The sequence below is a fragment of the Geotrypetes seraphini genome, chromosome 2, assembly GCF_902459505.1.
Source record: "Geotrypetes seraphini chromosome 2, aGeoSer1.1, whole genome shotgun sequence".
Classification (NCBI taxonomy): Eukaryota; Metazoa; Chordata; class Amphibia; order Gymnophiona; family Dermophiidae; genus Geotrypetes; species Geotrypetes seraphini.
In genome coordinates, this window is record NC_047085.1 from 296,443,188 (window position 1) to 297,564,801 (window position 1,121,614).

General features: G+C 43.6%; 4 protein-coding genes across 10 annotated transcripts; 3 read left to right on the plus strand and 1 right to left on the minus strand.

Annotated features, from left to right (window-relative positions):
- Window positions 1-4,920: 4,920 nt before the first annotated feature.
- On the plus strand, window positions 4,921-835,788 carry TRIO (trio Rho guanine nucleotide exchange factor). 7 transcript variants are annotated; one of them, XM_033929848.1, is made up of 58 exons: window positions 4,928-5,352; window positions 238,211-238,384; window positions 249,716-249,790; window positions 303,177-303,291; window positions 326,041-326,233; window positions 329,815-330,327; window positions 340,091-340,213; window positions 354,856-355,047; window positions 369,369-369,500; window positions 392,401-392,631; window positions 411,411-411,533; window positions 415,781-415,972; window positions 433,625-433,794; window positions 444,633-444,807; window positions 454,028-454,223; window positions 468,779-468,945; window positions 491,169-491,288; window positions 501,067-501,258; window positions 504,524-504,673; window positions 522,980-523,094; window positions 526,097-526,212; window positions 535,528-535,650; window positions 536,894-537,088; window positions 537,261-537,376; window positions 537,805-537,871; window positions 538,426-538,535; window positions 546,469-546,538; window positions 547,258-547,347; window positions 553,248-553,340; window positions 554,696-554,807; window positions 567,246-567,436; window positions 584,832-584,933; window positions 585,811-585,956; window positions 599,433-599,532; window positions 636,016-636,259; window positions 680,888-681,180; window positions 681,745-681,915; window positions 694,193-694,288; window positions 697,486-697,634; window positions 698,801-698,867; window positions 708,198-708,301; window positions 716,748-716,817; window positions 726,612-726,701; window positions 731,209-731,301; window positions 744,715-744,765; window positions 747,850-747,927; window positions 749,408-749,599; window positions 750,376-750,553; window positions 753,902-754,677; window positions 764,847-765,094; window positions 780,220-780,358; window positions 781,074-781,101; window positions 787,469-787,631; window positions 790,727-790,848; window positions 806,932-807,010; window positions 809,688-809,888; window positions 819,819-819,957; window positions 833,000-835,788. In XM_033929848.1, the coding sequence occupies exons 2-58, from the start codon at window positions 238,366-238,368 to the stop codon at window positions 833,540-833,542; spliced, it is 9,138 nt and encodes a 3,045-aa protein (XP_033785739.1). In that variant the 5' UTR covers window positions 4,928-5,352; window positions 238,211-238,365; the 3' UTR covers window positions 833,543-835,788. The 7 variants fall into 7 exon arrangements, with proteins under 7 accessions (XP_033785743.1, XP_033785739.1, XP_033785736.1 ...); XM_033929845.1 differs by lacking the exon at window positions 238,211-238,384 and having other exon boundaries at window positions 4,928-6,773; XM_033929849.1 differs by lacking the exon at window positions 238,211-238,384 and having other exon boundaries at window positions 4,929-5,352.
- On the minus strand, window positions 588,087-588,449 carry LOC117353660 (small integral membrane protein 18-like). Its single transcript, XM_033929853.1, has one exon. It carries the CDS (start codon window positions 588,447-588,449, stop codon window positions 588,159-588,161), a length of 291 nt encoding a protein of 96 aa, XP_033785744.1. The 3' UTR covers window positions 588,087-588,158.
- Window positions 835,789-859,438: 23,650 nt separating the features above from the next.
- On the plus strand, window positions 859,439-941,157 carry OTULINL (OTU deubiquitinase with linear linkage specificity like). The gene is made up of 9 exons (XM_033929854.1): window positions 859,439-859,563; window positions 881,604-881,609; window positions 881,728-881,745; window positions 888,378-888,403; window positions 888,494-888,585; window positions 898,756-898,905; window positions 914,207-914,335; window positions 926,529-926,798; window positions 939,448-941,157. Exons 5-9 carry the CDS (start codon window positions 888,502-888,504, stop codon window positions 939,625-939,627), a joined length of 813 nt encoding a protein of 270 aa, XP_033785745.1. The 5' UTR covers window positions 859,439-859,563; window positions 881,604-881,609; window positions 881,728-881,745; window positions 888,378-888,403; window positions 888,494-888,501; the 3' UTR covers window positions 939,628-941,157.
- A 55,019-nt stretch (window positions 941,158-996,176) lies between these two features.
- Window positions 996,177-1,100,486, plus strand: LOC117353662 (ubiquitin thioesterase otulin-like). Its single transcript, XM_033929855.1, has 11 exons — window positions 996,177-996,285; window positions 1,007,718-1,008,085; window positions 1,029,587-1,029,811; window positions 1,039,884-1,040,087; window positions 1,047,575-1,047,871; window positions 1,049,530-1,049,612; window positions 1,062,252-1,062,349; window positions 1,065,151-1,065,294; window positions 1,070,192-1,070,320; window positions 1,078,940-1,079,206; window positions 1,098,186-1,100,486. The coding sequence occupies exons 2-11, from the start codon at window positions 1,007,895-1,007,897 to the stop codon at window positions 1,098,375-1,098,377; spliced, it is 1,830 nt and encodes a 609-aa protein (XP_033785746.1). The 5' UTR covers window positions 996,177-996,285; window positions 1,007,718-1,007,894; the 3' UTR covers window positions 1,098,378-1,100,486.
- The last annotated feature ends 21,128 nt before the right edge of the window (window positions 1,100,487-1,121,614 follow it).

Here is a 1,121,614-nt window from a genome sequence, read left to right on the forward strand (position 1 = left end):
TTCTTCAAACCTGACCACTATACTTTATCTTTGGGGTTTTTTTAATTGGATAGACGAGTGCAGTCGTTTAGATTTTAGCAAAACCTTTCATTCCATTCAGGTGTCTAACAAATAAACTGGGTGCCCTCGGGATGGGCCCCAAAGTGACAGACTGGGTCAGGAACTGGTTGAGTGGAAGGTGACAGAATATAGTAGTCAGTGAAGATCTCTCTGAGGAAAAGGATGTTACCAGTAGTGTACCTCAAGGTTCAGTTCTTAGACCTGTTCTTTTTAACATTTTTGTAAGCAATATTGCTGATGGGCTGTCAGGTAAGAATTGCTTCTTTGCAGATGATACCAAAATCTGCAACAGAGTAGACACTCCTGATGGTGTGAATAACATGAGGAAGGGCCCAGTGAAGCTTGAAGAATGGTCTGAAATTTGGTGGCTAAGATTTAGTGCTAAGAAATGTAAGGTCATGCATTTGGGCTGCAAAAACCCGAGGGAATGGTACAGTTTAGGGGATGAAGAACTTTTGTGCACAAAAGAGGAGCGGGACTTGGTATGATAGTATGTGATGATCTTAAGGAGGCAGCAAAAGCTAGAAGGATACTTGGGTGCACAGGGAGACCTATGGCCAGTAGAAAAAAAAGAAGATATTGATGCCCCTATATAAGACTATGAGATCTCATTTAGAATATTGTGTACAATTCTGGAGACCGCACCTTCAAAAAGATATAAAAAGGATGAAGTCAGTCCAGAGGAAGGCTACTAAAATGGTCAGTGGTCTTCGTCATAAGGCGCATGGAGACAGATTTAAAGACCTCAATATGTATACTTTGGGGGAGAGGGGAGATATGATAGAGATGTTTAAATACCTACATGGTGTAAATGTGCATTAGTCAAGTAATAATAATAATAACTATTTTTTTATACCGCCATAATCTTGCGACTTCTAGGCGGTTTACAATGAAAGAGAGCTGTACAATCAGCGAATTACAAGGTGAAATCAGGTAGGGAGTCACTGAGTAATCAGTGTTTACAGGTTACAAATAGGTTTACAGGTTACAAATAGTCTCTTTCATTTGAAAGGAAGCTCTGTAATGAGAGGGCATAGGATGAAGTTAAGAGGTGATAGGCTCAGGAATAATCTAAGAAAATACTTTTTTTACAGAAAGGGTGGTAGATGCATGGAATAATCTCCCAGTAGAGGTGGTGGAGACAAAGACTGTCTGACTTCAAGAAAGTGTGGGATAGGCATGTGGGATCTCTTAGAGAGAGAAGGAGATAGTGGATGCTATGGATGGGCAGAATGAATGGGCCATTTGGCCTTTATCTGCCATCATATTTCTATGTTTCTAATTATGCAAACTCTGGTGACAAACAATAACTACCAATAGTTAAATCAATAGTTTAAAGTTGTGGTATTTTACACAGTCCTGGAAGCACCAGAGCATGCAAATCAGTCAAGCAAGCAGACCAATAACCATTTGAAACATGTAACCAGTGACCTGTGACCCATTATCCACATCCTGTCCACAATATGTTGAATATAATCAACAACAAATGTTTAACAAGGAGAATGTCATTACCAAGCATTCTCAGTGATGTGGCAGAGGGAATGCCATGGCGGGAGAAGGCCACGAAGCAACCTGTATAGAGTACTGCTGACGCTGCTCTTTGGAGGGAGGTATATAGGCCTCGTGGTCGGTAGGGTTCGGATGGGAGGGTTAGCAGGGGTTTGGCTGAGCGGTGGGTGCAGGGAGGGTTGGGGAAGTGCTGCTGTCAGCGAATCCAAGGACATTCGGGTTAGGCTTCCGCGGACTAGGGCTTACTTTTTAGGTAGGGCTTATATTAAGACTTACCACAAAAATCATGCTAGGGCTTATTTTCAGGGAAACACAGTAGGCAGGGCTTGGTGATCGACGTGTTGGGCACCCCTGTCCTATAGAGTCACCATTCAAACAAAACATCAACTGCTATAAACAAATTCTGGCAGTGGAACGAGCATGTGTTTTCATGAGGATATACAGTAATTGCAATTTGAATAGAGTGCAAGTGAAAGGAAGACAAAATGACTGTCAGCATAGATTAATAATAAAATAAAAGAGGGCTTCTTTGCCATATGCATAGGAAAGCCAATCTCGAGAATGCGGGATCTGTGAATTCTGCCCTTTAAATAGTCAACCTATTTCCCAGAAGGGCAAGGGTTGGACGCGCACACATTATTGATTTCCCGCCTTCCATCTTCTTTGCACCACATATTTTTTTTCATCTTTTGGTTGTGGGTGAATTAGAGAGTTGCATGGGAACAGAAATCCCACCCGTCTCCATCCATCCCCGCTCGTTCCTGCCAGAATCTCTCCTGCCATAATCTCCCCCATAAAAGTTACCTGTCCCCATAAAAAAACAGTAATTACTTTTGACAGTTTTGATTTTAGTTTTGAGTTTTACAGAAAATTAAAAATAAAGTCAGACATCTGTCAGAACAGGCATAAAACCAATACCCCTTCTCTCTCCCTCTCCTCAGTCAGGTGGGGTTGACATCAACAAAATGCTATCCCAAAGAAGCAGATTTAAGGCAGAATTTGGTGAACAGAAAAAAGATGCTCGGTGCAGCAATTCTCTCCCCTTCCACTCATTTTTTTTAAGTTACGGTACATATTTAATGTTGGTACCTGCTGGGCAGAAGCAGTTTAATGTTTATGTTCATTAAGATCTTTATACAGTATACCACATAACAGCCTAAAATAATTTAAGCGGTTTACAATACATAGTTCATATTCATCAAGAAAAGAACTCCATTAAAAATAGAAAAGGAAAGATTAAGAACAAAAGTTAAAAATATAAATATATTTAAAGTTAAAAATATAAATATATATATTTTTTCCCCATAAAATATCATAGCAAACATCTCAACAATAACAGTTCTAATAATAAAACAATAAAACCATCAAATCTCAATGAACCATAGTTAATACATACAGCAAAAAAATATTCCATTACAAATTTAATCATTAGTTAAATATAGAATTAATCATTACATAAACACAGATCACTGTCCCAAACTCTGTTCTAAGTTGAGAAAGCCAATTGGAAAAAATGTGCAGGGTAGTCTGGCTCCGGAGCTGCACAGTTATGCTGTCCAGTCTCTCCCACACTTCTCTGTATAACTGCAATGAGTGGTGGCAGGCTTGAGCCAATGAGATTCTTGAGGGGAGGTCTCACGCCAAGACTCACTACTGGGAGAGCTCTGTACATCCACCAATCCTGGTTGGTGGATGTTCAGAGCTCTCCCATGTGAGTGGCAATCAGCAACTGGTGCGCTGAGGGATCGAAGAAGCTTAGAGGGAACATTGGAACAAAGGTAGGCTGGCATTTCCGTGGAAACCACAGAGAACCAGTGTCCATCCCCGCAGGAGTCCCGTGGACCTGGGGGGAATCCCCGCAGGAGTCCTATGTACCTGGGGGAATCCTGCAATCACTCTTCCCATGCAGACCTCTAGGGTGAATCCGTGGCACTGCCCCTCCCCTGTAACTTTTTTACTTCAGCGCAAGCAGCCACCAATTTACTGCCCACATAGGCTTCGGCGCTCTCTTTGACCTTTCCTAGGTGTGGGCCCCAGAACTGACGTCGGAGAGAGAGTGCTGAAATGGGCAAGTTGCTGGCTGCTCACGCCAAAGTTAAAAAGGTATGGGGAAGGGCGCCTGTGAGGCGTGGGAAGGGAGGGGGTGGCAACACCCCGAGCAAGATGGCATCCGGGGTGGATGCCCCTCCCCCTTTTACTGGGGTAAATGTTGGAAATCAGAGCCACTTTTCCCTATCAATTAACAACCCTGCCCTGCCCAATGCTATAAAGCAAGAAACAGCTATATATTCCCAGGGTAAGCTACTTTGTCAGAAAGGAGAAAACAATAGCTGAGGTTACGTTATGAACTACTTTATTCTATTTATTTATTCCATTTTATATACCGTTCTCCCAGGGGAGCTCAGAACGATTTACATAAATTTATTCAGGTACTCAAGCATTTTTCCCTGTCTGTCCCGGTGGGCTCACAATCTATCTAGTGTACCTGGAGCAATGGGGGGATTAAGTGACTTACCCAGGGTCACAAGGTGCAGCGTGTGTTTGAACCCACAACCCCAGGGTGCTGAGGCTGTAGCTTTAACCACTGCGCCACACTCTCCCCAAAGTTTCCGAGGACAAATTCAGTTTAATCCAGGTGAGGATCATCAGTACTAATGATTAAGAACAGAGCCGGTTTTAGTCAAAAAGGGGCCCAGGGCAGAAATTAAGGAGGGGGCCCCTCTTCTACCTATCCGTCTCCCAATTTCCCCACCCATCTTTAAATGATATCTTCACACACAAAACACAGACAGACCTTCACCAAATACAGAACAATGGATCACAAATTAGAAATATGAATACCAAAACTGAAGTGGAAACCCCAAAAATTAACTCTGCAAGTACTTCATTTTGTACTGAACACAATCAGTGGCATAACCATGAGAAGGTGCTGAGCCTCCCACTTTGAGCTTAGGCCTCCTCAAAATGAACATCTCCCTTGATGTAGCTGGTGGATAACCCAAGCCTGATGACCACATCCTTCCCTTCCTCGGGTCCAGTGATCAGAACTTTCAAAAGTTCTGTAGCTGCCAGTAGTATTACAGCACAAACAAAAAAACAGTGCCACAAAAATGAAATATCAAAAGTAAAAATACATAATCCTATACAAAAAAAACATATATCAAAAATATATAAATATTAATAATGAATGTGCTTAGTGCCACCTTGTAAACACCGGTCATAAGAGATAGAGACCAATGAGGCAGAGAGCCATCATTGCACATCCTGTTCTCTATCACACCTACCAGATATACATACGGATTAGCAAATCGTATATGTCAGATACATCATACTGAAAACAGCTCAGAGGTAACTGAAGGAGCCAATTTCCTAAAAATATCTGATAACAATAATAACAGTAGATGGAAAAGTTACTTATCTGAACGTTGGTGTGAGCGTTCTATGATGATAAAGATAATGTGCACACTACTGATTGCCCGGTCCATCCCCAATGACGCAACTTCCGGTTTCCGCCTGGGAGGACCAGGGCAAAGGAAAGCAAGCAAGGAAGGAAGCTGTTCAGATTGGCTGCCACGGCTGGAGACTTTCTGCAGCAAAAATAACCAGTGCGGATTGAAGGGGGGAAGACCTGCCGGTTCACAGCTGCCCTGTTTGCTCCCCTCTAATGCCGGCTCTGATTCCGAACGACTCCCTAACCTTATCTGTGAAGAGGTCATTATAAGCCACAGCAGTCTGTGACTTAAGTTTTTGAAGGCATACAGATCCTGTTTGGGTTTCTTTGAGGTGATTTTTTTTAATATTTTAATTACGCTCTATTGTAGTTGCCGGTTAGTTCCACGTGTACTTAATAGAGAAGCCCACACTGTGGCACCATTCAGAAAGTGCATCTTAACAAGCTTTTTCTCCGGATCCTCCTCCAGGGCAACTGGTCTAGGCGTCCGCACTTAAAACGTATTTGGGGAAGTTCAGTTAGGATTAGTTTTATGGTCTAAGAAGGAAAGAAAAGCCTTAATCTTTCAAACGTTTGACGGCAAGTGGTCCATTATCTAGTAGCAAAACAGTGCAAATTGTTGCTTTTTCTCCTTAACCCGAGGGTCTGGAAGGCCAGTTTCAAATACCAGCCAGCCGAAGATTCCCGGGCAAAATTCCACAGCGCCTGTTTGCCAAACATCCCGAGAGAGCATTAGCGTGGAACTTATTCTTGCACATAGAACCGCGCCTGATATTAGGAAACAAAGCAGAAACACTGGAGGGCAGGCGAGGGAATCCGCTCCAGGCAGACCAGCGTAAAGTACTAGCGCATTCTCTGCTGCCTGCCCTTCGTCCCCTGTAGACTCCGCCCCCTTCAGCCCCGGACTTTGCCGGAAATTCCCGAGCAGTTTTTTTTTTCTCCTCGACTCCTCTTCCTCCTGCCCTTGTTCCCTCTGTTAGGCGGTGATTTTTTTTTTTCCACTCAATTTGAATTCAAGATGGAGGATTGTACCGGGAGCCATCGCGGAGATCACCGCTGAAGCTACGGAAGAGCCTCCGTTCGCCTCTGTATAAAGTCCTTTTTTTTTTTTTTTTTCGTTGTAGGCTTCCTCCCCCTCCCTTTCCCCTTCCCGTCCCACCTTTCGCTTTTTCAACCCCCTTGCATTTCCCTTTGCACGGTCTCCCTCGTGCTGTGATCGTGCTTCATCCGCTCCTTCTCCTGGCCTCACCGCTACTCCCGCACAGGGGAGGGGGGGGGGGAGACCTGCGGCGGCGGCGGCGCTGAGTTCACTTCTCCCTTCCTTTCCTGCTTCCCTCCCCCTTCATGCCTGCGCTATTCAAGCAGATCGGGCAGCCTTTCCCCGCTTCCCCCCCTTCCCACCCCCCTTTCCTTTTTCCTGCTCGGAGGGGAGGCTCTTTCCCGGGATCTCGCTGTCACGGGGGAAGCGGCGGTACACGGATGATTAATGCATACTAATTGCAATCCATAATACCATCTAGTTAGGCGCGGAGTGCAACTGTTGAGGGGGGCACCGGGATCTCCCTCCAAGCCCGTTTGGAGAGAGACAGAGTCCACGATCGGCTCCGGGAGGAGCTCCTTCGGCGGGCACCGGCCATGAGCAGCAGCGCTTCTTCCTCTCCGTCCGCCGCCGCCGCCGCAGCAGCAGCCACCGGGGAAGGGGCCGAGGACACGGCCAAGGACTCGGCAGACATAGCGGCGTTCTACAGAGCCGGTAAGTGGGGGAGCGGGCCGCAGTGATCTGGGGCTCGGCTCGCCGCGATTGGTCTACCACCGTTTCCATGGAGGGCAGATGTTTCCCGTGCAGGTTTAGCTTTGTTCACTGTAACCTGCACGGTGTGAGAATGAATATTTCCAGTGCATTGCAACGATGGATTTATGTGTCGATATATAAATGCATGGGGTCAGACATGCTAGGGTGGGTTTCCCTAGATTTTTTGGGGGGTCTGGGGAAAGTACCCTGTATGTCTTTCGCATAAAGATACCTGTTTATTTCTCTATATACATATATACACACAAGTGAAGTTATTATTGAGCTGCTTTCCCCCCCCCCCCAGATTGGGAAGGAGGGGTAGAGTGACAGTGCTTGCTGTGCTTAGACTAGAGAAAGATCTTTCTGATAAATCAGTCTCTGATCGAATGTTATTTCTGCAGTTGGGTTTGTAAGGTTGTCCTTGCTAATGGTTACGGTGGTGTTTGCTTTCGTATTAGTGCTGCTTATTGAAGCCTTTTTCTCGTGATAGGCGATCGCCGACTACAGAATCTGAGTGCATGACAGATAAGGAATGTAACAGTTATTGGCGTAAAACCTATGAGGATGTGTTTTGTTTAGCTCCTTGTTAATGGATTGATAGAACATTCAAGAGGAGGGGGGTGACTTTTTTTTGTTAATTCCTGGAAAAGTGTGTGTGTGTGTGTGGGGGGGGGGGGTTACTTGTAAATATTGAATATAATAAGCACTGTTTTTTTCCCCCTGAGGTTTATAAGATGGGGTGGATTGTGTCTGTGTGTGGGGAGGTTGTTTAGAACTGGAGCTTGCAAATGGCCTGCGTATGAAGCTCGGATTGAATTTGACTTAAACTAGCGTGGAAATATCGTTTATAGTGTTTTTCAAGAGGGTTACTTGCATTAGGCTTCTGACACTGTTCCCCTGATCACGTGGAAGAGTTGAAAGGTCATCACAGAGCTTTTCACACAAAATCGTGTCTTCGCCCCCCCCCCCCCCATTGTAGGACAGTCCTTTCGGTACATGGGAAAGCCTAAGAGTGTCTCATTCCGAGAACCCCCCCCCCCGAACAGGAGTGAGGCTCTTTCCGCAGATGGGTAACAAAGTTGCAAGTTGGGATGAAGGTCGGGGAAGGCGCTGTGTTTTAGGCGTGTTCTACTTTACCCGCGTTTGATAGTTTACTTTTGCTGTCGCTAATAAGACCTGAAGGCGGAAGGAATGCGCCGATTTGTTGGCCGGGGAGTCGCGGAAACGTGCTTGGCTCTGAACTTAAGGGGTTGAGAACGGGGCTCCCCGGTTCCCCTCAGCAGTGTCCAGTCTTGGCAGCGAGGTATCAGGCGCTGGGCAGTTTCTTCCCCCTTAACACCCCAGCTCTAAATAATAATAATATATATAATAAAAAAAAAAAAAAACCAAGGAAAATGAACCTAACGGCTTTCCTGCAGTTGTTCCAGGGGCGTGGTAAGCATGCATATAGGGAGGGGAGGAGGGGATGCGCTATCTGTGTGTCTGTGTGGAGGGAGCAGGAAAATGCAGACTCACCGCTGGAGAGCAGAAGCTGGCTTAGGTCTGTGTGCTTCTTTTGGGGGGTTCTCCCGCCTTGTTTTCGTGTATTGTCGGTGTGTATGTTTTGGGGAAGGGGTGGGGTGGTTTGCGATTCTGGGGGTATGCGTTTATATCGGCTCGATCTTTCCCCTAGGGGTGGGGGATGGCGGCTTTTGGAGGAAATCCGTTCAAGAGGCCAAGACTCAAAGGTATCTTGTCATCACTGAGCCCTAATTTCGTTTAACCCCCCAGACTCGAGCCAGTTTGAAGGAGCAATTGGAGCTATTTTTTTCCCCGGGAATTGTCATTGCTCTCTTTGCACCCTTGTCGGTGCAGTCAGCTGGTAAAAGGATGTTGTGGAGCTCTTGCAGTTTAGGATGTGGTTTGGTACTCCAGTTCCTGCTTATAAGTAAGGAGGGGTTATGTTAGGAAGGATCCCAGTTCATTCATTAAACTGGATGCACTGGGAAAGCCAAGCCTGATGGAAAAACATGAAAGCAGCCTTTACTCTTAAAAAAATATATATTTTAACATTTGGTTGTCTCAAAGATATATCTGGAATTTTTAAAAACTGATCTAAACATTATTTAATTAAGAACTCCTGGTGGTTATTTACTGCATTGTACTTCCCATATAAGATATATTGGCAGATTCAAATCATTGCACCTTAAGGAGGTTTCATAATGATGACAACGTACATACATGCTTTGTTATTCTGTGGATTCTGCAAGACTTCCAAAGTAAAATTACTCAGTGAAAATTATTCTGGGAAAAGTACTCTATATACTCCAATGTAAACCCATCTGACTATAAACCAAGATAAGCCTCCCCTTCCTTTTTAAGAGAAAAAGTATTAACTCAAATATAAACCGATTGTATACTGTCTGCCAGCTCTTTAGCTAGTATATCCCTTCCCGCCCCAGTCGCACCGCAGCTCTACCTTACTACCCTGGTGGTCCAGTGGCGCGGGGGGCTGGAGCAATCAATCTCTCCCTCCTTCTCTTCCCTGCGGTGACCTTTGTATTGGCTAGGACCCCAGCCTGGCCCTACCGCAAGCCTACCTTCCCTGATGGTTCAGTGGTGAACCGGGGTAGGAGCCGGACTGTCGTGGAAACTTGTGGCAACCATTTTCTGTTACAGAGACTGCACGGGCAGGAACATAGTAGGATTGTTTCTACCCCAGCTTACCACTGGACCACTAGGACAGTAAGGTAGGCCCGGGAAGTGATTGGATGGGACTCAAATATAAACAGACACACCCATTTTTTTGGCCCCCAAATTTGTTTATATTTGTGCTTATACACTACCTGCCTCCTAACTTCTGTGACTACTTTTTCTGAGTGACCTGTAGGCACACATTTTAGAAAATTAAGTGAGAATGTGATTGCAAACACTATTCTAAGCTTGGCCCTGAAAATGCTTCTGTGACTGACTGTGTATATAAAATGGCAATGGTACTCGTACTTGTTGTACCTCATATTAGATGGGTAGCAGAGTTAGTGCTAAGAAGGTGCCAGTAGGGCCCTAAGCTTGTCTGAGATTGAAGGAGGTAACAGTCTACTGGCGGGTTTTGGGGGCCTCATCCCCAAATTCTGCCCTGACGCTAGCATGTTTAATACTGGCCTCTGTGGGCAGTACCCATTTTTTTGTGGGTAAGGACATTGTTCACTCATGGTAGTGAAAATTTACCCTCTAATCGGTGGTGTTCAGGTTGCTCTTTTTCTTAGTTAATGCTAGTAAACGATTTAATTCTTAATTGGTTGTAGGTGGAGGGTGTTTGAGGGTCTCTAAACTGTACTATGTTTGTTTTTCATTGTTTGTATACTTCTTTTGGTGATTCTGGTTTTTTAGAAGGTGGGATATACAAATTTTAGGTTCTCTTTTAATAAACTGTGGTAGAGGTTTCTACCGTGGCCCAGGGCGCTAAATGCTCAGACGCTGCTCCTAGGAATTGTATGAGTGTCGGAACAGCATCGGAGTATTTAGCACTCCGGGCCGCGCTGGAAACCTCTACCATGGCTTAGTAAAGGGGGAAGGGGTTAAATTGTCAAAAGTATGCTATAACCCCCCCCCCCCTCAGCTATATGGCTTAACAGTAACTATTTTCTTAAGTTAAAAACATAAACAAAGCCACCAGATAGTGCTGTTCATTTGTTTTTCCTTTAGAAATGCCAGTAATTCTTTCATTTGGGGCCCTAGAGATTCAAGTTTGCACTCTGTATATGACCTTTCCTGCTGATTGCAGAGCAGTTCAAATGAGCAGTGGTAGTAGTAGTATGTTCAGTACTGCTACTGTTTTAATACTGAGCAGATTTTTGAACCAGTTGCTTATTTTAAAGAAGGGGTGTCCAACCTACGGCCCCGTGAAGTATTTTGTGCGGCACCGGTCGAGAGCGATGTAGTGTTTTCCTCTGCTGCCCCTGGGTGTTTACCATCTTGCTGGCTCCCTCCTCTGTATTGCTGCAGCGTTTGCACGGCCCCAGAAAACATTTTTTTTGGCCAGTGCGGCCCAGGGAAGCCAAAAGGTTGGACACCCCTGTTTTAAAGTGTTTGGCACATCTGAATATAAACTGAAATAACTCTTTTAACATTACTTAGAAATAAGGTGAACATGATCTGGAAGGGATATATGGACATTATGCCGCATGAGTAATCTGGTTTTCAAGGCCTAACCTTTTATTAATTTTTTTTAAATAAATGTGTATGTACACAAACAGTAGTACTGTATTTAGGAACACATTAACAGGAATTTGGAAAATTCTACAAGCTTTGTGTATTGTCAAATTTGTTTGATTATTTGAATTTGCATAAATTAAAAAAAGATTGATAACACAATGAAAATGTGACAAATTCAGAGCTGGGACAACAGTTTATTTACTTAATTGGGTAATTGCAGAGGTGTATGTGTAGGTTGAAGTGACAGACTGACAAGATTAGCATGTTGGCTCGATTTCTATGTTCTAGACCTGGTACATTTTGCCAGCCCTGGCAGTGTCCCTTTGAATCTGGTAGTAATGTATAGGATGACAACAATTTCCTTAGTGGTTCAAAGATAACAAACATAAATTTGAGTGTAGGAGTCATGTTGTGTAATGTATCATGGACATGGTTTAATATCCATTCTTTTGCTCTGTGAAATGGCTTCATTTCGATAGGTTAAAAGCATTTTCAATTAACTTGAGTATTGATTGTAAAGATCTAATTTTGCTAAACTTATGTGCAATGTACACTTCTCCTTCCGGATTCGCGGGGAATAGGGGCAGAGCCGGGCTGCGAATGGTGAAATACCACGAATATCTTCTGGTCCAGCTCTGACCCACCCCCGCCTCCCTCCTGCCTTCCCCCCACGGCATCCCGGCCTTACCTGGTAGTCTAGCGGGCTTTCGGGGCAGGAGCGATCTTCCTAAGCTCCTGCCCCGTGCAGATCGCCAATAGGAGATAGCTGCCGTGAGTTCCCGTAGTCTCTCGAGACTACGACGGGAACTCCCCACAGTCATTTCCTATTGGTGATATACACGGGGCAGGAGTGTAGGAAGATCGCTCCTGCCCCGAAAGCCCGCTAGACCACCAGGTAAGGCCGGGATGCCGGGGGGAAGGCTAAACTGGGTTTTTTTTTCTTTTTTTCCCCCTCCCCCAAAAATTGCGAATATGTGAAATCGCGATTGCTGAAACCGCGAATGGGGAAGGGGGAAGTATAGGTCTTTCCTTGTTTGATTGGCAAGTGGTGCTTGTGTTGACTCAAAAAGTAGTGGGTGAACTTTACCAGCAGTAAAGTACATCAAATCGTTCCTTAAATCACATTTACTTAAACTTTGAGTAGGATGAGGATACATTGAGTTCAGTATCTAGTCTGACAGTGACTAGTTAGTCAGGAGTAGTGCTACCCGATTCACGATTCACTCATTTAAAACAAACAAAAAATCGGCCTCTCGATTCGGTAACTGACTCTCACCCCCTAAAGCAGGAGTGGCAGCGCTGCCTCTTGCTGGCCAGCTGCTGCCGTACCTGCTTTAGAGGGCAAGGGGGGAGGGTCAGTCGGGAAGTGCTGGTGTCTGGCCTCCCGCTGGTGTCCTGCTACCCCTCTGGCCTCCCGCTGGTGTCCGGCTTCCCCCCTGGCCTCCCGCGCACCATTTACCTGATATCAGCAGCCTGCAGCTGTTTCCTCTGCCGCGGTCCCGCCCCTCCTCTGATGTCAGAGGCAGGATCATGGCAGAGGAAACAGCTCCGAAGACCTATAGCAGCTTGCAGAGATCGCTAGCACTAGCGATTTTCTCTGTAGGCTGCTGCTAGTAGGTAAATGGTGTGTGGGAGGCCAGGGGGATCACGCAAGCCTTCCGGGATATAGGCAGGCCTTCAGGTGGGGATGCAGGCCTTCAGGGGTGGGACAGGCAGGGCTTCAGGGGTGGGGTGCAGGGCTTCAGGGCTGGGATGCAGGCCTTTGGGGGTGGGACAGACCTTCAGGGGGAGGGGGGCCCTGGTGTAGAAGTACATGGAGGGAGAGAGGGAAGGGGGAGTTCAAAGAGACGTGCATATGTCGGACTTTGGGGGGGGGAGAAATAATGGGTCTAAAAACAGAGGAGAGGGAGAGAGATGGTGGATAATGGGATTTGGGGAGGGAAGGAACAGAAAGGGATACAAGGGATGGTGTGGAGGGGGGATAGAGATACTAGATAGGAGGGAAGTTGGGAAAGGAAAGGGAGATATGGTGGACCCTGGGGTGGTGGAGAAGGAGGGAGAGGTGCTGGATGAAAGGGTAGTTGAGAAAAGGTGGATCTGTGGATGGAGATGAAAAAAAGGAAAGATGCCAGACCTCCAGGGGAGGGAAGGGGAGGACAGAGATAGAAGATAGATGGTTAGTACGGAGAAAGAAGAAAGAAGGAGACCCTGGCAAGCAAGTTATCAGAAGACAACCAGAGCTGGGGACCAACAAGATTTGAATAATGACCAGACAACAAAAGGTAGAAAAAATAATATATTTTCTGTTTTGTGATTACAATGTCAGATTTGAAATGTGTATCCTGCCAGAGCTGGTGTTAGACCGCAAACGTGAGCTAGGATTTAACAGAGAGAGGAAAAGTCTTTTTTTGTTTGTTTATTTTATTTATACCACAGCTCCAGTGTGGTCAGGAGAAGGCAAAGGGGGTGAAGAGGCTATAAAAGAGGTGACAAGGCTATAAAATAAACCCACCAGGATGTTTGAAAAAAACACCCAATTGGGAAGGAAAATCGAATCAAAAAATCGATTCAGTAGGCTGACTCGAATCAAACATTTTTTTCCTGAATCGGGCAGCACTAGTGAATACCATCTGTTCTAGGTGATTTCCTGCTTTTTAGGTTGCCAGTTTTCCACAGTTTAGAAGCAAATTTTTTGAAAATGATTCGGGATGCTATAGGTTCAGGAACAAATGCAATTTTCCCCTTGCCAGCAAAAAACAAAACAAAACCCCAAAATAAACCTACTGGTTGTGAGTGATGGCCCCATAGAGAATGACAGAGGGGAAAAAATTTGTCCCTGTTGTTGCGAACTCTTTCTGATCCCATCCACACAAGCCTCAAATAGTAATGATTTTATATTGAAATTATTTTATTAAAGTATAAAAAAACCCAGTATCCTGTACAACTGTCATTTTATAAATAACAAATAATACAGAACAAGGGTCAACACCCTTGTCTCCTCTCCCCCCCTCACAAATATCCCCTCCACTATCGAGAAAACTGAACAAGCTAAGGGGGTGTTTTGCTAAGATGCGCTAGCCGATTTAGCGTGCACTAAATGCTAATGCGCCCATTATATTCTATGGACACGTTAGCATTTAGCGTGCATTAAATCGGCTAGCGCTTCTTAGTAAAAGACCTCCTAAATTACTATACAATGCTACATTGAAAATCATGCTAACAGAATACCTTGGTCATAATAACTGACCAAAAATCCATAATAACTGACCAAAAATAAGCATACAGTAAATCCCATGAAGCCACACCATGAATGTAGTACAACGCCAAAGAAATAGAAAGATCCGTTTCCTCCTATATTGTGCAAAACATAAAGATTACACATGGGAGGAATAGTGTTAGGGGAGTGCAATTAGAGCAACTTCTCCATGGCCAGAGAGCCCTAAGTTTGCTGGAAGCTGAAGAAGGCACGTCTTGATAGTGGGCTTTGTGGTCCCCAGCTCTGTCTAACACCAGCTCTGGCAGGATACATATTTCAAATCTGATATAGTCTAATCACCAAATAGAAAAAATATTTTTTCTACCTTTTTGTTGTCTCTCAGGCTCTGGTTTCTGATTCCTTCTGTCTTCTCTTAACTAACTCACCAGAGTCTCCTGACCATTTAACATTTCTTCTCCCCTATCAGCTGCCTCCTTACTCCTTATACAGTCCTATTTTTTTTTAGCCAACCCTCTTATCTACTTCTTTGTATCACTGTCCATGTCACTGTCCTCTTATCTACTTCTTTGTATCAGAGCCCATGTCTCTTCTTTCAGCCTCTCTTCCCCTTAAAACCCATGTCTTTTAGCTCTGTGCTTGTCTACTCTTCTCCCTCAGCCCCACTAATCAGCTTCTCTTCACAGCCAGGGTTCCTTATTTACCGTATTTTTTTGTTCCATAAGACGCACTTTTTCCCCCCCAAAAAAAAGTGGGTGGGTCTTATGAAGCGAATGTAAGAAACCCCTGGTCCCGCGCTGCTCCGTTAATGGGTGCCATCAGTCTCATCCCTTCTGCCAAAGCTCCGCTCCTTTTTGCAATCTAATCTGTGCAGCTCTCAGCCATGCAGCTTCACGCATGCCCTTCCGTTTTGCAGCAGTAACGAACCCACGCGGGGATCGCTCGTCTGCATGCTGCAGAGAGAGGTAAAGATAGGGTCACTTATTTGGCAGCTTGGACTGGGGGAGAGTTGTGGAGGAAGGATCAGAGGTCACCCCAAGTTCATTTTGGAGCTTTGTATTTCGCTGCTGCTAGGCTGGAGTTGAAAGAATCGGATTTGATATGTGGGGCAGGAGAGTTTTGCACTTTTCCTTCTCTTTGGGGCAAAATAGTCCTTTCCGCAGGCATCAATCTGCGGTTTCTCAGCTCAAGCACATCTTAGACGGGGAACTGCAAAGCATCAGAGGGGCTGAGACATGGAAGAGTGAGAGGATCATGACTTCCAAGCAAGGGCCACCCATCAGGTGGAAGGCAGAAAGGGAGGTAGGCATAGATGCTTGAATTTAGGGTCCCATGTGAGTTTGTTTTGCCCCTTTTGCTTATATGGCCTTGTAGTTCCTGTTGCTTGGAACAGGTCTGCAGTTGGATCCACCTGTAATAAACTCTCTTATCTGATTTGAAGCAGTTACCTCACCTTTATCCATATAACACGTTTTTCGCTATGCAGTTGGTAAGAGAAATATTTAAATTATTGCTGGGGTAGTGGAACTGGTTTTGGGCCGAGTCCTTCCCCCCCCCCCCCCCCCCGGATTTTGTTTTCATACATAAATTTTGCCTTCCTGTCTTCCCCTCCTGTCCCCTTATTCCCCCTGCCCCGGGCTGTCTGTCTTCCTGCTGTAGCATTTCCTTGCTCTGTGTGTGTGTGTCATGCTTAACTCCCTAAACTGGTTTTTTTCAGTGGGAAGGACAGGCAGGTGGTGATGGTGGGGGTCGTTTCATGGACAGCTCTGTAGGGTCTCTGGTATAGGGGTACTTCCATGGGTTGGGGGGGGGGCTTGCCAAACAGAAAGGAATTGTCCATTGCAGATCCATGCACTGGGGTTTTTGCAGTCTGTCCACCCATCGAGTTGGCATTTGGTGAACTCGCTTGCTGGCAGAGGGCATGGCTTTGTGTTCTTTCCCAGAGAAGGGGGACCTTATTTCTTTTTCTCCAGACTCACTGCTCTGTCCTCCCACCTTTCCCATGTCACTCTCACCTTGATCTCCCCTTCTGGTTCAGAATTTTTTTTTTGGTTTTTCCTCCTCTACAGGTAGCAGGTGCGTCTTATAGAGGGAAAAATACAGTATTAAATTTTTTATACCGTTCTCCCAGGAGAGCTCAGAACAGTTTACATTTAATTTATTCAAGTACTGAAGCATTTTTCCCTGTCTGTTCTTTTAATTACTTCCCCAGACCCCTCCTGAGCAGTGTTCTATGTCCTAGTTGGTACCGTCTTTTACATCTTGCATTCTCTCCCAGCTCTTCTTTGCTCCTTTGTCAGTGGTTCTCTTACACTCCCCATAGGTCCTCCGGTCCTCTCTCAGCCCTGCCCTTCCTTTCCTTCCTCTGCCTCCATAAAAAATATCTCCTCATTGTATTTCCTACACGTCTCTCTCTTATGGTAGCCCAAAATAAGGAAGCCTGTGTGGCTTACATTATTCAGTTGTCTGCTCCTTCCCTTAGCCCATTGGTCAGACCTTTCCTTAGCTAGCAAATAGGCTTTGGTCTCTAACTCAAACCCTTTGCATAGCCACATTTTGGATATATAGGTACTTGGAAGGCCTCAGAAAAAAGTTAATGTCTTTTTAAAGAAATGACAATTTTGCATGAGGTAAAACTCTGCAGTTTGTAAATCTTTCTTTTCAGCTAAGTCTTAATAATAATATTGCAATTTATAGTTAAAGAGACATATGATCAAGAAACTTTTATTTTACTTTTGTGATTATGATAAACATACCGAGGGCCTCAAAATAGTACCTGGCGGGCTGCATGTGGCTGCCGGGCTCTTTGTTTGAGACCACTGCTATGGGGGGGGGGGGGGGGGGGGGAGGGGAAGCAGTAGCTCAGGAGAGAGACTTTTTCCCCTTGCTTTCCTCTATAGATCTGATTTTTGGGCAATGCTGGAAAAATATTAGGGGCACCCATTACTCAGAGAGCTGCTGCTTGTGTACTGTAGCACATTGTCTAGATTTACAATGACTACTTTTTTGCTCTGATTAATTAGTGTTCCAATGTGGATATGAAGCTAAATATCTCTCTCGGTGAAGACAGTCATTTAGGTTTTTTGCTACATGTAGTTCCTTAACCTCCGCACTCCTATATTCATAGGCCATCTACTGGCCCAACTGACTTCCCTTAAGGTTTTTGCTTCATAAAGCTCATTGGTTGCCAGTAGAACACAGAATCACTTACAAAATTATTTTACTAACTTTTAAAACTAGACAAAATAGCCAACCCAAATTTATTAATAATCTTCTTATCCCCTATAGTCCTTCTAAGACTCTTAAGATTGTTTTCCAAAAATCTTCTATCTATCCCGTCTCTGAAGTATATCAACACAATGAGGTCTACCATTTTCTCTGTCAGCTTTCCATCTCTTTGGAATAATATTCCGGCCCATTTACGGGAAGAATCAATTCTTCACCATTTTAAGACGGAGTTAAAAACATTTCTTTTTCTTTATGCTTTTGAGACCTAAATGTCCTTTTCAGGGCTACATAGTTTTATTTTATATTTTGCCTAGAAGGCTGATTGGACGGTATATGAAATCTTAAATAAACTTGAAACATGATAAACTTGAAAAATTATTTTTAGTTTCTCAACATAAAACTTTTCATATCTTGTTCTTAACATGCCTTAATATTTTACACTTTTATTCCTTGTCTCTATTTTTTGCCATTTGGGTTTGTCTTCTGTTTTGAGAAGAGGGCCTTTTTGACTATATAACTGCCTTTTTTTAACCTCATCATTAATTCATACTAGCAATCATTTTGCCTTCTTTTGACTATTTATGGCATGGAATATACATATTATATTTTATCTGACTTCAAGAGTGATACTTTTAAATGTCTAGTTTCATGCCAGCTTTTGACCTTGGCAATAGCTCCTTTACATTTTTCTCTAAATTCCTCATTTTAACATATTTACTGTTTTCAAGTTAAATGCTGCTCCAGTAATTTTACTTTGTATCCACCCTTGAGTGATGGTCAAATGTTTTGGATTTATAACAGTTGCAAGTGGATCCATCATCTTTGCTGATGTACCCAGGTCCTCTTTATGTCTAGATCTAAAGTAGTGCCACCTGTTGGTCTCTGATCAGTGCTACCTGAAGCAGTAGTTATTACATTTTTTTTTAAAATAGACGATTTCCAGTTTTATAAAACAAACATTAACATTTGTCCAGAAATACTTCCAGCAGCACAGTATCACAAAGAAAATAATTAGAGAGAAAAATAAGAACCAGTTGAATTAAAGAGCTAAAATTTTCCATTACCATGCTGCCAATTTTATTAGTCTTCTTAATTTCTTAGCATTCTACAGAACATATTTACCTCCTTTACTCTTCTGTCTTCCCTAGGGAAGCTAGATACAAAGCTCACCTACTGCTGGGGGGGTCTTATCTTTAGCCTTCTGTCTTATGAAAGAACAGCAATGTTTGCCGAAAACCATATAACCAGGGCCAGCTTACTCTGTGAATCAGGTGAGGCTCTGTCCCAGAGTGTCGGCGCTAAAGGATGCCAAACACCTGGGATCGTGACATTACTGGCCCATAAGCTAAGCTGAGATACAACTTGAAAACACTCCTCCTCCTTTGCTGTTGTCCACTTTTGACAGGATATAGCTTCATAGGCCAGCTGCTGCGAGGGAAGAGAGACAGCACCAGCATCAGCGTCAGAGAAGGGAAGTCCTTCCTCTCCACTGATGCTTCTGCTTGATACCAACGCTGGCCCTTCCTCCTCGTTGCAGCTGGCCTATGAAGTTGTATCTTGTCACAACTGAGCAGTAGTGTTTATAGGAGGGAGGAGGGAACTAACCTGGAGGCCAGAGCATGGAGGGGTTCCAAAACAGAGTGGGTTTGGAATTCCATAACATTTTGAGCTGGCCCTGCATTTACAATATGTATAAACATTGTTAGTCATGTGTAACTGATGCAAACCTAATTGAAAAGAAACATTCCTTGCCTCTCTATACCACAGGTGAAGAAAACACAGGGACATTTTTGTTCCTATCATCTGCATTTATTTATTTCTCTTTTTCCTCTTGCTCCCTTGGGCTTTCTAGCTCAATCAGAATTACTTCCTTTGAGTACAGTATCTTCACTCACAACCCCCTGGGGTTTTTATTCCTTTATATTTCTTTCCTGCTTGGTACATTGCAGTGACAGTTCTGACCAGTGGATCCCAACACTGGTCAGTAGGTGGTGGTGGTGGTGAACAATTGCTGGTTCTTTCTTTCCTCTAAGGCAGTGGTCCCTAACCCTGTCCTGGAGGACCACCAGGCCAATCGGGTTTTCAGGCTAGCCCTAATGAATATGCATGGAGTAGATTTGCATGCCTGTCGCATCTATTATATGCAAATCTCTCATGCATATTCATTAGGGCTAGCCTGCAACCCTGATTGGCCTGGTGGTCCTCCAGGACAGGGTTGGGGACCACTGCTCTAATGCAGTGGTTCTCAACTTTTCTTCTATTGTGACATATCTGACAATGTTCATATACTGTATGTGACACACTGAACTTCACAGCTGAACAAATCGTACTTAAATATTTCAAAGTGTAATTATAAGTTTAGAATGAATTTGTCTATCCCATATCAAAAGGCTGTATGCAATACATCAAGCCCAGATTTCTCACTTGTTATACAAAACAAATGTACTCAAATTCTGTTATCACCTCAGTAATAGCAAAACAAAATCCTTCTGCTGTCAGTTTCTGTGAAGCAACAGAAAACCCAGCAAATAGGCTACTTAGAAACTATAAAGCAAACAGCAGAGCAGTAACTCCTAAGTTGGGGGAGCAGTACAAGAAGTGTACTGGACACTTTTTTTTTTTTTTTAAACCTCTATAAACAGCTGATAATAATAATTTATTTTCTTGTATTCTGCCCCACCAACAGTTCTGGGCGGTTCACAACAGTAAAAAAAAAAAAAAAAAATTATTTCTATCTATCTATCTATCTATCTATCTATCTATCTATCTATCTATCTATCTATCTATCTATCTATCTATCTATCTATCTATCTATCTATCTATCTATCTATCTATCTATCTATCTATCTATCTATCTATCTATCTATCTATCTATCTATCTATCTATCTATCTATCTATCTATCTATCTATCTATCTATCTATCTATCTATCTATCTATCTATCTATCTATCTATCTATCTATCTATCTATCTATCTATCTATCTATCTATCTATCTATCTATCTATCTATCTATCTATCTATCTATCTATCTATCTATCTATCTATCTATCTATCTATCTATCTATCTATCTATCTATCTATCTATCTATCTATCTATCTATCTATCTATCTATCTATCTATCTATCTATCTATCTATCTATCTATCTATCTATCTATCTATCTATCTATCTATCTATCTATCTATCTATCTATCTATCTATCTATCTATCTATCTATCTATCTATCTATCTATCTATCTATCTATCTATCTATCTATCTATCTATCTATCTATCTATCTATCTATCTATCTATCTATCTATCTATCTATCTATCTATCTATCTATCTTGCTTGTTTTGGGACAGTGGAGTGGAAGAGTAGCCTGAGAACCAGGGGAACTGGGTTCAATTTTTACAGCAACTCCTTGTGACTCTGGGTAAGAAAATTAACCCTTTATTGTTCCAGGTATGAAATAAGTACCTCTATATAACTATGTAAACTGCTTTCTTTATAACCATATCAAATTCCATCCCCTTTTCTTTCAGTAATGGTAGTTTGGTGTATTGTGTTGTGTGGCTTTTTTTTTTTTTTTAAATTTGTCAAGTAAGTTCATAAGCTCATATGAATGGTGATGAATAAGGAAGAGCAAGTTGGCAATTAGCAGGCTTCAGTCCCTAATTCAGCTAATGCTGTCCAGATTTGCTCAGTAGCCTGTGCTTGATTGCTTTACACAGATTGGTTTTTTCATATTTTATAGTTGATCTAAGACTGGGTATATTACTTGTCCTCACTAGCGTGCACACTTTATATGGCATATTCTTCCACTGAGTTCATATTAAAGCAAATGAGTACCTCTTGATCTGTCTGCACATTTTGAGACGACTTGACCATTCTATATTTTAGTGTGAATTATATTAGCACAATGTTTCACAAGCTCCTGTGTCTGCTGATAAATATTTAGTGCTCAAGCTTTTCTAGATCGTTTTAATGCATTATAATATGAGACTTCAAGGATGCTTTCCTTTCCCACAGCCTCCCTCTGCTTATTTATTTAAAAATTATTTTAACCTGCTTACACCTAAGCGGTTTACAAAGATACATACATAACTGTCAAATAACATAAAACATAAGTACCGTATACTCTATATATGTTACAGTCATAAAATTCATCGGCATATCATTTAGCAAAAGGCCTCTACAAATAAAGTTGTTTTTAAAACCTTCTTAAATTTCTGTAGGTCAGGTAACAAAGGGATCCTTTTAGGTTATTCCATAACAGCACTCCTGCCACTGAGATAATAGAAGACCTTATTTTCTCATAATGCACAGTTGTAAGTTCTTCACTAACTATCTGTAACATCCCTTCTGACCTCAAAGATCTTAATGGATGATATACTTTTAACACCTGTGTCAAATACCATGGAATCTTTAAATGAACAGTCTTAAATAGCAATACAAGCATTTTCTAAATAACTAAATCTTTTACTGATAGCCAATGAAGCCGTTTCAGTGACAGAGTTATATGTTCAAATCTACGTCCCCCCCCACATATCAACCTAGTGGCAACATTTTGGATAACTTGTAAGGCCCTATATCTGGAAGATACTATCTACAAAAACAATGCATTGCAGTAGTCTAATTTATGTAAAACTATTGTTTAGATGGATTGTGTAGTCAGCCTGACCTAGTTTCTGCATATAGGAATTGGTAACACATTGCTGCTGTTGAATCGTATTTAAATATTTCTGATAACCATCTATCTCCCCTCCCTCACCGCTGGCAGTGTACTAGGTGGGCAGGGTTCTTGGGTTGGATGAGGTTGGAAGGGTTTCCTCTTCCTAGCACAAGGTCAGTTGACCCTATTGGCTCAGGCTTGGGAGGTGGGAACATTTTCAGAGAGTGTGAGCCCTGCTTGTATAGCTGTCTGCTTTGCCACAGACTATGTTTCCAGAACAGAGGGAGAAGTTCTCAGTCTGCAGTAAGCAGGGAACCATTGCATCTCATACTGAATATTTTTCTCCTTTAAAAAGAAAATCTTTGGGTTTATGTCTTTAAGTTTCATGCTTGAAACTGGAAATGGGAGATTCATACTAATGTGATATGCATATATTTTCTTTTTTTTTAGGTGTACAGTATATAATCTTAAACAAGGAATCGGAATGTACCATTTTGTTTATAGTGTCTATAGGAAACATGTAGTATATCTATCCTTGTTTGTCTAATATGCTCGTAATAGAAGAAAAAAAAGCTCTTAGGAATGCTATGCTGAGCCATATTTAGGGTACTTGAAATCTTTGTGTTTCAATATATTTTTGCTCCAATATGTTTGCCTTGTGTGAAAAAACAAACAAAAAAAAAGTATGGAAAAACTGTATCATGATCTCTGTAGGTAGAATTCCCCACAAGTGTTCACAGTAACGTCTAGGGAAATGCTAAAAAGATATTTCTTGGAAGTTTTGTTGTTACCAGAAGATTAAATTCCTCTTTTTCCAAGATCAGCAAACTCCTAATCAAAATCAAGATTAACAGTTAGATATTTCAACCATTTTGGAGACCTCTGATAAAGAGGCAGCCAAACCCTCAACATTATTTTCGTCAGTGGCACTTTTGCCAGACAAAATGTGAAAATGTTCTTTAAGAACAGACATTAGGAATTTTTAGAGCTTAAGATTCAAATATTTCTGGATGTATCCTGTGATACACAAAAGCGGAGGTGTCAGTTTCTACTTTTGAAATCTGGAGTTTCTTTAATGGGAGGGATTTTTTATTTGAGATACCCATTGTGACATTAGAATTACAGGGTTCTAAGTGACAATTTTCAGAATTTTTAACTGATAATTTCCGGGTTCTATCTGACATGTAGATGTTACAACACTCATGAGGATTTATTGCAACTTAGCTGTTCCTTCATTTCATAAGAAATTACATGGTTCTATGTACAGAAATTAGTCTATGTATGGGATTACAAGGTTCTAACTGCGAGCCAACTTTCGGTACAGTTGGAACCATGTAATTCTAAGTTCACGCCATATAAATAGAGTATCGACCAGTGAAGTAGGTGTTTTTTAAAAACTTCTAATCTGACTGGATCCAAGATGGCCGCTGCATATCTGCTGCAATGAGGACGCCATCAAAAGTTTCCTGTAACTATGCCGAAAAGACGGGGAAGGAACGTCAGAGGAGCCTCCCGGCGACCCTTAACCCCAGCGGTCACTATTGATGATTTTCTCCGACGCCTACAACGGGAGCAAGAAGAGTCGGGTGCCAGCTCGCTAGGGACGCCGCCGGAGAGTAGCGCGGTGGTGAGATCCCCTGGGCTCGATATCACTCTTAGCCCCGACGTCAGGACGCCACCCCTTCAACCGACGCCGCAAGCAGCTAGCTCTCCACGGGACCAGAATGCACCCGAGGAGGTAGCTTCTTTGCTCCCAGAGGCTAGCATGGAGGGCTCGCCGAATATAACAACGCAGAGTGACATGCTCTCTCTGCAAAGACTGCGACCGGGACAACAGAGGTTGGGGGAATACAAGACTTCACTGAGGTAAAGCTAACTTCAGAACATTTAGATACTACACCATTATAACTTTTTTCACCTACAAAACCCCCTAAAGTTACACTTGAAGCATTATGGGACTTGGTAGTGAATTTGGGGAATTCTTTAAATCCTCAAATAAAAAGTTTGGACAAGGAATTAAAAGAACAAAAAGAAGAAATAAATGTGTTAAAGCAGGATATATCTCAATTAAAAACAGAGTCATAAAATACAAGTAAGGAGCTAATATCTTTAAAACAAAATCAAGATTTGCTGGTTAAAGATAATATAATACTCAGGAGGAAGCTGGAAGCTCAGGAGAATAATGGTCGAATTAACAATTTGAGATTTATAAATTTTCCAAAGATCTTGTCAACTTCTGCTAGAGAAATGGTGAAAAGGTATTTTATCCCAGGACAAGCAGGCATGATATTCTCACATGTGGGTGACGTCATCTACGGAGCCCCAGCGCGGACAGCTTTTCAAGCAAACTTGCTAGAAGTTTCAAGTTTGCACACTGCACCACGCATGTGCATGCCTTCTCGCCCACTAGAGGGCGCATCCCACCTCGTGGTCCTCAGTTCAATTTTTTCCGCGGAGCCAGAAAGCCCTGTGGATTTGAGCTCCAGTTGTATTGCCTTTCTAGCTGCCGCGTTTCGTTGTTTTTTTGTATTCTGATCGATTCGCGGTGCTCCTTTCTTTTGTTTCTTTCGTTTAAAAAAAAAAAAAAATTTTACTTTTCGTTAGGCTCCGGGGGCTCCCGGCAGCCGTGGCCGCGGGACGTCGGTCGTTCCCGGCCTTCTTTTTCGTTGATGTCCCGTCCTGTTACGGGATTCAAAAAGTGCAGCCGGTGTGAGAGGTTGCTTTCCATCACTGACCCTCACCGGTGGTGCATTGTTTGTCTTGGGCCCGATCATCCGACAGCTTCGTGTGATCGCTGCGCTACCTTTCAAAACAGAGCCCTCCGTCGCCGTAAGGCCAGAATGGCGGAATTGTTTGCAGTGGACGCGCCGCCTAAGGCCTCGACGTCGGCCTCGGCCCCGGCCTTGACCTCGGCCTCGGCGTCCTCGGGGGCCTCGGCTTCGCCTCGGCCCTCGGCTTCGAAAGCGTCCTCAGGAAAGCCGGCTTCGGGTAAGTCCTCTGTTCCATCCCCTTCAGCAAAGAAGCCATCCTCTACTCCGGCTAAGGCGGGTGGGTCGACCCCGGCTCCGCCTCGGACCTCGACTTCGCACACCCCGAGGGAATACTCGAGACCGAGGTCGCCCTCCAGGGAGTGTGCTCCGGACCCGGAACTCCCAACCTTCGTGGGGATCTCGGCCTTTCAGGACCTCCTTCGAGACCTGATTTCATCGGAGCTGTCGGGGGCCTTGGAAGTGTTGCAGCGAGCTGCGGTTCCGGCAGCCTCGACCTCGCAGGCCTCGGCCGGGGCGCCCTCGCCCTCGGAGGCCCCGGCCTCGGCTCCCTCGACCTCGGGAGCCCCGGCCTCGGTGGCCTCGGTCTCGGGTATTGTGGCCCCCTTAACCTCGGCCCCGGCCCTGCCCTCGTCCTCGACCTCGGGGGGGCCGCCTGAGCGGAGTGTGCGGCCCAAGGAAAAGTTGCGCAGAGTGCGCCGTATTTCCTCCTCTTCCTCGGGGTCTTCCCGGGACGCCTCGCCCTCGACGCGACCTCGGACGGGGCGCCGATCGAGGAAGCCGAAGCGCCCGCGCGGCTCGCCTCGGAGGCACGGTCGTTCCTCGCCGCTCGGGGGCGAGGCGCTTCAGGTGTCGGAGTTGCGCCTCGACAATCCGAGGCTCCTCCGATCACCTCATGGGAAGTCTTCCCATGCCGCCTCGCCGAGGAAGTGGGAAAGTGTCCCCCGGACCCCGGGGTCCTCACCCAAGGGTTCTGCGAGGCGGAAAACTTCTCCTTCCCCCTCGAGAGCCTTGGAGAGAGGATCCTGGGACTCGGGGTCGGTCAGGGATCCTCATTATTCCCATGAGGCCTCTCCCCTCTCCTCGGTGGGGAGGTCGAGAACCCCGTCTCCCCCGGCCAGACCGTCCTCATTTACAACTTTTGTTCAGGACATGGCCCGAGCCCTGGGGTTAGACCTTATGGTCGGTTCGCAATATTCCAAAGAATTTTTGGAGGAGCAGGACCTTCCCACTCCTCCTAGAGAGGTGCCTAGGCTCCCCCTCAACAGAGTCCTTCTGCAGACCTGGTTGAAGAATTTGTCGAACCCTCTTATAGTCACGTCGGTGCCTTCTAAAATGGAAGCCAAGTATAGGACGGTGCCCCCTAAAGGGTTCGAAAAGGCGCAGCTCTCCCACCAGTCTCTTCTGGTGGAGTCTGCCCTAAAGAAATCACAGCCCTCACGGGTTTCCGCGGCGGTTCCACCCGGCAGGGAGGGGCGGACCCTGGATAAGTTTGGCCGTCGCCTCTATTCAAATTCCCTGATGGCCACCAGGGTTCTAAATTATGCCTTCACCTTTTCCTCCTATTTGCGTGGCATGGTGAAGGACCTTCCTCAATACCGAGACTCCTTACCGGACCCCCTAAGAGCAGGATTTGATAAATTTATGTCCAACCTGTCTCAATTGCGGTTGTACCTATTTCATGCGGTGTACGACGCATTTGAGCTGGTTTCGAGGGTGTCGGCCTTCGCAGTGGCCATGCGCAGCCTGGCCTGGCTTCGCACCCTCGATATGGACCCAAACCTGCAGGAACGTCTTGCAGACTTGCCTTGTGTGGGGTCCGAGTTATTTGACGAGTCCTTAGATGCGGCGACCAAGCGCTTGTCGGAGCAGGAGTGCTCGTTAGCATCCCTGGTCCGCCCCAAACCTAGACCCCCGCCGCAGAAACCTTTCCGTCCTCCGCCGCGTCGATATCCTCAGAAATCGACTCCGGCTTTTTCGAGGCCACCTCCGAGGCGTCCATCTCAGCGAGGCAGAGGGGGACAAACCCAAGCCCCGGCGCAGGGTCCTTCTAAACCCGCGCCTTCCTTTTGACGGGCTGAGCGGACGGGGCGGGTTCCCCTCCGCGAAATCTCAGGAACCCCTTCCCATCGGGGGGCGTCTTCGGTTCTTCCGGATGGCATGGACCGAGATAACCTCAGACGCTTGGGTGCTCCGGACCGTCTCCGAGGGCTACTCGCTCAACTTTGTGTCCTCGCCACCGGACAATCCCCCGAATCTAGCCTCTTGCAACCGATCGCAGCTGCCGACCCTTCTGGCCGAGGCCAGGGCCCTTTTGGTGCTTCGGGCGGTCGAACCGGTCCCCAAGGACCAGCGGGGTACGGGGTTTTACTCCCGTTACTTTTTGGTCCCAAAAAAGACCGGGGACCTGCGCCCCATACTGGACCTCAGGAAGCTCAACAAATTCCTGGTCCGGGAGAAGTTTCGAATGCTATCTCTCCCGGTTTTATATCCTCTCTTGGAGGAAGGGGACTGGATGTGCTCCCTCGACTTGAAGGAAGCATACACCCATGTTCCGGTGCATACCGCCTTCCGAAGATTTTTACGATTCCAGGTGGGGGACCTGCACCTCCAGTACAGGGTCCTGCCCTTCGGCCTGGCCGCGTCCCCACGAGTCTTCACGAAGTGCATGGTGGTGGTTGCGGCGGCCCTGAGGTCTCGTGGGCTTCATGTGTTCCCTTACCTGGACGATTGGCTCATCAAAGCCCCGACCAGGGAGGGGGTTATCTCAGCGACCCAACAGTCTATTGCCTTCCTGCAGAGCCTCGGGTTCGAGATAAACTTTCCAAAATCACAGTTGTGCCCGGCTCAGTCTCTTCAATTTATAGGCGCGGTGCTGGACACGGTGCGCCTGCGCTCCTATCTCCCGCCCCAGCGGTTGGAAGCCTTGGTGCGGATGGGCCGTCAGGTCTCTCAACTGTCGGTGGTGTCGGCCCAGCGCATGATGATGCTGCTCGGTCATATGGCATCGACGGTCCACGTCACTCCGTTTGCAAGGCTGCACTTGAGGATTCCTCAGTGGACCCTCGCTTCCCAGTGGCGTCAAGAGTACGATCCAGCGTCTCGCCTCGTTGCGGTGACTCCGCTTTTGCGGAAATCGCTGTGTTGGTGGACAGACTCTTCAAATCTGTCCAAGGGTTTGCTGTTTCTCACCCCTCCTTTTCGCAAGGTTCTGACCACAGACTCCTCTGAGTACACGTGGGGAGCCCACCTCGACGGTCTTCGCACGCAGGGCCTGTGGTCTGCCGAGGACCGTCGGTGTCACATCAACGTGCTAGAACTTCGGGCCATCTTTCTAGCACTTCGAGCATTCGTTCACATATTGCAGAATCAGGTTGTCCTTGTCTGCACGGACAATCAAGTGGCGATGTACTATGTGAACAAGCAGGGTGGCACGGGTTCTTGGCCCCTCTGCTCGGAGGCTCTTCGCCTTTGGGAGTGGGCGGTCTCCCGGAACATCTTCCTTCGGGCGGTCTACATCCAGGGAGAACTGAACTGTCTGGCGGACAAACTCAGTCGACTTCTGCAACCGCACGAGTGGACTCTACACTCCGGAGTTCTGCGCGAGGTTTTCGCTCGCTGGGGAACGCCGCAGGTGGATCTGTTTGCCTCTCCGGAGACCCGCAAACTGCCCCTGTATTGTTCTCGGATGTACTCCCGGGACCGTCTGGAGGCCGATGCCTTTCTTCTCGATTGGGAAGGGAGGTTCCTGTATGCGTTCCCTCCCTTTCCCCTGATCATGCGAACGTTAGTACATCTCAAATCGTCCGCTGCCACGATGATTCTCATTGCTCCTCGGTGGCCGCGTCAGCACTGGTTCTCCCTGCTGCTTCAGCTCAGTGCCAGGGAGCCTCTTCTTCTGCCTGTGTTTCCTTCTCTGCTGTCTCAGAGTCAAGGATCCATGTTACATCCCAATCTTCAGTCATTACACCTGACAGCTTGGTTTCTTGCTCCCTAATTTCGCCTGGTCTGTCTCAATCGGTGAGGGAGGTGTTGGAAGCCTCACGCAAGCTCTCGACGAGGCTTTGTTATTCGCAGAAATGGACCAGGTTTTCCACCTGGTGTTCGTCTTTTCACCTGGATCCGGTGTCGGTTCCGGTGTCCTCGGTCTTGGACTATTTATTTCATCTGTCGCACTCTGGCCTGAAAACCACTTCAGTGCGGGTTCATCTTAGTGCTATTTCTGCTTTCCATCAACATCTGGATGGGCGTCCCCTGTCGCTCCATCCTTTGGTGACACGCTTCATGAAAGGGTTACTCAGGGTTTGTCCCCCTCTTAAGCCTCCTTCAGTCGTGTGGGATTTGAATGTGGTTTTAGCTCAACTGATGAAACCCCCTTTTGAGCCACTCAACAAGTCTCTCTTGAAATTTCTGACTTGGAAGGTGATGTTTTTGATTGCCCTCACCTCCGCTAGGCGGATTGGGGAGTTGCAAGCCTTGGTTGCGGACCCTCCTTTCACTGTCTTTCATCATGACAAGGTGGTTCTCCGCACCCATCCTAAGTTTTTACCTAAAGTTGTTTCTGATTTCCACCTCAATCAGTCCATTGTCCTTCCTGTGTTCTTTCCGAAGCCCCACTCCCATCCTGGCGAGACGGCGCTTCACACGCTTGACTGTAAGAGGGCGTTGGCATATTATCTTCAACGCACCAGGTCTCATCGGAAGGTTCCTCAATTGTTTTTGTCCTTTGATCCTAATCGATTAGGACATCCTGTTTCCAAGCGCACTCTGTCTAACTGGTTAGCTGCTTGCATTTCTTTTTGCTATTCTCAGGCTGGACTTCCGCCCCCGGGTCGAGTCACGGGGCATAAGGTCCGAGCGATGGCAGCTTCGGTGGCTTTCCTCCGATCCACTCCTATGGAGGAAATATGTAAAGCTGCCACTTGGTCTTCGGTTCATACGTTCACCTCTCATTACTGTCTGGACACTTTATCCAGGAGTGACGGCCGGTTTGGCCAGTCGGTGTTGCGTAATCTGTTTTCCTGAATTGCCATCCTCCCACCTGCCCTTTTTTGGTTTGCTTGGAGGTCACCCACATGTGAGAATATCATGCCTGCTTGTCCTGGGATAAAGCACAGTTACTTACCGTAACAGGTGTTATCCAGGGACAGCAGGCATATATTCTCACAACCCGCCCGCCTCCCCGGGGATGGCTTCTCTGCTAGTTATGGAACTGAGGACCACGAGGTGGGATGCGCCCTCTAGTGGGCGAGAAGGCATGCACATGCGTGGTGCAGTGTGCAAACTTGAAACTTCTAGCAAGTTTGCTTGAAAAGCTGTCCGCGCTGGGGCTCCGTAGATGACGTCACCCACATGCGAGAATATATGCCTGCTGTCCCTGGATAACACCTGTTACGGTAAGTAACTGTGCTTTATGGAAATATTGGAAATTCCTGAAAGCTCCTTACCTCCCCTTACAAGAGTGTATTATCTTCCTGCCAAGCCCCAATTCAAAGAAGAAGGAAAAATTGAGGAATCCCAGGAGAGATCATTGGACATTTCCGCAATACTGGAACAATCGGATAGAGAATTGGCTGTCCCAGCCACTTTCTTGTTGTCTGTCGCTTTGGCTCCAGACAAGGATTGGATATTAAAACTTTTCTTTAAAAATAGGTCCAAAGACTTCCTGGGACATCATATTCAGATTTTCCCCGATGTCTCTAGAGAGACTCAAAAGAGAAGGAAAGAATTTCTACTTCTAAAACCTGGAGTGACTCAAATAGGGGGTATTTTCTTTCTGAGATATCCATGTAAATGTGTGGTTAGATATTTATCATTGAAGTATATTTTTACAGAGCCGTCTCAACTGATTAGTTTTCTCTCAGCGAAATGTCTTGAGAAAGGAATAACAGCGCCCATGGAAGGTTAGCTCCCCGCACTGTAGTAAGACATGAATTTTCTTTTAATTAATTTGATTTATATTTGTCCTACTCTTTAAATCTTGGATCCAATATATGGAGGACTAGTGTGTGATCAACTAGATCATTATTACTTTATCTATTTTTATTTTCAAACTGAATTATGATTGTGGTATATCTTAATTTTGGAAATTCAATTCAGTATGTTGTTTGATCTCACTTTACTGTACAAGATGTATATGCTTGGTAATATTATAAAATTCTATAAATAAATAATAAAAAAAACAAAAAAAAAAACCTTTTAATCTAACAGCTTTTTTATCCCTGAAACACCTTGAGGGAGAAATAAGTTTGAGCTCTTGAAAAAGATTAGTAAGTTGTTGTAATTAGGGCTATTTGCAGTTGACTGGGAGGAGAGTACCTGGGGAGGTGGAGGGATAGCTCTGGCGGATGGTGGTCCATTAGAATTTGGCTATGAGACTGAGCTATTTGGGTGGGGGGTGTTTATTTGTCATTGGGGGGTTTTCTTTTTGTACACTATGTTTCTGCTATAACAGATTCCATATCTGAGTGGGGAGGAGGGTTGATGGATGGACTTCTCCAGGGCTCATAAGAGCCCAGGGCCCTGGTGTGCTTTGCTTTTGCTTCTAGACTTAGGTATGTCAGTGGGGAATGGTTGGGTAGGTGATTTTTGTATATTATTTATAAAAACTGATGATGACAGTTTCCTTCTACTGTTGATGTTGTTCTATTGTTTCTTACTCAACTTTGATATGTTTAATCTGTTTATGATTGTTTTGCTATTCTCATCAATAAAATCGTTTGAACATAGAAAGATTAGTGATCTCTCGAACCAGGCATCAGATGAAATTTTTTATTTTTTTTTTCTAGATTGAACTAGTAATTTCTTTAAGTTTCCGCTTTAATGTAATCTTGGATCTCAAAATGTGAACTTGAGAATGATTAGTCAATAATGTTTCTTTAAATATTTTTTCTTTTTTCCTTTGAGAAATTATGTGACTATCAATCTTTTCTGTACAAGAAGCAAATACTTGATACATTAAAAAAAAACTTTTTATTTATGTAAACTTGTAACCCATTCTGAGCTCTCCTGGGAGGACAGGATGTAAAACCAAATAAATAAATAAAAATCTGCTCATTAGATGAAGCAGGGTGGCCAATCTGTCCCTGATTTTGGTGGGGCAGGTGGACGGGACAGTTCACGGCTTCCTTGAGCTGGGTTCCTGCTGGCATCTGGTGATGTCTGGAGCTGATCAGCGTTTCCTGATGGTGGCTGGCACTAGGGAGGGCAGTAGTTAGTGCGAGAGTCGAAGCCTTGAGCTGTTGAGCTCAGAGCTGGTGGAGGGGTAAGTTTTGGTAGTCTCAGATCGGTCCCGATTGGTGCTGCTCCGATGGAGTTCTGAAACCAGATTGCACTTTGTTTTGGGTTGGAGAGCTCCTGCTGTTGCAGGTCCCCCTGCCAGCTCTGCTGATCACAGCAGGGGAATCCCCATTTGGCAGCTTCGGGGCGTCCCCTGCCTTTCAGCTATTTTGGACTTCTCCTGACAGCTCAGCTGATTGCGGATTCCTATGCCATGATCAGCTGAACTGGCAGAGAGACCTGTAGCAGCTGGAGAAAAATCACCACTTTTGAGGCCTTGGATAGGATGGATGGGGGAAGGAGCTACACCTTTGCTTTGTTCTTCTGAGTATGCACGAGGCACAGTTCCTCCCCCTTTTACTGGAGCTGCTTTGCACAAATAGCATGCAAATCATTTGCATGCTATTGTGCTGAGCATCATCCAGTCAAGAAAAATCATTGCCACCATGGTATTTTTTACTGTGTTATGGGAGCTTTGTGCATCCTGCCCTCCGTACTCGTAGAACTGCATTTTTGGTCTTCCTCTACCATCCTGGGTCAGAATATACCAGTTTCTTTATCGATCCAGCACTCGGGTTCTCTCACCCCAGTGTCTATAACCAAGCTTTATAAAGTAAACAATTACTGAAACCAGGGAGGCTGTTGCCCTAATGACCTGGCCTCTTCTAGTCCTGTGGCCTTGCATGAAGTCTTGTTGCCACCAAGCTGCTGGTACTAATCTGGTTTCTGTTTTAGAGTTGCCTGCTGGTTCCAGCCTGGCTACCTCTTGCTCAGTAGTGTCATTAGCTCTTGTTTCCTATATCTATTCTTTGTTTTCTATTTTTACCAGGGAATGGAAGGTAGATTGCTATACTGCATCTCCTGCCCATTGAGCATCAGGGCATCAGTTATCTTTTTAAATTTCTTTCTTGTATTATAGATGATGGAAAGAATTTTCTATAAGGGGATAAATGTCTATATCGAGGCATCAAATAAATATCCAAAAATTTAACAGAAAGAGACCAAATTTAGAATGGGAGGAAAACGGGTGAAAAAACACATTGAGAAAAAGTTCCAAACTAGTTAGAGATTCTGGAGAAATAAGCTGCCCCTCAAAAGGTCTACTATGCAACAAATAAAGGGATATCGGTGAGTAAAGCCAAATAGTGTACAATGGTCTGAAGAACCGGGACTAAAGTATTTTTTATTCAAAAGACCCGACATGGCCTGTGTTTTCGATGAAAAGCGTATGTCAGGGGTCTGAAATAATAAATAATTGAATCAGCATAAAACACTGAACATAAAATCAAAATTAATAAACATACATTTTTTAATCATACAAGAAATTTCCTTGTCATCAGAAGCAGATGAATCCAGAGGCAAGTGGGTTGCATCCATCCACCAGCAGGCAGAGATAGAGAGTAGAGAATGACACGGTGGCAGTTATCCGCGGGTAACCTGCCGAAATGGTGGTGGGGGGAGTGCTCACTGCAGGCACGAGGACAAGTCCATGCACCGTCCCATGGAGCGGTGAATGGCCTTGTCCTCGCAGTTAAGGGAGGGAAGGCATGCGGTCACCGATCACACGCGGCTCCCTCCCTCCCTCCGACTAAATCTATCTTCCCTCCCCTCCCCCTTACCTTCACGGCTCTTTAGTAAAGAAACTTACTAAAGCCGGCAAAGCCTGCCTGCCTGCAGTCGCGTGTGTGTGGGCGGAAGCTTCTCCTCTGACGCAACTTCCGTGATACACTTGGAATCTCAGGAGGCACACAGTTTGAGATGCACTGGTCTACGTTACTAAACCCCTCTCCCCCGTTTATGAAGCCACATTAGGGTTTTGTATCGCAGGCTGCAGTGGTAAAAGCTCTGACGCTCATTGGAATTCTATGAGCGTCAGAGCTTTTACTGCCGTGGCTGGCGATAAAAATCCTATTGCTGCTTCATAAAAGGGGGGATGGGGGCAGTAAGACAGCAGTTCCAGCTTTTGTAGCGTAGAAACTTTGATTTAGCCATTCCCTTCTGTGCTCTTATTTTTCTGGTCAAGTTCCAATACATAATAAACACGGATACAGTTCAGGTGTTGAAAAGGATTCCATTAATCAAGTTCCGCATGCTTTCCCCACTTATTTTAAGGCAAAAATAGTCTGTCTTGAAGCATGCATGTTCTTGCTTGCAGGTAGACTTTATGGTAAATGTTTTAATTACTGTTAAGTTGGAAATAATGTAGTCAATAGCACCGGGCATGCACTTCCCTTGATAAATGAAGTGAAGTCATAAACAGCTGTAAGAGGAACTGGTTGGGGCTGTTGAATTGTCTGCCGAGGCTTTTTGTTTGAATGCCATTTTATTGCCAAACAACTGTGCAGTGTTTCAGGAAGGGTAATTCACTTCAGAATGGGCTGTGATGTACTGAGCTTGAAACAATGAGAAACCATTCTCTTCTGCAGCTTGTTATTGCATGGCGTCGCATTTGTGCCTCTAAAAAACCAGCATTTTGTACAGAGCTAAGCAGCCTGTCACAAGAGCCCAAAGAGAAACTGCCTGATTCTATCAAGCTATGACTCTGCTTGGGTCTGTACTTATGTATTGCAAAAAAGGCAGTATATAAAGCTAAATAAACCATACAGTAAAACCTTGGATTGCAAGTGTTTTGCAAGACAAGCAAAACATTTTATTAAATTTTAACTTGATATACAATGTCTTGGAATACAAGTACAGTAGTACCTTGGATTACGAGTATAATCCGTTCCAGGAGCATGATCGTAATCCAAAATGCTCGTTTATAAAAGCGAGTTTCCCCATAGGAAATAATGGAAACTCGCTTTGATGCATTCCCCCCCCCCCCCCCCCGAGAACCGGCATTGCTCCCCTCGAAGGCCCCCCCTGCGATCAGGCACCCCCCCTGCGATCAGGCACCCCCCCTGTGATCCGGCACCCCCCTGCCTCGAACTGGCACCCCCCCGCCACAATCCGACCCCCCCCCGACACGATCCGACCCCCCCCGACACAATTGGGCACCCCCCCGCTGCTTCTTACCCTCATCTGGGCACTCTAGAAGATCGGACTCCTCGTCTGCTGGGCCTTGAGCATCTGAGCATGCTTAAGGCCTGCGAGTTCATGTTCACGTTCAGAACGTGAACTCGCAGGCCTTGAGCATGCTCAGATGCTCAAGGCCCAGCAGAAGAGGGCCGATCTTCAAGAGTGCCCAGATGAGAGTAAGAAGCGGCGGGGGGGGTGCCCAGTTGTGTCGGGGGGGGGGGGGTCGGTCGGATCATATCGGGGGGGGGGGGGTGCCCAATCGTGTCGGGGGGTCGGATCGTGTCGGGGGGGTACCCAATCGTGTCGGGGGGGATCGGATCGTGGCGGGGGGGTGCCGGTTCGAGGCAGGGGGGGTGCCGGATTGCGGGGGGGTGCTCGTAAATCAAGCCATGCTCGGTTTCCGAGGCACCAATTTTGCAAATGTTTTGCTTGTCTTGCAAAACACTCGCAAACTGGTGCACTCGTAAACCGAGGTACCACTGTACATACAATATACACACATCACAACTGAGTCGATGGTTCTTCTCTCTCTGACACTGCAAGACTGTAGTGGCTGTTTCAAACAAGCAAAGTCTTGCAATACAAGTACGGTGTTCCCCCGCTCGTTCACGGTCAGCGGTCCCTGTCATTCGTGGTATTTTCAGACCGCAAACCGCCGAGAAGGAGAGGGCAGCGGGAGAGGCAGAAGAAAGCAGCCGGAGCGCCGAGGAGTGCAGGAGTGATTTCCTGCACTTGCTGGCACTCCGGCTGCTCTCTCTTGTCTCTCCCGCTGCCCTCTCCAGTCTCCCCCATGAAAAACCGTATTCGCGGTTTTTCAAGATTCGCGGGGGTTCCTGGAATGGAACCCCCATGAATATCGGGGGAGTACTGTACATACAGTATATACGCGTCACATCATCACAACTGAACTGATGGTTCTCTCTCTGATGCTGCAGGAGTATAGTGACTGTTCTAAATGAGCGAGGTCTTGCAATACAAGTACGTATATTATTTTGTATTAAAGTTTTTGGGTTGTGAAATGAATCGTCTGAGTTTCCATTATTTCCTTTGGGGAAATTTGCTTTGATATAAGAGTGCTTTGGATTACAAGCATGTTTTTGGAACAAATTATACTTGCAAACCAAAGTTTTACCTGACTTATTGTCACTAGAGTTATGTGTTGGTTTCGTTTTCTGTTATGGTCTCTTTTTTTTTTTTCTCAGTAATGACCATTACAAATCTCCTTTCCCCCTTCCCAAGACAACGTTTGGAGAGATTTTCTGTGGTTCTTTATTGCTTTTCCAGCTTATTTTAGACTTTGTTTTGGCAGTATCCTCCCAGAGATGTTTTGAAAAACCCTATTGTTCAGCAGGTTTGTTCCAACTTTGGCGTATTTTTTTATATGAACAGGTGGCTGTACTTTGCAGATTAAAAATAAATACATAGCGTAGGGTGACTCAGATTTTTGTGGTAGTTTCCCCTTTTGCATCTCGTTTTGAGTATTGGGATACTTAACCATACATACATTACCCTTTACCCTTCCAGGGGAGCCACTTCAGCTTTTTGGGCGAGAAATATAGCTACACATTTTTAATGCTGTGATGATTTAATATTGAAGCATTTGTTTTGGAAGCACAGTTAATATTAATCATCTTTGATGATAGAATTAGATGTATCATGTTAAACATATATCACTATCATCGTAATGGGACTTCAACTTCTGTTGACACAGCAGGAATTTAGTGTATGCAAGACTTGGGCAAACTTTCCAGTATTGACATGAAAATGCTAAGCTATTTTAAGGTTTAATTTGATATACTGCTTGTATAATATACTTGCATATATATTGTATGTGTGTATGTATGTATGTTCTTCAAATGTGACCAGTCAGGCAACCCGGCTCACCTTGCAGGCAGTGATGTAATTTGCTTTTGAGATATTTAATAGATAGTGTTTTATAAAAGTGCAGAAACATTTTGAAGATTCCTTGTATGTATATATGTACTTATAAATTAGGGTTGTACATTGATTAAAATTTTTGATTGCACAATTAATCGCATAAATTACCCCTTACGTTTTTCCTGTATAGTGCAATATATACATAGCAAACGTAAATTCTTAAAACTGACACATTTCAATTCAGTTATACCATAGAAAGGCATTATATCAAATTCCATTATCCTCTTAATTAAAATTAAAATCGTTTCCTAACTTTGTTGTCTGGTGATTTTATCTTTCTAATCATCTCATTCTGCATCTCTGAGTCTGCTTTCCTGTTCTCACTCTTCGCTTGGGTGGTCGGTAGTGTGGGGGTCCAGGTGGCCATGATCTTCAAGGGGGGTGTCTGAGTGGTGCAATTTTCATGCAGGGACAGTTAGAAGTATGGGGGAGGTCTGGATGACCAAGGCAAGAGGGAATGGACATCCCTCCTGCTGCTGATCTTTGGGGGTGTGGGGGGTAAGTTGTTCTGAGGCAGGAGGAGAGTTGGCAGGGAGGGTTGGGAGTTCCAGGGTTCTGTGGCTGAGGAAAGAGGGGCGCACATAAAACATGCCTTTAACACACATGTGTATGGCGGACCTGTTGGTAATTTGGGGTCATTGAAGTTGGTGCTAGATTTTGTGCATTCCTAATTAATGTTAGGCCATCAGTTGGAGTGCTCATTTTAATATTAATGACCTAATTTTAATACTAATGAGCTCAAGTCAGGTACTGCAATAAACGCATGGAAAAGCCTGCATTGAGCCATTGTGTGTATCAGTCAGTAAATTACTTTAATGCTAAACTGTTTAGCGACAGTTGTTAAAAGGCATGATGAGTTTAATGTATCCGGGCCTAACTTACCTGGGCAAATTCCTTTGAAAACTGTCCTAACTGCATTCACCTTGCCTAGAAAACTTAAATAAATTGTCTCGGATTTCAAAATTCTTCTCTGCACCCCTTTTGACTTCTTCCTGGTGCAGGCTCCACTGGTTAAGAACCCTTGCCTTAAGATCTCAAACGAGCTTAGAGAAGTTCTTGTTGCGCTAACAGTTGTTTTCAACACTCTTTGGAGATGGTGGTTTCAGAGGACAGGAGATAAAGATATTATTTTTCAGAGAACCTAGGAAGAGGCTGGTCAAACACCAGCTTGTTTGACTAATTTGGCAGGTAAATTAGATTAGGAGAATCTTGAATCTAATAGATTGCAGAATTCAAGTCAGAATGGCTTTATGTATTTTAATTATACTTTAATGTCTTTCTGTTGCAAAATGGAAACCATTAAATTAAAATTACACCATATTCAAAATGAAATAACATTAACAATAAAAAGGAAACAATGGGGTCATTTTACTAAATGACACCACTGTACATGGTACTCATTTTTCTGAATTTCTCTCTGAGGGAGAATGGGCATGATATTCGTAGCATTATCCAGCTACCATGTGTACACTTAAGAGGTGGTGGGTATAGGTACTTTGCCCAAATTGTTATATGAATGCACAACTCCAGTAAAAACGACACAGTGAAAAATAAAGGGAACATCCCTGAAAGGTGCTATGTTAACCCTGGGTTTAGTGCACTAAAAATTCATCATTGTTAAGTTCAGATTAGGGTAAAAGGGCACCAAAATAATCAAATATAATCTTCCATTTGTGAGTTGTACATACCTATACAGGCTCAAGGCGACAGATCAAAGAAGAAGTGGAGAGTAGTAGGGGAGGGGCCATAGGGAAGCAAGAGGAGGGACCAAGAAGTAGGGGGTGCTATTTAGATATGAAGACAGTTAATTGTCAAAGAGGTGAGTCTTCAGGTTTTTTCTGAATGTAGAGTAGTTTGTTTCTTTCCTGATGGTTTCTGGTAGGTCATTCCAGGTTGTTACACCCAGATAAGTTAGCATAGAGTGGAAAATTTGTTTGTAGTGGAGTTATTTTGTGAATGGCAGGTTTAGTTGGATTCTGTTAAGGATTCTTTTTGATGTCGACCAAGCAGTAGAGACTAGTTGAATGAGAGGGGCTGCTGAGTTTCCGTATAGAATCTAGTGTAGGATACATGATGATTTGAAAATTATCCGGGATGAAATTGGGAGCCAATGTAGTTGCATCATGAAAGTTGTGATTGAATCAAATTTCTTTAATTTGTAGATTACCGTATTTTCACGCATATAACGCGCGCGTTATACGCGTTTTTACCTACCGCGCATACCCCTCGCGCGTTATATGCGTGAGCGCGGTATACGAAAGTTTTCAAACATAGTTCCCACCCCGCCCGACGCCCGATTCACCCCCCCAGCAGGACCACTCGCACCCCCACCCCGAACGACCACTCGCACGCGCTCCCACCCGCACCCGCATCCACGATCGGAGCAAGAGGGAGCCCAAGCCCTCTTGCCCGGCCGACTCCCCGACGTCCGATACATCCCCCCCCCCCGGCAGGACCACTCGCACCCCCACCCCGAAGGACCGCCGACTTCCCGACAATATCGGGCCAGAAGGGAGCCCAAACCCTCCTGGCCACGGCGACCCCCTAACCCCACCCCGCACTACATTACGGGCAGGAGGGATCCCAGGCCCTCCTGCCCTCGACGCAAACCCCCCTCCCCCCCAACGACCGTCCCCCCCCCAAGAACCTCCGACCGCCCCCCCAGCCGACCCGCGACCCCCCTGGCCGACCCCCACGACCCCCCCACCCCCCTTCCCCGTACCTTTGGAAGTTGGCCGGACAGACGGGAGCCAAACCCGCCTGTCCGGCAGGCAGCCAACGAAGGAATGAGGCCGGATTGGCCCATCCGTCCTAAAGCTCCGCCTACTGGTGGGGCCTAAGGCGCGTGGGCCAATCAGAATAGGCCCTGGAGCCTTAGGTCCCACCTGGGGGCGCGGCCTGAGGCACATGGGCCCAACCCGACCATGTGCCTCAGGCCGCGCCCCCAGGTGGGACCTAAGGCTCCAGGGCCTATTCTGATTGGCCCACGCGCCTTAGGCCCCACCAGTAGGCGGAGCTTTAGGACGGATGGGCCAATCCGGCCTCATTCCTTCGTTGGCTGCCTGCCGGACAGGCGGGTTTGGCTCCCGTCTGTCCGGCCAACTACCAAAGGTACGGGGAAGGGGGTGGGGGGGTCGTGGGGGTCGCCAGGGGGGTCGCGGGTCGGCTGGGGGAGCGGTCGGAGGTTCTTGGGGGGGGGCGGTCGTTGGGGGGGAGGGGGGTTTGCGTCGAGGGCAGGAGGGCCTGGGATCCCTCCTGCCCGTAATGTAGTGCGGGGTGGGGTTAGGGGGTCGCCGTGGCCAGGAGGGTTTGGGCTCCCTTCTGGCCCAACTACCAAAGGTACGGGGAAGGGGGGTGGGGGGGGGTCGTGGGGGTCGCCAGGGGGGGTCGCGGGTCGGCTGGGGGGGCGGTCGGAGGTTCTTGGGGGGGGGCGGTCGTTGGGGGGAGGGGGGTTTGCGTCGAGGGCAGGAGGGCCTGGGATCCCTCCTGCCCGTAATGTAGTGCGGGGTGGGGTTAGGGGGTCGCCGTGGCCAGGAGGATTTGGGCTCCCTTCTGGCCCAACTACCAAAGGTACGGGGAAGGGGGGTGGGGGGGTCGTGGGGGTCGCCAGGGGGGGGGTCGCGGGTCGGCTGGGGGGGCGGTCGGAGGTTCTTGGGGGGGGGGCGGGCGTTGGGGGGAGGGGGGTTTGCGTCGAGGGCAGGAGGGCCTGGGATCCCTCCTGCCCGGAATGTAGTGCGGGGTGGGGTTAGGGGGTCGCCGTGGCCAGGAGGATTTGGGCTCCCTTCTGGCCCAACTACCAAAGGTACGGGGAAGAGGGGGTGGGGGGGGTCGTGGGGGTCGCCAGGGGGGGTCGCGGGTCGGCTGGGGGGGCGGTCGGAGGTTCTTGGGGGGGGGGCGGTCGTTGGGGGGAGGGGGGTTTGCGTCGAGGGCAGGAGGGCCTGGGATCCCTCCTGCCCGTAATGTAGTGCGGGGTGGGGTTAGGGGGTCGCCGTGGCCAGGAGGATTTGGGCTCCCTCCTGGCCCGATATTGTTGGGGAGTCGGCGGTCCTTCGGGGGGAGGGATGTATCGGACGTCGGGGGGGGGGGCATCAGGCTTTCAGGATGGGGACAGACCTTCAAGGGGGGACAGTGCACGGAAGTCAGGGGGGGTGAACGGAGAGTCGGGACAGCGCACGGAGAGGCGGGGCAGTGCACGGAAGTCAGGGGGGGTGAACGGAGAGTCGGGACAGCGCACGGAAATTCAGGGCAGTGCACGGAAGTCAGGGGGGGGGTGAACGGAGAGTCGGGACAGCGCACGGAGAGGCGGGGCAGTGCACGGAAGTCAGGGGGGGTGAACGGAGAGTCGGGACAGCGCACGGAAATTCAGGGCAGTGCACGGAAGTCAGGGGGGGGTGAACGGAGAGTCGGGACAGCGCACGGAAAGTCGGGGCAGTGCACGGAAGTCAGGGGGGGTGAACGGAGAGTCGGGACAGCGCACGGAGAGGCGGGGCAGTGCACGGAAGTCAGGGGGGTGAACGGAGAGTCGGGCAGCATGCGCGGTATAATCGTGAGCGCGTTATACCAAAGTTTTTGTGCTTATCATCGTGATTTCTGCGCGCTATACACGTGTGCGCGTTTTATACGGGTGCGTGTTATTTGCGTGAAAATACGGTAGTCTAACAGCTGTGTTTTGGATGAGTTACAGTTTGTGGATGAGAGTAGTGTTGATGCCAAGGTAGGCGGAATTGCAATAGTCCAGTTGAGGTAGGACCATCATCTGAATGATCAGAGCAAAATGGTGTGGGTGGAAGTATGGTCTTGTGAGTCGCAGTTGACACATAGTGTAGATGGTTTTTTTCCGAAGGTTAGAAATTTGTGGTTTCAATGTAAGAGTGTCATCTAAGATGCAGCCTAGTACCTTTGTGGATTTTTCCATGATGAGAGTGATGTGATGCCTGATGGAAGAGTGAGGTTAGAAATGACATTCTTTTGTGCGGTGTGGAAACCAATGGCTTTGGTCTTAGTGGAGTTCAGTTTCAGCTTGTTCGTTACCCAGGTTTGAATTTTATCTATATTGTTTGAGATTTTTTTCAGAAATATTAGGATAGTTTTTGGTTATGGGGGTGAGGAGGAGAATGTCATCGGCATAAGATAGTACAGTTTCATCTTCCATTTTGATGTGTCCCAGCGAGCTCATGAATAAATTGAATAGGATTGGGGATAATGCGGAGCCTTGTGGGATGTCACAGAATGCCTTCCAAGGGTTGGAGTACGATTCTTGCCTTTTGACCAAGTGATTCGTGATTTTGTAGAAAGTCGGCGAACCATTTTAGTACAGTTCCTGTTATTCCGATTTCCGAGAATTTGGTTAGGAGTAATTGGTGGTCCACTGAGTAAGTAGCAACTGCTGTCAACTCTCGGTTATGGCTTCTTTTTGATATTTTTATAACAATTATTTTTCAGAAGGGATTTCTTTTCTTTTTTGCAAATGATTCAAAGATTTGAAACACTGGTTGCTTTGAATTGGGGCAGAAGGAAAATGAAAAGTAAGACGTGAGAAGGGAAACTGTAACATTACATATGGGGCACATAAAAGGGAGAGGTGAGGAAGGAGGTAATCATTAGGAATGTGTGATTATTTGAAACATAGGAAATAACATTTCCTTTCATTTTCAAACAGTAAAAAGGACAAAATCTTGTCATGTGTTCTGTTTGTGAAGAGTGCACAATATTAATCATGTTGCTGCTGGAATGGCAGTTGAAAAAAAATTGCTTTGCACACCTTTAGTAATATGTAAATAAACCAGGTAAAATATCTTGGGCTAATAATGTCTTTTTTTTCAAGGTAGCATAAGCTTGACAAGGCAGATGTGAGAACTGGAAGAGTCTTCACATGAGCAGAGGAATAGCTAGAGCAGGGGTTCCCAACACAGGTCTTGAGACACATCTAGCTAGTCAGGTTTTCAGGATATCCCTAATTATCCATGACAGATTTGCATGCACTGCTACTGTTGTGTGTAAATCTCTTATGCATATTTATTGTGGATACCTGAAAACCTGACTGGCTGGGTATGTCCCAAGGACTGGGTTCAAATCCCACTGCTGCTCTTCGGGTTCTTTGCCAAGTCCATTCAAGCCTCCATTCCTTAGCAACAGCAGAAGATGAATCCAGAGACAAGTGGGATAGCAGACATCTACAAACAGGTGGAGATAGAGAAACTGATTAACAGGTGGTCCTATTGGGTGGCACTCCTCCTGTATCTTCAGTATGCTCTATCTCCCAGCAGGTGATAGTTGCTATTCAACTAGATCCTGAATTCTGGCGGTGCTTGAATTCTGAAGCACAATAAATTTCTTCTGATGAGAATATTTCTCTTCAGATAGATCGGGATGACTGGCTGAGCGGTGCCAGCTTTGGGAGTTACACCTGGGCCACCCCAGGTTCCTGCTCCACCCTCCCCTCCAGTGGATTGAGGGATTTAATTTGGGCTCTAATTTTCTTCTTTCCTTTAAAAAAAAAAAAAAAAAAAAATAGAGTCCCACAGGGAGTGAGCTGTGCTGTACTTTCCTGTCAGCTTACAGCTTACAGCTGCCAGCTATCTGCTAGTAAGGGGACTGGTTTGGACGAAATCTTGCAAAGACAAAAAGAATCCAAGTTTGTACCTGAGGTAAGGAAAAATTATGTTCTTACCTGTTAATTTTCTTTCCTTTAGATGCAGCAGATGAATCCAGAGCCCCACCCTTTTTTTGCATATTATCTATTGCAAGTTTGGGTTTTGTTATTGTTGGTAGTTGTATCCTGTATTTTACCCTTTGCAATTTGTTGATGGAAAGAAGTTTTTTACATGCTCTATATTTCCTAGTTCCGGATGCTTGGGCAAGGAGCAATACTGAAGATACAGGAGGAGTGCCAACCAATAGGATACCTGTTAATCAGTTTCTCTATCTCCACCTGCTGGTAGATGTCTGCAATCCCACTTGTCTCTGGATTCATCTGCTGCGTCTAAAGGAAAGAAAATTAACAGGTAAGAACATAATTTATCCTTACCTCAGGTACAAACTTGGATTCTTTTTGTCTTTGTAAGATTTAGTCCAAACTAGTCCCCTTACTAGCAGATGGAGGATAGAGGTACTGACCTGTTCAGTGACATCACCAGTATAAGGGCTGGTGCAGCTTGAAATTCTAGAGTATTTTCTCTAACTCCAGCAGATGGTGTAGGCTTGTTTGGCGCTTGTTTGGCGCTGGCAGGAAAGGCCCTAGCTCTGCCTGAGCTCGCGTCTGCGTCTGAAGGGTGTCCATGCTTGTGTGCGACATCATCACACCCGCACATGCTCGGAGGCCCTCTAGATGTGGCTCAGAGCTCAGGCAGTGCCGGGGCCTTTCCTGCCTCTTCCAGCCAGTGCCAAATGAGCCTACAGCAGCTTGCAACTATCTCTGAGCTACTGGTACCTGTAGCAGGATCACAATTGATGGAGCTACCACCTGCAGGTGATCCCCCTCCACTGCCACAAGAGAGGTACCATCGCGTATGGGATGAGGGGAGGGAGAGAAGGAGAAGAGAAATCTTTGTAGGAGTGGGGCTTAGGACGGGGCCACATGCCATCTTTTTCTTTTCTTTTTTAAACTTAAATATGGTAACCCTACCCTTAGATCCCCATTGCGCCCTTTCCCCAAGTACTCCATTGCTGCCAATCCCCTTCCCCCATAAGGCAGAGAAATGCCTACTGTATCTGAATGTAATTTGCCTTGAGCTACAACTGAAAAAGGCATGATAGAAAAAGGGGATGAGCCTTTATGTTAGAGTTGTTTGCATATTTATATAGGTACTTATTTTTTACCTGGGGCAATGGAGGGTTAAGTGACTTGCCCAGAATCAAAAGGAGCTGTAGTGGGAGTCGAACTCGGTTCTCCTAGTTCTTAGGCCGCTTTACTAACCACTAGGCTACTAGCATAAGCAGAGATGACTGGTAATGCCTTTGTGCAGGTCCTCAAGATTTTGTTTTGAAGCTGTAGTCAGTTGATACTTTTTTTTTTTATTATTATTATTACTGACACTGACTCCACCCATGGCGTTGGAATTGGGAGCTAATAATTCTGCTAGAAAGGAAGCTGTAGTTTAGGAGATCTTATGCTGATCAGGCAAAACAAGGAAACGGTTATCCATGGCAGAAATGATGCGTAACCAGAACAGCCTCCTGGGATGGTAAAAACAATAAGTGCATTCAGAAAAGCATGGGATAGAGGATCGTCTGAATGAGAAGAGTCTGAGATGTTTTGGGCTTTGTGGTATTGCTTCTGGCTTGGTCAGAATAGAGGGAGGGGCTTTGTGAACTTGACCTGACTTTTGCTGAAGACACCTGTAACATCAAGATGGGGTGGAGCAGGTAAATAGGGAATGTTTGTTATCTTTTAACACTATGTGACAGGGTTACTCTATGAAACTAATAAGTAAACTGCATTGAAAAAGAATCTGAGAGAGTGTGTATTCTGTGCACTTTTGGCTTTTCATATTCTGCTACCTAAGCAATGCAAGGGTGTGGACTTTTCTAAATTGAAATAGAATGCTTTTGATTCCAGGCAGCCTTAATTTCATGAGGCACAGTGTGTAATCCTGCTTTACTGATGGTCCAATGTTTGATTTTGTCAACTGGTGTTAAAATGAGCAGATTCATTTTTGCAGTAAGTATAATTCAAGATGGGTAGGGCAGATGGCGAAATGCTATTCTGGGGAGCTGGACACATGCAACTGTTGCGGTGAACTTCTGCCAGTTCTAGGAACAGCAGGACACTGTGGCAGATCAGACCACAGATCTTAATCAGAAATGGTTTTCCTTTTATTCTGTACATGATGAAACCGACACTGGTGGGAGGCTTTGAGAAGTTGTCTAATAAGGACCAGAAATGTCATTGTGAGCACTATTATATCCTGCCTGGAGGATACATTAGATCATGTGCACTTGAGCCTAGTTTGTGAATGTAGGTATTGTTGGCAGGATTTTGCAATTTATGTCTTGTGGTTCATCTTCAGCTGTTTGTTCATATTCTATCGTAGATTAGGGGTAGGCAACCTTTTTACATAGAGGGCCTTGTGAATGTTAGCACTGTCTTACAGGCCCCAACATTAATGTCAGAATTGGAAATGCAGAGAGCTCCATAGACTATGGTAAATAAGTAAAAATTTAACTAAACATGATGTGAACTGCTAGAGTGGCTAAATTTGAAAATATCTGTATTTAAAATTGCAGACCTCAGGTTAATGTTAATTCTTTTTCTTTTTCCACTGCCAATGGTCTTGGCAGGTCACATAAAATCCAGTAGTAGGTCTCCTACTTTTGTTCTAGGTCAGTGGTTCTTAAATCTGTCTTGGGAGACCCCCAGCTAGTCAGGTTTTCAGGCTATCCCTAATGAATATGTATGAGAAAAATTAGCATGCCTACTACCTAATTTATAGGTAAATCTCACTCATTCGTATTCATTAGGGATATCTTGAAAACCCGACTGGCTGGAGGAGGGGCTCTGCCAGGGGAGGTTTAAGAACCTTCCTTGTTAGAGAGTTGCGCGGGGACAGAAATCCCACCCGTCTCCGCCAAAGTCTCACCCGTCCCCACCCATCCCTGTGAGGAATCCCACCCGTCCCTGCGAGGAATCCCCTCCGTCCCCGTCCGTCCCTATAAACTTCAGAAATAGTTATTTCATTTAATTATGCTACTGAATTAAAAGCTCTGGTAGAAACCCATTTACAAATAAGCAAAAAGACTTTATTAATTTGGAAATATTAATTGGGAAGAATACATACTTTGTAAACGGGTTTCTACCAGAGCCTCTTTTGTTTATAAATTTTTATCAACACAACTAATATAATACTTTATCCTGAAGCAAAAAAAAAAAAAAGAAATAGAATTATTTTCCTACCTTTGTTGCCTGGTTTCTGCTTTCTTCATGTTCTCATTCAGTTCCTTCCATCCACTGTCTCTCTTCATTCTGCTTCTTCCATTTGCTCTGTTACTGTGCCTCTCCCTTTCTCCCCCCCTTCCAAATTGGTCTGGCACCCATCTTCTTCCCTCCGCTCCCCCCATAGTCTGGCATCTCTGTCTTCTTCCCTGCCAGCGTCTTCTCCCCACTCTCTCTTCCCCATTTCCTTTCAGTGTCCTTCTCCCCCCCATCTTCCCCATGGCCTGTCAGCGTCCTTCTCCCCCCTCTGTCTTCCCCATGTCCTTTCAGCGTCCTTATCCCCCCTCTGTCTTCCCCATGTCCTTTCAGTGTCCTTCTCCCCCCTCTGTCTTCCCCATGTCCTTTCAGTGTCCTTCTCCACCCCCCCGTCTTCCCCATGGCCTTTCAGCGTCCTTCTCCACCCCCCCGTCTTCCCCATGGCCTTTCAGCGTCCTTCTCCACCCCCCGTCTTCCCCATGTCCTTTCAGCGTCCTTCTCCACCCCTTTGTCTTCCCATGTGCTTTCAGCGTCCTTCTCCCCCCCCCGTCTTCCCCATGTCCTGTCAGCGTCCTTCTCCCCCTTCTGTGTTCCACAAATGCTTTCAGTGTCCTTCCCCCCCCGTCTCCCCATGGCCTTTCAGCGTCCTTCTCCCCCCTCCTTCTCTCCCGCCCCGGGTGCAGCAAAGCCGGCCAGGTCCCCTTACTTTTGTGGCGCTTCCCCGACCGACCGACTGACAACAGCCCCGGTCTGACAAACCTCCCTGCCCTTAACCGCGAATCTAAATTTCCTTCTTACAGCTGCTGTAAGAAGGTAATTTAGATTCGCGGTTAAGGACAGGGAGGTTTGTCGACCAGGACTGTTGTCGGTCGGTCGGGGAAGCGCCACAAAAGTAAGGGGACCTGGCCGGCTGTGCTGCACCCGGGGCGGGGCGGACCACCCCCCTCCCTTGGTAGCCACTCGAGCCGCGAGGCTACTCCTCCTTACCTACCCTGCCTGCAGCACAGAGCCGAACGGAAGTCTTCCCGACGTCAGCGCTGACCTTACCTACCCTGCCTGCAGCACAGAGCCGAACGGAAGTGTTCCCGACGTCAGCGCTGACGTCGGAGGGAGGGAGGGCTTTGTTTAAGCCCTCCTTCCCCTCTGACGTCAGCGCTGACGTCGGGAAGACTTCCGGTCGGCTCTGTGCTGCAAGCAGAGCAGGTAGGGAGAAAAGCCGCGCGACTTAGTACATCCAGCCCCGCAGGAACCCCGCTACCCTAGGAGGCGTCCCCACGGGATTCCCGCGACCCTAGGGGGTGTCCCCATGGGATTCCCGCGACCCTAGGGGGCGTCCCCATGGGATCCCCTTGACCCTAAGGGGGAACCTGCGGGTCCCGCAGGTTTCCCGTCATCCCCGTTCCCGTGCAGCTCTCTATTCCTTGTGTGAGCCGGGAACACGCAGTCCCCGCAGCCCCCACCCGCACGTCGGCTCGATCGTTTAACCAGCTTCCTCTCTCTACCTCACCTTAGTGTGCCGGCTTTCTTTTTCGGCTACCGGCACGCTTTCAAAGAGCCGCGCATGCGCGGCTGCTCAAAGTTCAATCTTCTGCTCTGCTGCAACTTCCTGTTTCCGGTTGGGTCAGAGCAGAAGATTGAATACTGAGCAGCCGCGCATGCGCGGCTCTTTGAAAGCGTGCCGGTTGCCGAAAAAGAAAGCCGGCAAACTAAGGTGAGGTGGAGAGAGGAAGCTGGTTAAATGATCGAGCCGGTGGGCAGGTGGGGGCTGTGGGGACCGCGTGATCCTTGATGCCTCACTGCAGTGACAAGACCATTCACCGCTCCACGGGCGGTGAATGGCCTTGTCCCCGTCCCCGCAGAGGCTGCTATTTTTCATTCCCCGTTTTGGCGGGTTACCCGCGGCTAAACGCGGTAGCCGCGGGTAAACAGCCACCGTGTCATTCTCTAATCTCCATTGAAACTGTCTTCCCCTTTAATCCTCCCCTTCTTTTCCCCATCTGCAAAGAACGGAGCAGAGTCCCATGTTTCAAAGGTGCGTGCCCCTTTGGACATGCCCCTTCAGGCAGGTGTCCATGGCCGTATTCTGTGGAGTGGACACCCAGTTATCCCGGGCTGCTAGGACCCCTTTCCGACATGGTGAGTGGGGTATCCAAACGGGTGCCTGCTGAATTGTAGCTCTCCTTCCAAACTCCCCTCTGTGCTTTATCTCTTTAGCTGCCTTTTCTTCCATTCTTGCTTCTACATTTCAGATTTTTCATCCTCTTTCAAACTTACTCTGTATTTTTTCTTGACAAGATCCTATACCATAAAGTGAGCAATAATTGTATATTTGTAAGTAAAATTTTATCTTGAAAATGACCCTAAGGATTTTCTTGAAATGGGGTTCTTGGGCAAGAGGGAAACTTTTTTTTTTTTTTTTAAGAGGAGAGAGGTTATATATTCAGTATGTGAAACTGAGGCACATATGTTTTTGAGAAAGTTTTAGCATGTTTTGGTAACACCACTGGAGTTATCTCTGCTGGCTCCGTTCCATGTGAGCTATTTTCTACATGTGGCGGATCCGAGGATGCGTTCTTTGGTGTCTCACTACCCCATTTTTACGCCGGCCAGAAGGACATGGAGATGGGTCTGTAAAACAGCCAAATTGTCTTCTAGGGTGTCTTTATATTTGCCTATACTGGGCAATGAAGCTTTCCAGCCAGGCATGCAAAATGCCACCTTTCTTAGGTGGCAAGCACAAGGTCTACAATATCTTTTTCACCTGTTTTCAGAGGAGGGGAGCCTGGTCACATTTGCCGAGCTGCAACGAACTTTTGACCTACAGGCTAATGATCTCTTTGCCTATTACCAGATCCGTCACTATGTTCAGTCCCTCCCAGTGGCAGCTCTTACTGAAGTCTGCAGGGAGGCGCTTTCGGAACTCTTCAGCCTTTCAGCCCAACAGAGGATTTCTCTACGATTTCATATTGTGGGGATCCGGGATTGCCAACCAAGTACGAATCTGGATATATTAGCGACAGCGTGGGCTGAGGACTTGCATTGCCAGTTGACTGCTCAACAGTTACAACGGGTCCTGAATAACATTCAGAAGGTGTCACCCAATATTACTCACTGGGAAATGCAATTGAAAATTGTTCTTAGACTTTACATTCCACCGGAACGTGCAGCCCGGTTGGGGATTACTGCGTCGCATTCTTGCCCTAAATGCAATCAGGCTCACGCATCTTTGATTCACATGTTTTGGGCCTGCCCTGCAATCCAACAGTTTTGGAGACATCTTGGCCTATATACCACATCGCTTTGGGGAAGGCGATGGCTTCCGCAACCGAGGGCGTTATTTGGATTTTATAATATAGCCTCGCCCAAACCCAGGGGATTGTCAGCATTTATCTCCAGAGCCCTTTTGATGGGAAAAAAAGCCATCCTCACCAACTGGCTCTCCCGTGATTCCCCGTCATATGCACAATGGAGATCCCTAATGATAGTGCACGCAACACTGGAGAGACGCATGGTGGGAGACTTGACTCTTGGCCCGGGTCGCAAATTTTGTCAGGTGTGGGAACACTTCTGGCAGGACCTCACACCGCGTGCTCGCAGTAGACTTTTGAATCTTTAAGATTTTATTCCCACTCTCAGCTGTTGGACTGGCCATGGATTCTTGGGGAGGGGAGGGGGGATGGGAGGGGAACTGATTATTTTGTTGAAAATGTTATTTCCTGAATGGTACTACTGTTTGTATTTGCTTCTTACTGCTGGAATAATAAAAATCATTTAAACATAGTATGTTTTGGTAGCAACAGGTTTTGTTTTGATGTTTGTCAGAGACTGCTTCAGAAATAGTATGTCTTTTGATTTCCATCCATCTGCTTTTTCAACTTATGTCTCTAATTTTGCAATCTCCATAGTATGCTAGTGATGCAGGTCACCTTGTGATGGTCATTTATAGTCAGGTTGGAGCTCCATTGCTAAAGGATTAACATGCAAGTAAAAATCATAGGTAAACTACCCGGGCAGTTTTGTTTTCTGCTATTCAGTTGTAATTTGAGTTATATTCGGGTGTTAATCTGCCTCTGTTTTCTTTGAGGATTCAAGCATCTGCAGTTCATTTTCTTAACTGTTAAATCCATCAGTTGTATTGTTTTAGGCCTTATCTTTGAACATGAGGATTTAGTGACTTTGAATTCATGTTTAATCATAAATAGACTTGACTATTATAACTGAAACTATTCTGGCTTACTTAGGTCTAGGCATACAGAACTTACAACTAGTTTAGAACATAGCTGCAAGGCTTGAACACATTGCATCAATTTTGTCTTTGAGATGATATGAGAATAAGATTAAAAAAAATAAAAAAGTGAATGCTGCTGCCAAGTCCCATCAAACTTGACGGCAAGGATTTTCAATAAGGGAAACGGCACTTCAAACCTTAGTAACAGTGTGTGAGAAGTTTAAACTTGTTCGGTGCAGCCAGTCAGTTGTGAGCTACGGTTGAGAGATATATTTTAAAGTGTGCCGTAAATCATGGATCACGTACAATGCATTAACATGAAATTTTGTTTCAAACTGCAAAAAAGTGCTAAACATACAAAATGTTTTATGGTGATGCTGCAGTGACCATAAAGACGGTTTGCAAGTGGTTCGAGCAATTTCATAATGGTTGTAAATCGACTGAAGATGAGAAGAGTTTGGGATGTCTTTCATCAAAAACTCAAGAGAAAGTTGAAAGAGTAAGCGAAATGATTTGATAATAATAGCTTTATTTATATCCCATCATACCTTTTCAATTCAAGACGGTGTACAACAAGAGAGGGTGTAAGGTTACATCAATTAGTTTTCGGAGGGATATATCGACCGTTACGTAGTGGAATAACAAAGGGGTAGGAGGAAGGATCGTTTAAGAAGAGGTAAGTGTTGGATTCCCCAAACTGTAAAAAAAAACCCCTAATAAATTTGTGCTTAGCTTTTGGAAAATGAATTGTTTTGAATATATCAACTATGCAGTGGATACTTTGGTGTAATATGATTACATAATATAAGAGGAGTAAGAGGAGACATGTGCCGTTGAGGTCTGTGGTCACTTCTTTTTTAATATGAGCACACTATAGAATTAACAATGGTTTACACTTGATATAATCTACTATATTTTGTTTTGGCTTGTGGGATATTTATTGTATTATGTTGACATTTCCTTCCAAGCCATGTTAAGCTAATATTTCCTGGGTAGCTTTTTTTTGTTTTGCTTTAGAAAATTATAATTAAAGTAGTTAAAAAGGAAAATAATTTTCCAAAATTGCTACATAGAACGGTTTTATGTTTTCATATTCCAAGATAATAAATGTGGAAACATGTTTGCATAACCTTAAATGCAATGCAGAGGTCTAGGAAACACTTCCTCACAAACTCGAAGTTATTTACTGGACACACACAAGCCCTATGGCAAGCTACTGCACTGGACAGAACAAGTATTCCCTCCTTACAGAAACCCAAAGAGTAATCCTACATCCTTCCTTTGGGTAGCTCCCAGACAATCCAGAACAGGGATTCAAAGCGGTCGAAGCCAACCCGAGCTATCAATTTCTCCTAATGTGGTGAAAAGCAAACCAAAAGAACCACTGAACTCTCACATGTGACTACCTCCTCCTCTGTCCTTGTCTAGTATCTCTCCCTCTCAAAGACCCAAACCCTCAGCCCCAGGCCACCATTTCTCCCTTGCTGTTGAACTCCCCACCTTGAATTCTAACTTATCTTTGAAGTCACTCAAGACCAACCCCAAAACTTTTTTTTTTCAGCATCCCCCCAATGCAGTGTCTTTTCTTCTCCCGTGTCCCCATATTTCCCCATTTTTGGATGAGTATTGTAATTGCAGATGAACCTAGGGAGTTGATCTAAGGCAGGTGTTTTCAACCCAGTTCTTGGGGCATACCTAGCCAATCAAGTTTTCAGGATACCCACAATGAATATGCATGAGAGTTTGTATGCTTTGCCTTCATTGTATGCAAATCTATCTTATACCTATTTATTGTGGTTAACCTGAAAACCTGACTGGGTTGATTAACTTTGATCTAAGGCAGGAGCGTCAAACTCAATCACATTAAGGGGCCGAAATCCAAAACACAGGCTAAGTCGCGGGCCAGACCTCGCCCAATCTCTGCCCCAGACCCCGCCCCCTTAATAATACTAATTATAACACCATTTTTTCCATTCATTTTTCATATATACACACACACAATATAATCTTATTAACACATAATGGTAATGGTTAACCACAAAATTAAACTACACAAAACACACTGTATGCTTCTCAACATTCATTCCTACCAGAACACAGATAACCCCTATGCAAATACGGGACCAAAAACTAAAAGTGCTAATATATTAAAAAAAAAACCCCCAAACACCCTAAGATTTAAGACTCTGAATGCAGTACAACCCCCAGAGAAAAAGAAACAAATGTATTTCTTCCTGAGCAGTGCAAAAGATAGACAGCAGATTAAAATGCTCAAAATTGACACAATTCAAACACTAACTTGAAAATAAAATCATTCCCCCTACCTTTGTCTCCTTCTCTCCATGCTGTGTGCTTCCCTCCGATGGGTGTCTAACCTTCTGGCCGGCTCCAACTTGGCTGTTGTATGCGCCCCGAGGTCCGATGCCCCCCCCCCCCCCGGTGTTATCTTGTGGCATGCAGCGGCTCCTTGTGCGTCCTGCATCTGAACCGGAAGCCTTCTCTCTGACGTCACAATGTCAGAGTTAAATGATGTGGTGGCTGTGTTAGTCCACTTTTCAAGATAATATTTAGAAATAAAACAAAACCAAAGGAAATAAGGTAATACCTTTTTTTTTTTTTTATTGGACTAACAATGCATTTTATTAGTTTTTGAAGGTAACCCCCTTCTTCAGATCAGAAATAGATACAAACATTGGTTAGTCCAATAAAAAATGTATTACTTTATTTCCCTTGTTTTTGGTTTTTTAAAAAATATTATCTTAACTGGAGTTGAACTCTTCCTCTCTCCAGGTGAACTGGGATGTACAGGTACTGGGAAATAGGTGGGTTTGTTCTCTCCATGGCCTCAGTATTTTGGTCATTCCTCTTGAATTCTGCAGAAGGAATGAAGTTTGTTCAAACATCTCATGACTCTAGAAAAGCAGATTTAGAGTTAGAAGAGAAAGTATTTCTCTTTCCAGAGATCTGTATATACTCGAATATAAGCTGAGATTTTAAGTCACAAAAATGGGGGTCTTTTCTTATATTCAGGTCAGTGCCCATCTGCCCCCTTCTGAACTTTTTGAAGGACTCCGCTGGGCCTGTTGTATGACCTGGTGGGCCAGGACAGGAGGGAACCCTCCCGTCTCCTGTCCCGGCTGACTCTGACAATTTTTTTTACCTCCCTCCCACCTCCCCCTGCATCCTTTTCTGAATCCCTGGTGGTCCAGTGGTGTACGGGCAGGAGTGAGCTTTCTGTGCTCCTGCCCCACGCTGAGCCCTTCTGAATGGCTGCTGCAAATTCTTGCGGTTCAGCAGTGTACTGGGCAGGAGTGAGCTTTTTGCACTCCTGCCCGGTGCTGAGCCGCTTGCTGAATGGCTGCCACCAGTTATCGCGGAACTCGTGAGAACTGGGGGCAGCCATTCAGGGAGCAGCTCAGGGCCTGGCAGGCGAGCGGAAAGCCCACTCATGCCTGGTACACTGCTGGGCTGTGAGAACTCGAGGCAGCCATTCATGGAGGAGTTCAGCGCGGAGCAGGAGCATGGAAAACTTGCTCCTACCCAGTACATCGCTGGACCACCAGGGATTCAAAAAGGTACGCCGAGGGAGGCAGAAGGGAGGTAAAAAAAATTGTCAGAGGACAGGAAACGGGAGGGATACTTATTTTACTGGCCTACCACTGGACCACCAGGTCAAACAGCAGGCTCGGTGGAGGCCTGCGGGACATCAGGAGAGAGGGGGGGGGACAGGGTGTAGAGCCTGGTGGGGCAGGGAATGAGGGGGACTGGCAGGACACATGAATATTAAACACCACACACACACAAACACACACCCTGGCTTATATTCGCTTCAACCAGTTTTTTTTTTCCTCCTTTTTTTTGGGGAAAAAGGGTACCTTTTATATATTTGAATCATCTTATATTCGGGTATATATAGTAATTTTTTAAAACTTTATTAGCTGATTGAATTTATAAATATTTATTAAGCAGAGGGTGGTCCTAAAGCTGAAGGTTGTAATTTGATTGAGTTTATTGTGCACTACCCTGGGCATCTTACAGAGAAAATTTAGAGTATTAACTTGGAATAGTATAAAGTCAAAAGAGCAGCATGTGAAAACAACAGTAAAGTGAGTAAGTAGCCCTAAAATGAGTTGGTTGGCAAGATATATTTTGAGCTATGAGCAAAAGATAACTAGGCATATGGCCTCTTGGCTGTCAGGTGTTAGATTTTTCCAATGAAAGGTGCAAAAAGGAAGATTATAAAAATAAAACAGCACTTCATGTTCTCATTAACAGAATTTATTGTGTAATTGTATATGCCTTATGCGTTTAACAGAGAAACTGTAGTATTTTTGACTAGAAGTGCTAAACTTAGAAATTGACCGAAAGATACAAACTGGTATTTTTGCAGCTTTCATGGTGTGTTTAGGGGGAGGGGGTATATTTTATTTATTTTAGAAAGTTACAGAAAACTAAAGTATTGGATAAATCTTGAGACACTCAAATAGATTTGGCTAAGGTGACTTCAAATATGCATAATAAATCCAACCTTTATTTTTGTACCCACCAAGCACTTATATGTAACTAGTTTTTTAGCCCATTACATTAACGGGTGCTTGAATAGATGTGTAGACTTAGGCATTTCTTTCTTTCTTTCTGTATGTCTGTCTTTCTTTTTCTCTCCCTGGCCCACTGTCTGTCTCTGTCTTTCTGTCTCTCCCCCCGGTCCAGCAGTAGCCCTTCTCCCTTACTTTTACCTCCCCCCTGTCCAGCAGCACCCCTTCCCTGCTCCCCCTGTCCAGTAGTACCCCTTCTCCTTTCCCTGCTCCATGTCCAGCATCTGCTAGGCCGGGCAGCCTTGGGGCTTTCTGTCTCTTTCAGGCAAGATGTCTGATCGCAGTTCTCATCCTTTTTACCTCCGGCTCCTTCCTGTCTGTGTGCCTGGCAGCGGTGCCTTGACCCCTAGAGGCCTGGACATTTGCCATTCATCGAGGCGCAGGCTGGGGTGTGTGTGTGTGTGTGTGTGGGGAAGCCATTGCCGCGTATGCGCATGAGGATGGAGGCCGATGGAGAAACTGCGGCAGGCTCCTACTGCACATGCGTATGCATGGATCATGGATCATGAAGCACGGCTGCACGAAGTTTCAACTGCACATGCGTGCTAAGGGTTTAATTATAGCAGATATGTAAACTGCTTTGGTTGTACCATAGAGACAGTATATCGAAAGTCTTTAGCATAGTAGAAGAGGCAAGTACAAAAATAGAACTAGTCTGAATTTAATGCCATAACAAATGCAGAATGATCCCCTATATATTTAACATGTAAAGAAATGATATATATAAGAATGGGTAATGGATTCCAAAATGATCAGTCATCTGGCTTTTTACTCATGCTCAGAGGTCTCAACCATTTTCCCCATGGTACCAAATATTTTTTTTTTTTTTTTTCAAATTTCACATTGTTTATAAAATCAGTCTCAACTGAACTTTAAAGCCCTTAGAGAGGACTAGGAGGTGTTCTATTCATTTCCCATCAGTGGTTGCTAATATCTGGACATAATGCATGAAATTGCTGCTGTAATTGAGTTGAGCTGGAAGGGGCTAGCTATAAAGCTGGGGAAAAATTCCTTGGGTGGTTGCAATAGAGCCAGATCCTAGCCCAGGTTCTAATTGAGTAGGAAAACCTAAACCCAGCCTTCCTGTTTAAAAAATAAATATCTGTTACATAGAGCATTCTGGATCCCTATTCATTTAAAAAAATTAGATTGCTCTAAGTTGGATAGATGTTGGCATTGTCATCTTGAAGGAGGGACTTTAGATCATTTATTGTTCTATTGTCCATTTATTGTGGCTTTCTGGAAATCATTTTGGGGCCAAATTAATAGTTTGTTAGAAAATTATGTGGCATTATCGTATGATACAGTATTATTTGGCATATCTGTGAGGGCTAAGAGCCAAATATCTTCCAAAAATAATAAACTCTTACTTATTTTAACAGGAGTCGCAATACAACAAATAACATGCAACAGGAAAAATTGGAATAGATTAAACTATAGTTTTTGGTGGAATTCAGTGTGTCATATTTATAAAATGGAAAGAACATTAGCTCTTCAGAAAGGAAATTTTAATAAATTTCAAGATGTGTGTGGGCCATTAACAAATTATTACAATGAATAAATATAATTTCCCTGGTTAGTACAAATGAAATAATGGGGAGGGAGGTGGGGTAATTTTTTTTGAATTTTCACTAGGTGCTTTGAATGAAAAGAAAGTCTTTATTATATGATATATGAGTTATGATATATTGAAGAGTTGGGAGGGAATGGGATAAATATATTGAGTATGATTAATTATAGAATTTCAAGTGATATATTTAAGTTAAAATGATGTTACTTTTTGTTACACTTGATGTAAGTTATAAAAATGAATAAAGAATTTAAATAAAAATAAAATGCTACAACTATTATTTCTAGAGCGCTACCAGATGCGCGCAACGCTGTATATAGTCACGAAGGAGACAATCCCTGCTTGAAGGAGCTTACATTCTAAACTGACAAGACAAACAGAATGCCATAAGAGGAATGGTTAATCAGCTGGCTAGGGCAGTGGGAAGTAGGGTTTCAGATTGAAGGCTACATCAAAAAGGTGGGTTTTCAGTCTGCTTTTAAATAAGGTAAGGGAAAGGGCGTGGCAGACACTCAGGTAGTTTATTTTTATTTATTTATTTGCTCAGTTATTTAGCCCATCCTTCCAAAGGAGCCCAAAACGGGCTACAAAGTACATCCACAATATGATCGAGACAGGACAGAGATGACATAATTTACAATATAGACATGACAATAAAACATATTACACTAAGCAGCACCTGGTGAGAGTAGGTGGTGTAGGTGCGTTGACTCTGAATGGCATTTCTGGGTGCATATTCTTAAGGCGCTGGGTTTGTGAAGAGGAAGGTTTTCGTGGCCTTGAAGCTCCAAAGTCCATCTAGTGTTCTAACAGATGGGGGGATGGTTGCCATAGTCTGGGTATGAAATGTGAGTAGAAGCGTTTGCGGGCTGTTTCAGTTTTGAGGGTGCGGCCAGGATGTATGGTCAGTCGTTTTTCTCCTTGGGACCTTGGTGGTCGCTTTGGGAAGTAGATTTGTAGTTTAGTTGTCATGTAGTACGGAATCATTTCGTGGAAGGTTTTGAAAGCGAGGACCAGGGCCTTGAAGGCACAGTGCATGGTTGTCATGGATTCAGATGGTCTTTTGCCTAGACAGGAAGAGAGAGTAGTTGATGGTGTCGGAAGGCGGCACTGAGATCTAATAGTACCAGCAATGCATCATTTCCTTCATCTAGGATTTTCCAGCAGCCATCTAAGATGTCCAGTAGCACTGTCTCTGTGCTGTGGTGTTTGGAAGTTGGAGAGGGTGATGTTTGTCTCCATGAAGTCTTTTAGTTGCGTGAATACTATCTTTCTTTCCAATATTTTTGAGATGAATGGGAAGTTTGCGACAGATCTGAAGCTGCTTGGGTTGTCTGGGTCCATGGTTGGTTTTTTCAGGAGTGGTTTTACTACAGCAGATTTCAAGCTCTTGTGGAACTACACCTGTCGTGAGGGACTCATTATTAGGGGTAGGATGGATTCCAGCAATGCCTTGTTTGTATCCAGGAGTGTAGTGGAGGGACATGGGTCCAGGATCGAGGTCGTTGATTACGGTTTTAAGGTCATTGTGGGAGATCAGTTTGAAATTGTTCAAGGTTTCTGTCTTGTGTGGATTGTCATCTTGAGTGGTCTCTGGGATGTTTGGGAGTGCTTTGGCCTCATAGTCCAGATTTGCGTCTATCTTTGATATTTTGTCATGGAAGAAGGTGAAGAGGAATTCACTGTCTAGGTTCGTTTGCTTGGAATGCATTGGACCTTCAGATGAAGAGAATAAGTTTTTCATTATAGAGAAGATGGCCTTTGATCTGCTTCAGACCTTGGATAGTAAAGTGGTGAAATATGCTTTTTTTGCTTCATGTGTAGCTAATTTGTAGTTTTGCAGAAGGTTTATCCAGGTGGATTGGTTCTCAGCAGTGAAAGTTTTGTGCCAAGTTTTTTTCTGCTTTTCTGACTATCCCTTTTTGTACTCTTGGGTCTTCTGTAAACCAAGGTAAAGAGAATGGTCGTGAGTTAGGTTTGGTCACCTTGACTTTTGCTAGGTTCTTGTAAAGTGTTTTGATGCCTAAATGCCAAGTCAGTGCCTTCTCTTCTAGGGAGCATGATGTGGGATTTGTGCTTAGTTGTAGTTTGGAGATGCTGCGGGAAAATGTGGTTGGGTTTACTGACTTTGAGTCGAACACAATTGTTTCCTGCAAGTTCTTTCGGTCTGCTGCTTCTATTCCAGGAATAGAGGGCAGCTAGATGAAATAAATGAAGTCTGGAATTGTCAGTGGAGAAGGGTACAGCTAAGAACAGCTGATCTGGGGAACAGAGTTCTCTGGGAGATGTATAAGGAGAAAGAAGAGAGGGGGGAGATATTAAGGGGCAGCAGAATGAACACACCTGTAGGTTAGTAAAAGGAGTTTGAAATGTATGCAAAGGTGAATAGGGAGTTAATACAAACATGCCAAAAGCCATGGTAGCATGATTTATGAGGGAGGGTTGGGGGTTTGTTTTTAAATTTTATTTTGAAAATGTCTGTCCTGCAATTTGGCTATTATATTCACTTTGTGCATCATGAAATTGTGGTTTCTAAATATGAAATAGTGACTGAAAAGAACAGTCTACAGGAAGATTAAGGGTCTGGAAGTATTAGTTACTGTATTACTTGGTGTCTTAAAGTAATTGTCTCTGGATGTGCTGACTTTGCATGTAATGCAAGAAGCTTAACCTTGACTGTGCCTTTTAGCACTGCTAGAGGCTCCATCTTGGATACTGATACCATCCTGATCAGCAGCAGAGGGGGGATCGCTGCTGCCCAGGAACACTCACAAACCCAGTCTAAATCTGGGTAGAACCTGGAGATGAGGCGGAGTGGGGATAACTGCTGAATAGTTCTTGGGGGGGGGAGGGGAGGCCCTCATGGTAGCCCTGGGTTCCTGATAGTAGCCTGCTTTTAACCTGGTAACCTCACTAGCTACTACGGTAGCAAATGTCCTCTTCAGTCAGCTGTTTGAACTATATGGGGCTTCCTATTACAAAGCGCATTTGGGGGTTTAAAAAAAACTGATCATTGCATAATGCAATTAAAATAGGAGAGGTTAGCAAGGCTAGTCTGTTCCCTTCCCCCTTATGCCTCAGGACTAGGGAGAGCATGGGAGATGCGGGAAGACCAAGACTGTGTCTAAGTTCAAGAATGTGTGGGACAGGCACATAGGATCTCTTAGGGAGAGGAGGAGATAATGAATGCTGTGGATGGACAGACTGGATGGGCTGTTTGACCTTTATCTGCCTTCATATTTCTGTGTTTCAGACTTGGAGCCATATTGTTTGCCAATTCTGGGCACTGGCACTTGGGTCAGCTGCAGCCTCAGGCTCAGAGGCTTTTTCATAACTGACATGACTGGTTGGGTTAGGACTATGGAGAACTATGGGGCAGGATGGTGAGGAAAAGGAGTATGAATAGACTGGAGATGGGATTCCATAGTCTGCTGGGTGAGGCATATAGGTGGTTGGGGAGGTCAGGATTCCAATTCCCAGCTGTGACATGTACTGTATATATAATGAGGTCTAATTTAAAAAAAATGATTGGGATAAAAATGACCCATCCCTGGGTACTGTGTGTAGCAGGGTAGTCAAGCACTTACTGTACACGCAGAGCTGGCAACTCTGGAATAGAGAGCGACACGGTAACCATTATTGTGGTAACACTGCGGTAATGGAGACAATTTCGGAAAATTACCTGGAATTACCACAGTAACAGTAGACCATTCTGCAGTGGTGCGTGGAAATGGGGACCAGAACTGTGGTATTTCTGTGGTAATGAGGAAAAGCAGGTCAGCTACTCAATTGTCTCTCCCCAGGCCCACCTTAAGAACCCTGGTGGTCTAGTGGCCTCTTCTGGGGCAGGAAAGAACTCCATTCTTTCCTGCTCACTGTTGCTGCTAGAATAATTGTCAATATATGCTGAGATTTTTTGCATGAATTTGTTGAGAATCATTCTACCTATATTAAAGATACTACCCACTTTCTATTTTGCAAAAAGTACCTCCCTCAGAGGGTCCACTTCTAATGGTTACTTTAGATATAGAAGCCTTATACACTTCTATTCCACACGATGAGGTAGTTAAAAAAATTTTTTTTGAGAACAACAAATAAGACCTCATCAGATTAAATTGTTGGTCTGGCTCGTCTTGCTATGAAATAATTTTTTTTTCTTTTTTCAAAATGATTTGTATCTCAAACATCAGGTGTTGCTATGGGTGTAACTTTTGCACTCTCCATCACTTCTTTATGAATCAATTTGAACATGAATGTTTTTTTTGTTCTCCATTTTCCAATAAGATTTTCTCTTGGTATAAATTTATAGATGGTTCGTTTCTGGTATGGAAGGGTAATGTACAAGATCTTAATTTCTTTGTAATTTGATTGAATTCTTGTGACACCCACATTCAGTTTACTTTTCAATATTCTTATGAAGAAATTCTTCTGAAAAAATTTCTTTTTTGGATGTACAAATGACACAAAGTATAGATGATTCAAGGCAAACGTACATCAGAAGTTTACAGAAAGAACACCATATTACATTTTTTGAATTGTCAACCCTATCACTGTAAAAAACCAGAGTGACATATTCTCAGTTTTTAAGATTCCGCTGGATCAGCGGTGACATAACAGATTTTAAACATCTAAGAGTCTTTCCCAGGAATTATCTACATGGGGTTATGATTCTAAAATCCTCAAGCAAGCTTATATCAGAGCTAAATTTAATTATTGTGAACAACTATTATTACCAGAAACAACAAGACGAGAATGTTTCTATTTTTGTCATAAAATATACAAATGCTAGTCAGATTCTCAAAAGAATTGTTAAAAGACAGAGGGGGATAGTAAGAACAAATTAGATTTTTTTAAAGATCCTTTCTTACAGATGGCTTATTCTCACTGCAATAATTTGAAGGAGATTTTATGCCCTTCAGTTTTACCATCTGTTCAACCAGTAAGTTCACATGGACTGATTGGTCATTTTAGACGTGGCTACCATGCAATCTTCTTCCTTTACCAATTTTAGAGATGGTAAGGTTTTTCATTTGAAACATTTTAGTATCTGTAAATAGCAAGTCTGCTGTTTCTGTAATTATTTGTTCATGCAACAAAATTTACATCAGACTGAATGAACATCGTTCAAATTTAAAGAAACAAAGGATCAAAGCACCATTAATTCCCTATTACATAAATTTTCAACACACTTTTGAACTTATAACTGACCTAATGCCCAATAATAGATGTGGAGGAGATTGCGGCAGATGATTGCTTCAAAGAGAGCAAACATTGGATTTTGTGTCTAAATTGTCCGGAGCCCCACCGTCTTAACAGCTCTATAGAATAAGAACATAATAACAACCTTACTGGGACAGACCAATGGTCCATCAAGCCCAGTAGCCCGTTCTCACAGTGGCCAATCCAGGTAACTAGTACCTGGCCAAAACCCATTCCATGCTACCAATCCAGGGCAAGAAGTGGCTTCCCCCTGTCTTAATAACAGACTATGAACTTTTCCTCCAGGAACTTGTCCAAACCTTTCTTAAAACCAGCTACACTATCCGCTCTTACCACAACCTCTGGCAATGCGTTTCAGGGCTTAACTATTCTCTGAGTGAAAAAAATATTTCCTCCTGTTGGTTTTAAAAATATTTCCCTGTAACTTCATTGAGTGTCCCCTAGTCTTTGTAATTTATGACGGAGTGAAAAATCGAGCCACTTGTACCCATTCTATTCTGCTCAGAATTTTCTAAACCTCAATCATATCTCGTCTCTTTTCCAAGCTGAAGAGCCCTAACCGTTTTAGTCTTTCCTCATACGAGAGGAGTTTCATCCCCTTTATCATCTTGGTCGCTCTTTGAACCTTTTCTAGCGCCACTATATCTTTCTTGAGATAAGACCACAATTGAACGCAATACTCCAGATGAGGTCGCACCATGTAGTAATACAGGGGCATTATAACATTCTTAGTCTTGTTAACTATCCCCTTTTTAATAATTCCTAGCATCCTGTTTGCTTTTTTGGTTCACATGCACGATGGATTTACGAGTATATAGCAATCCCCTCATGAAGCCCAAGGAGTGAAATGGTTTTGGCCAACATTGGGAAAGTTATGTTCTTTTTTTTTTTTTTGTACTGCATGTTTTTTGTGCCTATATTTGCATATAAAAACTACACAAAATTAGGTTTTGATCTATGATGATAATTGTTGCACTATGTTGGTGTTGAAAATTTTGGCACAAGAGCATCTTACAAGGCCTTTTCTCCATCTCTATTTTTTAATTAGTTCCTTTTGTTTTCCGTGTGTGTCAATGACATTCACCCAAGCAGTAGTCCACATTAAAACTATTTATTGGGCATATCCTCAAGGTGAGCATTTTCTTCACCTATTGAGACTTGCCTTGTCAAGTAAATGGCTCTTCCTTCCCATCCACATCCCTTTGTCATAAACCTGGTTAGAGAGACAAGAGTAGCAAGAAAAAAAGCCAGAATAATGAGGGCTGCCACTGGCCTCCAGGCCTTTAACTAAAGAAAACTACTCTCTTTTACAGTTTTAAACACACTTTGTTCCATATACAAAGCATACGAAGCAAGCTGGAAAGTCAATGTCAAAAGCAGCTATAGGAAACTACCTGAAAATATACCTTTAAAGCAGTTTACCTCTTCTCATATTTCCCCCCTACCCAAACAAAAACACCTGGCAACAATTTAAAGAAACATGTACCGTACATAGCGATCTTGGTGCCATCCAGGCACATGTTTCAGTAAAACAACTGCACTGGCTACCGATGAAGAAGAGAATCCATTTCAAGATAGCCTACATGGTTCACAAAGCAATCTATGGTGAAAACTCAGAGGGTCTAACATCTGATATCAAAGTCCCACTTTCTTTTTGCAACTCACGCATAAAACCTCTCCCATGACCTCAAAAAATACAGCGGAAAAAAATGTTTAGACTACCTTTGAATACCAAGCTCCCCACATCTGGAACACACTACCAATACAACTAAGATAACCTACCACATACCTTGACTTCAGGAAAAATCTAAAGACATACCTCTTCTCCCTATAACCTCTTTCTCATCTTCCCCCTTCCTCCCAACAACCACCACCACTGTAATAATGTAACTTCCAAACTTGATCTAATTCTTATGGTAAACAGAATAGATTCCTTGCAGAGAATTGCAGTTTACTGTATTGTATCTGGGAAGTAAGAGACCATGACAGGTGACTTAACAACCTAGGATAGGGCAAGACAAAAACAGTCCAGTCTCCTTAAAGTTCTCAAAGCTTTCAGGCTGCTGGGTGGGAGGAATTTTGGCAGTTGGCGAACTGGACACCACTCATATGGCTGGGATAGTTACCAACATATTCTGGGCACCGAAACTCTGCACAGCATTTACTATACTGCTATTCTGATTCGTATGTTGCTTCACTTTAAGAGCAAGCAGGATGGATGGATCAAAGAACGGATGTTTTTCTTTCATTACACTTTAAACACCACATCAATCACTGTACTTGAGGAAATCAGTGATGATTTCTTTCTACACAGGACAAGTATGAGTGAAAAACAAAGAACACACGCACACAACGCTTAATACAGCAAACCAAAGATCTGGACCACAGTTGTCATCCTCTTTTCCTGATGCTTTCTACTTGTCACAAATGTAAATAGGATATTACTCCAGAGGAGATTTGCAAAGTCAGAGAAAAGTATTAATTGTGTTCAGAATAATTTTATTTTGAGGGGAAGGAGGGAGGATTTATCCCTTGGGGAGAAGCTTCAGCTTGTATTTTGTTGAATCACATCAGTAATTTTAAAAAGTTATTCAAAGCCTCTTACACAAGCACTTGATCTTTACATGCCAGATATGGCAGTTATACCTCCAAAATGGTTGTTCTTAACATAACCCCCCAAAACCAACCTGGAAATCATGAACTGAATGGTATCAGTTAACTTTCCATTAAACAGTGGTACAAACCAAGCTTGCAGTGAGATTTATAGGCAGAACAGATATGCAAGAGTAGAAAACTGCAGGTTTGGACCTGGCAGTAGAATTTTTTTAAAACAGGGTTATATGGAGAAAAATTTCACATTTGAGATTAGTAGTAGTAGTTACCAAGAACCTCTAGCTGGGCTGACCTACAAACTCAGTGGCACGCAAAAGGACCAGAACAAAGCTTTCACTCTAAGGCCTAGATTCACTAAAGGATAGATAGTGAGTCAATCGCTGTTGGTGATTGATTCACTATCAAATTTGCATGCAAACTCCGACTCAAAAGCGATTAAGTCAGGGCAGAGTCCTGACGGTAGTGACAGGAGAAGCAGCCTCCTGTCACTGCTGACAGAGCTTCTGCCGGCTTTCTAAATTTATTTTTCTTAATCGGGCAGATATTTTGCACATATTACACACACAAAATAACTGCTCGATTAAAAAACTATATAAAAAAGCCACCCCCATGGACAAAGTGCCTCCTCCCTCCCCAAACCCCCCAAAAATACCCCCCCACACCCACACACACAAACTAGGCACCGCCGAAAGGCAGGAGGGATGCCAACTCCTTCCTGCCATCACAAACCCCCCTCGATGCCCGTCGCTGCCCACCCCCTCCCCGCGCAATAGATATGAATAAATATGGCAGTAGGGATGCCAACTCCCTCCTGCCATCGCAAACCCACCATCGGGCTGGACCAGGCCCACCCCACCCCCCTCACCATACCTTTAAAAATTTGGGAGCAGGAGGGGTGCTGCCCTCCTGCTCCAGGCCTCCTCCGAATTGTAGCCTTAGGCCCCACACCGGTGCATGGGGCGGGGCCTAAGGCCCTGATTGAGGCACTTTGGGCTCCTCCCTTGGGAGGGGCCTGGTGCGCCTCAGCCAATCAGGGACTTCCTTAGGGCCACCTTGATCCACTTTGCAATCAAAGCCTTGGAGGCTGCCTGAGCCTTCCATGGGCCATGGAAAAAACAAAGATGATCTAAAAATAGAAAAGTCATTTGTCTTTCAGATACTACTACTAATCATTTATATAGCACTGCTAGATGTACTCAGCGCTGTACATTAAACATGCAAGAGACTATACCCACTCAACAATCTAATAGACAAACAGGACAAATAGTGGTTAGGGAATCTCTCACAGAAAGAATGATAAAACAGACATGGACCCATCACAGACCGCTCCCTGGGCCTACTTTAAGCCCTGCTGGTCCAGTGGTGAGCCAGGGAAAGAGAAATCCTCCTATGCTCCTGCCCTGTGAAGTCTCACTACTCAAAATGGCTGAAACGAGTTCCCATAGTAACCTTGGTATACATCTCAGGGTACTAAAATAACTCAAACATGAAATTGCTGACCTCCCTTTAGTGATCTGTAACCTGTCGCTAAAATCATCTGTGGTACCTAATGATTGGAGGGTGACCAATGTTACGCTGATTTTTAAAAAGGGCTCCAGAGGAGATCTGGGAAATTACAGACCAGTAAGCCTCACTTCAGGAATTTTTTTTCACTCAGAGAATAGTAAGCTCTGGAATGCATTGCCAGAGGTTGTGGTAAGAGCAGATAGTTCCTCCAGGAACTTGTCCAAATCTTTTTTAAACCCAACTACGCTAACCGTTGTTACCACATCTTCTAGCAACAAGTACCAGAGCTTAAAAAAGTACCAGAGTTTAAAAAAAAATTTATTCACCTGTACCCATTCTGCACCATCAAGATTTTGTAGACTTCAGTCATATCTAACCTCAGCTGTCTATTTTCCAAGCTGAAGAGCCCTTACCTCTTTAGCCTTTCCTCACATGAGAGAAATACCATCCCCTTTATCATTTTGGTCACTGGTTTTTGAACCTTTTCTAATTCTACTGTATCTTTCATGAGATATGGTTACAAGAATTGAATGCAATACTCAACGGCAAAAGGAATGCAGGAGACATGCAGTGCTGTGTAATCCCCAAAATGGTATGCGTACTGCATGTTAGGAACCTCTGATCTAGCCCACACATGGTCACTGCCAGTCAGTGTTTATTGGGTTTTACAGACTTCTGAATTGATTTAATTTAATAGAAGGGATAGTGCATCAGCAGTTACATCCTTCTTATATTTAAGATCATACAGTACATGTCCAACTATGCCCCTAAAACTACTGTTGCTTTGGCATAATAAACACAAACATACTATGACCACAAAGGCTCTCCATCAGCAATAAGTGCAGCTTTGAACCATTTGAACTTCTACATCCCTTTCATTAACTCTACTGGAAAAGGTCACCAAACAGCTAAATGGAGCTACTTTTAACCCCCCACCACAAAGAGCTTATCCCAGAGCAATGGGAGGAGAAGCATGAAAACAAAACAGTGGGCTCTCTACAATCCTCACAGCTAATGAGAGTTTAACCCACAGGTCAAGACTACCAGTCCTGTTACATAAGAACAGCTGCTACTGTACTGACAATTTAACAAAATAAAATGTGGACAAAACACAATGTTCTTGACCTTCCTTTATTTCTTCAGTCAATGTTAAGAAAAATATCCACATCGACCGTATTAAAAACTAACGGTCCAACTGTGCAGTGGGACGGAACCGCCGGAGGATCCTACGATGCCGACACACCTGACCAAATTCAGCCCTGGGGATAGTCGTGAACGCTGCGGCACTCCCCACAGCTGAAAAGAATATGCGCACGCTTCCTGCGTTTGGAAAGAAGCAACTCCCTGCCAGCAAAATAAAACCTCCCTCCTGAGCTTTACACCATTAGAACAACGCAATCTGAAGAGCTCCAGCCTGAACACTCCTGCGACGCTGAACCAGCAGTCCACATACTCGCCCAATATACTTACAATCCCACTACTTCCATTTCGGTGTTAGGGCTGGTAGCCACAGGAACTCAGCATTAGCTCCACGCCCCCCAGGGCAGAATCCAGACATCAAACACGGTCTCACTTGTTCCAATGGTGCAAGGTAGCAAATCTTTCTTCTTGTCCACCACTACACAGATCCACAGAGACCAGCTCGTCCCCTCAATCACCAGAGGGAGGGTGGAGAAGGGACCTGGGGGGGCCCAGGTGTAGCCCCCAAATTTGGAACGTTATGCCAACATCCCAAAGCTCTACTGAAGACGAAGCAACAGGAGCAGACCGCCCTTGTTTCTTTTCCCAGGAACTGAAGCCAGGAGCTAGAAGAATAGGAGCCATCCAACCTGCTGGAGATAAGAGTATACTGGTTGGCTACGAGGCTGTGTATCTAAGATATACCTGAGGACAATTCAGTGCTCTCTATCTCCCCCTGCTGGTTGATGGGCGTAATCCCACTAGCTTCTGGATTCATCTGCTGTTGATGACAAGGAATGTAGGTTTTGGTCAGTCTTTATTACTATGTCCCTTAATATCTTAAAAAGGATGTTTTCTTTTATGAAAAAAGTTGCCACAATTTTAAAAAGAAAGTTTACTGTAACTGTTGCACAACACAGAAGACAATCTATCCCAAACTTTCAGAAACATTTATTCTTATCTGTATGCGAACTTCCTCCCCTCCCCCCCAAAGCTATAAAGATACTCATAGAAATCATGGTCTCAAAAACAGCAACACACAAATCCCTTAAAAATAAGAATACTGTAAATATAAATCATGACAACTCATAGGGAAGAAACCTACCCTCACTGTTTGCCGATATTCCCTAATTTTTGTCTTTTTTTATTTTGTTGGGGGGGGGGGAAGAACCTCTCAAAGCAGCTAGGATTGGGAAACAAATGATATCTGCAACATGCAATGCAATGCACACCACTACAACCAATTCAGTCTAAAATCAAATCTCTCAAAGTCAGCTGAACAGCTTAGCATAGTCAAAACACCCTCCTCCACACACAATAAATGCCGACTTGATTTTAGCTATTTGTACCGTATAATAATTGAAAGTTGCATGTAGCATTCCAGAATAGAAAGCGATGCAGGGACAAAGATTTTTTTAATTAATTAATTTGTTCTCTATCCCATTTTCTCCAAAGAGCTCAGAACAAGTTACAGGTTAAACATACAAAATATACAGTTAACAGGTTACGATTTGCACTGGATTTATCCTAATTTGACACATTCTAGGGATCCAATACTAATATACAGAGTATACAGTTTTTTGTTGTTGTTAGGTGCCGTTGACTTGTGTTCAAGTCCTAGTGATTTGATGAATTGCGGATCTAAAAAGAAATCGGTTTTGTGCTAGTCTGAAAAGGTCCTCCAGCATCATCCCCATGGTTGTTTTCAACGTGCTCTCAACAGAAGATGAAATAAGAATCCAGCCACAATTCAGGAGCTAGTTGAAAAGCGATCATCACCTGCTAGAAGATAAAGAATACTGAAGATACAGGGAGCGTGCCAACCAATAGGACCACCTGTTAATCAGTTCTCTATCTCCACCTGCTGGTAGATGTGTGCTACCCACTAGTCTCTGGATTCATCTGCTGCTGTTGCTGAGGAAGTTAGTTTGCCATAGTTGCAGTGCAAGGTTCTTCAATACAAGGTTTGTCCTACTTGACACATACTAGGGGGTCTAACACCAACATATACAATATGCAGTTTACAGGATAAATTGACATAGTTACAGTGCAAGATTTATCAATATAAGCTTTTATCCTAATGTGACACAATCGATATACATTAATATTTCTTTGTAATCTATTGGCCTTAGGCAGGGCAGTTAGGTGACGAGGTGTGTTTTTATTGCTTTTCTAAAGTTGAAACCCTTTAAGGGATCTTGATCTGTGCATTGATTCCAGTATAACGTAGGAGTAGGAACGTTGTTTGCCGGTTTGCAGTTGAAGAACACGACCAGGGGGCATTTAGCAACGTATTTCATCCTGGGAGAGGAGGAACCTGTTCGGCACATATAGAGAAAGCTTAGTCATCATGTAGCCTGGTGCCATGTCATGCAAGGTTTTGAACGCTAGCAACAGTCCCCTCACCATCTGCGCATTTTTCATCCCTAGCCCCTGAGTGAATTATTAATAATTGGTACTATACATATTTAGAACTCTGGTCAAACTTATCTTAGAAATACAGAGAACAGAGAATCTCTGTTGTTCTGTGAAAGGAATGTGAGGGCCCCATGGCACATCAGATTTTTGGCGCCTGTAAGGAAGTTTTTATGAACCAGACACATGTTTTTTTACAGATAAACCAAAGATGGGAGAGGAAAGGAAGTTTTAGGTTCCCACAGTAAGGGGTCATAAAATTCCTTTAGATGTCAGCAGATATTTTCACATTGGGGCCAGAGGTAGAGAGAAAAAAATAATTGAATTTGGTTACCATGGAACCAAAGTAATAAATTGACTGACAAAATGCAGATGAGAAAGGACTATAAAATTTGTGATAAGGAGCCTAGCCTTTGGTCTAGGAAGGAAAGGATTAGCAGACTGGTTTTAAACTCCATGTTGTTTCCCTCCTAGATCTTCATTTTTAATATTTTTTAAGTGAATTTTTTTGTATTATTTTGTATTACATTTAATTTTGGCCCCCTTTTATCAATGGTTCCCATCAAACCGCTTTAGGATTTTGTTTTTTTAAATCACCGGCCATTGTGTTAAAAGCTCCGACACTCATAGAATTCCTATGAGCATAGGAGCTTTTATTGCATTGGCCAGCGATAAAAAAAACTTAAACGGCAGCCTTTGTGAAGTATAGCTACATAAAATTTGTATTTACTTTAAATTTTTTATATACCAAAGAAAAGGTAAAGATTAAAACAATTTTCTCTCTCCTTCTTCACTTTCTGCCCTGTGCACCTTCTCCTCCTCCTCTCTCCCTTGATCTGACATCCATGTCTTCCACTTCCCCCTATTATGGTCTGTCATCTTTCTCTTCTCCTTCCCATGGTATGGCATCTCTCTTCCTTCACCCTCTCCTAGGCTAGAGTCTCTCTCTCCTCATTTCCCTGGTCTAGCATCTCTCTCCTTCCCTTACCCCTCCCCTGGCCTTCCCAGGCTGCCACATGAAGTCTCAGCAGACATTTTGAAAACACATTAGCAGTAGGTCTAGCCCATGTGCCTCAGGCCCCGCCCCCAGGAGGGACCTAAGGCTCCCGGGCCTATTCTGATTGGCCCAGGCGCCTTAGGCCCCACCAGTATGCGGAGCTTTGGGACGGATGGGCCAATCCGGCCTCATTCCGTCGTTGGCTGCCTGCCGGACAGGCGGGTTTGGCTCCCGTCTGTCCGGCCAACTACAGAAAGGTACGGGGAAGGGGGTTGGGGGTGTCGTGGGGGTCGGCCAGGGGGGTCGCGGGTCGGCTGGGGGACGGTCGGAGGTTCTTGGGGGGGGGGCGGCCGGTGGGGGGAGGGGGGGTTTGCGTCGAGGGCAGGGGGGCCTGGGATCCCTCCTGCCCGTAATGTAGTGCAGGGTGGGGGTAGGGGGTCGCCGTGGCCAGGAGGACTTGGGCTCCCTCCTGGCCCGATCGTGTCGGGGAGTCGGGGGGGCAAGAGGGCTTGGGCTCCCTCTTGCCCCGATCGTGTCGGGGAGTCGGGGGGGCAAGAGGGCTTGAGCTCCCTCTTGCCCCGATCGTGTCGGGGAGTCGGGGGGGCAAGAGGGCTTGGGCTCCCTCTTGCCCCGATCGTGTCGGGGAGTCGGGGGGGCAAGAGGGCTTGGGCTCCCTCTTGCCCCGATCGTGTCGGGGAGTCGGGGGGGGCAAGAGGGAGCCAGGCGGAGAGAGGGCAGTTAAGCGCAGTGCCTGCGCGGAAGGATGCAGCTCGGGCGACTTCGTTGTGTGAAACGAAGTTCGTTGTACGAATCAAGACATAAAGTTCGTTGTGCGCAGCGTTCGCTGTGCGAGGCGTCCGTTATGCGAGGCACCACTGTATATATTTTTTTTAACACAGCAATTTTATTCAATGAAAGATAACCCCCTAGATCAGGGGTGCCCACACTTTTTGGCTTGCAAGCTATTTTTAAAATGACCAAGTCAAAATGATCTACCAACAATAAAATTTTAAAAAACACAAAGCAGAGAAAATGTTAATTACAATTTATATTTGGGGTTGACTAAAATATGCAATGTCTCCTAAGTAACAACTATACAAAAATAGACAAATATACCCCCTCCCCTTTACTAAACTTCGATAGCGTTTTTTTAGTGCAGAGAACTGCGCTGAATGCGCCCCACGCTGCTCTCGATGCTCATAGGCTCTCTGCGCTAAAAAACACTATTGCAGTTTAGTAAAAGGGGGCCATGGTGCAGATATAAATTTTGATCACTAAATTGAAAATAAAATCATTTATCCTACCTTTGTTGGCTGGTGATTTCATGAGTCTCTGGTTGCACTTCCTTCTGACTGTGCATCCAATATTTCTTTCTTTCCTTCTTACCTCCTTTCCTTCCTTTCTTCCTCCTGCATGCTTCCTATCCTCCAGACCTCATTCCATTCTCAAACCAACATCTCTCTGTCCCTTCATGAGTCCAACTTTTTCTTCCTCTCCCCTTACCCCTTCCCCTTTCTTTCTTCCCCTCTCCCTGCCCCCTCCCCTTTCTTTCTTCCTCTCTCCCTTCCCCCTCCCCTTTCTTTCTCTCCCTGTCCCCCTTCTTTCTTTCTATCTTTCTCCCTCCCTGTCCCCCAAGCCACCACCACTGATTTTTCCCTGCTTCCCCGATGCTGCAAAAGCTAGGCCCATGCCGGGCCCACAAGCCTTTTGCCCCCCCAACGTCAATTCTGATGTCGGAGAAGAACTTCCTCTCCGATATCAGAATTGACATGGGGGGGGAGGGACGGAAGGGACAACATGTGGGCCTGGCGCAGGCCTGGCTTTTGCGGCGTCAGGGAAGCAGGGAGAATGCAAAGGCAAAGCGACTCACATTGCCCTTGTAATCTGCTGGTTGATCGCGATCGACCTTTTGGGCATCCCTGTCCTAAATATATATGCAGGTTTTTTTTGAAGTGGCATCATTCTAAGTATTTTGGGTCTTTTTTTGACTTTGCCATACTATGCTAAGTTTAAGACTATGTTTTGTCATGCTAAACTGCCATCCTATGTTTTGTCATTCAATGCTCATCATGCTATAGCATATCATACCATGGGGTCCTTTTACTAAGTAGCACTATCCGGTGACGGAGTTCAAAAAAAGCGTGGGATGAACACAGGTTCTAGAATCAGAAAATAATAGTAAATATTGAAGAACTAAGGCCAGTACTGGGCAAACTTGCACGGTCTGTGTCTGTTATGGCCTTTTGGTGGAGGATGGACTGGAGTGAGCTTTGACGGAGACTTCAGCAGTTGGAACCTAAGAACAGTACCGGGCAGAGTTTTGGATTCTTGCCCAGAAATAGCTGCTAAGAAGAAGAAGAAAAAAATCCCCCAACACATTTTTATATTGAATCAGGTTGTAAAAGGACCCCCATGTTTGTCATGTTATGTTTTTTTTTACTGTGCTTTGTTGTTATGTATGTAAATTTATAACCCGTTCTAAGCCCTCCTGGGAGGACAAGATATAAAACTAAATAAATGAAAGAAAGAAAGCCCAAATCTTTAAGTCCTGTCTGGTAGGTATGGTAAATTTTATTCAGAAACGGATCCTTAATACTGTAGGTTTGAAGGAGGGAGATACCTCTGGAGTAGTCCTAGGGGACGCATGTCTAGATTTTATCAAGCCTTATTACAACTACTTTCTCCTATTAAGTAGCTATTAGTTTGGGAAGGTCTTTTGGGAGACACAAGGTTCTAAGGCATGATGGGTTAAGATACTTAAACATCTCCTCAAACTTTCTGTAGATAGCTACATGGTGGAGAACAGGTGCAAAATGCTCCATCAGAGGTACCTCACCCTGGTCTGTTTACACTGAATGTATGACACTGTTTTTGATTTATGCTGGTGGACATGTAGAGACTGGGGCATGTTTGTTTTTATTTGATGGATGTGTCCTCAGGTCAAGTCTTTCTGGGTCATGGTTTTTGTTTGATCACAGATATTATTGAACTGCCTCTACTGAAATCAGTGGGGTGTGGCTTGCCTGGAACTACCAGGCAAGTACTCTGAGGTAGGTTTCCACATTAAATAGCCAAAAACTCATCTTGCTTACAAGTTATTGCTAAAAAGAGGACTTTATCTGCCGGATGTCTCAACTGGTCACCGTACCTTAAGAAGGATATGGCGATACTCGAGAGGGTCCAGAGAAGAGCAACAAGAATGATAAAGGGCATGAAAAACCTCTCATATGCTGAGAGGCTGGATAAGCTGGGGCTCTTTTCCCTGGAAAAGCGGAGACTTAGAGGGGATATGATAGAAACTTATAAGATCATGAAGGGTATAGCGAAGGTAGAGAGGGACAGATTCTTCAGGCTGGCAGGGGCAACAAAAACTAGAGGGCACTCAAACAAATTGAAGGGGGATAGGTTCAGAACAAATGCTAGGAAGTTCTTCTTCACTCAGAGGGTGGTGGACACCTGGAATGCACTTCCAGAGGAGGTGGTAGAGCAGAGTACAACTTTGGGTTTCAAAAAGGGACTGGACGAGTTCCTGAAGGAAAAGGGGATCCAGGGGTACAATTAGAGGGTTACTATACAGTACAAAATGCTTTAGAGTAATAGATCACTACAGGTCATTGACCTGGGGGGGGGGGCGCCGCGGGATCGGACTGCTGGGCATGATGGACCTATGGTCTGACTCGGCAGAGGCAATGTTTATGTGCTCTCAACCCTCTGCAGGAAAAGACTAATGAACCTCAGTCTCCTGTTCTTTCATGTTATATAAGGGTCCCAAATTTTAATGAACACTCATTCAGTGGGGGTTTTCTATCTCAACCTAGCACTTCAGTGGCCATGTTATGTTTAGGGAGGGGGAGAAGGATGTATTTGTTTTCTTAGGTAATTGGAAATGCATTGTGCTGAAGGAAACTGGTATAACTATTAATGATGATAAAGGACTGGTTATTTTATTGCTCTTTGATGTTAAATGAAAAATCTTTAATAAATAGTATCCCTGTTTACCACTTCTTCAGCCTTCCTTAACAAGTGCATGAGTTCCCAAACTCCCATCTAAATTTACTGTCACAGCATCATGCCCAAGGGACCACAGACTGTGACCACTTTCACAATGTTTGTGCACCCTACTCCTGGCAGAAGGTGTTGATGTTCAGTGACCTCCTCCCTGTGGAGAAAGCAACCTAAGAGGAGCAGGAACTGGAGTGACAAGGGTGAACTTGGGCCTCTGTCTGGCCTGTGCATAGCATTACCAGCGGGCCTCCCAGCATGTGATATTTTGTTTTAAACAATTACAGTAGACTCTGTTAACCGGCACTTGCCCCATGGAGATTGATGCCTGGTTTCTGGTTGCTTGAGAGTTACTATAAAAATAGGCCTAACTAATACTATACCCCATACCATGCCATAAACTCTTCCAGGCAAACTACTGGACATGTGGAAGGCAAAGCGTGAGCATATTCAGGTGTGGCGTGCTACACTTAAATTTCTGCCAGAAATTGATTTTATTTTTATTTTTATTTAAAGTATTACAGTATTTCTTAGGATTTTTTTTTTCTGGTTGCTTGAGTTCCGGTTAACAGAGAGTCTACTTTAGTTCTCTTTTGCTATGCTGCTTCCAGCCATTATCATACAGAAACAAAATGTGAGGGTAGATAAGAGCTACAGGGCCCGTCTGGCCTGTCCAGATTATTTCCTGTTGTAATACTGTAGACCCTAATTGAAGTCTGGCTTTTCCGTCTGTGGTTAATAGTCCTTGTGGTAGTGTGGATTTAGGGCAGTAAAACTATTCCTACCATAATGTTTTACTGGATATATAAATAACTGTTTGGTGTACTAATGTTTATCCAACATTTTAAAGATTTTTGTGTATCTATCCTGCCGTTGTATCGGTCGATGGTGCACCTGCATCTGGAATACTGCGTCCAATATTGGTCGCCGTACCTTAAAATGGATATGGCGATACTCGAGAGGGTACAAAAAAGAGCGATGAGATTGAAAAAAGGTATAGAAAACCTTTCATATGCTGAAAGATTAGAGAAACTGGGGCTCTTTTCCCTAGGGAAAATGGAGGCTTAGAGGGGACATAGACTTACAAGATCATGAAGGGCATAGAGAAAGTGGAGAGGGACAGATTCTTCAAACTTTCGAATACTACAAGAATGAGAGAGCATTCAGAAAAATTAAGAGGGGACAGATTCAGAACCAATGCTAGGAAGTTCTTCTTCACCCAAAGGGTGCTGGACACTTAGAACGCGCTTCCAGAGGGTGTGATAGGTCAGAGTACAGTATTGGAGTTCAAGAAGGGATTAGATTATTTCCTGAAGGAAAAGGGGATATAGGGGTATAGATAGAGGATTACTATACAGGTCCTGGACCTGAGGCTCGTGAGAAAATTAGAGTCATGAGAGAGGTGGCAAATTTCAGTTGTGGATTAGGAATTGACTATCAGATAGAAAACAGAGGGTAGGGTTAAATTGTTATTTTTCTCAGTGGAGGAGAGTAAACAGTAGAGTGCCGCAGGGATCTGTTCTGGGACTGCTGCTATTTAACTTATGAATGATCTAGAAATTGAAATGACGAGTGAGGTGATTAAATTTGCAGATGACACTAAACTGTTCAAAGTTGTTAAGTATGTGAATTGTGAAAAATTGCAGGCAGACTTTAGGAAATTGGAAGACTGGGTGTCCAAGTGGCAGATAAAATTTAATGTGGACAAATGCAAAGTGATGCACATTGGGAAGAATAACCCAAATCACAGTTATCAGATGCTAGGGTCCACCTTTGAGGTTAGAATGCTCAATTGGCGCCATCTCTTGGCTCCCCCTGTCTTCTTATTTCTTTCTCCTCCTCCCCCTCTTTTTTTTTTTTTCTAATTCAGCTTGCCCTCTATTGGTAGCATGGAATATTTCTACACCTTGGGTTTTGGCCAGGTACTAGTGACCTGGATTGGCCACCGTGAGAACGGGCTACTGGGCTTGATGGACCATTGGTCTGACCCAGTAAGGCTATTCTTATGGTCTTATGACAGTAGTTCTTTTCGCACTTGGTCTCATTACCCCTATGGTTTTCTCCTTGGAACCCCTTCCTCTCATAGTTTATTGGCTGCGCAGGGAGAGATTAGACTTTTCTCTGAATTCCATCTTGCTATCCATGGCCTCCCTCTCTCCCTTTTGCTATATGTGGCTCTTATCTCTCCTTATTGGTTTCTATTTTTGCTTTGGCCTGCCTTGATCTGCTCAGGAACCCTAGTTAACAGTAGGAGGCAAGGAGAAGGGGCAGTGCACTACTAACTTGTTGTTGTTATGGTATGAGATTCAGCTCTTCCTCATTTGCTGCCAGTGCCGATATGACTACTGCATGACTTTTCCTGTTGTGGGTTCTGTTGTGGCTCCCTTAGACGCATGAGCTGTCAGATTCTTCCTGTAGCACTATATCTCTTGGCTCATAATCAGTTACTCTGACCACTAGGTTACTTACATCTGACTAATTATATGTAGAGGAACAGTTGAAAGCATATTTTGCTTTGTTTTTCTGTCCATTAGCTATATATCCAGATGCCATTGCAAACACACACAGTTTTTAACTTTGATGTAATCACTGGTTGGCTTTCCAGTCATATATTCAGAAGCTAAGCCCACAGCACTTTAATCATGCTCCAGGCCATAAACTGTGCAATGTTAACAGAGGCATAGGGCAGAATATTTTTCTTTGACCACTATCATGTGACTGACCTTTGGATTTTCTTTCCTGCCTATCCAGCACAGGGAGTTTTTCTGCAGCATTTTTCCTGCGGGCATTCTAGTGAATAAGCTGAAATAATGTGTACACTCTTGTATCATGGAAGTGAGGAACTAATTGATCTTGCAGGAGGATATGTGTGATCTGGGTGCAAGATGGTCCTTCCTATGCCAGAATAGGTGGAATAAGAGGAACAGAAGCTTCTATCTTAGCATCTTTCAAGCTGGTTCATTTTGCTAACAATTGGAATGTTGCAAGGTTGGCTTTTCTGTTTTAGAGGAAATTCTTGTGTTCTCTGGGTACATCTTTCTTTCTTTCCTTGAGGGCTTTTTGAAAGCAAAAGTTTTGCATTATAACTGGTAATGTACACTGTGGTGCAGCATCTGATCTAAAGTGGACTGAAACACTGGAAATTGGCGGAGTAGTGATTTTGCTAAATAGCTTGTGTTTAAGCTTTACATGGCTATTCAAGCAGTTGGACCCTTTAGGTCTTTATAGGAGGCTCTTGAAGCTTCACTTCCTATGTAAATTTGTATTTTCTAGAAATGCAAATGACTGCACATCTAGATTTTTGAAAGAGGAATGAAATTCCTATTTTCGAGAAAAATTGGTTCTTTGTTTTAATTATATTTATGAAAAGCAGCTTTGACATGTTCTTATTCCCTCTAGGAAAAATGCCCTAGCCTAGACGTTAGAGCAGCTGCCTCAGCACCCTGAGATTGTGAGTTCAATTCCCACTGCAATTCCTCCTTGAGACTCTGAGCAAGTCACTTAACATTTACTGCCTCAGGTACAAAATAAGTACCTGTCTAAAATATGTAAATTGCTTTGATTGTGTGTAACCACATAGAAAATGTGGTATATCAAGTACTATCTCCTTTATCTTAATACAAGGATTAATACAAGGTTTTGGTGTTCATGTCTTTACATATTCTGACAGAATCCAGTTACTTAGTTGCAAACTGTTACTTCTCTACTTCCTCCTATCTGAAACCATTTGGTGTGATAGTCCACAGGCTTACCTGTCACAAACTGAAGGTTAACCCTGAAAAATTTGAAGCAGTCTGGTTTTCTTGTTAGTCCTTGCAGTTGCTAGATACTCAATTCTAGTAAAGATCACCATGAAAATCCTAGGAGTGATGCTTAAAGTGACCTTCAAACCCTTCATCTCTAAACTACAATGCCCTAAGTAAAACGTATTCTTTAAAACCATTCTTTGATTAAAAAAACAACCCAAAAACCTTTCTTAACTGTTATCCATTCCTTTGTTAGTTCCAGACTTGATTACTGTAATGCTATTTTCTATGTACAACTTCCTTAGCAACAGAAGCAGATGAATCCAGAGACCAATGGGATAGCCCACATCTACCAGCAGGCAGAGATAGAGAAACTGAATAACAGGTGGTCCTATTGGCTGGCATTCCTCCTACATCTCCAGTATGCTCTATCTCCCAGCAGGTGATGGTCGCTATTCAACTAGCTCCTGGATTTTGGCTGTGACTAGAAACTTATTTTCTCCTGTTGAGATTTTCTTTTCAGTGAGACAGGGGTGCCTGGCTGAACGGTGCCGGCTTTAGGTGTTACACCTGGGCCCCCCCAGGTCTCTGCCTCACCCTCCCTCCATTGATAGAGGGTCTGCCTTAGTCCCTATTTTTTCTTCTTTCCCTTATTTTATTTTATTTTTTTTTTAAAAGGGACACTGCAGTTACATTTCTGCCCTGCACATGCTGTGCAACCAGCATTTGCCGGCTTCTACTGGCACTAATCACAAGGTTACATTACATTACATTGCATTACATTACATTACAGATTTCTATTCCACCCATACCTTGCAGTTCACGGCGGATTACAAAAGATTTGACTGGACATTTTCCAGTGAAGATACAATTTTATTTATTTTTTTTTTAAACAGAGGAGAGATAGCTGGATAGATTCCTAAGGGGACTTAGGGGTTGGATAGTAAAATGACAGTGCCGAACTGTGTGATATAGACAAATAGAATACAGTTAGAGTAGGTAAGATTACCATCTATTTTAGTGGTCTGTTTGCTTGGAAGGTGTTTAGGTGGGTTATTTGGGGAAGAATTATCTGGAGGTAGGTGAAGAAGGGTTAAGATATTTGGATGAATTTTTTGAAAAGCAGGGTTTTGATTTCTTTTCGGAATGTTTTGAAGTCGTCCGATGTTGTCAGCAGATTGGAGATGGAATGGTTGAGTTTTGCTGCTTGTGTTGCCAGAAGGTTGTCAAACATTTTCTTGCGTAGTGTGCCTTTGAGTGGGGGAAAGGCAAAAGGGTTCGGGGTTCTTCTGTGACTTGAGGTGGAGATCTGGTTTAAGCGGTTGTTTAGGTAGGAAGGGGAAGAGCCGTGTAACGCTTTGAATAATAGGAAGTGGAATTTGAATTGAATTCGTGCTTGTATGGGTAACCAGTGAGAGTCTAAGAAGGCAGTTGTTATGTGATCATATTTTTTGAGTGAGTAGATCAGTCTGAGGGAGGTGTTTTGTATGGTTTGGAGTCTTTTTATCATAGTGGCTGGACAAGGAAGATAGAGGGAGTTACAGTAGTCCAGCAGACCTAAGACTAGGGATTGGACAATTAGTCTGAATTGTGCTGGGTTGAAGAATTTTCTGATTTTACGTAGATTTCTCATGGTTAGAAAAATTTGGTGGTGCATGCCTTGGTCTTTGCTGGACTGACTCAAGTTCCCCGCACATCCAAGGCTGTCAGGTTGGGGGGGCTCTGTGCCTTCAATCATCGGCGCAAGGAGTCTGGTATTAAGAGGAGACTCAGTACTTCTGGTCTGCTGCATGGTCAGGCTAATGTTTCAGGGGTTTCAGCCTTTTCCTCCAGAATGGTGATAAAGGTCTTTTAGGACAGTGTTATGACAGTGGTATTTCTCTGCAGTCAGGAAAGTATGTGAGGTACTCAGTTGGCGTGTCGAGTACTTGTTCTACTTCCATGGGTGGAATCTCTTCTTCCTCTTCTGTCCGCGCATCATTTTACAGGACAGGAAAAGGGTTTAGATAGACTTTCTGAGCATGGACCGTCTATTGTATGTTAACATGTACAGCGCTGTGTACGCCTTTCAGTGCTTTAGAAGTAATGCGTAATACATCCTGAACATTGGGAACTATTTGCTCAGGCGTTCCAGCTCTTTGTATAGTGCTAGAGCTAGAACCTCATCGCCTCATCTCGATATTCAAACTTCCTAGCTTCTTCAGCAGATGCAGGGCATGGCAGTCAGAGGGGGTAGCAGTGTTGCTTCTTTCTTGCCTCTGGTTTCTCTTTTGCCGTGTTTTCCCCTGGCTGATGATTGGATGGCTTTACTGGCTCGCTTTCAGGGCACATTGATTAGAGAAACTCAGGATTGGCTGCGCCATCCTTGCTGTGCGGGTCTGATGAGTCTTTCAACGGCTGATCTGTTGCAATTCCTGGTATCTCTGGATTGGTCACCTAGGGTCCAATCGCAGTGGATATTCGTCCTACTCTGATATTTCGACCTAGCCTTTGAAAAGCTATGGCTGATGTATAAGGTTGTTTCTTCTCTTATCCAGGTGATACGGACGTCTTCACCTGTGGCTTATGCTTCCTTTTGCAGGTTTTTCCTTTCTTGGGTACTTCTCAACATTTGTACCCTTCCAGAGTTCTCTGTTTTATGTTCTTTCTTTTGTGGCACATGTATATTTCCAAGGGCTTAGCGTTCAATTCCCTTCAGCTTCAGGTGCCAATCTTAGCTTGTTACAAGGACTATGTATCTCACTCTTCTCTTCCTTCTCTGCTTCGTGTAGTTCAGTTCCTGACCGGAGTACAGTATATTGGTACACCTCTTCAAACACCCTATCCGGGGTACTGTCTTGAGGTACTTCTTCACAGTTTCCTGAAGGATTCCTTTCATCCTTGTCTTTTGATACTCTGAATAGCTTTGCCGTTACACTCGGGGTTTCTTCTGGCAGGGCTTCAGCTTGATGGTTTTCTGAGTTGCAGGTCTTGTTCGGCGGGGATTCCTATTTCTGGTTTACAAATTCTGGGGTGTCAATTTGGACAGTACCGTGATTCTTTCTAAGGCGGTGCCCTCCTTTCTTCCTGGGAGGTGAAATGGGGAGGCGTACTTTTTCTTCACTGCATTTTTTTTGTTAGTGCGTAGCGTTCTCCACGAGCTAGGTTTTTCACGTCTTTTAGTCGTTTCTATCATTTTTCTGTATTCTTCAGGGGCCGCCTCAACTGTATGGCAGCATCCACAGCCTACATCTCTCGAAGGGTCCAGGAGGACATTCGTTATGCTTGCTTCCTGGCAGGAACGTGGTTGGCGGAAGAACTTCATGACCATTCCGCCAGAGCGATAGCTACTTCTTGGACTCGGTCCAGAGGTTTTTTCCCTGGAGGGGTTTTGTCACGCGGCTACTTGGTCTTACGAAAGTGCTTTATCTCAGCATTGCCGGTTGGATGTGGAGGATGCGTTTTGTGCTTTAGTTGTTGCGGAGCGGCGTTTGCTTCCCACCCAGATTGAGGATTGCTTTGCTACATCCCATTGGTCTCTGGATTCATCGGCTGCTATTGCTAAAGAAGGAAAAATTATGTTCTTACCTGTTAATTTTCTTTCCTTTAGGTGCAGCCGATGAATCCAGAGCCCCACCCTTTCTGGATATTGACTGTCAGTTTTTTCTTTTGCAACTTTTGAAGTTTGTTTTTCTTGCTGGTTGTATTCTGTATTATTACCTTTTGAGATTTGTTAGGGGAAAGGAGTTTTTTTTTACATGCTGTGCCTTTTGATGGTTACGGATACTTGGGCAAGGTGCTATACTGAAGACTCAAAGTGAACAAAGCCATGGGACTGGACAATCTACACCCCAGGGTGCTTAGAGAGTTGTGTGATGTCCTGGCACAGCCGTTATCCGTGCTCTTCAATCTTTCCCTGAGTACGGGAAGAGTCCCCTTGGACTGGAAAACAGCTAATGTCATCCCACTCCACAAAAAGTACTGCAGGACAGAGGCTGTGAATTACAGACTGGTGAGTCTCACATCCATAGTGAGTAAACTCATGGAAACACTAATCAAGCATAAATTAGATACGATCCTAGACGAGGAGAATCTACGGGATCCCCGCCAGCATGGATTTACCAAAGGAAGGTCCTGCCAATCCAATCTAATTAGCTTATTTGACTGGGTAACAAGAAAGCTGGATGCGGGGGAGTCCCTAGATGTCGTGTACTTGAACTTCAGTAAGGCTTTTGATAGCGTCCCACACCGCCGGTTATTGAGCAAGATGAAATCGATGGGATTGGAAGAAACATTAACTGCATGGGTCAAGGATTGGCTAAATGGTAGACTTCAGAGAGTGAACATAAGAACATAAGAACTGCCATCTCCGGATCAGACCTTCGGTCCATCAAGTCCGGCGATCCGCACACGCGGAGGCCCTGCCAGGTGTACACCTGGCGTAATTTATAGTCCACCATATCTTTATATGCCTCTCTTAGGGAGATATGCATCTAGTTTGCTCTTGAAGCCCAGGACGGTCGATTCCGCAATAATCTCCTCTGGGAGGGCATTCCAGGCGTCAACCACTCTCTGAGTGAAGCAGAACTTCCTGACATTAGTCCTGAACCTGTCCCCCCTTAGCTTCATTACATGTCCTCTAGTCCGTGTCAAATTGGACAATGTAAATAATCTCCTCTGCTCTATTTTGTCGATTCCTTTCAGTATTTTGAAGGTCTCGATCATATCCCCCCGCAGTCTCCTTTTCTCAAGGGAGAACAATCCTAGTGTTATAAGTCTATCCTCGTATTCCAGTTTCTCCATACCCTTCACCAGTTTTGTTGCTCGTCTCTGCACCCTCTCCAGCAGTTTTATATCCTTCTTTAGGTAGGGAGACCAATGTTGGACGCAGTATTCCAAGTGTGGTCTGACCATTGCCCTATAAAGCGGCATTATAACTTTCTCCGATCTACTCGAGATTCCTTTCTTTATCATGCCCAACATTCTATTTGCCTTCTTTGCCGCTGCCGCGCATTGTGCCGACGGCTTCAGGGTCCTATCTATCAGTACACCCAGGTCCTTTTCTTGTTCACTCTTCCCCAGAGTTGCACCTGACATTGTATACTCGTATTCCTTATTCTTATTGCCTAAATGCATTACCTTGCATTTCTCCACATTGAACTTCATCTGCCATTTCTCCGCCCATGTTTCTAACCGACACAAGTCGCTCTGGAGTTTCTCTCTATCCTCCTGCGATCTGATTGCCCGGCATAGTTTTGTATCGTCTGCAAACTTGATGATCTCACTGGATGTTCCTTCTTCCAGGTCATTGATATAAATATTAAAAAGGATCGGCCCAAGTACCGAACCCTGGGGTACACCACTAGTCACTTTCTCCCAGTCGGAGAACTTCCCATTTATGCCCACTCTCTGCTTTCGGTTTTCCAGCCATTTGCCTATCCATCTTTGTATATCTCCCTCTATGCCATGGCTTTGTAGTTTCCTGAGAAGTCTTTCGTGTGGAACTTTGTCGAACGCTTTCTGGAAGTCCAAGTATATTATGTCCACCGGCTTCCCACTATCAATTTGCTCGTTCACGGTGGTGGTAAATGGTACCCTTTCCAAAACGTTGGAGGTGACCAGTGGAGTGCTGCAGGTCTCTGTCCTGTTCAACATATTCGTAGGAGACCTGACTCAGGGGCTTCAAAATAAAATCACATTATTCGCCGATGACGCCAAACTATGCAACATAGTAAGTAAGAGCACTTTGCCCGACAGTATGACGCAGGACCTACTTCTATTGGAACATTGGCAGCTAAGCTTCAATGCTAAAAAATGTAAGATAATGCACCTTGGCAGCAGAAATCCATGCAGAACTTACACACTAAATGGTGAGACCTTAGCTAGGACTAAGGCAGAACTACAAAGCTACGGAATTGAAGGGGATATACTATGATGGATCGGCAACTGGCTGGAAAACAGATTGCAGAGGGTAGGCATAAATGGGAAGTTCTCAGACTGGGAAAAGGTGACAAGTGGTGTGCCTCAGGGCTCGGTTCTTGAGCCAATCTTATTTAATATATTCATAAATGACCTGGAAGAGGAAACGATGAGTAATATAATCAAGTTCGAAGATGACACAAAACTATGTCGGTCAGTGGGGACACAAATGGACAGCGAAGAACTCCAAAGAGATTTGAACCAGCTAGAGAAGTGGGCAGAAAAGTGCAGATGAAGTTTAATATAGACAAATGTAAAGTGATGCACCTGGGCACAAAGAACAGGGATCATGAATATAAAATGTTAGGTGTGACGTTGGGCAAGAGCGAACAAGAAAGAGACCTGGGGGTACTGATAGACAGGACCCTGAAGCCATCGGCACAATGTGCAGCGGCGGCAAAGAAAGCCAACAGGATGTTGGGCATGATAAAGAAGGGTATCTCGAGTAGATCGGCGGATGTCATAATGCCGCTTTACAAAGCAATGGTCAGACCACACCTGGAGTACTGTGTCCAACACTGGTCTCCTCACCTAAAGAAGGATATAACCCTGCTGGAGAGGGTGCAGAGGTGAGCCACGAAGCTAGTAAAAGGTATGGGAAATTTGAGAATATAAGAATAGCCTCACTGGTTCAGACCAATGGTTCATTTAGCCCAGTAGTCCATCTTCACGGTGGCCAATCCAGGTCACTAGTACCTGGCAAAAACCCAAATAGTATCAACATTCCATGCTACCAATCCAGAGCAAGCATTGGCTTACCCATGTCTGCCCAGAATTTGTTTTGAAAACTTAATATACGTACTATTCTGGCCTTCCTCCCGAATTCCCTCTTCATTCCCTTCTTCCCTGATCATAAGAATATCCATACTTGGTCAGACCAATGGTCTATCTAGCTCACTGTCCTGTTTCCAACAGTGGCCAATATAGGTTACTGGTACCTAGAAGAATCCCAAATAGTAGCAACATTCCATTCTATCAGTCCTTGAGTGTCCCTCATGTCTGTCTCTTTAGACTGTGGGCTTTTCCTCGAGAGATTTATCCAAACCTTTTTTTAAACCCAGGTAAGCTAACTGCTGTTATCACATCCTTCAATGAGTTCCAGAGCTTAACTTTTCACTGGGTGGAAAAAAAATTCCTCCTATTTGTTTTAAAAGTATTTCTATATAACTTCATTGTGTCCCCTAGTCTTTGTGAAAGAGTAACAAATTGATTCACTTTTACCCATTCTGCACCACTCAAGATTTTGTAACCTCAATCATATTTTCCCTCAGCCATTTCTTTTTCATGCTGAAGAGCCTTAGCCTCTTCAGCTTTGCTCTTTATCATTTGTTGCATTTCTTGAACCTTTTTTTAATTCTACAATATTTTTTGGAGATATAGTGACCAGAATTGAATGCAGTAATCAAGGTGAGGTTGTATCATGGCATGATAGAAGCATAATAAATCTCAATAAATTTATAATATTCTCAGTCTTCTACAACACTGGTCTTACTCTTTGGAACTCACCACTCCTTGACTTCTGTCAAGTAACTAACTTTGGCAAATTTAAGAACTTCCTGAAGCCTTGGCTCTTTGTGCTGACCTTTAGTAATGCAAGGAATGTTCTCTTAACATTGAGCACCATGTGGTCATTCTCTTGCTGCAGATTCCCTTTTAGTTTTTCTGTATTAATTTTATTTAGTTGTGCTCCTGCAACCATTTTTTTTTCCTTGACCCTGTCTAATTTTTTTATTCCTAACGTTTTATTTCCTTGTCATCAGCAAATAGAGAATGACACGGGACAAATTTGTTCCTGTCCCTGCAGGATATCAATATCCCCATCCTGTTTCTGCGAGTTCTGTCCCTGTTCCATTCCTGCATGCTCTGCCTTAATCGCATAAGCATCGACCCCTTATGATTTTAAAGTATTCGTGACTTGTGCAGATGAGGACAGAACTCATGGAGATGGAACGGGGATAGAGAGATCCTGCGGGGATTGGAAAGATTTGTCCCCCAAGTCATTCTCAAATCAGCAGTAGATAAATCCAGAGACAAGTGGGTTGCATCCATCCATCCATCCATCCATCAGCAGGCGGTAATATATAGGATGGCTTGTTCTCTGGTAAGCTAGTATCCTCTATCTCCACAGGATGTTGTTGGATGTAGGGGTATTTTTCTGTGGTTGCATTTTACAACGATGGCCATTCCCCACAGAAACATCTTAAACATGGCAAAGGTCATAGAGGACATTGGGGCTGTACTAACTTGATGTTTTCCAGTGAAGGTAGGTCTCTTTCTCATGGCATTTTGCAGACTATACTGTGAATTTTTTTTTTTTCTCGATTCTGCTTTTGTTAGTGTTATTCACTTTGTCACCTGATTCACTATTTGACCTATGGCAGGCAGCTGCTGGGCCCTTGCTTGTGTACCCTTGTTGCAAAAGGACTGACAGGTGTGTTGTTGCCAGCTTAGCAGAGGCGTTTGGTTATTTTTTTTGTGTGTCTGATTGAATGTGAAATATTGTGTAGAATCATGCAATTGGTTTTGTCCAGCTTCAGGCTAGTTAGGAATAGCAATTAATATGGCGCACATCTGCATTTCCTGACATCTCTATTAAAGTAATAGAAAGGTTAATTTGTGGAGTCTCTAGAAGTGCTCTGATGTATCTACAGGAAAGAGCTGGGAGAGCGAAATTTCAAAGTAAAACCAAATCTATGTTAGCAGACATCTGGTGCAGTGCACCAGAGGATATTTACTGTAATGTTTATCCTATTCACCCTAGCTTTCATTCCCTTCCCCCTCCAGCTCCACTTGCTGACTACTTCTAGTTCTGCAGGGATGTAATTGTGTACACCAGCATCCCCCATGCTTTAGTTTGACGTAGTGTGACTCAAATATTGTTCGTGCTGATTTTGCTATAAAACCTAGGACCACGAAGGTTTGCTTTGCCATCCTATCCCATGGGCACATTGACCTCAAAGATGTTAAGGTGCCTTGTGTCGAGTTCAGTGAAAGGGCCAGATTGATCTTCTGAGAGTTTACTTTTAGTAGCTGTTTCCTCTAACGCTCCCCATGGTTAAAGCTTAATTTTGGATTTGGGTTTATTTTGATGACTTGTATTTTTTTAAATAAGAGCTCAGTGCACCTTACATATTGGTGGTACAATATCTATTTCCTCCAAGACTTAAAATCTGACAGTGCGGATACTATAGGACAGTGGTCTCAAACTCAAACCCTTTGCAGGGCCACATTTTGGGATTTGTAGGTACTTGGAGGGCCTCAGAAAAAATAGTTAATATCTTATTAAAGAAATGACAATTTTTCATGAGGTAAAACTCTTTATAGTTTATTAATCTTTCCTTTTGGCCAAGTCTTAATAATATTGTAATTTATAGCTAAAGAGACATATGATCAAGAAACTGTTTTATTTTACTTTTGTGATTATGATAAACATACCGAGGGCCTCAAAACTGTACCTGAAGGGCCGCATGTGGCCCCCGGGCCGCGTGTTTGAGATCACTGCTATAGGAGTTACTCTTTACTTAAAAAGAAATAATTGATATGCTAATTTTACTAAATAATGGTATTGAGCACAGGCCAGAAGGAGTAGTCATAAAGAATGACTTGCTGAGTCAGAAGGACATTGTGAATGGCGTTGCTATTAAATCCAGACACATGTTTTGTGCCCTCTTCCCCCCCCCCCACTTCTTTGAGATGGCTGAATAGGACATTTTATACATGACTAAGTGTGATTCGAGCAGTGAATCAGAGTTTGTCAGCACTGGGTGGCTGTTCCAACTTTTGCTGGCCGGGTTCAGAAGAGGGTCTTTGTATCCCATACTAGACGTGTGCAGCAAACAGCCTCGAGCATTCCATTGCTGCAGTGCTTGTGGTTATCCTGACAAATCTCCAGCCATCGGTTGTGTGGCTTTTTCCCCCCCCCTCTTGTGGAGGCACTAGTACTTGTATACTAAGATGCTAAGTCAGCACATTGACTTCAAAAATTGAATCAGGGGAGTGGAGAGGGACAAGAATAATGCCTTTGTTTCAATAAATATAGGCAAAAACTGTTTCTAAATAACACTCAGGAGTTGACTGAAGGAAAATATATACTAGAAAGTCTTGTCCTTGAGCAGTTATGTGTGTGGGCAGTCAAAATGCAAATGATCAACTTCTTTTCCATGCCTTCTAGATAAGGTTGTATATTTTCCTTAAAAGGGCAGAAAGATGTGCCAGATTTTCAGCAGCTGAATCTTTGGAAAGCAAGTATGACCGTGTTTAGGTTTTTGGTATCTCTATTAGGGTTTCACTGAGAGGTGATCTAAACCAGTGTTCTTCAACCGACAGTCCACAGAAATTTCCTGCCGGTCCACAAGGCTGACACCTGCATCAGGCCCGAGACAATGTTCTTCAACCACCGGTCCGCGGTGCGATTGATGCGGTGTTATCTTCGGGCTGGCTCCCTCTTCCTCGCTGCCGCAGTGCACAAAGCAGCGGGCAGTGGCTCCTACGTGCGTCTGCACCAGAAGTGTCAGAGGGAAGGCTTCCAGATGAGGCGTGGGATGCGTGAGGAGCCGTTACCTGTGGCTTTATGCACTGTGGCAGTGAGGAAGAGGGAGCCGGCCCGAAGATAACACCGGGGAGGCATAAAACGGCCAGGCAGAAGCAGGCCAGAGGTAAGGCACAACATGGAGGGAGGGAGACAACAAAGGTAGGGGGAATGATTTTATTTTTGAATTTAGTTATTGAATTGTGTCAATTTTGAGAATTTCCATCTGCTGTCTGTATTTTGCACTGTTCAAGAAGAAAGGCATTTGTTTCTTTTTCTCTGGGGTTGTACACTTCTCCCACCGTATTTGCTGTGATAGGGGATTAACAGACCCGCAAGTAACTTTTTCATATTTTATTCGCTGTTTTCTATTAAAAACCATCGTGAATATGGTGAAACTGCGAATAACATGGTGGGAGACTTGGCCTGTTCTGAAGGAGAGGCAAAACACAGTGAAGAAAGTGCTGGGAATCAGTGATTTCTCTATGCAAGCTGATGTAATTTGGGGGGAGGAGCCAGCAAGCTAAAAACTGCAATTGCTGAAACCGCGAATACAGAGGGAGAAGTGTACTGCTTTCAGAGTCTTGCATCTTAGGGTTTGTTTGTTTATATATTAGTACTTTTAGTTTTTGGTCCCGTATTTGCATAGGGGTTATCTGTGTTCTGTTAGGAATAAATGTTGAGAAGCATACAGTGTGCTTTGTGTAGTTTAATTTGTTAACTATTATGTGTTGTTAATTAGATATTGTGTGTATGTATGAAAAATGAATGGAAAAAAATTTTACAATTGGTACTATTATGGGGCAGAGTCTGGGATAGAGTTGGGTGAGGTCTGGTCCACGACGTAACCTAGTGTTCTTTAACCGTCGGTTCACAGACCAGTGCCGGTCCAAAAAATAATTCTTTTATTTCCGCCGGTCCATAGGTTTAAAAAGGTTGAAGAACACTGATTTCATTTAGATCAGACATGTCAAACTCTGGCCCAAGGGTTAGTAAAATTTGGTCCGCCAAACAATTCCTACCGTCGCCGAGATTTGGCCCGCCATTCCTTCCCTCCTTCCCTCCATCAGGTGCAGCACAGCTCCGCCAATGTTAAAAGGAGCTGCGTCGAAATCGGAGCCCTGCTGCCGCCATAGCATGTTCCCTCTGCCACGGTCCCGTACATCAGTGCAGGGGCGGGACCGCGGCAGAGGGAACATGCTATGGTGGTGGTGGCAGGACTCCAATTTTGACGCAGCTCCTTTTAACATTGGCGGGCAGAGGGGAGAGCTACCGCCTATCTCTTTATGCCAATTCGGTTGATCGGTATGTAGTTTTGATTTCCCTAAGAAATGCAAAATCCTATTTCAAAGTATATAGTGGGGTAAACCCTTAAATAATGGATACTAAAAATGGGGTAGTTTTTGAAAAGACAATTCTAGGGTAATAGTTGCTTTTAACATTCTCTTCTTTTTTGAGCTTCTCTGCTCGCAGACTGTTGAAAGGACATCATAGTGCCCAGATCAGTTGCTGTGTTTGTTTACATCTCATAACAGCATTAGTAAAATTTAAATTTAAAACAAAACCAAATATCCCTTGTGCCATCCCTACCTGCATGAGCCAGATATTCCAACTAAGAAAGGTTTACATACAGCAGACATGGCTCCATCCTGTGTCAGACCGCTGGGGGGAGGTGCCTGACTTCAGCTGCTATAATGGAGGGAAGGGGAAGGGAAGAAGAAAGAAGGAGACCCTAGCAAGTGAGTTATCAGAAGACAACCAGAGCCTGGGACCACAACATGATTTGAATAATGACCAGACAACAAAATGTAGATAAAAATAATTTTATTTTCTGTTTTGTTATTACAATATGTCAGACTTGAAATGTGTATCCTGCCAGAGCTGGTGTTAGACAGCAGGCGTGAACAAGGGAAAAGTCTTTTTAAAATGTATTTTGTTTACATCACAGAGCCAGCGTGGGGTTGGAGAGGTTGTAATACTATACTTCTACTAAGACTAAGGGGTCCTTTTATTAAGGTGCACATTTAGCGTGTGCTAAATCAGTTATCATACCTTAATAAAAGGATACCTAAGTATCTTAATAAAAAATTTGGCCCACGACTTAGCCTTTGTTTTAGATTTTGGCCCCTTATGTGATTGAGTTTGACACCCCTGATTTAGATGGTGGTCTCATATGCAGGAGAAGGAGAGAATACTTGAGCTTAGTTAAGACTAGTTTTAGCTTATACAGTATACCCCCCTTTTACAAAACTACAAAAGCAGTTTTTAGTGCAGGCTGGCGTGCTGAATGCGCTGCTTCTGTCACTCATAGAACTCTATGAGCATTGGGAGCATCGCAGAGCATTCAGTGCACTGGCCTGCGCTAAAAATAGCTTTTGTGGTTTTGTAAAAAGGGGGGATAATTCTGACTTAATATCTGTTGACTGTACCCTGTGAAGCCTAGCATATGCATGTATATTTTTTTCAGAATAAATTCTTCCATGTTGGAATTGCCAGCTTGTGGTTTCCTGTAATCCCCTATCCATCAGATCACATCTGAAGATCTTTATAAAGATTGGCATAACTTTGAGTACTGTAGCTGATTATTTTTAATTTTAATTACAATTTAGTAGTAGGTCTTTTATTTCCTTAATGTTTAGAACTGGGGTAGGTACTAGTGCTTGCCGATTCGCCAATTCACTTCAGTGAATCGATTGAATCGTTGGTTTTCTGTAAAAATCAGCCTCACTGATTCAGTGTGTTTTTTATTTCCTCTGAGTCATCAACATAGAAGCATTTCTGCAATTGGTACCCCCCAACAATCCTTTCAGTAAAGACAGAATCAAAGAACTGATGTAGCTTTTTCTGCTCTGGTGTTGTCTTACTGAGTCCCTCCTTTATCTCCTGGTCCTCTAAAGCAGTGCTTATCAACTTCAAGTCAAGTAGCCCCTAAGTCGAACAGATTTCAACTGAGTACTTCTGAGCTCCAATCAAAGATCTTGAAATAGAAAATAAAATTAGTTTTTCTACCTTTTTGTTTCTTTATTTTTCTGATTGTGTTGGTCCGAGCTCTGGTTTCTGGTTTTCTCCATTTTAAATCTTGACAGAGGCAGAACAAATTGCAGAAACCTAAAAGGAAGAGAAAAATGAAAAAATGTTAGTTCATTATTTTTTATCCATCTTTCAATTTCCTTTTTACTGTCTACCCACAGCTTTCCATCCCTTTGGCTCTCCTACTCCCCATTCCTCTTAATCTGCAGTCTTTTATTAATTGTATTCTGTTTTCCTCTATCCATCCATCGCCTCTCTCTCCCCATCCTTGTATCCAACGCATATCTCCTTGCATCTTTGTCCTCTGGCTGCTTCTCCAGACCAGTGGCAAAACAATCTGAAGCCGTCTTGGGATCACTTTCTCAGTGCATACGCTGCTGGCTCAGCTGATCCCCTGCCTTGGAACAGGAAGTTGACATAAAGGGTGGAGAATGGCAGAGCTTTTTCTGCTGTTGCTGGTCTGAAGAAGCAGTAGTAGAATTGAGGGTGGCAGCAGGAGGGAGGGTGAGGAAGGTCGCCTGCATACCCCCCTGAAAAAGTCTTACATACCATGTGTTGAGAATCTCTGCTCTAAAGAGCTAAATGGCTTCTCTCGTGTGCTTTTGAGTATACTTGAAAAATATCATGTTTTCTGTTTGTGATGAATCTTTTCAAAAAAATTTTAATTCACTTTTAAAATTTATTTCTATCCTGTTATTGTTTGCTATTTTGATTTGGATCCACTTGGGTTGTTTTTTTTTTTTGAAAGGTGTTGTACTTTTTAGCCATGCTGGCAGTATTTTGATCTGATTTTTTTTCTAATGTGTGGAATAGATTTGGTCTGGGCTTCTAAGATATTTTTGCATTGTTCATGCCACATACAAATTTTATCCTTTGCAACTCCTTTTTAGTTAGTGACTCCAGGATTAGGCTTGGAATGTACGGAGAAAGGCATCTGGAACACCACCAGACTGAGGCTTGGAGCATTCATTGGTTGAATAGTGAATACCATCTAAAAAACCCACATGAGGTTGTAGGGGTTGGGAGGAAGCAGAAGGCTGTGAGCAAGTATTTTATTTATTTATTTTAAACATTTCTATATCGTTTTAAACCAAAACGGTTTACAAAAATGTTACAGGTAGGGATGGAATGGATCTTGTCAGATACTTGTGGGGATGGGTTAGATTCTGTTGGTGATAGGCAAGGATGAGTTAAATTTTTGACCCTGTGCAACTCTAATGCATGCATGTCTCTTAAGATTTTTTTTTTTCTTTTTTTCTTCCATTGTCCACACCAAATTTAAGGATGATGTGGATGGACATGAGGCTGATACGATTAGTGTTCTAAAAGCTGTTCAAACTCTTTTAGTTCTGGGTGGAACTTGTTACCAGTATTGATAAGGAACTGCCAAGGAGATTCAGAAAATGTATTCTCTTAACACCAGATTGCACAACGCGAGTATGTGCTGAACAGATGTAGTACTGTGGAGGTCCAGATGCTGCCTGGGCCTCTTCAGGCTGTTTGGTTGTGAATGGTACATTTCTTAAGTTCAATGGGTGTTCAGTCTTCCAAGAACCCCATGGAGAAAATAATAGAGAGTGGGCAATGGGAAATACTTTTGAGTGCTTGCTCTGGCTTCTCTGTAGTAACCACAGCTTTTTTTCAGATGTTTATTTTTTTATAGCAGTTTAATCCTCCAGCTTTGGCAGTAGTCATATAAACCATCTTGCCTCAGTGAGGGTTGGGTGGCAGGGCATTAAAACCCTCACACATCCTTCCTGACAGGCCCAATTAGGGACTTACCTTAAGGCCATGTGCTAGACTGTGCATGGATCTTAGCTGAAATGATGCTGAGACAGTAGCTTGAAGAGAAGAAAAATATAGATGTAAGATGAGTTTAATTCCTAGGGCTAGGCTTTAGGGATGAAAGTTTGATTGTCATTGATTGATGGATTCTCACGTTAGTCAGATCATGGATGCCAGGCCAGTGAAAGGTATAATTGAGTTTTGAAAGACATTGCATGAACTTGGCAGTGCAAAACTTTAATGTGGGATTTTATACATCTCAAGAAACCGCACTGCTTGCCATGACACTTTTTCCGCCCTTGTGAAAGCATTAGTTAATGAATATAGAAAACAAATTAATTCAAAAAGTATATTGGGCCTGGCTTAGGCTATTTGTATGCTAAAATGCATGCTATGCATCTTTTTTTTAAAAAAGCCCTGTACTTAGGATATTTTTAAGGTTACGATTGTTGTGGATTAAAATATAAATTATAAATAGATTTTCTCCTCCTAAGTAGAAAGCTGGATTTCAGGAGCAGTGAGTTCTGAGGTAACTAAAGGACAGGATGAAGAGGTGAGGATGAATCTGCAGGTAGTGAAGAACAAAGGATCAGGATTATTTTTAGAGTGGTAAGTTGGGGCAGGTGGGCAATGTGCCCTTCCTTGTTCAAAAGACAACTGAGCATGGAGGCAATGCCAAAGTGAGACTTGGGTCCAAATTGTGGTTTAAAGCTAAAGGAAGTGGGTTGTGCTGAAACCATTGATAACTCATTAAGTTGCCATTCTTTTTCTAATGCCGAGTGTACCTAGAGATGGAGGAAGTTCATGAGTTTTATGAATGGAGGATAAAAACCAGCAGCAGTTGAGTAAATTTCGGAAGCTAGTGGAATGTTGCTCCATTGAGACAGTTCGTCTGTGTCTACCTCTCTTCCTTTCTTTAAAAGTTAGAAAAGCTGTTAGTGAGGCTTTTGCTGCTTCTCAGATTTTGTACTTTCATTCATCCATCCATGTGCAACATCTCCCTCTATCATCTCCCCTGATCTCTCTTCAACACTGCCCGTCTCTTCTTCTCCCTCCCTTCCCTGAAGACTAGCATTTCCCCTTAGACCAATTTTTTTCTTCTGCTGCCACTTCTGTACCTCTGAGCTGGGTCTGTGGTAGCAATGAAAAAGTACAAAGTCCAGCACTAGTGATAACTTGAAGGGCTGAGGAGCCTTGGAGCTCAAGTGCTTGTGAAGGTCCTGTTCCCTTTGATGCATATTTTCTCAAGCTACTTCCCAAAAGGTGCCACTAATGGCAGCTTCCTTCCTTTACATTACATTAGAGATTTCTATTCCGCCATTGCCTTGCAGTTCAAGGCGAATTACAAAAGAATTACAAAAAAGGTATTGCATGAAGAAGAGATATGGTAATTTCTACAGGAGATACAGAGTAGATGAGGTTGCTTTGGGAAATCGGGAAGGTATTAGGGAGTGGTATTGGGAAGTGGGAAGGAGCTAGCGGTATTAAGTTGTTTGCAGGAATTTCTTGAAGAGTAGAGTCTTTATTTTTTTTCTGAATTTGTTTTTTATGTCACCATTAATATTGTACTTGTTTCATCTATTATTACATGTTATTTTATTGTACATCGCCTAGCAATTTAAATAGGCGATTCATCAAGAACAAATAAACTTGAAACTTGAAACTTGAATGTTTATTTATTTTCTGAATGTTTACTACCATGACTTGAATATATCATCAGTGGTGTGGCCAAATCTGACTAGATAACCAAATTAGAGCCGCATGCTATAGCCATTAATGTTGTGAGTAGAGTCACATAGTCTTCTCTCCCCCATCCTGTCCCTATCAGTGAATATTTTTGTGGCTTCTAAACATGTTTTTAGTTTGTGGAAATAAATGCTCACCATCAAACCCACAATTCCTTTTCTCAAACATACTTCAAGATGGCACTTTTGCATTATTGTAGTATATTGAAGTTAGTGCAATTGTAACCTTTTCAATTTGCAGGGCATGCAGGTTGAAAAAATGCCTTGGAGAGCATCTGTCGCTATAGGTCTAGAGCAGTGGTTCCCAACCTTGTCCTGGAGGACCACCAGCCAATCGGGTTTTTGGGATAACCCTAATGAATATGCATGAGAAAGATTTGCGTATAACGGAGGTGACAGGCATGCGAATCTGCTCCATGCATATTCATTAGGGCTATCCTGAAAACCTGATGAATATGGTGGTCCTCCAGGACAGGGTTGGGAACCACTGGTCTAGAGTACGAGTCGGGTTTTGTTTAAAGGCCTTTAAAGCAGACCAAACAACCTCCTGACTTAAATGTTTCTAGGTAGGGTGATGCTATGCAGATTAGGTATAATCAGATTCTACCTGAGGCTGTAGGCCTGCCCTTTTATGTTGCTTAGATTAAGGGGACCTAGTCTCTTGAGGTCTCTGGTTGGCTCTGAAAAAACATTATCGAATATTTGTACTCCTTTATAGAGTTCAGGATAATCTGAAACATGCTAAGGGCTTGCAATATAAGAGTGGTTATTTAAGCACATAGCAAATAACTAGTTGTCACCTTTAAGTGTCTATAAAATGCATAAGTGATAAATGTCTGAGAGCCATTAGTTCACGTTTACATATGCTCTTTTGGAACTTCGGTGTTTATAGTATACTAGTCTTCTACGTGAGTATTTAGCATAAATCCAGGAATATTTGAACTGTATTTGTGAGATGTTGTTCCTTATTTGTTGAGACAGAACTTTAAGGGAGTTGACAGTCGGGGAAAAGATATGGGTAGAGTGTTCTCCAGCCCTGAATGTTCATGTTATTGTTTCCCTTGATACCTTCAAATTCTTTTCTGGCTATTTTGGATAAGAATATAAGAATTGCCGCTGCTGGGTCAGACCAGTGGTCCATTGTGCCCAGCAGTCTGCTCCTGTGGCAGCCCTTTGGTCAAAGACCAATGCCCTAGCTGAGTCTAGCCTTATCTGCATACGTTTTGGTTCAGCAGGAACTTGTCTAACTTTGTCTTGAATCCCTGGAGAGTGTTTTCCCCTATAACAGCCTCTGGAAGAGTGTTCCAGTTTTCTACCACTCTCTGGGTAAAGAAGAACTTCCTTACGTTTGTATGGAATCTATCCCCTTTCAACTTTAGAGAGTGCCCTCTCGTTCTCTCTACCTTGGAGAGGGTGAACAATCTGTCTTTATCTGCTAAGTCTGTTCCCTTCAGTATTTTAAATGTTTCGATCATGTCCCCTCTCAATCTCCTCTTTTCAAGGGAGAAGAGGCCCAGTTTCTCCAATTTCTCACTGTACGGCAACTCCTCCAGCCCCTTAACCATTTTAGTTGCTCTTCTCTGGACCCTTTCGAGTAGTACTATGTCATTCTTCATGTACGGTGACCAGTGCTGGATGCAGTATTCCAGGTGGGGGGTGTACCATGGCCCGGTACAGCGACATGATAACCTTCTCTGATCTGTTTGTGATCCCCTTAATCATTTCTAGCATTCTATTTGCCCTTTTTGCCGCTGCCGCGCGTTGCGCGGACAGATTCATTGACTTGTCTACCAGTACTTCCAAGTCTCTTTCTTGGGTGGGGGGTCTCTCCAAGTACCGCGCCGGACATCCTGTATTCATGTATAAGATTTTTGTTACCGACATGCATCACCTTACACTTATTCACTTTAAACCGCATTTGTCACGTTGCAGGTCTTCGCAAAACTTTGTATTGTCTGCAAATTTAATCACCTCGCTCATCATTCAAATTTCCAGGTCGTTTATAAATATATTGAAGAGCATGGGTCCAAGCACATTTAACCTCCCCCCAAATAAATAAAATTAAATGTTCATGGCACTTAGCTTCCTCTGACTTCATGGTGCACGTAGCCACTGGCAGCACCTGTTTTGCTCGGTTTCTAGCCCCCAGCCCCATAGAGATCACACACAAAAGGAGGAGGTAGTGAAGGACTGCACATGTTATGTTAATCAAACTTTCTTTGCTCTTTTTGCCTATTCAGTTCAAGGTTGGATTACATTGCAAGAGGTTGGGTCAGTTACCCAGGAAGTTACAATGGACAGTTTAGTTTGACACAGACATTCAATACAGTTGCTAGTACAGCTGGATCAGCACAATTACTAGTATAGGGCTCCTTTTACAAAGCCACATTAGGCTGTGGCGGTATTAACTCCGAAGCTCATAGAATTACTTGAGCGTCTAAGCTAATACTGCTTTGACCAGTGATAAAAAAAAACCTAACACGGCTTTGTAAAATTGTGTGTGTGGAGGGGTGGGGGATGGTTAGGTCATAGTTACAAGTTTAATACATGGGCTACTTCCTCACAGGCCGGTCTAGGCATGATTGTTTGTGAACCGCATAGGCCTCCATTTAGTCTTATGGTTCACATAAACAGTTCGGTATACACTGGCAGAGGAGAAGGAAATGGCTCCCTGATGTGCATCCTTTCACTTCCTCTTATGTGCAGTCTCTGTGGGAGTGGAAAAGATTGAACAGAGTATTCTATTTAGCAGAGTAGCTGTGTGGTGGCTGGGCAAAATTCTGTGTACATTGAGTTGCACTGTATTCCCTCAGAAGTAGACCCCCCCCCCCCCCAGAGATGTGAGAATAATGATGTATCTATGGAGAACCCATGAAGGTTGCAACCTCAAATGTGGATTTTGCCAACTCCATTTGGGGTCCCTACCCACAGTTTGAAATTCTCCAGTATAGTTAATTCTCCAGAAAGTTGCTGACCCTGCAACTCCTTTACTATTAATGGAGGAGTTCATCTAAGATTTATTAATATGCTTGCAGTTAGCAGATTGGAGTTGTTGATCAGGCTGCAAACCCACCTCACCAGATCGCCTGTCACCTTCTTTGAGAAGGTGCAGTCAATATCCAGCAGTCACTTTTGAGGGACTTTCTCTGTTCCCAAAGGTGAAGGTTGTTAATGCCAGTGTACCAAGCTTATTAATTATTTATATCCCGCCTAAATGGAGGTTGTCTAAGGGGTTTTAAATTCAGAGGCTCAAGCATTTTCCCCCCATCTATTCCTGTCAGGCTCATAATCTCCATCGGAGGGGCAAGATGTATATCAAAGCAAGGGCACATCTGTTCTTTAGGCTTTGCAGAGAAGCAGACATTGGAATTAGTTCAAGCTCCATCATTTTGTAGAGTGCAGAACTGCTTGTTGGAGCTGGTGGATGAATCTGAGTTCTTGGCTTTGTATCCCTATAGAGTTCTAAAATAAATAGAAGAGATTTTTTTTGTTTGGTTGGCTTTCTTATATGTAAATGGTAAATATCCTGTACAGTAAAAATTGAGACAACATAACTTTTTCCTCCATATTTGAGGCCTAATCAGAAGGGCCATAATTAATGCCTTTCAGAAGGGCACCTCAATTTCATCCATGTTCCTGTTCACATATTGAATATTACTTTCCTTTCTTTTCATCGTGGCTTTCCAAATCTGAGCTCCAGTGCTAAGCTGTGTCTCTCTCTCTCTCTCTCTCTTTTTTTTTTTTTTTTTAATTTCCATTTAATTGGCATGTAGTGCAAAGGAATTCCTCACTGGAGCAGGTGGATGGCACTCCCTGTAGTTCTGCAGCCCTTATGCCATGTTTTCCAAAACCATTTAGAACAGCTGGGTATTTTTGCTGCTGCCCTCTCCTCTCCACTATCACCAGCTGCTGCATTCACCTTTTGTGCCCTTTCCTAATAGAAGCCTGGCATGAAAAACCTTTTCAGTGTTCTCCCTAGAAATTTTTTCCAGCCGGGTGGCATGAAAAAGTAGCCGGATGGGGCGGGATGGGGAAATTTGGTGGTGGGGAAAATTAACCCCCCTCTTTTACTAAGGTGTGCTAGCGTTTTTAGCGCGCGCAATCCCCTGTGCTCAATGCTGGCGTTAATGTCTAGTGTGCACAGCAATTCTGCACGCGCTAAGTGCACGCTGAAACTGCTATCGCAGCTTACTAAAAGGAGCCCTAAATGTGTACTATTTTTATTAGTTAATTATTATTATTTTTCAAAACTCAATATGACTTCCTTTTTTAAGGTTTGACACTTGTGCCAGAATATTTTTACTAAATTTAAGAAGTATCCAATTCTAGAAGGGAATAATTAGATATTTGCCCTCTTTCAAATGGTATAGAGGTTTAAAAAAAGGGAAATGCGTTAATGAAGTCATTAGGTTCAATTAGGTCTCAGACCTGTGTGATTGATCTTTATCTGCTACTTTTTTTATTTTCTGTAGTGCAAAGTGAGAGCTAGGCAAAACAGTTTAGGTAAAGATGCAGGTAATAATCAGCAATGTATTAAAAATATTGTATTTTTATTTGCTTATAATGTCATTTGAAAGCTGCTTGATGATAATTCAACTTTAATTTAATTCTTTATAATGTGTGTGTCTGTGTGTTGGGGGGGACAACACCTACATCAACAGTAAAGTTAGAATAGGATCATTAAATCCAGTGGCATATCTAGTATATATGACAACAAGTGCTGATCAATTTTTAACAACCCCCTCCTCTATATAAAAAAATATATTTTTAGTAATAATCCATGAGTCACACAAGGGTGCACCTAAGAAAAGGCAGCATCTTAAACACTGCAGTGAGCACTAGAACACCAACACACTCAATGTAAAACTAAACAAGCCAGATCCTGCACAGTCAATTGATCCTGTACAGTCGATGCTAACAGAAAGCCATGTCCTTTTCATACACACAGACAGATACACCCTCGCCCAATATGGAATAATCACAAACTAAAAATAGAACTATGTAGACAAAAGTTAAACTGAACCAAGAAACCAGACTCTGCGTACAATGCAACACTACAGAAACAGTGACACGTCCTCTAATACTGTGCAAAATATAAGGACAGTAGATGTAAATTTGAAATAAAACTGCTACATAACAATCACCACTTTACAAATTAACAAACAGAAATAAAACAAATAATGAGAAATAAAAAAATACCATTTTTATCCCAGGACAAGCAGGCAGGATATTCTCAACATGTAGGTGACGTCATCCACGGAGCCCCTTTGCGGACAGCTTTTCAAGCAAACCTGATTGAAGATCTTGAAGTTTGCTAGAGCTGCACCGCTCAGCTAACAGCAGTATACTGTACTGCCCAAATGATCAATCAGTAGCTCGCAAAGGCAATGCAAGTCGATTGTGTTGCCTTTGCGATATTTTTATTCCTGCCTCCCCGAGCCAGGCCAGGTGCTGTCCGTTGGTTCCTCCTACCATGGTCCAGCATTTATCCCTTTCTCATCTTTCGCCCCTGCCCACCAGCCCCATGCCGAACATTTATCCTATCACCCCTCTCCAGCACCATGCCACATCTCCCTCCAATCCTTTCACCCCTATGTCCAGCATTCCTCCCTTGCAATCTGTCCCACTGTTCCCTCTCCACCACATTTCTCCCTCTCATCTTTTTCTTCCCTTTCATCTGTACCTCACTCACTCCCTATGACCAAAATTCTCCTCTTTCTTCCAATCTCCTTGTACACCATCTCTTCCTCTCACTCACGCCCAATTCTCCCTTTCCTACATGGACTGGGAATTTTGAGGTAGGTGAGCCTAAACACCCATTATAGTGTACAAGCTTCTCATTCATCCATATCATGTCTGTTCACAAGCTTAAGTTTGAGCTTCTGTCCCTGATTTTAATTTTTTATTGGGTCCATCTTTGACAAGCTTTGGAAGATGTTTCAAAAGTGAGAGGTCTGCTATGGGCAGTTTCCCAGAGCATAAAACCCAAGCCAAATGATGTGAACTGATTCCCCTTTCTCCCTCCAGGCTTAAAAGTGATGAATCGTGACAGCCTCCTGAATTCTTTTCAAAGTTAAAGTATTTTTTTTTTTTTTTAAATTTAACTGCCTATTTCAACAGTGCTCTTATTTTGGTGCTTTATGAGAAATAATATGCTCACCAGCTATTGAGTGCTATGAGTCGAGCAGCTTATGTAGGAAGACTGATATGAGAAGTTTTGTTCTTTTTATCAGAATGATTCATAAGGCAATGAGTCATCTTTTAGTCACTGATTGAAACAAGTAACCTTCCTTAGCATTAGCAGCATATGGATATAACCTACAAGTCTCTGGAGTCATCTACCAGCAGGCGGAGCTAAAGAGCAATTAACTAAGCTTTATCCTATTGGATGGAATGCTTCTTGGTCCCTCAGTATTCTCTTTCTCCAGCAGGCAAATGGATGTGTTTTCACAAGCTCCTCCTACAAATCATTGTTTCTATAGCATTGCTAGATGTACTCGGCGCTGTACATCAAACATGTAAGAAACGATCCCTGCTCAATAGAGCTGGGAAAACAATGGATGTTATGACACAGTTGGGGTTTCAGTGCCTAGACCATCTACTCTACTCACCAGATCTTGCTCTATCTGACTATTTTCTGTTTCCAAACCTTAAAAAAATTTGGAAGGGTGACAATTTTTGAGTGATTCGGAGGTGATTGCTGCAGCAGAGTAGTGTTTCAGTGACCAGACAGAGAATTTTTTGGAAGGGTTACAAAAACTTCAGACACAAGTGTGTGGATCATAGGGGTGAATATGTGGAATAACGTGTAAATTTCATGGCTCTAAGTCATTCTCTTCTTGGGTGGGCTGAGAACTTTTCAGCACTCCATCGTACAATCATTCCTCTCATGTGTGTGTCTCTCTTTAGCCCCTGTTGTTTACCTTCCTGGCTGTATAGGAGGCTGTAATGTTAGGATTTGTGCTGAAAAACCACAGATTTCTGGTTTGATGCCAGATGTCCTTTATCTGAGAAGAGTGACACATTCAGAAGAAATATCCCAAGGTGGTGGTGATCTGAGGGGTCCATTGTAGTCTTTCCCCAGGAAAGTGGGACTTAAATGTTTCATGGATCATCAGAAGCTCTTTGTTTTATCTCATAAGATACAGTATGCTCACTGCTGGTCAGTAGTGCTGCCCGATTCACGATTCAAATCAGTTCACCGATTCACTTCGGGTGAACCGATTCGAATCGATTTAAAACAATAAAAAATCGGCTTCCCGATTCGGACCCTCCCCCCTCACCCACTAAAGCAGGAGCGGCAGCGCTGCTCTTGCTGGCTGGCCGCTGCCGCTCCTGCTTTAGAGGGCGAGGGGGGAGGGTCAGTCGGGAAGTGCTGCAGTGTCCGGCTTCCCCCCTGGCCTCCTGGCATCAAATTTACCTGAATCCATCAGCCTGCATAAGATTGCTAGTGCTAGCGATCTTTGCAAGCTACCGTCGGGTCTTCCAAGCTGTCTCCTCTCTGCCGCGGTCCCGCCCCCCTTCTCTGATGTCAGAGGAGGGGCGGGACCACAGCAGAGAGGAGACAGCTTGGAAGACCTGATGGTAGCTTGTAAAGATCGCTAGCACTAGCAATCTTATGCAGGCTGATGGATTTAGGTAAATTGAGGCCAGAGGGAACACGCAGGTCTTCTGGTGGGGTACAGTCCTTCGTGGGGGGGGGGGGTTGTACAGGTCTTCCGGGGGGGTGCAGTCCTTTGCTGGGGGGGTTGTACAGGCCTTCAGTGGGGGACAGGCAGGCCTTGGGTGCAGGCCTTTAGGGGGGACAGGCAGGCCTTCGGTGCAGGCTTTCAGGGGGGACAGGCAGGCCTTCGGGAGGGGGGGGGCAGACAGGCCTTGGGTGCAGGCCTTTAGGGGGACAGGCAGGCCTTGGTGCAGGCCTTCAGGGGGGACAGGCAGGCCTTTAGGGAGGACAGGCAGGCCTTGGGTGCAGGCTTTCAGGGGTGGGATGTAGTCCTTCAAGGGGGGACAGACCTTCAGGGGAATGGGCCCTGGTGTAAAAGTACACGGAGGGAGGGAGGGAAGGGGGGTTCAAAGAGATGTGCATATGCCGGACTTTGGGGGGAAAGAAATAATGGGTCTAAAAATGGAGGAGAGGGAGAGAGATGATGGGCAATGGGATTTAGGGAGGGAAGGAACAGAAAGGGAGAGATGGTGTGGAGGGGGGGGATAGGGATACTGGATAGGAGGGTAGTTGGGAAGGAGGGAGAGATGCTGGATGAAAGGGTAGTTGAGAAAAGGTGGATCTGTGGATGGAGACGAAAAAAAAGAAAGATGCCAGACCTTTAGGGAAGGGAAATGGAAGGGGAGGACAGAGATGGAAGATGGATGATTAGTACGGAGAAAGAAGAGAGAAGGAGACCCAGGCAAGCAAGTTATCAGAAGACATCCAGAGCCTGGGACCAACAAGATTTGAATAATGACCAGACAACAAAAGGTAGAAAAAATAATTTTATTTTCTGTTTTGTGATTACAATATGTCGGATTTGAAACATGTATCCTGCCAAAGCTGGTGTTAGACCGCAAACGTGAGCTAAGATTTAACAGAGAGAGGAAAAGTCTTTTTTGTTTGTTTACACCACAGCGCCAGTGTGGTTAGGAGAAGGCAAAGGGGGTGAAGAGACTATAAAAGGGTGAAGAAGTTATAAAATAAACTCACCAGGATGTTTTTTAAAAAACACCCAATTGGGCAGGAAAATCGAATCGAAAAATCGATTCAATAGGCTGAATTGAATCAAAATTTTTTTCCTGAATTGGGCAGCACTACTGGTCAGTAACAGTTAGGGCAGGAATTGGGTAAGACATGGTGGAAGTGAAAAGTGGCATTTGTTCATAGGTGGCTGAGTGAAGAGCTCAGGAACAAAACCAGCTGGGGGTTGGGTTGGCTGTATCTGGAACCTGAACAGTCTTGAATTTTCTTGATGATAAATTCCTGAAACTTCTTTCCTCTCCTCTGGATCCAGGGCCTCAGAGCTAGAGTAGAAGAGAGTAAAAGAGGTAAGAATTTGTCACAATTAATTTGATCTTTCTGATTTTTATTGAGGGATATCTGTATAGTAATTCTTAAATAACATATTTATTTTTCTTCTGTATGTAAAACTACACGCGGGATCCATTTTTAAGGCAGTTCTTAGGGGTGGGGGTATGCAGGGATTTGAGTACATGTACACATAATAGTTTCATAGTTTATTAAAAATTTGATTAAATGCTTAACATAACATTCAAAGCGTTGTACAATTAAAAAGTTAAAATATAAAATAGGGGAATAAACAACATAAAGAGGACTAAATCTTCAGACAATTGGACAGACTTGGGAAAGGGCGATTGTAAACAAGGAAAAAAGGGGAGAACTACAATTTTTAAGTAAAGTAAACAAGAAAGGATAAACAATAGGTTTAAGAAGAGGTAGGGATTGGCTTCAAAAATAAAAAAAACCTGAAAGATTGCAAGACTTATTCGTAGGAATCTTTAAACAGAAAACTTTTTAAGAAAGCAAGTGAGGTTTTCTTAATTTTGTTTTGTGTGAGTAAGAGTGAAGCCTGGCAGTTGCAAGAATGTGTGTTGTTTTCTACCATTGAGGCGCAACCCTTGCTAGGCTGTAGTCATTGGCTGAAGAAAACTTGCTGTGACAGGCAATCTGTTGGCTCCTTTATTTATTTATTTATTTATTTATTTTGACAAGGTCCAGTTTTGCTCTGCTGTGTGCTCGATTCCGTAGTCCTGCTTCATTTTGAAACAGTACATGCATATACTGTGAGCTTGGCCTGTAAAGGAAAGCAGATGGACTGTCTAACTGCTGAGTGACTTCAGAGGTAACAGACACATTACATCCTGGGGGAAGGGAAAGGCCTGCCATTTTGGAGTGGCGAGCCTGTGAGGTAGTTCAGTGGGTGGAGGGGTATCCGGTAATGGGAGAGAGTGGGCATCCCTCCTGCAGATTTTTTTGTATAGTACTGGGAGTAAGGAAGGGGTGGGGGGTCGTGGCAGCAGGAGGAAATGGGCATCCTTCCTACATCTATTTTTAGGGGAGGGCTTTTAAAAAAAAAAAAAAAAAAGAAAATCATGACAGACCTGCTGTTTTTTTCGGGTCAATATTAGCAGTGCGCTTAGGCTTTGCAATGCTAGATCATTGATCAGATGGTTCTTTTTAATAGTAATGAGGTGATTTGCATGCCAGAGTCAAAGAATGTATGAACGCATGGAAAACCACACAGTGAGCCATTTTGAATATCGGGTTGGCAAATTTGATAAGTCGCTAAACCAGTCAAACCGATTAGTGCATTAGTGACTTCTATCCTGCCTTAACCTTATAGTTCTAGGCGGATTACAGAAGAGGTCAGTTGGACATTTCCAGGAGTGTTACAGGATTAGGTGCTTATTACAAGATTGGTCTGGAGCTGAAATGCGGGATGCTTTGGCATAGCATTAGTTAGTTAGCCTTAACAAAGTTGGTTAGTTAGTCCTTCAGGGGGTGACAAACCTTCAGGGGAATGGGCCCTGATGTAAAAGTACATGGAGGGAGGGAGGGAGGGAGGGAAGGGGTTTTTTGAATGGCAGAGTCTTTAATTCTCTTCGGAAGGTTTTGTAATAAGGCCTTGTTAATAGAATGTGGGCCATTTGGTGGTCTAGTTTAGCTGCTTGAGTTGCTAGCAATCCATTGTACATCTTCTTGCATTGTGTGCCTTTGATTGAGGGGTGAGTGAAAGGAGTTTGGGTTCTCCTTGGCCTGGTTCTGTTGTTCCGGATAAGGTAGGAACGGGGGCGCCGTTCAGGGCTTTGAATAGTAAATAGTAGAATTTAAATAAGATTCTTGCTTGAATTGGGAGCCAGTGAGTGTCTAGGTATGCTATACTTATGTGATCATATTTGCTTATTGAGTAGATCAGCTGAGGGCTGTGTTTTGTACGGGCTGTGTTTTGTACAGTCTGTAATTGTTTTATCATACCTTTGGGGCATGGTAGGTAAAGGACATTACTGTAGTCTAGTAGTCCCAGGACTAGGGACTGGACAAGAATTTTTTTATTTGTAGTAGATTTTGCATGTCTGCGAATAATTTTTGTACTGTCACAATTAAACATACGTGATTTGGATGTAGTTTGATTTTTTGTGGTTTTTTTTTTAGTAGTTGTTTAAGGCAAGTTTCTACACTTGAATGTGTTTTTCTGCCTCTAGAAGGCTGCTTAAGTTTTATATCTGAGGCAATGGGGGAATAAAGTGACTTGTCCAAGGTTATAAGGAGCAGCAGTGGATTCAAATCCTGGAATGTTTCCTGCTCAGCCTGCGGCTCTAACCCTTAGGCATGTACTCCACTGGGAAAAGTTAGGTGAGTTATCGGGGGTATTTATAAACCTTCCACAGCATTAATGAAGTGGAGATGCAGTAAATGTTCTTTCCAAATGTGTTGAAGGATAATAGACCACCCTCAATCGGTTAGTTTAGTGATGGAGCTATTTTTCATATCCTGTAGGAAGGAGTAAGAAGAGTACAAGAAGTGCTATTTTATTGTTCATGCATCAACACTGAACGAAGACACACTTGTGGTGTGCAGTGGGGCTGCTTACCATGAAGCCTGAGCTGGGCCTGGTTTAATGATTCTGGATTCTCTTCCAAACACTGCAGTCTTGCCAGATTTGTGTTACAAATTCACTCTAATCTCATGTACTCACTGCTGAAGGAGAAGCATTCAGAAGTGCCAGCTGTCTGCTGCCACTGTGTTGCCAAAGTGTCATTTCCTGCCCACTCTTAATAAGCAGTTCATGCATTGATAACAGCAGAAGTGGTTTCAACTTTATATCATTCTAGATGCTAAAAAGTTATATGAAAAGAGGTTTACTAAAAGTCAGGACTTAAGGTCCATCTAGCAGTGCAAATGGATGTAACACTCATCCAAAATGTGGCCCTGCAAAGGGTTTGAGTTTGAGACCACTGTGGTATACAATGAAGGTGTTGTATTAGATTTACAAGAAGAGCAGTTTGAAAAATGAGTTTGTCAATGATTCGTTTCCTGACCACTTGACAGGCTAATGGATAAAATTTAGCTATTATATTATTCTTATGAGTATTTCTTCTCTTGCATCTCAGCCAGAGGTGGATGTCCCAAGAAGCAGAGTAGGCAGATGCCCAGGACAGACACTGATAAGAAGTGCACCTCTGTCACTGTCACTGGTGTCCTTATATTTCCTGCCCTTATTTTAGGCCAGCTATGCAGTATAGAAGGGGATTCCATCCATAATCACCACAACTTGTAATTTTTTTATTGCAATTTTTCACAATATATATCTAAGAGATGCAAGATATGGAAAAAGTTAACTATAACGTTACATATTCAATGGAAATTAACCGTTCAGGTCATTCCATCTAGCCCACATCAAGAAGGGAAGGTTTTTTCAATAATAAAGAAAATAATATAAGAAAATCTAGGATAATAAATCCAACACCAATAGCACTAATTTCATTTAAACCACAACTTGTAATTTTTAAGGTTGACCCCTTCCCCCCATATCTTCCCTCAACAAGGGAGACAGCCAGAGGACTAAACACACTAATGACCTCAGCATTGCAACAGCTGTGTTTTTTATTTAATGGATAACTTTCTAACAGATTGACAGCAGGCAGACTGGGCTATTTTAATCTGTCCCGCATCTGTGTAGGGTTTTACTCAAGTATTAGCATTGTGCAAAGAAAACCCCTACAAGATTCTTTCATCTTGAACTACATAGATCACAGGTGCCAAACTCAAGGCCTGCGATGGCGGCTCCTCGTGCATCCTGTGCCTGAACCGGGAGCCTTCTCTCTGATAGCGCAGTGTCGGAGGGAATGCTTCTGGATTAGGCGCGGGACGCGCAAGGAGCCACCGCCGCCGCCCACAGCTTTGTGTACACTGCAGCAGTGAGGAGGAGGGAGCCGACCAGAAGATAACACCGGGGGTGGCAATGAAAACGCACATCGCACCATGGGCCGCATAATACAGCCAGGCCCAAAGGTAAGACACCCGCCAGAAGGAAGCACCTAGTTGAGGCACAGCATGGAGGGAGGGAGACAACAAAGGTAGGGGGGAAGATTTTAATTTCAATTTACATTTGCTTCCTATATTTTGCACTATTCAGGAAGATATGCATTTGTTTCCTTTTCTAAGGGGTTGTACTGCATGCAGAGTCTTGAATCTTAGGCTTTCGTTTGTATATATTAGTACTTTTAGTTTTCGGTCCTGTATTTGTATAGGGGTTATAATTTTGTGGTTAACCATTATGTGTTAATAAGATTATATTGTGTGTGTGTGTGTGTGTATATGAAAAATGAATGGAAAATATGGTGTTACAATTACAGTGGTACCTCGGTTTACGAGTGCACCGGTTTGCGAATGTTTTGCAAAACGAGCAACACATTTGCAAACTTGGTGCCTCGTAAACTGAGCTTGCCTCGCTGTACGAGCGCCCCCCTCCCGCGATCCGGCATCCCCCCCAGCGATCCGGCATCCCCCCCTGCTCGCGTTGCCCCCCTCCACCGCGATCCTACTTCCCCCCCACCCACCCCTGAGCAGTCAATGACACCCTTTACCCGACTTGGCACCAGTGCCGGTGCCCGAAGATCCTCCCTCTTCTAGCGCGGCCTGGGCTGGGCAGTGTGTCGGAGATCCTCCTTCTCCTGGTCTGGTCTGGGCTGGTCTGGCTTTGAGCATTTGCGCCTGCTCAAAGTCTTCTGGTCTCGCTCTCTCTGAGATTGAGAGCGAGACCAGAAGGCTTTGAGCATGCGCAAATGCTCAAAGCCAGTCCATCCCAGCCCAGACCAGAAGAAGGAGGATCTCCGACGCATCACCCAGCCGCACCAGAAGAGGCAGGATCTTCGGGCACCGGCACTGGTGCCAAGTCGGATAAAGGGTGTCATTGACTGCTCGGGAGGGGAGAAAGTAGGATCGCGGTGGAGGGGGGGCAATGCGAGCGGGGGGGGGGGGATGCCAATCAAAGCAGTTTCCCTTACTTCCTATGGGGAAACTTGCTTTGATATATGAGCAATTTGGTTTACAAGCATGCTTCTGGAACAAATTATGCTTGTAAACCAAGGTTCCACTGTAGTACTATTATAACGGCAGGGTCTGGGGCGGATATTGAGCGGGGTCTGGCCTGTGACTTAGCCTGTGTTTTGGATTTCGGCCCCTTTAATGTGATTGAGTTTGACACCCCTGACATAGAACAATGTTTTCAACCCTGTTCTCAGGGATGACCTGGTCACTCTGAGAGATCCCAGGGAGTAAATAAAGTAGGATCTAATTGAGCTAGTATTCAGTTTTTCCCCATGATCTGTAGATCTTTTATTTCACTAAGAAAGGTAGGGCTGGAATTCCATATAGGATGAGAGTTTTAGAACCAGGAATTGACTGACCTTGTGATTGACTTGGAAATAGAATATGAATAAAGAAACAAGGACACTGGAGAGGAGTAGCTGTCTAATGGTTAGAGCAGTATGCTGAGAACTAGGGAAGTTAGGATTCAAGTTACAGTTCTCCAATTGATGTGTGATTTTGGACAAGTCGATTCACCCTCCATTGTCTAAAGTACAACTTAGATCCATGGTTTTCACAACTAGGGCTCAAGGTCCACTAAGAGTGGGACAGGTTTCCAGGGCTTCCCTAATGTGCATGAGAGAATTTGCACCCAAAAGAAGTAGTAGGTTTGCAAATCTCTCATAAACATTCATTAGACATGTCCTGAAAACCTGACCCTTGGGTGGGAAGGAGGACCAAGGACTTGAAATAGAAATCTCCTCAGAAAAGGAAATATCAACTTACCTTGAGCTCAGATTTGGCAAAGCTAAATAACGAAAATGTGAACCCTTCTTACTATAACTTTATTCATGTGTTCATAATATTGTAAATGTGTGTTTTTCATCTGACAGGTTTGTGTGTACATGCTTGTGTATTCTGTCGTATAGACATTTATCAACATATGTAAACTCTAAAAATGACAGCTTGCTTGCTGTTCGTTATCGAGCTGATGATCTGGAGTCCTGATACTATGTGATTATATTTATATCACTGTCAGATATGTGTCTAAAGATCTTAAAATACCCATTGAATGTTGTGGAAAATTTCACTACATTCTATGCAAACTGATATTTCAGGGGTGTAAACCTTAAAATATCTTGTCCAAACAGGAAACCGATTATATATAAAGGGTGAGATCTTACTCCTCATGCAAGAAGCAGATTATTGAACTTGTGACTGTTTTTGTTTTTGCTTTATGTGCTCTTGAAATGCTTTCTCTACACGGGGTTTGGGGGGAAGGGTCTGTATTGTGCACATATTTGAGAATATTGCTGTATTTTCTTGTTTGCATTGCTTGCACATTTTTGAAATTTTAGTAAAACACATTTAAACATATATACAGAGTGAACCGGACTTAGAAAGTTTAGGCTTTGCTGCATTCTTCAGTCTGTTCGTGATTTTCATTGATACTAAACTCATATTTCAGAGGGGTTAGGGAAAGGTCTTTACAGTAATTTCTATTAGAGCAAATCAGTTTCCCTCGGTCCTTGTGGTTGACTTTTGGCCTTTGCCCATTGACCTTCGCCTCTGTCTGAAGGTCAAATAGTTGTTTCTTTCAATGCTGGTTGCTGGGATTCTTCAGCCCTGGAAGGTGCAGGTCAGGGAGATTTTCAGCTTCACATATTTGCTCTGACTAATGAATTACTGCTCCTTATCTTTATTTTTCCCTTAAGGGTTTTGCAGTAGACCATGTCTGTGGACATTTGCCACATATACTTTTCTTTTAAGACATGTGTTGGGAGCAGGGCAGTTGTGCAAATCCTTGGAACCAGGAGAGAAGAGGAGTCGTCTACTGGTCCATAAGCTGCATGATGACCCAGCCCCTACAAGTAGTACACTTATTTTGATGGACCTGTAAGGATTATTTAAGCCAGCAGTACCTGCAAAATGTTTTTTAGGTAATCAGTAACAATCAAGAAAATTGCCAATTTCTCCCCTTTCTTCCTTATTTATACTTTGTGTTCCTGAGAAAAGATTAGAAAAACAAATGTAACATAGTAATTAACTACTTACATAGTAACATAGTAGTAACATAGTAGATGACGGCAGATATAGACCCGAATGGTCCATCCAGTCTGCCCAACTTGATTCAATTTAAATTTTTTTAATTTTTTCTTCTTAGCTATTTCTGGGCAAGAATCCAAAGCTCTACCCGGTACTGTTCTTGGGTTCCAACTGCCAAAATATCCGTTAAAACCTTCTCCAGCCCATCTACACCCTCCTGGCCATTGAAGCCCTCCCCAGCCCATCCTCCACCAAATGGCCATATATAAACACAGACCCTGCAAGTCTTCATCATTCTAAAGAGAAATTAATTAGGGGAATGATTACCTACTCCTCATCAAACTCTGCTACTGTATCCTTCCCCTTTCCTAGTCATCCCTATGGTGAAGGAGGAGATTTGTTGTAGAGAATTTATATTTATCTTACTCCAGAGTTGTTCTGACAGTGGGGAAGGCTTTTTCCTTAAGGCCCTTGAGCATGTTGGGTACTATAAACTTTGTCGGTAGTTTGCATACTGTAGTGGTCATTCAACGAAACATAAAATTGAGAAATTTCTTCAATAAATATAACTTTATATCTGGTATTTATTTGGTGTAGAATCCATAATAAAACATTCCATGAATAAATCTGTTCTCCTAAATGATACTGGAGATTGTGCTCCTTCCTAGATTGTAAAGCCTCCCCTTGGGTAGATGTTAAGGCTCCTTTGCTACTTGAGATCTACAGCTTGATCTTGATGTAATTTCTTCCCTCTTCCTCATTGTACACTTCCACACCAGATGGGCAGCCCTAAGTGGCACAAGTTGGGTATTCAAACTTTGAGAAGCTTTTTGCCTGACAGGTGCTACATGACGAAATGGACTAGAAGGTTTGCAGAACCACTGATAAATACAAGGGTAAATCAAAAAGGAATGGCAAAATACATTTAACAGCTTTAATAGAAGTAACTGTGAGCAACTGAACATATCACTTTTCCATATAGTTCCCATGCAAGACGACACATTTCTTTTATCATTCAACTAGATTCTGCATTTCTGTACAGAAGAAGTTTTTCGGCTGCTCTTGAAGCCAGGTGAACAACGCTTCCTTTACTTCATTATACTTTGTCTTTTTCTCATCGGGTCACAGCAATGCACCCATGTCTCTCTTCGCTGGTGACAATTCTCTCAAGAAAGCTCAGATCTTCTTCATATTGTCTCAGGATCTGGGTCGCAACCTCCACATGCTGTTGCTTGTGCAGATCAGTAACCTGTTTGGGAACCCATAGTGCGTAGACCTTCCTGTATCCCAAGTCATCATGTATTATGGCAAATGCAGATCTATAGCTGACAGCCAGTTGAGACACCATTATCCATTGTTCTTCTCTAATCAAGGCATCCTCCCTGTCAGTGTGCTCTTCTGTGCGAGATGTTGATGGGCGACCAGAACAACCTTTGTCAGTTACATCTGTTCTTCCCACTTTAAACCTTTTTTTACCAACTCATAAACCTTTTATTGATTCATGGTGCTATGACCATAGTCAATATCCGATGGTGAATTTCCACAGGTTTCACTCCCTCTGCCCAAAGAAAGCGCTACTGCACATTCTTCGATGGTACAATCTTGCAAAAGTGTCCATGTTTCTGACCTTGTGGCTGCCACATGACTAAAAGCTGAGCACTGCACTGTGTGTGGACGTACTATCCAACAGGCAATGTACAAGTACATATGTTGCATTTTGCTAGCTCTGGTTGTTATTGCGTAATTTAACAATTGCCTTTAATATTTGATTTGCTCTTGTTTCTCCTTATTTCCAAAATGTCATCCTGCAGCATCCTTCAGGGAGAGAAAGCTCAAGGAACAGAGGCTTTCGTCCAGTACTTATCTTTCACTATAATGGGGAAGGTGAGAAGAAAATTCTTCCTTTTGGTGCCTGATTTTTGGAAGAATTGCCTCACCAGCCTCTAGAACAGTGTGTCTCAAACTTTCTCGAGCCGGGGCACACTAAAGGTAGTGGCCACGGCTTGAGGAAACCAGAAGTGCGTGGACATTGCCGTGATGACATCACGCATATGCGTGACATCATCACGTTGATATCCGCGCATGTGCAGAGGCCCTCCAGATGGGCCCTGAGATGCCAGTAGGGGGTGCCAGCAGGGAAGAGGACTGGAGAGGAGAGGCACTGGCGCCAGCTGATAGCTTGAAGTAGTTGAGAAATACTGCTGTAGGCAAAGTACCTCCTAAGTCTAACAAATATCAGCTGAGTACCCCAACCGCAGACCTTCCTAGGCCCACCCAAGGTCTGCCCCAGATCCCATCCCCTTTGCTAATTATAATGCAATTTTTTCCATTCATTTTTCATATACACAGCAGATATAAATTCTCAAAACTTACACATTTCAATCATTGTACTGAAAATAAAATCATTTTACCTTCCGGTGATCCTCTGTAGGCTGTTGTAATTAGCTTTAAAGGTGAGATCGGGAGGCCAGGGGGGAAGCCGGAGGACGCTAGAGAGAAGGGGAAAACATGCAGGCCTTCGGCGAATCGTGCAGCGCTGGCGCTGTACCGCATAGGGAAGTCAGTTGGCAGACGCCTCTCTTCCTCCTCAGTGTGCCGCGGCACACTTGGAATCTCAGGAGGCACACTAGTGTGCCTCGGCACACAGTTTAAGATACACTGCTCTAGGAGTTGGTTAGTAGCTGTTTTCTAAATGAATACTAGGGTCAAGCATCATTGATTCAATAAACAAGCTCTATATTCTGTTAGGTTTCCCCCAACAAGTCAGTACTGTAGAATACATGTGTGTAGAAGGAAATGGACCAGTAGGAGTTTTGAATCCTGCTAGTTATCATTCCTCACTATTTCTCCTCATTGATCTTAATAGAGACCTATATAAAATATATATGTAATAGACCAATACTTAATCTGTTTTGATCTTATTAACTGGTGGTAGATCTGTTGGAGCAGGACACAGAATGCCTTAAGTGCAGCATGCTGGCAGATCAGCATTACTTTTGCTAATATTTATTTTGTCTTCAGTTGCCATAAGGCTATATTTGCTCCATGGATTATTCAGCATTTATTCCACTGAAGAAGTAGCCTGAAGGTTGAAGAAATGGACCAAGAACTAGAGATGTCATGGTTAAAATCCTTCCTGGACAAGGAAGTGCCAACTTCTATGTAATGATCTGAGCTCAGATTTGGAAAGTGATTGATGAAATCTAAAATTCAGTCCCAGTGCTGTAGGAGAAAGTTTAAGCAGTGGATTAGGATTTGACACTAGGAGTCTTATTCCAAGATGCAGTGGAGATACACTATAGGAAGGCTTCTACTCTTAGAGAGCTGAACTGAGGTGCAGATGCAGGGGAGACATTGAGGCAGCTCTACCAGAAAAAAAATGGGCATGAAATTTTAGGCATCGTGCCAGGGTGCAATTTCTAGGCATCATGGCGACTTGGATCCTGGGATTTGTCAAACCCTGACATACATGACTATAAACATAACACGTGCACCCAAATGTTGTTTAAAATAACCCAGGGAAAAGTGGGAACATGTTTTACATGTGCTCTGAGCAAGGCCATCCAAACCAGTAGGCAGGATTGGTGATCATCTAGGATAGTGTTTGGCAAACTGCGGCTCCCGAGCCGCATGCAGCTCTTTAGCCACTTGAATGCTAGAGCAGTGGTGCCCAACCTGCTTCCCTTCCCCGTAAAGAGGATGCAGAAGCGCCGGGCCGACCAACCTTGGTCAATTCTGATGTCAGAGAAGAAGTTCTGGGCCAGCCAATCACTGCCTGGCTGGCCCGGAACTTCCTCTCCGACATTAGAATTGACGTCGGGTGGGGAAGGTTGGTCGGCCCGGCGCTTCTGCGTCCTCTTTACGGGGAAGGGAAGCAGGTAGAGCTCAGAACTCGGCGGCGGCCTGTTCCCCATTGGCGGTGGCTTGGGGGAGGGCAGGGAGAAAGAAAGAAAGGAGGGGGGCAGGGAGACTTAAGACTTGCTGCTGCTGAGTCAGACCAGTGGTCCATCGTGCCCAGCAGTCGCTCACGTGGTGCCCCACAGGTCAAAGACCAGTGCTCTAATTGAGTCCAGCCTCACCTGTATACGTTCCAGTTTAGCAGGAACTTGTCCAACTTTGTCTTGAATCCCTAGAGGGTGTTTTCCCCTATAACAGACTCCAGAAGAGCGTTCCAGTTTTCTACCACTCTCTGGGTAAAGAAGAACTTCCTTACGTTTGTATGGAATCTATCCCCTTTCAACTTTAGAGAGTGCCCTCTCGTTCTCCCTACCTTGGAGAGGGTGAACAGTCTGTCTTTATCTGCTAAGTCTATTCCCTTCAGTATTTTAAATGTTTCGATCATGTCCCCTCTCAATCTCCTCTTTTCAAGGGAGAAGAGGCCCAGTTTCTCCAATTTCTCACTGTACTGCAACTCCTCCAGCCCCTTAACCATTTTAGTCGCTCTTCTCTGGACCCTTTCGAGTCGTACCGTGTCCTTCTTCATGTATGGCGACCAGTGCTGGACGCAGTACTCCAGGTGAGGGCGCGCCATGGCTTCCGTGAGTTCCCGTAGTCTCTCGAGACTATGACGGGAACTCACAGCAGCCATTTTTTATGAGTGATCTGCATGGGGCAGGAGCGTAGGAAGATCGCTCCTACCCCAAAAGCTCGCTAGACCATCAGGTAAGGTCTGGAATGCTGAGAGGGAGGCAGGGAAGGTCCAGAATTAGCATCTTTTTTTTTTTTTTTTAATAAAAAATTGCAAATAACCGAATCCACAGATACTGAAACCACGGATACGGAGAGAGAAGTGTACTTTGTTTTTGCTGCTGTAGAATTTTAACTGATTCTACAGCCAGCAGTCAAGGAAATTCAGTTTACCTTAAATTTTTCTTCTTATAATCAACTTATCTGACTATTAAATTGCTAAGACTTTCAGTTTAAACTTACACTTCTCACTAGAAATACTTATCTCACTCTTTAAACAAAACTATTAAATTAATCCTGTTCAAACTCCTGCTGAACTTAATTCAGAGTTTTCCAACATAATTCTTTCCTAAACTCTTTATTTACCTTTTTAAAGTCTTTTAGAAAAAAACGTTTGAAGAGTAATTTTAAAAGTTCAGAAATTGCTTCACAATCTCTCCAAACTACTTTAAATGTCTTCTTACACCTTTTGTCTATCAAATTCACTAGAATTAGCTTCTTATACAACCAAATTTAACCAATAGAATCCTCTTTTAACCTTACTCGATTAATACAGGTCCTGACTCTCTCAATTCCTGTCTCTGCCTCTCAGTTCCTCTAACTGACTCTCACGCACACCATTACTCAGAACCTTCACATGCACACTCTCTCATGCACACCAACATTCCTACAACACTCACACATCTCTAAAACAGCTTATCTGCTCTGATGGGCAATCTTGTTTAAAATCTATAGCTTCCTTAAATTTAAACTATACATTTTAGCTGTAACCCCCCCCCCCCCCCAAAAAAAAAAAAATTGGCTGTGCAAACAGTATCAGCATGATGGGCAGCTCGAGCTCACTCTCTGCTCCTTCCCCCCACCATTGCTAAATCAAGCCACGAAATTCACACCTTTCCTAAGCATCTATTTAACTCTTTCTATACCCTTGTACTGCCTAATTCAGCCTCTGTGTACATGCACACTTGATGTACACATGCATCTGTATTGCCTGTGGCCATTTATGCCACTCAAACATTCTTCAGGACCCTGAGTTCTTCCTTGCCAGGGCCCCAGCATTTATTTGCTGCTTTATGCAGCTAATCCAGGGCTTCCTCACTGCTGCGGCAATCTATAACCTCCCTGCTACCTCAGGCAGGCTCTTAATGCATGGCACCAAAAACCCTTTTCCTGGCCCCTGCCCCCGTGGCTCACCTTCCCCTTCTTGGACCTGTCCATCTTCCTGTGAGGTCCTTGGCAGGTTGCAGCCACTCGGCTTTCTTTCTTTAGAACTTCCCTGTGCCCAATTCTGCTCTTCCCAGCCCTGTTTTGTGGCCAGGCGTGCTCCTGCGCTGTTCTCCATCTTCGGGCCTTCCAGCCCAGCACGAACATCTTCAGCGCATGCACCTGACGCATCAGGCTTCTCTCCCTCTTACTTCTAGCAGCCGGCATTTAAAAGCACATGCTGCGACCGCCGGGAACACACAGCCCTGACGTCGGGCCTGTCTCTTCTTCTCGCCAGCGGCTGGCGCAGAGGAAAAAAACACAAACACGACTGCTGTAGAAGCGTCTGTTCTGGTCCTTCCTCGAGGCCACAGCAGGCAGGACCCCGAAGATCTTGGGCCACCGCAAGGCCCAACTGGGGCCCCTAGACCCCCAAAATAACAATGAGCCTCAAGAAGCCCCATAGGTGAGTTTTTAAATAATTATTTTTACACTTTGTTACACCTGCCTTAATTGTTAACGTGCTGGAGGCTCTGAATATTGAATCACCTGAGACTCCCTTTTCCTCGGGAATGAACACCAAGATGATGGGCACCAGGATACTCTCCAAGGCCTTCCCAGTACATGAAGTGATGCAGGAGCTATTGAATGTGCAGAGGGATACGCTGGACTCTGGGCTCAAGGTGGATAGAGCTATTTACTCCTTTATCCCCTCTCCGTGGTAGAGGTGGACAAGCTGTGCTGGACTAAAGTGGACACACTGGTGGCGTCGGTAACTGAGAAGACAATACCCCCTTCCACTGGGAGCGTAGTTTTTTTTGTGAAAATACACCTCCTTAAGATCCAGGGCGGTAAGAAACTCCCCCAGACACATGGAAGCAATAACCAAGTGCAAAATTTCCATCTTGAACTGCAGCACCTTGAGAACCTTGTTGACATGTTTGAGGATGGAACAAAAGGAGCCACCCTTTTTGGGAACTATGAACTATGCCCTTTCTCTGCAGCTCCAAATAGTACTCTCAAATAGCCAATAATATATAGATACTGCTATTAATTCATACAATCTACAGTTTAAAACAGTATCACATCTACTTGTGTTATCTTTTCTGCAAGGTCTTCAGAAGTGCCAGTCGATAGCCAAGTGTTTTCATTGGTTATTTTCAACTTTGTTGGCACTGGCCTCATCATAAGACCTGCATTATTCTACTTTTTAAATTATGTTTTTATGTGCTTTTATGCTCTGTGCTCATTTCAGATATTAATCTGGTTGTCGGGTAGACTGCAGAGGGTCGGAGTAAAGGGCCAATATTCTGACTGGCGGGGAGTCACGAGCGGTGTGCCACAGGGATCGGTTCTGGGGCCGTTACTCTTCAACATATTTATCAATGACCTAGATAAGGAGGCAAAGTGCGAGGTTATAAAATTTGCAGACGATACCAAACTGTGCGGAAGAGTTAGCTCCAGGGAGGAGTGTGAGGACCTGCAAAGGGACCTGGACAAGCTGGAAGACTGGGCAAACAAATGGCAAATGCGCTTTAACGTGGAAAAATGCAAGGTCATGCATATAGGGAAAAAGAACCCGTTGTTCAACTACAAATTGGGGGGGCATTGTTGGGAGACAGCAGACTTGAGAGAGACTTGGGTGTGCTGGTGGATGCATCACTGAAGCCATCTGCACAGTGCGCAGCAGCCTCGAAAAAAGCCAACAGGATGCTGGGCATCATAAAGAGGGGCATAACAACCAGGACGCGGGAAGTCATCATGCCATTGTATCGAGCGATGGTGCGTCCACATCTGGAATACTGCGTTCAGTATTGGTCGCCACACCTCAAGAAGGACATGGCGATACTTGAGAGAGTCCAAAGGAGAGCAACGAAACTGGTAAAAGGGCTGGAACACTGCCCATACGCCGAGAGGTTGGATAGGCTGGGGCTCTTCTCTCTGGAAAAGAGGAGGCTCAGGGGTGATATGATAGAGACCTTCAAAATCATGAGGGGCATAGAGAGGGTGGATAGGGACAGATTCTTCAGGCTGAAGGGGACAACAGGTACGAGAGGGCATTCGGAGAAACTGAAGGGAGATAGGTTCAAAACGAATGCAAGAAAGTTTTTCTTCACCCAAAGGGTCGTGGACACTTGGAATGCGCTACTGGAGGAAGTGATCAGGCAGAGTACGGTACAAGGATTCAAACAGAGACTGGACGGATTCCTGAAGGATAAAGGGATCATGGGATATTGAGAAAGCTAACCAGAAAATAAGTATAGAAACCCAGGTCGTGCATGTGCAAGACCGGAGGGCTAGGAAGGGAAACCAAGGCGGCATGGGGGCCCCTTCTGGTGATTTAGACAGGTCGTGACCTGTTTGGGCCGTCGTGGGAGCGGACTGCTGGGCAGGATGGACCTGTGGTCTGACCCGGCGGAGGCACTGCTTATGTTCTTATGTTCTTATGCTTTGAGATAAGTTTTAATCTTAAAATTAAATTAAAGTTCATGTTACTTGTATCGGGAAGAGACTGCCACTCCGACATGCTTTGCCCTAAGGCTGTTGCAAGAAAAAGTCCCCCCTTGAAATGTTTTCCAGACCATTCCGATGTACAGGCTTCTCCTAACCTTTCTCTGCAGCTGGCACTGGCTGTACAGCTCCCAGACTTAGAGGTAGTGAATATGGATTTGACTGCCAGTAACTTGTCGGGATCCTTGCACAAGGATTCCAGATAAAAATCTGCCAGCAGATGAAGAAAGTCCAATTTGTACCCCTTTCTGATCACCTCCAGGATCCATTGGTCCAACATGATTGTGGCCCATTCTCTGACAAAGAGAGATAAGAACCCTCTTATGGAGAAGTCCAAGGAATGGACCCACCACCCATCATTGGAAAGCACAGGCGGTTAGGAGGCAGAGTCCTGGGGGCACCTGTCCTCCTCAAAGGGTTGGTGCTTTTGCTGAAAATGGGGCCTTGGAAAGACCAGGAGATTCGCCAAATAGGCTAAACCTTATTCCAAAGAGGGCAGGAGAAGATGCCTTCTGGACCCAGCTCAAAGAGGCTCTGACTGCATAAAAACCACACCCTGTGGCCTGCAGACATAAGGCCACTTCCTCAAAAGGATGTTCCAGGGAGTTTTCAATCCTGTACATCTTTGCGATTGGTACCACAATCCACAGACAGTGTAGTCATCTTGGTTACAGCTGTGACCAGAGAGTTCACTTTACGTAGCTATAAGTACTCTAACTCTGGCGCCCACACCAGGAGTATTCCACTGCATGGAAATAAGAACCCAGTATTAAAAGATTTAGGCAGCTGCTTTGTGCCCAACAAAGTGGGGTGTGAGATTAGCCTCAGAACAAATGGGCTCAGGGAGGAAATGTTTAATGCCTCCAAAGCCTTGGTGATCAGAATGGGCAATTCTTCCTTATGGAACAGCCATGCAGCCATGGAATCATCCCCCTCCTCCAAAGGGTCTGATAGAAAATGGGAGATCTTAGAGATGCCAAAAGAAAGCTTATCTGGATCTCTCTGAATCTCCAAACGGGCCCTCTTGGACTGCCACTCAGACTAGCCACCCAAGGGAGCAGGGGGAGTGGACTGAGAAGCCAATGACTTCTCCAACAAGGCAGCCTTCTGCATCAATAGCACAAATTCCAAGGAAAACAGAGTATGCGTCAAATCTGACCCCCCCTTCCCCGCCTCAACCAGAATGGGCAAAAATTCTGCTACTATAGGGGGGAGACATCTGGCAGCAGTCCTGCCGTAACTGAGCAAGTTGGTGGCTCAAAAATGGCAGCTGCTGAAGCATGAGAAGGAGAATATGCCGAGCCCGCAAATAATGTAGTCGGATAGCCTGCTGAAACAGCAGAAGAGGTCTGCCTGCCTAGTTCTGACCGAGAGGAACTGGTAGAAGGAGCACAGAGCACACACCAGATGTAGCCCCCATACCAAGAGCAGCGCTTTGCTAATTACGTCAAGGCTGCTATAAATCGGTCATGATTAGCAACTTTTACAGTCAGAAGTCTTCGAGTTGCTGGCAGAGGCAAATGATGCATACAACTCACTCCCGGAGAGTTAACAACCTTATTCTGCTTCTTCAAAAAAATAAAAGTGATGAAATTTGTGGATATTGATTGTGGATATCCTGAAAACCTGACTGGCAGGGGGCTACTCCAGGACTAACTTGAGACACACCTTTCTGCATTTTACTGAAGTTGGGATATCTATCTGGTCTCATCCTTTTTGTCTAAAGTGGTTCTGCTTTTCCCTCCTTTTCTGAAGAGGATTCTGGATCAGAATTTTTCTCCTTATGTTTCTTTGATGATTAAGAGTTTTACACTTTAGAGGTGCTCAGATCATCTTCATTCTTTTGGGATTCAAGAAGGGTTTGTGAGCTTCTAAACCAGACTTTACCTGGTTGGTTAAAGGACACTCTTTAGCCTGTTTGTTAGCAGGGAAATGCTCTCTCTTACATCTTAAAGGGCGCTATCTACTTTGTTTGTAGAAGCCCATACTACTTTTGTAGTTGAAATTTTTATGGTCATTTTGTGGTTCACATTTCATACATTTTCTAAGCATCTAGATATGGCAGCTAGCATGGAAGGATTATCAAATTCCCTCCCGACTTGAGATCTGCTTTTATACATCTCACAGGTATAGACTAATCCTTTGGATATAGTAAGGAAGAAAAAAATGTGTTCTTACACGATTATTTTCTTTCCTTTAGTTCCAGGGGATTAGTCCAGATCCCGCCCTTTTCTTTTGCTTTTGTTTTGTTAGGTTATTTGTTGTTTTTCTTGTTTCTTAGGCACAAGGTTAATGTTTATTCTTCCAAGTTTATAAATAATCCTTGTTCACCAATATTTGAGTTCTTCCATATTGTTACATTTTAAATACTATTTCTGGCATAGTTAGCTCTTATGTTGTCCTTATAATCTGTCTATTCTGCTTTGTTAATCTAGTATAAACCATTGATCCTGTTAAGTTCTGATTTTCTATTTTTCTTCACACGTAAGGATCTTCTTTGCTTATCCGACCTAGACTTCACTGGTAGGCTATTCCATGTATCCCATCATCTCATCAAATCCCCATCTTAGTCTAGAATTTTCTTTACTTTGAAAAGTTCCCATCATACTACTAAATTGTATGATGCACATGGATAGGTCTGTCTTGGTGTGGCACAGGGTGAGACAGGTACATACCTTAAGAGGCTTTTCCATGAGGGTCAAAGTATTGAGTAAGAACACGGCTGTAGAAGCTTGTCCTGCATAAACTGGGTGATGATAATAATAATAGCTTTATTTATATCCCGTCATACCTTTTCAGTTCAAGGACAGCGAGATTACATCAGTTAGATTTGGGAAGATGTGGAAGACAGTTGAGTGAACGGGGTGGTAGGGTTGTAAGAAGAAGCGTGTAAGAAGAGGTAAGAGATGAGCGGAATTGAAGGATCAGATAAATTTGTCGAATAAGTGGGTTTTTAATGATTTTCTGAAAGAATGGTGCGTTGGTGCGTTCAGGATTAGGTCGCTTAAGGTATTGTTCCATATCCCTGCTTGAAAGAGAGTGTCCTGTTGAGGAATCTTTTAAATTTGCATCCTTTGGGAGAAGGAAATGTGAACAGTAATGCTCTGTGAGAGAGACGGAGTTTGTCCTTTAGGGTGAGATGTTTCAGGAGGTAGATGGGTGCGGTGCCGAGGAGGGTCTTGAAGGGTAGGTGGGAGCAGAACACCTGATGAAGAAATGAACTAATTTTTGGATTTTCTGAGCTTAATTTGAAAGCTCATGGGGTACATGTTGATTTGGCATTTAATCGATGGAGTCTAGTGGAAGCAGCAACATGTGTGTGAGCAATACATAAGGAGCAAATGAGTAATCCAAAGCAGCAAAGACATATTTTAGCACTTCTGAATAGATAGTTTTAAGCATGACTACCCCTGGTTCTCTTGATTCAGTGGGAGGGTTTGAACACTGTTCTTTTATTTTTTCCTGGCAGTAAACATAGGAAAAAAAAAAAAAAGTGAGAGTATTAAAGGTTTTTGACTTGATTTTAATCTGTCTTTAAACTATGGGTTCCTTTTATCAAGCCACGCTATTGGGGGTTAACGCGCGTGACTTTTCATCACGCGCTAACCCCTGTGCTGGCCTAAAACTACCTCCTGTTCAAGAGGAGGCGGTAGTGGCTAGCGCGGTCGGCGGTTTAACGCGTGCTATTACGCACGTTAAACCGCTAGCGTGGCTTGATAAAAGGAGCCCATAGTTTAAAGACAGATTAAAATCAAGTCAAAAACCTTTAATACTCTCACTTTTTTTTTTTTTTAAAAAACAGCTTTTTCCTCCAAAAATAGTGTTTTAAAGTGCTATATAAAATCACAAACTTTAAAAAAAAAAACCCCCAACCTGAAAATACATCCTCTTTGGATCATAGAGGTAGGATTGCATTTTTCAGTCCTTATAAGTTATCTTTTTGTCCAGGCTCTTGCTTTTCTTTCTTGGATGCTTGATGTAAATCATGGCAGAAGCCCTGCTATTACTGCAGGGTTAGCTTGAGTGAGAAGTTAGGGCCTAGCAGGGTTACTGCTTAACCCAGAATGCACTACCATCTGTCTCCTGCTGCTTTCCGCTCTGCCTTGTAACTTTGTTTAGCACTCCAATAATCTTAAAAATCTCAGAGGCAGCAGCTGCCCTGCCTTAAATTCTAGAGAGGAATGGATAGAACTTGTGCAGCCTTTGGCACTGACTCTGGTCACCAGTTCAAGTTGTTCATGCTTCTTTATCTCCTGCTAATTCTTTTGGTTCCTCTATGGCTCAAGGCCCGCGGTCCGATGCCCCCAGTGTTATTTTGTGTCCGGCTCCCTCCTCCTCATAGCCGCAGTGTGCACAAAGCCGCTTGCAGTGGCTCCTTGTGCGTCCCTCGCCTCACCCAGAAGCATTCCCTCTGACGTGAATCAGAGAGAAGGCTTCCGGTTCTGCCGCAGGACGCACGAGGAGCTGCTTCATGCGGCTTCGTGTACACTGCGGCTGTGGGGAGGAGGGAGCTGGCCACAAGATAACACCGGGGGCATTGATTCTGAGCGGGGGCCTCATAAAACAGCCAGGTTGGAGCTGGCAAGAAGGTTAGAAACCCACCGGAGGGAGGCACAGCATGGAGGGAGGGAGACAACAAAGGTAGGCGTAATGATTTTATTTTCAATTTAGTGTTTGAATTGTGTCAATTTTGAGAATTTTAATCTGCTGTCTATCTTTTGCACTGCTCAGGAAGAAATACATTTGTTTCTTTTTCTCTGGGGGTTGTACTGCATGCAGAGTCTTGAATCTTAGGGTTTCTTTTTTATATATTAGTACTTTTAGTTTTTAGTCCGTATTTGCATATGGGGTTATCTGTGTTCTGGTAGGAATGAATGTTTAGAAGCATACAGTGTGCTTTGTATAGTTTAATTTTGTGGTTAACCATTATTTATTATGTGTTAATATTATATTATTGTGTGTATATGAAAAATGAATGTAAAAAATGGTGTTATAATTAGTACGATTATGGGGGCAGGCTCTGGAGTGGAGATTGGGCGGGGTCTGGCCCACAACTTAGCCTGTGTTTTGGATTTCGGCCTCTTAATGCAATTGAGTTTGACACCCCTGCTGTATGGTGAGGTGAGGAGTGGCCTAGTGGTAGAGCTGCTGCCTATGTACCCAGAGGTTGTGGGATCGAATCCCAGAGCTGTTCTTTGTGACCCTGGGCACAAGTTACTTAGGGCTATATTCATTAAACTTACCGATCCGGTCCCGATGATCGCAAAACCAATTTCCTAAACTGGTTCCCTAAACAGCTTCCCAATCAATCTCCAATCCGATCTACCCATGCAAATGAGGGGAAATGGCATGCAAAAGTAGGAAGCCATCGATCCACTAAGCAGAAGAAGAAATACTGATTGGGTTTGCCGGTCTGAAAAGAAGCGACTGCTGAGGACCAGTCGCTTACTATCCTTGCCGACTCTCTTGCCCTCTTCCACCTTGAAATATCAGTATCGAGGTTACAACCCCATATGAAACAACCATCGGAATTAAAAATAAAACTGTAAAATATCTTTACATATGTGTAAAAATTCCTTTTGTATCTATTCTATAAAAGCGCATGGCGAGCCCGTGGTTTTAACCCGCAGGTTTAACCCATGGGTTTAAAGTGTGTTCTGTTAGATAATCTGGTTACACAAAATAATTCACTGCGTCGGTCACAATCATTCCTTTTTAAAAATGTCCAACTCGTAGGGCCAGCAAAAGTAACTGCAGCCACCCCTCCTCCCTTTCTTTTGAGCTCGCTTGTGCTTTGCTGCCAATGACGTGCGGGAATAAACCCCGTCCACTAACTACGTAGTAAGGGCAAAGAAGCTAGTGCATCAATAAACAACAAGGATGCTCTGCGCATGCGTTTCGATCGCTCTTACAGCAATCAGTGGGATCGCTATAGGGCGTATGTCCGATCTGATCATTTGTATGTAGAATTTGTAGTGATCGGTCGCTCGGCAAAACTCGGTCAAGAATCACCCAACAACAATCCAGATCGATAAGTTTAGTGAATCTAGGCCTTAATCCTTCATTGCCCCAGGTACAAAATAAGTACCTGTATATATGTAAACGGCTTTGAGTGTGGTTGTGTAGCTACAAAAAGGCAGTATTAAGTCCCAGTCACCCCTCTGCATGGTAATTTTGACAGTGGACTATTGCCACTTTGAGCCACAGAGCCAGGCTGGCCATTCTATGGTTATAGGAAAAAACACTGCAAATTCTTTTTTACATTTTATTTTCAATTTCAATACAATAGAACAAGAATTAAACCAGTCCACTGCATGTGGGGAAACTGTCCATAAAAGCAGCTAAGACAATAAGAAACTAACATTGCAAATTCTGATTTCAAAATTGTTTCATTTTTTTTTGTTTCACTTTCTGCAGCAGCAAAAAGTGTTGAATATCCTTCTGTGTTTTGCTGGGGCTGTTGACAAGCTACTTTCTTTTCTTACTATACATGTCTAGAAATTATCATCAAAATAGTATTTGAAAAATGATCTGCTAAAAATAGAATAACCCTAGACCAATGCAGCTCGAAAGAACTGACTGCTGTAGAAAACAAAATTGATTCAACATAGCAGAAATGTGTCTGGAAAGGTGATGGATCTAGTAAACAATGCATCAACTTTTGATTTGTATTATTGATGCTCTATAAATACAATTTAATATCTGGCTGTTTAGTTTGTTTTCCCAAATAATGCTGAAAGCAGCTTATAGCATTAGTATTTAAGTACCAAAAGAATTAATAATCTAAAACGAATATCTAAGACAACAGGAGATTGTTACTTACCACCTGGAGTGTTGGTGAGGAAAGTGGGATTTGTACCCTCATTTGCCGGTCGTTGCTGTTAATGGGGGCATTTTTCTGTTTTTTTTCTGGTTTTATATACACACACCAAGACTAATGCTCAAAGATACACCCAGAAGGGAATCGGGAGATAACCAGATTGCAAAGCAAGGGTTGCAGGCAAGGGGAGAATGATGCTGCATTGTACAGGAAGCGCTTTATGCGATTAATTGTTCAATTAAAAATTTTATAATGCATCTGTTGAGTTATAATGGGGGGGGGGGGGGTTTGTAAATAACTCCAAAATTTTAACAGAGCAAGACTGAATTTGGAATGATAAAAAAAAATGTGCATCAGATTTGAAAGCAGATCAGATTGTACCAGGGTTTCTGGAAAATAAAGCCCTCACATAAATGGTATCTTGCATTTCTATGGATGAAGCAATTCAGTTTCTACAATATGGAAAACTTTGATACACAGACACATAGCAGTTACAGAATTGTTCCTTCCAAACTATGGGGCTTATAATTGAAACTCAAACATGTCTAAAAAGCTGCCCAAGTCGGCACTTGGACGACCTAAAAGACAGGTTGTCCAAGTGCCGATAATCAAACTGACTTTCTGGACGAATGTAGGGACTTTTTAGGCCTCTAAATGCTGCTGTACACCCAGATATAAAAGGGGCATATCTGGAGGAGTGGTTAGGGTGGGATGCGGGCCGACTTAGATTTAGTCTTCTTGCAGGGATAATCAAATGTTTCACGAAACTTCCTGGACGAAACTTATACGTTGTGACTTAGGGCAAGATTCTCAAAAGTTTAACGCCGTTGCTAAATTGTTTTCCAGAGGTTTAGCCTGTACGTAGTTTAGCGACGGATTATCAAAACGGATTATCTCAGTATTTAGCGAGGTTTCTAGCAGTGTTTGACACTGACATGCAAATGGGCTCTTCAACATTGAAATGAGCCCTCCGGTGGATTCTTAAAAAATGCCGAGCCATTTTCAAAAAGCAGCATCGGCTTTTGGTGACAAAAAAAGCAACTGGTCCAGGGGTGCCGATCAGTGTCAGAGACTGCTAGAAAACCCATCTGTGTTGTGATGCAGCGGGAGAGATGCATCACAACACCCCTTCCCTAACATCCTGGCCATGACCTTCCACCCCCCCCCCACCCCCCGGCAGCAGGAGAGATGCCCACTCTCTCCTGCTGCAGTAAACTACCTGCCATGACTAGTAGTGACCCCCTGTCTCCATTGCACCCCTCCCTGGTGCATCTTGGGATGTACCGGTGAGGGGCTTGAGGCTATTCAGAGCCACGGAGAATATCCAGGGGGCGCGTTTGGGTCAGGTCACAGCAGGATTTTAAAAATATTTTTTTTATTTAATGGAGCAGGAGAGAGTGGACTTCTCTCCTGCTGTGGGGGGGGGGGGGATAGGAGGAGGTTCACGGCCAGGATTTTAGGGAAGGGGATGTTGTGATGCAGTGGAGAGAATGGGCATCTCTCCCACTGCATCACAATACAGGGGCAGCGGGAGAGTGTTTTTTGGGGGATTTTTAACGGATTTTTTCTGCGCATGTGCCCATCAGCAATGGGCACATGCAAATGTAGGAAATCTTTTCTGCTGTCCGCTGATCTTATTTGCATGTGCGATTTTTAAAGAATGTCTTGGGTTTTTAGATTCGACATAGAAACAGCTGCATTAGCAAACCATCACTTTTTAACACGGGTTTTTGAAAATCCTGGCCTTAGACGATATAAAAGCAGGTATAAGTGGCAAAAAGATATTCAGAGTGACCAGCTAACTACTGCAGAGACAAAGTAAAGACCCCCACACACTCCCACAGTGATCACTGACCCTTTCACACTGCCACAAATATCAGAATTAAAAACATAGACACATACCTGTCTCCAGAACATCAGCAACTGTTATAGGAAAACCTAGTAGAGCTGCATACAGATATCTTAAGTAGCCTGGGGGGTGGGCTAGTGAACTATAGAGAGGAGGACCCGGGCCCATAAGCCACTCTAACTACTACATTCATGGTGGAAAAAGTGAGCCCCCCAAAACCCCACTGTACTTGCCATATAGGTGGCACCTGCAGCCATAAGGGCTATTGGGGTTGTAGACAGGTGGGTATAGTGTGTTTTGAGGGGCTCACCAAAACCTTAAGGGAGTTCTGCTGAGATGTTGTAAGTGGCACCCTTTTTGTGAAGTTCACAGCAGTGCCCTGTATGATGCCCCATTGCTCTATTGCCATGTCTGGGTGGCCATTCCATCACAGTGCTGGCCCCTCCCACATCCAAATGATATTGTTCTGGGCGTTTGGGACTTTATTCCTTTCTGATCGGCTGTGTGCTGCGGCAGGGCAGGTAGGGAGAAGACGAGCCTCGCATCCAACCCTGCAGGAACCCCGCAACCCTCGGAGGCATCCCCACTGGATCCCCACGACGGGTCCCGCTGGATTCCCGTCATCCCCGTTCCTGTGCAGCTCTCTAGTTTGATAGTGATGGCTGTTTGCATGACGTAGTGATAGAGAAGCTCAGAAATCTGTTGCTTTTGGAATGATGGCATTCTATGATTAAGCTGTAAAAACTATTGTCTAAATCTGATAGTGGTATTTAATGGTTACATAAAGGTATATTATCACACTTAGTTCTATTTTATTCTTTCTAAACAAACATAATGTTTGAATACTGTTCCATTCAGTCCTCTTCCCTGCCAGATCAGACACACAAACAGATTACATTATGAGAGGAGGGAGGGAGGTGTAAGGAATTCCAGGAAGCATGCTCACTATACTTTTCCTGCTTGGTTGGTTGGTTGTTTGTTTTTTCTATGTATGTCGAGAAAGTGAACAGTGAATCCAAGTCTCTGCATTTGTTTCACACTGAAGGGATAGATGCGGATCCTCTCGTGTCTTGCAAATAACTATTCCACCCCCAAACTGGAATATCTTTCCCTCTTTCTCCTGGGCAGCCTTGACTTATGTTTTGAACAAGCTTCTACATGATTAACTTACCCTTGGGCAGAAAAAACAATTTAATTTTTGTCCATCTAGCCAGTGACTGGGAATAACATTTGCTCAAGCTTGCCTAAGCCATGCTACTGCTCTCATTTTTCAGCCTGAAGGTACAGCAGTGATTGCCTATGTGGAAAATCCTTATTGCAAACATAAAATCTGACCTGTGGTAGAGCAGAAATGATAAGCTATGATAAGTGTGTACTGGGGAAATTGTTCCGAATGCTCTTACTGTTCCATTCAAAGATGCCATGTGCATCAAAATACCTGTAATTAGTACATATTCTATGTTTTTCTATACTACAGGAATTTGCATCAGGTTTCTGATGTCTTCAGAATATGCTGGAAACTGGTAATGTTATATGTGGCAGGTATGGGGTTCCTGGCTCATCCACCAGTCTGCTCAATCTTAAAATGTCTTTCCTTTGCCTGCACCACTTTATCAGTTGTGAGCATGCTTGAATTCTGTTAGAAGTCTGGTCACTGCTGCCTCTGCTTTGAAATTGCTTGCTTTTGTTCTTATATGGATAATTAAATGAGTATCATACTTTACCTATAATGATAAAGGGGTAGGGAGATGAAAATAATTAGAATCGGGCTGGGACAAGAGGAACTCACGGCATCCAATTAGCTAGCGGTTCTGCACGGGCAGGAGTGAAGAAAGGTTGCTCCTTTTGCGATTCACTGCTGGACCATCAGGGATACATAAGGTACGCGGGGGAGGTGGGAGGGAGATGAAAAATAATTAGAATTGGGCTGGGACAGGAGGCGGGAGGGATCCCTCTTGTCCCGGCCACTACTGGACCACCAGGTCTCATGGCAGGCCCGGCAGAGGCCTGTAAACAGGTTCGGGAGGGGGGCGGGTCAGCGCTGACCCAAATGTAAACAGAGATCCTCATTTTTGGGTCATTTTTGGGGGTCCAAATATCTTGGTTTATATTCGCGTATACTGTAACACCCAGTACTTTGGAGGTATTTTCTGTCTTTAGTCTCTCTCGCCTGTGGACAGTTCTAGGTCTGTGCTAGGTAGAGAGTTATAGTCTCTGCGGTAAGAGACGCCAAAAGAGTCTATGAAGAGAGGATAGCGCAAGAAACCAAAAACTTCAAAACGTTTTTTAGATATATAAAAGGAAAGAAACCAGCAAGAGAGGTAGTGGGTCCTCTCAACGACCAAGACAAGAAAGGGTCAATAAAAGAAGACAAACAGGTTGCCGATAGGTTAAATTCATTCTTTGCCTCGGTCTTTACAAATGAGGACACTACAACAATGCCAGAAACAAGGAGGATATTCGCCGGAAGCATAGAGGAGAGCCTCACAACAGTACATGTGGGGTTGGACATGATATACTTTCAGATTGATAGACTTAAAAGTGACAAAGCCCCTGGACCGACAGAATTCACCCAAGAGTATTAAAGGAACTTAAGATAGAAATTGGTGAACTATTACAATCCTTAGCTAACATGTCAATCAGAACTGGGCAAATACCGGATGACTGGAGGATAGCAAATGTCATCCCAATTTTCAAGAAAGGATCAAGAGGTGAACCGGGAAACTACAGACCTGTGAGTCTCACATCGGTTCCTGGGAAGATAATTGAAGCACTAATTAAAGATACCATTGTACAACACCTGGAAGAGCACAACCTAATAAGTGCTAATCAACACGGCTTCAGGAAAGGGAAGTCATGCTTTACAAATTTGCTTCAATTTTTTGACATGGTGAACAAACAAATCGATACAGGAGAACCAGTGGACATAATTTACTTGGACTTCCAGAAAGCGTTTGACAAGGTCCTGCATGCAAGGCTTATGAGTAAATTACTAAGTCATGGAATAGGAGGAGAAGTGCACAGATGGATCGGCAAATGGCTAGAGAACAGAAAACAGAGGGTGATCATAAATGGGAAATTCTCGGATTGGGAGAAGGTGACTAGCGGCGTGCCCCAGGGCTCGGTTTTGGGGCCCATCTTGTTCAATATTTTTATAAATGACCTTGAAGAGGAAACGACATGCAACATAATCAAGTTTGCAGATGATACAAAATTATGTTGGGGGGTTGGCTCCCCAAGGGACTGCGAGGATCTTCAGAAGGATCTGAACCAGCTGGAAAAATGGGCGATAAAGTGGCAAATGAATTTCAATATAGACAAATGCAAGGTGATGCATTTGGGAAAGAAAAACAAAGAACATGAATATAGAATATTGGGTGTGACAATAGCCAAATGCGAACAAGAAAGGGACTTGGGGGTCCTGATAGACAGAACCCTAAAACCATCGGCTCAATGCGTGGTGGCAGCAAAGAAAGCAAACAGGATGTTGGGCATGATTAAAAAGGGGATCACCAGTAGGTCAGAGGACGTCATAATGCCACTTTACAGAGCAATGGTTAGACCACACTTGGAATACTGTGTCCAACACTGGTCTCCATATCTCAAGAAGGATATAACTCTGCTGGAGAGGGTGCAGAGGCGAGCCACGAAACTAGTCAAAGGTAAGGAGAATTTGAGCTACCATGAACACCTTAGAAAACTGAGACTGTTCACCCTCGAAAAGAGAAGATTGAGAGGGGATTTGATAGAGACTTTTAAAATATTAAAAGGATTTGACATAATAGGCCAGGAAGAAGCATTACTGACATTTTCAGATGTGACACGGACAAGAGGTCACAGCTTGAAACTGTGTGGCAGCGGGTTCAGGACAAATGTCGGGAAGTTCTGTTTCACACAGCGAGTGGTGAGCGCTTGGAATGCTCTCCCAGAGGAGCTTGTCGCAGAGACCAGTGTTCAGGGTTTCAAGCGCAAGTTGGATGCACACCTTCTTGCAAATCATATCGGGGGATACGGGAAATCCGGGTCTCCAACAGGGAGCATCTAACTGGGCCTCCGTATGTGCGGATCGCTGGACTAGATGAACCTAGGTCTGATCCGGTGAGGGCGTTTCTTATGTTCTTATGTTCTCTGAACCATAATATTCTTGTCTTTGATTTGTTTAGTTTGAGGAAGTTTCTCATCATCCATGCACTTAGGTCGTTGATAGTATTTTTCAAATAATTCAGGATATTATCAAAGGATTATTTGGCTATAGAAATAATGAAGATATTATCTGTGTAAGAGACAATATGATTCTGGGTTGAGGGCAGTTTATTTCCTAGATCTCTCAGATAGATGTTAAACAGCACAGGCAATAGTGGAGAGCCTTGTGGAACACTGCAGTTGGCCTTCTATTGCTGGGGTTTCTTGTCTCCTTTCCAAACTTCATATGTTGTTTTAGGGTTTTTTTTAAGAATTGCGAAAACCATCTAGTACCACACCCTGTACTCCAAGTTAATTTAATTTGAGAAGTGTGTGGCGCAGTGGTTAAAGCAGCAGCCTCAGCACCCTGGGGTTGTGGGTTCAAACCCACGCTGCTCCTTGTGACCCTGGGCAAGTTGCTTAATCCCCCCATTTCCCCAGGTACATTAGGTAGATTGTGAGCCTGCCGGGACAGACAGGGAAAAATGCTTGAGTACCTGAATGAATTAATGTAAACCGTTCTGAACTCCCCTGGGAGAACGGTATGGAAAATTGAATAAATAAAAAAATAAAAGTAAGAGTGAATCGTTCACTGCATCAAAAGCTGCCGAGATGTCAAATTGTAGCAGTTTCTGAGTAGATATCTTTCTTTTTGATATCATTCTTATTAAGGAATTGCTGAGTAGGTATCTTAATTTAGATGTTGGTTCAAGTAATAGGGATTTGGTGCTTTGCTTTGATTAACTATTGAAGGCACAGTAATAGATTGGGACAAAGCTAAGTAGAAGAGAAATTTAGAGGGCACAACTACTTGCTCTTCGAAGAACGTAATCTGTCATAAAAGTCGCCTGACTATGGCGGTATAGAAAAATAAAGTTATTATTATTATTATTATTAAAATGCCTGTGTGAACTGATATTGGACAAACATCTAGAGCATTTGGTACTAGGATTATAGAACATCGATCATGCCTGAAGAACAATAGAGTGGAAGCCCCTTTAGTTAAGCACAGTGTGCAATTCCAGCATGATTTTGACATCTTGTTGTGCACTGTGCTTAAACAATTCCATCTTGGTTAGAGGTGAGGTGATATCAAGAAATTGTTGCTCCGTCAAGAACAGCAGCTGATGTTTGAATTAAAAACTTTGGAACCGAAGGGACTTAACACTGCTATAGAATGGAAAACGTTCTTTAAATAAGGTCGCTGATGCTAAGTAACAACTCTCTTGCACGACTGTGGAGCTACGCTGTTGATGATGTCATTGATTGTGACGTGTTTAAGAGGAGGCACCTTGAACACAGATCTGAGCAATTTGAAAAAGGCAAGAGGATTATTCTGACGCAGCATTAGTCGCAAAACAAGGACTGCAAGCTCTCTTGGCGGGATTTGTCAACTTGGGATAAGTGGATTTATATCTTGAAGTACTGGGAGCCCTATTGGAATCCCGATGCTGGAAGTAGTAACAATTGAAGACTTTGACGTCTCTGTGCACAGGGACCAGTCCGTTGCGGTACAAGAGCTTCACATAATTGCTTGGAAGCTAAGTACCATCTTTTCTATTAGTTCCTGTTGCTGTAAGTTGTTGTGCTTGGTAAGCAGTTTGAGTGTTGTGTATACACCTGGTTTTTAACCTAGAGAACTTTTCTCCTCTATAGTGGTTTTTTTCTTCTTTGGGGGTTTTCAGGTGGAGCCAATAATTAGCAATAAACTCCCTGTAAGACTTTGAGGCTTATTGTTTAATTTGACAGTTTCCTCAGCTGCTACCCTGCACAAATAAGAACAAGGTACATTTATTAGATATTTTACACAATTAAGTAGGTGCCTTGTCTCTATTTAATTTTTGATTTTATAAAGGTACACAGGGTCATAGATTGCCTGTAGAAAATGATTGAAATCAGTAAAATGCAACTCAATAGAAGACCAAAGTATCTAAATTGTAATTGCTTACTTCAATCTAAATCTAATATCTTTATATTTATAAAATGGACCTTCAAACCAGGAGACTCCATAGCAATAATTTACTATGTAACTTTCCTTTTTAAGTTTCATCATTATGTTTTGGACAGTCATTCATATTTACTCCTCATTGCTTAAAATACTCTCTTATCAAAATCATATTTTTTCCAAGGCTCACAGCCCTAGTTCCAACATATGCTTTGATAAGCATGCGCATCTGGCGGCTAACCTTCTCTACTTTCATCCTGAAAGAATATTTTGATTTCATTTATTAAAATGTATATACTGCTGTTATGGCTAACAGTCATTCATGACAGTTCACAGTGCTGAAATTTTTAAAATCAGTCATCACTAACAATCTCACTGTCTTTCTAAATACACTCAAATAGAAAGAACCATAATACAAACCAAGCCACATCAATTAAATACCCCCTCAAAATTCAACTGAACCACCTTTTGCTTTATTTCTTGAATAAACTCAAGAGGAAAAAAAAACATATTTGCTCTTTCTGCAAGTAGCCAAAAACTATCAGAGGTAACTTATTCCATATTTCTATCACTGCCACAGAAGAGACTTTTTCTCCACTTCATCAAATGCATGTGCTAACTGGTGGTACAGATAACAAATTTCCCTCAGCTGAATGAAAGTGCCTAGCTGGAATATACTGCTACCAGCTAACAATTTTGGGTTCTGAAACTGAACTGGTTTTAAATGTCAACATTCATTTAAACCAAATTCTTTTTAAGATTGGCAACTAATAATACAGAGAGCCCAAATAATTGATGCTTCATCTCAAAGCACCAAACGTTATTGAGCTGCCACATTTTAAACTAGCTGCAAAAGATGCCACCACCCAGCTGGCATGCCCATATATATCGATCATTGAAATAATCCAAAGTACTAAATATCTTTGACTGAATTTGGTGTTAGTGGTTTATATATTCTCACATGACTCTTTTCAGATAATCCCCATAATAGTATTTTATATTTCTTTTAAATTAGAGACACCATTTTAATTCAGAATTCAGTCAGTCTGGTTGTGATTGGCTCACCACTGGATTAGCAGGGTTTAAGGTAGGCCTGGGGAGAGGCCTATGATGGGTCCATGTCTGTTTTCCTTAGCAACAGCATCAGATGAATCCAGAGACCAATGGGATATCACACATCTACCAGCAGGCGGAGATAGAGAAACTGATTAACAGGTGGTCCTATTGACTGGCACGCTTCCTGTATCTTCAGTATGCTCTATCTCCCAGCAGGTGATGGTCGCTATTCGACTAGCTCCTGGATTCTGGCTGTGGCTGGATAGCTATTTTCTCCTGTTGAGATTTGCTCTTCAGTGAGACAACAATTCTATTTCTCCTGTTGAGGTTTTCCTCTTCATTGAGACGGGTGTCTGGCTGACCGGTGCCAGCTTTAGGGGTTACACCTGGGCCCCCCAGGTCCCTGCCTCACCCTCCCTCCAGTGATAGAGGGTTTGCCTTGGTCTCTCATTTCTTCTTTCCCTACAAAAAAAAAAAAAAAGGAGAGAGACCACAGTGGCTGAATTGCATTTCTACCCTGCTAGTGCTGAGAGACCGGCATTTACCGGCATCTACCAGCACTGAAGCGATGTTGTAAGTATTTGCTTGCTAACGTGGTTGGAGCTGTGCAATTTTGTCTTTTCGTAGTGTTGAACGGCGGCTTTGTAGTTTCTTGATGCAATGCTGACTTTGGTAGCAATGTTTTCTTTCATTTAATTTATTGCGGATTGTGTGAACAATCTTCAGGGAAGGGCTCTGGGTATATAATTCTGATAACATTTAAGGAGCTGATCCCTTCCTGTGCGCGGGAAGCGCACGCTTGATTTCCTACTCTGAAGAGCACGTTGCGGCTTTCCCACTGTGGCTCCGCGCTGTTGCTTTTCTTGCCCACATCGGCGGTGTCGAATTAATTGGCGGTTGGCTCTGGGGGGTGTTTTTACAACACGGTTATATGGAGCCGGCACATTTCTCCGTGAACACATGCACGCGCTGGTTATCATGCACTGCCGGGATCTCCACTGTGTTGCTGGAGTTCTCATTGGACCTGCCTTGCGTCATTGTTTGCTGTGGCTGGGTTTAAATTATTTAGCTGGTAAGTTATTTTAACAGCATGCTGGGGCTGGTGTCTTATAGCGAGCATGGGGCTTGCGCTCGTACTCCTACGCTGGTGGGAGCGCCACAGCATTCAGTGAGTTTCCTTGGCAGCTGACTTTTCTTAACATCTGCCGCGGCCTCTATGACTTCGGGGTCGGATGCCTGGGCAGTTTCTAGCAGTTCCTGCATTGCTGAGACTTGTGAGTTCGGATTGTGATGTTCTCCCGAGTTGATTTCTTGCCACACTAGTGTTATATCAGTTGGGAGCCTCTGCAGGCGCTTAGGAGAGAGAAAGCTGCTCTTTGCTTGACCGCCCAGTTTCTGCTTCTCTCCGTGCTGGTCAGTAGGGGGCAAATTGCTGTGCAACTTATGTCAGTCGCAGGATGGTACCCGGTGTTTCATTAGGGTATATCCTCGTCTCTCTCGGTCTCCAATGGGTGAGCCCATGTAGGTTTGGATGTTTTCTTATGTTTGGTGCCTTTGTACATCGCTGAGTGTGACTGCTAATGCTTTAGTAGTTATTACTGAACTATGGAGCAGTTTCTATGGGGCATAATGGCTATTCACATTTCCTGCAGGCTAAACTGTCTTTTTTCTGTTTCTAGTGTAGCAGTGATGTCCAACATTTGGCCTTCACTGGGCCTGTTTAAAAAAAAAAAAAAAAAAAAGGTATGTTCATATTCATCCAAGCCCACAGGATGCCATCTTCTAGGTGGTTGTTAGAATCGCCCCTGAAGTTCTCTTTCAGAATGGCGGTCTTTTCTTATAGCTAGTTAGGGTTTCTTATAGCATCTAGTGTGTTTTCTCTTTAAGGGCAGTTGGTTTTTGGAGAAGCTTGCATGCAATTTTCAGATGACACAGGCTGCCGCAGCTTCCTCTTATGTTTCAGATTTCCATCATATTCTTTATTACATTTATTGCAGACTTGGTATGTTTTCCGGAGGGTTCCTTTCTTCTATTCAGAACTTCCAACTCTCCTCCAGCTCGTTACCTGACCTCTGCTTCATCTTGAAGGGATCATTGCTCCCTCTGACGGCTCTTTCTGCTTTCTCGCGGTAAGGGACTTATGTTAAAGACAGGTCACGGGACTTTGAGTGTTATTCTGTTGATTGCATCTTTGAATTCTTTTCTCCCATTTCATATTCTTTCTTGGTGTCACTGTGTCTTGAGCACCCAGAGTTTCCACTGGTGCGAGATCCCCTTCAGGGGTTTCTGGACCTTGGGACAGTAGTTTCAGTTCTTCCGGACCTAAGGAGAGTTATTCCATTTACTTCATAGTGCACAAGAAGGGGGACTTGGTTATACTGGCGATGGATTCCCTGTGAGTCACTTTGTTTCTCAGCATTGGACATTTCCAGAGGGAGACTGTGAGATTCTTTACATGTTCACATGTGACCTCTACATCAGCAGTATCTTAGTTTAGTTGTTTTAGAGCAGTGCTGTCAGTTATGCAGACGTCATTTGGCCTTGCCACGGTTCCACGAACATTTTAGAAGTTGATGGTAGTGGTGCTGGCATTTTGTCGTAAAGAGGTACTTTCTTTCTTGGATGCCTGGTTGATTCGGACATCTTCCAGTTAGGTCACTTTACCAGTCACAAGTGGGGAATTTATTTTCTTCATTCTTTGGATGTGAGTACTCAAAATTCCAAAGAGTTCTCTTGTTCTATGCCGTATATTGGAATTTCTGGGAATGTTGTTTGTCCTATACATGAGAAATGTGTTCTTCCCAGAGACGGGGGCGACGGATTACGGTCTCAGGTTCCCCTTCTTCTTCTTCTTCAGTCGCCAAGAGCAAGAGTATGGGATTATGTACAGGTTCTAGGATATATGGTGCTGACTCCTTTGGGAACTTCTGCTCGCTTTCACGTGAGCACGCTGCAGCAGTCACTTTCGTTCCGGTGGTTCCTGGTTTCTCACAGCTTCACTTGTAATTTCTAATGGCCCCTCAAGCCTCGCTTAATATGCTTTGGTGGCTCAGAGAGAGTACTCTTTTCAGAGGCATGCCTCGGTCTTTGCTGGACAGGATCTTGGTCACCAAACATCCCAGCCTGTCGGGTTGGGGGAGCTCAGTGCCTTCCGTCCTCAGCGCAAGGAGTCTGGTATTAAAAGGAGACTCAGTGCTCGTTCATTCTTCTATACTGAAGCATGGTCTAGCTCCCTTTTCAGGAGTTGCTTACCTTTCTTCCGGAATGACGTTAAAGGTCTTTTAGGACAGTGTATTATGGTGGTATTTCTCTACAGCCAGGGAAGTACGTGATGTACTCGGTTGGCGAGTGAAGTTCTGGTTCTACTTCAAGGGATGGTATCTCATCTTCCTGTTCTGTCAGTGCATCATTTTCCTGGTCAAGGAATGGGTTTAGATAGCCTTTCTCTCCAACTGAATTTGAGCAGGGCCCGCCTCTCGTCTGTTGAAGTGTACAGTGCTGACTACGCTTTTCAGCGCTTTCTAGATAATATATGGTAGTGAGATCTTCTACATCCTGGAATTTGGGAGCTATTCGCTCAGGCATTCCATGTCTTTGTACGAAGTTGAGTTCTCCTAAATCTCGTCTCGGAATTTAGAGATTCCTAATTTCTTCAGCAGATGCAGGGAGTCGCATTCAGAGGGGGTATCTGCTTTGCTTCTTTCTCACCTCTGGTTTATCTTTTTTCAGTGTTTTCCTCTGGCAGAGGTTTGAATGGATTTGCCATATCAAGCTTGCTTTCAAGCTTGCTATGTGGATCTGATGAGTCATCGACGGCCATTCTGATGAGATTCCTGGTATCTCCTGATTTCCTCACCTAAGGTCTGATTGACATGGATATTCGTACTACTTTAGTATTGCGACCTAGCTTTTGAAATGTCATGGGTGTCTTGTAAGGGGTATACGAAGCAGATTATTTCTTCTCTTCTCCAGGTGGCTTGTGCTACTGTTTGGAAGCTTTACCTTTTTTGGGTACTTCGTAACATTGGTACTCTTCCAGGCTTCTATGTTTTATGTTCTTTCTTTTTTGGCTGAGGTGTACTGCCAAGGGCTTAGTGTTCGCTTCCCTTCAGCTTCAAGTGGTTTACTTCTCGGCTTCATGAGGTGCAATTCCTTAAAGGAGCAAAGTATATTAATTTGCCTCTTAATCAGCCCTGTCCGGAGTGTAGTCTTAAGGTGCTTCTTCGCAGTTTACAGAACGTTCCGCTTCACTCTGGTCTTTTGAGACTCTAAGGCTGGGACTTTGTGCACGGGGTTTCTTGTGCCCTTGGCTTCGGCTCGGCGGTTTTCAGAGTTGCCGGTCGTGTATGACCGGGATTCTTATTTCTGTGTTACAAATTATGGGGTATCAGTTTGGACAGTGCCACCCTTTCTTTCTAGGGTGGGGCAATCCTTTATTTTATGCCGCTCTCACTTTTCCTTTCTTCTTCCTGAGAAGAGGTATTAGGGAGGCGAGCTTTTCTTCACTGCGTTTCTTAAGGGGCGTTGCATTCTCCTCAATCTGTTGGTTTCTCATGACTTTTAGTCGTTTAGATCGCCTCTTTGTATTCTTCAAGGGTCGCAAATACAAAACAAAAATAAAAACAAACAAACAACTGGGCAGTGGCCAATGCCTTCTTCACTCATAAGGTCCAGGTGGACATTCTTTCCGCTTACTTGATGGCAAGGAAGCAATTAGCAGATGGGCATTTTGGTCATTCAGCCAGAACGATGGCTACTTCTTGGACTCGGTCCAGGGGTTTTGTCAAGTAGCTACTTGGTCTTCCACGAATACTTTCTCGGTTTTATCGGTTGGATGTGGGGGCGCTTGCGGAGGCTGCGTTTCATGCTTCAGTTGTTGTGGAGGCGGTGTTTGCTTCCCACCCAAATTGAGGATTACTTTGCTACATCCCATTGGTCTCTGGATTCATCTGCTGCTGTTGCTAAGGAAGGAAAAAATGTGTTCTTACCTGTTAATTTTCTTTCCTTTAGACGCAGCAGTTGAATCCAGAGCCCCACCTTTTCTGGTTGTTTCTGTCGGTTTATGTGTCGAGATTTCGGATGTTTTCTTATGGTTGGTGGTTGTGTTCTGTATTATTATCTTTGAAATTTGTTATGGGAAAGAAGTTTTTTACATGCTGTGACTATTACTGATTCCGGATTCTTGGGCAAGGAGTGATAACTGAAGACAGCCAATAGGACCACCTGTTAATCAATTTCTCTATCTCTGCCTGCTGGTAGATGTGTGCTATCCTATTGGTCTCTGGATTCATCTGCTGCGTCTAAAGGAAAGAACATTAACAGGTAAGAACATAATTTTTCCTTATCATTCCCTCTATGAGAAATTCCCTAACCCTTATTTGTCCTGTTTGTCTTAATTAGATTATAAGCTCTCTTGAGAAGGGATCATCTCTCACATGTTTAATGTATAGCGCTGTGTATGTTTAGCAGCACTATAGAAATAAGTAGTAGTAGTAGTAAGATTGTAATTTAAATATAAGGAACTACTCTTGATAAATAAGTTGGTGTCCTTTAGAAAATGGGAATATATTCATCTAGGTGCCCTGTGATTAAAAAAAAAACTGCCCAGCATTTTTGTGGTGATGTTGGAGTTTTAGTGTTTGAGATTAATGGGCCAGAGTATGTTGACTCTGTAGAATGGATATTAATCACTGGAGCAGAGAGCCTGTGATGTGCGTTCAACCTGGAAAAGCCTGTAATGTTAGCATGGTTTAGGAAACCTTAAGTGTATGCATGTGCATGCTCTGTGGGACTCGGAAGAGGGCTGTGAAGAAGATTAATTAGTGCTCTGAGATTTTATTTGGAAGATATTTTCTTGACTCATGCACAGAATGGAAAAGCTGAACTGATCTCTCTTGGTAAAAAAAAGTGTATTGTTTCATATTTTTGTATTCATAGATGCTTATATTTTATTTTCTTAACCCTATGAACAATTTTTTTAGAAGCCTTTGTAGTTGATTGCCATCTTTGGGACCAGAGATTGTCCATTGCTAGCATTCTAAGCATTGACTGACGGAGCACTGTATCTTGCAGAACACAGAGGGATTAATCAGCAGGCAGGCTGGTGTATTACCCGAAAGAAATTCAAGTGGTAGACCTTTGTTTGTTTATTCATTTTGGTTTTATTAACTGCCTTTTCATGAAGAGAGCCACCCAAAGCAGTTTAAAATTCATTGAATAGTAATCAGGTATTCTTAAGTATTTTCCCTATCTGTCCCGGCAGGCTCACAATCTAATCTTTCTCATTTCTGCAGACAGCCAGTTTCACAGTTGGGACCCGGCAATAAAGAATATAAATTCCCAATATTTTTCAAGATTAATCGCTTGATAGGACATTTGGTCTTTATTTGCTATCTATCATGTTTCTATCTAGCTGCCCATCCACAGTAACCATTATCTCTTTCTCTCTCTGAGAGATCTCATGTTCCTATCCCATGCCTTCTTGAATTCAGATGCAGTCTCTGTCTTCACCACTTCTTCTGGGAGACTGTTCCACGCATCTACCATCCTTTCTGTAAAAAAGTATTTACTCTGGAGCAAATCACCTCTTAACTTCATTCTATGCCCTCTCATTCCAGTGCTTCCTTTCAATCGAAAGAGACTTGACTCATGCGCATTTACACCATGTAAGTATTTAAACATCTCTATCATATCTCCCCTCTCCCGCTTTTCCTCCAAAGTATACATATTGAGTTCTTTAAGTCTGTCCCCATACGTCTTATTATGAAGACCACGCACCATTTTAGTAGCCTTCCTTTGGACCGACTACATCCTTCTTATATCTTTTTGAAGATGTGGTCTCCAGAATTGTACACAATATTCTAAATGAGGTCTCACCAGAGTCTTATACAGAGGCATCAATACCTCCTTTTTCCTACTAGCCATACCTCTTCCTATGCTAGCATTCTAGCTTTCACCGTCACCTTTTCAACCTGTTTTGGCTACCTTAAGATCATCACATACAATCACACCCAAGCCCCGCTCTTCTGTCGTGAACATAAGTTCTTCACCCCCTAAACTGTACCTTGCATTTCTTAGTATTAAATTTTAGCTGCCAAATTTCAGACCATTCTTCAAGCTTCACTAGGTCTTTCTTCATGTTATTCACACCATCCAGCGTGTCTACTCTATTGGAGATTTTGATATCATCCGCAAAGAGACAAATCTTAACTGACAACACTTCAGCAATATCACTTATAAAAACGTTAAAAAGAATAGGCCCAAGAACAGAACCTTGAGGCACATCACTGGTAACATCTCTTTCTTTGGAGTGATCTTCATTGACCACTACCTCTGTCATCTTCCACTTAAACCAGTTCCTGACCCAGCCCGTCACTTTGGTGCCCCTCCCAACAGCACTCATTTTATTTATTAATCGTCTATGGTACACTGTCAAAGGCTTTGACTAGGTGACCAGAGAATTGGTTAGAGGGATTGCACTAGATGTGGTATATTTAGGTTTTAGCAAAGAAATTGATCAGATTTGGACTGCCAAGATCTACCTCTAGTGAATCCATGTTGCCTCTATCCTGTAATCTACAGGATTCCAGAAACATCACCATTCTCTATTTTAGAAGCATTTCCATTAATTTGCTTACCACAGAAGTCGGACTTACTGGCTTGTAATTCCCTACTTCTTCCTTTCTTCCACTGATGTGTAGAGGCACCACATCCGCCCTCCTACTTCTTCCTTACTTCCACTGTTGTGTAGAGGCACCACATCCGCCCTCCTACTTCTTCCTTACTTCCACTGTTGTGTAGAGGCACCACATCCGCCCTCCTACTTCTTCCTTACTTCCACTGTTGTGTAGAGGCACCACATCCGCCTTCTACTTCTTCCTTACTTCCACTGTTGTGTAGAGGCACCACATCTGCCCTCCTACTTCTTCCTTACTTCCACTGTTGTGTAGAGGCACCACATCCGCCCTCCTACTTCTTCCTTACTTCCACTGTTGTGTAGAGGCACCACATCCGCCCTCCTACTTCTTCCTTACTTCCACTGTTGTGTAGAGGCACCACATCCGCCCTCCTACTTCTTCCTTACTTCCACTGTTGTGTAGAGGCACCACATCCGCCCTCCTACTTCTTCCTTACTTCCACTGTTGTGTAGAGGCACCACATCCGCCCTCCTACTTCTTTCTTACTTCCACTGTTGTGTAGAGGCACCACATCCGCCCTCCTACTTCTTCCTTACTTCCACTGTTGTGGAGAGGCACCACATCCGCCCTCCTACTTCTTCCTTACTTCCACTGTTGTGGAGTTGGACCACATCCTCCCTTCTCCAGTTCTCCGGTACCACTCCTGACTAGAGACTCATTGAAAAGGTCAGTCAGCGGAACCAACAGAACTTCCCTAAGTTCCTTCAGCACCCTCGTATGTACATCATCCTGCCCCATCGCTTTAGCTACCTTTAATTTAGATAGCTCCTCATGAACACAACCCTCTGAAAATCGATCAGGGTCTATCACCCCTCCATCACTATTCATGTTTGTCTTCTGTGGTCCCGCTCCTGGATCTTCAACTGTGAAGATATTTGTTAAGCAATTCAGCCTTTTCTTTTTCAGCTTCCAGTAAAAACTTGTTGGCCAATCTCAAGGACTGTGCTGGTTGGTAAATGTGAAGTTTAGGCAACTATCACTGAAGCTTGTCTGATTAATAGTTTAGGCACCATACAGAGAACTTTGAATTTTATTCTGTATTCAATGGGAAGCCATTGCAATTCCTTTAGTATAGGTGAAATATGTACAAAACAGATACCATTAATACCCTGGCAACTGAATTTTACATGACCCTCAGCTAATTTTTGTGAGTATCATGCTTTCAATTTTCATTTCTTATTTAGTTTTCTGGTGGAAGAAAGTAGTCTTCGTCTTAGACCTGCACTTCCCTCTGGTAGGAGTGGTTGTGCATTTATATTTTAAATTACACTCATGTACAGTCAAAACAGACCAAATATAAATGTGAATTAAAACACGTGTTAAAAGCAATAAAAATGTGCTAATGATATTAAAAACAAACATAAATATTAAAACACTTAATAAGAATAATAAATACTAATTTTGTTAAAATAAAATATTTGTATTATAAGCATTATACAAATAAAGATAATCAGCAATCGGAATATGTACCAAATGATCAAGAAATGATATCATAAACTTTTCATAGTCATAAACTGGATTACCTTTTACATATAGGTAAAATTCCTCACACAAACACAGATTTGACAGCCATTTTGGGAGAAAAAAACGTTTACCTAATGCATATCAAAAAGAAAAAGATGCAAACAATTTTTATGTGTATGAAACCTTAAAGAATATCAGTTAAAAAAACCCCAACAATTTACAAGACTTTTACAATTAAGATTTTTCATAATAAATATTTATGAAGGGTTACACTTTAAAAACCTATAATAGTCTGTCAAATCTATATTTGTCTGAGGTGTTCTACCTGAATGTAGAAGGTAATCCTGTTTGACTATATCATTTCTTAATGCATTTCTTGATCATTTGGCACATATTCTGCTTGTTGATTGTCTTTATTTGTGTAACACATATAGCACAAATATTTGATTTTATTTTAACAAATTTTGTATTATTATTAGGTGTTTTAATATTTGTGTTTGATTTTTAATATCAACACATTTTTTATTGCTTTTAGCATGTGTTGTTTTAATTGACATTTGTGTTTGGTCTGTTTTGATTGTTTATGAGTGTAATTTGAAATATAAATGTTTTGTTTGATTTATAGACTCCTGTAGAAGATACTGTTTGGTACTGAAACACTGACCACATTGAGTTGTGTTTACTATTACCAATAAAAGATCCCATGCGGAAACATCTCGCTTTTTCCCACTTTTTTTTTTCCCTCACCGGCGGGCTGTTTTTTTAAGTGGCAGCTGTGCAGGAAATGTTAAAATCTGGCAAAATCAATTTATTCTCTGTATCCTTCTATTTGCCATTCAAATATCTAACTGCAAGAAATCTTCAGGAGATACATATTTGAGAAGTATTTTAATTTCACTGACTTGTTTACTTTCTTTTAAAGCTTCTCTAGAAGCCCTCCATGCAGTAAAACCCCATTTGTTATTTCCAGAACATCTGTTTCTAGTGTATGATTTGTTAAAGCAGTTGGTGACATCCTTTGCATTGTCAGAAGTGCATCACAAAGAACTTGGGAATCTTGAAAATGTAGGATAGTGAAGTGGCGCTGAACCATATTTCTCAGGAAGTGCTTTTTTCCAAAAGAAGATGCCTTTTTCTGAAAAGAAGTGCTTGCAGCTGTCCCGTGAGAGATTTGAGGAGCTTTGCATTTCAGTGGTTCCCAGATCTGTCCTGGAGGCCCTCAAGAGTATCCACAATGAACATTGCCTTCATTGCATACAAATCTGTCATGAATATTCATTGGAAATATCCTGAAAAACAGACTGCCTGGGAGGTCTCAGGGCAGGTTTGGGAATCCCTTCACCTAGAGACTTTTCTTCTGAAGAGCCCTAAATCAAAGCCCCAGTAGTACAGATACTTTATCCAAGATTTCGAAAACTGAAATGCTCTGAAAACCAAAATTTGACACTTTCTTCATTTATATTTGAAGGTATTGTTCCAATCTCATAGTTTGGAACATGTTTGTGTTTGAAGCGCTTGAAGTGTTTAATGTTTTCCTTATTTTGGAATAAAAAATTATGGTCTTGTGGTCTATTTTTTATCCCAGGACAAGCAGGCATGATATTCTCACATGTGGGTGACGTCATCTACGGAGCCCCGGCGCGGACAGCTTTTCAAGCAAACTTGATTGAAGTTTCAAGTTTGCACACTGCACCACGCATGTGCATGCCTTCTCGCCCACTAGAGGGCGCATCCCACCTCGTGGTCCTCAGTTCAATTTTTTCCGCGGAGCAAGAAAGCCCTGTGGATCTGAGCTCCAGTGTTTTTGCCTTCTAGCTGCCGCGTTTAGTTTGGTTTCCCCATCGAATTAGTTCGCGGTGCTGTTTTTCTTTTCGGTTCTTTTCAAAAAAAAAAAAAAAAAAAAGTCTTTCGTTTTCGTCGGGCTCCGGGGGCTCCCGGAAGCCGTGGCCGCGGGACGTCGGTACGTTCCCGGCCTTCTTCTTTTTCTTCGTGGATGTCCCGTCCTGTTACGGGATTCAAAAAGTGCAGCCGGTGTGAGAGGTTGCTTTCCATCACTGACCCTCACCGGTGGTGCATTGTCTGTCTTGGGCCCGAACATCCGACAGACTCGTGTGATCGCTGTGCTACCTTCCAAAACAGGGCCCTCCGTCGCCGTAAGGCCAGAATGGCGGAATTGTTCGCCGTCGATGCGCCGCCTAAGGCCTCGACGTCGGCTTCGGCCCCGGCCTTGACCTCGGCCTCGCCTCGGCCCTCATCCTCGAAGGCGTCGTCAGTGAAGCAAGCTTCGGGTAAGTCCTCTGTTCCATCCCCTTCAGCAAAGAAGCCATCCTCGAGTCAGGCCAAGGCGGGTGGGTCGACCCCGGCCCCGCATCGGACCTCGACTCCGCACACCCCGAGGGAATACTCGAGACCGAGGTCGCCCTCCAGGGAGTGTGCCCCGGACTCGGAACTCCCCACCTTCGTGGGGATTCCGGCATTCCAGGATCTCCTCCGAGCTCTGATCTCATCGGAGCTGTCGGGAGCCCTGGAAGTGTTGCAACGTGCTGCGGTTCCGGCGGCCTCGACCTCGGCCGGGGCGCCTTCGGTCTCGGAGGCCCCGGCCTCGGCTCCCTCGACCACGGGAGCCCCGGCCTCGGCGACCTCGGTCTCGGGTACTGTGGCCCCGTTCACCTCGGTCTCGGCCCCGCCCCGGACCTCGACCTCGGGGGAACCCCCTGAGCGGAGTGTAAGGCCCAAAGAAAAGTTGCGCAGAGTACGCCGTCTTTCCTCCTCTTCCTCCGGGTCTTCCAGGCACGCCTCGCCCTCGACGCGACCTCGGACGGGGCGTCGATCGAGGAAGTCTAAGCGGCCCCGAGGCTCGCCTCGGCGCGACCGTTCCTCGTCGTTCGGGGGCGAGGCGCTGCAGGTGTCGGAGTTGCGCCTCGACAACCCGAGGCTCCTCCGCTCACCTCGTGGGAAGTCTTCCCGGGCCGCCTCGCCGAGGAAACGGGAGAGTGTCCCACGAACCCCGGGGTCCTCACCCAAGGGTTCTGCGAGGAGGATAACTTCCCCTTCCCCCTCGAGGGCCCTCGAGAGGGGATCCTGGGATTCGGGATCTGTTAGGGATCCTCATTATTCCCATGAGGCCTCCCCCCTCTCCTCGGTGGGGCGGTCGAGAACCCCGTCTCCCCAGGCTAGGCCGTCCTCATTTTCATCCTTCGTTCAGGACATGGCCCAAGCCCTGGGGATTGACCTGATGGTAGGTTCTCGGTATTCCAAAGAATTTTTGGAGGAACAGGACCTCCCCACTCCTCCTAGAGAGGTGCCTAGACTCCCTCTCAACAGTGTCCTTCTGCAAACCTGGCTGAAGAACTTGTCAAACCCTCTTACAGTCACGTCTGTGCCTTCAAAAATGGAATCGAAGTATAGGACGATTCCCCCTAAAGGGTTCGATAAGGCGCAGCTCTCACACCAGTCTCTTCTGGTGGAGTCTGCTCTTAAAAAATCACAGCCCTCACGGGTTTCTGCGGCGGTTCCACCAGGCAGGGAGGGGCGGACCCTGGACAAGTTTGGCCGTCGCCTCTATTCAAATTCCCTGATGGCCACCAGGGTTCTAAATTACGCCTTCACCTTTTCCTCCTATTTGCGTGGTATGGTGAAGGACCTTCCTCAATATCGAAACTCGTTACCGGACTCCCAAAGAGCAGGATTCGATAAGTTTATGTCCAACCTGTCTCAATTGCGGTTGTACCTATTCCATGCAGTGTACGACGCCTTTGAGCTGGTTTCGAGGGTGTCGGCCTTCGCAGTGGCCATGCGCCGCTTGGCCTGGCTTCGCACCCTCGACATGGACCCAAACCTGCAGGAACGCCTGGCAGACTTGCCTTGTGTGGGGTCCGAGTTATTTGACGAGTCATTGGATGCGGCGACCAAGCGCTTGTCGGAGCAGGAGCGCTCTCTAGCATCCCTGGTCCGCCCCAAACCTAGGCCCCCGCCGCAGAAACCCTTTCGGCCTCCGCCGCGCCGATACCCTCAGAAGTCGACCCCGGCTTTCTCGAGACCGCCTCCGAGACGTCCGTCTCAGCGAGGCAGAGGGGGACAAACCCAAGCCCCGGCGCAGGGCCCTTCTTAGCCCGCGCCTTCCTTTTGATGGGCTGAGCGGACGGGGCGGGTTCCCCTCCGCACTTTCACAGGAACCCCTTCCTATCGGGGGCCGTCTTCGGTCCTTCCGGGAGGCATGGACCGGGATTACCTCAGACGCTTGGGTGCTCCGGATCGTCTCCGAGGGCTACTCGCTCAACTTTGTGTCCTCGCCGCCGGACAGTCCCCCAAGTTTAGTCCCCTGCAATCGTTCGCAGCTACCGACCCTTATAACCGAAGCCAAAGCCCTCTTGAAGCTTCGGGCGGTCGAGCCGGTCCCCAAGGACCAGTGGGGTACGGGGTTTTACTCCCGCTACTTTTTGGTTCCAAAAAAGACCGGGGACCTGCGCCCCATACTGGACCTCAGGAAGCTCAACAAATTCCTGGCCCGGGAGAAGTTTCGAATGCTATCTCTCCCGGTTTTGTATCCTCTCTTGGAGGAAGGGGACTGGATGTGCTCCCTCGACCTGAAGGAAGCATACACCCATGTTCCGGTGCACCCCGCCTGCCGAAGATTCTTACGATTCCAGGTGGGGGACCTCCACCTCCAGTACAGGGTACTGCCCTTCGGCCTGGCCGCGTCCCCACGAGTATTCACGAAGTGCATGGTGGTGGTTGCGGCAGCCCTGAGGTCACGTGGACTCCATGTGTTCCCTTACCTGGACGATTGGCTCATCAAAGCCCCGACCAGGGAGGGGGTTATCTCAGCGACCCGACAGTCTATTGCCTTCCTGCAAACTCTCGGGTTCGAGATAAACTTTCCAAAGTCTCAGTTGAGGCCGTCTCAGTCTCTTCAATTCATAGGTGCGGTGCTGGACACGGTGCGCCTGCGCTCCTACCTGCCGACCCAGCGGTTGGAAGCCTTGGTACGGATGAGCCGCCAGGTCTCTCAACTATCGAGGGTGTCGGCCAAGCACATGATGATGCTGCTGGGCCATATGGCCTCGACGGTACATGTCACGCCGTTTGCGAGGCTACATCTGAGGATCCCTCAGTGGACCCTCGCGTCCCAGTGGCGTCAGGAGTGCGACCCGGTGTCTCGCCTCATTTCGGTGACTCCGCTTTTGCGGAAATCGCTGCGTTGGTGGACAGACTCTTCAAATCTGTCCATGGGGCTACTGTTCCGCACTCCGCCTTTTCGCAAGGTCCTGACCACGGACTTCTCGGAGTACGCGTGGGGAGCCCATCTCGACGGTCTTCGCACGCAGGGCCTGTGGTCGGCAGAAGACCGTCGGTGTCATATCAACGTTCTGGAGCTGCGGGCCATCTTCCTAGCACTTCGAGCCTTCGTTCACATATTGCAGGACCAGGTGGTCCTCGTCCGCACGGACAATCAGGTGGCAATGTACTATGTGAACAAGCAGGGGGGAACGGGGTCTTGGCCCCTCTGTTCCGAGGCTCTTCGCCTTTGGGAGTGGGCGGCCTCCCGGAACATCTTCCTCCGGGCGGTCTACATCCAAGGAGAACGGAATTGCCTGGCGGACAAACTCAGTCGACTTCTGCAACCGCATGAGTGGACCCTACACTCAGCAGTTCTGCGCGAGGTTTTCGCTCGCTGGGGAACGCCACAGGTGGATCTGTTTGCCTCTCCGGAGACACACAAACTACCACTATATTGTTCTCGGATGTACTCGCGGGACCGTCTGGAAGCGGATGCCTTCCTACTCGACTGGGAAGGGAGGTTCCTGTATGCATTCCCTCCGTTCCCTCTGATCATGCGAACGTTGGTACACCTAAAATCGTCCACGGCCACGATGATTCTCATAGCACCTCGGTGGCCGCGTCAGCACTGGTTCTCCCTGCTGCTCCAGCTCAGTGCCAGGGAGCCTCTTCCCCTGCCTGTCTCTCCTTCTCTGCTGTCTCAGAGTCAAGGATCCATGTTACATCCCAATCTGCAGTCATTGCACCTGACAGCTTGGTTTCTTGTTCCCTGACTCCTCCGGACCTGTCTCAATCGGTGAGGGAGGTGTTGGAAGCCTCCCGCAAGATCTCGACGAGGCTTTGCTATGCGCAGAAATGGACCAGGTTTTCCACCTGGTGTTCGTCTTTTCACCTGGATCCGGTATCAGTTCCGGTATCCTCGGTTTTGGACTATTTATTTCATTTGTCGCGCTCTGGCTTGAAAACCACTTCGGTGCGGGTTCATCTCAGTGCGATTTCTGCTTTCCACCAACCTCTGGATGGACGCCCTCTGTCACTCCATCCCTTGGTGACACGCTTCATGAAAGGGTTACTCAGGGTTTGTCCCCCTCTTAAGCCTCCGTCTGTCGTGTGGAATTTGAATGTGGTCCTGGCTCAACTGATGAAACCCCCTTTTGAGCCACTCAACAAGTCCCTCTTGAAATTTCTGACTTGGAAGGTGGTGTTTCTGATCGCCCTCACCTCCGCCAGGCGGATTGGGGAGTTGCAAGCCTTGGTTGCGGACCCTCCTTTCACTGTCTTTCATCACGACAAGGTGGTTCTCCGCACCCATCCTAAGTTTTTACCTAAAGTTGTTTCTGACTTCCACCTCAATCAGTCCATTGTCCTTCCTGTGTTCTTCCCGAAGCCCCACTCCCATCCTGGCGAGACGGCGCTTCACACGCTTGACTGTAAGAGGGCGTTGGCATATTATCTTCAACGCACCAGGTCTCATCGGAAGGTTCCTCAATTGTTTTTGTCCTTCGATCCCAATCGATTAGGGCATCCAGTTTCCAAGCGCACTCTGTCTAACTGGTTGGCCGCTTGCATTTCCTTTTGCTACGCTCAGGCTGGCCTTCCTCCCCCGGGTCGAGTCACGGGGCACAAGGTCCGAGCAATGGCAGCTTCGATAGCCTTTCTCCGATCCACTCCGATGGAGGACATATGTAAGGCTGCCACTTGGTCTTCGGTTCATACATTCACCTCTCATTACTGTCTGGACACTCTATCCAGGAGTGACGGCCGGTTTGGCCAGTCAGTTTTGCAAAATCTGTTTTCCTAAATTGCCATCCTCCCACCTGCCCTGTTTTGGTTAGCTTGGAGGTCACCCACATGTGAGAATATCATGCCTGCTTGTCCTGGGATAAAGCACAGTTACTTACCGTAACAGGTGTTATCCAGGGACAGCAGGCATATATTCTCACAACCCGCCCGCCTCCCCGGGGATGGCTTCCTTGCTAGTTATGGAACTGAGGACCACGAGGTGGGATGCGCCCTCTAGTGGGCGAGAAGGCATGCACATGCGTGGTGCAGTGTGCAAACTTGAAACTTCAATCAAGTTTGCTTGAAAAGCTGTCCGCGCCGGGGCTCCGTAGATGACGTCACCCACATGTGAGAATATATGCCTGCTGTCCCTGGATAACACCTGTTACGGTAAGTAACTGTGCTTTTCTGACTAAACATTTCCATTCCAAAATCTGAAAAGTTCCAAAAATTGAAATATACCTGGTGCCAAGGATTTGGGGTAAAAGATCATTGTACCTGTACTAGATGGAGCTGCGTGGAAGGGCCTCGGAGAGGTCATGCATACAGTTTTTATATTGCCACATCAATGAATTACTCGTAAAGCCTCTAACTTCCTGTAGCTTAAGAAGTTAGTTATTAAGTAGTAGATAAAATACTGCAGTTAATCCATTTTCTTTGTGCTCTTCAAGAAGCATGGTTTTGAGAAATGCAGGGCACTTTCATATCAATCGGTCAGCAAAGAGCCCGTCTCTTGGCTGACCTGAGAATGAGATTTTTGAGGTTAGTGGTCTCCTAGCCTGAAGTGATCTGGCAAAGGCTCTCAAGACTGCAGTGGCAGGAGGGACAAAATTGTGCAAGGAGGAGCTTGGTCTAAAATTTTCATAGCTGTTGCAGATGGCTTTTCTTGTGGCTAGCGTGAGTGCCTGACCCATTTTGGCCTAGGTCTGCATTTATCTTGGTATGTGAACAAGGGCTGCTTACTCTCTAGGGTTGCAGTTACTTGTTTTTCTGTGCTGTGCAATCTTTAGTCACAGAACAGAATCTATAAAGTGCTTTGCAATTTAATGTTGCACCTTATCTGGTTAATTAGCATCTGATTTACGAGAGATAGTGTAAAGCCTTTGGAGCCTAAATACACAATGATTTCATTCTCTTCTTTATAATTTAACTGTTGAAACTGGTAAGGTTTTGTTTTAGTAATGTTTGGTTTCTGTTCCAGCAGCAGCACTCAATTACATCGGTTGCTTACCACCTTGCCCTGCTCCTCGCTTGCTTCCTCCCACCCACATATCTGTCTTAGATTTATTTTAGTGGTAAATATTTTTTGTGCTTATTCTGTATTTATTGGGAAGAGAAATTGAAATAAAAAATTCTAGCCATATTCAAAATTTGATTAATTTTTCTTTGTCACCTAGCTCTTTGCTGCTAATCATACTGAAGTCCCTTCCCCAAATTTGGTATCCCTGCCTACAGCCATTGACAGTTTGAGGGGACATACACAGACATGTTTAGAATTATACAAACCTCTCTTAAGGCATAAGGGAAAGAAAGTGACTCATATACTGCCTTTTTATTTTTTTGTAATTACACAACCACATTCAAAGTGGCTTATATACAGGTACTCAAGCATTTTCTCTTGTCTGTCCCTGTGGGCTCACAATCTGCCATGTTTCCCTGAAAATAAGCCTTAACCTGAAAATAAGACTTAGCATGATTTTTAAAGATGCTCCTAATATAAGCCCTATGCCAAAAATAAGCCCTAGTTAAGATTGACCCCCCCCCCCGAATGTCCCCGACACTCCCCAAATCCGTTCCTGACACTAGTGCTGTCTGATTCGGCAAAAAAAAAATTGGACTCGTCAATTAAGTGACCCCCCACCCTGGTGATACCCGACATACCTCTGCTCCGAGGCCTCCTAAAGCGGCAGAGGGAAGGCCCCGGCGGGGAAGGCTGGAAAGCAGCCCATTCAGAGCGCTGCCACCACCACTGTTTTTGGAGGCCTCGGAGGTACAGTATGTCAGTCTCGCAGTCGGAAGGTTGGTGGGGTTCTGCCTCACAGGGGTTTGGGAGGGATAGAAAGATGCAGTACAAGGGGATGGGTGACTCCTGAAAGATGCTGCACGTGGGGGGGGGGGGGCAAGAAAGGAAAGAGGAAGTATTGGGGTGGAGGAGAGGAAGGGTGAGATGATTGTTGTACATGAAAAAAAAATAAGCCCTAATGTGTGGGGGTTTTTTTGAGCCAAAATTAATATAAGACCCGGTCTTATTTTCAGGGAAACACGGTATCTAATGTACCTGGGGGCAGTGTAGGATTAAGTGACTTGCCCAGGGTCACAATAAGCAGCGCTGGGTTGTAGCTGTAACCACTGCACCACTCCTCCCAGTTTATTAAAAAAAAAAAAAAAGTCTGTAGCTTTTTATCAGGGCCATGTTTTACCAGGTCCCCTGTTCCTACTGCTCAGTCTTATACTCCTATATTATATCCATCCTGTGCTGCTTGCCTTGCAGCAAGAACAGAATGAAGCCTCCAGGAGCTTTAAACAGGATATCTTTTCTGTAATGAAATATATATTAAAGAAAGGTTGGAATGTGGAAGAGGAGGAACTAGGCAGTATGCCTTATTTATGTATTACTGGGGGACTTGCCGGTTGAATTGAAGTAATTGGCTTTTGTGCTTGCTTCTGCTGTATTTCTGCATTAGTAGGCTGACCACATCATACTGGTGGCACTGTGCTTCGCTTGCAGCTTTCACATAATGAGGAGGTGGAGGAGGGGAATTGAGTATCTTCTTACGGTAAGATTTATGCATGTTTGTGCACTGCAGGACTCTAGCAAGGTGGACGAGCTTTATCATTCTTTATAACTGCAATTCATAGCACGTCAGAGTGGTTTATGATCTTAAACTAAAAAAGATAAAGAAGGGAGATATATCAAGAAAAGCTTAGTGTTCACACACATGTCTTCAACGGACCAATTCAACAGCAGCAGCCATTGGGGCCCCCCTCCCAGTGGCATTGAGAATCATTTTGAGAAACGTGTGGGAATAATGGGATGGGGGACTCATGGGCTGCTTATGTTGGTTTTTAGCTTTATTTGCTACTTAAGCACATGATTATATTTTATACTAGGGGATTTCTCCATTCCAGCTCCATTTTCAAAAGAGAAACTGATATTGTCTCCACTTCCCATTAGGAAAAGAGAGAAACACATACCCATGCTGTCTGACAGGTGGGCTTGCTCTTCAATCCCACCATGCATACTGCTGCTCGTGTGTTAACTCAGTGAGTTCCCTCTATCCCAGCCAAGTCTGCCCATCATGTAAAGTTCTTTCATTTACTACAAGCTTTCCCTTAGGATGCAAAGGTTCCCTCATACTTTCTTCCTGCCCTTCTCCCATTCCTACTCTTCAATAACCCCCTCCCCAGGACACTGTAGCTCTTAACGTCAGCTCTGTCACCACCTCATGCAGATGCTTCTAGTATGGTTCAGGAACTACCCTCCTCCCACCTCACCCCTTTCCCTTCTTGTATCTAGAGCTGCTTTCCAGTGCTATGCCCCCCACAACCTTGTCATGGACTGGATCCTACTCAGTCTTGTCTGCTGACGATACAGACATACTCAATTGGGTGGGGTGTGTAAAGAATTTGAGCTGCTTCAGACACTTAAGCCATTGTTCTGGTTTTTGGAGGTTAATACAAAATTCTGTAGAGTCCTGAAAAAAGCCAAGCAGCTGAGGCTGCCTAAGTCTTGAGCTCATCTGGGTGACAGGTCAAAAGCGCGCAACGACAAAGGCGCGCCAACAACCCCAGCACAGACAACTGAGCGCAAGGCGGAAGCGCACCGAAGAAAAACAGTATTTTAAAGGGCTCCGACGGGGTGTGTGTGTAGGGGGGAACCCCTCCCCACTTTACTTAACAGAGATCGCGCCGGCGTTGGGGGGGTTTGGGGTTTGTAACCTCCCACATTATACTGAAAACTTCACTTTTTCCCTAAAAAAGAGGGAAAAAGTTAAGTTTCCAGTAAATGAGGGGGGTTACAACCCCCCAAACCCCCACAACGCCGGCGCGATCTCTGTTAAGTAAAGTGTGGGGGTTCCCCACCAATACCCCCCGTCGGAGCCCCTTAAAATACTGTTTTTCTTCGGCGCGCTTCCGCCTTGCGCTCAGTTGTCTGCGCTGGGTTGTCAGTGCGCCTTTGTCGTCGCGCGCTTTTGTCTATGAACTGCTCATCTGATGGGGATCTCTTAAACCAGGACTGCCCAAGTCCAGTCCTCAAGATCTACTGGCAGGCCAGGTTTACTGGATATCCACAATGAACATGCATGAGAGAGATTTGCATACCTAGAAGGCAGTGCAGACAAATCTCTCTCATGCATATTCATTGTGGGTATCCTGAAAACCTGGCCTGAAGTAGATCTTGAGGACCGGAATTGGGCAGCCCTGTCTTAAACATTTGGACACTCGGTATGTGCAAATTTAATGTGCCTTAATGTGACTTTGTAGATTGTTTCTGCACTGTTGATCTTGTGCATGAGCTGCTGCTTATTTCGGACCCACTACTACTGCTGCTTTTTTGGCCTGCCCAGGCTACTTCTCTTAACCTGCTATTGATCTGCTTCAAGCAGAGTATCACAAATAAACTTTTCTTTCTTTCATTTACTGATAGTTTAATGGATGCTAGGGTGCACAGGGAGAGATATGGCCAGTAGGAAAAAGGAGATATTGATGCCCTTATATAAGACTCTGGAGAGACCTCTTTTAGAATATTGTGTACAATTCTGGAGGCCGCACCTTCAAAGATATATAAAAAGGATGGAGTTGGTCCATAGGAAGGCTACTAAAATGGTGTGTGATCTTCGTGATAAGGTGTATGAGGACAGACTTAAAGATCTCAATGATGATGATTGTTCTAATATGGTGATCGTAGATGAGATTTGGAGTGGTGGAGTGAATTCATAGCAGTGCCTCTATTAGTGGTTACCTATAACCGGGATATGCTCCAAAGGTGCTCTGTTTTATTCTGGTGATGTCACTTGCAGAATTCAGTTTCCTGTACCTCCACCTACTGATAGGAAGGGATGACGCCCATTTGTGTCACTGCCTAAAGAAAAGAAAATTGTTTGGCGAGATGATTTCTCCTTTGTCTAGGAAGAAGAGTGAAAATAAGGGGGCCTAGAAGAAGGTGCTACACATTGGTGGAAAAGAGAGCCGTGCAGGAGTGGGCCACGGTGTATTGTAGTCAGGACTGAAATGCATTTGGATGTTCATCCTTGGCCCTTGCCCAGTTGGGTTGCAAGATTTCCTCTGTATGCATGAGCTCTATATTGGGGAAATTCTGAGAACCTGACTATTGGCTTTCGAGGACTGAGTTTGGACACTCCTGCTCTACCACTCTCCCCTCAAATGAATAGATGAAGGTCTCACAGAATATTGTGTATGCATGCTGAGCAAGCCATGGAAGAATTTTCAAATCTCTGAAAAATTTTGTTTGTATGTATACTGTATGTGTGTGTGTGTGCTAATTATGGAATCACAGCCTTTTTTTTTTTTCTTCTTTTTTTTCAAGGAAGATAAAAACAGCCCTGAAAAGATAGAAAACAGTGTTTTGTGGCCATAGAGAATAGACAGTACATATTACTGGCACTTTTGAAATCTAGTAAGGTTATTTTTGAGGTTGGAATATCAAATTTGCTCTTTTGTGTGGTGGTGGTTTCCTGTGTTCCCTAAAGCAGTTCATTCAGTTACATTCTGCAGAGTATTGATTTGTCAGTTTAGTTATTTATGCTCCTCCCTTCCTTGATCTCTGTCCTTGTTTCCCTTTGCCCCTGGCTGCTGCTTTTCTTGGAAACTTTATAAAGTCAGACTCGGCAAAATACAAATTATGCCAGTTCACAGGAGCTCAATGGGGAAAAAAACTGTGTAAGAGCATAAAGAGAAAAACACAAGTTAAGAAAATGAACAAGATTGTTTATTCTTGGTCATGGCTCTGTTCCATTGGGCATCTGGCAATGTCCTATGTACAGTATGTATTTTTTTCAACTACAGCCTGTAGAGTTATCTAACAAGATGGTTTTCCTATAACTTCCCTTTCTACCGATACTATGGCTTGAATCTGTATGCAAGCAGGGAATAGTCTTCCAAATTTTAGCAGCTCTGAATCTAACAGCCAACAAAAAGCTTGTTTTAGTATCTCTTAAACTATTTTTTGGCATTAATGTGTGCTCTCCCTGGAGTTGTAAGGGAGGCAAATGATCTGCAATGGAAGAACAGCAGACCAAACAAACATATGAAACAAAATTTAATTTTAACAAAGCACATGCCTAATGTGGCCATATTTTGGCTGAAGGCTGCATCAGAGGCAAGAACTGGAGACAGAGGTCAAACACAATACATACTTCTCTCAAGAGTAGATCAGTAGCAGCTGGAGGCACTTGTGGAGAGATACTGCAGGACTATTTCTACTGATCTGCTGGAGAGAGACATGTTTGTTGTGTTTGACCTCTCTAGATTACTACTGGTTTGTTATTCTGGAACAGGTCTTCGCTAATTTTTAAATTGGGGCCGTTTTGGGTCCAAAAGAGCTAAAGGAGAGATGACTGATATCTTTTTACTTGGGGTCCATGACACTGACCAATGCTTCTTGATTTCCATCTCCACCAGAACACCTGGCCTCAGTCATAGGTGTAGAAAACAGAAAAAACCCTCTTCAAATACAGGTTCAAAATTAAAAGTACTAATGTACACAAATACCCCTAAGATGCCTCATGTAGTAATGGAAAATAAAATAATTTTTCCTACCTTTGTTTTCTAGTGATTTTATTTTTCTGACCATCTTTTTCCTAGTCTTTGGTTGCACTTCCCTCTGTCTGTGCGCTTAACTCTGTTTTTTTCCCCTTATCCATCTTTGGCATTGATTTTTATTTTTCCAAATTCAGCTTCTATTTTTCTGCCTCCTTTTCAAATCTATCTACTTTCCCATCTGTCCATGAACAGCTTCTCCTACCTCTTTCCCTTTCCCCCCTCTCCATCCATGAAAGCATCTCCTCCCTTCTCTTTCCTTCCTCCTCTCCTCCCTCTATGTGCACCATCTCCTCCCTCTCTTTTTTTCCTCTTCCCTTGCGTCCAACATCACTTCTCTGTATGCCTGTCTGTTCCCCATGACGCCTCTTTGTTTCTATTCATATGCTCTCTCTTTCAACTCTTTACTTTGTCTCTTTCTCTGGCCATATCAAGATTTTTCTCTTTCTTCCTTTTACATGCATCCCTCAGCAATCACACACACCCATTTCCAGGTGGTTCTTCTCTCTCTCTCTCTCTCTCTCTCTCTCATATCAGCATCTCGTGGTAACTAACCCCACTTACCCCCCCCCCCAACTCACTCTGGTATCACTTAGACCTCTTTCTGAGTGCAGCATCTTCCCTACTCCTCTCCTGCTCACTTCATGCTGATATTTTTCTCTTTCCCATCCTCCTTTCTGTCCCCACTTTGTGAGTCTGGCATCCCTTCCTCTCTCCCTGCCTGCCTGTCTACCTCCCACTCATCCACCCAGTGCTCTTATAAATAATTGTCTTCCCGACAGTGATTCAGCCAGGTGCTCTCTGACCAACCCCAGGGGCCTTTCCTCTGCAACAACTTCCTGTTGCTTCTTGGGAGGGACACTCAAAGGAAAGACCTCTGAGATTGGCCAGAGAGAGCCTGGCTGAATCGCTGCCAGGAAGATTATTCTTTGTAAGAGCATTGGGTGGGGAGGAAGGGATGGATGGTAAGCTTGTGGAATGGGGATGGGAAGGGAGGGCAGGGAAATAGAAAATTTAGGGTGACTATATGGACTGTCAAAAAGGTCCTTGAGGACCACACTTGGCTCGTGGGCTTTGTATTGAAGAACAGTGCTCTAGAGAGAAGTGTATTTTGACCTAATTAGTTCTTGCTTCTGATGTAGCATTCAGGCAAAAAGTGGTCACGTCAGGCATGTGCTTTGTTGAGATTAAGCTATTTTGCTTCATATGTTTCTTTGGTCTGCTGTTTGTTCTGCCCTTCCCCCTTTTCCTCCAGTAGTTCCTGAAATCATTCTGACTATTTGTACTGTATTTGAAGCTCACAGTTAGCAGAACAGCTGTACTGTAGGCCTGTGATGGTATGTGACACAGTTTTGGTTTACTGTCAGCTCTACCTGTCAGTCTTGCTATGAGCAGAAAACATTGAAATACTAATATTAGTTGTGAGCAGTGTCTTCTATGAATGTGCATTTGGTTTGTCTGGGAGAAATTGCTTGTATGTATATCGCATACCTACAAGTGAATACACATTCCATTGATTTTGCCTACAATGCACACCTAACAAGTGAATAGGTCAAACGAATATAAAAAAATTCCCACAAATTATGAATTTTTCTTTTTTGCACGTCACAGCAGATACAGGAGTGCTTTGAGTAGTGACGTTACATGTCCCTGAACATAGAAGCATAAAACATAGCTAATAGGGAAGCAGATCATGGTACCAAGAAGCATGAGATAGAATGAGATGGGGTTTGATATACAGTAACCCCTCCAAATCTGTGGTTTCAGTACCCACATATTTGGATATACGTGATTTTTTTTTTTTTTTAATTTAAACAAAACTCTGCATCGGACCTTCCCCAGTCTAGCAGCAATGTGGTGCAAGATTCATCGTCCTACGCTTCTGCCCCGTGCAGAGCTGTCATCAAAATGGCTGCCGTTAGTTCCCGCTCTAGTCTCGAGACTACAATGGGAACTCACGGCAGCCATTTTGATGATGGCTCTGCACGGGGCAGGAACATAGGGCGATCGATCCTGTCCTCCGTCGCCGCTAGACCACCAGGTAAGGTCTGGGGAAGGTCCGAGACACAAGAGGGAGGCGGGGGTGGGTTGGAGCTGGCCCTAAAAATTATCTGCGATTTTTCAATATTCACAGGCCGGATCTGCCCCTAACCCCCGCGAATATTGAGGGTCTGTTGTACTGCCTTTCAATGGTTACAATGAAAGTGGTTTATATATTATATACAGGTACTTATTTTGTACCTGAGGCAGTGTGGGCATGTGGTGAGGTGGAAAGGTGGAGGAAGATGACTTATTGGAGACTTCAGTCATGAATACTGTTTGAATGAAAGGCAACATAAGCTGTTGTCTTGCCTTATATGGTGTATGAGAGCCTTCCGGACCCCAGCATGAGTTTCATTTTCTGTAATTTAACTGCTGTTTTGTTACTTAAACATTTTACTTGTGCTCAGCCTTTCTGCAAAACAGGTCATAATTTCAAATCTATTCCAGAAGGGATTTTGTTTGGATTTAGGAGTGTTTATAAGGGAGTTATTCAGCTAAATGAAACCACAGGAGGCCCCCCTCTCGTTCCCCCATCTCTGATGCTCTTTGCTTAAGGCAGGGGTGTCAAAGTTCCTCCTCGAGGGCCGCAATCCAGTCGGGTTTTCAAGATTTCCCCAATGAATATGCATGAGATCTATTAGCATACAATGAAAGCAGCGCACGCAAATAGATCTCATGCATATTCATTGGGGAAATCCTGAAAACCTGACTGGATTGCGGCCCTTGAGGAGGGACTTTGACACCCCTGGCTTAAGGCATCCTTGACTCTGAGGTTTGGGAGCTGCATAGACAGCCAGTTCTTGATTGGCACTCGAGGTACTCCACGGTCACAGAATGTATGTGACGTCTTTTCCCTTTCCATGACAGCTGAAAAGAATAAATTAAAAAATGGAAAGTTGTTACATTGTGATATATATAACACCTTGTAAAGGTTTTCACACCCTTACATCTTTTCTATTTTTTTTTTTGTCAAAATGATATACCGTAGTTCATTTGTTTCATTGATCTACACCAGGGGTGCCCACACTTTTTGGGCTTGCGAGCTACTTTTAAAATGCGAGCTACTTTTAAAATGACCAAGTCAAAATGATCTACCAACAATAAAAATGCTAAACATATATATATATATATATATATATATATATATATATATATATATATACACACACACACACCGAGTGTACTTTGTATTTATGTTCAAATATTTTTTTATTATACAGCCCCCCTCCCCCGAAGGCCTGACCCCCCACTGAAGGTCTGCACATTCCCCCTCAAAGGTTGACTCCCCCCCTGAAGGCCTGCACTACCCCTTGAAGGACTGCACTCCCCCCCCCCCCCCCCGAAGGCCTACCCTCTCCACATCCATTTACCTAATTCTAGCAGGGAGCAGTCTGCAGAGAGGATCGCTGGTACTTTAGCGATCCTTGCAGGTTGCCATAGGCCTCAGGAGCTGTCTTCCCTCTGCCCCAAGCCTGTCTCTGACTTAGAGGAGAGGCAGGACCACGGCAGAGGGAAGACAGCTCCTGAGGCCTATGGCAACCTGTAAGAATTGCTAAAGTACCACCTGCCACTGGCCGTCTCCCATTCGTCCCCTTTGGAGATCCCCACAGGAATAAGGAAGTTAAATTAATAGAATACTTAGGCACAGAAAAACAAAGAAATACTTCCAAGAACTGCCTGTCACAATGCTCATTAGTGGAACTGAATAAAAGACAAGTACAATGGATTTAGAAGTCGGACGATCCGCCCGGATGCACGGCTTGGAGGGGTGCAAAGCCGGCCAGGTCCGGGTCATCCTGCCTTTCTTTTCCCCCGGTCCGCGCTCGGGGCTTGCGCCTGCCTGGTCCCGCGCCGACGCTCGAATGGTGCCGTCAACTCCCGCGAGTCTCGCGATAACCAACAGCACCATTTGGGCGGCGGGTGCGAGCCCCGTGCGCAGACCGGTGGAAAGGAAGGGCAGGAGGACCCGGACGGCTGTGCATCCCTCCAAGCCGTGCACCCGGGGCGGGGGCGGACCACCCCACCTCGGTACGCCACTGATTGGGAGGCCGATTTTGGGGTTTTTAAAATTGTATATCGGGCAGCATTAGGCCTCGTTCTTACCTCAATCATTACAGGCGCTTCTATTTCTTGTGATGCGCTGAGCTCCGTCCCCCACTGACCTTCACCCCGCCCTTCCAGCACTCTGATTGGCCAGCGTTCTTTAAGAGGCGGGCCAGTCAGGAGGGGAAAAAAAGAGAAGGGAAGAAGGGAACCTGCTGTGCGATCGACTGGGGTCGCCTGAGTGAACGACTTGTCGATTGCGATCGACGCGTTGGGCACCCCTGATCTACACAATGTTCTGTACTTTTCTAATGTTTAAAAAAAACCAACAACAATTTTAGAAAAACACAAAGTAATAAAAAACCATGAAGTCTATTAAGTCTTGAGTGATACCCTTTAGCATAAGAAACTTAAAGCAGTTTTCTGTAACAAGCTAATTTAAGTCCTAAAATTAAATAAAACCTACCCATGTCCAGTCACAGTTTGAGCTGCTTCAAATACACCTGAACAAAGATTACTTTACAAACGTGGTCATTGTGGAAGAGTAGCAAGGAGAAGATCACTGCAGAAGAAAAGCCCTATATAGGTCCAGATTCAGTAAATGATGCCCAAAGTTAGGCATTGTTGCGATTTGTGCTAAACTAGTATTCTGTAAAGGGTGCTCTGCATAGAACAACCTTAACAGAATACTAGCTTAACACATATTTTGCACCTAACTTTGTAAGAACACTTAATGCCCAGGGCTGTGAAATTAGACATTAAAAAATAGAGGAGTCTGAGTCGAAGGTTTGGTGTACCAACTCCTGCTGCTATTGGGCTTTAAATTTTTTGTTCTAGATCTAAAGTAATGCATATCAAGGAAGCCTACCTTTTTCCGGGCAAACTTTTCCAGCAGGTCTGGAGCTGATGTACTTGTGTTGTGTGCATGTGTGTCTTGCGCCTAACAGCCGTGTCTAAAACTGACTTAAAAAAAAGAAATACTTCCAGACTTCCCAAAAATGCTTCAGCTGTGGCGGAAGGTTTTGTTTTTTTTTTGCTCTGATTGCTCACTAGAACTCTGTGATCACAGCCTTGCACTGTACTAGGCCTGTACACAAGAGCTGTGCCTAATGTCCTGTTTTTCTGTGCAGGTGCCAGGCACAGTCGCTTCCCCCTTTCAACTCCCCCAATATTGACTATGTAAATGTATGATCAGGGCATTCTAGGGAGATAAAATTCCTTTATGGAGCAGCTGGTTCAGGAACTGACGAGGTGAAGCAATTCTAGACCTAGTTCTTAGTGGAGCACATAAATTGGTGCGGAAAGTAATGGTGCTGGGGCCACTTGATAACAGTGATCATAACATGATCAGATTTGAAATAATCCCTGGAATAAGTTCACACAAGAAATCCAATCCAATAGCATTTAACTTTTAAAAAAGGAGACTATGATAACATGAGGAAAATGCTAAAAAAGAAACTTACAGGAGCAGTGGCAAAGTCAAAAATTTACATCAGGTATGGATGAAATACCATCCTGGAAGCCCAGACTAGATATATTCCATGTATTAAAGAGGAAGGTACAGCACTGCGTATGTCTGGTAGTATTAAAGAAATAATTAATAGTTAGTAGTAAGACCAAATGGCAGCTAATGTGGTTAACGAATGATGGCAGAAAGACTTGAGTGGTCCATCCAGACAACCAAAACATACACTCTCTACAACTTAATGATTTACTTTGAATTTTTCTTTTTCTTAGATATTTCTGGGCCAGAAATGCAGAGCTCTGCTGGGTACTGTGCATAGGTTCCATCTACTGGAGTCTCCATCAAAGCTCACTCCAGTCCAACCCTTTTAAACCATCCCAGCCCATCCTCAACTGAATGGACATATATGAAACACAGACTGTGCAAGTCTGCCCAGTACTGGCCTTAAGTTCTTCAATATATACCATTATTTTTTGATTAGAGGTCCTCTGTATTCATCCCACACTTTTTTGAACTCTGTCACCGTTTTTCTTTCCACCACTTCCCTCAGGAGCACATTTCAGGCATCAGTCACCCTCTCCGTAAAGAAGAATTTCATAACATTATTCTTGAGTCTACCATCCCTCAACCTCAGATTATGCCTTCTGGTTTTACCATTTTCCTTTCTCTGGAAAATATTTTGTTCTATATTAATACCTTTCAAGTATTTAAATCTTTTCTCCCCTGTCCCTCCTTTCCTCTAGGGCAGTGGTCTCAAACTCGTGGCCCGGGGGCCACATGCGGCCCAACAGGTACTATTTTGAGGCCCTCAGTATGTTTCTCATAATCAAAAAAGTAAAATAAAACAGTTTCTTGACCATATGTCTCTTTAGCTATAAATTACAATATTATTATTAAGACTTAGGGTTTATTTTACGAAGCCGCATAAACGGTTTTAGCGCACGCAGCTTTGTAGCGTGCGCTAAACCTGCGCTATGCGGCTAGAACTAATGCCAGCTCAATGCTGGCGTTAGCATCTAGCGTGGCTGGCAGTTTAGCGCGCGCTATTACGTGCATTAAACTGTTAATGTGGCTTCGTAAAAGGAGCCCTTAGCCAAAAGGAAAGATTTAGAAACTATAACGTGCATTAAACTGTTAATGCAGCTTCGTAAAAGGAGCCCTTAGCCAAAAGGAAAGATTTAGAAACTATAAAGCGTTTTACCTCATGCAAAATTGTCATTTCTTTAATAAGACATTAACTATTTTTTTCTGAGGCCCTCCAAGTACCTCAAAATCCAAAATGTGGCCCTGCAAAGGGTTTGAGTTTGAGACCACTGCTCTAGGGTATACATATTCAGGGCTTCCAGTCTCTCTTCATAGATCTTTTGGCGCAAACTTCCTACCATTTTTGTCACCTTTCTCTAGACCGCTTCAAGTCTTCTTAAATCCTTTGCCAGATATGGCCTCCAAAATTGAAAACAATACTCCTACTCCAAGTGGGGCCTCACCAACAACCTGTACAGGGGCATCAACACCTTTTTTCTACTGATTACGCCTCTCTCTATACAGCCTAGCATCCTTCTGGCAACTGCCACCACCTTGGCACACTGTTTCTTTGCCTTTAGATCTTTGGACACTATCACCCCCAAGATCCCTCTCCCCATCTGTGCATATCAGCCTCTCACTTCCCAGCATACACGGCTCCTTCCGATTTCTACTCCCCAAATGCATTACTCTGCACTTCTTTGCATTGAATTTTTTGTTGCCAGATATTAAAAAATTCACTAGCTTGAAAACTTGAATTGCTTTTTTCTAGGGCTGCTGCTGTGGATACTCTGAACTTTCATTTTGATTCCCTGTCTTGGGTTGTCATTGTTTGATATGAAAGCTAAATATGATCAAGCAGCTGTTTTTTTTAAGAGTGCTTTTATTTTTAGTGTGTCCTTTGCACGTCAGAGCATACGTTGGAGTGGTTGAAAAGCTGTTGGTATTTCTTGACACATGGTGCTTTGACAATGGAAGCAAGGCATTCTTAAAGTAGGAGTTGCAGTGGATGACAGGGTTTGTGTAGAGCAAGTAGTTAAGATTGGTTGCTTGTAGCAGGGCAGGGGTGAGCTGAAATAGCTCTGGTACCATAGGTTTGTTTGTTTGGTCAGTCCTCTTATCTTCAGCATGTAGTAAACAGTATTGCTGTAGCAAGTGCCTGCCAGAATGCCAGAAGTAGAGATTTAAAAGTTCTCCAGCCTTTTAACTCCATCCAGGGGAAATGACAACTTGATAAACATGTTCTCTGCATGGTTGAAATCAGTCTCTTCTGCTCGTGATTTGTTTTCAATTCCTAGTCTTTTTTTAAAATTTATTTTGCAGGTTTGCCCACATAATGCGGATCAACTCTGTGTGAGTGATCCTTCGGCGGGAGATCGCAGACATTTTAAATTTTGTCTGCTTCTGGAGGGTGCTCTATAAGCTTAAACTGCAGTAAGCCTTCTGGATAGCCTGCAGATTGGATCGGGTCTCTGGGATCGGGAGCCATCTCTCCCCTGGTTTGTCCATGAAGGGGTAGAGCGCAGGCTGCTGCGGTTCTCTGGAGGTACACCGGGTTCGGAACCAGACCGCGTGTCATCCCTAATTTCCCTGAGGAGTCCTGGTGGTTGTGATCTGTGGTGACAGGGAAGGTGAGGCAGTCAGAAGACCTGAAAAATCCAGTTTAATCAGCTCCTGAGGTACTGATCTCCTTGCTTGTACTGTGTGTTACAGGCTGCCATAGACTTTCATTGCAGCACATGTCTCTGTGGTGTCTGTGAGTCAGATTTTGCCAATTTTGGGAGTACTCAAATCGGGGTTTTGGGTGATTTCCCTGCATGCCCTGGTCCCCCCACACCTGTAAAATTGTAAAATCGCTGTTTTTCGCGTTTTCCTGCATTTTTAAAGGACATTTTTCAGGCAAAATCGGCATCCACGGCGGCCTTCTTGGATTTTCTTTAAAGTTTCAAAAGCATATTTTATGGTCTTAGAAGCTTCGTTTTTGCTCCAAACTTCACAGATGTCCACCTCAAGATGATGCCTCAGGATTCATGCCGTAAATGGCTGACGGATATGCAGCCGTGTATCACATGTGCTGCAGCCCGGGAGGAGCGTGAACCATGTGTGGATCCCGCACTATCCTCTGGGGAGGCCCTGCTTTCCTCCGATTCTGCAGAGATGTGATTCCAGCCAAGCACAGTTCTGGGGAAAAGTCTCATAAGTCTTCAAAACATTCCAAATCTGAGTCCCGCAGATCGGCTCTGGCCACCAGGGACTATTTTCCACCAGAATTTGTAGATATGATGTATCAGGCTTTCATAAGAAAGTGGGCTATGCCTGTGTCTCCTTCTCAGACTCCGGTGCGGTAGTCTGTTCAGCCTTTGGATTCCAGCATGTCAATCTGCTCCCTTGTTGGTCTGCCTGAAAGCCAGCAGCAACTTCCCGCTATTGCTTTGGTGCCTTCGTCAGTTTCTATGCCGTTGCTGTCGCACGGCTCTTTGGCGGGCTCCGCTGACATGGCTAGCCTAGCGAATCTCGGGGATTCTCAGAACACTGATATCCGCGATTTGGGAGAGGATCAGAAGGTGCACAGGCTCTTTAAGTCCAGTCACCTTCCTGATCTTATCTCTGAATCCCTGCGGACATTGAAACTTAATTCAGATTCAGGTGGAGTGTTCCATCATGAGTTCTAAGCCCCCGCTTTCCGCTGAATTTCCAGATCACGTGAATCTAGCGGAAATTCTCTTGGAGGTTTGGGAGGTCCTGGAGGGTCCCCTGAAGTGCGCTAGGGCCATGACTAAATTGTATTCCATGGCATTGGAATTTTCCAAGCGCCTAGTCCCACCGAGGGTGGATTCGGCGGAGGCACAGGTCACTAAATGTACCTCTGTGGCCTCGGATGGAGGGGTTGTCCTGAAGGATGTCCAGGACTGAAGACTAGATTTTGTTATGAAGCGTCTTTTTGATTCCGCTGCGATGGGAGTGCAAGCTGCAATGGCCACTTCCTTTGTGGCCTGGGCATGTCATACTAAACTTTGTCAGGATCCTGAGGAGGTTGTCCTTTGGGATCTCGACTTCCTGGTTTATGGAGTGAAGTATTTGGCAAACGCACTCTATGATATTTTGAAAGTTTTTGCTAAGCTGGGAGCTTATTCAGTTTCTGCAATGAGAATGTTATGGATTTGCCAGTAGTCGGGTGATTCTTCATCCAAGTCTACGCTGAGCAAATTATCCTGCAAAGGTTTGCTCTTGTTTGTCTAGGGCTTGGATGACCTTATGACAAGTGTGCAGGACCGTAAGCCTAAGATGCTTCCTGGCTCTAGACCTCCTCTGACCAGGGGAACGGGATGGCTGAATTTTCATCCCTTCTGGAGAACCTCGCAGTATGCCGGACCACCTGCGTCGGGACAGTGTTTCGGAGCGTCCTACAGACCTTGCTTTGGGGGTGCAGTGCCACCAACAGGCTTCCAACTCTCTACCTGTCCCTTCCAAGAGAAAATTATGATGCCTGGTCTCTGGTGAGGCCCCCCGAATCGGGGGCAGCTTTCGGCCTTCCTTCCAGAATAGCTAAAGATAACCTCTGACCAGTGGGTCCTAGTGGTACTCGGGGATGGTCTTCCACTGCAGTTCTTCCAGCCGGCGGCGGACTTCTTCCTGTCCTCTCCCAAGGGAAATCCAGACAGGCCCTGCAAGGTGTACGCTACGGTGCACCAGTTACTGGATCTGGTGGCCATAGAGCCAGTCCCAAGGGCTCTGGGAGATACTCGATTTACTTCTTCATGCCAAAGAAGGACTCTGACGATTGCAGACCAATTCTGGACCTGAAAGCAGTGGACACATTCTTGTGAGTTCCGCGTTTCCAGATGGAAACGGTGTGTTCTGTCATAGCAGTGGTGGCACCCGGGGAGTTTTTAGCTTCCTTGGATCTCATAAAAGCGTATTTGCACAGCCTGATATTCCCAAATCATCGGAGGTTCCTGAGGTTTCATGTTCTTGGGAGGCATTTCCAGTTCGCGACTCTCCCTTTTGGTTTGGTATTGGTGCCCAGATCTTTTATCAAGATCACTGTGATGGTGGTGGCATCCCATCTGCGATCTCTGGATGTGCTCGTGCATTCATACCTCGATGACTAGCTGATCAGAGCTCCCTTGTGGGCGCAGGGCCGCTTAACAGTTCGCCAAGTGGTGTCTTTGCTGGAACATTTCAGATGGGTGATCAATCTGAAGAAGAGTCAGCTTGAGCCGACCCAGGACTTGGAATACCTGGGAATTCGGTTCCACATGGGTCTGAACCGGGTATTTCTTCCAGAATCCAGAAAACTCAAACTCCAAACTCAGGAGTGTAATTCGGGAAACGTCTTGGAACCGACAACCTGACAGTACCTACAGGTATTGGGTCTCATGGTGGCAACCATAGATGTTATTCCGTGGGTGAGAGCTCGCCTGCGTCCTCTTCAGTTTTCACTTCTGATGCAGTGGAATCTCCAGAGAGATGCGCTGGGGGTGAAGCTGCCTTGGTTGGTAGTATGCTGTGGTGGCTGAATCCGGTCACTCTGAACAAAGGGCTTCCTCTGCGGCTCTTGGACTGGGTGATCCTAACCACGGACACAAGTCTCTCCGGCTCGGGTGCAGTTTGCATGTCGGTCCCGGTCCAGGGCCGTTGGATGGCTTGGGAGAGCAGATGATCGATCAATCGACTGGAGCTTTGAGCGATCCGGTTAGCTCTAAGATTTCAAGTGAGTAAGATATGCACGGACGGGGAGAGGGACCTTGGGGTGATAGTGTCCGAAGATCTAAAGGCGAAAAAACAGTGTGACAAGGCAGTGGCTGCTGCCAGAAGGATTCTGGGCTGTATAAAGAGAGGTGTAGTCAGTAGAAGAAAGAAGGTGTTGATGCCCCTGTACAGGTCATTGGTGAGGCCCCACTTGGAGTATTGTGTTCAGTTTTGGAGACCGTATCTGGCGAAAGACGTAAGAAGACTTGAGGCGGTCCAGAGGAGGGCGACGAAAATGATAGGAGGCTTGCACCAGAAGACATATGAGGAGAGACTGGAAGCCCTGAATATGTATACCCTAGAGGAAAGGAGAGACAGGGGAGATATGATTCAGACGTTCAAATACTTAAAGGGTATTAACGTAGAACAAAATCTTTTCCAGAGAAAGGAAAATGGTAAAACCAGAGGACATAATTTGAGGTTGAGGGGTGGTAGATTCAGGGGCAATGTTAGGAAATTCTACTTTACGGAGAGGGTAGTGGATGCCTGGAATGCGCTCCCGAGAGAGGTGGTGGAGAGTAAAACTGTGACTGAGTTCAAAGAAGCGTGGGATGAACACAGAAGATTTAGAATCAGAAAATAATATTAAATATTGAACTAGGCCAGTTACTGGGCAGACTTGCACGGTCTGTGTCTGTGTATGGCCGTTTCGTGGAGGATGGGCAGGGGAGGGCTTCAATGGCTTGGAGGGTGTAGATGGGCTGGAGTAAGTCTTAACAGAGATTTCGGCAGTTGGAACCCAAGCACAGTACCGGGTAAAGCTTTGGATTCTCGCCCAGAAATAGCTAAGAAGAAAAAAAAAAAAAAAAAAAAAATTTTTAAATTGAATCAGGTTGGGCAGACTGGATGGACCATTCGGGTCTTTATCTGACGTCATCTACTATGTATGTTAACATAAGAATTGCCGCTGCTGGGTCAGACCAGTGGCCCATCATGCCCAGCAGTCCGCTCATGTGGCAGCCCTCTGGTCAAAGACTAGCAACCTAACTGAGACTAGCCCTACCAGCGCACATTCTTGTTCAGCAGGAACTTGTCTAACTTTGTTTTGAATCCCTGGAGGGTGTTTTTCCCTATAACAGCCTCCAGAAGAGTGTTCAAGCTTTCTACCACTCTCTGGGTGAAGAAGAACTTCCTTAAGTTTTTACGGAATCTATCCCCTTTCAACTTTACAGAGTGCCCTCTTATTCTCCCCACCTTGGAGAGGATGAACAACCTGTCCTTATCTACTAAGTCTATCCCTTTCAGTACCTTGAATGTTTCTATAATGGCCTCTCTCAATCTCCTCTGTTCGAGGGAGAAGAGGCCCAGTTTCTCCAACCTTTCACTGTATGGCAGCTTCCCCAACCCCTTAACCATCTTAGTCGCTCTCCTCTGGACCCTTTCAAGTAGTACCGTGTCCTTCTTCATGTATGGCGACCAGTGCTGGATGCAGTACTCCAGGTGAGGGTGCACCATGGCCCGGTACAGCGGCATGATAACCTTCTCTGATCTGTTCGTGATCCCCTTCTTTATCATTCCTAGCATTCTGTTTGCTCTTTTTGCCACTGCCACACATTGCGTGGAAGGCTTCATCGACTTGTTGATTAGAACTCCCAAGTCCCTTTCCTGGGAGGTCTCTCTAAGTACCGCCCCGGACATCATGTATTCGTGCATGAGATTTTTGTTACCGACATGCATCACTTTATACTTATCCACGTTGAACCTCATCTGCCATGTTGATGCCCATTCCTCGAGCCTGATTATGTCACGTTGCAGATCTTCGCAATCCCCCTGCGTCTTCACTACTCTGAATAACTTCATATCATCTGCAAATTTAATCACCTCGCTCATCGTATCTATGTCCAGATCATTTATAAAGATGTTAAAGAGCACGGGTCCAAGCACCGAGCCCTGTGGCACCCCACTGGTGACGCTCTTCCAGTCCGAGTATTGTCCATTTACCCCCACTCTCTGTTTCCTATGCTCCAGCCAGTTTTTAATCCACTTGAGTATTTCACCCTTGATTCCATGGCTTGCAATTTTCCAAAGTAATCATTCATGCAGAACCTTATCGAACGCCTTTTGAAAATCCAGATCTACAATGTTGACCGGATCGCCCTTGTCTATCTGTCTGTTTACTCCCTCAAAGAAGTGCAGCAAGTTCGTTAAACACGATCTGCCTTTGCTAAAACCGTGCTGACTGGTCCTCATCAGCCCGTGTCCATCAAGGTGATCAGTGATGCTGTCCTTTATCAGTGACTCTACCATCTTTCCCGGTACCGAGGTCAGACTCACAGGTCTGTAGTTTCCTGGATCACCCCTCGAACCTTTCTTGAAGATTGACATAACACCTTCCAGTCTTACAGAATCTTTCCTGATTTGATCGACAGATTGGCTATTAGTTCAGCTATGGTCCCTTTCAGTTCCTTGATGACCCTCAGATGGATGCCATCCGGTCCCGGGGATTATCGCTCTTAAGCCTATCAATCTGCCTACACAGCTCCTCTAGACTGACCGTCAATCCTGTCAGCTTTCCAGCATTTAGCCTGATGGGTTCCGGTATGCTGTATACATCTTCTTCGGTAAATACAGACGCAAAAAAATGTGTTCAGTTTGTCAGCAATTGCTTTGTCCTCTTTTAGCGCTCCCTTTATTCCATGGTCATCTAACGGTCCCACCGCTTCCTTCGCGGGTCGTTTCCCCTTAATATATCGAAAGAATGGCTTGAAGTTCTTCACCTCCTTAGCTATTTTTTCCTCATAGTCTCTTTTGGCCCCTTTTACCGCCTGCGTTGATGTTGTTTGTGCTTGTTCCAGTTTTTGTCCGTTTTTGACCTTTTCCATTCCATACAGGTAGGTATATACTGTTTCATTTACATATTTAGGAGATAGGAAGGGGTCCATGCCCACTGGGGGAAGTGTGAAGGGGTCATGCCTTCATTCCTCCAATGGTAGTCTGGTCTGTTTGGAACCCTTTTTACACTTATTTGTTGTTAAAACAAATTTAGCCCCAAACTTCCAAATTGTTGCCTGATTGATTATGTCAGGAAAAATGTCCGAAGTCATGAGCCCACCCTAGTTCCTTCAAAACTACACCTCTAACATACTCCCCTTGAGATTTAGACACACTACAGACAAGCACGATAGATATCCCTCTAGAAAATGGGGTTTGAAAATAGTGAAATGGAAGGGTTTGGCAAGGAAAAAAGTCCATCTGCCCCTTTATGTCATATTTTGGATTTTTTTTTTTTTTTAAATGAGCTCCATAATGTCCTTTTTACAGCAGAATACTTACTGAAGTTCAGTGGCCTGAGTTAACAATATTCTGCTCCAATAAACTTTATCAAAAGGTTTTTAATTCTTTCTGCAGGTAAACAGCCTTAATGATGTGAAATAATGTAAATCTTGAATGCAACCGTGGGGGGGGGGGGGGGGAGTGCAATCAAAACAGCCCTGCCAGCCAAGGAGCAGCAGTTGGTGTGAAGCTTGGAAGTGCTTGATTCCAAGACTTTTCACATGTCAAGCATTGTACAATGTCTAAAGATGGAAAAAGCAATGGGGCTCAGTGTAGTCGTAATACTAAAATTTCATACCAAGCTATTGTATGTGAAGAGAGAATATTTGGAGCTTTACCCTATAATCCCTTACGTGATATGGCTGTTCTCCAGTCATGACTAAAAACTCATGCAGTATCCAAAAATCGGCCCATAGGAAAAATAGCTTATGAAAAAACTGGAAACTTTCTGGACCATCATGGAGAGACTATAACTTTTTATTTATTTATTTTTTTTAACCAAACTTTTCAAACCACTCTTGTGCTGTATCCTGGCTATGTGGTGGTGGGGAGAGGCCCTTGTGTTGATTTAATGCTGTCACAGGCATGTGCAGCTGAGCTCATTCCTGGATTTTTATGATGGGTAGACGGAGTCCAGGGAAGTTCAGCTGCTGCTGTTCTTCTGCCTCATCTGTCCCTTCTCCATCCTCGGTCTCGGTTGCAGTTCTAGGCTTCAAAGCGGAATGGGAATGAGGTGCACAGACTTGAAAACTATGCAGAGAATTCCACAAAGAGGTGTAGAAGGCAACCGCAGGCTTAGCCATTGGGTTGCCATGGGTTGAGCATGCCAAGTAGTGCAGAGAGAGGACGTGTGTGGGCGTTAACTTGAGCAGAAGATACCACTGCTCGTTATATTAAAATGTATGTTGATGAGCTAATTTGTTGTGGAAGCAGCTTTGGAAAGTGTTTAGTTATAGCACTGGTTGTGGAGCCAATGCACACTCATGCCTGGATATCTGAGCATGCAACTTCTACCATGAATATAGTACTGTAGTATACAAAATTTTATGGCAAATGAGGGGGTAGAGGGGTGGTGGTGGTGTTTTCTGTTACACCTTCAAATCCCTGAAAGTTTGTTACACAGTCTGGCCAACTTTTTTTTTTCCCAACAGTTGTTCAAAGTAGCCGATGTGATGCCATCCCAGGCTATGCCAACATAGTGACAATACACAATCTAATAGATTGTCTTCCAGTAATCAAGCATGGTGGCTTCCTTGTCGGCATCCATAGCTTCACAGTCCTTGCTTTAAAGCTGTCACATGTAGTGACTCTTGAAAGCCTTTATTATTCCTTGATCAAGGAGCTGGATGATGGATATTGTGTTCGGAGGCATGAAGAAAACTTTTCTGTCAGGGTGTGTATTTTCAAGGTCTTGGCGGCAGTGTACTGGTGCATTATCCAAAAACAGCAATACCTTAAAGGCAAAGTTTTTTGTGGTGGAGATAGCATTCAACTTCTGGAATGAAATAGTTCTTGAACCAATTCCAGAATAATTTGGACGTCATCCAAGCTTTGTGGTTCCATCTCCAATGTACTGGCATGAAGTCCAGGTTCTTTTCTTTAAGTGCGTGAGGATTTTGATCTCTGTAGGCTATAAAGAGGCTTACAATTGAAATCACCCTTGGTATTGGCATACAATAACAGGGTGGCATGATCTTTAAATGCTTTTAATTCTGGATCTTTAGCTGTCATTTTCATTATATATGCCCATTTCCCAGTCTGCTTATAAAATAAGCCAGCCTCACCGATACTGAAGACCTGCTCTGGCATATACCCCTTTTCTTCTATTACACTTAGTAGATATTCTGTAAATTATTCATCAGCTTCATTGTCGGCTAAACCTACCTCTCCGAAAAGGTTTAAATTTTTTTAGTGCATATTTTAAAATGTGCTAGTCAGCCAGAAAGTGCAGAAAAGAGTTTCATGTTTTCCTGGCTGCAGGTGATATGTTTATAAATTTCTTTGACTGTCATCCTTTTAACAATGCTGTCCACTATGTTTTGTTTTTTGTTTGTTTGTTTTTTTGGGGGGAGGTTTCCATCCACCATTTACATTATTCACAGATTTAGCCGCTTTTCCATCTTTTTCAACTGACTCATCATGAGCCACAGATGTTTTTGTAAACTTTCCGGTGTGGTTTCATGAACAAACCAATGGATATCTTCCTCTTTTTGCTGGATGGATTGGATTGTTGATTCATTAACATTAAACTAGTGGTTAACAGCAGAAACATACTTGCCAGAATGAAACCTGTTTACACACATACATTTTGTCACTAAGATACATCACTTGTTTCTTTTAGGATTTGTCATCTGCAACTTGCTCCCTGAATACTTGGTGGCCATTTCTAGAAACAAATGCCAAAACCGTGAAAGTAAAGGCTGTTTTTAAATGCACAAGCCTGCGAATACACAAAAAGCTGTCACAATTCACACATGCATGAATATGCAAAATAGCAGATATTGTGAACTCACTGTACTTCATAATCAGGTCATTCATACGATATCTGCAGAATGTTTTTACATTACCCTCTTGCTCATTTATAACTAAACATGTCCAGCTTATTACACCATTTTAGCCATTGTTAGCTAAGATGACTGACACTTTTACCAAAAATAAGTCTGCATTTCTTTGAGAATGATTTTTGTGTATATCAGTGTGTGCAACAGTATTGATCTTAACAAGGTAGAGACTCAGATGATGGCAGTGCTGTATCCAGCTTGTGTGTCAACCATTTACTAACATATTTCAAATGTGAACTGTATAATAACAGGCCAGAAATATCTGAAAAAACTTTTAATGGCCCCAGCTGGGCCAGATGAGAGGAGATGGGACATTATAAAATGAGAAACCCTTTCTCTCTGGGTAGTTCTCAATAAAGATTCATAGCACCATTGCAAGTAGAGGCTGGTTCATAGTTTATCCTTAGACAATGAACAGAGTAATTCTAACCTCTGCCCTTAGATGCCCGTGAATAATGATAATTGTACAAATATTTCCAATCAAATATTTTTTATTAAAAATTAACTGAAATCTTATTTCAAAAGGCATTTGTACAATGGACCCACATACAGTCAGGCATGAAAAATGCACCTTTCCTGAAAAAATATGGTCTCAGAGAACCTATTCTGGTTTGTTCATTTATGTACTTTCGCAATGACCCATATCTTACATCACTCCAATCTACCAATCATCAGCCAGCAGAGGCTGTCTTTATGTTTGAATAAAGAAATTCCTTTTAGCTTTTATGGATACCAGGCTTAAAGAAAAGTTTTACAAATTATATATTTGTTCACAGCAATTTCTGAATATGCATAAAACATTATAATATACCTAAAGAAAACTCTCAGTAATCTTTAAAAGTTTAAATCAAAACAGTTCTCTGACCCTTCAGAACTCAAATGCTGTTGGTCTGGGCTTTTTCTGTGTTTAAGCCCCCCTTAATGAGAATTCCTAATGTGGGCTTAAAGGAAGCCCTCCTTTCACATCTACAGACTTAAGAGAGTTTCTATGGTAGGCTAGCTTAAAGGTCAGATAAGTCAAACTGCAGATGTTACCGCTCAGGATTTCTCATAGTAACATAGTAGATGACGGCAGATAAAGATCCGAATGGTCCATCCAGTCTGCCCAACCTGATTCAATTTAAATTTTTTAATTTTTTCTTCTTAGCTATTTCTGGGCAAGAATCCAAAGCTTTACCCTGTACTGTGCTTGGGTTCTCAAATTTCTCAAGATTTAAAATATATAAAATACCTCAAGTCATGAGGTTTCTCCTATCCCCCTAGGTATGGCAATCCAGACAAAGAACACCAGAAACCCAGGCTTTTAAGCGGGAAAACTGCAGTAGTTTAGACAAAGAAAGACACAAAGAATACTGAACAGAGAGAGAGATAGAGAGATTAATACCTTCATGTAGTAAGTATACATATACCTGATTTCCCTTATGGTCTTGCTTAATCCAGCAAAGTACATAAAGAGAATATTATTATGCTTTTTCTTCCTAGTAACCCCTTGTATTTTTCTGTTAATCTCTAGTTTTTCTGGTCTTGGTTGCAATCCATATTCAAATTTTTATATCTTTGTACCAAAACCTTTCATAGACTCCAAATTGAGCATTCCCCTAACTATCACATGTGCATTACTAACTAGATTTACCCAGAATCATATGAAAGTAGGTATCGTATATGTAGAAAAAATCTACAACGTACTTAACAATAATATCTTGCACACTATCCATTCCAATACATGTCATAGCGCCCCCTGTCTGTCAGTGGCACTACTCAATAAGCAGGCAGCATATTCTCACAAATTGAATGGGTGACATCATCCATGGAGCCTCGGTACGGACTGTGGAAAGTGTAGTATTACTTTAAGCTTTAGCAAGCTTTTTAGACTGCCTGCACTGTGCATACGCGAGTGCCTTCCTACCCAATGCCAGCTCACAAGGTCGTCAGTTTTTCATTTTCCATGAAGTGAAAACGTATCTCTTGTTTCTCCGTTGAGTTGCTTTCCTGCTTATATTTTTTTATAAACTATTTCAAGTTCTTCTCTCTATACTTTTCTTTTGAAAAATAAGTAAAGTAGTAAAAAGAAAAAGTAACTTTGGACTTTCTTCAAACTTCGTTCAACAGCCTTAACAATTCCATTCTTACTTTATGCGGTGATCATCGATGGATTTTCGGCCTTGTTTCTACTCTACTCCAGCTCACCCTCTTTGACTGTATCTGACTCCGGGGCTATGGATTGCCAGAAGGTAAACTGTTGATTAATGTCAAAGTTTGGAGTGGGACTTGCCGGTAACAATAGACATCGATACCTTCATCTACTTGCATCAGTGGCATATTAGCATTGACTCCAATTGATGCATGCCTTTCTATACCGATGTTTATTCCATACCTTCATTGGTGGCTTATTAGCATTGAGTCTATTTGATGCATGCCTTTCAGTACTGCTGTTTTAACCATGTCGATACAGATGCATCACAGTAGATACTGCCCTGTCAGTTAAGCATCAAGTCCATTTGATGCATGGCTTTCTGGGCAATACAGATTGTCATTTCTGAAGCACATCGCTTTTCAGGCACCCATGCTTCGACACCTGTGGCAACTTCATAACCACTTGATGTTACATGGTCATGGTGCCTCCTCTTCATTGATGAATTTTGGTTCAGGTTATTGGTTGAAATACAGAGCCTCTTCTTTACACATCGATCTGCCTCGGTACTGATCCATGCCAAGCATCGCATATTCAGCGATAGTACTTTCCCCAGCTTCTTCTTACATTGTAGCATCAATGATATCGATCCAAGTTGAAACTACCTTTCCATACTGCTTCAGGAATCCACCATGGGGGTAGAGCGTATAAGGTGTTTTTTTCCCCGGTTGTCTGGATACAAACATGCAAAGACAAATAGCATCGTCTAACATGGGTGTGGAGTCTGTAAGTTAGATTCCTTACCATGTAAAAAAACCAAACAGCAGACAAGCAGTGTTTACTTTTGAACTTCTACGTTATCAATGGACATTCTCTATATTAACCATTGAAGCGACATGATTCTCTGCTTTATCTTCTAAGCAGGATCAACCAGGTTTTTCTACTGAAACATATCTTTCACTATACCATCAATGTTCATACAGTACTTTTCAAGAGGCTCATAAATTTGTTGTGAAATATTTTTCCTTGCACATGTATTTCCTGTTGTTTAATGAACATTATCCACAACACCCTTTACTCCATCTCCTTTTTTTTTTTTCTAAAGGAACCTGGAGGTTTGGGAATGGCTGTAGGAGAGAGAGGTGGAGGCCACTACATCCTTTTTAGGTTGTTTTTCCTTCTACTCCAGCATCTCTTAGTATCATTGGATATGGTTGCAATACTGAAATCAAACAGTGCCTTTGTCACAGATTCTTGGTTTTTGTATTGATCTTCATTCAGTGCATTACTGTTTCTACCTGCTACACTTCTCTGCAGTATGCTGAGATCTCGTATACCATAGTGTACATGTTGTGACCTCTAGACTCATCTAGGTCACTTCCTATTTACCTCTCTTACCAATGGTATATTTGTTCCTGCTAATGTAATACAGTCACTTTGTAAGACTCATTCCTCTTGAAATTTCTCTATTTCTCATTCAAAGACTCGAAACTCCTCCATGGTGGTGCCAAAAGCCTGTACTTTTGATTCACTGTTGGAGTCTTAAGTTACCTGGAGGTCTTTATTTTTGGAAAAACAAAAACAAAATCCCAGATTTTTCTTGATTGCTGACCTTATGTAGTTTTCTACTGCAACCATTTCTTAATGGTCTTAGAGTTATTTTACTTCTTGCTTTTACTAAGATAAGAAGAGTTCAGGACTACCGCGGAGCGGCAGAGTGGTTGTTCTGTTGACTTTTTCTGCCATTATGCTTCTATATTTCTGTAGCAAAGGTTGTGATATGCTTTTCTTCCTATTCATATTTCCTTCAATGGATTTGAGTGTGGGAACTGTTCTTGCACTTTTTCTCTGGGTTGTACTTCTCAAAATCCACACACAGGTTTTTATGCTGAGTTTCAGTTGGTTCTTGCTGGTCCTCTAGTATTAGCTTCAGACCATCAATTTTATTTCTCCTCATTTGTTTTTCTCTATTGTGTACTTATCTGTGCAACATTGCGTTTTTTTCCTTAAAAAAAGAGAAAACATTGAGGTTTTTTCCTCATGAGAATACATTGAGGTTACCATTCTGGTGTTGGTGACACTGTTTTTTTCAAAGAAGATTCTATTCAGCACCTTAACTCTGCAGGCATATTGCCTCTTTGGTTAGTTATGTCACACTTAGATCTATGGTATCTCCTTACCTTCAGTTGATGCCACTGGCTCAGGAGTAAATTATTCGATTTTTGGGAGTACTGCATGGCTAAGTTCAGGCTACCCAATCCTCTTTGATATTAAAGTAAGAGGGTACAGGAGCTCAAAGATATGAGTTTATTACTATGATTTTCCTGTCACCTTCATAAATACTTGTGTTTCATGTGGCACTTATATTAGGGACCACATCTATCATAGCTCATTCTCCATTCCTTATTTTACTTGGGTAACATTTTATATGTTTTGATTCCCTACTTTCTAACGAGCCATTACCAGGGGTCAATGATTTTAAAAGTTCAGCTACTTTCCTTCTACACATATGCTTTCATGGGCTCAGGCCCCCTTTTTTCTTGGTGCTCTGTCCTTACTAAGCTCCTCTTGAGGAAATTTAAAAAAAACAGCACTCAAAACCATTTAACCAACTTTTTGTTTTTTTCAGGGATATTATACAAGTCCATTCTCACTTTCCTTGTTAAATCTTTGAAGGATTTCATCTTACTGGCATATTGTTTTGATGATATGCTTCCCCTTGCTGTTTTTACTGATTTTCTCATTTTAAGGCTTCTTATGTTCTTATGTTATTTTTTCAGTCTTCATGAGATCTTTTTTTTTCCTTTATTTATCACTTTTAAACATACAGTATCAAGAATTAATCTTGAACATAAAGGAAAGTATTAGCTAAGAACAAATAATACAATCTATATCTAGAAAGAAAATATATAGCCTAATCCATCTCAAGTCCACATAATAATTGAGATCATTGATTGCTAGAACGAAGAAAAACAAACTTGCAAAAATCTTAGGAAAACTAGGTTCCAACATCTGAGGCAGAATTTATTTTCTAACAGTTCAAAAACTTCAAACCCCTTCAAGACGCTTTAGGGATAGAAAATGCAGTTAAGTATGAAGGTTAGAAAAATTCAGGGATTATTATTTAAGTACACATTTACATGGGTATCTTAAATAAAAGGTACCTCTTATAAGCAAAACTCCAGGTTTTAACATCAAGAATTGTCTTCTTCGCTTTTGAGTCTCACACGAAACATCTGGGAAAATCTGAATTTTTAAACCCTAAAACTCTTTGTCTCTATTTTGTAAAAACAGTCTTAATGAGATCTTACAGAATAATATTACAAATATTTTTATCAGGAGGTTGTTTTTCTTCTCAGTTAGCCACTATGTTCAGATTTTATGTGCCATAGCATCGGCTTCCCTATGATAATTCTTTAAAAGAAAATCCTACTACCACTACCACTACTACTACATGTACTTGTACTATTAATTATTTTTATAGCACTACCAGATGCACCCAGCACTGCACAGTCACAAAGAAGAAAACAGTCCCTGCTTAAAAGAGCTTACAATCTAAACAGGCAAGACAGACAAACAGGATGTCATGGATACAGTTAAGGGGAACGGATAATCAGCAGGCTGGGTTGGAGGTCGGAGGAGTAGGGTTAAGGATTGAAGGCTATATCAAAAAGTTGAGTTTTCAGTCTGCTTTTAAACAAGGGAAGGGGCCTGACGGACAAACTCGGATAATTAATTCCAGGCATAGGGAGCAGATAGATGAAAGGAACGAAGTCTGTACTTGGCAATGGAGGAGACATAGAGGGATTGTGAAGACTTACAAGGAGACATAAACATGCTCGAGAAATGGGCCATGAAATGGCAAATGAAACATAGAAACATAGAAGATGACGGCAGAAAAGGGCTACAGCCCATCAAGTCTGCCCACTCTGCTTACCCACCCCCTGTCTATGCCCTAATGACCCAATTTCCTTATCTTGACCCTCGTAGGGATCCCACATGGGTATCCCATTTATTCTTAAAAGTTCAACGTGGATAAGTGCAAGGTGATGTATGTCGGTAACAAAAATCTTATATACGAATACAGGATGTCCGATGCAGTACTCAGAGAGACCCCCCCAGGAAAGAGACTTGGGAGTACTTGTAGACAAGTCAATGAAGCCGTCCACACAATGTGTGGCGGCGGCGAAAAAGGCGAACAGAATGCTAGGAATGATTAAGAAGGGGATCACAAACAGATCAGAGAAGGTTATCATGCCGCTGTACCAGGCTATGGTGCATCCCCACCTGGAATATTGTGTCCAACACTGGTTGCCGTACATGAAAAAGGACATAGTACTACTCGAAAGGGTCCAGAGAAGAGCGACAAAAGTGGTTAATAGACTGGAGGAGTTGCCGTACAGTGAAAGGCTAGAGAAACTGGGCCTCTTCTCCCTTGAAAAGAGGAGACTGAGAGGGGACATGATCAAAACATTCATAATGAAGGGAATAGACTTAGTAGAGAAAGAGAGATTGTTCACCCTCTCCAAGGTAGAGAGAACGAGAGGGTACTCTCCAAAGTTAAAAGAGGATAGATTCCATACAAACGTAAGGAAGTTCTTCTTCACCCAGAGAGTGGTAGAAATCTGGAACGCTTTTCCAGAGGCTGTTACAGGGGAAAGCACCCTCCAGGGATTCAAGACTAGGTTAGACAAGTTCCTGCTAAACCAGAACAAATTCAGGTTATGCTAGACTCAATTAGGGCATTGGTCTTTGACCTAAGGGCTGTCCTGTGAGCGGACTGTTGGGCATGATGGATCACTGGTCTCACCCAGCAGTGGTAATTCTTATATTCTTGTGTTCTTAAGGGTAAAGTTAAGAGCAGCTTATCTGAGGAATGGAATTCTCTGGGAGGTGTATAAGGAGAGAGAAGCGAGGAGAGATATTGAGGGGCAGCAGAATGAACACACTTGTAGATCAGCAATAAGATCTTGTACTGTATGTGATGGCAGATAGGGAGTCAGTGAAGTCACTTAAGGAGGAGGTGACATGAGCGTAGCGAGGTTGGTAGAAGATGAGTCGTGCAGCAGAGTTCTGCACAGATTGCAAGGGGGAAATGCGACACTGCGGAATACCAGTTAAAAGTAGATTGCAGTAATTTAAGCGTGAGGTTATGAGAGCATGTACAAGTGTCCGGGTAGTGTGCTCAGAGAGGAAGGAGTGAATTTTGGTGATATTGAAGAGAAGGAAGTGACAGGTCTTAACTTGTTGGATGTGTGTAGAAAATCAGAGGTCAGAATCGAAGACCGCTTCAAGATTGCGAGCAGAGGAGACTGGAATAATGACAGTATTATTTACTTAGATGGAGAAAGGAGGAAGAGAAGCAGAGGGTTTAGAAGGATTATAAAATTCCTTTCCCTTTTCATTCGTATCTACTCAAGGATAGGACTGATTTTAACTGTTCGTTGGATCAGCTGTTCCATATAGGTGCATTAGCCAGTAGCCTCTCTTAATAGGTTCGTGAATCTTTTTGTTGTATCCATCACATATATTTAGACTCAACTGACTCTAGGAGGTTGTTTATTATCTTTCAACCAGGTTTTATCAGATTTTTCTGTTTACCTCTAGTGGAACACTAGGGCTCCTTTCTTCATTTTGTTCCTTCCGTTGCCTCCATGATCTCACATCAGACATTAGGTCTATGTTTACAAGGCAACTCGAGTTTTTCTGAGTTCTTGGAACCCAACTCTCCCTCCATCCCTTTTTTTCGAGCTGCTTGTCTAAGGATATGAACTGTTTATTAGTGCATTGCATTGCAATCTATCCTTGGGGCATTCTCAACCAGTCAGATTTTCAGGATATCCACCATGAATATGCATGAGAGAGATTTGGCTACAAAGAAGGCAATGCATGCAAAATCTCTCATGCATATTCATGGTGGTTATCCTGAAATCCAGATGGTTGATGTGCCCTGAAGACTGGGTTTGAGACCAACTGTGTTAGTCTGTGGGACCTAATTGCTATGTGTGTTGACATACTTTTAAGTCCTTGGCTGGTCATTTTCTGTTATTTAGGAGAGTGGTTATAAAACATATTCTTATGTGGTGGTACTTAAAGCAAAAGATTATTTTTTCCCTCCTCTTGAAGTACCAGGATTTCTTTTATATGCATTCAGTTTTCATTCTAAGCATTGTGCAATAAATACATGCTTGTTTTAGAGTGACTATAATGAGCATTTCATGAATGTTAAAACCTGCTCCATCATCTAATCTCTGCATTAGATTGATGCCCCACCATTTGCTTTTGAGTTTTATATGTGTTAATTGTTTTAATTAGTTCTGCCTTAAAAAAATCCTATTTGTTTAATGATATTGCTGCTTCTACTAAACATGCCATGTATTAAGAGGGTTAATTATATAATTTGCTCAGATAAACATGGATGCTAGAGTGTATTCAAGTATATACAATTTTTTTCTCAAAGTATGTGTTTTAACAAAAAAAACACAAAAAACATATATTTTAATTTTGTTAGGGGGGTCATTCCATGTCAAGTGGACCAGGAGCCCATGCTCGACCCCCCCCCCCTTGAAATCCAACCAGATTTTACAGGGGTCTTGTCTAGGGTCTCAAATGAAACTGCAAAAAAAATTTGGATCTGTCAATTTGGTCAGGAGCTAGGGGTGGTTGAACAAAAGCAATATTTTTTGGATGGTCATATCTTCAGCTTCACTTGACTGTACACTTCCCCCTCCCCATTCGCGGTTTCGGCAATCGCGATTTCACATATTCGAAATTTTTTGGGGAGGGGGAAAAAAGAAAAAACCCACAGTTTAGCCTTCCCCGCCTTATCTGGTGGTCTAGCGGGCTTTCGGGGCAGGAGCGATCTTCCTACACTTCTGCCCCGTGTAGATCGCCAATAGGAAATGGCTGTGGGGAGTTCCCGTCGTAGTCTTGAGAGACTATGGAAACTCCCGGCAGCTATTTCCTATTGGCGATCTGCACGGGGCAGGAGCATAGGAAGATTGCTCCTGCCCTAAAAGCCCGCTAGACCACCAGGTAAGGCCGGGATGCCAGGGTGAAGGCAGGAGGGAGGCGGGAGTGGGTCAGAGCCGGACCAGAAGATATTCGCGGTCCGGCTCTGCCCCTATACCCCGCGAATCCGGAGGGAGAATTGTAAAAGCTCATATTGCAAATCTTGGAAGTACCTCATGGTACATGTCTGCTCGTAAAGTTTTACCTTCAGCTGACTTACCTACCAGCAGCAGTATGGAGCCAAACTGTGCCAAAAATTTTCATTTGTAAATTTTTTTGCCTACTTTGCTGACCTGTAGAAATGGAAGCACGTTTGCAAAAGATTTCAAACTTGGCACAGAAACTTGCCCTAAGGTGTTGTACCAAAATGCAAAATTTCAGAGTCCTAGGTAGTTTCTTTCTGCCACAGTGCTTAAGCCAAGTTGGTGTTTTAGGTCACATGAGGCATGGGAGTAGATTGCTTGCTTTTGTTCAACCAAATTGATAAAGATCCAAAAATTTTTTTCAGAATTTAATTTGAGACCCTAGACAACACCCCTGTAAAATTTGGTTGGATTTCAAGGGGGTCGAGCATGGGCAGTTGTCAGTATCGGTTCACTTGACATGGAATGACCCAAGGGCTTAATTTATAGGGATGGACCTGGAGTATAGTGTCTCCCCTTTTCAGATTCCAGAGCAGGCAAAGAGGAAGGGGTGAACCTAGAGCAGAGAACAGTCATGTTGCTATATAATCCAGTCCCTCTTTTCCTATTGCTTATACTCCTGGTACTTTCCCAGTTCTAGATTCCATTTCATTTTTTGTGTATTATATTTTTTGATGCCTTGTCATTAGCTCAAGGCCAGTTACATTTAGAAATTATTTCTTAGCATCCCTTAAACCAGTGTTTTTTAACTTCTTCAAGCCAAGTACCCCGTAAGTCTAAAAAATATCAACCGAACTCCACCTCAGACCTGCCCAAGCTCTGCCCCAGACCCCCGCACCCATAATAATAGTACTAATTGTAATGTAATTTCTTGCATTCATTTTTCACATACACACAATATAATCTTATTAAAAATACATAAATACTCCAGCTGATGAGGACCCTCAAGCTATGTCAGCTGAGAACTTCCTTTGAAAGTGGCCAAGGTTCCCTTTTGCCAAGCTTGGCAGGCAGCAGCAGCGTCCCTGAGTCACAGATGCTGGCACCTTAGTGGCTCAGGGATGCTGCCAGCGATTGCTATGCTTGGTGGAGGGAAGGTCTGGTCACCTTAGGAGGAGGTCCTCAGCTGGCAGTGCTTGGGGATCCCCACCAGCCACTGGTTAGCATGTATTTCAATACTGGAAAAAATAAAAACAGAAATACATTTCCTTATCTGTTGAACACAATAGAAAGGCATCCGCTATATACATTTCCCAATGCTAACATATTTCAGTCAATAAATTCCTTCTTTTTTTTTTTTTTTTTTACCTTTGTCTGGAGAAATATTTTTCCATTAAGTTGGTTTCAGTTTCTCTTTTTTCTGCTTTCCTGTCTTCTGCAAATTCTTCGACTTCAAGTGGTGGTTCCTACCATGATCCAGAATTTCTCTCTTCCCTCCCTCTCATTGTACAGCATCCTATCCTGGATCATTTTCCCTCTTTTTCCCCTCCCCACTCCTGCAAAGCATTTCTTTCTCTCTCCTCCACCCCCTTGTGCAACATATCTCCCTCTATCTTCCACTGTCTACCATCTCTCTTTCCCTTTCTTGCTACAAAGGGACTAGGGAAATAGAGAGAGGGAGGGATGCAGGATGCATCTCCCCACCCCCTCTATTGCCACATCCAACATGTCTATATCCACTGGACCTTGTGCAGCATCTTTTGTCCCTACCCACCAGCCCCATGCCCACCATTTCTCCTTCTATCACCTCTCTCCAGCATCATGCCATATTTCTCTCTCCATTTCCTCTACCACTATGTCCAAAATTCCTCCCTCTTGCATCCTTTTCAATCTGTCGCACTGTTCCCTTTCCACAACCATATCCAACATTTCTCCCTCTCATCCTTCTCTTCCGTATGCATCTCAACCTCACTCCTCTTTTTTCTTATGATCAACAATTCTCCTTTTTTTCCTTTCCTCATGTGCACCATCTCTTTCCTTCTCACACACTCATACCCAACAATTCTCTCTTTCTATTCCTTCCCCCACCTCAGCATCTATTTTCCTCCCTCCTATATCCCATGTTTGTGCCCCCTTCCTTCCTCTCTTCTGTGTCTCAAGTTCATGTCCCTCCCTTCATTCTATGTCCAAATGTACTCCCTCACTCCCTTCTGTGTCCCAAGTTCATGCCCCCTTCCTTTCTTCTGTGTTCCAAGTTTATGCCCCTCCCATGTCCCAACGCACTTCTTCCCCCTCTCTCCTTCCTTCCTTTGTCCAATGTTCATGTCCCCTTCCTCCCTTACTTATCCCAATGTGCTCGCTCGCTCCCTTCAGGGCTGTCCAGGTTGGTCTTCTTCATGCCTTCAGCTGCACTTGCTTCTTCACAGGGCTGCGGGCAGCGGCTTCTGCATGTGGCTGACAACGGAAGCCTTCCCTCTGACGTATTCCAATTCGGCTTTGGCGGCTTGCTGGGAGTCTACACACAGCTTTGTGAAGGGGTGCATGTGGCTAGAGGGATACTTCTCTCTTGAACTTGACGCTCAAGACGATCTTTCTGGTCGCTGTTAACGTCAGTGAGGCATGTCTGCAAACTCCAGCCTCTTTCTTGCAGTGAACCATTCCTTCCTTCCTGGCGAAGTTGTTTTTAGCTTTCTGTTAATCAGGAAGTCTGTTTGCCTGTTTTTCAGCCTATTGGAAATAAATACGAAACTCATGACCTCCAAATAGCAAAGAAGCACTCTGCGCACATCTAATTTCATTAAAACACAATCCTGTGTCTTTGAACCATTTGTGCTGACTCATTCTGTCAAGCTCCCGCTTCTAAGGCCACGATTTCCAAATGAATCTGTGAGGCTCTTTTGTCAGCCTACATTCTTTCTGGGAAACAGTCTTCTGCTTCCGTCCAGGCGCATTCTACTAAATGTGTGGCTTTTTCGTGGGCTGAAGCTACAGCAGTCTCCCCTAAAGAGATTTGCTGGGCAGTGACATGGTCCTCTGCACACATTTGCTATGTTTTACAGCAGGGGTGTCCAACCTGCGGCCCAAGGGCCACATGCAGCCCTGTGAAGTATTTTGTGCGGCCCCAGTCGAGGGCAATGCAGTGTTTTCCTCTGCTACCCCCGGGTATTTACCGTCTTGCCGGCTCCCTGCTCTGTCTTGCAGCAGCATTTGTGTGGCCCCAGAAACATTTTTTTCTGCCAATGCGGCCCAGGGAAGCCAAAAGGTTGGACACCCCTGTTTTACAGAATGGATGTGATGGAGAGACAGGACTCTGCCTTTGAGTCCTCAGTCTTGGAGGTCTGTGCAGTAAGCTCGCCCTAGCTTTTTGGGAACCACTTTGTATGTCCCACTTGTCTAGAATTTCTCACCTATTGCACTTGAAAAAGAGATGCATTTACCCTGGTAAGCTTTTTTTTCAATAGATAGGTGAGATATTCTAGACTCCCATCCTGTCCTTCCCGTGTCTGCCTACTGTCTTAGTTTGTTTATGCTTCTCCAAGTGTATCTTAGAACATAAGAATTGCTGCTGGGTCAGACCAGTGGTCCATCGCGCTCAACAGTTTGCTCACGCGGCAGCCCCCAGGTCAAAGACCAGTGCCCTAACCGAGACCAGCCTCACCTGCGTACATTCCGGTTCAGCAGAAACTTGTCTAGCCTTGTCGTGAATCCCTGGAGGGTGTTTTCCCCTATAACAAACTCCGGAAGAGCATTCCAGTTCTCCACTACTCTCTGTGTGAAGAAGAACTTCCTTACATTTGTATGGAATCTATCCCCTTTTAACTTTAGAGAGTGCTCTTTCGTTCTCCCCACTTTGGAGAGGGTGAACAACCTGTCCTTATCTACTGAGTCTATTCCCTTCATTATCTTGAATGTCTCGATCATGTCCCCTCTCAGTCTCCTCTTTTCAAGGGAGAAGAGGCCCAGTTTCTCTAATCTCTCATTGTACAGCAACTCCTCCAGCCCCTTAACCATTTTAGTCGCTGTTTTCTGGACCCTTTTGAGTAGTACTGTGTCTTTCTTCATGTATGGCGACCAGTCAACCCTATCTATTCCCTTGAGGTTTTTGCTGGCTGTTTGCAGCTGATATTCTCATGTTACTTTTTTTTGAGGAGGACAGTTATTTATGAACTTGATTGTTATGGGGGAGTCTACTTCACATTGGTTCGGTAGCTCTTGGTGCTTGGATACTAACTTTTGGTGGTCCTAAGGAGCTCAGTGACATATAGAAGCACAGAGAAAAATCCAAACTGGATTCTTCCTTCAGATGGCACACAGCCCACTATCTAGAATGTCTTACCTATCTACTGGAAAAGAGTTTACCAGGGTAAGTACATAATCTCTTTTTCTCATGCATTTTCTTTAAAACAAAAATGTAGAAAACTTGAAAGATAATATATATGAATTAATACCATTTGTTACTAAATCTTTTTGGTTTCTTTTTAATTTTAGGAATAGTCTTATTTAGTGCTTGTTTATTTACATTTCAGTTGTATATCTAGTTCTACAGTTGTTTACAGAATGGCCAACTCAGTCTCTCTCCAAAACTATCTCTTGTCTCTAGAACTATGATTAAGGAATTTGTTGAGATTTATTTTTAAACATGGCTTCTAGTGCAATAGGCACATCATTCAGCAGCAGACAAATCCAGATGAATGGATTGTATCCATCCACCAGCAGGGACAAAAAAAGTTTTTAGAAAATTGTCAAAGGTGCATTTGTTGAGGCCTTTTGTTTCCAGAACAATTTGACAGATTATTTTGTTTTACTGTTGGTATGTTATTTTTGTATTTTGCTTTTGATATACTGTATTTTTCGCTCCATAAGATGCCCTCTTTTCACCCCCCAAAAAGGAGGTGGAAATAAGGGTGTGCCTTAAGGAGCGAATATAACCCCCCTGGTACCTTTTTTTCCTATCCTGCGGGGCAGCGGAATAGCGGTGCATGAGGCAGGCGCGCGCTGTACTCCGAATGGCTGCCTGTCAGTTCTTGTCCCGTGAGAACTGACAGTCAGCCATTCGGAATGCAATGAGGGACCAAGCAGGCATGCAAAAAGCGTGCGCCTACCTCGTGCACTGCTGTGCTGCCAGAAGAGAGCAGGGGAACTGGGGCAGGAGTACGGAAAGCGCACTAGATTACTGGGATGGGGAAAAAAGGTACCGGGAATGGGGGGGGGGGGGGGTGGCTGGCTGGCTGGCTGGCTGGCTAGTTTGGGGGGGGGGGTGGCTGGCTGGCTTTGGACTAGCTGGTTGTTACTACATGTGCCTACCATTAGACGTGCCCACCACTAGACGTGCCCTGTACCCTGTCCCAGCCTACCACTAAACCACCATTTGGATCAGAATGTTTTACTTGGTTTTTCCTCCTTTACGGTTAGGTGCGTCTTATGGTCAGGTGCATCTTATAGAGTGAAAAATACAGTATGTTTTATGGGTGTTGTAATGTTTGCTACTTGCAAAGGAACCCCACATTGTAAAAATCAGAGAGTGGTTTAATCAGTTGTAGTAGTTAACAAACAAGTTTTAAATAAAAAATAAAACCAAACAAACCTTTAAAGACTCAGTCCTATGAGATTGCCCTATCAGTTTCTAGAGCTATCCAATCTTTGCTGAGCTGTAGAAAATCGCAGTACCAGATGTTGCTCAGGCAAGTTGTCTGTAATGTTTTAGGTTTACATTAAGTTTAAAGGTACTCTGGGGAGAGACCACTTATGTTTGTTACTTTATGCATTCCTGAAGCTATGATAGTCTCAATCTTTTACTCCCTTCAACTCCCCCTCCCCCCAAAAGAGCAGACTACATTAAGAACTCTTTGGGGGGAAATAAATATAAAAATTATTTTAGCATTTTAAAGTGACAAGGACACTTTAAATATTTGTTTAAAAAATTGGTATACACTTGCAAAAATGTGTGCACAAGTACTTTTCTTCTTTTGTTCCAACAGTAACTTGCATTTGCAATAAAGTGTAGGCAGCAGGTCCTTGTTTTCCATTGGATGATGATCCTTTTATCGTCTGCTTTCTATTGTTCATATAGCACCTCTCCCTTGTCCATCTCGATTGCTCAAGTGCTCAGCCTAGTTGCACCACAAACATTGCATCAGATCCAATTAATTGAGAAAGCTACATGACAGATATGCACATTGGGCCTAGGTGGGCTCAGGCCCACTCAACAGTGACACACTACTGTGGTAGCTGACTGGGATCCCCAAGCCTTGCCAGCTGAAGATCTCCCTGAAGGTATCTACCGTGTATCCAAGAAAATAAGACAGGGTATTATATTAATTTGTTCTCCTAAAAACCCTACCGACACTCCCACCATGAGCCTGACATACCTCTACTCCGAAGCCTCTAAAACGGTGGCAGCGACAGCGCTCTGAACGGACTGCTTCGTGGCCTTCCCTGCTGGGGCCTTCCATCTGCTGTATCACTGATGATGTCATCAGTGATGCGGCAGAGGGAAGGCCCCGGCAGGGAAGGCCACGAAGCAGCCCGTTCAGAGTGCTGACACAATTTTTGGAGGCCTCAGAGCTTCTGCACAAGGGGATGGATGAGAGGCAGGGAAACATGCTGCACATGGGGGGGGAGGGGAGAGGTACGAGTACAAATTAAATCAATTCTCAAAAGAAACAAATTAAACTTTCTTAGACCACAATCAATCCTTGGAAAATTCTTGGAAAATGTGAAGAGAAACAATAATTCTTACAATAACTTGATATAAAAGAATAGGCTTAGCAGTAAGGTTCCCTGTACGACTTAATTAACACTAGCAGTAGACAGCTTCTTCATATCAAGAAATGCGCGCAAGTGTTCAGGTTAAAAAAAAAGACATATTTAGCTGCAAGATACTTGACTAAACATTTGCATGGATAGGCTAAGAGAAAAGTTGCCCCCAGCGTCACTGTATCAGTTCTCATTGCCAAGAAAAGTTTACGTCTCTCTTGTGTTTGTCTTGCGATGTCTGGGTATATCCAGACCCTTTTCCCCAGAAAAGGTGATTGAGAATTTCGAAAGTATATTCTCAGAAGTGAATTAGCGTCTTGCTCAAACAAAAAAAAACCCAGTAAAGTGGCTCGCTCTGTGGATGGAGTCTGTAGGCGATGATTCAAGTATGTCTGTAAGATTTAGTTGCTCCACAGCTGGACCTTGAGGAGTGACTCTTAACTTTTTTGTAGGAATATAATAAATATGATTGACCGGGGGAATTAAGTCAACTGAGTATTTCAATACTTCAACAAGATATTTTCTTAGCATTTCCATAGGTGACACTCCAATTGAATGAGGAAAGTTGAGCATTCACGCATTTAATCTTCTATTATAATTTTCCAGTTGTTCTATTTTCTTATTCAAATTAATTTTATATTTGACCAATTCTGAAGATAGAGTTTGTAAATCAGTAACCTTAGTCTTAACCTGGGATACTTCCATATTAAATTGGTCTATAGTACCCTGCAGTTTCTCTCCCAAGGCATTAACAGTACTCGCGAGCGCTGCAATTTCTTTAGATTTTTAACAGTACTCACAAGCGCAAGCCTATCACCTCTTAACTTCATCCTATGCCCTCTCATTGCAGAGTTTCCTTTCAAATGCAAGGTCATGCATATAGGGGAAAAAAACCCAATGTTCACTTACAAAATGGGGATCAGCGCTAGGGGTGAGCAACCTTGAAAGAGACCTGGGAGTGATGGTAGACACGACATTGAAGGCGTCGGCGCAGTGTGCCACGGCCTCAAGGAAAGCAAACAGAATGTTGGGTATCATTAAGAAGGGTACTAAGCTAATAAAGGGCATGGAGGACCTCTCATATACTGACAGACTGAGAAAGCTGTATATGAGTGGTCCTCCATGCCCTTTATTAGCTTAGTTGCTCTTCTCTGGACCCTCTCAAGTACCTCCATGTCCTTCTTGAGGTACGGCGACCAGAACTGAACACAGTACTCCAGGTGCGGGCGCACCATAGCACGATACAGTGGCAGGATGACTTCCTTTGTCCTGGTCGTGATACCCTTCTTAATGATACCCAACATTCTGTTTGCTTTCCTTGAGGCCGTGGCACACTGCGCCGACGCCTTCAATGTCGTGTCTACCATCACTCCCAGGTCTCTTTCAAGGTTGCTCACCCCTAGCGCTGATCCCCCCATTTTGTAAGTGAACATCGGGTTTTTTTTCCCTATATGCATGACCTTGCATTTCCCTATGTTGAAACTCATTTGCCACTTTTTGGCCAATTCTTCCAGTGTTGTCAGATCTTTTTGGAGATCTTCGCAGTCCTCCATGTTATTGACCTTGCGATATAGTTTGGTGTGATCCGCAAATTTAATAACCTCACATTTTGTTCCTGCTTCCAGGTCGTTAATGAATATATTGAATAGGAGCGGTCCCAGCACCGACCCCTGTGGAACTCCGCTCGTGACCCATTGCCAGTCTGAGTAATGTCCCTTTACTCCAACCCTCTGTTTCCTGTCCGCCAGCCAGTTTTGATCCATCGGTGGACCTCCCCTTGCACCCCATGGTTCCATAGCTTCCTTAGTAGTCTTTCGTGTGGCACCTTGTCGAAGGCTTTTTGGAAGTCAAGGTAAATGATATCTATGGATTCCCCTTTATCCACCTGGCTGGTTACCCCCTCAAAGAAGTATAATAAGTTCGTGAGGCATGACCTGCCCTTGCAGAAGCCATGCTGGCTCGACTTTAGCTGCCCATAGTTGTCGATGTGTTCCCAGATGCTGTCTTTAATCAGTGCTTTCATCATCTTTCCCGGGACCGAGGTCAAGCTCACCGGCCTGTAGTTTCCTGGGTCTCCCCTTGAGCCTTTCTTGAAGATGGGCGTGACATTTGCTATTTTCCAGTCTTCCGGAATCTCTCCAGTTTTTAGGGATAGGTTGCATATTTGTCAAAGTGGCTCGGCTATTTCGTTCCTTAGTTCCTTGAGTACCCTTGGGTGAATGCCGTCCGGACCTGGCGATTTGTCGCTCTGTCTATCTGCCTGAGGACATCCACCTTGCTCACCTCTAGCTGGACCAGATTTTCATCCTGCTCTCCTTTTACGATCTCCTCGGGCTCCGGAATGTTGGTTGTGTCCTCCCTCGTGAAAACTGACGTGAAGAACTTATTTAGCCTATCAGCTATCTCCCTGGAAAAGCGGAGACTTAGAGGAGACATGATAGAAACCTTCAAGATCATGAAGGGCATAGAAAAAATAGACATGGACAGATTTTTCAAATTAAGGGGTTCAATAAGTACAAGGGGGCACTCAGAGAAATTGAAAGGGGAGAGGTTTAGAACAAACGCCAGGAAGTTCTTTTTCACACAGAGGGTGGTGGATACATGGAACGCGCTACCAGAGGATGTGATAAACAGGAGCACGCTACAGGGGTTCAAAGAAGCTTTGGATAGGTACTTGGAAGACAAAGGGATTGAGGGGTAAAGATAAGAGTAAAGGTAGATTATAGGGATGGGATTAGAGGTAAGTTACAAAATAAATCAGGGACCACTGTTCAGGCACTAGGCCTGATGGGCCGCTGCGGGAGTGGACCGCTGAGCAAGATGGACCTCTGGTCTGACTCAGCGGGGGCAACTTCTTATGTTCTTATGACTCTTGCACATTTATATTACGTAGGTATTTAAACGACTCTTATCATATCTCCCCTCTCCCGCCTTTTCTCCAAAGTATACAGATTGAGATCTTTAAGTCTGTCCCCATATGCCTTATCACGAAGACTACAGATCATTTTAGTAGCCTTCCTCTGGACTGACTCCATCCTTTTTATATATTTTTGAAGGTGTGGCCTCCAGAATTGTACACAATATTCTAAATGAGGTCTCACCAGAGTCTTATACAGAGGCATAAATATCTCCTTCTCCCTATGCAACCAAGCATCCTTCTAGCTTTTGCCGTCACCTTTTCAACCTGTTTGGCCACCTTAAGATCATCACATACAATCACGCCCAAGTCCGGCTCTTCTGTCGTGCACATAAGTTCTTCACCCCCTGAACTGTACCGTTCCTTCTGGTTTTTGCAGCCCAAATGCATGACCTTGCATTTCTTAGCATTAAATTTTAGCTGCCAAATTTCAGACCATTTTTAAAGCTTCATCATAAGAACATAAAAATTGCCGCTGCTGGGTCAGATCAGTGGTCCATCATGCCCAGCAGTCCACTCACGCGGTGGCCCTCTGGTCAGAGACCAGCGCCGTAACTGAGACTAACCCTACCTGCATACGTTCTGGTTCAGCAGGAACTTGTCTAAGTTTGTCTTGAATCCCTGGAGGGTGTTTTCCCCTATGACAGACTCTTGAAGAGAGTTCCAGTTTTCTATCACTCTCTGGGTGAAGAAGAACTTCCTTGTGTTCATATGGAATATATCCCCTTTCAATTTTAGAGAATGCCCTCTCGTTCTCCCTACCTTGGAGAGGGTGAACAACTTGTCCTTATCTACTAAGTCTATTCCCTTCAGTACCTTGAATGTTTCAATCATGTCCCCTCACTTATAAAAATGTTAAAAAGAACGGGTCTAAGAACAGAACATTGAGGCACACCACTGGTAACATCCCTTTCCTCAGAGCGATCTCCATTGATCACTACCCTCTGTTGCCTTCCACTCAACCAGTTCCTGACCCAGCCCGTCACTTAGGGATCCATCCCAAGGCACTCAGTTTATTTATCAGATGTCTGTGTGGAACACTGTCAAAGGCTTTGCTAAAATCTAAATACACCACATCTAGCGCACATCCTCTATCCAATTCTCTGGTCACCCAGTCAAATAAATTGATCAGATTGAGCTGGTGTTTCCTCTTTCAAGGCTGCTTTGGTGAGACTTCCCTTTCAGAGCAGTTGTTTGGCAAGAGCCTGATCGACCTCATGGATTCCGTAGTGGTCAGTTGCCCTAGGACCCTGCCTGATAGCAGACCCAAACCTTCTAGGGCAGAGGTGTCAAACTCAGGCTCAGGGTAATTAAATTTGGCCCGCCATTCCTTCCCTCTCTTTATCCCAGGTTCCCGGTCTCATCTTCAAAGCAGCCTGCAAGAGGATTGCCGGTCAGCTGTAACGAATCTAGTAGATTGCCGTCAACCTCTGCAGCACGTTTCCTCTGCTGTGATCCCTTATGTCAGAGGAGGGCTAGGACTGTGGCAGAGGGAATGTGCTTCAGAGGCCAAGGCAGCCTGCTAGGTTTGCTGCAGCCGACCGGCGATCCTCTTGCAGGCTGCTTTGAAGATGAGACCGGGAAGCTGGGGTGGAGGGAGGGAAGGAATGGTGGGCCGAATCTCGAAGGTGAGACCGAGAGGAAGGGGGAAAACATGCAGGGCGGGGGGCAGGCCCTGGTGTAGAAGTACACGGAGGGAAGGAAGGAGGGGTCCAAACAGAAGTGCATATGCCGTATTGAGGGTGGGGGGAGCGGAAGAAATAATGGGTCTATAGTGTTCTCCCTAGAAATTTTTTCCAGCCGGGTGGGGTGGGATGGGGAAATTTGGTGGTGGGGAAAATTAACTCCCTCTTTTACTAAGATGCACTAGCATTTTTAGTGCGCGCAAACCCCTTCGTTACGTGGGAAAAATAACGCCAGCTCAATGCTGGCGTTAGAATCTAGCGCAATTCTGCGTGCACTAAGCGTACACTAAAACCACTATTGCAACTTAGTAAAAGGAGCCCTAAATGTGTACTATTTTTATTAGTTAAATTATTATTATTATTTTCCAATGCTCAATATGACTTCCTTTTTTAAGATTTGACACTTGTGCCAGAATATTTTTACTAAGTTTAAGCAGTATTTGCCTTCTTTCAAATGGTATAGAGGTTTAAAAAAGGGAAAGGCGTTAATGAATTTAAACAACTTAAAAAAAAAAGATAAATATAGCTCTTCCAGTCATACAAGAAATGGCTCTAAAGCAGGGGTGCCCACACTTTTTGGGCTTGCAAGCTACTTTTAAAATGACCAAGTCAAAATGATCTACCAACAATAAAATTTTAAAAAAATACAAAGCACACTGTACGCAGAGAAAATGTTAATTATCATTTCTATTCCGCGGGTTTTCAAAGAGGTCAAGGCAGACGATTCTATGCAATGCCACCTCAGGAACAACTATACAAAAATAGACAAATATACCCCCTCCCTTTTTACTAAATCGCAATAGTGGTTTTTAGTGCAGGGAGCTGTGCTGAATGCCCTCTCTCTGCCCTGTGCTGCTCTCGATGCTCATAGGCTCCCTGCACTAAAAACCGCTATTGCAGTTTAGTAAAAGGGGGCCATAGTGCAAAATACAGATAAAAATTCTCAAAACGGACACATTTTGATCACTAAATTGAAAATAAAATCATTTTTCCTACCTTTTTGTCTGGTGATTTCATGATTCTCTGGTTGCACTTCCTTCTTCTGACTGTAAATCCAATATTTTTTTCTTTCTGCCTCTCCCCTTTTCTTTCTGTCTCTCTTCCTTTCTCTTTCCTCCCTGCCCCCCCAAGCCATCGTGCCAATTTCTCCACTTCCCTGATTCTTTCCCTTCCCTCTAAGCCATCATGCCGATTTCTCCCTACTGCTTCCACGAGCCAGGCCAGGCACGTACAAGCGCCGGACTCGCAAGACTTCACCTCTGACTTCAATTCTAAAGTCGGAGAGGAAGTTCCAGGCCAGCCAGGCAGTGATTTGTTGGCCCAGAACTTACTCTCCAATGTCAGAATTGACGTCGGAGGTGAAGTCTTGTGAGTCCAGCACTTGTATGTGCCTGGCCTGGCTCGGGGAGGCAGGAAGAAAAAGATTGCAAAAGCAACGCGATCAACTCACATTGCCTTTGCGATCTACTGGTCGATCGCGATTGACCATTTGGGCACCCCTGCTGTTATGGTATCCTGTCCTGACCTGAAGAAAGGGGTTTAGTCCCAAAAAAACTGCCTTATTTCCATTTCCTATTTTTAAACTTTAATCAATAGTTACAATACTACTTGATTCTACATAAAGCAACAAAAAAATTTTTTCTACCTTTTGTCGTTTCTGCTTTAATCATCTTCTCTTTGCTCTCTTCTTTCTATTTAGCATTTGTCCTTGCTCCCTTTCATGCAACATCTGTCTTCTCTTTGCCCCTTCCACCCAGCCTCTACCTTCTCTCTCTCTCTACCCCTTCCATCTACTGTCCACCCTCTCTCTGCCCCATACATCCACTGTCCACCCTCTCTGCCCTTTCCATCCAGTGTCCGCCCTCTCTGTTCCATATGGCATCTTCCCTCTTTCTATGTCCCTTCAATAAACTGTATAACCTGTGCCCTTTCTCTCCTTTGTACATGATTCATTTCAGCTTCACCCCCTCCCCTGTACTCTGGCATCTCTCTCTTCTCATTTCCTTCTTTCCTTCCCACTCCACCCCATGGTCTGGCATCTCTATCTCCTTCCCTTCTCTCCCCCCATGCCCTGGCATCTCCCTCCTATCTCTCTCTCCTTCCTTCTCTGGCACCTCCTCTCCTTTCTTTCCCAATGGTCTGGCATTTTGTCTCCTTTAGTTTCTCTTCCTTCCCCCATGCCCTGACATCTCTCCCCTCTCCTTCCATCTCCCCCTCCCACTCCATTATTTTGCATCTCTTCTCCTTCCTTTCTCTCCTTCCTTCATTTCACCTGGTCTGGCATCTGCCTCCTCCCCCTTCCCCCATATACCCTGATATCTCTCCCCCCCTCTGGTCTGGTAGCTCCTTTCCTTCACTCCCATGGTCTTGGCATCTCTTTCCTCTCCTCTCCCTTCCCTGGTCTTCCTTCTCCCCTCCCCAATTGGGTGCAGCAGCACTTCTCTTCCTCCCCAATTGGGTGCAGCAGCAGCATTTTTCTTCCCATCCCTCCCATCGGCAGAGTCGCAAGGAGGAGAAGAGAAGGGAAGCCAGCACGCACACCTTAGAGTCCCGAAGCATGAGTTTGCTACGGGATAAGGCAGAAGACAGGTCAACGACATTGGGAAGCGTACAACTTGCTGCTCTTCCTTGCTTAGGGCCATCCTCGTTGCTGGATCCTGCCTTCGCAGAAATGGAAAGTAGGCAGAACCCGGCAGTGAGGAATGCCTGAAGCAAGAAAAAGCAGCAAGTTGTAAGCTTCCCAATGTCGTTGACCTGTCTTCTGCCTTATCCCGTAGCAAACTCATGCTTCGGGACTCTAAGGTGTGCGTGCTGGCTTCCCTTCTCTTCTCCTCTCCGCCCTCCCAGGACATAACTTCCCGTTTCGAAGGGAAGAGAAGGGAAGCCAGCATGCACACCTGAGAGCCCCGAAGCATGAGTTCGCTACGAGCTAAGGCGGGAAATCTCCAAGTCGGTAAGAGGTGGGGTGGTTGTTTGTTTTTAATGTTGAGCAGCAGCAGTAGCGGTAGGATTCGCGATAGATGGCAGCCGGGCGCTAATCTAAATTAGCCGCAAGGAGTGCCCGGCTAAAAGGCTCTAGGAAGAACACTGCATATAGAATGTCCCCTTTATTTTTCTTTCTTTCTTTCCTGTGGATTTCCTTTTTTTTACCCATTGAGGAGCAAGCTTCTAAGAACATAAGAATAGCCTTACTGGGTCAGACCAATGGTCCATCTAGCCCAGTAGCCCATCTTCACTAGCCTTAATAGCTGGAATCAAAGCCTGCAAACAGCCGTAAACACCATTGCCCCTATTCAGACATTTATTCCTAATACAACACGCAAAAAGTCCTGGTATCACAGCAATCTTCACCTCCTGAAACATCAGTACAGAGTGAGTTTGGCATAAGCAACATAATTCCTCTGATCTACAAGCCTGTAGAAACCTTCAAAAGGAATATAATAAAAAAAAAAAATAGCAGGACACTTCTTACCTTCCATTGTGCAATCTGTATCCCTTAGCTGATGTTTTAGGGAATCACTTTCTCAATAAAGTTACTAAACTTAGACATTCATTTACCAACAAATTCTTCAACAGATACGAAACCATGTTCTACAAATTCTTTAGTAGTTCAGTCTCCATCATTTACTACTTCTACCTCATGAACCTTGACCCTATCAAACTGGTCATCTTTCTCACTTCAGTCTCTGGATAAATTATCCAAAATCCTCTCTTTAATGAGAAGTACAACAAGTTTTTTTTCACCCAAAGGGTCGTGGACACTTGGAATGCACTACCGGAGGAAGTGATCAGGCAGAGTACGGTACAGGGATTCAAACAGGGATTGGACGGATTCCTGAAGGATAAAGGGATCATGGGATACTGAGGGAGGAGCTGGGATGTAACACAAGTATAGAAAGCTAACCAGGTAATGAGTATAGAAACCAAACCAGGTCGTGCATGTGTAAGACCGGAGGGTTAGGACTTCGATAGGAAGACAGGACTTAAATGAGAAACCAAGGTGGCAAGGGAGCCCCTTCTGGTGATACAGACAGGTCGTGACCTGTTTGGGCCGCCGCGGGAGCGGACTGCATGGCAGGATGGACCTATGGTCTGACCCGGCGGAGGCACTGCTTATGTTCTTATGTTCTTTAGATCCGGTCCCTTTCTCGTGTTTAAAACTGTCTGTTCACAGCCTTTTGCCACTTGCTTTAAATTTGATTAATGTTAGTTTATCATTAGATATGGAAAAAAGCCCTTGTCCATCCAATCTTCAAATCCAACTCTGGAGATCATTCTGACCCTAATAACTATAGATCTATCTCCAATTTGTGCTCTTTTTCCAAGGTCAGCAATGGAGGGAAGCTTATAACTTGCTGCTCTTTCCTTGCTTCGGGCCTTCCTCGTTGCCAGGTCCTGCCTTCGCGGAAACAGAAAGTAGGCAGGACCTGGCAGCAAGGAAGGCCCGAAGTAAGTTGAAAGCTTCCATTTGTCATTGACTAGTCTCCTGCCTTAGCCTGTAGCGAACTCATGCTTATGGGCTCTTAAGGTGTGCGTGCCGGCTTCCCTTCTCTTTCCCCCCCCTCTGGGCCGTAACTTCCGGTTTCGGAGGGAAGAGAGGGGAAGCCGGCACACACACCTTAAAGCCCCGAAGCATGAGTTCGCTATGGGCTAAGGTGCCAAATCTCCAGCCGATGAGAGGTGGGGTTTTAAAAAAAAAAATGTTGAGCAGCGGCGACAGCTGCAGGATTCACGATGGATGGCAGCCGGGCGGTCATCTAAATTAGCCTGGTGGACCGCCCGGCTGAAAGGCCCTAGGGAGAACATGGGTCTAAAAACAGAGGAGAGGGAGAGAGATGGTGGATAATGGGATGGAGGGAGGGAAAGAACAAAAAAGGAGAGAAGTTAGACACAAGTGATGTGTGGAGGGGGGATAGAGATACTGGATAGGAGGGTAGTTGGCAAGAGAAAGGGAGAAATGGTGGACCCTGGGAAGGAAGGGAGAGATGCTGGATGAAAGGGTAGTTGAGAAAAGAAGAGATGGTGGATCTGGTGATGGTGGAATCCTTCGTTGCAGCTGCGGGGATGAAGACAAGAAAAGGAAAGATGGGAGGGAAGGGAAGCAGAAGGGGAAGACAAAGATGGAAGATGGATTGTTAGCACGGAGAAAGAAGAAAACGACAAATGTGCAGAGGACCCTAGCAAGCGAGTTATCAGAAGATAACCAGAGCCTGGGACCAACATGATTTGAATAATGACCAGACAATAAAAGGTATTTTCTGTTTTGCGATTACAATATGTCGGATTTGAAATATGTGTCCTGCCAGAGCTGTTAGCTGTTAGTTTATGTTAGCAAACATAAACTAGGACCTAAAAGAGAGAAGAAAAGTCTGTCTATTTTATTTATTTTGTTTACATCACAGAGCCGGCGTAGGGTTGGAGAGGTTGTAACCCTATACTTCTACTAAGACTAAGGGGTCCTTTTATTAAGGTGCGCATTTAGCGTGTGCTAAATCAGTTGGTGTACCTTAATAAAGGACCCCTAAGTATCTAAATTAAAAATTCGGCCCCCAACTTAGCCTGTTTAAGATTTTGGCCCCTTATGTGATCGAGGGGTTCTGGCCGCTCTTCTTTTTGTGGCTCCAGGCATTACCACTCATGTTCCAGCACCTCTTCTCAGACCAGAGCTCTCAGCTGCAGAACTCTGGTTAGGGACGTGCTCAGCCATCTGGCTCCCGTCCTGCTCCCCCTGCCAAGCAGGCGCAGTGATGCCAGGCTGGGAGACCCTCCTCTACAGATAGGGGGCAGGCTGCCAGCATTCCTGCTGGCTTGGGTTTGTGTTTCATCTGACCAGCATCCCATTCAGGGATATTGAACACCCTTTCAATTGAAAAGGATTGGGCATCCCTCCTGCCGGTGATGTTTTGGGGAGGAGGGGGAAGGTTCCGGCAGGAAAGACTGGGCATCCCTCCTGCCGACGATGTTGCGGGGAAGGGAGGTTACCTTGGTTCTGGCAGGAGGAACTGGGCATCACTCCTGCCAATGGTCTTCGCAAGGGTAGGGGAGTCAGGTTGCCGTTAAACTTATCGCGGCAGGGAGATCCCTTGCCGCGATAAGCTCAGCATCAACTCGACATGGATGCCGGTTAGAGAATTGTGGTGTTAGGCGGGCTTAGGCGTTCGTGAGGATAGAAGCAATTCTATATAGGACGCCCATGTGTGAATCTCAAGCTGCTTAGGTGGCTTCTGAGACTGAGCGTTCTATACAGAATCTGGCCCTAAATGCATTTTTCACAAGCTAATTCTGTTTGGGGTATGTCTTAAGTAGAAAATGAGTACATTCCGTTCCAGTAGTGTTTCTTTTACATTTTTCTTTAAAAGGAAGAATAAAAACTTGTAAATGTATGCTAAATGGAGATTGTAATTGTCATGGTTAAACCTGAAACATGGGACTTGTAAACTTTTACAAAGAAAAGCAGTGGTGCATCTGATGCTAACAGTAAAAAAAAATGAGCAAGCCTTTGCCGCTCATATTTCTCTCTAGGAACTGGTGCATGTGCAGAGTCAGTTACAAAAATGAAGCCATAAAGCTGCAGTCTAATCCAATCAGAGACACTGTAGTTCATGCCTACAAAATATTTTCTTAAAGGTGATGTTTGTGGTTTTGTTTTGTTATTATCTGCTAAAATTAGTTGCATTCCTGCTGTGAAATCGGACTTGAGTCAAAACTGAGGGTGTGATTAGAAGAAAGGACCTTTACAAAACCTTGTGAGTCATGTGGTTGTGTGTTTGTTAAAACCCCATACAGGCATCCTGTCAGAGGTGACATTTGAAAACAGCATGGGCAGCTCACAGGGACCCTGGGAAAGAGTGTTAATAGAAGCGAATTTCTGGCAGTTCACACACTGGTTCAGTTTCACTTTTCCATTTATCTGCAACATTCAACTAGCTTCTGCATTCCTGCAGAGAAGTTTTTCGGCTGCTCCCAAAGCCAGATGAACACTGCTTCCTTCTTTGTTTTTAGCTCTCCGGGTTGCAATGATACACCCATGTCTCATTGCCGGTGCCAATTCTCTCCAGAATACTTGGATACCAACCATTGACTTGTACCTGGCCGGTTTACAATGCTAAAAATGGAAAGGTTATAATAAATTATTATAGGGGAAGGGGAAATGTGAAGATTAAGTGGACAAATTACGGATACGAACATGAGCTTAAGGGTGAAGTGGGAGGGGAAAGTTAATAATTACATCATTAAAAATTTTTTTTTAAAAAACGGAAGGGTGGGGAGGATATAACATCAGGAAAGAGGATTGCTTCTTAAAAATGGTTCATATTTATTTTGTTAACTGTTGGAAGGAAATATTTAAATGCTATGGGATGCGTCTTGGAATAAGAACATTTTTAGTTTAATCTTGAATTTGTCGAGTGAATTTTCGAGGCAGAGTTGAGGTGGCATGGTGTTCCATAACACAGTGTCTCTCAAAGTTTCTCGAGCCAGGGGATACTAAAGGTAGTGGCCACAGTTCAAGGCATCCGCAAAAAAAGGTTAATCTATTAAAGACAACAAACCATAAGTTCTAATGGTAATCTAATAGTTTTGAAGTAAGTGAAGGTAACGATCTCAGAGTTGCCACTCCCAGGATAATATTGTTATTGTCCAAAAGGGAATTGTGGCATGTGGTTTCTTTCATTGATCAAACCTTCATCCTTAATTATTTTATAATATTTTATATTTATTTTAATCTACTTTTTATAAAACAATTGTTGTAAATATTACCACTCATATAGTATTACCTAATCTTATTTTTATAAAAATTTTTTGTATCTTTTTCTTCCACCTTTTACTATGCTAAAGAAGCCTAAAGTGCATACATATTTTTTTAAAGTGACTCGTGCTAATGCAGCTTATCGGTATAAATGGGCTGTGCAAAAATAGCAAAATAGCATAGATAGAGAAAAACTTTAAATAGGCTGTGCAAATTAGCAAAAAAGGAACATCATGAATAAGCTTTTAACTGGCACTTATCTTTTTGTCATGATGTGGTAAATAACGGCAAATTCATTGAGCCGTAGGAGACCCGTGTATCAAACCAACGGGAACCCGTTTCGCCGCTCTCATGCGGCTTCCTCAGGGTACTGTATGGCAAACGGGCTAAGGATACAAATATCAAGACAAAATATTTGATTAAAGCATGTCTAAAAGACTCAATTTATTTAAAATAGATACGTAAATTTTTTTAAGCACAGCTTACTTACTGTTATCTTATAGCGATCCGGGCTGTTATTACACACACCCGCTCAAAAAATGGCGCTTAAAAAGAAAAGACGCCAGCACATGCGCAATGCAGTAACCAATCAGATGTTAAAAAGTTCAAAACATGACGCATAGTGAAACTCAAATGTGAATAACTGGAACATCATGAAACTTCTCTCTGTATTTGAAAATAAAGATCTTCGAATTGCCTTTTCACGGAACTCCAATTTAAAGGAGATTCTATGTCCATCAATTATGAAATCTCAGCCAACAATCCAACAGATCAAAGGACATTACAAGTGCTTATCATGTAGTATATGCGAAATTACTCTACAAACGAAAGTTTTTATCAATCCAAACAACAATAAACAGTATTTTTTGAATTATTTTACAAATTGCAGATCCACCTTTATAATTTACGTTATTCTCTGTCCATGCAAGATGTTATATGTTGGAATGACTACAAGGGATTTAAAAACGAGAATTTGTGAACACAAGTCAAATCTAAAACGTAATCGATGCTCTGAGGTCATTGTTGAACATTGTACATTACATAAACACAAATTCTCTGACCTTAGAGTAGTAGCTATCGATCATGAACCAAAAAATCAGCATGGAGGAGATAGAGTAAAAAGATTACAAAGGAGAGAAGTAAGATGGATTTTTGCCCTTAACAGTATGCATCCTCATGGTTTGAATACATCAGTAGACTGGTCTGTTTTTCTTTAATTCTATTTTGTTGCTCATTCACATTTGAGTTTCACTATGCGTCATGTTTTGAACTTTTTAACATCTGATTGGTTACTGCATTGCGCATGTGCTGGCGTCTTTTCTTTTTAAGCGCCATTTTTTGAGCGGGTGTGTGTAATAACAGCCCGGATCGCTATAAGATAACAGTAAGTAAGCTGTGCTTAAAAAAATTTACGTATCTATTTTAAATAAATTGAGTCTTTTAGACATGCTTTAATCAAATATTTTGTCTTGATATTTGTATCCTTAGCCCGTTTGCCATACAGTACCCTGAGGAAGCCGCATGAGAGCGGCGAAACGGGTTCCCGTTGGTTTGATACACGGGTCTCCTACGGCTCAATGAATTTGCCGTTATTTACCACATCATGACAAAAAGATAAGTGCCAGTTAAAAGCTTATTCATGATGTTCCTTTTTTGCTAATTTGCACAGCCTATTTAAAGTTTTTCTCTATCTATGCTATTTTGCTATTTTTGCACAGCCCATTTATACCGATAAGCTGCATTAGCACGAGTCACTTTAAAAAAATATGTATGCACTTTAGGCTTCTTTAGCATAGTAAAAGGTGGAAGAAAAAGATACAAAAAATTTTTATAAAAATAAGATTAGGTAATACTATATGAGTGGTAATATTTACAACAATTGTTTTATAAAAAGTAGATTAAAATAAATATAAAATATTATAAAATAATTAAGGATGAAGGTTTGATCAATGAAAGAAACCACATGCCACAATTCCCTTTTGGACAATAACAATATTATCCTGGGAGTGGCAACTCTGAGATCGTTACCTTCACTTACTTCAAAACTATTAGATTACCATTAGAACTTATGGTTTGTTGTCTTTAATAGATTAACCTTTTTTTGCGGATCTTTTTGATAGTGGTTAATCTGTTCTCCAGTTTTGCACTATTCTGATTTATCACAGTTCAAGGCACCCAGAAGTGCGCGGACATCACCGTGAAGACATCATGTGCATGCGTTACTTCATCACGTCAACATCCACGCATGCGTAGAGACCCTCCAGACAGGCCCTGAAATGCCAATAGGGTGTGTCAGCAGGGAAGTCTAACAAATATCAACTGAGTACCCCAACCACAGACCTCCCAAGCTCCGCCTTACACCCATCCAAGCTCTTCTCTAGATCCCGCCCCCTTTACTATACACACAATATACACAGCAGATATAAATTCTCAAAACTGACGCATTTCTATCACTATATTGAAAATAAAATCATTTTTCCTACCTTTGTTGTGTGGTGACTTAATTTTTCTGTGCTTTTAACTGTTTCCAGTGCCTTCATATCCATTTACTATTTTTCTCTCCTTTACTTTCTGCCTTGTATCCATCTTTCAAAAGACATATAACTGACCATGTAAATAAGACAAACCTTTGAAGGGTGATCAAGAAATATTGTATAAAATTACTCAGATGTGAAACTCTGAAAGGAAGGCTACAAAACCTCCCTCGGGTAAAGAGTTTACCTTCCAGTCATTGTTATTATATAAAAATGTTTTTTGATCACGACCTGGAAAGCTAAAAAGTTCAAACTGTTTCAAAAGTTCAAAATAACTGGTTTGTCCTTGTTGTTAATATCATGCAAACGTCACTGCATACTTGATGAAAAAATCCACTTAGCTGTTAAACAGGAGTGAGGGGGTCCCAAAGTGGCCCCGTTTTGTTCCCTGCTTCAGGGGACCCGATGTAAGTTGGTTCAGATTGAATCCTAGTTGATACTAGTGCTGGAATAGCATAACAGCGTGACTTGCAAACAAACGCATCATAGCTGGAGAGTCAAAAAGATAACTTCTTACGATTCAGACCACCAGTAAGAATCGTAAGAAGTTAACTTTTTGACTCTCCAGCTATGATGCGTAAGGACAGTTGGCCCTTTTGTCAGCTGGGAGCAGAGGTGTCTTAAAATCTTCAAGTTCTGAGTTACATACAAATCCAATTTAAGAACAGCTTTAAAAACATAACTCGTTTTTAACCCAGGAACTTGCCTGTAAAATAATGAAGTATAATCTTACAAATGTGACAGCAAGAGATCTTTCCAGAAGAGAGAAAGGGATAAGGAAAGGGTGAAATGGCATTTGGGAAGGCTTGTACTCAAAGCACCAGCCTGCCTGTTAGCTTATGCTTTATACTGTTATCTTGGGGGTTTGATTTTTAGTCTGTCAAAATAGCAAATATGTGGGGGTGTCTTTTTTTTAACTTACTGAGTAAAACCAGGTAATACAGTTCCAACATGAAGACTCAACATAACAATCGCTCCTTTTATCCCCTTGCCCATTGTAAACCATAAAGACAGCTTGTAATAAGTCCCTGACCTAGCTCTTTGAACATGCATAATCTTTTCCTATTTTCTCATACTCCCCTCCCAAACTCCCTTCTATCCTACTCACTCATAGTCACATTATGTGGATGAGCACAGTGAATATGAAGCACAAGATGAATTTAAGGATTTGAATTGTTGGCTGGGCCTAATTCATCTTTTGATATCCAATCCCCCCCTCCCCCCCCCCAAAAAAAGCAAGTGTACCTCGGAGAGCTCTATACCACCACTGAACTCGATACCTAATCCTTTCAGATTAAGGCCATACTTCTCAACAAATTGGGACCAGATCTTGTCTGGCTGCCAGCATTTGTCTGTATTTTATTCGTAACGGAACAAGGAGGGGGTTGGGTGGATGATTGGCCACTGATGGAATATATTTGAGAACATACTGGTGCTCTGTAAATTCTAACATATATAATTATTAGTACAAAAGACTAGACTAGTGTATCGCAAATTGTGTGCCTCCTGAGATTTCAGATGTGCCACGACACACTGGGGAGGAGGAGAGGCCCCGGTTGACTGCCTACAGACCGTGCCTCTCGCAGTGAGAGGCATGTCCTTTGGGCAATTAGCCAGCACCAGCGCCTCTACTTCTCTCCAGCCCTCTTCCCTGCTGGAACTCCCCACTTGCGGCTCAGGGCCCAACTGGAGGGCCTTTGCGCATGCGCGGACGTTGACGTGATGACATCATGGGTGCCTCAAGCTGCAGCCACTACATATATTGTGCCACAGTTCAAGAAAGTTTGCAGGACACTGGACTAGAACATTCCAAACATGCTAAATAATGAAGAAAGTTAGATGTTCTGGGAGGAGGGGAGGAAAGGATTAATGTGACCTCAAAACTTTAAATATAATCTGAAGCATGTTCCATTTTCACTCTTCCTAATAACTAGAATTTCATGTACCTAAACTGTCTTAAGCAGTTTGCTTAGCATACAGGGTAGAACATTAACTAGAAGGTCTTGGATCTCTGGAGCAGAAATGTAGGGATGGAGATCTGATAGGTTCTGATCCAGGGCATCAGAACACAGGCGGTTCTGAATGCAGGCTAGGTCGGCACACTGACCTAGGACCTGTGTGCGGATCTAGGCCTGTGTTTGGATCTGAGGCCCTGTTTCTCATTCCCTTTCCCTTATTGCCATGCAGCCATTCTAAGTAAAGGAAAAATACTAGCATCTTGTCACAAGACTTTTGTCACATATTAACCTGACACACATTTACCTTTTTTCTCTTATCTTGTTTAAGCAATCAGACTTTGCCTACAGCTTAAGGCTAAGGAGCATGCATTATAACCTTTGGACTGTCACATGCTTATCTTATTTGAGCTGTCCTTATTTAGTAAGGATATCAGCTGACAGGCATTGCATATGTGCATAGACTCAGGCCCTGTCCACGTGTTAATCAGGCTCTGGTCTAAGTGCTGAGTTGGAGGATGATCACGAGGTAAAAGCACGAGGTAATCACAAGGTAAAAAGCATGTACCTATCTCCACCAATGTAAAACCATGTACCTTTGTACCCACCAATCATGAGATGTGTAAACGAGGGAGTTACTATGATGTCATTAGCTTAGAAGCATAATAAATAGGGACTCGGAGCTAGTACTTACTAGCGCCTCCTCCCGATTCTAAGATTGTGTGTGTGTTTCCTTTGTGGGGCATTCCTACACAGAAATACCACATTGATTGTGTGTTTGAATTTAGCTCGCTCCTTTTTATTAGAAGGTCAAGATAAATTATGTTCAGGTACAATAATCTAAGAGGGCTCTGTGCCGGAAACTGTATTAAAATGTTGTGCTAAGGTCCAGCACACTGTATTCTAATGCATGCATTAAAAAGTTTTTATTCCCAATGCAGTGAACTAATAGCATGTAAATTAGTGCTAAGTGTACACTGTCGCGAAGGAAAAAAAAAAGGATATCACAAGGCGAGGAGACCAAAACAGTGAAATGTCTTCCAGAATCCTCAGCTACCAGGAGATCCAGGCAAATACTTAGAAACATAGAAATTGACGGCAGAAAAGGGCCATAGCCCATCGAGTCTGCCCATACCAGTGACCCACTCCCTGATTCTTACACTCCTAGAGATCCCACATGAATATCCCATTTCCTCTTGAAATCTAACACGCTGCTGGCCTCAATCACCCGCTGAGGCAGCTCGTTCCAATGATCGACCACCCTTTCGGTGAAGAAGTACTTCCTAGCATCACCCTGAAATTTCCCTCCTCTGATTTTCAGCGAGTGTCCTCTGGTTACCGAGGGCCCCGTAAGACTGAAGATATCATCTTTCACCACTATACGCCCAGTAATATACTTGAAGGTTTCAATCATGTCTCCTCTCTGTCTTCGCTCCTCCAATGAGTACATCCGCAGTTTTTTTAACCTTTCTTCATACGTGAGATCCCTGAGCCCCAAAACCATCTTGGTAGCCATTCGCTGAACCGACTCAATTCTCAACACATCTTTTCGGTAGTGTGGTCTCCAGAATTGAACACAATACTCGAGATGAGGTCTCACCATGGATCTGTACAGTGGCATTATTACTTCAGGTTTTCTGCTAACAAAACCCCTACGGATACAGCCCATCATTTGTCTTGCCTTGGATGAAGCCTTCTCTACTTGATTGGCAGCCTTCATATCGTCGCTAATGATCACTCCTAAATCACGTTCCATCGTGGTCCTGGACAAGGTTTCACCATTTAGTGTGTAAGTTCTGTGTGGATTTTTTTTGCCTAGATGCATTATTTTACATTTTTTAGCATTGAAGCCTAGCTGCCAAGTTGATGACCACTGCTCAAGCTGTTTTAGGTCCTGCGTCATAAAGTCAGGCACACTGCTTTTGCCAACTATGTTGCATAGTTTGGCATCGTCGGCAAACAGTGATACTTTTCCTCTAAGTCCTTGGGTCAAATCTCCTATGAATAAATTGAATAGAATCGGCCCTAAGACGGAGCCCTGAGGTACTCCACTCATCACTGCTGACGTTTTGGAGGGGGTACCGTTTACCATCACCCTTTGAAGCCTACCATCTAGCCAATCCTTTACCCATGTAGTGAATGTATCCCCTAATCCCATTGATTTTAGTTTGTTCAACAGCCTGCGGTGTGGGACGCTATCAAAAGCTTTGCTGAAGTCCAAATATATCACGTCAAGGGACTCACCGGCATCCAGATGACTGGTCACCCAATCAAAGAAGTCAATCAGATTAGATTGGCAGGACCTTCCCCTGGTAAATCCTGACTATAATTAAGGAAGAAACTAAGGATTTTAACACTGATGTTGTTATCCATCTGGGAACAAATAACCTGGCCAACAACTCCACACTTGCAGCACAGAAAGGTTTTTGAGAGCTTGATGAGGGTTTGAAACCTTTTGTAAAGACTTTAGCTTTTTCTGAAATACTGCCTGCATATGGAAAGGGAGAGCAAAGAGTGAAAAACACAGAGGACTTTAATAGATGGCTCAAAGCCTGGTGTCATCAAGAAGGCTTCAGGTACATAGGAGGATGGGGAAATACATGGAAGGACAAGAAGCTATATTGCACTGATGGGCTACATATTACTACAGCAGGAAAAAGAAACCTTGCAGAGAAATTTAGACAATATGTTTCTAGGCATTTAAACTAGAAGATGGGGGTGGTGTATGTATGAAGGACAATTATAGAGACCACCCCCGGCAAAAGAAAAGATATGATAGTAGTAAAGACTGCAACATAAACAATATCAGCAACTCATTTCTTAGCATTACAACAGAAAGTGAAACGCAACAAAAATCTATATGAAAAAGGAAATTACCGCTGAAAAATAGCTGGAAAGCAATGATCACAAATGCTCGCAGTCTAAGCAACAAAGTTCATGATTTGCCAGCATCTGTTGCTTTCCTCCGCTCAACTCCCATCGAGGAAATCTGTAAGACTGCCACTTGGTCCTCAGTTCATACGTTCACCTTGCATTATTGTCTGGATGCTTTCTCCAGGCGTGATGGCCATTTCGGCCAATCTGTTTTGCAAAATCTTTTCTCCTAAATTTGCCAGCTCTCCCTCCATCCTTTTTTAGTTAGCTTGGAGGTCTCCCACATGTAGAGAATATGCTGCCTGCTTGTCCTGGGATAAAGCACAGTTACTTACCATAACAGGTGTTATCCAGGGACAGCAGGCAGATATTCTTGCAACCCACCCACCTCCCCGTGGTTGGCTTCTTTGCTTGCTATCTGAAATGAGGACATGCTGAGGAGACGCATGCCCTAGGCAGGGCGGGAGGGGCACACGCGCATGTGCGGGTCAATCACTAGCCTGAAGGTCTTTGAGCAAGTCTGCTTGCGAGAACGTCCGCTAGGGGGCTCCGTTGGTGACGTCACCCACATGTAGAGAATATCTGCCTGCTGTCCCTGAATAACACCTTTTACGGTAAGTAATTGTGCTTTTCAGCAAAGCCTTTGATATGGTTCCTCATAGGAGGCTGTTGAACAAACTTGAAGGGCTGAAATTAGGACCCAAAGTGGTGAACTGGGTTAGAAACTGGCTGTCAGACAGACACCAGAGGGTGGTGGTTAATGGAAGTCGTTTGGAGGAAGGAAAGGTGAGTAGTGGAATCCCTCAGGGTTCGGTGCTGGGGCCGATCCTGTTCAATATGTTTGTGAGTGACATTGCTGAAGGGTTAGAAAGAAAAGTGTGCCTTTTTGCAGATGATACCAAGATTTGCAACAGAGTAGACACTGAAGAGGGAGTGGAAAATATGAAAAAGGATCTACAAAAGTTAGAGGAATAGTCTAATGCCTGGCAACTAAAATTCAATGCAAAGAAATGCAGAGTAATGCGTTTGGAGATTAATAATCAGAAGGAACCATATATGCTGAGAGGTGAGAAGCTGATATGCACGGACGGGGAGAGGGACCTTGGGGTGATAGTGTCAAAGATCTAAAGGCAAAAAACAGTGTGACAAGGCAGTGGCTGCTGCCAGAAGGATGCTGGGCTGTATAAAGAGAGGCGTAGCCAGTAGAAGGAAGAAGGTGTTTATGCCCCTGTACAGGTCATTGGTAAGGCCCCACTTGGAGTATTGTGTTCAGTTTTGAAGACCGTATCTGGCGAAGGACGTAAGAAGACTTGAAACGGTCCAGAGGAGGGCTATGAAAATGATAGGAGGCTTGCGGCAGAAGACATATGAGGAGACACTGGAAGCCCTGAATATGTATACCCTAGAGGAAAGGAGGGACAGGGGAGATATGATTCAGACGTTCAAATACTTGAAGGGTATTAATGTAGAACAAAATCTTTTCCAGAGAAAGGAAAATGGTAAAACCAGAGGACATAATTTGAGGTTGAGGGGTGGTAGATACAAGAGCAATTTTAGGAAATTCTACTTTATGGAGAGGGTGGTGGATGCCTGGAATGTGCTTCCAAGAGAGGTAGTGGAGAGGAAAACGGTGACTGAGTTCAAAGAAGCGTGGGATGAACACAGAGGATCTAGAATCAGAAAATAATATTAAATATTGAACTAAGGCCAGTACTAGGCAGACTTGCACGGTCTGTGTCTGTATATGGCCATTTGGTGGAGGATGGGCTGGGGAGGGCTTCAATGGCTGGGAGGGTGTAGATGGGATGAAGTAGGTTTTAACGGAGATTTCGGCAGTAGGAACCCAAGCACAGTATTGGGTAGAGCTTTAGATTAAGAAGAAAAAATTAAAAAAATTTAAATTGAATCAGGTTGGGCAAACTGGATAGACCATTCGGGTCTTTATCTGCTGTCATCTACTATGTTATTATATCCACATTCCAAAGTGAAAGATGGTAGCGATTTGTTAAAATGGGAGTAAATATGTTCCATCCCTTTAGTGTGGGGATTGGCTCATTTACTGATGGGGAGATTTGGGGGTGGGGAATTGAATTCTCAGAATTCCTTCTTCAACCCATATTGTAAAATCTCCTTGTGGATCTCAGTGTTGTAACTCTACAAAAATTCTCCTGGTCCCAACCCCACTAAAAATGATGTTGGTCACATAGTATCACTATAAACTACATGAAGTCAGCTGCTGCCATTTTGAAAAATGGTGGCAGCTGACTCCATGTAGCATATTGGGACACTGCATGAGGTCACCCTCTCAAATAAAGGAATCTATGCCTTATTTGGCATTGCTTGTGCCTTACAATTTAGGGTGGGTGGGGAGCGTTAGAGATTTGTGAGGGTGAGGTCGAATGAAGGCACTTGGATGACTTTGGTGATTTGAGTTGAAGTATTGCACTTCACCTCGGATTACTCTCTGCCCTGCTGCTGCATATTTATTTAGCTTGAGTAAAGGATTCAGCACTACAATTTGATTAAAAAAAAAAAAAAATCCCAAAACTTGTGCTAGATTTCAGTGCAAGTTTTCATATAAGGAGTTTATGTGCATTTTGCATGCTCACCAAGTGCTACCGTTGAACAGTCTTTTCCACTAATTTTCCTGCTTAGAACTTTCCCGCAGCAAGAGTAATAGTGTGGGAAAATCAATAATTTTTTCTTTTCAGTAAAAAGGACTGATGGGAATAGAGTAAACCAGTGCACTAATGGATAGCTCAGCTTACTGCGTCAGCCCCTAAGTTTCTATCTAATGCACTGGGTGGTTAAGTGATTTGCTCAGGGTTAAAGGGAATGATCAGTAGGATATGAATCCGAGTTTTCATTGTTCTCAGTCTTCTGTTTTAACTATTGTGCTGATAATTCTTTCCAATTATTTTCTAGTAAAATTATTTTTTTTTGATTTTGTGGTAATTGGCAAAGCTTTCCATTATAATAAGTCCTCTGGTATTTGGAAGGTTGTAAAAATCCCTATACCAAAGGTTTGATCATACAGAATCTGTACTGAATGTGTGCCTTCTGGGGGAAGGGGGGGGGGAGGGGGAGTGTGGTAAACCATTTTCCTTCATAAATTAAAGGCTTACAAAACTGGAGTTTAAATGTCTTCCCCCAAATTTTCATTAGCAATGAATACTGTTCTTGAACTAGAGAATGACACGGTGGCGGTTTACCCGCGGCTACCGCTTTTAGCCGCAGGTAACCCGCCGGAACGGGAAAAGAAAAAAAGCAGTCGCTGCAGGGACGGGGACAAGGCCATTCACCGCCCCGTGGAGCAGTAAATGGTCTTGACTCCGCAGTGAGGTATCAAGGATCGCGCGGTCCCCGTAGCCACCGCCCGCCCGTAGCATTTAGCCAGCTCCCTCCCTCCACCTCACCTTAAATTTCGAGTTTTCCGGCTTCCTTTTTTCCGAGCCGCACGCGTTCAAAAAGCCGTGCATGCGCGGCTGCGTGAGTCAATCAAACTTCTCCTCTGACGCAACCGGAAACAGGAAGTTGCAGGAGAGGAGAAGTTTGATTGACTTGCGCAGCCGCAAGTGCATGGCTTTTTGAACGTGTGCAGCTCGGGAAAAAGGAATCCGGCAAACTCGGAAGGAATATAAGGTGAGGTGGAGGGAGGGTGGGGGCTGCTGGACCATTCTTCATTACCTTGCCATACTAATTCCATTCTGTGTTAGGTGCCACGGACTCAGATTCGAGTCCTAGCGACGATGAGTTAAAGATCCCAAAAGAAGCCAACTTCTAAATCCAGTGGTTAGAGCTACACTCCTTGTGACCCTGAGCAAGTCACTTAATCCCTATTGCTTCTGACACAATGGGCAGTTCCAAAGACCAAGACTGGCCAATGTCAAAGACAGGATGCTGGGCTTGATAGACCCTTAGTCTCCTCTGTTTTTAGTGATCAACAAAGTTCTATGTTTCTATAATCACCCTAATTCTGTTATCATTGGACTAGATATTCAAAATGGTTTAAATGGCCAGGACAAGCTCCTTGCTGTTCAAATCATCTGTCCAGGGCTAACCAGGCATTTTCAATCTTCATGTTCAGCCCAAATGGTGTCACACAATTCAGCAAAAATACCCAATGTTGTTCCTCATAATTTAAATATTGCTCATAGAAGGAACAACATTAGATATTTTTGCAAATGGAAGTTGGAGGGTTAATTCCCTTGAAACAGCCAATTGAGTGAAACATGAATTCATGCTGGGACACAAGATAGGTTGAATTTGTTTTGAATTTAAAAGGAAAAATGATCAATGAAGAATACTATAATGCTCTAAGGACAAAGTTTTGAAAGGCTAAAAGGCTCTGATGACCCAAACAAGGTTCTCTACTTTCTCCAATACATATATAAGCTAATTGTTATGCAGTGCCAGACTGCAAGCTGTTTTCTTATGCAGTTGATACAGTCTTTTCATGCTTGTTCTAGTCCAGGCTGATTGTGTTAAATTCTAAGGGGGAATGTTATCGATATGGGCTACTGTTAAGAAGTGATATTTAACTATTAACCCCAGTCATTGGAAACTAGGTCACATTGCATAAAATGAGATCTGTGCTAAAATAGTTAGTGGTAAAATAACATGAGTTGCCATACGGAATAGGTCCATCAAGCCCAGTATCCTGTTTCCAACAGTGGCTACCTCAGGTCCCAAAAACCCGGTAAGATCCCAAAAGAGTAAAACCGATTGTGTGCTGTTTATCCTAGTAATAATCAGTGCATTTCACAAAGTCCATCTAAATATTGGCTTATGGACTTTTTTAAGGAAATTATCCACACTATTTTAAACCCTGCTAAGCTAACTGCTTTCACCACATTCACTGGCAATGAATTCCAGAGTTTAATTACACAGTAACCCCTGGATTCTCTAACCAGCACTCATGTTGGCAGCTGCCTTAAAAGCAGCTGCAGATCGTGTGTCAATCACACAATAGTGCCAGTTAGAGAATAGCATCTCAAGTGCCTACATAGACACAATTCACACAAAGAAAAGCGCCAGAAATATACGGTAGGTTCAGAAACCCCTGGCCTACATTTCTGGCACCTATCTTTGCCTACAACAGTCCACAGTCTGCAATCAGCAGATCATGGCAGAGGAATCCCTGATCAGCTGAGCCAGCAGGATTCCCAAAAACCGTGGCTTTGGGAAATCCTACCAGCTCAGGTGATTGGGGATTCCCTTGCTGCAATTAGCTGAACCAACAGAGCAAACACCAATTCCTCTCTCTCTCTCTCTGACCCCTCTCTCCCACCCACCTACCGACTGATTCCTTCCAAGCAATGGCGTAGCGAGGGTGAGAGGTGCCCGGATTGGTGATGTCCCTCCTCCGCCCTCTTCTCCACCCCACCCCTGCTGCATGCATGAACACCCCATCCCTACCCTGTACCTCTTTTGACTTTACTGTTTCGTTGTGGGTATTCTCCCCTCTTTAGCAGAACTGGTTTATCATTTTAAAATCATGTGTGGCACCAATGGCAAGAAAATATAATGATAAAACAGCAACTAATTTTGCCTATTTTTATATATTAAAAAAGTACTACATTTGAAATGTATATCACCCAGTCCATAAGGTGAATGTCCATATTGCTGTCTGTTGTTCTTCTGAGCACTGGCATTGAAACAGCAAAATGCATTTATTGCATACTTGTCCTCTGTCGGAAACATTATGGTGGTATATTAGTTGTGTTGATAAAAATTTATAAACAAAGCCCTGCCAGTTGAACATCTATTTCTCTAGTTCAGCAGCAGGAACTTTGATTTATAAGAACGGAATAAGCTAAATATTAGAGTACTAAGGCTTATATGGATGCTGCGGGGACGGTGACGGTGACGGGGCGGTGAATGGGATGGCAGTGGCGGTGACGGGGCGGTGAAAGGGATGGCAGTGACGGTGACGGGGTGGTGAAGGGAACGGCGGTGACGGGGCAGTGCAGAGGATGGTGGGCCGGGGACGGGGCGGTTACGGGGACAGATTTTTTCCCCGTGTCATTCTCTATCTTGAACTGTAGACACAAAAATGAATCAGTCAAGTGTGTCTCAGTTCATTACCTTTAGAAACATTTAGTGATGGGCTCTGGCTTTGAAGAATAGGAAGAACAAAGGAAGACAACAGTTCTTAACTATGCATGTGATTCATAGTGGTAATCTGATTTTCTGTGTTGAATTGGTGATGTGCTGGTCATTTTTCATCAAAGGGTCTCACCAGTGCTGCTGTAAGTGGAAAAATTTATTTGGGTTCAAGAGGGGGTGCAAGGAGGGGAGAGTAAGAACAACCAAACTCAGGGAGGAGGTGGAGGGCATGCAAGGAGGGAACTGATGCTGGACTCAGGGAAAGGGTGGGGTGGGAAGAGATCCAGTGAAGGGATTGAGGATGAGAAGGGGAAAGCTGTATACAGAGAGAGAGAGATGTGGCGCATGAGGGATAAATGGAAAGAAAGGAGGTAGGAAATGGAGGACTTGATAGTAGGGCCCTGATGCTCAAAAGCTTACTGTGCAAGTAAGACTGATTTGTAGCCAGTCTTACTTGCAAATTAGCTCAACATCCAATGCACAGAAGAGTTCTCAGGGCCTTTAACTGATCACAGTAGCAGCCACCAAGAATCAAATGCAAATGCATTACAAGGAGCTCATTAGTATTAAAATGAGCACTCTGTGTAATGCACAGCAAAGAACACCCACTTTTTTTTTTACCGTGCAAACTTTTCTGGCAGGTCTGGAGCTGTCGGTAACTTCTCTGGTAGGAGCAGTATGCTTGAATTTAAAATTCTGATGTGCATGTGTTTGTGTGTCCCACATCTAAAATTGTCATGGAACTCAACAAAACAAAAAGAAAGACTTCCAAACTTACTGTAGCTAAAGAGGGTTCAGCTGCAGCTGGAAGTTATTGCTGTTTTTATTTTATTTATTTTTTTTTTACCCTTACTACTGCATACCTCCTTGGAACTCAGGCAATCGCAGCACTGCGCTCTACTGGGCCTGCAAATAAGAGCTGTGCCACTGCCTACTGCTCAGCTCTTGTGCATAAGCATCAGCTTAGTTCCTCCCCCCTTTCGCTGGGATGCTCAACACAAACAGCATGTATATAATTTGAATGCTGTTTCATTTGCCGTGTGATGCTCAATGCAAACCGGTGTTTCCACTAGGTTGCCAGAGTTCTTTCTGTGCATCCAGCCCTAGGAGAAAGCTAGAGAGAAAATGACAAATAAATAAGTGGTTTATGCTTGATTTCAGGAATTATTTGTTTGTGTTGTATTTTCTGTAGCATTTTTTAAAATTGTAATTGATATGTAAGATATTTTTAATCTTCCTGCAACCCCAGTATATTTTTAGTGCACCTTGGCCTGAAATACTGAACTGATGGTCTGATTTTTGAATTAGAGAAATTCACATGTTTTCTCTGCACTGACTTGTGAATTTCTTTTGAATCCCTTTTGATACATATTAACCCCATTTATATAATTCATTCTAAAAAAATGTGTATATTGAAACTACCAGTTTTTAGCTTGTCTTGCATTTCCCAGTGTGTGTTGAACTAGAAACCCTTATCAGATGCCACGGCTTGAAATTATGGACATTTTCTATGAGCTTGCAGTTTGAAGCCAAAGCCATGCGTGTGTATTTGTGTTTTTACTGTCTGTGGATTGTGTGACCCGAGCAAACTGTGTGAACAGGGATGTATGCGTTTTTTTCCCCTCATGTTTTAATCACTGCTTTATTTTTTAAATATTTTCAATGACCATGTGAAGTGTTTCTTCTAGGTGTGTGACAAGAGGCTACACGGCAGACTGCACATTGCCTGATTGAGTTCTATTCGCACATCTGGGATGAGCTCATCCTTTCTGCCTTGCACTGGTCACGTGGGAGGCAAGCGCTACCTGCTGCCTCTGAGCTCTTGGGCTACAGCATATGTAATTAAGCTGTGCTAGGGTTCCGGGAGACTTCCTATTCTCCATACTTCTCTTTATACACAAACATGCGTGCAAATGTATTACAATACATACACACGTATGTCACCAGAAAAGCAAGTTTAGGGAGGATTTCTGTTGATTTCTGTCGGTGGCAATGCATGCGTATGGAAAGATGGGGAGAAGGGGAACCAGGGAGACGGACTGTTTGGCTGCATTAAAAAAAACAACAAAAATCCAGCAACACAAACAGGGCCATATATTATCTGTTATGTTTTATAGCTTTGATGCTTGAGCGTTGGAGGAGGGGAGCACCCGTGTTGCCATTAGCAACTGCTTCCCTGATTCTTTAAAGCTGAATGAATGACACTTCCCTCCCCACCTTCCTTTTCTCATTTTTATGGTTCTATAAATCTTCCTCGCTGAGGTGGTGAAAGAATTAGAGTGCATTCACCCATTTTGTTTTGCTAGAGGCTGCAGGCTTGTCAGCTTATGGTGAAAGTGCAAGAATTGCTTTCTGCTTTTAATCCTCATGATGTCCTGGTAAATGTTAGTGCATTTGCTTTTACATAATTTAAAAAAAAAAAAAAAAAATCTCCCATTTCCTCTCCTCAGATATAAAGATTCTAGTTTGGGTTTGACCTTGTGTACTATTAAGTTAACTTTGTACTCATAACTTGTAATCTAGAGCAGAGGAGTGCTTAAGATGTGTAAGCACTTTGTTACTTTACCTGTTTGTTTGTTTTTTTTAAGCTTTGGTACTCTCGGCCATTTAATGTGCACTTGATCATTGATAAACTATTGCCTTTGACTTTATTTGATGAGCATTTATATGCTATGTTTGAACTGGATATACTTGTGTTTTTGTCATGTAAATGTAACAAATCAATTAATATATATATATTTTTTAAAAAAGACGTGTAAGCACCCTCTTCCACTACGAATGGTTGACTGACTATTTTCAGTTACTGATTCACTTTCTTGGATCCATTTCTAGATAGGGCTGTCTCATTCTGTCCCCAGCAACTTGGGAGTTTACCCATTTATCTGACAGTGCTCTTATCATATCTTTCCAGTCACCAGAGGCAGAAAGAGCAGGAAGTAGCAACTGAGAATCTGTGTGTGCAAGTATCAAGAATATATTTAAGAACATAAATTGCCATATTGGGACAGACTGAAGGTCCATCAAGCCTAGAATCCTGTCTTTAATAGTGACCATTCCAGGTCACAAGTATCTGGCAAGATCTCAAAAGAGCAAAATTTAAACAATGCATTGTGAATTAATCTTTCTCGGGTTTGAGTGAACAAGCAGTACTCCCAGATTCAGCTCTGAGATGATGATTATATGCATTTACTGGACTCTGTGGCTGCTGTCTTAGAGAGGTTTTCTTGGGCCAGGGCTCTCATGCTCCCCTCCAGTGTGTCCTGCCATCTCAGTGGCTTAATCAGTCTCAACAGCTTGATTTCCAAATCCCCCTGTCTCTCATTGCGGAGTCTTCTGGAGTGGTGATTGGTCTTCTGTTATCTCCTCAAGGGCATTCCTCTGGATCTTTTGTACTGGATTGTAGTAACCATAGATAACAGTTTTGGGTGTTAGGGAGCCCATTATCTGGACAAAGTGGCTTAGGCCTGCTGGTCACCTCTGAAAACCAAATAGTCCATCAGTCTCTTGACTGTTAAGATAAACTATCATGGCTTCAGTTCTTTCCAATGGATCATGGATCAGGTGGCTCATATTCTCTGACCAGTGCCATGGCTGTGGTCTATGTGAACAACCAGGAGGTACCAGAAGTGCTTCAGAACCTTTGGAGATAGTGTTCTATATGATTGGAGGAGAATCTTCTGGCACTTTGTGGCCCTGTGTTAGCAATGAACAATATGCAGATGGACTTTCTCGGACTCTAGAAGTTGGAAATGGGAGCACAGAGAAAAAGTATTTAACCTAGTGGTTCAGCCTTGGGGGCATCTTGGTCTTTGACTTGATGACTTGAGTTATTACCAAGTATATTTGGTTCTTAAGGAAGAGGAGGGAATCATTAGTGGTGCAGTCTGGATGCCCTGGTACAACCGTGGCCTAAGCTCTTAACTGCTTTACATCCGTCCTCCTTTGCAATTAGTGGACCGGGTGGTTTGCAAGATCCAGAGAGATCCATTTCTATTCCTCCTGATTAAGCCAGATTGGCCTTTCAGGCCCTGGTACATGGATTTTGTCTTCTCTTAGGCCCTCCACGTTATCTGCTGAGAGTTCTCAGGCTTTAAGTCATGATCTAAAAGATTTGGACCCCTTCGGTTTACAGCATGGCCCTTAAAAGGTTGTGCCTAAAAAGAAACGGTGTTCTCCATCAGTTATTGCTGCTTTTTATTAAGGCCCAGAAATCCTCTACTTTGTCTATGTTTGGAAGGTGTTTGAGTCTTGGTGCTGCTTCCCTTTGGCGAGTGGATAGCCCTGTCATTTTGAAATTTATGCAAGGAGGCCTTGAGCAGGATTTGGTGTTGAAATCTCTTTTGGTTCGCGTAGACAAGGTGGGTAGTTCCTTGATTGCAGCTCACTAGGATATGGCCCATTCTCTCATTAAATTGATCTGGCTATCATGCCATGCCTCTGTTTCCTGTTGGAATATCCTTGTGAGCCTCTGTCAGGCTTCGGTGAAGGACCTTACTCTCAAGACTGACTGTTTTTTTGGGTGCCACTGCCTCAGCTAGGAGGATATTTGACCTTTGGGCCCTTCCTTATATAAATTTTCTCTCTTGACTAGGTTACCTTGTGGAGCATTCCCTCCTTTCTTCACCAAAGCCTGAAAGAGGGATTTTCATTTGCTTCCTGACTGAAAAAAAAAAAAAAAATACAAGAAATAAGCTGTATGTATTACAGGTTAATTGTCTATTTATTATTACATTAATTTATTTAGTTACATTCTTTGGTCTGAAAGGTCTAACAGACCAAAAATGTTGGCAAGATTTAATAGGCTGTATGCACTGTGTATGTGTTGTTTGCCAAGGGAAATGTGTGTCTGAATAGAAATCAGCAAGGCTGGGAAACTATACAAGAAATAACTGTAAGATGCCTCTGCCAGTGTCTGGGGAGAGATATGGTTGCTGCTGGTATCAATGTCCTTGGCATTGAAGAGATGTGGCTATCACTGCCAGGTTCTAGACAGAAGTAGCTAGAAAGAGTGGACAACAACAAACTAGTCAAAGTACTTAAGGTTTCTAAATATTTTTCTCTCCTTGTAAAAACACTCCTGAGCAATCTGTCATTTGTGTGTGTGTTGAGGAAGAAATTTTGGAAATGGGCACTTAATTTTCCATTTTTTGAACCAAGAGTTGAAGTGTTACATGAGTTACATAAGAACATAAGCAGTGCCTTCGCCGGGTCAGACCATAGGTCCATCCTGCCCGGCAGTCTGCTCCCGCGGCGGCCCAAACAGGTCACGACCTGTCTGAATCACCAGAAGGGGCTCCCTTGCCACCTTGGTATCTCATTGAAGTCCTATCTTCCCATCGAAGTCCTAACCCTCCGGTCTTGCACATGCACGACCTGGTTGGGTTTCTATACTTATTACCTGGTTAGCTTTCTTTACTTGTGTTACATCCCAGCTCCTCCCTCAGTATCCCACGATCCCTTTATCCCTCAGGAATCCATCCAATCCCTGTTTGAATCCCTGTACCGTACTCTGCCTGATCACTTCCTCCGGTAGCGCATTCCAAGTGTCCACGACCCTTTGGGTGAAAAAAAGCTTCCTTGCATTTGTTTTGAACCTATCTCCCTTCAGTTTCTCCGAATGCCCCCTCGTACTTGTTGTCCCCTTCAGTCTGAAGAATCTGTCCCTATCCACCCTCTCTATGCCCCTCATGATCTTGAAGGTCTCTATCATATCTCCCCTGAGCCTCCTTTTTTTCAGAGAGAAGAGCCTCAGCCTATCCAACCTCTCGGCGTATGGGCAGTGTTCCAGCCCTTTTACCAGTTTTGTTGCTCTCCTTTGGACTCTCTCAAGTACCGCCATGTCCTTCTTGAGGTGCGGCGACCAATACTAAACGCAGTATTCCAGATGTGGACGCACCATCGCTCGATACAATGGCATGATGACTTCCCGCGTCCTGGTTGATGGCAAAAGATGGCCAGGTGGCCTATCCCTGCTTTCAAGTTATACCTGTCCAGGTGGTTAAGGATATATCCCAGCTGTCAGTCATGGAGGCCCGGCAACTTGTAAGATCTTTGTATCAAGAAACCATCTCCTCAATATGCACAAAATCAGGATCTCCGTTTCAATCCTCTGTTGCTGCAGGGCTATGCTTTATACAGACTTGCTTAGAAAAAGCCCTCCTTTTCTCCATCCATCCGATGCGGCCCACATTTCGTGGGGCAAACAGCACCCCCGATGTGTCAGGGAAAGCAAGACAGGCACAAATTACCAAATATTCTACTTACAAACGAAAATTGCCTTCTTTAAAAGTTTTTTTTTACCTACTTTAAAAGTATTTTACCTTCTGTAGGCAATGTAAACACTTCTGCCGGTTCTGAGCAACAAGAGAACATGGTGCTACGTATTTTAAAAGGACGGCATGACGTCTCTCTCATTAACATACTCAAATCTAATTGGCAGTTTTGAAGATAGAAATTAAAGCGAAGCAACCTACAGAATCTACAGTATTGAAAAGTGCCTGCATGGCTGTCACCCTAAATAGCACAGCGACTAGAGGAAAGAGTAGGACTATCCAGGAGAGCAGAATGTGGGCAGGGCTCCTCACATTTTGCCACACAGCATCTCGTAGTATCCCCTTTACTCCTTACCCCTCCTGAAAGTTCAGAAAAAAAAAGTTTTGAACGGAGATGATGATTCTTCCCTTTGTACATAATTTATGCTCCTAATCCTGCTTGCGGTTGAATTGTGCTTCATACAGTTCCCACGTTTTTCTTTAGATTCGAGGAATGATGCAAAATAAATTGGACAGAAAAGTATTACCTACATGCAGAGTGGAGTCTGAGAAAATATGCTGTAGATTGTGCTACATTGCTGAATTGAACTACCTAAGAGAAAGTAGATAATAGATTACTTTGAGTTGTCTGAACATTGTGCTAACATGTAGAAACAGCATTCACATAGAAAAGGCATCACGTTGCAATCCAATCCAATCCTTGATCTTATATACCAATTCTTCATTGCAAGTTTAAAAAAATTTCTGAAACAAGACCCAGTGATCATTTTAAGAGTTTATTTTCCTTTCTGGTGCTTGATACTGGAATAAAACTTAAAAGTTGTCTATTTTATGCATTTGTCTTGCACCATTAGTATGACTTATGATTAGTCAGACCAAGGTCCATTGACGTGAGTGTTACGTCTCTGACAGTAGCCAGTCTGTCACAAGTTCCTAACAGATTTCAAGAAGTAGATCTATTTTTTTCTCAGTCTCATACCTTATATCAGGACAAGCAATGGCCTTACCAAAGGTAGCTGAGTAACTGATTGTTCTTCCAGGAACTTGTTCAAACCTCTCTTAAACCATTATAAGTTAGTTAGTTTGTAACCACTGGTAAAAACAGAAATGACACTTAAGGTGTTTCATCTACAAGGGTTACAAGCCTCAGATTGAGGAGCTTCACCCATTTCGGGTTTTCTTGTGAAGAAATTCCTTTTCTCCTGCTCCTGTTTACATCACTGGCTTGAACCTAACCTATCTACCTTTCACTAAATTTATATATTTTTTAAATCTTTATTAAATCTCATATTAATGTAATAAAGTTGATCTAAAAAATCTCTCTAATTCATTATTTAAGAACTTATTATAGACTTTATAGACTCTTTACTAAAGTAATAGAACCGGCAGATTAATGCAAAAATTCAGTAAAAAAAACAAAACAGCAAAACACCATTTGTACTTATCTTGAAAAGTGCACTGATGCTTTAAAGTGCTTTGTTGAAAAGTGCAGTAATGCTTTAAAGTGTTTTGATTCGTGCTCATTATCTCTACCGCTTAAAGTGCTTTAGTTATACAGAGCATAAATTAAAGCAGTTGCTCATTTCACTTAATTTAATCCATCCCTTTACATTACATTACATTACATTACGGATTTCTATTCTGCCTATACCTTGCAGTTCCAGTGAAGATACACTTATTTTTTTAACAACAGAGGAGATATAGCAGGAAAGATTCAGAGGGGATTTACAAGTTGGATAGCAAATTGACAGTGCAGAACTGTGTGACATAAACAAATAGATTACATTTGGAGTAGGTAAGATTACAATACATTTCAGGGATCTGTTTACTTGGTAGGTGATTTGGGGAGGATTTTATAGGGGAGAATTATCTGGAGGTAGGTGAAGAGGGGTTAAGATATTTGGATGAATTTTTTGAAAAGCAGGGTTTTGATTTCTCTTCGGAATGTTTTGAGGTCGCCCGTTGTCATCAGCAGGTTAGAGATGGAATGGTTGAGTTTTGCTGCTTGTGTTGCCAGAAGGTTGTCAAACATTTTCTTGCGCTGTGTGCCTTTGAGTGGGGGGAAGGCAAAAAGGTTCGGGGTTCTTCTGTGTCTTGAGGTGAAGATCTGGTTTAAGCGGTTGTTTAGGTAGGAGGGGGAAGAGCCATTTAACGCTTTGAATAATAGGCAGTAGAATTTGAATTTAATTCGTGCTTGTATGGGTAGCCAGTGAGAGTCTAAGAAGGCAGTTGTAATGTGATCATATTTTCTCAGGGAGTAGATCAGTCTGAGGGTGGTGTTTTGTATGGTCTGAAGTTGTTTTATCATCATGGCAGGACAAGGTAGATAGAGGGAGTTGCAATAGTCCAGTAAACCTAAGACTAGGGATTGGGTAATTAGTCTGAATTGTGCTGGATTGAAAAATTTTCTGACTTTACGTAGATTTCTCATAGTTAGAAAAGCTTTCTGGGTTGTCTTGTTGATTTGGGATTGCATTGTGCAGCATCTGTTTATCGTTATTCCTAGGAGTTTGAGTTCGGGTTGTATTGGGTATTTGGTATTTTTGATTTTCAGTTCTGTGATGGTAGGAGTTTTGGCCTTTTCGAGCAAAAGGAATTTTGTTTTTTCTGAGTTTAGTTTCAGTTTGTGGTCCATCATCCATTTTTCCACTGTATCTAGGGTTGTTTCTAGCTTTGCTGTGGTGGTGGCCCTCCAACACGGCTTACATTTTGCGGGTCAAACAGCACCCCTGCTGCTTCAGGGAAAGGTTTTTGGCGATGCTAAAAAGCAAGACAGGCATAAATTACCAAACATTCTACTTATAAACAAAAATTGCCTGCTTTAAAAGTTGTTTGTTTCTTTTTTACCTTCTTTAAAAGTATTTTACCTTCTGTAGGCAATGCAAACACTCCTGCCATTTCTGAGCAACAAGGGAACATGGCGCTATGTATTTTAAAAGGATGGCATGATGTCCCTCTCATTAACATACTCAAATCTAATTGGCAGTTTTGAAGATAGAAATTAAAGCGAAGCAACCTACAGAATCTACTATATTCATGCCACTAAAGGCAATTTTAAATTAATAAAAATGTTGCTATTCCAGAGCCAATTAGATTTGAGTTTGTTAATGAGAGAAACGTCATGCCGTCCTTTTAAAATACGTAGCGCCGTGTTCCCTTGTTGCTCAAAACTGGCAGGAGTGTTTGCATTGCCTACAGAAGGTAAAATACTTTTAAAGAAGGTAAAAAATATTTTAAAGCAGGCAATTTTCATTTGTAAGTAGAATGCTTGGTAATTTATGCTTGTCTTGCTTTTTAGCGTTACCCAAAAACCTTTCTCTGATACAGCGGGAATGCTGTTTGCCCCACGAAATGTGGGCCGCATCAGATGGATTAAAGAAAGTGAAACAAGCAACTGCTTTAGTTATACAGAGCGTGAATTAAAGCACTTTAAGAGTTACAGATAATAAGCACGACCCAAAGCACTTTAAAGCACCAGAGCATTTTTCAACAAAGCACTTTAATGCAAAAATTCAGTAAAAACAAACAAACAAAAAAAAAACAACCAACATTTGTACTTATCTTGAAAAGTGCACTGATGCTTTAATCTGCTGGTTCTGTTATTTGAAATGAGCTGTTAGGTTAATAGTCTTTAGTAAGAGTCTATAATAAGTTCCTAAATAATGAATTAGAGAGAAATTTTAGATCAACTTCATTACATTAACATGAGATTTAATAAAGATTAAAAAAAAAAAAAAATAAATTTAGTGAAAGGTAGATAGGTTAGGTTCAAGCCAGTGATGTAAACAGGAGCAGGAGAAAAGGAAATACGACCATGTCACACCTTTACTGATTAAATCACACTGGCTTCCCATTTCCCACCGAATTACATTTAAAATTATATTTCTAGTATATAGAACATTAATTTTCAATGAACCACAATTCATATCAAAAATGATTATTCCATACAACACCTCACGTTCATTGCGTTCATCCTCTTCAAACCTTTTATCAATTCCATCATTGAAAATTATCGGCACAAGAAGAAATGATATATTTTCCGTTATGGCCCCTACACTATGGAACTCCATACCAAACTATATCAGAATTGAAAAAGACCTTCTATCTTTTAAGAAAATTTTAAAAACCTTTTTGTTTCAAGACGCCTTTGATACATAGCACGTCTCATATCAATCCCTTTACATTTAGTAAAGACTATCACATTTTCCAATCCCCTTCATTCCCTATTGTGTTTTTCCTTTTATGTTAATTTCAACAGATAAAGAGATTGTAACTTTTCCCTCCTTTCCTACGTATTCATATTTGTCTCTATCCCTACTGTTTAAAAGTCAATTGTTTGTTTTATGATTAATTAGTATAATATATATGTGAGACCACCACCTGGTGGTTTTTAACTTGTACATCGCTTAGAAATATTGTATAAGCGATTCATCAAATGCTAATAAACTTGAAACTTGAAACTTTCAAAAGAAAACCCGAAGTGGGTGAAGCTCCACAATCTGAGGCTTGTAACCCTTGTAGATGAAACACCTTCAGTGTCATTTCTGTTTTTACCAGTGGTTGTGAGTGTTTGATTTAACAATTGGGTAACCACAAGTTTTTTCAGTGTATAGTTAGTTAGACCATTTCCTGAGGCAGCAGATTTGACAGATTAATTCTATGCCTTCCAAAGCATATTTGTGTAAAATAGAAAACTAAACTGAGGAATGATGTAAAACCTTTGTGTAACTCTTTCTGTACACTAGAAGCGTGATTAGTAATGCAGTTTTTCTCTACTTAAGATCATGACAATAGCTGATAACGACATACACTTTAAATCATAAGCAAGCTTTTCCTTTGCAGGAACCAACCCTGCTTAATTGACAGTGGTAGTTTTGAAGTTATTTTCACCCCCCACCATTTCCTTCAAAATTCATATAGTCCTGTGGTAGCTGACAACTTGGAAGCAAACGGTTGCTGAAAACCATCATACTATTTGCTGCTTTGCAGTATCTGAAAGAATGCAGTGCTTTTTTAGCATAGGTTGCCTACAAAACTGAGGAACGCTGCACTCCTCTCTTCCCCAACCTCCTCTGAGTCGAGTGCTCGCCATTTCGTTAATAAGGATAGATCGAAGACGGTGGATCCGGGCATGTGCTGAGCCCCATTTCTCTGCCAGTAGAGCAGCTCTCCTCTCCGATCGTGCTTTGTGTGGCTGAGGTAGAGACGTGGTGCTGGTGATGGATTGCAGGAGCTGCAGTGCGTGCGCGAGGGAGCTGCAGGCTGGCCTGCTCTCAAAAGATGACATCACCCCTATTATCAGCATCTAGACTGCTGTCTCAGGGCTTGCAGGCATGTGCTTGGATGGGAGCGCTTTATTTATGGCCCTTGTAACAGCCAGCTGAGCAGTGTCGCTGCTTTGTATGCTAGTGCTTTTATCAGGCTTTTGTTTGCAAATGACCTCATACTACTATAAACTTACAAATCATTATTCAAGAAGTATTTAAAAAAAAATTAGTACTTTGTCACCCATGTAGGAGGTGTATGTTGTGAACATCCACTAATTGCTGTTTTGCCCTTGCCTCTTGTAGCCAGCCTTAATATAATTAGACTGCAGTCTAGATGACTAAGAAGAGCTGGGAATGGTGTGTAATTTCTGCTTCAGGGACCACCTGCAAGTGAGGTTGAGAAGAAATATGGCAGAATACAGTCATTTGCTCTTGCATGCGTCTGATAGTGCTATAGGTACATTAGATAGATTGTGAGCTCACTGGGATAAATAGGGAAAATGCTTGCTGAAGAAATTAATTAGTGGGTGTCTCTGTATTCACATCTTGAACTCTTTCCTTAGACCTGCATTTTATTTTTATTTACAGGAATGATCAAATTGCATTTTTTAAAGAGGAAAACCCCCTCTTTAACAGGAAACTGCCTTTATTTAAAAAGCAGTCCTCTCTTTAAAAGGTGTATGTATTTTCAGAGGGTTGTATTTGTGTGGAGCTAACTAAAATAAAGGTAGACAAAGCGATGGGGCCGGATGATGTACATACTAGGGTGCTGAAGGAACTTAGGGAAGTTCTGGTAGCTCTACTGACTGACCTTTTCAATGAGTCTCTAGAGTTGGGAGTGGAACCGGAGGACAGGAGAAGGGCGGATATGGTCCCTCTCCACAAAAGTGGAAGTAAGGAAGAAGTAGGAAATTACAGGCCGGTAAGTCTGACTTATGTTTCACCAGAGTCTTATACAGAGGCATCAATATCTCCTTTTTCCTACAGGCCATACCTTTCCTATGCAGCCTAGCATCCTTCTAGCTTTCACCGTCACCTTTTCAACCTGTTTGGCCACCTTAATATCATCATATACAATCACACCCAAGCACCGCTCTTCCGTCGGACACATAAGTTCTTCACCCCCTAAACCAGGGGTGTCCAATGTCAGTCCTCGAGGGCCGCAATCCAGTCGGGTTTTCAGGATTTCCCCAATGAATATGCATTGAAAGCAGTGCATGCAAATAGATCTCATGCATATTCATTGGGGAAATCCTGAAAACCCGACTGGATTGCGGCCCTCGAGGACCGACATTGGACACCCCTGCCCTAAACTGTACCGCTCCCTCTGGATTTTGCAACCCAAATGCATGACCTTGCATTTCTTAGCATTAAATTTTAGCTGCCAATTTTCAGACCCTTTTTCAAGCTTCGCCAGGTCTTTCTTCTTGTTATTCACACCATCTGGCGTATCTACTCTATTGTAGATTTTGGTATCATCTGCAAAGAGGCAAATCTTACCCAACAACCCTTTATATGTGGGGCACATTTTCTGCTCTATTGGGACAGCACACCTCCATCTCTAGTGGGGAGTGTGACATCTATGTCTGCTTGTGGAGCACATCATCTCCAGTCAGTCAGGCACAGCTTTGCTCCTGAGGGTAGGGAGCTCTAGCTCCGGCACAGCTCTATCTCTGCTTGTCTGTCTGGTGCCCTTCTGTTTCAGGAGGAGTCGGCATGGTACCGCTCTCTTTTAGAATGTAGAGCACTTTTCCTCTTGCCTGTACAACAAAGCTTCCTCTCTGGCTGTTGGGTGCAACTCCATCATTTGGTTCAGCATGGCACCATCGTAGGCTGTAAAACATAGATGTGCAGTTTGGCTCCATCTCTGGATGTGAAGAGTGACTCTGCTTGGCTCTACAACATGGCCCCATCGTGGGATGTAGGGCACAACTCTTCTTGTTTATACAGCAAGGCTCCATCACTGGCTGTAGAGCACAACGACTCTTGTCGGTGCAGCATAGTTCCATTGATAGATTATAATGACTTTTTTCTTGTCTGAACCGTACTGTTTCATCGCTTGGTGCTAACCACTTCTCATCTTGTCTGCACCACATGGTTCCATTGTAGGATGTAAAGCGCAACTTCTCTAGCCTGCGCAGCACGTCTTCAGCTCTGCATATATAGAGCACACCTCCACCTGTCTGTGCAGTGTCACTCCATCTCTGGATGTATAATGCTTGACTACCTGAGCATCACTTTGGCCTTGGAAGCACAGCCTCAAATCGGTCTATTGGACCTATTTTGGTGCTGCTGAAGTACACGGTTCTTTGTTTAGGTCACATGCCATGAAGTTACATGCCATTTTTAGGTGTAGCTTACTGCCTCCCTTGGAATTTCTGCTCCAGTTTGATTGATAGAGTCTTCCTCTGTCCATTGTATGGGCAGAATTTTACAGTTTATTTCTTCTGCCTTGGTGGAGGTGTTTATGTTGGTGTATTATCTCTGCTGGAGTTTTGGGGGCAGCAGTGTCCTGTCCTCCAGTCAGGCTGGCCTTTGGTTTCCAGGGTTTCCAGTTTCTGGGTGCTGGCTTGCTCACTATTATTGTTGGGTTTGGGTCATTGTTTTCTCTATACCAGGGGTAGGGAACTCCGGTCCTTGAGAGCCGTATTCCAGTCGGGTTTTCAGGATTTCCTCAATGAATATGCATTGAAAGCAGTGCATGCAAATAAATCTCATGCATATTCATTGGGGAAATCCTGAAAACCCGACTGGAATACAGCTCTCAAGGACCGGAGTTCCCTATCCCTACTCTATATACTGCTCCCTCCATATTCATGGGGGGTTAGCGGCAAAGCTGAGTACCAAAAAATTGTGAGTAACTGTAGTGCTGATTCTGACCCGCCTCCCTCCTGCATTCCTGTACAACTTACTTTTTAAAGCCTGGTGGTCTAGCGGTGAAGCAAGGCAAGAGCAATCTTCCTATGTTCTGCACGGGGCAGGAACTTAGGAAGATTGTTCCTGCCATGCTTCATCGTTAGACCACCAAGCTTTAAAAAGTAAGTTGTAGTGAGGTCCAGTAGGGGGATAAAAACTGCAAATAATCAAAGTTGTGAGTGCCAAACCTGTGAATATGGAGGGGGGGGGGGAGTGTATTTCATTTGCTTATCCCATCCCATACTTCTCTGGATTAATATGATATTGATGACAAGGAAGGAAAAATTATCTTAACATAAGAACATAAGTAGTGCCTCTGCTGGGTCAGACCACAGGTCCATCACGCCCAGCAGTCCGCTCCCGCGGCGGCCCAACAGGTCATGACCTGTCTGAATCACCCCTTGGTTTCTCATCGAAGTCCTATCTTCCCATCCAATTTTTGACCCTTTGTCCCCGCACCCCTTTCAGTACCCTACGATCCCTTTGTCCCTCAGGAATCCGTCCAATCCCTGTTTGAATCCCTGTACTGTATTCTGCCTGATCACTTCCTCCGGGAGCGCATTCCATGTGTCCACGACCCTTTGGGTGAAGAAAAACTTCCTTGCATTTGTCTTGAACCTATCCCCCTTCAGTTTCTCTGAGTGCTCCCTCGTACCCGTTGTCCCTCTCAGTCTGAAGAACCTGTCCCTATCCACCCTCTCTATGCCTCTCAGGATTTTGAAGGTCTCTATCATATCTCCCCTGAGCCTCCTCTTTTCCAGAGAGAAGAGACCCAGCTTATCCAGCCTCTCGGCGTATGGGCAGTTTTCCAGCCCTCTTACCAGCTTCGTTGCTCTCCTTTGGACTCTCTCAAGTACCGCCATGTCCTTCTTGAGGTGCGGCGACCAATACTGAACGCAGTATTCCAGATGCGGGCGCACCATCGCCCGATATAGTGGCATGATGACTTCCCGCGTCCTGGTTGTGATACCCTTCTTTATGATGCCCAGCATCCTGTTGGCTTTTTTCGCCGCTGCTGCACACTGTGCGGATGGCTTCATTGATGCATCCACTAGCACACCCAAGTCTCTCTCAAGTCCGCTGTCTCCCAGCAGTGCCCCCCCATTTTGTAGTTGAACAACGGGTTCTTATTTCCTATATGCATGACCTTGCATTTCTCAACGTTAAAGCGCATTTGCCATTTGTTTGCCCAGTCTTCCAGCTTGTACAGGTCCCTTTGCAGATCCTCACACTCCTCCCTGGTCCTAACTCTGCCGCAGAGTTTGGTATCGTCCGCAAATTTTATAACCTCGCATTTTGCCTCCGTTTCCAGGTCATTGATAAATATGTTGAAGAGTAGCGGCCCCAGCACCGATCCCTGCGGCACACCGCTCGTGACTCCCCGCCAGTCAGAAAATTGTCTCTTTACTCCGACCCTCTGCAGTCTACCCGACAGCCAGTGCTTGATCCATCTGTGTACATCCCCGCCCACCCCGTGGTTCCGTAGCTTCTTAAGCAGCCTTTCATGTGGCACCTTGTCAAAAGCCTTTTGAAAATCGAGGTAAATGATGTCCATGGGTTCCCCTTTGTCCACCTGACTGCTTATTCCCTCAAAGAAGTACAGTAGGTTCGTAAGGCATGACCTTCCCTTACAGAATCCGTGCTGGCTTGTTCGCAGTAAGTCATTTTTCTCGATGTGTTCGCAAATGTTGTCCTTGATCATCGCTTCCACCATCTTCCCTATAACTGAAGTCAGGCTCACCGGCCTGTAGTTCCCAGGGTCACCCCTCGATCCCTTCTTAAAGATAGGTGTGACATTCGCCAGTTTCCAGTCCTCTGGCACCTCTCCTGTTCTCAGGGATAGGTTGCAAACATGCTGGATTGTGCCCGCTATTTCCTGTCTTAGTTCCTTTAGAACCCTTGGGTGGATCCCGTCCGGGATCTTACCTAATAATTTTCTTTCCTTTAGTCAAAGCAGATGAATCCAGAGTCCTACTTTTTTCTGATTGGTTTGATTTCTCCTGTGTTTTTTGTAGGTAATGGACTGCTTCTCAGCCTTCTGTCTTTGGAGGAGGGAGTTTTATGCCTTTTTGGCTTCAGTGATGGTCCTTCTGCTTTGTTGTACGAAATAGTGGTTGACCAGGGAGCTTGCCATTCTATAAGACAGAGTAGCTCAGTTTGGTTCCCTTTATCCTCACCTGCTGCTAGAGGGTGATAACCCACACGTCTCTGGATTCATCTGCTATGATTAAAAGAGAGAAAATGATCAGGTGAGAGAATTTTTCATTTTATTGCAATAAAAAAAATACAAATTTGAACCTTCATTTAACCAAGGTCAGGATTGAGGCACCTGAGCTGGGCAAAAAACAAAAACACCTTAAAAAAAATCAAAGTGAAGAAAGCATGCAGAGTATGGCTTATATAATTCTTGGACTTAGCTTTGGGGAGTTGGGAGAGTAGTAAATATGTAGTTTGGAAGGAAGAATTCTCTGCTATTTTCCACTCTTTGTAAATTTTTATGCAGCAGAAGCTGGAACTGCTTCTATAAAAATGTTGGACATTTCCTGGAGGGGCTTGTTTCTCTCAAACCAGGAGTCCAATTTGGTCCATTATTTTGAATTATGTCTCTTTACCAGCTTTTCCCACATGCCACATTTCATCCCATTCCATTATATTTTCAGTGTTTTGCCCCCAAACAAACTTTCTTGACCCCTTATGTATGATAATTTCCAAATTCCATTGGGCTCAAAAGAATAAAAAGGCAAATCAAAGTTTTTTTCATTCAATTTTAAGTGTGTCTAGTGCTTTCTTGAGGAGCTACAGACTTCTTTTGAAAGAAACCTCGTCAGCCCTTCTCTTTAGTTTTGTGAGGTCTTATCTCGTATATTTGGCCAATTATTGGCACTCCTGTGTTGTGTAACCATGCCTATAAAAATATTTGCACATGTGATGTTTAGCCATATTTTCACCTCTTTTTGTCATGCAGTTTAGTGTTTTGCCTTCTGAAATATTTGATTGTGCCACATTTTATACTGGACTTTGAGAAAATATGCTTGTGAAACACCACCTCTGGCCACATTACACCAGGATAAATGATGCCCATCTTTAGCTTAAGCACTAGGGCTAATGACAAGCTATGTAATGAGCTTATTTATAGACCCACTGCAGCAGGAGATAATCCTCTTAATTTTTTCATTGTCTGTGTGCTCACTATAATTAAGTGGACCCATGTACATAAAGAAGAGGTGATGTGCTATAAAGTTTTTTGCCTGTTCATGTTTCATTTTATGAACTCGAGGAGAAGAAGCTCTTTGGAACAATGCCAGTGTTGCAGTGGACTTTAGTGATAAATCTGAAAGATTATATCCAGTATACTCGGGCATAGATTTGTTTCATTTCTGTTACTTTGTACAAAACTCACACATAACGAATGAGACTCCTCCATGCTAACTAGTTACACGACACCTGGTGGTTGGTTTCCAGCTTCTTAGAGGGACAAGTGGCGTTCAGCCACACGAGATATGGAATTTATCGCCAGGAATCATACGGTTGTGTGGTGATAAGATGAATTTTAAGAAGTTACTCACTTTTTTGTTCAGGTTTTTTATTAATTAAGTTGAACTTTTTATTGTAATCTGCTTTGATCTAAAGTGGAATAGACATTTTTAAAATAAATGCTAAAATAAATAAATGATTCCAGGATAAATGCTGATAAATTTTGAAAGTTCTCTAGCTCTTACCAGTTCTGAACCAGTGCCATGTTGACAGTCGAGAAGTCATTATTGAGATGGCTCGGAGAAATCTACCGCTTATTCATAGGATAAGCAGCATAAAATCTGTTTTTCTTCTGGGGATCGTTCCAGGTACTTGTGACCTGAGTTGGCCATTGTTTGAAAAAGGGTTCATGGGCTTTGTCTGTCCCAGTATGGCAATTATTATGTTCTTATCCTCAATGTAGAGCACTGGTCTCAAACCCAAACCCTTTGCAGGGCCACATTTTGGATTTGTAGGTACTTGGAGGGCCACAGAAAAAATAATTAATGTCTTATTAAAGAAATGACAACTTTGCATGAGGTTAAGTATCTATAAATCCAAAATGTGGATTACCTGAAATTATCAGAAGCAATTAAGGAAAGATTTATAAACTATTGTAGTTTATAAATCTTTCCTTAATTGCTTCTGATAATTTCAGCTATACACAGCTGAAAGCAGTGCAACATGCAGAAAGGAAAAACTATCAAAGTATCAACTGCAAGAAACAAGATTTTGGACCAACTATTTTGAGGCCCTCGGTAGTATAAAGAATGATTCTTCATGGAAAACTTGCGCCTTAAGTGTCCAGCAGTCGCGTCCGCAACCGCCTTTAGCTCTCACCTCCTCTGGCACCGGACACATGCACAAGCTGCACTGCCTCCAGTGGTTACCTTACGTTATGGAACGTTGCCTGCCTCAGTGCTGTAACCTCACGCAAGTGCTTTGCTGCATCTGTATGTGATTGTAAGGTGGAGTGGAGAGGCCAATCGCGTACAGACGCAGGAAAGCGCTTGTGTGAGGTTACAGCAGTAAGGTGGGCAACATTCCAGAACACGGACACTTAGGGCACAAGTTTTCCATAAAGAATCATTCTTTATGATACCGAGGGCATAAAAATAGTACCTGGTGGGCCGTGAATTTGAGACCACTGGTATGTGGAGACCATTGACAAACATGGTGGTGTGACTACCACAAAAGAAAACAAACAAAAACCCTCCACATAGACAAACACATATGCTCCATTCAAAGAGTCAGTGTAAGGTCATACCAGTCTGTGCATTTGAGGTTGGAATGGTGGTGTTTTACTTATCCTGTTAGATTAGTCAACCATGACAATTTTATTTTATTTTATTTTTTGCTTTTATTCTATCAACATTGTCTTCCTGCTTAAAGTTTTTAAAAGTATGTTAACTGTAAGCAGGCAGGCAGTGCTAATAGAATGAAAACATATATCCATCAATCTGGACTGGTCTAGCAGGATTCAAGAAAAGGAAATTATCAGATAAGGATAATTTTCATCATTTATAAAATGTACACTCCTAGCCTTCATGTGGGGCCTGTTACATGATGAATATTCTCTTAAATATTATGCTAGACATCTTCCTTTTCATACCTGAATACTCTTGTGTATGGTCTGACTACTATAAGGATTTTCTTTTAGTAGGTAGTGTATATATTTAATGGTGCATGTTGGGAGAAGTATGAGGTGGTAAAAGAGCTTATTAGACTAAAATTTCAAACATATGGCGATAGCATTAGCTTTAATAAAGAACATGTTTGAAAGAAAAAAAATAAAATCACATTTTATTACAGGAAACTAGTGGAACAGGATCAGTCAACTTGTAAACCAGACACCCTGAAGGAGCACTGTGTATGAGGAGTCAGGAAATTCCTTTCACTGGGACAAAACTTTACTCGTGTGTTGTGGCCACTTGGCTGCTAACAGATAATTCTAATCTGTCTCTTACATGTGGAGATTCAAAAGATGTAGGTACAGAGCTTTTTAACATTCTGTATATGTGCTTTTAATTCTAATTTAGGGGGTAATCTTATATCTGTGTGCACTTATACAAAGTACAGTATGTACAGTCCTTTTCTTAAGTGTGCTGTAGTCACTTTTCAAAATGAAAGCATGTGCATACTTCCATTTTGAAAACTCCCGAAAAATTAAGCAGAGGCCTGTTTTCTCAGAGACATCCTTCCAGTTGCAGCAATTCAAAGAGCCTCTGAGCTTCGGAGGCCCCTTAGGCTTGTTAGCATGTCATTAATGGGTTGAATTCTCTTGAGCCCTAGAAGGAAGTTTGGGCCCTGTGATTTTTCTCTCCCCCTGGATGTTCCAGAGCTCCAACAAGAGAATAGTCCCAAAATCTAAGATTGGGAGGCAGGTTCCCCAGGCAAAGAACCCTTCTTCTGAGGGTTGTGACAGTTACTAAAATGAATTCTGTTGCTTGTTTCAGTCTCTTTAGGCTTGGGGACCTCAGTGCCACCCCTTCCTTATGCTCCAGTTGCATTCCTAGGTCTTCCAGATGATTTGTTGGTTTGAGAGGCCTCTAAGGGACTTGTAAGAAAACTTAGGATATTCTCAAAAGGTATCTGCTACCTAGGGAAATCCTGAACAAGCATTTCAATGTTAAGACTGTGATGATGAGGGCAACCTTATTGGGGGGGGGATGCTCATCATTCTTTGGGAATTCAAAAATTCAAGCAGGACTTTTACTTTTTATCAAGGAGAGAGTAGCTCCTCCTGGAAGGTAGGTGGCTTTCAGTCTATATAAGTCATAGATTCAAGATTAGAATGTTTATGATAGTTATGGTATAAAAACAAAGCAAAAAAAAAAAGTGTGTGTGTGGGGGGGGGGGGGGGCTTTAGTGTTTGGGGCTGTTCCTTGATTTGTATTTTTTTCCCCCTTTTGTGCAGTAGTGTCTGCAGTTGGCAGTTTGTAGGTAGTTGTGACTCTGTGACACAGCCTCCAGGGCCTACCTGAACAAGCTTCTCCTTCAGGGTCACCTTTTTGGTTCAGAGAGAAGAGGGAAAAAACTTCAATGGTGACCCAAGATCAGCTATGGGGAAATAGAGTGCCCTTGCAATGTGGTTATGTATTTTAGCCCCCAAATGTAATGTTTTGTGTTTTTGAATTGTCGAGTCTATTTTGGTCTTGGGTTTAGGATTCGGGCAGTGGGAAGTAAATTAACAGTAACAAGACAACAACCAGGTGGTGCAGAAAAATATATTTGTAAAAGCTTATGCCTTTATAAATTAGAGTTAGAGCTGCTTCTGTGGGCGTATAAGAAAATGTGGCTGTCCTTCTGATAATGGCTGAGGAGGAGGGAGGTAAAGCTGTGTGTGGGAATATGAGAGAGCAGAACAGAAAGAGCCTGTGCCCTGCCTGAATAAATTGTGTGTGTGTGTGTGTGTGAGAATGGTGGGTGTATAGATGTGAGGAGGTAGAGAGGAAGGAGTAAGAAAGAAGAGAGGGGGCAGGGAGTTTGAAGCCTATCTTTATAGGTTTGAGTTTGTTCTAAAAAATAGTAACTTTCAGTATCTTCCTCTGTCACAACTTAGTATCTGTTTGAAACAATGGCTCTTAATTGACAAGACGAGTGACCCTTGAAGAACTGGTAGCTGGAGCCATTCTGTGTTTGAATTCCACACCTGTCCTTATTGCTCTCCCGAGTACTATGCAAAAGATTCTTTGTTAATCTCAAATACTGGTCTTTTAGGAGTCATTTAGTGGCATTCTAAGTAAAAGGTCTTTTGTTAGACTGAATGGCCCCTGCCCATGTGTTACTATCTGGAGACATTCCCCAGGGTCAGTTTTGTTTAATATATATCCCAGAATCCTTTACTTGCACTCTGAACATGCCATCACACTAATGCTGACAACCCTAATGACTGAGGATGCAGGTACTTTTACCTGTTCCCTTGTCTTCAGAGCCACAGAAGAGCAGACCCTTCAAGGAATAAGGAAGGCTAGAAATTTGGGGCTTTTTAAGAGCAAAGGTGGGTCATTGGTTTGGGGGAAGAGGTGCGTTTTGAGGAGCTTTCTGAAGTGCATGTAGGATGTGGATGTACTGACCATTTGGCTCCATTTAGATTCCTTGGAGGCGACTTGGTAGGTTGGTAATGTTGGTGGTTGCTCACTTGGAGGCGCTAGGAGGTTCGGGTTCATCTGTACCTGGATGAATGGCTGATTCAGGCCAAGTTGGAAGCAGTCTTTGAAAGCTATAGCTCAGGTGATTTCTCTGTTGGATTCCATGGACTGGATCATGAATCGGCCTGAGAGTCACTTGGTGCTCTCTCGGGTGTTTGAATACCTAGGGATCTGGTTTGACATGGGTCAGAGTATGGTGCTCCTCTCGGAGGAATGGACACATAAGCAGAGGTGCGAGCTTCACATGCCCGCCATTTGGGACTTTTGAGCTCCATGGCAGTGACCCTGGAGGTTATCCCTTGGGCAGGAGCCTACAAGTGTCCCCTACAGAGGGCCTTTTTGTCAAGGTGGTTCTTTCACCATTCTCTTCCTCTTACACCTAAGGCTCAGTTTGGTCTTGACTTGTGTTATAGTGTGACTTCTGTTGAAAGGAGTTTCTCTGTATCCCCCTCATTGGATCATGGTCTCATGGGATCTCACTGCCTGTGTCATATGGCTCAGGGCCTCTGAGCCAAGACATGATTTGGTCCATCAACAGCCTGGAGGCCCGGGCGGTACTCCTAGCCTTCCTGGAATTTTGGCTCCTACTGGAAGGCAAGGCAGTCAGAGTAATGTTACATTGCCACATCTCTGGAGTACATCAACAAGCAGGGTGGTACCTAATGTCAGGCAGTGGCTCTGGATGCGGTGAGTCTGACATTGGGTGTAGACTCATCTGCTGGCCCTTTTCAGCAGTTAACATTGTGGGCAACAATATGTAGGCAGACTTTTTCAGCCATTCTTCTGACTCCAGGGGAGTGGGAGCTGGGTCATCAGTCCTTTCAGTTCATTCTGGACTGCTGGGGACTTGATGGCAATGCAGGACAACATGAAGGTGGATCACTGCTTCAGTTGGCGGAGAGATCTGGCTTTGTGTTCTCACCTTGCCATCAAGTCTCCAGCAGTTTCTCTTTTCTATTTAAATCTGAAGATTTGCTTGCTCTGCTTTGTGGGGTTTCATGGCCCCAGTTCGAAACTTTCACTATTTATTCAATTTTCTATATCGTTCTCCCAGGGGAGCTCAGAACGATTTACATGCATTTATTCAGGTACTCAAGCATTTTTCCCTGTCTGTCCCGGTGGGCTCACAATCTATCTAATGTACCTGGGGCAATGAGGGGGGATTAACTGACTTACCCAGAGTCACAAGGAGCAGCGTGGGTTTGAACCCACAACCTCAGGGTGCTGAGGTTGTAGCTTTAACTACTGCGCCTTCGGAGGATGAATTAATTTCATCTCTCTGACCACTTTTTCATGCCCCTCAGAAGGGTCTAGTGGCCTCTAAGACCTCCATTTTGAGGTGGATTAAGGCAGCTATTGAATTTGCTTACTTCAGCAGGAATAGGCCAGTTCCTCAGGGGCTGAAGGCTCACTCTGCCAGGGCTGAAGCCTTGTCTTGGATTGAGGCCCAGGCGGTGTCCTCTGAAAAGATTTGTAGGATGACGACATGGTTGTTGCTTCATTCATTTGTTAGAGATTACAGGTTGGATATACTCGCCAGAGCCTGGTCAGACATTGGTAGGGCTATCATTCGTTGCGGTGGTGGTGGGGCCCTTATCTTTTCCTGCCCACTAGATTTGCTTCAGCACATTCCATTTTTGCAGAATGGTGAGTTGACGCTAAGAAAGGAGAAATTATGCCTTACCTGATGATTTTTCTTTTCTTTAGTCAGTGAAACTGTTCTGCAGTCCCACCCTTGAAAGACCTCGACCCACGGTCCTGGGTGTGCTCTGTGGTTTCAGTTGCTGTTGCTCATTGTGGTTGCAGTAGTTGATGGAGCATTGGTGTGTTATGAAGGGACCTTCTGCTTGGGCAGATGCATACTGAAATGTTCCTGGGGCAACCATAGCTTATCTAGTTTAGGCAGTTTAGATGTGGAACAGTCATCCTTTAGAAATAGGAAGCATAGGAAGCCTGAATCTATCATAATAAAACCCTTAGCGCGCATGCGCACTTTAATCTCCGTGGCTCCGTGCTTTGTGCTACCGTGCTGCGCATGTGCAGTACAATAATTTGCCTGCTGCCGATCACCAGTGCCTGCCACAGCTGATTTCCTGCCTTCTGCTCCGATCTCTGGCTGACTTCCTGCCTTCTGCCTACACTGCCAGGCCGCTTCTTCTTCTCACTCCCAGACCAGTAGCGTCAGCAGCCACGGTTTCAACAAGCAGCCGTGGGGCCTTTGCTAGGCTGGCTCACTTTGATAATTAAAGGTCGGCTGGCCTAGCAAAAGCCCCAAGGCTGCCTGGGCTAGCGGATGCTGGACAGGGGGAGCAGGAAAGGGAGAAGGGGTACTACTGGACAGGAGGGAGGTAAAAGGAAGGGAGAAGGACTATTGCTGGACAGGGGGAGCAGGGAAGAGGTACTGCTGGACAGGGGGGAGGTAAAAGGAAGGGAGAAGGGCTACTGCTGGACAGGGGGAGCAGGAAGCAAAGAAAGAAAGGCCTCACGCCCCATTGTTCTAAACGTTTACACATCTATTCTAGCACCCGTTAATGTAACAAGCTTAAACACTAGTTTGTATATAATTTTTTGTAAATTTTTGTATATAATTTTTGTAAATTTTTGTATATAATTTTTAGACTTACTTTTTTGATAAAAATTATTGCACAGAGAGATAAAATATAAAGAACAACATTTAAGTATATGTGCTCCCCTAAATGTAGAGTAGTTCTTGTAATCTCTGAATATGAATTGAAAAATATTAAAATATAAGAATTTTGATTAGATTAGATTTTTTTTTTTTTTGCTAATTCTACCTGCTGGTATGAAGGGATAACCCTTATGTGCAGAACGGTTTCACTGACTAAAAATAAGAAAATTATCAGGTAAGGCACAATTTCTCCTTGAAAGTGATCTAATAGTTATACTGTTTTAGGACATGTTGCAATTGCTAGCTACTAGCTGTTCAGTAATCTTATCTAAGCCTTCCTAGGTTTGTTAACATCCATAACTTAATTTTAGATTTAGTGCCACACTTAAATCTTTAGGTAGTAATGCATGTCTCTGCTATCTGTATTGTAACCATTTGCTTCACATAGTAACTTAATTGGCCTTTCTTTTATCCTGTTGAATTCATCTGTTAGCATCCTGAAGAAAAATGCAAGCCACTTTTATCCAAGTTTTCCAAAATATTTGAAGAATATAGCACTCAGCTTTGTTAAAGTGAAGTATTCTAGTAGTTGTATTGGTCTTAGAGAAAGATAAAATCTATATGGTTTCAGATGAGAATTAACAGAAGTAGTTCTGTGATGCATGAACATTTGAGATGATTTGTAATATGCTCTCAAAATAATCCAACATATAATAAGACAGACTGAAAGGTTAAGACAAGACTGATTTTAATTTTCAAATCTACAGGTTGGTAGTTTTAAGTTACCCCAGTTTTGATTCTTTCTTTTATAGGTATTAGGGACTTTTCTAACTTTTCCTTACTTCACTTTGCACATATACAAATTTTGCAATGTAGTGACCAAACATTTAAGAATAAATCTTCTTGAGCTAGCTTGAAGGCTTTTTTCCTTTGTTTTCTAAATTATGAGAAAATATTGCATAAGAATTATTAGGTCCAGATATTTGGCTGTTGAGTGAGCAGTTTTTCAGGGTGGAGGTCAATATTTATGCGAGTTAGCTTCAGTGAAATTATTAAATTTTGATTATGAGCCCCTTATAATATGTATCCTTGTATGCTGAAACATGTCTAAAAACCCACCCAAGTCAGTACTTGGATGACCTAAAAGGCAGGTCGTCCAAGGGCCAATAAACCAATTTTCTGGACATGCCATGGAACTTTTTATGCCTCTGAATTTTGCGGTGCGCCCAGAACTGAAAGGGGTGTATCTGGAGGAATGGTTAGGGCAGTATGTGGGTCGGATGGGGTCTGACCTAGACTTAGTGGTCCTGCAGGACATCCTGGATGAAACTTAAAATGTAAAAACGGGTATAAGTGCCAAAATGGTATCCAAAGTGACCAGATAACAAAGAAAATACCCCCCCACACACACACACTCTCCCACACACACACACACTCCCCCAGTGTTCACTGCCCCCTCTCACCCCCAAAAAAATCAGAATAAAAAGTACATACCTGTCTTTAGAACATTAGCACCTGGTATAGGAAAGCCTAGTAGAGCTGCACACAGGTGTCTTAAATAGCCTGGGGAGTGGGCTAGTGAACCATAGAGAGGAGGACCCGGAGCCCATAAGCCACTCTAACCACTACATTTTTGGTGGAACATGTGTGCCCCCCAAAACCCTACTCTATTGTCATATAGGTGCCACCTGCAGCCATAAGGGGTATTGGGGTTGTAGACAGGTGGGTATAGTGGTTTTTGAGGGTGTTTTGGGGGCTCACTATAACCTATAAGGGAGTTCTGGTAAGATGTTTATCTGGCACCCTTTTTGTGAAGTTCACAGCAGTACCCTGTAAGGTGCCCCACTGCTCTGTTGCCATATTTGGGTGGCCCTTCCCACATCCAAATGGTTTTGCTCTGGGTGTTTGGGACTTGAAATTTTGGTCAAAAATGTGGTATAAAGATAGATGTCCTGGCTGTCTGAACAAACAATAGCCTGTGTGTGTGTGTGTGTGTGTGTGGGGGGGGGGGGGGGGGTCAGGAGCTTGCTGCTTAGAGAATGGCAGTTTGAAGCTCAAGCTCCTGTGGACTTTGATATTTATCAATTATACCTCAACTTAAACTTCACTTCTGGGTTCTTTGGAGCCATTATTGTATTCAAAGGAATAAAATATGAACTTTGTGAAATTAAATTGTCAGCTTATGCTGCTGATGTACTATTATATACTACACTGGACTCACTACAATATATTATGGAGGTAGTTGGTAGTTTCTCTTCTATTTCTGGCTCTAAATTAAATACGTCAAAAACAATATCTCCCATGTCCGGAAAATTTATGGGCATCACTTCTATCAAAAATCTAGGCCTCCAATGGTCTCCATCCAAGATTAAATACTTGGATATTTATTTTGGTCCAACGGTTGAGAAAACAATTGCATACAACATTACTCATATGTATGACCATATAAATAAAGTGACTACATGTTGGTCTCCTCTGAAATTATCATGATGGGGGCGACTGGATTCAATCAAAATGATGATTATGACAGTAATTAACTATGTTCTTAGTATGTTGTCCATACTTTTTGCTAAATCAGTATATAAAAAGATGGAGAGATTACTTATTCTCAAAATGAGTAATGTCAGACTTGCCTTGGATCAAGTTTGAGAAGGCAACTTTGGGAACCCCATTGTGGATGTTACCATATGTGGATGTTAAAGGTGATATGAGTAATAATCCTTTGTTAACATCATCTAGAGAAGCATTTCATAAACTAGAAAGGACCGTTGATATTAAGTGGAATGATTCCTTTTTGGCTCCAATTTGGAATAACTCAAGATTTGGAATAATTCAATGATCAAATGTTGATTGGAAAATTTGGATAAAAGTGGGCATTTGCCAGGTTAGACAATTAAGAAATCATTAAGAGTGGTTGGACATTTCTATATAAGTTACCTAATTAACAGCATTATAGATGGATTCAGCTTCTACATTGTATAAAAACTGCTCATTTACAAAATCAGATTCAAGATGGTCAACCAAGCATAATTTCAATTGGCTCTTCTTTAGTAAACTGTAGAGGAGCTGCTGCTAAATGGTACAAATGGTTTAAGTTAAATATTGGTGGGATGCCAACGGGAATTCAAGGCATTTGGGAATCTGACCTAGGTATTAAATTGGATAATACCCAATGGAAACTTTTTTGGCAATCAGCTATGTCAACATTACATTCAGCAAATCGAATGCAATCTTCCTTCTTTGTGTTGCGTAAGGCATTTTGGACTCCAGTCAAATTGTATAAAATAGATAATTCTAAAGGAAAGTTTTGTTGGTCTTGTAAAACTGGAATTGGAACTTTAGAACATATGCTAAAATTGTCCATTTGTTGCATTGTATTGGAGTAAGATTTGGTCAACAGTGACAAATTTACTATGTAGAAGAGAACCATTGACTTAATCAAGAATTATTTTGGGAGAATTTGATCTTAAATCAACTTTAAACACATAAAAAACAGTTACTTAAGAATTTAAAACTGATTGCAATCAAAACAATTCTAGTTAATTGGAAAGACTTCTCTAAATTAGAATACAACATAAGAACATAAGAAATACCTCCGCTGGGTCAGACCTGAGGTCCATCGCGCCCAGCAGTCCGCTCACACGGCAGCCCAACAGGTCCAGGACCTGTGCAGTAATCCTCTATCTATACCCCTCTATCCCCTTTTCCAGCAGGAAATTGTCCAATTCTTTCTTGAACCCCCAGTACGGTACTCTGCCCTATTACACTTTCCGGAAGCGCATTCCAGGTGTCCACCACACGTTGGGTAAAGAAGAACTTCCTAGCATTCGTTTTGAATCTGTCCCCTTTCAACTTTTCTGAATGCCCTCTTGTTCTTTTATTATTCAAAAGTTTGAAGAATCTGTTCCTCTCTACTCGCTCTATGCCCTTCTTGATCTTGTAAGTCTCTCTCATATTCTCTCTAAGTCTCCTCTTCTCCAGGGAAAAGAGACCCAGTTTCTCCAATCTCTCAGTGTATGAAAGGTTTTCCATCCCCTTTATCAGACGCATCGCTCTCCTCTGAACCTTCTCAAGTGATGCCATGTCCTTCTTAAGGTACGGCGACCAATATTGGATGCAGTACTCCAGATGCGGACGCACCATCGCCCGATACAATGGCAGGATAACTTCTTTCGTTCTGGTTGTAATACCCTTCTTGATTATGCCTAGCATTCTGTTTGCCTTCTTAGCGGCTGCTGCGCACTGTGCCGTCGGCTATATTGTCATGTTCACCATTACCCCCAAGTCCCTTTCTTGGGTACTCTCATTCAATAACATCCCTCCCATCGTGTAGTTGTACCTCGGGTTTCTGTTTCCCACATGTAATACAAATATGAAAAAATGCAAGTATATGCAATTAAAATGTGGCAGTATAAAAAAATAAAATCTGGAACTGTTTATTGAATATGAAGAAGTAAGATCTGTAATTCTTTGTTTTATGTTACGACAACCTTGATACTGGAAGTTCAGATGGATGATTTTTGAAAAAAAAAAATATTCAACATATTTTTCGAGAATGGACATTTTTCCATTGCTGACTTTGGGCGTCTAGTTCCATACACCCAAATCGAACTTAGTCATATGTTTTGATTATTCCTCTCCAAACATTTTTCTCAGACACAAAATTGAAAAAAAAAGTTAGGCTCATAACGAAGAAGGAATTTAAGAACTACTTTTTTTTCTTTTTGTAAAAACAGAACATAAATCTCAAAAAGTATTATTTATAAAAATTAAGTCAAATGCATAATTGGGGATTTATTAAATTTATACATTACCTGGTTACTAAAGGTACCTGTGTATTCTCCCCCTCAACATATCTAGGGTGGGCATTGAAATGTTTCTCCATTTCTCATACTTTTGTTAAAGGAAAGCAGCACTATCTGTATACTGTACCAGCGATGGAGCCAAAGTTTCTGCTGCCCCCCATTGGGGTGGTGGCTGCTGCAGCCATACTCTCTCTTCTTTGCTTCTGTGGGGTATAGAAACAAATTCTGATACAAGTCTTGCAGTCTCCAATCTCTTCTTGTTCCATCCACTTTAAAGCTAAAGAGCTGAACTGCATGTACAGATAAGGTCAGCATAGCACAGGTACTAAAGTGATGCCCATGGGAGTTTTTGGCATTCTTCCTCCCCACCTCCCATTGGCACTTCTTGCTATGCTTATTTTGCTTACATGTTGTACCAGCCCTTTACTGTGTAGTTTTTCAGACCTAGACTTTATATACATAGTAATATTGTTTAAATTCTTTAAGGAAATAGCCATGAGATGCAGAGTTATCAACTACGCAATATCTCCTAATAGATCATTACTCTTTGATACTTGTGACATCAGAGGTAGAACAGACCAATTGGATCAAATATTTTTGATGTATTATTTTTCCCTAGGAGTATGTATGTGAGCAAGTCAGCTTTATAATTTGATAGTAAAGCTAATACAGGGTGAGCATTAAGGATAGTTAGGTAGGCTTTTAGGTTAATATGCAAGTCATGGTTACTACAAAATTTATTAAGGATAGGCTGTTAGTTCCTCTGCCCTAGTTCTTCTATGTACATTTGTTCTGTCCTGCTGGAAGATGTTGGTTTGGTCATCAAAAGAATAGATTAATAATATGAAGGAAACGGAGCACAAGAGCCAACAGCAGAATTTATTATTATTTTTTTTTTAACTACTACTGTAAAATGACATGTCTGAATTATCTTCCCTGTTGTGTCTTGTAGTTTTACTGTCTGAAAAATTCTGTATTTCCTTCATGCATGCATTTGTTTTGAGTGACGATGACTTTGAGTTAATCAAGAAGATTTTGTAAGGCTTACATATCTCAGGTTCAGAAAACTTTTAAAAGTATTTCTGTACCAAGGCTGGGAGCCAACCTGGAAGTAACTGAAATGGTAATTGTAAAGCCCATTTCTAAACTGTCCAATGCAATTCCTGGGACATAACGATGAGTCAAGGATGACCTACTTAAACTTACTGATCTACATCGTATCCGTTCTATAAGTCTCTCGCACTGTATTTTCACCGTATAAATATCTCCGCTGTATATGTACAGGCTCTTGCATTGTAAATCTGCATTGTATCTTCGCTATATAAACACCCATGCTGAATATATACAGTCCCCTGCATTGTAAGCTGCTCTCAACTGCATAGTACATTCCCTTGCATTGTATCTTCGCTGTGTATGTACAGTCTTTTGCATTGTAAACCGCTCTGAACTGTTTGTGGTATTGGGTATACAAAAATAAAGTTATTATTATTATTACTTGTACTAGCAACTCCACTGAATATCCATGTCAAACTAAACTGTCCATTGTAACTTCTGGGTAACTGACCCAACCTCTTGTAATGTAATCTGACCTTGAATTTAATAGATAAAGACAGAATAGAAAACCTGATTAATATACTTGTAACTTAACTTAATAACATAAGAAAAATTAAGGAATGTTTAAAAGTGTTATTCAAAGAACTTACCTATTTTTTTTTTGTTCATTCTGTTTTAGGGTTTCGAAAAAATGATGAGATGAAGGCTATGGAAGTTCTACCAATTTTAAAGGAAAAGGTTGCTTATTTGTCAGGTAAAGGATGAAATTGTTCCCTTTATAGCTGCATCCTTTTGATTTTTATGTGTCCCTTTTGGCATTACCTTTTAATTCACGTTAAGTTCTAGTTATTAAAGTTAAAATGATATACACACAATCATGTACAGATATTAAGTCAGCATTGAATGTACCAACTGCAGCTCACTGGGGGACCAGGCTTAGAAGAAGGTGGAATCATTTGTAGTTGAAGGTGGAATCACACTAGTTGTTCCATTTTCATCTACCCATGTAATCAACACATGAAGGGAAAAATAGAGGATACAGGCCCAAATGCTCAAAACACATTATGCCTTTAACGATCAACACTAAACCAGTTTTAACTGGTTTAGTGTCAAAGTATTTCAGCTACTGATGGCCAAAATGGCTAATCGCGGTTTTTTCCGTGGTTTGCAGCAGCCTCCAATAATCATGTGTAAATGGATTACAATTAGCTATCAGCATTAAAATGAGCACTCCAATGGCCAGATGATGCACAAAATGAAGCGCCAGTTTTTAATGTTCCAAAATCTCCGACAGGTCTAGAGGTGCCGGTAGTATTAAAAAAAGAAGTGGAGCCTTTTTTAAAAAAATGGACACAGATGTTACGCATGTATTACACACACACACACACAATCTGTCCTCATATAAAAAGAAAAAAAAAGTCATGCCAGGACCACTCCCCTCCCCCAAACTTAAAAAAATAAAAAATTTCAGAAGGGATGCTCACTCACTTCTGCCTTAGGCACCTGGTCTAATCAGAGCCTTAGGCCCCTTCTCGGTGCATCCCGGATCCACTGGGAAGGCCTGCCATTTTGAAGAGGTGAGTGGGCCTGCCAGAAGGAGGGAGTGGACATCCCTCCTGCTTGTTGTCTGAATAAGGTATGGGGCGGGGGGGTTGGTGTGTGTGTGTGTGAGGGGAGAGTTCCAGGTGACCGAGGCAGGAAGGAGTGGCCATGTCTCTTGCTGATATCTGTGGGTGGGAGCCCAGGTTGCTAAGGCTGGAGGGATTGGGCTTCTCTCCTGCCGATCACGGGGTGGGGGAGGGTTTGGGTGGCTGAGGCAGGAGTGAGTGGGCCTCCCTCTTGCATATATATACAGTGGAACCTTGGTTTACGAGCATAATTCGTTCCAGAAGCATGCTCGTAAACCAAATTACTCGTATCGCAAAGCGAGTTTCCCTATAGAAAGTAAGGGAAATTCGTTTGAATCTCGGAGAGAGCGGGAACTCGAAGGCCTTGAGCATGCGCAGATGCTCAAGGCCCAGCAAAAAGGACGACAGATCTTCGGGCACCGGCACCGTCATGTCCTGGCGTTGGTGCTGGTGCCAGGTGCCAGATGGGGGGGTAAGCAATGTGTTCGGGTGGGTGGATGGGTAAGGTGGTGGGCAACACGAGGGGGGGGTGCCGGATCACGGGGGGAGGCACTCATACATCGAGGCAAGCTCGGATTCAGAGGTGTCAATTTTGCAAATGTTTTGCTCATCTTGCAAAACACTCGCAAACCGGTGCATTCGTAAACCGAGGTACCACTGTCCTGGCATGACTTTTTTTTTTTTTTTTTTTAATGTTTTTAAAAACCTACTCTTTTTGCCCTGAACAACTGAGCAGTAGGAAGCTGCTTCAGGGCTGTTTAGCTGTTTGAGCTTCCCCTGCCAGCTCTGCACATGTGTGAGTTGCATTATCCAACTACTGATTGGATGGTGGACCTCCACGAAACTCATTTACATGTGAAATTGTTTCAACATTGATCACCGTTTTCAAATCAGACAATTTACCTGCACCACAGCAACCTACTGAATTTTAACGTGATTTTACAGCATCTGACCCACAGTATGTGCAACTGATTATTGTGACCCTGTGGTCTTTATATGCAGACTTTGAGTAATTGTCTATCAACTATTCATTGCTATGGTTCAGACTATCTGCTGAAAAGGATATTTTTCATACAAGATACCATTAAAAACTTATCTTAGAAATGGTAATTCTGAACTGGGATTTTATGTAAACACTTGTCTTCATTTTAGATTGGAATTATGTCTCAATTTGGAGCCCCTAAGAAGAATCAGTTCTAAGGAGGAGTCCCATCCTTGATATTGGGAAGGGCCTCCAGTTTGAGTAGACTGCTTCTGTTGAGTCTCTGAACTTCAAATAAAAGCACTGTAGGGTTTTATTTTCCCTGTAATGGTGAGAGGGATTGCTTTTACTAGGACCCTGATGCTCAAAAGATTTCTGTGTCAGTAAGACTTGTTAAAACAGTCTTACTAGCACAGAAACTCTCCTCCCAATGTTCAAAAGGGTTCTTTGTGGCTGTTACGCGAGCCTATTGTGTGAGGCACACAACACATGCACAACAGTTGTGCCCATTAAAAAAAAAAAAAAAAGTCCACAGCTGAGCCAGCAGACCCTACTCTCCGTGCTGACTCATTTGATTGCAGCTCCAAAGCCGTGATCAGCTGAGTGGCTGGAGAATCTCTGAACAGCTGAGCAGCATACTTGACTGGTTCTCTTCCTTCTTTTAAGATTAATCTTTGAAAATACTCATTGACAAAACTTCATCGAAATCCTTTGCACAGTACTAAGGAATTCCACAAGAATCAATCCTCTCCCCTCTTCTATTCAATATCTTCATAGCTCCTCTCACTTTGGATCAGTAAATAAGCTTTACTGTCTATGCGTATGTAGATGATATCCAATTACTCCACCCCATTGATCCGACTGACGCAAATGATATTCAAAACATCAACGGGTTTGATCATATGTTAGGAAAGGATGGGAAGGGGGTGATAAGAGTGTATGATTTGTATCATTGCTGATTATTAAGTGATGTATTTATTGTTAATTTGTTTGAACATTTGTCACACTTATTCTAAGTTTGAAAATTAATAAAGAATTTAAAAAAACAAAACATCAACGGAAAGCTAGAAAAAAATCAGTCAATGGCCAACCGATAATATGTTATTCTTAAATGTTTCAAAATCAAAAGGGATGATCTTCTCGTGGAATGATAATGAACATCTAATTTTCCCAATCTCCCTTAAATCAATACCGATCCAACTTACCAATTCCATTAAACTCCTTGGTGTAACAACTCTTGATAACAAACTAACCTATCATCATCAGATTAGCACCGTGGTAAAAAAATGCTTCTATAAGTTACGAATGATTTGATCAATCTCCAGTTTTTTAGAACCCTCATCTTTAAATATTCTACTACATTCCTTAGTAATCTCTCAACTTGATTACTGCAATGTACTATATCAAGGAATAAATCAAAAAGAACTATAATGTCTTCAAATTATTCAAAATACGGCCATTAAATTAATATATAAAGCAAAAAAATTTGACCATGTAACCCCCTTTTGATAAAATAACACTAGTTGCCAATTAACCATTTACCTACAAAATCTTACTCCTCACGTACAAAATAAAAACTTTAGGTTTATTATTTCTTATTGCTTCTCCAGAACACTTAGATCTAGTAACCAACATCTCTTAAATAATCCCTCCTTACGTCATCTATTCTATAACACCACATGCCAAAATATCTTCTCGGTGTCCATGCCAACCTTATGGAACTCGCTGCCATCGAACCTCCGGGAAGAAACCTCCATAAACAAATTCAAATCTAGTTTAAAAATGTTCCTATTTAAAGATGCTTACGATTTGTAATACTTAGAACTCTAAGCTACAACATCAAATGAAAAGCACTCCTCCTCCTATTGTACTTACAGTCCATGATAGGATAAATGTACAAGAAATGGCATTTCATCCCCCCTTTCCACATGTGTTTGAATGTTCTTTCTTTGTCTACGTTTCAATATGTGATTCCCTTGCATTTTAAAATTTTATATTTTTGTACACTGCTTAGATACTTATTAAGTGGTTTTTAAGGGGACACTCAGTTTTCATCATCCCACTGTGGTGGCTGTTTTCATCTTGGGACCTTAATGTTGCTCTGAAGGGACTTTCTCAGGCACCATATGAGCCCCTACCAGACATGTCCCTGTTAGATCTTATGGTTAAGATTGTGCTTTATTGGTACGTCAGCTATAGTACAAAAGCCTATGTCTTCACTACTGAATGAAATATTAGGTTCTTATCTTGCTTGCTAATCTTCTTTCTGATAGAAGAGATATGATTCTGTAGCCTGCTCTGTGTAGACTTATGATTCACCTGATTCCTGCCTCGGACATTTGTCATTGTCCGTCTCGAGACCTCTTCTCTTGTATCTAATGTAACCTGCTGCTTCCTCAAAGTGTACTTCTCAGTAATGTAGTCGTTCAGTTATATTTTCTTTAAGGAAGTAACAAATTAACATTTAAAATAAACTTCACTTAAATAGAAAAAAAACACAGGTGAAATAAAATAAATATTAAAAGAACAGTTTATTTGTTATCAATATTTGGCCCAAGATTTTCCTTACTGATTTCCACAGATAGGATTTCTTCCACAGCAAAACAGGTGAAATTCCAGTCCTTTAATTTCTTCGTTGGGTACCTTTCTTCCTCTCCTGGTCCGGAACAGCTTCCTCAATGGTACCTACTCCCTAGCTAAAAAAAAAATCCCAAAGGAATCGGAACCCTATATCCCTATTTGATGAAAAAAAATAAACACGATGATAACTAGCTACCCAAATAAATCAAAGGATAATTGAAATTTCCCTAAAAACTAATTCCACCCATTTTTTTTAAACCAAGGTTTAACTAAAAATCAATATAATTCCTTTACCAATATCCAGTAAATATCCAATTTCCAATAAATATCCAATATCTTTAAAATCCAATTTTCCAGAGATAACATATAACAAACAGCTGTCTCAGCCACAAACCAACTCAACTCTCCTCCACTGCTTTCTCTGGCAGTTTTAGAACTCCCCAGCACTGTTAACTTCTACATGAAGTCATCAGACCTGTTGCAGACATCAGCAGTCTGGAATTCCAACAATCACTCATTCAAAAACAGCATTAAAACAGCCAAATATCAAAATAAGATAAAAGCCAATAAACCATACCTGAAGATGTCTTCATAACTTTCAGAAACTTTAACTTTCTTTTTTCTTCAGCCATGGCAACCTCCCTAAGCTCCTGAGCACGAACCTGCTCAGGATCTGTTGCCATGGCTTCCCCAATGCTTTCCCTCAAGTCAGTGCTATAATTACAGGCACGCGCCAGATTTTAAAAATAAAAAAACGACCTAAGAAGAATCACGCTCCAAATTTTTCAGGAGAGGCCTCTCCTCGGTCCCACCAACTCTCTGCTGCCTCTTCAATGCTTTTAGCACCTTAAAAATCCTCTTCAGGCTGTTTAGGCCCAAACCGGGACTGGAGAGCAACTGCACATGCGCGGCCGCTCACTGATGATATCACCGTGCATATGTTATGACGTCACCAATGTGTGCCGCCACCGTGAGCCCTTTCCCGATGCCTCGATCAGTGCCAGCTAACTCCTGTGGCTCTCTGGCAGCTGCATCTTCAAGCAGGACTGCTCCCTGCTCACTCCAGCGCTACCAGGCCTGATACATCTTCAGACAGGCTGACTCCTGCGCCTGTCAGCACAGCCAGACAGCGTCTTCATCCCGCAGCAATGAGCACAATAAACGCGGCACAACAAACCTGCTCACCGGAACCGACACAATCCGGTTCCAGGTAAATAAAAAATATAAATATAAATTAAACCTTGGTTACACTAAGATTTAGCAGAGAGACACTGCAGGAATATGGGGCTCCTATTTCCTTTCTCCTATGTTTTTTTTTAAAAAATTCTTCGTACTAGTTGCATTTAGCAGGTTGTTTCCTAGCTACTTGTGTTTAATAAGTCCTACGTTAATTTATTTATTAATCATTCCTTTTTTATCATAAGTTACAGAGTAGAACAGAATATGTTTTGTCACTGGGGAAGTTTCCCACGCCCCTCCTTCTTTATTCTGTTTCAGTGGCGATTGTTTTGATACTAACTGAAGAGGGAGCTGTTCTCCAGTGTTAAAGGGGAGGAGTTGGAAGTTTTGAGTGACACCCTTCTGTAAAGTTCACAAATAAGAGGAAGGAACAACTATAGTACAGAATCCTTGGTCTTCTATCAGAAAGATTAGTGAGGTAAGACGCTTGTTTCCTTAATCTATCAGGTTCCTCTGCTCTCTGCATTTCTGTACCTGCGTGGGAGGAACCTGCAGATGGGAACACATTCTGGAGGCCTTCAGGGGCCTTCCTGTTTCATCATCTTCTGATAGCTGAGAGGGAGATGCCAGATACTGGTGCACTGGTGGAATGCCATCTGGTATCAATTTCAGTAGCACACATAGACAATGTACAAGTGGGTTTTCTCATCACGTGCTTTCTGAATTGAGGATAGCTTGGGGACTTCTAGTTTCTACCTCATGACATCTAGACAGAACATAGCACTCATACTTCAGCCTTTGGACTGACTGCCTGTGCTTCCTCCCAGCAATGCAAGCAGAGACTGAGGGAGGGAGACACTTCGATCAGGTTTGTATTAAAGTACACTAGTTTGGTATTTTTTACCCCTGATGCAGCCCAGGAAAAGTTGGGCAATTGCTTTAAACTCTCTTCGTGGTGCCACCATTTTAAATTCTACTTTGACTATCGGATTACTTTAGTCTGTTCTTTTGTTTGCCAGTCTGGTACTTGCAGACTAATTTTCTGTTTTCTGGGGCCTTCTCTAGTCCTGTCCAGCAGTGGAATCTCTGTTCTCCTATTCCGGGGAAAATGGCAGAAGCACTGATAAAAGACAACATCGATGAACATTTTGAAAGAAACAAACTTCTGATAACCAGCCAACATGGTTTCTGCAAGGGGAGATCATGCCTAACAAACTTATTGCACTTCTTCGAAGGAATTAACAAACGGATGGACATAGGAGACCCCATAGACATCATATATCTAGATTTCCAAAAAGCCTTTGCCAAAGTACCCCATGAACGCCTACTTCGGAAACTGAAGAACTATGGGGTGGCAGGAGACGTACATAGATGGATCAGAAACTGGTTGACGGGTAGGAAACAGAGGGTAGGAGTGAAGGGCCACTACTCAGACTGGAGGAGGGTCACGAGTGGTGTCCCGCAGGGCTCGGTGCTCGGGCCGCTGCTATTTAATATACAGTGGTACCTCGGTTTACGAGTGCATCAGTTTGTGAGTGTTTTGCAAGACGAGCAAAACATTCGCAAAATCGGCGCCTCTGAACCGAGCTTGTCTCGATTTGCGAGCTGTGCCCCCCGCGATCCGGCATCCCCCCGCTCGCGTCACACCCTCGCCGCGATCTGAAATCCCCCAGCACCCACCCGAACACGCTGCTTACCCCCATCTGGCCACCGACACCAACGCACAGGACATGCTGGTGCCCGAAGAGCCGCGTCGTCTTCTTTGGTGGGCCTTGAGCATCTGTGCATGCTCAAGGCCTTCGAATTTACGCTCTCTCCGAGATTCCGGAGAGAGCGTGAATTCAAAGGCCTTGAGCATGCGCATATGCTCAAGGCCCAGTAAAGAAGAAGACGCAGATCTTCGGGCACCAGCATGTCCTGTGCGTTGGTGCCGGTGGCCTGATGGGGATAAGCAGCGTATTCGGGTGGGTGCTGGGAGATTTCAGATCGCAGTGGCGAAGTGCCAGATTACGCAGGTGGCCTTCGGGGGGAGTCTGTCCCCGTTACGATGTAGACCACCAACCATTTTTGTAGCCTCCCTCTGTACTGACTCCATACTCTATACTGACTGTATGCAGTATTCTATTTATTTCTTTAATTCGATTTCTATCCTGTCCTACCGGGAGCTCAGAACGGTTTTCAAGCAAACATTCACAATAGGTCACATTGGATAAAACGTTTGACAATACAGTAAATTAAAGACAAGCCTGGAAGTAGGGATGTTCACAGAAAATTCCAGGGGAGGTTACAGTAAATTGGACCCGAGTAGTCGTCAACTAATGTTTTTTGGAAGGAGAGAATTCAGAGGAGATTGTCTGCGGATGGACCTTCAGTTGAAGAGAAAGGTCTTCACAGCTCTTCAGAAAGTCAACAATGAGTTGTATGACCTGATTTGTGGGGGGAGCTGGTTCTTACATAGGGGCAGCAATAACTCCATTTTCCTACTGGCCATTCCTCTCCCTATGCATCCTTCTAGCTTTTGTCGTCACCTTTTCAATCTCTTTAGCCACATTAAGATCATCACATACTATTGTGCTTGTTGCAGATTTCTGGGTCTCGCTGCAGTGAAACCCAGAAACCTGCAACAAGCACAATGCCAGCTGTGGAAACCCTGAGAGAACATCACATACTATCATTCCCAAGTCCTGCTCCTCTTTTGTGCACAAAAGTTCTTCACCCCTTATACTGTACAGTTTCCTCGGGTTTTTGCAGCCAAATTTCAAACCATTTCTCATGTTATCCACACCATCAAGGGATGTCAATTGCAGATTTTGGAATCATCCTCAGAGACATATCTTACCAGATAGCCCTTCAGCAATATCACTTACAAAAATGTTAAAAAGAATAGGCCAAAGAACCAATTCTTGAGGCACACCATTGGTAACATCCATTTCCTCAAAGTCATCTCCATTGACCACTGCCCTTTGTTGCTTTCCACTTAACCTGTTCCTGACCCAGTCTATCACTTTGGGGTCTTTCCCAAGTGTTCTCAATTTATGTATTGTGACCAGCCAGGCCTTCTGCCAGTACAGGTCCCAGTCAGAACAGAAGGCAACAAGGGGAAACAGAAAACTCGGGGAGGAGTTGGGAAGGAACAGGTTGGGTCTGAGCTGAATAACCTTATTGACCACCGGGGGAGCTCAAGAGGCCCTTGGAACACTGCCAGGGCTGACACAGCAGGGCGGGGTCCCAAGGGATATAAACCTGTCCCAGACAGCAGGAAAGGAAGCCAACTAGGGAGGAAGTTAAAGCCTTGCCTTCCTAGAAACCCTGATGAGCTGAACAGGGACAACAGACCTCAGGCCATGGAAGTAGAGGATTTTGAGCAGTCAAGAGAATGGGCTCAATTGGAAGAACCCATGGATTGTCAAGATGCCTGTGTTACTGGAGAGGATAGCTTCCCTGAGCCCATGCAGGTTAATTGGACTTTGAGACACAATCAGTGAGTGGTTTTTTTTTTTTCCTCTCTTTTTTGCTGTTTTTGGAAGCTGTGTTTTACTTTGAATGCTGATTGTGTTTGTATGAAAGCTGAGAGAGAGATAGAGGGAGAGGTTTTGCATTCAACTGGGTGGGAATGTGAAAGCCTGTTTTGAAGGCTAGCAATTTTTGGCAAAACCTAATTCTCTCTCTCCTGTTACCTGGCAGTCCTAATTAAGGTCTGTCAGAGGCTTTCTTTATTTTGCCAAGGACTAACAAAATTGAATGAACTCAAATAGTGAACTGTAGTCTTATGGACTGATTGCAGTAACTGCTTTTCTGCAGTTAGCTTAAGCTCTGTTTTGAAGCTAAGGTCTCCAAGAGGAGGTGAGACTGAAGAAGCAGTAAAGCACAAAGTATAAAGTTAATTGTATCCACTGCAGTTGACTTGGTTTTTTTTGGAAGTTTTCCTTTTTGTATTATGTTTTCTTTTGAATGCTGAATAAGGAATATGAGCTGATATTCGTGGACTGTTTAAGGCATTACTTACCTGCTATGGAAACAGTGAGTAAACTGAACCATTTATATTAACTGATTGAGTACTGTGACTTTTTGGTGTTTTTTCTTGATTTTGAATCCAGTCCTGCAGGGTGACTCCAGGCCGGGTCACACGCAAGCATATGTTTTGGTGTAGTCATCAGGATTTCTATGAACCCCTATCCAGGGTTGTACTGATGGCCACAGTATTAGACGTCTGTGTGTAAAACATGTCAAAGGCTTTGCTAAAATCTAATTACACCACAACTAGTGCACTCCCTCTATCCAAAGAAATTGATTAGATTTGTCTGACAAGACCTGCCTCTAGTGAATCCATGTTTCCTCAGGTCCTGTAATCCACTGGATTCCAGAAACTTCACTATTCTCTGTTTTAAAATTATTTACATTAATTTACTTACCCATAGAAGTCAGACTTACAGGACTGTAGTTCCCTGCTTCTTCCTTACTTCCACTTTTGTGGGTAAGGACCTTAGCATAGAATCAAAAATTCCTTGTAAAAACCTTTTAAAGTACCGTGTTTCCCCGAAAATAAGACCTACCCTAAAAATAATCCCTAGCATCATTTTCGGAGTAGGTCTTAATATAAGCTCTACCCCCTAAATAAGCCCTAGCACCTGGATTCACCGGCAACTCTTCAACCCGGCTGTCCCCCCGTGCAGCCGAACCCCTGCTGACTATCCTTCCCTCCCCGCCGACCGCGAGCAAGCCCTACCTTCATCTGAAGCAGCATTGGACTGGCAGCACTCTAAACAGGCTGCTTGGCCTTGTCTATCCGGGATTTCACTCTGCTGTGTTACTGACCCCCCGAGAAAGAGACTTGGGACTACTGGTCAACAAGTCAATGAAGCCGTCTGTGCAATGTGCTGCGGCGACGAAAAGGGCGAACAGAATGCTAGGAATGATTAAGAAGGGGATCACAAACAGATCAAAGAAGGTTATCATGCCATTGTACCGGGCCATGGTACGCCCTCACCTGGAATACTGCGTCCAGCACTCGTCGCCATACATAAAGAAGGACACAGCACTACTCGAAAGGGTCCAGAGAAGAGCGACTAAAATGATTAAGGGGCTGGATGAGTTGCCGTACAGCGAAAGATTAGAGAAACTGGATCTCTTCTCCCTTGAAAAAGGAGACTGAGAGGGGACATGATCAAAATATTCAAGATAATGAAGGGAATAGACTTAGTAGATAAAGACAGGTAGAGAGAATGAGAGGGCACTGTCTAAAGTTAAACATAAGAACATAAGCAGTGCCTCTGCTGGGTCAGACCAGAAGTCCATCATGCCCAGCAGTCCGCTCACGTGGCGGGCCATCAGGTCCAGGACCTTTATAGTAATCCTCTATCTATACCCTTCTATCCCTTTTTCCTTCAGGAAATCATCTAATCCCTTCTTTAACCCCGATACCGTCCATTGTCCTATCACACCCTCTGGAAGCGCATTCCAGGTGTCTCATCACCCTTTGGAGTGAAGAAGAACTTCCTAGCATTGGTTCTGAATCTGTCCCCTCTTAATTTTTCCGAATGCTCTTTCGTTCTTGTAGTTTTCGAAAGTTTGAAGAACCTGTCCCTCTCCACTTTCTCTATGCCCTTCATGATCTTGTAAGTCTCTATCATGTCCCCTCTAAGCCTCCGCTTTTCCAGGGAAAAGAGCCCCAGTTTCTCTAGTCTTTCAGCATATGAAAGGTTTTCCATACCTTTTATCAATCGTGTCGCTCTTTTCTGAACCCTCTCGAGTATTGCCATATCCTTCTTAAGGTACGGTGACCAATATTGGACACAGTACTCCAGATGCGGGCGCACCAACATCCGATACAAAAGCAGGATGACTTCTTTTGTTCTGGTTGTAATACCTTTCTTGATAATACCTAGCATTCTATTCGCCTTCTTAGAGACCGCCGCACACTGTGCCGACGGCTTCATTGTCTTGTCCTCTATTACCCCAAGTCCTTTTCTATGCTACTTTCACTCACTACCAGCCCTCTCATCATATAGCTGTACTACTGACTATCTCTATCTCTTAAACCTCAACACTAGCTAACCTATAACCTCAACACTATCTAACCTATAACAAAAACTATAACTATAACTATCTAAAAAAAAAAAAAGGGGATTTCTAAATAATTTACACCTTCTAAAATGGCAGGTAGAACCAGAAGTAGCAAGACTTCAATCAAGACAGGCAGTACAGTCACCGAGGGTATCCAGGGGGTGGCTACGGCAAAGGTGCAGATGGAGGGGAAACCAGGACGGAGTACAGAGGTCTCTGTACAGACCGAGGCCATCCCCTCGAAAATGTCTACAGTTGCTACACAGACGGATGTAACGGATCAGCTAGATAGAAACCTTTTACTGGAGCTGAGGAAACTGAGAGAAGAGGTCCAGCGCTTAAGAAGCATTCGAGACGACGAGACCTTCATCGACGGCGTCATCCAGGAACTATCCCAGATCACCAAACAGGAACCTAATGTGACCATACCCGCGACACCCAAACAAACTACGAATCCTGATACCTCCAGACCAACCATCGGAATACAGGAGGAGGCTGGGGACACTGACTCCTGGCAACTAGTAACTTCCTCCACAGGAAAACGCAGAAGACCTTTCTCATCTTCTGTCTCTTTCTCTCACACACAGGGCTGTTCTACATCAACCCCGCAGATCACCTTGAAGAACAGATTCCAACTGCTACAGGACGAACCTGACAATGAGGTACAGAGAGATGATCAACAGGAGATTCCAGTTCCAGAGACACCAGGTCGAACCACCCCTAAGAAGCGCAGAGTGGTTGTCATTGGAGAGTCGCTACTGAGGGGCACCGAGGGACCAATCTGCAGACCGGACTTGCAATCAAGAGAGGTTTTCTGTTTGCCAGGGGCCAGGATCCGGGATGTAACCGCTTGCCTGGATAGACTCATCAAACCTCAGGACCACTTCCCCATGATCCTTATCCACGTAGGAACAAACGACACCGCCAGGAGCACCCAGGATAGCATACCGGCAGACTTAAGAGCCCTGGGTGAGAAGCTGAGGAGGATGGATGCACAGGTGGTCTTCTCCTTGATCCTCCCTGTAAGGGGCAAGGGCAGAGCCAGGGAGGATCGCATCCAGAGGACTAACGACTGGCTGCGAGATTGGTGCAAGGAGATGAACTTCGGGTTCCTGCAACATGGAGAGCCACTACTAGGACTACAGGGACCAGATGGGCTACACCTGACCAGAAGAGGGAAGAACGTCCTTGGACACCGACTGGCCCGCCTACTTCACAAGGCTTTAAACTAGGTATGTTGGGGGAGGGTACAAGCACAAACAACCTATCTGACGAACTATGTCATCAATATTTTTCTGAGACTGGGGTAAGCAAACACCGCAATTCTGGGTCTGGGACTGTGATGAGTAAATACATTTCTAAGTATGGGGCGAGTACACACATTTCTAAGTCTAAGGTAGGTTCACACTGTAATCCCGGGTCTAGGGAGGGTACACACATTGCAAGCTGTACTAAAAGAATTAAAGTAGCTCAAACAGTTATTCCCCCACAGAGACAAACACTTTCGAACCTAGGGTAGGTACACTTTGCAATACTGGGTCTAGGGAAGGTACACAAACTACAGGTAGTACTGAAAAGGTCCACGCAGCTCAAGCAGGAACAGCTCCAGGGAAGCACAGCAATCATGCTACATGGAGGGCTATGTACATCAACGCCCATAGTTTGGGCAACAAGATCCTGGAACTTGAGACTGAAATGAGAAACGCTGATCTGGATGTGGTGGCGATATCTGAGACCTGGCTCACCGACTCCCACGGGTGGGACATGGTGATACCAGGATACAACCTTCTTCACCAAGACAGGGAGGGCAGAATGGGAGGTGGTGTAGCAATATACACTAAGGATGATATTAAAGTCACCAGAATCACAGATATCAGGTACACAGGGGAATCCCTTTGGGTAAATTTGGCCAGGGGGAATGACAAATGCCTGTATCTTGGCATAGTATACAGACCTCCAAGGCAACAGGATGACATAGATATAGAACTAATCAGTGACATAGAGAGTATCACCTTGCGTGGGGATACAGTGTTGTTAGGAGACTTCAACATGCCTGATGTGGATTGGAACACACTTTCCTCTGCATCCAGCAGCAGCAGGAGACAATTGAACTCTATGAAGGGAGCTAAACTGAGGCAACTGGTATTGGAGCCAACAAGGGAACAGGCAATACTGGACCTATTGCTTACCAATGGTGAAAGTGTCACTGAGGTCTCAGTGGGCGACAAGTTGGCCTCCAGCGACCACAATATGATATGGTTCAAGCTCAGGAAGGGTTTCGCCAAAACTAACACATTGACCAGGGTCCTTAGCTTCAAGAACGCCAACTTTGAGGGTATGGGGGATTTCATCCATCAAGCACTACAAAACCGAGCAGGAACAGATAACGTAGAGGAACTGTGGTCGACTCTGAAAGCTACCATTCAGGAGGCGACCAATCGCTATATAAAATCAGTGAGTAAACGGCGCAGGAACAATAAGCCACAATGGTTCTCTGCAGAGATCTCGGACCTCATAAAAGAGAAGAAAAAAGCGTTCATCTCCTACAAACATACAGGATCTCAGGACTCTAGAGAAGTCTATTTGACTAGGGCAAGAGCTGTCAAAACAGCAGTTAGAGAGGCCAAAATCCGAATGGAGGAAACTTTAGCAAAGAACATCAAGAAGGGCAATAAATCCTTCTTCAGGTACATTAGCGACAGAAACCGCAGCACAAGCCGGATAGTATGCCTTAAGAAACCAGACGGGACCTATGTAGAAGCAGACTCGGAAAAAGCTGAACTGTTAAACGAATACTTCTGTTCGATCTTCACCTGCGAGGCACCAGGTTCCGGCCCTCAACTACAAAAAAAGGATGGCTCAGTAGACCCGTTTAGTACCTTCAAGTTCATAACAAGCAGTGTCTACTGTGAGTTGTCAAAACTCAAGGTAAACAAAGAAATGGGGCCAGACAACCTACACCCAGGGTGCTCAGGGAGTTAAGGGACGTCCTGGCGGAACCACTATCCGCGCTCTTCAATCTCTCCCTTAGTACAGGTAGAGTCCCGTTGGACTGGAAAACGGCTAACGTCATTCCACTCCACAAAAAAGGTTGCAGGACAGAGGCTGAGAACTACAGACCAGTGAGTCTCACATCAATAGTGAGCAAACTAATGGAAACTCTAATCAAACACCAATTAGATAAGATCCTGGATGAGGAGAATCTGCGGGATCCACGCCAGCATGGATTTACCAAGGGGAAATCATGCCAATCCAACTTGATCAGCTTCTTTGACTGGGTGACGGGGAAGCTCGATGTTGGAGAGTCCTTGGACATTGTATACTTGGACTATAGCAAAGCATTTGATAGTGTCCCTCACCACAGGTTGTTGTGCAAAATGAGTTCTATGGGATTAGGTGACACTTTGACTAAATGGATTGGGGCCTGGCTTGGTGGTAGGCTTCAGAGGGTGGTGGTGAACGGCACCCCCTCCGTAACGACGGCAGTGATCAGCGGAGTGCCGCAGGGCTTGGTCTTGGGTCCGATCCTTTTCAATATCTTTATAAGGGACTTGGCTGAGGGGCTTCGCGGTAAAATAACGTTATTCGCCGATGACGCCAAACTGTGTAACATAACAAGCAAGAGCACAACGGACAATATGAAACACGACCTACTCCTATTGGAGCAATGGTCTAGGACTTGGCAACTGAGTTTCAATGAAAGAAATGCAAAGTCATGCACCTTGGCAGTCAAAATCCATGCGAGACTTACACCCTAAATGGCGAGATCCTAGCAAGGACTGTTGCGGAACGGGACTTGGGGGTAATCATCAGTGAAGACATGAAGACTGCCAATCAAGTGGAGCGGGCTTCATCAAAGGCTAGGCAGATCATAGGATGTATACGTAGGAGTTTCGTCAGCCGCAAGCCTGAAGTCATTATGCCGTTGTATAGATCCATGGTGAGGCCCCATCTGGAATACTGCGTACAATTCTGGAGGCCTCATTACCGCAAGGATGTACTGAGGCTTGAGTCAGTCCAGCGAATGGCCACCCGGATGGTCTCGGGACTCAAGGATCTCCCATACGAGGAACGGCTGGATAAATTACGGCTATACTCACTCGAGGAACGCAGAGAGAGGGGAGACATGATCAAGACATTCAAATATGTCACAGGCCGTATCGAGGTGGAAGAGGATCTCTTTTTCCTTAAAGGACCCACGGCAACAAGAGGGCATCCGTTGAAAATCAGGGGTGGGAAATTTCATGGCGACACCAGAAAATACTTTTTCACCGAAAGAGTGGTTGATCGCTGGAATAGACTTCCACTTCAGGTGATCGAGGCAAGCAGCGTGCCTGATTTTAAGAAGAAATGGGATCGTCACGTGGGATCTCTGCACAGAGATAAATAGGGGAGGGTCATTAGGGTGGGCAGACTAGATGGGCCGCGGCCCTTATCTGCCGTCTTTTTCTATGTTTCTATGTTACTTCGGGTTTCTGTTCCCTACATGCAAGACTTTACATTTCTCTACATTAAACTTCATCTGCCATCTCATCGCCTACTCTTCTAGCTTGTTCAGATCCCTTTGTAAATCCACACAGTCCTCTTTAGTTCCAACTCCACTAAATAATTTGGTGTCGTCCGCGAATTTTATTACTTCTTACTTTGTCCCTGTTTCTAGATCATTTATAAATACATTGAACAGTAGCGGCCTGAGTACCAACCCCTGTGGAACACCACTCGTGACCCTCCTCCAGTCAGAGTAGTGGCCCTTCACTCCTACCCTTTGCTTCCAACTACCAACCAATTTTTGATCCATCTATGTACGTCTCCTTCCACCCCATGGTTCTTCAGTTTCCGTAGTAAGCGTTCATGGGGTACCTTGTCAAAGGCTTATTGGAAATCTAAATATACGATGTCTATGGGGTCTCCTTTGTCCATTTGTTAATTCCTTCGAAGAAGTGCAATAAGTTTGTTAGGCATGATCTTCCCTTGCAGAAGCCATGTTGGCTTGTTTTCATCAGTTTATTTCTTTCTAGATGCTCATCGATGCTGTCTTTTATCAGCGCTTCTGCCATCTTCCCCTGAACCGAAGTCAGACTTACAAGTCTGTAGTTCCCCGGGTCACCTCTCGATCCTTTTTTAAAGATTGGCGTAACATTAGCTATCTTCCAATCCTCTGGGATCATGCCTGTTTTTAGGGATAGGTTACAAACCTGCAGTAGTATTTCCCTTATTTCCTCCTGTAGTTCCTTCAAAACCCTAGGGTGGATTCCGTCTGGGCCCGGAGATTTGTCACTTTTTAATCTATCTATCTGCTTATGTATGTCTTCGAGGTTTACCGCCATTGATGTTAATTTTTCTGCTTTATCTCCTGTGAAGATTTTTTCAGGTTCCGGCACGTTGGATGTGTCCTCTTTTGTAAATACTGACGAAAAGAATATGTTTAGTCAATCCGCCACTTCTTTTTCCTCCTTCACCACTCCTTTCCTATCTTCTTCATCCAGCAGTCCCACCTCCTCCCTTGCCGGCTGCTTCCCTTTAACATATACATAGTAACATAGTAACATAGTAGATGACGGCAGATAAAGACCCGAATGGTCCATCCAGTCTGCCCAACCTGATTCAATTTAAATTTTTTTTTTTTTTTTTCTTCTTAGCTATTTCTGGGCGAGAATCCAAAGCTTTACCCGGTACTGTGCTTGGGTTCCAACTGCCGAAATCTCTGTTAAGACTTACTCCAGCCCATCTACACCCTCCCAGCCATTGAAGCCCTCCCCTGCCCATCCTCCTCCAAACGGCCATACACAGACACAGACCGTACATGTCTGCCCAGTAACTGGCCTAGTTCAATCTTTAATATTATTTTCTGATTCTAAATCTTCTGTGTTCATCCCACGCTTCTTTGAACTCAGTCACAGTTTTACTCTCCACCACCTCTCTTGGGAGCGCATTCCAGGCATCCACCACCCTCTCCGTAAAGTAGAATTTCCTATCATTGCCCCTGAATCTACCACCCCTCAACCTCAAATTATGTCCTCTGGTTTTACCATTTTCCTTTCTCTGGAAAAGATTTTGTTCTACGTTAATACCCTTTAAGTATTTGAACATCTGAATCATATCTCCCCTGTCTCTCCTTTCCTCTAGGGTATACATATTCAGGGCTTCCAGTCTCTCCTCATACGTCTTCTGGCGCAAGCCTCCTATCATTTTCGTCGCCCTCCTCTGAACCGCCTCAAGTCTTCTTACATCTTTCGCCAGATACGGTCTCCAAAACTGAACACAATACTCCAAGTGGGGCCTCACCAATGACCTGTACAGGGGCATCAACACCTTCTTCCTTCTACTGACTATGCCTCTCTTTATACAGCCCAGAATTCTTCTGGCAGCAGCCACTGCCTTGTCACACTGTTTTTTCGCCTTTAGATCTTCGGACACTATCACCCCAAGGTCCCTCTCCCCGTCCGTGCATATCAGCTTCTCTCCTCCCAGCATATACGATTCCTTCCTATTATTAATCCCCAAATGCATTACTCTGCATTTCTTTGCATTGAATTTTAGTTGCCAGGCATTAGACCATTCCTCTAACTTTTGCAGATCCTTTTTCATATTTTCCACTCCCTCTTCGGTGTCTACTCTGTTACAAATCTTGGTATCATCTGCAAAAAGGCACACTTTTCCTTCTAACCCTTCAGCAATGTCACTTACATACATATTGAACAGGATTGGCCCCAGCACCGAACCCTGAGGGACTCCACTAGTCACCTTTCCTTCCTTCGAGCGACTTCCATTAACCACCACCCTCTGGCGTCTGTCCGACAGCCAGTTTCTGACCCAGTTCACCACTTTGGGTCCTAACTTCAGCCCTTCAAGTTTGTTCAACAGCCTCCTATGAGGAACTGTATCAAAGGCTTTGCTGAAATCCAAGTAAATTACATCTAGCATATGTCCTCGATCCAGCTCTCTGGTCACCCAATCAAAAAATTCAATCAGGTTCGTTTGGCACGATTTACCTTTTGTAAAGCCATGTTGCCTCGGATCCTGTAACCCATTAGATTCAAGGAAATACACTATCCTTTCTTTCAGCAACACTTCCATTATTTTTCCAACAACTGAAGTGAGGCGGTGCCTGTAGTTTCCTGCTTCATCCCTGTGACCACTTTTATGAATAGGGACCACATCCGCTCTCCTCCAATCCCCAGGAATCACTCCTGTCTCCAGAGATTTGTTGAACAAGTCTTTAATAGGACTCGCCAGAACCTCTCTGAGCTCCCTTAGTATCCTGGGATGGATCCCGTCTGGTCCCATCGCTTTGTCCACTTTCAGTTTTTCAAGTTGCTCATAAATACCCTCCTCCGTGAACGGCGCATAATCTACTCCATTTTCTCGTGTAACTTTGCCAGACAATCTCGGTCCTTCTCCAGGATTTTCTTCTGTGAACACAGAACAGAAGTATTTGTTTAGCACATTTGCTTTCTCCTCATCACTCTCCACATATTTGTTCCCAGCATCTTTTAGCCTAGCAATTCCATTTTTTATCTTCCTCCTTTCACTAATATATCTGAAAAAATTTTTATCTCCCTTTTTTACATTTTTAGCCATTTGTTCTTCCGCCTGTGCCTTCGCCAAACGTATCTCTCTCTTGGCTTCTTTCAGTTTCACCCTGTAGTCCTTTCTGCTCTCCTCTTCTTGGGTTTTTTTATATTTCATGAACGCCAACTCTTTCGCCTTTATTTTCTCAGCCACTAGGTTGGAGAATCATATTGGCTTCCTTTTTCTCTTGTTTTTATTGATTTTCTTCACATAAAGGTCCGTAGCCATTTTTATCGCTCCTTTCAGCTTAGACCACTGTCTTTCCACTTCTCTTATGTCCTCCCATCCTAACAGCTCTTTCTTCAGGTACTTTCCCATTGCATTAAAGTCCATACGTTTGAAATCTAGGACTTTAAGTATCGTGCGGCCGCTCTCAACTTTAGCTGTTATATCAAACCAAACCGTTTGATGATCGCTACTACCCAGGTGAGCACCCACTCGAACATTAGAGATACTCTCTCCATTTGTGAGGACCAGATCCAATATCGCTTTTTCCCTTGTGGGTTCCTTCACCATTTGTCTGAGCAGAGCCTCTTGAAAGGCATCCACAATCTCCCTACTTCTTTCCGATTCCGCAGACGGAACATTCCAGTCCGCATTCGGCAGGTTGAAATCTCCCAACAGCAGAACCTCCTCTTTCCTTCCAAACTTTTGGATATCCACAATCAGATCCTTATCAATTTGCTGCGATTGAGTCGGAGGTCTGTAGACTACACCCACATAGATAGAAGTTCCATCTTCTCTTTTCAGAGCAATCCATATCGCTTCTTCCTCTCCCCAGGTCCCTTGCATTTCGGTCGCTTGGATATTGATCTGAAGATATCTGAAGAACGGTTTGAAATTTCGTGCTTCCCTGGCTAGCCTCTCTTCATATTCTCTTTTTGCTCTTCTAACCACGCGGTGACATTCTTTTTGATGCTTTCTGTGCTCTTTCCAGTTCTCCCCGGTTTTGTCCTTTTTCCATTTCCGGAATGAATGTTTCTTGTCTCCTATCGTTTTCTTCACTTCTTTAGTTATCCATGCCGGGTCTTTAGTTCGGTTCTTTTTGCATCCTTTTCTAAATCTGGGGATATACAGATTTTGCGCTTCACTCACTGTGTCCTTGAATAATGACCAGGCTTGCTCTACAGTCTGCGATTTCTTTGAGCTGTTCAAAGTTTCTTTCTTACCATTACTCTCATCGCTTCGTAGTTTCCTTTCTTGAAGTTAAAAGTTGTCGCTGTGGTTCTCTTCCCTTTCGATATTCCTACTTCAACTCTGAACTTGATCATATTGTGATCGCTGTTTCCCAACGTCCCACTACTTCCACTTCCTTTGCAGGTCCTCTTAGCCCATTGGGTTTTAGGTCCAGAGTGGCATTCTCTCTCGTCGGGTCTCTGACAAGCTTCTCCATGATGCAGTCCTGTATAGCCTTCAGGAATCCGGTCTCCCTAGCACATTTTGAGTTTCCAAGACTCCAATCTATCCCAAGATAGTTGAAGTCTCCCATGACAATCGTGTTACCGCTTTTGCATTCTCGCCTCATCTCGGCTTTCATTTCTTCATCGTTTGCTTCGGTTTGCCCAGGTGGACGATAGTACAGGCCCATCTTTATCTCTGGCCCATTCCTTCCTGGTATTTTAACCCATAGTGATTCCAATTTGTCGGTCTCCGCCACTCTAGTCAAGTGTATGTTATCCTTTATGTATAGGGCTATTCCTCCTCCTTTCTGACCTAACCTGTCTTCGCGATAGAGTTTGTACTCCGGCAGTACGATGTCCCATTTGTTTTCTTCATTCAACCATGTTTCAGAGATCCCAATGATGTCTAGATTCCGTACAAACGTAAGGAAGCTCTTCTTCACCCAGGTAGAAAACTGGAACGCTCTTCCTGAGGCTGTTATGGTCGAAAACACCCTCTAAGGATTCAAGACAAAGTTAGAGAAGTTCCTGCTGAATCAGAACGTTCGCAGGTAAGGCTAGTCTCAGTTAGGGCACTGGTCTTTGACGTAAGGGCCGCTGCATGAGCGGACTGCTGGGCACAATAGACCACTGGTCTGACCCAACAGCGGCAGTTCTTATGATGATGCCATCAGTAACGCGGCAGAGTGAAATCCCCGATGGACAAGGCCAAGCAGCCTGTTTAGAGTGCTGCCGCCCCGACGCTGCTTCAATTGAATGTAGGGCTTGCTCGCTGTTGGCAGGGAGGGAATGATGGAGGGTCAGCAGGGGTTTGGCTTGGCGGGGGAGGGGGGTATGCGCTGTACGAGGGAGGGAAGGATAGAAGCTGGGTAAACTTCTCCTGCACAGGGGGATGGGAGGGAAGAAAGATGCATATGTGGGGGAGAGAAAGGAAAGAGGAAGAATTGGGGTGAAGGAGAGAGAGGGAGAGATGATCATGTGCATACCTTGAAAATAAGACCTAGTGCCTTTTTTGGGCCCCAAATGAATATAAGACCCTGTCTTATTTTTGGGGAAACACAGTATATTAAAAATAGCCTGTGAAGGAAGGAGTTGGACTGTTAGATCATCAAGAAGTAAAAAGAATATTCAAGGAGGACAAGGCCATAGTGAAAGGACCAAATGAGTTCTTTGCTTTGATATTTGAGGAAGATGTAAGGGAGCTACCTATGCCAGAAATCGTATTCTAGAGTGATAGAAACATAGAAACATAAAAACAGACAGCAGATAAGGGCCACGGCCCATCTAGTCTACCCACCCTAATGACCCTCCCCTACCTTTGCCTTGTGAATAGATCCCATGTGCCGATCCCATTTGGCCTTAAAATCAGGCACGCTGCTGGCCTCAATCACCTGCAGTGGAAGACTATTCCAGTGATCAACCACCCTTTCAGTGAAAAAGAATTTCCTGGTATCACCTCGTAGTTTCCCGCCCCTGATTTTCCACGGTTGCCCTCTTGTTGCCGTGGGTCCCTTGAAAAAGAAGATATCTTCCTCCGCTTCGATGCGGCCCATGAGATACTTGAACGTCTCGATCATGTCCCCCCTCTCTCTGCGCTCCTCGAGCGAGTATAGCTGTAGTTTGTCTAATCGTTCTTCGTACGGGAGATCCTTAAGTCCCGAGACCATCCAGGTGGCCATTCTCTGAACCGACTCCAGTCTCAGCACATCCTTGCGATAATGCGGCCTCCAGAATTGCACACAGTATTCCAGGTGGGGCCTCACCATGGATCTATACAAAGGCATAATGACTTCCGTCTTACAGCTGACGAAACCCCTGCGTATGCAACCTATGATCTGTCTTGCCTTGGATGAGGCCTGCTCCACCTGACTGGCAGCCTTCATGTCCTCACTGACGATCACCCCCAAGTCTCGTTCTGCTACCGTTCTTGCTAGAATCTCACCATTGAGGGTATAAGTCTTGCATGGATTATAGTTGCCTAGGTGCATAACCTTGCATTTTTTGGCATTGAAGCTAAGTTGCCAGGTCCTAGACCAGCGCTCTAGTAGGAGTAGGTCATGCATCATGTTGTCGGGCATTGAATCTTCGTCCGTTGTGCATTTGCCCACTACATTACTTAGTTTTGCGTCATCGGCGAATAATGTTATTTTACCTCGAAGGCCTTCTGCCAAGTCTCTTATAAAGATGTTGAATAGGATCGGGCCCAAGACCGAGCACTGTGGCACTCCACTGATCACCTCCTTCATTTCGGAGGGGGTACCGTTCACCACTACCCTTTGAAGCCTACCTCCAAGCCAGTTTCCAACCCATTCTGTCAATGTGTCACCTAATCCTATAGAACTCATCTTGCTCAGCAACCTACGGTGTGGCACGCTATCGGATGCTTTGCTAAAGTCCAGGTACACGATGTCCAGGGACTCTCCAACATCCAGCTTTCCCGTCACCCAGTCAAAGAAGCTGATCAGGTTGGATTGGCATGATCTCCCCTTAGTAAATCCATGTTGACGGGGGTCCCATAGATTCTCCTCATCCAGGATCTTATCCAATTGGTGTTTGATTAGAGTTTCCATTAGTTTGCTCACTATCGATGTTAGACTCACTGGTCTGTAGTTTGCAGTCTCCCTCTTTGAGCCTTTCTTGTGGAGTGGAATGACAGTGAACATTCAGAGCTAGCCTCATGCAATGGATACAAACCACATTAACGGAAGGACAATTCCCACAGGACCTAGATGAGATCATAATCACCCCAATTATGAAAGATCACAAAGGCCCAATAGACAACTCCTCCAACTACAGACCCATCGCTTCAATACCAATATACGTTAAAATAATAGAAAGTCTAGTTGCACAATTCCTCACTAACTACCTGGAAGACCATAACCTACTTCACCCCTCACAATCAGGATTTCGAACTAACCACAGAGACACTACTAGTAACCCTACTAGACATAGCTTGACAGCATATTAGCAAAAGCAAAAAGATGCTGATAATCCAACTTGATCTCTCTGCAGCATTTGACCTGGTCGACCACTCCATACTGCTACAGATACAGATACTTGACACCATTGGGATCTCAGGCAAGGTTTAGAATTGGTTCCAAGGATTCCTCAAATCAAGAACCTACAGAGTAAAGTCCAACGATATCAAATCAGAACCATGGTCCAACCCCTGCGGAGTTCCACAAGGATCACCACTATCACCTACGCTTTTCAACCTCTTTATCTCCTCCCTTGGAACCACTTTAGACAACTTAAATGTTACATCCTTCAGCTACGCAGATGACATCACCATACTCCTCCCCTTTGACCCACCAGAGCTCACCTCAACAGTAAAACTGGAAAAAACACTAGAAGCAGTGGAAAAATGGATGGCAGACCACAAACTGAAACTAAACTCAGATAAAACAAAAATCCTTTTGTTCGAAAAGGCCAAAACCCCTACCATCATAGAACTGGAAATTAAGAACACCAAATACCCAGTACAGCCCAAACTTAAACTCCTAGGAGTAACGATAGACAGATGCTGCACAATGCAGACCCAAATCAATAAGACAACCCAGAAAGCTTTTTTAATTATGAGAAATATACGTAAAATAAGAAAATTCTTCGACCCAGAGCAATTCAGGCTAATTGTCCAATCCCTAGTCTTAGGTCTACTGGACTATTGCAATTCCCTCTATCTACCTTGCCCTGCCAACATGCTAAAACAACTTCAGTCTATACAAAACACCGCTCTCAGACTGATCTACTCTCTGAGAAAATATGATCACATCACCACTGCCTTCCTAGACTCTCACTAGCTACCAATACAAGCACAAATTAAATTCAATCTCTACTGTCTATTATTCAAAGCATTAAACGGCTCTGCCCCCTCCTACCTAAACAACCGCCTAAATCAGATTCTCACCACAAGACAAAGAAGAACCCTGACCCCATTTGCCTACCCTCCGCTCAAAGGCACTCAGCGCAAGAAGATGACGCCAAACTATGCAACATAGTAGGCAACCGCACAACAGATGAAAGCACAGTGCCCGACAAAATGACGCAGGACCTACTCCTGCTGGAGCATTGGTCAAAGACTTGGCAACTAAGTTTCAATGTCAAAAAATGCAAGGTCATGCACCTTGGCGGCAAAAATCCATGCAGGACTTACACCCTAAATGGTGAGATTCTAGCAAGGACTGTAGCAGAACGTGACTTGGGGGTGATCATTAGTGAAGACATGAAGACTGCCAATCAAGTGGAGAAAGCTTCATTCAGGGCTAGACAAATCATGGGCTGTATCCGTAGAAGTTTCGTCAGCCATAAGCCCAAGGTCATAATGCCGTTGGGGAATACTGTGTACAATTCTGGAGGCCGCATTATCAAAAAGATGTGCGGAGAATTGAGTCGGTTCAGCGAATGGCCACCAGGATGGTCTCAGGTCTCAAGGATCTTCCATATGAGGAACGACTGGGTAAGTTGCAGCTATACTCACTCGAGGAACGCAGAGAGAGGGGAGACATGATCAAGACATTCAAATATGTCACAGGCCGTATCGAGGAGGAAGAGGATCTCTTTTTCCTTAAAGGACCCATGGCAACAAGAGGGCATCCGTTGAAAATTAGGGGTGGGAAATTTCATGGCGACACCAGAAAATATTTCTTCACAGAAAGGGTGGTTGATCGCTGGAATAATCTTCCACAACAGGTAATTGAGGCCAGCAGCGTGCCAGATTTTAAGAAAGGATGGGTTTGGCATGTGGGATCTCTTCATGGAGGTAGTTAGGGGGTGGGCCATTAGTGTGGGCAGACTAGATGGGCCATGGCCCTTTTCTGCCATCATGTTCTATGTTTCTTGCGACACAAGCAGCGAAACTTGACCACTCCATCTCCAATCTGCTGACGGCAACGGGCGACCTCAAAACATTTCGAAAAGAAATCAAAACCCTGCTATTCAAAAAATTTATCCAGATGCCTTAATCCTCCCCCTCTTCCCTTTCCTCCCTGGTAAATTCCCCTCCCAAAGCCTCCACTTTGGTAATCTCTTCCTCCTCAAAATACCAACCAAGAATACAGATCCCTAAAATGTAATGTAATCTTATTTGTAACCTATTTGTAATATTACCTAGAAATGTCCAGTCATCTTACTATCCTATCCAATTTGCAGGTTCTCCTGGAAATTATCCAGCCATCTTATCTCTTTTGTAACCAAAAAACAATTGTAACGTTACTGGAAATGTCCAGTTAGCTCTTTTGTAATCTGCCTTGAACTGCAAGGTATAGGCAGAATAGAAGTCACCATTTTAATGTAATGTAAATCTACTTTTGGTAATCTGTAACCTGTCAATAAATTCATCCATTGTACATGAAGGTGGCCAACATAATTCCCGTTTAATAAAAAGGGTTCCGGAGTTATCTGGGAAAGTACAGACTGGTAAGCCATATATCCGTGCTGGAGAAAAGAACAAAATTAATGAGCACAGATAAATGTGGTTGTAATGAAATAAGCTCAACATAGATTCTGTCTAGAGAAATCTTGCCTCATCAGTTTGCTATATTTTTTTGAAGGTATGAATAAACATGTTGATAAAGGTGAGCCAGTTGTAGTATATCAGGATTTTCAGAAAGCTTTTGATGGTCTTTCATTGCAGACTCCTGTGAATTAAAGCACCATGACAATTATCTATTGTGTATTAAGAACTGGTTAATGGATAGAAAACAGTAGGTTTTAATGTTCATCTCTCTAAATCAGGGATCTCAAAGTCCCTCCTTGAGGGCCCCAATCTAGTTGGGTTTTCAGGATTTCCATAATGAATATGCATTGAAAGCAGTGCATGCACACATATCTCATGCATATTCATTGGGGAAATCCTGAAAACCCGATCAGATTGCGGCCCTCAAGGAGGGACTTTGAGACCCCTCCTCTAAATGAAAGAAGCTGCAAGGTGAAGTGCCAAGAGGATTGGCACAGGGACTGGTATGTTTTAACATGATCTGGAAATTTACTCCCTCATCACTTGAGTTGAAAACTTATTGGAATCTTTAATGCAAGAGCCTTTTCAAGTTAAACCTTTGGAGTGAGGCAAGCAGTTAAGATGGGCTCATCAGCTTGAACAGTGGCCCTCATAATTGCATTTTGTGATACAAACCCAGTCTTATTGTCAAGCTGGAACTAATAACAAAATTAAACATATATTGAACACACACACAGTTTATACAACTATTAAAATAATGATATTTTGCACTCACATATTTTAAATCACAGTGATTGGTCCCAAACCAGAAGATCAATATATCAGTTGATTTAAGTTAATAAAGATTAAATTTGCAAATCACAAATTTGGGGATTCTAAGAAATTGCACATATGTATAGTAAATATCTGTCGTTTGAATGCTCAGTCTTGCATTGATCCAAGATCTTCCTGCAAAGTGATGCCCATTGGGAAGAACAACATAAATTATAGATACTTGATGCCAGGTACCACATTAGTAGTCACCGCTAAGGAAAAGGATTTAGGTGTCATCTTGGACAATACATTGAAATCTTCTGCTCATTAGTACTGTAGTGGTGGCACAGAATGTTTGGAAATATTAGGGAAGGAATAGTCTGTATTATCTTCGTGTTTCTCTGTTGTGTCATGGTAAGACCGCACCTTGAGTATTGTGTACAGTTCTGGTGTTGCATACCAAAAAAGATATAGTGGAACTGCGAAGGTACAGAGAAAGGTGACCAGAATGATTGAGAGGGAATTCTTCTTATGAGGGAAGGCTAAAAAGGTTAGAAGGGATAGATGAGGGGAGATACAGTAGAGTAAGTGGTACAGGTAAAAATGAATCTATTGGGATCCTGCCAGCTATTTATAACCTTGATTGGCCACTGTTGGAAACAGGATACTGGGCTAGATAGGCCTTTTGGTCTGACTGTTTTTTTAAGTCTTATGTTACATAAAGTATGGAACTAATATTCGAAGTGACATATATATGTTGGCAGGTGATAAATTCATGATTTTTAGCATTTATATAGATGAAAATGGGCTGTTGGGCCATTTAAACAAATTTTATCTGTTTAAAGAAATGGGGCCAGCAGTGGGGCAGTGTGAAGGTAAAGCTAGCATTTATACATGTAGTGGTGGTTTTCATCTGGCAAGCAGAGAGGTTTTATGCTTAGGCTTGCAGTTTAGCAGGCCTATCTTTAAAAGTATAAGTGTCATTCCAGTTACCTGTCATAGGTATATATTCAGTGACACCATTTAAACAGATAGTACATGAGTAAAGTCTTGGCCCTTTGACTGCTGAGCCCTATGTTGGTACCTAATTGTGTCCTAAAATGAGGGCATAAGGTGACATGAATTTGTTTTAAATTTACATGCCTATATTTTGTTTTCCTTCCTTTGTCACTAGAGCATATTTTAAGGTAGCTAAAGGCACATTTTGAATGACTGGAAATTCCTACATACAGATTCAGCTATATTACCTACATAAACTTGTTTTGCCCTGAAAAGACTCCACTAAGCCTTTGAAAACATCTGCTTTATATTCCAACATCACCTCAGGAATTACATATAAATCACAATGGAATGGGGAAATCTTAATAACTGTGTTTTAACTGATGCCTGAATTAATTTAAAATTATTCACTGATGCTGCTAGGAAATGATAAATAAAACAGTCTAGGTTGTTTAGTTACATAGGGCTCAATTTTTTCAATTTCATTTGGCCCCTGGAGGGTAGATAGCTGCTATACAACAAAACCTTGAATATTTCCTACTGTCATGAAAATATCACTAGATATTTTGTACAAATGGACTTATTTATCCTGCAAGTGTATATTCATTGTGTTCAGAAGGAGGTACCATGGAGCAGGGTTGTCCAACATTGGTCCTCGAGGGCCGTAATCCAGTTTGGGTTTCAGGATTTTCCCAATAAATTTGCATGAGATCTATTTGTATGCACTGTTTCCATTGTATGCAAATAGATCCCATGCATACTCATTTGGGAAATCCTGAAAACCCCTTGCTATGGAGAGACCCATAATTAGTTAGCTGATGCCTTTTATTCACCTATGTGAGCCCTCCAACTTAAAAAATTGCAATATTGGGTCATATTGAAGGCCCATCATTGTTCTAAATAGTGATCAATCCAGGTCACAAGTACCTGACAGAATCCCAAAGAGTAGCATGCTGCTTACTTCCAGTGATGAGGAGTGGTTTATTTCAAAACTACCTTGTAAAGAATATAATAATTGCCATACTAGGGCAGACCAAAGATCCATCTTAGTATCCTGCTTCCTACAGTGGTCAATCCAGGTGCTGAAATGTTATCAGAAATTAAGGAAACTAACAAACTGGGTAACACAATAATGGGCGATTTCAACTACTCTAATGTTGACTGGGTGAATGTAACATCAGGGCATGCTAGGAAGATAAAATTCCTTGATGAAATCAAGGACTGCTTTATAGAACAGCTAGTTCAGGAACCAACAAGATCTAGTTCTTAGTAGAGCAGGAGGTAATGGTGCTGGGGTTGCTTGATAACAATGATCACAACATGATCAGATTTGATATAATCCCTGGAATAAGTTTCCACAGGAAATCTAATACAACACTTAACTTTTAAAAAGATGACTATGATAACATGAGGAGAATGGTAAAAAAGAAACTTAGAGATGCAGATACAAAGGTCAAAAATACACATCAGTCATGGATGTTCAAAAATACCATCCTGGAAGCCCGGACTAGATATATTCCATGTTTTTAAAAAGAAGGAAGGAAGACCAAACAGCAGCCAGTGTGGTTAATGACTGAAGTAAAGGAAGCTATTAGAGCTATAAGAGAATCCTTCAGAAAGTGGAAGAAAGATCTGACTGAAAATAATTATAAATAGCACAAGGAATGTCAAGTCAAATGCAAGGCGCTAATAAGGAAGATGAAGAGAGAATTTGAAAAGAAGATTGTGCTAGAAGCAAAAACAGTAAAATCTTTTTTAGGTATATTAAAAGCAAGAAGCTAGGAAGAGAATCGGCTGGACCGCTAGATGACCAAAGCATAAAAGGGGCTCTCAGGGAAGACAAGGTCATAGCAGAGAGATTAAATGAGTTTTTTTTTGCCTCGGTGTTCACCGAGGAAGATGTGGGGGAGTTACCAGTGCCAAAAATGATATTCAGTTCTGATGAATCGGAAAAATTCAATTCTCTGTAATACTGGATGATGTAATTGGTCAATTTGACAAATTGAACAGGAGCATATCGTCTGGACCGGATGGTATACATCCCAAAGTGCTGATAGAATTGAAAAATAAACTTGCAGAGCTATTAGTAATTTATAGTTTATCTTTAAAATCCAGCATAGTACCGGAAGACTGGAGGCTGACCAACGAGACACCGATTTTTTTTTTAAAAAGGGTTCCAGAGGTGATATGGAAAATTATAGGCCGGTGCTGGGCAAAATAGTAGAGGCTATATTATGTTGGCTTTCTCTTGTTAATCTATGCTCATGTATATGCTCTGTCATTTTGTTCTTTTTGAGTTTACTCAAGGGAAATCTTGCCTCACCAATCTACTGCATTTCTTTGAAGGGGTGAAAGAACATGTAGATAAAGGTGAGCCAGTTGATATTGTGTATTTGGATTTTCAAAAAGCATTTGACAAGATACCATATTTTTCGCACTATAAGATGCACCTGCCCTTAAGATGCACCCTAGATTTAGAGGAAGAAAATAAGAAAAAAAACATTCTGAATCAAATTGTGCATTCAGCCCCCCTCACTCCCTGCCAGGTTCTGCACCCAACCCCATACTCCTTACCAGGCTTTGCACCCAACCCCACACTCTTTGCCAGACTCTGCACCCTGTGCCCCCTTCCATGTGCTGTAACCTGCCCCACCCCTTCACCTCTGGTGGTCTAGTGGTAGTCTGGGCTTGGAGGGATCCATCCCAGCTGACTAACAATTTTTTCCTCACCCCCCTGGTAATTTTTAAATCCCCCCGTACCTTTTTGAAACCCCCCCCCGACTGCCTGCCCTTTTAAAATGACCCCGCCCCCTAAGCCTGGTGGTCCAGCGGTGTATCGGCCGGCAGGAGCGTGCTTTCTTCATGCCTGCCTGGGCCCGCACCGCTTTCTGAATGGCTCCTCTCAGTTTTTGTGGGACTCTAGAGAACTGACAGCCGCCATTCAGAAAGCGGCCCAGGCAGGAACACAGAAATCACGCTCCTGCTGGCTGATACGCCAATGGAACACCAGGCTTAAGGGGCTTTTAAAAAGGTACTATGGGGCAGAGGGTGTTTTAAAAGGGCGGACAGGTGGGGGATGTGTTTTAAAAGGGCGGTTGGTCGACTGGGGGGGGGGGCAGGTCGTCTTCACTGCATAAGACGCACCGACATTTTCACCCACTTTTGGATGGAAAAAAAAGCACATATTATAGAGCGAAAAATACAGTACCTCATAAAAGACTTCTGTGGAAATTAGAAAGTCATGGGATATTTATTTATTTATTTATTTATTTTATTTATTTATTTAGATTTTTATCCCGTCCTCCCAGTAGCTCAGAACGGTCTACAAGTGAACATACACAATGGAGAGTAATTTGACATATAAGAAGTACAACAGGTTTAAATGTTTGGACTATAAGAATGTGATGTAATTTAAATAAAAGGAGAATAAGCAACTTAAGAGTAGACTTTACATATAAGTAGTTTAGTTTAAGAACAGTTCTACGAGTTTAGATACAGTTTGTCAGTGTAAGGACTAGGAGAGGACTATATTGAAATTTAGGGAGAAGATAGGCAGGGGAGAGAGGAGAGAGGGGGTTTAAGGGGGGGAGAAGACAGAGGGTGATCTTTAGTTGAAGAGGAGGGTCTTTATCAATTTGTGGAATGTTAATAATGAGTTCTGTTGTCTGAGTTGAGGGGGGAGTTGGTTCCAGAGGTGTGGAATGAAGTGGCTGTAGGACCGTTTGCGGGCAGTTTCTGTGAGGAGGGACCTTCCGGGGGGGGTGCATAGGCGTATCTCCGATTTTGAGCGGAGGGTGCGAGTGGGGGTGTAGATGGGAAGCTTGGATTTTATGTAGGAGGGGGTGGAGGAATAAATTGTCTTGTGGGCAATTGTCAGGGCCTTGAAGGCACAGCGCTGGCTAATTGGGAGCCAGTGTTCAGCACGGAGTGCTGGGGAGATGGGATCGTGGTAGTTGAGGTTGTGTAGGAGGCGGATAGCTGCATTTTGGACCCGTTGAAGGCGTTTGAGATTATTTTTGGTTAGTCCATTAAATAGGGAGTTACAATAATCCATTCTGGAGAGAACATATGCGTAGAGGAGTTGGGCGAGGTCCGGTGTGGAGATGTAGGGTTTGATCCTTTTCAGTTGGCGAAGGTAGTAGAAAGAGGTGGAGATTATTTGGGATATGTGGGCAGATAGGGATAGGTGTCCGTCTAGGGTTACTCCTAGGCTGCGAACCTGATCTGTTGCCGTTAGTAGAGTGGAGTCCCATGCTAGTGTAGGACGTGGGTATTTGGTGTTTTTTTTCCTGATCCATAAGAGTTCGGTTTTAGAGGCGTTAAGTTGAAGTTTGTTGTTTGACATCCAAGTTTTCATGTCAGAGAGGCAGTGTTGGAGGTTAGCAATTTGGGACGACCGGTTCTCGCCTAGAGGGAGGAGTAGCTGGATGTCATCTGCATAAGAGTGGATTTTAATGTTATATTTCTTCGCTATATCGATGACAGGCCTGACGTAGAGGTTGAATAGGAGGGGGGATAGAAGGGCGCCTTGAGGAACACCATATTTGATAGGCTTGGGGTTAGATTTATGTGTTCCTAGTAGGACAGTCTGGGTCCTTTGATGGAGGAAGGAGGTGATCCATTGGAGGGCTGTGTCCTTGATTCCGATGTCGTACAGTCTGGATGTGAGGAGATTGTGGTCGACTGTGTCAAAGGCAGCGCTGAGGTCTAGTAGGACTAGTAGGGCATCACTGCCTTTGTCGAGTATAGACCAGCTGTCATCCATGTCCTATTATGGATTAAGAGTTGGTTGAAAGACAGAAAACAGAGATTAGATTTTAAATGGTTAATATTCTCAATGGAGAATGATAAATAGTGGGGTTCCCCAGGGGTCTGTGCTGGGACCATTGCTTTTTAACATACTTATCAATATTTAGAGATGGGAATAACTAGTGAGATACCATATTTTTCATTCCATAAGATGCACATTTTTCTACCCAAAAGTGGGTGGAAATGTTGGTGGGTCTTATGTAGCGAAGATACAAATTTTTTTACCTCCCCCATCGTACCTTTTTAAAAACTCCCCCCAGTTGTACCTTTTTACATGCTACTTATAACCTGGTGGTTCAGCGGCGTATCGGCCGGCAGAGCGATCGTTCTGCGCTCCTACCCGGGCCGGCACCGCTTCCTGAATGGCTGCAAGATAGAGAATGACATGAGGAAAAATTTGTCCCCATCCCCGTGAATTCCATCCTTGTCCCCATGAGCTCAGTCCCTGTCCCATCCCCACAAACCATCTGTTCCCAACCGCACAAGCTTCAAACAGTTATGATTTTATATTGAACTTATTTTAGTAAAGTATAAAAAGAAACAATACTCTGTACAATTATTTTATAAATCACAAATAATACAGAGCAAGGATCAACAAACTCCTGTATCCCCTCCCCTCCCCTCCCCTCCGCAAATATCTCATCTACTGTAGAGAAAACTGAACAAGCAAAATGACTACAGAATGCTACATAGAAAAATCACGCTAACAGAATACTTCAGTCAAACATGACAGGAATAGTGTTAGGGGAGTGCAACTAAGTGTTAGGGAAGAGCCCTAAGACAGTTGGAAGCTAAAGAAGCATGGCCTGGTCTTTGCAGTCCCCAGTTATATCTGGGCGCTATCTAGTTAATTCTCCAACTTGACTGGTTACTTCAAACACCCAGATAAGTTCCACTACTTTTCAATTTTATTGAAAAAGGCAGCAATGCTGCATTGTACAATAGAAGTAACCAATGTAGTATGAATATTTGATGGGACTGAAAAGTGGCATGATGGTCCCAGAAATGATCTCTTAGCGGCATCACCCTGCAGGAGACAAAGTTGTTTATTTATCATAACAATATGGTGATGTATTGATTAGGATAACTCTAGCAGTATACATATTTCAAATTTGATATATTCTAATCGCAAACTAGAAAATAATTTTTTTCTACCTTTTGTTGTCTTGTCATTTTATTCTTCAAATCATGTTTTTCTTATGCTCTGGTTTCTGTTTTCTTTTGTCTTCTCTTAATTCACTTGCCAGGGTCTTCTGACCTTTTGACATTTTTTTCTTTCTTGATGTTCACCATTCATCTTCTATCTCTGTCTATGTATTATTCCCCATGTTCAGCATCTCCCTTATCTTTCTCCTATATGCCCCTTTCTAGTATTTCCCTTGTGTCCATCTCCCTTTCTTCATCTATCTATTTACAAGATTTTGCTCTTACAGGAGTTTCAGAAAATTATTAAAATCGACTCTATTAAAAAGATTATTAGAGAACTAAAAGGGTTAATGATTATTTTGTAGATCGCTAAGATTGTCCAATTTCTTATTTCTTGTAAACTGCATCAATCTGAGAAGTTTTGCTGTCTAGAAATGTAATGTAATCTATGATACCTTCCCCCTGTGTTCAGTTTCACTATTCTCGAGATTAAACACAACTGCAAGAGAGGCAATGCAGTTATCATGGGTGACTTCAATTATCCGGGGATAGACTGGAACCTAGGCACCTCCGGCTGCAGTCTGGATGCTATAGGCAAATGCTTCCTGGAACAACTTGCCAAGGAAAATATGAGAGGAAACGCAATTCTGGACTTAATTCTAAATAGACTACGAGGACCGGCACAAGGTGTAGAAGTAGAAGGGACACTGGGAACCAGTGATCATAATATGATCTGCTTCGACCTGGATACGGGCGAAACATCGATCCAGAATGATGGGCATGGCACTGAACTTCCGAAAAGGGAATTACGAAGGGATGAGACTCATGGTGGGGAAGAAGATTAAGAAAAGGATAAGCACTGTAAAGATGCTAGAACAAGCATGGTCCCTTTTTAAGGACACAGTCACCAAGGCACAAAATCTCTATATACTGCATATCGACAAGGGATCCAAAAGGAAAAAGAACAAGAAACCGGCGTGGCTCACTGTAGCGGTGAAGGAAGCGATCAGAGACAAGAAGACTTTGTTTAAGGAATGGAAAAGGTCGAAAATGGACGAAAACTGGAAAAAGCACAAACAGTATCAAAGAAGGTGCCATAAGGTGATAAGAGGGACCAAAAGAGATTACGAGGAAAAAATAGCCAAGGAGGCAAAAATCTTCAACTCGTTCTTTCAATATATTAAGGGGAAATGACCCGTGAAGGAAGCGGTGTGGTCGTTGGTTGACCATGGAATAAAGGGAGTGCTAAAAGAGGACAAAGCCATTACCGACAAACTGAACACATTTTTTGCATCTGTGTTTACCGACATACCGGCTATTCGCGGGAAACTGACAGGGTTGACGGTCAGTCTAGAAGAGGTATGCAGGCAGATTGATAGGCTTAAAAATGATAAATCCCTGGGACCAGATGGTATCCATCTGAGGGTAATCAAAGAACTGAAAGGGGTTATAGCTGAACTGATTCAATTAATAGCCAATCTGTCGATCAAATTGGGAAGAATTCCGGAAGACTGGAAGGTGGCAAATGTTACGCCGCTCTTTAAGAAAGGTTCGAGGGGTTATCCAGGAAACTACAGACCGGTGAGTCTGACCTTAGTACCGGGAAAGATGGTAGAGGTGCTGATAAAGGACCACATCATTGAACACCTTGACGAACACAATCTGATGAGGACCAGGCAGCACAGCTTCAGCAAAGGAAGGGACTGCTAAGGCCTTTCACTTTTATCTCTACAACATCACCAAACTTCGCCCCTTCCTCTCTGAGCACACTACCTAGACTAGGGGTGCCCAATATGTCGATCGCGATCGACCGGTAGACATCCTGGGCTCCGTGACGGCCTTCGCGATTTTCCGGGCCGATCAGCCTTCTTCTCCCCAACGTCCCCCACTGCCGCCCCAAGCTCTCCCTGCAGAAGCGTTCTCCCCGACGTCAATTCTGACGTCGGAGAGGAAGTTCCAGGCCAACCAAAGAAAGTTCCGGGCCAGCCAAACAAAGAACTCTGCAACGTCGGCATCTGCGGTGGCTTGGGGACCCAGAAGTTGGCGGTGGCTTGGGGGCCTGTTCCCAGATCACAGCCCCAGCAGTGGCTTGGGGAGACAGGGAGACAGGCAAGATAGGGAGGCAGAACAGGAAGACAGAAAAGACAGACAGGGAGACAGAAAGAAAGATGGGCAAGGAGACAAAGAAAGACATAGAGAGAAAGAAAGTAAGAATGAGGCAGGGAGGCAGACAGAAAGAAAGAAAGGGGAGGGGGTAGGGTGAGAGGAAGAAAAAGTTGGACAGAAATGTTGGTTGGGGAATGGAATGAGGTCTGGAAGTCTGGAGAAGACGAAGCATGCAGGAGGCAGAAAGAAGGGAAGAAATATTGGATGTACAGTCAGAAGAAGAAAGTGCAACCAGAGACTCATGAAATCACCATACAACAAATGTAGGAAAAATGATTTAATTTTCAATTTAGTGATCAAAATGTGTCCGTTTTGAGAATTTATATCTGCTCTCTATATTTTTCACTGTGGCCCCCTTTTACTAAACTGCAGTAGCAGATTTTAGCGCAAGGAGCCTATGAGAGTCGAGAACAGTACGAGGCATTCAGTGCAGCTCCCTGCGCTAAAAATCGCTATCGCGGTTTAGTAAAAAGGAAGGGGGTATATTTATCTATTTTTGTATAGTTGTTACTGAGGTGACATTGCATATTTTAAAGTCATCTGCCTTGACCTCTTTGAAAAAACTCCCGAATATAAATGATAATTAACATTTTCTCTGCGCACAGTGTGCTTTGTTTTTAAAAAATTTTTATTGTTGGTAGATCATTTTGACTTGGTCATTTTAAAAGTAGCTCGCAAGCCAAAAAAGTGGGGTATCCCTGACCTAGACCCTTGTCCACACTCTCATAATCTCACTCTTAGATTACTGTATTCTACTTCTAACCGGTCTCCTGCAGCGTCGCGCACTCTCCCCCCCCCCGGCAATCTGTGCAAAACTCTGCTGCACAACTCATCTTCTACCAACCTTGCTACACTCATGTCACCCCTCTCCTTAAATCACTTCACTGGTTCCCTATCCACCTTCGCATACAGTTCAAGCTCCTATTTCTGTCCTACAAATGTGTTCATTCTGCTGCCCCTCAATATCTCTCCTATCTTCTTATACACCTCCCAAAGAACTCCGTTCCTCATATAAACTGCTCTTAGCTATACCCTTCTCCTCCACTGCCAATTCTAGACTTTGTTCCTTTCATTTAGCTGCCCCTATGCCTGGAATAAATTACCTAAGTTTGTCCGCCAAGCCCCTTCCCTTGTTTAAAAGCAGACTGAAAACCCACATTTTGATATAGCCTTCAATCCTTTAATCCAATCCCCACTGCCCTCCAATCCAGCCAGCAGATTAACCGTTCCTTCTCGAAAGAGCTTACAGTCTAAACAGGCAAGACAGACAAACAGAATGTCATGGATACAGTTAAGGGGAACTGTCTTCTTTGTGACTTACAGCGTTGAGAATGTCTGGTAGCGCTATAGAAATAATTAATCGTGGTAGTAGTAGATAAGCCTGAAAGAGCATGTTAATAAATTCCAGGGGGAAACCTTGATCCTGAGGGACAGCCACCTCCTGTGAGTCCTTGGAGGATTTGTAGATTTTAGACGTGGAATTGAAGCTATGTTTCACGGGGATGCAGTTTTGCTGTCCCCGTGCTCATTTTTGCCTTTTTGGACTGGCCTTGGATGGACTGGTCTTGGATGGACTGGCCTTGGATGGACTAAAGCCGATGTTAATCTCCCCCCCCCCCCCGCACTGTACGGCACATGGAACACAGATGCTCGCCTGCCAGCCATCTGTTGCAAACAGGGCATGAATCCGAAGTATCTTGCCCTGAGGAGTCCATCTGATGTGTTTTCTTGCAAAAACGAAACTTGTAGAAGCAGAACAAAGCTTTTAATTCAGATTGGGAAAACACAAGATGGGAGTCACGCAGGAGCAACTAATAAAACTCCCAGGAAAACCAAAAAGCCTACCAAAATACAGTGATTTTAGGATTTTTGGGGGTGGGGGGTACCTAGGACTAACTGAAACCATTTGAAATCCAAATTTGGAGACACCCCTTCCCCCATATCGATCTCACAGACTGTCAGCCTGATATTGTTCCATACTGTGTGCTGGAAGCTGCAAGATGGAAGCTGAAGCTGCCTGAACAAGCCTTAGAACCTGGACTACTGGTCTTCTGACTGCCTCTTGGGTCCAACGCTCTGGCCAGAGACCTCCATCTCACCTGGAAATGCTTCCCACGTGAATGGGTGGAGGAACGCAGTCGGCCCCGATCCTGGATACACTGCCATGGAGCCACACAGCCTGCGCTCAAACCCACTAGTGGATGAACATGGGATAAGCGACACTCCCATGGGAACGATCCCTGAGCCCTGATCTGTGAATGCAGGCTGTTCAGGTGGGAGCACTGCAGAGCAGCCAACCCCTGAAAACAGACTTTGCCAGTAAAGTCTGCAATCTCCTGCAGCCAGAGCTATTTCCATGGGGAACCTTTGCAGCACGAAGCCACAAAAACACTGAAGTTAGAGAAAAAATAAAACACGAGCAGGAAAGACTAGCTCCTACTGTAGGAAAATACCTAGAAGTCAGAGGGCAGTCCTGAGGTAAGAGGGGAGGATCAAAAATATGTAAATAAAGCTTCCAACAAGAGATCTTGTGAGTTGGGATTGACTACCCACTTGTCCAGGAACAGTGTGTGGATTTACAAGAAAGATATTATCAAAGGTAAGAACCTAATCTTTTGTATCAACTCTGCCTTAAATAATACTTGCCATGGTCTTCTCAAATATTACATACAGGGAAGTGAATTTTGAAGGAAGACATTAACAAAGTGATGGAAATGTGGGTAAGCAGTCAAACCTGAGCCACGTGAAAGATGGAAAGGTAAGAAATGCTTTTGAAGACCTTGTACATATACAGTTATGTGGAGCAAAAAGTTACAAAAAAAAACTATTATTGCAGCACACAGGGTGTTAGGGGTCCTCGGAACACTGTGGGTCCTAAATGCATGAAACAATTCTGTACTGTATAGAGTAGCTATGGCTTCTCCAATTGTGCCTTGGCTTAGGACAACACTGTAAGGAAGAGCCAAAATGAAGGTTATGCTTTGATTGTACTAGCTTATGGTTTCTGTGGCAATACCAGTCCTACCCTGGTAGGTGTCTACTTTGAAAACAAAAGGGCAAGGGCTGTTTTCCTGCAGAGAGTACAAATGCAGGCTGTGTTTCAGCACCTGTACTTGGTGCAGTCTTCCTTCTGTCCTTGTTTTGCTGAGCACTGCCATACTTACCTCTGGTGCTGTTTTATTGTCATGGGTGCTTTAGAAATGGAAGGGAGAAGAGTGGTAGCAGCTTGTGATTCAAGTTGCCTTCTAATTCTTATGTGCACTACTGCTGCCACCCACCCAATATACATACCAAGGAGTCTAGTAATCACCACACCTACAGACGAGAAAGATGACATTCATCTGGAGTGCCAGAGGCATGAAACCCTATCTCTAGGGGAAAGCAAAACACAAAGATATATAAGATAACTCTCTGATTTGCTGGGTTACAGCATTGACACTGACAACAAGGAAAAGAATGATTATAGCACCGAATAGGTGATACTCCTAGAATAGCTCTTTACTCTGTATGTAAGCCATGACCACACCACTGGTTGAGGTAGAGGAGAGATGTTAGTGTTTCCTGTGTAATCCAGAATCTCAGTCTATGGACCTTTACTCCATGTGCTAAGCTGCACTGGTGCTTGCAGGGCCAATCACCAAGAGTAATTTCCCCCACCTCATTCCTCTCAAGTTTTGGAGAAAACAAAAGCATTGGGAGTGGCGCTGTTTCTTTCTTGACGGGGAATATATATTTATAAATAAACTTGTGGGGGGGGGAGGGAGGAGGCAAGATATTTTGAGGCAAAGCAACCTTATTAAGGCTGATAGCAGGCCTGTTGGACCTGGGGCAACCAATCCTGCTCTTTGGGGCTGATTGAGGGCTGCATATCTGCAGCCATACAGGTATGGTGCTGTCTAGATTTTGTCGTGCTGACAAGCCAGTGCTGTGGGGTCTACAGGCCATGGTGCACAGGCATGGCTACTGGTCTCTTTTGTACCATGAGTAAAAGGGATGGTGTGTTATACAGAGAAGCTGCAGGAACATCCAGGACTCTCCTGAGAGTAGAAGCATACACTTAGGAAAGTCTCCATTCCTGCTGCTGCTGCAATTAATTTTGATGGGAATGATGGCCATTTTGTTCCCAACTTCTGTTTTACACATATGCTGTCCCGGGTGAATAGGGAGTCCGTGGCTGGGGCAGGCATCCCTTTCTGCTAAACTTGGAGTCACAAGGTGGCTTGGGTGATCAGTTTGCCTTGTTGGGGAGTTGTCCTGGGGCCCCCTAAGCTGCAGACAGAGTAGCCAGAGTCCCCAGAGTTGGTTGGAGCTGCTGGCTGTTCAGGACTCCACCATCCTTTTTCATGGAGAATATTCAGGAGGGTGACGGTGGCCAAAAAAGCAAACAGGATGCTAGGAATTATTTAAAAAAGGGATAGTTAAGCCTAAGAATGTTATAATGCCCCTGTATGGCTCTATGATTCAACCTCATCTGGAGTATTGTGTTCAATTCTGGTCTCCTTATCGCAAAAAAGATATAGTGGCGCTAGAAAAGGTTCAAAGAAGAGCGACCAAGATGGTAAAGGGGATGGAATGCCTCTCGTATGAGGAAAGACTAAAACAGTTAGGACTCTTCAGCTTGGAAAAGAAATGGCTGAGGGGAAATATGATTGAAGTCTACAAAATCCTGAGTGGAGTGGAATGGGTACAAGTGGATCGATTTTTCACTCCGTCCAAAATTACAATGACTAGGGGGACACTCGATGAAGTTACAGAGAAATTCTTTTAAAACTAATAGGAGGAAATTTTTTTTCACTCGGAGAATAGTTATATCTGGAATGTGTTGCCAAAGGATGTGGTAAGAGCGGATAGCATAGCTGGTTTTAAGAAAGGTTTGGACAAGTTCCTGGAGGAAAAGTCTATAGTCTGTTATTGAGAAAAACATGGGGGAAGCCACTGCTTGCCCTGTGTTGGTAGCATGGAATGTTGCTACTCTTTGGGTTTTGGCCAGGTACTATTGACCTGGATTGGACACTGTGAGAATGGGCTACTAGGCTTGATGGACCATTGGTCTGACCCAGTAAGGCTATTCTTATGTTCTTAGATGAGATTTTTCCCAGAAAGGATTCCCCTCCAGAAAGTGGAGAGGTCTCTCCTGATGAAGACTGCATCACTGGTAATACACTTGTTTCATTTAGAGGAGGTGTCCTCCTGCACAGACCAGGTGGTAGTGGTCCTTATGACTATTTTGGAAGAGACTACCTCAGAGGGGGGACCTTATTTTGGAAGGTGTGAAGGTACATCCAGAAGCAGCTTCCCTCCCTGCCCTCTTTCTCTGAGTTCAATTTGTTTATTGAATAATGAAGAAAAGGAAAACAAAGTACATCATGTAACAATAAAAAATCTCATGTCTCTGTTGTGGTTGATGCTGGCAAAGTGGGAGTTCCCTGGACCTGATTTTTAAGGGTTTGAGATTGATGAACAATCCCCTTCATCTGGATGACCAGGATTCCAAAGGTTGATGCTCCAGTGATGGCAGTCACCAAGATCACTATGCTGGAGAAGGGTGGTACAGCTTTTAAGGAAGTCCACAGCTGCAAGATTGAACTGCTTCTTAAGCAGCACTTCACCACCTCAGTATTGTGGGTACAGGCAGTGGTTTGTGGTGGTTTCATGACCTGAGCAATTCTACGTTGTATCCAGCAGCTTCCATGTTGCTGGATATGGCTCTCAGTGGTAGCCTTTGTATCTCAATGGATATGGAGTCAGTGGTAGCCTTTGTAGTAAATGCATATTATGACTTTATTCACATCTGCTTGTGTTCACTAGCCTCGAGCATGGTAGTTTATAGACGTTTAAGCTGAGTGTGAGTCTTTCAACCACATTCCTACCACTGGGGGGGGGGGGGGGGTGTTTTCAGTATGATATTTTTGATTGCTAGGAACAGTCAGGTTCCTGGATTCTTGCAGAACTTGCCTCTCCTTTGCTGTTAAACAGCATCCTCCCACCCCGAGCAGGATTCTTTCTCAGAAGGGGCTTTGCTCATAGATGGGTATGACTTAAAAATTGGTCAGTTGATGCAGTCTCTTAGGCGTGCTTCAAGAAACTCCCATTTTGTGGGCATCTGATTTTTGGTGAAGATCTGGAGCAGATTAGGAAAGCCAAGCCTCTGTGAGTCTGAGAACAGGGTGCAGTCCTCCAAGATGTTTGCACTGGCTGTCCCTCGTTCCAGTAAGAGAAGAGTTCCTTTTGTGCCTCATTAGGTTTGCAGGTAAGCCAACCCTTTCAGATGGAGGGGGCAAGAATGCCGGGGGTGTTGGGGTTCCTTCTGTTCCATCAACATTGCCAGAGGGCCCTTAATGAGGTTTAGTGGGTCCCCTCTGCTGTGGGAACTGATAAGAGACAGGTTGCATTTGTAGTGGGCCCTTATTATCTTTAGAGTTGGCTTAGTATGAACTACTTTCTGCTTTCATTTTGCCTTGCATCCTTGCTATTTTGCTAGTATTGTTATGAAATGTTTATGCTCCCCTTCCTCTCCCAGTGGGCCATCCTTCACACATTCACTTGCCCCTAGATTCTGTTCTCAGATTCCAGTCTATTTAGCTCTTTCCTTTTCCTCTCTTTTGATCCCTAATCCATTGCCCTTTCTCCTTACAATATAGTGCTTTACCACTTGGAGTCTCCCAACAAATTTAGCATCCCCAGATTTTCAAATTTGTAGAGCTCCTTATATTTTGTGTTATAATTAACATTTGGCTAAGAAGTCCCATGCAGTAATCTTATACTAGCTGTAGAGCAGGAAAGCAATGTAAACATGAAATGGAGAGAAACAGGAGAGGAGAAGAATGGGTCAGGATGCAGTGCTTGCAACTGTATAGAGGTCTGAATCCTCCATCAACTGCCCCCCCCTTCCCTTTTGACTCGGGTGTAATGTGGAGGTGGTGTGGTCAGGTTTGGGGCCAGAGGGCTCATTGCTTTGATCACATGTGGATTTTCTAGGACAACTATACAATGTAAGCTTTCCTGATGCCCTAATAGGTTTGTGATCAGATTTTAAATGTTGACTGATCTATCTAGTAAAAATGCAAGTCTCCCCATCCCACCATTTTAGTTTTCCATGCTGAATCTCAAAAGAGATTTTTCAAGTAGCTGAACTGAAATATATGAGCAGAAATTAGACACATTTAGGATTTAAAGTACTTTCTTCATGTAAGGTATGTTTTAATTAGGTGCCATCGACTCGTGTTCGAGTCCTAACGATTTGATGAATTATAGATCTAAAAAGAAATCGGTTTTGTGGTAGTCTGATAAGGTCCTCCAGCGTCATCCCCATGGTTGTTTTTAATGTGTCTAGCCATCTGATTGCAGGTTGCCCTCTTCCCCTAGTTCTTTTGATCTTCACAGGCATGATGTTTTATGTAGGGAAAACGGTTTTCATAAATTGCACTGTTGAATACCCAAGTACATATGCCAAGGAGGCATATAAATGTTCAGGGAAATGTAGTTGGGTGGGGCAGGGAAAATATTATATAATGCACACACACATGAATATCACAACATGCACGCCTTGGAGCAAGTGTAAACGTATGCAGGAACTTTTGAGTACTGCGGGGTGGGGGGGGGGGTTATTGTAGAAGCCACACAAGTGCCTATGTTCATAAAACAAAGGGAACTGTCTACTCTTAGTCCCTATATATGAGAGAAGTATCAACCTTACAAATCAAATTATTCACATTAATGTAGTCCAGCTCGTCTTCATTCTAAGTAAGGATCATCAGAAAAGGGTTTCAAAATTTAAACTCATAGTTAAACTGTCAAAAAATCACTCATCGGTCTATAGTGAAGATATGCTGGATTTTATTTTATTTTTTATAAAACAGTCACTTTGTACTTTTCACATAAGGTAGAGTATTATGAAATTAGCCCTCGCATGTTGTTAAATATAACTTGAATCATATTCAAAGCTTTAAATTGTCAAGTAAGCCTGGTATCACACTAGTATGTCTCCAATGTTACCAAATAATTTTATTAAAACAATGCGTTTTAGAAATGGAGTATTTTCCATAGAAAAATAAAGCAAGGGAAAATCCATTATGAAGAATATTCTGTCACATGCCTCTGGTGGTCCCTTTCTGTCAACATGTAGGGTTAAAATTATATCTGGGAGGAGAAACCCCTTTTATTATGAGGGTCCCCTGAACATCCTAGATTGATGTATTGTTGAGTGAAGATGTTATGTCTGAATATATATATATATTTAAAATTTAATATATATATTTAATACTTGTGTGTGTGTGTGTGTGTGTATATATATATATATATATATATATATATATATATACACACACACACACACACAAATATTAAATTAACTAGAATGCATGTGGTATTAGAGATGACTAAGAAGTGACGATTGGGGGATCTGCAAGTTAAGAATTGATGTATGCAATTGCTGCTCTTCCACTGAAAACAAATCTTCCAAATCTCTATATTTTTCTTGTATATCCACTGCCATTCTCCTCCTAAAGATTAAATGGTGTATTGATGGTCTGTGAAGAAAATGGCATTACATTTGTTAATTGGTTTTCTACCCGTTACATAATTAGTTTTCATAAAACATTCTATAATTACAGAATAGTGAACATAAAATAATTGTTACTTTATTTATAGAGTAACTGACATATGTATAGCTGGGGCTTCGTTCTGACTTTGATTCCCTCCCACTCCATGCTAATAAATTTGAAATAGTGGATTCTGTTGCGGATACAAAGGAGTCCATACTTGAACTGTTGATTCCCATGAAAGTTCAGAAGGGTATCGCTTAAGGAACTTGAAATGCCTCCCTTTCTGCAGTGGAGAACAGTTCCATCCTCAGTTTTTCTTTTTGAAAGTGAACTCGGAAGGTGTGTTTTGAAATTCTTTATGGTTTCAGAGGTCCTATGTTCGGACATACTTTGTCATGAGTGGACTGCTGCTCCCAGCCCAATCTCATAGAGTACATCAGAGCCAGCCTGCTTTGGGACCTCCAAAATCCTAGAAAAGCGTGCCTAAGGGGAAGAGATCCTGCTCAGATGAACCGAGCAGTGATGGGGCAAACTGGAGGCATGTGGTGGCAGATTATTTATCTCCTCTTCTCCAGTCTGGGGTTATGCAAGGAGCCTCAGGTCCCCCGATGCAAGGCTTCTCTGATTTTATCAGACTTTTATGGAAGCCTAAGCAACGGGACCAGGAACAACTACGCTGCCTTCAGGTGTGCTTGCTCTGCCAAAGGGGGATCCTTCTTGGCAGGTGTCCCTGCCTCATACCATGCCGGTTCCCAGTGTTATTGACCCTTCAGAGCACGACTGGGATGATTGGAGGTCCCTTTCTATACCTTTATTATTGTAGGGCTCTCCTGTGGCTGGACTAAATTTGAACCAAGACAAAACCAAATTCCTACTTCTAGAAAAAAACAAAACGCCCTCCATAACAAACCTAGAATTAAACTCCATCCTATACCTCCTACAACCCAACCTAAAACTGCTGGGAATAATAATAGACAAAGGCTGCCCCATGCAACTTCAAATCAGTAAAACAATCCAGAAGGCATTCACAACCATATACATCCTAAGAAAAATCAGAAAATACTTCAACAAAGGACAATTCAGACTCATGGTCCAAGCGCTAATCCTGGGTCTCCTCGACTACTGTAATAGCCTATACCTGTCATGCCCCACCTATACCTTAAAACAATTACAAACGGTGCAAAACACAGCTTTCAGATTGATATACTCATTGAAAAAATACGATCACATTACCACTGCTTACCAAGACTCACATTGGCTCCCAATACAAGCACGCATACAATATAAATTCTTTGCACCCTCTTCAGAGCCCTAAATGGAACTGGTCCCAACTACCTAAACAAACACCTGATCAGAAATAACACATCAAGACTAAGGAGAACACAGGCTGTCTTCACCCATCCTCCAGCAGAAGGTATACAAAGCAAAAAACTATATGACAAATTACTAGCCACCAGAGCAGCGAAAATAGACTGCCATCTATCCAAGCTACTGACCAAGACAACCAACTACAAAACATTCAGGGAAGAACTGAAAACTATACTTTTCAAAAAATTTGTCAAATGAGCTAATCAAAAACCTTATAAATCCTCCCCCAAAACCTATCGCTCATGCTAGTGTTCAGTTCGTGTTAGTTCACTCTATCTATCAACTCTGTAAGTTCCCTGGGAATGCCCAGGCCAACTCTTTTTGTAAACCACCTAGAAATGAAAGTTATTGGCGGAATAGAAAACACTAATGTAATGTAATGATGTGAGATTCCTGATGGGAGTCCAGCAACCAGTGGGCTGGAGTAGTGATGGATCACAGTGATGATCCCTCAGTGCGTCATCTTTTCAGGTCAGTTTCAGTTTCCCATGTAATTTCTGATAGCTTGTCTATATTGAAGATTGAAGCCCAATAGCCCTCCACTTTGCAATCCTCTGTCATGTGCACTACTAATGCACAGATGAACTTTTTATCCTATTCATCCAGATATTACCTCCTTAGTCACTGTCCAGTGGGAGACTCCTGAAGGCTCTCTTAAGGTGGCCAAAGCTGTGTCTCTGCTCTATCCTGTGGCTCCGGACTTCCAGCAGTTGTTTTTTCAGCCAAAGTTGGACTCCACAGTGGCACAAGTGACCAAGTGTACCTCCCTTCCTAGTGAAGGTGGAGTGATACTGAAGGATGCTCAGGACAATAGAGTGAATGCGATCCTGAAAAGACAGTTTGAAGTGCTGGCTTTGGGTATCAAAGCTTCAGCTGCTGCCTCCTTTATAGCATGGCATGCCTTACCAGACTGTGGACTAGTCATTTGGAGCTTGGGGGACTCATGTCCCCACATGTTTAAGATTATGGATTATGTGATCATGTCCCCACATGTTTAAGATTATGGATTATGTGATCATGTCCCCACATGTTTAAGATTAAGATAAGATTATATATTTAGTGCTGAAGCATGGATTATGTGGCTGATGCTCTTTGACATCCAAAGTCCTGAGTAAGGCTTTGGCTCACTCCATTTCTGCCTGTCGGATGCTCTGGATCAGAGGGAGTGACTCAGTCCCAAGGCCATGCTCAGCAGGCAACCCTTCAAGAGGTAGATGCTGTTTGGCAAAGAGCTAGATGACCTCATGGCCAGTGTGGCAGATCACCACCCCAAATCTCTCCTGGATAGTAGGGACTGTCGACCTGCTGGGGGCAGTAGATTTTCGTGCCTCTATGAGATCTCCCCAGTTTTCCTCCAGTTACTCCTCTGAGGCCCTTTCAGGGGTCCAGACAGATATTTGGCATCTATAGACAACAGCAACCTGCTGGTTCCCACGGTGGCTTGACCCCCAAGAAGCAGCAGTGACTCCAGGAAAATGGGCGCCGCTCCTCATATTGTAGGGCAGCTGTCCGCATTCTTGGAAAAAAGGAACAGATCTCATCAGATCACTGGGTTCTGGATATTATCAAGGAGGGGCACAGGGGTAGAGTTTTCTCAGCCCACAGTCAGAGCGACGGTGCACTGTCTTTTGGCCATTTACACCATAGAACCTGTTCCTGAAGAAGAATGAGCTCACACAGATACTCATACTTCATAGTGCCAAAGAAAGGCACAGAATATTGGAGGCCTATTCTGGATTTGAAGTCAGTAAATGAGGCCCTAAAGGTCTGCCGCTTTAGTATGGAAAAATTCCACTCTGTCTTAGTGGGGGTGACTCCAGGAGAATTCCTCACCTCTCCAGATTTGATGGAAGTGTATCTTCAGATCCTCATTTTTCCAATTCACAGAAGATACCTGAGATTTCACTTACTCCAGCACAACTTCCAGTTTAGGGCGTTCCCCTTCTGTTTGGCCACAGCTTCCCACACCTTTACCAATGTGGCCTACCTTCGCAGGATGGGCTTCCAGGTGCATGGTTACCTGGATGATTGGCTGATCAGGGCCCCCTCTCTGGAGGTGAACCTCTTAAAGGACCTGGGCTGGATAGTCAACTTCTGAAAAAGTCACCTTCACCCAGCTCAGTGCTTGGAATATCTGGGAATCTGCTTCGACATGGTGCAGGGCTATGTCTTTCTTCCTGAGCCATACAAACAGAAGCTCAGGAAGCGAACCCTAGAAATACTGGCTCTTCTGAGACCCACGGCCTGGCAGTATCTGCAGGTGTTGAGCTCGATGGTGGCCTCCTTAGAAGTGGTGCTCTAGCCAAGGGCTCAAATGCATTGTCTCCAGTACTCCCTTCTGTCCAGATGGTCTTCACAACATCACTCCCTGCAGATGAAGCTCTCCTGGACAGCAGAGGCGAAGCACTTTCTGAGTTGGTGACTCCATGGGGAGAACTTGGTGAGGGGCATGCCTCTCGGAATCGAAACGTGGATGACCCTCATGACCAGAATCAGCGGTTGGGGGATTCTGCTGGGGTCATCTTTTCCAGGTCAATTCCCCATCAGAGAGGAAGTGGTTCATCAATAGTCTCGAACTGAGAGCCATTCAGTTGGCCTTGCTGCAGTTGCAGGCTTTCCAGATAGGAAAAGCATTTAGGGTGTTTTCAGACACCTTCGTCATAGTGTCCTACATGAACAGAGTGGCACCAGAAGTGCTTCCCTTCGCTTGGAAGCACAGATGTTTTCAAGTGGGCAGAACTTCACTTGCAAGCTCTCTCAGCAGCCTACGTGGCAGAACGCCAAGCTGACACTTTCAGCCAGCGGACTCTGGATCCTGGAGCGTGGTCACTGTTCCAAGGCATTTTCCCTCATAGGTCAAACTTGGGGCATACCGGATATGAATCTTGTGGCCACAGCCAAGAATGCAAAGGCAGTCCATGTCTTCAGTTGCAGAGTTAAGCTGGGAAATGCAAGTCTGGATGCCCTTGTTCAGACCTGGCCCACAGATCTACTTCTCTTTGTATTTCCACCATGGGCCATGGTGGGTCAGATCAAATGCAGGATAGCAACCCATCTAGATCTTGTGATCCTGGTGGCTCCGGACTGGCCCCAAAGACCTTGGTATGTGGATCTGGTGTGTTTGTGGAGGGGCAAATCCCTGAAACTCTGTTCATCCAAGGCTCCTCAGTCAAGGCCCAGTTCCGATGAAACTGGAATGTTTTGGTCTTATAGCATGGCTCTTGAGCGTGGCCTTGATTCGGAAGGGTTATTCAGAGGTTGTGGTTATGACTCTCTTTAGGGCTAAGAAGTCTGCAACAGTTGCAGCTTATGCTAAGACCTGGAAGTCCTTCCAGTTATGGTGTGCCAAGGAGCAGGTGGAACCAGAGAGGGCTCCTGTTCCCGTGATTCTTGCTTTCCTGCAAGTCGGTATAAAAAAGGGACTTGCAGTTTCATCCCTCGAAGTGCAGATAGCTGGTATCTTGTGCTTTTGAGCTCAGAGTTGCCTTCGGTCTCTGGCTTCTCACCTGAACATCACTCTGTTTTTAAGGGGGGCTTTCAGGCTGAGACGCCTGTTGTGCAGACCGTTCCTGTTTTGGGACCTCAGTGTGGTCTTGAAGGGCCTGTTCCATGCTCCATACGAGCCTCTTTCAGAGGCTTTCCTGCTAGACCTTATGGTCAAGACTGTGTTCTTGGTTGCCATAGTCTCAGCAAGATGGATCTCAGAATTACAGGCCCTCTCCTGCAGGGAGCCATTTCACTGTTTCATGGAGTCTAGTGTTTCTCTGCACATAGTTCCTTTCTTTCTTCCAAAGGTAGTTGCCCCTTTCAATGTCAATTAGGAATTCTATTTGCCTGCCTTGGCAGTGTACGGGTTCTGCCAAATAGGACAAACTTTTGCGCAGTCTGGATATGCACAGAGCCCTGCTCATCTACCTGGAGAGGACCAATGACTCCAGGCTTCCTGATCATGTTTGTGCTAACTGGTCATTCAACGGAGTAGGTTAGCTTCCAAAGCTTCCATTGCCTGATGGAAGCTCATGGCGATTTCATCCTCCTACATTTCCTATGGGAAGCAGCCACTTATTTGCTTTGCAACACATCCCATGAGAAGTGTATCGACCTCCTAGGCAGAGTCTCAGGCTGTTTTGCCTGATGAAATATGTAGAGCAACTACTTGGGCTTCTCTTCATACCTTTAAGATGTGGCAACTCAAGAGGATGCCTTTGGGTCCTCAGTTCTGTGGGAAGGCTCATATGTCGTGTTCCCCACCCCCAGATATATGGTATAGCTTTGAGCCTACTCTTTGGTAATTCTTATTACCCAACAGTTATTACCTTAAGACCTCGACAACTCTGGTAATTCTTATGTAACTCTTATGACATCTCTTATGCTATTTATGTAAACTTTGATGTAATTTCTGAAAACTTTTATGTAATCCGCCTTGAACCGCAAGGTATTGGCGGAATAGAAATCACTAATGTAATGTAATATGTCAGCTCAAGTACAGACTCCAATAGAACAACAGATTAGGTTCTTACCTTGATAATTTGGGTTCAGTTAGGGTACACAGAAGTCTGTACTAGAGAATGACATGGGAGAAAAATTTGTCCCCATGAGCTCAGTCCCCATCCCGTCTCTGTGGGCTTGGTCCACGTCTCCACAAATTTTTTATTAAGATACTTAGGGGTTCCATTAATTAAGGTACGCTAACCAATTTAGCACATGCTAAAGATTAGCACATGCTAAATGCGCACCTTAATAAAAGGATCCCTTAATCTTAGTAGAAGTATTGGGTTACAACCCCTCCAACCTCATGCCCAGCTCTATGATGTAAACAAAATAAATAAGACTTTTCCTCTCTCTTTTAGGTCCTAGTTCACACTTGCTGTCAAATACCAGCTCTGGCAGGATACACATTTCAAATCTGACATATTATAATAACAAAACAGAAAATTTATTTTTTTACCTTTTGTTGCCTGGTCATTATTCAAATCATGTTGGTCCCAGGCTCTAGTTGTCTTCTGATAACTCTCTCCTTTCCTTTTCCATCATGTGCCCTCTTTCTCTACCCCAGCATCTTCTGCTCTGTCAACTTCCATCCAGCATCTGCCTCCTCTTTCCATTTCCATTTTCTGCTCTCCTCTTTCGCTCTTCCCCAATGATATCTATTTGTGCTAATTGCTGAACATATTGCTGTAGAGGAGAATCTGTTTATCCATACACTCTCAGTACTATAGAAAATGGTATACCAGAAACAGATTGAAAAGGACCAAAGTGCATTAAAAAACAAACAAAAGAACTCTCAGCTGTGTGTGTCTAAAAAATGGATCTGCTTCCATACTGTTGGCACTACCCTCCACCACATAGCTAGTGATGCCCTCCATGGGTGGCGGCCCTCTGGTATCTTTTTTTTTTATTTTCCTTTTTTCTATATGTAATGACTGTCTCTAAGTGTGGAAGCTCCTTGGCAGTCAAAATAAAATGTAGTTGGTACTCTATTTTAGTGCTGAAGCATTGCAAGGGTGGGGGATGGAAGGTATGATGGCAGGCACTGACAGGAGCAAAGGGTATGTCGGTTGTATAACTTTTCTCTAAAAGACACAGGTGTTGAGCAGGAAAGGCAAGGGGAACCACATGATCGTCAGAGGGTGGAGTTCCAGCTAGACTTCTTTATAGATTCTTTTTTTTTCTCTTCTTTCTTTCTTTCTTTTTTCTCTTTCTCCTTTTTGTGTTACCTACCAAATGTGCTCCCCGCTAAATGTTTTTTTTCTCTCTTTAAAGATTGTAGTTCATCCCCTTCACCTTCCATACCAGTTATGCATTAGAATGGATAGAATTTGAATGTAATTGTGTAAAAGAGTTTTGTTCTCCCCCCCCATTTTTAAAATGTTATACGCTTTGAAGTTTTTGATATTGCTTACATAACAAAAATTTAATGAACTTGAAACTTGAAACTTGACAGAGCGTGGGAAATAAGGAGCAAAATTTCTCTAGCAGGATTTTTCTTAGCTTGATCTCCGTCATGCCTTTCATTCTAGCATTCTAGAGTGTGTCGGTAGGGGTACTGAAAGGTACAGGCTGCAGTGTAATGTGACTTGCATGGGCTTCTTAGGCCTTGGGTCTCCGTACCTACAGATTGACTTCCCCATTGTTGCTGCTGCTTCTCTGGCCTGGCCATAGACCATTGTTCGTGTCCCTTCTTAAGTCGCGTGCAGCTGCTGAAACTTCTACTCTGATGCAACTTCCTGTTTCCGGTTGCATCAGAGGAGAAGTTTCAACTTTCAAGTAGCCGCACGCGACTTGTTGAAACGCTTGTGCCGCTGGGAGACAAAAATGAAAATTGCCACGAAGGTGAGGGGAAGGAAGAGAGGGAGGGAGATGCCTGCACGCGGTGATCGGGAGGGAGAGGGATGCTGTACCGCGATCGGTGACCGCACACATTCCCTCACTTTACTGCGGAGATAAGGCCATTCACTGCTCCACGGGGCGATGAATGGCCTTGTCCCCATACCTGCGATGACCACTTTTTTTCTGTTCCTGTTTCGGCGGGTTACCCATGGCTAGACATGGATAACAGCCACCATGTCATTCTCTAGTTTGTACTAACTTCCCTATGTGAATTTTGTGATTTGCATGATTTCTGCCTTGGACATTGCCGGGTGTCCATCTCAGGACCTCTTCTACTGTATCTAAGATTAAGCAGAGACATGTTATAGGAACAGGGAGGGGTTTTCCCTTTTCTCTATCCTTTTGGGAGGTTCCTATAGCCCCTGCTCATTAAACTTAGCAGTTTGACTCTTAGTTACTTATGTGATTGATTTATTGTTCACTATTTGCTTGTTAATTGTTTTTTTGATAATTCTATTTTCTAAGTTTCAGAGCAGAATAAGTTTAGCTGGGGAAGTTCCCCGTGGCTGTCCTCCTTCTTGTTTTTCAGTGGCGTTCGATTGCTTTGGTACCAACTGAGGATGGAGCTGTTCTCCACTGCAGAAGGGGAAGAGTTTCAAGTTCATAACGTGATACGTTTTTGTAGTTTCGTGGGAATCAATAGTTCAAATATGGACTCCTGTGTATTTTAACAAAAAACAGATTATCGAGGTAAGAACCTAATCTGTCGTTCAAAACTTGTTTTTAGTTAAAATATTTTATATACTCATCATTTTAACTTCTCAAACTAAACATACTTCCTTAATTGATAGTATTACCTCCTTTCACTTGGTGGTGTAACATATGAGCTATTTATTTAATATGTATTCTATGTATATAGTATACTTTTCTACTCAGTGATGCCATGATGAAATTGTAAATGAGAATGAGCAGGCAGTCTATTTATATTTCCTTTTGGAGAAGAAAAAAAAATAATAAAATAGCTAAGTATGCTATGAGAAAGGAGAGTATATAGAGAATGTTTCTATATTTGAGGAGCCCACCTTATAATGAGGATACTGAGAAGGTCACATTGTGTGTCTTCTTTTTTTCCTTTTTTCTCTGTTTAAAGTTCTAGTTGTTTTTCAGGTGGCAGAGACAAACGAGGAGGTCCAATTCTTACATTCCCAGCCCGCAGCAACCACGATAGAATACGACAAGAAGACCTCAGGAGACTCATCTCATATCTAGCCTGTATTCCCAGGTGAGATCATGCATTTGACTTTACTCCTTGCCCTCTTTCATTGTTTCCAGCAGTAGACTGATATTCCCACTGCTGAGGAGATGGCAAATCAACCACAACAAGGGCAACCACAAAAATTGTTTAGGTTGCACAATAGTCATTGCTGAATGATCATTTTTTCTGCCTTTTGGAAGGCAGGGGCAATGAACTAAAGCTGCCTCCACTTTAATTCATTTACACTAGTTGCTGATCCAATATCAGATCCATTATAAGATTTATTGACTTATTACTTATCTGCTAAAATTTTCTCTCATGTGCCTGCAAAGACATGATCACAGAATGAGAACTGTCTAAGTGGGCCAGGAATGAGGAAGGCGCGTAAAAGTTGCCATCATAATAGGGTATTTTCAGTGCCAGCTCCATTGATGTGAAATGCGTTATCAAAGTATTTAAAGGGTATATATGATTTGATGGAATTCTGGAATGGTTACAACTTCTGTTCTGCTTTCCAAGAAGGTTGAGGGTGCCATCTGGTTCCTCCCCGACCCCCCCCCCCCTCACACACACACACACTTTTTTTGTGTTATGCAGGAAGATAACTGAAGATATCAACTTACTGAAGTATACCTATTCTGCTCTACAGTCTACTGACAAAATTGTGCTCTGTATGGGTGTGGCTTTTGCAGTGGTGCCTGTACTCTAAATGCTACTGAGCATCCTTGCACCACAAAAGCATTTCTCCCTCTCTCACCTCTGGCTTTTTCACCCTCTCTGTGATATGCTGGCATCTACCAGTAGTAATTTAATAAAATAGCTAGGTTTTCTGTATGAGTGGGATAATGCTCATCTTAAAATGGGGCAACTAAGGGTTAGAGTAATGGGCTGAAAACCAGGAGACCACGAAACAAAGCTTGCTCTTTATTCTGCTACTAGTCAAGCAGATGGAGACAGACACAACAGCTTTTCCAGAGACATCGCAATATGAGTAGTGCAGCCCTGGATCTTGCCAGTTTATGGCCCTGAGGTCGAGTCTGAGCAAGAGATAGTTGACCTCCTCTGAAGTTGTACAGGTGGGACGTTGTCTGTCTGTTTTACATGGAATGAGTCTGAATCATCTCGGATTAAGAGATGCACAGTATGTACTGGCAAAGACGTTCTCTGCAGCTGGCAGAACCTGTTTGTGATTCCTTTATGGAGTTTCACTTAATGGCAGTTCAGGCTCGGCCACTAAATGTGAGACCCTTCAGAAGCTTCATTTAGAAGTGATCAAGCCTGTTCTCTTGAGTGAGCAGGGCCAAGGATGTTCCATTTACTTTGTGAACTAAGCAGCTCCTTGTCATGAAGAAGTGTTGAACGAGGACCTGCTAAAGGGAAGAAAAACTTAATTGGAATATCTGATCTGATCTGATCTGCTGGCATTCAGACTTGGGAAAAGGTAAACTTGGGCTTCACTAGATTATTTCATTATCCTTTTCTTTTACTTTTTTAGAGCATAAGATAACATCAATTTAAAGCAGTGGTCTCAAACTCAAATCCTTTGCAGGGCCATATTTTGGATCTTGTAGGTACTTGGAGGGCCTCAGAAAAAATAGTTAATGTCTTATTAAAGAAATGACAATTTTGCAAGGTAAAACTCTTTATGGTTTATAAATCTTTCTTGTCGGCTAAGTCTTAATAATAATTGCCTCATTTATAGCTAAAGCGACATATGATCAATAAACTTACTTTTGTGATTATGATAAACATACCAAGGGCCTCAAACTAGTACCTGGCGGGCCGCATGAGACCCCCGGGCCATGAGTTTGAGACCACTGGTTTAGAGCATAGATAACAGTTGAGGAGAGCCTCTGTTTAGTGTTTAAATACGTGCTGTTTGTGGACCTCTGCTTCATGCTCAGCGTTTCGAGCACACAACTTCATATCTATGCACAGTCCATGAGCTTGTCTGTATCTGTGGTTGTCTGGGGAGCATGACTTTAAGGTTAGAGTGGGGATAAAGAGGGAGCAGATGCTGCAGAGGAGGTGATGGGACTAAATTGCGCGAGACAACAGCGCGCTGACAACTGAGCGCAAGGTTGACGGCGCGCCGAAGAAAAGCACTATTTTAAAGGGCTCCGACGGGGGTGTGTGGGGGTGGAACCCCCCACTTTACTTAACAGACATTGCGCTGGGGTTGTGGGGGGCTTGGGGGGTTGTAACCTCCCACATTATACTTAAAACTGAACTTTTTCCCTAAAAAACAGGCAAAAAGTTTGGTTTCAAGTATAATGAGGGGGGTTACAACCCCCCAAACCCCACACAACGCCAGCGCGATGTCTGTTAAGTAAAATAGGGGGGTTCCCCACCAACACCCCCTGTCGGAACCCTTTAAAATAGTGCTTTTCTTTGGCGCGCCGTCAACCTTGCGCTCAGTTGTCGGCGCGCCGTTGTCTCGCGCAATTTTGTCTATGAACCGCACAGGAAGGGTGAAGGGAAAGAAAAGCTGGGAATGATGTCACCATGTGGGAGAGAGGTGTGTGTGTGTGCGGGGGCGGGGGAAGCAGGCATTTTAAAAGCAGTATGTGAAGTCCAAATTAACTTGAAACTTGAAAACTTGATTGACAGGGAAATAAATGAGCAGAGGTAGTGATTACTTTTCAATTATCTACCAAATTTTCATCTTCTTTTGTCAACTACTCTTCTGTTCCCTTCCATCTTCAGTCTACTCTTCATTACCATATTTTTACCCACTGTAAAGATGAGAATGGAGAAAGAGGGCACATTTGAGTGGACTTGGGTAGAAAAGGAATCACACCCAAGTTCCTCACCCCCCAAATCTATTAGAACAAAGCCCTCTTCCCTTATTGGCCCTGGAGATTCCCTATTGGCCCAATGCCGGCATGACCATACATCTGATTGAATCTCAGCTAGCATGCTTTCACATAAATGGTATGGGTTTACAAAAGCTTCCCTTTCCCTGACCTCTCTGTTTCAGCTAGCAGACCCTTTCCAGGCCAGTACTAACTGGTCTAACTGGTTTCAGCCACATTCTTTCCGCTAGAAACTTAGGAAGGGGTGCTGAAAAGTTCTCAGCCTAACCAACCAACTTCCTAAATTCTGAGCTTTATTTTGCCACTGTAGCTGAAAAGAGTGTTATCTTGTTTCATTAAGTGCCAATTTGCAGAAATGAAAATATCTGTTTTGACATTGTTTCAGATCATTGATTGAACCATATTCACGTCATTCTCTTCTTGGTTGGGCTGAGAACTTTTTAGCACCCTCTCATAACAAAGAAACAACAGTGCAATGTTCTGTTTCCCTGAAAACCCCTTCCCTAAAAACCTACAGTATGCATTATCTACATAGTAACTAAAAACGTAAAAAGAAATATACATGAAAGTAAAATACTTCATAAACTCCATTCAGAGTGTAATATAACACATTATCTGTAACAAACAAATCTACAGTTTTATCCATGCTTCAACCCCATCAATGACCACCGCACACATACCCCATTCACTTTTCTTCAATTCCTCCACCCCCCATCCACTTTACTATAGCTCTCTCCCCTTACCATGGCACAGACCACCCCATTCACCTTGCTCTAGCCTCCCTTCCTTGTGTGTACACATCAACCTTTCTCAACCAATCCCCTCCTGTTCCATCTGTTTGTTTCAGACGCCCCACTGTCAACAGCACACTTACCACTCAGCATGGCAAGAGGAAGACCTGCCCAGCCATATATTGGACTGCCTCCTCTGCTGCCTGACTTTGTACTTTTGAGCCTTGTGGGTTTCTGTACAGCTGTGTGGCTTAAAGGAGCTGCTGGGAACTAAAAAGGAGGGTTGACGGTCAGTCTAGAAGCGTTATGCAAGCAGATTGATAGGCTTAAAAATGATAAATTCCCGGGACCGGATGGCATCCATCCAAGAGTAATCAAGGAACTGAAAGGGGTTATAGCTGAACTGCTCCAACTAATAGCCAATCTGTCAATCAAATTGGGAAGGATTCTGGAAGACTGGAAAGTGGCGAATGTTACGCCGATCTTCAAGAAAGGTTCAAGGGGAGATCCGGGAAACTACAGACTGGTGAGTCTGACCTCTGTACCGGGAAAGATGGTAGAGGCGCTGATAAAGGACCGCATCATTGATCACCTTGACGGACACAATCTGATGAGGACCATCCAGCATGGCTTCAGCAAAAGAAGATCGTGCTTGACGAACTTCCTGCACGTCTTCGAGGGAGTAAACAGGCAGATGGACAAGGGTGACCCGGTCAACATTTTATATCTGGATTTTCAGAAGGCGTTCGATAAGGTCCCGCATGAGCGAATACTTCGAAAAATTGTGAGCCATGGAATTGAGGGTGAAATACGTGGATTAAAAACTGGTTGGCAGATAGGAAACAGAGAGTGGGGATAAATGGACAATACTCGGACTGGAAAAGCGTCACGAGTGGAGTACCACAGGGTTCGGTGCTTGGACCCGTTCTCTTCAACATATTTATAAACAACCTGGAAATTGGTACAACGAGCGAGGTGATTAAATTTGCAGATGATATTCAGAGTAATGAAGACACAGAAGGATTGCGAAGACTTGCAGTGTGACATAAACATGCTTGAGAAATAGGCTGCGCATGAGGTTTAACGTGGATAAGTGTAAGGTGATGCATGTTGGTAACAAAAATCTTATACACGAATATAGGATGTCCGGTGCAATACTCGGAGAGACCCCCCAGGAAAGAGACTTGGGAGTACTGGTCGACAAGTCAATGAAGCCATCCGCACAATGTGTGGCGGTGGCAAAAAGGGCAAACAGAATGCTAGGAATGATTAAGAAGGGGATCACAAACAGATCGGAGAAGGTTGTTACGCCGCTGTACTGGGCCATGGTACAACCCCCACCTGGAATACTGCGTCCAGTACTGGTCGCTATACAAGAAGAAGGACATAGTACTACTCAAAAGGGTCCAGAGAAGAGCAATTAAAATGGTTAAGGGGCTGGAGGAGTTGCCGTACAGTGAGAGATTAGAGAAACTGGCCTCTTCTCCCTTGAAAAGAGGAGACTGAGAAGGGACATGATCGAAACATTCAAGATAATGAAGGGAATAGACTTAGTAGGTAAAGATAGGTTGTTTACCCTCTCCAAGGTAGAGAGAACGAGAGGGCACTGTCTAAAGTTAAAAGGGGATAGATTCCGTACAAACGCAAGGAAGTTCTTCTTCAGCCAGAGAGTAATAGAAATCTGGAATGCTCTGCTGGAGGCTGTTATAGGAGAAAACACCCTCTAGGGATTCAAGACAAAGTTAGACAAGTTCCTGCTGAATCAGAACGTACGCAGGTAAGGCTAGACTCAATTAGGGCACTGGTCTTTGACCTAAAGGCCACCGTGGGAGCGGACTGCTGGGCACGATGGACCACTGGCCTGACCCAGAAGTGGCAATTCTTATGTTCTTATGTGCAGCTGGCCAGCTCCTCTTGCCACGCTGGAGCAGTAGCCATGTTAGGAGGGGTCAGCCAGAAAATAAACTGTGCCATTATGCACTGCAAAAACAGACTACATATAATTTTGTGCAGTCTGCAGGGGTGGGGAATTCTGCATTGATCTGTGTTGGAGAATTCCCCCAGGAGTAAAGGAAGAACTGAGGGTGATACCTGGAGGCTGATTTTAAAGCAAAACTGTTGCTGTAATGAGCAGTTCTGGAGCAGTGGAAAAAATTCACTCTATTGAAATCCACTACCACTATGGAGTCATCTTGTGGAACTTTAATAGTAACTTTTTGTAATACTGTAGGTAGAGAACAGATATTGAGACAGTGTTTTAAGACAAAGGAGGTATTCTTGGAAACAAAAATGATTTTTTTCAGATGAGAAATGCAAACAAGGAGGAGACAATTTTATTTCTTCATCCTGGTGTACTTTCAGATAGTGCCTCTTTCTTTTAAAAATTTCCTCACCAGTTTATTATCCTGTATCATTCTAATAAGTATATTTTTGGGACCTATTTTATCTGACTGATTATTATTATTTTTATTTTTTTTTAACATCTAAGAGAAATTTAGTGTTGATTCATTATTTATTTTGATTTCTATCCCGTTGTCCCCCAAAGAGCCTAGAACGGTTACAGGTTTAATGTACATAGGGCTAGATTCGGCCACAAATCGGAGAGGTAAGGGGGCTTTAGTGAGTCTTTTCCGAGCGACCGATCCACCAAGCCTGCTTATGCAAATGACTGCAATCGGAGGCCCGCCCACAGCCACTGCACGGATTGCAGCAGAGCTCTTGCTGTCCGTCAACAAAACTTTGCTTTTTTATTTTTTGACTTTTTTTACGAGTCTGTGGTTTTAACTCGCAGGTTTAAAATGGGGCTGCATTGCGGCGTGTTCTGGAACAGAACACACCGTAGTGCAGCCCTGCTTTAAACATGCGGGTTAAAACTACTGGCTCACACTGTGGGGAAGGCCGGCAAAAACTGGAGAAGTCGGGACATCAAAAAGCAGGAGAGGCAGAGAGCAGGGTTTTTTCAGGGCTGTAGGGTTGGGATTTCAGGGTGGCAGAGAGCAGGAAACATAGAAACATAGAAAGAAAGATGACGGCAGAAAAGGGCTACAGCCCATCAAGTCTGCCCACTCTACTGACCCACCCCATTAAGTCTGAGTGCATATGACTTAGTTCCTTAGCTCGACCTTCGTAGGGATCCCACGTGGATGTCCCATTTATTCTTAAAGTCGAGCACGCTGGTGGCCTTGATCACCTGCACCGGAAGTTTGTTCCAATGATCCACCACCCTTTCTGTGAAGAAGTACTTCCTGGTGTCACTACTAAATTTCCCTCCTCTAAGTTTAAGCGGGTGCCCCCTTGTGACCGAGGGTCCCTTGGGAACGAATATGTCATCTTCCAGCTCTACACGACCTGTGACGTATTTAAATGTCTCAATCATGTCACCCCTTTCCCTGCGTTCCTCTAGAGTATAGAGCTGCAATTTGCCCAGTCTTTCTTCGTATGAGAGACCCTTGAGTCCGGAGACCATTCTAGTGGCCATCCGCTGGACCGACTCGGCTCGAAGCACATCTTTACGGTAATGTGGCCTCCAGAATTGCACACAGTATTCCAGATGAGGTCTCACCATGGCTCTGTACAGTGGCATTATGACTTCAGGTTTGCGACTGACGAAGCTTCTCTTGATACATCCCATCATTTGCTTTGCCTTGGACGAGGCCTTCTCTACTTGTTTGGCAGCCTTCATGTCTGCACTGATGATTACTCCCAAGTCCCGTTCTTCTGAAGTCCTAGCTAGTGCTTCTCAATTCAAGGTGTATGTTCTGCATGGATTTCTGCTGCCGAGATGCATGACCTTACACTTCTTAGCATTGAAGCCCAGCTGCCATGTCGAGGACCAGTTTTCCAACGTGATCAGATCCTGCGTCATATTATCCTTGAGATTGCTTTCACTTACTATGTTACACAGTTTGGCGTCGTCGGCGAACAGTGCTACTTTTCCCTGAAGCCCCCGGGTCAAGTCCCTTATGAATATGTTGAAAAGGGATGGTCCCAGTACTGATCCCTGCGGCAATCCGCTAGTCACCTCCGATGTCTCAGAGAGGGTGCCCTTTACCACCACCCTCTGAAGTCTTCCACTCAGCCAATCATTGACCCATGCAGTTAGTTTCTCACCCAACCCCATTGATTTCATCTTGTTTAATAGTCTACGGTGCGGGACACTGTCAAAAGCTTTACTGAAATCCAAGTACATTATGTCCAGAGACGTGAGCGACTGGTCCCCAGCAGTCGCTTCTTTTTTGATCGGCCAGCCCAGTTGGTGTTTGTGAACAAGTTTAGTGAATCGAGGCCCTTCCTATTTTGCATGCCGTTTCCCCTCATTTGCATGTGCGGATCAGGTGCGGGAGGAAGGTTAGTGAATCAGGTCGTATTCGGAAAGTGGTGGGGACATGATTGGTGGGCTTAGTGATTCTAGACCATAATATATAGTTAACACAATTTACACTAAATAGAACTTAGCTTTTGCAACTGGCATGCTGACTTTGCTTTTTCCTTGTTTTTTTCTTCTTTCTAGTATGTAACCTCCCTGTTACTATCTGAACATTGGATGTCTGATGTAATAATGTCTAAGTAACTCCAGCTGTTAATTGCATTTTGAAATTGGTCATTTTGTGGGTGGAAGAGGAGAGGCTTGCTTATAGAAATTCAGTTAATTGGTTAGGAATGCAGTAGATGTACTGATTTTCAAGACATTTCTATCTGGGATTTTCAAAGCCATAAGAGGCTAAATTCTCACTTTTATCTAATATGTCTTGGTTTGTTATTGGGAATTGCCCTCATTGCCCTTGCTTTATTCTCTTTATCACAATGTATCTCTTGCTTATCCTGGGTTATGCCACAACCAGTCTAGATTTCAGGATATCCAGAATGAGTACATTTGAAATGGATTGCCATATGCTTGACAGCAAGTTTGCAGTTGTGGTTATCTCAGTGACTAGTCTGGCCTTTTGAGGTGCTCCAGGACAGATTTAACATTGCCATATTACAATTGACAATTAAAAAAAAAAATTTTTTTGTATATTCACTTCAGAAGCTGTCATGCCATCTGTAATATGAACTCTTTGGCTATATCAGAATTAAATCTGACTGATTAGTACCAAAGTTGTTACTATGTTTTGTTGTTGTGATTTTTTTTGTAAATACAAGTGTATCTTAGGTTTATACAGTAGATTTAATGCTTTTTGCACCTCTAGGGCAAGATGTCTCATATTTTCCAGAAACCGACTTTAAATATTTATAAACCACCTCTATTAAATCTTTTGCAGCCTGAGGTGGCTTGAAATATTAACACATCTTACCTTGTGCTTCTGTAAGTTCACTAGATTTCCCTAGCTCTTCTTTTAAGATTTACATTTCCTTTAATCAAAGCTTGGCTATGAGCATTTATTATTCCAGTTTTGCAAAAACGTTATGTTGAAGGCTTATCCTGTGCCTCAGTTATCTTTACTGTACTCATCCTACTTTAGAAGAGACAGGACACCTGGAAATAATTCTGGATGAAGTAGAAAAATGGATGACAAACCACAAACTGAAACTAAACTCGGACAAAACCAAATTCCTAATGCTAGAAACGGACAAAAACCCATCCATAACAGACCTAGAAATTAAAGCAACCAAATACCCAATCCAGACCTCACTCAGAATCTTGGGAGTGCTGATAGACAGATGCTGCACTATGCAGACCCAGATCAACAAAACTACCCAAAAAGCATTCTTCACAATGCGCAACTTAAGAAAAATAAGGAAATTCTTTGACAAAGAACACTACAGGATAATTGTACAATCCCTGGTACTAGGTCTCGTGGACTACTGCAATATCCTTTATCTCCCATGCCCCACAAACATGATCAAAAAACTTCAAACCGTTCAGAACACAGCCCTTAGACTAATTTACTCACTCGGAAAATTTGACCACATCACCAATGCCTACCTAGACTCACACTGGCTACCGATTCGAGCCAGAATTCAATTCAAACTATACTGTCTACTCTTCAAAGTAATTAACGGTACTGCACCCACCTACCTAAATGACCGCCTAAACCGTAACCTTCCAACCAGAACAAGAAGAACACTGACATCATTCACATACCCACCACTCAAGGGTACTCACCGCAAAAAGCTTTATGATAGCCTCCTGGCAACACATGCTGCAAAACTCGAACCTTCCATCACCAAATTGTTAACCACAACATCAGACCTCAAGACATTCCGTAAAGAAATCAAAACACTGCTGTTCAAAAAATATATACAATCTACCTAACCTCCCTCACCCCTTCCCCCAAGAAACCAAAACACTGCCGTCCAAAACATCTTCCGATGTTATTAAGTCTTTACTATCATTCTGTCATTAAGTCTCAATCCTCAAACTGTATTCTCTATTGTCATGTACCATCCTGGAAATGTCCAGTTCTCTTCTTATGTAATCCGCTTTGAACCGCAAGGTACAAGCGGAATAAAAATCACTAATGTAATGTAATGTAATGTATATAAGATGGCATGCTCCTTGGTAACTCAGTATCTCCAACAGGTGAATGGATGGCTTCTTCCATGCTCCTATAAATGGCTGCTGCTAGGCTCCCATTGTGGGTTTCCTGTCTTGGTTGAGCCAGGGGACTAGGTGCCTGGGCCTGAATTGGGCCTCCTCCCTCCTCTTTCTTCTGAGTTGCAGACACCTGCCCCCTCTCACATAAAAAAGAGAGGTAAAGAGAGATTTAGAAGGGCCTTGCTCATGTAGCAAGAGGGAGTGGCTGTACTGGCTGTAGCCATGTCAACCTCCTCAGATCCCTCCTGTGTGGTGGTGAGGGGTGGGGTCCGGGGTACATCAAACCTCCTTAGATTCCATGGTTCTGGCCTTCTTTGATCTCATGTTGGCCTCTGGATCAGTGGGGCAACTGGCGGGGTGGGGGAGGCAGGGAGACAGGTGCCGGTAGCAACCCTTCTCAGAATTTATATTGCTGCTACATCAGACTTATATGTTGAAGCAGGCGAACTGATTTAAGTGTTCTCTGTTTCCCTGGGGGATGCTCTGGCTCCCCAACCTGCCTAGGTCAGGTTCTGTTCTGGAGGACCCGCTAGCTAAACACAGGAGGTTGGATGCCTCTCTTGTGGTGGCTTCAGCTTCTCCTGGTCCCTGTCAAGCTGCAGGGTTGCTGGCTTCCCATTTTTCTCCCATCTGGAGGATCCAGAGGAAGTAGAGATTGCTCCTAATTTGGCAAATGACCCATCTGCTGTGTGGGTGTTCCACAAGAAGGAGTTGCCTTCATTTATCGTTTGGGTGTTGGAGGTGCTCAATATTTCACTTCCTGAGTTGTCTTTCGTAATGATAAATCACAAGATAGTGTGCACCAGCCTTCTTACCCCCTGGGTGTTTCTGGTTCACAATGCCATTCAGGAGTTAATCACGATGCAGTGGGCCATCCCAGACTCAGATTTGAAGGTGGTGAAGGCTATGGCTCGCCTGTACCCCATCTGTGCCAAAAGAAATGGAGAAACTGAAGTGGCATGAGGTAGATTCATTAATGACTGCAGTCACCAAGAAGACAATGCCTCCAGTTGGGAGCAGCATTGTTTTTAAGGATGCCCAAGATCAGGTACTGGAATCATTCTTGAAGCGCGCCTTAGAGGTGTTCACGTTGTCTCTGCAAGCAGCAGTCTGCAGTTCTTATGCTGCCTGATCAAGTCTTAATAGGATTCAGCATGTGGCGGATTCATTAAAGGAGTCAGATTCTCCGAACATCCTTGAATTGCCCAATATCAAGACAGGTATCACCTATTTGGCAGACTTGCTCTATGACTTGATCTTGGCATCGGCTAAGCAAATGGGCCCGACGGTCACAGTATGTTGACTGCTTTGGCTCTATCATTGGGCTGAGGCCATGGCCTTTAAGCAACGCTTGACTAAGCTTGCCTTCAGAGGGAAGCTTCTCTTTGGAGAAGACTTGGAAAAGTTGGTGAAAGCCTTGGGGGATTCTAAGATATAGCGTCTCCTGGAGGATAGGCCCCAGGGAATGGTTCAGCTATTTGTTGTGGGCATTCTTCTGGGGCTTCAGGAAGTATTGACCAGGATAATGCCACGCCTTTCAACCACGGGACATCCAAGCAGCGATGTCAGACAGACAAACTGAGATTCGGGTCTAGATTCCTAGAGAGATTTCTGGTGTAGAAAGATAAATCTGTGCGTCGTCAGCATAGAGGTGATATTGAAAGCCATGGGAGGAGATCAGAGTACCAAGGGAATGAGTATAGATGGAGAAAAGAAGAGGTCTCGGTTTCGCCAGTTCTGGTTGTTGGATGTGCACAGGGTTCTGCTGAGGTACTTGTAGGCTACGAAATAGTTTCTTCTGTTGGATCACTTCTTTGTCCTCTACAGTAGCCTTCCCTTGGTGGGTGGCTTCTAAGGCAGAATTCCATGCCTTTTTATTAGAGGAGATTTGTCGATCAACCACTTGCATACCTTTTCTAGGCACTGCAGCATGGATGTGGCAGTGCGGTCAGAGGCTTCATTTGGATAATTGGTTCCCTCTGTGGCACTGTCTGGGCCCCACCCTGTCTCATTCATCTGGGTTGTCTGCTACTGATGCCCGGGAAGGTAAAATTATCTTACCTGATAATTTTCTTTCCCTTAGTCATAACAGATGAATCAAGGGTTCCCATCCCGTTGAGGTTCTGCTGGTCTTGTCTCTCTGTATCCTCCTTGCAGTTAGTTGTCACCCTCTTAGTAATTGAATACATTTTTGTTTGATTAATGTGGTTTATCTCTGAGGAGGAAGTTTGGTGAAGTTTTTTCACGTCGTGTGGTTGGTTGTTCCACTTGATTATACAGAATATTGTGTGACAAGGGAGCATGCCATCCTATATCTCTCCAATCACAAGTCACTACTCTCTATCCTCTGCCTGCTGGTGGATGGACTTAACCATTTGTCTGGCTTCGTCTGCTGTGACTAAGGGAAAAAAATGATCAGGTAAGACATAATTTTATCTTTTGATTCTTTCTTGCTTCTATGAATAACTGTTACCAATTTAAGATTGGTTCTATGAAATATTTGATATTAAAAAAAAAAGTTACTTTGGTTGTCCATATTCTGCATTGCATCATGTGGCTTTCCACAGGTTATCCAGTATTAGACTGTAAGATACATATCTGAGGAGCTTGCATCATTTGATGGATGACTTCATTTTCTCTTCAATTAAGCATCTTACTACCCTTCATTATCAACTAAGATACAACTCTTCCATATATGTGCTCAAAGAAAACCTTTGTTGTCTTCTATCAATAAGTGACTTTTGATACTTCCAGGCTATTCCAAGTTGTATAAAACTGTGGGCTCCTTTTACAAAGCCGCGCTAGGGCCTTAACGCGCAGAATAGTGTGTGCTAAATTGCCCCGTGCGCTAGCCGCTACCGCCTCCTTTTGAGCAGGCGGTAGATTTTCGGCTAGCGTGCTAATCCAGTGTGTGCGTTAAAAACGCTAACGCACCTTTGTAAAAGGAGCCCTATGTTTGGGTAAAATGAGTTCCCCCAATTATTTCATCATTCAGTTTGCTGTGAAGATGGTTCTTCTTAGGGGGTGGGGGGTAACAGGGTGAGGGAATGGTTATGTTGTGCAAAACTGCAGGTAACTCCTAAATGGATACTTGAATTTCTACCGTTCTAATTCAAAAGAAAAAAAACCCCGTTAGGGCACTGGCTATTTCTAAATACCTGCTCAAATTGAGACTGCCTTGATCAAGACTGTCTAGAATAATTACCAGCTTTACAGTGCTGGTGCGACAGGCTGTCATGTCATCATTTTTGAGACTTGGTTTGAATGTTCATTCAGTTAGAACATAGGAAAGAAACACTTAATCTCAGTCAGCAGGCTGATTTTATTTTATTTTTTAATATGAAGTCTTCAGAAAGATATTCTAAACCTTTTGTTGAGGAGCACATATGCTGTTGTGTTGCCATGATTCTGTGCTGGACTTGTAAATATTTTATTTAGCGTCTTGAGAATATCATTTAGGGTTTGAAGTGTACAGAAAAAAATGACTGGTTATGAACTCTGATAAACCAGAGCTCTCTGACTTACTAGATGTGTTCAGTATTTTAATTCTACCTCACTAGTGATTTATGGTTTATTGCAATTTAATATACCGCATTTCATGCAATGAACATCGATAGTTTACAATCAATCAAATCACAAAGCAAAAAAAAAGAGGCTAGAGGAAATAGAGAAGATCGGTTGAAGGCAGACTGAATAGAACTCAAGGCTGTAATATACTATTTGTGATTGGATAGCTTGGGTATAATGATGGTTCCTCAGTGCTCATGTTAATAGCTTAGTCTGAAAATCTTTTCTTACACTACAAAAACTAAGAAGGGTAAGACCATACTTCTTTGAACAGAACTACAGGATACTGTATAGTCAATGATACTGTCACTCCTAGACTACTGCAATGCTCTTCTCCCAGGTATCTCTGTGAAATTAATGAAAAAAACTTCAACTGATACAAAACACTGTAGCAAAACTCATATACTACAAATCAAGATTTGATCATGTCACACCATTGCTTATAGAACTACACTGGTTGCTGTTAGAAAATAGAATAGAATTCAGACTATGCTGCATAGCATTTAAAATGCTAAACACTGATATCCCTAACAGCTTCCCCAGATTTACTGAATTATTAGGTAGATCTGCTGACCATCGTAACTCTAACAACCTGACCCTATCTTTTCCAACTCGGTATAAAATACAAAACATCTCATAGCAAATCTTTAAACTACCAAATAGCAAAGATGTGGCGTTAACTTCCCATTGAAATGCATGCAACCACAGTATACACACTTAAAAAAAAAAAAAATTAAAAACATATTTTTAAAGAAATCCCTACCAGGGTTCCAAAGAGACTCAGGTTAATAATACAAGTTACTTGGATCAAAGACAATGTTAATGTTCAGCTGCTATTTTTAATTTAGGAGAAGTCTACCGTTCAGAAAAAGGAGCTGCTTCTCTTTTATAGGCAGGTTCAGCATCCTCAGCACCAGAATTATTTCAGGCACCATTAGAGAGAAATCAGTTTGCTGAGGCAATTTTATTTAGCTGTCTAAATAGACTTTGTCTTTCTGACTGAAACATCTTAACAGTATCAATTTCCTTTCCAATCCAAACTCTAACCTGCTCATGAGGGGGTTTGGAGTAAGGTTAGGTACATATTTTCTCAAGGAATGGGAAAAAACACACTTGGATTCTCAACTTAATCGAGTTGAGCGATTTGTCTGCATTTTCTGTGCTCCTCTGAGAAGGCTGTTTAGCTTGGCTTCTCCAGGACAAGGCCAATACAATGCATAAGTGCCAGTCCCATTTTAAGAGAAATCAATGGCTGTATTCCATATATGTCCTCATCCTGAAGGAGGGCTCTATTCAACCTTAAATCTCAAGGGCTTCAGAAGCCGCCCATTAACTAAAAGTTAGCAGAGTCCTTCAACTTTTCAAATGGTTGTTGGATCTCTGACAATGGGGAACTCTACAAACATTTGGTCACCAGCAGTAAGTGCCAAGTTTCTAATCTGCTGCTTAAAGAACACATCCAAATCTCCTTGCATAAGAGAGACTACTTCTCTGTGCCTCTATTTTTATACTCTGCAGAACTCTACAGAAATTTCAAAGACTGGGTACAGTGATTTGATTCCCATGACGCCACACTAGTGTGAAAAACTTATTTTTCCTGCTTCAGAGGGTATTTTTTTAAATCTCCATTCAGACTTTGAGTATTTCTAGTCTCAATAATACAGAATTGGTGTTCTGTCTTTCACCTCATTCTCAATTTACTGGTTCTAATGGCATGGAAATAGAGCAATACCTATTTGTGTCCTTTGGATTGCTACCTCCAGTGCAAGCTGTTCTGGTGGCAGCAAGAAAAACTTTCATGAGATCTTTCTCCATTCAAATAGAAGTTTTCTATCTGGTGGTGTTTACAAAGCCAAGACTCTTCTCTGTGTCTGTCCAATATCTAAGTGAAACACCTATATCGCTTCCATTACTGGCTTTGCTGACATATTCATCAACTGTGATACACAATCTCCGAAGGCATAGAAGCTGGCCCACCGGGCTATTATTCCTTAAGTGCTTCGGATGAAAACTGTTGTATTGCAAAAGGTTATTCCTATCGGTAGGTTTGTGATAAATGCTGGTGTAATACAACCCTTGATGTAAAGAGATGATAATATCCAAAAATGACACTTGACACTCATCCATAGTCATAGTGAACTGTAAATTCTTGTCAGCCATTAAGCCATTCAAAAAATTGATTAAGACTAGCTGTGGGGCCTGTCCATACAGCCAAAATATCATCTATATAGCGCTTCCAAAACTTAAGATGTTGCCAATGTTCTGAAGGATATAGAAAATTGCGTTCAAATTTGGATACATACAGACAGGCAATAGAAGGGGCCATCTTGGCTCCCATTGCAATATCCTTGATTTGTTTATAAAACATCGTATCGAATTGAAAATAATTCATATCCAACGCTATGGAGGCCAACTGTGTCAAAAAATGGATCCTGATTTTGGATAACTCTAAAGCTCGCAATTCTTCTGTAATGATGTCAATAGCTTCTTTTTGTGGTACGTTAGTGTATAACGCTGTGATGTTGAGAGTAATGAGTATAGCGTAAGATGGTACATTCTGAAAGTTAGCCAAAAAATTAATCATGGTAGCGGAATCCAGCACATACGAAGATGTCAATGGGACTCTGTCTTTAAGATATGTATCCAGTATTGCAGATAATGGTTCCAGCAAAGATCCTATCCCCGAGACAATAGGTCTCCCGGGGGGATCGGTCAATGATTTATGGATCTTCGGAACAAAATAAATCACAAGTATTCTTGGATGTTTGCAAAATAAGAACTTAAATTCTCTTTCAGTGATAACTCCCGTTTCCAATGCCTGTACTAAAAGATGAGAAATCACATCTGGAATATGCTCCATAGGATCACCCTGTAAGGGTTCATAATAAGTGGAGTCCAATAGTTGTCGTGTGGCTTCTGCTACATATTGATCAGCATGTTGGAGAACACCCCCCCCCCCCCCACACCTTTGTCGGCTGGACGGATGATAATATTCTCATCTGCTGCCAAAGACTGCAATGCTGTTTGTTGAGTCTGAGACAAATCGAAACGTGTGGAAAGAGGGTTGTTCTCCAAAATGCCTACATCTCTCAATACCAGGTTCTCAAAGGTTTGAATATGTGGATCCACCATTCCAGGAGGGCACCATGTAGATTTCACCTTCAAAGATTTGTCATATGTGGATGGGTGATCTATAATCAATACTCAAATATACTCCACTATTTAAATCAGAGAGCCCACTCTCAATGGAAGAAAATGCCTCAGGTTTTCTTAGGGTAGGGCATAAATGCTCAAACCTCCTCCACCAGCATCATCAGCAAAAAAACTTCCGGAGAGAATGTGCCTATTACCACATTCTACTCTTAGTGCCGATGATGTTGGTGGAGGAGGTTTGAGCATTTATGCCCTACCTTAAGAAAACCTGAGGCATTTTCTTTAATTGAGAGTGGGCTCTCTGATTTAAATAGTGGAGTATATTTGAGTATTGATTATTGATCACCTATTAGCACCAAATTTGGATGGGTGATCTATGGAATCACCTTCCTTCTGAAAGAAATGTTTCAATTTGCACATCTTGATGAATTTGAACAATGCTATTCTAGTGTCAAATGAATGGTAAGAACTAGTTGGCACAAATGAAAGTCCTTTATTTAAAACAGAAAGCTCCACAGTTGTCAATGTTCTATGAGAGAGATTAAACACATTAGATGTCAGGGCTGTGTCTTCGTTTGTTTGGACCTGATGATTGGTCTCCGAACGTTGACGTGGGTGTTCCCTGAAAATGGACATTCTGACCCTGGGTTGAACTTTTTAGTTGTTTCTTATTGTCATCAGATGTGTCTGAAGACGTTTGTGTAAATGTAGGGTGTTTTGTACGCCAATTAATACAAGATTTATCCATCTGTATATATACAAAGCCTTTAGTATAATCCGACTCGTCCCCAATGTAATTTTTTGATTTTAGTTTTTCTTAAATCTTCCTTAAAGGCTTCAATTTTGGTGTTGAATTCCTGTAATTTGATGCTATATTCATGTGCATTAACTCTATTCTCTAAAGAATCGCTTGCTTGCTGAAATTCACTCTGATATGTTTGTAATTCTGATTTGGTTGTTTCTATGACTAGAAGCATTAAGTCCAATGAGCACTTGTGAGTACTGCATTCCATTTGTCAAGAAAGGTCATATTGTCAAGAAAAAGCCTGGGTTCCGTCCTCATATGGAGACCCCATGAGATCCTTTTGAGACGGCAATACTCTGCCAACGTGGCAGCGTGTAATTCAGCTTGCACAATTCGTTTTTGTAATGTCTCTAGGTGGTCCCTATCCGTAGGTATGGTGGTGCTATCCTCAGAAGTAAATCAATGAAAAGATGATAACAAGTCACTTGGCTGCTGGTTGTTATAAGAATGTGCTTCCCAACCCATGGATGCCATGGTTCAATCCTGTGAATAGGTACAAATCCGTTTCCTTAGAAAAATTAGGGAACATGAATTCAATGAAGGAAGTCAGTAAAAAGTTCAAAATTAATACAAAAAAGACTGACTTCAATGAAGTATTAGTCTACAGGGAGTGATCAGACTTTATATAATGCGCTCAGAGATATGAAACTCCATAAGAGGGAGTGTATATCGCCACCCTCGCGGTAAGAGTTCACTGTCCAGTCATTGCAAACTTTATATATATGATCACTCTCTGAAACTTAGCTGGTGTAAGGAAGACATGATCAGTATTCTGGTCAAGTACAACAATTACCTATAAGTCTCATCAAACTGGGATATTCCTAATCATGCAGGTGCAGGGAGTGCTGTTGCATCCCAGCATCCTTTCCTTTTTCCTCAGTTTGAATGGTGCTCAACTTTTCCTACATTAAATATTCCTAAACATGCTGCAGGTCATATGGTTTCAAGTGGAAAAGGTTTGTCCGGTATAATGGAAAGATCTTAGATTCTTACCTGTCTCACACAAAATATTGCTTGAATACCTCCTACATGAGCCAGGTTTGATGACCAACTTCATCAGGGTTCATCTTAGTACAGTTGGAGCATATCAGAATCGCTTAGAAGGCTACAGTCCAATGTGGATAAAAATCAATGATTAAAAAAAAAAAATTAATTAAAATTGGATTTTTAAAAAAAATATAAAATGCTTTTTTTTGTTGTTGAGAAAATCTATCTAGTTTTCTATTTAAGATGCATTATGGGGTCCTGTTATTAAGACATGCTAACCGATTTAGTATGTGCTAAAAGTTAAGGCATCCATTATATTCTATGGGCGCACTAAATCGGTTAGCATACCTTAATAAAAGGATCCCTATATTCCAAAAGTTATTAGTTTTGTTAGTTAATAGAAATAAGAATTAGTTTTTAATTATGTAGCTTTAGGCTGTTTATTCATGCAATGTTTTATATTTTTGGGGGTAAATGTATTCCATTAATCCATTCATAATATTATGGGCATGATTTAAATAAATTCTTTCTAACTAGTGATTTTAATCATGATTTAAATCTTAGAAAGTCCACCCAGATTTTTGTTTTTGATAGCAGCGGCCCCAAACTTACTGGAATCAAACACTGTACACTGTGAACCGAAATAAACCCCACACCAAAATGTTTTTTGTCTTATCTTCCACAGACTCAGCCGATTCTTATGAAATTTAATGCATCATGTCCTGAATGAAGTTGATGTAAAATGCTGTAAATATTTCCCACCGCACCACAACACTACATTGTGAAACTGAATTGTTATGGGATGCACGTAGAAATGGATGGTAGTGTGAGACAATCTCTGTATCAAAATGGTTTTCACTGCAGAAGACCGAATTCTGATAAAGAACTTGGTATTGCTAAAAGGTTACAGCAGTCGATGATTGTTGACAGAGTTCCCACAAAAAGGTTGGAACAAAAGTGGCCTTGATGTGCTGCCATGCAAGATCCGAGCAATGGCAGCAGATGACTGTGTTCTATTTGCACACAAGAGCACATTGACATTGTACATGATCTTGTACTGAGCCAGGAGGATGCACCGCAAACACACCGAACAACTTGCCAAATTGCAAGAGAAGCAGGAATAAACCAGACAACTGTGGTTAGGATAATTCATGACAATCTGAAATTAAAGTGTCTTAAAAAGTGTTGTGCCCAAGAGTTAACTTTACACAACAGACACATGCCTGAAATGGTGCAAACAGCTTTTGACCAAGTACTTGAAGCACAGTGTCAGCTTCATCTGATTTACAGATAAAAAAATATTTACAGTAGCTCTACTGATTAACACACAGAATAATCGCCTACACATGCCTTCAACAACACTGAAGCATGAGGTTAATGCCAAACATCTACTACAGACTTGCCTGACCTTCAACCAATCAGTCATGGTCTCGGTCGCAATCTCAAAACTCAGATTCACAGATCTGTTGTTCATCGATCCTGAGGTTAAGATCAATGACACATACTACTGGGATGTCCTCTTAATGCAGAAGCTGCTGCCAGTAATCCATTGCATGTCAGGATACTATTTTATGTTCCAACAGGACAATGCCCCAGTACATCAGACAAAGGATACCGCAGAACTGTTATATCGATAGACCCCCCAGACTTCATTGGTTCAGACCTCTGGCCTGTGAATTCACCAGACCTAAACCCAGTTAACTACTGGATCTGGGGGCTGATACAGGAATTCGTCCACCGGACAGTGATATCTGACGTTGAAGATCTTAAACAGCGCCTCATCTCTGTTTGGGCTGAGCTGAAGCAAAGCGTCATTGACAAGTCCATAGATCAGTGGCAGCCAAGGCTAAGGGCAAAGGGAGTGCACTTCGAACACCTGCTTAATCGAAACATTACTTTTTGATTTTACATTTTTCTGCAAGATACGCCATAAAACTGTGCTTTTAGTCAGTTCACAATTCATTTTCATGAGTTAGTGGTGGGAAATATTTACAACATTTTACTTCCATTTCATTCAGGACACTGCACACTAAATTTCATAAGAATTGGCCAAGTTCTTTGGAAAGATATGACAAAAACATTTTGGTGTGGGTTTTTTTTTCCGGTTCACAGTATATGTAGTTAGATAGAAGAATACATCTCCTTCCCATGTCCAGGTAAGGTTTGCTCTTGAAAGTCACATCAAGACTCGTCGAAGGTTATTTTATAAGGGGGATTTTAACTGGAAAATTACATTGGGGTTTTATAGTCATTTATGTGAGAATGAGGCCAAATATACACACACAAAAGACCTCTTATATCAATTGGTGTAAACGTACATGCTTTAAAATGATGGTCCATACTTTCCTGGTTGGGTGTGTGCAAAAGTGCAATTTGGACAGAGCATGTGCAGAGAGTGCAAGTACATAAATAGGTTATAAAATACTATAATTTTTCATGTGAACTTGACAGATGTTAGCATGGTCATTTACACTCGCTTTAGTTTTCTGTCTGCCCTATGACAAGTGGTGTCTATTTGCCTTTATAAAACAAATATGTTCCCCTGAAATTATCATTAATAATTCTACACACATCCAGGATCTTAAACAACCCCCCCCCCCATTTCCTCCCCTAACCCACCCCTGTAAGTGTCTCAATAACTTGGGTTAATGCATCCAGATTAGCAATTACCATCCTCCCCAGGCCCCTTAATAACTTCCCAGAAATTAATCTCCCCATGTAATAATACTAAATCAATATGATTTCTAATTGTATTAAACTAAAACATAAGTTCAATTATATTATCAAGTATTGAGTATCGCAATAAATAATTTGCAATATAAATCATTTAGCTTCCTAACAGTATAAGATAAAATATACATACCCACTCCCATTTTTTCCTTTTAAAAACATTAAATAGTAGCACATTCAAACTACTCTTGGTATAAATTATTCTAATTGATTAATTAAATGACAAACCTAAGTAATATAAATTGATAAAGTAAAATAAAAACCTAAAATTATATCATAGTTGAATAAAATATACTAACAAGTGAGTTCATACATAAAAATTAAATTAATAAACCATCTTTTTAAATCATAGGAACCTAATAATAATAATAACTTTATTCTTTTATACCACCATAACCAAAAGTTCTAGGCGGTTTACTAAACAGAACTGGACAATCGGCGAAATACATTCAAGTAAAAAAAATACAAATATTTGTAAAATAGAATTTCAATAATAAAACTCACTAAGTAATAAACTAACAGCAACAATGAGAATAAATTAGCCATAGATCCTATGATAAGCAATAATAATTTAAAAAAAATTGTCTCAAGTGTAATATATTAAACATAACCTAATAGATTACCAGTTTTATAATGAATGTCAATTGTATCAAAAATCTTTCAATTACTACTGTACCTTTTTTCCCCTGTCATACCCTGAATTGCCACTACTATCTTTCATGCAATGGGTGCAAATTTCCACTGCCGTTTATCAAAATATAAAACCAGTTGAATAAAAAAATCTTTGGCTTCTTATTGCAGTGCCTTTTTCCCCTTTTCTGTTGAAGGCATCCTGTAGATAGGGAATCCCATCTTTGAGAATGTGCTATCCTGCATTTTCTTGGAGAAAACTAACGGCCTGTTTCACAAAGCCGTGCTAATGGCCCCGAAGCCCATAGAGATTTAAAGGGCTTCGGGGCTGTTGCCGCGCGGCTTTGTAAAAGAGGCCGCAAGTTACCTGTAGCAAATGTTCTCCCCTGGGAAACAGAGTACAAGTCCTCAGATGGCCACCACGTCCCCTAGGACAAATTGTGAACTCTTGTCTATTAGAGACTGAAAGCGATTTCATTCAATTCTAATGATCGAAAAGGCACATGCATATGCGGCATTGCTTCTCTAAAGTTTCCAGAGTGATTTCAACTGGAAAACTGCTCCGCACACTCTGTTGGATGTTGTCACTGATCTGTGAAGACTTATCCTGCTATCCATGGAGAATACATACTACAGATTTATCTTATAAGTAACTTATAAGTTGTAACTTATAAGTAACTTGCTTTTTTCCACCTAAATTAGTCTAGTGATGAAAGCCATGTACCCTGCTAATATAGGGAAGAAATTTTAAGCTATCAAGTCAGCGTACAAGTGTAATGAATCTTTTGTGAACTTTAACCTTATTCCTTCCCCCTGCAGTGAAGAAGTCTGTAAACGAGGATTCACAGTGATTGTAGACATGCGTGGATCTAAGTGGGACTCCATTAAACCCTTGTTGAAGATTTTACAAGAATCCTTTCCCTGCTGTATTCATGTTGCACTGATTATCAAGCCAGACAACTTTTGGCAGAAACAAAGAACTAACTTTGGCAGCTCTAAGTTTGAATTTGAGGTAATTTGCCTAACAGCAGACATCTGTTTTGCATTCATTTAAAATAAGCAACTGCATTTTTCTCATCAAAGGCTAAAATGTACCATAAGGAGCCTTTACTATTCTGTCTGTGTATGTAAAAACTGCTTGGCATAGCATTAATACTAAGCTTCTGGTAATAGTATTTCTACAGGTTATGCTGAATGAGTTCTATATAAGGTTGCCAACTGGATCCAGATTCACCCAACAGGGTTGATCCAGTCTTGTGTTTACTCTGTTGCATGCAAGGACTTGTAATCTTGCTTTTCTTAGGGAATGTGATGGGGAGATCAGAGTTTACAAGCTCATGGATGCAACAGGGTAAACCTAGGACTGGATCAAACCTGTCAGGGTTTGTGAACTGGATCCAAATTTACCTAAGTTCCATGGAATCATTGAATAACACTTTTGAATACTGCAGATTGTAGAAAGGGTAGAGTTGCTAGTGCTATTTCTGGTTCCAGGGATCTTGTCTTGTTAAGATTATGATTATGTTTGTTTATTAAAAAGTTTTAACCGCACTTCGATTTTTCAACAGCATGGTGTACATAATATATAAAAACAAAAAACGAAAAGAATGCCATTTAAAATAGGAAAGCAAAGAAAAGACAAAGCAAAAAAAAACACCAAACCATGGAGGAATTGTAATAAAAGAAATGCTAGTTTGAGGTAGAAGTCAGGAAGGTTGGAGGGTAATTTTACCTTGCTGAATAGTAGCTGTCTACTTAACTTGTGTAGATGGCTCATATACAGAAGCATGTATGCTGGCCTGGTTAATGAAGTGGGTGCAGTAGGCAGCACCTGCAGCTCTTTGACTACTCAGCCACAGCTGGTAAATCAATCAGATTAAAAGATAACAAGAACAGAAGAATTGGGGTAGTTAAAGATCTTTTATGTTACATCTCCTCTGAAGTCTGTACATATGGTGTTCAACTCCAAACCCGCAAACCGGGTCTTGCAGAAGTGTGCTACTTACAGCTTTCAGCGCCTCCCTCAGAGTATAGCACGCTCTTCAGTTTTTTCCTTCTGCAAGCGAACCATGCAGAGATGTTTCGTCTAAAGTTATTTTTTTTTCAGTGGCTTTGGTGCCCTGAGAACCCCTTATTTAGGGGGATCTCTGCATGGGAAAGGACATAGGTTCTGCAGGGCCAGACTGCAATTTCCTTTGGATGGACTTGTGGAGTCAGCCTGCTGTGTGCCACTTCAGGGATGAGGATCCGTTCCCCTGGGAGCCATGTTGCCTTTTGAATAAGAACCCTTGGGGTATCATGGTGCTGGCTGCATGTTGCACTTTGAGGTTCCGTGGGGGTGGAGGTCTCAGTCGGGGTCAGTTCGACTAGCAGCCTGAAGATTCAAGGATTGGAGTAATTTGAAGACATTTCTGAAGCAGAAAGTCCTTTTCATTCACTTCAGCTGCAGTGAAAAGCTGAAAGGCAGACACCGCACAGAATTGTGAGTACAACCCCATTATTTCCTATGGGGAAATCAAGGGGCATCTGACAAAAATCATTTTTGAATGTTTCCAAGGGTAGAGTTCAGGTCTCCCATCTCTAAAACCCCTATTTTTTAGGGTTTTTTTTTGGTTTTTAATTAAGTCTCCACAGGCCATTTTTGGTGCAATTTTTATGGCAGCGATCATCTTGGATTTTAAACAATCTTTTTTTTCTAAAGCTTTTATCTGTCTCAGAACAAAAATCGATAGGGATGGACTCTTTAGCATGTGCAAACATGAATTCATGTTTCAGTTGTGCCAGATTGCCTGCAGAGGAGCATCCATGTACCACGTGCCATGGTGCATGCGAGGTGGGGGTAGGAGCTTCGGATTTAACCCCATCCATGTCTTCCAGGGCTGGGAGATGGGAAAAATATCCAACTCAGCACATGAAACACAGGGGCATGAAGCTCTAGCACGTGGAATCTGTGGTTCCTGCAAAAGTCTCACCAGAGATCCATCAGCGGTCAGTTATTGCCTCTGTGCAAGAGTTCTCCCAGGAATTTGGCCATCTCATGTGGAGAGCCGTTTTTAACAGACCTGGATTGTGATCCGCAGACAGAGCACGTCACAGTGTTTTCATGGAGTTACTTCACTTCCAGGGATAAGTGATCCTGGTTCCCAGTGCCAGTGACCACCAGACCCAAATTGGCGGAGTTGGAAGTCAGATTACATGCCTCTTTTGTCTCAGGGCACTGGCTCAGTCCTGGTTGACGCCTATTCCATTTTGGTTCTGCCAAGCAGGATGCCTCTGTGACCCTTGATCAGGGTGATACACCAGCTGTTTGTTGGTTTCTGTCCACCATTTTCTTGCAGATGCGTTCAAGGAATTGAAACTTAAAGTATAGCCTTCCACTTCTCAGTGTACAGTCATGAACCGCTCCAGTACTCAGACCTTCTTTTTTCCAGCGCACCCAGACATACTGCTCTGGTCACAGTGGTGTTCATAGTTAAAAAGATCAAAAACTGATGCTATCTGTAATTCTTCAGGCCATCCCTCCTCCAGGATAGCCTCTCCTTCAATATGCTCACCTTCCCCAAATCATCTTTGAAACATCTACTTCAACTCCTCATCTTTCCCTCCCTCCACACACATCAACTTACCTCCCATAGTTCTTCATACCATACCACATACCTACTTTCTTCCAGGTCCATCAGCCCCTTTACCCCATCTCTCCCAGCTCAACTCCTCTTTCACACACGTTTCCTTATCCTCTATCTCTTAATCTCCTACCCCTGTCCTCTTGCATACATGTTCCATTATCCATGCCACCCCCTCTCCTGGTTCCTTAACTCCTTGTTTCCAAAAAAAAGTCCCTCCCCCAGCTTTTCTCCTCAAATTCACATACTCCTGGCACGATTGTCACATGGCACAGCTCTCCCTTGTTGAAATGCAGCTGGTGCCATGGCCTTCATGGCACTAGCAGAGTGTGATCAACAAGGTGTTTGAAATCCTGCATTGTTCTCAAATTCTCTTGAGAAGGACTTGGGCACCACACTGACAGGACTTTGGAACAGCCATGCTACAGGAAAGCCATGGCAGCAACTGCATTTAAACCATAATTCTACCCTTTGCCAGCTGAGGGTAAATTTTGTGCAGCAACAGTTAACTTCTTGCACCGAGGGAATTCTAAAGAACTACACATTGCAGAATTTGCACAGAATTCCCACAGGAATAATTATTCTGCCATCAATACTATTGTTAAATGCCTTTTGGGGATTGTAGGAATAAATGAGAACTAGGTAACATTTTCATTTAAGGAAGGCAAAGAACAAATGGTACACTATATACTTAATCTGTTTTGTCAGTTATCCAGTATGCTTTTGCAGTTTTGCTTATACTGTACCTGTTCTGTAGATTAATGGAAAGCTTTAATTCTCTAAAAAGTAAGGTGCATTTATTTTTTTTTTCTAATTTAAGTTCCATTGTGATCTGTAATTGCAAAACATCCTGCTCTCCAGAAATACTCAAGTTGGGGGGTGGGGGGCTTTAAAAATATATATGTGCATTATTTTTCAAAAAATCAACTTAACTCTAACTTAAATATTTACCACTTGTTTTCTTTTGTAGACCAGTATGGTGTCTTTAGAAGGCCTTACCAAAGTAGTTGACCCATCTCAGCTGACCCCCGAGTTTGAAGGCTGCTTGGAGTACGACCATGAGGAATGGATAGAAATCCGAGTGGCCTTTGAGGACTTCATTAGTAATGCCACTCACATGTTGAACCGGCTAGAGGAGCTTCAGGAGATACTTGCAAAGAAGGAACTGCCTCAGGACTTGGATGGTGCCCGCAATATGATTGAGGAGCACTCCCAACTCAAGAAGAAGGTCATCAAAGCTCCCATTGAGGACTTGGACTTGGAAGGCCAGAAGCTGTTGCAGCAGATACAGGGCAGTGAAAGCTTTCCCAAAAAGAACTCTGGGTCAGGGAATGCTGACTTGCAGAATCTTTTACCCAAAGTATCTACCATGCTTGACAGGCTACACTCAACCAGGCAGCATCTGCATCAGATGTGGCATGTGCGGAAATTAAAATTGGATCAGTGCTTTCAACTTAGGCTGTATGAGCAAGACGCTGAGAAGGTAAGAAAGAGGATTTGGAGGTTCAGAGTTCAGACTTTGCAGATTAGTACAGAAAGGCAATTGAATTGTTTAGGGAATGAAGTCAATCTTTGTATAAAGTAGTGCCATTTTAAGAGATTTCAGGGGGGAGGGCGGGGGTTGGGGGGTTTCATTGGCTTTAATTCATGCTCACAGATGAATGAACTGATTGTAATGGGCAAGGCTGAAATTTGAGTATTTTACCTTTAGGCCAGCAGAAAAGCTGCAAATTCAAATGTGGTTGATTGCTGGCATTAAGTAAATGTGTACTTTGTTGATGCAGAATGTCCTTGCTCAAGATTTAACCACCTAAAGTACTCGGGAGGGATTACTTTATGAGCAAGGTAAATATGAGTTCAAGGAGCCCTTTTCAACCATTTTGCTTGTGACCAAGTAAAGCAACTGATGTGTATTTCTGCCAGCACTGAATTTATTCTCTATCTTGGTCACAGCTACAGGATTCAGCAAATACTTTCTGAAAATCATTTTGTACTATAGTGGGTGTGATTGTAGCTGCAAACATTGCTTTCTTGTTGCTAGAAAATAGATACGGAATGAGGGAATGAAACCATATATAGAAATTTACTTCTTTTGAAAACTGGTTTCCCCGGATTCACTTTCCCATTTTAAGGGAAGATGACACCTAGGTGGGCATTGAAGTTTGCTGCATGTTGATATTACAACTTAAACAATCCTATTTGCAGCCAAATTCTGCATATCCTTTTATGTTTATGGGGAAAAAAGGCACTGGTGGATTTTGATGACAATTTGAGTCAGATATCTATGTGATATCATCCACCATAGGTGCTCATCTGAATGTTTTATCTTTGAGAATGCTGGGATACAGGGGAGTTCCCTGAATCTTAGTTGGAAAAGAAGTTGATAACACAAAAGAGGCTTTTGTTCAGGTAAAAAGCTTTCCTGAAAAGAATGTCTATGATTTGTAATTTTCCAACCAAAGAACAACAATGAAGGAAGAGCTTATCCCTCCCATTGTTTTGACCTTTTTATCTCACTATCCTATTGAAATTTGTATTTTCCCCCTCTCCTTCCTAATGTGTCATTGTTCATGTCTTAGTCATGTCACCCTGATGATTTTATATTCTTCTTTTGTACACCGCTTAGCCAATTCTTTAAACGGTATATCAAATTTTTAATAAACTTGAGAATGATCTGTGCAGTTGTTTCCAACACATGGCCCAGGGGCTGCATGCAGCCCCAGCAATCCTCCATTATGGCCCTCCCTCCCCAGCAGTTTGCCCCTGCTCACTCTCAGGTCTGTCTGCCTGCCTGCCTTTCTCAATCCTCTGAACTTGCTTGTAGCACTGCCGCACTGAAGGCATTCTGCTTCTTACCACCAGAAACTTCTTTATATATAGGGTCCCACGTCCTCTGATAAAACTTTTAAGAACATAAGAAGTTGCCTCCGCTGAGTCAGACCAGCGGTCCGCTCCCGCGGCGGCCCATCAGGCCCATTGCCTGAGCAGTGGTCCCTTGACTATTTCTTCAACCTACCTCTACTCCTATCCTTATAACCTACCTCTACTTCTATCTGTACCCCTCAATCCCCTTGTCCTCCAGGAACCTATCCAAACCTTCTTTGAAGCCCTGTAACGTGCTCCTGCCTATCACAGCCTCCGGAAGCGCGTTCCATGTATCCACCACCCTCTGGGTGAAAAACAACTTCCTAGCGTTTGTCCTAAACCTATAAGAACATAAGAAGTTTTGTTTCTGGGCTTATCTTGCACTCTCCACTTAGCCAATTTTCTGGTCACCCAGTGAAAGAAATTGATCAGATTTGTTTGACAAAACCTGCCTCTAGTGAAACTATGTTGCCTGGGTCCTGTAATCCATTGGATTCAAGAAACTTCACTATTCTCTGTTTTAAGTGCATTTCCATTAATTTACTTACCACAAAAGTCAGACTTGCTGGCCTATAGTTCCCCACCTTCTTTGATTTCAGCAATGGAGAGAAGATTGATAAGGTTTGAGGCAGGAGAAGAAAAATGAGATAGTGGGATAATAAAGGGCTTGTTGAGATTTATGCTGATTTTGTGGAGTTGATTGTGAGAAATCAGCTATGATCTTGACTGTGTATGTGAGCTGGTGGCCATTTTGAAGATGGAATTGAGGCTGGTAAAGAGAGTGTGGGGGTTAGAGGGAAATAATAGTTTTATTTGGAGAATGTGTTAGGTGATCGGAAGATGTCAGCATAGGGAAGGGAACTAGAGCCAGATGTGCTCTGCAGACTGAGTGGAGGGAGGGGGAAGCCAGGATTGGGAATGAAGATTGCCACAGTTTTTAGGTCACATTGCATGCCTCTCCCACACTCAACTCCCTTGGTACCGGCCCATCCTGCTCATACCACTGCGAGGCATCAAGGTACTGATAACACCGATCCTTTGGAGCACCGGAATACGGCTCAGGGATCTTCTTTGAGGCGTCCTGGTTCTTTCTATCGACACCAGTCTTTCTCCAGGCATGGTTCTTCACATCAAAGTTCTACTTCTTTTCAACAATGCGCTCCTTCGAGACTTAGAACTATTACTTCGACCCATAAGTCCTTTTCTTTTGTGAGCCGTTCCAGACAAAGATATTGGAGTTCCTCTTCTACTCGACCTCCTCTTTTGAAGAGACATCAGGAACTTCATCGACCCACTTCTGCCTCTTCATTGGACCGGTACTGAAAACATCACAGAATTTCTTCTAGACATTTTTCCCCAGAAGTTTTCTTGCATTTGAACTCTGACTCAGAGTGTGCGTTTTCCCTCTTTGAACCTGAGTCTGCTGGTGCAGCTATTCCCAAACGAAGGTCTTCTCCTGAAGAATTCTCCTTTGCCACTTATATTAACCAATTATGCAAGGCCTTGTCTTTTTCAGTGGAGGCTGATGCCTCATTTAATCCTGGATTCCACAATACAGTATATAGAACGTTAGTGGACCTTCCAAAGATCTCTTCAGATTGCCATTGCATGAACTGTTTAAACAAATCATTTTCAAAAATTGGGAGATGTCTTTATCTGTCATGGTTGCTCCAGGAAAAATGAATTCGCTTTACAGAATTTTCTCTTCTCCAGGATTTGATAGTCCACAACTTCCTCATCATTCCTTATTAGTGGAATCAACCATAAAAAAATATTTTCCTACCAGGGTTCATGCTCTATTGCCTCTGGGATGTTCCATCATTCCATATTAGTGAAATCAACCCTTAAAAATATTTTCCTAGCAGGGTTCATGCTTCATTGCCTCTGAAGGCTGTATCATGGACAAGTTTGCACGTCGCCTTTATCAAAACTCTATACTGCTGAGCAGAATCCTTAATTAGATTTTCTACATGTCTTTGTATTTTCATCCACATAACTAAACCAGCTGAAAAAAGTTTAAAGGTTTGTTGTGTCCAATATGTCAACTTGTGAATCCAAAACAATAATATTGTAAATCCCGTTTTCTAAAGAAAAAAATATTGCAATTCAAATCATCACAATCCCATTGAAGATATTTCAATTACTGTCGACTCCACCTAAGTGCATGTTGGTTAAGCGCACACTTAAGTTATCTGCAGCCTACCACCATGGTCCTTTTTTTTTTTTTTTTTACATTAAAAGTCAATGGATGTAAACTCTGGATAATTGCAATTCTGATAAGCACACAATCTGCTTATGCGCACTGATGTTATAGATCCCACCTCTATGCATTGACGTTACGTTCATTCCGGTTAAAAGCAATCACGTTCTCATGTTGTTGAACCATGTGTTTCGGATCAGCAGTCTAGGCCTGGCCAGGTGTTCGAACTTTCAAAACTGCACTATGGTGTCTTGTGGAGAAAAACCTTAGTCTTTGGTCAAAAGTCATTGTCTCTGGGAGCGTCATAAGAACATAAGAAACGCCTTCACCGGATCAGACCAAGGTCCATCTAGTCCGGCGATCCGCACACGCGGAGGCCCATTTAGGTGCTCCTTTTTGGAGACCCGGTTTTCCCGTATCCCTCAATATGATCTGCAAGAAGGTGTGCATCCAACATGCGTTTGAAACCCAGCACAGTATTTTCTGCCACGACCTCCTCCGGGAGAGCATTCCAAGCACCCACCACTCTTTGTGTGAAACAGAACTTCCTGACATTTGTCCTGAACCTGCTGCCATTCAGTTTTAAGCTATGACCTCTTGTCCGCGTCACATCTGAAAATGTCAGTAATGCTGCTTCCTGGTCAATTTGATCAAATCCCTTTAATATTTTAAAAGTCTCTATTAGATCCCCACGCAGTCTTCTCTTTTCGAGGGTGAACAGTCCCAGTTTTCCGAGGCGTCAGGTCTCTATTGCTAGATTTCTCGGATTTACAAAAAAAAGCAAGCCATATTGAAAGACTGGCAAAACAGCAATCCTACCAGAAAACGAAAAAGAATTGAGAAGGCTTGAGACGTTGAACAGGCGTTGCTGCGATGGTTTGCTGAAGCTAGAAGTCGTTAACTGCTAATTAGTGATCCTCTGCTGATGGAGAAAGTAGCACAGCTATCTGAAGAACTGGGTGTAGAAGACTTCAAAGCAACAAATGGATGGCTAGAGAGGTGGAAAGTTTGTAACGACATAAAATTTAAGAAGCAGCATGGCGAAAAACAAGACGCGGATGAGTTTGGTGCAGAAAGATGGATCATGGAAGTATTGCCATCGGTCATTGGTGGATATAAACCATGCAACGTTTTCAACACCGATGAGACAGGCCTGTTACTGGCGTGCCATTCCTGATGGAACATTGGCTTTCAAATGCAGCGAAACTGTTGGCTTTAAGGTGCCAAAGGAATGATTGACATTGGTACTCAGTTGCAATATGGACAGTAGTGAACAGCTTGAGCCACTGGTGATTGGATAGAATCGAAATCTTCGGTGCTTCAAAAACATTAAACGCCTGCCTGTTGAATATGAAAGCAACAAAAACACATGAATGATGGTTGCAGAAGCTTGACAATGGTTGCAGAAGCTTGACAATCTGATGAGAAGGCGTAGGAGGCACATTGTAATGTTGTGTAACAGCAGTAATGTACGACTAACCAACATCAAACTCGTGTTTCTGCCACCAAACACAACTTCTTTGATCCAACCGATGGACCAGGGGATAATAGCCAACTTCAAATGCCATTACAGGTTGCTCATCCTAAGATATGTGATGGCAGTGATTGATGCAAGCATAGAATCCAGCCCCCGAGCTACTGAGCTCGTGAGAAAAATGATGGTGTTCGACTCTCTTCACATGCTACAGGAGGCTTGGAGTCGAGTCTCATCATCAATGATTTCAAATTGCTATTGACGGGCGAGCTTCACGCATCTGATGAGACAACTGAAGCTGGCACTTCATCCATTTAACTCCCAGTTGGACTCTTGCCACAAGAGTTTGAGCTGTATGTCGCCGTTGACAACGATGTGCCCACATCATCTGACAGCATTAATTCTGATATCTGTGCAGTCATAAAGGACACTGCAGACAACCAAGAGTCTGATGATGACGGGGATACTGTTGCAGTCATCACGACTAATGAAACACCTGCAGAAATTGTTTCCTTCTCAGACGCGGTGAAGTCCCTACACACACTATGTTGTTATCTGGAGATAAATGGATGTCACCACTATGGCCAGTTTTACAGCATCAGCAGTCGGATACACAGCCTGAATCGTGCAATCTGCGTGCAGAAAATAATGACTGATTATTTCAGTAGAATGTTGGTTTAAAAAAAGGTTTACAATGTTTTACTTTAGACAGAACAATGCTTGATTCTTTTTTTTTTTTTTAATTCTTTATTCATTTTCAAACTTACAATAAGTGTGACATATGTTCAAACACATTAACAATAAATACATCACTTAATAATCATCATTGGTACAAAACATAAACTCTTATCACCCCCCCTTCCCACCCTTTCCTACCATATAATCAAATATGCTTGATTCTAAAACTGAACTGTGTAGAATTGTTTTACATGTGGTTTTTTTGCTGAATAAAAGTTTTATTGCATTTGACTACAGCGTACTGTAATTTTTCATTACTAAAAAGTGGTACTCTGCTTAAGCGCACACTCCATTCAAGCGCATGTGGTGGTCCAGTCCAGAGGCCTTTCACTTAAGCGGAGTCAACTGTATATAGAGCCATCAGAAGCGGCACTCCAGGTACACAAGATACCAAACTTATGAAGCTCTACACACTGCTCATAAATTAATGCAGGAAATCTTATTGTGAACTACAGTATATGTATTAAATATTTAAATAACTTATATTGGAGAGTTAAATCAGACTTATCTGTAAAGTCCTGGTAAAGCCTTTAGCTTATACCAACAGGTAGAAAACATCAACGCCGACATGCATGTTTTGTATGCAAAATACTGCTTCACGGCATGGTAATACTATAACAAATAGAAGTGTAGTATTAAAATCCTACTCTGTAACCCATTATGTCTAAATAATATCTAACATTTACTTACTTAAATCAATGAAGTTTTAAATATGGCGAGCATCAACGCTGTCCTCAGCGTGCATAATTAAAAAGAATACCCCGCCCATACCACGTCATAAAGGACGTGGAGTAAAATGATTGACTGAGAATAGACTTCAACCCAGAGGGGAATTCATTCATACATTCAGGTCAAAGACATCAAATCTAATTCAGCATTGAGTCCGTGAGGTTCCAGAGTTTGAAGATCAAAGATCCATCTCTGTTCTTTATAGTTAAGTAAGGACTCAATGTCACCACCCTCCCACCCGACTACAATCTCTTACAAGATTCTCCATTTGAAATCCATTAGCTGATGTTTAACTGATTCCCAATGTCAATCAATTGACTGGAGCTCAGAGTCATTCGGCTAGCACTCCGGATGCTGCAGAACACTCTAGAAAGCAAAAAAGGTCAAGGTTTTTTTGGACAATGCTGCAACAGACAGGAAGGCACCAATAATGCTCCCTTAAGGTTGAAAGCCCACACATTATTTCAGTGGGCAGTAGTTCACCTACAAGCTCTCTCTGCCACTTGTGTAGTGGAAGTAGATAATGTTCAGGCCGACTACCTGAGCCGGCAAACTCTGGACCCGAGAGTGGTCTCTGTCCCAGAGAGTGTTTGAAAGCATTGTGCGCCGATGGGAGCAACTGACGTTCGATCTGATGGCAATAGCAACTAACAGGAAGACTGTAGTTTTTTCAGCCAATGATATGAACCTGGAAGAGCAGAAGTGGACGACGTGGTGAAGCAGTGGCATGTGTCAGCTCTCCTTGGTCTCTGATAGGCAGGGTCATTTGGAAGATAGCAGCTCATCCAAGATTCATGATTTTCGTAGCCCCGAATTAGCCAAGGTGGCTCTGGTATGCTGATCTAGTGCGTCTAAAGAGAGACAGAAACCTCAAGCTTCCTTTTTCATCCAACTTTTTTTGCAGGGTTCGATTGCACTGGAGGATTTTGAACACTTTGGGCTTACAGTATGGCTGTTGAGTGTGCAACTTTTTTTTTTAAGGGCTACTTGGAGGTTAGTTATTGTAATTCTCATATCTAAGAAGCTGGTGACAGTCACTGCCTATACAAAAGCTTGGAAAATGTTTCAAACATGGTATATTAGTAGAAATGTGGAGCCTTTTCAGGTGCTGGTTGCTTTCATCTTAGTGTTTCTCCAGGGCTTCCTAGAGAAGGACCTAGCAGTCACGTCACTTAAGGTTGAGATAGTGGAACTCTCTTGCTTTTGAATGTGAGTTGATAAGGTCCCACTAGCCCAGTGTTTCTCAACTAGCCCCTTTGCTAGTCAGATTTTCAGGATATCCACAATGAATATGCTTGAAAGAAATTTGCAAATAATGGATTCAGTGTACGCAAATCAAGTTTATGCATATTCATTGTAGATATCCTGAAAAACCGACTGGCAAGGGACTGAGTTGAGAAACACTGCTCTAGCTGCTCACCCAGATGTTTCAAAATTTTTGAAGGGAGCATTGCAACTGTGGCTGCCGGTGAGACTCCCTCTTTCACCATGGAATCTTAACCTGGTCCTCAAGGCCCTCTGTCATGTTCTGTTCAAGCCCTTACATGGACCTTACAGTAAAGAAGGTGTTGTTAGTGGCTATCACCTCAGCAAGAAGAATATTGGAGCTGCAGGCTTTATTTTGTAGAGGGTGTTGATATGTACGGTCCCATAATTCTTGTTGAAGATCATTTCATCCTTTCATGTTAATCAGGAAGTTCATCTGCCAGCTTACAGTCTGACGGGGTCCAAGAAGGAAGACAAAATTTTGCAATTGCTGGATGTCAGGAGAATTCTTCTGAGATATCTCAAAGTGGCCAGTGAGTTTCATCTGACCAATCACCTGTTTGTCTTGACAACCATGAGCTGGTGGAGGGAGCCAGCTTCTCACTTGCCCATATCCACAGCATATATCAGGAGTGGAAAACAATCCCTGATCTCATTGAGGGTGCACTTCAGTAAGGGTGTGACGTCGTCTTGGGCGGAGTTGTAAGATTTACAGAGTTGATGTATCAGGTCGCCTGGACTCAGCTTTTGAGTCCTCAGTTCTGACAACAAGATCATCTGTCCTGCCCTGGTCTCTTGGGACTGCTTGGGTACTTCCCAGTTGTTCAGGACCTCTACACCCATTGCACAGGAAAGAAAGATTAGGTTCTTACATCGATAATCTTCTTTCATTTAGACAGGTGTAGAGGTCCTGAAGCCCGCCTGTCTGTTGGTGTGTTTTGCCTGCTTGGGATGTCGAGAAGAGTAATACAGGAGTGTTGACTCTCTGCCTCAGTAATGTCTGGGTTAACAGATGTTTTCATTTCCCTATCAGTCGCAGAGTGAGGAGGTTTCTTCAGTTCAAGTATGGGTAACAAATCCTTAATTGTTAGTGCAGGTTGCACTCAGGTAAGTAACTTGCTTGTTCCACCTTGTTTTAAGTTTGAATGTTTTTAAATTCATGTGATTTATGCATGTTGTTTACAGAGCAGAACAGAACAATAGTTGGGGTGTTTTCCCGTACTCCCTCCTTACTGTGCAGTTTGGTGATTTAGTACTATTTGATTGCTTTGTTACAAACTGAGGGATTACTGTGGAGCCCACTGAGCAAGGAGGTGGAGCCAAATAACATAATTGATGCCTTCTGCAAAAACACATGTTTTGAGGGTGACTACCCAACTATTCAGGACCTCTATCACCTGTCTAAAGGAAAGAGGATTGCTTGTTCCCAACCCAGTCCTTAGGGCACAGTTTTAAGCCAGTCATGTTTGCTAAGATATCCAAAATGAATATGCATGAGATAAATGTGCATACAATAGTGGTAATGCATGCAAATTTCTCAAGCTTATTCTTTGTGGATATCCTGAACACCTGACCGTGTGTACCAAGGACTGAGTTGAGAATCTCTGGTTTTATGACTTGTTCAAATACTATATTGATAGCCCTCCATTTATTTGCCTCTGAATTGTTAGTATTGGTTCTCAAATTGATTCTGGAGTACCCAATTGTTAGCTTGTTTTTCAGGATATCCACAATAAATATGTGTAGCATTTGCGTATGCTGGTCTCCACTGTATGCATATCTCTTTTATTTATATTTGAGATGGCCTGAAAACCAGATTGGCTAGGGGGTGTTCCAGTATCAGTTTGAAAAGCACTGCATTAGGTACCCCCTTCACCTTTGTTTTAGAAGTTACTGATTCTAAACGTTTTCACCCTAGTTAGGTTAGCCTTCCTACCATCAGGACTCAGCCTGTATTATCTATGTTTTCTGCAGATGTTCGACTGGATCACACACAACAAAGGCTTGTTTTTGACAAGCTACACAGAGATCGGCACCAGTCACCCTCACGCCATGGAACTTCAGACGCAGCACAATCACTTTGCCATGAACTGTATGGTAAGCTGGCGGATGAGGCGCCTTACACATTTAATTTAGTGTTCTGTGTGATGGTGCATTGGTGGAACAGGTGCTTAGCAGTGGTAGACTCATGAGAAATGTTAGAAGGTATATTCCACTCATAACAGATTTCTATCCTATTCACAAGGTTGGAGATGCAGACTGTTACCATGCGGGCAGGCTGAGCAAATGGTTACTCTCAAGCCTCGTAGAGAGCTGACATTTTCATCCCTACCTTTGCTTGAACCTTGATTTGAACACTTCTTAATATATAAGTCTGTACAGCTCCCCTGTGTCTAGGCGCGTTGGTGGACTGGGTTGCAATGCTTGAATAAATTGTTGTTTTTCTCAGTTGGTTTTATTTACTCAGTTTGGATGTATCATAAATTAAGGTGCAGTTATTTTTATTTAATAGTTGTGCCCTGCAGCCTTTTCTTTTTATTATAAAAATACATTCTTCTTTCCTCCCCTATCTACTGTTTATGGCAGTGAACCAAAAGGCGTGCGGAGAACTGATGCAGGGGCAGTTCATGAAATGCTGGCCACTCTGTTTTACACTGGCTTAAAATTAGGCTGGGTCCAGTAGTTCTAGCTGCATTTATTTGGAGATAAAAATGTGGTGTTTGCATTTTCCACCACTAAAATGTCCTTGGGGGATTATTACTACTTTAAACAGCAATGGGGTTTTTGAGCACAGGTACCATGAAACTTTCAGACATCGCATTTTATAAGATCAGTCACTGGCTCACTTAGTGGCTGATGAAATAAGTTACATTATCTTTGAGCGTGGTGATTTAGTTTTGATTTCCCCTGATAACCTTGCCCCAATGCAATAAGAGATTTAGCATAGAAAAATCCATAGGGGGTCATCAGTCTGCCATACATTGTCTAGTGGCGCATCAAAGTGCACAGCTAAGGGTCAGGCACCACCAGACCAACATGTCAATGAGATAAGGATGCTGCTGCTGGATGCCTTCCCAGACCTGGTAATTTATTGGTCCATGGTGTTGGGGGTAAATTGCATTGTAAGCTAGAGATGCCATAGATAAGGTGCTCAGGGGATGAGGGAGTTGAAGTCTGCTGAGTTTTTATGTTTTTACTTCCCTCACCTTCAATGTGTGAGTGCATTCCCCTCTGACACATTAACAGGAAGAGAAACGCTTCACTCCCAAAGCAGCAAACCACACAAACTACTGGGCGGATATTCACATTGAGGTTCCCCCCCCCATCATATTCCACGCTTTTATGCTGATGTAATTTGCTTGTCATTAGTTTACTGTGTCAGGAGTAAAAAAATTTTTAGCAAGTACCTATATTTGAACATTGTATGCTGAAGGTTACTGCACTGAGCCCTCACCCCCTCCCCCTTTCATTTCTTTTTGCTGTCTAGTCTTAGGCTTTCTATTTTCTCTCCCTCAACAGCCTTTCAGCTTGCGCTCTTTAGCAGGGCCTGCAGGCCTGATTGGTTAGTGCTTTCTTCACAGCAGTGGCATCTCTAGGCAAAAGGTATATTGGTATGGGGGATGGGGAGAAACTGATGAGGGTATATCTATACATCACGCCCACCTCTATAATGTACAGTACCTGCTTTTAAATTTTCTTTAGGTTGCACTAAGCTTTAGTAAAGGGACCCCCCCATATGTTTGGTAATTTTGTTCTTTATAATAATCTCCATCATTTTACCAGGCACTGATGTCAGACATTTCCCTGAGTGTTTGACAGAACTAGAGATGAGCAGGATTTATTAATTTTATCTGAGGACAAGCAGGCAGCGTATTCTCACATGTGGGTGATGTCATTCACAGAGCCCGGTACGGACAGTGCAGAAGTGTAATGTGTCATTCCATATTAAGTGGTCTAATTTTAGAAAAAGTGTCACCATCAAGGATTTTGATGAAACTTTTTGTATGCTGAATTTTACGTGACTCAAATTAATTTTGGTAAAGTTTAAGATTTGCCAGTGGAATGCTTGTGGAAATATAGCTTTTTGTTTGATGCCATACTGCGACCATGTACAGTACTACTACAGCAGATTTGTAATATATCCCTGAAAACAGGCGTGATCCCAGAGGATTGGAAGATAGCTAATGTTACGCCTATCTTTTAAAAAGGGTCGAGAGGTGACCCGGGGAACTACAGACCGGTGAGTTTGACTTCGGTTCTGGGGAAGATGGCGGAAGTGCTGATAAAAGACAGCATCGATGAGCATCTAGAAAGGATGATGAAACCAAGTCAACATGGCTTCTGCAAGGGAAGATCATGCCTAACAAACTTATTGCACTTCTTCGAAGGAATAAGCAAACGGAAGGACAAAGAGGACCCCATAGACATTGTATACTTAGATTTCCAAAAAGCCTTTGACAAGGTACCCCCATGAACACCTACTACGGAAACTGAAGAACCATGGGGTGGAAGGAGATGTACACAGATGGATCAAAAATTGGTTGGAGGGTAGAAAGCAAAGGGTAGGAGTGAAGGACCACTACTCTGATTGGAGGAGGGTCACGAGTGATGTTCTGCAGGGGTCAGAACTCAGACCGCTGCTGTTCAATGTATTTATAAATGATCTAGAAACAGGGACGAAGTGTGAAATAATAAAATTCGTAGATGACACCAAACTATTTAGTGGAGTTAGGACTAAAGAGGACTGCGAAGATTTACAAAGGGACCTGAACAAACTAGGAGAGTGGGCAACGAGATGGCAGATGAAACTTAATGTAGAGAAATGTAAAGTCTTGCATGTAGGAAGCAGAAACCCAAGGTACAGCTATACGATGGGAGGGCTGGTAATGGGTGAAAGTACCCAAGAAAAGGACTTTGGGGCAATAGTGGACAAGACAATGAAGCCATCGGCACAATGCGCAGCGGCCTCTAAGAAGACGAATAAAATGCTAGATACTATCAAGAAAGGTATTACAACCAGAATGAAAGAAGTTATCCTGCCGTTGTATCGGACGATGGTGCGCCCGCATCTGGAGTACTGCGTCCAATATTGGTCGCCGTACCTTAAGAATATGGTGATACTTGAGAGGGTTCAAAAAAGAGCGACACGATTGATAAAAAGGTATGGAAAACCTTTCATATGCTGAAAGATTAGAGAAACTGGGACTCTTCCCTAGAAAAGTGGAGATTTAGAGGGAACAGTAGAAGAATAAGAGCTTAAGGGAAAAGAAAAGATGAGTTGTATTGTCGGTATTATCAGTCAAGGTCAAGAGTAAGCATAGGACAGTCCTCCGGGCACACCCACATAGTTGGGTTTTCTGGATACAGACAATGAATATGCGTAAGAGTTCTGAATACCAAAGAGGCAATGTTTGCAGATCTCTCATTGAATAATTCCTTGTAGATATGCTGAAAACCTGACTGAGTTGAGATAGGCTGGCAAAGAGCCTCCTGAGAGTCTGGACCCCAGTGTACTGGGCTCAACTTGGATAGAGGAGTAAGCTCTAGAAGAGAAAGTCTGCAGAGCGGGATAGAAATGGTAGATAATTGTGTGTGTTTGTTTGTGTGAGATGTTTTTTAAAGAGGGGGTGTCTGAAGAAATTTTGGCCCTATCTTTTATGGAGAGATATCAGAGCATGTATGTATGGAGTACAGTAAAGTCTCCCTTATCTGACATAAATGGAACTGACTAGTTGTTGGATAAGTGAAAAGTCAGATAATATGGAAAACAATGGGACTACCTTAATGCATAAACAAAGGTATAGATTTCCCAAGTTTCAAAAATTAACACTGTAGGCCATTCTGCATGATTGGAACGCCAAAACATAATTACTGTACATATGCAAGTGAAAGTGTAGCCTAATGTTTAGAGAAGCAACCTTAGTAGTAGGGAAGCCCAGTGATCTTTGCGATCTTGAGCAAGTCGATTAATGGTCTATTGCCTCGGGTATAGATTTAGATTGTGAATCCACTAGGAGTAATAATAATAATAATAATAATTTATTTCTTATATACCGCTATACCGTGAAGTTCAAAGCGGTTTACAGTAAAGATACATTTTGTCAGTACATGGGATACAAGTGGTTTACAATAAAGATACATTTTGTCAGTAAGTGGGATACAAATCATACAAGTGGTTTATGATAAAGATACATTTTGTCAGGACATGGGATACAAGGGGAGAGAGGGTAAGAGTTAGTCTCAAATCTAGAGTTGGGGTAGTGGCGAGGTAGAGAGGTGTGCCGTAGCGAGGAAGAGGTGGGTTGGGAGTTTAGAATTTGTTAAACAATCGAGTTTTCAGGGATTTTCTAAAGTCTGCGTATGTAGTGGCCTCAAGTATGGGTTTTCCAAGCCATGTGTTCAGCCTGGCTGCCTGGAAGGATAACATTCTATTTAGAAACTTTTTGTATTGATAAGATTTCAGGGAGGGATAATTAAATAGGTTTGTTCTTGTTCGAACCGTTGAGAAAGAACTGGGAGATTAGGTAAGTTGGAAGCATCCCAAACTCTGCCAGATGTAACAGATACAAGCAAACTTGAAGATGATTCTGGATTCTACAGGTAACCAGTGGAGTTTCTGATAGTAAGGGGTAATGTGTTCCCATTTTTTAAACCGTGGATTAGTAGGGAAAATACCTCCCATACCTGAATCTAGATAACCTTGGAAAAAAGCTTAAGCTATGTGATTGCTTAAGTAAATGCATAAGTATAAAAAATAATCACTTAGAGCTCGTATTATCTACAAATCTGAGTGAGTTACAATTTACAAACGCAACAAACCAATAAATAGCCAAAACAATGGACAAATGAACGTAAGTATTTACTTTCCAATCATTTTCTTATTCTTTATTCCTGCTTCTGGCCTTTACCTTTGAAAGGAATAATGCTTATTTTGCCAGAAGAGCAGAAAATATCTTGAAGGACCTTGCCGTAATGTTTAAAGGTTAGTTGACTGGCATTTGACATTTTTAAAATGAACACTGACAGACATTTTAGGACAATGTGTGAGCAGGTGAAATGTGAGTATGATATGTCTGAAGTTGAACTTTCCGGCAGCGATCGCGACTTTGTTACTGATTCACTTAGATCAGTGGTCACTAATTTGGATCCAGATGAGTTGAAGGAAAGCTGCTAAATATCTTCCTGTGCAGGTCTGTGTCACTATTGACCAGGCCTCCTTCAAACTTTTCATTGGAGGTATTTTTAAGAAGGTGGGCATTTCTAAATAAATAAATTTCTTTCTAAATATCTTGTCCTTCAAGGATGTGGATTTTTCCTATCCTCCCTCCCCCATTCACTATCCACTTTTGTCACAGGCTTGGGAAGAAATGTAGAGAGTAATGAAAAAATAAATAAAATGACAGGGCTGTTACATTGAAGAGCATTGACTTAAATCATCTTTGTTTGGGGGATTTTCCCCACCTTTGTGAATATGTTCTGTTCAGCATTGGTTTAGCAATAAATTGGGCCCTAGGCAAACATATATTTTGTTGTCCCCCTTACCAGAATTTCCCCTTCTACCTCCCTCTCCCCCCAATTTACTTCATTTCTCACCCATGCCCCCTCCTTCCCCTCCCCAATCAACATTTCACTGCTTTAGAAGTAGCAGGGGAAGTGCAGAGCCTATCTGGGCATGGTAGAAATAATACTTTGTGGAGGAGGACCCTGCAAGCACATGTCTCAAATGGAGAGACTTAATGATTATATCTGAAGAGTTATCAAGTCACCCAGTTCCAGGAGGGAGATTCTGAACTAGTCCTAAATTTCTGTAACCCTAACCGGGTACGTTATGGTAAGTGAAGTGTTGATTTCATTTGGGCTACAAATACATAATACTAACAAATATGGACTATCGAATTGGAATGTAAGTTCAACCACTGGATTGTCCAAAAAGTCTCCCTCCTGCAGCTGGGTAACTTGGCAATTCTGCATCAGAAGTTGTACAAGTCCTTTTTACCCTCCATTGCATTTGGTACAAACTAGAAGTGCCAAAAGGGACGATGTAATTCAGGATAGATATTTATAAAGTTTTATGTATGAGAAAAGCTTCACAAGCAGTGTCCCCACCACCACACCATCATTGATTTCTTTTCTTTTTTTTTTTTTTTAAATAATAATTAACTGCCTAAAACCTAGACAGCTTATAATAAAGCATCCAAAATCATTAAAATAAACACATTCATCAAATAAACCAAATAAAATAATCCCAAATACCAAAAAATACTGATTTTCATTTAAATGTCTGAACAAATAACTAGGTTTTTAACAACTTTCTAAATCCCAACATATCACAAAAACGTAAAATCCCTGGCAAACCAGAGTTCTTGCATTTGCTTCCAGATCTTTCCCTCAGTTTTCAGAAGACCTTTCAAACACTCCCATTCCCTCAGAATACTCACTAGTTACACAGCACTCTACAAAACTCCATACAGGGCTGGGGCCCAGCTTCCACCTAATCTCCAGGCCTTGTTGCTTAGCCTTTCCTTACTGTGATTGGTTGAATCCTATTACATCCTCTGCACTAGAGGGGGGAAGCATTGGAGAGCTTTGTCAATCATTGGTTGGACCTGAATCACATTTCCTGTTTCACGCTCTTGTTATTACCAATGAATGGTTGTCAAAGCCAATGGACTTGTGGTCTGAAGATCCAAACTTCCATACTGCTGAACAGTTTGTCAATACAGTGAAGGTGGCTAACAACACAGCCAAACGAGGTGTTAAACTGATAACTGACTTTGCCATTGGCATCAACACAGACCCAGTGCAGTGTGAGACCTTGTTGCAAGGAGTCGAACAGCACCACAGGCCTTATCCTGACTATCTCAAGAAGACATTCAGGCCCTGATTCTATAAAGGGCACCTAAATCACGCCTAATACTGAGTGTGACTTAGGTGTCCAAACTAAGTAAATAAGCCATTTAAGAGCCTTAATGAGCGATAATTGGGCATCCAAAGAACATGGATGCCACTTTGTAGATGCGGCCATAATTTCATGGACACCCATGTTTAAAACTCGCACCTAACTCAATAGGTGTGGGCGTGGAATGGATGTGGTTTTGGGTGATGATTCAAAATGGGCATCCTTTGATTCATTTACATAACGCAGAGCGACCTAGGGCGTCCTTATCATGCCTGTATTGTAGGCAAATGAAAACCAGGTCTACTTTTGAGCTTAGTTTGGGCTTCAAATAGATCTGAGTTCTATGGACGGAACTTAGACACTCTTTAGACGTCCTTAATGCGATCTGCTAAATAGCTCTCTGGGATTTATTTTTGCTTTATTAAGCTCAAAATACATTTAATAAAGCACCACATAAACAAGGCTCATCAAAACAGATATATTGCATGCATAACCTTCTATTTTTGTGGACAAACAGCAATGCTATTTGCTAATTGGAGGAAAGCATCCATTAAGTGAAGCACATCACATAAAAACATAGTTTTAGGTTTCTTGCTAAAAAGCTACCCTTTTTTCTGATTAAGTGCTCCAATCAGCTCATTCTTGAAAGCACATGAAAAAAATATATAGATTGCATACATAACTTCATTTGCAAAAGCTTAAAAACAGAAAAAACTGATACAGACCTTAGCATGGCTTCTACTTCATTGCAAATAGAGTTATGCAGCTGCACAATACTGACCTCATTGTGAGATCATTAAGGTACACCTGAAAGGTAGAATGTCACAATTAAAATATGTGCTGGGATTTGAACCTATGACCTCTGAAAGGTGGGAACAGGGCTTTTACCCTTTGAGCCACAGCAGCTTCCACTAATATCTTTTTCACATCTGATATGATAGCTTAGGGATCTGCTAAGCTATGATCTTCTCAGGTATTTTCATCTTCACATGGCTAGGACACTAAGTTCTCATGGTAGGAACTCCCACAACTAAAAGGAAACAGCTGTGGCTCACCAGGTAAAAGCTGAGTTTGAAGACATAAAAGTTATAGCTATAATACCAAGAAATTTGCTCCAATAATAGCAAATTTTAAGAAAAACAGAGCTTAATGTAATCAGTGACTTTGAGGGACCCCAGGATGGGCTTTAAAAATTTTAAAACATTTTCTGATCAAGCACAATCAAATAACTTCAATTTGCACAGTTTTCCCAACTTTAGGTTTTTCTGCACAACCCTAATGATTAACCTATGCTAAAATTAAAATTAATCTCTGTAGTAGTTTCTGTTTCAAGTTTTGTTCTACTTCAGTTTCATGCTATGTTTGTTCCATAGCTAGTAGTTCCTTTTTAGTTGGTCTAAATCTCTTGTTTTGCAAATTCAGTTGAATCTTTCTCTCTGGTTGCCGGTGGACTCATTCACTTATTGTTCTTGTTGATGGAAATGCTTGTTCAAGTTTAAGGGTGGAGGAAAACTGTGGCATTTGCTTTAGAGCACTTTTTGAGAACTTGAATTGGTTGCTGCCATTAGGTATGGGTGAATAGACTATGAATGTAGCTGTATATGTGCAGTCTGCATCTATAATGCCTGTATGCTGTACAGTTTACACAAATGTTGATTCCTAACAGATTTTCTGGCTGACATGAGGAGTTTTCTTGACCTGTTATCCAATTTTCAAGATCTTTATGGAGTCTGCTTGAGGATTTCAGAGATTGCAAACTGATTGATTGATACATTATACAATATTCTGAGCTATTGGAGCATGGGACAGTAAGGGAATTTTTCAAGTACCTTTCTTATTTCTAATCTTAATGTATATTTTCTGTAAACCGCTTAGAACCTAACGGATGTAGCGGTATATAAGAAATAAATTACATTACATTACATTACATTTTCAGTATCAGTCTTTAATTCTGTTTGCTGATGTCCCATCTCTTCCTTCCCCAGTAATTTTTGCTGGCTTGTTGCATCTTTCTCCTAGATTTTTATATATGCTTCCTTTATATACAGTATTTTTCACTCCATAAGACACACTCCCTGCCCCCAAAAGTAGGTGGAAATGTAGGTGCATCTTATGAAGCGAATATACCCCCGGTACCTTTTTTAAAATTCTGGTCCAGCGCTGAATCGGCAGGAGCTTTCCGCGCTTCTGCCCCTTCCTCGCTGGATGGCTGATTCCTCATCTCTTGCAGCGCACAAGGCAGGTGAGAGCTTATTGCGCTCCTGACTGACCCTGCACCACTTCCTGAATGGCTGCTGTCAGTTCTCATGAGTCCCTCCTGCCTTGTTTGCCGCAAGAAATGAGAAGGCAGCTGTCCAGCGATGGTTCAGGGGCACAGAAAGCTCCTGCCGATACAGTGCTGGACCACCAGAATTATAAAAAGGAATTGGGGAGAGGGCTGTCTGCCTACCACTGGACCTGCTCACCACTAGACCTGCCCTGTACCCTGTCCCAGCCTACCACTAGACCACCAGAGGGGGGAACAGGGTACAGGGCAGGGCGGTGGGACAGGGTACATCATTTGGTTAAGAATTTTTTTTGCTTGGTTTTTCCTCTAGAGGTAGGTGCGTCTTATGGTCAGGTGCGTCTTATAGAGCAGAAAATATGATAGTTTTCTTTTATGGAGATGCTTTCCTTCATTTTCTGCTTGCTCCTTGTGGCAGGATGTACTAAAGCCTGATAAAAATGGCTTTTGTCAGTTTTGTTGAAGCCGAAACTTATTGCCTGGTTTCAGCCAAAGCCAAAACCTATAGATTGATGGAATGAATGTTAACCATTGAATCTCACTGGGGATTGTCAGAGTTTGCAGTTGGTAGCCCTCTACTTAAACCCATAGGAGATAATTATTACCTTACAGTCCAGGCAGCAGAGGGATACACGGAGTAGTTGCAGTCCGTATGTGTTGAGTAGTACCTTTGTATAGAGCAGGGGTAGGGAACTCCGGTCCTCGAGAGCCGTATTCCAGTCGGGTTTTCAGGATTTCCCCAATGAATATGCATGAGATCTATTTGCATGCACTGCTTTCAATGCATATTCATTGAGGAAATCCTGAATACGGCTCTCGAGGACCGGAGTTCCCTACCCCTGGTATAGAGGAAGAGTTACTTTTACCAACATGTGCAATTTGAACGACTGATGTCAGTTAATAAAAAAGTTATGCCCACTTTTGCATTGCTTTCGGTACAGAACTTGTAAGTACCTGTATATATGTAAACCGCTTTGAAAAAAGCGTATACGAGTCCCATCTCCCTTCCCCCCCCCCCCCCCCCGTGGGAAAGTAATGGGGGAAAAGAAGTAGATCAGCTGTATATCTTGATTTCTCCCCACAGTTTCACCAAATGTAGGGCACTGTCTACAAATGTGTGTTAATATGAAATTGGTTCTAGTAGTGGGTGCTGCTGTGAACAGAAAATCTCTTCTAAATTCCCTGCCAAATCATTAACTAGTAGAAACATTTATTTTGTGGCGGTGTTAGTTTTAAAATCTATTTGTTTAAATAAATTCATTGTGATTAGTAACATTTGCCATAGTGTGTAAGTAAACAATTACAGGGCTAATAGCCAGTGCTTTGGAGACTGGCTCAGAGCTAAGTCTCTAAAGCAGGGGTAGGGAACTCCGGTCCTCGAGAGCCGTATTCCAGTCGGGTTTTCAGGATTTCCCCAATGAATATGCATGAGATCTATTTACATGCACTGTTTTCAATGCATATTCATTGGAGAAATCCTGAAAACCCGACTGGAATATGGCTCTCGAGGACCGGAGTTCCCTACCCCTGCTCTAAAGGGAGGCCAATTAGCCATGCGGAGGAGTACATACTTTTCATGGTCATTGTGCACATAGCTTAGTAACACAATCCTTGGGTTCAGCATGTCACATACTCTTCATTCAATCCACGAAGCTCATTATAAATATTTTACATGCACAAAAGCTGTCTCATTGCACAGCAGACGCATTGCTTGCAGTTCAAAGATTTGTATCGTTCCATTTGCCGGAAGGGAGTGCTCTGAAACATCTCTGTACGTACAGCAGTGGTTAGAGATTGGTTCTGATGCTTTTCCTGTTCAATAAGTGTTAAGATGGCAAGATAGGTACAGTAGCAGAGGTATTGATACAGTTAGGTAGCAAAAAGTCCTGGATACTTTGAAATCTATTTTTGCTAACATGAGCGAAACATGGTGAGGTGGGATAGAAGAAAGTGGTTTTTAATCGGTAATGAGCTGTTAGAAGTTACATCAGGCAGGAGAAGCCAGTGATCTACAACTAAGAGGTACACGAAAGCTGTATTGGTTGGATCTGTCTGTAGTGATAGACGAGGATTCTTGTCTGGACCTCTGCATGTTTCAAGAGTGATACTGTGATGTTCCTATGCTTATATGCATTTATAATTGGTTGAGCACACCTGTGGAAAAGATGATAGATTTTTATTTTTATTTTTTAATTATTTTTTGCACTTCAATTGTTGCAAAGTTTAAAGTTGTGATTCACAAGTGCTTTTCAATGAAGACCTACTGAATCAACATGTTTTGGAATAAATTTGTGCTGACAAACTTAGGATTTCTTTGGAAATTTGTTTTTGGTAGCCATCATGCTTTTTGTCTTCAGCTGTTCCAGCACTGGGATTTCCTAGTCCCTTAACAATAGCTTTCATTGGTATCAAACTTCCCACCCCTGCCCTGCTTTTTAAAATTGAATTATTTCAGCCACTCTGATGAAATAATGTTAGAAGAATGAAAGGAATATAACAGATGTAAATTTACAAAGCGTTGCTGGCTCTTCTTCCTTTCCTTCTCTCTTTCTCCCTCCTTTGGTAACAGCGTGGTAGGTGTATGTGTGTGTGTGTGTGGGGGGGGGTTTTCCTCTCCGTTTTATTTTTCATAGCGTATAAAGAAGAGGCAGGCAGTCCTGGCTTTCTGCTACCCACTAGGGATGTAGACAACCCTTCTTAGTCTTGAATTCTTTTTCGTTTTGCAAGGAAGAGAAGGCAAGGGGCAGACTATTGTAGGCATTTGTGGCCGTCGTGCCCATCCCCAGGTTGAAAACAATTTCCAGTCTCTTGTGTGTCAAGAAAATTTGTGTGTAACAGGAGTGTGTATGGCAGTGGCGTACCTAGCATGTGTGACACCCGGGGCCCATCATTTTCTGGCACCCCCCCCATCTGTACAAAAAACATGATTTTTAGTAACAAGCCACACGTCACACATGGGTACCCAGGAAAAGGCAGCATCTTACATACTGCAGTGAGAAGTACAACAGCAATACACCCATTGTAAAACTAAACAAGCCAGACTAGTACAGATCAATCTTGCAGTCAATCCTAACAGAAAACCATGTCTTTCGAACACACAGAACACCTAGTATGGAATGTCATCACAAACTAATCCCTCCCCCTTTTACAAAACTGTAATATGGATTTTAGCCACGGTGATAACAGCTCTGACGTTCATAGAATTCTGAGCATCAGAGTTGCTTCCACCCCGGCTGGCGCTAAAAAACGCTCCACAGTTTTGTAAAAGGGGAGATAAAATAGAAATACATAGACAAAGGTTAAATTGAACCAGCAAGAAGCTGGACTCTGCATACAATGCAACACCAAAGAAACAGTGGCACATGTCTCCTAAAGCAATAAATAAATAGAAAATTTTTGTTCTACCTTTGTCTTCTCTGGTTCTGCTTTCGTCATCTTCTTGTTACACTTCTCCCTCGTTATTTGTGGGGGATAGGGGCAGAGCCAGACTGCGAATGGCGAAAAACCGTGAATATCCGATTCCGACCCACCCCTGCCTCCCTTCCACCTTCCCCTGGCATCCCAGCCTTACCTGGTGGTCTAGCTGGTTTTCGGGGCAGGAGCGATCTTCCTACGCTCCTGCCCTTTGCAGATAGCCATTAAGAAATGGCTGTGGGGAGTTCCCATAGTCTCTCGAGATTCCCGGCATCTCTCTCCTTTCCTTTTCTTCCATCTCTCCCTCCCCCTCCATGCTCTGACATCTTCTTCCTTTCCCCCGTCCTTTTCCCTTGGTCTGGCATACCTTCCTCCTTCCCTCCAAGCCCTGGCGTCACCTCTCCCCAATTCTCCCCCCCTCTGCTCCCTTTCCTCCTTCTGTCACCCAAGGCCTGGTGTCCTGAACTTCATTGGGCAGTAGCAGCATTTACAATTCACTGCTGTTGCCAGCTTCAGGCCTTCCTCTCTGTCGGGTCCTGTCTTCATGAAAACAGTAAGTAGGCAGGACCCGGCAGAGAGCAAACTACCTGTTAACTTTAGAGCGGGGTGGATGTTAGCGTTTACGCATGGATCCCTGACTAAGCGGATGCGAAACATGTCGGGTCCTAACGCTGTATTACTGGATAAGATAAGTACATACTTAAGTAATACTATAAAAGTATAGAAAAGATTAAAAAATTTCTACTAAAGACATTAAAATTCTGGACCAGTGAGGAGATATACACCCAACAGCTCCCCGTTTAGAATTTTACTAATAACGGTTGGAGGCGGGTGGTTCTGAGGTCCATTAACAACCATTATGCATATCTGAAGTGAAAGAAGAATTAATAGAACATATAGAGGTGTATTCTTTGGGACGGAGGTTGAAGAGAGACAGATTGCCCTGTAGAATGCATCCTAGGATGCGCTAGTCAGGGCCTCTACCATATAAGGTGATTTTTAGTACTAAGCAACATATTTGTCACAATGCTGATGTGCCACAAATTTGCATGCTCATTTATTATGAGCATGCTCAGCAATTAGTCTGCACAAGATTCACGATAAAGGGAAACTCTACTGCAAACCTTTGAGCATGGACCTTCATGACTGTTATAAATGGTAGAAGGGAGAAGAAGTGATTTTAGGATTACTCGCACCTTTTTCAATAATAATTCAGGTTGAATTAAATTTAGTTACAGTAGGTTATTTCCCTCTCCATATCAATATTAAAATAAGTACTCCGATCGATGCCCAAATAATGCACAAAATAAAGCACTGGTTTATAATGCTTTGCAATCTGACAGGTCTGGAGGTGCTGGTAGCATTAAACTCTGGATAGCAGCTTTTCTTTTTTTTAATGGTCATAGAACTTAAAAAAAAAAAAAAGAATATCGGCAGGAGGGAAGCCAACTCCCTCCTGCTCGGCCACCTGTTACCCCCAAACTCCCCACACCTTTAGATTAATGAACAGCAGGAGGGATGCCTAAACCCTTCTGCTGTCGGGGGCCCCTGCAAACTCCCGACACCCCCAACCCCGTACCTTTTTGATGAAAATCTAGCAGGAGGGATGCTCACCCCTTCAAAACAGCAGACCTTCCTCTTCTTGGTGCATCTGTACCCATTAAAAAGAAAAAAAAAAAAAACCCCACCTACTTTTCCTGCCCTGAACAGTTGAGCAGCAGGAGGCTGCTTCAGGGCCTCCCCTGCATTCCACTGTTCGGGCTTTCCCTGCCAGCTCTGCGCATGTGTCAGTCGCTTTCTTCAATGACTGATCAGATGGGATTATGGTGGACCTTTGGGAAACTCATTTGTATGTGAAATTGAACATCAATTGCCATTTTCAAATTGAACTATTTACCGGCCCACAGTAACCAACAGGATTTTAACTGTGATTTCAGAGCATCCGGGCCTTAGTCTGTCCATGAAGTAGTGAAGGGATAAATAACTTGCTCGAGATTGCAAGGAACAGTGGTGGGATTTGAATTCTGACTTCCCTGGATCTTAGCATGCTCTGCTAAAATTTTCCTCTGTTGCACTTGGAAGTTTGAGAGATACTTATACATATCCTTGTCTATGCTGAATAATTTTTTTTTCTCCCCTCAGAATGTGTATGTAAACATAAATCGCATCATGTCAGTGGCCAATCGCTTGGTGGAGTCGGGCCACTATGCCTCTCAGCAAATCAAGCAGATAGCCAGCCAACTGGAGCAGGAGTGGAAAGCCTTTGCTGCTGCCCTGGATGAACGTAGCACTTTACTCGATATGTCTGCCATCTTCCACCAGAAGGCGGAACAGGTTGGTATAAAAAGGACAGAGGGAAGGTTGGGATGACTACAATGCCACAAGGCTTCTCTCTTCTTTAGAATTCAGATTCCTGTCCACTTAGATCAGTGTCTCGCAAACTGTGTTCTGCGGCACAGTAGTGCACCATGAAGAGATTCCAGGTTTGCCACTAGGGATTCAAAAATATATGACGTGTACGTGAGTCTGTCACTGCCAGCACCAGTGCCCCTCCTCCTCTCTGCCTCTGGCATACCTCTTTAAATGTTGGTCAGCATGAGAGCTCGGGATTACATCTAGAGGGCCTCTGAGCATGCGCGGATGTCGACATTATGTGCATGTATGCTCGGAGACTGTCCAGATGTGGCCCCGAGCTCTGGAAAGGCGAGGTTTGTGTTAGAGTGGGGCTGGGGGTAGGGTTGTCAGGTGAACAGGGCGGGGGTTACATGTCCTCTTTTTTTCGTGTGTGATATCAACGAACCCTGGAATAAAACAGTTGTGTAGAATAATCTTTCAAAATGGGAGGCTATGGAAAACTGGATTCATTAAAAAATGTACTAGTAATGTGGTGGTAACCACTTAATAACAAATGAATATAAAATACTTTGGTTAACTTTTAAAATTCAACAAAATAACCAACCAGAATTCATTAATAATCTTCTTAACCCATAAAACCCTTCTAAGGTTCTTCGATCGCCAGCTCAAAATCTTTTCTCTGGTCCGTCACTAAGATACATAAACACTTTGAGAATTTCTATTTTTTCTGTGACTGCTCCTTCTCTCTGGAATAGTATTCCAGCTTACTTACGCAAAGAATCAACTCTTAATCAATTCAAGACAAAGCTAAAGACATTTCTGTTTGTCGATGCCTTTGAGACTTAACTGTCCTTTTAAGGGCGACTTCGAATGATTTTATTTTTATTTACCCTTTTTCCCTTAAATTGTTATCTTTTATCTTTGAAATTGTAGTTCTTGTTTCCATCTGTTCTTGTAGCTCTTGTTTCCATCTGTTATGGCTTTATGTCTCCAAAAGTCTTTCGCCCCCTGTCTTTTTAAATTTGTATTTTAACTACTGTTTTTCTTTTATGATTTTGTACACCGCTTAGAAGGCTGATTGGGTAGTACAAGAAATTTTAATTAAACTTGAAACTTGTTAAGACTGAGGACCCTTCACACACAAATATATATATTCATTTGTTATTAAGTGGTTATTACCACATTACTAGTATATTTTTTAATGAATCCAGTTGTCCTTAGCCTCCCATTTTGAAAGATTATTCTACACAACTCTTTTTTGTGTGCCATGAAAAACATTTGCTCCGATAGTGTGCTGGAGCTAAAAAAAAGTTTGCGAGACACTGACTTAGATGAAAACAGTTCTCACAAAGAATTGGCTTGTGTAGAAATCATGGGTACAGCTTTGACTAGATCAGTTTTAGCTGACTAAAAGTATTTGCAGATCTTGTATCAGGTTTTCAGTGGGAATTTACGCATGTAGTTTTCCTTTCAAATTTTCCTGCAAGGTAGGTGAATAGAGAAGTACCTGCCTGCTTTGTACTCAAAATCAAAATCCTTCAGGGTAATTTCTTTGTGTGAATGTGCAGGAAAATAAATATATTACTATGTAGTGATATTTTCATTTTCTGTACATATTATTTGGTTTGATAGATGCTTAATTCATTTCCCTTAATTCTGACCTCAAGTAACTTTAGTCCATTGACGAACAGGAAGAAATCAAACACATTGGTTTGCTGCAGGCACCTTTCTGAGCTCAGAAAAGGTTGAGGGTTTTGTAAGCTTACCTGTTATCTCGCCCTCATGAGCCAGACCAGTCTTTGTTTGGATGCCAATTAGACTGCCTTTCTTGTGAGGTGTGGGTTTGATTCCTTTCTAGGATCAAGATATACATATGTGATAGAGGGAATACGCAGTCCAGTTCCTCTGCATTTTATGCCTATGGATCTGGAGTTCATAGGTGGCCATCTTTCACCATGTCTACCCAGCATTGGATAAGTGGTTCCTTGGCTTTAATCCAGTAGCTCAAAATAACTTTGTTCATTAAAAAAAAAGAAAAAAACATGCTACGTGCACACATTGCCTTGTTGCCTTTCCTTGGTCTTCCTTTCAAGAGGTCTATCTTTAACATTCCAGCGCCCCCTTGTTAACTCACTCAATATTTACCAATGCTGTAGACCGCAGCTGCTGTTTTTTTTCCTTTTAAAAATGAATTGTATCAGTTATTGTAATCTAGTAAGGGCACTTGCTTTTGGCTTGGCAAAATACATAAAAAGGCAAAAAGCTAACAAGATTGCCTTTGAATTATCATAGTTAACTTGGTAATTATTTTATTCATTAAATAAACCTGTAACTAAATATATTGACTATCCCCACATGTGTTTTCAGTTGAACTGTATTTTTTAAAAATGTGGAAGTAAAAAAAAATTCTGATTTTTAATATAGAATTTTGTTTTAGGTTTGTAAAAGGCAAAATAAGATACTAAGCCCCAGATTCTTTAAAAAACGCGTTAAAAAACAACGGGCTGCTATTGCAGCCATTCTGGTAGCAAATTAAAAACAGTGAGTCATTCTCCCCAAAATGCTCATGTAAATGAGGTTGGTGTAGAGTAGCGAAGACTCGCTAAATTTGCACGTGCCCATTGCTGGTGATAGCGATGGGCACATGTGCAGAATAAACACTAAAAGATCCCCCCCCAAAAAAGCAAAACATAACAACAGCGGGAGAGATGCCCACTCTCTCCCACCACAAACAATACCCCCCTCTGCCCCTGCGACCCCCCTCCCAGCAGCGGGAGAGAAGCCCACTCTCAACTAGTGTGTGGCGCAGTGGTTGGATCTACAGCCTCAGCACCCTGGGGTTGTGGGTTCAAACCCCGCGCTGCTCCTTGTGACCCTGGGCAAGTCACTTAATCCTCCATAGCCCCAGGTACGTTAGATAGATTGTGAGCCCACCGGGACAGATAGGGAAAATGCTTGAGTACCTGATTGTAAAAACCGCTTAGATAACCTTGATAGGCGGTATATAAAATCCTAATAAACTTGAAAACTTGAACCGCCAACTAACTCCCCCCCACAGCAGTGGGAGAGATACCTACTTTCTCCCACCACAAACAATACCCCCCTCTGCAGCGGGAGAGATGCCCACTCTCTCCCACCACAAACAATACTCCCCTCTGCAGCGGGAGAGATGCCCACTCTCAACTACCGCCAACCAACTCCCCCCACAGCAGCGGGAGAGATACCTACTTTCTCCCGCCACAAACATCCCCCCACCCCCGCAGCAGCGACCCCCCTCCAGCAGCAGGAGAGATGCTAACTCTCTCCCACCACAAACAACCCCTGTGTCGGCGAACCCCCCCTCAGCAGAAACTAATACCATAGGATTTTATTAAGAGAGCTAGTGGATTTACAAAATCATTGAAAAGCAATGGAGACAGGACTGATCCCTGAGGGGACACCACAGTTGATGCAGTGTGTGGTTGACATTGATGATGGGTCCAGTCTTGCAGGAATTAGGTAAACCAATTTAAAAACAGTCCCTCTAATACCAAGAGAGGTTAGATGCTGAAATAGAAGGGAATGGTTAACCAAGTCAAATGCACAGAAGAGATCAAGTGACAACTAATGCATCTTCCAGTTTAGCACAGATTTAAGAACAGTTTCAGTGCTGAAACCGGGCCAAAAACCTGATTGACTTGGGTATAGTGCGTTAGTTGGTTCTAAATAAGTTTGAAGTTGGTTTGAAAATGACTGTGTCTAGAATCTTAGACAAAAATTAGAGATTAGAAACTGAGGGCCTCTTTTACGAAGCCGTTTAGCACAGGCTGCTGCGGTAACGGCCCAGAAGCCCATAGAGATTTAAAGAGCTTCAGGGCTGTTGCCATGCGGCTTTGTAAAAGAGGGGGTGAGTGATAGCTATTTGGAAATGAAGGGTCAAGAGTACCGTATTTTCGCGGATATAACGCGCACCCGTGTAAAACGCGCACACGGGTATAGCGCGCAGAAATCACGATGATATGTACAAAAACTTTTGTATACCGCGCTCAAGGGTATACCGCGCATGATGCCCGACGCTCCTTTCGCCCCCCCTGACTTCCGTGCACTGCCCTGACTTTCCGTGCGCTGTCCCGACTCTCCGTTCACCCCCCTGACTTTCCGTGCACTGTCCCCCCTTGAAGTCCTGTCCCCCCTTGAAGGTCTGTCCCCATCCTGAAAGCCTGATGCCCCCCCCGACGTCCGATACATTCCCCCCCCCCCGGCAGGACCACTCGCACCCCCACCCCGAAGGACCGCCGACTCCCCAACAATATCGGGCCAGGAGGGAGCCCAAACCCTCCTGGCCACGGCGACCCCCTAACCCCACCCCGCACTACATTACGGGCAGGAGGGATCCCAGGCCCTCCTGCCCTCGACGCAAACCCCCTCCCCCCAATGACCGCCCCCCCCAAGAACCTCCGCCCGTCCCCCAGCCGACCCGCGACCCCCCTGGCCGACCCCCACGACACCCCCACCCGCCTTCCCCGTACCTTTGTGTAGTTGGGCCAGAAGGGAGCCCAAACCCTCCTGGCCACGGCGACCCCCTAACCCCACCCCGCAGTACATTACGGGCAGGAGGGATCCCAGGCCCTCCTGCCCTCGACGCAAACCCCCCTCCCGCCCCAACGACCGCCCCCCCCAAGAACCTCTGACCGCCCCCCCAGCCGACCCGCGACCCCCCTGGCCGACCCCCACGACCCCCCCACCCCCCTGCCCCGTACCTTTGGTAGTTGGCCGGACAGACGGGAGCCAAACCCGCCTGTCCGGCAGGCAGCCAACGAAGGAATGAGGCCGGATTGGCCCATCCGTCCTAAAGCTCCGCCTACTGGTGGGGCCTAAGGCGCGTGGACCAATCAGAATAGGCCCTGGAGCCTTAGGTCCCACCTGGGGGCGCGGCCTGAGGCACATGGGCCCAACCCGACCATGTGCCTCAGGCCGCGCCCCCAGGTGGGACCTAAGGCTCCAGGGCCTATTCTGATTGGCCCACGCGCCTTAGGCCCCACCAGTAGGCGGAGCTTTAGGATGGATGGGCCAATCCGGCCTCATTCCTTCGTTGGCTGCCTGCCGGACAGGCGGGTTTGGCTCCTGTCTGTCCGGCCAACTACTAAAGGTACGGGGAAGGGGGGTGGGGGGGTCGTGGGGGTCGGCCAGGGGGGTCGCGGGTCGGCTGGGGGGGCGGTCGGAGGTTCTTGGGGGGGCGGTCGTTGGGGGGGGAGGGGGGTTTGCGTCGAGGGCAGGCGGGCCTGGGATCCCTCCTGCCCGTAATGTAGTGCGGGGTGGGGTTAGGGGGTCGCCGTGGCCAGGAGGGTTTGGGCTCCCTTCTGGCCCGATATTGTCGGGAAGTCGGCGGTCCTTCGGGGTGGGGGTGCGAGTGGTCCTGCCGGGGGGAGATGTATCGGACGTCGGGGAGTCGGCCGGGCAAGAGGGCTTGGGCTCCCTCTTGCTCCGATCGTGGATGCGGGTGCGGGTGGGAGCGCGTGCGAGCGGTCGTTCGGGGTGGGGGTGCGAGCGGTCCTGCTGGGGGGGTGAATCGGGCGTCGGGCGGGGTGGGAACTATGTTTAAAAACTTTTGTATACCGCGCTCAGGCATATAACGCGCGGGGGGTATGCGCGGTAGGTAAAAACGCGTATAACGCGCGCGTTATATCCGCGAAAATACGGTAGTTTTCTTCAGAACTGGTATTAGTGCTGTTTTTAAGTACAGATGGTATGGATCCTGTTAGAATGCTCTCTGAGATCATTTGGTAAATGAAGACAAAGCTGGAATTAAACGATTTAATTCATGTGGATGGGATAGGATCTAGGGAACAGGTGGAAGTGTTAAGATGAGTGAGTACTTTTATAAGTGAAGTTATAGAAGGAACGTTAAAAGTATACCAGGAAGCACAGTGAACCAATGATGCACCTACAGTTTCATCATTGTTTGCTAGCCCACAAAAAGCTAATCTTTGCGTGAAAGAAATTAGCAAACATCTCTTATTCAATGGATATAGATTGCAGAAATAAAAGGAACAAATGTCAGCTTAGCGAAAGTTACTTAGTGGAATTAGAAGCAGACTTGATTGTTCTAGAAAAATAGGCCTTTTTCACGTTGCATAATTGTTGAACATAATAACGTTGTGAAAAATAAGTATAATGATTTAATAAGTTAGATTTTGTTGGATGTTTATGGCAACAGTTTCAGTCCTGTGTGAAGCCAAGGCTGTCAGCTAGAAACTGATTTATGAACAAAACAAAGAAGAGCAAAGCTGTCTGATGTAGTCCAGTGATTCACCTTCTCTTCCAATGTTAGTGAAGAAAAATCAGATGGTAGGAAATCAAAGTGGAGAGAGATGTCGCTTCTAATTGCCCAGTCCGATAGCCCCTTAAAGGTTGAGAAGAATAATTAGAAGGAGAAAATGTTATCTGAATATAAAAATGACAGTAGTGGTCTGTCCATTGCAATAGTATAAACTGAAGGACTAGGGGCAAGAAAGGTGCAGCCTGATGCATAATGATCAGATCCAATGTGTGACCTGCTTGATTGGTATGTAGAGAGACATGCTGATGTAAATATAGACTGAGAGAAATGAAGTAAAATAAATTGAACATGAGTGAACAGTATCTACATAAAATTAAAGTCCCCTAGTAGAATACGATTAGGTAATTTATTCAAGACTTCCACAATTGTCTGAAAAACCATCACACTGTCCTTGAAGAGAAGGAGGGCAATAACACAGCAAGGATTAAAAATAATCACCACCAAAATCATTTCAGGATATGAGTAGTTGGCCACAGATAGTTCTTTAACAGAACCATTAATGGGAAAAATGAAAGCTAAGCTTCCTCTCATATATAGATGTATATGATGAATGCAAAACATCAAGATGGGGAGAAATTGATATAAATAAAATTCCTCCCCGAAACGCAAACCGGTTTCTAAAAGGCAGAAGGAGTCACAAATATGGCCTGCGATCAAGTCCCTAATTAGAGGGGATTTGTGCTTGATAGAATGGCAGTTCTAGTGCAATGTGTCTAGTAGACCTGATCTGCTAGGGTTATGTCCCTCAACCCACCAGTTATTGCAGAAGGATCTTGCCCATCTTTCAATTCTGCCTCAATTTCCCGTGGGCTGTCCCATGCCTCCTCAATTTTCTCTTCTCTGATGTATTTTATTATTTTCGGGTTTTGTTTTTGATCCAAATTTCAAGGCTCGGTGCCCTGAGGTTTCTACTAGTCTGGGACCACTGCTTGGGAGAAGAAGCAGACATGCTGCGCCAAGTCTGCAGCTAGCTGGATCAACTTTCGAAGATACCTTAACCAGCCTACTTTAATGGTTTTGGAGCTTAGAGGTCCAGTCCCTTAGTGGCATGCATGCATCCCTGATTTATCAGGAACTTGAGCGCAGGCTGTTGGAGCCTGTTTTCTGCAGTTTGTGCTTAATCGGGAGCATGATTTGAGGGAGTTGGGATTCAGTCTGACATCGGTCTGACTGATATATTTGAGGCAGAAATCTTTTCCAGCATCTCAACTACACCTCTGAGCTGAAGCAGGCAGACACCACATGGCACAGTGAGGGGGGGAGGGGTTGTGTCTGACTCCTATCTGCCTCAAAATCCCTCAATTTTTCTTAAATTCAATAGGATTGGACTCCTCAGGACTTTCTTACCCCTCTATCATGCCATGTTTGCACTGGATGGTCAGCCAAGTTGGGGGGGTTCAGCCATCTTTGAGCCCTCCCGGGCTGGGGATTTGCGGGGGACTCATTTGCCAGGGAAGACATCCCAGCCAGAGCCCACAAACAGAATTTTGATGAATCATAGACCTGCAATCACCATGGAGCCCAGAAGGAGACAGACTGAATCCCTGCAGTGGTCCTTTGGGCCATTAGGACAGAGCTTTATGCTTGATTTTGTAAATCTGAAGTGAAGTGCATATTTAAATTGCAGGGGCCCTCCTGCATCTTCTCAAGGCAAACAGGGGTTCTCAGAATGCCCCCCTGCTGGAGTCAGACTCAGCCCAGGGCCAGAGGTCCAGCCAAAGAAGGACTGGGATGATTGGGGGTCTGAATCCATGCCTTTATTGTCCCAGGGAGATGCTTCTCTCCTGGAAGTTTGTGGTTCTGAGTCTGAGACCGGTGGTCAATAGCTTGCCACACTTGGCTAACTCTGCTTCCATCATTGGATGGCATGGACTGCTCCCTCATGATTCTTTCGGGAGTGGATTAGGTAGTGGATGCACTTTGACATTATTAGTCATGAAATTATACGAGGATGCACAACATATATTATGTCCATATAATGATTCAAAATGTGTGATCGTGGCACTGAGGTACCCCCTCTTCAAACCCAGAATGCACCAAAAAGAGGGAAAAAAGCCTCAGAAGTACTGGGTTTGAAGAGGGGGGTACCTCAGTGCCACGATCACACAATATTTTGAATCATTATTAGTCATGAGCAAAGTATTAACTTATTTCATCTCTGCCCACAGAATCAGGCAACGGGCGGGAGATTCGACTTCTAAGGCCACTCTCAGTAGACTTTCTTTCAAAGGACAGCTGTTTTTTTGGCAAGGGCCTGGACAATCTTTTGACTAGCGTAGCAGATCATCCTAAAGCTCTGCTAGTTAGCAGATTTTAAGCCACTAGGGGCTCCAGGAATGCATATTTTCATACTTTTGAAGATTTTGGCCATACTTGGGCAATTATACCTCTCAGAGGCCTACCTAAGGACCCAGACAGAGATTCTGCAGTGTCAGACAACCGCAAGCCTCTGGTTCTCCATCATCTCTAGCTTCCAAGAAAGCCCAATTATGCCAGGTCAGCAACCCTCTCCCCAACACACACACACACACACAGGAAGCAGATCGTCGGCTTACTGGAAAGTCTGCGCACAGATTTGCTCGGAATGCTGGATTCTGGAGATTATTCAAGCGGGCTACAAGATTGAATTCTGTCATTATCTCCTGGAACTTTTTATAGCTTCTTTGGGTGGACATTCATTAAAAAATGATTCCAGTGCGAGCGATGGTAAAGAGACTCTTGGATATTCAAGCCATAGAATTGGACTTGGCCAGCTACTCCATATACTTCATAGAACATAAGAATTGCCACTGCTGGGACAGACCAGTGGTCCATCATGCTCAGCAGTCTGCTCCCACGGCGGCCCTCTGGTCAAAGACCAGTGCCCTGACTGAGACTATCCCTATCAGGGTATGTCCTTGTTCAGCAGGAACTTGTCTATCTTTGTCTTGAATCCCTGGAGGGTGTTTTCTTCTATGACAGCCTCCGGAAGAGCGTTCCAGTTTTCCAGCACTCTCTGGTTGAAGAAGAACTTCCTTTTGTTTGTACGGAATCTATCCCCTTTCAACTTTAGAGAGTGCCCTCTCGTTCTCCCCACCTTGGAGAGGGTGAACAACCTGTCTTTATCTACTAAGTCTATCCCCTTCAGTACCTTTAATGTCCCCTCTCAATCTCCTCTGTTCGAAGGAGAAAGAGGCACAGTTTCTCTAATCTTTCGCTGTACGGCAGCTCCTCCAAACCACTAACCATCTTTGTTGCTCTTCTCTGGATCCTTTCAATTAGTACCGTGCCCTTCTTCATGTACGGCGACCAGTGCTATACGAAGTACTCCAGGTGAGGGCGCACCATGGCCCGGTACAGCGGCATGATAACCTTCTCCGATCTGTTCGTGATTCCCTTCTTTATCATTCCTAGCATTCTGTTTGCCCTTTTCGCTGCTGCCGCACATTGTATGGATGGCTTCATCGACTTGTCGATCAGAACTCCCAAGTCCCTTTCCTGGGAGGCCTCTCCAAGTACCGCCCCGGACATCTTGTATTCATGCATGAGATTTTTGTTACCGACATGCATCACTTTACACTTGTCCACATTGATCCTTATCTGCCATGTCGATGCCCATTCCTCGAGCCTGATTATGTCACGTTGCAGATCTTCGCAATCCCCCTGTGTCTTCACTACTCTGAATAACCAAGAAAGGTTTAGATGAAAGGCTTAGTTGATTGGCGATCGATCCTTGATCTCAAATCCATCAATGCAGTACTGAAAGTGCCTCGTTTCTGTATAGAGATCATCTATTTGGTCATTGCAGTAGTAGTGCCAGGGGGATTCCTAGCTTCCCTGGATTTAACGGAAGCTTATCTTCATATTTTGATTTTTCTGGCTTACAGGAGGTTCTTAAGGCAACACACCTTTCCAAGGTGATGGTGGTAGTAGTAGCGAAAAGAAAGAAGAAACAACTTGCCTCAAGACCACAAACAGTTCAACAAAAGAGCAAGGGAGGAGTCCAGACAGCCAAGGATAACTATCTTTATTCAGAAAATGCAAGTCCTAACACGATCCTAGTTCAGCATCCAAACAATGCCTCCCTCAGGGGACACTGAACAAGAGTAAATGCATAAAAATTGAACAAGAGTAAATGCAAATACAAACAATTGTAAAATCCAATATGGAATGTAACATAAAATGCAAGGACATCAATAAAATGACATGCACATGTGAACAAAACATTTACATGCACAAGATACAAAAGCATCGTTAAAATGGCATGCACATGTAAAACATAGCATATACGTGTAAAAGAACATGTATTCTAAAAGTGTGAAATAAAACGTTTCTCAGTTAAATTGTAGACTAAAGATATCTCAAAGCTAAAACAAGAACCCATGTCATAAATTGAAACTCATGAGAGACAGAACAATAACAGATGAAAATAAGTTGAGAGTGAATGAATTGGCTATCTCTGATGCCTTATGACTGAGCAATGTGAGCTTAAGCAAACTGATTAATGAAAGGTAGTAGCAGCACACCTTTGCAAGGCGGGAATCAGAGCCCTGTCCCAAAAGTAAGGAGAGCAAGCGGTGATGCGGGTGATCTATCTTTAGCAGGAGCTGAGAGTCTGTTTGGATACAGCACTGGGCTGTGTCTTTCTTCCAGAGCCATGCAGACAGCAGCTCATGGAACAGATAGGGGACCTCTTGAAGAGACCAGCTCTTGACTGTGTAGCATTGCCTTCAGGTGCTGGGGTCAATGGCGGTGATCATAGAGGTAATTCTTTGGGGAAAGTTACAAGAGTGAGAGCTTTTTCTTGTGCTGGTCCAGCTTCGTGGGATGCCATTCCATTGTATATCAGAAAGCAAAAAGATGTGATTGTTTTTAAGAGGCTTTGAAGAGACATCTTTTTTGCGAAATGAAGCATGGATGCATGTGTCTTATGGCTGTTTGCACTGCTTACTGTGAATGTAGGATTGTAACCCACCTTGTTAAAGGGGGGATATCGCCAAATAAACTATATGCATCCTCTTCAAGACTTTCTTCTATCCTGTTGGTCTTCTCAAACGGACTCACTTCAGCAGCCACTTCCTTGGAGGGCGGCGGTACAAAACTGCTTGCAGCGGTGGCTTCAGCCAGCTTCCCTTTCAAAGGGAATGCCACTGCAGATAGACTCATGGATGATATTGACAATCAATGCCAGCCTTTATGATCCTTTTCAGGGCAATTGGTCTCTCAGAGAAATTGGTCCATATATCACCTGGAGCTTCAAGCAATTCATCTAGCGTTGCAATCATTGGTATCATCCCTAGAAGGCAAGGCAGGAAAAGGATCTAGGTGTCATTGTTGAGAATACATTAAAAACCTCAGCTCAATTTGCAATGGCAACTGAGAAAACAAATAAAATGTTAGAAATTATCAGGAAAAGAATGGAAAACAAAGATATAAATGTTATAATGTCCTTGTATCGCTCTATCGTACAGTCGCATCTCGAATACTGGGTGAAATTCTGGTTGCTGTACCTCAAAAAGATGTAGCAGAATTAGGAAAGGTAAAGAGAAGGGCAACAAAAATGATAAAGAGGATGGGATGACTTCCCTATGAGGAAAGGCTAAAGCAGCTAGGGCTCTTCAGCTTGGAGAAGAGACAGCTCCGAGGTGATATGAAAGAGGTCTATAAAATACTGAGTGGAGTGGAAAGGGTAGATGTGAATCACTTGTTTACTCTTTCCAAAAATACTAGGACTAGGAGGCATGCGATGAAGCTACTAAGTAATAGATTTAAAACAAACTGGAGAAAATGTTTCTTCACACAACGTGTAATTAAATTCTAGGAATTCGTTGCTGGAGAACATAACATAAGAATTGCTGCTGCTGCTGGATCAGACCAGTGGTCCATCATGCCCAGTAGTCCGCTCACATGGCGGCCCCAAGGTCAAAGACCAGTGCTCTAAATGAGTCCATCTTCACCTGCTTGCATTCCAGTTTAGCAGGAACTTGTCAACTTTGTCTTGAATCCCTGGATGGTGTTTTCCCCTATAACAGACTCTAGAAGAGAGTTCCAGTTTTCTACCACTCTCTGGGTGAAGAAGAATTTCCTTACGTTTGTACGGAATCTATCCCCTTTCAATTTTAGAGAGTGCCCTCTAGTTCTCCTTACCTTGGAGTGGGTGAACAACCTCTTTATCTACTAAGTCTATTCCCTCATTATCTTGAATGTTTCGATCATGTCCCCTCTCAGTCTCCTCTTTTCAAGGGAGAAGAGGCCCAGTTTCTCCAATCTCTCACTGTACGGCAACTCCTCCAGCCTTAACCATTTTAGTGGTAACATCAGTAGCTTAAAAAAGGTTTAAATAAAGATCACTTCCGATACATCAGAGCAAAGACCCTGCCAGGACTGGCCGTTAGCTGCCTGTTTTGAGGCTTCCTCCTGCTTACTGCTACGCTTTGTGTAAGGAAGAGAGAGAGAGGGAGCAAGAAGGGTCATGGCTTAGGACCGCCGCCTGCTTCTACTGCGTTGGGGTTTGAGGGAGGAGGGCTTTAGGGCTCAGGAACGCTGCTGCGCTGGTGCTTCGGGGTATGGAGGAGAAGGAATTGAGAGAGTGTTGGACAAGGTTTCTAACAAACTCTCAATTAACCAGAAAACAGTTATCCGGTATCCACCAATCCCCATGGGTGCTGGATAACTGAGATTCTACTGAATCCAGATTTTTGTGAATGAAGGTCCACACTATTTAGCACTACCCAAGCCCAGGCATGAGTAACACTGAGGTTGTCTTTTTAAAGACATAATTTAGATAAAAGTGCTGTACTTGATTTAAAAAAATTTCTACTGACCCCTGATAACTAGATTTTAAATGCATAAGTTTGAATTTTTTCATAACCACACTAGCAAATTCTCCTCTGAAGTTTCAATGTATAATACCAGAATAAAGTAAATGTTTTTGAAATCTTGTGCTGCCTGGTGTTTGGATTCATTTTGCATCTATGCTTTATAGAACAACCCAGCTTTAGTATGCAGGAAAAAAATGTGTAAAGGAGTAACACTGATAAAATAAAAGTCAGAGGAAAGGAAACAATTTGTAATGTCTGGTTTCCCTTAATTGAATTAGATTTGTAATTGCCTCTTATGCTGTGTTCATTTGACGCTTAAGTGTTAAGGTTTCTAATACTCTGTAGGAAAATTGGTGGTGATTTATCAGCTGTTTGATTAACAGTGGGTGGGAAACAGAATGGCAAGAGCTGGAATGACTTTAAACAGTCAAGCACTGCAAATTGATTTGTTTTAAGCTGTGTTCTTGCAGCTAGGACTATTTTCAGTTTGCATGCAAATTGGGTTGTTTTTATCTGAGGATTCCTGGCTCCTGTGCTTTTCTGGATAGTGATCTTTACACTAATGAGGGCTGAGTTTTGCAGATGACACTCAATAAAACCTTTGAGACCCTGAATCCATTGACTCTCTGAAACTAAGGGAGAGAGAGGGAAGGAATCTTTAATCCGGTGGTTCTCAAACCTGTCAAGTTTTCAGCATATCCATGAGATTTGGATTCATGGTCTTAACTGCATGCAGATTTTTCTCATGCATAATCATTGTGGATATCCTGGAAGCAAGACTGGCTGCCTCTTCCCTAGGGCTCATTTGAGATCAAGTATTTCCTCCTTTTCCTTGTGTATCCCTTCTGATAGTCATCCCTCATGAATTCTGCTTTGATTATTTATTAGAATGATTGTTTGATCTTTGAAGAAATGGGTTTTATCCAGTGTACCGTGAACCTTGGAAAGGTGAAAACAATTGCTAGTTAAACACCCCAAACTATTTAAATATGAAATTAGGAGCATTGATTCTATGAACAGCAGCAACAAAAAGAAACAAAAAACTATATATATATAGTGTTTACATCGAGGAAGCAGCCACAGATGTCTTCTACCACTCTGTACTTGTTTGAGTAAATAACCTGTGCTGTATTGTGCGTGTTATTAATTTTTCTCTGGATTTTTTTTTTTTTACTTTTTAGTATATGAGCAATGTGGATTCATGGTGCAAGGCTTGTGGGGAGGTGGAACTTCCCTCGGAGCTACAGGATTTAGAAGATGCCATTCATCACCACCAAGGAATATACGAACATATCACACTGGCTTATTCTGAAGTAAGCTGTGTGTTGCATTTTATTTTTTGCATGTTTATTTTCTGAAATGTAGTTCTGATATGCAGTTTTGATATGTTGACAAATTTTGTGTGATTGTTTTTATTTATTTTTGTTTTGTAGCCTGTGTGACCATCCTAATGAAGCTCATAAAATTCCTTTGTGGTTTGATCTTCATATTCCCTGTGCTTAACTCTGTGAACCTCATTGTGTTGACCCCAGAGGACATCTTAATTGTCCAGGATGTTCACAAGAGCTAGGGTTTGCAGGCTGACCATGAGAAGCTCACTGGGATAATCATCTGGCAATTTCTAGTCAATATAACAGTAACATAGTACAGTCAAACCTTGGTTTGCGAGCATAATTCGTTCCAGAAGCATGCTTATAATCCAAAGCGCTCGTCTATCAAAGCGAATTTCCCCATAGGAAATAATGGAAACTCAGATGATTCGTTCCACAACCCAAAAACTTTAATACAAAATACTATACGTACTTGTATTGCAAGACCTTGCTCATTTAGAACAGTCACTACACTGCAGTGTCAGAGAGAGAAGAACCATCGGCTCAGTTGTGATGATGTGGCGCTTGTATACTTTATGTACTCGTATTGCAAGACTTTACTTGTTTAGAACAGTCACTACACTCTTGTAATGTCAGAGAGAGAAGAACCATCCGAAAGAAACTGAAAACTTCACTCTTTGACAGTTAATTCTTCTAAGATCTTTTTAAGCACCTGACCTTATTTAATTTGCCTGAGTTTGTTTCCTGTCCCCTCCGCTCCTTCCACCCTAACCCTTTTCCCCTTCCTTTCCTCAAGTTGCCTAGACCCTGTTTAGGTATGCGCGACTCACAACTACTAGATTAGCTTAGTTGTGATGTGTGTATACTGTATTGCAAGACATTGCTTGTATATCAAGTTAAAATTTAATAAAATGTTTTTTGCTTGGCTTGCAAAACATTTGCAAACCAAGTTATTTGCAATCCAAAGTTTTACTGTATATGATAGTTCTAGTTCAGTTTATTTCATATACCGCCAATATAAAACCAATGTTAAAATCTAAGCTGTTTGCAAAAAAAAAGGTAGGGGTAAAAAAACAACAACTTGTAGACTGACATGACAGTAACATTACAGATGTCACTGGAACATATGGGAAGAAAAGATAAGGGTTAATTACAATTAAAAAAAAAATCAAAGGGCAACAGAAATGTGAGATAAAAACGTAAGTAATGTTGGGGTAAAAAGTTCTTATTCATTTGGCCTATCCATTCTTAACACATTAGTTATCTACTGCATTGATTAGATGTTCATATAACTCCTATATGTAAAGCAACATGTTTTTCCATCCCGGCCTTTCAACCCTGTTTCTACCTCTGTCCTACACGTTTAGATTCTGATATAGTGCTTATCTCCAGCACCTCGGATTATTCCAACCTCCGTTGTTGCTGTAGCAAGATGAGGCATCTAGCACCTATTGGTGATGGATGGTTTATCTGTACGCATAGGTTTGCACATGAGAAATCAACTTATGTTTAAAAGAGTGCAGGAGCTGGCATTATATATTATGGTGGGGAAGTTACTCTGCTGTCAGGTGAAGAGCACTGAAACATAGTAGTGGTATCCAAGAGAGGAACAAAAGCTCAAGAAGCTACCTTGATTATAACACTTATTGTTTCTAATGTTTGGGCAATCACATCGACTCAACACGGCTATAGAAGATTGTGATATTGTCATTTGAAGCCTTCTTGTTTCTTGGAAGAATGCTATAAAATAATCTCACAGATTTGCAGTCCTGGACTTCTGACAGGCATATAGTGCTGAAACGCTGCTGCCATGTTAGGTTGATGTGATTGTCCAGATATTAAAAGTTATGATCAAGGTGGATTCTTGAGATTTTTGTTTCCTCACCGCTGCTGCTTTGTGGTTCTTTGTTTCATTGTGGGGACTAGTCTTTGTTTTACTGAAACATGCCATAAGGACAAGGCACTGGAGAAGGCCTCATGGCACTGAGGTAGGCCATGAAAAAAATTATAAAGAACATGGGGGAGAGAACAGGGGAGAGGCAGTGGGAAGAAGAAAGAACATACCTAAGCAATGATTCAGGCGCCAACCAACCCAATGTTTCAAGACCTTAAATACATACCATTCCTCCATTAGACACACTTACACTGGCTTTTGATGACCAAAAATTACCGGCTGGTCTGAGAGTGCTGGTATTGTGCAAAGTGTGTCTCGGACGTGAGTTTCTGGCTTATAGTAGTTTTGGGGGGGGAGGAAAAAATAATCTCAAAAGCACGCTTCTCAAGTGCGTGTATTAAAGGCGTGTTTTATGCGCACTTGTTGAAAGCCAATGCTTGCACCTCCCTTCCCTTCCCCTCCCTTTCATCTAATAGCGCTGGCATGCTTATGATTGACACAGACGTAGCATATAACTATAGCATGTTCCCTAGTCAGCAATCTATTTTCATTAAGTGATCACTTTTTGTGTATTGCGAAGCCATATTAGAGCATCAATCGCTCTACTAGTTTACATGGCAATTCAATATTAATGACCTTATTTTTATAGCCAGATCGGAGAATGAGCGATTGGCAGAAAACCACGTGGTGAGCTGTTTTGTGTATCGGGTCGGCAAATCTGATCGGCACTAAACGCCGGATTTTGTAGGCCTCTATCATGTTCCTCTCTTCTCGATGATGAAGAACCTCAGCCTCTTAAACCTTTTCTCATATGAATTGTTCCATCCCTTTAATCATTTTGATCACCCTTCTCTAATCATGTCTAATTACCCTTGTGTTTATGGGGGGAGTTGAGATATGGTCATTCATAATTGCACACAGTACTCGGAGTGCAGTCACCCCATGAAGCAATAGTGCAAGCAGCCGTTGGAGTGTGCTATTGCTGCCTATTAGTGAGGTGCAGTAGGTGTTTTCTGTGTTAGTCTCTACCGACAGTGCTAAGGTTTTGGTGGTTGGAGTTGGACAAATGTGAGATAAAATGGTGTCTCATGCATTTTCTGGTATTTTTTAATAACATGTCAAACCACCTTTTAAAATTAAGCCAAACTAAAACAATCCCAAAATCCTTATTTTTTGTGTGTGTTTGTCTTGGTGCTTGTTTGCCTCGTACTTGTTTGCTTCATAGTGCTTGTTCCTAAATGCTTGAAAACATATTTGTCTTCTCACATTCAGTTAAACACCTTGGGTGAAAAAGCTGATCACCTTGAGTGAATGAGCAGTGTGTGAAAGAAACACCTTTGTGTAAAAGTGGTGCTGTTTCATATGGCTTTATAGACTTCAGGCGCTTTGTGGGTGGTAGAGAAAAAATTTCTGGGAAGTCTTTTTTTTGTGAAGGCTTTTCTTCTCCACTTGTGGGAGCAACATATGTATCAGCCTCAAATGCTTGTTTCTCAGGTCCAGTTCACAATAGCTAATCACCAGAGCACAAATCAGGTTCTTGTTTTTAATTTTCTTGAATTCTGCTACATGCTGTGGTTACACTGATCAGTACTTGTGCTTAACTTGGTAAATGAGCTAGCTAGTTAGCGCAGTAGTAGTGTTATCCCAGGACAAGCAGGCAGGTATTCTCACTAGTGGGTGATGTCATCAGACAGAGCCCCGGTACGGACGTCTCACAAGCACGTGTTGCTTGTAGAAACTTAAAGTTTCTAGATGCCCGCACCGCGCATGCGCCGGTGCCTTCCTGCCCGGAGATCCGGGCGTGTCTCCTCAGTTCTTTCTTTTCCGCGGAGCTGAGAAGTTCAACTTCATCATGCGCTAGCTGAATTCAGTTAAATTTGCCTTCCTCGTCCGCGTTTTTGCTTTCTTTTAATTACAGTTAACAGTACTTTTCTTTTTCAGTAAAAAAAAAAAAAGAAGATTATTTCCTCCGGCGGGTCGAACGGGCCGGCCACGTGGCTCAGGCCCACTGGCTTCGACCTCGCGGCGGAGATTTTCCGGCCTATGTCCCGACCAATCACCGGGTTTAAAAAGTGCAGCAAGTGCCAACGCGCGATTTCACTCACGGACCCTCACTGGCGCTGTTTGCAGTGTTTGGGCCCTGACCACATCCCGAAATCGTGCAGGCCTTGCTCTACCCTTACGGCACGCTCATTCAAGCGGCGTTGCCTATTGTGGGAATCGATGTTCAAGATGGACGCAGCTAAGGATCCCTCAGCCTCCACTTCATCTGATACCTCCCCGGTTCGGGCGAAACCGGTATCGACCCCTCCTGCATCGAGTGCGGTGAAACCGGCATCGCTCACCCCGACACCATCCACGAGCTCGACGTCGGTGCCTGCCCCGGTCTCCTCGGTTCAGGTACCTCTTCCTTCCACAGTGCCACCAGTGGTCATCAAAGTGCCGAAAGCTACTAAGCAGAAGCACTCGGCCTCGAAGGAGCGCGATGTCCGTGCAGGAGGACCCCCTTTCGGTGCGGATCCCTCCTTATCGGCTTCGCTACGGTCCGTGCTGGAAGCTCAATTCGTTGAGCTCATGCAGACCATCGGACCCGGGCTCATCGCTGCCATACAGGGTGACCTCCCGGTACCGGTCCAAAGGGGCGGTCCGCCCCCTCCCCCTCCCCCACACCGTTCGACCTCGACAACCGACGAGGACGAACGGGGGAGGGCGGCGATGCCCACGCGGCAAGCCTCGCTTACCGATATGCTGCCATTAGAACCCATTACGCCTCCGCGCCAACATGGGACCAGACCTCCGATCGATACTCGAAGCCCTGGGCATAGTCAGGAAGAGTTCTTCCGTACTCCTTACCAGACTTGGGTAGCATCGCAAGAACCCGCATCGCAAACCCAGTTGCGATCCACCGCTTCCAGCCCTATCCACTTGGGGGCCTCGGGAGACCATGCGATGCACAGACGATCCCGATCCCCGTCCCGCCACCGAGACGGGCACCGATCGAGACACTCATCCTGGCACTCCTCACGCCATTCGGAGGTGTCACCGCAGAAAAAACTGCAACGTAGGGGATACTCCTCATCAGAGGTGTCCCCTCCGGGGGGCCCGGAGTACGAGGAGACATCGGTGCCCGATTCTCCTTGCCACTCCCCGATGTCCATGGACCTGGAGGCCTCCTCCTCCTCCAGCCCGTCCCACAGACCGACGCTGGCGGAACAATTGTCCTTCTCATCATTCCTCCGACAAATGGCGGATGATCTGGATGTGACCCTTGACACGGGCTCCCGATACTCCAAAGAGTATCTGGACACCATGCATTTACCTAACCCTCCAACGGAGTCGCTTCGGCTCCCCTTGCACAAATTACTGGACCAGACCTTCATGCAGTGCTTCGAAACACCGTATTCCATACCGGCGATCCCCAGCAAACTCGATGCTCGATACCGCATCGTGCACCATAAAGGGTTTGAGGGCCCTCAACTCTCCCACCAATCCCTACTGGTCGAGTCCTCCCTTAAACGCTCTCATCCCTCCCAGGTCTACGCCTCTGTACCGCCGGGCCGAGAGGGGAGAACGATGGACAAATTTGGTAGAAAATTCTACCAAAACTCCATGATGGCGTCACGGGTGCTAAACTACAATTTCTTTTTCTCTTCCTATCTGGAGTTCTTCTTGCCGGTGCTCCGCAAGTTCACTCCGTTCATAGACAACCAAGCTCGATTCGAGTTCGAGGAAGTGGTAGCCTCCCTCTCCCAATTACGCCTCCAGCTGATGCAATCCTCCTTCGATGCATTCGAACTCTCGGCACGCGCCGCCGTAAGCGCGGTAGCTATGCGTCGCCTGGCATGGCTCCGTACAATCGATATGGATCCCAACCTCCAGGACAGACTCGCCAACGTACCATGTGCTGGAGCTGACCTGTTCGATGAGTCTATCGAAACTGTTACCAAGAAGCTGTCGGATCATGAAAAATCTTTTCAATCCATCCTGCGGCCCAAACCCAAACCTCAACAGTCTCGACCTTCCAGGCCACCCCTGATTTACCAGCGGCGTTACATGCCCAGACAAACGCCTGCTGCGAGACAGCCTGCGAAGAGACAACCTCCCCAGAAGTCTCAGCAAAAACCTCAGCCACCGGCTGCACCTAAGGCTCCCCAGCCCTTTTGACGCCCCTCCCGGGAGCATAACCTCGGCCTCTCCCATAGGGGGCCGCCTCCATCTTTTTTACCATCGATGGGAGGCCATAACCACGGACCTATGGGTCCTCACCATCATAAGAGAAGGATACTCTCTTCAATTCCACCGGGTCCCCCCGGACCATCCTCCAAGAGAGTATCCTTCAAGCTCGACGCAGACCGCCCTTCTTCTTCAGGAAGTCCAAACCTTACTTCAGCTTCGGGCTGTCGAGCCGGTCCCGTCAGACCAATTGAACCGAGGGTTTTACTCCCGGTACTTCCTCGTCCCGAAGAAAACGGGCGACCTGCGACCCATTTTAGACCTTCGGGCCCTCAACAAGTTTCTGGTCAAAGAGAAGTTTCGCATGCTGACCTTGGCTTCTCTATACCCCCTCCTCGAGCAGAACAACTGGTTATGCTCCCTGGATCTCAAGGAGGCCTACACTCACATCCCCATTCACCCGGCCTCCCGAAAGTTCCTCAGATTTCGGGTGGGAAATCTGCACCTACAGTATCGAGTGCTACCATTCGGCCTATCTTCGTCCCCTGGTGCCTGGTGCCTGGTGGTAGTGGCCGCAGCACTCCGGGACAGGAGTCTACAGGTGTTCCCATACCTCGACGACTGGCTCATCAAGGCCCCGTCAGCCCCAGAGGTCACTTCGGCGGCCTTGGCTACAACCTACTTCCTCCAAAATTTGGGCTTCGAGATCAACTTTTCCAAGTCTCATCTACAACCCACCCAGTCCCTCCCCTTCATCGGAGCGGTCCTGGACACCACCCGACTCCGAGCATTCCTGCCCCTGCAACGCATGGAGTCCCTTCTTCACCTCTGCCAGGCGGTGTCTACTCGCCAAACTCTACCGGCGAGACAACTGATGGTGCTCCTGGGCCATATGGCCTCCACAGTACACGTGACACCTTTTGCCAGACTCCACCTCAGGATCCCCCAGTGGACCCTGGCATCACAGTGGAATCAGACGTCCGATCCACTATCCAAACACATCTCAGTCACACCTGCTCTTCGGCAGTCTCTACTTTGGTGGATGACCTCTTCGAATCTATCCAGAGGTTTGCTGATGCACTCTCCCCCCCATCAGAAAGTTCTCACAACCGATTCGTCGAATTATGCATGGGGGGCCCACCTGGATGGTCTCCGCACCCAAGGATTCTGGACCAGTGCGGAAAGACTACACCAAATCAATCTACTGGAACTCAGAGCCATCTTCAATGCGCTCCAAGCTTTCCAACATCTACTCCACGACATGGTAATCCTCATTCGCACAGACAATCAGGCCGCCATGTATTATATCAACAAGCAAGGAGGCACGGGCTCGGCCCTCCTTTGCCAGGAAGCTCTACGAGCCTGGGACTGGGCGGTGCGCCACAACGCCCTACTCAGAGCAGTATACATCCAGGGGGAGAACAACGTCTTAGCAGACAAACTAAGCCGTCTGCTACAACCGCATGAATGGACTCTCCATTCCAGCCCCCTTCACCAAATCTTCACGCAATGGGGGACGCCTCAGATAGACCTCTTTGCGGCTCCCCACAACTCCAAACTGCCTCAGTTTTGCTCCAGGATCTACACTCCTCATCGCCTCGAGGCAGATGCTTTTCTACTGAACTGGGGGAAACGATTTCTATATGCGTTCCCACCATTCCCGCTGATCCAGAAGACTCTGGTCAAGCTGAAACTCGAACGGGCCACCATGATTCTAATAGCTCCTCGGTGGCCCAGACAACCTTGGTTCTCCCTCCTACTTCAACTCAGCAGCAGGGAACCAGTACCACTTCCAGTGTTTCCTTCACTGCTTACTCAACATCAAGGATCACTACTTCATCCCAACCTGCAGTCTCTCCACCTGACAGCTTGGTTCCTCTCAACGTAACCCCTCACCAATTCTCACAAGAAGTGAGGGAGGTCTTGGAAGCTTCCAGGAAGCCCGCCACTCGACAATGCTACTCCCAGAAATGGACTAGATTCTCCTCATGGTGTGTTTCTAAATCAAAGGAACCTCAGCGAGCTTCCTTATCCTCCGTGCTGGACTATCTCCTACACCTATCTCAATCTGGGCTCAAGTCCACTTCCATACGAGTCCACCTGAGCGCTATTGCGGCGTTCCACCAGCCCCTACAAGGGAAACCCCTCTCGGCCCATCCAGTGGTCGCCAGATTTATGAAAGGACTCTTCCATGTTAACCCTCCTCTCAAACCACCCCCAGTAGTTTGGGACCTCAATGTAGTCCTTTCCCGTCTCATGAAGCCCCCGTTTGAACCACTCAACAGGGCCCCTCTTAAGTACCTCACCTGGAAAGTGCTTTTTCTTGTAGCCCTTACGTCCGCTCGCAGAGTCAGCGAACTCCAGGCATTGATGGCGGATCCACCATTCACAGTATTCCATCATGACAAGGTGGTCCTACGCACTCACCCGAAATTCCTGCCTAAGGTGGTCTCCGAATTTCATCTCAACCAATCCATTGTACTTCCAGTATTCTTCCCTAAGCCCCATTCTCACCACGGAGAATCGGCCCTTCACACTCTAGACTGTAAACGTGCCTTGGCTTTCTACCTGGATCGCACCAAGCCACACAGAACCACTCCTCAACTTTTTGTCTCCTTCGATCCTAACAAGTTGGGAAGACCCGTATCAAAGCGCACCATCTCTAATTGGATGGCGGCTTGTATCTCTTTCTGCTATGCCCAGGCTGGATTATCACTTCCTTGTAAGGTCACAGCCCATAAGGTCAGAGCAATGGCAGCCTCAGTAGCATTCCTCAGATCAACACCAATCGAGGAAATTTGTAAGGCTGCCACCTGGTCCTCGGTTCACACATTCACCTCACATTATTGTCTGGATACTCTCTCCAGACGGGATGGACAGTTTGGCCAAACAGTATTGAAAAATTTATTCTCTTAAGTCGCCAACTCCCCCTCCATCCCACTGAGGTTAGCTTGGAGGTCACCCACTAGTGAGAATACCTGCCTGCTTGTCCTGGGATAAAGCAATGTTACTTACCGTAACAGTTGTTATCCAGGGACAGCAGGCAGCTATTCTCACGTCCCACCCACCTCCCCTGGGTTGGCTTCTCAGGCTAGCTACCTGAACTGAGGAGACACGCCCGGATCTCCGGGCAGGAAGGCACCGGCGCATGCGCGGTGCGGGCATCTAGAAACTTTAAGTTTCTACAAGCAACACGTGCTTGTGAGACGTCCGTACCGGGGCTCTGTCTGATGACATCACCCACTAGTGAGAATAGCTGCCTGCTGTCCCTGGATAACAACTGTTACGGTAAGTAACATTGCTTTTTGTGCCACAATGGAGGTGATCTGAATATGGTTTCTTATACCAGTGGTCTGCCCCTTAGTTTTGGTTTAGGCTGTGGAGGCAGAATTTAAAGTACTAGATTTGGAAGAGGAGGAGGTGAGAGGCAGTTTCACTTGTCGCATGTTGGGGACACTCACACAAAAATTCTATAACCAGCGTCTAAACTGCCGTGAGAACCATAAGTCCCTTGAGAACTTACGGCAGTGTTTCGGTCAGCGGCAGAGGGGGGGGGGGGGGGACGGGAGTTCTAAAAGCTCGCTTCTGCATGTGCTGGACTGGGTGCGCTGCTGGTTTCTGACATCGGCAGGAGGGGCTCAGACAGGATACACCGCTGGACCACCAGGGAAAATGTACGCGGGAAGGGTTACAAAATAGTTAGTACAGTACTGTATACAATACTGTATTAACATAGGCCGACTTACGACCGAATCAACTTACGACCTATCAGTTGGAACCGATTGCGGTCGTAAGTCGACGACTACCTGTACTGTTGAACCTTTTTAGTTTGGTTTTTTTTTTTAATTTTCCTTGTTTAGTAGTGGAAGATGCTGTTAATAAACTCTAGATCTGTGCTGCTAATTATATTGGTGAGTCGACATTTACTGTACTCTCATAAGAACATAAGAATTGCCGCTGCTGGGTCAGACCAGTGGTCCATCGTGCCCAGCAGTCCGCTCCCGTGGCGGCCCCTAGATCAAAGACCAGCGCCCTAACTGAGACAAGTCCTACTTGTGTACGTTCCGGTTCAGCAGGAACTTGTCTAACTTTGTCTTGAATCCCTGGAGGGTGTTTTCCCCTATAACAGCCTCCGGAAGAGTGTTACAGTTTTCCACCACTCTCTGGGTGAAGAAGAACTTCCTTACGTTTGTATGAAATCTATCCCCTTTCAATTTTAGAGAGTGCCCTCTCGTTCTCCCTACCTTGGAGAGGGTGAACAACCTGTCTTTATCTACTAAGTCTATTCCCTTCAGTATCTTGAATGTTTCTATCATGTCCCCTCTCAGTCTCCTCTTTTCAAGGGAGAAGAGGCCCAGTTTCTCTAATCTCTCACTGTATGGCAACTCCTCCAGCCCCTTTATCATTTTAGTCGCTCTTCTCTGGACCCTTTCGAATAGTACTGTGTCCTTCTTCATGTACGGCGACCAGTGCTGGATGCAGTATTCCAGGTGAGGGCGTACCATGGCCCGGTACAGCGGCATGATAACATTCTCTGATCTGTTCATGATCCCCTTCTTAATCATTCCTAGCATTCTGTTCGCCCTTTTCGCCGCCACCGCACATTGCACGGATGGCTTCATTGACTTGTCGACCAGTACTCCCAAGTCTCTTTCCTGGGGGGGGGGTCTCTCCAAGTACCGCCTTGGACATCCTGTATTCGTGTATAAGATTTTTGTTACTGACATGCATCGCCTTACACTTATCCACGTTGAACCTCATTTGCCATGTTGCAGCCCATCTCTCGAGCATGTTTATGTCACGTTGCAGATCTTCGCAATCCTCCTGCGTCTTCACTACTCTGAATAACTTCGTATCGTCCGCAAATTTAATCACCTCACTCATTGTACCAATTTCCAGATTGTTTATAAATATGTTGAAAAGTACGGGTTCAAGCACCGAACCCTGAGGAACTCCACTGTTGACGCCTTTCCAATACGAGTATTGTCCATTTACCCCCACTCTCTGCTTCCTATCCACCAGCCAGTTTTTAATCCATGTCAGTATTTCACATTCAATTCCATGGCTCGTGATTTTTCGAAGTAGTCGTTCGTGCGGAACCTTCTGAAAATCCAGATGTACAATGTCGACCGGGTCACCCTTGTCTATCTGCCTATTTACTCCACTTGAAGCAAGTTCATCAAGCGAGATCTTCCTTTGCTGAAGCCATGCTGGCTAGTCCTCATCAGATCGTGTCCGTCAAGGTGCTCAATGATGCGGTCCTTTATCAGCGACTCTATCATCTTTCCCGGTACTGAGGTCAGGCTCAACGGTCTGTAGTTTCCTGGATCACCCCTCAAACCTTTCTTGAAGGTCGGCGTAACATTTGCCACCTTCCAGTCTTCCGGAATCCTTCCCGATTTGATCGACAGATTGGTTATTAGTTGAAGCAGTTCAGCTATAGCCCCTTTCAGTTCCTTGATTACCTTCGGATGGATGCCATCCGGTCCCTGGGATTTATCAGTTTTAAGTCTTTCAATCTGCCTGCATACCTCTTCTAGACTGACCGTCAACCCTGTCAGTTTCCCATCTTCGTTTCCCTCGTATAGCCTGTCAGCTTCCGGTATGTTGTGTATATCCTTTTCGGTAAATACAGATGCAAAAAATGTGTTCAGTTTGTTGGCGATGACTTTGCTTTAGCACTCCCTTTATTCCATGGTCATCCAACAGCCCCACCACTTCCTTCGCGGGTCGTTTCCCCTTTAATATATCGAAAGAACAGCTTGTATTTTTTTTTTGCCTACTTGGCTATTTTTTCCTCCTAGTCTCTTTTGGCCCTTCTTACTGCCTTATGGCACCTGCTTTGATGCTGTTTGTGCTTTTTCCAGTTTTCGTCCGTTTTTGACCTTTTCCATTCTTTAAACAAAGTCTTCTTGTCTCTGATCGCTTCCTTTACCGCTACAGTGAGCCACGCCGGTTCCTTGTTCTTTTTCCTCTTGGATCCCTTGTTGATACGTAGTATAAATAGATTTTGCGCGCCTCTTTGTGTCCTTAAAAAGGGACCAGACTTAAATCTTTTATTGATAATGACAGGAGTCGCCATTCAGCATATCACAAGTAATTGGAAAAACTACAGTAGACTCAATTATAATTTCTGGTGGAACTCATTAGGTCACATATATAAAAGGGAACTATAAGAATTTTAATAAAATTTGAGAGCCATTAACTTCTTATTGTAATGAGTAAATACCATTTACTATTGAAATATACACCGTCTAATGTTAGGAAGGGGGAGGCTTTATATATTAATATTCATATTGGGAAAATAATAGAGGAAACGATGGGAGGGGAGAGTGGTAATTTATGTATTATAAGATAAAATAGAAAGATTGTCAAGTGATGTATTTAATTGTATTGTTTTAATGTTTGTACACTTGATGTAAGATTGAAAATGAATAAAGAATTAAAAAAAAAAAAAAAAAGGGACCAGACTTGCTCTAGCATCTTTACAGTGCTTATCCTCTTCTTAATCTTCTTCTCCATGGTTTCTTTTTCCTTACTCCGCTCTACAGTGATAAATCGGAAACACATTGGTTTTCCAGTTCTACTTTAAATGGACAGTATAGTTCAGTTATCTGTATTGAGCTATTGAATTTAGTTCAGACACTTAACTGATTCTTTCTGTGAAGGACACCTGCTTCTGAATTGGTAAGGGTCATTCCATGTCAAGTGGACCAATTTTGAAAATCGTCCACACTTAACCTCCTTCAAATTGAATAAAATTTTGTATGGACATTCACTAGGGTCTCAAACTAAAATCATGCAAAATTTTTCGACTGGATCTCTATTAGTTCGAGACTTACAGGCAGCTGAATGGAGGTCCACCTTCAGAGTTCCACACTCCACATAACACAAAACATCCACTTTGTACAAGCACTGCAGCCCAACAAAACCTGTCAGGGGACTGAAATTTTTTGGGGATTAGTACAACCTGTGGTACTAAGATCCTGTTCAAAGTCTGGAACCCAACATGAGTTTGCCTCCCTTTTTATGGGCCAGGAAACTATGTCAGTGCAATAGAATGGCTGGCTGATTGAAGAGCTCCTCATACTCAGCAGTTATTTTTGAATATATTATTAGTTTATTTTTAAAAAAAATTTAAAGAAAGTGCTGAAATGGCTTCATTAAAACAAACAAAACTAGAAAATTATTTTTCTACCGGAGTTAAAGCAAAGAGATTGAAGCCTGAGTCGGTAATAGCTGCTCAAGTTCCCTTACCGAAAGAGAGTGCAGATCCTGTATCGGTGGATATTCTGGAGGAACTTCGGGTGATTAAATCAATGTTAAAAGATAACGCAGAAAATATGGCAGCTATGAGAGAGGAGATTTCTACTGTTACTAAGCAGCTGGAGATATCTAATCCAAGGGTGGATCAGTTAGAGTCCCGCATTGAGAAAATGGAAGTGGACCAGAGGCAGTGCAAAAAAGATCACGCTAAGCTTAAGGACCTGCAAAAACGTATGGAAGCTTATGAGGATTACTCTCGTAGATGTAATGTTAGGATCCTTGGGATGGCTGAAGGATCGGAAGGAAAAGACTGTGTCACCTTTTTAGAAAATTTGCTGCCAAATTTATTTTCAATTTCAACGAAGTTTCCGTTTGAAATAGAATGTGCACACAGAATTCCTGTGAGGCAGTTAAATGGGCAGCCTAGACCAAGACCTATAATATTAAAACTTCTCAGATTTCAGCATGCAATTGAAATTTTGCAGCTTGCCAAAGAAAAAAAGAAAATAGAATATAAAAATTCAGCTCTTATGTTTCTTCCTGATTTTGCCCCCAAAACAGCTGAAAAAAGAAAACAGTTTTTATTATTGAGACCCCAATTACAGCAATTAGGGGCAAGATATGGTCTCTTTTATCCTGCTTACATGAGGGTAACTCATGATAATCATACTATAAAATATGATGATCCTATTAAACTTCAACAATATATTGAAGGCTGTGAAAATCGTATGGAATAGGATACTATCCAAGATTTAAACAAAAACTGCTATGATTTGTTACTAACTTCTTCAATTTGTTTGAATCCAAACTAGTTCAATCCAAACTAGTTTGTAGCAGAAATGTTTTAACTGCTATTACAACTTCATCATATAATACGAGACTTTTAATTTGCCTGAATTGTAATTTCATTGAAGCATTTTAACATTCAAAGGAAGAGTCCTGAAGAAAGACTTTTTACAAAGTTCTATTAATTTTTTGAGCATTTTTTCTGTTGTCTTTCCTGTGGTTTTAACAAGACTGACTTTCCTGGGGAATTAACAAGTCTTTGAGGTCGACTGGTTCTGTGGTTTTGCAACTTCTTATGAAACCTAATATTGATTTGACAAGCTTATCCTGGAAATTTTGTTCTGGTCATTAATTTTTTGAAATCTAATTCTATTTTTTCTGATGTTATGGATTAACAGATGATAGATGTTTATTTGATTTATTAATTATAATTTATATATCTTTTTTAATATTATGGCAGATACTTCCATAATAACATAAATAATATAGAGATATGAGTTTTATTTTTATTTTATTTTTTTTATCCTCTAGCTGTAACATTAGTGTTTAGTAAAGATGATTTGAATCTTTTCTAAGTTGAGAAATGGATTACTTTTATCTTTAGATATGATTTTCTTCTAGTGTGACAAGTATTTAGTATTTATATAATATTTATTCTTATATGTTCTTTGTTTGCTGATTTTAGGTTTTTATTTTATTATAAAATTTATAATGAGGGAATGAATGGATATGAATTTTAAAGGTTGGGAAGATTTGGAATTTTTATTATTTTAATGTTCATTTATATTCTGGATATCTAGTAATAATCATTTTATTTAATCATTTAGTCTTCATTTTTAATATTTATTAATTTTTCTAAATTTGTTACGTTTTGGTTGAATAGGATGATAATTTTATATAATAATTTCTACTGTCTCTAATTTTAGATAATATAAATTATATAATTTAATATATTAATTTTAACATTTCATATTTCAATATTTATTATTTTAATATTTTATTGGTATCTATTAATCATAAACATTAATTTATTTATTCATTTAGTTTTTTATATTTGGTATTTATTAATTTTTGTGATTTTTGTTTTGTTTGGATAAGTTGGAAATTTTATATAATAAGTTTTAATGTCTAATGAAAAATGATATTAGTTATATAATATAATTTATTATTTTTAAGATTTCATTTTATGGTAATTTTAAGTAATGATTTTAATTTAATTCATTATTTTAAGATTTTATTATAGTATGAATTGATAGTTTGCTGGTTGGGGATTTCTTTCGATTTCCTGGTCTTTATGTGTGCTATCATTCACTTATATTTGTTATGGGGGATGGGTGTGGGAGGGTATATAGGGGTTTTAAGGGAGGGTAATTGGATGTGTAATTGGGATAATTTATATATAAGAATTAAAATCTTTTCAGGTCATTTTCTTTGGTTCCTTAAAATAAATATAAATGTATTTTAAAATGTATTTGTTGAATGTTAATGGACTCAATCACCCTATAAAGAAAAAGAAAGCCTTATCTTTTCTTAAAAGACAGGGGGCAGATATTTATTTCCTGCAAGAAACTCATTTATCTGCATTAGAATCAAGTAAGCTGGAAGGGGGTTGGGTTAAACAGTGGTTTTTTTCCCCTGCTGTAGGCAAAAAAGCTGGTGTGGCTATCTTGATACATAAAAAATGTATGGCTATTTTTACTATGTTATCTATGGATCCTTTCGGAAGATGGGTCCAAGTAAAAATGAGCTCAGGGAAAGATACCTTGATACTGTTCAATATCTATGCACCTAATTTGAATCAATCTGAGTTTTTTAAAAACCTTCAACAAATAATTTTACCATCATCTTCCTCCAATTTAATTATGGCAGGGGACTTTAATGCAGTAATGGACCCTATTTTAGATAAAAAGCCTAGTAAAATTTTAAAATCTTTAGGATTAGATAATTTGATAAATTCTTGTGGTTTAAAAGATATTTGGAGGATTTTTCATTTCAATGATCAGGAATTTTCATTTTATTCCCATGTTCACAAATCATTTTCTAGAATTGATTATTTTTTCGTTTCAGATAATTTAGTACAGAAGGTTAAGAAGGCGAATATAGATTCAATTATACTTTCAGATCATGGGTGTATTTGGATTGATTTTGAGATAGATGAACAAGAAAATAATAGACCTGTTTGGAGGTTTAATAATACATTGCTAGCAGATTCCAATTTTATAGAAAAATTTAAGTTAAAAATAAGTGAATTTTTTCAGTTTAATGAATCAGAAGAAATGTCTCAGGAAATTTTATGGGATGCCTTTAAAGCTACCTTGAGAGGACACATAATTTCGTACTCAGCATATGTTAAAAACAACTAAATAAAGATTTTTTAATTTTAGAACAAAATATTAGAAAATTGGAAATTAAATTAAAGGAAAAATGGGAACAAAGTATTTATCAGAATTTGCTAAAAGTAAAATTTAGATACAATGAGATATCATCACAATTGACTAGAAAGGAGTTTGTGTCCTATAAGGCATTGTATTATGGAACCTCAAATAAGGCGGGAAGATTACTAGCTAACTATTTAAAAGCAAAAAAAAGGAAAGCTAATATAATGGCTATTTCAGATGATAATGGAATAATTCATTCTCAATTTAAAAATATTTTACAACAATTTTTGAAATTTTATGAAAGCTTGTATTCTTCTGAGCATTATTTTAATAAAGAGAAAGATGGTTTTGAATTTTTAAAGTTGATTAATGGCCCTAAAGTTCCTGTTCATATGAAAGAAAATCTCGAAGCACCTATAACACAAAAAGAAATTCAGAGGGCTTTAAAGTCCCTTGGAGTTGGATCCGCTCCAGGAAGTGATGGATATACGGTAGAATTTTTTAACTCTTTTCAAACTATTTTGTTACCCCATCTTTTCAAATTATATCAGTTTCAACTAAATAAAGGTTGTATTTCAGGTACTATGGCAGAAGCTTTAACAATAGTTTTGCCTAAGCCAAACAGAGTTCCCATGTTGGTTTCAAACTATAGGCCTATTTCTTTGATTAATGTTGATGGGAAATTGTTAGCTAAAATATTGGCTTTGCGTTTGAATAAGGCTCTCCCTTATATTATTGGTATGCATCAAACAGGTTTTGTTGCTCAAAGACATTCTTCAAATAACACCAGATTAGCTTTTCATATTTTACATTTAACAAAGGATATGAAAGATCCGGCTTTCTCTGTTTCTTTAGATGCAGAGAAAGCATTTGATCGGGTAGAATGGACTTTTATGTATCAAGCAATGGATTGGTTTGGTATTGGTTCTCGATTTATACAAATGATTCAATCCCTGTATAGCTCCCCATCTGCTAGATTATATATAAATAATATTTTTTCAGAAAGGTTCTTTTTAGAAAGGGGAGTTAGACAGGGTTGTCCATTATCTCCTTTGTTATTTGATATTGTTTTGGAACCTCTACTTTTAGCTATTCAACAATCAAAGGAGATAGAAGGTGTTCCTTATGCAGGTCGGGAATATAAAATTTCTGCTTATGCAGATGATATTTTGATTCATTTGAGAAATCCGGAGTCAACCATTCCACATTTATTGGATTTGATTGATAAATTTGGAAAATTTTCAGGTTATAAAATAAATTGGAATAAATCAGAAATTCTTCCACTAAATGTACATTGTATAAAAGGCTTATTTGATTCGTTTCAGTTTAGTTGGAAGAAAGATGGAATAAAATATTTAGGAATTTGGATAAAAAGTACATTGGAAGAAACAATGAAGGTAAATGAAAAATCCTTATTACTAAAAGTTACAGAATTGTGTGAGCAATGGAATCCTTTGCATATTTCTTGGTGGGGGAGAGTGCAAACAGTAAAGATGATGATTTTGCCTATAGTTTGTTACCAAATGAGTATGTTACCAGTTTATTTTCAAGAGTCCTTTTACAAAAAATGAAATAATATTTTGACAAAATTTGTTTGGCTTGGGAAAAAACCAAGAATTGCTTTAGTATCGTTGCAAAAATCAATTGTGGAGGGTGGGGTAAATTTTCCAAACTTTTATAGGTATAGCCTATATATTGCGTCAAGGTATGTATTGGATCCTCCCTGAGCTTATTGATCATCAACCAGATTGGTTATATTTGGAACGGAATTTGGTGTCCCCTATGAAACTTCCGCATGTATTAAGTATCAGATTTCATAAATATGCTAAGGACAATATAATTTTATTGGATACTTGGAAAACTATTAAATTTATTGATAAATTAACAGAGGTACCAATAATGAAATCTACTTTACAGTCCTTATGGTTAAACTCCAAGATTCAAATAGGCGGTGCTGGAATCGCTTGGAAGAATTGGATGCAGGCAAATATTAGGACATTAGATGATCTTATTTCTAATGGTAATCTGCTTGAGTTTTCACAACTGCAGCATTCATTTGGTATTTCAAACACTCAACAATATAGGTGCTTGCAGTTGAAGCAGGCTATTCAGATGGGGTTCCCTGAATGGAAAAATTTGAAAACTTATTTTAGCTTGCAAATCCTTTGCTACCAAACAGATTTAATAGGACATCAGGCTGCCCAGTGGTATAAATTGATTTCTGGATTTTTAAATAAAAAAACAAAAAATAGTCTTAGAGATATTTGGAGTATCGAGTTAAAACAGCATATTTCTGTTTCTCGTTGGCCACGAATCTGGACTTGGAGATTAAGATGCACAATGTCAGCATCTATGAGACAAACATGGTTGTTTTTATTACATAGAATTTTTTGGACTCCAGTTCGGTTGAATAAAGTAGATAGTTCTAAATCTAATAGATGTTGGCATTGTCATATTGATATTGGGACTTTGGATCATCTTTTATTTTTTTGTCCATTGATACTTGGCTTTTGGAAGTCGATTTGGGGGCAAATTAATAATATTCTTCAATCCTCTATTCCTTTGACATATGAAGCAATAATTTTTGGAACGATTCTGCATGATAAACCCACTTTGGATAGAAATAATAGTCGCCTTTTCATGATCTTATCAGGAATAGGGGGTTCAAATGATCACATCTAATTGGAAAAATCATGATAGGATTAATTTTAGTTTTTGGTGGGCAACTGTATGTGCAACATATAAATATGAAAAGATTATGGCAGAGCGTTTAGGGTTTGTTAAATCCTTTAAGGGGATTTGGGGTCCATTAACTAATTTTGTCACATTATAATTAAAGTGATTCCTTTTTCTTTATGTTAGATTCCTTTGCACATCCAGGGTGGGGGGGTGTATTATTTATTTAGAGGTATAAATTTCATAATATTCTATAATATTGATGAGTATAATATAATATCATTACTGTTATAGGTTAAGAAGGGATTTAAAATTTTTATTGTAATATTTCTGATGTTAATAGTGTATTTTCATATAGTTGTTTTTTTTTTTCGATTTTTCAAATATATACATTGTCAAGTTCAAAATATCAATAAAGAAATAAAAAAAAAAAAAAAGAAATTTAAGGCCTCATGACCCATGATGTACGTCTAGGATTTGCACTAGGATTCCTTGTAGCCAACTGGAGGCAAAGATATCATGACATAAAGATGTGATGTCACTTTTTTTATACAAACTTTATGCCATATTTCGGGTGCAAATCTCTATTGTGTAGGGTTTTTTTTCAATTTTTTTCTTTTTTTATGTCATTTGAGCATCTTTTTTGCTGTTTTATCTTGGACTTGGCCTTGCTTTGGTCAGATTAATGTCTACTTTGACTCCTCATTGCTCCTGACTTATACCCCTTGTCCTTTCTCTGTCAGGTTTGTTTGTTTTTCCTTCATTTATCTCTTCCCTACCCCGCAGTTCTAAATTTTCTGGTGCTCAACTCATCTCTCTACTCGGTTAGGTTTTTCTAGTCCATCTGTGCCTCTCTTGTTCTTCTTTCATCCTTTCTCACTTTGTCTCACTCTTCTTTATAACCACTTATCCTTTCATGTTTTTTCCCTTTTACCATCTATCCCTCTTCCATCTTAGACATTTCACTTTCTCCCCCTTAGTGGATTGCCTTCCAGGTTCCACACATCTCCATTCCCATGTGTTACCCTTCTTTCTATACACAGTATTTCCATCTCACGCTGTGTGCTTATTTCTTTCTCTCAGCCATTTTAAGTTTGATCTCCACTTCCCTTCCCTCAGCTTGATTTATGGTCCTCCCCTTCTCCAGGCCTACCTTACTCCTCTCACTACACTAAAATTGACCTAATCTCTCACTTCCTTCCAGTCCACTTGTTTTGTGGTCTCACACCATCCTCCCTCTCAGTACTACTACCTGATTTCATTGGATCTTCTGGACTACCTCTCTCCCCTTCCTGATCAGCTCTTTCATACTCTGCTTGTAAATGTGCTTTCTAGTGGTTAGCACTGGGTCATCAGGGTAAAGTGCATTTTGACAGTTTAAGTTTTTTGAACAGGGGGGGGGGGGGCAACAGCTGTATTTTTTTCCTCTTTGAATTATGTATTTGTTGTCTTACACACTTGTTTGGCAAACAATGGCATCAAAGAATTGTCAAAATTAATGTGACAAAAAACAAGAGGGCTGGGGTTTTGTCTTTAGGCCTTGCAGTGGATATTAACTTTCTATAGGTGTGTGATACTATCTGAATGTAAATGAGGGACCCTAAATGAGGAAAAAAATGATTTGATAATTTACGGTACATGCAATCCAATTGAGTACCTGAAACTCCCATGCTTCAGTAATACAGTAGAGGCAGTCTAATAAGTGGATCAGCAGACACTTTGGGCTCCTTTTACAAAGGTGCGTTAGGGCCTTAACACGCGGAATCGCGTGCGCTAAAATGCCACACCCGCCTCCTTTGCGCTAAGCTTGTGCGTGTACTAAAAACGCTAACACACCTTAGTAAAAGGAGCCCTTTGTTTGTTGCACAGAAATGCTGAAATTTTATAAATTACAGTATACTGCTTCCTGAAATAATCCTCTGTTGTCCCAGGTAGACAAACTTAGATTGTGAGTCCATTAGAGAGCCGAAAGTATGTGTATGTAACATGTGATTCGCTTTGGTTGTACCACAGAAAGGTAGTATAATCAATTTAGAAAATGGTGGCTCATGTAACCTACAATGGCAGAAGAGAAATTGGAACTAATTTTTTTCTAGAGATCAGGGGAAAAAAGTTGAGACTATGAGCCTTAAGCTTTATCTTTTTTCTATATTCAGCTTTTGATTTGAGAAATATATATGTTGTTAGCTTTGATACACACTTCTGATCTTCAACATATTAGCAATATTGATAGGTGCATTCATAAGCATGCATTTTGGTTCATTTGGGCACCTGCAGATTTAAAATGTCCACAGATTGCACACAAAATATCTTTAAGTGCACTGACTGATTGTATAAGTGTAAATTCTTAGGTACTAGTGTCTGCAAGCAAATGATAAATAGGAGAAGAAAACCAAAGAGAACATTTGTTTATAACAAGAACACACTGAATTTTTTTAGGCCAAGTGCAGCCCTAGTATTGGTTTTATTTTAATGAGAAATAATTGCACAGTTATAAGGAATGTGATGTCTGATAGCCACCTTGTTATTCCTCCCCCTCTCCCCTCCCTTGCTCCTAGTAATTTGCAAGGGCTCTTTGGGTTGACAGGAGGTTATTCAGCCACTTTATAGTATTCAGTCCAATGCAGCTGCAATATACAATTAGAGATTTTTAAAGTGTGGAAGTCTTGCCATAACACCAGAACAGAATAAGACAGAAACCAAACATGCAGCTTTGATCCTTAATACGTTAATTTTCAGTATAGTATAATACAATACCTTAGCTTGGGCAGGGCCCTGTGGCGTGGCATGGAGGTGATCTGCTTCCCATTTGTCAGGAATGGTTGAATCTGCCCACCACACAGGTGATGCATTCAGGCCTAGAGAGGGATGATGGTGGCAGCTTTCTTCCCCCCTCCCTGCCAGTCAAAGATTAGAAATGAGGGTATGCCCCAAATTTGGCAAGGACATGCTGTCCTTGTGAGAGGATCAAGGGCAGAGGAAACAAAAGGAAACAAAAACATTTTTTTCTTTCGTGGTGCAATCTTTTCTTTATGTGGAGGAGAGTCTGGCATAGTGGTTAGAGCTACAGCCTCAGTACTGTGAGGTTGTGGGTTCAAACCTCACATTGCTCCCTATGATCTTGAGCAAGTCACTTACTAAACTAAACTAAACCTTAAGTTTATATACCGCATATCTCCACAGAAGTGGAGCTCGACACGGTTTACAGGAATTAATAAAGAAAGGAACTCCAATGGAAAGAAGAAGGGCTTGATAAAAAGGAAGGAAAGAGGGGACTTAGTATAATGGAGAGGGAGGGAGTAGTTACCCCTCCCCCCTCTCTTTTACAAAACTGTGCAAGAGGTTTTTAGTGCCGGCCAGTGCACTCAATGCTCTGCACTGTTCCGACGTTCATAGGAATTCTATGACCGTTGGCAGCATAGAGCATTCAGCTTGCTAGCTGGCACTAAAATCTTCTTGCACAGGGGGGAGGTGTTAATATTCTGCTGCTCCAGGTACATTAGATAGATTGTGAGCCCACCAGGACAGAAAGGGAAAATGTTGAAAGTACCTATATGTAAACCGCTTTGAGTGTGGTTATATAACTACAAAAAAACAATATACAAGTCCCAATTCATTTCCCTTTATGCACTTGAGGGAAAATGTAGGCATTTGCCATCCCTTTTTTAAAGAATTCTAATTCTGATATGTCCTATGTTTTGTGAAACAGGTCAGTCAAGATGGAAAATCATTACTTGACAAACTTCAAAGACCTCTGACTCCTGGCAGTTCAGATTCGCTGACTGCCTCTGCTAACTACTCTAAAGCAGTGCGGCATGTCCTTGATTCCATCCATGAGGTTTTGCACCACCAGCGACAGCTGGAGAACATCTGGCAGCACCGCAAAGTCCGTCTACATCAGCGGCTCCAGCTCTGTGTATTCCAGCAAGACGTGCAGCAGGTTAGTTTTATTATTCCAAATAGAATTATGTCAGTGTAACTAATGTGCTAAAAATTTTATGCATGACATCTACCCAAAAAATAGTTATTTCCTTATAGAAATTGTATATTAACTGGCTATTAGATGTATAAGATGTGGTAAGGCTTTATTCAGTTACATTTAAAAAAAAACCTAAACGCAGCAGTACTAGATAGATGTAGATAGCTTTTGAAAATTATTAGTGCTGTGAAATTAATATGCAGGTTAGGCAAGCAGCAGGTATTATGCTGGATAACCATGTGATTAAAGGACAGCTTTATGATTTCTTTCCATGAATGCAGCAAGCTGATTTTGGAACTAAATAGTATAATTTATTTTTAAAAGAGGATTAGCAACGAAAACAAATGGCTTTTAAGTCCTAATTTTTTTAACCTCTTTGTTTTCACAATCTGTATTTCCAAACAGGCAGTGAATGCGTGGTTGATGATGATGGAAAGATATATAGTTTTATGTAATGCTAGGTGACTTTTAGTGGTCAGATAGTAAGGTTGTTGGCTAAACCAGCTCCATCCGCGTGGCACTACCTCCCAACTGCTAGGCTCCATGGCAGCTACGATAGACGTGGTCCCATGGGCAAAGGCTCACATGCGTCCTCTCCAAACTGTTAACTATTGTGGTGGTTACCTTAAGTCAGACTCCCTGCAGATGTCTCTGCCATGGACTCCAGAATCCCGGGACAGTATGAGCTGGTGGCTCTGCCCACAGGCATTATCAAGTGACATGTCTCTCGGAATAGCCTCATGGGTAACTGTGAAAATGGATGCCAGCCTTTTCGGCTGGGGACTCACTGCAATGGATGCCCGATCAAGGGGCTTTGGTTGGCCTCCCAAAGGAAGTGGTCGAGCCATTCGATCGGAACTTCGAGCCATTCGATCGGTGTTGCAGAAGCTGGAGAAGAGTCTGGAGGGACACGCAGTCCGAATCTTCTCAAACAATTCTATTAAGGTGACATTTGGCAATCACAAGGGAGGTACCAAGAGTGCGCAGCTGAATCTGGAGGCTCGCTTACTGCTCAGGTAATCTAAAGTTTCATCTTCAGGCTCTTTCAGCATGGATGTTGTGAGAGTGGACATTGTCCAGGCCAATTTCCTCAGCTGACAGACACTTGATCCGGGAGAATGGATGCTGTCTGCAGCAGCCTTCCAATCCGTTGTTTGTTGCTGGGATCACCCAACATTCAGTCTGATGGCAACAGCAAGAAACAAGAAGGTGGACTGATTCGTCAGTCGAAGATCCAAGCCTGGTAGCATAGGTCTGAATGCTCTGGTCCAACCATGGCCAAAGAACGAACTGTTGTACGTTTTCCTCCTTTGCCCATGATAGGCCAGATACTCTACAGGATTGCAAGCCATCAGGGAGAAGTCATTCTCGTGGCTCCAGATTGGCTACATAGACTATGCATGTAGACCTTGCATGTCTTCAAAAGGGCTCAAGTCTCAGACTGCGACCTTTTTTCTCAGGGACCAGTGGTTGTATATCTGGATCGCTTTGTTCTTATAGCATGGCTCTTGAGTGAGCGGCATTAGTGCGCAAGGGATATTCAAAGATAGTCATTGCTACTTTGCTCAGAGCCAAAACGCCTTTGACGCTATCTATTTACACTAAGGCATGGAAAATATTTCAGTTCTGGTGCATTAAGGAGAACAAGAAGCTGTTCTCTGCTCTGATCTCGGTGGTGGTTGCTTTCCTCCAGGCTGGCCTTGACAAGGATCTTATAGTGGTGAACCTCAGAGTCCAAGTGGTTGGACTCTCTCTTGTTTCATGGATTGAGAGCGTAAGGCTTTCTTGGCATGCAAGGCCTCAGTCAGATTCCATACAAACTGCTGAAGAAGCATCCTTGATGTATCTGACGCTCAAGACGGTTTTTCTTGTGGCTGTTACCTCAGCAAAAAGAGTCTTGGAGCTACAGGCTCTCGTTGAGTGCCTTTCCCCAAGTTCACAGAGGCTAGAGTTTCTTTGCGCACCATTCTGTTCTTTTTGCTGAAGGTTGTTTCGGCTTTCCATGTCAATCAAGAAGTCAGATTGCTGGCATTCCATTCCACAGGTTCTAAGAAGAAGGACTTAGATTCTGAAAAAGTTGGATGCGAGAAGAGTGCTTCTATGATATCTTGAGGTCACCAGTGATTTCAGGCTATCTGATCATCTTTTTATGCTCACTAGTCAGGCTAGACGTGACACACCAGCTTTCAAGGTCACAATTTCCAAATGGATCCGTAGGGCCATTTCGCGAGCTCTGTAATGGCGCATTCCACTAGAAGTGTGGCTTCTTTTTAGGCAGAAACTCTCCCGAGAGAAGGTCTCCTCGAGATAAGGTCTCCTCGAGGAGATTTAAAGGGCAGTGACTTGGTACACCTACATACAGAGTGAATGTAGTGGCAAAGGAGGACTCCACCTTATGAGCCAGTGCAGTGGTCCTGCCCTAGATTTCTGGGACTGCTTTTGTACATCCTGTCCATCCAGAATGACATATCTATTGCACTAGAAAAAGAGATTAACTTCAACCTTGCTAATATCTTTTTCTAGTAGATAGGTGTGTCATTCTGGAGACCAATCCTGTCAATTACCTCCTACGCCTGCCTACTGTCTCAATCAGAAAGTTCGAGTCCAAACTGAAATTTGGATGTAAATCACACCTTAAGGACATAAAGAATAATCTTCTGCCATAACACATTGGGGTAATACTAGAGCTGCATAAATGTTTCTGTTTGTATGATTGTTTCACTGTTTTGATTGTTCAATGGCAGTATTTAACATGTTTGTTATGAATTCAGAGCAGAACAGCGTTGTGGATTGGAGAGTTTCCCTGTACCCCTCATTCACGTGTGTTTCTACATGGGGCTATCACCTGAAGCAAACCCCCCAAAAACGCCTACCAATATAGACACAAGAGAAGCTCCTCAACCTTGGGCTCATCAGACAATCCAAAATATCAGACAACTAGAGGTTTATTCCTTGAAAGCACATGCCATTATAACACTAAGCACAAATATGTGTGAAGGAAAAGGATCTCAGAAATCAAAACCATGGATAAGATTGACATCCATTGTTTATAACTGGATTGAATTTTCTTTCATTGATCCAGAAAATCCTTCATAAACCCCTTTCTAAATGTGTTACTGCAAAAAGTTTGGATAATCGCTGAATCAAACTTCACCAGCATCCACCAGCCGCCATGGCCTTCGAAGCTTTCTCATTTTCACACTGTGGCCATTTACATGAAAAAGTTTGGAGACCACTGCCCTAGACTGTTATGAACCCATCAATCCCTATATGTGTCTATATAAATAACCACATTGATACTTTCTCTCTCCAATAGTTTCTTTACTTCTCCAAACTACACCCTTTCAATCACCACTTCCCACAATCTGCCATCCCTGCCTAGCATCTCCATGACCCCTCTTCACTGTGCTCCTGCTCTCCTCTATTTTCCCCTCTACCCCCTCCTAGCTCAGTACATTCTACTACTAATCTTTTTTGTAGCATTACTAGACTTACGCAATACCACCTTCCTCCCTCCTGCTGATTAGACCTTCTCCCTACAGCCCAGTAGACCCTTTGCCCATATCACCCTTTCTCTTTGCTGAGCAAATTGCTGCCCTCTTCCAGTCCGACAGCCCTTTATCACTCCCTACCTTGTGGTACCCTAACCTCATCTCTCCCCCCTGCCTTGCCACATCCACTTTTCACAGGCAGCAGAAAAGCTTCTAGGTCAGGGCCTTGTTTTCCCATTAGCAGAAACAATAGACCGGTGATCCCGACTATTTTCAGGCTGGCATAGACAATAATAGCATGAAACAGCAGAGAAAGGAAATTGCTTCCACTTTCAGCCAGGTGGCCAGTGCCATGATAATCCTTTCTCCAGTTATGCTCCTTTCTCCCATTATATTCCTATTGCCTTTATCAACTCCAAGCCCTACAGATGAAGAGAACATTTGCAGTATTACCTGTGACCTGTAGGGGTTAAAGTATTAATAGCTCATTGGACCCAGAAGAGGAGGAAGAATAAAGAACAACCTTCAAATAGGTCAAGCAGGAGATATTCTTTTAAGTGGTTCTACCTCCAGTCTTTCTGGGATGATTAAAGCAGTCAGGATGTGGCAAGGCAGTAGTAGTGCTGTATATACTGCAAGTTCAGTGTCTACTACTACTGTACTATTTAACATTTCTGTAGTCCGTGCTCACTTATCTTTGTCCTATGAGGTACTGCCAGGAGAGAGCAAGTGTTTTGGGACACCTTGGTTAAGAATACCTGGTCTACCAGGATTCAAGACAAGTAAAACAACAGATGAGCAAATTTCTCCTTAGATGAAAAAAGGAATTTTCTAAGTAAACAGTGCTTTAACCTATTCACATGTTGACACAGCTCCCGCGGTGCTCTGGAATGCCAACAGTGTATTTCTTCCACATAATTCATACTTGCGTCATAGCTTGTATTGGGCTCTAGGACCAGGGCAGTCGTGGTTGTATTGTAGTAATGCAGGGCTGCGAGATGCAGGCTCAGCGGGGATCACATCAGCCTGAGCAGGCAATGTCACACTAGTAACTTAAATAAGTACTTTGAATGTGCTATAAACGCATGGATATTTTCTAGTTTCAGTGCTGTGTGTCAGACCAGTGTTAGAATTATCTAGTTATTAGGTACACAAGCTGTTGAGAACACACTGCTCTTTTAGCATAACTTGCAAAGGATCTCTGGGACTGGTGTGTGACTACTAAACCTGAATTTTTATCTTTGGGGGGAAAAAAAGACCAAAACACTTAATATCTGGATTGTAATCTACTACAAACTGCAATGTATTTTTCAAAGCTCAAACATCACAAAATACCTATTAATGTCAGAAATGCCACAGCTAGTTTTGAAAATTCAAATAAAAATGTAATGCCTTTTTGCACAGAGCAAATATGAATTTTCTTGTATATAGGAGACATAGCTGATTTAAAACATAGGGGTTGATTATACATTGGGAATTGTCTAGGTAGGAACAGAAGTCCCGCTTACTAGCTCCGTATCCGGATTTTCAGTAGCAATATCCTAATATTGCTGGTGAAAATCCAGGCAGAGGGCTTTGGATAAAGGTGAGCCAGTTGATGTGGAGGGGCATTTTCGATAGGACGTCTAAGTCCGAGTTTGGATGTTCTGGGAAACACATCCAAAATCATGTAAAGAAAATGACCATTTTCAAAACAGCAAAGCATTTTAATTTTGAAAATAAACATTTCTAGTTGTGTTCGCCCCTCAGTGCATCTATCTTTTTTTCACCATTTAAAAAAAAAAAAGTCTGAAAGAAAACCGCACAAAAACAAGCCATTGGGATGTTCAAGCAGCCAACTTTCTTAGCAAGCACACTGGTTACACAGACACAGCTCAGCAGAGCAGAGGGTCACTCTAGAGCAGTGTTTTTCAACCTTTTTACACCCGTGGACCGGCAGAAATAAAAGAATTATTTTGTGGACCGGCAAACTACTAGGACTAAAATTTAAAAACCCTGTTTCCTCCCCATCTCCACGAGCTTGGTCACCTCAGTAACTATAGAAAAATAGACAAATATAGTGCAAAATATAGACAGCAGATACAAATTCTCAAAACTGACATGTTTTGATCACTAAATTGAAAATAAAATCATTTTTCCTACCTTTGCTGTCTGGTGATTTCATGAGTCTCTGGTTGTGTTTCCTTCTGTCTGTGTATCCTTTATTTCATTTCTTTCTTTCTGCACTCAGGCCCAAGAATTGTCCCTTTCTATTCCCTCACTCTTTCCTTCCTATGTCCTTAGTGCCCCCAGTGCCTCCTTCCCATGTCTTTAGTGCCCCCAGTGCCTCCTTCCCATGTCTTTAGTGCCCCCAGTGCCTCCTTCCCATGTCCTTAGTGCCCCTTCCTGTCTTTAGTGCCCCCAGTGCCTCCTTCCCATGTCTTTATTGCCCCCAGAGCCTCCTTCCCATGTCTTCATTGCCCTCAGTGCCTCCTTCCCATGTCCTTAGTGCCCTTTCCTGTCTTTAGTGCCCCCAGTGCATTCTTCCCATGTCTTATAGTGCCCCCAGTGCCTCCTTCCTATGTCCCTCTCACTGCCTTCCACACTTTGTCCCACCCCCGAAGCCAGCCAGCCTGCCTGCCTGCCTACCTCTCTCCCTCCGTCCCTGGCCAAAGCCAGCCTGCTTGCCTGCCTACCTACTTCCCTTCCTGCCGCACACAAAAAAAAAAGCCTCCCTCCTTCCTTTCTCCGGGTCGGCTGCTATCTTACCACCCTGCTGCTGCTACTGCTAAAGCCGACACAAAGTCTTCTTTCCGACGTCAATTCTGACGTCGGAGAGGATATTCTGGGCCAGCCAGGCAGCGATTGGCTGGCCCAGAATGTCTTCTCTGACGTCAAAATTGACGTCGGAAAGAAGACTTCCTGTTGGCTTTAGCAGCAGCAGCTGCCCCGAAGCTGTGTGTGGGGACAATGGGACAGGAGGTCTGAAAATGGGACCTATGGTCACCTTAATCTTGCCGGCCCTGCGCAAACCGGCAGAAATTTCCTGTGGACCGGCGGTTGAAGAACAGTGCTCTAGAGCACAGTTCTTCAACCGCCGGTCCGTGGACCGGTGCCGGTCCGCAGAAAATTCCTGCCGGTCCGCGCAGGACCGGCGAGATGGACGCAGTTAAATTTCCTGCCCCGGTGGTGTTTGGAAATTTGTTCCTCCTAGCCTCGGGCGATCAAGACAGGCTGCCGACGTCGGGCATTCCCTCTGTGAGTCTCGCCTATGCGGAAACAGGAAGTTGAAACAAAATAGGCGGGACTCAGAGAGGAAAGATCCCGATATCAGCAGCCTGTCTTGATCGCTGCCCCTGCCGAGTCGCTGAAGAGGGCCGCGGGGAAAGTGCAGACAGAGAGGAGATGGTCAGCGTGCACAGGGAAGTCAGCGTGTCGATTGGGGCCATCAGCAGCGTTTGTGCTGAGAGTCTGCCCACGTGCAGGATGCGGTGGGTAGGGGCCTCCGGCTCGTCTTGGGCGGCAGGGCCTGCGGTGCAAAGCTGTTTTTGCCAGCTTGGGGGGGGGGGGGGGGGGTCGTGAATGTGCAGGGCACAGCAGGAGTAAGATCATGGGGAGCCTTCAACAGTGGCTGTCTCCTCTCCTAGCAGCTCTGTACTTACCAGGGCAGTGATTCACTTTGGCAACTTCCCCTTTCCTCAGAAGCGGCAACGGACCCAGGGCTGCCTAAGGAAATCACTGCTGCAGGCAAGTACTGAGAGCTGTTGGAAGGAGAGGAAGCCACTGTTGGAGGCTGGGAAGCTGATGGATAAAGAGAGAGCTGCTACTGGACCTGGAGGGAGGTAGAAGGAGAGATGCTACTGGGATGGGAGGAGGGAAAGGGATAGGAAGAGAGTTAATGTTGGATAGGGGGAAGGAGGGAAGGGAGAAGGGAAAAAGGAAAGAAACAGCTGGCAGGGAGATTACAGGAGGGGAAGGGGGTCAGGGTGGAATGGAGAGATCAGATGAGGGAAAGGAGAGAGACAGAGGAATGAGAAAGTAGAGAGAGATTGATGCTGGAAAGGGGGTCAGCAGAGAAATGAGAGAGGGATAAAGATGCTAGATCTGGTGTAGGAGAGATAAAAATGAAGAAAGCAGTGAAGCTGGAATGAATGATGTAAAAAGGAGAAAGGAGGCACAGGCTGGATGGAAAGGGGAGAGGGGCATAGAAAGAAGTCAGATACATATGGAAGGGAGAGAGGCCAGACAGTGGATGGAACGGGCAGACGCTGGAAGGAAGAATGGAAAGAAGATGAAAGCAGAGACCACAAAAGGTAGAAAAAAATCATTTTATTTCTATTTTGTCATTACAATATATCAGATTTGAAATATATATCCTGCTAGAGACATAACTGGGGACTGCAAAGCCTAACACTATTCCTATCATGTGTGACTGCAGTATTCTGTTAGCATGATATTTCTGTGTAGCATTCTGTAATAATTTGGCTTGTTCAGTTTTCTTGACAAAGGTGATATATGTGAAGGGGAGGGGAAGACAGGGGTTTTGTTGGTCCTTGCTCTGAATATTTATATTTATAAAATGACAATTGTACAGAATATTGTTTCTTTTTATACTTTAATAAAATACGTTCAATATAAAATCATAATTGAGGCTTGTGCAGATGGGATCAGATGGTTTGTGGGGACCGAGCTTGCGGAGACGGGGCGAAAATGTGTTTTTTATTTCGGTCTTAGTAGTTTGCCGGTCCACAAAATAGTTCTTTTATTTCTGCCGGTCCACGGGTGTAAAAAGGTTGAAGAACACTGCTCTAGAGCAGTGTTCTTCAACCTTTTTACACCCGTGGACCGGCAGAAAAAAAATAATTATTTTGTGGACCGGCAAACTACTAGGACTAAAATTTAAAAACCCCGTTTCCGCCCCATCTCCGCGAGTCGGTCCCCACAAATCATCTGATCCCATCCACACAAGCCTCAGTTATGATTTTATATTGAATGTATTTTATTAAAGTATAAAAAGAAACAATATTCTGTACAATTGTCATTTTATAAATACAAATAATTCAGAGCAGGATCAACAAAACCCCTGTCTCCCCTCCCCTTCACATATATCCCCTCTTCTATCAAGAAAACTGAACAAGCCAAATTATTACAGAATGCTACACAGAAATATCATGCTAACAGAATACTGCAGTCACACATGGCAGGAATAGTTTTAGGGGAGTGCAACTAGGGCAACTGTCCCCTGGTCAGAGAGCGCCCTAAGCCAGCTGGAAGCTAAAGAAGCACTGCCTGGGCTTTGCAGTCCCCAGTTATGTCTAACACCAGCTCTAGCAGGATATATATTTCAAATCTGATATATTCTAATCACAAAATATAAATAAAATTTATTTTTTTCTACCTTTTGTTGTCTCTGGTTTCTGCTTTCAATCTTCTTTTCACTCTCTTCCTTCCAGCGTCTGCCCTCTCTGTCTCTTCAATCCAGCATCTGCCCCTTCCATCCACTGTCTGTCCTCTCCCCCTTCCATATGGTATCTGTCTTCTTTCTATGCCTCTCTCCCCTTTCCATCCAGCTTGTGCCCCCTCTCTCCTTTTTACATGATTCATTCCAGCTTCACTACTCTCTTCATTTTTATCTCTCATACACCAGATCTATCATCGTTGTCCCTCTCTGCTTATTTTTCTGCTGACCCCTTCCTATCATCAATCTCTCTACTTTCTCATGCCTGTGTCTCCCCTTCCCCTCCTCTAATCTCTCTGCCAGCTGTTTCCTTCCTTTTTTCATTCTCCCTTCCCTCCTCCTCCTGTCCAGCAGTAATTCACTTCCCTCCCCTCCCAGCAGCATCTCTCCTTCTCCCTCTCCAGTAGCAGCTGTCCCTTTTTTCCTTACCCAGCAGCATCCCAGATTCCTTTCCCTCCTCCCCTCCCAGAAGCATTTCTCCTTCTCCCTCTCCAGTAGCAGCTGTCCCTTTTTTTCCTTGCCCAGCAGCATCCCAGATTCCTTTTCCTCCTCCCCTCCCAGAAGCATCTCTCCTTCTCTCTCTCCAGTAGCAGCTGTCCCTTTTTTCCCCTGCCCAGCAGCTTCCCAGATTCTGATAATGGTTTTCTCCCCTCCCAGCAGCTCTTCTTACTTCCCAGCACAGCGATTAATGAAGGCAGCCTTGGGTCCTTTGTTGGGTCGTGCCGCCTCTGAGGAAAGAGGAAGTTGCATCATCAGAGGCAGCCGCTACTCAGCAAAAGCCCCGAGACTGCCTTCGTTAATCGCTGCGCTGGGAAGTAAAGGAGAGCTGCAGAGAGGGGAGAAAGCCACTGTCGGAGGCTCCCCAAGATCTCTCCGGCCCAGCGCACGCTTCACATGTTGATCTTGCCGGCCCTGCGCAGACCGGAAGGAAGTTGAAGTGAGTCAATCTTGCCGGCCCTGTGCGGACCGGCAAAAATTTCCTGTGGACCGGCGGTTGAAGAACTGTGCTCTAGAGTACTGCATTGAACAGCATATAAAAAATTTCCAGGTACACATCACTATAACCTGCTTATATTGTACAGTGAGCCCTCCAAAACCCACCCAAAACTTATTGTATCCACCTGTATACCAGAACAATAGCCCTTATGTCTGCAGGTATCATCTTTATGAAAGTAAAGTAGATTTTGGAGGGCTCACCATACAATATAAGGTTATGGTGAGATGTGTACCTGGGACTTTTTAATCTGACTTTCTCTGCAGTACCCCCTAGAGTGCCCCTCTGCTGAACTGTGTCTGTGTGACTATCTGAAGCTGTAATACAGGCTGGTATGTAGTGTTTCTTTTACATCTTTGGGTGGTGGGAGGGGTCGGTGACCATTGGAGAAGTAAAAGGGGGGGGGGTTCATGCCTTAATTCCTCTAATGGTCATCTGGTCAGTTTGGGCACCTTTTTGTCCTTATTCATTTTTAAAACAGGTCTAGCCCCCAAATGTCTAAATGGTGCCCTGGACGTTCTGTTAAATGTTCGATTATCACTGCAAAATGTCCAAGTCCTAAGCTTGCCCAAAATACACCTTCAATATGCCCACTTGGAATTTAGTTGAATAGCCTAGAAAAACATCTAACATATGAGTTTTGAAAACAGTGATTTGGACGTTGTAGCAAGAAAAACATCCAAATGCCACTTTATGCCATTTTTTGAACATTTTTCTCTTTTGAAAATGAGCCCCATTGTGTATCTGAATTTTCAAAAGACATTTGACGAAGTACAGGTACAAGATCTTTTATCCAAAATTCTGAAAAATGAGAAGCTCCAAAATCCAAAATTTGATGCAAACCAGAAGTTGTCAATTTCCCTATTATGAGCAGCTCTGTTACTCAGTCAGTGTGCTTTCCCTTGCATCCTGACATTACTAAGTTGGTCATAGACCATTGGGAATCTTCAGAGGGGTCCCTGAGGGTAGCTAAGGCTATGGCCAAGCTTTACCCAATGTCTTTGGGTTTCCAGCAGCTATTTGTTCAGTTGAAGGTGGATTTGAAGGTGGCGCAGGTTACCAAATGCACCTCCCTGCCTAATGAGGATGGTATGATGTTAAAAGAATTTACAAGACTGAAAGTGGACTTGCTCCTCAAGGGGCAATTTGAAGCTTTAGCCTTACGGATTAAGAAGGCAGCTGTGACTTCTTTTGTGGCACATGCTTGCCACACTCGACTGTTTCAAGCATCAGTCCCAGAGATCAACAAGGATCCCCAAATGCTCCTAGCTGGAGTAAATTGTATAATGGATGCTCTGTGTGATCTCATCAGAGTTATGAGCAAGGCCATCTGCCTGTTTGATCTCCGGCTCGGCGGATGTTCTAAATCAGACAGTGGGCAGGAGATTCTGCTTTAAGCCACACTGAGCAGGTCCCCCTTTCAGGGGCAGATGCTATTTGGCAAGGGTCTAGATAACCTGATGGCAAGTGTTACGGACCATCACTCCAAAGCTTTATCTGACAGCAGACCCTTGATGACTCGGGGTCCAGGAAATGGTAATTTTCATGGTTCTTGATTTTGTTGTTCTGCAGTATGCCAAGTGACGCAGTGGTTCTTTCAGTGATCATGTCAGTGGAGGCAGGAGACAGCAGGCCTCGGGCTCTTGCTTCTTCCCAGTCTCTAAGAAATTGCAATGATACCAGGCCAAGGGCTGAGCTTCCTCATATAGGAAGCAGGTTGTCTCCTGGTCAGTCTGGACTCAGATTGACGCAGATTGTTGGGTTTTGGAAGTTGTTGGGGTGGTTACAAAATCGAATTTGATGCCTCCCTCCCAGTCCACTTTGTAAATTCTCTGGCTGACTGACTGAAGAGGGCCCTCAGAGTCAGGGTAGCGGTGCAAAGGCTACTGGATCTTAGTGCCATAGAGCCAGTACTGGTCACTGAATTGGGCTCGGGCAGATACTCCATATATTTTATCATGTCAAAGAAATGCTCAGAAGAATGGAGACCAATTCTAGACCTCAAGTCTGTCAATGCGGCTCTGAAGGTGCCACACTTCCACATGGAGACTGTTCAGTCGGTCATAGCAGCAGTGATACTGGGGGAATTCCTCCTTCCCTCAACTTGAAGGAAACCTATCTTCACATTCCATTTTTCTGGCTCACAGGAGGTACTTGTGGTTCCATGTTCTGAACCAGCATTTCCAGTTCTCGGTCTAGCAACGGCACTCACAAGCAATTTGCAAGTTCAGATGTAAAACTCTACAGTTCAGGACTACTAGACACATCTACAAAAAAAAAAAAAAAGGTGTGGTTTAAAAAAAAAAAAAATTAATTAATTTTTTGTAATTATATACCACTTATAACCTAAGTGGTTTACATTAAGGTATTTAAGTATTTTTCCCTATCTGTCCCGGTGGGCTCACAATCTACCTACTAATACACCTGGGGCAATGGGGGATTAAGTAATTTTGTCCAGGGTCACAAAGAGCAGTATCAGATTTGAACCCAAAACCTCTGGTTGCTGAGGCTGTAGCTCTAACCACTGTGCCACACACTCCCTAATCATCAAGGTAAGAACCTAATCTTTCCTTCCGTTCAGGACTACTAGACAGATCTACAAGAAAGAAGATTATTGAGATAAGAACCTAATTTTTCTTTCTATCGGTAACCAGTGGCTTGACAAGGTCAAATCTTGATTTATAGTATTTATTTTGCTGCAGTTTTTTTATATGTTGGAGTTTTTTTTCATTAATTTCACAGAGATACTTGAGAGTAGAGCATTTCAGTAGTCTAGTAATGACAATATCATTGACTGCACTAGTATCCTGTAGTGCTGTAGTGCTGTTAGTTTTTGTAGTATGAGAGAGGATTTTTGGATTATGTTGTAAACATGATCTTCAACACTTAACAAGCTATCTAAAGCAACTCCCAGCCCTTTGGAGGTTTTCTCAATATTGAAGCTAGTTCTAGTTGTCAGAGTAATAGTAGATGGGATTAGGGGTGTGTGTCACCCAAACCATAATAGTTTGGTTTTTCAGCATTTAATTTAAGATGGTATCTCACCACCCATTCTCACACTTTAGTTATTGCTCTGGACAATATTGTAGTCATGCTTGCTTGGTTCAGACTTGCAGGAATTAGTAGAAAGACATCATCTGTGTATGAGAAGATCCATTCCCCTGGTCTGAGGCTTATCGAGTTCAGTGTGGTCATGAAGATGATATTCAATAGTGGTGAGATGGGAGATCATTCTAGTACTTGCATGGTGGAGACCAATAGAGAAGGCTCCAACTTTTAACACTCTGTAGCGTCTTTTCATCAGGAAGCCTTGGAACCATTGTAAAACCGTTCCTGAAATTCCTATTTCAGCTAGTCTATTTACGAGGCAGAATATGGTTGACAGTGTCAAATGCTGCTGAGACATCAAACTGTAGTAACATTTGTTTACCTGTGCTTCATACTGATCTAGCTCTCGATGTCAGATTGGTCAAGTATGTTTCTTTATTGTGTTCATTTCTGAACCCTTGTTGGGAGGGTAATAGTAAATTCCATTTTGAAATATAATCTTTTAGCTGGGTGGCGACTACAAACTCTGTCAACATCATCATGAGTGGTATTATATTAGTGCAGCTGAGAGCAGGGCAGCCAGGAGAAAGTCGGGAGGCAGGAGAAGGAGGCAAATCAGCTGAGGAGGAAGAACAGAGTAAGAAGGGAAAGGGCGAGAGAGGCAGTGGTGAGAGGTAGCTCTGTCCACCCCTCTGACATCAGCGAAGCTCAGATCTGGAGCTCCCCCTTAAAAGGGAAGGGGCCAATGGCGCTTAGGCATTTGGCGCGCATCAAAGGCGCTCGCCTTAGTGAGAGCATATTTGCGAAGGGCCTTAAGAAGGGATGAGTCACTGCAAAGAAGAGCAGAAGGGCAAACACAGCAGACACAGAGGACACACAAGCAACAAGCAAGTAAGAAGAGCAGAGGGCAACCACAGCAGACACAGAGGACACACAAGCAACAAGCAAGCAAGGGTAGCAGGTTTAAAATCAGGCAAGGGACCTCACAGTAACACCAAGGGCGCTACATAAGGAAACAGGGAAAGGCCACTTCAGACAGCAGACCGGCAAGTGGACAGCAATGGAAGCAGGAGGCAGAAGCAGGATGATGAGCTACCCAGTTTTCTGTACCGTTTGCCATATGTATGACTACCTCCCCTCTGGGAAGCGGTCTTATGTATGCACTAGATGCAAGGAACTGGAGGACCTGAAGAAACAAGTTAGACTTCTGGAAGGCAGAATACTGAAACTAGAAGCACTTTGAACAGTGGAGGAGGAGGTCAGAGAGGCAGAAAACTTCAAGACAGAGGAAACCATTGAGGAAGAAGTCCAGAAGTTAGAGAGTTTCATCGAGGAGGCATACAGGGAGGCTGTGGAAAATCACCAACAACAGTGGAACTGCCAAGATTCACGTACAGTGAGTGAGGACCACCTGGAGGACAGCCACAAGGAAGAAATTGGTGACACAGCAGCGAGACCTGGAAACAGCATAGGGAATCCACAGGAAGACGAGTCTGATAAGGGAAGATGGAAGTGCACAGAGGACATGAACCTACGGCTGGAGAGATGGACATACACCGGGGACACGGACCTGTGGCTTAAGAGACAAGAGAAGATAGAGAGGACAGCAATCATCATGAGGGACTCTAATCCTCGGACAAGTCGACAGCCACATAGTAGGAGAAAGACAGGATCGGCTGGTGACCTGCCTACCGGGAGCCAAGATAGAAGATATAGTGAGCCGCATTGACAGGATCATCAACAGCGTGGAAGAGGAAGATACGGCAGTGGTGATCCATGTGGGAACAAACAACTTGAGCAACAGGAATTACAGCAGCAAAGTATTGAAGGACCAGTTCCGGATGCTAGTATGGAAGCAGAAGACCACAACACAAGGTAGTGTTCTCAGAAATCCTGTCGGTACCCAGGGCTGATGAGAAGAGGCAGATGGAGCTGCAGGCAGTCAACACATGGATGAAGCGCTGGTGTGAGGAAGAAGGATTCCACTTTGTGCACAACTGGACGATATTCTGGGGGAAGAGCAAGCTTTACAGGAAGGATGGACTTCACTTCAGCAGATACAGAACGAGGCTACTTGCAAGCAACATCAAGTGAGAATTTGAGAAGCTTTTAAACTAGGAAGAAGGGGAAAGCCGACATTCGACCAAGAGTCGATGGTTCGGGAAATGGTATATCCAGAGGATACCGTACAAGAAGATTGCGGGGAAGACTCACCGGATCATAGGCGAGACAGAAATCCTGATGAATCGAAAGGGACACAAGAGGGAAGGAAATGCAAGAAAGTAACAAGCTGCAATTCAAGTGTATGTACACAAACGCAAGGAGCCTAAAGAATAAGATGGGGGAATTGGAAGCCATTGCACAAAAAGATAACCTTGACATCATTGTCATCACGGAAACATGGTGGACTGAGGAAAACGTCTGGGACACTGTGCTACTAGGATACAAGCTATACAACAGAGACAGAGTGGGCCAAAAAAGTGGGGGTATTGTAGTATACATTAAAGAGGGAATTGAGTCTACCGGAGAGAACACGCCAGAAACAAAAAATAAGGTAGAGTCTCTATGGCCCAAATTCCGGGAACAAATTGAACGGAAATGAAGATTGGCATCTACTACCAACCCCCAGGGCAGTCCAAAGAAGCTGATGGAGAAATGATGGACGAGATTAAACGCAACTGCAGGACAGGCAACGCAGTTATCATGGGTGACTTCAATTATCTGGGGATAGACTGGAACCTAGGCACCTCCGGCTGCGGTAAGGAGACCAAGTTCCTAAATGCTGTAGGCGATTACTTCCTGGAACAATTCGTCAAAGAAAATACGAGAGGAAATGCAATTCTGGACTACGAGGACTGGCACAAGGTGTAGAAGTAGAAGGGACGCTGGGAAGCAGTGATCACAATATGATCCACTTTAACCTGGACACAGGGGCAAAACATCGATCCAGAATGATGGCCACGGCACTGAAATTCCGAAAAGGGAATTACGAAGGGATGAGACTCATGGTGGGGAAGAAGATTAAGAAGAGGATAAGCACTATAAAAATGCTAGAGCAAGCATGATCCCTTTTTAAGGCCACAGTCACCGAGGCACAAAATCTGTATATACCGCATATCAACAAGGGATCCAAGAGGGAAAAGAACAAGGAACCGGCATGGCTCACTGTAGCGGTGAAAGAATTGATCAGAGATAAGAAGACTTTGTTTAAAGAATGGAAAAGGACAAAAATGGACAAAAACTGGAAAAAGCACAAACAACATCAAAGCAGGTGCCATAAGGCGGTAAAAGGGGCCAAAAGAGACGACAAGGAAAAAATAGCCAAGGAGGCAAAAAACTTCAAGCCGTTCTTTCAATATATTAAGGGGACATGACCCGCGAAGGAAGCGTTGGGGCCATTGGATGATCATGGAATAAAGGGAGTGCTAAAGGAGGACAAACCAATCACCGACAAACTGAACACATTTTTTGCGTCTGTATTTACTGAAGAGGATATAAACAACATACCGGAAGCCGACAGGCTATACACAGGAAACGAAGAAGGGAAACTGACTGGGTTGACGGTCCATCTAGAAGAGGTATGAAGGCAAATTGATAGGCTTAAAAATAACCGGATGGCATCCATCTGAGGTTAATCAAGGAACTGAAAGGGGTTACAGCTGAACTACTTCAACTAATAACCAATCTGTCGATCAAATTGGGAAGGATTCCAGAAGACTGGAAAGGATCGAGGAAAGATCTATGAAACTTACAGACTGGTGAGTCTGACCTCAGTACTGGGAAAGATGGTAGAGGTGCTGATAAAGGACCGCATCACTGACCACCTTGACGGACACAATCTGATGAGGACCAGCCAGCACGGCTTCAGCAAAGGAAGATCTTGCTTGCTTGACGTGTCTTCTTCAAGGGAGTTAACAGGCAGATAGACAAGGGTGACCTGGTCGACATTATATATCTGGATTTTCAGAAGGTGTTCGACAAGGTCCCGCATTTACGACTACTTCGAAAAATTGGGATCCATGGAATCGAGGGTGAAATACTTATGTGGATTAAAAACTGGTTGGTGGATAGGAAACAAAGGGTGGGGGTAAATGGACAATAATCGGAGTCACGAGTGGAGTGCCGCAGGGTTCGGTGCTTGGACACGTGCTCTTCAACATATTTATAAACAAACTGGAAATTGGTATGACAATCGATGTGATTAAATTTGCAGATGATACGAAGTTATGAGTAGTGAAGACACAGAAGGATTGCGAAGACCTGCAATGTGACATAAACATGCTCGAGAAATGGGTTGCGACATGGCAAATGAGGTTTAACATGGATAAGTGTAAGGTGAATCATGTCGGTAACAAAAATCTTATACACGAATACAGGATGTCCGGTGCAGTACTCGGAGAGACCCCCCAGGAAAGAAACTTGAGAGTACTGGTCGACAAGTCGATGAAGCCGTTTGCACAATGCGCGGCAAAAAGGGCAAACAGAATGATTAAGAAGGGGATCACGAACAGATCGGAGAAGGTTATCATGCCGCTGTACCGAGCCATGGTACGTCCCCAACTGGAATGCTGCATCCAGCACTGGTCACCGTACTTGAAGAAGGACACAGTACTACTCTAAAGGGTCCAGAGAAGAGCAACTAAATGGTTAAGGGGCTGGAGGAGTTGCCTTAAAGTGATAGATAAGAGAAACTGGGCTTCCTCTCCCTTGAAAAGAGGAGACTGAGAGGAAACATGATTGAAACATTCAAGATACTGAAGGGAATAGACTTAGTAGATAAAGACAGGTTGTTCACCCTCTCCAAGGTAGGAAGAATGAGAGGGCACTCTCTAAAGTTAAAAGGGGATAGATTCCGTACAAACGTAAGAAAGTTCTTCATCACCCAGAATGGTGGAAAACTGGAATGCTCTTCCGGAAGCTGTTGTAGGGGAAAACACCCTCCAGGGTTTCAAGACAAAGTTAGACAAGTTGCTGCTGAACCGGAACGTACGCAGGTAAGGCTAGACTTGGTTATGGCACTGGTCTTTGACCTAAGGGCCACCGCGGGAGTGGACTGCTGGCATGATGGACCACTGGTCTGACCCAGCAGTGGCAATTCTTATGTTCTTGTTAACTGCTTAACTTTTAGCTGGGCATCAGGTTGTCTGATTAAAAGCCAGTTTGTAGACTCAAATTTTAAATTGTAAAAAGGTATTCAGGTACATGTGGATAAATCTTTGGACACTTCAACAAAAATATGTGCGATAATTGTAAAAGATGTGCTTAAAGTCTTAAAGTTGGCAACTTTACGTCTTTGCTGTGTGTAGTATGACTTTCTGCAGCTACTATTCATAGAGATTTCTGGGCAGAAACATGTATAACATATTCATGTGACCACCTGAAGAAATGGCAGTCTTCACGTCTGATATTAAACGGCTCTTACCATAAAGATCTAGAATTATCTACAGAGGAAGGTGTGAGAGTCTATTTGGAGTATTACTGAGTTCACTGATTAGACACCATTTTTCTATAAAAGGATAGGAGCTGAATTTCAGAGTAAATAGAGCCAATCTTTTAATGGGAAAACTGCCTATAGATGCAGCTGTAACAAAATGTGAGGATGAAAATCCTTTTCCCCCCTTCTACTGATCTGTTTGTGTGAAAATGGTTTTTAAGTTTTATAGCTTCTGTCTTGCAGAGCAGGAAGTCCTCCAGGGAAGTAAAACTTTGCAGCAGTGTCCATAGCACAAACAGGCGAAGCTTTTATAACTTTATTGCATTTACTTTGCAGGTGCTAGACTGGATTGAGAACCATGGTGAGGCTTTCCTGAGCAAGCATACAGGAGTGGGGAAATCACTGCACAGGGCAAGAGCTTTGCAGAAACGCCATGAAGATTTTGAAGAAGTTGCACAGGTGAGGATGGCCTGTTCTTTTCACACCACTTGTATTTTCTACCAGAAGCACTACAGGAACCAGCCCTGTGACTTGCTGCATGTCATGTGGCCTCAGACAAGAGGGAATTGCCATACTCTGTAGATAATGACTTTTCTTTAACGTGCCATACTTAATGACTTTTCTTTAAAGTGGCAGTATAGCAGGTTTTGCTGAAGAGCCTTGCATGTACCTTTTTCTGCTACAGAAGTTCTTCATCAGCGTGTTGTATATTTCACCCCAAAGTGCAGTCTTTGGGAAGGGAGAAAAAAATCCTAATTCCAGTTTTGCACAGAAATAAATGCAATTTATGCTTTTAATTTAGTCTGTGATGCTATCTCTGAAACAAAACTTCCTCTATCAAATGTTGACTGAAAAGAACCCAGAATATCTTTCTGAAAGATTATGGTTATAGATGAGGTCTGACAATTAAAGTTTGCAAACTCATCATACAAAAAGTGCTACTTACCTCATCGCTGAATATCACCATGGTCACCTTCGAAGTACTCTCCTTGGGAAGCTATGCACCGATGCCAACGCCTAGTCCACCCTTCAAAGCAATTTTGAAACACTCTCTGGAATGCCCATCAGAGCCGTCATCGTCTTACTTTTGATGTCCTGAATGTCATCAAAATATCTTCCTTACAATATTTCCTTATATCTTCAGGTAAAGAAAAAAAGTAATTGGAGGCCAGGTCAAGTGAGTAGGGAGGGTGTTCCAATTCAGTTATTTGTTTTCTGGCTAAAAACTCCCTCACAGACAGTACCGTGTGAGCTGGTGCATAGTTGTGATACGAGAGCCATGAGTTGTTACCGAAAAATTCAGGTCATTTTCGTCTAACTTTTTCACGCAGCCTTTTCAGAACTTCCAATAGTAAACTTGGTTAACTGTTTGTCCAGTTGGTATAAATTCAAATCCCTCTGATATCAAAAAAGGTTAGCAACATCATTTTGACTCTTGATTTGGAGTGGCAAAATGTTTTTGGTCATGGAGAATTGGCTGACTTCCATTGTGCACTTTGATGCTTTGTTTCAGGGTGGTATTAATGCACCCATGTTTTCATCACCAGTGATAACACAGCCTAAAACTTGCCCTTCCTCTCAAAAAAGTATTTGCAAACTTCTACTCTCCTTTGCTTTTGTTCATCGGTGAGCTCCTTTGGGACCATTTTTGCACACACCTTTCTCATTCCAAGATTAAGATTTTCCTGTTTTTCTATCGATGTTTACTTGATCTGATATGCTTCTCATAGTCCGCCGACAATTTTGACACACAACTTGATGAATTTTTGTAATATTTTTGTCAGTTCTGCTCGTTACTGTCCACCCTGACCTTTCATCATCAGTGATGCTTTCTCTACCCTCAGAAAAATGTTTAATCCATTTGTACACTGCTGTTTTCTTCATGGCATTATCCCCATAAACTTGGACTAACATGTCCCTGATTTCACTTCCACTCTTGCCAAGTTTAACAAGAAATTTAATGTTTGGTCATTGCTCTAATTCAAGCTCCGACATTCTTGTGACAGCACACAAAAACATTTAACAACAGTAATGAACACCACTCAGCAAGACACTGCCACACGTTGACATGAACATAGCTGTGAGACACTGATATACCAAGGTTATAAAACCTTACCTAGCTGTTTGTACAGTGCTGCCAATGTAAGCACATGGAGGCAAGTTCATAGACTTAATTGTCAGACCTTGTAAACTGTTATTTGTATGTAGCCGGTACTGATAGATTGGAGATTATACTGTGGCCTTATCTAAAAAAAATCTAAGCGGGTTACCTAAACAATTATTAAACAAAATAAACCATAAACATACTAGTATTTTTTTTGTAATTGGGAATTCTGCCTTCTGAGTAATAGGGCCATCATTATTTGTCTGACCATTGTAGGCTGAGAAAGGACTAACTTGTATTTAGGAAGCAATTGAAGACTTAAGTAGTCAAGATATTGCTCAGATTGGTGGAGGACTTCTATGTGGAATTAATGATTGATAAGCTCGTGATTTTGTGTGTTTAAACATTGTACTCCATCTAGGACACACAGATGGATTGAATGGAATGAGTTTAATGAATTATATACCTGAGTCTAACTCAGCTGATGCTCACATTTTGAAAGGCAAGTAACTAGTCTTAAATCAAAATCCTTAATATCCCCCCTCAAATGCTTTTGGCATATATCAAAGCAAGGGTTCTTGACTTTCTTATCCACAATGTGGCTCCCAGTTCTGCCAGTATGTTCCCAGCAGTGCTAACAAAGTATTTGACCTGAAATAAAAAATAGGCCCCTGCCACCATGAAGCTTACCCGTCAGGGGAAATTAGAGCTCTCTACAAGGATTGATCTTTCATGGCATGATAGCTAGAGGACTATTGTGTTCCATGCAGTTAGTTCACAAGCACCACTCTTATTACATATGAATGGTAATTTTATAAATCTAATCTTTGTGTAAAATGCCAATTTATGTACAGAAAAAGCCTTTTATAAAATTAATTCAAAAGACACCAAAAAGAAGCAGTAGTAGTCAATAGGTTCTCATAGCCGGGACTCTGCAAGCACTCAAAGCCCAATTATCACCACTTAGCATAAAGAAAGATATGGCGGTACTTGAGAAGAGCAAAAAAATGATAAAGGGCATGGAGAACCTTTCGTATGCTGAGAGATTAGAGAAGCTGGGGCTCTTCTCCCTAGAAAAGCAGAGACTTAGAGGGGATATGATAGAAACTTACAAGATCATGAAGGGTATAGAGAAAGTAGAGAGGGACAGATTCTTCAGACTGGCCGGGGAAACGAAAACTAGAGGGCACTCGGAAAAGTTGAAGAGAGCCAGATTAAGAACAAATGCCAGGAAGTTCTTCTTCACTCAGAGGGTGGTGGACACCTGGAATGCGCTTCCAGAGGAAGTGGTAGAACAAAGTGTGATTGTGGGTTTCAAAATGGGACTGGACAAGTTCCTGAAGGAAAAGGAGATTGAAGGGTACAAATAGAGGGGTACTATGCAATACAAAATGCTATAGAGTAATAGATAACTTACAGGTCATTGACCTGGGGTGCCGCCGCGGGAGCGGACTGCTGGGCATGATGGACCTGTGGTCGGACTCAGTAGAGGCGATGCTTATGTTCTTATGTTATAATGTGGGAGGTATGCCCTCAGTGTGAAGAGTTAACGATATGGAGAAAAATCCCTTCTTTTTGGTGTCTTTTGAAGTATTTGCAGCAGTATCTTTGGAGATTTTTGTAGTATTTTGAAAGATTAGGTCATGCCTAAAACACGCAGGTTGGTGCATAATTGAGTTTGAACAGAGTGAAGACCTACATAAATCCAGTATGCACTATCATTTAAGCCTGCTCAAGAGCCAGTGTAGTGTCCACACTTGAAATCTAAGGGCTCCTTTTACGAAGGTGTACTAAGCGTTTTAGCGCATGCTCGCGCTAGCCGAAAATCTACCGCCTGCTCAAAAGGAGGCGGTAGTGGCTAGCGCGCCAGGCAATTTAGTGCGCGCTATTCTGCGCGTTAAGGCCCTAGCACGGCTTTGTAAAAGGAGCCCTTAGTGTAATTTCTGCTGAATTTGTACTTATATTTTATAATTACAAACAGGTACTTATATGCCTTTATAAACTATATGAGAAAGAGGCACCTTGCATCCCAATTAACCTAGGTATTCTTTTAAAAAACAAACAACCAAACTTTCACCTTGTCTAAATTTTTAATTGCATTGTGGAAGGAATTAACCTACTGGAACTCTTCATAATCTGAAAAAGAAATCCTCCAGAACATCATGTATTAGAGGAAGTGTCAATCTAGGCTGTCCTTAGAGTGTTGTCGGCTTAAATTTGACCTCTGTAAGATGAGTATAGTACACTTGGGGATTTCCATTCAAGTAAACGAAAGAAGAGGAAACCTTCTCTTTTTCTTATTTTCCTGGCGAAAAGGGAACTGTTCTTTTTATATACAGTATATATATATGGGGTAAGTGTTGCTTCTTACCTTAATTAGCTGGTGGCCAGCTGAGATGCTTTCTGCATTGGGGTGATGACATGTTTTGCTTAAGTTGCAGTAATGCAAAATTTTCTATTTGCACAGAATTTTGCTCTGTAGCTGTTACTGTTTTTTTCCTGCTGGGTGTGATGTGATTGGATATTCCTGGAAGCAAAGGGAAAGTGCTTTGCATTGTGGGCATCCATGTCATTCCATGATGACTGCTTCTGTCTCTCTCAGAACACTTACACCAATGCTGACAAATTACTAGAAGCAGCTGAACAGCTGGCTCAGACGGGGGAGTGTGACCCGGAAGAAATCTATCAGGCTGCTCACCAGCTAGAAGACCGGATACAGGACTTTGTGAGGCGAGTGGAACAGCGCAAGATCCTGCTGGACATGTCTGTGTCTTTTCACAGTCACGTCAAAGAGGTAGGATGCCAGCAGCAAAGTATCCAGAATAGGTATGGTGCAAACTGGAGGGACCTCCATTATGTGGGGTAAATGGCAGCGATTATGCTGAGAGAACTGTGTGTTTGTGCTCAAATCATGGAACTGTTTAGCGGCAATTCTTTTGTTCTTATGTAATTTGAGCAGATAGGTTCTATTTTTTTATCCCAGGACAAGCAAGCAGTATATTCTCACACATGGGTGATGTCATCCATGGAGCCCAGTACATTGTCACTTTAAATTTCTTAGAGATCTCAAGACTGCCCGTACTGCACATGCACTGGTACCTTCCTACCCTACATCGGCTCATGGGACCATCAGTTCTTAGTCTTCCGCAGAGCTAAGAAGTTGTGTATTTTTGGAGTCTCTCCAAAAGCACTTAATCTTGTTTTCTTCATTTTTTTTCTTTTCGCCTACCCTTATTTTTTATTTTTTTCCTTTTTCTGTTTTTTAGGGCCTGCAGCCCTTCCTCAGCCTGTTTTCAGGCTGGTTACATTGAGCCTTTTTTGGCCGCATTCTAACTCCACCCTTGAGACAATTGAGTCTTTCAGCCTTTCAGCAGCGGTTTTCCCCTCGATGTCAAAGAAATGTACTCGGTGTAACAGGACCATCTTTGTCACTGATCAAACAATTTGTGTCTTTAGTGAACACTGGGTGAACTCTTGTTCATTCTGCTCAAGTCCTGCCTTGACTCCAACAATACCGGCCCAGCCCGAGCATTGCTCTATGAGGCTTTCAAGTACTAGATCACGCTCTCCTCATCGCCTTGTATCAAGGTCCAAATTATCCCGGCATCAAAGCACCTCCTCTTGATTGATGTCCGACTGGCATCGAAGGAGAACCGGAAGTACCTCTCGATGCTCACATCGACACCATAGTCAATGGTCATATCGACGTTGCCATTCTTCTAGGAGTCATCACTCTAGATGATTCACATCTCTCGTGTCATACTTATTCTGATCCAGAACTATCAGCTTCAGAGTCTTATGGCATCTCTTCAGACCCATCTCCTCCACCACCTAGACAGAGGTCACTGCCAGAGAGTTTATCCTTTACAGAATTCATAAGGCAAATAGGACAAGCCGTCAGGATGGAATCTGAGTCAGATCCAAGAGCGGAGCTCTTCAGTGCTCTGGACTATGAACAGATTCCCAAAGTCTGTTTTTAAAGCTCCCATTTCATAATCTAATAAAAGATGCCATGTTCAAAAATTGGGAGATGCCCTTGCTTATTCCTGTTGCACCAAGGAAGTTGGATTCCCTTTATAGAGTCCAGTCAAGTCCAGGGTTTGACAAACCCCACCTTCACCATCAGTCTCACCTGGTAGAATCTGCTCTGAAAATAATCTTCCAGTTCCAAGACATATGCTAGCACTCTTTCAGGTAGAGAGGGCCTTACCTTGGATAAGTTTTCAAAACTCTATGCTCAATAGCCATATCCTGAGTTAACAACTTTTATATGATCTTTTATTTCAGATCATTAGTGCAATAACTGTCCCACTATGAACAATACATTCCAAGCGATCAGCTGGCAGACTTTCAAAAAACCACACATGATTTCCTAGAAACTAGGAAATTTATGACGAGATCTGTGTTTGATGCCTTCAGTGTCACCTCCAGAGCATCAGCACTATCCATTGCTATAAGAGTGGCTAAGGGTGTTAGATTTAGATCCAAATGTCCAGGAATGCTTGGCCAATATCCCTTGTTTAGGAGACAAGTTGTTTAGGGATAAGATTGAGGAAGCCACTCAAAAAATCACCAGGCATGAGCAGAGCACATTCACACTTTCTGCCACTAAAACAACAAAACCTCAATTTCCTAAATATTATTTCAATCCTAGATACCCATCTATTTACTACAAGAGATTTTATGCTCAGCCAGCTTCATCTTCTAGGGCTCCAGTACAGAAGCGCAGAGGTCTCAAAATCCCCAACCTCGGTCCCAGCAGAAGTCAACTCAATCTTTGTGACTTGCTCATAGAAAGCCTAGCCAATGTTCCAAGTTTCCAAGTTTATTATATAGTTTGATTAATCGCCTAATCTACATTCTAGGCGATGTACAAAATAGTAAAAGTATTTAAAAACATAGGTAAATTATTACATAGACAAACAATGAATTAAAAACAAACAACAACCGACAACGAAAAAAAACAACAACCTTAAATACAATATAGAAACAATAGGGAAATTCTTTAAAGGTTACAATCTGTATCAAATTCAAAATATAAAGGTAAAAACATTAGGAGGGAAGACCAACATAAAAAAAAAAAAAAAAAAGAAGGAAATAAAAGATAAAAAGGGATTGAAGAATCATTTAATCACTAAAAGCATCGTTAAAAAGGAAACTTTTAAGCTTAGTCTTGAATTTATCTAAGTTCTTTTCTTCTCTTATATAAAGTGGGAGATCATTCCAAGACTGGGGGGCAGTCACTGAAAAAATAGTAAGACGTCTTGTATTAATGACTCTCAATGAGGGAATGGCCAACAAATGTTGATCCTGAGATCTCAGTGTTCTGGAAGTAGTGTAAGGAATTAAAACTCTAAAAATAAAAGCGGGGGCTTGAAATATTAATGATTTAAAAGTGAGCAAACATATTTTAAATAAAATGCGGTGTGCAACGGGGAGCCAATGTGACTCCTTGAGTAAAGGTGTGACGTGGTCAAATTTTTTTGCTTTATGAATTATTTTAATGGATGCGTTCTGAATAATTTGAAGCCATCTGATTTCTTTTTGCGGTAAGCCTTTAAATAAGGCATTACAATAATCAAGTTTGGAGATGACTAGAGAGTGTATTAGAATATTTAGGGATTTTGCACATAAGAATTTGGCGACGGAACGTATTTGGCGTAGTCTGAAAAAAGTGGATTTAACCACATTGCTTATGTGATCGTGGTATGATAATTTATTGTCAAATATTATTCCTAAAATCTTAATGTTTTGGTGTATCTGCAATGGAGTGCCATTAATAGAAATTGGAATAAGTGGTGTACTACAGTCTTTCTATGGAAAGAGCATCATGTTGGTTTTATGAATATTTAAGGATAATTTATTAGCATCCAGCCAATGATGAATTTGATCCAGTTTGTCGTTTATTGCTGTTATTTCCTGTGTATTATTGGGATCAATTGGATGTAATAATTGTATATCATCGGCGTAGGCGAATACCGAAAAACCAATGGATTGACATAAAGTCATAAGTGGAGCGAGGAAGATATTAAATAAAATAGGAGAAAGTATTGATCCTTGAGGGATACCATAAGGTAATGAGAAGCTGTTTGAGGTCGTATTATTAAAGAAAACATTAGAGGAACGGTTTTCAAAGTAAGATTTGAACCAGCACAGGACTTGATCAGTCACACCAACGGACTGAAGCCTATGTATTAAAAGAGTATGGTCGATGGTATCGAAGGCGGAGGATAGATCAAGAGAAATTAGTACGACCGAAGAGTGATGATCTAAATGGTAAAGTATCGTTGTGGTCATCCCAATCAAAGAGTGCTCTGTAGAGTGATTTTGTCTGAATCCAGTTTGATTTGGATGTAATACGTTAGTTTTTTCTATGTATTCCGATAATTGATTATACACAATTTTTTCCGTTATTTTTGCTAAATATGGAATATTGGCAATTGGCCTGTAGTTAGATTTTATATCTGGACCGATTTTTTGATCCTTTAGAACTGGGCATATGGTCGATTTTTTCCAAGCTATTGGCACATTACTTTGTTGTAAACAAATATTGATTAAAGTGTGTATATAGGGACCAAAAATAGAAAAATATTTTTAATGGTAATAGGAGGAATGGATTCCGTAAAGGATCCTTTAAGGTTGACTGATTTAAAGATAAGTTCTAAGTCTTTAAGACTAGGAAGATTGAAGTGGGAACATTTTGAAGTTAATAACGAAGACTTATCAAGATCCAGTGTAGAAATGGATTGTTGATTTAGTATAAAATTTTTCCTGATATTGTTAACTTTCTCAACGAAGCAGTCTGCTTATTCTTGAGCTGTTGGAAGGGGCTTAGGATCATAAGGCAAGTTTTTGGATTGATGAGTAATGGTTTTTAAAATACTATAAAGCATGGATGTATTTTTAGCCTGTAAGATTTGTCTAGAATAGTATGCTGATTTTTCTTGAATTATTTTTTCTTTGTAGTATGTTGCCTGTTCTTTAAATTTTGATAAATTGAATTGATTTTTATCTTTCCTCCATGTTCGTTCCAACGAGCGAAGTTGTTTTTTAATTAAATCTAACTCGGCGTTAAACCATGGATTGGTTTTCTTTCTTGGTGAAATATTTTTTGTTTGAGTTGGAGCTAATTTGTCCATTAAAACCTGGGTAGAGTCGTGCCATTTACTTATAAGGTCGTCTAACGAAAATGAATCGGAGTTTCCAAAGTCAAGGCTAAAATTTGATAAAATTAACTCTGATGATAATTTACTTAAATCTTTGAATTTCCTAACTTGAGAAATTTCTTTTAATTTAGGCAATGTGACTTCAAAGGTTGCTGTTATTAAAAAATGATCTGACCATGGTACTGGTAGAGAGGAATGGAATTGAATTTGAAATTTGTTGAATGAAGAAGTAGAAGCTAAAATCATGTCAATCGTATGACCAGCTATATGTGTAGGTACTGAAAGTAGAGGAGATAGATCGAGCGATCTAAGATGTGAAAGAATGTCTTTGGTATAGTTATTATTAAAATCTTCGAAATGAATATTAAAATCACCTAAAATCAAGGGGTTGATAGTTGAGGAACCGAAGTCAAATAACAGTGATTGTAAATGATAAAGGTTATTGCTATTGACTGGTGGAGGGAGGTAAATCAAAAGAACATCTAACTTAGGTTTGGTCCTTAATGAAAATTGTAGATATTCTATTGGGGAATTTAAAGAGGAAGAGTCTAAGCTTTTAGCTAAGGAATTTCTAAAAATGACTGCTAATCCGCCACCCCGTTTTTGGAGGCGGTGGTTAAAGATAAAGGAAAATCCTGGGGGGCAGGCATAAGTAAGGTAGGCTTCCTCCCCCTCAGTAAGCCAAGTTTCTACCAAACAAAGTATATCATAGGATGATTGTATAATTAGATCTTTCACCAAATGATGTTTATTTTTCAGGGAGCGAACATTTAGTAATCCTATTTTTGTTTGATCAGTTTTTTCACTATCAATAGTTTTAATTTTTATTAGGTTAGGGTTTTGAAAGGGCAATGATGTATTGCAAGAAAAAATTGTATTGGTAAGTTTCGGAGGCCTATGCCCGCACAAAACTGGGATTTCATAGGTGGGGATAACCATTTCCGGGAAGTCTTTAGGTGAAAACATACAGAAGGTACTTAAGGTTATAAAGAGACTTGTATAGAGGTTAAGTGTTAAAAAAAGAAACCAGAACACTTTTAAGATGTGCGTACCTAGGGTTGATTTGCGGTTTGCCGTATATCTGTATGGTCTCGCACAAAGGAGCGCAATAAGGAGCAGGACTCCTTTGGCGTGCGCCGCAAGAGGCTTGAATTTAAAGGCCATATACCGGGGTAACTAGGGGGCGGAGTCCTCAGCGTGCCGCCGCTGCGTGGCGGCAAAAGGTCAGATGGAAGACTGCAGGAGAAAAGTAAAATCAAAGTAAAACAATTGAAACTTTAAAACTAAACAATAAAACTTTAAAACAACTGGTAAGAACAAAGTGCCACGTGCAAAAAACATAAAGTGCTCGACCTCTATTTTACCCCATCAGAGGTCATCTTGCCCATTTTCACCAGTGCTGGACTCTCATCACAAATGATACTTGGGTCGTATGTGTGGTGAGACAGAGCTATGCTCTTCACCTATGCAACAGGCTTCCAAACAAAACTCTGAAAGAGTATTCTTTCAATTCTCAGCAGACTTCCTTCCTTCATCTAGAACTCTTGGCCCTCCTGCAGTTCAGGGCCATCGAACCAGTACTTTTTGACCAGAAGGGCCAGAGGTTCTACTTCAAATACTTCCTCATACTGAAAGAAAAGGGAGATAATTAGTTTTAGACTATCTTTTACATATCTCCAACTCCAGTCTAAAGACCAGTAACGGCACATCTTGGTGCTATCAGTGTTTTTCATATACCTTTCAACAATAAACTTCTGGATACACACCCATTGGTTTCCAGATTCATAAAAGGCCTACTATTCAGAACCTCCAAACATATTTGCGCCAGTTGTTTGGGACCTCAGTGTTGTACTCTCCACCTTGATGAAGCCTCCATTTGAACCAATAGCAATTTCATCACTCAAGCACCTCATGTGGAAAGTAGTTTTCTTAATCTGCATCACTTCTGCATGCCGAGTCAGTGAACTTCAAGCACTTATGTCAGATCTCCCCCCCCCCCCAAATACAACACTCTATCATGATAGAGTTGTCCTTCGCATTCATCTGAAATTTCTACCAAAAGTAGTCTTGGAATTTCATCTCAACCAGTCTATAGTCCTGTCTGTCTTCTTCTCAAGACCACATTCCCATCCTGGTGAAGCTGCGCTCCAAACATTGGAATGTAAACGTGTGTTGGCTTACTACCTGGATAGACCAAGCATCATAGAACTTCCACTCAACTATTCATGTCGTTTGATCCTAACAAGCTGGGAACTCCTGTAACCAAGAGAACAATCTCTACAAATTTAGCATACTGTATCTACACAACTGTTTTTCGATGTGCTGTAACCTCGATGTAACTTCGCTATAACTAAGCTGTAACTTCGCTGTAAATGTACAGTCTCTTATCCTGTAAACCGCTCTGAACTGTTTTGTGGTATTGCGGTATAAAAAAATAAAGTTATTATTATTATTAAAGTTATTATTATTATCTCATTTCTGTGCGTGGGCTGGGCTACTATTGGAAGGTCGTAATTAGAGCACATAAAGTTAGAGCAATGGCAATTTCAGTAGCTTATCTCCATTCCACTTCTAGTGAAGACATTTGTAAAGCAGCAACCTGTGCCTCAATTCTTACTTTCACATCCCACTATTGTCTGGAAACTCATTCTGGATGGATAGTCAGTTCAGCCAAGCAGTTCTACAAAATGTATTCTCTATTTAGATGCCAACTTCCCTCCAACCCTTCACTATTAGCTTGAAAGACCCATCTGTGAGAATATACTGCCTGTTTGTCCTGAGATAAAGCACAGTTACGGACCTGTAATGGTTGTTATCCAGGGACAGCAGGCAGATATTCTCACTACCTCCTCTCCTCTCCGGCTTCATAGCTTTTTTACTGAACTGATGGTCCCGCGAGCCAATGCCGGGTGGTAAGGCATTAGTCTCAAGATCTCTTAAGAAATTTATATTGACAGCACACTTTTGCACTATCCGTTCCGGGCTCCGTGGATGATGCGCCCATCTGTAAGAATATCTGCCTGCTGTCCCTGGATAAAATCTGTTACAGGTAAGTAACTATGCTTTTTTTCCTGAGGGGCCTTGTGTGGTTGTGCACTGTAGTTATACAGGGTGTTTGTACCATCATGAGCTGTTCCTATCATAAAACTACCTTTTACTGCTCCTATCACCAGAAACTCAAGCTCCACTTTGCTTCCTTGTTCTCACACCTCTCTTTTCCCAGTTCTCATCTCATTTTACATTACATTACATTACATTACGGATTTCTATTCCGCCTATACCTTGCAGTTCAAGGCGGATTACAAAAGATTTGACTGGACATTTTCCAGTGAAGATACAATTTTTTTTTTTTTTTTTTTTGACAGAGGAGAGATAGCTGGATAGATTCCTAAGGGGATTTAGGGGTTGGATAGTAGAATGACAGTGCCGAACTGTGTGATATGGACAAAGAGAATATAGTTAGAGTAGGTAAGATTACCATCTAATTTTTGGGGTCTGTTTGCTTGGAAGGTGTTTAGGTGGGTTATTTGGGGAAGTAATATCTTGAGGTAGGTGAAGAATGGTTAAGATATTTGGATGAATTTTTTGAAAAGCAGGGTTTTGATTTCTTTTCGGAATGTTTTGAAGTGCTCTCACATTTTCTGCTCCTTTACAGGTACAAAGAATGAATTTGACTCTTTGGGATACTGTAATATATTTGGCCATTGTTGGAAATGGGATGTTTGGCTGATGGACTGTTTGGTCTGATTCAGTATGGCATTTCTTTCTCTACTTAACATTCAAATGTTTTTGTTTCAATCCCCTGCCATCCTTTTTATTTCCTTTCTCATCCCTCCACATGTTTCCCTTGCCTTCTATCTGAAATTTGTGCAGAGGTTGGCAAAGGAAATGTTTTCCATTCCAACAGGAGGCCAAGCCAAACTATAATGCCATTACCTTACTAAAACTTACAGAAGCCCCAAAAGCTACAGTGAGAGCTCCAGTGCATAGTTTGCTTCAAGAACAAAATTCTCATGTGGCAGAATATACAGCTGTTTTTTATTGTTTAATAATAATAAAAAAAGGATCGTAAGTAGCTAATATTGCAATGGACTTTTCTTGCATATATACCAGTATACACACACAAAATGTATTATATATTACCCCCACAGAAAAGTATGTGCTGTGACAAGTACATAAGAGTTGCCATACTAGGACAGACCAAAAGTCCATCAAGCTTGGTATCCTCTTTCCAACAGTGACCAACCCAGGTGCACCTCCTTCCAGGCTCAGGGCTCATGGCACACAGGCACGCAGGAGCGAGCTTCTCGAGCTCCTGCCTGGCCCTGTGCCAGTCGCTGAATGGCTGCCGCCAGTTCTCACGGGACCTGGTGCCAGGCATTCAGCGACTGGTGCAGAGCCGGGCAGGAGCTTGAGAAGCTCACTCCTTCGTGCCTGTGCACTGCGAACCCCGAGCCTGGAAGGAGTTGCACTGCTGGAACACCAGGGATAATAGAAAAGGTATGTGGGGGGAAGGGGTGTAAAAAAAATTAGTAGCAGTATCGGACGGGAGACACGAGGGATCCCTCATTTGTCAGCTTATCAGAGGCCTGCATCAAGTCTGGGAAGGGGGGTTGGGTGATGACCCGAATATAGGACAAGAACTCCATTTTTGGGCCCAAAAATCTTGTCCTATATTCGAGTATATACAATACCTATACGCAAGTGCAGTCTATACCTGAATTCAGCACAGTACAGCTGTCATATACTGTACATGAATGGAAGTTGTCTGCAATCAAAAAATCTAAAACTCTGCCATGGAAAATCCCCAGGCTCCTAGACCACATTGGAAAGAAAATCTAAGGAGTTATGCTTATAAGAACTGCTTTTCATCAATTGTACTTGTTGCAATACATGAGAACTTTGCTTTAGAAATTTCTAACCCACCCCCACCCCTGAAAAAAACCCCTCTTTTCTGCACAATCTGACTAAACAGGTTTGTCTTACATGAAGCCGGTAAATATAGCACTCATCTTATTTGTTCAGCTTTTGATATTTTTGACAATGCTGCTCAGTAGCGAGGGTGGGAGGTGCCTGGGGTTGTGGTGCCCCTTCCCCCATACCTCTTACTTCACTGTCATGAGCAGTATCTCCAACTGCTGCCTGTGGCGGCCTCGGCTCTCCCTTTGATGTCACTTCCTGGTCCCGCAACCAGGAGGTGACATCAGAGGGAGAGCCGAGGTTGGCATGAGCAGCAGATTGGAGATGCTGCTTGCGCCGGTAAGAGTTAGAGGCAAGGGGTGGGGAGGAAAGGCATACATGCATTGGGGGAGGAGTGGGGAAGGTCCAGGGGACAGAGAGGAGGAAAGGTGCCTCTGACCCCATCAAGGCGGCACCCACTGATGCGTACTAGAATTTCCTACTCAGCCAATATAGCCTGAAGTCTTCACTAGTTAAAGACGTCAGGATTTAGGAAAGTTATCCATGCTAAGGTACAGGAAATAACCTCTTTAGAGAGAGACAAATGGTTGATGCATTCACATTCCTATCTCTCTTCTTTTCTACCTTTCAAAGTCCTTAGATCAATGTAGTCTTGTTAGAATGTTTATTTTCTTATTTTTTTCTTCTATTTCTATTTCTTACTTTTATTACTCAACTAATTGTTATTTTTCCAGGTACTTCAGTTAGATTGTGAGCCTTCGGGACAGTAAGGGAATTTCTAAGTACCTATTCTTTATTTATTTATCTTATTTTTATTGTATCCTTTAATGTATATTTCTCTGTAAACCTATATTACTTATAATTTTAATGCACACTATTGTCTATTTTCTGTAAACCACTTAGAATCCTAACGGAGTTTAGCGGTATATAAGAAATAAATTACAAATTACAAATTCATTGTATGACCCGTTTAGCATCTCTCTTTCTCACAACCTTTATCTTACTTTAGGTGTATGGGAACAGTTAAGTAAGGAAAATTTTCCTTTTGAAAGAGAAGCATTCTTCCATTTGTCAGAGAAGCTTACAAGCTCAATGACGCTCTTATTGTAAATGCTGCTAGAAAGAAATAAAACAGCCAAATATGAGTAGCTTTGACATAGTCCAAACAATTTCTTGTCTGTTGGCGTGGAGGAGTAGCCTACTGGTTAGTGCAGTGGTCTGAGAATCTGGAAGCTGGGTTTGATTTCCACTGCAGCTCCTTGTGTCTCTGGGCAAGTCACTTTAACCAACCATTGCCCAAAGTACAAAATAACTACCAAGGAGCTGCAGTGGAAAGCAAACCCAGATTCCCTACAGCACTGGACTGCCATTCACGCAGCGGCAAGGCAGGAAGTGAAAAACTCGCGCCTTCCTTCTTGCTGCTCCAACTTTGCCGCTGGGGAGAAAGCCGGATGGAAGGGCAGGACTGCTGGACTGCTGGAGAAATTAAGGTAGGGGAGGGGGGTTAGTTAGTATTCGTTTCATAAGACACACTCTTATTTCCACCTCTGGCAGCACCATCCATGGATCAGTCAGTATCATTGAAAATCTAGACCTTATAGTGTTTTCAGTCTCTGAGTTGCCTAATATCTTTAAAGATTTATTTTATAAGGGCACTTCCAGACAGACATTGCTGGACATACGCTGTTCTAATGGTTCGGTATTCCTCTTAGGTCACAGTCAGAGCTTATTTAAAAATTCAGGATCATTTTATTTTTAATTTAAATTTTTCACATCCATCACACAATTGAATCAAAAAGTTCAGAAAAAATATCAGGGTCATGTGTCTTCCACAGTTCATGCCATTCTTCATAACTGCCTCAAAATAATGTTGCAACTGAACCTCAAATTTTAATGAAACCAAACTTCACTTCCCAACCTTTGCAAAATCTACCTGTCATTTTGTCCACAAAACATGCTGCGGTAGTGGACCACATAAACAACCCCCCCCCTCTTACACTTTAGGAGCATTATTTATGTACCTACCATGGACCCTTGGTGAGGGGGAAGCACACCAAGCAGCCTTTGACATATGCTGTGGTTAAAAAAAAAAAAGTCACCCCCATGTCAATCATCAAGAGCTAAGAGTAATATTTTATACCGAATAGTGCACACTTGCAGACAGTCGGTGTTGATCAAAATGGGCAATCAAGTGGTAATGCTTTGGATCAACAGACTAAGAGGAGCAGGATCACTTTGACTGTGCTGATGCGCAACAATTATGAGATTTTTTTTCCTCAAGAGACCCATCCAGTCCACTACCATCCCTGGGGAGCAAAACCACGTAGCAGGTAGACCCAGTAGTCTATCAGAACATAAGCCTAGAGGTGTTGTGGTAGACCCTGATCGATTTTCAGAGGATTGTGTTTGTGTGGATCTCACTAAACTAAAGGTGAATAAAGCGACAGGACCGAATGGTGTACATCTGAGGTAACTTAGGGAAGTTGTGGCGGCTCCACTGGCTGACTTTCAATGCTTCTCTAGAAGTCTAGATAACGACCCCAGACTACAAGATGTTCAGAAAAGAAATAAAAAGTATAATCTTCAAGAAATTTCTGAAACAGTCCTAACATCATACTTACCGTCCTTCCTCCCTCTTCCCGCCACACAGAAACTACATGACCTACTCTTTACCTCTTTAGAAATGACAAATGATCTTCCATTGTAACCACCTTTTTTAATTCTTTTGTAATCTGCCTTGAACCGCAAGGTCAGGAGGATTGAAGAAGGGTGGATATGGTCCCTCTCCATGAAAATGGAAGCAAGGAGAGAAGTAGGGGAGTACAGGCTGGTAGGTCTGACTTCTGTGGTAAGTAAATTAATGGAAACACTTTTAAAACAAAGAATAGTGCAGTTTCTGGAATCCAGTGGATTACAGGATCCAAGGCAACTTGGATTCACTAGACAGATCTTGTTAGACAAATCTGATCAATTTTTTTGACTGGGTGACCAGAGGATTAGATAGAGACTAGTGCGCTAGATGTAGTGTATTTTAGATTTTAGCAAAGCCTTTGACAGTGTTCCACAGAGGCATGTAATAAATAAACTGAGTGCCTTCGGTTTGGACTCCAAAGTGACAGACTGGGTGAGGAACTGGTTGAGTGGAAGGTGACAGAATAGTGGTCATTGGTTTGGTTCTTGGACCTGTTCTTTTTAACATTTTTGCAAGCAATATTGCTGAAGGTCTGACTGCTAAGATTTGCCTCTTTGTGTATGATACCAAAATCTGCAATAGAGTAGACACCCCTGATAGTGTGGAAAACATGAGGAAGGACCTAGCAAAGCTTGAGGAATGGTCTGAAATTTGGCAGCTAAGATTTAAAGGTAAGATGCAAGGTCATGCATTTGGGCTGCAGAAACCCGAGAGAACCAATACATATGAATATTAGAAGTGATGTATTGCCAGCTATTTTCACAAGAATGATCTGTGTTATATGATATGCAGACATTCTAGCAGATGTCTCTAGACCCCTAAGTATAATGAGGGTATGGGAGAGGGGGAAGAAAAAAATTTGCCTTAAATGTGAAGACAAGAGTTTGGCTTTATATTGTGAATCTGAAGAGAGCAAGAAACCATTCATTTTATTCAGTACACTAAGGACTGAGCTAATGTCACAGGATACTCTCCTTGGCTATAGTGCAGGCACACCTGCAGGCAAGGAATGATTTTCAGACTCTTGCAGAAATAGTGAAATTTCAACTGGAAAAATAAAGGATCCAGCTAGTAAGAGATCTGGTTCGGGTTCTGCTTTTCTCAAATATTAAAAGCTGTTAAGTGGCTAGTGCTTCAGGCTTGTTGCAAACTTAGGCCTAGATTCTCAAAAATTCATGTTAAAAACCGATGGGCTGCTATTGTAGCAGTTATAGTAGCGATTTATAAAAAAGCGAGTCTTCTCCAAAAAATGCTCATGCAAATGAGGTTGGCAGAGAGTAGTGAAAGTTCGCTAAATTTGCATATGCCCATCGCTGGTGATAGAGATGGGCACATATGCAGAATAAATGCACTCCCCAACCCCCCAAACAACAAATTGAGTTGCTGAAGTCAAGCAACTCTCCATCCGCCATGCAGCACACTCACCAACACCCCCTCGACAGTGAGAGAGATGCTCACTCCTTCCCACCGCCAAGTGACGCACCCCTGACACCCCCCAGCAGCGGGAGAGATGCCCACTCCCTCCCACCGCCAAGTGACGCACTCCTGCCACTCTCCTGCAGTGGGAGAGATGGCCACTATCTCCTGCTACCATGCAACTCCCCTCCGTGCCACCGACGACCCCCGCCCACTCCCCCTTACCTTACTTAGATGGCTGGCCAGAGGGATGTCTGCTCCCTATGGCCAACAGGCCTGCCACTTCAAAATGGCGGACCTTCCCGGTGTATGATGCACCAAGGAGGGGCCTGAAGCTCTAATTGACCCAGGTTGTTTAAGGATTCTCCTATTGAAATGGCCTTAGGCATCAGGGCCAATCAGAGCCTTAGGCTCCTCCCTGGGGAGGGGAAGGCCTGCTGCCAGGGGAGGGAGGTTATTAGTGTTGGTGACATGGCAGGAGAAAGTGGGTATCTCTCCTGCCAATCTTCAGTTTGTTTTTTTATTATTATTTTAATTTGCGTTGGGGGGGGGGTCTGAGCTGTCAAACTTTACTTTTCTTGTCAATGCCTGAACCAACTGGCATTCAAGCACTGATCAGAAAGTAAGGCAACAACAGCTTAGATCTGCCGGTAAATTTTGGCTGCAAATGTGGCACAACGAGGTTAGAGAATCACTCGATGATTATAGAGAATTGCTCGAAGTGGTTATTTTGACCTTGTTGTGCTACATTTGCTTGGCAGTATCGGAGACTGCTAGAAAACTCAGAAAAGACCTCCCTAAGCCGTTTTGATAATCTTCCGCTAAAATACATGCATGCTAAATCGGCTAGAATCATTTAGTGAGCATGTTAAAAGCAGATTTTAGTTTTGAGAATTTGCCCCTTAGTGTCACAATGTACATGTGTAACTTCCACAATGCTGAGTCATGAATTATGAGTTTCATAACCTTCCCCTGTCATCTATTCACCCATCTACTATTCTCATCATGCCTACCATCTATTCTCTTCCCTTTCTGGTTTTCGTTTGATTTTCCTATTGTCTTCTCCTGCCTTCTCATCTGTACTATCTCACAATCTTCTTTTTATTTTTGTTAGGGAAATGCTGTGTTTTTTAAACTGCTGCCTTCAGGAGATGTCTGAGCAGATGGGAGAGAGATGTTTGGATGGTATGGTCCTCCTCTAATTGTGGTAGGGAGGGCACAGTAAGTGTTAAGAACATAAGAACATAAGCAGTGCCTCTGCCGGGTCAGACCACAGGTTCATCCTGCCCAGCAGTCCGCTCCCGCGGTGGCCAAAAACAGGTCAAGGCCTGTCTGAATCATCAGAAGGGGCTCCCCTGCCACCTTGGTTTCCCATTTAAGTTCTGCCCTCCTATCGAAGTCCTAGCCCTCCGGTCTTGCACATGCATGACCAGGTTGGTTTACTCAGTACCCCACGATCCCTCTATCCCTCAGGAATCCATCCAATCCCTGCTTGAATCCCTGTACCGTACTCTGCCTGATCACTTCCTCCGGTAGCGCATTCCAAGTGTCCACGACCCTTTGGGTGAAAAAAAACTTCCTTGCATTTGTTTTGAACCTGTCTCCCTTCAGTTTCTCAGAATGCCCCCTCGTATTTGCTGTCCCCTTCAGTCTGAAGAATCTGTCCCTATCCACCCTCTCTATGCCCCTCATGATCTTGAAGGTCTCTATCATATCTCCCCTGAGTCTCCTTTTCTCCAGAGAGAAGAGCACCAGCCTATCCAGCCTCTCGGCGTATGAGCAGTGTTCCAGCCCTTTTACCATTTTTGTTGCTCTCCTTTGGACTCTCTCAAGTACCGCCATGTCCTTCTTGAGGTGCGGCGACCAATACTGAACGCAGTATTCCAGATGTGGACGCACCATCGCTCGATACAATGGCATGATGACTTCCCGTGTTCTGGTTGTTATGCCCTTCTTTATGATGCCCAGCATCCTGTTGGCTTTTTTCGAGGCTGCTGCGCACTGTGCAGATGGCTTCAGTGATGCATCCACCAGCACACCCAAGTCTCTCTCGAGTCTGCTGTCTCCCAACAATACCCCCCCTAATTTGTAGCTGAACAACGGGTTCTTTTTCCCTATATGCATGACCTTGCATTTGTCCATGTTGAAGCGCATTTGCCATTTGTTTGCCCAGTCTTCCAGCTTGTCCAGGTCCCTTTGTAGGTCCTCACACTCCTCCCTGGTCCTAACTCTGCCGCACATTTTGGTATCGTCTGCGAATTTTATAACCTCACACTTTGCCTCCTTTTCCAGGTCATTGATGAATATGTTAAAGAGTAAAGGCCCCAGCACCGATCCCTGTGGCACACCGCTCGTGACTCCCCGCCAGTCAGAATATTGACCCTTTACTCCAACCATCTGCAGTCTACCCGACAGCCAGTGCTTGATCCATCTGTGCACATCCCCTCCCACCCCGTGGCTCCACAGTTTCTTAAGTAGCCTTTCATGTGGCACCTTGTCGAAAGCCTTTTGAAAGTCGAGGTAAATGATGTCTATGGGCTCCCCATTGTCCATCCGACTGCTTATTCCCTCAAAGAAGTACAGAAGGTTCGTTAGGCACGACCTTCCCTTACAGAATCCATGCTGGCTTGTTCTCAGTAGGCCATTCCTCTCGATGTGCTCGCAAATGCCGTCCTTGATCATAGCTTCCACCATCTTCCCTATTATTGAAGTCAGGCTTACCGGCCTGTAGTTCCCGGGGTCACCCCTCGATCCCTTCTTGAAGATCGGTGTGACATTTGCCAATTTCCAGTCCTCTGGCACCTCACCAGTTTTCAAGGATAGGTTGCAAACATGTTGGATTGTGCCCGCTATTTCCTGTCTTAGTTCTTTCAGAACCCTTGGGTGGATCCTGTCCGGGCCCGGTTGGGAAGAAGGGTTGGGAAGACAAGTGTCAGAAGATCAGAGGAAGATGGGTTTTTGTTATACACTGAACTGCTAGAGGAAATGAGAAGTAAAAAATGTTAAATAATGTGTTCGGAATAGCACAGATAGGCTTCTGGCTGCTCCAGTTGTGAGGAGAGGGAGTCTTGTTTGCAAGGTGAGCATGTGAAGGGAAGTATGCGAGAGTCCTTTTTGAAGAGATTAGACAAGCAACTTAGAAGCTTACGTTCTGCATTTTGTAAACACAGTTATGATTATCTTCCTGACTAGGAGAAGAGCTTGGTGACTTTATTTAACACATTATTTCCTTATAATGATCACAATGACTTAGCTAACTTTTAGGACACACGTAAGTGACGATACATCAAGAACCAGAGCTTAGAGGGATTTTAGCTGTTCTACCAACTCCCTGCTGGCCAGGAAAGGTATCACACTTTATGAGGTGGTAGGAGGCAGAAAGTCATCCCCCAGTTCCAAAGCCATGGCTGGTGATGAAGCATGTCTTGTGATACATACTGTGCAAAACAATACTGTACTGAGGTCTCTGATAAAGAATCCCCTGCAAGGTCTTCCCAGAACCCAGTAATATAAGTGGAAGGTGGAGAGTATATACAGCTTAAACAAAAATCATCATGTAGGTAGGATATAAAATATCAGCCTTAAGCTTAATTCTCTTTTTATGACTAAGTTAGTGTGTTTTTGTATTTTGCAGGAGTGGTGTAAATAGTTTTAGGCTATTGGTTTTGATATTAGCTGAACACAATTGATATGAATAGTAATACACATTGCCTCATATCAATGTAATAGAAGCAATAAGGCTGCAAGGTGCCCTGTGTTGAGTAGGAAAATCTTCATTCCCAGTGACATGTAATTCTCATGATCAATGTAGAATGCTTTGCTGTGATATTGGTCATGCATGCTGTCACAAATCTGGATATACATTAATGACACGCTTTTCCCTCCCTTCCTTCCTCCCTTCGTTTCTCTTGGAATCTGTTACCACAATCTCCCTCCCTCCCAGTGATTTTTCCAAGAACTTTTGCAATACAAAATCATGCTTTCTCAGTACAAAGCAGACATGTTTTGCCTTGTGCACACAGCACCACAGCATAGATGTGAAAACTTGATTTTGGAGAGCACCTTTCTTGGATGTTGCTTACCAGGAACCACAGGGATCGTTAAAGCAAATGCCACCTTGGAAGTTTAGAAATGTTATCTAGGTTAGACATGTTGCCCTCTAAGGGCCAATGTTCTCCTTACGTAAAGCTGCCCTGAGCAATGTCTGCATGTTTGTAAGGTGCTGTTTCTGCTGTTTCTTCCTTTTCTGTAGCTGTGGACATGGTTGGAGGAGCTGCAGAAGGAGCTGCTGGATGATGTGTATGCAGAGTCTGTGGAGGCGGTACAAGATCTGATCAAGCGTTTTGGACAGCAGCAGCAGACCACCCTGCAGGTGACGGTCAATGTCATCAAGGAGGGAGAGGACCTGATTCAGCAGCTGAGGTCAGTTACTTGTGCTATACTGGTTGATGTTTACTCTTAGATTGCCAATTTTAGTTTCTAAACACAGAGGCACATTGGACATGCTTCTGGACAGCATGCCAGTTGTCTTCTTGGGGAAAAAACCAACAAAAAACTATCAAGAGTATAACAAAACCCAAGTTTGTATAGAACAGATGTAAGAGCAAAAAAGAAATGAGTTTTATAACATAAATGTAGAATATACTACGCAGTGCAGCACTGACAGGAACTGATGAATAATATTTAAATGGTGGGAAGACTTCAGTACAGGATTGTGTAGTCAAATGAATGGGTGAACGTTCAATACTGCAATCCGTGTGTTACCACAACCTCACCATCATCACGTCTTCTGTGTGAGATATAAATTAGTGCACAATTTAATAAAGTGACAAAATTAAAGCAGTGTAAATCATAGCCTGTAAATGCTATGCTAGCATAGTATATAAAACACAAAAGTGACTGCACGGTCCCGAAAAGTATAGGGAGACCAAAACTTATCTCAAGAAGGGGTCAAAAGACTCACGCCGCTTCCAGACAGGTTTCAGGACAAAATCCAGGACACGTGGAAATAACAGCTGCTTGAAAGAGGACTCGGCAAAGGTTCAACTGGACTCAGTTTCGGATAAAATCCTTCTTCAGGAACCTACAGAAATTCAGCAATCTTTCAAAAACAGCAAAACCGCTGAAATATCAACTACGTGTAACAGCATGTGGAAAAAGGCAGTGGAGAAACAAAGCTCAACCGGCCTACTTGTTGAACAGGAAACCGGAAGTAGAAAGATGTCACAAGATAGATCAAATGATAGTGTTCCATTCAATATTCTCGTTTAGACCCATTTGAATTAATTTCAAAGATCCAATATTGTTTTCGATATTGAATGAAACATTTTTTATTGCCTAAGAAGTTTTGAGGCAATCTTTCAATTATAAACCACCGGAGCTGGTTAAATGATTGGTTGTATTGAAGGCAGTGAGGGAACATGGGAGCTGTAGTTGTAGCCGTAGAGAGTCTGCTCTTATGCTCAATGAGATGAGTTTTAACTCGTCTGAAAGTACGGCCCACATACACCAACTGGCAAGGGCAGATGATGATATAAACTGCCCAAGCTGTCATGCAAGTGGTTTGTTGTCTAAGAATGTATGTTTTATTCGTTTGAGGATTAGTCCAAGTGGTTCATGTTAGAGAAGTATCACACATGATACAAGCCCCACATGGTTGGTGCCCAGACAAGGAACCTTCATCTGACTGAATCGAAAGACGTTTATGGTTTAACAAATTGCCCAAATGTTTTGTTCTTTTGTAGGCAATGCATGGGCCTCGATTAAATGATTCATGAGTAGAAAGTATGTTCCAATGGTGGTGAATACTGGCGGCCACAGAAGCCGATTTATCAGAATGAGTTAAAACACAAACTTGCTTGCCAAAGGCGCTTTGGATTGTGGTTGAAGGAGAACCGCTGGATTGGCATATAATGCCCGATGGTAAGCCTGGCGTATTGTCCAGGCAGGATAATTGCGTGCTTTAAATCTGGATTTAAGTATCTTGGCCTTTTTCTTATATTCCTGGTCCATAGAACAGATTCTACCAATACATAAGAATTGACTTAACAGGCAACACTTGTTTTAGACAAGTTGGGTGACTGCTGTCATATCTCAAGTAAGGTATTTCTCTCAATGGACTTGCGATAGACAGAAGATGTTAAACTTGTATCCAAAAAGGTTACAGAACAGACGTCGTGCTCCATGGTAAATTTCAAATTCACATCCAAACTGTTGATCCAAGATTGAAATTGCTTGAGAGAGTCTAGAGAACTTGTCCAGATAAAAAAGATGTTGTGAATGTATCTGGCCCGTGGCTTCAAATAACAGTCAATTAGAAGTGTCAAATAATAAGATATTAGGGTTTTTTTATGATTAAACCTCCCCTTCAATGTACAAAGTAGTTCATACAGTTCTTTCCGGCCCTCAGAAGTGCCACCAAATGTTCAAAAACTTTCATAACATTTGGCTTTATGCACCCAATCGTCACCGGGTTGTTTTTTATAAAGATTTGTGCATATTATATAAATAATTTAGTTAAATAGTTTAGTTATAAGAGTAGTACTTAGCTTGGGTAGTAAGTCTGGAGGGATAGAAATGCCAACATGTTTCACCCATAGGGGGTTTCCTCAGGGCAGTAATCCCTCATTTAACCTATTTCCATAACGCAGATCTTATTTTTGGGTGGCTGCGTCGTGGAAATAGGTTAAATGAGGGATTACTGCCCTGAGGAAACCCCCTATGGGTGAAACATGTTGGCGTTTCTATCCCTCCAGACTTACTACCCAAGCTAAGTACTACTCTTATAACTAAACTATTTAACTAAATTATTTATATAATATGCACAAATCTTTATAAAAAATGATCCGGTGACGATTGGGTGCATAAAGCCAAATGTTATGAAAGTTTTTGAACATTTGGTGGCACTTCTGAGGGCCGGAAAGAACTGTATGAACTACTTTGTACATTGAAGGTGGTGAAGGGGAGATTTAATCATAAAACCCCCCTAATATCTTATTAGTGAATGTATCTGGACCATAATCAAATATATTAAAACCACCGAGATCCATACAGGTGAGTTTCTTTGAAATGGGTTACATAAAGATTAGCCACACTAGGGGCCATAGCAGTACCCATGGTGACTCCATGCAGCTGTAAATAGAATGTCTGTTCATATAGGAAAAAATTCTTAGTCAAAACTAATTGTGCCAGGGACATAAGAAATTTCACAGATATCCTATGAGATTCACATGCCTGATTCAAAGCAGCATGAGTGACTTCCAGGGCCGCCTGTTGGAGAATATTGCTATATAAAGCTTTTAGGTCCATGGTCATCAAAATGTCAGATTCCTCAAGATCTTGATTGGTCTTAATAAGGGTCGAAAAGTGGGTGGGAGGTTCAACGTGGATAAGTGTAAAGTGATTCATGTCAGTAACAAAAATCTCATGCACGAATACAGAATGTCTGGGGCGGTACTTGGAGAGACCTTCCAGGAAAGGGACTTGGGAGTTCTGATCGACAAGTCGATGAAGCCGTCCACACAATGTGCAGCGGCAGCAAAAAGGGCAAACAGAATGCTAGGAATGATAAAGAAGAGGATCACGAACATATCAGAGAAGGTTATCATGCCGCTGTACCGGGCCATGGTACGCCCTCACCTGGAGTACTGCGTCCAGCACTGGTCTCCGTACATGAAGAAGGACATGGTACTACTCGAAAGGGTCCAGAGAAGAGCAACTAAAATGGTTAAGGGGTTGGAGGAGTTGTCGTACAGCGAGAGATTAGAGAAACTGAGCCTCTTCTCCCTTGAAAACTGAGAGGGGATATGATTGAAACATTCAAGATAATGAAGGGAATAGACTTAGTAGATAAGGACAGGTTGTTCACCCTCTCCAAGGTAGGGAGAACAAGAAGGCACTCTCTAAAGTTGAAAGGGGATAGAGTCCGTACAAACGTAAGGAAGTTCTTCTTCACCCAGAGAGTGGTAGAAAGCTGGAACGCTCTTCCAGAGGCTGTTATAGGGGAAAACACCCTTCAAGGATTCAAGACAAAGTTAGACAAGTTTCTGCTGAACAGGAACGTGCGCTGGTGGGGCTAGTCTTAGATAGGGTGCTGGTCTTGGAACAGAGGGCCTCCGTGTGAGCGGACTGCTGGGCATGATGGACCACTGGTCTGACTCAGCAGTGGCAATTCTTATGTTCTTACATAAGACCGTGCAGTTGACAGTACGGTTTTGGGAAAAAAATCAATAAATTTTGAAAGAAGCTCAAGCACTTGCCCCTGATGTCTTTTTGGAGCAGCTGGTGTACTTTTGTGCCATGTGGATGCTGATCTTTTGTGCATAAAAAAAAATGCACCATAGGCCCCGCTCCGGCCCCCCCCCCCCCCCCCCCCACTGCTAGTTGGGAGAGGAGACATTTTCCGTCGAGATTCGGTGGCAGGAACCAGACCACGCCGCCAAAGAGAGCCTGACGCCGCAAAGACCATCCCTGCTACGGCTCCTCTTCCGAGCCAAATCGTCTCCCCAGCTCCTTCGAGGGCCACCAAAAACCTCCTGCCCTCAAGACATTTCGGCCTCGCTTTTACCCACCTCACCGTTTGCAGAAATCTTCGCCCACTTGAGGGCCACCGAAAGTTTTGCCACTCAGATCAAACTCTTACCTGCTCCTGCCTTTAATACCATTTAAACTTAACATCCATATTGTTCAACTGCTGATACTGTTCATTGTCTCTTACAACTCACTGCTTGTATCCCTATCTAGCTCATAATCGTAACTTGTTCATCTGCCCACAGTCCCTCTCTCCCTACTGCTCACAAACACCTTACCCATCGAATTATTTCATACCAACCCAACCACTACTCAAGCATCTGTCTGTCCTCCTACTCTACATCTCCAGTCTGCCCTCCCCCCTCTCCCAGTTCATCCCCCCTAGCTACCTCACCTATCAACAAACATGTCTAGCCCTACCCACAAGCTCACCGCCCTTCTCCTTCTCTACCTCCTTACTACAAGAAGCTGGATCCCCAAAGCTTCAGCCTTCGAACCTATACCTACCTACATCGTATGGACTAGAATCCCGGGACACGACAAACCCCTCCGACCTCACCGACTCATTCAGGACGTCACAGAAACAGGTCCTTTCCCCATCCCCGTCATCCACACTACCCGCCACTCACCCAGACCAACACAAAACAAAAAACGATCCCTAAAAAATTTACAACGCACGGAACTCTTGCCCCCCCTAGAACAATCCATTCTCCCCGGCGCCTACCTGAACATTCGCTCGGTTAGAAACAAAGCCCAACTCTTCAAAGATTGGCTTGAAGAAACCCATCTGGACTTTGTACTTCTAACAGAAACATGGCTCATCTCCGTCCAGGATGCCATCATAGCAGACATTCTCCCACCACACTACAAAATAATCCCCCTCTCAAGAAACTCCAAAAGGGGAGGTGGCCTGGCCATCATATTACGCGACCACTTCCACTTCCAAATCCTAGATTCCAAATTAACCAATGATCTAGAAATCCTCACCTGCAAAATCTCTAAAACCGACCTCATCGTTAATCTCAACATCACGCTATTCTACATCCCCCCTAATAAATGGAACCTAGCAAAAGAAGACTACTTCGAATTTCTTATCACAAACTCGGCAGCTGGCACCCACAACCTCCTAGCAGGAGACATCAACCTCCATCTTGAACAAGAAGAAAACCCCAGCGTTGCAGACCTATACTCCTTCCTCACATCACTAGGCTTCGCCAAACCCCCTCCTACCACAACACACAATAAAGGTCACCAGCTTGACATGGTCACTTTTCTTTCCAACCCCTCTACTACTCCACACATAAGTCTCACAAAACTAAACTGGTCTAACACTCTCTGGTCTGACCACCACCTATGCCATTTTGAACTATCTTGGCTCAAAAAACAACCAGACAGGAAATACACCACCAAACAAAGACAATGACCCGGACAAGAGAAAAAATTAATCCTGTAGATTTCTGGTCCCACTACACCCTCATTTCCAAATCCGACCCCAACCCCAACTTCCACCTTGACTGGAAACACTTCAGCGACCAAGTCCTTAACACCATCGCCCCCCCAAGACTCCGCAAAAAAATCCTCTCGGCCCACAAACAAATGGTTTGACGCGGATCTCTTAGCCATAAAACGCGAAGTAAGGAAACTAGAATGAAAATGGCGCAAATCAGGGACCGACAATGACAGACTTAACTGGCGAAAAAAAGTCAGCGAATACAAAAAATCCATAGTTGAAAAACGCAGTAAATATTACTCTCAACTCATCAACACCCCTACTCTAAACAGCAAAGCACTTTTCCGACTAGCCAACTCCCTCCTAGACACCGATTCACATAAACGCTCTAGCTCAGAACTCCCGCCCCCCGCAACGCTCCTAGCTGACCACTTCGCCAATAAAATCAAAACCCTAAAATTGTCACTTACAACTCCCAACACTGAGACAATTCCTAACCTTCCAGCAATAGACACAACAGGCTCAAGGGCTGACATGACCTGGAGCTCATTCGAAAGCCCAGACTGGAACCTTTTTCTCAAACTCCTCTCAAAATATGCCAACTCCAACTGCCTATTAGACAACTGCCCACACACCATTATTAAATCTGCCCCCCCCCCAATTCAAAGCCGAACTCTTCAATTGGGTCTCATTATGCCTGTCCACCGGCCTCTTCCCGACTGAACTCGGCCACATTCTCGTATCCCCCCCGCCTCAAAAACAACAAAGAACCCATCTCTTCCACTACCAACTATAGACCCATCGCCATCATACCACTCTTCCAAAAACTTATGGAAGGCCTCATTAACCATGACCTCATGAACTACCTAGAAAAGTTCAACATCCTTCCTGATTCCCAATCCGGCTTCCGCGCAAACCACAGCACGGAAACAGTCCTAGCTGCTCTAACCAACTACCTCCTCCAATTATTCTCCCTGGGCAAAAGCGTCCTAGTACTCCAATTCGACCTAAGCAGCGCTTTCGATCTGGTCGACCATGATATCATGCTCCGTTGCCTTGACTCCATCGGCATTTCCGGCCAAGTACTCCACTGGTTCTCAAGCTTCCTAACTAGCCGTACCTATCAAGTCCACAGCAATGGAATCTTCTCCCACAAGGCTCCCCACTCTCCCCCTCCCTCTTTAACATCTACTTGGCACCTCTAGCATGGACACTAGCTGACTTAAACCTTAAATCATTCATCTACGCTGATGACATCACCATCATCATCCCCTTAACTTCACTCACCCTACAGACGGAACAACTCACATCCTCCATCCTCACCAAATTAGAACAATGGACCTCACAATTTAAATTAAAATTGAACACCGAAAAAACCAAAATCTTCCTAGCAAGCCCTACCCACAAAATAACAAACACCTCCATAAAACTGAACGGCCTAGATTATCCTATCAACCCCTCCATAAAAATACTCGGAGTCATCCTAGATAGATGACCATACCAATGCCCAGGTCAAAAAATGCTTCTGTACCCTCTGGAAACTCCGCACTATTAAACACCACTTCGACCACCTCTCCTTCCGCTTACTGGTCTAATCATTAATCTTAAGCATATTGGACTACTGTAATATCATATACCTAGGAGCCTACAAAAACACCATCAAACGCCTAAGAATAGTACAAAATGCCGCCGTCCGCCTCATCTTCGGCCTCAAAAAATACGACCACGTCAGCCCCTATTATGCTAAACTCCACTGGCTGCTGGTGGAGGCAAGAATCACCTTTAAATTCGCTTGCCTCTGCTTCAAAACCTTAGCAGGCTCCTCACCAATCTACCTATCTGAACACCTTGAAATTGCACGCCCCTCTCGCACTCGAAACACCTACCTGTTCTCCTTCCCCTCCATGAAGGGCTGCCTCTACAAAAAATTCCTTGACCGATCTCTAGCATTCCAAGCGGGCAAATGGAACAATTCCCCCCACTATCAAACATTCCGAAAGTTAACCAAAACCTACCTCTTTGACAAATTCCTCTGATCAACCCTCTCTCCTCCCCCCTCCCCTCCTGACCTCTCCCCCTAGACCCTTACCACCTCATGCAACACTGCTATCTGTAACGCTGCTGTATCTAACTATAGCAATTGTAACCGCTCTGAACATATAACCTAGCTGCCAATATAACTTCACAGTATATTTATTGTCAAAAAATGTAAAGGTAACCTGACCGAATTTGTATTGTCCAAAATGTAAATCTAACATTAACGAAATTGTAACATCACTGTAAATGTACAGTCTCTTCTTCTGTTAACCGCATAGAACTTCCATGGTAATGCGGTATACAAGAATAAAGTTATTATTATTATTATTTCTTTTCCATGTATGTTTGTGCATAGAAAAATATTTGATTTCTCTCGTGCTATGCAAGAGAGATTTGTTTTATTGGTCTAGGCAGCACATAGCTTGTGATTCTTTAGAGGCTAAGGTGGTTGGGTGGGTGGGGGAACATTTAATTTAAAAGTCCTGAGCAGGTCTACACAGCCAAAGGCTAGTGGCTTTTATACAGGAATTATTAACAAGAGAGGATATATGTTGGTGATATATGATCTCAGTGGTCCACCTTATATGCTACGTGTTCATGAAAAGTGAGCATGCCTGTTGTTGAGGTTGTCTTTGTCCAGTTGAACTTCGTGCTTCCGTTGAGCAGCTATAGTGAACGCCCTTACTAGGGGTGCTGCTTATAATGTAGGGGAGAGTGGGAGGAGCAGGTGATTCTTGCAACCACTGGTGGTCCCCATGTCTGCAAGCCCTGCTGCAGGTCAAGAAGCAGCAGCAGCATCACAGACCCTGCCCCATCGCCACTGTTGCAGCCTAGCCAGTGCCAGGAAATTTGAAGGCACCAAGGACGTGGGAAAGTAGGGGAGTGAACACAAAAAGGGAAGGAGGAATGTGAGAAAAGAAATAGGAAAGGATAAGGGGAAAGGGACAGCAGTTAAAACATTTAGATCTTTCTGCACTGTGCTTTATGCCTAGAAGAGGGTGTTGAGAAAAGCAGCCTCCAGACACTGAGAAGGGACCTTGTATTAAAGCATTGCTGGGATTTGAGAGAGGGCGGAATGGCGTGAAGTTCCATGTATAACCCTCGGATATTTGAGTGTAAAATACAATAAAAGGTGGTGATAAAGGCAGTGTTAGAGGCACAATATAACTGGGTGCTGACATCTCTCAGAGTGGAATGAGGGATGGGAGACCAGGCTCATTTGTCTTGATGTGATTCCTGGAGACCCACAGATGGGTGTTTTTCAGGATGTCAGTGGTGAATCGATTTTTTATTCCATTAAAAATTACAAATACTGAACTAGGGAAGACTCGTTGAAGATACAGGGAAATGCTTTTAAAACCAATAGGAGGAAATATTTTTCACTCAGAATAGTTAAGCTTTGAAATGCGTTGCCGGAGGATGTGGTAACAGCAGTTAACGTAGCTGGGTTTAAAAAAGGTTTGGACAAGTTCCTACAGGAAAAGTCCATAGTCTGCTGTTGAGACTGACGTGGGGAAGCCACTGCTTCCCTGGATTGGTAGCATGGAATGTTGCTACTATATGGGTTTTTGCCAGGTTCTCATGACCTGGATTGAAACAGGATACTGGGCTAGATGGACCATTAGTCTGACCCAATATGGCTATTCTTATACATGAGTGATAGAAATCAACATATATCTTCCAAAGAAGCATCTTTTGTTTGCTGCTGTCTATTTAAAATTCCAGCCCACCTAAGCACCAGTATCTGTCTTGTCATTCCCTCTGTGGTTTCCCCATTCAAAACACAGAAGGAGACAGCCCTTGCTCAAAAGAGCTTATAATCTAGTCAAGACAGACAAACTGGCAATAAGGTGCATGTATAGTAGCTCTATAGAAATGATAAGTAGTACTAATATATTTTGGCTACCTTGAAAGCCATATTCCCTTTGGCTCTCTGCCAGTTTCTAGTGCCTCCCATAGGCTTAGCATATGGAGGTGCAGTTTGAATTCCCCATGAGGTACATACAAGGCAATCTTCCATGTCTCTGTACCAAAGACTGGTGTGCACAGTCACGCTATTACCATCATAGGCTGCTAATTTTATTATTCTGTTTGAGTAGCAGCTCTGTTGTAGTTTTTTTTTTTTTCTCCATCATGTAATGCAATACATGGAGCCTTCTGTGGACCTTTCAAGGTTGGTTTTCAATGTATTGAGGCTAATGTTTAGCTAGTTAACATCATGTAGCTGTTTTTGTTGTAAATTTGCAGGGATTTATGACTACACTGGGTGCTAGTGAGTCATTTCTGAAACACAATCAAAGTTCAGCAACTAAGGCTTCATAGCCCACCCCCCCAAAAAAAAAAAAATAAAAATAATGATATGTTGGATGCCTGAACAGACCAAGTCCCCTCACTCCTTGCTGGCTTAGAGGAAAATTTCTCACAATTCGAAAGCTGTTTGTACCACTCTAGTGCATGGATAAGCTGCCAGCTGTCCTGGTGGGCTGAAGTTTTCATATAATGTAAACTGAAAAGCAGGCTGCTGTGGATGACTGTGTAGAGTGGGGCTCTGGCTTTGTGATCGTTTAGGAAAGAAATGGAGGATGTAAATTCATTCCTCTTGACACTTTCTGATGTACTTTGGAGCAGCAGTTATATCTCTTAAGTTTATTGGGTGGACTGGATGGGCTGTTCTTTGGTATTTATCTGCCGACATCTTCTGTGTTAGTGCTGAGGTGCATGTGTGCAAACATGGGGGTGGAGGAGTCTTCAGAAGCTCTGCCAGCAGAACCAAGCAATGAAAATTTAAGCCAGCACAGAATAAACAAGGATGTTTGGGATTTATTTGGCTACTCACCAGGTTTTCTAATAAACTGAAACCTGTTGCACAGCCAAATCTTGAAACATATAACATAACGGAGCTTTTTGGTAGGTACTGTGAATATTGAGGCCAGAGTTGGGATATATGGCAATGCCAAGCAAGGGACTCTGAAATGAGTCTTTTGTATTATAGTGCACAGTCTGAAACCAAGCCATGAAAACACTCAGATAATGCACAGTTCATGCACTCAGATGGTGGTGAATATTGTTTGCTAAAATAATTGCATTTCCTGATTCGTTCTGTGTACAGCAGTGTGTGTCTGCTTTGATTTGTCAGTTTTTACTGCAAAACTTCATCATAATCATTTGTTTTTTGAATGACCTTTACGAAATGCATGACGATTCCTTTTTTTTTTCTTCTTCTTTTGTCGTATTTCTCCCTTAGAGATTCTGCGATTTCCAGCAACAAGACGCCTCATAACAGTTCCATCAATCACATAGAGAGTGTCCTGCAGCAGTTGGATGAGGCCCAGTCTCAGATGGAGGAGCTTTTTCAGGAGCGCAAGATAAAACTGGAACTGTTCTTACAGCTGCGCATCTTTGAGAGAGATGCCATAGATGTGAGTTGGAAGTTTCTTGGGGAGCGGGAGAGGCAATGGTTAGAAGACCAATCTTGAAGCCCATCTACCAAATTAGTGTTGGAAATTGTATGGTATTCCAAGTGACATCAGGGGCCCTCCTGGGGTTGCTAGCAAAGAAAGCTTAAAAAGGAGGTGATTTAGGAGTTATCTTCCACCCACCTCCTTGTGCTGAATTAGAGGATTGAATGTTCCATTTGAAAGTATATTTTTAATGCCAGAGTGAAGTGGTACTTACTTTAAAACTAAATTATGCTTGATTGACCGCTTCCTTTTCTACGTAGATTAATTTTTTTCTGCTGCCTTGGTAATTGCAGAGCATCCCCTGTGAGCACCTGTTTTACCTTTGTCCAGTGTCAGCTTCAGGAGATGTAGAAGAAGGATGGTGGTGAAGGCAGCAACTCATTTGGGTGCCTGTTGGTTTTGTGTGCACAAACCCATGATTCTAATGACCCCCAGCCAGTCATGTTTTCAAGATATCCCTAATGAATATGCATGAGAAAGATTTGCATACCTGTCACTTCCATTATATGCAAATCTCTCTCATGCATATTCAGGTTTGGGAACCACTGGTGTATACCATAATATATGGTACTGAGTAGATTAGGTTAGAGGAGTCATCTCCCCCTCTACCCCAGCTCTTCAGGAATTAAAGGAGTATCTCTGGGAGGAAAAAATATTCTTAATAATTCAGTGTGCTCTAACTGAATTGTATAAAGAATGCTTTTCATCGGTCTGAGATGGATTTTGCCAGCTTCTGCAGTGTAAGGAAATTCACACGCGGGGATTGGTGAAATGATAATTTTAAAAAAAATAATAATCACTGGCCAACACTTATTTTGATGCCTCAAATGTTCTGTTTCTGGATATATTTGACCTTCTGATTCCAAAAATGCCACCAGCTTTCTCCTGTCAGCTCTAGTTTTTGACTTACAGAACATTCTAGCGGCAGTTGTGTGACCAAGTTAAAAAGCACACAAAGCTGCTGCTGGGGAGGGAGGCAGAGAGAAGCGCAACAGCAGCAGGAAGATGCAGCGCTGGCACATGAACCTCTGGCCCTACAGGAGGTGCCTCGCAGCGAGAGTCAAGTCCGATGGCCGGCACTTCTCTTCCTCCTCAGTATGCCGTGGCACACTTGAAATCTCAGGAGGCACACAGTTTGCGATACACTGCACTGGGGGATTCTGCTATAGCCACCAGCCTGGTACAGTTAGGATGATGAGAGAGCAGGATCATAATCACAGACCGAACATGGAGCCATATAGTTGAAAAGGGATTGGGATTTGATATACCACTTGGACAATGAAGTGCATAAGTGTGAAGAGCTATATTTCTTTGCAAAATGTCAGCCTAGTAGATAGTACTTAAAGGGTGTAGTTCTATGAGTCTTGCATTTTTAGTACCGTGTGTGAATGTCGACTTGGATAGTTTTGCTGTATAATGTTTATGTATTCAAATGTAGATTAGTAATGAACTTTTTTGTATCTAGTAAGAGAAATGAATCTGTGGCCAGTAGATGATGTGCTAGAGATAATTTGTAAGTAGAGCAGCATAATATGAATAATCAGTGTAGGTAAGCCATTCATATTAATATATCTGATAAAACCATCTATATTATGATATATAATATATTATATATATATATATCATTATGATATATAATATATCTGATAAAACCATAATATATTATGATAAAACCATGTGTTTTGGTAGTGACATAATCGTGGGAATATACGAGTATACTCTCTCCAGTTTATATATAACCAGCCAATAATAATGTGTATGGTATGCATATGTCTAAATAAATTTGAAAAGAGTGTGAATGTGGGAAGTATAATAATGTTTAAGAAGGACAAGGTATGAATATACAGAAAACTCAGTTTAATATAAAGGGCTCCTTTTATGAAGCCGCGTTGGCGGCTTTATCGCACGCACATTTTTAGTGCGTGCTAACTCCGCGTTAGCTGAAGAACTACCGCCTGCTCAAGAGGAGGCAGTAGCGGCTAGTGTGGCTGGCAAATTAGCGCGCGTTATTATGCGCGTTAAAACGCTAACACAGCTTTGTAAAAGGAGCCCAAAGTAAGGTAAAATGGCGCGTTGTACATGAGTTCTAGCTGACATGGTAATCCAAAGTGGTATTTAAGAGATTTTTGTCTTTTACAGAAATGATGGTGATTTCTGTCATGGCCCCTTCAAAATTAATGGTTACAAAGGAAGAAGAATAATTAAAAATATGTCAAAAACTGTTTTGGTGTTAGGTATTTAATAAAATGTTGGAGCTAGTCTTTGTATTTATTTTCAACGTAAGGTTGTTTGCCAAAATTGTTCCGAAAGGAACAGTTGGAACAGCTTGGCTGTGTCGGTGCTGTGGCCTAGACCAGAACTAGCCTAAAGTTGAAGTAAAAATAAATATAAATAGGTCTATGAGCATCCAGGCATGATTTAAAGGTGTATCTGTTGTTTAGGTGAGCAAGTGTTTGAAGGCAGGTCTGTGAGTAGAATGGTGTTAATGGATTGTCTGTGGTGACAGCTGTTCAAATGTTCCCTGGATATTTTTTCATATTCAGTATCTTGTGCATGTAGCTTTTTACAACAGTTGCTGTCTGGCAAAAACCCAAACTTTTCCCAACATTTGGTCTCTACGGGCCAGAATGAACGCTTGGACGAATGGAGCATTCTTTGTTTCTGCACTAAGTGGGGGCTGTATTTACTGAGCATGTAAAATGCTTTTCTTTAGCATAACTTTTCACTTTTGAAGTCTTTTATACCAATATACCTGATGAAGATAAACTGCAAGCTACATGCTGCTACAGCTGACCTGGCTATCAAGTTCTGCCTCCTTGTCCTCATACACAGCTATTTTAAATTTGAAAAAGACTTGTATTTGCAAATCAACGGCACAGCCATGGGGTGCCTGTACAGCTCCACAATCTGTCAACATTTTCATGGCTGACTTAAAACACCCAGGAGCCTCTACTTTATTGAGATACGTTGATGACCCATAGACTCGAAGAGCTGCGGAAATTCCATCAAGAATTTAACAAACTCCACCCCATCATTAATCTGAGCCTAGAACAGTCCAAATAGTAAGTTCACTTTTTAGAAACCATTGTGCAATTACATGAGGGACCCATAACCACATTTTACTGGAAACTAACACACATCTGCATGCTTTCAGCTTCCACCTGTCATTAGATGCATTTTCTAAAGTCATATTTTAGGAATAACATAGTAACATAACATAGTAGATGACGACAGATAAAGACCCAAATGGTCCATCCAGTCTGCCCAACCTGATTCAATTTAAATTTTTTCTTCTTAGCTATTTCTGGGCAAGAATCCAAAGCTCTACCCGGTACTGTGCTTGGGTTCCTACTGCCGAAATCTCCGTTAAAACCTACTCCAGCCCATCTACACCCTCCCAGCCATTGTTGAACAACATTTGTTCAACTGAAGGGACTCTGATATTAAGAAACGGAAGCAAATGCTCATTGATGTTAAATGCAAAACCATTCCTCCTCTTCCCCCTCCTCCCCCCCCAAAAAAAACAAAACAGAGCACCCATAGTTCTCACTTACTGAAAGGTATCATTAAGGATCTCCTAATCCAAACTGGACCAACTATGCCTTCCTCTCCAAGAACTGTAGTGGCACTCTTATCCTGGGGTACCAACAGCTCCCTAACCTAAACATGCACTCACCAATAACAACAAACTGTGCAATAATGTCATCTGCTTAGAGCTTAAACCCTGCTGAAAACCAGATGCCAACTCTTTACCCATGTAACACTATTATAGAACCCTGCAAGATCAACTGCAATATCTGGGACTTATTTACCTGCTTTTCCTCCAATATGATTAAAAATTCTATGATCTGCCAGTGTTATTCCTCTGCTGTCTACATAGGACAAATATGTCATAGAAACATAGAAGATGACGGCAGAAAAGGGCTACAGCCCATCAAGTCTGCCCACTCTGCTTACCCACCCTCTGTCTATGCCCTAATGACCCAATTTCCTTATCTTGACCCTCGTAGGGATCCCACATGGGTATCCCATTTATTCTTAAAGTCTGGCACGCTGTCTGCCTCGATCACCTGCACTGGAAGCTTGTTCCAAAGATCAACCACTCTCTCTGTGAAGAAATACTTTCTGGTGTCGCCATGAAATTTTCCGCCCCTGAGTTTGAGCGGGTGCCCTCTTGTGGCCGAGGGTCCCTTGAGAAAGAAAATATCATTTTCCACTTCGACACGTCCCGTGAGGTACTTAAATGTTTCGATCATGTCTCCCCTCTCCCTACGTTCCTCGAGAGTGTAGAGCTGCAATTTGTTCAGTCTCTCTTCGTACGAGAGACCCTTGAGCCCCGAGATCATCCTGGTGGCCGTCCGCTGAACCGATTCAATTCTGCGCACATCTTTACTGTAATGTGGCCTCCAGAATTGCACACAGTACTCCAGATGAGGTCTCACCATGGCCCTGTACAACGGCATTATGACTTCAGGCTTTCGGCTGACGAAACTTCTATTGATACAACCCAATATCTGCCATGCCTTAGATGAAGCCTTCTCCACTTGATTGGCAGTTTTCATGTCTGCACTAATGATTACTCCTAAATCTCGTTCTGCTGAAGTCCTAGTTAAAGTTTCTCCGTTCAAGAAGTACGTCCTACATGGATTTCCGCTTCCGAGGTGCATGACCTTACATTTCTTAGCATTGAAGCCTAGCTGCCAGGTTGAGGACCAACTTTCCAATGTAAGCAGGTCCTGCGCCATATAATTCTGTAAACTGCATTCACTTACTATATTACATAGTTTGGCGTCATCGGCGAATAGTGTTATTTTACCTTGAAGCCCTTGAGTCAGATCCCCTATGAATATGTTGAAAAGGAGTGGACCCAGGACCGAGCCCCTAAGAAATAGAATAAATGGACACAAATTAGATAATAGCAATGTCAACATTAAAAAACCCAGTAAGAGAACATAGCAATTTTTCAGGACTCTCAAGGTTAAATTTGATTCAGTATACCACATATTGAAGGGCAAATAATTCCATACAATAGCTGAATACCCCCTTTTCATGAACTATTGCAGAAGAATGTCAATCACATCTTTCAGGTCTGTCTCCTTTCCAGTGGACTGTACTGCCACCTTCAGTTTTTTCCTTCTGCAAGTGAACTGAGAAGGTGTTTTTCTGATCTACTCTGACTACTTTTGTTGTTTTGGGAGATTTTACTCCTTTTTTTCCCTGGAGACTTTACTGCCCAGAGGATCCCAGGTTTCTGTGACATTTCTGCCTGAGATAGAATGCAGATTCTCACAGCAGTTGTCTGTAGCTCACAAGGCAACCATTTAGTCCCGGTGTAGCCAGCCTGCTTTTTACTTTTGGAGCTTGGGTTCCATTCCATTCCCTTAGGAGCTAACTCACATCCCTGATTTATCAGGAATTGAATGCAGGCTGTTTGGCCCTCTTTTAGGCCGAGGGCTTTACAGGTGCTGGCTGCATTCTTTCGTTACCTCCATCGCAATGCACATTTTTTTAGGGGGTTGAGGTTGGGGTCCAGCTTTGACCAGACTAGCAGCCCAAAGATTGCAACGTTAGAGATACAGAATCCAGTCCAGAGGCAGAAGTCTTCTCTCTTTCACACAGCTATTGGGTTCAGCTGAAATAGGTAGGAGCACAGACTGTGAGTGTAGGCTATTGAAGCCTTGTGGAAAAATGGGGGTGGGGGTATCTAAAATCCCCAAAATCAGATTGTTGTAAAAAATTTATGCATGTTCACTTGTATCTAAAGCACTTTTACTAGTACAACCGCTGTTATCTGGCAGATGAAACAAAATCATCATATCTGCTTTTTTTTCTTGGATTTGGTGGTCGGGCAAGAGGGATAATTTGTATACCCGAGGAGACACCTGCAGGATTTGGAGAGCTTTTCTCAATTATCTGTTGTCTTATTGTAAATACATGGTCCTGCTGTGTTGGATTTCTTTCAAAATCCTGTATTGACAATGTGCTAATAACTTAAGCATGAATTAGGTTCGACTATCACAAAAAAGGACACACATTAACAAATGAAAGCATCCAAAATATAATGTTGAAGAAAAAGGAGAGATTTAGGATTAAGACCTGAAAAAGATAAAATGTAAGCGAGGCAGTTAATTTGTTGAAACATTCAGTATTTGAGGCAGTTAGAGCAAAATGCATGATTGAAGAAAACTGCCTTTTTTTTTTTTTAACTGATTCCCTAGCAAAGGTAAATAGAAATTGGGAGTCCCCAGTTCTTGCTTCAGTAATTCAGTAGTGGGCAAGACTTATTTGTGTCACAGTTTATTCAATGAGACTATAAGGAAAAACTTACTTTCCTCCCTTTTTACAAAAGCATGGAAAAGGTTTTTAGCGCTGGCCAGCAAGCTGAATGCTCTGCAGTGCTCCAATATGAGCGTCGGAGCAGCTACAGAGCTTTTGTTAAAAGGAGGGTTGGTTAGTTAGGGGAAGGGAGGTAGATACATTAGCCTGCTCCCATAGTACCAGAACACTGGAATTCCTTTTTTTGACTAAGAACATAAGAATTGCCACTGCTGAGTCAGACCAATGGTCCATCATGCCCAGCGGTCTGCTCATGCGGCGGCCCTCTGGTCTAAGATCACCACCCTAACTGAGACTAGCCCTACCAGCGCACGTTCTTGTTCAGCAGAAACTTGTCTAACTTTTTAGGGTGTTTTCCCCTATAACAGCCTCTGGAAGGGCATTCCAGCTCACTACCACTCTCTGGGTGAAGAAGAACTTCCTTACGTTTGTACGGAATCTATCCCTTTTCAACTTTAGAGAGTGCCCTCTTGTTCTCCCTACCTTGGAGAGGGTGAACAACCTGTCCTTATCTACTAAGTCTATCCCCTTCAGTAACTTGAATGTTTCGATCATGTCCCCTCTCAATCTCCTCTGTTCGAGAGAGAAGAGGCCCAGTTTCTCTAATCTTTCGCTGTACGGAAGCTCCTCCAGCCCCTTAAGCATCTTAGTTGCTCTTCTCTGGACCCTTTCGAGTAGTGTCCTTCTTCATGTACGGCGACCAGTGCTGGACGCAGTACTCCAGGTGAGGGCGTACCATGGCCCGGTACAGCGGCATGATAACCTTCTCTGATCTGTTCATGATCCCCTTCTTTATCATTCCTAGCATTCTGTTTGCCTTATGTCTACCCTAACTCATATTTTATAGAGCCTTTGTTGACAAAAGGTGGCCTTGTTGGAGTTCCTGGTGTTAGGTGCCAGGCAGTTGCAGATGGCAAACATTCTAAGGTATACATCCCCCAGGCAATCAATCCCATACTGCACTTTCTGCCATTTAACATCACTATGATTGGAAGTCTGTGATTGTTTGCAACACTCTGGTTAGTCCAGCTGTACTATTTGCCATTGTCTTTCTCTGCTGTCACCTGCACCACAGTTCTTCTGAACAGTATATAGAGCGAGGGTTATGAAACATGCCATTAAGGCAGCCATTCTTGACTTGATCCAGTGGTAGTTATGATCACCCTAAACTAAGTTATGAGAACAGATAAAACATGAGGACAGAAAATAAGACCAAATGTACTCAAGGGTAATTGTAGTGCAAAAACTGGCACAAAATGAGGAGTAAATCAATATGCTGAGTTTTGAAATTACACTCCTCCCACATTATGAGCACGCTACTTGTTATTACACACTTGTGCAAACCATTGTGCACATGTGTACTCGAGAGAGAGTACCCACTATGTTCAAATAACAAACACTTAATGATGAAAGACATTATCACCATCAAAACGACTGCCAAGTTTGTGTGCTGTCCTTCTACAGATGTGTAGATTTGATAGATTGGGGTGAAAACATCTCTTCATTTCAACATAAATGTATTTCTCAATCCAAAGAAGTTAAGGGGAAGGGACAGTAATAATGATTATGGTAGAAAGTTTATCCCCCAAACTTCTGGAAATTTGGAAATATAGGAAATGCTTTTTAAAATAAAAAGATAGTTCTTCAAGGAACCATATTGTTCAGGCTAATAAGTTATTCTCTAAGGATGTCAAAGAAAGGGGAACCATTAGAAGAAGATGTAGAGAGGAAAAGTCTTTTATATTTTGAATAAATTCTTAACATCCACTGGGCTTTCCCATAAGGTGTGGACTTGGACCTGGAGAATAATGGAAGTTTAGAATTTTTAGGATGTTTGGAAAGTGTCAGAGGATTTGTGTGTAAATAATTAGCATAAGGGCACTATTTTGACCCTTTATGGCTGTTATGATTCATTATGGGTAAACTTTTATGAGATTTGGGGGTTCATTTTACTAAGGTGGGCTAATTTGCATAAATACTGCACAGCCCATTGTGAAATGAGTTGCATGGCACTTCACACACTAATTCATTAGCGTGCACTAAATTTGTTAGCGCACTTTGGGGTCCTTATACTAAGACATGCTAGCTGTTTAAGCGCGCGCTAAATGTTAACGCGTGCCAGCACGTCCATTATATCTTATGGACGCGTTGGCATGCGTGCGCTAAAACGGCTTACGTGCCTTAGTAAAAGGGCCCCATTGTTCTTTATTCTTAAATGTGCGAACTTTGACCACTCATGCATCCTTCTTAGGATTCTAATAAGTTGAATAGTTAATTACAGATGAATTTCAAACTTTCAATTTTTATCAAAATTTACTGAAAGTTGGGCTTCTAATCAATTGCTGGCATGAATATTTAAAGAAGGAAAGAAGCCTAGAGAAGAGGTTGCTTAGAGGTAAAAACAGAAGTTAAAAATTTGGGAGTCATTAAGGGGCTATTTTGTTTTAATTTACTAAAAAGTTGAGAATTCAGTGCATATGTTCTGGTAGTTTAGTTTATTGGAAATAGTTTAGGCTGGGGAAGAGTGGGGATTGGTATCTCTTTTAGTAGTTATCTGTTGTTCAGAGCCCTAAGAGAGAAACAAACATATATATTTATAATATAATACGTGTACTTCCATTGCAGGATCTGTCACTGGTAATTCTTTGAGCATGATAAACCAATAAGTTAAAAAAGGCATTACGCTCTGGAAATAAATCCAAGTGTTTCCACACCTTTGCAACAAGGAAAAAAGAAAATGCCAGAAGCTTCCATGAAAAGGATTACTAAATACCCTCTGTTTATCTTGTTTCTTAAACCCCATTGATAAGTGATGTTTTTCTTTCCCTGTTTACTTTTCCAGATCATCTCAGACCTGGAGTCTTGGAATGATGAACTCTCCCAGCAGATGAATGACTTCGACACAGAAGACCTGACGATAGCAGAGCAAAGGCTGCAACATCATGCGGACAAGGCCTTGACCATGAATAATTTGACCTTTGATGTGATCCATCAAGGACAGGACCTGCTGCAATATGTCAACGAGGTGCAGGCCTCTGGTAAGATAGATCTCCCCATGTCACAGCAGTGTGCATAGGATCCAGTCAGGATGGCTTTCAGGCAGGCCTCGTCTAATTCTTTTCAGGCTCTGTGGACTACATCAGTTGGTCATGACCCATTAATGAGTATGTGCTGCTTTTTCTTTGTAACATGACTGCAAGTTTTCAGTCAGGTTTCATATCTCACTAAGAGACATAATTTTAGGCCTCTGTTAACCTTATCACTCTGCTACCTTCTCACCAGTATTGTTTTCTAATCTGTGATTAGACATGTTTAGGCTAGGAATGTCATCTTTTAATTTGTTCTCATTTTAGTTTGCTAGTTCCCTGACAACTAGTCAAAAAATATATTAACCTTATTCTAGTGCAATGGTCTCAACCTAGTCCTCTGGACATACTCAGCCAACAGGTTTTCAGGATATCTACAGTAAACATGTATGAGATACGTATATTTTCACACACTGCATCCATCTTATGCAAATCATGCATACTCTGCAGGCATCCTGAAAAGCTAACTGGCTGGGTTTGATCCAAGGACTGGGTTAAGAACCCCTTTTCTAATGAAAAGGATTTTGTGGTGTTTTTGGGGTTTTTTTTAATTGACTTTTATTTCTGGGCATTCCAAAGGACTAACATGATATTTTAGCAAAACTACTTCCTCCCCTCCCAAAGCTGTAGGTTTCAGTTATTTTTCAAACTGTTAAGAGTTTCAGTTATTAAATTTCAGGTTAATTTTTAAACAGTAGAGTGGTACCTTGGTTTACGAGCATAATTCGTTCCAGAAGCATGCTCATAAGCCAAAGCACTTGTATATCAAAGCAAAGTTCCCCATAGGCCATAATGTAAACCCAGGTGATTCATTCTACAATCGATGTTTGCTATGGTGGCCCGGGGGTGGGAACCTGCCTGTGGGTGCTGAAGCCCCTTCAGCGGGGTGGCTTCCTTCCCTCAGGGTGCCCGTGCGACTGCCCTCCCGATTCGGGCGATGCCTCTGCCATCCGCCAACGCCTCCTGGCTTCCGATCCAAGCTGTCCGCCGTCCCGACAATGCACATGCCAAGTTCAAGCACGCATAACTTCCTGGGCTCATTGACATTTGTGCTTGCATGTGATGCGCGCATTGTAGGGGTGGCGGCCGGCCTGGCTCAGGAGCTGAAAGCTTGTGCACATGCTTGTATAGGATGGCAGCTGGCTTGGATCAGGCGCCGAGAGGCACTGGCGGACGGCAGAGGCATCGCCTGAAGCAGGAGGGTAGCAGCACGGGGACTCTGAGAGAAGGAAGCCACTCTGTTGAAGGAGCTGCAGCACACACAGGCACATACCCACCCTTGGGCCTCCTTAGCTGAGAGCTCGTTTAGTGAGTCAACGCTCGATTTGCGAGTCACAAATTTAGCAAATGTTTTGCTTATCTTGTAAAAGACTCGCAAACCGAGGTTTGACTGTATTTCCATTCTTATTTAGGCTCCATGTTTGTAGAGCTCTATTGCATGTTGCATTAGTCTGGTCTCTGCAACATGTTGGAAGGAGTTATTGCAGGTGTTCCCAAGCCTGTTCTGGGGGAACCCAGCCAGTCAGGATTTCAAGATATCCACAATGAATATGCATGAGATGGATTTGCATAATAAGGAGGCAGTATCTATAAATGCATCTCATGTATATTCATTGTGGATATGTTGAAAACCTGACTGGTTAGGTTCCTCTAGACAAGTTTGGATCATAGTTTGAGTATAAAATAGGGTAAAAAAAAAAAAAAAGTCCAGATACTTAAAAATTAAGATTCATGACAACTGAGCTGGAAGCTTAAAGGAGCAAGAAGAGTAGCTGCTGAGTTAAAAAAAAAAAAAAAAGGAACTGCTAAAGAGGACAAATACATATTAAACAGCAGAACACTCAAAGTAAAGGGTCATTCATTTTGATATACCACCTTTCTGTGGTACAACCAAAGCAATTTGTTTTAAGTATGAGATCTTTGAGGTGTAAACAAAGAAAACACAACCAGCTACCGGGAGACTTGATTTAGATCACTTGCAGCCTTTTGATGTTGTGGCATTTAAGAAAAAGAGCTAAAATCAAATGCTTCTCAGAGCTGATGAATTTCCATTAAAGGTGACCAAAGTATCATATAATAGAAATAAATTATTATAAAACCAAAATTTTACAAATTAGAACAGTTTACAATTAATATTACATATTGAGATGATAATGAAAAATATACAAACAAAAAGCCCTAAGCATGAGATCATATTATAAATTTAAAAATTAAAGGTTTCAAATAACATTGTTTTTATGGAATGATGATATACGTAGTAATTATCCTGCCTTCAGTGTAAAGATTATTCCATTCTAAAGCAACCTGATAAGAAAACTGTTTATTGAACGTGTCCTATGAATGATTATCCCAGGACAAGCAGGCAGCATATTCTCTACATGTGGGTGACGTCACCGACAGAGCCGCCTAGCGGACATTTTCGCAAGCAGACTTGCTTGAAGACCTTCAAGCTTGCGATTGGCCCGCGCATGCACGCATGCCCCTCCCGCCCAGTCTAGGGCATGGGTCTTCTCAGCGTGTTCTCAGTTCTCTGTTTTCCGCAGAGCCAGAAGAACTGCTCCCTTGCTTCACGCAATATCGCTGTCCCTCTTGCCCCGCGGCTTGTTTGGTTAGTTTATTTTGAGTCGCTGTGCTCGCATCTGTGGTTTTTTTTTCTTTTTATTTGTTTTTCAGTTCGTATCTTTTTGACCAGGCTTACTCTGGCCGCCTAGCCTCACGGGGCCGCAGCCGTATTTTTTTCTTATGTCCCGGCCTCGTTCCGGGTTTAAAAACTGTACTAAGTGCAACCGGATTATCTCCATCACCGACCCTCATCGTTGGTGTGTGGAGTGCCTGGGTGCAGAGCACCGCGCTGAGTCCTGCCCCCGTTGTGCGACTTTGCAACTGCGGGCTCTTCGTAGGAGGGTGGCCAAGATTCTCCAACTCTTTGGCCCCATGGATCCTGCGGGCCAGGCCTCGAGCTCGGCCTCGGTGCCCTTGTTGGGCGCTTCGGCCTCGAAGTCCCCATTGGCCTCGGCCCCTCCTGTTACTCCGGCCTCGGGTAAGTCTCCTCTTTCCTCCTCAGGTGTGCTGGCAAAGAAGCCTACCTCTGAGTCTCATGTTAGTGCCGCCTCGTCGGCATCTTCAAGCGTGCCTCCTCACATAGGGAATACTCTTCCTCGAGGTCGCCCCGAAGGAGTGCACTGCTGCACCTAAGACCCAACCACCTTTGGTCTCGGTGCCTATGTTCAAGGACATGCTTAAGGCTATTCTTACCACGCAGCTTTCCTCGGTGGGCCAACTGGTCCCGACTTCGACGCCTCTGACCTCGGTCTTGACCCTGTCTCAGTCTGACCAGCCTGAGCGTCCCCTCATTTCTTGAGGCCCTGCCCGCAAGACTCACTGGGTTCCCTCAAGCGATTCATCATCCCCCGAGTCACCTGTAACTTTTCGGGGATCCAGGCCAGGGGGCCGTTTTTCCCCTGCTACTTTGTCGAGTTTTGCCCCTCCTAAAAAGCCCTGGTCTTCACCGCCCCTTCGGGGCAGGTCTCCGACCGCAAAACCTTCTAGACACACGCTTTTCCTTGAGTTGGACTCTGGGTTGTGTTCCCCATCGAGGCAGCTACCAGCCTCTAAGGAGTCTTCTTCGACACCGGTGAAGGAATTTTACTTTACCCAGTCTTCCCTGAGGCGTCGCCAGCTAATTCCTCGGACCCCGGGGTCTTCCCCGGCCCACCGAGCACGGGTCGTTCCTCGACGCCCCCAGATACTTTAGTAGAGCCTCTTCAGTCTCCCATTCGCAGGACTCCGAGGCCCCAGCTTACTATTCGAGGGAAGTTTCTCCCTCTTTCTCGGCTGCCCCAGATCTCGCTCAGGGTCTCCTCAGGAGGATGAGTCTTCTTCTCGAAACTCTTCCTTTACTCATTTCATCTCTGACATGGGTAGGGCCTTGAAACTGGACTTCCAGTCTGAGTCCCATTATACCCAGGAATATCTTGGTATAATGGGACTCAGACTGGGTGTTGATCATCCGCCCTGTGAGGCGTTGCGCTTGCCATTGCACCAGGTTCTCCGGCAAACCATTCTCCGGAACCTGGAGACCCCCTATGCGGTCACGGCCATTCCCTCCAAGTTGGAGTCCCGTTACCGGATGATTCCGGTTAAGGGGTTTGAAAGTTCTCAGCTTTCTCATCAGTCCTTGGTGGTTGAGTCTTCCTTGACGAAGTCCAACCCGTCTAAGATTTACGATGCCGTCCCTCCGGGCCGAGAGGGCCGTATGATGGACAAGTTTGATCGCCATCTTTACCAAAACTCAATGATGGCGAATCGTGTCCTCAACTATAACTTTATCTTCATGTCCTACCTCCGGTTCTGTGTGGATGCCCTCCGCTCGTTCCGGGAGGACATACCGGATTCTTAGCGTTGGGAGTTTCACCTCCTCGAGGAGACCCTTTCCCAACTCTGCCTCTATATGTTCTAGGCGGCCTACAATGCCTTTGAGTTATCCTCGAGGGTCACAGCCTTTGCGGTCGCCATGCATCGCCTCACTTGGCTCCGCCTTGTGGATATGGATCCGAATCTACAGGATCGTCTTGCCAATCTCCCTTGTGTGGGTCATGAGCTCTTCGATGATTCTATCGAATCGACCACCAAGCGCCTATCAGACCACGAACGGTCCTTTACCTCTCTGGTGAAACTTAAACCGAAGGCAATACAAACTTCCTCTCTGGAGATATCCACAGAAATATACTCCTGCGTTCTCTTGGCCTCTCCCGAAGCAGCCTCAACAACAGCAGCAACGTCAATCTAAGGCCCAGCTGCCGGCTCCGGCGAAGCCTGGATCGTCTTTTTGAAAATTCTGGTCCGAGCCTTTGGGCTCCCTTCCTCCTGGATCCTTCCCCCCTCCCCATCGGGGGCCATCTCCACCATTTCTATGCCCAGTGGGAAAGTCTTACCACCAACAGTTGGGTGCTTTCTATCATCCGGGAGGGGTACGCCCTTCACTTCAGTCACGTACCCCTGGACCTACCTCCAAGAGAATTTTCTTCTGCTCGATCTCAGCTGCCTCTCCTTTTACAGGAAGCTCAGGCCCTTCTTCGCCTTCGGGCGGTCGAGGAGGTTCCCTCGGACCAGTGGAACACCGGATTTTATTCCCGGTACTTTCTGGTACCCAAGAAGACGGGGGATCTGCGTCCAATCCTGGACCTCTGTGCTCTGAACAAGTTTCTGGTCAGGGAACGGTTCAGAATGCTCACTCTTCCTACTTTGTACCCCCTCTTGGACGAGCTGGACTGGCTGTGCTCTCTGGACTTCAAGGAGGCGTATACGTACATTCTGATATACCCAGCCTCTCGCCGGTATCTGAGATTCCGGGTGGGAGATCTCCATCTCATCAAACCATCTCGCTCCTTCAGAGCCTCGGCTTCGAGGTGAATTTCCCCAAGTCTCAGCTCTGTCCGTCCCAGTCTCTGGAATTTATCAGAGCAGTCCTGGACACGGCTCGTCTCCGCTCCTTTCTGCCTTAGCCTCGACGGGAGGCCCTTGTTCGATTATGCCGGAAGGTGGCTCATCTGTCCTCAGCCCCGGCTCGCTCATGATGGTCCTCTACGGTTCACGTGACTCCTTTTACTAGACTTCACTTCCATATTCCTCAATGGACTCTGGCATCCCAATGGAACCAGGATCGAGACCCTGTCTTTCGACTCATTATCATAACTCCTTTGTTGAGGCAGTCTCTCCATTGGTGGATGCTCTCTTCCAATCTTTCCAGAGGTTTTCTGTTTCATGCTCCTCCTCCGCGAAAGGTCCTCACGACGGACTTGTCGGCCTACGCTTGGGGAGCTCATCTGGATGGTCTTTTGTCCAGTGCCGACCGCCTTTTTCACATCAATCTGCTGGAGCTTGGGGATTGATAGCAAAGTAACACATTCTGTAACTAATCTTCCTCGCCCTGAAAGCTTTTTGTCACCTGCTTTGCGATCAAGTGGTGCTGGTCCACACAGACAACCAGGTCGCCATGTATTATATCAACAAACAGGGGGGAAGGGGGGCCGATCACTGTGCCAGGAGGCGCTGTGGCTCTGGGATTGGGCCATCCGCCGCAACATATTCCTTCAAGTGGTCTACATTCAGGGCCAGCACAATTGTCTGGCAGACAAGTTGAGTCGTCTTGTACAGCCTCACGAGTGGTCCATCCATTCCTTGACTCTGCGTCACGTATTTGCTCACTGGGGGACTCCGGACGTCGACCTGTTCGCGTCTCCCCACAATCACAAGTTGCCCCGCTTCTGCTACAGGGTATACACCCCGCTCAGACTTGAGGCAGATGCTTTTCTGCTGGATTGGACGAACCTGTTTCAGTATGCGTTCCCTCCATTCCCTCTGATTCTGAAGACTCTCTTCAGGCTCAAGTCCACGAGTGCCACCATGATTCTGATAGCTCCTCGGTGGCCCCGACAACCGTGGTTCACCCTCCTGTTGCAACTCAGTTTTAGGGAGCCGCCTCTTCTGCCTGTTTTTCCTTACACGGAATCGGGATTCTCTTCTTCATCCCAACCTGCAGTCTTTGCACTTAATGGCTTGGTTCCTCACGGCTTGATGCTCTCAATGTCCTGGAAGCTTCTCGGAAGGAGTCCACTCACCAGTGTTAACATCAAAAGTGGACCCGCAACAACAGGAGCTGCTGTCTGCCTCCTTATCTGCTGTCCTGGAATATTTGTTACACTTATCTGGCGCTGGACTCAAGTCCTCATCGGTTCGAGTCCACCTTACTGCCATTGCTGCTTTTCATCAGCTGATTGACGGGAAGCCTATCTCTGTTCATCCTGTGGTCTCCCGCTTCATGAAAGGCCTTTTCCACATTCATCCGCCCCTTAAACCTCCTCCCCCTGTGGTTTGGGATCTTAACGTGGTCCTTGCTCGTTTGATGAAACCTCCATTCGAGCTGCTAGCGCGGGCTCACTTGAAGTATCTTACTTGGAAGGTTGTGTTTCTTATTGCTCTCACTTTTTCCCATAGGGTCAGTGAGCTTCAAGCCTTGGTAGCGGACCCTCCTTTCACTGTCTTCAATCATGATAAGGTGGTTCTCCGTACCCATCCTAAGTTTTTGTCTAAGATTGTTTCTGAGTTTCACATTAACCAATCCATTGTTCTTCCTGTGTTTTTTCCGAAGCCCCATTCTCACCCTGGAGAAGTGGCTCTGCATTCCCTTGATTGTAGGCATGCGCTGGCCTTCTTCCTGAAGCGCACCGCTCCGCATTTTTTTGCTTCCCAGCAGTTTCTCTCTTTCGACCTTAATCGTTTGGGTCGCTCTGTTTGTAAGTGGACCATTTCTAACGGGTTGGTCGCTTGTATCTCCTTTTGTTATGCTCAGGCTGGTCTCTCCCTGCCGGGTCGCGTCACTGGCCACAAGGTCAGAGCAATGGCGGCGTCAGTTGCTTTCCTCCGCTCGACTCCACTTGAGGAAATCTGTAAGGCTGCCACTTGGTCCTCGGTTCATACCTTTACCTCGCACTACTGTCTGGATACTTTCTTCAGGCGTGATGGCCATTTTGGCCAGTCCGTTTTGCAAAATCTGTTCTTCTAAATTGCCAACTCTCCCTCCATCCCATTCTGGTTAGCTTGAAGGTCTCCCACATGTAGAGAATATGCTGCCTGCTTGTCCTGGGATAAAGCACAGTTACTTACCGTAACAGGTGTTATCCAGGGACAGCAGGCAGATATTCTCACAACCCACCCACCTCCCCGTGGTTGGCTTCTTTGCTAGCTATCTGAACTGAGGACACGCTGAGGAGACGCTTGCCCTAGACCGGGCGGGAGGGGCACGCGCGCATACGCAGGCCAATCGCAAGCTTGAAGGTCTTCAAGCAAGTCTGCTTGCGAAAACGTCCACTAGGGGGCTCCGTTGGTGACGTCACCCACGTAGAGAATATCTGCTTGCTGTCCCTGGATAACACCTGTTACGGTAAGTAACTGTGCTATTTTTTTTTTTAATAGTCAGGAGTGATAATATTGTTCTCCTGATTGTAATGATCTTTTATAATTGGGGATTGATAGCAAAGTAACACATTCTGTAACTAATCTGTTCAATAATTTAAAAACTAAATATGCGTAATGTGAAAGTTCCCCCTTTATTTCCACTCTTATTGCATACCTGTCACACTGAATGGTTTCTAAACTTTAACAAAATTTAATATTAAACAAAAGGAATCTGAATAAACATACACTTGTGTGAAAAAGTAATTGCCCTCTTAGTTATGCAATGAATCAATTGACCAAACTTAATTGATGATTAGATTCAACTGATTGAACATAGCTAGGTTTGATTACAGCCAGCACTGTTGAATCTAAACCTTGTTATACAGTATATTGAACGATACCATTAGAGCAGTGGTTTCAAATTCGTGGCCCGGGGGCCACATGTGACCCACCAGGTACTATTTTGAGGGCCTCGGTATGTTTATCATAATTACAAAAGTAAAATAACACAGTTTCTTAATCATATGTCTCTTTAGCTATAAATTACAATATTATTGTTAAGACTTAGCCAAAAGGAAAGATTTATAAATATAAAGAGTTTTACCGTCATGCAAAATTGTTATTTTTTTAATAAGATATTAACTATTTTTTCTGAAGCCCTCCAATTACCTACAAATCCAAAATGTGGCCCTGCAAAGGGTTTGAGTTTGAGACCACTGCATTAGAGTGAAGTAGTTAGCACAGTTTCTATAAGAACGCTGTGCCACAATCAAAGAAAATTCCAGAAGAAATGTTAAAAAAAAGTTGTTACAATATATCTGGTTAGCGTTACAAAGTAATTTCTAAAGCCGTGGTACTCCACTGAGTGACACAGAACCATTACCTCCAAATGGAAAAGACTTGGAGCAGTGGTGAATCTTTTCAGGAATGCTGGCTTGCCAAAATTGCTCAAAGGGTGCAGTGATAACTCATCTAGGAAGTAACTAAATAATCCAGAGCATCCAAAAACAGGCCTCTCTAGCCTCAGTTAAGATCATGACTCCACAGTAAGAAAGAGACTAGACAAAAATGAGATTTATGGGAGAATAGCAAGGCAGAAACTGCTGCTATCCAAGAATAACATCTGTGGTTACCTCACATTTGCAGAAGCACACACCTGGATGATCCCCAAACCTTTTGGGATAATATTTTAACAGGCAGACGACTCAAAAGTGGAACAGTTTGGACAACACAGGTCCCAATATGTCTAGTGTAAAGCAAGTGCAATATTTCATAGTCAGGACACCGTACTAATGTTAAATGCTTTTGGTCTGTCACACAAAAACAGCCCAAAAATTTGTTGGGGGTCCCATGGGAGCCCATTCAGTAGGGTTAAGGGTAAATGAATTAATTTTAAAATTGTGTTTATTCAGATTCTTTTTATCTAATACAGTATTACATTTTGTTTAAAGATCAGAAATCATTTATTGTGACAGATGTGTGGGAAATCAGGTGGTGGAGTGGACTTTTTCACACCACTATAATTTAAAAGTAATCCTTGCCTGTACTGTCAATTGGTTTAACAAAGGAAAAACTTATATTTATGACCTTTAGCAATTTTTCCAGATTATTTTTTGATGGTAAATCACTCTCATATAAATTTGTTAGAACAGACAATGGTATGCATTAGAGAATGACACGGGAAAAAATTTTTCCCCATCCCTGCAGGAACTCATTTTCCCGTCCTGTCCCCGTGAGCTCTTTTCCTGTCCCTGCCCCATTCCTGCAAGCTCTGTCCTCATCTGCACAAGCCTCAAACACTTTAAAACCATAAGCGTTCCAGGCTTGTGTGGTTAAAGCAGAGCTTATAGGAATGGAGCAGGGACAGAGACGGCAACAAAACCCACGAGTTCATGACGGGAAAATTGAGTTCCTGCAGGGACGGGGACAAATTTGTCCCCATGTCCTTCTCTAGTATGCATTTTAATTTGTAAAAATGCATAAAGTTCTTGGTAGGACTGTGCAACTCATGTGGCCTCACAGTGTGCTGCCATGGTGGATTGAGGGTGTGGACCTAAAGCTAGGGATTACCCTTTAACTTAGAAGGCTGACAGTATTCGGATGTTCATAGCCTATCAGAATGTGTATCACACACTGCTCTGTGTTGCTGTAAATAGTTATTTAAGACTGGATACAGGTAGCATTTAATGTTGCAGCATTTTGAAGAACTAATGAAAGCTAAAGCATGTTCTCCAGAGTTCAGTTATCAGAGCATCTTCAGATAAGACAGTGCAGCAAACATTGTGATCATGCCATGCCATGCCATGGTCAAGATACTTTGAGGGGGAAAATAGGGCTGTACATGATAATTGTAAGATCATAATTCGAGGTTGGTAGGGATGTGAATAGTCCCATCCTCATCCATACACTTTGGGGGGGGGGGGGGTGACTTCACTGTGTTCATATTATCATCAACATCAGATATGATCCTAAAAGAACTGCATTAACAAGCAAATTCAATGTTTTTGAGGTCTTGTTTTTCCAGATATTTCCATTATATCTACAGAAGTCCTCTCATACCCCCACCCACCCATTATAGGAATACACAATATGAGAATGGAGTAGACAGCAACTCCTTAGACTTACAATACAAATCAAAATATAGAATAGATTTTTTAAGTTGAAGGAAATACAGGGGCAAGGTGCTTTAGATGATTTGTTTTTTCTAACCTTTGTACTGTCACAATGGTGTAAAATGAAAGTATTGAAAGGATACTAGCACCATGGGGCTCATTTTCAAAAAACGAAAAACATCCAAAATGTGGCATAAAGGTCAAATTGATGGTTTTCTCACCAAACTCTTCCAATTTGCTATTTTTGAAACAGATTTTGTAGACAGATTTCTATGGTGCTTGTCCGCAGCGTGTCTGACTCCCCTTATATGTTAGAAGCTGGTTTGGGCGGAACTAGGGCAGGCTTATGTTTTGGATGTTTTTCTGCAACAATCAAACACTTTAGAAAATGTCCAGGACACAGTTTGGATGTTTGGGGCTAGACCTGTTTTAACAGTGAATAAGTGATGAAGAGGTGCCTAAACTGACCTAATGACCTCTCCCCCTCCCCCCATTGATCACTGACCCCCCCTCCCATCCCCAGATGTGAATGAAACGGTACGTATTTGCCTGTATGATAACTTCAGATGTTATCCAAGTAGAGCAGCAAATAGATTCCTGGAGTAACATAGTGGACACAAAATAGTCGACCATAGAGATGGGGATGCAGGCCCATATTTCACTCTAATTACACTTATGGTGTAATATGTGAGCCTTCCAAAACCCACCCAAATCTCACTGTTCCTACATACAGGTAACACCTGCAGGCATAAGGTCCTTTATTCAGTAGGTTTTATCTTTTTTCCTTTGAGGGCTTTTTGTGCATGAATTGTGATAAAATACAGACCACCCTGGGGAGTTCACAAAATTTCTCAGTGTTGTATGCATCCATATGCACAAGAATTGTGTAGATTCATCAGTAATGCATTTGTGGATCATATTTGTTTGTTTATTTGGTTTTCTATCCCATCCTCCCAGGGGAACTCAGAACGAGTTACAAGTTTACAAACATATTAAATTGTTTTTATGCAAGTTGTTGGCAAACATAGCATGGCAAGTCATTGTCTGACGGATGGCAAAACAGTCAACAAAGCATGGCAAAACACAACACAACATAACATAACATGGTATGATGAGCATTGTATGTCAAAACAGAGCATTGCAAACATTGCATTACAAGCGTGGTTAACATAGCATGGCATACCTAGTATTATATATACAAAACATGGCATGGGAAACACAGCATGGTAGATACAGTATACAAGTGTGGCTAACCTAGTATGATATGACAGTATGGTATGTTACAAGATAGAATCTAGCATGGTACACATGGGATGGCAAACATTGTTTAATGGGCATAGCATGAGAATGTAGCATATTAGACAAAGTGTGGTAATCATAGCATGAAAGATAACAATGTAGAGTGATAGAGAAAATGGACAGTAGGACAAAATGTGGCAAAGCGTGGTATGCTTGGACATAGTATGTAGTGGATAGAATAGTGAGATCTTGCACAGTGGAGGCTGCATATTATACCACAAGAGGTGATTTGGTAGGTTAGCGCATTATATGATGGGTAATATAAAGTGCAACAGTTCACGGTATGGTGGGCGAAGCGCATCATCATTTGAGACTCATGACAGCAAAGGGCTGGTGCTCTTCTTTGTAAGGTTTGGGAATTTGGGTAGGTGCATTCTCAAGGGAAGAGGTGGGGTTTTTTTGCCTTCCTGAAGTTCAGTAGACTTTCTAATGATCTAATGTGGATAGGTAGCTTGTTCCAGAGGCACAGTAGGTAGTGCTTGCAAGATCTTTTTCGGGCAGTCTCAAGGTGGAGGGCGCGTCCCAAGGTCGTGCATAATCATTTTTCTTATACAATAAACTCTGGAATCTTCACCAACGGGTTTGTGTATTCTCTCTAGCTCTGAGCTACAGGCACTCCAAATCAAACCTTTAGCCCCTCCCTAGGTATATACATCCTGTCACGTGCGTTGTGTGAATTCCAGTCTGTTCCTGCAGCTCTGACTGCTGGTCTATCTTTTCTGCTCGTGCTTCATTTTACATTTCTAGTTCTTTTATTTCATCATTTGGCGTGGGTTGCCTTGTGCTGTGGATTCACCCTTCGGGGACATCCTTTGGCGAGTGATCGCAAACTTTAGTATTTACTTTGTCTGCTTCTGAGGGAGCACTTTTAGCAGACCTGCAGTAAACCCCTCAGACAGCCTGCAGGTCAGAATGGGTCTCCGGGATCGGGAGCCCACCTCACTCTTAGTTCGTCCGCAACAGGGTAGAGCGTATGCTGCTGCAGTTCTGTGGAGGTACGTTAGGATCAGAACTGGACTGCGTGTCTTTCCTAATTTTGCTGTGAGGTCCGGAGAGTCTCTGGGGTGATTGGGAAGGTGAGGCAGTCAGAAGATCTGAAATTCAGTTTTTATCAACTTCTGAGGTATCTCTCTGCTTGCTCTGGGTTAACTGGCAGCAGTTTCTATTGTAGCACATGTGTGCTCAGAAGTTTGGCAATTTTTTTGGGGGGTGGGTCCTAAAAAAGTTTTTTTGGGTGGTTTACAACCTGTAAAATCAAGATTTTTTTGTCCTTATAAGAGGACCTCTCCAGTACTCCAGACCCCCCCCCCCCCCCCCATCTAGAGGGTACCGGTTCGGAGCACCTTCCAGACCTCGTTTTGGAGGTCAGGTGCGACATTAGTTTTCCAACAACAGTCCTCCTGCCCATTCCACGAGGGAGTTCTCTGGCTCCACTTCCTCAGATTGGGAGATGCCTTTCGGGCTACCTGACAGAATGGCAGAGGATGTTTTCGGACATGTGGGTCTTCGAAGTGCTCAGACTGGGTCTCCGTTTTAAATTTTTTTCAGACCTCCATCAGATTTCTCCTTGTTCTTGTCACGGGAAATCTGGATCATGCCCAGCACATGCGGGCCGTGGTTCAAAGATTGCTGGATCTGCCAACAATGGACCCGGTTCCACAAGAAGATTTGAGCTCTTAGATATACTCGATGTTTCTTACCATTCCAATGAAAGGTTCCGAAGATTGGAGGCCTTTTCTGGAACTCAAGTCTGTTCTTACCTATCTGCATGTATAACATTGTCGGATGGGAACAGTGCGTTCAGTTTTGGTGGCACTAGTGCCTGGGGAATTCTTGACTTGCCTGGATCTTGCGAAGCTTACCTCCTCATCCTGATTTTGCAGGAGCACAGGAGGGTTCTGCGGGTTCCTGTGCGCAGCTGGCAGTTTTGATTCGCAGCTCTGCCTTCAGGCTGACAATGGAGCCATGTTCTTCCGATGTCATCGGCAAATGAGTGGATCTTTATTTGGTATTTTAAGTCGATGTCTATCACTGGTCTGATATAGAAGTTGAAAAGCAAAGGGGGCACCTTGTGGTACGCTATATTTTATTGGTTTAGGTCGCAATAGGGTATATTTAAGTAGGACAATTTGGGTCATATGGCTCAGGAATGACAAGAACCATTGGAGCATTCGATTATTTATTGCAATAGTTGAGAGTCTGGCAAGTATGCAGTGGTGATCAATAGTATCAAAGGCAGCACTGAGGTCTAGAAGGACCAGTAGGCCATCATTTCCTTTGTTGTCTAGTAAGTTCCAGCAGTCATCAATAATTTCAGTGTTATGGAAGTTCCTGAATCCAGATTGGTATGGGGAGAGGGCATTCTGTCTAGCGACAGTAGAGAATTCACATTTGATATATCAGGATTATTATTGTGTAGGACAGATTGACACTTGTGTAGATGACATGGTTATCTTTTTTATAGGGCAGTGTGTAATTTTTTTTATTATTTTTAAATCCTAGCATCACATTCTTTCTAGAAGTAATTCACCATCCTGATTTGGGTGGGGGGTGGAGGGCTTAGTAGTAGCAGTTTTTGATGTTTTATAGGTGAGCCCCAGCACTGAAGGGTAATTGTTGCTGCTTTTTGTTTGTGTGCAGGTGTAGAGCTGCTCTGTGACAGGGATGTGGACATGGCAACGCGAGTCCAGGATTTGCTGGAGTTTCTTCATGAGAAACAGCAGGAGCTGGATGTGGCAGCAGAACAGCACCGCAAGCACTTGGAGCAGTGTGTGCAATTGCGCCATCTGCAGGCTGAAGTGAAACAGGTGAGATGAGGAGAAACTCAACTTGCCCTACATCTTAACAGCTGTATGTTTTCTGGTCCCTTTTTTGTTTTGGCTGGAGCTATACAGTTGTTTTCAATAGTTAGAAATTGTATTTCTAAATGTGTTTCAGTACCAGTCATTTAATATTAGAGCTGAGCCAACCCCCTCAAAAAAAGCATTTTGATTTTGGAGGCAAGATGGCAGATATCATTTGGGGAACTGAGTCTTGCTAAGCAGCAGTTTTTAAAGTAATTTTTTAAAAGATTCTGAGCCATTTATTAACCCAGCCCTGGAAAAATCTGTACTATACTATAGAAAGCAAGGTGAAATAGGCATTCCTGAGGACGTGTAACTCTCACACTGACCCAACTGACCCAGCTTAACAGATTTATAGTAATATCATAAATGGCTTAATCAAGTTTCAAGGACTCAGTACCCTAGTGTTAGTTTAAATCCTTGAGTTACAGATAATTAAATTGTATATCTTTGTTTTTCAGCTGCTTTCATGTGCTCAAACAGAAAGCATGTAAATTTTGTTTTTCAAAATGTACTTACTGTGGACAGTTCTATTCAGGCATCTGCTAAAGGTAAGGTAAATTAACTGGTCAGATACCTGCGCTGGGACAACAGCTTGCACTCAATGAGAAGGGAATCGATTTTCAAAAGAATAGAGGCTGACCGAATTTCGTTTTTGGCCAAATACGCTTGTGCATTTTCGGCTGTAACAGAAACCTTGCGTAGTCTTCACTCCCTCCCGACTCCACCTCCACTGATCAAAAAGAGACGACTCTGCCTCCCTCCCCCTGGCAGCAGCTCTCTCCTGTGCCTGCCGTTTTAGTAGATAGTGGGAGCAGGGGTGCCCTCACTTGCTCCTGCACATGGCTGGCTCCAGGTCAAAATGGCTTTGAGGACTTTCAGTAGCAGTCCTATTTATGCAGTATGAACGGTTTACTAACAACTGGGGTTAACAATTCTGTAATGTCATACTGTAGCCCAGTGGCGTACCTAGGGTATGTGGCACCCGGGGCCCATCATTTTTTGACACCCCCCCCCCATGTAAAAAAATATTTTTTGTAATAACCATGAAAAATAAATGGTCATAATAGAAACAGGCACTGAAAATTTTCTTTTATTGAACCTCATATATGTAACCATTAATCCAAACATAACATAAATTATGTCTGAATTGTCATGACATCAGAAGTACATATGGAGTAGTTGCAGGTGATGCTTGGGACAGTTCTGATTGCGTTAGTTCGGTTTTATATGTTTTTGAATAGAAGGGTTTTTATTTATTTTTTGAAGGTTTAGTAATCTGTGGTCGAGGTCAATAGGTTGTAGAGTTGGGGGTCGAGTGTTAGGAGGTTGTCGAACAGTTTTTTTTCTTTTGACGATTTTGGTTGGAGGGTGTGTGAATGGTGCGTGAATTCTCCTATGTCTGGTTGAGGTGGATTGAATTATTTAGCTGAAGAAATTAGTACCCCCCCCCCCATTCCACACGCATTAATTCTCTTCCATTTTTTTTCCCATCCTAAAAAACACTGATAAGTTCCCAGAAAAAAAATACATTAAAATAAGAAGTGGAAACAAAGGCCCCTACAGATGAGAACATAACATAAGAATAGCCTAACTGGGTCAGACCAATGGTCCATCATGCCCAGTAGCCCATTCTCATGGTAACCAATCCAGGTCACTAGTACCTGGTCAAAACCCAAAGAGTAGCAACATTCCATGCCACCGATCCAGGGCAAGCAGACACTTCCCCATGTCTTAATAACAGACTATGGACTTTTCCTCCAGGAATTTGTCCAAACCTTTCTTAAAATCAGCAATGCTATCTGCTTTTACCATAACTTCTGGCCACTTCATTTTTAAGCTTAGTTCTTTCCTTCCAAACAGAGACCTTGCTAGATGTCAAATACAGAAAGAACAAGGTAACTTCACAAGGACTTAGCTGTGCAGGAAATGTGAATCTCCTCATACACCCACCATATAGTGCAAAAATGTGCAAAGATCTGTTTTTTTTTCTTTCGATCACTACATAGTCTAATGCCACACAAGCAGCGCTGTTACAAACATATTCTGAAGGTCAATGCTAAGGTTAACAAAGTTTCCTTCCTTGGACCACAAGGAGATACTGACAAACCACTAGAAGAGATCCCAAAACAACTACCCAGGCACAACACCCAAAGACCCACTCAGTGTGTGAACCAGTGGAGTGGACTAACTGGGGGGGTGGAAATGGGCCCAGAGTTTGCTCAGCAGAATTTCCCAGACCACCTCTTCCTCTCAACACATTGACACGCTGCCGCCACCGCCACCACCATTAGGAACACCTCAACGGGTAGGCCAGTAATGCTTATAAACTTTATAAAACACATTATTATATTTTCTTATAAAGCACATATTTTAATTGAACTCTCTGACATCCTCAGCCTTGCCATTCACAAAAATAGAAGGAAGAAAAATTCCCGTTTCCTGCTGACTCATGTCCCCAGCCTATACAATATTTTTCTTCTGCAGACCCTTCAAAAGTCTGACCAAATCCTCGTTTCACTTGCATTATAAAGTACTGAGGATGCCATCTCTCTCCAATCCCAGGTCCTAAAGTCTAAGACAGTAGCGCAAACTAGTGCTGCCTGATTCAAGAAAAAAAATTTTTTCGATTCGATTCAGCCTATTGAATTGGTTTTTCGATTCAACTTTCCTGCCCAATTGGGTGTTTGTTTGTTTGTTTTTAAACCTGGTGGGTTTATTTAATAGCTTTTTCACCCCCCTTTGGCTTCTCCTAACCACACTGGCGCTGTGGTGTAAATAAAATAAAGAAACAAAAAGGACTTTTCCTCTCTGTTAAATCCTAGCTCACGTTTGCAGTCTAACACCAGCTCTGGCAGGATACACATTTCAAATCTGACATATTGTAATCACAAAACAGAAAATAAAATTAGTTTTTCTACCTTTTGTTGTCTGGTTATTTTTCAAATCTTGTTGGTCCAAGGCTCTGGTTGTCTTCTGATAACTTGCTTGCCAGGGTCTCCTTCTTCCTTCTTTCTGCATGCTAACCATCCATCTGCCATCTCTGTCCTCCCTGTTTCCCTTCCCTCCCCAGGAGGTCTGGCATCTATCCTTTTTTTGTCTCCCTCCACAGATCTATCTTTTCTTAACTATCCTTTCATCCAGCATCTCTCCCTTTCTTTTCCCAACTACCCTCCTATCCAGTATCTCTATTCCCCCTCCACACCATCCCTTGTGTCCAACTTCTCTCCCTTTCTGTTTCTTCCCTCTCTAAAAACTATGGTCCATCATCTCTCCCTCTTCTCTATTTTCAGACCCATTATTTCTTCCCACCCAAAGTCCGGCATATGCGCGTCTCTTTGAACCCCCTCATTCCCTCCGTGTATTTCTACACCAGGGCCCTCCTCCCTGAAGGCCTGTCCCCACCTTAAAGGTCTGAATCCCACCCCTGAAGGCCTGCACTCCCTCCCCGAAGGCCTGCACCCCCCCGAAGGCCTGCACCCCCCCTGAAGGCATGCACCCCCCTCCGAAGGCCTGCACCCCCCTTGAAGGCCTGCCTGCCTGTTCCCCCACCCACTGAAGGCCAGCCTGCCTGATCCCCTTGAAGGCCTGACCCCCCCCTTGAAAGCCTGCCTGCCTGACCCCCCCCCCTTGAAAGCCTGCCTGCCTGACCCCCCCCTTGAAGGCCTGCCTGTCCCTCCCTTGAAGGCCTGCCTGTCTGTCACCCCTCCCTCCCCCTTGAAGGCATGTTTTTCCCCCCCTTGAAGGCCTGCCTGCCTGTCACCCCTCTCTCCCCCTTGAAGGCCTGCCTGCTGCCCCACCCCGAAGGACCGCTCTCCCCCCCTGGCCTCCCTGAACCACCTGAATCAGGCCCTGAGGGGGTGCTCCCGGCCTTGAGTTCAGTCCCCCACCCCCACCCCCGAAGGACCGCTCGCCCCCCTGGCCTCCCTGCACCACCTGAATCAGCCCGCAGCGGGATTGCGATGTCAGCGATCCCTTCACTGCTTCGGAGCTGCTTCCTCCGCCACGGTCCCGCCCCTTCTCTGACATCAGAGGAGGGGAGGGGCTGGACCGCGGCGCAGAAAGCAGCGCCGAAGCAGTTCAGGGATCGCCAACATCGCGATCCTGCTGTGGGCTGCTTCATAGGTGGTGCAGGGAGGCCAGGGGGGCGAGCGGTCCTTCGGGGGTGGGGGGGACTGAACGGCAAGACCGGGAGCACCCCCCTCAGGGCTGGCACCCGGGGCGGACCGCCCCCCCCCCTTAGTACGCTACTGCTGTAGCCCATGTTGATAATTCCTCTTCCCCCCTCCCCCCAAGATCTTAAATTTAGATTAAGAAATAATAGGCCTAAGTTTTTAAGCATCTGTTATATTAAGCTCCTAGGTTTGGTTGAAATCTTGTCTAACTTTAGCCATCTAAAGCTGAATTACCTAGATCAGGTATTCAGTTTCTTTGGAATATCAGCTGCCATTCTGTAAACTTATGGAGCCTTTGACCACTTCTGTGCAAGAAGGCTACAGTGAACAGCACAAAATATGAATTGGTAACAAAATAATAAAACCAAAATTAAACTACCATGAACTGCACTGGCTGCTGCTAGAAAAAGGATATAGATATCTGGCAGACTTCATGCTGCTAACCACAGAAGATTCTTCTAAATATATGTGAACAGTTCATAGCTTTTTCTTCCAAGCACTTGTCCAAACCTTATTTTAAACCTAACTATGCTAACTGATTTTACCATATTATTCAGCAACAAATTCCAGTTAGTATATGCATTACAGTATAATCTCATTATAACGAAACCTCGCCTATAGCGGACGAGGTCCGCTGGTCCCGGCTGAGCGCCATTATAAACATACAGAAAATCATCGGATATAGCGGACTCGTATATAACGACCAACTATTTTGGTCCCCAGAGCCACTTTTAGCTGTAGTTTTATTCGGCTATAATGGACATGCAGGCTCCACCTACAAGGCACATGGCATGCTGGTGATACAGTATCAAAATGCAGCTCAGAAAAAAAAGACAAGAGTGTTTTTCTTTCCAGTACAGTGTTCTGGTTTGCAATCATTTCGTGCCATACCAATGTTTTGCTGAGTTTTGTTATTGATGTTGCTGATATGCTTGTGCAGTGACTGTTGTTCATCGATTTACGTTGTTTCAAGTTGCCCTAAATAAAGTTTTTTTAAAAATGCAACACTGGATATAACGGACTCTAGATATAAAGGACCATTTTTCCAGGTCCCTTGAAGTCCGTTATAACGAGATTTGTAGCGTGTTCCCTGGTCTTTGGTCTTCTAGGAAAGTAAATGCAGATCAGTTGTTAACTTTGTTCCATTCCATTTCCTCAGCCATCTCTTCTCCAAGCTGAAGAGCCCTAACCTCTTTAATCGTTCTTCAAAGGAGAATCATTCCATCCACTTTATTCTGGTTGATTTTCTCTGTATTTTTCTAACTCTATATCTCTTTTGAGATGCAGTGACCAGAATTGCACATGTTATTCAAGTTGTGGTGGCATCATGGGATGATACTGAGGAGTGATCATTGCAATGTTACTACCACATATTGAGCAGGGGATTTTGACATATTAGATATAATGACTCCTAGATCTTTTCCTGGGTGGTGACTGCTAATATGGAATCCAGTATTGTGTAGCTGTAGTTTGTGGTGCACTACTTTGCACTTGTCCACATTAAATTTCATCTGCCATTTGCCCATTCTCCTACTATTTCAAGGTCCTCTACAATGTCTCACAATCAAGTTTCAAGTTTCATTATTTTTGATATACCGTTTATCATATAGGTATCTAAACGGTTAACGATAAAATAGAATATAAAAAATAAAAATAAAATCGTATCTAAGCTAAAAGGAGGGAAGCATTTACGCATTGACATACATTATACGAAAGGGAAAAAGTGGGGAGAGGGAAATTATTAAATACATCGAGATGGAAAATAAAAAGAGGAAAATGGAAAAAGGGGTAGGAGGTCACTTCAAAAGAAGCGTTTTGATTGTCAAAGAAGTTCTGCAAAAGAGGAACAATTGTCATAGGGTTTACAGGGTGTAAGCATCTTTAAAAAGGAAGGTTTTAAGTTTGATTTTAAATTTATCTAAAGAGTTTTCTAATAAAGGGTCGACAAGAAGGGCATTCCACAGGGTGGGAGCTGTAACAGAGAAGATGGATTTGCGGGTAGTGTCTTGTATCGAAGGGATTGTGAACAGATTTGGGTTACTAGATCGAAGAGTCCTACAAGATGCATACAGAATTAGAAGTTTATCAATGAAAGCTGGTTGGTGGGAGTTTTTTGTTTTGAAGGCAAGAAGTAGTATTTTATAGGTGAGGCGATGTGTGATGGACAGCCAATGTGCTTTTCGGAGGAGAGGGATGATGTGATCGTATGTGTGATTTATGAAGTTTGATTAATTTTATGTCATCTGCAAATTTCATCATCTGTCTTGTTGATTTCCAAATCATTTTAAACAATTACTGGGAGTTCTCTACTTTTTTTTTCTTCCATTGAGAAAATTGACCATTTATAGCTCTCTTCTTTTTCAACTAGTTCCCCATGTATCACAGGACATTTCCTCCTCCCCACGACTTTTATTTCTTAGATTCTCTCATGAGGGATTTTATCCAATGACTTCTGAAAATTCAATTCAAATTGGCTATTGTTGGAAGCAGGATACGAGGCTAAAAGGACCATTGGTCTGACCCAGGATGACTATTCTTATGTTCTTAAAATACAGCTATGCTAGAAAACTTGACCACTTCCCCCAACAACAAATTCCACAGCTTGAATGTGTGCTGAATGAAGAATGCATTTTCAGATTGAACTACCTGTTTGTTTAGTATTTGAAAAATAGATGACCTCCTTATTTATTAGGTCCATCCCACTCATGACTTTTGTAGACTTTTAAATATTTTTTTCTCAGTGGTCTGTTCTCTAAGCTCAAACGTCCTAATCTGTTTGCTTGTTTTACTTGAGGGAACCGTTCCATCTGCTTTCTTTTGGTTGCCTTTCTCTAGTTTTGATCTTCATTGTCATATTTTCTTTTTTAGGAGCTGCTAAATATGTGGTTGAGATGTTTGCCAACCATATTTACCAAGCAGCTACTTTGTCAAATCATGTTCAGTTTTAATGTAACATAACACAGCTTGGAAAAACAGGCTGGTTGCAGTTGTTGATACCTACAAACGGATTACCCAGGATCCAGTAACTGACCATATAAAGTTGTCTTCCTGCTGTGAATGTGTACAGAAGCATATCATAACACCTACCCCATTGTTCAGTGACCATCTTGATATCCTGATATGAGACTTGCAGTCCTGCTATCAACCTGCCCTAATCACGTGTTGGGTATCTTGAAGACTTTTAAGTATTCCACACTTGTGGTTTCTTATGTTTAGGCACTATGATGGTGATGGTGGAGGGGGGGTTATTGTTAGTATTATTATTTTGTACTTACAAAATAGAATGGCTGATCAGAGTAAGTCTCCTCAAAATGAGACATCAGCAGAGTTGGATCAGTAAATCTTAGCAATATGCACTGTGTTCTGGAGGACGATGACTTTTGTATACTTTCAAAACTCAATAGGGGTTGAAGCAGTATCAGGTTCCAGAGCCTTCTATAATGGTTGCTGTAACACCCCTGTACAGATACTGACAGTGTTCCCAAAGCTTTGGCCATAGTAAACAATGATAACCTGAAATTGTGCATCATAAGACCAATATCTCTGAAGAGGGCGCCACCACTCTTAAAAGATGAAAATAAATTATTTTTTCAGTGTACTGTATATCCAAAACCTAAGAATCCAGAGATAGGATCCAGGAAGGAAAACAAATTAAACTAATTCTTGTTGATATGCAAACAGCTCTGACAAGAAGAAATACAGTATAATCCCATTATAACGGACTTCAAGGGACCTGGAAAAACAGTACGTTATATCCAGAGTCCATTATATATTAAGTTTATACCAAAAAAAGGTGCCAGTATGAAGGGAAGTTTTTATTTGTACTTTCCTTCCTACCAGGTTGTTTGAGGTGAGGCTTACCACATGGTGGTTTGCAATGAACACTTCTCAACTGAAGAAGTGCTCCGTCTGCTCCCGCCGAGGCCTCACTGAAGTCGGGATCTGTTTTTGCTTGTAGCCGTATGAAGGGCGATCAGGAAAGGGGGTCTTTTACAAGTCACCATCAATTATTTTTTTTTTTTTCTGAAATCACAATTTCTTCTTCAGCAGTTCAGAAAACTACTTTAAGCTGCTTTTCTTGCAGATTTCAATAAGAAAATCTCATTGTTCCTCAAAAAATATCTCTTGAGGGGAGAACAAAATAGGGGTGATTATTCTCCTTCCAAAAAAACCCAAAATAATGAAATGACTCTTAGATTGATTTTCCTCCCCTAGGTGTTAGAGATGCACTGGAGATTGGTCTTAACAATCAGATTGGACCTCAGTGGACAAGATGGGATAAACCATGTTGGTCCTACTTACTTCCTGAGGCATACTCAAAAATGTAATATAATGTAATGTAATTTATTTCTTATATACCGCTATATCCTTTAGGTTCTAAGCGGTTTGAAGAAAATATACATTAAGATTATAAATGAGAAGTAAGAAGGTACTTAAAAAATTCCCTTACTGTCCCGAAGGCTCACAATCTAACTAAAGTACCTGGAAATTAATAAAGAAGAGAAAATAAAGATGGTTGAAAAAAGAAAAAAGTACAGTGGTTCTTCTTTCCAGACTCTCTCTTAGGTTGGCACCTTTTCAAATCTTCTCATTTAGTTAGGCTGAGCTAGCCTAAGGGAACTGCTATCTTTTTTTTTTTTTTCATTCTTTATTCATTTTCAAAATTACATTAAGTGTTAAATATATTCATTCACATTAACAATAAATATATCACTTACAAACAATCATTGATACATTTCATAAATTCTTAACCCTCCCCCTTTCTCATCCTTCCCACCCATATATTCCAGTATCCTATATAACAAATAATAACAAAATTCCCCCCACCCTACACCTTAAGTTGATATCTTATAAGAACATAAGAATTGCTGCTGCTGGGTCAGACCAATGGTCCATCGTGCCCAGCAGTCTGCTTCCGCGGTGGCCCTTAGGTCAAAGACCTAACAGACTAGCCTTACCTACATATATTCCAGTTCAGCAGGAACTTGTCTAACTTTGTCTTGAATCCCTGGAGGGTGTTTTCCCTTATAACAGCCTCTGGTAGAGCGTTCCAGTTTTCCACCACTCTCTGGGTTAAGAAGAACTTCCTTACGTTTGTACGGAATCTATCCCCTTTTAACTTTAGAGAGTGCCCTCTCATTCTCTTTACCTTGGAGAGGGTGAACAACCTGTCTCTATCTACTAAGTCTATTCCCTTCATTATCTTGAATGTTTCAATCATGCCCCTCTTGTCTCCGCTTTTCAAGGCTCACCCTGCTAGAGAAGCACTTCCCGATGTTGCTACTCCTGAATCCCCAGGGCTTCCTCAGCATACACTTTGTGCTGGAACAAAAACTCTGCTAGCTCCAAAATCCAGAGTTGTAAATAGTCTCTCTCTCCCCCCCCCACCCCTACGTAATTCTGAAACACTTGTTGCAGGGTTTGACCCACAAGCCAAACACTTGTAACATTACATCACTTGTAGGTCCAGCTTGGAGTCCAGAGTTTTCCTCATTGCAAATATAGAAGGACAATTCCTGAACTGCTACATGATAAGAGGGTGATGGATGCATGGAACAGTGGAGCCAATGGAGGTAATATTCAGTAACAGAGTTAAAGAAAACTAGGGATAAGTACAGAAGATAGAGATGCAAAGAAGTGGAGAGATCTAAGACCAACTATGCTCTGAGCTTTTTGCCACTGCATTAAGAACGGAGAACTAGTGTAGTGATGAGAACAGTTACTTAGAAACATGATAGCAGATAAAGGCCAAATGGCCCATCCAGTCTGCCTATCTGCATTAACCATTATCTCTTCCTCTCTCTTAAGAGATCCCACGTCCCATGCTTTCTTGAATTCAGACACTCACTGTCTGCACCACCTCTTCCAGGAGATTGTTCCACGCATCTACCACCCTTTGTGTAAAAAATAGTATTTCCTTAGATCACTCCTGAGCCCATCACTTCTTAATTTCATCCTATGCACTCTCATTCCAGAGCTTCCTTTCAAATGAAAGAGACTTTTGTCACTTAGGTATTTAAACATCTTTCAAGAAAACATCTCTATCATATCTCCCCTCTCCCGCCTTTCCTCCAAAGTATACATATTGAGATCTTTATGTCTGTCATACACAATAAAGATGGTAAATAAGACCCACTGGAATAACGCCAAAATAACAAGAAGATTCCACTGTTCAAAGCTTAAGGTGTAATACAGGTTTCTGAGGTCCTTTTCCTCCCCTTTTATAAATCTTATGCTTTGAACAATGAGATCTTCTTGTTATTTTGGAATCTTTACGTCTGTCCCCATATGCCTTATGATGAAGACCACGCACCATTTTGGTAGCCTTCCTCTGGACAGACTTCATCCTTTTTACATCTTTTTGAAGGTGTGGTATCCAGAATTGTACACAATATTCTAAATGAGGTCTCACCAGAGTCTTATACTCCTTTTTCCTTCTGACCATACCTCTTTCTATGCACCTTAACATCCTTCTAGTTTTCACCGTCACCTTTTCATCCTGTTTGGCCACCTTAAGATCATCACATACAATCACACCCAAGTCCCGCTTTTCTGTCGTGCACATAAACTCTTCACTTCCTAATCTGTAGCGTTCCCTCGGGTTTTTGCAGAAAAATGCATGACTTTGCATTTCTTACCATTAAATTTTAGCTGCCAAATTTCAGACAATTCTTTAAGCTTCGCCAGGTCTTTCTTCACGTTAATCACACCATCTGGGGTATCTACTCTATTGCAGATTTTGGTATCATCTTCAAGGAAGCAAATCTTACCTGACAGCCCTTCAGCAATATCGCTTATAAAAATGTTAAAAAGAACAGGCCCAAGAACAGAACCTTGAGGCCCACCAATGGTAACATCCCTTTCCTCAGAGCGCTCTCCATTGACCACTACCCCCTGTCGTCTTCCACTCAACTAGTTTCTGACCCAACTCATCACTTTGGGGCCCATCCTGACGTCTGTGTGGAACATTGTCAAAGGCTTTGCTAAAATCTAAATACACCACATCTAACGCACTTCCTCTATCCAATTCTCAGGTGACCCAGTCAAAGAAATTGATCAGATTTGTCTGACAAGACCTACCACTAGTGAATCCATGTTGCCTTGGGTCATGTAATCCACCAGATTCCAGAAACTTCACCATTCTCTGTTTTAAAAGCATTTCCATTAATTTGCTTACCAGAGAAGTTGGCTAAGTATTAGGGAAACCAGAGAGTTCCCTGGTTCTTCTTGTGTACATAGATGAATTATTTCTGAAGGGACGCAATTCTGAAACAGGGCGAGGTCAGCACACTGATTTCTAAGCCCTGTGAAAGAATGCTGAATCGTTCTCTCTCTCCCTTCCTTGTCACAAATTAACCCTTATCTTAATTAAGCAGTACTTATTTGGAAAGGACATCGGCTGACAGGCATTGAATATGTGCAAAGATTCAGGTTTTGTCTACGTGTTATTCAGGCATTGCCTAAGTGCTGAGTTGAGGGTGACACGATGTAAATGCATGTGACTTTGTATCCACCAATTATTAGACATGTAATCGAGGGAGTTACTATGATATCATTAGCATAGAAGCACAATAATAATAATAATAACAGTTTATATACTGCAATACCGTTAAGTTCTATGCGGTTTACAAAAGATTAGTGGAGTACAAGTTGAGTTGACATACAAGTTGAATTAACTTAAGGGATGTAGTGAACAATGGGGAGAAAGGGCAAGGGAGGGGAAAGAGGGAAGTGGGTCAACTGTCTAGGTATTTCAGGAATAGGTGGGTTTTGAGGCGTTTCCTGAATACCTCATAAGTGGTGGGCAATAGGAGTTGTTCTAGGTCTTTACCCCATAGAGCAGCCTGATGTGAGAGAAGATGCTCGTGGTGTTTTTTTAGTTTGCATCCTCTAACCGGGGGAGAAACGAAGTGCGAGTGGGAACTTCTCTTGTGTTTGTTGGCTGAGAAGGAGAATAGGTCAGTGATGTATTTAGGGGTTAGACCATAGAAAACTTTAAAACAGAGGCAGGCGAATTTAAACTTTACACGAGCTTCCATCGGCAACCAGTGTAGCTGTTTGAAATATGGCGTCACGTGATCGAACTTCTTTAGACCGAAGATTAGTCTGACCGCAGTGTTTTGCATTAGTTGTAATCGTCGCATATTATTTTGGGGGATTGCTAAGTAGACGATGTTACAGTAGTCGAGTTGACTTAATACGAGGGATTGTACCAAGATTCTGAAGGCAGAGTTATCAAAATATGCTTTAATGGATTTAAGTTTCCAGAGGGTGAAAAAACTCTTTTTGATTAGGGAGTCCACCTGATCTTTCATGGTGAGGCATTGGTCCAGAGTTACACCCAGTATTTTAATGGTGGGCTGTATGGGGTAGTTATGTTTGTTGATGTCTAGTGGGGTTTTGGTGTCAAGAGGGCGCGGTGAAGCGATAAAGAATTTTGTCTTCTCAGTATTGAGCGTGAGTTTGAAGTCTGTCATCCAATGTTCCATCAAGTTTATGTCTTCTGATGCTTTTGGAATTGTTTCCGAGATGGAGTTGGCAAATGGGATAATAATTGTGAAGTCATCAGCGTAACTGAATAATTTTATCCCCAGCTGGGTTAATTGAACGCTCAGTGAGGTCATGTAGATATTGAAAAGCAGAGGGGATAGTGGGGACCCTTGCGGAACGCCAGATGGGTTGCTCCAGGTGTTGGAGAGATCATTGTTGAAGCGAACCTGATAGGTTCGGGACGAAAGGAAACCATGAAACCAGTTTAGCACTTCGCCTCTAATGCCAATAGCGTCTAAACACTGTAGCAAATTCGCATGGTCTACAAGGTCAAAGGCAGAGCTTATGTCGAATTGTATGATCAGGGCACTTAGGCCTTTGCTTAAAAGTAGGTGCAAGTAATCTAAGATGGCCGCAATTACCGTTTCTGTGCTGAAAAGTGGTCTAAAGCCGGATTGAGTCTCATGAAGGAGTGAGAACTGGTCTAGATATTCCATTAATTGGGAGTGTACCAGCCCCTCCATGATCTTTACAAAGAGTGGTATGGAAGCAATTGGTCTGTAGTTGGAAACTAGGGCTGACGATTCTTTGCTATTTTTTAGGATAGGGGTTATTATTATGTGGCCTTTGTTGGTGAGGAATTTTCCGTTTTTCAGGTTATGGGCTAAGTAGTGCAGTAGAGATAGTTTAAATTCAAGTGGTGCCGCTTTCATGATTTCCGGGGGACATGAGTCCAGGAAGCAGTATGATTTGGAGTATTTGTTGTATAATTTGGTATAGTTATTCCAATCTATGTCTTGGAAATGAATCCCAGAACATGTCTGCAGGGGTTTCATTTCCTTGTGTGTTAGCTATATGGTGTTCATTAGGTTCTTCTGTTGGGCAACTGTTTCTTAGTTTTTTAATTTTTGAGTCAAAGTGCAGGGCTAGGTTGTTCGCCGAGGGTAATTTAAAGTTGTGTATGGGTAGAGTGTAGCGGGTGGTGTCAAATAGGTTAGTAACCAGATTGAACAGCTCTTTTGTATTAACTCCTCGTGAGTTGTTGCAGGATAAATTGATTTTGTTTGAGTAAAATGCTTTGCGTTTATCTTTTATTAGTTGTTTGTAGGTTTTTATATTGGCTCTCCAATTATTACGGTCTGATAATTCTCCTGTTTTTTTCCATTTTCTTTCTAGACGTCTGGCTAACTGTTTCATTTTTAGGAGATCGATATCGAACCATTTGTTATATTTATTTGCATTACTTTTACTGGTATGTTTAGGTGCAATGTTGTCTAAAATGCAGGTGCTGGTAGTGGTCCAGTGATCCCAAAAATCAGCTACTTCCTTTACCTCTGCTTGTAGTTTATATTGCGCCCAGTAGTTATCTGGGTTGATGTGGCCTCTCGTGAGATGTTCTTTTTTTATTTTTGGTTGGGTATTTTGTTTTCGTTGGAACCAGATTAGCTTGAAGTAGAAAGTGAAGTGATCGGACCAGATGTCGTGGCACCAGGTGCCTCCTGGTAATGAGATGGTGGGGTCTGGGAGTTCCTTTGTGGACATGGCTACTACGTCTAGATGGTGGCCTTTTTCATGAGTTTGTGCGGAGGGAGGGAGGTTGTAATTAAGTAGGGATAGGAAGTTTTTGAATTATTTTGTGTCTGTATTGTCCTCTTCATCGAGATGTATGTTTGTCTCCTGCGATAATATTGTAGGAGGAACTAAGAGAGTTGTGTATGATGAATTCGCAAAAGTCCTCTTTGGCTTTTGACCAACTTTTCAGTGGGACATAGAATAGTATGCATGAGAGGGAATCTTCTAAGTGGATGTTACTGATTTTATAGGCTAGGATTTCTAGTTGGTTGGATGTTTTGGAGTCCATAAGTTCGAACTCGAATCCTTCTTTGAGAAGATTTGCTAATCCTCCTCCTTTTTTTCCCTCGCGGTTTAGTGTAAGGATTTTCAAATTGTCAGGAAGGAGATCGGTAATTATTGGGTCATCTTCAGACAGTAGCCAAGTTTCAGTTAGAAAGAGGCAGGCTATGTGCTTGCTGATGATCCAGTCTTTGATTAGAAAGGCCTTGTTCCTGACTGATCTAGTGTTAAGATAAGCACCTGGGATAGTAGTGGATGTAATGGGATTGGTATGGGTTATGGTTCTTATGGGTTTTACTACCCTTGTTCTTTTTTTGCGGGTGCATTGATGTGTTCTTGTGTTTGAGATAATGCTAATGTTATATGTATTGTCTTCTTGTGGTCGATAAAGTGGGGAAATGGGTAAATTGTAGTTGAGGGTAGAGAGTGTGAATCTCTTTGATGCTAATACTTAGCATGTAGAGTAGTAATATTAGTAAGAGGTTCATGGTTGGATTGTAGATGGGTTAGGGTGGAAAAGAAGATAAGTTAAGTGGAGGTTGGTTTTGAGACGTCTCTGACCGTATAGCGTCTAACAGTACATGCGTCTAACAGTACATACCATTAAGTTCTTCATGCATCTAATAGTGCATGCCATTAACATTAACAGTACTTGTCATTAACAGTTTTCATGCGACGATCAGTAACTGTTCCTATCGACACATGCGTCTAACAGTACATGTCGTTAATATTAACTATGCATGAGCCTAACGGTTTTTCATGCAACTATCAATACCTGCTCCCAACAATGCATGCGTCTAACAGTACATGCTATTAAGTTCTTCATGCGTCTAGCAGTGCATGCCATAACATTAACAGTACATGCCACTAACAGATTAGCATGCAGTTTAACATGCGACTTTCAGTATAAATTTTTTATTTATACTCGCACGCCCCGGTGGAGCAGGCTACCGACGCGCCCCCTGGGCCCGCTGCTGCACTGACTGAAGAAGAACCCCGCTGGCTCGGGGGGGCGGAGCGGCGCTCGCACGTGTCGGTGGAGCAGGCTCCCGATGTGCTTTCTGGGCCCGCTGTTGCACTGACTGAAGAAGAACCCCGCTGGCTCAGGGGGGGGGGGGGGCGGAGCGGTGCTCACACGCCTCGGCAGAGCAGGCTCCCGATGTGCTTCCTAGGCACACTGCTGCACTGACTGAAGAAGAACCCCGCTGGCTTGGGGGGGGGGGGTGGAGCGGCACTCGCACGCCTCGGTGGAGCAGGCTCCCGATGTGCTTCCTGGGCCCGCTGTTGCACTAACACTTTGTTGTATTTGTTGTCGGTGGAGCCAGTGTGTTTGGTGCCTGGGCTTGGAGCGCTTCTGGATGTCCTGCGGTTTCCGTTGGCGCTTTAGATTTTTAAATTCGGGTCCCTCGCTGGTCTGGGATAGGGGCAGAGCAAGGGCTCCCACGCTCAACTCTCCCCAGGAACTCCTGCTGGTGGCTGGAGGGTGTCCGGTAAAGGCTGTGCGCCGTTGGCGCTTTAGATTTTTAGATTCGGGTCCCCCGCTGGTCTGGGAGAGGGGCGGAGCAAGGGCTCCCACGCTCAACTCTCCCCAGGAACTCCTGCTGGTGGCTGGAGGGGGTCCGGTAAAGGCTGTGCGCCGTTGGCGCTTTAGATTTTTAAATTCGGGTCCCCCGCTGGTCTGGGAGAGGGGCGGAGCAAGGGCTCCCACGCTCAACTCTCCCCAGGAACTCCTGCTGGTGGCTGGAGGGGGTCCGGTAAAGGCTGTGTGCCGTTGGCGCTTTAGATTTTTTAAATTCGGGTCCCCCGCTGGTCTGGGAGAGGGGCGGAGCAAGGGCTTCCACGCTCAACTCTCCCCAGGAACTCCTGCTGGTGATTGTAGGGGGTCCGGTAAAGGCTGTGCGCTGTTGGCGCTTTAGATTTTTAAATTCGGGTCCCCCGCTGGTCTGGGAGAGGGGCGGAGCAAGGGCTCCCACGCTCAACTCTCCCAGTTGCCTCCGCCTGACTCTTAGCCTGCGTGTGTGTGTTTGCTATGTCCCATCCCTACATATTTAATTCTCCTTTGGTGCAAATTTAAGTTGTATGCCTTCTTTACTTGAGTGTAACTCACTCTGAACTGCTGCTCTAAAGGTGCAGGTTAAATCCAAAAAATAAGCAAGCTTAAATTAGGTAGGCCATAGTCCTTATCTGTGCCATCGTGTTCTTTGTATAAGACATTCTTCCTTAAAAAAAAAAAGACATTCTTCCTTGGTAAGAATCTGGAACTCTATTTTCCAAGGACACAAAATTAGCCTTTTTAATAGAGGATTAAGTATCAAGCCCCACCCTCCTGCAGTTAATTTGTATAATAGCCAAGGAAAGATAAAGTGTTTCTATAAGATATAGGGAAGGGAAGGCCAGCAATGTGCTCGATTTTAAGAAAAAATGGGATAAACATGTGGGTTCACTTCGAGGACGTGCTTGGGGGGAGGGTTCTTCGAGTGGGCAGACATGTTGGGTCGATGGCCCTTTTCTGCCGTCATATTCTATGTTTCTATGGAAGGTTGATGGATATGTTTGCTTTTGTCCTTAAAGGTTTTGGTTGTAAAGGAGACGATGTAAATAAGTTATATGACTATGTACTTTGTGCACTGAACTGTTTTCAATAAAGAGATTTGAATCTAGTAAGGGATATGATTGAGCATCTAGAAGGACAACAGAGAAAAAGCACCATAAAAGATTTGTTTCTTCATGCAAGAGATTGGTTCATATAAAATCTTCTGTTTTAATTTACAGTGATATAGCACAGATAGCAACTGTTATTTGTGTGTGCTGCCTATAAAGATCAAAATCAAGTGTCAGTGGAATATGAAGAATAATTCACATTATAATTTATTCTTGACTATAGAGCGGCTTAGCATATGAAACAAATTGGTTTGGACATGTACATAAAATACTGGTGATGGCAATGTCATTACCTCACTGTGACTCTCTACCACACACATAGTTCCTTTTTGCATAAATGCAGTCTTGCTACACTTATTTTCAGACTTCTTAGCAGTTCCTTGAGCCCACAATCAGTATGTATAGGGGTGGTAACTGTATAGAGAGGAGATGGCATAGGAGACCTTTTTTTTTTTTTTTTTTTTTTCAAAATTGGATAAGAGTACATTCTAGTTCTGATAATTTTTAAAAGGTTTTATTCTCAGTTTGTGACTATAGAAAGCCTTTTATAACTGAGGTCTTTTAAGACAAGTGCCTAGCCTGAATTCTCTGTTTTCCTGGGGGATCCATTAGTATGTGGAGATGTTTTGCTGGGTGGAATTCCATGGCTCGTCTTGGTACCATGTGTAGATCCTGACAATATGACCTGTCTTAGCAATACCGAGGAATGTAGAGCTGTATAGAATTCAGTCCTCATTCTGCTTGCTGCATGTATGCTGAAATATTGATTGGTAATGAGTTCAGTGGTGTAAAAGTTTGAGACTTGGGAAGACAAGAGAATAGTAATAGGAAAGAATTATATCACCCTCTGAGGAGCAAGTGATTTTCTGTTACCAAATGTGAGGAGTAATCCATAACTCCTATATTCAGTGCAGGAAAAATGGCAATAGAAAATGCCATTATGATGTAGCAAGAAGATATTTTGTCTTTAAGCAATGGGTAGAATTCTCGTTTTCAAGACATTAACAATAGCTCTTATCTTCATGTTGCCATGGCTAAGTGAAGTCTTTTATCACTTTTCTATGTACTTATTCTGCAGTCAAGTACATTCAACTCTTCCTGGCTGGGAAGTAGAAACTAATTAGGATGTTGTATTGAAAGGGTATGCAGCCAGGTCAGTGCATGCACAATACTGTTACTGACTTCAGTGTTCCTAGAGCATCAGAGCTCTTGGGGTGGACTCATTAATGGTCCATAGCAAGTGTAATAAAAAAAATAGGGGTAGATATTCATACCACAGCTGTCAACGTTCTTTCAAATGCTAACTGAAGGCAGAATTAGCCCCAGATATTCACTGTTGGGCCATGTCTTGGGCACTGGCACCAAATATCGGGAGCTTATTTCAGTGGGACTGAACTTTGGCTTCGCTAGAGTTTATGTGGGCCCTAGCTGATATCAGTCGGGGCATACATAAGGCAATCATGTGAGTCATAAGAACATAAGCAGTGCCTCCGCCGTGTCAGACCATAGGTCCATCCTGCCCGGCAGTCCGCTCCCGCGGCGGCCCAAACAGGTCACGACCTGTCTGAATCACCAGAAGGGGCTCCCTTGCCACCTTGGTTTCTCATTGAAGTCCTATCTTCCCATCGAAGTCCAAACCCTCCGGTCTTGCACATGCATGACCTGGTTGGGTTTCTATACTTATTACCTGGTTAGCTTTCTATACTTGTGTTACATCCCAGCTCCTCCCTCAGTATCCCACGATCCCTTTATCCTTCAGGAATCCGTCCAATCCCTGTTTGAATCCCTGTACCGTACTCTGCCTGATCACTTCCTCCGGTAGCGCATTCCAAGTGTCCACGACCCTTTGGGTGAAAAAAAACTTCCTTGCATTTGTTTTGAACCTATCTCCCTTCAGTTTCTCCGAATGCCCCCTCGTACTTGTTGTCCCCTTCAGTCTGAAGAATCTGTCCCTATCCACCCTCTCTATGCCCCTCATGATCTTGAAGGTCTCTATCATATCTCCCCTGAGCCTCCTTTTTTCCAGAGAGAAGAGCCCCAGCCTATCCAACCTCTCGGCGTATGGGCAGTGTTCCAGCCCTTTTACCAGTTTCGTGCTCTCCTTTGGACTCTCTCAAGTACCGCCATGTCCTTCTTGAGGTGCGGCGACCAATACTGAACGCAGTATTCCAGATGTGGACGCACCATTGCTCGATACAATGGCATGATGACTTCCCGCGTCCTGGTTGTTATGCCCCTCTTTATGATGCCCAGCATCCTGTTGGCTTTTTTCGAGGCTGCTGCGCACTGTGCAGATGGCTTCAGTGATGAATCCACCAGCACACCCAAGTCTATCTCAAGTTTGCTGTCTCCCAACAATGCCCCCCCCAATTTGTAGTTGAACAACGGGTTCTTTTTACCTATATGCATGACCTTGCATTTTTCCACGTTAAAGCGCATTTGCCATTTGTTTGCCCAGTCTTCCAGCTTGTCCAGGTCCCTTTGCAGGTCCTCACACTCCTCCCTGGACCTAACTCTGCCGCACAGTTTGGTATCGTCTGCAAATTTTATAACCTCGCACTTTGCCTCCTTTTCCAGGTCATTGATAAATATGTTGAAGAGTAACGGCCCCAGCACCGATCCCTGTGGCACACCGCTTGTGACTCCCCGCCAGTCAGAATATTGGCCCTTCACTCCGACCCTCTGCAGTCTACCCGACAACCAGTGCTTGATCCATCTGTGCACATCCCCTCCCACCCCGTGGTTCCACAGCTTCCTAAGCAGCCTTTCATGTGGCACCTTGTCGAAAGCCTTTTGAAAATCGAGGTAAATGATGTCTATGGGTTCCCCATTGTCCACCCGACTGCTTATTCCCTCAAAGAAGTACAGAAGGTTCGTTAGGCACGACCTTCCCTTGCAGAATCCATGCTGGCTTGTTCTCAGTAGGCCATTCCTCTCGATGTGCTCGCAAATGCTGTCCTTGATCATAGCTTCCACCATCTTCCCTATAATTGAAGTCAGGCTCACCGGCCTGTAGTTCCCGGGGTCACCCCTCGATCCCTTCTTGAAGATAGGTGTGACATTCACCAATTTCCAGTCCTCTGGTACCTCACCAATTTTCAAGGATAGTTTGCAAACATGCTGGATTGTGCCCGCTATTTCTTGTCTTAGTTCCTTCAGAACCCTTGGGTGGATCCTGTCCGGGCCCAGTGATTTACCGCATTTTAACCTGTCTATCTGTTTGAGGACATCCTCCTTACTTACCTCTATGTGCTCCAATTTTTCGGCCTGTTCCCCACTCATGAGCTCCTTTGAGTCCGGTATATTAGATGTGTCTTCGCTCGTGAAAACCGACGAGAAGAACGTGTTCAACCTCTCAGCTACCTCTTTATCCTCCTTAATCACTCCCTTCCTATCCCCATCGTCCAACGGCCCCACCTCCTCTCTCTCTGGTCGCTTCCCCTTTACGTAACTGAAGAATGCCTTGAAGTTTTTCGCCTCCCTGGCCAGCCCCTCTTCGTATTCCCCTTTCGCTTTTCTAACCTCTCGGTGGCATTCCTTTTGGCTAAAAGGTCCAGCTAAAAATTAGCTGGACCTGCATAACCTTTTTTCTTTCTCCCCTAAGAAGCAGCCCCCTTCTTCCAGGCATCCTCCACCCTTTTCCTAGCTCATGACATTGCCAATCCATCTAACCGTCCCATTTGCTCCTTCCCTCGTCACCCCCACTGGCCCACCAAGGCTAGGAGGTAGGCAGGGTAGGGGGGTGAATTGGTATTGCAAGCTCAGAAGGAAGAGGGCTGCTGTGAGAGAGGAGGAAGTTATGCAGGTCCTGGCCAGTATTCAGTGCCTAGACCCGCATAGCTACCCTGGCCAAGTTAAGACAGCTTTCGAGCTTTCCTAACATTGTTGGGTTAGCTATGCGGATCCCGGCGCCAAATATTGCCGGCATCTGCCTAACCACTAGCTCCTCCTACAAAAAAAAAAGGGCCCCGCTTAAGTCTGAGCTGACCATTTTTTTAACCCAGAAGCCTGCCCCCAATTTAATACTTGTCATTCATCTTTTGCCATAACGATATTTACTGAAGTCAATTACAGATCCTCCCCCCCTCTAAACCACACCCCCAGAAAAACCTACCCCCTATGCTGGGAGCCCACAAAGGTTTCCCTGAGGGGGATTACATCTGCTATTAGTGAACTTTCCAAAAACTATAATTGTTATCACTTGTTTGGCTTCTTTTATCCCTTCCTGATCTTCACCATCCCTCTCCCATCCATTTTCTTTCCCCTGTCAGACCCTTCTCATACCTTTTTGGGTCTGTTCTCTTTCTCTTAAACCCTCCTTTCAATACCCCCCAGCCAAACCCCCTTCTCCCCCCTCATAACTGTTCCTCCTCAACCTCTTTGAAGTTTCCATTGTTTTCCTGTGGAGTATGCAGATAAAAAAAATAATATAGATGGATGTGTTAGGTGTTTAAATGCCACAATACATATAGCAAGAAACTCCTTTTAAGGAGTTGACTTGTTCTGTTTAACTAGATTTCTGCATTTTGTTTTGCTATCAGTGATGCTTTCATATCCATTCAAGGTTTATTTTGACTTGATGAATCGCTTATTTACTTTACTAAGCAATTTACAAATTTTAAAAAGGTATAAGCATATACCAATTTAGTCATTAAATATAATGGGTTTAACTAACAGACTTACATAAGGTAAGAAGGGCAGAACTACAATTGTATTTATTAGAGTATAGGAGAAGACATAAATGGAAAGAACAATAGGAGGGGAAAGTAAAAAATAAGGAAGGTGAATTATGCCCCTGTCCAGCATTACAAGCATTATACTGGCATGTTCAGCAGAGGCGCAAAAAAATTTCAGTACTTAGTCCTAGTGACAGTTAGTTTAGTCCTATCAAGGTGTCAATAGGAAAATAATTTTCTCTTGGCTCTATTGTTCTTGCAGTGCGGTTCATGTTTCTTCTGTCCTACTTGTCTTATATTTGTGCTTTTTTTTTTTTTTTTTTTTTTTCAGGTGCTGGGCTGGATCCGCAATGGAGAATCCATGCTTAACGCTGGGCTCATTACAGCCGGCTCACTGCAGGAGGCGGAACAGCTTCAGCGTGAACATGAGCAGTTCCAGCATGCCATAGAGGTACTTTCTCTAGTTTCTTGCACTAGTTTTGTTCAAGTCATTTTGTTGATGCTGGTGTTGAGGGATGGCACATGTGTGTGTTCTTAATGAGGGTAGACGTTACATAGAACTATGATGACAGATAAAGGCCAAATGACTCATCCAGTTTGCCCGTCTGCAACATCCACTGTTTCCTACTCTCCCTAAGAGATCCAACATGTCTGTCCCATGCTTTTTTTGTCTCCACCATGTCTTCCAGGAAACTGTTCCATGCATCTATCACCCTTTCTGTAAAAAAGTATTTCCTTAGATTACTCCTGAGCCCATCACCTCTTAACTTCATCCTATGCCCTCTCATTCCTGAGCTTCCTTTCAGATGAAAGAGACTCACCCCATGTGTATTTATGCCACACAGGTATTTAAATGTCTCTTATCATATCTCCCCTTTCCTCCAAAGTATACATATTGAGAACTTTTAAGTATGTCCCCATATGCCTTATGACGAAGACCACTAACCATTTTAGTAGCCTTCCTCTGACCCTACTATATCCTGTTTATATATTTTTGGAGGTGCGGTCTCCAGAATTGCAAACACTATTCTAAATGAGGTCTTGCCAGAGTCTTACACAGCGGCATACATACCTCCTTTTTCCTACTGGCCATACCTTTCCCTATGCACCCTAACATCCTTGTAACTTTTGCCATTGCCTTTTCAACCTGGTTTTCTTTAAGTTTGGTAATTGAAATCCTAAAACGTATATTTTTCTTAGTTGGCATACCTTGCTATTTGGAGCTGCTTTGTCTAGTGTGTTGATTTCACTAAGCAGGTTACAGCTGGTGTCTATCAATTTGATCTGCTTGTTGGTATAATTTAATTTTTTCACCAACAAACAGGATTGAATCAAGCCCATAAGTTGGGGATGCCATTCTGAGTGCGAATGGCCCTTTCCACATACAGCAGTCTCCTCATTTCTCCACTTTTACTTATTCCACTCTGCTGAAAGAATATATGACAAACTTCGCCAGACAATTTCTTCTTTACTTCATTTTGTTGTTACAGGTTTACCATCAAAATTATATTTTCAGAGTATGGCCTCTTAAATTTTTCCCCTTTTAAAATGTTTTGTCTTCACCGATAGGGATCCTAGTCATAACTTTAATAACTTCATGTTCTGCATGAATCATGTCTATCAATTGCAAAAATAGAATTGAACATCTTCATTGTCATCAAAAACCACTTTCAAGACTTTCTATCTGTGATGGTAGTATATCAGACTTACCCAAGTCTGCGCTGTGTCAAGTAACACCTTGCAGCTGCATAGAAGTCCTGAGAGGTCTGGGTGCAGAGGAACACTTTATAGAATTTGCTCCTTGCGCCACTCATTTTGGAGGCTGTAAATTAATTTGAAGCTTGCCTTGTACAGAAGAGCGAGGGACTTCCAAAACTGGCTTCTGTACACTCTATTCCACCATGTCCTGGGCATCCTTGGCACAGTGACCTGATGCGTGAACACTGCAGCTTTCAATCTGCACCTACTAACTGTCTTCCTTCAAGGCAGAATTGCAGTTTTAAGCTGAATAGCTGTAAACTTGCACAGTGCAATCTTGAAACAAGATCATTTCTTCATCTGCACAACAACACCGGCATGTGGTTTCTGTGGATATTTTACTATCCTATATATTCTTGCAGAACATGATGCAGTGTTGTGGAGGGGGCTCATTAAAGGGAGAACCTCCTTTCCATTTATAACTTTGATCAATTTCCTAAAGAATTAGGTCAAATTTTGATTATATCAATATTGAAGAACACTAAGGAATCTATTGCGCTTAATTCTAATTATCGACCTATAGCCAGTATTCCACTGTTTACCAAATTAATGGAAGGGGTGGTTAATACTAACTTGGTGAAGTATATAGAAAAATTTGATATTCTTCATGAAAGTCAATTGGGGTTTCGTTCGGGATTCAGTACAGAGACAGTACTAGCTTCTATGATTGATTATCTTCATGGACTATTTAGTGTAGGTTCTAGTACATTGATTCTTCAGTTGGACCTAAACAATGCCTTTGATCTGGTTGATCACGAGATCTTGTTGGATTGCTTGGATTCAATTGGAATTGAAGGTAATGTTTGGAATTGGTTTGATGGCTTTTTGAGAAATAGATCTTATCAAGTGTTCAGTGAGGATAATTATTCATGACAAAGAAAAATGGAGAGACCCAATGATCCACAGTGAAAACAATCCACTGATGAAAACAAAAACTGTGGATACAGATGTTCTGGAGATAATTTATTAAACACTGACATATAAAACCATGAAAATTCAATTAAAAAGTACAATGATAAAAAATACTGTGATAAAAATCCAACCGAACCCTATACGGTCCGTGTTTCGGGGAACACGCCTTCCTCAGGGGTCCAATGGTTTGCAAACTCACATATAAAGAATTGAACTGAAAACAGTCTATTGTCTTTAAACATGTGAGCAAAGAACACCGCAGACAAGCTGAAGTAGCAAAAAAATGCTGTTCAATATTTATTAAGCCTCGTTAGGAAGATTACTGCATAATCTGAAAGTTAAGTTCTTCATCTATGCAGATGATATTACTATATTGCTTCCACTTACATCTTTTATGGCAGAAATAAGAGACCAAATCTCATTTATTCTGGTTCAAATTGAACAGTGGACCAGCAGGGCCAAACTTAACCCTGAAAAAACAAAATTTTTTTGGCCTAGTCCTTCCGATAACATCAATGAGAAGGTCAAACTTTTTCAATAGCTGCTTCCATTAAAATCTTGAGAGTTACATTAGATCGACAGTTAACTTTGGATGATCATATGGATCTACTGATTAAAATATGTTTCTCAACCCTTTGGAAGCTTTGAACAATAAAAAAATATTTTGATAGTATATTCTTTAGGTTATTAGTACAATCTTCTATCCTGTCTGTTCTTGAATACTGTAACATAATATATTTGGGATCTCATAAAAAGCTCCTTAAAAGATTAAGAATCATCCAGACCATAGCGGTTCATTTGATTTTTGGTTAAAAAAAAAAAATCTTTATTAAGTTTCAAACAATCATAGTGCACAACAATTGTTCACACAAATAATAGTACTACAAAAACACTTTTAACTAATACCTAATAATCACTTTAACCCCCCACCCCCAAATTAATAATCCACTACAAATAATCAGTTTAGAATCATCCTGTGATTCCACCCCCCCTGAATGTATATAATGAAATGACCAAAAATAAGATCAATCCTTATAATAACTTATCAATGGCTCCCAAACCCTCAAAAATTTTCTCTAATTACCCCATGATACATCCATCACCCGTTCCATTTAAAAAAATGACACAACGATTCCCACCAAAAACTGTAACTCAACCTGTCCCAGTTTTTCCAATTTCTCAAAATCAGTTGTATAGCAACCCCTGTCATTATAAAAAGGAGTTTATTATTAGATGACACTGTGTCATATGTTAAAGCTACAGGATTCTCCATTAATTTATTTATTTGATCCCAAATAGATTTCCAAAATTTTTGTATCGGTGGACAATAAAACAGCAAATGATCCAATGTCCCTGCTTCAAGATGACAATGCCAACATCTATTAGTTTTAGAACTATCCAACTTATTTAACTTAACAAGAGTCCATACTGCTCTATGTAACAAGAAAAACCAAGATTGTCTCATAGATGCTGACATCGTACATCTCATCCTCCAAGTCCAAATTCGTGGCCATTGAGACGCACTAATCTGATGCTTTATCTCAAAGCTCTAAATGTCACATTAGTCCATTTTATCAACAATTACACTGGCTGCCAGTTGAGGCAAGAATATTGTTTAAGTTTGGTTGTATTTGTTTCAAAGTTTTATTTCGTCTGGCTCCAACTTACCTGTCCTCACGTTTTGAACTATATAAACAGAATAAGATTATTGAAATCATCTAGTTTCCTATCCAACTATTAAATCTTGTCGGTATAAGTGATTCCTTGATAAATTATTTGCTTTTCATGCAGGCAAAATGAATTCTTGGTTGTCTACCATTATTTCTCAGGCTTATTCTTATTCTCCTTTTAGGAAGTTGTAGAAAACTGATTTATTTGACAAATTTGTAAACTGAAATTACAAATTTTAATGTATATTATAATTTTGACACTTCCTGAATGTATTCTTATGTCAATTGTATTTTTCACTGATTGTGCAGTCTTCTTTGATGTGAACCGCCTAGAACTTTTGTGGCGTGGCAGTATATAAGAATAAAGTTATTATTATTATCATTGTGTCTTAAGTTTTATTACACAATTTCTTTGAAGTTTCTTCTCTGTTGTTGCCCATTCTCCAAGGACAAGCAGACTGGTAATTCTCATAGCTAATATTATACAGAACTTTCTAGTAGCACTGTATGGCACATGCATGGATACCTTCCTGCCCGATGTGCGAGGAGAGGTCCACAGAGCTGAGAGCATGCGTTTTCTGTTCTCAGCAAAGTTTTTTTTTTAATGAGCTGAGAGTGCTTTCCCTTTGGTCTCATTTTCTGTTTATTTTTCTTACAATGTATCTTTCCCCTTTCCAGTCCTTCCTCAATATTTTTCTGGCCTTTTTAAGATTCCTTTCTTTTTGTAGTTCTAGGCCTACTTTTTGGCTGAAGCTTCGATCTCAATTTGAGCGTGCCTCTTTTTCAGCTCATTTAGGAGATTATTTTTTTTAATCTTTTTTTATTCCAAAAGAGATCACATCAGAAATAACCATCAGAAAACTGGTTCCACAAAGAAGCTAATAGCAATATAAACAATGTATCGTAATCATGATTCAATCCTTTTTCTTTATTACTCCCAGCCTTTCCTCTCTGCCTCCCTTGTCTAGTTTTCCCAGAAATCAGCAGTTGAACTTGCTGCCAAAGAGTACAACATGCAGTTAACGCTCCCTATCTCCATAGCCATCTGCAACATACTAATTGCTGAATTGTTGGGGGATCTGCTCCCACCCAGTGGTGTAATATAGGTTTCTTCACAATCAGCACGGCCACCATATATTTCTTCTTTATTCAACATTTACTATACTGCTAAAAATTGGCATGCACAGCTAAAGCGGTTTACAAACTAAATGGGAAAAGGAACTCCAATATACGTATAGGACAGAAATCACATTCAGACCAAGTTACAAGTTGTCAGCCCCACCGGGGAATGAGTGAGCATCAAGCGACAGCCCAAAGGCTGCTTAGGAAAAGTAGACTCGCTCAAAAAGCCAGGTTTCAAAAAAGACTTTAAAGGTTTTAAATGATCCTTCCACACAAATGGTAAGTGGCAAGTTATTCCAGAGGAAAGGGTCTGCGAAAAAGAAGGCATTGTGTAGAAATTGTTGCTGGTGATCCTGCAGTCTTTGGACCATTAACTCTGCACCTAAACCCAAAAGGAGAATCTTGTAGCACCACTTACAAGACCTCCCCATTATACTTGCCAGGCTATTCAATACCCCTGCCCAGAACAACCGAAGTTTGGGGCATTCTAAGAAATGATGAACCACAGTTCCCTGGCCTTTACCACATTTAACACAGATATCATCCTCCCAGATACTCTTAGCCTTCCCCTTACATCTTTTAATGTAAGCATTGTGTAGAAGTTTAAATTGAATGTCATATAATCCTGCATTTCCAAAACTTCACACAGTCGTGCAGCTGAGTTTTGCATCGATTGCGGGGAGGGGAGGGGGAATGCGGTTCAGCAGACAATCTGTTAGGACCTTCAACCATCAGAGGGCATCCGCTGAAAATCATGGGAGGGAAGTTTCATGGTGATTCCAGGAAGTACTTCTTCACCGAAAGGGTGGTCGATTATTGGAACGAACTACTTCTGCAGGTGATTGAGGCCAACAGCGTGTCAGATTTTAAAAGAAAATGGGATACTCATGTGGGATCTCTAAGGGAGTAAAGTTAGGGGGGTGGGTCATTAGAGTGGGCAGACTTGATGGGCTATGGCCCTTTTCTGCCGTCATTTTCTATGTTTCTAAATTTCAGTAGTCTTAAGTGTGAGGTTATGAGAGTGTGGGCAAAGGTCTGGGTAGTGTGATCAGAGAGGAAGGGGCAAATTTTGGCAAGCTTTAACAGTCTGTTGAATGTGCTTAGAAAATGAGAGGTCAGATTCGAAGATAAGAACATAAGAATAACCTTACTGGGTCAGTCCAGTGGTCAATCTAGCCAAGTATCCCATCTCTACAGAGACCAATCCAAGTCACAAGTAACTGGCCAAAGTCCAAATACAGTCAAACCTCGGTTTGCGAGTAACCCGGTTTGCGAGTGTTTTGCAAGATGAGCAAAACATTCTTGAAAAACTTGTCTTGCAAACCGAGTGTTGACTAGATTTGCGAGCACCCCCTTCCCGATAACCAGCATCGCTCCCTCCCCCGCTCGCAAAGGCCACCCCCCCCCCGGCTCGAACCGGTATCCCCCGCCCGAACAACTTGAACTTACCCCCTATCTGGCACCGGCACGCAACCCACAGGACATGCCGGTGCCGCTAGAAGATCTTCCTGCCTCTGCCGGGCCTTGAGCATGCTCAGATGCATGCTCAAGGCCCGGCAGAGGCAGGAAGATCTTCTAACGGCACCGGCACGTCCTGTGGGCTGCGTGCTGGTGCCAGACCGGGGGGGGTTAAGTTCAAGTTGTTCGCGCTGGGGGTACAGGTTTGCGCAGGGGGGCCTTTGCGAGCGGGGGGGAAGCGATGCCGGTTATCGGGGGTGGGTGGAACGTATCAAAGCAAGTTTTCATTATTTCCTATGGGGAAACTTGCTTTGCTATACGAGTATTTTGGTTTACAAGCATGCTTCTGGAACGAATTATGCTCATAAACCAAGGTTCCAATGTAGTAGCAACATTCCATGCCATCGATCCAGGCCAAGCAGTGGTTTCCCCCATATTTGTCTAAGCTACAGACTATAGACTTTTTCTCTAGGAAATTATCCAAACCTTTTTTAAAACCAGGTACATTAATGTAATGTAATCACTGCATCCTCTGGCAACGCATTTCAGAGCTTAACTATTCTTTAATCTTTCCTCATATGAGAGGAGTGCCATCCCTTTTATCATCTTGGTCGCTCTTCTTTGAGCCTTTTCTAGTGCCGCTATAACTTTTTTGAGATAAGGAGACCAGAACTGAACACAGTACTCAATGTAAGGTCACACCATTGAGCGATACAGAGGCATTAAAACATTCTTAGTCTTGTTTACCATCCCTTTTCTAATAATTCCTAGAATCTTGTTTGCTTTCTTGGCCACCGCTACACATTGGGTGGAAGGTTTCAGCATATTATCCACGATGTCACCCAGATCTTTTTCTTGAGTGCTGACCCCCAAGGTGGACCCTAGCATCCGCTAACTATGATTTGGATTATTCTTCCCAATGTGCATCACTTTGCATTTGTCCACATTAAATTTTATCTGCCATTTGGACGCCCGGTCTTCCTGCAGTTTTTCATAGTCTGCATGCGTTTTAGCAACTTTGAACAGTTTAGTGTCAGATGCAAATTTAATCACCTCACTTGAACTCACTACTTTAATTGTTAGCCTGTAAATAAATAGCATTTGCATTTCACTGTATAAGGTCTAAAGTTTGACCCATTGATTAAACAATGGGGATGAAGGAAGAGCATTGATACAAGAGAAATGTATATTAATTGAAAGACTTGATGACGCCTTCTCATTTGACGGCACAGGATAAGAATGATGATATCAGGATGGTTAGTGAGACATTGTTCCCCAAAGGTGATACACTATGAATATTAAACCTGCGCTGGAGAATAAGATTCAGGTAGCACTTGGTCCTGGTAGGTCGCTTGTCACTATGACAACAAAATACTGTTCTGGGATAGGCTGAGTTCACCAAAGCTTGTTTTCACTTTTTCCCTTCTTTGTCTTTTCATATGCACAGTTGCCTTTTTGAAATTGATGATATCAAATTACAGTATCTGAAGTAGACAGGAAAGAAAAATATTCTTAGTGAGGGCAAGCTTGTCATTGCCACTGAAGTAGACAAAAGTGTCCTTCAGAACATAATTAGGTTTTCATCATATTCTGCCCTCCAGCCCTATTTTCACTAGTATAATTCATTCTTTTATGTTAGACTCTATGCAATTATTGCTGCTAAATGTGATTCACCCAGGCATTAAGTTTAGGGGCCAGTCAGTTTTTTTATATGGATGATATTGGGTATTGGATAACTTGTTCCTTAAAGAAATGAAGTAATTTATAAATTCTGTGGTTACTCAGGTTCCCTCTATCTAATACAGATCCTTTTTTTTTTTTTGTAAATCTTTATTCATTTTTCAAATCTTACAACAAGTGTACAATAACCAATCAGAAAAATTTTTAACAAATCACTTGACAATCTTACTTATAATCATTAAAGTATAAAAGAATCCCTTCCCACCCACCCCATCTATTAATAATAAATGAATTAGCAATTATCATATTCCCCAGTCCCACCCCACCTATATCTTATATAATAACAAGGTGTTTAAGGTGTCTGATCATTAGAATATGTAATCAATGGCCCCCAAATCTTTTTAAAATTATGATAATTTCCTTGCTGTATAGCAAGCACCCTCTCCATTTTATAAATATGACATACTGAATTCCACCAAAAGGTATAATTAAGCTTAGTATAATCTTTCCAGTTTCCAGTAATATGTTGAATGGCAACCCCGGTCAATATCAATAAAAGTTTATTATTATTTGCTGAAATTGGGCTCCTAAATCTCAAGATGTACCAAATAATATAGTATCATATGAAAGGGCAACATGATTTTCTAACAATGAATTAATTTGGGACCAAATTATTTTCCAAAAGGCATTTATATAGGGACAAAAAAAAATTAAATGATCTAAAGTCCCAGCTTCTAAACTACAATGCCAGCATTTATTGGACCTAGAGCTTTCCAACTTCTGTAAACGAACTGGGGTCCAAAAAGCTCTATGCAACAAAAAGAACCAGGTCTGCCTCATAGATGCTGACCTTGTAGTTTTAATTCTCCAAGACCAAAATCGTGGCCATTGAGAGGCAGAAATTTGGTGCCCAACCTCAATGCTCCAAATATCCCCCATAAAAAAAATAATACAGATCCTTTATCTGAAATCCTTGGGACCAGGTATATTTTGGTTTTTGGAACTTTTTAGACTTTGTGATGGTAATGTTAAGTCAGAAAAAGGCATGCCACCAAACTTTAAACACTTCAAACATAAACATGTTCCAGACTGTAGGACTGGAGCAGTACCTTCAAACATAAATGAAGTGTCAAATTTTGGTTTTCAGAATTTCAGATAAAGGAACTTGTACCTGAAAACCATTCATTGTGACACCCATGCACTAACGGTGGAAATCAAGTGGGGAATTTTTTCATATTACCTTATTTTGTGTGTGTGGTTGTAGTGCCTTGGTTGAAATTCTTCAAAAGGTAGTAAAGAAATCAAAATAACGTGTATAGGATCATAATGTATGACTTTTGTAATACTTAGGGCAAACTAAACTGTTAATCTTTGAAATGATTGCATATGCATCATTTATGATTTTTAAAAATTAAAATGTTACAACTTGCTGTTAGTTGTGGGATGCACTACATTAGTGCAAACAAGGTTTTTAGGCGGACTTGCTGTGGAATCATCCATTGTCACATTGATTGCATACCAGATAACTTACTGTAGCTCACTGTAGGGAACCTGTAGTAAAATGGGCAAAACCAGCTGTGAAGGGATGCTCTCAAGTATGAATTTTGTCCTCTCCATTTATTTGATTAGAAAACTCACCAGAGTGCCCTGCAGGTGCAGCAGAAGGCAGAGTCCATGCTGCAAGCCAACCATTACGACATGGATATGATCAGAGACTGTGCTGAAAAAGTGGCCTCTCACTGGCAGCAGTTGATGCTGAAAATGGAGGACCGCCTGAAGCTGGTGAACGCCTCTGTTGCCTTCTATAAAACTTCAGAGCAGGTAGGGGAACGTGCTGCTTGTTGGGTGCAATGTAAGTGTGAGTAGATGCCTTTCAAAGAGGTATTTGGGGTGAGGAAGTTTTGGCTGTGTTTCTTGCCTTAGGGCTCCTTTTACTAAGGTGCGCTAGCATTTTTAGTGCACGCAGCAGATTAGCATGCGCTAACCCCATGCTACGCGGCTAGAACTAACGCCAGTTCAATGCTGGCGTTAGCGTCTAGCACGCTCAGCATGGTAACGTGCGTTAATGCCCTAACGCAGCTTAGTAAAAGGAACCCTTAATATCATCTGTGTTATGATGTGGGATAAAGCAAGTGTATTATCGCATGGAAAGCAGCAATGTGCCTCGCTTATTTGTTACCCTCCTTGACAGTCCCAGGTTTTCTATCTGTCAGCTTGTCGCTTTAAATATAGTAGTTATTGCTTACAGGCAGAGTTTCAACCTCCTCCCTCTGTAACTTAACCATCACAATCATAGCCCTCAGTTAGGGGCCACAGGACCTAACTTCCTTTGGGAAGCCAGCCCATGCATACCCTGAGGCCAATGCTCAAAAGTCCACCACTTATGAGAGCTGATAGGATGCTGTTAAAATGAGTAAAGGTGAGGGTGGGATTTGAATCAGGGAGCTTCAGAAGAAGGTGCAACAAGGCACATTATTAACCTGGTGATCCACAAATGGCATCTTTCTGTCAGAGGAGATGTTTCCTCCCATGACAGCTTAGGATGTCCTAGCCATGGGAAGGAGAAAATAAGTTTGCCTAGAAAGGGAAATGTGCTGCTAAAAACGGCAAAGTCCACCATCTAGACCCTCTTATGACAGCTAATAGGAACTTGTTAAAATGAGTGAAGGTAGGATTTCAACCAGGAAGTTCGAGATGGACAGAGTGCAACAAGGCACATTAACCTGGTGAGCCAGAAATGCTTTCTTTGTGGTGATTGTGATATGATAGCTAATCAGATGATACATAGGCAGGTCAGTCAACTATGATATGAAAGGGCAGTGAGATCCATCTGAGTAGAAGCCCTGTGCTGATCATACAGAGGCTGTGAGTTCAACACCCAGCACATCTTTTAATTGTGGCGTACTACCTTGAAGGTGCAGCTTGATGATCTCACAATGAGGTCAGCTTTGTGAAGCTGAAGAGCTCCATTTTGCAATGAGGGAAAGTGCATGTTAAGGTCTGTATCTGGTTTTTCTCTTTTTAAGCGCTGAGAAATGAAGTAATGTGTGCAATAATGATATGTTTTTCATGTTCTTTGCTTTCAAGAAAGAGCTGATTGCAGCACTGTTGAGAAAAAAGGGGGCTCTTTTTAAGCAGGAAAGCCAAAGGTGGTGTAATGAGTAAATCATATTACTGTTTGGGTAGAAAAGTACTATGTTTTCTATGCAATATGTTTATATTGATGTGTTCTATTGATATGGTGGCTTATTAAATCTATTAGGAGGGAAAAAGAAGAAAAAAAACATAAACTCACTATAGGAAATATGATTGCGAAAGCTGAAAGCACGCCTAATCTGTGTCTATAGGAAGTCTCTGACTAAGAAAGCTGAAGTTCCATTGAAATGAAGCAAAAACTACACTTAGACCAGCTTTTCCTTCGCCTACATTTTCCACACTATTTAGACGCCCTCTGCCACCTAACTAGCGTCTATGTGGTGCCTATCCTCAACCACGCCCACGTCTACAAACTTAGACGCGACTATTCCCTAAATCTGCGCCTATCTCGCGTCTGTGTTCTAAGGATGCCTAACTCCATCTAAGTCCCAATTAACGCTTGTTAAGACCCTTAAATCGCTCATTATCCACCTAAATCGGATGCCTAAAGCACGCCTAAAGTTAGGCGCAGTTTACAGAATCGGGGCCTTGGTGCAGAAATCTTATTGGAATATCTTTCATGTGATTTTATTGGCACTTTTTCCAACATGTAGTGTAGAAGCACCAGTAATTATCTCTCTGGAGGCACAATATTTTGCAAAGATACACAGATGTTGGAAGAGGAAGGGTAGACCCTATACGCTACATTGGACCTTTACAAATCTCAGATCATCATGGTGCCTAGAAATTGTACCCCGGTGCCTGTGATTTCATACCCCCAAAGTTGTGTGTGGGGATTCCCCCCCCCCCCCTATTCTCAGCACTTCCTCTAAAATGGCTTTCCTGGCTCTGCATGGCAATTGGGCTCTTCACATACTTGAGCCATGTTGTGCAGGGGGTTTGGGAAGTCTCATGGAACTTGAAACTGCAAGACTTCCCAAACTTCCTGCACAACATGACTCAAGTATATGGGGAGCCCGATTGCTATGCAGAGCCAGGAAAGCCATTTCAGAAGCAGATCTGTGGATAGGGAGACAGAGGCAAAAGCTGGTGACTATGAGAGACTGGGGGGGGGGAGAGCACAGAAAAGAGTAACTGGAAAAGGTTGAAAGGGGGGGGCATATGATAGGGACCCAGGCCATGGTGATATATGAAACAGATGCAGTTATCTCTTTGCTTCACCTATCAAGGCAGTACTGTCACACAACTGACAGCATGCTTTGGAAAGGGAGAATGCTGGCTCTGCCAGTGATTTACAAAGGCACCTTGAAGAACTAATTTTCTAAAGTTTCTTTGCCTGGGAACATAGAATAGGAAAATAGCTTTAGTAAATCAGTTGCTGATAGAGCTACTGATGATCTAGCAAGGGATTCCTATCTCTCTTCTCTGCACTCCCCCGCCAAATAAAAAAATAAAATTCATTGCACACAAAGGAGAAGTAAAAGAGGTCTCAACTGCTGATCCTTAAGTTTTTGGACTGGCTGCAAGATTTAATGAAAATTTATCAAGCCTTAGAAACTGAGGAGGAGAAGGAAAAACAGAACGAAAAATCCCTGCCTATGCTCGTTTTATGCTTTTTCACTTGTTAAATTTCTAATTCTTTATTTATTTTAAAAACTTAATATACCACCTGGAGTCACAGTGGTTTCCAAATAAGCATACATAAATCAGAAAACAAAAACAATCCAAATCATTCCTCAAAATAATATCAACACATATGAAAGCATGCCCTATATATTCAATAACGATGAAGTGTGTCCAGCAGATTTAATATTTCCTCTTGCTTAATCATGTCAGTTGTTAGATAAGTCAAATACATAATTATGAAGTAAATTACTGAAATTAAATAAATTAATGGAATTTGCTGTCACAGAAGAGACAGCAAATGTTGTTGAGTCTTATTGACTATTCTCTTTTTAATCTCTTGCCCTTTTTCTGGTGTTTGCTGTAGGTGTGCAGTGTTCTAGAGAGCCTTGAGCAGGAGTATAAGCGAGAAGAAGACTGGTGTGGGGGAGCAGACAAGCTGGGACCCAACTCTGAAACAGACCATGTCACCCCCATGATTAGCAAACATCTTGAACAGAAAGAAGCTTTCCTGAAGGTATGTGCTGAGGGGTGACAGCAGAAAACTTTGCTGTAAAATATGCCTAGATGGGTGATTACAGATACCTCACTGATGAGAAGCTTTGTTTAAAATGCTTTACAAAGCCAACACCCTCCTCTCCCAGTAAAACTCTTCCATTGATATCATTTTGCACATGCATTTGTAGTAAGATAGAAGTGCTTGAGTTGTCAGCATCAAGTTCCAAATTCTTTTGTTGTAGTGATGCTTCATCATATTGCTTGTGGTAGCTTGATGTCGGCAAGTGGTACATTAGGAAGAGAAAACTTCCAGTTTGGAAGTATTTAGCCTCTGAGAAAGCAGGGTCAGGGACCAAATCATCCGCTGCACCCTTTTAAAGTAGGGTAAAAAAAAGCTGAGGTTACTTAGCCTGCTTCTTGATAAGATTGAAACCTAATCAAATTGAAAAATGTTATAATGATGCCATAATGAGATGGCATGCACAACAAAGCGCTGGTAAATCACACCTCTTTATATTATTATCACTGCATAACAAATATATTTGAATGTATCAAAAATAATGAAAGCAAAAATTTAAATTCCAAAAAACTAAAACCAAAATTGGTCACACAAAAAAAATATACAAAAGTCGATAATCCAAAGTGTATTCACTATTTATCTCCAAAAATGGTGCAGGTGCCAGCTGAATTTACAAACTGAAGTAACATCTAATAAGTATTAATTCCCAGTTCCTGACATGGACCATGTTTCACCAAGGAGTTTTCAGAGAGACCTCAAAAGAAAATCCAAATAATTCCAAATACGATGATGTAAATCTAGTCTTCCAAAGAGCGGTACACATCACATGTCATCCTTGTATCTTCAGACAGACAACACCCTACTCAGCTTATCTCTCAGGGAAGAAAAGGCCATAGTGGAGAGATTAAATTAATTCTTTGCTTCGGTCTTCACTGAGGAAGTTGTGGAGGAGATACCAGTACCAGAAATGGTATTCAGTGCTGGTGAGTCAGAGAAACTGAAACAAATCTCTGTAAAACTGGAAGATGTAATGGAACAATTTGACAAATTGAAGAGTAGCAAATCGCCTGGATCAAATAATATACATCCTTGAGTACTGATAGAACTCAAAAATTAACTTGCAGAGCTATCATTAATAATTTGTAATTTATCTTTAAAATCCAGCATGGTATCAGAAGACTAGAGAGTGGCCAATGTAATGTCAATTTCTGTTGGAAAGACATGGGATTCTGTACTGTAGCTGTTGTTTCCCTGTAGTCGTGAACTTTGCAGAGGGGTGTCACTCAAATCTTTCAACTCCTCCCCTTCAGCAGTGGAGAACAGCTCCCCCTTCAGTTTTTCATTCTGTAATCAAACCAAGAAGGTATGTTCTGATCTGCTCTGCTTTCTTTTATTATTTTTGAGTATTTTTGCTATCAGTTCATTTTCCTGCATGGCTTCAGTGCTCGGAGGTTCCCTTCTCAGGTTTACTCCACAAGGGAAATGATGCAGACCCACAAGAGTGAGCTGCTGCTCGCAGGCCAATCTCTCTTTGAGAACCTGTGGAGCCTTCTTTGTGGTTGAGAGTTAAGGGTCAATTTCCTTGGGAGCTTACTTGCCTGCTGATTTATCAGAGGCTTGAGTACAGGCTGTGGGCCCCCTTTGTAACAGCCCTCTGGGTATCAGGGAGCCAGCTGCAAATTTTCTTTCTTTTGACATTTTGCACGGATTATCAGGGTTCAGAGTCCATGATCAGGGTCCTCCTGACCAGCAGCCAGACTAATCCTGCAGTGGATTAGTTCCTGGCATTTTCTGTGGCAGAAATCCTTTTCCTGCAGGCAGGTTACTGCAAGCTGATAGGCTCCAGAAGTCACAGTGCATACTCCCATTATTCCCTATGGGGAAAATCAGGGAAGAGTAGGGGAGTCTGAAAAAGGCAGATCCATGGGTTTAGTATTGGGTTCCCCCACATCCAAAACCACTTTTTCAATGTTTTTTGTTTTTCAGAAAAGCTTCCACAGACCGTTTTTGGGATGATTTTTCTGTTGGCCGCCATCTTGGATTTATATCAATCTTTTTTTCAAGTGCTTTTTTCTACCTCAAAACCCTTTGTTTTGCCAAGGGATCATCTGCAATGGATTCCCCAGGCCTTTCGACCCCTAATTTGTGCATCTTTTGTGCAGATTTACTGGCTGATGAACGTCCGTGTTCCATATGCCAGGGGAGGAAGGGGTGGGAGTTTTGGGCTCAGCCTCTCTGGAGTCCTCCTGGGCGATAGAACCCCAAAAGACCCGGCCATCGGGGAAATTATCTCGTCCAGAGGCTGCATGTGACAAGGGTGCAAAACTTAAACACATCGGGGTAAAGGAGGTGCTATCACCCCAGTCAGGGGTCCTTAGTGCCCCCAGTCCAGGGATTCTCAGACTTTGTCAGTCTCCTGTAGAAAGCCTATTTAACGGGCCCGGGAAGCCACCGCTCTGCCTGCGAGCGCATCATCTCCGGTACAAGGGGATTTATGTCCTAAGAAGGCTTCTCCACCTTGGAACACATCGGCTCCAAGTGTCTGACCAGTTAGAGCAGAACTGGGAAGACTGGAAGTACCTTTCCGTTTCTTTATTATCACAATGATCCGCTACATCCTTGGATGATTTGGAGCCCCTTTTGCAACCGGGGATCAGGAGACTGTGGCAGCTGTTGATCACAGTGATGATCCCTCAGTGCGCCATGTTTTCAAGTCTGCCACTGTTTCACATGTCATTGCTGACACTCTCTTTAAGTTGAATTGGATCCTCAACAGCCCTTCATCTCCTAGTGTTCCATTATGAGTAGAACAATTGCATAAACTACTTTTTCCCATCACATCTGGACATCACCTCGTTAGTTACTGACCAATGGGAATCTCCAGAAGGCTCTCTAAAGGTGGCCAAAGCTATGTCCAGACTTTATCCTATGGCTCCAGACTTCCAGCAGCTGAAAGTGGATTCCAGCAGCTGAAAGTGGATTCCGCAGTAATGCAAGTGACTAAACGTCCCGCCTTTCCTAGCGAAGGAGAGGTGATGCTGAAAGATGCACAGGATCGCAAAATGGTCATTAAAAGACATTTTGAAGTGCTAAATTTGGGTATTAAAGCAGCAGTAGCTGCCTTTATCCCAGGACAAGCAGGCGTGATATTCTCACATGTGGGTGACGTCATCTACGGAGCCCGATGCGGAAGCATTTTCAAGCAAACTTGATTGAAGATTTAAGTTTGCTCTGCTGCTCCACGCATGCGTGCCTTCCTGCTCCACTAGGGGGAGCATCCCCTCGTGGTCTCCAGTTCAAAATTTTCCGCTGAGCCTAGAAGTTGTGTTTTTCAGGCTCTGCCCCAACTGCCTTCTAGCACCGCGATTTTTTCTCGATTAAGTCGCTGTGTGCGAATTCTTTACTTTTCAACTTGATTCCTGCTTCGTTTTTGACGACCAGGAGGCTTCCGGGGCCGCGTGGCTACTCGAGCCGCGGCTACTTTCGATTCTATGTCCCGGCGTTTGACTGGCTTTAAAAAGTGCACCCTGTGTGAGCGGCTTCTTTCCATCACAGACCCGCATCGCCGGTGCATCCTCTGCCTGGGGGCGGCTCATCCAACCGACTCCTGCCCCCAGTGCGCTACTTTCCAGAACCGGGCCCTCCGTCGAAGAAAAGCCCGCATGGCGGACCTTTTCGCCCCGGACCAACCCTCTACCTCGGCCTCGAGGTCGGCCCCGGCCTTGACCTCGGCCCCGAATACCTCGGCATCGCCCCGAGACCCGAATCCGAAGCCCTCGGGACAGCAGAAAGCCTCGGCCCCGGGTAAGTCCCCTCTTCCTTCTTCAGGTTCCGTAACATCGAAGAAGCCAGCCTCGGGGACACCGTCGACGCATGGCGGAAGCCCCATGCTTACAGCCCCGGCTAAGCCCTCCAAGCCTTCGGGCCGTGCCTCCACCACACGGGAATACTCTGATACGAGGTCGCCCCCGGTGGAGTGCACCGAGGCAGTGGACATGCCTTCGATGCTGTCCGTGCCCGTCTTCCAGGACCTACTCCGAGCAATGATCTCATCGGAGCTGTCCGCTGCAATGGCCCAGTTACAATCGGCCTCGACCTCGACCCCGCAGGTGCCAGACCAGCTTGAGCCTCGCATCAAGCAACCTCGGGGAAAAGTGCGCAAGCTTCGCGCATCCCATCCTCCTCGGACTCCTCGCCGAGGCGCCCGAGACGCTCTCCCTCCGCAGACCGCCGCGGGGCAAAACGTCGTGCTAAAACGACAGAAACCTCGATCAGCCGTACCTCCAAGAAGGCCCGAGGTTCACCAACTCTACGAGGCCGTTCTCCTACACCTCGTACGGGACCACTAAGGGTGACTTGAGTTATCACTCTCCAACCCGCGCATCCTCCGACCTCCCCCTCGGACCGGGACCCCGACCCGAGGTTGCAGGTATTCTCCGAGGGAGTCCGGGTCGAGGTCACCGATTCGACATCGATCGGTACCCCGAACCCCGGCATCGTCTCCGAGGGGCTTCTCGAGACGCCGAAGATCGACGACCCCGGAACACTCTCACAGTGCTTCCCCGATCTCGGAGCGTGGATCGGAGCAGGAACCTCGATACTCGAGGGAAGCCTCCCCATCCTTCTCCACCCGACGGAGGTCTCGTTCACCGACCCCGCACGGGGCCCCGGGAACATCCCGCCCATCCTTCACTCGCTTTGTCCAGGACATGGGCCACGCTTTGGACTTAGACCTCCAGTCCGACTCCAGATACTCTAAGGAGTACCTAGCGGAGTTGGATATGCCATCACTGCCCAGAGAGTCCCTTCGCTTACCACCTAACCCGGTACTCCAACAGGCCTTCTTCAGGAACCTGGAGACCCCCTACATGGTCACAGCCGTACCCTCCAAAATGGAGGCCAAGTACCGCACAGTACCCTACCCGGGATTCGAACAACCACAGCTCTCCCACCAGTCGCTGCTAGTAGAATCCTCCTTGAAAAAGGCTCACCCATCCCGGGTCTCAGCTGCGGTCCCCCCAGGCCGAGAAGGCCGAACCCTGGACAAGTTCGGCAGGAGACTATATCAAAATGCAATGATGGCCTCTAGGGTGCAAAGCTACACTTTCACCTTCACATCCTACCTCAAACATCTCATTGGACTATTGAGAGCCTTTGAGACTGACCTACCGGCCTCCCAGCAAGGAGCGTTTGGCCTGCTTTTAGAGGCCCTCTCCAACCTGCGCCTCCATCTATTCCACGCGGCCTACGATGGCTTCGAACTCTCCTCCAGAGAGGCAGCCTTTGCTATCGCCATGCGCCGACTAGCTTGGCTGCGCCTGGTCGACATGGACCCCAACTTGCAGGACCGGTTGGCTAACCTCCCCTGCGTGGGAAAAGAACTGTTCGATGACACTATCGAGGCGGCTACAAAACGCCTCTCCGAACACGAACGCTCGTTCGCCTCCCTCGTCCGGCAAAAGCCTAAACCGACCGCGTCCAGGCCGTTCAGGGCCCCTCCGCGCCGATACCCACAAAAATCCACTCCTGCCTTCTCGCGGCCTCCACCCAGGCGCCCGCAGGCCCACCATCGGGCTCTACCCAAGTCCCAACCACCTGCGACTACCAAACCATCCCCGTCCTTTTGACGGGATAAGCGGAAGGGGGCGGGCCCCCTCCGCCATAGTCCCAGGCCTCCTTCCCATCGGAGGTCGCCTCAAAGCCTTTTACCCTCGCTGGGAACAAGTCACGTCGGACGCATGGGTCCTTGGCGTGATCTCATCAGGATACTCTCTCAACTTTTGGGCCATTCCTCCAGACAACCCTCCAAGGAATTGCCCTCCCAACCGGACGCAGCTACCCCTGCTCCTCTCTGAAGCTCGAGACCTGCTTCGCCTGAGAGCAGTGGAGGAGGTTCCCCCCGATCAACAGGGGAAAGGCTTCTACTCCCGTTACTTCCTGGTACCGAAAAAAAAGGGAGACCTACGCCCAATACTAGACTTGAGACGCCTCAACAAATTTCTGGTACGGGAAAAATTTCGGATGCTTTCCCTAACGACCCTCTACCCCCTGATCGACGAGGGCGACTGGCTCTGCTCCCTCGATCTGAAGGAGGCGTACACACATGTCCCGGTGCACCCCGCCCACCGCAAGTTCTTGCGTTTTCAGGTAGGGGACTGGCACCTACAATACCGTGTCCTCCCCTTCGGCCTAGCATCGTCACCTCGAGTCTTCACCAAGTGCCTCGTGGTGGTCGCTGCTACCTTACGCTCCCAGGGCCTTCAGGTATTCCCCTACCTGGACGACTGGCTGATCAAAGCCCCGTCCAGGGAAGGGGTTATCTCAGCGACCCAACAGACTATTATCTACCTAAAGAGTCTGGGGTTCGAAATAAACTTCCCAAAATCCCAACTACGCCCCTCGCAGTCCCTACAGTTCATCGGGGCCACGCTGGACACGGTTCGCCTCCGTTCCTTCCTCCCCCTCCGCGCCTAGAGGCGTTAGTAAGTCTGAGTCGAAGGATCTCCCTGCTGACTTCGGTATCAGCTCGACAGATGATGACTCTCCTGGGCCACATGGCCTCCACCGTCCATGTCACACCCTTCGCCCGCCTCCATCTGAGAATCCCTCAATGGACCCTGGCCGCTCAATGGCGTCAAGACCGGGACCCGATCGACCGTCCCGTGACAGTGACTCCTTCATTGCAACGATCGCTCCGCTGGTGGGCCGACTCTTCAAATCTTTCCAAAGGTTTGCTCTTCCTCGCCCCACCCCACAGCAAGGTACTCACCACGGACTCGTCGGAGTACGCTTGGGGAGCCCATCTGGATGGCCTACGCACTCAAGGGATGTGGTCAGCAGAGGACCGTCGCTGCCACATCAACGTGCTAGAGCTTCGGGCCATCTATCTCGCAGCTGTAGCTTTTCAACATCTACTCCACGACCGGGTGGTTCTCATCCGAACCGACAAACAGGTAGCGATGTACTACGTAAACAAACAGGGGGGGACAGGGTCTTGGTCCCTTTGTCGGGAAGCCCTGCGCCTCTGGAAATGGGCAATCTCCAACAACACCTTCCTTCGAGCGGTGTACATACAAGGAGAACAAAACTGTCTGGCGGACAGACTCAGCCGCCTCCTCCAGCCACACGAGTGGTCACTACACTCTCAGACCCTACGACAGGTGTTCGAACAGTGGGGGACGCCTCAAATAGATCTGTTCGCATCCCCCCACAACCACAAGCCGCCTCTCTTCTGCTCCCGGATGTACTCCCCGGACCGGCTCGAGGCCGACGCCTTCCTCCTCGACTGGGAGGGAAGGTTTCTGTACGCGTTTCCGCCGTTTCCCCTGATCCTGCGGACGCTGGTCCACCTAAAAACGGTGCAAGCCACCCTGATCCTGATTGCTCCTCGCTGGCCACGCCAGTCTTGGTTTTCCCTTCTGCTCCAACTCAGCGTCAGAGATCCACTACCTCTGCCTCGGTTTCCCTCTCTACTATCACAGGGTCAGGGTTCGCTGTTACATCCCATTCTTCAATCTCTTCATCTGAATGCTTGGTTTCTTTCCCCCTGACTTCTCTCCCCGTGTCCCAGTCAGTCAAGGAGATACTGGAGGCCTCTAGAAAGACCTCGACGAGAACCTGCTACTCCCAAAAGTGGACCAGATTCTCAGCCTGGTGCTCCTCTCACAGCCAGGACCCGGTGTCGGTCCCCATCCCTCTGGTCCTGGACTATTTACTTCAATTATCTCATTCTGGCCTAAAGACCAACTCCATTCGAGTACACCTCAGTGCGATCGTGGCCTTTCATCAGCCCCTGGAAGGAAAAGCCCTCTCGCTCCATCCCTTAGTCTCTCGCTTCATGAAGGGTCTTCTGAATGTCCACCCTCCTCTCAAACCTCCTCCAGTGGTTTGGGACCTTAACGTGGTTCTGGCTCAACTAATGAAACCTCCATTTGAGCCCCTAGACAAATGCCATCCAAAATTCCTCACTTGGAAGGTGATTTTCCTGTTCGCGCTCACTTCCGCCCGGCGGGTTAGTGAACTACAAGCTCTGGTAGCGGACCCACCCTTCACTGTATTCCATCATGATAAGGTGGTACTCCGCACTCATCCAAAGTTCCTGCCTAAAGTAGTGTCTGATTTTCATCTCAATCAGTCCATTGTCTTACCTGTGTTTTTTCCCAAGCCCCACTCTCACCCCGGAGAGGTGGCGCTCCACACTCTTGACTGCAAGAGAGCGTTGGCCTTTTACCTCCAACGCACTCAACCACACCGGAAAGTCCCACAATTGTTTTTGTCTTTCGACCCAAACCGGTTAGGTCACCCAGTTTCCAAGTGCACCTTGTCCAACTGGTTGGCCGTTTGCATCTCCTTTTGTTATGCTCAGGCTGGTCTCGCGCTGCATGGTCGAGTAACGGGACACAAGGTCCGAGCGATGGCAGCCTACGTAGCATTCCTCAGGTCCACACCTATTGAGGAAATCTGCAAGGCTGCCACGTGATCTTCGGTTCATACCTTCACCTCCCACTACTGTCTGGACTCACTGTCCAGAAGCGATGGCCGCTTCGGCCAATCGGTATTGCGAAATCTATTTGCTTAAATTGCCAACTTCCCTCCATCCCTTTTCAGTTAGCTTGGAGGTCACCCACATGTGAGAATATCATGCCTGCTTGTCCTCGGATAAAGCACAGTTACTTACCGTAACAGGTGTTATCCAGGGACAGCAGGCATATATTCTCACAACCCGCCCACCTCCCCGAGGTTGGCTTCTTTGCTAGTTAAGTGAACTGGAGACCACGAGGGGATGCGCCCCCTAGTGGAGCAGGAAGGCACGCATGCGTGGAGCAGCAGAGCAAACTTAAATCTTCAATCAAGTTTGCTTGAAAATGCTTCCGCATCGGGTTTCCGTAGATGACGTCACCCACATGTGAGAATATATGCCTGCTGTCCCTGGATAACACCTGTTACGGTAAGTAACTGTGCTTTTTTGTGGCATGGGTCTGTCATACCAGGTTGCAGCGTAGTACTTCAGAGCTGGATGACGCCTGTCTCTACATAATTATGGAAGGAGTGGATTATATGGCCAATGCTCTTTATGATGTCATTAGCGTTATGAGCAAGGTTTCGGCTTATACTGTTTCTGCCCACCAGATGCTCTGGATTAGATAGTGGGTGGGTGATTCAGCTTCCTAAGCAACTCTCAGCAGATTGCCCTTTAAGGAGCAGGTGTTTTTTGGCAAAGTTTGGACAACCTCATGGCCAGCATGACACACCACCATCCAAAATCCCTCCCAGACAGCAGGGTTCAACATTCTGGTGGGGATAGCAGGAGGAATTTTCATTCCTCTTGAAGATATCACAGTTTTCCTCTGGTTCCTCTTCCCAGAGGCCCTTCCAGGGGATCAGTCAGAGATTGGGCAATTACAGACACCAGCAACCTTCGGTTTCATGCGGTGGTTCAGGCACCAAAAAGCCACAATGACAGTAGGTCGACGGGCAGCTGTTGGCTTTCTGAAAGGAATGGGAACAGATCTATCAGACTGTTGGGTTTTGGACATTATTCAAGAAGGGCACAAGATAGAATTTTCTCACCCTCATCCAGATCTAGATCGTCTAGAAAAGGAGGCCAGGATCCGAGTGACAATATAACAACTCTTGGACATACATTCCATAGAACTAGTTCCTGAAGACGAATCAGGCTCCGGCAGATACTCCATATACTTCATAGTGCCCAATAAAGGCACAGAAGATTGGAGACCTATATTGGTCCTAAAGTCCATAAACGAGGCTCTGAGAGTTCCTGTTCAGTCATCACAGTGGTTGCTCCAGGGGAATTCCTAGCCTCCTTGGATTTAATGGAGACAAATCTTCATGTTCCCATCTTTCCAGACTACAGAAAATATCTTAGATTCCATGTTCTTCTGTGGCCTTTCGGATTGGCCACAGCCCCATGCACCTTTACCAAGATGATGGTGGTGGTTGTGGCTTACCTCACAGAATGGGCATACAGGTTCAACCTTTCCTGGACGATTGGCTAATCAGAGCCCCCTCACATTAGGAAGGTGAGTGCGCTATACAGCAGGTGGTGGATTCTTTTCCAGAGACTTGGCTGGATGGTTAACTTCTGGAAAAATCAGCTATAGTCAACTCGGTGCCTGGAATATCTGGAAGTCTGCTTTGACATTGTACAAGGCCAAGCTTTTCTTCCCAAGCCACGCAAACAGAAGCTCAGGAAGCAGATCATAGAGATCTTAGCATTTCCGATTTCCCATGGCCTGGGCTCAATGGCGGCCTCCCTGGAAGTTGTTCCCTGGGCGAGAGCACATATGTATCCACTCCAGGACTCTCTTCTCTCCAGGTGGTGCCCGCAAAGACACTCTCTGCAGATGTATTTCCCCTGGTCATGGGAGGCAAGACACAGCTTATGTTGGTGGCTCCAAGGGGATGTCTTATCGAGAGGCATGCCCCTCAGAATCACCTCATGAATGACGCTCATGATCAATGGCAGCCTGAGCAGCTGGGGAGCCCACTGTTGCAGTCGCCCTCTTCAGGGAAAATGGACCCCATCAGAAAGCAAGTGGTCCATTAATCATCTGGAACTGAGAGTCATTCATTTGGTGCTAAAAGAGTTGCAGATTTTTCTGATGGGAAAAGCAGTCAATGCCACCACAATAGCTTATGTGAACAGATAGGGAGGGCCTAGAAGCGCAAATGATGTTCAAGTGGGCGGGAGTTCACTTACAGGCTCTCTCAGCTGCCCACGTGGCAAGAGTAGAGAACGTCCAGGCTGACTTTCTCATGAAGCAGACTCTTGATCCATGGGGAATGGTCACTGTCCCAAAGAGTGTTCATCATCATTGTTCGGCACTGGGGAAGACCAGAACTAGATCGCATGGCCTCAGCCAAGAACACAGAGGCAGATTGCTTCTTTAGTCGAAGAACTGTTCTGGGAAGCACAGGGCTGGACACCCTGGTTCAGCCCTGGCCCACAGTCTTCTCTATGTGTTCCTATCATGGGCCATGTTAGGCCGGATTATCCACAGAGTCATGAGTCACCAGGGTCTGGTGATACGGGTGGCTCTGGAATGGCCCTGTCAATGTTGGTGTGTGGATCTGGTGTGACTACAAAGAGTCAGGTGTCTCAAGCTGCATGTTATCCAGGGCTTCTCAGCCATGACCCAGTTTCCATGGAGAATCCAGAGCACTTTGGTCTTATGGCATAGATCTTGAGCGCACGTCTGTAACTCGTAGAGGTTACTTGGAGATATTCGTTGCAACCCTTCTGAGAGTGAAGTAGCCTGCAACATTTGCGGCTTATGCGAAGACCTGAAAGGCCTTTTCGGACTTCTATTCTGGTGATCCTAGCATTCCTGCAGGCTAGACTAGTAAAAGGCATAGTAGTTTCATTTCCCAAGGTATAGGTGGCTGGCCTCTCATGCTTTAGGGCTCAAAGAGGTAAGCAGTCACTGGCATCTCAACCAGACATCACTCGGTTTTTGTAGGGGGGGGGGGGGTGGCGCTCAGATTGTATCATCCAGTGCGTTGACCGTTCCTGTCTTGGGACCTTAATGTCATTCAAGGGTTTATCTCGGACTCTGCATGAGCCTCTGTTAGACACGTCCTTCTTGGATCATACAGTTAAGACCATGTTTCTGGTTGCCATAGTCTCAATGAGGCGAAATTCAAAGTTACAGGCTCTCTCCTGTAGAGAACCGTTGCTCAGGTTTGCAGAGTCCAGTGGTTCCTTCTTGTCTAATGAAGGTAATTTCAGCCTTCCCTGTCAATCAAGAGATCCATTTACCCGCCTTTCATTCTACGGGTTCGGCAAAACAGCACAGGATTTTGTGGAAGCTGGATGTGTGTAAAGTCTTACTTCACTACCTGGAGAGGACCAATGATTCCTGGCTATTCAACCACCTTTTTGTGCTAACCAGCCAATAAAGATGAGGCTAGCTTCCAAGTCTTCAATTGTCAGATGGATTTGCATGACAATTTTTTCTTCCTACATTGCCTGCAGTAAACCACCCCCAATCTCAGTCGCAGCACATTCAATTAGAAGTGGGCTGCTTCCTGGGCAGTGTCCCTGGCAGTTTCATCTGATGAAATATGTAGAGCAACTACTTGGTCTTCTCTGCACACTTTTACGAGGTTCCATAGAGTGGATGTGGTGGCTCAAGAGGATAGTGCATTTGGGTCCTTGGTACTGCGGGCAGGCTCATCTGTCGTTGTCCCCCCCCCCCCCCACCCCCAAGAAGTCTGGCACTACTGTGGTACATCAGCTACAGTACAGAATCCTATTTATCCTTAGACAAGCAGGCAGCATATTCACACAAATGGGTGACGTCATCCACAGAGCCGTGGCATGGACAGTGAAAAGTGTAGTATCACTTCAAGCCCCACCAAGCCCGCACAGTGCATGCATAAGCACCCTCCCACCTGATGCCAGCCTGCAAGGTCATCAGTTTTTCATTTTCCGCCGCGTGAAGAAGACATATCTCTTGATTCTCTGTTGAGTTGCCTTCCCGCTTATATTTTTTATAAACTTTTTCAAATTCTTCTCTCTATACTTTTCTTTTAAAAATAAGTAAAGTAGAAACATAAAAAGAAAAAGTAACTTAGACTTTCTTCAAAGTTCATCGGCCTTCAGAATTCCATCCTTACTTCTTGCTGTGATCATCGATGGATTTTCAGCCTTGTTTCTACTTTACCCCAGCTCACCCTCTTTGACTGTATCTGACTCCAAAGCTACAGATTGCAGGAAGATAAACACTGTTGATTAATGTCAAAGTTTGTCTTTTGACATATAGGTCTGGAGTGGGACTTCCAGTGACTGGGATTTGCCGGTACCAGTAGACATTAATACCTCCAGTTGATGCATGCCTTTCTGTACTAATGTTTATTAGCATATGTTAATTCAGAAGCCTAAGGAAGTCCCTGATTGGCTCAGTCAATCCAATCGACCTTAGCCTCCTCCCCCTTGTGTCCGGGATACGGGGGAAGGAGCCTAAGGATGTCCCTGATTGACTCAGGGAAGGGGAGGGGCCTGAGGCATCTGAGCCAATCAAGGCCTTAGGCCCCTCCCTGTGCATCACATGATGCACCGGGGAGGGGAAGACCTGGCATTTTAGACTTGGCATCCTCGGAGAAGGCAGGACTGAGTGCCCCTCCTGCTCCCAACTTAAAAGGTATGAGGGGGGCCTCCGGTGGCAGGAGGGAATGGACATCATCCTGCCTTTGTTTTGGGGGTGGGGGGAGGAGGGTAGAGGATAATTGGTGTGGGGGGGGTGATTGGCAAGGGGAAGCCTTCGTGGATGGGCAACCCTCCTGCCTTTTTTTTGGTGGGGGAAGGCAGGAGATGATTGGCAGGGTGGTGATTGACACGGATGGGGGCTTCATGGCAGGAGGGAATGGGCATCCCTCCTGCAGTTTGCCGCAGGGGTGACATCGAAATGGCAGTAGGGAGTGGCCATTTGTTTTGGGTTTGTTTGGACAGTGGCTCGGGGTTTGCTGCGTTTGTTAGGGGTCATCAGGGAGAGACGTCATCAGTGGTGGGGGACTTTTTTAATTTAAAAAAAAAAATGGGACAGATATTTTGCCAATGAAAGAAAAAACAGACTAATAGTTTTTTTTACGATCGCTAAAACCCCATTTGGAATTGCCAAGCGATGTTAGTGTTTCAATTACTTGACTATTTTACATGGGTTTTTAGATAATTTGCATGGTTGGATCGGAAAATGGGCGATCGAGGGGAAAAACACACGGTGGGCCATTTTGTGCATTGGGTCGGTAACAGCGATTGTCGCTAAAGCTGTGAAAACAGGTTTAGCGACTATCGCCGACTTTAGTGCATCCAGCCCTTGGACTCTACAAATTAGTAAATGAAAATATGTGAAATCCAGAAGTCCTAACTACACATATACATACTGTTTACAGACTGACCAAACCAAGTTTTTCAGTTTCATCTGAACTCTGCCTTCCCCCCTTCTCAGATCTACCCATTAGCAACCCTACTCCTCCAGCTTACCTTAACCCCTGGTGGTCTAGAGTAGCCTAACCAAGGCAGGAGTAATCCTGAGTAATTCCTGCTCCTGCTGCCTCCGGCATCAAAATGGATGTCAAGACCTTCGGCAGCAGTCTTGTGAGACAACTACTGAAGGTTGTGGCAAACATTTTTATGCCGGAAGGGGAAGGAACAATAAAATACTCCCCTCAACTCTTTTCCTTCCTCTACCTTTATACAAGCTATGTGTAAATTTTTGTGACGGTACGGTTTAGGTCGAGCAAAGGCAGAGTTGCAGTGTGTAGTTTAATATGGGTATGCATACAGACAGGCACACATTTACACTAATTTGGAGCAGGTATAAATGTGTTTACACGGATGCTATTTGAGCTGATTCTTGGAACCTATTTTATAAGGCATAGGCACCTATGTTGCCTTCATAAAAAAAGGCACTTTTTTGAACTGTTTCACATTGACATCCTGTTATAAAATCCAAATCCTCAATGAGCACCAAATAAGAATATAACATAAGAACATAAGAATTGCTGCTGCTAGGTCAAACCAGTGGTCCATCTTGCCCAGCAGTCAAAGACCAGTGTCCTAACTGAGACTAGCTTTACCTGCATACGTTCTGGTTCAGCAGGAAGTTGTCTAACTTTATTGTGAATCCCTGGAGGGTGTTTTCCCCTATAACAGCTTCCGGAAGAGCGTTCCAGTTTTCCACCACTCTCTGGGTGAAGAACTTCCTTTTGTTTGTATAGAATCTATCCCCTTTTAACTTTAGAGAGTGCCCTCTCGTTCTCTCTACCTCTATCTACTAAGTTTATTCCCTTCATTATCGTGAATGTTTCGATCATGTCCCCTCTCTGCCTCCTCTTTTCAAGGGAGAAGAGGCCCAGTTGCTCTAGCCTCTCACTGTACAGCAACTCCAACAGCCTCTTAACCATTTTAGTCACTCTTCTCTGGACCCTTTTGAGTAGAACTGTGTCCTTCTTCGTGTACGGCAACCAGTGCTGAACGCAGTATTCCAGGTGGGGGCGTACCATGGCCTGGTACAGCGGCATGATAACCTTCTCCGATCTGTTTGTGATCCCCTTCTTAATCATTCCTAACATTCTGTTCGCCCTTTTCGCCACCGCCACCCATTGTGCGGAAAGCTTCATCAACATGTCGACCAGTACCCTCAAGTCTCTTTCCTGGGGGTCTCTCCGAGTACCGCCCCAGACATCCTGTATTCATGTATAAGATTTTTGTTACCGACATGCATCACCTTACACTTATCCACGTTAAACCTCATTTGCCATGTCGTAGCCCATTTCTCAAGCATGTTTATGTCACGTTGCGGGTTTTCGCAATCCTTCTGCATCTTCACCACTCTGAATAATTTTGTATCGTCTGCAAATTTAATCACTTCGATTGTCGTACCAATTTCCAGGTCATTTATAAATATTTTGAAGAGCACAGGTCCAAGCTTTTCCAGTCTGAGTATTGTTCATTTACCCCCACTCTCTGTTTCCTATCCGCAAACCAGTTTTTCATCCACACGAGTATTTCACCCTCGATTCCATGGCTCGCAATTTTTTGAAATAGTCGTTCATGCGGGACCTTATCGAACACCTTCTGAAAATCCAGATATACAATGTCGACCGGGTCACCCTTGTCTATCTGCCTGTTTTCTCCCTCAAAGAAGTGCAGCAAGTTCATCAAGCAAGATCTTCCTTTGCTGAAGCCGTGCTGGCTGGTCCTCATCAGATTGTGTCCATCAAGGTGATCAATGGTGCGGTCCTTTATCAGCGCCTCTACCATCTTTCCCAGTATCGAGGTCTGTAGTTTCCCAGATCTCCCCTTGAACTTTTCTTGAAGATCGGCATGACTTTTGCCACTTTCCAGTCTTCCGGAATCCTTCCCAATTTGATTGACAGATTGGCTATTAATTGAAGCAGTTCAGCTTTAACTCCTTTAAATTCCTTGATTACCCTTGGATGGATACCATCCAGTCCCGGGGATTTATCGTTTTTAAGCCTATCAATCTGCCTGCATATCTCTTCTAGGCTGACTGTCAATCCTGTCAGTTTCCCATCCTCATTTCCTGCGTATAGCTTGTTGGCTTCTGGTATGCTGTGTATATCCTCTTCAGTAAATACAGCTGATAACAGCTGAGCATCTGTGAGCTCTAATCTTAGGTAGTGCCCATTGCTATTGAATATGTTGGATTTGGATTTTAGATTTGATCACTTTAAAATCTGAGATGAAGGTGTGTTTTTATAAAGGTATGAAAGTTATTTCCTTCCTTAGAGGCATTTAACATTCTAGGACCTCATTTACTAACCTACATTAATGTGAGTTATGAGTCGGTAAAGAGGTCCCATTGAGAATAATGGGCTTTACGTAAAATAATGTGTGTTAATACAAAATAACGTGCAATAATGGGAATTAACATGTTAACTTGGATTAATAAATGATGATTTAAATTAGTCCCTAGAGCAGGATATAGTGGTATCACTTTTCCAAGCTCACAAGTAGTTATCAGTATAGGAGAAAACAAAATTAGGTCTCACTTGCTACTTTCTTTAATCCCTCTAGACCGGAACAGATGGTTATTATGCACTCCTACCAGCAGATGGAAACTGAGAACTACTGAGTTTAAATTAAATCTATGAGTGGGCTTTGCAATCCTCTGAAAATCAGTCTGTTTTCAGTTTCAGCAAATGGTAGCTGTGGTAAGCCTGTGAAGTCAGGGCCCTGTGTGAATTGGGGGGAAGGAGGGTTCCTCGGAGCTAGGAGTATCCTTTATTTAAAAAAAGAGAAAAAAGGGCAAAAGAAAAGACGACCCTCTCGGCCTATTTTTAATTGGTTTTCTGGCTGCTGGACTGGGGTTGAGACCCGCAGGGCTCTCTTTCGCCCTGAGGATGTCACACTCAGGTGACTGGGTCCTATGTCACTTGCCCATGGTCACGAGGAGTTATCGGTATAGGAGAAGTGGGTTTTTAATACTGGCTTCCCTGGTTCTCTATTGTCAGAATTTCATCTTCTGAAGAGGAGGGACAAAACAAATTAACGCCCCCCCAAACACACACAAATTTTTATATTTTCAGTAGCATTATCTTCAACCACTCTTTATCCTACCCTCCTTTTCATCTCCCCTCACTCAAATCTCCTCCTCCTCCTTCACTCTAATTTTCTTTTTAAATAGATACAAGAAAAATGGCTTAATGTTAATTTTTAGTCATTTCAAAGATAAGCTCTGAGCTCTTCCTCTTTTGAATGTTTCCCTGCATCCGGGCAATAGCCCTTCCATCCTGTCTGGGAAGGGAGGTGGGTGCATGTGCACCAAAACATAGGGGAACAAAAAGGTAGTGCGAAGAGACCACTAATAAAAGGATTGGCTGGGACCAGGTGATTTATGCATTTGCTTATTAAAATGAGGAAAGGGGGTGGAGGATGAACTTAAACAAAGCTTTCAGCCACAAAAGAATGACCGGTGTGTATTAAGTTTCACTTTCTACGACTATGATGAGTAATGGGTGTTGTCACTTTAATGTCACTTAAAGGTTTGTAAGTTGCTTACGTCACACAATGTAGTGGTGGTTGTCTAATGATATCGGCTTCTAGAAAAGAAAATTACTGGGGAATGAACCGGAGTGACATAATTAGGGGACATCCTTGATACAGCTGATATAGGTGAAACATGTCAGAAGAGCTAGTCCTCAGCCGATATTCAGATAGCACTCAAAAAAGTGCCGTATAACTTTGCAAAGTGATAAAAAGTTTAAAAACAATCAAAAAATATTGAATTGTTGAATGCATGTGAAGTTTTACATGAAGTTCTATACTAAACTAAAAAAGCTGATCAGTGACGAGTGGAACACATCATTTTCAACGAGAGTTGATAAAGGATGCAGTATGAGATTCATGTTGGTACAATAACTAACCACACGGAAAGCACATTCTGAAGATACAGCTTAAAAATTTAATATACGCCTTCAAATTTGGAATTAGAGGTCACATCAGTGTATATGATTTTTAGATTGGCTTCTAGAACCAGTCATCTGGAGGTTCATAGAAACATAGAAGATGACGGCAGATAAGGGCCATAGCCCATCAGGTCTGCCCACTCTACTGACCCACCCCCAAGTCTACTATCCTAGGGATCCCACTCCTGTTATTGCTATTCCACAGTGAGGGAACAAAATCAGTCTTAGGTTTCTTTCATCCCTCAATCTGATTATCAGAAGTCAGAAAATGGATATGCTTTTATCACCTAGCAACCTGTGCTCAAAAAGAACCCATGCAACCCATGAACATCACATCTTTTTTCTGTGTTTTAGGCCTGCACACTAGCTCGCAGGAATGCTGATGTCTTCCTGAAGTACCTGCACAGGAATAGTGTGAACATGCCAGGGATGGTAACGCACATAAAGGCCCCTGAGCAGCAAGTAAAAAGTAAGTGGGTACTAGGAGTAATGGAATGCTTTTGGGCGGGGAGGGGAGGAGTCAGCTCTACCCCCAACTCCAGCTGCTCCCTTTTCTTTATCTGATTTAATAGATTCATTTACTCTACACATCAATGTGTGATATTGATGTGTAGTAAATGAATCTATTAAATCAGATGGTGTATAAATTATCCTTTATAACCCCCTTTTTCTTGCGATGATTATTGTTGTGGGCTGGATAACTTGAACAAAGATCCGATTGTTTGATGGTCCCTTTTCTTTATCTGCCATCCTATAACCCCTTACCCCAAAGTCAGCATCTTTGCTTCCCTATTTCTGACCTCCTCTAAACCAGCATTCTTCTCCTTCTCTTCCTTCACAAACAAACCACCCCCCTCCCTAGTCTCCAGTATGTTTCTCATTTCTTCAACCTCCCTTATGATGTGTTAATTATCTTACCTCTCTCTTCTGGGGGCAGTTATGCTCCAACCGGCATAGTGCCAAAAACATTGCGGGTGCAGGCATTAGCCCTTAAGCATCTGCACATGCTCAAGGCCTGCTGGCTCCTGCCCCCTCCAAAACAGGAATTTCAGAAGGGATAGGAGCCATCAAACTTTGAACATACACAAATGCTCAAGGCCTTGTACCTGCCAGACTTGAAGCTTTTGGTATTATGCCAGTTGTAGCTTTTTCACCCTGGGGGAGAGGAGTTAAGGAAGGAAACATCTTGTGGGGTGAGGGGAGGTGGTACAAAGGAAAATTTGGATGGTGCCATGGCACCCATGGCTCTACCTGTTCTGACATCTGTAGTTGGTACAGTTGAGCGATTTGGTTCTTCCAAGCACCATAGGTCCTGCAGGGTGAAGACAGGCACTGTTCAAACAAAATTTGGGCTTACAAATGAAACTGCCATATCTAGTAATCTTTCTACCAAAAAGGCACTTCTAGGTGGTACTTCTGGCTGGAAGGCAGTCCAGTGGTGGTATTATTTGGCCCTGGGGTTCATTTACAGCTTCTCAGAGTTGGGGATGGAGTTTGGCAGGACCAGCAGTGTATACCATAGAGGTGGTATAGATTCATGGAGAGGATTTCTACCTGCCAAAGAGTGATGTTTCTGGTTAGATTAGGAAAACCTTAATGTTCATCACCATGTAATGCTGTATGTGCAAGAAGGGCTAGAAAAAGGAAAAATTTGGTTAGATGTAACAATGGATTTCAAATTTGAGTTTAACTAAGAGCAATGTTACTGCAAAAATTCAATCAATGGGTATGAAACAAGTGTTAATCATGATGTTCTTATAGAAAAAGAAGATGAACATTTCTGAATAGCCTTCACAATCAAGACTGTTATTGGAAATTTGGGGGGATCAAGCATGCAGTGCATGAAAACATCTAGACTTTGCAAAGAGTGGGAAAAACCTCTCTCACTCACTCCCAACCCCCCCTCCAAAAAAAAAAAAACACCAAGTCTAGAAAGACTTAAATGTTTGAAAGCTGTTGATTTCTGAAGGCTATTCAGAAATGTTCATCTTCTTTTTCTATAAGCACATCATGATTAATTTTCAGTTATGTTTAAGATCATCTTGCTGAAATACCCAACATGTGGGATAACAGTATCTAGGATATGTTGATGATTACCATATTTTTCGCTCTATGAGACGCACCCACCTGTAGAGGAGGAAAAACCAAGAATAAAAAGGTGTGAACCAAATGGTGTGCCCTGTAACTTGTCCCCCGTCTAGTAGTCTAGTGGTAGGCCGGGACAGGGCACAGGTCACGTCTAGTGGGTGGGCACATCTAATGGTAGGCACATGTAGTGGCAGACAGCTAGCCCCCAGCCAGTCCCAAAGCAACTGACTGCCAGCCAACTAACCCCAAGCCAAACTCAACAGAAATTTTCCTTTCCTGGGCACAGTCAAAGAATTTGTTCAATAGTAGGGAGCTCTCTCTATCTCTCTCTGTCTCTCTCACTCTCTCTCTCACCTCTCTTCTCTCTCCTCTCTCTTTCTCTCTCCCCTCACACACACACACACGGCTTGTAAACAGGAGAACCAGAGGCTGTGCGGTGAGATCATCACCTTTCTTGGCCTTATCGGCAGGGATATTCTGGGCCTGGAGCCGCTGGTCCAGGATGTAGAGCATCTCCCCGCCCAGGATAATGAAGAGCAGCGGCAGGGTGCACATCGACATGATGCTCCGTTCGCTGGACCTGTAGAGGGGCTTCTGCGTGTGGCTCCTGCAGCAGGCCAGGCGCTGCTACCGGTGCAAATTCTACCCCCAATCCCGGCTCCCTTTCCTGCCTCACCGCAGGTTGCAGTGCCATTGCTAGGTCACCGGGCGCGGGGAAGCGACGGGAGAAACAGACCAATCAGAGGGCCAGAGGGAGGGTGAAAAGCTAACTAATCAACTACCTTGATCTTAGAGAGTCAGAGGGGAGAGAAGTAAATTGGAAGAGTGTATGGGAACCAAGGCAGGAGTGCGGAAAGTGCGCTGGACCGCCGGGATGGGAAAAAAAGATATGATGGGGTTTGGTTGTTTTTTATATTCGCTCCTTAAGACGCACCCTTATTTCCACCTCCTTTTTGGGGGTGGAAAAAGTGTGTCTTATGGAGTGAAAAATATGGTGATTGAATCAATTCTTCTTTCTATCCACACATTTTCTTGTGCCACTGACTGTCAAGCAACCCCAAAGCATCATATATCTACTCCCATGCTTAAGTTGGCAGTGTTTGTTTCTTCAGATGCCTCACCTTTTTACTTCATATGTCTTGTGTAGTTGTATCAATTGATTTGAAAACACATGATTGCAAGATGTTTTAGGCTTATCAAAGTTTTATTCTGCATATCTGAGGCTGTAGTAAAGGTTTGCTACTTAAATTTTTTTGCAAAAAATCATTGTCCACAGATCACAATACAGTGCTGTTTACACAGCTACTCCAGTGTCAGCTAAGCTTTTCAGCATGTCACTAGGCAAACTGATTCAACTAAGTTATTTTCACATTGTTTTGCTAGATATCTTGAATGAACTCTTCCAGCGAGAAAACCGTGTACTGCACTACTGGACTATGAGAAAGAGGCGGCTTGATCAGTGCCAGCAGTATGTGGTGTTTGAGAGGAGCGCCAAGCAGGTCAGTGCATGAACCCTCTCTTTAACTACTGTAAGCCTACAGTAGAATAGTGAGCATTTCAAATTCTACTCTGATTCCACTGTGCCTACATATAGGTGACTCCTGCAGCCATAAGTGTGGTGTACATCTGAGTTCAGTATGTTTTGGTGGGTTTGGGAGGGCTTACCATACAATTTAAAGGGTTTGTGGGCCTTTTTATGTGATGTTTACTGCATTGTCCCCTAGGGTGCCCCACTGCTCTGTTGGGATGTTTCTGTTATCAAACTACTAAAAATGATGTCTACTCATGCATCTCAATAGCTTGTTTTTTCTTTTAATGGTTCAAAAAGATTGACACGCAGAGGACAAAAATCACCTCAGAATGGCCAAACATATTTTTTAAAAGATCAAATTGAGAATTGCCGCTGCTGGGTCAAACCAGTGGTCCATCCTGCCCAGCAGTCCGCTCACGCGGCAGTCCCCAGGTCAAAGACCAGTGCTCTAAATGAGTCCAGCCTCACCTGCGTACGTCCCAGTTTAGCAGGAACTTGTCCAGCTTAGTCTTGAAACCCTGGAGGGTGTTTTCCGCTACAACAGACTCCAGAAGAGCGTTCCAGCTCTCCACAACTGTCTGGCTAAAGAAGAACTTCCTTACGTTTGTACAGAATCTATCCCCTTTCAACTTTAGAGAGAACCCTCTCGTTCTCCCTACCTTGGAGAGTGTGAACAGTCTGTCTTTATCTACTAAGTCTATTCCCTTCAGTATTTTGAATGTTTTGATCATGTCTCCTCTCAGTCTCCTCTTTTCAAGGAAGAAGAGGCCCATTTTCTCCAATCTCTCACTGTACGGCAACTCCTCCAGCCCCTTAACCATTTTAGTCACTCTTCTCTGGACCCTTTCGAGTAGTACTGTTCCTTCTTCATGTACGGTGACCAGTGCTGGACGCAGTACTCCAGATGAGGGCGTACCATGACCCGGTACAGTGGCATGATAACCTTCTCCGATCTGTTCATGATCCCCCTTCTTTATCATTCCTAGTAATCTGTTCACCGTTTTTGCCGCAGTGAGTAAGGTGATTAAATTAGCGGACGATACAAAGTTATTCAGAGTAGTGAAGACACAGGGGGATTGCGAAAATCTGCAATGTGACATAATTACATTACATTACATTACATTAGAGATTTCTATTCCACCATTACCTTGCGGTTCAAGGCGGATTACAAAAGATTTATTAATGGGGGTTACAATGGAAGAACAATTGTCATTTCTAGAGTTGTGAAGAGTAGATCATTTGTCATTTCTAGAGTTGTGAAGAGTGAGGTCATTTGTCAGTTCTCAAGTGGAAAAAAGTGGTGAAGAGTAGGTAGATATTTATGAATGTAGGGTAACAAAGGAAGATCATTTGCCACTTCTCGGGTTGTACAGAGAAGATCAGGTAGTTTCAGTGTGGCGAGAGGAGGGAGGGAGGAATGACAAAGTAAATGAAGTTAGAACTGTTTCAGGAATTTCTTGAAGAGTATAGTTTTTATTTCTTTTCTGAATATCTTGTAGTCTGGGGTGGTTATCAGAAGGTTGGAGATCTGGTTATCTAATTTTGTGGCTTGAGTGGCTAGGAGGCCATCATATAATTTTGTCCGTTTTACTTCTTTGATCAGGGGTGTGTGAATGGGGAGTGCGTTTTTCTATGCCTGGTTGAGGATGCTTGGATGAGGCGGTTGTTCAGGTAGGATGGGCTGTCTCCGTTTAGAGTTTTAAGTAACATGCAGTAGAATTTAAATAGTATTCTTTCTTGGATTGGTACGGTAGCCAGTGTGAGTTGATGTAAGCTTCTGTGATATGGTCATGTTTCCTCAGTGAGTAGATGAGTCTCAGAGCTGTGTTTTGGATTGTTTGTAGTTGCTTGGTCATAATAGCGGGGCATGGGAGGTAGAGGATGTTGCAGTCTAGACTGCAGTCTAGCAGTCCTAGGATTAGGGATTGCACTATGAGCTGGAATTGTGTTCTTTCAAAGAATTTCTAGACTTGTCTCAGGTTTCTCATGACTGAGAAGGATTTCTGTATTGTTTTATTTATTTGAAATTGCATGGTACAGCATCTGTCTATTGTCATTCCTAGTAGTTTTATGGTGGTTTGTATGGGATAGTTGATTGAGTTGAGTTCTATATTGGTTATGGTTGGGACTTAGTCATTTTCGAGGAGGATGAATTTAGTTTTGTCTGGGTTGAGTTTCAGTTTGTGATCTTTCATCCAAGTCTTAACTGATTCTAGTGTTTGATGTAGTATATTTGTCAAGGTGGTCTTTGGCTGATCAAATGAGAATAGTAATGTCATCCGCATAACTATAGGTGGTTATTCCTAGATTATCCAGATATGTTCCGAGAGAGGCAGTGTATAGGTTGAAGAGAGTAGGGGATAGTGGGGATCCCTGTGGTACGCCGCAAGGGTTTGTCCAAGGTTCAGATTTTTCTTTGTCTGATTTAACTCTGTATGTTCTGGATTTTAGGAATCCTTCAAACCAGGAGTATACTTTATCTGAGATACCTATTGCATCCAAGATTTGCAGGAGGATGTTATGGTCTACTAGGTAAAATGCTGCGGTCAGGTCCAGTTGTATGAGAAGCATTTTTTTTCCTGTGCTAAGGTGTTGTCTGGCTGTGTCGATAAGGGAGCCTAGTAATGTCTCCGTGCTGAAGTTGGTTCTGAAGCCAGATTACATGGGGTGGAGTAAGTTATGGTCATCTAGATAGTTGTGAGGAGTTTGGCTACTAGGCCTTCTGTAAGTTTGGCGTATAGCGGAATTGAGGCAATGGGTCTGTAGTTGGATGGTTGGTCCTTTTGGGTCTTGTTGGATTGGGGTGGTGATGATTTCGCTGAGATCAGTAGGGAAAATGCCGTCTGTGAGCATGGTTTGTATCCATTGCAGAAGTTGAGTGCAGAATTAAGGTAGTAAGGAGATATGATGGGCAGTGGTTGAGGTCACAGGAGGCGTGGCTGTATTTTTTGTAGAGTTTATTGAGTTCGGACCATTATATGTTGGGGAATTGAGACCATGTTCTTTCTGCTGCAGTTGATTCTTTTTCTGTGGGGTGAATTGTGAATTTGTTTAGGTGGGATGGGGTAAAATTGAGGGTGGCTCTGGCGTTTGTAATTTTGTTCTTGAAGTGATCTGCTAAGAGGGTGGCTGAGGGGGATGGGGTATTGTTAGTGGTCGTATAAGGTTTGGTGTCTGTTAGATCTTTTAATATTTGGAATAGTTTTTTAGTATCTTGGGTTTCTGTGCCTTTAAGATTGGTGTAGTGAGTTTTCCTCTTGTCTTTTAGTAGAAGTTTATATTGTTTGTTAAGTTTTTTCCAAGCAGTTTTTGTTTGATCTAGGTTTGTTTTTCTCCATTTTCTTTCTAGTCATCTTCATTGTCTTAATTTGGAGCAGTTCGTTGTCAAACCATTGGTCTGATCTTCTGATGGTTCTAGTTTTGGTTTGTAGTGGGGCTAGTTAATCAAGGATCTTGGTGGTCATGTTATTCCAGTGAGAGATGAAGTCTTTGGGGTTGCAGTCCTGGATTGTTTCATCTATTTTTGTCCAGAATACGGATGGCTCGATGTGTTTGCATGAGGTGACTGTTATTTTTTTGGGTTTAGGTGTGGTTTTGTTCTTGGTCCAGTTGATGTTGAAGGTGTATGTGTAGTGGTCTGATCAGAGGGATGGGGACCAGGTTCCATTGGATATTTGAATTACTGGGGTGGGTGGTTGATGGGTCATGAAGGCTGCGATGTCCTTTTTCATGAGTGGTTTGAGGGTTTAGGATTTGGAAGGATAAGGCATTGAGAAATGATAGACAGTTTTTTGCTGGTTTGGATGTCTGGTCTTCTAGGTGTAGGTTTAGGTCTCCTAGGATAAGGTTGTATTCTGCTGTTAAAGAGTTTTGGTAAATGGAGTTTTCAAATTCGGGTCTTACTGTGGTCCAGTTTCCTGGTGTTATGTAGTAGAGCATGCAGTTTAGTGAATTTTTTAGTGTGGTGCTTGTGAGATGACAGACATTTGTGTGGTGGATGTTTTTTCTAGTATATTTAGGGTTAGGGATTAGTATTGCTAGTCCTCCTCTTTTTTTTTCTTTCCCGGTCACTGTTATTCTAGGGTCTGCGTCTGAAGTTAACCAGGTTTCTGTGAGGAAGAGGCAGTCTAGGTTTTCGGTTTTTATCCAGTTTTTTATTTGTTCTGTTTTAGGTCCTAAGGCTCTGATGTTTACGTAGGCACATGTTAGGGTAGTGATATCTGTTTGATGATTGTGAGTCGTTTCAGGATATATGAGTGTTTTAGGAGGAGGTTGAGGTTTGGTCTTGGAAAGTGTTGGTCTTCTTCTCCAGGTTAGGGTGATGGAATGTTGAGTGCTGGTTTGAGCTTCTTGTTATAAGGGTTCTCCTGTTGTGGTGTTGGATATTGATTGCAGTGGAGCTTGTGGGTGTGGTGGATAAGTTATTTGCTACTACTTTCCAACTGGTAATGAGGAGGATTATCAGTAGGGTGGCTTGAGTGTGTGTTTGTGGGGTAGCTTCATTTTGGAGTCAGGGGGGTAGGAGTCTGGATTGGTTCGGAGTGTCGTCTGCCCTGCTGGTTTTGGTGTGGGAGATAGATCCTGATGTTGGCCTTTTCAAATGTTAGAGCCGTAGGGAACTTCAGAAGGCAGAGCTGGTCTCCCACGCGGCCCGAAGTCTCTTCCCTGCAGCGGGAAGGCTGGTGTGCATTGGGGCAGCTCCCGGTATCAATGGAGCTGCCCTGAAGAGGAGCCGAAGAAGCTGTGAGCTGCAGGGGGCTTTGGGATGTGGAGCTGGTCTCCCATGCAGCCCGAGGTCTCTTCCCTGCAGCGAGAAGGCTGGTTGCGTTGGGGCAGCTCCCGGTATCAATAATCAGGCTCGAGGAATGGGCATCAACATGGCAGATGAGGTTCAACGTGGATAAGTGTAAAGTGATTCATGTTGGTAACAAAAATCTCATGCACGAATACAGGATACTTGGAGAGACCTCCCAGGAAAGAGACTTGGGAGTTCTGATCGAAAAGTCGATGAAGCCGTCCGCGCAATGTGCGGCCGCGACAAAAAGGGCAAACAGAATGCTAGGAATGATGAAGAAGGGGATCACAAACAGATCGGATAAGGTTATCATGCTGCTGTACCGGGTCATAGTGCGCCCTTACCTGGAGTACTGCGTCCAGCACTGGTCGCCGAACATGAAGAAGAACATGGTACTACTCGAAAGGGTCCAGAGAAGAGCGACTAAGATGGTTAAGGGGCTGGAGGAGTTGCCGTACAGCGAAAGATTAGAGAAGCTGGGCCTCTTCTCCCTTGAATAGAGGAAATTGAGAGGAGACATGATCGAAACATTCAAGGTACTGAAGGGAATAGACTTAGTAGATAAGGACAAGTTGTTCACCCTCTCCAAGGTAGGGAGAACGAGAGGACACTCTCTAAAATTGAAAGGGGATAGATTCCGTACGAATGGAAGGAAGTTCTTCTTCACCCAGAGAGTGGTAGAAAACTGGAATGCTCTTCCGGAGTCTATCATAGGGGAACACACCCTCCAGGGATTCAAGACAAAGTTAGACAAGTTTCTGCTGAACCGGAATGTACGCAGGTAGGGCTAGTCTCTGTTAGGGCGCTTGAGCGGACTGCTGGGCACGATGGACCACTGGTCTGACCCAGCAACGGCAATTCTTATGTTCTTATGACCAGACAACAAAAGGTAGAAAATAATTTTATTTTCTATTTTGTGATTACAATATATCAGATTTGAAATGTGTATTCTGTCAGAGTTGGTGTTAGACAGCAAGTGTGAACTAGGACCTAAAAGAAAGAGGAAAAGTCTTTTTTATTTATTTTGTATGTAACACATAGCCAACGTGGCTTTGGAGAGGTTGTATCTCTATACTTCTACTAAGACTAACCCCTTCTTTTCCTGGCTTGTAGCATGGGTTTTGGCGCCACCGGCAGCGATGACTGATCCAATGCTCATAGAAGTCCTGTGAGCATTGGAGCAGTTGCTGCCGGGGCCCATGCTATGTTGTAAAGGAGGTGGTAAGTATCTTAATAAAAAATTTGGCCCATGACTTAGCCTGTGTTTTAGATTTTGGCCCCTTATGTGATTTGAATTTGACGCCCCTGTTCTAGGGGATTGGCTGCCTGGCAGTGCACTCTCAGGTCGGGGCTCAGGGACTGTGCTAGCTCACCCCAGGTTCTTCTGCTAGTGGGTTTTAGCGCGGGCTGCGTGGCTTCATGGAGGTGTGTCCGGAATCATGGCTGACTGCGTTCCTCCGCCAAGTTGTATGTATGGCATGTTCTGTGGGTAGAACATAAGAAGTTGCCTCCGCTGGGGCAGGCCAGAGGTCCATCCTGCCCAGCGGTCCGCTCCCGCGGCGGCCCATCAGGTCCACTGCCTGAACAGTGGTCTCTGACTAATTTTATAATTTACCTCTAATCCTGTCCCTAAAATCTTATCTCTACTCCTATCTGTACCCCTCAATCCCTTTGTCCTCTAGGTACCTGTCCAGACCTTCTTTGAATCCCTATAGCGTACTTCTGCCTATCACATCCTCCGGCAGCGCATTCCATGTATCCACCACCCTCTGGGTGAAAAAGAACTTCCTGGAGTTTGTTCTAAACCTTTCCCCTTTCAATTTCTCCGAGTGCCCCCTGGCCATAGAGCTTGGGCCAGAGGGGCAGTTAGAAGACCTAGCAGTTCAGTTATAAGGCTTGTTGAGGCAGAGGATTTCCCCGTAAGCTGTTCAGCTATCTTTTCTGCATCTTCCAGAAAAGCATGGCACAGTGATACAGTGCTGACAGGCTGTTTCAGCGATTTGGGGGGGGGGGATCTTTAAAAGTGAATTTGAGGCAATTTGGGAGTTAACCCTAGTTCCCCTCTGTTTAAAATCCTAAAATCGCAGTGTTTTGGGGGTTCCTGGTTTTTCCCGGGCTGTTTTTTTCTGTAAATTACACCTGCAGTGGCCATCTTGGATTTTTCCAATTTGAATTTAAAGTTATTTTTTGCCTCTACAAGCTTCGTTTTTGAAAGAAAACCACTCAGATGGACTCCCCAGGGCAGGATACTTCGGACTCATGCTCTGTTTGCGGTGGATGGCTGTCCGGCAAAAGACCATGTACCACATGTGCAGCGGTGCGGGGGGGGGAGGCAAAATATCAGCCCAAATTCCCTCGATCCTTGAAAGGGGTCCTGCCACTCTCTCCAGCTGGGGGCAGCCCAAAAAGTCAAAAGCAAGCCCCGGAGACAGCTAAGGCTTTGCGACCCCAACAAAACATAGCCACAATTCAGCATGAGAGTTGCACAAGTCCTCCAAAAGTTCTAAGAGGGGTTCCCAGGTGGTAGCTGCTGCCTCGGATGATGAGTTTTCCCCAGACTTTATTGTTATACTGTACATTGGTTGTGATTACTTGTTATGTTCTTCACATTTGTATTTCCTGTATTGTTGGTGTTGATCCAACACTCTATAAACCCTTAATACTCTCTAATTTTTCTAGTTACCAAACATTATCTAAAACCCATAATTCTCCCTTAAAATTTTATCTCATTGTTTAATCTAATACTTCAAAGTTGAAATGTAATTCCTGTTTTAGTTTGGATGTAATCCGCCTTGAACCGCAAGGTAATGGCGGAATAGAAATCACTAATGTAATGTAATGTCTGCATTTCCTAATAAACATATTTTAAACAAAAAACCATACTTTATCAGGCTTACTTGACCAAGAAAAAAGTGCCTTCTACGCTGCCTCTGGCATCCTCGCTGACTACAGGGTTTCCCCTTCCCGAAACATGGGTTTTAAACCCAGTCTTCCCAAGTTGCCCAAGGATGTTTCACCAGCTCATGACACAGACAACCAGGTTGACCTTTACTTATGCAGGCTGGTACTATCACCGCAGGAGATGTTGCAGCGGTCTATATGTTATTAAAATAAATAACCACAGTAGAATTTGGCTTCCCTGGTTCTTAGCCCACTGCATCTCTACACAAATGAAAAAAATATTTCAAACATGAGTATCCAGTTGGTTAGGTGTGTAGCCTCTTAAGACTGAGTTCCCAGCAAAAATAGCTCTCATGAAAGGTTTGGGGTCAGGACTTTAATTTGCATTCTATTTTTGCAAACTTGCAGACTGAACATGTGTCAGAACCAAAGTGTCTGTGGACAAGACGACAATAAGATGAAACATGCTGCATGCTAATGGTGTTGCTTGTCATATAAACATGTCACTTCACAGGTTGGCAGCCAGGCTTGGTGGTAATGCCTCTGCATAAGGGTACTATCACTAGTGTTTTAGATGTTCTGTAACAAATTATATGCTGCAAACTATTGGTTGATCCACTACTTTTGTCTTCACTCCACTGGGATTACAGTCTTATCAAATAATTTGAATAAAAACTGTCTCAGAATAAATAGCAGAGCAGATTAGTAAATGACATTTTCTCTGTGTAGTGCCACCTTATAAATGTAGATCTGGATGCTGAAGTTATTTTGTTTCCTAAATAGGAGCACTGATTAAAATAAAACAAAAAAAAACAACACACCTACCCTTCAGCCTCTGGATTATTTTTCTGTTAGAACATGCACCCAGTATACATCATTAAGGTTTTCAGGGGAGCGGGCAAAAGATTAACCCCGAGAGGGGGGGGTTGTGATGTTTCATTACTACCTGTGCTAAAGGCTCTCTGGACTTATTGCAAAAGTAGTATAGCTATACAGACAATGACCTCACAGATGAAAAGAATGAAATTGCTTAACACAAAACTGAAACAGAGGTATTAGTGTACAAAAAGAAGGGTTTCCATGGAATCTATGGCTAGTGAGTATTGTGCACTGCAAAGTACTGAACTTGAGACAATGGCGTCACCACCCTTCATTCAAGCAGCTTCCCTTATAAACCTGGTCAGGCTATCCATTTAATTCTAATGGCATACCAATAGGAGGTGGGATTGGGGGCTGGGAAGAGGCTATGGCCCCTAGGTGCCAGAGGTGGGAGAGCTACAAAGTCAAAATGAAAATCAAAGAAACTGTTCCAGTATGGTGGGGAGGAAGGGGAGCTTGTAAATGTGAACATTGGGCCTGTAGGTGCTGGAGACCCCATAGTACACAATTGTTTAATTCAGATTACAGAGGGGTTGGATTTGTGCAGTTTCCACCTTGGTGGTCCAGAACCAGGGCAGATGCTCCAGAAAGATGTCTGTAGCACAGGTTTTTGCTTATTTCCTACATAGATATGTATTTTTGTCAGCTGCTTTTTTGCAGTTGTCATTCATCTCCCTGACCACCTCTTCTCTCTGTTTCTACTTGCAGGCCCTGGAATGGATCCATGACAATGGAGAGTTCTACTTGTCCACACACACCTCCACTGGCTCCACTATCCAGCACACACAAGAGCTGCTAAAGGAACATGAAGAATTTCAAATCACAGCCAAGGTAGCTAGAAGGGGACTTCAGAACAAATTTTAATATTGAGCCTTGCTTCTAACCTCTCCCCCCAAGTATTTTAAATGCATTCAAAGATGAGAGAGGAGCAAAAGCTGTGTAGATGATGAGGGAGAGATGGAAAGTTGAGGGAGAGGTGAGGGTCAGATTGAAAACTGGAAGGGAAAGCAAATGGATGGAAAGAGGCATCAAAGAAGAGATATATAACTGGGAGAGGGAAAGAGATGAAAGCTTAGTATTTTATAAGAGGTCATCTATGCATACATGTAGCCAGTGGCTCTCCTCCACTGCCCTCTTCTCCGCTCCCCCCATCCCCCATATACTCCTTCCCCGTCCCCTCCTGCTGCACGCACGCCATACCTTTGTAACATTCCTGGCCATACATTCCTGGCCACGCCATACCTTTGTAACACCCCCAAGCTGCTGTCACGCTAGCGTCTGCTCTTTCCTAGGTGCAAATCCAGGAAGTGATGTCATAGTGCTCTTTCCTAGGTGCAGATCCAGGAAGTGATGCCATAGGAAGAGCTGGTGTGACAGCAGGTTTTGGGGGTTGCTGTTCACGCCAGGACCGTTATAGAGGTATAGAGGAAGGGTAGCAGTGCGCATGCACAACAGTGGTGGGGCAGGGAAAGAGCAGGGGGACGGAGAGGTGGACTGGTGCCTGTGCCCTCTCCAAGACGGCGCCTAGGCGGACCGTCCCCCCCTTACTAAGCCACTGTATGTTTCTACATACATGTGTAACCATAAAGTTGATGTGCTTTTTACTACTTAAATTGTGTCCTCTCATAAAGTTACCCCTAAATGCTTGCCCTGATGATATCCTTTTAATTTCCATGAGAACATATTTGATTTGTTGTTCAATTTTAAGAAAAATTGCTTCTGTTTGCACATTGAGACTGCCCTGAAAACCCTGATAGGCAAAGCACTTCAATCAGCACTATACAGGTTTGAACATGGTGAATGTCTGCCACTCACAAGCAATACTTTTGTGTTCAGATGATCCCAAAACCCCATTTCCAGTTGATTTCAATTAAACCAGTTACTAATAAACTACCTGCACCAATTTAAACCATAAAACAAGAACAAAGAAGTCTAGCAATTTTAAATATGCATTACTCGCATTGTATAGAGATTTCAATGAAATAGTCAGTCCTGTATACTGTTGTGATTTGGCAGTTATACTGCATTTCAGTATTTTCTCTTTATTTTTAATTTCTCCCTATTTTGTTCACAGCAAACCAAAGAGAGGGTGAAGCTGTTGATACAGCTGGCTGATGGCTTTTGTGAGAAAGGGCATGCCCATGCAGCAGAAATCAAAAAATGTGTCACTGCTGTGGACAAGAGGTACAGAGATTTCTCTCTGCGCATGGAGAAGTACAGAACCTCTCTGGAGAAGGCCCTGGGAATACCTTCTGATTCCAACAAGTCGGTGAGTCCTCCCCCTAGGAAATATCAACTGCATGTAGAGTCACTGGAATGGGTAGTGACATGTGCTCTGCACTCAGTAATGCATTAGGACTGCCTGTTTCCTCTCTGATTCTTATTTGTGTTCTATTTTTTAAGTTGGGCCTTTTTCTCTTCTCTCTATCTGTGTAACAAAGAGCAAGAGTCTACAACTAGATATAATCCCAGCTAGCGCCCCAGGATCAGAGGTCAAGCTGCGTGATGCCACTCATGAACTGAATGAAGAAAAACGGAAGTCAGCCCGCAGGAAAGAGTAATATAATCCTAAACCCTTCTCTTTTAATAGAACCTTTTAACAATTAATTTTCATAAACATAAAAATATATACATGACTATTAATATATATAGCCAAATCATTTTACTTATACAACAAAAAAAAATGCACATAACTTAGCTTTTGGTACTTTGGGAATTAAGGCGTGAACTCCTTAGTTTTTTAGCTTATTTTAATTCTGACAGATATGCTGTATGCTAGAATACCTTGAGCAGTTTATATAAGGTGAAGTATTCTAGTTTTTAATGTCCCTGAATTAGTGTATGCTTAAAATGAAAATAGTAAAAGAAGAATAGGTTGAAAGAAGTGTGTTAACTTTTTTGCTAATTCAAAAAATTTGAAAGAGCTGACTTGTAGAGAGGTGGAAGACTTCCATGAGGCCCATTCACATGTTTGTTCTCTTGCAGGTTCATTATGGCTGAGTTGATTCAGACGGAAAAGGCTTATGTGAGAGATCTCCGGGAGTGTATGGATGTAAGTGCTTTCTTGACTTGCAGGCTTTCAGTGTTGCACAGACACCTGTTCACAAAGCATCCTCTGGCTCCTGAGGTGACTATCAAATATCAGCCTGGTGTGCTGGTTTGTCCTCTTGTCTCCTTTCTGTGCATAATAGCAGGTTTCCACTGCCCTTGGCATTGATCTTTGGTACACAGCCACCTCAGAGTTGAGTCAGCATTGGCACATGTTTTGCAGCTGACTTTTAAGCACAGAGGGTCACAGAATTTTCTATGGAATTTTGAAGAATTTAGCTTCAGCCAGCACTTCTGAAATCAATTTGGCCATATGTCCTTGGCCATTGTTTCCTGTTGCAGAGGGTGCATGTTTTCACTAGCAGCTTCCAGACACGTCTACTCAGCATTTCTTTTGAACCATTTGAAACTTCAAGCAGCAAAAATATTTCTATGCCAAAAGCTGTAAGAATGTCTTAGCATTGTGCCCTGCTTGTGAGAGTTCATGCTCTATATACAACAAATACCCTTCTGCATTTCCCTTATTTTCTTTTCTCTCTCTCTTCCTGTCCCTGTCAGACGTATCTCTGGGAAATGACCAGTGGCGTGGAGGAGATCCCACCAGGGATTGTAAACAAAGAACACATCATCTTTGGCAATATGCAGGACCTCTACGAGTTTCATAACAAGTGAGTATTTGACATTATCCCAGGACAAGCAGGCAGCTATTCTTGACTGATGGGGTGACGGCACCGACGGAGCCCCGGTACGGACAATTTTAGAGTGATCTCACTCTAAGAACTTTTAGAAAGTTCTAGCTCGGCCGCACCGCGCACGCGCGAGTGCCTTCCCGCCCGACAGAGGCGCGCGGTCCCTCAGTTTCTTAGTTTCCGCGGAGCTAAGAAGACGCGTTTTCAACGGCTGTTGAAATTTTTTCTTAACTTGCCTTCCCGCTCGCGTAAACGTTTGATTTCTTTAACCTTTCTTTTATTTTGAAAAAAAAAAAAAAAAAAAAAAAAAAACAATCTTACATTTTTTTCTTCAATTTCGGTTTTTCCCCGGCGGGGCCTTCTGCCACCATCGAAGCCTCGGCCTTCGATTTGGCGGAAGCCGTTTTCCCTTTCATGCCCCCTCAACCGGGTTTTAAAAAGTGCCAGCGGTGTGCTAGGCCTATATCTCTCACGGACCCACACAACTGGTGCTTGCAGTGTTTGGGTCCTGAGCATCAGGCCTCTTCTTGCACCCGCTGTGCTACTTTAAAGAAAAGAACTTTAAAAAATCGCTTAATTCAACAGCGTTTGTTATTCGGTGCCGAGATGTCCGACCCCGTTCCTTCGACTCCGGCTTCGGCACCGCTTCAGTCGGCACCCTCGTCTTCGACGCCGCGTGATTCCACACCGGCATCCCAACAGTCAGGTAAGCCGGCTAAGAAGCCTTCCCCGCTGGAACGTCTTCCGGCCTCGAGTGCAGTGAGCCCAGTCCTGCCGCCAGTTAGACGTCAGCGGAAGCGCTCCGCCCCTATTGAGGTGAGTCCCTCGACATCGGGCTCCTCATCTCCGGGGCGTAGAGCGGCACCGCAGGTACCGCAGAAGAAAAAAGCGGTACCGGTGCCATCCCTCGATGACCGCATTACGGCCATCCTTCATGTGCAGCTTAAGGAGCAATTAGAACGACTCCTTCCTGCTATAATGACACCGAACCTTCCGGTGCCAGTCCGCACCGAGCCATCGGTACCGGTTGTACATCAACCCGTGTCGGTACCGGTTGTCGAACCTGTCTTACCTGCTTCTACTGTCTCGGTACCGCTTCACCTAACTTCATCGGTATCGATGCCAGTCCTTGCACCGGAGCCGACAGCTCAACATCAATCGGTACAGACTTCGGCACCGGTGCGACCGATAACATCGCCTGACTCGGTATCGATGAGGTCGGGTAAGTCGGTACGCAAAACCCGACACATGCAAACATCGACACCTGAGTCTCGGGACCATTCTTCCCATGTCAGAGACCCTGATCTGTGGGGGGACTCAGAGGAACCCTTTCTTTCTGAAGGAGAATGTTCCTCAGAGGAGGAGGATTCGGCTCTCCCTGACCCATCCTCCAAACAGACCACTTCCTCTTTCTCCAATTTCTTGAAAGAGATGTGTGAGTCTTTGTCCATTCCTTTGGAGGCTGAATCCAAAAAGTCTAAAGCTTTTTTGGATGCCCTTGATTTTGATCAGCCTCCAAAGGAATTTTTGAAGCTTCCCCTTCATGACATCTTGAGGGAAACTTTCTATAAAAATTTAGAGACTCCTTTAACTGTTCCAGGGGCCCCACGTAAACTGGATTCTCTATACAAGGTAATTCCCATTCCTGGGTTCGACAAGCCTCAACTTCCACACGAATCCTTATTTGTCGAATCCACCCTTAAAAAGACTTCAGGAGCCAGTGTATATGCATCTGTCCCTCCTGGCAGAGAAGGAAGGGCCATGGATAAATTCGGTAAGAGGCTCTACCAAAACGCTATGTTAGCAAATAGAGCTAGTAATTATGCTTTTCATTTTTCTTTTTATTTAAAGCATCTCCTTACCACCATGGCTTCCTTCGAGAAGTATCTTCCTTCAAGAAAACATCCATCTTTTCACTCCTGCTTGTCGTCTCTATTCCAACTTCGTAAGTTTATGGTTAGGTCCATATATGACACCTTTGAACTTACATCCAGAGCGACAGCTATGTCGGTGGCTATGCGCCGTTTGGCCTGGCTTCGGGTATCCGAGCTTGATGTTAACCATCAAGATCGGTTAGCCAACGCCCCATGCCTAGGGGATGAGCTCTTTGGGGATTCCATGGACTCTACCACCCAAAAGCTCTCGGCTCATGAGACGCGCTGGGATACCCTGCTCAAGAATAAAAAGAAGCCTCCTCCACCAAGACCATACAGGCAGCAATCGGCTTATCAACGCCGTTTCACAGCCCGTCCATTGCCTACCACTGCTCAACAACCTCGACGTCAGAGGCAACAGCAACGTCAGCCTCCCCGACAGCAGCAACAGCAGCAACCTGCGAAACAACCTCCTCAGCAGAAGTCACAGCCCTTTTGACTTCATTCTCCGCAGTATAGCCAGTATCCCTGTTCCTGTTCTCCTGCCTCAACCAATAGGAGGTCGACTTTCTCTGTTCTTCAGCCGGTGGGAAGTAATCACTTCGGACCAATGGGTCCTCAACATCATCCGCCACGGCTACTCTCTCAACTTTCAGACTCTCCCACCTCAAAGCCTGCCAAAAGAGTCTGCTTTGAACAGTCCTCAATCAGCCCTCCTTATTCAGGAGGTCCAATCCCTCCTCCTTCTGAACGCTATAGAGGAAGTTCCTCTAGATCAAAAGGGGCAGGGATTCTACTCCCGTTACTTTCTAGTTCCCAAAAAGACAGGAGATCTCAGACCCATCCTGGACCTTCGCGATCTCAACATTCATCTAGTAAAAGAAAAATTCAAGATGCTTTCTTTAGCCATACTTTATCCCCTTCTAAATCAAAACGACTGGCTATGCTCCCTCGATCTCAAAGAGGCTTACACTCACATACCGATCAATGTAACCTCAAGACCATATCTCCGATTCATGATCAATCATTGTCATTACCAGTACAAGGTGCTGCCCTTCGGTCTTGCCTCATCTCCAAGGGTATTCACCAAATGTCTCATTGTGGTGGCGGCTTTTCTGCGCTCTCACCACCTGCAGGTATTTCCTTACCTGGACGATTGGTTGATCAAAGACACTTCTGCCCAAGCGGTCCTTCTGGCCACCAACCAAACCATCCAGTTTCTGCAACTTCTGGGATTCGAGATCAATCTACCCAAATCTCATATCATTCCCACTCAGAGACTTCAATTCATTGGAGCGATCCTAGACACACTCCTCATGAGAGCTTTCCTGCCATCCAATCGGCTTCAGACCCTTCAGTCTCTATGTCACCAGGTACTTCCTCTGCCGTCCATCTCAGCAAGACAAATGATGGTGCTCTTGGGACACATGGCATCCACAGTTCATGTCACACCTCATGCCCGTCTTCACCTGCGCACTCCTCAATGGACCCTTGCGACCCAGTGGTCCCAAGCGTCGGACTCTTGCTCACGACACATATCTGTGACATCATCTCTTCGTCAGTCTCTGCAATGGTGGTTGGTATCCTCAAATCTATCCAGAGGTCTTCTGTTCCATCAGCCTCCTCATCAACTAGTCATCACCACCGACGCCTCTCTGTACGCATGGGGAGCTCACTTGAACGAGTTCCAGACTCAGGGTCTTTGGTCAGCCCAGGAAAAGAAGCATCAAATCAATTTCCTGGAACTCAGAGCGATGTTTTACGCCCTCAAGGCCTTTCAACACCTTCTCTTTCCTCAGGTCCTTCTGTTGTGCACAGACAATCAGGTTGCGATGTACTACATCAACAAACAGGGTGGGACAGGCTCTCGCCTTTTATGCCAGGAAGCCCAGAAGATCTGGAATTGGGCCATAGACCATCATCTCTTCCTGAAAGCTATTTACATTCAGGGGAAACAGAATTCATTAGCGGACAAACTCAGCAGAATTCTCCAGCCTCACGAGTGGACACTCGACCCTGTAACTCTACAGTCTATCTTCACTCAATGGGGCACTCCTCAGATAGACCTCTTTGCAGCTCCTCACAATCACCAGCTGCCCCGTTTCTGCTCAAGACTTTACTCTCCACACCGTCTCACAGCAGATGCTTTTCTCCTCGACTGGTCGAATCTGTTCCTGTACGCCTTCCCTCCTCTACCTCTCATGTTGAGAACCTTGTTCAAGCTCAAGAGGGAACGAGCCACCATGATTCTGATTGCTCCGAGGTGGCCCAGGCAACATTGGTTCTCCCTTCTACTTCAACTCAGTTCCAGGGAACCTTTTCTTCTTCCTCTGTTTCCTTCTCTGCTTACGCAACAGCAGGGAACCCTTCTGCATCCCAACCTCCAGTCTCTACACCTGATGGCTTGGTATCTCTCGGGCTGAACTCGACTGATACTCTTTTGTCTCAGCCCGTTCGTTCCATTCTGGATGCCTCCAGGAAACCAGCCACTCTACAATGTTACCATCAAAAGTGGACGAGGTTTTCTTCCTGGTGTCTTCTTCATCATCTTGATCCCACTTCCCTAGCGGTGGAGACGTTGTTGGATTATCTTCTTTCTTTGTCTGATTCTGGCCTGAAGTCCTCTTCCATCAGGGTCCACCTCAGTGCCATTGCAGCTTTTCATGAGCCAGTCCATGGAAAACTTCTTTCAGCTCATCCCCTGGTATCCAGGTTCATGCGTGGGCTTTTCAATGTGAAACCACCTCTTAAAGCCCCTCCGGTTATCTGGGATCTCAATGTGGTTCTTTCCGCTTTAATGAAACCTCCATTTGAACCTTTAGCTACCTCTCCTTTCAAATTTCTCACTTGGAAGGTACTTTTTCTTATTGCCATTACCTCTGCCAGGAGGGTCAGTGAGCTTCATGCACTGGTTGCAGATCCACCTTTTACGGTTTTTCACCATGACAAGGTGGTTCTGCGTACACATCCAAAGTTTCTCCCCAAGGTTGTTTCTGAATTTCATCTCAACCAATCCATTGTTTTACCTGTTTTCTTTCCAAAACCTCATTCTCATTCTGGGGAACAAGCTCTGCATACTTTGGATTGTAAAAGGGCTCTTGCTTACTATCTGGAGCGTACGAAACCCCACAGATCAGTTCCCCAACTCTTTCTGTCCTTTGATCCGAATAAATTGGGACGTCCTGTTTCTAAACGTACGTTGTCTAATTGGCTTGCAGCGTGCATTTCATTCTGTTATGCTCAGACCGGACTGACACTGGAAGGTTCTGTCACAGCCCATAAAGTCAGAGCAATGGCAGCATCTGTAGCTTTCCTCCGTTCCACTCCTATTGAGGAAATCTGCAAGGCTGCTACTTGGTCCTCAGTTCACACTTTTACATCTCATTATTGTCTGGATACATTCTCCAGAAGGGATGGTCACTTCGGCCAATCTGTTTTGCAAAATTTGTTTTCCTAATGGCCAACCTTCCCTCCATCCCTCTTTTTGTTAGCTTGGAGGTCACCCATCAGTCAAGAATAGCTGCCTGCTTGTCCTGGGATAAAGCACAGTTACTTACCGTAACAGGTGTTATCCAGGGACAGCAGGCAGATATTCTTGCGTCCCACCCACCTCCCCGGGTTGGCTTCTTAGCTGGCTTATACTAACTGAGGGACCGCGCGCCTCTGTCGGGCGGGAAGGCACTCGCGCGTGCGCGGTGCGGCCGAGCTAGAACTTTCTAAAAGTTCTTAGAGTGAGATCACTCTAAAATTGTCCGTACCGGGGCTCCGTCGGTGCCGTCACCCCATCAGTCAAGAATATCTGCCTGCTGTCCCTGGATAACACCTGTTACGGTAAGTAACTGTGCTTTTCATACCTAGGTACTGGGGGTTGGGGGGAAGCTTCCAAAAGAGCAATTCTGTATCGCTTGATAGACCAGATGAGTATTATACCTCACTGCTACCAGCAGGTGGAGACTGAGATCAAAATTTGTGTATCAGTACAGCTTCCCCTCTCCTAATCCAGTCTTCCTCAGTCTCTGATAACAGGTGGTAAGGCTAATTTCAGCTCCCCTCTTAGCCCTGTTGGAACTTTGTTTTTGGACTCCTGGTTCCCCTTTTGTGCCGGATAGAGCTTGTTTGGGGATCCATCTGACTCGGGGGTCCCTCCCCCCACCTTCCTCCACCTCCCCATATTTTTGTAGCAGTGCCTCAGCAGGCAGCCTGGCCCCCTAGTTGGTCAGCCCTCAAGCTTTGAGAGCCATGGAGTATGTTCTGTAAAAAAAACCAACAAAAAACCCCAAAATCCTGAGGTGTGCCAGTCTAAAGGGCTAAATTCCCTTTATAACTGCCTTTTTCTGTGTTTTTCTCAACTAACCGGTACTTTTTCTTTCAGCTTGGGCATTTTCCGGCACAGTGATCACTTTTAAAGGGAAAAAGTGCTCATTGTGATACTCGCGGCAGGCCTGTGCAAGCGTTGTGCAGGCCGGAGCAGTGGGGCAGTTTATCGGCAGCGGATGCTGGTGGCCAGGGTGCCCCATTGATGGTGCCTCGCGAGTCAAATTCAGATTGCCGGGAAGCACGGACTTCCCCCGACGCCCACACGGAGGGTTCCCCAACCACTGGTTTCCCTTACTGCAGTTCCGGCTGAGGATTCCCTTTTTACATCAGTCGGTTCTTTGGCCTTAGCGTCAGGAAAGTCCCAGGCTTTTCAGTCGTGGTAGGCTGCAGGAACTCCTATTTTGGCGGTTTCAGGTCCATTTTCAGCGGGAACTTCCTCCATCCTCTCAGTTACCTCAAGTGGAGAGGAAGTTCCGGGCCAAGCAATTGCTGCCTGGTTGGCCCGGAACTTCCTCTCCGACGTTAGAATTGACATCAAGCAGGAAGGCTTGTGGGCCCGCCGCGTCGGGGAAGCAGGGAGAAAGCAGATGACCTTTGCGGCTCGAAACAGAAGGCAAGGGCCCAGGGCAGCTGCTCTCCTTGCTCCCCCCTAATGCTGGCCCTGCCCGCCAATTTAGCTAAGAAGGGAGGAAGGAAAATGCTGAATTTCTTGGGGGGAAAGATGAGGCGTTCTGGCCAGCAGGGGTGAAAAAGCTGGACAGTACCAGGGGAGGAGGTGAGGCAATAGATTGCTTCTCCCCTGCAGCCAAAATTGTCCTTTTCAGAGGGGCCCCAACACACGGCAGCTATTCTCACAAGCTGCCGGCGGCTGCCCCAAAGTTTTCCCTCTGCCGCAACTTCCCGTTTCCGAAAGGGCAGATCGCGGCAGAGGGAAAGCTTTGGAGGCAGCCGCCGGCAGCTCATGAGAACAGCTGCCATGTCGGGGCCCCTCTGAAAAGGAAAATGTAGGAGTTTAATCAAGAAGTTCGGACTGCGGGGCCAACTGGATCTGTTGGGCCCAGGGCAGCTGCCCTGTTTACTCCCCCCTAACGTTGGCCCTAGGGCCCCCCTGACAATTCCGGGCCCTAGGCACGTGCCTCCTGTGCCTACCCTTTAATCCGGACCTGATGTATGCAAGAGTCTTGTCAATGTTATGAGCTTCTGTGTGCATAAGGATACAACTGCCCAGAAAAGCATCATTCTTTGTTACAATTGCCATTTACAGATATAGCTTAAAGAACTTTAAATAAATCTCAAATTTAATTTTTTGTTGGTTTTGCAATTTTATAATTTCAATTATAATATGCCACAAAAAACATTTGTTCCGTTTAGTGTGTCGTGAAAACCATGCTCCGTTTAATGTGCGGGAGCTAAAAAAAGGTTTAAGACACTGGCTTAGAGAGGACATAGGTGAGGACAAGCTAGTATGACTGAAAGAAATATCTGTGAAAATGTTTTCCAGGTGCTACTGTGCTTTCACTATCGTAAGCTCAAAAGCTTGCAAAGTTTTCATAAGTGGTGTCATAAAGTTCCAAAATGCGATATCTGAGAATTTTGTCATTTTCTCTATTTGTGCTGTAGATTTCAAGGGTAGAAAATACATGAAAACAGCATAGTATCCCTGTTCTCTAAAGCTGAATTATGTTTTATCCTAATGGAGTTTTTTGTACCTTTCTCTACAGTATATTCCTAAAAGAGTTGGAGAAGTATGAGCAGTTACCAGAAGATGTTGGGCATTGTTTTGTCACCTGGGTAACTAAACTTTCATATATATTTTCTGAAGTCACCACTGACCTAGACATGAGCCATGGTCAGGTGTTATTTACCACAGAAGTTGTTGTCTTTCATATTTCAAAGTTGAAATAAAGGTGGTTGGTTGGGCTATGGCTCTAGTGGCGATGGTGTACATTGCCATGCGAAAGACCCATGTTTGACTCCAGGTTTGAGTTTCCCAATCCTTGGGTTGACCAGGACTTGAACATACTCCACAGGCAGAGTTAGCTATTACACAATAGTAACTCCTACTGGCCAGACAGCCTCAACTTCATGATTGTAGGATTCCAAAAGGAGCCCTAGTGCATGGCCCCTGTACAGTAACTGTGCTACAAGTTGATTTGGGGGGGCATGTTGTAAAATGGGAAAATAACTTGCTAGTTGTGAATGATGGCTCATGCTGTCATAGTCCAATAGAGATTGGTTTCTTTCAAGCTGGATGCCTAAAGAGATAGAGAGAAACTGGTAGACCAAAATAGAATATTATTTGCTGGGAGCAAAACTGTGTATTTTTTTAATGTAGGTAAAATAAATGCTGCCAGCTTAAGTCTAAGAAGATCTTTTTCTGGTAATGTTATTCCTCTTCCACATTTCCCTCAAGAATGGGAAAAAACCAAAGAGCAGTCATGAGCTAGAATTTAACTTAAAATACATATTTATGGAAATGAACTCATTTAAGTTTCTTGTCGTACCTATAGGCAGACAAGTTTCAAATGTATGTTACGTACTGCAAGAACAAACCAGATTCCACACAGCTGATCCTGGAGCAAGCAGGAGCTTATTTTGATGTAAGTATTCAAGCTTAGGTTATTACTTCAGTTGGGGTGGAAAGGGTTTGGTACTTGAGATCCCAAATTCTGAAATTCAGATTTTTTTTTTTTTTTTCTTGTGGATCAGGTCTGAGGTGACGGGGTTTTTAGGTTTACTAAACTTCATTCCACTGCAAGACTGATTATATATTTACTTAGAGACACCCTTGCTTACCAGTATTTTTGTTGCTTGCTGTTGTTCTCACCCCTTTTCCCTTAACTGTGTGCTACATTTCACATTAACATTTCTTCTATCTTCAAAATAATTTCTAATTTCTCATTTATATATTCATTGCGATTTATTAACTACTTTTATGAAGAGATTCACCCAAAGGTAGTGTACAGCAGGTGTATATAATTCAACATAAAACTTACAATTTTGTTAATAGCATAACAGTTGTAAAAAGACTAAATATAAACATAAATACAATGAATGAGGTAAAGTCAAAATGAACAAACTGAAACTTATCAATAGAACTTCCATGAAACAGTTTCAAAAATATACTTATTACAGCACTGAAATTCAAATAAAAGAGATAATACATACTAAAAGGGAGACATAAAACTTATGAAGCATCTAATAAGCACAAATCAGAACATTCAAATAGCATAGATATGACGCTAAAGTTTTTTATTAATATAGCTTATCCTATAGCCAAGGGGTCTATTTTGCTTGGGTTCAGGCAGAGTTTGTTGTTTGCCCATTCCTAAGACAAGTAGTCAGTTTGCTCAAAGCTGTGGGTTTGTATATTTTATTTAATAGTTGGCTCACCTAACTGCTATATCACCCTAGGTGAAAGAACAAGCATATAACATCATAACATAATACATTGAAAGAAAAATATAAGTGAAATCATGAACCACAAGAGCAAAATTAAAACCATTATCCCAGGACAAGCAGGCGGTATACTCTCACAGATGGATGATGTCATCCACAGAGCTTGGTACAGACAATGCTTTAAACTTAGAAGTCTTGAGACTGCCTGTTCTGCGCATGCACCAGTGCTAGGTTTACCAGATTTTTGGAAGTATAAACCTGAACACATGGCCCTACCTACTAACCATCCCTTCCTTGAAAGTAATTAATACAAGACGCCAAAATATTTTCTCTATCTTTGCACCTCAACTCTGGAATTCTCTACCGATTCACTTAAGAGAAGAAAAATCTTTTGATCAATTCAGAGGCAACTTGAAAAGCTTCCAATTTAAAGACACTTTCAATTTATAACGTCCATTATTAGGTTATTAGTAGAGAATGACACGGGGAAAAAATCTGTCACCGCCCCGTCCCCGGCCCACCATTCTCTGCACCGCCGTTCCCTTCACCGCCCCGTCACCGCCATCCCTTTCACCGCCCCGTCACCGCCACTGCCATCCCATTCACCGCCCCGTCACCGTCCCCGCAGCATCCATATAAGCCTTAGTACTCTAATATTTAGCTTATTCCGTTCTTATAAATCAAAGTTCCTGCTGCTGAACTAGAGAAAGAGATGTTCAGCTGGCAGGGCTTTGTTTATAAATTTTTATCAATACAACTAATATACCACCATAATGTTTCCGACAGAGGACAAGTATGCAATAAATGCATTTTGCTGTTTCAATGCCAGTGCTCAGCAGAACAACAGACAGCAATATGGACATTCACCTTGTGGACTGCGTGATATACATTTCAAATGTAGTACTTTAATATATAAAAATAGGCAAAATTAGTTGCTGTTTTATCATTATATTTTCTTGCCATTGGCGCCACACATGATTTTAAAATGATAAACCAGTTCTGCTAAAGAGGGGAGAATACCCACAACAAAACAGTAAAGTCAAAAGAGGTACGGGGTAGGGATGGGGTGTTCACGCATGCAGCAGGGGTGGGGTGGAGAAGAGGGCGGAGGAGGGACATCACCAATCCGGGCACCTCTTACCCTCGCTACGCCACTGCTTGGAAGGGTAGTGGGGGAATCAGTCGTTAGGTGGGTGGAAGAGAGGGGTCAGAGAGAGAGAGAGAGGAATTGGTGTTTGCTCTGTTGGTTCAGATAATCGCAGCAAGGGAATCCCCAATCACCTGAGCTGGCAGGATTTCCCAAAGCCACGATTTTGGGGAATCCTGCTGGCTCAGCTGATCAGGGATTCCTCTGCCATGATCTGCTGATTGCAGACTGTGGACTGTTGTAGGCAAAGATAGGTGCCAGAAATGTAGGCCCAGGGGTTTTGTAGTATAAAAGTCATTGCGTCCCAGTGCGATGTTTTAGAATAATGCATGTGAATGTGGGGGGAAAGTAGGTGATAAAAGAGATCATCAGACTAAGGTACTTGTCCTTTGAATGAGTGACAACTTTCCTCCATCAACTCTATTACAAGTGATTGCCTCAACTAATCCTACCATTTTAGGGGTAATTGTTTGAATTTGTGATTGTGCATGTGCACTCCAGAGCAACTTGTTTTTCAGCAGGGCCCTGCTTCCTGAAATGCCACTTAATAAGGATTATAAACATAAATCAGGGATAAGAATATTATTTTCTTTCCTCCCTGGTATGAATTTTAGATACTGCAGGAGAGAGATGCTGAGGCTGCCAGCCATGATGAGCACCGGCAGACATTACAAACAAATCATTCTGCCCCAAGGCAGAGGCCTTAATATTTATTTAAGTATTTATATACTTAAATAAAGGTCCAGCAGCCCCCACCCTCCCTTCACCTCACCTTATATTCCGAGTTTGCCGGCTTCTCCTCTCCTGCAACTTCCTGTTTCCGGTTGCGTCAGAGGAGAAGATTGATTGACTCGCGCAGCCGCACGTGCACGGCTTTTTGAATGCGTGCGGCTCGGGAAAAAGGAAGCCGGCAAACTCAAAATATAAGGTGAGGTGGAGGGAGGGAGCTGGCTAAACGCTGCGGGCGGTGGCTGCGCGATCCTTGATACCTCACTGCGGAGACAAGACCATTCACCGCTCCACGGGGCGGTGAATGGCCTTGTCCCCGTCCCCGCAGCGACTGCTATTTTTCATTCCCCGTTCCGACGGGTTACCCGTGGCTAAACGCGGTAGCCGCGGGTAAACCGCCACCGTGTCATTCTCTAGTTATTAGTCTACCAATTAGATTTCCCCCCTTTCGATCATTCTTTGATTCCTTCATCTTTCTTATCCCCACCTCGCTGTTTTTACCTTAAATGTGCCACTATCCTATCATAAGAACATAAGAAAAGCCTTCACCGGATCAGACCGAGGTCCATCCAGTCCGGTGATCCGCACACGCAGCGGCCCATTTAGGTATCTTATATGGTATTTCTCTCCTTTTTTTCCCTCTCTGTTTATCTGTCTGTTTTGTATTTGTATATTGTAATTAATCAAAATGTTTGAAAGTACTAATCTCTATACCCATTGTAAGTTTTGTGTATTGCTTAGAAAGTTTGATAAGCGATATAATACAAATTTTAAATAAAACTTGAAATCTTGGGATTAAGTACTAAACAGGCTAAGAAACAGCCATACTTCACCTTCATATGTACTTCAGCTTCGTCCCAAGTGTCGACTGCATTGATGCATGCTAAACACTGATGCAAAGAACAATGATAAGAACATAAGAATTGCCGCTGCTGGGTCAGACCAGTGGTCCATCATGCCCAGCAGTCCGCACAGAATTTTCCTTTCATAAGACCTGGAATTCCCTCTTGCCTTTTCTCTCCTCTGCCTCCAGCCTCCCCAGTCCTCTCTCTCAATCCAAATGCAGTTCTTGTATAATAACCTCTGGAAGCTTCACAATAGGGTCTTGTAACCTCTCTAGCCTTGGCTGCAGGGCTCAATTAATTTTTGTCTCCTCCCTCTTAAGGGCACCTTCCCTGAACACTTCCCATGATGCTCAGTTTGTTCCTACAGCCTTACTGCATAGGTTATGGCTTCTTCTGCTGGTGATTTATTTTTCAATTTCTAGTTTTTATTTGTTCTGTATCATGGGTTTTGCCCAAGTGCTGCGGATTCACTCTGTGGGAGTGATCCTTCGGCGGGAGATCCTTCCCATGGCACACCTTGAAGCTTAATTTCTCACCGCATGAGTGGCACAGTCTCAGCTTTCTCGCTCTCCCCCCCCCCCCCAATCTCCATGGCACTCACTCAGCTTATGCTGCCCTCTCCACCCCTCACTTTGCTTTGCCTGCTCTCCCAGGGCACAGCTGGCACCAGCTTCTCCACAGAGGTCACATGTCAGGAGGAAGTGAACTGCTGCATATCAGGTTTAAGGCAGCAGAAGAGGAGGAAGTGACCTGATGTGCAATGGCTCATTTCCTCCTTGCTGTGTGATTTCTCTGTGGGGGAAGAGAGAGAGCAGCTGATTCTGGCAGGTTTGGAAAATTCTGTGCTGTGCAGTTGCGCAAAATTCTTCCAGGAGTAATATAACCCCACTACTGTCGCATCTTCACTGATTGCCTGTATTATTTAGGATTCAGTTTTTGTTTGCATGGTTTATCAGGCTTTTATATAGGAATCTGCCCTTTACCTGGCTGCTAAACTTGACGCTTACTCCTCTGAGACCTGTATGTACCACTCTGAAGGGGTTTTGACTTTGCCTTCTTTGCTTGAGATATATTTGTTTTCTTTACATGTGTCCTGAAAACTTGGCTTTTTGTCCAGACATTTGGGAATGAAATTAGCTAAGGAGAACTTCTGTTTGTGTGATTTATTTTGCAGTGAGATAGGAAGGGGGTAGGGGTCCTAGGCTTTTATGGCAGGTAGTACATGTTTTAGCTGTTGTGTTTTTATGTAATTTTACTTTAATTGTAAATAGCTTGATTGTCTCTGTTTAGCAGTATATGAAGTTATCAAATCAGATGAATGAAATATTTTGAAATTGATTTACTAACTTGGATATTTAAAAGTAGGTGACATTCCTTTTCTGTATTTCACACCATTAATGGTATATGCTATTTCATTTTGCGTTAGTTGTAAGCAATGAACATGCTACTTTGGAAGTCAGGACTAGTACACAACTAAACTAGTCAAAACATACTAACTTAAAAATATGAGAACTGTGACAAGTTTTATTCCCAAAAATGAGCTGCCTGCTAGGTTAGACAGAGGAACACAAACCACTCTTCAAATCAATTTTAAGCTGTCAAATCATGGACAATTTGTCCCTCCTGTAACTCTCCTTTTTCCCCTTCTTTCTCCTCCCTTCAGTTCATTCATATTTCTTTTGTCTTCCCTTTCCAGAAAGCTTCCTCTCAATCTCTCATCACCCTTCCTTCCTTTCCCATTACCCTACTACTACTAGTACTACTATTAATTATTTCTAGAGCGCCACCAGACGTACACAGCACTGTACAAGTCACAAAGGAAGCAGCCTCTGCTTGAAAGAGCTTGCAATCTAAACAGACAAGGCAGATGAGGAGTAGCCTTGTGGTGATTAGGAACAGCTGCCTCAGCACCCTGAGGTTGTGTGTTTTATTCCCACCTCTGCTCCTTATGACTCTGGGCAAGTCACTTAACACTTCAATTGCCCCAGGCACCTGTCTTAAAATATGTAAACCGCTTTGATTGTAACCACACAGAAGTCTTATCCATCTTCCCCTTTGTTTTTTTTATTTCCCCACCCTCAGTCATTCCTGCTGTCATTGCCTTTCCTGTCTGCTCAAATTCTCTTGCTCCTTAAATGAGAGACATGTGGGTGGAACAATTTGAATGTGTGCAGAATGCTCAGGAGTGAAGCTGCCTGCTACCCTCTACTACTAGTTCTACTTATTTCTATAGCACTACCAGACACACGCAGCACTGTACATTAACACGCAAGAAATGCCCTCTGCTTCCTGAATAGTAACAGGTTGGTGTGGTAGGGTTGCTGGCTGGTTGGCATCTCTTTGCATGCATTGTGTGCTCATGCTCTCTTTCTTTCTGCAGGAAATACAGCAGCGTCATGGATTGGCCAACTCAATATCCTCTTACCTTATCAAACCTGTCCAACGGATAACAAAATACCAGCTTCTTTTGAAGGTACGCTTCCTACCTGCAACTGGCTTGTATGCTAGTGACAGATAAATCTACTTCACTTGTCTGTGAATGACCTGCAGAATCTTTTTTGTGGGGGGACCACATAGGTTGGGCAGGGAATTCTAACATCATCCTGGGGCAGTCCATTTTAAGAGTAATCACTTAACATGTTTGGCATCTTACATTATAGCTGCAGGGCAGCAATGTTTAATTTGAATAAGGCCTTCTCAGCAATAAAATGAATAATTAAAGTAAAGGGCTTATAAAAGTGGAACTGGGATCAAAGAGTGAAAATGCAATTGAGAGTTTTGGCACAAGATTATTGATTTGTCAGAGGTAAATCAAATGAAAAAAAGAAAATATGTAGAGCTTTCATAGGTCAGATATTCCCTTTACTACAATAATCACATTTCACCTACATTTTTTTTAAATAGACTATACTAAAGTTTATTTTGTGTGTGTATATATAGATGGATATATCTATATAAAAGTTAGGGGGGAAGGGTTCATATTGGAGAGAGAGGAGGGAGTGGACTTAGTTTCAAATAAGTACTGACTGAAAGCATGGATATGAAAGAGCGGGTACAGGGATATAAATCCAGGGAGATTCCTCCACAAATGAGAGATTAAAATTTCCATCCAAAATAATTAATAAAAATGGGAAAGCAGCTGTTATCCCACTATAGTGGTAATCATTTCTTTAGCTTTTAGGTAAAATATTAAACAATTGTACAGTAGTATACATTTTTGGAAGAAGAGCCCTCCCTCCCTCCCACTCAACATATCTTTGGGCATCAGGTCACCTAAACCATCAGATTGTTTTTAAACTGAAACTTCCATATTGTCATCATGGGCAATGATAGCAAAACTTTACAGGTAAAGAACAGTTGTCCTGACTTACCTATACATAAATTTTGAGAAGTGAAATAGTTAATGTCTGGCTGTTTAGAGAGTAAAAACAGCCCAATATTATCTCTTTAATTAGGAGTCAGGTTGGGGAAGGGACAGAGGTATCGGGAATTATCCATTTAGAAATGCTAATAAATAACTCATCCATTTAGTTTAGGTTTGCCTGACCTAAACAGTGCTGACATGGTTACAGTACCCTGCATACATTCATCACTGCCAACTATAGGAGTAATGGTACTGCATACTTGTACATAGTAAACGGGTTACTAGTGACTGCATCTGCTAAATATTGACCTGTGTGTTAAGGGTGTAAAGGAGATTCTTGTGCTCATTGCTAGAAAAGTCAAGACATGAGGTGAGAATGCTCGTGATATTGTGTGTGCATATGTGCTCATGTTCATTTTCTAGAAATGAGAAAGTGTGTGCTATTCATAACTAATTTTCGGCAGGAGCTGCTAACCTGCTGCGAGGAAGGAAAAGGAGAGATTAAAGATGGCCTGGAGGTGATGCTCAGTGTGCCAAAGCGAGCCAATGATGCCATGCATCTCAGCATGCTAGAAGGTACAAACATGTTGCTTAGCCCATCAAACCCACAGTGTATATTGCATTGCCCCAACTTCTCGTGTTTCATAGTTAACATCTCTTTCCTCAGAGGTTACTGTCCCATGGTGTAATGAATATTGAATTGCGACATATACAAGCATCTATTCTTGTCGGGGACTGGATAGGAGGAAATTTTTTATACTGTCCTAATATTCAAGTTTATTAAAAATTTGATATACCACCCAAGGGAATGGCATTCTGAGAGGCTTACTATAATATATATTCTCTATCACCACTCATACACACATATTTAAACCAGTGACTGACCAATGGGCCAACAATCTCAAGGAGAGAAGAAATAAACATATTCAGGTTCCAAAAGCATCCTTAAATAGTAAAGATTTAAGCTGTCTTAAATTCTCAGCATTGCAAACTCATATCTGGCATAGCAGAAACTTAAGTCACCAGTTTCCATGATACAAACATAAGATATGTTATTCCAGGACAAGCAGGCAGCATATTCTCTACATGTGGGAGATGTCTTCGACGGAGCCCCCTAGTGGACATAATAACATAGTAGATGACGGCAGATAAAGACCTGAATGGTCCATCCAGTCTGCCCAACCTGATGCAATTTAAATTTTTTATTTTTTCTTCTTAGCTTTACCCAGTACTGTGCTTGGGTTCCAACTGCCGAAATCTCTGTTAAGACTTACTCCAGCCCATCTACACCCTCCCAGCCATTGAAGCCCTCCCCAGCCCATCCTCCACCAAACAGCCATATACAGAAACAGACCGTGCAAGTCTGCCCAGTACTGGCCTTAGTTCAATATTTAATATTATTTTCTGATTTTAGATCTTCTGTGTTCATCCCACGCTTCTTTGAACTCAGTCAAAGTTTTACTCTCCACCACCTCTCTCGGGAGCGCATTCCAGGCATCCACCACCCTCTCCGTAAAGTAGAATTTTCTAACATTGCCTTTGAATCTACCACCCCTCAACCTCAAATTATGTCCTCTGGTTTTACCATTTTCCTTTCTCTGAAAAAGATTTTTTTCTACGTTAATACCCTTCAAGTATTTGAACGTCTGAATCATATCTCCCCTGTCTCTCCTTTCCTCTAGGGTATACATATTCAGGGCTTCCAGTCTCTCCTCATACGTCTTCTGGCACAAGCCTCCTATCATTTTCGTTGCTCTCCTCTGGACCGCCTCAAGTCTTTTTACGTCTTTCGCCAGATACGGTCTCCAAAATTGAACACAATACTCCAAGTGGGGCCTTACCAATGACCTATACAGGAGCATCAACACCTTCTTCCTTCTACTGACTACACCTCTCTTTATACAGCCCAGCATCCTTCTGGCAGCAGCCACTGCCTTGTCACACTGTTTTTTCACCTTTAGATCTGCGGACACTATCACCCGAAGGTCCCTCTCCCCGTCCGTGCATATCAGCTTCTCTCCTCCCAGCATATACGGTTCCTTCCTATTATTAATCCCCAAATGCATTACTCTGTATTTCTTTGCATTGAATTTTAGTTGCCAGGCATTAGACCATTCCTCTAACTTTTGCAGATCCTTTTTCATATTTTCCACTCCCTCTTCTGTGTCTATTCTGTTACAAATCTTGGTATCATCTGCAAAAAGGCACACTCCTGTTACTCCGGCCTCGGGTAAGTCTCCTCTTTCCTCCTCAGGTGTGCTGGCAAAGAAGCCTACCTCCGAGTCTCATGTCAGTGCCGCCTCATCGGCATCTTCAAGCGTGCCTCCTCACATAGGGAATACTCTTCCTCGAGGTCGCCCCCGAAGGAGCGCACTGCTGCACCTAAGACCCAACCACCTTTGGTCTCGGTGCCTATGTTCGAGGACATGCTTAAGGCTATTCTTACCACACAGCTTTCCTCGGTGGTGAGCCAACTGGTCCCGACTTCGACGCCTCTGACCTCGGTCTTGACCCAGTATTGGTCTGACAAGCCTGAGCGTCCTCTCGTTTCTCGAGGCCCTGCCTGCAAGACTCGCCAGGTTTCCTCGAGTGATTCTTCATCCCCCGAGTTGCCTGTAACTTTTCGGGGTTCTAGACCAGGGGGTCGTTTTTCCCCCGCTACTTTGTCGAGGTTTGCCCCTCCTAAGAAGCCCCGGGCTTCTCCGCCCCTTCGGGGAAGGTCTCCGCCCGTGAAACCTTCTAGACACACGCTTGTCCTCGAGTTGGACTCGGGGTTGTGTTCCCCATCGAGGCAGCTACCAGCCTCGAAACCGGTGGAGGAGTTCTCCTTTACCCAGTCTTCACCGAGGCACCGCCAGTTACTTCATCGGACCCTGGGGTCTTTCCCGGCCCACCTAGCACGGGGTCGTTCCTCGACGCCCCCCAGACCCTTTAGTAGGGCCTCTTCAGTCTCCCATTCACGGGACTCCGAGACCCCAGCTTACTATTCGAGGGAAATTTCTCCCTCTTTCTCGGCTGCCCCCAGATCTCACTCGGGGTTTTCTCAAGAGGATAAGTCTTCTTCTCGACACTCCTCTTTTACTCATTTCATCTCTGACAAGGGTAGGGCCTTGCAACTGGACCTCCAGTCTGAGTCCCGTTATACCTAGGAATATCTAGAGGAGATGGGTGTTGATCATCTGCCCCACGAGGTGTTACGCTTGCCTTGGCACCAGGTTCTTCGGCAAACCTTTCTCTGAAACCTGGAGACCCCCTATGCGGTCACGGCCATTCCCTCCAAGTTGGAGTCCCGTTACCGGACGATTCCAGTAAAGGGGTTTGAGAGTTCTCAGCTTTCTCATCAGTCCTTGGTGGTTGAGTCTTCCTTGAAGAAGTCCAATCCCTCTAAGGTTTGTGCTGCCGTCCCTCCGGGCCGTGAGGGCCGTACAATGGACAAGTTTGGTCGCCGTCTTTACCAAACTCAATGATGGCGAATCGTGTCCTCAATTATAACTTTCTCTTCACGTTCTACCTCTGGTTCTATGTGGACAGCCTCCGCTCATTCCAGGAGGACGTTCAGGAGTTTCGCCTCCTCAAGGAGACCCTTTCCCAGCTCCGCCTCTATATGTTCCAGGCGGCCTACGATGCCTTCGAGTTGTCCTCGAGGGTCACGGCCTTTGCAGTCGCCATGCGTGCCTCGCTTGGCTCCGTCTTGTGGATATGGATCCGAATATACAGGATCGTCTTGCCAATCTCCCGTGTGTGGGTCATAAGCTTTTCGATGAATCTATCGAAGCGGCCACCAGGCGCCTATCGGGCCACGAACGGTCCTTTGCCTCTCTGGTGAAACTTAAGCCGAAGGCCCCCCTCGGCTTGCTGAAATATACTCATGCGTTCTCCCGGCCTCCCCCGAAGCGGCCTCAACAAAATCAACCACGTCAAACTAAGGCCCAGGCTCCGGCGAAGACTGGGCGGTCTTTTTGACAATCCCGGTCCAAGCCTTCGGGCTCCCTTCCTCATGGAGCCTTCCCCCCTCCCCATCGGGGGTCATCTCCATCATTTCTATGTCCAGTGGGAAGGTCTTACCACTGACAGTTGGGAGCTTTCCATCATCCCGCAGCGGTACTCCCTTCACTTCAGTCCTGTACCCCCAGACCTGCCTCCAAGAGAGTTTCCTTCTGCTCGGTCTCAGCTGCCTCTCCTTTTGCAGGAAGCTCTGGTCCTTCTTTGCCTTCAGGCAGTCGAGGAGGTTCCCCCGGACCAATGGAACACCGGATTTTATTCCCGGTACTTTCTGGTACCTAAGAAGACGGTTGATCTGCGTCCGATCCTGGACCTCTGCGCTCTGAACAAGTTTCTGGTCAGGGAACAGTTCAGAATGCTCACTCTTCCTACTTTGTACCCCCTCTTGAACGAAGGGGACTGGCTGTGCTCACTGGACCTCAAGGAGGCGTACAAGCACCTTCTGATTCACCCGGCCAGTATCGTGTTCTTCCCTTCGGCCTGGCGGCCTCTCCGAGGGTCTTCACGAAATGTCTAGTGGTGGTTGCTGCGGCCCTGTGTCTCCGCGGCCTGCAGGTGTTTCCCTACCTCGATGACTGGTTGATCAAAGCGTCTTCTCACCACAAAGTTCTGCAAGCGACAAATCAAACCATCTTGCTTCTTCAGAGCCTCGGCTTTGAGGTGAATTTCCCCAAGTTTCAACTCTGTCCGTCCCAGTCTCTGGAATTCATCGGAGTGGTCCTGGACACGGCTCGTCTCCGCTCCTTTTTGCCTCGGCCTCGCCAGGAGGCCCTTGTTCGCTTATGCTGGAGGTTAGCCCATCTGTCTTTGGCCCTGGCTCGGCTCATGATGGTCCTCCTAGGTCACATGGCCTCCACGGTTCACGTGACTCCTTTTGCCAGACTTCACCTCCATATTCCCTAATGGACTCTGGCGTCCCAATGGAACCAGGATCGAGACCCTGTCTCTCGACTCATTGTCGTGACTCCTTTGTTGAGGCAGTCTCTCCGTTGGTGGATGCTCTCTTCCAATCTTTCCAGAGGTTTTATGTTTCATGCTCCTCCTCCACAAAAGGTCCTGACTATGGACTTGTCGGCCTACGCTTGGGGGGGCTCATCTGGACAGTCTTCACACTCAGGGTCTTTGGTCCAGTGCCGACCGACTTTGTCACATCAGTCTGCTGGAGCTTTGAGTGATCTTCCTCGCCCTGAAGGCTTTTTGTCACCTGCTTCGCGACTGAGTGGTGCTGGTCCGCACAGACAACCAGGTCACCATGTATTATATCAACAAACATGGGGGAACGGGGTCCCGGTCCCTGTGCCAGGAGGCGATGCAGTTCTGGGATTGGGCCATTCGCCGCAACATATTCCTTCGAGCGGTCTACATTCAGGGCCAATGCAATTGTCTGGTGGACAAGTTGAGTCGTCTGCTGCAGCCTCACGAATGGTCCATCCATTCCTTGACCCTGAGTCAGGTATTTGCTCCATGGGGGACTACAAACGTCGATCTGTTCGCATCCCCCCACAATCATAAGTTGCCCTGCTTCTGCTCCAGGGTCCACACCCCACTCAGACTCAAGGTGGATGCATTCCTTCTGGATTGGATGAACCTGTTTCTGTATGTGTTTCCTCCATTCCCTCTGATTCTGAAGACTCTCTTCAGGCTCAAGTCCACGAGTGCCACCATGATCCTGATAGCTCCTCGGTGGCCCCGACAGCCGTGGTTCTCCCTTCTGTTGCAACTCAGTTCCAGGGAGCCTCTTCTTCTGCCTGTTTTTCCTTTTCTGCTTATGCAGTGTCGAGATTATCTGCTTCATCCCAACCTTTAGTCTCTGCACTTAATGGCTTGGTTCTTTGAGACTTAATGCCCTCTTTCCAGTTCTCACAGCCGGTGCTGGACGTCTTGGAGGCGTCTCAGAAGGAGTCCACTCGCCAATGTTACCATCAGAAGTGGACCCGTTTTTCTTCCTGGTGTGCTACTTGACAGCGGGAACCGTTGTCTGCCTCCTTATCTGCTGTCCTTGACTATCTGTTACACTTGTTTGCCGCTGGACTCAAGTCCTCCTCGGTTCGAGTCCACCTTAGTGCCATTGCTGCTTTTCATCAGCCGATTGACGGGAAGCCTATCTCTGTTCATCCTGTGGTCTCCCGCTTCATGAAAGGCCTTTACCATGTTCATCCACCCCTTAAACCTCCCCCTGTGGTTTAGGATCTTAATGTGGTCCTTGCTCGTTTGATGAAACCCCCGTTCGAGCCACTAGCTTGGGCTCACTTGAAGTATCTTACTTGGAAGGTTGTGTTTCTTATTGCTCTCACTTCTGCCCGTCGGGTCAGTGAGCTCCAAGCCGTGGTAGCGGACTCTCCTTTCACTGTCTTCCATCATGATAAAGTGGTGCTCTGTACCCATCCTAAGTTCTTGCCTAAGGTTGTTTCTGAGTTTCACATCAACCAATCCGTTGTTCTTCCTGTGTTTTTTCCGAAGCCCCATTCTCACCCTGGAGAAGTGGCTCTGCATTCCCTTGATTGTAGGCATACGCTGGCCTTCTTCCTGAAGCGCACCGCTCCGCATTTTTTTGCTTCCCAGCAGTTTCTCTCTTTCGACCTTAATCGTTTGGGTCGCTCTGTTTGTAAGTGGACCATTTCTAACGGGTTGGCCGCTTGTATCTCCTTTTGTTATGCTCAGGCTGGTCTCTCCCTGCCGGGTCGCGTCACTGGCCACAAGGTCAGAGCAATGGCGGCGTCAGTTGCTTTCCTCCGCTCGACTCCACTTGAGGAAATCTGTAAGGCTGCCACTTGGTCCTCGGACCTCGCACTACTATCTGGATACTTTCTTCAGGCGTGATGGCCATTTTGGCCAGTCCGTTTTGCAAAATCTGTTCTTCTAAATTGCCAACTCTCCCTCCATCCCATTCTGGTTAGCTTGGAGATCTCCCACATGTAGAGAATATGCTGCCTGCTTGTCCTGGGATAAAGCACAGTTACTTACCGCAACAGGTGTTATCCAGGGACAGCAGGCAGATATTCTCGCATCCCACCCACCTTCCCGTGGTTGGCTTCTTTGCTTGCTATCTGAAATGAGGACACGCTGAGGAGACGCATGTCCCAGACCGGGTGGGAGGTGCACGCGCGGGCCAATCGCAAGCTTGAAGGTCTTCAAGCAAGTCTGCTTGCGAAAATGTCCGCTAGGGGGCTCCGTCGGTGACGTCACCCAAATGTAGAGAATATCTGCCTGCTGTCCCTGGATAACACCCGTTATGGTAAGTAACTGTGCTTTCTGGTTAGACTAGAGGTCATCTGTCCCAGTGGCCAGTTCAGATCACAAGTACCTGAAAGTATTTAAAAGTGTAGATCCATCCCTTATTTTATTCCTGCAGAAAACAGTCACTTTCCCAGGCCTACCTGGCTAAGAATGGTTTGAATTTTTTCTCCAGCATCTTGTTTAAGCAATTTTTAAATTCAGGTGTACTAACCGCCTTGACTATATGTTCCAAAAATAAGTTTCACAGCTTAATTGTTAGCACAATAAAAACTTATTGTCTGTACCAGACCAGTCCAGAACCCAATGGATTATATCTACAACCAGCAGATGGGAAAAAACAATCAATCAAATTTGAGGTCTTCCTTACAATGGGTACTACACAGGCTCAGCCCAGCAATATTTTTTTCACCAGGAGATGTTGACAGACATACTGTGCTATGGCTCTAGACTGTTTGGCTCCTAGCCCTGTTGGAGAACTAGGTTCCCAGGAGTGGGAGGCCTCAAGGGATACCCAAAGGAGTCTTTTTTTTTTCTCTCCTTTGCCCATGAGTTTTGGGGTTGTTTTTTTTTGTGTTACCCATCCCTCCCCAGGAGCTTTTTTGGTCAAAATAATTTGAAATAAAGTCTCTCAGAAGAAATTAATTTAGGTGCAGAGATCTCAGCACAGAGAAGAGTTTCTGGATGGGCGCAATCTTCACTGTAGAGGGGGGGCCAGTAGATAGTGCTCATTCTGTATTGCTTGGTAGATTGGTATAGTCTTTACAAATGGGTAATATGCCTCACTGCTACCAGCAGGTGGAGCCTGAAATCAAACTTGTATATTATCAGTATAGCATGCCCCTCTTGCTACTTCAGTTTTCCTCAGTCTCCTGTAGCAGGTGGTAAGGCTTTTCAGCTCCCCTCTTAGCACTGTTGGAACTTTGTTTGTGGACTCCTAGTTCCCCTTTTTGTGCTGGATAAAGCTTGGGCGGGTTCTGTTTGGGGATCCATCCGACCTCAGGGATGTTAAACCCGGTGGGTCTCGTGCTGAGTCCCTCCCACCCACCCACCTTCCTCCACCTCCCCACATTTTTGTAGTGGGCCTCAGCAGGCAGGTTGGTGAGCCCTCCAGCTTTGAGAGCTGTAGAGTCTGTTCTAAGTAAAAAGAAATAACAAAAAAAGGTCTAAAGGGCTCATTTCCCTTTATAACTCCCTTTTATTTCTGTGTTTTTTCTCAACTAACCGGCACTTTCTTTACAGCTAGGGCGGTTTTTAGCACATTGAGCTCTTTTAAAGGGAAAAAGTGCTCCAGGTGTGAGGTATTCGTGGCCGGCCTGTGCAAGCATTGTGCAGGCTGGAGCGGTGGGGAAGCCTCGTCGGCAGTGGATGCCAACGGCCTCGCGGTTTGGCTTCGGATTGTGGGGAAGCCGGGCTTCCCCCGACGCCCACACGGGGAGTTTCCCAGCCGACGACGATCAGGGAGCACAGGATTCCCTAACCGCCAGTTCAGCTAGGGATTCCCTTTTCACGTCGGTCAGTTCCTTGGCCTCTGCGTCAGGAAAGTCCCAGGCTTTTCAGACACGACAGGCCACAGGAGCTCTGATTTTGACGATTTTAGGCACAGGTTTAAAGAGCATATTGTACTGTCTACATATACAGTAGATCAAATAGCAACCTTGTAAGTTTGGAATCAAGCCAACCAACAGCTCCAGACCACTACAGTAGACGCATATAGGTACATGGCCAACATACTAACTCTTAAGACTGCTGCCTTGAATACATACAATTGCATGTAGTCCCACATGCTTCTGGGCCTGCATCACCCAGGCCTGCTGGTGATTCTTCTGGGGCAGTAGGAAGACACTTCCCAACCTTGTATTCAACCAGGCCCCTAAATATGCCAGATTTTGAAAGTGAGGAAGCTTGCTTTTCTAGAAATTTATCAAGCAACCAAGATGGTAGCATTACCATCAAGCATCTGTGCAGTAATGCATTTGTTCTTGACCACAAAGTTATGAATAATCATCCAGATATGGGTGGACTAACGCCATTCCTTACAAAGTTTTGCAGCAGCCATCACCATGACTTTGAAAAAAGTTCTTCGGACGATAGCCAGAGGAAGAGCTTAAAACTGATGAAAATCACAAAGCATAGCATAGAAACTTTTGAAGCTAGTTCTCTAAGAAGTGTAAGAGGTGAGAAACTTGCTGTGGGAAAATATTGCTATGACTGGCTGTAGTGTTTTCATTCAAAACTTCAGCAAAAAGGGCACCAAGGACCTTCAAAATTGGGATAGCAAGCAGATCTTTATTCCAAGACCTGATGCAGGCCATGTTTCGGCATAAACACCTGTATTCACCCTCTCAGCCCTCATCTAATTTCCACTGCCTTGCTTCAACTCACTAGCCCCAGCTCCCTTTCCCTCTCCTTCTTTCCCTTGTCTCCGGACCATTCTATCCCTTACATTTTACCCATCTCCTATTGCCCCTTTCACCATTTTTTAAACCCCATTTCCACTCATATTCAACCTCTTCAGACCCATTTCCTTCCTCTCTCATACTCTTCTATAGCACTCCCATCCTTTTCAAATACTTTTTATTCACTGTCCAGGATTCACTCATCCATGTTTCAACCTCTTCTTAAACTTTAGCCCTCTTCTATTTCCTCCTATCCACATCTGTGCTCATATTCCCATCCTAATATTCTCATTGACTGTCCCATCCATAATTTCTTGCTCTGCCCCCAACACATTCCCACTCAATCACTAAGTTCCCTCTCCCTGCGAGCCCCTTCTGACTTCTCTTCTCCCCTGACATCTACTTGTTTTTACCCTCACACTCCCATGGTTCAGCATCTCTCCCTCCCCAACTACCATAGAGCTTCTTTTCCCTCTAGAGCTCATTAGCAGTGGTAAAGAGTCAGATACCCTATCTCTGGCCTGCCGTGCTTCCTTCCCTATGCTATGTCCTGCCTTCTCTAATGCAACCTCCTTTTTCTGTGTGGGCAGGGTGGGGATGTGGTTGAGAGATGGGGAGATGCTGGATTGTGGCATGTGACTTATCTCAACAGCTTATGGGTGCAGGTTCAGGTGGCAAGGCAAATTTTAAGGATGGAACTTGCCATCTTGTAGCAGCACTTATGGTTCTGTCTCCCATCTGCTGGTTGGTATATATAGTCCATTTGTTCTGGTATCATCGGATAGGAATCAATGAAAGAAGATTAGCCGGTAAGACCTCTGATTTTATTTTAAATGCTGTTTGTTTCAAGGAGTGTCCCCTTGTCATGATGCCATTTGAAAGAGTAAACAATTATACTCTATTTACCTATTATTGGTTTCATTGATTTCACCAGACATGGAAAAATTGTGCACTGTAGCAGTGAAAGCACCTCACCTCTGGCTAAAAGGGATGTGATTTGTCAAACTTTGCCTCCACACCCTCTCTCAGCTCCAGGAGAAGAAGCCGCTCCCTCTGGTTCCCCCTTCCACACCCATCGCCCTGGGCTATGTTGTAAACAAGGCAGATTTATTGGAATTTAAAGCACTGGACAAACATTTCACAAATGTATCCCAGTATTCTCACCAAGTAGAGCATTTTCTGCACCAGAGAAATCATTATCTTCCAGTGCACAATCCTGGGTTCCCCAGCCAGTACTTTATGATACCTGTAATGCATTGTGGAAGGTCAACAATGTGTACTGTCACTCTTATGGAAAAGAGGTGAGGTAAAAACATGTGAATTAATTTTAGTCTGAAATCACACATACTTCAATGTGTTCTTAAGTTTATGGGTATTTCTGCACCTTTGGGGTGTGTGTCAGCAGATGAGCTCACAATCATGGAAGCTTCCAGGGGCGTTACATCTTCTAATGCAGTGTTTTTCAACCTTTTTTGGGCAAAGGCACACTTGTTTCATGAAAAAAATCACGAGGCACACCACCATTAGAAAATGTTAAAAAATTTAACTCTGTGCCTATATTGACTATATATAAAGTAATTCACTTGAGTGCCACCGCCGCCATCGGGAACAGGCCGGCGCCAAGTTCTCCCTGCTTCTCTTCCCCGCGGGGCCGACCAACTCTCGCCACCCGTCGTCAATTCTAACGTCGGAGAGGACGTTCTAGGCCAGCCAGGCAGCGATTGGCTGGCCCAGAACGTCCTCTCCGACGTCAGAATTGACGCGAGTGGCGAGAGTTGGCCGGCCCCAAAGGGAAAAGCAGGGAGAACTTGGCGCCGGCCTGTTCCCGATGGCAGCGGTGGCACTCAAGTGGCTAAAGAGCCGCAGTTTGCCGGCCTAGGGACAACACTGGAGGGTGGCCAGCTGTGCACCCCCTTGGGACGTAAACCCGGGGTGGGGCAGACCGCCTCCCCCACCCTGGTATGCCACTATCTGTACCTCACTCCCTCCCTATGACCAAAAATTCTCCTTTCTTCTATTCCCCGTGTACACAACCATCTCTTTCCCTCCCTTCCTCTCTCCAAAGTCCATGCCTTCTGTGTCCAAACACTCATTCCCTCCCCCACCTCAGCATCTCTTTCCCTCCCTTCCTCTCTCCCAAGTCCATTTCTTCTGTGTCCAAAAACGTATTCCCTCCCCCACCTCAGCATCTCTTTCCCTCCCTTCCTCTCCCAAGTCCATGCCTTCTGTGTCCAAAAACCCATTCCCTCCCCCACCTCAGCATCTCTTTCCCTCCCTTCCTCTCTCCCAAGTTCATGCCTTGTGTCCAAAACGCACTCCCTCCCCCCTTTTGTGTTCCGTGTTTGCCTCCCAGCCCATCTTTGCAACTTTCTCAGCAAAACGAAGCTCAAGCCGCGAGGCTTGTCTTCTGCTTCCTGCCTGCCCTGCCGCGCACAAATAGCCGAGCGGAAGTATTCTCCGACGTCAGCGCTGACGTCGGAGGGCAGGCTTTGCTTAAGCCCTCCCTCCGACGTCAGCGCTGACATCGGGGAACGCTTGCGATCGGCTATATGTTAGCTGCAGGGCAGGCAGGAACAGAAGACGAGCCTCGCGGCTCGAGATGTATTGAACTCCGCGGTCCCCCGTCCAGCTCTCTCCTGTCCATGTGGGGCGGACCGCCCCTCTCCCTAGACTGTGGCCTAGGACCCTGGGGGAGCCCGGGCCCCCTGTCAGCTCCGGGCCCCTGAATGCAGGACTGGTGGTACTGCCCTGATGGCGGCCCTGACCGTACGGCACACCAGGCAACATCTCGCGGCAAACTAGTGTGCAGCGGAACAGCGGTTGAAAAACACTGTTCTAATGGTATGTGTGCCAAAACATATAGGTTTATTAGGATTTGCTATCCCACCCTTCGTAAGAAACATCTGGGCTGCTTACAATCTAAAAAAATATACAAGGACATGGAAAGGGTAGGAGAACATGACATGGCAGAAAGGAATGAAAGCAAAGAACTACAATTCAAATAGGACAGCAATAATATTGGGATGGGAGGGAGACTTTTCAAAATATCTCTGAGACTTAAAGCCTTAGGAAAAGATTTGTAGATTTTATCCTCTAGAAAACCTAACCAACTGTAAAAATTGCCACTTCTGTAGCAGTATGCTAGCAAAGCTTTCTGCATCCTGTCAAGTGGCTGATCTCTATGGCCTGCAGTATTTCCATTACTTTGCCTGTATTCTCACTATTTTATTTAATAACATAAGAGGACAGCCACTCCTTTATGGTTGCATGAAAGAGAAACAAAATTAGACTCACTCTTTCCAAAGTCTGTTTTGTGCTGCCTTCTAATTGCCATTTAAACTTCAGTTTTGCCCTTTATTTGGCTCCTCTGACCTTGCAGGGTTTGATGAAAACATTGAATCTCAGGGAGAACTCATTCTTCAGGAATCGTTCCAAGTCTGGGACCCTAAAACTTTAATCCGTAAGGGCCGTGAGAGACATCTCTTCCTGTTTGAGATGTCCCTGGTCTTCAGCAAGGAAGTAAAAGACTCCAGCGGGAGAAGCAAGTACCTTTACAAGAGCAAACTCTTTGTAAGTAGAGCAAGTGTAGAACATGTCTTTTCCCTGTAGAATCTGTCACTGGGATGTGCTAGGCTTTGCAAATAGGTTAACTTGTTTTCACCCAATTTTGTTAAATCCCAGGGTAACGAAACTATTAGCTATTTGGTGCAGATGCAGGGAAGTGCACAGGGGTTTTCTAACTTTGGGGCTTTAACCCAAAGTTTGAAGAGAATTCAGCTCTGGTTAGGATTTTATGCCTTTTTCTTCTCTGTACTGTAAGCATACAAGGCCCACAACTTTTCTGGCTTCCTTGAAGATGAATTTGGAAGGGGGTTTGGAGGTGTTGAAACAAAGAAATTCTGGACCTACCCAAATATGTGTATTTGCAAAAATTGTGTGTTGGTACTGGAGTTTCATGTGCATATATCTGTGGGCTAGTATGCTATTCTACAATATACACTCTAATATTACAAAATAGTGTGCACGTTTGTATGCGTATGCAGCTCCAGGTGCTAATAAAATTCTTTTTTTTTGTTTGCCGGGTATAGCTACCACTAGCGCAGATTCATGTGCACATGCCTCTGAAATACTCTCCTGTGTTTTTTAATGTATTTTTACAGACAGCCTATCGCCATATATTTGCACCATGTACTTTGCTTACTGCCTTAGGAAGCACTTTTTTTTTTTTCCAAACATGTTAAAAACAAAATAACCCATAATGAGCTTTAGCACAGAACTTTAATACAGCAGCTTCTGCATTGGCCTTTTTGTTTGCAAATTAAGGAAGGGGATAACAATTAACAATCAAGTTGTGTTGAGTGAAGGAGATTGAATGCTGCTCAAACTGAGATGCCATTGCACAAACCAGCAGTGTCGCTGTTAACTTGTAGCCACTTTTTCCTTTGCAAAGCAGCAGATGAATCCAGAGACCAGTGGGATATAGCTCACATCGACCAGCAGGTGGAGATAGAGAACTGATTTCCAGTTGGCTTTATAGCCTGGTGTTCCTCCTCTTGAATCAGTTTTGCTCTATCTCCCAGCGGTGGTGGAGCTATCTCTCTAGCTCCTGGAATCTAACGGTGCCTGGTGGATTGGTGATCTCCTATGTTGAGCCTTTGGCTCTTCAGTTGGATAGGGGTGCCTGGCTGATTGGTGCCGGCTTTAGGAGTTACACCTGGGCCCTCCCAGGTCCCTGCTCCACCCTCCCCTCCGAGTGATTGAGGGAATTTGCCTGCTCTCAGCGTTTGTAGTTTCTTCATTCCAGTTAAAAAAAAACAAAAAAAACGCTTCTGCCTGTGCTGAGCTGTGCCCTGGTGAGGTAACTTTGGATTACCGTATTTTCGCGGATATAACGCGCGCGTTATACGTGATTTTACGTACCGCGCATACCCCTCGCGCGTTATATGCCTGAGCGCGGTATACAAAAGTTTTTAAACATAGTTCCCACCCCGCCCGACGCCCGATTCACCCCCCCAGCAGGACCGCTCGCACCCCCACCCCGAACGACCGCTCGCACGCGCTCCCACCCGCACCCGCATCCACGATCGGAGCAAGAGGGAGCCCAAGCCCTCTTGCCCGGCCGACTCCCCGACGTCCGATACATCCCCCCCCCCGGCAGGACCACTCGCACCCTCACCCCGAAGGACCGCCGACTCCCCAACAATATCGGGCCAGGAGGGAGCCCAAACCCTCCTGGCCACGGCGACCCCCTAACCCCACCCCGCACTACATTACGGGCAGGAGGGATCCCAGGCCCTCCTGCCCTCGACGCAAACCCCCTCCCCCCAACGACCGCCCCCCCCCAAGAACCTCCGCCCGTCCCCCAGCCGACCCGCGACCCCCCTGGCCGACCCCCACGACACCCCCACCCACCTTCCCCGTACTTTGTGTAGTTGGGCCAGAAGGGAGCCCAAACCCTCCTGGCCACGGCGACCCCCTAACCCCACCCCGCACTACATTACGGGCAGGAGGGATCCCAGGCCCTCCTGCCCTCGACGCAAACCCCCCTCCCTCCAACGACCCCCCCCCCCCCCCAAGACCCTCCGACCGCCCCCCCAGCCGACCCGCGCCCCCCCTGGCCGCCCCCCCCACCCCCCTTCCCCGTACCTTTGGAAGTTGGCCGGACAGACGGGAGCCAAACCCGCCTGTCCGGCAGGCAGCCAACGAAGGAATGAGGCCGGATTGGCCCATCCGTCCTAAAGCTCCGCCTACTGGTGGGGCCTAAGGCGCGTGGGCCAATCAGAATAGGCCCTGGAGCCTTAGGTCCCACCTGGGGGCGCGGCCTGAGGCACATGGGCCAAACCCGACCATGTGTCTCAGGCCGCGCCCCCAGGTGGGACCTAAGGCTCCAGGGCCTATTCTGATTGGCCCACGCGCCTTAGGCCCCACCAGTAGGCGGAGCTTTAGGACGGATGGGCCAATCCGGCCTCATTCCTTCGTTGGCTGCCTGCCGGACAGGCGGGTTTGGCTCCCGTCTGTCCGGCCAACTTCCAAAGGTACGGGGAAGGGGGGTGGGGGGGTCGGCCAGGGGGGTCGCGGGTCGGTCGGAGGTTCTTGGGGGGGGGGCGGTCGTTGGAGGGAGGGGGGTTTGCGTCGAGGGCAGGAGGGCCTGGGATCCCTCCTGCCCGTAATGTAGTGCGGGGTGGGGTTAGGGGGTCGCCGTGGCCAGGAGGGTTTGGGCTCCCTTCTGGCCCAACTACACAAAGTACGGGGAAGGCGGGTGGGGGTGTCGTGGGGGTCGGCCAGGGGGGTCGCGGGTCGGCTGGGGGACGGGCGGAGGTTCTTGGGGGGGGCGGTCGTTGGGGGGAGGGGGTTTGCGTCGAGGGCAGGAGGGCCTGGGATCCCTCCTGCCCGTAATGTAGTGCGGGGTGGGGTTAGGGGGTCGCCGTGGCCAGGAGGATTTGGGCTCCCTCCTGGCCCAATATTGTCGGGGAGTCGGCGGTCCTTCGGGGTGGGGGTGCGAGTGGTCCTGCCGAGGGGGGAGAAGAATCGGACGTCGAGGGGGGGCATCAGGCTTTCAGGATGGGGACAGGACTTCAAGGGGGGACAGGCAGATCTTCAAGGGGGACAGGCAGACCTTCAAGGGGGACAGGACTTCAAGGGGGGGACAGGCAGACCTTCAAGGGGGGACAGGCAGACCTTCAAGGGGGGACAGGACTTCAAGGGGGACAGGCACGGAGAGGCGGGGCAGTGCACCGAAAGTCAGGGCGGGTGAACGGTGAGTCGGGGCAACCAGAGGAGAGTCGGGGCAGTGCACCGAAAGTCAGGGTGAGTCGGGGCAACCAGATGAGAGTCGGGGAGGGCGAAAGGAGAGTCGGGGTGGCCAGAGGAGAGTCGGGGAGAGCGAAAGGAGAGTCGGGGTGGCCAGAGGAGAGTCGGGCAGCATGCGCGTTATATGCCTGAGCGCGGTATAGAAAAGTTTTTGTACATATCATCGTGATTTCTGCGCGCTATACCCCTGTGCGCGTTTTACAATGGTGCGCGTTATATCCGCGAAAATACGGTAATTACCAGCTTTATCCTGACTGCAGGGGGGCGGGCTGAGAGCGTGGTGAGTACTGAACTTCATTCTGTTTTTGTGCCGCCTCGAGTGCCGGTCCGGTTGGGAGGGGCGGCGTGGTGATGGCGGAAGAGGCTCGTCAGCGGTGTTCACGCTGTGGGAAGCGTCGAACACCGGCGGGAGTGTGCTCAGCGGGGTGCTTAGACGCACCGGCTGAGGATCCTTTTTTGCAGGCAGGCGAGGGGGCCAGTTCCCGCGTCCGTGAAGCGCGCTCGGCGTCCCCGCCCCTCGCGGTCGGCTCGGCCTCACGGCGTGGTACTGCCACGGCCGAAGGGGGGTCGGCAGGGGGGGGGAGTCGGAAGTGCGGGAGGGCGCGGGGGCTCCGCTCTCCGGCGCCGAACAGGGGGGTGCTTCCGCGGTTGGCCTGGGCTCGTTCACCCCGGAGTTTATTATGTTGATGCATAAGGCTTTCATGCTGCAGTGCAGTCAGCCTGTTCCTCCGGTCTCGGTGAACTTGCCGGTGCTTTCTGGGCCCCCGGCTGTTCCCCTGAAAGTGGATGCTGGGGAGAAGGCGAAGGGAGATGGTTCTCCGGTGAAATCGCCGATATTTAAAAAGCGCAGACTCGCGTCCGCGGACGAGCCTATGGTTGTTTCCCCTTTTTCCCTTCCGGAGTTGTTGGAGGAAGGTGAGGTAGAGGAGTGGGAAGAGGAGGATTCCCAGTATAGGGAAGTGGATGACCCTTCCGCGCTCCGTCTTTTCCATCGGGAAGAACTTTCCTCCTTAATTTCAAAAGCTTTATTGAGTTTAAACATTTCTCAGGTGGATTCGAATGTTTCAGGTAACCCTCTTATGGCAGGTACCCGTAGGCCACCGAAGGCTTTTCCGGTGCATGAAGCCATGCAGGAGCTGATCTCGGCTCAATGGGATACGCCGGAGGCCGGGTTACGGGTAGCAAAGGCCATGCGGCTCTTGTATCCGGTAGTCCCGTACGAATTTGAGAAATTTAAATTGCCTAAGGTGGACGCACTGGTAGCCGCGGTTACCAAACGGACGACCTTGCCTGTAGAGGGGGGGGTTACATTGAAGGATGCCCAGGATAGGAAGGTTGAATCTTCGCTGAAGTTATCTTTTGAGGTTGCTGCAGTGACTTTGCAGGCCGCAATCTGCAGCTCTTATGCGGCAAGAGCCTGTCTGCAGTGGTCTCAAGGGATGGCGGATAATTTGATGGAGTCCGGGGGTGCTGTTCCTTCGGAGCTGGCTGATTTGGAATCGGGTTTGGCTTATTTAGCGGATTCCTTATATGATATTATTCGCGCTTCGGCGAAACAAATGTCGCTTTCAGTTGTCTCTCGCAGGTCTTTATGGCTTCGACATTGGGCGGCAGATGCGGCTTCTAAGCTTCGTCTGGTGAAACTCCCTTTTAAAGGGGGTTTATTGTTTGGGGAAGATTTAGAGAGATTGGTAAAGGATTTTGGGGATACCAAAACCCAGCGGTTACCGGAAGATAGGCCTAGGCCCCCTTTGAAGTCCTCGTCATCTAGACCTCGTTTCAGGGAGGTGAGGAGGTATAGGTCTGGGAAACCGTTCTTTGGTTCCGCGTATGGTGCCTTTTCTTCGGCTAGGCCTAAGGGTCGACAGAGAGGTTCCTTTCGTACGACGAAACCTGCTTCCGGGCAGCCAGCTCGTACCCCGGCAAGTCGCGCCCCTCAATGACGGGGTCTTGGCCCCCTCTGCTTTTCCATTAGGGGGACGCCTGTCGGCGTTTTGGGCGGCGTGGGCCAAGATCACGTCGGATCGTTGGGTGTTGGATATTATTTAAGAAGGGTACAAGTTAGAATTCGCCGCTCCCGTCGCCGATTCTTTCTTGGTATCCCCGTGCAATGGGGCAGCCAAGGGAGATTCGGTCCGCTTAACTCTTCAAAGTCTCCTGGATCTAGGGGCGGTAGTACCTGTACCGCCGGAAGAGGTAGGCCGCGGTATTTATTCCCTTTATTTTGTTGTACCAAAAAAGGGGGGTTCCTTCAGGCCAGTGTTGGATCTAAAAGGAGTCAACAATTTTCTCAGTGTTCGCCATTTCAGGATGGAGACGGTTCGCTCGGTGATTGCGGCCGTACGGCCGGGAGAGTTTCTCACGTCCCTCGATCTCAAAGAGGCGTACCTCCATATTCCAATCTGGCCTCCGCATCAGAGGTTCCTGAGGTTTGCGATCCTCGGCCAGCATTATCAATTTCGGGCTATGCCCTTTGGCCTGGCAACGGCTCCCCGCACCTTTTCGAAGGTGATGGTGGTGGTGGCTGCCTTTTTGCGCAAGGAAGGGATTCGGGTACACCCGTACTTAGACGACTGGTTAATCCGCGCGTCGTCCAGGCAAGAGAGTGTGGCGGTAACTCAACGGGTAATCTCGCTCCTTCAGTCGCTAGGGTGGATCGTCAACTTTCCCAAGAGTTCTCTGTCCCCTTCTCAGTCTTTGGTGCACCTGGGGGTCAGGTTCGAAACTGGCCTAGGAATGGTGTTTCTACCCCGGGAACGGGGAGAGAAATTACAGTCTCAAATTCGAGGGCTTCTCGGGTCGCCCAAGCCTCGGGTTTGGGATTATGTTCAGGTTCTGGGCTCGATGGTGGCGACTCTGGAAGTGGTTCCCTGGGCTCGGTTCCATATGAGGCCCCTGCAGATGTCGCTTCTTTCTCGATGGTCCCCAGCATCTCTGGACTATTGTCGCCGGCTCCGTTGGAGTCCTCGGGTGGCTCGCGGCATGCACTGGTGGCTGACCGAGGTCCATCTGTTCCGGGGCATGCCGCTAGCGACGCCGGATTGGGTCGTGATTACGACAGATGCCAGTCTCAGAGGATGGGGGGCTCAGTGCCGGCAAGCTTCCGTGCAGGGTGTGTGGTCCTCGGGAGAGGCACAGTGTTCGATCAATCTGTTGGAACTGAGGGCGATAAGGCTTGCGCTACGAGAATTTCAGGCCATGATTCAGGACCATCCGACCAGGATCTTTTCGGACAGTGTCACGGCGGTGTCATATATCAATCATCAAGGGGGGACTCGGAGTCCTCAATTAGCCGAAGAGGCGATGCTGCTGTTTCAGTGGGCGGAAAGGCATGTTCCGCTTCTTTCAGCAGCACACATTGCGGGTCGCGAAAACATTCAAGCGGACTTCCTCAGCAGGAATCGTCTCGATCCCGGCGAATGGGAGTTGTCTCCGAGGGCGTTCGAGCTGTTGGTCCTTCGGTGGGGGCTGCCAGACATGGATCTCATGGCCTCATCCCGCAACACAAAGCGGCCGCGGTTCTTCAGCAGACGGAAAGAGAAGGGCTCGGAGGGGGTGGACGCTTTAGCTCTCCCGTGGCCTCCGAATTCCCTTCTGTATGTATTTCCCCCTTGGCCGATGATCGGTCGAGTCTTACAACGCATCGCTCTCTTTCAGGGCAGAGTGATCCTGGTAGCTCCAGATTGGCCGCGTCGGTCTTGGTACGCGGATCTGATGCAACTCGCGTCGGGCGATCGGTTGAAATTCCAGGTTACTCCGGACTTGCTGACACAGGGTCCAATCTCCATGGACAATCCGGCCCACTTTGGTCTTACGGCCTGGCTATTGAACGGTCGCGGTTGAGTAAGAAGGGCTATTCGGATCAGGTTATTGCCACTCTTCTTCGAGCGAAGAAGATTTCTACGTCTACCTCTTATGCTAGAGTTTGGAAAGTTTTTGAGACTTGGTGCGGGAAGCAGAGTATTGCGCCCTTCCAGGCGTCTCTGGCGGCTATTCTGTCTTTTCTACAGGAGGGCGTTTCTAAAGGGTTAGCCTATAACTCGATTAAGGTTCAGGTGGCAGCCATTGCATGTTATAGGGGCCGGGTGTCGCGCTCGTCAGTAGCATCTCACCCGGACGTGGTGCGATTCCTTAAGGGGGTTCACCATATCCGGCCGCCGGTACAGCGCACCTGTCCAGCTTGGAATTTGAAGCTGGTACTTACTAGGATGCAGGCGGCGCCGTTTGAGCCTCTGTCGGCGGCGACGCTAAAGGATATCACATTAAAAACTGTATTTTTGGTAGCTATGGCGTCTGCAAGACGAGTGTCGGAGCTGCAGGCGCTGTCTTGCAGGGAGCCTTTTTTGCGCATTTCGGATGCTGGGGTGTCGGTGCGGACGGTGCCGTCCTTTCTTCCTAAAGTGGTTTCTTCGTTTCATGTAAACCAGAGTTTATTCCTCCCGGCCTTTCGGAAGGAGGACTGGGGGGCGCGTTTCGCGTTATTACGGTTACTGGATGTACGCCGTATGATTCTTCATTATTTAAGTGTGACTAACGACTTTCGCCGGTCGGATCATCTCTTCGTGGTATTTGCAGGGGCAAACAAGGGTATGGCGGCGTCAAAAGCTTCGATAGCTCGTTGGGTTAAAGAGGCTATTGCGTCGGCTTATCTGTTGGCAGGGAAGATCGTGCCGGAACAGCTTCGTGCACATTCCACTCGGGCATTGGCAACGTCGTGGGCAGAGTCCGGTGGTATGTCTTTGGAGGAAATTTGCCGGGCGGCCACTTGGTCGTCAGGGAACACCTTTTCTAAGCATTATCGGCTGGACGTGGCAGCCTGTGCGGAGGCAAATTTTGGCGCTTCGGTGATTGCAGAGGCGACTTTGGCGTCCCACCCAGTTTGAGGTTGCTTTGCTACATCCCACTGGTCTCTGGATTCATCTGCTGCTTTGCAAAGGAATGTAAAATTATGTCCTACCTGTTAATTTTCTTTCCTTTAGAAGCAGCAGATGAATCCAGAGCCCCACCCAGATGGTCTCTCTCTCTCTCTCTCTCTCGCTCTCTATCGCTTGTTCGTTGGAATTCTGAGTTCGGTTGGGAGATTGTTGGTGATTATTATTAGTTTCTTACATTTCTGATTACAAGATTTTTCACTGGAATGAAGTTTTTTCCTTTGGTTTGAAGGCTCATGCTCCTTTATTGGGATGCTGGGGCAATATGCATAACTGATTCAAGAGGAGGAACACCAGGCTATAAAGCCAACTGGAAATCAGTTCTCTATCTCCACCTGCTGGTCGATGTGAGCTATATCCCACTGGTCTCTGGATTCATCTGCTGCTTCTAAAGGAAAGAAAATTAACAGGTAGGACATAATTTTACAATACAGCCACTTGTACCACTTAACCTGATAAGTGCTTTCCTCAAATTATAGAATCATTAGACCTTTTAACTGCAGCCTGTGACTAACAACAGATGCTCAGCTTAAACTCCCCGCTCACTTCCATAACATACTTCCAGTTTTTAAAGTAAACTTACAGGGTTTTTTTTCTTTTAACTTATCTCAGTTTGTGTCTTTCCCACCTCTATACCACAATATTAATCAAATTGGCACCTTACTTTATCTGGAGCATCAATGAACTCTCGCAAGCTTTGTGACTGCACCCATAAACCAGAGTACATTTGCTGTGCCAATACAGGGCTAGATTCACTAACTCTCTTGGCCGTGTGCAATTCGTTTCCCTTTGCATGCAGGCTGACGAATTCACTAAAGGCCTGCATGCAAATGGAGACGATCGTTGGCACGCCCCCAGCCAACTGCATGGATCATTAAAGCCCTGACAGGAGAAACAGCATCCTGTCATTTCTGTCAGGGCTTCTGCTGCCAGCTTTAAAATTTTTTTTTTCATCGGGCAGATATTTTGCATGTTTTACACACGCAAAATATCTGCCCAATTTTAAAAAATTAAACTTCCCATCCCAACAAGTGCCCCAAACCCCACAAAAAATTTGCCCCTCTGACATTTTAAACCCCCTCCCCCAACCGGCCCACCGCACCACCCACCCAAATGGCCGACTGGCCCACCTCCGGCCAGGCCAGGCCTGAACCGGCACTCCCTATTTCAAAGTTGTGAGCAAGAGGGGTGCTCGGTCCCTCCTGCTCCATAGGCCGACCAATCCCCCAGCCGGGCCGGGCCTGACCCAGCACCCCTGTACCTCAAAGTTGGGAGCAGGAGGGGTGCTTGGTCCCTCCTGCTCCTTAGTCCTCCCGCAAAGTCTTCGAGGAGCAAGAGTAACCGCAAAGTCCTCCTGCTCTTGCCCCTCCTCATGATGCACTGCCAATGTGGGCCTTATGCCCTGCCCTGTTGCATCATGTGATGCACAAGGAGGAGCCTGAGGCCCTGATTGGCTCAGGCTGCAAACCAGTAGAGGTTAATCTTTATGAGTGGGTATATATCCAATCATGACCAGCAGGTGGAGACTGAAACAAAACTGTGGAATAGTACATAATAGATACATTTCCCTATTCCTATCAGTCTTCTTTCAGTCTCCAGCAGGTGTTGAGTGAGCTGTACCCATAATAATAATTTAATTTCTTATATACTGCCCCACCAACAGTTCTGGGCAGTTCACAACAAGAATAAAACTGAGCCGTTCAGCGAAAATTATACAGTTCCACAATAATAATACATCATAACAATCAATACAGCAGTAGCTAATGTTCAATCTAAAATCCTAAAATCTAATGAAAAAGATGAAAAAGCTAAAGAAAAAGATGCATAGTATATTAAACAGCCTACAGCAAATTCCTCTAAAAACTGGATCTCTCTTGATAGGGCTGTTGGAATTTGTTTAAGGGTTTCTAGTCCCTGTTTTTGGCTGGACTGAGTTTGGGTGGGCCCTGTTTGGGGGTCCGTCCAACCTCGGGGGTGTCAAACCCAGTGGGTCTCTAGCGGAGTCCCTTCCCCCACTTCCTCCACCTCCCCACATTTTTTTAGAGGAGCCTCAGCAGTAAGCCTTGCCCCCTAAATCAAGCTAGGCATATTGCTTAGAGAGCCTGTGGAGTCTGTTATATTAAAGAAAAAAAAAATCCTGAGGTAGTGCTGGTCTAAAAGGTTGTTTCCCTTTAATTTCACTGTATTTTACTGTATTTTTCATCTAACCGGCACTTTATTTCTAGCTAGGTCACGTTTGGAACAGTGAACACTTCACAAGGGAAAAAGTGCTCATTGTGCTCCAGACGCGAGGCACTCGCAGCTGGCCTGTGCAAGCAGTGTTCAGGTCTGTACGGTGGAGGAGCTCCATTAGCAGTGGTTGCGGGCACCCAGAGCTCCCCACCGATAGTGTCTCATGAGTCGGCTAGGAGCAGTGGGGAAGACTGGTCTTCTTCCACTGCCCACGGAGGGATTCCCTTGACTGCCGACGGTCAGGGTACAAAGGATTCCTTCTCAGCTGATTTTTTAACAGCTACAGGCCCTAGAGGGAGAATTTTTGTCGGGAACTTCGCCATTTTCTCAGTCTGGCCCCTCCATTTTGTCTACAACCTCAGGTGACCTTCCCCCTGTATTGGAAAAACAGAGGCAGGTTTCTGCTGGGTCCCCTGCTGTGGCAGGGAGTCCCTTGGAACCCCCTGGGGTTTTTTCCCCGATTTAATTTTTTTTTTTATGCAGAGCCTATTTTCAGGCGACTGGGGTTCCCGTATGCACCCAGGGGGTTTCGGGGAGTGGGGTTTCCTCTGCATCCCCTGTGGCTTTGCCTCCCTCTTCTCCTTTGGTGTTCCCTCCTCCCTCGTCCAAGCGCCCGCGGGTGACTTGGGATGAGGATTTGTGGTCTGAGGAGCATGTCAGCCTGGATGAGGACCTGGACCCTTTTGAGGATTTCCAGGGCTGTCTCGAGGGGGCGGCCACTGGTGGAGGGTTGTCTGGTTTCCCGTCCTCTGGCGAAGAGCTACGGACCTGATTCAACAGGTTTCCTTGGTGCTGCGTTTTGATGGTGCGCAGCCAGAGACTCCACGTGTGGGGGACCCTCTGCTTAGGGGGATCCGTATTGTTTCCAACTCTTTTCCTATGCATCAGGATATTCGGGATATTGTACTGGCGCAGTGGAAAACGCGGGAGGCGCCATTTTGGTTGGTGCGCACCCGGAGGGGGATTGGACTACATTAAAGTCGCCGGTGGTTGACGCGGTGGCCTCAGCGATTTCTAAGTGGCATACCGTGCCTGTTGAGGGCGATTTTGCCTTACGGGACTCTGAGGAGCGTAAGTTGGAGGCCATTCTTAAGCAGAATTTTCAGGTCTCTGCTTTGGAGGTCCAGGCAGCTATTTGTGGGGAGCTGGTGGCTCGCGCCATGTTTCAGGGTATATACATGATCATCTCTCCGTTCTTCTCCTTCATCCCAATTCTTCCTCTTTCCTTTCTCTCCCTCACATGTTCAGCATCTTTCCTCCCCTCTCACCCATCCCCTTGTGCCTTCCTTCTGCAGTATCTTCCTATCCCTCCATCCCTCATGCAGCAGAACCCTTGCCCAGCTTCCATCTTCCTTCCCTCCCATCCTTCGTGCAGCAGAACCCTTGCTCAGCTTCTATCCTTCCCATCCTTTGTGCAGCAGAATGCCACCACCGCGCAGCCATACTTACCTTCCATCCGAACCGCTGACCACGAGCGAGCCTTACATACCAGTACCTCCCTCCAAATCAGCATCAGGCCGACAGGTTGCTTCTGCCTTGTTCCCCAGTAAATTCCCTCTGCCGCATCACTGATGATGTCATCAGTAATGCGGCAGAGAGACTTCACCAGCGGAGAAGGCCGAAGCAGCCTGTTTAGAATGCTGCCGGCCTGATACTGATTTGGAGGGAGGTACCAGTATGTAGGGTTCGCTCGCAGTCGGCGATTCGGATGGGAGTGAAGGATGGCTGCTTGCGGGGGGGGGGAGAGGGGGCAGGGTAAGCGCTACCAGCGAATCCTGACTAGGACTTATTTTTAGGGTAGGGCTTATATTAAGACCTACCCCAAAAATCATGCTAAGGCTTATTTTCGAGATAGGTCTTATTTTCAGGGAAACACGGTAGTACTCAAATAATGAGTATGCATAATCCCACCCCCAGTAATAGGAGCTTTGACGTATCCCATTGTTCTGAACTGGCTTGGTAGAGACAAAAAGGAAGTTGAAATTTTAGTCTTACCTGTTAATTGCCTTTCCTTGAATCTTCCCTGATCTGCAGTACTGTTGATTTCAGTTACTAATCTCAAGTTTTTAATTATAGTTGGTCCTTGATTTTCCAGGCTTATATTTTGGGCCCTTAACTTCCTTCAGTGAATTGATTGTTTTGATTTTGAACATGGCTTTGACATGATAATACAGAGGATTTGTGACTGCACAGTGTTCTATTAGGGCATAGCTCCCATTTAATTTGGTCTATCTAGATCTGCTAGGTGAGCGTCATAAACCATCAGTTCTGAACTGGTCTGGTAGTACTCAAGGAAAGGAAATTAACAGACAAGAATAAATTTTACTTTTTCATCAATACTTTTTATTTCTCCATTCAATTACAAATGTACATCAGTTAGTTATAGGTCACAAACCAAAGCATGCACATATAATGATGCACACATGCAATCTTCAAGAAATCAAGTTGAATATATTTGAGATAATCTATCTAAAACAAATCAACCAAATATACAGTGCCATAAATTAAGTAAATAAATGATCTAAGCAAAAAAATAAATCAAGCACATTTAAGATAAACAGTCTAAGAAGAAATAGCAGCAAAAGATTTAGGGGTCGTTTTCAGTGCTTCCACTAAGGAGTGGACGGGTGTTTTCAAATTTATTTTTGGTGTGTGCAATAAGTTCTAAAAACTAACCATTTATGACCCCAGTATTAGTAATACATTTCCGTATATAGCACAAAAAAACCATCACACATATGGTCATTGATTTAGTGTAAAGCTTTAATATATTTCTAGGTGCTGGTCGCTAAAATGTTTTGTTTGTTAGATTTGTTAATTGTATGTGATGTAAACAATGGTATCAGGAAATGATGACGTCTATTACAGCAAATCAATCCAATTGACAAGTGGTGTAACAGTAGAATGAACTTCTGTAGATGAATTGTGGGACCCTACACAGTTCATATTTCGGCATATGCAAATGCCTTCATCAGGGGTCCATTACTGCTTCCAGGCTCTAGTCTCTTTTTTTTTCCTTTTCTCTTAACTTTGTTTATCCTTGGACAAGCAAGCAGCATATTCTCACAGATGGGTCACATCATCCATGGAGCCCAGTACGGATAATGCTAAAGTGTACTGTCACTTTAATTTAGAAAGCTTTGAGATCGCCCATAACGCGCATGTGCAAGTGCCTTCCTGCCCGATGCTAGCTCACTAGGTAGTTTTTCATTTTCGTGGAGTGAAAAGATGTATCTAGATTTCGTCCAGTCAAGTTTGCCTCTCCATTTTCATTATTTTCTTTGTCTTAGTTGTTTTTACTTTTCAAACTTTTATTTCCAAACAAAAATGTCTTTTTGTTCACAATTGGGGCCTGTAGGCAATTTTAAAGCCTATGCACCTACCAATGGCATCAGCGGCTTTTCAGCCTACTTTTTACTCAACCCATGGTACTCTGTACTTTTTTTCTCTTCAGCTTGGAATAGAGACAGCTGAGGGGAGATACGATTGAAGTCTACAAAATCCTGAGTTGGAGTAGAATTGGATCGATTTTTCACTCCGTCAAAAATTACAAAGACTAGGGGACACTTGATGAAGTTACAGGGAAATACTTGTAAAACCAATAGAAGGAAATATTTTTTCACTCAGAGAATATTTGAGCTCTGGAACGTATTGCAAGAGGTTGTGGATAGAGCGGATAGCATAGCAGGTTTTAATAAGGGTTTGGACAGTTTCCTGGAGGAAAAGTCCATAGTCTATTATTGAGAAAGACATGGGGCAAGCCACTTTCTTCCCTGGACGGTTGCATGGAATGTTGATACTCTTTGGGTTTTGGCCAGGTACTAGTGACCTGAATTGGCCACTATGAGAATGGGCTACTGGGCTTGATAGACCTTTGGTCTGACCCAGTAAGGCTTTTCTTAAGTTATTATGTTGAATAGCCCTCAGATTTTGTCTCTACTACATCTGTGTACATCTACGTTCATCTTTTTATCTTTTTTGTTTACTTGTCCTGCCATTCCCTGTTGTCTTCTTCCCTGGTCTCACTAGTTCCCCCTGTTCTTCCACTGGGCCCAGAATCTTCATTCTCATTTTCTCCCCTGTTCCAGCACCCCTTCTTTTTCCTCCATCTGGTTTCCTATATCCAACATTCTAGAGAATGACACGGTGAAAAAATTGGTCCCCGTCACCGCCCCGTCCCCGTCTCACCATCCTCTGCACCGCCCCGTCACCGCCATTCCCTTCACCGCCCCGTCACCGCCACTGCCACCCCATTCACCGCCCCGTCACCGCCACTGCAACCCCATTCACCGCCCCGTCACCGTCACCGCTGCATATATAAAAGCCTCAAACGGGTACGATTTTAAATACTTTTCTTTATTTACGTATAAAGGAAACATTCTTTAAAACTTTAAAACTTAGTTAAATATTAGTTAATAACTATACAAAAACAAACACGACATGTACTTTTAATGCTTACAATGTTAGCCTACATGGTAAGTAGACGCGGCCGCTGTACCTAATCGCGGCAAATCGTGTACCTAATCGTGTACCAAATCGTGTACCTAATCGCGGTCACTATGCTAATCGTGATTAGCATAGTGACCGCGGCTACGGCTGCAAGTCTCCCCTCCCCCCAGCGATCACGGCAGGAGGGCACCCAACCCCTCCTGTAGACCCCCCCCAACGGCCCTCCCGACAATCGCAGCAGAAGGGTACCCAACCCCTCCTGCCGGTCCTCCCAATGGCCTCCCCTAAGATCGCCGGCAGGAGGGTACCCAACCCCTCCTGCTGGACCCCCCCCAACGAACCCTCCCACCCCGGAACCCCCTTAGTCTTACTTTCCAAGTTGGACCGGACGGCTCCTCACACGTATGGCCAGCAGGCTTGCCTCCGTCCAAATGAGGCGGGCCCGCCCCTACCCTGCCCAACCCACAGGATCCTAGGGCCTGATTGGTCTAGGCACCTAAAGCCACTCCCGCTATAGGAGGGGCCTTAGGTGCTTGGGCCAATCAGGCCCTAGGATCCTGTGGGTTAGGCAGGGGAGGGGAGGGGCGGGCCCGCCTCATTTGGACGGAGGCAGGCCTGCTGGCCAGACGAGCGAGGAGCTGTCCGGTCCAACTTGGAAAGTAAGACTAAGGGTGGTGTTTCGGGATGGCGGGGTTTGTTGGGGGAGGGTCCGGCAGGAGGGGTTGGGCACCCTCCTATTGGCGATATAGGGGGCCGTTGGGGGGGGCCGGCAGGAGGGGTTGGGCACCCTCCTACCAGTGATCATAGGGGGGCTGTTCGGGAGCTGGCAGGAGGGGTTGGATATCCTCCTGCTGTGATCGTTGGGGGGGGGTTGGGGTAGGCAGGAGGGGATGGGTACCCTCCTGCCGCGATCGTTGGGGAGGGCTGGTTCTGTCGGCATGAAGGGCTGAGCACCTTCCTGCCGGCGATCGTCGGGGGGGGGGGGGCGGGTTCTATTGGCAGGAAGGGTTGATCTGACAAATGAGGAGCCAGTATATTGGGGGGCGGAGTCAATGCGGCAACGTGCAGGTGAAACACAGGTAAATAGCGGTTCCTAGAAGGGGGGACATTGGCCTGCGGGGACAAATCTATTCACCATTTTTGCGGGCGGTGAAAGGATTTGTCCCCGCGTCTGCGGCGATTTGCTAATGAGGTCACCATAACCCGCAGTCAAACCGCAGCCACGCAGCGGTTCGCTGTGGGGATCGCTCCCCGTGTCATTCTCTACAACATTCCCTAACATATTTCCCTAATTTACGGTTGTTTTATTTGATATACCGCCATTTTTAACAAAAAAGTCAAATCAAAGCGGTTTACAGGATGGATTTGGCTTCACGAGAGGATCCCACCTTTGTGTATTTGAATTTAAGGGCAAGCTCATCTGTTCCACCCTACACTCAGAAGCTTAGAGTGATACAGGGACAAATACTATGCCAGGGTACACCTGGCGGGGCCTCTGCGTGTGCGGAATGCTGGACTTGATCGACCTAGGGTCTGATCGGAGATGGCACTTCTTATGTTCTTATGTTTGCTTAGGTACATCAACTATTGTCAGGACTCCTAGACCACATTGCACCAGAACAGAAGATTAGGTTCTTACCTTGACAATCTTCTTTCTGGTAGGTGTGTCTAGGAGTCCTGACTCCCTGTACTGTCAGAATTCACCTGCTTACTGCCTTGGACAGAGTGTATGTCCACATCTGCAGATCTTCTCCTGCAGTCTGATATGAAGAGTAAAACATCTAACGTAAAAGAAAAAAAAAAAGAGATTCTCTTGGAGATCCATATGTGTTAGTGCTGGTTGCATTTTGACAGATGGTTTGTTTGTTCCACCTAAGTTTATGTTATGAGTTGATGAACTAGGTTCAGTTTTGTCTTACAGAGCAGAACAGAAATATGTTATCAAGTATGTTCCCTGTCCCTCTCCTCATTTCTTTGTTTTAGTGCTATTCGATTGCTTTGGTACAAACTGAAGGGGGCTCTACAGCACTAAAGAAGGAGGCAGAGCTGAAGAATGTAAATTTCATCCTTCTGTAATCAACTCCATGAGTATGGGAATATTACCTATCATCAAGACTCCTAGACACATCTACCAGAAAGAAAATTATCAAGGTAAGAACCTAATCTTCCATTGTTCTGTGCTTAGAGCATGCACTTTTCAGTGTATTCAGTTTTTTTATGTTTTGTTCCAGCTTCAGTGTAGATTGTGGATTAACCCTTTATTGAAAGTTTTGAATGTATTTGCTTGATATATTTGCATTAAAAATGTATGACCCATAGAAGATTAAATATGAAAAGTAGTTAATGTTTTGAGTAAAAAGATTTTTTACATACAACACAAAAATGGGTGGTTGTTTTGAATTTTTTAAGTGGTTAGCTGCATCTTAGATTTTATTGGTGTGCTTGTTATAGTGTTGAATTCAAACAAGAGGAGGTCCATGAGTTTATCTGGTGTGGTGTTAACCATCTCTGCAGAATAATACTACCTTTGTTTCTCTATCCAGACCTCAGAGCTGGGTGTAACGGAGCACGTTGAAGGAGATCCTTGCAAGTTTGCACTATGGGTAGGAAGAACACCAACTTCTGACAACAAAATTGTCCTAAAGGTATTTCCATGTGACAGTGTGATTTACTTGCAAAAAATGTGTTTTTAAATGTCATAAAATGTTGCCTTTAAGGAAAACGGGGAGCAGTACATTCTTGCTGTAATTTTTTGTTGTTGGATGATCCAGAAGCCCTAGGCCAAGGGCCACAATGGGAGTTGATAGAGTTTAAGAGGTTGATGCTGTCTGAGAAGCTGAGAGAGAGGATTGACTCCCAGTACAACCCCTATGCTTGCTGCCTAACATCAGTTTTTCAAAAATGCCCTTACCCCCCCTCCCATAACAAATTATGGCACATCTGTAAGCTGCCACTGACATAGATCAGCTACAGCTTTTACAACACCATTATGAGCAGATATTTTCATGCCGTTTAAAAGCAGAGAATGTCTCAGAGTGATGGTGGTGTAGAGGTTGCAGTAGGATCTGCATCAGCAGTGAACTGTGGGTAAGTAATGACAGGCTGCAGAAGGAGCTTTGCTAGCCATTTGCACTTTTTTTTTTATGCTAAGTAGTGGGCCAAACGTTATGTCAGTGGACCAGTTTTGGCTTATGTGCCATTGTTTGCCTGGCTTTTCCCTAGGCAGTTTCATGGTGTTTTTTTTAAGCCAGAAAGAGCTTTAGTCATGCTAAAACTGACACCATCATCCTACAGCTGTGAAGCTGCTCTCTATCCTACAGATCACTTTGATGCAGTTTCCTGATAAAAATGCATGTTCGTGCACATATTTCTAATTGAGACATTACAGTTTAGGATGATCATTGAACAGCATCTACCAGTAACCTGTTTCAGTTCTTGAATCATTAATATTTTTGTGTGAGTACATAAGCACACCAGAAACTACTCTGCTGCTTGACCTGGTGCTTTATTATTATTTTTAAGGCCTCTAGTATTGAGAATAAACAAGATTGGATCAAGCACATTCGGGAAGTGATTCAAGAGAGAACTATTCATCTGAAAGGAGCTCTAAAAGAACCAATCCATATTCCCAAAACAGCTACAACAACGAAACAGAAGGGAGGAAGGAGGTGAGTACAGAGTAGATGTTTGTGCTTTACATAACAGGGGAATTTGGTGTGACAATCTCTCCTCAAACTGCTTCTTGATTAATAGACATTGCTTAGTTAGTCCACTGCCACCATAAAGACTGGGTTGATCACCAAGGTTTTATTTTAAAAAAGTTTAAAATCTACCTGCTAAGTATTGGAAGGGTTTTGGCACTAGCTTGCTGTACATTTAAGACCTGAAAACATATCTGAGTTAGCAGCATCACCAAGCTCCCTGGCAAAGACAATCAAACCTTGGTACTTTGGGTTTGATTCACCCAAATTCATAACTTTACAAAATGATATGGTCAAAGTTTTTGAAATGTATTTATTTAAAACATTTTTTATTTGTGTAAAACCTAGGCAGCTTACAATAAAAACATCCAAAATCATTAAAACATAAAACACATTTAAAATAAACAATTACATCCAATATATTAAACCAATGGTCATATTGAAATCATCCTAAATACAAAAAACTCCTCATTTCATTTGAATGCCTGGACAAAAAATGGGTTTTTAACAGATTCCTAAACCCTAACATTTTTTCACAAAAACATAAAATCCCAGGCAAGCCGTTCCACAAAATTGGCCTGGCCTCTGAAAAAGAAGATTTTGCTGTATCAACATAATGTATCTTTCCTCTTATTCCCTCTTCTAACAACATACGACTCTCAAATCTCAGTGTACGTTCTGGCTTATATATTTGCAGAATATCATTAAAATAAGCAGGCAGTTTGTTATATATCCCCTAATGGACCAGTTTTAAGATCTTATGCTGTATACAAAATTGTACTGGGATCCAGTGAAGCTTAATATGGGTGATATATGATCAAATCTTGATGCTCCCATCAACATGCAAGCAGAAGAATTTTGTATAACATGTAAAGCTCATACTCGAGTTGCTGCAATACCTAAATATAAGGCATTGCAATAATCCTATTTTGATAACACAATGCTTTGTAATACTTCCCAAAATTTCTATCCTATGAGTACCCCCTTCAACTGACACAGCTTCTCAAAATAAAATAGCCACCTGAACTACCCTTGCACCGGAATGGTGGTCTACCTACGCAGCTTGAGCCCAAGAGATGCAAGCTGGAGTCATCTAAAGGGGGCTCCGTGTTACCTAATACAGCTTTTTCTCCTGAATTTTGTCAGTCTGATGTGGAGAGCTTATCTGAATGAACAAGATCCCCAGAGGACGTTTAGCAGATAACAGGAGGCACATGAGGGGGCTTAGGCTCCCAGGGCATGTCTAGGACAGTATCAAGAGTCTGGCCAGGATCTGGTGGACCTTGTGGATGGAGACTCGGAGGACAAAGGGTCTATATGTATGCCTTTAGTGTCACAGAGTGAGCCGTCCCTGCTAGGAGATACATGGTCGTTTTATCTCCCATGGTTCACCAACTGTTCAAACCCTCAACTCTGCTGAATCTATGGGGGAGTTAAACTTGGACCTCCCTGCAGGTCTCATCTGGTCTGTGCTCTATACTGAGCAGAATGAGAGCCCAGTCATTTTCATTTCCCTTTCATCCTGATATGAGTGTTTTAGTCATTGGGATGCTCCTGAAGGATCTCTAAAGGTAGCCAAGACAATGGCTCAGCTGTATTGAATGGTGCAGGAGTGTCAGCATATGTTCCCTCAGCCTAAGGTAGATTCCTTAGTAATGCGGGTAACCAAATCATGTCCCTACAAGTGAGGGAGGTGTGGTATTAAATTATGTGCAGGATCGCAGAATGAATGTGATCCTTAAGAGACGATTCAAAGCACTAGCCTTGGGAATCAAAGCAACTGCAGAAGCATCTTTTGTGACATACTAGGCTGTGAAGACTTGAGCTTGTGAAGGGTGAACCTTTGCTCCAGCTCCTAATAGCAGAAGTGGATTACATGACCAATACTCTCTACAAAATCATCAGAGTCATGAGTAAAGTCTCGGCTTATTCTATCTCAGCCTGCAGAATGCTCTGGATCAAGCAATGGATAGAAGATTCCACCTCCAAGGTTACCCCTAGCAGACTTCTTTATTTTTTTTTTTTTTTTTTTTTTTTTTTTTCCTTTTTTTGCCATTTTAGTCAGATCATCGCAAGCAAATTAATAACTTTTAAATGCTTAGGGGTCCATGTGCAAAGCTCATGTCCTCTGTCTTTTGGGCAAACTTTCTTGCCAAGGGCAGCAATTTACTATACCACTTCTGTGCCTTTTCTTTCCTTCATGGTGGAAAGCAGGGCCCTGACAGGGTTGGGTTGGTTCTCCATGTCTTTGACGTACAGGTCTTTAATGCAGCAGCAGCAGTTGAATGCTTCATAGAGGAAGGCCAGGAGCATGAGCGATACCACAGCTGTAATGAAGAGAAGTAGGATGACAAAGCAGGCTGTGCTCCAACCATCATGAAAGGGGTAGATCTTTTGTGCCTCAAAGCTCAGGTGTTCATACAGGGCCAATGTCTCATTCTTCCAGGAAAAGGAGGCCATGTTGTCAAATGTTCTCGCTGTCAACAAAGAAACTACAAGGAAAAAGAAAAAAAAAAAAGGCCTGGTTATGTTGTCCTTACACCCTTCAGTGGTGGTCAAGATGGCAATGTACAGAACTTGGGAGGATTCTGTCCAGCACTAGCAGACTTCTTTCAATGGACAAATATTGTTCGGAAAGGGGCTGGATGATTTCATGACCAGCATGGCAGTTCGTCTGCCAAAATCACTACCTAACAGCAGACTGAACCTCGAGAGGCTCCGAGCAGTCTAGTTTTTGTGGCTCTAATCGTTTTCGGCAGTACTCAGGAGGAGGAGCCTTTCAGAGATCATACCAGGGATCACAACAGAGATTCTCAGGACCAGGTGGAACCAAGCCTCCAATTCTCATCCCGCTTCAGCCTTCAAGAAAGCACAATGACTCCAGGTCTGGAGCCTGAAGATAGGGGGGACAGCTTTCTGAATATGGTGAGGCCTGGGCGCAGATCTCATCAGACTGTTGGATGCTGGAGATCATTTGGAGCAGTTACAAGCTCAGATTCACTCAGCCCTTAACAGACTGATTTGTGGACTCCCTGGTGGGGTGACCAGAGAAAGCAAGCAAAGTCGTAGCTACAGTTCAGATGTTGTTAGATATTCAGGCTGTGCTAGCGCAGATACTTCATAGTGTCCAAGAAAGGCGCCGAAGATTGGAAACCCATTCTGGATCTTGCACACGTTATTGCAGCACTGAAAGTTCCACGCCTTTGCATGGAGACAGTGTGATCAGTCATGGTGGCGCTGGGGAAATTTCTGACCTCCCTGGATTTGACGGAAGCCTACCTGCATATTCCCATTTCTGGAACACAGATAATTCTTGAGATTTCATGACCTGGAGAACCATTAACAATTCTCAGCTCTTCCCTATGGACTTGTGACAGCACCTCGAACTTTCACCAAGGTGATGGTGGTGGTAGTTGCTCATATACGCAGGGTAGGATTGCAGGTACATCCATACCTGGATGACTGACTAATCAGAGCTCTGTCATTCTCAGAAGGAGAACAAGCATTGGCTCATGTAGTCCGGGTCCTGCAGAGCCTGGATTGGATAGTGAATTTCCGAAAGAGCCGATTGGTTCCATCCCAATACCTGGGAGGTTTTTTAACACAGCTGAAGGTCATGTCTATCTTCCAGAGGCACGCAGACAAAGCTTTGTAACCAGATAGTAATTTTTGTTGTGTGTTTTGAAAGAGGAAACAAATTTTCTACTCATGATATTGTAGACCTCTACCATATCTTCACTGCCATTTTCTCTGGAGTCATTTGAATTTAGCTTACACTTTCTCAATATTAGATCAAGGTGAGTTAAATTCAGATACAGTAGGTTATTTTCTTGTCACCAGAGCACTTATAATCTTGTTTGTACCAAAGGGTTCAGTGGCTTGCCCCAAGATCATAGGGTGCTACAGTGGGATCTGGACCCCGGCTTCCCTGGTTCTGAGCCCACTGCTCTAGCCATTAGGCTACTAAGTTGTTCCAAATTCCATTGCTCTTAGATTGTGTGCTTACTTTTTATTGTGAGAACCAGTTACATCATGAGGATCAGTGGCGTAGCGAAGGTGAGAGTTGCCCGGGACGGTGGCACCCCTACCTCGCCCTCTTCTCCACCCCTACCTCTACACGCTCCTTTTCTACCCCCACCCCAGTGCCGCGTACGCCGCTTCCCTTCCCCTGTACCTCTGTAATATTCCTGGTTAGAGTAGCAACCCCAAACCTGCTGTCGTGCCTGTGTGGGCTCTCTCTCTGACGTCACTCCTTAGGCGCGGGTCCAGGAAGTGACATCAGAAGAAAAGTCGATGCAGGCGCGACCGCAGGTTGGGTGTTGCTGCTCGCACCAGGAACGTTCCAGAGATACGGGAGAAGGAAATGACATGCGCACATAGCAGTGGGGGAACTGAGAGGAGGACAGGTGCCGTGCCTCTACCAAGACGGCGCCCAGGGCAGGGTGCCCCTCTTGCCCCCTCCCCCTTTTTACTACGCCACTGATGAGGATCAAAATCTTTTATTACTTCAGCTAATCCAAAAATTTCTCCAGTACAGAATTCCTGTTTAAATTCATGTCTTCCTTAAACTTTCTTCAGTTTTCACTTTCAAAAGTCTCAATGGCATTCCAAGTCCACAAGGATGTGGACTGAGCAGGAGTCAGACAGTTTCAACTGACTCTGACAAAATTATTTCAGTGCAAGCAGATTCTATTGGTAGTAACCTGCATCACTATACAAAGTAGGGTAAATATAATCAATTACTGATATTCAATTCATTAAAATGCTATACCAAGAATACCAAAACATAAAATTTATTAAATGTTTAATTTATTAATTTATTTAATTCAATTCATATCCTAAAAACTAACAAAACTTATTTCATCTACATTTAAAATCTACAGAGTGTTATTAATGACAAAATCATAGGCTGGGAAAAGCTACATCACTTTTCTCCTACAAAACGTTGTGCATTGTCCACCTTTAAGTGCAGCTTCTACAGGTACTGAAGTAAATTGATGGAGACTGTGTTAGGGAGCTCTGGGGGTAGGTTGGGGTGGGGGAGGGATGTGTCTTGGATTGCACCACATTATTTTGCCAAGCTGAAACAAATCGTATATAATTTATGCTTGGATTCTCTATTCAATCACTGTTTTTGTAAGATAAAAATAAGAAGACAGAATCCAGACTGCTTTATGACTAAGTGAAACTCATTTCCTGTCCTTTGTTGAAACATTGACTGTTCATCAGAATCTCTTGTCATAAGTTAATATTTTTGGAAGCTAGACTAAATGCGAAACATAGAAACATGATGGCAGATAAAGGCCAAATGGCTCATCCTGTCTGCCCATCCACAGTAACCATTATCTCTTCCTCTCTCTCAGGGCAGAATTAATTAATTGAGGGCCCCTAAGTACATAAGTACACTGGGCCCCCCTGCCCCGCCCCATTTATTTACCTTTTTTTAAAATTTACTTCTTTATTTCCACTTGATTTCTTTTTTTCTTTTATTTTAAAATTCAAAACAAATAACAAAGATTACCATACCAGTGCCAGTGTACAGTTTTTCTTCTATGCAATCTCCAAAGATCTCTGACAAATCCCCCCTTCCTTCCTAGAGGAAGAGATCTTCAGCTGGCAGGGCTTTGGGAAGCTGACCAATTTATATTTTGCATTTGGGTAGGAGGCATGGGGCATGGTGGGAAGAAAATTTAGTGCCCGCCATTTTATTGGACTAATACATTTCTCAATTAGCTTTCAGATGTTTAAACATCTTTCTTCAGGTCAGTAAACTATATTGCTGTTACAGTATCCCTGTCCTGACCTGAGGAAGGGAGTTTTGGTCTCTGAATGAGTAAAAAAAATGTATTAAAATTAGTCCAATAAAAAGGATCACCTTATTTCCATTTTCTATTAATAAACAATTATCAACACAGCTACAATAATACTTTATCCTAAAGCAAATAGAATATTTTTTTTTACCTTTGTTGTTTGGTTTCTGCTTTTCTCATCTTCTTATCACTCTCTTCCTTCCATCCACTGTCTGCCCTCTCTCTGCCTCTTCCATATAGCATCTGCTCTCTTTCTATGCCTCTTCCAGAAACTGTCTTCCTCTCCCTTCCATTTCTCCCTCAACTCCCCCCCCATTGGTCTGGCATCCATCTAGTTCTCTCCACTCCCCCCATGGTGTGGCATCTCTCTTCTTCCTTTCCATCTCTCCTCCCTCCCAGCAGATTTTAGCATCTATCTCTCTCTCTTCCTTTCCTCCTTTTCTTCCCTGGTCTTCCTTCTCAATTTATTTTCTGCCTCTGTCTAAATTCTTTCTTACTATTCAGTCCTCAATTATCCTCTTTCATTGTGTCTACCTTTAGCTTGCCACCTCTTTCCCTCATCCCTTCCAGTATCTAACTCTATCCTCTTCCCCCAATCCAACATGTGCCCTTTTTTTCTTTCTCCTCCTCTCCCCTTCCAGTGTCTGCTTCCCTCTCTCACCCCCTTTCATTCATTGTCTGTCCCTCCTGTCTCCCACACTTCCATTCAGCGCCTGTCGCCCTCTCTCTTCCCCCACTACCATTCAGCGCCTGTCCCCCCCATCTCATCCCCCCACTTCCATTCAGCGCCTGTCCCCCCATCTCATCCCCCCACTTCCATTCAGCGCCTGTCCCCCCATCTCATCCCCCCACTTCCATTCAGCGCCTGTCCCCCATCTCATCCCCCCACTTTCATTCAGCATCTGTCCCCCATCTCACCCCCCACTTCCATTCAGCATCTGTCCCCCATCTCACCCCCCACTTCCATTCAGCATCTGTCCCCATCTCACCCCCCACTTCCATTCAGCATTTGTCCCCCCATCTCACCCCCCACTTCCATTCAGCTTCTGTCCCCATCTCACCCCCCCACTTCCATTCAGCTTCTCTCCCCCATCTCACCCCCCACTTCCATTTAGCTTCTGTCCCCCATTTCACCCCCCACTTCCATTCAGCTTCTGTCCCCCCATCTCACCCCCCACATCCATTCAGCTTCTGTCCCCCATCTCACCCCCCCACTTCCATTCAGCATCTGTCCCCCATCTCACCCCCCACTTCCGTTCAGCTTCTGTCCCCCTTCTCACCCCACCACTTCCATTCATCTTAGGTCCCCCATCTCACCTCCCACTTCCATTCAGCATCTGTCCCCCATCTCACCCCCCCCACACTTGTCCCCCGTCTCACCCTCCCATACTTCCATTCAGCATCTGTCCCCTGTCTCACCCTCCCCCCCACACTTTCATTCAGTATCTGACCCCTGTCTCACCTTCCCCCCACACACACTTCCATTCAGCATCTGTCCCTCTGTCTCACCCTTACCCCCACATACATTTCCATTCAGCATCTGTCCCCCTAAACCTAAAGCGCCATTCAATCTCTTCCTCTTATCGGGCCATCTCCCTACTTTCCCCTCACCTTCATGGATGCTTTCTAAAACCAAAGTTCTCTCATACGGGCCATGACGGGGAAGCCGTTCTCACAAGTTGCATGCGCACGCCTCTCCTGAAGCTTTTCCTCTGATGCAACTTCCGGTTTCTGCTGGATCGCATCAGAGGAGAAGCTTTGCGGCAGCTGCGCATTTGCAACTAGTGAGTGTGGCTGCTGCATCAGAGCCCCTCTGAGAGAGAAAACTGGTTTGGAAAAGCACCACGAATGTAAGGGAAAAAGATGCCTGGACAGATGGCATGTGCCCTTTAGTCTGGCCCTGCTCTATAGATCCCACAGCATGTGGGAATTCAAGAAAGCCTGGGATAGGCACTATCCCAGGCTTTCTTGAATTCAGACACAGTCTCTTGTCTCCACCACCTCTTCCGGGAGACTGTTCCATGCATCTACCACCCTTTCTGTAAAAAAGTATTTCCTCAGATTACTCCGAAGCCTCTTAACCATCCTATGCCCTCTCATTCCAGAGCTTCCTTTCAAATGAAAGAGATTTGACTCCTGCGCATTTACATCACATAGGTATTAAAACGTCTCTATCATATCTCCCCTCTCCTGCCTTTCCTCCAAAGTATACAGATTGAGATCTTTAAGTCTGTCCCCATATGCCCTCCGAAGACCACACACCATTTTAGTAGCCTTCCTCTGGACCAACTCCATCCTTTTTATATTTTTTTGAAAGTGCGGCCTCCAGAATTGTACACAATATTCTAAATGAGGTCTCACCAAAGTCTTATACAGGGACATCATACCTCCTTTTTCCTACTGGCCATTGGCCATACCTCTCCCTATGCACCCTAACATGCTTCTAGCTTTTGCCATCACCTTTTCAACCTGTTTGGCCACCTTAAGATCATCATATACAATCACATCCAAGTCCCGCTCTTCTGTCGTGCATATAAGCTCTTCACTCCCTAATCTGTACCGTTCCCTCGGGTTTTTGCAGCCCAAATGCATGGCCTTGCATTTCTTAGCATTAAATTTTAGCTGCCAAATTTCAAACCATTCTTCAATCTTTGCCAGGTCTTTCTTCACATTATTCACACTATCCTGGGTGTCTACTCTACTCTATTGCAGATGCAAATCTTACATGACAGCCCTTCATCAATATCGTTTATAAAAATGTTAAAAATAGCAGGCCCAAGAACAGAACCTTGAGATGCACCACTGGTAATCTCCATTGATCACTGCCCTCTGTTGCCTTTCACTCAACCTGTTCCACAGAGTGAAATCTTGTAGCAGCCTTGAGTTTTGATTTAATGTTTTATGCAAGTCACTTGGAATGATGGATATGGAGGTTATAATTTATTAAATGGCATGAAACCTAGAAAACAATTATACATCCCTAAAAGTTCAAAAGGGTGGCTTGTATCAGATATGTTTCTGCATAGTATCTACAGCAGGATCAGGTTCATTTGGTAACAAGCATGCAAGGTTTTCCTCAAATGTGTTTCACCCTCCTTTTTCAGTTACTGCATTTGCAGATTATGATCATTCATAAGCCAGAGTAGAGACTTAAGTGATAGCAATGTGTTTGGAGTTAGTGAACAGCAGAGGCTGTACAATTCAGGGTAGGGAGTGGGGTTAGGAAAGGTGCATGGCTGAAGGGCATCGGATATTATGAATGCTTCAACAGTTTTAAGCTTTATCTACAAATAAGATTTTGTGTAAAGAATGACATGGGGACAAATTTTCTCTGTCCCTGCAGAAACTCTCTGTCATAAGAACATAAGAATTGCCACTGCTGGGTCAGACCAGTGGTCCATCGTGCCCAGCAGTCTGCTCACGCGGCGGCCCTCTGGTCAAAGACCAGCGCCCTAACAGACAAGCCCTACCTGAGTACATTTTGGTTCAGCAGGAACTTGTCTAACTTTGTCTTGAATCCCTGGAGGGTGTTTTCACCTATGACGGACTCCGGAAGAGCTCTCCAGTTTTCCACCACTCTCTGGGTGAAGAGGAACTTCCTTATGTTTGTACGGAATCTATCCCCTTTCAATTTTAAGAGTGCCCTCTCGTTCTCCCTACCTTGGAGAGGGTGAACAACCTGTCCTTATCTACTAAGTCTATTCCCTTTAGTACCTTGAATGTTTCGATCATGTCTCCTCTCAATTTGCTCTCTTCGAGGGAGAAGAGGCCCAGCTTCTCTAATCTTTCGCTGTACGGTAACTCCTCCAGTCCCTTAACCATCTTAGCCGCTCTTCTCTGGACCCTTTCGAGTAGTATCATGTCCTTCTTCATGTTTGGCAACCAGTGCTGGATGCAGTACTCCAGGTGAGGGCGCACCATGGCCCGGTACAGCAGCATGATAACTTTCTCCGATCTGTTTGTGATCTTGTTCTTTATCATTCCTAGCATTTTGTTCACCCTTTTCGCCGCCGCCACACATTGCGTGGACGGCTTCATCAACTTGTCAATCATAACTCCCAAGTCTTTCCTGGGAGGTCTCTCCAAGTACCGCCCCGGACATCCTGTATTCGTGCATGAGATTTTTGTTAACTACATGCATCATTTTACACTTATCCACGTTGAACCTCATCTGCCATGTTGATGCCCATTCCTCGAGCCTGATTATGTCACGTTGCAGATCTTCACAATCCCCCCGTGTCTTCACTACTCTGAATAACTTCGTATCGTCCGCAAATTTAATCACCTCACTCGTCGTACCAATGTCCAGATCGTTTATAAAAATGTTGAAGAGCACGGGTCCAAGCAACGAGCCCAGCTGCACCCCACTGGTGACGCTCTTCAAGTCCGAGTATTGTCCATTTACCCCCACTCACTGTTTCCTATGCTCCAGCCAGTTTTTAATCCATGTGAGTATTTCACCCTCGATTCCATGGCTCGCAATTTTCCAAAGTAGTCATTCATGCAGAACCTTGTCAAAGGCCTTCTTAAAATCCTGATATACAATATCGACTGGATCGCCCTTGTCTATCTGTCTGTTTACTCCCTCAAAGAAGTGCAGCAAGTTCGTCAAACACCATCTGCCTTTGCTCAAACCGTGCTGATTGGTCCTCATCAGCCCATGTCCGTCAAGGTGATCAATGATGTGGTCCTTTTTTTAAATTTGTTTATTTATTCAACTTTTCAAATTATAGACAAGCAAATCAATACTTGAATACAGATATGTAATTTAAAAAACACATAAAATTATATTACCAAGCACTACTTAAATCAGTAATGGTTGGAAAGAAAATAATTATTAATTATTTAGTCCATTACTTTAAGTAAAGATCCAAGTTTTAGAATTACATATCAAGGAAATTTTTCATTCCTCTTAAGAACAGTTCAGGAGACATTAATTGAAAGCCCCAATAGCCTGGATTTAAACTACCGGAGGGGCTATTGGACCAATCACCACTCTACCCCCTTCTTTGGCCACAATAAATTCCAACAGTTGCTTTGGTTCAAAGAATAAAAAAAAATTTCCCTGTAGTGAAACACAGCACTTTGACGGAAGTTTCAAAATAAAGGTTGCACCCAGTGCCAAAACTCTGGGTTTATAAAGTAGAAAGTCCTTTCTCCTTTTCTTTGTCACTTGAGCAACATCAGGAAAAATCCGAATTGTTGAACCAAAGAACTTATCGTTCATATGTCTAAAATATAGTCTAAAAAGTAAATCTCTGTCATGCTCCAAGGCAAATGTCACCAAGAGAGTACGGTACTCCTCTTCATAACCACTTCAGAGAACTTTCCAAAAATTCTGTTAAGTTCATTTCTCCTTTTTCTGTTGCTTCAATTTCAATAGGGGTTGAACTATCTTGCTTCTTCCCTGTAGATAAATATTGTGCCCCGGTTATAGGTGGTATGTTTTCTTGCGGAATCATCAATATTTCCCTGAAGTATTTCTGCACCATCTCAATTGGAGATAATACTGAAGATTTAGGAAAATTCAACATTCTTAAGTTGTTCCTTCTCTGCTTATTTTCCATATATTCAAGGGTTTTTTTAAATAAAAGATCTCTCTTTAATAATCTCCATTTCTAAATTTTTAATTTGGGTGATCTGTTCCTTATGTTTTTTTATATCATCTCCCTGTTGTTTTAAGATTTTTTCATGGGCTTCTACCTGAGAGCTGACAGAGACATAATCATGCTGAACAATAGTCATTGCCTTCTGGAGGTTAAAGTCCATGATTTCAATAGCCCTCCAGAGTTCTTCTAATTTTACCACTGTGGCTTATTCAACTGTCCAAACTGTATCTTACTCATGGAAGTTAGATTTTCCCCTGTCTCTACCAAGAGAGCCGATGTCTGTACTTCAGAAGGAAGGTCTTCTCCTCCCTCTGCTCCTCCGGGACTATTCAGTAAACTCCCATCCTGAGTAAACAGTGTAGCCACGCTCCCTGCAGGGATTCTTCCGGGTTGGTCAGGATTTTGCCCCTGGATCCAGTGTCGTCTGGATCCAGGTTTTTGAAGTTCTGGGCACCAGAGGAGTCGGCTGGGTTACTCCCTTCCTCTTCCCCATAATTGGGTCCGTATCTCGCCTCGTTCTGTGGCGTCTCAACGGGCCCACTGGTAAGAAATAGCCAGCGAACAAAACGTCCTGCGGCGAATCGCAATTCAAAAAAGGATAGAAGGGAAGAGGGTAATTAGAAAACGCTATCGGGGAGCACCTCGCCTAATGTCTGCTCTAAACGCCATTTTGGATCTCACGTCTCAATGATGCGGCCCTTTATCAGCGACTCTACCATCTTTCCTAATACCGAGGTCAGACTCACCGGTCTGTAGTTTCCCAGATCTCCCCTTGAACCTTTCTTGAAGATCAGCATAACATTCGCTACCTTTCAGTCTTCCAGAATCTTTCCCGATTTGATCAACAGATTGGCTATTAGTTGCAGCAGTTCAGCTATGGTCCCTTTCAGTTCCTTGATGACCCTTGGATGGATGCCATCTGGTCCCGGGGATTTATCAATTTAAGCCTATCAATCTGCCTACACACCTTCTCTAGATTGACCGTCAATCCTGTCAGCTTTCTGTTTTCGTTTCCAGCATATCTGATTCCTGCAAGCTCTGTCCTCATCTACACAAACCTCAAACACTTTAAAATCATAAAGTGTTCGAAGCTTGTGTGGTTAAGGCAGAGCTTGCGGAATGGGGCAGGGGCAGAACTTGCGGGAACGGGATTGGGATATTGAGATTGGATGGGTACAAATTTCCCCCTGTCATTCTCTAAAGGACTACTAATAGTATTTATGATATCCAATGCCCTTCCGCCATGCTCCTTTCCAAGCCCCGCCCCTACCCTTAATTGTCCAGCCTCTGCTGTTCACTAACTCCAGACATGTTTCCAATATCTTGCCTTCCTCCTACCAGTACACCTACCTTGACGTTCTTCTCGCTGTTACTGCTGTATCTACTGTAAAAGCTTAGGAGTACTAAATCCATTCCATTCATACCGAGGCAATAAATGGAATGGATTTAGTACTCCTAAGCTTTTGAATAGTTCTGTATTTTCCGTCCCCGACCCTGAGGAAGATGTTTGAAACGCGTCGGTGGGGATCTTAATAGAACCATTCCAAGTTAAGTGGCATGTTTTAAGACTTTCATAAACTTATGAGGATGTATTTATCACTAAGCACTAGCATTTTATTTTTCATGAAGTAAATGAATATTACAATATAAGAACATAAGAAGTCCTAACGAAGGAAAAATTTCACCATATATATGCCCCTATGAGGAAGGCTACCAGACTGTATACCTAAATACTTGACTGGGTTAGTGTGGCTCTCTGAGGAGCATGGTGTTGTCGCCTACTGGACTAAATTAAGGTGGTAACTAAAGAATTACTAAGTTGTTGATTTATAGACCTTGAACATTTTGAATAGTTGTGAGAGTTCTATATTTGTTGGCCATGACTGTCATGCCAGTGCCACACCCCCTCCCCAAATTATGCAGGCCAAAAATTGGCCTTCATTGATGACTGCAGTCTGAGCTTAGGGCCCAGCAAGTGCTACCTCATAGCTGCTTATAACAGGGTGGTTTGTTTGTTTTTTCAGGGATGGAGAGGATCTGGACAGTCAAGGAGATGGCAGTAGTCAACCTGATACCATTTCCATTGCCTCACGGACATCTCAAAACACACTGGACAGTGATAAGGTAAGTTGAGGGCTCCTTGTGCCTGTAATGGGATAGGTCTGCTGAAGCACAAGAAAGTTACAATCTGCAAATTCTCAGCAGCAAACAGATGAAACAGACCATCAGATAGTAGAGCTAAGAAATTTTGTTAATCAAAAGTGTCTGACATGATCACACACAAAAACACATATGGGGGATAGGGATTGGGACTTGTATACCACCTATTTTTTTGTAGTTTTACAACTACACTCAAAGTGGTTTACATACAGGTACTTCAAGCATTTCCCCTATTTGTCACAGTGGAGGATTAAGTGACTTGTTCAGGGTCACCATTTAAAAGCAATGATTATCCCAGGACAAGCAGGCAGGTATTCTCACTAGTGGGTGATGTCATCCGACAGAGCCCTGATACGGACGTCTCACAAGCATACTTGCTTGCAGAAACTCAGAAGTTTTGAGATGCCCGAACTGCGCATGCGCCAGTGCCTTCCCGCCCGATGGTCCAGGCGTGTCTCTTCAGTTCTTTTCTTTCCGCGGAGCTGAGAAGTTCTACTTCAATTCTGCGCTAATTGCCGTTTTTTGCCTTCTATTGCCGTGGTTTTGAGTTCTTTTACTCTTTATCATGTGTTTTATTTTCTTCGGTTTCTTATTTTTTTTAAAAAAAATTTCTTCCGGCGATTCGACCAGGTCGGCCGCGTGGCTCAGGCCCCGCTCCTTCGATCTTGTGGCGGAGCTTTTTCGGCCTATGTCCCGGCCAATTACCGGTTTTAAAAAGTGTAGCAAGTGCCAGCGCACGATTTCGTTGACGGACCCGCATCGACACTGCCTGCAGTGTCTTGGTCCAGATCATTTCCCGAAATCGTGCTGGCCTTGTTCCACTCTCACAGCACGTGCGTTCAAGCGTCGCTGTTTTTTGTGGGAGTCGATGTTCAAGATGGAAGCTGCTAAGGAACCCTCAGCTTCGACTTCGGCCTGCGCTTCGCCTGCACCGGTGAAGTCATCCGCCGCTTCTGCTGCACCGAGTCTACTGAAGCCGGCTTCGTTTGTTCCGGCTTCGACTCCGCCTCCTGCTCCGGTGCCTTCCTCCGTCTCCTCAGATCAGGTACCTCCTCCTCCCATTCCACCAGTGGTTCTCAAAGTGCCGAAGGCTTCCAAGCAAAAGCACTCGACCACAAAGGAGCGCGAAGACCGTGCAGGAGGTCCCACTTTAGGTGCGGCTCCCTCCTTGTCGGCTTCGTAGCGGTCCCTTTTGGAGGCTCAGTTTGTCGAGCTCATGACCACCATGGGACCCAGGTTGATAGCCACAATCCAGGGTGACCAGCCGGTTCCACCTCCGGGGGGCGGACCGCCCCCCTCCTCCTCCTCCTCGCCGTTCGCTCTCGCTACTCGGCGAGGAGGAGCAGCGATTGGCGGCCGGTCCTTCGAGGCGGGCCTCTTTTAGTGACATGCCCCCTTTAGAGCCCATTACGCCTCCGGACGAAGAGGTGTGGAATCCCTCTTCGGGTAATCGAAGTCCTGGGCATCGCAAATCACAGGAAGAGTTCTTCCGCACTCCTTATCAGGCCTGGACTGCGTCTCGGGAGGCGTCGAATCCCCCCCCTCTACGCTCTACTGCCTCGAGTCCCATTTACTCATTGGAGGCTTCTGGGCACCATTCTAAACATCACCGATCTAGATCCCCTTCCAGACATCGGGAGGGGCATCGGTCCAGGCATTCTTCGAGGCACTCCTCTCGACACTCTACAGTCTCACCGCAGAAGAAGCTGCCTCGTATGGGATATTCCTCGTCGGATGTGTCTCCTCCTCCGGGACCGGAGTTCGAGGATCCCTGTGGCTCATATTCGCCCTGTCGATCGCAGGTCTCTGTGGATCCCGAGGCCTCGACTTCATCCAGTCCGTCTCGCAGGCCTGTGCTGGCAGACCAGTTATCCTTTTCATCTTTTCTCCGACAGATGGCGGATGACCTGGACATTACCTTGGACTCCGGTTCTCGGTACTCCAAGGAATACCTCGACACCATGCACTTGCCTCACCCTCCTGCTGAGTCTCTTCATCTGCCTCTACACAAACTCCTCGACCAAACGTTCATGAGATGTTTTGAAACGCCGTACTCTATTCCTGCTGTTCCTGGCAAGTTGGATGCTCGGTACCACACAGTTCATCACAAGGGATTCGAGGGCTCTCAACTCTCTCATCAATCCCTCCTGGTCGAATCCTCCCTCAAGAGGTCTCATCCGTCCCAGGTGTATGCCTCGGTGCCTCCGGGCCGCGAGGGCAGGACCATGGATAAGTTTGGGAGGCGCATATATCAGAACTCGATGATGGCTTCCAGAGTTCTCAATTATACTTTTCACTTTGCCACTTATTTGGAGTTATTCCTGCCTGTGCTTCGGAAGTTTACACCCTACGTCGAGTCTCAGGCTCGCTTCGAATTTGAGGAAGTGGTTGCCTCGCTATCCCAGCTTCGCCTACAGTTGATGCAATCCTCCTACGATGCCTTCGAGCTTTCAGCACGAGCTGCTGCCTGTTCTGTGGCTATGCGTCGATTGGCATGGCTTCAGACCATTGACATGGACCCGAACCTCCATGACAGACTTGCCAACGTTCCTTGTGCAGGGGCGGATTTATTTGACGAATCCATCGAGACCGTGACGAAGAAACTGTCTGACCATGAGAAATCCTTCCAGTCCATTCTTCGACCCAAGCCTAAGCCGACGCAGTCTCGACCTTCTCGGCCGCCTTTGATCTATCAACGGCGTTATGCACCTAGGCAGGCTCCGGCTGCGAGACAACCAGCGAAGAGACAGCCTCCACAGAAGGCTTAACAAAAGCCCCAGCCTTCTACTGACCCCAAGGCTCCTCAGCCTTTTTGACTCTCTCTTAGGGAGCATAACCAACCTCGTTCTGCCTCTCCCTGTTTTGCCCATCGGGGGTCGCCTCCATCATTTTTATCATCGATGGGCGACTATTACCACCGACCTCTGGGTCCTTACCATCATCAGGGAAGGGTACTCTCTTCAGTTCCATCGGGTCCCCCCGGACCACCCTCCAAGAGAGTATCCTTCCACCTTGACTCAGAACGCCCTTCTTATTCAGGAAGCTCAGGCTTTGCTCCGGCTTCGAGCCGTCGAGCCGGTCCCTGTGGACCAACACAACCGGGGGTTTTACTCCCGAAACTTCCTTGTTCCGAAGAAGACGGGCGATCTGCGTCCAATTCTGGACCTCAGGATCCTCAACAAGTTCCTGGTCAAGGAGAGATTTTGCATGCTAGCCCTTGCTTCTCTCTACCCCCTCCTCGAGCGAAACGACTTGTTATGCTCTCTGGATCTGAAGGAGGCCTACACTCACATTCCCATTCATCCGGCCTCTCGACGATTCCTCAGATTTCGGGTGGGACATCTACATCTGCAGTATCGAGTGCTTCCATTCGGCCTGTCCTCGTCTCCCAGAGTCTTCAAGAAGTGTCTGGTGGTAGTAGCCGCTGCACTCCGGAACCAGGGTCTTCAAGTATTTCCCTACCTCAACGACTGGCTCATCAAGGCCTCCTTGGCTCCTGGGGTCGTCTCGCGACCCTAACAATGATTTGTTTCCTGCAGAGTTTGGGCTTCGAGATCAACTTTCCCAAATCTCATCTACAGCCTACCCAGTCTCTCCCCTTCATCGGGGCGGTTCTGGATACCATTCAAATCAGAGCATTCCTCCCGCCTCAGCGCATGGAGACTCTTCTTCATCTCTGCCAGTCTGTGTCTTCTCGCCCGACCATCTCAACGAGACACATGCTGGTTCTCCTGGGCCACATGGCCTCTACAGTTCATGTGACGCCTTTTGCCAGACTTCACCTCAGAATTCCTCAGTGGACCCTGGCTTCTCAATGGACTCGGTTGTCAGATCCTTTGACTCGTCCCATCTTAGTCACTCCTGCTCTTCAGCAGTCTCTGCTTTGGTGGATGACCTCTTCGAATCTATCCAGAGGTTTGCTGTTTCACACTCTTCCCCACCAGAAGGTCCTCACAACCGATTCATCGACCTATGCATGGGGAGCTCATCTGGATGGCCTTCGCACTCAGGGATTCTGGACCAGTGCGGACCGACTCCATCAAATCAATCTTCTGGAGCTCAGAGCCATCTTCAATGCTCTTCAAGCATTTCAACATCTGCTTCACGACATGGTGGTCCTTATTCGCACAGACATCCAGGTCGCCATGTATTATGTCAACAAGCAGGGGGGCACGGGCTCGGCCTCCCTCTGTTGGGAAGCTCTCAGAGTCTGGGATTGGGCGATTCGCCACAACGCCTTCCTCAAGGCTGTCTACATTCAGGGGAAGGACAATGTCTTGGCGGACAACTTAAGTCGTCTCCTCCAGCCTCACGAATGGACCCTCCATTCCAAACCTCTTCATCAGATCTTTTCTCAGTGGGGGACGCCTCAGATAGATCTCTTTGCGGCTCCCCACAACTTCAAGCTGCCTCAATTTTGCTCCAGAATCTACACTCCTCTTTGTCTCGAGGCAGATGCCTTTCTGCTGGATTGGGGGAATCGCTTTCTGTATGCGTTTCCTCCCTTTCCACTCATTCAAAAGACTCTAGTCAAATTGAAATCCGACCAGGCCACCATGATTCTGATAGCTCCTCGGTGGCCCAGACAACCTTGGTACTCCCTTCTACTTCAACTCAGCAGCAGGGAGCCATTCCTTCTTCCAGTGTTTCCTTCGCTGCTTACTCAGCATCAGGGATCTCTACTCCATCCCAACCTGCAGTCTCTCCACCTGACAGCTTGGTTCTTCTCAACGTAACTCCTCACCAGTTTTCCCGAGCGGTGAGGGAGGTGTTGGAGGCTTCTAGGAAGCCTACTACTAGACAATGCTACTCCCAAAAGTGGATTAGATTCTCTTCCTGGTGTGTTTCTAATGTAAGGAGCCTCAGAGAGCCTCCCTGTCTTCTGTATTGGACTATCTTCTACACCTATCTCAGTCTGGCCTCAAGTCTACATCCATACGAGTCCACCTGAGTGCTATTGCGGCTTTCCATCAGCCTCTACAAGGGAAACCTCTCTCTGCTCATCCTGTGGTTTCCAGATTTATGAAAGGACTTTTCCATGTCAATCCTCCTCTCAAACCTCCTCCAGTGGTTTGGGACCTCAACGTTGTCCTTTCCCACCTTATGAAACCTCCTTTTGAGCCTCTCAACAAGGCTCCGCTGAAGTTTCTCACTTGGAAAGTGGTTTTTCTGGTTGCCCTCACTTCTGCTCGCCGGGTCAGTGAGCTTCAGGCCTTAGTGGCGGATCAACCTTTCACAGTATTCCATCATGACAAGGTGGTCCTTTGCACTCATCCGAAATTCCTGCCTAAAGTGGTCACTGAATTTCATCTCAACCAATCCATAGTTCTTCCTGTGTTTTTTCCAAACCCTCATTCTCATCCTGGAGAATCAGCTCTTCACACTCTGGACTGTAAACGTGCTTTGGCTTTCTACCTGGATCGCACCAAACCACACAGAACTGCTCCTCAACTTTTCGTCTCCTTTGATCCAAACAAATTGGGACGACCTGTATCGAAGCGTACCATCTCCAACTGGATGGCGGCTTGCATCTCTTTCTGCTATGCCCAGGCTGGATTACCTCTTCCCTGTAAAGTCACAGCCCATAGGATCAGAGCAATGGCGGCCTCTGTAGCCTTCCTTAGATCGACACCGATTGAGGAGATTTGTAAGGCTGCCACTTGGTCTTCGGTTCATACATTCACCTCTCATTATTGTCTGGATACTTTCTCCAGACGGGATGGACAGTTTGGCCAAACAGTATTACAAAATTTATTCTCCTAAGTTGCCAACTCTCCCACCATCCCATTGAGGTTAGCTTGGAGGTCACCCACTAGTGAGAATACCTGCCTGCTTGTCCTGGGATAAAGCAATGTTACTTACCGTAACAGTTGTTATCCAGGGACAGCAGGCAGCTATTCTCAAGTCCCACCCACCTCCCCTGGCTTGGCTTCTCTGCTAGCTACCTGAACTGAGGAGACACGCCCGGACCATCGGGCGGGAAGGCACTGGCGCATGCGCGGTACGGGCATCTTGAAACTTCTGAGTTTCTGCAAGCAAGTATGCTTGTGAGACGTCCGTATCGGGGCTTTGTCGGATGACATCACCCACTAGTGAGAATAGCTGCCTGCTGTCCCTGGATAACAACTGTTACGATAAGTAACATTGCTTTAGTGCACATCAAAAGATTTCCGTATGTAGATCTGTATGTTATTTATTGAATTGGTTTTAATTTAATTTGTCTGCATTGGCAGTTCACCTCTTATGCAGCCTGTGTGTAGGTGAAATGTGATCATGTCAGGTATTTCTATCTAATAATATTTTATTGAAAATTTTTGAATAAAACTAAAACAACAATATAATATAAAACAATAGTAAACTAAATAAAGTCAAAGGGTGTCACAATATACAATACAAATTAAGTATATCAGCATTCAGTCTGTAATTTTGAGTGAACAATTACATACCCTATTAAACTTTCTCAAACTACCACACTTAATCACATAAATCTTTTCTAATTTACTATACAATGTATTCTACCATGTGTTATATTCCATTTTAGAAAACTTCTTCCAGTTAATTGAAATAGTTTTAATGGTAATCATTATTAAGTTATTCAATAATTTTGTCTCAGAGAAACTCAATGAAGACTGTAAATCCAACCCCCCCAGAATAATTATTGAATAACTTAACGGCTCTGAGATAGAAAGCAAAGCTGAGATTGTTGACCAGATCTTATTCCAATAAGCAGTCACATAAGGACATTCAAAAAACATATGTTTTAATGTACCAATCCCCTCCTTACATGACCAACAGAATTTTTCACTGGAGGCATCTATGTACGACACTTTAACCGGAGTCCATATAGCCTTATGTAGTAAAAAGAAGGAAGATTGCATTAAACTTGCCAAATGTAACGAGGAAGTGACTGACCTCCAAACAAATTTCCTTTGAGACTCAACTAAATGTGTATTCAGATCAAGCTCCCAAATTTCTTGTATTCCTATAAGTGTCTTACATATATTTAACTTCAGTCATTTATACCATTGAGCAGCAGCACCTTTAAAATTAATGATGTATATGGAATCTTGTCTAAGATGTGGCCAATGCAGAAATTATTGATGCAATTGAGAATATGGCCAAAGGTAAATCTCCAGGTCCAGATGGTATAACTCTTGAATTTTATATGGCTTTTCGGGATCTAATTGCGCCTTATTTGGCGGAATATTATTCATATCTATTTACTACTGGAATTGTTATGGGTACCTTTACTGAAGCAAATATTATTGTGATACCAAAGGCCGGGAAAGATAGTCTACAGGTTCCAAATTCTAGGCCCATTGCGCTTATTAATGTTGACGCTAAAATTTATGCTAAAGTGTTGGCGACAAAGTTACAGAATATTTTGTCTTGGTTGATTCACACAGATCAGAATGGTTTTTGACTAGGAGATATTCTAGTGATAACACACTTATGTTTACAGATGTAATCTTGCATGCCTCTTCGAATGATTCCCCAAGTTTGCTGGCAATGAGTCTTGATGCTGAGAAAGCATTTGATCGGGTGGAGTGGTCGTTTATCTTTGCTGTATTGAGGTGGTTTGGTTTCCCTGATAAATTTCTCCAGATTAAAATTTTATACTTCACTCCAGTCGCCAGGATATATCTTAACAACACTCTATCAGATCCCTTTTTTCCATCTCGTGGTATACGACAAGGATGTCCCCTTTCACCTTTGCTATTTAATTTGACCTTGGAACCTTTGCAGGTGGCAATACGTATTAGTTCCAGTATAAAAGGGATATCATGGCCTATCTGAAATCAAATTGTCAGCTTATGCTGACGATGTTCTGCTCTTCACTACATTGGATTCCATATCATATCCTGGACACTGTTAGTAATTATTCTTCTGTTTCAGGTTATAAGTTGAATGTTACAAAAATGGAAATTATGCCTTTGAATTGCCCAGAAGTGGAACATTTGGTTAAGGAAATGAGTTTTCAGTGATCCCCTTGTAAAATCAAATACTTTGGTATTTTCTTTGGCCCAACTCTTGAAGAAACAATGTCATACAATGTTGCACATCTGCTTGAACATATCAATAAGACAACAGCATGTTGGTCCCCTCTTAAGCTATCCTGCTGGGGACAGATGGACACAATAAAGATGATGATTGTTCCTGTCATTAATTATACTCTTAGTATGTTGACCATTTTTTTGAACAGTTATTGTATCAAAATGGAAATTTTACTGACGAGGTTTTTGTGGAATGATAAACCTCCTCGGATTACCGTATTTTCACGCAAATAACACGCACCCGTATAAAACGCGCACACGGATATAGCGCGCAGAAATCACGATGATTTGCACAAAAACTTTGATATACCGCGCTCACGGGTATACCGCGCATGCTGCCCGGCGCTCCTTTCGCCCGCCCTGACTTTCCGTGCGCTGTCCCGACTCTCCGTTCACCCCCCCTGACTTCCGTGCACTGTCCCCCCTTGAAGGTCTGTCCCCATCCTGAAAGCCTGATGCCCCCCCCCCCGACGTCCGATACATCCCTCCCCCCCCCCCCGAAATCCTCCTGGCCACGGCGACCCCCTAACCCCACCCCGCACTACATTACGGGCAGGAGGGATCCCAGGCCCTCCTGCCCTCGACGTAAACCCCCCTCCCCCCCAAGAACCTCCGACCGCCCCCCAGCCGACCCGCGATCCCCCTGGCGACCCCCACGACCCCCCCACCCCCCTTCCCCGTACCTTTGGTAGTTGGGCCAGAAGGGAGCCCAAACCCTCCTGGCCACGGCGACCCCCTAACCCCACCCCGCACTACATTACGGGCAGGAGGGATCCCAGGCCCTCCTGCCCTCGACGCAAACCCCCCTCCCCCCCAAGAACCTCCGACCGCCCCCCAGCCGACCCGCGATCCCCCTGGCGACCCCCACGACCCCCCCACCCCCCTTCCCCGTACCTTTAGTAGTTGGCCGGACCGACGGGAGCCAAACCCGCCTGTCCGGCAGGCAGCCAACGAAGGAATGAGGCCGGATTGGCCCATCCATCCTAAAGCTCCGCCTACTGGTGGGACCTAAGGCGCGTGGGCCAATCAGAATAGGCCCTGGAGCCTTAGGTCCCACCTGGGGGCGCGGCCTGAGGCACATGGTCGGGTTGGGCCCATGTGCCTGAGGCCGCGCCCCCAGGTGGGACCTAAGGCTCCAGGGCCTATTCTGATTGGCCCATGCGCCTTAGGTCCCACCAGTAGGCGGAGCTTTAGGACGGATGGGCCAATCCGGCCTCATTCCTTCGTTGGCTGCCTGCCGGACAGGCGGGTTTGGCTCCCGTCTGTCCGGCCAACTACTAAAGGTACGGGGAAGGGGGGTGGGGGGGTCGTGGGGGTCGCCAGGGGGATCGCGGGTCGGCGGGGGGGCGGTCGGAGGTTCTTGGGGGGGAGGGGGGGTTGCGTCGAGGGCAGGAGGGCCTGGGATCCCTCCTGCCCGTAATGTAGTGCGGGGTGGGGTTAGGGGGTCGCCGTGGCCAGGAGGGTTTGGGCTCCCTTCTGGCCCAACTACCAAAGGTACGGGGAAGGGGGGTGGGGGGGTCGTGGGGGTCGCCAGGGGGATCGCGGGTCGGCTGGGAGGCGGTCGGAGGTTCTTGGGGGGGAGGGGGGTTTGCGTCGAGGGCAGGAGGGCCTGGGATCCCTCCTGCCCGTAATGTAGTGCGGGGTGGGGTTAGGGGGTCGCCGTGGCCAGGAGGGTTTGGGCTCCCTTCTGGCCCGATATTGTCGTGAAGTCGGCGGTCGTTCGGGGTGGGGGTGCGAGTGGTCCTGCCGGGGGGGGGGGGATGTATCGGACGTCGGGGAGTCGGCCGGGCAAGAGGGCTTGGGCTCCCTCTTGCTCCGATCGTGGATGCGGGTGCGGATGGGAGCGCGTGCGAGCGGTCGTTCGGGGTGGGGGTGCGAGCGGTCCTGCTGGGGGGGTGAATCGGGCGTCGGGCGGGGTGGGAACTATGTTTTAAAACTTTGGTATACCGCGCTCACGCATATAACGCGCGAGGGGTATGCGCGGTAGGTAAAAACGCGTATAACGCGCGCGTTATATGCGTGAAAATACGGTAGTTTGAAAAAATTGAAATGTACTAAGGATTGGGGAGTGTTAATCTTCTCAGCTTTTACGAATACCATCTGGCCTTTATATTTCATCAGAGTTTGAGGTGGATGCTACCAGACTCACCGCTATTGCCTACTTGGTTTCAATATGAGGAGGCATTGTCTAATTTGCCATCATGGCTAATTCCCGTTATGTCTCAGTGGAGATTTGGGTTAGAATCCGGTGGTCCTTGCGTCTAAGTTCACCTTCCAGGAATTAGAAAAAACTGTCAAGATTAAATAGAAGGATTCTTCCTGGGCTTCCATGTGGAATAACCCTATGTATAAGATACAAGAATCAATGATAAATTGGGGGATTTGGAAAAAAGCTGGTATTTGGCAGATTAGGCAATTGATTCAGCAAAAAAGTTGGATGCCATTTTTGATATTGTGGAAAAATATGGTATGTCAAATATCTACACTACAGATGGGTCCAGTTCTGCATTGTATACAGTCAGTTCATTCCCAAATTAAGATCTTAGAGGGGCAGCCGGAGTGTGTTTCCCTTTGCACTACTTTATTTAATTGTAAAGGTTCTGTCACTCATGTCAGGTACTTCTGATTAATAAAACTTCTTATCTCTACTATCTGCTGGTCTCCTTCATGGGGCTGGTTTGTCTGTTCAAAAAGGAGAGGGCTTAAGTGTCAGTAGCATTAATCTCCCCCCTGTATCCCTACAAGTCTTCCCTTGTCCCCCGCCCATCCCCAGAATAATAATTGTCTGAATTGCTTAGTTTAAGAATTATTTTCAGGGAAGAGACTGGAATATTGAGGTACAGTTTTGGGGGTGGTTTTGAAAGGAAAGGAGGAGAGGGGTCTACTTTGCCACGTTTTGCAACACAAGCAGTGTTGATCAGAGCCAGGCTTGCTGTGCATTGTTCCGACACTCCCAAAATGCTATGTTCTGGCTGAACCAGTGGCTTATACACTCAGTTTCTAGATTTGGCCTTTTCCCCCTTTTATATTCCCCATCAAGCACATAGGAACTAAGTGTAATGGGGTAATATAAACAGCCTTAATGCTGTTTTATTTTTGTTTTGGGTAATGATGTAATTGGCTAATTATATGTTCTGAACCTCTTTTGTCCTTACAATGAAATAAATTTCTATGACACATACTATAAACCTACAAGGCGTGTATCCTATTAAATGGATGGCATACAGTCTGGTTTTCCATTCTTCCTTTAGTTCTATAGTGAAATAAATTTGGTTTTGAAGCTGGAAAAGTTAATTGAATTGAACTGGCTAGGCAGTAAGAGGGGAAATGGGCAGACCTCATGATCTTTATCTGCCATCACTTTGTTTTCCTGCATATATGCTTTTTTTTTTTTTTAATAGTAAAAAGTATTATGCCTGAGCAGCATCTTATTTCTCTTGTAGGGGTGGGATGGAAGAGTTTGCAGTGAAGTTTGACATTGACTTGTTTTCAGTTTAATGATATGGTTTTACAACTATTTCCGTGGCAAACACTTTCTTTGAAATGGTATGAGAAGTTATTCATTTCATAAGCACATGGGCACTGCAGATAATTTTTCTTGAATCGAACCCCAGCACAGATTCCTCTCTTTGTAACTGACCTAAAAGTGCATATGTTGAAGCATGCATGAGCAAAAGATGGTAAATTGCTGACAACTTATTTGGATATAAAAATAAAGTTGAGTGCAGAGCTCCTAGGGCCTCATAAGCATTCCATAGTTCAGAGTGTGTAAAACTATCTTTACCACCCCTCTTCAGCTGTGCTGGGTATTTAAGTGACCAAAAGCATTCACATACAATTAAGAGTGAGATTGCAAACATGATGACAGACCTGAGAAATCTGAGTGAGAGGCAAGCCGGAGAAAATATTTCTTCACACAATGTGCAATTAAACTCTGGAATTCATTGCTGAAGAATGTGGTGAAATCAGTTAGCTTAATGGGATTTTAAAAAGATCTGGATAATTTTCTAAAAGGGAAGTCCATAGGTCATTATTGAGATGGCTTAGGGCAGCGATGGCGAACCTACGGCACGCAAAGGCCTTGCAGCTGGCACGCGGGAAGGTCCGCAATAGAGAGCTGCACGGGTCGTGGCGATCCCGTGGGGACGCCTCCAAGGGTCGCGGGGTTCCTGCGGGGCTGGATGTACTAAGTCGCGCGGCTTTTCTCCCTGCCTACCTGCTCTGCTTGCAGCACAGAGCCGAACGGAAGTCTTCCCGATGTCAGCGCTGACGTCGGTAAACAACACCCTCCCTCTCTCCGACGTCTGCGCTGACGTTGGGAAGACTTCCGTTCGGCTCTGTACTGCAGGCAGGGTAGGTAAGGAGGAGTAGCCTCGCGGCTCGAGTGGCTACCAAGGGAGGAGGGCGGTCCGCCCCGCCCCATGTGCAGCACAGCCAGCCAGGTCCCCTTTTGTGGCGCTAACCCGACCAACCGACAACAGCCCTGGTCCGACAAACCTCCCTGCTCTTAACCGCGAATCTAAATTACCTTCTTACAGCAGCTGTAAGAAGGAAATTTAGATTTGCGGTTAAGGGCAGGGAGGTTTGTCAGACCGGGGCTGTTGTCGGTCTGTCGGTCACGGAAGCGCCACAAAAGTAAGGGGACCTGGCCGACTGTGCTGCACCCGGGGCGGGAGAGAAGGAGGGGGGAGAAGGACGCTGAAAGCACTGGGGAAGACAAAGGGGTGAAGAAGGACGCTGAAAGGCCATGGGGAAGACGGGGTGGGGTAGGGGAAGGACACTGAAAGCATTTGTGGAAGACAGAAGGGGGAGAAGGACGCTGACAGGACATGGGGAAGATGGGGGGGAGAAGGACGCTGAAAGCACATGGGGAAGACAAAGGGGTAGAGAAGGACACTGAAAGGACATGGGGAAGATGGGGGGTGGGGTGGAGAAGGATGCTGAAAGGCCATGGGGAAGACGGGGGGGATGGAGAAGGATGCTGAAAGGCCATGGGGAAGACAGAGGGGGGAGAAGGACGCTGACAGGACATGGGGAAGATGGGGGGGGAGAAGGACGCTGAAAGGAAATGGGGAAGAGAGAGTGGGGAGAAGACGCTGGCAGGGAAGAAGACAGAGATGCCAGACTATGGGGGGAGCGGAGGGAAGAAGATGGGTGCCAGACCAATTTGGAAGGGGGGAGAAAGGGAGAGGCACAGTAACAGAGCAAATGGAAGACGCAGAAGGAAGAGAGACAGTGGATGGAGGGAACTGAATGAGAACATAAGGAAAGCAGAAACCAGGAAACAAAGGTAGGAAAAGAATTCTATTTCTTTTTTTCTTTTTTTTTTGCTTCAGGATAAAGTAGTATATTAGTTGTATTGATAAAAATTTATAAACAAAAGAGGCTCTGGTAGAAACCCGTTTACAAAGTGTGTATTCTTCCCAATTAATATTTCCAAATTAATAAAGTCTTTTTGCTTATTTGTAAATGGGTTTCTACCAGAGCCTTTAATTCAGTAGCATAATTAAATGAAATAACTATTTCTGAAGTTTATAGGGACGGGCGGGGATGGAGGGATTCCTCACGGGGACGGGTGGGAACGGGTGAGACTTTGGCGGGGACAGGTGGGGACGGGTGGGATTTCTGTCCCCGCGCAACTCTCTAGTCCGCAATTAAGATATGCGGCGCGGCGGGAGGCGAGTGTGCCGGTGTCTGCTTTGCAGCTCACCTGGCAACAGGGCCGGACTGGCCATTGGGAGGACCAGGCATTGTACCGGTGGGCCGCGGCCCATCCTCCTGTGCTGGCTGCAGTCCTGTGAGTGGATGTTTAGCCTGCCTGTCTTCCCCTTAGTATCCTATGAGCCAGGCAGTGTGTGAGGGGGAAGTGGGGGGAGGAAGAGAAGCTTCACACTGAGTCTGTCACAGGAACTCAGTGAGGCTGTAGTGTGACTCCACAATCAGGAACAGTTCCTAGTGCTCCCAATGCTAGAGAGGTGAGGATATGGGGGGAAGTTAATGTGTCTAATAATGTGCTCCTCTGTAAAAACCTCTGTATCTTCCATGGGGGACATGCTAAATTCGAGGAAATAAAAAAGCTGCTTATGATGATTGCATAGAGAAGTTCAGTAAGCTGAGAGGAGGGCTGGGCTCTCTGTGAACAACCAACACACTAATCCTCTGCGCTGTACCTTATGGAAAACTCAATATAGCAAAAAACAGTAAAGTGTATATGTGGCCCTTCACAGTGCTTTTGTAAACATCATAATAAAATAACAAAGGCTCCAATAATGAAAAATAAAAGTCCTTTTCCCATACACTCAGGTAGCACAAGTCCGGTTTTCACCCGGACAGTATATTTTTTGACCAAAACGGATGTCTACAATTAGTAAAATTCCCCAATCACATATTTTTTTATGGGGACGGATTTGTATACAGCACTTCATTTGATTTTTTTTATTATACAAATTTTATCTTTTTGTAGACTTGAAGTCTTGAACAAAGAAAATGAGTACAGCAAAAAAAGCAAAAACAGATAGTGGAAGACCATTCCAAGAGGCCTTGGCAGAGTACATATGGAGTCATTGAACGCAGTGGGAAAGCATTGTGTATTATGTGTAATGAAAGTGTTGTGTCTCGCACATCAAGTGTCAAACGTCACTTTGAGACCAACCATAACAGTGTTGCTGAACTTGGTTTAGCTCAAAGAAAAGAGTTCCTTGTAGGAAAATTAAAGAAATATCACTCCCAGTCTCTTAGTTTTAGCAACTATCTTTCAAAAACTAATCATCTTACAGTTGCCAGCTTTCAAATTTCACTGTGCATGGCAAAACATGGTAAGCCCCTCTCTAATGGAGATTTTATCAAAAAGGCAATTTTGGCTGGGAGTAATTCACTCTTCCATGATTTCCAAAACAAGGATAAAATTGTGCAGCGCATCTCTGAGATGTCGCTAAGCAGAAATACTGCAAAAGATAGGGTTCTGCGAATGGCTGCTGATGTTAGTCAACACCTTATTTGCGACTTACAAAAAGCACCCTTCTACTCCATTTGCTTGGATGAAAGTACAGATATTACTAACCATGCAAGACTAGCGCTCATTTTGCGTTATGCTACTGGTGACATCATGAGAGAAGAGCTGGTAAAACTGCTGTCTTTGCCTGGAAGAACACAAGGGATAGATATCCACAATGCTGTGATGGAGGCTTTTTCATCACTAGACATAAGTCCAGAAAAAGTAGTTTCAGTTACTAGCGATGGAGCACCTAGCATGGTGGGGACAACATCAGGATTCATTCATTTCTTTGCTAAGGAAGCAAAACATCCACTGATTCAATTTCACTGCATAATACATCAAGAGGCTCTCTGCGCCAAAGAAAGCAGCAAAAAACTTGACGATATCCTCAAAGATGTAACAAAAATGGTGAACTTCATCATGGCGCGTGCTCTTAATTTTCGACAATTTCAAGCCCTTCTTGATGAGGTTCAGGCACAATATAACACTTTACTGATGTACAATAATGTCCGGTGGCTGAGCAGAGGACGAGTGTTAGAGAGATTTGTGGCCTGCTTGGAAGAACTTAGGCTATTTATGAACGAAAAGGGGGAAGACTATCCTCAACTCACCAACATGGCCTGGCTTACCAACCTCATGTTCTTTACAGATTTTATTAACCACTTTAATGTACTAAACAAAAAATTACAAGGCATGGGAAAAACAGCAGAAAGCATGTTTAGTGACATCAAAGCTTTTGAGAGAAAATTGCATGTTTTTGAAAAAGACCTTGAGAGTGGACAGCTAAAATATTTTCCCAACCTAAAAATACATTTGGATAATTCTACAACATTTGTGGACAGTCATAAAAAACACCAGGAAATCCACAAAGCATATTCCACCATTGTAGCCGAAGCAAAGGAGAATTTTAGTAAAAGATTTTCTCAGTTCCGTAAGATGGAGACAACCCTTTCATTTATAACTTCCCCAGAAAAGTCCACATTTGAAGATCTTGATCTTTCCTGCTTACAGTGGTTGGATATTCAAAATTTGGAAATGGAGCTACTGGAATTTCAAGAAAGCTCTATCTGGAAAAGTAAATTCAATGACCTACGTGCGGCTCTTGAACTTATTGAGTGTGAAAGGGTGACAAATGAAATCACTGCTAGCAGTTCTGAAAATGAAATCCTAAAAGCGTGGAATTCTCTGCCAGACAATTTTAAGTCCATGAAAGCACTTGGGATTGCTCTTCTTACTTTGTTTGGGTCATCCTATGCTTGTGAGCAGCTGTTTTCGGCTTTGAATCATATAAAATCTGATGCTAGAAACAGATTAACGGATGACATGAGTGCTGCATGTGTTGCTCTGAAATTAACGAACTATGAGCCAAGGATTGACAAGTTATCAGCATGCATGCAACAACAAAAATCACATTAATTTTTTTCAGAGCATGCCCAATGCATATGTTTACATGAAGCAGTGTTTTCAGTTTGCAGTTAAGACACTTTCTAAGTTATTTAAATATGTTATTTAATATTTTATTTAATTATGTTATTTAATTATGTTATTTAATATTTTATTTAAATATGTTATTTAATATGTTATTTAATTATTTAAAGATGTTATTTAAAAAAGGGACTTTACATGGCCCTGTTGTATTCCAATCTGGAATTTCCAATAAAAACGGTTGGTTTAATTGAAAGCTCTTTTGTTTTCTTTACATCATATTATTAGAAATGTAATGATTTAACTATTTTCTAATTTGATTGTAAATTTTACAAAAAAACATGTATAGACTCTTTGGGAATGCACACCGAGTCTTGACACAGTTAACAGTTTTAAGAAGTTTATCTTTTTTTTTACTCAGCATACATTTGACATGTTATGTGAATAATACATTTAAAATATATTGTGTAACTGAATCAAATTCTTCCTAAATTCATTAAATTGAATGAAATCATTAAAACATTATAAATTGAAATGAAAACCAAAGGATTGTGAATCAAATTGATTCTCTGACAATACAAAGATTCCAACCTTTAAAAATTATGTTACATAGTTCAGGCAACTTTATAAAGAGTTTTTAGATACTAAAATCTTGTTATTAAGGTTTAATTGACGTGCTGGCACTTTGAGGAAATTCTTTGGTTTTGTGCGGCAGTTTGGGCACTCGGGCTCAAAAAGGTTAGCCATCACTGGCTTAGGGAAATCCACTGCTTACCGTATATACTCTAATATAAACTGAGATTTTTGGACCAAATAAATGGTCCAAAAATGGGGGTCTCCCCTCCACTGCTGAACAGGCAGACTTTTGCTAGGTGGTGTTCTGGCTTGTGGGCCACATGCAGCAGCTCTTTTCTTCAACAGCTGATGGGTAAGCACAGTGTCGGCTGGGGCGGTTGTGCATGGAGGGCAATGGAATGGGTCATCTTAGGGGTGGCAGGATAACAGCATCAATATTCTTGGGGGGGGGGCCTATGACTACAGCACTGTTGCGGATGCGCATGGAAGGCAACGGCATGGGTCATTTTGGGTGTGATAGGATCAGGGCTGTGGAGTCGGAGGAAATTTCGGGTACGTGGAGTTGGAGTCGGAGTCAGAAGTACAAAAAACTGAGGAGTCAGAGTCGGAACATTTATCTACCGACTCCATTTTTTAACTTGGCATACCAATCACGAGCGATTCTTTCAGCTATAGCACCCACTATATACACAGCACAAATGTTGCGAGCAGCTTCTGCGGCCTTAGAACCTTGATTAAAAGCAAAAAGAAGGTGGTGTCAAAAATGCTTATTTCTCTCAACTTGACATTCCATTTTAACGATCTGAAAATTAACCAGTGCTGTGGAGTCGGAGGAAATTTTGGGTACCTGGAGTCGGAGTCTGAAGTACAAAAAACTGAGGAGTCTGAGTCGGAACATTTATCTACCGACTCCACAACCCTGGATAGGATAGCGGTACTGGGGTTCTTCTGTGGGGTAGACGTGTAACTACAGCGTTGATGGGAGCGCGCATGGAAGACAAAAGCGCGGGTCATTTTGTGGATGGTAGGATAGCGATACCGGTGTTCTTTGGTAGGAGATAGGCGTGTGACTACAGAACTGATGGTGTTCATTGGGGATTGAAGAGAGGACAGCAGCACCAGTGGTTAGGTAGTGGCTTGAATATAAACCAAGATCCTCATTTTTGGGCCATTTTGTTGGCGCCAAAATCTTGGTTTATATTTGACTATATGCAGTACATCTGATTACTAATTCAGCATGTTGTAGAAGAGGAACTGTCTATTTATAATCCTAGGTGTGTGTGCTGTGTGGAGCTATTTGGGGGTAAGAATTAGTTTTGTGGGGTGGGTGCAATTTCGGGGTGTTGTCCAAATTATGGGGATTGTTTTTGGGATGGGCAGGCCATTGCAGGTAGGGATGTATTTGCAAGACATTTTAGGAGGGGATACTTTTAGGTGGCAGAGCATTTTTGGGAATGGGGTATTTAGGGAGGCTTGGAGAATGGTGCAGTTTGTGGGATGGTGAAACATTTGCAGGGGGAATTGGGGATAATTTGTGAGGTGATGGGGCACTTGCTTAGAGGCTTTTGAGGGGAAGCAGTAGAGAACAGAGAGAAATTCCCTATCTGCTATGCTTAATTATATGTAAGTTTCTATGCTGCAGAAATGCAATAGCAGCTCCCATAGAAACATATTGGACTTTTTTTTGAGGGGTTCAATTATTTATTTGGAACGCAATCAGATCTGGTCCATTTTCAAATTCTATATTTGTTTAGTTAGTGTTATAGCAGAAAGCTGATTTCTTTTTAGATCCACAATTCATCAAGTCGCTTGGACTCGAGCATGAGTCGATGGCACCTAACAATAACAGTTTTATAGCCCATCCTCCCCAGGAGCCCAGAACGGGTTAAGAACATAAGAAGTTGCCTCTGCTGGGTCAGACCAGGGGTCCATCGCCCCCAGCAGTCCGCTCCCGCGGCGACCCATCAGGTCCATGACCTGTAAGTGATCCTTTGTCTAAAACCTTTCAATACCCATTATTCTTCTATCTATACCCTTTCATGATCCTATCTCTACCTCTATCTATATCCCTCAATCCCCGTATCCTTCAGGAGCTTGTCCAATCCCTCTTTGAATCCCCTTAATGTACTCTATTCTATCACATCCTCCGGAAGCGCATTCCAAGTGTCCACCACCCTCTGAGAGAAGAAAAATTTCCTAGCATTGGTTCTAAACCTGTCCCCTTTCAATTTATCCGCGTGCCCCCTTGTTCTTGTAGTTCCCAATAGGCTGATGAATCTGTCCCTTTCCACCTTCTCTATGCCCTTCATGATCTTGTAAGTCTCTATCATGTCTCCTCTGAGTCTCCACTTCTCCAGGGTGAAGAGCCCCAGCCTTCCTAGCCTCTCTGTGTATGAAAGGTTTTCCATACCTTTTATCATTCTTGTCGTTCTTCTCTGAACCCTCTCAAGTACCTCCATGTCCTTCTTTAGGTACGGTGACCAATATTGGACACAGTATTCCAGATGCGGTCGCACCATCGCACGATACAGCGGCATGATGACTTCCTTCGTTCTGGTTGTAATACCCTTCTTAATAATACCCAACATTCTGTTTGCCTTCTTTGAGGCTGCTGCGCATTGTGCCGTTGACTTCAACAAAGATCAATACAAGATATTAGTACAATCCCTAGTACTGAGTATTGTAGATTACTGTAACAGCCTATACCTATCATGCCCTAATTACATGATAAAACAATTACAGACAGTTCAGAACACAGCCCTCAGAATCATCTACTCATTAGGCAAATATGACCACATCAGCAAAGCATACTTAGACTCACACTGGCTACCAATAAAAGCAAGATCCCAGTTCAAATTCTACTGTCTACTATACAAAGTAATACATGGAACAGCACCCAGCTACCTAAACAACAGACTACACCGTAACCTCTCACACAGATTAAGGAGAACCCAGAGCCTATTCACTCACCCCCCTCTCAAAGGAACACGACGAAAGAAACTATATGACAGCCTTTTAGCGACACAAGCAGCAAAGATCGATACTACCATCACCAATCTACTGACCAAATCAATAGACATTAAAGCATTCCGAAAAGAAATCAAAACTCATCTCTTCAAAAAACACTTCCCATCATCATAACCTCACAAAAGTATTAGAAAATACTCTCATGACTACCCAAACACCACCACCAGCAACACCCGAATCCGGACAGTATTATCTCTACTCGTCTAAACAACAGAATCCGGACAATATTATCTCTATTCGCCTAAATAACCTAACACTATCTACTATATACTACCAATTTATCCTGGAAAAGTCCAGAACAACAATTGTAACTTAACGCATTCTTGATTATATGTACTGCAATGCTACTGGAAATGTCCAGTCTTCTAACTTGTAATCCGCTTAGAACCGCAAGGCACAAGCGGAATAGAAATCACTAATGTAATGTAATGTAATATTGTGTCCACCAGCACACCCAAGTCTTTTTCAAGGTTACTTCCCTCTAGTACTAATCCCCCCATTTGGTAGCTGAACATCGGGTTCTTTTTCCCTATATGCATGACCTTGCATTTCCCTACATTGAAGTTCATCTGCCATTTATTCGCCCACTCCTCCAGTTTGTTCAGGTCCCTTTGTAGGTCCTCACATTCTTCCACAGTTCTAACCCTGCTACAGAGTTTAGTGTCATCCGCAAATTTTATAACTTCACACTTCATCCCCGTTTCTAGGTCATTAATAAATACATTGAACAGCAGCGGTCCGAGTATTAACCCCTGCGGAACTCCGCTCATGACCCTCCTCCAGTCCGAGTAGTGGCCCTTCACTCCAACCCTTTGCTTCCTGCCTGCCAACCAGTGTTTAACCCATCTGTGTACGTCCCCTTCCACCCCGTGGTTCCACAGCTTCCTAAGTAGCCGCTCATGGGGTACCTTGTCAAAGGCCTTTTGGGGAAGTCGAGATAAATGATGTCTACGGGTTCCCCTTTGTCCAACTGGATGTTTACCCCCTCAAAGAAATACAGTAAGTTTGTTTGGCATGATCTTCCTTTGCAGAAGCCATATTGGCTCGCTTTCATTAGTCCATTTTTTTCGATGTGCTCACAGATGCTGTCCTTTATCAGTACTTCTACCATCTTGCCCGGAACCGATGTCAAACTTACCGGCCTGTAGTTTCCCGGGTCTCCTCTCGATCCCTTTTTAAAGATAGGTGTAACATTTGCTATCTTCCAATCCTCCGGGATCTCGCCAGTTTTCAAGGATAGGTTGCAAACTCGTTGGAATATTTCCGCTATTTCATTTCTTAATTCTTTTAGTACCCTTGGGTGGATTCCGTCAGGGCCTGGTGATTTGTCGCTTTTTAATCTATCTATCTGTTGGAGGACATCCTCATGGCTCACCTCTGTTGTCGACAGTTTTTCTTCTTGGTCTCCATTAAAGATCTCTTCGGGTTCTGGTACAATGGATGTGTCATCGCTTGTGAAGACTGACAAGAAGAACTTGTTTAACCTATCAGCTACCTCTTTTTCCTCCTTTATCACTCCCTTTCTGTCTCCATCATCCAACGGTTCTACTTCCTCCCTCGCCACCAGCTATCTTCCAATTTTGTTACATTTTCAGAGTTATTTTGCTTCCAACCTGACAAAATAATTTCTCAACCCCTTTTGTATAATTCTTTCCAGCTTGTATTGGGTTGTTAAGAATAAAGCTTTTGGTGTACTGCAACACTGAAAATATGGTCGAGTTTCTTTTGCGTTAGGCGGTTTACCATTTAAATGTATGGAACTGGCCCTGGTGTTTTGCTGGGAGCTCTTTGAAAGGGCTTGCAGAAAACAGGTTCAGGTCTCTTATCTGGGGCCAATAACAGAAAGCCACATGGTGGAGGAGGTGTGCTAATACTTCAGAAGGGGAAGAGAAGCCCTGCAGTGGCATGAATTCATGGGCAGAGTATCTTCAAATGAGGTTTCCTTTACAAGAAGACTTGTTTCACTCTATATAATTATCTCAAGTAGGAAGGCAGAGAGAACATCATAAAGTTAGAATTAAAATAAAAAAAGAGAGAATGTACACAGTGAGAGCGATTTGTATGACTTACGATTTAGCTTACTTTGAAAATGTAGAATTGAGAGAGATGAAATGAATTTGAAATCTTTCCATCCCACAATATGTGCATTTGGGATTATACAGAATTCTTTTGGGAATCTGTCTGTGGCTTCTGCCAAAAAAACGTCTCCCCTTTTTGTAATCACGTCCCCTTGAACAGTCACATCTGTTGGTCCATTCTGCATGATCCCAAATGCAGACTGCCTTTCACATCTGTGAGGTCCAGACCAAAAGAAAAACCCAAATAGCAGCAGGATACAGCTGTTGAGAGAGATCGACAGGACCAGTCTTCAGAAGCAGAATGGATTGTTATGAGCTTCCCTTCTTCCAGCCACTTATTTTTCTGACATCAAAAATTGGCTGCAGACCATATCCAAATGACATTTTAGATGACGTTCATGAGTCTACTAAATGTAGCACTGAATATGAAAATGAAAACCAATTGAAATTCCCAAACAGCAAACATTTGCTTTCTAGGAGGCACCTTACTGTGCAAAAGTCATCTGCCTATTTTTAGGGTCCATCTTTTCCCCCAACCTCATCCCCCATCTATCGCTAATATAGACAATTAACTTGAATCATAGACTGAATTTTTACATTATTTGTAAGATGATAACCTTATTGTTGTCATGCTGATAAAATTATCCCCCCACTTTTACTAAGGTGCGCTAACCCCATGCTACGCGCCAAGAACTAACGCCAGCTCAAAGCTGGCGTTGGCGTCTAGCGCATGCTAAAACCACTAGCGCAGCTTAATAAAAGGAGCCCAATGTGTCATTGCATTGTGTGACTGAATGGAGCTGTGTAAACACGGCAAGATAGATGTGAAAACAGAGGGATTTGCCTTTTGAGTTGAATGGCTGCTAATATTCACCTGCAGCATTCCAAAGAAAGCTTCTTCTAGAGTTCATATGATGTGACATGTATAAGCAACGTAAGGTGTGCTTGAAATGAAGCTTGTGGCATGCGATAAGATAGGGAATATTTCTGCATCTTTCCTACCACATTCTCCTAGTTTGACTGTAGTTCTTGGTATGTAGGAATCTCTCTCGTATGTCTTTTGCATGAGTGGAAGTTTGCCTCTCAGAGGACTTGGGAGACTACTTTTCCCATTAGGATCAAAAGGCTATCTTGCAAGGATTTGAGAAATCTTTACTCCTTCACCAAAATATTAGATCCAAAAACTGTGACTTCAATTCAGGAGTTGTAAAGTGGTCATTTTTATGCCATAGTCTTGTCTTGAAAAGCAAAGGTTTGAGGAGCTTAGTCTCTTGCCACTTCTTTTGGGCTAGTGATGAAAAAATTCCAGACATCAAACATTGAGGAAAGTCCTGCAAACCACTTGCAGGGAGAGGTCTAAAGACGCAATCCTCTCCTTTCTTCCATTTTAATACCTATATTCTAGAACAGTGTTCTTCAGCTGCCAGTCCACAACGTCAGAGGAAAGGCTGCCAGATGAGGTGCGGGACACGCGAGGAGCCGCTGCCCACGGCTTTGTGCACTGCAGCACTGAGGATAAGGGAGCCAGCCCAAAGATAACACCAGGGGGAGGGGGGCATAAAACGGGCACGCGGGAGCAGGCCAGAAGGCAAGGCACAGCATGGAGGGAGGGAGACAACAACAGTAGGGGGAATGATTTTATTTTTTAGTTTAGTGATTGATTTACATCTGCTGTCTGTTCAGGAAGAAATGCATTTATTTATTTTCCTCTGGGGTTGTACTTCATGCAGAGTCTTGCATCTTAGGGTTTGTATAGATTAGTACTTTTAACAAGGTAACATAGTAGATGACGGCAGATAAAGACCCAAATGGTCCATCCAGTCTGCCCAACTTGATTCAATTTAGATTTTTTAATTTTTTTCTTCTTAGCTATTTCTGGGTAAGAATCCAAAGCTCTACCCAGTACTAGGGTTCCAACTGTCAGTCTCTGTCAAATCTCACTCCAGACCATCTATACCCTCCTAGCTATTGAAGCCCTCCCCAGCCCATCCTGAGCCAAAAGGGCATATACATGCCATGCAAGTTTGCCTATGACTGGCCTTAGTTCAATAGTTTTTGGTCCCGTATTTGCATGGGGTTATCTGTGTTCTGGTAGGAATGAATATTGAGAAGCATACAGTGTGTTTTGTGTATTTTAATTTTGTGGTTAACAATTATGTGTTGTTAATACGGTTATATTGTGTGTGTGTGTGTGTGTATATATATATATATATATATGAAAAATGAATTGGAAAAATGGTGTTACAATTAGTACTATTATGGGGGCTGGGTCTGGGGCAGAGATTGGGTGGAGATGGGTGGGGTCTGGCTCATGACTTAGCCCAGTCAACTGTTCTTCAACTGCCAGTCCACAAAATAATTATTTTATTTTCACCGGTCCATAGGTGTCAAAAGGTTGAAGAACACTGTTCTAGAACAGTGTTCTTCAACCACTGGTCCATGGACCAGTGCCGGTCCACAGAAATTTCCTGCCAGTCCACAGGGCCAGCACATGCATCAGGCCCAAAACAGTGTTCTTCAAACTAAACTAAACTAAACTAAACCTTAAGTTTATATACCGCGTCATCTCCACGGAAGTGGAGCTCGACACGGTTTACAGGGATTAAAAATAAAGAAGAGGAACTACAATGGAAGGAGGGAGAGGTGAAGTGAACAAGGACGGAGGAGGACGGAGGAGGTACATAGAATAGTGGAGAGGGAGGAAGTGGTTACATTTTGGTGAAAAGCCAGGTTTTCAGATGTTTTCTGAAATGTTGGAGGGAGGTCGAACTCCGAAGATGGGCCGTAAAGCTGTTCCACAACTCAGTGATCCTGAAGAGGAGGGAAGTACCGTGTTTTCCTGTATGGGAGATGCCAATTAGAGAAGGGAAGGATAGTTTGAATTTCTGAGTGGATCTGGAGGAGTGAGTGCTTGAGAGCCAAGATAGTGGGAAGAGGGGAGGGAGGATGCCGTGAAGAGATTTGAAGGTAAGACAAGCGCATTTGTAGCGAACCCTGAGGAAGACTGGGAGCCAGTGAAGCTTAGACAGAAGCGGGGAGACGTGGTCAAATTTGCCTTTTGCGAAGATTAATTTAGCTGCGGTGTTCTGAATCCGCTGAAGTCTGAGAAGATTTTTCTTTGTTAGGCTTAGAAAGATGGAGTTGCAGTAATCGAGTCGGGATAGAATGATGGATTGGACAAGGACGGCGAAATGTTGTTGGTGGAAGCAGGATCTAACTTTTCTTAGCATATGGAGATTGAAAAAGCATTTTTTTACTAGGGAGTTGATGTGGTCGTTAAAGGACAGTGTAGAGTCAATGATGATTCCCAGAACTTTACTAGAGTGCTCAAGCTGCAGATTGGTGCCAGAGGAAAGTGGGATGTGGGAGGGTAGCTGATCCAGTTTTGGGCCGAGCCAAAGTAGTTTTGTTTTGGCCTCATTTAGTTTCATTTGAACAGTGAGGGCCCAGGATTGTAGACTTGTTATACAGGATGAGATGTTAGCCGAGAGGTTGGTGAGGTTAGAGTCGGTTTCAATAAGGACGAGGATGTCGTCGGCGTAGGTGTAAAGTGTCTCCGAGGTGGAAAGTTGGAGGAGTTTCAGGGAGGACATATAGACATTGAAAAGAATCGGGGATAAAGGTGAACCCTGCGGGACTCCACAGATCGGTTTCCAAGGGGAGGATGAGGAACCCTTCATGTTAACGAGGTAGGAACGGGACCGTAAGAATTTTGAGAACCAATCTAAGACAGTGGAATTTATGCCAATTTCAGAAAGTTGGAGGATTAGTATGTCATGGTGGACAATGTCGAAAGCTGCGGAGAGGTCGAATTGGAGAAGGACAGCAAATTTGTTGGAGGAGTGAAGTTGTTGGACCTTTGAGATTAAAGAGGCTAGAAGGGATTCAGTGCTGTAGTTGGGTCTAAATCCATGTTGGTAGGGTAGGAGAATGGAGAATCTCTCGAGATAGGATGAGAGTTGGGTGGCTATGATGGATTCCAGCATTTTGGTCAGGAGAGGGATATTAGCTATTGGGCGATAGCTGGAAGGGATGGAGGGGTCGAGATCAGCTTTTTTCAGAAGTGGGGACAGGGAAATGTGTCCCATTTCTGTAGAAAACAGGCCTGAGAGCAGGGCTGAGTTTAAGATTTTGGTAAGAGATGAGATGGCCTGGGTTGGAATATTCTCATATAAGTAGGAGGGGAAAGGATCCAAGGAGCAGTTGCAGGCTTTTAACTTGAGGCAGAGCTTAGAGACCTGAGAGTCGGAAACAGGCTCGAAGGCGGTCCAGGATCTGTCGGCTGGGATATGGTTCACCTCGGTTAAGTTGGGGTTGAGGGTAGTGGGCATCAAAGAGTTGTAATCGGGTGTGGGGGGGAAGGAGCTTCGTAAGGTAGACACTTTCTCATTGAAAAATTTTGCTAGATCGTTCGCGGATGGAGAAGAGGGGAGTGGGGAGGAATCGTGTTTGGAGGATATGGAACGCCAGATGTTGAACAGGGTGTTGCTTTGGTTGTTGGAGCGTGAGATTTTGTTGCCGTAGTAGTTCTTCCTTGATTTTTTTAATTCGGTGTTATAGAACCTAATGGAGGCCCTCCAGGATTGTCTGTCCGTGGGGGAATTGGATTTTTTCCATTTTCGTTCCAGTGATCGGCATTGCTGCTTTAGTTGTCTGTGGTAGGGAAGGTACCAGGGGGCCTTGCGGGAGTAGGAGACAGTTTTTGTGGATAGGGGAGCGAGGGAGTGGTAGGTGGTCTTAGAGAGGGTGATCCAATTGTGCCAGTTAGATTCAGGGCTTGAAGGGTTGGGGGTGGTGGTGAGTAGGTTAAGAAGTTTGGTCCAGAACAGGTCGCTCGTAATTTTCTTTCGGAAGGTGATAGTATCGGGGGAGCGGGAGGGGGATTCGAGGTGGGACATGAAAATGGGGAGGCAGAAAGCCCCTAGGAAGTGGTCGGACCAAGGGACGGGGTCCCAGCGAGTGTCGCTGATTAAAGTTTTGTGTTCGGTGAGGTCAATGAAGCTAATGATGTCTAACGCATGCCCCTTTTCATGGGTTGGGGAGGGAGCCAAGGGGGGGAAGCCTAAAGAGGTGAGGAAGTTGTTGAGATCAGTAGCATCTTTGTTGGTGGTATCATTTATGTGAAGATTAATGTCCCCAATGATTAGTAATCTTTGGAATTTGAGGAAGGCGTTTGTAATGGATTCGAGGACGAGGTCGGAGGATTTGTTCCAGGGGGATGAAGGTGGGCGGTATAAAAGCAGGATGCCTAGTGGGTGCGGATGGAGTTCGTCATTGACAGAGGCGAGCATGTATTCTAGGGAAGCATGGCAACCCTTTTCAAGGAGCTGGACGTCGAAGAATGATTTATGGAGGAGAGCCAGGCCACCTCCTTTTCGGTTAGTTCTAGGGGAGAAGAGGCCTTGGTATCCGTGAAGACAGAGTTCATTTTGAGAGAATATATCATCTTTCTTCAACCACTGGTGCGATCAATGCGGCGTTATCTTCGAGCCAGCTCCCTCTTTCTAACTGATTCAGTGCACAAAGCCACGAACAGATGAGGCGTGGGATGTGCCAGGTGCAATTAGTACTATTATGGAGGCAGTGTCTGGGGTGGAGATTGGGTAGAGATGGGCAGGGTCTGGCCCACAACTTAGCCCAGTGTTCTTCAACCGCTGGTCCACGGACAGATGCCGGTTCACAGAATAATTCTTTTATTTCTGCCGGTCCATAGGTGTAAAAAGGTTGAAAACACTGTTCTAGAGGACACAATGCTAGAGGAAACCATGCTAGCTACCTCCTAGAGATGCTGGTTTATCAAATAGTATATCCAGTGTATAAATCAAAAAAAATGTAAGAGATTGATTTTCAAATAGAAAACAATTTGCATTAAAAGGATATAGACAGTGGAGACAGTATGATATGTTTAAAGGAATTTGCCAAGGTTGCAAATCAGTTGCTTAGGTAGATATTCCAGGTTGAAAATTGTTTTCCATTCAGTGACTAGATTAATGTGTATAGATTTTATTGCACATCTACTTGTAGGTGCAGGAAAAAGACATGTAAAGAGAAGACAACGTACACAGGAAGGTGTGTACTTAAGATTTTTTCTTACTAGTTGAGCCACTTGGGTTTTCCTCTCTTAGGCTTGCTTCTCGTGAAAGCAGTGATCAGAATCTGTACACTGGCACAGATGCTTTAATGACTGCGCAAAGGAGCTCAGTGTGGGAATGAAAGAGCCTTCAAATGAGTGTGACACACTCCTAATGATTAAGACACCCCTGACTTCCTATGGACATGGACTTAGAACAACAACATGGGCCACTACCTATTCTTTTCAGCTGCAGTATATGAAATAGACACACGTTGCTCTGGAAAGGATCTGTTCTGGGCCCTTAAATTATTATGCAAAGATAAAGTTAAATCATGCTCTACAATATTATATGTTTATTCACATTTTTGTAGCTCAAGCATTTAATGAAATATTTCTGTTCTTCCTCTCCGTTCGTCCAACTCCTTATCCTCACATCTTAGGAGTCCTGGCAACCTCTTCAGCTCTCACGCTGAGACAATGTGTGCAATATACATGTGTGGTTTTCTCTCTCTCTTAGGAATTTATGCTTGCGTTCACAAAGATGTCCAGCTGTACTCTGTGAGAAGGGATTATGCTACAATGGGTGTGAGGGTTCTTATTTGAACTGTAATTTTTATTCTCTGCACAAAGAGACAACAATGAGAAAGTACAGTGAAAAATATGGAATGTAAAAGAAATAGTAATATACAAGAAAATAAGTAGCAATCATCTTCTGAAAGGCTGAAACTTATGCTTGCTATATGATGTGAACCATTTCTATAGCCAGCTACAAGGATTCAAGTTACAGGTACTCGTCGACTTACGACCTATTCAAGATATGACTGTTTGACTTTACGCCGCATTTACTACAATTTCCTCCGCCAGCTGTTAGCAGCCCCAGTTTCCCGCACTCCCAAGTCTCGCTAAGCTGCAGTAATAATATCAAGAGGAGGAGGCGCCACAATGAATGTTCACCACAAAGGGATTGTGCTGTGCTTGACTTAGAAAGTAAGAAAATATTGATAAAATATTACGTTAAGATGATTACAATATCATTGCCCAGTCTAATACAGTATTCTTACCTTAGTCTAACATAGGCCAACTTACGTCCCGATCAACTTACAACTTGTCAGCCGGAACTAATTACGGTCGTAAGTCGACGAGTACCTTTATAGAGATGTGTGTTCACAAATGTGCACTCAGTTTGTTTGGATGCCGAAACATTTTAAAGTGCATGTAGCTTGCTAGTACTTGTGTATTAATGACTTGATACACATACAGTCAGTTGCATGTACTTTGAAGTTCTTGCATGCAAACAGTTTCTGACTAAAACACAGGTAAAAACATTTTTTAAATATCAGAAAAACAGTAAGACTTCATTTTAAAACAAGTACAAATAGAATCTTTGTTTTCACCATTCGTACCCCTAGGTTAATAGCTTAGATCAGGGGTAGACAATTCCGGTCCTCGAGAGCCGGAGCCAGGTCAGGTTTTCAGGATATCCACAATAAATATGCATGAGATAGATTTGCATCTCAAGGAGGCAGTGCATGCAAATCCATCTCATACATATTCATTGTGGATATCCTGAAAACCTGACCTGGCTCCCGAGGACCAGAATTGCCTACCCCTGGCTTAGATGAACACATTTTTCACCTTAATGAAGCCATTAGAGAGCTCTGAGAGAGGGAAATGAATGTAGTAGAGAATCTATAAACAGCCTTAACACCTACTTCAGAAAAGCAAGCCTACTTTCTCCTCTATTATTCTTTGTTGTTTTTTGTGAGTAACCATAATGGCACTCTCTTTTTTTCTTCTTTTTTTCTCTGCTGCTGCTGCTAATATAAACCAAATAACTGATGGTGCAGATTGTTGGCTTCCACAGCTGCTCATATACACTTTGACAGATTTCTATTTCCTCTTCCATGGGCAAATACTTTGTAATCAAAAGGCTGCCATGGAGTGACAGGTACCTAGGGGACATAAAACAATGGCATCACATGATGGAACATTTGGAGAAGGATCTGAAATGACACTAAATGAAATCATATTACAGTGACTTAATTAAGTCTTGGTGCCTAATAATCTAGAATGCCTATTAAAAAAAAATCCAAGCTTTATAAAATGCAGTATATTTGAGAATATGAGACTTAAGCCTTTGGCTTTCTGTTCTGTCTTTGCTTTGAAATGTGGCAAGGGTAAAGAGCAGTGCGAGAGTGTAGGTGAGAAATGATTGAGCAAGCACTCAGTACTAAGCAGTGTTGTAGGAATATTTGGACTAGCTGTGTGCTGGTTTCTTAGAAGATGGGGTTTCTTGAACAGTGTTTTGGAGAGCTCCACTAGCACATCCTGGAATCGGGACAGATGTGAGAACATGTTTAATTCCAGTTCTTAAGACACTGTCCAGTGCACAGATGGTTCCAATTGTTTTTGGCTTAGTCTGAGGAGAACAGTAAAATAGACCAGCAATAATCTGGCTGTATTACTTTTTTGTACATGGCGTGTGGGGTGGTGGCTGTAAACAGGCTGAAAAGTTAGTCGAACTCTGAGAGGGGGCTGGTAATGGGGGAAGGGTAGCTGTCGGACTGCTTTCTGCATGAGTGAGACGGAATTATATTTTCAAGCTGTATTCCACATACCGGAGACCTGCGGCTGTCCTGCGGGACTCACTAGGAGCTGTATGATGAATTTCTGGCCAGCGCCTGGGCTGGAGGTAATTGAGAGGCATGGGAAATGGAGGGTTGCTTGATTTATTTTCTGCAATTATGAGAAACACAAGGTCTGCTCATAAATATATATATGTATATATTAAATCAAGTATCCATGTGAGATGCAGTTATTCGTATAGTGACAGCTGGTCATGGGAAAGGTTGTGGCTGTCGATGGTCAAAAGTTACATGGTAGTTTGGAGGGTTAAAATTGGAAGAGTGGATATTGTCCAAAGTCGAACTGGGATGGTGCTAAGAAGAATACAGATGCTTTCAGTTTTTCTGATGTCAAAAAGCAAAGATGTTGTATTGAAAATAATTTAAAAAAATACTTGATCAACTTCTGGTGACGTCATCTTGATAGTGGCAGCATGAGAGGTGAGTTCCTCTCCACCCGCTTTCTTTTGCTTGCACTTAGCAATTTGGAGGGCCTTTTTGTGTGACTTTTGGCGTCCCTAATCTGCAACAGCCCCCTGGTATGACAGCAGCGTCAAAAAAATTGAAGACTGACTTGCATATTTTTGGTTTTCACACCATGGCGCCTGGGGATGCGGCCTGTACCTCGCGGAACATCGGCAATACCTCGAGTGCGCTGAGTGTGGAGCGCCGGCCGACAGCTTTGGGAGTTATTAAGGCGCAGGGGCCAGTGACGCGAACGTAGCTTCAAGGCTGATTTACTGACTTAAAAAATACCATGATGGCAATGCAGAAAGAATTGCATACCGACATGGCTGCGTTACGTAAGACTGGAGGATATGGGCCAGAAATTGGGTGAATTTGAGGAGCAAGTCATTGACCATGATGGAGACATTTTAAGTTTGCAACAGCGATGTAAAGGAATTGAGGATAAATATGAAGAGCTATTGTTAAAAACAAAGGATATGGAAAATCAAGCCCAGCGTAATAATCTGCGGGCTCATGGTGTACCGGAACAAGCCAGCTCTCAATCGCTGGAGGAGATCCTGCGTGCTATTTGTGTGAAGTTTCTACAGGCGGCCGATCCAACTATTGTTCTCCCTACCTTGGAATTCGAGAGAGTTCATCGGGCAGTTTGGGAGACCCTACCAAATCGACCGAGAGATCTTATAGCATGCTTCCATCGCTTTCCTATAAAAGAACAGGTATTGGCAGCGGCAAGGCGAGTGGGTCACATTGAGTGGGAAGATGCGTAAGTTGAGATATATGCGGATATGTCGGCACTCACTCTTCGGAAGCGGTGGGAGTTTTGGGACATCACTAAATTCTTGATGGCTCAACAGATACGCTACAAGTGGACTTACCCTTTTGGATTATCGTTTCTCCTGCAGAATCAAGTGCATAAAGTGTCAACGCCTGAGGAGGCACGGTTGCTTTGGTCGGCTTCAGAGACCCCCCTTTTGGTTGCTCAATCCCAAAGGAGTGGGGTATTGAGTCAATCTCGTTGGCTTAGGGGGGAGAAAAGTGGTCAGCGACTCCAACGTCATTCTGATGCAGCAGTAGTTGCACACCCTACCTGAAGGAAACTGAACTTTTGTGGGTTTATGGTGAACAGAGGGCGAGCTCTAGACTCTGCTCAGTACGGATTGGTCTCTTTGGTGAGGCTCTGTTTTTCTTGAATGAGTGTTGGTTTGGGTTGTGGGTGAGTGGTGATGGTAGGGTGGGAAAGCTGGTTTGTTGTGCTCGATGGGGGTTGTTGTATGATGTTGTAGGTAATATGTATTTATTGGCATTGGTGGTGAGGTCCTTGGATATTTTTGTGGGGTGGAGGGAGGATATGCTGGAATTTTTCTAGGTTGGAGGGTTGTGTGGAAGGAGGGGGATGGGGGAGTTGGGAGGGGTTTTTTTTTGGAGTTCTGGACACGGGTTGTGAGAAGTTTGGGATGTTTTGGATGGTTCGTTTATATATGGGATAGTATCTACTTATATTTTTAGGTTTTAGTATGCTTTGTTGGATGACATTGAATGTGCAGGGTTTGAATGTCCCCAGGAAGCGCCAGTTGTTATTCAAGGAAGCAAAACGATTGCGGGTGGGGATAGGTTTTATACAGGAGACTCATTTAAGACCGCAGCTAATATTATTTACATCATAAAGACTATCCGTATTTATATTTGGCTTCTAATACACTCGTAGGGAGGAAACTCGGGTGGGTATTTTTATGGTGAGTGATTTGTTTCCTGTAGTGCATGAGGTTATAAGAGACAAACAGGGGCGTTATTTGCTTCTGAAAGTTACTATTGATCAAGAACTTTTTACGTGTATTAATATCTATGCTCCTAACAAGGAACAGGGATACTTCTTTGAGGAGTTGGGAAGGGTGATGCAGAACCATGTAGAGGGATATGTGGTATTGGGGGGTGATTTTAATTTGTCATGGGACCCATCTTTGGACAATTCGGCGGGTGGGACTAGCTATGGTCACCAGGACAGGAAAAAACTAGTGGAACTATTTGATCATTGGGGGTTGCCCAGGATTATTCTTATTTTTCAGAAGTTCATCACTCTTATTCTAGGAAAGATTTGGGGGGGTTTCTGAGGAGGTTTTATTGCAGGTGGATGAGATTGAGATGGCATCTAGGGTGTGGTCAGATCATTCCCCAGTTTGGTTCTCTTTATATCGTAGGGAGGAACGTCATGGCAAGTCATTTTGGCGACTAAATGAGGGGCTCTTGTTGGAGCTGGCTAATATATCCCAGCTAACGGATAATCTTAAAGAATATATTCAGTTTTATCTTACTGAGGGGATATTTCCTGTGATGTTTTGGGAGGGTTTGAAATGCGTCATGAGAGCAGGATTATATCTCTGGGGGCATTTCGTAGGAAAGAGCGTAGTCAGCAGGTGGAGACCCTCAGGGCCCAGGTACTGGGATTGGAGGATCAGCATAAGCGGGAGGGTGGACGTTCAGAGGTATTGCCTCAGATTCAGAAGGTTAAGGGTGCTATTCAGGAGCTTGAGTTGCAGGACATTTCACAGCGTCTGGACTTTTGAAGCAAACTTAGTTTGAGACAGGTAATAGGGCAGGGCGCCGTTTGGCGCACAAACTTCGTAAACATTACATTACATTACATTAGTGATTTCTATTCCGCTTGTGCCTTGCGGTTCTAAGCGGATTACATTAGAAGATGGCTGGTCATTTCCAGGCGATGACAATACAATTCTTTACATTACTTTACAAACTTTGCATACCTAACTTTACATAACTTTTCGTACATAACTTTACCAAACTTTACGTGGAATTTCTTTGCATTACTTTACATTATCTTTCCAGTACTTGCATAACTTACATTATATTATTTTACATAGCATAACTTTATATTACAGACAAGCAAGAATCTGTTTTAAGTTGTTGTGTTTGAACATTTTGAGATATTTGGAGGAAACTGTGTTTCCAGATGTGAATTGACTAATCGTCTATTGCGACTATATTAGATGTTGCCTGTGGAGAGGAATTGCAGGAGGTTGCGAGGGGTGAGAGGATGATGGTAGATTATATTGTTGGGATGTGTTTTTTGAATAGAATGGTTTTGATATCTTTTCGAAACGCTTTATAGTCAGAAGTTGTGATCAGCAACTTGGATATGGTGGGGTCGATTTTCGCGGCCTGGGTAGCAAGTAGGTTGTCATATAGTTTTTTGCGTCTTGTGCCTTTGAGTGGGGGGTAAGTGAATGGGATCTGGGTTCTCCTTACTCTGGATGAGAGGTTTCGGTTTAAGTAGAGAGGTGCTGTTCCGTTTAATGCTTTGAATAATAAACAGTATAGTTTGAATTGGGTCCTTGCTCGTATCGGTAGCCAGTGCGAGTCGAGATAGGCATTAGTGATGTGATCATATTTTCCTAGCGAATAGATGAGTCTAAGAGCTGTGTTCTGTACTGTCTGTAATTGTTTGATCATGTAAGTGGGGCATGGTAGATAAAGGCTATTGCAGTAGTCTACAAGTCCTAGTACAAGTGATTGGACTATGATCCTGTAATGTACAATGTTGCCTAATGTATCCTACCATACTTTTCACAACATCTGAGTATGGGAGGACACATACCAATCTGGATTTTTCTGCCCCCGGGTCATTATCTTCGCAAGCATCTTGTAGCAATAAATCCCGGTGGGCATAACGTGCCCATAGGTAGATCTGATGTATGGACTTTTCCAGGTATCCTCGAGGATACTCGGATTGTGCCCTGAGGAAATCCCCTAAGGGTGAAACATGTTGGCGACGTTATCCCTCTTGGCCTACCACCCAAGCTAAGTACCATTTACTTTATCACTTAGTTGAGCAGACGGTTTTATCTAACTTATCGAAGATTTCATAACTTTAAATTAGCGACCCGATGACAACAGGGTGCATAAAGCCAACTGTTATGAAAGTCTATTGAACATTTGGTGGCACTTCTGAGGGCCTTAAACACGATTGATATAGAAGGTATTTAGGGGAGGTTGAACCCTACCATCCCTTTCATTGTGATTCAGACTTATATTTTTTCATAGCATAATCTTTTGTTAACTGCATTGAACTCATGGCTATACGGTCTAGAAATCTGCTATTATATTATGTTGTATCTGTAATGAATATGCATGAGAGAGATTGCAAATCCATCTCTTGCATATTCATTAGGGATAGTTTGAAATTTGTACTGAACTTGGACAATCTTGGAAGTACAATGCTCTCCTGCAAATTTGCGGTCCGCAATTCGCAGTCCTGGCCATTCGCGGTATTTTCCGACCACGAATGACCAGGCAGGAGAGGGTAGCTGGAGTGCCGGCAAGTGAAGCGATATGCCTCTTCCTATACTAAAGTCGGGCCTCACCAATCAGGAGCTGCTTTGACACGCAGCTCCTCATTGGTGAAGCCTGACTTTAGTACAGGAAGAGATGGTCGGAGCATACCGCGAGTGATTTCCTTCACTCACCGGCGCTCCAGCTGCCCTCTCCTATCTCCCCTGCTAAAAACCATATTTGCGGTTTTTCAATATTCGCGAGGAATTCCTGGAACAGAACCCCCGCGAAAATCGGGGGAGTACTGTATAGCACTTTATATGTTTATCTGCTCACAATGGTTAAGAAGCAAGGAGATGGGAAAAGCTGACATGAATAAGAAGTTATGCAGTTGAGATAGATCTTTAGGCCAACTAGGCCAACTGTTCTTTCTGGGCGCCCAGATTCTGTTACAGAACACTCTTGTTATCCAGCATTGGTCCGTCTTACATCTAGATGCACATGAAGTTAACATTAGCCATAAATCGGATGCAACTGTAGGCACCAAATAGCAAGGGCATATTTACATTCTCTTTGCAGGTGCATGCAATAGCATGCATGCCCTTATAGAATAGAAATTAGGGTGCTTGAGTGTAAATGCTATTTTTCTCTTTATTTAGGTATGCAAAGGGGATCAGTAACTGTAAGCACCTACCTATATAATTACTCTTAATGTCCTCAAAGAAAATGAAAACAAAATCCCTTTTCTAATTTTTTTTCTTCACAATTGGTTAAAGATAAGAGATTGTTCATGGGTAAGTAATCATATTTACATGTGCTTTGCTGTTTTGTATCCCTCTTCTAGCTGTCTGGTGGTTGTGAGTTGACTGTGGTCATCCATGATTTTGCGGCATCAAATAGCAACGAGCTAACCATCAAGCGAGGCCAGACTGTGGAGGTCCTGGAGAGGCCCCATGACAAGTCTGACTGGTGTCTAGTACGAACCACCGATCGCTCACCTGCTGCTGAGGGCCTAGTACCCTGCAGTTCCCTGTGCATTGCCCACTCCAGGAGCAGCATGGAGATGGAGGGCATCTTTAACCACAAAGGTAAGGAAATGAATGGTGTATAACAGGTACACATTTACTATTGTTGCCCCCCAAAATGTAAAGTAATTGTGTGGTATATGTATAATAACTTTGGTAACTTCCATTTTCCAAGGACAAGCTGGCATATTCTCACATGCGGATGATGTCATCCACAGAACCTGATACGGACACTGACAAGTGCACTGTCACTTTAAATCTTTAGGCAGTGCCCACTCTATGCACATACCAGTGCCTTTCTGCCTGATGTCGGCTCATGGGACCATCAGTTTTAGACTTCCACGGAGCCAAGAAACGGTTACCATGACAGACTTAGAATTCTTTTTTGTGCCTTCCAGATATTATATATTTTGTTATTTTCTTCATAATTCTTTGCCTTTTTGTTTTTAGCATTCCCCTTGCTTTCCGTTGAATTTGGACAACTTTTTGATTTTTGGCCTTTGGGCTACTTCAAAGCCCTTTTTCGACCTTGGGGGCATCAGCAGTTTTTGGTATACTTTTCACACAAACTCCCCGGGCCATCGAGTCTTTTGACTTTGTGTTAGCTGTTTTTCTTTCCATGTCAACGATGGTGTTGAGTGAATTCAAGCTCTGACCCCCACAATAAGTGTGTTCAGTCTCTAGATGCTGACCATCAGGACATTCGTTGTGAACACTGTCTGCGTAATCAAAAGAAGTCACTGACAGCCAGACAAATCCAGTGCGATAAACATTTTGGTTCAATATCAACCATGACAGGAGATTTAGGGCCTGACTCTCAATCTGTATCAACACCAGCTTAGGTATTGACACTGCGCGCATCAATACCACAAAGAAAGTGTTGAACACTGGACTCTCTACAGAGGTGAGACTTGACATCGTCTTTGTTCATGCCTCACCCATCAGGGGAGGCATCATGTAAGAAAGTTAAGAAGTAGAGAATGACACAGGAAAAAAATTTGTCCCTGTCCCCAAGAGTTCGGTCCCCGCCCTGTCTCCATCCCTGCCTCATCCCCGCAAACCATCTGATCCCATCTGTACAAGCCTCGAATAGTTTTGATTTTATATTGAACTTACTTTATTAAATTATAAAAAGAAACAATATTTTTGTATAATTGTCATTTTATAAACAAATAATACAGAGCAAGGATCAACAAAACCCTTCCCCTCCCCTTCACAAATATCCCCTCCACTGTAATAAGTCAAATTACTACAGAATGCTTCACAGAAAAATCTTGCTAACAGAGAGAGCACTAGCGATCTTCTGAGGTACTTTTCCTACATTGATTTCGAACTGGTTGGTTCTATATATTTAGAGATTATCCATATTCATTTAACCGCTTGGACATAAACACGGTCCATACCACCTTATACATATGTGGATTCTGCTTTGTAAACAATATATTGCTACAGTCAATTAACCTAATAAAAGATTGCTTCAGGAACATCTTATCCACAGTCCTTTTATTTCAGAGAGAGCCCTAAGCCAGCTGGAAACTAAAGAAGCACGGCCTAGGATTTGTGGTCCCCAGTTATGTCTAACACCAGCTCTAGCAGGATACATATTTCAGATCTGATATATTCTAATCACAAAATAGAAAATAATTTTTTTTTCTACCTTTTATTGTCTCGTCATTTTATTCTTCAAATCATGTTGGGTCTCAGGCGCTGGTCACTGTTTTCTTTTGTCTTCTCTTAACTCAATTGCAAGGGTCTCCTGACTATTTGACATTTCTTTTTCTCCATGCTCACCATCCATCTTCTCTCTCTGTGTATGTATTGTTCCCCATGTTCAGCATCTCCCTTCTCTCTGTCTCCTATACATCCCTTTCTAGTATTTCCCCTGTGCCCATCTCCCTGCCTTTATTATCTCACCATTCTATGATCCCCTCCCCCTGTATCACTCCTCTATATCCCTATGCTCCCTATCTAGCATTTTTCGTCTGCGTTCTTATTCTCCCCCATGTCTAGCCATCTTGGTTCTGTGTCCATAAACCCTTCTATGTCTAGCATTACTCCTCTTGTGTACATATACCACCCCATGCAGCATTCCCCTTTTTGTATATCTCCCTGTGTCCAGCTTTTCCCCTCTCTTACTCCCTTACACCAATGTGTGTCTCACACTCTCTCTTTCCTCCCTCTGCTATGTTCAATATTTCACTCACTCTTACTTTATCCTCTTGGTTCACCTTTTCACTTTCCCTTCCCTTCTCTATCTTTCTCCCTGCAGGTCCTGCACCTCTCTCCCTTCCCATGGGTCCAACATCTCTATCCCCTCCCTTCAGCACCCATGTGTGGGTCTGACACCTTTCCCTTCCCTCCAGCTCCAGTCCACCCATCACATGGGCCCAGCATCTCTTTACCTTCCCCCAATTCCCAGACCAAATCCAGCACCCTTTCTTTCAGCTCCAGCCGGTCCAGCAGCTCAAGCAAACCTCTCCCCCCCTTTGCAGGTGCAACAGCAGCATCCCCTCCCCCTTGCAAATCCAGCAACCTCTCCTTCCCTATCACGTGTCCAACAGCCCCCTCCCTTGCACCCTCACTCCCGATCGCGAGTCAAAATTGGCAAAAAAAAACCCTATGATTCCCCTGGGTTGGCCTTTTGCACCTTCTGCCTCAGGCCTATCAGCCTCTTAGAAGCTTCGTCGATAAAGAGGCAACATTGCAAGACTGCTCCTGGACATACTAATCCTCTTTTATATACATATAAACAGCTAGTTTTGAAAGACATTGCTTCTTTGGAGAAAAAGAGATCCTTTTTAAACATAACGAAGAAGAGTGCAGCCATCAACAGGCTATAGGGACACATACATTACCATCAAAGCAGCCGATAAAGGGGGAGCCGTGGTGATTATGGATTCTGACAACTATAAGCAGGAGATCTGTAGATAGTTGGAAGACCAGACCTTCTATCAGATATTGAAGTGTGACCCCCACCAAGAAGATACAGGAGAAGATAAATTCATTAATTAAAATTTGTGAAGGTGGTTTTCTGATTACCCCAACTATTGTATTTGTCTTGGGAAAAGCCACTAGTGGATGGCTTGATAAAACCATAATTTGTGTCTTACTCTTGTTTAATTTCAAGCAGTTGGCTTTCATCCACTGATTTACAGCTTTGAGTGCCATGGTCAAAAATTCTTTGCATAGTGCTGACTTATTTTGAAGAAAAACTGAATGTCATCAGCATAAATCCTATATTCAACACCCAAAGTACCAAGAAGAACACACAGGAACTTCAAAAAATAGTCTTGTTTCACAAAAGAAAATTGTCTGTTAACTAAGTAAGAGGTGAATCATTTCAGAACGGTCCCAGTAAGAAAATTGAAAGCTATCTAAAATGTGATGAGTCAAGACGTCTTTTCCCTGTAGAATCTGTCACTGGGATGTGCTAGGCTTTGCAAATAGGTTAACTTGTTTTCACCCAATTTTGTTAAATCCCAGGGTAACGAAACTATTAGCTATTTGGTGCAGATGCAGGAAAGTGCACAGGGGTTTTCTAACTTTGGGGCTTTAACCCAAAGTTTGAAGAGAATTCAGCTCTGGTTAGGATTTTATGCCTTTTCCTTCTCTGTACTGTAAGCATACAAGGCCCACAACTTTTCTGGTTTCCTTGAAGATTAATTTGGAAGGGGGTTTGGAGGTGTTGAAACAAAGAAATTCTGGACCTACCCAAATATGTGTATTTGCAAAAATTGTGTGTTGGTACTGGAGTTTCATGTGCATATATCTGTGGGCTAGTATGCTATTCTACAATATACACTCTAATATTACAAAATAGTGTGCACGATTGTATGCGTATGCAGCTCCAGGTGCTAATAAAATTCTTTTTTTTTTTTTGTTTGCCGGGTATAGCTACCACTAGCGCAGATTCATGTGCACATGCCTCTGAAATACTCTCCTGTGTTTTTTAATGTATTTTACAGACAGCCTATCGCCATATATTTGCACCATGTACTTTGCTTACTGCCTTAGGAAGCACTTTTTTTTTTTTTTTTTCAAACATGTTAAAAACAAAATAACCCATAATGAGCTTTAGCACAGAACTTTAATACAGCAGCTTCTGCATTGGCCCTTTTGTTTGCAAATTAAGGAAGGGGATAACAATTAACAATCAAGTTGTGTTGAATGAAGGAGATTGAATGCTGTTCAAACTGAGATGCCATTGCACAAACCAGCAGTGTTGCTGTTAACTTGTAGCCACTTTATACAGCCACTTGTACCACTTAACCTGATAAGTGCTTTCCTCAAATTATAGAATCATTAGACCTTTTAACTGCAGCTTGTGACTTAACAACAGATGCTCAACTTAAACTCCCTGCTCACTTCCATAACATACTTCCAGTTTTTAAAGTAAACTTACAGGGTTTTTTCTTTTAACTTATCTCAGTTTGTGTCTTTCCTACCTCTGTACCACAATATTATTCAAACTGGCACCTTACTTTATCTGGAGCATCGATGAACTTTCGCAAGCTTTCTGACAGCACCTATAAACCAGAGTACATTTACTGTGACAATATAGTGTTTTAACCCAGTCTCTGTCTCTGTACAGGAAAAATTGCTATAGAGAATTACTGACACTACTGGGTTTCCTTCTGGACACAGCTAGACAACACCTCAGCACAGGCAAAAAAATGCTGATTATTCAACTAGATCTCACCTCAGCATTTGACCTGGTAGACCACGACATCCTGCTATAAATACTAGATACAATAGGAATCACAGGCAAAGTACACACATGGTTTCAAGGATTCCTACAATCCAGGACCTATAGAGTAAAGACAAACAAAGAAAAATCAGAACCATGGTCCAACCCCTATGGCATATCCCAAGGATCGCCATTATCCCCAACACTCTTTAATCTCTACATTGCATTCCTCGGCACCTGCCTAGACAAAATAGGCTTAACCTCCTATAGCTATGCAGACAACATCACCATTCTTCTTCCTTTTGATCAGCCAACACCCACCTTGACAGACACACTACATAGAACTCTAGAAACAGTTGCAACATGGATGAAAGACCACAAACTAAAACTGAACCCAGACAAAACGAAATTCATACTTCTCTAAAAAAATAAACTCCCCAACCATAACAAACCTAGTAATAAACTCAATCACATACCCCATTCAACCCACTCTAAAACTTCTGGGAATGACAATAGATGTTGCACCATGCAACCACAAATCAACAAAACAATACAGAAATCATTCGCAGTCATGAGAAACCTAAGGCAAGTTCGAAAATTCTTCGACAGAAAACAATTCCAGCTCATGGTCCAGTCCCTAGTCCTAGGTCTCCTTGCCTACTGCAACATCCTCTATCCCCCCTGCCCCTTAACAATGATAAAACAACTACAGACAGTACAAAACACAGCCCTGAGACTAATCTATTCACTAAGAAAACACGACCACATCACCGAGGCATACTTTGACTCACACTGGCTCCCAATTCAAGCAAGAATACTATTTAAATTCTACTGTCTATTATTTAAATCCATAAATGGTGACAGCCCAGCCTACTTGAACAACCGCCTAATTCAAACTACCACCATTCACATACCAACACCATTCACAAACCAGACACCATTCACATACCTTCCAATCAAAGACTTCAAACGGAAAAAAAACTGTACGATGGTCTTCTAGCCACACAGGCAGCAAAACTAGACCACCAACTCTCCAATCTACTAATCACGATCCCAGACTACAAAACTTTCAGAAAAGAAATGAAAACCCTGCTATTCAAGAAGTCCATGAAGACTAACACCATATGAAACATTTCAATCCTCTGAAGCAACCCGCTCTACTCTGTAACACCTCTGGATATGTCCAGAAATCCTCTTCTGTAATCCGCCTTGAACCGCAAGGTAATGGCGGAATAAAAATCACTAATGTAATGTAATAGTCAATCATTTGGTCACGAACAAATTTTTGAATAATTTTAGCTAGAAAGGGTTAATTGGATATTGGCTGATAGTTATTAGGTGCCTTAATATTCAATGTGGGTTTCTTCAATAAAACCCTCATAGCAGCCTTTTTTAATGATGGAAGATAAGATACCCTCACATATCCTCACTCGGTGATTTGTTCACAACGTACAAAATGGCTTCATGAACTCCTGATTTCATTCCCTTAATCAGGGCAGGATGGCAACTATCAAAAATACATTATGAATTTTTAATCCGATGCAAATTTGTTTTAATCTGATATAAAGTTGCTCTGAAAAGACATTTCAATGGGCTTCTTCTTCTAAAGGATAATTTAATTCAATCAAATAATCAATGGTCTTGAATTTGAAATGGATTTTTTTTCCACTTTTTTCCCAAAACCCATGGCCATTGTCTGACGGATATTCTTTGTTTCAGCTATTAGTCTAGTAACAGTAGCAAACGATTCCTTTGATTGAGACAAAGATTCTTCTGTTTTCTTCTTAGAAAATTCTTCCTTTACCAAAAGAAAGGAAGAACTACAGTCTAGTGCTGTTTCTCTGAGTTGTAGCTTTCAAGATAAACATGGATATTTTCTCCAAGCCTGCTCTGATTTATGTGGATTACTCTTAAATTGTTGAAACTCATGAGTAAACCAAGGGGCAACTCTAGCTTGCCTATAAGGAACTTACATTTTGGGGGCAACTTAATCCAAAGCACTTAATAGTGCATTGTCCCACAAACTAACTGTGGATTCAACATTCAAAGATGTTGATTCTTCCAATATACTCTCGACTGCAACCTCTATTGAGGGTAGTTCAGAGAAGGGATGGTGTTCAATAGTGGAAGACTTATATTTTCTTTGTTGTGCAATCTGAAGCTTAAATGAGAAAATAATTTAAAAAAATTTATCAGAACACTTCCTTTGGGTCAACATTTCCAAGTGGGCGTAAATATCCACACTTTCATAGTAGATTCAATGCCTGCAGAATTTGTGCTAGTATTTTATAAAAATTGGAATAGATTAAATTATAATTTTTGGTGGAACTCCTTATGTCATATTTATAAAATGGAGAGACTTATTGCAATACAACAGGGTTATTTCAGGAAATTTCAAGATATCTGGGAGCCATTAACAAAGTATTGTAATGATTAGAAAAATCTTGTTTCCCTTAAATTTACAAGTTCAATTATGGGGTGGGAGGGAGGGTATTTTTATTGTTACATATTGTATAAGTATTGATTATATGATAGATAAGGGTGGGGAGGGGGAGATAAGAGAATATTATATGTATCGTTGATTATTAAGTGATATAGTTATGGTTATTTGTATGGATATGTTATCACACTTATTCTAAGTTTAAAAATGAATAGATTTTAAAAAAAAATACATTAAGTGTTTTTGTTTTTAAAATAGGTGAAAAGCTGATGCTTCCTGCCCAACTAACCTAAGCAATATGTTTCAGTCACCCAAATGGAGGGCAATTTTTTTTATCATGTCGCCTAAGTTGTAAGGGCTATAATTGATTCATGTGCATTTACAATTGCTCAGGACCATGTTTAAATATACATGGGTAAAGAGCATTTTATAACCAATGCATGCATTTCATGACTGCATGTGCTTCAACCAGGCTGTGCCCATAACGATACCCATATGAGCTGCATAATTATATAAGTGGCCTTTTATGTGCACAGATCAGACTTTACACAAAAAAGGATAAAATATACATTCTAATTGACTTTCTCTCTCTTTGATTCCCTTTCCTCAGAATTTTGCTTGGGAGGTTCTCGTATGAACTTGCACCATTTTTTAAAGACTATTATTGAATGTTTACCTCTTACTGTATGGGAGTAGCATTGTTTTTCCCAAATTGTGATAGCTTTGTCTTGCTTTTGATTACTTTGTGAAATTTGGTAGATGTTGAAGGAATGGGGGGAGTGGTTCAAAGTGAGAAGCTTTTTGAGTCTTGTTCTAGTTAGTCTCTGTGTATAAATACATTTTACTTTTTCCACTGCACTTTTTTTCAGTCGGCAACCTTTTCCTTTCTTTTACGTCAGCTTTGTTTATTAGAACAAGATTTACTGCATGTCAGAAAACAGTTGAATGAATTAATTTAATTTTATAAACCACACTGGCTCCATTGCTCTGCCCAGTTGCAACTCAGATTCATATATTATTTTGCCTGGAGTGGCAAGTACAGCTCAGCCACCTTACTAGGAAAAAAACAAACCATACTGGTCTTTTATCTGCCATCATTTACTATGTTACTATATTAGCGATCACTTTTTATTATTATTTTTATTATAAAACCTGATCCATTCAGTTGCTGCTTGTGAGATCTAACAGTCATTTGGGAGTAATTTTATAAGTCAATAGAAATGCCATTGACAGTCTGCTTCGTGTTGCGTGCATCACATGGCAAAGAGAATGTCGTCTTTCCCTTCAGCTTTGGCGATCTCTTCATTTTTGTCTTTCATTTCTGCTTTATAGGCTACTAATTTTATTTCCTTCAATTACTAGCTGAAATATCAGTTTAATTTATGTTCTATTATTCATATATCTAATATTACTGAGAAACTATTGTTACAGTGGGATCTATAACCTTTAGACGCACTCAAGTTTCAGGCATTTGGCAAAGAACACGGCTCGAAGAAAAAGTAGGTGTGTTAGAAAAAAAGTCAGTTCCACAGCAAGTGTGTTTACACAGCTGGCTTTCTGCTGCCTCATTCACTGAAACTATTGAATTCCTCTCCTGCTGCAGGGTCACACATGCCCTTAGTTATCTTCACTTAGGTTTTTTTGGGGGGAGTGGGGGCTGTGTGTGCTGCTGTGGTTTCTCTCACGTGCACCCAGTTCTGTTCAGTATGTTGCAGGTGATAATTGCAGAGAGGTTGGAAGGGAAGCATTGCTTTGTGTGTAGCAGCGATACAAAGATCTATTGTATGACTGTTACAGTGAGAAATCTACCACTAGGTTTAAGGTAGCATAGAAGGGTTAGGGGGGGCGTCCTGACTTGAACGCCTGCCATTTGTAGCTTTTTGCATGTATTCCTAGTAGTCTGGTGGCCCTCCCTCCACTCCCAAACTAATTCAACCTCTACCTACTTCTCACTCCCAAATCATAACCCCAAATCCCTGGTAGTCAAGTGGGATCCCTGATCCCAGGTGTGGGTTTTTTTTTTTTTAATTTAAAGAAATCCTTCCTGTCTAGAGGCACCCCTGACCTCTGCTTAAGCTCCTCTGAGCCCCTCCCTCAATGCATATAAAGAAGCAGCAGCAGTGCCCACTGACTTCTGCTCTGGTGCCACCATCTTGATAAACAGTAGCATAGGCTCTGCCTGGTGCATCACTATACTCCTGAGACAAAACAACAATCCAAATTCTGTATTACAAGAGATGAACCATCTTCAAAGAAAGCAAAAAAATGGCTCAGTTGGCTGGGACAGTGATGGTGACCGTCTTTTGGGATTTCCACAGGATAATTTTATTGATCTGGAAAAGGGAAAACCCATTAAGGCGAAAACTATGCTGGCTTATTACATCTAAGCCTTGCTTATTTTTCTAATTTTATGGGCCTTCACTGTCTTCCCGACTTCAGAAGAGAGTGGACCTTGTTTGTGGTTCGAATTAATTCCCCATCCACTATACTCTCCAGATTTGGTCCCCTGCGATTTCGTTCTGTTTCAGAACCTGAAAAAATGGCTGACTGGGAAGAAATTTTCTTTGAATTCTGTGGTCATAAATGCTGTAAATATCTATTTCCAGGTTATATGTGTCATATTTTACCAAAGGCATGAAAGGTCTAGGAAGACATTGGCACAAATGTATTGCGTTAAAAGGAGACTATGGGCTCCTTTTACGAAGGTGCGCTAGCATTTTTAGCGCGCGCTACACGGGAAATACTAACTCCAGCTCTATGGGAGGCATTAACGTCTGCGCGCGCTAAAACCGCTAGCGCACCTTCGTAAAAGGAGCCCTAAGTTGAAAGATAAATTTAATTTCCCCAAAAAAAGTGTTGTTTAGGCTGGAAACTTTTCATTTGACCCTCGTAATTAAATCAGAGAATAAATCTTAAGTTTACATTAGAAACTGTGTGCTATATGTGTGAGAATCTGTGTGACTGAGGTGCGGTATTCTCCTAGCTTGTGGTTTGTGTTGGAATCTGTAGCAGTCCTGCTTGTTCTGTTTTTCAAGTAGTCCATGTGTTGCTGTTCTAGGACTTAATATAATATTTGTATTGCTGCCTTTTCATAGGTTGGTGCTGTGTCTCCTGGCAGTGCTGTTATGGCACGGTTTTGTGGTACTTCATAATGTGAATGGCACATAGCCCTGAAACAATGACATACAGAAATCTGGTAGTCTTTCTGCACATTTAAATAGTGTTTGCTCTTACGAAGTTATTGCTGGGACAGAAGAGAAACTCATGAAGGGTTCTGTTGAAATATACCTGCGGGAAAGCAGCACAGAAATCATTTGCAGAGGGCATCAAGAGAGATAGCGCCTATTAGACACAGACCTGGGCAGAGGATCAGTGCCCCTAGGCAGGCACTGGCCCACAGGTCCTGTGCTGATTGCAGCCTATCATCAGAGAAGGGGCGGGACCGCGGCAGAGAGAAGACAACTCGGACAACGTATGGCAGCTTGCAAAGATCGTTAGAGCCAGCGATCTTCTGCAGGGCAGGCTGCTGAAATTAGGTAAATTGATGCAGAGAAGCTGGACACCAGCGGGGAAGCCACTTCCCGACTGACCCTCCCCACTTGCCCTCTAAAGCAGGAGCGGCAGGCCAGCAAGAGGCAGCGCTGCCGCTCCTGCTTTAGGGGCGAGGGGGGGAGGGTCAGTCAACGAATCAGGAGGCCGATTTTTTTGTTGTGGTAAATCGATTTGAATCGTGAATCGGGCAGCCCGATTCTAATTTTCCCCAGCCCCCTGCCCAATTAATTCTCAGCTTCCATCCCCAGCCCCCAAGACTCACCAGTCCCCCTGCCGATTCCCAGCTTCCATCCCCTGCCCCCAAGACTTACCAGCCCCCCTGCCGATTCCCAGCTTCCATTATTGAATCGGGGCTGAATCGGTGAGTTTGTTTTTTTACAAAAACGAACCGATTTGAATCGTGAATCGGGCAGCACTAGTGCAGACCCATGCAGCCAAGGGGTATGGTGTATAATTTGCATTATCTTCCAACTATGATGTGGCTGTGTGGTCAGTGACAGTAGAATGCTTTGATCTTTTGTATGTGGAGCACTTTTCTAAAATTCAGTCCATTTTTTTGTAATTTTTGTACTATGCAATTTCATTCATCAAGACTAGATTAATTTATTTTATCTTATTCCTGAGCCAAACCTCACTAAGTCCATGTGCTTTGGCACATTAATAAGCTACAGTAAATGAATGTTGCTCATGCTGAAAACTGACAAAAAAATTGGACTGTGAGCTTTGGAAAATTGCTCTTCAATTATCAGTAGAGCAAGAAAAACAGAGCAAATAATAAATCTTAATGAATAAACTTGAGAAGAGCTAGAGCTTAGAGAATGACATGGGGAAAAAAAATTTGTCCCCGTCTCTGCCCCATCCCCGTGAGCTCGGTCCCCGTCCCCACAAATCATCTGATCCCATTGAATAGTTTTATATTGAACTTATTTTATTAAAGTATAAAAGAAACAATATTCATTTGTCATTTTATAAATCAAAGTTCTGGCTGCAAAACTAGAGAAAGAGATCTTCAGCTGACAGGGCTTTGTTTATAAATGTTTATCAACATAACTAATAAACTACTTTATCCTAAAGCTAAAAAAAGAAAATAAATAGAAATTTTTTTCTACCTTTGTTGTCTGGTTTCTGCTTTCCTCATTCAGTTCCTTCCATCCTCTGTCTGTCGTCTCTCTGCCTATTCCTTATGCTCTGTTACCATGCCTCTCCCTTCCATCTCCCCCCTCCCCCAATTGGTCTGGCACCTATCTTCTTCCCTCCACTCCCCCCATAGTCTGGCATCTCTGTCTTCTTTCCTTCCCTCCTCCAAGTGGTTTTTAGCATCTCTCTCCTCCTTTTCTCCCCTCAGATCTGTCTCCCTGATCCAGCATGTGCCTTTTTTTTCTTTATCCTCTCCTTTAATCCAGTTCCCTTCATGTGCGCAATCGGTGACTGTGCGTGTTCCCTTCCTTAATTGCGGAGACAAGGCCTTTCACCGCTTCACGGGGCAGTGAATGTCCTTCTCTCCGTACCCGCGGTGCCTACTTTTTCCCCCCCACTGTTTTGGTGGGTTACCCACGGCTAGCCGTGCATAACAGCCACCATGTCATTCTCTACTAGAGCTACGGTATCTGAATTTGCACAACTTCACTCTTATCTTTTCAAAAAATTTATCCAGATATCTTAACCCAACCCTTCCCCCTCCTCCTAGATAAATTCTCCCCCAAAACCTCCACTTAAATAATCTCTTCCTCCCCATAACACCAACCAAGTATTCAGATCCCTGAAATTAACGTAATCTTATTTGTACTCTAACTGTAATCTATTTGTTATATCACACAGTAACGTACAGTCAATTTAATATCCAATTTGCAAGTTCTTCCGGAATTAATCCAGCTACCTCTCCTCCCTTGTAACCAACAAAAAACTGTTGTAACTTCACTGAAAATGTCCAGTTAGCTCTTTTGTAATCCGCCTTGAACTGCAAGGTATAGGCAGAATAGAAGTCCCTAATGTAATGTAATTATCTTGCAAAGTTTGCATTTGTGTTGTTCCTCTTTCCATTTTCTCCTTCACCCTTTCTGCCCCCTCCCCTTCTCCGGACTTCCTTAAAATTCCTTTGAATCATTAGAGGGTGATGAGGAGATTAGGGTTTTCTTGTGGTTTGGCTGACAATGGATGGAATTTTTCGAGATGAGTTCTCATACCAGAGTAGTGACTGCATTTCTCAGTAGTCATTGCTTTCTTCCTATAGCCTTTTCAGGAAGTATGCATAAACACACACAAAACTCAAAAGGGTTAATTTCTTGAAGGCCTCTTTTGACTAAAATGAAACTGGCTTGCAGGTTAACTATGGTTTAAGGGTAGCCATCAACTAAGAAATGATAGCATAAATATCTATATAAGTAAGTGGTACAGGCCTCTGAATTTTCTTCTATTAATCCCTGATCTACTTCTGCAATTACAGTTTTCTTTTTATGGCTCTCTTGCTGCGATTCAGTTTTCCTGATTTGTTTGTGCACTCATTTACTAGAAGAAAAGGTGTGAATAATTTGCTATCTTAACAAATTTTTTATTCCTAGTCTATAGAAGGGATTTCTAAATTTTCATGAGAACAGCCACATAGAACATTTTAAATCACTGATAGAGCCAGTGGATGAGGTAGGAGGGACACTTTGTCTTTTGCTGCGGAACCTGGGAACCCCAATGACCTTTGCTGTCTTACTGGTGGCTACACTTGAAAAACTCACAAAGGGTTCCATTGAAAAACTCCTGTGGGAAGGCAGCACCGAAATCATTTGCAGAGGGAATCAAAAGAGGTAGTGCCTATTAGACACAGACCTGGGCAGAGGACCTAGGCATGCACTGACCCACAGGCTCTGTGCTGATTGCAGCCTATTTCTGCTCTTCTACATTGGACAAGTAAGAAGGGAAGCAGGTAGGAGAGGAGTGGTATTGAAGGATTGCTACCTTGTTTTGGTCACCTGGTGTTTGGTGAATTTGCAAGAATTAAAACAGGACAAATTGGATAAAAAGCTTGAAGTGCTAAATCCGAGGCTGTCATAGAAAACAGAAAGCTGACCATAGTTTCCTATCAGAATTCCATGTTGTACAGTCCCTTGCATTGCAGGTAGGTTTGAGTCGGCCATGGTCAGGAAAAATGTGATGGGCTAGAAAAAAAGAGCTCTGGCCCTTGGTCTGTAGTTTGGAAATGCCAGGTGTATAGGTACGTGCGTAATTTACATGTTTACTTTGTTGTGGGGAGGGGGGAGGAGTGTAAAGGGTGAGGAAGTTGCCTTGTTCAATCTCCATGTACACCTGTGTCTGTATCCATCAGTAAAAGTAGCATTCAAGAGTGGTTAAAAAGGTGATTGCATCTTTTCATTGAGGGCAGTTTTAAAAAGAGGTGTCCAGTTTTAGGCACTAAAATCACATGTAAATGACAACATACTACTCATTTGCATGTGTATTTGATCACATTATACACAAATGAGCTTTTTTTTCCAAAATCAATGACACACATTTTGCCAGTGGGAGCATAGGAGAAGCACACATCTATTTGTGTCGGTTGTTTACACGCAAGCATTTACATCAGTTCTAGGACTGGTATAAATATCCACACCTACAATGTGGGTGTGGGTTCTACCTTATATGCTGGTATTTTGTAAAGAAAAATAGGTACTTGCTATCTGTATAAAATAATGCGCAAATAAGCATTTCCTTATAAAATGACTCTCCATGAGCCTGAAGGACTCATGTGAGAATTCCAAAAAGGCAACCATTTTAAGCCTATGTTATAAATCAAATAGATGCCTATATCCCTTTACAGAGCAGACTCCCCGAACCAAACCCCAGTAGCATCCAAATGACAGCACATTTGCTCCAAAGTTGGTGTGTGCACTCTACATGTGTACCTGTATATTTTATGAACTATGTGCAGAATCACAATTCCACTTGTGCCCTTCCAAACTGTACCCCAGAAGCACTTGAACATAGATCCTGCCAAAGCAGGCATATGCTTTCCACATTGTGCAGTTGCACAGTTTTATAAAAGCCTATTTTTGTGTGCAAAACAGGTTTATATACAGGTAAAGCTTTGTAATATTATCCCCTGTAGGTCCTTTTGGTAATTTAACAGAAAGAACAGGTACTGAGCCCATGGCTTACCACCTCCTGCAGTTCCCAGTCTTCTGTTAATATTCATCCTGCTTTGACTTGAATGATTACTTCCCCTTCCATTCCCACTGTGGCTAAACAAGACTTATATCTCTTGTCTTTAACTTGAATTTGTCCTTTGGGTATTAATGGGACAATCAAACATAAACTGACAGGAAGAAGTATCTTAAACTTTCTCTTTTTCTACAGAATTTTTTCTTGATCAGCACTCAGTAGGCTGAAAGTGCCAAAATTATTTGCAGCTTACTGGATCTGAGAAGAAAAAAGTAAAGCTGTAAGTCTGGTTTTGTGCTCACACTATACACAGAATGTCAGCATGATGTGGAAGAGAGAAAGGTTCTAAAAGAAAGGTTGACGAAGCTTCCCCTGTATCCATTCTCTGCTGGCCCTTGATAAAGGTGCTTTTGTCGATAGGCAGCACTACCAGGAAGTGGCAGAAAGTAATAGAGTGCCATCCTGTGAAGCACTCTTCCATGCCATGCAGTGTTTGCTGTGGTCTCTGCTGAGTAGAGAAACAGGGTAAAAATCTTTAAAAAGGAGTGTTAGGAAGAGAGAGTCTAAGTAAAGAGAATTACATTAGTTAAAGTAGAGATTTAAGGAAGAAGTGATCCCCTGTGCTGGTGTGTCATGATGCAGGTCTTCAACTGCTAAAATGAAGGAGGGATAGGAAGAACCTGACATCCTCACCGATCCAGCGGGCAGGCAGGAATCGAGGCAGGAGCCCGATCCTGCAGGGGCGTTGAGCCGTTTCCGCCCCCCCCCCCCCCCCGAATCCAGCGGGGGCCTACTCCTAAAAAGCGAGCAGCGTGGAAGCTGCATTTAAAAAGAACCTGACCTCCTCACCGATCCAGCGGGCAGGCAGGAATCGAGGCAGGAGCCCGATCCTGCAGGGGCGTTGAGCTGTTTCCGCCCCCCCCCCCCCCGAATCCAGCGGGGACCTACTCCTAAAAAGCGAGCAGCGTGGAAGCTGCATTTAAAAAGAACCTGACCTCCTCACCGATCCAGCGGGCAGGCAGGAATCGAGGCAGGAGCCCGATCCTGCAGGGGCGTTGAGCCGTTTCCGCCCCCCCCCCCCCCCGAATCCAGCGGGGGCCTACTCCTAAAAAGCGAGCAGCGTGGAAGCTGCATTTAAAAAGAACCTGACCTCCTCACCGATCCAGCGGGCAGGCAGGAATCGAGGCAGGAGCCCGATCCTGCAGGGGCGTTGAGCCGTTTCCGCCCCCCCCCCCCGAATCCAGCGGGGGCCTACTCCTAAAAAGCGAGCAGCGTGGAAGCTGCATTTAAAAAGAACCTGACCTCCTCACTGATCCAGCGGGCAGGCAGGAATCGAGGCAGGAGCCCGATCCTGCAGGGGCGTTGAGCCGTTTCCGCCCCCCCCCCCCCCCCCCGAATCCAGCGGGGGCCTACTCCTAAAAAGCGAGCAGCGTGGAAGCTGCATTTAAAAAGAACCTGACCTCCTCACCGATCCAGCGGGCAGGCAGGAATCGAGGCAGGAGCCCGATCCTGCAGGGGCGTTGAGCCGTTTCCGCCCCCCCCCCCCCCGAATCCAGTGGGGGCCTACTCTTAAAAAGCGAGCAGCGCCAACGGCGCTCTACTGTTCGGCGCACCGGCGCGCCTTTGTGAAGCGACACTTGTTGAAGCGACATCCCTTGAAATCCTCAAAATAACCTGTATAACATGATAATTTGTTAGTACTGTTTATCTCCATAAGAACCTATACAGACTGATAAGTTGTTAGTACTGTTTATCTCCATAAGAACCTATACAGACTGATAAGTTATTAGTACTGCTTATCTCCATAAGAACCTATACAGACTGATAAGTTATTAGTACTGCTTATCTCCATAAGAACCTATACAGACGGATAAGTTGATAGTACCGATTAGCTCCAAAACAATCTATACGTCCTCCTTATAGTCTGATAAGTTACTAGTACTGTTTATCTCCAAAATAACCTGTATAGCCTAATAAGTCAATAACCTGATAAGTTACTAGTACTGTCAATCCCCTAAATAACCTGACAAGCACAGACAAACTGCTATAGCTGACACTCTTATACTCCTTCGCTAGTTCTTCCCATTCCTACTTAACTTTGATAGCATTCCCCCGAACCAGTAGGGACCCTCACAATTCAAAGAAGAGCCCCACTTCTCACAACAGTGGGAAGAAAACTCACCCATCTCTGAACTCACTACTGAAGGTCACAGACGCTACAGAACAAAAGGGAAAAAAATAAAATAAAAACGCCTCCTCCTCCCCTAACCTCCCCACACCTCCCAACCTTGCACATCACACCAGTTACCAAACAGCAGAACCTCCTGCACCCTACACAAAAATCACCATGCCTCCCAACTTTTCAACAAACGTACTCCTACATCTACTACTCTTCCTACTCCTAACCAACAGAAAAACAGAAGGTTATCACACATCATCTATCCCAACTTTAACAGAATCCCAAAGGTTCCCACTACCATACCAGAAAACTTCATTCACCCAGAAACCTGATAGATTGCTCCTCACTCAACCACATCAGCATACCAACCAACTGGGGAAAAAGACCACCTCCAAAACCAAAGCCAGAAAACCGCAACCATCATCCACAAACCAAAGAAAATCTCCTCCACCCAAACCGCTCACCCACTCCCCAAACTCTCAACATCTCATTATCCTGCGCATACATGAACATCAGATCAATAAGCACAAAAGCAGACCTCATTAAGGACTGGATAGTTAAAAAGCAACTAAGCTGCTTATTCCTATCCGAAACCTGGCTAACCTCGGAATCCGATCCCACCATCACAGAACTATGCCCTATAGGTTACAAAATAGAACTGATCTGCAGGAAAAAAAAACGTGGTGGAGGTCTAGCCATCATACTCAAAAACAACATCAATATAAAGACCCTAGACAAACACACCACCCCTCACCTAGATCTCCTAGCCTGTCAACTATCCGATGATTCTCTCACAGGAACACTAACATGCATCCTCTGTTACTCAACACCAGGAAAATGGAATGACAACAAACAAGATATCGAAGAATTTATTTACCAGAACTCCCTAACCTCACCTCATAATCTAATCCTAGGAGATATAAACCTCCATCTTGAAGATCACACCTCTAAACAAGTAATAAATTTACTCTCATACCTCAAAGCACTGAACTACCAGATCCTTGACCCCCAACCCACACACGAAAAAGGCCACCAACTAGATGTCGCTGCTTACATGACCCAACACCCCCACAAACCCGAAATCCATATCTCAAATGGGGCCTGGCACCCCTCACTCTGGTCAGACCACTATGAATACACCTTTAACATCAACTGGCCTCAAAGCATCAACAAACAACCGCCAAAAAAAACCTCCTTCAAAACACGCCAAAAAATCGAACCCCCCACATTCTGGGACAAAGCAGACCACTCCATCACCAACACAGCCCCCAACGAATTCATATCCCAATGGCGAACCATAAGCGAAACCATCCTGAATGAACTAGCCCCAGAAAAATTAAAATTTAAAATATGTAGACCTTCTGATAAATGGTTCGACTCCGAACTCCTCCAATCAAAAAAGCTCTGCAGACAACTAGAGAGAGACTGGAAAAAAAATAAAAGCCTAAAACACACTAAAACAGCATGGAGAAATCAAATTAACCAATATAAAACCAAACTCAAGGAAAAACGGAAAGCGTACTACTCCAAAATGATAGGCACAAAAATCCCAGACACAAAAAAGCTATTCAACCTAGTAAAGAACCTCACTGATACTAAACCTTATCTTGCTACTCAAGGTATCCACCCACCGACAGCCATCCACCTAGCAGACTACTTCAAAAACAAAATCACTAATATCAGAACCGCATTCATCGATACACCCACCCATCTCGAAAAGATAACAACAAACCCAATAACAGGCGAAGCCATCGTAGCAGACAGAAGCTGGTCCAACTTCCCAATCCTACTTTGGTCGGATATGAACCGACTCTACAACAAATACAGCCATGCCTCCAGCGAACTAAATAATTGCCCCACCTACCTGTTATCAAACGCCTCCACCACATTCAAAACCAACTTTATGTTATGGATTCAAACCACACTAACAGAAGGCCAATTCCCACAGGACCTAGGAGAGATCTTAATCACCCCAATCATGAAAGATCACAAAGGCCCAATAGATAGCCCCTCCAACTACAGACCTATCGCCTCAATTCCAATATACGTCAAAATAATAGAAGGCCTAGTCACACAATACCTCACAAACTACCTGGAAAAACATAACCTACTCCACCCCTCACAATCAGGATTTCGAACCAACCATAGTACAGAAACACTACTTGTCTCTCTTCTAGATATAGCCCGGCAACACATCAGTAAAGGAAAAAAGATGATACTAATACAACTTGACCTCTCTGCTGCATTTGACCTAGTTGACCACACCATATTACTACAGATACTCGACGCCATAGGGATCTCTGGCAAAGTTTACAATTGGTTTCAAGGGTTCCTCAAATCAAGAACCTATAGGGTAAAATACAATGATATCAAATCAGAGCCATGGGCAAATCCCTGCGGAGTTCCACAAGGATCACCTCTCTCACCTACACTCTTCAACCTCTTTATCTCCTCCCTAGGAGCCACCTTAGATAACCTAAATGTCACATCCTTTAGCTACGCAGATGACATCACCATACTCCTCCCCTTCGACCCTTCAGAGCCCACCACCACCGCAAAGCTGGAAACAACCCTAGATACAGTAGAAAAATGGATGATGGATCATAAACTAAAACTAAACTCAGAAAAAACAAAATTCCTCCTGCTCGAAAAAGCCAAATCTCCTACCATCACAGAACTGATAATCAAAAATACCAAATACCCAATACAACCCGAACTAAAACTACTAGGAGTCACCATAGACAGATGTTGCACAATGCAGTCCCAAATCAACAAGACGACCCAGAAAGCTTTCCTAACCATGAGAAACCTACGCAAAATCAGAAAATTCTTCAACCAAACACAATTCAGACTAGTCGTACAATCCCTAGTCTTAGGTCTGCTGGACTATTGCAACTCCCTATATCTTCCTTGTCCAGCCATTATGATAAAGCAACTCCAGACCATACAAAACACCGCCCTCAGACTGATCTACTCACTTAGAAAATATGATCACATAACAACCGCCTTCTTAGACTCCCACTGGCTACCCATACAAGCACGAATTCAATTCAAATTCCACTGCCTATTATTCAAAGCAGTACAAGGCTCTTCCCCATCCTACCTAAACAACCGCTTAAACCAGATCTCCACCACAAGACAAAGAAGAACCCCAAATCCTTTTGCCTTCCCTCCACTCAAAGGCACACAACGCAAGAAAATGTTTGACAACCTTCTGGCAACACAAGCAGCAAAACTCAACCATTCCATCTCCAACCTGCTGACAACATCGGACGACTTCAAAACATTCCGTAAAGAAATCAAAACCCTGCTTTTTAAAAAATTCATCCAAAAACCTTAAACCACTTCACCTACCTCCAGCTAAGTTCACCTACCTCCAGATAATTCACCTACCTCGACTGAACTCATCTACCACCAGATAATCCTCCCCCAAATATCACACCTAATCACCCTTCAAGTAAACAGACCATAAAAAGATTGTAATCTTGCCTACTCTAACTGTATTCCATTTGCTAATATCACACAGCTAGGCAGTTTTCTATCCAACCCATAAGATCCCCAAGAAAAAAAAAAAAAAAAATTGTATCCTCACTGGAAAATGTCCAGTAAAATCCTCTGTAATGTGATCATCACTGGAAATGTCCAGTCAAATCTTTTGTAATCCGCCTTGAACTGCAAGGTATAGGCGGAATAGAAATCCGTAATGTAATGTAATGTAATGTAAGGAGTTAGGAATGAGTAAGTTAGGATAGGCATTATGAAGGGAGTTTAGGGAGGGATGAGGTACCGTATATACTTGAATATAAGTCGATCTGAATATGTCAAGACCCCCTTTTTCCCCCCAAAAGGAGGAAAAATGATTGACTCGAATATAAGTCGAGCAGCTTAATATTCAAGTGTCCTCCCCATCAGGCTCAGCACCTAGACCCCTACCGTCCTCCCCTCCCCTGTCAGGCTCTGTGCCCAGCACCCTTCCATCCTCCCCTCCCCTGTCAGGCTCTGCGCCCAGAACCCTTCCATCCTCCCCTCTCCTGTCAGGCTTTGCACCCAGCATCCTTCCATCCTCCCCTCCCCTGTCAGGCTCTGCACTCTCCCTCCCAGGCTCTGCCCTCTGTCCCCCCTCCCTGCCCTATCTTCCTACCTCTGCCGGTCTGGTGGAGGTGCAGCAGGTCCTCTGCCGATCGTTGGTGGAGGTGCTGCGGGCAGGAGCAAGCTTTCTGAACCTCCTGCCCCGCTGCTAACCGGCTATGCGGATTCACTTAGTCCAAATCAGTGGCATGAGCAACAGAGCAATTTGGTGCCGCTTCTTGGCACTGAGCGGCTTCCTTACTGGCTCCTGCGAATGTCTCGTTGTAGGTCTTGGCAATCCTTCTGTGTCCTCACTACTCTGAGCAACTATGTATTGTCTGCAAATTTAATCACCTCACTCGTCGTGCCAATTTCTAGGTTGTTTATAAATATGTTGAAGAGCACAGGCCTGAGCACCAAACCCTGTGGCACTCCACTCGTGACGCTTTTCCAGTCCGAGTATTGTCCATTCACCCCACTCTCTGTTTCCTATCCACCAACCAGTTTTTAATCCACATGAGTATATCATCCTCAATCCCATGGCTCGCAATTTTTTGAAGTAGACATTCATGCGGGACCTTGTTGAACCCTGACTGAAAATCTCCCTTGTCTATCTGCCTATTTACTCCCTCGAAGAAGTGCAATAAGTTTGTCAAGCAAGATCTTCCTTTGCTGAAGCCATGCTGGCTGGTCCTCAACAGTTTGTGTCTGTCAAGTGATCAATGATGCGGTCCTTTATCAGCGCCTCTACCATCTTCCCCGTTCCGAAGTCAGACTCACTGGTCTGTAGTTTCCCGGATCTCTTCTCAAATCTTTCTTGAAGATCGGTGTAACATTCACCACTTTCCAGCCTTCCGGAATCTTTCCTGATTGGATCAACAGATTGGCTATTAGTTGAAGCAATTCAGATATAACTCCTTTCAGTTTCCTTGTGATGCGCTGATGCCTGCTAAGGGCACCTGTTGGGATCTTTCTGTGGCTCCTGATTTAATGTGAGCATGGCTAAGAGGCAGATGCCTTCAAGACTTCAACACTGTTTTTAGCTCTACCAATTATTTAAAAATCATCATAATGTTTTTGTTTGGTGTTACCTGCCATAGGAATTATGCTTCTTTTTAATGTTGCTGCCTTAATACCCAAAAGCAGGGTCAGTGGAAGAAGTGGGCGGCCACACATAGTGGCAGGCTCAAATGTAGATATAGGCAATTGCCTAGGGCACCAAATAAGAACATAAGAATTGCCGCTGCTGGATCAGACCAGTGGTCCATCACGCCCAGCAGTCCGCTCACGTGGCAGCCCCCTGGTCAAAGACCAGTGCCCCAACCGAGACAAGCCTACCTGCATTCGTTCCAGTTCAGCAGGAACTTGTCCAACCTTGTCTTGAATCCCTGGAGGGTATTTTCCCCTATAACAGATTCCAGAAGAGCATTCCAGTTCTCTACCATTCTCTGGGTGAAGAAGAACTTCTTTACATTTGTATGGAATCTATCCCCTTTTAACTTTAGAGCGTGCCCTCTCGTTCTCTCTACCTTGGAAAGGGTGAACAACCTGTCTTTATCTACTAAGTCTATTCCTTTCATTATCTTGAATGTTTCGATCATTTCCCTTCTCAGTCTCCTCTTTTCAAGGGAGAATAGGCCCAGCTTGTCTAATCTCTCACTGTACGGCAACTCCTCCAACCCCTTAACCATCTTAGTCGCTCTTCTCTGGACCCTTTCAAGTAGTACCGTGTCCTCCTTCATGTATGGTGACCAGTGCTGGACGCAGTACTCCAGGTGAGGACGCACCATTGCCCGTTACAGCGGCATGATAACCTTCTCCGACCTGTTCGTGATCCCCTTCTTAATCATTCCTAGCATTCTGTTTGCCCTTTTCGCCGCCGCTGCACATTGCGGGGACGGCTTCATCGACCAGTACTCCCAAGTCTCTTTTCTGGGGGTCTCTCCAAGTACCGCCCCGGACATCTTGTATTCGTGTATGGGATGTCTGATACCAACATGCATTACCTTACACTTATCCAAGTTGAACCTTATTTGCCATGTTGCTGCCCATTTCTCGAGTGTGGAGATGTCGCGTTGCAGATCTTCACAATCCCCCTGTGTCTTCACTACTCTGAATAACTTCGTATCATCCACAAATTTAATCACTTCACTCGTTGTACCCATTTCCAGATCGTTTATGAATATGTTGAAGAGCACGGGTCCAAGCACCGAGCCCTGCGGCACCCACTGGTGACGTTCTTCCAGTCCGAATATTGTCCATTTATCCCCACCCAGACCAGAGATGAGCCTGCTCCTATTTACTTTAAGGTCAATTATTTGACTGTGCTGCTTCACAGCACACTGCCAAGGACTTGTTTTACTCATTTTGAGACTTTCCGTATCTGCTATATGATCTTTTCTGCATGGGTTTTGAAATCTTAATTATGGCCCTGCAGGTATGCCTCATCAAGGAAGTGAAGCCTAAGAAGCACCGATTGCTAGACTGGATCCCTGGACTGCTGGGGTTTTATTTAGGCCTAGCAGTGGGCATACCCTGTAATTAACAGCCCCCTCTACATAAGACAATTGTCAAAACAAGCATTGTGGCAAATATTTCTGACACATCTCTGCTAGCACATGGAGTGATTGTATATGTGTACCTCTTTTAGGTCTGTAAGCACGATAATGTTCCCCTTATAATTTCAAAATATTTTTGATAGGTATCTGACTAGTCCATTCTGCACCAGTTTTTCCTTATGTCTTCACTTAACCACGTTTTTCCATTTCTTACTTTTCCATTTCCTCCTTATTCTTTCTTCCTGTTCTTTGTCTCTTTCTCTTGCTGACATGTCACATTGTGTTTCTATATTAACATTTCATTCTGCAAATTCTCTTCTCCCATCCTCACATCTCAAAATTGTGGTAATAACTGCAACCAGGCCCAGGAGCTCATTCCTGGCCCACTGTCCCATATCCCTGCTGTCACTTATTTTATGGGACAGGCTACCACTATCCGAGTCCAAGCCAGTTCTGTTCCAGGCAAAGGCCTAGAACTAGCTACCATGCTGCAGTGACAGCCTACTACTATTTTTTATTTCTGTATTGTTACCAGATGCATGCAGCACCCTATGTTAAACATGCAAGAGACTGTCCCTGCTTGAAAGAACTTACAATCTAATGAGAGACAAAACAGGATAAAAAGAGTGAAACTATACACACTTTTTGGGTAGGGAATTACAAAGCGAATGATGAGGTAGATGAGATACAGGAACTATAGAGGGAATGGCATCTAACTCCCCTGCCCATGACCAATGGATTACAAAGAAATGCATATTGGTACTAGATCCCTGTATGTCACGTTAGAGTAAAAACTTGTATTGAAAAATATTGCACTATAACTATGGCAAATTTAACATATAAATTGTATATTGGTATTAGACCCTTAGTATGTGTCGAGACAGGATAAACACTTGTATCGTAAAACTTGTATTATAATTATGGCAAATCATAACCCATTAACTGTATATTATAAATATACATAGTAAATGATGGCAGATTTACAAGGGATACATATTTTAAATCTGATATATTCTAATTGCAAAATAGTTTTCCAGAGTTTACACTCTCTTCCTGAATTCCATTTGGGACCCGAGGAAGCCTTTGGAGGCTAGTAAAAAAATGTATCGTAGTGGACCAATACAAATGTAACAACATTTAATTTTTTTGTGGTTTGTAGTTCTCTCTAAGCATTCGTCTGCCATGGCTAGTGAAGTACTGTACTTGGATTCCAGATTAAACAAAACCAGTCGCCTCAGGACTTTGAAATGCATAAAGTAATTCAGGATTTTAAGTAGAGGAATGAACAAATGCTTTTGTTTTGACACAGCACAGCAGATCAAGAGGAATCAAATGGACTTATATAAAAGAAATAGTTTTGAACGTTCTTTCCTTTTTTGCTTGGAGAAGGATGAGAGGCGGAGTGACTAAAGCAGCCAGGATCATCTAATGTTATGTGTTTGCAGGGGAACTTCCCCTGAAAATCAAGTCTCTCTCGACCCAGTATATTAAAAGCCTCGTGGGGTGGGGGAAGGGAATAACATCTGGTTTAGCAGCATGTTAGATGATTCAAGGTTGAGCTCCAGTCAGGGTCATTACGGTAGTGTGTGTGTGTTTCTCAGAGTCCAGGGTGTATTCCCATTGCAAAAACTAAACCTCCTGGAGTCAGCTTTCAGAATTGAGTCAATGCAGAGCATCCTTCACTAGAGAGGAGCTGTTCCGAAGAGAATGAGGATGCTATCTACAGAGACAGCTGCCTCTGCTTTTCCCCCCATGAAATTTTTTTTTTAAATTTCCCCCTCTTCTTATTTGGGGTAGAAATTAGCAAACTTGTCTTTTCTATTTTTTGGGTATTTTTTTTTTTGTTTTCTTCTGTGTTTTCTCTTTTCAACCTGCATAATAGTAAGTTTCTCCCTGTCCTCCTGAGGGAAAGTGATTTGGGACTGAACCCTGCTGTCTCCAGCGTCAGCCATGCCAAATGGGATGCAACCCATAGAGACTCTGGGCTCGGTGCACTGTGTCAGCCCTGCCTACTACAACGAAGAGCAGGAAGGCAACTGCAAATACTGGATTCTTGACTTAGGTATGGATAAAGGCAGTATTAAGTGAATGAGATGCTTCATTTCTTTAGGCATGACAAAAGCTTCAGCTGAATGCTGTTTAAAAGGGATTTTTAGAAATCCAACTTTCTGTATTAAAACCAGAAAGCCACTGGAGTGCTTACTGTGGTAGAGTGGAGACAGTTAAGTTTGTTTTCATTTGTTTCTACTTCAGGAAAACGCTATGCCATTTCTACAAGAAATCCATAACTTTTGGGGATGTCCTTAAAAGTTGATTTGCTAGCTATGTATGTCTGTAAGCATATTGGGTGTAATACTTAAAAAGAAAAGGAGTTTGTGTGGTTGCAAATAGGGAAGGATTGTGGCTTAAGTGATCAAGATGCCTGTAGATTGGCAGTGCAAGAGGTAATTTTGGTCCTTTTTTTTTGCTTCCTACTAGAAATGCAGTAAAAACTCTGGATTCTATACAGGTTACCCAAAGTTGGGTGTGCAGATTAGGGCACCGATCAAAGATCTGTGCATCAGCTGATTAGTCAATTAGGTGCTGACAATCAATAATTGGTGTTAAAAAATACTTGGTGGTAATTTGGAGTTACTAATGGGTTTGCCGTACACCCTAGTCTATAATATTCCCGTCTAAATTTCATAGCATGTAACTCCAAAGGGGACATGGGTCAGGGGCATTCCAAAAAGCTAGGTGCGTAAATGACAGCGTTCTGTAACATTGTACCTAACTACCGTAAGTTGAGCACCAGCTTTTGACAAGCATAAATGCTCATGCTCAAAGTTCAATAAAAAAAACCTATCCATGGAGGGTGATCAAAGATTTATATGTAGAAAGCGGCTCTTCGTGCGTCCCACACTTCATCCAGAAGCATTTCCTCTACATTGCGACATCAGAGAGAAGGCTTCCGATTCAGGTGCAGGACGCACAAGCAGCCGCTGCACGTGGCTCTGTGCACACTACTACGGCTGTGAGGAGGGAGCCGACCACAAGATGACATCGGGGGGGCATAGGACCGCAGGACGCATAAAACGGCCAGGTTGCAGCCAGCCACCCGCTGGAGGGAGGGAGACAACAAAGGTAGGGGGAATAATTTTATTTTCAAGTTAGTGTTTGAATTGTGTCAATTTTGAGCATTTTAATTTGCTGTCTATCTTTTGCACTGCTCAGGAAGAAATACATTTGTTTCTTGTACTGCATGCAGAATCTTGAATCTTAGGGTGTTTTAAAAAAAATATATTAGTACTTTTAGGTTTTGGTCCTGTATTTACATAGGAGTTATCTGTGTTTTGGCAGGAATGAATGTTGAGAAGCATACAGTGTGTAGTTTAATTTTGTGGTTAACAATTACCATTGTGTGTATATATGAAAAATGAATGGAAAAAATGGTGTTATAATTAGTAGTATTATGGGGGCGGGGTCTGGCCCACGACTTAGCCTGTGTTTTGGATTTTGGCCCCTTAATGTGATTGAGTTTGACACCCCTGTATTAAATAGACAAGTGTAGTGTTGAAAAGCCAAAGGTGCTTTGAAGGATCGTCAGACTGCCACCCGAGTAGCTTAATACGCTGTGGTGCAAATCCTCATAAACCCCATTTAAGCAACTTTAAACGCTTTCCATTTTTCGGTGTTTTTTTTTTTTTTTTTTTCTTTTATTCTAATTTTCTTATTTTCTTATTTGTCATGTTTTCATAAATTTTATCTTCTTAGCAATATATATGGTATTTGCATTGAACACATATATAGAGATAGTGTTCAAACTTAGCTTTCAATAGTGTTCATCCCCTTGCCGATGCATTTCGCATTCCTTTGTCAAGGTCGGGGAGTACTGAGGAGAGAGACATAGTATTAATAATCCACAATTCCCCTGTTATAAAGCACAAGTTCAGCACCAAAAGATTGGAAAGAATCCTTCCAAACCTTAAAGAAGCTATCTGCTTTTGCAAACCTCTGCCACAGCGCTCTAGCAACGCCCTCAAATAGGGAAACCCCTCGGACATCAATAATGATTTACTCCACTAGCAGCAAATTACATTTAAACCTAGCAGGAGAAGTTGAGTGCTGACAAAGCTCAATCCATTTGCGTCATCCAATCTGAAGTCTCATTCAAGCCATTCAGCATCATGGATTATAACTCGAATATCCATTTTAATTCTCTAGCATTCAGAGTCCGTTCGATATTCCCTCCCTCCCACCCAACAGTGATCGAATCGAGGATTCGCCACTTCAGATCCTGCAAATTATGCTGAAATAATTTCCAATGCTTAATGAGAGGCGCAGTTTTGTTTTGGGTTTGCACCCAAGATTTGTGTTCCGTTAGCCTCGTTTTAATGAGACGACTAGTTCGCCCAACATAAAGCTTGGGGCACAGATATTGGATCACATAGATTACAAATGCAGAATTGCAATTTGTAATATTCCTGGCTTGAAAAGTTTTTCCTGTGATGGGATGAACCCAGGTCTCTCCAGATAATGTATATGGGCACAACTGACAGCAACCACACGCTGAGTGGCCACCCTGCTAGGAGTGACTTACCTTATAATACTATGATTTATAGTTTCCCTTATGATTTATATTACCTTATAATACTATGATTTATAATGTTCTGGGCGGGTGTTCAGCCTACAGAAGAGATTTACAAGAAAAAAGATTAGCAGAGGTGCCCTCGGGAGGTGCTCTACAGTGTTGGACTGGTTACTAATAACATCGGATCATTGGGTCCTTTAGGTGGTGAGTCAGGGCTAAGCCCTTTGTTTTCAGAAATAAAGACCCTCCAAACCACTCCCTAAGAGAGTCTCTTTTCAACTCCCATCAAAGGGCCCTCCTTCACCAGGAATTCTCAGCCTTCCTCCTCAGTGCGGAGAGGGGCAAAAAGTTCTACTCCAAATACCATGTCCTTCATGTTCGGCGACCAGTGCTGGACGCAGTACTCCAGATGAGGGCGCACATGGCTCGGTACAGCAGCATGATAACCTTCTCCAATCTGTTTGTGATCCCTTTCTTTATCATTCCTAGCATTCTGTTCACCTTTTTCGCCGCCGCCACACATTGCATGGACGGCTTCATCAACTTGTCAATCATATCTCCCAAGTCCCTTTCCTGGGAGGTCTCTCCAAGTACCACCCCGGACATCCTGTATTCATGCATGAGATTTTTGTTACCGACATGCATCACTTTACACTTATCCACGTTGAACCTCATCTGCCATGTTGATGCCCATTCCTCGAGCCTGATTATGTCACGTTGCAGATCTTTGCAATCCCCCTGCGTCTTCATTACTCTGAATAACTCTGCAAATTTAATCACCTCGCTCGTCGTACCTATGTCCAGATCGTTTATAAAGATGTTGAAGAGCACAAGTCCAAGCACCTAGCCCTGTGGCACCCCACTGGTGACACTCTTCCAGTCCGAGTATTGTCCATTTACCCCCACTCTCTTTTTCCTATGCTCCAGCCAGTTTTTAATCCACGTGAGTATTTCACCCTCGATTCCATGGCTTGCAATTTTTCGAAATAGTCGTTCATGCAGAACCTTGTCGAATGCCTTCTGAAAATTCAGATATACAATGTCGACCGGATCACCCTTGTCTATCTGTCTGTTTACTCCCTCAAAGAAGTGCAGCAAGTTCATCAAACACAATCTGCCTTTGCTAAAACCGTGCTGACTGGTCCTCATCAGCCCATGTCTGTCAAGGTGATCAATGATGCTGTCCTTTATCAGTGACTACCATCTTTCCCGGTACCAAGGTCAGACACTTTCTTGCCTACCTTGCTTAGGGAATATTGATTCCTACTTAAGTATGAATGAAGATGAGGTCCATGCAGATTTACATTGGTCCACGTTTGAAAATATAGACTGGAATAATTTCTCTAAATGATTCCACAGATATGCAAAATCATACTGTATGTTAGATTCCTGTCCTTCAGACCTTATGGTAGTGGCACCTATAAGTTTCAAAGTGAAATTATTAGAGTGGCTATCTGACTCTTTAGATGCAGGAAAGTTCCCACACGAGAAGGGCATTATAATCACCACTCCAATAACTAAAAATAGTAAAGAATCATGTAATTATAGACCAGTTATATCAATTCCCTTTTGTGTAAAAATCATGGAGAGTTTAGTCTAACTAAAGTACCTCGAACAACACTCTTTACTTCATGATTCTCAGTCGGACTTTAGATCCAATTTCAGTACAGAAACTGTATTAGCCACACTGTTAGACTATCTAAATAGTTTACTGAGTAAGGGTAATAGTGCGCTGGTTCTTCATTTTGATCTTAGTAGTGCATTTGATTTGGTGGACCACACTAAATTATTGGCCTGTTTAGACGCTTTAGGATTACAAGGTAAGGTTCTCTCGTGGTTTAAAGAGTTTATTGAATCAGATTTTACCAGGTTAGGTTTAATAATCAGTTTTCTACCATTTAAAAAAATCCATGTAGAGTCCAACTTTCACCCACATTATTTAATGTGTACCTTTCTTGTATGGGTCTTCATTTGAGTAATTTGGGTATAAAACTGTTCAGCTACGCTGATGATGTTACGATCATCATTCCTTGTAACACAGTTTTGTCCCATATTACTCATATGGTTGAGTCTGTATTGAAATTGATGTCATGGTTGCAGGAATTTAAGCTTAAACAAAATCATGATACGACTAAGTTTTTTGTCACGTTACCGCACAAAATTTCCCATGAACTATCAATTAATATAAAGTCAACAATGTATATAATTCATCCAACGATTAAAATATTTGGGAGTTGTTCTTGATCAACATCTGACTGTGAAAAATCAAATAGATGCTGTGGTACAAAAGGGCTATTATACTTTATGGAAGTTGCGGACCATAAGACTGTATTTTGAGTTTTCTGCTTTCAAACTCCTGGTTCAATTACTGTTGCTGAGTCTCCTTGATTATTGCAACATTGTTTATCTGACAAGTACTTAGAAAGATATGGCCAGACTTAGACTAATTCAGAATATGGCGGTCAGACTGATCTATGGTCTGAAAAAGTATGACCATGTGATGCCATTCTACCACAAGTTGCATTGGCTTCTGATGAAAGCTCGCGGTTTGTTTAAATTGGGTTGTCTTTGCTATAAAGTCATGTATGGTATTACTCCGCTCTATATGGCCGACAGATTTCTTATAGCATCTTATAAGTATAGTAGAAGATCACATGCCCTGTTCAGGGTTGTAAAAGCAAGAAATTTCTTGATCATACACTAGCATTTCAGGCAGCTTCCTACAATAAAGAATTTCTATTGTTGTTGCGTATAGCTTGTTCTTATAAACATTTTAGAACCCAGTTGAAAACTTATCTCTGCTCAAAATACTTGGCCAAATAGTTCAATTGTGTTTCCCTTGTTGTTTTTATTTATGTCTTTTGTAAACTGCGTTGAACTTACGGTTTCGCGGTTTAAAAGCACAATGTTATGTTATCATTCCCTCTGTAATTTCCCCACCTGAGCACTGTGTATAAATACACCTTCTTGTCCAATTTGTCTGTCTTGACCAGATTGTAAGGGTCTGTCTCTTCTATGTACAGCACTGCGTATGTCTAGTAGTGCTATAGAAATAAGTAGCAGTAGTACATCAGATCTTTGTGAACTGGGGAACTCCAGAATTGGATCTCTTTGCTTCCCCCTACAATCACAAACTTCCACTCTTCTATTCCAGACTCTAAAATCGTTTAGAAACAATCCCATGTCATTCTTTAGTGTCCGTCTCAACCTCAGTCCTTCTACACCAGCATTCTTCAATGCAAGGCTTGAGGTTTAGTGGTTGTGCCCATTCATACTCCTTAAAGATTGAAATGAAGATTGTTTCTCATAGTTATCCTTGGGGACAGGAACAGTGATGAATTTTATCACAGTGTCATACTTGGTACCTTAATGTCATTCTTTCCACTCTGATGAAGCCCCCTTTGAGCCACTCACGACTTCATCTCTTAAATATCTTACTTGGAAAGTAAACTTCCTTATCTCTCTCATATCTGTACGTTGAGTTAGTGAACTTCAAGCCCTTGTATCAGATCCTCTCTATGCAACATTCTACCACAACAGGGTGGTTCTTCACACTCATCCCAAATTCCTCCCAAAGGTCATCTCGGAGCTTCATCTAAACCAGCCCATAGTTCTCCCAGTCTTTTTTCCAAGACCACATTCTCACCCTGGTGAAGTGGTGCTCCACACATTGGACAGTAAATGTTCTCTTGCGTATTACTTGGATCGCACCAAACCTCACAGAACTTCCACTCCGCTTTTCCTGTCTTTTGATCTGAACAGACTTGGAGCTCCTGTCACCAAGTGAACCATCTCAACATGGCTGACTGACTGTGTCTGTTTTTGCTATGCTCAGAGTGAGCTGACATTTGAAGACCGTGTCACGGCACATAAAGTTTGAGCAATGAAGACATCTGCAAAGCAGCCATCTGATCCTCAGTTCATACCTTCACATCCCACTATTGTTTGGACAATGGCAAATGGCGCTCCAAACCAAGTCCTCAAAATATTCATAAATACAAACAGCACTCCCAATTCTGCAAGGAATCCATCAACCTAGTAAAAAAAAAAAAAAAAATTTACTATATGTATAAAGAAAGCAAAAAACTCATCCATCCTTAAAAAACTCACCAAGTTCAAACCAAAATGTCCTACACTGCACAAGGTCTCACCCACTGCTCAGCAGCTAGCTGATTTTTTTCAGGATAAAATCAATCTTATTAGATCAAAAATGTTAAAACATAATCCCACCAATAATAACTTTCAGGACAAAGACTCAAGCCCTCTCAACTCCACCTTTACAAATTTCTCCATTCTTTCTGACAATGAGCTAGAACGACTCATTCATTCCCTCAACCCCAAAGGGTCAAATTCTGATTCAGTTTCTCCGTTCATTCTTAAAAAAATTATTCCATAGTTTTGATCCCTTTATCTCTTAAATTTGTCTTCTAAAGCCTAAATACATCTACCATGCCTATGTCTTGGAAACACTCTTATCATTCACTCAATAATAAAAAATCATAAATTACCATTACAAGACTGTAATAATTTCCATCCCATTGCTAACCTTCTATTTTTGGTCAAATTGACAGAAAAAGTGGTTTGCAATCAATTATCAAATTTCGTGGGGAAAAAAACAATATTTTACACCCCAATCAAACTGGCTTTCGACAGCATCATTCCACAGAACGTTCCCTTTTAGGCCTGACCACCTCAATCCAGTACTTCTTAGATCATCATAAGTCTGTCATCCTAATCTCTTTGGATCTATCCACAGCTTTTGATACCGTCGATCACGCTCTGCTCCTGAACAGACTATATCAGTCGGGATCAAAAACCAGGTACTAGATTGGTTTCGTTCCTTCTTTACAAAACGCACCTCTACTGTGACCTACAATGACTCTATATCAAATCCCTACTCCAATCTTTTTGGCATTCCTCAAGGGTCAATATTCTCACCTTTGTTGTTTAATATATACCAATCGAGAGGCTTTACATCTTTCGCCTACACAGACGATATCCAGCTTATTCATCTGATTGACCCTACTAATTTGAACAAAATTCAGGATATCAATGCAAAGCTAACGAACATCCATAATTGGCTTTCCCTTAGCATATCCAAGACCAACTGTCTCTTATTCCCTTGGAAAGAAGGTATCCAATTATCCACAGCTCTTCTTATCAACAACTGCCCAATCGAAGAGGTTCATTCTACCAGAATTCTGGGTGTCATTGACAATAAATTCAATTATCATCACCAGATAAGCACCATTGTCAAAAATTGCTTTTACAAACTACGAATGATCCGATCTTTAGTCAACTTTCTAGATCCATCCTCTCTCAATATTTTAGTTCATTCACTAGTAATTTCAAAATGCGATTACTGCAACTCCTTGTACATCAGAATATATAAAAAAGAAATCAAACGACTTCAACTAATCCAAAATACAGCTATTAAAATCATCACTAATTCTAAGAAATACGACTATGCTTCTCTGTTATTGAAAAATGCCCATTGGTTCCCTATCCATTATAGAATCACTTTCAAAGTTGCATTACTGACATTTAAAACACTTCAATCCAGAGAACTGTCATTCATTGATAAGTTACTTATCCCTCATACCCTACTTAGAACACTCACATCTTCTTCCCAAAACTTACTTTTCGTGCCTACTCTTAATACATTTGGCACTCGCCGGGACTCCTGTTTTGTCATAATTGCTCCCCTCACTTGGAATGCTCTCTCCCCTTACATTAGGGAGGAAGCAAGCCTAGATAAATTTAAAGGAGCTCTTAAGCTTTTTTATAGAGACGCCTTTGAACTATGATCTAATCTCCTACTTTCCTCTCTCTCCATTCCGTATGGCTAATCAACAGTTTGAATAAAACTCCTACTCCCTCCCTTTTGTTCTATGCTTCTTTTTTTGTTTTCTCTCCTTTACTATACTTTATTGTAGCTCACCCTTAGTCCTTTTGTGCTATGTTAGTCCGTTCTGTCTTTGTATCTGATAATATGTATTTTTGTTGTATATCCCTGAATTTAAATATTTTGTATAATCGCTTAGTATTACGATAGGCCAGGGGTGTCCAATGTCGGTCCTCGAGGGCCGCAATCCAGTCGGGTTTTCAGGTTTTCCCCAATGAATATGCATGAGATCTATGTGCATGCACTGCTTTCAATGCATATTCATTGGGGAAATCCTGAAAACCCGACTGGATTGCGGCCCTCGAGGACCGACATTGGACACCCCTGCGATAGGCAATATATCAAATAACCATTAAACTTGAAACTTGACAATCATTCCAGCTGGGATAGCCAATTCAGCCAAGCAGTTCTACAAAATTTATTCTCCATGCCAACTTCCCTCCAACCCTGTTGGTTTCTCTAGGCTCATGGTAGTTTCTCTGTAATGGCTCCCATTCTCTGGAACTCTCTCCCGTTATATCTGCGAATAGAAAAATCTCTGAAGTCATTTAAGTCTCACTTGAAGGCTTATTATTTCATAATGGCATTTGAAATAATGGCATACTAGTTCCTAATAGTTTGTCACTTTGCAACTTTTGCCGTGACTAGGGAGTCTTTATCTCTACAATATTTTCTCATAATTCTGACTAGATAGTTAATTTCCTTGTAACTTTTTCATATTGCTTGTGACCAGGTAGTCACTATCTTACACTTATCTTTACTTTTTCTTGTTCTTTCTTTAGCCTACCCTCTTGTTCTATCCTGCTTGTTTTTCCCTTAAGATATTGTAAACCTTTCCTGCCCTTTTTGTCCTCTTGTGTCTAGATTGGTTAATTTGTTTGTGTACATTCCCCTTGTTATGTTTTTATTTTAAATATTGCCCGCTGTTTTTATTTATTGTATACCGCTTTGATTTGACTTTTTTGTTAAAAATGGTAGTATATCAAATAAAATAACTTAACTGTAGTTGTCAATAACCCTCTTCTCAGAGGCATGATCCTGGCAGCTAAGGAGACCCACATGTGAGAATAATACTGCCTGCTTGACCTTGGATAAAGCATAGTTATTTGCCTTTAGCAATGGTTATCCAAGGACAGCAGGTAGATATTCTTACAACCCTCCTTCCTTTCCTAGTTGGCTTCTTAGCTTTGCTACTGAACTGATAGTCCTAAGAGCTGACGTCGGGTGGGAAGGCACTGCCGCACGCACAGAATGTTCGGTTTTAGTTTTAAAGTGACAGTACACTTTTTGAATTGTCCGCGCTGAGTTCCGTGGATGATGTCACCCACATGTGAGAATATCTGCTTGCTGTGCTCGGAATGCACCTGCTACAGGTGAGTAACTATTTTTTCTGCTTCTGTGGCAGGCAGGGCTTATGAGCATTACTTTTCCAAGTTTTTACATGCGCTCAGAACTTCCTGCCACCATCACACACAGAACCACCCCCTTCAGTTCTTCAGGCCTGTGCAGGAGTTGTGAACATAAAGGGAGGCTAGCTGGGGAGGGAGGAAGAAGATATACAGTATGTCATAAAAGGAGCTTACTGGGGTTGATGGAAAAAAAGTGAATGTGGCTCTCTGCAGTAGGGGAGAAAAAGAGGTATGATGGTAGAGGCCTACAAATGTATGTTTGCCTAGGAGTGGAGGAGTAGCCTAAGTGGCTGGAGGAACTGAGTTCAATTCCCACAGCAGCTCTTTGTGACTCTAGGCAAGCCACTCAACCCTCCATTGCCTCAGGTACATAATAAGTATCTATATAATATGTAAACCACTTTGATTGTGACCAAATAAAGCAGTATATCAAATCCTATCCCTTTCCCCCCCTTTCCTAAGGCCCAATGTGAATCTACTCATGTATGAGTCCATTAAGCAACACCAAGAGACAATAACTACACACAAATATAGGGGAAGGGCAATTTTGCTGAAAATTTATATGTTGCATCGATGGAAGACTCCATCAATATGCACAATACTGCATTCCCAGACATTCTTCACCATATCGTAATTGAACACTTTTCTCAAATGATTGAGTCACCAAAAAAGTATGCTGTCATTTCACAGCATTTCTGGTCCTCGTGTGCTTTGTTTCTCAACCCTGGGAATTGTGCAAGGGAATATGGAATCATTTAGCTCCCAGCAAGCTACATAGGTCTGATTTATTATGAAAGAGCAAACTGAGGATTATTAATTGCAGATGTTGGGAGGTTAAAACTTGGTAACAGTGGAACAGTGAGGCCAAATGTTCCTTTATTCCCGCATCTTCGGACTCTTGAAGGATGTGGTCACTGGGTGTAACTTTATCTGAAGAATGGAGAAGGATGAGAGACAAATTGCCTGCCTTTCAAAATTTTAAAAGAAAATAAAATTTTGCATTGTACGCTCTGTGAACTATGACTTCATCAAGTGAAAAGACAAATGTGTTTCTATTTGGACAGGAGGAGAGATTAAATGTTTTTTTAAATGATTCTCCCTTGAGCTCTCCAAAGTTTATTAAGCCCCTCCTTCCTCCCACCAAAGAAAGGGGACTTTTTCATGGGTACCCTTTGATTATGAATTTCAGTACCATGGATTTGTTAAGCCCCAACCTTGTCCTGTATTCATTTCCTTTGTTAACTTGAATTGTCATCTCACTCTGCTGCCAGAAATAAATTGTGATGGCACTATGTGATTCTCACAAGCCAGTTCAGCTGTTCTTCGCCTCTGGTGAATTAGGTAGATGGGGAATAGGCATGCAAGAAAGAATGTGATGATTAGTTGAAAGAAAATATTGCATGACTTACTGCAACTACTGCTCATCAAAAAAGTATCTTTTTGTTTTTGCTACAGAATGACATGGGAACAAATTTGTCCCTGTCCCCGTAGGGTCTATCGCCATCCCCATCCCATCGAGTTCTGTCCTTGATCCTGCCCCATCCCTGCAAGCTCTGTTTTCATCTGCACAAGCCTCAAACGCTTTTTATTTAACATAAGGGATCCCTGTAGAGCTTTGAGGCCCATTTTGATAAATGAATGTGTTTTTAGAAGGGTTGCCAACTTCAAAATAACAGTAAACTCATCATTTATAATTGTTATTGTTGAAAAGTAAGGAGTTACCTCCTCACTTGATTGCTTTTTCTCTAGTTTATACCATAGAGGGCAGTTATGGTTGATGTAATATTCCGCCACGCCAGAAGGTTATGTTGAGATCATATACCATATATACTTTAATATAAACTGACCCGACCATAAGTCGAAGTAGCCCTTTTCCCCAAAAAAAGGAGGAAAAAAAGAGTTGACTTGAATATAAGCTGGGGGGGTTAATATTCAAGTGCCTTACCTGGCTCCACACCTAGCCCCCTTCCCTTCCTGCCCTGCCAGGCTCTGCTTCCTGTTCCCCTCCCTCCCTGCCCTGTACCCTATCCCTCCCTCCAGATTCCTTGCAGACCTACAACGGGGCTGCCATAAAACCTGGTGGTCTAGTATTACGCCAGGAAAGGAGGGATCCCTCCTACCTCCTATCCCAACCAACTCTATTTTTAAAAAAATACTTTTACTTCCCTCCCCTCTCCTGCTTACCTTTTGAATTCCCTGACGGTCTCGCGGTGGGCTGGAACAGAAGTTATCCCCTCCCGTCTTCTGTCCAGCCAACTATGACAATTTTTACCTGCAACATCCCTCACTTCCCTTTCAATTCCCTGGTGGTACAGTGGCGAACCGAGCATGAGCGCCCCCAACCCTATATGTCATATCATGTCTGTGTGTCCAAGTTAAATTGTAAGCTCTTCTAAGCAGGGACCATCTATTAAATGTCAAAATGTACAGCGCTGTGTACGTCTTTCAGCACAATATAAGTGATAAATTGTAGTAATAAAAGTTGTCACAATCAGCCAGGATCCAGGACAGGAGGCGAGAGGGATCCCTCCTGTCCCAGCCCACCGCGAGACCGCCAGGGAATTCAAAAGATAGGTGAAGAGGCAAGAGGAAAGTAAAACTTTTTAGAGTTGACAGGGACAGGAGGCGGGAGGGGGATCCTTCCTGTCTCGACCCACCACTGGACCACCAGGTCTTACGGCAGGCCTGGCGGAAGCCTGCAACAGGTCCAGGAGGGGGGGCGGATGGGCAGTGACCTGAATATAAGCCAAGACCCCCATTTTTTAGCCATTTTTTGATGCAAAAATCTCAGCTTGTATTCAAGTATATACGATAGATATTTTTTCTACCTGCAGTCGCTGGCCTATTGTGTGCTTGTAAAAAGAAAAGTTTGGAAGTAAAAGTGACGGTACAGAAACATGCATGGTAGTGCGGTAGTCTCTGTGAAAAGGTCTAAATTTGCAGTACCTAACGTATGTTAATTTGGTTTCTTTCTATTCTAAAGGTGACTGCAAGAGCCATCAACAAACCCCCAAGCCCCAATGAGCAGGTTTTTAAGGAACGGTATTCTTTAATATCGATTTCCCTTTTCTCTAAGTATTTTGCAAGTGTTTCTGTGCTTTTAAAAGCAGCAAAATAGAGGGTTGCTTCATAATAGAAAAAGGTCAAGACACTAAAAATAAAATCTTTATCTTCTCAGACTCAGTTTAGCTCTGGCAAACCACCAAACTGGATAACACCAAACTGGCAAAACCTGCTGCCCATTTCACAATAATACTTCCTCTGAAACCCCCAGGAGCTTATGATGGTTTCTTTCGTCTTATTTTCTGTATATTGTATTTGGTTTGCTGGCGACATTCATGTTTAACTATGTCAGGCAGTAGAATTGTTTTACGAAAGTAGATGAAAAATCAACAATGTCTCGCTCACCGCCTGTGAAGTTAGATGGCAACTTTCTGACCAGCCTTGCAGAGTACCTGTATAAAAACATGATGCTCTTGGGGGTTGGTGCAGAGAGCCTCATACCGATGGCTGACTGTGAGGCTTTTACCATGAGATCAATGAGAAAATATTCTGTGGCAATGCAGTAAGCTAATGACATGCAAATGTAATGTGCGCAAATCATGCTCGCTAATCTCGCTGAATACATGCGCATAAAGGTTCCGTGATAAAGGCAGCTTTACTGTGGACATATCCAAAGAAAAATACTCCTGGGGGAATTCTGCACAAAATGTTTGAAAATTCAGCACACGTCATTTAAAAACTCCACAAAATTCTGTATCCACTCTTTATACACAGGTTTAGTGCCAAACAACTATACAGACTACAACTCATCCAAAATACAGTAATTAGTCTGATATTCATGCTCAAAAAATTTGACTCTGTAGCGGAGTACTACCATAGGCTCCACCGGCTACCCATGACCTCCCAGATCTCCTCAAGACATCATGCATTATATTACAGGATAAGCAAATAGGACTGATTCAGCAACAACTGCTTTATACTCTTGAGTACATAGAGCAATTTTCATTCCATTAGCTTTGGCATTACCATATAATAGACCATATTGTATTCTGCTAATGGTATTCTGTACTAAGTTTGCTTTAGCCAGCATCTGTAGAGTTATCTGAGTTTTCTGTTTAATTGAATGTTCATTGTCTTCTGATAGCATTTGTTCTCTGTAAGCTCCCCGTGATCTGCACAGGTTTTTAACATTGTAAATCACCTTGATCCTTTATAGGCATAGAGCGATCCACAAATCTTAGATTATTTGTATTTCTAATGTTTTTACACAGAATTTCCCCATGATAAAGCCTGAAATTCCCTTCTTCCCTTACCCTCCTCAGGTTCCAACTCTCCAGTTCCATCTCTCACTCCAGCTAAAGTCCTTTCTCCCCCATATCTCATTTTCCCTACCCCCCAGGCACATACCCTCACATCTCAATTTCTTTTTATTATTTCTAGTCTGGCTTTGTCCAAGGCAGATTACAAAGGATACATAATAAAACAATTATATTATACACACAAACATACTCACAAAACACAATCTGCTGTCATTTGAAACCCAACATGACTAAGCATCATATTTCATATGACAGAAAAAGATGTTTTTTAACATTCGCTTAAATTCTTGCAAGTTTGACAAACGCCTTAAATACACAGGCAGCCTATTCCACTCTAATGGTCCTGCATATGAGAACATACTGTTCCTTATGGACTCATAATGCAAACTTTTCTTGGCAGAGACAACCAAGCTTCCCTGTGTAGAAGATCTCTTGTAGTTTAATTTAGTTTATTATTATTTCTAGTCCGCCTTTAGCCAAAGCAGATTGCAAAAATATTGTTAAGTGCCATCAACTCATGCTCGAGTCCTAACAGCTTGATGAATTGCGAATCTAAAAAGAAATAGGTTTTGTGCTAGTCAAGAAAGGTCCTCCAGCGTCATCCCCATGGTTGTTTTCAACGTGTCCAGACATCTGATTGCAGGTCACCCTCTTCGCCTGGTTCCTTCGATCTTCCCAAACATGATGTCCTTCTCCAGCGATATCTCTTCTGATGATGTGACCAAAATAAGACCGTCGTAACTTCATCATTTGGACTTCGAGTGACCTAGCCATTTTAATCTCTTCCAGAATCGATTTGTTAGTTCTTCTGGCGGTCCACAGCACCCCTAAAATTCTCCAACACAAGAGTTCAAATGAGTCAATATTATTTCTGTCTTGTTTCCATAGTGTCCAGTGTTCGCATCCGTAACTAACCGAGAAAATGAGTGTGTAGATAAGTCTGATCTTTTGGAGTGTTACCTCCTTGCCTTTGAATACTATGTCGAGAGCCTTCAATACTATGTCGAGAGCCTTCATTGAATTTCCTCCCTGCTAGTTGCTTCTTTGTTTACAAAAGAGCCCAGGAGATTGAAATTCTTTTCAACTTCTATTCTATCGCCTTCAAGCTCAAAATCTTCGTCGTTTTCCGTGTTCATGATCTTTGTCTTGTCTATGTTCAGTTCTAATCCCATGTTATGACTTTCGACTTTGACTTTTTTCAGCATGTCTTCTTTGCTGCTGGTGATGAGTGTTGTATCATCTGCATAGCGCATGTTATTTATATTTCGGCCACCAACTTTGAAACTGGCACTCTGTTCTTCCAAATTTGCATTTCTGAAGATTGTTTCACTGTACAGGTTGAACAGATAAAGTGACAAACTGAATCCTTGTCTGATTCCACGTTTTATACAAACACAAATATACATGCACAATAAAACAATCAAAAGTACATACACAACAATTAACAAGACTGTCTTCCTTTAAGACCCAAAACATCTTACCAAATGCTAGACTTCATATTACAGAGCAAATACCTTCCTAACCACTGTTTAAATCATTACATATCACTAAGTAACATATTTCATAATTCAAAACGAGTTTTGTTTGTTTTTTACATTTGTTTAAATTCCTGCAGGTTTTTTGACTGTCGTAAATATACAGGTAATTTGTTCCATTTCATAGGCCCTACCCAGGAGAACACATAATGAAGGCTTCAGGAGCAATTGGTACATTTTGAACTTCAGATACACCTTATGTTGAATTTATAACTGGACATTTGTTCTCAATAAAATCTTCACTGCTCTACAGTTCCTGTTACGTTCAGAGACTATTGTTCCATTTTTGTTTTGGATTCATCAGTGGTTTTGGACCGTATGTCCTTTCTTTTTTGTTGTTGCAGCTTTGGGATATATGCATCACAGATATTTGTATTATGTTCAGTGACTTACGAGCTATCTGATGGAGAGGAAGGGTGAGCATTCTTTATAGATTGGCTAACCATGATAACCCAAATTTCTAACCTCAGTTTATATTCGAGTCAACTTTTTTTTCCCTCCTTTTTGGAGGGAAAAAAGGATACCCTGATTTATATTTGGATTGGTTTATATTCGAGTATATATGGTACTTCTTCCTCCTGCTGCTGGGTGATCTCTGCAAGAGAGGGGGAAAGAACAGCTGATTCCAGCAGCTTGGCATAATTTTGTACTGTGCAGAATTACCCCAGGAGTAGAAAATAAAAGGGCCTACATGCATCTGTGCATGAAATGGAATAATATTTTGTGCATATATATTAGCCTTGCAAAAATTTCTTGCACATAAAATTTTTTTAAGGCTAATATTTTTGCACAGAACATTCTGGCATTTTTGTTTTCTTTGCACACATGCTTAGAGAGCTGTTTTCTCGTATTCTGTCTCTTAACGTTGGAAATACTTGCTATGGTCACAGAAAAAAAATCTCGCATTGTCTGCTTGACAGTTCAAACTCAAGCCTTTTTTGTGAAAAACTAAAAAAAAGTTGTAGAAGTTCAAGCATGTAAATTTTGCAGACTACTTATGGACCCGTGACATGAAAACTTGGCCATTCTCAACATTTTGGATCTGAGGGCTCTTTTTGCAAAGCCATGATAGTGAAACCTATGCGACAAATGAACTGAAGCCTATTCAATTCCTATGGGTTTTGGTGCAGTGTCTGCAGAAGAATTGCTACCAAGGCTTTAAGGGGTCTTAAATTTGTACCTGAGGTATTGCTTAAGTGACTTGCCCAAAGATCACAAGGAACTGCAGTAGGATTTGAACCGGACTTCACTAAGCACTCCTTTTTGGGTGGTTTCAAGTGTTTGGTTTCTTTGTAAGAACAATTTAAAAACTAATAGCTACTGGTAGTGTAAGTAAATAAACTGCATAGTCAGTCATGACTTCTTAATAAATGCTGAGCTTCGTTTTGGCCAGATCCTGGTTTGTGGAGTTCTTGAGCGCTACATTTGGTGCCCATTTTGTGTTTGGATTTTTTACTTTCTTTTTATTTCATTATATTACAAGTAATTTATACTTGACCAAATATAATAGGATAAATAACAATTAACTAATCTAGTAGAACTTAACCTCTACTTTGCCATCAATACTGAGAGATCCATCAGAAATCAGAGAATGTTAATAAAGGTAAAATAAGATGTACGTTTCATAGCACTGGTGTGACATGCATGTCATTAATTACTCTATATACTTGAATATAAACCAAGATTTTTGGGTCTTGGTTTATATTTTGGTCTGCGCCCCCCTTTCTGGACATGTTGCAGGCCTCCACCAGGCCTGCCGTAAGACCTGTTGGTCCAGTTGTGAGCTAGGACAGGAGGGATCTCTCCTGCCTCCTGTCTCTCACCTCCCTCCCACCTCCCCAATTAGTAAAAAGCATACCTTTAAAATCCCTAGTGGTGAACTGGGGCAAAAGCGATCTTCCTAGGGCCACTGTCCCACCACTGAACCACCAGGGCTTACAACAGGCCCAGTGAAGGCCTGGAAAGCATCGGGAGAAAGCGTGCAGAGCCAGGGAGGGAGGACAACATGTAGAGCCTGGCAGGGGAGGGAGGGAGTGAGGGGGGCTGGGTACAGAGCCTGGCCAGGCAAGGCACTTGAATATAACCCCCCCCTCCCCTCTGGTTTATATTCAACTCAGCCTTTTTTTCCTCCTTTATGGGGGGAAAAAGGTTACCTCGGTTTATATTCGGGTCAGTTTATATTCAAGTATATATGATACATAGGTAGAAAGGTTTTATGTTCACGCTAAAAAGGTCTTCATTTTTAAAATCTAATTCATACTTATTTAATTTAGTATCTGCCTGATGCCAAGACTGTTAGTCTGTTAACTTCATGCCTCCCACTAGATCAAGCCATTTGATTGTACAGCTATATGTGACAGGCATCTACAGCATGCATTCCTCCTTCAACATATATAATTATTGTTTAAAAGTGTGTCTCTGGATCCATTGATTCTTTTTTGGTCAGTTTTTCAAAGTCAGTACTTAGTAGAAGTTCCGTTGAAGTCAAAAATAAGGTGGAACATTTACTCATCTGCCTGTTGCAAAGCTTTCTTGGTTTAAAACAAAAACAAGCATGATTCGAGTTTCTAATGAATTACTGATAGGAAATGGATATAGATCCCCTGGACAGAATTTTCATCAATCTGATCTGTTCAACAATGATTTCCACAAGATGGTAAAGGGGTTGCTGGGTCCATTAATGCTGCAGTAGTGAGATTAATCTTTGCGTTCAGCACCAGTTACTGTCAGTTACACCAGTTACCTTATGCCTTACATCCCCATCTCTCAGAGATAGATAAAGAAGATTCTAGGAGTTCTACAATGGTATATAACTTTAAAAAATAAAAAAAAGTTCCCATGAAATGTCTCCAGCCTTCTCTGACTCAAGTTATTCCTTCTGACAACAGGAAAACACAACAGTGGGAGAAGGGTGCAAATGTTTTCTTATTATACAAACAATAGAGAGCTGGCGTTTGAGGGGTATAATCAGAGCAGTTTGCCCAGGGTCCCCATGCCACAGGGAGTCTCAAGCCTGTACAAAGCTTAAAAAAATAAAAATAGGCACTGTCTGTCATTGGGCCCCAGCATCTCTGTAAGACTGCCCCTAGGATGTGTTCCACACAGGTTTCCCATGTAGGAGAAACTGCCATGCCTCTAAATTGGTAATAGCTAAGGTGCAAAGCTTTGAGCGCCCAATCAAAATGCAAACATAACACTTAGCCTTTCTTTTCTAATACTTTAAGTAAAAAATAAGCTCTCTTTATATCTTCCTTTTATCCCGTGTTACTGCTTTGTGTTTTTGGGGTTTCTCTTAATGTCCCCTGTGTTCTTCTCCATAGATTCCCTGTCCGTCTCCAGTAATGATGCCAGCCCCCCTGCTTCGGTAACATCGCTTCAGCCTCATATGATCGGTGCTCAGAGCTCACCTGGCCCCAAGAGGCCTGGCAACACCCTGCGGAAGTGGCTCACCAGCCCTGTGAGACGGCTCAGCAGTGGCAAGGCAGATGGACACGTGAAAAAACTGGCTCACAAGCAGAAGAAGAGCAGGGAGATGCGCAAGAGCACTGATGCCGGTTCTCAGAAGGACTCGGATGATAGTGCTGCCACACCACAGGATGAAACCATTGAGGAGGTCAGCGACAACAGGGCTAGGGCTGGGAAGATGTTTGTCGGAGCATCGTGGGTTTAATTTTGTGTGTTGGGGCTTTTTAGGGCTAATTTAGTAGACAGATAAAATTAAGACCCCCCCCCCCTCTCTCTCTTACTAATTGTTATCCAGAGGGAAATATTAAATTAAGAGCGTACATTTAAGAATTGTTTTTACGGGTCTATGTAAAATGTAGTAAGCTCTGAGGTATCTGTGTAGCCATGTCTCTTCCTGCATAGGACAACTTGAAGGGACCGCTAACCAAAGGGGAGGAAAAATACTTTGTAGGCTATGGAAAGATAATGAAAAAAAATCGGACGACAGAAACAGCGTGCTGCTGAACATGTAGGAAGATATTTTAAAATCTCTTTTGGTATGTGTTTCTCTTAGGCATTGTTGTTTTGTAAAGAGCTCCTCAGCTGCTTTTCCTTTACCAAAGAAGTTCGACATGTCCGGCAAGGCTTTAAGAGTACAGATCCTGGGCTTGGTTTGTGTTTGTTTGAACTGTAGTGGAAGTTAAGCGACCACCTATTCTCATTTCTTTTGCAGAGGGGAAGGAATGAGGGACTGAGCAGTGGAACAATCTCCAAATCCTCATCTTCAGGCATGCAGAGCTGTGGAGAAGAGGAGGGCGAGGAAGGGGCCGATGCTGTGCCACTGCCCCCTCCTATGGCAATTCAGCAGCACAGCCTCCTCCAGCCAGATCCCCAGGATGACAAGGTGAGAGATGTAAGACCAAAGGTGTGTACTGCAGATAAACAGAATCTATGTTCAAAACACTACCATATAAAAAAAGACATTTAGGCCCTATCAATATTTTATGTTTTGTTTTTAATCATAATTTGTTTCACTTTTGTATACCACAGTGGGCTAATCTGTTGATATAAACAGGGATCCTTAGCTGAATAGAGTCTCCCTCATTTAGATTTCCCTGTTTGTATACAAGCAGCTGGGGAGATGATTGTAATATACTGTGAGAACTGCTTTATGTTGTAAAGGTGAGCTTTTATTTTCAGGTGCTAGCAGTGTCCTGAACAGTGTGCCATATATGAATAATGTAGGCATTGCCCTACATTATTCATATAATTTAAAAACTTGGGAACGATGCAAAAAGCTTTCACAGATATTAGCTAAAGTTAGCATGACTTCTCCTCACAATTTTATGGGTGCAGAGAATTGTTTCATGCAGTAGAAAACTGTGTGAATCTGTGCAAAGATATTAAAATAGGGCATAGCATCTGCTATAATAAAACCCTAAGCGCACAAGCACTTCAAACTTTGTGATCTCTGCGTCCGTGATCTGTAGCTCCGTGCCAGTAGAACGAGCCTGTGGCGGTTTTCTGGCTCCTACTGCGCATGCGTAGTTTGAAATGGTGACCACAGACGCAAGGAGGCGGAGAACACACCAGCGACTCCCCCTTCCCGCCCTCACTCACTCTAAGAGGACCACGCAACGGAAGCAGCTGCAGTTTGGGAGCAGGTATTGATGGACAGGGAGAGCAGTGAAGGGGTGCTGCTGAACAGGGGGTAAGGTAAAAGGAAGGGAGAAGGGCTACTGCTGGATAGGGGGAGCAGGCAAGGAGTGATGGTGGACAGCTGAGGAAAGAGAGAGACAGAAAGAAAGAAAGCACCCAAGGAGGGTGACGGGATATCGCACGCCAGACACCAGCGCGCCGACAATTCGGCGGAAGACAGAAGCGTGGGGGAAAAAATAATTTTTAAAAAGCTCTGACTGGGGGTTTGGGGTGGCAACCCCCCCACTTTATTGGTTACCGTTTGCGCTGCCGTTGCGGGGGGTGTGGGGGTGAAACCCCCCACAATATAGAGAAAATGGAACTTTTCCTGAAAAAAATCAGAAAAAGCTCCGTTTTCGCTATAATGGAGGTTTCCGAATCCCCCTCCAACAGCAGTGCAAACACAGTGCCACCCCAACCTCCCCCCCCCCCCCCCCCCCCGTTGGAGCTCTTTAAAATTACTTTTTCCCCCGCGCGCTTCTGTCTTGCGCCAAATTGTCGGCGCTGGATTGTCAGTGCGCTGACGTCTTGCGCTCCACTGTCTATGACCCCCCAAGGAGAGAGAGAAAGAAAGACAGACACATCTATTCTAGCACCCGTTAATGTAATGGGCTTAAAGACTAGTATTAAAATAAATGCTAATGAAGCTGTTTGGTCCTGATATAGAGAAGTGTGTGGAAGACTCAGGCTGAGTACCAGGGAGGAGTTTCAACATCATGTCCATTGAACGTAACAGTATCCACAACTTTATAGAGCAGAAACGATTCCTCGCACAGGTCTGAGCAGAAACAAATTTCATCTGTACATGTGCTGGAATGTTCTGTGCATAAATATCAGCATCTTAAAATTTCATACACAGAATTTTTGTGATTCTACTACTTCCCAACACAATAATAATTCAGTACATGCTTTATCCCAGGACAAGCAGGCAGCATATTCTTAACGCATGGGTGACGTCACCGACGGAGCCCCGGTACAGACACTTTTAACTAGAAAGTTCTAGTTGACCGCACCGCGCATGCGCGGGTGCCTTCCTGCTCGACAGAGGAGAGCGTGGTCCCCAGTTTCTTCGTTTCCGAGGAGCGAAGAAGACGCAATTGTTTTCAACGGCCGTTGAAAAATCAATTCCTGCCTTCCCGCTCGCGTAATTTTTCGTTGTTTTTCTCTTTTTTCCCTTCGGGTTACTTTCCTTTTTATTTTCAAAAAAAAATTGTCGGATTTTCTTTATTTTTCAGGCCGGCCCCGGCGGGGCCTGTTGCCACCATACAGGCCTCCGACTTTGATTTTGCAGAGGCCGTGTTTCCCTTCATGCCCCCTCAACCGGGCTTTAAGAAGTGCCAGCGGTGTGCACGCCCGATCTCTCTTACCGACCCGCACAATTGGTGCCTGCAGTGCTTGGGTCCAGAGCATTGGACGGACACCTGCACCCGCTGTGCTACGCTTAAAAAGCGCACCTTAAAAAATAGGCAGATCCAGCAAAATATTCTATTCGGTACTGGATCTGCCATGGAATCTGCCGCGACGTCGACGGCACCGCAAAAGTCAACACCGACTACTTCGACTCCACCGGATCCTTCTTCGGGGTCGCTGGCCCCAGGTAAGCCGGCTAAGAAGCCTTCCACTTCCCTTGAGCGCCCTCCTGCCACGGTTGCGACACCGGCAACCCCGGCACCGCATCGACCCCGCATACGCTCCGCTCCGATATCGGTGAGTGCCTCGTCATCGGCCTCCTCATCGCCGGAGCGTAGAGCGGCACTTATGGTACCGAAGAAGAAAAAAGCGGTACCGGTGCACCCCCTGGACGACTGCATCGCGGCCATACTCCAAACACAGTTACAGGAGCAGCTGCAACAACAGCTCCAACAACTGTTGCCGGCGTTGCTGGCACCGCACCTTCCGGTACGGGACCGGTCCGAGCCTCGCACCGTTCCATCGGTGTCGACCCCCTCGGTACCGCTCAACACTTCCATGCCGGTCCTCTCGGCTGAGCCACATCTTTCCCAACCTACGGTACAGACCCGCTCTGATGCCGATCCTCCTCGGTACCAGGTACGGCACCAGTTTTCCTCACCCGGTACCGCCTCGGTCCACTCTGGCAAGTCTCTCTCCAAAACCCGCCATGCCGAGCCCTCCACACCGATGTCCCGCCGTGCGCACCCCGACATCAGGGACCCAGACTTATGGGAAGACTCCCCATACGGTACCGAGGAAGACGCTTCCTCCACGGACGAGGAACCTTCAGTGACTGATACCGTCTCAAAACCTGAACAGTCCTCGTTCACCAAATTCCTTAGGGAGATGTCTGCTGCTCTTTCCATTCCCTTAGAGTCCGACTCTAAAAAGTCACAGGCCTTTCTCGATGCCTTAGACTTTGAGCAACCTCCTAAGGAATTCCTCAAGTTACCCGTACATGACATCCTACGGGAAACTTTTTATAAGAACTGGGAGAACCCCCTCACTGTCCCAGGGGCCCCTCGCAAATTGGATAGCTTGTATCGGGTCATTCCCATCCCAGGGTTTGACAAGCCTCAATTGCCCCATGAATCTCTCCTGGTGGTGTCCACCTTAAAGAAAACTCAGGGCTCCAGTGTCTATGCCTCCACCCCTCCTGGCAGAGAGGGAAAAACTATGGATAAGTTTGGCAAGCGCCTTTTCCAGAATGCAATGCTGGCCAACAGGGCAAATAATTACACCTTTCACTTCTCCTTCTACATGAAGCATCTGGTGCAACAACTCTCCGCCTTACAAAAATACATCCCTGAATGTAAGGTACCTCTTTTTCAACAACAAATTTCCAGTCTGCTCCAACTCCGGAAATTCATGGTGCGCTCCATTTATGACTCATTTGAGCTGACCTCTCGAGCGTCTGCCATGGCTGTTGCCATGCGGCGTCTGGCCTGGTTAAGAGTTTCTGACCTCGACATTAACCACCAAGACCGCCTGGCTAATGCACCTTGTCTTGGTGATGAACTCTTCGGGGAGTCCCTGGACTCAACAACCCAAAAACTCTCGGCTCACGAGACCAGGTGGGACACCCTGGTGAAGCCTAAAAAGAAGAACCCGCCTGCTCGCCCCTACAGACAGCAGTCTTCCTACCAACGCAGGTTCTCGGCCAGACCTCTCATCCCGCCTCAACAGCAGCCTCGCCGAACTCGTCAACAGCACCAAACTCAGGCTCGCTCACAGTCTCACCAACCTGCCAAGCCTCTTCCTCCGTCAAAACCTTCTCAGCCCTTTTGACTTTTTCCTCCAGGGCATAGCCAGTCTCCCACCATCATTGCCTCTTCCTCAGCCTATCGGAGGTCGCCTCCAAATCTTCCTCAGCCGTTGGGAGGTCATCACATCAGACCAATGGGTCCTCAACATCATTCGCCACGGCTACTCTCTCAACTTCCAGACTCTTCCACCAGACAATCCTCCCGTAGAGTCTGCTTCTCACTCCTCCCAAACCCCCCTCCTCCTGAGGGAGGTCCAATCCCTCCTTCTTCTCAATGCCATCGAAGAGGTGCCTCCGGACCAAAGGGGTCAGGGATTCTACTCCCGCTACTTCCTGGTTCCCAAGAAGACAGGAGACCTCCGTCCCATCCTCGATCTCAGGGACCTCAACAAGTGTCTGGTCAAGGAGAAGTTCAGAATGCTCTCCCTTGCCACGCTTTACCCTCTTCTCTCTCAACACGACTGGCTATGTTCCCTGGACCTCAAAGAGGCCTACACTCACATCCCAATCAATCCGACTTCACGTCGCTACCTACGGTTTCAGATACAGCACCGTCACTATCAGTACAAAGTGCTATCCTTTGGCCTCGCATCATCACCCAGGGTGTTCACCAAGTGCCTTATTGTGGTGGCGGCCTTCCTCAGGTCTCACGACCTCCAGGTGTTCCCCTACTTGGACGATTGGTTGCTAAAGCGCCTACATCTCCGCTTGTGCTACAAGCCACTCATCACACCATCTCGCTCCTCCATCTATTGGGGTTCGAGATCAACTACCCCAAGTCGCACCTACTTCCCACACAGCGACTTCAATTCATTGGAGCAGTTCTGGACACCACTCTGATGAGGGCGTTTCTTCCCGCCGACCGACAACGGACCCTTCTCCATCTCTGTAATCAGGTGCTCCTTCATCACTCCGTCCCAGCTCGGCAGATGATGGTCCTCCTGGGCCACATGGCCTCGACGGTCCATGTGCTTCCTCTGGCGCGACTCCACCTCAGGACACCTCAATGGACTCTTGCCAACCAATGGTCACAGACCACAGATCTTCTTTCTCATCCCATCTCTGACATCGTCTCTTCAGCAATCTCTTCAATGGTGGTTGAACTCCTCAAATCTTTCCAGGGGTCTACTCTTTCATCTACCCCCTCACTCCATGATCATAACCACGGATGCCTCCCCCTATGCGTGGGGAGCTCACCTGGGAGATCTACGCACCCAGGGACTCTGGACCCCTCAGGAGCGTCAACATCACATCAATTTCCTGGAACTCAGAGCCTCAGGTTCTTCTCCTGTGCACGGACAATCAAGTCGCCATGTACTACATAAACAAGCAAGGTGGCACCGGATCCCCCCATCTCTGTCAGGAGGCCCTCCGAATATGGACCTGGGCCACGACCCACAGTCTCTTCCTCAAGGCTGTATACATCCAGGGCGAACAGAACTCCCTGGCCAACAATCTCAGCCGCATCCTTCAACCCCACGAGTGGGCTCTGGACCCTCCAACACTCCACTCCATCTTTGCTCGCTGGGGCACTCCACAGGTGGACCTCTTTGCAGCTCCTCCCAACCATCAGCTGCCCCAGTTCTGTTCCAGACTCTTCTCTCCTCATCGTCTGACCCCAGACGCATTCCTGCTCGAATGGACGGATTGGTTCCTCTATGCCTTTCCTCCTCTACCTCTGATGTTGCGGACGTTATCCAAACTCCGCAGGGACAGGGCCACCATGATTCTCATCGCTCCTCGGTGGCCTCGCCAACACTGGTTCTCCCTCCTGCTTCAGCTCAGCTCCAGGGAGCCCATTCCTCTTCCTGTGTTTCCTACTCTACTTACGCAGCAGCATCAGTCTCTACTACATCCCAGTCTGTCTTCGCTCCACCTAACAGCTTGGTTTCTCTCGGGCTAACCTCTTCAGAGAATCTGTCTCAGCCCGTCCGTCGCATTTTGGATGCATCTAGGAAACCGGCCACCCTCCAATGTTACCATCAGAAGTGGACCAGGTTCTCCTCTTGGTGTCTACTGCGTCATCACGATCCCACCTCATTGGCGGTGGAAACTGTCTTGGACTATTTGCTCTCTCTCTCTCTCTGACGCTGGCCTCAAGTCTACCTCAATTAGAGTCCACCTCAGTGCCATCACTGCGTTTCATGAGCCTATCCTCGGAAAACCGCTTACGGCTCATCCTTTGGTTTCCCGGTTCATGAAAGGCCTCTTCAATGTCAAACCACCTCTGAAGCCTCCTCCTGTCGTCTGGGACCTGAATGTGGTTTTATCAGCTCTCATGAAACCTCCTTTTGAGCCTCTTGCCACAACTTCGCTCAAACTTCTAACATGGAAGGTGCTTTTCCTCATTGCCATCACCTCTGCCAGGAGGGTTAGTGAGATGCATGCACTGATTGCCGACCCTCCTTTCACTGTTTTTCACCATGACAAGGTGGTTCTGCGTACCCATCCTAAATTCCTTCCCAAGGTGGTCTCGGACTTCCACCTCAACCAGTCCATTGTGTTGCCTGTCTTTTTCCCTAAGCCCCATTCTCATCCTGGGGAACAGGCGTTGCACACGCTGGACTGTAAGCGTGCCCTTGCATACTATCTTGACCGTACCAGGGCTCACCGCTCCTCACCTCAGCTCTTTCTGTCCTTCGACCCTAACCGTCTAGGTCGCCCTGTCTCTAAACGAACGCTTTCCAACTGGCTTGCTGCCTGCATAGCGTTCTGTTATGCTCGGGCCGGTCTCTCACTGGAAGGTGCTGTCACGGCCCACAGGGTCAGAGCTATGGCTGCTTCTGTGGCTTTCCTCCGTTCCACGCCCATCGAGGAAATCTGCAAGGCTGCCACTTGGTCCTCAGTTCACACGTTCACTACTCACTACTGTCTGGATGCCTTCTCCAGACGGGATGGACACTTCGGCCAATCTGTGTTACAAAATTTATTTTCCTAATGGCCAACCATCCCTCCTCCCTCTCTGTTAGCTTGGAGGTCACCCATGCGTTAAGAATATGCTGCCTGCTTGTCCTGGGATAAAGCACAGTTACTTACCGTAACAGGTGTTATCCAGGGACAGCAGGCAGATATTCTTAGGACCCGCCCTCCTCCCCGGGTTGGCTTCTTAGCTGGCTTATCTTAACTGGGGACCACGCTCTCCTCCGTCGAGCGGGAAGGCACCCGCGCATGCGCGGTGCGGTCAACTAGAACTTTCTAGTTAAAAGTGTCCATACCGGGGCTCCGTCGGTGACGTCACCCATGCGTTAAGAATATCTGCCTGCTGTCCCTGGATAACACCTGTTAAGGTAAGTAATTGTGCTTTCTGCTTAGACATACTTGATGTAGAACCTTGTGTGCATGTGTCTGACATGCTGCCTCGATTAGTGCACAAGTTCTGTATGCTTTAAATTTGCAGACTTTGGTACTACATTTGTTTTTGTAAGAAAGAAGGTCCTACATATGGTGACCTCAAAGTTCCACTCCCAGAATAAGGTGCTGCCGCTGTTTGTGTCACTGAAAGCAGGGTTGTATCAAGAGCTGTGTGAATGGTGCAAATACATATAAGGCACAAAGGAGGCTGAGGCGCCAAAATTATAGCCTGTCTATTGTGTCTTCTGCTTGCTTGTAGCACAGTGGGTAGGACAGGGGAACTTAAAGGGTGTGTCACACAGTATTCAATTCTGGCTTGGTGTGGTGCTAACTGGAAGTTCTTTCTTTGGTGTCAACCTGAAGAAAGAGTACGTAGCACTCCATTCATCTAGTGCCACAAACAGACAATAGAATGATTATTAAGTGGCATATATTTGTTTCTGAGTAATTGAATTATTACTAGTGTTGTTACTACTACTATTAATTATTCCTTTTTTCTTTATCTTTTTTTTAAAATTAGATTTTAGATATACAAAAGGCACATAAAAACAAAAATACCAAACATCATGATCTCCATACAGTAATACTGCAATTACAACATGCTCAAACAGAATCCTCTTTCCCTGCCCGTTCCATACTATTAATTAAGGAAGTTATCCTGCCACTATATCGGGCCATGGTGTGCCCGCATCTGGAGTACTGCGTTCAATACTGGTCGCCGTACCTTAAGAAGGATATGGCGATACTAGAGAGGGTCCAGAGAAGAGCAACAAGGATGATAAAAAGCATGGAAAACCTTTCATATGCTGAAAGGCTAGAGAAGCTGGGGCTCGTTATCCTGGAAAAGCGGAGACTTAGAGGGGACATGATAGAAACTTATAAGATCATGAAAGGTATAGAGAATGTAGAGAGGGACAGATTCTTCAGACTGGCGGAGGCAACAAAAACAAGAGGGCATTCAAAAAAATTGAAAGGAGGCAGATTCAGAACAAATGCTAGGAAGTTCTTCTTCACTCAGAGGGTGGTGGACACCTGTAATGCACTTCCAGAGGAGGTGGTAGGGCAGAGTACGATTTTGGGTTTCAAAATGGGATTGGATGATTTCCTCAAGGAAAAGGGGATTGAAGGGTATAGTTAGAGGGTTACTAAACAGGATAGTAAATGATTAGGAAATAAAATGTTTTAGGTAAAAGATCACTTGCAGGTCATGGACCTGGGGGGGCTGCCGCGGGAGCGGACTGTTGGGCATGATGGACCCATGGTCTGACTCGGCAGAGGCGATGCTTATAGAAACATAGAAATAGACAGCAGATAAGGGCCACGGCCCATCTAGTCTGCCCACCCCAATGACCCTCCCCTATCTTTCTCTGTGAATAGATCCCACGTGTCTATCCCATTTGGCCTTAAAATCAGGCACGCTGCTGGCCTCAATAACCTGAAGTGGAAGACTATTCCAGCGATCAACCACCCTTTCAGTGAAAAAGAATTTCCTGGTGTCCCCGTGCAGTTTCCCGCCCCTGATTTTCCATGGATGCCCCCTTGTTGCCGCGGGACCCTTGGAAAAGAAGATATCTTCTTCCACCTCGATGCGGCCCGTGAGATACTTGAATGTCTCGATCATGTCACCCCTCTCTCTGCGTTCCTCGAGTGAGTACAGCTGCAACTTATCCAGCCATTCCTCGTACGGGAGATCCTTGAGTCCCAAGACCATCCGGGTGGCCATTCTCTGGACCGACTCCAGTCTCAGCACATCCTTATGTTCTTATGTTATTTCTATAGTGCTACCAGACATACGCAGTGCTGTACAGAGTTACAAAGAAGACAGTTCCTTCTTGAAAGAGCTTACAATCTAAACAGACAAGACAGACAAACGGGATGTCATGGATACAATTAAGGGGAACAGTTAATCTGCTGGCTGGGTTGTTGGGGAGTAAGGTTATGGATTGAAGGCTGTATCAAAAAGATGGGTTTTCAGTTTGCTTTTAAACAAGATAAGGGAAGGGGCTTGGCGTAATTTATTCCAAGCATAGGGGGCAGCTAGATGAAAGGAATGAAGTCTGGACTTGTTGGTGGAGGAGAAGGGTACAGCTAAGAGCGGCTTATCTGAAGAACATAGTTCTCTGAGAAGTGTATAAGGAGAGAGAAGAGAGGAGCGATATTGAGGGGCAGCAGAATAAACACAGTTGTAGGTCGGCAATAGGAGCTTTAACTGTATGTGAATGTGGATAGGGAGCCAATGAAGTGATTTAAGGAGAGGGGTGACATGAGTGTAGCGAGTTTGATAGAAGATGAGTCGTGCAGCAGAGTTTTGCACCAATTGCAGGGGGAGAAGCAGCATTGCGGGAGACCAGTTCGAAGTAGATTGCAGTAATTTAATGAAGCAATCAGTAATCTAAGCATGAGGTTACAAGAATGCGAACAAGGGTCTGGGTAGTGTGCACAGAGAGGAAGGGGCAAATTTTGGTGATGTAGATAGAAGTTTGTTGGATGTGCGTAGAAAATGAGAGGTCAGAATCAAAGACAACTCCAAGGTTGTGAGCAGATAATACTGGAACCATGACAGTATTGTTTACAGAGATGGAGAAAGAGGTGCAGCTTAGTCTTGGACATGTTTTGTTTCAGATTGCTGCCTGGATGTCCTGCAGTCATGTCAGCCAAACAGGCAGAGACATTTTCTTGGACTTTAGGTGAAATTTTGAGGTAGATCTGGGAGTCATCAGCATATAGGTGATACTGTTGATCATGACAGCACTGGATTGTTGCAGACTAATTTTTATTCCTCCCCATCAAACAATGGACATAAGGGTCAATTTTATAACTGGGTGCCTCCAAGTAGGCACCCAAAGGACATAGGAATAGCCAAACTGGGTCAGACTGATGGTCCATCTAACCCAATATCCTGTTTCAATAGTGGCAAATTCAGGTCATAAGTACCTGGCAAAAACCCAAATAGCTCCATGATTGCGTGCTATTTATGATGGTCTGTAATAAAAAGGCACATATTTTCCACTGCAGAATACTAGCATAATCGGGTATTAATACACCTGATATTTCAGTGCTCACACTTTTATGTCAGCCATAGATCTTGCAGCGTAATAGTATTCTGTCATTTGCATGCATAAGTAGGAACCCTGTGTACATGCTGTCTGTACTACACTCCTGTGAATGCCCCATTGTAAGTTCATGCTTTGTAAATTAAGTAGGTATTTGCAGAATAGCACTTAGGCATCATGCTAGCTCAGTCCAAACTGAAACTAAATCCAGAAAAGACCAAACTCTTCCTAGCAAGTCCCAACCACAAATTAACAAACACCATCTTAACAACTCCACGGCCTAACTTATCCTATTAACCCCACCATCAAAATCCTTGGAGTCATCCTAGACCGCTACCTGACCTTCAAAGACCACACCAACGCCCAGGTCAAAAAATGCTTTTATACCCTCTGGAAACTCCGTACCATCAAACATTACTTCGACTTCCCCTCCTTCAGATTGCTGGTCCAATCCCTAATCCTAAGCACACTGGATTACTGTAATATAATTTATATGGGCTCCTACAAGAAAACCATCAAAAGACTGAGACTTATCCAAAACACCGCGGTCCGCCTAATCTTTGGCCTCAAAAAGTCAGACCACATCACCCCTTACTATAGAAAACTGCACTGGTTGCCAATAGAAGCGAGAGTCATCTTCAAATTCGCCTGCCTCTGCTTCAAAACCTTAACTGGCTTATCCCCGATTTATCTGTTTCACCACTTCGTGTTCCCTGGAACCACTTGCACGCGTAATGCCAACCTGTTTACCTAACCTTCCCCAAAGGGATGCACCTACAAAAGATTATTCAATAGAACTCTCTCATACCAAGATGGCAGATGGACAAACTGCCTGACCACCCTCATCTCATCTGCCCCCATCTTACTCTTCCTTCAGGAAATCTCTCAAATCTTTCCTCTATGACAAATTTCTGGAACCTCCCCCATCACCAAATAATCAAATACTACCATCCTATAACTGATACTAGTTGTCTTCTTGACATTCACCACCCTGCATTGGTTTTGTACACTGCTTTGTTCTTTATAATGCCTCTCGCACTGCCTCTCCACTATATACATATCTCTGCTGTATATGTACAGTCTCCTGCATGGTAAATCTACACTGTTCTTTGCTGTATAAACACCTTTACTGAATATGTACAGTTCGCATTGTATCTTCACTGTAAATGTACAGTCTCTTACACTGTAAACCGCTTTGAACTGTTTGTGGTACTGCGGTATATAAAAATAAAGTTATTATTATTATTCACTTCTGTAAATTCTAGTATTCTCAACTCTTATGCATGTAATGCACATTCAAATGTGAGCACCTAGCTTATAAAATTAACACTTTAAAGTGAACTCTAGCATTTAAATACTGATTATGCACATAAATATTTAGAATAATAGCCAATATACACAAAAATGTAAAAAACTGCCTTTTCTGTAAATATGTGCGGTCACAAGGTATTACATAATGCGTATTTCACATGTAGGTGCACACATCAGCGGAGATGGAGCAGAGTAGGGGCAGAACTCGAGTGCATAATTTATAGACTTTTATAAGCTTTGTACATATCTCTGGTTTTAGGCATAAGCTCTGGTTTAAGTACTCAGGCCTAATATATAATCACATATATAATTAGTTATACTACTACTCTGTAAAGAAAAGTGGTTGCTCATTTGGTGGTCCAGTTAGGGAAATTAAAGAAGATGGATGTGATTGTTCATTAACATTTAAACAGGCCATTATGTAACTGCTTGAGCTCCCTATCAGTAGGTTGTATTTGCAGGTTAAATGGTTTTCAGCCTTGTTGGTTTTTTGAAGAATTGTCTTTTTCTTGTTTTACCTTTTTTTTGTGTGTGTGTTTTGGCCATTTCAGACATCCTCACGGTTGCTAGTTCGTCCATCTAGCTCAGAAACCCCCAGTGCGGCAGAACTGGTCAGTGCAATTGAGGAGCTTGTAAAGAGCAAAATGGTGAGTAAAGTACAGTCCCACCACTACCATCATCACCAGTTACTCCTCACTTAACCATGGATATAGCCTCTGGGCAAAGTTTGTTGGTCTCATATCTGGCCTGCATAGAAGGGAGGTTAAAATGGGATGGGGGAAATGGAAAACCTTCGGTTCTTTTGCTCATGGTACTGTACCCCTGGTAGGAGCTCACTCCTTGGAACCAAAAGGAGTACAGAAGTGGCAGTTTCTTTTTTGTATATATCTGTAAGAACATAAGAATAACCTTACTGGGTCAGACCAATGGTCCATCAAGCCCAGTATGCATATCTGATAGCCCAAACTGTGCTACACTGCCCATCTCTGGTGCAAATAACCATGGTTATGCTTTATGAAAGGTTTTTCCTATAATCACAAAATGGAAGAAGATAGTATTGAAAACCCAACACTGTACAGAAACAGAATGGAAGTGAATAAAGGGCCATTGGGATTACCTCACTGTTGTTTTTTCGCTCGCTTTTTCTCGATGGTGCTCAAAGCAAATTTCAGCAAACCATATTTAGAATCATATAGCATCTTAAATGAAAACAAACCTAATAAAAACAGTTTTGTTCTTAAATAACCCTTTGATAAATAAAAGAGGGGGAAAAATAAGGAAAAATAGTTAAAACAACTGGAAAGCAAAGTGAAAAAAGATATGGTAAGAAATTAAATGCCAAAGGTACAAAATCAGTAAATGATATCAATAAAAAAGATTTAAAATGGTATACAATAGCAGAATGCCGGGAAAATTATACCAATTATATAAAGCAATACTAAAAATAAGAACAATAAAAATGAACTAGGACCTGCTGTCACGATGCATTTAATAGAAGATTAAGACTGGCAAATTGAAACAGCCATTCAAGGGAATATCTCATATAAGCCTAGTCTTGTCTTCCCAGTTATAACAAATGACCAGGCCACAGACGTACAGAGAAATTGAAGAAGGGTGTAAAGTCCTTAGTAAGATCTGTTGCATTGCAGAAGTACTACAATACCTGTTTATGGAAAATGAGAAAATGACTGTTAGACTGATATCTTTAATGTGTGGCTCAAAACTTGGTATAAACAAGAAGTTTTAGGTCAGGGGTGTCGAACATAATCGCTTAAGGGGCCGAAATCTAAAACACAGGCTAAGACACGGGCCAAATTTTTTATTAAGATACTTAGTCTTAGTAGAAGTATAGGGTTATAATCTCTCCGACCCCACACCAGCTCTGTGATGTAAACAAAATTTTTAAGAAATACTTTTCTTCTCTTTTAGGTCCTAGTTCACACTTGCTATCTAACACCAGCTCTGACAGGGTACACATTTCAAATCTGACATATTGTAATCACTAAATAGAAAATAAAATTATTTTTTCTACCTTTTCTTGTCTGGTCATTATTCAAATCATGTTGGTCCCAGGCTCTGGTTTCTGTTTGTCTTCTGATAACTTACTTACCAGGGTCTCCTGCCCATTTGTCATTTTCTTCTTACTCCGTGCTAACCATCCATCTTCCATCTCTGTCCTCCCCTTCCGTTTCCCTTCTCTCCCCCAGAGGTCTGGCATCTTTCCTTTTTTTTCGTCTTCATCCCAACAGCTGCAGCGATGGATCCCACCATCCCCAGATCCACCATATATCCTTTTCTCAACTACCCTTTCATCCAGTATCTTGCCTTCCTTCCCCACCACCCCAGGGTCGACCATCTTTCCCTTTCTCTTCCCAACTACCTTCCTTTCCAGTATCTCTATTCCCCCCTTCCACACCATCCCTTGTGTCCAACTTCTCTCCCTTTCTGTTCCTTCCCTTCCCTCCCTCCATCCCATTGTCCACCATCTCTCTCCCTCTCCTCTGTTTTTAGACCCATTACTTCTTCCTCTCCCCCACCTTCAGTCCGGCATATGCACGTTTCTTTAGACCCCCCCCCCCCCGAAGGCCTGCATGTTTCCCCCATCTTTCTTTCTAGCGTCCTCCGGCTTCCAGATCTCACCTTCAAAACTAATTACAGCAGCCTGCAGAGGATCACCGGTTCTGTAGCGATCCTATCAGGCTGCCGTCGGTTCCCTCTGCCGCGGTCCCATACGTCAGAGGAGGGGGCGGGACCACAGCAGAGGGAATGTGCTGCGGAAGCTGACGGTAGCCTGCTAGGATTTCTACAGCACCGGTGATCCTTCAGGCTGCCGTAATTAGCTTTGAAGATGAGACTGGGAAGCCTGAGGACGCTAGAAAGAAGGGGGAAACATGCAGGCCTTCAGGGGGAGGGAGGCTGCTGTAGAAGTACACAGAAGGAGGGAGGGTAGGAGGGTCCAAAGAGACATGTATATTCTGAAATGAGGGGGGGAGGGCAAGAAATAATGGGTCTAAAAACAGAGGAGAGGGAGAGAGATGGTGAACAATGGGATGGAGAGAGGGAAGGAACACAAAGGGTATTTTCTTGTGGGCCAAATATAATTACACTGTGGGCTAGATTTGGCCCATGGGTCTGAGTTTTACACCCCTGTTTTAGATGCATAATTTTAAAAGCATGGCTGGGGCAGTATATGGAAAAACAAGACAATATTGTCAAGATAGCTTATATCTTTCTGTGGCAGAAGGAAGGATTCTAAATGAAAAATTGAAGCAGAATGTTGTTTAACCTGGACTGTGGGCAGCAAGTCAAAATGTACAAGTCTGGGATTTCAACCCCAGCCAAAGCAAAATGACAGTTACTCATCTACAGTAAGGAAGAGGGAAAAAAATCAGGTACAAAGGTACACAGGACAACTCAAAATAGCTTATTTGCCTAATTGATAGAGTAGCCTCTATTGTCATTTGGTCTCTACCACTGTTCCTGCTCTGATACTCACAACTAGCTTTGATATAACTTGAGTTAACTACTCCTCCTTCGCCCAATGTGTGTTTAGATTAGTTGACAAGCTTCAAGAAGCAGGGTCTGTCTTCTATGTGTGTATATAAAGAGCTGTGTATTCTTGTCAGGGCTAGCTTACATTTTGAGGAGGAAGAGATGATAGAGGGTTTGTGTGAGAAATTTAGCTGTCTATGCAGTAGAAGGTGGTATAGATTTTCCAAAACAAAATGTATACTGAAATCTCTTTCAAACAGATATGCTTCAGCATTTGTAGGAGTACAGAACACTTCCGTGCGCAAATCATGTGTTAACATAGAGGACATTACATTTTCTTTCTTTTTCTTAGGCGCTGGAGGACCGACCAAGCTCCTTACTTGTAGATCAAGGTGACAGCAGCAGCCCATCCTTCAACCCTTCTGACACATCCCTGCTCTCCTCCTCTTCCCCCATTGATGAGATGGAGGAGAGGAAGTCCAGCTCCCTAAAGAGACGACAGTAAGACTTCTGATGACTTATTCATCTAAAAGGAATATTTTCCCCTTCCTTGAGCTGTGAGGAATGTCTTTTGCCAAAATATTGATCTGAGAATGAGGAGTCAGTTCAGTGCTTTGTTGCGGGTAAATGTCTGGTGCATTCTCAGTGACTGATCCTAGCCTCTTTCTTGTTGAGAGGAATGAGAATTGGAGGGAAGAAAGAACTGAGGTAGTACTTCCACTTTCTCTAGACTTTGAATCCACAACTCCTGTACCAGTGCAAACAATAGGAAAGGGTGGAACCTTAGAGCATGCACTGGCTTAGTTTCTACCCTCCCTGCTTGCTGCTAGTTCTCCCAGTAGACTTAGAGATGGCTCCAGCATTGCTTGTAGCCATTTCCATCACAAACTAGCTTATCTGTTAGTTAAAACCACCCCTGGTGTTTAATAATTATTGTAAAAATAGTGTGTAATACTTAGTCAGAACAGGAGTGGGATGGGATAACTGCCTTTCCAAATGAAGAGTAGTCAAGAGGATCAGTAAAACCCTAAATTTATTGTATCCATCCCAATACAGCACTGTTCATAAAAATATTTTGTGGACCTTGGACTTTGGCTTTGGCAGAGAGTTCGATAGTAGGAAGGGTTAAGGCGTTTTCTCTTTTTATTCAAGGTCTGCAAAGCTTTTTTATGAATGCTGTTGATTTTGGTCACAATATCTCCTGCTCAGTGCATGTGTGACCCCTGAGGCAATCCGTGTCATATGCTGAAACAAAGTGCCACATTTGTGGGTGGATGCAATAAATTTATGATCTTATTGATCCTCTTGACTACTCTTCATTTGAAAAGGCAGTTGTCCCATCCCACTCCTGTTCTGACTCTTGTTTCTGTTGGCTGATTTCTTTTTGGACCTTTTTTTGTACCATGTAATGCTTAAACACGGTTTGGTTAGTTCAGCAGCCTTTCTTTTATTGAGAGAATTGGCAGTCTGCTAAAAAAAATGGTACTTTTAGAATTACCAACAACTACTACCACCACTGATCTTAATACGAATTTAGGTGAAGTTTTGGCCATCAGGCGTGAATACCCCTTCTATCTCATAAGGGCTCCAACCATCTGATTTTGGTGAGACTTTTTTTGAACTGATTAATAAGCTGTCAATTTTGACTGTTTTATGCTTTCTTTTAGTTATGTTTTGCAGGAATTAGTTGAAACGGAGCGGGACTATGTGCGGGACCTTGGCTGTGTGGTTGAGGTGTGTTGTTTTTTGTGTTTTTTTCCCCCTTGTGCTTTTGCTGCTGCTGTTCCTGTGTAATACTCAGGAAATCAGTAGCAATGAAATGCTTTCTGTGAGCTGCCAAGGCAGTGCACAGGTCTAAGGTGCAGGACCACATTATTTCAGAAGGTGAAAATTAACTCTTTCAGTTTAGTCATTGAATGTACCAAGATAATTCTTGCTCTCTTCTTGGTAGCAAGTCAAAATCCATGTTGTACTACTGAGCCCCTCATAGCCAACTTCAAAACTTCTTTTTCTGTAGCTCAGATACCTTAATGAAAAATACAGTATACCACCATTCTCAGTGCACCAGCTTCAAGAGTATTGTTTCTGTAGCTCAGATACCTTAGAGTAGTGTTTCTCAACAACTTCAAGCCAAGTACCCCCCAAAGTCTAACAAATTTCAAACGAGTACCCCCACCCAAGCTCCTCCCCAGACCCCACCCCAATAATAATAGTACTAATTGTAATGCAATTTCTTCCATCAAAATTTCATATACACACAATATAATCTTATTAATACATAATGGTAAACACAAAATTTAAACAAATTTAAAGCATACGGTACGCAGAGAAAATCTTAATTATCATTTATATTTGGTGGGTTTTCAAAGAGGTCAAGGCAGATGACTTTAAAATATAGACAGCAGATATAAATTCTCAAAACGGACACATTTCGATCACTAAATTGAAAATAAAATTATTTTTCCTACCTTTGTTGTCTGGTTACACTTCCTTCTGACTGTGCATCCAATATTTCTTTTTTTCTGCCTCCTGCATGCTTCATCTCTGCTAGACCTCATTCCCTTTCCCAACCTATCAGCACCCTGCCACTGTATTTTAAAATCTTCAGGCAGCCGGAGGCGAAACGAAGCCAGCCGCTTACCTGCCCTGGAAGTGTTCTTTCTGCAGCATTCTGCGAAGGCAACTTCCAGGGTAGGCAAGAGGCTGGCTTCATTGCACCTCCGGCTGCCCAAAGATTTTAAAATACAGCGGCAGGGAGCTGGTAGGTGGGGGAATCGGGAATGAAGCCTGCCTCTCGCCGTCTGCCTACCTGCTCTGAAAGTGTTCTTTCTGCATCATTCTGCGTAGGCTGCAGAAATAGCACGTCCAGGGCAGGCAGGTACACAGCGGGAGGCTAGCTTCATTGCACCACTGAGCACCCAAAGTTTTTAAAATACAGCGGCGGGGAGCTGGTAGGTGAGGGAATCTGGAATTGAGGAGGATCCAGCTGAGAGGAGTGGGAGCTGGGGTTGGGTTGGCTTTGACAGAGGGGGGAGGCCAGGAAAGAGGGATCCCAAGCAGCGGTGGCGTAGGGCGACAGGCAGGCAATATCCGCGGTGGCACATACTGCGTGTTGAGAAACACTGCTCTAAGGGATGGAGCTTGGGTGGGGGTACTCGGTTGATATTTGTTAGACTTAGGGGGTACTTGGCGTGAAGAAGTTGAGAAACACTGTCTTAGAGAAAGGATGAAAAATAAGTTGAATCTTGACCTTCATATATTTAGCGTTCTGGATTAATTAACAGTTGGTAATTAGTCTCTGCCCCTCACTACCATCGTCTGCATTTCTTTCCCTTTCTTTGGATCCCTGCCAGTGCCTCTCCACCCCCTACCCCAGGCCTGTCTCACAAGTCCTAGTGGTCCAATGGTGTAGTCAGGGTAGGAGCTTTCAAAATGGCTGCTATGACCTCTGCTGTTTAGGGGAGAAGACAGGGAGAGATACACAGAGTTTAGTGGGGGAAGAGTAGGAGGAATCACTGTATACAGTGAAGTCTGTATTTGAAATTTTGGATTATCTAATAACTTGTTTAATTCAGATAATCAAGAATCCAAACCCACACTCTCCATTAGTGCTGCCCGATTCACGATTCAAAACAAAAAAAAAATCCGTTACCGATTTGGCTGACCCTCCCTCCTCACCCCTAAAGCAGGAGCGGCAGCACTACTTTTGCTGGCCGGCTGCCGCCGCACCTGCTTTAAAGGGCAAGGGTGGAGGGTCAGTTGGGAATTGCTGCTGTCCAGCTTCCCTCCCCCCTGGCGTTCGGCTTCCCCTGGCCTCCCGCTTCCCCCCCCCCCGACCTCCGTGCACCATTTACCTTTGAGGAGCAGCCTGCAGACAAGATCGCGATGCTAGCGATCTTTGCACTGCTTCAGAGCTGTTTCTTCTGCCGCAATCCTGCCTGACGTCAGAGGAGGGGTGGGACCGCGGCAGAGGAAACAGTTCAGAAGCAGTGCAAAGATCACTAGCATCGCAATCTTGTCTGCAGGTTGCTCCTCAAAGGTAAATAGTGCGGTAAAGCCAGGGGGGAAGCCGGACACCAGTGGGAGGCCAGGGGGAACACGCAGGCCTTTCGGGGGGAGGGGGGAGCAGTCCTTCGGGGTGGGGGGTGGGACAGGCCTTCAGAGGGGACAGGCAGGCAGGCCTTCAGGGGTGGGATGCAAGCCTTTAAGGGAGTAGACAGGCCTTCAAGGGGGGGGGGGGACAGGCCTTCAGGAGTGGGATGCAGGCCTTTAAGGGGAGGACAGACCTCCAGGGGTGGGATGCAGGCCTTTAAGGGGGAGACAGGCCTTCAAGGGGGGGAACAGGGTTTCAAGGGGGAGGTGCAGGCCTTCGCGGGGGACAGACCTTCAAGGGGGGGACAGGCATGTAGGCCTTCGGGGGGGGGATGCAGGCCTTCAGGGGGGGACAGGCAGGCCTTCAGGGATGGAATGCAGGCCTTCAGGGGTGGAATGCAGGCCTTCAGGGGTGGAATGCAGGCCTTTAAGGGGGTAGACAGGCCTTCAAGGGGGTAGACAGGCCGGGACAGGCCTTCAGGGGTGGGATGCAAGCCTTCAAGGGGGGGGGAAGGCAGGCCTTTAAGGGGAGGGGAGGCCTTTAAGGGGGGGAGACTGGCCTTCAGGGGGGACAGATAGGCCTTCAGGGGTGGGATGCAGGCCTTTAAGGGAGTAGATAGGCCTTCAAGGGAGGGACAGGCCTTCAGGGGTGGGATGCAGGCCTTCAAGGGGGGGAGACAGGCCTTCAAGGGGGGAACAGGGCTTCGGGGGGGACAGGGCTTCAAGGGGAGTGGACAGGCCTTCAGGGGTGGGATGCAGGCCTTCAGGGGTGGGATGCAGGCCTTTAAGGGGGTAGATAGGCCTTCAAGGGGTGGACAGGCCTTCAAGGGGGGACAGGCCTTCAGGGGTGGGATGCAGGCCTTCAAGGGGGGGGAGACAGGCCTTTAAAGGGAAAAAAGGCCTTCAGGGATGGTGGCACAGGCCTTCAGGGGGACAGGTAGGCCTTTAGGGGTGAGGTGCAGGCCTTCAGGGGGAGGTGCAGGCCTTCGGGGGGACAGACCTTCAGGGGAGAGGGGCCCTGGTGTAGAAGTGCAAGGAGGGAGGGAGGGAAGGGGGGGTTCAAAGTGACGTGCATATGCCGGACTTTGGGGGGAAGAAATAATAGGTCTGAAAATAGAGGAGAGGGAGAGAGATGATGGACAATGGGATTTAGGGAGGGAAGGAACAGAAAGGGAGAGAAGTTGGACACAAGGGATGGTGTGGAGGGGGGATAGAAATAGTGGATAGGAGGGTAGTTGGGAAAAGAAAGGGAGAGATGGTGGACCCTGGGGTGGTGGGGAAGGAGGGAGAGATGCTGGATGAAATGGAAGTTAAGAAAAGGTGGATCTGTGGAGGGAGATGAAAAAAAAGGAAAGATGCCAGACCTCCCGGGGAGGGAAAGGAAATGGAAGGGGATGACAGAGATGGCAGATGGATGGTTAGCATGCAGAAAGAAGGAGACCCTGGCAAGCAAGTTATCAGAAGACAACCAGAGCCTGGGACCTACAAGATTTGAATAATGACCAGACAACAAAAGGTAGAAAACTAATTTTATTTTCTGTTTTGTGATTACAATGTGTCAGATTTGAAACGTGTATCCTGCCAGAGCTGGTGTTAGACCGCAAATTGTGAGCTAGGATTTAACAGAGAGAGGAAAAGTCTTTTTTGTTTGTTTATTTTGTTTACACCACAGCACCAGTGTGGTTAGGAGAAGGCAAAGGGGGTGAAGAGGCTATAAAATAAACCCACCAGAGTGTTTGAAAAAAAAACAAAAACCACCCAATTGGGTAGGAAAATCGAATCGAAAAACCAATTCAATAAGCTGAATCGAATTGAATCCAAATTTTTTTTTTCCTGAATCGGGCAGCACTACTCTCCATTTCCTTATATATATCAGTGTTCTCCCCAGAAATTTTTTCCAGCCAGGTGGCATGAAAAAGTAGCCGGGTGGGGCGGAACAGGGAAATTTGGTGGTGGGGAAAATTAAGGGCTCCTTTTACTAAGCTGCAATAGCGTTTTTAGCCGTGCAGAATTGCCGCGCTACACGGCTAGAACTAACGCCAGCTCAATGCTGGCGTTAACGTCTAGCATGTGCGGCAATTCTGTGCAAGCTAAGCGCACGATAAAACTACTATCACAGCTTAGTAAAAGGAGCCCTAAATGTGTACTATTTGTATTAGTTAATTATTATTAGTTATTTTCCAATGCTCAATATGACTGCCTTTCTTAAGGTTTGACACTTGTTCCATCATTTTTTATTAAATTTAAGAAGTATCCAATTCTAGAAGTGAATAATTAGATATTTGCCCTGTTTCAAATGGTATAGAGCAGCGCGTCTCAAACTTTTTTAACTCCGGCACACTAAACGGAGCAAATGTTTTTCGTGGCTGGAAAAAATTTCTGGGGAGAACACTGTTGCCGTTAGTTTTCAAGGTCCAATCACGTCAAAGAATGATGCTTATCTGGGCAGTTGTATAATAAAAAGAATGGATAAGATAACATGAGAAGTGAAATTGTCATGAATCAGAGGGATACATACCTTGTAGGTCCTAAAAGCAGGCTTGTGGATTAGATATAAACTATGAAGGCAGTGGTGTACCTAGCATATGTGACATCCGAGGCCCATCATTTTTTGACACCCCCCCCCATCTGTATGAAAAACATGATTTTTAGTAACAATCCACACATCACACAAGAGTGTACCTAGGAAAAGGCAGCATCTTACATACTGCAGTGAGCAGTACATCAATACACCCATTGTAAAACTAAACAAGCCAGACTAGTACAGATCAATCCTATACAGTCAATCCTAACTGAAAACCATGTCTTTCAAACACATAGAAAACACCTTCGCCTAGTATGGAATATGTAATCTCAAACTAACCCCTCTCCCTTTTACAAAACTGTAATGTGGTAACAGCTCAGACTCTCATAGAATTCTGAACAATTACCACCATGACTGGTGCTAAAAAACGCTCTACAGTTTTGTAAAAGGGGGGATAAAATAGAAAAACGTAGACAGAGGTTGGACTCTGCATACAATGCAACACCACAGAAACAACGATACATCTCCCCTAAAGCAAAAAAATAAATAAATATAATTTTTTTCTACATTGTCTTCTCTAGTTTCTGCTTTCCTCATAGTCTTGTCACTCTCTTCCTTTCATCCACTGTCTACCCTCTCTCTGCCCCTTCTATATGGCATCTTCTCTGCTTGTATTCCACTTCCATCTCTCCCTTCACCCCTATTATTCTGGCATCCATCGTCTTCCCTTCCCTCCTCCAATGGTCTGGCATCTCTCTCCTCTTCTTCCCTTCCCTCTCCCACACCCCATGGTCTGGCATTTCACTCTCTCCTCTCCCTTCCCCCACTTCCATCAGCATCTGCCCCCTTTCTTTCCCTCCAACCCAATTCCATCCATTATCCTTCCCCCTTATGTCTCTCTCTCCTTTCCCTGCACACCAATTCCATCAGCATTTGCCCCCTTTCTCTCCCTCCACCACCCTTCCATACCACTCTGACCCCCTTTTTCTCCCTCCACCACCCTTCTATGCTCCTCTCTCCCTCCAAACCAGCAAGGTCCCATTATGACTGCTTCTGTTGCCTCTGCCTCTGGAAGATATAAGTGACGTTGGAGGGGGTGGGCCGGCAGACGCAGGGAGTTGCGGCAAGGTTCCGCAATGACTGCAGCTGCCGGTCCACCCCTTCCGATGTCACTTACGTCTTCCGGAGGCAGAGGCGGCAAATGCAGTCATCGTGGGACCTTCCTGCACTTCAGTGCGGCTGCCGACTCTGCTTCAGAATAAGTACAGCAGCCGCGCTGAGGTGCAGGTGCTATTTAGAGCACCTGGTTCTGGATACAGCCGGCTGTGTACCCCCCTAGGGCTGGCACCCGGAGCGGTCTGCCACTATATGAGGGGACAAAAAATAATAAAAAGAATGGATAACTTGACCGATTTAGACATGTCATACAATTATAACCACAAAAATATGTCATAAAATGTAATTCTAAACTCAAGACTCCAGACGAAAAGCAGACTATAGAAAGGAAACCAGAAAAGACCAAACCCATAGTACTAAGATCCAAATGCTAAAATCGGACATGTCCATTATGAAGAGACGTGTGGATCACCGCTAATTATAACGAGTGAGTCTTTAAAATATGAGACAGAAGTAACAAATACTAGAGCCAAAACCAGAGCACCGTGATGAAACTTGAATGGAAATATGGATACCTATTTATACTTTTGAGTAAAATTGCAATGCAAACATGTCATAGAAAAGAATAAATAATGTGTAAACTAAAAACCAAGAACAATATATTGTAACACCGAACTCAGAATTAATGAAATAACATGCTAAAAGAACTTAACCCCCCCCTAAAATAGGGCATATTCATACTTAAAATGATGGCTGGTTACAAACAGTATGCCTAGACTATATAGACCTAAACAGGGCAAAAGTAAACGTATGGGAAATGAACAGCTGATAATACAGTGTATCTTGAAAACATAAGCCGATAGTAGCTCAAAGACAAGCCGACCGGGTAGATGAAAAGTGAAACCTGGGAAAGATCTAAATTATTGTTCAAATGAGCTTCTATTAAAACCAAAGAATAAAACCACAGCACTCAGGAAAGTAAAAAAGGGAGAGTAAAATGGACTTACTGAAAAGGTCTCTGCACTGATGAGATAAACTTGTACGCAGAATAAATGTGAACACGCGACTGGGGCTATGATATTTGATTCGTTGAAAGAGGCGCCAAAAAAGTGTTGGCAGTGGATTGGATGCACACTGATAGGGGAGAGGCATCGGGCTGTTAAAAAAGGCTGCTTTAATAAATAAATGAAAATACTGGTGAAAAACTAAATAAAAAACCAAAACCATGATAAAAGGCCGAACCTGACTGCAAGTGGTAGTGAAAGTAGCATAAGGCACCCGTAGTACCGTTAGTGCCAGAGCTGCTTAGAATAAAGAACCGTGCTGTACATGAGGAGATAAGATGTAAAGTGCTGGCCCCTCACTGCACCACTTGATAAAACTAAGGAGCAATGTTCTAGAGCAGGGGTGCCCACACTTTTTGGGCTTGCGAGCTACTTTTAAAATGACCAAGTCAAAATGATCTACCAACAATAAAATAAATAAAAAACCCACAAAGCACACTGTACGCATAGAAAATGTTAATTATCATTCCTATTCCAGGGTTTTTTCAAAGAGGTCAAAGCAGATGACTATGCACTGTCACCTCAGTAACAACCATACAAAAATAGACAAATATACCCCCTCCCTTTTTACTAAACCACGATAGCAGTTTATAGCGAAGGGAGCTGCGCAGAATGCCCAGCGCTGCTCTCAACGCTCATAGGCTCCCTACGCTAAAAACCTCTATTGCGGTTTATTAAAAGGGGTCCATAATGTAAAATATAGACAGCAGATATAAATTCAGACACATTTTGATCACCAAATTTAAAATAAAATCGTTTTTCCTACCTTGTTGTTTGGTGATTTCATGAGTCTCTGGTTGCACTTTCTTCTTCTGACTGTGCATCCAATCTTTCTTACCTTCTTTCAGCCTGTATGCTTCCTCTCCTCCAGACCTCATTCCCTCCCCCAACTTTTTCTTCCTCTCCCTACCCTTTCTTTCTTTCTCTCTTCCTGACCCCTTTCTTTTCTCTTCTTTCCTTCTGTCTCCCTGCCTGCCTTCTTTCTTTCTTTCTTCCTGCCCTTCCCCAAGCCACTGCCGCTGCCATCGGGGAATAGGCCCCCAAGCTGCCGCCATTGGATAACAGGCCCCAAAGCCGCTGCCCCTGCCCCAAGCTCTCCCTGCTTCGGGCAACCAGCATTCCTCTCCCCGACATCAATTCTGCTATCAGGGAGAGGAAGGCTGATCAGCCCAAGATCGTGATCGACCTATTGGGGAAATACTGCCGGGTCCTGCCTTCGCGGAAACAGAAAGTAGGCAGGACCCGGCAGCAAGAAGAGCGAATTGTAAGCTTCACTGACCTGTCTCCCATGCTTCGGGGCTCTAACATGTGCGTGCCGGCTTCTCTTCCCCACCCCCCCCTCCCCGGACATAACTTCCAGTTTTGGAGGGAAGAGAAGGGAAGCCGGCATGCACACGTTAGAGCCCCGGCGATAAGTTCGCTATGGGCTAAGGCATGAAATCTCCAAGCCGGTTCTTTTTTTTTTGGTGTTGAGCAGCACCGGCGACAGCAGCAGAATTCACAGCAGATGATAGCCAGGCAGTCATCTAAATTACCCAGGCAGACCGCCCAGCTAAAAGGCCCTAGGGAGAACACTGTATATGTTTGAGTAAGCAAGTCCTTTTACAGAGGAGCCTTGATAGAACTGGACTGATCAGGGTCATTGATACAAAATCAGTAAATCTGGATAGCCCACAGGGCTCTTCAGTGTATTTCACTTGTAGTAACACATCACAGTTGTACATGGCAAAGTGCCACAGCTAAGAAACCAATAGATATGTTTATTTATTTTTATTTTTTTGCCTGCTGAGTCTTTTTTTATAGTCACATAGTACATAAACTTAAAATGGTAGCTTTTTGTGATCTTTGCCAATCTAAAAATTGCAGGGAGTGAGAGAGTGGTGATAAGGAACAGTAAACATTTTCACTTGTCCACATTGTCTAAACCAGCATGCCTGTTAAAAAATTGGGCTCAGTAAATATAAGGGGATTTCTGCAGTTTCCGCCAGACTCGACTGCTTTTTGTCCAGGCTGCTGGTTGCGTACTCTCAGAAAAAAATTAATGCTTCTCCAGTTCTTTCTTCCGATACTGGCTGCATGGCTTGGACACATCTGAATTTGGATCTCTCTTCCTGAGAGCTTCAAACACTACTTCAGCAGCTCTCTCAGTTGCCTTTGGGCCTGAGGAGTGGGAGTTAGGAACTGCAGGGCCACTGGCCACACACTCATTTTAGTGCTTTTGTAATTTCCACTAAGTAGGTGTTAGTAAGCATTATTGAATCTTTGCAGGGTTACCTGGCGCTTATGAAGGAGGATGGAGTCCCTGATGACATGAAGGGAAAAGACAAGATTGTATTTGGCAACATTCATCAGATCTATGACTGGCACAGAGAGTAAGTATATTGGCCTAGTGGATACATGCCGCTGTTCTGTGAAATTAATATATGAGAATATGGTCTAAAAAAAAAAGACTAGGGGGATTACACACATCTATATCTGTATATACAATAAAAATGGTCAAATATGTACTAATACTGTGGAAGTGAGTTGCCTTAACCTGAGAAGGTAGGAAAATGATATAATTCAGTTCTAGGATGCCCCTTAGCTGTATACTTGTTTGACATCAGATTTGGCTAACCCTCATATAAAGAGAAAATAAAGATGAAAATGCTACCTTTAGTTGTGCCTGTGAACAAATATTAATCAAAGAAAATTATAATTTCTGCCCAGATAAAGCTGGCTAAATTCAGAGAGAACAATGATTGGAGTAGAGATTTCTGCAAAGAAAGTTTTCAAGTTTTATTTAAAATTTGATTAATCGCTTAATCACACTTCTAAGCGACGAACATAGCTAAAAAGTTTTACAACATTCAGGGAGTACAATATGTAAAACATATACTTGACGTACAGGATTTACTGTGCCAATGGGAGAGGAGGGTAAGAAATACAATGAAGGATAGGAAAGAAGACAAATAGGAGATGGACAAAAGGAGCAAATAAGTGAATGAAGCATGCCTTACCCTTGTCGTTACCCTTCAACTGCTTAGAATTTTATCAAGTAAAGATGGGTTACCCTACTGAAGGAGAGTGTATTAACAACAACATTCAGTATGGCAAAGCAGATAAAGACAAGTGGGCTTCCAGTCTGCTCATCTATCATATGTACTATCCCATCCTCTCCCATTAGAGATCCTATGACTCGTATCTCTTCCAAGTTTTTTTGAATTCAGATTCAGTCTTTGTCTCCACCATCACCACCCGGAGACCATTCACCACTCTTTCTAGAAAGTATTTCTTTAGGCTACACCCAAGTGGATTCACTTTCAACTTCATTCTCTGTCCCCTCTTTTCAGAGCCTCCTTTCAGTTGAAAGAGATTCACCTCCTGTGTAGTTATGCTGTCTCTTGGTTAACATTAATGATAAATTATCTCTTGGATAATGGCCATTTTTCCATGTGAATGGGGCATATAGCTCTTACTCCTTTGTTGAAAGGTGCTGACTTGAATCACTGTCCCATCGAATTACATTCCATTATAAACAAAGATGATTGAGACCATTATTTCTAAACAACTTTCCAACTATATAGATACATTTTCCATGTACCATCTCAGCATGGCTTTCATCCTAATTTTAGTACGAAACTCTATTAGTATCACTGATTCAGAGTTTGCTATCTTAGAACCGATATACCATCTTATTACAATTCGACCTTTCTTTAACCATGATATCATGATTTGATTATTTTCAGATATAGGACTAGAGGAAAAAGTTCTAAAATGGTTTATAGGATTTCTTACATTACGCTCATATGTGGTAAACTTTGAGGGTACAACATCTGCATGGACGTCAGATTGTGGGGGTCCAACAGGGGTCTTTGTTGTCTCCGATTCTTTTCAATATTTACATGATCACATTAAAAATTATAAAGTAAGCTCTGTCGAATGAAGTGACGCCACCGAGCGTGATGGCAGCCTGAACGAAACACTCCTCCGAATTGTGCTATAATTTGAGCTATAACTCGCAGTGAGTTGAAGGTAACTTACCCTGTTTTGACGAAAACATGTATGAGCTGGCTGTGCATCCATGGCGGGTAAAAAGGGGCGCATATATTTAAAATACTTAGGATTTCTGCCGACAGGCGGTGATCAACATCAGCGGCGCCTGGATGATGTGGGCCTGAGTTCGGCGCCCTCTACCTCGACATGCGATGATCGCCCAGCCACATGTGGGGAGATGCGTTCTTAGCTAGCGGACTTGAAAACGACAATGCTTTCGATCCTGAGCTCCTTACAAGATGATGTGATTAAGATCAGGCAATCAGTGGAGGATATGAGAGCCCATTAGCAGGATTTTGAAGAGCAGGTTATAGACCATGATACCGATATTGAGGCTCTTCAGACATGTTGTGCTCATCTTGAACGATGACAAGAAGATTTTTGTGCTTCGGTTGGAGGATGGGAAGAATTGGAGCAGACGGAACAACATCCGAGCTCGGAGAGTGCCGGAATCCTTGCCGGATACAGAGGTACAATCCCATCTCATCGATTTTTGTCAATGTTTTCTTCAGGAGGCAGAGCCCGGGATTGAATTGTCCTCCCTGGACTTTGAGCGAGTGCATCGCACGTTGGGGCCTCGGGTTGGTGATCGCCCACGCAACGTCACGGCCTGGTATCCTGTGAAAGCTCGAGTGCTACAAGCAGCTTGGAAAGTGGGGCACATCACCTGGGAAAACTCTAAAGTAGAGTTGTTTGCAGACCTTTCAGCGATTACCTTGCGCAAGCGACGAGACTTTAGAGATGTCACTTGCTGTTTAAACTGCTAATGCTGTGAGATACCGGTGGCTATTCCTGTTTGGACTTTCTTTTCAGGTGGCTACCCAGCAACATAAAGTTACCAACGTGGAGGAGGCCATTGCGGTACTTCGTGAGGAGGCTTCCTTACCATCGGTAGCCTTGCTTCCATCCCAGTGTTAGAAAAGGGTCCCACAAACAAACAAAAGGTTCTTGATTGCGGAGATGTTCTGGATCGGAGCCTGGCGCTGCTGCTGGACCAGCCTGAGGTGCTTTTAGTCTCAGTGGAGATGGATTTGGCCCTCCCTATAGAGATTATTTGCCTTTCTTGCTCCCTATAGAGATTATTTGCCTTTCTTAATGGGCTACCATGCTTTGGGACACTTACTTTCTCCATTTACCCACACTATTGAGGGCCTGTATTTGGGTGGGGAGAGGGTTCTTTGGGGGATGGAGGGAGGGAGGGAGAGAGAGGGTCATTGTTTGTGGAATGTCTGTACAGGAGGGTGGTATGGGGATTGTATGGTTGTTTGATAGTGATATGTTGATATTTGCATTTTCTGGGTACCTCGATGTCTCATAAAGGGCTTCGTTTTTTTATTCTCAATGTGAGAGGACTTAATGTACCCAGAAAGCGGCAATTACTGTTCAAGGAGGCTGATAGATTGCAGCCTGGGGTGGGTTTCTTTCAAGAGACTCACCTTAAGCCACAGTATGAGTCGCTCCTCACACATCCTAAATACCCTCATATATACCTTGCCTCAAAGCGAGATGGCACTAAAAAGCATGGATTGGGGATCTTGTTTGCTAAGAACCTTGACCCACAAATTAAGCATGTGGTGCGAGATCCACAGGGTCGCTACCTTATTTTAAAAGTAGATCTTAATCAGATGCTTTTTACTATTTGCAACATTTATACTCCGAATTCTAAGCAGAAAGCTCTTTTGGAGGCTCTGAATTCTGTGCTATAGGAGAAGATTTTAATTTTACTTATGACTGGATAACTCGACTGGGACCATTCACTATGGCAAACCTGATAGAAAACAACACCATTCCTTCTTTACAGCATGAGATTTGGTTGACCTCTGGAGACATTTTAATCTGACCACCAAAGATTATACCTATTATTCTTAAGTACACAGTTCCTACTCTCACACAGATTTTTGGGGTGTGAGTAAGGATTTGCTTTCCCAGACATCTGACATCACAATAGTTTTGCGGGTGTGGTCTGACCATGCCCCTGTGCATTTTGTTCTCCATTCATTTAGCGCCCTTCGGTAGGTGGTTTTGGAGGGTTTGTGACAGTTTACTTGCAGATCCGGTGGTTGTGACTTGAATAGAAATGTGTCTTCGAGAATATTTCCAATTTAATACTAGTGATGAGATCTCCCCATTGATATTTTGGGAAGGTATGAAAGCTGTACTACAGGGTAATATCTCTATTGGGATGCATAGGCGATGTGAGCAAGATAGGAAACAGGAGGCCTTACATCAACAATTATGTTATTTGGAGCAAGCACATAAGCGTGACCCTACCTCTGCCTCTTTATTGGCTCGAATGGATAGAGTCCGTAAGGACCTTCAGGTGATGCATGTAGATGAGTTGTCCGCACAATTGCAATCTCTTCAACAGAAGCATTTTGAGCATGGCAATCGGGCTGGACAGTTGTTTGCGAATAAATTGAAAAAGAGGAAATTGAGGAATGTGATTGCAATGATACGCGCAGCGGATGGTTCTGTGTTTTTACACTCCAGATCGTATAGCTCGTGCTTTCCTTACGTTTTATCAAACTTTGTATACCCCCGAGGATGTCGTGCCGCAGGCTCATATTGATGCTTATCTTGCTCAAGCTCATTTGTCTAGTTTGACATTAGAGGAGGCTGAGGATCTCTCCACTCCTATTTTGGAGGAGGAAACTCTTTGGGCTATTTCATCTTTGGCTTATGGAAAAGCGTCTTGATTAGATGGTTTTACTAATCGCTTCTACAAATGTTTTAAACATCTGTTGGTTGGTCCACTTAATAGCTTGGGTCCGGGAGGAAAGCTACCTCATTCTTGGAGGTTGGCAGGGATTACTTTAATTTTGAAACCTGTCAAGGACCCTTCTTAATGTGGCTCGTATTGGCCAATATCGTTGTTGGACACCAACTATAAGCTATTTACTAAGATCTTAGCTCACAGATTGCAGCGTTATATGACCCGATTGGTCCGGGATGATCAATCGGGTTTTATAGAAGGGAGGCTGACTTTTGCTAAAATCCGTTGGCTGCTACATTTGAACTGGTTTGTTTTAGCAGAGGGATGAGCCAGCTCTCTTGCTGGGTGTCAATGCTGAAAAGGCAGAGTGTCTTGGCCTTTTTGTTTGACAGAGTGTCTTGGCCTTTTTTACTGAGCACTCTGTTGGCTATGGGCAAAGGGGGGCAATTTTTTACATGGCTCCAATCCTGTATGCGAAACCATTGGCTGCTCTTCGCATCAATGGGGGATATAGTGATAGTTTTCAATTGGCAAGAGGGACCAGGCAGAGCTGTGCCCTTTCACCCTTGCTTTTTACACTGGATATGAAGCCGTTTGCTAACCATGTTTGCGCCCAGCAGGATGTCCAGGGTATTTGGTTCGGTGGGCGTCAGACTAAATTGCTCCTGTTTGCTGTTGATGTTATTCTTACTCTCACATGGCCGCAGCTCTCTTTGCCGGGGACTATAGCATATCTAGCGGTCTCTGGTTTCCACACTAATATGGATAAATCCGAGATTCCTAATCTATCGGTATGCCTGAGGGACTGCACTATGTTGAAATCTACTTATTCTTTTAAGTGGTTTCTCGAATTTATTCGCTGTTTGGGTATTAATATTGCTGTGCAGCCTCAGTCTCTTTTTGACCTTAATTTTCTGCCTTAGTTGAAATCTCTCTGGGACGATTTGGATAGATGGGAAAATACTCCGCTTTCTTGGTATGGTCACATTCAGAGTGTGAAGAAGATGGTTTTACCAAAGTTACTCTTATCTTTTCCAAGCTTTACCCATTCCTCTTTCGGCGACCTTCTTTTGCAGAGTGGCTCGCAGAGTTTTTCTATATATTTGGAAAAGTTGACCTCCTCAGGTGCAGAGAAGTATCTTGCATCGATATTCGAGCCCAGGGGGGTATGGCAGTGCCATGTTTACGTCGCTCTATTATATTGCGGCCCAGTTGAAGTCTTTTTTGACATGGTGTAAAGATCGCTCCAAGAACTGAGTCCAATTGGAACGGGTTAGGCGCTCCCTTGAATTGTGTTGGGTGCTCCCTTGGTTACCGGTGGGGGAGGCTAGAAAGTTGCTTAAGGGGGCTAATCCCTTTTTGTATCACACATTTACTATCTGGACTAGAACGCAGGCCCATCTATTTTGCTCCTGGCTTTATTTCAGAGGCACACCGGTGGATAGATGAGGGTTTCCTACCCGGACGGATTGATACTCGATTCCAGGTTTGGGCTCAGCGATGGCAGTATGTTGTCGGTTTCTGATTTATCAGAGGCTTATGACTTGGAAGCTTCCGATCATTTTCAATATCGTCAAGTGATAGACTTTGTTGGTCGCAGCAGGGCTTTAGGGGAACTTCAGTTACCAGAGACCCCCTTAGAGTGGGCACTTATGGGGAGCTGTGGTCAGGGTTGCACTTCTAGATTTTATAAGGCTCTTATTCAACAAAATACCCCTCCTATTAAATTTATACCACTCTGGGAGGGCCTTTTGCCTCCTGCGGTGCTGGCTATAAATTGGGAGCGGGTATTTATCCGATTGCCGCATACTTCTATAGCTAGTTCTATAGCTATAGCTACATCTCCATAAAATATATCCTCATGTCTCTGACCTGTGTTGGTGAAATTGTGGGCAACGGGGTTCTTTCCTTCATATTTGGTGGGACTGCCCGGGAATAAGCCCCTTTTGGGATATGGTTTTTAACCTATTGTCAGAGATCCTGCATATTAAGATTCCCTGGTCTATGGGTAGTGCCCTTCTTTACCTTCCTTTAGACCGGCTGACTAGTAAAGCCCATAAACTTGCTTGTTCTATATTCACAACTGAAACACTTTTATTGGCTGCCCATTGGAAGCAAGCTTATCCCCTGGGACGGAGTCAATTGCTGAATAAATTGGATTTTATTTTTTGAATGTCTAAATTAACAGCTTTATTGCATAATCGCCTTACACCCTTTCTTAAGGTGTGGGATCCCTATGTAGGAGAGGCCTTCCTGAACAGTATTGTGTTTTGCTTTCTCTTTTCTTGATGCATACCTACCGTACTGTTGTTTGATTGTGTTATTGACCCAGGGGAGTGGGGGAGGTGAGGGGAACAGTCTCACCTGTTGTGTTCTTGAGCACTGTACTGACAAGTTCCTGTACGTCATTTTACTTTGTGCAATTGTGGGAGGGGGAGACTATAGCTACTGTTAGCTTTTTGCCTTGTTGTTCTGCTATTTGTGCTGTATTGTTATGCATTATTTTTCAATAAATGAAAATTTATAAATAAAAAAAAATAAAGTAATAAGCTCTGTTGAGACGATGTTCACTTATGCTGATGACATTTTCATCTTGTTAGAAGTTGATCCTAATTTGAGTAACTTCACAGCCAATATAAACTCTTGTATTTCTAAACTACAATCATAGTCATTCCAGGCTGAAATAAAGCTCAATGCAAGAAAGACAAAACTATTATGGTTTGGCCCAGAAATTGAAAATCTGCCATCTTCAGTCACGCTTAATTCTGGTGATATTTTATATATTGAATCATCTTCTAGAGTTTTGGGTGGTGTTTTGGATTCTTCTCTCTCCTTCCAATGTCGGGTAAATCATCTCATCAAAAAATGCTTCTTCAGTCTTAGGATGCTGAGAAAATTTCATCATCTGTTTCATCAAGATCATTTTGCAGTGTTGGTTCAAACTATCATTCTGGCACAGTTGGATTACTGTAATTCCATTTATGTGGGATTAAGTAAAGGAAATGAGAAATGGCTATAGTTGGTTCAACACACTGCAGTCAGATTGATTTTTGGAAAAAATAAGTTTGATCATGTCACCTTTGATGAGGAAGCTATACTGGCTTCCTTTTCAATTGAGAGTCCAGTTTAAATTTGCTTGTAAAGTCTTTAAAATCTTACATGGACTCTTTGTTCTGTTGATTTCCTTTTCTCTAAACAACATGAGATCTTCAGACACAAGAACAGCTCATACTATATGTGCAAGCTTTCCTTTCCATCTTTAAAAGGAATAAAGTCCGTTAGTAAAATCTCTCATTCCTTTCCATATTTACTAGCTGCGATATGGAACGGATTGTCCTCTTATATGAGATCTTGTCTATTCCTTCAGATCTTTGTAAAACCTTGAAAACCACTTTGTTCCATTGCTTTTTAGGTAATAGCTCCAATGAGTGTTAATGGACTCCTTCTGTAATGTAATCATGTAAACCAAATCAAGCTCCTAATTTTAGGAGACGATTTTGTATATAAGACTAAGTGTTAGATTAGATTAGATTTATCATATCTCTTCTCCCATCTTTCTTTCAAAATAAACATATTGAGATCTTTTAGTTTGTCCCCATATGCTTTATGACAAAGACCACTGACTATTTTGGTAGTCTCCCTCTGGATTTACTCCATCCTGTTTATATCTTTTGAAGGTGTGGTCTCCTGAATATAGAGCATAGATTCTCCATAGCACTACCTCCAATCTGCATAAGTCCCTCCCAGACATAGTATTCTGAGACTGCCCCCCTGTTCAGATAGATGTAAGGCCTACCCACAAGAATTGCAGATAAGAAGTTGGCCCATTTTCACTACCTAGTGCAGTGCTACAAATCCTGTCTTGACTTATGATTTATTTATCTTCAAACTCTCACAGCAAAGAACCCTCTTTGTTTACCCCAGTTCTTTTTGAATTGTGATCATGTGTTTGGCCTCAACTGCAAGACTGTTCCTTTTGCTAATACTACATTCTTGTCTATGTGTGCAATCCTATTTTCAGGCATGTTATACATCACTAGATAATAGTCATTTATTTTGCTTATTTCCAGCTTCTTTTTAGGAGAATTAGAGAAGTGCCTTGATGATCCAGAAAAACTGGGTAGTCTTTTTGTTAAGCACGTGAGTATGAACTTCACCTCACCAGAGCTTGAGGAGTCAATACTTCAAACTTTTGACTTTGACTCCGGCGACTCTATTTTTCTGCTGTCTGGCTCTGCCTGATATTAGACTTTAAATTTTTTGTTTGGGATCTAAACTACGAGTTTACAGTACTTTAGATCCAAGACAAAGAAAAAAATGTATATATGTGTGTATATATATAAAATGAAGAAACGGTTTTATACCGTGAAACGTTGGCTATTGCTTTGTATCACTGATACCTACATACTTTAAAAGGCTGCTAGTAATCTTAGTCCTGCTAGAGGAGTGGCAGTAGCACATTCACTTCGGAAGATTTTTGGCCAATGATGTTAGTGGAGGTGGTTTGAACTTCGGCTCTGACGTAATAATACCTGAGGCCTTTTTTTTCCGTTGTGTTAGTGCTCTTTAGCTTGTAAGTGGAGTATTTATATTTATTGACCCACTTCCACGATTACAAATAGATTTGTATATAAAATGATAAATTTACCATATATTATAATGGGGAGGGGGTTTATTATGAAGCTGAAATTGGTGCATTTTTACAAACTCAAACTTCCCCCAGAATTGCTTATGACTCCACAGCTTTTACTCCTCACAAACTCAATCTTGGGTGTCAGTGTCTCCCCATAGCATATGAAAATATCTAAACCTTCAGGTCCAAATTTGCTTCCATAAATATTCTTATGGGATAAAATTTATAAATCCTGGTTTGCACACAGAAAATGACTTCTAAAAATGAGCAGGTGTATAAATATATAAAATGTAGGCACACAGAAAGTATCCACTTTATACAATATAAGGAGAGGTGTTCCCAGGAATGGAGTTAGTGACATTTTTCTGTAATGAAATACATTACTTGGGTGCACTCTGTGTCTGTAGGCATCTGCCTCGGAGCCTTTGTTCATTATTGGGACTCACTCTTCATTCCTGTTCTATACATTTTATAAAAGCACACTTTTATAAAATAGGTGTGTCTTTGGACATTTGTATAGGTACCTTGTTAGAGAATTAACTGCCACATGATGATCAGTCTAGCCACATCAAAACAGATTAATGCATCTGATAGTTAATTTCTTCAATTTTCTATACCATTCTCTCGGGAACTCAGAACTGTTTACATTAATTTACTCAAGCATTTTTCCCTATCTGTCCCGGTGGGCTCACAGTCTAGCTCAGTGTTCTTCAACCTTTTTACACCTATGGACCGGCGGAAATAAAATAATTATTTCGTGGACCGGCAAACTATTAAGACTGAAATTTTTTTTAAATAACCATTGCCGCCCCGTCCCCACGAGCTCGGTCCCACAAACCATCTGATCCCATCCACACAAGCCTCAAATAGTTATAATTTTATATTGAACATATTTTATTAAAGTATAAAAAGAAACAATATTCTATACAATTGTCATTTTATAAATACAAATAATACAGGGCAAAGATCAACAAAACCCCTGTCTCCCCTCCCCTTCACATATATCCCCTCTACTATCAAGAAAACTTGAATAAGCCAAATTATTACAGAATGCTACACAAATATCAAGTAACAAAATACCACAGTCACACATGACAGGAATGGTGTTAGGGGAGTGGAACTAGGGCAACTGCCCCCTGGTCAGAGAGAGCCCTAAGCCAGCTGGAAGCTAAAGAAGCACTGCCTGGGCTTTGCACTCCCCAATTATGTCTAGCAAAATACATATTTCAAATCTGATATATTTGAATCACAAGATAGAAATAAAATTATTTTTTTCTACCTTTTGTCGTCTCTGGTTTCTGCTTTCATTGCCTTTTCACTCTCTTCCAGCCAGTGTCTGCCCTAAGAACATAAGAATTGCCACTGCTGGGTCAGACCAGAGGTCCATCATGACCAGCAGTCCGCTCACGCGGCGGTCCTTAGGTCTAAGACCAGCACCCTAACGGAGACTAGCCCTACCAGCGCACGTTCTTGTTCAGCAGGAACTTGTCTAACTTTGTCTTGAATCCTTGGAGGGTGTTTTCCCCTATAACAGCCTCTGGAAGAGCGTTCCAGCTTTCTACCACAGAACTTCCTTACGTTTGTACGGAATCTATCCCCTTTCAACTTTAGAGAGTGCCCTCTCGTTCTCCCTGCCTTGCAGAGGGTGAACAACCTGTCCTTAGCTACTAAGTCTATTCCCTTCAGTACCTTGAATGTTTCTATCATGTCCCCTCTCAATCTCCTCTGCTCAAGGGAGAAGAGGCCCAGTTTCTCTAATCTTTCGCTGTACGGCAACTCCTCCAGCCCCTTAACCATTTTAGTCGCTCTTCTCTGGATCCTTTCGAGTAGTACCGTGTCCTTCTTCAAGTACCAGTGCTGGACGCAGTACTCCAGGTGAGGGCGTACCATGGCCCGGTACAGCAGCATGATATCCTTCTCTGTCTCTTCAGTCCAGCATCTGCCCCTTCCATTCACTGTCTGTCTTTCCCTGCCATCTCTCCTCCTGCCCCCCCACCCCCCAATTTGGTCTGGCATCCATCATCTTCCTTCTGTTCCCCTCATGGTCTGGCATCTCTATCCTTCCCTCCCCCCTGTGGTTTTTAGCATATCTCTCTTCTCATTTCCTCCACTCAGATCTGATATCATTCTCTGCTCTCTCTTCCCTTTTCTTCTCTGGTCTTCCTTCTCTATTTTCTGCCTCCATCTAAATTAAATTCTTTCTTACTATTTAGTCCCGTTTCCCTCTTTTCACTGTGTCTACGCACAGCTTGTCACCCCTTTCCCTCACCCCTCCATTATCTTACTATTTTCTTCCCCCTTTATTTATCTCCTCCTTCCATCCAGTATGTGTTCTTTCCCCACTTCCATTCAGCATCTGCTCTCCCCTCTCAACTGACATCCATCTGCCTTCTGCTCTCTCTCCCTTCTTCTCACTTCCATCATCTGTCCCCTTCTCTCTCTCTCATCTTCTCTATTCCATCGTCTGCCCCTTCTCTCTCTCTCTCTCTCCCCCCCCCCAACTTCCATCATCTGCCCCCCTTCCCCTCACCTTTGTGGGTCACTTTCTTTCCCCTGAGGGTGGCTCATGTCACAGGGGAAGCTTTGGCCGAGCAGAATCGCTTGATTGACAGTGGAACTTACTTGATTGATGTCGATGCTGGGGCCCGTTGCCGTTTGAAGGAAAAAAAAAAAAAGTGGAAAAAAGGGACCTGCAAAGGCGAGAGGAAGGGAAACCTCCAGGACAGCTGCTCTTTGCCCTCCTTCAGCGACAGCTCTGTGTACTTCTAACTTCGGCACAGAGCTGCCCCTAATCAATAGTTTAGCGCGGTTTCATGAGGCAGCCTCGGGGCCTTTGATAGCCGGCCCGCTTCGATGATGCGATGTGGGCCGGCCTAGCAAAGGCCCCAAGGCTGCCTTATGAAACCGCGCTAAACTATTGATTAGGGGCAGCTCTGTGCCGAAGTTAAAAGCATACAGAGCTGCCGCTGCTGGTCTGGAGGTGCGGAGACAAGGCAGGAGGCAAACGCGGGGGAAGGCAGGAGTCCCGGCACAGCGACTGCAACAGGAAGTTGCAAGTCAGCTGACGCCGGCCTTTCGTTGCGGCGGGGACCGAATCCTTCGCGGACCGGCAAGATTTTGTTTGCGGACCGGCACCGGTCCGCGGACCGGCGGTTGAAGAACTGTGGTCTAGCTAATGTACCTGGAGCAATCGGGTGATTAAGTGACTTACCCAGGGTCACAAGGATCAGTGTGGGTTTGAACCCACAACCCACAATGTGCTGAGGCTATAGCTTTAACCACTGTGCCACACACTCACACACTCCCCATCTGGGTTGCCCTGTTTGAAAATGTCCCTTCTCTTCCTAGCTAGTATTCTTTATATTGGATCATGAGGAGGTCTTAAAGCAGATATTTCATCCTTTTTTGTCTTGCATCACACTTATACGGTGCTAACATTGTCAAGGCACACCCCTAAACATGGTCCAGATTGAGGCCAAGTCTGGAGTGCATCTGCGTATGCGCGGATGCGAAGTGGTGACATCACACACATGCAGACGATGTCATTACGTCACATCTGCGCATGCACAGATGCACTCCTGACTCGGACTGAAGAAACAAGGTTTGCGTAAGACTGGGGTTGGTAGATGGAAGGGATCGGGCGGGGGCGGAACAGGGCAAGGCCTTTCGTTCTCTTTCTCTAGTTGCAAAATCTGGTAACCCTATGCATAGCTGAGACAGAGTTTGGGAATAAACATCAATGTTATGAAATACACACATACCAGACTTTCTAGTACACAATAGGTGTATTATTCTGGATGGACGGGTAATATCCCCATGCTAGTGAGCTGTGCAGAAGGAATCCACTCTTGAATCCTTCCTCCTTCATTAGAGGGCTCTGCTGCCCTTTTCAGTTTTTCCTTCTGAATGCAAGTTGGAAGGAATCTTTCTGATCAGCTCTTATTTCTTTATTAGTTTTGTTGTTTTCGGACTTTTTCATGTATTTTGGGTTTTGTTTTGTTGTTTTTAATTTTAAAGATTTTTATTTATTTTTGAATAAAATGTACAAAACAGTATGAAGTGAATATCAAAGAACAGCACAATAAAATACAAAATGTAACAATAAGATAGAAAAGCATTATCAGCATTAAATAAAATAAATCACATCATCATAGCAAAGAACTATAAACCAGATATCCATGCACCAACTGTATCCCAATCCCCATAGCACAAAAACATAACCCCAACTGGAGATACCCCCCTGTTGTTTCTTCAGGAAGACATCTCAACAAATCAAGACAAAAAGCCCCGCCAACCCCTCCCCCCACCCCCCAGCAGTAAACTTAGGTCAAAGAGTCCACTTTGGCCATAATCAGAGACCAAGTCCGGGTAGAAGAACAGTAATATCCATGTCGTTTCGCTATAGATAACTCCATTGCACCCAAAGTTTGAAGTTTCAAGGACCAATCCAATAAACTAGGTGGTTCCAGTCGTTTCCTTGGGTTTTGTTTTTTTAAAAACTTTCAGTGCTCAGAGCTTTCCTCTTCGAGGGTCCAGCTCTGCCTGCTTGGAGGAGAAACAGACTGAAGACTGCAGCTGACAGCTACTACAGCAGGAAAAAGAATCCTTGCAGAGAAATTTAGACAATATGTTTTTAGGCATTTAAACTAGAAGGTGGGGGTGGGTATATATGAAGGACAATTATAGAGATCACTCCTAGCAAAAGACAAGATTTGATGGTAGTAAAGATTGCAACACAAACAATATTAGCAACTCACTTCTTAGCATTGCAACAGGATGTGAAACGAAACAAAAAGCTATATAAAAAAGATTACTGCTGAAAAATAGCTGGAAAGCGATGACCTCAAATGCTCGCAGTCTAAACAATAAAGTTCATGATCTGCAAGCCCTGATGTTAGAGGGAGACCTGGATATTGTTGCTATCACAGAGACATAGAAAAGTGAATCCCATGGATGGGATGCAAACATACCAGGATATAATCTTTTTAGAAAGGACAGAGATGGTCAATAAGGTGGAAGAGTAGCTCTCTATGTGAAGATCGATATCCAAGCAACTGAAATGCAAGGGACCTGGAGAGAGAAAGAAGCAATATGGATCGCTCTGAAAAGAGAAGATAGAACTTCTATCTACGTGGGTGAAGTCTTCAGACCTCCGACTCAATCGCAGCAAATTGATAAAGATCTGATTGTGGATATTCAAAAGTTTGGAAAGAAGGAGGAGGAGGTGCTGCTGTTGGGAGATTTTAACCTGCTGGATGCGGACTGGAAAGTTCCATCTGCAGAATCGGAAAGAAGTAGGAAGATTGTCGATGTCTTTCAAGAGGCTCTGCTCAGACAAATGGTAACAGAACCCACAAGGGAAAAAGCGATAATGGAAAGAGTATATCTAATGTACGAGTGGGTGCTCACCTGGGAAGTAATGATCATCAAATGGTTTGGTTTGATATAACTGCTAAAGTGGAGGGCAGCTGCATAATACTAAAAGTCTTAGATTTCAAACGTACGGACTTTAATAAAATGGGAGAGTACCTGAAGAAAGAGCTATTAGGATGGTAGAGAAATGGGAAAACAGTGGTATAAGCTGAAAGGAGCTATAAAAATGGCTACAGAACTTTATGTGAAGAAAATAAATAAAAACAAGAGAAAGTGGAAACTGGCATGGTTCTCCAAACTAGTGGCGGAGAAAATAAAGGCAAAAGAGTTGGCATTCCTGAAATATAAGGAAACCTAAGAAGAACGCTACAGAAAGGTCTACTGGGTGAAACTGAAAGAAGCTAAGAGGGAGCTACGTCTGGTGAAAGCGCAGGCAGAAGAGCAAATGGCTAAAAATGTAAAAAAGGGAGATAAAATTTTTTTTCAATATATCAGTGAAAGGAGGAAGATGAAAAATGGAATGCTAGGAACCAATATGTGGAGAGTGATGAGGAAAAAGCAAACGTGCTAAACAAATATTTATCTGTATTCATGGAAGAAAATCTTGGAGAAGGACCGAGATTGTCTGGCAAAGTTACACGGGAAAATGGAGTAGATTCTGCACCGTTCACGGAGAAAAGTGTTTATGAACAACTTGAAAAACTGAAGGTGGACAAAGCGATGGGACCGGACGGGATTCATCCCAGGATACTGAGGGAGCTCAGAGAGATTCTGGCGGGTCCTATTAAACATTTGCTCAACAAATCTCTGAAGACGGAAGTGGTTCCTGGGAATTGGAGGAGAGCGGATGTGGTCCCTATTCAAAAAAGTGGTTGCAGGGATGAAGCGGGAAACTACAGGCCAGTAAGCCTCATTTCGGTTGTCAGTGGAAAAATAATGGAAGTGTTGCTGAAAGAATGAATAGTGAACTTCCTAGAATCTAATGGGTTACAGGATCTGAGGCAACATGGCTTTACTAAAGGTAAATCTTGTCAAAATGAACCTGATTGAATTTTTTGATTGGGTGACCAGAGAACTTGGTCGAGGACATATGCTAAATGTAATTTACTTAGATTTCAGCAAAGCCTTTGACACGGTTCCTCATAGGAGGCTCTTGAACAAACTTGAAGGGCTGAAGTTAGGTGTAGATGGACTAGAGCAGTGGTCTCAAACTCAAACCCTTTGCGGGGCCACATTTTGGATTTGTAGGTACTTGGAGGGCCGCAGAAAAAATAGTTAATGTCTTATTAAAGAAATGACAATTTTGCATGAGGTAAAACTCTTTATAAATGCGCCTGTTTAACTTTCAAAATCCTATATGGTATCCTCCCTCCCTTTATCCCTCTTTCTTGGAATTCCTCAAACCCTAATACCACCAGATCCTCCCACAAATTAAAACTATCCTTCCCCTCGCTAAAAGGCACTTCCCACACAGGAAAGCTAGGGACCTCACTCCACTTCAAAATCACTGAGCTCTGGAACAACCTTACCGCCCCTCTTCGGAACTTGAGCTCTCTCCAAGTTTTCCGCAAACATCTGAAAACCTGGCTTTTCTCAAAAAATGTAAGTCTCCCTCCAACTTAGGAATCAAGGAAACTCTTATATCTTGGCATCCCAAGTCCTCTAAATTTTCTTCACACTTCTACCTCTAACCCTCTGTTGTAGTTCCTTCCTATTTCTCCTACTGTAAACCGTGTCAAGCTCTACGAACGTGGAGATGATGCGGTAATACAAAACCTAAGGATTAGATTAGATTAGATATAAAACTATAAAGAGTTTTACTTTATGCAAAATTGTCATTTCTTTAATAAGAAATTAACTATTTTTTCTGCGGCCTTCCAAGTACTCTATTTTTTCTGCAGCCCTCACATTTAAAGTTTAATATCTTTTCTTTCTCAAAACTGACACATTTCAATCACTATATTGAAAATAAAATCATTTTCCCTACCTTTGTTGGCTGGTGACTTTATTTTTCTGTGCTTTTAACTATGTTTCCAGGGCCTTCTTGTCCTTTGACTGTTTTTCTCTCCATCTTCACTTTCTGCCTTGCATCCATCTTTGGCATTAACTTAATATTCAATTTTTCTGCTTTCTTTTCAAAATCTACGTTTCCATGTCTTACCTTTCCTTCTATCTCTCTCTTCTTTCATCCCTATTTCCATGGTCTGACATCTCTTTCCTTCCTTTTCTCCCTCCCTCCTTCTTTCCTTTTCCCTGGTCTTGCATCTGTCTTCTTCCCTCACCCCTTGCCCTGGCATCTATCCCTCCCCCTCTATGGTCTGATATCTCCTTTTCTTCCCTCCCTCCCATGAACTTGGCATCTCTTGTTCCTCTCCTCTCCCTTGTCTTCCTTCTCCTTCCTTCCCTCTCTTTCCCCAATTGGGTGCAGCAGCAACAAAAGCAGCATTTCCCTTCCCCCTTTCCTGTGCAGGAGAGGAATTTCTCTTCCTCTTCCCTCCCTCTCCCTTTCCCTATGCAGCAGCAGCAGAAGCAGCATTTTCCTCCCTCCCTTTCCTGTGCAGGAGAGGCATTTCTCTTCCCCCTTCCCTCCCTCTCCCTTTCCCTTTGCAGCAGCATTTCCCTAGGGTCCTCCTTTCCATATGCAGCAGAGCTTTTCTCTTTCCCCTCCCCTTCAGTTCCCTTCCTTGTATAGCAGCAGCGTGTCTGGCCAGCTCCCAATCGATGTTCCGTTCAAAGCCGTGGGTGGCAGCTCCTCGCGAGATCCACGCCTCCGTCAGAAGCCTCTCTGATGTTGTGACGTCAGAGAGGCTTCCGATGCAGGAGTGGATAGCGCAAGGAGCTGCCACCCGCGGCTTTGTATGGATCGATCGATTTGAGCTGGCCAGACACGCTGCTGCTCCACAAGGGAAGGGGGAAGAGAAATGTGCGAGGAGCCGCCGCCGCTTTACAGTTGATCATCGCGTCCAGACCGCGGGCTGCAAAATAGCACCTGGAGAGCCACATGCGGCTCGTGGGCCGTGTGTTTGAGACCGCTGGACTAGAGTGAGCTTTGACGGAGACTTCAGTAGTTGGAACCTAAGAACAGTACCAGGCAGAGCTTTGGATTCGTCCTCCATGTATATGAGTCACCGCTTTGGATTATAATTTTATATAGATTTTTAATAAACATTCCTGAACCTTGTACATTGCATTCTGCAGTCCTTTTTTTGTTTATTCAAGTAATGATCTGAAACAATGTCAAAACATAGCATTATAATTCTTCAAATTGGTTCTTTGCAAAATAAAATAACACTCTTTTCAGCTACAGTGGCAAAATAATGCTCAGAATTTAGGAAGTTGGTAGGGCTGAGAACATTTCAGCACCCCCTTGTATATTTAAGTTATACATCTGCATCAAGGGTTATTTCAGCTGAATGTTGCATTATCTAATAAAAGGTGAAGGCACAATGAAAAAGTTATAGGGCTACTTTTACGAAGGCGCGTTAGCGGTTTAACGCGCGCTAAACCGCCGGCCGTGCTAGCCACTACCGCTTCCTCTTGAGCAGGCGGTAGTTTTCCGGTTAGCGCGTGATAAAATGTCACGCGCATTGAAGCCGCTAATGCGGCTTTGTAAAAGGAGCCCATAGTTGAACCTCAGTCTTATCACAGGGAAATTTTCTGCCTCTGTGGTTAAGAGCAAGGCAACTCAGGACCTTTGCTCTTGGCTTATGCCTATTTTAAGAGTAACCAATTGCATATGTGCCAAGCAATAATAAAATGCTATTTTTTTTAGATTTTAATAGGAGGGAGACTAAAAAGGGCTTAGATGGGTTGTGAATCCCTTGCAGCTGTAGTGTAACACTGTACAAGAGTGCATTCTCCTTTCTGGTCCTGCTTCTACTTTTGGCCACCTGTCATCCTTTGACTTGTGTATGTTTCTTCTCTACAGGAGAGAAGGTTGCACATGTACATAGTTTACTGCCAAAACAAACCAAAGTCTGAGCACATTGTCTCGGAGTACATTGATACCTACTTTGAGGTAAGTCTCCAAGGAGCTAGGAACTCTAGAAAATGTATACTGGGTGGGAGGACCATTCTTATCTCTTGTGAAAATATCACATTTTCTTCCCACTCCTACCAGAAGCTGTGATATAGATGGGACATCAGAACTGATAGTTCATGTCAGTGATGGTGATTTTCAAACTAACAGTAAAAAGATGCAAGGGGACATTCATATTTTCACACTTACCTGTGTAACTTACATAGGTTATATATGCTCTTGCTGCATATGTTATATGTATATAAGCTGTTACTGCATTTACATGGCCACAGTTTTATCAGGTCTATGGCTGGTGCAAGAACCTCTGAAGTAAGTAACGGGAGAAATGGAATGAAAAATGATAGAACATGACAGGGGACACAGGTCACAAACTACAGATTCTAGAAAATAGAAATGGAATGAAAGATAATAGAACATGACGGGGGACACAGGTCACAAACTACAGATTCTAGAAAATAGAAATGGAATGAAAGATAATAGAACATGACGGGGGACACAGGTCACAAACTACAGATTCTAGAAAATAGAAATGGAATGAAAGATAATAGAACATGACGGGGGACACAGGTCACAAACTACAGATTCTAGAAAATAGAAATGGAATGAAAGATAATAGAACATGACGGGGGACACAGGTCACAAACTACAGATTCTAGAAAATAGAAATGGAATGAAAGATAATAGAACATGACGGGGGACACAGGTCACAAACTACAGATTCTAGAAAATAGAAATGGAATGAAAGATAATAGAACATGACGGGGGACACAGGTCACAAACTACAGATTCTAGAAAATAGAAATGGAATGAAAGATAATAGAACATGACGGGGGACACAGGTCACAAACTACAGATTCTAGAAAATAGAAATGGAATGAAAGATAATAGAACATGACGGGGGACACAGGTCACAAACTACAGATTCTAGAAAATAGAAATGGAATGAAAGATAATAGAACATGACGGGGGACACAGGTCACAAACTACAGATTCTAGAAAATAGAAATGGAATGAAAGATAATAGAACATGACGGGGGACACAGGTCACAAACTACAGATTCTAGAAAATAGAAATGGAATGAAAGATGATAGAACATGACGGGGGACACAGGTCACAAACTACAGATTCTAGAAAATAGAAATGGAATGAAAGATGATAGAACATGACGGGGGACACAGGTCACAAACTACAGATTCTAGAAAATAGAAATGGAATGAAAGATGATAGAACATGACGGGGGACACAGGTCACAAACTACAGATTCTAGAAAATAGAAATGGAATGAAAGATGATAGAACATGACGGGGGACACAGGTCACAAACTACAGATTCTAGAAAATAGAAATGGAATGAAAGATGATAGAACATGACGGGGGACACAGGTCACAAACTACAGATTCTAGAAAATAGAAATGGAATGAAAGATAATAGAACATGACGGGGGACACAGGTCACAAACTACAGATTCTAGAAAATAGAAATGGAATGAAAGATGATAGAACATGACGGGGGACACAGGTCACAAACTACAGATTCTAGAAAATAGAAATGGAATGAAAGATGATAGAACATGACGGGGGACACAGGTCACAAACTACAGATTCTAGAAAATAGAAATGGAATGAAAGATGATAGAACATGACGGGGGACACAGGTCACAAACTACAGATTCTAGAAAATAGAAATGGAATGAAAGATAATAGAACATGACGGGGGACACAGGTCACAAACTACAGATTCTAGAAAATAGAAATGGAATGAAAGATAATAGAACATGACGGGGGACACAGGTCACAAACTACAGATTCTAGAAAATAGAAATGGAATGAAAGATAATAGAACATGACGGGGGACACAGGTCACAAACTACAGATTCTAGAAAATAGAAATGGAATGAAAGATAATAGAACATGACGGGGGACACAGGTCACAAACTACAGATTCTAGAAAATAGAAATGGAATGAAAGATAATAGAACATGACGGGGGACACAGGTCACAAACTACAGATTCTAGAAAATAGAAATGGAATGAAAGATGATAGAACATGACGGGGGACACAGGTCACAAACTACAGATTCTAGAAAATAGAAATGGAATGAAAGATGATAGAACATGACGGGGGACACAGGTCACAAACTACAGATTCTAGAAAATAGAAATGGAATGAAAGATGATAGAACATGACGGGGGACACAGGTCACAAACTACAGATTCTAGAAAATAGAAATGGAATGAAAGATAATAGAACATGACGGGGGACACAGGTCACAAACTACAGATTCTAGAAAATAGAAATGGAATGAAAGATAATAGAACATGACGGGGGACACAGGTCACAAACTACAGATTCTAGAAAATAGAAATGGAATGAAAGATGATAGAACATGACGGGGGACACAGGTCACAAACTACAGATTCTAGAAAATAGAAATGGAATGAAAGATGATAGAACATGACGGGGGACACAGGTCACAAACTACAGATTCTAGAAAATAGAAATGGAATGAAAGATGATAGAACATGACGGGGGACACAGGTCACAAACTACAGATTCTAGAAAATAGAAATGGAATGAAAGATGATAGAACATGACGGGGGACACAGGTCACAAACTACAGATTCTAGAAAATAGAAATGGAATGAAAGATAATAGAACATGACGGGGGACACAGGTCACAAACTACAGATTCTAGAAAATAGAAATGGAATGAAAGATAATAGAACATGACGGGGGACACAGGTCACAAACTACAGATTCTAGAAAATAGAAATGGAATGAAAGATAATAGAACATGACGGGGGACACAGGTCACAAACTACAGATTCTAGAAAATAGAAATGGAATGAAAGATAATAGAACATGACGGGGGACACAGGTCACAAACTACAGATTCTAGAAAATAGAAATGGAATGAAAGATAATAGAACATGACGGGGGACACAGGTCACAAACTACAGATTCTAGAAAATAGAAATGGAATGAAAGATGATAGAACATGACGGGGGACACAGGTCACAAACTACAGATTCTAGAAAATAGAAATGGAATGAAAGATGATAGAACATGACGGGGGACACAGGTCACAAACTACAGATTCTAGAAAATAGAAATGGAATGAAAGATAATAGAACATGACGGGGGACACAGGTCACAAACTACAGATTCTAGAAAATAGAAATGGAATGAAAGATAATAGAACATGACGGGGGACACAGGTCACAAACTACAGATTCTAGAAAATAGAAATGGAATGAAAGATGATAGAACATGACGGGGGACACAGGTCACAAACTACAGATTCTAGAAAATAGAAATGGAATGAAAGATGATAGAACATGACGGGGGACACAGGTCACAAACTACAGATTCTAGAAAATAGAAATATGATTGCAGATAAAGGTTAAGTAGCCCATAAATTCTGCCCATCAGCAGCATCCACTATCTCCTCTTCTCCTTAAGAGATTCCACATGCCTGTTCCACAATTTCTTGAATTCAGACACAGTCTTTGTTTTCACCACCTCTACAGGGAGACTTTTCCATGCATTTACCACCCTTTCTGGAAAAACAAAACAGTATTTCCTTAGATTACTCCTGGGCCTATCTCCTCTTAACTTCATCCTATACCCCTCATGCTGGAGTGTTCCTTAATTTGAAAAAGTCTCACCTCCTGTATATTATTAATGCCACAGAGATATTTAAATGTCTATCATAACCCCTCTCTCTCAGAGTATACATATTGAGGTCTCTAAATTTATTCCTTTACACTTTATGATAAAAACCACTAACTAATTTTGTAGCAGCCCTCTGGACCGACTCCATCCTATTTATATTTTTTTGAAGGTGCAGTCTCCAGAAATGATATAGAGGGCTCCTTTTATGAAGCCGCATTAGCGGGTTTAACGCGCACGACTTTTCATCATGCACTAGTCCCTACGCTGGCCGAAAAACTACCGCCTGCTCAAGAGGAGGCGGTAACGGCTAGCACAGCCAGCGGTTTAGCATGCGCGGCTTTGTAAAAGGAGCCCAGAGATTGTATATTCCAGAGTTGCCCCACTTAAGGGCTGATATTTTAGAAGAAAATACTGTTTTTTTTAAATTTGTTTTTCTTTAATTTTGGGGTTGTTGTTTTTTTTTTTTTTAATCTATTGGGTTAAGATGAGTGAGTTTTTCCCTTCTTATGGTTAATGGCATTTTTTTCCCCCTTTTCTGTTTTTATTGGAATTTACACCACTCCAACCTGTCTGCCAAATGGAGCAGTATATCATAATCTAACAAACATCATAAAAAAAAAAATCAGCTTCTTAATCCCAGGCATCTCTTTGCAAACTGTAGGAATGGATTGGATCTCAGTAAGGCAATTTATCTTTTGAAATGCTTTGCATGGAATAGAGTTAAAAATTGATCTGCCTAGCCTCCATCAAAAGGACCTTCCTTGCACATGATTTGTAGAAAATACAGTACTTTTCTTTTAAACCCATTAGGACCTGAAGCAGCGTCTGGGGCATAGACTTCAGCTAACAGACCTCCTAATAAAACCAGTGCAAAGAATAATGAAATACCAGCTGCTGTTAAAGGTGAGTCAAATCAAAGTGTACCAAAATGGAAGGCAAGTACTAAGCAGGATTTCTGAAGCACAAAAATATTCTGAGAAAGCTTTACTTGTTCAGCAGCATCTTGAGAAACATAGTTACAAATTACATCATACGCAGAATAGTATATTGCTGGTTCATGCAGTGTGTTCATGATGTCATAGCTACTAAGGACCAATTCTAGTGCAATAGGCTGTGTATCTCTGATTACGAGATTCTGTATAGAGAACCTCATTTACATTTTTCTGCTCTGCCTCCCATCCCTTTGGGCTGTTCTGTAGTTCCTCATTTTACTCTCTACACGCAAGAATGGTAGGTGTCTGTTTGTTCTGCTTGTGTTTATTTTAAATTTAATTTTGGGTTTTTATCCATTTGCGAGGCTTTTCGGTGCTGCAGAGGCTCGCAATTTAGGGACATCTCTGGCTGCAGGGGACATAGACTCTGAAGGCAGTAGTCTATAGCCAAGGGGCAGCCTGTATTAACAGTCCGGTAGCTCAGGGACCGTTCCCTTGGGAGCATGGCTCACTCTAGGTTTTGCCCACAGAGAGCTTGAGTGCAGGCTGAGTTGCCCCATTGTGAGTTTCTTTTACCAGGATTGGGTGCTGACTTCGTTTCCTGCCCCCCCCCCACCCCCTACTTTGCACACGAGTTCCAGTAGGAGTTAAGGTCTCAGTCCGATCAGTTGAACTGAGGGCAGTCTAAAGAAGCAAGCTATCCGGATGTCCAGGCTTGCATGAGGAAGAAGTTCTCTGGCTGTAGTTTCAGCCCTTTTGCAGCTCCCAGCAACAGCATGGCACAGTGTGTAAGGCTGTGACAACCTATGAGAGAAATCAATGGGGGATCTTTAAAAGTGATTTTTAAAGGTTTCTTGGGCTAGCAACAGGGTCCCCCACCTCTAAAATATTGTTCCCTGAATTTTTTGACCCCTTATTTAGCTCCCATGGGCCATTTTTGGCACTAAAATTTCTGCCATAGCAGCCATCTTGAATTTCCCAATTTTGAAACTAAAGCTTCTATTTACCTTAAAACACCCCGATTTGGCCAAAATTGGTCTAGATTGATTCCTCAGGCCAAGATACAAAGGATTCATACCAGATTTGCGCTGGCTGGCTGGCCAAAGACAATCTGTGTTCCACGTGCCACATGCCATGCAGGGGGACAGGAGCCACTGGCTTAACCGCCTCTAGTCCCTTTGGCGTTATGGGGTCCCTCTTGGATCGAGTTCCAGGTCAGAAATCCCAGCTAGTGCTGGGAACTGCCAAAAGGATGTCTCTGGTGAAGCGCAGCCACGCGTCTACCGTGAAACCCCAAAGTGGACCTCAGGAGCACCTGACAGAGCCTTTAGCACATCCTGGACCAGCTTTTGCTCCAGAATTTGTAATCATGATGTATGAAGCGTACCTAAATCACCCCAGTACCTGCTCACTTTGTATTATCCTGTATCCTACTGTTAACACTGTACTCTCTCTAGACACGACTTCACTGTAAACCGCTTCGAACTTAGGGTATAGCGGTATATAAGAAATAAAATTATTATTATTATAAATTACAGTGGTCACAGTGACCTCTCGGGTCGCGATGGTGGTAGTAGTGCCATGGGTTATTCCCTTTAAGGATGTATTTTCACGCAGCAGAGCCAATCACAAGAGGCAGGAGCACAGTCAGAAGAGGACAGATGAAGTAAATTCAGTGTCTATGCCTTTAAGGTTCAAGGTTTATTAGTATTTGATGAATCGCTAAATCTGATTACAAAGCGATGTACATAATTATAAAATAGAGTAAGATTATAAAAATATACAATTCATGAACATTAAAATTAAGACAGGACAGACTTTAGTTGGAAGGGAAGGGGGGTAAAAAGTTACATTTGTTATATCAAGAAAAACAAATAAGGGAAAAACAAAAGGAAGCAGGGTAGTTAAAAGATTAAAAGTATCATAAAAGGAGGAAGTGACGTCATCGCCGCGGATGGGAGCTTGAGCTGAGAGCTCCGTTCGGGCCCGGCATTCTAACTATCTAAAGTGGTGCAAACGGTGCGATTTTTCTCTCCCCGGGTGGTGGTGAGGTGTGTGAAGGGTCGGGGAACCCCATGGCAATGCGCAAAAAATTGCCCGGCGATAAACCCGGCCAGCACACGATGGAGCAGGCGCTGGGCCGGGCTGCAAGTGGCAGTGTGGGCCCGGAGATCAGTAGTGGGGAGGCGGTGAGATTGAGTGGCGCTATCGCGGCGGTCGCCGACATGGTGGCAGAGCCCATGCAGGAAGATGCCTCGCCGGAACCGCTTACGAAAGCGGACATGCAGCGCTGGATTACGGAGGTAAAATCTGAAATATCGGCTGTGGCTGTACAGGTCCGGGAAGCGGTGCAGGAGCTGCGTACTGACCTGGTGGATATGGGCACGAGGGTGGAGGTGGTGGAGATGCGGCTGGATAGCTGTGAGGAAAATGTGACTGGTGTGCAAAGATCTCTGGAAACTGCTTCTGCTGAATACCAACTCCTCCTGGATAAGGTCGAGGACCTGGAGAACCGCACCCGTCGTAATAACTTGAGGGTGCGGGGCCTACCGGATCTGCCAGAGTATAAAGATGTTCGTGCTACCACTATCAAGCTGATTCGTTGGCTTCTACAGGATGACACCCTGGAGCCGGGTCTTGAGCGTGCACATCGAGCTCTGGGACCCCGGACAACAGATCAACCTAAAGATATTGTGCTATGCCTTCAGAGCTTTGTGCTTAAGAAGCAGATCTTCCGCAGAGCCCGGGAGTTGGGCACGGTTACTTGGGAAGGTCATCGGTTGGAGTTCTATCAGGACCTGGCTGCAGGCACGCTCCAGAAACATCGGGCATTCAGGGAAGTGACTAAAGCTCTGCAGCACAGCAATTTGCGCTACCGCTGGACTTACCCTTTTGGGGTAGTCATTTCCATCAATGGAATCCACACTAAAGTTACCACCGTTCGGGAGGCCCGTGGTCTGCTGCAACAAGCGGGTATTGAGATCCCGGAGGAGGCTGTTCCTGCAGTGGGAGTGGGGCATCCCGCCTCCTCCCGACGGCAGAGAGTTGATCCAGGAGCGGGAGGGGAGGCCGAGGGGGAGGACCCCCTCTTCGAGCTACCGCTTCTTCCTCGAGTGGCCCCCCCTGAGGGCTGACTGACTGTGTTTGTTTTGTTACAGTTTCTTTTGTACCCTTCATACATGTGTGGGGTGTTTATGGACTCCCTCCTTGAGGATATATCCCTGGGAATTGAGTTTTGGATGGGAGTTTTATGGGGGAAGCCCATGGACTGGTTCTGGGGTGTGGTGGGAGGGGGGGTCGGTAGGTTGTACCTGTGATATGTGGGGGTGCAGTGAAGTGTGGGGGAGGGGGGAGTGAGAATTGTTGTGTTGGGGGCTTGTTGGGTTGGTGGGTTGGCTTAGGGGGATTGTTGTGGGTGCTGTTTTGATAGTTGGCATTTGGTGGTGGGGTTTGAGTAAGGGGCCATGGGGATGGTTCACTTCCTTGTATGTTGGTGGGAGATCTGAGGACTCTCACTTTGGGGGAGGGGGGTGGAGGGGTGGGATGGTGGGGGGGAGAGGGGGATATGGGTACGAGTATGGAGGGGTTGGGTCTGCATTGTCCTTGCTTTATTTGGATTATGGAGGGGTTTAGGTTGGTCTCTTATAATATCAGGGGTCTTAATTCCCCCAATAAGAGATGGGCTTTCTATAGAGAGCTGCTTCGCCTGAGGGCAGATGTCTGTTTTGTCCAGGAAACTCATCTACTTCAGTCCCATGAATCCCTAGTTAAGGATACTAGGTTTCCTCTGGCCTTTTGGGCTTCCCGGGTGGGTACTTCCAAGAGGGGAGGGGTGGGCATTCTTATTCGTAAGGGGATTCGTTGTGAAGTGCATAGGGTGATGCGGGATCCCCAGGGTAGATATATAATGTTGGAGGCTTTGATCGAGAGGGTCTTGTACTCCCTGGTTAATATCTATGCCCCTAACGAGGGCCAGGGGGCTTTCTTTCAGGAGTTGGTTCCTCGAATTCTCCGGTTTAAGGGGGGCGCCCTGATTTTGGGAGGGGATTTTAATCTTACAGTGACCCCTCATTTGAATAATTCAGGGAGGGCGGATCATTATGGGAGAAGGGATCGTAAACTGTTGCGAGAGGCACTGACTACCCTTAATGTGGTGGATTGTTGGCGGTGGTTGCATCCATCGGTTAGGGACTATACTTACTTTTCGGGGATACATTCTTCTTACTCTAGAATTGATTATGTCTTTGTGGAGCGGGGATTACTGCGTCGGGTGGAGTCAGCGGGGATTGAATCACTTACGTGGTCGGATCATGCCCCTGTCTGGTTGCGGCTTTTGGGGGAGGGGGGTGGTTCGGGACAGAAATTTTGGCGTTTCAATGATAGTCTCCTGGATGACCCGGAGGTGGGAGCACAGATTGAGGGGTGGCTGCAGTTATATTTGGACGTGAATGAGGAGTGTGGAGCATCGTTGGAAGCGGTTTGGGAGGGGTTAAAGGCTACCCTTAGGGGCAGATTGATTGCTCTGGCTTCTGCCCGGCAGCGTAAAAGACAGGAAGCTGCAGCGGCTTTGTTGATTTTGATTGGTCGGTTGGAGAGCTTACACAAGCGTAGCCCTTGGGATACAGAGCTGCATGGGCGATTGTTTCAAGCACGCCGTGATCTCCAAGCATTAGACTTGGAACGATTGCACCATAATTTGCAGCTTCTACAACAGAGATATTTTGAGTTTTCCAATAAAGCTAGTCGACTGGTTGCCCATCGTCTGAAAGTGCGGCAGACGCGCAACCAGATTCTCTCGATTCGGGCGGCTTCTGGTGAATTGTTGCAGAAAGAGGATGCTATTCGTGCACGTTTCATGGAGTTCTACTCCCATCTCTATACTCCGGAAGCTCCTGGGTCCTTGCAGGACCTGGAAGCCTATCTAACTTCGACGGCGCTGCCCAAGATTGCACAAGATGATGTGGCGCGGTTGGACCGTCCTCTCACGCTGGTTGAGGCTCGTGGAGCGCTGCGCTCTATGAAACTCGGTAAATCGCCTGGGTTGGATGGTTTTACTGTTCGGTACTATAAACGCTTTCAGGATCTTTTGCTGCCTCCTTTGTTGCGCTTTCTTAATTCTTTGCAAGAGAATAGTGCCCTTCCCTTCTTCATGCGATTGGCAGGTGTTACGGTGTTAGCTAAGGAGGGGAAGGATCCCCTTCAATGTGCTTCCTATAGGCCAATCTCGCTGTTGGGGGTAGACACTAAGATCTTCACACGGATTTTGGCGGACAGACTGATGAGCTGGATTCCCCGGTTGATCCATCCAGATCAATCAGGTTTTGTAGCGGGAAGACAGGTGGGCGATAATACTCGTCGGGTCTATAACTTGTTTGAACGGGCCAGGGGGGGGAGCGGGAAACGGTGTTTCTATCTATCGACGCTGAGAAGGCATTCGATAGGGTCTCCTGGCCTTTTTTGTTTCGGGTCCTGGATTCTGTGGGTTTGGGTCCGCGCATGCGGGACTGGATTCGGGTCCTTTATACTTGCCCTCTAGGTTGTATTAAGGTGAATGGGGGTTATTTGGAGACTTTTTCTCTAGCACGGGGAACACGTCAGGGGTGCCCTCTTTCCCCGCTCCTCTTTGCCCTGACGGTGGAACCCCTGGCGCAGTGGGTGCGGATGAATCGGGATATTAAGGGGATTACGGTGCCGGGAGGGGATTATAAGTTGGCTCTGTTCGCGGATAATCTTTTGTTTACAGTAGAGGATCCTGAGAGTTCTTTGCCTGCTATATTACGGGAGTTGGATGATTTTGGTAAGGTGTCGGGGTTTCGCATTAACATTGGAAAATCTGAGCTCCTTAATATTAACTTGTCTGATGACCGGGTGACTTACCTCCGGGACCAGTTTCCGTTTCGGTGGGTTCAGCATTCTCTACGTTACCTTGGGGTTTATTTCGGACCGCCAGGAGTGGATCTCTATGATCTTAATTTCCCTCCGCTCTTTCATCGCATTCGCCAGGATTTGTTTAGTTGGAAAGATCAGTATTTCTCTTGGTTTGGTAGGGTGGAAATTGTGAAGATGATGATCTTACCTCGTCTTTTGTTTTTATTTCAGGTGCTGCCGCTCTGGGTGAGCAGGAGCACGCTGGAGGGGGGTTCAACGGCATATCTTTGATTTTATTTGGGCCGGCCGGAGACCTCGAGTGAGCAGGAAGGTCTTATGTATGGGGAGGAGTGACGGGGGGCTGGGGGTTCCCAATGTGGTAAAATATTACCAGGCTGCTCAGTTGCGTGCCCTTTTAGAGTGGCAGACGCAGATGCCAAAACCGTGGGTGGAGATAGAACAAAGTTTAAGTGATGGGGTGCCTTTGTTGCATCGGCCATGGTTGCCTGGCAGGGTGTGGCTTGTGGGTGAGTTGTCTTTGGTTGGAACTTCTCTGAGGGTTTGGAATCAGACCCGTGGTGGTTTATTGTTGGGTAGGCGCCATTCCTGGTATACCCCGTTGAGACATAATCCAGATTTTCTACCGGGAAGGGGAGGGGGAGTGTTTGCTGCTTGGGAGTCTTGCGGCTTGGTTTGTGTGGGACAATTGTGGGATCCGGTTTTGGGCCATATTCGACCCTTTGCAGAGCTCCGGGGCAGGTTTGGCTTTGGGGTCCGAGATCTGTTTCCTTACCTACAAGTTGTTCACTATATCTGGACCTCGGGCCTCCTGGGGGATTTGAGGGATGGCAAGACTCCATTTGAGCTGTTGTTGGGTCCGGTGCTCCGGAAGGGAGCTCTGTCTGCTGTATATCGGTGCCTTAATTGTCGGGGGGCCCCGCATCCCTACATGGGGGCTTGGGAGTGTGATTGGGGCTCTGCTATTTCCTGGAACACCTGGGGGGATATCTGGTCAGAGGTTTCCTCGGCGGGTATAGCTGCTTTGTTGATTGAGAATGGATATAAGGTCCTCTTTCGTTGGTACTACACTCCTCAGGTTGTGGCTCGTTGGCAGGGGGGTGCGAGTGTTCTTTGCTGGCGGGGCTGTGGGGAGGTGGGTACCTACCTTCATATGTGGTGGCAGTGTGGGTGGGTGCGTGGGTTCTGGACTGGGGTTTTCTCTCGGGTGTCCCGGATCCTTGATATCCAGATTCCGGTTGATTGGCGGCATGCCTTGTTGTTTTGGCACCAATTAGACCTAGCTTGGGGAGATTCTATGTTTTGCAAGTTGGCATTCACTGCTGCTAGATTGGCTTTAGCCTCCTTATGGAATCAAGCGATCCCTCCCACGTGGGCACTGGTAGAGCAGCGCTTGCTTACTTGGCAACTTCTTTACCACTTAACGGCCTTACGGCATGGCAAACAACATGGCTATGCTCGTATTTGGCGTCGATTTCGGGCTTCTGTGGGGGTTTGTGGTAGGGATGGACCGGGGCTTTGAGTTGAGTTTGGGGCTAGACTGGGAGGGCTGGGATTAGGGGGATCCTATAACTATATTACTCTTCCATTCTTTGCTTTGTATGGGATTGGATGATTCTCAACCTTATTGGGTGCTGTAGATATTGCGTTTCGTCCCTGTGGGGAGGGAGGGGGGTATTGGCTGCGTTCTGGTGGGTATTGTAGTTTGTTATTGTTAGAATATAGGGATTACACATGTCTTTGTTGTTGGTTGCACTTTGGGTGTTTTCTGGAGTGTTGTGTATTGATCTTTGTATTATTGTTGCTGCATCTACTATGTATATTTTATATTTGGTGTATATCTCAATAAAAGCTTTTATTGAAAAAAAAAAAAGTATCATAAAAGTCAGAAGAATTTTAAATGTTAAAAGCACCTTTAAAAAGGTGCGTTTTTAAGGATTTTTTAAAAGAAAGGATATCTTTTTCGTTTTTAATGTGTTGTGGCAGGGAGTTCCACCATTGAGGACCAATTAGAACATAAGAACATAAGAGCTACCATACCGGGTACCTACCTATTATTTTTAGAGAAGGTACAGCCAATAGATTTTGAGAAGATGATCTGAGTGTACGTGTAGAGCTGTGGGGAATTAACATTCTTACTTTAAACTGGGGTTCGTTGTAAGCCAAGGTTTTAAATATAAGCAGCATGACCTTAAACAGAATGAGATGACTGATGGGGAGCCAGTGAGCGTCAATAAATAGTGGTGTAACATGATCATATTTTCTAGCATTATAGATCAATTTAATAGCAGTATTTTGGATAATTTGCAGACGTCGCTTTTCTTTTTGAGTGATGTTGAGTAGTAAAGAATTACAATAATCTATTTTAGCTATTACTAGTGAATGAATCAAAATGTTACGCAATTTGGGCTCAAGAAATTTGGCAATTGATCTTATTAAGCGAAGTTTATAAAAACATGTTTTTACTATATTACTGATATGTTCTCGAAATATTAATTTATGATCCCTAAAATTTTTAAATTGGGGACGATTTCTATTGGGGTATTATTAAGAATAAATGGTAACTTCAGACCTAGATCATTTTTCCAAGTAAAAATCATGGCTTTTGTTTTATTTATGTTTAACGCCAATCTATTTTCGTTGAGCCAGTTTTGAACTAATTCAAGTTTTTTATTTATAGACGTAATGTCATCATGATTTCCAGGGTCAAGAGGGTGAATTAATTGGATATCATCAGCATAAGAAAAAGAAGTAAAGCCAACTGACTGGCAGAGACTCAATAGTGGCGAGAGAAAAATATTAAACAGAAGAGGCGATAAAATAGATCCTTGAGGGGAATCCCATAAGACGTGGAGTATGCATTAGAGTACTCGTTATTAAACTTAACTAGGGAAGTGCAGTTAGTGAGATATGAAGTAAACCAGTTAAGTGCTTGGTCGCAAATACCTATCGATTCAAGATGATTGAGAAGGAGATCATGGTCGATTGTGTCCCAGTTGTGGTCCTCAGTATTAGGAGGCTTGGCTTCACGCCTGGGAGAGTCAGGTTCTGACCAAGTGGCAGCCTTAAATCTTTTAGAGGATCAGACTGTGCACAGGTTGCCCAAGCCATCAGCGCTTTTGGAGATTATTACTGAGTCTCTCCAAGAGTTAAAGATAGAGCTTTCACAGGCCTCTACTGCCCAATGCTTGCTCGTGAGCAGCACCAAAGCTCAGACCACATGCTTTCCCTCCAATCCAGACATTGCTAAGATGTTCACAGACCATTGGGAAGTCCCAGAAGAGCCCCTTAGGGTGTCTAAGGCCATGACGAAACTTTACCCAGTGGACGCTGAATTTCATCAGCTGTTCAGTCCACCAAAGGTGGATTCCCTGGTGGCACAGCTTACAAAGTGTGCTTCCCGCCCCAGAGAAGGGGGAGTGGTGTTGAAGGATACACAGGACTGCAGGTTGGACTTTGTCCTTAAGAGGCAATTTGAGGCCACGGCATTGGAGTTGAAAGTAGCAGCAGCAGCATCACACGAGCTTGCCATTCCAGGTTATGTTGGGCTTTGGAAGAAGATGCCAATGCAGATCCCCAGTTTCTTATGTCAGGAGTAGATTATGTGGCAGATATTCTGTACAATCTATTCAGTCCTGAGCAAGGTTTCTGCAGATGCTATTTCTGCCCGTAGAATGCTTTTGATCCAGACAATGGGTAGGAGATTCATCCTCAAAAGCTATCCTGAGCAAATTTCCATTTAAAGGTCAGTTCTTTGGTAAAGGGCTGGACGATTGTAAACCAAAGTATTTTCTGGACAGCAGACCAAGAACCCCTAGGGGGGTCAGGTTGAGCTAATTTTTATGGCTCTTTGCAAGTTCACCAGTACTTGGGAGGACCTTCTGTCCAGAGATCTTTTTGAGACTCAAGACAGAGATTTGAGGTGCTAAGCATCCCTAGTCCTCCAGATCTTGCCCCACAGTGGCCTGGAAAAACAGTTCTAATGCCAGGTAAGGAGCTGTACCTCTGGATAGGAGGGAGGTTGTCAGCTTACTGGAAAGCATGGACAAAGATCACATCAGACCTTTGAGTATTGGAAATTATTCAAAAAGTGTACAACCTTGAGTTCTTTCGTCCCCTTTCATACCTCTTTCTGGGTTCTCCAGCGGGGAAGCCAGAGAAGGTGATCCGAGTCCAAGTGACAGAAAAGAGGATGCTAGATCTAGCAGCCACAGAAGCCATCCTGGATGAAGAATTGGGCTCAGGCAGATATTCCCATATACTTTATCATACCCAAATGAGACTCAGGAGATCGGAGACTGAATCTGGATCTGAAATTGATCAATGTGGCTCTCAAGATACCCTGTTTCTACATGGAAACAGTAATGTCAGTCATTGCCTCCATGGCACTGGGGGAATTTCTTGCCTCATTAGACTTGACAGATGTCTGTCTGCATATCCGCATTTTCCCAGATCACAGGAAGTTCTTGAGGTTCCACATTCTGGAGCATCACTTCCAGTTTTCTGCTATCCCATTTGGACTGGCCATGGTGCCACACACCTTCACCAAGGTGATGGTTGTAGCAGCAGCGCACCTCCACAAGGAGGGGCGATACAAGTGCATCCATACATTCGCTGATATGAGATCCATCCAAATCAGAGGGAAAGACAGCAGTAGAGCACGTGGTTCAGCTGCTGCAGAGCCTGGGTTGAGTCATAAACTTCCAAAAAAAGCCACGTGGATCTGACACAGTCCCTGGAGTATCTGGGCATCCTTTTCAACTTGAAGGACAACAAAGTTTTCTCCCCAAAATCCGCTGAGCGAAGCTCATGGATCAGATTAGGGAGTTTCAGAACAGAATATCACTGACAGCTTGACATTACTTGCAAGTGCTGGGGTCAGTGGTAACAACAATAGATGTGGTCCCCTAGGCGAGGGTGCATTTACACCCTCTCCAGAAGGTGCTCTTATCCCACTGGTAGTCACAAATAGATGCGCTGCAGATGCCCCTCCTACCTTGAACAGCAGAGACACATTGCAGTCAGAACTAGTGGCTGGAGCCATAGTCGCTTTCCTGGGAAGTGCCACCTCACACATCTGCATGAGTGGTCCTGATGATTGATGCCAGCTTTTATGGTTGGGGAGCTCATGAAGGTGCCTGGTGCAGGGACATTGGTTCCCTTCACAGAGAAAGTGGTCAATCAGCTAGTTGGAGCTGAGAGCCATCCGTCTGGCATTGCAGGTGCTCGGAAGCTTACTGCAGGATAAAGCAATACAAGTTTTCTCAGACAATGCAACTGCAGTAGCCTATGGACACAATAAAAAACTGGCTTTGCCATAATAAACTCTCATTAAATACCCAGAAAACACAAACCATGCTATTTACTTGGAGAAAAGATATTACTCTAATATCTCCATTTGTCCTTAACAATAACCCAATTGAATCTGTATCAACCGTGAAAATTTTAGGCGTAATTATTGACTCGAACTTATCTTTTCATGACCACATAAATCAAACTGTTAAATCCTGCTTCTATAAACTCCGTTTGATAAGATCCATTTCTTCTTACCTAGAACCAAAATCGGTTAATATCCTTGTTCATTCCATGATTATCACCAAAATAGATTACTGTAATTCTTTGCTCTATAATATACCGCAAAAAGAAAAGAAAAGGCTACAAATAATCCAAAACACTGCCATAAAACTTATATACAAAGCAAAAAAATACGATCACGTAACACCACTACTCATTAAGTCACACTGGTTACCTATTAATCACCGAATAACCTTCAAAATAGCTCTTTTAGTCTTCAAGGTATTGTTATTTAACACGCCCCAATTCATATCAAGAATGATTATTCCATATCATTCAACTCGACCCCTTCGATCTTCACAACAAGATTTATTATCGATTCCCTCTCTAAAAATAGTGGGAACAAGGAGAAACGATATGTTCTCTGTTTTAGCCCCCCAACTCTGGAACACTCTGCCTCTATTTATTAGAAAGGACAAAGATCTTATCTCTTTTAAAAAACAAAGACTTTTTTATTCAACGACGCATTTTCCGACTAATTAGTTAGTCTCTTGATTTTTCTTTCTTCTTTTCCCCATCCTTTTGTTTTTTCCATTACATGTTTTTCACTTCTATTTGAGTAAAAATTGTAACTTTTCCCTCCTTTCCTCTCAGTCATGTCTGTCATAAAACTAAATGTACAGTTTTATCCCTAAATTGCAGGTTACTATTGTTTTATTTGCTATTAATGAGATATATGTTTTTTATTTAAACTTGTTTCTTTTTTATATAAGCTGTTAACAATTATGTTCTACGCTTTTTAACTTTTTAATAATTAGACAGTTAGTCTTCCCTTAATTTGTTTTAACTGTACATCGCTTAGAATTTCTTATATAGGCGATTAATCAAATAAACGTGAACTTGAACTTGAACTATGTCAATTGGCAGGGAGACACGAAGAGTGCTCCACTATGGCTGGAGACCCAAATGCTGTTCCAGTGGGCAGAGATCCACCTGTTGGCATCTCAGTGGCACCGATTCGGTGACTAATCCTCCTCCCTGTAACTTCTGATCTCCTAAAGCAGGAGCGGCAGTGCTGCCTGTTGCTGGCTGTTCACTGCCACTGCTGTTCCTGCTAGAGGGGGAGGGTCAGTCGGGAAGTGTTGCGTAGGCATTCTTTCTAGTGTCCTCAGGCTTCCCCCCTGGGCTGGCACTGTAGTGATCCTAGCAGGCTGCTATCATCCTCTGCAGCACGTTCCCTCTGCCGCGATCCTGCCCCTGACGCAAGTGTGGGTAGGAGAGGGCAAAGGGGATGGGGTGGGTGAAGAGGCTATAAAATAAACCCACCAGGACGTTTGAAAAAAAAAACAAAACACCTAATTAGGCAGGAAAATCAAATTGAAAAATCATTTCAAAAGGCTGAATATAAATGAAAATTTTTTTCCTGAATCAGGCATCACTACTATACAGACTAGTATAAACTTGGGATCATTTGCCATTATTGCCAGCTATAACTGTTTTTTTTTTTTTTAATTGTTTTATGTATTTTAATTTTATGTCATTAATAAACCTGGGAGTTTCCAGCTCATCAAATCCACTTTGCTGGTTTTGGATTGCCAGTGTTTTTCTTTGTGGTTTCTCCTTTGTTCAGTGGAGTATTGAGGTTTCTTGTTTGTTGTGACTTCTAATACGTAGTTGGCTATACCACTGTCAGCAAGTGCAGGTCCATCCTTCCTCCCTACTCTGCTCCCCCCATGTTCCCTGTGCACACAGGATGTCAGACATCTGCAAGCTACTATTTATTAAACCAAAATAACATAAAACAAAAAAGTTGTTAATTTGTGTCTTTTCAAAACTACATAAGTATTGCTTCCAGAACTCATGCGTGTCATCTTTAGTTTAGATATCATAATCTACAAAAAATCTAGTGTTATTCAGGACCTGTACAACTACTAGACTGTTATACTACAATTCAAGACTTAAGCTAATTTTCTACTCTTTACAGGACTTCCTCAAATACTCGAAAAAGGCTTGCCTCGACACAGCGGAATTAGAGGTATAGTATTTATCATTCCTGCATTTTTTTGTTAAAAACAAATTTTTTTATTGAACAACATAATAGTTCATGGAAAGTAACAGTCATCAACTTGTTCAAGTTTTGTCAATTCTAAACCTCCTTCCTGTATCCCCACTTTCCTCCACCATGCAAACTGTATTTTACAAAACAAAAAACAACCCCTCTTGCCGAGGACAGTGGCAGGTGAGGGTTCGAAGGTAGCAGCAGGAGGAATTGGGCATCCCTCTTTCCCAAAGGCACACTCACCTTTATCTGCTCCCCCTCCCTAATGACAGAGTCACATTTCTCTTCTCTCCCCATCCCCCCCCCTTTCATTGTACTCTTGAAGCTGGCTCTCCCCCACAGAGATCACGCAGGAGGAGGAAGAAGTGAACAACTACACATCAGGTCACCTTCTCCTCCTCCGCTGGCTTGGACTCAACTTCATATGTGAACCGTGGGACCCCTGTGGTTCACATAAACAATCAGGAAGTTAGGGGCAGTTGGATGCATGGGAAGAAAGCAATTGTCAAAGCTGTTAAGATAACATAAAATCAGTTGTGAAAACCTTTATCCTATTTAGCATCCCTGTCGTGCATTTGACAACAATGTGGCGCCAGTTTAAAAACAAAACACAACTTCTTTATGTGTCATGGAAACCCTTAACTTTAGACTTAAGAACTAGGGGGCAATATTCAAAGCATGTTATAAGTTCCCCAGCCCAATACCATCCATATAAAGTTGGAAGAGTTGGGCAAGGATGGGCAGAAAAATGATCCTGATAGCAATGATAGCTGCTATTTGGCTAAGTTATATGTCACAATCTGGCTTGTTGAGAGGCAGACCTAAGCTGAAAGGATAGGGCTGGTGTACCGTATCTGCTCTGTATATGTGTTCAACACCTCTACTTACACAAATAATGTTACTGAATATATTCAGAGTAAATTAAATGCAGGCATTTTAAGTTAACCTGGTTACACAACTGGCTGGAAATTGAACTGTTATCTGACATTTCTCACATTTAGGCAGGCTGTTCATTTGCCTAGGTTTAGGAGTGTGTGCACCCCTCTCCCCAGTAGTGTTCAACTTTTTCATGAGCTTTCTCGATAACATTACATTCATCAACAATGAATGCCTGTTATCATATGTGGATGACATTCTCCTTCTCATTGCCATTCAGATAATCAACTAGCTGTGTCAAAAAAAATCACTGATAACATCCACAAGATACAATCATGGGCCAAAATCAACAAACTCAAACTGAATGCAACCAAAATCCTCTGTTTCCACTCCCCCCTGTAAGCAACTCCCAATAACATTGTCCTGCCATCTGGAGCTAAAATAGACATCAGAAACCTTTAAAGTACTCGGTGTTATACTGTACTCCACACTATCCCTTGAACCACAAATCTCAAATTTCTGGAAGAAAACCTTCTTTCCATGAAACAGCTGAGACTTATAAGATCCCACTTCAATGAATGACAACTTCGCCTTACTTGTACAAATGTTAATTTTGTTGCAGCTTGATTACTGCAACTCTATATATGCAGGCATCAACCCACAAACTACAACTAATCCTAAACACAGCAATCAGACTTATTTTCAAGCTTAAAAAAATGACCCAATCTCTGCCTATCTGAAACAGTTACATTGATTACCCGTCACTACTCGAATAAACTTCAAAATCTCCTGTATAATCTTCCACATCGTACATGGAAACTCCGCCATGTCACTCATAAATTTATTCACTTCCTCATTGTCTACCTCAACCAGAAATCTTAGTAAACTTCTGATGAACTACCCCCTCAACAAAATTCCTCAAATACACATATATTTTCAACACTTTGTTTACATATATCGGCACAAAAATATGGAGCAACCTCCCAGCAACCATCAGATTTGAACTGAACTCTACCTCATGTTCCGAAAGAAACTAAAGACTTATTTCTTCGACACCATAGCCAGCACAGAAAACTGACCCTTGAGTCTACCAAGCACCTTGCAACCTCTATGACACTATACACACCGTCATCCACATGATTTTGGACTATAAGTTAACCTCCATCTTCTACCTCAAGCACCACTCTTTAAACAGTACTAGTTCAGGTGGTAAAAGCGAGGGAGAGGAGGGATTGGGGGGGAGGCAAGGGGAGAATGGAGGGATAATAAGAGAGACTGTCATTCTCATGGCTTGTTGGTTTGCATAGTTTATTTCCTGTTCAAGCCTTCATGGTATAGATTTGGTAACAATGTGGACAGGAAGTCGAACGGAGAATATTAGGCTCCTTATTGTGTATATGGATATTGAGTACCATCAGTGTGGGGTACTCTAGTTTTGTTGGAGCGATAGGGAGCCTAAATCTATTCATAGGTTCTTTACGTATTTAGGAGCTTGTTGTTGGGCCCGCGTTTTTGTTGTTTATGACTCCATTGTTCATACCAAACAGTGAGGGCAGGGGGGTAGATTTCAGGATTATTAGCAGTCATTGTATAGCAAACTGAAACACTCAAAACTTTGTATATATATGTTTATTACATACTATGTACCATTGAAGTTTGTGTTTTCAATAAATCATAATTTCCTAAACAGTACTAATTTATCTCTTCTTGTATTGTACCATCTCTCAAACTGTTTTGTAATGCATCTCCTATAGCATCCTTGTACTGTACTAAATTGTATCTTTAAATTGTACTGTAAGTCACCTTGATCCTATTTAGGCATATTGTGACTCATAAATCCCAGTTTAGATTAGATTAGAAGAGAGGAAGTAAATGTAAAATAATTTGGGCAAACAGCTAATGGCCTGCCAATGCTATGGGGCCCTAAAACATTCCTACTATGGATGGAAAAGCTGTATACTCTCCTTTTACCTCTTCCAAGCAGTTAACTGAGAATAAAATACAAAACGATGTACAATTATTGGTAAACGTAAATAATTGCATTCTTAAAACACTTTAATTGTTGATGAAGTGCTACCATAAAATGTCTTGGGTTCTGTGGTTAGTTTTGCTGCTGTTGGTTCCTGGGGCACAGCTTTAATTGAGGAGATGCTGTACTGAGCTTGTTTCTCTTTCTGTACACAGAGAGCCGTGGAAGTCATGTGCATCGTCCCCAAGCGCTGCAATGATATGATGAACGTGGGCCGGCTCCAGGGCTTCGATGTAATTACAGGGTTTTTTTTGCAGAACTTCAAGAAAATGCTACCATGCTTCTCTCCACCTCAATCATCCAGCCCTTCTCTTCCTGTCTGCCTCCCATATCTCCCTCTTCCTTTCAGAGCATTGTAAATATGGTTGCCAACTGGTTCCAGATTTTTAGGGCTGATAGATCTAGTCCTCGTTTTACTCCACTGCTAGAAAGGACTTACTGTCCCCATTGATTTCCATTAAAACTATAAATGTATGCAGACAGCTGGCAACCTGATCAGGGAAATTGATGGAGCTAGAGATGGGAGCTCATCCTTAGGTCTGTGGTTATTTGCTTGGGGTAGGCCTCATGTCGCACCTATCAGATTCAGTTTCTCTGCATAAAATAAGAACATAAGAATTGCCACTGCTGAGTCAGACCAGTGGTCCATCATGCCCAGCAGTCTGCTCACGCGTGGCCCTCTGGTCCAAGACCAGCACCCTAACTGAGACTAGCCCTACCAGTGCACGTTCTTGTTCAGCAGAAACTTGTCTAACTTTGTCTTGAATCCTTGGAGGGTGTTTTCCCCTATAACAGCCTCTGGAAGAGCGTTCCAGCTTTTTACCACTCTCTGGGTGAAGAAGAACTTCCTTACGTTTGTACGGAATCTATCCCCTTTCAACTTTAGAGAGTGCCCTCTCGTTCTCCCTACCTTGGAGAGGGTGAACAACCTGGCCTTATCTACTGTCTATCCCCTTCAGTACCTTGAATGTTTCGATCATGTCTCCTCTCTTCTGTTCGAGGGAGATGAGGCCCAGTTTCTCTAATCTTTCGCTGTATTCATATAGTATTACAGTGTTAAAGCTTCTGAAGGAGATAGTTTTAGCAAATTTTTATCTCTTTGGTCCTGGCTGCCAGACACTGGATAATCACAAGAGCTTGCACAAGTCCGGCAGCTTAAAGGTGTGTAAGGGGAAGGAGGAGTCATTGGGGAAGATAAGTCAGGGGGCATAACAAGGAATCCCAATAGGTACATAAAACCCCATTTTGCCATATTGATAACATAGGAAGAAAGGTGGGTTAAAAACTTAAAAGCAAAAACTATAACAAAGGGACTTACTTTCTGGTTTTCCTTAAGATTATCTGAGAATGTTAGTTGGAACCAGGAGGAAGACCTAGAGCTAGAAGGAGGGAAGTCTGTATTTTTAACTGTCTAGCTGATAACTTTGACAGCTGTTAGCTATAAAAAGTGAATTCATGCAAACATTAACGAAAGCTTAGCTATGTCCTTTAAAACAGGAGTGATGCTCCCAACAATTTAGCTGCAACTTTCATCAGGAAGGGAGACAGGGTTGATTTGTTTGTGTTGATACAGTGACTCTGATATCAGTGGGCTGATCTCCTTTATTTTCAACCAGGAGCACAGAGCTAGACAGGGTAGGCAAGATAGTAAATAGGTTTGATTTATTGGAAAGAGCCAATGTAATCCTTTTATTTTCTTTTTGTTGTTTCCAGGGTAAGATTGTAGCGCAAGGCAAGCTTCTGCTGCAAGACACATTCCTGGTGACGGAGCAGGATACAGGCCTAGTGCCGCGCTGCAAGGAGAGGCGGATCTTCCTGTTTGAGCAAATTGTCATATTCAGTGAGCCCCTGGACAAGAAGAAAGCTTTCTCCATGCCAGGATTTCTGTTTAAAACCAGTATCAAGGTGAGTTTGTGTGCCTATGGCAGTGTATTTCCATGAATGTACTATGCAGTAAGACAAGATGACTTGGCAGCAACCTGTAAAGAAATGTATATCAGCGTTTTGGGTCCAGGATTAAGAGATAGTAGTAGTAGCAGTAACACCAGCAGGCGGCAGTACTCGGGAGCCTGTCTAAAGTACCCAAAGGCTGCTCTCCTCCCACTGCCCTCTTCCTGGACCCATAAAGTTTGCTGTGGAAAGATGTGCCAAAATGCCCTTTTAGAACTGGGAAAACAGTGGGCTATCAGGGCGCAAAATGTGTAGGTTGAAGGGGCAAACAACAGCCAGTAGAATGTTCAGGATATCCACAGAGAATGAGTATGATAGAAATTTGCATGTAATGGAAGTAGTACCTAGTTTCTCTTGCATATTTATTGTAGACATCCTGAAAATCCAACTAGGTCATCAATAACCTCTTGTTTTCCAAATAGCAGCAGCGCATATCTTTTGTCACTACGAGCAAAGTGCGCCTCTTCTATTGTGATGCAGGATTATGAAAGTACAGACCTCTGTGCAATCAATGCATACCTGCCTGTGTTTAGACTACCCACAGATGCTGGATATCCACAGACCATTAGATAAACAGCAAAATGCCCACTCTGTTAAAACAGCAGGCTTAGTCATGGTAAAGCTTGAGTAGAAAAAGGGGAAGCAGCTCCATGGTTTAGTTGCTTTCTGTCTCAGGGGAACACTGTACAAGATTGCATCTCACTTGCATGGTTTTATCTTGTCCTGTTCAGGTGAGTTGCCTTAGCCTGGAGGAGTGTGTGGATGGGGATCCTTGCAAATTTGCACTGATGTCCCGCACTGCTGACACCATCGAGTCGTATGTTTTACATAATTCCAACCCAGGAGTTTGCCAGCTGTGGATCCATGAAATCAACCAAATTCTGGAAAACCAGCGCAACTTTTTAAACGGTAAAGCTCCTTTCTCGCTCCACTTTCTTTTAGCATGAAAAGCACTCCAGGTGTCTGAGCCTTGGGGGATGTGTTTCACTGCTCAGTAGCTACCCACTGGTCTTCATTGTCATCTTCACAGCCTGATCTTCCTGTTTTCCATGATGCCATAGCTCTTGCTGCAGAATTCTGTGGCTGTCATTTGCTGTACTGTTCCCTAAATTTTGTATTTTTTTAGTGATATGTACATCGCTTAGAATTCTGATTAAGCGATTAATCAAATCTTTATTAAACTTGAAACTTAAACTTGATCACTGGTAGGCAGCCAGAAATTGGGGTATTGGTCAATCTTGCATATGCACATATTCTTCATCCTCATTGATCTGTCGAGCAGTATGGGTAGGGAGAATAGTGATGCCTCAGGCCAGAGCCTTCTCCGTTGTTTGGGTCCATGATTAGAGACTGACATATGTATGTTCACTTAGGGCCCAGTAGAGTGTCAGTTCAGCCTTGCTGATCCTCCTTATTCCGTTCCCTACACTGATTAACAAGATCCTTTTCCTTCACCCAAAATAACTTACAAGAAAAAAAGATAAATTACCCAAGTGCTGAGAGGTTGGAATACAGCTTATTTATTAAAAGGAAAATAATTTTTTTTGTGTTTTATGTGGTGTAAAAACTTGATATACCACTAAAAATACACAGCGGTTTACAATATAAATAATGAATCATTTAAAGGAAGTCCATTAACTCAGACAGGAAATATGTTACACTCGTATAAGACACAAACATACCATAACATAAAATTACATCTGATGTGAAATTATATTCTGCAGAGTCACTAGTATATCTTCCACCCCCCTCCCCCAATCATATAAATAATTATCAAAGGCTTGTCTGAAGTAATAATTTTCAGCAATGCTTTAAACTTCCTTCTATGCCACCCAGTTTCACATTTTGCTACAGATCTACCACTGAATTGCTATAGAATATTTTTTTTGAGGGGGGACACTGTGGCAATTAATTCTCTATGTGCTCTGCTCCCTCAATCACTAAGAGTCAGATATACCCAACAATTTTCTGCTAGACACAGACTGGCTAGGAGCCTTTTAACAAACCTAGACCACAGAGCAAATGTTGTTTCCACATTTACCTCTGGTGCTTTCCAACTTGCTGTCAGGGAGCACACCAGAGCATTTGCTTTCCTGTGCTCCAGTACCCACCTGTCTGAATTCACCACTGGCACCACTAGTATTAGCTGCAGACAGTCCCTGGGTTAAGAATGGGTTCCATTTTTTAAACCATTCGTAAGTTGAATTTGTATGTAACTCGGATCCTTTATAGTACACAGTCTATAAAAACATTAAAGAAACAGCCCTCAAAATAAAGAAAAGATAGGTTTATACTTACTTTCATTCTTCATCTGTCCCATTGTTCCCTCTCCACCACCACATTCAACATTTCTCCCTCTCATCTCTCTCTTCCCCATGCATCTGCACTTCCCATCTCTCCCACCACCATGTCCAATTTTTCTCTCTCCCTCCCTATGCCCAACAATTCTCCTCTTCATTTCTCCATGTGCACCATATCTTTTACTCTCACTCAGACTCCCATGCCCAACAATTCTCTGTTTCTATTTCCTCTCCCACCTCAGCATATTTCCCACACCCACTCCCTCCATTCTTCCATCCTATGTCTCAAGTTCATGCTTTATTCCCTCCATTCTGTGTCCCAAGTTCATTCCCCCTCCTTCCCTCCATCCTTTGTCTGAAGTTTCTTGCCTTCCTTCTGTGTCCCAGCATGTCCCTCTTCCTCCCTTCTGAGTCCCAACGTGCCCCTCGTCCTTCCCACTTGCCTGCAGCAGAGAGCGAAGGCTTTCGGGTCAGCTGCGGGCCACGTGCAGGACCCGCAGCCACGGCTTTGAGAAGAGAAGTATGGCAGGAAGGAGGGAGCCGGCCAGAGGAGGTAATACCCACGGGAGGGAGGCAAGTGAGAAAGAAGGTAAGGGGCGCATTGGGACATGAAAGGAAGGAAGAAGAGCATATAGGGACAGGAAGGGAAGGCTTCTGAGTCAGCTGCGGGCTGTGTGTAGGAACCACTGCTGCGGCTTTAAGAAGAGAAGTATGATGGGGGAGGAGGGAGCCAGCCAGAGGATGTAACACCCATGGGAAGGAGGCGAGAGGACGTGGGGTGCGTTGGGACACGGAAGAGGGTCATGTTGGCACATGAAGGGAGAAGCAGTATCCTGGTTCGTAAATAGAGTCTGATGTAAGTCGGGCATTCTTAAACCGGGGACTGCCTGTATAGTTCAACATATATCACATACAACTGCCTTGCATGCTGGAACAGGTACATTTGGCGGTAGGAAATTTAATGAAATGTATTAAATCTTTACATTCCACAGATTTCTTAACCAGCCTCAACCATAAAACAAGTTCTTACATTGTAAATTAAAACAAAATACTCAGGAAAACATTTCATTACTTTTATACTGATCTGCCTTCTGCTGTTGTTACACTCATTGCTCAGTCACCTTTTTCGCCCATACCATCAGTAGGGAAGAAAAGGCCTGCCATAGATTGTCACTCAGAGATGCTGGTTGTCCACTTCTCTACCTGTAAGTCTGGTGTTGCAACAACCAGACTTAAAGCTGCTAGATGAGCTTCGCTTTCTGCACAGCTGGTACTGGTGCACCCTACCACCCATTCCTTTGCTCAGAGCCAGCCTCACCAGTCACCTAGAGCAGCAGCTTTCAGGTATGGTGGAAGGAGGGTCACGGGAAGTGCTGTTGTAGTCAAGGCAAAATAGTATGTCATGACAACCCACTAACTCACAGAACCATCAAGGCACAAGGGCATACTTGTTACCTACATGGAGGGTGGTCACTTATCAAATATCCCAGTTAACCACAGTAAATGGCTTTTTGGGAATTCTCATTTTGTGTATGGGTTAGAATGGCAGGAGGTCAACTTGATATTTGTATCTAAAAATATGGGTCTCCAGTTATGCATTTTTACAGGGCAATGGTGTAGTGATCATGATATTTGAATTTAATTATCAAACGCTCGGGTAGAAGGTCATAGGGACATGAAAGTTAGATGTGGGGGAATAGACTGAAGGTTTGCTGAGGGTGCCTAATCTTGCACAAGTTCTTTTGCTGCTACTGAGCAGCAACAAAGTTTGTCTCCCCATTATACATGGCCTGTGCTGGACTTAAGAGCTGAATGTCACTTCCAGAACCAAAGTGAATTTCTAAATGGGAAATCATATTTTTTCAACCTTTTGCACTATTAACAGGCTTTATACCTGTGCATTTAAACTTCTATCCTGTAACCCCCCTCCTTGTACTTTCCTCTTTTTTAATGGTAGCCTTGACATCTCCAATTGAGTATCAGAAGAATCACACTGGTGGCAGCAGCAGCGGTGGCGGCAGCAGCAGCACTACCAGCACCAGCGGTCCCAGCAGCTGCATCGGAATGAGCAGCTCCAGCCGCAGCAGGCCATCCCGGATCCCCCAGCCCGTCAGGCACCACTCCCCAGGCCTGGTCTCCTCTGCAGCCTCAGCACAGGCAGAGGCAGACAAGATGTCAGGTATGTCTCTCCGCAGCCCCTCCCTGCCACCCCTCAGCATCTCCCTAGAAAGTGGCCCCAGGCAGCAAGACAGGCGTCTTCCCACTTCACAGCTGGACTGTGCCGAGAGAGAAGCGGAGCCTGTCCCCAAGATGAAGGTCCTCAAGAGCCCCAGGAAAACTGTCAGGAGCCTTTCCAACTCAGTGGACACAGCCCAGAGAGAGTCACACGACATCTTGGAGGAGAACCACCCTCGGAGCAGCATTGGGACCCTGACTCTGGGAAAGCCGCAGCTAGGTGCTACTTCGCCGATGAACTCTCCCATCTCTAGCGCGCTCCCTGCACCATTTGGCAAGGACAGCATCCCACCCAGCAGCCCACTGCAGAAGGGCTCCTTCTGGAGCTCCATCCCAACTTCCCCCAGCAGCCGCCCGGGCTCCTTCACATTCCCTGGAGACAGTGACTCCCTGCAGCGGCAGACACACCACCACTCATCGCACAACAAGGACACAGACCGCATGAGCACCTGCTCCTCAGCTAGCGAGCAGTCCGTACATTCCACTCAGAGCAACGGGGTAAGAGCGGAGCACCGCCATCTTGCCAGCTCTTCCGACACTCTTCTGTGCTCCCCTTCTCTCTCTGGTACTAACTGTTGCCTTTCTCCTCACTGCTCTGAAATAATCAAGTAATAGATGCCTGCTAGACATATAATACAGTCATGTATGTTTATTTTGACTCTTGATACGTATGCGGGCATGTGAAGCTAAAAAAGGTAAAAGACCTAACATTTAGATCCTTGGCTCCTTTATCTGTACTGAATCCATCACCAGCCTGTCTTCTACTAACTGCTGTCCCTCATTTTTCACCTTTGGATCCGAAGGCAGATCACTAACACATGCGGCAGCTACTCCTGTATATCCTCAGTGGGTCAAAACTTTTCCAGTTGGAAGGCAGATTATTATATCAGCTTCCCCTGAAGTTCCCTCTATTTTTTTTTTTTTTATAGTACAGTTGTATGTTTTTATATAATTAAACCATCTACATGTGTCAGTGTTTATAATTTTGGATGGCAATTCCAGGCCTGTCCAAAATGCTGCTTTTTATTGCCCTCCTCTTTACCGGCACAATTCTGTGTTTTTAGTTTAACTCCAACCCCATCATCTGTATCCAGTAGCAAATAAACAAATGTAAAATAGTACAATTTTTACGGTTTTATGAACTGATTTATTTTTACAAATATAAAAATTATCACTATGTATACGTGTGTATGTATGTAAATGTATAGATGAACACTGCCAACTGGATCTGGATTCGCAGAGCAGGGTTGATCCAGTCCTGGGCTTACCCTGTTGCATGCAGGGACTTGTAGTTCTGATTTCCCCATTGCATTCCCTAAGAAAAGCAAGACTACAAGTCCCAGCATGCACTGGGGTAAACTCAGGACTGGATCAGCCCTGTCCTGTGAATCTGGATCCAGTCAGCAGTCTTAAGCTATATAGAGATATAAATAAAATATATACATGCGCACAAACAGGTTTTTATTAAATCTTCCTGAGAAAGTATGCTCCAAGGCCACTGGGGAGGAACATAATTATTCTTGCCAGACTTTCAGTGCTGCATAGCAGATGTTAGCATGAGGATTCTGGAATGCACACATGCACACCCTAGAGGGACTGCTGTAGTTCTGCTGTATGTCACATGCTTCCCAACAAGTGCCAGTGCCTTCAGACTTTCCGTAAAGTATAGTGATGCACTAGGCTGGCACTGGTTTGGAAAGCATTCACATTAGTGAAATGCTAGTAGGATTTATTCCCCCAAACTAATTCTGCTTAGAATCAAATCTTGCTTTGCATGTACTGTCTTCCTTTTCTTCTTTATATTTCTTTTCTCATGCCTGTGTGTAAATATATGCGCTTTACTAGTTGTTGGAAATAAAGAATTAGGGGGCAGTTCTATAACTCAATGCCTCTAGTTAGATGTATCAATGCTGTACGTTGAGTGCCAGTTCTATAATTTCATCCACGTGCCAAGATAATCATTATAGTGTAAACCCGAATTGGGACGCCTTCATTTAGGTACAAGCATTTATGTTAGGTGAGTGACAAATGTAAATGGGCATGCCTATGTAACGGTTTGCGAGTGTTTTGCAAGACGAGCAAAACATTCGCAAAATCGGCACCTCGGAAAGTGAGTTTGACTCGATTTACGAGAGCCACCCCCCCCCCCCGCGATCCGGCATACCCCCCCCCCCCCTCCCGAACACCGAAACAACATCCCTTACCCCGATTAGGCACCAGCACCAACGCACAGGACATGCCGGTGCCCAAGATCCTCCCTGGGCTGGGCTGGGCGGTGCATCGGAGATCCTTCTTCTTGCCTGTGCTGGGCTGGACTGGGCCTTTAGCATGCATAAATGCTCAAGGCCCAGCCCAGCACAGCAAAGGCAAGAAGAAGGATCTCCAATGCACCGCCCAGCCCAGCACAGAAGAGGGAGGATCTTCGGGCACTGGCATGTCCTATGCGTTGGTGCTGGTGCCACTGCCCAATCAGGTTAAGGGATGTTGTTTCAGTGCTTGGGGGGGGTATGGAGCAGTGCTCGTGGCCTCTAGGAGGGGTAGGAATGGAGCAGCGCCGGTAGCCTCGGGTGGGAGGGGGGAGGAGGAAGTGGAACGAATCAAAGCGAATTTCCATTCATTCCTATGGGGAAACTCGCTTTGATATATGAGCAATTTGATTTACGAGCATACTTAAGGAACGAACTATGCTCGTAAACCAAGGTTCAACTGTATAGTATAAAAGTTGCTAGCATAAGTTGGAGAAACACTCATGTCCCCCACCCCCTCAATGCTCCATTCATAGTACTTAGGCACTACCTTATAGAACCACCCATGCTGCTCTTACACATCCATGCCAATTTTCTCAGCACTTGCACACATAAGGCATGCATAACTGTAGGCGTCCAGTTATAGAATTTTCTTTTTAGTGCTAATAGTATATAAGCAATGGAAGATGATTGTATGTAGAAATTTAGACCTTATTTACTAGGCCTTTACCCTGTTTGTGTTGAAGGGGGGATGTGAAGTTAGTGATGCAGTTTTTGCCAATTAAAGGAATGGTTTAACATGAGATTTAAAAAAACTTGTGTTCCTAAAAGTGCACCATGGCCTCTTCTACTTTAAGGGAGAGCTGCCAGGAGCAAATCCAGGTCACAAGTACCTGGTAAGTAGATTACATGTTACCTATTCTCAGGGGATAAGCAGATCCTCAGGACTATTTTATAGGCTTTTCTTCCAGGAACTTGTCCAACTCTTTTTCTTAAACCCAGCTACGATAACAGCTTTTTACCACACCTCCTTTTTTACCATATCTCTAGAGCATATTTGTGCACTGAGTGAAAAACTAATTTCTCCAACTTGTTTTAAATGTGTTATTTAGTAATGTCTCCTATTTGTTGTACTTTTTGAAAGAATGAACAACCAGTTCATGTTAACCTATTCCACTTCACTCATGATTTTATAGACCTTTATTCTATCTCAACTGTCTTCTCCCAGCTGAAGACTTCTAACTTCTTAAGAGTGAAGTTGTTCCGTCTCCTTTATCATTTTGGTCTCCCTTCTCGGTACCTTTCTATATGATTTATTTATTTTTTAGATTAAACAACCAGAAATGCTTTCAATAGTCAAGGTACAGGTTGCACTGTGAAGACATACAAAAGCATTATGATATTCTCTGTTTCATTCTCCTTTCCAAATAATGCCTAACATTCTGCTCTGCATTTTATATCACCACTGCACACTAATCAGAGGATTTAAACATATTGTCCTTGATACCAAGATCCTTTTTCCTGGGAGGAATTCCTATCATGAAACACATCTCTTGTACCTGTAGTTTGTATTATTCTTCCCTAGGTGCATCACTTTGCACTTGTTCACATTAAAATCTACTGCCTCCTGGCTTACTAGTAGACAGCATTGGCCATCAGTTGCTCTTCTTCTTGCTGAGGCCCAATACCTTTGGTTGAATCATTTCATGACCTTGAGATAGAAACATGATGACAGATAAAGGCCAAATGGCCTGTTCAGTCTGTCCATCCATAGCATTCACTATCTCCTACTCTCCCCAAGAGATCCCACATGCTGTTCCACACTTTCTTGAATTTAGACACAGTTTCTGTCTCTACCTCTACCATCTCTACTATTCCACGCAACTACCACCCTTTATGTAAAAAGTATATCCTTAGGTGATGGGCTCAGGAGTAATCTGTTACATTCATTCTATGCCCTCTCATTCTGGAGTTTCCTTTCAGATGAAAGAGACTCGCCTCATGCATATTTATGCCACATAGGTATTTAAACATTTCTCACCAGAATACTAATAATAATAACAAAATATAAATTCAAAACTCATAAACAAATGTTATTAGCTAAGTGGTGGGGGTACTCCCTGAAAAACCATTTAAATTCAGTGGAGAAAAAGCCTCAACTAATAATGATATGCAGAAAGCAACCCAATGAGTTTTTTAGCCGTTCTAATTCTGTATCACAGGCAAAAAACTCTACAAAGTTTCAAAATGTAATTTTTCAAAATGGGAAAAATCCTACCACTGTGCACAGGGAACAAAGGAAAAAGAACAAGAGACACAGTTCACTTATCTTCGTTGATGTCAACCATTCAGCATAACATGCTTCATCCAGCAAAATGATCTTCCTGCTATAGCAAACTTCATACTAGAATGAAGATAAGGAAGTTGCATCATCAGAGGCAGCCTCGACTCAGCAAAAGCCCCAAGGCTGCATTTGTGAATCGCTGCGCTGGGAAATAAAGGAGAGCTGCAGAGGGGAGAAAGCCACTGTCGGAGGCTCCCCATGATCTATCCTGCCCAGCGCGGACCAGCTAAAAATATCTCGTCGATCTTGCCAACCCTGTGCGGACTGGCAGAAATTTCCTGCGGACCGGCGGTTGAAGAACAGTGATGTAGACCACTGACCATTTTAGTAGCCTTCCGCTAGACCGACTCTTTTTGAAGATGTGGTCTTCTGAATTGTACACAATATTCTAAATGAGGTCTCACCAGAATTTTATACAGGGGTATCAGTACTTCCTTTTTCTTATTGGCCATTCCTCCCTATGTACTCAAACATCCTTCTAGCCTGCACTGTCACGTTCTCAACCTGTTTGACTACATTAAGATCGTCACATACTATCACTCCCAAGTCCCACTCCTCTCTCATGCACAAAAGTTCATCCGATAGACTTAAACAATTTAACTGAAAACTGAAAAAAACTGGAAAAAATCAATTCCAGGCTAGATTTACATATGATTTCTTTGAACATCGAAAAGTCCAAATTAATGATTTTTCCCAACAAGGATGCAAACTCCTCTTACATTTAAAACTCAATCTCTTAAAGTTGTGCCCTCTTTAAAACTACTCGGAATCACGTTCGGTAGTAAACTCAATTATCATCGCCATATCAGCACAGTAGTCCAGCGCTGCTTTTACCGGCTACGCATGATTAGGTCCATATCCAAATTGTTACAGCCCGTTTCTCTGAACATCTTGATCCATTCTCTCATGATTTCCTGCATTGATTATTGTAATGCCCTCTACAAAGGCATAACTAAAAAAGAAATAAGAAGACTCCAGATAATACAGAACACTGCAGTAAAGATTATATTTAATGCAAAGAAGTTTGACCATGTCACCCCCCCCCCCCCCCCAACATAAAGCTCAATGGTTACCAGTAGAACACAGAATCACTTATAAAATTCTTTTAACTTTTAAAACTAGACAAAATAGCCAACCCAAATTTATTAATAATCTTCTTAATCCCCTATAATCTAAGATTGTGTGCCAAAAATCTTCTTTCTATCCCATCTCTGAAGTATATCAACACAATGAGGTATACCATCTTCTCTGTTAGCACTCCCTCTCTTTGGAATAATCAATTCTTAATAATTTTAAGACAAAGTTAAAAACATTCCTTTTTCTTGATGCCTTCGAGACCTAAATGTCCTTTTCAGGGCTACATAGCTTGATTTTATTTTTAGCTACCCCTCCTTTTGTTTTGTTCCCTATATGTTTTCTTTCTACTTGATTATTGTAGTTCTTGCCCTTTTCCCTTTTGTCTTTGTTTTTAAATGTTTTTAATAATTATTGTTTTTAATGATGTTCTGTCATCTTAAATATGTTTGTTTTTTTGTCAATACACGTTTTTATGACTTTGTACACTGCCTAGAAAGTTGATTGGGCGGTATAAGAAATTTTAAAGAAACTTGAAACTTCACCTCCTAAACTGCCATTCCCTCGGGTTTTTGTAGCCCAAATGCATGATGTTGCATTTCTTAGCATTAAATCTTAGCTGCCAAATTTCAGAGCATTCCTCAAGCTTTATTAGGTCCTTCCTCATGTTATCCACACCATCGGGGGGATCTACTCAATTGTAGATTTTGGTAACATCCGCAAAGAAGCAAATCTTATCAGCCCTTCATCAATATTGCTTACAAAAATGTTAAAAAGAACAGGGATTATTATCATTGACTACTGTATATACGCAAATATAAACCGACCCGAATATAAACCGAGATAACCTTTAGTATCCCTGGTAGTCCAGCGGTGAATTGCGGCAGGAGCGACCTTCTTTGCTCGTGCAGAGCCGCTAGCTGATTGGTTGCCGTGAGATCTTGTGGTCCCACAATTCACTGCTGGACCACCAAGGATTCTAAAGTTATGCGCGGGAGATGGGAGGGAGGTAAAAAAAAATTCTTAGAATCAGCTGGGTCAGGAGGCGTGGACCATTGTTCATAGTCTTTACCATACTAGGAAATTGGATCGTGCGACTCTTGTCCCAGTGCAACATCACTGACTCTAAATCTTATTCCAGGTACAAATTAAGATGGGACAGACTAAAGATCCATCAAGCCCAGTATCCTGTTTTCAGTAATGACCAATCCAGGTCACAAGTACCTGGCAATATACCAACAGTAAAACATTTTATGCTGCCTGTCCTAGAAAAAAAGTTGTGGATTTTCTCAACTTTTAGGAAATTATCCAAGCCTTTATTAAACCCTGCTAAGCCAGTCTCTTTTACAATGTTCCCTGTATTTTGCATCCCACCTTGCCCCTTACTTCTTTTACAAATTCACAATTTATGTGCACCTCCAGCAGTTACTAGCTAGTGGTGTCATCTGTAGCAACTGCTAACCTTGATTCCAACAGCTGTAGTGTGTTCTATTTTTCTGGGGCTTAATCTTTCAGACTCTCTTCCTCCAATCCTCTGACTGGAGTCCTCTTACATTAAAATTAAAATAAAATGAAAATTTACTTTTCTCCCAAATTATTTGGGAGTCCTTGCCTTGGAGGAAGGTGGCAGCCTCAAGTTCTGCCTACCTCTGTCCTAACTTTCATTCTCTCCATTTCCTCTACTTTCCTGTCCATAATTCACTACTCTATCCACAATTCTAGGCAGGATCCAAATAAACTTACACAATAAGGTACAAAAAAATGTAAAACATTAAAATTGTATCCATATATCAAAAAATCTTGCTGTCTTCATCATCCTGATCATGTAATCAACCTAAATATCACTAAAAGCTTGTTGAAAGAGTAAAGTCTTAAAATCTTTGTTTAAAAACTTAATGCTCTTAAAAGATCTTAATCAGTTTGACAGTGTTCCACAGCTGTAGTCCCACATTGCAGAAGTTGGAGGACCTATATTCCTCCAGTTTCACAAAACGGAAAGAGGGGATATTGAGAACCAACTTACATTTATCCAATGTTGTTCACACCATCAAGAAACAAAAAAAATTGGGCATAATGTCACTGGCTAAATTCATGTTGGCTTTATCCAATAAAACTGTAACTTTATGCTGAGTTATTTTGTTCTATGTGGCTGTAGTGTTCAGGATCACCTTTTAGACCTGTGTTAAACATTGATATTACTATGGCCATTCTCCAATTTCAGGTACCATAGGTGATTTTTGATAGGTTACAAATTACTAATAATAGATTTATTTTTGAGTTCTTTCAGTACTCTGGAGGTATACTATCAATTTCAAGTAATTTTCTAGTCTTTAGTTTGTTGATTTTGCCCTACTACATTTTCTGGGTTTATTGCAATTTGATTTAGTTCCTCTGAATCATCACAATTAAATAATCTTTTCCAGCACAGTCATTTCTTACACCTTCATTTGATCATCTAACGTTTAGCCAACCTCCTTCATAAACTTGCTCATATGTACCTGGAAAAGATTTTGAGGGTTGTTGGTTTTTTTGGGGGGGGATTGTCATTTTGGCAAGCTTCTCTTCAAATTCTCTTTTTGCCTGTTTGACTTGTGTTTTGTATCTAACTTGCCAGAGTGTATGCATTTTTAAAAAAAATTTTCATTTAGATTTGCTTTCCATTTTTTTAAATTGAGGGAAGCTCATTTGGTTATAATAGTCTCTTTTCTTCACATCTTTTAACTTGTCAACACTCATTTGGCCTTCTTTCGGCCTTTTGTAATGGATGAAATAAATGTGGTCTGGACTTCCAAGTTGGTGAAATTCATTCTTACCTGTTAATTTTCTTTCCATGAGCCCTGCTAGATGAGTCCACATCAATGAATTATATCCTCTAACCAGTAGATGGAGATAGAGAAAAATAGTTTCCAGCGACATCAGTCAGGTGCAGCCTGGAGCGCTACTTAGTATAATCTAACAAAGTCCAATTAAAAAAACAAAAAAAACTTGTATGGTCTTCTGAAATCTCTGCCTAAAACAGATCAAAGTAAAACTGTAGATATCTGTCTATCTAGAGAGAGAGAGAGAGATTTGGTTTTATATCCCGTCCTCCCAGGAGAGCTCAGAATGGGTTACAAATTTGCATACATAACAAACTTGGTAAAATATAACGTGGCAATATATATGGCTATTCGGCTGGGGAGGGCTTTGATGGAAACTCCAGTAATTTAGGATGGTCTAGATGGGCTAGAGTGAGCTTCGACGGCAACTCCAGTAGTTGGAACCTAAGCACATTACTGGGCAGACTTTTATGATCTATAACCCAGAAATATTAATGAACAAAGACAGTTGAATTTAATTATGGATTTGTAGTGCACCTATTGGGCAGACTGGATGGACCATTCAGGTCTTTATCTGCTGTCAATTCATTCATTTATTCATAGTGCCATTACTGGCCACCTTATCTGGATATGGCCAGTGATTGGTTCTTCTTTAATCATGGTATATGTATGATACCCTAAGGCAGTGATCCCTAAACATGTCCTGGGGAAACCCCAGCCAGTTTGATTTTCAGGATAGCTACAATGAATATTTATGTTTTTGATTTTCATACTCATCCCCATTATGAAAATCTCTCTAATGCATATTCATTGTGGATATCCTGAAAACCTGACTGGTTTGGAACTCACTATCCTAAGGCCTCACCAATAAACTTTTAGCCAGTTGCTAACGACTTGGCGTCCACACTGCCATTCAGCAGACCAAAGCCCAAATCTTTTTTCAGTTGTTAAAAGGTTCTTTCCTTTACGCTGTAACGTTTCTAGCAAATGCACGTTTAATTACAGTATCAACAAAATGATAATACTATAGTTCTTACTTCTCTTCTTCTTCTTCTTTTTCTATGTATTCTAGTCTTAATTATATGTGAACCGAGTCGAGATCCATTGGGAGAAGACCCGGTATATAAACCGAAGATTAGATTAGATTAGAGCAGAGCAGCATGCACTGCATTTGGCCATTCTAAAACACCAACTTGTTTTGCAGTATATTTGTACCTATTTTGAGATTGTAAACTATGAATTGGAAACACTTTCTCCATGTAGAACTGCAGCATTCTGCTAATCCAGCTACTGCACAGTGCTGTCGAAATGATAAGCTGAATATCAACATTTTTGTGTATACACTTGTGTATCAATTTTCTTTACACAGTACTCATATATAGGACTTCTCATTTTCATTTTTAACTGAAGAATACCAGTAAATTCCCCAGAGCAAAATATTAGTCATTTCTGTATGATACAAACATCAGAAAAACTTTTCAAGTCTGAGTGCTGTTATCCCTTTGCTTCACCCTTTCTCCTTAACCCCCCGCCCTCAGTCCTCTTCACCATATCTTATACTCTGCTCCTTCGCTCATCATTCTGGCTCCATTCTATGCTTGATAAGTCTGAGTTTGCAGTGGTCATACTGTTCTCACTGTTCATTCACAGTATTCTGCAGACAAAAGTAGAGAAGTGCAAAAGCAGGTTGTAATTTGGAAATTGGGAATATCAGAGCCAGTTTTCTACATATGTAGCTAATTTTCCACTTAATTACCTTCTATCCCCCCTCCCCCACCCAAAATTGCAATTCCCCATTTTGACTGCATTCTAGCATTTTGATATTTGTGACTTGACTATGGGTGCATTGTTTTGAGAAAAGGCACTTGCAGGTGTCTGAAATCTGAGCATTTAAGGGGGCCCTGTCCCACAGATATGAGAAAAAAATCACAGTTGTGCCCAGACGTATTAACCTCACTAAATACTTCCACTTTGCAGGGGGGATCCTGTGCATTGTGGGTAGGCTACAGACATACTTCTGGATGAGATGCTTTGCATCATACAGCCATGAGGAACTGAGGCTGTAGAAACATTCACTCTGCGGGATTCTTATACTGTTCAAGTACTAAATGCTGTTCTTTTCCCTTTTCTCACCATTCCCCTCTCCTCCCCCTCCCCCAACTCCATTCTGTTCCACCTCCACAGAGTGAAAGTAGCAGCAGTAGCAATATCTCCACAATGCTTGTGACACACGATTACATGGCGGTGAAGGAGGATGAGATTAATGTCTACCAAGGAGAGGTCGTACAAATCCTGGCAAGCAACCAACAGAACATGTTTCTGGTGTTCCGAGCTGCCACTGACCAGTGCCCAGCAGCCGAGGGCTGGATCCCCGGCTACATCCTAGGACACACCAGTGCAGTCATAACGGACAATCCTGATGGGACTATAAAGTGAGTGAATAGTGGGGCATCAAATAAATATGTCTCCAGCTGTACATATAGATATACAGGCTTTTCCCTCCCCCCCTCCATCATGTTCCTAGACCAGCGTGAGCACAGAACTAAAACACTAGCCCAATAGTGTTTCCAAAGCAGGCTTTGATTTGGTGCATCAGTCATATTGGAATTTTTTTTTTTTTAATTCTTTATTTCAAATTAAAAAAAAAATAATTCCAAGCATTACATTCTTGAACAGAAAGTTTGTTTGAACAAGTAAATTTTAAACGCAAATTTAAATCCTAGTTTACAAACAAGGAAAAAAGGAGATAATTCAATCAAACTCAAGTCCTCAATTAACCAGATCTAAGATTTTACTTGAGTGATTTAAACATTAAAAAGAACAAATAAACTGGTAGCAAATAAGAAACCTGTGCTGGACAGAGTCAATTCTAAACATTAGAAGTTCTTATAATTTCTTGGCGTTTTAGAGATAAAAAACTTGTCAACTATGATGGATCATAAAAGACATACTTAAAGGATTTATATCTAATTATGCACTTCCATGGATATCTGAGGAAAAACACTCCTCCAATTGAGGTTGCTGCAGCTCTCATCAACAAAAATTGCCTCCTTCTTTTTTGAATGTCCTTAGAGATATTAGGAAATATCAGTATTTTATGTCCTAAGAATTCCTTAGATTTATTTATGAAGAAAACTCTCATTATCCATTCTTTATCTGGGGCAAATGCAACTGTTACCAAGAGTGTTGCTGGTTTAGCTAATGCTTCATCAGACATTTCTAAAAGATTAGTAACATCAAGAGATTTCTCCTGTTGTAATTGGTCTTCATTCACTTGTTTTTTTTATTTATTGGAAAATAGTAAACTCTTACAAAAGGAGTTCTTGTAAAATCCCTCTGGAGTCTGAACTCGTGGGATCATGTATCCTTTGTAGCCTCAGCTGCAGGGCTAATAAAACTTGTTCCCTCCCCTTGAGACTATCTGTCTTGGAGCTTCCTGTCATGCTCAGTTTGTTCCTGCAGCCTCACTTCATGGGTGAATTCAGTCTCTTCTGCTCATGATTTGTTTTCAATTCCTAGTTTTTATTTGATTTGTTTTGTGGGTTTGCCCACGTGTTGCGGATCAACTCTGGGAGGGATCCTTCGCCGGGAGATCGTAAACATTTTAAATTTTGTCTGCTTTCTGGAGGGTGCTCTGTAAGCTTAAACTGCAGTAAGCCATCTAGACAGCCTGCAGATTGGATCGGGAGCCATCTCTCCCTTGGTTCATTCGCAAAGGGGTAGAGCGTGGGCTGCTGCGGTTCTGTGGAGGTACGCCGGGTTCGGAACCAGACCGCATGTCTTCCCTAATTTCCCTGAGGGGTCCTGGTGGTTGTGATCTGTGGTGACAGGGAAAGTGAGGCAGTCAGAAGACCTGAAAAATCCAGTTTAATCAGCTCCTGAGGTACTGATCTCCTTGCTTGTACTATGTATTGCAGTACATGTCTCTGTGGTGCCTGTGAGTCACAGAGTTTGGCGATTTGGGGTGGGGGGTTGAAATCAGGGTTTTGGATGCCTGCATGCCTTGCCCCCCCCCCCACACACACACACACACCTGTAAAATTGCCATTTTTCACGGTTCCCTGCGTTTTTCCCTGGCAGTTTTAGGGCAAAATCGGCACCCGCGACGGCCATCTTGGATTTTCTTTACAGTTTTCAAAAGTATATTTTTTGGACTTCGAAGCTTCGTTTTTGCTCCAAACTTCACAGATGGACACTCAGGACAGGATGGCATGGATTCATGCCATAAATGCGGCGGATGGCTGGCGGATTCGCAGCCTTGTATTATGTGCGCTATGGCCCTCGAAGGTCGTGAACCATGCGTGGATCCCTCACTATCCTCCGGAGAGGCCCTGCTTTCCTCTGATTCTGCCGGTGATGTGATTCCAGCATCTGGGACACCAAAATTGGGCGAGGAGGGTGCTTCTGCGAAATGCAAGCGCAGTTCCAGGGAAAAGTCTCAAATCTGAGTCCCGCAGTTCGGCTCTTGCCACAGGTGACTATTTTCCACCGGAATTTGTGGATATGATGTATCAGGCTTTCATGAGAAAAAGGACTATGTCTCTCTCTCCCTCTCAGACTTCGGTGCGGTAGTCTCATCAGCCTTTGGATTCCAGCACGTCCATTTGCTCCCCTGCTGGTCCACCTGGAAGCCAGCGGCAGCTCCCCGCTATTGCCTTGCTGCCTACGTCAATTTCTATGCCGTTGCTGTCGCATGGCTCTTCGATGGGGTCCGCTGATGTAGCTAGCTTAGTGGATCTAAGAGATTCCCAGAACACTGATTTCCGCAATTTGGGAGAGGATCAGGCTCTTTAAGTCCAGCCACCTCCCTGATCTTGTCTCTGAGTCCCTGCGGACATTGAAATTTGATTCAGACTCAGTGGTTCAGGCAGAGTGTTCCATCATGAGTTCTAAGCCCCCGCTTTCCGCTGCATTTCTGGACCACGCAGAGTTGGCGGAAATGCTCTTGGAGGTTTGGAAGGCCCCAGAGGGTCCCCTGAAGTGTGCTAGGGCCATGGCTAAGTTGTATCCCATGGCATCGGAATTTTCCAAGCGCTTAGTCCCGCCGAAGGTGGATTCAGCGGTGGCTCAGGTTACTAAACGTACCTCTTTGCCCTTGGATGGAGGGGTTGTCCTGAAGGATGTCCAGGACAGAAGAGTGGATTTTGTCATGAAGCGTCTTTTTGATTCCGCTGGGGCAGGAGTGCAAGCTGCGGTGGCCACTTCCTTTGTGGCCCGGGCATGTCATATTAAACTCCTGAAGAGGTTGTCCTTCTGGACCTCGACTTCCTGGTTTCTGGGGTGAATTATTTGGCAGACGCACTCTATGATATCTTGAAAGTTTTCGCTTAGCTGGGAGCTTATTCAGTATCTGCAAGGAGAATGTTATGGATTTGCCAGTGGTGGGTGATTCTTCATCTAAGACTATGCTGAGTAAGTTGCCTTTTAAAGGTTCACTCTTTTTTTGGCCAGGGTTTGGATGACCTTATGGCCAGTGTGCAGGACCATAAGCCTAAGATGCTTCCTGGCTCTAGACCTCGCCTGACCAGGGGGATAGCACAGCTGAATTTTCATCCCATCCGGTGAACCTCACAGTACGCCAGACCCCCTGCGGCAGGACAGCATTTTGAAGCATCCTCTAGACCTCGCTTTGGAGGTGCAGCGCCAACAGTCTTCCAACTCCCTACCTTCTGTCCCTCCCAAGAGAAAATTATGACGCCACGAAACCCCCTCGGATCGGGGGGCGGCTTTCGGCCTTCCTTCCGGAATGGCTAAAGATAACCTCGGACCAGTGGGTCCTAAAGGTACTCAGGGGAGGGCCTTTGACTACAGTTCTTCCGGTCGCCGGCGGACCTCTTCCTGTCCTCTCCCAAGGGAAATCCGGACAGGGCCAGCAAGGTGCGCGCTATGGTGCGCCAGTTACTTGATCTGGCGGCCATAGAGCAGGTCCCAAGGGACAACTTGGGCTCCGGGAGATACTCGATTTACTTCATCGTGCCAAAGAAAGACTGAAGATTGTAGACCAGTTATGGACCTGAAAGCAGTAAACGCATTCCTGTGAGTTCCGTGTTTCCAAATGAAAACAGTGCATTCTGTAATGGCAGCAGTGGCGCCTGGGGAGTTTTTGGCTTCCTTGGATCTCACGGAAGTGTACCTCCACATCCCGATATTTCCGGATCATCGGAGGTTCCTGAGATTTCATGTTCTCAATAACACATTGCCCAGTCATCATCAACCAGGGTAGATATGCTGACCCAAAAACCCTCCCAACACATCCCCCACAACCTAGGAGGAATCCCCATTTTCTCATACACCCCTCACAACTAAAAAACGATCTATCACCTCATAAATGCCAGTTCAATAAATAACAAAGGCATCATACTAAGTGATGTATGGCAAATTGTAACCTGGAAACTCTAGATTTATTGGTACCTAAACCCCTAGTTAGTATCAAGTTAGAATACAACCTTGCATTATAAACTTGTACTGTAATTAAGTCAAATTGTAACCTGTTCACTATATAACCCGTTCTGAGCTGTTTGGGGACAACGGGATAGAAAACGAATGAAATAAAATAAAAAAATATATTTATATTACACCATACAAGCTTTTGACCTCCAATAAATCCAAATCATCATTTCTTCTCACAAATAATAATGTTTCTATAGTATAACTACTTCGCTCCCTATCTAAGCCCCAAGTAGCCAATTAAACTTTCCATTATCCTCCATTGAAAACAAACAACGCTAAAAAAACTACCAACTGTTCTCCACACATCCCCCATCTCTACCCCAGCCTTCCTTACATAGTTAACTGTCCCTCAGGTCACTATAGATACTGTGGTTTGACTTTTCTTTATGTAACTGCACATCCCAGCCTTTTCTAGTTCCCACACCTTCTCAAAGTTCCCTAACTGTCCATTCCACAAGGCCATTAACTTGGACAGCAGATACAACCTGATCCAGTCAGGCCCAAACTTTCTGTACTACACACGCTTTCTGTTTGGTAATCATGAAAATGCCGTTGTACAAATAAGTTCCTATGAAGAAGTGCAGAAACAGCTTAACTTTTGGTGGGGGGTTAACTTTAAAACTTTTTTTTCAGCAGACTTCTGGCAGCAAATGCAAAACACATTTATCCAGGAAAGCCTAAGAATATGGTAAAATTAAGTGTTAGTTGGAAAGGTTCAGTTGCTCCCTTGCCTCAGCCCTCCCTCCACCTTTTTTACACAATTCTCAGGCAGTCTTTGCCTTTCAGGTGTTCAATTTCATAGCCATTTGTCATTTTACAACATGTGTTTCTACTTTAAGATGCTCCAGACTCTCCAGGCAAATGTATTTTGACATGCTGATGGTGGTGAGGGCTGACAGAGTGACCTCAGTAGAAGAAGCACAAGGGACTAAGAGCCAGATGCACTAAACAGGATTGGGAAGACTGCATGGGTCCGCTCCAATCTGATTTTTGGCTGATTCTAGAAAAGCTATTGATGCTCTCAAAATTTTACATGCAAATGATTCACGCGGAGGTTCATCATAATCCCTGTCTCTCCTGTCCAATTGACCGACGTGAGAGTGACACACATACGCAGAGCTGGCAGGGGAAGCACAAGGGACTGACACACACACCCCAGCCAGTGAAAATTGGCAGGAGAGATGCCCACTTCCTCATGCCAACGTAGGCCCCTCCCCATGCCAAGCACCACCCCCTCCCCATTCCGTTCTCTTCCCCCCCCAAATAAGGCAGGAGGGGTGCCTACTCCCTCCTGCCACTGGATGCTCCCCCAAACCAATACCTCCCCCCCCCCCCCCACTACCTTTGCACGCTCCCTCCAGCTCTGAGGCCTGCCGATCCAAAATGGTAGGACTTCACCTCCTCGGTGCATCATGTGATGCATGGGGAGGTGCCTAAGGCCCAGAATGGCTCAGACACCTAAGGCTTTTCCCAAAGGGCCTTAGGCATCTGAGCCAATCAGGGCCTTAGGCTATTTCCTCTGTGTCCCGTGGGCTTCTGTTGGCAGGAAGGAGTGGGCATCCCTCCTGCCAATTTTTGCTTGGGCATCAAGAGGGTGGAAGTGCTTTTTTTCTGGTGTGTTTTTTTTATGGGGCAGATAATGTGCATATGTAACATATGCAGAGCATCTGTGCCCATTTTAAAAAATGCTGGTAAGGCAGGTAAACTAACTGGTCTTGACCAATTGCTTTTTAAATCGCTTTTTTTATCGCATGTTTTTGTGCATTGCCAAGAGATATTAGTGCATCAATCACTCAGGTAGTTTGCATTGGGTTTTAATATTAAATAGCTAATTTGCATTACTGGATCGGAAAATGGGCGATTGAGGAGAAAAACACGCAGTGAGTTGTTTTGTGCATCAGACATGCACTGGAATTCTTCTATTAAGCAGTTATTAAAATCTCTAAATGCTCAGAGCAAATTTATTTATTTTATTTAAGTATTTATATGTGTCCCGGTAGACTCGCACTCTAATATACTTGGGGCAGTGGGAGATTAAGTGACTTGCCCAGGGTCACAAGGAGCAGTGTGAGGTTTAACCCACAACCTCAGGGTGCTGAGGCTGTAGCTCTAACCAATGTGCCACACATTTCCTAGGGTTTAGTACTTAGGTTTTGAAACCAATCTCTCCTTTGTGACATTGTTCTTCCAAACAATCAGTTTTAAGCTGCAATGTGTTGAGTTTGTTTGCAGTTTTTAGGGTCCAGTTTCATCTTAAGTCTAAGAACTGTGTGTACAGAGAAAAGGGCACCCTAGAGGACAGGAACGTGAAAACGAATGTGGAGGAAACTGGTGATTTTTTTTTAAAAATACTATTTGCTCAAAACTCCAAGAACACTCAAGAAATGTTAATGGATAACTTAAAGCTCCTAAGCACTAGCAAGCCTTGTCTTTTTTGAGGGAAGGGGATGAGGGGGAAAAGAAGGGTTAAAACAACTAGTTTTTTTAACTAGATGAGCACTAAAAGGAAATTTTTGTATTTTCTTTAATTTTTTTGTTTTTTTTTTATTGCTACTGAACATTTTCTCTCACCACCTCGGCATTATCCAGCTTCTCATCTCTTTCCATCACCCTAGTCCTCCCCATCTCTCTCCCACAGTCTCTCATTCTCCAGCCTTTCAGTAACTCTCCCCTTTCTCTTCCCTGTATTCATCTCTCACTTTCTCTCCTCCCCTGTGTAGTCTCCCCCCCCCACCCTCTTATGCAGAAACATCTTACCATACTATAATTACAGTAGCCCCTAGGACTCAAGGAGCAACAACCTAATGTATGAAAAGGCAGCACTGCAAATATTCCACTGGACCCGAAAACATCAGTATACCATCTAGTGATAGAACAGAAGAAATAGAAATGGAACTACTACAGATCTCTACACAAAAACTACAGTACATATTAGAAGAACACCACAACTGGGTCACATGCACAAAACAGACCGACTCTCAACAAATATAAAACAAGGGACTCCAGATCAGCAATAGTAATATGAAGGCAATAAACTGAACTGGAATCTAGAAACTACAAGAAGTCAAAGTTGCACATACAGCAATATTAGAGACAGAGAATTACATTCAAGATATCAGAGGTGCACATGTTCTAAATAATAAATTCAAAATAAACTATTTGGCCATTTTATTTTTCCATTCAATTTGGTCCACGTGTTTCCTCTCTTGTTTTTCTTGTCTTTCTAGGGTCTCCTGTTCAGTTGACATTTCTTTTCTTTCCATGTCCACCATCCATCTTCTCTCTGCATCACTAACTGTCTTGTCCAGTATCTCTCCTATGTCCTTGTTCATGTCCTCCCCACATGTTCAGCATCTGACCTCTTAGTGTTCCTATCCTTCCCTTATATTCACTTCTCCCCATGCCACCACTTTTCCCAGCATTGCCTCCCTGTCTCTTTGTTTACTCCACACCCAGCATCTCTATTCTCTGATCTGTCCCTTTCCTCTCTTTTCCCTTCATCCTGCACCCCACATGCTGGGTCCAGCATCTCTCCCTTTCTTTCCTTCTGCCCCCCCCCCTTTGTGGACTGACATCTCTCTTTACCCACCTCTAATTTGTGTCTTCCCATTTGATCCCCCCTCCCTGGGTCCAGCATCTTTCCCCCTCTTCCCTTCTTCTAGTTCAATCTCTCTCTCTCTCTCTCTCTGTCCCCTTCTAAGCACACCTCTATATTCTCCCGAATTGCAGCAAATCCCCCTCAACCAGGTTCAGCACATCCCCATACCCTCTCTCTTCCTCCAACACAAGTTTCAAATTTATTAAGTTTTGATTAACTGCTTGTCAATGAAAATCTAAGTGGTGTGCAATAAAATACTTGAAATGAAGAGGGAAAAAAGAGAAGAAATACAATCTGTATATAGGAAAAAAAAGGGGGAAAGGGAAAGCACACAAGGTAGCGAAATAAAATGTGCCACATAGCATAGAAATTAGAATCTTACATGTTAAAAACATCTTTGAATAAAAATGTTTTTATTTCTGATTTAAATTTCTGTAAAGTATCCTTCTGTCTGAGCAATATTGGCAGGGCATTCCATAGTGTTGGTGCAACCACAGAGAATATGGATTTACGAGTAATATCATAGACTATATTATATAAAGAGGTAACAGATAAGAAACATTGGTGAATCTTAAAGACCTAGTTGTAGAGTAAGGTATAATCAACCTATCAATAAAAGCAGGAGAATGTGTTGATTTAGCTTTGAATGTCAAAACTAGGATTTTAAAAGTGATGGGTGTAAAATTGGCAGCCAGGGAGCTTTTTTCAGTAGAGGAGTCACATGATCGAATTTCTTAGCATTGTATATGAATTTTATAGCATTATTTTGAATGAGTTGAAGCCTTCTCATTTCTTTCTGTCTAATGCTGTGGTGTAGGGAATTATAATAGTCCAGATAGGAAATAACTAAGGAATGAACCAGAATGTTAAGGGGACGCTAGCTCTAGAAGTGAAGAAATAGAACAAATCATTTTGAACTTAAAGAAACATTTTTGGACAGCTGATCTAATTTACATTACATTAGAGATTTCTATTCCGCCATTACCTTGCGGTTCAAGGCGGATTACAAAAGAATTATAAACGGTGGGTTACAATGGAAGATCATTTGTCATTTCTAGAGAGGTAAAGAGTAAGTCAGGTAGTTTCAGTGTGGCAGTAAGAGGGAGGGGAGGAAGGACGGTGATAAATGATGGTGATAAATGAGTTTATTGGCTGAAACTACATCTAGCAGTGTCTAGCTGAATTGGGAAAGATCGAATACAAATTGGTGCTCGAAGGACTTCATGATCTCTAGTTGGAAACAAGAGCTTTCTTCTTTGCAATATTTAGAGACAGCATAGTCTTAGTCAGCCATTGATTGATTTTATCTATTTTTAGATTGATTTCTTGTATCTCAGCTGGGGTGTGTATGTTTGACGAGGATGTAAAAGTTGTATGTCATCAGCATAAGCAAATACCTTGAATCCTCTCCCCGGTCCAGTAACTCTCCTTTCAAATTGCTCACTGTTCCCCTTTCCCCTGACTCTACCTTTACTGGTCTTCCAAACATGGCCGAAGGCAGCAGCAATTTACAAATGCTACCCTGCCGCCAGCCCCAGAGTCTTTTCAGCATTGGGTCCCACCCCTGAGGAAACAGGAAGTTATGTCAGAGACGGCGGGACATAATGCCTACAAGACTTCAGGACCGGTGACAGGGCAACGTTTATAAATTGCTGCTACCGGCCATGTTTGGAAGGCCAGTGAAAGTAGAGTCAGGGGAAAAAAGAATAGTGGCCAATTTGGAAAGAGAGTTGCTGGCTGGGGAGGGATGGGTTGGAAGTACAGATGGGAGAGGTGAGGGCAAGAAGAAAGTTCTAGAGGTGTCACTCCTTGGAAAGTGCTTCCTCCGACCTCTCGTCTGGCTTTGGCAGCTGTCCTGTCGGCATACAGTGCACAGTATCTGTGTACAAGGTCAGAGGGAGGAGCGAGGAGGTTCCAGCAAATCCACCTTGATGCACAGAATGCACCAGTAGATCAGGTGATAGGCCTGGCGTGACCTGAGCTGACTTGGCACGTGCTGTTTATTTGTGCTTCACACTTACTTCTGCATCGAGGTCCGGACATTGAAACTGAATTTGAATTTTTAGCAGGTTGCTGGCCATCGCCATACCCCCTAAATAGCGAAACCCAAACAAAAAGAGGGCAAAAGAAGAAGCCACCCGGACGCCCTGTCAGAGTGCCAAAGAGAAACATAGAAACATGATGGCAGATAAAGACCAAATGGCCCATCTAGTCTGCCCATCCGCAGTAACCATTATCTATCTCTGAGAGATACCACGTGCCTATCTCAGGATCTTTTGAATTCAGACTCAGTCTCTGTCTCCACCACCTCTTCTGGGAGACTGTTCCATACATCTACCACCCTTTCTGTAAAAAGTATTTCCTTAGATTACTCCAGAGCCTATCACCTCTTAACTTCATCCTATGCCCTCTCATTGCAGAGTTTCCTTTCAAATTTTAAGAGACTCGACTCAAGCGCATTTACATTACGTAGGTATTTAAACATCTCTATCATATCTCCCCTCTCCGGCCTTTCCTCCAAAGTATACAGATTGAGATCTTTAAGTCTGTCCCCCATACACCTTATGATGAAGACCACCTACCATTTTAGTAGCCTTCCTCTGGACTGACTCCATCCTTATTATATCTTTGTGAAGGTGCTGCCTCCAGAATTGTACACAATATTCTAAATGAGATCTCACCAAAGTCTTATACAGGGGCATCAATACCTTCTTTTTCCTTCTAACCATACCTCTCCCTATGCAACCTAGCATCCTTGTAACTTTCACCGTCACCTTTTCAACCTCTTTGGCCACCTTAAGATCATCACATACAATCACACCCAAGTCTCGCTCTTCTGTCATGCACATAAACTCTTCATTCCCTAATCTGTACTATTCCCTCGGGTTTTTGCAGCCCAAATGCATGGCCTTGCATTTCTTAGCATTAAATTTTAGCTGCCAAATTTCAGACCATTCTTCAAGCTTCGCCAGGTCTTTCTTCATGTTATTCACACCATCCAGCGTCTCTACTCTATTGCAGATTTTGGTATCATCTGCAAAGATGCAAATCTTACCTGACAACCCTAGGCTAAAGAAAAACTATACTTAAAAGGAGTTTGGGCTAGAAGAACACAAATGAAGTGCGTTTGAATAGTCTGGTTTTTAGGAGGAGAGGGACAGAGCAGAGCTACATGCTGTGAGCTAAGATAGAGAATCTGCCTTGCAGGGAGGAGGGGCCAAGAAGAAGACCCACAAGGCTAGAGACCAAGGAATAAGACCATTAAGGTCAGTGTCTGAGACTAGGGCATAGTGTATGTCACTGAAGGCACCATTTGCCAGGTCCTCAGTAATTAGAAAGCGAGGTTCACATACATCTACTAGGACTTAAGTGATTGGAGAGAGAGGACCACATGCTGAGGCTGACCTATCAGACTAGATGGATAGGATAATCAGGAATTGACAGCAGCCCTGAACACGTTAGAGCTACAATATGAAAAACAAATGCAAAATGTTCACATAACTGTGGGGGCAGAACAGTACAGATAAGTGCTTTTGAATACTTGACTTTATCTTTTAATTTTGACCAAATGGCTAATCAACCGAGCAGTGTTTTCTTTGGAGGCTAACTTTCCCTCCATCCCCTTTAATTAAGCTAATGAGTCCCATCTGTGAGAATATACTGCTTGCTTGTCCCGGGATAAAGCACAGCTACTTACTTTAACAGGTATTATCCGGAGATAGCTGGCAGATATTCTCACATCCCACCCACCTCCTCTAGTTGGCTTCTTCAGTTGAGTATAAAACTTACGAACTCACGAGCTGGCGTCACGTGGGAAGGCACTCACACGTGTTGCGCGGACAGTCTCAAAGCCTTCTAAAGCTTAGTGACAATACACCTTAGCACTGTCCGTACTGGGCTCTAGGGATGACATAGAAACATAGAGTATGACGGCAGAAAAGGGCCGACGGCCCAAGAAGTCTGCCCACTCAAGAACCCTCCCTCCTCGAGAATCCATCTTTTAGTCATTCCTCTGGAGCGACCCCACCTGTCTGTCCCATCATCCCTTGAAGTCAAGCGTGTTACTGGCCTCAACTACTGACATGGAAGACCATTCCATCGATCAATTACCCTTTCGGTGAAGAAGTATTTCTTGGTGTCCCCATGAAATCTTCCCTCCCTGAGTTTTAGCGGATGCCCTCTTGACGCCATGGGACCCGTAAGAAAAAAAGATTTCTTCCTCCACCTCAGTGCAGCCCATGATGTATTTAAATGTTTCTATCATGTCCCCCCTTTCTCTGCGCTCTTTGAGAGAATATAATCGCATATGATGTCACCCATCTGTGAGAATATCTGCCTCCTGTTCCTGGATAACACCTGTTACGGTAAGTAACTGTGCTTTATCTCATACCTTACCATTCTGAACTGCACATATGCCCTCTGAGAGACATTTACTAAAGAGCTGCTGTTCTGACTTTTGATGATGTTTCAAGTTGTTTGGGGCCAATATTCAGTGCTATTTAGATGGCTGGGAACAGCTTTTGGCCATCTAAATAGCACAGAGCCGGCTATCTTCTGATATTTGGCGGGGGATGGCTAGCTATCTCATTAGTATCCTGGTCTCTAGATTGGCCGCTGACTGGCTATGTCACACAACATTGCCGATCATCACCAGTATTTAGTGCCTTGTCAGCTAAGTTTGGCAGCCAAAGACAACAAACAGGCTGGCGATCGTGCTTGTTATTTTGACTGGGAAAGTGAATTCTAAAAAACCTTTCCACTAGAAAATTGGTTATTGTGAAAGTATGCAAGGAGGCATAGTCCCTGATGAAACCTAGAGTGAAACAGTTGGGCAGCCATTGGGCATAAAGATAAGTGCCTTTCCTTTATTAAATCATAAGAAGCACATTACCATTTTTGTGCCTGTAAAAATAACTAAAAGAATTAATACATATATGTCATCATACCAAGACCGATAATGAACACATCACCCCTGTAAGGACACAAAAAATTAACAAGTAGTGCCTCGGGTGTATGAGTTTGTTCACCATCTCACTCAAGACAGTTTATTGAACAGCTTGCGCCAGAAGACGTATGAGGAGAGACTGGAAGCCCTAAATATGTATACCCTAGAGGAAAGGAGAGACAGGGGAGATATGATTCAGACGTTCAAATACTTGAAGGGTATTAACGTAGAACAAAATATTTTCCAGAGAAAGGAAAATGGTAAAACCAGAGGACATAATTTGAGGTTGAGGGGTGGTAGATTCAGGGGCAATGTTAGGAAATTCTACTTTACGGAGAGGGTAGTGGATGCCTGGAATGCGCTCCCGAGAGAGGTGGTGGAGAGTAAAACTATGACTGAGTTCAAAGAAGCGTGGGATGAACACAGAAGATTTAGAATCAGAAAATAATATTAAATATTGAACTAGGCCAGTTACTGAGCAGACTTGCATGGTCTGTGTCTGGGTATGGCCGTTTGGTGGTAGATGGGCAGGGGAGGGCTTCAATGGCTGGGAGGGTGTAGATGGGCTGGAGTAAGTCTTAACAGAGATTTTGGCAGTTGGAACCCAAGCACAGTACCGGGTAAAGCTTTGGATTCTTGCCCAGAAATAGCTAAGAAGAAAAAATTAAAAAATTTAAAAAAAATTTAAATTGAATCAGGTTGGGCAGACTGGATGGACCATTCGGGTCTTTATCTGCCGTCATCTACTACGTTACTATGTTAGCTCAGAATTTTTCTACATTCAGCAGAATTGGGAACAGCTTTTGGCCATCTAAATAGCACAGAGCCGGCTATCTTCTGATATTTGTCATGGGATGACCGGCTATCTCATTAATATTCTGGTCTCTGGATTGGCCGCTGACTGGCTATGTCACACAACATTGCCGGTCATCACCAGTATTTAGTGCCTTGTCAGCTAAGTTTGGTAGCCAAAGACAACTGTCTAAAAGGATGGTATATCTTTGACTGTAGAGACTTTGCCGGCTAGCCACTGAATTTTGACATAGACAGTTATGTCCCAGCCGGCCAAAAATAGACTAGAAATTCAATGCCGATGGCTGGATATGGCATTAGCATTGGATTTCCGGTATCAATGCAGAAGATCATTGGCAATCTTCTGCAGTCTGAATATAAGCCCTAGTGCCTGTAAGGTCACAAGATTCTATGTTCACTGATTTTCTTGCATCAACTAAAATTATGTGACTGGCTTTTGCAAATATTCTGTGAAGTATCCAGAAGAGAAGTGCGGATCAGAGAGAGGCTAGAGACATAAATTCAAAGCATAAAATCAGAGGAACAAGTCATGAACCTTGCACCAGAGATATCGGGCATTAAAAGAGAACATATTGATAAAACTAGAAAATCTGGTCACACCACTTAACTAATAAATCATGATGTTGCTTCTCCTTTTATAAGCACTTTGATGTGCTAGACAAACTGTCAATCAAAATTTTAAGATGCTTAATCTAATTCATAGTGTCTCTTTACTCTATCTGTATATGCATCTGTATACAGGGTGTAACAAAAGTTTCTGAACCCCTAGATCAGGGGTGTTAAAGTCCCTCCTCGAGGGCCGCAATCCAGTCGTGTTTTCAGGATTTTCCCAATGAATATGCATGAGATCTATTAGTATACAATGAAAGCAGTGCATGCAAATAGATCTCATGCATATTCATTGGGGAAATCCTGAAAACCCGACTGGATTGCAGCCCTCTAGGAGGGACTTTGACACCCCTGTCCTAGAACCTTGCATTTTCTGTAGCACTATAAGAAAACAGATCAAAAATTCAACATTTTAGTAACAAATACTGTTTATTAATAAGATTGTCTTTCAGTATTTGGTGATTTGTCCCTCTGCTGACACACAGTAATTCTGCAAGGGAAGCTTTCTACAATTGGATTGAGATCAGGAGAATTCCCAGGCCAGTCAGTCCATACTGCAGGAAACAGTTCCTTGATCTTTGTCATTGTGATCCTGGATATATAATAAGTAAAGCACTGTACAATGGGAGTCTTTGGAAGCTGGAGTCATTCACCTCCTGCTACTCTGGCTAGAAGAATGAAGTGAATCTATGGCATAGTGACCTGTGTAGGTCACCAGATGACAGCACATGCCTGAGATGGCTTGATCAGCAGAGAGAAACAGCAGCAGTATCTGGGTCACCAATTTATTCAAATTTAGCTCTCAGGTTTTTTAGTATTTTCCCTTTCAGAGAGCTTACTGTATAGTCTAATTTTTGTACTTGAGGCAGTGGAAGGTTAGGTGACTTGCCTGAGATCACAAGTAGAAGCAGCAGAATTTGAACTAGACTTTGCTGGTTGTCAGTTGCTGTTGCAACCACTGTATTACTCCTCCCTGTCTTACTCTACAGTCCGTGGAGAATGCCAGAAGCAACTTAACTTATTTTGCAAATGTCTGACTGGTGCCTGCTATTGATATGTCTTTGTACATGTGCATGAGTACTTATACTCTCTTAGAAGTTCATTTTCAAAGAGGTGCCTGAAGCAATTTGTATACCTTCTAGGAAGTCATCATCTTGGCACACAGCGCTCCGACTGAGGAAGAAATCTGAGAAGAAGGATAAGGAGGGCAAAAGGGAAGGCAAGTTAGAAAATGGTTATCGCAAATCAAGAGAGGGACCGCCCAATAAGGTCTCGGTGAAGGTGAGCAGGTGATACAGCATTCTCCAGTGGGATGCAATAGGAAAAATCCAGAAGAGCTGTTCTTATTCCAAGAGTTGTAGCCTGTGCATGCATTTTGTGTGGTTCTGATTGCTTTGTACAAAAGGGTAGAAGCCAGTAATGGCCGCTTCAGTTCTAAAGATCACTCGTGGTTTCAGAGGGCACATAGAATTTACACAGTATAGGTTGCTTTTATGACCAGCTGCATGTCTGACCAGTATGAGTAAAAAAAAAAAAGTGGGAACATGTCAGTGTGTGTTGGCAATGAGATTTCACTCATAACACAAAGGTTGTTTCTAACCTGATCTTATTCGAAGTGCATTTTATTAAACTATTAACACCATACCCATCCGAAACGAAAGAGTATCTTATTGATGAATGTCTTCCCCATAATTTTGAATATCCATCTGGATGTTTGTCACCCAGTTGCTGAGTGATTTTTTTTTAATGAGCCTGTCGGAGAGCTGTATTGCATCTCTTTCATGGAATCCGTGGGATGTGTATTCCTTTATAGAGGGTTTGTAACTCTTTGTTGAATAGAGAAGAGAAGTTTTTGTCAACTTGCTGATTTATAGGTTGGATTTTCCTTGAAGTTCCTCTTTAAAAAAATTTTTTTTTATTTTTTTATTTTTTACTAGTATTGAATGTTTTTCATGTAATGCATTTATGCTGATCCATCCTTTGGTGTTTTTTTCAGCTCCTAAATCCCAACTATATCTATGATGGTAAGTTGATTTAATACTTAATATCAAGTGTTAAATTGCCACAGACATCCTAGAGCTAAGCAAAAGAATGAATTATCCCATTTAAGATCTGATGGGTATCTCCTCCTAACCTGGGTTAGCCACTACTGGAGACAACATACTGGTCTGGAATGAACCATTGGTCTTGACCCAGTATAGCACCATATGAGTTTTTTTGTTTTGTTTTTTAAATTGAATGATTATATGAAGCTGGAAGGGAGGGAGGTAGAATAGGAGAATTAGAAAATAACTTTTCCCTCAGTAACTGTCATCGGTAATAGTCTTCAAGAAGTAATAAGAGAAGACAAAAGAATTCAAGCATGCATATAATAGACATACAGGAAATTCAGTGGCAGAAACTGAGTAAGTTCTCTGCAAGCTCAGTGAGCATATATTAATAGCCAAACTGGATGGACTAAGTAGTGCTTGTCTACCAGCTGCTCTTGTTTGATTCTTAGGCATGTCATTAGCTGTTGCTGATACTATACAATCCTTATCAATGCCACTCTTAACCATCCTAAAAAAGTTTTCTCCTTAATAGCTAGATTGATCAATCTAGCCCCCTACTACTTTTTTTTTTGCCTATCTTATCTTCTGATAACTTTGAATCCTTTTTTTTTTTTTCTAAAGTCATTACTTCTATAGCATCCCTCCAGACCGGCACAAATGGGTTATGTATATCTACCAGCAGATGGAGACAGAGAACCATTGACTTCTATGTTACATTAAGTAGACTGACTTGTCTCCCTAGAGTCCATCTGTAATCAGTCTCTAGTGGATGGTAGATGATGTAAGTCTGCGCAGTCCTGGGAATTAGGCTGACAAAAAAAAAAGACTAAATTCAAGCAGAGCCTTTTAAATTAGGGATTATTCTTTGCCTTGGTTTGAAGGCGTTTATTTTCCTCTCGGCATGGATATTTGGCTGGTGACTTACTGCTGGACTGAGGTGGAGGCCTGTGAGGGTCTTCTTGCCTTGGGGGTCTCAAACCTGGTAGACTGGGTTCCTCCCACCACCACCCCATTCGCTGATTAGTGCCTCAGCTGACCTCCTCTGCTGTACATAGTCTGAGTGTGAGCTCTGCCTGATTTAAGTGCTCTTTTCTTACCTAGTCAGCCCAGAGCACTTTTCTTTCTTGAAGTTCATTGTCTCCCTGTACAGCAGCCGGTTCTCTTTTGCCCAAGGTTGCTGCGGGACCTTTCCAGGTTTTGCAGTGAGTCTGCTGGTATGTGCGTGGTTAGACTTAAACAGTTTGCTACATGTGCCCGGGGGGACTTGGACAGCACTGATGTTTATAAATTTTGTTTGGAGTCAGGGGACACTGTTGCAGCATCTCCAGGACCATCTTCGGAGGGGTTGAACCATGAGGCTGCCTTAAAAGACAGCAATGCTGAGGCGAGTGTGGCAAGCTCTGCTTTAGCGGGAACCGACAGCATTTTCTTAGATGTTCCGTTAACACCAACTGAGAACCAGCTGCAACATCTAGAGCAGTGGTCTCAAATCCAGGGGCCACATGCGGCCCACCAGATACTATTTTGAGGCCCTCGATATGTTTATCATAATCACAAAAGTAAATAAAACAGTTTCTTGATCATATGTCTGTTTAGCTATTAATTACAATATTATTATTAAGACTTAGCCAAAAGGAAAGATTTATAAACTATAAAGAGTTTTACCTCATTTCTTTAATAAGACATTAACTATTTTTTTCTGAGGCCCTCCAAGTACCTACAAATCCAAAATGTGGCCCTGCAAAGGGTTTGAGTTTGAGACCACTGATCTAGAGCCAGTTTCAGTTCCCATTGAGGTTTCTCATGCTGGGCCCTCTCAGGAAGTCACAGGGGTGAGATTCACCAGACTATCTTAGCCATGTAAAAGGCTTATTGCTTGTGTTCTTCAATGCTGCCTGCTACCTTGGCTTGGGGGAGGGAACACAGAATGAGATAAGCCTCCTTCTCCCCCTCCTCTTTCACCACCTTCTAAAAGATCAAGGCAGGAGCTGAAGTGGGAGGATCTGTTGGAGATGGATTCCCCATTTTCAGAGGGGGGAGCTGTAGTACAAGGTACAATAAATTTGCCTCTCTTTATCTTTGTCTAGGCCTGAGAAAAGTAATTTTGTCAAGTACCAGTTTTAGATAGGGTTTATCCTGGGTTGAGTGGACTGTCAGCCATCTGCAATTCCTCTTTTCATTTTTCTCTGTCCTATATGGTTAATGGAGTTCCTTTCTGTTTCCTTGTTGTAATGTACACCGCTTTGATTTTTGCCCTGAAAAATAGTATATGAAGAGCCTAATAAACATAAACTTTGGCAGCTCTTGGTGATGCATGATGGAGATGTTCCATCTAGATATTTTCAGAATTTTATATTAGAAATAAATATGTAATAAAATCTCATATTAGAAATATTACAGAATCAGTTAAAATCTTAGGTATAAATAAAAACTAAAAAATATCTATTAAATAGCCAAGTTTTCGGTAATTTACAACATGCCTTGTAATTTTGCTCCAATTTGATTTCCAAAGGCAAGGAATTCCATAGACCTGGTGTCACTGAATGTCTTATCAGTAGATGATAGTTGCATAAAAGAGGCTGATAGTAATTCTAGCTTATTGGCATGAACCAAACAATTAGAACAAAGTGTCCCAAAGTTTTTTCAAAGGAGCCATTATATATTTATAGGGCATCCCCATATAACAATTCAAAAGAAAGCATAGTAATTTAAGTTCTGCTCAAGCAAGGCAAAAAAAGAAGAACCAACAAAAACTGCAGTGAAGATGCAAAGCAAAAAAACAAAACAAAACTGGAAAAAAATGTACAAGGTGCAGGAATTTATTCAATAAAAGTCATAAAAACATATATAACATAAATAAACCTATTGTATTCAAAAACTGGTCCTTGTTCTCATGTGTACCAGACCCGACACGGCCTGTGTTTCAAAAAACACTTCTTCCTCAGAGGTCCCTGATGGATGGTACGTAGAGATTCAACAAACCGGATTGAATGAAAATAAAATCTCAAATGGAACAGTCGTGAAAAACTCCTGTCGAAAGCACTGCACTGACTGTTCCGTTTGAGATTTTGTTTATTTTCATCCAATCTGGTTTTTTGAAACTCTATGTACCGTCCATCATGGATCCCTGAGGAAGAAATGTTTTTCAAAACACGGGCCATGTCAAGTCCGGTACACAAGAACAAGGACCAGTTTTTGGATACAATTGGTTTATTTATGTTTTTATGACTTTGATTAAATAAATTCCTGCACCTTGTACATTTTTCTGCGGTTTTGTTTTGGTTTTTAGTTCTATTCAAACAACCATAGGCAGCCAGTGCAAAAATGTTGAATAATAATTGCTGCTATGGTTTGTAATAGTTGTATTGCTCTCTGCTAGGGCTATCAACCCTAACCCTGGTCCTCCCAACCAACTCTCACCCTATTCATGTAGATCACACCGCAGTGTCACAAATATTATTTCTGACCCCCTCCTTCCCCCTTCTCGTGTGCTCTGTAGAATGCCACTCTGTCTCCAGTAAGCTTACCTAAGTCCATGACCTCTTCATCTCCCAATCTTTCCATCTGCTCACACTGACTAAGACCTGGATCTTCTCGGATGATTCTACTTGGCTGCTGCCCTGTGTCATGGAGTCTACCTGTTCTCCCATAAGCCTCACCCAGTTGGTCATAGAAGTGGCATTGGGCTATTGCTCTCACTATCTTGCAGATTTCAATCCCTTCTTCCACCTCAGTCTCATTTCTCTTCTTTTGAAGTTCACTCTTACCTGTTTTTTTTTTTTTGCCCCTCTGCATAGCTGTCATTTGCCAACCCCCTATAAGTCCCTCTCTTCATTCCTCACTGACTTCAACTCCTGGCTTTCCCTCTCTCCTGAGCATTCATCTCCCTCCCTTATCCTTGGTGATTTCAACATTCATTCTAACAACTCCTCTGACTCTTATGCTTCTAAGCTTCTAGCCCTAACATCCTCCAGAATGACCAATGCCTTGATCTTGTCTTCTCCTCACTTGGATTTCAGGACTCTGTTATCTCATGGTTTTCTTCCAATCTTTCCCATTGCACCTTTAGCGTATGCTGTTGTGGATCCTCCTCCACTGTCATCCTGCTGTCCGTTGGTGTACCTCTGGGCTCTGTCCTGGTACCACTTCTTTTCTCCATCTACACGTCTTCCTTTGCTGCTCTAATCTCCTCCTATGGCTTTCAGTATCAACTTTATGCCAATGACTCAGATATATCTCGCTGCATCTGAAATCTCAACAGACATTCAGTCCCGGGTTTCAACCTACTTGTCTGGCATTACTACCTGGTTGTCTCATTGCCATCTAAAATTAAACATGGCCAAGACTGAGCTTCTTACCTTCCTCCATTCTCTATTTCTGTGAACAACGCTCGTAACCTTGGGGTACTATTTGACTCATCTATCTCCTTCTCTTCACATACCCAATAGACTGCCAAAACCTGTCATTTCTTTCTATACAATATAGCTAAAATCAGACCCTTCCTTTCTGAGTGCACAAAGACCCTCATCCATATCCTCATAACCTCTCACCTAGAATACTACAACCTGCTTCTCACTGGCCTTCCACTAAACCATCTTTTTCCTCTTCAATTTATTCAGAACTCTGCTGCATGCCTCATATTCCACTGATGCTGCTATACCCACATTACTCCTTTCCTCAAGTCATTTCACTGGCTCCCTTTCTGTTTACACGTACAATTCAAACTCCTCTTACCGATCTACAAGTGCCATTTGCTTTGCAGCTCTTCAGTATCTCTCATCTTTCCCCACACTACTCCCCCCCCTCCCCCACCCCCCGGCATTTGATTTATCAGATAAGTCTCTCAACTGTTTCCTTCTCCTTTATGGCCAACTCCAGTCTCCGTCCCTTCTACTATGCTGCAGCATATGCCTGGAACAAACTGCCTGACTCAGTATGTCAAGCTCTATCTCTGGCAGTATTCAAATCCAGACTTAAAGCCCACTTCTTTGAAGCTGCTTTCAAGTAGCGCTATAGAAATGATAAGTAGTAATATTAGTATTCTTGAAAGATGACGGTACAAGATATGGATGCTCTGTGAGGACCACAAGTTTGTATATAACCCCACCTTTCCTGGGTCCAAATGCTCTTCTAGAGAAAATACCTACAACCAACCACATCTTCCAGGCTTACTTTAATGCAGTTCTGAAGGAAGGGTTGCAGCAATGAGGAAATATGAATTGAGTATGCTCAATTTAGTGCATATACACTCACGTAGATTAAGAACATGCTGAGTCAGATCCATAGTCTTTTGAGCCCAGTATCCTGTCTCCAACAGTGGACGAGTGGTCACTTGGAAGTACCCAGAAGATTGTTTTCTGTTGCGTACTCCCAGACGTAGAAGGAGGCGACCTCGGCTGCCTGCCTATGTATTGAGTCTTAATAGATTGGTCGTCCAAAACATTATGTAAACCTTCCTTTTTTAAACCAAGCATGTAAGTATTCTAGTTTTAGTGTTACTGAGCACACTAATGCTCATATGCTGGGATATATTTGTTTTAGTATGTACACTAAATATGTTAGTGCATTATGTGTTTAGCATACATGTCAAAATATTTCTAGTATGAGTTTGAGCGAAATTGAAATCATGTGTCCAGATGAAATGACCTAACTGAAACTGCCACCATCAGATGTGCATAAAAGTACCCAGAATTTAGTCAAATGAATATTGCCACTAACAAATATTTACAATTTGATTTAAAGAGTTTTATTTAATTCCTGGATCTGAAATGTTTTGAAAGTTCCTCCTGACCAGTCCCAGCATCTTTCCTCTGCTGACTTTTTCCCCCATGATCCTGTGCTCTTAAAATGCAGTAGATAATACACTGCCCCCTCCCCTTTTATCAAGCTGCACTAGAGGTTTTTAGTGTGGGCCAGTGAGGTAAGTGCCCCGATGCTTATAGGAATTCTATGACTGCAATAGCTCGCGCTAAAAACCTCTAGCATAGCTTGATAAAAGGGGCTCTGAGCCTTTAAATGTAGCCCCAAACATCAAGGGCAGATGGCTTTTAAAAACATCTTATAGTTTAAAAAGAGGTCTTTTTTTAATATAAACACTAAAAAGGCAATACTTCGAGTGAGTAAAAAAGGAATTTGATAATAAAGACAGAAGAAAAAAATGCCAATTTAATAAATGGATATTGTTTATAGTTTGAATGGAGTAGCATTTACAGTACTACTTAAAAATACAGAAGCATCAGCTCCTGGTAAATGGATACGTTAAACCAAGTGATGTCATTACCAAAGTGATAGTTAAAGTGAATATATTGCCAGATTATATGTATTTTTTTTCTTTGCTTAGTTCCCCCAGAGTTTATAATACCACTAAGTGAGATGACATGTGAGACAGGAGAAACGGTTGTACTGAGGTGTAAAGTCTGTGGACGCCCTAAAGCATCAGTGACATGGAAGGGCCCGGATCATAACATCCTAAGCAATGACTGCCACTACATCATTGCATACAGGTACCATGTGTTGTAATAACTTATACTCCCCAAGTAGTGTCACCTCTTTCTATGAAATTAACAGAGTGAGACTAGAAATGTCCTCCTACTTATTTGTTTTTTTGCACGTTAAATGTGTATGTGCAAGTTTTCTACACCTAGAATCACCTTAAAATTTTTTACAAAATCTCTTAATCTATTGTCTATGCTCCTAATCATCAAAATAAGTTGTGACTTCCTATCCTTTTTCCCTTCCAGTTTACCAGGAGAACTACAAAATCTATTTAAAAACAAACAAACAGAGCTAGAAGATGGACAAACTTTAAAGCAGGGCTGCCCAAATCCAATCCTCGAGATCTACCGTATTTTCACGTAGATAACGCGCACCCGTGTAAAACGCGCACACGGGTATAGCACGCGAAAAACACAAAATTATGTACAGAAATTTTTATATATCGCGCACACCCGTATACCGCGCATGCTGCCCGACTCTCCTTTGGCCACCCCGACTCTCCTTTCGCCCGCCCCGACTCTCCTCTCCCCCTTGAAGTCCTGTCCCCACCCTGAAAGCCTGATGCCCCCCCCCCCCCGACGTCCGATTCACACCCCCTCCCCCCCACAGGACCGATCGCACCCCCACCACGAAGGACCGCTCGCACGCACCCGCACCCCCACCCTGAAGGACCGCTCGCACCCCCACAGCCTCCCGACCCCCCCTCATCATGTAGAAGCTCCTACTGGTGTCCTGCTGCTTCCTCTTGGCGGTCCCGACTCCCCGACACGATCGGGGTAAGAGGGAGCTCAAGCCCTCTTGCCCCAGCCAACCGCGGCACCCCCGACATGATCGGGGCAAGAGGGAGCTCAAGCCCTTTTGCCCCAGCCAACCGCGGCACCCCCTACATGATCGGTGCAAGAGGGAGCTCAAGCCCTCTTGCCCCCCCGACTCTCCGACACGATCGGGGCAAAAGGGAGCCCAAGCCCTCTTGCCCCGCCAACTCCCCGACAATATCGGGCCATGAGGGAGGCCAAGTCCTCCTGGCCCTGGCGACCCCCCCCCCCCCCCCCCCCGCTAGTTGTTTGGGCCAGGAGGGAGCCCAAACCCTCCTGGCCACGGCAACCCCCTACCCCCACCCTGCACTACATTACGGGCAGGAGGGATCCCAGGCCCTCCTGCCCTCGACGCAAACCCCCCTCCCCCCAACGACCGCCCCCAAGAACCTCCGACCGCCCCCCCAGCTGACCCGCGTCCCCCCCCCCCACCGACCCCCCACGACACCCCCACCCCCCTTCCCCGTACCTTTGTGTAGTTGGCCAGACAGACGGGAGCCAAACCCGCCTGTCCGGCAGGCAGCCAACAACGGAATGAGGCCGGATTGGCCCATCCGTCCCAAAGCTCCGCCTACTGGTGGGGCCTAAGGCGCCTAGGCCAATCAGAATAGGCCCGGTTGCCTTAGGTCCCTCCTGGGGGCGGGGCCTTGGGCACATGGTCGGGTTGGGCCCATGTGCCTCAGGCCCCGCCCCAGGTGGGACTTAAGGTTCCAGGGCCTATTCTGATAGGCCCAAGCGCCTTAGGCCCCACCAGTAGGCGGAGCTTTGGGACGGATGGGCCAATCCGGCCTCATTCCGTCGTTGGTTGCTTGCCGGACAGGCGAGTTTGACTCCCGTCTGTCTGGCCAACTACACAAAGGTACGGGGAAGGGGGGTGGGGGTGTCGTGGGGGTCGGCCAGTGGGGTTCGCGGGTCGGCTGGGGGGTGGGCGGTCGGAGGTTCTTGGGGGGGCGGTCGTTGGGGGGAGGGTGAATTGGGGGGGGGGAACTATGTAAAAAAAATTTTGTACAACACGCTCACGCGTATACCGCGCAAGGTTATGCACGGTTTGTAAAAACACGTATAACGCGCGCGTTATATGCGTGAAAATACGGTACTGGCAGGCCAGGTTTTCTGGATATCCACAATGAACATGCATGAGAGAGATCTGCTTACCAAGAAGGCAGTGCAGGCAAATTTCGCTCATGCATATTCATTGTGGATATCCAGAAAACCTGGCCTGCCAGTAGATCTCAAGGACCAGACTTGGGCAGCCCTGCTGTAAAGTATTCCATCACCGATTTCAAATTGAGTTTTCAGCTGGGGCTAGAGGTAATATAGGTTCGGTGGCAATGCTGGCAGTCCTGGGACAGGGAGTCAGGGTCATTGTTTAAGGGTGAAATCTATTGACTAGATTCAGGACTCTAGATTTATCAATAAACAGATTTCATGCACAGAAGGCTTTTTTCATCTATGCCAATCCATCCACTGGAGCAGAAAGAGATTTTGTCCAACTTTATGGCTACTTGTATGATGTGATACATGTGGAAAATTCACAGAATGCCTTATATGGGAAGTGTCTGAGTTGTGTGGACCTATAATTCTGATGTGGCATCCCATGGGTAAGCCTTAGCTAAGATTCGATAACACTCATTTGGTTTGCAGAGATTCATCTGTGCAGATGGTAGCTTATACTCTCAGCACATAGTGCGTAAATCTCACTTACAGGATTTGGGTGCTGTGGTGACAGCAAATGCTAGTTGGCTGCATGAGACAAAATTGATCCTTTGCCTCTTTCGCCTAAAAATTTTATAAACATTTTGGATCTACCTGTTGTAGCTATGTCTTCTGTAGTCTGAAATATTGAAGTAAGATTTGATTTAGAATTTACATAGAATCTTAAGTTAATTGTAGCATGGAATGTGTTTGTGAAGGTGCACCTGATTAGCAAGTTCCAATCCTATCTGGATTGGGCATCTTTTCAGATGGTAGTTAGAGCTTTATGTTTTTTCAGCTGTGTGGGCCTGTTGAGGAGACTTCTGGGAATACTTTAAATCTTACAAAATATTGTGTGCAGCAGGATCTATAAACATCCCTTTGGCGGAGGTGTCAGAGGCACTAATATTTTACTACTTATCATTTATGTAGCTCTGCTACACATACGCAGTGCTGTACATTAAACATGCAAGAGACGATCCCTCGTTAATGTTTTGTTTTTAAGGTTGTATGTTAAAAGAAATTAAATGAACTCATATTTACTTATTCCTTTGCTTTCTTTACTGTTTTTTTTTTTTGGGGGGGGGTTTCAGTGATCTGGGAGAAGCAACCCTGAAAATCATTGGTGTCGCCACAGACGATGATGGTACCTATACCTGTATAGCTGCAAATGACCTGGGTTCAGTGTCGTCATCTGCCAGTCTAAGAGTTCTAGGTCAGTTTCTTTTTTCATCTTTTAAACTGCATTTTCTCAAAATCAGCACTTGACATGCAGCAAATCATCCTTTTCTCTCCCTCTCAAACAAAAAGGTTGTCGTATAATATATGTAAATATATCTTAAGTTCCTTCAAATGCTCACATTGTTTTGTAATGGTGGCATATCATACAGTAAGGTTAACATGAACTATGACCTGGTTCAGGAGCTCAGACTGCAACAGAGGAGACTTCAAGTTCAGCATGCCTTGGAAGGAAAGGTAGGTGGTAGCTGCTATTCTGATGGTCTCCCAACTGACTAAAGTAGCACTGAGAAATAATCTCACAGAAGGGGGATGTTCTCCAGTGCTATAGGCAGTCTGGGAACTGGTGACAAAGTTATATTGTTGGCAGTGGATTGGAATTTGAGCCACCTAAAAGTACACAATTAATGATACCCATAATAAGAATCTTTTTAAAAGAAGGGCATTGGGGTCTAGATTTTAGCTTGTGTAGGGAAACTTCTCAGTGCTTTCTGAGAGTAAAGTGAAGTCACTGCAATGACTAACATTAGAGTTTGTATGGTGTTGGAGCTCATAAAATCCAACAATCCTGTTGCACTAGTCTAATTTTGGTGTGTTCAGCACAACATGAGAGAAGATTTTTAAAAATGTTTAATGACATTCCTCGTCAACTCTAGACTAGAGAATCATATGTAACAGAATTTGTCACCGTGTCATTCTCTAGTCTAGAGTGTGTCATCGTCGCCCATCCCCACGGATAACTGCGGGAAACCATCCCATGTCATGCTTTAGTATCTATCTCAACATCAGTCCTTCTACACCAGCATTCTTCAATCAATATTCTGATTCTTCCCTCTCTCCTTAAAGAATGACATGGGGATGGTTTCCCATGGTTATCCATGGGAAACATGACAAATTCTGTCACTGTGTCATTCTCTACTCTAGACCATTCCTAATGAGTGGGGAAACTGAGTAGTGTCACTTTATTAGGTGGTGTGCAGCTCTGAGCCCATTAGAATTTTTCAGTGTTGTTACAGCTTCTCCTTGGACAACAACCAAAAAAAAGTCTGAAACCACAGTTTGGGGTGCTGCTATGTTTGGTGTTTGACCTGGGGGTGCATACTGTGGTCTCCAGATTTCCCTCTCCCCCTGCCCCCTCATTAGAGTTAGAACTGCCACAGCTCCTGTCCTATTCCTTAGAGGGGTTCTTTGAGTATCTCCCTTTAAGGAAATGAAACAACTTTATAAAAAAATAATAATAATAAAAGACAAAGAGAAGATAGCAGAAGCCTTTTTAAGTTGCACTCTTGTTGCTCCAGAGTGAGGGGGTTCCTCCAGCAGTAAGCTCCGTGGGATAGTTATTACTAGTGCTTGTCATGGCAGCTCCCATTGAGAAGACACACCACTGCAACATTTGTTGCACAGTGCCTCACTTCCCTAGTACCAGGCCTTTGCTATATCTGTTCTGAGTCTGCATTGGGGGGACGCAGCAGTACAAGGGACTCCTTCCATTATTGCAGACCCCATTGCCCTCGGTAGAGCCAGCGGATGCTGCTAAGTCGGCTCGGAGAAGCTCTGAGGCACATCTAATGGGAAACTGCTAATAATAATAATAATCATTTCTATAGCGCTACTAGACAAACGCAGTGCTGTGCATCAAAACAAAGAAGAGACAGTCCCTGCTCAGAAGAGCTTACAGTCTAGTCAAGACAGACAAACTGGACAAGAAGGTGCATCAATAAACTGTGCTCAGGTGGGGGAATTAAAGAGGGAATGATAAGACAGATAATTGGTGCTTGGAAGGTGGGTTGTAGTTTGGAATTGAAAGCATCTTCAAATAAGTGGCTTTGAGTCTGGATTTGAATACTGCCAGAGACAGAGCCTGATTCCATCATTTTAGTCAGCTTGTAGCAGCGTCAGCTCCTTCAGATGAGGCCCCAGTTTTAACTGGGTGTGATTCAAGGAGGGACCCCATTATTTTCTTTGGAGTTTTTTTTACTTTTGCATTAAATCTACCTTAAAGGTCTGCCTGCACATGTTTCATTGGAACTTTCAGGAGGACATGGGGCTCTCGGGGGCCAAGAAACAGCAAGTGGTTCTCAGGAAACAGAGGATTTGGACTCTATGGCCTCCCTTCCTTTCCTGGATGAAGACCTGGACAGAGAGTTTTCTGCAAAAGATGGTCTCCTGGAGAAAAATGCTGAAGTCCCCTGGGGGAAGATCCTTCAGTGGTCTGTATCTTCTGCAGACCAGGGTTGCCTTGTTTGATCTCTGAGTTCACGGAGTCCCTTAGTTTGACTGAAGATCATGCCCCACCCCCCCCCCAATGACCAGGAAAAATTATCCTCTTTTGAAGAGGGGTTGGAAGCCACTTAGGTCTTTTCGTTTTCATGAGGACCTTAAAGAAACAGTGGAGGCAGAGTGGCAGTCTCTGGATTTGGCTCTGTCAGCGTCCCTTGGAAAACTTGGGGAAGTTCCATTTATGTAAGGTGGATGCGCTGGTTACAGCAGTCATCATTTCAGTTGAAGGTGGAGTGGTAGTTAAGGATCCTCAAGATCACGTTTTGGAGGCTCTCTTAAAGAGGTCGTTTAAATTGTCTGCTCTTGCTTTGTTCTCTCGATAGGGCTATGCTTGAGTGGGTCACAATCTGCTGTGCTACTAGTGTATTTACATGGTGGCACAATTTGAGGAAAGTGAGGATAAAGCACAGTTACTTACCGTAACAGGTGTTATCCAGGGACAGCAGGCAGATATTCTTAACGTATGGGTGACGTCGCCGACGGAGCCCCGGTACGGACCTTTTTAACTAGAAAGTTCTAGTTGGCCGCACCGCGCATGCGCGAGTGCCTTCCCGCCCGACGGAGGAGTGCGTGGTCTCCAGTTAAGATAAGCCAGCTAAGAAGCCAACCCGGGGAGGTGGGAGGGTCGTAAGAATATCTGCCTGCTGTCCCTGGATAACACCTGTTACGGTAAGCAACTGTGCTTTATCCCAGGACAAGCAGGCAGCATATTCTTAACGTATGGGTGACCTCTAAGCTAACAGAGAGGGAGGAGGGATGGTTGGCCATTAGGAAAATAAATTTTGTAACACAGATTGACCAAAGTGTCCATCCCGTCTGGAGAAGGCATCCAGACAGTAGTGAGTAGTGAATGTGTGAACTGAAGACCAAGTGGCCGCCTTGCAGATTTCCTCAATAGGGGTGGAACGGAGGAAAGCCACAGAAGCAGCCATAGCTCTGACCCTGTGGGCCGTGACAGGTCCTTCCAGTGACAGGCCGGCCCGAGCATAACTGAACGCAATACAGGCAGCAAGCCAATTGGACAGCGTTCGTTTAGATATAGGATGACCCAAACGATTAGGATCGAAGGTCAGAAAGAGTTGAGGAGAGGAGCGGTGAGCCCTGGTACGGTCGAGGTAGTACGCCAGGGCACGCTTACAATCCAGCGTGTGAAGAGCCTGTTCCCCAGGATGAGAATGGGGTTTAGGGAAGAAAACAGGCAGCACTATGGACTGGTTGAGGTGAAAGGCTGAAACCACCTTAGGAAGGAATTTAGGATGGGTACGCAGAACCACCTTGTCATGGTGAAAAACAGTGAATGGTGGGTCGGCGACCAGTGCATGCAGCTCGCTAACCCTCCTGGCAGAGGTGATGGCAATGAGGAAAAGCACCTTCCATGTGAGAAGTTTGAGCGAGGTAGAAGCCAGAGGCTCAAAAGGAGGTTTCATGAGGGCTGACAAAACCACGTTGAGGTCCCAGACGACTGGGGGAGGCTGAAGAGGTGGTTTGATATTGAAGAGGCCCCTCATGAACCGGGAAACCAGGGGATGAGCCGTGAGGGGTTTTCCAAGGATAGGCTCATGAAACGCAGTGATGGCACTGAGGTGGACTCTGATTGAGGTCGATTTGAGGCCAGCGTCGGAGAGAGAGAGCAAATAGTCCAGTACGGTTTCCACCGCCAGAGAGGTGGGATTGTGATGATGAAGGAGACACCAAGTAGGGAACCGGGTCCACTTCTGATGGTAACATTGGAGTGTGGAGGGTTTCCTGGAGGCATCCAAAATGCGACGGACTGGCTGAGACAGGTTTTCAGGAGAAGTCAGCCCGAGAGAAACCAAGCTGTCAGGTGGAGCGAAGACAGATTGGGATGTAGTAGAGACTGCTGTTGCTGTGTAAGAAGAGTAGGAAACACAGGTAGAGGAATGGGATCCCTGGAGCTGAGCTGAAGCAGGAGGGAGAACCAATGTTGTCTGGGCCACCGAGGGGCGATGAGAATCATGGTGGCCCTGTCCTTGCGGAGCTTGAACAGAGTCCGCAACATCAAAGGAAGTGGAGGGAAGGCATAGAGGAAGCGATCCGTCCAGTCTAGTAGAAAGGCATCCGGGGTCAGACGGTGTGGAGAGTAGAGTCTGGAGCAGAACTGGGGCAGCTGATGGTTGTGAGGAGCTGCAAAGAGGTCCACCTGAGGAGTGCCCCATTGAGCAAAGATGGAGTGGAGAGTGGGAGGATCCAGGGTCCACTCGTGAGGCTGAAGGATGCGGCTGAGTTGGTCGGCCAGGGAGTTCTGTTCGCCCTGGATATAGACCGCTTTGAGAAAAAGATTGTGGTCCGTGGCCCAGGTCCAGATTCGGAGGGCCTCCTGACAGAGGGGACGAGATCCAGTGCCGCCCTGCTTGTTGATGTAGTACATGGCGACCTGGTTGTCCGTGCATAGGAGGAGAACCTGAGGGCAGAGAAGGTGTTGGAAGGCCTTGAGAGCATAGAACATGGCTCTGAGCTCCAGGAAATTGATGTGATGTTGACGCTCCTGAGGGGTCCAAAGTCCCTGGGTGCGCAGATCCCCAACGTGAGCCCCCCATGCATAGGGGGAGGCGTCCGTGGTGATGATCATGGAATGAGGAGGTGGATGCAAAAGGAGGCCCCTGGAAAGATTTGCAGAGTTCAACCACCATTGAAGAGATTGCTGAAGAGATGATGTCACAGAGATGGGATGAGAAAGAGGGTCCCTGGTCTGTGACCATTGGTTGGCGAGGGTCCATTGCGGTATCCTGAGGTGGAGTCGCGCCAGAGGAACCACATGGACTGTGGAGGCCATGTGACCCAGAAGAATCATCATCTGGCGAGCTGGGATGGATGGTCGGAGGAGCACCTGCCGACAAACGTGAAGTAGTGTCCGGTGCCGGTCGGCTGGAAGGAACGCTCTCATGGAGTTGGTATCGAGGAGTGCTCCGATGAACTGAAGGCGTTGTGTGGGAAGCAGATGCGACTTGGGATAATTGATCTCGAACCCCAAGAGATGGAGGAGAGAGATGGTGTGGTGAGTTGATTGTAGCACAAGAGGAGATGTTGCTGCTGTCACCAACCAGTCGTCTAAGTAGGGGAACACTTGTAGGTTGTGGGACCTGAGACAGGCCGCTACCACAATCAGGCACTTGGTGAACACCCTGGGTGATGATGCGAGACCAAAGGGTAGCACTTTGTACTGATAGTGGAGATTCAGTATCTGGAATCGGAGGTAGCGACGTGAAGCCTGATGAATTGGAATGTGTGTGTAGGCCTCCTTGAGGTCCAGGGAACATAGCCAGTCGTGTTGAGACAGAAGAGGATAAAGCGTGGCAAGGGAGAGCATCCTGAACTTTTCCTTGACCAAACATTTGTTGAGGTTCCTGAGGTCGAGGATAGGACGAAGATCCCCCGTTTTCTTGGGTACCAGGAAGTAGCGGGAGTAAAATCCCTGACCTCTTTGGTCTGGTGGAACTTCTTCGATGGCATTGAGAAGGAGGAGGGATTGGACCTCCCTGAGGAGGAGTGGAGTTTGGGAGGAGTGAGAAGCAGACTCTACGGGAGGATGATCTGCAGGAAGAGTCTGGAACCTTAGTGAGTATCCGTGACGGATGATGTTTAGAACCCACAGGTCTGATGTGATGGCCTCCCAGCGTTGTATGAAGATGGTGAGGCGGCCTCCTATAGGTTGAGGCAGAGGCAGCGAGGGTTGGAGACTGGCTATGCCCTGGAGAAAGGAGTCAAAAGGGCTGGGGAGGCTTGGTTTGAGGAAGAGGCTTAGCTGTCTGATGAGATTGTGAGCGAGCCTGGGGGTGTTGTTGTTGCTGTTGGCGAGGCCGACGAGATTGCTGTTGAGGCGGGTTAAGTGGCCTAGCAGAGAAACGACGCTGATAAGAAGACTGAGGTCTGTATGGGCGTGACGGCGGAGTCTTCTTCTTAGGCTTAATGAGGGTGTCCCATCTTGTCTCATGAGCCGAAAGTTTTTGGGTGGTGGTATCAAGAGACTCCCCAAAAAGTTCATCACCAAGACAGGGTGCGTTGGCAAGGCGGTCTTGGTGGTTCACATCCAGATCAGATACCCTCAGCCAGGCCAGGCGTCGCATGGCAATTGCCAGAGCGGAGGCTCGAGAAGAGAGCTCGAAGGAGTCATAGATTGAGCGCACCATGAACTTCCTAAGCTGAAGGAGAGTGGAAATTTGTTGCTGAAACAACGGAACCTTGCGTTCAGGAATGTACTTCTGCAGAGCTGAGAGTTGTTGTACCAGATGTTTCATGTAAAAGGAGAAATGAAACGAGTAGTTGTTGGCTCTGCTAGCCAGCATGGCATTCTGGTACAGGCGTTTTCCAAATTTATCCATTGTCTTACCTTCTCTGCCAGGAGGGGTGGAGGCATAGACACTGGAACCATGAGATTTTTTGAGAGTGGACTCTACCAGTAGGCTCTCATGTGGCAACTGGGGTTTATCGAATCCCGGGATAGGGATAACGCGGTATAAACTGTCCAGTTTTTTAGGGGCACCTGGCACAGTAAGGGGGTTCTCTAAGTTCTTATAAAATGTCTCCCGTAGAATATCATGAACGGGGAGTTTGAGAAATTCCTTGGGAGGTTGATCGAAGTCCAAGGCTTCTAAAAATGCCTGGGACTTCTTGGAGTCGGACTCAAGTGGGATGGAAAGAGCCCCAGACATCTCCCTAAGGAATTTTGTAAATGAGGACTGCTCTGGTTTGGCGGTGGATTCAGCCATAGAGGGTTCCTCATCAGTGGAAGAGGCATCCTCCTCGGTACCGAGAGGGGATTGCTCCCATAGGTCAGGGTCTCTGACAGCCGGTTCCGCATGACGGGTCTTAGACAGGGATTTACCAGATCTCATTGATACGGTGCCGGGGGATGAAGACCGGTGCCGATCTCCATCCCTGGGTGAGTGGTGCCGATCCCGGTCCCGAGACGATCGGTGTCGATCCTGGGGTCGGGATGGGTCCTCAGCCGTGCAGGTTTGGAGCGTAGGCTGTGCCGATAAGACCGGCATCGAAGTATTCATCGGTACCGAGGGGGTGGCCACTGGCGTAGTGGTGCGGGGCTCGGGCCGGACCGGTACCGGAAGGAGCGGTGCCAGCAGGGTTGGAAGCAGTTCCTTAAGTTGGTGCTGGAGCTGTTCGTGTAATTTAGTCTGGAGGATGGCCGAGATACGGTCCTCCAATGGGGGCACCGGTACCGTTTTACTTTTCTTCGGTACCATCGGTGCTGCTCTACGCTCCGGTGATGAGGAGGCCGATGAAGAGGCACTCACCGATATCGGAGCGGAGCGTTTTCGAGATTTGCGGGACACCGGAAGGACTGGTGTCACCGCTGTAGCTGGAGGGCGCTCGAGGGAAGTGGGAGGCTTCTTAGCCGGCTTACCTGGCGCCATCGACCCCGTAGAAAGGTCAGGAGGTGTTGATGTTGACGGTGCCGATTTCGGCGGTGCCGTTGACGCCGGGGTCGGGTCCATAGCGGAAGCGGTGCCGAAGAGGAGATTCTGCTGTATTTGTCTGTTTTTAAGGGTGCGTTTTTTAAGAGTCGCGCAGCGGGTGCAGGTGTCAGCCCGATGTTCCGGACCCAAGCACTGTAGGCACCAATTGTGCGGGTCCGAAAGGGAAATCGGGCGTGCACACCGCTGGCACTTCTTAAAACCCGGCTGAGGGGGCATGAAGGGAAATACGGCCTCAGCGAAATCAAAGCCGGAGGCTTGTATGATGGCAACAGGCCCCGCCGGGGCCTGCTGAAAAATAAAGGAAAAAAGAAAGTTTTTTTTTTTTTTTGGATTAGAAAGAAAACAATAAACCCGAAGGAAAAAATAGAAATAAGTAAAAATAACGCGAGCGGGAAGGCAGAAAAGGAGTTTTCAACAGCCGTTGAAACCACATGCGTCTTCTTCGCTCCGCGGAAACGAAAAAACTGGAGACCACGCACTCCTCCGTCGGGCGGGAAGGCACTCGCGCATGCGCGGTGCGGCCAACTAGAACTTTCTAGTTAAAAAGGTCCGTACCGGGGCTCCGTCGGCGACGTCACCCATACGTTAAGAATATGCTGCCTGCTTGTCCTGGGATAATGCTTGCTTCCCTGCAGTAGCATAGAATGACTAGCTGGGTTAATTTTAGGCCTCCCTTTTCCCACAAAGTGGAGAATTCTCTGGTGAATTTATCACTTTTGCAGAAGCCCAAGTAAACCACTCTGAATTGACTCCCCGGTCATTAGTAGCAGTATAGAAACTCTCAATAAACATAAAGATGTTTTCTCCGTAAGCTGGGTTAAATATTCTTTTAGGCTTCCAGGACTGGTGTCATGATTGTTGCAGTTGTGAGACCCAGATAACGGCAACATGGATCAAAGAGGTTATCACTTTAGCTTACCTTCTTACTGGCAGATAGGTGCCTACCAAGCTGAAAGTGTGTTCTACTACTAGGCACAAGTTATGTTTTGGGCAGAGCATTCTTTGATTCCTCCACAAGACATTTGCAGGATGGTTACATGGTCATTCCTTTGTGAAGCATTACTGCTTTGGATGTACAAGTGTGATAGGAGGCAACATTTGGAGCTACAGTCCTAGCTCAAGGTTTATCTGCATCCTGCCTTAATTGAGTATTGCTTTTGTACTTGACAGGAATGGTTTGGAGATAAGGTGAAATTAGACCTACCTGTTAATTATCTTTCCTTGAATCTCTCCAGACCATTCCTGAACCCTCTTGGAGGTGTGTTCATATGTGGGGGGGGGGTCTTTCTGGACTCTGACTTTTATGTCTGGAGAGGCAGATTCAGTTTGGACTCTGAAAAGCGTCAATATTCCTTTTGTTTGTGTACACACACACAAAAAAAGAAACTCCCAAAAATCAGCAGTCGAAAAAATGAACACAAACCATTGCCAGTATCAAGTTTGTCATCTGGTTGTTTCTTTCCTCCATTGGATTATCGAGGGAGTCTGCTCACTACCATTCTTGCTTTGTAAGTAGAAATACTGATGGGCCCAGGGATGTGTACCACATAATAAGGTGGCATCACTCAGTAGTTCTAAGTTTCCCTATCTACCAGTAGGAGGGCATATACCCACTCGTCAGGAATGGTCTGGAGAGATTTAAAGGAAGAAAATTAGCAAATCAGTCTGATTTCTATTTCTGCCAAGGACAAGCAGGGTAGCAGTCCATACACACAGGTGACATGGTCCAATAGGGCTCAAAGATAATACAATGCGAACAAATCTTAGAGTGGAGGAGTAGCCTAATGGTTTCATCCTGGTGAACAGGGTTCATTCCCACTGCAGCTCCTTTTGACTTTGGTCAAGTCACTTAACCCTCTGTTGCCCCAGATTCTAAAACTTAGATTGTGATCCTACTAAAGTCAGAGAAAGTATTTGCATATGATATGAATAGTTCTGTGTATGTCTAGTAGCAATGTAGAAATGATTATTAGTAGTAGCTTTCTCAAAAGTTCTGTTGAGTATATTCAATTGTTCTTATATCCGCATTGTCTGAGGGGACCTCTTTAGTTCTTGTTTTTTTGTAGAGATATGTAAGTGCAAAAAAGTACTTCTTTAAAAATCATTTTTTAAATAAGGACCTTCTCATATTTGTTCTTTTCGTTATGAAAATCCTAACTAGGCTTTTTTTTTCAGTACTATAATTTTAAGGTTTTCTTCATTTTTGTATGTACCAGTGTACCAAACAGCATCGTAAAACATTTTTACCATTAATTCATTTCATTTCTTGTTAGCCATTTTTACTAACAATGTCCCAGATGGTAAAGGCCGGATAGCTTAAAATACACCCAAAGCAAAGCATCATGTCAAAATGGTCACCCACAGTGTATGCCTGCCATGTATAGGGCCTAGGCACGATATCAATAACTTTTTATCTAGGGATATTTGAGGCTGGTAAGAACATTTTAAGAGGCTCGTTAAACCTGCCGACTCTGATTCCCCCCCCTTACCCCTCTCCCCCCCCCCTCCAAACAAAAAAAAAATTCAACCTTGGAGGCACCAGTGGCATCAACTTCCACAAACTATGAAGTAGCATCAAATACTAGAGATACTGACATGCAGCACAAGTAAAAGTTATCAGGACAAGGCATCACCTAATGCAAATGACGCCAAAGGACCATCATTTGTTCTCACTGGTGCAAGATTTAAGGAGAAGACTGATCTTGGTAGCAACCATACTAAGCTTCCCTGCAGAGAGGACTACTTATCCTAAGCTATATCTGGGGCTATGCACCAGCCTTCTAGGGCCAACACATCTCAAGTGACCCAGGAAGATATTGCCCTTTTTCTGCATCCATTTAGAATCAGCGTGGGCTGGCTCAAGGGCACTGGTGATAAAGAACACCAAAAACCCAGGCCATCATCTCTCCCTCTCTTCCTTCCCCTCTGCAGGTGGGGAGGGAGACATGGCACATTGAGATTCAGGATTTTGGTGCCCTTTATCACTAGCTTTATGGAAGGGGAGACTTGGGATGAAGGGGGAGCTACAAGATCATAAGGGGGAGTGGCAAAGATGCAAAGGTTGGTTCAAGGTGCCACAGTCACGTCAACCAGCCCTAGAATCAGCTCAAGTGTAGCCTTGGAGCATCCTCACGGTGCTCCTGCAGGCTAGAATCAAGAGCTACAAACCTCCCTCTGCAGTGCTGGGAAGGCCATACCTTGATGAGCTTGGCAGATAAAATTTAATGCAGACAGGTTCAATATGATGCATCTAGGGAAAAGTAACTCGAATTATAGCTGCATGATGTTAGGTTCCATGTTTAGTCTTCACCTAGGAAAAGGATCTAGGTGTCGTGAACAGCATGTTGAAATGTTCTATTCATTGTGCCACTGTGCAATAGCAGCCAAAAAAATGGAATGTTAAGAATTGTTAGGAAATAAATAAGAATAAAATAAAAAAAAATATAATACCTCTGTATCACTCCATGTGTTGGTAAGACTGCACCTCGAGTACTGTGTTTAATTCTGGTCACTACATCTCTAAAAAGATACAATGGAATTAGAAAAAGTACAGAGACAAATAAAATGATTAAGGGAATGTAACAACTTTCATATGAGGATGGGCTAAAGAAATTATTTTTTATTTATTTATTTAAAACATTATTCAGAATGCAGCGGTTCACTTGATTTATAATCTGAAGTAATAATAATAATAATAGCTTTATTTATATCCTGTCATGCCTATTCAGTTCAAGATGGTATACAGTAGTGGATAAGTACAAAGTGGATATTGTGGGAGCAGGTATGATCATATTACATCTTATTATCGTTAATTGCATTGGTTGCTGATTGAAGCGCGGATTAAGTTCAAGTTTGGTTGCTTTAAATGTAGTGGCAGGTTTAATTCCAGAATATCTTGTGGAATCATTTACGATCAATAACTCCAAACATTCCAGGAAATCACATGCATTATTCTCAGGTTTAATTCCAGAATATCTTGTGGAATCATTTACGATCAATAACTCCAAACATTCCAGGAAATCACATGCATTATTCTCTTTTCCATCTGCCAAGGGTTGTAAATTTAAAAGAGTTCAACAATGTCTGCTATCCTTTCAGGCGGCACTATGGGATAAAGATTTGACTTTCTTAATTATGGGCTCCTTTTACGAAGGTGCACTAGTGTTTTTAGCGCATGCGCTATTCTGCGCTTTAAGGTCCTAACGTGCCTTTTTACTGAATAATTTGATAATTAAGCATGCTCTTCCATTCTTCTCATCTTTTGTATGCATAGGGTCCTTTTACTAAGGCACGCTAGCTGTTTTAACGCACGCTAAACGCTAGCGCGCCTTAGTAAAAGGACCCTATGCATACAAAAGGACCCCATAATCTTTTGTGAACCGCATAGAACTTAGTGGTATTTGCAGTATAAAAGTAAGTTTTATGTTATGTTATATCCCACATATCCAAAAATCTATGCGAGTTACACAAGTAACATTCATAAATCAAATATACAACCATTTATATACATTGTTTCTACAAACCTTGAAACATTTAAAACAAAACAGCAGAACTACCTATCACACAGCATTAAAAAGCCTTACTAAAATAGTAAGCTTTCAAACTTTTTCAAAAAGCTAAAAAAGTAGGAATTAAACGAAACGTGTCAGGAAGAGAATTTCACAATCGAGGACCTGCTACACTGCTGGCTGCCTTGACAATGAGTCAAATGGAAGGAACCACCAGTAGATTGAAAGAGAATGGTCAAGTTTCTGGAATCCTGTGGATTACAGGACTGGAGGCAACATGGATTCACTAGACGTAGGTCTTGTCAGACAAATCAGATCAATTTCTTTGACTGGGTGACCAGAAAATTGGATAGAGGATGTGCGCTAGATGTGGTGTATTTAGATTTTAGCAGACGTCTAATAATAAATAAACTGAGTGCCCTTGGGATGGGTCCCAAAGTGACAGGCTGGGTCAGGAACTGGTTGAATGAAAGGCGACAGAGGGTAGTGATCAATGGAGATTGCTCTGAGGAAAGGGATGTTCTTGGGCCTGTTTTTTTTAACATTTTTATAAATGATATTGGTGAAGGGTTGTCGGGTAAGATTTGCCTCTTTGTGGATGATACCAAAATCTGCAATAGAGTAGCTACACCGGATGGTGTGAATAACATGAAGAAAGACCTGGCGAAGCTTGAAGAATGGTCTGAAATTTGGCAGCTAACATTTAATGCATTTGGGTTGCAAAAACCAAAGGGAACAGTACAGTTTAGGGGAGTGAAGATCTTATGTGCACGACGGAAGAGCGGGACTTGGGTGTGATTGTATGTGATGATCTTAAGGTGGTCAAACAGGTTGAAAAGGTGACGGCGAAAGCTAGAAGGATGCTATGTTGCATAGGAAGAGGTATGGCCAGTAGGAAAAAGGCGGTACTGATGCCTCTGTATAAGACTCAGGTGAGACCTCATTTAGAATATTGTGTACAATTCTGGAGTCCGCACCTTCAAAAAGATATAAAAAGGATGGAGTCGGTTCAGAGGAAGGCTTCTAAAATGGTGTGTGTTCTTCGTTATAAGGCGTATGGGGACAAACTTAAAGATCTCAGTCTGTATACTTTGGAGGAAAGGCGTTAGAGGGGAGACACTTAAATACCTATGTAATATAAATGTGCATGAGTCAAGTCTCTTTCATTTGAAAGGAAACTTTTCAATGAGAGGGCATAGAGTGAAGTTAAGAAGTGATATAGGCTCCGGAGTAATCTGAGGAAATACTTTTTTACGGAAAGGTTGGTAGATGCGTGGAATAGTCTCCCAGAAGAGGTAGTGGAAACAGAAATTGTGTCTGAATTCAAGAGAACCTGGGATAGGCACGTGGGATCTCTCAGAGAAAGAAACAGATCATGGTTACTGTGGATGGACAGACTAGATGAGCCATTTGGCCTTTTTCTTCCATCATGCTTCTATGTTTCTTAACGAGAGGGCAATTAGGGTCTTCATTTCTGAAAAGAGATAGCCAAGGGGTGTTATGATGGATGTCTGTAAAATTCTGAGTAGAATGTAAAGGGTAAACACAAATTGATTGTTTACTCATTTAAATAGTACAAAGACTAGGGGACACACCATGAAATTACTTAGTAATACATTCAAACAAATTGGAGAAAATATTTTTCACTCAGTTCATACTTAAGCTCTGGAACTCATTCCCAAAGGATATAGTAAAATTAGGTGGCATAGCTGGGTTTGGAAAAACAGTTAATAAATTGCTAATGCAGATTTGGCCACTGTTGGAAACAGGATACTGAGCTAGATAGACTTCTGATCTAGTATTGCAATTCTTGTGTTCTAGGAGGACGTGGGTGGGAAGACAAAGAAATGCTAAATCTCCTTCCAGCAAACGTTGCTGTATCAGTACTAGCAGCATTAAAAGTGGAGGAAGTTTAGTTTATCCCGGAAGCCATGACAAGGGCATCAATGCCTGCAACTCAAAGGTTGTTGCTGTGGCGTTCATCTGTGGTACATTGTGTGAGGAAGTTTCACCAAAACAGTCTGCATTAGTGATATAGATCTGAAAAATCTTAGGCTTATGACTAAATCTGAAGGCTACGCTTACCAAGAGGTCTCCATCTTTGACTGATTTAAGGAAATGCAGATGAGAATATGGGAGACTCCCCTCTCTGTACTATTTGTGAACAAGATGAAATCTAGGTGCTCATGGGGAAGGACGCTGATACCTTTGGACAACCTTGGGAGGAGTGCACTGCCTGTGTCGGGTTTTTTGTATGTGTACTGTATCTCCAGAACATTAAACTGATTTTTGATTACTTCGCTTCGGCTGATCTGTTGTTTTGATCACCATTTTGGATTTTACAGACAGTCTGCCCTGTTGTTTCTTGCAACCTTAAGAGGAGGCAGGTTTACCAGAATATTATACTGACTTGACTTAAATATCATACCAGCTCTTCATGATGAGACATATTAAGAAAGGTAAAAGCCATATCATTTTCTTCTACATGAGAAGATGTATTAAAAATACATTTTAAGGTGAGTTTATGATTTCAAGGCAATATCAGTGGCTTCTGCAAGGGGTATACCTGTGGACCTTGTGGCTGATGGCATTGGAGCTGGTTTAATATGAAGGAAAAGTTCACTGATATGCCCTATAAGTCATGGGTGTTTGTATATATGAAGGTAAATTTTATCTTGAAAATGTCCCTAAAGATTTTCATGAAATGGGATGAATCGAGAGTTTTCGGGTATGAGAAATCGATTTAGCTAGGTCTGGAGTTTGGCAAAAATTCATTTTGGGGGAGGGGTCATTTATGGGAATTTTTCTGATGTTCCTGCCTCTCTGTGCAGCCCATTGGTCAGACATTCCTAACAAAGCTTAGAAGTTTAGCCAATAGGCTGCAGGGAAAAGCGGGACTGAAGGTTGCTAAGGCAGTGTCTGTGTAGCTACTTTTCCCGCCTTCCCCTGCAGCCTATTGGTCAAATATTGCTAAGAAAACTTAGCCAGCCAGTAGACTGCAGGTTGCTAGGCGCTGTCTCTGTGAGAGGCAGAGAGAAGAGATATAGAATGTAAAAAGGAGAACACAGCTGAAGTAATGCAAGCAGGGGGGAGGCATGGAAAGTGATACAAAGATAATTGCAGTCCATTGGTCAGACATTTCCTAAGAAAGCTTAGCCAGCCAATAGGCTGCAGGGAAAAGCAGGATTGAAGGTTGCTAAGACAGTGTCTCTATAACTACTGCTCCTGCCTCCTCCTGCAGCCCATTGGTCACACATTGTTAAGGAAGCTTAGTCAGCCAATAAGCTACAGGGAAAACCATGACTGAAAGTTGATGTCTCATAACGTATTGGTCCTGCCTCCTCTGCAGCTTATTAGCTAGGTAAGGAACAAGAGCTGCAGTGTAGGTAATGGGTTGTGAAGGGAAGAAAGACTGAGGGAAGAGAGATGGAATGTAAAAGGGAGAACACAGCTAAAGTCAATCCAAACTGGAGGAAGCATGGAAAGTGATACAAACATAGCTTCAGCCCATTGGTCGGACATTCATAAGGTTAGCCACACAACAGGCTGCAGGGAAAAGCAGGACTGAAAGTTGGTAAGGCACTTTCTCTGTAGCTACCGCTCCCGACTCCCCCTGCAGCTCACTCACCCTACTTCTCTGAACGAAGCTTGGTCTTTCAGGTACTTTATATTAACTTTCAATCTATTTTTAACCAAATTCTTTATCAAAATGTTCCTTACATTTTTTTGAAGTATATTTGTAAAGCCTACAATAGACCTTTATAGGGCTGTTTTATTGGACATAGTATAAATTTTCTGGGATTCTATTTTTTTCTGCAGGTCCTGGGAATGATGGAATCAGAGTAATATGGAAGGACAACTTTGAATCTCTGTATAGTGAAGTGGCTGAGCTTGGCAGGTATAATTTATCTCATGCTTATTGTCTACTAAATACCCAAGAAGCTATTCACAACAATATTATATTATCAAAATATATTTATTTTTTATTATAATTTATCAGTTCCACACAATAACCTATAAATCACATTCATACAAATAACACTAGTTATCATATATGGAAACCCTCCTCTTTGATTCATTCACCCCAAAGTCCAAAATTTCATTGATGCAATTCTTCTACATGCTAATTGCTACATTATAACATTCCAGCCAGAAATTATCCACACTCAAATATATATATCAAAGTCTCAATTCAAAAGATTCTCATTGTTTTTCATGGTGCATTCCATTATCTGAGTTTCCTCGTGACGTTAGCAAACAGTTCAGGCAAGATCTCCCTCGGCTGAACCCATGTTCACTCTGTCTCATTAAATCATGTTTGTCTGTGTTCCATAATTTTATTTTTTATAATTGTTTCCACCATTTTGCCCAGCACTGAGGTCAGGCTTACTAGTCTGTAATTTCCTGGATCTTGTTCCTCAGCATCATCACCCTTGAAAACCATTTCCGGTTCAGGTAGATCTCTTACATCATCTTCTGTAAATTCTGAAGCAAAGAACTCATTCAGTCTCTCCGCTATGGCCTTATCTTCCCTGAGCACCCTTTTTGCTCCTTGATCATCCAACGGTCCCATGGATTCCATTCTGGTTAGGTTGGTGAGCAGTGGGGAGTAGGATTATGGTTTGAAGGCTATATCAAAAAGGTGGGTTTTCAGTCTGCTTTTAAACAAGATAAGGGAAGGGGCTTGGCAGATACTCATGTAATTTATTCTAGGTTTAGGGAGCAGCTAGATGAAAGGAACAAAGTGAATTCAATTTTTGAGGTGCAACAATAAACTGAATGTGTGCTGTCAAATGCACATGCCTACAATTTATTATGGAGAAATGAGATGCAGGTCTTTTTATTTTACAGCAGGATGGGAAACAATGAGATTAACAAAGGAATTGAACTGTTTATTTAGTAACAAACATGCTTGTCTTCTGTGATGTTTTAAGCATATACAGTATCAATAATGGACAAGGGTATTTCTGGTAGCTTATACTCTAAATCAGTGTTCTTCATGATCCACAGCCAGTCCACAGAAATTTCCTGCCGGTCCGCACAGGGCCAGTGAGATCTACGCGCTGAAATTTCCTGCTGGTCCATGCAGGGCCAGCGAGATCAGGGGGGCCCAATTCAGTACTTGCCTGCAGAAGCGCAGCGATTCACTTCGGCAGCCTTGGGCTTTTGCTGAGTCATGGACTGCCTCTGATGATGCAACTTCCTCTTACCTCAGAGGCGGCGTGACCCATCAAAGGACCCAAGGCTGCGGTGTGACCCATCAAAGGACCTAAGGCTGCCTAAGTGAATCGCTGCACTGCTGCAGGCAAGTACTGAGAGCTGAGGGGAGCGGAGGGAAGGGGAGGAAGCCACTGTTGGAGGCTGGGAAGCTGCTGGACAAGGGACAATAAAGGGAGAGCTGCTACTTGACCTGGAGGGAGAGAGAGAGAAGGAGAGATGCTGCTGTGAGGGGGGAAGGGAAGAGAGTTACTACTGGACAGGGGAGGAGGAAAAAAGGAAGGAAACAGCTGGCAAGGAGATTAGAAGAGGGGAAGGGGTCAGGGTAGAATGGAGAGATCAGATGAGGGAAAGGAGAGAGACAGAGGAATGAGAAAGAGAGATTGATGCTGGGAAGGTGGTCAGCAGAGAAATAAAGAGAGAGGGACAAAGATGCTAGATCTGGTGTAGGAGCGATAAAAATGAAGAGAGCAGAATGAATCACGTAAAAAGGAGAGAGAGGAGCAGGCTGGATGGAAAGGAGAGGAACATAGAAAGAAGGCAGATACCATATGGAAGGGGGAGAGAGAGCAGACAGTTGATGGAAGGGGCAGATGCTGGATTGAAGAGATAGAGAGGGCAGACGCTGGAAGGAAGAGAGTGAAAAGATGAAAGCAGAAGCCAGAGACAATAAAAGGTAGAAAAAAAATAATTTTATTTCTATTTTGTGATTAGAATATATCAGATTTGAAATATATATCCTGCTAGAGCTGGTGTTAGACTTAACTGGGGACTGCAAAGCACAAGCAGTGCTTCTTTAGTTTCCAGCTGGCTTAGGGCTCTTTCTGACCAGGGGGCAGTTGCCTTAGTTGCACTCCCCTAACACTATTCCTGTCATGTGTGACTGTGGTATTCTGTTACCATGATAATTCTGTGTAGCATTCTGTAATAATTTGACTTATTCGGTTTCTTGATAATAGAAAGTATATATGTGAAGGGGAGGGAAGACAGGGGTTTTGTTGATCCTTGCTCTGTATTATTTGTGTTTATAAAATGACAATTGTACAGAATATTGTTTCTTTTTATACTTTAATAAAATCATAACTGAGGCTTGTGCGGATGGGATCAGATGGTTTGCGGGGACCGAGCTCGCGGAGACGGGGCAGAAACGTTTTTTTAAAATTTCAGTCTTAGTATTTTGCCGATCCACAAAATAATTATTTTATATTGAAGAACACTGCTCTAAATGATTCCTATTATAGACTAATATATATTTCAGGTGTATTTAATTGCATTACTGAGTTTGAAGCAGAACATTTTCTAATATTTGAAGCTTTTGATGAAACAGAATTAATGTATCTAACGGTTCTATCTCACAGGGGCCGGTTTTCTGTTGTGAAGAAGTGTGATCAGAAGGGAACCAAGCGAGCTGTAGCCACTAAGTTTGTGAACAAGAAGTTAATGAAGCGTGACCAAGTGACCCATGAACTTGGAGTCCTGCAGAGCCTCCAGCACCCCCAGCTCATCAGCCTCCTGGACACCTTTGAAACGCCCACCAGCTACATCCTTGTACTTGAGCTGTATGTGCAGTTTCAAAATATTACACTTTTGGGTTGTTAGGTGGGAGAGGTGCTTATTGGCAAAGGGGTTAGTTCACTTCTTTTATTCTGGATCCTCCTCCTCCACTATTCATGGGATTAGTGACTTTTCTGGTAAGGTCAGATTTTTACTTATCATTGGCTACATTGAAGGCTTGTTACTTAATCATCCAGTTAACCAGTTCACACTAATGGGTTATATCCCTCAACCAGCAGATCATAGTAAAGAAAAACAGATTCCAGTCACCACACTAGTAATAACAGGTGCAGCATGGAGCTAGTTAGTATTCTCTTCTCCAGCAGATGGTGTAGGTTGGACTAGTATAACTGCTTCTTTATTGCTTTTCAGCATGATTCCCAAGGACCCCAGACTATAGCTGGTGTCTTGCTGGTTGAGTTCCAGAGGATGCTGATTTCCTCTCCCAGGCTCAGTCTATGGTTTACTGCCTGGTTGCAATGGAGGTCTTTCCACCCCTGAACTCAAGATGCTTGCCACTGGGCTGGGTCTCTTGAGAATCCTGCCAGGGCTAGACCCTTGATAACTCCTCCTCCCGTTTTCCAGAGCCTCTGCTACAGAGGCTGGTCCTTTTTAGGTTGCCTTTTGCAGCTGAATATATTTTGTTAATTAAAAAAAAAAAAAAACAAAGCTGCAGAGAGCTCCACCAGGAGAACTGATTTGCTTGTGCCTTCCTAGGCTGTTTGGGAGTTCCTCATTTGAGCTAGGTGAGTGTATTGGGAGGAGGACCACAAAATGTTACTGCCACCTCGTGTAGTGGCATAGTAAGGTTGAGCGATGGAGCCCCTCCCTGCCCTCTACTCCATCCATAACTGCAATCGCACACCCCCTTTCCTTTCCCCGTACCTTTTTAACTTCTCCAGCACGAGGTTGCTGCACACATCAGTGCTCTGACAAGAAGGGATCTCTGCAGGAAGCAGCCTGGAACTCAAGATCTAGTGCGCCAAGCAAATGGTAAACAAGAAGGCCATCTACAAGGAGAGATCTTTTAAGGACATTATCTGCAGAAGCTCAAAGGGAGCTTCCATCAGTGCCTTCAGAGCTAGACTTCCACTGTTCAGTTATTAGCAGTTCCAAGCCCCAGACCACTTTCTTTCCTTCTCATCCAGACATTACTATGATGCTTACAGAGCACTAGTTCTTCAAAAGGTCTCTTGTGGGTTGTCAAGACCACAGCTAAGTTGTACCCATTGGCTCTGGATTTTTAGGAGCTGTTTATCCTGCCTAACTAAGGTAGACTCCTTTGTTGCATATGTTACAAAACACACTTTGCTGCCTAGTAAAAGCATGGATTCCTTTAGACTAGAATGTTCATAGATCTCATCTTGCCAGAATTTCTCAAAAATTAAAACTTACATTTCCCTCTCTCAGTGGTAAAAACAGAACTTTTAAGAGATTTAGTCATTCTTTTGCTTTTAAATTAACCGAATTCTGGAATGCTTTACCGCTTAAATTAAGAAGTTTAGGTTGTTTTGCTTTATTCCGGAAAGTTCTGAAAACTTTTTGGTTTGCTAAACATTTTGGAAATTAACTATTTCAGTCTACTTTTCCTTGTTAAGTTTATGTATTATGCATTACATTATTGTTAACAGAGTCGAGCTCCTCTTGGTTGATGACTCGATCTATAAAAGTTTTAGGTTAGTTTAGTTTTAGTGATTCCTAAGGATGCACAGAACTGTAGGGTGGATTTGGTCCTAAAGCAATAATTTGAGGCTTTGGCACTGGGCCTGAAGGTGACAGCAGCGACATCCTTTGTAGTATGTGCCTGCCATACTTTCCTGCATCAGGCTTCTACAACAGAGGAGGACGCCTAGTCCCATTTGCTGGTTTGGGGGGTGAATTATGCAGCAGATGCTCTCTATGATGGGTTCAGAGTCTTAAGCAAAGTCTTGGACTTCTCCATTTCCACCTGTCGGATGCTCTGGATTAGACAATGGGCTGGAGATTCTTCAATCAAGGTTATTTTGGGTAGACTATCTTATAGATAGTGTGGCGGAATGTCGACCTAAGTCTTTGCCAGATAGTAGACCACTTGCCCCTCAGAGGTTGTTTCAAAGCTCCATGCGAGCTCAATCCTCAGCATCACGCCCCACAGCAGCCTCCAAGAAGTCGCAATGACGCCAGGCGATCAGTCGAACTGCCCCAGTAGGTTGAGGCTATCAACTCACTGGGAGGCCTGAGCGAGGATTTGCTCAGACCTGTGGTCCTGGACATTATTTGAGAGGGCTACAAGTTGGGGTTCTCTCATCCTCTGCTGGATTTATTTGTAGATTCCCCTACCAGATGTCCAGAAAAAGCACTTAAGGGTCTGGGTGACAGTAAGACAGCTATTAGATTTACAAGCCTTAGAACCGGGTCCAGCAGAAGAATCAGGCTTGGGCAGATAACTCAGTATACTTTATCATGCCCAAGAAAGACTCAGACAACTGGAGGCCAAATCTAGATCTAAAGTCTGTCAACGCAGCTCTGAAAGTGCTGCAGTTCTGCATGGAAACTGTTTGATTGGTTATTACTTCAGTGGCGCCTGGGGAATTTCTGGCTTCTCTGGATTTGATGGATGCCTATTTGAATATTCCCATTTTTCCAGCACACAGGAAACTTCTGAGGTTCCATGTATTGGAACAACATTTTCAGTTCTCGACACTCCCATTCAGTCTAGCAACAGCACCATGCACCTTTACAAAGGTGATGGTCATTGCAGCAGTACATCTGTGCAAGGTAGGAATCCAGGTGCATCCATACTTGTACGATTGGCTGATCAGAGTGCCATCCATGGTGGACTGAGACATGGTGGAAGGTTGTGCTTTACTACCAGAACCACACAAACTGAAGCTGAGAAGCCAGATCCTGGCAATGCAAGCTCCCACTGCTGGGCACTATCTTCAAGTGCGAGGGTTGATGGCTGTGTCTATAGAGTTTGTCCATTGGGCAAAAGTTCACCTCTTTCCCCTGTAGGAAGTGTTTCTGTCTTGCTGGTCTCCACAGACAGTTCTCTCCAGATGCCATTGGCTTGGACGCTGGGGGCAAACAGAAGCCTGCTTTGGTGGCTCTGGCCGGAGTCCCTGTCAAAGGGTTACCTCTCCATATTTCCTCTGGGTGATCCTAATGATGGATGCAAGTCTCTTTGGCTGGGGAGAATATTGCGATGGCCACCCAGTTCAGGGCCACTGCTTGCCCTCTCAGTGGCAATGATCGATCAGCAGATTGGAGCTGAGCACCATTCGTCTGGCACTGCAGGTCTTGGAGAAATCTCTGGAAGGCAAAGTAGTCAGAGTGTTCTCAGACAATACCACTGCAGTGGCAGTGGCATACATCAACAGGCAGGGATGGACCAAGAGTCTCCACTGGCACAGGAAGCCTGATTGTTGTTTTGTTGGGCTAAACTCCACCTTTAAGTGCTATCTGCAGTTCATGTAGCGTAAATGGAGAAATACAGGTCGACTTTCTCAACAAGCAGGCTATGGAGCCGGGGCAGTGGTGTCTCTCCCAGAAGGCCTTTGATAACATTGTGAGCCAGTAGGGGTCTCCAAGGTTTGATCTGATAATGTTGGTATCCAACATGAAAGCTAGTCACTTCTTCAGCAGAAAATCCGAGGTTTGATCTGATAATGTTGGTATCCAACATGAAAGCTAGTCGCTTCTTCAGTGGAAACGCCAGTGTAGACATACTAGTATAACCTTAGCCCCAGAAGGAGCTGTTGTACATTTTTCCCCTGTGGCTTATGGTAGGCAGAGTTATTTGAAGAATATCAGACCACCCAGGGTTGGTGATCTTGGTTGCCTCTGTCTGGCTACGTCGTCTGTGGTATGTGGATCTAGTTTGTCTGCAGAGGGACTGACAACTTAAACTGCCTCTTCCAAATCTTCTTACACAGGGCCCAGTGACCCTGGGGGGTCTGGAACGTTTTGGGCTTAAGGCATGGCTCCTGAGCACATGGCCTTGGCATGCAAAGGCTATTCAGATGTGGTCATGAGCCACTTTCCTAAAATCTAAGAGGCTGGCAACAGTTTTTGTCTATGCTAAGCCTTGAAAGTCTTTTCAGTGCTGGTGTGCAAAAGAAAGTGCGCAGCCACCTCAGGTCCCACTTTCCGTGGTCCTGGCTTTTCCTTAGGACATGCTATCGAAAGGTCTAGTGCAGGGATCTCAAAGTCCCTCCTTGAGGGCCGCAATCCAGATAGATTTTCAGGATTTCCCCAATGAATATGTATTGAAAGCAGTGCATGCACATTGATTGATCTCATACATATTCATTGGGGAAATCCTGAAAACCCGACTGGATTGCGGCTCTCAAGGAGGGACTTTGAGACCCCTGGTCTAGTGGTTGGTTCCCTCAAGGTACAAGTAGCAGGCCTCTCGTGCTTTAGTGCTCAAGTGGAGGGAAGTCTCTCTTCCTGATGTTGAAGAGAGCGATGCAACTGCGTCCACCAAGGCAGCAGCCTTTTCCATCTTGGAATCTCAACATTGTCCTGCATTCTCTGGGTAAGGCTCCATATGAGCCTTTGCAAGAGGCGTCACTGATGAATCTTACTATCAAGACAGTGGAGGAGGATTTCAGAGCTTCAGGCTCTGTCATGCAGAGAATACTTCCTCAGGTTCATGGAGGTCAGGGTCTCCCTGTGTCCAGCTCCTTCTTTCCTGCAGAAGGTAGTCTCAGCTTTCCATATGAATCAGGAAGTTTGGCTCTCAGTAAGGGGAGGTGAAGGGGGCGCTGACACCCCACCTCCTCCCCCCCTCTTCTTCCCATTCCTCCCTTCCATGCACACGCCCCTCTTCCATTCCCTCATACCTCTAGTTGAAGAAGTTTGCAGCAGTCAACAACATGCTGTTTGCAACTCCCGTCTCTCCTGCTGATGTCACTTCCAGGTGCCACGCATAGGAAGTGACGTCAGAGGGAGTGCCGATAGGGTCACGAGGAGCAAGTTGTTGATCATGAGCAACAACTTGAACTAGAGGTATGGGGAAGGGGAGGGGTGGGGAAGGGGCGCCGCCACCCCAGGCACCTCTGGCTCCCTGCATTCCATCCCACAGTGTTTTAGAAAAAGGACATCATCTTGGCATTGCTAGATGTTTGAAGAGCTCTCCATTACCTCGAAGTGATGAATGATTTTCGAATATCAGATCTCTCTGTGTTTACAAATGTTAGCCATCTGGGGAAGCTGGCCTCTAAGGCCTCCATTGCACGATGTATTCGTAAGGCCATTGCTTCAACATAGTAAATGATGACGGCAGATAAAGACCCGAATGGTCCATCCAGTCTGCCCAACCTGATTCAATTTAAATTTTTTTTTTTTCTTCTTAGCTATTTCTGGGCAAGAATCCAAAGCTTTACCCGGTACTGTGCTTGGGTTCCAACTGCCGAAATCTCTGCTAAGACTTACTCCAGCCCATCTACACCCTCCCAGCCATTGAAGCCCTCCCCTGCCCATCCTCCACCAAACGGCCATACACAGACACAGACCGTGCAAGTCTGCCCAGTAACTGGCCTAGTTCAATATTTAATATTATTTTCTGATTCTAAATCTTCTGTGTTCATCCCACGCTTCTTTGAACTCAGTCACAGTTTTACTCTCCACTACCTCTCTCGGGAGCGCATTCCAGGCATCCACTACCCTCTCCGTAAAGTAGAATTTCCTAACATTGCCCCTGAATCTACCACCCCTCAACCTCAAATTATGTCCTCTGGTTTTACCATTTTCCTTTCTCTGGAAAAGATTTTGTTCTACGTTAATACCCTTCAAGTATTTGAACGTCTGAATCATATCTCCCCTGTCTCTCCTTTCCTCTAGGGTATACATATTCAGGGCTTCCAGTCTCTCCTCATACGTCTTCTGGCGCAAGCCTCCTATTATTTTCGTCACCCTCCTCTGGACCGCCTCAAGTCTTCTTACGTCTTTCGCCAGATACGGTCTCCAAAACTGAACACAATACTCCAAGTGGGGCTTCACCAATGACCTGTACAGGGGCATCAACACCTTCTTCCTTCTACTGACTACGCCTCTCTTTATACAGCCCAGCATCCTTCTGGCAGCAGCCACTGCCTTGTCACACTGTTTTTCGCCTTTAGATCTTCGGACACTATAACCCCAAGGTCCCTCTCCCCGTCCGTGCATATCAGCTTCTCTCCTCCCAGCATTTATAGTTCCTTCCTATTATTAATCCCCAAATGCATTACTTTGCATTTCTTTGCATTGAATTTTAGTTGCCAGGCATTAGGCCATTCCTCTAACTTTTGCAGATCCTTTTTCATATTTTCCACTCCCTCTTCGGTGTCTACTCTGTTACAAATCTTGGTATCATCTGCAAAAAGGCACACTTTTCCTTCTAACCCTTCAGCAATGTCACTCACAAACATATTGAACAGGATTGGCCCCAGCACCGAACCCTGAGGGACTCCACTAGTCACCTTTCCTTCCTTCGAGCGACTTCCATTAACCACCACCCTCTGGCGTCTGTCCGACAGCCAGTTTCTGACCCAGTTCACCACTTTGGGTCCTAACTTCATCCCTTCAAGTTTGTTCAACAGCCTCCTATGAGGAACTGTATCAAAGGCTTTGCTGAAATCCAAGTAAATTACATCTAGCATATGACCTCGATCCAGCTCTCTGGTCACCCAATCAAAAAATTCAATCAGGTTCGTTTGGCACGATTTACCTTTTGTAAAGCCATGTTGCCTCGGATCCTGTAACCCATTAGATTCAAGGAAGTACACTATCCTTTCTTTCAGCAACACTTCCATTATTTTTCCAACAACTGAAGTGAGGCTCACCAGCCTGTAGTTTCCTGCTTCATCCCTGTGACCACTTTTATGAATAGGGACCACATCCGCTCTCCTCCAATCCCCAGGAATCACTCCCGTCTCCAGAGATTTGTTGAGCAAGTCTTTAATAGGACTCGCCAGAACCTCTTTGAGCTCCCTTAGTATCCTGGGATGGATCCCGTCTGGTCCCATCGCTTTGTCCACCTTCAGTTTTTCAAGTTGCTCATAAACACCCTCCTCCGTGAATGGCGCAGAATCTACTCCATTTTCTCGTGTAACTTTGCCAGACAATATCGGTCCTTCTCCTGGATTTTCTTCTGTGAACACAGAACAGAAGTATTTGTTTAGCACATTTGCTTTCTCCTCATCACTCTCCACATATTGGTTCCCAGCATCTTTTAGCCTAGCAATTCCATTTTTTATCTTCCTCCTTTCACTAATATATCTGAAAAAATTTTTATCTCCCTTTTTTACATTTTTAGCCATTTGTTCTTCCGCCTGTGCTTTCGCCAAACGTATCTCTCTCTTGGCTTCTTTCAGTTTCACCCTGTAGTCCTTTCTGCTCTCCTCTACTTGGGTTTTTTTATATTTCATGAACGCCAACTCTTTCGCCTTTATTTTCTCAGCCACTAGGTTGGAGAACCATATCGGCTTCCTTTTTCTCTTGTTTTTATTGATTTTCTTCACATTACGGTCCGTAGCCATTTTTATCGCTCCTTTCAGCTTAGACCACTGTCTTTCCACTTCTCTTATGTCCTCCCATCCTAACAGCTCTTTCTTCAGGTGCTTTCCCATTGCATTAAAGTCTGTACGTTTGAAATCTAGGATTTTAAGTATCGTGCGGCCGCTCTCCACTTTAGCCATTAAATCAAACCAAACCGTTTGATGATCGCTACTTCCCAGGTGAGCACCCACTCGAACATTAGAGATACTCTCTCCATTTGTGAGGACCAGATCTAATATCGCTTTTTCCCTTGTGGGTTCCGTCACCATTTGTCTGAGCAGAGCCTCTTGAAAGGCATCCACAATCTCCCTACTTCTTTCCGATTCCGCAGACGGAACATTCCAGTCCGCATCCGGCAGGTTGAAATCTCCCAACAGCAGAACCTCCTCTTTCCTTCCAAACTTTTGGATATCCACAATCAGATCCTTATCAATTTGCTGCGATTGAGTCGGAGGTCTGTAGACATATATCGGGTGTGGTAAGCAGCCACCAATTACATTGAGGCACACACTACCAGGGGTGTGACTTCTTCATGGGTGAAGTCCTGGGTGGTGCCACCCAAGGAGATTTATAGGCAGTCACTTGGTAAACCCTGCATACCTTCACAAAGTTCTACAGGGTGGACATGGCGATGTGTACAGATGTTACCTTTGGCTCCTCTGTGTTAGCAGCAGGCTTATCTGCCGTATCCTAAGCTAATGGGATTGCTTTGATAAGACTCATATGCCTTTTCCGCTAGAAGGGAAGATTATATTCTTACTCAATAATCTTCTTTCTAGTAGAAAGGCATATGAGTTTTGACGGCTCACTCTTTTAGATATTTTTTTTGCCTGCTTTCTGTCTCAGATGTGTGTTTGTTTTTAATTGATATTCGGGTCTGAAGAGGGATGAACATCCGGAAATTTTTCTCGAGGGGAGGTGCCATGTAGCTGACTCTCTTCCAATGTTAAAAAAAAAGTGTTATCACTCTGGAATGAGAGTCACAACACTGTTAGTGCCAGTTGCACTCAGGTAGGTGGCATGTTGGCTTCTACTTGGGGTTGGGTTTTTTTTTCATTTCTTATTTTTCATGTTTGCTACTCATTTAATTTGAAGTTAGAGCAGACTCAGGCTGAGCGGGAAGTTTCCCGTCCCCCTTCTTGTTTGTCTCTTTGTAATGCTTCTCAACTGCTTTGGTATGAAGTGAGGGGCTCAAAGGAGGCAGAGCTGAAAAATGTAGATGACGCCTTCCACACAAACTCAAGTAGAGGTGAATAACCCACTGGTTCAACACTCTTGTGCCTTTATACTAGAAAAAAGATTATCTAGGTAAGAACCTAATCTTCCCTTTCCTGAAAATGCCCAATTAAAAAGTTTCACCTAATTTCAAAAATGAAGAAAATTAGTTTGCAATCTGGCAGCAGTTGGCAATGATTCCAAATACTTGATTGTCATTTGCAACCATTCATCTCTGAGAGAGTACAGTAAGAAACTGATGTGTGGAGGGTAGTGGAGTATGGCATCTGCAAGGTATTTCCTAATGATCTGGATTGGCCACTATTAGAGACAAAATGTTGGGCTTGATGGTAAAGGGGATGGAACTTCTCTCATATGTGGAAAGACTAAAAAGGTTAGGGCTCTTCAGCTTGGAAAAGAGACGGCTAAAGGGAGATATGATTGAAGTTTGCTAAATCCTTAGTGGTAATCCTGAGTGGTGTAGAACAGGTACAAGTGGATCGATTTATTTATTTATTTTTTTACTGCATCAAAATTTACAAAGACTAGGGCTCGATGAAGTTACAAAGTAATACTTTTAAAACTATTAGGAGGAAATATTTTTTCACTAAGAATAGTTAAGCTCTGGAACGCATTGCCAGAGGATGTGGTGAGAGCAGTTAATGTAGCTGGCTTTAAAAAACTGCTGTTGAGACAAACATGGGATGGTAGCATGGAATGCTGCTACTATTTGGGTTTTTGCTAGGTAGTTAGTTGTGACTTGGATTGGCCTCCGCGAAAATGGGATACTGGGCTAGATGGATCATTGGTCTGACCTAGTAAGGCTATTCTTATGTTCTTATGACCTTTTGGTCTAACTATGTTCTTATGAATATACCCCTCAAAAATAAAAACAGGTATGGGTAAAGTAACTAGCACTGCATGACACATACTGCTCTGGCAATCCTGCTGGGTAAACTAGACAGGGGCCACACTGGTCTTAATCTGTTTAGTGGATGATTTCAGGTAAAGTTAGCACACATTATTGTACACTCATTTTTATAAATGTCTATTTCAGCACTTAACTTACTGCTTTATATGAAGAAATGGCTTTTAAATTTGCCATCTTGGTAATCAGAAAAGAAACTGTAGTAATGTTGTGATGCTTAGCAGTAAATTTAATTCTTTATTCAGTTGAATTGTTCTCTTTAATTTGACAGGGCTGACCAAGGTCGTCTCCTGGAGTATGTTGTGCGCTGGGGGAACCTCACTGAGGAGAAAGTTACGGTGTACCTCAGGGAGATTCTGGAAGCTGTGCAGTACCTCCATAACTGTAGAATAGCCCACTTGGACCTAAAGGTGAGTAGAATCCCTGTTGGTTTGGGGGCAGGGTACCTTGTATTTAAGGACTGATTCATCTTAGGAGAAGGAAAGGTGGTCCCTTAGTGACAATTCAAATAAATATATCCAGATAACAAATTGCACCTGTGAGACACTTATGCCCTTAGGAGCACATCTATAGAATGGAATGGGACGATTTATCGCAGCTGTTTCATCATGATTTATTTCATCACGACTGCAATGAATCGTCCTCTCCACGACGGTCACAATGAATCATGCCTCTCCTCCCCCTTCTGATGCCTCTTGTTCTCCCTTCCCACCGATTCCTCCCCTCCTCTCCGCCAGTGCCTCTCCTCCCCACTCCACATTCCTCTTCAAAAGTTCACTGACGCAAGCAGCATCTTCCACCCCCTGCTTGGCCAGCCAGGAGAACTTTTCAAGAGGTATTCAGGGCAGGGGAGTGATCCTACCTAGAGGAGGGGATGCAGGGGAGGGACTTTTATTTAGGAGGAGTTGGGGGCGCTCCTATTTTGCCAACAAGAGGTCATGTGCTACCATGGACAATTCATCGTAGCCAATTCAGTGTTGAAACAGCTGCAATGCATCATCCTAGACCCTCTATAGAATTTCTGGTTGTAAATTAGAGTGACATGCTTTCACTGATAAGTGTTGCTGAGAGAGTAGTCAGGTTATAAAGAAGCACTGCTTTCCATACTGCCCACGTAATTGCAGCATCCAAAGGTACATCTTATCAGAGCCGGACGAGAAGATATTTGCAGTTTTTCTTAATTTACGGTCCTGCTCTGCCCCTATCCCCCCACGAATACCTAGGGAGAAGTGTATTCTGCAGCCTCTAGCTCCCTTAATGTCAGTGCCATTTGCACACAGCCGGTTGTTTCTCTATGGTTGCGTTTTAGTTGTTAGGATGTTTACTTCTAATTCTTTTTTTTTTTTTTAGATACAGAGCAAACTAGAATTGCTTGTTGTTTGCGGGGAGTTTCCCCGTTCCCCTCCTCTTTTGTTCGAGGGAGTTTGATTGCTTTGGGACTAAACTGAGGTTTGGAGGACTGGGGCTCTGTCTCTATAGGGGAGATGCTCAAAACTTAACATAGTAACATAGTAGATGACGGCAGATAAAGACCCGAATGGTCCATCCAGTCTGCCCAACCTGATTCAATTTAAATTTTTTTTTTCTTCTTAGCTATTTCTTGGCAAGAATCCAAAGCTTTACCCGGTACTATGCTTGGGTTCCAACTGCCGAAATCTCTGTTAAGACTTACTCCAGCCCATCTACACCCTTCCAGCCATTGAAGCCCTCCCCAGCCCATCCTCCACCAAACGGCCATACACAGACACAGACCGTGCAAGTCTCCAAAACTGAACACAATACTCCAAGTGGGGCCTTACCAATGACCTGTACAGGGGCATCAACACCTTCTTCCTTCTACTGACTACGCCTCTCTTTATACAGCCCAGCATCCTTCTGGCAGCAGCCACTGCCTTGTCACACTGTTTTTTCGCCTTTAGATCTTCGGACACTATCACCCCAAGGTCCCTCTCCCCGTCCGTGCATATCAGCTTCTCTCCTCCCAGCATATACGGTTCCTTCCTATTATTAACCCCCAAATGCATTACTCTGCATTTCTTTGCATTGAATTTTAGTTGCCAGGCATTAGACCATTCCTCTAACTTTTGCAGATCCTTTTTCATATTTTCCACTCCCTCTTCGGTGTCTACTCTGTTACAAATCTTGGTATCATTTGCAAAAAGGCACACTTTTCCTTCTAACCCTTCAGCAATGTCACTCACAAACATATTGAACAGGATTGGCCCCAGCACCGAACCCTGAGGGACTCCACTAGTCACTTTTCCTTCCTTCGAGCGACTTCCATTAACCACCACCCTCTGCCGTCTGTCCGACAGCCAGTTTCTGACCCAGTTCACCACTGTAAGTATTCTCTCTCTGCAAGCCAGTTTGTGGGAAGGGATAAATCACTACACTTATGGAATCCGTAGTAGATTAAGAACCTAATCTTTCATCCCATGTGAACTTTTATTCTCAAAAGCAGGATCTGTTATTGACAAATTCAGATCATCTCTGCTTCAGTGCCTTCCCATTAGTTGTTTTCAGTTATTTCTTTCAAAGTATTTCATTTTATTGGTTTTCCTTTGTTCTAGTAACACTTTTTGTTTTGGGCCTTCGGGCTTATCTCAGCCTGTTTCCAGATTGAGAGCATCAAGCCTTTTTCAGATTACTTGAACTCCCAGCCCTTTGACCTAGCATCAGCGGTTTTCCCCTCATTGTCCAAGGCTTTAAGCCAGGGGTGTCAAACAATCACATTAAGGGGCCAAAATCCAAAACAAAAGGGGCTAAGTCGCGGGCCAGACCCCGCCCCATAATAATACTAATTATAACACCATTCTTTCCATTCATTTTTCATATATTCGCACACACAATATAATCTTATTAACACATAATGGTAATGGTTAACCACAAAATTAAACTACACATAACACACTGTATGCTTTTCAACATTCATTCCTACCAGAACACAGATAACCCCTATGCAAATACGGGACTAAAAACTAAAAGTATTAATATATTTTTTTAAAACACCCTAAGATTCAAGATTCTGCATGCAGTACAACCCCCAGAGAAAAAGAAACAAATGTATTTCTTCCTGAGCAGTGCAAAAGATAGACAGCAGATTAAAATGTTCAAAATTGACACAATTCAAATACTAACTTGAAAATATCATTCCCCCTACCTTTGTTGTCTCCCTCCCTCCATGCTGTGGCTCCCGGCGGCGGGTGTCTAACCTTCTGTGCGGCTCCAAACTGACCGTTTTATGCAGCCTGCAGTCCAGTGCCCCCAGTGTTACATTGTGGCCGGCTCCCTCCTCCTCAAAGCAGTAGTGGGCATGGAGCCGCATGCAGTGGCTCCTCGTGTGTCTTGCTTCTGCGTGCAGTGGCTCCTCATGCGTCTTGCTTGCGGCTCCGTCCACACTATGGCTGTGAGGAGGAGGGAGCCGGCCACAAGGTAACACTGGAGGCATGAGACCACGGGCTGCATAAAACGGCTAGGCGGGCCGGATTTGGCTTGCGGGCCTTGAGTTTGACACCTGTGCGTTAAGCGGTGCACTCGATGTAACAGGGCAGTTTCAGCTACTGACCCACACAACTGGTGTGTCCAGTGCCTAGGTCTGAGCGCTATGATTTTTCTTGCTTGCTCTAAACTTCAGAAGAGGTTGTTAAAAGCCAGGCAGTTGCAATAAGAGAAACATTTTGGGTCAACTCCAAGAACATTGAGGATGTCTGCTGGCTCCGATGCTGACACTCAGAGACCACCAGCATTGACAACGGCGCCAATTTTATCAACACCCTGGTCAACTACTCTCCCGTGGTCCATTGGAGGAAGTTCGTAAAAAAGCTTAAGAAACATAAATACCCTTCCCCCTTCAGGCATGCATCAGCGGCATCTCGGGCGTCCATCCATCGACGCACTCAAAACGTCAACGCACCAAAACTAGATCATCATCAATGCAGTTGATATCTCCTCTGAGGTGTGCCTTAACATTGAGATTATCAATGCCTCGACACCTGATGCAGTATACTCTTTCTGTACCACATGAAGGCAACATTCTGTACCACATGAAGGCAACATTGGTAACGGCACCATATCTGCAAGACCAGATCAGAGAACTGGTGCAGAAAGAATTAGCTGCATGCTACAGTGCAGAAACCTGCTGCATTGCATCTAGCCTCATCTCAATCCGAGCAAGCCCCTAGAAAGTCAAATCGTGGACCACCATCGACATTCAAAGAGACTTCCTTTCTCCAGGGAATACAATTCTTCCCATACTCGATACTGACATTCCTGTCAACGAACACCTCGAAGCACTCCTCGGCACTTTCCTCAGTGCAGTATTCGCCATACTCCTCGACACTTACCATGACATTCATCTTGATGATCTTCATCTTCGAGGCATGACATCGAGGGGTATGATTCTAAACTATGAAACTGGGTGGTGAAGAGATGTATTGGATGTAGCCTTATTAGTCAAAAAGGAAATGACAGTATTAGGGGTAAAACTGGACTCTCATTTAACAATCAAGTTTCAAATTTTATTGTTTTTAATATACTGACCATCAACATGTATCTGGCCGGTTTACAATGCTAAAATTTAAAATAAAAAGTAAAATTATATATATATATATATATATATATATATATATAGGAGGAGGAGTGAACATTAAAAAGACGATTGACAAGTACTTACATGAATTTGAGGATAATAAGGGGAAGGAAGGGTCAATAAGTACATTATTAAAAACAAAATTTAAAAGAAAAGGGATGAGGGGGGTATGACATCAGGAATGAGGATCACAATGAAGTGTCAAATTGATAAAACTATTCAAGCCTGTTTTGGCTACTTAAATATTCATTGTTTAAAGCTGATGTTGGCACCTTTTGATTTTAGAACTGTAGCTCAGTGAACGATTAAGAATACAATATTTATGATATTTTTGATTGAAATATTTGAGGGAAGGGTGGATGGGGAAGGAATATGTACTTACGATGACAATAGAAAGAAATTCAAGTGATGTGTAAAAGTTTTAAATGATGTAATACTGTGTACTTGTTATAAGATGAAAAAATGAATAAAGAATTTGGAAAAAAAAAAGAATGATTATCTCCAGACTGGACTACTGTAATGCACTGTACCTTTGAATAACTAAAACATGTAGCAGTGTGTTGCATTTAGTCCAAAATGCAGCAGCACGGTTGGTTATGGGTGTTGCAAGAAATGAACATATAACCCCAGTCCTTCGGAAGTTGTATTAGTTACCAGTAGCACAGAGAGCCCAATATAAAGTAATCTCGATTATTCATCAAAACACTTTACCATCTAATACCTTTATATTTTAAGCAATTTCTGATGTTATATTGTCCCGGTAGAGCACTGCATTTTCCACTCGATTTATAAACTTATGTAAACCTTTTCCTACTCTTTCTCATTTTTAAGTTCTTGTAAACCGTGCCGAGCTCTACTTCCGTGGAGATGATGCGGTATATAAACTTAAGGTTTGGTTTAGTGTAGTTTAGTTTAGTAAATACCATGTTATTTGAAACATCAACTAAAGTGCAATATGCTGAGACTAGAGCAGCTGTTTTTTGTGTGACAGGTGTTACAATGTGGAATGCATTGATGGGGCAATTATGCCTATGTGCTGACATTAAAATTTTTAAAAACTATTGAAAATACAGTTATTTGTATCTTATTTCATTTAAAGAAATATTTTTCTTTGTACAGGCAATAGATAGAAGTAAGCAAGAAATGTCATGAAGACTCAGATTTTTGTAATGTTACTTTTATGTTATGTATTGTATGTTTATTATAATGCTACTTTTATGTTATGTATTCTACTGAATTATTGCTAGTACCTACTCATGATTTTATGCGTAAAGGTCTAGACCAGTGGTCTCAAACTCAAACCCTTTGCAGGGCCACATTTTGGATTTGTAGGTACTTGGAGGGCCTCAGAAAAAATAGTTAATGTCTTATTACGGAAATGACAATTCTGCATGAGGTAAAACTCTTTATACTTTATAAATTTTTCCTTTTGGCTAAGTCTTAATAATAATATTGTCATTTATAGCTAAAGAGACATATGATCAAGAAACTGTTTTATTTTACTTTTGTGATTATGATAAACATACTTAGGGCCTCAAAATAGTACCTGGTGGGCCGCATGTGGCCCCCGGGCCGCGAGTTTGAGACCACTGGTCTAGACCGTGGAGACTGTTTTTTTATGATTTTTTGGGATATATCATCAGCTTTTGATAATGTAAACCATCAAATTCTTTTGGCAAGATTATGTTCTTTGGGTATTGGCAGTAAAGTGTTGGATTGGTTTAAGTCTTTTTGTCATATCAGACTTTTTGTGTACAGTGGGTCAGAATAGGTCAGATTGGTCTACACTTGGGAGTGGAGTACCCCGGGGTTCAGCTTTATCGGCTATTTTATTCAATATCTATTTACTACCTTTATGTCAAATTTTGAAATCCCTGGGAATTTGCTGGCAGCATTCAGTTTGTAATACCAGTGAGAGACTCGATGGCTAATGCTCAATCTCAGATTGAGAATTGTTTTCATGCAATGAAGAATAAGCTAAAATTGAATATTGAAAAAACTGAAATTATGTGTGTAGGTCGAGAAAAGCATCTGCCTGTATTTCCATTGGAGATTGGGCTGGATAATACTGTGATTCCAATGTCAAGTCAGTGTAAATATCTGGGTGTTTTATTGGATTTGATGTTATCATTTAAGCCGCAAATTAAGATGGCAATTTCCAAGGTCTTTTTTAAACTTCGATTGCTAAGAAAGTTAAGAAACTATCTCTGTCAGTGGAAAATTTTTGAACAGTCATTGGTGCAATGTTGACACCTTTGTCTGATTACTGTAACTCTTTATTTGGGTTTGCCAAAGTACACGATTCAAGTGCAACAGTTGGTGCAAAATGCGGCAGCTCGCGTGATTGTGGGGGCTTCTAAGGTTGACCACATTACACCTATTCTGCGTGATCTTCACTGGCTGCCTATTGCCTAGTGCGGGGGTATTCCAGTCGGGTTTTCAGGATTTCTCCAATGAATATGCATTGAAAGCAATGCATGCAAATAGATCTCCTGCATATTCATTGGGGAAATCCTGAAAACCTGACTGGAATACGGCTCTCAAGGACCGGAGTTCCTAGTACACAGAGTTTAAAAGAGTTTGTTTAATTTTTAAGCTGTTGAAGGAAAAATGTCCAACACTACTTAGTTATCTTCTGCAGATATATACTCCTCGTCATGCATTACGATCTGAAGATAAAATCAGTCTTTGCTTTTTTGTAAATGACTGAGTTAGGAACAATTTTATTGCTTTGATATAGTTACTCTTCTCTTCTATATATAAGTTCATGTAAACCTTTTTTTTTTTCCTTCTCTTCCTATATTTTAAATTCTTGTAAACCGTGCCGAGCTCCACAACATCCGTGGAGATGATGCGGTATATAAACTTAAGGTTTAGTTTAGTTTATGAGATGATTTGTTTTTATGTATTGTTGTTTGTTATACTGTTTTAATTATGCATGTTTGAATGTAACTCATGCAGAATTGTTGGATGGTTGTGAGTATTAAATTTTTAAATAAGTAAATAAAGTATAAGAATTGCCATACTGGGAAAGACCCAAATGTCTATCAAGCCCAGTGTTCCGTTTCCAACAATGGCCAGCCCAGGTGCCAAGTACCTAGCTAGATCCCAAGTAGTAAAACAGATTTTATGCTGCTTATCCTAGGAATAAGCAGTGGATTTCCCCAAGCCATCTCAATAATGGCCTATGGACTTCTCTTTTAGGAAATTATCCAAACCTTTTATGAACCCCGCTAAGCTAACTGATTTCACCACATTCTCCAGCAATGAATTCCAGAATTTAATTACATGTTGTGTGAAGAATATTTTCTCAAGTTTGTTTTAAATCTACTACTTGGTAGCTTCTTCACATGCCCCCTAGTTCTAGTATTTTTGAAAAGCGTGAACAAGCAATTAACATCTACCCTTTCCACTAAACTCAGTATTTTATAGACCTCTATCATATCCTCCCTGAGCTGTCTCTTCTCCAAGCTGAAGAGCCATAGCTGCTTTATCCTTTTCTTATAAGGAAGTTGTCCCATTCATTTTATCATTTTTGTTGCTCTTCTCAAAACTTTTCTAATTCCACTATGTCTTTTTTGAGATATGGCAACGAGAATTGCACACAGTATTTGAGGTGTGTCCATACCACAGAGCAATACAAAGGCATTATGTTTTATATGGAAATAATCTAGATATGTATACATTTTGAAATAAAATAATATCTCAACATTCATCTTCTGAGTACCCAGAACTTTCTGCAGATGAATCGTATGGTATTCCTTCAGATCCATCTCCTCCACCTCCTTGTCAAAGGTTTCCACCTGAAAGCCTGTCTTTCACAAAATTCATTAGATAGATAGGGCATGCTCTTCCAATCAAAATGGAGTCAAAGTCTGAGCCGCGAGCAGAATTAATGGTTGCTCTAGATCAGTGTTCTTCAACCACCGGTCCATGGACCAGTGCCGGTCCACAGAAATTTCCTGCCGGTCCACAGGGCCAGCACGTGCATCAGGCCCAAAAAAGTGTTCTTCAACCGCCGGTCCACAGTGCGATCAATGTGGTGTTATCTTTGAGCCAGTTCCCTCTTCCTAACTGATTCAGTGCACAAAGCCATGGGCAGTGGCTCCTATGGGCATCCTGCGCCTGAACCGGAAGCCTTCTCTCTGATGTTGCAACATCAGAGGGAAGGCTTCTAGATGAGGCACGGGACGTGCAAGGTGCAATTAGTACTATTATGGGGGAGGGGTCTGGGGGTGGAGATTGGGTAGAGATGGGTGGGGTCTGGCCCACGACTTAGCCCAGTGTTCTTCAACCACAAGTCCACGGACCAATGCCGGTCCACAGAATAATTATTTTATTTCTGCCAGTCCATAGGTGTAAAAAGGTTGGAAAACACTGCTCTAGATTATAAGGAGTGGCCCGAGGATTATCTTAAACTAACCTTCTACAATTTAATGAAGTATGCCATGTTTAAAAACTGGGAAGCTAGATACCATATATAGAATTCAATCTTGCCCAGGGTTTGACAGGTCACAACTGCAGCATCAATCCCTCCTTGTCAAGTCTGCATTAAAGAAAATCAGCATTTCAGGAACTTATTTCAGTGTTCCACCTGGGACAGAAGGCAAGACTCATGATAAATTTGGTTATAGAGTATTCCAAAGCCTATGCTAACAAAAAGTATACTCAGCTACTGTTTTATAAGACGTTTTACTTAGTCTCCTCTTCAAAAAATGTCTTTCTATGTCCAACATATTCCTGCAGAACATTTAAGTTCTTACCAACATCTATCCAATGATCTGCTACACTCAGTATTTGATGCCTTTGATCAGCATTTTCCATTGCCATGAGGAGACAAGCATGGCTTCATTTTGGATCTTGATGCCAATGTGCATCATACCTTGTTTAGGATATGACCTCTTTGGAGACAAAAATAGAGGAAGCAACACAAAAGATAAAGACATGAGGATTCCATGAGAACACTATCATCCTCAAAGTCATTTAAGCCTCAGACATCTAAGAAGTTTTATAATCTTAAACATTCTTCTTATTACACCAAACAGCGATATGATCCAACTTCCTCATCCTCTTGTGCTCCCACGCAAACACATCCCAAACAACAAAGAGCTCAGAAATCTCAGACGGATACTCAATCAAAATTTCCAAAGTCTTTTTGACTCCATTCACAAGAGCTTAGCCAGTATAACCTCTACCTTCAATTATCTCTGTATCAATGCTACTCTGTTATAACAATAGACCACTGGGTCCTTGAAGTGTTGAGATATGGCTATGCCCTTCGACTATAAATAAAACCTCCAAACCATCCTCCAAAAGAGTCGTATTTCAAACCCCATCATAAGTTCCTTCTTCAGCAAGAGCTCTCAGCCCTCCTCCAGCTCAGAACAAGTACCCCCGCAGGAGAGGGGCTGAGGGTCTACTCCAGGTATTTTCTTATACCAAAAAAGAATGGAGGCATCTGTCCAATTCTAGACCTCCAAGCTCTCAACAAATGCTTGCTGAAGGAGAAATTTTGTATGGTCTCTGAGAACCCTTTTATCACTGTTGGAGAAAAATGACTGGCTATATGCTCTCAACCTCAAGGAAGCCTATACCCACATATCCATCTTACCTGTTTAGAGAAAATATCATCACTTCCGAATGGGAACATACCATTTCCAGTACAAGGTGCTCCCTTTTGGCCTAGTGTTGGCACCCAAAGTATTTACAAAATGCTTAGCAATAGGCATTCAGTTCTCTGATCACACTTTGATCACACAGTTTTCATGTGTTCCCCCTTACCTGGATAACTGCTTGATCAAAGCTCCAACACCTCAACAAGCTCACTAGGCTATGAATTTAACCATATGCCTTCTAGAACTTCTAGGATTTGCAATCAATTATGACAAGTCTCATTTACAACTGACCCAAATTCTAGAGTTCATTGGAGCGCTTCTAGACACAACTTAAGCTCATGCCTTTTTGCCACAACACAGGCTCAAGACTCTGATTCCTATCTGCCAGTCTCTTCCCTTCAATACATAAAGCTTGCCAAATGATGCCTCTCCTGGGTCACAAGGCATCTACAGTTCATGTAACTCCATTTGCCCATCTAAATCTCAGGGAACCTCACTGAACTCTTTTGACAAAGTGGTATCAAGCTAGCATTCCAATATCCCAACACATATAATTTACCTCAGACCTTTGTCAGTCACTTCAGTTGTGGTTATCACCGACCAGCCTTTCCAGAGGCCGCCTATTCCGCACTCCAACACATCAAAAAATATAAACAACAGATTTTCCCATGCTTGATTGGGGATCCCATCTTGATGGTCTCCACACTCGGCAGCTGGACCCTCATGAGAAAGCTCTCTATGTCAATCTCCTTGAGCTTTCAGCAATTTGCCATGTTCTATACACATTCCAAGATCGCCTTCTCAATCAAGAAGTACTCATTTGAACAGACAATCAAGTATCTATGTACTACATGATCAAGCAAGAGGACACAGGATCTCGCCTACTCTGCCAAGAAGCAATGTAGATCTGGTCCTGGGCAATCCCATGCAACATCTTTCTGAACGCAGTCTACCTAGCAAGGAATCTTAATACTTTAGCATACAAGTTGAGCAGACTTCAGCCACACGAGTGGTCCCTCAACTCATCCATTCTGTGTCACATAGTCAATATTTGGGGGACTCCAGAAATCAACCTCTTTGCTTCCCCCCACAATCATAAAATTCCACTCTTCTGTCACAGAATCTACTCTCTCAGTCGTCTGGAGTCGGATCCTTTACTCTTGGACTGGTGGGATAAATTCCTTTATGCTTTTCTTCCAATACTTCTACTTAAGAAGATTCTACTCAAACTTCGCCAAGAACCAACCACCATGATTTTTATAGTACCTCAGTGGCAACAACCACCATGGTTCCCTTTCCTCCTTCAACTCAGTGTATGGGAGCACATCATGTTTCAAATCTTTTCAACGCTGCTGAAACAGAACGAAGGATCTCTTCTTCATCCCAATCTACATTCATTAGCTTTCACAGCATGGTATCTCTCTCCTAACCAATAGATAAATTTACACTATCTGCACCAGTATCAGCTATCATTGAGGCTTCTAGAAAACCTTCCACACAGTACTACTATCACTTTAAATGGTCTCAATTTACTTCTGTTGTAACCTCAACTCGAATCCAAAAACTTGTCCTCTACCATCAGTTCTGGGTGGGGAAGGTGTGGTTCACTTGTAGAGCTGCAGCCTCTGTACCCAGAGGTTGTGAGATCAAATCACAATGCTGATTCTTGTGACCCTTGGCAAGTCACAATCCTTCAGTTCCCACTGCTTTGAATGTCAGCTTTGAATGCCAAGTCCCCATCTAACTCTAGTTTAAGAACATCTTCAGTCAGAGTCCATCTTAGTGCTATTACTGCCTTTCATATTCCTCTGGACAGCAGGCCATTGTCAATACATCTCTTGGTATCCAGATTCATGAAAGCCACCTATCAAACCTCCTTCAGTGTTATTTGGACCTTAATGTTATCCTTTCTGCTCTCCTGAAGCCTTCATTTAAACCACTCTCAACTTCATCCTTCAAGCATCTTAATTGAAAGTAGTATGCCTCATAGCTCATACTTCTGCACGAAGAGTAGTGAACTTCAAGCACTTGTTTATGAACCTCATTATAGGATGGTTCTTCGTACTCATTCCAAGTTCCTTCCTAAAATCATATCAGAAAGCAGACTATAGTCCTTCCAGTCTTATTTCCGAGACCACATTCACACCTTGGGGAAGCTGCACTCCACATATTGGACTGTAAAAGTGCACTAGCTTATTACTTAGATCAGACCAAGCCTCACAAAACTTCTATTCAGCTGTTCCTGTCTTTTGATCCTAGGTGGACTGTATCTCCTTTTGCTATTCTTGAGCTGGGCTGATGCTGGCATGCCGTATGACTGCACATAAAGTACGAGCAATGGCCAGTTCAGTAGCTCACTTACATTCCACTCCCTTTGAAGACCTGTAAAGTGGCCACCTGGCCTTCAGTTCATACCTTCACATCCCACTTTTGCTTGGAGAATCATTTCAGACAGGCTAGTCAGTTCAGATAATCAGTTCTACAAAATTTATTCTCCACTTAGATGAAAACTATCCAACCAACCCTTTTAGTTTCACCAGGCTCATGATATAATCAAATACATCTTCTTAGAGACATGATCCTGGCCACTAAGGAATCCCACATACCACATGAGAATTGGCTGCCTGCTTGTCCTGGGATAAAGCACAGTTACTTACCTGTAACAGGTGTTATCCGAGGAGTGCAGGCAGATATTCTCACAACCCTCCCACCTCCCCTACTAGGCTTCTTAGCTTTGTTATTGAACTGACGGTCCCGCGAGCTGATGTTGGACAGGAAGGCACTTGCACAAGCGGGTTACAGGTAGACTCAAGACTTCTAAAATGACAGTATGCTTTTGCACTGTCCATACCAGGCTTTGTGGATAACAATTCCTTACATATGAGAATATCTGACTGCTGTCCTTGAATAATACCTGTTACAAGTAAGTAACTGTGCTTTATGGGCCCACTGAGTATCAACACCTACTTTTTCTGGTAAGAAATTTTGCCAGAGTTAGAAAATAAGATCAAGAAGGACTGGAGTTGATAAATTTGATTCCATTTCTTAATAAACAGGAGTGTACATGACTTGTATAACAATATTTTGTGAGCATCATTATTTCCTAAATAAGAGAAGCAAATATTTAATTGATATATTTTAAAGGCACAAAAATAATAAAAATGAAATCTGTTCCTATTATTACTCATTTCTACATTACATACAGACTCTAATATCCTAAACTGAAGTTGCCTCTCTCTCTTTTTGCAGCCTGAAAATATCCTGGTGGACCATAGTACAGCAAAACCAACTCTAAAACTGGCTGACTTTGGCGACACTGTGCAGCTGAATACCACCTACTACATTCACCAGTTACTGGGGAACCCAGAATTTGCAGCTCCTGAGATCATACTTGGAAACCCAGTCTCCCTTACCTCGGACACATGGAGCATTGGGGTGCTTGCCTATGTCCTTCTAAGTGGTGTTTCACCATTCCTGGATGAGAGTGTGGAAGAAACGTGCTTGAACATTTGCCGCCTAGACTTCAGTTTTCCAGATGACTACTTCAAAGGAGTTAGCCAGAGGGCCAAGGAATTTGTTTGTTGTTTGTTGCAAGGTGAGCCATCTCAACGTCCCTCTGCCACATTGTCCCTTCAGGAGCCATGGCTGCAGCCAGGCAATAGCAAGAATACTTGCAGCATTGATATACTAAGACTGACCTCATTTATCGAGCGCCGGAAACACCAGAATGATGTTCGGCCCATTGGTAGCATTAAACACTTTTTGCAGAGCAGGCTCTTGCCCAGAGTTTGACCTAACTAGGTAGTTATCCTTCTCTTATTCTCTTTCACCTGCCAATCAACTTGGAGATGGTATTCTCCTGCCAATCAAATGTTAACTTAAATTTGAGGGGGAAAAAAAAAACCTAACAGCTGATCAGCTGCTGGAATGTTCTTTGTGTGAAATTGTATTCCAAGTGAACCTGTAAGCAACGGTTCTTGGGATTCAACAATGCCAATCAAGCTTGGGGAGAAGGCGTAAAGAACTTACACTGTTGTACCCTGCGAGAGGCACACCAGAACCTTTGCTGTCTCTCAGTATTTTATTCAGGTTTCTGCAAAAAAAAAATAATAATAATAATTTAAAAAGAGAGAGAAAACAAAAAAAATTGTACAACACTATTTTTTAAAACAAATAAGGAAAGAATTTTGCTAAAGAGTTAAACCTTTACTTGTACCATTTTCAACATTTATTCAAGGAAAAACAGAAGATGCCTATATTCATTAGGCTGGTATTCAACACAAAATGACAAAAAAAGACACATTGAAAATAGTTGCCTATGTGGTTGCTGCCCATCAAGATGGCTGCCATTTATATACATGTCTGGTTTTCACCTGGTCATTGAGCTTTCCAGTTGCCTCCGCCTGTATTTATCTTACATAACAATGCACTAAAACCAGACACTGCTTTTTCAGTGCATCTAACCTCAAACTTTTACATACAATAGAATGAATCATTTTGCTCTGATAACATTATAGGCCTTACTGTATATATATGACTGTTACCTGCCTTTGGCTAATTTGTTTTTTTCCCCCACCTCTTCTTTATTGATGTTATTTCATTGAGGAGCTGGTATACCAATATTGGGAAGGGGGGGTTAGGGGAAAGGAAGCAGTTTTTAGTTTGGGATAGCCATTGCTTGTCCCATCAAATAAAGGAATTTTTTTTCCTGGCTGGTAGACCAGCTTTACCAGTCTGATTGCAGCCCAGTTTACGGGCAAATGAAAATATTGTAAATACACTCATTGGAATTTGTTTTTATTTCATATCATGTGCAATGTTGTGGCTTTAACATTTTATGCAACTATTTATGAAGACCTCTGTTGTAACTGTAATAAACATATGGAAAAAAACCAACACTCTAGCACCGCAAGCTTCATGCTTTTCTGTGTGGCTCCAGGGAGAAGGGAGAGAGTTTGTGGCGGAGTTCTGTCCTTATATTTTCAATCACTGCACCACTAACTAAAAGTAAACTTGACTTGAATCTCAAAATGTTAAAATAAATCTTGGCAGAAACTAGATTTATTTCCCAAATCACGAACAGAATAAAAACTAGGGATGCTAACTTAAAATGTATTGTTTTCATGTGGTGGTGGTGATTATTACTGTAAATTTATTATTTTGTGAAAATACCAAAGTGGTGTTAACACGGGGGTTTATTTTTTTTCATAAATCCAAACCTGCCATTTATTTCTTTGGGATTCCCCCCACTAACTTTAGTTCTAGAGCACACTTGTGTGACACTCTCTCCCTTTTTGTAATAAATTATAAATTATGCAATGAGTCAAAGGCATTGCGTACAAGCCTTATTTTATAAGGCTCTTGTCTGTCTTTGTGTCTGGCCAACAAAATTGGTCTGCAATACTGTGATTCATTTTACTGAACAAAAAGAGGAATATGGCCAAATATTGTCATTTGGAGTTTTTCAGTGTGAAATGCAATGTCCAATATAACAGAGGAACAGCTTTATCAAGAGTAGTTCTCTAATGGAAAAAAAAAAAAATCACCTGTTTTTCTCAGTGAGAACATGGGCATATTCTGCTGGTTTAATTTAGAACCGTTTTTTGCCCTGGAATGAGCATTTTTGCTGCAATCTTTCCTCAAAGCCTGCATTACCAACACTGCTAGACTCCTGGAGTTATAAGCCATAGACTGAAATAGCTGGTTTCAGCTTGACAGCTTCCAGTGTATTTTATTTATTTTTGTACTTTTATTTGGGTTTGGTTTTGTTTTTTTGTAAAACTGTACAGATAAGTTTTTGAAAAAGGAAAGAGAAAAATGAATTAAAAACTGGATATGTGTATTCACACCAAACTCATAACATTTTATTTTAAGTGTGTTCTGTTCTTGTTTTCATTTGATTTCAATCACATGTATACATAATTTTGCATGTATATTTCTTTTGTACAGAGACTTTCAATTGTTTACACGGTATGATGTGATGTAAATATTTTATTTTGCCATCAATTATTTTACAGATTAAAACATATTTGATATGATGTTTGCCTGAAACTCCTTTTGCATGTATGTTATTTCTTGCTTTTGTAAGCTTTGTTTGTGAGATCTGACACTAGTTACATTGCATGATTTGGAATGGTTTGACATTTGATACCGAGACTTCCTTTTTTTTAGTTTTCTGTGCTCCTTTCTACAAATCTTATTTTGTTGAATCTGTAAAAAGCGTGTCTCTTTGATATGTACTTAAAAGTTGGGTATATTTTGCATTTATGAAGAAATTGATCCTCTCTCACAATGAAGATGATCAATTGGTTGAGTGTGTGCCTAGAAATATACTCTTTACTAAATTTTTCAGTCTAAATGCCTAAGCAGAATTGGCCAAATTTGGAAGTGTCTATAGAAGGATGGGGATTGTAGCAAAGTATGATTTTTCCTCTATTTTTGTGAATTCAGCTTCACTCAAGTCAACATACTACTTCCCTTCTTTTAAGAACATTCTAACCCAGTCTCTATTTTTAGCTCCCTCTGTGGGTTCCCTAGTTCTAGTTTGGTATGAAATACTCTTCTTCCACTTAGACATTTAAATCCCCTATTGAGAATCTGTAAGAAATTGGAGCTCTTCTTTTAATGTGAGCACAAGGTGAGTTGGTAATAGATTTACTTTAGCTTTTTTTTAAAGATACAGTAGTTAAGAATGACAGCATATGAGAGAGATGAGAATGGAGTAGTTAAGGCTAAATCTTTGTGAACTATTCCTACTCATACACTAATTTCAAACTTACCATATACAGTATACTCGAATATAAACCGAGGTAACCAATTTCCCCTGGAAAAAAAGGTTGACTCGAATATAAACAGGTTAAAAATCTGGGTAATTGAGTGTCATTTGGCAGGGATCATGCCGTAAGTAATCACTAATTTTTCAGTTGGGGCTGTTTAGAGTCCAAAAAACCTGAAGGAAAGTTGACAAATATTTTCCTACTTGGGGCCTTGACACCAACCAAAGTTTCTGGATTTCTATCCCCCCCCCCCCCCCCAGAACACCTGGCCTTAGTCACACATGTAGAAAACGGGGAAAAAACCCAACAAAAAAACCTTTTCAAATAGAAACCCACAAACTAAAAGTACTATTGTACACAAACAAAACCCTAATATGTCAGACCCTGCATAAAGTACACCACAAGAGAAATAAAAAGAAATACATTTTTTCCTGAACAGTCCAAAATATAAAAATGTAAATTTTCAAAATTGACATATTTCAATTACTAAATTGAAAAGGAAAACATTTTTCCAACTTTTGTTATCTGACGATTTTATTTTTCTGATCATCTTGTTCCATCTGTGCTCTTAACGCTGTTTCTAAGGCCTCCTTATACATTTGCTGTTTCTTTCCTCTCCTTTACTTTTTGCACTACATTCTCCTTTGACACTGATTTTCATATTCAGTTTTCTTCCATTTTTCTGCCTCATCTCAAATCTATCTTTCCACCTCTTCCCCTTCCCTCTATCCTTGTGCACCATCCCTTCCCTCGATTCATGCACCCCTGTTCTTCTCTCTGCCCCTCCCATTCAGCATCTCTCCCCACCCCCAGTTTTACCAAGTGTTCTTCAATCTGGTTTTGAAGCTCCCCTCACCAGGAAACTACAAAGGTTGCTGGTGTGGGAGCAATTCTCATGCACTGCCCGGACCTCCTCTACACGTTCCTTTGCTGCAGTCCACCCAAGCAGAAACAGGAAGATGCTTTAGAGGGGGGTGGATTGCAGCAAAACAAAAGTACAGAAGAGGCTACTGGTGGCACTGGAAGAATTGAAGAACAATGGCTTAGGCACTCCTATCCTCCACCACCCGCTCTCCCCTGCGCCAGACCAATATTACACTTCTGGGCCCAACGTTCTGTGCTGGTGAAGGGCCTTGAGCATCTGAACATGCTCAAGGCTTGCTGGTCTCCCTTTGAGAATCCCAGAGAGGACAGGAGCCAGCAGGCCTTGAGCATGTGCAGATGTTCAAGGCCCTTCAGCCAGGCACAGAGCACAGTCATTGTCTTCCAGAGCTTCGGGACTGTAAGTGCAATGTCGGTCTGGGGCAGGGGGGAGCGGGTAGTAAAGGATAGAAGTGCCGGTCATTGGGAGGGTGGGAGATAGCAAGGTTAGTCATCCGTGAGATAGAAGTGCTGGTCATCGGAGGGGGGATGGAGATAACAGTGCTGGACATCTGGAGGGGTGGAAAATAGCAGTGTTGGTCATCAGATGGGGAGTGGAGGAAAAAGGCACCATCATCAAAAGGAGGTTCAAATATGAACAGACCCCCATTTTTGGGCCCAAAAATCTCGGTTTATATTCGAGTATATACGGTATGCTATTTCAGCCCTTTTATAAGAAACAAAACAGAAAAGAATCATTTTTGTGCCAAAATACTTCTTGCAGGAGAGACATAGTGGTACTGTAAGATTCTTGGTGTGTCCTGTTAAACCATACACTTTTTTTTTTTCTGCACGAATCTATATAGTGTTTATACCAAGCCTGTTCTGGGGAAACCCAAAATCAAAAATGCAAGGAGTGTAAAAGCCACAAATAACCAGGATGAGAGCAGGAATCCAAAATCACTTTATTAAGAACTCTATATAAAAAAATCAAGCAGCAAAATCAAGATGAATGGATGTACTAAGGACCCAACACAGACTGTGTTTTGGCAGCCTATAACTTCATCAGGACTCTATATATCCTGTGCTGTGCCATATAAAATCATGGAAATTTGGATTAAAATCAGGTTGATATGCACAATTGTGCATTAGTCTGGCTTTTAAAATACTCTCAATATAATGTGCATGAGATTGATTTGCATACACTGCTTTTTTGGTTTGCAAATCACTCATGCATATACATTGTGGGTATCCTGAAAACAATGGCTGGGGTTCCTCCAGGACAGGTTTGAGAATATACAAGCTTTCATTTATTAAAGCTAAATTATTTTCATAAAGTAATGGTTTTGAAGCCTGTCCTAGGGGACCACCAGCCAGTCGGATTTTCATAGTAACTCACTATGTAAATGCATGAGAGAGATTTGACTATAATGGAAGTAATAGGCATGCCAGTCTCTCTCATTCATTAGGGATATCTGAAAACCCGACTGGCTAGTGGTCCCTGAGGACAGGTTTGAGAACCACTGTCATAAAGTGTTGCATGTCTTTCCATTCCAAACTTTTGTTAATCTTAATCTCTTTAACTAGTTCAATAGCAGATAAAAAGATTGATGAAATGTTGAATTCTTAGAGTACCATTACCACTCCTTGAAACTGTCCTCGTATCTGCTTTCAATAAAGTATTGTGGTTGCCGTATTAAATTCACTGAGAGGCATAAAAATAAGGTTTACCAAGTGGTAGTAGTCTGGTATCCTCTAGCAAAGTTCTAAGGCTGGGGTGGACAACGAGGGTCGCAATCCAGTCGAGTTTTCAGGATTTCCCTAATGAATATGCATGAGATCTATTTGCATGCACTGCCATTGTATGCAGATGGATCTCATGCATATTCATTGGGGAACTCCTAAAAACTTGACTGGATTGCGACCCTAGTTGCCCACCCCTGTGCTAAGGAGACAAAAGGCAGGATGGATGAAGCAATACCTAAAAACGTATTAGGCTTTGGACTACTAGCTGGACTGCTGCCCACCATCTCCAACTACCCAGAAATCAATTGGGTTAACGCTGGCAAGATTTTGATGGCTTAATACTGTCACAAGAAAACAAATGAGGTGACTCCATGTTCCAGCAACAGCCTCATTCATTTAGGTTGTTACAAGGATTGGTAGTAAGAAAGGGGGGGGGAGAAGTGGGTATTGAATTAAATGTGGCAAATAATATTGTCATTTACCCAAGATTAAAGAGAACTAATTAATAATCCAGCATTGATTAAGATGAGGATTGATATACTATACATGTCAAACTTCGAATGTTGACAGCTGGGGTATATCCTGTGCATTCAAGAATAATGGGCAGACTGGATGAGCCATTTAGGGAGGAAGTTATTAAGCTATGGTAAAACATATTTTTCCACAGTTTAATTTAGTATGGCAATCACTAATCTGTGGTAGCTCAGTCAGTACCACAAATTATTATGTAGTAAATATATAATACAACTTGCATTCAACCTTGCAAGCTGTATTATTTTTCCTTCCCAGGAGCATAGAGCCACTACCATGGATCCAGATGGCTCCAGAGTGAAGTGGTGGTGTGGAGATTTCATTGAACTTAGGGAGTGAATATTTTTAATAATTTGTAAGCTTCATCGCTCCACATCATTTCTTCCTTGGTTGGGCTTAGAACTTTTCAGCAACCCCTGTTTTGTTTTTTTTTATTATTTTATTTATGCATTTCCAAATAAATCACAAGAATCCTCTTATTACAGAAATTCAGAGAAATATAAACAAAGAAGAAAAATTATATATTTTATACAAATAAAGCTAGGAAATAATAAAAGAGCAGGAAAAAACCTGCTCCTAAGAAAATATACAATATGTAATATTTAGGGGTAGCTTTAAACTCTTCCTTAGACCACCAATAACTACTCCTATGAGAAACAAGAAAATCAAAGAGTCAAGAATAAGATCTCAAACAATATAAAGTGATTACTGACAGTAAAAGGCTTAACGTAACTTATTCCGGTCAAAATTCCTCAGGCACCCTTTTCCATGTTTAAATTAACTTTTTTGTGTCCAGAAAACTACGAAGGAAAAAAAAACTACGGTGCAAAAAAAAAAACATACTTAATTCCTTAAAACCAAACATTTACAAGGGTAACTTAGAAAAAAGAGGCTCAAATTTTTATTGTTTCTTCCCTCATACTCAGGAATAACTTTCTCCGTTCCTGAGTAGATTTTGTAACATCGGGGAAGATCCATATTCTCTCTCCCAAAAATAAATTTTGGGAGAAACGGAAAAAAGTTTCCATTATCACATTTAAGTCTTGTTCAAAATCTAATGAAACAATCAATGTACCACGATATTGAATCTCTTCCTGGGAGCTCTCAAGTAATCCAGTTATATTATCTAAATCCAACTCTTGCGTTTTATCAGGTTGTTTATCGGAAGTAGTAAATTCTATTTATTGGTGGTATCAGTTCAGGAGTAAATATCAATATATCCATTTTATCCAAAATATCCATATATCCATTTTAAACATATCAATGGATGTAGTCAGAGCTAATTTAGGGAAATTTAGTACTCTCAAGCCTTCTGGTAAAATTCTCTAATTGCTCAATTTTCCGTTGAAGAAAAACTCTGGCTTTAACCATATTGGCAGAAAGAATTTGCAATGAGGAAATTTATTTACTTGTTCAAATTTTGAGTTAGTTTCTAGTTGAATATTCTAGTTGTTAAATCGTCCAATTTACTTACTACTTTGGAAATATCATTAGCGGATTTTGTTGCAGCAGTTTTGAGTCTCTGGAGCAGCCTCCATATGTTGGCTAAAGTCGCTACTGAGGAGTCTGTTCCCTCCGCTCCTCCATACAATGTTGACTCAGCATCCTGGTCAACATGGTTCTCCCCCCCTCCCCCCGCATGGTAGCGTTGGACTCATCGGAACCTCAGCTATCTTGCGTACCTCGTCGTCCTGCACCGGACTAGGCAGTGATCGAGCTGTGGGGGGATAAAAATATTTCAAGCTCCAAAGCTCCGATGGCTCCTTCCAATGGTGCAGCAGCAGGGAGTCCCCCTCCTATAGTGGCAAGTGAGCTTGTCAGATACCAGTCCATCGGCGTTTGCCTGGGCGAAGAACACCCTTGCGTTTGCCATGAGGCATAACTTAAAAAAATAAAATAAAAGCACCTAGTACTGCCTTTTCCTATGTGTAAGTCCTTGTTGGTGCTGTTCTAGTATGGTAGATTTATTTTATAGATCCTGAATGACTTTTGTAGAATTTTGTATTCATAATATGCTTGCTATGAGATGAACCGAGTCCGACTTTTCGTTGTATGGTGAATTCTATGTTAAAATGCCCTAGCTCTGATACATAATAATGGGTGCAGGAGGAAGACTTCTGCAGGTGCAGAATATATGTTTGCATTTAACACTGTGACAATGATTAGAGTTCCAGACTATATAATTTGAGTTAATTTTTGTGGAGTATAGCTAACGCTGATACAGTTTTCATCTTTTTTCTAGTAGTAGATAAGGACAGGTTGTTCACCCTCTCAAAGGTAGGGAGAACAAGAGGGCACTCTCTAAAGTTGAAAGGGGATAGATTCCGTACAAACGTAAGGAAGTTCTTCTTCACCCAGTGAGTGGTAGAAAGCTGGAACGCCCTTCCAGAGGCTGTTATAGGGGAAAACACCCTCCAAGGATTCAAGACAAAGTTAGATAAGTTTCTGTTGAACAAGAACGTGCGCTGGTAGGGCTAGTCTCAGTTAGGGTGCTGGTCTTAGACCAGAGGGTCGCCGCTTGAGCGGACTGCTGGGCATGATGGACCACTGGTCTGACTCAGCAGTGGCAATTCTTATGTTCTTAGTGTATAGTTGTATCCTTTTTTTCTTGGGGCAAATTCCTGCCCAGTGTTCTACGTGAAGGGCCTATCTAATCAGAGTTTTCAGAAGGCCCTTTCCCTTTTTCTATGGTTTGTTTCTTTTTTTGGGTGGGGGTGCCATCTCATCCCTTGCCTTAGGCAACAGATTGCCAAGAGCTGCCCCCGGTGGTAAGGGCTACCTGTGGAGAAGACCCAAGAGGGAAAAATGTTTCATCTCACCCATTTTGCATCCACGGGGGTTGAGGATCAGTCAGACTTCGTCTGACTGGCAGCCTGAAGATTTCAGCATTGGAGGACAATTCCATTGAGGCAGTGATTCCTTCTCTCAGACTAAGCTATTTTAAAGTTGAGGCAGGCTGCAGCACAGTCACAGCACAGGTTACAGTGAGTAAGGCTGTTACAGCCTATGAGAAAAATGGGGGGGAGGGGAGGTCTGATAAAGCTAATTTTAAAGGTTTCTATTCCTTCCTTTAGAGTTCCCCACTTTTTTCTGAGTTGTTTTCTTTTTTAGTTAAGCCATTTTTGGGCTCCAAAATGCTGCTATGGTGGCCATCTTGGGTTTCTCAATTTTTTTTTTCAGGGTTCTCCAGAACCTTCAAAACACCTTGTTTTGCCTCAAAACTTGCAGGGATAGAGTGCTCTGTCTCTTTTATCCTTAATTCATGCCAAATTTATGCTAGATGAATGACGGAAAAGTGCTCTTGCACTTGGGGAGGGATGGGAACTTCAAACTTGGCCTCTCCTTGGGTCTCTAGGGCTGAGGAGATATAGAAGGGCCTGTCTGCCAGGAGAAAATCTCTTCCAAAGCCCCAGAACAGCAGCTTACCTAAGCATAGGAGCATGGAAGCCACAGAGCCCAAGAAACGTAAAGGGGACTCCATGCTGCCTAATACAGCATTTTCTCCTGAATTTGTTAATCTGATGGGGAGAGCTTATTTAGATTAACAGAATCCCTAGAGAGAGGTCTGGCAGAACACCAGGAGGCTCTTGATGGGGCTTGGGCTTTCCAGGGCACTTCTGGCTCAGTTTCAGAGGCTGGATAAGATCTGGTAGACCTTTCCTTTGGGAGGCCAACCAATGCCTCTGATTCGGCCATCCGTTTCAGTGAGCTCCCTAGCCAAATAGGCTGGCATCTTGTCATAATCACCCATGAATCTACTCTGAGAGGCATGCCCCTTGATAATGCCAGTGGGTGGAGCCACCAGCTCATATTGGCATGGATTCTGGAGTCCATGGCAGAGACATCTGCAGGGAGTTCAGTTGTGGCAACCATCACAAAAGCAGTGCGCTTGAGAGGTTGCATGTGAGCTTTTGACCATGGGACCATGTCTCGTGGCTGCCATGGAGCCTAGCATTTGAAGATAGTGCCACACAGACTGAGCTGGCTTGGCCAACATGTTCGGTATCTGGGTGCAAAGCTTCTAGCTGCATGCCTCTGGAAGATAGATATCTTCTGCTGAAGACTCCCAGGTATTCCAGGAATTGGGACCAGCTAGCTCTTTCAGAAATTCACTATCCAACCCAGGCACTGTAGGACCCGGACCACCTGGGCCATGGCTTGTACTTCTGAGAATGATGGAGCCCTGATCAGCCAGTCATCCAAGTATGGGCTGGTCTTTGACCTGTGGGCCACTGGGGGAGCTGACTGCTGGGCACGATGGACCACTGGTTTGACCAAGAAGCGGCAAATTCTTATGTTCTTATGGATGCACCAGCAGTCCTGTCCTGCGAAGATGCACAGCTACCACAACCATCACCTTAGTGAATGTGCGGAGCACTGTCGCCAGACCAAAGGGAAACTCCAAGAACTGGTGATGGTTCTCCAGGACATGAAATCTCAGGAACTTCCTGTGTTCAAGAGAGATGGGAATATGTAGGTAGTCTTCTGTCAAATTCAGGGAAATCAGAAATTCCCCTGGTGCCATATTGCGATGACTAACTGCACTGTTTCCATGCAAAAGCCTAGAACTTTCAGTGCATGAGATCCAGAATGGGTCTACAATCTTCTGAGCCTTTCTTGGGCACTATGAAGTATGAGTATCTGGCTCTATGGCCTGAATATTGACCAGTCTCTGAACTGTAGATGAGACCTTGCCTTCTCTAGTTGCCCTGCCACAAACCAGTCTGCTAATGGCTGGGCAAATTTGAGATTGTAACTGATCCGAATGATCTCCAGTACCCAATGGTCTGATGAGATCTGCATCCAGGCCGCCACATACTGTTCCCCTATCTTCAGGGGAATGGCTCTGGTCCTGGCATTATTGTGCTTTCTTGGAGGCTGAAATGGGACATGAACTGGAAGCTTGGTTCCTCTAGGTCCTGAAAATCTTTGTCTTGATCCCTAGTAGGATGTCTGAGATGAGACTCCTTCTGAATACTACCATAAGTATCTGGAGCCAATAAAATTAGACCACCTGGAACTTCATGAGGTTCACGATCTGCTGTCAGGTAGAGACTTTGGTTGACAATCTGCCACACTGGCTATAAGATTGTCCAGCTCTTTCCTGAACATTTGTCCCTTGAAAGGAAGTCTGCTGAACGTAGCTTTGGAGGTGGAATCTCACACCCACTGCCACTATGCTTATGACTCTGATGTTGTAGAGAGCATCAGCCACATAATCCACCCCTGTTAATAGAAGCTGGGGCAAAAGGTTCGCTTTCTGCCAGCATAAGCCCAACAAACCTGGTATGACAAGCGTGTGTCACATACAAAGCCGCTGCAGCTGCTTTGATTCCTAACACAGTGCTTCTTTCTTTCCAATGGACTTCGTGGTCTGAAAGCTTCATTTAAGGATGATTAGCCTTGAAAAAACCAACGGGTGAAACATGTTGGCTTTACTATCCCTGAAAGAAAGACCACTTAGCTAAGTATTTTTAAGATATTAAAATTTTTTTTTTAAATTTCAAACTTATTATTAAAGGCATAAATAGTAAGATCCAGTGAGGAGATGGTACTTAAATCCTAGGGCAATGAAACATTTTGAGTCCCAGGTGGTACCTCTGAGAATCTGATAGTTACATATCTGATCTGAGGATCATTAGGATTGTGTATGAAATTATAAATTCCCTGATGGGATCTGTCTTTTAAGGATCATATCCATTCTGCAATCCATTAATACCACACCTCCCTCATCTGGTTACCTGTGCTACTAAGAAATCCACCTGATGCTGAGCGAACATTTGCTGATACTCCTGTGCAATCGGATATAGCCAAGCCATTGTCTTGGCTACCTTTAATGGAACTCATTACTACCCAAAATCCATTCACGATCACATCATAATAGCTTTCGTACTGCTCTCAAAACATTTTTATTTTAAGGATGCTTTCCCAACCTAATTCTCAGATACTCAGTGACCTCTTCTCCAAGAACAGGAATATCTGTGGATAGTCTACAGCGCATCAATGATATTAAATGCTTTTTTCTCCTATCCTATTATAATGAAATTCCCATTTCCCTCACTTTCCGCTTTCCCTTATTTTTATCATATTTTGTACTATGTAAAACACTGATGGTTCCAACTATACAGCAGTATATCAAATTAATTAATAAATTTGAAATTTGATATATGACCATGGCTCAAACACTTTGGTGGCAGATTCAGCCTCTTTTTCCTAATAAAAATAAAAAGAATACATAAACACAATCCTTCAAAGAACCAGCTGCACTACAATCTTACTTGGAACAAAACGTCTATACAGAACAGGAAGCAAACTAATCTTTGGTCAGTATATACGTTCCTTCATCCTACATGATGCCAATAAGTGAGTTAATGCGGTTCATAGTCAGTCACACGCCAATAAACAAGCGCTGACAATTCGGTGCAAGAAAGAAGCGTGCCGCGGGAAAACTTAATTTTAAAGAGCTCCGAAGCAGGGTGTGAGTGGGGAACCCCCCCCCCATACACACACACTTTACTGTATAGTGTTCGCGCTGCTATTGGGGGGGTTGGGGAGTTGGAACCCTCCATTATAGAGAAAACTCAACTTTTTTCGATTTGGGGGGAAGTTCCGTTTTCTCTATAATGGGGGTTGCACCCCCCATGCCCCCCCAACAGCAGCACAAACACTATGCAGTAAAGTGGAGGGCTCCCCCCACACCCCCCATTGGAGTTCTATAAAACTAAGTTTTCCCGCGGCACGCTTCTTTCTTGCACCGAAATGTCAGCGCTCGATTGTCGGCGCGCTTGTGTCTGGCATGCGATTATCCCGTCACCGTTAATGCCGCTACTTCAGATCAGCATGACCAATCTCAGTGGCCATTATGTACACAACCACCTCACTGCTGCGATAAACCTGGGTTAATGGAAAAAGCATCAATTTAATCTTATTCTTTGGTTATATATTAAAGTGGTCATTTTTTTAAAGAACATAAGAATTGCTGCTGCTGGGTCAGACCAGTGGTCCATCGTGCCCAGCAGTCCGCTCCCACAGTGGCCCCTAGGTCAAAGACCAGCACCCTAACCGAGACCAGCCCTACCTGTGTACGTTCCAGTTCCGCAGGAACTCATCTAACTTTGTCTTGAATCCCTGGAGGGTGTTTTCCCCTACCACAGCATCTGGAAGAGCATTCCAGTTTTCCACCACTCTCTGGGTGAAAAAGAACTTCCTTACATTTGTACGGAATCTTTTAACTTTAGAGAGTGCCCTCTCGTTCTCCCTACCTTGGAGAGGGTGAACAACCTGTCTTTACTAAGTCTATTCCATACATTATCTTGAAGGTTTCAATCATGTCCCCTCTCAGTCTCCTCTTTTCAAGGGAGAAAAGGCCCAGTTTCTCTAATCTCTCACTGTATAACAGCTCCTCTAGCCCCTTAACCATTTTAGTCGCTCTTCTCTGGACTCTTTCAAGTAGTACTGTGTCCTTCAAGTACAGCGACCAGTGCTGGACGCAGTATTCCAGGTGAGGGTGTACCATGGCCCAGTACAGCGGCATGATAACCTTCTCTGATCTGTTCGTGATCCCCTTCTTTAATCATTCCAAGCATTTTGTTTGCCCTTTTCACTGCCGCCGCACATTGCGCAGACAACTTCATCAACTTGTCGACCAGTTCTCCCAAGTCTCTTTCCTGGGGTGTCTCCGAGTACTACAACAGACATCCTGTATTCGTGTACAAGATTTTTGTTACCAACATACATCACCTTACACTTGTCCACGTTAAACTTCATTTGCCATGTCGCGACCCATTTCTCAAACGTGTTTATGTCCTGTTGCAGGTCTTCGCAATCCTCCTGCGTCTTCACTACTCTGAATAACTTCATATCATCTGCAAATTTAATCACCTCGCTCGTCGTTCCAATTTCCAGGTCGTTTATAAATATGTTGAAGAGCACAGGCCCAAGCACCAAACCCTGCGGCACTCCACTGATGACGCTTTTCCAGTCCGAATATTGTCCATTTACTCCCACTCTTTGTTTTCTATCTGCCAACCAGTTTTTGATCCATGTGTGTATTTCACCCTCAATCCCATGGCTCACAATTTTTTGAAGTAGTTGTTCATGTGGGACCTTATCTATCTGCCTGTTAACTCCCTCAAAAAAGTGCAATACCCGCATTAGAGTCAGTCAACTGGATCAGAGATATTTGTGGGTTTGATTCTTTTCTGATTTACTTCTGTATTGTTGTTTGCTGATACCTTGCGAATGGCGATCTGGGGGGGTTCCTCTTTGGTTCTTATCACGTGATTTCTCCTTTTTTTCCTCTGGCACTTTGGAAAAGATTGGGATATTTGGTAAAGGATGGGTTGTTGGGTGGGGGAGGGGGTTGGAGTGTTTTGGGATGGTAAGCTTTTGGGGTTGGGGCAGGCGGGTGTGGAGGGAATGTGAGAGACAGTCTGGTTGTGTGCCTGTGAGGCTGTATGCATTGCTACACTTATCTGACAAGGTTGCTGCATTGCTGGGCACCTGTGGTGAAGGCTGGGCACCCAGGTGTGATTTAGTTGATCTTTTGTACCTTATCTTTTCCTGTGCCTGGGATTACCGGGTTAAATCTCCCTCGTCGCTGAGAGTGGTGACTTGGAATATATCAGGTGTTAAGTTACTATCTTACTTGCGTAGTTGGAATCTGGAGCGTCAATTAGATGAATGTGCGTTCCTTTGGCTGGGTGGGCCCCATCTTTCTCTGCAAACGGTAGCACTACCAGTTGATCGGGGAGGTTTGGGATTGTTGCCTTTGCGGCACTTTGTTGAGGCTTGCCATATGAGGCATATTCATGACTGGTTGTTTTCTACGTCATACTTTCTTGGACCTTGGTTGAATTACAGTATTGGAAGCCGTATCATTTTAGTTACCTTTTGCATTCACCTCGACCTTTGGCTGCTGTCCTGGGGAACCCCTTTTCCTTTTTTCTCACCCCTTTGAGATTCATCTGGCGGCAGGTTTGTACTCAGTTGAAACTGGGATTTCACATTACTCCCCTCCTGCCTATCAGTGGGCATGGCTCTTTTTTTTTACCAGGGATGACAACTGTGGGATTTCTGGCAGATAGGAGGGGGAACCTATCTTAATTATATCAGATCCTTACCGATGCGGGTACTCTGCCAGCGCTTTCCTTGTGGCGCACTACTTATGGTTGGGGTAGTCTAGACATATTCTCCTATCTCCAACTTAGACACTATGTACATCAGGGGTGTCAAACTCAATCACATAAGGGGCTGAAATCTAAAACACAGGCTAAGTCGCGGGCTGAATTTTTTATTAGTAGAAGTATAGATCCTTCCTCACCCTCAGACACCTTTGGTGCGGTCAGGCACTTGTGTGGAGCGCCCTGATCCAGCTTAACTTTTACACTGGGACTGGGTCCTTCTATCTGCAAATGGATACTGAAGCAGCATAGTGAGGAGCTTGGAGCACTACTGCGAGTGGGGCAGCGAGTTCAGGTGCTTGGAGCACCACTAGGACTGGGGCTGCAGAGATGTGGTACAGTCACCGCGGGCCACATAAAACAGCCTGGCGGGCCAAATTCGTTCTCCAGGCCTTGTGTTTGACATGTGTGATGTACATTCTTTGCCCTCATGCCTCTCCTACTGATACCTCTGAGACACTGTCTCCATTGGGGAGTACCAGGTCCAGTATTGTCTGTTCCCTTGTGGGCTCTAATACCATTTGTTTGAGTTGTGCACCCTTAATGGAGGTTAATATTCTTCTGCTACCACTCGTAATCGTGGAGAGTGTGTTCCAATCTGCATCTGGCATATTGAAGTCCCCTAACAGTACTGTGTCACCACGCAAAGTGATGTTCTCTATGTCTTCAATCAATTCCTTGTCTTTTTCTTCCTGTTGTCTTGGGGGTCTGTATACCACACCGAGGTAAAGGCATTTTTCATTCCCTCTGGCCAGGTTTACCCAAAGTGATTCCCCTGTGTATCTAACCTCTGTGATTCTGGTAGTTTTTATATTATCCTTAGTGTATAGTGCTACCCCCCCTCCTAACTTGCCCTCTCTGTCCCGACGAAGTAGATTGTAGCCTGGTATAACCATATCCCACCCATGTGAGTCTGTGAACCAGGTCTCGGATATCGCTACTATGTCAAGGTCAGCATTCCTTATCTCTGTTTCTAGTTCCAGGATTTTGTTGCCCAAGCTGTGTGCGTTAACATACATAGCTCTCCAAACCTGTGAAGAGATGTCTGTCCCTTTTTGTGTGGTTCCTATTTTTTTGTGTATACTATGGGTACTTACCCTAGGCTCAGAAGTGTGGGTGCTACTTGCTTCCCCAGGGTGGATCCTTGTTGTTCTGGGATGTGTGTATGTGCCCTCCCCCAACTTACCTAGTTTAAAGCCTTCCGAAGTAGGCGGGCTAGTCGATGTCCAAATACTTTTTTTCCTTTCTTGGTCAGGTGTAGTCCGTCAGGTCCCTGTAGTCCTTGTAGCGCCTCTCCGTGGTCCAGGAATCCAAAGTTCATCTCCAAACACCATTCGCGAAGCCACTCGTTGGTCCAATGGATACGCTCTTCCCTGTCTCTGCCTTTGCCTCTTACTGGGAGAATTGATGAGAAGACTACCTGTGCACCTGTCTGCTTCAGCTTCTTTCCCAGGGTTTCAAAGTCTTTAGGGATGCTGTCTGATGTGTTCCTGGCGGTATCGTTGGTACCTACATGAATGAGAAACATAGGAAAATGGTCAGTAGGTTTCAGAAGTTTGTCTAGACTGGTGGTGATGTCCCGGATCCTGGCTCCAGGGAGACAGCAGACCTCCCTTGACTGCAAATCTGGTCTGCAAATTGGTCCTTCGGTGCCTCTTAGCATGGAGTCCCCGATGACCACCACTCTGCGCTCCTTCCGAGGGGGTCGATCAGTGAGTACTGTAGCCGATGTTCTGTGTTTGGAATCTTCCTGAGCCCCCTCTGTTTCATCCTCGATAGTTCTTTCTTGAAGGACATGAAATCTGTTCCTCAGGGAGAGTTGTGGAGTTGGTGTAGAGCTACCCTGTTTGAGAGAAAATTGTAGACAAGTCAATGTAGAAAATTGTAGACAAGTCAATGAAACTGTCCGCGCAATGTGCGGCGGTGGCAAAAAGGGCAAACAGAATGCTAGGAATGATTAAGAAGGGGATCACGAACAGATCTGAAAAGGTTATCATGTCATTATACCAGGCCATGGTACGCCCCCACCTGGAATACTGCATCCAACACTGGTTGCCGTACATGAAAAAGGACATAGTACTACTCGAAAGGGTCCAGAGAAGAGCGACAAAAATGGTTAAAGGACTGGGGGAGTTGCTGTACAACGAGAGGCTAGAGAAACTGGGCCTCTTCTCCCTTAAGAAGAGAAGACTGAGAGGGGACATGATCAAAACATGGGAATTGACTTAGTAGAGAAAGAGAGACTGTTTACCCTCTCCAAGGTGAAGAGAATGAGAGGGCACTTGCTAAAGTTAGAAGGGAAAAGATTCCGTACAAATGTAAGGAAGTTCTTTTTTTTTTTTTAATATCTTTATTCATTTTGAAGCCATAAGTAAGTGCAACTTATAATACAATCATATTACACTATAAAAGCACTTAAATACAATTAAATTGTAATCTATAACAAATAGATATATCATCACCCCCCCCCCATAATTATATTAAAAAAGTACATTCAAATTAAGAAATTAAAAATATATTCTGACCCACCCTGGACGTGTATGACCAAAGAGCAAAATCAACAATCACTCTTTGCAAAACTTTGTCAATGGGTCCCAAATCTTCAGAAACTTTTTGTAATGTCTCTGTTGTATAGCCAGAGAGACTCCCACCAAAAGGTATAGTTCAATCTATCCCAGTTTTTCCAATTCCTTAAAATAAGCTGTATGGCAACCCCTGTCATAATAAAGAGAAGTTTGTTATTGTGAGATGATATTTGGCTTTTAGCTCATCATAGTGCTAAATAGCACAATGTCATATGTTAGTGCCACTGGATTTTCCATTACTTTCTTGGATCTACTAGCATTAAAAAAACTCCCTTACACCAATGATAATACTGAAAGCAGTTTGAATTAACAGTTTGTGGTATGCTGCTATGTGAGTGTGAGGCTTTTTTCTCCCTCTCGAAATTTTGCAACTGGGTTTGAAATGTAATGCTGATCAGTGACCACAAATGAACAACTTATTACTGTGTTTAAGTAAAATACTGCACCATACTATGTATGATTTGAATAGTTTTACTCTTGTAATTGCCTACTGCCTGATCAGCTTCTGCCTGTTGTACACCAGGGTTACCAGACATCCGGATTTCACCGGACATGTGTCCTCCTTTTGAGGACATGTCCAGTGGTCCGGATGGCTTTTCAAAACCCAGCACTTTGTCCGAGTTTTGAAAAGCTTCCCCTGAAATTGTGTCGGAGAAGAGGGCATCTGCACATGCATGGATGTGCTCCTGCCTGACCAGAGCAAGCAGTGGGGTCGGGTCTAGGGCAGGACTGGGGCGGGGATATGCCAAACGGGGTGGGGTTAGGGGGGGGTCTGGATTTTACAAATGTAAAATCTGGCAACCCTACCTTGGGTGAATTTGGTATCACCTTATTTCCTTTGCTTTTTATTTTATTTCTTTATACTACCTTCAAAAAGGCTATAAATAAATCTGCCTAGTTCACACTAGGCCAGGGAGCGAAAGGAACAACCGCCAGCCCCTCATGTTTTCTGCCATAGGGACCACTTTATTCTTATGGACCCTATTGCAGAAAACGTGCAAATTGTTAGTGAAGAGCCCCTAAAGTGTTTGCACTTTTCCACTGCATTGTTAATACAAAGTTCCCTGTTTAAACCATGTTGTTTCCTGTTTCATTTACTACTGTCGCTACTGCCACACTGAGGAGTGTAACACACGGTGACAGGTCAATCGCGCGCAAGACAATCGCACGCCAACAAAAACGCGAAGACAACTCAGTGCAAAGACAATAGCTCGAGAGACAATTGAGTGCAAGGATAACTCAGCGCAAGACAATTGAGCGCTGCCGGCACTCAGTTGTCTTGCGCTCAGTTGTCTCGCGCTCAGTTGTCTCGCGCTCAGTTGTCTTGCGCTCAGTTGTCCTGCTCGTGCACATTACAAAAAATAATTTGCGCTCAATTGTCTTGCGCTCACCTGCCAGCGCTCAGTTGTCTTGCGCACAGTTTGTCTCACACTCAGTTGTCTTGCGCTCAGTTGTCCCACTTGTGCACATTACAGAAAATAATTTGCGCTCAATTATCTTGCGCTCACCTGCCGGCGCTCAGTTGTCTTGCGCTCAGTTTGTCTCACGCTCAGTTGTCTTGCGCTCAGTTGTCCCGCTTGTGCACATTACAGAAAATAATTTGCGCTCAATTGTCTTGCGCTCACCTGCCAGCGCTCAGTTGTCTTGCCCTCAATTATCTTGCGCTCACCTGCCGGCGCTCAGTTGTCTTGCGCTCAGTTTGTCTCACGCTCAGTTGTCTTGCGCTCAGTTGTCCCGCTCGTGCACATTACAGAAAATAATTTGCGCTCAATTGTCTTCGTGCTCAGTTGTCCTCACGCTCAATTGACTAGCACTCACTTGTCTTACGCTCAGTTGTCCGCGCCTCTTTGTCTGCACGCGATTGTCTTGTGCGCAATTGTCTATGAACCGTAGCATCTGAAACAAACATACCCTCTTGAGGCAGGATCAGATTTACCTAAGACACAAGAGTTGTCAAGAATTTGGAAAAGTAGATAAATATGCAATCGAATGCAAAAAAAGAGAAAGCTGTATGTGAGCAAAATGAAAGATTTCACACAGTGGTGGAAAAAATGTAAAGTTTCTGCTGAGTTGTCAGAGACACATTGGAATGAGGGTGGGTCCTGGACCAACAATTAATACATGATAATGCCATTAATGTGCATTAGTTATCACAAGGCCTGTTTTATGCAGTGGGCCCAGCAAAAAATAATTACATTACATTACAGATTTCTATTCCGCCATTACCTTTCGGTTCAAAGCGGATTACAAAAAGAGTTATGGAAGAAGGGTTACAACGTTAGATCAGAGAAGGTTTCCAAGAGAGGGAAAAGTAGGATCTGGGGTTAGGGAGGGGATGGTAAGAGGGGGGTTAAGCTTTATCATGGTATTAAGCTTTATTAAGGGATTTCTTAAAGAGTATAGTTTTTATTTCCTTTCTGAACATCTTGTAGTCTGGGGTTGTTGTCAATAGGTTAGAGACTTGGTTGTCTATCTTCACTGCCTGAGTGGCCAGTAGTCCGTTGTATAGTTTTTTCCGTTTTACTTCTTTGATTGGGGGGTAAGTGAATGAGGTGTGTGTTTTTCTATGCCTGGTAGAGGTAGTTTGGATGAGGCGGTCGTTTAGGTAGGTTGGGCTGTCTCCATTTATAGTTTTAAATAGTATACAGTAGAATTTAAATTGTATTCTTTCCTGGATTGGAAGCCAATGAGAATAGATGAATGCCTCAGTAATGTGATCATGTTTTTTCAATGAATAGACGAGTCTCAGAGCTGTATTCTGAATTGTCTGTAGTTGTTTAATCATTATTGCAGGGGAGGTAGAGGATGTTGCAATAGTCTAGGATACTTAGGATTAGAGATTGTACTAGGAGCTGAAATTGTGTTTTTTCGAAGAATTTTCGGACTTGTCTAAGGTTTCTCATAACTGCGAAAGATTTCTGTATTGTTTTGTTAATTTGTGGTTGCATGGTGCAGCCTCTGTCAATAGTCATACCTAGAAGTTTTAGGGTGGTTTGCAAAGGGTAGTTGATAGAGTTGATTTCTAAGTTGGTTATGGTTGGGATTTTGTTATTTTCTAGGAGGATGAATTTAGTTTTGTCTGGGTTGAGTTTCAGTTTGTGGTCTTCCATCCAAGTCATAACTGTAGCTAGAGTTCTGTGTAGTGTGTCTGACATTAAGAGCATTGGTTGGTCGAAAGGAATGAGGATGGTGATGTCATCAGCATAGCTATAAGAGGATAGGCCTTGTTTGTTCAGGTAAACGCCAAGAGAGGCCGTATATAGGTTGAAGAGAGTAGGGGACAGTGGGGACCCTTGTGGAACGCCGCAGGGGTTGGACCACAGTTTGGATTTTTCTTTGTCTGATTTTACTTTGTATGTTCTGGATTTTAAGAAACCTTCAAACCATGAGTATACTTTATCTGAGATGCCTATTGAGTTCAAGATTTGCAGTAGGATGTTATGGTCTACCAGGTCAAATGCCGCCGTCAGGTCCAACTGTATGAGCAGCATTTTTTTTCCAATGCTGAGGTGTTGTCTTGCTGTGTCGATAAGGGAGCCTAGTAGTGACTCTGTGCTGAAGTTAGTTCTGAAGCCGGATTGCGTGGGATGGAGTAAGTTATGGTCCTCGAGATAGTTGGTGAGGAATTTGGCTACTAATCCTTCTTTTAGTTTGATATTTAGAGGTATTGAGGCTATTGGTCTGTATTAGATGAGAGGTCTGTTGGTCCTTTTGGGTCTTTTAAGATTGGGGTGATGATGATTTCGCTGAGGTCATTCGGGAAAATGCCATCTGTGAGCATGGTTTTGTATCCAGTGTAGGAGTAAGGTACGGAACTTAGTGCTCGCTGATGACAGGAGAGGGCAATGGTTGAGTTCACATGATGCATGGCTGTACTTATTGTAGAGTTTGTTGAATTCGGTCCAATGTATCTTAGGGAATTGGGACCAAGATCTGTCTGCAGCATAAGATTCATTTTCTGTGGGGAGTATTGTGACTTCAAGTAGGTGGATTGGGTTACTAATGAGAGTAGCTCTGGTGTTTGTAATTTTATTCTTGAAGTGTTCAGCTAGGAGGGAGGCTGAAGGGGAGGAGTTATTGTTAGTGGTCAAATAGGGTATGGTGTTAGTTAGATCTTTTAATATTTGGAATAGATTTTTGGTGTCTTGGGTTTCCGTGCCTATCAGGTTGGTGTAATGTTTTTTTCTCTTTTCTTTTAATAGAAGTTTGTATTGTTTGTTAATTTTTTTCCAGGCGGTTTTCGTGTGATCTTGGTTGGTTTTTCTCCATTTTCTTTCCAGACGTCTACATTGTCTCTTGAGTAGGAGTAATTCTTCGTCGAACCATTGGTCTGATCGACTGCATGTTCTGGTTTTGGTTCGAAGTGGGGCTTGTTCATTAAGGATGTTGTTCCTCAAATAGCCCCAGTGTGAAATGAAGTCTTTGGGGTTTCTGAATGCCCCCCTTGGAAGGAAAGGCATTCACTGATCTACGTTCCAGAGGGGCAGGGAGGTGCTTCTAAGGGAATTGCTAAAAAACTCAATGACTAGCTAGCTAAAAGCAGCTTATAGCACCAAGTTCATAATTATCAGATTAAGAGTACTGTGTGCTCGGTTAACTTCAGAAAATAAGCACATGCTACTGAACAAGTGGAAACTCTGATATCGCAGAAGGATAAGGGTCTCGCTAAACTGAGTGCTGCAAGACAGATTGGGCTGAAGATGGACATAGATTAAATAGTCCATTGCAGTACAACATTTGGGATACAATAGATGTGTATTAGGTAGGTTATGCTCTAAACCAGTGGTTCTCAACCCTGTCCTGGGGACCTCCAACTAATTGGGTTTTCAGGATATCTCTAATGAATATGCATGAGACAGACGTGCATATAATGTAGATGACAGGCATGCACATCGGTTTCATGCATATTCAATAGAGATATCCTGAAAACCTGGCTGACTGGTGATCCTCCATGACAGGTTTGAGAACCGCTATACATCCTAGAACTCTGTTAGACAAGGAGAAGGTCAGGTAATAGAGACACTTACCCTCTTGCCCTCTCTGTCTCTATTAAATTTGAACCTTACACATTTTTCTTTTGGTTTGTTCCCATGTCTGGTGTTTTTCAGTTTAGGATGCTCTACAATGAAAGTAGTGCATGCAAATAGATCTCATGCATATTCATTGGGAAAATCCTGAAAACCCGACTGGATTGTGGCCCTCGAGGAGGGACTTTGACACCCCTGCTCTAGACACTTGGCAGCTGAATTCAGTGATTTAACAAACCTGCAGAAGCTGCTTTTGAATTTAAATGAACTACTGTTAAATGACATCATTTGTGTCTTTTCTGCCTTTGATGTAGCAACAAGTCTTGTCTGCTGATCAGACTCCTCCCATCTGCAACATCCTTCCATCATGTGCCCAACTGCTCAAGCATCTTACAATTACAGCAACAGATTCATCCATCATTGCATCAACAAGCATTTCCAACATTTAATAACCACTTATTTTCCTGTTTATCCACTCCACAGTTTAGGTTCTCTTCTACTCCCTTCCTAGATGAGGTAAAAAGAATAGACAACTATCTTTGGGAAGGTTGTACTAAAATCATGTTGAAATGGAAGGCTCTATTTGTGATTTATAAACAGTTGTACAGAATATTGTCCCTTTTTATACTTTAATAAAAAGATTTAAATATAAAATCATAAGTATTTAAGGCTTATACAAATGAGGACAGAGGGGGGTGGGGATGGACAGAGATGGATCCTGCAGGGACAGAACCTGTGAGGATCGGACAGAGACAAACTTTGGGCTAGATTCACTAACCTTGACTTCTGTGGCCGATTCCAGCATGCCCGACCAATTCCCAACATCCAAAAATTCTAATGAGGGCGATCGGAGGAATTCCCCCCTCTGCCCGCACGGATCGCTAGTGTGCGATCCTGACGCATGTGCAGACCATCTGCTTTCCCGTTTTTTTTTTCTCGGGCTCCGACTCTCCTGCTCTCAAGCCAGCCCTTCTCAAACACAGCACCGGCAGAGCTGACTTTTATAGCCCAGCGAGCCCGTGGTTTTAACCCGCTGTAAACTCACGGGTTAAAACCATAGGCTCGCAGTGCGGCAGGCAAGAGAGATTCGGGCAGCAATTGAGGGGACAGCAGGGAGGCAGGAAGGAGAGATTCAGGGCAGCAAGGGAGTCGGAAAGGATGTTTGCGGTTGGTCCCCAGCAGTCACTTCTTGGGTTGATCAGGCAGCCCAGTCAAATCGCGACATTTGTCTTGTGAATCGGGTCCCTGCCTACTTTGCATGCCGTTCCACTCATTTGCATGTGCGGATAGGAAGCAGATCACAGGAGAGGTTAGTGAATCAGGCCGGAGGGAAATTGGGTCGCAAACCGATCGGCATACAATTGGCTAGCCCTTTGTCCCCATGACATTCTCTATCCCTAATATCCCTCTCCGCCCCCCCCCCCCATCACCCTGCTTAATATATTACACACAAATAAGGCAATTTTTAAAAAGTAATTTACCCAGATAAATGGGCTATTTGAAATTGGTCGTTGATGTTTTTTGTGTTTTGTTTGGCTATCAAAATTTTATTGTTTTGCTTTGAGGGCACCTGCTCTTTGCTGTTACCGCAGATGACTGCCTAGTCTTGCTAAATGACTGGGCTGGTCCTGTTTGCGGTTTTTAAGATTATATTGGAGGAAAGGGAAGACGGTCTGATAAACTGTGTGCAATGGTTATCCCCTGCTTCGGTCAAACAGCATCTGCACACACCTGTAACTCCAGTATGCAGCTGTAAGTTTTGACAAAAGCAAGGGAAATAAAAGCAGACACCACCTGAAAACTAATTTTAAAAAAAGAAAGAAACGTGTTTACATTTCCGGACAAAACTGGCAGCTTGCTTCCTTCTTTGTGCAGGAAGAGATCTTTAGATGGGGATCCGCCCTGTTCGTTGACTCTACTGGAGAGAAAAAAAATTGAGAACAGGGGTGGAAGGCAAAGGAGCCCCCCAGCCCTAAGCAATAAACGTAGGTGGGCTGGGCTCGTTTAATGTCAACACTTTCCAAAAGTAAAATGGATGTCAGGGATGATCCAGCCTTTATTTATTTATTTATTTTTTAATCCATTTGGAATCTTTTTCACATTCTGTATTGTGAAAAAAACTTTTTAAAAATGTAGGTTAGTGCCGTAAATCCTTGTACCAAAACCTCTGCTCTCTGAACAGTTGAACGTACATGCGAAGAATTCACAAAGGGCATCACCGTGCCTGTGAAGTTTGAACCTGTCATGAACGAAGCTCTTTTATTTGTTTTGAAGGAGGAGATCGGGTCATTAAGCGATTTTCCTTTAGCCACAAAAGAGGGGGAAGGGGAGCGTGCCTGGCCTTCAGAAGTCCCGCTGCAGAGCCAACCCGAGAAGCCTCATAAAGCAAAGCCTCGTAAAGGGAAGCCTGGCAGGCTGGCACAGTGCCTATAGCCCAGGGCTGACAAGAGAGAGAGGGCGGGCGGGCTGTCCCTGGGAGTGGCCCACCCGGGGCTCTCGCAGGGGCAGCACGAATCTCCCTCTCACTCGCTCCCTCTCCCAGGAAGAGCAGCCGCGACTGTCTGTCGTCTGAATTCTTATTATTTTGTTGCCTCTCTCCTTTGAGGACCGGCACCTTCACTCTCTCAGAGGAAGAGCCACAGTCTCGTCCTCTCCGTTCTGCACTCTGTCCCCCTCCCATGTCTAAATGGTCTTGTTCTGGGTGTTTGGGACTTGGGCAAAATTTTGACTTGGGCAGAGTGCAGAGCAGACTGTAATTTTCTGTCTCCCCCCCCCCCCCTTCCCTTTAGGATCTGGGGTCTCTTCGCCTTCCTTACTCTCTCATAAGATCTGTAGGCTCTTGTCTCACTGGTCCTGTCTATAGAAGCTGCAATTTTTTTCGGACTTCTTTTGCTCAGCTGAAGACCTCTTCTCTGACTTTGATTCCTTTAGTAGGGGCTGCACTTTCTCTCTCTCTCTTTCTCTCTCTCTGTTTGACTCTCAGGTGGAGGATGTCGGTGCCATCAGAGGAAGAGGCAAGAAGCTGGGCAGCCCCCTCCTCAGAGTTGCATTTGACTGGGTTCCAGCGCAGTCTCTCGATGCCCATCGGTCCCAGCTCAGCTACAGGTAAGAGGCCAGAATGCAAAAAAACAAGTAGCTTTCTCTCTGTTCCTCTTTTTTTTTCTGTGCAGCTGGCTGGGAGCCTGGCACATCGCAGCCAGTAAGCTGATATATGATGGGTGTTATTAATTCCTTTAGAAGTGATGCCCACACATCTCATTCTCTGCCCCCATTCCCACCTCACCCTTGGCACATACATGATGAGCTTGTGTGTGAGGGGGGTGGGGGAGTTGTAAATTCAAAACGACTGCATTGTACTTCCTCCAACTGCTCCCTGCATAAAGAGAGAGCATTCTGCTACTAGTTGTAATGAATTTGTTTGGTGCCCTGGAAGCCCTAGATCTGTGCTTGCATGCAGCCTAGTTGTGAATTTCCTGAGGGTTGGGTCTCCCCCATCGGTGTCCTAAATCTGCTGGCTACAAGTTGCTGCTTCCTTTGCATATGAGAGGATTGTGCGTCGGGTGTCTTATTTTTGTTACAGGTAGGGGAATTTAACAAATTCCTCAGAGAGAGAAGACCAAAACTAAAGAGGTCAGTTATTAGCGGAGCCATGTTATCTTACGGCGCCTTCCAAAAAGAAATTAAGACAGTATTATTTGATAAATTTATCTCTTAATTCGATGTTTTTATTCCTAATATAATAATTTTACCGCTTTTACTTAAATTTTTATTGTCTTTTTAGTTAATATGCTATATTCTCATTTTAATATTGTACTTTGCTGATTGTCCAGTTTTTCTCTCTTGTGTAAACCGCCTAGAATTCTTTTGACTGTGGCGGTATACAAAAATAAAATTTGTTCCTTAGAAATAAATATAAATACATGGCCCCAAAGCTTCTTGAAATTGCGGAGCTGCTGCAGACTGACCCCCTTGCCTATCCCTTCAGTCATGTTTACAAAGATAAACACGTGACAGCTTCATACCGACATCTTGACCCAAATGGGTCAAATAGCTCCCCCTCCATTGCTGTGTAATTTAACCCAATTTACACCAGTATTTATAGCTCACTTTTATCCAACAAAGCAGATTACAATTAAAAAAATGTTATGTTATGTGATCCCTGGCCAGGTCTAGCATGCAGGAGCCCTCATAGAAATATTTTCAGTTTGCACAGTGTGTGGCACAGAGCTAAAAGGAAGAAATCAAATAATAAAGTGGTGTTCAGTTCCGACTCCCTCTTCTGCCCTTTCATCCTTAACTTTACTCTAACTTTTTTAAAAATATTAGGGGGTGGGATGCTAAACGGAAGACAAATTATTTCCTTTCTCTGGATACAATGAGCTTACTCAATATTATTAATTTGGATTTGTTCGCAGTTATGTTATATTCAGGTATAGTAGGTATTTCCTTGGCAATGAAGGATTAAATGGCTTGCCCAAGATCACAAGTAGCAGCAGCAGCAGCAGCAGTGAAATTTGGACCAGGCACCCCTGGATGTCAAGCATGCTGCTCTAACCATTAGGCTACTACTGCTCCACTTCTTAACACTCACTGCACCCACAGTGCTGGCACCTGTGTGTATAGTAGCCTCTTATGACTAAGAGAAGGCCACATGGTAGTATCAGATCTAAAGTATAAGATTAGGTTATTGTGACCGCCTTAATTTTCCTTTTTGGTGGGTAAGTTTATGTTTAGGCTATAGATATGAAAAGATGAATACTGATATGTTGGAGCATATCAATTTATTTAAATTGGTTTGGGGCACGTAACATCCTTTGTTAATTCATTAAAGTTGTCCTTTGTTTTAATTTTTGTTTATTTTTATTCACATCCAGGATAGGGTGGGGGGGGGATTTTTGGTTTATTCTTTGATTAAATATGTTGGATGGGAGGGGAGGGATATTTTTTTTCTGCATTGTTACTGATTGAATATAAGTGCTTATTTTGATTATTAATGTCTGTATAATTCCTGGCACTTTGTGTTAGTTTTGAAAAATTAATAAAGTTTAAAAAAAAAAAAAAGATTAGGCTATGAGAACCTCAGAATTATTGTGCTTTTTCTAAAGTGTTGTAGACTGCAAAAATATAGTAAAATGTATTGAAACATAGAAGCATGATGATCTGTCGCCTTGAGCTTGAATAGGTTTGTGCGACTCACAAATGGAAGATTAAATTAGATAAAGGCCAAATGGCCCTGGGGGGGTGCAATGGAGGGAGGGAAACTAGTTTTCTAAAACCTGCAATTTAAACTGGTGATGTTGAACTTCTGGTCAGGTGGGTAGGCTCTCACAGTGCTTGAAAGCGGGAAAAGAGTTCTCTCATTCATTCTGTTTTATAGTATTGCCAATTTTGCATAAAAAAGGCCTAGGTAGAAATAACAATTGCCTCGAGTTAAACTGACAGCAAAAATTTGTTCCTTAAAAATAAATATAAATACATGGCCCCAAAGCTTCTTGAAATTGCGGAGCTGCTGCAGACTGACCCCCTTGCCTATCCCTTCAGTCATGTTTACAAAGATAAACACGTGACAGCTTCATACCGACATCTTGACCCAAATGGGTCAAATAGCTGCCCCTCCATTGCTGTGTAATTTAACCCAATTTACACCAGTATTTATAGCTCACTTTTATCCAACAAAGCAGATTACAATTAAAAAAAAAAAAGTTACCTAATGTCAAAAGACCCAGCAAGAACCCTAACTTGTAGTGCCTTCTGGGGACTGGTAACAATAAGCAACTCTAGGTGACAGAGTTCATCACTGTTCCCATCCCTGCGGATAACCATGGGAAACCATCCTGTGCCATTCTTTAGCGTCTATCTCAACCTCAGTTCTTCTACACCAGCATTCTTTAATGCAAGGCTTGAGGGTCAGGGGTTGTGTTCATTCATACTCCGATTCTTCCCTCTCTCCTTAAAGAATGGTATGGGGATAGTTTCCCACGGTTTTCTTCGGGGATGGGAACGGTGATTAATTTTGTCACCATGTCACTCTCTAGCAACTACCATTGGGTCTTGGGTTGAGAGCCACCAGTACACAGGATCTGCAAGAACATAGAAATAGGTGCAGTGCTGCTGCAGCCTAACACCACACAGTGCTTCTTCTCCATGAATTCCCCCCCCACCCCCCCACACACACACACACACACTTAGAAGGCCTCTTCTACTGAAAGGTCACAGGTACTGTGCTGGTTCTTCCTCTCTTTGCCATAGGCTTAGTTTCCACAATTGGACTTCCTCCATACAGCTGGTTCTTGGCAAAGGCAAACTGCTTAGTTCTGGGAGAGAGAGTTTAGGCCAGGCCTGGAAGTCTGAGAATGCTATCCTTATGCTAGGGGACCTGATTTCAGTGGGTAGAACGACTGCTTTGGGAATTAAGTTCATATCCAGAACTGGCCACAAAATCTCCCTTCTAGAACTGGATAACTTGGCAGCTCTGCAAGATCACTTCACAGGGTCTCTCTTGGAAAGCACAGACAGGTTTAAAAGCTGGGGGGGGGATGAAGGAAGCCCCCACCTCCATCAAAATATACAAAAAAGGATGTGGGGGAAGGAAAGGATAGGAAGAAAGTCGTCTTGCCAGAAATCTTTGCCCCTCACTTCAGGTCAGCCACTGTCAACATCAGCTGCCAGTTCCGGAGCAGTGAAAGCAGCTATAAAATCTTCCCGTTCAGGACCTGGAAGCTGGTGAACAGACCTTTCTCATTGTTTATATAGTAGCTGTTGCTGAACATGCCAGTGGCAGGCCCGGGTGAAAGCATGGCTGTAAGGGCAGGGATCTGGCACCCAAAACATTAGACATGACTAGGCAGTTGTCTAGAGCAATGCTCTTCAACCTTTTGACACCTATGGACCGGCGGAAATAAAATAATTATTTTGTGGACCGGCACCGGTCCACAGACTGGCAGTTGAACACTGGGCTAAGTCATGGACCAGACCCCGCCCATCAACACCCAATCTCTGCCTCTACCCCCATAATAGTACTAATTGTAATACCATTTTTTCCATTCATTTTTCATATAAACACACACACAATATAATAGTATTAACAACACATAATGTTAACCACAAAATTTAACTACACAGAGCACACTATATGCTTCTCAATATTCATTCCTACCAGAACACAAATAACCCTATGCAAATACGGGACCAAAAACTAAAAGTACTAATATATAAACAAACCCTAAGATGCAAGACTCTGCAAGCAGTACAACCCCAGAGGAAAAGAAACAAATGCATTTCTTCCTGAACAGACAGCAGATGTAAATCAATCACTAAATTAAAAAATAAAATCATTCCCTCTACCGTTGTTGTCTCCCTCCCTCCATGCTGTGCCTTGCCTTCTGGCCTGTCCCCCCCCCTCCCCCCCCCCCCCCCCCGGTGTTATCTTTTGGCCGGCTCCCTTTTCCTCAGTGCTGCAGTGCACAAAGCCATGGGCAGCATCCCGCACCTCATCTGGAAGCCTTACCTCTGACATTACAATGTCAGAGAGGTTTCCTATTCAGGTGCAGGATGCGCATAGGAGCCTCTGCCCACGGTTTTGTGCACTGCAGCACTGGGGAAGAGGGAGCCGGCCCGAAGACAACACTGCATCGATTGTACCTTGGACCGGCAGCTGAAGATCACTGTCTGGGGCCCTGTGGACCGGCAGGAAATTTCTGTGGACCGGCACCAGTCCATGGACCGGTGGTTGAAGAACACTGGTCTAGAGCAATAGCTTCTTAGGTGCAGCGAAGATTAGCTTCAGTTACGGCAAAACTGGAGGTTCTAACAGCCACACAAACTCAAAGAAGTATCAGCACATACTTAACAGAGCTCTGCATTTTGATAGGATTTTTGTATGATTATCATAGTTGTGGTTTAATTTTAAAAAATGGGGAGGTCGGGCATTAAGACATAGGTAAACTAGGGCCCAAAAAGTTAGTGAGCCCTGGCAGATGGGCTCAGAAATCAGGAGGTGATCATTGACAGCTTTCACAATTTGTTCAAGATTCTACACATTTGTAAAATACCCAAAAGGATGGATAAAATATCTAAATGATTTTTTTTTTTTCAGAGTTTAGCCCTCTATAGCTGTCCAAACATCCTCTACTTCCAGTGCAGTGACTATGGTAGGATCCAGCCAATGAGAATGCTACTCTGGTCACAGAGCCTGGAGAGAGCCAATAGAACCAGTGGGGTGGTGGTTTGACAAGGGGTAGGAATATAAGAGCATGGTGGGGGGAGGATCAATACAATAAGGTTCTTATAGGCCAAGAGAAAGAACTGGTAGAAAATGCAACGTTTAAGAGGGCAGAGGTAAGGGAGAATGTACTGACTGAAAAAGCACCAGAAAAGAGAGAGAGAATCTGTTTGTCTGTGCTTGAACAGTAAGGGCCTGAGTCTCCAAAGTGCATCCCGATTTTAGGCAGCTGTAGGCGTCCTACAGCTGTCTAATCAGCCAATCGGGATTCACGTTTTTTAAACAAATGCTCTCCAGGCAGGCCGCCTATATTGAAGGCGAGGCCCGCAAGACACCTAAGCTCGCCTAAGGGCCTTAGGCGAACCTAGGCGGCCCTACGCGTCTCCCTAGAAGAGGAAGAGACGCTTACAATGGCGCCTCTAGGCGCCTGGGCCAATCAGGCCTTAGACTTAGTGGGGATGGACGGACCCGCTATGCCTAAGGCCTGATTGGTCCAGGCTTCTAGAGCCTGGGCCAATCAGGCCTTAGGCTTCGGAAGAATGGGCCGGGAAGGGGCGGGCCAGCCTCATTTCGACGAGACGGGCCTGCCGGCTGGACGGGCAAGTCCCATCTGGCCAACAAGGAAAGGTTAGTTTGGTTGGGGGGAGGTTTGAGGGCTGTTAGCGCGGGGGGGGGGTGCGGAAGGGGTGCGTCTTCTTGCAGGAGGGATTGGGCACCCTCCTGCCAGTGATCGGTAGTGTCAGGGGGGGCGGTCGGTAGTGTCGGGGGGGCATCTTCTGGCAGGAGGGATTGGGCACCCCCCTGCCAGCGATCGGTAGTGTCGGGGGGGCGGTCGGTAGTGTCGGGGGGGCGGTCGGTAGTGTTGGGGGGGGCATCTTCTGGCAGGAGGGATTGGGCACCCCCCTGCCAGCGATCGGTAGTGTCGGGGGGGCGGTCGGTAGTGTCGGGGGGGTGGTCGGTAGTGTCGGGGGGGGGGAGGTCGGTAGTGTCGAGGGGGGCAGTCGGGCCTCGCCTTCAATATAGGCAGCCTGCCTGGGGAGCATTTTTTTTAAAAAACGTGCATCCCAATTGGCTGATTAGACAGCTGTAGGACGCCTACAACTGCCTAAAATCGGGACGCACTTTGGAGAATCAGGGCCTAAGAGTGTGTGCATATTATATCCAAACAGCAAGAGTATGTCTGTGGGCTGGAATAGAGCAGTCCATGTACCTGTGCACATTGGGCTAGCTAGATTCACGATTTTTTATTGCTTGGGCACCTCAGGAGAAGTAGATACTTTATTATTTTATATGCTATTTTCATTCATGTGTTTTAATAACAGAAAGCATGAGTTTGTGAGTGGGACGAAAGAAGAAAGACAGACAAATATACTGGACCCATAGAGATTGAATGGGAGGGAGGACGAGGGCTAGAGCAGAGGAGGAAATTCAAATAGTTAATGTAGTGTCCTGAAAACCAGGGGACCTGGGTTCAATTCCTACTCCAGCTCCTTGTGACCCAAACAAAGGCAAACTTCAAGAGAAATTGCATCTCTCTCAGGACCCTGCCTCTCCCATTCCACACAGTGATCTCCTTTATAATCCCATTCCCCCACTGTCTCTCTCATGGCCTAGTCCCTCATCCTACACAGTAGTGTCTCTCATGGCCCTCCACATCTTTGCACATCACATCAAATCCCACTCAGTTGGCTCTCATGATCCCCTACCATCTTTCTCATGGCTCTTAGCCACCCCCTCCCATCCCACACAATGGACTCCCCCTACTAAATCTCATGCAGTAATCTCTCAAGACCCACCCACCCCAAACAAATCTGAGGCTCTTTTAAAGTTTTTAAACAACCTTACCAGAGGCTGGAGACTTTTTTTTTCTGTAGGCTGTTCTGCTCCCACTGGTCCTGCCACTTCTCTGGCTTATCCTGCTGGTCCCATTTTCTGCTGCTGCACAGCTGCCATGTGGGAGGAAGGAAAAAAAGCATTTCACTACTATACAGCTGCTATTCTCAAATGCCTAGTTTTCTGCTCTATGAGTAGGGGTGGAGACTTTCAGATGCTCCTTTAAATGCTCCATTAGTTGAGAAAAGGTGGTGTGCCTTGCTAGCCAATGAGATGCTGCTTTCATTCTCAGGCAAGCAAAGCAGCATCTCATTGACTCTCCCTCTAACTTGCTCTCCAGAAAGAAGTTGCCTTCAGGGGGTATGTTTTTTTGTTTGTTTTTTTTGTGTGCCAGCTGCAAACCTTAGGTGCCAGGTTTGGTTTTATAGTCGCTATGGTGAGCTTGTGACTGGAGTTTGTTGAGCCCTGGTTTAGGGGATCCCAGGCTTGGGAGCCCATGGGATTTCCCAACCGCTCCACTTAGCTGCTACATTACTGGGCATCTCTAGTTTGTACCAGAGGCAGGGAAGAGTAAGATAATGACTTGCCCAACTTCCCATGTTCTTAGCCCACTATCCTGGGCTAAGAACATGGGAAGACTATTTGGCCAGCCCTGTTGTTGAACTTACATTCCAATTCAGTGTGCTCTTTGTAGTTCCAAATTCTACTCACTGAAATGAATGCTGCAGGTCCCATAGTGCCCTGTCAGAAATCTAGGACTGGTCTGTGGTCTCCCTTCTGGAACTGGGTAATTTGGCAGCTTTCTAGATCTAACCATTAAAACACTCCATTTGAATCATGTGCCTGCCTAGTCCCTGCAACACTCACAGCAGGACTCTGCACTTTCCCTAAGACTTTTGGAGAGGTGAAATGTAGGTGGAATGTCATGAATAAAAATAATGGGTGAAGGAAGACAAAAAAAAAAAATGAATATAATGGGGAGGGGCAGGGAGGTGAAACCAAATAAATAGAAGTCAGTTGTAGTGGGTCTAATGGGGCAGGATAAAAATGAAGGTTTGCCCAGGACAACCAACCCTTGTAGTAGCTCTGGGCACCAGAGGCAGTTGAGAATTATATTTGTAGCTAAATACTGACTTATTGGGCAGAAAAGCAGCATCAGTACCTCCAGTGGATATGCATAAGGTGGTGCTTCATACTGGGGCAGTGATAACAGCTGGACAAACAGCAGCACACTGTACATCTAGCAGCACTAGTGAAGAGGTGCGATTTAGAGTCATCAACTCTCACTCCTGATCCAGTCATGGGTGATTCCATTGATGCCTAGAGTTGTAATTTTGATTGTCCCAGAGATGCAGAGACTGGAGAGTTGCAGACTGGAGATTTTTGGACAGTTTTAGATTTCTGACTATCCCATCTTGGTACATTATGGGATTTGCAGCACTGATTTCAATGGGCAGGATCAGGCACTAGAAATCCAACACTGCTTTGGGATGTAAATTCAAAACCAGGACTGGCCAAAATGCTTCCAGTCTGGAGCTAGGGAATGTGGCATCTGTGCAATTCAATGCATGCAGTGGAGTGAAAACCAAGACTGGATCAACCTGGGGTAAGAACAGTAGGTGTTCATAGCAGAGAAATGGGAGAAAGAGAGATGACCAGTGCTTGAGCTAGGGCAGGGGTGTCAAAGTCCCTCCTCGAGGGCCACAATCCAGTTGGGTTTTCAGGATTTCCCCAATGAATATGCATCATTTTATGAACCATAGAGAGCACCTTAACAATTGCAACACATTTAATCATTTAAAATTTATTTCACAAGTGTAATTTCACCCATACCTATCACAAATTACTATGAATCTCACTACCACCATTCATCAATCACATAAAGTATAAAATGATTGTATTTGTGTTATACTTATTGTGAGTTTAAAAAAATATGAATAAAGATTTATAAAATATATATATATATTTCTAATAAATATATCTACTAAATAAACATGAACCCTTCCCCTCCAATAAAAGTCCATGTCAAACTTTCATCGTTGTCCATATACTGAGTTTCAATGTCTTCAAATGCTTTACAAACTGTTCTTTATCCTCGGTTATTTGTCTGCTAAATTGTTACTCCATACTCCATGCAATAATGCTCTTCACAATTGAACCACTGAATATGCATGAGATCTATTTGCATGCACTGCTTTCCTTGTATGCTAATAGATCTCATGCATATTCATTGGGGAAATCCTGAAAACCCGACTGGATTGCGGCCCTCGAGGAGGGACTTTGACACCCCTGTGCTAGGGTATTAGTCACTCTAGGCATACTTTCAACCTAGTACTCCCTTAACTTTTAGGCTAATAGGCTTCTTGACCCCCAAGATTTTGATCATTAAACTCAACAATTATGATTACCCTAATGCCACCGGTCCTAAGCTTATCCTGTAAAAATGCAGAAAAGTGTAAAAGTACATGTTGATAGTTGTTTGGATTTCGGGGGATGTCAGAACCTACAATCTTGCTTTGACTGCAGCTGTGTTTTACTTTCCTCCAGAAACAGCTGCTTTAGGTTGTTGCCTAGTCTGTCTAATGGTCAAGCCAGCCTTGACGCTGACAGATAACAGAAGGCCCTTTCTCTGAGGCGTCTGGGGAGTGCAGATGGAGAATGAATTAAGCTTAGTTTTTCTGCTTCCCTCCCATTCTGGCACTGCCACAGTATAAGCACGTGGGCACATGTGTATTTTGGTTAAAGATGTAAATAAGCATATGAGAGAGCACCAGTCTGTAGAGAAAAGTATCCAACCCTTATTTGCAGCTTTGGACTTCTTTGTAACACTCTTAGAGCCGTTGTTGGGTCTCTGGTATGTTATACATTTTAGTAAAGGTTTTGTGATGTGGTTTACACCACTCCCCCTATGTTTTTTTTTTTCCTTTTTTTTTTTTTAACACAGTTGATTTTTATTAAGCTCTTACATTAAGGTCTCCTTAAACAGTCAATTAACAAATTTAGGGCTCCTTTTACAAAGGTGTGCTAGCATTTTTAGCGTACGCACCGGATTAGCGCGTGCTAGCTGAAAGATTGCCGTCTGCTTAAAAGGAGGCGGTAGCGGCTAGCACACATGGCAATTTAGCGCGTTAAGGCCCTAACGCACCTTTGTAAAATAATAATAATTTTATTCTTCTATACCGCCATAATCGTGTGACTTCTAGGTGGTTCACATTGAAGAGCAACAAAACTGGTGAAGGGTATGGAGAAACTGGAATACGAGGACAGACTTATAACACTAGGATTGTTCTCCCTTGAGAAAAGGAGACTGCGTGGGGATATGATCGAGACCTTCAAAATACTGAAAGGAATCGACAAAATAGAGCAGAGAAGATTATTTACATTGTCCAATTTGACACGGACTAGAGGACATGTAATGAAGCTAAGGGGGGACAGGTTCAGGACTAATGTCAGGAAGTTCTGCTTCACTCAGAGAGTGGTTGACACCTGGAATGCTCTCCCAGAGGAGATTATTGCGGAATCTACCGTCCTAGGCTTCAAGAGCAAACTAGATGCATATCTCCTTAAGAGAGGCATATAAGGATATGGTGGAATATAAATTACGCCAGGTGTACACCTGGCAGGGCCTCCGCGTGTGCGGATCGCCGGACTTGATGGACCGAAGGTCTGATCCGGAGAAGGCAGTTCTTATGTTCTTATGTTCTTAAGAGAGCTGGACAATTAGCGAGTTACAATATGCAGATAGTCAGAATCTTAAAAAGCAGCAAATTACAATATACAGTTTGTTAAGAATTTCAGACTTATACACAGGAGTGGCCATATTAGAAATAATAGACATTGGATTTAGTGTTTGGTGTAGTTACTGTTTAGGTGATATATCTGTCGAATAAGGCAGTTTTTATGACTTTTCTAGAAGCGTTGTAGGTCAGTCTAGCTCCATTAATGTAGTTGTCTAGCCAGTGTTGTTGTTTGCTTGGTACATAAAAGTTCTATCCAGAAAGGTTTTGTATTTACAGCCGGTATGCAAATAGATTGCAGTTTCTGGTTTGTCTATGGTTTGACTATGGAGCTCATTTTCAAAAAAGAAACATCCAAAAAGTGGCATTTAGACATTTTTCGTGCTTTCACAGCTGGATGTTGGGATATAAACAGGAATAACTGGGCAAGCTGGATGGGCTAATCTGTCTTTTTCTGCTATTATCAACCATGTTAGTATGCTGCTTTTTGCTTTTATTGAGCCTAGCAGCCTTGAATACGTATATAATATTTAAACATACCAGGACATTTTACTAGCAAGCAAAGTAAATGGTTGCGCCTGCGACTGCAATCTTTGCCATAGCAACTAAAGCACTGACTACCAACTAAACAGAAAGGACCGCTTAAATTTGTCCCTTATTTCCCTATTCCAGACAATAATTTTTCAAATCTGTTGTCCCAGGATATTAAATTTCCAGCATCCCTTTTGTCATATCCCGATGTTTTCATTAGTTATGTTTGCATGTGGTCAGTCAGGGCCCTCTGTTGTTATAGAAGTACTTTATAGAAAGCAAGAGAGAGAATAAAATGTGCTGTCTATACACCTTGGGCTTGATTCTCTTTTGGATGCTGGCATCCAGTGGCCGCCTAAGAAGCGGCCGCCGATTGCATGGCAATCACGCGTTGGCATTCAAAAGAGAATTGCGTCTACAGTCAGGAGCATTTTGCAGGCCTACATTTAAGGCGTCTGTGTTGCATCTACGTAGACGCATAGCGACGCTTATGCCCATCCAAGGCCACTTCCGGGTGAAGCTATGTGCATGCCCCACCTTGTAGACGCGCTCTGGAGGCCTACAGTGTGGGCATCCTGCCTCAGAGAGTTGGGGTTTTTTAACGTGCATCCTGATTGGCTGCCAGAAAGCGGTAGGACGCCTTCCACTGCCTGCCATCGGGATGTGCGCTTTTCAGAATCAGGACCCTTGTGTTTACATGTTTATATTATGCTCCCTGAACTGTTGCTGCCTAGAACAGCTTAGCTCGTGCAAAGGCTGTGTAACTTTCACCTTATAGGTTAAAAACGACATGAGGCTCATTTTCAAAAGAGAAAAGCATCCCCAAAATGGCATAAAGTGGCATTTGGATGTTTTATTTGCTACAGTGTTCAAATTGCCATTTCAAAACACATTTTTAAAGATGATTTTCTATGATGTTTGTCTGCAGTTCATCTAAATCTCAAGGGGACATGTTGGGGGCGTATTTTAGGCAGGATTAGGATGGACTTATCATTTGGATGGTTTTCTGAAATAATGGAACATTGCAGAAAACATCCAGGGCAAAACTTGGGCATTTAAGCTAAACCTTTTTTCAATAACGATTAAGTGTCAAAAAGGTGGCCAAATTGATCAGATGACCACTGGAGGCATGAAGGCACGGCCTCTCCTTACTCCCTCAGTAAAGATAAAATTCTTGTACGATAAAGCTTTCTGCAAATCAATTTTGGTTTGTTTCCTTGCTAGTTCTTTATTCTAAGTAGATGATCATTCATTGCCCTGCCCCTTTCTCCTCATGTCTTGCCCTAATCCTTCTAACAATCCAAGCACAGAAGCTAGTCTAATCAGCATTCTTATATTCCAATCCACATCTTCCCTATGATTAGGGCTTAATTTACACAGTAACAAGAACATCAAAACCAGGACTTTTTTTGAGGAGTTACTCGGAGGTACTGTGTATCAGCACCCTTTCCATTGTTTAATAAAAATGACCCATGGTCCCAAAGTATTAATAAAAGAGCTCAGGTTCTGCATTCAGGCCTAAATGCACTAAATGCTCCGATCGTATACCGATGGTCAGTTTGACTGTTTTAGCGACTAACCATATTTGCTGATCTGATGTTCAAAATGGCTCACCGCATGGTTTTCTGTGCGTTCGTACATTTTCCAACTCTGGCATGCAAATGACCTCCTTACTATTAAAATGAGGTCATTAATATTAAAACAAGTCATCTGATCAATGGCCTAACATTGCAATGCCATAATCAGATCGCTAAAACTGACCCCAAAAAAACCAACAGGTTACTGACAGGTCTGACAGGGGGTTTTTTTCTTCTTTTTTTCTATTAGCACAGATATGTTCCCCCCCCCCCCCGATGATGCTCCCCCTAACGCCCACCAAAACAAAAATAGAGGTAGGATAGATGACCACTCCCTACTGTCGTTGCGAAGCTCATCCCCCATGCAGAGCAGAATTGCCCCCCACCCCGGCTAGGACCCCCCTCCATACTTTAATCAAAATTAGCAGGGGGGATGCTCACTCCCTCCTATCACCGCGAACATCCCCTCGCCGAACTACTCTCCCCAGGACCCCTCTCTTTCCCCACAGAAGGGATGAAGGCGGGTATACGCACTTTGGATGATGTTATTTCTGATAGTAAGCTGCTTGATTTTTCACAATTGCAACACAAATTTGGTCTTAATAAATCACAAAATTATAGATGGTTGCAGTTGAAGCAGGCCATTCAGGTGGGGTTCGCTGAATGGAAAAATCTTAGTAATCAGTATAGTCTGCCGCTCAGTGGTATAAATTAATATCTGAATTTTTAAATAAGAAACCAAACACTGGTCTGCATGACATTTGGATCATTGAGATAAAGCATCAAATTACTGTGTCTCAATGGTCACGAATTTGGGCTTGGAGGATGAGATGTATGGCATCGGCATCTATGAGACAAATTTGGGGTTTTTTGTTACATAGAGCAGTTTGGACCCCGGTTCGTTTACAGAAAGTAGATAGCTCTAAATCTAATAGATGCTGGCACTGTCCTCTCGAAGCTGGGACATTAGATCATTTACTATTCTATTGTCTGTTGATACTTAGTTTTTGGAAATCCATTTGAGGTCAAATGAATGATCTACTGGTAAATCCAGTGGCATTATCATATGACACTTCCATGAGAGCCAAGAGTCAAATCTCTTCTAATAATAATAATAAACTTTTGCTCATTATGACAGGGGTTGCCATACAGCATATTATGAAAAACTGGAAAAATTGGGATCAGCTGAATTACAATTTTTGGTGGAATTCATTATGCCAAATCTTTAAAATGGAGCGGGTAATAGCCATACAGCGGGGGCATTTTAAGAAATGTAGGAATGTTTGGGAGCCATTAACAAAATACTGTACAGAATGAATATTATTTTTTTCCCTTTTGTTCATACACATCCAGAGTGGGGAAGGGGGTGGGAATACTTTAGGATTTTTCATGCTTAAGAACAATTGTTGGGTATAAGGGAGGGGGGATATTTGATGTGAGTTAGAATTTGATGATATATTAAGTGATGTTAAAGTATAAAATGATTGTATCTTATGTTACACTTATTGAAAGTTTTAAAAATGAATAAAGATTAAAAAAAAATAAAATAAAGTTTTTCAAAAACAATACAAGCACCACACACAATGCAACGCAACTGACAAAGCATGATGCTCCAGTACTCCCGCAATCACTACCTAATACAGGAAAGTCTTGACTAGCAAGGAACATCACCCCATCACGGAACCCCCAAAAACCAAAACAGTCCCCTACCCGTATAGCACATCAAGAACCACTCCCCCTACCCAATCCCCCCCCAATATTGCAAAAAGGGGGCACGTAGAGTGTTCTTCAACGTGCCCTCATTCAACTCCACCTCCCCAGCAGACCCCACATCCCAAACAATCTTTTTTGGATCAAAGGAAAGCAAAAAAATTTTTTACAAGTCCACTCCTGGTATACCTAATAGCCCAAGTGCTGAGCAGCAAGTCGCTCCATTTGTGCCAACTTGCACAACTGAAAAAGCTAGTCCTCTCCAGTCGGTGCTAAGCTGTGCTTCCATGACCGAGCAATCAGACATTTAGCAGCCGCCAAACCCATATGAACCAACTTGGTTCATCAAGGTGTGCACACCACACCACACCAGAGTCTCGACACCATGGCTCTCAGGTTAGGGATCCTGATTTGTGGGGTGATTCTGAAGAGCCCTTTCTATCCAAAGGTGAATGCTCTTCTGATGAGGAGGAACACCTTGTTACCAATCCCTCTTCTCATCCAGATTCCGCATCTTTTCCTTCTTTTCTAAAGGAAATGTGTGAATCCTTGTCTATTCCCTTGGAGGCTGAGTCAAAGAAATCTAAGGCATTTCTTGATGCATTGGACTTTGACCAGCCTCCAAGGGAATTTCTTAAACTTCCTCTCCATGATATATTGAGAGAAACGTTTTATAAAAACCTTGAAACTCCCCTGACTGTCCCTGGAGCCCCTAGAAAACTGGACTCTTTATACAGGGTGATACCTATTCCTGGGTTTGATAAACCCCAACTCCCGCATGAGTCTCTTTTAGTGGAGTCCACTTTAAAGAAATCAGCGGGAGCTAATGTGTATGCCTCAGTCCCTCCTGGCAGAGAAGGGAAATCAATGGACAAGTAACCAAAATAGTCAAATATCAGAACATTCCCACCAAATATGCAAATAGGTACCCGTGCCCTTATTATACCTCCAGCAAATAGCACTAGTTTGTGGATACATACAATGCAACCGCTCCGGGGTAAGATACCAACGTGTTAATACTTTTAAGCATTTTCTTGTACCAAGACACTATGGGATGCCTTTTGAACCTCAAGACATATTTGTGCCCACTCCTCCCTTTGAAAAGTAAGGCCCAAATATAAACTTCAATAAAAATAATTGAACAGAAAAGTAAGGCCCAAATCCTCCTCCCTTTTCTGCATATATGGATACTGAATGACCTCCTGTCCCCTAAAATAACGATACAAAATTGAAATGGGCCTAGGCACCCTTCGCAAAAGAAGCCACACATTTTCAAAATGTTCAACAGTCTGAGGGGCCACCCTCGCCCATCTCAGGGAAAACAAAAAATGGCGAAGTTGCATAAAAGCAAAGAAATCACCCCAGACACCCGCCACCCTCCCAACTAGCTCATTAAAACTGGGGATACTTCCACCCAAAAGCAAATCCCTAAATGTAACTGAGCCCAGAGCTGCCCATCCCGAGAACGAATCCCCTGCCATGCCCACCCCAAAACAAGGTTCCCCCCTAATGGGCGCCAAAGAGGATACATCCCCCCTATCTTTCTCCAGACCTTACCCCATAAACCCGCCAAATGACGCAAAAATGGATTATGGAGCTCCTGTAAGTCCATGGTAAGGACAGATGATGTCCACATCCAACACTGGAGATTGCAAAAAGGGACAAAACTCTGTTCCAACCGGACCTCTAAGTTAAAGTCAACAACAGACCAATCTAACAAAAATCGCAGCTGTGCTGTCAAATAATACCAGTGGTAAATTAGGAACTGCCCTACCCCCATCCTCCCTAGCCATCCACAATACCCTCTGAGATAAACAGGGATGTTTGCCCTGCCAGATGAAGGTGCGGAATTCTGTATACAAAGATTGCAACACCCTATATGGTACCTGCAAAGGCAGAGTCTGAAACAGAAACAACAGACGCGGCAACACATTCATTTAAATTACAACTATGCGCCCCCCACCAAGAAAGCCACAGTACATGCCATTTCTGCAAATCAACCTTCACCGATGAAATAATACCTTCATAATTGAGCTCATAAAGGTGAGATACGTCCCGAGGTAAGTTAATACCCAGATACCTGATAGAACCCACAGCCCTCCTGAAAGGAAAAGAGGCAAGCAGCCTCTGTTCCTCTGCCTCTGTCAAGGTGACCCCCCAAAATTCCAATTTGTCCATATTAATAGTAAGTCCAGCCAACTGACCAAAAGAGTGGAACACCTCCAGCAGACCAGAAAAGTAAGAACCGGATCCCTCACATATAACAAAATATCGTCTGCACAGAGGGACACTTTATGCTCCGCACCCCCCATGTATACCTTTAATATCCCCCCACTCTTGAATCCAACTGGCTAGGGGTTCAATATATAGAGCAAATAAAAGCAGGGAAAGAGGACACCCCTGCCTCGTGCTCTGCCCAATAGAGAAAAAATCCATATAATATCCATTAAGTTTAATACACGCTCACGGGGAATTATAAAAACTGCGAATCCAGTCTACAAATATCCTACCAAACCCCATCTGATCCAAAACTGCCCACAGAAATCCCCACTGCACCTTGTCAAAAGCTTTTTCAGCATCAATTGACAACAACGCAATGGGAACCTCTAAGCGGGGCGCACCCCACAACAGATGTAAAGTACGGCGGATATTATCCCCAACTTGTCGCTTCTGAATAAAACCCGATTGGTCCAAGTGGATTAAATCTGGTAGAAATCTCCCCAACTGCAAAGCCAGCACCTTTGCTAATATCTTGGCATCAACATTCAGTAACAAAATCGGCCGGAATGCACTACAAGACTTGGGATCCTTCCCTGGTTTTAATGAGACCGTTATCCCAGCATCTTGCATCGAAGAAGGCAACTTCCCCCTTGCGCACTCCATTACAAACCCGCACCAACAAGTGACACAAAGATTCCTGTAGATGACGATAAAAGGAATTGGGAAGGCCATCCAACCCAGGGGACTTATGGGCCTTTAGGCTGTGAATCACTTTCTCAACTTCCCCTACCGTAACCAGCTTGGAAAGGCGTTCCTGATCCCGCCAAGAAAGAACCAGGAAGGGTATGCGAGACACGAACTCCTCAATCTGAGCAGTACTAGCCTGCTCAACAGAGCCATAGAACCACTGATAGTATTGCACAAAAATAGCCTGGATTTCAACATCCCGTACTTTAAGAGCCCCCGTATCATCACGAATAGCAGTCACCGCATCCATAGCTCTCTGAGCACACAAATAGCGAGCCAACAATGCACTAGAATTTTTTATCATGTTCAAAAAGCGCCTGCTTCAACTGAGCCCTACGAAATTCCATCTCATCTAATTGTAATTGATGCAAATCCAACTGAGCCTGCTTCAGCAAAGCAAAAGTCTGAGCATCGGGATTAGTTTTATGTTGAACCTTAAACCCAATGAACACCGGGCCTGATCCGCTTCTTTCGCGCCCTCCATTTAACAAAACCCCCCTTACCACTGCTTTCAGTGCATCCCATAGAATATCATCCCCCACAGATCCATTGTTATTAGTCTCCAAATATGCAGAAATAGTCTCCCTAATTTCCTGTAAAATGATAGGATACCGTAATAAAGATTCATTTAAACGCCAATAGCACTGTCCAGACACAACTTTAAGCCCTTGACATCGAATCCATACAGGGGCATGATCCGAAATCTGGATCGATTCAATCTCTACTTGCCCAATATTACCCCATAAATTTCTATGTGCCCATAGCCCATCAATTCTAGTATAGGTTTGCGTAGCATGGGAATAATGGGAAAAATTTTTCTGGACACCATGGTGTAACCTCCAGCACTCCAGCAATCCCAGACTCTGTATCTTCTTAAGAAATGCAGCACTATGGCGACCAAGAGCCTTCCTTCCCCCTTCAGAATGATCAAAAGTAGGGTCCGGGCAGACATTAAAATATTCACCTACAAAGATCCTTCCCTTGGAAAATTGAAACAAATCATCTGTAAACTTGGCATAGAAAGAAGCCTGAGAAGAGTTAGGCCCATAAATATTAATCACTGTAATCTCTGTACCCTGAATCCGTCCCCTCACTGCCAAATACCTGCCCTCACTCTCCGGCTAAAACCCCACCCCCTTACGAACCAAAATGGCTAAACCCCCATTTTCAAAGACCCCACTGCCTGATGAGCCCATACCCATTCATACTTAGGAGACCCAAGTAGTCTTGCATCTCACGGCCTTAAGTGCGTTTCTTGGAACAAACAGATGTCCCAATGTAATTTATTCAGTTCTATGCTTCTCTTGCCAGGATTATTTAGGCCATTAACATTTCATGATCCAATCACCAAAGCACTATCCCTCCATCCCCCCTTCCCCCCACCTTCCACCCCCAGAAAATTGAGACTGGCCGCACCTATGGTCAGTCAGAATAAAGAAGTAATAACCCCCCAGAAGGCAAGCAAAACTCACCTCCAGCGTGCCTACGTATGCAACCCCCACCTCCACCCCAAACCCCAGGCATACAACCCCACCATATCCACCTCACAAACAACCAAACACACACAACAACATACCCCCAACATTCAACCCAACACCATCCCAGCGCAGCCAGGTCCCTTATAACTGAGACAAAACCCAGCCACGTAGAGAAATAATCAACCCAACAAGAGGCCCAAACAGTATAAACCAAAAAAGCCCACAGGCGGGATGTGGCCTGGAAGCGCTGCTGAATGGTCGGGTGATTGTGAAGCTCCTCATATTCAGGCAGTTATTTCAAATATTTTTCAACTTTAGAGTTTATTTTTTCTTTTAAAACGCTGATATATTTGTAGCAGATGATGGCTTGTACTAAACAGACAAAATTAGACACTGCTTTTACATCGGGTGGAAAGGGGAAGCGTTTGAAAACTGATCCACCAACTCCCTCTAAGGCTTCGTTGCCAGATACTGCTGCAGACTCATTGGATATAATAGAAGAGCTAAGGGCTATGAAATTAATTTTAAAAAGTAACGCAGATCAGCTAACTGCAGTAAGAGAAGAAATTCCAACCTGGCAAGGCAAATGAAAGTGGCTAATAACAGAATGGAGCAGCTGGAGACTCGAGTTGTTAAAGTAGAGGAGAGTCAAATACAGTGTAGGAAAGATGGAAAAATGTTACAAGAAATGACAAAGCAGCTGGAGAATTATGAAAATCAGTCACATAGGAATAATATATGTGTCCTAGGTCTTTCAGAGGGTGTGGAAGGTAAAGATGTGATTTTATTTTTGCAAGATTTAATTCCCAAATTGCTTCCAATATCTTTAAAAGCCCCCTTAGAGATTGAAAGGGCGCATAGAATTTCATTTAAAAGATCTAACAACAATACTGGACCCAGACCATTGATTTTCACTGTACAGTGGTACCTTGGTTTACGAGCATAATTAGTTCCAGAAGCATGCTCGTAAACCAAAATACTCATATGTCAAAGCGAGTTTCCCCAAATGAAATAATGGAAACTCGCTTTGATATGTTCCCACTCCCACCCCCCGAGGCCAGTGGCGCTGCTTTATTCCCTCCCCACGAGAACCGGCATTGCTCCCCCCGAAGGCCCCCCCCTCGATCTGGCACCCCCCTGCCGCGACCTGAAGTCCCCCATACCCACCCGAACCCGCTTCTTACTTTTAGCTCGGCCTTGGCACAAGCATGTCCTGTGCGTTGGTGCCGGTGCCCGAAGATCGGCCTCCTCTTCTGTGCTGGGCCTTGAGCATTTGCGCATGCTCAAGGCCTGCGAGTTCACATTCTCTCCGAGAACAATGGCCAGTCAGGGACTTCCTTAGACTCCTCCCTAAGGAAGTCCCTGATTGGCTGAGGTGCCCCAGGTCCCTCCCAACAGAGGAGCCCGAGGCACCTCAGCCAATCAGAGCCTTAGGCTCCTCCCTGTGTATCACATGATGAACATGGGCGTGACCTAAGGCCAGTATTGCGGTGCGGCAGACAGAGCAGCAGGAGCATGAGGATTTTGCACTTCCTCCTGCTCCTGAAGATCACTGGAGGCCTAAGGAGCAGGAGGGACTGGGCAAGACTCCTGTTCCCAATGTTTTTAAAGGTCATTTAGACATTGGGACACTGGATCATCTATTGTTCTGTTGTCCTTTGATACTCAGTTTCTGGAAGTCAATATGGGGACAGATTAACCTCATACTGGAATCAACAATCCCTTTGACGTATGAGGCAATTATATGTGGAACATTGCTGCATATTAAGCCTCCCATGGATCGCTACAAATGCAGGCTTTTCCTAATTATGACAGGGATAGCTATGCAAATGATAACCCGCAATGGGAAAAATTGTGACCGCCTCAAATTTCCTTTTTGGTGGTCCAGCTTATGTTTAGGTTACAAATATGAAAAGATGAATACTGATATGTTGGGGCATAGCAATTTTTAAAATTTATTTTGGGGCCCATAGACATCTTTTGTTACTTCAACATAGTTGTCTTTTATTTTATTTTTGTTTATTTTTATACATATCCAGGACAGGGTTGGTGGGTGGGGGGATATCTTTTTGGTTTATTTCTTGATTAAATTGTTGGATGGGAGGGGAGGGATATTTTTCTTCTGCATTGTTATTGATGAAATTTAAGTGCTTATGTTGATTATTAATGTCTGTATGATTCCTGGCACTTTGTATTAGTTTTGAAAATTAATAAAGATTTATAAAAAAAAAAAAAAAAAGGTACGGGGGTTGAGTGGGTCCGGCCCGGCCAAGTTGAGTTTGCGATGGCAGGAGGGAGCTGGCATCCCTCCTGTCATATTCATTTGCACAGGGGAGGGGGTGGTTTGGCAGCGGAGGCGGCAGGAATCAGTTTGGGGGGGGCAGTTTCTTTGGATTCGGGGAGGGGGAGCACTGTCGGGTTAAAATCACGGCCTTGCAATGCGTTGTGCAGAATATATTAAAAAGGAAAAATTCCTTTTTTATATATTCTGCTGAAAGCATTGCGAGCCTGTGGTTTTAAAGGGCAGGAGAGTCAGCCAGGATAGAAGCTACTGGTCTTCAGCAGTCGCTTCTTTTCTGATCGGCAAGCCCAATCGGTTTTGTAGAAACTGTTTAGTGAATCGCTGCCTTCCAAAATTTGCATGTCATTTCCATCAGTGGCGTGCGCTGATTGGATCAGGTACTGATCGCATCGAGAAGAACATTGGTGAATCGGGTCGGGGAACGATCGGTTTGCATAGTGAATCGAGCCCTTTGTTTCTTAGATTTCGAGCATATGTGGTGATCGCTTTCCAGCTATCTTTCAGTGGTAAACTTGTTTTTTGAATAGGTTTATGTTTAGTTACACTTCCTGTTACATTGCTAAGAAGTGAGTTGCTAATATTGTTTATTTTGCTATCTGTACTACCATCACATCTTGTCTTTTGCTGAGGGTGGCCTCCATAATTGTATTTCTTCCATAATTGCATTTCCACAACCTTAGGGTCTTAAGGCTGTAGCTTTAACACTCTCCCCCTTGATTTGAGGAAATTCACTGAGCACATCATGAGGGGATAAAGTGTAACCATACATGCCTTACCTTTTGATTTCAGATCGAGGTACAGTCCCACACTGGATAACATACATCCACTCTATCTTTACCTTTTTGTGGGGAAAAGTGAATGGACCACTCCGGCTACTAACATTATCTCTTCTTTCCACTGTGTGGTATTGCAGACAGCGGTTACTAAAATGGTAAGTTTCTTCATGGTGTTTTGACATTCTCTCTTAGTGTCCAAGTTTATGGAAATGTCTGTTATATAGAGCTACCCAGATGTCTTCTTCATAGATTACGTACTTTACAAATCACATGGCTTTGTTTGTTAGGTGGACTTCAACAGCAGGACTTAGGCTGCTGTATGTAAAATAATCATTGGCTACCGTTGGAGTTTTATCTGGTATAGAAATATTTGGTTTTGACTCACAGAGCTATTTATGGTCATCAACCCATTTAGCTGGAAAGATCTTTAGAAGCATATTCCCCAGTTAGATCATTGAGGTCTCATCTCTTGGCGTTACCCCCACCTAGGGCTGCAAGACTGGTAGTGACCAGAAAACAGGCATTCTGTTGTAAGGCTCTGGTACTTTGGAATGGGTTGCCAATTGACTTGCGTGAAGAACAATCATTGGATAGTTTCTAATGATATTGTGAACGTGAGTTTGTAAGTCACTTAGTTCATTAAGCGGATTATAAATATTTTAAATAAATGACACCTAGATCCTTTTCCTGGGCAGTGACTCCTAACACAGAACCCAGCATCACGTAGCTATAGTTCAGGTTCCTGTTTCCTACATGCATCACTTTGCCCTTCTTCACATTAAACGTCATCTGCCGTTTTGATGCCCAGTCTCCTAGGGCTCCTTTTACGAAGCTGTGGTAGCGTTTTTAGCACACGCTGCAGATCAGCGCGTGCTAACCCCCCATGCTAAGCAGAAAAACTAACGCCAGCTCAATGGAGGCGTTAGTGTCTAGTGCGCGCGACATTATAGTGTGCGCTAAGCGCACACTAAAACCGCTACCGCAGCTTAGTAAAAGGAGCCCGTAGTCTCACAAGGTCCTCTTGCAATTTTTCATAATCCTCTTACGATTTAACAACTTTGAACAACTTTGTGTCATCAGCAAATTTAATTATCTCACTAGTTATTCCCATCTCTAGATTATTGATAAATATGTTAAAAAGCAGCGGTCCCAGCACAGACCCCTGGGGAACCCCACTATTTACCCTTCTCCTTTAATAATATTGACCATTTAAACCTATTTTCTGGTTTCTCTCTTTCAACCAGTTCATAATCCATAATAGGACATTACCTCCTATCTCATGACTTTTTAATTTCCTCAGAAGTCATTCAAGAGGGAAAGACATGCCTTTTGAAAATCCAAAATACACAATATCCACTGGCTAACCTTTATCCTCATGTTCAAAGAAATGCAGTAGATTAATGAGGCAAGATTTCCCTTCACTAAATCCAATTTGGCTTTCTCTCATTAATTCATGCTTATGTATATGTTCTCTCATTTTGTTTTTTATAATAGTCTCTACCGTTTTGCCTAGCACTGATGTCGGACTTCCTGGATCACCTTTAGAACTTTTTTTTTTTTGTAAAATCTTTATTAATTTTCAAAACTAATACAAAGTGCCATGAACTATACAAACATTAATAAACAACATAAGCACTTAAATTCCATCAATAACATTACAGAAGAAAAATATCCCTCCCCTTCCTTCCAGCAATTCAACCAAGAACCCTTTTAAAAAATCGGCATCACATTGGCTACCCTCCAATCTTCCAGTACTAAGCTGGATTTTAAAGAAAATTACAAATTGCTAACAATAGCTCTGCAAGTTCATTTTTCAATTCTATCAGCACTCTGGAATGTATACCATCCGGTCCAGGCGATTTGCTGATGTTCAATGTGTCAAATTGACCCATTACATCTTCCAGTGATACAGAGATTTGTTTCAATTTCTCTGGTTCATCAGACTTGAATACTATTTCTGGCACTGATAACTCCAAACATCTTCCTCAGTGAAGACCAAAGCAAAGAATTCATTTAATCTCTCCGCTGTGGCCATGCCTTCCCAAGAGCTCCTTTTACTCCTCAGTCATCTATTGATTCTCTTCCCGACTTCTTGCTTTTAATATACCTTAAAAAAGAAAAAGGGTTTACTGTGTGTTTTTACTTCCAGCGCAATCTTTTTTTCAAGATCTCTACTTCCCTTCCTTATTAGCACCTTGCATTTGACTTGCCATTCCTTGCGCTCTTTACAGTTATTTTCAGTCGGATCCTTCTTCCACTTTCTGAAGGATTCTCTTTTAGCTCTAATAGTTTCCTTCACCTCTCTCATAAACCACACTGGCTGCCTTTTAGTCTTCCTTCCTCCTTTTTAATACATAGAATATATCTAGTCTGGGCTTCCAGGATGGTGTTTTTGAATAACATCCACGCCGGATGAAAATTTATGACCTTTGCAGCTGCTCTTCTAAGTTTCTTTTTTTATCATTCTCTTCGTGTTATCATAGTCTCCTTTTTTAAAATTAAATGCTATTGGATTGGATTTCCTGTGTGAACGTATTCCAGGGATTATATTAAATCATCATGTTATGCTCACTGTTATCAAGTGGCCCCAGCAGTGCTCTAAGCGGGCGGGTGTTGTGAGCAAACTTTTTTCACCGTGAGCCAAAAATATCGGGCGCCAGCAAGTTATGAGCCAACTCGCCCGATTCTCCTCTCGCCGCCCTGCCATCTGCCGTACGCCTCTTCCGATCGTGCGCTGTGACGAGAAACGTGTGCGCTGCGATGTAATATTTTGTGCGCCAGCGCACGCCAGCGCAGCTTAGCGGGAACACTGGTTCAAATGGTTTTATTTATTTCCCCAAATTTATTTTTGTTATACGCATTGAAAATATTTGATATTGCGTTTAAATCAAAATCTCAATAAACTTGAAACGAGTGCCCGTGAGATTGTGGGAGGGTTAAATACTCAAAACTTAGAAGTTTTTGCTACGCCAGCTTTCTGGTATCTTTACATACAGTGGCGTACCTAGCATATGTAACATCCGGGGCCCATCATTTTTTGGCACCCCCCCCCATCTGTAAGAAAAACATGATTTTTAGTAACAAACCACACGTCACACATGAGTACCTAGGAAAAGGCAGCATCTTACATATTGCAGTGAGCAGTACATCAATACACCCATTGTAAAACTAAACAAGCCAGACCAGCACAGATCAATCCTACACCGTCAATCCTAACAGAAAACCATGTCTTTCGAACACACAGAACACAGAAAACACCTTCGCCTAGTAAGGAATATGTAATCACAAACTAACCCCTCCCTCTTTTACAAAACTGTAGTGTGGATTTTAGCTACGGAGGTAACAGCTCTGATGCTCATAAAATTCTGAGCATCAGAGCTGCTACCACCAAGGCTGGTGCTAAAAACGCTTCACAGTTTTGTAAAAGGGGGGATAAAATAAAAATACATAGACAAAGGTTAAATTGAACCAGCAAGAAGCTGGACTCTGCATACAATGCTTCACAGAAACAGTGACACATGTCTCCTAAAGCAATAAATAAATAGAAATTTTTTTCTACCTTTGTCTTCTGTGGTTTCTCCTTTCCTCATCTTCTTGTAACTCTCTTCCTTCCATCCACTGTCTGCCGTCTCTCTTCCCCTATATGGCATCTTCTCTCCTTCTATGCCCCTTCCAGAAACTGTATGCCTCCCCCTTCCATCTCTCCTTTCACCCCATTGGTCTGGCATCTCTCTCCTCGCCTTCCCTCTCCCACACCTCTCCTCATAGTCTGGTATCTCCCCTTCCCTGATTCTCTGGCATCTCTCCCTTTCCTTTTCTTCCATCTTTCGCTCCCCCTCCATGCTCTCACATCTCCCCCTTCCTTTTCCCTTAGACTGGCATACCTTCCTCCTACGCTCCAAGCCCTGGCATCTCCTTTAATTCCCTCCCTCATCTTCCTTCTCCCTCCAGCTGGGTACCGCAACACTCTTCCCTGCAGCTCTGCACTTCCCCACAATTGCCATGCTTCGGTTCCTCTTCTTCCTTCCTTCCTCCCCCCCCCCCCCCCGCGGGACCCTGCGGCACCATCAACTCTTACTCCCTCTAATGTCGGCCCTGCAGCTCCAGACTTCCTCGCACCTTCTCCCCTCCCCCTTTGGATCGCTATTATTTTAAATGTTATAGCCGCGGAGCTGTATCCATCAGTGGAGATGTCTAACCTCGGCCTGCCCCGGAACTCTTACTGCAACAGTGACTTCCTGTTCCTGCCTAGACGGGCGGCTGCTGCAGTAAGAGTTCCGGGGCAGGCCGAGGTTAGACATCTCCACTGATGGATACAGCTCCGCGGCTATAACATTTAAAATAATAGCGATCCAAAGGGGGAGGGGAGAAGGTGCGAGGAAGTCTGGAGCTGCAGGGCCGACATTAGAGGGAGTAAGAGTTGATGGTGCCGCAGGGTCCCGCGGGGGGGGGGGGGGGGAGGAAGGAAGGAAGAAGAGGAACCGAAGCATGGCAATTGTGGGGAAGTGCAATCCCCCCAATGCGTCCCCTTACCTTACCGACGCGTGTGTGCGCTGTGAAGAGAAACTTTGCGCTGCGATGTAATATTTTGTGCGTGAGCGCAGGCCAACGCAGCTTAGCGGGAACACTGCCCAGCACTATCACCTCCCGCACCAATTCATGTGCTCCGCTAAGAACTAGGTCTAGAATTGCCTTGTGTCTTGTTGGTTCCAAAACCTGCTGCATCATAAAGCAGTCCTTGGTTTCATCAAGGAATTTTACCTTCCTAGCATGCCCTAATGTTACCCAGTAGTTGAAATCACCCATTATTATTGTTACCCAGTCTGTGAGGCTCCCTAAATTCTGATAACATTTCAACAACTGTCTGTTCATCCTGGTAGTACACTCTTATCACCATCCTTTTCCCCCTTACACATGGAATTTCTATCCATAAGGATTCCAAAGTGTGTTTCAGCTCCTGTAGAATTTCCAGTCCATTCAGTATAAGCTTCTCCATAACATATAACACTATGCCTCCACTAATTCGATCCACCCTATCACTGCAACATCGTTTGTACCCCAGTATGACAGTATCCCATTGGTTATCTTCTTCCCACCAGGTCTCAGAGATGCCTATTATATCTATATTTTTATTTGGTGCAATATATTCTAACTCTTCCATCTTGTTTCTTAGGCTTCTGGAATTTACATACAGACATTTCAAACAAGGTTTTGTCATATCTACAAGGGATCTTCAAAAAGTTTCCATACTTTTATTTTTATACACTATTTATTAGGCACACCGACAAATGAGCGCAAGACAATTGCACTCTGACAAATGCGGTCCGACAATTGCGCGCAGGGACAAGTGCGCACAGGACAATTGCGGCCCGTGAATCTAGAAGGCCCTGATTGCTGAGATTCCTTCGTAACCCTCAAAAAGACAAAATAGTATCCACCACCGCACTTGTCCCTGCGCACAATTGTCGGGGTGCATTTGTCAGAGCGCAGTTGTCCTGTGCCATTTGACGGGTCACCATTTATTAAATATCTCAAAAGCAAATTACATCCACATAGTCACCCTGTTTTGTGATATATTTTCCCATAACATTCTATGACACGTCCTCTTACCACTTCTCCTGCCCCAAACATTTCCCGTGAAAATATGAAAGTGCAGACATTTTTGAAGAACCCTCATGTTTACAATTTGCTCAGCAGTTCGCATGGATAATTTGCAATCTTTAAAAATCAGCCTGCTATGTATTTAAGGAAACTTGGTCTACTATGGCCTGTTTTGCAATCTCACTATCGGGATGCTCTGTCTTTCCTTTTATGAAGATATCTTTTATAGTTACCTTGTTCCGAGCCATGCTGTTTTGAGCAATGGTCGGCCTTCCCCCAGTTTCTAGTTTAAAAGCTGCTCTATGTCCTTTTTAAATGTTGGCACCAGCAGCTTGGTTCCACCCTGGTTAAGGTTAAATATAGCTAGTGTCACTGAATATCGATATAAATTATATGTATAAGTACAAATGTACTTATATGGAGAAGCACCAAATATGGGGGCTTCAACATATAAGCTATGGGAGCAGTTCTCCATGGTGCAATCAGTAGGTCACGTGCCAACTGTGCCCATGATATGAGTCTGAATCCCACACTGACATTTCTGTAGGATAGCCAACCTCTGGCCATTCATCCATTCTCAGTTGGTAAATGAGTACCCAGCCTTGGCTAGTGAAGGTGGGGTAAAGACTGTGGAGGGAAATGACGAACCACTCTTCTAGAATCCGTTACACAAGTGGTGGCCCCCACAAGTTGTCATTGTTTACAACTTAGCACTTGCATATAGGGATTACTTTTACTTATTTTATATGCATTTGCAAAATGGCTACTCCTGGTATGCTTGCCAACACACACACACACACACTTACACTTACACACTTACACTTACAAACTTACACTTACACTTTTTAGACTCTGCCAGGTACTTGTAACCTGTACTGGCCACGTTTGGAAACAGGATACTGGGCTAGAAGGACCCTTGGTCTGACTTAGCAGTACAATACGTAGTTCTTATGTAATGTAAAATGGAAGTAGAATTCCCTCATGTTTTTAAAATTGTTACATTTATCACAGTTCCAAACATGTAATTGCTGTTTGACTATTGACCTGATCTACATTTCTGTTTGTTTGACTTTAATTTGCATTGAAAATGACAGGGTGGTTGTCACTGCCACTATAAACTTTTATTACATGATCTTAATTTGCAAACTATTCCTTGACAGCTGTGTTGTTTTTCTTTATGTTGCAGGTGGACTCTGTATTTTCAAGAAAAAGGTAAAGAATATATTTATTTCACACATTTCCATTCAACTCTGAAACTAAAAAATGAGTGATGTGTAATAGGTATTTTGTATTTTGATTTAGAAAGGTCCATGGTACAAGCAGAAGTCAATCTGCTTGTCTACTGTGCTAGAGAGTGGAAGGGGGACACACGGCAGGCGAAAGAGATGAGACAGGTAAATGATATGCTTATTGTCTCGGTTTCCATTAGCATTAAAAGTGTACCTACCTCCTCTCCCTCCAAAGCCCATTCACAAAGGCTCCTTTCCCATTATTTTGAGGCCACTGCTTGGTATTGTAGTTCTTGACAGATGGATATAACCTCCCCCCCCCCCACACACACACACCAATATACAAAACTATTTAACTGGCAAGGAATGGCTCCTGACCAGTTAAATAGCATATCAATGCCTAAGATATTTAGCTACAGATAGCGGGAGGTCCGGGATGTTGGGAGGATGTGGGGGATGTCAGCGGGAGGTCCGGGATGTCGGGAGAATGTGGGGGATGGTGGGGGGATAGAGCTCCGCGGCTCAGCTGATCCTGGCAGGGGGAATCACCATCAGCTGAGCTGCCAGAAACACCCAAAACCAGCTCAACTGATGGGGATTCCTTTTGCCGCAATCAGACAAGGTAGTTGGTGGGTACACCTCCCAAACTTGCTTTTGTACATTTTTCGCATGGACATTTTTATTTTTGAAAATGGGGAAAAAAGGTAGACGTTCTAAGGACCAAAACTTATACCTAGCTCATTTTCAAAAATAAAAAATAGACGGTTGGCAGCCTTCAAAATGGACATTTTTCCTGCTGGATTTGTGGACATCTTGCACAAAATGTCCAACCTCAGACTTGGGCACATTTTTTATTAAGCCTCTCCACGTGATTTGCGGGATATCAAGAAAACAATAAACTTGAAACTTGATTTTTGTACATCAGGTCAGCAAATTCGATCATCACTAAACCAGTCAAAACCTGTTTAGTGACTATTGTTAGATGATCACTAAAAGGAGTCAGGTGGTAGTGCACCTTAAATATGTGCCTTCTGTCGAGCAGGCACAGGGGTACCAGTTCCTTAGGTAAATAATTTGATTGTTGCCTGAGGGCCATGGTGCTCTCTCCCTCTCTCTCACACACACACACTTATTCCTCTCTCTTTCTTGATCAATGCTTCTCTTAATCTCCTCAAAAAAAAGTTTAACCACATGCAGCAGTATGCACTTAGTGGATGCTGCGGGAACATCGTCTCCCCACTGATGTTCTCTATGGTGAATTATATAATGGATGTTTTGTGTAGGGTATTTCAAAAGCGTGGAGACATTTTGTGACAAACAGTGACCTGGGCTGTGGACGTATCTTAGTTAGACGTTTCTGGTGCCCATTTTTAAAATATGTTATATATGTTGGCCGTTGTTTTTATTATCATTGTCGCATTTTTGCTCATCTGTGGGGAAACATCCAAACTTAGATATGGACATCATGGAAGGCAAGATCCTGTTTCCATCATCAACACTTTACTGTCCTCGTACAATCCATCATCCTCTCCAGATTGGACTATTGTAACTCCATCTACTTAAGCCTGACAAAGAAAAGCCTTCAAAGACTTCAGCGGATCCAGAACACTGCGGCTAAACTAATCTTCGCAAAGAGTAAATTTGACCTTGTCTCCCTACTCCTGTCCAAACTTCACTGGCTTCCAGTAGTCTCTAGGGTCCACTTTAAATGTGCCTGCCTAACCTTCAAGATCCTACATGGCATCCTTCCTCCCCTTTTCCCGTTATCTTGGAATTCCTCGAATCCCAACATCACCAGAGCCACCCAACAATTCAAACTATCCTTCCCCTCATTAAAAGACATAACCCTTCCAGGAAAACTAGGTGCATCCCTCTCCTTCAGATGCACTGAGCTCTGGAATAACCTTTCTGCCCCTCTTCGGAATCTGGGTGTCCTCCAACTTTTCTGAAAACATCTGAAAACCTGGCTATTCTCAAAAATGTAATATGTCCTCCTCCTTGCTATACTACGGTAAGTCCCTCTAAACTTTCTCTTCACTGTCCTGTTACCCTCTTTGGAGTTCCTTTTCTACACCATTTCCTGTAAACCGTGCCGAGCTCTACGATTGTGGAGATGATGCAGTATACAAACTTAAGGTTTAATTTAGTTTAGTTTAGAAAATCCACTCCACATCTGCTTCCGAAATTGATATTTTCCGTTCAACTTGCTTCTATTTTTCTGTGTCTCTGTCAATTCAGATATCATTCATTCTTACTATCCAATCTACCTCTTTTTCCTACATCTATCTACAGTTTTCTATCTCTTTCCCTCACCCAGGCCTTCCCATTCCATTACCACTTAGTCTCCACTTACTCTTCCCTTTTGCTTCCTGCTGTGCAGAATCTCTCTCTCTCTTTCTTCCTCCAAGCTATCCAGGATCTACTTTTTGTCTCTCGCTTTCTTCTGCCTCACTCAATATTGTCCTTCTGTCTTTGTCCCCTTCAACATCCAACATCGTCCCTGTCAATCTTGCTCTTTCTCTCCCCCACTATCCAGCATCACACCATCTTTCTTTCTCTTTCCCTCACTATCCAGTATCACATCTACTCTCCCCCACCAAACATCCATTAATGCCCCATCTCTCTCTTTGTCTCCAGTCCTCACAAATCACCACCACAACATTGTATCCTGATTCCCAAAACGATGGGGGTGATACTACTGAATACCAAAGTTTTGGGTATTGAGGGTCCAAGAGATAAGTTGATGGCACTTGGGGTTACAGCTGCAAGATTAGTACTGGTGGCAAATTGAAAACAGCTCCAAACTCCCTTGCTGAGAGCAGTACAAGAAGAAGTTTGCTGTGTGTGTGATACCTACAGATAATGTAACAATCTTATGTACAAACAAGACTAAGCACTTTAACCCCCAGAGACCCAGTGTTGTAATATTACAACATCACATTTAAGGCTACAAAATAAACCCTCCCCCATTTTTTTTCTTTTTAAAACTTCATGTACATTACTAATAGAACCTATTGTTCAGTTCTGCAACACCATTGGATGGTTGAATGTGTAAATAGGTCTGTTTATCTGGCCATGAAGTCATACAACCCTGTTGCCTGCTTTGGAGTATATCATCTTGTTGTTTTGGATGGGATACATCAGGACTAAAGTAAGTAAAAAGCTTGAAATATTTTTTTATGTGATCATTAATATGTGTAGATCATGCAGATTTTATGACATCATTGAATATACTGATTTTAAGAGATTTAGAGCTGGTTATTTCTATGTTGTAATTTTACAACAGTGGGTCAAAGTGATAGCAAGGTTTTGTCTGCACTCCCCTGAGACCCAGTGTTGTAATATTACAACATCACATTTAAGGCTACAAAATAAACCCTCCCCCATTTTTTTTCTTTTTAAAACTTCATGTACATTACTAATAGAACCTATTGTTCAGTTCAGCAACACCATTGGATGGTTGAATGTGTAAATAGGTCTGTTTATCTGGCCATGAAGTCATACAACCCTGTTGCCTGCTTTGGAGTATATCATCTTGTTGTTTTGGACGGGATACATCAGGACTAAAGTAAGTAAAAAGCTTGAAATATTTTTTTATGTGATCATTAATATGTGTAGATCATGCAGATTTTATGACATCATTGAATATACTGATTTTAAGAGATTTAGAGCTGGTTATTTCTATGTTGTAATTTTACAACAGTGGGTCAAAGTGATAGCAAGGTTTTGTCTGCACTTTAAACTTGAGAAGGTGATAAATCTCCAGGAGGTGAGGATTAAAGTGTTTGCATGTCTAATTGAACAATAGGTCTACTTGATAGAAGTTGTGGAATATGGAGTTATCGGTGAAGTGGACAAGGAAAATAAATTACCCGATGACCACCTAACTTCTGATGTTCAAATCATCCCAACAGAGGCAGAACATCCTGATGCCCCGTGGCGTTATCGGTGAAGTGGACAAGGAAAATAAATTACCCGATGACCACCTAACTTCTGATGTTCAAATCATCCCAACAGAGGCAGAACATCCAGACTGGGCCCCGTGACAGATATCGATGGCTGAAAAAGAATTTCATCTCTCCCAGTACTGATTTTTCTGGTCAGGATGTCAGTAATGATGTCCATTCCCTCTGCACACCACTGGAGTACTTTCAGAAGTTTGTGACAGAAGATATGATCAACGCTCTGGCAGATAACACAAATCAGTACAGTTTTCAGAAGAAAGGATCATCTATAAACACAAACACAAAGGAAATAGAGCAGATGATTGGCATGTATCTGAAGATGGGTCTTGTCCAAATGCCTGGAGTCCGTATGTACTGGGAAGCAGACACAAGATACAGTCCTGTCGCTGATGTAATGTCACGAAACAGATTCCAGTCTCTGTTGACATCATTACATTTTGTGAACAATCTAACCGTGTCTGAGATGGAACAAAAAAGTGACAAACTCTGGAAACTCAGACCATGGCTTGATGCTTTCAGAGAGAAATGCCTAAAAGTGGTCCCTGAAGAACATAACTCTGTTGATGAAATGATGATCCCTTTCAGGGGGAAATTCAGCAGCATCAAACAGTACATGCGTGGCAAGCCAAACCCATGGGGGTTCAAGCTGTGGGCAAGGACTGGAATCTCTGGTATACTTTGTGATTTTGATGTGTACCAAGGCAGTGTGAATGGAATACGGGCAAGATCTGAACTTGGACTATCAGGGGATGTTGTGATGAAACTTGCTTCCACACTTCCACATAGTCACAACTACAAGATCTATGCAGACAACTTTTTCACCAGCATCCCATTGATAGTTAGGCTGCTGGATTGTGGAATTCATTACACAGGAACAGCCAGACAAGTGCGCCTTCCAAACTGTAATCTTGAGGATGAGAAAAGCTTGAAGAAAAAGGGAAGAGGAAGCTTTGATGTCAGAGTGGAGTCAAATCACAACATTTGTGCTGTGAAATGGTTTGACAACAGACAGGTTACACTTGTGTCTTCCTTTGCTGGCCCACAACCAGTGGAGAAGATTCAACGCTGGGACAAAACTGCCAAAAGATTTGCGCTAACATGAAATTTTTTGTGCAAAAACACGAAATTTCTTGATTACCGCTGATAGAAATGCCAAAAGGAATGCCACCGAGAGGTTAGAAAAGCAAAAGGGAAATATGAAGAGGGGCTGGCCAGGGAGGCGAAAAACTTCAAGGCATTCTTCAGTTACGTAAAGGGGAAGCGACCAGCGAGAGAGGAGGTGGGGCCGTTGGACGATGGGGATAGGAAGGGAGTGATCAAGGAGGATAAAGAGGTAGCTGAGAGGTTGAACACGTTCTTCTCGTCGGTTTTCACGAGAGAAGACACATCTAATATACCAGACTCAGAGGAGCTCATGAGTGGGGAACAGGCTGAAAAATTAGAACACATAGAGGTAAGTAAGGAGGATGTCCTCAAGCAGATAGACAGGTTAAAATGCGGCAAATCGCCGGGCCCGGACGGGATCCACCCAAGGGTTCTGAAAGAACTAAGACAAGAAATAGCGGGCACAATCCAGCATGTTTGCAACCTATCCTTGAAAACTGGAGAGGTACCAGAGGACTGGAAATTGGCGAATGTCACACCTATCTTCAAGAAGGGATCGAGGGGTGACCCCGGAAACTACAGGCCGGTGAGCCTGACTTCAATTATAGGGAAGATGGTGGAAGCTATGATCAAGGATGGTATTTGCGAGCATATCGAGAGATATGGCCTACTGAGAACAAGCCAGCATGGATTCTGTAAGGGAAGATCATGCTTAACGAACCTTCTGCACTTCTTTGAGGGAATAAGCAGTCGGGTGGACAATGGGGAACCTATAGACATCATTTACCTTGATTTTCAAAAGGCTTTCGACAAGGTGCCACATGAAAGGCTGCTTAGGAAACTGTGGAACCACGGGGTGGGAGGGGATGTGCACAGATGGATCGAGCACTGGTTGTCGGGTAGACTGCAGAGGGTCGGAGTAAAGGGACAATACTCTGACTGGCGGGGAGTCACGAGCGGTGTGCCACAGGGATCGGTGCTGGGGCCGTTACTCTTCAACATATTTATCAATGACCTGGAAAAAGAGGCAAAGTGCGAGGTTATAAAATTTGCAGACGATACCAAACTGTGCGGCAGAGTTAGGTCTAGGGAGGAGTGTGAGGACCTGCAAAGGGACCTGGACAAGCTGGAAGACTGGGCAAACAAATGGCAAATGCGCTTTAACGTGGAAAAATGCAAGGTCATGCATATAGGTAAAAAGAACCCGCTGTTCAAATACAAATTGGGGGGGGCATTATTGGGAGACAGCAGTCTTGAGAGAGACTTGGGTGTGCTGGTAGATGCATCACTGAAGCCATCTGCACAGTGCGCAGCAGCCTCGAAAAAAGCCAACAGAATGCTGGGCATCATAAAGAGGGGCATAACAACCAGGACGCGGGAAGTCATCATGCCATTGTATAGAGCTATGGTGCGTCCACATCTGGAATACTGCGTTCAATACTGGTCGCCGTACCTCAAGAAGGACATGGCAGTGCTTGAGAGAGTCCAAAGGAGAGCAACGAAACTGGTAAGAGGGCTGGAACACTGCCCATATGCCGAGAGGTTGGATAGGCTGGGGCTCTTCTCTCTGGAAAAAAGGAGGCTCAGGGGAGATATGATAGAGACCTTCAAGATCATGAGGGGCATAGAGAGGGTGGATAGGGACAGATTCTTCAGGCTGAAGGGGTCAACAGGCACGAGGGGGCATTCGGAGAAACTGAAGGGAGATAGGTTCAGAACAAATGCAAGGAAGTTTTTCTTCACCCAAAGGGTCGTGGACACTTGGAATGCGCTACCGGAGGAAGTGATCAGGCAGAGTATGGTACAGGGATTCAAACAGGGATTGGACGGATTCCTGAGGGATAGGGGGATCGTGGGATACTGAGAGAGGTGCTGGGATGTAACACAGGTATAGAAAGCAAACCAAGTAATAAGTATAGAAATCCAACCAGGTCGTGCATGTGCAAGACCGGAGGGTTAGGACTTCGATGGGAAGATAAAACTCAATGGGAAACCAAGGTGGCAAGGGGGCCCCTTCTGGTGTCTCAGACAGGCCGTGACCTGTTCGGGCCGCCGTGAGAGCGGACTGCTGGGCAAGATGGACCTGAGGTCTGACCCAGCGGAGGCACTGCTTATGTTCTTATGTTCTTAAGTCAATGGGCGCTTCACAGGGAAAAATTTGCGTTTTTATATGATACTCATTTTTTGTATTAAATTGATAATAAAAATTACTTTTTTCTTTATTATACTATTGTTGTTGTGTATATACATAAACTTAGGTGGGTCTTTATAAGCTGTAAAGTACAAATAAACTTTTAATTATTCCTTACATGTGTTCAGAGAGAGAGTGACACTATTGAAATTCTGCTACCTTACAGGCCCAGCGTTGCAATTTTACAACATCCTCCCCAAAAGTTACTAAAATGTCAAAATAAAAAAAAAAACACTGATTTAGGGATCACAAGCCTCCTATAACAACATGTGAACGTTCGAAAAAATTTTTTTACGTTTTTTTCTATATTTGGGTCTCTAAGTGTTAAGGAGATGGGGATATATTTTTGGAACTGGAACAGATCTTGAGTGGCAGGGCTTGAATGAAAAGAATGGCTGCAGGAGGAATACTGGAAAATGTATGTGTGTAGGGTGGGGGGCAGTTTCCTCTGAATGTAAAATAAACTCGAAGATGTATAATTCTGTAGTGGACTGCTTTGTTTTAGCTTGGATTCAGAACACAGTTTTGTAGTTGCTTATAAAAATTATAATGGAAAAAAAAAGAAAATGTTCAGTTTCGATGTTTCAAATATGTGTTCATTGCATGGGTGAATATCATCTTCTCTATTTCTCAGTTTTCAAGTCAATAAATAGGAGAACTTTCAAACAAAGCACTACAGTTTTCAAATGGAAGAATTTCCATGAGAATGCCTTCCTGATATATGCATACACGTAGGGTAGGCAGTTTTCAAGCATCCATAAAGCCCTGTTTTTATGGAAGAATATGCCTTTGGAAATTGCTTCCATAATCAGCAGAACTAAACACTGGGGGTTTTCTGTTGCACTAGTGCAGGGGTAGGCAATTCCGGTCCTCGAGAGCCAGGTCAGGTTTTCAGGATATCCACAATGAATATGTGTGAGATGGATTTGCATGCTCTGCCTCCTTGAGATGCAAATCTATCTCATGCATGTTTATTGTGGATATCCTGAAAACCTGACCTGGCTCCGGCTCTCGAGGACCGGAATTGCCTACCCCTGCACTAGGGTTTTGCTTCTATTCCTGGATGTTTGCAAAATGTATCTAGACTTCAGGTATCTCCTGGTCTGGGTTCTGAGAGTCTTTTCTCTGTTTTATCTACTTGTTTTATTCTGGTTCTGTCCTCATTATTTTCTTGATTTCCCCCCCGTTTCCCTTTCTCTTTCTGTTCTCCCAGTCTAAGTTTTATATTCTGCACAACAAAACTCTTGTCTTCTAAATCCTCTGGTTTCAGCTCTGTCGTTTGGCTTTTTCAGTTCTTAGCTTCCCTCTGTCTCCTTGCATCTCCCCCTTCTCCAGGGCTTAACTTGTAGACAAAAAAGAAAATATAATTGTGAAGTTGGATGAGGGGGACAGATGGGCCAGGGATAGTAGAAACAGGAAAAGAGAGACGGAATTAGGGAATAAAGTGACTGACTGTTCTCTGTTTTGCTCCAGGCTCACTCCATCCCCTTCTTTTGCATGCAGGCTTCCTGAAAGGGAGACACTGGAGCAAACTCACCTGCTGCTCTGGACTCTGAAAAGAAGTGGTGGAAATTAAGCTCTGCCCTTTTCTTTTCCAGCTCTTCTGGCAGCTGGCATCCCAAAAGCAGGATATTTATCCTGGGTTCTTTCTCCTCTAAGCCTGCCCAAACCAGAGCTTTGCAACAGCTGGGTGCCTTCTGCCAGCCAACTTATCAAAAATACGGCAATAAAAATTATCACAAACTCGAAATAATTTGATCATGTCACTCCTTTGTTGAAGAATGCTCATTGGTTGCCTATCCATCATCGATCGGATCATCTATAAAATTGCCCTTCTTACTTTCAAGACCCAATAAACCAATGCTCCAGCATTTATAGATAGAATTCTTATCCCATATGATCCAAGTTTCCAAATTTATTTGTTCTTTGATATACCGTTTATCAAAAACATACCTAAATGGTTTACAATTATTAGAGTATTGTTAAAATTAAATTTAAACTTTAAAACTTTAAAATTTTTAAATTAAAAAAGAAAAGTGTGGGGGGATGACAAGACATATAGACATAGTGGAATAAAAAGGGAAAAGTGGAAGATGGGAAGAGCTTAAATACAATGGCAAAAATAAAAATGCGAAAAAGGGAAGAAAGAAACAGGAGGCCATTAATAGATTAGGTTAGGGGTCACTTCAGAAGAAATGTTTTGGGGTTTTTTTGATTCGGTACTGCTGATTACAAGGAAGGTGTTTGGGCTCGCGGAGAAGAGTCAAATTGAGAAAGCGTCTTTGAAAAGGAATGTTTTTAAATTACATTTGAATTTTTCAAAGGATGTTTTTTGTCTGAGATCTGATGGAAGGTTGTTCCATATTATAGTAGCAGTGACTGAAAAAATGGTTTCATGGGTAGAATCAAAAAATAGTTCGCAACTAGGAGGAACAGAGAATAGGTTTTGGGTAGTGGAACGCAAATTCTGGGAAGGGGTATACGGAATAAGTAATTTATCGAATCCTAAGGACTGCATCTCTTTCTAAGTACTGAGTACTAAGGCATGGAGTATTTGAGCAAAGTCAGACTCTGAAAAGTAGTTCCTTATTTTTCAGAGTTGTCGCAGGTAGTAAAATGAGGAAGATACCACCTGCGAGATATGGTTGGAAGGCGACAGGTTGCAATCAAGGAGTATTCCTAGCCTGCGCACTTGGTCTTTTGCAGTTAGAGTAGTCGAGTCCCGGTGCAGTGAGATCAAATCCCAGTGCTGCTCCTTGTGACCCTGGGCAAGTCACCTAATCCTCCAGTGCCCACTGCTTTGAAATACCAAAGCCACAGTCCCCTTCCCTTTCTTTCACAAAATGGCAAAAGAAAAATAACTCCCCATTCAGGAAAAATATGAAATCGCACTCGCCATCCTGCAAACATATAGCTGGAAACCTAGGCAGTCACAGGGGTCAAATACTTGTAGACTTTGAAGAAGAAATCTGATTGAAGTATATGCCATATGCATTGTGGAGCATGTACATGAACACCGCTCATCAGTCTTAATGCTTTGCTTTTGAGATGTAATTTTCTTTTGATTTTTTTTAGATTTATGAAGGCTTGTTTTGGAGGCACCATGTTAAATGCTTACGACAAGTCAGAGGGGATCATTATTGTGTGCTCAGAGCAGTTTTGTTTCAAATATTCAGCCAAGGTATTTCTTTCCCATCTTGGATGAAAGAAAGAGATATTTTAAAGGTAAGGATCCATACTTTCTATAGCAAACACGAATAGCGTCTTTTAAAAGATCCCAGATTTTAAGGCCAGATGGGATAGACATGTGGGATCTATCCGCAAAGATAAATAGGGAGGGTCATTAGAGTGGGCAGACTTGATGGGCCGTGGCCCTTATCTGCCGTCTATTTCTATGTTTCTAATCATCTTAAAACATGTGTGAGACTTATATTGTTGCCTGGGTAAGAAGTAACTTAGGAAATTATCTTTCTTAAGAAATAAACAGGAGGGCAGTGAGTTGGACAATTATCCCCAAAATCTATATGTAGCGCCCCAAAATTTCAGCACTGACTAGAACAGCACTTAAGTGTGATTCTACAAGGTGCATGTACCTTTTATAGAATCACACCTAGCGCCTGGGTGCATCACATAAGTTATACGCACCCATTTAGGCCAGCTAAAACCAAGCTTCAAGTTGTGCAGGGATCATGCATATTCTATAACAATGTGCATAAATTTAGGGACGCCCATGATCTGCCCCTTTTCAAATTTGTGCACTGCAACTGGTGCATACTTTTTATAGAATTGTGCTTTCTGAGTTGTGCATTTAACTTTCAATTAGTGTCAATTGCCAGTTATCAGCACTGAATAGCCAGTCAATTAAGTTGCACGTGAAAATCAGCTGCGTGCACCAATTTGTGTACACCACTTAAAGCATTGCATACAGAATTTGGGCATTAGAGAGAAATTCCATAGGGAGCCTAGATGTTGGCAACAAGAAGGTGTGTAATGTACAGTGCTGCGTTAAATGTACAGTGCTCTGTACGCCTTTCAGTGCTATAGAAATGATAAATAGTAGTATTGTAGTCATTTACAAAGTAAATGGTCTCTTGCAAAATATTACCTAGTGGAACAGTAGGCAGTGTGATTTGATGGTGCATCCTTTGCTGATGGGCGCACACACTGACGGAGTTTCAGTAGAGAATAGGCAGTGCACTCGCTGCGTGAAGTTCTGCTTCACGCAGCGAGTGGTGGACACCTGGAATGCTCTCCCAGAGGAGGTTATTGCGGAATCCACCGTCCTAGGATTCAAAAGCAAACTAGGCGCACATCTCCTTATGAGAGGCATAGAGGGATATGGGTGACTAAAATTACGTAGGTGTACACCTGGCTGGGCCTCCGCGTATGCGGATCGCCGGACTTGATGGACCGAAGGTCTGAGCCGGAGATTGCAGTTCTTATGTTCTTATGTAATGCATAAATTATAGAATATTATCATTTATATGTGTTCTAGCACACATTTAGGTGAGACTATTTACATCTGTGATTTGTGAATTATTATACCTTGTATTTAACTGTCTTTTCAACTACTTGCACTAGTATTCTAAAAAAAAAAAAAAAAGTATCTATTTTTCTTTGTAAAATTGATTTGAAATAGGTACCCCGTTATAGAATTACTACCTTAATTTATTTATTATTTATTTATTTTAAAATTTATATACCGCATAAATACTATGCGGTTTACAAAATTACATGCATACATATTAAAAATACTAAAACATGTTTCGACAGAACAAACACAATAAAACATTAACAGTCACATTATTAAAACCTTTTTTTCAAATTCATCCAACAAGATGGAAAGACAAATCCCATAAAAACATTTACAGGACGGTAAGGCTTCAGCAGCAAATAGCATTAACAAATGGAAAGCCAAGCGAGAGGATTAGGGTTTAGATAAATGGTATTCCTGAAAGGTCAGAGGAAAATTAATCGCAATTGTATTGGAGAGCTCTCAATGTCCATTATACAAAGATACGACTCAACACGGGGCTGTGTTTTGGCACTCAAAAGCCTTCATCAGGAGTCATGATCTCTTATAGGTTAACACAGTCGATGCAATGAACAGCTGGGAAGTTTTATACTGTACCTGATCCAAGAACTTCAATTGTGACAAAAAAGCAGACTATGGAACATCTTTGTCTGTTCAGTGCTTGAGAATGGTTCCTGTATGGTGTAGATCTTGGTGAGGCCAACTCTATGAGTACTGAAATGTGCTGATCTGTGAAAATAAATACAACAGACGGACACAAGAAAAACGGGGAGAAGCTGGTCTTGAGTTGCTTATGAGAATATACCTGTGTATCTACTAAATGTGAAAACATTTCAGCCAGGCAGGAACCATTCTCAAGCTCTTTATGAAGTTAATTTTATAAACCTTTTTCACTTGTTAAAGAGCTTTTATGAAGTTATCTCACATCTGAGAGTATGCACTATGCAATTAGATGTGTTCTTGTAAGCAGCTACAGTGTAGGGACGTTTTTAGAGGATACAATGCAGGCAGTCACAATTTATTTAGCTTAGCTTTATTGCTTACCACCTACAAGCCCAAAAGCTATCATAAAAAGTGTATTATCAAGTACAGGAGGTATTTTTCTGTCCCTGGAAGGCTTACAGTCTGAGCCAATAGCTCCCAACAACATAGGGAGCTGCAGTGAGATTTGAACCAGGTTTCTATGTTCTCAGCCCTCTGCTGTAACATTAGGTCACACCTCCATATGCCTAAAAGATTACTTTCCTCCTGGGTGCAGTAACTAAAAAGTCCCGTTTATTGTAACATCCTATGAGGATTCATAACCCAACGTAGTACCACATTTCAGCGAGACTATGCTTTCTTCAGGGATTAAACACTAGAATCTTGCAGAAAGCTGACCCACCTGCTGGATTCTCAGGGAGCAAAAGAAAAAACCACAGCCACGCCCAAGCAATCACAAGACCACATGTACGTGCCCTGTGGTCTTGTGATTGTTTGGGAGCGGCTGTGGATTTGGAGCAGCAACAGGGACATCCCAACCATCAGGAAAGACTAGTCAGTTACCTTAGCAGTAGCTTTTAGGGGGTACCAAAGAGAAGCCACAGGCAAAGCAAAATAATAGGTCAAGATAGCCTCACAAACTCAAAGAAATAAGAGCAGAGAGAATATCTCTCTGTGTGTGCCTGCCTGATTGGCCCTGCTGGAGAGCAGAGATTTATATGTCCTGCTTCTGGGATGGACCAGCTCTAGGTCCATCCCAGCTTCATCATCCATATTCCTGAGCTGCATCCTACAGAGAGCTAGTCTGGTTCCTGCTCAGGGCCAGTGCAAGGATATTAAGCAAACCATTAGGCACCCTTTCCTCCTCCCATTAGACCACAGGTGTCAAAGTCCCTCCTCGAGGGCCGCAATCCAGTCGGATTTTCAGGATTTCCTCCATGAATATGCATGCGATCTATTTGCATGCACTACTTTCATTGTATGCTCATAGATCTCATGAATATTCATTGGGGAAATCCTGAAACCAGACTGGATTGCGGCCCTCGAGGAAGGACTTTGACACCCCCTGCATTAGACCTTTTGGCCTACCCCAACAGTCATGATCTCCCCAACCACTCCTCCCAGAATAATATGGATAAACGGGCTATTTGAAAACTTCCCATCTTCCCTGCTGTTGTTTCTTTGACTTTGTGGAGCTGTCTGGACCTGTTATATTGCTTTGCCTGTGGCTTTTCTTTAGTGCTCCCTAAAAGCTGCTGCTTAGGCAACTGCCTAGTCTTTCCTTATGGTTGGGATGTCCCTGTTTCTGATCCAAGTCCAGTCTCCAACTGACCTGGATCTCTGCAGCATGTGATATCTGATTGTGTACCTGCCTTTGTTCCTGTTTGATGCTTTGGACTTTGCCTTGTATTTCCTGCTTCAGGTTTGTTTACACTCTGCCCTATCTTGCCATCATTTATTATGTTACTGTTGCCTCATCCAGAAGGCTGTCGCACAAAATACAGTAGCACCCAAAAGAAGAAGCTAGGCTATTCTCAAGGGAGGCCGAGAAGTTCTCAGCCAGAAGGGAATAATGACATGCAGCCATGAAATAGAGAATGACACGGTGCCGAAACGGGGAAAGAAAAAATAGTCGCTGCGGGGACGGGGACAAGGCCATTCACTTCCCCGTGGAGCGGTGAATGGTCTTGTCCCCGCAGGGAGGCAATCAAGGATCGTGCGGTCCATCAGCCCCCACCCGCCCGATCGCAGTGTTCAGCCAGCTCCCTCCCTCCACCTCACCTTATATGCAGAGTTTGCCGGCTTTCTTTTTCGCCCAGCCGCTCGCGTTCAAAAAGCCGCGCACATGCGGCTGCTCGAGTTGTTCAATCTTCTCCTCTGCTGCAATTTCCTGTTTCCGGTTGCGTCAGAGCAGAAGATTGAACAACTGAGCAGCTGCGCGTGCGTGGCTTTTTGAACGCGTGCGGCTGGCAAAAAAGAAAGCCGGCAAACTCTGCATATAAGGTGAGGTGGAGGGAGGGAGCTGACGGAACGCTGCAATCGGGCGGGAGGGGGGCTGCTGGACCGCGCAATCGCGCGTGTTCCCGGCTCAAACTAGAAAGGAGGGAGTGAAAGGGAAAGAGATTCTGGGCCAAGGGGATGAGGGAGAGAAAGAAACCCACAGCAGGAAAGAAAGGGAAGGACAGGCAGGTGTGCCAGATGCTGGAAGCAGGGGGGGGGGAAGAAAGAGGGAAACAAGCTAGATGGGGTTGAAGAGAAGAGACACATTGGTGTGGAAGAGGAAAATAGGGGAAATCCGGACACAGGAAGGTAACAGAAAGAGGGGAAATTATGTGCATGGGGCATAGAGACAGAGACATAAAGGGGACATGCCATGGGAATGGTATATGGACATGGGGGGGGGCAATGCCAGATACATAGGGGAGATATTAGAAATGGGGAAAATAGGAACACAGAAGCGAGATTGTTTGGGGACCAAGCTCGCTGGCTCCAGCGGCTTGCACAAATTACATTGTAACGTGCCATGAAAGTAAGAGGGAGGGAGGTAGATAGGCCGCGTGAGAGGAGCTGAAGGGTGGTAGAAAGGAATAGATGGTAAAGAAGGGAAATGTGGAAGACAGAGTGGGGAGAAGACGCTGGAAGGGAAGAAGACAGATGCCAGACTATGGGGGAGCGGAGGGAAGAAGATGGGTGCTAGATCAATTGGGGGGGGGTGAAGGGAGAGGCACAGTAACAGCAAATGGAAGACGCAGAGAGATGATACACAGTGGATGGAAGGAATTGAATGAGAAGATGTGGAAAGCAGAAACCAGACAACAAAGGTAGAAAAAAAAATTCTATTTCTTTTCTTTTTTTTTTTTTTTACTTTAGGATAAAGTAGTATATTAGTTGTGTTGATAAAAATTTATAAACAAAGCCCTGCCAGCTGAACATCTCTTTCTCTAGTTCAGAAGCCAGAACTTTGATTTATAAGGAAGGAATAAGCTAAATATTGTAGTACTAAGGCTTATATGGATGCTACAGGGACGGAGTGGTGAATGGGATGACGGTGACGGGGCAGTGAAGGGGATGGCGGTGACGGTGATGGGGCGGTGAAGGGAATGGCAGTGACGGGGCGGTGAAGGGGCCGGTGGGCCGGGGACGGGGCAGTGACAGGGACAGATTTTTTTCCCCGTGTCATTCTCTACCATGAAACTTACAAGATATTCTCCCCTAAGTTCAACACAGTTGGCACATCATGTCTGAAGTTTCTGTAACTCTTTTAAAAAAAAAAAATACTCCGATGTTTGGTCACTGAAATACTGTTCTGCTGCTGTAGTCACCTCCGAGTCACTCAAAAATTGTCGCCCATTCAAACTCTTTTTAAGGTTTGGAAACAGAAAATAGCCAGATGAGCAATTTTATTCTGTCAGTGTTACTATGCCCATATTTCCCCTCTCTTCAAGTCACTTCATTGGCTCCCTATCTGTTTCCGCATACAGTTCAACCTCCTTTTACTGACCTTCAAGTGTATTTGTTGTCTTGACTAGATTGTAAGCTCTCTTGAGCAGGGACTGTCTTTTCTATGTTTTGATATACATCGCTACGTATGTCTAGTAGTGTTATAGAAATGATTACCATGATTACCCCAAAATAAGGCAATGTCTTATATTCATTTGGGGCCCAAAAAAGACACTAGGTCATATTTTTGAGTAGGGCTTATTTTTTTCATGTACGTGATCATCTCTCCCTTCCTCTCCTTCACCCCAATTCTTCTTCTTTCCTTTCCTCCACATGTGCAACATCTTTCCTCCCCTCTCACCCATCCCCTTGTGCCTTCCCTCTGCAGCATCTTTCTATCCCTCCATCCCTCCCATCCACCTGTGCAGCAGAACCCTTTGCCCAGCTTCCATCCTTCCCTCGTGCAGCAGAACCCTTGTGCACCCGCCACGCAGCTGAACCGCCGATGACCCTCCACCCTTCCCTCCCAACCGATCCCCGCCAACCGCAACCATAAATACCTTGCTGTAGAGGCGCGTCGGGCCACCAGCACTCACAGGCTGCTTCACGGCCTTCTCGCTGGGGCCGTCAGTGTACTGTTGATGTCATCAGTACACAGATGGCCCCAGCAAGAAGGCCGTGAAGCAGCTGGCCCGACGCTCCTCTGCAGCAAGGTATTTATAAATGCGGTTGGTGGGGATCGGTTGTGAAGGAAGGATGGAAGGTCAGCGGGGTTTGGCAGCGGGGTGGGGGAAGCGCGGCTGCCTATGGGTAGGGCTTATATTAAGACCTACCCCTAAAATCATGCTAGGGCTTTCTAGACAATACTGCCTTCCCTTTGGCTATGGAAAAAGTAGTCTACAATCATGCCTTCAATCTAATGAACAAGAGGAGGAAGAGCAGTAGCGGAACAGAATTGATGGTCTTGGTTCAGTCGCAGGGGCCGTAGCGGAAGTGCTTACCTCAACGCCCCCAGATAACAGAAAAGAAAATATGAGAGATCCTAGATCGTGAAAATACTGATGCAAACCACCTTATGAAATAATGTAGAAGACTGCGAGGAGACATGATAGAGACTTTTAAAATACTAAAAGGATTTGACAAAATAGAGCAAGAAACATCGTTATTCACATTGTCAAATGTGACTCGGACAAGAGGTCATGGACTGAAACTGAGGGGTACCAGTCCCAGGACAAATATTAGGAAATTCTATTTCGCACGAGTGGTGGACGCTTGGAATGCTCTCCCTGAGGAGGTCGTGATGGAGACCAACATTCTGGGATTCAAGGGCAAGTTGGATGCACACCTTCTTGCAAATCACATTGGGGGATACGAGTAAACAAGGTTTCTCAGCAGGGAACACCTGGCTTGGCCTCCGCGGGTGCGGGTCGCCGGACTGGATGGACCTAGGGTCTGATCCGGCGAAGCCATTTCTTATGTTCTTATAGTAAAAACATAGGTAGTAATATTTTCTTTTAGTCATAGAATGTCCCAAAGGATCACTATTCAAGTAAAACTCTCCAGTCCATATCAAAAAATAATTTATAAAGAAATATGTAAAAGGAATCTTCTGTTAATCTGTTCACTAATCACAACAAAAGTTCTTAACTAGCACCCAAGGGAGAGAAGCATCAGATATTACTACCTATGTTTTCACTATGATCTACTTCAATGTCCCCCCACCAGATAAATCTTTCAATTCTGCTGATTTGTTATGTGGTGGAAATGGAGGCGATCATATAATTCAGAGGAAAGAGGGCTGTGCACTGGTTTTAAAACAAAACATATACTCCTTCATGGTAATGAAACTCATTCTCCTTTCTTCTACTTCTGTGCCTTCAGTCCCATATGTGAGTCAGGCAGATGACATTGGTATCTTATACCATCATTTTGGCACTATGACATGAAGGTAGTTCAGCAATACCAGGGTGACCCCCATATGTCAGACATTTGAATTTTTCCCATTTTCTTCACACAGTAACTAAGCTTCTAGTAACTAAGATAGGGAAGAGAAAGGGTGGAATGCACATGTTCAGGATTGAATGAAAACCTACACATAACAGGAATGTGCATATAACCAATGTGACCCTCTCTGAACTGTCTCAATTACCATACGCATTAGAACTTGCAGAGTCAATGCAACCACAAGACCATAGGGTAAGTACCATATCCAATTAATTACACAGCCCTATCGCGAGACCTGTGGTCTTGTGATTGTTTGGGAGCTGCTGTGGTTTTTCCTTGTGTTCCCTGAAATACCAGTAGATGTCGCACGTGGGTCAGCTTTCTGCAAGATTCTAGTGTTTAACCTCTGAAGAAGGCATATTCTCGCCGAAACATGATAGTAGGTTGGGTTATGAATCTACATGGGATGTTACAATAACCCAGGAGAGAAGTCATCTTTTAGTCACTACTCTTTTTTTGGTACTTGTATGGATATGAGGGGTGTTAAATAATTTATCTACCTGAGTATGAAAGAAAGTAGTAAGCATGTTGAAACAAGTCTGTGCATGTTGTGACATGTCTCAAGATTACTCATGAACAGTTGCAGCTCAGTGCGAGTCTAACTTTCCAAGACACAGGATGTCAGGGTAAGTCCTCGTGTGAATTAAGTAAGATCTGGAGCACCATTCAGTGATAAAATTTCTCACAAAATAAAGGGACTGTAGTTTATGGTGAATCTGTTTCATCATCCTACAGAGTAAAATTTAGGAGCAAGCAGTTTAAGTGGGGTAAAGAATCCATCGAAGATGACCCTCACACTGGACGGCCTGGAGAAACAACTTCCACAGAAATGTGCAAGAAAGTCAAGGATTTAATTTTGTCAGACAGATAAATTAAGGTTTCCCCAAATAGCTGAAGAAATGGACATCTTGGCAGGTACAGTTTGGAAAATAATTCATGAAAAGCTGGGCATGTCCAAAGTTAGTGCAAGATGGGTTCCAAAAATGCTGACTCCATGTCAGAAGGCCACAAGGTTCAAGTGTTGCCAGGAGAACTTGGAGATGCTTTGTGAAGACCAAGTGAATTTTTTTCATCCTTTGGTGATTGGAGATCTATCACAGAGTTCCTGAGTCCAAAATGGAGTCAATGTAGTGGACTCACAAGTAATCCCCCACACCCAAAAAGTTCAAAACAGAAAACTCTGCAGGCAAAGTCTTGACAACTGTCTTCTGGGATGATGAAGGACTTTTGCTTCTGGATTTCATGCCACACAAGACAGCTATAACCGGGGAGAGTTACACCAACACAATGATCACTTTTTGGGAATCAATCAAGGAGAAAAGATGAGGAAAACTCACAGCAGGTGTGCTGCTTCTTCATGACAATGCGCTGGTGCACATGTCACAGCAATTACAGGCTGCCATCTGAGAATGTAGGTTTCAGCAGCTGGACCATCCACCCTACATTCCTGACCTGGTTCCCTCGGTTTATTTCCTGTTCCGAGTTTTGAAGAAATCTCTCCATGGACAGCGGTTTTCAAGTGATGAAGACATCAAGGAAGCTGTGACGTCTTCAGTTGGTCAAAGAGAAGAATTAGTTTCAAAGGGGTTAAAATCATTGCAGGAAAAGTGGATTAAATATATGGGGCAATCAGGGGACTATATTGAAAAATAAAACAAAATTTGTTTGAAAACTTTATTCTTTCCTGCTGAGGTAGATAAATTATTGAACACAATTTATTTATTATTAGGACAGTAGAAAATTTTGTAAAAATATCAATCACATGTAAATGTAGTCAAGATAGTATAGTGCCATTTATTAATAGTGTAGTAACGGCGGTGGCAGCGACTAAAATGGTTAAGGGGCTGGAGGAGTTGCCGTACATTGAGAGATTGGAGAAACTGGGCCTCTTCTCCCTTGAAAACAGGAGACTGAGAGGAGACATGATCGAAACATTCAAAATACTGAAGGGAATAGACTTAGTAGATAAAGACAGACTGTTCACCCTCTCCAAGGTAGGGAGAACGAGAGGGCATTCTCTAAGTTGAAAGGGGTTAGATTCCGTACAAACGTAAGGAAGTTCTTCTTCACCCAGAGAGTGGTGGAGAGCTGGAACGCTCTTCCGGAGTCTGTTGTGGAGGAAAATACCCTCCAGGGATTCAAGACTAAGCTGGACAAGTTCCTACTAAACTGGGACATACGCAGATGAGGCTGGACTCATTTAGAGCACTGGTCTTTGACCTGGAGGCCGCTGCATGAGTGGATTGCTGGGCAAGATGGACCACTGGTCTGACCCCACAGCGGCAATTCTTATGTTCTTACCAAAGGATGTTGAGTAGGCTGGATTGTTGAACAACCCAACTGTGCACATAAATAAAGTGCCAGTTATGTATATGTATGTAAACTGGACCAGTCAAGAGTGTGTACAAAAGCAGAGTATGGGCTTGCAGCTTAACCAAAATGAGTGATATTTAAAATATATGGTTGAAAAATGGGACCAGCACTCTGTAGTACAGATAAAGAGAGTTTGCACTTATCAAGTGTGCACCTAAGTGGAGTGGGCTATATTCTCAGCCTGAAGAAAGTTCTTTCATGAGAGAGGTTATAAATGATGCAGAGTTTCAGAATGGCATGCTGATAAGATATAAACGATGCTAGGCTTATGGGTCTTCAAATAAACTATAAGAATTCTTTTTGCAGGTTGAAATTTATTGCTTGCATGTCCAGGAGGTGATAGAATATTTCAGTCAGACTTGCATTGTTTGGAACAGGCGCTCTGTAACCTGATTGCACAATGGGGATTGTAGAAGGGTTGAATTAGCACAAGGTTGGAATTTAGGAGCAATAGTGCAGATTGTTGCAGCTTCAGCCTTGGCAGCTGTCCATTCACACATGCATTTATAGTTGAATTGCGTTTTGTTTTTTGTTGTTGTTGTTGTTGTTATTTTAAACTCTGTCTACAATGAGAGCACATTCTCACATTTACCCTTCTTATGCATGGATCAGTTAGGGCTGGGCATTCTGGCTGCAAACTCTTAAGGAGTTCCTTGGGGAATTGTAAATGTCACTGGAGGAACAGGTTTATAAGATGTGAGAGCTGTGATTGCTGAGGGAAGAGAGGAATCTGTAAAAAGCAAGTAATCTTAGGAGAGAAGAAGATTCTGGCTTCAGTCTGATATTGCCCTTCAGAGCCTGTAGAAAAAGTTCATATACATACTCGTATATGCTTCTTTTTTAACTTTATTTAGTTTTTAATGCAAACAAAAAGTGCAATACAATTTATATACAAATAATAATCAAATAAGCACTTATAATCAATCAGTATCTATACAAAAGATAAAAATTCCCTCCCCCATCCATCATTACCATCAGGAATAATACCAAAACAAAATATATACCCCCCTCTCCCGCTCCCACCCCCCCTGGATAGTTGTCCTTTATCTTTATTTTCCATTGTTTTTCTCGTATACGCTTCTGAGCCCATCTACTGTACTAGGAAATAAAGACAGTCTTCCCCAGCCTCATAGGAAAAGGCAATTGTCCACCAAAGGAAGTTTTAATAAATATGGATAGAGTTACATTCCACATACAGTAGGGCAAAGAGAAGGGTTTCTGGGAGGACTAAATACCTGAATGCACACCACTTTGATAGCTTTTGGGATTGCAGACATTATGTAAGAAATAAATTAAACATACATGAGTGTCCTTTCTGTGGTTGGATAGAAAATTGATGTGGCTGCTCTTAGCCCAGTCACTAGGCGGACTAGTCATCTACCTAGAGCAGGGGTAGGCAATTCCGGTCCTCGAGAGCCAGAGCCAGGTCAGGTTTTCAGGATATCCACCATGAATATGTATGAGATGGATTTGCATGCACTGCCTCCTTGAGATGCAAATCTATCTCATGCATATTTATTGTGGATATCCTGAAGATCTGACCTGGCTCCGGCTCTCGAGGACTGGAATTGCCTACCACTGACCTAGAGCAGCAGCATGGTCAAAAAACAGCATCTCCTATTTCCTTCCCTACCCACCATGTCCAGCATCTGCCCCCTCTTTTCTGGCAGGCTTCTGTTGACCTTCCTCTTCCTAGACTGGCCATTGTTGCAAGCAGACTAGGTACCAGCAGAGAACCTTTAAACATGCAGTTCGCTATAGAACTGGCCTCATTATTTTTTTTTTAATTTTAAATTCTACTTAGTTGGTAAGGTTCAAGACAGATTACAGGAATTAGTAAAACAGGCAGTAACTATCATCTATGCAGTACAGTAAATCACTTCGTAACATAAGAATTGAAAAAAACTCAGGCTATACTTCACTACATAGATATTTCCTGAGCAGTTAGGTTTTTAGCCTACATTAAAAAAAAAAAGAAGAAGGAATGGATCCTAGGTCCTTGGGCAACACAGATTGGACTGATCAATCCAAGTAGTTCTTCTAAATCAGGGATTCTCAACCCAGCCACTTGGGTTTTCAGGATGCCCACAATGAATATGCATGAGATAAATTTTAATGCAATGGAGATAGTGTTTTCAGATTCTTTCTTTGTGTTCGGGAGGTGAGACTTCTGAGCCTGCGTTGCAGTTGCCGTATGATAAGCACAGCGCATTACAGATATATGGTGCATGAAAATCTGAAACGGCTTCAGCTCCTGAGGACACCTTTATGGTGAAACCCAAGATTGTGTTGAGCTGGCTGAATATCATTTGGTCATCAATGATGAACTTGAAGTGACATGGTTGACATCCTTTGTTAATTCAACATAGTTGTCTTTGTTTAAAAATTTTAGTTTATTTTTATATATATCCAGGACGGGGTGGATGGGGGGGATATTTTTCTGGTTCATTTTTTAATAAAATTGTTGGATGGGAGGGGAGGGATATTGTCAATTGAGGCGTTATGTACTAGCGCGGCAGGCAGTTTAACGCACGGTATTCTACGTGTTAAAACTCTACTGCGCCTTTGTAAAAGGACCCCTTTGTATTAGCTTTGAAAATGAATAAAGATTAAAAAAAATAAAAAGCGACATGGTTTTATCAACATGGGAGTTAAGTCCAAGCAGTGTGGGATTTTCAACGATATTTTAAAAGACTGGACTCTGAAGGATAGAACACTGAAGAACTAGCAATATGATGTTGTATAATGAATTGTTGGATGTTTTATGGATTGTATGAGTGGGGAATAAGCATATTTATAAAATATAAAAATGTATTTATGGTAATAGGGGAAATATTTAATAAATTGACTTTATAAATTAATTAAATATATGAGTTAAGCTTCTTCTGTTTTTTTAGTAAGAGGTATAGCTTTGGAGTAGTGGAAGCTTTATATGTTGAGTGTCCTATTTGTATATTGATTGGTTTTCCATGTATATTCATTGTAAATATCCTTAAATCCGTACTGGCTTAGTGTTATGGAGGACTGGACTTAGAACCTCTGATCTGAATTAATGCAATGGTCATGAACTATGATGTTATGCACAATTCTACCAGATGATTCAAATATATTAGTGCCACTGCACAAAAATCTTATACACAAGAATTAACAGGCAATCAATATATTTTTTATGAAATTGAAGTAGCTGTCTCCCACCTGGAACCACCCAAAACCTATTTGGCTGCAGTGTTTCAGAACATCTGCAGATAGTATATCAATTTATTTGGTCAAATTACATCTACAGTGTTTCGATAGTCTAGGTGAGAGAACGCAACTGCTTGTTATACCTGCTGTAAACTATCCTCTGAGAGGCTCTGATCTGATGTACCCACCTTAGATTATCTTGTCAGCACATGTTCTTATCTGGTTTACAGTTATATAAGAGCAATTTTCTGCATGTAAAACATCTTTTAGACCTAGAATGCTTTTGCAGCTAGGCCAAAATTCTGTATATGGCGCCATAAGTTGTGCACGCAAATTGGTGACTGATTTACATGCACAACATAATTGTTTAACTAGACCAATTAGCTCCGATAATTCGCAATCCACACCTCATAATTGATGCTAATTGGCACTAATTTGAAGTTATGCGCACAACTTGGTCGTCACATTTCTATAAACTGGTGCGGGTCAGTTTGAGTGCATGACTCTCAAAAGGGGGCGGATTGTAGGACATTCCTAAAAGTTAAGCACATTGTTACAGAATGCACCTGATCTGGACTTTCTTGGCCTAAATGATTCTATACATAGCACTTGCCTTTCATAGAATCACACTAAGCACATATAAGAACATAACATAAGAACATAAGAAATGCCTCTACTGGGTCAGACCTGAGGTCCATCGTGCCCAGCAGTCCGCTCACGCGGTGGCCCAACAGGTCTAGGACCTGTGCAGAATCCTCTATCTGTACCCCTCTATCCCCTTTTCCAGCAGGAAATTGTCCAATTCCCTCTTGAACCCCAGTATCGTACTCTGCCCTATTACCATTTTGATCAGCACCAAATTTTTAAGCGTTATATATAGAATCCAAGCCCTTACTCCCTAAATGTTTAAAAATGCATCAGAAAGTTAACCATACATTTATCCAGTTAGTAAACTCTTGCTAAATCTGAATTTACGTCACAAAACCCAAAAAATCCCACTGCAATCCCACCCTTTCTCTCTGTTACTACAGAGGGAAAGAAGATGCATAAGCATAACAACACAGTATCTGTTCCTCTCCAGTAATACTAAATCCTGTCCTAATACTAAATCTTGTTCCAACATCTAAACAGCCCTGGCAGCTAGAATCATACTCCCAGCTAACTGCATCCTACTGAATCTCCCAGAGCTTCCACTTGCCCTTGCAGGAGCTTCCAAAAGGGAAATCTGGGGTAGGGGTTTCGGGTCTGGGAGGGTGGTATGGGTTCAGGGGGGCTGCTGGCAGGAGGGAGTGGGTATCGCTGGTGGGAGGGTTGTTTCAGGGTTCCAGAAGGAGGGAGTGGGCATCCCTCCTGCCGGGGAACTTTGGGGGGGGGGGGGGTTGGGGTGGCAGCAGAAGGGATTGGGCATCTCTCCTGCTGCTGCAGACAGTGCTGGGTGGGGGTTCAGAGTGGTAGTGGTAGGGATTGGGCACCCTCCTGCTGCGGACAGTGTCAGGTGGGGATTCAGGGGTGGTGGATTGGGCATCCCTCCTGGCCGAGTTCATTGGGGGGGGGGGGGTTTCCCTGCCATAGTCACTCAGCTGATCGCAGCAGGAGAATTCCCTTGCCACAGTCAGCTGATGGAAAGGGATCAGGCGTGATTCTCTAACCAGCGCCTGTGACATGGGCGCCAGTTAGAGAATCAGGCCAGTTAGGCGGAGTTGGGCTTCTATTCCTTAGGGCAGACACAATTCTGTATAGGACACTGGTGTGCAATTCTCAGCCGCTTCCTAGGTGGCTGCAGAAACCAGCATCCTATACAGAATTTCCCCCTTTATGTCTCTGGCAAGCAGCAGCAGCTGCAGGTCTCTTTGCTGTGCCATCTTTTCCATGTGCCATTATGATATGTGTTAACAGAAGTGTGAATTGCTCAGATTTGTTATCGTCACTGATTCCTCATTATTGGCACTTTTTTTTCTCTCTCTCTGTCGTCACTCTTCCCCCACACAACTACCTTCATCATCACCCCAGTTTCCAGAGAGACTTCTGTATTCACAAGGGTGTAATTGGGTTCAGCAATTCAGCTTTGGACCAGAAAAATACACAGGCTCGAGTGTCTTCATCAAGTTACGCAAGTGCCTGGACTGTTTAAAGAATCAGGTATGAAAAAAAGTAACTAACTGAAGTTGTAATAAGTCCCTTGCGCTCTCTTGATTGGTTGCAGCAATAATGGTCTAAAAGCCAGATGTAAGTTCGAGGCCAATGTCTCAGGGGTTTGCCCTCACAGTTCATTCCACGCAGGTTTTAGCCTGCATGAGAGAAGGCAAGGCTTAGGCTAAAAGTGCACAATTTGAAAATCATGCAAGGATATGTTTGCAAAAGTTGCCTATGCATAATTTTAAGGAGGGACTTCTGAGAAGAGGTTAGTTAGCATATTAAGAGGGATGTTTCCTTGCAGTTTGGCTGGAACAGATATGTAAATGAGATGCAACCCTGGCACGAACAGCTAAGAGAACTTGTTTTTGCACTTTTTGGTAAAGGTACAGTGTGCCAGCCAAATAAATGAACAATACTTTGTTTTTGCTTCTCATGGGTATGCTCTCACCTTGATAGAGAAGTGGCATATTTGTTCTTTATGCATTTCTTATGGTAAAAGCTTTTAAACAAAAACAGCCATTAACATGGTAAATTGAAATAGAATTTTACAGTAGACACCAAATTAAAGCTTTAAGTCCTTTTTTTACCCCTTCCCCCCACCAAAAGACCATGAGTACCTGTTTTATGCATGTGTATCAATAAAACCATGAACTTATTATATGAATCCACAAAGATGTAGATACACTCTAAGCAAATATGTTATCAATAAACTCAGCTTGAATTAAAAAAAAAATAATTATTAATTATAATGACTGGGGTTGCCATTCAACAAATTACATATAATTGGAAAAATTAAAGTAAATTAAATTATAATTTCTGGTGGAATTCCTTATGTCATGTTTATAAAATGGAAAGATTTATTGCAATACAGTGTGGTTTTTCCAGGAAATTTCAGGATGTGTGGGATCCATTTACAAAGTATTGTACCGATTAGACATTTTATTTTATTTTATTTTTTTTCCCTTAAATTTATTGTTACATATTGTATAAGATATTGATTATATGATAAGAAAGGATGGGAAGGGTGGGAGATAAGAGCATATTATTTGTGCCATTGATGATTATTAAGTGTTATATTTATTGTTAATTTGTTTTGATATATTGTTACACTTATTGTAAATTTGAAAATGAATAAAGAATTAAAAAAAAAATGCCTTGAGGATCTCCAAAAATCTAGAAGCACACAGAAATGAAGGTAAGGCAAAAAGGTCATCACCAACAATCAAGCCTGTTGTCCAACCCCACTCTTTTGACTGTTGATCTTGTCGAGGGTATTTTTTCTGTTGGACTTTTTTTCTGATTATGCATGTGTAATATCAGTTTTGTAATGCATCACCTGTAATGGCCAGGGTCCATCTTCACAGACTGCCATGTGGAAAACTATGAGCTACACAGCTATGAGGGCCTAGAGCAGGAGCACTCATAGGGGTTCACAGACCAGTTGAGTTTTCAGGAGGTCCCTAATGAATATGCATGAGAGAGATTTGCATATAATGGAGATGACAGGCATACAAATCTCTCTCATGCGTTTTCATTAAGGATACTCTGAAAACCTGACTGGCCTGTGAATGCCCAAGACAAGTTTGTGTACCCCTGCTCTAGAGGATTGTTCATGCACAGTTTTTTTTCTTGCCAGAAACATAATGTTTACTGAACTCAAAATAAGCAAAATCTGTGCAGCAAAAAATCCAGAACACAGAAGACACAGTCTGTACAGTTACTCAATCCTGTCTTCACAGAGCAGAAAAGAGCAAATGTATACAAAATCACTTCAGCTTCTTGAGTAAATGGTAAGAATTTTTGGACTCCCTGGAAATTCCCATAAACCACTTCCTTCCTACAGCTCTTCTTAGAAGCTCCTGTAAGCCGCTCAGACACCCCAGTGATGGGCAGGACACCAAATATTCAAATAAACTTGAAACCTCTTATCCCATAGAAACCATTATTAAATAGCTTGGCTGGTGCACAAAAAATTGACCCTTTAGTCTAGACATGGACAACTCCGGTCCCCAAGGGCCGGAATCCAGTCAGGTTTTCAGGATTTCCCCAATGAATATGCACTGAAAGCAGTGCATGCAATTAGATCTCATGCATATTCATTGTTTCTATAGATATATCAAACTTACTAGAGTTTAAGCCCATTATATTAATGGGTGCTAGAATATATGTCTCTCAGTCTGTCTTTCTTTCTGTCTGTCTTGTCTCCCTCCCGCTGTCTGTCTTTCTTTCTGTCTCTCTCTCTCTCCCTGGCCCCCTTTGTCTGTCTGTCTTTCTCCCTGCCCCTGTCTCTTTCTTCCTTTCTTTCTGACTCCCTCCTGCTGTCTACCCTTCTTTCTTTCTCTCTCTCTCTCCTTCCCGCTGTCTGTCTTTCTCTCTCCCTGGCCCCCTTTGTCTGTCTGTCTTTCTTTCTGTCTGTCTCTCTCTCTGGCCCCCTGTCTGTCTTTCTGTCTCTCTCTCTGGCCCCTGTCTGTCTGTCTGCCTAGCCCCCTTTGTCTGTCTGTCTTTCTTTCTGTCTCTCTCCCTGGCCCCATGCCTGCCTGCCTTTCTTTGTCTTTCTCCGTGGCCCCCTCCTGTCTCCCCCCCCAAGCAAACCAAGATTGTTCCATGCCCCCAGAACACCCCCTCCCTCAAAGCAAGTTCACTCCCTAGCCCCTTTTCCCTCTTCTCCCCCCACTTCCCTGTGTAGCAGCATCATTTCCCTCCCACCGTTCCCTGTGCAGCAGCATTTCCCTCCCCCCACTTCCCTGTGCAGCAGCAACAGCAGCATTCCCTCCCCCTCCATTTCCCTGTGCAGCAGCAGCAGCATTTCCCTCCCTCCACCCCACTTCCATGTGCAGCAGCAGCATTCCCTCCGCCTCCATTTCCCTGTGCAGCAGCAGCATTTCCCTCCCCCCACCCCACTTCCCTGTGCAGCAGCAGAATTTCCCTCCCACCCTTCCCTGTGCAGCAGCAGCATTAGCTCCCCCTCCATTTCCCTGTGCAGCAGCAGCATTTCTCGTTCCCCACCCCACTTCCCTGTGCAGCAGCATTACCTCACCCTCCATTTCCCTGTGCAGCAGCAGCAGCATTTCCCTCTCTCCACCCCACTTCCCTGTGTTGTAGCATTTCCCTCCCACCCTTCCCTGTGCAGCAGCAGCATTTCCCTCCCCCACTTCCCTGTGCAGAAGCATTCCCTCCTCCTCCATTTCCCTGTGCAGCAGCAGCATTTCCCTCCTACCCTTCTCTGTGCAGCAGCAGCAACAGCATTTCCCTCCCCCCCACTTCCCTGTGCAGCAGCAGCATTCCCTCCCCTTCCATTTCCCTGTGCAGCAGCAGCATTTCCCTGCTCCCAACTCACTTCCCTGTGCAGCAGCATTTCTGGCTGGCTCCCTTACCCTTGCCAAAGTTATTTTTGAGTTTCAAGCTGCCGCAGTGGTCCTCTCACGATCTGCGCCTGCGTCGGAAGTGAGGACAGGAGGGGGGAATTGCCTCTGTGCGTCCCTGCTTGACGTGCCTCCGCATGCACAGAAGAAACCACTGGTGACTCCTTCTACTGCGTATGTGAAGCTACGGACGCACGGAGCCACCAGGTTTGAAGTGCGCATGCACGCTAAGGGAATTATTATAGCGGATAGCGCTATATCCATAAATAGTATTGAGGTTATTCAATAATAGTCGCAAAAATAGGGACAAAAACCTCTGAAAATCCCTATAAATATATCCCCTATTTAAGATTTGGATAGATATAAGTTTATACGATCCTTAGAAACACCACTTAGAGTTCAAATGATTTCATAACCCTAAGCTTTAAGTATTAATATATACAATTGTTCAATATATACATCTCTTCTCTAGGCCACCTTTTATAAAAGCTTAACCTAACTTATTATATATACGCAGACGACATCTCCATACTAATACCAATAACAAATGTGACCTCAACCAACTCAAAACATATCTCCTCCATCATGCTCGAAATAGAAAAATGGACTTTAAACTTCAAACTGAAATTAAACTCAGAAAAGACAAAGATTTTCCTTGCTAGCCCAAACAAGAAAATCTCCGCAACTACAATATATGTAAACGGCCATGATCACCCAATACTAAAAACCATAAAAATACTGGGAGTCACCCTGGATACCCACCTGACCCTGACCGAGCACATAAACTCAGTGACTAAAAAATGCTTCTTCATCCTTTGGAAACTGAAAACCATAAAAAAATACTTCGAACCGCTATCCTTCAGAATATTGGTACAATCACTGATTTTATCCACCCTGGACTACTGTAACATTGTCTACTTGGGAATATCTAAAAAAAATGTGAGAAAACTGAGAATGGTTCAAAATATGGCCATCCGTCTAATATTCGGACTAAAGAAGAGAGATCATGTTAGTCCATTCTACAAACTCCTTCATTGATTACCAATTGAAGCACGAATTCTATTCAAATTCTCCTGCCGCTGCTATAAATTAATCTGGGGACTGGCCCCCAGCTACCTACTACCTCACTTCGAATTCCACTCCTCTATTAGGCCTACCAGAAACCGTAACCTCTTTACCTACCCAAATATCATAGGCTGTAGATAGCGCACCTTCTTTGATAGAACATTCAAATTCCAAGCAGGTAGACTGCAAACTTGGACAGGCTACTTCACTGATGCCGCCAGAGAATCATATAGTATCTTTAGGAAAGAACTAAAAACCACCTTGTTTAAGAAATTTATAACCTAACCAGACTTCTCCCCTAAAATCGGAGCCTCCTCCCATCCCAAGGAGTCCGTCTACCCTCTTCTGCCAAAATTTCTATCTTTAATTGTTACCAGTTTTTCTCACTGGTGCCCGTCCTTCGTTCAAATGTACCAAGTTAACAACTTACTTCTCATCAACATCTTATGTTATCTTTTTCACCTTCGCAGTCTTGCACCTTTGTAACTCAAAGCGCAATCTCCTTTCTCTTCTCCTACTTATGCTCTGAATATCGTCGACTGTATAATGCTACTCATTGTGAAACCGTGTAATACACAGACCCTATAACTCTCCTGTTACTATCACTAGATGTTCAATGCTATACTCTGTAATTCGCTGTCTGTACAGTTTCTCTTCATTGTAAACCGCCTAGAAGTCGCAAGATTGTGGCGGTATATAAGAATAAAGTTATTATTATTATTATTATTAAATCGTCACTGGATCAGCAATTCATTTTATAAATAATGTAAATATGATTGTCTTTCACTATTTCATTTATCTTTCTCTATTTCAGAAAGTATTCTTTATATTAACTGGTACTTAGCTTTATTCTTGTGGTCTGAATCAGGGAACTGAAATTCACGGACATATTTCGCTGATAAGCTTTATCAAGGTGAAGTCCCTAAAAAATATAGAATTAAAGTCTTAGTTATTATTCTATCCACACATAAAATTTACCAATAGGTAAATCACCCACCTCATATTCAAGTCACCAGACCACTTTATCTACAAAGATGGTGGCGCAGATGCATGCTTAAAGCCGGCAGAGACTGGGAAGAAGATCTACAAGCGGCACCGGCACTTGTTGGCTGCGTGCCTGGTGCCAAAGGGGGGGTGAGTTAAAGTTGGTTGGGCGGGGGGTTCCTGTTCTCGTGGGGAGGGGGCCCTTTGCGAGCGGGGGAGAGCGATGCCGGTTATCGGGGGGTGCTCGCAAATCGAGTCAACACTCGGTTTGCGAGAATGTTTTGCTCGTCTTGCAAAACACTCGCAAACCGGGTTACTCGCAAACCGAGGTTTGACTGTATAAGTTTACAGGGACAAGTCAATATATTATATTACTTCTGCAGAATGACAGGTCGTCTGGGTCTTAATTTTAAAGATTCTTTTAGACTGAGGATCTTGCCAAGATTCTCCTTCCATGGTGTAATCACACCATTGGCATCTGTTACATTTATTATGACATCCTAAATTCATAGTTACATGATCATCTCTGTAGTATAACTAGTCAACATTTGACCGATCATTTTGCCACGAGTAAAGGCAAACATCAGTATTTCTGAGAATATTTCATAATACAGTAAAACCTTGATTTGTGAGCATAATTCGTTCCAGAAGCATGCTTGTAATTCAAAGCACTCGTATATCAAAGCGAATTTCCCCATAGCAAATACTGGAAACTCAGATGATTCGTTCCACAACCCAAAAGCTTTAATACAAAATACTATAAGTACTCGTATTGCAAGACTTCGCTCGTTTAGAACAGTCACTACCCTCCCGCAAAGTCAGAGAGAGAAGAACCATCGGCTCAGCTCTGATGTGTGTATACTGTATGTACTTGTATTGCAAGACTTTGCTTGTATATCAAGTTAAAATTTAATCAAATGTTTTGCTTGTCTTTCAAATTTATGGTATTGCGGTATACAAGAATAAAGTTATTATTATTATTATTATTATTAAATGTTTGTATATAACCATTGTTAATAGAGACTGTGGTGTCTATAAAATTGACTTTTTCTGGTGAATAGTCAATTTTGAATTTGAGTGTAGGATGGTATGTGTTGAAAGAATTGTAGAATTGTTTGAGAGTCTTCTCCCTCAGTCTAAATCAGATGTGTCCAACCTGCAGCCTGAGGGCCATGAAGTATTTTGTGTGGCCCCGGTCAAGGGCGATGCAGTGTTTTCCTCTGCTGCCCCCAGGTGTTTACCATTTTGCCGGCTCCTTCCTCTGTCTTGCTGCAGTGTTTGTGTGTTTGTGCGGCCCCAGAAAAAGTTTTTTCGGCCAGTGCAGCCCAGGGAAGCCAAAAGGTTGGACACCCCTGGTCTAAATCATAAAAATGTAATCAAATATACATTTGATATTTCAAGGGTTTTGTCTGAAATGTATTTAGAAATGAAGAGGTTTGTATATTGTGGTGCCATCCTCATGCCCATAACTGTGCCTATGGTTTACACATAGATGTCATTATTAAAGTGGAAATAGTTGTGAATTAGATGAATTTGATTTATTTTATCCTAAAATTATGAAAACACAGAGGAAAATAATGTTCACTTACCCAGAGAAGTTCTCTGTTTTCCTCTCTCTTAACAATATTATCTGACTTTGATAGAGAACATCTCCATAATAGGTAATGCTTAGACAGAAAATTTAATAACCAGAGGTTCTTCATTCCAGCAGAATTTTCTAGAATCTTGACCTTGCGATGCAGAGAGAGGCTGTCTTTAATGGATGCTGTACTAGTGAACTGTAAAGAAGTACCTTTTGCATCTGTAACCTGTAATTGAGATTGTATAGAAGCAATATTTGTATCCAGCTCTTTAAATTTGGTAACATTAAGAGGAAAAAAAAAAAATGCTGAGGGGCATCATTTTAAAGAAACTTCTTGGTCCTCATAAGAATAATAGTCTAAGTATCCTTCTGTGTTACTTACTAATCTAAAGATGTAAAGGAAGCATGTTCCATGTGTAGTTATGGTAGGCTTTGAAAGTTTACATGTATTACACATTTGGCAATGGAAATACTTCATTTAAATCTTTATTGATTTTCAAAACTTATAAAAAGTGCAACAATTTAATTATACATTCAAAAAATATCAAATAACAGCACTTATATTCTTGCAAACAACTGAAACAAATTACCCTATCCCCAACCCCCCCTAACCTGGATGTGTGTAGAATCTAAGAAGATCTAGGAACAAAGGATTTAATCATTCTGCTGATTGACAAAAGCTTCCAATGGACTCCAAATCTCTTTGAACCTCTTACTTTTTCCAGATTGTTCTGCTATTATCTTTTCAGATCTATAGTATAAAGTGTTTCCCACCAAAAAGAAAAATTCAACTATCCCAATTTTTCCAATTTCTAGTTATTAATTGCATGGCCACCCTAGTCATAATAATAAATAGTCTATTTTGATATTTCTCAGTTGGACTATTAAGTTTCAACAATGTCCCAAATAAAACCACATCATATGACAATGGAATAGAGACACCTAATATCATTAATTTTGCCCCAAATTGACTGGTAATACAATGTTTCCCTTTGGGATTTATACCTACTCTGAGTGAAAGTAATTGCTTGTTTGAACCTGGGATTTTGAGGAATGATTAAAAGTGTGTTGAGGGGAAGAGGATTTGTGTTTATACCACTGTTTAAAAAAAAAAAAAAGCACACCTCAAAATGGAAAACAGTTTGATTTTTGGAGCTCAGCCACTTCATCGACCCCCCTCTCCCCTTGGATGTGCAATTTTGCAATATCTGCTGTTTACACATTTAAGTTTTTCCAATGTGTAGAAGCCTCAAGATACCCTGCTCTTTTTTGCAAGGTTTTCTTTTGTAAAATAGCTTCTCTTCATGTGCATGCCATCAAATGTACATATATAGTCCACAGCACTACATATTGGTTATAAAGAGAACCATATTCAATGAGGCTTTTATAAAGTACTCTCAGATTTATATCTGTTTTCCACTCTGAATGCCCTGTACAAATTTAGGCTGTATATATCCCAAGTATTCCCATTAATAATAATAATAATTATTATTTATTTATATGCCGCCATACCCGGGAGGTTCTAAGCGGCTCACAACAAGGAGAACAATACATACATTCCAATACAGAGCATCCTGATAAAATACAACAAGGAAGGCAATCCATACATTTCAATAGAATGCATCAAAATAAAAAGTGCAGACTATGTAGATAAAAATGCAAGGAAAGTAAAATAAGAACAGTTAAAAATTAAGAACAAGCATTAATTGAATAATTGAGTCTTTAGCAATTTCCTGATTTCTTTTAAATCTGTTCTATGCGTCCATATTGCGGAAACATAGAAGCTGTGAACTAGGCCTGTCTGATCCTTTGGCAGCTGGTAAACAAAACCTTGATGTACTAAATCTGTTGATAGATGCTTGGTTAACAAAAGTCAACATCTTCTTTTTGAAAGGTTCAGGAGGTGAATACAGCGGAAAGCATTCCATTTGGATAAAAGATGCAATGTAAATATAAATCATTATTAATTTTAAAAAATGGAAGAAACACCTTATTCATTCTACTTAGGCTGTTATTTGGAGACAAGCAGGAGAATGCAGCCACACGTGTAGGTGAAGTCCGCTGACGAAGCCTATGTGCCGGTGCTCTCCCCTAGCTAAGTAAGCTTTAAGCTAACTGAGCATGTGCGGGAGTCAGTACTCTCACCGCCCCTCCCCTTGGAATGCCAGGTTTTCTTCACAACTAACCCCCCCCCCAAGTTAATAATACTAATAACTACCTCTAACAAATCAAATAGAGAGAATAATTACAATACTTCTTTTTAAACAATACGATTGGGTGGCCACCCTAGACCTCAAAGATACCTATACCCACATTCCCATTCATCCTTCTCACTCGCACTTCCTACGGTTCAAATTCCTGACTCAGCATTTCCAGTACAAGGTGTTATCATTCGGCCTTTCTTCGGCACCAAGAGTTTTCACAAAGTGCCTGGCGGTGGTAGCAGCACATCTGCGAAAACATCATCACGTGGTCTTTCCGTACTTGGATGATTGGCTCCTGGTAGCACATTCCGAAGACCAGTTGCTTATAACTATCCAGGCCACAGTTCAAACCCTTCAATCTCTTGGATTCATCATCAATCATCAAAAGTCCAATCTACTTCCAACTCACTCCCTTACGTTCATCAGAGCACCCCTGAATACGGACCATGCAAGAGCTTATCTTCCTCCAGAAAGACATCGAACCATCATTGCACTGGCAGAGTACTTCAGGCAGGTCTTAGCTGTGCCAGCTCAAACCATCTTATGACTTCTAGGACACATGGCAGCTTCTTTATCCCTAGTACCAAATGCAAGACTGTACATGAGACTGCTGCAGTGGCACCTAAGACTGCATTGGAATCAATGTCATCATTCCCTCGCCAGAATGATTCCACTCCCAAAACACATTCAACAATCCCTCCTCTGGTGGATTCACTCCCCTTCGTTGAAGGAGGGTTGTCGTTTCCAGCTTCTTCCTACATCCATCATGATAACGACAGATGCTTCCACATTAGGCTGGGGAGCCCATCTTGACCAGTGGTACACTCAAGGGCACTGGTCGGCGAGTGAGCAAATGCTACATATCAACCACCTAGAATTCCGGGCAATTTTCTATGCTCTTCAGGCCTTCCATCAGTGGCTTCCCAACAAACAAGTTATGATTCAAACGGACAATCAAGTCACAGTGTTCTACGTAAACAAACAGGGAGGTTCAGGTTCTCTCCCTCTCTGCAGAGAAGCTTTTCCTGTGGACGTATGCTCTCTCTATAAAGGTCCATCTGCAAGCGGTTTACATTCCGGGAGAACACAATATCCTTGCAGATTCCCTCAACAGGAAACTCGACCCACACGAGTGGACCCTCAACCCATTTTTACATCAGTTATTCCTTCTTTGGGGAACTGCAACAGTAGCTCTCTTTGCTTCACAAGACAATGCCATCTGCACATCCTTTTGCTCTCTACGCCCAACTTCTCGAGCAAGGGATGCTTTCTCCATACATTGGGGCAACAACCTTCTGTACGCTTTTCCTCCGTTTCCTCTAATATCCAAGGTGCTTCAGAAAGTCGCTATAGACAGGGCTCACATCATTCATATGGCACCTCGCTGGCCCCGTAAAATTTGGTATCCTCTCCTCCTGGACCTTCTGGATGGTCCCTCACTTTCTCTCGGAGATCATCCTTTTCTGCTATTGCAACAGCAGAGCCAGTTATTTCACCCCAACCTTCGCAGTCTCAGCTTGACAGCTTGGAAATTGAAACATCAGTCCTAGACAATTTCCCAATTATGCAGCAAGTGAAAACTGTTCTTCTAATAGCAAGACGTCCGTCTAACAGGAAATCATATCATTCTAAATGGAAAAGATTTTCCATCTGGTCTCAAGATCACCATCACAATCCTCTCAACTGTCCAACGGAACACATTTTTTTCATATCTCCTACATTAGTCAGAGTCTGGTTTTAAGTCTAACAATGTTCGATACCATTTGGCAGCGATCTCAGCTTTCCATATTCCTGTGGATGGTAAGCTTCTTTCACATCATCCCCTCATCTCTAGATTTCTCCGAGGTCTTCACAATCTCAAACCTCCCATCCGTGATCCTCCTCCAGCGTGGGACCTGATTTGGTGTTGGATGTCTTGATGCACGACCCATTTGAACCTCTGGGATCTGCTTCACTTTCCTTTCTTATTTGGAAAACAGTTTTTCTCACAGCTCTTACTTCCGCCAGAAGAGTCAGTGAACTACAGCATTAGTTACTTATTATTCATATCTTCAATTGTTTCCTCATAAAGTACAACTCGGAACTCATCCAAAATTTCTTCCGAAGGTTGCAACAGATTTTCATCTTAACCAAACTATAACCTTACCAAAGTTTTTCCCTCGTCCGCATTCTTCTTCAGTGGAACAGCATCTCCATACATTATACTGCAGACGAGCATTGCTTTTTTATATCAGAGCAACAGTTTCCTTACAACAGTCTAACCAGCTTTTCATTTCCTATAATCCAGCTACCCAGGGAAAACCAGTATGAAAAAGAACTCTTTCTTCTTGGATAGCACAGTGCATAAATTTCTGCTATACAAGGGCAAATACTCAAACACCTGGGACAATTGGAGCTCATAAAGTTAGGGATACAGCTACTTCCATAGCCAGCTTAAGATCTATTTCTATTCAGAACATTTGCAAAGCAACAACGTGGTCCTCTGTACACACTTTTACAAAACATTATTATTTGGACCAGAGTTTTTCCACAGGATGTTTGATTTGGTCATTCAGTTTTAAGAAACCTTTTTGCAGTATAAATTGTTCTCCACCACCCAGATACTTTTTTCAAGCTTGGGACTCACCTACAAGTGTGCCTGCATATCCCCTGCATGTCTCCAAAGAAAGCAAAGTTGCTCACCTGTAACAGATGTTCTGTGTAGACAGCAGGGGAATGCAGCCACACATGCCTGCCTTATTTATTGCTAGGTACAAAATTGGCATTCCAAGGGGAGGGGCGGTGGGAGTACTGACTCCCGCACATGCCCAGTAAGCTTAAAGCTTACTTATCTAGGGAACAGCTCCGGCACATAGGCTTCATCAGCGGACTTCACCTACAAGTGTGGCTGCATTCCCCTGCTGTCTACAAAGAACATCTGTTACAGGTGAGCAACTTTGCTTTCTAAATGTATTTGTTGTGTTCTAAGTGTTTCTTTGTTGTTGTTCCCATTGTTTCAGTGGATTGAAATAACTGGAATTAAAGATCAGGAACAGAGACAAAAGATGTGTAGGATTCTGTTTGCCGATGAGGACAAGGAGTATAAGCTTTATGAAGCCGTGAAGTTCCTCATGTTATATCAAGTAATAGAAGCTCATGAAAGTATGAGAAATGGGAAAGACATCCCCAGCTTTTTCGCTCTCCTCTTCTCTCGTGATACGTCATCTGACCCCTTGAGCTTCATGATGAACCATCTGAATTCTGTGGGCGACACCGCTGGACTGGATCAGGTACTCATTTCCGTTTTTATTTGAAAAGGCAGGCAGCACCAAATGAATGTAATGTGTTATTTGCACGTCTGACAGAGAAGATAGCGTACCAGTAAGAGAGATAGAAGAGATATCTTACAAATTGCCCCTTGGGAAAGAGATTGGGACTTGTATGCTGCATTTGTGTAGTTTTAAAACCACTTTCAAAGCCATTTACATACAGCTACTTCAAGCATTTTCCCTATCTGTCCCAATAGGCTCACAGTCTTTCTAAAATACCTGGGGCAGTGGAGGATTAAGTGACTTGCCCAGGGTCACAAAGAGCAGCGCAGGGTATGAACCCAGAACCTCAAGGAGATGAGGCTGTAGCTCTAACCACTATGCCATACTCTCTTCCTTGGGATCTTTATGAATAGAAATTCCATGTCTGACATGATAGAGTATAGCAAAGGGTGCATATTGCTGTCCACCTAACCACAATGAAGAGTCATGAAATACTAATAGAAATTAAACAGCCTAATCCACATTAGGCTTTTTTATTGACAGCCACAGCAGTATGAGTGGCAACGCTCATAGAATTCCTATAAGCATCAGAGCTAATACCGCCGCAGCCGGCGATAAAAATGTCTAACGTGGCTTTGTAAAAGGGGGAGGGGGGGTGGCAAATTAGAAACACAATGACAGATAAAGAGCAGTATAGTTTGTCTAGTTTGCCCAGTGGCTAGAATACCTGCTGTTCTGCAAAGAATATATAAGGCCTAAATTCACTAAGTTTACCGATTGTGTCCCGACCACTTTGCGACCCTGATCTGATTCAATAACCTTCCTCGCAATCCGATCCGCACATGCAAATGAGGGGAAATGGCATACAAAGTAGAAAGGCAGCGATTCACTAAAGAGAAAGAACACCGACTGGGCTTGCTGATCAAAAAAGAAGCTACTGCTGAGGACCAGTTGCTCACGTCCTTTCCGACTGTCCTGCTCTCTGCTGCTCTGAAATCCCAGCCCTACAGCCCTAAAATAAAACATTTCCCTTGTGCAAAAGTGTCCTGCTTTCTGCCGCCCTGCACTCTGCTGCCCTTCGAGCCTGTGATTTTAACCCACGGGTTAAAAGCATGTTCTAATCTGGCTGCAGCGTGTTCTGTTCAGTGGCATACCAAGGGGGGGGGGGTGCACAGCCGGCCCCCCTCCCTATTCTGCCGCTGCTGCTTTCCTTAACCAGAAGTGCTCCCTCTGGTGAATGTTTAGCTTCTGGCCGGCTCCCCTTCAGCAGTGGTTTTTCCGTTTAAAGCCATACCTGTCTGCTCCTCGCGTGATCCGCGGCTGCATCGGAAGTGTTCCCTATGACATCACAATGTCAGAGAGAAGGCTTCCGACGCTGCCTTGGATCGTGCGAGGTGCCGATGCCCGCGGCCTTGAATTGAAAACTGGCTGCAGCAAGGAACTGGCCAGAAACGCTGTTGCTGCACAGGGCAATGAAGAGAAATGTTGATGCTGCACAGGGGAGGGAGGGGGGAGAGAAATGCTGCTATACAGGCAAGGGGGGGGGAGAGAAATGCTGCTGCTGCACAGGGAAGGGAAAGGGGGAGAGAGAAATGCTACTGCAGCAGCACCCAATTGGGGAGAGAGAGGGAAGGAGGGAGAAGGAAGACAAGGGAGAGGATTCAGAGATGCCAAGTCCATGGGAAGGAGGTAAAGGAAAGAAGGAAAGGAGATACCAGACCATGGAGGGGGAGGGAGAGATGCCAGGGTATGGGGGGGGAGGAAAGAAGACAGATGCAAGACCAGGAGAAAGGAGGGAGAGAAAGGAAGAAGAGGAGATGCCAGATAATGGAGGGGGAGGGGAAGCTGGAAAGAGAGGAGAGAGATGCCAGACCATGGTGTGGCGTGGGCAGGAAGGAAAGGAGAAGAGAGAGAGATGCCAAAGCATAGAGAAGGGGGTGGAGACAGAAAAATGGAGAAGGGGTGAAGCTGAAATTAATCATGTACAAAAGAGAGAAGGGGCACAGGATATTGAAGGGACATAGAAAGAGGGAAGATGCCATATGGAAGAGAGAGAGAGCATACAGTAGATGGAAGGGGATAGAGAGAGAGAGAGCAGAAGCTGGGTGGAAGGGGCAAAGGGGGTGACAAAGGGGCAAAGGAAGAGAGGACAAATGCTGTATAGAAAGAAGAGAGTGAAGAGAAGATGATTAAAGCAGTAATGACAAAAGGTAGAAAAATTTTTGTTGCTTTACTTTCTTATTTCTCATTATATTTTTATTTCTATTGTTAATTTGTAAAGTGGTGATTGTTATGTATTAGTTTTTTCAAATTTACATCTACTGGCTTTATATTTTGCACAGTATTAGGGGACATGTGTCACTGTTTCTGTGGTGTTGTGGTGTTGCATTGTATGCAGAGTCTGGTTTCTTGGCGGTTCAGTTTAACTTTTGTCTACATATTTTTATTTTTAGTTTGTGATTATTCCATATTGGGTGAGGGTGTATCTCTGTTCTGTGTGTATGAAAAGGACATGGTTTTTTTTTCTGTTGGCATTGACTGTGCAGGATCAATTGACAGTGCAGGATCTGGCTTGTTTAGTTTTACAATGTATGTGTTGGTGTTCTAGTGCTCACTGCAGTGTTTAAGATGCTGCCTTTTCCTAGGTACACTCTTGTGCGATATGTAGATTGTTACTAAAAATCATATTTTTCATATAGATGGGCCCCAGGTGTCACATATGCTAGGTACGCCACTGGTTTCAAATCTGTCTGCCAATCCCCCGCCCCCTTGTTTTGACCTTGCATGTGCGGTCTGCACATGCATCAGGATCGCTCTGCAGCAATTCGTGGGGTCGCTGTGTGGCGTGCCTCCGATCGCCTTAATTTGCATGAGGACACATTGTGAATCGGTTGCCTGGGAAGACTCGGAAAAGGATCACCCAACAAGGTGAGATTTAGTGAATCTAGCCCTAAGTTACTTCCTCTCTGCCTTTGTTTAGATTCTACCTGCCACTCCATGCAGGTTACATATTAACATAGTAGATAAGAGCAGATAAAGTGCTGCACAGACCATCCAGTCTGCCCAAGGCAGGCAGAGACACACCCACTGCTCTGTGCAGGTTGCACGCCTCAGGTTTATTTGTATTTGATATCCTCAGTGGCGTAGTAAGGGGGGACAGTGGGGGGGGGGTCCATTCCGGGCACCTTCTTGGTGAGGGTGCAGGGAACTGTTGTCCTCTCTACCCCCTCCTGCTCCTTCCCTGCCCCCCCCCCACTGCCATGATTTCTTGCTGCTTCCCTTCCCCCTAACCTCTGAAACATTCCTGGTGCGAGCAGCAACTCCCAACCTGCTGTCGAGCTAGCATCAGCTCTTCCTCTGATGTCACTTCCAGGACCCGCACCTAGGAAGTGATGTCAGAGGAAGAGCCGAAGCTGGCGCGACAGCAGCTTGGGGGTCTGCTGCTCGTGCCAGGAATGTTACAGAAGTACGGGGAAGGGAAATGGCAGGAGAAGGCGGGGAAGGAGCGTATGGAGGTGGTGGGGGGAAGATAAGAGGGCTGGGGAGGGGCACCACTGGGCTGGGTAGTTCTCATCCTCACTGCGCCACTGGATATACTGTCCATCAGTGCAGCTGAGTCGTTCACAATCTAATCGGGTACTTTTTAGTATTTCCCCTATCTGTCCTGGCGGGCTCACAGTCTGGGGCAACGGAGTGTTAAGTGACTTGCCCAGGATCACAAGGAGTAGCCCTGGGCTAGAACCTGCAACATTAATGTATAATATTTTTTAATAAGTCGATTGAACATTGTGAACTTACAATTAAAAAAATATTTATTAGTATTTTCACACATTTGCATTGATTGGGTGGTTGGTCTCGCTATAGGGGCTTTGGTCCTTTGGCAAGATTACACAACGCTGAGCACATGTTATCACTTCATTTATAGCTTATGTGACTGTATAATAGGGATCACTATATTATTTGCTGGCATTTACATGCCAACATGTTGGCACATCCACAAAGTAGAAAACTTCAGGTCGATAGCAGGGATTCCATGGCTTGCAAAATTACTAGAATTCTGGTAAATACGCAACTAGCTAACTTCATAGAACATACAGATGGATTCCACAAATTTCAATAAGGCTTCAGACCCTGTTATTTGAACTAACATCCAGAATAAGATATGAACTCAGAAGAATCTATACTGCTACATTTTGACATCTCTGCAGTAGTGCTGCCCGATTCAGGGAAAAAAAAATTTTGATTCGATTTGATTCAGCCTATTGAATCGATTTTTCGATTTGATACGATTTTCCTGCCCAATTGGGTGTTTTTATAAAACATTCTGGTGGGTTTATTTTATAGCCTCTTCACCCTCTTTGCCTTCTCCTAACAAAGTCCCTCCTTGAGGGCCTCAATCCAGTCGGGTTTTCAGGATTTCCCCAATGAATATGCATGAGATCTATGTGCATGCACTGCTTTCAATGCATATTCATTGGGGAAATCCTGAAAACCTGACTGGAGTGCGGCCCTCAAGGAGGGGACTTTGAGATCCCTGTTCTAACCACACTGGCGCTGTGGTGTAAACAAAATAAACAAACAAAAAATACTTTTCCTCTCTCTGTTAAATCCTAACTCACATTTGCAGTCTAACAAAAGTTCTGGCAGGATACACTTTTCAAATCTGACATATAATCACAAAAAGAAAATAAAATTATTTTTTCTACCTTTTGTTATCTGGTCATTATTCAAATCTTGTTGGTCCCAGGCTCTGATTGTCTTCTGATAGCTTGCTTTCCAGGGTCTCCTTCTTTTCTTCTTTCTGCGTGCTAACCATCAGTCTTCTATCTCTGTCCTACCCTTCTGTTTCTCTTCCCTCCCCTGGAGGTCTGGCATCTTTCCTTTTATTCGTCTCCATCCACAGATCCACCTTTTCTCAACTACCCTATCATCCAACATCTCTCCCTCCTTCCTCACTAACCCAGGGTCCACCATCTCTCCCTTTCTATTCCCAACTACCCTCCTATCCAGTATCTCTATCCCCCCCTCCACACCATCCCTTGTGTCCAACTTCTCTCCCTTTCTATTCCTTCCCTCCCTAAATCCCATTATCCACCATCTCTCTTCCATTCCTGTTTTTAGACCCATTATTTCTTCCCCCCCAAAGTCCGGCATATGCATGTCTCTTTGAACCCCCCTTCCCTCCCTCCCTCCATGTACTTCTGCACCAGGGCCCCCCTCCCCTGAAGGTCTGTTCCCCCTGAAAGTCTGTCCTCCCGTAAAGGCCTGCACCCCACCCCTGAAGGCCTGCCTGTCCCCCATGAAGGCCTGCACCCCACCCTTGAAGGCCTGTCCCCCCGAAGGACTGTACCTCCCCCCCCCCGAAGGTCTGTCCCTCCCTGAAGGTCTGTCCCTACCTGAAGGCCTGCACCCCCCTGAAGGCCTATACCCCACCCCTGAAGGCCTGCCTGTCCCCCTAGAAGGCCTGTCCCCCCCCCAGGACTGCACCTCCCCACCGAAGGACTGTCCCCACCGGAAGGCCTGTGTGTTCCCCTTTGGCCTCCTGCGCCTCCCTTTACCTGATTGCAGCAGAGAGCCGCCTTCAGAAAGGATCGCGGCTATTTTAGCGATCCTTGCAGGTTACCATAGGCCTCAGGAGCTGTCGTCCTTCTGCCGCGGTCCTGCCCCTCCTCTGATGTCAGAGACAGGATCACAGCAGAGGGAAGACGCTCCTGAGGCCTATGGCAACCTGCAAGGATCGCTAAAGTACCCGCGATCCTTTCTGCAGGCTGCTCTCTGCTGCAATCAGGTAAAGGGAGGCACAGGAGGCCAGGGGGGAAGCCGGACACTGCAGCACTTCCCGAATGACCCTCCCCTCTTGCCCTCTAAAGCAGGAGCGGCAGCGGTGGCCAGCAAGAGGCAGCACTGCCGATCCCTCTTTAGGGGGTGGGGGGAGGGTCAGACAGTGAATCAGGAGGCCGATTTTTTTTTTTTTTTTTTTAATTGATTCAAATTAATTTACCCGAAATGAATCGGTGAATGATTTGAATTCTGAATCGGGCAGCACTACTCTGCAGAATCTGATGCAGTAGACCACTCTCTCTTACTCCTCAAATTAAACGAACTTGGGGGAGGAAGTGACATCACAGTCCTAGATGGTCGGCTGAACGCGGAGCTCCGCATGCTCTGGCCTTCATTTAACTCCTTCACTGTCCAAAATGCATATAATTTGCACAAAAAAGAAGCGTGGATGTAAGGCACCTTTATGGATAAAGTTTGGATGGCCTCAACCCCCTGTAAAGCTCTGAAAGATTTTGCTTTCGTGTCACTACAGTTTCTGTAGTTTTTTTCGAAAGCCTAATTGTGAGGAATGTAAAATGGCAAAGATGTCTAGTTCTTTAAAAATTCCTCCATTACTTTAACATATATTGGTGTAGAAGCAACAGGATCACCTCTGAACCTCACTGCATTGCACAGCACAGCGTCTGATTTCACAGTTCTTCTTATTGATTTTATTGCATTTAAAGTTATTTTATATTTAGTTTCAGGTTAATTTTATTGTTTTATTTATGCTATTATTGTTTGTTCCAGTTGTTTCCTGAAGGCTTCTCTGCCGCCGCATAGCGGCGGCACGTTCAAGACTCCGCCCCCTATCTTGCCGTTGCTTCCTGAAGGCTTCTCAATTATAATAAAACCATACTTTCTCAAATTAATAATTTGGACTTACATCTTCTAATGACACAACCAACTCATCAAAGCCGGTCATATATTGGATATGGTAATAGTTCCTATTTCCATGACTTCAAATTACATTATAAATTCATTACATCCAGTTCCATGGTCTGACCATTTCTTAATCTCGATATTACTCTCCATTTCACACAGGAGGCTTCATTATGAACACCGGACACTTAATATTAGAGATCTCAGTAGTCTTACCACAGAATTAATTCGGTCATCATTTAAGCTTGATTATTCTGATACAAAAAATACTGACATTGAAATTTTATTAACACAATGGACCACATCTATAAATACATTACTAGATGAGCATGCTCCACTACAAACTAAAATAATCTCAGCAAGAAAAATTCAAAACCCTTGGTACACAGCAGATCTAGCACTTATGAAAAAACAACTTAGATCTATTGAACGTAAATGGAGAAAAAATAAAACACATGAAAATACTCAACTATTTAAAGAACACTCAAAATTATATAAATTAAAAATTAATCAAACAAAAGCAAAATTTTACTCAGGAAAAATATTAAAAGCTAAGAATCCATCAGCACTTTATGCATTAGTAAATTCATTAACAAATACAAAAATACAGCAAACACAAGCTCATAGTTCCTTACCAACAGCTCAAGACCTCTCAGATTATTTCACTGAAAAAATTAATAACATTAGAAAATCTTTAACAAAACAGCAGCCCAATATCGAGCATGATCATACTATCACAAATTTGCCATATTCAACATGTTCCCACTTCAACTTGCCCAGTCTTAACGAATTAGAATTGACATTAAAATCCATTAATATTAAGAGCTCAAGTGCAGATTCTAATCCTCCATTTATTCTAAAAAAATATTTTGAAATTTTCGGTCCTTTCGTCCTAAAATTAATAAATGAAAGTCTAATACAAAGTATTATGCCTAAATCTTGGAAATCTTCTGTTATTCGCCCTATCATTAAAGATCATAAGATTAGTTCGGAAAAAGTTTCAAATTATAGGCCAATAGCTAATCTCCCTTTTATGGCAAAACTGACGGAAAAGATTGTGTTCAACCAAATTTCAGAATTTATTGAAAAAACCAATGTTCTTCATCCAAATCAAACAGGATTTCGACAATATCATAGCACAGAACATTCATTAATAGGAATGACTTCTTCAATACATTATTTCTTGGATCACCACCAATCAGTTTTATTAATATCTATAGACCTTTCTGCTGCCTTTGACACCATAGACCATCATATTTTATTAGACAGACTGCAATCAATCGGCATTACTGATCAAGTATTATCATGGTTCAAATCTTATTTTACAGATCGTACATCCACAGTTGCATTTAATAATTTAAATTCTGAAAGCTCACTATTTTCCCATGGTATTCCTCAAGGATCTATTTTGTCTCCATTACTTTTCAATATTTTTCTTGCACCTTTGATGACAGTCTGTCAATCTATAGGATTTCATGTTTATGCATATGCAGATGATATTCAACTTCTGCATCCTTTAGATCCCAATAAAGCATCAGACATCATATTAATTAATAATAAACTTGAACAAATCCATCAATGGCTAGATATAAATAGGTTGGCCCTTAACATTGAAAAAACAAAAACATTACTTTTTCCATGGAAAGAAACTCCTAAAATTAGTGCACCCATCACTATAAAAAATATTCCTTTACAATTAGTTAACAGTATTAAAATCCTAGGAGTTATATTTGACAGCAAATTAACCTTTCATGAGCATATAGGCAGTATCGTCAAAGCATCATTCTATAGACTCCGTCAAATTCGTTCCCTGTCACAATATCTTTGTTCTAAATCATTAAACATTCTTACACATTCTTTAATAATTTCCAAAATTGATTATTGCAATGCCCTTTTTAAGGGAATTGCACAAAATGAAATAAGACGGTTACAAATAATACAAAATACTGCCATTAAACTAATAACAAAAAAAAAAAAATTTGATCACGTAACGCCACTTCTTAAGAACGCTCACTGGCTTCCAGTAACCCATAGAATAACATATAAAATATGTCTACTTACTTTTAAAGCAATGTTTTTTAAAACTCCTGCTTTTATTTATAAAACACTGATTCCCTATTCCACAAATAGAATATTGCGGTCTAACGAACAGCATTTACTGACAATTCCATCTCTTAAAATTATAAATACTAGAAGACAATTTATCTTTTCTGTTACTGCTCCACAAATATGGAACTCCTTGCCAATCTACCTAAGAAAAGAGCATGATATTGATAAATTCAAGATTAATTTAAAAACGTTCCTTTTTAAAGACGCTTTTGATTAATAACTTATAATCTGGAACACAATAATTCAATAATTTAAAAAAAAAAAAAAATTCCTACCTTATGTTTTTCCCCAACCTTCTTTTTATTATATTTTGTAGTTCTTATCCCCTTTTCCCTTTACTCATGTTTTGTCAAATATGTATTTAGGTTTTTTTTTTTCTCTTTTAAATTAATTTTTAAGGTCATGTATAATTAATGTTTTAATTTCTATTTTTATATTGTAATATTAACTATTTCTATTTATATATATGTATGTTCATCGCTTTGAAAAAAAGACAAAGCGAATAATCAAAAATTTTAATAAATTTAAACTTAAACTTAAACGATAATTACTGACCTCTGCCAAGCTCAACTTAACATTCTTTTGTATAGGTGTCAAAGCAATACTCCCTCCAGATAAAGGAAATAAACCAGATGATAAATGATATGCTGGCTTAATCTAATAGCAGTATTCCACTGAATTTGAAGCCCCACCTTTTCTTATACTGTCTCATGGGCTGATAAGGAAAGCTGTATGCCAGTGACTGATCATATGGTTTCAAATGCAAACCTAACATGGAAAATTTGCTCTCCAATCAGACCTAGGATATGTGACACCCGGGGCCAATCATTTTTTAACATATATTTTTAAAATATATTTTTAGTAATTTTATTGATTTATTTATAGAGAACCAACTCAGAAAACACTATGGGGCTCATAATCAAAAGAAAAAAAAGTCTAAAAAGTGGCCTAAATGGGTACTTGGACGATCAAACAGTCTGATAGTCCAAGTACCCATAATCAAAGCTGGTTTTAGACGTATCTAAAACCAGCTTAGGCCTTTCCCCTGCCTCTAGGGGTAAGGGCTGGCGGTGGGCGGGAGGTGGGCCGACCTACACCTAGGTGTGCAGCAGGTATAACCAAAACATTTGACAGGTTGCCTAGCCGGCACTTATACGTTTTGACTTAGACCAAGTCAGAACAGGTATAAGCGCCGAAAAAGGGGCCGCTGAGCTGATCGTGGCTGCTGCGATCAGCTCAGCGGCCCCAATAACCTGCCTACAGCAATGATCGCGGCAGGAGAGATGGCTCATCTCCCCTGCCGCGATCCACCCTTCCCCCCCCCCCGACAACGATCAGGGCAAGAGGGAGCCCAAACCCTCTTGCCCCGGCAGCACCCCGACTCCCCGATTACATTCGGGGCAAGAGGGAGCCCAAGCCCTCCTGCCCCGGGCACCCCCGAACTCCCCGACAACATCGGGGCAGGAGGGAGCCCGAGCCCTCCTGACTTCTCGCCCCCCACCCCCTACAAGATCGGGCAGGAGGGAGCACAATCCCTCCTGCCCAGGCGGACCCCCTACCCCCCACTACAATACGGGCAGGAGGGATCCCAGGCCCTCCTGCCCTCGATACAAACCCCCCCCCGAACCCCCGATAGGCCACCCACCGACCCACAACCCCCCCGCTGACCCCACAACCTCCCACCCCATTCCCCTTCCCCATACCTCAAAACGTTGGACGGACGGATGGGTACCAAGCCCGCTCATCTGGCAGGCCAGCCGGCTCCAGAATGGGGCCGGATTGGCCCAGGTGGCTGAAACCCTGCCCACAGGTGGGGCCTCAGGTGCCTGGACCAACCAGAATAGGCCCGGGAGCCTTAGGCTCCTCCTATGGTCGGGGCCTTAAGCACATGGAACCAACCCAGCCCATGTGCTTAAGGCCCCACCCACAGGAAGAGCCTAAGGCTCCCGGGCCTATTCTGGTTGGCCCAGGCACCTGAGGCCCCACCTGTGGGTGGGGTTTCAGCCACCTGGGCCAATCCGGCCCTATTCTGCGGCCAGCTGGCCTGCTGTATGGGCGGGCTTGTCACCCATCCGTTCAGCCAACGTTTTGAGGTACGGGGATAGGGGGTGGGGTGGGAGGGTCGTGGGGTCGGTGGGGGGGCGGTCATTGGGGTGGGTTGTGTCGAGGGCAGGAGGGCCTGGGAACCCTCCTGCCCGTATTGTAGTGGGAGGTAGGGGGTCCGCCTGGGCTGGAGGGGTTGGGCTCCCTCCTGCCCGATCTTGTAGGGGGTGGGGGGTGAGAGGCCAGGATGGCTTGGGCTCCCTCCTGGCCCGATCGTAATCAGGGGGGGGCCGCGGGGCAGGAGGGCTTGGGCTCCCTCTTGCCCCGATGTTGTTTGGGGGGGTTGGGGTGGATTTTATAACCGGTATTGTTTTTGACAGACACCGGTTACAGAATCCAGCTTTTAGGTGAAGGACTGGCTCCTCCTTCACCTAAACGCTCTTGTTTTGGACGTATGGGGCTTAGGCTTTTTTTTGGTTGATTATATGGTATAAGTTTAGACGTAGTTGTGGTCTGGGCGTTTAAACAGCTGAACGTAGAGGCAGGCCATTATTGAAAAAAATCTCCTTTTGGACGTTTTTTTTGATTATGGACATTTTCCCTACTTCTACTTTCAATTTTTAAGGCCTTAGGCCAAAAGGGGACTTAGACTTTTTTTTTATTATGCCCCTCTAACTCTGTATTGTAACACCATTACAAAGCTGATATAAACCACTCTGAATTGACTCCCCCAGTCATTAGCAGTGGTATAGAAGCTTTCAATAAACAATAAACTTGGACGTCCTAATCACCGTGACGTCCAAGTGCCTATTTTCAAAGCCAACTTTCTGGATGTCTAGCGAAGTGTTATGCCCTCTGTGCATCTAGAGTTCCAGGGAGCACGTTTGGAGGTATGTTATGGATGGGCTTTGGTGGGTTAGTCTTGGACGCCTTGCAGTGATAATCAAACCTTTCCTAGGACGTCCTAGACGGGACTTAGATGTTTTGGGAAAGACCGGTTTTATAAGCATCTAAGTGCCAAAAAAGGATTAAATAATGACCCTCACACTCCCCCAGTGGTCACTAACCCCCTCCCACCCCACAAAGATTTGAATGAAAGAGTACATGCCTGTCTCTAGAATAGCAGCACCTGGTATGGGAAAGCCTAGTAGAGCAGCACACAGGTGTCTAAAGTAACCTGGTGGGTGGGCAAGTGAATCATAGAGAGGAGGAGCCAGGCTCATAAGCCACTCTACCTACTACATTTATGGTGGAAAGTTTGAGGCCAACAAAACTCACCAAAACCCTACTGTACTGCAATATAGTTGCCTTCTAAAGCCATAAGGGCTATTGGGGTGGTAGACAGGTGGGTATAGTAGGTTTTGGGGGAGTTTGGGGAGACTCACCATAAATTATAAGGGGGTTATGGTGAGATATATATGTCCTCTAAGGTGTCCCACTGCTCTGTTAGCGTGTCTGGCCCATGTCCAAATGGTCTAGGTTTAGACATTTTGGACATGGATGTTTCTGTGGTTGAAAATGGGGTATAAAGTTAGATGTCCTAAGGTTTGACATCCTTGCTGTCAACCAAGACATTCGAATAGGCAATTTAAAAACATTCCACTTTCCTCTTTAAACATTTTTTGTGAATCAATTTCTGTGATAGCATTTGTAGTTGAAAAGGTCAGGGGTCCATCCCTGCTTCTTCATTGTGTTTGCACTACACATATGACTGAACAAGCAAATAGCATCATTGGACAGTGTGCACTGAAGTGCCTCAGCCTAACAGTGACAGACTTTTTATTTCTCCCTCCACTCCCCCTCTCCTTACCAGATTGAGATGTTCCTTCTTGGCTACTCATTTGAAGTGAAGATCAAAGTATTCAGGTTATGCGTGTTTGGCAAGGAAGATTTCCTGGTATGTTATCCTGAGGAGGTTCCCCGAGAATGGCAGGAAGTGTTTCTTCTTACAGAGGATGACATCCACTATTTCATACCAGTTATTAGAAGATAAGGCAAATGGCGGTAAAGATTGTTTCTAGCCAAGCACACAAATGAGAAAGGACCTCCAGGGGATAACTCAGCTTTTTCTGTGGCGCAAAGGAGCATCCTGAATGAACGGCCCCCATTTATCTACAGTTTTTCACTTTTACAGAAACGTCCTCTCCCCGTTAGGGGTCCCAAAAGAAAGATGGAGTAAAGATGGAATTATATAAAAAAAAAAAGCTTGGACTGTACTGCAGTTTTTATTTTGGGAGGTACTGATGAAGAACCATGGGAAACTGGAAGTTTTTGGCTAATGAATGAAAAACAATTTGCTTTTTGTGTTGGCAATTGGAGGGGGAACAGCTCACCTCATGGATAGGTGCACTGTTTGTAGAGCAGTGTGGAAAGAGTGATGCAAATGGTCTATCTAGAGAGGATGTAAATGTATGACACATCTTATGTTCTTACATGTAGGTAAAGACCAAATTGACCAGATGTATTAAATTCAGTCTATTCCTGCTGTTTCTGTGTGAAAGATATGTGCCAGCCCTAAAGATCATTAAAGGGCCCATGGGGCTTGTTTTCAGACAGATTAATCATATATGAAAGCTGAAAAATGGAGCCCACTGTTGACTACAGGATAAACTCCATGTTTGCATATTTTGGTATTTTAGTTCTAGGGAATCCTAAGGTTCTTAAGCATAAAAATAATAGACTGAGATGGGCTCAGTGCAACCAATGCTCATTGCTGTGCAATATTCAAGCCTGCTTTCTAGCTGGTGCCAGAGAGGCTGCAGAGGAAACGTTCACAGTCCTTAGGAGGGAGTCCCAGCCATTGTTCAGTAGTGATATCTAGTGGTTGGACTTAGAGCCCACGTCAGCCAGACAACAGAAAGATCCGTGGTTGGTGACCCCTAGCTGGGAAATGTCATTCTTATGGCTGGGATGAGAGGGGAAGAGGAATGAAGGCTGATGGTGATGTTGCACATGAGATGACAATTTGTATTAAGCTGGGAGCCCAAAAGTATGCAGAGCCAAAAGCAATACAAAATTAAATTTAAAAAACAGGTTGGCTCCATACTCCATTAGTAGCATGGTGAGCTACTGTGCTAGAGAACTGGCTTTAATTTACAAAAGTAGGCTGAGGACTTGATGAAATATTCACAACTCTAGAGAGAAGAGTCTCAGCCAGCACTCAACAGTGAAACCTATTGACTGGTTTGAGTGTGCACTGTCACTGATTGGGTTAGGCGGGAGAGAAAGAAAAGGATTAATTGGGGAAGATCCCAGTTAGACATGAATGAAGGCCCATGGAGTCACAACTCGGGCTGGAGCAGATTCAAAGTATGATTGTACACATCGGAGGGAAAAAAAACAAGGGTAACAAGAAGACATTGATGAAATTCTTGAGAGATTGACACAGTAGTTTATTTCATGAAGGCTTCAAATTCAAGTTAAAAGCCAATAACCCAACAACTTGATTTATAATGTAAAGCATTCATGTTTTTCCTGTAAAATGTAAGTATTTTCCTTAAATAAATTGCTTTATGTGTTTATATGAGATTTGTGATTTCTTACTAAATATGGGAAGTTACATTTTTCTTCATTTAACCTTTTTGCTTATTTTTTGTTTTCTCAAGTATGTACAAGAGTATACTGGGAGACTTCTCAGACTGATACACTTATGTTGAAGTAGCTTGGAGTTGATATGTACAGCTTTATGTAGAAACCACAGTGCAAAGTCTGTGGTCACCAACAGTGCCTGAAACCTAGCAAGTGGAAAATATGTTTCAGAGATATCTTGTAAGGTTACATCAAGTCATTTCCTCAGGGCTCAAAAAAGAGTCACAACTACAGCAGGAATAGAGCCTTGAGTATCCCTTCTCTGAGAAATGGTAGCATGGGAATCCGTTTCCCCCCATATAAAGAAGAGGGTTTTTTTCTCACCTGGAGAAGAAGGTTGTTTTGGTTAGGAGGGAACTGGAGACTAGCAGTACTGAAAAAAGGGAGCTGGGAAGAAGAGGGTATGGGGCTTTAGATTTTAAAAGTATCCTAAGCGGTTTACATAATACAAAGTTAAAAATACCATATACCATTAAAAATATGATACAAACAATGAGGGAGACTATAAAGGATACTAAAGGAAGACAGGCAGGGTTAAAATAAAATAAAATAGTTGATGGGGGAGGGAATAAACAACAGGGCATGTTTTATAACTGAGATCATGCTCCAGGTCTATACCCCAAAGACATCTTTGAAGAGAAAGTCTTTAAGGTTTGCTTTAAATTTAGCAGTGTTGGTTTCTTGTCTGATGTCTTTCAGCTCCAGGCTCATGGGAAATTTTATTTCAGATACCAGTAGGTATTTCTCTTCCTCCATTTACTAGAGTGTATTAAGGTTTTCATACATATAGTGATGGGAGTTAAGTACATGGGGGCAATTTAACCAATTTAACCTCCATTTAAATGCCTCTGAGAACTTGTGGGAAATGCCTATTCTATAATGGCCCTGATTTCATTATACAGTAGAATACTAGGGCCAATGGGAGTATTTGGGTATAGTGGGTAGGTTTTGTTTTTTTTGGGGGGTGGGGGGAGGTTCAAGAGGGGAGTGATTTGACATGGATGTGATGTTTGAGTGTGGGGGTTAAGTTTGAGGGACCAGGGGTTTAGCGAGGTGGTCATAGTGTGTAAGGAGGGGGCAGAATTGAAGGTTTCTATGGGGAAGGAAATACAGGTGTATATGATAATGAGACTGGGGTACATAATCAGCATTTCAAAGGTGTGTACGTTGTTTTGTTTGGCATGAGGTGGGCAGGATATGCCTACGTGCTTACAGTATATGGGGATGCTGGTGACTGGGACAGCATCCTCAGAGGTTTGGGGATTCAACCTACATATTGTCTGAAGAAGCTATAAAATGATGCCCTTGTGTACAGTATATATAGTTATATACCTGGAATGTGAGAGGTGTGTCTTCTCCTATTAAGCAGAAGAAATGCTTGAGTGCCCTTTCCAGGAGTCGCGTTTCCACCTTACCTCTTCAGAATACCACAAACTTAAAACTTGGTGGATAGGTAATATTCTTGAAGCTCCTGATGTGGACAAGAAAGCTGGGGTAATTATATTGTTTCATAAGAATCTAAAGGTTGAGAAATATTCTGCAGTGATAGATCCCAGAGGCTGATATATAGTAGCCCAGTTTGTGGATATACAGCCCTTATTATTATATGTTTATGCACCTAACTCTTTTGACAATTTTTTTCCAGCAGCTTATTGCACTGTAGCAACAGCATGATGGATCTCCAGTGATCATGGGGGAGATTTCAGTTATGTAGCGGACCCTACATTAGATAAAACTTTTAATCCTCATCATGAAACTGTAGACCTTACTAAGGGGATTGCTCTTCTTTATGAAGCATTGGGAGTTGTAGATTTGTGGAGAGTATTCCACCCATTGGGGCGCAATTTTACTCATCTTTCTAGAGCTCACATGACCCATTCTAGGATTGACTATATTTTAGTAGATACAACTTTATTTTCTAATGTCCTTGAGGCAACAATAGGTCCTACAGCAATTTCTAATCATGCCCCAATGTGCTTGGAATTTGGGGTGGCAAGACTGAGAGATCTGCAAGATATTGGTGATTCCCTAAGTTTGCTAATTTGCTGGAATACCTTAGAAATAAGTGGGTTGAATATGAAATGGTGTTCATATGTCAGAGGCCATTCTATTCTGGGAAATGGCTAAAGTTGTTCTCAGAGGGGATATTATTGCTTATTCTAGCACAAAGGAAAAGCTCAGAGATTGAGCTATCTTGGGACTCAAAACAATTGACTAGTATCTGTCAAAGTTGTGGTTCTTCTCCTATGCACTTCACTAAGGCCCAGTTATTGCTTGCTTAGGCGACCCTAAATGAGCTGCTTCACCAGCGAGCAAAAGTGCCATCTACATATTTTCAATATCAATTATATAAGCATGGGAATAAAACAGGGAGATTGTTAGCAAGACTCACCAGGGCAGATCGTAATGCCCAGAAGGTACTAGCTATGAAAAATGCTTCAGGCACTCTGGTACATACTGATGCTAAGATTAATACCATTTATACTGATTATTATAAGAATCTTTAAGGTCTGGGTCCTCCTAAAGACTTAGATCCAGGTGCCTATCTGGCTAGTGTAGATGTGCCTAAATTTACATCACAGGTAATGGGCTTAAATCAAGACATTACAGTGGAAGAAGTCACTTGGGCTATAAAACATAGCCCTTGTTATAAAGCCCCAGGTCTTTGACGGTTTTCAGGTGGAATTTTATAAACTATTGGTACCAGTCATTGCCCAGCCTCTGACGGCTATGTTTAACAAGACTGTGAAAACTAAAAGTTTACCGGAGTCATTGTGCCTCAAACAAATAGTAGTGTTACCCACACCAGGTAAGGACACATTGATACCCGAGTCATATAGGCCTATTTCTTTACTCTGTTATGAGGCCAAGCTACTGGCCTCTTTGTTAGCTAATAATTGGCATATGTTCTTCCAGAGGTTATCACAGATCCACAGGTAAGCTTCATCTGGGCCCACAATGTGGTTAGAAATATTAGGCGCCTTTTAACATCTTAGAAAGTTGTACACCACCAAAAGCAACCATTGCTACTTATTAGTTTTGACGCTGAAAAGGCATTTGATCAAGTGGAATGGGCATTCATGTAGGCAGTACTGCTTAAATATGGGATTGCAGGTTACTTTGGGGATACAATTGTGGCTTTGTATCAGAGTCCTTGGACTTCCCTCTGGGTAAATGGTCAGGTGTCTGAGTCATTTTCCATACATTAAGGAACTAGACAGGGTTGGCCGCTATCTCCTCTTGTTTGTACTTACCCTAGACCAGGGGTCAGCAATTCCAGTCCTCAAGAGCTGAAACCAGGTCAAGTTTTCAGGATATCCACAATAAATATGCATGAGATAGATTTGCATCTCAAGGAGGCAGTACATGCAAATCTATTTCATACATATTCATTGTGGATATCCTGAAAACCTGGCCTGCCTCCGGCTCTTGAGGACCAGAATTGCCTACCCCTGCCCTAGACCAGGGGTGGGCAATTCCGGTCCTCGAGGGCCGTAGTCCAGTCGGGTTTCCAGGATTTCCCCAATGAATATGTATGAGATCTATTTGCATGCACTGCTTTTAATGCATATTCATTGGGGAAATCCTGAAAATCTGACTGGATACCAGCCCTCGAGGACCAGAATTGCCCACCCCTACCCTAGACCCTTTGATTAGGGAAATCTCAGCCAACCCTGAGATAGTAGGGGTATGTGTTGGCCAGACTGATTTTAAAATTTTCACTTTTGCAGATGATCTATTGCTGCATATTACTCAACCTACATAGTCTCTGGAGCTTTTTCTGGATTTTAGCTTAATATGCATAGGTCTGATGTTATGCCCACCTTTTATAATACATATAGAGACTAGGTAAGGGGGGAGGGGGATTTTCTCTTAAAATGGAAGTTGCGATTTTTTTAATATCTAGGCATTCAACTACCTGGATAACCTTCATTCTCTTTATCACTGCAATATTCCCTCCCTCTTGAACTACACTAAACAAAAACTTACAATCTGGGCCTCATTTCCCTTATCGTTTTCTGGGAGGATTCACTTATATTGCATGGCCCTTTTCTCCCAGTGGTTGTACGTTTACAGCATGTTCCTCTTTGGGTGACACATCAAGATCTATGACACCTGAGTAGGTTAATGGCAAACTTTATCTGGAAGGAGTAAAAACCTACTCTCAAAATAGATTCTTTGTATGGAACTTGATCACAAGGGGTGGGGTTGGGCTTCCCAATTTATCTTTGTATAATATAGCTTGCTTCCTACACTATTTAAAGGACTGGGTGTATGAGACAGGATTACACTCTTTGCCACATGAAGCAATCTTTTTTTTAGCCAATATACACCCCCTACTTCTTGTTGCATGCTAGTTCAGGGCTGCTTCCAGTACATTTACACCACAATGTGCTCCTGGCTGCTCTGTGGGTCACCTGGTGTTATTTATTGCATATTTTGCAAAGGAATCCACATTTTACTGATGTTTTACTGGTTTGTTAGATGGACCCAATCCTGGTTTTTCTCTCCAGAGGGCACATTGAAATCTTTCCCCATGGTGCTGCAAATACCTGGGAATCCAACCCAGTGATGAGAGGAAAGGTCTCAGATATCCTGCTCAGTTCAATGAATGAACATTGGATTGACAAATTCAGGGTGGATTATCACTCATTGACCAACTTCTGTACTGAGCCAAAATTGCTCTTTTGTGATGATGGAACAGTTGTTTTCTCTTCTTTTTTTTGTATTGCATTTCTGTCTCTAAGCTCCTTAGGTCTCTCGCGGCTCAGTTGCTTTAGAAGAATTATGAGTCGTTGGTGGATAGATGGAATGCTGAGATGGGCATTAATCTTAAGGTTTCTGATATGCTTGATGCAATTAGATAGCTCCTATCTTTGGTTCACAGTGCCTATTACAGAAAATGTCATTTTCACTCAATGACACGAGTATACTTTTCACAGACAAATTTTTCTTGCAGAGTATGTTGGATCCCCTGTTTGTAGTAAGTGCAATGTAAGAGTGAATTCTCTGTCTCATGTTTTTTGAAGCTGTAGGTGCATACAGCTATTTTGGGGATCTGGAGTGGCTTATTTGGAGAAATTACTGTCTAAAACTATAATCTTATCTCCAGTAGTTTATTATTTGGGAAGCTAATTCAATGTGGGCCTCTATTAAAAGGGGAAATGTTGCTGTTATGCAAGGCTAGTATAGTAGTGAAAAAATGCATTATGCAACACTGGACAGCGGATAACCCCCTCCCCCCCCCCCATCATTTTGGAATTGGCGTAATGCATTTCATATGCTTATGGTGTGGGAAGCCCAGGATGTTAATATGACCGTTAAGCGCAAAAAAATATTTTGGTCTATCTGGGAGCCCTACGAGGGGGTGCTGAAAAGTCCTCAGGCCAACCAAAAAGAGAATGACGTGGATATGATCTGAAACATTGTCAAAAAAACATAGAATTTTGTTTCTGAAATTTGGCTCTTAATGAAATAAGATAACACTTTTCAGCTACAGTGGCAAAATAACGCTCACAATTTAGGAAGTTGGTTGAGAACTTTTCAGCACTCCCTCATATATACAGGCACGTTCACCTCGTGCCAGGAGTTTGGTCCTTAACATCCTGTGTTTATGAGTTACAGAGCCTTATTTCATATATATCTCCAATTTCACTCATTTTATACACTAGGGAGGGGAGGAGTTGGGTAGGGTTCGATTGGGATTTCTGCGGGATGTTAGGGGCAGGTTCATTGTGTTTGTCAAGATGGGAGGCTGTAAGAGTCCATGTTTCCCATCTATTGCTTGTACGGAGATGTGCAGCTTTTATATTGTCATTATTTTGTTTTAGCTTTCCCTTTCATCAATTGCTACTCTGTTTTATTGTTCTTTGCTATATGTGAACATACCACAGGGGAGAGAGATATGAGTGGGGTTGGGGGTTATGATAGCTTTCTAAATTGTTTAGTACAAAAATTACAATTTTGTTGTGTATTGGATTTCTTTATTGGATTTTAATTTTAAGAAGTTTAAACATAGAATACTAGGGTCACCTAGAATCAACTAATCTAACATTTAGCGCCTGCCGTTACACCAGCCATAGATACCTGTTGTAAGCGTGGGCACTTAAAATGCACAGGGATGTGCATAATTTACAGTAAGTATTCCATATTCGCGGTGTTTAGGGAATGAACACACATCCGAATATGGAAAAACCGCTAATAATTTTGTGTCTCTACTGTACTTCTCTCCACACGCAGGAAATGGTGGCGACAAAAAAAAAAAATAGTCGCACGAGACGTAACACCCCTTTGTTCCTCCCTTTGTTGTTATTAGCTCATAGAGAATGCATTGGTCAGGCTGTTCTCCTATGGCTTTGACCCCGCCTTGCCCTCTTTTCAGCTGAGTCGTAGCTGACAATTGGCCTTCCTACCTACCTGGCACACGGTTCCTCTAAGTTGGGTTGCCTAGCAACTTGGCGTAATGTTGAGTTTTCTGTTCTCTTCCCTCCCCCTCTTCCCTCCCCCGTGCAGAGACTACAGGTAATATGGTACTTAAACTTCTTACCTGGACTTTGTCTGGAGTCAAGGTTTTGGTGGCAGAGGGCTGAGATGTTTCTAGGTACTGTATTTTTTCTTTTTCTTTATGTGACAATAGGGATTTAAAGACGTGTCTCTTGCAGGTCTCTGATGAATGGAAAATGGTAGCGGCTACTTTGAAAGCGCCAGAATTTTTATCAGATGGAATAATTTGGGGGGGAGGAGCCAGCACGATAAAAATTGTGAATAATCAAAATCGCGATTGTTGAAACCGCGAATATGGAGGGAGAAGTATATGTGTAACTTGAAGTCTATGTATATGCTCCCCTTGCAAATATGCCCTAAATAAGCTGAGTGGGTATTTGCTTAGGCACCCTGCAAGTACTTAGTGGGTAAGTGTGTACTTATGTGTATAAGTGCTAGTATTCTAGACCAGTGTTCTTCAATCTTTTTACACCTATGGACTGGCAGAAATAAAAGAATTATTTTGTGGACCGGCATCAGTCCGCAGACTGGTGGTTGAAAAACACTGGGCTAAGTCGTGGGCCGGACCCTGCCCATCTCTACCCAATCTCCACCCCAGACCCTGCCCCCATAGTCCTAATTGTAACATTATTTTTTCCATTCATTTTTCATATATACACACAATATAATCTTATTAACAAAGCATCGATCGCACCGCGGACTGGCAGTTGAAGAACACAGTTTTGGGCCTGATGCACATGCCGACCCTGTGGACCGGCAGGAAATTTCTGTGGACCGGCACCGGTCCATGGACCGGTGGTTGAAGAACACTGTTCTAGACATTTATGTACATCAGAGGGCACACAAGCGCAAGCACCTATAGAAAAGCCCTTATAGTTAGTAAATACCTTATGTGTTCTTTAGTGTGTGTGAAATTGTTAATTCAGCTGCATAAGTGAAGGCCTTTGAGTGTAAGCCCTCAGGGGCAAGGAGGGTCCCAGTTTGTACCTCAGGCTTTGGAAGATGAAATGACATTGCCCAACATCACAAGGAGCATCAGTGGGAGAATCAGTGGGAGCATCAGTGGGTTCCTGATGTGTCTCATGCTGCTCTAAACCACTAGGCTGCCTCTCCCCTACAATCCTCTCCTCCCTAGAGACGAGAAGTGGAATGCAGAAGAGAAACTAAATTAAACTAAACCTTAAGCTTATATACCGCATCTTCTCTATAAATATACACTTCTCCCTCCGTATTCGCAGTTTCAGCATTCGCAGTTTCGATTATTCACGGTTTTTAGCTTGCTGGCTCCTCCCCCCCAAATTACATCAGCTTGCATAGAGAAATCACCCATTCCAAGCGTTTACAGAGAAAATCGCTGATTCCCAGTACTTTCTTCACCTTGTTTTGCCTCTCCTTCAGGAACAGGCCAGGTCTTCCACCATGTTATTCGCGGTTTCACTATATTCACAATGGTTTTTAATAGAAAACAGCGAATAACATATGTAAAAGTTATTTGCGTTTTTTTCTGTATTCGCGGTTCTGTTAATCCCCTATCTCAGCGAATACAGAGAGTGAAGTGTAGAGCTCGACACGGTTTACAAAATTAAAAGGGAAGTACATTGAGAACTGGTGGAGAGGGAAGCGGAAATTTACATTTTTGAAAATAGCCAAGTTTTCAGGTGTTGTAAGCATGGGCCCCAGGTACATTAGATAGGGACAGAGAAAATCCTTGAGTACCTGAAATTCATGTAAACCGATTTGAGCTCTCCTGGGAAAACGGCATAGAAAATTAAATAAATAAGTAAATAAAAGAAGCCTGTGGAGGAGTGTATCTCTGCCAGCACCAGCACTCCCTCTGCCTCGGGCAGGATGCTAGAGCAATTTACTCTGAAATTTCATGCTCAAAATTAAACTAGGAGTTTCCCAGATCATGAGATTAGATTTAAAAGGTTAAAATTTGCACTTTCCAGGAAAGAGACGGATTACTGTTTAGTGTGGTCATCGTGTCGCTGTTGGGCAATTGTTCCAAGGAGTTGAACACTAGCAGTATTGACTGTTCAGTCTAGATTTCCTATTTGGCAGAGGAGGCAGTCTCCTAGGGGGGTGTGCCCGAAGGGCATGGTCTCCTCTACCCTATGGCACTCCCTGCCATTTTCTCCAAAGCTCTCCTCAGCCAGAGAGGCAGTGTCCTCTCAGAACTGACTTATTGAAGGCACAGAGGATAGTGATAGGCAGTAGAGAATGACACGGTGACAAAATTCATCACTGTTCCCGTCCCGGCGGATAACCGCGGGAAACCATCTTCATGCCATTCTTTAAGGAGAGAGGGAAGAATCAGAGTATGAATGGCCACAACCACTGACCCGCAAGCTTTGTTTTGAAGAATGCTGGTGTAGAAGGACCGAGGTTGAAACAGACACTAGAGAATGACAGTCTCTGGTATCTAAAGCAGATATTGTGATGCCTCATTCCAAAAGTGCCTAAGAGCCAATCACATCAGTGATGTCATAATGGCTTCATTATCCTTGGCTCACATAAGAATCAGAGTATGAATGGCCACAACCACTGACCCGCAAGCTTTGCTTTGAAGAATGCTGGTGTAGAAGGATTGAAGTTGAGATAGACACTACAGAATGACAGTCTCTGGTATCCAAAGCAGATATTGTGATGTCATAATGCCTCATTCCACCAGTGCCTAAGAGCCAATCACATCAGTGATGTCACAATGGCTTCATTATCCTTGGCTCACATAAGAATCAGAGTATGAATGGCCACAACCACTGACCCACAAGCTTTGCTTTGAAGAATGCTGGTGTAGAAGGACTGAGGTTGAAATAGACACTAGAAAATGACATGGGATTACTTCCCGCGGTTATCCGCGGGGACGGGAACGGTGATGAATTTTGTCACTGTGTCATTCTCTAATAAGCAGTATCTGACCTGCACCTGCACCTTTAAATGAAAAGGTTTGATACAGCCTGCTTGCGGAAAAATCTAGACAGGAAGCTCCCGTTTTACCTTGGTGCCTTTTTATTTTTTTTTTTTTAGAGGATGACACTAGAAAATGTTCAGTGAATGAATACACCTGAAACTTAATATATTTATTTATTTTAAAATTTGTATTCTGCTTATAACCTAAGTGGATTACAATATTCACTTACACAAATCTAAATTAAAATAACAGCAATACATCAAACTTGCAACTTGGATGGGCAGATTAAATGGGCCAGTTGGCCTTTATCTGCCATCATGTTTCTAAGGTTGTGTAAGTTGCTTTCTCTAGAAAATTTTCGACAAAGACATGCGGTGCTTTGTACTGCCACACCTGGATTATTGCAATGCCCTCTTTTGTGGACTTCCCCAAAGAAAACTATAAGGGGCTCATAATCGAAACAGAAATATGTATAAAAGCCGGCCTGAATCGACACTTGAATGATCAGTAACACAAATCGTCCAAGTGCCAATAATCGAAGCAGGTTTTAGATGTATCTAAAAATGACTTAGGCCTTCACAGTGCTGCTGTATGTCCAGAGCTAAAAGGGACGTTTCAGGAAGAGTGTCGAGGGTGGGATTTGGACGGGTCGTGGGCTGTCCTAGATTTAGTCGTACTGCATGTATAATCGAAAGTTTTACAACACTGCCTAGACGGAACTTGGACATTGTGACTTAGGCCATCTAAAACCAGGTCTAAGTCCACAGAAAGTATCCAAAGTGACCAGATAACCACTGCAGATACAAAGTATAGACCCTCCACACACTGCCCAGTGATCACCGACCCATCCCCATAAAAATCGTAATAACAACTTTACATATCTGCCTCCAGAACATCATCATCTGGCAGCCTAGCAAAGGAAAGCCTAGTAGAGCTGCACAGAGATGGCTTAAGTGGTCTTACGGGTGGGTTAGTGAACCAAGGAGAGGAGGACCCAGGCCCATAAGCCACTCTAATCACTACATTCATGGTGAAACATGTACACACCCCAATCCCCCAAACCCTTTTGTACTGCCATATAAGTGGCACCTATAGGCATAAGGGCTATTGGGGTGGTAGATAGGTGGGTCTAGTAGGTTCTGGGGGTGTTTTTGGGGGGGCTTATCATTACCTATGTGACATTTCCGCTCCCCGAGACGGTCATGTCAGAGTGAAACCCCGGTCTCAGTCTCTTACTCGAGACCAGACTCTCCCTGAGAAGGATCAGGAAGAAGATCCTGAAAGCCCAGCTGCCTATCCTGAGACTTCTAGCCTAGAGCAGTACCCAGAGTATAGGTTAACTGCACGGACCAGAAAAGCTTCCAGTCACACTAAGAGGTTTAGTCAAGCTCCCAGTGATATTCTGCCCTGTAGCCTGAGGGGGAGCCCAAGAACACACAAGCTAGGCACACAAACACCCAGTGTAGGGCGTGGCCCTAAGCCTTTTAAGCAGCTCTCCAGAGCATTAAAGGAGGCTGCCCAAGAGAGGCTGGCAGAGAGAGTTCTTCGGGCCAGGAGAAGGCCAGACCTCACTCCAGAGCCAATGGAGTGTGAGGCTCCAATGCCTCAGGAGCCAGCAGAGCCGCTGGATACACCAGAAAGCATGGACCTGGATGAAGGGTGTATGCCAAAGACCGTTATGGAAGAAGCCATGGATGTAGGCTTGGCAACTTTCCACTAAACACTGCAGGTACAAGGCTGTACAGGAATAATAGTGGAGAGGAGTTTTGGCAGAACTGATTTTGATTGTTGGTGCTGTAACACAAGCTTAGAGCAGTGCTGTAGCAGCTTGATTATCTGGCTACACTGCAGCTGTGCAGAAGCTCAAGAGAAGCCCAAAGGACTGTGAGCTAATCAGGGCTGGAAGTTTAGGAGCCTGCAGTAAGGCTTCAGTTTTTGTTTTTTGTTCCTGCTTAAAGTTTACTTTATATTCAAGAATGTAAATACCTGGTGAAGAAACTGGACTGTGTTGGTTAGTAAGCCCAGGACTCCAGCTCAAGGCTGGATAATTGCTTAAGAGACTAATTGTGCTGTGTTTTTTCAGAGACTGTGTGATCAGGTAGAGCAAGCCCTAAAACCTGGACTGGAAGTATACCTGATAGAAAGCTTGCTGTGCTTTCACTGGACTGGGTGAAAGTTAAAAGTCTTTTTGTTTTCTGTTTTCTTTCTTTTTGCCCTTGTTTGGGAAGAAAGGAAACTTGGACTATAATAATATCTGATATGATTTATGTGGCAAGTGACTAATTAAACTTTACACATTATTTTTTTTTGTTCAACTTGTCTCACGGTGCTTTATTTTTAGCAAAGCCCAAGATAGTGAGACACCAGTGAGGTCTCCCCCTTTGGGAGCCACGTCAGGAGTGTGCTACCCTCTACCGGGGGTTTTCTTAACCTTACCGAGACCCCGGCAGGTGACACCTATAAGGGAGTTATGGTGAGATGTGTATGTGGCACCCTTTTTGTGAAGTTCACAGCTGTGCCCTGTAAAGTACCCAACTACTCTGGTGCCATGTCCATCACTTTTCTGGTCCCTCCCACACCCAAAAGTTCTTTTCCTAGGTGTTTTTGACTTGGATGAATTTTTGGTCGAGAATGGGGTAGTATAAACATAGATGACTTAATGGTCTGGACGATCAAACAGCTGGATGTACAGTTAGATGATTTTAGAAAAAAAAAAAAAGATGTGGATGTATTTTTCGAAAATGGATTTTTTACATGTCCAACTTTGGGCAACTAGTGACTTAGGCCCAAAACGGACTTAGACGTTTCTTTTGATTATGCCCCTCTCAGGGTATTGTAAGTTGTACAAAATGCAGCAGTGAGAGTAATTGGTGGTATTTCCTATTATGAGCGTGTAACATCATTATTGGCTAAGTTACATTGGCTTCCAGTATCTTGGATAATTTAATTCAAGATCCTGGTGCTAGTGTTTAAAGCCATTCAAGACGTTCTGCCAAAGGCAGTCAGTGTTCTGGTGTCTACATATATGACCTCTCGATCGCTTAAGTTGGAGTCACAATATTTGTTGGGAACTCCTTCATTGAAGTCTGTCACCAAAACCACAATACATTCGATAATTTTTAATGTTACTGGACCATGTATGTGGAATGCTTTATCTATTAATATTCATCAGATTCCGGTGCTATTATCCTTCCACAAGTCATTGAAGGCTTATTTTTTTAGAAATTTTTTTTTTAAATGGCGATCTATTCAATTGAGTTGTTGAATCATTTTCTTTTATATATATATATATATAAGATTTTAGCGTTTTGTTCTTTTAAGAAATTGTGTTATTTTATGTTTGTTTATTGATTTTTGCATGTACTTTTGTAACCCGCATAGATTGTTTGGATAGTGGGATAAAAGTGTTTTAAAATTAAAAAAAAAAATTCTAGACAGATGGGTTGTGCCATCTGCAGAAGGAATCCTCTCCGAATTTTTTCTCTGCACCTCTGCTGTACTTCACTGAGCTCCTTAGCTTCATCTACAGTTTTTCCCTTCTGCACGCATGTCAGCAGAAGTGTGTTTGTTCTGCTCTCTCCATTTTATTATTTTATTTTGTGTTTTTTCATCCTTTTTCGGGGGTTCTTGTGCCCAGAGTGATTATTCAGCTCTGCCTGCATTGAAATCACACAGAATTCAGTCTACAACTGACAAGCTAATCCCTGGTGGTACCTTTCAGCCAGCATGCATTTACTATACAGAAGCTCGGGGCCGTCCCCATCTTTCTCCTTCTGCCAAACAAAGGTTTGAAGACTCTCAGCATTCCTGACCACCTGGGTTCAAATTTTGTCCGACCAGTGGGTCTTTGAAATTATTCAGTCGGGCTACAGCTGGAATTTGCCCGGCCTCTGATGGATTGGTTTGTGGACACTCCCACAGGTCGGCCTGACAAAGTGCTCAATGTTCAGGCCACAATTCAATGCTTTCTGGATATTCAAGCTAAAGAGCTGGTGCCACCCAACCTCTCGGGCTCAGGCAGATACTCTATATACTTTATTGTGCCAAGGAAAGGCTCCAAAGATAGGAGGCCTATTCTGGATCTTCAGCATGCGAATATGGCTCTCAAGGTTCCACGCTTTCGCATGGAGACAGTGTTGATTGGTCATTGCAGTGGTGGCCCCAGGAGAGTTCCTCACCTCTCTGGATCTCATGGAAGCTTACTTGCACATTCCGATATTTCCAGCCCACCGCAAATACTTCATGTTTTGGAAAATCATTACCAGTTCTCAGCTCTGCCCTTTGGGCTGGCAATTGCTCTTTGTACCTTCACTAAGGTGATGGTGGTCGTGGCAGCTTACTTATGAAAAATGGGTCTGTAGGTATACTCTTACTTGGATGACTGACCGATCAGGGCTCCCTCGTTGGCTGAGGGTCGGCACACGGTGGATCAGGTGATTCAGGTGATGGAGGACTTGAACTTGATTGTGAACTACAGAAAGAGCAATCTGATGCCCACGCAGTTGTTGGAATATCTGGGAGTTCTCTTCAACATGACTGCGGGCCGCATCTATCTTCCAGAAGCACTCAGATAGAAACTGTGCTCAGATCTCTTCTGGAACAGCCAGCTCCTTCAGTGTAGGACTATCTTCAGGTCCTGGGGTCCATGGCTGCCACGTTAGATGTGGTTCCTTGGGTGAGGGAGCACATGCATCCTCTCCAGCATGCCTTACTCTCTTGCTGAACTCCGCACAGGGATGCTTTACTGATCTGTCTTCCGTGGACTCTGGAGGCTTGGGCCAGCATGGATTGGTGGCTTCTCCCACAATCGGTCTGAAGGGCGTTCCACTGAGGATTGCCTTATGGATCGTGGTGATAATAGATGCCAGCCTTCGGTGCTGGGGAGCTCACTGCAATCATCCCATCCAGGGGTATTGAACACCCTCTCAGAGGAAATGGTCAATCAAGCGGTTGGAGCTGAGAGCCATTCAGCTGGCTCTGATGCAATTGCAGATGACACTGGAAGGCCAAGTGGTCAGGGTCTTCTCCAACAATGCATCAGCAGAAACCTATGTCAGTCACAATGGAGGGACCAAGAGCACCCCTCTGGCTCAGGAAGCCCGCCTTCTTTTTCTGTGGGTGAAACACCACCTCCAGGCGCTATCAGCAGCACATGTGGCAGGAGTTGACAATGTTCAAGCTGACTTTCTCAGCAGACAGACTTTGGATCTGGGCAAGTGGGACCTGTCCTCAGCGGCGTTCTGGACCATAGTGTGGTGCTGGGGTTGGCCCTGCATCAATCTCATGGCCATGGAAAAGATCAAGAAAGCGGATCATTTCTTTAGTTGAAGATCTGAGCCCAGAAGTGAGAATCTCAATGTTCTAGTGCAGCTATGGCCTCAGGAGGTTCTCCTGTATGTTTTACCTCCCTGGCCTGTGATCGGCAGGGTCATTCAGTGGGCTGCGTCATTCTGGTGGCTCTAGATTGGCCTTGCAGACCATGGTACACAGACCTAATGCATCTACACAAGGGTCGTGGCCTTCAGCTGCGTGCCTATCCAGATCTGCTTGCTTAGGGTCCTGTCTGCATGGAAGGCCCAGGTCACTTTGCTCTTAAGGCATGGCTCTTGAGAGCGCAGCTTTAGAACACAAAGGCTAGTCTGATGTGGTTATTGACACTCTTCTCAAGTCTAAGAAGTCTACAGTTTCTGCTTATGCTAAGGCATGAGAGGCTTTCCAACATTGGTGCACTCAGGACCAAGTGGACCCTTATTCAGCCCCAATCTCAGTGATTCTCGCCTTTCTTCAAATGCTCCTGCCTGGCTTTTAAGATCATTCATGGCATCCTTCCTCCCCTAATCCCACTATCCTTTAACTCCTCGAGTCCTGACTCCACCAGACCCGCCCAAAGATATAAATTATCCTTCCCTTCTCTACGCGGTATTCTCTATGCAGGTAAACTGGGAAAATCTCTTCTCTTCAAAATCACAGGTCTCTGGAACGACCTTACTATCCCATTGTGGAACCTGGGCTCTCTCCAACTATTCCGCAAGCAACTGAAAACTTGGCTCTTCTCTAACATGTAATTACTCTTCCATTCTATATATAAGCTCATGTAAACCTTTTCCTTTCTCTTCTTATATTTTAAGTCTTGTAAACCGTGCTGAGCTCCACTTCCGTGGAAAGGATGCATAAGAACATAAGAAGTTGCCCCTGCTGAGTCAGACCAGAGGACCATCTTGCTCAGCGGTCCGCTCCCGCGGCGGCCCATCAGGCCTATTGCCTGAACAGTGGTCTTGCTAAAGGCCTTACTGTAGTGTCTCTTCGGGTCCAGGTAGCCGAACTTTCCTGTTTTAGAGCGTCATTCCTCTTTGGCGTCTCATCCTGATGTCGCTAGATTTCTGAAGAGGGCTTTTCACATCAGACCCTTTCTGGGACCTCAACCTGGTGCTGTCTAGCCTTGCCAAGGCTCCCTTTGAGCCCCTTCATGATACTTCCCTCTTGGACTTGAAGCTCAAAACCGTATTTCTGGTTGCTATTACATCAACACAGGGAACTCTAGGGAACCGTTCCTCCGCTTCTCAGAGACTGGAGTTTCCCTGTGTATGGTTCCTTCCTTCCTGCTGAAGGTGATTTCAGCTTTCCATGTTAATCAGGAAGTGCAATTGCCTGTTTTTCAGCCTACTGGTTGCAGGACACAAGATCATCTTTTGAAGAAACTTGATGTGCGCAGAGTGCTTCTTTGCTACCTGGAGGTCACTAACGAATTTCATCTCTCTGACCATCAGTTTGTGTGGACTCATTCTGTTAAACAGGGCGCTTCCACTTCCAAGGCCATGATTTCCAGATGGATCCATAGGGCCATTTTGTCAGCCTATATTCTTTCTGGGAAATAGTTTCCCATTTCTGTCAAGGCACATTTTACTAGGAGTGTGGCTTCTTCATGGGCTGAAGCTAGATCTGTCTCCCCTGAGGAGATCTGTCTAGAATGTCTCACCTATTGCACTGGAAAAAGAGATTATGTACTTACTCTAGTAAGCTCTTTTCCAGTAGATAGGTGAGACATTCTAGACTCCAGCCATGTTCTTCCTGCACCTGCCTACTGTCTGAGTCTGTTTATGCTTCTCTAAGTTGTTTCTTCAATGCCTGTCAGCCCTTGGGGGGCTGGGAAGAATTCAGTATATATGTTACTTTTTCCTGCGGGAGTAGTTTCTGAGCTTCTTCAAGGTCTTTGTTGGCTGTTTGCAGTTGATATTCTAATGTTACTTTTTGATCAGAACTGTTGTTGCTGAAATTGATTGTCATAGGTGTCTCTACTTTGCGTTTATTTTATTTAGTGGCTCTTGGTGCTTGGGTACTTCTGTAGGTAGAGCTAAGGAGCCCAGTGAAGTACAGTAGAGGCACAGCGAAAAAATCCAGAATGGATTCCTTCTGCAGATGACACGCAACCAGGGGGACCCAACTCATCAGTCTAGAATGTCTCACCTATCAACTGGAAAAGAGCTTACCAGGGTAAGTACATAATCTCTTTATCTAGGGTTACCATATGGCTCCAGAAAAAGGAAGATGGATTGAGACATCCGGGTTTTATTTCCATTGCTTTCAATGTCCTCCTTACTTCCATTGCTTTCAGTAGAAGTAAAACCTGGATGTTTCAATCCATCCACCTTTTTCTGAAGCTATATGGTAGCCCTATCTTTACCCCATATTATGCCATACCATAAACTGTTCCAGGCAAACTACCGGACATGTGGTAGGCAAAGTGTGGGTGTACTCAGGTGTAGTGTGCCAAGTTTACACTTAAATTTCTGCCAGAAATTTAGTTTATTTTTTATTTAACATATTAAAGTATTTGAATATTTTTTGCTGGTTGTTTGAGTTCCAGTTAACAGAGAGTGTACTGTATATTTGTGGAAAGATTTCTGAAGCTTTTCTGGTTAACTTGTAACAAGATCACCATATTGTGTCTTCTGGGATGAGTGGAACAGAGGAGCATTCTGGAGTCCATACACCTATTCTGACCTCTTGGAGAATAAGATGGTGGAGAATGTACTTGTCTGTCAAGTTCCCTCATGGTTTTGGAGGTAAGTATAAAGCAATGCTGCTCAACCCAATCCTTGCGGCACACCCAGCCAATCTGGTTTTCAGGATATCCACAATGAATATGTGTGAGAGAAATTTGCATGCACTGCCTTTTTGCAATGCAAATCTCTCTCATGTATATTTATTTGGAGACATCCTGCACACCTGACTGGCTGGTTGTGCCCCGAAGACTGGATTGAGAAGCACTGGTACTCAGAGAAGCAGGAGAGGAAATAGAAGCCCATAATTTGTACAGCTTGGGCTGGGGTGCTGCATCAGAGAAGACCAGCTAGGTCACCATCTAAATTTAAAGACTGCTACTATACCCCAAGCCGGTTAGGTTTAACCAAGTTACGTATAAGCTTAAACCAGGGAAGGAAGAGGGTTCGTAAAAACCAGCTGGTGGAGTCCAGTACCAGAGAAGCCCCAGTACTAGAGATAAAAGTGACTGAGGGGAGAGAGGCTTGTACTTTGAGTAACCCATGTACATCCTACATCTCCCCTTCAATGGGTATGCTCTTTGGTAAATTTTCCTAAACTGCTTCTAAATTTGCTCTCTTAGGGAGGCCAACAAACATTTCCCATCTACATATTTTGACTAGGGAGTTATCCTCTATAACTTGGAGGATCTAAGAACATAAGAACATAAGCAGTGCCTCCGCCGGGTCAGACCATAGGTCCATCCTGCCCAGTAGTCCGTTCCCGCGGCGGCCCAAACAGGTCACGACCTGTCTGAATCACCAGAAGGGGCTCCCTTGCCATCTTGGTTTCTCATTTAAGTCTTGCCTTCCTATCGAAGTCCTAACCCTCCGGTCTTGCAAATGTTCGACCTGGTTGGTTTCTATACTCATTACCTGGTTAGCTTTCTATACTTGTGTTACATCCCAGCTCCTCCCTCAGTATCCCACGATCCCTTTATCCCTCAGGAATCCGTCCAATCCCTGTTTGAATCCCTGGACCATACTCTGCTTGATCACTTCCTCCGATAGCGCATTCCAAGTGTCCACGACCCTCTGGGTGAAAAAAAACTTCCTTGCATTTGTTTTGAACCTATCTCCCTTGAGTTTCTCCAAATGCCCCCTCGTATTTGCTGTCCCCTTCAGTCTGAAGAATCTGTCCCTATCCACCCTCTCTATGCCCCTCATGATCTTGAAGGTGTGGTCCACTGTAGCCCAGACCAGGGCTCAACAGCACTCCCAGTGGTTACCACAAAATAGCACACCAGCGTGTGACCCGAAACGGAGTCACCCTGCAGGACTGAACTTTAGACAGGAACAAAAATCACAAAGCACCACCATTAAAGTTCATGGAAAAATGATTCAACTTTACTCATTCCTTTCATGAAAGTAAGTAGTTCATCATTCAACTTGTAAACTTGTCAGAATTCTCCCACAGCAGCAAAACCAAAATATCAAAAGAAATAAGTGAAAACAGTACAAAATAAAGTTCTTGGCTTGTTCCAGTCTTACTCAATCCTCGCTACAGGTGAGGATTTAGCTCTCCCTAGAGCTAATACTGACTGCTCCCAAGCAGGCAGTTTCAAAGAAAACACAAACACAGTTCATGGCATTTGTTCGGTAGCACTAGTGTCCAAAGTTCATTAAAGCCTCTGGCCAGTTCAGCTCACTGCCAGGATAGGAGAGTGTCAGGTTTTGCAAAAGAAGACCTCAATACAGGCTTTCAAAATTCCCGCCCAGGATGATAGGAAAACCTCTCCCAAACAATACACACTCCCAGCTTATCAAAACAAAAATAGTCCCAAACAATCCAGAGCAAAAATCACCACTCACTATTTGCTGGTAGAGACCCAGTCTACCTGCATGGCTTCAGCAAAATCCAGAGCGTACTCTGACAGACTTTCCTCACACTCCATGGGCTGTTCTTCTGGAAATAGCAGCTCCTCAGCTTGTCCAGCCTCTACCAGCTCCATGGGAATAGGCTGGTTGCTCCTGCTTGGCCCCGGGGACTCCCTAGGGAGAAAAGGCTTAAACCTCCTCCCTAGCTGGCTTCCCTATCTGCTCACAACTGCTGGTCTAAATACTTTAGGGCGACGCCCTACTCTGTCTGAGTCAGCAGTGTTCCAGGGGCCTCTTGGGCTCCCCCGGTGGCTGGTTGGGTCAATATCACCTAACTCTTCTTCAGTTAATTCGGGCTCCCTCTGGTGGTCAAAGGAGATATGCTCAGGCTCAGGAACCGGAGGGACCTTGGAATTTCCCTTCCTGGTTTTCCTTTTCACTTTTTCCCCTGCCTTAACTGGGACCTTGGCAGGGAGAATACCTGGCTGGTCACAAAGGTCTCTATCATATCTCCCCTGAGCCTCCTTTTCTCCAGAGAGAAGAGCCCCAGCCTATCCAACCTCTCGGCGTATGGGCAGTGTTCCAGCCCTCTTACCATTTTCGTTGCTCTCCTTTGGACTCTCTAAAGTACCGCCTATGGTTGTCCAGAGCTTTTTACACTGGTAGTGTCTTACTCATGCAGTTCAAGGGCTGTGAGAGGGATGGCGGGGTGAAAAAAATTGCTTCCAGTTCACATCTCTCAGTCTGCAGCCCCAACGTCAGCCTCTCATTGGTGGTGGCAAAGTGGACAGGACACAGGTGGTACCAATGGATAAGCTGCACAGGGTGGAATTTAGCTTAGCACACTCCTAGACTCAAATGGCAGGCTATCAAAAGGTGTAAGTGATAGTCTCTTACAGAAGTACTAGACCTGAAGAGTGGAGAAGAATGAGGTACCTCCTTGGGACCCACAAATGAAAATCTTAGAGGAGAGGAGTGTTGCAGCCCAAAATCTTTGAGCTCTATAGCAAACTCTTGAGCTTCTAACTGTACTTGCTTGATTTTGGATTGGACATACTTTATTTGTGGGCATCACCATTAAAAGTATTTTATTTAGACGCTTTAAGTGCCCTCTTGCCACTCTTTCACCTCTGTCTGTTATTTTCCCTCCAGATTAGCTTCTGAGATTTGCCTTACCCTATCGGCCAGGATCCTTTCAACACACTATTTTGTGGCATTGGCTTGAATTTTCTCTATTTTCTCCTTGATTAAAGCGTCATTCCTATCTTCTTTCTCATGTTTGGGATCCTCACTCCCTATTGGGAAGCTGACTACTAACTCTTCACAGCTCAAGTGCTGGAAGAAAAGCTCCATGTTCCCCTGCCTTAACAGTGAAAATAATGTACTGTATTTTTCTTTGTGTTAACAGTGGGATCGTCATTCCCCATAATTCTAGCTCCAGTGCCATTGTCTGAGAAACCAGAGAGTGGAATTTGGAAGGAGAAGGAGGTTGTTAATTTACATAGGAATTGATATAATAATCATAATTCTGATTATAATGTAAATAACCAGATGTACCTTCTGTTTAAACCTTGGCTGCCTTTTGCCAGTTCTGTATGGCTCAGTAGGACTGGGCAATCAATTCTCCTGCCTCTCTTATCTTTTCTTGTAACCTGGTCTCCTCCCTTTGTGAACAAGTCAGCCCATGCTTGTGCTGGCATTTAGTTTGTCTTTACTGCTGATGATAAAGTGTGAATGTAGCTCTGTTCGACTTAGCTAGTGGCAAAAATGACTCATAGATGTGCAGATTATGGGAGGTTTCCCTCTGGTTTGTGGCGGGATGACATCTGAAGGAACTGACATTTGTCAAAGGAATGGTCTGAAAGGGAGGCCTTTGCTTTGCTTGCACAACCGCTCATGTTTACAAAGCTGGGGAAATTCAGAAAAACTCAAAATGACAAATTGCCCAGGTGCTGCTTTATGCAGTAGGTATTGGCTTATTGCATACGTTTGGCAGCATTTTACCTTAATTACGTTTCAATATATGGTCTGCCTTCCGTGGGTGGATTAGGGGTAGGGAATGAGGGCCGCAATCCAGTCGGGTTTTCAGGATTTCCCCAATGAATATGCATGAGATCTATTTGCATGCATTGCCTCCATTACACTTCTCCCTCCATATTTGCAGGGGTAAGGGGCCCGTGAATTTGGAAATATTGCAAATAATCTTAGGGCTGACTCTGACCCACCCCCGCCTTCCTCCTGCCTCGTGCTTTTTTAAAGCCTAGTGGTCTAGCGGGGCAGGAACAAACACTCTATGCTCCTGCCCCGTGTAGAGCTGGGAACAAAAATGGCTGCTGTGGGTTCCCGCGAGACCATGGGAACTCGCGGCAGTCATTTTTATTCCCAGTTCTGCACAGGGCAGGAGCATAGGAAGATCACTCCTGCCCTGCTTCACTGCTAGACTACCAGGCTTTAAAAAGTAAGTACAGTGGAGAGGTCCGGGAGGTAGAGGTGGGTCACCCAGCCGAAAACCATGAATAACCGAAGTTGCAAGTTCTGAGCCTATGAATATGGAGGGGGATTTGTATATGCAAATAGATCTCATGCATATTCATTGAGGAAATCCTGAAAAAAAAAAACTTTTACAAACTGCACATGCTCTTCTAAAAGTCATGAGAGACTTGTGAGCAGGAGGAAACATGTAGCCAGTCCCTTGATGAGTTGGGGCTAAGAGTGATCATGGGGGACCAACAAAACACACATTATTTTTGGTATTTGTGGCTACAAAAATACAATAGTCTTCTCCAAACTCACAGAACAGGTATAAAGGGTCTCTGATGGCTGCTTGTATAATTTGAGAAAAGTGTCTTGGCAAGCATACCAAACCTTCACTGAAAAATAATGAAGGAGGCTGGTAAGGATTAGATTAGAACAAATATATCTATTTATTGGGCTCTCACCAAGTGAATGAAAATATTCAGAAGTAGAATTCTAAAAGCAATGAGGCATACAGTCCATGAAAACAAAGTAAAAAAGTGACAAAAAGCATTGAGTGCGGAAAGCATTTACAGTGCTTGATCTACTCTAAGGTGTGCTCTCTCCAGTGTTGTGCATCTCCTCTGCTCTTCCACTGGTGGGCAGGTTTTGAACCCTTGCTGCTCCCTGGTAAGTACCCTCCCATTCTTTGAAATGTTAGCAGCCCCAGTCTCCTCCTGCTAGCTACCCTGGTTTCCAATCTCTCACTCTTTGGCATTTCATGATCCTCAAAGACTGCAGTATCTCTTTGCTTATGGAAAGTCCCTTCTCTCCTCTTTAGGACTTAATCCTCCTCATTCCTTACCACACACTCCCTATGCTTAACCTCTCTAGCCTAGGTATGCAGGATGCTCCCAGGATTTGTATCCCACCTCCTGTCACTCAGGCACGTGCCTAGGGCCCGAAATGGTCAGGGGGGCCCGATGAAGGAGGGCATCAACATTGTTTTTTCCAAACGGCGATAGGCCCTCCAGCATAGATCGGCAACGCAGCCCCCCCCCCCCCCCCCCCCCATCGACAGAAAGTAAGACAAGCAAGCAACGCGGGTAAGAAAGGTAACAGAAACTGTAATTGTGCAAGCGGTGCTGCTGGCCCAAAGCTTCCCTCTGATGCAGCTTCCTGTTTCCGCCTGGGCACATGGTAGGGCGGGGCGGGGGGCCCAGTTACTTGTGTGCCTAGGGGCCCTCGACAAATTAATCCTGCCCTGGCTCAGATGTGGAAATGGTTACAGCTTTTCTCTCTCTCAATGATTCACCCTTTCTCCTCCTTAAGGCACTGTGGACTCAATTCTATAAATGCTACCCAAATTTGGGCACCCCCAAAAAAGAGCGCCAAGCACCATTGCACTTAGAGTTGTATGTCATATACAGACTAGCACTTAGCTTTGGGAAATGTATTCAGTGTTAGGTGTCAGGATTTACAGAACCCTGATGTGAATCCCCCAGCCAAAATGAGGTGCAAATCCCCCAAATTCTAGAACATCGTGTGCATAAACTAGAAAACGTTCCTAATCTGCCCATGACCCTCCCATAGCCACGCTTCCTTTTCACATTACTGTAGGAAAAATTTACATGCATATCTTTATAGAATGTGACTATAACGATTCATGTGCAAATTCCAGTTATTGCCAATCAGTGCCGATAATTGTTAGTTTACAGTTCTTGATGCCAATTGGCTCATTAAGCAATTATATTTCATGCACAAATTGGGTGCATGGCCAAATTTGAGCATGCAATTTTGAACACTATATATAGAATTAAGGGGTTGTGCCTTAGGGTTCAGCTGGTTTTCTGCATGTCTAATGAGTAGCCCTCTCTTAAAAAAAAAAAATCACACCTGATCTTGACTAGGGGATTGCTGCTGCTGCTGCTACTCCTCTGGCTATCTTCATCTTTGCTGATGTTGCTAATACTGGACACTATAGTTCTTGCTGGCACAGCCATAATTTCAGCAGATCCCCATGCTCTCATAGTCCCACATCTCCCTCTTAACATAATGCACATTCTGAAAAGGAAAAAAAGATCATTGGTGGACGGGGGTGTAGCTACAGGTAGGCCTCAGGTCCACCTACCCAGATACCCCCCAAAAGTCTTCGTTCAACATGAAATTAAATTCTGGAATTCATTGCCAGAGAATGTGGTAAAATCAATTAGCTCATCAGGGTTTAAAAAAGGTTTGGATACTTTTCTAAAAGAAAAGTCCATAAGTCAATATAACATAACATCGTGCTTCTAAACCACGTAACCATAAGTTCAATGTGATTTACAAAAGATTATAAATAATAATTAATATGGACTTGGGAAAATCCACTGTTTATTTCTAGGATAAACAGCATAAAATCTGTTTTACTCTTTTGGGATGTTGCAAGTATTGGTGACCTGGATTGGCCACTGTTGGAAACAGGATACTGGGCTTGATGAACCTTCAGTCTATCCCCCGTATGGCAATGCTTATGTTCTTACAATGTGTGCCTTCTCTGAAGACGGCTATGTTCCAGCTCAGCTGAAAAGAACTATTGTATATGCCAGGCTTTGAGGAAGTGTTCCGAGTATCCTCTTCTTGGGAAGGGTAATTGGCCAAGCTGTATTGTTTCAGCTGACTGAGTTCTAAGAGGATTGCAATAGTTTGCACTCTTGATGATTTTGGCTTTCATTTTGAATGTAGTGTGGAGACTTTATTAGTTTGAACAGTATGTGTGTGTGTTTGGGATGGGGGGGGGGGATTCTATAAACTGAAAGCTGCATTTATATGCAAATATAATATCCAACATATATCACTACCGTGAGTGAGTCTCTTCATATAGGTGGTTAATAAATCCTAATAAATAAAATAAAATTTGCATGTGCTATATGGTTTACACACTATGGGGCTCATAATAATTTAAAAAAAAATCCATAAAACAGCCTAAGTTGGAACTTGGATGATCAAAAAGACAGGTTGTCCAAGTACTGATAATCAAAACTGGTTTTAGACGTATCTAAAACCAGCTTAGGCCTTTCACTGCCTCTACACCCACAACGAATAGGGGCATTTTTGGAGGAGTGGATAGGGCGGGATCAGCTTAGTGGCCCAACACCCGGAATGATCGCGGCAGAAGAGATGCCCAATCTCTTCTGCCACCACCCACCGCGACCCCCCTGACACATCACGGCAGGAGAGATGCATTGCCCAGTCTCTCCTGCCGGACACCCCCAAACCCACGCAATCTTTACCCGCAGGAGAGACACCCCCGGAACTGGCAGATCCTCACTGGCAGGACACCCCCGAACCAGTGTGATAGTGATCTGTACCGGCAGTAAGGATGCCCAGTCCCTCCTGCTGGACACCCCCCACACCCCGCTGCCAGACCACCTACCCCCCCTCCTCCCCCACCTGGGCCCCCCACCCATACTATTTGTGCACATGTGCCAGATACATTCCTTCTACTACTTTGGGCCTTGGGGAGAGAGGGGAGGGGATGGTTCGGAGGGGGGTATCTGGCGCAGGGTGGGCCTCTGTTGGCAGGAGGGAGTAGCATCCTTCCTGCCAATTTTTTTCAGAGGGGAGTTTATATTAGCATGGCAGGAGGGAGTGGGCATCCATACTGCTGATTTTCGCTACTGGAGGGGAAGGGAAATACCGCTGCTGCTTCTGCAAAGGAAAGTGGGGGGAGGGGGGGAGAGAAGGGGGGGGGAAATGCTGCTACTACTTCACAGGGACTTGGAGAGGAAGGGAAATACCGGTGCTGCTTCTGCAAAGGAAAGTGTGTGGGGGGGGGGGAAGGAGGGAAATGCTGTTGCTGCTGCACAGGGAAATGGGGTGAACATGCTGCTGCACAGGGAAAAGGAGGGAAATAATGACAGACAGACAGCGGGAGGGAGGGAGACAGAAAGAAAGGAAGAAAGACACAGGGGCAGGGAGAGGAACAGAAAGACAGACAGAGAAAGGGGGCCAGGGATAGAGAGAGATACAGCGGGAGGGAGAGAGACAGAAAGACAGACAGACATATATTCTAGCACCCGTTAATGTAACGGGCTTAATGACTAGTATTAAAATTAAAGGACAAAAATATAACAGATGATCCAAAGTCCCTATATCAATATGACAGTGCCAGCATCTATTAGACTTAGAACTATCTATTTTATTTAACCGAACTGGGGTCCAGAAAATCCTATGTAACAAAAATAATCATGTTTGGCTCATAGATGCTGATGCTGTGCATTTCAATCTCCAAGTCCAAATTCGTGGCCAACGAGACACAGAAATATACTGTTTAATCTCGATGCTCCAGATGTCTCTAAGACTATTTTTTGGCTTTTTATTCAAAAATCCAGAAATCAATTTGTACCACTGGTCAGCCTGATGTCCAATTAAATCAGTTTGGTAGCAAAGGATCTGCAAGCTAAAATACGTTTTTAAATTTTTCCATTCAGGGAACCCACACAGAATAGCCTGCTTCAATTGCAACCACCTATATTGTTGAGATTTTAATAAAAATTATTGAACAACAAAAAAAAGGTACAGGGTATGTGGAGGGGTGTGTGGGGATATTGGGGGGGAGGGGTTGGTGTTAGGGGGTATGGAGGGGTGTTGGGGGTTTGTGGGGTGTTGGGCGTAGTAGGAGGAGGCTCTATTTCAAGTGTGGCTGGGGGGATCAGTGGGTAGGAGGTAAGGAGAGAGGAAATTGAGATCTCCTTGCCAGTTCAGCTGATCACAGTAGGAAAATCCCCATTCAGCTGATGGCAGACCCTGGCACTAGAAAATGATACAGGGAAAAAATTTGTCCCTGTCACTGTCCTGTCCCTGCGAACTCATCCTCGTCACTATCCCGTCCCCTTGAGCTCAGTCCCCATCACCGTCCTGTCCCCGCGAGCTCAGTCCCCGCTCCTTCCCCACAAACCATCTGATCCCATCCACACAAGCCTCAAATAGTTTTATACTGAACTATTTTATTAAAGTATAACAAGAAACAATATTCTGTACAATTGTCATTTTATAAATCAAAGTTCTGGCTGCTGAACTAAACAAAGAGGTGTTGAGTTGGCAGGGATTTGTTTATAAATGTTTATCAACACAACTAATCAACTAATATACTACTTTATCCTACAGCAAAAAAAAAAAAAAAAAAGAAAAATAGAATTTTTTTCTGCCTTTGTTGTCTGGTTTCTGCTTTTCTCATCTTCTTATTCAATTCATACCATCCATTATCCGCCTTCTCTCTCCCTTCTGTCTCTCCCTCCACCCCCCCCCCATTGGTCTGGCACCCATCTTCTTCCCTTCACTCCCCCTATAGTCTGGCATCTTTCTCTTCACCATTAACCTTCAACGTCTTCTTCCCACTCTCCACTTCTCTTGCCCATTTCCCTTCAGTATCTTCAGCCCACTGTTTCTTCCCCATTTCCCTTCAGTGTCTTCCCCTCTCTCTCTCTTGCCCATTTCCCTTCAGTGTCTTCTTCCTACTCTCCACTTCTCTTCCCAATTTCCCTTCAGCATCTTCAGCCCACTCTCTCTTCCCCATTTCCCTTCAGTGTCTGTACCTCTCCCCCCTCTCTCTCCACTTCCCTTCAGCATGCACGGTCCAACAGCCCCCCTCCTCCAATCGCCAGATATTCTCCCTTCCTCCCAATTGCCAGAGATCCTCCCTCCCTCCCTCCCGATCACCGAAGTCATCTGAGGGCATCTCTCTTCATTCCTTCCCCTCACCTTACCGTGGCGATTTTCTGGGCTTTTTTCATTTCCCAGCTGCCCAAGCTGGCTTTCATCAAGTTGCGTGTGGCTGCTGAAACTTCTCTTCTGGTGCAACTTCTTGTTTCTGGTTGTTTCAGAGAAGTTTTGGCAGCCAAGTTTTGGAAAGCCAGCTCAGGCAGCTGGGAGATGAACACCCCCCCAAAAAAATCGCCACGGTAATAGGAGGGAGGGAAGGGATGAGGGAGATGCCAGATTGGTGACTGCGTGCGTTCCTGGCCTTAACTGCGGAGACAATGCCATTCACCGCTCCACGGGGCAGTGAATGGCCTTGTTCATGTACCCGCGGCAACGACAACTTTTTCTCCCACCATTTCAGTGGGTTACCAATGGGTAACAGCCACTGTGTCATTCTCTACCTGGTACGATTCTCTAACAGGTGGCATCACGTGATTGATACGCAATCGGCCGACTTTGGCACTGGTTAGAGAATCCAGGGGTAAGTGTAATTTCCTAATTGCTCATGCCTAAAAAGTATAGAAAATGTCTGTGGTTTCCATAAAACTTTGTTTTTGTGGCCAGGAGAGTCAAATTTTGCAATTTACTTATTTAAAATGTGACAATGCCAAAATTTCATCTTTTCATTCTTATAAAGTCATAAAAAGCAACATACAGTATGAATCATGATTAACAAAGATAACTACATCTCCTAGATATAGTCTCTCATCATGTTCTCATTATATTGTCCTTGGTAGCAGCATTGGAAGTCCAGTATATCCTGGTGGAAGCATTCACCTTGCTCCTCTGAGTAAGCTCCCATGTTCTCCTTGAATGTCTCAAGATGAGCATCAAGGATATGGACATTGAGAGTCATTCTACATCCCATTTTACTGTAATTCTTAACCACAGGACCCATTTTATTCCTATGGGCCATGCTGCAGATAACATGAGCTAATCTTTAGTAAAAGACCCTAAGTGATTTGATCAGTCAAAAAGAGATACCTTTAATTGTATGATTAATCACAATTAAAATTGTAAGAAAAATGCAGCCCTTCTCCCCCCCCCAAAAAAAAGAGAGACTCAGAGCCTGTATAGCAGACAATATCCCTACCTATACATGAAAATGTGATAAACTACACTCCATCTACCGTAAAGTATGTCATTTCTAATATCAGTGAGAAATATTTCAAGGAAACTCTTTGCCTCCACTCTTGTTTTGTACAGCACTTTAATCCTTTGAGTACAGTTCTTAACTCTTTGGGTTATGGACTTGGCCTTAATCCTAGAACTGGCAAAGATCCAGAGATTAGATCACACCTGCTATTTGTAGATGACATGGAGCTCTACAGTTCCAGCAATCAACATTTAGCAGAACAACTCTATTTAGTAAAAAGCTTTTCAGATAGCATCAGATAACTTCTGACCTGGATAAATGCGCAAGGCAACTTTCCTAGGAGGGAAATTAAGTAAGACTGACAATTGTGCTATCAAAGAACTTAAACAGGAGAGGGCATATAGATATCTAGGAGATGAGGAAGGAACAACTGTCCAGCAAAAAGCAATGAGAGAAAAAACCACTAATGCACATTACAGGAGATTAAAATTAATATTGAAAGGTGTTCCAGCTCCAAAAAATAAGATACAGACAATCAACCAGATTGCAATTTCTGTATAGCTTTGGAACTGTGGTCTGACCTCAGCTCTCCTTCTGACATCACTTCCTAGTCCCACGACCAGGAAGTTATGTCAGAGGGAGAGCTGAGGCTGGCGTGAGCATCAAGTAAGAGATGATGCTCACTCTCAGTGATCATTTGAAGAGGTAGGTGGGTGGGAAGAGAGGAGTAGACTGTGTCTGGGGCAGTCTACCCCTCCCCCCCACGCCACTGGCCAAGACTGTTCATTCCTAAAGCTCAGGGAGGAATGGGCTTCATAGAAATAGATTCTACATATGAGCTACCATCATGAGCCTTTAGGCCAAGGGTTCTCAACTTTTCATCTTTTGTGACATACCTGACAATGTTCATGTATGTAACACATCAAACACTAAAATTCACAGCTGAACAAAGCACACTTAAATATTTAATTATAAGCTTAGAATTAATATGCCTATCCCATATCAAAAAGCTGTATGTAACACATCAATCCCAGATTTCTCACTTGTCGTACAACAAAACAAATATACTTTCAAATTCTGGAGTTATCTCAATAACAGCAACAGAAAATCTCTTTATTGCCAGATACTGTGAAACAACAGAAAAACTATACAGAGTATTGCAGACCTGTATCATGTTCAGTTGCTCCAAGAACTCTATGTAGATGAAGCCATGAATGGTTAAGGCGAGAAGAACCAAAACCTAAGACTAAGAGATTGATTATTGCAGTGAATTAGGGACAAGATAGCTCACAGCAAGCATAGAAAAAAAAAAACCTAGTACAACCAACATTTGCAGCACAGCAGAACAGCAGACCAACAAATATATAGGGTACATGCAAGGACTTTAATTCAAACAATCATATATGCCTGATGTGGCCATGTTTTGCCTGAAAGCTGCATCAGAGGCACAACCAGGGGTCACGTGATGACGCGCTGCTGAGCAGTGACTCTCTGCCAGAGCTCCAACCTTTTCCTTTTTATTCTGGCCTTTATTAACCACATGCAGCAATAAGAATTGCTTCCACTATAGCGATCCGGTGCAGCACATTCTGGGGTGTGCAGTTAGACTGAGGAAAGAGGGTTTGAGCGATGCTATGCACTCCAAGGCCCCGCGGCTGCCAAAGTACAAGCAGACCATGATCTCCCCCAAAAAGACATGGGAGGGGACTCCGCCACGAGCAACAGTTGCACTGCAGGAAGAAACACTGCGGGAGCTTATGCAGCACCTCTCGACGCTCATCGATGATAAACTTACCAAATTTCAAATGTCAATGGAGGAGATTAAGGACTGCATTGAGCGCCATGGGTCTCAGATCACTCAGCTGGAAAATTGAGTCTCGGCCCAGGAAGATCGCAGTCATCAAGAGGCAGGCCGCCTGCAAGCCTTAGAGACTCAGTGCTCGACACTCTAGGCACGCTTGGAGGACCAAGAGAACTGCGGACGTTGGAACAATTTGCGGGTCCTTGGGCTGCCAGAGCGAGTGAAAGAGGTGGATCTCTGGACCTTCACAAGTGCGTCTTGACCTGGCCGGAGCCCGGGTGGTGATGGAAAGGGTCCTGTGCCAGGGGGATACCAGGCCTCGCCCAGTAATCGCCTGTTTTTTTAATGCGGTGATCAAGGATCAGATCCTGGCCCTTTACCTTAAGGCAGGGTTGCTGGAATACGAGGGCTCCAAAATTCTGCTCTTCAATAATTATTTGCCAGCGGTGGCTGTAAGTCGCTATGCTCTAGCCCCCCATTGCGCTCAGCTGCGGAACAATGGCGTCCACTTCACCGTTCTGTTCCTTGCCCATGTACACATTCAAGCGGCCTCTGGACCTCGCTATTATGACACGCTGGAGGACTTTAAGGTATATATGGAGGGCCTCCGGGGAGCGGACGCTTCATAAGCCCAGCTGAGTGGAGTGCAGTGGGATAGCCTCAGGTTGTGCCTGGTTGTTGGGGCTATGCTTGCTGGCTTGACCGCCTTTTTGCTTAGTCGAGACTGCCCCTATTATTATTTGACTCGCTGCTGGGAGCTGGGATGACTCTTGGGAATTGCCTCGCCGGGTGTCACCTGAGGGGCCTCAAGAGAGACATCTTAAGACATCTTTTGCACCCTGTTGCTGAGAGCACGAGATCCCCGTTGTAGGAAAGGTTGGGGGGCTTACTAATTTGTGCTTGCTTTATTTCTCTCCTTCCTCGCAGACAGATCGGGGGTGATTGGATGCCTTCTAAGCATGTATTTGCAATTTTATGCTACTGTTTGGTTATATCACTGTTGTAGTTTCTGGGAGTATTGTTGCTGGTCCTTTTCTTGTCTGCTTTCTCTTATTGCTAGCTTAACATGTGGTGTTTTTCTTTTTCTGGGTTTGGGGGAAGGGGTTTGGGGGAGGGCATTCTCATTTCTTTTTACTGTGGTTGGGACTGGGGGATTGTCCGGAGAAGGTGGGGGGGGGAGGGGTGTAGGTTGTTTTTGTGGTGGGTTATGCCTGTGGTGGGAGTTTAGTTGGTTGGTGGGTTGATGGAGAGAGGGGGATCGGGTGGAGGGGTGGGGTGGGTGCCCCTCGGCGACTGGGGTTGTTTATTTTTCTTTTCCTCGGGGCCCGGCTGGGAGGCCTGCTGGGGAAACCTTATGTTGTGTATCTTTCTATTACTTCTTCTTTGTGATTCTCATGACTATGGCTGATCTGACCTATATTACCCTGAATGTAGATGGATTTCATTCCCCAATCAAAAGAAAGAAGGTGCTGTCCTTTTTGAAGCGGGAGAAGGTGTTTGTAGCATTCTTGCAAGAAACACTCCTTACTGCTAGTGAGCACCGGGAATGGGTGGAGAGGCTGCGCACTCCTCTTACAACTCTAGACAACGGGGAGTTGCTAACCTCATCAACAGGGCGGTGGTGGCAGTTCCTCACAAGATTATTACTGACCCTCAGGGTCGTTATGTCATATGGGCTGGTACCTTCCAGGATCGCCCAGTAGTTCTGTGCAATATTTGTGGCCCGAATGTATACTCTCACTCTTTCTTTTCAGGGATTCTAGCTCATCTATTAGCCCTGCCCAATTATGAACTCATAGTTGTAGGGGATTTTAACATCGCTAGTGATCCCTCCGCAGATTGCAAACCTCCCCGGGTGGTGCGGATTGATAATGGACTGATCGGCATGAATTTTTTAATGGGTGAACTTGGTTTGGTGGATGTGTGGCATGTCTACCATTCGGATAAGGTGGACTTCACCTTCTATTCAGGGGTGCACCATTCTCATTCCAGGTTGAATTATATCTTGATGCCGTCCCAGTCCATTGGGAGGATGATGCGTACACATATCGTTGATGTTCCCTTTAGTGATCATGCCACCGTCACTCTGATTATATAAATGGGGCAATAAGGCGGGCAAATTGTTGGCTAATTTGGTGAGGCCATTTAGAAAGGCTACTCTTGTTTCCCGTATTTACGAGGGGCAGCACACCCTCCATACGGAGGACACTGCGATACAAGACCAGTTCATCTGTTTTTACACGGAGCTTTACGGCCCGGGCCCCTATGACGTGGAAGCTAGAGACTCCTTCTTTTGTAACCTTGACCTCCCTCAGGTGTTGGCTGCCCATCTGAATCTATTGAACACACCTATTTCCTGTGAAGAAGTTCATGCTGCCGTGGGAAAGCTGAAGCTGGCAAAGACTCCTGGACCTGATGGCATGGAGCCTCAGATAGGGCTGGCTCTGGTGGCTATGTATGCTGATATGCAATCAACCGGATGTATACTCCCTGAACAAAGCCATGCTCACATGGTGGTCCTTCTGAAACCGGGGTGCGATCCTGAGTTAGTGGGGTCTTATCCTTTCTAAATCAGGACATGAAGATCCTCATGGCGATTCTTGTGGGTCAGTTGGCTCAGGTGGTCCCCTCTTTGGTTCATGTTAATCAAGTAGGATTTGTCCCTGGGTGTTTTGCCTCTTCCAATATCTTGCAGGCTTTGGTGGCGTTCCGGGAGGGTAAGGGCAGAGCGGGTGATGATCTTCTGGCCAGTTTAGATGCCGAAAAGGCATTCGACAAGATGACCTGGTCTTACCTCTTTTGGGTAGTGCAACAGTTTGGCATTAGGGGATCGTTCCATCAGTTGATTGTTAGCTTTTACACTGCACCAACAGCTCAACTGTTTATCAATAAACAACACACTGCTTCGTTCCCGTTGTACCAGGACACGTGGCAGGGCTGCCCCTTATCCCAACTTTTGTTTATTTTGTCCTTGGAGTCTTTGGCTCAAAAGATTCGGACAAGCCGGGACATCACGGGTATCCGCATAGGCTCAGAGAAATGTAAAATCACACTATTTGCGGATAACATGCTATTGTTTGTGAGCAATGCGCAGGAGAGTATCACTCGTTTGACTACTCTTATTGGGGACTTTGGTGCCTTCTCGGGTCTTTGTATCAAATTTAGCAAATCTGAAGCTTTGCCCGTATCTTCCCCGTGTGTATCGCACCATTCCCCGTCTTTTCAATTTCGTTGGGCAGGGGGGGGGAACTCAAGTACTTGGGAATTTTTCTTAGTGCAGACTGGTCTAGTGTTTATCGACGCAACATTTCCGATAAACTGAAGTCTTTGAAAGAATACTGTGACCGTTGGGGGGACTTTCACTTATCTTTGTCTGGCAGAATTGCCCTTGTAAAAATGATCTTACTCCCCAAACTTCTTTACCCCCTACAAATGATTCCCCTCTGGCTTCATGGGGTGGATGAATGCTCTTATCGGTCTTTTATTGGTTCCTTCATATGACAATGCAGGCGAGCGCGTATAAGTTGGTGGAAGCTCATGCGGAGTCGTGATGGGGGAGGGCTAGCTCTGCCTGACCTACGATTATATAATGTTGCTACTCTTCTGTGGTGGATACACGAGCTCTTCACTGCCGAGTCCAGGTTTGCTCTGTTGAACTTTTTGATTCTTGGACAGCCCCGCATATGGCACTGGCCTGTCTGGCATGCCCAAAATGGTGGTGTCCTTGCCTTGATCCCAACTCGGTCTGGCTTAATTCCTTACGGAGGGCACTAAATTGGTGGTGGCACCAGATTACATAGAAACATAGAAACATATGTTTCTATGTAATCTGGTGCCACCACCAATTTAGTGCCCTCCGTAAGGAATTAAGCCAGATTGGTAAGGGACAGGATAATTGGGCCTTCCAGATGCTTAGCCAGAGCCCTTCTTTCCGACAGGGGTGGGGACACATCAGGATATTGGGGACAGGGTATTGGGGACTCACTGCTTGGGTCATGTGTCTCTGGTGGGACCCAAGACGTCTACTTTCCCTTCATACAATACGCTACGCACCACCTGGGCATTACCTCGCATGCACTTTTTTGCATACCTCCAGTTACAACACTATTACCTGGATACCCTTTGCCACCAACCAGGAGGTAGCCATTTTCTGAAAGTGGATCAATTGGGACAGGTTAAAGGGCAAAGTCTGGTGGTCTCATGACTGGACTGTAGGGAACATGAGGTAACACCTCCCAGCCGTATTCGTGTAGTTTTTCAATGACATTCCCTATGTGCGGGCGAGTGTTGTCATGAAGAATGAGTGGCCCAGCCAAGAGCAATTGAGGTCGGGTTTTGTGCATTTTTCTGCGCATTTTTTGCAAAAAATCACGTTAATACACTGCTGTGACACTTCTTCCATATGGAACTTTGTGATGATGATGCCTCCATGATCATAAGAAAAATCATCATTTGTTTGACTTTTGATTGAGCTCATCAAAATTTTTTGGGTCGTGGGGAAGATGGAGCTCTCCACTCGTCATTGAAAACTACGCAAATATGGCTGGGAGGTATTACCTCATGCTCCCTACAGTCTAGATATGAGTCCACCAGACTTCAACCTTTTTCCAAAGTTGAAACAACCTATGCGTGGACATCGTTTTGCATCTCTGGAAGAGCTTTCTTCTGACGGTACCTGAGCCATTCGGCAACTGAACTAAAACAGTGTCTTGGATGGAATAATGAAGCTTCTCGGACGTTGGGACTCAGTCATTGCAAAGCAGGGAGACTATATTGAAGGATTGTAAAGAAATACTGGAGAAAAAATAAAAACACGTAAATTTTTTAAAATAGTATGCATTATTTATGAAATGACCCTTGTATATATAAAAATGTGGGAATAAACTTATAGATGGTGTTTCTTTCTTTTCCATTTCCATTCTTTGCTATTATGGTGGACGGGGTATTGTTGGGCCCTTGTTACTTCCCTTGTCTGGAAGGGGCTCCCAATTGTCCCCAATGGTTGTTCTTTTGGTGATCTATATTGTTTGGATTTGGGATGTATATTGTCTCTTTCTCTGCATTGTATCCAGATCTTGTTTGGCTGCCTTTATTGTGTAAGTTTGTTTGCTTCTCAATAAAGATGTTTCAAACAAAAAAAAAGAAAAAGAGGCACAACCAAAAAGTGATACTTTGGAAGACTTGCTGCAAGGCTAATTCATCTTCATTGTAACTTTGGAAGACTTGCCTTTGACAGAGCCTTCAAATGAAACGCGGCCACGTCAGGCATATGTGATTGTTTGAATTAAAGTCATCGTTGCAATTACCCTCTGTACTTGATGGTCTGCTGTTTGTTCTGCTATGTTTGCATCACAGATCTTCTGCCTCTCTTGTGTTCCCTGATCTGTTTGAGACAACTGACATTTGTACATTCTGTACGAAAGAGCTGGAAGCAGTTACTCTAGCTGCCTGTGAAGTGTAGATGGCAGATAATTTAATCAGAAAAGCACACAAGGTGGTACATCTTATTTATTGGATGCTCTGTAAATATTACATCACTGAATCACAAAAGCACTGGGATAATGATTTTAAGAGAACTGTGAAAAACGAAGAGGTTATGATCACCTGGGACATCCCCATCATGACTGAGAAAAAGCTGTATGCAAGAAAACCAGAAACAGTGGTAAGAGACCACAGATTGACCACCCTGTGCACTATGTGCACAAACGCACTATACCTTTTTCTTTGGCTCTGGCTCTGGTTTTGGCTCTCTCCCTATCTCCCCTCTCTGCATGAATCCTGCTCTGATTTCTGGCTCTTTTTACCAGTTAAACCCTCTCCTCTCCAGGCAAGTCCAGCATCTCCCTTTTCCTTCCTCCCCCCCAAAGTCTTCCTTATTTCTTAAAGCCTCTAGCTGTACTGCCATGCTAGCACTGATCCAAACAGGCAGTGTTCCACCACGTCTGCTAGCATCGGGGTCTTTGCTCTGACACAACAGGAAGTTGATGGCGATTGTTGGTCTTTGGATTCATAAATTTAACACTGTTTCTTGTTTCCCATTGGGGATAAATAAATCAGTTGAATGGCTGATGCTGTTCTCATTGGTGCGGTGGTTACATGCTTTTTTTCCTTTATTGGCTCATTCAATTTGAGTGTTTGTATATTAGAATGGGGGCCATTTTGGATTTTTGGTTTACTGCCCTGGAATAATCAGGGCGAATGAAAGTGTGCTTTTCCTAAAATTAATTATTTTAAGTACTAGTCGTTAAGCCCGTTACATTAACGGGTGCTAGAATATATGTGTGTCTGTCTGTCTGTGTTTCTTTATCTCTCTCTCCTTGGCCGTTGTCTGTGTCCTTCTGTCTCCCCTCCCCCCCCAAAGCAGCCCCCTTTCCCTCTCCCTAACTGTCTCTCCATGGTCCCTTCTGTGTTCCACCCAGAGCAAACCTGTCTGTCCCCAGCACACCTCCCCCTCAAAGCAGCCCCCTTTTCCCTCTCCCTATCTCTCCATGGCCCCTTCTGTCTCCCCCCAGCACACCCCTCCCCATAGTAGCCCCCTTTCCCTCTCCCTGTCTCTCCATGGCCCCTTCTGTCTCCCCTCAGCACACCTCTCCCCCCAAAGCAGCCCCCTTTCCCTCTCCCTCTGGCCCCCTGTATTGATTCCCCTGCTTACCCTCCCTGCATCCCGGCGTCTTCTGGCCTGCTCCAGGCCGCGATCGTGGTGGCCGGCCCCAGCGAACCTCACAGGCCGCTCCCCAACCCGGAAGCACGCTCCCTCCCAACGCGATCCCGTGCGTCAGAGGGAACGTGCCACCGAGGCCGGAAAGCAGCCCGTGAGGCCCACCAAAACCGGCCACGATCGCAGGCTGCCCAGAAGAGAAGGATCAGCGGCAGCAGCAGCGGTGAGCGAGGGCGGGAGGTGAGGTGCTTGCTTCCGGTTGGTGAGGAGCTTGCTTCGGATTGGTGAGTGAGGAGGGGAGTGGCCAGTGTGATCCCTGGCCGTGTTCTAAAATGGAACGCGGCCACGGATCACGATTTTTCAAGAGCGCATGCGCGCTCTAGAGTTTTATTATATAGGATTATTGTGGTGAGTACAGGATACATTTGATATATTTTTATATATTTCTTTTATACACTGTGTATTTGGGATGCAAGTGCATATTATTATTATTTTTTAATTTGCTTTTGTCTATTTTGAAATTTTGCAACAGTATATAGCCAAGTCCTGATGTAGAGCTTTGGCTCGAAATGTGATTACATTGGCTTTTCTGTGAAATTGAATATGTATTTGGGTAAAGCAGCAGCATTGTATCATAGGCCCCTTCCAGGAGTGGATTACTAAGCTGTGTAAAGTATCTACTACAAAGCTTTAGTGATGCATTAATTGATTCTTTTTGGCTACTCATTTCTGGTCCTCGAGCTCCACAGTCAGGCCAAGATATCCATGATGAACATGCTTGAGAGAAATTAGAATGCAATGCCTCCTTAGTATGCAAATCTCTCTCATGCATATTTATTGTGGATTTGCTGAAACTTTGACTTGCATGTGGAGGCTGAGGATCAGAATTTAGTAACTAAAGGGAAGGAAAGCTAGGTATCGAGTGACATGCAAATGGAAAACACTACAGGAGAAAAGAGGAAGTGAGAGGCCAGGGAAGTCAAAGGGTGGGAAGATGAAAGTAACTATTCGAGATACTTTGCCAAGCTGCATAGTTGTCAATCCATTCAACTGACCCACATTGGTAACAAAATTCATGGAGAGTGATCAAAATAAAGTTTATAAAAATACTCAGAGATGTGGAACTCTGTAAGGAAGGCTTGAATACCTCCCTTGGGTGAAGAGTTCACCTTCCAGTCATTGTTGTTGTATAAAAACTTTGATCACTAACTCCACAGAATATTGCTTGATTCAGTCTCAAAAAACTTTCATAATAAAGATTTTTAACGTATTTGAGAGTCACTGTGTGTTGTACTATGTGCTGAAATAACACTTAGCTTCCTGCTTAAGCTAAGTGTTATTTCAGCACATAGTACAACACACAGTGACTCTCAAATACGTTAAAAATCTTTATTATGAAAGTTTTTTGAGACTGAATCAAGCAATATTCTGTGGAGTTAGTGATCAAAGTTTTTATACAACAACAATGACTGGAAGGTGAACTCTTCACCCAAGGGAGGTATTCAAGCCTTCCTTACAGAGTTCCACATCTCTGAGTATTTTTATAAACTTTATTTTGATCACTCTCCATGAATTTTGTTACCAATGTGAATGATTTGATATCATAGCCTATTTCTGACCTCAGGTCTGTAATTATTATCCCTGAATCTTACAGCAAGCTGCGTAGTTGGCCATTACTCAAAGTATGTTAATATTTTAAGTGTATGCTTATGTTTTACACAAGAGTTCTGCATTTTGTTCTTAGTACTTCTTGTTTTCAGTCATATTTCACATTGGTTTGTAAAGTATGTTGCTTCCTTCACCAGAATAGAAAATTATCAAAAAAATAGGCTGAAAATAGTTAAAATTATAAAATTAACACCCAAAGGGTACACTTTTCAAACTGTGCTTTTGGGACAAAGTCTGAGGGTACCGACTTCCCACAGTTTTCAAAGAAAAGGTGCATACATTGAAATCTGCCAGTGGATATATGCACCTGCTTTTTGCATTTTTTTAAATTCTCACTTCCAAAGTACAGTAGACTCTCAGTTAACTGGCACCCATAGGGATTTGTAGATGCCAGATAAATGTATACCCTATACTAAGGTTGCCAAATTTTCCAATCAGAAAATCCGGACCCCCTAGGCCTACCCAGTCCTGCCCTAATCCCGCCCTAGCTCCTCCTCCGGCCTGGTCTTGTTGGGCAGGGAGGAAGACCGCGCATGTATGGACTTCCTCCCTGTCCGATACAATTTGAGGAGGCTTTTCAAAACCCAGACAAAGTTCCAGGTTTTGAAAAGCCATCCGGACTCCCAGACGTATCCTCAAAAGGAAGACATGTACAGGGAAATCCGGACGTCTGGTAACCCTACCCCATACTATGCCATACCATAAACTGTTCCAGACAAACTACCAGACGTGATAGGCAAAGTGTGGGCATATCCAGATGTGGTGTGCCAAGTTTACACTTAAATTTCTGCCAGAAAGTGATTTTATTTTAATTTTTATTTAAAGTATTACAGTATTTCTTTGATTTTTTTTTCTGATTGCTTGAGTTCCAATTAACAGTCTACATTTCTCCCTCCGTATTCGCGGTTTCAGCATTCGCGGTTTCGATTATTCATGGTTTTTAGCTTGCTGGCTCCTCCCCCAAATTACATCAGCTTGCATAGAAAAAACGGTGATTCCAGGCTTTTACAGAGAAAATCGCTGATTCCCAGCACTTTCTTCACCGTGTTTTGCCTCTCCTTCAGGAACAGACCAGGTCTCCCACCATGTTACTCACGGTTTCACTATATTCACGATGATTTTTGGTTGTTTTTTTAAAATTTATTTATAGTTTTTACAACAGTTCTACATCCACAATAGTAAGGAATGGAATTTTACAACCTCAATAAAATCAAACAAAGAGAAAATCTTTACATCATAAACTGCTTCCATCAAGCCCACATTAAGGGAGGGCTGAGTACTTAAAAAAAAAACCCCAAAATTTTTCATATAGGAAAACAAGAACAGTAATTCCCCTATACAGAAATAAAAATATATATTTTATAGTCAACCACAAATAAACTTCAAAAAAAAAAAAGGGAGAAAAACTCTTCTAAACCTTTAGGTGTATCCTTAACTATTTCTCCTCAAAAAGAATCAGATATTTAAATCTTGTGTTGTTCTTTCATATTTAAAAAGTTTTCCAATTGAATTGAATCCCATAAAATATATTCTTTTCCCTGTAGTTGCACTAGGCATTTGAGGGAAATTTTAAATAAAATGTGGCACCAATAGCCAATACTCTAGATTTTAATGAGTGAAATAATTTTCTTTTCATCTGGGTGGATCTGGTCACATCAGGAAATATTTGTACTATATCAGCACAGAATTTTGCTTGCTTATTCTGAAAATATTCATTATTAGACTCTTATCCATCTCTTTAAAACAGGTAATTAATAGGGTGGACCGATTTTGTATGGTATCAAGTGAGTCTTCTAAGAATTCAGTAAGATTTAAATCCGTTGATACCAATTGATCCACTCCTTTCTCTAAGCCTATTTTTTTTCTTTTGTGGGATATAATAACAATTTGAAATAGGAAAAGAATCTGAGTTTGGAAGTCCCAAAATTTCTTTTAGATATTTTCGAAACAAAATTTCTGATGAAATAAGATGCGTTTTTGGGAAATTAACCAATCTCAGATTCTTTGAACGAAGTAAATTCTCCATATGTTCCATTTTAGAATACATTACTTGTGAATCTTTGATAGCAGAGGTGGAGATTTGAGCCTCCGAAACCACTAGATGCTTATCTAAAATATTTAAATTAGAATCAACATTTTGAAACTTTTGAACAACCTCTCCAGAAATTTTTGCGTGTTGCTTTATAACTGATTGTAACATCATCTCTATTCTAGTACTAATAAGCCAAATGTTCTTTAGGGAAAAATCCTGTGGAGGCTCAGATGACATCAGTCCAGTAGCTTCTTCTGTATATGATAAAACCTGAGGCATAAACTTAAATGTAAGATTCCTAATGAACTGTGTCAGTGGAAACTGACTCCGACAAAAGCCAAACTAATGAATGATTACTTCTGTTCAGTCTTTACCTGCGAGGCACCAGGGCACGGGCCTCGGCTGGATACAAAGCAAAGCCTGGATGACCCATTTCAGAAGTTTGAGTTCACACCAGCTGATGTTTACAGAGAACTGTCAAGACTCAAGGTGAACAAAGCCATGGGACCGGACAATCTGCACCCAAGAGTGCTCAGAGAGCTATGCGATGTTTTGGCGGAACCGTTAGCCATGCTCTTCAATCTCTCCCTAAGTACGGGGAGAGTCCCCCTGGACTGGAAAACTGCCAATGTTGTTCCTCTGCACAAAAAGGGTTGCAGAGCGGAGGCTGCAAATTACAGACCAGTAAGTCTCACATCAATAGTGTGTAAACTCATGGAAACTCTACTTAAAGGGAAATTAGACACAATATTGGATGAGGGGAATCTGAGGGATCCCTATCAACATGGATTCACTAGGGGCAGGTCATGCCAATCCAATCTTATCAGCTTCTTTGACTGGGTGACAGGGAAGCTAGACTCGGGAGAGTCTCTGGACATAGTGTACTTGGATTTCAGTAAAGCGTTTGACAGTGTCCCACACCGTAGACTATTAAACAAGATGAAATCGATGGGGTTAGGTGAGAAACTAACGGCATGGATCAATGAATGGCTGAGTGGAAGACTTCAGAGGGTGGTGGTCAATGGCACCCTCTCTAAGACATCGGAGGTGACTAGCGGAGTACCGCAGGGCTCAGTCCTGGGACCATCCCTTTTTAACATATTCATAAGGGACTTGACCCAAGGGCTTCAGGGAAAAGTAGCACTGTTTGCCGATGCCGCCAAACTGTGTAATATAGTAGGTGAAAGCGATCTCACGGATGGTATGGCGCAGGATCTGATCAAGTTGGAAAACTGGTCCTCAACATGGCAGCTGGGCTTCAATGCAAAGAAGTGTAAGGTGATGCATCTCGGCAGCAGAAATCCATGCAGAACATACACCTTGAATGGAGAAACACTAGCTACGACCTCAGAAGAACGGGACTTGGGAGTAATCATCAGTGCGGACATGAAGGCTGCCAAACAAGTAGAGAAGGCCTCATCCAAGGCAAGGCGAATGATGGGATGTATCAATAGAAGCTTCGTCAGCCGTAAACCTGAAGTCATAATGCCACTGTACAGAGCCATGGTGAGACCTCATCTGGAGTATTGTGTGCAATTCTGGAGGCCACATTACCGTAAAGATGTACTTCGAGCTGAGTCAGTCCAGCGAATGGCCACTAGGATGGTCTCCGGACTAAAGGGTCTCTCATACAAGGAAAGACTGGGCAAATTGCAGCTCTACTCTCTAGAGGAGCGCAGGGAGAGGGGTGACATGATTGAGACATTTAAGTACGTCACAGGTCGTGTCGAGGTGGAAAACGACATATTCTTTCCTAAGGGACCTTCAGTCACAAGGGGGCACCCGCTCAAACTCAGAGGAGGGAGATTTGGTGGTGACACCAGGAAGTATTTCTTTACAGAAAGGGTGGTGGATCACTGGAACAAACTACCGGTGCAGGTGATCGAGGCTACTAGCGTGCTCGACTTTAAGAATAAATGGGACATCCACGTGGGATCTCTACGTGGGTCGAGCAGCACTCTGACTTAATGGGGTGGGACAGTAGAGTGGGCAGACTTGGTGGGCTGTAGCCCTTTTCTGCCGTCATCTTTCTATGTTTCTATGTTTCTATGAGTCCCATCTGGAACCACTTCGGTACCATTAACACAGGAGTCTTTAGGTGGGGGTGGAGGAGTCCTCTCTAAGGGACTTAGCGATGCTCCCGAGACAGTATGTAAATCCCCTTGTGGGGTAGACATTTCATTGGATTGTAATATATGACGGTCCATGGGTCCAGACACACTCTTGGGTTTAACTTTCCCCATAACCAATTACGGGGAAAGAAAGTGCAAAACTATTTACAATTTGAAACCACACAATAGTACCTGGAAAAGCGCGGCTCCTCGCAGCTCCAAGGGGCAGGCATGCCCCTTAGGGCACGCCCCTTTGGCCACGCCCTGTGGCTGCGTCCTGCGGCCTAGCCGCAGCCATAGCGTCTTTTGTAGATCAGAGGCCCCAGCTGACGTCACTCTCTGATCTCGATAGTGCCTGTTGGAAACCAGCACCAATCGAGGAAGGAAATAATCCGACGGTTCTGCAGACACTACTCCCCACAGGAGCAACGGTCCCTCACCAACACCTGGGAAGGTAGGCAGCCCTCTGGAGAAAGCGCAGCCACAGCGTCTTTTGTAGATCAGAGGCTTCAGCTGACATCACTCTGACCTCGATAGTGCCTGTTGGAAACCGGCATTGATTGAGGAAGGAAATAATTTCATGGTTCTGCAGGCACTACTCCCCACAGGAGAAACGGTCCCTCACCAACACCTGGGAAGGTAGGCAGCCCTCTTCATGATGGTTTTTAATAGAAAACAGTGAATAACATGTGCAAAAGTTATTCACAGTTTTTCTGTATTTGCGGTTCTGTTAATCCCCTATCACAGCAAATATGGAGGGAGAAGTGTATTCTACTTACTCCACTTTTCTTTCTCTAGTCTTTTGTGCCCCCTGGTGGAGATATATGATATCCTGGAAAGAGACATAAAAGTGTTATGAACATGAAAGAACAATTATAGAAATAGTCAAAGGGCTTAGCGCACTACATTGCTGCCTGAGCTACACGCTAACACCTCCATAGAGCTGGAATTAGTATTTTCTGCATAGCGCGGGGGTTAGCACGTGCTAAAAACGCTAGCGCAGCTTAGTAAAAGGAGCCCAAAGAGTAATTAAGAAACCAAAAAAGTCTTGCTTGTATTAGTCTTTACATCCTTTGACTGACTTTAGACTTGATGGAAACTCCTTTTGCAAATATAATCATAGGAGCCAACTCTGTGGGTGCTTAGATCACATGGAACACCTGCCAACACAATCAGATCTAAGAAACATGAAAAAACTATCCCAGTGCTCTGTGCAAATATAATTGAGAAAGTAAGAATGTGGTAAAAGATAGTAAAGATGAAATTGATGCAGATATTAAAAGACTGAAAAATGACAATGCAGAAGAAGAATTTATTAGCAACTTAAAAACCTACAAGATACTTTAGAAAAATTTAAGGAATCTCTGAAAAAAACAGAAGCTGAAGAAATTTAGTAGACATGAGAAAGATTATATAAACAAAAGCATTTATCCTTGGGTATATAAAAGAAAAGATAATAATCCATCTAACACATAAATGCAGCCATTTCAAGATCAGAGAGAAGAAATATCATATTTTAGTAATTTATCTAGTAGTAAGTATTCTCAAGAATTTATAGAAGGAAGAAACAGGAATCAGAGGTAGGGAAGAGGAAGGAGAGGATCTGGATACCAGAGAAAACAAAGTCTTCAAACCAGTCCCAGAGAACCAATTAGTGGTAGTAAGTTTATCTAGTTGAAGTTTAACATTGGTAAAAAAAAGTTTTAAGATGTGGAATTTAATTTTTACCTTCTATCAAATTTGATAAATTCCTATTTTCATTGGATTATGAGAAATTCATTAGAATATTACAATTAAAAAATTTATTTTTTTTATGATAAAGCAGCATTGGATCATAAAACTATAATGAAGGTTCTGTCAAATTGGTGCCCTTTCATTCCTCTGGACCCAACAGAGAACATTTTGAGACAAAAAGTATTGAAAGATGTTAAATTGGCAAGACTCTGATCCAAGAGGTTACTGAAAAAACTTAGGGAAGTTCTGGTGGCTCCACTAGAGTCAGGAATGGTACCAGAGGACTGGAGAAAGGCAGATATAGTCCTTCTCCACAAAAGTGAAAGTCAGGAAGAAATAGGAAACTAAAGGCCCATAAGTCTAAGTTCTGTGGTAAGTAAATTAATAGAAACTCTTTTAATAGAGAATAGCAAAGTTTCTGGAATCCTGTGGATTACAGAACTCAAGGCAACATGGATTCACTAGAGTCATGTCTTGACAGACAAATCTGATCAATTTCTTTAACTGGGTGACCAGAAAATTGGATAAAGAGAGAGAGCGCTAGACAGTGGTGCAGCCTCAAGCACTGTTCCCTCTAAGCTGAGCAGGTGTCCTCCAGCTGCATTGCTACCACTAGGGGGTGGAATATTTTCAGTCGCTAAGGACAGGTATGTTCCCTGGAGTCCTGCAGAACTTGCCTGTCCCTCACAATTGAAAAATGTGACAGTAAAACAATAATTTACATAAAAACATATTAAGACTGGGAATACTAGATAAAATCTAAGTGTCTTAGAAGACACTGATAAGACATATAGACCAACTTCAGACAATAGGAAAAAGGGGAAGAACTACAATCGTAAAAGAAAAGTGAAACAAAGAAGGGAAAACACAATAGGTTAGGGTAGCGAGGGTGAAAGACGCCTGGGGCAGTGGTGCCCCTCCCCCATCTCTCCCTCCCGCTCCTCTCCTGACCCCCCTACTGTGTGCGCGCCACCCATGACTAAAAACTTCAACATGCTCCTCGTGACTGCGTCAGCTTTGCCTTTGACATCACTTCCTATGCTCGGCACTCGGAAGTGACATCAGTGGGAGCTCATGCAGTCACGAGGAGCACGTTGACGTTGTTGCTTGATGAACCTGACAAAGATAGCTATGAAATATTTGAGTTTTATATTTTTGACAGTCAGTTGTATGTACAAAAATCTGGGGGTGGCTATGGATGCTACCTTTGCCCCTTTAATTATATATGAGTCAATTTGAGAGAGAGTGGATTGATTGTTCACCCTTTAAGAATAAAATCTATGAATGGTATTAGGGATAGGGATTTGTTTACTGCCTTTTTGTAGTTTTACAATCACACTCGTAGCAGTTTACATACAGGTACTTCAAGCATTTTCCCTATCTGTCCCAGTGGGTTCACAGTCTATCTAATGTACCTGGGGCAGTGGAGGATTAAGTGACTTGCCCAGGGTCATCATCACTTCAATGACATTTTTATGGTTTGGAAAAGTTTGGGGAGAGAATTGAATTTCTTTATGTCCTGGCTTAATTCCTGTGATTAACAGCTAAATTTTATATCTAAATCCTCTGCAAAGAGAACTAATTTTGGGGATATAGATGTTACACAGGAAGTGTTTACTATAACTACAGATAGAAATACTTTTCTTAAATTGAACAGTTGACATCCTTAAGCCTTAAAACATAGTTTACTGTTTTCACAATTTTTGAGGATCAGGAGGAACTGCTCTACTTTAAAAGATTTTGAGCATCAAGTAAAGGAATTAAAAACAGAAATTGGTCAGTAGAGGCACGATAGGGTGTACATGCCATCCCAGGAACCTAGGATCACTTGTCCCTTTTTGGAGCTGCCCCTAGGAGGAGAGGATATGACTGGGGGAACTACGGTCCTACAGGAGAGAATCTAGTCAGTGTGGAAAGACTAGTAGGGTGGTGGCAAGTCCCAGATATCCTCTATCCTTCCAGTCAGGGTGACTGCCGATAAAATAAATAATTTGCATTGGAAGAACCTAATTTGCATATGTGCTTAGGTGAAGATAAAAAAGACTCTGAAGCCAAGTAAGTAAGAGACCCTCAGGACTGTGGAAAACCCTGAAAGGGGAGGAGGAAAAATCCCCTCTTCCGGGTTAGAGGGTTCTCAAGAGTCTTGGACTGAACTGAAATTCACTCACCCTAAAAAAGACTATTCAAGACTTTCCAGAGAAAAGAGCACATTGAGAGAGTCATGGGAAACTGGGATTTAAGGGCAATGCTCAGGAGGAGGAATGCTGACGTGAGCCTAATTCCCAGTAAGCACTCAAGACCCATACTGACTGGCACTGGCAGGGGGCCCAGTGCAGTTGAGAATCTAACTCATACTGAGCAAAAGTGATTGGTGGTGAGAAGGCCTATAAGGAACCTGTGCAGCAGCAGGGTGAGAGAGTGACTTTACTTATGCTGGAGCACTTGCAAATCTTCCAATACTGTTCCACTCATAGGGGTTGGAAGAACTCATTTAGACTTATTCTTCACTGTTGAAACAGGTAGAGTTGATGGCTGACTGGACTCCTGAGAAAAATATTCTTTAATGTGCAACATTCTGAAAAGTTTTTCTATATCCACCCTTTCTTGGAAAGGCTGGAAACATCTCATAGGCATGAAAGATAGCTCTTTTCTTGTACAGTGCTCTTTATGATTGTATTATGCCTTTACTTGTTGTTATTATATAAAAAAAATTTTCTAATAAAATTAAAAAAAAAAAAAAAGAGTATAGGATGACAGATTAATAACTATTACCCCCTTTTACTAAACCACGAATGTTCCGTGCTGCTCCCGACACTCATAGCAACTCTGTGAGTATCAGGAGCAGTGCGGAGCTCCTTGCTATCGCGGTTTAGTAAAAAGGGGGGTGTGCCACTGGGTTTTGAGACCTGGTGACCGGATGTCCATGTCTTCTGGGGTTTGTACCTCTGCCTCACCTTCTCCGAGTTCCGTATCCAGTCAAAAGCGTGCAAGACAATCACATGCGGACAAACCCGCCCAGACATCGTGCGCAGGACATCAGCGTGCTGGATTTCAACACTATTAAGCGCTCCGAAGGTGTGTGTGTGTGTGTGTGAGAACCCCCCACTTTACTTAGAAATGTTGCCGCTCCAGTTAGGGGTGGGGTGGAGAAGAACCCCCATTACAGAGGAAACAGTAATTTTTCTCCAAAAAAGAGGGAAAATGTCTGTTTCCTCTGAAATGGGGGGGGGGGGGGGGTTTCAAGTCATGTCTTATTAGATTTATTCCCCAAAATATTCAGGATTTACCGTAACCAAGGATAAACAACCAACTTCCTGTAGTCTTCCTCATCACATTTATAATTCTTAATTTTATTCTTCTGTAAATCTACTTTAAAAGTTTCTATTTTTTTTCTATATATCCTATACATCAAATTCTTTATTTGATAGATGTTATTTAAGGTCTTATAATTTGGTGTCTAACTCAGTTTGAAGAGACTTTGCAAGTCTACAGACTCTCTAGTTTTCTCAATTATCAACACCATTAAGTCTAAGAAGCACTTGTTTAATATAGATGCTCATTTTTGAAGAAAACTTTATTTATACAAAAAAAACCCAAATTGAAATTCAGCAGGAGAGATGCCCACTCCCTCCTGCCGCATCATCAACACTAATAACCCCACATATCCCCAGCAGCGGGAGAGATACCCACTCTCTTCCCGCCAAGCAACACACAAACGACACTCCCCCCCTGCAATGGGAGAGATGCCCAATCTCTCCCGCCACCAACCAACACACTCCCCAACACCTCCTGGCAGTGGGAGAGATGCCAACGCTCTCTTGCTGCCAACCAACACCCCCCCCCCAACATCTGGGGAGGGGCCTAAGGCTCTGATTGGCTCAGATGCATAAGGCCTCATCTATAGGAGGGGCCTTAAACAACCTGGGCCAATCAGAGCCTCGGGCCTCTCCTCGGTGCATCCTAGAATGCACCAGGGAGGGGAAGGCCCACCATTTTGAAGAGGTAGGCCAACTGGCCGGAGGGAGTAGGCATCCCTCTGGCCAGCCATTTTTTTTTTTAACGGCATCAGGCCCCCACCCAGCATTGATTATCAACACCGGGCCCCCCCCCTCGATCATCAACACCAGACCCCCCTCGATCGGCAACATTGGGCCCTCCCTCGATCATCAACACCGGACCCCCCCTCGATTGGCAACACCGGGCACCCTCCCTCGATCGGCAACACTGGGCCTGTGACTGCTCTCTCTCTCGCTCGCCTGCCGCTGTTCAAGCCTGTAAACAAATTTAACACACACCGCGGGGCTCTATCAGTGCGCGTGACGCTTCCGGATTCCCTCCTCCTCCTCCATAAACGAAATGGGAAGTTATGTCATCAGGGGGAGGAGGGAAGCCATCAACGGCACTATTAGAGCCCCGTGGCATTTGTTAAATTTGTTCACAGGCTTCGGCAGCGGCGGGTGAGAGAGAGAGCACAGTGTTGCTGATCGAGGGGGGGGACGGTGTTGATGATCGAGGGGGGCCCAGTGTTGACAATCGAGGGGGGGGGCCCGGTGGGAGAGAGCGTAGTAAATGAGTCGAAACCGGCAGGCTTGGGGATAGGAAGATGCTAGATGGAAGAGCAGTCGGGGAGAACAAGAAATATGATATGTTGGAGCAGGGAATGAGAGGGAGGGAGAGAAGGGGAAATGTTGGACAAGGGCGGGAGGGGGAATGGATTATAGGGTGACAGGGGGAGAGAACAGCAGGAAAGAGAGTGGAAGCGATTTTGGACCCTGAAGGGGAGGGAAGAGAGAGAAGGTGAAATAATTGATTATGGGGGGAGGGAAGAGAGATGGGATAGGAAGATAATGAAGGAAAAAGGACAGGGAGATGTCAGGCCATCAGAGTCGGAGAGGAGGTTCTGGGCTACAAGAATGGAGGGAAGGGATATGCTGGAAATTGTGAGAAAGACCAAGGGACAGGGGTAGCAAGGAGATGAATGAGAGGAAGATAGCCTCTAGCCCCTCACCTCCTCACTGCTGCTGCTGCTTTCCAACATGTGCCTGATGCTGATGGCACAAGTTCTCCCCTCTTCCATCATCTGCCTCCCTTCTCTCTCTCCCTCCACCCCAGGCAATTCACTGAGGGGGGCAGGATAATGTGATGGAATTGCCTGGGATGGAGATAGAAAGAAGGGGCAGATAATGGAAGTGGGGATAAGAGAGAGAGAAAAGGAGGCAGATGATGGAAGTGGGGAGAACTTGTGCCATCAGCTTCAGTCGTATATGAGGAAGCAGCAACAGTGGTGAAGAGGTGAGAAGTCCTCACCACTGCTGCTGCTTTCCCACATGCTGGATGGGGGGCATATGCTGCATGGGGGGAAGAAGATAGTGGAGGGATGAAGGAAAGGGATGGCAAGCTGTGAGTAGACACAGTGAAAAGAGGTCAAACTGAGGACTGAATAGTAATAAAGAATTTAATTTAGACAGAGGGAGGAAATAGAGAAGGAAGACCAGAGAAGAAAAGGGAAGAGAGAGAAGAGTTGCCAGAAAACGGGGAAGAAGACAGATATCAGATCTGAGTGGAGGAAATGAGAAGAGAGAGATGCTAAAAACCACAGGGGAGAGAAGGAGAGATGGAAGGAGAGGGATGCCAGACCATGAGGGGAACAGAGGGAAGATGATGGATGCCAGACAAATGGGGGTGGGGGAGCAGGAGGAGAGATGGCAGAGGGAGGTAGATATTTTCTGGAAAGGGCAGACACTGAATGGAAGGAAGAGAATGACTAGAAGGTGAAAGCAGAAACCACAAGACAAAGGTAGAAAAAAAATTCTATTTTAAATTTTTTTTTGCTTCAGGATAAAGTAGTATTGGAGCTGTGTTGATAAGTGTTTAGAAATAGAAATGGTGATCCTTTTATTGGACTAATTTTAATACATGTTTGACTAACTTTCAGAGACCAAATTCTTCTTCCTCAGGTCAGGACAGAATACTGTAACAGCAGTATACTTTACTGACCTAAGGAAAGAGGGTTTGACCACTGAAAGCTAATTTCAATTTGGGGGTTTTAAAAATTATTTTTATTTGTTAATTTGTAAAGTGATTTGTTATTTCTCTTTTTTCAAATTTACGTCTGCTATCTTTATATTTTGTTCAGTATTGGGGGATATGCACCACTGTTTCTTCACCCCCTAAACTATACCGTTCCTTCGGTTTGTAACACAAGCCAGCATGCTGAATGCTCTGCACTGCTCCGATGATCGTCAGAACAGCGCAGAACATTCAGCCCTCCAGCCAATGCTAAAAACCTCTTCTGTGCTTTTGAAAAAAATGGGGGGGGGGGGGGTAGTTTGTGATTGCTTATTCCATACTGGGGGAGGGTAGTTCTGTGTTCTGTATGTATGAAAGACATGGTTTTCTGTTAGCACTGACCAGCCTTGTTTGGCAAAATGCATCAGGCATGGTTCCTGGGAGCACCTTGAATAAACCTGATTTGAATCTCCTCATTGTCTACTGATCTTCTTTTGTTGCACGTTGGATTCTTTGGTGGATTGCTTGCTTTGTTGTTTTGTTACAAATTAACATACATGTAGAACACACCAGAGAAGATACAGATTTGGTTGTTGATACATACATATGGGTTAAAGTTGGACGACATAGAGTGAGGCAGTTAAGAGGAGTTGCAAACTTGGTTATTAATATAGACTTATGCATTTGAACACTTTTATATCACATATGGAAAGGTTCAGATTTAAAGTCCTGGGCAAGTAGGTGGGAAGGGAAGGAAATGGGGTTTTGTTCAGAGATGTTTGGGGCTTGCATAGAACTAAAACTGTACACTGGCACTGGTATGGTAATCTTTGTTGTTTGTTTTGAATTTTATAATAAAAGAAAAAAAGAAGTAAATAAGAAAACAGGCATATAAATGGAGCGGGGCAAGGACGGAGCAGGGTGGGGCAAGGCTAGGGGGCCCAATATATTTGTGTGCCTAGGGCCCTTGACGAATTAATCCTGCCCTGCACTTGTCCATGCAAAGATGGCTGCCGGGTGTCTTAAGATTGTTTTAAGGCCCACCTACCAATGATATCATTACTCTGTAGACTTAATAGGTTTACTGTTCTGTCTATTGTGTACTGTTCTGTCTATTGTGAGGAAATTCCATAGAAACAAAGAGGATGCCGAGAGTCTGAAATGAAAATTAACCACACACATTCCTGCTATGGCCATTCCAAAAAAGTCTGCTGAATATGGAAAAATTCTGAGCTGTTCAATAAACTGTTTTGAGTGAGATGGAGAACAAACTCATATCAAGTTGATTTAACTACCAGACCTCAAAAACCCGAGGCACTACTTGTTAATTTTTTGTGCCTTTACAGGGGTGATGTGTTCATCATCAGTCTTGGTATGATGACATATATATATGATGCTAGACAGATGCTGCACCATGCAACCACAAATCAACAAAACAATACAGAAATCATTCGCGGTCATGAGAAACCTAAGGCAAGTTTGACAGAAATCAATCCCAGCTCATGGTCCAGTCCCTAGTCCTAGGTCTCCTTGACTACTGCAACATCCTCTATCTCCCCTGCCCCTCAACAATGATAAAACAACTACAAACAGTACAAAACACAGCCCTGAGCCTAATCTATTCACTAAGCACTGGCTCCCAATTCAAATTCTACTGTCTATTATTTAAATCCATAAATGGTGACAGCCCAGCCTACTTGAACAACCGCCTAATCCAAACTACCACAACCAGACACAGGAGAACCCAGACACCATTCACATACCTTTCAATCAGAGACATCAAACGGAAAAAAACTGTACGATGGTCTTCTAGCCATACAGGCAGCAAAACTAGACTGCCAACTCTCCAATCTATTAATCGCGACCCCCAGATTACAAAACTTTCAGAAAAGAAATAAAAACCTTGCTATTCAAGAAATCCATGAAGACTAACTAACACCATATGAAACATTTCAATCCTCTGAAGCAACCCGCTCTACTCTGTAACACCTCTGGACATGTCCAGAAATCCTCTTCTGTAATCCACCTTGAACCGTAAGGCTATGGCGGAATAAAAATCACTAATGTAATGTAATATTAATTATTTTAATTATATTTACAGGCTCAAAAAATGGTACTGTGCTTATGATTTAATAAAGGAAAGGCACTTATCTTTATGCCCTAAAAGAATTAATATATATATATATATGCCATCATACCAAGACCGATGATGAACACATCACCCCTCTAAAGGCAAGAAAAATCAACAAGTAGTGTCTCGGGTGTTTGAAATCTGGTAGTTAAATCAACTTGATATGAGTTTGCATTCCAAAAAAGTGACACCATTCGAACTTCACATTCATATCAAATGGCTCTTCCGTTCTCAACTTCTATATCCATTTTTGTTCTCTCCACAGGAGAATTCTCCTGTCATCCCCATGTTGTAAAGGTGCTAAGTGATCAATCACAGTGCATTTAAAATGTTCAGGCAAATAGTTAGCTTTTACCCAATGATCAACTGTGGGCTCTTCCATTTTAGAATGTAAAATGCTGCTGCGGTGTTCCCCCATCCATGTCCTAAAATGGTGGGACATCTGTCTTACATATATCTTAGGACACGGACAGATGATCACATATACAATGAAGTCAGAGTCACAATTTGTATCTAAATCCTGATATTGGGTGGACAAAGAATTGCTTTGTTTCCGCTGTACACTCACAGGTCTTGTATCTCAAGCATTTCATATGTCATGTTCAATTGGACAGGTGGGCTTTTGAAATCTAAAGGACAGAGGAACTCCTTTAGATTGGGCAACTGACTATATGCAATCCTTAAAGGTCTCAAAGCCAAACAGTGGTGTAGCTGGCCACTATGCCAATGTTTTTATACAATGGCAATAACCCCACTAATGCCTACACTATATTTAAGAACACAGGTAGGGGGTCCGCTCACTGTTAGACTTGGATGGATGTTCAAACAGAAAACCTCTGTCAATAAATCTGGCCCGCTTACGTACTGTATTAACTACAGTTTCAGAGATGCCTGGAAGAAAGTTGGGTGGGGTTCCTTTGCTCATCCACCTTGGGTCGAGGCCCACCCAAAATTGGGTGTCTGCCTATGCCGCTGTTGTTCACTAGACTGATGGTCTCTAGAGAGGCAGTCTGCTTGTCTGGCCTTAAGACTGAAGAGATCTCACACATTTAATGTTCTTATAGCAGTTCTTGAAGTTATTCAAACAGAGTTTGCCATCAGATTAAATATTATTAAAACAACAACAGCCAATGATTCCAACTTTGTGAAAGTTTTCTCTGTAACTGGCATGATGATGGAGATGCAAGTGATGCATTAGACTACCCTGCTTCTAATGAACTGTAGATGATAATGACAATGATGATGAAAAAATATTCTTTGCTATATGGAAGTCAAGTATTTCAACAGATTCCCTTGATCAATATCTGCAGACCCAGTGAAAAGACAAAAGTAATATTGCAGCCTGGCCTGATTTGAAGGAATTTTTTAATGAGCAATCCACTTTCTGCCAGTGCAGTTGTCGAACTGGGGGTGGGGTGTGTCTGAGACAGAAAACACTCATGAGAGGGGGAGGGGGGTTGGAAGGAGAGAGAAGTACTTGCAGGAGAGGGGAGTTGGCTGGGGTTCAGGGAGATGCTACTATGGGGGAGCTTTTGGAGAACAGAAGGTGAAGAGGGAGAGATAGGCAGATGCTGGGGTGGGGGGTGGGGGGAGGAGATTGAGAAAAATGGTGGAATCCAAGGAGGGGGAGGGGAAAGAGATGCAGTACCATGGAGAGAAAGGAGAAAAGAGAGAGATATTGGTCTTGGGATGGGGTACAAGAAAAAGGGGAAAGAAAGAAGAGAAGCTGGATGGGGCAGAATATGGGACAGGGATAGCATGGCCTAGGGAAGAGAAATACTGTATAGCAGGGGTAGGGAACTCCGGTCCTCGAGAGAGCCGTATTCCAGTCGGGTTTTTAAGATTTCTGCAATGAATATGCATTGAAAGCAGTGCATGCAAATAGATCTCATGCATATTCATTGGGGAAATCCTGAAAACCCGACTGGAATAGGCTCTGGAGGACCGGAGTTCCCTACCCCTGCTGTATAGGGATGGAGACAGGTTGATAAGATGCAGTGGAGGGTAGATGAGGGCTAAAAGGGTTCAGAAGATAGGAAGGAAATGGGTGAAAGGAGGAGGGGGACATGTCGTATGTCCTCTTTTTTTTTTTTATCTTAACAAATATGGTAACCCTAGGGAAGACCAAGAGTGCGGGAATCTCAGAAAAGAACTTGCCGAGAGAAAAGCTAGTATGAACTTGGGGAAATACGACAGTGAAAATGAAAGGGAAAGTGTTGCACTCCTTCTTCGAGGGGGGGGAGGGGCGTGGATGGAGGGATGAAGCGCAAAGTGGGATGGGACTTGTGCCTAGGACCGAACTTGTAAACACTCCGGGACGTCGGCGGAAAGGCTGGGCAGGCTCGGGCGAATCAGGTGCGTGGCTCATTTTAAGATAGCTGCCGAATTTGGCGCGTTGGGGCCTTTTCCTTTTCGTTCGTGGGTAATGTTATAATGACTCGCAGGCCCCTCCCTTTAGCGGCCTGTCTCCCGAGGGTTGGGAGTTTGGCTGATCTCTACTTTTCGCTTCCCGTGGGCTTAAGTAAGCCGAGACCTGGAGCAGCAGTTGCATTTCTGCAGGAATAAAGTTACCGCTTTCATGATGGGCTTTCTCTCTGTGTTGAACTAATGCATTTTATTCATAACGATTCTTTGGCTTAAAAGGGGCGCAGGTTTACTATGGCCCTAACATTTTAAAATGTAATTTCACGAATCATGTGCTTTTAATCTAGCTTAAAATATTCATATGGTGGGGGCGGGGTTGAGTTTTACTGCTAGGGGTCAGGTCAGGTATTCACAGCATCCACATGAAAGGATCACTATATTTACCCGTACTTCCCTAGGGCAAAGGTTCATTTACAACGCCTTTGTTTCCCTCAGTGGTTCCCAAACCTGTCCTGGGGGACCCCCAGCCAGTCAGGTTTTCAAGATATCCCTAATGAATATGCATGACAGAGATTTGCATACCTGTCACTTCCATTATATGCAAATCTCTCTCATGCATATTCATTAGGGATATCTTGAAAACCTGACTGGCTGGGGGTCCCCCAGGACAGGTTTGGGAACCACTGGTAATGCTGATTCTCAAAGCTTTAAGGCGGTCGCTAAACTGGTTTCTCACGGTTAGCCTGCACGCATTTTAGTGGTGGATTATCAAAATGGCTTTTCTCTGTCTTTAGCGAGCTTTCTAGCAGTCTCTGACAGTGCCATGCAAATGGGCTCTTCAATATTAAAATGAGCAGTGGATTCTTTAAAACCACCGACTGATCCAGGGGTGTCGGTACAGCATTAAAACCCCAGCAACAGGAGAGATGCCCACTCTCTCCCGCTACCAAGCGAACCTCCCCCCTACCCTATCATGATTTTTCCAATTATGAGTAATCAGTTGAACCCCTATTCCTGTCAAGATCAGGAAAAGGCGACTTTTATACTTATGTAAAGTAGGCTTAACATGAAGTTGCGTACCACATATTATCGCCTCATATGACAAGGGGATAGATGATTCAAGAATGAGATTAATTTGTCCCCAAATTGACTTCCAGAAACCAAGTATCAATGGACAAAAATATAACAGATGATCCAAAGTCCCTATATTAATATGACAATGCCAGCATCTATTAGATTTAGAATTGTCTATTTTTTGTAAATGAACTGGGGTCCAGAAAATCCTATGCAATAAAAATAACTGTTTGTCTCATAGATGCTGACGCTGTACATTTCAACCTCCAAGTCCAAATTCGTGGCCAATGAGATACAGAAATATACTGTTTTATCTCGATGCTCCAAATATCTCTAAAGGCTCCTTTTATCAAGGCACGCTACGGGGGTTAGCGCGTCGGACATTTCAACACGCGCTAACCCCCGCGGCAAGCCTAAAAACTAACGCCTCGTCAATGGAGGCATTAGCGATTAGCGCGGCAGGCGGTTGAACGTGCTGTATTCCGCGCATTAACCGCCTACCGCACCTTGATAAAAGGAGCCCTAAGACTATTTTTTGGCTTTTTATTTAAAAATTCAGAAATCAATTTGCACCACTGGGCAGCCTGATGTCCTACTAGATCTGTCTGGTAGCAGAGGATCTGCAAGCTGAAATAAGTTTTTAAATATTTCCGTTCAGGGAACCCATTCTGAATAGCCTGCTTCAACTGCAACCACCTATATTGTTGAGACTTTGAAATGCCAAATGATTGTTGCAGCTGTGAAAAATCATGCAGTTTTCCATTTGACATAACATCATCTAATGTCCGAATACCTGCCTGCATCCAATTCTTCCAGGCGATCCCAGCACCGCCTATTTGAATCTTGGAGTTTAACCATAAGGACTGCAAAGTAGATTTCATTATAGGAACATCTGTAAGTTTGTCAATAAATTTAATTGTTTTCCATGTACCCAATAAAATTATGTTGTCCTTAGCATATCTAGGTAATCTGATACTTAGTACATGAAATAATCGCATAGAGGACATAATTTTCCATTCAAGATATAGCCAATCCGGCAAATGTTCCATGAGCTCAGGAAGGATCCAATACATACCCTGACGCATTATATAGGCTTGATGATACCTATAAAAATTGGGAAAATTTACTCCACCTTCCGTAATTGTTTTTGTAAAGATACTAAAGCAATTCTTGCATTATTTCCAAGCCAAATAAATTTTGTCAGAATACTATTTAGCTTTTTGTAAAAGGATCCTTGAAAATAAACTGGCAACATACCCATTTGGTAGCAAACTACAGGCAAAATCATCATTTTGACTGTTTGAACTCTCCCCCACCAAGACAAATGTAGAGGGTTCCATTGCTCACACATTTCCGTGACCTTTAACAATAAGGATTTTTCATTTACTTTCATCATTTCTTCCAGTGTACTTTTTATCTAAATCCCTAAATATTTTATACCATCTTCCTTCCAGATAAATGGAAACACATCAAATAATCCTTTTGAACAATATACATTTAATGGAAGAACCTCTGATTTACTCCAATTTATTTTGTAAGCAGAAAATTTTCCAAATCTATCTATCAAATCCAGTAAATGGAATGGTCGACTCAGGATTCCTCAAATGAATCAAAATATCATCTGCATATGCAGAGACTTTATATTCCCGATCTGCATAAGGAATACCACGTATCTCCTCCGCTTGTTGAATAGCCAATAGCAAAGGTTCCCAAAACAATATTAAATGGCAAAGGAGATAACGGACATCCCTGTCTAACTCCCCTCTCCAAACAAAACCGCTCTGAAAAAGTATTATTTATATATAGTCTGGCAGAAGGGGAACTATACAAGGTTTCAATCATTTGTATAAATCCAGAACCAATGCCAAACCAATTCATTGCCTGATACATAAAGGTCCATTCCACTCGATTAAATGCTTTCTCTGCATCCAAAGATACAGAGAATGCCGGATCTTCCATTTATTTTGTCAAGTTTAACATGTGAAAGGCCAATTTGGTATTATTTGATGAATGTCTTTGAGCAACGAACCCCGTTTGGTGCATACCAATAATATAAGGGAGAGCCTTGGCCAGACGTAAAGCCAATAACTTAGCTAGCAATTTTCTATCTACAAATAGGCCTATCAAAGAAATAGGCCTGTAATTTGAAACCAACATAGGATCTTTATTTGGCTTTGGGAAAACAATTGTTAAAGATTCAGCCATAGTACCTGTAATGCAACCTTTAATCAGTTGAGCCTGATATAATTTAAATAAATGTGGTAATAGGGTAATTTGGAATGATTTATAGAACTCTACGGTGAAACCATCCCCACCTGGAGTGGATCCAACTCTAAGGTACTTCAATGCTGCTTGTAATTCTTTCAATGAAATAGGAGCCTCAAGATTTCCTTTTATATGATTGGGAATTTTTGGTCCCTTGAATAATTTTAAAAACTCTAAACCCTCTATTTCCTTATTTGGATAAGACTCGGAAGAATACAAAGCTTTATAAAAATTCAAGAATTGTTTTAATATATCTCCAATTTGAGAATGAGTTTTACCCCTCTCATCTTTAATAACTACAATCTTTACTTTTCTTTTTTTAGCTTTAAGCTAATTAGCTAATATTCTTCCCGCCCTATACAGAGCCTGCTGAGAGAACAATTCTTTCCTAGCCAGTTGAGAGGAAATCTCATTGTATTTATATTTAGCTTTTAAAAGAGCCTGTAAAGTAGATTGTTCCCGTTTCGAGGCCAATTGTGACTCCAAGTCTTTAATATTTTGTTCCAGATCAGTAAATTCCTTTTTAAGTTGTTTCCTAATATGTACCGAATATGAGATTATTTGCCCCCTCATGGTAGCTTTAAAAGCATCCCACAAGGTCTCTAATGAGATTTCCTCAAAGGTATTAATTTGAAAATATTCTTTCATTTTTAATTGGAATTCTTCAAGAAAGTTTGAATCTGCAAGCAATGCATTATTTAATCTCCATACAGGTCTATTGGAATCTTGATCAGCAAACTTAAATTCAATCCAAACGCAACCATGATCAGACAAAATAATTGGATCTATGGCAGCCTTTGTTACCTGCTGTACCAATTTATCTGATAGGAAAACATAATCAATTCGTGAAAAGGATTTATGAACCTGGGAGCAAAAAGAAAACTCCCGATCATTAAAATGGAGAATCCGCCAGATATCTTTAAGTGCACAAGATGTTACCAAATTATCTAACCCTAATGATTTTATTATTCTATTTGGTTTCTTGTCCAATAATGGATCCATCACAGCGTTAAAGTCCTCTCGCCACAACTACATTGGAAGCAGCCAGTGAACATAAGATTTGCCATCTCCGGATCAGACCCTAGGTCCTTCAAGTCCGGCAATCCGCACATGCGGAGGCCTCGCCAGGTGTACTCTGGCATAGTTTTAGTCCCCAAATCACTCTATGCTTCTCATAAGGAGATGTGTATCTAGTTTACCCTTACCTGTATCACTCTATACCACTCATAAGGAGATGTACATCTAGCTTACCCTTAAATCCTAGAACGGTGGATTCTGCAATTACCTCTTCTAGGAGAGAATTCCAGGTGTCCACCACTCGCTGCGTGAAACAGAACCTCCTATTTGTCTTGGATCTGTCCCCCTCAGCTTCAGTCTGTGCCCTCTTGTCCGTGTCACATTGGACATTGTAAATAACTGTTTTTCCTGTTCTATTTTGTAGATTCCTTTCAGTATTTTGAAAGTCTCGATCATATCCCCTCGCAGTCTCCTCTTCTCAAGGGAGAACAACCCCAGTCTCTTAAGTCGTTCCTCGTAATCCAGATTCTTCATACCTTTCATTAGCTTTGTTGCTTGTCTCTGCACCCTCTCCAGCAGTTTTATATCCTTCTTTAGGTATGGAGACCAATGTTGGACGCAGTATTCCAAGTGTGGTCTGACTATCGCTCTATAAAGCGGCATTATTACTTTCTCCGATCTACTCGTGATTCCCTTCTTTATCATGCCTAGCATTCTATTTGCATTCTTCACCGCCGCTGCGCATTGTGCCGATGGTTTCAGGGTCCTATCAATTAGTACATCCAGGTCCTTTTTCTGTTCGGTTTTCCCAGAGCTGCACCTGACATACTATACTTGTGTTCCTTATTCTTTCTGCCTAAGTGCATCACTTTGCATTTTTCCACATTAAACTTCATCTTCCATTTATCTGCCCATTTCTCCAACCGACTCAAGTCTTCTCTGGAGTTTCTCACTGTCCTTCTGCGATTTGATTGCCCGGCATAGCTTTGTGTCATCTGCAAACTTGATGATCTCACTGGATGGTCCATCCTCTAGGTCATTGATGAAAATATTAAATAAGATGGGCCCAAGTACCGCTAGTCACATTCTCCCAGTCTGAGAACTTCCCATTTATGCCCACTCTCTGCCTTCTGTTCTCCAGCCATTGCCAGTGGTAGTATCAACTATTGAAGAGCCTTAAAAAATTCAGCCTGATGCGAGTTGGGGGCATAGATGTTAAGAAGCGCCAGGGAATTTTCCCCCAAGCTCATGTCCTCATGGACACATCTACCTAAGGGGTCGGCAGAATTCAATTTAAATGTGGCTAAGCATTTACTATTGACTAGAATAGCCACTCCAGCCTTCTTACCTACAGCAGGGGCAAACAAACATTTACTAACCCATCCACCTTCCAACTTTTTTGATTCCATAGCATTTAAGTTTGTCTCTTGAATATAATATATATCGGCGTCCTGCTTCTTTAAAAAAAAATTGAGTGTTTTTTCTTCTTAATTGGTTGATTGAGTCCATTAACATTTAGTGTTACTCTTTTGGCAACAGAAGTATTAAATGTGATGGAACAATGGATGACGGAATTTAGCATGAAGCTAAACTCAGAAAAACCAAAATTCTTTGTAGCCTCACCACACCCACTTGATACTAAAGCATCGCTGCACATCAACAAACTTAGTTACCCTATCTAATCTACTATGAAGGTATTGGGAGTAATACTAGACCAGGGCCCAACCAGGAAAGACCAGGTGGACTCTGGTCAGAAAGGGTTTTTATTACTCTCTGGAAGCTTCGGTCCAATAGAGCATATTTTGATGCTTCATCATTCAGAATTATGGTACAATCCCTTATACTGAGCCAACTTGACTATTGTAATATCGCCTAAATGGCAGTTTCCCATAAGAACTTGCAGCGATTACAAGTGGTGCAAAATGCGGTGGTCAGGCTGATTTTTCGATCATGTAACTCCTTCCTACCGACTCCTGCATTGGCTGCTGATGGAGGCACTTGTGATGTTTAAGTTTGGATGTTTCTGCTTCAAGGTACTTTTCGGCCTAGTCCCCAGATATATAACTGACCTTTTCTCTTTCTCAACCAATCAACGTATGAGAAGCTCAAACTTGAATTTTGTTTTCCCACCGGTTAGAGCAGTGGTCTCAAACTCAAACCCTTTGCAGGGCCACATTTTGGATTTGTAGGTACTTGGAGGGCCGCAGAAAAAATAGTTAATGTCTTATTAAAGAAATGACAATTTTGCATGAGGTTAAACTCTTTATAGTTTATAAAACTTTTCTTTAACAGTTAAAAGGAAAGATATATAAACTATAAAGAGTTTAACCTCATGCAAAATTGTCATTTCTTTAATAAGACATTAACTATTTTTTCTACGGCCCTCCAAGTACTCTATTTTTTCTGCAGCACTCACATTTAAAGTTTAATATCTTTTCTTTCTCAAAACTGGCACGTTTCAATCACTAAATTAAAAATAAAATCATTTTCCTACCTTTGTTTGGTAATTTCATCAGTCTCTGGTTGCACTTTATTCTTCTGACTGTGCATCCAATATTTCTTCCCTTCTTTCAGCCTCCTGTATGCTTCCTCTCCTCCAGACCTCATTCCCTCCCCCAACTTTTTCTTTCTTTCTCTATGTCTGTCTTTCTCTGATTCCCTGTCCCATTTTTTGCTTTGTTTCTGGCTCCCTGTCTCCCCTTCTTTCTTTCTTCCTTCCTGCCCTCCCCCATGCCACCGCCGCCGGGGAATAGGCTGCTGCTGCTGCTGCCGCCATCGGGAACAGGCCGAGATCTCCCTACTTTTCTTCTCCACGGGGCCGACCAACTCTCGCCACCCGATGTGAATTCTAACGTTGGAAAGGACGTTCCGGGCAGCCACGCAGCGATTAGCTAGCCAGAACGTCCTCTCGACGTCAGAATTGACGTCGGGCGATGAGAGTTGGTCGGCCCCGCAGGGAGATCAAAGAACACGGTGCCGACCTGTTCCCCGATGGCAGCGGTGAGAAGGGAAGGGAAGCAGGTTGGGCACCACTGCTCTAGACGAGCCGCACTCTAGGGAGAACAGTGGACCGCCCCCCCCATGGTACGCCACTGGAGCAGCAGCGTGTCTGGCCGGCTCGTTCCATTCAAAGCCGTGGGTGGTGGCTCCTTGTGAGATCCGCGCCTGCATCTGAAGCCTCTCTGATGTTGTAATGTCAGAGAAGCTTCCGATGCAAGAGTGGATAGCACAAGGAGCCGCCAACCCATGGCTTTGAACGGAACCAGCCGGCCAGACACGCTGCTACTCCAAAAGGAGGAGAATGATCCAGTCCAGACTGTGGGCCGCAAATAAAACCTGGAGAGCCACATGCGGCCTGTGGGATGTAAATTTAAAAGACATTATCAACATCTCCTCTCATATCAGGCAGCATTATGGGGAATTTTCCTAATGTACATAGGCAGCTAAACTTTAACTCTGTTTGTATTACTCAATCTGTAACATTTTTTAAATCATTGTAAACCGCATAGAACTTCACGGTCCTGCGGTATATAAACTGTTGTTATTATTACTGTACTGATTGCCAGGTGCAGATTGCAGCTTGAAAGACACAGGTTACAAGTTCAAATCCTGTTATTGTTACCAATTATCATCCCTTTCTGCAAATCAATTGTCACACATTCTATGCAACTCTAAAAGTTAGAGCTGCCCGGCACCCAGCCAGGCCGTTTAAACATACAGCACTGATGATTTTAAACTCCACATTACTCCATACACTCTGGGGCTCATAATCGAAAGAGAAAAACGTCCAAAAACCGGCCTAAGTCGGCACTTGGTCGAACATTGTCCAAATACGTCCAAGCATCAGACACTGAATGGAGGAGTATCCTAGTGGTTAGAGCACTGGGCTTACAAGTAGAGAAGTCATATTCAGATCCTGCTTCTGCTCCTTGTTAGGATTACCAGATGTCTGGGAAAACCCGTGGACAGATTTCCAAAACCCAGCACTTTGTCCGGATTTTGGAAGGCCCCAAGTTCAGGGCCATGTCCTGGACTCAGGGAAGAAGAGATGAGGTTTATATGTGGGTGGGGCTGGGGACAGAACAGTATGGGGTGGAGGTGGATTGGGGCAGGGCTACGTGCATTCTTTTTTGTGATCTTAGGCAAGTCTCTTAACCATCTTTTGCCTCAGGTACAAACTTGTGAGCCCTTCAGGGCCTAGATTCTCAAAAAGTCACATTAAAAACCAACGGGCCACTGTCACAGCTGTAATATTAGCGATTTTAAAAAAGCGAGCCATTCTCCAAAACACCCTCATACAAATGAGGTTGGTGGAGAGTAGCGAAGATTTGCTAAATTTGCATGTGCCCATCACTGGTGATAGTGATAGGCACATGTGCAGAATAAATGCAAAAAAAATCCCCAAACCCAACAACAAATCAAGGAACAACAACAATCCAACAACAAGTCAAGGAACCCTCCACCTGATAGCGGAAGAGATGCCCACTCTCTCTCACTGCTAACCAACATGCCCCCTGGCAGCAGAAGAGATTCTCACTCTCTCCCATCACCAAGCAACACCCCCCCAACATCCCCTCAGCAGTGGGAGAGATGCCTACTCTTTCCCGCCACAAACGGCAGCGGGAAAGATTCCCACTCTCTACCAATGCCAAGCAACACATCCCCCAACACCCATGCCCTCTCCCCCTTACCTTACTTAGATGGCAGACCGGAAGGATGCCTACTCCCTCCAGCCAGCAGGCCCACCTCTTCAAAATGGCAGGCCTACCCCTCCCTGGTGCATCCTGTGCCTTATGTGTCCTGGGGCCTTATGCATCTGGCCAATCAGAGCCTTAGGCTCCTCACCTGCATCTGGGGAGGGACCAAAGGCTCTGATTGGCCCAGACACATAAGGCCCCACCCATAGGAGGGGCCTTAACCTGGGCCAATCAAGAGTTTCAGGCCCCTCCCCAGTGTATCCCAGGATGCACTGGGGAGGGGAAAGCCCGCCATTTTGAAGAGACGGGCCTGCTGGCTGGAGGGAGTAGGTATCCCTTGGGCCAGCCATATAAGTAAGGTAAGGGGGAGAGGGCGGGGGGGTCATTGGAGGCACAGGGTGGTGGTTGCGTAGTGGCGGGAGAGAGTGAGCATCTCTCCCGCTGCCAAGAGGGTGTGTTGTTTGCGGCGGGAGAGAGTGGGCATCTCTCCTGCTGTTGGGTGGAGTGTTACTTCACTTCGGTGGCTTGACTTCAGTTGCTTGCAATTTCTCACAATCCTCTTATGATTTAGCAACTTTGAATAAATTTGTATCATCAGCAGATTTGATCATCTCACTCATCATTCCTTTTGCCAGTCATTTATAGATATGTTAAAAAGCAGTGGTTCTAGTATAGATACCTGAGGAACCCCAATATCTCCTCTTCTCCTTTGAAAAATAGATACCTGAGGAACCCCTGAAGAACCCTGAGAATACACCTGAGGATCCTCTTCTCCTTTGAAAAATTGACATTTTTAACACTGTTTCCTCTTTCAACCAGTTCTTAATCCACAACATAAGAACATAAGAATTGCCGCTGTTGGGTCAGACCAGTGGTCCATCATGCCCAGCAGTCCGCTCACGCGACGGCCCTCTGGTCAAAGACCAGCACCCTAACCAAGACTAACCCTACCTGAGTACATTCCGGTTCAGCAGGAACTTGTCTAACTTTGTCTTGAATCCCTGGACATTGCCCCCTATCCCATGACTTTTTAAATTTCCTCAATAGTCTTTCAGGGGTTGCTTTGTCAAATGTTTTCTGCAAATCCAGATATACAATAAGGGGTAGTAGAGTGCCTTTTTGTTTGGGGATGCCCATGCTCCGCTCCCAACCCCATCCCCAGCTTTGTCCCTGGACCCAGCATCTCAACTTCACTTCCCTATCATCCCATAGTTCTTTGCCATCTTTTCTCTAATTCCCTCGCCTTTCCCATTGATCTGAAGCATCTTTTCCCCTTCCTGTTTCATAGGAGGTAGAAGCTGGCAGGCTTTGAGCATTTGCCAGTGCTCAAGGTGCTATGCTGGCAGCTGCAGTGCTTTTCCCATAATGCTGACTGTAGTGTTGCTGCTTTGGGGAAGGAGTTTAACCCCCCCCCCCCCAGTCTTGTTGGAGAGGGGAAGAGATAGGAGAGAAGGAAAATTTAGGGGTGCTATAGCACCTGTGGCTCCATCTGTTCCAATGCCTGTGATGCAATATCAACTGACTCATCTTTATCCACATGTTTATTTATGCCTTCAGAAACAATTTAGCAAATTGGTGAGGAAAGATTTCCCTTGGCTAAATCCATTTGGCTTTGTTCCTTTTATCTATACTTAACATAAACAGTAATTTTGTTTTTCATAACAGTCTCTACCATTTTGCTTGTTGTCAATGTCAGACTCACCAGTCTATAATTTCCCAGATCACTTTTGGAACCCTTTTTAAAAAAGGACATTAAATTGGTCACTCTAAATTAAAATTACTATATTAATTTTTAATTTCATCAGTACTCTAGAGTTTAGAGTATCTACCATCTGATTGAGGTGATTTGCTACTCCTTAGTTTGTCAGATCATCCTATTACATCTTCCAGGTTTATAGAGATGTATTTCCAGTTCCTTCGACACATCACTTTTTAAACACCATTTCTGGCATGGGCATGTGAGGGATGTAGCTCAAAAAAGGATCTCAAAAAGCAGAAAGATGCCACTGCCAGGCAATAAGAAAACAATAAAAATATGACAAGTAGTGATGTCAAGTAGTTATTTTTTATCCCCTCCCTTTTTTCTTCCTTCTCTTTTTTTCCTCCTATCCCAGATAGCATGCTCAGACAGAATTTGGTAGCCTTTGCTATAAAGGCTGCAAGGTGCCGTCTCCCTCTCTTTTTAAACCTGTGCTTATCTCCTCCTTGGCCTGACAGGCTGACTGCCAGAAGATATGAACTTGGATCCCTTGTCACATAGCTGCACAATGAGATGTGGGACTGACTCAAAACACTACTTTTGTCAATATTGATGTTTCTTTATTCTTTGCTTTTGAATTCAGTAAAGACACGTCTGCTTTTGTTGTTTAGATCACAGTAGGAAATAATCAGCAATCCACTTCTGCCCTTTTGGACAAGAGACCAATGTGAAAACTGCACCAGAAAGGACTTTCAAAGAGACAATGTTGCACATAAAACCAAAAGTCCTTGAACAAACAGTTGGGTGTTGGTAAAGTGCGAATATCTGTACTCCCAGCCTGTAGCAACATGGGAATCAGCTGCTGCAGGATTGATCAATCCATGGATACTTCAGAAGAGAAAACACTATTAACACAGGACGCTGCAATCTCCTATAGCTCACACCAGGAAGCTACTCAGCCACAGGTGTGTGGAGGGACTGGAGTGAAGAAAGAAAAATCAAAGGATAATGGCTGGGAGGAGAAGCCTCCCAGAGGAAGGTAGTATTTTCTTTAACTTTGCCTTACCTTGTCTTTCTCCATCTTATCATGGGGTTTGTGGTTAAACTATACTCTCCATGTTCTTATAGCAGGTTGTCTTAACACCCAGTCACTCGTGACTACCTACCTAGCTAGATGCAGCTTTGAGTTAAAATTTGGGTCATTAAATAGCATTTTAGCATGCCCGCAAAATATTTAGCTCATTCCCACGAACACATTTTTAGCATTTTTTTTTTAAATTGCATAGGTCCATTTGTCACCCTACTGTCTTCCATAATGGAATAATTGGGAAAGAGTGAAACAGATGCAACCCAGAGTTTCACATCTAGAACTGCAATGAAAAGATGGGAACGATGGAGACCCTCGGTCTCTGTTTATTTTGAATGCACTGTGATGCTCTGATTTACAGTCAATAAAATTAGCAAAGTGCAAATGCTTCGTGCTCCTTGACCTTCCTTTCTCCTTTCCATTTCCAACCTTAAATCAATGTTTTAGTCTCCTATACAAATTCTAGCTAGTTATTTTCTAGTCAATTCTAAATTCCATTGAAGCACTCTTGTTCCTAGATATCATGCTGTAAGAAACTCATCATAAAATTTATCTCTCCCTTCTGTTCTCTTGATTCCCTGTACTCTTTAACTTCACTCTTTTTATTCTTTCTGTCCTCTCCTGTTTTTTTTTTCTCTAACCAGCATGATTCTAAATAGTCTGCAAGTAAGTGGATATGCAAACTGAGCACCTCCTCAGCTGCTGTCACTCATGTTTTGATGCAGCAACAATCTGTGGCATTAGCTTAGTCTGTGTCCTGCTGAAAGCAGCAGATGAGATGAGGAGTCCAAAAATGTGCTTATTTTAATCTTATTCTATAAAGGCAATATAGCCAACCTCTGTAGTATGCAAATGCTCACACATATATTTATACATGCTCCAAAGTTGCTGCAAATGCTTGTCCTCATTTTATAAAACGCTCAAGTATCAGGGGCCGCTGAAAAGTTCTCAGCCCAACCAAGAAGAGAATGATGTGGAGCCATGAAACTTACAAGTTATTCCACACTTTTCATTTCATATCATTAAAACAAAAAGTGTCAAGAAAAGTTTCATGGCTTCACATCATTCTCTTCTTGGTTGGGCTGAGCACTTTTCAGCGACCCCTCGTATGCCTATGGCTATGCCTAAATTCATCAAGTATGAAAGTATGTTTTTTTAAGCATTGTATGTGGAGCCAAAGGCTAGAATTTGGGTAAATGGTCAACTGAGATTTTTCCAGTTCTCCACAGTGCCAGGCAAGGGGTACCCTATATCCCCCTTATTAGTTTTGACCTGTTTTTGAGGGAAGTACAGGAGAATTCACAAATACAGTTAGTTCATATAGCAGCATTTGCTGATGATTTATTGGTGCACATAATGAATCAGGATTCTTGGGTAGCCCTTCTGGAGAGTTTTGAAGAATATATAGATTAGAGAATGACACACCGTTCCCACCCCATCCCCGTGAGCTCATCCCCATCCTTGCCCCGTCCCTGCAAGCTCAGTCCCCATCCCTGCAAACTGTCAGATCCCACCCACACAAGCCTCGAATAGTTATGATTTTATACTGAACTTATTTTATTAGAGTATAAAAAAAGACTATTTTGTACAATTGTCATTTTATAAACACAAATAATACAGAGCAAGGATCAACAAAACCCTTGTCTACCCTCCCTTTCACAAATATCCCCTCCACTGTTGTGAAAACTGAATAAACCAAATTACTACGGAATGCTACATAGAAAAATTAAGCTAACAGAATACTTCAGTCACACATGGCAGAAATAGTGTTGGGAGAGAGCAACTAGGGCAACTGCCCCCTGGTCAGAGAGAAAGCCCTAAGCCAGCTGGAAGCTAAAAAAGCACAGCCTGGGCTTTGCGGTTCATAGACAAAATCACGCGAGACAACGGCGCGCCGACAACTGAGCGCAAGGTTGATGGCGCGCCGAAGAAAAGCACTATTTTAAAGGGATCCGACGGGGGGGTGTTGGTGGGTAACCCCCCTATTTTACTTAACAGACATCGCGCTGGCGTTGTGGGGGGTTTGGGGGGTTGTAACCCCCCTCATTATACTTGAAACCAAACTTTTTGCCTGTTTTTTAGGGAAAAAGTTCAGTTTTAAGTATAATGTGGGTGGTTACAACCCCCCAAACCCCCCACAACGGCAGCGCAATGTCTGTTAAGTAAAGTGGGGGGGTTCCCCCCACCCCCCCGTCGGAGCCCTTTAAAATACTGCTTTCCTTCAGCGCGCCATCAACCTTGCGCTCAGTTGTCGGCGCGCCGTTGTCTCGCGCGATTTAGTCCCGTCACCGGGCTTTGCGGTTCCTAGTTATGTCTAATACCAGCTCTAGCAGGATACATATTTCAAATCTGAACTATTCTAATCACAAAATATAAAAATAATTTTTTTCTACCTTTTGTTGTTTGGTAATTTTATTTTTCAAATCACATTGGTCTGAGGCTTTGGTTCTGGGTTCCTTCTGTCTTCATTGTGGCATGGCTGGCTTCTAAAGGTAAAATAGGCCCAAGAGGAGCTGGGGAGTCTGACACGGGTGCAATTTTTTTACCACAGGAGCAAGACTTTTCACCGCTTCCATGGGGCGGTGAAAGGTCTTGTCCCCATTCCTATGGTAAACCAGTTGCACATGTCCCCATTACTGTGGTGACCACGGTTTACTGGTAAACGGTCCCCGTGTCATTCTCTAATACAGATTTCTCTGGCTTAATTTTCAGAAATCTGAAGCCATGGAGATAGGAGAAATGGTAAAAAGGGCAGTGGGCAACTTCTTTCCTCTGAGATGAGCTAGAGACCATTTCTAATATTTGTAAGTTCTTCTGAGAGCCATTCAGACAACTGGTCATTTAAACATAACACAAACTAATAGGGTTGAGTATAAGGAAAAGTATAAGGGAGGAAAATATTTCAGTAGATGTCACCAGCACGGGTTGTAAGATCAACTCTCCATGGGTCTAATTGACATCACCATCATGAATCTGATTCATGATCTGGCCAAGTCAGGTTTTCAGGATTTCCACAATGAATACACATGCGATCTAGTTGCTTACAATGGAGGCGGTACGTGCAAATAATCTCATGCATGATCATTGCCCATCCTTTCCAAGAAGCTATTTAATATGATAATATATAATAAATTTTACCAAAATATCAATTTTTATTATACTTATATATCAACCTTCATAAAACCACATAAATATCTAAAGTGCTATTACATCAATCCCCAACTTTCCAAACAGGACTAACCCCCCTGCTTACACCCCAAACATCACAGATTCATAATAAAAAGTCCACTCTGTTGTTAAACTTCATAATCTTGTTACCATCCTTGGCAAAAGTTCACTTTGTCTTTCCTTCTTGATTTCACTTGCACAGTTCTTTGTGGTTAAATCTTCTTTTCTATTAAGAAATCAGTCCAGTCTGACACAGAGCTGTGTTTCGCAATCTTGCGTCATCAGAAGCTGTGACTAGGGAAGTCTCCCATCGTATTCTCCTCTCTCAAACAATATATTCACATATTCGATGATAGTCAGCCCAAGTCAGGTATCCGCCACAAACTGTTTATTCAGTCTTTAAGCAAACGCATGGCGTCTTTAGCAAAATTGTGGCTATTTGTGTGAATTAAATATTTGCTCCATTTGGTTGGTAGTGGTTCATGCATAATAATTGGAGAAATCCTGAAAACCCAACTACATTGAGGCTCTTAAGGACTGAGGTTGGACACTCCTGTGCTGAAAAATAAGTTAAAAACACCAAGCTTTAAACATTTAAATTTAAAACAAAATGTTTGAACACTTGCCAGTAATGGTTCATTTTAACAGACTTGCAGAGAGTCCCTAACCTTGCCTCTTGTCTGGATAACAGAAATTGCTAGACTGAAGATCTCTGCCATGATACATAGCTATCACATAAAGCAGCTATATTTAGATGTGATGCCAAAATGGATGAAGAAACTTTTTGTGCTTTAGTTCTAAGGTCATCTACATCAGGCAAAAGGAACCCACTACCAGATTACGCTTCAAACATATCCTCATTATTAGATACAGTGCGTGTAGGCTCAATGCCCGACAACATGATGCACGACCTACTCCTACTGGAGCGCTGGTCTAGGACATGGCAACTCAACTTCAATGCCAAAAAATGCAAAGTTATGCACCTGGGCAGCCAAAATCCATGCAAGTCTTATACCCTTAATGGCGAGATCCTAGCAAAAACGGTAGCAGAACGAGACTTGGGGGTAATTGTCAGTGAGGACATGAAGTCTGCCAATCAAGTGGAGCAGGCTTCGTCCAAGGCAAGACAAATCATGGGTTGCATACGAAGGGGTTTCGTCAGCCGTAAGGCGGAAGTCATTATGCCATTGTATAGATCCATGGTGAGGCCCCACCTGGAATACTGTGTGCAATTTTGGAGGCCACATTATCGCAAGGATGTGCTGAGACTGGAGTCGGTGCAGAGAATGGCCACCCGGATGGTCTCGGGACTCAAGGATCTCCCGTATGAAGAACGGTTAGACAAATTACAGCTATACTCGCTCGAGGAGCGCAGAGAGCGGGGAGACATGATCGAGACGTTCAAGTATCTTACGGGCCGCATCGAGGCGGAGGAAGATATCTTCTTTTTCAAGGGTCCCACGACAACAAGAGGGCATCTGTGGAAAATCAGGGGCGGGAAACTGCGAGGTGACACCAGGAAATTCTTTTTCACTGAAAGAGTGGTTGATCGCTGGAATAGTCTTCCACTACAGGTGATTGAGGCCAGCAGCGTGCCTGATTTTAAGGCCAAATGGGATCGGCACATGGGATCTATTCACAGGGCAAAGGTAGGGGAGGGTGGGCAGACTAGATGGGCCGTGGCCCTTATCTGCCGTCTATTTCTATGTTTCTATGTAAGCAGAGATTGAGCTTATGATATTACAGAAGACTCATGCACCAGTACAGTGTTATAACTGCTAAATAAAGTACCTTTATGAAATTCGCCAGCAGAATTGTGCACAAATACTGCAGAGTTGGAAGTAGCAGAAAAACTGTGAAGGGATATCATGTTACTAGACAAAGCATAGACAGGTTCAGATGCATAGAAATTGCATGCATCTTTAAATCAATGTGAGGTGGTTCAGTTTGACAACTGGGCGAATTTTATTAAAGATGTCAAACTTCTGGCCAAATATCAATGCCTTGGAAGCAACATGAGTGGTCTGATGTGATGTACCATATATACTCGAATATAAGTCGATCCGAATATAAGCTGAGACCTCCTTTTTCCCTCCAAAAAGGAGGAAAAATGGTTGACTCAAATATAAGTAGGGCGGCTTAATATTCAAGTGCCCTGCCCTGCACCCAGCTCCCTTCCCTTATTTTAAGTTGTGGATGCTGAGTAAACTTCGAATGTATTTATCAGGCTGTGATTTTAAACTAATTCTTCAATCTGTTGTGTTAGCTGGTTTGGACTACAGTAACAGTGTGTATTTAGGAATGACATCTTCCGACATGCATACGTTACAAGTTGTTCAAAATTCCATTATTCGAACTTTGTTTGGGATTGGGTAGTATAAACATGTTACATCATATTTCATATCATTGTATTGGCTGACCACGGAGTACAGAGTGAAGTATAAGCTGTTGTTGTTGGAGGTCACGTGATGCAGTAAGCCCGGGCAGATGTTTTTTGCCTGAGCTCCCGAGCCCCGAGACAAAAATCGGCAATTTCTTCACTCAAATGGAGCGCAAAGAGCTCTTGGCGGCGCCATTATTAAGGCGGTCTGGCGCATGGACAAATTTTTGGTGTCCCCGACGATACCGATGGTCTCCCGCACAACAAAAAGAGATTGCGAACGGCCAAAACCGGTGGAGGACAAGATGGCGGCTGGTTCCGCGGCAACAGTGAGTCACCTTTCTTTTGAGGCCCTACAGGATATTACACAGGCTGTAGCGCTGGTGCTACAGCCAGGCCTAGATCGCCTCTCTGAACAGCTTGTAGGGCTGGAATCTAAAATCTCAGACACTGTTCGCCGCATTACTGAGCTGGAGACCAGGGTTTCGGGGATTGAAGATGCTCAGGGGATCCAAACTTCCACGTTGCAGGCATTGGTGGACCTTACCCGTCAACAGGCAGACCGCCTGGAAGATCTAGAAAATAGGTCCCGTAGATCTAACCTCAGATTTATGGGATTCCCTGAAACGGTGGTGAGCCCTGCTTTATTGACCATCCTGGAAAATTGGTTGAGGGATACTTTTCCCATGCAGGTAGATGTGGGCCCCTTATGTATTGAACGTGCTCACCGTTTAAGACAGGAGCGAACTGGGGAAACTCGACCACAGATGGTTATCTTCAAGGTGCTTAACTACAATCATAAGGTGGAAATTTTGCGTCAGTATAAACAGCAACGAAACACATTAAAATTTGGAGATGCTGATATTCAAATTTTTCAGGACTACTCTGCAGCGTTAACGGAAAAGTGGAAATTATTCTACCCACTTTGTACCACTTTGGCAGAGAAAAAGGTGCGCTTTATGTTCATCTATCCAGCCACTTTGAGAATTCATCATCAAGGTCAGTGGCACTCTTTCGATTTATCCGTGGAGGTTGCCAACTATATCAACATTCATTTGCTGCGCCCGCAGAGTCCCACTGACTGAGGAGACTGTGGATAGAGTCTGTTGCTGTGCTGACTGCACTGGGGCAACCATAATTGGTTCCTGATTGAGCCATTTTGCGGACTATTACCTAGCGAGTTATATTTTTTATGAATATGTTACTCTGGTTCATGTTCATACATCTATATTTTTTATAGATTTTGGTACCCTTGATTGGGTTAATGATGTTTGTATTGTGTTCTTTGCTCTGTTACACTATTATTGTTGACTCGGGGTTCGGGAAGGCATCCTTTTGTGCCCTAACACACCAGTGGGACCACTTTGGTGAGATTCTGTTGTTGTGTCTTGCACAGGGGGAGGGGCTGGATTGGGATGGGGGGTGTGAGGGGTGGTGGTGGGGTGTAGATAGGGGAATTTCTTTTTTGATCCCATCCCCTAGTATTTTCTTTATTCCTGAGGAGGGGAGATGTGATTGCTGTGAATTCCTGAATGCTACCTCTGGGTGTGGGGGAACGGCTATACAAGCTGTTGAGTTTCTTTTATCCATTGGCCCCCTTATTTCTATCTATCTTTTCCGGGTGTGGCTGGGAACCTGGGATGGTTTCGTTCCATTGGTGATGCTGCAACTCATTTTAATTTCAGTAGGATTCCCATGTCCCTAGCACATGCAATCAGACTTATGTCCTGAAATGTCTCGGGCATTACATCCCCTATTAAACGAACAAAAATACTTAATCAGCTTAAACGCCATAAGGCAGACATAGTTTGCTTGCAGGAAACTCATCTGACAAATCTTGAACATGCCAAATTGGGTAGATCTTGGGTGGGGGATGTATATGCGCCCTCCTCCCCCCAGAAAAAGGCAGGGGTGGCTATCTTAATTAACAAATCTCTCCTGTGTAAGGCTGCCTTGTGGAGAGTGATGCGCAGGGCCGGTTTTTATTGCTTCATATCACTATGGGTACTTACTCTTTTCATTTGCTAAATGTTTATGCACCTAATGTATACGATCGTTCTTTCTTTGAACATATTACTGCTTTGCTGTTGGAGCGCGTGGCTGATCCAGTGTATTTGGCGGGGGACTATAATCAGGTTCTTGACCAGACTTGTGAGCAGTCCAACCCAGGGGTTCCATCTGGGGGCTCAGGTTTGCGTGCCATCCGCTATCTATGTACGACATTGGATTTGGTTGATCCTTGGCGTTTGCTTCATGCTAACGAGCGAGATTATATGCATAGATCTCATACACATGGTACGTTTTTTCAAATTGATTACATCTTAACTACTAGAACATCTTTTCTTAATATTGATACGGCTACTATTGGGCCCTCGGTTATTTCAGACCACGCATTGATTTGGGTAGATATAAACATTGGCTTTGGTATACGAGGCCCCTCTTGCTGGCGTTTTCCTAGTTACTTATTTCAGGATACACATTTTCACACCTACTTACAGCAAAAGTGGGAAAATTATTTGGAATTTAATGGTCAACATATTAATGAACCGGTATTATTTTGGAATACAGCTAAAGTAGTTTTACGAGGAGACTGTATTGCTTATGTTATCGCTCACAATAGAAGGTTATCTAGGGGCATCCTGCGCTTGGAATGTGAGTTGGCAGCTACGAAGCGCCAATACATAGTTTGCCTGACCCCCAGCGGCGAAGGAAGCTTTATTGTCTATAGAAATTGCTCTTAATTCCTATATCCATGAGAATACGACGAAAATGCTGTTTTACCAGAAAGTTAAATATCATCGATATGGTAGTCATTCAGGAAAATTATTGGCTTATTTGACAAAATGGGTGAAAGGACAGCGGTTTGTATTTGGTCTTATGGATGAGGTGGGCACTCTGCATCATATAACTGACCAGATAGCACACATATTTTTGAAGTACTTTCAGGAATTTTATGAGCAGAGAGACTGGGGTGCAGATACCCTTTTGGGGGATTTATGGAGGATTCGGGTCTCCCCAAATTAACTGAATTGGATGTGGAGACTCTTAATGCTCCTCTTACTCTTAGATAATTATAGAAGATAATTCAGATTCAAAGGAACTACTTTGCCCCAGGACCTGATGGCTTTACTGCCGAATTTTACAAACTGCTATCCTTTCAAATTGGTCCTCCTTTACGAGACTAGTATGATCACATCATAGCTGGGGGCCGTTTTCCTGATGGAGCTAATGAAGCCCTCATAACTCTAATCCTAAAACCGGGTAAGGATACCACGTCCCCTGAATCTTATCGCCCTATATCGCTCCTCAATGTGGACATCAAAATTTTGGCAAAAATATTGGCAGATCGCCTCTCATCTCTCCTTCCCAGAATTATAGGGCCTGCACAGGTGGGCTTTGTAAAGGGTAGACAGGCGGTGCAGAATGTTCGGAAGGTGCTTTTAGCCATGGCTCATGCTCACTCCCATGAGATACCCATGTTATTGGTTAGTCTAGATGCGGCCCGTGCTTTTGATCAGGTAGATTGGACTTATTTGTTTAAGGTCCTAGAATATTTTGGTATTTCTGGCTGGTATGCACTGGCCATTAGGACTCTACAGTGGTCCGGTTGCACGGCTATTAGTTAATGAAATTTCTACAGATGCTTTTCCGATTGGCCGTTGAACTCGCCAGGGCTACCCGTTATCACCACTTCTTTTTCTGCTTTATTTAGAGCCCTTCCTACGTACTATATTTAAAGACCCGGATGTAGTAGGTATGGAGTTTTGTAGCCAGATGGTTAAGGCATTAGCCTTTGCGGATGATTTAATCTTTACTCTGACTCAGCCACAGCATTCCATTACTCACCTTTTGAACTCTTTAGAGGAGTTCCAGTTTTATTCTGGCTTTATGCTTAACTATCAAAAATCCACAGTTTTGGCCATTCCCGCTACAATATAAGACACTTGGGAAGGTGACTTTCCGTTTTCTTGGGCACAGACCTCTATTAAATATTTGGGGGTGTGGTTACCTCGTGATCTTTCTACATCAGTGGTTCCCAACCCTGTCCTGGAGGAACACAAGGCCAATTGGGTTTTCAGGCTAGCCCTAATGAATATGCATGAAGCAAATTTGCATGCCTATCACTTCCATCATATGCAAATCTCTCTCATGCATATTCATTAGGGCTAGCCTGAAAACCCGATTGGCCTGGTGTTCCTCCAGGACAGGGTTGGGAATCACTGTTCTACATTATATGCCTGCAACATTATGCCTTTGAGGGAGGATTCCTTGCAACTCCTCCAACTTTGGAAAACTTTTCCCCTGTCGATAGCAGGACGAGTGTCCCTGTAAAATATGGTACTTTTCCCTAAATGGCTATACCGCTTTCAGGTTCTTCCCCTTTTATTGTCACCTGCCCATAGGGTTCAACTTACTAGAAGGCTACAACGATATGTTTGGGGGGGCAAAAAACCTCGAATGACTCTTGCTAGGCTCTGTCTTCCCAGAGATAGGGGAAGTTATGGATTGTTAAACATTCATTGGTATGCGATGGCCTGCCAAATACGGCATATCAATGATTGGTTTTGGGGTACTTTTTATTTCTCTGTTACTGAACTAGAATTGTCATTGTTATCCCCTTATCATGTTAGTTATTTCCTATATACTACAGCTCCGGCCCTCTGCTCCATAGTGGCATACTATCCCATATTTGCCCCTGCGAGACGGACGGACGCTATTTTGGATTGGGGGGCTTCCACTATCAATCCGAATAAATATTCCTGTGGTTTTTGAAGAAATTACTTAAACCTAGAGTTGAGCTCTGCACTTTAGGGGAACTTTCTTCTTGAAGAATGTAGATTTTTTTTTTTCATTCATGTTTAATTTGTATGAGAGAGAGAGAGAGAGAGAGAGATCATACCATGGAGCTAGGGCATGCAGATTCATTATGGGTATCCTGAAAAGGGGGGACTGGGACTATGAAGTGAAAGGCACACATAGAGAACAAAACCTTTTAAAAGCACATCACTTTGTTTATGTTTGTTTGAACGAGGATTAACACCACCGATTACCATCTGCCAGAGATAAGTACACCATTTAATACAATTTACTCACGCTGAGATTTTGGGTAATACTTTTCAGGTGGTCGAGGGACAGTGAAGGCAATGATGGTCCCTTTGTTAACCTTGTTTTGGTGATAACACTTAAAACACTGGTTATAAGGTCTGAGCACTTCACATTTAAATTTAAATTTAAATATTATTTAGTATTTTTGTTTAAGAGTTTTGTTTAAGAGCTGTGATTAATGAAATCGCTATAGACCATCATTACAGAATATAATTTTATTCCTCCAGTGATTTGTTTATCCTGAAAAGCTGACATCACTAGTTTAAGGGCTGATGCCTGCTGGAATCTTTCAGTATTGCCTTGCTCAAGCAGTAGAGGTATCCAGACCCAAAAAAACTTTTCCCCAACCCCATCAGAACATCACATTAATAACCATAATTCCCTGCTTCAAGCAAGGAAGGAGCAGAATGAAAATCCCTAAATACGAGTAACCCCTAATACAACAGTTTTTCAGGGTGGGTCTTAGACTGGTTTAATAGACCTCAAGGAATGGAAATTTAACCTTCCTTATTAGACCAGTCCACAACAAAAGAATGTAAAAGAATGGTCCTTTAATAGTAGGGTGAAGACAAGGCCCCCTGAATGTTTTCCCTGCCAAAGGCTGCATATGCTTTGGCCAGGATGTCTATATTGTAATGCTTTACGAAGGAATACAGCACTTATCAGGTCGTCAGTTGGCAGATATCTTTTGGTGGAATAGCCTGAGCCTCCACCAGGACGCTGCTAGGGCTTGTGTCAAGAGAGCTTGCAGCCCCACAACAACCTTGCACCTTACTATGTAAGTTGCATCAATAACCAATTTAATCTAGCACTCTATGGTGGCTTTGCATGCCACCTTCTCCCTCTGTAGCCCCTGAAACAGAACAAAAATCCTGTCGGACTTTCAAAAAGGATTAATCACCTTCAAATAGCCTAACACCCCTCTCTCCACATCCAGTTTATGAACCCTGTGGAAGCAGTCAAAGCCTTCACTCTTCTTGAAGGCTGGCAGAACCACTATCTGCTTGAGTGCTTGAGAGCCTGCAAGTAGGAGACCTATCTGAACAAACAAATCGCCACTAGTAACACACTTCAGAGTAAGATTTTTTCAGGGTAGCATAACTCAAAGGTTCAAAGTGGGATACACTGAGGACAAAATCGGTCCCACTGGGAAAGAGCAGCTTTCAAAGGAGGGCTGAGATGTTTGACCTCCCTTCCCACATCTGGGTTGGCTCCCAAGGATGAGCCCTGGACTTTGCCACAGAAGCAAGAGAGCTGCCACCTGGACTCTCAAGGAGTTGAGGACTGATCACTAATAGTAGATGTGTAACTTTTGTGACAGACATGAGGGAAGTCACTGCTTGCCCTGGATCGGTATCATGGAATGTTGCTACTATTTGGATTTTTCCCAGGTACCTGTGAACTGGATTGGCTACCATGAAGATGGTATACTGGGCTAGATGAACCACTGGTCTGACCCAATAAGGCTATTCTTGTTCTTATTAACATCATCCATGGTAAAAACGTAAGAATTGCCATACTGGGACAGACCAAAGGTTCATCAAGCCCAGTATCCTGTTTACAACAGTGACCAACCCAGGACCTAAGTACCTAGCTAGATCCCAAGTAGTAAAACAGATTTTATGTTGCTTATCCTAGAAATAAGCAGTGGTTTTCCCCAAGCCATCTCAATAATGGCCTATGGACTTCTCTTTTAGGAAATTAGGTAAACCTTTTTTAAACCCCACTAAGCTAACTGATTTCACTATATTCTCTAGCAATGAATTCCAGAGTTTAATTACATGTTGTGTGAAGAAATATTTTCTCTGGTTTTGTTTTAAATCTACTACTTAGTAGCTTCATTGCATGCCCCTAGTCCTAGTATTTTCTGAAAGAGGATAAGCAGCATAAAATCTGTTTTACTACTAGCTTGATGTATTGACTCAAGCAGTCTGTTCCAGATGCAGCAAGATCAAAGGGATGGAGTCTGGTGTTGGCAGTGGAGAAGGATACGGATAACGGACTTTACCTGTTGGAGTTCACGGGGGTGGGGGAAGGGGAGAATAGGGGGAGATAAGTGAGGAGAGAGAGTGAGGAGCTGCAGAATGAATGCACTTGTAAATCAGAAAGAGGAGTTTGAACTATTCGGAAATGGATGGGGAGCCAATGAAGTGACTTGAGAGGGGTAATGTATGGCAGGTCTGGTGGAATATAATTCGTGCAGCAGAATTTTGGACAGATTGAAGAGAAGAAAGATGGTTGAGTGGAAGTCCCGAGAGAAGCAAGTTGAAGTAATCTAAGCGAGGGGTGATAAGAGTGTGAATAAGGGTTTTGTTAGTGTGCTCAGACAGAAGAGGTCAGATTTTGGTAATATAGAGGAAGAAGTGACAGGTTTTAGCAGTTTGTTGGATCTGAGTGGAGAAGAGTCAAAGATTACTCCAAGTTGCAAGAGAAGAGTGTTGTCCATATAAATAGAGAATGGAGGGTGTGGGTTTAGGTGGAAAAATAAGCTCATTCTAGCCATATTCAATTTTAGATGGCAGTGAGACATCCAGGTTGCAATGTTGGACATGTAGACTGACTCAGGCCTGGATTCCTGTGGAGATATCTGGTAGTCTGGAGGTCTTTTTCTTCTTCCATGCTCAGTCCCACAAAAACTGCCTGGTAGTCTAGTGCAGTGGTTCTCAACCCTGTCCTGGAGGACCACTAGGCCAATCGGGTTTTCAGGCTAGCCCTAATGAATATGCATGAGAGAGATTTACATATAATGGAGGTGACAGGCATGAAAATCTGTTCCATGCATATTCATTAGGGCTATCCTGAAAACCCGATTGGCCTAGTGGTCCTCCAGGACAGGGTTGGGAACCACTGGTCTAGTGCACTCCTTCCCAACCCCCTGACTAGGATGCACCCTGTAGAGTGCTGGCGCAGTGGTTAAAGCTATAGCCTCAGCACCCTGAGGTTGTGGATTCAAACCCATGCTGCTCCTTTGATCCTGGGCAAGTCACTTAATCCCCCCATTGCCCCAGGTACATTAGATAGATTGTGAGCCACTGGGACAGAAAGGGAAAAATGCTTGAGTACCTGAATAAGTTCATATAAACTGTTGAGCTCCCCTGGGAGAACGGTATAGAAAATTGAATAAATACATTTTACATTTGATGGTTCCTGAAGACAGGAGTGCATGGGCATAGCTCTTGCCTCTTTTCAAGTATATGGTTGGGGGAGGGCTATTAGACTTCCTGGGAGGTTTTTTGGGGGGATGGGGACGATGACTCGACTATCAGGGATATGTGAATAAAGGAGGGAGGGAGGCTCTTGGACCACCTGGATTTATTTTTTCAGTGGAGCTGGAGGTATAAGGTAAGGGTGGGTGCTGCTAGAGATACTTTTCAAGGTGGCTAGAAGTGGCAGGCACTACCCTTTTATTAAATGTCAGTTTTACTATCCAATTTTTATTTAAAAATTTGATTAAAGGCTTATACAGATTTCTAAGCCAATTGCTGCTCAGGCACCGACAGGAAAGTTGGGGGGTTTTCTAAGCAGTAAATTAGTACCGCGATTTTAAACGCGGCATTAATTTTCCTGCTCTTATGAGCCTGAGCATTGGCATCCTTCCTAGTGCAGTGAGAGACAAACTGGAAGAAGCGGCCAGCTAACAGGTTGAACGCGTCCCCCACAGCCCCAGTCCAGCGCCTCTCCCCGCAAATTTCCTTCTCCCGCGGTCTGCACGCCTGTGGCGCAACTTCTTCCCTTCGCTAGCGTCCCGCCCCTCCCTCTGTGACGCAATTTCTAATTGCCTGGCGCAGCACAATGCGGTAGACAAAGAGAAGATGCGTCAGAGGGGGCGGGGCGCCCGAGAAGGAAATCAGCGGCGGCTGGCGGAGGCTTCTCAGGCATGAGTTTAAAGGTGGGGGGAAAGGGGTTTGAGACGGAGGGGGATTGTGTTGGACAGGGGAGGAGCAAGAGGTGGTAAGACGGCGGTGGAGGGTTGCTGGGCGTGTGAGGGCAGTGAAATGCGTTTTATTCGGTATCTCTGTAAAGGGAGCAGGCCATTACTGTATTTCTATTTAAACTTGAGAGTAAAGGGGCGAAGTTTTCCAGTACAGTTTTGTTTCTGGGGTGAGGTAGGTGGAGGGGGGGGGCCTTGCAGTTCAGAAAATTGGTTTCTTTTTCTTTTGGTTTGCTCTGATGTCTGGCGTTTTTCTGTTTAGGTTGCTCTAGCCCTTCACTTTCTAACTTGTTTGGGTGAGACACTTTTCAGGATTCCATTTCTGTGCCAGTTGAAGGAGTTTTGATGTCCCTGTCTTTTAACCTTACGTTTTTTTTTTAAATTTTCTTTAGACTGTACTTTAAACTATCTTCTGGGCTGCAGTGTTTTGATAAACTCGTGTTTAAAATCACTTCTTGAACTAAAAGCAGACTATAAAAGGAGCTTTATGTTATGTTTGTGAGTTCTTTCTTAGCCATTACAAACGTGTTGGCTTTCTCCCCCAATCCCACACCTCGTTTATTTAGAATAAACAAGCTACCTAATCCTTGTGTCCTATCATGACATCATAGGGGGTTGTTTGTTTTTTAGTGGGAGTCTTACAACTTGGTTGATTCAGAGGATTTAAGTTGTAAAATAATGCATGGCTTATTTTATGCCGGATTCCTGTTCCTCTTTCACTTTTTTTGAAGGAAATTGATGTCGTCATCTCGTATATTTTTTAAGAAAGTATACATGGTTCAATTCACTGTCTTTCTGTTCTAGGAAACACCTTTTGTACTTTCTTAGTTGTACTTTCTCTATGCTTATTTTTATTCACAACTTGGCCAAGGGTCCTTCATGACTCCAAGATTGCCAGTGTTTATCAAATCTTGCGACCATAACCACATGATTGTGGCCAAATAAAATTGTGTACCCCTGCCCCCTCCCTCCCCTAGTGCAGAATAGTGATGCTTCCATGAGAGCCCACCCAGGTCATGACCCCATTTGGGATCCCAGCCCACAGTTTAGAAAGCTCTTGGCTATTCAGTCTTAGTCCAAAAAATCAACAAAGTAGCTGATCCACAAGATCCAATGTGATAAAGAATTAGATTGAAAAGTCCTTTCAAAAAAATATTAATAAACTACATGTAAAATAGTAGCCAAAGATGGCCATGTTTTGCCCCTTCCAGGGGCTGCGACAAGGGCTATAAGAACTGTTAATAAATGTATAGAAATCATGTTGGTATAAAATCATGAAAACTTAAAAACATGCAAAACTAAACCATTAAATGCATAAATATTTTTTATGCATTTAGAGGGCCTTTTACTAAGGCACGCTAGCCAATTTAGCATGTGAAATGCTAACACACCCATTATATTCTATGGACACGTTAGCATTTAGCACATGCTAAATTGGCTAGCGCTCCTTAGTGGTTTACTTTTCATGTTTTAAGTTTTCAGGATTTTCATTAAAATTGCTGGTAGCATCTTCAGATTGGAGAGTGGACAGTGTAATGCCAAACTTTAAAAAGGGTTATCTGTGAAATTACAGACTGGTAAGCCTAATGTCTGTGCCAGGCAAATTGATAGAAACTAGTATAAAATCATTTCCCACTTTCTGTGGCTTCTCTTCTCCCCCCCCCCCCTTTAACAAAACCGTGCTGCCAAGCAGTGTGAGCTAAATGCAAAGCTGCCTATTCTATTCCTATGGGCAGCTCAGCATTTACCTTGCACTGCTTGGCACCGCAGCTTTGTAAAGGGAGGGATTTATTAGTGGACTTGGACTTTAATTATAAATACATTTTCAGATTGCTTTTGTAGTTTCAAATTTCCTAGTGTGGATATATATGTTAAGTCTCATGATTTTGCTGTACAAAGCTATTCTTTGTAATATCTTAAATGATATAATGGGACAGAGTCAACATGTATTCAACCAAGTGAAAGCTTGCCTCACTAGTTTTTCATATCTTTGATGACATGAATAAACATATAGATAAAGAGGAGCCAGTTGATGTATTGTATCCAGGATTAGGAAGTTTAGGAAGTATTAAGAAGTTTTTGACAAAGTTCTGCATGAGATTCCTGGGGAAAATTTAAAGAGCCATGAGATAGGAGGTAATGTTCTGTTACAAATTTGGAGCTGGATAAAAGATAGAAAAACAGAGGGTAAGCTTGACCATTTCTCTTAATGCAGCAGCATCATGGGGTAAATTGCTTTAGCCCACTACTTATGAGGAATTTAGGAAACGTCTGAAAACACACCTGTTCCTAAAGTATCTAGACAACCGATCCTCTCTTCTCTCTCCCCTCTATAGCGATTAACTCGTTCTATTGATCACTGTCTCCTCAAAAATGGATTTCCTGTCCTATTAACCCTCTTTCTTCCTCCCCTCTTAAAGTCAATCAATTTGTACCTTTGCTTAATCTTTGTAAACCGCATAGAACTTCATGGTATTGCGGTATATAAGCTGTTATTATTATTATTATTATTATTATTATAAAAGCATACTCATATGCTCTGCAGAAGGAATCCACTCCCTACAGTCTTTCCTTCTGCAAGCATGTCTGCAGCTGTGTGTGTTCTGCTCTTCCAATTTTATTGTTTTTAATTTGATGTAATGTCATCTACTTTTCTGGTAATTTCACATTTGAAGTAATTTTGGAGCTCTGCCTGCTTGAGAATTCAGCCTTTGGTCTGTAGCCGACAGTGGAATTATAAAAGGTTCAAAGAAGGGTGACCAAAATGATTAAGGAAATTGTACCATATGAGGAAAGTTAGAGGTTAGGGCTCTTCAGTTTGGAAGAGTCAGCTGGGGGTGGGGCTATAATAGGGTGTGCAAAATCTTGAATGGTAGGATGGGTAAATATGACTTGATTTCTTTCAAAAAGTTCAAAGGCTAGAGGACATTTTTTAAATGATCAAGAGAGAAAGTGGATAGCATAAGCTGTGGAACTCATTGCCAGAGGAAGTGGTAACAGCAGGTGGCAAATCTGAGATTTAAAAAAAAAAAAAAATTTGGACAAGTTCTTCAGGAAAAGTCCATAATTCTCTCCCACCCTCCTGGAATATTTTCTTTTTTGCTTTGCTTTTGTTAGGGTGTTTCTATCTAGTCTTAAGTAGGTTTCATATTTAATCATCTTCAGGATGAGGGTGACCATGGTCATATTCAAGTACTGGGGACTATGTTTGGCAGCTCTAACTATGCATCTTCAACTTGAAGTGGAGCAAAACGAACCAGTCTTTCTCCATACCATAGAATGCAATTTTCTGAAAAGCATGCAGTAATTGTTAGGATAGACTCTTCTAGCATGTCACTTGTTGGCAGACCATAGGTTGATTTCCTTCAGTAATTTCTGAACTTACTATTTTCCTGCCTCCCATATTGCAATCCACATAGATTAATGGATGATAAATTCATAAAATCCTCATAATTACAAAAGTTCACAAAAAGAAGACTTATTTTAAGTACTCTGTGAATGCATTTGTGTTTCTACCAATTTTTATTTCTTCCATTCAGTTGTGGATATTCTCTTCCTGGACACAAGCTAGGTAGGGTTGGTTGGTTTCGGGTGGTCATAAGAGCCAAAGCTTTCTGGAACATTTTTCTTGGTTTTCTGGTGGTATTTGTATGGAGGGATATATGGGTGAGGGAACACATTTGTTTGGGGATGGTAATTTGATGTGTTATGTACACTTATTGATTGTATATATTTCCTTTAAAAAGTGTTTGAAAGTACAAAAACTCACAATAATCAAACATGACACTTTTAAATCATCTTGTAGCATCCCTTGTACTCTCATATCATAGCTACTATGATAAAACAAAGGCTTGCTGAAATAAATACGCTTTCACTTTCTTTCCAAAAGACATGATGTTCAGTGTACAAAATTCTATCATAAAAAGCAGGTCTTGGATACAAATTCTGAGAGCCATACCCAAGAGTACCTGTGGGAAGGAAGTGATGTTGCATATGCCCATGATGGTAGAGAGTTCAGCTGACCGAGGGAGAGCTCGAAGTGGTTGTGCTCTGTAGTGGGTAGCTGGGATATATTCTTAGTAGTGTGGCTAGCAATAGCTAGTCAGAATAAGTAATTGGCAATTCTCTTGCTGTCGACAACCACTTCCAGAGCTGTGAAGTTACCCATTCCAGGAGGGAGACTTTTTTGACCGGGCTTAGATGCATTATGGGACCTTCAGCATTGATTTCAAGAGATAGAATCATGGACTAGAAATAACTACACTGTTTGGGGTTGTAAGTTTAAAACCATGACATGCAAAAGAATTCTCCCTCCTGAAATGGGTAACTTGGCAGCCCTGCATACAGAAGGGTCTGGTATTTGGTTGGATCATGATAATAGGACTGTTGGGGATCCTTCAAGCTGCTCTTGTGCAGATTTCCTGAATTTGTTATAGGGCTGTTCATTTGGAGTTCGTAAAAATATACCGACTGACTCCAGCTTAAAAAAAACAACCCAAACCATAATATATGGTAAATGTTATAATTTTATACTTGCATATATACATATTTTTATCCTGGATCTAGAGCTTTATATCCATAATTTATATCCATAGGAGAAAATGTATATCCATAGGAGAAAAATTTAAGTCTAATCAGTAGGAATCGGAGTCGGACAGTAGAAAAATAAAGGATTCAGAGTTGAAGGTTTAGTGTACCAACTCTACAGCCCTGATTTGTTTTCACAACAGTGTTAGTCAGGGGGCCCCTAACATTGAATCAGATTGGCTCACAGTGGTTATGATTTCATGAAATTGCACACCATGAGGACCCATCATTTCTCATTCATGATGCTCTTATGAACATGACTGCTCCCTGGGATACAGGGGAATAGTGTTGTGTAGTAAATGAAACACTAGTACATGTACACAAAAAAACACTTGCAGCATTTTGGGATGAAATGAGCATTTTGTGAGTATCTTAAGCTGCATCCATTAGTAGAGTAGTAACAGCAATAGTGAGCCTGTAACCTCAAGCTCATGAATATCTTTGGCTGAACTTTCAGATTGCAATGCTTTTTACTGGGTTGTCTCCAGTACCACTGTGACTCAGAACCAGGGTGGATAAATATCAATGATTAAAAATAAAAAAAATTGGCTTTTTTAAATGCTTTTTTGTGGGAAAAATCTAGTTTTCTATTTAAAATACATTATAGTCCAAAAGTTATCATGAAATAAGGATTAGTTTTTAATTATGTAACATGAGGCAGTGTTTATATTTTTGGGTAAGGCTTGATGGGTGGAGTAATGTTCAGAATGATCTTGTTGCATGTGCTTATATAACAGAAGGGAATGTCTTTCTTGCAGCAACAACTGATACCTCAAGAAATGCACATATAGCAGAATACTTATAGGAAGTAGCACCAAAGGCTATACTAAAACATGAACAAATATTCAATTATTTAGTGCACAGTTTAGTCACAGACAATGCTGCAAATGTATCCAAGATGAAAAGAAATTTAGAAGAGCACAAAGAAAATACCAAGCTAATAATACATGGTTGCAGTGCTCATTTGCTGCACCTCCTAACCAAAGACTTCAGTGTCCCAGAAATAAGATTAATGTCATTGAAATTGCTAAGTACTGTTGTAACAATCATTTTGCAGCAGCAGCTCTGAAAAGAATGGGTGAAATTAAGCTAATACTTCCACAAGATGTTAGATGGAACTCTGTAGTGGACTGTTTTTAGCAATATATCAAGCACTGGCCTATTCTGATGGCATCTGATTGCAAATTTTAAGATTATACCAGTAGGAATGAGTCTGTAGAAAACCATGATTTTAAATAAGTTGTTCCGACTAGTGGCTTAAATCATTATTTAAATCAAATCTGTTCTGCTCAAAATTATATCATACATGCATCCATTGTAAGCTTTGGAAGTTACTGAATGAAACCAAATTAGATTTGCTTTGATTGTGCAAGTTAGGTGAGCACAGAAATGGGCCATCAAGTTAATCTCTTTGGTAAAACATGGGACAATTCCTTAAGCTGAATTGTTCAGTTCCACATTTGGTCTCACCAGATCCCTTCTAAATTTCAAAATGTTCTCCAATGCTGTCTTGGTGATGTGAGGAGTGTCCTAGTGTTAGAGTTGCTGCCTCTTCAATTGCCCCAGGTATAAAATAAGTGTGTGTGTATATACACACACACACACACTTATTTTATACTTATTTTGTACCTGGGGCAATGGGGGATTATATGTATGTGTGTGTGTAAACTGCTTTGAGTGTGGGTGTGTAACTACAAAAATATGCTATATAAGTCCCTTCCCTTTTTGATGACGATTTCTGCTTCCCGTCCATACTAAAATTATTGAACAGACTGTGGTATATCTATAATATGGAGATACTGTCTGTAAAATATTTAGGTGCTGTTTCTAAAGGTGTTTGTAAGTCAGTAGGTCTAAAGGAATCTTCTAGTAAACAAATTAGCATGGGCTGATATGACAAATGTATTGAAGCCCATAGGGATTTAAAGGACTTCATAAAAGAGGCTCTAAATGTGTAGCATGAAAAGGTGAGCTGACTAAAGCTGAAATACTGCTCTGGAATGTTTCAGAAAGACAGGTACAATTTAAGGAACTGTTTACCCAACTTTAAACGAAAAGCTTAAATGTTTATTAAAATACTTTTTTTTTTCTCTTTATCACTGAGAGGAGCATATGTTCACCAATTTGTTTTTATCTGAGTTGAATAGTTGTGTGAGATAGTAATACATAAAATCTTTGAATACAAAGACTTCTTGAAACTGAAATAAAATAAATTAAGGTGTTCACAGCTGAATGGATGGACTTATGAGTTCAGCTATGATTTTTTTCCCCCCTTCTGTAGGCCAGAAAGTTTTGGTACAAAGGAGACTGTAGAAGAACACTTTTCACAGGATAAAATATTGACACTTGCAAACACAGAGCAATCATCTTCATCTGACTGCACTTGTCCTTTGGAATCATTGGAACCAGAGTCTCTAACTTGTTCTACTGAACTGAATTCCAGAGGAATCACTGCTGCTGAGAAACATAATGCTTGCTGTGAAGGAGAGACTTACACATGTAAAAGGTATGTAAAATCTATCTTGCCTGCTGCAGGACATTTGGCCCACTGGTATTTCACTCAAATTCCATTAGCTTTGGAGCTACTATGATAGCTAGAACCAGAAGAGAGAAGAATGAGAAGCCGAAAGGGTAGAGAAGGAAGAAAGTGGAGAGAAAAAATATAATTTTAAAAGGTACGGAGTATTTTTTATTTTTATGCCCCTGACAGTTGTTGGTTGGTTGTTTTTTTTCCGTGCTGGGGCTCTTTGGGGGATCATGCACACTATCTAGCTTTTTCATTCTTTGTGTATCTCTTATTTGTATATTCTGACTTAATTTAATAGATTCTTTGGCAGCCACACAATGGAGGGTGGGATGGGGGGGCAAAAGGTACTGGGGGGATGTTTAAAAGGATATGGGGTATGATTTTAAAAGGTATGGGGGTATTTAAAAGGGTAATAATAATAATAATAACTTTATTCTTGTATACCGCATTACCATACGGGGGTATGGGGATGATTTAAGGTACTGGGGAGCTATGTGGGGGCATGGGGATGATTTAAGGTACGAGGGGGGCATGGGGGATGATTTAAGGTTGGGACCTGTTGGCCAGCCTGTCACTAGGCTACTAGGCCTGCCTGCCTTGTGCCCTGTCCCACTACCACTAGACCACCAAAGAGGGAACAGGGTACAGAGCCTGGCAGGGAGAATTTGGTTCAGAATGTGGGGTGTTTTTTTTTTTTGGGGGGGGGGAGGTTTTGTTTGTTTTCCTCCTAAATCTAGAGTGCATCTTATAGAGCGAAAAATATGGTATATATTGCATACTAAACCTTCTATTTCTGGGGGTAAAGAGGACACCTTTTTGATGATAATAGAAAAAAGATGTTTAATAATACACTAGTCGTTAAGCCTGTTACATTAACGGGTGCTAGAATATGTGTGTGTCTGTCTGTGTTTCTTTATCTCTCTCTCCTTGGCCGTTGTCTGTGTCCTTCTGTCTCCCCTCCCCCCCCAAAGCAGCCCCCTTTCCCTCTCCCTAACTGTCTCTCCATGGCCCTCTTCTGTCTTCCCCCCAGAGCAAAGCTGTCTGTCCCCAGCACACCTCCTCCCCCAAAGCAGCCCCCTTTCACTCTCCCTGTCTCTCCATGGCCCCTTCTGTCTCTCCCTCAGCACACCCTTCCCCCCTCCCTCTGGCCCCCTGTATTGATTCCCCTGCTTACCCTCCCTGCATCCCGGCGTCTTCTGGCCTGCTCCAGGCTGCGATTGTGGTGGCCGGCCACAGCGAACCTCACAGGCTGCTCCCCAACCCGGAAGCATGCTCCCTCCCGACGCGATCCCGTGTGTCAGAGGGAATGTGCTACCGAGGCCGGAAAGCGGCCCGCCAAAGTCGGCCATGATCGCAGGCTGCCCCGAAGAGAAGGATCAGCGGCAGCAGCAGCGGTGAGCGAGGGCGGGAGATGAGGTGCTTGCTTCCGGTTGGTGAGGAGCTTGCTTTGGGTTGGTGAATGAGGAGGGGAGTGGCCAGAGTGATCCCTGGCCGCGTTCTAAAATGGAACACGGCCACAGATCAGAAAACACGGCCCCAGGGATCACGATTTTTCAAGAGCGCATGCGCGCTCTAGGGTTTTATTATATAGGATTACTCAAGCAAAGCACATGAAATATATATAGCATACTAAACCTCATTCCCAAAAGGCTAAGAAAATAAGAAGAGAACCCTTACTCACACCAGCTGTGGTTCAGAGCAAGTGGACATGTCTGATCCAGCGAACTGTCCGTCCTGATACCAAAACCCCTGTTTCTGCCAGTGACTTATTGATGTCGGCAGCAGTTAATTTCTGATTCTGTAGAGCCATTCTTACTATCCTTATATCAGTCTGAGGTGTTATAACCTTTTTCCAGCCCCTTCCAGCCTTGTTTTTGATGCTTCTAGTCTCTTCAAAGTGCTTGCAGAGTTTCAGTATTCTAGCCAGCGACACATCTTGACCAATTTTGGCTACAATCTTTCGGTAACTGTAGCCTTCTTTCTTAAGGTTATGGCTGTTGCTCTCTTAGGCAACCAGTCAAGTCTCTATTGCAAAATTTAGCATACAGCTGTAATTTTAGTGTATTTAGATAATTAATATTAATTAAATTAAATCACAATTAATGAAAAATAGCCATTCAAATTTTGTCATATTGCACAATGGGCCTTTAGAAAACACCCACAAGCTGTGATGACTACATCGGAACGAAACAAGTAAATCATTTACTGTACTGTATGTGCTAAAAATCTAAGCAGTACATATCAAAAGAAATGTAACAGATTGCTTACCTTTTTTATGTCAAATCAGTAAAAGTCATTCCTAACCACAAAACAAAATTACTAAACAAATATTACCAGTAATCTTTGTAAAAAATGAAAGAATGTTTATAAATCATCATATGTTGCAGGATTAAATAAGTAACTGGAGCAACAGTTAAATAAACTTCTGTAATCTCAAAAAAACTCAAAATGGAATTATAATTGTTTTAAAAAAATATGGGGGCCATTAATGACATATTTAAATGATTGGACACCTTTAAATGTTTGAGATTTATAATGCGATAAGGTATAATACTTAAATGAATAAACTTTATCCCAGGACAAGCAGGCAGCATATTCCCACACATGGGTGACGTCACCGACGGAGCCCCGCAGCGGACAGCCTCGAAAGCAAACTTGCTTGAAGATCTCGAACTTTTGAGCACTGCACCGCGCCTGCGCGCGTGCCTTCCCGCCCGAACTAGGGGGCGCATCTCCTGAGAGGATCCTCAGTTCGTTTATTTCCGCGGAGACAAGAAGACACGTTCTCTTGCTCTGCAGCAATTGCCTTCTCATCACCGCGGCTGTTTCTTTCTTAAAGTCGGTCGCTGTGCTTGTTTCTTAATCCTTTCTTTTTCTTTTCATAAAAAAAAAAAAAAAAAAAAAAAAAAAAAAATATTGTTTTTCTTTTTTTTGTTCGGCCGTCGAGCTTTGGGCCTAGGCCTAGGCTCCTTCGTTCAACACGGACTTTATTTTTTCCATGTCCCGGCCTCTTACCGGGTTTAAACGTTGTCGACAGTGTAATCGGGTGATTTCTGTCACCGATCCCCACTGCCGTTGTTTACAGTGCCTGGGTTCTTCTCATTCTCCAGAAGATTGTCATCGCTGCTTCACCCTTACTCCTCGGGCCTTTCGACGACGTTGTGCTCAATTTTTTCAACTTTTCGGCATGGAGCAATCTTCGGACCCGGCCTCGACCGTAGCGGCTGCTCCGGTCTCGAAGGCTTCGACTCCGACGACCTCGACACCTGTGGTCTCGAAGGCCTCGACCCAGGCTCCAGCTGGAGTTTCGGTCTCGAAGGCCTCGACCTATTCTACCTCGGTTGCCTCGAAGACGACGCCATCCACGAAGTCTTCTACGGGGGGTAAGTCTCCGAGTTCTCTTTCAGGTGCCGTATCCAAGAAGCCACCAGAGTCCTCGGCACGTCCTCCTTCGAAGCGTACCTCCAAGATAAGGGAATACTCACCTTCGAAGTCGCCCTCTTCGGAGCGTACTGCTGCACCTACGAGGTCAGAATCTTCTGTCTCGGTGCCGATGCTAGAGGACATGTTGAAATCTATACTCACAACTCAGATTTCCTCCTTGGTAGCTCAATTGGTCCCGTCCTCGACCTTGCCTCGGACTGATCAGCCTGTCACTCAACCAGAGCTTCCAGTCTCCCGAGGCCGATCCCGGACACCGAAGAACATTTCTTCATCAGAGTCTTCTCCGGGCTCACCTCCTCCGAAGCATCGATCGAAGCATTCAAGACCTGTTCCTTCTAAGCTTCGGAGGGAGTCTTCGAATTTGGATATCGAGGCTTCTTTACCTTGTTCTTCGAAGTCAAAGTCGAAGCATGGATCTCGACGAGCCTCGACTCGAAGCCCTTCTCGATCCAGAACACCGTCGAAGCCAGTCCGTCGAGACAGTCCTACACATACCTCGACTCATTCTGTAACTCGTACACTTGCTACTTCTCCTTCCAGGAGTTTGAAAAGAAAGCATTCTCTTACTCCAACTCACAGTGCAGCTTCTTCGGTCACTCTGCGTCTGGAATCAGACCTTTCACCATATTCTAGAGAGGCTTCTCCATCCTATTCAGTTCAACATAAATCACGCAGTGGTTCTCCTGAGGAAACATCTGATCCAAAATCAGTTTCTTTTGCCAAATTTATCTTTGACATGGGCCAAGCTCTCAAGATAGACCTTCATTCAGACTCAAAATATACTCCTGAGTACTTAGCGGATATGGAGCTTCCCCATCCTCCAAAAGAGTCACTCAGATTACCTATGACTCCTGTTCTACAGCAGACCTTCACTCGCAATATGGAAACTCCTTATTCTATCACTGCTATCCCATCCAAATTAGAATCTCGTTATAGAACGGTCCCATGTAAAGGGTATGAAAAGTCTCAACTTTCTCATCAATCTCTAGTTGTAGAATCATCATTGAAGAAAGCACATCCCTCCAAAATCTATGCTTCGGTTCCTCCTGGTAGGGAAGGCTGTACCATGGATAAGTTTGGACGTCGTTTATACCAGAACTCTATGATGGCAAATAGAGTTCTTAATTATAATTACATATTTACGTCCTACTTCAACCATTTTTTAAAGATTTTATCTTCATTTTACCCGGACATCTCTACCAATCGCCTATCAGAATTTAAAAATAACCTTAAGACTCTTTCTCAGTTGAGACTTTTCATGCTACAAGCTTCCTATGATGCCTTTGAACTCTTGTCTAGAGTGTCGGCATTTGCAGTAGCTATGCGTAGATTAGCATGGTTACGGATAGTGGACATGGATCCAAACCTTCAGGATAGATTGGCTAATCTTCCTTGTCAAGGAAATGAATTATTCGATGACTCTATTGAGGCAGCTACAAAGCGTCTTTCAGAACATGAGCGCTCTTTTGCTTCCCTCATTCGTCCAAAACCTAAACCTGTACCAACTAGAGGTTTCAAACAAACTCCACGTCGCTATCCGCAGAAAACAACTCCTGCTTTTTCTAGACCTCCTGCTCGTCGGCCTCCTCCACAACAAAGGCAACAAAAATCTCAGACTCCTGCTGCCACCAAACCTGCTCAGTCTTTTTGACAATCTCGACCTGAGCATTCAAATTTCTCTGTTTCCAAATTCTCACCTCCCCATAGGAGGTCGCCTGTCCACTTTTTATCACCAATGGGAGCTCATTACTTCAGACCTCTGGGTACTTACCATCATACGAGAGGGATACTCTCTTCGACTCCTTCAGGCACCTCCAGATCGCCATCCAAGAGAGTGTCTTTCAAATCAGTCGCATTTTCCCCTTCTTCTTCAAGAAGCTCGAGCTCTTCTCCTACGAGCAGTGGAGGAAGTTCCTCTTCCACAAAGGAACTTGGGATTTTATTCCCGTTATTTTCTAGTTCCCAAAAAGACGGGGGATTTGCGACCGATTTTGGATCTCAGAGCTCTCAACAAATATCTAGTCAAAGAGAAATTTCGAATGCTCACTCTGCTGACTCTATATTCCTTGATGGATCAAGGGGATTGGATGTGCTCTCTAGATCTCAAAGAGGCCTATACTCATATCCCTATTCATCCAGACTTTCGCAAGTATCTCAGATTCCAGGTAGGAAATCTTCATCTTCAGTACAGAGTTCTCCCCTTCGGACTGGCTTCTTCTCCCAGAGTTTTCACCAAATGCCTAGTGGTTGTAGCTGCAGCTCTTCGCAACCAAGGTCTTCAAGTATTTCCATACCTAGACGACTGGCTCATCAAGGCTCCCTCTTTTTCAGGGGTTATTGCAGCGACCCAACAGACTATTCTTTTTCTGCAAAGTTTGGGATTTCACATCAATTTTCCCAAATCTCAGCTGACTCCTTCTCAGTCCCTCCAGTTCATAGGAGCTACTCTGGACACTATCAATCTGAGAGCATATCTTCCACAACCACGTCAGGATGCACTCCTTCAACTGTCTCACCAATTCTGCCAACTTTCCTCTGTTCCAGCAAGGAAAATGATGGTTCTGCTTGGTCACATGGCTTCTACAGTTCATGTGGTGCCCTTTGCCAGACTTCACCTTCGCATTCCTCAATGGACACTGGCATCTCAATGGCAACAATCAGTGGATCCACCAACTCGACTAATTTCCATCACGCCTTCATTAAAGAAGTCTCTCCGCTGGTGGATGCTCTCTTTGAATCTTTCAAGAGGTTTACTGTTTTATCCTCTTCCTCATCAAAAGGTCCTCACAACCGACTCGTCAATGTATGCATGGGGAGCTCATGTGGACGGTCTTTGCACTCAAGGGCTTTGGACCCAAGCGGACCGGCGGTGTCCTATAAATCTGTTGGAACTCAGAGCGATATTCTATGCTCTCAAAGCTTTTCAGCATCTACTTCACGACATGGTGATTCTAGTACGTACCGACAACCAAGTAGCCATGTATTATGTCAACAAACAGGGAGGGACGGGATCTCACTCCCTCTGTCAAGAGGCTCTGAAATTGTGGCAATGGGCGATTCTTCACAACATCTTCTTCGGAGCGGTTTATATTCAGGGTCAACAAAATTGTTTAGCGGACAAATTGAGTCGTCTTCTACAACCTCACGAATGGACAATCAATTCTCCTACTCTTCGCCAAATTTTTGCTCGATGGGGGATGTCACCTCTCAACTTCAAACTGCCTCAATTTTGCTCTCGCATCCATACTCCTCAGCGTCTCGAAGCGGATGCGTTTCTACTGGACTGGAGGAATCAATTCCTTTATGCTTTTCCTCCGTTTCCTCTGATTCTCAAGACTCTAGTCAAGCTGAAATCAGACCGGGCCACCATGATTCTGATAGCTCCTCGGTGGCCCAGGCAACCTTGGTTCTCCCTTCTACTTCAACTCAGCACCAGGGAGCCTCTTCTTCTACCAATATTTCCTTCTCTTCTCACGCAGAATCAAGGATCTTTGCTTCATCCCAATCTACAGTCTCTACATTTGACAGCTTGGTACCTTTCTATATAACAGACTTTTCTCAATTTTCTCCGTCTGTTCAAGATATTTTACTTGCTTCCAGAAAACCATCAACTAGACAATGTTATGGTGAAAAGTGGACAAGATTCTCTGCTTGGTGTTCTACACGTAATTTACTTCCCAGATCTGCTTCCTTGACATCAATTCTGGACTATTTACTTCATTTATCACAATCTGGACTTCAGACTACATCTATCCGAGTCCACCTTAGTGCTATAGCTGCTTTTCATCAGCCTTTGGATGGAAAACCTCTTTCTGCACATCCTATGATTTCTCGTTTTATGAAAGGACTTCTCAATCTCCATCCTCCTATTAAACCACCTCCTGTGATTTGGGATCTCAATGTTGTTTTAGCTCAACTTATGAAATCTCCTTTTGAACCACTTGACAAAGCTCATCTCAAGTATCTCACTTGGAAAACTGTTTTCCTGATCGCCCTCACTTCTGCTCGATGTGTCAGTGAGTTACAAGCGTTAGTGGCTGATCCACCTTTCACAGTTTTTCACCATGACAAGGTTGTTCTACGTACTCATCCTAAATTCTTACCTAAAGTTGTTTCAGAATTTCATATCAATCAGTCTATTGTTTTGCCTGTATTTTTTCCAAAGCCTCATTCTCATCCAGGAGAGGCGGCTCTTCATACATTGGACTGTAAACGTGCTTTGGCCTTCTACCTTCAACGCACTCAACTTCACAGAACATCTCCTCAACTTTTCATATCTTTTGATCCGAACAGGTTGGGACGTCCTATATCAAAACGCACAATCTCCAACTGGATGGCTGCTTGCATTTCATTCTGCTATGCTCAGGCTGGTCTTTCCTTGCAAGGTCGAGTGACGGGCCACAAAGTTAGAGCTATGGCGGCGTCTGTAGCTTTCCTCCGATCGACTCCTATTGAGGAAATCTGCAAGGCTGCCACTTGGTCCTCGGTTCATACTTTCACCTCTCATTATTGTCTGGATACCTTATCCAGGAGGGATGGCCATTTTGGCCAATCTGTTTTGCAAAATCTTTTTTCGTAATATGCCAACTTCCCTCCATCCCTTCTATTTAGCTTGGAGGTCACCCATGTGTGGGAATATGCTGCCTGCTTGTCCTGGGATAAAGCACAGTTACTTACCGTAACAGTTGTTATCCAGGGACAGCAGGCAGATATTCCCACAACCCTCCCACCTCCCCTGGTTGGCTTCTTGGCTAGGTATCTGAACTGAGGATCCTCTCAGGAGATGCGCCCCCTAGTTCGGGCGGGAAGGCACGCGCGCAGGCGCGGTGCAGTGCTCAAAAGTTCGAGATCTTCAAGCAAGTTTGCTTTTGAGGCTGTCCGCTGCGGGGCTCCGTCGGTGACGTCACCCATGTGTGGGAATATCTGCCTGCTGTCCCTGGATAACAACTGTTACGGTAAGTAACTGTGCTTTATTGATATAGGGTAGTTTAGGGTAGGTTGAGGGAGGGTGGGATATATATAATTAAGATTTTGGGATAAGAATGTACAAGTGATTTTGTATAATATAATTTATAACATTATATACTTGTTGTTGGAAGTGAAAATGAATAAAGATTAAAAAAAAAAAACAAACAAAAAAAAACTCTAAATGTTTCCACAATTTTGGCCACTAGTGGCTCACTGTTTCTGAAATTCTATGCAGAATAGAACTGAAGCACATAATTACAATTGAAGAGCACTTTTTTTCCATATCTCACTCAGTTCATTTTTTGTCAGTTTTGAGCTATGGACATGCCAGGACACCTTTATGAAGCCTATTCTGTAAAGCAAGGGTGGGAAACCTTGGCCCTCAAGGGCCGCAACGCAGTTGAGTTTTCGGGATTTCCCTAATGAATATACATGATGAGATCTATTTGCATGCACTGCCTTAATAGATCTCATGCATATTATTGGAGGAAATCCTGAAAACCTGACAGGGTTGTAGCCCTCTTCACCTACCTCTGCTCTAAAGAAAAGAAAGCACCCACTAGTGGATGTGCAAATATGCTTAGATCTTACTGACTGTAGAAAACCGAAGCTATGCTCATAACTCACACATCTAACTTATAGAATAATATGAGACCTGCCTTCTGAGCACACCCACCTGTAAATACATGCTACATAACTTATACCCTATATGTCATGTTTGTCTGTTCAAGTTAGATTGCAAGCTCTTTTGAGCAGGGCCAGTCTATTAAATGACTAAATATAAAGCACTGCATATGTCTTAACGCTATAGAAGTGATAAATAGTATTAGTATGTAATTAATTTTGTTTATCAAGGCAAGATTTATTTACTGTAGCTTATTTATGTGCCAAATCTCCCTAAGTCCATGAGTTGCTTCTTTTGTCTGCCCCCAAATCCCCCGCACCATGGCACACTCACCCCTTAACACTTCCCCTAGTCTCCCGTTGCACACTTCCTTTTTTCTGGCTCCCCCATTTTCAGCCATGGCAATAGGTCTGCTCGTTCACTCTTCCCCTTCCCCGCTGAGCTCCTGTGGCAAGGAGGAAGTGACCTGCTCTTCTTCTGCTGGGAAAAGACTGAGCTGTGCATGTCTTCGGGGGGGGGGGGGGAATTTCTGCTCTGAAAGGCTCATGTAGTAAAAGGACATTCTGCATGAAAATAATGTTTAATTGATTCTAAATAATCCTTTTGTATTTAGCCTCCTTTGGGTCTCCTATACAGGAGCAACATACAGTAATAATAATAATAACTTTATTTTCTATACCGCAAACACCCCAAAGAGTTCTAAGCGGTTTACAGGTAAGAAGACTGGACATTCAGTGAAGAAATACAAATTTATAAAAAAACACAGATGCAGTTCTTAATCAAGGAGAAATTTTTGAACAGGTAGGTCTTAACTAATTTCCTGAAAGAGCAAGATGATGCAGCTTGATGGATCATATCGTCTAACCAGGGTTAGAATTTACCTGCTTGATAAGCCAAAATTCTATCAAAAAATGTACTTCCATTGTAAAACGTTGCTTAGAGGCTTGTCATTTGCTTGTGTCATGCAAAGATTTCTCATTAGACTAACAGATGCTTACAAAACTGTTTTCCCAGTGACTTTCCTACAGTAGGCATGACTATGAGTGGGAATACTACAAACGTGATCCTGGACATGGAAGTGGAAAGTGAATACTCCAATGTGTCTCCAGGTGTCGAGAGACCAGGACCAGTGGGAGAACAAGCAACTAGAAGCTGTTGTGCTCGTAATGACAACCTCTCCCAACTGAAAAAGTGCAAACATAAAACGGCTGCTAAAGGGTGAGCATTCCTCTGGTACCTTAGTTGCTTTAGAGTTTCTGCAAGTCATCTGAACAATTGGCTGGGTAACATTATTACGCACTCCTCATCCTATCTAAGTTTTAGAAAACTAGTAAAAACAAACTTGTACAACATATTTGCAACCTAAGATCCCTTAAAGCCCTATCTCTTTATACTCTAACTGATTTGTAACCAAGAACTCTCAAGCCTTCTCAGTACTCTACTTACATGTATTCCATGACTTTACATTGTACCTATCATCGCTGATTGTCCAGCTCTTCTTATTGTAAACCACCTCGAACTATTACGGCGTTGGTATATAAGAATAAAATTATTATTATTAGATAAGTAGGTAAATGTTTGAGAAGCCACATCTGCTTTTGAATGATATTTTTTTTATCATACTTATCTTAAGTTTTCAGTATACAGTCAAACTGCGGTTTGCGAGTGTTTTGCAAGACGAGCAAAACACTCCTGCAAACTTTGACTCGCAAACTGAGCGTTGACTCGATATGCGAGCCCCTACCCGAGAAATGACTTTGCCCCCGCCCGCAGCCTACCCTCAAACCCTTACCTCGAGCGGACACCGGCACTCAGCAGCAACCCACAGGACATGCTGGTGCCAAAAAGCCTGCTGCTGATCTCTGCTAGGCTGCTGCGAGGAGAGACCTACAAGATCATGAAGGGCATAGAGAGAGTAGAGAGGGACAGATTCTTCAAACACTGAAAACATAAAAGAACAAGAGGGCATTTGGAAAAGTTGAAAGGGGACAAATTCAAAACGAATGCTAGGAAGTTTTTCTTTACCCAGTGTGTGGTGGACACCTGGAATGCGCTTCCAGAGGGCGTAATAGGGCAGAGTACAGTACTGGGGTTCAAGAAGGGATTAGACAGTTTTCTGCTGGAAAAAGGGATAGAGGGGTATAGATAAAGGATTACTGCACAGGTACTGAACCTGTTGGGCCGCCGCGTGAGCGGACTGCTGGGCACGATAGACCTCAGGTCTGACCCAGTGGAGGCATTACTTATGTTCTTAACCCTTTCAGGACCAAAGGACATATTTGTCCCATAACTTTAAAATCCTATAAATTTTGATTGGGATAGTCTACAGTTCTAAATTTGATATGTACGGATTCCATATGATACTGCCTTTATGTAAACAAACTGGTTCCGACATTCATTCATTAGCGTCGTTGCTAGATTGATGAGAAGATTCACTTGCCACACTGTCCATAAGCCAGAAGTGTGATTTTTTTTAAATAAAAATGATATTTCACAAAAAAAATCAATTTTTTGGCATCTGCAAGCCCTTTTTACCATAAAAATGTCGTCAAAACCACAAAAATTGGCCTACGATCCTTATGGTCCTGAAAGGGTTAAGCATCTGCACATGCTCAAGGCCTTCTAGCTTCCACTCTCTCCAAGATTCTCGGCAGGCTCTTCTGGCACGTCCTGTAGGTTGGTGCTCGTGCCAGTGTCTGCTTAAGGTAAGGGTTTGGGGGTGAACCCGGTTTCTGGGGGTGGGATGGGCTAGGTGAAGCTGGTTCCTGGAGGTGGGGGTGGGGTGGAAGTACTCCAGTGGCCTCGGGGGATGGGGGGAGGTCTTTTGGGGATGTGGATCAAATCATATGAGTTTCCCTTACTTTCTATGGGGAAACTTGCTTTGATATAAGAGCACTTTAGTTTACAAGCATGCTTCTGGAGCAAATTATGCTTGCAAACCAAGGTTCCACTGTATTTGTGTTTCGTTCTATTCATCTGAGGCTTTTTATAACACCTTTAACCAGGATACTTTTTCAGCAAATCGTATACATACAGTTGTGATCATAAGTTTAGGAGTGAAAGAGTGGCATAATGGTTAGTGCAGTGGGCTGAGAACCTGGGGAAATGGACTTGATTCCCATGGTAACTCCTTGTGACCCTGGGCAAGTCACTTAACCCTCCATTGCCTCAGGTGCAGAACTTTGATTGTGAGCCCACTAGGGACATAAAAAGTACTTATAGTATATAGCAGGCATGTCCAACTTCGAGCAGGTCGTGATCTACTTTTTCCAGTTAAAAGTGCCAGTGATCTACCACCATGAAAATTAAGTTTTAAATTAGTTTCAAATTAAATTTTAACTCAAAAGTTGGAGGATATCCTCCCTCCATTTTTAATGAACCTTCTGTCATTTACTTGGATGTGATTTAACTGTTAAGCAAAAACAAAACAGAGATACGAAGTAGAGAATGACACGGTGACGGTTTACCCGCGGCCACCGCATTTAAGCCGCGGGTCACCGCCGAAAACGGGGAAGAAAACTAGCAGTCGCTGCGGTGACGGGGACAAGGCCATTCACCGACCGCGGAAACGGTGAACAGGTTTGTCCCCGCGGGCCAATGTACCCCCTTCTAGGAACCGCTATTTCACCGTGCTCCTCATTTGTCATTTCAACCCTTCCCGACAATCGCAGCAGAAGGGTACCCAACCCCTCCTGCCGGTCCTCCCAATGGCCTCCCCTAAGATCGCCGGCAGGAGGGTACCCAACCCCTCCTGCTGGACCCCCCCCCAACGAACCCTCCCACCCCGGAACCCCCTTAGTCTTACTTTTCAAGTTGGACCGGACAGCTCCTCGCTCGTCTGGCCAGCAGGCCTGCCTCCGTCCAAATGAGGCGGGCCCGCCCCTCCCCTCCCCTGCCTAACCCACAGGATCCTAGGGCCTGATTGGCCCAAGCACCTAAGGCCCCTCCTATAGCGGGAGTGGCTTTAGGTGCCTAGACCAATCAGGCCCTAGGATCCTGTGGGTTGGGCAGGGTAGGGGCGGGCCCACCTCATTTGGACGGAGGCAGGCCTGCTGGCCAGACGAGCGAGGAGCTGTCCGGTCCAACTTGAAAAGTAAGACTAAGGGGGTTCCGGGGTGGGAGGGTTCGTTGGGGGGGGTCCAGCAGGAGGGGTTGGGTACCCTCCTGCCGGCGATCTTAGGGGAGGCCATTGGGAGGCAGGGGAGGGGAGGGGAGGGGCGGGCCCGCCTCATTTGGACGGAGGCAGGCCTGCTGGCCAGACGAGCGAGGAGCTGTCCGGTCCAACTTGAAAAGTAAGACTAAGGGGGTTCCGGGGTGGGAGGGTTCGTTGGGGGGGGTCCAGCAGGAGGGGTTGGGTACCCTCCTGCCGGTGATCTTAGGGGAGGCCATTGGGAGGACCGGCAGGAGGGGTTGGGTACCCTTCTGCTGCGATTGTCGGGAGGGCCGTTGGGGGGGTCTACAGGAGGGGTTGGGTGCCCTCCTGCCGTGATCGCTGGGGGGAGGGGAGACTTGCAGCCGTAGCCGCGGTCATTATGCTAATCACGGCAGCATTTAAAGTACATGTCGTGTTTGTTTTTGCATTGCTAGCCCCAGGGGTGGTGGAAGATTAGTGATTGAAAAACTGTATGAAAAATAACTATTTTAAATTTAGTGATCAAAATGTGTCAGTTTTGAGAATTTTTATTAATTAATTTTTTCTCTGCGTGTTTTGTTTTTGTATAGTTATTAACTAATATTTAACTAAGTTTTAAAGTTTTAAAGAATGTTTCCTTTATACGTAAATAAAGAAAAGTGAATGGGATTGCAGTGGCGGTGACGGGGCGGTGAATGGGGTGGCAGTGGCGGTGACGGGGCGGTGAAGAGGATGGTGAGACGGGGACGGGGCGGTGACGGGGATGGTGAGACGGGGACGGGGCGGTGACGGGGATGGTGAGACGGGGACGGGGCGGTGACGGGGACCAATTTTTTCACCGTGTCATTCTCTAATACGAAGATCCAGTAAGAACTGCGAGGGGAAATGGAAAGTACATTTTTTCTTAAAGTTTTATTAAGTAACTAGTGTTTAAGCCCGTTACAATAACGAGTGCTAGAGTAGATGTCTGTCTGTCTGTTTTTTGTTTTTTATTTGTCTCTCTCTCTCCCTGGACGCTGTCTGTCTGTCATTCTTTGTGTCTGTGTCTCTCCCTGGTCCCCTGTATGTGTGTCTTTCTTTCTGTCTGTCTCCCTGGCCCCCCTGCTTGCCAAAGCAGCCTCCTTTCCCTCTCCCCCTGTTGTGCAATGCCTGCCTGCTTCTTGGCCCCCTTTCCCTCCCCCCCTGGCCCCCAGTTGTGCCATGCCTGCCTGCTCTGTGGCCCCCTTATGTCCCCCCCCCATGATTGCTTTCTGCCCCCAGAACAACCATTCCCCCAAAGCAGCCCCCTTTGCCTCTCCCTCTGGTCCCCTGTTGTGCCATGCCTGCCTGCTCCGTGGCCCTCTTATGTTCCCCCCATGATTGCTGTCGGCCCCAGCACAACCATCCCCCCAAAGCAGCCCCCTTTGCCTCTCCCTCTGTTGTGCAATGGCTGCCTGCCTGCTTCGTGCACTCAGCACAACCCTCCCACCAAAACAGCTCCCTTTTCTGGCTGCTCCAGGGCCCTTCTTTTTTGGCTTCCCCTTCCGTTCTTACCTTCCTCCATGCATCCATGTTTCCTGCTGCCGCTCCTGTTCCTGTTCAAAGCGGCCTGCTTAGGTTCATGGGCGGCTGTATTGAACCTCGCAGGCCACTCTCCATATGGTAGCATGTTCCTTCTGACGCGATCGCGTCAGAGGGAACGTGCTTCATGTGGAGAGTGGCCTGCGAGGTTCGCTACAGCCGGCCGCGAACCTCATCAGGCCGCTTCAAACAGGAGCGGCAGCGGTTGGTGCGGGAGGGGGAGTCGTCGACTTGTTCCCTACTGCTGCGGCGCGAAAGTTGCTGGGCTCTTCGGTGGGGGCGCTGAGTGGCCGCGATCCCTCTCCTCCCAGGCCCCCCCCCCACCCCCCCGGGAGGAAATGAGATCGGCGGTGTCTTCTATCCACTGCTGAGTTACTGAAGAGCAGGGAGTCCAGCAATGGCGGCCAGTGTTGCGCATGTAGGTAGGAGCTGGGGACTCGCGCATGCGCACTCCTGCTTGGCCGCGGACCTACTGAACATGGAACAGGGATTACTGATCATGAAAGTTGAGTGCGCATGCGCGGCTAGCGGTTTTATTATATAGGATAACTTTATTTAACTGCCTTAATAACTTTCTTTAACTTTTATTGAGTAATTTGTGTTAAAGTTAGGTCACGTATTGATCCAGGCTGATCTTGCACAATCTTTAATATTTCGCTCTTGCTCATTAGTGAGACGTCTGAGCCTGCATTTCATCCACCAGCTTTTTGAAGTTGGGTGAATATTGCTTGAGGGCCAGTCTCAGGGAATCGTGGAGATGTTAATCTGTCATGTTGGAACGTTGTGTACTCTTTGTCATTTTCAGATGGGAAAATGCAGATTCACACAAATAAGTTGAACCGAAACAGGAGTGTACAACTTCACTGCATCTTCTCAAGTTGGGAAATTTGTCTCTAGGCACTAGCTTCCAAAACGATTCTTGATCAGCACAGGTCTTGAGAAAAATGCCATTTTTAAGGGTTAATATTTCTTTTTCAAGAGATGGTTTGTTCAATGAGTAAGTTTCTTTAATGTCCACATCTACTTTGAATGGATATGACAAGTACTCCACAATTGTTCCAATATTTTGGAAGTCACAGAATCTATTTTCAAATTCCTGATAATAGAAGAGATTTCTGTCACATACTTCTCGTTCTGAAAAACAAAATTAGGATATTGTCCCAGATGGTCCTGCGTATTAGGAAAATGATCAAAAGTGTTTGCAAGGTCAGTCATCATTAGCTCAAATTTGCTTTTGTAGGATGAAACTGTACTCATCATCTCGCCAATGCATTTGTTTTTACCTTGTAGTTCAGGGTTCATATCACTTAGTTTGCCTGTAAAGTCGGCGAGAAATGCCAGATCACATAACTCCTCATCTTCCAACTCTACTTGGTCATCTCCCCTCTCCTTTAAAAAAAACTTCTTATTTCATTCAGCAAATCATGAATTGTTTGCAGAAATTTTTGCCTACTTAGCCACCTTACATCTGTGTGCAAAATGATTTCCGCTGCCCCTTCGTCAAGAGTAAGATTGAAAAACCGTCTTTGAAATGATCTTCCATGAACTGAATTTACAATTTTGAAAGTGATGGCCATGATAGTCTTTGTATTGTCTCTTGCTTGCCAAAACTTGCTGATGAATAATGCAGTGTTAAGAAAGGACATCTCGGAAGTCTTCATGCTGTCTACAGAGAAGTTTGTGGGTTTTTCTTTGCATCCCTATGAAATTTCATGACAGTTGTCTGAAACCTGACTGTGTCTTGATACTAATATAACTCATCAGAGTTTAACTAGTACTGGTTGACATTTTCAAATCTTTGGATATTAGTATTAGTGTTGAACCTAGCTAAAACAGATGTGATATTGATTGGATGGAATGAGGACCCACAATGGCCCCAAAATATAGACGTTAATAACATGAGACTTGCAATTCACAGGCAGTTAAAGATTTTGGGTGTCTAATTAGATGTCTTAAGTATGAAAGATCAGTTCTTGGCAGTAGTGAAATCTGCATTTTTTTCAAATGTGATTATTGAGTAGAGTAAAACCTATGAGACTCATAATAAAAAAAAAGTTCAAAAAATGTCCTAAATCGGTACTTGGTTGATCAAAAAGATAGATCGTTCAAGTACCGATAAAGCTGATTTGAGATGTATCTAAAACCAGCTTAGGCCTTTACCCTGCCTCTGAACGCCTAGAGCGTAAAAAAGCGTTTTTAGAGGAGGGGAAAGAGCGGGAGGTGGGCCGACCTAGACTTAGTCGTACTGCAAGTATAACCAAAAGTCTAGGAGATTGTCCAGTCAGAACTTATATGTTTTGACTTAGACCAAGTCAAAACAGATATAAGTTCCAAATAGGGGCTGCTGAGCTGATCAGGGCTATGATCAGCTCAGCAGCCCCTGTAACCTGCCTACCCCCACCACAATGATCGTGGCAGGAAAGATAGCTAATCTCTCATGCTGTGTTTCCCCCCTTCCCCCTACAAAACCCCAAACCGGCAGGAGGGAGCCCAGGCCCTCCTGCCAAAGACAGCTCCCAGTCATCCCTCCCCTCCAACAATACTGGCAGGAGGGATCCCAAGCCCCCTCCCACTACCCCGGAATCCTTCCACTAATCTTTTCAGTTGGCCGGCTGGACAGGTCCCCGGTCCGTCCGTCCAGCAGGCCCGCTATCCTCAGAATGGTGGTCCTGCCCCTTCCTGGTGCATTGTGGGATGCCCTTAGGAGGGGCCTTAGGCAACTGGGCCAACCGGAATTGGACTAGTTGCCTGAGGCCCCTCCTAAGGGGACCAACCCATCCCAAATGGAAAAACATGGGACTTCATGTTCGTTTGGTTTGTTTTTTTTTGGGGGGGGGGATCCTGCTCCTTTTGCCATTGACATGACGTAGGATACATTGTTGACATTCCCTATCTGTACTAGAGCATAGAATTGATAGATAAATCCTTTTCATGTATTTTGGTTGCATTTTAATTAGGTTCACATTTTTGTGCTCCTCTTTGCTAATTGTATAAATTCTTATATTTTCCATAGGCAAAGAGAGAGCTGTCTTCGTATGAGATGTGAAGCTGCTGGACCTCTTGGTGATACAAAACAGTCTAGCCAAAGCACCACAGAATCCCTCTCTGTGTGGCGAGATCAGCACTGCCATGAACATAGTGCTGCCTGTCTCAAGGAGAGCAGCACCATATCAGAAAGGAATGTCTCTTTCACTGGCCAAGGGGGTACCACTTATGTGGAAGAACCGAAGTGTGGTAGTCAAATGACAGAATGGAAGGGCAAGCCTAGTAATGGTAGTAACATTGCTGTAGTGGAGTCATCTGTGGACAAGTTAGTTTTCTAAACCCCCCTTTTTTATTTGTGAAAGGTGTGGGGGGGACCTTTTGTTCTTTTGAATTTTAAAAAATAAAACAGAAATGGTTCTTTTAAATTGAAAACAACCTTGATGAAGTTATTTTATCTCTTAAATATGAACCTTCATTGCAAATGTAGTTAGTTGTAGTAAATGCACTTATCTGTGTCAAGACTTGGTCTAGATCCCACTGAGAGTAGCTAGCATTTTGCTTAATGCTACATCAGGCAGAAGACCCTATCAGTCCAATTCAACTGCATCCTATGCAGTAGCCCCACAAAAAACTTACTTTAGTCAGTACACATTACTGTATTTTTCGCTCCATAAGACGCACTTTTTCCACCCCTAAAAAGGGGGTGGAAATAAGGGTGCGTCTTATGGAGCGAATACCCACCCCCACCCCCATTACCTTTTTTTTTTTTTTGTATTCTGTCGCCCTCCCTCGCTAGACGCGGCTGCCTGCCTAGTTCCCGCAAGCAGTAACAGCTGATGCAGCTCGAGTCCTCTTCCCTTGCAGCAGAGCGGTGCACAGGGCTGCCTGACGATCTCGCGCCGCTTCCTGCAAGAACTCAGTTCTTGCGGGAAGTGGCGCGGGACCAGGCAATCAGCCCTGTGCGCCACTCTGCTGCAAGGAAAAAGAAGAGGACTCAAACCGCGTCAGCCATCACTGCAGGGACCAGGCAAGCAGCTGCGTCTAGCGAGGGAGGGCTATGGAATGAAAAAAGGTAACCGGGGGAGGGAGGGGGGGGAGCAGGACCTGCACTGCTGAATTAAAAATTCAGGGAAGGGAGCAGGGAGAGGCTGGGCCTGCCTGCCTGCTGGGAGGCCTGAAGGGGGAAGGCCTGCCTGCTTGGGAGGGGGGATGCCTGGGAGGGGGGAGGGCCTGCCTGGGAGAGGGGAAGTCTGTTTGCTTGCTTGCCTGGGGGGGTATGCCCGAGAGGGGGAGGCCTGCCTGTCTGCTTGGGGGGGGGGGGGCTGTCTGTGTGCCCTGTACCTACCTGCTTGCCAGCCACTAGGCCTGTCTGCCCTCTGGCCTGTCCCGGCCTACTACTAGACCACCAGAGGGGGAACAGTTTGCAAAGCTTGGAAAGGAGTGTGGGGTTGGGTGCAGAGTCTGGCAGGGAGAATTTGGTTCAGAATGTATTTTTTCTTATTTTCCTCCTCTAAATCTAGGGTGTGTCTTATGGTCAGGTGCATCTTATGGAGCAAAAAATACGGTATATTGTCACAGGTGCAGCAAAAATGGACTCACTGGGTCAGCCTCACTTTTGTGTCATTGGGTGATGTCATAATCGACATTAGCCAAAACAAAAATGGTACTGGGGTTCTTTTAAATTGTGAAATGTAGAAATTGTACCACTGGAGGGCCCTCCTTTCCATGCAAGAAAACACTGAGCCTTCTTGATGCTTTTGTGAATCTTCCAAATTAACTTAAAATTTTTTTTGGACACTATAATTAGGGCTTCGATGCTTAGAAGTTTATAAATTATAAATTTAGCATATGTATATCCTCTGTGTGAGGAAGAAATCTTACAAATCAAGAATTAGAACATGTGTTCTACACACATGTACACACTGTACATGTACACACTGTAGCTATTAATCTGTGTAACCATTTGTATGTCTGGAATTACAGCGAAGAAGACATATATCGAGATGCAGAAGAAATAGAAAAAGAAAACCGAGTCAAAGGATCTCCTCCTTTTGAAGATTCTCCAGGTACCTCTTCATTAGCTAATCTTTCTTCAGGTTTAGCTCTGTGGGTTACAGAAGCACGTTTATATTCCTGCAGTATTAGTTTTATTAGCACATTTCAGCTGATTCCTGACTTTTAAAGAAAACTTTGTGTTCGGCTGAAAATCCACTTATGTATTTATTGGTAACTATACCACTTTACCTGACCAAGCAAACCAAAGTAGTTTACAGACTAAAAGCAACAACTCAGAAATAGAATTACATCAGCAAACAGGAAAGAAGCACTTCTTTGTCGCTCTCTAAACCGGTACAGTTCTTAATTGATGGGGTAATAGCTCACTGTGACCAGCAGGTGGAGACTGAGACCAAAACTTTGGTTGTAGTATATTAGCTGAGGCTCCCCCTCCCCCCCCAAACCAGTCTTGCTCATTTTCTTCAAGCAGGTGGTAAGCTAGAAAAAAATTTAGGCTCCCCTTGTTACAGCTGTTGGAATTTGTTTAGGGTCCCTGGTCCCCTTTTTGGTGCCAGACGGAGCTTGGACGGGTCCTGTTTAGGGGTCCATCTGATTTCGGGGGTGTCAAACCCAACAGGTCTCGAGTTGTGACCCTCCCTCCTTTCTCCACCTCCCCAAGTTTTTGTTGAGGTGCCTCAGCTGGCAGCCTGGCCACCGATACTGGTCAGGCCTCCGGCTTAGAGAGCCAGTGGAGTCTGTTCTGATAAAAACCTCAAAAAAACAAATCCTGAGGCTGTGTTGGTCTAAAGGGCTCTTTCCCTTTAAATTTGCTGTATTTTTCTGCTAACTGGTACTTTTCTCCTAGCTAGATCGTGTGTTGCGCAATGAGCAAATTGCAGGGGGAAAAGTACTCATTGTGCTCCAGACGCGAGGCACTCATGGCTGTCCTGTGCAGGCCGGAGTGGAGGGGGATCCTCGTCTGCATTGGGTGCCGGAGGCCAGGGATACCCTTCACAAGTGCCTCGTGAGTCAGCAGCTGACAGCGGGCTTCCCACACTGCCCACAGTCAGGGCAAAAAGGATTCCCTTACCACCAAAGCTGCTGGGGACTCCCTTACCGCTGCTCCTGGCTTGCTTGCTTTAGTGACTGGAGCAATTCAGGCCTCTCAGATACTGCAGGCCCCTGGAGCTCCATTTTTGGCGGTTTCGGCTCTGATTTTGGTGGGAAGCGCCTCCATTTTTTTTTTTTTTCTTTAATCTCAGGTGACCTTCCCCCTGTATTGGCGAGACAGAGGCAAGTTTCCCTAGATTTTGTTTTAGCCCTCTAAGGTTTATATGAATGTGGCTGGAGGTCCTGATTCCGCCCTGGGGGGTCTCGGGGGTGGGATTGGGGGGTTGTTGCCCTCTACGTCCTCTTGGGTTTGAACCCAATCCACACCAGCTTTGTTCTCCTCTATTCCTTTCTCATCCAAGCGGCCGCGGGTCTCTTGGGACGCTGACTTTTATGAGCAGGATTTGGTTGATGAGGACCTGGACCTTTGGGGGTGACAACCAGGATCCTCGTGGGGGAATAGATTCCGTTGGCGGCAGTTTTGCGTTTCCATTGGCTGGCAAGGACTCGACCTTGGTGCACATTTTCCTGTGGGATGAGCTTCACGAGCTTATTCTTCAGTTCTCTTCGGTGTTATATTTTGAGGACACTGTGACGGAGCCCACGTGTGTGGTGGATCCCTTGCTTCGGGGGATCTGCTTGGCTTCCTGCTCTTTTCCTATGCATCAGGATATTCGGGATATTGTGCTCACACAGTGGCAGGAGCCGGAAGCCCCTTTTTGCTTTGCGCGTTCAATGGCCCACCTGTATCCCATCCCGGAGGGGGATCGAGATTCCTTAAAGTTGCCTGTAATGGACGCGGTGGTGTCGGCCATTGCGAGTGGCATACTGTGCCTGTTGAGGGCGGCTCTGCTTTGAGGGACCCTGAGGAGCATAAGTTGGAGTCCCTCCTTAAACAGTTTTGATGTTACTGCCTTGGTCCAGGTAGTGATGTGTGGCGGTCTGGTTGCTCAGGCTTGTTTTCGGTGGGCCGAGCATGTCCTTGACCGTGAGTCTGATAACTGGGACTTAGTAGAGCAGAAAGTAGCCAAGATTGAGATGGGTGCTTCTTATCTCTTGGATGCCATGTATGACCTGTTGCGGGCTTTGGCCAAGTCTGTGGCTCTAGGGGGTGGCTGCGCATCGTACCTTGTGGCTTCGGGCATGGTCAGCAGATGCGGCATCCAAGGCTAAGCTGACAAAATTCTCCTTTAGGGGATTTTTCTTGTTTGGAGAGGATTTGGACAAGTTGGTTCAGACCTTAACTGATTCTAAAGTGCCTCGTTTGTCTGAAGACAGAGCTAGGCCACTGGCATGGGGAGGCTGTTCGATGGCGCTTGCATGATTTACACTGGCTCCACCCTGGTTGAGGGGCCACTTCTTTTCTGACCTCTGGGTCTTCTGGGGCTGTTTCTTTCAGCGCATTCAGTCCTTTTGGGGGCCCAACCAGGGAGCTGGGAATTCCTCCCCCAGTTCCCCCGGTTGCCCGTCCTGCCCAATGACTCCTTGCTCTGGTTCTGGTGGGTGCCCGTCTGCGCAAGTTTTATCCAAAGTGGGCAGAGATCACGTCCGATTGGTGGGAGATTTGGAATGGTTATGCTCTGGAGTTTGCCCGCTCCTTGCCAGATCGTTTTCTAGCTTCTCCTTGTCAAGTGGCGTGGAAGAAGCAGATTGTTAGATCTCAAAGCAGTTGTTCCAGTGCCCCCTCAGGTATGTCGAACTGGCAGGTACTCCATTTACTTCGTGGTGTCCAAAAAAGAGGAGACTTATCGGCCCATCCTAGATTTGAAAGGGGTCAACAGGGCTTTCCGAGTTCCTTCTTTTCGCATGGAGATGCTGCGGTCTCTCATTCTAGCAGTTCAGCTGGGGGAATATCTGACTTCTCTCGAACTGATGGAGGTCCACTTGCATGTTCTTTTTTTTTTTCAAAGTATTTTTATTGAGAATGGCAAAAGGTCCGGACAAGCGACCACAATCTGAGCATGAACATACACAATGTCACAATATCACAGAAGATAAGAGGAACAGCAACAACAAGCATGAACCAGCCTCTCGCGACTGAACACTGCCAACAAACACAAGGCAAAGCGCAGGAAGAGGCCAAAACTAAGAACACACAAACCCCTTCCCAGAACCCACAACGATGAGAAGCCCGTCTAGACCCTCAGCCATAAAATTTTTTGTGAATATTCCCCACAGGCATCAACACCCAAACCGGTCAGCAAGCACACCAGTCCCCACAACAGACACTCACAAGACACCCATTCACCACACAAACTGTACTTTCAGACACATCTACCCCCCCACACCCAAACCCAACCCCCCCCCCCCCGCCCCGGAGAGAGTGCAAACACGAAGTGAACCGTGAAGAAGACAACAGCAGAAATAGAAGAATGCCAGACAAGTAGGATGGCCAATGAAAGCCCTCAGTTAGAAGAGATCAAGATGAAAGAAGCTCCAGCAAGTGCTCCCACAGAGCGACATAGTGTTTCAGCTCTAACTTACTTGATTTACTGTAGGCGCGGATCTCAAATTGCGCCATCTCTCTCAGCTTGGTCCGCCAGTGGGCCTGGGGAGGTGCGTCCTCGGATACCCAGTAGGTCAGAATCATTTTCTTCCCCACTAGAATGGCATTGTAAAGGAATCGTCGTTGCGGAAGTGAGAAACCCTGGTCACGTAGTGGCCCCTGTAAGCCCAGAAGGAGAGTGCCATAGTCCCACTCAATAGTGCTGTGAGTAACCACGTCAAGAAGGCCCAGCAGCCCCGTCCAGAGAGTGAGTTTTGTGCATTCAAGAAAAGAGTGAAGGTAGTGCCAGGCTGGGATTTACATTTACTGCAGGAGTCGCTTTCCCAAAGTCCTATCTGAGCCCCCCGTTGTTTGGTAATGTAGACTCTGTGCAAGATTTTATACTGTAGTTCCTGGTAGTCTGCCGATTTAGAGAAGAGATAAAGAGACTGGAAGCAGTCCAAAAATTGGGGCTCGGAAATACTCAAACCCAGGTCCTCCTCCCACCTCTCCCGTAGGGCACTCATCCCAGGAACCTGGGCAGAGAGACGGAGAACACTATACCAGTGAGACAGCCGGTTGAACGCCGGCGGGGTCGCTTCGAAGATCCGATCTAGTGGCCCCGCGTCCCAACCCCGCGCATGAATCTGCCTGGTGGCCTCCCAATAGTGACGGAGTTGAAGAAATGAAAACAAGTACCAGGAGGGGAAATCCCATTTTGTCTGGATCTGTTGAAACGAGGGGAAAGTGCCCCCCGAAACAGCCATAACATCGGAGATGGTGCGACATCCACTGCGTGCCCAAGCCCTGAATATCGTCCGTCCCCAACCGGGGAGAAAACTCGCATTACCCTCAAGGAATAGAAAGGGCGAAACCGCAACCGGCAGATCCTGCCTACGCCGCCGCCACCACTGCCAGGCCCTCCTAAATGGAGTCAACAGGGCTGAGCGACCCCCTGAGCGAGCCATATGGTCCGGTTGAGAATGAAGCAGATTGAAGAACTGAAAAGGTAGACTCCAAGATTCAACCCAGCCCCGCGGAAAGTAACGCGCTACACCGGTGTGTCCCTCGTGAATCCACCGCAGCAGGGCCGCTACATTGTACAGGCGTAAGTCAGGGACATTCAGCCCTCCCCCTCCTCTAGCCAACATTAGCTTTGTCAGAGCAACACGAGGAGCCTTAGAGCGCCAAAGAAACCGAGAAATCAAAGAGTGAAAGCGGAGGACATCCGGGCGGCGAAGCCAGATCGGCACTGTCTGGAGCGGGTAAAGCAGTTTGGGAAGCATGACCATCTTTACCAATGCCACTCGACCCAGCAAACCTAAAGGGAGATCCTGCCACTGAAGGCACAGTTTCCCAATGGCGTCTAGATGACGAATAACATTCATAGAGTAAAACGTGGCCGGGTTGGTGCTGAGGTAAATACCCAGATAACGGACCGGATGAAGCGACGGCGGGATGGGTAGTAAGGCATGCCACGGTTCCACGGGGCCGCCGGCCAGCAGCAAGAGTTCGGATTTACTACAATTAACCAGCAAGCCAGATAGGGCCCCAAATTCCCGAACAATAGTCAAAGCCGCCTCCAGGTGTATGGGAGCCCGATCCAGATATAGTAAAATGTCATCCGCAAACATGCTTATTCTGCACTCCTGTCCCCCCACTAGGATGCCACGAACCGCCGGAGCCTGACGTATTTTGATAGCTAGGGGTTCTATGGCTAACAAAAACAACAGAGGAGATAACGGGCACCCTTGCCTTGTTCCCCGCTGCAATTCAAACGCCTCCGTCAAACTCCCATTGATAAGTATACGGGCCCGAGGTTTAGTATATAAAGCTTTAATCCAATCCAAAAAACTCCCCGTAAAGCCGAAGCCCTCCAATATCTGAAATAAGTATTCCCAGGAGACACTATCAAACGCTTTCTCCATGTCTAATCCCGCCACTGCCGATTGCCCTCCCCTAACCCTATGCTCGTGAATGGCCCCTAACACTTTCAACAGATTCATGGAGGCATACCGACCCGGTACGAAACCCACTTGATCCGGGTGTATCAAGTGCGGTAGATAACAATTAAGCCGCCGTGCCAGCGTCATAGCCAACACCTTGATATCCTGGTCCAGGAGAGAGATCGGACGAAAAGAACTCACCAGGTCAGGGTCCTTCCCCGGCTTGGGCAACAATACTATATGGGCCATGTTGTCAGAAAAGGGGTCGTCCCCTCTCGCCACCGCATTACACATCCTACTAAGCGGAGGAGCCACCAGGTCCCCCAAAATCCGGTAGAATTCCGGGCCCAGGCCATCCGGTCCCGGAGCCTTAGCCAAAGTGAGCGAGCCGATCGTAGTAGAGATCTCCTCCGCCGTAATAGGCTCATTGAGAGATGCGGCTTGGCTCGCCGACAACTGGGGTAACTTCAAGTCGGCGAAGAACTGTGACATAGCGTCGGCATCCAATAATCGGCGGCCGTAAAGGGCCTGATAGTATTGAACAAATTGGGAGGCAATGTGACCCTCCCCCTCGTGACGAACCCCCCTAGAGTCCTTAATAGAAGTGATGACCTGTCTCTTTTTGTGCGGGCGGATCAAATTGGACAGGAGTTTCCCCGTTTTACTTCCCCACCTATACAGCTGGTATCTTTGATAGTACAAGGAGTTCTCCGTGCGCTTATTGAGGAGTTCCTCCAGCTGACCCCGCACCATCCGCATCTCCTCCCGATCCGAATCCGATAATGTGGTGATATGGGATTGGCGGAGGGCGTGCAACCGAGTAGATAGTCTCAAGAGCTCCCCCTCCTTCTGTTTACGTTTGCCAGCGATATAAGCGATAATGTGCCCACGGAGCACTGCTTTTGAAGCATACCAGAATGTAACGGGGCCTACATCTGACATGTCGTTTGTAAGTTGGTAATCTAACCAACGCGCCCTCAAGAAAATGCGGAATTCCGGATCCTGGTACAAAGAAGAGGGCAACCGCCAAGAGGAAGTCCTTCCCGCCGGCGCCACACATAAACGGAGTCCCACCGGTGCATGGTCAGATAGTGTGCTCTCATAAATTTCAGAGTGAGTGGCCCTAGAGAAAAGGCGTTTATCAAGGAGGAGGTAATCCAGCCTGGCATACACCTTGTGGGCATGTGAGTAAAAAGTGAAGTCAGTGTCATAAGGGTGTAAAGTACGCCAAACATCAACCAGCTCTAAGTGTTGAGTGAGAAAGCCTACCCCACGTGTGTCGTGGTCCCGGGTCCGTGCCCGAGGCGGCTTACAATCCACACCAGGATTTGCAGTGATATTGAGATCCCCGCCCACAACTAAATTGTAATCAGAGTGCTGTGAAATATGTGCCAATACAGTGGAGAAGAACTTATGACAGTAGACGTTGGGTGCATACAGGTTGCACAACAGTAACTTAAGACCCCAGAGCTCTCCCAGTACCAGAACGAAACGGCCCTCCGGGTCCTGAATTTGCTTGTGAAGGTGAAAAGGAAGGTGTTTGTGAAGGAGAATGGCCACTCCCCTCTGACGGCCCGTAAAGGCCGAGGAGAACACATCCCCCACCCATCCCCTGCGTAATTTGGTGTGTTCCATCCGAGAGAGATGCGTTTCCTGTAGGAATGCTATATCCGCGCCCAACTTGCGGAGGCATGACAGCACTCGCGATCGCTTAATAGGAGACTTGATACCATCCACATTAAATGTGAGTATCTTAAGGTCAGCCAGGATCAATTCTAGGTGGACTGGAGCCGAGCAGAGAAACGCTAGAAAAAGCCGCTCCTGGGTCTCCCAGCTGGACCCAGCAGCCAGACATCAGATACCACATAAGTCTGCACCCCCCCGAGACCTCCCTCCCATTCCATCCAAACCACAATCCTAACACAAGCACACCAACATACAAAACCCCATGCGTACACCCCCAACAACCTTCCCTAACCCCCCACACACCCCTCCCACCCTCCCCCACCCCTCCCCATTCGTGTAACCCATACACCTTCCCCAACAAACCCACTGCCTACCCAAAGCAGAACCCTCCCCCCTCCCGCAAACTAGCCACCCCAACGTGACCCTCACAACGAACAAAAAAGAAACATGTAGGATATAATAAGTCCAAATCAAGCCGAAATAGTCTCAAGAGCAGTGCTATGCCCCAACAACTGAGGGCTAGTGTCCAGGGGTAGTCTAAAATGGCATGATAGAAAGCAGCCAACCTCGGACCCTCGGACCTCACGAGAGTCCGGCCGATGCACCAGCAGGAACCAGCAGAACACAAACAGCAACAGTCAGCGCGGCAATTGTCCGCCCCAGGTCAGCATCCGGGGCACCCATAGCACATTATATGCCCGGCGGTCGAGAATCAAGGAGGAGGGTGAGCTGCCAGATTGCCCACATAGGTGCGGGCCTCCTCCACAGTGGTTAGGGTCTCAGTGGCACCATTCCTCCAGACCCGCAGCTTGGCAGGGAAAACCAGGGCAAACTGGATCCCCCTCTTATGAAGCTCAGTGCAGAAAGGTGACATTATCTTGCGTTGGGCAGCAACGCGCACCGAATAGTCATTAAAGACCAGTACCTTCACCCCCTCGTACTCCAGGGCTCCAGCCTTGCGATATGCCCTAAGCAGAGCTTCCTTGCCTCTCCAATTGCAGAAACGTGCAATAGCTGTGCGTGCTCTTTTGCCATCCCCCGATTTGGGGCCAATACGGTGGGCTCTCTCACAGTCAAATTGCAGGCCGGAGCCCGACAGGCCCAGGGTCTCCGGCAGCCACTTGGTGAAGATCCGGTACAGGTCAGCATCTCCGACAGATTCTGGTAGACCAACCAGCCGCAGATTATTACGGCGGCTGCGATTTTCCAACTCCTCAATGTGCTCCTGCATATCAGTGTTGGATTTGCGAAGCGCCGACATTTGAGCCTCCAAGGACGCACACGTGTCTTCCTGGCCTGAGACCCGTTGCTCCACTTCAGTGAGGCGCCGCTGCTGGGAGTCGAATTTTTCATGCACCTCATCAACTGCCGATTGCAGTTTGTTGAGGCGGTCCGCCAGGGCAGCCGAAACCGATCGGGTAATTTCCTGAATCCAGTCTCCCGCAGGGATGGTGAAAGACGCTGGCTCCGCCGCCATTTTTACAGCGGGAGACTGAGGCCGATCCCGAGAGGTCTTGGCAGCGCGAATTGGCATGCCCGACGACAGCGCACCCCCGAACTTCGGAGTTAACAGCACAAGGCTCCCAGCACTGCTCCCGAGGATCTCGCGGTTCAGAACGGGTGGAAAAGCGCTGAAAAATAGCCGATTTTGGCGGGATCAGGACGGAGCTCTCTGCTCCCACAACCGGTCAGGTAGGCTGCATCACGTGACCCCTCCACTTGCATGTTCTGATCCGGGCCTCCCATCAGCAGTTTCTTCATTTTGAGATCTTGGGATGACACTATCAGTTTTGTGCGCTTCCTTTTGGTCTGGCCATGGCCCGAGGATGTTCACCAAAATTATTGTGGTCATGGTGGCAGCTTTGTGCAAGGAGAGCATTCTGGTTCATCCCTACCTTGATGATTGGTTGATTCAAGCAAAGTCTTTTTAGGAGAGCACCTGGGTCACGGTTCGGGTGGTGGAGTTCTGCGGTCGCTGGGATGGGTTATCAACCTGTCCAAGAGCGGTTGGCCTCCTCTCAGCGCCTCAAGTATCTTGGGGTTCTGTTTGACACCTCCTTGGGGAAGGCCTTCCTCCCAGAGGCCCGGGTAAGCAAATTGCAGGCACAGATTCGCCTCCTCATGGCGTCCCGGTGTCTTCAGGTGCAGGATTTTCTCCAGGTCTTGGGGTTGATGGCGGCTTCCTTGGACATGGTGGGATGGACTCAGGCTCATATGCGTCTGCTTCAGTATGCTCTACTTTGGAGGTGGTTGCCCCAGAGGCACAGTCTGGATTATCCTGTTCCTTTCCAGAGATTGGTTCATTGCAGTCTTTGTTGATGGATTCTGTCCTCCCATCTAGTGCAAGGGGTGAGTCTGGATCAGCCCCAGTGGATGGTGCTTCTCACGGATGCCAGTCTCCTCGACTGGGGAGCTCAGTGTCTTGGTTGCTTGGCTCAGGGCAGTTGTTCTCCGAAGGAGGCGTCTTGGTCGATATGTCCTGGAGTCCAGAGCCATCCTTCTGGCATTGTTAGAATTCCAATCCTTATTAGCGGGCAAGTCGGTCCGGATTCTCTCGGACAATACCACTGCACCAAGAGTTGTCTTTTGGTGCAGGAGGTAGCTCTGCTCATGGTCTGCCCAGTCTCATTTTCTGGACATCTCGGCTTCCCACATAGTGGAAGTGGAGAATGTTCAGGCGGACTTCCTCAGTTCTAGATCCCGGAGAGTGCTGTCTCAGTTCTGCGGCCTTCCAGTTAATAGTGCAGACTTGGGATCAGCCCCTCATGGACCTGATGGCCACGAGTGTCAACGCCAAAACACCCTGCTTCTTCAGTCATCGCAGAGATAGATTCTTTTCTCCTGAATTGGACAGCCAATCCTTTATGCATTTCCACTAATTTCTCTCATTCTCAAGATGCTATTATGGAAGAGGGATGTCTAAGTATGTATATGTTTGGATAGATTATTTTATTGATATGGGAAGGGAAGGAAGGTGGGTGGGGGGAATTAAAACATGTATAATAATATTGTTTAAGAATGTCAAGTGAGTTATGTGAATTAATTGTAATAATATTGTACACTTGTTGAGAGAAATAAAAAGGAATAAAGATTTAAAAAAAAAAAAAAAAAGATGCTAATCAAATTCAAGCAAGAATCGGCCACCATGATCCAGACAATCGTGGTTCTCCCTTCTACTTCAGCTCAAAGTCAAGGATCCAATATCCCTGCAAATCTTTCCATTTCTTCTCACGCAGAGTCAAGGGTCTCTTTTACATCTCAATCTACAGTCATTGTACCTGACAGCTTGGTACCTCTTGGGATGATTTCAGCAGATGTGGATCTTTCCAATCCTGTCACTCATTTTGGATGCATCCAGAAAATCACCTACACAGCAGTGCTACCAACAGAAGTGTACAAGGTTTTCAACATAGTGTACTCTTCATCAAGATGCTTCATTCTCCTCCATATCTTCAGTGTTGGATTACCTCCTCAACTTATCTAATTCAGGTCCTAAAACCACTTCAGTCAAAGTTCACCTTAGTACTGTCAGTGCTTTCCATGCTCCGGTCAACAGTAATTCTGAACTGCTCATCCTCTTGTTTCCAGGTTTATGAAAGGACTTTTCAATATCAATCCACCTTTCAAATTGCCTCCAGTGGTTTGGGATCTTAATGTTGTTCTCACCAGACTGATGAAACCTCCATTTGAGCCAATGTCTTCTACTCATCTTAAATATCTCATTTGGAAAGTGGTATTTTTAATCTCCATCACTTTTGCATGTTGAGTGAGTGAACGTCAAGAGTAGGTGTTAGACTCACCCTTTACCGTTTCCACCCTGATAAAGTAGCTCTCCGCACCCATCCTAAACTCTTACCAAAAGTAGTCACATAATTTCATCTCAATCAATCAATTGTGGAGTACCGCAGGGCTCGGTCCTGGGTCCAATCTATTTAATATCTTCGTATGGGACCTGCCTCAGGGACTTCAGGGTAAAATTGCATTATTTGCCGATGACGCTAAATTAAGCAACGTAGTGGGCGGAGGTACCGCACCGGACACTATGACACAAGACCTACTTTTCTGGAGCAATGGTCTACTAATTGGCAGCTGAACTTTAATGCCAAGAAGTGTAAAGTTATGCACCTTGGTAGCGGAAACCCTTGCAGAACCTACACTCTGAACGGTGAGACATTAACTAGAACTGTTACAGAATGGGACCTGGGAGTAATCATTAGTGAAGATATGAAGGCTGCCAATCAAGTGGAGAAAGCTTCATCCAAGGTTAGACAAATGCTGGGTTGCATCCGGAGAAGTTTCGTCAACTGAAGGCCCGAAGTGGTAATGCCGCTTTACAGGTCCATGGTGAGACCACATCTGGAATACTGTGTTCAATTTTGGAGGCCACATTATCAAAAGGATGTGCTGAGAATAGAGTTGGTTCAGAGATTGGCCACTAGGATGGGATAAACATGTGGGTTCACTTCGAGAAAGTGCTTAGGGGGGTGGGTTATTCGAGTGGGCAGACTGGTGGGCCAAAGGCCCTTTTCTGCCATCATACTCGGTTTCTATGTGCTTCCAGTTTTCTTTCCAATGCCTCATTCTCACCCTGGAGAAACAGCTCTTCATACCTTAGACTGCAACCGAGCCTTGGCTTATTATTTACAAAGGACTAAGTCACATAGAACCTCTCCTCAGCTGTTCATCTCCTTTGGTCCTAATGGCCTGTAACCAAGAGAACTATTTTCACATGGCTAGCGGCCTGTATTTCCTTCTGCTATGCTCAGGCTGGGCTGCAGCTCAGGGGTCATGTAACAGCACATAAGGTCCGAGCTATGACAGCTTCAGTTACATTCCCATAGATGAAATCTGTAAAGCAGTTACTTGGTCCTCAGTTTACATGTTCACGTCTCACTACTGTCTGGAATCCTATTCCAGAAGGGATAGTCACTTCGGCCAAGCAGTATTACAAAATTTATTTTCTTAATAGCCAATTCTCCCTCCATCTCATTGCAGTAAGCTAGGGAGTCCCACATGTGAGAATATGCTGCCTGCTTGTCCTAGGATAAAGCACAGTTACTTACCATAACAGGTGTTATTTGGGGATAGCAGACAGATATTCTCACATCCCTCCCACCTCCCCTGGTTGGCTTCTTAACTTGCTTACGGAGCTGATGTGCCATGAGCAGACGTCGATTGGGAAGGCACTTGCATATGCGCAATTGTAAAGATTCTCAAAACTTAGTGACACTACACTTTTTAAACTGTACCAGGCTCCGTAGATGTCATCACCCACATGTGAGAATATCTGCCTACTGTCCCCGGATAACACCTGTTACGGTAAGTAAACTGCTTTTTGGACACAGAAAACAATGTTCTATCCTACTGCCTTATCCATTTGTTTGCGGACTAAAATACAATAGTGTTTTTACCAGTTTGTTAAATGTTGCACTGAGTTATGTTTCAATGTTAATCTACATATTATTGGTATTTTCATCTGTCAGGTGAAAACAAGCTCAGTGTGACTCCAGAAATAGACATTGTAGAATACTGCAAGAAAGAATGGAGAGGAAATACAGAAGTAGCCAAACGCATGAAAAAGGTAAGAAGGTAGCAATGGTGCTGTTAATATTTTCATGTAGAAAACATAAGACACATGTTCTGAAATTTGCCTTTGCTCACAGGTACAACCAGTTTGGAAGGGAAAGGATGCAGCCATTGAAGGGTCACCCACCAACAAGTCTAGTAGTTTCTCCTGCTCAATCAGAACTGACCTCTTTTTGTTACAGTGTTGTAAATATTCATGCACAGCAACTCATGTAGGCCAGCTTAATCTATGAACTAGATGAGGCTCTGGCCTAGGGTATCAAATGCCCAAACCTCTGTCGTTCCCGGGGGGGGGGGGGGGGGGCTCTATAGGTTAATCTGGCCCTGATCTAGAAATGGAGCCTATTAGTGCTACCTGATTTGCAGATTCGAATCGATTCACCAATCCACTTCAGTGAATAGATTTGAGTTCTCGGTCATTTAGCAATCCAACTGATTCTTTTTACGGCTTCTTGCTTTTAATATACCTAAAAAGATTTTACTATGTGTTTCTGCTTCCACCGCAATCTTCTTCTTTTCAAGATCTCTTTGCCTTCCTTATCAGCCAAGGCTAATCTAAAAGTGTGCTAGAGATATGCGTTTTCACATATACAGCTGATAAATGATGGCTTGTGTCCTAAGACAGAGAGGGTACATACTGAGTTACATTGTTAAACGAGATACCTAAGACAAGCCTACCCAATGAAGGTGACAAAGCCAAGAAGGTTATTACAGGCAATCTTGTGCATGGCAGCCTCTGTCTTAGGACATTCTTATCATTTTTTTTAGCTGTATACATTCTCATGTACATATCTCCCATATTTTTAAATTAGCCTTGGCTCTTCAGAGTTTGAATCTTTATTTTTTGATTGGTGTTACCCAGGCAGTTATTTTATAGTCACAGTTTTGAATCTTTTTTTGAAAATTTCTCATAGTCTTTACCACAAGCTTTCTGCTAAAAGTTGGTTGCAGGATACTGTATTTTAATGAGAATGCAAATTACTGCCAGATTAAAATCGTGGCAATAATCTACAGTTCAGTGAAAAAGGTCATCCTTCCTATCAGTGCATGAGTGGTGATTGGCTCACACCTGAAAGGTAGGGTGATTTATTTACAACTTTTTTGTTTTAAAGCAAACTGTTGGCATAGTTTAGTATAATAATCCTCCCATCAATAAAAATAAATTGCAACACCCACCCCTGATCTGACTTCCCCCCTCCCCACGATCCTCACAAGTCTTAAGCATCCCTGGTGTCTACTAGCACCCTTTCTGTTCTCCTTGAATTAAATAAAATAGTCTCTGTTGTCTAGTAAAGACCTCCAAACCCTATATCTCCAAATGAGGTAACGGCTCTTCAGAACTATGTACTATTGATGTTTCTGGTCTGCTCAGGCTGTGCAGACTAGATCTTTTGACCAATTCAGGCCAGTATCCTCACTGCAGCTGCCTTGTCCACATGGGCAATTAGTGACTCTTCCCTCTGGCCTGTGTAAACCTATCGATGCTTATTCCTTCTGTTCCTTCTGCTGATAAAAGAGTAGTTGTTGTTGTATAGACCCAACAAATTATTTATTTTTTTTCCAGTTCTTTATTCTTTTTAAACTTACAATAAGTGTGACAGTAAATACAACATTTTATACTCAAATACCACCCTTAAAATTCTGTTAATATCCACATCAGAATTTATCCCCCCTCCCCCCTAATCAAGCACCATTTCCAACACCTAAAATATCTATCATGAATCCCATACACCAAAATTCATTATCATACCAAAACCCCCTCCTCCCCCCTCCAGGATGTGCATTTTTAAAGGGAAAAAAGTAATATATGTGTGATAAAAAGTGATATATTAAAGTTTGTATGATTGTATTGTATTATGAAACACTTGCTGGAAGTATAAAAATGAATAAAGATTTAAAAAAAAAAAAAGTAATATTTAGACATTACAATATTTTATTAAAGGCTCCTGAAATTCCCTTTGAGTGGCTATTGTTCTTTCACATATGACACAAGGAATTCTACCAAAAACTATAGTTAAGCCTCTTCCAATTTTTCCAATTGCTCGTAATTTGTTGTATGGCAACTCCTGTCATAATTTATTAAAATTGGCAGTGTGTGAGTGAAACATGAGAAAATTCCAGAGAATGCTTCTTAGCCTCTAAGCTTTAACAAGAGTAGTACTTTGGATGATGGAAACCTGGTAGAACCTCCTAGTTAAGGTGGCTGAGGCCAAAACTGTAACATAATTAAGGTGATGTAGGACATAAGTTTTTAGACAATCCTTGAATGAATAGAGCTGGAGATAGAATGGACCCTGCAATTAGATTAAGAATGAGCATACATGAGCCTTGTGGTCTTTAGAGCTGCTACCGTGTTCTGTTGATAGAAAAAAAACAACAACCTGATTGCTTTTACTGCTACACCTTATTTCTGTAGTGCAATTGATATATGCAGCTCTGCAGAATTATATATGACAGTCCCTGCTCAAGAGTGTTCAGTCTAGTTGAGACAAAAGAACAATAAAGGCTTGAAAATGTTATTCATTAAGAACATGATTAAAGGTAAAAAGGCTGTTTTTCAGGAGGATATCAGAGAAGAATTTAGCAGAGTTTATATCAAGTAAAATTTTATATGAATTAAAATGCTGTTTTTATGCAGTCTCTCAGCTTTTGTTTGTTCTCCATTTCCAGCAGTGCCTTTTAGTCTTGCAGTTGGAGCAGGGCTGATTTTATTTTTTGAGAGATGTAGCTGAATATGAATGAGGAAAATGCAGTTACTAACTCTGACCCTGTTGATTTTCTGGTGTTTGTGTGCAGGGCTATGAAGCAGTGTCTCAGAGCTTTAGCTCTATCCGAAGAGTGAGGGGTGATAATTACTGTGCTCTAAGGGCAACACTGTTCCAGGCACTGAGCCAAGCTACTGACCTTCCTGCCTGGCTGCAGAGTGCAGAGTTTACTCAGGTATATCTCCTTACTTTTAACAGGGACTGTGCAGCATGTCAGAATATAAGCATTCTTCTGTGTATTCTGCACTTTTGTAATGCCAAGTGAAAAGAAGGAAGCATTGACAAATTGTTACACTGAGTAAACAAACAAGAGTTAGGCATTTTGGGAACTTCATAGGGTTACCATCACAGCATAGAGTTTGGTTTAAACTGCACAGAATCAAATGACTATCATTAGTCTTCACCTGTCTTTTGAAACTTCTTTCTGTGGTTTAGTAAAGATTGAGCTTCATTGAAATTCTTAGGTTCACACATTGCTTTGGTCAATCTGATATCCCGATTGATGTGTAGAATTTATCTAGGATCATTCATAAACTTTAAAATTTAGGGTTATCGCATTTTCCCCTTTCATGATAGTTTTTTTTTGTTTTTTGTTTTTAATTTTTAGAAAGTTGTGTAATTTTTGTTTTTAATCTGGACACAATTCTGGTCTTTAGGGGTTTTTCTTGTAGATGAGCAACAGTGCTAGTTAATAGCCATGCAACAGTATTCTGAGACCATGAATCTCAGGGGCTTCTGTGTGGAAGATTGCCCTAAAATGCCACAAATCATGAATTTCACTATTCCTCTGTCTTTATAAATAATGAGGTTAATTTTATAAAGGTGTTTCCCTTGACAATTAGGATTGTTGCACACACAAAAATCTGACGTTCTCCTTTGGCAGTGGCCATGTAAAGCCCTTTTCATGCACAGCAGTCTCTTCATCTTTTTTTTCAAAATCTTTTCATTTTTCATCTTACATCAAGTGCACAATATTATAACATTTACATTTATACACATCACTTGAATTTCTTTCAATTATTATCTTAAACATAAATTTATTCCCTCCCCACCCACCCTTCCCACCAATATTTTAATCATAAATTTCATATAAATACTACGGTTCTTATCTATTGATTAAACCTTAAATAAAACTTTATACCACCCCCCCATATTAAAAATGTTATTTCAATGAAAAATGGCATCTAATCATTGCAATAAGTTGTTAATGGCCCCCAGATCTTTTTAAAATTATTATTATTTCCTTTTTGTATGGAAATTGTTCTTTCCATTTTGTAAATATGGCACGAGTTCCACCAGAATGTATAATTAAGTCTACTATAATTTTTCCAATTTTTGGTGATATGTTGTATGGCGACTCCTGTCATAATCAGTAAAAGTTTATTATTGCTTGCTGAAATTTGACTTTTTATTCTCATTGATGTACCAAATAGAATTGTATCTCTTCATCTTATTAATTTTATTTATTTTGCTTTGCTATATTGAAGAGGTTTTTCACCTATATCAAAAAGTTTTCCTTTGTCTTCCTTCCAAACATAAAAAAATTAAATTTCTTTATTTTGTTTCTTTTTCTGAAAATATCTTAGATATAGCATAGGAGACGGATCTAGAACTTGGAACACACATTTCAGATGTCTTATTTTGTAGGGTTCTGTTGGCAAATATTTATGGCAGAATGTTGTCATGAGACCAAAAAGATTGCCTGAACTGCCTTCAGAATCACCAAGGTAGAGAAGAAGCACCTGCTTGCTCTAGAGCAGTTTTCCTGTCGGTCCTGGCGTATCCTCTTGCCTCAATGGATCTCTCTCTTCCCCCCCCCACCCTGAGTTCAGCATCTCTTTTCTTCCTTCCCCTGATACAGCATCTGTTGCCCTCCATGTCACCCCAATTCCAGTGCTTCTTTCCTCTTTCATGCCCCCATGCAGCACTTCTCTCCCTCCTTGTTCACCCTCCCCTTGATGATGTGCCTTGCTCTCTCCTTGCCCTGAGTCCAGAGCTTCTTTCTCTCTCCTTACCACTTCCTTGTATCAACTTGCCCTGCTCTCTCTCCTTGTTCCCTCAAGATAGCAACTCTCTTGCTCCTTGCCATGAGTCCAACATTTTTATTTATTTATATTCTGCACTATTCTCATAATAGATTGTAGGCGGATAATAACAATTAAAAAAAGTGTCCAAACAAAATTATTCATTTAACAATCATAAAAAAATAATTTTAAACAATTTTCTAAAGATAGAAGAAGAAGAAACTTTTCTTAGTGTTTTTGGAAGATCATACCAAAGCTTTGGAGTGTACTGCCTTTACGGGAATAAGAGGTTGCTTCAAAGAGGCGGCTTCCAGGAAAGGCCAATGGCAGCAGGCTCACCTCACTGCTGCAGTCAGCCGTCCCAAAGATTACATTCAATAGAGCTGTTGGTAGGTGGAGGACAGTAAAGAAAACCCAGACAAGGGTGAAATCAGCCTTCAAAAAGAAGACATGTCCCGGTACAAGCAAAAGGGGTGTGAGGTGTTTTCTACCGGTTATGGGTGCTACGCAGATTGAGAGATTATTTGTCCGAGGATAACTTTAAAACTTGTGAATCACGTTTTTGACTATTGTAATGCTTTGTACTTGGGTTTGCCACAATGTGTTCTTAAGTCCATGCAACTTGCTCAGAATGCCACTGCACACATCGTGGCGCATGTTGTCCCGGATTGAGCATATTATGCCTGTTCTAAAAGAGCTACATTCTGATAAAACAAAGTTCTTTGTAGCATCTCCTACCAAAATATTTCATGAACTTTCCATCAATATACTTTCAACATCTTATACAATCCATCCAATGATTAAAATTTTAGGAATCGTATTACATAAACATCGTACTATGAAAACCCAGATAGATGCTGTTGTACGATAAGTTATTTTACTTTATGGAGACTATGAACAATTAGACCCTATTTTGAATTTTCTGCCTTTAAATTATTGGTCCAGTCATTACTGTTGAGTCTCTTTGACTATTGCAATATTGCTTATTTATCAATTAAGAAGGAATTATTGAGATTATCACCGATACAGAACACAGCAGTTAGATTGATTTACAGATTGAAGAAATACAATCATTTTATTGCGAATTGCATTGGTTGCCTGGCTCGGGTATTGTTCAAGTTTGGCTGTTTTTGTTACAAGGTTTTATATAGTGCAGCCTCTACTTATCTGGCTAACAGTTTTTCCATAGCTACACACAAATGCAGTAGAAAAACTCATGCTCTGTCCAATTTCCCTTCTGTAAAAGGTTGTAAAAGCAAGAAATTCCTAAATCACTCTTTAGCATCTCAGGCAGCTTCTCATGAAAAAGAATTTCAATCATTGTTGCTTACAGCTGTTTCTTCCAGACATTTTAGAAAACAGCTAAAAACCTATCTTTTCTCCAAATACCTGACTAACTGGCTCATTCAAATATACGATTATGATTAATATTTATAATCTTTTGTAAATCACATAGAACTTTTTGGTAACGCGGTCTATAAGTATAATGTTATGTTTTGTTGTGTTACATTGGTTGCCCATCAGTGCTTGTATTGAATTTAAGATACTTTATTTAATATTTGAACTATTGCATGATGATGGTCCCTAGATGGTGTAGTTGTTATTGCATATTTACCAACCGTCACGGAAGTTGCGCTCTAAGGATAAGTTATGTCTCGATGTGCCCTTTCTGACTGCATTTAAACTTTCGAGTTATTATTGCAAGGTGATGTTCTCTGTGCAGGGCCTTATTTGTTGGAACAAGCTTAAAACTTTTGTTTGTGTGCACTTTCTCCAAATGAAACAGTTATGCAAGAGCAGGGAGAGATAGGTTTAAAGGCTTTTTGGTTGTTTTTTTTTTAAAACATCTTTAGTATGATAAGGTGGTAATTAGTTAATTGTATTTTTTTTTATTGTTTGGATGTTCTATTGTACTCCGCATAGAATTGCAGGATATGCGGAATATAAATTTTTAAAATAAATAAATCCGGATGTCTGGAAATCCTATATCAAGCTCTCTATAAGAGATTTGCAAAACTGTAACTTGGTGTTCTGTTTAGGAGGGGGGAACTAATGACAGATGTCTAACAAAAGCATTTATTCTTAAATGCCCACTGGCATTTTTTTACATTCATGGTTCTTGTGAAGACCATGCTTAACTAGTTAGTCCCTTGTGCAACTGTAATTTGTTGTTTGATTACAGCAGTTCAGTGAAGTTGTATGCAATTTTCCTGATTTTCTTTTGGGGGTGTCTCTTACTGTTTCTCTTTGCTGATCATTAGATTAATGGCAGTTGGTTCAGTGTTGGATTCAGTTTGTTTCTAGAAAGCTTTTGATAACCTGACTGATTTTAATTTAACTTTATTTTGTTATACCACCTTTCAAACATTGTATCAAAGCAAATAACAAAATTAAGGCACTTAAAAACACACAGAGAATTTTATTAAAAGAACATGACAAATCACATGGCCTCGTATGATAAGCACAAGAGGGATATGAAGTAGCACAAGAATAATAACTCTAGTAAACTTATTAACAGAACATATTGGGTTTAAAGACAGTTCCATGCTGACAACAACCCCAAACTAAATAAATATCTTAATATGAATGAAAAGGTTGTTTAAAAATCCTGGTTTTAATCCTGGTTTTAAGACATAGATCATGCTGGCCTTGTATGAAGTCGAGTTGATGTTATAAGAGACCAAATGTTATGGCAGCTAACTTAATTTTTCTCTTCATCCTTTTTTATGATCCCATTATTGCAGGCTGATTTCCCCCCCCCCCCCAAGACAAATACTACAAGCAGACTGGGAGTTTGGAATATTTTTCAAAGTTGATTTCATTAATGCCTCTTGCACAGAGATCAGCAAGCTCTATCCTTACAACTTAGTCTTGCTATTGTGCGGTCATTTTTTTAAATGTTTAAAAAGTATAGTAGTCTAATAGACTTATGACATTAAAGCTTCCTATGCCTGCCTTTTTATCTTGAGGGAAAAAAAGCCTTCAAAGAGGAATTCTTGTGTTTTTTTAAACTATTAGTTTACACATGTATTTTTTTTTTCAATGCAGTTACCAACAGAGTTGATCAAAAATTACAAGTGGCTCAAGCAGTGGAAGCTCCAACAGCAGCTGAATAGTGGCAAAAATGAAAACCTTTCTGGCAGAATTACAGAATACTTAGAGCTACTCAAGACAAAGGTTTGCTTATGTAATTCTGAGCTTGCTGTGTGGGAAGAAACTGATGGTTAAGGGATGGTTCTTGTAAATCCCACTCTATTCCTGGACAAGTGGGTTATGCATCCCATATTGCAATACTGCTTATAGGAAGCCTCATTTACATAATTTTTCAGACCCTCCCCTCTTACCCCAGGATTGCCCTCAGGAATCCAGTTGCTTTCCTACAAGTGAAACCATAGTGGGTAGTCTTTTCTGCTCATGTTTAATTTTTCTTCCTCTCAGTATTTTTACGCGTTTCGCATCTTCATACTGCAGAGGTGCCCAGCAGGGACAGCTCTAGCTGCAGAAGATCACAGACTTTGTGGATAAAGTCTGTTTTCAGGGGGTTGGCTGTATTGCATTGCACCTCCTGGATACCCTGCACCTTCAGATTGGGGCTCAGGGACCATTCCCTTGGGGAGCTGGCTCACCCCGGGTCCGTCTGCTAGTAGGTTTGAATGCAGGCTGCGTGGCTTCTTGGAGGTGTGCCCGGGATCAAAGCCGACTGCGTTCCTCCACCAGGTTGAATGCATGGTGTGTTCTATAGATGGAGGAAGTCCCCGGCTGGTGAAGTTGGGCCAGAGTGGCAGTCAGAAGACCAGCAGTCCAGTTTGCAAGGCTTCTTGAGGCAGAGGATCTCCCTGTAAACTGTTTCAGCTTCTTCTACTGCATGGTGCAGTGACTACAGGGTTGACAGCCTGCCACAGTTTGGGAGATAGCCCTAGTCCGCCCTAGTCCACCCACTCCTAAAATTGCTGTTTTGGGGGGATTCCTGTGCTTTTCCTGGACTATATTCTTTCAAAATTGCTCTTTCGGTGGCCATCTTGGATTTTCCTGATCTAAATTTAAAGGTTGTTGTTTGTTTGTTTTTTTACCTTTACAAGTTTCATTTTTGCAGATGACTCCTCGGGGCAAGATACTTTGGATTCATGCCCTGTTTGCAATGGATGGATGTCTGATGAACAGCCATGTTCCACATGTTCAGTGGCATGGGAGGGGGGCAAGATTTCATTGGCCCTGGTTCCCTCAACCCCTTTAGGAGGTCCTGCCTCTCACTCCAGCTGGGGCCAGACCAAAAAGTTGATATTGGCCCCTGAGGACAGCGTGCTAGTGGCCCCAGTGAAATGCAGCTGCAATTCGGTGGCAAAGACAAAACCTTCAGAGGTTCCAGGAGTTCCCAGGAGGTGGCTGCTGATTCGGACGAGGGTTTCCCCTGGAATTTATTAACATGCTCTTCCAGGCTTATCTGACCAAGAAAAAGGCACCATCTGTGCCTACTTTGCCATTCTTGCTGGCTATGGGGGTTCCCTCCCCCCCAATCCAGGATACAGGTCTTAAATCCAGATTTCCCAAGTTGTCCAGGGATGATTCACTGGCTGATGACCTGATGATGTCATGGCTTATGCAAACAGGTAATACCACTGTAGGGGATACAGCGGTGCTTATAGATCTCCAAGGTCTGGATCTAGGAGAGGTTCCGGATCTGGGTGAGGATCCCATGGTGCGGAGATTCTTTAAGCCCTCAGCTTTGGTCAGTCTTATTGCAGAATCCCTCCAGGAGTTGAAATTAGAGATTGGCAGTCAGCAGTAGTGGAATTATTTCTTATAAGCAGCATGAATCCACAGTCTTTGTGCTTTCCTGATCATCTGGACATAGCAAAGACGATCACGGATCACTGGGAGGTGCCGAAGAGTCCTCTGAGAGTTGCTAGAGCCATGTCCAAACTCTGTCTGATGGTGGATGTGTTTAATCAGCGTTTTGCATCCCCAAAAGTAGATTCCCTGGTGGCACAGTTTACCAAGCGCACTTCTCTCCCTAGTGATGGAGGGGTTGTGCTGAAGGACACGCAGGACCAAAGGATTGATTTTGTCCTCAAATGGCTCTTTGACTCTGCAGCCTCCAGGCTTGCTGAAACTGCTTCCTTTGTGGTCAGAGCCTGTCATTCTAAGCTCCGCCATGATTTGGACACTATAGTGTTCCCAGATCTCCCCTTTTTGATTTCAGGCTTGGATTATGTGGGGGACACCTTATATGATCTTTTCAGAGTGGTAAGCAAGCTCTTGGCATACTCTGTTTCGGTGCATCGGATGTTGTGGATCTGGCAATGGTCTGGTGACTCATCCTCTAAGGTGACCCTGAGTAAATTACCTTTTAGAGGGCAATTAATGTTTGGTAAAGGTCTAGATGATGTCATGCTATATGTTAAGGAGGGCCTTTAATTGAATGGACTAAAAATTCTACAGGAGCAGAAAGATACCTTGGAATCCCTATGGGTAGAAATTCCATGTGTAAGGGGGAAAAGGATAGTGATAGGAGTGTACTGCTGTCTGCCTGACCAGAATGAACGGACAGATACTGAAATGTTATCAGAAATTAGGGAGGCTAACAAACTGGGTAACACAGTAATAATGGGCAATTTCAACTATGCTGATATTGACTGGGTAAATGTATCATCAGGGCTTGATAGGGAGATTAAAATTCCTTGATGAAATCAAGGATCACATATCATCACCCTAAATTTATTTTATTTTTCATATTCAAAAGTGTTGTGTGCAAAAGTAACGTAAAGAGATCCAAAGTGTTAAAATACGTCGCCTATACCCATAAATCCTTATAAGAGAAAGTTTCCATCATAATTCAAAAAATAAATATAAGAGGAAATTTCCTTGAAAGGAGGGGTGCCTTGGTTGATTGCCCTACAGAGTACCCATTTTGTGTCCTTCAGGGGCAAACTCAGGGGCGCATCCTGCTATTACAAAATGTTAGTTTCTCCATATCATTGCGGGGAGATACTGATGCCAGAAATTGTATTCAACTCCGATGAATCGGAGAAACTCATACAAATAAATAAATCTCTGTAATATTGGATAATGTAATGGGTCAGTTTGATAAATTGAACAGTAGCAAATCGCCTGGACCAGATGGTATACATCCCAGAATGCTGATAGAATTGAAAAATGGAACTTGCAGAGCTATTGTTAGTAATCTGTAATTTTCTTTAAAAACCAGCATAGTACGAGAAGGCCAAAGTGACACAGATTTTTAAAAAGCATTCCTGAGGTGATTTGGGAAATTATAGACTGGTGAATCTGACGTTGGTGCCGGGCAAAATGGTGGAGATTATTTATAAAAAAACAAAATGATTAATGAGAGAGAGCCAACATGGCTTTCGTCAAGGGAAATCATGCCTCACTAATCTACTGCATTTCTTTGAAGGAGTGAATGAACTTGTGGATAAAGGTGAACTGGTTGATAGTGTGTATTTGGATTTTCAAAATGTATTTGACCAAATACCTCATAAAAGAATTCTGAGGAAATTAGAAAGTCATGAGGTAGGAGGTAATGTCCTTTTATGGATTGAAAACTGATTGAAAGACAGGAAACAGAGGGAACCAAGATGGCGGATTAAAGGTTTGGCTGAGCGCTTCGGCTCAGAAGCTTGCCAATATTTTTTGCTACTATAAAAAATTACCTTTATCGATGCCGAAGCAGAGAGGGCGCAATGCCGCTGGAGTCTCGTGGCGCCCGGACCCAGCCGCTTTCGGCAGTATCGATCGCCTTCTGCGTCGAATGCAGGACATCGTTGGAGTGTCGGATTGCCTGCTGGAGATGCACCGGGGCAAGGCGGAAGCGATCTCCTTGGGCCTGGAAACCACCTTGAGCCCCAACACTGGAGTGCCTCCCCCTCCTCCCCAGGGCGCAAGTTCCCCGTGGGTTGAGAAACCATTGGGAGTCGATGTGGGACTCTTCCCCGAGGCTGATGGCAACGTATTGGGGACCTTGGAGGGGGACTCTCTGCATTCGCAGAGTTTCCCTTTGGAACCTGAGGACTTACCAGCACCACATTTGATTTGTGAGCAGGAGACTAGCAGCCACGAAGGAACCCCAGTTGGTGAGGAAATTGTTTTTTCTTCTAAAAAATTCTTCTATACATTGGAAAAACCCCAAGAGGTAACTTGAGGCTATTTGGGACCTAGTGGAGAAATTGGCTAAATCTATTAATCCTCAGCTCTCTCAGTTAGAGCATAAAGTTAATACTCAAGAAAAGGAAATTGAGAATATTAACGTTGACTTATAAGATTTGAAAAATTAAACTTTGAATTCTTCCCAAGAAGTGAAAGCTTCTAAACAAATTACCGAAAAACTTGTGAGAGATAATATTAATTTAAGGAGAAAATTGGAGTCTTTAGAAAATTTCTCTCGTAATAATAATCTTAGATTAATTAATTTTCCTAGAGTAGCAGCACTAACTCCTAGAGATATGTTGAAACGCTATATGAAAGATATTGGAAATTTCTGAGAGATTGCTACCACCAATTACCCAAGTGTATTATTTACCAATGAAAAGGGAAGAAAAGTTAAAGGAAGAAGATGATAGAGTACTTAATATTTCTACAATTTTGGAACTTTCAGATAGCGAACTTGCAAAGCCGGCAACACTTCTTCTTACAGTTGCTTTGACACCAGACAAGAATTGGCTATTAAGACTTTTCTTCAAGAATAAACAGAAAGACTTTCTAGGGTATAAAATACAAATGTATTCAAATTTGTCACGAGATACACAAAAACGTTGACATGAATTTTTGTTGTTAAAGCCGGGGCGACCTATTTTCTTCGTCACCCATGTAAATGTGAGAGAGTTTATCAATCGCAAAAATATGTTTTCTTTGATCCTAGTCAACTGACAACCTTTTTGTCAGCTGCTCTCCTGAAAAAAAAAAAGAGTGGATATTTGAAGCACTCATAGATTTTGATTTCCTGTCTCAGCCAATAACCATTATTTTATCTTTACTTTTATTTCTTTGTTATCATCTCGCTGATTTCTACATCCTGGTTCTAAATATTGAGGACTTGAGTTAAAGTTAAGCTATATTAAGTTACCTTGGATTAGTGGGCTAGTAGGATATAATTTATATTGTACTTTATTTGTTGCTTAACTTTATCTTTCTGTACAAGTGTTAACTTGATTGTAATTGAAAATTGATAAAATAATTAAAAAAAAAAAAAAGACAGGAAACAGAGTGGGTTTTAATGGTCAAAATTCTCAATGGAGAAGGATAAATAGTGGGGTTCCCAAGGAGTCTGTGCTGGGACCACTGCTATATAATTTATCAATGATCTAGAGATGTGAATAACTAGTAACATAATTAAATTTGCTGATGACACAAAGTTGTTAAATTGCAAGAGGATTGTGAAAAATTGCAGGAGGACCTTGTAAGACTAGAAGACTGGGCGCCAAAATGGCAGATGACATTCAGTGTGAGGAAGTGCAAAGTGATGCATGTGGGAAAGAGGAACCTGAACTCTAAATTTGTGATGCTGGATTTTATGTTAGGAGTCACTGCCCAGGAAAAAATCTAGGAGTCATTGCTGAGGCTCTATGTGTGGCGGCTAAGAAAACAAATAGAATGTTAGGAATTATCAGGAAAATAATGGAAAACAAAGATGAAATTGTTATAATGCCCTTGTATCGCTCTATGGGATGGCTGCACCTCAAATACAGCAAGCCCCAGTCCTCTCGAGATCTGGGACGTTCTAGTTTTCATACCTCCAGATATTCCAGTTAAGCTCCTCGGGTCAGATATCCTATCAGTCAGCCAAACAATAGATTGGTGAATCCCAGCATCCACAGTCTATAGGGTGCTGCCCTGCGTCGACCCCTAAAAATATGTTCTGATGCCAGGCCCTCAGTAGATCAAGTGGTGGCTTTCAGCCTTCCTTGTATAATAGATGGCTATCATTTCCAATCGCTGGGTCCTGGACATTTTTTGGGATGGCTACAAACTCGAGTTTTATCAGCCTCTGTCAGAACGCTTTCTGGACTCCCCAGTGGGAAAGCCAGACAAAGTAACCTGGTTGGAATCCACAGTCCAAAGGTTGCTGGCCATTGCGGCCATAGAACCCGTTCTGGAGCATGACTCGGACTCAGGCAGATCTCGATTTACTTCATTGTGCCAAAGAAAGGGTCTGAAGACTGGAGGCCGATACTGGACCTCAAAGCGGTCAATGCGGCCCGTAAAGTGTCCCGTTTCAGGATGGAAACGATGCATTATGTACCACCTCATGCCAACACAGGATTTGAGAAGGATGCACTTATTTTCCGTTGGAGTCCACAGCGGGATCCATTGTATGCCCTGCTCCCTTGGATAGTAGAAGCTTGGAACAGTCTGGCCTGGTGGTTGAGTTTTATAGCTCTGTCCCAGGGTCTTCCCCTCTGGATCTCCAAATGGGTAATTCTGATGATGAATGCTAGCCTGTTCAGCTAGGGTGCTCTTTGCTCGGACAGCCCGGTCCAGGGGCCGGTAGTCCTCATCCAAGAGAAAGTAGTCGATCAATCACCTGGAGCTTTGGGTGTTTTGGCTGGCTCTCCTGCACTTTGAATGTCTTCTCCAGAGTCAGACTGTGCCTGTCTTCTCGGACAGTGCCATGGCGGTAGCTTATGTCAATCACCAGGAAGGCACCAGGAGCTCATTTTTGTACAAGGAAGCCCAGTTTCTCTTTTGATGGGTGGGAAACCACCTCCTGGCGATTTCCGCAGCATACGTGGAAGGAGTGGACAATATCCAGGTGGATTATCTTAACTGTTAGACTCTGGGTCCCTGTCCCAGAGAGTGTTCAGCTGCATAGTGGAACAGTGGGGTCATCCAACGTTCGACCTCATGGTGTCGGTGGTCAACAAGAAGGCGGATCAGTTCTTCAGCCACTGTTGCAAGCCAGGAAGCGAAGGCTTAGATGCACTGGTACAGCCCAGGCCGCTGGAGGATCTTTATGTCTTCCTTCTGTCGCTCACGATAGGCCATCTGCTGAGTTAGCTCAAAGTATACAGAGGTTGGGGGATGCCGACCTGGTTCTTCTGCAGCTGGATCAGGGACTTGGACTCCCCTGTTATCCTCGTCTTTTGCAGGGCCTGATTGTACTCCAGGGTCCGGACCGCTTTGGTCTTATGCCCTGGCTATTGAGAACACGGCCTTAATTCGCAGAGGCTATTTTTGGGGCATGATAGTTGCTCTCTTGCACAGCAAAAAGTCTACTGTGGCAGCCTATGCGAAGGCTTGGAGATGTTATCAATCATGATATATCCAGAAGCACGAGTATCTGAATTTTGCCATCAGTACCTCTGATTCTCACGTTCCTTCAGGATGGACTGGATAAAGGCCTGGCCATCGACTCTTTGAGGATTCAGACCACCAGTCTCTCTTGTTGGGTCCTAAGCCTCTGAGAGGCTCTTTGGCCGCTCATCTAGATGTTGTCTGGTTTTTAAGGGGCACATTGAGGCTTTGGCCCCCGCTGTGGCTACCCTGTCCGACTTGGAATCTCAATTTAGTTCTCTGGCATGTCCGCCCTATGAACCTTTGGAGCAGGCATCCTTAATGAATCTCACTGTCAAGACAGTTTTCCTGGTGGCCATAACTTCAGCCCACAGAGTGTCCGAGCTTCAGGCCTTATCCTGCAGAGATGCTTAGGATTCCAGATTCCAGCGTTTTTCTGCGCATTGTTCTCTCCTTTCTCCTGCAAGTGGTCTCTAGTTTCCACATCAACCAGGAGGTCCAACTATCTACCATACCATACCATACTGATTCTTGTATCCCGCAAATGTCAACTAGGAATCATTGCGGCTTACATAATATTAGAAATTATACAGAGGTATAGACTTCATACATATGAATATGTTATAACAGGTCAGTGCAGTGAAGTGAATAGATGCGTTTTCAGTGCCTTCCTGAATTGAAAGTATGGGGTAAGTTGTTGTAAGGTGCTTGGGAGTTTGTTTCAGACTTTGGGTCCTGGTTCGCGAGAGCATGGCCAAGTTTTATGTTTGCCGGATGTGCGCAGGCTCTTATTGCGGTACTTGGAGGTCTCAAAACGAGTTTCAGGTTTCCAACCATCTGTTCAATTTGGTGGGTCCTGCTGGCTTCAAAAGCCACCATTTCAAGATGGATCCTTATGCCTATTCCGTCTGCCTACATTGCAGCTGGAAAGAAGCCCCCTATTTCTGTGTCAGCTGCTGAAGAGGATAGTCAAGGTTACCTTTGTTTTCCATTATCCCACCTACCTCCTGAGAGCTTCAGCAGACTCATTGGTGGCAACAGCCAGCTTACAACAGTGTGGTAGGTATGGCAGTCACTTGCTTATGAGCCACTCAACTGTTCATGCTCATATTAATGCATGCTTGCTTTCTAAACAGTATATGCATAGAGATGAAGCAACAATAGGACCTAGAATCTAGTGCTCAACTTTTTTCTGTACTGCCATGTTTGCTGCAGCAGCCGCCTGATGGCGGGGTAAAGATGATGGGAGGGAGGGAGGGAAAGAAGAAGCAGAAGAGAAGATGGACAAATATAGTGAGGAAGGTAGCACACAAACAAAAGGTCAATGTAAATGAGGCACTAAGAAAAGAGGAATATGAAGTGATTTTAGTTCCATCTTTTTTCCTACTCTTCTAAAAATTCATGCTAGTTTCTAGAAATTATGTAAAATGCTTCTCCAGACTTGCTTTTTAATGTTGCTTGCTAAGGGTGATATTTTCAAGGTAAATACAGAACTCAATTTTTTTTTTTTTTTTTTTGTTCAGGCACTAATCCACTTCTTTCCTCTTGCAGTGGACAGCCTTGAGTGAAATCAAATCTCTGGAATCCAAGCAAGCAGCTTGCGAGGAAATCTTTAGAAATGAAGATGAATATAGCCTGTATGAAGCGCTGAAATTTCTTATGTTGAGCAAAGCCGTGCAACTATACAATAACTATGAAGAGGGGAAAGAAGTGCCTGTGTTCTCCTGGCTTCTTTTTGCTCGAAACACATCCGGTACACCCTGTGAATTTATGAAAAATCATTTAAATCAAGTAGGTTACACTGGGGGCCTAGAGCAGGTAAGCTGCAGCAGACATTCATTTATTCAATTTTGTCCACTCTTGTGTCTGTCCTATGTTATGTTTGTATTTTCTCCTGAAACATTTTAGAAGCCAATAGGACTTCGGAAAACGCCTTTGTTTTCTGAAACCACTGAGGGCCAGATTCTCAAAACTTTAACAAGGTCACTAAACTGGTTTCCAGATGGTTTAGCCTGCATGCATTTTAGCGGCGGATTATCAAAACGGCTTATTGTGGTCTTTAGCGAGCTTTCTAACAGTCTCAGACACTGCCATGCAAATGGGTTCTTCAATAATGAAATGAGCACACTGGTGGATTCTTAAAAATCGCCATTCTTCAAGAGCGGTGCCAGCTTTTGGCGACAGAAATCAGCGACTGGTCCGGGGGTGTCGGTACAGTGACAGCACGCTTAAAAGTGCATCTTGTAGCATGTATTTTGACTGTGGCTAATGAAAAAAAAAAAAAATTGCATGAAGAACATAAATTGTAGTCTACTTTATTTTTTATTGGGAGTAGTAAAAGAATGCTTTTTGAGCTTGTTTATTATAGTCCCCTTTGGCTGCGGGAGAGATGCCCAGTTTCTCTTGCCGCCAACTGACACACACTACTGGCAGTGGGAGAGATGCCCAATCTCTCCCGCCCAACCGACACACACCCAGGCAGTGAGAGAAATGCCCAATGTCTCCTGCCACCAATCTCCCCCCCTTGGCAATGGGAAAGTTGCCCAGCTGACACCCCCCAAGGCAGCAGGAGAGATACCCAATATCTCCTGCCTCCAGTGACCCCCCACCCTCCACCTTACCTTATTTTCAGATGGCTGTCTAGAGGGATGCCTACTCTCTCCAGCCAGCAGGCCCACCTCTTCAAAATGGCAGGCCTTCCCTTCCCCAGTGCACCTGGGATGCACTGGGAAGGGGCCTGAGGCTCTGACTGGCCCAGATGCATAAGGTTCCACTCTTAAGAGGGGCCTTAAACAACCTGAGCCAATCAGAGCCTCATGCCCCTCCCAGGTGCATTCCATTTTGAAGAGGCAGGCCTGCTGCTGGAGAGATTAGGCATTCCTCTGGGCAGCCATCTGAAAATAAGGTAAGGGGGAGAGGGCAGGGGTCGTTGGAGCATAGGGGTTTCATGGCGGTGGAAGAGTGGGCAACTCTCCTACTTCCAAGGGCGGGGGATTGGCGGGGTCTTGGTTGTTGGCGGGAGACATTGTGCATTTTTCCTGTTGCCTGTGGGTGTGTCAGTTGGGCGATAGAGACTGGGAATCTTTCCTGCTGCTGGTGGTGTGTGTTGATTAGCGATGGGAGAATGTGATCAACTCCCCCGCTGCTGAGGGGGGAGGAGGTTGATTGATGGCGGGAGACATTGGGCATCTCTTCCGCTGCTTTGGGGGTTGTCGGTTGGGCGGGAGAGACTAGGCATCTCTCCCGCTGCCAAGTGGTGTGTGTTAGTTGGCGGCAGGAAAGCATGGTGGTTTGGCAGTGGGAGACGGGCATCTCTCCCACTGCTGTTTTTCTTTTTTTTTTCCTTCATTTATTCTGCACATGTGCCCATCACTGTAACTAGCGATAGATACATGCTAATTTAGCACGTCTTCATTACTCTCCGCCAACTTCATTTGCATGAGCATTTTTTGGAGAATGACTTGCTATTTTAAAATCACTACTATAACGGCTGCAACTGCAGCTCGTCAGATTTTTTACACGTTTTTTTTAACATCTAGGCCTGAGACCCCAATGCTCAAAAGCTTTCTGTGACAGTAAGACTCATAAAAGCAGTCTTACTGGCATGGAACCGCTCCCCTGCTGTTGCACACATGGGTTCTCCGTGGCTGTTAACGTTCCTCATAGCAGCCACTGAGAATCCTATGGTAATGCATTACAGGGAACTCATTAGTGTTCTGAGCTTTCCTTGTGATGCACTGAATAATCTGTGCTAAAATTTTATTGTATGTGTTGTGTGAGTTCACAACACCCATGCAGCAGCTGTGCGCCCATTAAAAAAAAAAAAGTCGTCCTTATATGGTATTTAGGCCATTCTCATTTCATTCCAAGATAGGGCTGCTATTTTGAAGAGACGGGCATTTGAGGCAGGAGGGGAGTGGGCACCAAAGTTATGAGGGGTGCAGGGGAGTGTCAGGCTCGCTAGGAGAGGAGACTATCTTTGTGCTCAGGAGGGGGTTGGTGGAAGGGACGGAGGAACGAAAGATCTTCAAGTCTAGTTACAGTAGTATTCTGCTTTAACTGTTTTGGCCCCTTGGAAGATAGGCGGTCATTACAACACCTTCCTGATCCCAAAACACTGTGGCCATGACCTTTCCTGCCGACCTTTGAATCTTTAATTTCCTTGGTTCATCGTCCCACATATTCTCTATCCCTGTTCGTCAGCTCTTTTCTAGCACCATCTTCAAATTAGCTTCCCTGCCCTTCTCCCAGTTTTTAAATCCTCCTTATTTGCTCCATAGATTTGTAGGGGCTGCCACTTCTGGAACAAACTACGACTCAGCAAAGTGCAGTGCACAATCTTCCACTCTGCTTTCAGTCTTTTAAGGATAGTGAAGACATTTAGGCAGCATATTGTTCAGACTTAGGGAACTGAAGGGTGCCGGTAGAATAGAAAAAAGAATGTGGAACCAGATCCTGGACTTCCAAGAGTTTAAAACTGTAAAGTTTATTGGTGTAAAAAACAAAATATATCACAATATATTGAAAATCAACCTCATTCCAACGGTGTAAGAACAATAATTGCACTGCATTAGTGATGACCAGATCCTACACAGGCCGTGTTTCAGCTTAATCAAGCCTTCCTCAGGGGTCCTTAATATGCAGTAACAAGAAATCTGTGGAATGAGTGCTCTCGCGGTGCCGCAACTTCCGACTTTGCTGGGAATGCTGAAACGTGACCACCCCACAGTGTCGTTCTGCTTCTGGAGGGTGCAGGTAGAAAACAGAATAGCTGGTATTGAAGAAATATAGGGACAAATCATGATTTCTTAACAAAGTGAGTTCTTTATTTATTGGTTAATCCTAAGCAAGCTAAAATAAGACAGATGTGCATAGGGCAAGGGTGCCCAAATGGTCGATCGCGATCAACCAGTAGATCGCAAAGGCAACACGAATCAATCACATTGCCTTTGTTTATCTTTTTCTCTCTGCTGCTTCCCCAAGCCAGTCCTGAAACATAGAAAATGACGGCAGAAAAGGGCTATAGCCCACCAAGTCTGCCCATTCCAATTATCCGCCCCCCAGAGTTCACTCCCCTAGAGATTCCACGTGAATATCCCATTTCCTCTTAAAATCCGTCACGCTGCTGGCCTCAATCACCTGCAGTGGAAGTCTATTCCAATGATCCACCACTCTTTCGGTGAAGAAGTACTTCCTGGAGTCGCTCTGAAATTTCCCTCCCCTGATTTTCAGCGGATGCCCTCTGGTGGTTGAGGGTCCCATGAGACAGAAGAGATCATCTTCCGACTCGATACGTCCCGTGATGTACTTATACGTTTCAATCATGTCTCCCCGTTCTCTTCTTTCCTCAAGTGAATACAGCCGCAATTTTTTTAGTCTTTCTTCATACGTGAGATCCTTGAGCCCCCAGACCATCCTTGTCGCCATTCGTTGAACCGACTCGATCCTCAGTATGTCCTTACGGTAGTGTGGTCTCCAGAACTGAACACAGTACTCCAAGTGAGGCCTCACCATGGATCTGTATAACGGCATCATTACTTCAGGTCTCCTGCTGACAAAACCTCTGCGGATACAACCCATCATCTGTCTTGCCCTGGAGGAAGCCTTCTCCACTTGATTGGCAGCCTTCATGTCCTCACTGATAATCACCCCTAGATCGCGTTCTGCCGTGGTCTTAACCAATGTTTCACCATTCAGTACATAAGTTCTACGCGGATTTCTCTTGCTCAGGTGCATTATCTTGCATTTTTTAGCATTGAAGCCTAGCTGCCAAGTAGTTGACCATCTTTCCAGCAGCAGTAGATCATGTGTCATATTGTCAGGTAATACGCTTTTGCCTACTATGTTGCAAAGTTTGGCGTCGTCAGCGAACAGTGCTACCCTTCTTTAAGTCCTTGCGTCATATCTCTTATGAATAAATTGAATAAAATTGGGCCCAGGACTGTAGAAGGATTTATGGTTCACTTAGCAGTATTATAAACACGTTACGTCTCTGTTAAGTGGTCTAGAGAAAACCATAACCTCTTATTCAAGTCCAAATATCATGGTCTAATTATACGACACAAACCCAGGCTAATGAGAAATATCTTTATTATGAAAATAGAAAAATATAATTCACAAGCCAGCTGCAGAATCTAAATATTGTTCAAAATATCTAATTACACAAATGAAACTCAGTACATGATTATCACAATCTAATGGTTAGACAACTAAGTAAAACTTCTTGTTAAACACACACTATTCCTTATAATAATAATCCCTGATTAGCAAATGATTATATTATCACCCAGGTAACTTTTCAACCCTTTACCTTTATCAATGATTCCTATCTAATTCCCAAGCTAATAAAAGTAATTTCCGTATGCTCACCCTTAATTAGCCTCTCCGGCACGATTAGGTGGAAGAGAAAACTTTTTGTCAGCTGGAAGACGTCAGGAATACCGTTGTAAAAGTTACACGTGTTGAAGATCCTTGATGAGGCTATAAATCATCAGCAATAAGTTCCGTTTATCTGTGCTAAGTTCAGAACAGTTTTTAAATGTCCGAATTTCTATCTCTTAGGCAGAGAATCACACGAGGTAACTTACAGGTCTAATTATTGAAAGAAAAAGTTTACAATTAGAACATCTGTGAGCAGATCTGAGCTTCCCCGGACCTTATCACAGACTAACTAATTATTAATTAATTAGCACCTTTCTTTTCTTGAATCTCATCAGATGACTTCCTCGGACCAATCCAGAAACAGAACTTGATGAATAGCCTTTCTGTATAAAGTATCATGTATGCTGGAAGACCCAGGGCTGTTAGACAGATAAGAACAGAATAATTTCTTCAAGATTCACACTGTTCCATTATTAAAGCACAGATGAATGCCCTTGAATAGCAACATTCGGGTACATCCCCATAATGCATCAGGCAGAAACTGTAAAGCAATGTACTTCTTACTTCTTGCAAAATTCATGCTTGAAAGTTGCTTGCAGAGAGAGATTCTTGAAACAATGGTTCAGGCTTGATGACATCATAGAGGCCTAACCTCAGGTGTGAATACGGAAATATCCCTACAGTCCCCCCTTTTGGAGGAGAAATAACTTCAATGGAGTCTATTTCACCTTCAACCTAACTAAGTAGGAAAGGATCGACAAGACCCAAGGTGATATAAAAATGCATAAACATAAGCAATACCATATAAATCAGCAATAAATCAAAGATATCAATAATCAATGAATAATAATCATAAAGACAAGGGCAAAATATATGAACCCAGCCAAATAAATGATAATAAAATCACTGAATAATGGCAATATATGATAAAATCAAAAATCATAACTACTTAGCAAGGCACAATAGGTATGCCAAAGCAAAAGTTAAGACAGATAGATCATAATCAAAAATACGGCTAGCAAAATTACTCTTTCATAGCCGCAATGAAATCATGCATTCTTAAGTCTGTATGTGATGGTTTCTGTTGAATAAGACGTTTAATCCGGATGGTCTCATAGAGTGCAAAAACAGAGAACCCAAATAAGAGAACCCACAAGATGGCAAAAATTGGAATAACAACAGTGATAAAAAGATCAATACTGCGGGTATCAACAACTTCATGTACATTGGAGGAGCCAATATGAAAGTCCTCAATATGAAGCTTATCATTATCAACTTTCAGTTCAATGGTGTGGGAAGGTTTTGTCATCAAATATTGTTCCACTTCAAGGGTAAAGTTGATGGGATGTCCACGGAAAACATCCAAGATTTCCAATTCAGTTTCAGTAGGAGTAGAGTCCAAATGGAAAAGAGAAACATCGAAAGAAGATGTTCTGGAGCAGGATCTGGAACGGGAAGAGCAAGAAACCAGGAGAATCTTGAAGGACAACACGGGACTGCGGACCAGGATCGATTACTTTGGTACCAACGCCAATCAGCAGGACAACCAGGAACAGCATCGGCAGAACTCGTTTCGCCATCTGAAAAACAGAAAAGAGAGAGAACAGCCTAGGCTGTTGCTAGGTTAATGTCTTCATCACAACAATGGTTTCATCCTGGGCAAATTTACTGGGATGACATGGTCTCAGTTGATTAATGTGGACCCATTTAAGGACATCTGCACCTGGAGAATTTGATTTGATGCGAATTTGATAGGCCACAGGTGAAGCTTTTTCCACTATAGGGAATGGACCATGCCAACTTGGCAAAAATTTACTTTCTTTGGCCTTGGTTTTGCCAAAATTGTAATAAAATACCTTGTCGCCAAATTGGTATTCCTTTGTGGTAGTCCTATGATCATAATAGGCTTTTCTACCTTTAGCAGCAATTTCCAGATTTTTCTGGGCAAAGGAAAATGCACCCTGTAAATGGTTACGTAAATGGGTGACATATTCATGAGCAGTAGTAGCACTAGAAAGATTTACATCATTAGTTCTATACAACAAATGAATTGGTAATGTCATTTCTCTACCTGTCATCATTTCAAAAGGCGTCACCTCCGTAGAACGGTGAGGCGTGGCACGAATAGCCATCAGAACCAAAGGTAACTTCATGTCCCAATTCTTACCAGAGGTAGACACGTACTTCTTCAGGATCGTGATGATGGTACGATTCGCTCTTTCCACTTGTCCCGATGATTGAGGGTGATAAGCTATGTGCAATTTACTTTTCACTCCGAGCATCTTCCACATGTGTCGCATCACATCTGCAGTGAAATGTGATCCTTGGTCTGAGTCCACTCTCATGGGCAAACCCCACCTACTGAACACATGATTCAGTAACAAGGTAGCGGTAGTCTCTGCCGTACAATTGGGTGCAGGCAAGCACTCAATCCACTTTGTAAACAAACAAGTGACAGTCAACATATACTTATTACCTCGGGAGGAACGGACCACTGGGCCAATCCAGTCAATCTGGATGTCGGACCAGGGCATGACCAAACCCTTCTTTCTCAAGGGTGCTCGGTGAAGTGGTGTAGAGGGTTGAAATTGACAACAAGTCAAGCAACCTCTCGTATATAACTGTACATCTTGCCGCATATGAGGCCAGTAGGCCACTTGCTTCAGTGTCTCATAGGTAACTTCTTCACCTCTATGTCCAGCACAAGGTTCATCATGGGCATGTTGCAACATGATTCCTCGATATGCACGGGGTACAACCCACTGCACAATACCATGCTTACTCGTCCGAGTGAGCAGGTTCTGATGAATCGAAAATTTCTCTCTGGAGGTGTAGAGTATCCTGAGTTCTTCATCCTTCTGATCGTCTTCAGACAATGGATGATCCTGTGGATTCTGTATGAAGTTATAGAACTTTCCCAGGATAAGATCGGTCTTCTGAGCGGTTACAAGGTCAAAGGAAGGGACATCATTACCCCACTGCACTACAGGTGTTTCAGCTACCTGTTTAGCTTGGCGTCGAGTAATAGCATGTACCATCGAGAACAACTCTTCAGGGCATTGCCATAGTTCACCTGACAAAGCACCTTCTTTGGCCAATTGATCCGCAAGGTCATTTCCGATCTTGTCAGAACTATTAACTTTAGCATGACCTTTCACTTTCTTCCAGTAGATGGTCATGTCATTGTCTCGTACCAATTGATCTAAGGCTAGAATCAAGTCGCCATGATGGACAGGCTTTCCTTTGGAATTTAACATGTCCTTCTTTTTCCACACGGGTAAATGAGACACAAAGTTTTGACGCACATAATCAGAATCTGTACAGATAATCAGTTCTGGGATCCCCTTCTGTACCGCAGACTGTACAGCGACCAGAGCTGCTACAATCTCTGCATATTGGTTGGTTTTAGCACCCAATCTATACTTCAAAGTTTCCATAGGTGTGTCGACATTCCACACTACACCTACTCCTGCGACCAAATTATGGGTCGAGGTCTGGTGGAAGGCACAGCCATCTACGTAGACTTGAGGTATATTGGCACATAGCTGTTCATCGTAAAGATGATGACGATGGGGTTCCTCCTCTTCTGGTTCTGTACAATCATGTAATTCTGCTATCCCTTGGGCTACTGTATTTCGATGTTTCAGGGCATACTTTACCTGTAAAGGCCATCCTTGGAGAGCCAAAGTCCATGAGACTATTCGGCTATTGGAGACACGACCAGTCTTGATCTTGTCACTACCCAAGAAACTAATGGGTTGATGACAAGTCTCTACAATGAGTTTTTCTCCTTGGATATAACTCCGAAAATGTTGAAGAGCCCAAACAGTTGACAGTAGAGCTTTCTCACATTCAGAATACTTCTTCTCTACATCGGTGAAACCTTTGCTTGCATAGGCCACCACACGCTTGTCAGAGTCGTATTTCTGGTACAGGACAGCACTCATAGAGTGTTTGGAGAATCCTAGGTCGATGAAGAATTCACGACCACTCTCGGGGTAGGACAAGCAAGGAAAGCGACTAAGCTGCTCTTTCATCTCTCGCATAGCATCGTCCTGTTCAGGACCCCACGTCCAAGGTACATCCTTCTTAAGTAAGGCAACCAAGGGTCTAGAGATCTCTGCATACTGATCTATGAACTGTCGAGAATAATTGCATATTCCTAAAAATGAACGAAGTTCCGTCAAATTGGTAGGTTTCCTCAACTGTTGTAGGGCCTGTATCCTTTTCTTCTGTGGTCGAAGACCTTCAGAGGAAATGTCATACCCTAAATAATTCAGAGATGTTCGGCACCATTGACCTTTGGCAAGGGTCAATTTAGCTCCTGCATTTTGCAATTGTTGGAACACATGTTCTACCTCTTCCAGGTGTTTCTGAAAGGTGGGACTCTTGATCAGGATATCATCCACATAGACTAGAGTTCCTCGAGCTTCCGCATCTGGAAGGGCTTTATGGAGAAATATGTTGAACTCAGCTGGAGAGTTCAGAAAACCAAAAGGTGTTCTATTCCACGTGTACTGTTTCTTCCCAAAGGTAAATGCTAGTTTGTATTGATCCGGTGGATGTACAGGAACTGTCCAAAATCCAGAAGCTAAATCCAAACTGGTAAAATACTTAGCTCCTTTGATGGTAGTCAAGCTCTGGTCAAGATGGGCCATAGGCCACCTAGACAAGGGTACCCGCTTGTTTAGCTGTCGGTAGTCCAAGGCAATTCTCCAACTGTTATTCTTCTTCAGGATTGGCCACAAGGGTGAGTTGTATGTACTGTTGCAAAGCCTAATGATACCCCTAGTTTCCAGGGTATCAAGTATCTCTTGCACGGACTCATATGAGGCCAAAGGAATCTTATACTGACGTACAAAGACGGGCTTACTGTGGAGATCCATAGGAATCTTGGTCACATGTAGATCGGTCAGACCAGTGTCATAAGAATCCACTGCAAAAAGGTCTCGATACTTGTACAACAACTGTGTGAACTGAGCCTTTTCTTCATCAGAAGAGCACGCATCAGCTAGGTCCACTTGTTCCTTTACCATAGCATCAAACTTAGAAAAAGGTTGGTTGGAAGAGATTTCCACTAGGTCTTCAATCTGTTCTTGCAAAGATGAAGAATCAATGGCATTCACCGCTTTAGATTGGTCAGACAGAGCTAACTTCCTGGATAAAATCAAAAAATCATTCTCCACTGTTACATGGGATGTCGATGCATCATATGGCCAAAGGAAGTCCAGTGAAATGAGTCCTTTAGGTGAGGTAAAAATATGGTCCAGTATATCCCCCCCTTGGCAGGGGTCGACAATGGAAGACAAGTTGCCAATGATAGGCAATGTTACCTCAACATCAGGAAAAGATTCACCCACTAGAAAACCCAAATGTTCTCCAGCGGAGAGAAAGACTTCCGTAGGTTGAGCATTGACAATCAATACATGGAAAGAAGAGGTAGGTACTTCAAGCCATGGTAAAGCACCTAGAGAAAGACCATGCTCGAGAAAAGAGGTATTCGGGTTGAAAAAGCCAATATCATCGAGCATGCGTTGACCATGGGCCAAACGAAGAGGCAGAGCAAAATCCTGCACAAGGCCAGGAATCTTGACGTCTTCAGCACAAACCACTTCACAAACTTGAGGAAGAAGTTGTCCAGCCTTCAGACCATCCATCAGGTCCACATTTTCTACCGGGGTGCCTTGCAATCTGCTCCAAAGCACACCGTTCACCAAATCAACGTAGACTCCTAGACGAACAAGACATTCTGATCCTAAACACAAGGATGTGTATAGGCCTTTCACCACAGAAAAGTGATGAGAGAAAGTCTTAGAACCCAGGGTCAGCGGAAGGCTACAAACCCCAACAAGAGGCTTGACCCCCTGACCTGGTATAGGTAGGTGAGTAGAGTGGCGACGAACAAACGGAACTGATGTGGTTCGCTGAAGTTGACAGTAAAAAGATTCACTAATCATGGAGATGTCACTCTGGAGTAGCAGTTGAGCTTGAACTGGGACAGAACCGTGCAGGTGAACATCAACAAACAAGTCAGTATCATCCTGGTGAAGTACAGCTAGTAGACGAGGATGAGAGGTCAAAGAACTGGAAACAGATGAGGTCGGGTCTTGGACAGTCTCTTGAGGTGGATCTGGCACGGGGAACGTAGACTTCAGAACAATCTCCAAATGGTCAGCCTGGAGAACAATGTCAGATATTTGTTCCTTGGGAACGCTGACAATCTCACGGTCTGTGGGACCCCCTTCTGGAACATTGGCATACCGTAGCTCCAAAATGTGTGGATCCGCTGAACGCAGGAAATTTATTCGAATTGAAGTATCGTTTCGTTCCACAGTACTGGTAACCTGGGGAAGGCGTGTAGTCGGTACCTTTCCAAAAGGAAGGGGACGAGTCACCTGAGCCCAGACCACTTCTTGGACGTAATCCAAAATAGGCCGCAATCTCTTCAAAAGATCGTTTCCAATCAAAAACTCCTCTCCTGGACTAGTGGTAATAATCACTGGGTGTTTAACATTCATTTTGCCTAACTGCAAGGTCAGCCAAGTTTGACCAACTGTCTCAATGTTCTGATGTCCATATGCAACCAAAGACAAATCACTGGGAATAATCGACAGTGGATTCTGGGTACCCAGGGTAGTCTTCAAACGTTGGAATAGTCCCTGAGTGATCAAAGTCACTTCTGAAGCCGTATCAAGTAAACCGGGACAAGACAAAACCTGTTGGAGAAGCAAAGGTATAGTGTACCGTTGACCCATAGGCGTTAACCTACCCAAGAAATACTTGTGTGACTTAATGGAATCCCATGAAGGAAGCCACTCGGTGTTCTCAGATAATTCACTGGATTGTACCAGATCTATGTCTTGTGTAGCATCAGGAGATGTTGTTTGGACAGAAGATACAATAGTGGGTGGAGAAATTGGTTCTCGGACTAGTCATGCGGTATCATTCTCTAACAATTCGGGTGTGTCATCCAGGTCGTCTACTGAGGAAGCATGGGTATCAGTTACTACAGACTTGACCACTCGAGTTCCGGAAGGCCTGTAACTGATATTGTTATCCTTTCTCCTTGAGGTCTGTTCCTTTCTCGCGGGGACAGATACTGCCAATTGTTTAGAAGTCAATTCCAGGGTAGAAATACGATCCACCACTTGAGCCAATTGTTCCATTATCACACTGAGGTCACTCTGCTTCTGTTGCTTATTGGGCCGTCTCTTCTTCTGTGTCTTGGGTCCATCCCTATTGGGTGGTGCATCAGAAGAGGAAGTCTGGTCTGCTGGACGAGATGGAACAGGTCCTGGAGTGGAAACTACAGAGCTACTAGGTTCCAAAGCAAGTGAAGTCTGAACTGCGCATACACTCAGCTTAGGTTCCTTAGATCGTGCTTTGGGCACCGGTTTCTCAGATTGGCCTGCAGGAACCCTGACTTTATGATCATAGAAATCCTCGGCTACGGCTAGGATCGATGAGTAAGAGGCCTTTTTCATACCAGCCACAACCACACTCATATATTCAGGCAAGGCTTTTGCAAAGAGAGATCGGAATTCTCCATACTCCAGTTCGTCTTCAGAAGGAGTCCTGTCTGGAAAGAAATGTCGTTTCAGACGGAAAGCAAATTCACGGGGATTTTCTTGGAGTCCACAACACAAATGGAATGCAGCTTTGCGAGATTCAATGGAATCAGCGTATGTACCATAACGTCTTTTGAGTTGTTGTTCCACCTCTAACACATCCGAAGTACCAGTGATGATGGACCGCAACGTCTCAGAACACTCAGAAGCAAAGGACCAACGGAGTAAACGAAACTTATCACTGTCCTCTGTCACTGCATAAGTCTCAAAGAACTCATGTATTGAGGCCAAATGTGCTTCAATAGTTAGCTTAGTTCCCTCTCTAAAAGGTTCTATCATTTGTTTAAACATCTTCATTATCTGTACGTGATAGGGTGGTATAGTATAACCACCTCCTTTCTTTTGAGTTTCTTTCCCTGTTTCATTATTGTGCTGTGACCTTTGTGGAGTATGTTGTGAAATGTCTGGTGCTTTGGTGCCATCTGGTGGTTGTTTAGGCTCACTGTAAACTGACCTTACCGGGCGTGGTTTAGAGTCAGAAGGTTCAGTGACGTCACAGGAAGTTGAGATAGACCTTACAGGGCGTGGTTGCTGCACTGGGCGTGGTTGCTGCACTGGGCGGTCAGCTAGTGTCACTAATTTCTCAGGGCAGGGTTTGTTACTAGGCAACAAGTCATCTGCAGTAGAATCGGAACACTCCTGCGAATTCCTGTTCCCACCTTCCCCACTAGAGCTGTAAAAAGAACGAAAGACTGTTCTTGGAGCTGGTGTAGGAAAATGAAGAGGCGACACAGGGGGAAAGGGAGCTTGAATATCCCTCTCACTACAAAAAGTAGCAACCTTGTCTTGTAAAACTTTCACATCAGAAGCTAACGCAGTTCTTTGGAAAGATATATCTTGAACATTCTGGCGCAGAGCCAAATTATCGGCATCTGCCTGACATAACGAGTCAGTTAACTTTGTGACCTGTAACTTACTTTCAGAAAGTCGGTTCTGAGACTCAACAAAGTCCGCTTGTAAGGCACATAATTGCCTGTCAGCACGGGCTGCCTTATCATTAGACAGACGTTCGGTAGCGTCTAACTTTTCACTCAGACAAACATAAGCAGAAGTTACGTCTGCAAGTTCCATCTGCAACCTAGATAAAACCTCAGCATGATTTTTCTGACAAGTAGATAAAGAGACTTGTAAATCTGCCTTCTGAGCCCGGACAGTATTAAGTTGCGTCACTAAAGATGTACACTTAACACAAGAAATATCCACTGTACTTTTTTTCTGACTTTCAAGTTCAGCATTCAACTCAGAACATTGATGTCGTAACTCAGACATCACCTGATCAAAGTCGGAATGTTGATCTTCACAATTAGAAACTAACAGTTCAAGAGAATCATTACGAGTCCGTTCTGCTTGCAAAGAATTTTTACAATCCTCTAATTGCTCATATAAATCACTCTGAAGCTGACGTTGTTGAGATAAACTAGCAGAAACAGAAGTTTTAAAAGCAAACAACGCACAGATGAGCTCTGAATAATTTTCTCCTGTAGGCTTAGTACGAGCATGTAGGAGACGCTGCAATACTGAACAGTACGCCTGATTAGAGTCCTCTATATCTGCATGTAATAAACGAACAAGGTCAGAAAAATACACATCAGAATCTGTCTGTTTTAAAACTTGCACAGCCAATTTCTGAAAAACATCCTTTTCAAGAGCATGCCACGAAATCTGAGTCTCAGTGTCAACAGACATAGCTACAGTCGTAAATTAGAAACCTAGATATCCCGGACGAGCCCCCAAAATCTGTAGAAGGATTTATGGTTCACTTAGCAGTATTATAAACACGTTACGTCTCTGTTAAGTGGTCTAGAGAAAACCATAACCTCTTATTCAAGTCCAAATATCATGGTCTAATTATACGACACAAACCCAGGCTAATGAGAAATATCTTTATTATGAAAATAGAAAAATATAATTCACAAGCCAGCTGCAGAATCTAAATATTGTTCAAAATATCTAATTACACAAATGAAACTCAGTACATGATTATCACAATCTAATGGTTAGACAACTAAGTAAAACTTCTTGTTAAACACACACTATTCCTTATAATAATAATCCCTGATTAGCAAATGATTATATTATCACCCAGGTAACTTTTCAACCCTTTACCTTTATCAATGATTCCTATCTAATTCCCAAGCTAATAAAAGTAATTTCCGTATGCTCACCCTTAATTAGCCTCTCCGGCACGATTAGGTGGAAGAGAAAACTTTTTGTCAGCTGGAAGACGTCAGGAATACCGTTGTAAAAGTTACACGTGTTGAAGATCCTTGATGAGGCTATAAATCATCAGCAATAAGTTCCGTTTATCTGTGCTAAGTTCAGAACAGTTTTTAAATGTCCGAATTTCTATCTCTTAGGCAGAGAATCACACGAGGTAACTTACAGGTCTAATTATTGAAAGAAAAAGTTTACAATTAGAACATCTGTGAGCAGATCTGAGCTTCCCCGGACCTTATCACAGACTAACTAATTATTAATTAATTAGCACCTTTCTTTTCTTGAATCTCATCAGATGACTTCCTCGGACCAATCCAGAAACAGAACTTGATGAATAGCCTTTCTGTATAAAGTATCATGTATGCTGGAAGACCCAGGGCTGTTAGACAGATAAGAACAGAATAATTTCTTCAAGATTCACACTGTTCCATTATTAAAGCACAGATGAATGCCCTTGAATAGCAACATTCGGGTACATCCCCATAATGCATCAGGCAGAAACTGTAAAGCAATGTACTTCTTACTTCTTGCAAAATTCATGCTTGAAAGTTGCTTGCAGAGAGAGATTCTTGAAACAATGGTTCAGGCTTGATGACATCATAGAGGCCTAACCTCAGGTGTGAATACGGAAATATCCCTACAGGACTGAGCCCTGCGGCACCCCACTGATCACGTCCGATGCCTTGGATGGGGTACCGTTCACCACCACCCTCTGAAGTCTACCGCTCAGCCAGTCCCCAACCCATGTAGTTAGAGTGTCTCCCAATCCCATCGTTTTCAATTTGTTCAATAGCCTTCGGTGTGGGACGCTATCAAATGCCTTACTGAAATCCAAATATACCACATCCAGTGATTCTCCGGTAACCCAGTCAAAAAAGCCAATCAGATTAGATTGGCATGATCTACCCTGGGTGAACCCGTGTTGGTGGGGGTCACGTAGGTTTTCCTCGTCTAAGATTGTGTCAAGATTCCGTTTGATCAGAGTTTCCATGAGTTTACACACTACAGATGTTAGACTCACTGGTCTGTAGTTTGCCGCCTCTGTCCTGCAGCCCTTTTTGTGGAGTGGGATTACATTAGCTGTTTTCCAGTCCAAGGGGACTCTTCCTGTGCATAGAAAAAGATTGAAAAGCATAGACAATGGTTCTGCCAGGACTTCACTTAATTCCCTGAGCACCCTGGGGTGTAGGTTGTCCGGTCCCATGGCCTTGTTTACTTTGAGTCTTGATAGTTCGTTGTAGACGCTACTGGGCGTAAACTCGAAATCCTGAAATGGGTCTTTCTGGTTATCTCCCGTCTGAAGCTGTGGACCAGCTTCTGGCGCTTCACAGGTGAAGACTGATCAGAAGTATTTGTTTAGTAGTTCTGCCTTGACAGAATCTGATTCCGCAAAGTTACCGTCCGATTGCTTCAGCCGTTCTATCCCATCTTTGTTTCTTTTCCTGTCACTAATATAGCTAAAGAAAGATTTATCCCCTTTCTTAATATTCCGTGTTAGCTCTTCTTCCATTCGGAGTTTGGCCTCTCTGACTTCTTTTTTTACAGTTTTAGCTCTGTCTAGATAGTCCTTTTTCGCCCCCTGGTTTCCTAAATATTTGTAGGTGATGAATGCTTGCTTTTTCTTTTTAACTAGGTCTGAAATCTCTCTAGTGAACCATTGGGGTCTTTTGGTTCTCCTGCGTTTACTTACCGTTCTTATGTATCGGTTTGTTGCTGCATGTAGGATGGACTTCAGAGACGACCACATATCCTCTAAATCATCAGATTTTGTTTGTTTATACAGCTCCTGATGGACAAAATCTCCCATGCGGTTGAAGTCTGTGCCTCTAAAGTTGAGAACCCTTGTTGCTGTGTTTGACTTAGAGAAACCTTTCTTGAGGTTGAGCCATACCATATTATGGTCACTGGAGGCCAGTGTCTCACCTACTGAGACATCAGAGACGCTATCCCCGTTGGTGAGTACCAGGTCCAGTATCACCTGGTCCCTGGTGGGTTCCAATACCATTTGCTTGAGACGTGCGCTCTTTATGGAGGTTAATATTCTTTTACTGCTACCTGTAGTCGCGGAAAGTCTGTTCCAATCTGCATCGGGCATGTTGAAGTCTCCTAGCAATACTGTGTCCCCGCGTAGTGTGATGTTCTCTATGTCCTCGATTAATTCCATGTCTTTGTTTTCCTGTTGCCTGGGAGGTCTGTATATCACACCAAGGTATAGGCATTTTTCATTCCCTCTGGCCAAGTTCACCCAGAGCGATTCCCCGGTGTATCTTACATCTGTGATTCTGGTAGTTCTGATGCTTTCCCTGGTGTATAGCGCTACACCTCCTCCCGATTTACCTTCCCTGTCGCAACAAAGTAGGTTGTAGCCCGGTAGCTGCAGACCATATCCCACCCATGCGAGTCCGTGAACCATGTTTCGGATATGGCTATCACATCAAGATCGGCATTTGTTATTTCGGTCTCCAATTCTAGAATTTTATTGCCCAAGCTGTGTGCATTTACATACATAGCCCTCCATGTCTGTGGATAGGTTCCCTTATGAGTTAGTGTGGCTCTTAAATTATTATTCAGAACTCTCCCTGAATTATCGTGGATATCATTGGTACCTACCTTAGGCTCATTAGTGTGACTTGCCTCCTCAGGATGGTTTCTTACTGCTCTGGGATGTAAGTATGTACCCTCCCCCCACTTACCTAGTTTAAAGCCCTATGGAGTAGGCGGGCCAGTCGATGTCCAAATACGCTCCTACCTCTTCTGGTCAGGTGAAGTCCGTCTGGTCCTTGTAGTCCCTGGAGTGTCTCGCCGTGGTCTAGGAATCCAAAGTTCATTTCTACACACCATTCGCGTAGCCATTCGTTGGTCCGATGTATGCGCGTTGGTCCGATGTATGCGCGTACAAGCGCCGGACTTACAAAACTTTACCTCTGATGTCAATTCTGATGTGGAAAGGAAGTTCTGGGCCAGCCAATCGTTGCCTGGCTGGCCTGGAACTTCCTCCCCGACGTTAGAATTGACGTCGGAAATGAAGTCTTGTGGGTCCGTCACTTGTACGTGCCAGGCCTGGCTCGGGGAAGCAGCAGGGAGAAATCGCATTGGTGGCTTGGGATGGAGGTAGGGAAAGAATTGGCGAAGTGGAGAAATCGGCACGATGGCTTGGGAGGGCAGGGGGAGAGGGAAAGAAAGGCAGAAAGAAAGAGGGGGGCCAGGGGGAGAGAGAAAGAAAGGCAGAAAGAAAGAAATATTAGCTTTACAGATGAAGGAAGTGCAACCAGAGACTCATGAAATCACCAGACAAAAAGGTAGGAAAAATGATTTTTTCAATTTAGTGATCAAAAATGTATCCGTTGAGAATTTGTATCTGCTGTATATATTTTGCACTATAGCCCTCTTTTACTAAACTGCAATAGCAGTTTTTAGCGCAAGGAGCCAATGAGTATCAAGAGCAGCGCAGGGCATTCAGCACAGCTTCCTGCGCTAAAAAACACTATCGTGGTTCAGTAAAAGAGGAGGGGATATATTTGTCTATTTTTGTATAGTTGTTACTGAGGTGACATTGCATATTTTAGTCATCTGCCTTGACCTCTGATAAAACCCCAAATACAAATGATAATTAACATTTTCTGTGCGTACAGTGTGCTTTGTGTTTTTTAAAATTTTATTGTTGGTAGATCATTTTGACTTGGTCATTTTAAAAGTAGCTCACAAGCCAAAAAAATGTGGGCACCCCTGGCACAGGGGTACTCGGAAGTTCTCCCAAAATTCTCTGCCTGATGAGATGAAAGCCTGGTTCTCCATCTTTTTGTTTCATCTGCAAGCCACTGTACTTTTTTGACTCCTATGTGGTAATAAAGCTATACATGTGTATTTTGAACATTGAAATAATATAGTGCCTCCTATATCCAGTGAGCAAATAGGATTTGTTGTTCGTGCTTTCATCAAAGTTCACATTTGTTAAGTCTCATTGTGCATTTTTTTGAAAGAATGCCAAACTAGACTTAGAAAACTCAGTGGTGCTTTGTTGCAGTTCTCAACCCAGTCCTTGGAACACACCTAGCCAGTCACCTTGTCAGGATATCCATAATGAATATGCTTAAGAGATCTCTGCATGCCAAGAAGGCATTGAATGCAAATCTATTTCATGCATAATCATTGTGGATATCCTGAAAACCTGGGATTGGATGGGTGTTTCTTGAGGAGTGGGTTGAGAAACACTGCTCTGTTGGGATTTTAGCAGCTACCACAAATAGGGTGAATGAATTGAAGAGCACTTTTTTCAAAAACTTATTGGTTCCATTTTTTTTGTCAGTTTTGAGCTATGCGATTAATTTTGTTCAAGGCAAGGTTCATTTCCTGTAGCTTATTTGTGTGCCAGAATTCATGAAATTTGGTGGGTTTTGGTGTAGGAATAAGCTACATGAAGTGAATTTTGCCTTACATAGCTCAAAACTAACCAAAACAAATAGGACTGAGTAATTTTGGAAAAGTGCTCTTCGGTTTTCCTGGCCCACAATTCCCTTGTTTAATGCTGTATTGTGATCGACTTAGCTGTTTTTCTTTCTTCTCCACTTTAGGTTGAAATGTTTCTTCTTGGATATGCTTTGCAACATACTATCAAAGTTTATCGACTCTACAAATTTGAAACAGATGAGTTTATAACACTTTACCCAAATAACCAGGAGGACTGGCCTGTGGTGACGCTGATAACAGAGGATGATAGGCATTATAATATCCCTGTCAGGGAGTGTGTAGAAACCAGTTTATGAATGGCAGGATCAGTGACTGTCTGCCTGATGCACGTTGAATTGGATTGTGATCAAGATATTTCAGAATTCTCCTTTTCACCTCAAGATCACAGGATTTATTTTGGTAAAAACTACTGGTACCTGTTCATAAAAACAAAACTATGAACACGCCCTAAAATGCAAGATTATTTAAACAGACTTTCAGTGTAGGAGAAAGTACAGTGATAGACCAAGGGGATTTGTATTTTGGGGGGCGTGTCCCCGTTTGTGGCTTCCTTACCTGCGGATTCTGAGCACTTCTGAAGTTAGTATTAAGTTTAAAAGGATATAGGGATGGGTTCGTTTATTTATATACTTGAATTGTTTATCATTTGGATCCACCAAACATTAGATTTATATTCCCTGAGTCTGATTTTGAGTCACCTTTAAGAAGCATACATTTAAAAAATAAAGTTCTCAATTTACCACCCTTGGAAAGGGAAGTATCACTAGAAATGGCTTATTTGTGGTGAACTATGAGTGCCATCTTGGTGCCCTGATAAATAACATACTAAGGTGTGGAAGGACATGGTTTTCTGAATTTGGAGTCAAGGTTTATGATGAAGAAAAAACACTGTTTAAAAGTTACTGAAAATAATTTATCCCATTCAGCAGCGAAGGGTGGTCCAATATGAACATTTTGTATGGTTATACTAATGGGTTCCTGAAACTGCTTTTGCTTGTTTGAGCACCTGGATTTGGATTTGGATTTTATTGCTTACCTTTCCAAATCAGAGCTCAAGATGAATTAACAGTCTTGTATAATGCTGAATGGCAGGGAGTTTGACTTGTGTTTAGTGCTATGTCCTCATTGCTGGCTGCAGCCTAATTTGGACACTTGGGGGACAGGTTTAAGAATACCATAAACTGGGGCTAGATGAGGAAAAGTTCTAGATAAGATTTGTGCCAGTTGAGCTAATTTAGTCACCTCTAGGGTTTGTTTCAATCTTGGAATAAACATACATGATTGGGGCAAGGTATTCTTTATTGAACAAACACATACAATACTATAGCTTTTCCAACCACATTAACGTCTGCAGCTATGACTGCAAGATTGAAAGAAGACAACAAACCAGTTGAGCCTACAGTGGTGCAGGAGTTGCTCTAGAAGAAGTCTTCACTAGGTTGCATGTGGTCAGATTTCTAACACTTCTAATAATGAAGCGTCTGCTTATCTATATTTTCCTGTTCTCCACATTTGTAATTTACAGTTTATTATAGAGGAAGGAGAACAGGGAAGTGTATCTAGAACAATGCACATAGGGGAAGACTTCTATAGCTGGAAATTTGTTACATAATGATGAAATTTGGCTGGTTTAGCCCTAATCCAATAAACATGTAGACTAGAAGATATCCATTCTTTTTTTCTGCATTGGGATATAGGACACAGCTAGTTCTATTTTATTAAAGCATCGGTGAGACTGGGCCACATTCTCAATGCAGCGCTTTAAGTTAGGCGATTGTCACCTAACTTAATTGGTTTAATTGGATTTAAGTGGCACGATAATTGTGCCATTGAAACCCAATTAAAAACGCATTTTTAAAAATCCACTATGCGGCCTACCTGACCGGCGCCTTGTTCTGTGGTGCCTAGTGATGCTAAAGGCCAGCAGTGGACATGGTTAGAGGCGGTGCCAGCCTTCACTATCACTAAGCAACGTTGGCCATGATTCATAAAGGACCCTAGGATGGAAATGTAGGCCTTTGAAACCCTGGCCTATATTTCTGGTGCCTAGGGTATGGCTGATTCTATATGCGGTGCCTGTCGGTGATTGATACGTGGCAGGTGCCCATTTGTCAGGTGCCTGCCATGGCGTGTATAGAATCGTCTTCTCAGTGCCATAAGAGTATCAGAAGAAGAAATCTTGAGTTCCTGGAAACCATCTTATAGTTGTCATGTTTTTCAGAGCCATACTAAAGTATTTTCTTATTTTAACCTTTTTTTTTTTAATTAAAATAATTTTATTCTATGCTTTAAATCTGTGGTTGTATTACTTAACACTAAGGTGCTCAGTGGTATTTACAAGGCTTCCTGGTTAAGGTTAAGTAACACTGGTATTAAGTATTAAAATCCATCAATTTGTTGTGTAATTTCCTCTTTCATGATGTGCACAAGAGTTGTGGGGAAAAAATGTCATTTGTACAACAGTGGGCAATCCAAAGCAAACTTTATTTTGTCAGCAGCATAGACTCGACACCGACAGTGTTTTAGCAAATCTGCCTTTGTTAAGAGTCTCTCGCCAAAATAAATGTGTGGTTCCTTAGTTTGCAATTCACATTCATCAGTTTTGAAGGAAGAAAATCCCCTAGCAGCAGTACACTCAATAATTTCACAAGTACTGGTCGACAAGTCAATGAAGCCATCCGCGCAATGTGCAGCAGGGGCGAAAAGGGCAAACAGAATGCTAGGAATGAGTAAGAAGGGGATCATGAACAGATCAGAGAAGGTTATCATGCTGCTGTACCGGGCCATGGTGCACCCTCACCTGGAATACTGCTTCCAGCACTGGTCGCCGTACATGAAGAACATGGTACTACTTGAAAGGGTCCAGAGAAGAGCGACTAAAATGGTTAAGGGGCTGGAGGAGTTGCCGTACAGTGAGAGATTAGAAAAACTGGGCCTCTTCTCCCTTGAAAAGAGGAGACTGAAAGGGGACATGATCAAAATATTCAAGATAATGAAGGGAATAGACTTAGTAGATAAAGACAGGTTGTTCACTCTCTCCAAGGTAGAGAGAACGAAAGGACACTCTCTAAAGTTAAAAGGGGATAGATTCCGTACAAACGTAAGGAAGTTCTTCTTCGTCCAGAGAGTGGTGGAAAGCTGGAATGCTCTTCCTGAGGCTGTTTTAGGGGAAAACACCGTCCAGGGATTCAAGACAAAGTTAGACAAGTTCCTGGTAAACTGGAACGCACGCAGCTAGGGCTAGTCTCAGGGCACTGGTCTTTGACCTAGGGGCTGCCGCGTGAGCGGACTGTTGGGCACGATGGACCACTGGTCTGTCCCAGCAGTGGCAGTTCTTATGTTCAACAAGCTACTACCCTTAAAATCAGTCTCCTTCAAGTGAATTTAGACCCATCTTTGTAGACAAACAGCAGTTATATCTTAGATATTTGGGTGGTAGTACTGTGAGAAACTTCTGAATTTACCTTCCACAGCTTTCTGAAGCAATTGTTTCCAGTGCTTTGAGAGACTGTAACAGCAAAGAGGTAGTGGCCAGATTAAAGAAGACAAGAAACAACTTGTAAAATCTGTCCTATACAAATCATTTTAGTGTTACTTAAAATTTAAGTATAAAGCGTAAATCATGGGAGGAGAAACACAATATAGATGATTAAAACATGTTGACTTCAACTTGTACTGAATAATGAGCAAGCATTGTCTGATATTTTTTTTTTAAGCAAGATTTTATCTTTACATGACAAAAATAATAAATGAAGTAATTATTTAACATCCTGTAGTGTGGTTGGAGCCCAAAGATCTCTTCCTTAGCCTCATCACCACTCCAGTCTCTAAGACATGTAGGTGTTGTGCCCATTGACCAGCAGGTTGAGGTAGGGTATAAGGTCATATTCTGCTCCCATAATTCAGTATTTTTCTTTTTACAGCAAGTGGTAGATATGCGCTGTTCAACTTCTGGTTTATATATACCTGCTTATAGTCCAGGTTTTTGCTGGCTTCAATTTGAGCTATAAGGGGAAAATTCATTCCCATGGGAGGGGTCTTAGTATCTGGGCCAGTCAGGGTCTTAAGCCCCTCCCTAGTACATTTCAGGATGCACCAGGAAGGGGAAGGCTTGCCAGCTGGAGTGAGTGAGTATCTCTTCTCCCAGTCTTCTAAAAAAAGATACTGAAGGGGGGATGGCCCACTAGACCACCAAGCTTGGTGTGGGAGGGGGCTGTAGGGGTGGAGCTTGCTGTCGGGGAGGGGGCTTTTTGTATAGGTGCATCTCTTATGTGTGTGTTGTGCACATTTTAAAAAAAGCAGCCCCTGCTCTCCCTGCTTGATGGTTCAGGCAAGGAGAGAAGGGCTACCTTTTTTTTTTCTTTGACGGGCAGGAAAATGAGCTGTGCTAGCAATTTTTCTTCTGAGCACAATTTCTCCCCCCCCCCTTCTCTTTTACCAGTGATTTTCTGCACACATATGCATATAATTTGCATGCTATTGTGCTGAGAATCGCCAGTAAAACAATCACTCCCACCACAGTATTTTTTTTACCGTAGTGTCAGAGCTTGGAGAATCTGGCCTTATGAGTCTATGTTGGATTCCACAGTTGTTTTAACAGATACTGTATATGTGGAACTTGATACAGTGCTTCCCTTAGAATCGCAGCATAAAGTTCCTTTGACCTTTGTCACCTTAGAGACTACACACCCTTGCTTGATACCAATAGATTGCAATGGATATGGACCGAAGAACTGGGAGTGGAGGAAGAATAATTTTTGCTGGTATTGCAGGACTGCACTCCTTAAAAGAACATGTGTCCTATTAGGAGTTGCAATACAAAATTAACATGAGACTCTACATATCACCTAAAAGGGCGTTTCTGAGAATTAGCACCACTATGGCTGGCCTGTGGTAATTGTGGATATATGGATGACAATATGTACTGGCATTGTTCCAAAATTCAAATGTTCTAGACTAAAATATTGGTTTTAAGTCTTCCATATGGGCCATAAGCTATGCTGGGTCTTGGTTAGGTGTGGTGCATACACTGTTTCCAGTGAAGAGGGGTTTTTGTACTTTCTTGCACTGGACTATGGTGGCATTGAAAGTAATTCTGAGTAATTGGCTGTCCAGAGGGCAGACAATTTCAGAGTGTTTGGGAGCCTTTTTTGGGCTATGTTGGGACCAGCTGCCAAAAGTAGAATTTTAAAATTGTTAATGTATTGATTATCATTTTGGGAAGGGATGGGGTGTATTTGATGGTTGTAATAATGCTGTAGATGTGGGAGTGTGGAATTGGGAGCCGAGTTCATTATATTTCCTTCATCAGGGAGGTGGGGAGTCCAAATTAAAAATTTTGTGCTTTACCTTTTCTAATTTGCCGCCTGCTATTTTGTGTTTGTTTTTGTTATTTTTTTAATTAGCTTTAATGGATTATTTTTGGTGCAAATTTTCTGACAGTGGCCATCTTGGATTTTAGCGATATTTTTTCAAGGTCTTTTTTTCTTCCTCCAAACCCCTCATTTTGCCTAGGAATTGTGCAATGAATGTCCCAGGTCAAACACCCCAATTATGAATTTATTGTGCAGATTTATTGGATGCAGAGGGGTAGGAGCTTTGGGCTCAGCCTTTAATCAGTCTTCTAGAGTGTTGCAACTCCAGAAAACCTAGTTTGGGGTGAAGAGATCCCACTTGGAGACCTGGCATAAAGGGGCAAAACGTAAGCACATGGTGACAGAGGAGAGCCTAGTTTCCCAGTCTGGGGTCTTGCAGGGTTCCTCGGGGCCTCCAGTGCAAGGCTTTTCCAACTTTCTCAACCTTTTTTGGAAAGCCTACTTAACAGGTTCAGTTCTGCCTCAGGTGATCCATCTCCCAAGCAGGTGTCTTCATCCTAGTGTCAGTGACCCTTCGGAACAGAACCAGGTTGATTGGAAGTCTCTTTCCATGCCCTTATTATCATATAGCTCCTCTGTATCTGTGGATGATTTGAGATCTCTTTGGGGGGCCAGAGGCAGGAGTGGCTGTGGATCACAGTGATGATCCCTCAGTGCATCACCTTTTCAGATCAGCTTCCATTTCACATGTCAATTCTCATACCCTCTCTGTGTTGAACCTCAATACCCAGCAGCCCTCCACCTCTCAGTGCTCCATTATAAGCAGACAACCATTTTTCTTCTCATCCGGACATCACCTCCTTAGCTTTGGCCACCTTTAGAGAGCCTTCAGATGATTCCCATTGGTCAGTGACTATATCTAGACACTGTCCTATGCCTCCGGACTTCCAACAGCTGTTTGTGCAGCCAAAAGTGAATTCCGCAGTAGTGCAAGTGACCAAGTGCATCTCTCTTCCTAGTGAAGGTAGAGTGATGCAAAACGACCCCCAGGACCATAAGGTGGATATTGTCCTTAAAAGACAGAAGCGCTTGCTTTGGGTGTCAAAACTGCAACAACTGCCTCCTTTGTGGCATGGGGTTGTCATAACAGATTGCAGACTAGTTCCTTGGAGTTTGGGGATGCCTGTCCCCACATTTAAGGAGGGAGTAGATTATGTGACTTATTAAGTTTAAGTTTAAGTTTTTATTAGGATTTGATATACCGCTTATCAAGATTATCTAAGCGGTTTTTACAGTCAGGTACTCAAGCATTTTCCCTTATGCTCTTTATGACATCATCTGAGTCCTGAGTAAGGTTTCAGCTTACTCCATTTCTGCCCGCTGTATGCTCTGGATCAGACAATGGGCAGGCGACTCAGCTTTCAAGGCCACTCAGCAGATTCTTGTACAATCCCTCTGGAGGCTGAACTTGTGGGATCCCTCCCCTCTAGGCTATCTGCCTAGGCTATCCTGTCATGCTCAGTTTGTTCCAGCAGCCTCGCTGCATGGGTGAAATCAGTTCCTTCTGCTCATGATTTGTTTTCAATTCCTAGTTTTTATTTGCTTTGTTTCGCTGGTATGCCCAAGTACTGTGGATCAACTCTGGGAGTGATCCTTCAGTGGGAGATCACAGACATTTTAAATTTTGTCTGCTTCTGAAGGTTGCTCGGTCAGATTAAACTGCAGTAAGCCCTCTAGACAGCCTGGGTCCCGGGTTTCCGGGATAGGGAGCCTTCTCTCCCCTGGTTCATCCGCAAAGGGGTAGAGCACAGGCTGCTGCGGTTCCATGGAGGTACGTCGGGATCAGATCCAGACCTTGCGTCTTCCCTAATTTCCCTGAGGGGTCCTGGTGGTCATGATCTGAGGTAATAGGGAAGATGAGGCGGTCAGAGGACCTGAAAAATCCAGTTTAATCAGCTCCTGAGGTACTGATCTTGTACTGTGTATTGCAGGCTGCCATAGACTTTCATTGCAGCACAGGTCTCTGTGGTGTCTGAGTCACAGAGTTTGCCAATTTTGGTGGGTACTGAAATCGGGGTTTTGGGTGGTTTCCCTGCATGCCCTGGTCCATACACCTGTAAAATTGTAAAATCACAGTTTTTTTGCATTTCCCTGCGTTTTTCCCTGCGTTTTAAATGCAAAATTAGCTCCCGTGGTGGCCATCTTGGATTTTCTTCAAAGTTTTTAAAAGTATTTTTTGGACTTGGAAGCTTCGTTTTTGCTCCAAACTTTACAGATGGCCACCTTGGCATGGATTCATGCTATAAATGCGGTGGATGGCTGACAGATTCGTAGCTGTGTATCACGTGTGCCGCAGCCCGCGAGGGGCGTGAACCATGTGTGGATTCCGCACTATCCTTCGGAGAGGCCCTGCTTTCCTCTAATTCTGCCAGAGATGCAATTCCAGCATCTGGGACGCCAAAATTGGGTAAGGAGGGCGCTTTCACGAATCGCAAGCACAGTTTCGGGGAAAAGTCTCATAAGTCTTCTTAACATTCCAAATCCGAGTCCCCTGGATTGGCTCTTGCTGACGGAGACTAATATCTACCTGAATTTATGGATATGATGTCTCAGGCTTTCAGGAGAAAAAGGGCTATGCCTGTCTCTCCCTCTCAGACTCCAGTGCAGCAATCTGTTCAGCCTTTGGATTCCAGCATGTCCATTTTCTCCCTTGCTGGTCCACCTGAAAGCAAGCGGCAGCTCTCCGCCATTGCCTCGGTACCTGTGTCAATTTCTATGCTGTTGCTGTCGCATGGCTCTTTGGTGGGGTCAGCTGATGTAGCTTAATTTAGCGGATCTAGGGGATTCCCAGAACACTGATTTCCGTGATCTCGGAGAGGATCAGATGGTGCGCAGGCTCTTAAGTCCAGCTGTCTCCCTGATCTTATCTAAGAGTCCCTGCAGACATTGAAACTTGATTCAGGCTCAGCGGTTCAGGCAGATTGTTCCGTCATCACTTCTAAGCTCCCACACTTCTAAGCTCCCACTTTACGCTGTATTTCCGGACCACACGGACTTGGCAGAAATGTTTTTGAAAGTTTGGGAGGCCCTGGAGGGTCCCCTGAAGTGCTCTAGGGCCATGGCCAAGTTGTATCCCATGGCATTGGAATTTTCCTGGTGCTTAGTCCCGCCGAAGGTGGATTTGGTGGTGGCTCACATCACTAAACTTACCTCTTTGCCCTCGGATGGATGGGTTGTCCAGGACAGAAGAGTGGATTTTGTCAAGAAGCGTCTTTTTGATTCCGCTGCGGCAGGAGTGTGGGCTGCGGCAGACACTTCCTTTGTGGTCCAGGCATGTCATACCACACTCTGTAAGGATCCTGAGGTGGTTGTCCTTCGGGACCTTGACTTCCTGGTTTCTGGGGTGTATTTTTTGTCAGACGCACTATGATATCTTGAAAGTTTTTCCTAAGCTAGGAGCTTCAGTTTCTGCAAAGGGAATGTTCTGGATTCGCCAGTGGTCGGGTGATTCTTCATCTAACTAAGGCTGTGCTGAGCAAGTTGCCTTTTAAAGATTCGCTCTTGTTTGGCCAGGGTTTGGATGGCCTTATGGCCAGTGTGCAGGACCGTAAGCCTAAGGTGCTTCCTGGTTGTACCTTGCCTGACCAGGAGGATGGGGTAGCCGAATATTCACAGTACGCCAGACCTGCGGCGGGACAGCATTTCAGAGCGTCCTGACCTCGCCTTGCAGGTGCAGCGCGCCAACAGTCTTCCAGCTCCCGACCTTCTGTCCCTCCCAAGAGAAAATTATCTCTGGCAAAGCCCTCTCAGATTGGGAGGCGGCTTTCGGCCTTCCTTTTGGAATTGCTAAAGATAACCTCGGACCAGTGGGTCCTAAAGGTACTCAGGGAGGGCCTTCAACTATAGTTCTTCTGGCTGCTGGTGGACTTCTTCCTTCCCTCTCCCGAGGGAAACTGGATAGAGCTAGCAGGGTGCGTGTTACAGTGCACCGGTTATTGGATCTGGCGGCTATAGAGCCAGTCCCAAGGGAAGACTTGGGCTCTGGGAGATACTCTATTTACTTCATCATGCCGAAGAAAGACTCCAAAGATTGCAGACCAATTCTGGACCTGAAAGCAGTGAACACCTTCCTGCGAGTTCCGTGTTTCTGGATGGAAACAGTGCATTCTGTAATGGCAGCAGTGGCGCCTGGGGAGTTTTTGGCTTCCTTGGATCTCACAGAAGCATACCTCCACATCCCGATATTTGCGGATCATTGGAGGTTCCTGAGGTTTCATATTCTCAGGCATTTCCAGTTTGTGGCGCTACTTTATGGTTTGGCGTCAGTGCTCAGATCATTCACCAAAGTCATAGTGGTAATGGCTGCTCATCTGCGATCACTGGGTGTGCTTGTACACCTGTACCTCGACGACTGACTGATCAGAGCTCCCTCGAGTGTGCAGGGTCACTTGGCGGTTCCCCAAGTGGTGTCTTTGCTGGAAAGTCTTGGGTGATCAATCTGAAGAAGAGTCGTCTCAAGCTGACATAGGACTGGGAGTCCGGTTACATGCAGGAATGAACCAGTTATTTCTTCCAGAATCCAGAAAACTCAACTGAGAAGTGCAATTTGAGACATGTTTGCAGTCCCAGCACCGACGGCCTGGCAGTATCTGCAGGTGTTAGATCTCTTGGTGGTGACCATAGATGTGATTCTGTGGGTGAGAGCTCACCTATGTCTACCGAGGGAGGAAATTTTTCCAGCTACAGCCTTAAATGAATCAAAATGAATCTAAATTTTTGAGACATTTTCACCCTTGAAGTAATGCTTTGAATTCAGATTTTTGGTTCCCTGATGCAGGATTGAAACGGGCCTGGAACCTGGCACTAAAGATAAGTTTGCCTTCTGAATATTTTTTGAACAACTTTCTGACCAATGATTGTATGAAAGAGTGACAACCTGTTGGTAGCAGCACAAAGACTTTTTCAATATCAACTAAATATATTGAATATGCAATGATTGGGTGGTGAAGTGATAGTTTTGGGGTTCGCCCCTTCTTTTCACCTCTGAGACTTTCTCAGTTGTCAGACTCTGGATAAGCAAGAATTATCCCTGTCCGGGCTAGCGTTCGAGGCCATAGTGCGCCGTTGGGGTCATCCCACCTTCGATCTGATGGCGTTTTCAAAGCACAGCAAGGTGGATAGGTTCTTCAGCCGCCAACGGGAGGTCAGAGGTGAAGGAATCAACGTTCTGGTTCAACCTTGGCCCGAAGGGGAACTTCTGTATGTCTTTCCCCTGTGGATTATGATATGGCGTGTGCTGCGCCAGGTGTCCTCTCACAGGGGTCAGGTTATCCTTGTGGCTCCGGTCTGGCCCAGAAGACCTTGGTATGCAGACCTTGTGAGGTTGAGCTCGGATAGGGGTCTGCGTCTTCCTTGCAATTGGAGGTTACTCATGCAGGGCCCAATTGCACTTCAAGATCAGCCCGCTTTGGTCTTGTGGTCTGGTGCTTGAGCGAGCGGCCTTGAAGGCCAGGGGTTTTTCCCCTGCAGTTTTTGCTGCGCTCCTTCAGAGCAAACGGAAATCAACTGTATCGGCCTATGCGAAAGCCTGGAGGTGCTTTCAGGCTTGATGTGCGGGGGTTCAGGTGGACTCTTTGGTACCTTCAGTGACTCATGTTCTGGACTTCCTGCAGGCTGGCCTCAGGAAGCGTTTGGCGGTCTCTTCGCTCCGTGTCCAGATTGTGGGACTTTCCTGTTTAGGTCCCTCTTCATTCAAGAGTTCTATGGCATCTCGCCCAGACGTCCGGTTCTTGAAGGAAGCTTGGAGGCTACGGTCTCCCTTACTGCCGCCATGTGTGTCATGGCACCTGAATTTGGTCCTATGCTCCCTGACTCATCCGCCCTATGAACCCCTGGTTAGCATCTCTTTGAAAGAACTTGCCATTACAACCGTTTTTCTTGTCACTTTAGGGCGGAGGGTGTCGGAGCTTCAGGCTCTTGTGCAGAGATCCTTTTCTTCACATCACTGTGTCGGCGGTGATTTTGAGGCCTGTCTTCTGAAAATGATTTCCTCTTTACATGTCAACCAGGAAGTTCGGTTGCCAGCCTTTGTTCCTTCGGGTTCCAAGTCCTAAGGAACATGTTTTGCAGTCTCTGAATATGCGGGGTCTCCTTTTGAGATACCTGAAGGCCACTAATGATTTCCGTCTGTCGGATTATCTCTTTGTTCTAGTGGGCCTCGCGCGCCGGGGTCAGCCTGCCTCTAAGGCAGTGGTCTCAAACCTTCGGCCCGGGGGCCATATGAGGCCTGCCAGGTACTATTTTGAGGCCCTTGGTATGTTTATCATAATCACAAAAGTAAAATAAAAGTTTCTTGATCATATTTCTCTTTAGCTATAAATTACAATATTATTATTAAGACTTAGCCAAAAGGAAAGATTTATAAACTATAAAGTGTTTTACCTCATGTACAATTGTCATTTCTTTAATAAGACATCAACTATTATTTCTGAGGCCCTCCAAATGCCTACAAATCCAAAATGTGGCCCTGCAAAGGGTTTGAGTTTGAGACCACTGCTCTAAGGCTATCATCTTGCATTGGATATGAATGGACATTTCCGCTGCTTATGTTTCAGCGGGGAAGAAGCCTCCTCTTGGGGTGAAGGCTTGCGCTACCAGAGGCTTGGCTTCCTCCATGGCAGAGTCTCAAGCGGTTTCGCCTGAGGACAGTTGTAGGGTGGCCATGTGGGTTTCAATTCATGCCTTTACCGGCTTGATGGGGCAACTAGAGGTGATGCAGCCTTTAGCACTTCCATTCTGGCGGCTAGCTCATCAGGCCCTCCTGAGAATTGGGGCCCATGAGTTCAGCCTCCAGCAGGATTGTACAAGAATGAAAAATTAGGTTTCTTACCACTGCTAATCTTCCTTCTTCTAAATCTCCTCTTGAGGCTGAACTCCCGCCCATCTGTTTTGTCCAATTTGCCTCTTCAGTTACTGGTAAACTGGATTACTGTCTTTGACCAGACTCACTAAGAATTCCATACATGTTCCCTTAGGTTGGGTTCAAGGATTGCCAAATGGGTAGGGTCCCATCTGAATTTCAGGTTGTGTCTACGTCTTCTCTAAATATCACTGGCTTTTCAACAAACTGAGCATGACAGGAAGTTACCAGGCAGATAGCCTAGAAGGGAGGGAAAAAGTTTTATTAGCCCTGCAGCCGAGGCTAAAGAGAATGCAAGATCCCACGAATTCAGCCTCCAGAGGAGATTTACAAGAAGGAAGATTAGCAGAGGTAAGAAACATAATCTTTCATTGCCCTTCAAGGGTCAGATGCTTTTTGGTAAAGGATTAGACAACCTCATGGCCAGTGTGGCGGATTGCTATCCCAAATACCTTATGGACAGCAAGGGCCATTGCTCTGCCTAGGGCAGCAGAGGCAGTTTTTGTGTTTCTAGGAGATCCTGCCAATTTTCCTCCAGCTACCTTTCTCAGAGGCCCTTTCAGAGGTCCAGACAGAGATTTGTCAGTTACAGGTGCCAGCAACTTGCAGATTCCTATGATGGCTCAGCCTCCAAGAAACAACAATAACATCTGGGTGACAGCTCCCCTTCTGTTATCATTGGGTGGCTATCAGCTTTCTAGAAAGAATGAACATATTTCATCTGACCATTGGGTTCTGGACATTATTCAGCAGGGGCACAAGATCAAGATTTATTGGCCCCCCTCCAGCCCAGTTCCTCAACTTCCCAGCCAGATGGCTAGAGCCCAAATGACAGTGTAACAACTCTTGGATATTCATCTATAAGTCCTGAAGGCCAAAGGAAAATCTGAGGAAGACACCTCTATGAAATATCAAAAAATACCAACAAAAGTAGAGATGAAAGATATGTATCAAACAGCAACTGATATTGAGATGCACAAGACTTTTTTGCTATGCCCCTGGAGCGCTCTTTTTTTGGGACCCTGGCATTTTAGTTGCTATCGTCATCAGATGGGTCTGGCCATACCTTCGGTCCTAAAGTTGACCCAGATATTGCCCTCTGCAGTGGTGGCCTGAAGATGGATCAGTAAGTAGCAGGGTTATTCCATCTCAGTCTCTCCATTTTTTTCCATTTGCTCCAATCCTGCATTTCTACTTGGGCAAGAAGGTGCTGTTTTTCATCAGTGGAGCTGCAAGGGACTTCGCTATTTATTTCATGGGTTCACTGATGAAAGGCAGGTGAAGCCATTTGCAGACCTACAAATGGACTATTCCTTGGCATCTCAAGATCTGTTTCCCTTTTTTCAACTTTGTCATATTTGCAGCCTCCCCTGGCAGGACTTCACTGAGGATGTACAGGATTTACAGAATTTGCCCCACAGTGCCCTGAGGAGCTATTTCTATAGAAACTGGCATAGTGAGGGTAGGAGGCCCCTCTACTCCGGACCCCCGTGCCACGTTCATGCCCTCACTTCCCCATCTACATATCTCTTTAAATCTTTGCCAGCACGAGCAGCTTCTCTAGTCTGCTGCTTGCGCCAGTGTTAGCTTTGCCTCTGATGTTACCTCCTGGTCCCGTGACCCGGAAGTGATTTCAGAGGGAGCATGGCCGACGCAAACAGCAAGCCAGAGTAGCTGCTCAAGCTGAAAAAGATTTAAAGAGGTATGGGGGCAAGGAAGGGAGGGTGCAAGCAGTGGCGTACCTAGCATATGTGACACCTGGGACTCATCATTTTTTGGCACCCCCCCATCTGTACGAAAAACATGATTTTTAGTAACAAGCCACACGTCACACATGAGTACCTAGGAAAAGGCAGCATCTTACATACTACAGTGAGCAGTACATCGATACACCCATTGTAAAACTAAACAAGCCAGACTAGTACAGATCAATCCTAACAGAAAACCATGTCTTTCGAACACACAGAACACAGAAAACACCTTCCCCTAGTATGGAATGTCATCACAAACTAACCCCTCCCCCTTTTACAAAACTAGTGTGGAATTCTGAGCATCAGAGCTGCTACCACCATGGCTGGCGCTAAAAAACGCTCCACAATTTTGTAAAAGGAGGGATAAAATAGAAATACATAGACAAAGGTTAAATTGAGCCAGCAAGAAGCTGGAAACTGCATACAATGCAACACCACAGAAACAGTGACACATGTCTCCTAAAGCAATAAATAAATATAAAATTTTTGTTCTACCTTTGTCTTCTCTGGTTTCTGCTTTCCTCATCTTGTTACTCTCTTCCTTCCATCCACTGTCTGCCATCTCTCTCTGCCCCTATATGATATCCTCTCCTATGCCCCTTCCAGAAACTGTATGCCTCCCTCTTCCATCTCTCCTTTCACCCCCATTGGTCTGGCATCTCTCTCATCTCCTTCCCTCTCCCACACCTCTCTTCTGCAATCCCTTTCTTCCCTCATTTTCCTTTTAATTTATTTTCTGCATCCATCTAGATTATGTTCTTACTACCCTCTCATTAATTTCCTTTTTTACTGTCTACCTACAGCTCGCCACCTCTTTCCCTCAACCCTTCCAGTATCTAACTCTATCCTCTTCCCTCAATCCAGCATGTGCCCTTTTTCTTCTCCCCACTTCCTTAAGAACATAAGCAATGCCTCTGCTAGGTCAGACCTGAGGTCCATCGTGCCCAGCAGTCCGCTCTAGTCTATCTATACCCCTCTAACCCCTTTTCCAGCAGGAAATTGTCCAATCTTTTCTTGAACCCCAGTACCGTACTCTGCCCTATTACGCTCTCTGGAAGCGCATTCGTTTTGAATCTGTCCCCTTTCAACTTTTCTGAATGCCCTCTTGTTCTTTTATTATTCGAAAGTTTGAAGAATCTGTCCCTCTCTACTCTATGCCCTTCATGATCTTGTAAGTCTCTATCATATCCCCTCTAAGTCTCCTCCAGGGAAAAGAGACCCAGTTTTTCCAATCTCTCAGCGTATGAAAGGTTTTCCATCCCCTTTATCAGATGCGTCGCTCTCTGAACCCTCTCGAGTAATGCCATGTCCTTAAGGTACGGCGACCAATATTGGACGCAGTATTCCAGATGCAGACGCACCATCGCCCGATACAATGGCAGGATAACTTCTTTCATTCTGGTTGTAATACCCTTCTTGATTATGCCTAGCATTCTGTTTGCCTTAGTGGCCGCTGTGCACTGTGCCACCGGCTTCATTGTCATGTCCACCATTACTCCCAAGTCCCTTTTTGGGTACTCTCATTTAATAACATCCCTCCCATCATATAGTTGTACCTCGGGGTTTTTTTTTCCCACATGTAATACTTTACATTTCTCAACGTTGAACTTTATCTGCCATCTCATCGCCCATTCCCCTAGTTTGTTCAAGTCCCTTTGCAATTCTTTGCAGTCCGCTTTAATCCGAGCTTCACTAAATAGTTTGGTGTCGTCTGCAAATTTTATTATTTTGTACTTCGTCCCTGTTTCTAGATCATTTATGAATATATTAAATAGCATCTGCTCCCCCTCTCCCTCCACTTCCATTCAATCTGCCCCCTCTCCCCCACACTTTCATTCAGTGTCTGTCCCTCATCTCCCCCACACTTCCATTCAGTGTTTGTCCCTCCTCTCCCCCACACTTCCATTCAGCATCTGTCCCTCTTATCCCCCACACTTCCATTCAGCGTCTGTCCCTCTCCCTCTCTTCCACACTTCCATTCAGTGTCTGTCCCCCTCTCTACCCCTTCCATCTACTGTTCACCCTCTGTCTTGCCCCTTCCATTCTCTGCCCTTTCCATCCAGTGTCCCTGCCCACTCTCTCTTCCATATGGTATCTTCCCTCTTTCTATGCTCCTTCCATAAACTGTCTCCTTTGTACATGATTCATTTCAGCTTCACCCTCTCTCCATTTTTCTGTCTCCCTATGCTCTGGAATCTCTTTCTTCTCCTTTCCTTCCTTCCCACTCCACCCCATGGTCTGGCATCTCTATCTCCTTCCCTCCCCTATGCCCTGGCATCTCTTTCCTTCCATGCTCTGGCACCTCTTCTCCCTCTGGTCTGTCATTTGTTTCCTGTCTCTCCCCCATGCCCTAGCATATTTCTCTCCTTCCAACTCCCCCCTTCCCCCTCCATTATCTGGCATCTCCTCTCCTTCCTTTCTCTCTCTCCCTCCTTCCTTCCTTTCCCATGGTCTGCATTCTGTTTCCTTCCCCCCCCCCATGCCCTCTCATCTCCCCCTCCCCCTCCATGGTCTGGTATCTCCTTTCCTTCCCTCCCATGGACTTGGCATCTCTTGTTCCTCTCCCTTTTCCTTCTCCCTCCTGTGTCAGCATGCCCCCTATCTACCTATTACTCCAAGGTCCAGAACCTCCTTTTTCTTCTTATTGCATCCACCCCGTGTCCAGCATCTCCCACCTGTCTTTCTACTCACATCATGTCTGTTTTTTTCCCTTTACCCTACAACCTCCATGTCCAGCATCTTCCTGTGTTCCTTTTTTCTTCCTTATCTAATTTAGCAGCTTTCTTCCCTTTCCTGAGCCAGGCAACCCACCATCTTTCCACATCCCATTCCAGTTTCTCCCCTCTTTTCCCCATCTTAATAGGCCTGGATGGTGTAGAAGTCCTTTAGAGTGTTCCAGTGCTGCTGCAAGACTGGAGGCAATTCTTAGCTGCCATCAGCCCTGCCTTTGGCTGCGCCGGTAACAGCGATCGCATCCCCTCCTGCGCTAAAGCCTGCCTCCCTCCTTCCCTTCCTACAGCGCCGAAATGGTCAGGGGGGGCCGCCAGGTCCAGAATCACCCTCCCTATTCTCAGGGCCGGCATTAGGGGATGGCAAGGGGGTCCCGCGTTCCAGGCAGCTCTCTTAGCTGCCATCAGCCCTGCCTTCAGCTGCACCAGTAATGCTAAACTGGACGGTAAAAGCAAAGAGAGATGTCGTGGGACTTTTCCACTTGTCTGCATCGCTCGAAGTTTTGCCACTCTCGATCCTGCCCCCTCTGAAGTGACTTCCTGTTTTTGAGGGGCGGGATCGAGAGCGGCAGAACAGTGATTGATGTTCAAACAATTTTGCATGCAAATAAGATTACGAACATAAGAATTGCTGCTGCTGGGTCAGACCAGTGGTTTATCATGCCCAGCAGTCCACTAACCAAAGACTAGCAGTCAAAGACCAGCGCCCTAACTGAAATTAGCCCTATTAGCGCATGTTCTTGTTCAGCAGGAACTTGTCTAACTTTGTCTTGAATCCCTGTAGGGTGTTTTCCCCTATAACAGACTCCAGAAGAGTGTTCCAGTTTTCCACTACTCTCTGGGTGAAGAAGAATTTCCTTACGTTTGTACAGAATCTATCCCCTTTCAACTTTAGAGAGTGCCCTCTCATTTTCCCTACCTTGGAGAGGAAGAACAACCTGTCCTTATCTACTAAGCCCTTCAGTACCTTGAATGTTTCGATTATGTCTCCTCTCAATCTCTTCTGTTCGAGGGAGAAGAAACCCAGTTTCTCTAATCTTTCGCTGTATGGCAGCTCCTCCAGCCCCTTAACCACCTTAGTCGCTCTTCTCTGGACCCTCTCAAGTAGCACCGTGTCCTTCATGTACGGTGACCAGTGCTGTACGCAGTACACCAGGTGAGGGCGCACCATGGCCCAGTACAGCGGCATGATAACCTTCTCCGATCTGTTCGTGATCCCCTTCTTTATCATTCCTAGCATACTGTTTGCCCTTTTCGCCGCCGCTGCACTTTGCTCAGACGGCTTCATCGACTTGTTGATCAGAACTCCTAAGTCCCTTTCCTGGGAGGTATCTCCAAGTACCGCCCTGAACATCCTGTATTCGTGCATGAGATTTTTGTTACCAATATGCATCACTTTACACTTGTCCACATTGAACCTCATTTGCCAGATGTCTGCTGTAATCCCATCTGATCAGTCATTGGAGAAAGTGACTGACACATGCGCAGAGGAAGCAGGGGAAGCCCCGAACAGCTGAGCACCAGGGGAAACCCTGAAGCAACTTCCTGCTTCTCAGTTGTTTGGGGCAGGAAGAGTAGTTTTTTATTTTTTGTTTTATTTTTTTAATGGGCATAGATGTATGTGCTGCACATACACAGCATCTATGCCCATTTAAAATATAAGTTGTGTCTAGACACCTCCTGATGATGACCCACAACTCCGAACTTAAAAAAAAAAATCAGTAGGGAAGCCCACTCCCTTCTGCCTCAACCACCCAGACCCCACCTAACACACACACATAAAGGCCTGCAAGTTTGAAGAGGTGGGCCTGCCAGCAGGCAGGAGTGGGTATCCCTCCTGCTGGATTTTCATCAAAAAGGTATGGGTGCGGGTGGGGTTTCAGGGGCAAGAGGGATGTCCACTGCCTACTGCTGCCAGGACCCCTGTAAACCTCTCAAACCCCATACAAACCTCTGAACCTCCCCTCCTACAACTCCGTACCTTCTTTATGAAAATCCAGCAGGAGGGATGTCCATTCTTTCCTGCTGGCAGGCCCACCTCTTCAAAATTGCGGGCCTTTCCCTTCCTGATGCATCCTGGGATTGGCCCAGGTGCCCAAGGCCCTGGCGGCAGGGGGGAGTGAACATCTCTCCTGCCAATGTTCCATTTAAAGGTGTAGGAGGTTCATGGGGGGGCCTAAGAAGCATGAAGGAGTGGGCATCCCCCGCCTCTTTAATTTAAAGGTGGGGGGTGTTGGAGGTGTTTGGGGTCCAGGTGGCCGAGGCAGAAGGGAGTGGGCTTCCTTCCTGATTTTTTTTTTTTAAGTTCGGTGGTGTGGGCGGTTTGGAGGGGATGTTCCAGCACAACTTTTTTATTTTTAATGGGTACAGATATTGTGCGTGTGTAATACGTGCACATCTGTGCCCATAAAAAAAGAAGAAGCTGCTGTTTACTGCTTCTTTAATGCTACAGGCACCTCCAGAGCTATCGGATTTCAGAGCGTTAAAAAACTGCACTTCATTTTGTGCATCATGTGGGCATCGATTGGAGTGCTCAGTTTAATATTGATGAGCTCGTTGTATTTACATACGATTATTGGAGGCTGCTACAAACCACAGAAAAGGCCGCAATTTGCTGTTTTGTGTATTGATAGCTGAAATACATAGATGCTAAACCGGTTAAAACTGGTTTAGCAATGATCATTAAATACAGGGTGAGTTTTGTGCATCTGGCACAAGATGTACTTTGAACCTTTAATTAGAACCCCCCTTTCCCCTCAAAGCTGACGGCCCAAAGCAAAGGTAAACAAGGCTAAAAGAACAGGCTCTGGGACGGTGAGGGCTTCAGAAGTTAACAGCTGCATGGATTCACAAAGCTGTAGATACTGGCTCAAGTTACTTTCAGAGTTGGAGACCACAGCCAGGAAAAGACAGTCTGTGAAAAGCAATTACTCAATCCCTGCTTAATAAAACACCAGTACCAACATGAAGGCAGCCCTGGGGAGGGAGTGATGAAGTGAAAAAGGGAAAGCAGGAGTTAACTGACTGCAAATTCCAGTTGAAAAATCATACAAAAAATGCTTTCCCCACATTTTTTTAATTACACAATCAAAGAAACAACAGATTCAAATAAAGAAATTAAGAACTAAAGAAAAAGAGGAAAAAAGAAGTAGACCTAGACTCCCCCAAGGTTTTGCCATAGAAACTGCAATGAATCCTTCAAATTCCTTCTTTATAGTCCAGCTCCACTGGTCACCAATTATCCGGCTAGAGTAGACCCACAGCTCTAAAACCTCTGTCTCCATCTGCTGGCTAATAGACATACTGTATAATCCATACATTCTGGACTGGTCTGGTGGATGAATAGAAAATTAATTGATACATTTGTTGAATCCAGTGGATTCTTTCCCTACCCTACCTAGAGCTCCTGCTGGGAATCAAACTCAAGACCACCTGTATGTATTTCTTCTTTTATTAGTTATGGGGAGGAGAGGGGGACAAAATGATTGCTTTTTGAATTATTTGTGTATTTAAAGTGCGTTCTGTGTAGTGTTTATGTTTAAATTCATTGTATTGCACTGTTAACATTTGAAAATTAATAAAGATTTATTTTAAAAAATAAAAGACCGCCTGTATGCATATTGACGCTCTGCCACTGAGTTACAACCCTTTCCTCAGCAGTATCACTGTCATAACAGATCTTCATAACTGCCATGAGAATCTTCTTCCCGTTGTTTTTTATTTTATCTTACTGATGTATTCAGTGCTCTGTCTGGATCAGCTGTAACCTTTAGCTACTTGTTACTCATACAGTTGCCACTCTCTGGTTGCTTGATTTAATGCAATGATGATCTGATCTGGCATGATAACCGCACTCAAGTCATTAACAGCAGTATGTTCAAATGTGTGTGGCACTCCTCATGTTTCTCTGCTTTTTCTTTGCCATACATATAATTGGTTCTCTTTTGCATCTCTTCACGTATGGGGGTCATGATGGTCTGACCTGGTTTGGAGGTCTTTGCAGTCTTCTTTCTTTGCCAGCAGTGTTTGCTTCTGCATTTGTAATTTGTCATAAAATCTTATCTTTGAATTACAGGATTATGCTACCTGCTTCAGTATTTGATTCATTTTTTTCCCCCTTTCAATGCCTCCTATCTGCCATTTTGCTTCTACATCACTTGTCAACCTTTTACTCCATAGTTTCAGAGTTGTTTCCTGTTATCCATTTTCTTTTACATTGATGCTCTTTTAAAATATTAAAACTTTGAAGCATAATCCCATGCTTTATCTCTACCACTTTATTGATATTTTGGTGTTGAACTTTTTACTTTGTCATAGCTTGGAATTTCATCTTCTAAAGCAAAACCTGTTGAACATCAAAGCCTTGCGGATTACTGACTGGACCCACTTCTTAATCTCGGTACTATTTGGCCATACTCTTCCATTAGAATCTTCTCTAATGCTACTTGTACTAGTTTGTTTCCTGGATCTCTAGGTTTCTCTCACAGTGCAAGTTTCTATAGTAGTTACGTATTTTGTATTTAATATTCCGTATTTTTTAATGCTATATTTTGTTATTTTTTTAATTTTTCCTTATGATAATGGAGTTCTTTTCCTTTTATGTTTTTTATTTTTGTAAACCACTATGATGTTATAGCAAAGAGCGGTCTAAAAATACAAATAAACATAAACAAACATATGTCTTATTTTTTGATCGTGCAGTCTGTCCAGGCAATCTGGGCCAATTTGAATAAATCTGCACTATTTGCTTTTGTTTTTACACCTCTCATCATCAGACTTGATTACTGACCAGTGTCCCACAAACTTTGTCGAGCTGCGGCACACTAAATGTAGTGGCCATGGCTCGAGGCATCTGGGAGTGCACAGATATCACCGCCAATATCTGCGCATGCACAAAGGCTTTCCAGATGGGCCCTGAACTGCTAGTGGGGGGTGCTAGCAGGGAAGAGGGCCAGAGAGGAGAAATGCCACAAGAGGCACATCCTATAGGCATTCAGCCAGCACCTCTCCTTGCCAGTGCTGCGGCACTCCTGAAATCTCCAACCCTCCTCCCTCCCTTATGCTGTTCCACCCTCTCCCCTCCCTTCATGCTGTTTCTCCAGCCCTCCCTCCCACCTGAATTTTTTTTTCAGCCCTTTCATCTCTTTTCCTTCCTGATAACGGCTAATCACCTGCTGACTTCAGAAGATATGCAAAAAGATTCACTCCTAGCACTGTAATAAACAGCTGTTGAGAGTCTGGTAGGGTTGTTGACTCCAGCCAGAGTTTGAACAAAGGAAATCAAAGAAGAAAAAGAATGTGTTTTACGCTTTTGTTTGAGATCACTGTCTCCTTGATGACAATTGTTTTATTCTCTTCTTGTACTTTATTGGTTTCTCTTGTTGACTCCTCAATAAACATAATTTAAAAAAAAAAAAGAATGTGTATTGATTTGACCTGAATCACAATAAGGTCATCTGGACATTATGAATATTAATTTATGTATTCCCTGAGAGTCTTGTAACTATCAGAATATTAGAATATAGTCTCCTTTTCTTCTTTATATAACTTAGTTTTGTATGAGAGTGTTCTAACAGAATAAAGTGGACTAGTAACTGTGATATCACTGTGGTGTGAGTGTTTTATTCTTTGGTAATGTGCGTCTAGCATAAGTGTGTAGGGGAAGACTGGCCCCTTTTTTGGGGTGTGCCTAGAACCCTTACAGGCTCTTTGAGATGGGCCATCCTTGGCATCTCTGTACTCTATCATATCAAAGAGGGAATTTCATAAGTTTGTTTGAATTGAATTTTACTGAAAGTTAATAAATTCTGGAAAAGAAATTGTTTTGATTCATCTGGATATTTCTAAAAATTCACTGAATAATTGCATTTTTCACTAAAGTTATGATGGACTAATGATGAAATTATGTTTAAAGGCACACACACACTTCATTGATAGATATACACGTACCCCTCCCCCCTTTTACAAAACCACAAATGTGATTTTTAGCACAGGCTGGTGCTGCTTCTGATACTCATTAGAGAGGGGAAATACTGTATAGGAGGGGGTGAGTAAGACAGAGAGAGGTAATGCTAGATGGGGAGGGGGAAGAGAAATAGGCAGGGGCAATGCTGAATGGTATGGGGAACAGAGAGAGAGAGAGAGATAGGCATTGCTCTATGTCACAGAGATGACATAGAGGACATGCTGGATGAGGAGAAAAAGAGACAAAAGATGCTGGATAGCAGGAGGTGAGAGAGACAATGGGGATAAGGGAAAGAGAGAGGAGGTACTCGGGGCCGGATTAATGGATAGGCCCAGGAGGCACATGCCTAGGGCCCAAAACTGTCAGGGTGCCCGCTGAAGGAGGGCACACTGACTCAGCTTTCCAATTTTATTTTATTTTTTGGCAACGGCAATGAGCCCTCCCCCCGGCATCAACAGCCAGACAGGGCCCCCGGCATCGATGGTAACACAGGGGCGGCCCCCCGGCATCAGCGCAACTGGTAGGTTGCTAGCTACCTGATTCCCGCCGCCACAATTTCCTCTCTCTACAGGGGTGTCCAATCCGTGGCCCCGCTTGAGGGCAATGCGGCATTTTCCTCTGCTACCCGGGTGTTTAGCTCCCTCCTCTGTCTTGCTGCAGTGTTCGCTCAAAGCCATGGGCAGCAGCTTCTACGTGCCTCCTGCGGCTGATCCGGAAGCGTTCCCTCTGATATCGTGACATGGGGCATGATGGGGCTGCAAGGATGGTTTGGGACAGGGGGCCCAGTGAACATGTGTGCCTAGGGGCCCTCGAATTAATCCTGCCCTGGATGTACTGGATGGTGGAGGGGGATA

Excerpts from the sequence above, each read along its gene's own strand:
- LOC117353660 (XM_033929853.1), bottom strand. The coding sequence starts at position 588,449 with ATGGCCTCCTTTTCCTGGAAGAATGAGACATTGGCCCTGTATGAACAC.
- TRIO (XM_033929845.1), top strand. The coding sequence starts at position 6,656 with ATGAGCAGCAGCGCTTCTTCCTCTCCGTCCGCCGCCGCCGCCGCAGCA. Across the intron at positions 454,224-468,778 it reads CAACGAGGTGCAGGCCTCTG|GTGTAGAGCTGCTCTGTGAC; the intron begins GTAAGATAGATC and ends GTTTGTGTGCAG. Across the intron at positions 523,095-526,096 it reads CCCTGAGCAGCAAGTAAAAA|ATATCTTGAATGAACTCTTC; the intron begins GTAAGTGGGTAC and ends TTGTTTTGCTAG.
- OTULINL (XM_033929854.1), top strand. The coding sequence starts at position 888,502 with ATGGTACAAGCAGAAGTCAATCTGCTTGTCTACTGTGCTAGAGAGTGG. Across the intron at positions 914,336-926,528 it reads TGGACTGTTTAAAGAATCAG|TGGATTGAAATAACTGGAAT; the intron begins GTATGAAAAAAA and ends CCATTGTTTCAG. Across the intron at positions 926,799-939,447 it reads ACACCGCTGGACTGGATCAG|ATTGAGATGTTCCTTCTTGG; the intron begins GTACTCATTTCC and ends TCTCCTTACCAG.
- LOC117353662 (XM_033929855.1), top strand. The coding sequence starts at position 1,007,895 with ATGGGAATCAGCTGCTGCAGGATTGATCAATCCATGGATACTTCAGAA. Across the intron at positions 1,008,086-1,029,586 it reads GAGAAGCCTCCCAGAGGAAG|GCCAGAAAGTTTTGGTACAA; the intron begins GTAGTATTTTCT and ends CCCCTTCTGTAG. Across the intron at positions 1,070,321-1,078,939 it reads TAGAGCTACTCAAGACAAAG|TGGACAGCCTTGAGTGAAAT; the intron begins GTTTGCTTATGT and ends TTCCTCTTGCAG.